A 979,138-nucleotide genomic window follows, 5' to 3' on the forward strand; every position below is an offset into this window, starting at 1 on the left:
TTCATCCATTGATGGACACCTTGGTTGCTTCCAGCTTTTTGCTATTGTAAACAGAGCTGCAATAAACATGGGTGTGCATATATCAGTTTGTGTAAAGGCTCTTATTTCTCTAGGGTATATTCCGAGGAGTGGGATTTCTGGGTTGTATGGTAGTTCTATTTCGAACTTTTTAAGAAAATGCCAGATAGATTTCCAAAGTGGTTGTACCATTTTACATTCCCACCAGCAGTGTATAAGAGTTCCAATCTCTCCAGCCTCTCCAACATTTATTATTTTGTGTTTTTTGGATTAATGACAGCCTTGTTGGAGTCAGAAGGAATCTCATAGTACTTTTAATTTGCATTTCTCTAATGGCTAATGATCGAGAGCATTTTCTCATGTATCTGTTGGCTGCCTGAATATCTTCTTTAGTGAAGTGCGTGTTCATATCCTTTGCCCACTTTTTGATTGGGTTGTTTGTCTTTTTGTGGTTGAGTTTTAACAGAATCATATAGATTTTAGAGATCAGGCGCTGGTCGGAGATGCCATAGCTGAAAAATTTTTCCCAATCTGTAGGTGGTCTTTTTACTCTTTTGGTGAAGCCTTTAGATGAGCATAGGTGTTTGATTTTTAGGAGCTCCCAGTTATCTGGTTTCTCTTTGTCATTTTTGGTAATGTTTTGTATTCTGTTTATGCCTTGTATTAGGGCTCCTAAGGTTGTCCCTATTTTTTCTTCCATGATCTTTATCGTTTTAGTCTTTACGTTTAGGTCTTTGATCCACTTGGAGTTAGTTTTTGTGCATGGTGTGAGGTATGGGTCCTGTTTCATTTTTTTGCAAATGGATACCCAGTTATGCCAGCACCATTTGTTAAAAAGACGACTTTTCCCCAGTTAACTGACAGTAGGCCTTTGTCAAATATTTCTTTCATTATTCATTCATATGTGGATGGATTTATATCTGGGTTCTCAATTCTGTTCCATTGGTCTATGTGCCTATTGTACCACTATCAGGCTGTTTTGACTTCTATGGCTGTATAATATGTTCTAAAATCAGGTAGAGTGAGGCCTCCCACCTTCTTCTTTTTCAGTAATGCTTTACTTATCTGGGGCTTCTTTCCCTTCCATATGAAGTTGATGATTTGTTTCTCCATCACATTAAAAAGTCATTGGAATTTGGATCAGAAGTGCATTGTATGTATAGATGGCTTTTGGTAGAATAGACATTTTTACTATGTTAAGTCTTCCTATCCATGAGCAAGGAATGTTTTTCCACTTATGTAAGTCCTTTTTAGTTTCTTGCTCTAGTACTTTGTAGTTTTCTTTGTATAGGTCTTTTACATCCTTGGTAAGATTTATTCCTAAGTATTTTATCTTCTTGGGGGCTACTGTGAATGGTATTGATTTGGTGATTTCCTCTTAGATGTTCTTTTTGTTGATGTAGAGGAATCCAAGTGATTTTTATATGTTTATCTTATAACCTGAGACTCTGCCAAACTCTTCTATTAGTTTCAGTAGTTTTCTGAAGGATTCCTTAGGGTTTTCTGTGTATAAGATCATGTCATCTGCAAATAGAGATAATTTTACTTCTTCCTTGCCAATCCGGATGCCCTTATTTCTTTGTCTAGCCTAATTGCTCTGGCTAGGACCTCTAGCACAATGTTGAATAAGAGCGGTGATAAAGGGCATCCTTGTCTGGTTCCCGTTCTCAAGGGAAATGCTTTCAGGTTCTCTCCATTTAGAGTGATGTTGGCTGTTGGCTTTGCATAGATGCCCTTTATCATGTTGAGGAATTTTCCTTCAATTCCTATTTTGCTGAGAGTTTTTATCATAAATGGGTGTTGGACTTTGTCAAATGCCTTTTCTGCATCAATTGATAAGATCATGTGGTTTTTGTCTTTTGTTTTATTTATATGGTGGATTACATTAATGGTTTTTCTAATATTAAACCAGCTTTATAAATTTTTTTTTTTTTTTTTGCATACCTGATATAAATCCCACTTGGTCATGGTGGATTATTTTTTTGATATGTTGTTGAATTCTATTGGCTAGAATTTTGTTGAGGATTTTTGCATCTATGTTCATGTAGGATATAGGTTTGTAATTTTCTTTTTTTGCGGTATCTTTACCTGGTTTTGGTATCAGGGATATGGTGGCTTCATAGAATGAGTTAGGTAGTATTCCGTCATTTCTATACTTTGAAATACCTTTAGTAGTAGTGGTGTTATCTCTTCTCTGAAAGTTTGGTAGAACTCTGCAGTGAAGCCGTCTGGGCCAGGGCTTTTATTTGTTGGGAGTTTTTTGATTACCTTTTCAATCTCTTTTCTTGTTATGGGTCTATTTAGTTGTTCTACTTCTGATTGTGTTAATTTAGGTAGACAGTGTTTTTCCAGGAATTCATCCATTTCTTCAAGGTTTGCAAATTTGTTAGAGTACAATTTTTCGTAATAATCTGGTACGATTCTTATAATTTCAGTTGGGTCTCTTGTGATATGGCCCATCTCATTTCTTATTCGGGTTATTTCCTTTCCTGTATTTCTTTAGTCTGGCCAATAGTTTATCAATTTTGTTAATTTTTTCAAAGAACCAGTTTTTGGCTTTGTTAATTCTTTCAATTATTTTTCTGTTCTCTAATTCATTTAGTTCAGCTCTAATTTTTATTATTTGTTTTCTTCTGGTGCCTGAAGGATTCTTTTGTTGCTCGCTTTCTATTTGTTCAAGTTGTAGGGACAGTTCTCTGCTTTTGGCTCTTTCTTCTTTTTGAATGTGTGCATTTATTGATATAAATTGACCTCTGAGCACTGCTTTTACTGTGTCCCAGAGGTTTTGATAGGAAGTGTTTTCATTCTCGTTGCAGTCTATGAATTTCTTTATTCCCTCCTTAATGTCTTCTATAACCCAGTCTTTTTTGAGCAGGATATTGTTCAGTTTCCAAGTGTCTGATTTCTTTTCCCTGATTTTTCTGTTATTGGTTTGCCTTGTGGTCTGAGAAGATGCTTTGCAATATTTCAATGTTTTGGATTCTGCAAAGATTTGTTTTAGGACGTAATATGTGGTCTATTCTAGAGAATGTTCCATGTGCACCGGAAAAAAAAGTATACTTTGCAGCAGTTGGGTGGAGTGTTCTGTCTAAGTCTATGAGGTCAAGTTGGTTGACTTTAGCAACTAGGTCTTCCGTGTCTCTATTGAGCTTCTTACTGGATGTCCTGTCCTTCTTCAAAAGCGGTGTGTTGAAGTCTCCTACTATAATTTTGGAAGTGTTTATCTCACTTTTCAGTTCTGTTAAAGTTTATGTATCTTGCAGCCCTGTCATTGGGTGCATAAATATTTAATATGGTTATATCTTTCTGATCAACTGTCCCTTTTATCATTATGTAGTGACCTTCTTTATCCTTTGTGGTGGATTTAAGTTTAAAGTCTATTTTGTCAGAAATTAATATTGCTACTCCTCTTCTTTTTTGCTTATTGTTTGCTTGATATATTTTTTTCCATCCTTTGAGTTTTAGTTTGTTTGTGTCTCTAAGCCTAAGGTGTGTCTCTTGTAGGCAGCATATAGACGGATTGTGTTCCTTTATCCAGTCTGAGACTCTCTGTCTCTTTATTGGTGCATTTAGTCCATTTACATTCAGTGTAATTATAGGTGTTTTTTTTTTTATGTGTTTAGTGCTGTCATTTTGATGCCTTTTCGTGTGTATTGTTGACAATTTCATTTTTCCACTTACTTTTTTGTGCTGAGACGTTGTTCTTTGTAAATTGTGTGTTCCCCATTTTCATAATAGTTGAATTTATGTTTGCTGAGTTGTTATGTTTTTCTTGGTTTTTAAGTTATGGAATTGTGATACCTCTTTGTGGTTACCTTAATATTTACCCCTATTTTTCTAAGTAAAAACCTCACTTGTATTGTCCTATATTGCCATGTTTTCCTTTCCATATGGCAGTTCCATGCCTCCTTTATTTAGTCCCTCTTTTTGATTATTGTGATCTTTTACATATTGACTTCAATGATTCCCTGTTTTGAGCATTTTTTTCTTTTTAAAAATTAATCTTAATATGTTTTTGTGATTTCCCTATTTGAGTTGATATCAGGATGTTCTGTTCTGTGACCTTGTGTTGTGCTGGTATCTGATATTATTGATTTTCTGACCAAAGACTTTCCTTTAGTAATTCTTGTAGATTTGGTTTGGTTTTTGCAAATTCTCTAAGCTTGTGTTTATCTGTAAATATCTTAATTTCGCCTTCATATTTGAGAGAGAGTTTTGCTGGATATATGATCCTTGGTTGGCAGTTTTTCTCCTTCAGTGCTCTATATATATCATTCCATTGCCTTCTTGACTGCATGGTTTCTGCTGAGTAGTCTGAACTTATTGTTTCTCCTTTGTAGGAGACCTTTCTTTTAACCCTGGCTGCTTTTAAAATTTTCTCTTTATCCTTGGTTTTGGCAAGTTTGATGAGAATATGTCTTGGTGATTTTCTTTTTGGATCAATCTTAAATGGGGTTCGATAAGCATCTTGGATAGATATCCTTTCGTCTTTCACGATGTCAGGGATGTTTTCTGCCAACAGATCTTCAACTATTCTCTCTGTATTTTCTGTTATCCCTCCCTGTTCTGGAACTCCAATCACATGCAAGTTATTCTTCTTCATAGAGCCCCACATGATTCTTAGGGTTTCTTCATTTTTTAAAATTCTTTTATCTGATTTTTTCCAGCTATATTGGTGTCAATTCCCTTATCCTCCAGGTCCCCCACTCTGCATTCCAATTGCTCGAGTCTGCTCCTCTGACTTCCTATTGTCTAATTCTGTAATTTTACTGTTAATCTTTTGGATTTCTGAATGCTTTCTATGGATTCTTGCTGGTTTTTAATTTTCCCACTATGTTCTTGAATAATCTTTTTGAGTTCTTCAACTGCTTTATCAGTGTGTTCCTTGGCTTTTTCTGTAGATTGCCTTATTTCATTTCTGAGGTCATCCTTGATGTCTTGAAACATTTTGTAAATTAGTTTTTTATATTCTGCATCTGGCAATTCCAGGATTGTATCTTCATTTGGGAAAGATTTTGATTCTTTAATTTGGGGAGTTGTAGAAGCAATCATGGTCTGCTTCTTTTTGTGGTTTGATATCGACTGCTATCTCTGGGCCATCTATAAGATGTTGTGATTTATTTTATATTTGCTCACTGACTCTTATCTTGTTTTGTTTTCTTTGATTATATGTAGATGGGCTACTAGACTGCGCTGTCTTGATTGTTGTAGCCTTGAATCACTTATGTCCTATTACCAGCTGGTTTGGGCTGTTACCAGATATACAAGCCTAAGAGTTCATTCACTATTCTTGAGTAGAATCTAATTTTGGGTCATCAAGTGTGTGGTGCAGACTGTCACCTATCCACCTAGAGGAGTAGTGGTGCTACTTGTGTGCACCAGATTCTAGTAGCGGCAGGGGGTCACACTCTGGGGGGGAGGCAGGATGCTGACAGGCTTCCCTCAAGTGCCAGTGAGGTAGGTGTGTCTCTTCCTAAAGCACTTTGGTGGGTGGGCTCTGCTGCTGTACCTTAGGCACCCAATGCATGTACCTCTACAGATTGGTAGGTGCCACCATCCTCAGACCCCTAAGGCAGGAGGCTAGGTGGTCTGGGGGGAGCTTCAGTCCTCAGTCCCCGGTAGTGGGTCAGTGAGGGCTCTGTTTAATACGCAGAGATATCAGACCTGGGAAACTTGTCTTTCCAGTAATCCACTAAAACAATTGCAGTCAGATCCCTATCAGAATTGCCTTTGCATTATAATAGCCGCCTTGTTCCCTGTAGGGATGAAAGCCCAAGACTGTGGATCTCATATGCTTGGAAGGAGCTGGTTCTGTATTTTTCGTCCAATTCTGGGAAGTCAGGGAAGGATTTTTGGTCCCTGGGTGTTTTGTAGCTGCTTCTCTCAGGCCAGGAGAATGGGTTAGGAAAAGACCAAAAAAAAAAAAAACACAAACAAAAAAAAACTGCAGAGCACTTCACTCTCTGGCTCAGGAAATTCCAATGTTAATGAAGCTGCCTGGGAAGGGGAGGGGAGGGACCAGATAGATAGGAGAGAGTAGCACCCCGGAATATAGACAAAGTTACTTATCTTGCTTGGCGATGACTGTTTTATCTCAGATTCCCGAGGGGTGTGTAGCCTGTGTGCAGTTGGCTGGGTCGAGATTGCCCTCGAGGGTCAGGCCCATGTCCTTTGCTTGTGCTGTCTCAGAAGACATGGTCGGTTCCTCTGCTCCCAGTCCAAAGACCAGCGCCAAGGTCTGGGACGGCTGGGATGCCACTCCAGGCTCCAAAGCCAGTCGCTGCCTCCCAGTGACTTCTCCTCCTGTCAGCTGCGTTGCTGCGCTGCCTGCGTGCACTGGCTGGGCTTCCCCCGAGGTCACTTCTGGGGGCTAGTGCTGCGTCCCATGTTTGCGCCATCTCAGGATGCCGGGCTCAGCTTCCATGCGCCCAGTCCAAAGCCCAGCGCCAAGGTTTTCTGACTGGGATGCTGGCTCCAGGCTCCGAAAACAGTCATTGCTTCCCCATGGTTGCTCGTTCTCAGTCTCTGTCACTCAGGTCAACTCTTTAGATCTGTGTTTGATGGCTAGGGTTTGTAGATTGTCATGTATGTGATCGATTCACTTGTTTTTCTGAGTCTTTGGCGCAAGAGGGATCCGAGGTAGCTTCTACCTAGTCAGCCATCTTGGCCCCGCCTCACCTTGCTTTTTGCCAATGCCTTCAGTGCAGCTTGGACTTCTTCCTTCAGTACCATTAGTTCTTGATCATATGCTACCTTCTGAAATGACTGAATATCGACCAAATTCGTTTTGGTACAGTGACTCTGTGTATGCCTTCCATCTGTTTTTGATGCTTCCTGCATCGTTTAATTCACTGTATTTCAAATGCCAGCAGAGTCAGTGATGGTGGACTGGTTTCATCAAATCTTCTCAACTAAGAAGAAGAAGGTTCTGGCAATCTACTTCTGGAAAAATCACCCAGTGAAAACCTTAGGCTGACAGTGGAAAATTGTCTGATATAGTGCTAGAAGATGAGCCCCTCAGGTTGGAAGGCACTTAAAATACTGCTGGGAAAGAACTGCCCCCTCAAAGTAGAGTTTACCTTAATGATGTGGATGGAATAAAGCTTTTGGGACCTTCATTTCCTGATATCACATGACTCAAAATGAGAAGAAATAGCTGCAAACATCTCTTAGCAATCTGAACGTGGAATGTATGAAATATGGATCAAGGAAAATTGGAAGTTATTGAAAAATGAAATGGAATGCTTGAAGATCTATATCATATACATTAGTGAGCTGAAATGGACTGGTATTGGCCATTTTGAATCTAACAATCATTTAGTCTATGACCCTCAAGTGTCTGTCAGCTTGTAGTACTGTGGGGGCTTTTGTGGTGCTGTCATGCCAGAAGCTATGCCACCAGTATTCAAATACCAGCTGGGTCACCCATGACAGACTGGTTTCAGCTGAGGTTCCAGACTAAGATACTAGGAAGAAGAACCCAGTGGTCTACTTCTGAAAAGAATTAGCCAGTGAAAACTTTATGAATAGCAGTGCTGGAAGATGAGTCCCTCAGGTTGGAAGGCACTCAAAATACAACTGGGGAAGGGCTACCTCTTCAAAGTAGAGCTGGCCTTAATGATGTGGATGGAGTCAAGCTTTCAGGACCTTCATTTGCTGATGTGGCATGACTCAAAATGAGAAGCAACAGCTGCAAATATTCACCAATAATCAGAATGTGGAATGTACCAAGTATGAATCTAGGAAAATTGGAAATTGTCAAAAACGAAGTGGAATGCATACACATTGACATCCTAGGCATTAGTGAGGTGAAATGGACTGATACTAGCCATTTTGAATTGGATAATCATATGGTCTACTACGCTATGAATGAAAGACAACTTGAAGAGGAATGGTGTTACTTTCATCGCCGAAAAGAACATTTCAAGATCTATCCTGAAGTACTACACTGTCAGTAATAGGATAATATCCACACACTTATAAGGAAGATCAGTTAATACAATTGATATTCAAATTTACGCAGCAACCACTAAGGCCAAAGATGAAGAAATCAATGATTTTTACCAACTTCTGCAGCCTGAAATTGATCACACATGCAATCAGGATGCATTGATAATTACTGGTGATTGGAATGCAAAAGCTGGAAACACAGAAGAAGCATCAGTAGAAATATGGCCTTGGTGATAGAAATGATGCCAAGGACTGCATGATAGACTTCGCAAGACGAATGACTTATTCATTGCAAATATCTTTTTCTCAACAAAATAATATACACACGGACCTTATCAGATGGAATACACAGGAATCGAATCAACTACATCTGTGGAAAAAGATAATGGAAAAGCTCAGTATCATCAGTCAGAACAAGGCCAGGGGCCAAGTGTGGAACAGACCATCAATTGCTCATATACAAGTTCAAGTTGAAACTGAAGAACATTAGAACATGTCCACGAAAGCCAAAGTACTACCTTGAATATATCCCACCTGAATTTAGAGACCATCTCAAGAACAAATTTGACACACTGACCACTAATGACTGAAGACCAGATGAGTTGTGGAATGACATCAAAGATATCATACATGCAGAAAGCAAGAGGCCATTAAAAAGACAGGAAAGAAAAGACCAAAATGGATGTCAGAAGAAATCTGAAACTTGCTCTTGAATGTCAAGTAGCTAAAGTGAACGGCTGAACAGAAGATTTCAAAGTGCGGCTCGAAAAGACAAAGTAAAGTGCAAATGACATGTGCAAAGACCTGGAGATAGAAAACCAAAAGGGAAGAACATGCTCAGTATTTCTCAAGCTGAAAGAACTAAAGAAAAAATTCAAGCCTCGAGCTGCAATACTGAAGGATTCTACAGGGAAAATATTAAACAACACAGGAGGCATCAAAAGAAGATATAAAGAATACACATGAAACAGGCTGCTCAGCCTTATCTTCAACAGTACCTGAGCCAATTTTTTTTCCTTCTTTCTTCTTTCTCTCCTTGCTCTCCCCTAGCCCATCCCTGCCTCTAAGATCCTGATGTTAGCTCCCCAAATGGTTAAGTGTTAACCAATGTTTCCTCTAAGACTGTGGAAAACAAGTGATATTGATCTAAACTTGTCAAATAAGATGAAGGATGGTGCCAACTACCCCCTGAGCTGGTGGGATAATGGCAGGAAAAGATCAACATGTTTGAGATACGGCCACTGAAACCAAACAGAAGAAAGAGAGGGCACATTCCACAAGTCCCTAAAACTTATGGCCCTTTTTTCCCTTAAAAACCCGAGCTGATCGGTAGTCTAGTGAGACAGACGACTTTAGGAGATCATTCCCCTCTGTCTCCATATACCAGTATATCTACTAATAAAGCTCTTGCTACCCACCTCACCCCCGTCTCAAGAATTGGCTATTTGCCGCAGGTGGCTCTAACTCGCGAAACTGCGGTAACACACAGAGTCAGTATACCAAAAAGAATTGGTCGACACTCAACCATATTAGGAGGCAGTATATGATTAGGAACCAATGATACTGAATGAGAGGTCCAAGCTTCACTGAAGGCACTGGCGAAAAGCAAAGCTCCAGAAATTAACAGAAAACCAATTGAGGTCCTTCAACAAATGGATGCAGTGAAGTGCTCACTTATCTATGTGGAGAAATGTGGAAAATAGCTACCTGGTCATCCCACTGAAAGAGATCCATATTTACACCTATTCCAAAGAAAGGTGATCCAACCAGATGTGGAAGTTATCAAACAATATAATTAATATCACACACAAGTAAAATTTTGCTGAAAACCATTCAAAACTGGCTGCAGCAGTATATTGACAGGGAGCTGCCAGAAATTCAAGCCTGATTCAGAAGAGGACGTAGAAAAAGGAATATCATAGCTGATGTCAGATGGATCCCAGCTAAAAGCAGAGAATACCAGAAAGATGTTTACCTCTGATATATCGACAATGCAAAGGCATTCTACTGTGTGGACTGTAACAAATTATGGACAACATTGCGAAGAATGGAAATTCCAGAACATCTAATTGTACTCATGAGAGACTTGTACATAGATCAAGAGGCAGTTGTTTGAACAGAACAAGGGTATACTCAGAGGTTTAAAGTCAGGAAATGTGTGCATCAGGGTTGTAGACTTTCACCATATCTATTCAACCTGTATGCTGAGCAAATAATCCGAGAAGCTGGACTATATGAAGAACAGGGCATCAGGATTGGAGGAAGACTCATTAACAACCCACGTTATGCAGATGACAACCTTGCTGAAAAGTGAAGAGGACTTGAAGCACTTACTGATGAAGATCAAAAACCACAGCCTTTAGTAGGGCTTGCACCTCAACCTAAAGAAAACAAAAATCCTCACAACTCAACCAATAAGCAACATCATGAAAAACACAGAAAAGACTGAAATTGTCAAGGACTTCATTTTACTTGGATCCACAATCAACACCCATGGAAGCAGCAGTCAAGAAATCAAAAGATGCATTGCATTGGACAAATCTGCTATAAAAGACCTCTTTGAAGTGTTGAAAAACAAAGACGTCACCTTGAAGACCAATGTGTGCCTGTCCCAAGCCATGGAATTTTCAACAGCCTCCTGTGCATGTGAAAGCTAGACAATGAGTAAGGAAGATCAAAGAAGAACTGATTGATGCCTTTGAATTTTGGTGTTGGTGAAGAATACTGAATATACCATGGACTGCCAAAAGAATGACCAAATCTGTCTTGGAAGAAGTACAACCAGAATGCTCCTTAGAAGCAAGGGTGGCAAGACTACGTTTCACATACTCTGGACATGTTATCAGGAGGGATCAGTCCCTGGAGAGCAATATCATGCTCTCCAGGGTCAGCAAAGGAGAGCAAGATCCTCAATGAGGTAGACCAGCACAGTGGCTGCAACAATGGGCTCAACCATAGCAACTATTGTGAGGATGGCACAGGACCAGCAGTATTTCATTCTGTTGTACATAGGGTCACTATGAATCAGAACCAACTGGATGACACCTAACAACAACAACAAGAACACAGTCTACTACGCTGGGACTGACAAGTTAAAGAGTAACAGCATTGTATTCACTGTCAAAAAAAAATTTCAAGATCTATCCTGAAGTACAACACCATCAGTGATAGGATAATATCCATATGCCAAGACCAGTTAATATGATTATTATTCAAATTTATGCACCAACCACTAACGCCAAAGATGAGGAAATTGAAGATTTTTATCAATCTGTGCAGTCTGAAACTGATCAAACATGTAATCAAGACGCATTGATAATTTCTGGTGATTGAAATGCGAAAGTTGGAAACGAAGAAGGATCAGTAGTTGGAAAATATGGCCTTGGTGACAGAAACAGCACCAGAGACGGCATGATATAATTTTGCAAGACCAATGACTTATTCATCAGAAATACCTCTTTTCAACAACATAAACTTCGACTATCCACCTAAACACCTTGCCAGATGGAATACACAGGAATCAAACTGGCTACATCTGTGGAAAGAGACAATGGAGAAGCTCAATATAATCAGTCAGAACAAGGCCAAGGGCCGACTGCGGGACAGACTACCAACTGCTCATATATAAGTTCAAGTTGAAGCTGAAGAAAATTAAAACAAGTACATGAAAACAAAAGTATGGCAATGAGTATACCCCACCTGAATTTAGAGACCATTTCAAGAATAGCGTTGACACACTGAACGCTAACAACCAAAGACTGGATGAGTTGTAAAAGGACATCATACACGAAGAAAGCAAAAGGTCATTAAAAAGATAGAAAAGACCAAAATGAATGTCAGAAGAGACTCTGAAACTAGCTCTTGAATGTAGAGTAGCTAAAGTGAATGGAATAAATGCTTACGTAAAAGAGCTGAACACAACATTTCCAAGGGCAGCTTGAGAAGACAAAGTAAAGTATTATAATGAAATGTGCAACAACAGGAAGTTACGAAACCAAAAGGGAAGAACAAGCTTGGCATTTTTCCATTTACCTAGTATACATTTTCCCATCTTCTGTAGTTTTGTAATTTGTCAAATGGACAAGCTGAGCTACATTTCCCAAAATTACCTTTTCTCTAGGCTTTCTTAGAATGGACCACAGGAGAGGTTCTCGTGGGAGGGTGTAAGCGAAGCTGCAGCCATTTGTAACTCAATGATGTTATTGCTCATCTGCTGGCTCACCTCTTGGTAAGAGTCAGCAGCTGGGTCTGCAATTGCTCTACCTTTCCCTGGATCCTCCTTCAGCTTCTCCAATTTCTGGGCCAGGTGCGTGTGTTTTTACCTCCACAACAAAGCGCCTGATTCTGTACAACACACACAGCATTCAGGTCAAAAGCAAAGAGAAATGACATGAATTTTGGTCTCTTTGTGAGTTCCAGCTTGTCCTTGATCTTTCCAACTTTATCTTCCCTTCCCCACCGCCTGCCCTGCAGACTATTAGCTTCTAGTATCAAATGTGGAAACAGCCTTACAAAAACTGCCTAACTAGCACCACAATTGTGTAAGGTCAAATCCCTACAACAAAGCCTGGTGTTCCCTTTCAGTCTGCTTCGTATTGTACCCAGACTAGTGCACCATCGCTTTATTTTTTTTATTTTTTATTTTTTTTTAATAACTTTTATTAAGCTTCAAGTGAACGTTTACAAATCCAATCAGTCTGTCACATATAAGTTTACATACATCTTTCTCCGTACTCCCACTTGCTCTCCCCCTCTTGAGTCAGCCCTTTCAGTCTCTCCTTTCTTGACAATTTTGCCGGCTTCCCTCTCTCTCTATCCTCCCATCCCCCCTCCAGACAAGAGTTGCCAACACACTCTCAAGTGTCCACCTGATATAATTAGTTCACTCTTCATCAGCATCTCTCTCCCCTCCGCTGACCAGTCCCTTTCATGTCTGATGAGTTGTCTTCGGGGATGGTTCCTGTCCTGTGCCAACAGAAGGTCTGGGGACCATGGCCGCCGGGATTCCTGTAGTCTCAGTCAGACCATTAAGTTTGGTCTTTTTATGAGAATTTGGGGTCTGTATCCCACTGATCTCCTGCTCCCTCAGGAGTTCTCTGTTGTGCTCCCTGTGAGGGCAGTCATCGATTGTGGCCGGGCACCAACTAGTTCTTCTGGTCTCAGGATGATGTAGGTCTCTGGTTCATGTGGCCCTTTCTGTCTCTTGGGCTCTTAGTTGTCGTGTGGCCTTGGTGTTCTTCATTCTCCTTTGATCCAGGTGGGCTGAGACCAACTGAGGCATCTTAGATGGCCTCTTGTTAGCATTTAAGACCCCAGACGCCACATTTCAAAGTGGGATGCAGAATGATTTCATAATAGAATTATTTTGCCAATTGACTTAGAAGTCCCCTCAAACCATGTTCCCCAGACCCCCGCCCCTGCTCCGCTGACCTTTGAAGCATTCATTTTATCCTGGAAACTTCTTTGCTTTTGGTCCAGTCCAATTGAGCTGACCTTCCATGTATTGAGTGTTGTCTTTCCCTTCACCTAAAGCAGTTCTTATCTACTGATTAATCAATAAAAAACCCTCTCCCACCCTCCCTCCCTCCCCGCCTCGTAACCACAAAAGTATGTGTTCTTCTCAGGTTTACTATTTCTCAAGATCTTATAATAGTGGTCTTATACAATATTTGTCCTTTTGCCTCTAATTTCGCTCAGCATAATGCCTTCCAGGTTCCTCCATGTTATGAAATGTTTCACAGATTCGTCACTGTTCTTTATCGATGCGTAGTATTCCATTGTGTGAATATACCACAATTTATTTACCCATTCATCCGTTGAGGGACACCTTGGTTGCTTCCAACTTTTTGCTATTGTATACAGAGCTGCAATAAACATGGGTGTGCATATATCTGTTTGTATCAAGGCTCTTGTATCTCTAGGGTATATTCCCAGGAGTGGGATTTCTGAGTTGTATGGTAGTTCTATTTCTAACTGTTTAAGATAACGCCAGATAGATTTCCAAAGTGGTTGTACCATTTTACATTCCCACCAGCAGTGTATGAGAGTTCCAATCTCTCCGCAGCCTCTCCAACATTTATTATTTTGTGTTTTTTGGATTAATGCCAGCCTTGCTGGTGTGAGATGGAATCTCATCGTAGTTTTAATTTGCATTTCTCTAATGGCTAATGATCGAGAGCATTTTCTCATGTATCTGTTGGCTGCCTGAATATCTTCCTTAGTGAAATGTGTGTTCATATCCTTTGCCCACTTCTTGATTGGGTTGTTTGTCTTTTTGTGGTTGAGTTTTGACAGAATCATGTAGATTTTAGAGATCAGGCGCTGGTCGGAGATGTCATAGCTGAAAATTCTTTCCCAGTCTGTAGGTGGTCTTTTTACTCTTTTGGTGAAGTCTTTAGATGAGCATAGGTGTTTGATTTTTAGGAGCTCCCAGTTATCGGGTTCCTCTTCATCATTTTTGGTAATGTTTTGTATTCTGTTTATGCCTTGTATTAGGGCTCCTAGGGTTGTCCCTATTTTTTCTTCCATGATCTTTATCGTTTTAGTCTTTATGTTTAGGTCTTTGATCCACTTGGAGTCAGTTTTTGTGCATGGTGTGAGGTATGGGTCCTGTTTCATTTTCTTGCAAATGGATATCCAGTTATGCCAGCACCATTTGTTAAAAAGGCTATCTTTTCCCCAATTAATTCACACTGGTCCTTTGTCAAATATCAGCTGCTCATACGTGGATGGATCTATGTCTGGGTTCTCAATTCTGTTCCATTGGTCTATGTGCCTGTTGTTGTACCAGTAGCAGGCTGTTTTGACTACTGTGGCTGTATAATAGGTTCTGAAGTCAGGTAAAGTGAGGCCTCCCACTTTCTTCTTCTTTTTCAGTAGTGCTTTGCTTATCCGGGGTTTCTTTCCCTTCCATATGAAATTGGTAATTTGTTTCTCTATCCCCTTAAAATATGACATTGGAATTTGGATCGGAAGTGCATTAAATGTATAGATGGCTTTTGGTAGAATAGACATTTTTACTATGTTAAGTCTTCCTATCCATGAGCAAGGTATGTTTTTCCACTTAAGTATGTCCTTTTGAATTTCTTGTAGTAGAGCTTTGTAGTTTTCTTTGTATAGGTCTTTTACATCTTTGGTAAGATTTATTCCTAAGTATCTTATCTTCTTGGGGGCTACTGTGAATGGTATTGATTTGGTTATCTCCTCTTCGGTGTTCTGTTTGTTGATGTAGAGGAATCCAAGTGATTTTTGTATGTTTATTTTATAACCTGAGACTCTGCCAAACTCTTCTATTAGTTTCAGTAGTTTTCTGGAGCATTCCTTAGGGTTTTCTGTGTATATAATCATGTCATCTGCAAATAGTGATAACTTTACTTCTTCCTTGCCAATCCGGATACCTTTTATTTCTTTGTCTAGCCTAATTGCCCTGGCTAGGACTTCCAGCACGATGTTGAATAAGAGCGGTGATAAAGGGCATCCTTGTCTGGTTCCCGTTCTCAAGGGAAATGCTTTCAGGTTCTCTCCATTTAGAGTGATATTGGCCGTTGGCTTTGCATAGATGCCCTTTATTATGTTGAGGAATTTTCCTTCAATTCCTATTCTGGTAAGAGTTTTTATCATAAATGGGTGTTGGACTTTGTCAAATGCCTTTTCTGCATCAATTGATAAGATCATGTGGTTTTTGTCTTTTGTTTTATTTATGTGATGGATTACATTAATGGTTTTTCTGATATTAAACCAGCCTTGCATACCTGGTATAAATCCCACTTGATCAAGGTGAATTATTTTTTTGATGTGTTGTTGGATTCTATTGGCTAGAATTTTGTTGAGGATTTTTGCATCAATGTTCATGAGGGATATAGGTCTATAATTTTCTTTTTTTGTAATGTCTTTACCTGGTTTTGGTATCAGGGAGATGGTGGCTTCATAGAATGAGTTGGGTAGTATTCCGTCATTTTCTATGCTTTGGAATACCTTCAGAAGTAGTGGTGTTAACTCTTCTCTGAAAGTTTGGTAGAACTCTGCAGTGAAGCCATCTGGGCCAGGGCTTTTTTTTGTTGGGAGTTTTTTGATTACCGTTTCAATCTCTTTTTTTGTTATGGGTCTATTTAGTTGTTCTACTTCTGAATGTGTTAGTTTAGGTAGGTAGTGTTTTTCCAGGAATTCATCCATTTCTTCTAGGTTTTCAAATTTGTTAGAGTACAATTTTTCATAATAATCTGAAATGATTCTTTTAATTTCATTTGGTTGTGTTGTGATGTGGTCCTTCTCGTTTCTTATTTGGGTTATTTGTTTCCTTTCCTGTATTTCTTTAGTCAGTCTAGCCAATGGTTTATCAATTTTGTTAATTTTTTCAAAGAACCAGCTTTTGGCTTTGTTAATTCTTTCAATTGTTTTTCTGTTCTCTAATTCATTTAGTTCAGCTCTAATTTTTATTATTTGTTTTCTTCTGGTGCCTGATGGATTCTTTTGTTGCTCACTTTCTATTTGTTCAAGTTGTAGGGACAGTTCTCTGATTTTGGCTCTTTCTTCTTTTTGTATGTGTGCATTTATTGATATAAATTGGCCTCTGAGCACTGCTTTTGCTGTGTCCCAGAGGTTTTGATAGGAAGTATTTTCATTCTCGTTGCTTTCTATGAATTTCCTTATTCCCTCCTTGATGTCTTCTATAACCCAGTCTTTTTTCAGGAGGGTATTGTTCATTTTCCAAGTATTTGATTTCTTTTCCCTAGTTTTTCTGTTATTGATCTCTAGTTTTATTGCCTTGTGGTCTGAGAAGATGCTTTGTAATATTTCGATGTTTTGGACTCTGCAAAGGTTTGTTTTATGACCTAATATGTGGTCTATTCTAGAGAATGTTCCATGTGCGGTAGAAAAAAAAGTATACTTTGCAGCAGTTGGGTGGAGAGTTCTGTATAAGTCAATGAGGTCAAGTTGGTTGATGTAATTAGATCTTCCGTGTCTCTATTGAGCTTCTTACTGGATGTCCTGTCCTTCTCTGAAAGTGGTGTGTTGAAGTCTCCTACTATAATTGTGGAGGTATCTATCTCACTTTTCAATTCTGTTAAAATTTGATTTATGTATCTTGCAGCCCTGTCATTGGGTGCATAAATATTTAATATGGTTATGTCTTCCTGATCAATTGTCCCTTTTATCATTATATAGTGTCCTTCTTTATCCTTTGTGGTGGATTTAAGTCTAAAGTCTATTTTGTCAGAAATTAATATTGCTACTCCTATTCTTTTTTGCTTATTGTTTGCTTGATATACTTTTTTCCATCCTTTGAGTTTTAGTTTGTTTGTGTCTCTAAGTCTAAGGTGTGTCTCTTGTAGGCAGCATATAGATGGATCATGTTTCTTTATCCAGTCTGTGACTCTCTGTCTCTTTATTGGTGCATTTAGTCCATTTACATTCAGGGTAATTATAGATAAATGTTTTTAGTGCTGTCATTTTGATGCCTTTTTATGTGTGTTGTTGACAATTTCATTTTTCCACATACTTTTTTGTGCTGAGGCGTTTTTCTTAGTAAATTGTGAGATCCTCATTTTCATAGTGTTTGACTTTATGCTAGTTGAGTCGTTACGTTTTTCTTGGCTTTTATCTTGAGTTATAGATTTGTTATACCTTTTTGTGGTTACCTTATTATTTACCCCTATTTTTCTAAGTAAAAACCTAACTTGTATTGTTCTATATCACCTTGTATCACTCTCCATATGGCAGTTCTATGCCTCCTGTATTTAGTCCCTCTTTTTGATTATTGTGATCTTTTACCTATTGAGTTCCATGATTCCCTGTTATGTGTATTTTTTTTAAATTAATCTTAATTTGTTTTTTTTTTTTTTTTTGATTTCCCTATTTGAGTTGATATCAGGACGTTCTGTTTTGTGACCTTGTGTTGTGCTGATATCTGAAATTATTGGTTCTCTGACCAAACAATATCCTTCAGTATTTCTTGTAGCTTTGGTTTGGTTTTTGCAAATTCTCTAAACTTGTGTTTGTCTGTAAATATCTTAATTTCTCCTTCATATTTCAGAGAGAGTTTTGCTGGATATATGATCCTTGGCTGGCAGTTTTTCTCCTTCAGTGTTCTGTATATGTCGTCCCATTCCCTTCTTGCCTGCATGGTTTCTGCTGAGTAGTCTGAACTTATTCTTATTGATTCTCCCTTGAAGGAAACCTTTCTTTTCTCCCTGGCTGCTTTTAAAATTTTCTGTTTATCTTTGGTTTTGGTGAGTTTGATGATAATATGTCTTGGTGTTTTTCTTTTTGGATCAATCTTAAATGGGGTTCGATGAGCATCTTGGATAGATATCCTTTTGTCTTTCATGATGTCAGGGAAGTTTTCTGTCAGGAGTTCTTCAACTATTTTCTCTGTGTTTTCTGTTATCCCTCCCTGTTCTGGGACTCCAATCACCCGCAGGTTATCCTTCTTGATAGAGTCCCACATAATTCTTAAGGTTTCTTCATTTTTTTAAATTCTTTTATCTGATTTTTTTTCAGCTATGTTGGTATTGATTCCCTGGTCCTCCAGATGTCCCAGTCTGCATTCTAATTGCTCGAGTCTGCTCCTCTGACTTCCTAGTTCATTGTCTAATTCTGTTATTTTATTGTTAATCTTTTGGATTTCTACATGTTGTCTCTCTATGGATTCTTGCAACTTATTAATTTTTCCACTATGTTCTTGCATAATCTTTTTGAGTTCTTCAACAGTTTTATCAGTGTGTTCCTTGGCTTTTTCTGCAGTTATCCTAATTTCATTTGTGATATCTTTAAGCATTCTGTAAATTAGTTTTTTATATTCTGTATCTGATAATTCCAGGATTGTATCTTCATTTGGGAAAGATTTTGATTCTTTTGTTTGGGGGCTTGGAGAAGCTGTCATGGTCTGCTTCTTTAAGTGGTTTGATATGGATTGTTGTCTCCGAGCCATCACTGGGAAACTAGTTTTTCCAGAAAATCCGCTAAAAAAAATGCAGTCAGATCCCTATCAGAGTTCTCCCTCTGGCTCAGGCTATTCAGATGTTAATGAAGCCGCCTGGGGAGGGTGGGGGAGGGAACAGAGAGATAGGAGAGTAGCACCTCAGAATATAGCCAGAGTTGCTTGTCTTGCTTGGAATGACTATTATATCTGAGATTCCCGTGGGCGCGTCACCTATGTGTGCTAGCTGTGTGGAGATTGCCCCTGGGGGGTCTGGCCCGCTGGAGTCATGGTCAGATCCTCCGCTTCCAGCCACACGCCCAGCGTCAAGGCTCCCCTACTGGGACGGTGCACTCTCGACTCCAAAATCAGTCGCTGCCTCCCGGGGACTTCTCGTCCCTCCAGCCACGTGGCCGTGCCGCCCCCACGAACCAGCTGGGCCGCCTCCCGGGGTTAGTTCAGATGGGTGGAGCAGCTCCCCGTGCTTGTGCCGTGACCGAGTGTCCCGGCTGGGACGCTGATCTCCCCGCTCCAATACCAGTCGCTGCCTCCCGGGGACTTCTCCTATTGGCTGCGTCCCACACCGCCTGCGCGACCCGGCTGGGCCCCTTCCCGGGGTTAGTTCAGGGGGGTGGAGCAGTTCTCCGTGTTTATGCCGTACCTGCGTCCAGTCCAAATCCCGGCGGGACAGTTGCCTGGCTGGGACATTGCTCTTCCTGCTCCGAGACCAGTCACTGCCTCCCGGGGACTTCTCCTACCGGCTGCGTCCCACGCCGCCCGCGGAACCGGCTGGTCCCCCTCCCAGGGTTAGTTCATGGGGGTGGAGCAGCTCTCTGTGCTCGTGCCGTACCTGACTGGTGCGCTGGCTCCAGGCTCTGGAAACAATCGCTGCTTCCCCGTATTAGTTCATTCTCCATCTCTAAATCTGTGTTTGTTGTTCAGGGTTCGTAGATTGTTATGTATGTGATCGATTCACTTGTTTTTCCGTGTCTTTGTTGTAAGAGGGATCCGAGGTAGCATCTGCCTAGTCCGCCATCTTCCCATCGCTTTATTTTTAACCTGAGTTACTTTTAGTTCTGTCTCTTGTATATAGCATATTGGGTTTTGCTTTATAAACCAAGTTGAAGATCTTTTCTTAAAACAGATGAATTAAGTCCATTCACATTTATTGATATGACTGATGTTTGGTTTCAACTGCCATTATTTTCTTATGTTTACTACATATAAAAAACCAAAACCCACTGCTTTCAAGTCGATTCTGACTCATAGTGACCCTATAGGAGAGGGTACAAGTGCCCCATAGGATTTCCAAGGAGCAGCTGGTAGATCCTAACTGCCAACTTTTTGGTTCAAGGTACTGCTTTGCAACTCGTTTTCTACAGATACGAATTTTTCAAAATCTAAAGTAAAAAAAAATACATCAGTTTTAACTGAGATATTGTCAGCCCTTTACAAATTATTTTTTAAAAAATTCAGCCTACAGATTTACTTTACCAGTATTTGAATATATTCAAATTTTATTACTATTGTCTACTAGAAATTTAACACTAGCATCTGTGCAACAGTCCTCTGAGGCAGAGGGAAAACACTATACACAAATATCACACACTAAGATAACAGTACCATGTGCAACAAGTTTCTTGATTCAGTAAAAGCAAGCTCAACAAAGCAGCGAACTCAAGGTGAATGATTCTAAGTTTAAAACATAAGTGAACTTAACACTTAGTAAATATTATAAATATTCAGACTTTTAAAAGTTCAGAATTTTTCCCTAAGACAGGTTATATATAGACAGAGTCACAATATAAAACTCTGTACTTCACAGCACTCTTGAGGCTTTAGCAAAGCATACATTATAGATATTTGTCATACGGTGCAGTTTTGTATATGACATGAATAATAGTGCACTTAAATCCAAGAGTCAAATTCAAATATATCAAGAGTACAATCCAAATACCCAGCTACTGAAGAAACACATTTTTTGAAAACTAAGTTGTGCAAGTACATTTTTAGTGTAGATGGTAATAGATCTATAGGGCTTCTAAACAATGGAATTCACAGAGTATTTGTATAGAATAATCCATCTCTCCAAAGATATGTGCATTTTAAAAGTGAACCAAATGTCTTTCTCTGACAGATACAAGGCAGTGTTGCGCAACTCAATTTTATTACAACTCACAAATATAGTAAATCCTTAGACTTGAAAATGATTGAACGCAATGGCTGAGAAGCCAATAAACTCTCATCAGGAGTTACTTTTCAGGATAATGTAGTGTCTACAGTGAGCCCGATCATCTTCCACTAGATCAAGCACAAACTGTAATTCTGCAGCGCAGTTCAAGAGATAGGCCCTTAGGCTTCCGAAAAAGGAATTTAGATAACAAGTTCGAACTTTAAAAAATCTAGTCCTATAGTTTCAGAGGATCTTTTCTGGGCTATGGTATAAAGGAAGAAGATGCTGTAGGTACCAGATTATAAAAAAAAAAGGCTCAGTAAATACAGAAAAAGTTTTATTAAAGAAAATAAAAACTAGAAAACAGAAAATTAGCATTCATATCATCTTAGAATAAATATTAATGGAGAAATCAGTCTTTTAATGCTTTTTGTTAAGGCAATGAATTACATAAAAATACTATCTGGTAATAAATAACTTAGGATACCAGCTCTGGAGGAAAAAAAAAAGACCTGATCCGTATTAAAGAATAAGAAATAACTAATCTATGTTGTCTTAAGGTATAGCATAAACTTGTATCTGATGCACTGAATCGCTTCATTCTCTGGTAAATTTCAGAGCTTTTAAAGGAGGGGATAAACTATCCTAAATACTATTTTTTTGTCCAGGAAATACCTTTTTGATAAAGAGTGCTCATTCAGTAAATCTGGAAGACTCAATGGGAAGCCACCAAAATTTTGCCTCAGGTTAAGGTCTGATAATAAATTAATCTGATGGCCTACTTAAGACTGACAATTAAATATTTCCGAAACCAGATAACTACAATAGTTATGTCTCTAAGCAGATTTTACAGCTGCAGTAAAACATTCTTTCTATTTTTTCACTTCAAGAGATTCAACTATTGGTCAAATCTTTTCCATGATACTGATTTATTAAAAATTTAACATAAACCAAACATACTGAGTGAATCTAACACTAAAATCTCACTGAATTTTACCCCTTAAAATGAAGAACGATGAGATCTTACCTCTGTTAACCGGGCCTCAGAGTTCAAAGACAAGTTTTAAACTCCTCTACATGGGCTCTTAAATGAGTCAATTGTCTTCCAAAATTTTCCAAAAATAATTCTAAAATCTTGCTTCTAAGGCATAATTTTTCTTGGAAATAAAACTATTTAATAGACTATTTAAACTTGCTATTAGATTATACAATTTCTCCTTGTTTTCTTCCCATTTAACAAAATGAAAATGGCAAATATTGACCATGTAAATAATTACTGAAAAGTTGTGCCACAAAAGAAGTTGCAAATGTTTTACACAATCAGCCATCTACATTCTTCTAATTTGCAGAACTTATTTATTAATTCAAAAGGCAACCAAGGACTCAGTCAACAAAGGCTTCCTTCTTGTCGCAAAGGGAGAAGCATTTTGGTAAGATTTAGGAATTTGTGATATGAAAGGCAAGGAAGTAGAAGGCAAAGGTGGTGGAAGTATGTAAGATTAGAAGAGGAAGAACTTGGCCCTCAATTTAAATCTAAGGATCCTTACGCTCTTGGTAGAAGATTGTAGTGATTCTTTACATTTTAAAAAATATTCTTTGTGGGGCCTACATTTTGCATTCCATGTAAACCAGCCTTCAGTATTAAATGAACTCAGAAGATGCCTAATATGATGTCTAATATACATGAACTTAATTATCTCACTTGATTATTACTGGTTCCTATATATATATTTTTTTTTATGGGGCAATTTGCTTGCTAAGTATTACTGCCACCATTTCTCTTTAGTAAAGTTCTTAAAGCCACATTTATCGAAAATAATTCTCCAAATTTACTGTTTAGCAAGCATCGTCTCATGAGTTTATCCATTTTATTTAATCTCATCCGAGAGAGGTAACTTAATAGTATTACCAAAACCCTCTACCAAATTATATTGATAATGTACTTGTTCATAACAGAGTTCTCGCATTTGAAAAGCCCTAATATTTGCATTATTAAATGATCTTTTTGAAAGTGCACTGATTAATACCAAAGTTGGTTTTACTATCTCTAAACAGATCTGGGGTTTGGATACTCTCTATAAATTAACACTAAAATGTAAACTTGTCAAAACAGCTTAAGAGATCTGTCTCAATAATAGAAAGAAAAAAGAAATTTAAATATGCTACTATTGTACTCTGGCTCTCACATAAAATGTTCATCAGGAATACAGGTATAAACTGACTGCACACAGTTTCTCCATGACCAAGCCTATTGGTAGTGTCCTTCAAAGTTCCCACCTACTGAAGCCCTATGGCCAATCAATCTAATCATTAGTGGGAATCACCTCTAAAGAGTCAGTTAAAAATCTCTAGATGATTTTCCTTATGGGTCTATTAACTGAGAAGAAAATAGCTCCTTCTTCACATCTACTCTTGAGACAAAATAGGAAAAACAAAAAGGCGAGCTGCATAAACAGATGTGGCCAGCAATTCTGAGGGGCTATAAAGAAGCTAGAGTATTTCCTCTTTTAAATAATTAATACAGTTACTTCACCTAATAAAGAAATCTCTGTAGCAAGTTATATCATTGCTTATGCTCCTTGTGTTAGCCTTCTAATGAGGGCTTTAATGCCCCCAAATTCATATAACTTAGCTGGGAAAATAAGTTGACAATAAAACCAAGCTTACAGAAGAAAACAGGCAAATTTACCATGAGTATTTTAACAATGGATTATTGTCTATCCTTTTGCTACAAGTCTGAGGAGGGAGAAAAAGATGAAGCTTGGACAACTGAAGATGGAAGGTATTTGCCAGTTTCTAAGGCCATAGATTTTGCTAGAGTTAGTTTTTAAAATTATATTTTCAGCTCAATACACAGTTCTAAAACAAGGTTCAGTTCTGTCGTGTTTTACACTGAAATGGTTATATACAGATGATGTGGAAAGGGTGTTAAAAACTAATCTTCAGTTATCCTTTTAAAGGGAAAGTAGAATTGATAGTATTTGCTAAAATGAACAGTGTCATAAAACAGAAACCTATGTGGAAAATACTAAACCACAAATTTTACAGTTGTAGGCATAAAAAACTTGTATAGCATAAATATAGCCCTGTTTCTATAATAATGAAACTTTCCAAATCTGTTCTTGAAATTTAAAACACAGAGCTGCATCATATTCATAAACCTCCCTCTCCCCTTAAATTGTCTAATACTTAATGGAGAAATCAGTGGAGTCAAGACAAATTTGCAAAAGACTTAAGCCAACATGGAATTTTTAACCTTAGTAAACTCTTAGAATAATTAAAAATAAACAAAACGCAGTAACACACACAGAACTTCAGACAAGTGCAGTGAATCTCTGCTTTAAGGAAACCGTATTTTGTTTGGAGTTTATTTTATAACAAACCAACATCTATTCTAAATGATGGTTTAATTTTATATCCAGGATTTAACACACATTTAATATGTATGGTCAAAGACCTAAAAAACCAATTTGATAGTAACAATACTGTATCAATAACAAATTTCTACTTTAATTCCATACTGCACATACTTTTAGTGTCTCCTGTTAAAATAAATTTAATTACTGTTAATGTAAATATCAGAGGACTGTACCTGTTATCCCTACAAAAGTAATTTATCTAGAATAAGCATTTAGACTTTCCTTTCTTGACAAATTAAAAAGGGAATTAATTCAGCTTCATTGGTCCAAAACTATTTTAAAGAGAATGGCTATTTCATGTGGCAAAGACAATACTGGAAATGGCATGTTAAACACCAAATTCCTTGGTTTATAAACTGTTTCAGCTTTGAAAAGTACTTCTATACCCAGAGTGCTTAAAAGTCTGACCCTTTTTTAAAAACCAGTAAATTCCCTAAAGAGATTAACGATATCCTTGACTGTTTTGGAGCATTGTTTGGAAAGTGTACACAGAGATAAAAGCTTATGATAAAATGGTGTATAACACAAATGTCATTAAATAAACGACCTATTTCACATAAAATAAAATGACTAGTACTTCCTTCCTTCTCCCTAAGTGAAGAGGCCTAACAGGCCACATGAAACATGAGTAATTATAGTAAGTTTCATTAATAATCAAATTCATTACAGTAGAGGGTTTCCACATCTTAAGCCCTGTAAAAGTGAACTGAAGGGCAAAGGAGAGACAGAGGTGGAATACAGGTCTGGGAGGGCTCTTTGAAAAGCGGGGGGAGGGCAGATCTTCTAGGGGCTCTCCTGCATTCCATCGTCTGTTTCCAGCTCCGCCAACTGTCTCCTAAGGGTATTTACTTTTGCTTGTAATTCCTTGTTATATTCAATGATGTTAACCATTTCTTCATAAGCTTCATCCAAATATTTGGAGGATCTGTTCCAACGTAGGAAAACACCTATTGAATCCAGGAAAGGGAAAGAGAAGGGAGAAGGGTGTATACCACGGTTTAACATCATACTTGTGGGTAATACATAATCCCATGCATTATACATTATTTTTACTTTTTTTACAACTCACAGATACGTTTTACTATACTCTAAAATATACAGGAATCTTAACGTACTGAAACGGTACAATTAATACAGTATTCAAGAGTCACTATTTCTATGTACATGCTTGTTAATTCTTAAAAAAAACAAAAACCTACAATATTATCATATAGATTAAAATACTGTTCTGTGTTTTCATACCTCATATTCAGAAAAAGTAACTGATAATTTACATCCAACTTTCCAGTTTCACAATATAAATCTTTTTTTTTTTTTACAGTTATAGAACTTTACCCAGACCTGTAGGAGAATGTGTGAAATTATTTCACTGGAAAAGCAAGTTATAGTAAAAACAGAACCACATAAATTGTTATTTACAAGCCTAAACTTCAGCTCACTTGCCTGTATGTTCTGTCATTTGAGAGACAGTTCTTCAATTCTGCAGGCAATTGATTCTTTACCCAAATAATAATATCATTTGATTATGAACTAAAAGGAGACATTTTCTCCTTTATCTAGGCCTATATTAACTTTTTTTTATATTAACTATATCAGCCCAAAATAATGGCTTCAAGTTATTCCAATAAGGAGATATTAAAACTTTCCATACTGTAACATGTCAGTAGGTGGCAAGTTCATAAACGTTTTATGATTCATTAAAACACAACCAATAAACCAAACTGTCCCAGCTCTAATGAGTCCTTCTATATATATCCTAATGTTACTCTTTACCAGATAGGGTAAATAGAAACATAGCTTAATGACTGATTAACTGGCTTGTGTTGGTTTTTCTATTACATGAGACTATTTTTAAAAACAGGGAGCCCTGGTGGCACAGCAGTTAAGCACTTGGCTGCTAACCAGAAAGTGGGCAGTTCAACCCACTAGCTGCTTCGCAGGAGAAAGATGTGGCAGTCTGCTTCCATAAAGATTTACAGCTTGGAAACCCTAATGGGGCAGTTTCATTCTATCCTAAAGGGTCACAGTGAGTCTGAATCGACTTGATGGCAATGGGTTTTTGTTTTTGTTTTTATTTTTAGAAACATATTCTTCAATACAGGAATTATTTAATATTAATGGTTAACTACAATGTAAATGTAAACAGCAGAGAGGTGTTTTAATGCCAAAAAGTACTTTCATTATATAATACATATATTGTTGGGTGCTGTCCAGTCAATTCCAACTCATAGTGGCCCCATGTCACTGAGTAGACCTGTCCCATAGGTTTGCTTGGCTGTAATCTTTACGGGAGCAGATAACTGGTATTTCTCCCACAGAACCACTAGATGGGTTCAAACTGCCAGCCTACACAAGTGCTTAACTGTTGCGCCACCAGGGCTTCTATATAATGCATATACCAACCATAAAAAAACATTTCACCTAATGTAAAACTTCTTCAAGCTTTAAGTTAAAGAGGAACTAAACAAGAAAACTGTTTTTAGTGGAGTGGCAGGAACTCATTCATGTAAGAATAAAGATTTCATTCTAACACTTAATTCCTAAACTATCAGTGAGGTTTGATAAAAAGTAGTTAAATCCTTTGGGCAGCCCCTCAGACTTTCAAATTTGGCTGTTCTCTCAAGTAGCTATGGGCTCTCGTTTCAGTTACTAAATGTAGCAGCGGCTTTTAGATAAATTATCCCAGGAGTCTTTAACAAAGGTAGAGCTGTAATCTCTCATTTAAGAGGCTACTTATCCTCCACTTGTGACTGTCTACAACAACCAAGAAAGTAAGCAAAGTTCTGAGCAGCCAAAATTACTTCACCAAATCAAAGCACCAAAGCTCACATTTACAGAACCTTGAGACTATCTAAGCCCATTTTCCCACAACCCTAACTAGGAAATACTTCAACAGATAAGATTAGAAGCATAAACTGAAGTAGAAGGAAGTAGTTAATAGTAGATATACCACAAGGAATGAGATCTGACACATGACATCCCAAGAAGATATAGAAACAGACTCAATTTCAAACTGAGGAAGCAAAGCAATCTGTCAACATAATGGGCAAATAACTCTGCATACATGAATAGCCCTTTAGGGCACAGGGTATTAGAACATGGTATAATAACTGACACTTATAATCTTCAGATCAAGATACCAAATATCTATCATTCTTGTGGGTATGCCTCATGCTCTTTAATACAAAGATGAATAAAAATGTACTTCCTACCTTCAAAATTATTAAAAAGAAAGTAAATGTATTTTACACCATGTTTTTATGCAAATAAAGTGCAACTTCTACCTCTGTTTGCCAACTGCGCCCTCCCCCTTTGAGATAGTTTTGTAAGTGTGCAACGCTAATTTTTCTACAATGATATGTAAACGATTACACACGGGTCTATGGGACAGGCCCACTTCCTCGTCTTCAGATATAAAGAAGGACATATACCCACACACAGTAAAGACAACACTAATAAAGTTTGAAAATGATGCATAGTTTACCTTCCCATAGCTGAAGACTCTGTGGTGCAACTGAGGGCCAGATGACAAGATTGTTGGCTTCAAAAAGAGGATTAGTGAATTGACTCAGTTCACTGGGTTGATTGACCCAGGACCACAGAGACATTGTTTTCTGCTGTAGCTTCAATTTAGATCTGATAAAGAAAGAAAATTGTTATTAGAGCAGTTAATTTGTATCACTACTAAATGCTCCTCTTAATAGCACTGTTTCTTCTCTGTGTATGTTAAAAAGCAGATCACAAAATTTCCAGTTGAGAAACACAAAGTGTTATAAAATAAAAATGTCAGAAAATTCAATCAGCATTATAACTTTGGGCAACAACAAAGATTGTTTTACGGGCTTCCAAAGCTGGCAAGAAGGATAAAACCAAAATCTGGATGTTTCAGGTTGGGTGTAAAACCCAAACTGAGAGAATGTTTTTATATACAAAAGTCCTATAATGAGGTGGGGTGAAGATGAGAGAGTAGGCAGACGCTTCTGGTGATTCCTCTTACAACAAAGGCCTGAAAAAACAAGTGAAACAATTACATATATGACAAGCTAGAAGCACTGAACATCAAAGGCAAAGTTGGAAAACAGACTGAGTAGTGCAAGGAGGAAGAGATGGTTCAGAAGTGGCGGGAACCCTCAGGCACAATCCCCTGGAGCAACAGCGACAGGGCTGGCGGTAGTAATCAGGATGCGGTTTTCTCAGGGAGGAACAGCAAGCCGCACAACCAACTCACACCTTTGGAACCGGAGAAGAACAGAATTCTTGGCAAAAGCCGAGTACTTGCGTTTATTTTACCGTACCTCCAGCCTTTCAGCCGGCTTCAGTGGCTGTCGATTTCCCTGGCCTAACATAGGTGCTGCTGCACACCCTGGGCTATTTTCACGGCCTTGGAGAAGGAATAAATTAACAATTGGGAGAAAAGAAAATCTGCCAGCTCCACTCAACTAGGTAACTGAGGACAGAAGCGGCTTCTGTCCAGGCACAAATGGTCCACAGCCTTTGAATACCTATCATCTCTGCATGGACCTATACGGGCCCATTTCAGGAGAATAGGCCCTAGTTGACGAACTGCAACTATTTCAGCAGTGCAGTGGAGAGGCGAGTTTTTGATGTTTGATACCACTTTACCTATTTAACAGGGTCCTCAACTATCCACATCAGGGCGTCTAAGGACTGCTGACGCTACCCATGTCACATAGCCACCCACAACAGGAGTTCAAGGACAACCAAAAGCACTGGATGCCCATGGTCTGTCTGGAGAACCCACCAATGTGAGTACTGTAGGGAACAGGGAAGCGTTTTCCTCACACACACTTGGGGGACGACTGTCAGCCCTCTGCCTTGTTTAGAGTGTGACCCCTGCTACAACCAGGATACCTCTGCCTACACCAATCACTCCTACCCCTCTAAGACTATAGGACATAGCCTGTACTACACACTTGATAACCAACTACTTGGACACGTGAGCTGAATCCATACAAGAAAAGTGAAAGGGCTCCTAGGATCCTATACCTGGTAACAGCTCTAGCCATCTGGTGACAGGACGTTAGAGCTTCAAAGGGGAAAATTATCAAGCTAGCTCACTCAAGCAGCCAATCTGGGCATATCAAAACAAAACAAAGAAAGAAGCTAGGATATAGTAAGCAAACATAAAATGAATTAATACAATAACTTTTAGATGGCTTGGAAACGTCAATCTCAAATCACATAAGGAAGCAGACCATGATTGCTTCAACAAGTTCTCAAAATAAAGAATAAAGAAAGCTTCCAGATGGAGGTGTCTTCCTGGAATTATGAGATGTAGAATACAAAAGATTAATATACAGAACTCTTTAAGACATCAGGAACGAGATCAGGCAAAACGCAGAAATGAGCCAAGGAACACATTGATAAAGCAGCTGAAGAAATTAAAAAGGTTATTCAAGAACAATAATGAAAAATTTAATAAGTTGCAAGAATCCATACAGGGACAGCAGTCAGAAATTCACAAGATTAACAATATGTTTACAGAATTAGACAACTCGATAGAAAGTCAGAGGAGCAAAACTGAGGAAATGGAAGGCAGGATTACTGACACTGAAGATAAAACATGTGGCACCTATACATTTGAAAAAAAAATCAGACAAAAGAATTCAAAAAAATGAAGAAGCCCTAAGAATCGTGTGGGACTTTATCAAGAGAAATAACCTACAAGTGACTGGAATACAAGAACAGGGAGGGATACAAGAAAATACAGAGAGAATTGTTGAAGGTTTGTTGGTAGAAAACTTCCTTGATATTGTGAAAAATGAGAAGATATCTATTCAACATGCTTATTGAACTCCACATAAGGTAGATCTCAAAATAAACTCACCAAACGTTATAAACAAACTTGCCAAAACCAAAGATAAAAAGAATTTTAACAGTGGCTAGGGATAAACGAAAAGTCACCTACAAAGCAGAGTCGATAAGAATAAGCTTGGACTACTTGGCAAAAAACAGGTAGGCAAGTAAGCATTGGGATGAATTATATAAAGCATTGGAGGAAAAAAACTGCCAGCCAAGAGTCATATATCCAGCAAAACTGTCTCTCAAATATGAAGGTGAAATTAGGACATTGCTAGATAAACAGAAATTATAGGGAATTTGTAAAAACCAAACCAAAACTACAAGAAATGCTACAGGGAGTTCTCTGGTTAGAAAATCAATAATACCAGATATCAGCCCAAGACTAGAACACAGGACAAAGCAACCTGATGTCAACCCAGACAGGGAAATCCCAAAAATAAATCCAGATAAAAAAACACCCAAAACAGGGAAACAGTGATTTCATTGTGTAAAAGATAACAATGTTAAAACAATACAGAGGGCCTAAAAAATGCAGTCATAGATCTTTCATATGAAGAGGAAGTCAAGTCGATATAAAGAAATAAAAGTTAGGTTTAAACTTAGAAAAATAGGGATAACTACTAAGGTAACCACAAAAGAGCCTAACGATCTTACTCATCAAAATAAAATACAAGAAAAAAATCACGACTCAGCAAAAACAAAATCATTAATAACAATGAATAAGAGGAAAAGGCAATAAAAAAAGATAAACTTCTCAGCAAAAAAATTAAGTGGGAAAAAGAAACTGTCAATAACGTATAAAAAAGACATCAAAATGACAGCACTAAACTCATACCTATCCATAAAGTATGCTGAATGTAATGGACTAAATGTACCAATAAAGAGACAGACAGTGGCAGAATGGATTAAAAAAACATGATCCGTCTATATGCTGCCTACAAGAGACACACATAAGACTCAAAGAAAACAATAAACTAAAACTCAAAGGATAGGAAAAAATATATATCAAGCAAACAACAATCAAAAAAGTGCAGGAGTGGCAATATTAATTCCCAACAAAAGACTTTAAAGTTAAATCCACCACAAAGGATAAGGAAGGACACTATATAATCATTAAAGAGACAATATACCAGGAGGATAAAACCATATTAAATATTTATGAATCCAACAACAGGGCTGCAAGATACATAAAACAAAGTCTAATAGCATTGAAAAGTGAGATAGACAGCTCCACAATAACAGTAGGAGACTTCAACACACCACTTTTGGTGAAGGACAGAACATCCAGAAAGAAGCTCAATAAAAACACAGAAGATCTAAATGCCACAATCAACCAACTTGACCTCACAGACATATACTGAATATTCTACCCAACAACAGCCAAGTATACTTTCTTTTCCAGTGCACATGGAACATTCTCTAGAAGAGACCACATATTAGGTCATAAAGCAAGTCTTAACAGAATCCAAAACATCGAAATATTGGAAAGCACCATCTCTGGCCATAAGGCCATAAAAGTAGAAATCAGTAACAGAAAAAGCAGGGAAAAGACATCAAACACTTGGAAACTGAACAACGCTCTGATCAAAAATGACTGGGTTATAGAAGACATAAGGATGGAGTAAAGAAATGCATAGAATCAAATGAGAATGAAAACACTTCCTATCAGAACCTTTGGTACACAGCTAAAGCAGTGCTCAGAGGTCAATTTATATCAATAAATGCACACATACAAAAAGAAGGGCCAAAATCAAAGAATTATCCCTGCAACTTGAATGAATAGAAAGAAAGCAACAAAACAAACCCTTAGGCATCAGAAGCAAGTTATAAAAATTAGAGCAGAATTAAATGAAATAGAGAACAGAAAAACAATTGAAAGAGTTAACAAGACCAAAAGCTGGTTCTTTGAAAAAACTGACAAAATTGATAAACCACTGGCCAAACTGACAAAAGAAAAACAGAAGAGGAAGCAAATAACCTGAATAAGAAATGAGATGGGTGATATCACAACAGACTCAACTGAAATTAAAAGAATCATATCGGATTACTATGAAAAATTGTACTCTTACAAATTTGAAAACCTAGAATGGATGATTTTCTAGAAACACACTACCTACCTAAACTAACACAAACAAAAGTAGAACAACTAAATAAACCTATAACAAAAGAAGAGATTGAAATGGTAATTAAAAAACTCCCAACAAAAAAAATTGCCCTTGCCCTGACGGCTTCACTGGAGAGTTCTACCAAACTTTCAAAGAAGAGTTAACACCACTACTACTAAAGGTATATCAGAGTATAGAAAAGGATGGAAAACTCCCAAACTCATTCTATGAAGCCAGCATATCCCTGACACTAAAACCAGGTAAAAACACCACAAAAAAAGACAATTGCAGACCTATGTCCCTCATGAACTTAGATGCAAAAATCTTCAACAAAATTATACCCAATAGAATTCAACAACATATCAAAAAAATAATTCACCATGACCAAGTGGGATTCATACCCGGTATGTATAGATACTTCAACATTAGAAAAACAATTAATGTAATCCATCATATAAACACAATAAAAGACAAGAACCACATCATCTTTTATCAATTGATTCAGAAAAGGCATTTGACAAAGTCCAATACCCATTCATGATAAAATCTCTCAGGAAAACAGGAACAGAAGGAAAATCCTCAACATAATAAAGAGCAACAAAGCCAACAGCCAACATCATCCTAGATGGAGAGAGTCTAAAAGCATTCCCCTTGAGAATGGGAAACAGACAAGGATGCCCTGTGTCACCACTCTTATTCAACATTGTGCTGGAGGTCCTAGCCAGAGCAATTAGGCTAGACAAAGTAATAAAGGGCATCCAGATTGGTGAGGAAGAAGTAAAAGTATATCTATTTGCAGATGACATGATCTTATACACAGAAAACCCTCAAGAATCCTCAGGAAAACTACTGAAACTAATGGAAGAGTTCAGCAAATTATCAGGATACAAGATAAACATACAAACATCAGTTGGATTCCTCTACACCAACAGAGAGAACATCAAAAAGGTAATCACCAAGTCAATGCCATTTACAGTAGCCCCCAAGAAGATAAAATACTTAGGAATAAATGTTACCAGAGATGTAAAAGTCCTGTACAAAGAAAACTACAAGACACTACTGCAAGAAACCAAAAGAGACCTACATAAGTGGAAAAACCTACCTTGCTCATGTATAGGGAGACACCATGTTGTAAAAATGTCTATTCTACCAAAAGCAGTCTATAGATACAATGCAATTCCAATCCAACTTCCAATGACATTTTTCATTGAGATGGAGAAACAAATCACCAACTTCATATGAAAGGGAAAGGAGCCCCAGACAAGTAAAGCATTACTGAAAAAGAAGAACAAAGTGGGAGCCCTCACTCTACCTGATTTTAGAACCTATTATACCTCCACAGTAGTCAAAACAACCTGGTACTGGTACCACAACAGATACACAGACCAATGGAACAGAATCGAGAATCCAGACATAAATCCATCCACAGATGAGCAGCTGATATTTGACAAAGGCCTAAAATCAGTTAAATGGGGAAAAGCAGGCTCTTTAACAAATGGTGCTGGCATAACTGGATATCCACCTGCAAAAAAATGAAAGAAGACCCGGCACAAAAGCTAACTCGAAATGGATCAAAGATCTAAAAACAAAATCTAAAACGATAAAGATCATGGAAGAAAAATACGGGCAATGCTAGGAGCCCTAATACATGGCATACAACACAGTATACAAAACATTACTCACAATGCACAAACACCAGAAGAGAAACTAGATAACTGGGAGCTCCTAAAAATCAAACACCTATGCTCATCCAAAGACTTCACCAAAAGAGTAAAAAGATTACCTACAGACTAGGAAAAAGGTTTTAGGTATGACATTTCTGATCAGCGTCTGATCTCTAAAATCTACATGATACTGCAAAAACTCAACTACAAAAAGACAACACAATTAAAAAATGGGCAAAGGATATAAACAAGGCACTTCACCAAAGAAGACATTCGGGCAGCTAACAGATACATGAGGAAATGCTCATAATCATTAGCCATTAAAGAAATACAAATCAAAACTACAGTGAGATTCCATCTCACTCCAACAAGGCTGGCATTAATCCAAAAAACAGAAAAAAATAAATGTTGGAGAGGCTGTGGAGAGACTGGGAACATTTATACACTGCTGGTGGGAATGTAAAATGGTGCAACCACTTTGGAAATTGATTTGGGGCTTCCTTAAATAGCGAGAAATAGACCTACCATATGATCCAGCAACCCCACTCATTTGACTATATCCTAGAGAAATAAGAGCCTTTACAGGAACATCTATATGCATGCCCATGTTCACTGCAGCACTATTTACAATAGCAAAAAGATGGAAGGAACTGAGGTGCCCATCAATGAATGAATATATTTTGGTATACTCACACAATGGAATGCTACGCATCGATAAAGAACAATGATGAGTCTGTGAAACATTTCATAACACGGAGGAATCTGGAAGGCATTATGCTGAGTGAAATTAGTCAGTTGCAAAAGGGCAAATATTGTATGAGACCACTAGTAGAGAACTCAAGAAATAGTTTAAACAGAGAGGAAAATATTCTTTGATGGTTACAAGACTGGGGAGGGAAGGGAGGAGAGGTGTATTCACTAATTAGATAGTAGACGAGAACTATTTTAGGTGAAGGGAAACACAATCACAATACAGAAGAGGTCAGCAAAACTGGACTAAACCAAAAGCAGTTTCCTGAATACACTGAATGCTTCGAAGGCCACAGTAGTAGGGGGGGTGGTTTAGGGACCATGGTTTCTGGGGACATCTATGTCAATTGGCACAATAAAATGTATTAAGAAAACGTTCTGCATTCCACTCTGGAGAGTGGCATCTAGGGTCTTAAATGCTAGCAAGCAGCCACCTAAAATGCATCAATTGGTCTTAACCTACCTGAAGCAAAAAAGAATGAAGAACACCAAAGACACAAGGTAATTATGAGCCCAAGAGACAAAAAGGGCCACATAAATCAGAGACTACATCAGCCTGAGACCAGAAGAACTAGATGGTGCCCTCCTACAAATGATGACTGCCCTCAAAGGAACACTACAGACAACCCCAGTTGGAGCAGAAGAGCAGTGGGATGCAGACCGCAAATTCTCGTAGAAAGACCGGACTAAATGGTCTGACTGAGACTAGGAGGACCCCCGAGGTCATAGTCCCCAGAACTTCTGTTAGCCCAAGACCACAACCATTCCCAAAGCCAACTCTTCAGACAGTGATTGGAGTGGACTATAAAACGTAAAATGCTATGGATGAAGAATAAGCTTCTTGACTCACGTAGACATATGAAACTATGTGGGCAGCTCCTGTTTGGGAGAGAGGTGAGAAGGTAGAGGGGGACAGAAGCTGGCTGAATGGACACAGGGAATACAGGGTGGGGAGAATGGTTATGCTGTCTCATTAGGGTGAAGGGAACTAGGAATACATTGCAAGATGTATATAAATATTTGTCTGAGAGACTGACTTGATTTGTAAACTTTGACTTAAAGCACACTAATTTTTTTAAAGTCCTATAATGTATCCGAGATTTTATTTTAATTTAAAATAGCTAAAAAAAGAAAAAACAAAACTGTCCAATTTTTGTGCCTCTTAAGGCCTAGAATATAAAATCACAAAATTATGCATATTATTTTAAAAATGAAGATTAAGTCAAATATCAAAGTTAAAAGTTTTTATTTAATGAAAAAAATTACATGTACATAATACGAAGACTCAAATATTTAAAACAATTATGTAACTTAAGGTACATTAAACAGTAAATAATGCTCATAATAAGCTTGAACATCTAACACTGCCTATCATGGAATAAACTATTAGCTAAAGATAGTGAAGTTACACATTTTAGAAAAAAACTAATTTTAAGAAGAATTAAAAGATATCTGTGGTAAACCCTAAATTAGCTAAAAAGATAATACAATTTTCAGGAAGTTTTAGTATAAAACTACTTTGTCTCTGAAACTACTTGATAATTTACAGGCTGAATGCAGGTGAGGGAAACCCTGGTGGCATAGTGGTCAAGAGCTATGGCTGCTAACCAAAATGTCGGCAGTTCGAATCCACCAGGTGGTCCTTGGAAACGATATGGGCCAGTTCTACTCTGTCCTATAGGTCACTATGAGTTGGAGTCCACTTGACAGCAACGGGGTTTTGTTTTGTTTTTAATGTAGGTTAATTATGAACATTCTTCTTATGCCAGGAATAAAAATAATCCACATAATCACTGAACCTATGTAGTGCTGGAATTTAATTGCTACGATTTCCCATTTCCCTTACTGTGTTCCCAGAAACCAGGGATGGCAAGGGGAAGAAAGCATTACACCCATTGCTCCTCCAGTCCCATGCCCCACAAGCCTATGGCCAGTCAATCACTAAACTTCTGGTTGAGCACAGACACAGCTTCAGAATACTTCTCAATCAGCACTACAGGTAGCCTCTACCAAGTGGGAACGATCATGTGAGATAAAAATCTATTTTTAATTCCTTTATTAAAAACTAGTTCTGAGGGATGTTCATAGGTGTCACACCAAAAAATAATTCCACAGTCAAATATATTTCTTTAAATGTTGAATTAAACACAGCTTTTATCAAAGGATGTCGTAAAGCCTTTAATGATTATGTGGATTATGACTCTCTAAGAGGAAACAATATTATGTTCCAAACTTCCCTGACTATGGAATTACCTCCCCCACTCCGTACCTATCTCCTCCTGAAGTACAGGTCCAGTGTTAAGTAGAACATGCTTTAGGAAATAGTGGAATAGGGTTACCTTTCTGGTAATTATTTGGACATAGCCTTTAATATCCTAATAAAAATTTAAAAAGCAAGATTTCTTTGATAGGTAAAACTGTGTTTAGTTCACAATTTTAAAAACACATCTGGCTATAGAATCCTTTCTTGGCGAAATATCTATTAACATCTCTTGGTATTAGCATCCAAGAAAGGGGGTGCAAATAAGTTTCATTTCACATGCTGACTCCCAGCTGGTTACGGTTACTTGAGTGTTCAATTATCTTTCCTTTTCCTTGCATCAGATGATTCAAGCATAAAGTATTCACTCATTTGCTGTCACATTCAGTAGAATGAATGCACCAGACAAAGTACTTTTGTGCTCTGTGTCAAAATGCAATCAATGGTCATTTTTGACTACTGTGGCCAGGCTGGTGATAGAAGATTTAAGGAGAAATGGATGATTAAACTAACATTTTTGAATGCCTGTGAAGTGACAGGTTTCATGCTAGTAATTTTCACAAGTTGTTTGATCCTCACTACATCCTTGTGAGGGCAATATTAATTTTTGCATCTTCTGCAGCACAAATAGATTCAAAGAAGCTACATCTCCAAAGTCACATGCCTAGTAAGTGGCATAGTGGAGAACTCAAACTCTAATCTTCTAATTTCAGATCTTGAACTTTTTCCTTTAAAGTACATTGAAAAGAATGAGAAAGAGACTGATGACAATGACAAAGGAATGGACTTCAAATACCTCAAAGCATAGTTAAAATGTTACATTTAGGAGCAGGACTTCTGGAGTGGCAGAGTAAGGACCTCCATTAATCTGCTCTTCTAAAAAGCAACAAAAACACTGGCAAAAATTGTCAAGAATAACTTTTTCAGAACTCTGGAAATTAACCAAAGGCTTGCAACAATCTGAGGAATATTCATTTATTCAAAACAAATAAACAAAAAACCTTGGTAAAAACAGTGGGGTTTCAGCATTTTAACACGGCCTATTTCTATCCTTCTTTCCCAGATCACAGTATCGTTGATACCAGAGGGGCAGAACAGGTTTAGAGTTCCTCCAAAAGCACCATGTCCACAGCACTGTCACTAATTGACGTGTCTTGCAGTTCCCTGGCAAAGTCCCGTTTGCAGAGTGTTGTTCTTTTTCTTGACTCAGAGCTCAAGGCATTTACCGACTCAAGGCATTTAAGGAAATCTCTGACCAGCCTTGGCAAACCACTAAACTAGCTAACTGAGCAGAGACTTCATTGGCCACACACTATGTGGATCACAAGCTTTTATGCAATTAGGGCAGGAAAATCACTAAATGAACAAATAGCAATAAAAAGAAACAAAACAGAAACACAGCAGTAACCACAAACCCTTGGAGGGTGGGGGAAATTTAATTTCCAGAATTGCCACTATATACACACACACACACACATACACACACATATACAATCTAAAACACTAGTTTTCCCCCCAAAATTACAAGACACACAAACAGGAATTTAAGGCCCATACACAGGGGAAAAAGCAGTCAATAGTAACTGTCCCTGTTGTGGTTAGGTGCCATGGAGTTGGTTCTGACTCATAGTGACCCTATGTACAATAAAATGAAACACTAATCGGTCCTGCACCATTCTCACAATCATTGTTATGCTTGAGCCCATTATTGCAGCCACTGTGTCAATCCAATCTTGTTGCAGGTCTTCCTCTTTTTCACTGGCCCTGTACTTTACCAAGCATGATGTTCTTCTCCAGGGACTGGTCCCTCCTGATAACATGTTGGAAGTACATGAGATGAAGTCTTGCCACCCTTGCTTCTAAGGAACATTCTGGCTGTACTTCTTCCAAGACAGATTTGTTTTGTTCTTCTGACAGTCCATGGTATATTCAATATTCTTCACTAACACCACAATTCAAAGGTATCAATTCTTCTTCGGTCTTCCTTATTCATTATCCAGCTTTGGCATGCATATGAGATGATTGAAAATACCATGGCTTGGGTCAGGTGCACCTTAGTCCTCAAAGTGACATTTCTGCTTTATAACACTTTAAAGAGGTGTTTGCAGCAGATCTGCCCAATGCAATATGTCGTTTGATTTCTTGACTGCTACTTCCATGGGCATTATTGTGGGTCCCAGCAAAATGAAATCTTTGACAACTTCAATCTTTTCTCCATTTATCATGATGATGCTTATTCCTACAGTTGTGTGAATTTTTTTTTTTTTTATGTTGAGGTGTAATCTATACTGAAGGCTGTAGTATTTGATCTTCACCAGTAAGTGCTTCTAAGGCCTCTTCACTTTCAACAAGCAAGGTTATGTTATCTGCATCCCGCAGATCGTTAATGAGCCTTCCTCCAATTCTAATGCCGCATTCTTCTTTATATGGAAACTGTTCCTGAGTGGGACATACACTGGATTTACTAGACAAAGACTTAAAATCAACTATTATAAATATATCCAAATAACTAAAGAAGCCATGTCAAAAAAAAGTACAGTATCACAATGATGTCTTGCCAAATAAATGATATCAGTAAAGAGGTAGAAATGATTTTTAAAAAAGAACAAAATAGAAATTCTGGATTGGAAAAAGTATACTAACTAAAATGAAAATCCACTACAGGGGCTCAACAGCAGATATGGACTGGCAGGAGAATCAATGAACTTGAAGGTATGTTTACTGATGTTACCCAGTCTGCAGAACAGAAAGGAAGAAAACTCAAGAGAGTCTCAGAAACCTGTGAGCGACCACCAAATACAGCAACATACACATAACAGGAGTTTCAGAAGGAGAGAAGAGAGACATAAAAAAAATTTGAAGAAATAATGTCCGAAAACTTCCCAAATTTGATGAAAAACATTAATCTACATATTCAAGAAACTCAAAGAGCTCCAGGTAGGATAAACTCAAAGAAATGCACACCTAAATTTATCATAATCAAACTGTTGAAAGGCAAAGAAAAAGATCTTGAAAGCAGCAAGAGAAAAATGATTCATCACAGAAAAAGAATCTTTAATAAGAATAATAGCTTATTTGTCACCAGAAATCATGGAGGCCAGAAGGCAGGAGGATGACATATTCAAAGTGCTGAAAGAAAAAGACAGCTCACAAAGAATTCTACACCCAGCAAAACTATTCAAAAATCAAAGCAAAGTTAAGACATTCCCAAATAAACAAAAACTGAGAAAATTTTTCATTAGCAGACCTGGCCTATAAAAAATACTAAAGGAAGTCCTTCGGGCTGAAATGAAGAGGATACTAAGTAATAACTTGAAAAGAGCACTAGTAAAAGAAATTAGATAAATCTGAAAGACAGTAAAAACGTATTTTTGTTGGTAACTCTTTCTTCTTCTATCTCATTTAAAAAACAATCGTATAAAGCCAACTATGAGAAAACTGCTGATTGGTTTATAATGTATAAAGATGTCATTTGTATGGCATTAATAGCACAAAGGGAGGAAGGAGAAAATGGAGTTACATTCAGGCAAAGTTTCTGTATACTACTGAATTTAAGTTAGTACTAATCCAAACTAGATCGTTTTAAGTTAAGATGCTATTGTAATACCCAGGGCAACCACTATGAAAATAACTCAAAACAATATAGTAAAGGAAAAAATGGAATTAAAACGGTACACTAGAAAATATCTATTTAACAAAAAAACAGGCTACAAAGGAGGAAGAGAGGAACAAAAAAGACACAAGACACAAAGAAAATAGAAAAGTGACAGATGTAAATCTTCCTTTATTAGTAATTACATTAAGTATAAACAGAACATACAAATCAAAAGAAATTGGCAGAATAGATTTAAAAAAAAAAAAAGATAATTTCCTTGAGTACAAGGGGTCTCTGCAAAGAGGGAAGAGTTGAAAATGGCAGTGCCCAAAAGGAAGAATGCCACTATTCTTTGTTAATTTTGTTAATAACTGTACACTGTTTCTAACAAAAATGCTTCTCGAAATGTTGTCTCTTAAGTAGACTTCAAAATTTTGTGTTTCCATCCCAAAACCCTGAGGGGCTGAGTTACTGGAGCTGAGGGCTGAGGGCTGAGGACCACGCAGGGGACATCTAGGTCAATTGGTATAACATAGGTCATAAAGAAAATGTTCTATATCCAACTTTGGTAAATAGCGTCTGGGGTCTTAAAAGCTTGCAAGTGGCCATCTAAGATACATCTACTGGTCCCATCCCGTCAGGAGCAAAGAATAAAAAAAAAAAAAAAAAAACACAAGAAAAATATTTGTGTAAAGGACTAATAGATCACAGGTACCACAGCCTCCACCAGCCTGAGCCCAGAACAACTAGATGGTGCCCAACTACCACTACTGATGTCTCGGACAGGGATCACAACAGAGGGTTCCAGACAGAGCAGGAGAAAAATGGACAAATGGAAATGGGGAACCCGAGGTTAGGAAGCGGAGAGTGTTGAAACGTTGTGGGGATTTCAACCAATGTCACAAAACAATTTCTGTATAAATAGTTGAATGAGAAACTAATTTGCTCTATAAATTTTCACCTGAAGCACAATAAATAATAAAAATTTTTTTGTTTTTTGTATTTCTCACAAACACCATGTGGATAAGAACTAGTAACTTCTGGGAAATTTCATGTACTCTTTAATCTACAGGTAGTGTTTTACCTTTTGTAACTTCCATCAAACCCTATATTAGACTCTAACTTTGAGGTTGTATTTTATAGAGTTGGATTATATAATGAAAGTCATTAAGTCAGGGTCCTGCCTGTACTGACAGCCACCTTCATAGAAAAATTACTTTTGTACTAATTCTTACATATTTTCATGAGTATAATCATTACTAGAAAATCAACTTAAAATGATACCAAAAATAAATTTCATTAACTGAAAAAAATGTGGTACAATGTTCAAAGATTCATTTAAATCTAAACTATGAATAAAGAGTCCAGAGGAAAACCACACCATGCCATTTCAATGTTTTTACAAATGTTTAATTTTATAATGTCAATATAAGATGACATTTCAGCCTAAACATGCCTAAAAACAATACTGTCCCAACTCCATATTATTACAAATACCCTCGGGAGTAAAGATTAAATATAAATTATAAATGCATTCATCAAATTTCCTTACTAGTCAAACTGATCCATATAAATAATGTGTGGTTCCAGTAGCTATAGCCAAAGCACAATGAGAAAACTATGATGACTGGGAATTTTCTGTAGTGTTTATACAGTTCCATATTTTTCCTACTTCTGAAAACAAAGCTCTAATGTTGAAAACTTTGGAATTCAGCAAAAAATATGTATTGCTTTATCTGCTTGAATTTTAAACTGGCAAAGATGCAACAATTCCACTCATTTCATATGTGAAAAACTGTTTAACCAACCACAAGGCAAATCCTGCATCTCACCCAGAGGAAGACTATTGAGTCTATAAAAATGAGAAGGGTATTAGCTACTGTTGTTAGCTGCTATAGAGTCAGCTCTAACTCATAGCGACCTTATCTATAAAGGAATGAATTGTTGCCCAGTCTCGTACCACCTTCACCGTAACTGTTATGTCTGAGTTTATTGCTTTGGCTATTGTGTCAATCCACTTCATTGACGATTTCCCTCATTTTCGCTGACTCTCTAGCTTTATCAATCATGATGTCCTTTTCTAGTGTTTTGTCTTTTCTGATGACATGTTCAAAGTAAGCAAGCTGAAGTCTCACCATCCTTGCTTCTAGGGAGCATTCTGGTCATATTTCTTCTATGACTAACTTGTTTGTTCTTATGGCAGTCAATGGTATATGCAATATTCTTTGCTAACACCACAGTTCTGTCTTGCTTTTTCACTGTCTAGCTTTTGCATGCATACGAGGCAACTGAAAAGACCATGGTTTGAGTCAGGTGTACTTAACTCATTTTTGTTTTTAAAACGTTAAAGATATCTTTTGCAGCAAATTTGCCCAATGGACTACATCATTTGATTTTTTGACTGCTGCTTCCATGGATGTTGACTGCTGATCCAAGTAGAATGAAATCATTAACAACTTCGATTTCTTCTTCATTTATCATGATGTTGTTTATTTGCCAGTTGTGAGGATTTTCGTTTTCTTCATATTCATGTGTAATTCATAGTGAAGGCTGTAGTCTTTGACCATCAGCAAGTGCTTTAAACTGTCTTCATTTTCGACAAATAAGGTTGCGCCATCTGCATATCTCAGGCTCTGAATGAGTCTTCCGCCAATCCTGATGCCACATTTTTCTTCATATACCGTGCTTCTCAGATTATTTGTTAAGCATACAAACTGAATAAGTAAGGTGAAAGCATACAACCTTGCTGCACCTTTTCCAATTCTGAACCAGATTATCAGTTAAGCACCTTTAAAGATCATTCTGATGTAAATCTTCTACATAGACTTAAAAACTTGATGGTGTTTGAGTTGTGAAGTTAGTTTGTCGCTCTGAATCTTAGGGCAGTTTCTATGGTGTAACAGAGAAAGCTGTAAAGCAGAAGTATGAAGACTTGTACTATTAGCCATACTTTTGTTAACCAACTGGCTGTGTGACCCGGGGTACTCATTTTCTTTGGATCTCACATTCCTAATCTATAAAGCTGGACTTGAAGGGAGAGGGGCGCCAGAGTTGGATTATATGTTAAGGTTTCTTACAGGTATAAGATACTATGATCCTATATAAGGAAATTTACACTTAAAATGGCTGCCCAATTTACTCAAAGCTTTCTAATTAGTATATGGACTGATTTTAATCTAATAGAACAAAGTCTATAATATACTCCCACTCAAGATAATAGCAATATACTTTACATAATTTAATTCACACTTAAATGTAAACTCTACCTTCTTATAAATAACATTAATGTAGAACCAAAGTAATGAAGAACCAAACCATAGTCTCCTTTAGGAAGTGACCAAAACTACTAAAATGGAAATGGAAATGTCCCACGTGAGCTGTGTACCCACCTTTCACTTTCATTGTTGCCCAAAAATGTTCCAAACTGTGAAGCATAAACATGCTCAAAGAGCACGATGAGAAAATGCTCATTAAATTCAAAAGAACAAGGAAACTGACGAAGGATCTGCCACACACAGTCCAAGAAGAGAAGAAATACAGGTGACTCCCACTTCTGTTTACTGTTACAGTAGGCTGACTGTGCACAGCGCTGTTGGAATGGGTGACCAGCCTAAGAAAAAAGACAGAAATGTGACAATCATACCCTAGAAAAGCCCTATATTGAGATCACATTATACTACATTCTATTAATATTTTTCACACAGTTACAATCTCTTACTAAAAGGAGCATCATATAATTAGGATAGCTGCTATTTAGATTAACAAGTTTTTGGTTTAAAATGAATTCAGCAACTAAGGAAACACACGCAATTTCCAATTTCTTCCAAGACAGATTTATTTCTTCTTCTGGCAGCCCATGGTATATTCAATATTCTTCGCCAACACCACAATTCAAAGGCATCAATTCTTCTTCGGTACTCCTTATTCATTGTCCAGCTTTCACATGCATATGATGCGATTGAAAATACCATGGCTTGGGTCAGGGGCACCTTAGTCGTCAAGGTGACATCTTTGCTCTTCAACACTTTCAAGAGGTCCTTTGCGGCAGATTCACCCAATGCGGTGCATCTTTTGATTTCTTGACTGCTGCTTCCATGGCTGTTGATTGTGGATCCAAGTAAAATGAAATCCTTAACAACTTCAATCTTTTCTCCATTTATCATGATGTTGCTCACTGGTCCAGTTGTGAGGATTTCTGTTTTCTTTATGTTGAGGTGCAGTCCATACTGAAGGCTGTGGTCTTTGATCTTCGTTAGTAAGAGCTTCAAGTTCTCTTTGACTTTCAGCAAGCAAGGTTGTGTCATCTGCATAACGCAGGTTGTAAATGAGTCTTCCTCCAATCCTGATGCCCCATTCTTCTTCATATAGTCCAGCTTCTCAGATTATTTGTTCAGCATACAGATTGAATAGGTATGGTGAAAGAATACAACCCTAGCGCACACCTCTCCTGACCTTAAACCAATTAGTATCCCCTTGTTCTGTCCAAACAACTGCCTCTTGATCTATGCAAAGGTTCCTCATGAGCACAATTAAGTGTTCTGGAATTCCCATTCTTTGCAATGTTATCCATAATTTGTTATGACCCACACAGTCGAATGCCTTTGCATAGTCAATAAAACACAGGTAAACATCCTTCTGGTATTCTCTGCTTTCAGCCAGGATCCATCTGACATCAGCAATGATATCTCTGGTTCCACATCCTCTTCTGAAACCGGCCTGAATTTCTGGCAGTTCCCTGTCGATATACTGCTGCAGCCGTTTCTGAAAGATCTTCAGCAAAATTTTGCTTGCGTGTGATATTAATATTGTTCTATAATTTCCACATTCCGCTGGGTCACCCTTTTTGGGAATAGGCATAAATGTAGATCTCTTCCAGTCAGTTGGCCAGGAAGCTGCTTTCCATATTTCTTGGCATAGACGAGTGAACACCTCCAGCACTGAATCTGTTTGTTGAAACATCTCATTTGATATTCCATCAATTCCTGGAGCCTTGTCTTTCACCAATGCCATCAGAGCAGCTTGGACTTCTTCCTTCAGTACCATCAGTTCCTGATCATATGCTACCTCTTGAAATGGTTGAACATCGACTAATTCTTTTTGGTATAATGACTCTGTGTATTCCTTGCATCTTCTTTTGATGCTTCCTGCATCATTTAATATTTTCCCCATAGAATCCTTCACTATTGCAACTCGAGGCTTGAAATTTTTCTTCAGTTCTTTCAGCTTGAGAAACACCGAGCGTGTTCTTCCCTTTTGGTTTTCCATCTCCAGCTCTTTGCACATGTCATTATAATACTTTACTTTGTCTTCTCAAGCCACCCTTTGAAATCTCTGTTCAGTTCTTTTACTTCATCAATTCTTCCTTTTGCTTTAGCTGCTTGACGTTCAAGGGCAAGTTTCAGAGTCTCCTCTGACATCCATCTTGGTCTTTTCTTTCTTTCCTGTCTTTTCAATGACCTCTTGCTTTCTTCATGTATGATCTCCTTGATGTCATTCCACAACTCATCCGGTCTTCGGTCACCAGTGTTCAATGCATCAAATCTATTCTTGAGATGGTCTCTAAATTCAGGTGGGATATAGTCAAGGTCATATTTTGGCTCTCGTGGACTTGCTCTGATTTTCTTCAGTTTCGGCTTGAACTTGTATATGAGCAATTGATGGTCTGTTCCACAGTCAGCCCCTGGCCTTGTTCTGACTGTTGATATTGAGCTTTTCCATCGTCTCTTTCCACAGATGTAGTCAATTTGATTTCTCTGTGTTCCATCTGGTGAGGTCCATGTGTATAGTCACTGTTTATGTTGGTGAAAGAAGGTATTTGCAATGAAGAAGTCATTGGCCTTGCAAAATTCTATCATTTGATCTCCAGCATTGTTTTTATCACCAAGGCCATATTTTCCAACTACCTATCCTTCTTCGTTTCCAACTTTCACATTAAAATCACCAGTAATTATCAGTGCATCTTGACTGCACGTTCGATCAATTTCAGACTGCAGCAGCTGATAAAAATCTTCTATTTGTTCATCTTTGGCCCTAGTGGTTGGTGCGTATATTTGAATAAAAGTCATATTAACTGGTCTTCCTTGTAGGCGTATGTATATTATCCCATCACTGATACCTGAATGAAAACTTTCATTTTAGAGATAAAGGGTGCTTAGTTTCCCTCTTTGCCCAAAAAGAACTGGAAGAGTCTGCCATCTACTGACAAAAGTAAATATAAGAAAAATCAGTCAGCTTTTCTGCACAGCATTTGAGTACTGACCTTACACAAATCACATTCTTACAGGTTTTTCACAGGCCTGCTTTGTCTTTAGGTCTTCATACTACTTTTTATGACAAAGATAATCCTATGAAAATTTTCCAGTGGCTAATCAAATTTTGGTACCATTAAAATGGTAATATCTGCATAAACAAATTATATTGATTTGTTTATTGATTATGCACTGTGAGGGATGTAGCCAAATAGATTTTCACCAAATAATGAAAGTGTATTTAGGGTAGTCTAACTTAAACAGAGATAAAGATCAGTTGTCATGCAGGGTAGATATTTAGAGATGTTGTTGTTAGTTGCTGTAGAGTTGACACCGGTTCATGGTTACCCAATGTGTTACAGAGTAGAACGGCTCCATGCAGTTTTCTTGGCTGTATTTTTTTTTACAGCGGAAATTAGTTTCTTATTCAAATATTTACACAAATTGTTCTATGACATTGGTTGCAATTCCCACAATGTGTCAGTACTCTCCTTTTCCCTTTACACCCCAGGTTCCCCAGGTCTATTCATCCAGCCTGCCTGTCCCTTCCTGCCTTCTCATCTTTGTTTTTGGGGAGGTGTTGCCCATTTAGTCTTGTATACTTGATTCAACTAAAAAGCACATTCTTCACGTATGTTATTGTTTCTTTAAAAGTCCTGTTTAATCTTTGCCTGAAAGGTAGACTTCAGGAGTGGCTTCAGTTCTGAGTTAGCAGGGTGTCTAGGAGCCATAGTCTTGGAAGTTCCTCCCGTCTCTGTCAGACCAGTAAGTCTGATCTTTTTTTGTGAATCTGAATTCTCCTCTACTTTTTTGTTCCACTCCATCTGGGACCCTCTATTGTGATCCCTGTCAGAGCCATTAGTGATGGTAGCTGGGCACCATCTAGTTCTTCTGGGCTCAGACTGGTGGAGGCTGTGATTCATGTGGTCCATTAGTCCTTTTGACTAATATTTTCCTTGTTATCTTTGGTTTTCTTCATTCTTCTTTGCTCTGGATGGGATGGGATCAACAGATGTATCTTATATGGCCGCTCACAAGCTTTTAAGATCTCACACACTACTTACCAAAATAGGATGTAGAACATTTTCTTTATGAACTATGTTATGCCAACTGAACTAGATGTCCCCCAAGACCATGGTCCTGAGTCCTCAGCCCAAATAACTTGGTCCCTCCTTAAGGTGTTTGGATGTGTCTAGGAAGCTTCTATGACTTTGCCTTGCTCAAGATGTGCTGACTTCTCCTATATTGCTTATTGTCTTTCCCTTCACTAACATTAACACTTTTCTACTATCTATTTAGTGATTTCCCCTCCCCTCCCTCGTAACCAATGAAGATTGTTTTTTTCTGTGTGTAAACCTTTTCTTGAGTTTTTATAATGGTCTTCTGCAATATTTGCCATTTTGTGACTGACTTATTTCACTCAGCCCTCCAGATTGATCCATGTTGTGAGATGTTTTGAAGATTCATCACTGTTCTTTATCATTGCATAGTATTCCATTGTGTGTATGTACTGTAACTTGCTTACCCATTCATCTGTTGATAGGCACTTACATTATTTCCATCATTTTACTACTGTAAATAATGTTGCAATGAACATGGGTGTGCATATGTCTATTCTTGTGACGGCTCTTCTCTAGGATATATTCCTGAGTGGGACTGCTGGATTGTATAGTATTTCTATTTCTAGCTTTCTCAGGAAGTGCCATGTCGTTTTTCATAGTAGTTGTATCATTTTATATTCCCACCAGCAGTCCATAATATTTCCAATCCCTCCATCTTGGCTGTATTCTCAACAGAAGCAGATTGCCAGGCCCTTTCTTCCACCGTACCACTGAGGTAGGTTTGAACCACCAACCTTTAGGTTAGCAGCCAAGTAAAAACCATTTGTGCCACCTAGGAATCTAACATTAGACATAGCAACATTAACACATAATACATTTGAGTATAAACTATAAAGGGCAGAAATGATTGTTCTCCTGAGATACTTTGGCTTTCAAGATGTACCTAAGCATTTGTTTTCAGGCACAATTATCTACTAAGTTATATGGTGCATGTACATTCAGAAGTTTATCTCTGACTTGGAAGATTTCATCTAGCGTAATGTAATCACAACGTAGTAGTCACTCAGCACATCCTAGGGATAAACAGATGAATGAGCCATGGTTCCCTGACGTCAAATAATTCACTTTTCTAGACCTAGTTCAGGAAACAGGACACAAAAAAAATGGATCAATTTTATCTGTGGAAGAGGCTAACATCTCAAAGACTTCCTGAAAGCAGCAATATTTAACTGGATCTTAAAGGATGATGTGATAGTTAAGCTTGTGTGTCAACTCAGCTGGGCCATGATTCTCAGTGGTTTGGCAGTCATGTAATGATGTAGTTTGGCAGTTATGTAATGATGTAGTCATCCTCCATTTTGTGATCTGATGTGAGCAATCAGTTGAAAGTGGAGTTCCCTTCAGGGTGTGGCCTGCATCCAATATATATGAACATTCTGACAAAGCTCACTCACTTGCTCTGGAACCTGCATCCAGATCGTCATCATCTGACCTCTGGTTTTTGGGACTGGAGCCAGTGGTCTACCGTACTGCTTGCCTACCTTGGGATTTGTCAGCCCCGGCAGTCTGTAAGCCAGAGGCCTGACATATGACCTGCCAATCTTGGGTTCACCAGCCCCTGCAACCACGAGTCAGGAGAAGCCCCAGCCTGACACCTGACCCACACACTTGGGACTTGCCAGTCCCTAAAATCATGTGAGCCATTTCCTTGAGATAAATTTCTCTCTCTCTATATATATATACATACATATGCTTCACTGGTTTTACTTCTCTAGAGAACCAACTTAAGATTGGTTCTAGAGAAACAAAATCGTAAGGATGAGTTTTCTAAATTGGTTCTCAAGTCTGACTAGTCTTAAAGTCACTGATGACTCTGACTCCAGTACTAAAGAGGGCTCTCTGTTAATTCATGGCGTGAGGTGGCAGTATTAGTATGCAAAATATCGCACCAAGAGATCAAGCACTGGTGAGAAGCAAGGCTCTGGGTGATCATGTTTGATACTTTTCTACAATTTTGTCAGAATGGGAAGTAAAAGGAAGCTGTTTCATTGGTCCTACTTTCACTAGGCAAAGTAGTGAAAGAAAGAGATGAGCTCAGGGCTTCAGAATTGCAGCTCTGGCACTGCATAAAAGACTCCAAAGTTGCCATTTGTGCCCTGAAAGAAGGTCTTATTTCTTATAGTAACAGGGCTGATATTGCCAAAAACCAAACCCAGGGTCTTATTGTATGAACTGCTGAATTACAATGTCAGCTGAATTCCTAACCTCGAATGGTGTCAGAAGTTAAAGTGATGGCACTGATTGGTAAGAAATGGGATCCTGAAACTTGGGATGGGGGCATATGGTGCCAGAAACAGAATGTTGCTAGAAATGTGGACATTAAATGTGCTCCTGGTGAGGCCTGAAAAGAAAACGATGAACATGTGATTGGACAATGGAGGAAGGGCGATGCTTTTTATGCAGTGACAAAGAACTTGCCTGAATTAGGTTCAAATGCTTGGTGGAATGTAGAGTTTGTAAGTGACAAACCTGAATATCTGGTTGATGAGATTTCTAACCAAGATCTTAAAGGGGCTGTGTGGCTTCTGCTTTCCACTTAATAGTAAAACGTGAGAGAAAAGAGATGGTCTTAAAAATGAACTACACAAAATAGACACAGAACTTAAAGATTTAGAAAATTCTGTCATACAGACTAAGGACATGTGTCCTAGACTGCTCACCAAGGATGTGGCTACACAATCTTTTGTTAAATAGATTAAGCCTGTGACTGGTGGATCTAGCCAACTACCACAGCAGAAAATTCATCACCTTAGACTAAAGAGGACAGAGAACAAAAGGAAGGAACGCTGGCTGCCTCTTGGGATTCTACAGGCAAGAAACAGACCAAAGGAGCTGCATCTCTTGTCCTCCATGAAAAGAAAAGGACCACCCCTGGAGCAGCTCAGGTATCAGCAGAATTGTTAGAAGGAGCATGGGAAGCAGGGCCTTCTCAGTTTCAAGGGATGTAGCCATAGTCTCCTGGGTCTCAAAGGGTGGGGCCACAGTCTCCTAGGTTTCAAAGTCGGATCTTTGCCAACTCGATTCCGGAGTGTGGGGTTGCTGTTAAGATGAGCCAAATGTGCCAAGGGGATGAAGCCACCGTCCCAAGCTGAGGAGGTAGGCTGCCATGCCCAAGGGGTAGATGAATGGAGCCTGCCCTGGGCCAAGGGAGTGAGGTTGTCACTCAGATGAACTGGGAGAATGGGGCCACCCAAAGCCAAGGGAACAAAGTTACTGTCCCAGTGGACCTAGAAGGTAGAGCTGAAGCCCAAGGCTGTGGGGCGTCCACCCAGAATCCAGAGGGCATCACCATCACCCAGAGTCTAGAGGGCAGGGCCATTGGCTAGATGGTCTCAGAGAGGAGAGGATTATTTTCAAACCTTGAGAACTAATGTAATTTGTTTTGCTGAGTTTTGGACTTGCTTGGTGCCCATTATCCCTTCTTTCCCTCCAGTTTCTCCCATTTGTAATGGAAATGTCACCTTGTGCCTATTCCACCATCATACTTTGGAAACAGTTAATTTAATTTGTATTCTAGATTTCACAGGTTCACAGATGAAGAGGAATTTTGTCCCAGGATGGAATAAGCCTAAAGTCTCACCCATATTTGATTTAGATAATTGAGAAGATGAGATTTTGGACTTGGAGTCAATTGAAGCCTTTTGGGATGATATGATGGGGTGAATGTGTTTTACATGTGGCAAGGACATAAATTTTGGGGGGCCAGGGTGGAATGTCATGGATTGAATTGTGTCCCCCCAAAATGTGTATCAACTTGACTAGGCTATGATTCCCAGTATTGTATAGTTGTCCTTCACTTTGTGATGTGATGTAATTATCTTCCATTTTGTGATGTGTTGTAAATCTTAATCTTTGCCTGTGGTTATAATCCCATTTGTGAATAGGTTGTGACTGTTGTTAATAAGGCAGGAATAGGTTACGTTTGTTATGTTAAAGAGGCAGGGTTAGGGTGTATCTTGAGTCAATCTCTTTTGAAATATAAAAGAGATTACACAAGCAAACAAAAGAAGCAGAGATGGGGGAAGAGAGAAGCCAAGCCACATGAATATCCCCCAGGAGCAGAAGCTCAAAGAGACAAGGACCTTCCTCCAAGCTGACAGAAAAAGAAAGCCTTCCCCTAGAGTCAGCACCCTGAATTCAGACTTCAGCCCTCAAACAAATAAATTTCTGTTTGTTAGAGCTACCCACTTGTATTTCTGTTATACCAGCACTAGATAACTAAGACAGATAAGAAGGATTTTTTTCTGTTTGGGGAAAAGGATAGGATGGGGTAACATGAGCAAAAGGTAGAAAGTGTTAAAGTGCACACTTTACCCTTACAATTACAAATCCCTTACTCCATTCCACCCCATTTGTTTATGTCTTCTACCGCTACCAAGACTAAGCTTCTAGAAAACAAGTGTATTTTACATTTCTTTGTATTTCCCCTTTTATAACAAAGTGCAACTAATAAGAGTTCACTAAGTGAATGAAGTGCCAAATGAGCAATACAGGCAAAGAGTGGTATAGAAAGTGAGAGGTAGCAAAGATGACAAATATTTATTGAGAGGAAGATAGATTAACTGTCCTCCAAGAAATTAAACTCAATATTGAAAAAATTTTTAATCAATCAAAATTTCACACATTATGCCAGCTACCATAAGCAGGATGTTAACATCAATTATTAGCAGATCCTCTGAGAACTAAGTAGTTTTCTCACCTGTAGCCACTCTCTTTCTATCAGGGCCTCAAAACCACGGATGGTCCTGCTTCTTGGTTCCAAGATAATCTGAGCCAGGGAGGTAACTTGAAGTGTTGAATCAGTTCCTTCTGTTCCATGAATCAATATTGATGCTCCTTCCCTGACAGAAAAATCCAGAGTACAAATGTGATACTCCTGACATGGTCAATGAACTCTGTTAATAATAAGCATTTACTGAGTACAATGTTTTCAGGGTCTTACGCATTCTGCTCTGTCCAGTGGGATTTACAGTCTAAATAACGCATATAATAGAGGAGAGATTCTCTGGGGCAGAGTGGGAGGAGGAAGGGAATACAACTATAACGACTCTCACTTTTCATATGATGGGAACATCTTTAAGCTATAACAATTCTTATACAACCTTTGAGCTGAATTTTCTCTCCCTTTATAAAATCAAAAAGCAGACTTTATCATTCCAGGTGCTTTATTGTGAAGGTTAAGATTGTGTCAACTTGGCTGGGCCATGATTCTCAGTGTTTATATGTGATCACTCCCATGACAGGACCTGCTGTGAGTAGCCAATCAGTTGAAAGGGAGTTTCGTTGGGCATGTGGTCTGTATCCAAATATAAGTGGATGTTCTGGCTTTTGCCTGCTTTGGATCCTGCATCTGCCTCCTGTTTGACTGACCTCCAGTTCTTGGAACTTGAGCTAGCAGCTTATCTGCCGATCTTGGGATTCCTTGGTCTTCACAGCCTGTGATCAAGAGCCTTGCTCTCTGACCTGCCAATCTTGGGTTCACCAGCCCCTGCAGCTATGTGAGTCCAGAGAAGCCTTCTGGTCTTGACTACCAATCCTGGGATTTGTCGATCTTCACAGCCTGTGAACAAGAGCCCTGCTCTCCAACCTACTGATCTTGGGTTCACCAGCCCCTGCACCTATGTGAATCAAAGAGGAGATGTCTATATTCTGATCCATGGACTTGGGATATTACAGCCTCTACAATCATGTGAGCCATTTCCTTGCTATAAATCTCCCTATATCGCTTCACTGGCTTTGCTTCTCTAGAGAACCCAGTCTAAGACATTTACCTTTTCTGTTGTAATAACTAAAGCCTTTTCTCATCAAACCTAGAAACATATACTTAAAATTATGTTTCTGTTATCTCTCTTACCTTGACTCTACCTTTCCACCAACAGCTGACTTTAAGGTCACCTTCAGAAACTGTAATGAATCTGGGAAACAAGTCCTGAACCACATTTTGAAAAACATGAAAAAATCTGAACATAAAACCGTCAATCTAGAAAGTGGCAATGATACCCATTATCCCCCGATAATTATGAGGCTTCTGGTGCCCCATTATTCTAAAGAGAATGAGAGAAAATATCAAAAACGAATTAGCTACATCTTCTCGCCCTTTTATTGAAGCAATATTGAAGAAAATTTTAGAAAAAAGAAAAATAAGCTCAGCATCTTTACATAGAAGTTTCATGATGGTATACTACCGTCAATTCTTTTCCCATGTACATATTTACATAGCTATAATAAAAGGTAATTTCCCATTATTTCTACCTTTTTATAAACATTTCCCCATGTTTCTATGTCATCTTTAAAAGTATTGTTTTCATGGTTACACAATATTCTATTAAGTGATGGACTGTAATTTACTTAATCCTATAAACGTTTAGGTTATTGCCAATTTTTGTTACACTACAGATGACATACTTAGCTTGTTGTCTTCTGAATTAGTCAAGGCTTTTAATTTGAAAATGACAGACTCTTTAAAGCTCACCTGTGATTAGATTAACATCCCCATTCTTAGGATAAAAATCTAATTACTAGGCTGAATGGTATGAGAATATATTTTAAGGCTTCTGATATATACTGGATACATATCTCTTAATTATCTGTGGGATATTCTGAATTTAATTCAATTAATTTAAGACCTACTTTTACATTTTGAGTAGTTAGTTGACAGATTTTAACGGAGGTACAAATAATAAGCTAATACATACCAGAAAAGGGAACCCAAAAATGGCAAAACAAACAAAAACCTCCAACTCTCACAAGAGTTTTAAAGTCACTTTGTTTCTGGTCACCAACCCAAACTAAACAAAGGTGAAGATAACAAATGCTGTTTTGTACCTAGGGTTGCCTTGATCTGTATCATCTGATTATTATGGCAGAAAATTTAAACAATATTAAAGTGGTGATGAATGTCTATTACAATTCACATTCCATAAGAAAACAGAAGCTTCTATATTGATCATGTAAGGGGAAATCTGGTAAATATAGGTTAAAAAGAAATGAAACTCTTAATGTTAACATCTCACCATTCTGTATCATTGACTTCCCTGCCACAGAACCTTGGTCTTTAATTCCTGTATCTTACTAGCTAAAGGAGCTTCATCCTAAAACAAAGAACACTGAGAGCCTGGGAATCCTGACACAAGAGTCTACCTATTTCTGGCTCTGTCACTAACTTACCCACTCTTTAACAATTTCTCTCTAACCATGAAAAATAACATATATTTTCCTAATTTGGAAGCATCAATAAAACAAATTAAAGTCTCAAAGAAAACTGCCATTCAGCTACATGGTGGCAATACTCATACCTACCTATTGTTTCAGTGGGAATCCCCTTCTTAAAAAGGGCATTCTAAGCTTCTGCAACAATTTATACCAATCCTTCTGCCTCTGTTCAAGTCTTCTGCCTCAAATCTCAAGGATTAGCAACCTTTAACTGAGTGAATAAACTAAAATCACTTCATATACTTCACATCACTAGCATCAGGTTTTCTCAACTTGAGATCCAGATATAACTACACAGCAGTTTGTAATAAGGTATTTGAGAGATTAGAACAAATCATTTTACTACGTCACAAAATTACATTTTTTCCTTTCATTTATATTTCAAAAGTAAGGAGGCAAATTTGGGTCTCTAAGAAGAGATAAGAAGAAAACTTTCATTCCTTTCTACAGTTTAGGAAAAGGAAAACAGATTCACAATTCAAGGATTTTCTAGGAAAAACAGGTCCTTTAGTATTTAAAAAATCTGTGTCATGGTTCAAATTCATTCAACAAACACCTATTTACGCCACAATTTATGTACATACCCCATCTATAACTGAACGGTGTTAATTATTTACCTTATATATAGGACGGGCATACCACGTTTTATTGTGCTTCCCTTTATTGCACTTTGCAGATATTGGATTTTTTTTTTTACAAATTGAAGGTTTGTGACAATCCCGCATCGAGCAAGTATATCGGGGCCATTTTTCCAACAGCATGTGCTCACTTCCTGTCTCTGTGTCACATTTTGATAATTCTCACAATATTTCAAACTTTTTCATTATTATTATATCTGTTATGGTGATCTGTGATCAGTGATCTTTGATGTTACCACTGTAATTGTTTTGGGGCACCGCACAAACCGTGCCCATATAAGATGGCGAACATAATCAATACATGTTGTATGTGTTCTGATGGTTCCACCAACCAGCTGTTCCCCCATCTCTTTCCCTCTCCTCAGACCTCCCTATTCCCTGAGACACAATAATATTCTAATTAAGCCAATTAATAACCCTACAATGGCCTCTAAGCATTCAAGTGAAAGGAAGAGTCACATGACTTTCGCTTTAAATCAAAAGCTAGAAATGATTAACCTTAGTGAAGAAGGCATGGAGGAAGCTGAGACAGGCCAAAAGTTTGGCCTCTTGTGCCAAATAGTTAGCCAGATTGTGAATGCAAAAGGAAAGTTCTTGAAGGAAATTAAAAGTGCTACTCCAATGAACACACGAATTATAAGAAAATGAAACAGACTTATTGCTGATGTAGAGAAAGTTTTAATGGTTTGAAAAGAAGATCAAACCAGCTACAACATCCTCTTAAGGCAAAACCTAATCCAGGTCCTAATACTCTTCAATTCTGTGAAGGCAACAAGAAGTGAGAAAGATGCAGAAGAAAAGTCTGAAGCTAGAAGAAGGTGGTTCATGAGGTTTAAGGAAAGACACTGTCTCCGTAACTTAAAAGTATAATGTGAAGCAGCAAGTGCTTGTATAGAAGCTACAGCATGTTATTCAGAAGATGAAGGACAGGCTGACTCTCTTGTTAGGGGCTAGTGACTTCAAGTTCAAGCCAGTGCCCATTTACCATTCCAAAAATCCTAGGGACCTTAAGAATTATGTTGAATCTACTTTGCCTGAGCTCTATAAATGGAACAACAAAGCCTAGATGAAAGCACATCTAGTTTACTAAATATTTTAAGCCCACTATTGAGACCTACTGCTCAGAAAAAAAAGATACTTATCAAAATATTACTGCTCACTGACAATGCACCTGGTCACTCAAGAGCTCTGATGGAGATGTACAAGGAGATTAATGCTGTTTTCGTGCCTAATAACACAACATTCATTCTGCAGCCCATGAATCAAGTAGTAATTTCAACTTCCAAATCTTATTATTTAAGAAATACATTTTATAAGGCTACAGCCACCATAGATAGTGATTCCTCTGATGGATCTGGGCAAAGTAAATTGAAAATGTTCCAGAAAGGATTCACCATCCTAGATGCCATGAAGAACATTCATGGTTCATAGGAGGAAGTCAAAATATCAACATTAACAGGAGTTTGAAAGAAGTGGATTCCAACCCCTATGGATGACTTTGAGGGGTTCAAGACTCCAGTGGAGGAAATAAGTATAGATGTGGTGGAAACAGCAAGAGAATTAGAATTAGAAGCAGAGCCTAAAGATGTGACTAAATTGCTGCAATCTCATGATAAAATTTTAATGGCTAAGGAGTTGATTCTTACGGATGAGTAAAGACAGTAGCTTCTTGAGATGGAATCTACTCCTGGTGAAGATGTTGTGAACATTGTTGAAATGCCAACAAAGGATTTAGAATACTGCATAAACTTAGTTGATAAAGCAGCAGCAGGTTTTGAGAAGACTGACTCCAATTTTGAAAGAAGTTCTACTGTAGGTAAAATGCTATCAACCAGCATCACATGCTACAGAGAAATCTTTTGTGAAAGGAAGAGTCAATTGATGCAACAAACTTCATTGTTGTCTTATTTTAATTGCCACAGACACCCCAACCTTTAGCAACCACCACCCTGATCAGTCAGCAGCCATCAACACTGAGGCAAGGCTCTCCACCAACAAAAAGATTACAACTCAGTGAAGGCTCAGATGATGTCTGGCATTTTTTAACAATAAAGTATTTTTTAATTAAAGTATGTACATTTTTTTAACATAATGCTACTGCACACTTAATAGACTACAGTATAGTGTAAATGTAACATTTATATGCACTGTGAAACCAAAAAATTTGTGTGACTCATTTTATTGTGATATTTGCTTTATTGCAGTGGTCTGGAACCAAACCCACAGTATCTCTGAGGTATACCTGTAATTTATAAAATGATCTGAACACAAGATATAGAATAGGCGCTTAACATACTATGTAAACATATGTCTGAATAAAAGCAAAGTCTAGTTATCAATACATAACATATTCAGGAATGCTGAAATGCCCTTTACCTGTCGATACACTGAGCTGCTAAACAGGCAGCTGTCAGACTTTCTTTGATGTGAGTCAGCCAGTTTGAGGTCTCTAATTTACTAAGCCATCGGTCCATGCTATGTGTTTGGTCATTGCAAGCTTCCACAAGTTTAATTAAGCTCTCCTGCAGAATGTGATACCTTTTAAAAACCAGAAAGAAAAAAGAAAAAAAAAAGAGAAGGGAAAATACAACGATAAAGGAAAAAAAAACAAAAACAAAAACTCAATCTCCAATATATCCAAGAGGAAAAGTAGCTCAACCTATGTTAAAAATATTCATCTTGTTATATAGCAACTTGAGGATTAAAAAACTAACATTTAAAAACAGTTGCGAAGATGCTTAAAATGCCTGTCATAATAAACTGTACCACATCTGAACAGATTAAACCCATTTCACATAGCTGAACTGCTTGACTAGAGAAGAGGACCAAAACACTGCACACTGTGAAAGGTCATACACATAGCACTACTTACATTAGCCATCCTTTCCCTGTTGATCTAACACTAGATACTGTGGGATCATCAGCAGTGATGCCCACGGCCATCTCTGATCTCATTTTGTTTTTGCTTTCTTTAACTCCAACTCCCACCAACCCAGAAGCATTTATAAACCATTAATTTAAAGTGTAAACAAGAGACAATGGAGGCAGAGGAAGCAGGGTGTGAGAACAGATGAGCATGAGAAAGATTAAATCTCTAATGTCTTTTGACTGAGAAAAATATAATTATACATAGCATATCTGTTCAATAAGTTTGACCACCATCATCTACAGATATAGGAGCAGACCTTGTGGTGATAGGATTTCAGAGCAGATTTAGAGAAAGAACACTATTTGATAATACTCATCTGTCTGCAGCCAAGATAAGTCTTTTGCTTAACTTATAAAAAATACAATGAGAGGATATCCAGCGAATTTTTTCTCTAAGTTAATGTGTAGGTTTGTTTAGACATTTATGATTTTTGAACCTCTAAGGGCCCACCTGGAGTCCTTGGGTGGCACAAATGGTTAAGTGTTGTACTATTAACTGAGAGATTGGCAATTAAACCCACCCAGGGGTGCCTCCAAAGTAAGGCCTGGCAAACTGCTTCCAAAAGGTCACAGCCTTGAAAATCCTATGGGCTGCAGTTCTACACTGCATAGATGGTAATACCATGATTCAGAATTGACTCCACTGAAACTAAAAACAAAAACAAGGACCCACTCACTCTAATTTCAAATAAGTCCATTACTCACTCCAGAATCTTTTACCTCTCAATGGACTTATGAATTCGTCTCCACTGGGGATAATGAGCTTCTTGTTCAAAGCCGCCTCCTTTGGCTCTAGCTTGCTGAGCCACATTTAACGATCGGGTGTCAATGATGTAGCCCCGTTTTCCTGCCCGAAGGGTAGCATTTATCAGCTTCTCATCTTCCTTGCACCGTCTCCCATTTGTGCCAGTGAGTGGCTGACCACTTCGCATAATTACCTAAAAACATAATACAGTTTAAAATGCAATAGCAGGTGCTTTTAGAAAGTTTCTAAAAACAGAAATGAATTAGCTGGATTAAAATTATCTCAAAAACAAATCTGTGACACTTTTGAGATGGATTTGATCCCAAAACAAAGAAATGTTTCCACGTATTGACAATAGTTAGTAACTGTAAAAGAAAAAGTCCTTGCAGTTTTACATAATTTTTCTTCCTACAACCTCAAAATACTTTAATAAAATTATAATATCAAATATTGAAATACATTTTGTCAATGAACTGAATACCCAACAGACCTGGCCCTGTAATGAAGACAATAATAGCCTACCAGCAAGTTAACCTTTACTTCAACTATATATATCTAGGATTGGCAAGTTTTAGCAAGAATTATACAGAGAAAAGGAACCAACTGTGAAGTAGAAAACTCTATGCACTATTCTTCTTGTTTTGGAAAGCATTTTCAGTATCTCAAAAATTGCTTGTCTATTATTTATTCTGAAGTGGCCCTTTTCTATCCTTTTCAAACCTCTCAGTAGATCAAGCACTAGTGGTACACACTTACCATTCCATTTTTTTTATGATAATAGCTTAGTACTGGGAAGCGTCCTCCATGTCGAAATGTAGCTACCTTTCTTAGAGCTTCATCATCAATGGAGTTGGGTACTATGACAATCGGTGGGTAGGAGGGGCAGACAGCAAACTCCTTATTGATATAGCTTAGCCTCCATTCACTGGTCTGAAAAACACAAAATACTTTAGGGCTAACCAAGTATTTCAATGTCACAAGATAACCTGGAGGATTTTAGAGATCAGCTTTCACATAATACAGAAACCATCTCTCAGGAACTTCTTAGACAGGATACCTAGCCTACACAGTCATGCGTCGCTTAACATCCGAGATACATTCTGTGATGTTATGTGATTTGGACATTGTGGGAACACTGTATTATTTGCTGGGGCAAATAACCTCCCTCTACAATTAAGCACCATTATACGCCTGGCAGCGTATACAAGAGATACTAGATACACGTGTTGCGTGTAGGAAGCTGCTGCACTCTCTACGTTCATCCACTACATCCCGTTCTCCAATCGAGATTTCTGAACTCTATTATAACCTTATGTGACCACGGATGTAAATGCAGTCAGACATTGCCCAAACAGACATTATGCAGCACATAAAAAAATACTTTAAGAGAAAAACAGCTACATTCTTCAAGGTCTGCTTCCTATACTGCTGGGCAGCCCTAGTTCATTGAAAGTTTTTCCTCATACTGATCAAGATCTGTAACTTCCTCATATTGAGCAAAATCTGCTCTTTCACTTTCTCTGTTGGTTTTTATCATCATTCTGGACAACACAGGACAAGTTCCAGATTTTACGTGGCACCGTATCAAACACTAAAAAGACAGTTTTGCCTCTACTTAGCCTACGATTATCCAAGTTAAATATAATTAATATATCTATAAAGGCTGTGATTACCAGGGTCTGCATCACACCATTCACACTCTTCTGGGTACACCATTTAGTTTGTTAATTGCCTGTTAAAGTATAGCATAGGAATACTGCAAGCCTCCAGGTAATGCTTCACCAGCACAGACTAGAGCTCCTACCTTCATCAAAATCTTTGTTCCTTTCTGTTATTTAAAAAAGAGAGTGATATAGTAAGATTGGTAATGTCTTTCTTAAAACAAAAACGACTTACTACTAAGAAAAGTTACAGGACTAAATGAAATAATTCTAACTTTTTTATGCTAAGGACTGAAATAACACAATATGAAACTATCAAATGATAACTTATTTCAAATATCAAAAATAAAAATGAGATGAAGACAGTAAAAAATTTTTTACAATTAAAAAAATCAAATTATGTATATGTAAATTTCAATTTGTTCCTGTAAATCAAGGGACCTGACATATTGGCCATAATGTTGTTAGGTGCTGCCGAGTTGACTCCGACTGCTAGTGGCCCTACTTACAACAAAACGAAACACAACCTGGTCCTGTGCCATCCTCACAATCATTGTTGTACTTGAGCCCACTGTAGCAGTCACTGTGTCAATCCATCTAGTTGAGGGTCTTCCTCTTTTTTTGTTGACGCTTTACTTTACCAAGCACGATGCCCTTCTCCAGGGACTGGTTTCTCTGGATAACGTGTCGAAAATACATAGATGAAGTCTCGTCATCCTTGCTTCTAAGGAGCATTCTGACTGTACTTCTTTCAAAACAGACTTGTTTATTCTTCTGGCAGTCCATTGTATATTCCATATTTTTTGCCAACAGCATAATTCAAAGACATCAATTTTTCTTCAATCTTCCTTATTCATTGTCCAACTTTCCCATGCATATGAGATGACTGAAAGTATCACGGCTTGGGTCAAGCGCACGGTAGTCCTCAATGTGAAATCTTTGCTTTTTAACACTTTAAAGAGGTCTTTTGCAGCAGATTTACCCAATGCAATGCGTCTTTTGACTGCTGCTTCCATGGGGCCAAGTAAAATGAAATCCTTGACAACATCAATATTTTCTTGGCTTAATATGATGTTGCTTATTGGTCCAGTTACAAGGATTTTTGCTTTCTTTATGTTGAGGTGCAATCCACAATGATGGCTGTAGTCTTTGATCTTCAACAGTAAGTGCTTCAAGCCCTCTTCACTCTCAACAAGATTGTGTCATCTGCATATCACAGGTTGTTAATGAGTCTTCCTCCAATCCTGATGCTGCATTCTTCAAATAGTCCAACCTAAAAAAAACCAAACCCACTGCCATCCAGTCGATTCCGACTCATACCGACCCTATAGGACAGAGTAGAACTGCCCCATAGAGTTTCCAAGGAGCACCTGGCAGATTCGAACTGCCGACCTCTTGGTTAGCAGCCGTGGCACTTAACCACTACGCCACCAGGGTTTCCTCACATAGCCCAGCTTCTCGGATTGTTTGCTCTGCATAGTGACTGAAGAAGTACAGTGAAAGGATACAACCCTGATGTATACCTTTTCTGAATTTTAACCATGCAGTATTCCCTTGTTCTGGTTGAACAACTGCCTCTTGGTCTATGTATAGGTTCCTCATGAGCACAATTAAGTGTTCTTGAATTCCCAGTCTTCACAATGGTATCTGTAATTTGTTATGATCCAAACAGTCCAATGCCTTTACAAAGTCAAAAAAACACAGGTAAACATCTTTCTGGAATTCTCTGCTTTCAGCCAAGATCCATCTAATATCAGCAATGATATCCCTTGTTTCCATGTGCTCTTGTGAACCCAGCTTGAATTTCTGGCAGTTCCCTATCAAGGCACTGCTGCAAACACTTAATTATCTTTGTCAAAATTTTACTTGTGTGTAATATTAATGACATTGTTTGATAATTTTTACAATCTGTTGGATCACTTTTCTTTGGAATGGGCACAAATACAGACCTTTTTCAGTCAGTTGGCCAGGTAGCTGTCTTCCAAATTTCTTGACATAGATAAGTAAGTTCCTCTAGCGCTGCATCTGTTTGCTGGAACATCTCAATTGGCATTCCGTTAATTCCTGGAGGCTTGTTTTTTGCCAATGCCTTCAGTGCAGCTTGGACTTTTTCCTTCAGTACCATTGGATAATATCATATGCTACCTCCTGAAATGGCTGATGGCTGACCAGCTCTTTTCCGTACAGTGACTCTACGTACTCCTTTCATCTTCTTTTGATACTTCCTACATCATTCAATATTTTCCCTGTAGATTCCTTCAATACTGTAACTCGAGGCTTGAATTCTTTCTTCAGTTCTTTCAGTTTGAGAAACACCAAGTGTGTTCTTCCCTTTTGGTTTTCTAACTCCAGGTCTCTGCACATTTCATTATTTACTTTGTCTTCTCGAGCTGCCCTTTAAAATCTTCTGTTCAGCTCATTTACATCACTATTTCTTTAATTTGTCTTAGCTACTCTATGTTCAAGAGCACATTTCAGATTCTCCTCTGACATCCATTTTGGTCTTTTCTTTCTTTGCTTTCTAATGACCTCTTGCTTTTTTCATGTATGATTTTCTTATTGTCATTCCACAACTCATTTGGCCTTCGGTCACTGGCGTTCAACACATGAAATCTATTCTTCAGATGGTCTTTAAATTCAGCTGGGATACACTTAAGGTTGTATTTTGGCTCTTGTGGACTTGCTCTAGCTTTCTTCAGCTTCAGCTTGAACTTGTATATGAGCAACTGATGGTCTGTTCTGCAGTCGCCCCTGGCCTTGTTATGACTGATGATACTGAGCTTCTCTATCATCTCTTTTCACAGATGTAGTACATTTGATTTCTGTGTTTTCCATCTGGTGAGATACCTGTGAATAGTTGCCATTTATGTTGGTGAAAAAAGGTGTTTCTTTTATTTATCTTCTTTTATTGTGCTTTAAATGAAAGTTTACAATTCAAGTCAGTTTCTCATGCAAAAACTTATATACACATTGTTGTGTGACCCTAGTTGCTTTCCCTACGATATGACAACACACTCCTTCTCTCCACCCGGTATTTCCCATGTCCATTAAACCAGTTCCTGTCCCCCTCTGCCTTCTCATCTTGCCTCCAGACAGGAACTGTCCACATAGTCTCAATGTGTCTACTTGATCTAAGAAGCGCAGTCCTCACCAGTACCATCTTATGTCTCATAGTCCAGTCTAATCTTTGTCTGAAGAGTTGGTTTTGGGAATGGTTTTAGTTTGGGGCTAACAGAGAGTGCAGGGGCCACTCAGACCATTAAGTCTGGTCTTTTTACTAAAATTTGAGGTCTGCGTCCCACTTTTCTTGTGTTTCATCAGGGATTCTCTGTTGTGTTCCCCGTCAGGGCAGTCATTGGTGGTAGCCAGGCACCAACTAGTTCTTCCGGTCTCAGGCTGATGGAGATTCTGGCTTATGTGGCCCTTTCTGTCTCTTGGGCTCACATATTCTTTGTGTCTTTGGTGTTCTTCATTCTCCTTTGTTCCAGGTGGGTTGAGACCAATTGATGCATATTAGATGGCTGGTAGCTAGCTTTTAAGGCCCCAGATGCCACTCACCAAAATGAGAGGCAGAATGTTTTCTTAACACACTGATGCCAATTGACCTAGATGTCCCCTGAATCCATGGTACCCAGGCCCCCAACCGTTACTCTGTCCCTCAAAGTGTTTGGCTGTATTCAGGAAACTCCTTAGCTTTTGGTTTAGTGCAGTTGTGCTAACTTCCCCTATATTGTGTGTTGCCCTTCCCTTCACCTAAAATAATGCTTGGTAACTATCTAATTAGTGAATACCCCCCTCCCTCCCTACCATCCTCATAACCAACAAAGAATATTTTCTTCTGTATTTAAACCTTTTTTAGAGCTCTAATAATAGTGGTCTCATAAAATATTTGTCCCTTTGTGACTAATTTCACTCAGCATAATGCCTTCCAAATTCCTCCACGTTATGAGATGTTTCACAGATTCATCACTGTTCTTTATTGTTGCATAGTATGCCATTGTGTGAATATACCATAATTTGATTATGGGCACCTTGGTTGTTCACATCGTTTTACTACTGTAAACAGTGCTGCAGTGAACATGGGTGTGCATATATCTATTCGTGTGAAGGCTCTTATTTCTCTGGGATATATTCCAAGGAGTGGGATTGCTGGATCCTATGGTAGGTCTATTTCTAGCTTTTTAAGGAAGAGCCAAAAACATTTCCAAAGTGCTTGTACCATTTTACATTTCCACGAGCAGTACATTAAGTGCTTCAGTCTCTCCACCTCTCCAACATTTATTATTTTGTGTTTTTTAGATTAATGCCAGCCTTGTTAGGGTGAGATGGTTTCTCACGGTAGTTTTGATTTGCATTTCCCTAATGGCTATGATCGTGAGCATTCCGTTATGTATCTGTTAGCCACCTGAATGTGTTCTTTGGTGAAGTGTCTGTTCATATCCTTTGCCCATTTTTTAATTGGGTTATTTGACTTTTTGTTGTTGACATTTTGCAGTATCTTGTAGATTTTAAAGATTAGGTGCTCATCGGATATATCATAGCCAAAAATTTTTCCCCAGTGTATAGGTTGTCTTTTTACTCTTTGGGTGAAGTCTTTGGATGAGCATAACTCTTTCATTTTTAGGAGCTCTTTAGTTATCTAGTTTTTCTTCTGGTGTTTCTGTATTGTTAGTAATGTTTTGTATACTCTTTCTGCCATGTATTAGGGCTCCTAACATTATGCCTATTTTTTCTTCCATTATCTTTATTGTTCTAGATTTTATATTTAGGTCTTTGATTCATTTTGAGTTAGATTTTGTGCATGGTGTGAGGTATGGGTCTTCTTTCATTTTTTTTGCAAATGGATGGATGAATTTATGTCTGGATTCTCAATTCTGTTCCATTGGTCTATGTATCTGTTGTTGTACCAGTACCAGGCTGTTTGGACTACAGTGGCAGTATAACAGATTCTAAAATCAGGTAGCGTGAGGCTTACCACTTTGTTCTTTTTCAGTATTGCTTTACTTAGCTGGGGCTCCTTTCCTTCCCACACGAAGTTGGTGATTTGTTTCTCCATCTCATTAAAAAATGCCACTGAAATTTCGATCGTGATTGTATTTTATCTATAGACCACTTTGGGTAGAATAGCCATTTTCACATTGTTGAGTCTATCCATGAGCAAGGTATGTTTTCCACTTGTGTAGTCTCTTTTGCAGCAGTGTCTTGTAGTTTTCTTTGTATAGATCTTTTACGTCTCCAGTTAGATTTATACTGAAGTATTTTATCTTCTCGGGGGCTATCGTAAATGGTATTGATTTGGTGATTTCCTCTTCGATGTTCTCTTTGTTGCTGCAGAGGAATCCAACTAATTTTTGCATGTTTATCTTGTATCCTGATACTCTGCATAACTCTTCTATTAGTTTCAGTAGTTTTCTTATGGATTCTTTAGGGTTTTCTGTGTATAAGATCATATCATCTGTAAATACAGACACTTTTGCTTCTTCCTTACCAATTTGGATGACCTTTATTTCTTTTCCTAGCCTAACTACTCTGACTGGGACCTCCAGCACAATGCTGAATACGAGTGGTGATAAAGGGCATCTGTGTCTGGTTCCCATTCTCAAGGGGAATGCTTTCAGACTCTCTCCATTTAGGATGATGTTGGCTGTTGGCTTTGTATGAATGCCCTTTAATATGTTCAGGAATTTCCATTCTACTACTATTTTGCTGAGAGTTTTTTTATCACGAATGGGTGTTGAACTTTGCCAAATGCCTTTTCTGCATCAATTTATAAGATCATGTGGTTCCTGTCTTTTATTTATGTGACAGATTACACTGATTGGTTTTCTAACATTAAATCATCCCTGCATACCTGGTATGAATCCCACTTAGTCACGGTGAATAATTTTTTTGATATGCTGTTGAATTCTATTGCCTAGAATTTTGTTGAGGATTTTTACGTCTAACTTCATGAGGGATATAAGTCTGTAATTTTCTTTTTTGTGGTGTCTTTACCTGGTTTTGGTATCACGGTTATGCTGGCTTTATAGAATGATTTGGGAGTATTCCATCCTTTTCTATACTCTGAAATACCTTTAGTAGTAGTGGTGTTAACTCTTCTCTGAAAGTTTGGTAGAATTCTCCAGTGAAGCTGTCAGGGCCAGGGCTTTTTTTTGGTTGGGAGTTTTTTAATTACCATTTCAATCACTTCTTTTGTTACACGTTTATTAAGTTGTTCTACCTGTTTGTGTTAGTTTAGGTAGACAGTGTGTTTCTAGAAATTTGTCCATTTCCTCTAGGTTTTCAAATTTGTTAGAGTACAATCTGTCATAGTATTCTATTATGATTCTTTTAATTTCAGTTGGGTCTATTGTGATACTGCCCATCTCATTTCTAATTTGGGTTGTTTCCTCTCCTGTTTTTCTTTTGTCAGTTTGGCCAATGGTTTATCGATTTTGTTGATCTTTCCAAAGAATGAGCTTTTAGTCTTGTTAACTCTTTCAATTATTTTTCTGTTTTCTATTTCATTTAATTCTGCTCTAATTTTTATTGTTAGCTATCTTCTGGTGCTAAAGGGCTTCATTGCTGCTCTCTATTTGTTCAAGTTGTACAAATAATTCTTTGATTTTGGCCCTTTCTCCTTTTTGGATGTGTGCATTTATTGCTATAAACTGACCTCTGAGCACTGCTTTTACTGTGTCCCAAAGGCTCTGATAGGAAGTGTTTTCCTTCTCATTTGATTCTATGAATTTCTTTATTCCATCCTTCATTTCTTCTATAACCCAGTAGTTTTTGAGCAAGGTGTTGTTCAGTTTCCACATGTTTGACTTTTTTTTTTTCCTTGCTTTTTCTGTTATCGATTTCTACTTTTATGGTTTTACAGTCAGAAAAGATGCTTTCTAATATTTCAATGTTTTGGATTCTGTCAAGGCTTGCTTTATGACCTAATATGTGATCTATTCTAGAGAATGTTCCATATGCATTGGAAAAGAAAGTATACTTGGCTGCCATTGGATGGAGTGTTCTGTGAGATCAAATTGGTTCATTGTAGCATTTAGATTTTTTGTGTCTTTATTGAGCTTCTTTCTAGATGTTCTGTCCTTCACCGAAAGTGGCGTGTTGAAGCCTCCTGCCATTATTGTGGAGCTGTCTGTCTCTCTTTTCAATGCTGCTAGAATTTGTTTTATGTATTTTTGAGCCTTGTCTTTGGTGCGTAAATATTGTTATGGTTATATCCTCCTGGTATATTGAGCCTTTAATCATTATATAGTGTCTTTCTTTATCCTTTGTGTTGGATTTTAAAGGTATTTTGTCAGAAATTAATATTGCCACTCCTGCTCTTTCTTGATTGTTCTTTGCTTGATATATTTTTGCCCATCCTTTGAATTTTAGTTTGTTTGTGCCTTTAAGTCTAAGGTGTGTCTCTTGCAGGCAGCATATAGACAGATCATGTTTCTTTTTTATCCATTCTATCTTTATTATATATTTAGTCCATTTACATTCAGAGTAATTATGAATAAAAAAAATGAATAGGTATTTTTTTTTTATGAGTTTAGTGCTGTCATTTTGATGTCTTTTTTTGTGTGTTGTTGATAGTTTCTTTTTTCCACTCAATTTTCTGTGCTGAGTTTTTCTTTATATATTGTCTTTTTCTCTTTTTCATTGTTGCTTTTGTATTTGCTGAGTCTTTATATTTTTGTTGTTTTTTATTCTGATGTGTAGGATTATTAATTTCCTTTGTGGTTACCTTAATATTTACCCCTACTTTTTAAAGTTTAAACCAATCTTTTATTTCTTATCACCTTGACCTCCTCTCCATATGAAAGATCTATGACTTCATTTTTTATTTTATTTAATGTTGTCATCTTTTACATGATGATAGCTCTATTACCCTGTTTTGAGCGTTTTAGCTTAAATTTATTTTTGTGATTTCCCTATCTGGGTTGATAGCTGGTTGCTCTGTCCTACGTTCTAGTCTTGGGTTGTTACCTGATGTTACTGATTTTCTAATTGGTGGACTCCCTTTAGTATTTCCTGTAATTTTGGTTTGGTTTTTGCAAATTCCCTAAGCTTCTGTTTATCTGGAAATGTCCTAATTTCACCATCATATTTGAGAGAGTTTTGCTGAATATATAATTTTTGGTTGCCAGTTTTTTTTCCATCAGGGCTTTATATATGTCATCCCATTGCCTTCTTACCTGCATGGTTTCTACTGAGTAGTCCGAGCTTAGTCTTATTGACTTTCTCTGTAGGTGACTTTTTGTTTACCCCTAGCCGCTCTTAAAATTCTCTATCTTTGGTTGTGGCAAGTTTGATTATATGTCTTAGTGGCTTTCTTTTGGGACCTACCTTGTATGGGGTTCAATGAGCATCTTGGATACATATCTTCTCATCTCTCATGATATCAGGGAAGTTTTCTGCCTGTAAATCTTCAACAATTCTCTCTGTATTTTCTGTTATCCGCCGTATTCTGGTGCTCCAATCAGTTGTAGGTTAATTCAATTGATAGAATCTCAGACAATTCTTTGGGTTTCTTAATTTTTTTTAATTCTTTTATCTGATTTTTCCTCAAATATGTTGGTGTCAAGGGTTTTATCATCAGTCTCACTAATTCTGACTTCTAGTTCCTCAATTCTGCCCTTCTGACTTCCTACTGCATTAATTCGGAAATTTTATTGTTAATATTCTGAATTTCTGTTTGCTGTCTCTCTATGGATTCTTGTAGCCTATTAAATTTGTCATTATGCTCTTCTCTAATCTTCTTAAGTTCCTCTAATGCTATGTCTGTGCCTTCTTTGGCTTGTTCTGCATTTTGCCCAATCTCCTTCCTCATTTCTTGAAGAGTTCTATATATTAATCTTTTGTATTCTGCCTCTGGTTGTTCCAGAAAGTTCTCTCCATACGAAAGATTTCTTGATTGTTTTGGGAGCTTGCTGAAGCCATCCTGGTCTTTTTAAGGGGTTTGATAATGACTGTTGTCTCCGATCCATCAATAAGTTTTTGTATTTATTTATTTCATGTTTGCTTGCTGTGTCCTAGCTTCTTGTTTTGTTTTGATATGCCCAAATAGCTGTTCGAGTGAGCTAGTTTGATTACTGGCACCTTTGAAGCTCTAATGTCCTGTCACCAGGTGCTTAGAGCTGTTACTAGGTATATGAGCCTAGGAGTCAGTTTACTTTCCTTGTATGGATTTAGCTCAGGTGTCCAGGTAGTCAGCCACCAAGTGTGTGATGCAGGCTCTCACCTACAGTCTTAGACAAGCTGGGGTAATAGATAGGCATAGGCACAGGTATCTGACTGCAGTTGGGGGTCATGTGCTGAACCAAGGCAGGGGACTGACAACTGCCTCTGAGTGTCTGTGAAGAAAGCGTGTCCCTGTTTCCTAGGGCATCTAGGTGGGTGAGTTTTGCAGCCAGACTACAGGCACCCAATGCTGTTGGCTGTAAGAACTGGGACACACCACTTATCCTTGGATCCCTGTTGAGGGTGGGTCGGTGGTGCAGGTGAAGCCACCATTCCTCAGGTCCCTGATGTGGGTAGGTGGGGACCTGCCTCTCCACCATACTGCTGAAACAGTTGAAGTTAGACTTCAGGTATATACCCTGTTGTACTGTGCTATGAGGGCCAACACTGTTGAAATGGGCCCACACAGGTCTATGCAGGGGTGAAAGCCATTCAAAGTCCATGGACCACTTATGCCTATGTCTAGGCATAGGAGCTACTTCTTCCCTGAGCTCCCAGCTTAGTGGAGCTGGCGGATTATTTTTTCCCTGTCTGTTAATTTGTTCCTTCTCCAATGCTGGGAGGATGGCTCAGGGTGCACAAGAGGTCCTACTTCCAGTCCAGCAAAAGCAGCTATCGCTGAAACCAGCTTGGGACTTGATGCAGAGCAGGGAGCGGTCAGTGAAATGGGAGAGAGTTTTTTCCAAAGGGGTGTTTTTTGGTCCATGTGGTAGATCAGATACAAGTACTTACCTTTTGCTGAGAGTGCCACTTTTCATTGATTCTGTAGGTGTCAGCGAACTCTCCGCCACTCGGTCTCTCCCGATGTGGAAAATGCGTCCCAAATGCCACTGCTTGCCTCACCATGCTCACGCTTGCAGATTCAGCCTGCGGGTGCCAGTTCCTGACAGGTCAGGTCTGGAAACTCCTCGCTGCTTCTGAACCGTCTCTCCCTCCCTCCCCCTGCCGCTTAGTTTGATTCCTCAACTTTGCCTTTAATGTTCAGGGCTCTGAGATTGTCATATATAATCAATTCACTTGTCTTTTCAGGTCTTTGTTGCAATAGGTACCACTGGAAACATCTGACTATTCCACCGTCTTGGGCCCCCCTGAAAAAAGGTGTTTGCAGTAAAGAAGTCATTGGTCTTACAAAATTCTATCATGCAATCCTCTGGCATCGTTTCGATCACCAAAGCCATATTTTTCAACTACTGATCCTTCTTGTTTCCATCTTTTGCATTCCAAACACCAGTAATTATCAATGCATCTTGCTTGTATGTTTGATCAGTATCAGATAGCAGAGTTGGTAAACACCTTCAATTTCTTCATTTTTGGCCTTAGTGCTTGGTGTGTAAATTTGAATAACAGCTGTATTAACTGGTCTTTCTTGTAGCGTATGGATATTATCCTCTCACTGACAGTGCCGTACCTCAGGACAGATTTTGAAATATTCTTTTTGATGATGAATGCGATGACATTCCTCTTCAATTAGTCATTCCCAGCACAGTAGACCATATGATTGTCTGATTCAAAATGGCCAATGGCAGTTCATTTCAGCTCACTAATGCCTAGGATATCGATATTTACGCATTCCATTTCACTTTTGACAACTTCCAATTTTCCTAGATTGATACTTCCTAAATTCTGTGCTCTGATTATTAATGGATGCTTGCAGCTATTTCTTCTCATTTTGTGTCATGGCACATCAGCAGATGAAGGCCCCAAAGGCTTTATTCCATTGACGTCATTAAGGTTGACTCCAGTTTGAGGTAGCACCTCTTCCTCAGTAGTATTTTGAGTGTCTTTTGACCTGAGGGCTCAACTTCCGGCACTATATCAGACAATGTTCCACTGCTATTCACAAGGTTTTCACTGGCCAATTTTTTCAGAAGTAGGCCCTCTGGTCCTTCTTCCTAGTCTGCCTTAGTCTAGAAGCTCTGCTGAAATCTGTCCACCAAAGGTGACCCTGCTGGTATTTGAAATACCAATGGCTTGGCTTTTTTTGGCTTCTAGCATCACAGCAACATGTGAGCCACCACAGTACAACAAACTGACAGATGAGTGGTACCTATGGGTTGTGTAATACTAGCAGGATAACTGATGTTAGTTAGATGCACCATAAGACAAGAGTACACAAAAAAAAAGTTTCATAAAATATAATATTTCTTAATTTAAAAAGTTTCACTTTTCAAAGTTATTCATGTTAACAATTTAAGTAGATAGTTTTTAAAAGACTGATTACAAAAAAAAGATAGTTCCCTGTTTCCTGCTTACCCATCCCAATTGCCTTTCCCCAGAGGCAACCATTTTCAACTCTTGCTTTTTGTTTGTTAAATGCCAATATTCTAAATAAGATGATACACTGTTACTTCTTGATTTTTCTTCACTATAAAGTTTTATTTATTGATTGCCTATTCTGGAGAATCATGATTTATGATTCTTCATTGACATGCAGTGTTACTTCTGTCTTACATATATTTCCATATGTATAACCCCAAATCAAACCCATTCCTGTTGTGTTTACTGCAACTCATAGTAACCCTATAGGACAGAGTAGACCTGCCTCATAGGATTTCCAAGCCTGTAATCTTTATGGAAGCAAATTGCCACATCCTTCTCCACTGGAGTGGCTAGTGAGTTGAAACCACTGACCTTTCCGTTAGTAGCTGAGCATTTAACCACTGTGCAACCAGGGCTCCTTTCCACATGTATAGGACTCTATTCTGTTCCATTGGTTTATGTGTAGTAACTATCATAGCTTTTAAAGTAAGCTTGATATCTACTAGGCTAAGTTCCTTCCTCCCTCTTTTTGCTCTTCCATGTAACTCTTATTAAATTCCATGAAAAAAATCCACTGGGAATTTAATAAGGTTTAATAAGGTTGATCTATAGATCAATAAGGAGAAAATTACATCTTTACAATGTTCCATCTCCTTATCCAGGAATATAGTCTCTCTCCACTTACTTAAGCTTTAATTTTTTTTTTTTTTTTATGAAGTCTTATAATTATCTGAATAAAGATCCTGATTATCTTTTCTTAGCTATATTCCTGGAACCTTATATTTTTTGGTTACATTTTAACTGTATCACTCCAAAATTGTGATTGGTTTAGAGAAATGCCGAAAATCTCAAAATTCTTTCAGTTTTCTATGTAAATGAGCATTTAATCAATAAATAATGGCAATTTTTCTTCTTTATACCTTTACTTTTCTTTCTGTCTTATCGAGCTAGCTAGGACCTTTAGTACAATCAAGAATAGGAGTAATGATAGTGAGTATCCTTGTCTTACTCTTGAGCTTAATGGGAATGGTAGACATATACAAAGCTGTTATATATTTTTGGTAAATACTCTTTATGAAATTAAAGAAGTTCCCTTCTAATCCATTATGCAAAGAGCTTTTATAAAAAATAAAAGTTTAATTTTATAAATGCTAACTTATCTTTACTGATCTTCTAATGCTAAGCCACCTCTGCATTTCTAGGATAATCCCAACTTGGTTAAGTAATATTATCTTTTTTTATGTACTTCTGGATTTGGTTGTTTAGAATTTTCTAAATTTATGTTTGCAAGTAAGGAAGGCCAGTAATTTTTCACTTAAATTTGTACGGTTTTGGTTTTTAAAGTTACACTGACCTCACAGAAGGAGCTGGAGAGACTGTCCTCTTTTTTATAATGGCTCAAAGAAATTACATAAGATTGAAATTATGCTTCTTGAAGGTTTCATTGAACTCTTCTGGAAAACTCACTTAAGCTTGATGTTTTCTTTATGGAACACTTATTCTTTAATGGCTATAAGATTGTCCAGGTTTTCTATTTAATTTTAAATCAATTTTGAGGATACATTTTTTTCTAAGAATTTGTCTATTTTGAAGCTTTCAAATTGAGTGGTATAAAGTTGTTCATAATATTTAATTATTATTATTTTTATTTCTGCTGGATCTATCAGTTGTGTCCCCATTTTCATTCAGAATATTACTTGCTTCTTTTATTTTTCAATTAGTCTTGCCAGAGGTTGGTCAATTTGGCTTTATCTGATCTACTACGTATCTGTTTTCTTGTTTATTAACTCCTGCTGTTATCTTTAGTATTTCTTTCTTTTTACTTACACTGTGTTTATTTTGATATTCCTGTTCTAGTCTCTTAGATTGGGTGCTTGGTTCATTAATCTCCCGTCATTATTTGACTATATCATATAATATACATAATCATGAATATATACACATTTGTGATTACATGTATTTATGTTTATGTATATATTCATGCTTACAAATTCCTTTCTGAACACAGTTTTTAACTATATCCTAAAAGTTTTGACATTTAGTATTTTCATAATTGTTCAGATCAAAGTATTTTCTTAATTTCCATTATGATTCCATCTCTGAAGTATATTTTTAAATTTCTAAATATATGAAGTTTATTTTTAAGTTCTTTTTGTTAATGAATTCTAACTTAATTGCTGTGAGGTCAGAAAATAATGATAAAAAAAATAACAGCAATAATAATAAAAAACACTTAAAAATAGTATAAGCTTATGGCTAGTAAGCTTATACTATTTGTCATGTACTATTTGTCAAGTTTACAATTTGCCATGTACTGTTCTCATGGGTTTCCAAGAAATAACTTACTCAATTCTCACCATAACCGCATAAGGTTGCTATTATTATCATCCTCAAATTACAAATGAAGAAACGGAGGGATAGAAATGTTAACTTGCCCTAGATCACATAGTAAGTGGTGGAGCCCTGATTCAAACCATGCAACCTAGTCCAAAGTCCATCCTCCTAACACCTGCCTACACTTAGGGATAGTAATTGCTTGAAATTTATTGAGACTTGCATAATACGTTAAGTCTATTTTCCTAAATGTTCTGTCCATGATTAAATATAATAATAAAAGGATATTTTCAAATTGTTGAGCATAGGGTTATTTCTAGTTGATTAATTGTATTGTTTAAATAGTTAAGAACCTTCTGATTATTTTTGTCTGTTTTTAATTACTGACAGAAGTTTTTAAATTGCCCACAAATATGGTAAATTTATCAATTCATACAGTTTTATATATTTTTGCTTTCTATATATCAAAGCTATGTTATTGAGGGTATGTACATTTAAGAATGTTATACCCTCTAGAGTACTAAATGTTTTATCGTGATATAATAATAGCCTTCTCTACCATTAATTATTTTTGCCTTAAAGTCATTTTGACTGATATACTCCTCTGAAGAGAGTTAATTTTTTTTGTTTTTATAAACAATTAACTTGGTTAGACTTCAACTGTAAACTCTGTTAACACCTCTGATAGCAGCAACTCAGATCTTAGTTCAGATTGCTTTCAGTCTGCCCCATGCAAACATTGTTCAAGAATCAGCCAAAGGTTTGAGCACTTCGTATACAGAATCTAGGGTTTCCCTTTGTTATGGGTTGACTTGTGTCTCCCAAAATATGTGTTAGAATCCTAACAACTATACATGTAGAAGGGACTCCATTTGGGAATAGGGATTTTGTTATTATTATTATTATTATTAATGGAGCCACGTTTGTGTAGCTGTTAGGAATTGAATTATACCCCCCCAAAATATGTGCTGAAAATCCTAACCTCTATGTCTCTGGTAATAATTCTATTTGGGAATGGGTTGTCTGTTATGCTAATGAGGCAGGGTTAGTGTAGGGTATATCTTGAGTCATTCTCTTTTTTGATATAAAAGAGATTAAACAAAGGATCAGAGCATGAGATGGGCTATGACAAATGCCAAGACATAAGAATATCTCTGAGAAACCAAGAAGCAGAAGCTGAAAAAACAAGGACCTTCCTCCAGAGCTGACAGAGAAAGAAAGCCTTCCCCTAGAGCTGGCAGCCTGAATTCAGACTTGTGGCCTCCTAAACTGTGAGAAAATAAATGTCTATTTGTTAAAGCCACCCATTTATGGTATTTCTGCAGCACTAGATAACTATGATATGTGTCTTAAGCCAATCACTTTTGAGATATAAAAGGAACAGACTACGCACAGAAGCAAACAAGCACAAATGGGAAAGATAAATGATACATGGAGACCTCCCCTCCAAGGAACGCTGAGAAGTATGTCAGAGGAGGTGAGACAAGGATTTTCCCTCAGAGCAAAAAGAGTGAGAGCCTTCCCCTAGAGCTAGCATCCTGAATTCTGACTTCTAGCCTCCTAACCTGTGAGAAAATAAGGTTTTCTTTGTTAAAGCCACCCACTTATGGTATTTGTTACAGGAGCACTAAGAAACTAAGACATCCTTCTTTGGCTCTCTCTTTTCTGGGGTTCCTGTGTCTCTGGTTGTCCCAGGATCCTTTACCTTGTTGTTCCTACCAGACAGAATGTAAATTTTCTATTGAAATTTTATCTCTTGTGTACCACCACTGCCACAACTGTGGCTGACCTCAAGACAAAATCCCTAAAACAGGAAATTCAATCTGTCATTTGCTTCCTTTAAGTTTTGACTCCTCTCCAAAATATGCCCCACATATGAGAAGGTAAAATTCCCTTTCCTTTTTCACTTTGCTGCTGTGGACACCTTTTCTATTTGAATCACATAGTATCCTAGCCACTACTTCTTGATTCCCTCCATACCCATTTACAGAGTAGGATGGAAGAATTAAAATGGTAAAGAATGAGAAAGAAAACCCAAAAATTATACCATAGAAACAAATGTAGTAGATAGTTCTTTAGTACTATCTTAGGTACACAGTGGGTTAAATGGGCTTTGGACAGTCTCAGAACCTAATTACTACATATAAAGTTGTTTCTATGGAGACACTTTTAAAGCACCAAACAATTAACTCATAGCATACCAGGACTATCTTTACTCAAATCTTAATGCTTTATCAATGTCATTTTTCAAAAAAAAGTAAATCCACTGCAATAAAATCATTTGAGCAGCAGCACTGAGAACAAATTTAACTAAAAAAAAAAAAAAAAACCCTAAACAAACCAAACCAGTTGCTGTTGAGTCAATTTCACCTTATGGTGACCTTATCTGCTAAGTAACAGAGGCAGCAGCAGTAACGGTCAATATATACTTTTTTTAGGCATGGATACTCTTCAAAAGGAAGTGATCATTTTCACAACTAAAATAAGGTGCTAGATATTTCTCAATACCCATAGTTCTCAAAAGCTAACTCACAGCTGAAGAGTACAGTTCAAACTCTTGCTCAGGAAGGAAGGAATGCCAACCATCTTCTATCACATCAAACATGGGCCGGTAAAAGAAAGGGTACATCAGAGTGATGGAGTCCAGGGTAGACAAGGCCTAGGGAGTAAAAAGAAAATAAGTAAAGCAAAAAGGAACATATCACCATACGAACAAAACAATTTTTAACTGACAAATTGGTATTAAACAAATATGTTGTAACAATGACAGGCACCCAGTATATTTCTGTAACATTTTATTTATCATCAGATACAATTATAGTCTTATTTGAAGTGAACTTCCTTGTTTCCCATGTCTAAAAAGGTACCTGGCATGTAACGTACATTCAGTAATTATTTGCTGAATGAACAAAAGTATGAAAAAATGTGGTGCACACCTATTCTAGGAGAAAAATGGAATAACTCCTTCTTGAAACCATTTAATAACATCTAATAAAAAGATCCAGTTTTTTTTTTTTTAATAAAAAGATCCAGTTTTTGGGCAGTCAGTAAGGCCTTCACTCAAAACCCAGTTTTTAGCTATATAAATGTATGCAAATTATTTAAAATCAGTGTCTGTTTCAACAATAAAAAAAGTAATATAGTTTAGACTGCCAGACTCAAATTCTAAATCCTAACTGCATAATAGTGGTTAAGTAATTTAACTACTTTATGCCTCAATTTCCTCAACTGTAAAATGAGAGAAAAACAGTTCCTAACTCACAGGGTTGTTGGGTAGTTAAGAAAGGTAACATACATAGCAGGCTTAGAACAGTGCCTGGCATATAATAAACTCTAAAAACAAATAGCTATTATATGGACCACATATGTAGAAATTCCATTAATACTCATTTCTTTCCTCTGCATAGCAATAAGCCATTTGGTCATGTATCATCATATTATATTACGCTGACCCATCCTCAAACTAGGGCAGTAACTCTATGGCCCCAAAATGAGACTATATTCCTCTGTAGCACTTGAATTCTGGGAGACAATACCAGAAAAACCTGACTAGATGGGAGGAGCAGAGAGACAGAACATCCTCCATCACCTCGCAGATTCATCCTTCTGGCAGGGGGATTACAGAAAGCATTTCTCTGGCTGGGAATAAGGCCACCAAAATCAATCTGCATAATTTAAACTGCATTAATTATGGAGATATTCCATAATATTGAGATGGAAGGTAATATTATGCTAATTAGAGGTGGGGAGGAAAACTCTAAGTACTGTATACTTAAAACTCTCATAATGAAACTACTCTGTAGTTCAGAGCACTGACAGCACAGTGGTTAAGAGCTAGGCTGCTAACCAAAGTCAACAGTTCAAATCCAACAGCTGTTCCTCAGAAACCTCATGGGGCAGTCCTACGGAAATTGACTCAATAGCAACGGTCTTTGTAGTTCACGGTAGGGTTAGTTTCACAGAAGGACTGGGCCCACAACTTACTGCATGATAGATTGGACATGTAGTTCTACAGTTTAACAAAAAAATCTCCATCCCAAGTTATTTTTTTATCTGTTCGTATGTCATGAAGACTTCCCCCGAAGTTTATAAAACAGGAAATATGGAAAACTAGAGCATTAGCACAGCATCCATTATCCATTTCCATATTGATTTCAGCTGCCAATCACATCAAACAGAAGCAGGAACGGTAGAGCTGCCATCAGTCAGTAGAAGCATTATTTTAAGTGCAAGGCAGCAACCACTCTGGCAAGCAATAGGAACTACCATTTCAACTTCTCATGATAATGTCAGTAGAGATAAGTCATTTTCTTTTAACCTTTTAATGCTGAAAGAACTGAAAGCATTGCAACTTCAAAAGGCAGTTTAGGCTGTGCAGAAAAAGCTTCATCAGTTTTCCTAACACAATTTAGAAAACTGAGGACTTGCCCAGTATTCTTCCAAAGGGATTCTATTTGTGGCAGCCAAATATATTTGGGTATATGGATTCTTGATGACAAAGATTAACTTTACTATGCTACGAGACCAAGTGCACTGTTGTTGAGTTGATTCCGACTCATGGCAACCCTATAGGACAGAGTAAAACTGTCCGTAAGGTTTCTAAGGCTGTTATCTTTACGGAAGCAGACTGCCACATCTTTCTCCCACAGAATGCCTGGTGGGTTCGAACTACCAATCTTTCAGTTAGTGGCTGAGCGCTTAAACCACTGTGCCACCAGGGCTCCTCATACTATATAAGTAGGGGCAGATTATCTAATAGGCAAGGTAAGCGTGGTGCTTACCTTGCTTACCAGATCATTTGTAGTGAACAATTTCACATTTCTTCACCACATCCAAGATTTTGCTTCTAGGTATGATTGGGATCTGTCTCTCTCTCAACGCCACAGCATCTCCCTACAGAATCAAAGCTTCTTTTCAAATTTACTATTCCTGACAGGGCAGATGATCCAAAAAGCAAGGTAAGCACTGGCTTCCTTATGCTTACTAGTCTGTAGTGTACAATTTCAAATTTCACGTGGGTTTTACTATGTCTTTGATGTGGTAAAACCCATGTGAAATTGTTTACTAAAGATGATCTGGTAAGGGTGTAAGTGCCACGCTTACCTTGCCTATTGGAAAATCTGAGCTTCTATATGAAAAATCCAATTATTTACTTCTAAAACCATTTCAAAGTATATACAGGTAGGGGAAGCAGGAGGGTGAGGTGGGACTGAATACCAGGAAAAGGCCAGAAACCAAGTTCTCTATTTGTATTCACTGTGCTATGAAAACATTCAATAGGGCATTTGCTTTTCTGACATGAAATTATGAGGATGGTCTCATAATTCTACAGCTTTTTTTTCAGGTCTAAGGACTTCTATGTAATAAGTTGGTTTCTAAAGAGCTTTATATAATATATATAGCTAATTGAACAATTGATTAGTGTAAGATACTCCTGAAGCTAAGTAAATGCAATCAGCAAATGGGATAATATGCTTTCCCCTGTTCCTTCACCACTGTAAGGTGGAATCGGCTTGACGGCAAGCGGTTTGGTTTTGCTTTGGTGCTTCACCACAGACACCACCTCTAACACCCAGGCCAGACATCTTACAAACCACAGGTTACAAAAGAGACAAGAAGAAAAACATAGACTGATCTGTGAAAATCCAATGTACAACGGAGGGAAAACATGCGTACTTAACTGAAAAGGGTCACTAGCATTACTCTGCCCAAATAGTAGGACATTTTTCTCAATTTAGCAGACCAGAAGCTATAAATGAGTTTCTCATTCATGTTAGCAAACTAAGCCAAATCAACATTACTTGTTACTTCCAAATGACAGATGTATGTGTAAGACAAACAGTTCAGTTCATCTTCTCATTTCTTCAGTAAAATTTAGCAAAGGCAGGAGGCAGAGCTAAGATGGTGACCTAGTCAAACACACTAAGCCATCCCACAGCAACAAACCCCCCAAATACCAAATAAAACAGATACAGACATCAATCCTAGAACCCTGAGCCTTAAATGAAGAAATGAGGTATTAGAGTGGAAGTTACTGAGAAGACTACACTGAAAGAAAACAGAGAAGGGATAGAGATACACGGTTGAGGTTCCTGATCAAACGACATGACTCAGTGTTGCCATCTTGGAATACAGTGAACAACGCACACAGAAAGACACCTCCGTGGAATTCTCAACAGGAGATAGAGATACGGCACAGACGCACAAAAGACTAAGTTTAAGACCACATTTGCTGGCTGCAACTCAAGGAGAAGCACAGACTTTCTCACCCAGTGACCACAGGAGCACACTCCTACAACCCCTATCACTCTGGGGCACCATAGCTGAACGACTGGCCCTGTACACCAGGAGAGGTGGTGAGAACTATTGTGCCCACAGGCAAGCAAGCAACAAAGCATGCCTGCCCCACCCACCCAGACATAACCAAGAGAAAAAGTAGGATAAAACAAACAAATCTTCAATCAATAAATAAACAATACCTGAATGTCTCAGAAACAGCAGACAACACTGAAACACACACACACACAAAAGGACAAATTGGCTCCAGTAAGCAACCAGAATAAAGCACCAGCTGACCTTCCAACAGAAAAAAAGGCACTGGAACTACCCATTAAGGAATTCAAGAGCCTAATATTCAGGGCTTTCTAAGAGATTAAGAAAGAGAGCAAGGAAAATGCAGACAAAATCACGGTAAACACAGACAAGACCAACCAAAACATAGCCAAGGAATACACAGACAAAGTAATAGAAGATTTCAAGAAAATAATACAAGAAGAAAATGTCAAAATAAATTAGAAATCATACATAAACACCAATTAGAAATCCAAAAGATAAACAACAAAATTTCAGAAATGGAAAACAAAATAGAAGGTTTTAGGAGCGAATTTGAAACATGAAACATAGAATCAGTAAAACTGAACACAAATATATGGGTGCCACTTTGTCTGAGGGAAACTCAAAGAAAACAATGAAGAAGAATAAAAAAACCTAAGAACTATGTGGAATACAACCAAGAGCAAAAATTTGCCGTGACTGAAGATCCAGAACAGGGAGGAAATGGAAAACACAGAGAGGATCATTGAAGATTTGCTGACAGAAGACTTCTCTAATATCATGAAAGAAGAAAAGCTGACTATGCAAGAAGCTCAAAGAACTCCACATAGGATAGACCCCAAAACAAAGTCACCAAGACATATCATAATCACACTCATCAAAGACAAAGGCAAAAAAAGAATCCTAAAAGCAGCTCAAGAAAAACGAAGAGACACCTACAAAGGGGAAACAAGAAGACTAGCTCTGATTACTCGGCAAAAACCACGCTGGCAAGAAGGCAATGGAAGGATATATATAAAACCCCGAAAGAGAAAAATTACCAACCAAGAATAGTATAGCCTGCAAAACTCTCTCTAAAATATGATGGTGAAATTAGGACATTTCCAGATAAACAGAAATTAAGGGAATTTGTAAAAACCAAACCAAACTTAGAAGAATTATTAAAGAAGTCCTTTGATTACAGAACCAAGAACATCAGGCAACAACTGAAATTTAGAACACAGGTCAATATTAGCCAAATACTGACCTAGGTAATGAACTCTCAAGGGTAAAACAAAACTAAAAGATTCAAAACATGGAACTAGAGATGTCAGTCTGTAAATGATGACAATGTTAGAACAATAAGAGGGAGGATACATGGTGTAGATATAGAAATTTAAAATGTAGAGGAAGTGAAGGTGATATCAAATAATAAAAGACTGATTCAATCTTAGGAAGATAAGGGTAAATTTCAAGGTAACCGCAAAGAAAGTTAACAAACCTACTCATCAAAATAAGGAAGAAAAACAAAGTCTCAGCACACACAAAATCTACAATAACAAAAGAAATGAAAAAAAATTCATAAAAAAAGGAACTCAGCACAGGAGAGTAAAAGGAACAAAGAAAACCTCAGTACCACAAGAAAAAAAGCACTACAAAATGACAGCAATAAAATCACACTTATCAATAATCACACTGAATGTAAATGACCTAAATGCACCAATAGAATGTGACAGAATGGATTAAAAAAATAACCCATCAATATGCTGTCTACAAGAGACATACCTCAGACAAAAGATACAAATATATTAGAAATCAAAGGATGGAAAAAATACATCAAGCAACCAAAAAGAAGCAGAAGTGGCAATACTAATCCAATTAAAAAATAGGCAAAAGATTAAGAACAAACACTTCACCAAAGAAGACATTCAGGTAGCTAACAGACACATGAGGAAATGCTCGTGATCATTAGCCATTAGAGAAATGCAAATCAAAACTGCAACGAGTGTCATGGATTGAATTATGTCCCCCCAGAAATGTGTCTATCAACTTGGTTAGGCCATGATTCCCAGTATTGTGTGGTTGTCCTCCATTTCGTGACTGTAATTTTATGTTGAGAGGGTTAGGGTGGGATTGTAACACCACCCTTACTCAGGTCACCTCCCTGATCCTGAAAGGGAGTTTCCCTGAGGTGTGGCCTGTACTACCCTTTATCTCTCAAGAGATAAAAAGAAAGGGAAGCAGCAGAGAGTTGGGGACCTCAAACCACCAAGAAAGCAGCACCAGAAGCAGAGAGTGTCCTTTGGACATGGGGTCCCTGTGTCTGAGAAACCCCTTGACCAGGGGAAGATTGAGGACAAGGACCTTCCTCCAGAGCTGAGAGACAGAAAGCCTTCCCCTGGAGCCGATGCCCTGAATTTGGACTTGTAACCTAGTAGACTGTGAAAGAATAAATTTCTCTTTGCTAAAGCCATCCACTTGTGGTATTTCTGTTATGGCAGTACTAGATGACTAAGACAATGAGATACCATCTCATTCCAACATTACTGGCACAAATCAAAAAAACAGAAGATAACAACTGTTGGAGAAGTTGCAGGGTGATTGGAACTCTTATGCACTGTGATGGGAATGCAAAGTGATACAACCGTTTTAGAAAACGATATGGCACTTCCTTAAAAAGCTAGAAATAGAAATACCATATGATCCAGGAATCCCACTCCTAAGAATATATCCTAGTGAAATAAGAGCCACCACACGAATAGACACACACAACCCATGTTCACTGAAGCACTATTCACAATAGCAAAAAGATGGAAACAACAGATGAATGGATAAACAAATTATGGTACATATACACAATGGAGTACCATGCAACAATAAAGAACAATGATGAATCTGCAAAACATCTAACAACATGGATGAATCTGGAGGGCAATTATGCTGAATGAAATAAGTCAAGCACAGAAGGACAAATACTGTATGACACCACTATTATAAAAACACATGAAATGTTTCCACCCAGAAAGAAACAATCTTTGAGGGTTACCAGGGAGGGGAGGGATGGGGAGGCAAAAACTCTAACTAGTCGTGAATTGGGTGAAGGGTAAGACAGTACACAATACTGGGGAAGTCAGCACAACTTGATCAGGGCAAAGCCATAGAGGCTTCACACACACATCTCAACACTCTGAGAGACTGGGCTACCGGGCTGAGGGCGGCGGACCATGGTCTCAGGGGACATCTAGCTCAACTGGCATAACAGTTTATAAAGAAAATGTTCTACATTAGACTGCGGTGAGTAGCAACTGGGATCTTAAAGCCCGCAAGCAGCCATTTAAGATATATCTACTGGTCCCATGCCAGCTGGAGCAAAGGAGAATAAAGACCAAAGACACAAATGAAAGATCAGTCCAAAGGACTAATGGGCCACAACTATCACAACCTCCACTAGATTGAGCCCAGAACAACCAGATGGTGCCCGGTTACCACCACTAAATGCTCTGGCAAGGATCACAATAGAGGGTTCCCAGATAGAGTGGGAGAAAAATATAAAACAAAAATCAAATTCACACACACACAAAAGACCAGGCTTCCTGGTCTGAAAGAGACTGGAGAAACTCTGAGAGGATGGCCCCCAGATACCCTCTTAACTCAGTACTGAAGTCACTCCTGAGGTTCACCCAACAGTCAAAGATTAGACAGGCCTATGGGGCCAACAATAACACACATGAAGGATGTGCTTCATAGTTCAATCATATATATGAGACTAAGGGGCACACCGGCCCAAAAGCAAAGATGAAAAGGCAGGAAAGGACAGGAAACTGTACGAATGGAAACAGGGAAACTGGGGTGGAGAAGGGAGCAGTGTTGACACATGGCAGGGCTGGCAACCAAGATCACAAAACAATTTTTGTATTAACTGTTTAAAGTTTAATTTGCTATGTAAGCTTTCACCTAAATCACAATTTTAAAAAAATTAGCAAAGGCAGAAAGAAAAATGTTACGTTATTTATTTATTTAGTTAGTTGTTCCTCTATTTGTCTATTCTCATTTTAAAAACAAAATCCAAATAGGGAACAAGAGGTCATGAAAGGGAGAGTGTTAACACATGGCACGGCTGGCAACCAATGTCACAAAACAATTTGTCTATTAACTGTTTAATGAGAAACTGATTTGCTCCATAAACTTTCCCCTAAGGCACAAAAAACAAAATCCTAGTTACAGATTTTTAAGGTTTTTCTGCCCCATTTTAATATCTAAACTGATAGCATTTTTGGACATAAAGCCCAGATTACAGGCAGTCTCCAGGTTATGAATGTCCCACTTACTGACAACTAGTACTTGCCCTTTTAATCTTATGTAAATTTGCTCTCTCTTTGAAACTATTGAGCTAAGTCCTACTCCTAACAAATTCATCACAGTCACCTTCAGTTGCTGCATGTGCAACTTTTAAACCACTGAAAAGGCTTTGAGCCTTTCTTGCACTAGGTTAAGACCAAACAAGAAGGGTACGCACTGCTACCAACTTACAAATTTGATTTTAATGTAATTACGACCTTGTCTGTAATCTGAGGACTGCCTGTAATCAGTTATGGCAAAACGGAATTAAAAACTCAGCGTGTCTCTGTAATTATTTGGAAAATATACAGTTAAGTGCTACAATTTAGTGGCAGTGATTTAAAATCAAATAATTTAAAAAGTGAGTGTTGTGATACAAAGAACTTGATTTGGCCTTTGTCTTTTTTTTTAACATTTTATTGTGTTTTAGATGAAAGTTTACACAGCAAATCAGTTTACCATTCAACAAATTGTACACAAAGTGTTCTATAACATTAGTTGCAATCCCCACACTGTGTCAACACTCTCTCCATTTCCGTCCTGGGTTCCCCATTTCCGCCCTGGGTTCCCCATTTCCCTTCATCTGGTTTTCCTACCCCTTCCTGCCTTCTCGTCTTTACTTTCTGGCAAATGTTGCACTTGGGTCTTGTATAACTGTTTGTTATACGGAGCACGTTCTTTCTGGGTGTTATTGCTTATTTTATAGGCATGTCTATGAGTCGTAATCAACTCGATGGCAATAGGTTTGGTTTGGATGGGTCCACTGCGTGGCTGGAAGGTGGTTTCCAGGAATGGCTGCAGTTCCAAATCAATAGGGTGTCTAAAAGCCATAGCACTGGGGGATCATTCCTCCAGTCTCTTATCAGGCCAGTAAGTCTGGTCTTTTTATATGAATTTGACTTTTTTGTTCTATATTTTTCTCCTGCTCTGTCCATGATTCTCCATTATGATCACAGTCAGAGCAGTTGGTACTGGTAGCCAGGCACCATCTATTTATTCTGGTCTCAGGGTCATGTAGGCTGTGGTGCATGTGGTTCATTAGTCCTTTGGACTAATTGCTCCCTTGAGTCTTTGTTTTTCTTCACTCTTCTTTACTCTGGACAAGAAGAGACCACTAGTTGTATCTCAGCTGTTCACAAACTTTTAAGATCCCAGATGTTACTCATCAAAGTAGGATGTAGAACATTATTTTTGTGTACTATGTTATGCCAACTGATGTAGATGTCCCCTATCGCCTTTGTCTTTGATTCCTGAAAGACAGCCCCTGGAATTTCTCCAACAGTCAAAGTACCTTTATTTTCTGAAACAGTCAGCTGACACTCAAACATGTGCAAATAAATGGGAGCCGAAAAACCATACCTGGTCAGCCAACTTCAGAAAGTGAGGGGAAATGATGCAATTAAATCATGCATATTAATTGATTCAATTGATCATGACTATGGTATGAGACCCCAATCATGACTATGCAGGGAAGCCAAAAAAAGGTCCTGGACACAGAAGTTTCTTCAAGCTTCTAAATTGATGATGCACGTTGAAGCACTGTGTATCACTGGGGCATGAAGCTCTAGGTCAAAATCCATCCCAGACCTCACCTGTGCATCTCTTCATGTATACCCTTTTGTGGTTATATTAAAGCTATTACAATGAAGTCCTAGCCAGAGCAATAAGAAAGAGAAAGAACTGCAAAATGTTAGAAACAACCTAAGTATCCATCAACGGACAAATGGATAAACAGAATATGGTACATACACACAATGGAATGCTATGCAACCACGACGAATAATGAAGAGTACATGAAACATCTTACAACATGTATGACTCTGGAGGACATTATGCTGAGTGAAATAAATCAATCAGAAAAGGACAAATATATTGTATGATTTCACTTTTATAAAAAGACAAAAACAGGTATACATACAGAAACCAGTGTTCATTGGTGGTTACCAGGGATCGGGGGGAGAAGGGGAATCATTCTTTAGATAGTAGACACTTATTTTTGCTGAAGCGAAAGGTAACACCAAAGGTGGGTGAAGCGCACACTGACCAAGGTAAATGATGTCACTAAGTACACACACACAAAAAATGACATGTTTGGTAAATACTAGGACATATATAATCTTGCAACAATAACCAAAAAACACATGCGTGGTTAGGTATGTATGTATGCATATATGTGTACAGGTGTATGTATATATATGCATATATTCATACATATTTAATAAAGCACATAGCAGGTACAGATATGGAGATGTCTTAGACATAATCAAACACCTCATGGGATTGATTTTCGGGGTTTGAAGACTTAGGGCCTTAATCTCGTGGGACAACTTGGTCAATTGGCATAATATATTACATAAAGTTTATGCTTTACATCCTAGTTTGAGAAGTGTCTGAGATCTTAAAAGCCTGCAAGCAGCCCTCTAAGATACAACTACCAGTCTCTTCTCGTCTGGAGCAAAAGAGAAAGAAGGAAACCAAAGACCCAGAGAAGAAACTGGTCCACAGGGCTAAAAGTCTACATGAACCATGGCCTCATCTACCCTGGGACCAGAAGAACCAAACAGTACCCAGCTACCACTAATGACCATTCTGATCAAGTCAACAGTAGACAGGTCCTCACAGAATGGGAGAAAAATGTGGAATAAAACTAAAATTCTTAAAAAGTCCAGACTTACTCGACTAGTTGAAACTAGAGGACTCCCCGAGACTATCACCCTGAGACACTCCATACCATGAACCAAAACTAACTCAGGGTCACCTTTTAGCTAAAATAACAGACTGGCTCATAAAATAAAGAATATTAACAGTGAGTACTGCATATTTTTAAAAAATCATCTATATGAGACTAAATGGTCAGCAATTACTCTAAAGCAAAGATGAAAGCATAAGGGGACAGGAAATCAGATTACTGAAAACAAAATACCCAGAATGGAAATAATGAGAATGTTGACACATTGTAAAAACTGTAACCAAAGTCGCTGAACAATTTGTGTAATTGTTAAATGGGAACCTAATTTGCTGTGTAAATTTTCACTGAAAGCACAATAAAATATTATTTAGAAAAAATTATTATAGTGAATATAGCCCTTTCTGTGAGTTCTGTGAGTCTTTCCAGTGAATTATCAAACCTACAAAGCGCAGTGAGAGCCAGCAGGGGATGGCATCTGTTTATTGTGCAATTAGAAGGATAGAGACCTTTTAACTTGTGAAGACCCAGCTCAGGGTGGCTGGTGGACAGAGGAGGGCTGGGCAGGCAATCAATCTGAAGGACAGAGTACTTCTAACTTGTAAGATCTGACCTAACCCCAGGTAGTTAAGGTCAGAGACAAAAAGTGCCACATGATGGCTGGTATCAGAGATGAGAGAAGGGGGAAAGCAGGGATATGCGTAATCTTCACGTTTTGAGAATTGGCCTAATGTCAATTTTTATTTATGCAAGTGTATACCAAATTTTTTTTTTTTATACCAAATTAGTTGGGGAAAAAAATAGCAAGAACTCTTCAATTTAAAATTAAAATCATCCAAGTAAAATTTCTATCATTTGTAATCTGAATAGATAGTTGGTATTTTTTACTGTTTATAGAAAAATAAAGTGAACACATCTTATCTTAAGCAAACCTAACACATGGAAATTCAAAACTCAACCACAAAAAGACAAACAACCCAATCAAAAAGTGGGCAAAGGATATGAACACACATTTCACTAAAGAAGATATTCAGGCAGCCAACAGATACATGAGAAAATGCTCTCGATCATTAGCCATTAGAGAAATGCAAATTAAAACTACGATGAGATTCCATCTCACACCAGCAAGGCTGGCATTAATCCAAAAAACACAAAATAATAAATGTTGGAGAGGCTGCGGAGAGATTGGAACTCTTATACACTGCTGGTGGGAATGTAAAATGGTACAACCACTTTGGAAATCTATCTGGCGTTATCTTAAACAGTTAGAAATAGAACTACCATACAACTCAGAAATCCCACTCCTGGGAATATACCCTAGAGATACAAAAGCCTTCACACAAACAGATATATGCACACCCATGTTTACTGCAGCTCTGTTTACAATAGCAAAAAGTTGGAAGCAACCAAGGTGTCCATCAATGGATGAATGGGTAAATAAATTGTGGTATATTCACACAATGGAATACTACGCATCGATAAAGAACAGTGACGAATCTGTGAAACATTTCATAACATGGAGGAACCTGGAAGACATTATGCTGAGCGAAATTAGTCAGAGGCAAAAGGACAAATATTGTATAAGACCACTATTATAAGATCTTGAGAAATGGTAAACCTGAGAAGAACACATACTTTTGTGGTTACGAGGCGGGGAGGGAGGGAGGGTGGGAGAGGGTTTTTTATTGATTAATCAGTAGATAAGAACTGCTTTAGGTGAAGGGAAAGACAACACTCAATACATGGAAGGTCAGCTCAATTGGACTGGACCAAAAGCAAAGAAGTTTCCGGGATAAAATGAATGCTTCAAAGGTCAGCGGAGCAAGCGCGGGGGTCTGGGGAACATGGTTTGCGGGGACTTCTAAGTCAATTGGCAAAATAATTCTATTATGAAATCATTCTGCATCCCACTTTGAAATGTGGCGTCTGGGGTCTTAAATGCTAACAAGCGGCCATCTAAGATGCATCAATTGGTCTCAACCCACCTGGAGCAAAGGAAAATGAAGAACACCAAGGCCACACGACAACTAAGAGCCCAAGAGACAGAAAGGGCCACATGAACCAGAGACCTACATCATCCTGAGACCAGAAGAACTAGTTGGTGCCCGGCCACAATCGATGACTGCCCTGACAGGGAGCACAGCAGAGGACCCCTGAGGGAGCAGGAGATCAGTGGGATACAGACCCCAAATTCTCATAAAAAGACCAAACTTAATGGTCTGATTGAGACTAGAGGAATTCCGGCGGCCATGGTCCCCAGACCTTCTGTTGGCACAGGACAGGAACCATCCCTGAAGACAACTCATCAGACATGAAAGGACTGGTCAGCGGGTGGGAGAGAGACGCTGATGAAGAGGGAGCTAATTATATCAGGTGGACACTTGAGATTGTGTTGGCAACTCTTGTCTGGAGGGGGGATAGGAGGATAGAGAGAGAGGGAAGCCGGCAAAATTGTCACGAAAGGAGAGACTGAAAGGGCTGACTCAAGAGGGGGAGAGCAAGTGGGAGTAGGGAGTGAGATGTATGTAAACTTATATGTGACAGACTGATTGGATTTGTAAACGTTCACTTGAAGCTTAATAAAAGTTAATAAAAAAAATAAATAAATAAAGCAGCTCAACTCTAAAAAAAAAAAAAAGCAAACAACAGGCTACCACCATTGGTAACAATGACTTCATAAAAAGGTAACACAGAAAAGACCTCGACATAAACTGCACTAAATAAACGATAGGAGACCCTCAAGTATTATACTAAGCATTCTACACATATCAACTAATATAATTCTTAAAACAAACTCTAAAGGTAGGTGGTATCATCCCCACTTTATAAAGTAGGAAACTAATGGCCAGAGAGGTAAAGTACTTTACCCATGGCCACAAGCTGGCAAGAGTCAAACTGCACACCTATTACAAAAAGGTATATTGGCTCATCAGAGAAAAAAAAAATCCTGTTTCTAGTCGTTGACCTGGTAGAGAAGTAAAGACTGTTCTTGATTAATTCTCGTTAGTAGTTTTTAACGTCTCTGAGGTAGCCCTATAGGGCAGATGGGGCCTCTTAGCCCCCCTCAGTATCTGCCCACTGTAACCTGAATAAAAGCAATTCTGTCCCTGTTTTACTGGTTTAAAATTCCATATAGGATCTTATTTGAGCAAACTGACTAGGGCTGAAAAAGAAGTTTACAAACTGTCTCTGGTATGCAGAGAACGTAAAAACTTGTACAAAACCAAAACAAACCCACTGCCGTCAAGTCTATTCCGACTCACAGTGACCCCATAGGACAGAGTAGAACTGCCCCATAGAGTTTCCAAGGAGCTGCTGGCAGATTCGAACTGCCGACGTCTTGGTTAAGAGCCGTAGCACTTAACCACTACACCACCAGGGTTTCCAAAAAAACCTGCTGCTGTCGAGTCGATTCCGACTCATCGTGACCCTATAGGACAGTGTAGAACTGCCCCATAGAGTTTCCAAGGAGCGCTTGGCAGATTCAAACTGCTGACCTCTTGATTATCAGCTGTAGCTCTTAAACACTACGCCACCAGGGTTTCAAAAACTTGTACAGTGAACATGAAATATCAAGCAAAACTTTAAAATTTGCCCCAAGAACCTTTTTACTTCCCCTAATGGTTTCTCCAAATAAGTACTTGAACATACTCAAAAGAAAATCAAGTGAAATATTATTTGATCAATATGAACTCATATGGATTTCCTAATACATAGTGAAGTTGGGTTAATCATATAACATGAGTAACACTTAAAATTTCTGTAAGTCAGTAGAGTCCCATTACATTCTTATAACAATGAATCAGGATGAGATCTTTCCTATCTGTCTTCAATATGTGAGTCAAACTAATATGGCAAAATATCTAATAAAGAAATAATAAGAGTTGCATTGAGTCGGATATAAAATTCTTCTTTTTATTTTCATCAGATGCATCCAAAATACTTACCTCAATAGAACTGGCTATATTCAAACATTCCTCCATTCCAGGAATATCCAATTGAATGATTCGAAAATCTTTACACTTTATGATGATGGTACCCAGTGATCCCACAAATCTGTAAGAAATTACAAATCAACTTTAGGAACATTACTGACTTCAAATACATGGTAATTTCTTTAAAAAGAAAATATAGTATGAGAAGACAGAGGGGTACAGGAGCCGCCTGAATGGCCACGAGAAATATAGGATGGAGAGGAGGAGTGTGCTGTCTTATTAGGGGGAAGGGCAGCTAGGGGCACATACCAAGGTGCACATAAGTTGTATGAGAGACTGACTTGATTTGTAAACTTTCACTTAAAGCATGATAAATTTTAAAAAGAGAGAGAAAATGTCATTGTAATTCCCAAATATATTTAATTTTCTTCTCTCCAATTAGCCTAACTGAAAGTCAACCCTACGTTAAACAAAATATTTTACTTCTTTCCAACCTTGCAGTTCATTTAACATATAGGTATCTCCTTTTCAATTTTTAAAAACTATTAACTAGCAATATTACACTGAATCAAGGAAATCTTCAGAGTAAATGCCAAATTCAATCACAAATTTTGTATCAGTAGGTTTCAAACAATTTAATTATACTTTAGTTGGGATTTCCAGGTTGTTTTATTCTGTTTATGCTTCCTGATAGCTCTTATTTTTCTTTGCTTTGCCACTGATTGCTCCCAGTTCTTTTCCACAAATACTTCTGAGTATTATCTAAACAAAGAATTCATCAAAAGCTGATAAATATTTCTTAAAGATTTTTTTCAATGTTATAAATAAGTTCATTATCTTAATTGTGATGATGATTTCACATATGTCAAAATATACCAAGTTGTAGACTTTCCAATATTTGTGGTTTATTGTTATGTCAATTGTATCTCAATAAAGCTGGTTTAAAAATCATTCCCTTTCAGCTTAAGCTGGAAACGAAAGACTCAAAAAAACAATTCTCATTAAAAAAAATAGAACATAAAAAATGTTGACACATGGTTATCCCTTTGCAAATTTCTATATCATCTAATCAACTTGTTTTGCAAAGTGAGTGCTATTTTTTTAATTCTGCTTTATGTGAAAGTTTACGGTTCAAATCAGTTTCTCATACAAAAACTTATACACACATTGTTATGTGACCCTAATTGCTGTCCCTACAATGTGACAGCACACTTCTCCTCTCCAACCTGTATCTCCCATGTCCATTCAATCAGCTCCTGTCCCCTTCTGCCTTCTCATCTCACCTCTACACAGGAGCTGCTCATTTAGTCTCATGTCTTTACTTGAGCCAAGAAGTGCACACTTCACCAGTATCATTTTATGTCTTATACTCCAGTATAATCTTTGTCTGAAGTGTTGGCTTTGGGAATCGTTTTAGTTTTAGGCTAACAGACCGTCTGGGGGGCATATCTTCTGGGGTCCCTTCAGTCTCAGTCAGACCATCAAGTCTGGTCTTTTTACTAGAATTTGAGTTCTGCATCCAACTTTTCTCCCACTCCATCAGGGACTCTCTGTTGTGCTCCCCATCAGGGTGGTCATTGGTAATACCCAGGCACCATCTAGTTCCTCCAGTCTCAGGCTGATGGATTCTCTGGTTTATGTGGCCCTTTCTATCTCTGGGGCTCATATTTTCTTTATGTCTTTGGTGTTCTTCATTCTCCTTTGCTCCAGGTAGGTTGGGACCAATTGATGCATCTTAGATGGCCACTTGCTAGCGTTTAAGGCCCCAGATACCACTCACCAAAGTGGGATGCAGAACACTTTCTTAATAAACTTTGTTATGCCAATTGATCTAGATGTCCCCTGAAATTATGGTCCCCAGACCCCTGAACCTGCTACTGTGTCTCTCAAAGTGTTTAGTTGTATTCAAGAAACCTCTGAGCTTTTGGTTTAGTCCAGTTGTGCTGACTTCCCGTGTTGTGTGTTGTCCTTCCCTTCACCTAAAATAATTCTTGTCTACTGTCTAGTTACTGAATTTCCCTCTCCTTCCCTCCCCACCCTCATAACCACCCAAGAATGTCTTCTTCCATGTTTAAAACTTTTCCTGAGTTCTTGCAATAGTGGTCTCATAAAATATTTGTCCTTTTAAGACTAATTTCATTCAGCATAATGCCTTCCAGGTTCATCGATGTATGTTTCACAGATACATTGTTGTTCTTTATTGTTGCGTAGTATCCCATTCTGTGAATATACCATAATTTCTTTATCCATTCATCCTTTGATGGAAACCTAGGTTGTTTCCATCTTTTTGCTACTATGAACAGGGCTGCAACAAACATGGGTGGGCATATGTCTCTTCATGTGAGGGCTGTTATCTCTCTAGAATATATTCCAGGGAGTGGGATTCCTGGGTCCTATGCTACCTCTAGCTTTTTAAGGAAGCATCAAACCAATTTCCAAAGTAGTTCTACCATTCTACATTCCTACCAGCAATGTATAAGTATTTCACTCTCCACAACCTCTCCAACATTTATTATTCTGTGTTTTTTGGATTAATGATACCCTAATTGGGGTGAGATGGTACCTCACTGTAGTTTTGATTTGGATTTCTCTAAGGGCTAAGGATCATGAGCATTTCCTCATGTATCGGTCACCTGACTTAATGTCTTCTTCGGTGAAGTGCCAGTTCATATACTTTGGCCATTTTTTAATTGGGTTATCTTTTTTTTGTTGATGTTTGCGTATCTTGTAGATTTTAGAGATTAGATGCTGATTGGATTTGTCATAGCCAAAAATTTTATCCGTCTGTAGGTTGTCTTTTTACTCTTTTGGTTAAGTCTTTGGATGGGCATTAAGTCTTTGATTTTTAGGAGCTCCCGGTTATCTAGTTTCTCTTCTGGTGCTTGCGTATTGTTAGTAATGTTTTGTATACTGTTTATGCCATGTATTAGGGCTCCTAGCATTGTCCCTATATTTTCTTCCATGATTTTCTTGTTTTAGACTTTATATTTAGGTCTTTGGTCCATTTTGAGTAGTTTTTGTGTATGGTGTGAGGTATGAGTCTTATTTCATTTGATTGCAGACAGACATTCAGTTATGCCAGAACCATTTGTTAAAGAGACTGTCTTTTCCCAAATTAACAGACTTTGGACCTTTGTCAAATATCAGCTGCTCAAAGGTGGATGATTTAAGTCTGAATTCTCAATTCTATTCCACTGGTCTATGTATCTGTTGTTGTACCATTACCAGGCTGTTCCGACTACCATGGTGGTATAATAGGTAATACAATCAGGTAGTGTGAGTCCTCCTACTTTGTTCTTCTTTTTCAGTTATGCTTTATTTATCTGGGGCCTCTTCCCTTTTCATATGAAGTTGGTGATTTGTTTCTCCATCTCATTAAAAAATGTCATTGGAATTTGGATCTCGATTTCATTGTATCTGTAGATCACTTTGGATAGAAAAGACATTTTCACAATGTTGAGTCTTCCTATCCATGAGCAAGGTATATTCTTCCACTTACGTATGTCTCTTTTGGTTTCTTGCAGTGTGTCTTGAAGTTTTCTTTGTACAGGTCTTTTATTTCTCTGGTCAGATTTATTCCTAAGTATTTTATCTTCTTGGGGGCTGTTGCAAATGGTATTGATTTAGTGATTTCCTCTTCGATGTTCTCTTTGTTGGTGTAGAAGAATCCAACTGATTTATGTATGTTTATCTTGTATCCTGATACTTTGCTGAACTCTTCTATTACTTCCAGTAGTTTTCTTGTGGATTCTTTAGGATTTTTGTGTATAAGACCATATCATCTGCAAATAGAGATACTTTTCTTTCTTACCAATCTGGAAGCCCTTTACTTCTTTTTCTAGCCTAATTGCTCTGCTTTTGACTTGCAGCACAATGTTAAATAAGAGTGGTGATAAACGGCATCCGTGTCTGGTTCCCGTTCTCAAGGGGAATGCTTTCAGACTTTCTCCTTTAGAATGATGTTGGCTCTTGGCTTTGTATAAATGCCCTTTATTACGGTGAGGAATTTCCCTTTTATTTCTATTTTGCTGAGAGATTTTAGCATGAATGGGCCTTGGACTTTGTCAAATGCCTTTTCTGCATCAACTGATAAGATCATGTGGTTCTTGTCTTTTGTTTTATTTATGTGATGATGACATTGTTTTTCTAATGTTGAACCATCCCTGTATACCTGGTATGAATCCCACTTGGTCATGGTGAATTATTTTTTTGATATTTGTTGAATACTACTGGCTAAAATTTTGTTGAGGAGTTCTGCATCTAACTTCATGAGGGCTATCGGTCTGTAATTTTCTTTTTTTGTGGTGCCTTTACTTGGTTTTGGTATCAGGATTATGCTGGCCTCACAGAATGATTTGAGATTATTTCATCCTTTGCTCTGAAATACCTTTAGTAGCTAGCAGTGATGTCAAGTCTTCTCTGAAAGTTTGGTAGAATTTTCCAGGGAAGTCGTCAGGGCCAGGACTTTTTTTTTGTTCAGAGTTTTTAAACTACCTTTTCAATCTCTTCTTTTGTTATAGGTTTATTTAGTTGTTCTACTTCTGTTTGTGTTAGTTTAGGTAGGTAGTGTGTTTCTAGAAATTTGTGCGTTTCCTCTAGCTTTTCAAATTTGTTACATTACAATTTGTCATAGTGTTCAGTTATGATTCTTTTAATTTCAGTTGGGTCTGTTGTGATATCGGCCATCTCATTTTTTATTTGGGTTATTTGCTTCCTCTCTGGTTTTTGTTTTATCAGTTTGGTCACTGGTTTATCGATTTTGTTGATCCTTCCAAAGAACAAGCTTTTGGTCTTGTTAACTCTTTGTTTTTCTATTCTCTATTTAATTTAATTCTGCTCTAAAAATTTTGTGTTTGTTTTAATTTTTATTATTTGCGTTCTGGTGCCTGAGGGCTTCACTTGCTACTCTCTATCTCTTCGAGTTGTAGGGTTAATGCTTTGATTTTGGCCCTTAGTTTTGGGTGTATGCATTTATTGCTAGAAATTGACCTCTGAGCACTGCTTTTGCTATGTCCCAATGGATCTGGTAGGATGTGTTTTCGTTCTTGTTTGACTCTAGAAATTTTTTTATTCCATCTTTGATTTCTTCTATTACTCAGTGGTTTTTAAGCAGGGTGTTATTCAGCTTTCGTGTATTTTTTTTGTTCCTTGCTCTTTCTGTTATTAATTTCTACTTTTATGGCATTGTGATCAGAAAAGATACTTTGTATTATCTCAATGTCTTGGATTTTACTGAGGTTTCCTTGTGGCCTAAACGTGATCTATTCTGGCAACATCCCATATGCATTAGAAAAGAATTGTGTACTTTGCTGCTGTTGGGTGGAGTATTCTACATATGTCTATGAAGTCAAGTTGGTTGACTGTGGCCTTTCGATCTTCTGTATCTTTGCTGAATTTCTTTCTAGATGTTCTGTGTTTTACCGAGAATGATGTGTTGAAGTCTACTGCTGTTACTGTAAAACTGTCAAGTTCTCTTTATGTGCTGTTAGAAGTTGTTTTACGCGTTTTGGAGCCCGGTCCCTGGCTATGTAGATATTTATTATGGTTATGTTCTCAGGGTAGATTGTCCCTTTATTCATTATATAATGTCCTTCTTTCATGGTGGATTTTCTTTTAAAGTCTATTTTACCTGAGATTAATATTACTACTCTTGCTCTTTTTTGGTAGCTGTTTGCTTCACATGTTTGTTTGTTTGATCCTTTGATTTTTAGTATATTTATGCTGTTGTTTCTAAGGTGTGTCTCCTGTACACAGCATATTGATGGATCATGTTCATTCATCCATTCTGTCACTCTCTTCATGGGTGCATTTAGAACATTTATGTTCAATGTGATTATTGATAGGTATGAGTTTACTGCTGTCATTTTGCAGTGTTTTTGTGTGTGTGTGTGTGTGTGTGTGTGTGTGTGTGTGTGTGTGATTCAGCACTGTCCTGTGCTGAACTCCTTTTTTGTGTGGATTTTTTTTCCATTTTTTTTGTTTTTGAAGTTGTTTTTACTGAGATTTTATATTTTTCTTCTTTATTTTGATTGAGTAGGTTTGTTAGCTTTCTTTGTGGTTACCTTGAAATTTACCCTTATCTTTCTAGGTTTGAGCCAGGCTGTTATTACTTGGTATCACCTTGCGTTCCTCTCCAGCAGAAAGTTCTATACCTACACCAGGTACTTCCTCTTTTATCGTTGTGATGTTGTTGTCATTTACAGATGAACTTCTCTGGTTTACTGTTGTAATTCTTCTGATTTTGGATACTCCTTGACAGTTCATTTCCTAGATTAGTATCTGGCTGGTACAATATTGTGTCCCAGATTCATGCTGTGGTCTGATGTTATCTGTTCTGAAACCAAACCACTCCCTTTAATAATTCTTATGTTTGGTTGGGTTTTTACATATTCTCTTACTTTCTGTTTATCTGGAAATGTCCTAATTTCACTATCATATTCGAATGAGAGTTTTGCAGGATATATTATTCTTGGTTTGCAATTTTTTTCCTTCAAGGTTTTATATATGTCACCTTATTGCCTTCTTGACTGCATGGTTTCTGCCAAATAATCAGAGCTTAGTCTTATTGTTTCCCCTCTATTTGTGACTTTTTGTTTTTCTCGAGCTGCTATCAGGGTTCTTTCTTTGTCTCTACTTTTAGAGTGTGATTATGATATATCTTGGTGATTTTCTGCTGGGGTCCATCCTATATGCAGTTCGCTGAGTGTCTTGGATGGTCAGCTTTTCATCTTTCTTGATACTAGGGAAGTTTTCTGTAAGTAATTCTTCAATGATTCATTCTGTGTTTTCCATTCCCCTCTGCTCCCCCGTTCTGGAACTCTGATCACCTGCAAATTTTTGCTTTTGATTGTATCCCACATAATTCTCAGGGCTTATCTGTCTTCACTCTTTATTCTGATTTTTCCTCAAACAAAGTTGTATCTAAATGTTTGTCTTCAATTTCCCTGATCCTGTCTTCCATTGTTTCAAACCTGCTTCCCAGTCCTATGATACTGTCCATTTCTGAAATCTTGTTTATCTTTTGGATTTCTAATTGTTGTTTCTGTATGATTTCTAACTGTAAATTTACCCTGGCATTTTGTTCTTGTATTATATTTTCCAGAATTCTTCCATTTTTTTGTCTGTATTTTCCATTTTTTTATCTGCCTTTTCCATGAATTTGTCTATTTTTCCCTCATTTTTGTCTGCTTTTTGCTGCAACTCTTGGATAGCTCTATCAGAGATCTGAATTCCCTATCAAGTAGTTCTAGTGCCTTTTGTTCTGCTGGGCAGTCATCTGTGTTTTACTTTGGATGCCAACTGGAACCATCCTGTCCTTTTTTTTTTTTTTAATATGTTTTGATATTGTCTGCTGTCTTCAGGATGTTTAGTAGTTATTGCCTTTGCTTACTGGTTGGATATTTGTTTGTTTCATTGTGCTTTTTTGTTTTATTTGGTTATGACTGAACAGGCGGGCTGTGCATTCTTTGCTCATCTGTGAGCATGCTACTTTTCACCTGCTTGTCCAATAGGCACAGCCAGTCTCTCAGCTATGGTGCAGCAGGGCATGTCCAGCTGAAGGCAAGGGGCTAAGATGGGTTGTTTGTGTCTGGTACTAGGGCCTACAGGGTGGGCCAGGAGTCAGTGCGAGGCAGTTTCCGGTAGGCCTTCCCTGTGTCTCATGGTAGGAAGGAGGGGGAAGGTTGTGATGTGTAGGGCTAAGATGGGTTATGAGAAAGAAGATAGAGAGGAGAGAGAAATGGGCCAAAAAAGAAAAACAAAAACACTGCTGAGGGAGCTAGCTGTTGGAGTGGAGAGACAAGAAACCAAGAAATGGAGTAAAATGAAGACGAAAAAAGAAATAGAGAAAAATACATAAAAACTAAAAGAAATAGAAAAAGAAAAGCCCCCAGGGATCCCACCAGTGCAGCTGTGCAGACTGAGGAAGTGACTCTCAAGCTGCACAGTACAGCTTGACTGGGTGGGCTCCCACGCCACAAAAAGGAAAAGAAAACAAGCAAAACAAAACAGAAGGAACAAATCAAACACAAACAAAAGGAAACAAATAAAGTCCCTGGGGATCTCACCACAGCGGTGGCGTGGACCAGGGAAGTAGTGCCCCAACAAAGCAGTGCTTCATAGCCTTTAAAGAAGAAGCAAAGATGTCACATGGAGCCAGGTGTTTGAAAAAAACGAGGAGGAGGAGGTGAGAGGCAGGGAAGAAACCAAAAGAAGCAGAGAAAAGCAATGCCAGCAACAAAGAAATGGCACTTATAGAGCCAGCCAATGTGACTGGGGTGAATCCAAACACCACAGAGCCGAAGCCAGTGCCTCCCAGCCAAGAGACTATGCCAGTGGGAAGCAGTGGAGGCCAAGTGGGGGAACGAAGGTTGGGGCCGGGAAAGCATATATCGCTGGTTACCAGTGCCCTGTCTCCTGTTGGGAGCTCTGTGATGCCACTTTCCCATACTCCCCCTCCGCCACACTTTGATGTGGGCGGGATGAATCCATGCGGCAGCACAGAGTCCACAGCTCTCTGCTGGCCCAGTGACTGCCATCAGCTAGGAAGCAGTGGAGGCTGTGCAGGGGAAGAAAAGTGTGAGAAGTGAGAAAGCGTATATCACTGGTTACTGGGTGCTCTGACTCCTGTTTGGAGCTCCATGGAGCTGCTTTCCTGTACTCTCTGTCTGCCACTCTTCGATGTGGGCATGGCAAATCCAAGCGACAGCAGAAAGTCCACAGCTCTCAGCTGACTGACTGCCGCCAGCTATGAAGTGGTGGGGGCCAAGTGGGGCGGAAGGTGTGGCGGTGGGAAAGAGTATATCGCAAGTTACCAGGTGCCCTGTCTCCCGCTGAAGCTCCGTGAAGCTGTTTTCCCATGCTCCCTATCCGCCAATCCCCAACAGAAGCCCAAGATGGCAAATTCATGCTGCATTAGCTGATAGGGGACCTCTGTTGGTATCTCTCCTTGCTCTCTGTTCTTTCAGTTTCTTATTTCATTCAGTGCTTGGCTGAGTTCCTTATATCTTCATTTGACATGTAGGGTTCCAGGACTGACATTTGTCTCTGTTTTACTTAGTTTTTCAGGTCCTTGCTGTGGAGGGATGGTGTGGTGCTTCTGTCTATAGCACTATGTTGGCTCCTCCCTCCTCTTTAATCCATTTTTAAATTAGTTTTTGTGTATGGTGTGAGGTATGGATTCTGTTTAATTTTTTTTCAGACAGACATCCAGTTTTGCCAGAACCATTTGTTAAAGAGTGTTTCTTCCCCATTTAATAGACTTTGGGTCTTTGGAAGATCAGGTGACCGTAGGTTCACTTATTTACATCTGGGTTCTCAATTCTATCCCATTGGTCAATGTATCTGTCGTTGTACCAGTTCCAGGATGTTTTCAGTACCGTAGCTGCACAGTAGGCACTGAGGTCAATTAGTATGAGGCCTCCTACTTTCTTCTTTTTCTTCAGTAGTGCTCTACTTACCTGGGTCTTCTTTCCTTTCCATATAAAGTTAACGATTAGTTTTTCCATCTCATTATAAAATGCTGTTAGTATTCAAACTGGGATTGCATTTTATTTGTAGCTTGCTTTGGGAAGAACTGACATTTTCACAATGTCTAGTGTACCTGTACATGAGCATCGTACATTTTTCCATTTATGTACGTGTCATGGATTGATTTGTGTCCCCCCAAAAATATGTATCAAGTTGGTTAGGCCATGATTCCCAGTACTGTGTGGCTGTCCTCCATTTCATGATTGAAATTTTATGTTGGAGAGGATTAGGATGGGATTGTAACACCGCCCTTACTCAGGTCACCTCCCTGATCCAAGGTAAAGGGAGTTTCCCTGGGGTGTGGCCAAGCAGAGAGTTAGGAACCTCATACCACCAAGAAAGCAGCAGTAGGAGCAGAGCGTGTCCTTTGGACCTGGGGTGCCCGCACCTGAGAAGCTCCTCGACCATGGCAAGATTCAGGACAATGACCTTCTTCTAGAGCCAACAGAGGGAGAAAGCCTTCCCCTGGAGCCAACACCCTGAATTTAGACTTGTAACCTACTAGACTGTGAGAGAATAAATTTCTTTGTTAAAGCCATCCACTTGTGGTATTTCTGTTATAGCAGCACTAGATAACCAAGACAGTATTTCTCTTGAGTTCTTGCAGTAGTATTTTGTGGTTTTCTTTGTACAGGTCTTTTACATCCCTGATTAGATTTATTCCTAGGTAAAAAAAAAAAAAAAAAAATTTATTATTTTATTGTTTTAGGGGCTATTATAAACGGTATTGCTTTCCTGATTTCCTTTTCATAGTTCTCTTTATTTATGTATAGGAATCCTGTTACTCTGCTGAATCTTTCTATTAGTTCTAGCAGTTTTCTTGTGGGGTCTTTTGGGTTCTCTATGTGTAGTATCGTATCATCCACAAATATGGATAGTTTTACTTCTTGCTTACTGTCATAGATTGAACTGTTTCCCCAAAAAATATGTGTATCAATTTGGCTAGGCCATGATTCCCGGTATTGTATGATTGTCTACCATTTTGTCATCTGATGTGGTTTCCCTCTATGTTGTAAATTCTATCACTATGATGTCAATGAGATAGATTAGCGGTAGTTATATTGATGAAATCTACAAGATTAGATAGTGCAGTGTGTTAAGCCAATCTCTTTTGAGATATGAAAGAGGGAAGCGAGCACAGAGACAGGTGGACCTCATAGCACCAAGAAAGCAATATTGGGAGCAGAGTGTGTCCTTTGGAAAAGCTTCTAGGCCACGGGAAGATTTATGATAAGAATCTTCCTCCAGAGTCAAAAGAGAGAAAAATGCTTTTCCCCAAACCTAGCGCCCTGAATTTGGACTTCTAGCTTAGAAAACTGTAAGAAAATAAATCTCTCTTTGTTAAAGCCATTCATTTGTGGTATTTCTTTTATAGCAGCACTAGATGACCAACCAACACAGAATTTGCTACCAAGAGTTGGGTACTGCTCTAAATAGATACCTAAAATGTGGATGTTATTTCGAAACCGTGAATGGATAGAGGACTGGTAGCAGCAGATAACCAGCAGTAGCAGAGAAGCAGCAGCAGCAGGAGGCCAGCAGCAACAGAGGACTGGCAGCTGCAGAGAACTCGCAGCAGCAGAAGAGCAGCAGTACCAGAGAACCGGCTGCAGCAAACCAGGAGACCAGCACCAGACAACACTGGAGCCGATCGACAGAGCGAGACAGCTGACTGCCTTGCACAGGAGGCTTCCTGGCAGAGTGGGGTGCCTCTGGGCACTTCTCGGTGGAGCTAGGCTTGCCAATCCATGCAGCAAGAGAGCTGAGTGCCTTCCAGCCAAACTATTACTGACAGACTGGGATGCCTTCAGGCACTTATCAGTGGAACTACTAGGCTTTGGAACACTTGTTCCAGCAGGGCAGATGCAGGAATGAGGCCAAAGGGCTTAGAGACCAAGGAACACAAGAAGCTGAGTTGCCTCAGTCTCAAAAGGTACAATCTCAGAGGGGGAGCCAAGATGGCGGAATAGACAGACACTTCCAGCGAGCCCTCTTTACAACAAAGACCCGAAAAAACAAGTGAAACGAGTATATTTGTGACAAGCTGGGAGCCCTGAACAACAAAGGCAAGCTTAGACAAAGAACAGAGGGGTGGGCGAGGAAGAGACCATTCAGAAGTGGACAGGCGTTATCAGACCTGAACCTCGGGGAAACTTCAGGCACCATTCCTGAAGCAGCGGCGGCGGCGGCAGCAGCTGGGGGCTGGTACTAGAATTCAGCTGAAGTTTCCTCAGAAAGAAGCAGCCAACCACACAGCCTACTCACACCTCTGGAACCAAAGCAGAACGGCGCTCTCGGCAAAAGCTAACTACTTGTGTATATTTTACCGCACCCCTCCACCCCCAAGCCGGCCTCAGCAGCTGAATCCCGGGGCCTGGGATAGACCCTGGTGAGCACCTAGAGCCATCCTCCTGGCCTTGGGGAAGGAAAAAATTTGCAGCTGGGGGGAAAAGATAATTTACAAGCTCCATTAACCAGGGGAGCTCAGGACAGAAGCGGCTCCTGTCCAGGCATAAACCGTCCGTGGATCTTGAGCAACTTTCCCTTCTAAATGGACCTGTATGGGCCTATTGCGGGAGAAGAGGCCCTTGTGGGAAAACTCCAACCATTTCGGCTGTGCGGTAGAGAGGTGGATGTTTGATATTTGACATTGCTTTGCCTATTAAACAAGGTCCTCACCTACCCACATCAGGGACTGCTAGCTCCAATCAGGTCACCCAGCCACCTGCGACAGGGGTCCAAAGATAACTGGTACCTCCCACTCCTTATAACCAAAAATGTTGGGTGCCCATAGTCCCGCTGCAGAACCCACCTACCAGCACACTCTAGGGAACAGAGACATGTTTTCCACAGACACTTAGGGGTTGGTTCTCAGCCCCCTGCCTTGTTCAGAGCATGACCCCTTCCTGCAATCACATACCGGTATATAAGTCAATCACCACTGCCCCTCTAAGACTGTAGGACAGAACCTGTACCACACACTTGATGATCAGCTACCTGGGAACCTGAGCTGAATTCATACAAGAAAACTGAATGGACTGATAGGCTGATATACCTGATAAAAACTCTAGCCAACTGGGGACAGGACACCAGAGCTCCAAAGGTGGAAATAATCAAGCTAGCTCACTCAAGCAACCCATAGGGGTATAACAAAACAAAACAAAGCAAGCAGCTATGACACTGTAAGCAAGCATAAAATAATACAATAACTTATAGATGGCTCAGAGAAAAAAGTCGATATCAAGTCACATAAAGAAACAGACCATGATCACCTTAATAGGCTCACAAAACAAAGAATCCAGGGATCTTACATATGAAAGTGCATTCCTGGAATTACCACACGCAGAATACAAAAGTTTAATATACAGAACCCTTCAAGACATCAGGAAGGAAATGAGGCAATACGCAGAACAAGCCAAGGAACACACAGATAAAGCAACTGAAGAAATCTGAAAGATTATTGAAGAACATAGTGAAAAGCTTAATAAGCTGGAAAAATCCATAGACATACAGCAATCAGAAATTCAGAAGATTAACAATAAAATTGCAGAATTAGACAGCTCAATAGAAAGTCAGACTAGCAGAACTGAGCAAGTAGAAGCTATAATTTCTGAACTCAAAGATAAATCTCTTGACACTAATGTATTTGAAGAAAAATCAGATAAAAGAATTTTAAAAAATGAAGAAACCTTAAGAATTATGTGGGACTCTATCAAGAGAAATAACCTACAAGTGACTGAAGTACCAGAACAGGGAGGGATAACAGAAAATACAGAGAAAATTGTTGAAGATTTGTTGGCAGAAAACTTCGCTGATATTGTGAAAGATAAAAAGATATCTACCCAAGATGATCATCGAACTCCACATGAGGTAGATGTTAAAAGAAAGTCACCAAGACATATTATAATCAAACATGCCAAAACCAAAGATGAAGAGCAGCAAGGGATAAACGAAAAGTCACCTACAAAAGAGAGCCAATACGAATAAGCTCGGACTAGTCTGCAGAAACCATGCAGGCAAGAAGGCAATGGGATGACTTATTTAAAAAACTGAAGGAAAAAAATTGCCTGCCAAGAATCATATATCCAGCAAAACTGTCTCTTAAATATGAACGTGAAATTAAGACATTTCCAGATAAACACAGGTTGAGGGAATTCGTAAAAACCAAACCAAAACTACAAGAAATACTAAAGGGGAGTTCTTTGGTTAGAAAATCAATAATATCAGGTATCAACCCAAGACTAGGACACTGGGCACAGCAACCAGAAGTCAACCCAGATAGGGAAATCCAAAAAACATAAAGCAAGATTATTAAAAAAAAAAAAAAGCCCAAAACAGGGTAACACCAATGTTATTATATAAAAGACAACATTAAAATAATAAAGAGGGACTAAGAAATGTAATCATACACCTTCCATATAGAGAGCAAGATACAGCAATACAAAGAAATAAAAGTTAGTTTTAAATTTAGAAAAATAGTGGTAAATAATAAGGTATCCACAGAGGGGACAAACTATCCTACTCGTCAAAATAAAATACAAGGGAAAAATACAGACTCAGCAAAAACAAAATCAACAACGACAAATAGGAGGAAAAAACAATTCTACTCAGCACATAATATTAAATGGGAAAAAGAAACTATAAACAACACACAAAAAAAGACATCAAAATGATAGCACTAAATTCATACCTATCCATAATTACCCTGAATGTAAATGGACTAAATTCAACAATAAAGAGAGAGTGGCACAATGGATTAAAAAACAAGATCCGTCTATATGCTGCCTACAGGAGACATGCCTCAGACTTAGAGACAAAAACAAACTAAAACTCAAAGAATGGGAAAAAATATATCAAGCAAGCAACAATCGAAAAAGAGCAGGAGTGGCAATATTAATTTCTGACATAATACACTTTAACATTAAATCCATCAGAAAGGATAAGGAAGGACACTATATAATGATTAAAGGGACAATACACCAGGAAGATATAACCACATTAAATATTTATGCACCCAATGACAGGCCTGCAAGATGCATAAAACAAACTCTATCAGCATTGAAAAGTGAGACAGACAGCTCCACAATGACAGTAGGATACTTCAACACACCACTTTCAGTGAAGGACAGGACATCCGGAAAGAAGCCCAATAAAGACACGGAAGATCTAAATGCCACAATCAACCAACTTGACCTCGTAGAAAAATACAGAACACTCTACCCAACAGCAACCAAGTATACTTTCTTTTCTAGTGCACATGGAACATTCTCTAGAATAGACCACATATTAGGTAATAAAGAAAGCCTTAGCAGAATCCAAAACATTGAAATATTACAAAGCTTCTTCTCTGACCATAAGGCCATAAAAGTGGAAATCAACAACAGGAAAAGCAGGGAAAGAAATCAAACACTTGGAAACTGAACAATACCCTGCTCAAAAAAGAATGGATTATAGAAGACATTAAGGATGGAATAAAGAAATTCAGAGAATCCAATGAGAATGAAAACACTTCGTATCAGAACATTTGGGACACAGCAAAAGCGGTGCTCAGAGGCCAATTTATATCAATAAATGCACACATCTAAAAAGAAGAAAGGGCCACAATCAAAGAATTATCCCTACAACTTCAACAAATAGAAAGAAAGCAAAAAAAGAAACCCACAGGCACCAGAAGAAAACAAATAATAAAAATTAGAGCTGAACTAAATGAATTAGAAACAGAAAAACAATTCAAAGAATTAACAAGACCAAAAGCTGGTGTTTTTTGAAAAAATCAACAAAACTGATAAACCACTAGCCAAACTGACAAAAAAAAAAAACAGGAGAGGAAGCAAATAACCCGAATAACAAATGAGAGGGGCGATTATGACAGCAGACCCAATTGAAATTAAAAGAATCATATCAGATTACTATCAAAAACTATACTCAAACAAATTTGAAAACGTAGAAGAAATGGATGAATTCCTAGAAACACACTACATACTTAAATTAACACAGAGATAGAATAACTAAATAGACCCATAACAAAAGAAGAGAATGAAAAGGTAATCAAAAAACTCCCAACAGAAAAATAGCCCTTTCCGGATGGCTTCACTGCAGAGCTCTACCAAACTTTCAGAGAAGAGTTAACACTACTACTACTAAAGGTATTTCAGAGCATAGAAAAGGACGGAATACTACCAAACTCATTCTATGAAGCCACCATATCCCTGATACCAAAACCAGGTAAAGACACCACAAGAAAAGAAAACTATAGACCCATTTCCCTCATGAATGTAGATGCAAAAATCCTCAACAAAATTCTAGCCAATACAATTCAACAACATATCAAAAAAATAATTCACCATGAACAAGTGGGATCCATACCAGATATGCAGGGATGGTTCAACATTAGAAAAACAATTCATGTAATCCACCACATAAATAAAAGACAAGAATCACATGTTTTAGCAATTGATGCAGAAAAGGCATTTGACAAAGTTCTACACTCATTCCTGATAAAAACGCTCAGCAAAAAGGAATAGAAGGAATATTCCCCAAAATAATGAAGGGCATTTATACAAAGCCAACAGCCAACATCACCCTAAATGTAGAGAGCCTGAAAACATTCCCATTGAGATCGGGAACCAGACAAGGATGCCCTTTATCACCACTCTTATTCAACATTGTGCTGGAAGTCCAAGCCAGAAGAATTAGGCTACATAAATAAATAAAGGGCATCCAGGTTGGCAAGAAAGAAGTAAAAGTATCTCTATTTGCAGATGACATGATCTTATACACAGAAAATCCTAAGGAGTCCTCCAAAAAACTACTGAAAGTAATAGAAGAGTTCAGCAGAGTACCAAGATACCAGATAAACATACAAAAATGAGTTGGATTCCTCTACAACCAGACCTTCTACACGAACAAAAAGAACATCAAAGAGGAAATCACCGAATCAATGCCTTTTACAGTATCCACCAAGAAAATAAAATACTTAGGAATAAATCTTACCAGATATGTAAAAGACTTATACAAAGAAAACTACAGTACATGTCTGCAAGGAACCAAAAGAGACTTACATAAGTGGAAGAACATACCTTGCTCGTGGATAGGAAAACTTAACGTTATAAAAATGTCTATTCTACCAAAAGCGATCTACACATTTCATGCAATTCCAAGCAAAATAGCAACGACATTCTTCAATGAGATGGAGAAACAAATCACCAACTTCATATGGAAGGGAAAGAGGCCCCAGATAAATAAGGCATTACTGAAAAAGAAGAACAAAGTGGGAAGCCTTACTTTACCTGATTTTAGAACCTATTATACTGCCACCGTAGTCAAAACAGCCTGGTAGTGGTACAACAACAGATACATGGACCAACGGAACAGAATTGAGAATCCAGACATAAATCCATCCACATATCAGCAGTTGATATTTGACAAAGGCCCCAAAACTGTTAAATTGGGAAAAGGCAGTCTTTTTAAAAAATGGTGCTGGCATAACCGGGTAAAACCCACAACCAGTGCCGTCGAGTCGACTCCGACTCATAGCGACCATATAAGACAGAGTAGAACTGCCCCATAGAGTTTCCAAGGAGCACCTGGAGGATCTGAACTGCTGACCGTTTAGTTTGCAGCCGTAGCATTTAACCACTACTCCACCAGGGTTTCCGCATAACTGGATATCCATCTGCAAAAAAATGAAACAAGACCCATACCTCACTCCATGCACAAAAACTAACTCAAAATGGATCAAAGACCTAAACATAAAATCTAAAACGATAAAGATCATGGAAGAAAAAATAGGGACAACGTTAGGAAACCTAATACATGGCATAAACAGTATACAAAACATTATAAAGAATGCAGAAGAAAAACTAGATAACTGGGAGCTCCTAAAAATCAAACACCTATGTTCATCCAAAGACTTCACCAAAAGAGTAAAAAGACTACCTACAGACTGGGAAAAAGTTTTTAGCTATGACGTTTCTGGTCAGCGCCTGGTATCTAAAATCTATATGACACTGCAAAAACTCAACTGCAAAAAGACAAATAACCCAATTAAAAAATGGGCAAAAGATATGCATAGACACTTCACTAAAAAAGACATTCAGGTAGCTAACAGATAAATGAGGAAATGTTCACGATCATTAGCCATTAGAGAAATGCAGATTAAAACTACAATGAGATTCCATCTCACTCCAACAAGGCTGGCATTAATCCAAAAAACACAAAATAATAAATGTTGGAGAGGCTGTGGAGAGATTGCAACAGTTATACACTGCTGGTGGGAATGTCGAATGGTAGAACCACTTTGGAAATCTATTTGGCGCTTCCTTAAAATGCTAGAAATAGAACTATCATACAATCCAGCAATCCCACTCCTTGGAATATATTCTAGAGAAATAAGAGCCTTTACACGAGCAGATATATGCACACCCATGTTTACTGCAGCACTGTTTACAACAGCAAAAAGATGGAAGGAACCAAGGTGCCCATGAAAGGATGAATGGATAAATAAATTATGGTATATTCACATAATGGAATACTACACATCAATAAAGAACACTGAGGAATCTGTGAAACATTTCATAACATGGAGGAATCTGGAAGGCATTATGCTGAGTGAAATTAGTTGCAAAAGGACAAATATTGTATACCAGTATAAGAACTTGAGAAATAGTTTAAACTGAGAAAACATTCTTTCGTGGTTATGAGAGGGAGAAGGGAGGGGAGGTGGGGGAGGGGCATTCACTAACTTATAGTAGATAAGAACTACTTTAGGTGAAGGGAAAGACACACACAATACAGGGATTGTTGTTGTTGTTAGGTGCTGTCGAGTCACTTCAGACTCATAGCGACCCTATGCACAACAGAATGAAACACTGCCCGGCCCTGCTCCATCCTTACAATCGTTGTTATGCTCAAGCTCATTGTTGCAGCCACTGTGTCAACCCACCTCGTTGAGGGTCTTCCTCTTTTCCACTGACCCTGTACTCTGCCAAGCATGATGTCCTTCTCCAGGGACTGATCCCTCCTGGCAACATGTCCAAAGTATGCAAGATGCAGTCTCGCCATCCTTGCCTCTAAGGCGCATTCTGGACGCACTTCTTCCAAGACAGACTTATTCGTTCTTTTGGCAGTCCATAGTATATTCAATATTCTTCGCCAACACAATTCAAAGGCATCAACTCTTCTTCGGTCTTCCTTATTCGTTGTTGCTGGACAATACAGGGGAGGTCAGCACAACTGGACTAACTAAAAAGCAAAGAAGTTTCCTGAATAAACTGAATGCTTCAAAGGCCAGCATAGCAGGGGCAGGGGTCTAGGGACCATGGTTTCAGGGGACATCTAAGTCAATTGGCATAATAAAATCATTAAGAAAACATTCGGCATTCCACTTTGAAGAGTGGCATCTGGGGTCTTAAATGCTAGCAAGCAGCCATCTAAGATGCATCAATTGCTGTCAACCCACCTGGATCAAAGGAGAGTGAAGAACACCAAGGATGGAAAGCGACTGCAAGCCCGAGACAGGGAGGGCCACATGAACCAGAGATTGGTTCATCCTGAAACCAGAAGAACTGGATGGTCCCTGGCTACAGCTGATAACTGCCCTGATAGGGAACACAACAGAGAGCCCCTGAGGGAACGGGAGAGCAATGGGATGCAGACCCCAAATTCTCCTAAGACCAGACTTGACGGTCCAACTGAGACTACAGGGACCCCAGTGGCCAAGGCCCGCAGGCCTTCTGTTGGCCCAGAACAGGAACCATTCCCGAAGCCAACTCTTCGGACGTGGATTAGACTGGACAATAGGTTGGAGAGGGATGCTGGTGAGAAGTGAGCTTCTTGGATCAGGTGGACACTTGAGAATATGTTGGCATCTCCTGCCTGGAGGGGAGATGAGAGGGTGAAGGGGGTTAGAAGCTGGCGAAATGGACACAAAAAGAGAGAGTGGAGGGAGAGAGCAGGCTGTCTCATTACAGGGAGAGTAATTGGGAGTGTGTAGCAAGGTGTATATGGGTTTCTGTGTGAGAGACTGACTTGATTTGTAAACTTTCACTTAAAGCACAATAAAAAGTATAAAAAAAAAAGGTATGATTTCGACCTTTGGCGTTTCTTAGGGTGGAACTGCCACTCAGATGGACTAGGAGAATGGTGCACTTAAAGCCGAGCGAGCAGAGTTGTGGTCACAGTGCGCCTGGAAGGCAGGGCTGAAGCCCAGAGCCAAGGGGGTCTCCATTCAAAATCCAAAGAGTGTGAACAATACCTAGAGTCTGGAGGGCAGGGCTACTGTGTAAATTGTCTCAGAGAACAGAGTATTATTACCAAGGCTTGAGGGCTAATATAATGTGTTCTGCTGACTTTTTTGGTGCCTGTTATGCCTTCTTTCTTCCAATTTCTCCTATTTGTAATGGAAACGTCTAGCCTGCGCCTGTTGGAAGTAGATAACTTGTATTCTTGATATCACAGATGAAGAGAAATTTTTTGGATTTTGGACTAGGAGCTGGATTAAGATCTTTGCTATGACATAGTGGGGTGAATATGTTTTACATGTGGCAAGGAAATGAATTTTGGGGGGAAATGGGTGGAATGTCATCAATTGTCTCCCCCATAAATATTCATATCAATTTGGCTAGGCCATGGTTCCCAGAATTATATGACTGTCTACCATTTTGTCATCTGATGTGATTTCCCTATATATTGTAAATCCTATCACTATGATGGTAATGAGATGGATTAGCAACAGTTACGCTGATGAGATCTACAAGATGTTTTTTAAGCCAATCTCTTTTAAGATATAAAGGACAGAAGAAGCAAGCAGAGAGACAGCAGGACCCATACCACCAAGAAAACAGTGCTGGGAGCAGAGCATGTCCTTTGCAGCCAGGGTTCCTTGTGCAGAGAAGTGCCTACACCAGAGGAAGACTGATGACAAGGACCTTCTTCCAGAGTCAATGGAGAAAAGAAAGCCTTCCCCCGGAAGTGGCATCTTCAACTTGGACTTCTAGCCTAGCAGATTGTGAGAAAATAAATTTCTGTTTGTTGAAGAGCCATCCACTTGTGGTATTTCTCTTACAGCAGCAATTTTTCAATTTTTCTTTTTTCAATTTCTTTTTCTTGCATTAATGTTCTAGCTAGGACTTCCGGCATAATGTTTATTAGGAGTGGTGATAAAAATCATTCTTGTCTTGTTCCTGCTCTCAGGTGGAATGTTTGCAGTCTATGTAAAAATGATGGTGGTTGTTGGTTTTGTATATATGCCCTTTATTATGTTGAGGAATTTCCCCTCTATATTTCGAGGTTTTTATCAGGAATGGGTGTTGGACTTTATTGAATGCCTTTTCTGCTTCAGTTGGGATGATCATATGATTGTTTTATTTATGTGGTGTATTATGTTGATTTCTTTTCTAATGTTGAGCCATCCTAGCATACCTGCTAGGAATTGCACTTAGTTGGGGTGCATTTTTTTTATATGATGCTGAATTCTACTGGCTAGAATTTTGTTGAGAATTTTTGCATCTATATTCATGAGAGATATTGGTTTTAATTTTCTTTTTTTTTATGGTGTTTTGGCCTGGTTTTGGTATCACGGTTATGCTTGCTTCATAGAATGAATTTAGAAGTATCCTTTCCTTTTCTATGTTCTGAAATAGTTTGAGTGGTACTGGTGCAAACTCTTCCCTGAATGTTTGGTAGAACTCTCCAGTGAAGCCATTTGGGCTAGGACTTTTTTGGTTGTTGTTGAAAGTTTCTTTTATTACCATTTCTATCTCTTCTCTTGTTATGGGTCTCTTCAGATTTTCAACTCCAGTTTGTGCTAGTTTAGGTAGGTAGTATATGTTTCTAGAAATTTGTCCATTTCCTCTATGTTTCCAAATTTATTGGAGTACAGTTTTTCACAGTACTCTATTGTGATCTTTTTTAATTCAGTTGGGTCTGTTGTAATGTCCCCCCATTTCATTTCTTATTTGGGTTATTTGCGTCCAGTCCTGTTTTTCTTATGTCAGTTTGGCCAGTGGTTTGTCGATTTTGTTGATCCTTTCAAGGAACCAACTTTTGGTTTTGTCGATTCTACTGTTTTTCTATTCTCTATTTCATTTATTTTTGTTCTGATCGTTATTATTTCCTCTCTTCTGTTGGTTGTGGGCTCCTTTTGTTGTTCTCTTTCTGTTTGTTCAAGTTGTATAGCTAATATTTTGATTTTGTCCCTTTCTTCTCCTTTGATTTACAGCATCTCTTGCTATAAATTGACCTGTGAGCACTACATTTCTTGTGTCCCAAAGGTTTTTGTATGATGTTTTTTCATTCTTGTATAACTCTAGGAATAATGTGATTCCATCTTTGATTTCTTTTACCATGTGTATTTTAAGCATGGTGTTATTCAGTTTCCACATATTTTTTTTCCTTGTTCTTCTCGTCATTCTACTTTTATGGCACTGTGATCAGAGAAGATGCTTTGTATTTTGTCAGTGTTTTCGGTTTTGTTGAGGGTTTCTTTGTGGCCTAAGATGTAATCTATTCTGGAGAATGTTCCATGTGAGTTGGAAAATAACGTATACTTTGCTACAGTTGGGTAAAGTGTTCTATGTATAGCTATGAGGTCAATATGGTTGATTGTGATCTTGAGATCGTCTATATCTTTGCTGAGTTTCTTTCTAGATATGCTGTCCTTTACTGAGAGTGATGTGTTGAAGGCTCCTATTATTATTGTAGAACTGTCAATTTCTCTTTGAAGTGCTGTTAATGTTTATTCACTGGGTACACAGATATTTATTATGATTATGTCCTCATGGCAGATCGTCACTTTAATCATTATATAATGTCCTTCTTTGTCTTTTATGGTGGATGTTCTTTTAAAGTCTATTTTATATGAAATTAGTGTTACCATTCCTGGTCTTTTTTGTTTGCCATTCGCAAGATATATTTTCTCCATCCTTTGATTTTTAATAAATTCATGTCTTTGTTTCTAAGATGTGTCTCTTGTAGACAGCATATTAATGGGTCTTATTTTTTTATCCATTCTGTCACTCTGTCTCATTATAGGTGCATTTAAGCCATTTTCATTCCATGTGATATACTGATGGGTGTGAGTTTTTTGCTATCACTTCATAGCACTACATTTTTGTAGTGCTGACATTTTCTTTTTTCCTCTTACTCTCCTGTGCTGAATTCCTTTGTGGATTTTTTTTTCACTTGTTTTTGTAGATTTTGTTTTTTCTGAGACTTTGTTTTTCTTCTTCATTATTTTGATGAAAAAGTTTGTTAACTACCCTTGTGGTTATCTTGAAATTATCCCTATCTTCCTAAGTTTAACCCAGTCTTTTATTACTTGGTATCACCTTGATTTCCTTTCCATATGAAAGTTCTATACCTACACTGTTTATTCCTTCTTTTAGTGTCTGACATTGTCATTTACAGACTGACCACTCTGGTTCCCTGTTGTTAAGCCTTTTAGTTTTGTTTTATCCTTCAGAGTTCATTACTTTGGTTGCTATCTGACTGAAGCTGTCATGTTCCATACATTGACTGTTGTTGGTTATCTAACCAAAGAACTCCTTTTAATAATTCTTGTAAGTTTGGTCTGGTTTTTACATATGCCCTTAATTTCTGTTTATCTGGATATGTCCTAATTTTGCCATCATATTTAAGTGAGAGTTTTGCAGGATATGTTATTCTTGGTTGGCAACTTTTCTCTTTTAAGATTTTAGATGTCATTCCATTACCTTCTTGCCTTCAGGGTTTCTGCTGAGTAATCAGATTAGTTTTATTGTTTCCCCTCTGTATAATACTTTTAGTTTTTCTTGAGCTGCTCTTAGGATTCTTTATTTTTCTTTGGTTTTAGCGAATGTGCTTATGTATGTCTTGGTGATTTTCTTTCGGGGTCTATCCTATATGGGATTCACTGAAGTTATTGAATGATATCAGCTTTTCGTTTTTCATGATATCAGAGAAGTTTTCTGTCGGCAATTCTTCAATGATCCTCTGTTTTCCATTTTCTCCCCGTTATAGAACACCAATCACATGCAAATTTTTGCTTTTGATTGTATCCCACATTGTTTTCAGGGTTTCTTAATTTATATTCATTCTTTCCCTAATTTTGCCTCAAACAAAGTAGTTTCCAGGAATTTGACTTCAATTTCACTGATCCTGTCTTCCCTTGTTTCAAATTTGCTTCTGAAATCTTGTTTATCCTTTGGATTTGTAATTGCTCCTTTGTATGATTTCAAATTGTTAATTTTGACAATTTGTTCATCTATTATTTTCCTGAATTCTTCCACTGCTTTGTCTGTGTTTCCCTTAATTCTGTCTATTTTTTCCTAATTTTTGCCCATTTTTTTCTTCATTTCTTTCCTAATCTCTTTGAGAGTCCTTCATATTAGAGTTCTGAATTCCCTATTAGGTAGTTCCAGTGCCTTTTCTTCTGCTAAAGGTCATCTCATGTTTTATTTTGGTTGCTTTCTGAAGCCACCCTATCTTGTTTCCTTTTTTTTTTTTTTTTTAAATACGTTTTGATATTGTCTGCTGTATCCAGGACACTCAGGAATTGTTTTCTTCAGTTATTTACTGTATGTTTGCTTCATATGGATTTTTTGTTTTATTTAGTTATGTCTGGGCAGGCAGACTGGGTGTTTCCATGCTTACTCATCTACAGGCACGATACTTCTCATCACCTTGTCCAGGTATTCAGGGCCATTTCCTCCGACAGGTATGGTTCAGCAGAGAAGGTCCAGAGGAGGGGAGCGGCAGGAATGGTGTGTTTGCGACATGAATTGGGGCCAACGTAGGGGGGCTAGGAGGCAGCATATGGTGTGATCCACGGGTCTGCGCCAGTGCCACTTAGGTGTGTGGTGCTCTGCACACGGTATCAACAGGTAGTAGAGAAGAAATGTGCTTAACTGAGTGAGAGAAAGAAACAGAAACAAAAAAACGGGATAAAAACCAAGGAATAGAAAGTAAATAAAATTACAGCACAGTAGGATTCAGCAGGTGGATGCCAGGCAAACCCAGCAAGGCCCTATTCCAGTGGTTCTCTAGCCAAGTAGTGCAGCTCAGCCCATCAAAAAGGGGCATAGGCAGTACACAGGCCTAGGTGTACAGAAGTAACGAAAGAAGAGAAATAGAGAAAAGCAAAATTAAAACAACAACAAAAAGAGGCAAGAACAAGATGGTGGAATAGCCAGATGCTTCCGGCGATTCCTCTTACAACAAAGACCTGAAAAATCAAGTAAAACAATTATATTTATGACAAGCTAGGAGCCCTGAACATCAAAGGCAAAGTCAGAAAATGGACAGAGTGGCAGGGGGAGAAAGAGACAGTTCAGAAGCAGAGAGGAGTTGCCAGGCCTGAATCACTGGGATCCCTCAGGCACCACTCCCAGGCATGGCTGTGGTGGGTTGCTAGTAGTGTTCAGCTACAGTTTCCTCAGGGAGAAGCAGCCAGCCGCACAACCAACTCACATCTCTGGAATCAGAGACGAATGGCGCTCTTGGCAAAAGCTAAGCACTTGCATATATTTTACCGCGCCCCCCACCTCCAAGCTGGGTTCAGCAGCTGTTGATTTCCCCAGGCCTGATATAGGCCCTGTTGAGCGCCTGGAGCCATCCTCCAGGCCCTGGAGAAGGAATACATTCACAACTGGGGGAAATTTGCTAGCTCCACTAAACTGTGGAGCTCAGGACAAAAGTGGCTCCTATCCAGACATAAACAGTCCATGGACGTTGAATAACTTTCCCCCTTGCATGGCACTGTGTGGGCCTATTTCAGGAGAATAGGCCCTTGCTGGCAGGCTGAAACTTTAAGCTGTACAGCAGAGAGGTGGGAGTTTGATATTTGACACCACTTTGCCTATTGAACAGGGACCTTACCTACCTACAGCAGAGGCCTAAGGACTGGTGGCTCCACCCATGTCATCCAGCCACCCATGACAGGGGTCCAAGGATAACCAGTACCTCCCAGTCCTTAAAACCAAAAGCACTGGGTGCCCATGGTCCATCTGCAGAACCCACCCACCTGTACACTCTAGGGAATAGGGACACACTTTCCTCAGAGATACTCAGGGGACAGTTCTCAGCCCCCTGCCCTACTCAGAGGGTGACCCCGTGCTGCAACCAGACACTAGTACCAACACCAAACACCCCTGCCTCTCCAAGACTTTAGGACAGAGCCTATACCACACACTTGATGGCCACCTACCTGAACACATGAGCTGAACCCACACAAGAAAAGTGAATGAACTCATAAGCTCATATACCTGATAACAGCTCTAGCCATCCGGTGACAAGACGTTAGAACTCCAAAGGCAAAAATAATCAAGCTAGCTCACTCAAGCATCCCATTTCGGCATATCAAAAAAACAATGCAGCAAACTAGAATACAATAAGAAAACATAAAATAAACTAATACAATAACTTACACATGGCTCGGAGACAACAGTCAATATCAAACTACATAAAGAAACAGACCATGATTGCTTCAACAAGCTCTTAAAATACAGAATCAAAGGATCTTCTGGATGAAGGTGCCTTCCTGGAATTACAGGAACCAGAATTCAAAAGATTACTACACAGAGCTCTTCAAGACATCAGAAAGGAGATCAGGCATTATGCAGAACAAGCCAAGGAACAAACAGATAAAACAGCTGAAGAAATTAAAAAGGTTATTCAAGAACATAATGATAAATTTAATAAGCTGCAAGAATTCGTAGAGAGACAGGAGTCAGAAATTCCGAACATTAACAATGACAGAATCAGACAACTCAACACAAAATCAAAGAAGCAGAATCAAGCAAGTGGAAGGCAGAATTAGTGACCTTGAAGATAAACCACTTGGCATCAATATACTTGAAGAAAAAGCAGATAAAAAAATTTTTTTTAATGAAGAAATCTTAAGAATCATGTGGGACTCATATCAAGAAAAATAACCTACAAGTGATTGAAGTACCACAACAGGGTGGGATAACAGAAAATACAGAAAGAATTGCTGAAGATTTGTTGGTAGAAAACTTCCCTGATATCATGAAAGATAAGAAGATATCAATCCAAGATACTCATCGATCTCCAAATAAGACAGGTTTTACAATAAAGTCACCAAGACATATTGTAATCAAACTTGCCAAAACCAAAGACAGAGAATTTTAAGAGCACATACAAATAAATGAAAAGTCACCTACAAAGGACAGTCAATAAGAAAAGGCTTGGACTACTCGGCAGAAACAATGCAGGCAAGAAGGCGATGAGATGACTTATGTAAAGCATTGAAGGAAAAAAATTGCCAGCCAAAAATCATATACCCAGCGAAACCGTCTCTCAAATATGAAGGTAAAATTAGGACATTACCAAATAAACAGAAGTTTAGGGAATTTGTAAAAACTAAACCAAAACTACAAGAAATAATAAAGGGAGTTCTTTGGTTAGAAAATCAATAATATCAGGTATCAAGCCAAGACTAGAACACTGAACAGAGCAATCAGAGGTTAACCCAGAAAGGGAAATCACGATAAAAGAACGCTCAAAACAGGGAAACAGTGATGTCATTATGTAAAAGAAGACAACATTAAAATGATGAAGATGGGCTAAGAAATGTAGTCATAGATCTTTCATATGGAGAGGAATACAAGGCGATATAAAGAAATAAAAGTTATGTTTAAACTTAGAAAAATAGGGGTAAATATTAAGGTAACCAAAAAGGAGACAAACTATCCTACTCATCAAAACAAAATTCAAGAAAAAAACAGAGACTCAGCAGGAACAAAATCAACAACAATGAAGAGGAAAAGACAGCATATAAACTACTCAGCACAAAAAATTAAGTGGGAAATACAATCTGTCTACAACACACAAAAAAAATCAAACCGACAGCACTAAACACAAACCTATCCATAATTATGCTGAATGTTAATGGACTAAACGCGCCAATAAAGTGACAGAGAGTGGCAGAATGGATAAAAAAAACACGATCCATATATGCTGCCTACAAGAGACACACCTTACGCTTAAAGACACAAACAAACTAAAACTCAAAGGATGGGAAAAATATATCAAGCAAACAACAATCAACAAAGAACAGGCGTGGCAATATTAATTTCTGACAAAATAGACACTATAGTTAAATCCTCCACAAAGGATAAGGAAAGGCACTATATAATGATTAAAGGGACAATATACAAGGAGGATATAACCATATTAAATATTCATGCACCCAATGGCAGGACTCCAGCATATATAAAACAAACTCCAACAGCATTGAAAAGTGAGATACCCAGCTCCACAATTATACTAGGAGACTTCAACATACCTCTTTTGGTGAAGGACAGGACATCCAGAAAAAAAGCTCAGCAAAGATACGGAAGATCTAAATGCCACAATCAACCAGCTCAACCTTATAGGCATGTACAGAACACTCCACACAACAGGAGTCAACTATACATTCTTTTCTAGTACAGATGGAACATTTTCTAAAATAGACCATATATTAGGTAATAAAGGAAGCCTTAGCAGAACTCAAAACATGGAAATATTACAAGCATCTTCTTGAACCATAAGGCCACAAAAGTAGAAATCAATAACAGAAAAAGCTGGGAAAAGAAATCAAACACTTGGAAACTGAACAATACCCTGCTCAGACAGGACTGGGTTACAGGAGACATTCAGGACAGAATAAAGAAACTCATAGAATCCAATGAGAATGAAAACAATTCCTATCAGAACCTTTGGGACACAAAAAAAGCAGTGCTCAGAGGTCAATTTATATCAATAAATGCACACATACACAAAGAAGAAAGGGCCAAAATCAAAGAATTATCCCTACGACTTTAACAAATAGAAAGAGAGCAACAAAAGAAACCTCAGCCACTAGAAGAAAGGAAACTACAAAAATTGGAGCAGAACTAAATGAAATAGAAAACAGGAAAACAATTGAAAGAGTTAACAAGACCAAAAGCTGGATATTTGAAAAAATTGATAAACCACTGGTCAAACGGACAAAACAAAAACAGGAGAGGAAGCAAATAACCCAAATAACAAAAAAGTTGGGCAATATTACAACATACACACAAATGAAATTAAAAGAATCATAACAGATTACAATGAAAAACTGTACTCCAACAAATTTGAAAATCTGGAAGAAATGGATGAATTCCTACAAACACACTACCTACCTAAACTAACGCAAACAGAGGTAGAACAACTAAATAGACCCATAACAAAAGAAAAGATTGAAAAGGTGATCAAAAAACTCCCAAAAAAAAAAAAAACCCCTGGCCTGGACAGTTTCACTGCAGAGGTCTATAAAACATTCAGAAAAGAATTAACACCACTACTACTAAAGGTATCTCAGAACATAGAAAAGGACGGACTACTCCCAAACTCATTCTATGAAGCCACATATCCCGGATACCAAAACCAGGTAAAGACACCACATAAAAAGAAAATTACATACCTATGTCCCTTATGAACTTCGATGCAAAAATAGTCAACAAAATTCTAGCCAATAGAATTCAACAACATATCAAAAAAATAACTCACCATGACCAAGTGGGATCCATACCAGGTATGCAGGGATGGTTCAACATTAGAAAAACAATTAATTTAATCCATCATATAAATAAAACAAAAGACAAGAATGGGATGATTTCATCAATTGATGCAGAGAAGGCATTTGACAAAGTTAAACACTCATTCATGATAAAAACTCTCAGCAAAATAGGAATAGAAGGAAAATTCCTCAACATAATAAAGGGCATTTATACAAAGCCAACAGCCAACATCATCCTAAACAGAGAGAGCCTAAAAGCATTCCCACTGAGATCGGGAACCAGACAAGGATGCCCTTTAATACCACTCTTATTCAAAATTGTGCTGGAGATCCTAGCCAGAGCAATTAGGCTAGATAAAGAAATAAAGGGCATCCAGATTGGCAAGGAAGAAGTAAAAGTATCTCTATTTGCAGATGACATGATCTTACACACAGAAAACCCTAAGGAATCCTCCAGAAAACTACTGAAACTTATAGAAGAGTTCAGCAGAGTATCAGGTTACAAGATAAACATACAAAAATCAGCTGGATTCCTCTACACCAACAAAAAGAACATCAAAGAGGAAATCACCAAATCAATACCATTTACAGTAGCCCCCCCCCCCAAAAAAAAACCACTACTCTCGAGTCGATTCCGACTCATAACAACCCTATAGGGCAGAGTAGAACTGCCCTGTAGAGTTTCCAAGACTGCCTGGCGGATTCAAACGGCTGACCTATTGGTTAGCAGCCATAGCACTTAACCGCTACTACACCAGGGTTTCCACAGTAGCCCCCAAGAAGATAAAATACTTAGGAATAAAACTTAACAGAGACGTAAGAAACCTATACAAAGAAAACTACAAGACATTACTCCAAGAAACCAAAAGAGACCTACATAAGTGGAAAAACATACCTTGCTCATGGATAGGAAAACTAAATATTGTAAAAATGTCTTTTCTACCAAAATCCATCTATAGATACAATGCAATCCCTATCATATTTCCAACAACATTTTTTAATGAGATGGAGAAACAAATCACCAACTTCATATGGAAGGGAAAGAGGCTCTGAGTAAGTAAACCATTACTGAAAAAGAACAAAGTGGGAGGCCTCACGCTATCTGATTTTAAAACCTATTATACCACACAGTAGTCAAAACAGCCTGGTACTGTTACAATAACATAGACCAAAGGAACAGAATTGAGAATCCAGACATAAATTCATCCACTTGCAAGCAGCTGATATTTGACAAAGGCCCCAAATGTTAAATGGACTAAAGATAGGCTTTTTAACAAATGGTGCTGGCATAACTGGATATCCATGTGCAAAAAAATGAAACAAGATCCATACCTTACACCATGCACAAAAACGATCTCAAAATGGATCAAAAACCTAAATATAAAATTCAAAACGATAAAGGTCATGGAAGAAAAAATAGGGACAACATTAGGAAACCTAATACATGGCATAAATAGTATACAAAACATTACTAACTATGCTGAAGAAAAACTAGATAACTGGGAGCTCCTAAAACTCAAACACCTATGCTCATCTGAAGACTTCACCAAAAGAGGAAAAAGATTACCTACAAACTGGGAAAAAGTTTTTAGCTGTGACGTTTCCGATCAGCCCCCGATCTCTAAAATATACATGATACTGCAAAAACTCAACTACAAAAAGACAAAAAACCCATGTAAAAAATGGGCAAAAGATATGAACAGGCACTTCACTAAAAAAGACATTCAGGTAGCTAAAAGATATGTGAGGAAATGCTCATGATCATTAGCCATTAGAGAAATGCAATGAGATTCCATCTCATTCCAGCAAGGCTGGCATTAATCCAAAAAACACAAAATAATAAATGTTGGAGAGGCTGTGGAGAGACTGGAACACTTATACACTGCTGGTGGGAATGTCGAATGGTACAACCACTTTGGAAATCTATTTGGCGCTTCCTTATAATGCTAGAAATAGAACTACCATACGATCCAGCAATCCCACTCCTTGGAACATATCCTAGAGAAATAAGAGCCTTTACACGAACAGATATATGCACACCTATGTTCACTGCAGCACTGTTTACAATAACAAAAAGATGGAAGGAATCAAGGTGCCCATCAATGGATGAATGGATAAATAAATTATGGTATATTCACACAATGGAATACTACACATCGATAAAAAATGGTGATGAATCTGTAAAACATTTCATAACATGTAGGAATCTGGAAGGCATTATGCTGAGTGACATTAGTCAGCTGCAAAAGGACAAATATATAAGACCAGTATTATAAGAACTCGAGAAATAGTTTAAACAGAGAAAAAATATTCTTTGATGGTTACAAGAAGGGGGAGGGAGGGAGGGAAGGAGAGGGTATTCACTAGATAGTAGATAAGAAGTACTTTAGGTGAAGGCAAAGACAACACACACTACAGGTGAGGTCAGCACAACTGGACTAAACTAAAAGCAAAGTTACCAGAATAAACTGAATGCTTCAAAGGCCAGGGTAGGAGGGGTGGGGGTTTGGAGACCATGGTTTCAGGGGACACCTAAGCCAACTGGCATAATAAAATCTATTAAGAAAACAGTCTGCATCCCACTTTCAAGAGTGGCATCTGGGATCTTAAACGCTAGCAAGTGTCCATCTAAGATGCATCAATTGGTCTCAACCCACCTGGAGCAAAGGAGAATGAAGAACACCATGGACACAAGGTAATTACGAGCCCAAGAGACAGAAAGGGCCACAAAAACCAGAGACCACATCATCCTGAGACCAGAAGAACTAGATGGTGCCCGGCTACAACCGATGACTGCCCTGACAGGGAACACAACAGACAGCCCCTGAGGGAGCAGGACAGCCGTGGGATGCAGACCTCAAAGTCTCGTAAAAAGACCAGACTTAATGGTCTGACTGAGACTAGAAGGACCCCAGTGGTCATGGCCCCCAGACCTTCTGTTGGCCCAGGACAGGAACAATTCCCAAAGCCAACTCTTCAGACAGGGATTGGACTGGACAATGGGATAGAAAAAGATGCTGGTGAAGAATGATCTTCTTGGATCAAGTAGATACTTGAGACTATGTTGGCATCTCCCTATCTGGGGGGAGATGAGAGGGCAGAGGGGGTTAGAAGCTGGCAGAATGGACACAAAAAGAGAGTGGTGGGAAAGAGCAGGCTGTCTTATTAGGCAAGGTGTATATAAATTTTTGTATGAGAGACTGACTTGATTTGTAAACTTTCACTTAAAGCACAACAAAATTTTTAAAAAAAGAACCTTTGGGACACAGCAAAAGCAGCACTCAGAGGTCAATTTATAGCAATAAATGCACACATACAAAAAGAAGAAAAGGACAAAAGCAAAAAATTAACCCTACAACTCAAACAAATAGAACCAGAAGAAGCCCTTGGGCATCAGAAGAAAATCTAAAAATAAAAATTAGAGCAGAAATAAATGAAATAGAGAATAGAAAATCAATTGAAAGAGATAACAAGACCGAAGGCTGGTTCTTTGAAAGATGAACAAAACTAATAAACCACTGGCCATACTGACAAAAGAAAAACAGGAGAGGAAGCAAAAAGCCCGACTAAGAAATGAAAGGAGAGATATCACAAGACTCAACTAAAATTAAAACAATCATAACAGAATACTATGAAAAACTGTACTCTAACAAATTTTGAAAAACTACAGTCAAGGGACAAATTTCTAGAAACACGTTACCTATCTAAACTAACGCAGAGGCAGAACAACTAAGTAAACACATAACAAAAGAAGAGGTTGAAAAGGTAATTTTAAAACTCCGAACAAAAAAAAAAAAAATGCCCTGGGCCTGACAGCTTCACTAGAGAATTGTACCAAATTTTCAGAGAAGAGTTAACATCAGTGCTACTAGAGGTATTTCAGAGCATAAAAAAGGATGGAATGCTCCCAAACTCATCCTATGAAACTGGCATATCCCTGATACCAAAACCAGGTAAAGACACCACAAAAAAAGAAAATTACAGACCAATATTCCTCATGAACTTAGATGCAAAAATCCCCAACAAAATTCTAGCCAATAGAATTCAACAAAATATCAAAAAAATCATTCACCATGACCTAGAGGGATTCACATCAGGTGTGCAGGGATGGTTCAACAGTAGGAAAACAACCAATGCAAACAAAAGACAAGAACCACATGATCTTATCAATTGATGGAGAAAAGGCATTTGACAAAGTCCAAGGCTCATTTATAATAAAACCTCTCAGCACAATATGAACAGAAGGAAAATTCCTCAGCATAATAAAGGGCATTTATACAAAGCCAACAACCAACATCATCCTAAATGGAGATAGCCTGAAAGCATTCCCCTTAAGAGCAGGAACCAGACAAGAATGTCCTTTATCACCACTCTTCCTCAACATTGTGCTGGAAGTCCTAGCCAGAGCAATTAGGCTAGAAAAAGAAATAAAGGTATCAAAAATGGTAAAGAAGAACTGCAAGTATCTCTATTTGCAGATGATATGATCTTATACACAGGAATCCCAAAGAATCCACAAGAAAACTACTGGAACTGATAGAAGAGTTCAGCAAAGTATCAGGATACAAGATAAACATATGAAAATCAGTTAAAGTTTTCTACACTGAAACAGAGAACGTCAAAGAGGAAATCACCAAATCAGTACCATTTACAACAGCCCCCAAGAAGATAAAATATTTACAAATAAATCTAACCAGAAACGTAAAACACCTATACAAAGAAAACTACAAGACACTACTACAAAAAACCAAAAGAGACCTACATAAATGGAAAAACATACCGTGCTGATGTATAGGAAGACTCAACATTGTGAGGTCATCTATTATGCCCAAAGCAATCTATAGATACAATGCAATCGCGACCCAGATTCCAATGGCATTTTCTAATGATACAGAAACAAATCACCAACTTTACATGGACAGGGAAGAAGTCCCAGATAAGTAAAGCATTACTGAAGAAGAACAAAGTGGGAGGCCTCACACTACCTGATTTTAGAAGCTATTATACCACCACAGTAGACAAAACAACCTTGTACTGATGCAACAAACAGATACATAGACCAACGGAACAGAATTGAGAATCCAAACATAAAATCATCCACCTATGAGCAGCTTATATTTGACAAAGGCCCAAAGTCTGTTAATTGGGGAAAAGACAGTCTAATAAAAGGTGTTGGCTTAACAGGAAATCCATCTGCAAAAAAATGAAACAAGACCCACACCTTACACCACGCACAAAAACTAACTCAAAATGCATCAAAGACGTAAATATAAAATCTAAAACAAGAAAAATCATGGAAGAAAAAATAGAGACAACCCTAGGAGCCCTAATGCATGGCATAAAAGCAGAATACAAAACATTACTAACAATACACAAACATAAGAGAAACTAGGTAACTGTGAGCTCCTAAAATTCAAACACTTATGGTCATGGAAAGACTTCATTAAGAGAGTAAAAAGTCAACTGAAACACTGAAAAAAAATTTTGGCTATGACAAATCTGATCAGCGTCTAATCTATAAAATCTACAAGATATTGAAAAACCTCAACGACAAAAAGGCAACCCAATTAAAAAATGGGCAAAGGACTTCCAGCCAACATGGCGGCATAGACAGAAGCACCACGGCATCCCTCCACAGCAAAGATCTGAAAAACTAAATAAAACAGAGACAAACATCATTCCTGGAACCTGAGGTGTCGGATAAAGAGATAAAGAACTCACCCAAACACTGAATGGAATAAGAAACTGAAAGAGAACAGAGAGCGAGGAGAGATACGTGCAGAGGTCCCCTAACAGCCAACACAGCACAGATTCACCAACTTGGACTCCTGTCAGGATGGATCAGTGGTCAGGGAGCACAGGAGAGCAGCTTCACAGAGATCCCAGCAGGAGACAGAGCACCCAGTAACGAGCAATACATGCTTTCCCATCCCCATCCTCTCCCTGCTGTTCTACCTCTGCATTTCTTGGCTGGCAGTGGTGGCTCGGCCAGTTTAAAAGTATTATGGAGTAATATGCATTATGGAGTATTAAGCAACAATAAAGAACAATGATCAATCTATGAAGCATCTCATAACATGGATGAATCTGGAGGGCTTTATGCTGCACGAAATAAGTCAATCACAAAGGAACAAATATTGTATGAGACCACTTCCGTAAAAACTCATGAAAGGGTTTACACACAAAAAGAAACAATCTTTGATGGTTCCAAGAGAAGGAAGGGGTGGAGATGGAAAAACACTAAATATACAATAGACAAACGGTAACTTTGGTGAAGGGTAAGAAAGTACACAATACTGGGTAAGCCAGCACAACTTGTACAAGGCAAGGTCAGGAAGATCCACAGATATATCCAAACTCCCTGAGGGATGGAAGTGCTGGACCGAGGGCTGTGGGAACCACGGTCTCCAGGAACATCTAGCTCAATTGGCGTAACAGAGTTTATAAAGAAAATGTTCTACATTCTACTTTGGTTGAGTAGCATCTGGGGTCTTAAAAGCAACGGAGGATGGAGAAAACAAAAGACACACGTCAAACAGACCACAACTACCACAGCCTCCACCAGACTGAGTCCAGCACAACTAGCCAGTGCCTGGCTACCGCCACTGAGTGCTCTGACACAGATCACAATGAGGGTGCCAGACAGGGCTGGAGAAATATGTTAGAACTAAATTCTAACTGGTCTGACAGAGACTAGAGAAACCTCAAGAGTATGGCCCCTCGACACCCTTTTAGCTCAGTAATGAAGTCACTCCTGAGGTTCACCCTTCAGCCAAAGATTAGACAGGTCCATGAAACAAAATGAGAGTAAAGGGGTGCATCAGCCCAGGGTCAAGTATGAGAAGGCAGGAGGGTACAGGAAAGCTGGCAATGGGGAACCTAAGGTCAAAAAGTGGAGAGTGTTGATATGTTGTGCAGTTGGCAACCAATATCACAAAAGAATTATTTATTTAATTGTTTAATGAGAAGCTGCTCTGTAAACCTTCATCTAAAGTACAATAAAAAAAAATTTTAAGAAAGTTAAAGCTTACCTACCAGGAATATCTCTTAGTAGTACTTAAGACAAAGTTTTCAGACTCAATAGATTAATGCAAAACCAAGATCATAACTTTGCACATTTACTGTGATTTCAGTTCACAGAATCCATGCTGCTCTGTCTCCTCTGGATCTGTATCGTCTTTAATTATTCTAAGTTACTCAGCTTCTCTGAAAGAGGTAGTAATGTGTATTTAAGGCCTATGATGATAACAATAAAAGCTTTTATGGGGGCGGGGCCAAGATGGCTGACTAGGCAGAAGCTTCTGCTGAACCCTCTTGTAACAAAGACCCAAAAAGACAAGTGAATTGATTACATGTATGACTATCTATGAACCCTGACCATCAAACACAGAACTAAGGAATCGACCTGAGTGACAGGGGAGCAAGAGACCGCATTGAAGCAGCGACTAGTTGCTGAGCCCAGGCAGTGCCTCAGCTCTGATTCCTTGGTGCTGTTCCTTGGCGTAAATGCGGTGGGGCTGATGGCAGTTTCCTGAGACACTGGCAAGGACAGGATGCAGCCCTAACCCCCTGGGGCAATCTTGGCGGAGACCCACCCAGGCTACACACACCTCTGGAATCTGAGATAAAACAGAGCTCTTGACACAAGATAAGTGATTTTGTTTATTTTGCTGCTGCTACTCTCTAAGTACTATGGCTGCTAACCAAAGGGTCAGCAGTTGGAATCTGCCAGGCGCTCCTTGGAAACTCTACGGGACAGTTCTACTCTGTCCTATAGGGTCACTATGAGTCGGAATCGACTCAATGGCACTGGGTACGCTCTACTATCTATCTGATCCCTCCCATCCCTGCCCTAGCCAGCTTCATTAGCATACATTAACATTCAAATTCCCTGGGTCTGAGATAGAAGCACCATGCTTTTTCTGACCCATTATCCTGGCCTGGGAGAAGTATCAAATAAACAAATGGGAAAATACTTTCCTGACTCCTCTAAACTGGAAGATCAGAGCAGAAGTGGCTCCAGCCTAGGCTTAAGAGATCCATAGACTTTGGCTTTCACTCCTACAGGGAACCAGAAGGCTATTATAATGCAAAGGCAAATCTGTTAGAGGTCTGACTGTAATTGTTTCAGCCGAGCAGTGGAGAGACAGGTTTTGGAGGTCTGATACTGCTCTCCCTATTCAACACAGCCCTCACCTACCCAAAGCAGAGTCCTGAGGGCTGAGGCTCCATCCACACCACCTAGCCACCCATGAAAGCGGCCTGAGGATAGTGGTGCCTACCAGTCTTTACAGATATAAGCATTGGGTGCCTAGGGCACAGCTGCAGAGCCCATCCATCAGAGTGCTCTAGAGAACAGTGACACTCCTTCCTTGCTGGCACTTGGGGGAAGGCTGTCAGCACCCTGCCCTCCTCAGAACATGACCCTCTGCCGCTACTCCTCTAAGATAGTAGGTGAGAGGCGACACCACACACTAGAGGACCAACTATCAGGACACCTCAGCTAATTCTATTCAAGAATAGTGAATGGACTCATAGGCTCATATACCTGGTAACAGCTCTAACCATCTGGTTACAGGACATTAGTGCCTCAAACGCTCCAACAATCAAGTTAGCGCACTCTAGTAGCCTATCTGGGTATACTGAAACAAAACAAAACAAGAAGACAGGACTCAGTGAGCAAATATAAAATAAATTTTTACAATAACTTATGGACAGCTCAGAGACAGCAGTCGATAACAAATCTCATAAAGAACCAGACCATGATTGCTTCTACAAACCCCCAAAACAGAGAATCAAGATCTCTCCTGGATGAAGATATATTTCTGGAATTGCCAGCTGTAGAATACAAAAGATTAATATACAGAACACTTCAAGACATCAGGGACGACGTCAGAAATTAAATCAGGCAATGTACAGAAAAAACCAAGGAACACACAGATAAAGCAGTTGAACAAAGTAAAAAATTATTAAAGAACATAATGAAAAATTTAATAAGCTGCAAGAATCCATAGAGAGACAGAATTCAGAAATTCAAAAGATTAACAATAAAATTACAGAATTGGACAACTCAATAGTAGTCAGAGGAGAAGAATTGAGAAATTAGAAAGCAGAACTGGAGAGATGGAGGATAAGGCAATTGTCACCAATATATTTGAAGAAAAATCAGATAAAAGAACTTTAAAAAATGAAGAAACCTTAAGAATCATGTGGAACTCTATCAAGAAAAATAACTTGCGAGTGATTGGAATTCCAGAACAGGGAGGGATAACAGAAAATACAGAGAGAATTCTTGAGGATTTGTTGGCAGAAAACTTCCCTGACATTGTGAAAGATGAAAGGATATCTACCCAAGATGCTCACAGAACCCCATACAAGGTAAATCCCAAAAGAAAATCACCAAGACATATTATCATCAAACTTGCCAAAAACAAAGATAAAGAGAAAACTTTAAAAGCAGCCAGGGATAAATGAAAAGTCACCTACAAAGGAGAATCAATAAATTCAGACTACTTGGCAGAAACCATGCAGGCAAGAAGGCAATGCGATGACATATATAGAGTGTTGAAGGAAAAAAATTGTCAGCCAAGAATCATATATCCAGCAAAACTCTCGCTCAGATATGAAGGCAAAATTAAGTCATTTACAGATAAACACAAGCTTAGACGGACTAAATACAGGAGGCACAGATCTTCCACACGGAAAGGAAATCAAGGCAATATAGGGAGATACAAGTTAGGTTTATACTTAGAAAAATAGGGGTAAATATTACAGTAAGCACAAAGAAGACTAACAATCCCATACTTCAAAATAAAAACCAAGATAAACATGAAGACCCAGCAAAAACAAACTCAACTACAATGAAAAAGAGGAACACACAATTTACAGAGAAAAACTTCTCCACACAAAAAAGTGGAAAATGAAACTGTCAACAACACATAAAAAAAGGCATCAAAATGACAGCACTAAACTCATAAAAAAAAAAAACATACCTATCTAAAATTACGCTGCATGTAAATGGACTAAATGCACCAATAAAGAGACAGAGAGTTGCAGAATGGATTAAAAAAAAAACATAATCCAGCTATATGCTGCCTACAAGAGACACACCTTATGCTCAGAGACACAAACAAACTAAAACTCAAAGGATGGAAAAAAAATATATCAAGCAAACAACAATCAAAAATGAGCAGGAGAGGCAATATTAATTTCTGACAAAATAGACTTTAAAGTTAAACCCACCATAAAGGATAAAGAAGGACACTATAGAATGATTCAAGGGACAATTTACCAGGAAGATATAACCACATTAAATATTTAGGCACCCAATGACAGGGCTGCAAGATACACAAAACAAACTCTAACAGCACTGAAAAGTGAGATAGACAGCTCCACAATTATAGTAGGAGACTTCAACACACCACTTTCAGTGAAGGACAGGACATCCAATAAGATGCATCTCCTATCTGGAGAGGAGATGAGAGGGCAGAGGGGGCCAGAAGCTACCCAAATAGACACGAGGAGAGACAGTAGAGGAAAGAACTGTGCTATCTCATTAGAGTGAGAGCAATTAGGAGTGTATAGCAAGGTGTACGTAAATTCTTGTATGAGAGACTGACTTGATTTGTAAATTTTCACTTAAAGCACAATAAAAATTAATTAAAAAAAATAAGATTTTATGAATGAATAATAAAGAACAGCAGAATGGATAAAAAAAACATGATCCATCTATATGCTGTCTACAAAACACATATCTTAGGCCCAAACACAGAAATACAGTGAAAATGAAAAAATGGAAAAAAATATTCCACTCAAATAGTAACCAAAACATAACGTGGGTGGCTATACTGATATGAGAAAGAAAAGATTTTAAGTAAAAACCTGTTATAAGAGACAAAAAAGGACATTATATAATGATAAAATGATAAATATCCAAGAATATATAACAATTATAAACATATATACACTTAATAACAGAACCCCAAAATATATGAGGCAAACACTGACAAAACTGAATGCAGTAATAGATACTTCTGTAACAATGGTGGCTTAGTGGTTAAGTGCTACGGCCGCTAACCAAGAGGCTGGCAGTTCAAATCCACCAGGCGCTCCTTGGAAACTCTATCAGCCAGTTCTACTCTGTCCTACACGGTCGCTATGAGTCGGAATCAACTCGACGGCAGTGGGGTTTTTTTTTATAACGATAGCTGGATAAAAAGATCAACAAAGAAATAGAAGATTTGAAGAATACTATATACCAACTAGACTTAATGGATATATACAGAATACTCCACCCATCAGCAGCACCGAATAGACCATATGCTAACTCACAAAACAAGTCTAGATAAATTCGAAAAATCTGAAATCATACAAAGCATCTTCTCCAACCACAATGGAATAAAAGTGCAAATTAATAGCGATAACAAAACAAAAAAACCCACTGGAAAATACACAAATCGGTGAAAATTAAACAACACAGTATTAAACAATCAATGACTCGAGGAGAAATCAAAAAGTACTTACAGTCAAATGAAAATGAAAGTATAACACACCAAAACTTAATTGTATGCAGTGAAGGCAGTGCTTAGAAAGGAAATTTATAGCAGTCAACTCCTATAGCAAAAAGGAAGATCTCGAATCAATTAACTAACTTCAAAACTTGAGAAACTAGAAAAAATAAAAAGATCAAACTAAGTCCAAAGCTACCAGAAGGAAGGAAATAACAAAGTGCAGAGCAAAAACAAATGAAATAGAGAAGAGAAAACCAATAAAGAGAACCAAGGAAACCAGAAGTCAGTTCTTTGAAAAGATCAATAAAACCTACACAGTTCTTTGAAAAGATCAATAAAACCTACACACCTTTACTCAGACTAACAAAGAAAAAGGAGAAGATGTAAATAACTTAAATCAGAAATGAAAATGAGGACAGCACAACCAACACTACAAAATAAAATGGATCAAAAGATTATGCCAACAACTTACATAATTCTGACTAAAGGGAAAAATTACTAGACACACATGTTGTCATTAGGTGCCGTCGAGTCGGTTCCGACTCATAGTGACCCTATGCACAACAGAACAAAACACTGCCTGGTCCTGAGCCATCCTTACAATCGTTGTTATGCTTGAGCTCTTTGTTGCGGCCACTGTGTCAATCCACCTCGTTGAGGGTCTTCCTCTTTTCCGCTGACCCTGTACTCTGCCAAGCATGATGTCCTTCTCCAGGGACTGATCCCTCCTGACAACATGTCCAAAGTATGTAAGATGCAGTCTCGTCATCCTTGCCTCTAAGGAGCATTCTGGCCACACTTCTTCCAAGACAGATTTGTTCATTCTTTTGGCAGTCCACGGTATATTCAATATTCTTCGCCAACACCACAATTCAAAGGCTTCAACTCTTCTTCGGTATTCCTTATTCATTGTCCAGCTTTCACATGCATATGATGCGATTGAAAATACCATGGCTTGGGTCAGGCACACCTTAGTCTTCAGGGTGACATCTTTGTTCTTCAACACTTTGAAGAGGTCCTTTGCAGCAGATTTGACCAATGCAGTGCGTCTTTTGATTTCCTGACTGCTGCTTCCATGGCCGTTGATTGTGGATCCAAGTAAAATGAAATCCTTGACAACTTCGATCTTTTCTCTGTTTATGATGATGTTGCTCATTGGTCCAGTTGTGAGGATTTTTGTTTTCTTTATGTTGAGGTGCAGTCCATACTGAAGGCTGTGGTCTTGGATCTTCATTAAAGGAAGAATTGATGAAGTAAAATAACTGAACAGAAGATTTCAAAGGGCCTCTCCAGAAGACAAAGTAAAGTATCATAATCACACGTGCAAAGAGCTGGAGATGGAAAACCAAAAGGGAAGAACACATTCGGCGTTTCTCAAGCTAAAAGAACTGAAGAAAAAATTCAAGCCTCGAGTTGCAATAGTGAAGGATTCCATGGGGAAAATATTAAACGGCACAGGAGCATCAAAAGAAGATGGAAAGAATACACAGAGTCATTATACCAAAAAGAATTAGTCAATATTCAACCATTTCAAGAGGTGGCATATGATCGGGAACAGATGGTACTGAAGGAAGAAGTCCAAGCTGCTCTGATGGCATTGGCAAAAAACAAGGCTCCAGGAATTGATGGAATATCAACTGAGATGTTTCAACAAACAGATGCAGCGCTGGAGGTGCTCACTCATCTATGCCAAGAAATATGGAAGACAGCTTCCTGGCCAACTGACTGGAAGAGATCCATATTTATGCCTATTCCCAAGGAAGGTGATCCAACCGAATGTGGAAATTATAGAACAATATTGTTAATATCACACGAAACAAAATTTTGCTGAAGATCATTCAAAAACGGCTGCAGCAATATATCAACAGGGAACTGCCGGAAATTCAGGCCGGTTTCAGAAGAGGACGTGGAACCAGGGATATCATTGCTGATGTCAGATGGATCCTGGCTGAAAGCAGAGAATACCAGAAGAATGTTTACCTGTGTTTTATTGACTATGCAAAGGCATTCGACTGTGTGGATCATAACAAACTATGGATGACATTGCAAAGAATGGGAATTCCAGAACACTTAATTGTGCTCATGAGGAACCTTTACATAGATCAGGAGGCCATTGTTTGGACAGAACAAGGGGATACGAGATTGGTTTAAAGTCTTGAAAGGTGTTCGTCAGGGTTGTATTCTTTCACCATACCTATTTAATCTGTATGCTGAACAAATAATCTGAGAAGCTGGAAGGTTCATTAACAACCTGCATTATGCAGATGACACAACCTTGCTTGCTGAAAGTGAAGAGGACTTGAAGCACTTACTAATGAAGATCAAAGACCACAGCCTTCAGTATGGACTGCATGCACCTCAACATGAAGAAAGCAAAAAAAAAAAACAGACACACATAAATTATCTAAATTGACTCAAGAAGAAACAAAATCTCAACAAACACATAACATTTGAAGAGATCGAATCAGTAACTAAGAAAAAAAATCCTGGACCATGTAGCAACCTTGGGGAAGTCTACGAACCATTTACAGCAGAAGTGACACCAACTGTCTTAGCCATCTAATGCTGCTATAACAGAAATACCACAAGTGGATTGCTTTAACGAAGAGAAATTTATTTTCTCACAGTCTAGTAGGTTATAAGTCCAAATTCAGGGTGTCAGCTCCAGGGAACGGCTTTCTCTCTCTGTTGGCTCTGGAGGAAGATTCCTTGTCATCAATATTTCCCTGGTCGAGTAGCTTCTCAGGCACAGGGACCCCAGGTCCAAAGAAAATGCTCTGCTCCCAGTTCTGCTTTCTTGGTGGTATGAGGTCTCCACTCTCTCCTTGCTTCCCTTTCCTTTTATCTCTTGAGAGATCAAAAGTGGTGCAGGCCACACCCCAGGGAAACTCCCTTTATATTAGATCAGGGATGTGACCTGGTAAGGGTGTTACAATTCCACCATAATCCTCTTTTTACATAAAATTATAGTCCCAAAATGGAGGGCAACCACAGAATACTGGGAATCACGGCCTAACCAAATTGATACATGCATTTTGGGGGGTATAAAATACAATCCATGATACCAATCCTTAAAAATCTTCAAAATATATAAGGGTGGGGAAAAGATGGGAGAATAGCCAGACGCATCCTGTGGTCCCTCTTGCAACAATGACCTGGAAAAAAAAGCAAATTGATTACGTATGATAATCTAGGAGCCCTGAACATCAAAGACAAAGTTGAGGGGTCAGACTGAGCAGCAGGGGGAGGGAAAGACAGTTCAGAAGTAGAGAGGAAGTACCAGACCTGACCAGGCCAGCATCCTGCAGGCTGGCACAGGCACACCGAGGCATGCAGTAGGGCTCGGGACACATTTTCCAAGTTCAGAGAAACAGCATCGAAGAGTCCGCACAAGCCTCCCGAGCCAGGGGCAAGTATCACCACCTCTGAGAAAGTTAAGTGGAAGTGTCTAACCTACCCCTAGGGATCAAAATAGCCCTTTCACCTCTGGCAAGTGCCTCTCTCCCCTCACCCGCACCCTCCCCACTCTGCTCCATCCAGCGACTGCCATGGCCCCTAGGCCAGAAGTGGGACCCTTTGCACCCAAACCAGTCTCCTGGCATTGGGGGGAACAAATAAACAAAGGAACAAACAGAAAAAAGAAACTGCCAGCTCACCTAAGCAGGGAATTCAGGGCAGGCACTGACCCTTTGCCTAGGCACACACATAAAGTGTCCACAAACTTTGAATGTCTTTCACCCCTCTCTAGACCTCTGTGGGCCCATTTCGACAGTGCAGGACCTTATTAGCATAGTACAAGAGGGTATATACCTGAAGCCTATTTTCAAATGCAGCAGCCAAGGAAGGAGGAGTTGCAGATTCACGACATTTGACACCACCCTGCCCATTAATCAGGGTCCTCACACGCTAACATCAGTACCCTGAGGGCTGGCAGTTTCACCCATTCCACCTAGCCACCCATTACAGGGGTTCAAGAATAAGCAGAGCCTCCCAATCCTTACATTCAATAGAACTGGGTGCCCAAAGTCTGGCTGCAAAACCCATCCACCTACACAATGTAGGGAACAGGGACATGCCTTCCACCCAGGGACTCAGGGGCAGTCATCAGCCCCATACCCTGCTCAGCATATAACCCTCTACTACAGCCAGATGCCTGTGCCTGCTCCAGTCACCCCTACATAAACCTGCACACCTAGGACTGTAGGTGACAGTCTGCACCACACACTCAGTGACCCATGACCTAGACACGAGAGCTGAATCCACACAAGAAAAGTAAATGGACTCCTTCACTCACATACCTAGTAGCAGCTCTAACCATCTGGTGACAGGATGTGAGATCTTCAAAGACACCAATAATCAAAGTAGCTCACATGACCAGCCTATTTGGGCATATCAAAACAAAACAAGAAGGGAATTCAGGGCAGGCACTGACCCTTTGCCTAGGCACACATGTAGAAGAAATCAGGGATAGAATAAAGAAATTCATAGAATGAAAACACATCCTATCAGAACCTTTGGGACACAGAAAAGGCAGCGTTCACAGGTCAATTTTTAGCAATAAACGCACACATCCAAAAAGAAGGGCCAAAATCAAAACATTAACCCCACAACTCAAAAAAAAAGGAGAGATTGAAGAGGTACTAAGAAAAACTCCTAACGACAACAACAAAAAGCCCTGGCTCTAACAGCTTCACTGGAGAATTCTGCCAAACTTTCAGAGAAAAGGTTAACACCAGCGCTACTAAAAGTATTTCAGAGCATAGAAAAGGATGGAATACCCCCAAACTCATTCTGTGAAGCCAGCAAAACCTTGATAGCAAAATCAAGTAAAGACACCACAAAAAAAGAATATTAGGGACCAATAACCCTCATGAACACAGACGCAAAAACCCTCAACAAAATTCTACCCAATAGAATTCAGCAACATATCAAAAAAATGATGCACCATGACCAACTGGGATTCATACCAGGTATGCAGGAATGGTTTATCATTAGAAAATCAATGTAATGCATCACATAAATAAAACAAAAGACAAAAACCACAGGATCTTATCCACTGATGCTGAAAAGGCATCTGACAAAGTCCAATACCCATTCATGATAAAAACCATCAGCAAAATAGGAATAGAAGGGAAATTTCTCAACATGATAAAGGACATTTATGGGAAGCCAAGAGCCAACATCATCCTAAATGGAGAGAGTCTGAAAACATTTCCCTTGAGAACAGAAACCAGACAAGGATGCCCATTATCACCACTCTTATTCAACACTGTGCTGGAGGTCTAGCCAGAGCAATGAGGCAAGAAAAAGAAAAAAAGCACATCCAAATTGGTAAGGAAAAAGTAAAAGTGTCCCTGTTTGCAGATGGTATGATCTTACACACAAAAAAACCCAAAGAAGCCACAAAAAAACTACTGGTGCTAATAGAAGAGTTCATCAAAGTATCAGGATACAAGATGAACATACAAAAATCCGTCGAATTCCTCTACACTAACAAATTGAATTCCTTCGAAAAGGAAACCATCAATACCATTTACAGTAGTCCCCCAGAAGACAAAGTACTGGGAATAAATCTAACCAGAGACATAAAACAACTATATAAAGAAAACTAGAAGACAATACTGTAAAAATCAAGAGACCTACATAAGTGGAAAAACATACCAGGCTCATGGATAGGAAGACTCAACATTGTGAAAATGTCAATTCTACCCTGAGCAATCTACAGATACAATGCAATCCTGATCCAAATTTCGACGACATATTTTAATGAGATGGGGAAACAAATCACCAACTTCATATAGAAAGGGATGTGGCCCCGGATATGTAAAGCATTCCTGATGAAGAACAAAGTGGGAGGCCTCATACTACCTGATTTTAGAACCTATTATACCGCAATGGTATCCAAAACAGCCTGGTACTGGTACAACAAGAGATACACAGACCAATGGAACAGAATTGAGAATTTAGGCGTAAATTCGTCCACCTATTGTTCTTGTTGTCGTTCTTAGGTCCATCGAGTTGGTTCCAACTAATAGCAATCCTATATACAACAGAACAAAACTCTGCGCCATACTGTACCATCCTCACAATTGTTATCATGCTTGAGCCCACTGTTGCAGCCACTGTGTCAATCCATTTCATCAAGGGTCTTCCTCTTTTGCATTGACGATCTATTTTACCAAGCATGACGGCCCTCTCCAGGGACTGATCCCTCCTGATAACGTGTCCAAAGCATGTGAGACATAGTCTTGCCATCCTTGCTTCAAAGGAGCATTCTGGTTGTACTTCTTCCGAGACAGATTTGTTCATTCTTTTGGCAATCTATGGTATATTCAATATTCTTTGCTAATGCAATTAAACGGTGTTGATTCTTCTTCAGTCTTCCTTATTCATTGTCCAGCTTTTGCATGTATATGAGGCAACTGAAAACACCATAGCTTGAGTCAGGCCCACCTTAGTCTGCAAGGTGGCATCTTTGCTTTTCAACATGTTAAAGAGGTCTTTTCAGAAGATTTGCCCAATGCAATAAATACATCTTTTGATTTCTTGACTGCTACGTGAGGGTTGATTGTGAATCCAAGTAAAATGAAATCCCTGACAACTTCAATCTGTTCTCCATTTATCATGATGTTGTTTGTGGGTCCAGTTGTGAGGATTTTTGTTGTCTTCATGTCAAGGTATAATCCATACTAATGGCTGTGGTCTTTGGTCTTCATCAGTAAGTGCTTCAAACCCTCTTCACTTTCAGCAACAAGGTTGTGTCATCAGCATAACACAGGTTGCTAATGAGTCTTCCTCCAGTCTTGGTGCCCTGTTCTTCATCAATTCCAGCTTCTGGGATTATTTGCTCAGCATACAGATTGAATAGGTATGGTGAAAGGATACAACCCTGATGCACACCCTTCATTATTTTAAATCACACAGTATCCCCTTGTTCTGTTCAAATGGCAGTCTCTTGATCTATGTACAGGTTCCTCATGAGCACAATTAAGTGTTCTGGAAATCCCATTCTTCACAATGTTATCCATAATTTGTTACGATCCACACAGTGGCATGACTTTGCATATTCAACAACACACAGGTAAACATCTTCCTAGTATTCTCTGCTTTCAGCCAGGATCCATCTGACATCTGCAAAGATATCCCTGGTTCCTTGTCCTCTTCTGAATCTGGCTTGAATTTCTCCTGCAGCCATTTCTAGATGATCTTCAGCAAAATTTTACTTGCATGTGATATTGATGACATTGTTTCATAATGTCCACGTTCAGTTGGATCACCTTTCTTGGGAAAAGGCATAAACATGGATCTCTTCCAGTCAGTTGGCCAGGTAGCTATCTTCCAAATCTCTTGAGTGAGTGCTTCCAGTGCTTCAACTGTTTGTTGAAACATCTCAAATGATATTCCACCTGCTCCTGGACGGTTGTTTTGGCCAATGCCCTCAGTAATACTTGGACTGCTTCCTTCAGTAGCACCAGTTCCTGATCATATGCTACCTCCTGAAATGGCTGAACATCCATCAATTCTTTTTGGTATAGTGACTCCACGTATTCCTTTCGTCTTCCTTTGATGCTTCCTGCATCACTGAATATTCTTCCCCAAAGAACCCTTCACTATTGAAACTCAAGGCTTCAGTCATTCTTTTCTGCAGTTCTTTCAGCTAGGGAAATGTCGAGCACGTTCCTGCCTTTCAGTTTTCTATCTCCAGCTCTTTTCACACATCATTAGAGTACTCTGTCTTCTCGAATCGCACTCTGAAATCTTCTGTTCAGCTCCTTTACTTCATCTTTTCTTCCTTTTGCTTAAGCTATGTGACGTTCAAGAGCAAGTTGCAGAGTCTCTTCTGACATCCGTTTTCGTCTTTTCTCTTTACTGTCTTTTTAATGACCTCTTGCTTTCTTCACATATGATGTCTTTGATGTCATTCCACAACTCATCTGGTCTTTGGTCATTAGTGTTTGTCTTAGTCACCTAGTGCTGCCATAAGAGAAATACCACAAGTGGATGGCTTTAACAAAGAGAAATTTATCTTCTCACAATCTAGTAGGTTACAAGTCCAAATTCAGGCATCGGCTCCAGGGGAAGCCTTTCTCTCTGTGTTGGCTCTGGAGGAAGGTCCTTGTCCTCAATCTTCCCCTGGTCAAGGAGCTTCTCAAGTGCAGGGACGCCCTGTCCAAAGGACATGCTCTGCTCCTGGTGCTGCTTTCTTGGTGGTGAGAAATCCCCAAATCTCTGATTGCTTCCTTTTCCTTTTATCTCTTGTAAGATAAAAGGTGGTACAGGCCACACCCCAGGGAAACTCCCTCTACACTAGATCAGGGATATGACCTGGTAAGGGTATTACAATCCCACCCTAAACCTCTTTAACATAAAATTACAATCACAAAATGGAGGACAACCACAGAATACTGGGAATCATGGCCTAGCCAAGTTAATACACACATTTTGGGGGTGGTGGGGTACAAAATTCAATCCATGACAGCATTCAATGCGTCAAATCTATTCTTTAAACCAAAAATCAAACCCACTGCCGTCGAGTCGATTCCAACTCATTGTGACCCTATAGGACAGAGTAGAACTGCCCCGTAGAGTTTCCAAGGAGCGCCTGGTGGATTCGAATTGCCGATCTCTTGGTTAACAGCCGTAGCACTTAACCACTATGTCACCAGTGTTTAGATGGTCTCTAAACTCAGGCACTATATACTTAAGGTTGTCCTTTGGCTGTCATGGACTTGTTCTAATTTTCTTTACTTTCAACTTGAACTTGCATATGACCAATTGATGGTTTGTTCCACGGCTGGCCCCTAGCCTTGTTCTGATGATATTGAGCTTTTCCATCGCCTCTTTCCACAGATGTAGTTGATTTGATTCCTGTGTATTCCATCTGGCGAGGTCCATGTGTATAGTCGCCATTTACGTTCGTGAAAAAGGTATTCACAATGAACAAGTTGTTGGGCTTGCAAAATTGTACCATGTGATCTCTGGCATCGTTTCTACGAACAAGGCCATATTTTCCAACTACTAATCCTTCTTTTGTTTCCAACTTTCACATGCCAATCACCAGTAATTATCAGTGCATCCTGACTGCATGTTCAATCTATTTCAGACTGCAGAAGTTGGTAAAAATCTCTAACGTCTTCATCTTTGGCCTTAGTGGTTGGTGCAAAAATTTGCATAATAGTCATATTACCTGGTCTTTCTTTCAGGCGTATGGATATTATCCTATCACTGACAGCATTATACTTCAGAACAGATTCAAAATGTTCTTTTGATGATGAATATAAAACCATTCCTCTCCAAGCTTTCATTTTCTGCATAGTAGACCATATGATTGTCCAATTCAAAATGGCCAATATCAGTCCTTTTCAGCTCACTAATTCCTAGGATATCAATGTTTATGCGTTCCATTTCATTTCTGACTATTTCCAATTTTCCTAGATTCATACTTTATACATTCCACCTTCTGATTATTAATGGATGTTTGCACCTGCTCCTTCTCATTTTGAGTCATGCCGCAAAAGTAGATGAAGGTCCTGAAAGCTTGATTCATTAAGGTTGGCTCTACTTTGAGAAAGCAGCTCTTCCCCAGTTGTATTTTGCGTGCCTTCCAACCTGGGGGACTCATCTTCCAGCACTAGATCAGACAATGCTCTACTGCTATTCATAAGGTTTTTGCTGGCTAATTCTTTTCTCAGGTAGACTGTCGAGTCCTCCTTCCCAGTCTACCTTAGTCTAAAAGCTCAGCTGAAACCTGGCAGCCATGGGTGACCTTGTTGGTATTTGAATACCGGTGGCATAGCTTCCACCATCACAGCAACACACAAGCCCCCAGAGTATGACAAAATGATAGACATGTGGGGGCATCCACCTATGAACAGCTGACATTTGACAACAGCCCAAAGTCCATTAAATGAGGAAAAGACAATCTCTTTAACAAATGATGCTGGCATGGCTGGATATCCATCTGCAATAAAATGAAAGAAGATCCAATCTAACACCATGTATAAAAACTAACTCAAAATGAATCAAAGACCTAAATATAAAATCTAAAACAATAAAGATCAGGGAAGAAAAAATAGGGACAATGCTAGGAGCCCAAATACATGGCATAAACAGAACATGAACCATAACTAACAATGCACAAACACCAGAAGAGAAACTAGATAACTGGGAGCTCCTAAAAATCAAACACTTATGCCCATCAAAAGACTTCACCAAAAGAATAAAAAGAGAACCTACAGACTCGGAAAAAAATTTTGGCTATGACATACCCAATAAGGGTCTAATCTCTAATATCTGCAAAACCTCAGCAATGAAAAGACAACTAACCCAATTAAAAAATGGGCAAAGGATTTGAACAGGTACTTCATCAAAGAAGACATTCAGGCAGCTAACAGACACATGAGGAAATGCTCACCATTCTTAGCCATTAGAGAAATGCAAATCAAAACTACAATGAAGTACCATCTCAACCCAAGGCTAGCACTAATCCAAAAAACACAAAAAAATAAATGTTGGAGAGGTTGTGGAGAGACTGGAACACTTATACACTGCTGGTGGGGATGTAAAATGGCACAGCCAGTTTGGAAATTAATTGGGCGCTTCCTTAAAAAGCTAGAAATAGAAGTACCATATGATCTCACCCTTGGAATATATCCTCGAGAAATAAGAATCATCACATGAATAGATATATCCACATCCATGTCACTGCAGCACTGTTCACAATACCAAGAAAATGGAAGCAACCTAGGTGCCATCAACAGATGAATAGATAAACAAATTATAGTACATACACACAATGGAATACTATGCAACGAAAAAGAACAATGATGAATCTGTGAAACATCTCACAACACAAATGAATCTGGAAGCCATTATGCTGAGTGAAACTAGACAGTCGCAAAACAGCATTATATGAGACCACTATTATAAGAACTCAAGGAAAGGTTTAAACACAAAAGAAAACATTCTTTGATGGTTATGAGAGTAGGGAGGGAGGGAGAAGGCAATTCACTAACACACAGTAGGCAAGAATCATCTCAGGTGAAAGGAAGGACAATACACAATACAAGGAAGTCAGCACAACTGGACTAAACCAAAAGCTAAGAAGTTTCCTGAACACGACTGTCATAGATTGAATTATGTCTCCCCCAAAATGTGAGTATCAATTGCGCTGGGCCATGATTCCCGGTATTGTGTGATTTTCCTATATGTTATAAATCCTACCTCTATGATGTTAATGAGGCAGGACGGGCAGCAGTTGTGTCAGTGAGGCAGGACTCAACCTACAGGATTGGATTGTCTTTTGGGTAATTTCTTGAGATATAAAAGACAGAAGCAAGCAGAGAGACAGGGCGACCTTATACCACCAAGACAGCAGCACCAGGAGCAGAGCGCATCATTTGGACACAGGGTCCCTGTGCCTGAGAAGCTCCTTGGCCAGGGGAAGGCTGAGGACAAGGACCTTCCTCCAGAGCCGACAGAGAAAGAAAGCCTTCCCTGGAGCTGACACCCTGAATTTGGACTTGTAACCTACTAAAAAAAAAAAGACTGTGAGAAAATAAATTTCCTTTGTTAAAGCCATCCACTTGTGGTATTTCTGTTATGGCAGCACTAGATGACTAAGACAACAACCAAACACTTTGAGGGACAGAGTACCAGGGGCTGGTGCCTAGGGGCCATGGTTTCGGGGGGACATCTAGGTCAATTGGTATAACAAAGTTTATCAAGAAAATGTTCCATATCCCATTTTGGTGAGTGGAGTCCGAGGTCTTAAAAGCTTGCGAGCGGCCATCTAAGATGCATCAATTGGTCCCAACCCACCTGGAGCAAACGAGAATAAACATCACAAAAGACACAAGGAAAATACTAGCCCAAGAGACTCCATCAGCCTGAAGCCAGAAGAACCACCAATGACCACCCTGACAGGGAACACAAGAGAGAGCCCCAATGGAGCAGGAGAAAAGTGTGGAGCAGAACTCAAATTCACATAAAAAGAACAGACTTAATGGTCTGACTAAGACTGAACGAACCCTTGAAGCCATGGCCCCCAGATGCTCTGTTAACCCAGAACTAACACCATTCCTGAAGCCCACTCTTCAGACAAAGATTTGACTGGGCTATAAACATAAAATAATACTTGTAAAGATTGTGCTTCTTTGTTCAAGCAGATACATGAGACCAAATGGGAGGCTCCTGTCCAGAGGCAGGATGAGAAGACAGAAAGGGACATGAGCTGCCTGGACAGACACAGGAAACCTGGGGAGGAAAGGGGAAAGGGGGAGTGTGCTGTCACATTGCAGGGGCTGCAACTAGTGTCATGTAACAATACGTGTATAAATTTTTGTATAAGAAATTAACTTGGGCTGTAAACTTTCACCTAAAGAATAAAAAAAGAAAAATCTCTCAATCTGCTTTACTTCCTGCTCTGTTGGAAAAAAAAAAATATACAAAAGGAAGGGACACTTCCTAACTCATTCTATTAGGCTAGAATTACCCTGATTCCCAAAGCCAGACAAAGATACCACAAAAGAACAACAGACCAGTATCCCTTATGAATACAGATGCAAAAATTATTAATAAAATACTAACAAACTGACTCCAACCAGGTATTAAAAGGATTACACACATTTATTCCAGGGATGCAAGAGTGGTTCAGCAACAGAAAACCAATCAATGTAATATACTACATTACATAGAACAAAGAAAAAAATCACGTGATCATCTCAGCTCAAGAACTAAGAGCTGAGCACCACTGAGTAGGAGGCTTGCTGGCAGAGTGAGGTGCCTCTGGGCACTTATCGGCAGAGCTAAAAAAGCTCTGCAACACTTGCCTGAGCAGGGCAGAGGCCAAGCCGAGGGCTGAGGGGCAAGAAAGGAGGCCTGTCCTGAGGTGACCAAGAGAAGCATGTCTTCACGAGCCAAGAGGGGCCCTGTATGGCCAAGAGGAGCTGAGAGCTCTCCTGTACTGAAGAGATGCTTCCTGATCCTAATTCCAAGTTATAGCCTGTTGATTCTGATCCCAAGTTGTAACCTGTTATTTCCCTAATAAACCCCACAACTGTATGGTCTATGAGTTCTGTGTGGCCATTGCAAAGAATTATCAAACCCAGCAGGGAAGTAGAGAGTGCTGTGGGAGGGACGGCCGGTGTTAGAATTGGTGTTAGAATTGGTTGGAGGGCAGAGATATGTTTGACCTCCACCTCATAAGAATCAGCCTTGCACTGCTGATGATCTTGATTCTCTCTCCTCCTTCCCCTTGTGAAGTCAGACAAGGAGGTCTGCCTCCACACTGCCATTTTTATACCATTGGATAAAATTAACTCAAAATGGGTCAGCTACCTAAATGTAAAAACTGAAAACATAAAACTTCTAGAAGAAAACATACATGTAAAGCTTCAGGACCTCGTTTTCAACAATGGATTTTTAGATATGATAGCAAAAGCAACAAAAGACAAAATAGACCATTCGGCCCTCATTGAAATCAAAAACTTTTGTGTGTCAAAGGACTTTATCAAGAAAGTAAAGAGATAATATACCCACCCAGTGCCATACAGAACAGGAGAAATTGAGAACCATGTATCTGATAAGGGTTTAATATTCGTAAAATAAAAACAACTCCTACAACATAGCAACAAAACAACAAAAAATTCAAATAAATAAGTGATCAAAGGAATACAGAACAGGTACTTCATCAAAGAGGATATACAAATGGCCTACAAACACATGAGAAGATACTTAAAGTCATTCGTCATTAGGGAAATTCAAATCAAATCCAAAATGAGATATCGTCTCACCCCCACTAACCAAAAAAAAAAAAAAACCTTTGTTGTCAAATAGATTCTGACTCAAGCGACCGTACAGGACTGAGCAGAACTGCCCCATAGGGTTTCCAAGGCTGTACTCTTTACAGAGACAGACTACCATCACTTTCTCCTTTGGAGAGGCTGGTGGGTTCAAATTGTCGACATTTCGGTTAGCAGCTGAGCGCTTTAACTACTGCACCATAATCCCCAATAGTATGGCCACTATCAGCAAAATGCAAAACAACAGGTGTTGCTAAGAACATGGTGAAATGAGAACCCTCATTCATTGTTGGTGAGATTACAAAACGGTGCAGCTTCTATAGAAAACAGTTTGGTGGTTCCTCAAAAAGTTAACACACAAAATTACCATTGTTGTTGCTATTAGGTGCCACTGAGTTGATTTCAACTCATAGCAACCCCATGTGACAGAGAACTGCCCCATAGGATTTCCAAGGTTTTAATCTTTGTGGGAGCAAACTGCCAGATCCGTCTCCTGCGGAGCAGCTGGGTGGGTTCGAACCACCAACCTTTTGGTTAGTAGCCAAGCACTTAACCACTGCACCACGAGGGCTCCTTAAAATTACCATATGATCCAGCAATTCAACTCCTAGTTATACTGGAAAGACCTGAAAGCAGGGCCACAAACAGAAACTTGTACACCAATGTTCAATGCAGCACTATGCACAATAGCTAAAAGGTAGAAACAATTCAAATGTCCATCAACAGTTGATGGATAAGCAAAATGTGGTATATACATACAATGGAATATTATTCAGCCATAAAGAGAAATGTTCCGATCATACTACAACATGGATGAACTTTGAAAACATTACGCTAAGTGAAATAAGTCAGACACAAAAAGACAAATACCGCATGATCCCACTTATATAAAATAGTCTAGAACAGGCAAATGCATAGACACTAAAGTATATTAGGGGTTACCAAGAGCACGTAAGGGTGAAAGGGGAAGTTATTGCTTAAATGGTACTAAGTTTCTGTTAAGGGTGACAAAAAATTTGGAAACAGTGGTGATGGCTGCACAACATGATGAATATAATTAATGTCACTGAATTTTACATGTAAAATGGCTGAAATGGCAAAAGTTTTGTTATATATTTTTCCACAATAAAAAATGAATAAATGAAGGAAACCATTTGCATTTCAAGAAACACATCAAATACCCTGAATAAGGCACACAAAGGAAAAAAAAATTACATTGTACTTATATTTGACTATTTTTCATACAGTATAGAAAGAAATTAAGACTTCAGAATTAGATAGCCTGTTAGTGAATCTTGGTTTTGTGAACTTGGGCAAGTTTTTCAGACTCTCCAATTGTTTCCATCTTTAAAATGGGTAAAAGCATTAAACTAATAAGAGTGGTCAGCTATTAGAAGTCACTTACAATACCTAAATTGAAGAATTATTATCTAGAGAGTATACAAGAAACCCCTGCAAATCAACACGAGAAAGACAACAAACCAATTTTTAAAAGTAGAACGAGGAAATTAACAGAAAGAAAAAAATTAAAAATTGAATTACAATAAGTATATAACGACTTTAAAATACAAATTGCTAATACGTATACAACTAATAAGTATATAATGAGATGGAGTCCCTAAGCAGTGCAATTGGTTAATGAACTCAGTAGCCAGCCAAAAGGTTGGAGGTTTGAGTTCACCCAGAGGCACTTTGGAAGAAAGGCCTGGTAATCTGCTTCTGGAAAATCAGTCACTGAAAACCCTGTGGAGCATTGTTCTACTCTGACACAGTTAGGGTTGCCACAAGTCAGAACTGACTCCATGGCAACTGATTTTATGTAACCAAAACCAAAAACCGAGCCCATTGCCACTGAGGCAATTTCGATTCATAACAACCCTATAGGGCAGAGAAGAATTGCCCCACAGGGTTTCCAAGGTGCAGCTGGTAGATTTGAACTGCTGACCTTTTGGTTAGCAGCTGTAGCTCTTAACCAATGCACCACCAGGACTCTGGTTTTACATAAAGAGATACTTATACTCATCAGTAATTAAGAAAAATATAAATTAAAGACATACCATGTCACAAACCATCAGACTGGCAAAATTTAGAAAGACAATACAGGCAGTCTATGAGTTATGAACATCTAACTTACGTAAAACTTGTAGTTATTAAAAATTCGAGGTATATACAATGGTTCGTAATAACAAACTGGCACTACTTTGTAAGATGCATCAAAATATAATTATGATTACTTTATCACTATGTTAAAGATTTTTTTAGCGTATCTGGAAATGCTTATTTTTTAACACATAAAAATGTACACTGACTGTATACTATATACTAACGCAAACAAACATTTGACTAACTGACCTTAGATACAAACTATATCTAAACTGTTCTGACTTACAAATTCGACTTAAAGACAGATTTAGGAATGGAACTTGTTGGGGACTGCCTATTATACCAAGTGCTGGTAAGAATGCAGGGAAGCAGCCCCTACATGGACTTCCTGCACCATAGTGAAAGCAAATTGGAGCGGTCATTCTGTAAACTGGCATTACTTTGTGAAGTTAAATACGCAGCTCAAACCCATTCCTAGACACAATCTCAGAGACTCTTGCACAAGATTATACTGGGGCACAAACCAGTATGCACACCAGAGTTGTTTGTGGTAGCAATGAGTTGGAGGTACTAAAGGGTCAGATAAGTAAAATGTGGTGGATACTTTGGAATTCTATACTGCAGCTAGAAGCAGTGTAATAGATGTACATACAGCAATATGAAGAGGTCTTCAAAATGAATACTGAGTAAAAATGCTAAGAAATAGAATAAGACCTACAGTAAAAAGCTCAGTCAGATAAATTAAACCCATGCATGCACATGTGCACAGTTTCCCACAACAGTACCATATATTTTTACAGATATACATATATCCGAGGATAACTTAACTTGGCTGCCTACAGGGACTGTGGAAATTAGGAACCAAGAAGAATAAAATAAAGTAAAAAAGAAAAATCTTTTTTTTTTTTTTTTTTAAAACATTTACAGTGGCTTTATTCATAATAGCCCCAAACTGGAAACAACCCAGATGTCTTTCAACGGGTGAATCGTTAAACTATGGTACTCCATACCATGCTACACTACTCAGCAATGTACTGATACATATAACATCTTGGATGGATCTTCACGAAATTATGCAGAGTGAAGAAACTCAATCCCTAAAGGTTACATACTTAAGATTTCATTTCTATAATATTCTTTTTTTTTAACTAATTTTTATTGTGCTTTAAGTGAAAGTTTACAAATCAAGTCAGACTCTCGTATAAAAATTTATACACTCCTAATTGCTCTCCCCCTAATGAGACAGCACACTCCTTCCCTCCACTCTCTCTCCTCGTGTCCATTTGGGCAGCTTCTGACCCCTCTGCCCTTTCATCTCCCCTCCAGACAGGAGATGCCAACACAGTCTCATGTGTCTACTTGATCCAAGAAGCCCGTTCTTCACCAGTATCATTTTCCATCTCATATTTCAGTCCAATCCCTGTCTGAACAGTTGGCCCGGGGAATGGTTCCCGTCTTGGGCTAACAGAAGGTCTGAGGACCACGACCCCCGGGGTCCAAGAAAAAAATGTTTTAATGAATCAATTATGGACATGAAGAGTCATCAACTAGGTAGGATTAACTCAATTATATGGATTCGAGGCCCATAAAATTTAAAAAGAAAAAAGGTATAATGGTAAAACTTGTGTGCAACCTTATGTGCTAAAATGATAGAATAAAATTATGTATGCCATATATGAGAAAATATTCTATAGATTTATAAAGCATTGTTCAAATATAAGTTACTACTAAATATAAAAAGGATTATCTTCCTCCTATGTGATAGACTGATGTTCAGAGAGGTTAAATAGCTTGCCCAAGGGCACCCATCAAACAAGAGAGTTATCCTTAATACCTCTCTTCCTCTCACACTCCATTTACAATTCTCCAACAAGGTATGTCAGCTCTATCTTCAAAATACATCCCAAATCTGATTACTTCTGACCACATCTGTTGCTTCCACTCTAATCCAAGTCACCATCATATTTTATGCGAATTACTTCAACAGTCTCCTAACTGGCCTGCTGCTTCAACCCTTGCTCCCCTGTATTAGTTTCCTAGGGCTGCCACGAAAGTCCACCACAAACTCGATGGCTTAAAACAACAGAAATTAATTCTCTCACAGTTCTGGAGGCCAAAAGTCAAAAATCAAGGTACCGAGAGAGCCATGATCTCTCTGAAGGCTTTGAAGTGGAGGATGTGTTCTATGTCTTTTTCTTTGCCACTGGTGGCAAATCCTTGGCTTGTTGACACATCACTCCAATCTCTGCCTCTGTGGTCAATTGGCATTCTGTGTGTCTGTCTGTGTCTCTTCTTATAAGGACACCAGTCATATTGGGTTAAGTCTCACTCTACTTCAACATGACCTCATCTTAACTAGTTACATCTACAAAGACCCTATTTCCAAATAAGGTCACATTCTGAGGTTCCAGGAAGGAACAATAACCTGTCCCCACAATTCATTTTCTACCAGTAGCCAGAATCATTTTCTAAAAAGTGTATCAGATGTTATTTCGTTTCTCTCAATCCTCCAAGGGTTTTCCAAGAAAGCCATTACAATGGTCTAAAAGCCCTTACATGATCTGTTGTTGTTGTTGTTAGAAGCCATCGAGTCAGTTCCAACTCATAGTGACCCTATGTACAACAGAAAATAACACTGCCCAGTCCTGCGCCATCCTTATAATCATTGCTATTATTCAGCCCATTGTTGCAGCCACTGTGTCAATTCACCCAGGTCTTCCTCTTTTTTGCTTACCCTCTACTTTACAAAGCATGATGTCCTTCTCCACAGATTGGTCCCTCCTGATAACATGTCAAAAGTATGCAAGACGAAGTCTTACCATCCTCCCTTCTAAGGAGCATTCTAGCTGTACTTCTTCCAAGACAGATGCATATGTTCCTCTGGCAGTCCATGGTGTATTCAATATTCTTTGCCAAAGCCATAATTCAAATGCATCAATTCTTCTGTTTTCTTTATTCATTGTTCAGCTTTTGCATACATAACAAGCGACTGAAAATACCATGGCTTGGGCCAGGCGCATCTTAGTCCTCAAAGTGACATCTTCGCTTTTGAACACTTTAAATAGATCTTTTGCAGCAGATTTGCCCAATGCAATATGTCACTTGATTTCTTGACTGCTGCTTTCTTCACATGATCTAGCCCCTCCTTATCACTCCACCCAGTTTTTGCCATGCCCCATTCCTTCTCCCCCACACACATCCCCATCTCTTGCTCACTGCCTTCCAGTCTCTTTGCTCTTCCTTGTTCAGGTCAAGCATATTCATGTCCTAGGGTCTTTGCATTCAGTGTTCCCTCTGCTCTTCCCCCCAAATATTCACATTGCTAACTTCCCTCCTTCATTCAGGTCTCTGCTCAAATGCCACTTGCATTCTCTGAAATCCCTTCTCAATATACCACTTCCTGGCACTCTCTATACTCTCGCCTTCATTTATTTTCATTCCTGACACTTATATGTTTATATGACACCATCATGTATGTATTCATTTTTTTGTTGTTAATTATTGATTATCCATTTCCCCCACTAGTGGGTAAACTCCCTGTCTATCTTAATAACCATTGCATCCACAGAGCCCAGACAGTGGTCAGCACATAGAAGAGACACGATAGTAAATATTTCTTGAAAGTAACCATTAAACAAATTCTGGCCTGCCTGTCCACATAGCTCATGTTCCTTTCATTATGGCATGTTGCTTCCCAAGAAAAAGATAAATGTGTATGGTTTGTCATTTCTCTACTAACCGATTAAAAGGTCCATGTTTTATATACTTTTTTATGATCTACCAGGCCCAGCACCTAGTAAGCGCTAGATAAATATGAAATGAATAAGTGAAAAGCAACCAAGAAAAAAGGTACATAAGAAAGGAGAGTTGAAGGTCATAGAGAGACTGCTAATTTGTATTCTATGGCTCAGTGGCCATTCTGTGGTCATTCCTTCTTTTATTTCCTACGTGCCCACTCTGGAAACCCTGGTGGCATAGTGGTTAAGAGTATGGCTGCTAGTCAAAAGGCTGGCAGTTTGAATCCACCGGGCACTCCTTGGAAACCCTATGGGGCAGTTCTACTCTGACCTAAAGGGTCACTAAGAGTCAGAATTGACTCAACGAGAAAGGGTTTGTTTTGTGCCCACTCAACCCAAGCCATAGTTAGAAGTTTTAAAGGAGATAAAAATCAATCAGATGTGAGTCCTGGCTTCAAGGAGCTTTTATATATATATGTAAGTATAAAACACAAATTTATCTATGTGTAAATTTATATTTCCATACTTATACAAATATATATTTACATACTTACATTGTTATATTTATACAAATTTATATACATGTAAATATAAAATAAAAATTTATGAGAGAGGTATAATTAAAGAGCTACAGGGTTTTAAATCAAGGGAATTACTTCCAGTTGTGGAATTAATGGAAGCATCTGTAAAGACGGTGGCAGTTTAACTGGTTAAACTGACTACCACAAGATGGGTACAATTGGATGCTAGTCTATATAAACTTCTAAAAGACAAGAGCTATATTTTATTCATCTTGCTGTCCCTAGGGCTTCACAAAATGTCTGGAACATAAAGACAGTCAAAAAATATTTGACAAACGGGAGGAGGAAAGCACCCCAGGAAAAGGAAGAATATTGGTAAGATATAGAAATGAGAAAATGCTAGATGTGTATGGGCAATAATAAATAGTGAGAAGCGGCTAGTAAGTCACGTAATTCTTGCTGTTCCCTCCCTCATGAACAGGAAATGGCAAGAATTAAGTACGAAAAGTAGATCAGGACCAGAACATGGAGTGTCATGAATGACAGGCTAAGGGGTGTAGACTTTATTCTGCAGGCAACAAGAGACCACTGAAAACTTTTCCATAGGAAAATGTGACCTGAGGAATCTCATAAGAGCCCTCTGCTTAAAGTAAGTAAAGAAACCCACCTTCATCCATACTGCTTGAATTTCTACCACTAGAAATTATTTTGTTTTCTGACATAACCTCTCTAGGAATAATCTTAATATCCAAACTCTCTTGAGAATAGAAAACGCTACTGCCATTCACTTACACTTTAGTGTAAATTAGATAAATCAATTTACTTTCACCTGCCTAGAGGACACAGAGCCTTTGGGGAAATAGGATTTCATCTGAGGAAGGAACTATAACTTTGAGAGGAAATTATGATTCTGATACACTGCCTCAGAAAAATAAATTCTGAAGTGCAAAAACAAAGTGGTTAATTAGTTGGTACCCTGTTCTTTCCAAAAGCAGAAATGAATAAAGATGAATAGAAAACATTATAATCTCCTTTAAAAAAAGTATTCAACTGAAGACCCAGAAGGTAAGAAGAAATGTGATAAGTTAAATATATTTGGTGGGGGGGCGGGGGTGGAATTTAGACAGTCTGATAATTACATACTCAGTTCTCTGAGTTACCCTTTAGGTAAGTAGAGACTTTACCTAAATCACACTTAATCACAAATTCATGAGCTGTGATTAACAATAACGATTCAAGGAATATGATAGGCCAGGAATAACAAAAGACGACGCTGAAAATCCACCTAAACGGTGTTATGCACCAAAAATGATAACCAGGGTAACAATCACATGATAACCGTAAGAATTCCATTCGGATTTAATACAGACGAACTATTCCATTTAAGTGTTCTTCTACTTTCTAAAACTCTAACCCTGAATCTAGGCCAAAGAATGCACATTTCGCCGGCTGGTAAGGTGACAGTATGCAAGGAAAACACTGGGAAGCGTTCCCTTAGGCGTCCACCTAAGGATCCCCAGTTCCCCGAAAAATAGGGGGTGGTATGAACACTCACCGCTTATCGATGGCGTCGATGTTTGAATGCAGGAGCCACAGCTCCTCTGTGTTGTCCTGTCGGGAAGACAAGATCAGGTGGTGGCCCGTCAGACACAGGGTCCCCTCGACGGCCGGATAGAAAGGCCGGTGCAGCACCACATTGTCCACCCGTGGGGTCTTAATCAGCTCTGCAAACTCCATGTTCCTCCAGCGGCGGGAACCAGGGGACTGGCGAGTCCTGGAGATGCAAAGCGGTTACAACGCCGCAGGGTTGAGGAGAATACCCAGGCTCGGGGCGGGAACCGGGGAGGGATGCCCCGCCCGAAGCTGGAGTGCACGCAGCAAGGCCGAGGGCCACCGTCACCAGCTGCGGGAAGACTGGGGCTGGGTCAGGCCCAGGGGTCGCTACCGGTCCTCCCTATCACCAGGCCCAGGACTCTGCCACAGAAAACGCTCTGCAACAGGCCCAGCAGCCGTCGCCGCCACCCGGGGGGCCCGGCCTCCAATGGGCGGGCTTAAGGAACCCAGTGCCAAGGAAAGAAGGAGACAATTTCACGCCCAAGCCTCAGAGTACTCCTGGAGGAAGTAGATGCTCACAGCACAAGCCTAGAGCAATTCTGGGCGGAAGGAGCGGAGCCAGAAACTGCAAAGAATGAGATGTCTGAGCCGGAAGTTGGTCCCGTACAGGTCCGATGAAAATGCCTCCGCAAACACAGAACCGACAATTTGTGTTCCTACCGGAACAAGTTTTTATTTGCCTTCGCGCCCTCCGTCCTCTCCCAAATATTCGTTATCGGAAAACGCCCGGAAAGATGGGACGACGGTAAGAGGTCCCTGCTCTACCTTTTTTAACTTGAGCAGTCCTCCCTACCCCCCGGCCCCCCACCTCCAGCAGTCTTCAGAGCGTGGAGTGGCCTGAACTGAAGATCTCACCCGTTCGCCGTGAAGAGATGGCAAGTATGGGATCGAATCAGTGATTGTAACCGTCAAGTGAGAGGGAGGGAACACAGGGTCGGACGCCGCAAACTCCCAGAGAGCTTCGCCCCATGGCTGTGTGACCTTGAACAAGAAAAGAGAAAAAGCATATAAATGCCTATAAGAGAGACCTTGATAGACGTTACATGCAATGTACTGAAGAGGAAGTTAAGTGATCGATCCAATGAGGAAACTAAAGTGACTTGCTAGAGGCCGCATAGTTAATTGTAGCAGACCCGGTACGTCATCCTAAATTTATGCATTGGTCACTCCACACACAGCCTCCCCATTAAGTACACTCCTTCCGAACTACTCCCGGACATCTAAATTATGCCAGAAATTTACTCCAGTAATTTTCCTTGCTTGTTCCCCACCTTTTTGAACTGACCGTTTTATTCTAAAATAGGGAATAAAGGGAAAATACGCAAGGGTTTGAGTCCTGGTCTGCTGTCACTTCATTAATCTTTGAAATCCTCACTGGTGCCTAAATACAGTGAATTGGCTGAAGTCGACAATATTCAGAGACGAAGTTGTTACGGGTGGAAACCCCAGGTTCTTACTTAGCATGACTCGTATTGGCCAATAAATGAGAGACTGGGGTGAGAACAAGAAAGGCACCTTTATTTCGCTGTACAAGGAAATGGAGTCAGTCGGAGTTTACTGCTGCCAAGAGCGGGCAGGTAAGTTACTTTTAAAGGGATTTACAAGTAGGGAGTTAATACAAGTTTGCCAGCAACATTCTTAATCATATTATGCAGGCACATGAGGTTTACATACAACCTCCAAGCAAAAGCAGGATTCAAATGCAAAGCTGAGGTAGGGGAGCCCAGCAAAAGGAAAAAAAAACGATTTTGCAATACAACACATAGGGGAGGAAGCCAGGTGAAGAATACAGCACTGTGGGGGGCCTGTCTCAGGGTAAACTGCCACAAATTTCATTAGATTACCCAACACTTGGCTGTCCTTCCAAAATGTTCTATTCTTTAAAAAAAAAAAAAAAATTTACAAGATTGTTACAAGGAGAATCCAGTTTAGCTTATTTGTCTGCAAAAGAAAAATAGGAACCAAGAGAAGGGAGAATGAGAAAAATTCATAAAGCTTTTTAAAAAGTACAGGCAATTTCATCTTCCTTTGTTTGATTCATTATAACAGTTACTAATTGTGGAAGGGAGAATTTACTCACAACTTAAAGAATCAGGGAAAGCTTTACAGAAAGGTTAACATTTGAAAACAGGAAGCCAAAGGATGAATAAGATTTACAGTCTGAAGTGTGGCCAAGATAGATGTCCAATTTAATGACATTTATGGTAATGAAAAATTCTTCATGACCTTCTTTTAGTTTTCTTGAAAAAAAAAAAAGCTATGAAAAGACCAGAATGTCATTAAGTAAAAAATGTTTAATATCCTATAAAGCCAAAAGCTCTTGACCACAAGAGAAAAATGTCAATATCATGCTAGACTATTACCATGAAGCACAAGGAATTATTATAAAATTACATATACTGTGTTTAAAAACTCAACATAGAAAGCTTTCTGGGGAAAACAAAAATGCAATAGTAAATAATGAGGGGTGGCACAAAATATTACTTTACTATATGAACAGTAGATGGCAGTCAAGTTCAACAGTAATGGGACAGGCTTCCGTGCTATTAAAATAATTCAGTGAGGCTATGGTCAAACACATTGTTGTCCAGAGTGCCGGGAAATAAGTGTCTCAGAGGATTCTGATAATCCAGAGAAATTGATGGCATTCCTAATGCATGTAAAACACTTACCACCCTACAGTTGTTATTTTTATCATCGTTCTATGAGATAGCAGATGACATTGTTATGTAACTATCTAGACGCTATTCAGTCAAATAGTTAACTAGCATTTATTAAGTGCCTACTTGGTCATCAGCTCTATGGGGAATGCAAACATGGTCCTTACCCTCAAGAAAACCAAACCAAGCTAAAGCCAGTACTGTCAATTCGATTCCGACTCATAGCGACCCTATAGGACAGAGTAGAACTGCCCCATAGAGTTTCCAAGGAGTGCCTGGTGGATTTGAACTGCCAACCCTTTGGTTAGCAGCCGTAGCACTTAACCACTACGCCACCAGGGTTTCTACCCTCAAGAAGTGGTAGCTAATTTAGAGAGACCAATACACCCAAAACAGCTAGTGAACAAAATAAGAGAGCAAGTGCCAAACTTTGAGGTACAGACTTAACTACATTCCTGGCTCTGTGTTTCCCTGATAAGTCTCAAGCAGAAATCGAGGCAGTTTAAAAGTAGTTTGAAGAGAGCAGTTCTATAATTGCCAAAAATAACAGGAGCATTTAAAATAAAGACGACACTGCCTGTGTTTGCTATTGATAAGCAGCTGTTCTCCATGTGTTTTATTGTTATGTATTCAACTGTTGGCAAATGAAGCAAGCCTGATAACCTAATGTTGCATCCTCCCTCTCCTTCATTTCCCAAGCAAATCAATCACCAATCTATGGACTCTATCCTCTAATACCTCTTGAATTCTTCTACTTCTCTCCCTCCTGTGCGTCATTACCTTAGTTCAGACCACCATCATTTCTCACCTAGTTACATTAAAAACCTCCATCATTTCTCACCTAGTTAACAGTAAAAACCTCTTAATTGGTGTCTAGTCTCCCAGGAAATCCTGGTGGTTAAGTGTTATGGCTAATAGCCAAAGGTCAGCAGTTTGAAACCACTAGGTGCTCCTTGGAAACTCTGTGGGGCAGTTCTACTCTGTCCTATAGGGTCACTATGAATCAGAATTGACTCGACGGCAACGGGCTTGGTTTTCGGGTTTTTCTCCCAGTGGGTTTCCCCTACAACCCATTTTCCATAAGGTGGCTAAAGCCCTTGTGGTGGTCTAAATTTTTTTTTTTTTTTTAACTTATAAGGCCCTTTGCGATTTAGCCTCTTGGGCAGTGATCAGCTGATCAGCATCTTAAATAGGGTTTCCAAGGAGCAGCAGGTGAATTCAAACTGCCGACCTTTTGGTTAGCAGCCATTGCTTGTGGTGACTCTTAACCACTGCTCCACCAGGGCTCCATGTGACTTAAGCCCACCTTAATTACTGTATCTGATTAAACTTGCTAAACTGTATTGAAATTGACTCTTTATGTGTCCATAATAGTCCACTAAATGGTAAAGTCCTTAAGAGCAAGGACCACTTCTTGATTGTTGTATGCGCAGCACCTAGTTAGTAGGTAATAGCTACCTAGTAGCCGCTCAATGTGTATTTGTTGAAAAGATACCCTGTATTTACTTAATATATTGGAAACCCTGGTGGCATAAGAGCTACAGCTGCTGACCAAAAGGTCGGCAGTCCGAATCCACCAGGTGCCTCTTGGAAACCCTATGGGGCAGTTCTACTCTGTTCTTTAGGGTCGCTGTGTGTCAGAATCGACTCGTTGGCAACAGGTTTGGTTTTTTTTTTTTTCAATTCCACCCTGACCTCTCCTCCCACTCCCACTCCAATTTGAGTGACTTCAGATATTATTGCACATATTTTTGCAGTGTTTTGATGAAAGCAGGGAAAGGTAGTATGGATTTTATGACCTAGACTCAGATGTCCCATAATGCTACTCCTACCTTACACATAAAGTTACTTCTGTTACTGGAGAAAATGTCCTCGGTTCTTGTCTTTGGTGGAGGAAAGAATTCGAACACTGAGACAAATAGTGTCAAGCTAGCAGAGGGTTATTAGTGAAAGTACACTTGACCAGGGAGTGTCAAGCGGGCTACTCAGATAGAGAGTTTGAGTGCCCCGATACACTCACTTGTTTTCTTAGGGTTTTATACCCTTTTTCTCTTACTTCCTCCTGTTAACATTTAATTGCCTAGTCAGAGACCCCTGTAGAGACCATTTCCTCTTTCTTTCTCAAGTGTAAGCCCTCCCCCTCTCCCTGTTAATGTTTAACAGCCAAGTCAGGGACCCCGTAGAGGCAATTTCCTCTCTTTCTTACCCGAGTGCAAGCTCTGCCCCTTACACTTCCACCTTACGTTATTTTACAAATAGTCACAGAAGCCCACTCAGTTTCAAGGGGAGTGAACATAGACCACATCTATCAATAGGAAGAGTGTCAAATTCCCAGTAACCCTGTTGATACTAGGGAAAATGTATATATGGACATAACTTCTGCTATATACACTGGCAACTAAGAAGAGAAAGTGAATACTTGGAATGTCACTGCACTTTTCTGGCAAAGTACTTTTCTACTTACAGCCATAGTGAAATGAGGTAAGAATATGCAATTACATATAACTGGATATAATTAAAGAGACATCTAAAATAAAGGCATAATTAAGAAGTAGGAAAATTAACTAGGTGGGAATGTCAACAATGCTAATTGATTACATCTGGGGTTTATGTTATTATCACGGAATTTAAATCAGGGCTAAACCAAAAACCAAACCCAGTGCCATTGAGTCGATCCCGACTCATAGCGACCCTATAGTACAGAGTAGAACTGCCCCATAGAGTTTCCAAGGAGCGCCTGGCGGATTCGAACTGCTGACCGTTTGGTTAGCAGCCACAGCACTTAACCACTACACAAATCAGGGCTAGTGTTCAATAAAGTGGTGAAGCAACCTGTGGCCTCAGCGTATTTCATCACTCCTCCTTCCCATTTCTTCTTTCCTCACACTATTTAAGGGAGGCTTTTTTATATATATAACTTTAAATGTGGTACATCGTTTTATTTATGACTCGACGGCATTGGGTTTTTTTTTTAATTTGCCTAATAGGCTATGCCCCCCCTCAACTTCCATTCCCATTGTCTTCCTCTCTTTATTTTCTCTCTCTTTGATTTTCCTCCACTGTCCTTCATTTTCTTTTTCTCTGCTTTTCTTTTTCCCTGTTTTTTGGTTTTTTTTTTTTTTTTTTTCTTTCAAAGATGGCCAATTTAGAGGTCAGATTCACAAGATGAGTCAGAATCGACTCAACAGCAGGTGGCTTGAGCTTGGCTTGGATCCACAAGTATCACTCCACAGATCACTAAGTAATTACAAAGAGAAAAATGTACCTTTTCCATGGAGACATCTGCTGATCATCACTGTAACTAAGTGATCAACAGCTGGATACCTGGAAATTCTTGCTTGCTGAACACGGATGCAAGGAGAGGTACACACAGCATCACCTGGGAAGGATTTTTGCCAAACAAGTGTAACTTGTATCGGTTGTTGCTGTTGTCAGGTGCCTTTGAGCAGGTTCTACTCATAGCAAACCTATGTACAACAGAATGAAACACTGCACAGTCCGGAGCCATTCTCACAATCATTGCTATGTCTGAGCCATTGTTGCAGCCACTATTGTCAATCCATCTCATTGAGGGTCTTCCTGTTTTTTACTGACCTGCTTTGCCAAGCATGATGTCCTTCTCCAGGGACTGGTTCCTCCTGATAACATGTCCAAAGTATGTGAGACAAAGTCTCACCATCCTCGCTTCTAAGGAGCAGGTTGGCTGTACTTCTTCCAAGACAGATTTGTTTGTTCTTCCCTATTCATTGTCCAGCTTTCTCATGCATGTGAGGTGACTGAAAATACCATGGCTTGCTTGTGTCACACGAAGTGGGATATTCTACAAGACAATTGGCCTGGCCTCATCTAAAAATGCAGTATAACAGAAAACAAAAAGGCAGGAGGACCATTCTAGATTAAAAGAGGCTAAAGGAGCCTAACAACTAAATGCAATGCACAAAACCTTATTAAATCCAAGATCAGGAAATAAATATTATAAAAGACATTTTGAGGGATGTGAACATGGATTGTATTTTAGATATTATTTAGTTAATGTTGATTATCGTACATGTAGATGTGATTATGTGGTTATGTAGGAAAAAGTCCTTTTTCTCAGGAGATGTATACTGAAATATTTAAAGGTGAAGTGTCATAATGTCTGTAACTTACCTTCAAATGTTCAGAAAAAGATGCATACATACATATTTACTATATATGTATGTCTATACGTGTGTGTACCTGTGTTTATATATATATATACAGATATAGACATAGAACAAAATGAAAAATATGGCAAATTATAATCTAGTTAGAGGGTAAAAAAAAAGGGTATAAGGATGTTTATTGTACCATTCTTTTTACTGTAGCCTGAAATTTTTCAAAATTAAGATGTAAAAAATTTGAAATAGGAGTTGAAGCCAAGATGGTGGACTAGTCTGATGCACTAAGCCATCCCACTGCAACAGAGACCTGAAAAACCAAGTAAAGCAGATACAGATGTCAATCCTGGAAACCTGAACCTTAAATGAAGGGATAAAATATTGGATCAGAAGTCACTGAGAAGAAGGAGCTGATAGAAAAAGGAGAAGGAATAGACAGAGTGGAGGTTCCCTGCCAAATGGTATGACTCAGTATAGCCATCTTTGAATAAAACCAACAAACCTGCACACAGAAAGGCATCTCCAAGAAATTCCCAGCAGGAGATAGGGGTGCAGCACAGACACAAACAGGACAAAGTAAGATCATGTTCGCTGGCTGCGACTCAAGGAGGAGCCCATACTCTCCCACCTGGTAACCACAGGAAGCATGCTTCTATAACCACCACACCCCTGGTGAATAGCGGCTATAAGTGCACCATCCCAGCAAGCTCAAATGCTGGGAACTACAGCACCGACCCACTCTATTGTCCTCTTCAATCTAGCCCCCTCTGCCCCTGCCTTTGCCACCCCCCTCATACTTTTCTCCTTCGTGACCCCAGGCCCTCCCCTGCTGGCTCCAGACCCCTCCAAACCGCCATCTGTGGCCCCTAGGGGGACCAGTCCAGACCCCAGGCCCTCCCCCGCCAACTCCAGAACCCTCCTGCCACCAACCACAGCCCCTAGGGGACCTAGCCTGGACCAAGGGCCCCTACCTCCCACCAGCCCCCCTCCAGCCCCTGCCCTGGTTCACGCTGCAGACAAATGACCCAAACTGTCCCTTTCCCACCTGCTAGACCTGCTCTGCTGCAACATATCTGAGCAACTGGCTCTGCACACCCTGGAAAGGTGGTGAGAACTATCGTGCCCAAAGATGAGCAAGAAACAAAGCACACCCATCCCACTCACCCAGACATAACAAAAAAGCAGGGCAAAACAAACTTCCAATCAATACATAAAGAAAATAATACCTGGATGTCTCGAAAAGAGCAGACAATATCAAAACATTAAAAAAAAAAAAAAATGCAACATGGCTCTGTTAAGTGACCAGAATAAAGAACAAGTTGACCTTCTGAGAGAAGGAAAGGCAATGGAACTACCTGATAGGGAATTTAAAAGTCTAATATTCAGGGCTCTCCAAAGATTAGACAGGCCTGTAAAACAAAAATAACACACATGAGGAGTGTGTTTCTTAGTTCAATGAGATACACAAGAACAAATGGGCACCTCCTGTTGAGGCAGGATGAGAAGGCAGGAAGGGACAGGAACTGATTACATGGACAAAGGGAATCTGGAATGGAAAGAGGGCATGTGCTAGCACATTGTGAGGATTGCAATTAATGTCACAAAACAATATAAGTTTTTGTATGGGAAATCCACTTGAACTGTAAACTTTCACCTAAAGCACAAAAAAATAAAATGCAAAAATAAATAGAACAAAAGAATCACATGATCATCTCAACACAGAAAAGGCCTGTGATAAAGTCCAGCACACATTACTGATAAAAACTCTCAGTAAAATAAGTATAAAAGGGAAATTCTTCAGCATAATAAAGGGCATCTATACAAAACCAAAAGGCAACATCATTCTCGATGGAGAGAGGCTGAAAACGTTTTCCCTGAGAATGGGAACAAGACAAGGATGCCCTTCAAAACCACAATGAGATACCATCTCACACCAGCATTACTGGCACAAATCAAAAAAATAGGAAATAACAAATGTTGGAGAGGCTGCAGGGAGATCAGGACTCTTATGCATTGCTGGGGGAATGCAAAATGACAACAATCATTTTGGAAAACATACGGTGCTTCCTTAGAAAGAAATAGAAATACCATATGGTCCAGCAATCCCACACCTAGGAATATATCCTAGAGAAATAAGAGCCATCACACAAATAGACATATGCACACCCATGTTTATTGCAGTATTGTCCATAATAGCAAAAAGATGGAAACAACCTAGATGCCTGTCAACGGATGAATGAATAAACAAACAATGGAATATTACACAATGTTAAGGAACAATGATGAATCCGTGAAGCATCTCATAACATGGATGAATCTGGAGGGCATTATGCTGAGTGAAATAAGTCAATCACAAAAAGACAAATATTGTGTGAGACCACTACTGTAAAAGCTCATGAAAAGGTTTATACACAAAAAGAAAAAATCTTTGATGGTTATGAGGGAAGGGAGGGGTGGAGATGAAAAAACACTAAATAGAAAATAGAGAAGTGGTAACTCTGGTGAAGGGTAAGACTGTGCACAATACTGGGGAAGCCAGTACATCTTGACGAAGGCAAGGTCGTGGAAGCTCCATAGACACATTCAAACTCCCTGAAGGACTGAATTTCTGGGATGAGGGCTGTGGGGACCATGGTCTCAGGGAACATCTAGTTCAATTGGCATAACATAGTTTATAAAGAAAATGTTCTACATTCTACTTTGGTGAGTAGCATCTAGGGTCTTAAAAGCTTGTGAGCAGCCATCTAAGATACAATACTGGTCTCACCCCTTTGGGAGCAAGTGAGAATGAAGAAAACTGAAAATACAAAGGGAAGATTAATCCAAAGGACTTATAGACCACATCTACCACAGCCTCCATCAGACTGAATCCAGTGTAACTAAATGGTGCCTGGCTACCACCACCACCTGCTTTGACAGGCATCACAATAGAGGGTCCCAGACAGAGCTGGAGGAAAATGTAGAACAAAATTCTAACGCACAAAAAAGACCAGACTTACTGGCCTGATAGAGACTGGAGAAACCCCTAGAGTATGGCCCCCAGACACCCTTTTAGTTCAGTAATGAAGTCACTCCTGTGGTTCACCCTTCAGCCAGAGATTAGACAAGCTCCTAAAACAAACAAGACTAAAGGAGCATACCAGCCCAGGGGCAAGGACTAGAAGGCAGGAGGGAACAGGAAAGCTGGTAATGGGGAACCCAAGGTCAAGAAAGGAGAGTGTTGACACGTCGTGGGGTTGTTAACCAAGGTCATAAAACAATATGCATACTAACCATTTAATGAGAAACTAGTCTGTTCTGTAAACCATCTAACGTACCATTAAAAAAGTAAAACTATCGCTATTCACAGATATTATATAGAGAGAACCCAAAATATTCCACAAGAAAACTACTGGAACTAATAGAAAGATTCAGCAGAGTTGCAAGATACAAGATAAACATACAAAAACATCAGTTGGATTCCTATACACCAATAAAAAGAACTATGAAAAGGAAATCAGGAATGTAGTGACTTGGGTGACGGGTAAGACAGTACACATTACTGGGGAAGTCAGCACAACTTGATCAGGGCAAAGCCATAGAAGCTTCATAGACAAATCCAAACAACCTAAGAGATGGAGCTACTCGGCTGAGGGCTGGGGACCATGGTCTCGGGGGACATCTAGCTCAGTTGGCCTTGTTGTTGTTAGGTGCCGTCAAGTCGGTTCAGATTCGTAGCGACCCTATGTACCACAAAATGAAACACTGCCCAGTCCTGCACCATTCTTAAAATTGTTGTTATGCTTGAGCATTCTTGCAGCCACTGTGTCAATCCATCTCAATGAAGGTCTTCTTCTTTTCTGCTGACCCTCTACTTTACCAAGCATGATGTCCTTCTCCAGGAACAGATACCTCCTGACAACATGTCCAAAGTATGTAAGATGCAGTCTCACCATCCTTGCTTCTAAGGAGCATTCTGTTTGTACTTCTTCCAAGAGAGATTTGTTCATTCTTTTGGCAGTCCATAGCATATTCGATATTCTTCACCAACACCACAATTGGCATAACATAGTCTATAAAGAAAATGTTCTACATCCAACCCAGACAGAGCAGGAGAAAAATGTAGAACAAAAATCAAATTTATGGAAAAAAAAAAAAAGTCTTGCTAGTCTGACAGAGACTAGAGAATCCCCAGTGTATGGCCTCCGGACACCCTTTAAACACAGTACTGAAATCATTCCTAAGGTTCACCCTTCGGTCAAAGATTAGACATGGAAGCAGCAGTCAAGAAATCAAAACACGCATTGCATTGGGCAAATCTGCTGCAAAGGACCTCTTCAAAGTGTTGAAGAGCAAAGATGTCACCCTGAAGACTAAGGTGCGCCTGACCCAAGCCATGGTATTTTCAATCGCATCATATGCATGTGAAAGCTGGACAATGAATAAGGAATACTGAAGAAGACTTGACGCCTTTGAATTGTGGTGTTGGCGAAGAATATCGAATATACCATGAACTGCCAAAAGAACGAACAAATCTGTCTTGGAAGAAGTGAGGCCAGAATGCTTCTTAGAGGCAAGGATGGCGAGACTGCGTCTTACATACTTTGGACATGTTATCAGGAGGGGATCAGTCTCTGGAGAAGGACATCATGCTTGGCAGAGTACAGGGTCAGCGGAAAAGAGGAAGACCCTCAACAAGGTGGATTGACACAGTGGCTGCAACAATGAGCTCAAGCAACAACAATTGTAAGGATGGAGCAGGACCAGGCAGTGTTTTGTTCTGTTGTGCATAGGGTCGCTATGAGTTGGAACCAACTCAATGGCACCTAACAACAACAACAACATAGGGCCAACAATAACACAAGGTGAGGAATGTGCTTCACAGTTCAGTTCATATATAAGAGACTAATGGCCATACCAGCCCAAAATCAAACTTCAGAAGGCAGGAAGGGACAGGAAAACTGGACGAATGGAAACAGGGAAACATGGGGTGAAGAAGGGAAGAGTGTTGACACATCACATGGCTGGCAACCAATGTCACAAAACAGTTTGTGTATTAACTGTTTAATGAGAAACTAATTAGCTCTGTAGACTTTCACCTAAAGCACAACACAAAAATTTTTTTGAAATAAAAAAGAGATATATAAATTATGGCTTGGTGCAATATAGTAGGCATTAATGCAAATTTTGCCATTTGAGTGATAGACACCAAATAACTGGCACAGAACTATGGTTTAGCATCTTACATAGTCTGGAATTTTTTGGGTTTTTATAGTCTGGAATGGCCTGGATTGGTGATTAAGCTGTAATGGGACCCCAACAAGTAGGAAAGCATAATTGCCTACCCTTTTGAGGATGACTGGAATCTTAAGATTACCAAGAAGCCTTGGCAATAGTAACTATTGTTGTGAACTTCATTGTTTTATTGTACCGGATTACTTGTAGGAATTACAATATAAATTGCTAAAGCATACAGTCATAATTTAAAGCCCACACAGTATAATCTTGTCATCAGTCAGATCTTCTTTACATTTGAAATTTAATTCCACCTTCTGGCCATAGTTCCCTTTCCTTACTTCCAGTCATGCCAAATCTGCTGCTGCTCTGCACAGGTAGATTTCATGTCTTCAATTGCTTTATTTAACTTCGCTTCCTTCATTGCCTAACCCCCATCCTCCGGTCAATAATTCCAGTCACACTCTAGACTTAATTTCCTAGTGTTGCCATAACACAAACACCACAAGTGGGTGACCTTCAAAAACAAATTTATTTTCTCACTGTATTGAAGGTTGTCTTAGTTATCTAGTACTGCTATAACAGAAATACCACAAGTGGATGGCTTTAACAAAGAGAAATTTATTTCTTCACAGTAAAGTAGGCTAAAAGTCCAAATTCAGGGTGTCAGCTCTAGGGGAAGGCTTTCTCTCTCTGTCGGCCTTCTCATCAATCTTCCCCCAGACTAGGAGCCTCTCCACACAGGGACCCCAGGTCCAAAGGAGGTGCTCTGCTCCCGATGCTGCTTTCTTGGTGGTATGAGGGCCCCCGTCTCTCTGCTTGCTTCTCTCTTTTATATCTCAAGAGGTTGTCTCAAGACAAAATCCAATCTTGTATATTGAGTCCTGCCTCACTGACACAACTGCCGCCCATCCTCCCTTATTAACAATTTATAGGAAAATCACCCAATACCGGGAATCATGGCCCAGCCAAACTGATACACACATTTTCTGGGGGAGAGAATTCAATCCATGACAGAGGTTAAAAGTCCTTGTTGGTAGCTCTGGGCACTCTTTGGTTCCTCAGCCTGTAGACTATCCTTACATGGCATCTGTCTACCCTGTATGTGTATCTCTGTGTCTAATCTGTTCTTTTTATAACTCAGAAGTGATTAGATTTAGAACCCACTCTACTTTTACATGATCTAATTAACGTAACTAAGAAAGCCCCATATCCAAACAGTATTACATCTACGCATTCCAATTCTCAACACTCTTAACTCCTTCACTTGCATGACCTCCTGCCAGTCACTTCACAAAGCACTGTCTCCCTACTCTGCTCCATGGGGTACCGCAGAAATTTGGGGAACAGAAATGAGGGGCTCCACTACAAGTTAATGAGCGCTGACCTCAGCTGGGTTTTTGATCTTGTGAGCAATCATTTTATGTACCTCTGGTTAATTCCTTCTCCATGTTGGTTCTTTCAGACCTCTGCCATTTGTTTTCAAGGTTTTTATCTAGCCTTTTCTTGGGTTAGCACTCAATGCCTTTTCTGCAACAGACCTTACTTCCTTATTGAGAAACACAAGCCATGTGGTGTGAACTCTTTATAAGATTTCCCCCTCCAAACTTACCTGAATCTTCATCCATTTCTTCCTCCTCCCCAGAGGAGGCAAGACCCTTACTCCTTCCCGTACTTAATTCCTCTAATTTTCTTTTCTTTTTTCTTCATTTGTTTTTAATCCCATGGCTTCTCGCACCTTCCCAATCATGTTCTGTCAATTTTATTCCCTCTCTGGTTTTCTCAGTCTTTCCCCTCAAGATCATTTCCCATAATCTACAGAGCTACTCATAAGTCTTTATCATTAAATATCAAAACAAACACAAAACACAGGATACTCAGTTAAATTTGAATGTCGGATAAACAAGGAATACAATTATTTGTTTATCTGATATTCAGATTTAACTGGGTATCCTGTATTTTGTCTGGCAACACTAGCTATTTCTCATACTGCCACTCTTTCTTCCTCTCCCTTCACAATCAATTTCTTCAAAGAGTAGTCCATGCTAATTGCTTCCACTCCTATTTCTCATCCCAACCCCTGTGCCCAACTTTCCACTAAAATAGTTCTCTCAAAGTGAGACCAGGGTGGAATGGCAGGGATTTTCATGAAGGAACATCATGAGCCTTGAGCAAACAGAAGAACACCACACCCTGAAAAAGAACCTATTATCAGCAGTATTAATCAGGGCTTACTTAGCTCACTTAACTGCAAGGCTGTTTTGTATATCTTGAACAACCAGGTGCTGAGCATGGGCCATAAAAAGAAGATGACCCTCCACTAGAGACGGGAGTGAGCAAAAGTCCCTCACAGAGAATCAAACTACGATCTTAACAAAAAGACCTCAACTGGGCATGTGCAAAAGTGACATGGCAGGTGCTATGCTGAACAAGAGCAACTCCATCTGGAAAGAAATATGCGCACACACTTCATTATAATAAAATACACCCCTTCCAAGAAGACCACACCTATTCCCAGGAAACCCATGAATAACGATGATACCTTTATCCTACCCTAAACTATAAGAGCTGTGACCTCCCTGACTGGTGAGTCAGTCTTTTAGAGAGGTTTAGTCGTCTGCTGACTCCTTATGCTTGTCACAAGTCAAATAAACTTGCCAAAGTTACAACCAACTGTGTCTCCCTCGTGTATTCTTACTCGGGGAAAGACAAGGACCCTTTGTGTCAACTGGATATCGGTAACAAAATTTGGTGAGCCAGCCAGGAGCTGGGACCCGTAGTTTGTTCCACGGTCTGGGGACACAGATCGGGGACTGAACTCTGGCCACTGACCTCTCCTTAGGGACAAGTGGCCACCCAGACCCTGTGCATCTGGTGTCTCTTTGGAGTGGTGAGTTTGGTAGGGGACCTGTCCTCACCCGTCTCCTCCTTTAGAAGTTTAAATTTTCTTTTTTCTTCTCTTTTCTAACCTTTACTTTCTCTTTTATAAAGATAAAAGCTCAAGGAAATGGGAACTCCCTTAGAGGGAGGCAGGGACACCCCATAAAGGGATTGGGGACTCCCTTCCTTGGAGACAGAGACACCCCAGCCAAGGGTCTGATCAACCCAACGGAATTGAAAAGCCTCATGGCAGGTGGAAGAGGGAGCTCCTCAAAAACGCCCAAGCCTGAGTTAAGCCTGGTGGCAGAAGGAGGGAAGAGCTCAAAAATGCCCAAACCTGAGTAAAATGGGAATGGAAATTTTCTCTTTTCTTTGGCCAATGCTGCCATTTATCAATAAGGCCATAGAATGAAGAAAACTCTAGTTCTCATTCTCCAAACTGTTACTCTGGATTCTCTCCCAGACTTTTCGGATCCACGGTAATTTTTTGTTTGTTTGTTTTTATTTGTCGTTCCCTTTGTCACACCCACTGGGGATGCCCAGTGTTCTCTTACCTTTTTAGGGCTTTCTCTGACACCACACCCACTAGCAAGGTCCCCCATGCTGTTTTTGTGAGACTGAAGCCTGAGATGTTTGCCGATTTCATCTAGAGAACCCCATGATTAATTTCTTTTTCTTGTCCTGTTGCCTAAATAGGACAAGGATAGAAAAAAGTGTGTAACTGGGCCTGTAAATTTATGATAAGTTCAGGGAGATCACCCAGGGAAAAAAGGGAAATCCAGCCATATTCTTAAACAGGTCTACTAAAGCTCTTAAAAAATTTACGAATGCCGACCCTGAGTCAGCTGAGGGGAGAACATTGGTAGCCATGTACTTCATAACTCAGTCCTCAGCAGATATAGGAAGGAAGCTGCAAACGCTAGAAGCAGGCCCGTAGACCCTGGTCTCGCAACTAGTAGAGGAGACCTTCAAGGTTTTTAATAACTGGGACAAGGCAGAGAAGGAAGAAAGTGAGAGAAGGATGGAACGGAAGGCTCAGCTATTTAGCTGCCGTCATCAAAGGACCACCTTGAGGTAACCCCTGAGAGGCCTGAAGACCCACAACTGGACCACCCTGAGAGGGAACACCACTGCTGGGCCCAAACCAGTGTGCCTTCTGTAAGGAAGAAGGGCATTGGTGGAGGGAGTGTCCCAAGTGTCCCAGAGTGGGGCGTATAGCCAGCCCCCACCCCAAAGGCCAAACCCAAATGACACTGTTGGACTGCGGGGCCAAGAGGACCACCTGACTTTAGAACAACATGCATTGACCACCTCTGCTGTGAAGGCTGGAGTTGCCGTTGATGTGGCAGCTAGGAAAATTGAATTCTTATTAGATACCGGGGCTGCCTAGTCTGTTTTGACCCACCATAGGGGACCATTCTCTACTTGCAACCATATGGGGAGACAAAGGTAAGAAAATTTACCTTACCTTTCCCCCTACAAGAAACTCAGGGGTGGGGTTGAAAATGGGGAGGTATTAAACATCAGTCTACTAATTGCTATAGTTGAGAACAGCCAGAACCCCAAGTGTGAGACCTTGTTAACTGTAAAAGTTTGGGTGGACCCAATAGTATGGGACACTTCCACACTGGTGTGGGCAAAAGATGTCTCACCAGTAATTATCAAACCTAAACCTGGAGTTAAATACCCTTGAAGGAGACAATACCCTTGAAGCCCAGAGGGAAATTTTGCCCGTGTTGCAAAAACTCATTAAGCAAAGCTTTATATAACCCTGCAATCTCCTTGCAATACCCCCATCCTACCAGTAAGAAAGCCAAATGGTGAGTATTGGTTTGTACAAGATCTGAGGGCAGTAAATGAGGCAGTAGTGCATATCCACCCAATAGTCCCAAATCCTTACACCCTCCTGACGTTACTGCCAAGGGGATGCCCAATTTTTCACTGTGTTAAATTTACTAAAATCTTGGAAAGAAGGATCTCCCATAGACCAACTACAGCAAGAGTGGGATGGGCCCTTTCAAGTTGCGCTGGCCACCCACCTGGCAATAAAACCCTGAAGAGTGGAACTTCAGGTACATAATTCTAGAATACAACTTTATTCCCTCCCAGGATGGTGACAATCACCCTGACTAGCCTCCAGTCTATTCATGTGAGCCAGTGGAAGATCTGAAGTTTCTTCTCAAGAAGGCCGCTCCAGCTAACAAATGAGTAATCCCAGCGGTAGAGTGGCTACTACTCTAGAAGTCACTTCTGCTCTTGCTCTTCTTATCTTTTTTTTATTTTAATCCTTTCTTGTCAAATCTCGTTTTCAGGGTCCAGATACGTCCCTTGGTTTTAAAACATAAGTCTGAAAACTTTCTCAGCTTTCCCACTATAAGAGCCCTCATGTTTAGTCAGATTGTCACCTGCTGGGGACACTCCTGTGAGAATAATCCCTTTGTTCAGTTGTCTCAGGGGATTGCCTGAGGCTCTAATCTCTCAAATTGCTGGGTGTGTCACCCTAACCCCGGAGATGGAAGTAAGGGCATCAGACTGCTGGAGATCTCTATAAATGAAACCTGACTAACGGTGAGACCTAAATTATTTCTGGCCCAAAAGGGAACTGACATAGTAGCCCTTCAAGTTGACCCACAGCCTGCAAAAAGCTATAGAGAAGAGGCATATGGCAACCGTAGTGTCAGTCTTTGCTTCCAACCCATGGGTTTTACCTGGTATACCAATGCTGAGCCCTCGACCCAGAACTTCTCCCAAGACAACCCATCAGTGTCCAGGCGACAACTCTTGGAACACAGACCAACCCAGGGAGATTAACCTAGGATGCGAGGATTCCTACACCACTAATTCCAATGCATGTCACAGCTGGGCCCAGTGGACAAATTACACTCTCCAAAACTCTTCCCCCAGAGGAATGGACATTTATTGTTGACTATCCAGGCTGTCAGGTAAATGTGAGTCATTGGTTCTTTTATTGAGTGGTTCACTAGCCAGAGCTGAGGCCTGATAATCAGTCCTTGTGGAAAATCAACACCCACCTCCTGTGCCCAGAGAAAGGATGGGTTTCCTGTGTTCTGCTGCAAGAAGAAAAAGCTGGGCTCTCTCTCTCGCCTGAATTTAACATTAGTAGAGGGCCGTTTTATTATTGGCTGGGTAATGCCTGTCCCTGAAAGCCTCCACGTGTTCTTGCCCTCAAATCTTTAGGGATTACAGTGCCATCAGTGGACCAATAGGGGGCTGATCTACAATGCTGCCAGTATATCTAACATAACCGTAGTCGTCAAAACCATGGTAGAGCACTTTAGACAAAGCCTCCTAGCTATTCAAAAGTTCCTAGGCTCCACAGCCATCTTGGTCATGGATTACAGGACAGCCTCGGACTACCTGCTAGCAGAACTGGGAGGGGTTTGTGCTCTGGCTAATATATCATCTTGCATGTATATTAATTCTTCAGGAGAGGTTGAACTCCGTGCCAAAAACCTCTTAGAAAACACAAAGTGGTTAAATGATACACAAGTTTTAGCCAAAGACTTTTGGCCTCAGAAAAGGGATACCTACCATCTCTCACTTAGTTCTTACCCCTCCTGGGGCCTTTGGTGATGATAACTTTGATCTTGCTGTTTAGGTCCTGTTTGTTCAAGCTCTTAGTTAAGTTGATTACTTCCAGGATACAGCAATTCCAGGTAAATAAAGCTCATGATGTTAATAGGCTTTCAGCCCATCCCTAGTATGGAGGCTAACGGCACACCCAAGGCCCTAGAACAGGCAGAGAGATTTCTACTCTGTTAAGCAGGGCAGCACCAATTTGCCAACGTGAAGAAGTTACAGAAGAAGAGAACTTCACCCATGTTCCCTTTAAGAATAAAGAGTATGAAATTTCTCATGGGGGGAATTGAGACCAGGGTGGAACGGCAGGAATTTTCATGAGGGAACATCATAAGTCTCAAGCAAATAGCAAATAAAGAACCTATTATCAGCAATATTAATCAGGGCTTACTTAGCTCAATTAGCCGCAAGGCTGCTATCAGCAGTATTAATGAGGGCTTGCTTAGCTCACTTAACTGCAAGGCTGTTTTTCTTGAGCAACCAGGTGCTGAGCATAAGCCGTGAAAAAGGAGATGACCACTACATGACCCTCCACTAGAGACAGGAGTGAGCAAAAGTCCCTCACAGAGAATCAAACTACAATCTTAACAAAAAAACCTCAACTGGGCATGTGTAAAAGTGATGTGGCAGGTGCTATGCTGAACAAGAGCAACTCCATCTGGAAAGAAATATGTGCATGCACTTCATTATAATAAAATACGCCACTTCCTAGAAGACCAGGCCTACTCCCAGAAAACCCATGAATAAAGATGACACCTTTATCCTATCCTAAACTATAAGAGCTGTGACCTCCCTGACTCTGGTGAGTCAGTCTTTTAGAGAGGCTTAGTCGTCTGCTGACTCCTTATGCTTGTCACAAGTCAAGTAAACTTGCACAGTTACAACCAACTCTGTCTCTCTTGTGTATTCTTACTCAGGGAAAGACAAGGACCCTTTGTGTCAATTGGATATCGATAACAAAAGATCACTATTGACTTCCATCTTGCTAAATTTGATGGCTTTTTTTTTTCTGTACTTATAAACCAGTTGCCTTTGATTTGACTCCAACTCATGGCGACCACATGGGTGTCAGAATGGAACTGTGCTCCACAGATTTTCAATGGCTAATTTTTTGGAAATAGATCACCAAGCCTTCTTCCAAGATGTCTCTGAGTGGATTCAAACAACCAACCTTTCTTTTAGCAGCTGAGCGCATTACTGTTTGCACCACCCAGGAACTCCTCTGTATTTATACACTTTTATACTCTGCAGAATATAAATCTCTTGACATCCGTGCTTCTCTCCTTCTTGAAACATTCTCTTTTCTGATACTACTCTTTTCTGGGTCTCCTCCTGTTTCTTTGACAATTTTTTTTTCTTTTGTGGGCTCTTTTTTTGGGTGTCTTCTTGTTGTTGTTAGGTGCCATCGAGTCAGTTCCGACTCATAGCGACCCCATGCACAACAGTATGAAACACTGCCCAGTCCTGAGCCATCCCCACAATCACTGTCATGCTTGAACTCATTGTTGCAGTCACTGTGTCAATCCACCTCGTGGAGGGTCTTCCTCTTTTCTGCCGACCCTGTACTCTGCCAAGCATGAAGTCCTTCTCCAGGGACTGATCCCTCCTGACAACATGTCCAAAGTATGTAAGACGCAGTCTCACCATCCTTGCTTCTAAGGAGCATTCTGGTTGTACTTCTTCCAAGACAGATTTGTTCGTTCTTTTGGCAGTCCGTGGTATATTCAATATTCTTTGCCAAAACCACAATTCAAAGGCATCAGTTCTTCTTCGGTCTTCCTTATTCATTGTGCAGCTTTCACATGCATATGATGTGATTGAAAATACCATGGCTTGGATCAGGCGCACCTTAGTCTTCAAGGTGGCATCTTTGCTCTTCAACACTTTAAAGAGGTCCTTTGCAGCAGATTGACCCAATGCAATCCGTCTTTTGATTTCTTGACTGTGACTTCCATGGCTGTTCATTGTGGATCCAAGTAAAATGAAATCCTCAACAACTTCAATCTTTTCTCCATTTATCATAATGTTGCTCATTGGTCCAGTTGTGAGGATTTTTCTTTTCTTTATGTTGAGGGGCAATCCATAAAGAAGGATGTGGTCTTTGATCTTCATTAGTAAGTGCTTCAGGTCCTTTTCACTTTCAGCAAGCAAGGTTGTGTCATCTGCATAATGCAGGTTGTTAATGAGTCTTTCTCCAGTCCTGATGCCCTGTTCTTCTTCATATAGTCCAGCTTCTTGTATTATTTGCTCAGCGTACAGATAAATGGGTATAGTGAAAGAATACAACCCTGACACACACCTTTCCTGACTTTAAACCAATCAGTATCCCTTTGTTCTGTCTGAACAAATGCCTCTTGACCTATGTAAAGGTTCCTCATGAGCACAATTAAGTGTTCTGGAATTCCCATTCTTTGCAATGTCATCCATAGTTTGTTATGATCCACACAGCCAAATGCCTTTGCATAGTCAATAAAACACGGGTAAACATCCTTCTGGTATTCTCTGCTGTCAGCCAGGATCCATCTAACATCAGCAATGATATCCCTGGTTCCACGACCTCTTCTGAAACCGGCCTGAATTTCTGGCAGTTCCCCGTTGATATACTGCTGCAACCATTTTTGAATGATCTTCAGCAAAATTTTGCTTGTGCATGATATTAATGGTATTGTTCTATAATTTCCACATTCAGTTGGATCACCTTTCTTGGGAATAGGCATAAATATGGATCTCTTCCAGTCAGTTGGCCAGAAATCTGTCTTCCATATTTCTTGGCATAGATGAATGAGCACCTCCAGCGTTGCATCTGTTTGTTGAAACATCTCAGTTGATATTCCACCAATTCCTGAAGCCTTGTTTTTTGCCAATGCCTTCAGAGCAGCTTGGACTTCTTCCTTCAGTACCATCGGTTCCTGATCATATGCCACTTCTTGAAATGGTTGAGCATCAATTAATTCTTTGTGGTATGATGACTCTATGTATTCCTTCCATCTTCTTTTGATGCTTCCTGCATCATTTAATATTTTCCTCATAGAAACTTTTGCTATTGCAACTCAAGGCTTGAATTTTTTCTTCAGTTCTTTCAGCTTGAGAAACACCAAGCATGTTCTTCCCTTTTGGTTTTCCATCTCCAGCTCTTTGCACATGTCATTATCATACTTTACTGTGTCTTCTCGAGCCACCCTTTGAAATCCTCTGTTCAGTTTTTTTACTTCATCAATTCTTCCTTTTGCTTTAGCTGCTCGACGTTTGAGAGCAAGTTTCAGAGTCTTCTCTGACACCCATCTTGGTCTTTTCTTTCTTTTCTGTCTTTTCAATGACCTCTTGCTTTCTTCATGGATGATGTCCTTGATGTCATTCCACAACTCGTCTGGTCTTCGGTCACTAGTGTTCAGTGCATCAACTCTATTCTTGAGATGGTCTCTAAATTCAGGTGGGATATAGTCAAGGTCATATTTTGGCTCTCATGGACTTGCTCTGATTTTCTTCAGTTTCAGCTTGAACTTGTATACGAACTTGTATATGAGCAAGGCCCCTGGCCTTGTTCTGACTGATGATATTGAGGTTTTCCATTGTCTCTTTCCACAGATGCAGTCAATTTGATTTCTATGTGTTCTGTCTGGCGAGGTCCATGGGTATCATCACCGTTTATGTTGGTGAAAGAAGGTATTTGCAATGAAGAAGTCGTTGGTCTTGCAAAATTCTATCATTCGATCTCTGGCATTGTTTCTATCACCAAGGCTATATTTTCTAACTACTGATCCTTCTTTTTTGTTCCCAACTTTCGTATTCCAATCGCCAGTAATTATCAACACATATTGATTGCATGTTCGATCAATTTCAGACTGCAGCAGTGGATAAAAACTTTTATTTCCTCATCTTTGGCCCTAGTGTTTGGTGCATAAATTTGAATAATAGTCATATTAACTGGTCTTCCTTGTAGGCGTATGGATATTATCCTATCAGTGACAGCGTTGTACTTCAGGATAGATCTTGAAACGTTCTTTTTGACAATGAATGCAACACCATTCCTCTTCAAGTTGTCATTCCCAGCAGAGTAAACTATATGATTGTCTGATTCAGAATGGCCAATACCAGTCCATTTCAGCTCATTAATGCTTAGGATATCAATGTTTATGCATTCCGTTTCATTTTTGACGATTTCCAATTTCCCTAGATTCATACTTCGTACATTCCAGGTTCTAATTTTTAATGGATGTTTGCAGATTATTAACGGATGTGTGAACAGACCATCAATTGCTCATATGCAAGTTCGAGCTGGAACTGAAGAAAGGTGTGTCTACCCCTTAAAAATGTTGGTGCTTCATGGGCTTCCATCACAGACTCTATTTTCTTGCTCTAGGCTCCCGGCTTAGGTCTCATTCACTTCTAAACATCTATCACTACTAACATGCCAATGCCTCCCAAATCCACATCTTTAGCCCACATTCTCTTCTTAGTTCCAAATCCTCATTTTCAACTACCAGAAAAATAGCTCTATTTGTTGTTTCCACAGACAACTTAAACTTCATATATCCAAAACCAAAAAAAAAAAAAAAAACTTTTCTGCTCTTCTTCCTGCCCCTTGGTCTTAATGGACAGCATCACTATCTCCTAAGTAAGTTAAAAGATCTTGTTTATCCTTAACATTTCTATTTCTTCTCTACCTGTGTCCACTCCAGTCTCTATATCCAACTCTGAAACTACAAAGATAAACAAAATAAAACCTAATCCTTGCACTTGAGGAGATCACATTTTAACAAGGAGACCACATTTTAACGAAATAACTACACCCACCCACTAAAAAAAACCCACTGCCGTTGAGTCTATTCCGACTCTTAGCAACCCTATAGGACAGAGTAGAACTGCCCCATAGAGTTTCCAAGGAGCACCTGGTGGATTCGAACTGCTGACCTTTTGTTTAGTAGCCATAGCATTTAACCACTACACCACCAGGGTTTCCAAAATAACTACAGGATAGTGGAAAAGTGTTGCAGTGGACATGAGAACATAGGTGAGAAAACAGTAATTGTGGGGATGGGAGTGGTTAAGCACTCTGGTGCTAACTGAAAGTTTGGCACTTCAAACCTACCCAGCAGCTCCATGGGAGAAAGACTTGGCAATCTGCTCTCATAAAGATTATAGACTTGGAAATCCTATGGGGCAGTTCTACCCTGTCCTATGGTTGCTATGACTCAGAATTGACTCAGTAGCAACAGGTTTATATATATATATATTATATATAAACATATATATACATACACACACACATATATGTATATACAAAGAAGCCTTGGTGGCTCAATGGTTAAGCATTCGAATGCTAAACAAAGGTTGGCAGTTCAAACCCACTCAGCAGCTCCATGGGAGAAAGCCCTGACAATCTACTCCCATGAAGATTACAACCTAGGAAATCCCTATGGGGCAGTACTACTCTGTCACATGGGATTATTGTGAGTCAGAATTGACTCAACGGCACCTAACATGTTGTTGTTGTAGTTGTTATTGCTGTTGGGTGCCATTGAGTCAATTCCAACATTGGCTCAGAGATGTTAAAGGATTTACCTAAGATCATATGGCTAGTTAGTGGTAGATAGGGTACTAAAATTATTTTTTCTTGACTTCCAGAGCAGTGCTCTTTTCTCTGCCAATGTTTCATTTCCCGTTACTTACTTAGTTTTTATTTTTTAAGATAAAATAGGAACAGGGAAAGGATGAAGACTCAGTCTACAAATGTCAATGAATTGACTGGTACATGTCTCCCAAAAGCTGACTGCCAGTATCTGGTTTTTACAACTCCTCGTATTCAGAGGAATGAAGATGTACATGACTAGATGCAAGGGAAGAAGAAACTCCTTCTCTGCTGGTTTTCTGCTGCATTTTTAGTCAGCTCCACCCTGGGAAAAAGCCTTAAGTCACTTGATTCATTTTTATATTTCCTTCTTGTTTTCAGAGATGACCTGGTGTGTGTGTGTGTACATATATTCCTCGAGTTTTTCCTTTAAGAAGCAATGAAATCTATTTTTCATTATTTTCAATTTATGAACTTCTGTTATCCTGAAATGCAAGAGGTTATTCTTTCATCAATAGTACCAATGAAACGTATATATATTTTTTAATTAGCCTCATTCATTGTGTCACATTTTAATCCTGAAAATTCAACATGGTCATATGTTTACTTGGTTCATGCTTGAAGCTCTTTTCCTCATTTCCTTCTTTCTGTCTTTTGTAATATTTCTGGGCATATTAGCTTCTCACTAAACCATTTACTTTTTAGAAGGAAAGACCTATATATTCTATTAATCTTGGGTCTTTCTCCTACCTCAGAGCTTCTAACACAGTACTAAGCACATAGATGGCACTCACAAATGTCTGTTAATTAAGGGAACAAACCAATAAAAAGTAACCATGCCTGTCATCGGTCCTAAAAGGCCAGAAAGCTACTTCCAAAGTAAGGTTGTGGAAGCAGTGTGAGAAAAGTTATGATACACCACGCATTGGAAAGGGTTTATTTTAGGCCAATAACTTAGTTGTGGGTCCCCAAAGATATTTACTTGCCTTTGTTGCCTAAAGAACCAAATAGAGTTCATTCTTTGACAGAGATTTTAAGATGAGTGTTATTAACTATCCTAGCGAATGAATAATTTCTTTTATAAAGATCATCACAAAGCGGGTTCCTATGAAGTAGAGGATAAAGGTGTCTCAAATCTTCAACTTTTCCAAACTGCAGTTACACTCCATCATCTCAGTACTCTCCCTCCCATCTTTGGGTTCCATAATTCACCGAAACATCTCACAGAACTCATGAACCATATCTTGATGAAATGGCTCACATGGCTGTGGAGGCTGGCAGGTCCCAAATCCTTGGGTCAGACATCAGGCTACAGGCTTCTTCTGACTGATGTGGCCTCAGGTCAGATGACAGGCTACTGGCTCACAAGGCTGTGGAAGCTGGTAAATCAGGTCAGATACTAGGCTGCTGGCTCAAGGTGCTATGGAAGCTGGAGAATTCCAGAACCAGCAGGACAGATAGTAGGCTGCAAGAACCAGAGGTCAGATGATCACAAACTGGATGCAGGATCCAGAATGAGGGAAAGATAACGTCCCCAGAGCATTCATGTACATTTGATTCAGACTACACCCTCAAGGAAACTCACCTACTTGAGAAGGCAGTGACTTGAGTCATGCCCTTTATAAGGTGGTGACTCAAAATACATCCTTAATCCTGCCTTATTAACACAACCACAGGCATAGATACTAGGATTCCCATCACATCACAAAATGGAGAATAATTACATCAGATGACAAAAAGGAGGACAACTATACAATATTGGGAATCATGGCCTAGCCAAGTTGACACATAACCCCAACCATCACAGCTTCCATACACCTTATTTGCATAAAACCTATTGCCATCAAGTTGATTCTGACTCATAGCGACCCTATAGGACAGAGTAAAATTGCTCCATAGGATTTCCAAGAAGCAGCTGTTGGATTTCAACTGCTGACCTTTTGTTTAGCAGACAAATTCTTAACCACCGTGCCACCAGGCTATGGTCGCACTCAATCATTGTGTGTGAGTCACAAAGACTGTGTTTTAAGGGGTGTATAAGGTAATTCATTGCACTGCATCTAGCCATTAAACCAAAAATCCAAACCCATTGCTGTTGAGTTGATTCCAACTCATGGGGATCCTATAGGACAGAGTAGAACTGCCCTGTACAGTTTCTAAGGAGTGTCCAATGGGTTTGAACTGCTGATCTTTTGGTCAGCAGCCATAGCTCTTAACCACTACACTGCCTATCCATTGGCAGGTTGTTATTGTTGTTGGGCACTGTCAAATAAGCTCCAACTCATTGCAATCTTATAACAAAACCAAACTTTGCCCTATCCTGCACCATCGTCACAATTGTTTCCATATCTGAGCCCATTGTTGCACCCACTGTGTCAATTCATCTCACTGAGGGTCTTCCTCTTTTTCACTGACCATCTACCAAGCATAATGTCCTCCTCCAGTGAGTGACTAGTCCCTCCTGATGACTTGTACAAAGTAAGCAAGATGAAGTCTCACCATCTTGCTTTTAAGGGGCATTTTGAATGTATTTCTTCCAAGACTGATCATTGATAGATAGATTGATTCAGTTTGGATTAAAAACCAGTTGCCAAAGAGACAATTCCTACTCATGGTGATCCCATTTGTGTCAGAGTAGAAGTGGGCTCCACAGAGTTTTCAGTGGCTAATTTTTCAGAAGTAGATTGCCAGACCTCTCTTCCAAGGGACCTCTGGGTGGACTCAAACCACCAATCTTTCAGTTAGCAGCTGAGCATGTTAACCATTCGCAACACCCAAGGACTCAAGACCAGCGTTTTTCCCCATACATGTTTTTAATCTAAGAAAGAATCTTGATATCCTTTGGCTGAAATCAGGCTATTGAGAAAAGACTCAGCAGATCATAATAACACATGCTACTAGTTACATAGTCTAGGAATGGTCACTTCTACTCTTATATTTCTTAACAAAAAAAAATAGAGATAGCGATACCTGCCCACTAGACCAAACAAAGTAATGGTAAGGGACAGGTAATATTTACTAAATTAAACTGTAAAATTCCGTTAAAATATAAGGTCATTAGGATATTTAGATTTCTGTTATAACTGAATCTGTTGTTGGAACGATGGGACTTTGAACCCAAGTGGCATCTCCTACAATGATATGATCATGCGACAAAAAGAAAGTGGAGACAGGTGCTAGGTTATCATCAAGCAGAGAAAAATAGTGGGAGGGTGACTAACAAAGCCAAGCTTTGATGTATCTGACCACTATTCATATAACCACTATTTTCTTTTTTGAGAAAAAAATTAAATCTTTAATAAAACTGAAGGGGAGAGGCAGGACCAAGATGTCTGACTAGGTAGAAGCTTCCGCTGATCCCTCTTGCAACAAAGACTCAAAAAAACAAGTGAATTAATTATACAGATGACAATGTACCAACTCTGACCATTAAACACAGAACTAAGGAGTTGACCTGAGTGACAGGGGAGCGAAAAGCCACGTGCTGGAGCAGCGACCACTTCTGGAGCTGGCGTGCCGTACCACAACCTTGAGCCCTCGCAGGTCCCTGGAGCAGAGTGGTGGAGCTGATTGTGGCTTACTGAGACGGGGCAAGCACAGGATGCAGCCCTAAACCCCTGGAGTAAGCTTGGTGGTGACCCAGCCAGCGTATGCAGGCTGCGCACCAACGCGGCTGACAGGAGAACAAGAAACCACAGGGAAGCAGCAACTGGTTTCGGAGCCTGGAGTGCAGCGACCCAGCCAGAAAACCTTGGTGCTGGGCTTTGAACTAAGTACAGAGGAGCTGACCACAGCTTCCTGAGATGGCACAAGCATGGGACGCAGCCCTAACCTTCAGGTGCAATCTCGACCTAGCCAGCGCACACAGGATACACACCCCTCTGGAATCTCGGATAAAACAGTCCTCACCAAACAAGATAAGTAACTTTGTCTATCTTGCCCACTACCCTCTCCTATCTATCTGATCCCTCCCCTCCCTGCCCCAGCCAGCTTCATTAACATTGGAATTCCCTAGGCCAGGGACTGAAGTACTCTGTGGGGGTTTTGTTTTGCTTTTTTTTTTTTTCCTAACCCATTCTCCTGGCCTGAGAGAAGCAGCATTTAACAATCAAGGGGAAAAGTCCTTCCCTGCCTTCCCTAAACTGGAATAATAATACAGAACCAGCTTCAGCCAAGCATAAGAGATCCATAGTCTTTGGCTTTCATCCCTACAGGGAACCAGGTGCTATTATAATGCAAAGGCAATTCTGATAGAGATCTGACTGTAATTGTTTTAGTTGAGCAGTGGAAAGGCAACTTTTGGAGGTCTGATACTTCTCTACCTATTAAACAGAGGCCTCACTGATCCACAGCAGGGAACTGAGGGCTGAAGCTCCACCCACACCACCTAGCCACCTGCTACAGGGTTCTGAGGATACTGAAGCCTACCAATCCTTAGAGGTACAAGCATTAGGTGCCTAAAGTACAGCTGCAGAGCCCACCCACCATAGTGCTCTAGAGAATAGAGACACTCCTACCTCACTGGCACATGGGGAAAGGCTGTCAGCATCCTGGCCTCCTCAGAGTGTCACCCCTGCCTCTACTAGAATCTGGTGCATAAAACCATCATCTATTAACATCTTTAAGTTAATAAATGACAGCCTACACCACACACTAGGTGATCCACTATCAGGACACCTAAGCTGATTCTATTCAAGAATACTGAATGGACTCATAGGCTCATATATCTGGTAACAGTTCAAACCAGCTTGTAACAGGGCATAAGTGATTTAAAGGCTACAACAATCAAGATAGCACAATCTAGTAGACCCTCTGGGTGTATTGAAACAAAACAAAACAAGAAGATAAGATTCAGTGAGCAAATATAAAATAAATCATTACAATATCTTATAGAGGGCTCAGAGACAGCAGTCGATATCAAATCACCTAAAGAAGCAGACCATGATTGCTTCTACAAACCCCCAAATCAAAGAATCAAAATCTTTCCTAAATGAACATACATTTCTGGAATTGCCAGATGTAGAATATAAAAAAACTAATATACAGAATGCTTCAAGACATCAGGGATGACCTCAGAAATCAAATATAAGGCAATCTAAAGAAAAAGTCAAGGAACATACTGATAAAGCAGTTGAAGAAATCAGTCTATTCAAAAACATAGTGAAAAACTTAATAAGCTGCAAGAATCCATAGAGCGACAGCATTCAGAAATCCAAAGATTAACAATAAAATTACAGAATTAGACAACTCAATAGAAAGTCAGAGGAGCAGAATCGAGGAATTGGAATGCAGAGTGGGGGAAATGGAGGATAAGGCAATTGACACCAATATAAAATTTTTTTAATATAGTTGAAGAAAAATCAGATAAAAGAATTTTAAAAAATGAAGAAACCCTAAGAATCATGTGGAACTCTATCAAGAAGAATAACTTGCATGTGACTGGAGTTCCAGAACAGGGAGGAATAACAGAAAATACAGAAAGAATAATTGAAGTTCTCTTGGCAGAAATCTTCCCTGGCATCATGAAAGATGAAAGGATATCTGTCTAAGATGCTCATCGAACCCCATAAAGATAGATCCCAAAAGAAAATCACCAAGACATATTATCATCAAAATTGCCAAAACCAAAGATAAAGAGAAAATTTTAAAAGCAGCCAGGAATAAGCAAAAAGTCACTTACAAAGGAAAATCAATAAGAATAAGTTCAGACTACTTGGCAGAAACCATGCAGGCAAGAAGGCAATGGGATGACATATAGAGCACTGAAGGAGAAAAACTGCCAGCCAAGAATCATATATTCAGCAAAAACCTCTCTCAAATATGAAGGTGAAATTAAGACATTTACAGATAAACACAAGCTTAGAGAATTTGCAAAGGCCAAACCAAAGCTACAAGAATTAATAAAGGAAAGTCTTTGGTCAGAAAATCAATACTATCAGATATCAACATGGCACAAGGTAACAGAACAGAACATTCATATGTTAGCTGAGATAGGGAAATCACAAAAACAAAATAAGATTAATTAAAAAAAAATAAAGCTACAAGAATTAATAAAGGAAAGTCTTTGGTCAGAAAATCAATACTATCAGATACCAACACGGCACAAGGTAACAGAACAGAACATTCATATGTTAGCTGAGATAGGGAAATCACAAAAACAAAATAAGATTAATTTTAAAAAAATGCTAAAAGCAAGGAATCACTGATGTCATGTAAAAGGTTACAATAATCAAAAAAGAGAGACTAAATACAGGAGGCACAGATCTTCCATATGGAGAGGAAACCAAGGTGATACAGGATGATACAAGTTAGGTTTTTACTTAGAAAAATAGGGGTAAATATTAAGATAACCATAAAGAGGTCTAACGATCCACACTTCAAAATAAAAACCAAGGTAAACATAACGACTCAGCAAAAGTAAATTCAACTACTATGAAAAAGAGGAACACACAATTTACAAAAATAAACTTCTCAGCACAAAAAAGCAAGGGAAAAAAGAAATTGTCAACAACACACCAAAAGAGGCATCAAAATGGCAACAGTAAACTCATACTTATCTATAATTAAGCTGAATGTAAATGGACTAAAAACACCAATAAAGAGATAAAGAGTCACAGACTGGTTAAAAAAACACTATCTGTCTATATGCTGCCTACAAGAGACACACCTTAGACTTACAGGTGCAAATAAACTAAAACTCAAGGGATGGAAAAAAATATATCAAACAAACAACAATCAAAAAAGAGCACGAGTGGCAATACTAATTTCCGACAAAATAGACTTTAAAGCTAAATCCACCACAAAGGATAAAGAGGAACACTACATAATGACTAAGGGGGCAATTTACCAGGAAGATATAACCATATTAAATATTTATGCACCCAGTCACAGGGCTGCAAGATACAGAAAAAAAACTTTAGCAGAATTGAAAAGTGAGATAAACACCGTCACAATTATAGTAGGAGACTTCAACACACCACTTGCGGTGAAGAATAGGACATCCAGTAAGAAGCCCAATAGAGACACGGAAGATCTAATTGCTACAATCAACCAACTTGACCTCTTTGACTTATACAGAACAATCCACTCAACAATTGCAAAGTGTACTGTTTTTTCTACTGCACAGGGAACATTCCCTATAATAGATCACATATTAGGTCACAAAACAAACCTTTGCAGAATCCAAAACATTGAAATATTACAAAGTATCTTCTCTGACCATAAAGCCGTAAAAGTAGAAATCAATAACAGAAAAATCAGGGAAAAGAAATCAAATACTTGGAAACTGAACAATACCTTGCTCATAAAAGACTGGGATATAGAAGACATTAAGATGGGAATAAAGAAATTCATAGAATTCAATGAGACTGAAAACACTTCCTATCAAAACCTTTGGGACACAGCAAAAGCAGTGTCCCAAAGGTTTTGATATCAATAAATGCACACGTACATAAAGAAGAAAGCGCCAGAGTCAGAGAACTGTCCCTACAACTTCAACAAATAGAAAGAAGAGAACAACAAAGGAATCCATCAGGCACCAGAAGAAAACAAATAATAAAAATTAGAGCAGAATTAAATGAATTAGAGAACAGAAAAACAATTGAAAGAATTAACAAAGCCAAAAGCTGGTTCTTTGAAAACACTAACAAAATTGATAAACCACTGGCCAGACTGAATAAAGAAATACAGGAAAGGAAACAAATAACCCGAATAAGAAATGAGATGGGCCATATCACAACAGACTCAACTGAAATTAAAAGAATCCTGTCAGATTACTACGAAAAATTGTACTCTAACAAATTTGAAAACCTAGAAGAAATGGATGAATTCCTAGAAACACACTTCCTACATAAATTAACAGAAACAGAAGTAGAACAACTAAATAGTCCCAAACAAAAAAAAAGAGATTGAAAAGGTAATCAAAAAACTTGCAACAAAAAAAAAAAGCCCTGACCCGGGCAGCTTCACTGCAGAGTTCTACCAAACTTTCAGAGAAGAGTTAACACCGCTACTGCTAAAGGCATTTCAAAGCATAGAAAAGGATGGAATACTCCCTAACTCATTCTATGAAGACAGCATATCACTGATACCAAAACCAGGTAAAGAAAACACACACACACACACACACACAAAAATTACAGACCTATATATATCCCTCATGAACTTAGATGCAAAAATCCTCAACAAAATTCTAGCCAATAGAATTCAACAACATATCAAAAAAATAATCCACCATGACCAAGTGGGATTTATTTTTTTATGCAAGGTTGGATCAATATTAGAAAAACAATTAATGTAATCCACCATATAAATAAAACCAAAGACGAAAACCACATGATTTTATCAACTGATGCAGAAAAGGCGTTAGACAAAATCCAACACACATTCATGATAAAAACTCTCAGCAAAATAGGAATAGAAGGAAAATTCCTAAACATAATAAAGGGCATTTATACAAAGCCAACAGCCAACATCATCCTAAATGAAGAGAGCCTGAAATCACATCCCTTGAAAGCAGGAACCAGACAAGGATGCCCTTTATCACCACTCTTCTTCAGCATTGTGCTGGATGTCCTAGCCAGAGCAATTAGGCTAGACAAAGAAATAAAGGGCATCCAGATTGGCAAGGAAGAAGTAAAATTATCTCTCCTTGCAGACGACATGATCTTATACACAGAAAGCCCTAAGGAATCCTCAAGAAAACTACTGAAACTAATAGAAGAGTTCAGCAGAGTTATCAGGTTACAAGATAAAAATACAAAAACCACTTGGATACCTCTACATCAACAAAAAGAACATCGAAGAGGAAATCACCGAATCAATACCATTCACAGTAGCCCCCAAAAAGATCAAATACTTAGGAATAAATCTTAACCAAAGATGTAAAAGACCTATACAAAGAAAACTACAAAGTACTACTACAAGAAACTAAAAAGGACCTACTTAAGTGGAAAAACATACCTTGCTCATGGATAGGAAGACTTCACATAGTAAAAATGTCTATTCTACCAAAAGCCACCTATATATACAATGCACTTCTGATCCAAATTCCAACGACATTTTTTAATGTGATGGAGAAACAAATCACCAACTTCATATGGAAGGGAAAGAAGCCCCAGATAAGTAAAGCATTACTGAAAAAGAAGAACAAAGAGGGAGGCCTCACTCTACCTGGTTTTAGAACCTATTATACAGCCATGGTAGTCAAAACAGCCTGGTACTGGTACAACAAAAGACACATAGACCAATGGGACAGAATTGAGAATCCAGATATATATACATCCACATGTGAGCAGCTGATATTTGACAAAGGCCCAGTGTCAGTTAATTGCGGAAAAGATAGTCTTTTTAACAAATGGTGCTGGCATAACTGGATATCCACCTACGAAAAAATGAAAGAGGACCCTTATCACACACCATGCACAAAAACTAACTCCAAATAGATTAAAGACCTAAACATATAGTCTAAAACGAAAAAGATCATGGAAGAAAAAATAGGGACAACGTTAGGAGCCCTAATACAAGGCATAAACAGAATACAAAACATTACTAAAAATGACAAGAGAAACCAGATAACTGGGAGCTCCTACTTTTTTTTTTTTTTTATGCTCATCTAAAGACTTCACCAAAAGAGTAAAAAGACCACCTACAGACTGGGAAAAAAGTTTCAGCTACGGCATGTCCTACCGGCACCTGATCTCTAAAATCTGCATCATTCTTCTAAAACTCAACTACAAAAAGACAAACAACCCAATTAAAAAATGGGCAAAGGATATGAACAGGCACTTCATTAAAGAAGACATTCAGGCAGCTAAAAGATACGTGAGGAAATGCTCTTGATCATTAGCCATTAGAGAAATGCAAATTAAAACTACAATGAGTTTCCATCTCACTCCAATAAGGCTGGCATTAATCCAAAAAACACAGAATAATACATGTTGGAGAGGCTGTGGAGAGACTGGAACACTTATACACTGCTGGTGGGAATGTAAAATGGGACAACCACTTTGGAAATCGATTTGGTGCTTCCTTCAAAAGCTTGAAATAGAACTACCATAGGATCCAGCAATCCCACTCATTTGACTATATCCTAGAGAAATAAGAGCCTTACACAAACAGGTATATGCACACCCGTGTTTACTGCAGCACTGTTTACAATAACAAAAAGATGGATGCAACCAAGGTGCCCATCAATGGATGAATGGATAAATAAATTATGGTATATTCATACAGTGGAATCCTACACATTGATAAAGAACAGTGATGAATCTGTGAAACATTTCATAACATGGAGGAACCTGGAAGGCATTACGCTGAGTGAAATTAGTCAGTTGCAAAAGGACAAATATTGTATAAGTCCACTGTTACAAGATCTTGAGAAATAGTTTAAACTGAGAAGAACACATTCTTTTGTGGTTAAGACAGGGGGAGGGAGGGAGGGCGGGAGAGGGGTCTTTACTAATTAGGTAGTAGATAAGAACTACTTTAGGTGAAGGGAAGGACAACACTCAATACAGGGGAGGTCAGCACAACTGGATTAAATGAAAAGCTTCGTAAATAAACTGAATGCTTCAAAGGTCAGCAATGCAGGGGCAGGGTTTGGGGACCATGGTTTCAGGGGACATCTAAGTCAATTGGCAAAATAAAATCTGTTAAGAAAACATTTTGGATCCGACTTTGAAGAGTGGCATCTGGAGTCTTAAACGCTAGCAAGCAGCCATCTAACGTGCATCAATGAGTCTCAAACAACCTGGATCAAAGGAGAATGAAGAACACCAAGGACACAGGGTAATTACGAGCCCAAGAGACGGAAAGGGCTACATGAACCAGAGATTGCATCATCCTGAGACCAGAAGAATTAGATGGTGCCCAGCCACAACTGATGACTGCCCTGACAGGGAACACAACAGAGAACCCTTGAGGCAGCAGGTGAACAGTGGGACACAGACCCCAAATTCTCATAAAAAGACAAGACTTAATGGTCGGACAGGCTAGAAGGACCCCGGCGGCCATGGTCCCCAAACCTTCTGTTGGCCAAGGACAGGAACCATTCCTGAAGCCAACTCCTCAGTGATGGATTGGACTGGACAATGGGTTGTAGAGAGATGTTGATGAGGCGTGAGCTTACTTGCATCAGGTGGACATTTGAGACTATGTTGGCATCTCCTGTCTGGAGGGGAGATGAGAGGGTCAAGGGGATTAGAAGCTGGCAAAATGGTCACAAAAATAGAGACTGGAAGGAGGGAGCGGGCTGTCTCATTGAGGGGAGAGTAATTGGGAGTATATAGGAAGGTGTATATAATTTATAGGGTCGCTATGAGTTGGAATCGACTTGACGGCACTGGGTTTTTGTTTTTTGTATATAATTTATTATGTGAGAGACTGACTTGATTTGTAAACTTTCACTTAAAGCACAATAAAAATTATTTTGAAAAAACTGAAGGCAGATAACAGGCTGTCTTCTTTTTATTTAAACAAAAACTACATAACACAAAATATTGAAAAAAATAACTAACCAATAAAAATAACTCTGGACTCCCTCATGACGCCATTGTTTTTTTCTGTCTTGATATGATTTTCATCCTTGTCTTATATTTTGGCAGCAGCTCATCAGCTTCCTAAGTTGGCAGTTTGATAAGCAATAGCCCTTATTCTGAACACAGGCCTAAGTTTTTGTTCTCCATGTGAAATGTCAGACAGTGAAGGAACCTGAGGAATAGGTTATTTTCCAAGTGTAAGTTACAGAGTGAGCATTAGTTGGAATTCTAGGTCCATCCACTTTACCTGATGGTATTCCCCAGAGGATAGCAGTGGCGAGCGGCAGAGAAATGCTGTTGCATGAGTTGTGTTGTTCCCTGAAACAACCCAGAGTTCTCCCAGAGGCATTCATAACATAAAAAGAATGCGGAACCTGCCCATCTTGGAATCAAATCCCTGCCTCAGCACTTATCAACTGTGTGGCCATGGGCAATTTACTTAACCCTTCTGAATATTAGTTTCCCTACCTATAAAATGAGGATAACAATGCCTACCTACCAGAACTATTGAAAGTATTAAAAGAAATTATGTAATTAAATAAAATAAGTAATTTGCCCTATCCAATTCCTAGCACACAGCCTGCTGTGTCTCAACAATTAACAATTGAAAAGAGGCATTATTCAAAAGGGGAGAAATTCAGAACAGAATTTCAAATTCTCATGGAATCCAGACTTTCTGGAGCCATGGAGACTGGATGAATCCTTGAAACTACTGCTCTGAGATAATCTTTAAACCTTAAACAAAAATATTCCTTGCAGTCTTCTTAAAACCAGACAATAGTTTCGCTAAACAAGTAAGAAAATGTCTGCTTGAGCATTATGCTGTTTAACCAGATGGCACAGGACAGAGCAACATTTCTTTCTGTTATACATAGGGTTGCTGTGGGTCAGAAACTTAAGAGTGCAGCTCAAATTTTGGCACGTGTATACGCACCCTCAATAAAGTTAACTACTATTTTGACTTCTATCACTCTAAATTAATTTTGCCAGTTCTTGAGCTTTATATAAATGGAATCATTCAGGATGTATGTACTCTTGTGTGTCTTTTTTTTCTTTGCTCAACCATGTGTCTATGAGATTTACCCATGTTGTGTAAAAAAAAAAATAAGGTGACTATGTAGGATTAAATTGGCAACAGCAACTCAGAAGTTTAAACTGGAACCTTAAGGGGTAATGAGTTTATGTTAATGGTGGAAGAACAACTCAGAAAAGGAGGGAGAGAATGGTTGCACAACTAGAAGAATGTAATCAATGTCACTGAATTGTACATGTAGAAACTGTTCACTTGGTGTATGTTTTGCTGTATATATTCTCAACAACAACAAAATAAATTAAATTATTAAGAGAAAGAAAGAAAAACAACAGGGCATTGGCTAAGGTTAAGGTGGACACCTGCTCTTTAATTCCTAGCACAATAACTATGTCTATGATTGTGAGAAATGAGATTCAATCAGTTTCTAGAAGGATTTGCCAAAGACTTACCTTTAACCATTTTTATAGATTCTAGTTAAAAAGCATTCTGCTGCCATTCTCATTCTAGGATGACCTCTGCCATCCTCTGGAAAAAACAAAAAGCCAAACCAGTTCTGTCGAGTCAATTCTGACTCATAGCAACCCTATATGACAGAGTATAACTGCCCCATAGGGTCAATTTGGTTAGCAGTCATAGCTCTTAGCCACTGCACCACCAGTCCTCTAGAAAAACAAACCCATTGCTGTTGAGTCAATTTTGACTCATAGCAACCGCATAGGACAGAGTAGAACTGCCCCATAGGGTTTCCAAGGAGCAGCTGGTGGATTTGAACTGTTGACCTTTTGGTTAGCAGCCATAGCTCTTGGCTACTGCACCACCAGGTCTCTAGAAACGCAGGTATGTAATGCAGGAGGAAACTCCTTTAAGGTGCAAAGATTGCTTTCTTTCAACAGACTGTTCATTAAACCACATTTGCGTAAGAGCCTCCTCCTGATGATTTTCATCCCGTTGGGATTACCTTGGCTGCTTTGACAAATAATTATTGACTGGAGACAGTGTTTCTAAAACCATGGCGTGCAAAACACCTACATCAGAATTTCCTGAGGAGGTATGGGGGAACATTCAGATTCTCAGTAAGACCTGTCATGTGCCCTGAGTTATCCTCCCAGCCTTGGAGAAGGAACAAATTAACAAATGGGAAAAAATAATCTGCTGGCTCCCCTAAACCTGGAATTCAGGGCAGAAACAGCTTCTTTGCCTAGGCACAGGCATAAGCGGTCCACAGACTTTGAGTGCCTTTTGCCCCTGCGTAGACCTGTGTTGGACTGTTTCAACAGCATAGGCCCTCATTAGCACAGTACAACAGGGTATATGCCTGAAGTCTAACTTCAACTGTTTCAGCTATATGGCGGAGACGCAGGTTTTTTGACGTTTCACACTGCTATGCCTATAAAGCAGGGTCCTCACCTACCCACATCAGGGGCCTAAGGATTTCACCCAAGCCACCTAGCCACTCTCTAGAGGGGTCTAAGGATAAGTGGTGCCTTCCAGTCCTTACAGCCAACAGCATTGGTTGCCCATAGTCTGGCTGCAAAACCCACCCACCTAGGCACTCTAGGGAGCACAGACATGCTTTCCTCACAGACACTCAGGGGCCATTGTCAGTCCCCTGTCCTGCTCATCATGTGACCCCCTACTGCAGCTAAATACCTATGCTTACACCAATCCTCCCTGCTTGTCTGAAACTATAGGTGAGAACCTGCACCACACACTTGTTGACTGACTACCTCGACACCTGAGCTGAATCCGTACAAGAAAAGAAAAAGGACTCTGGGCTCATATACCTAGTAACAGCTCTAACCACCTGGTGACAGGACATTAGAGCTTCAAAGACACCAATAATCAAACTACCTCACATGAGCAGTGTATTTGGGCATATCAAAACAAAACAAGAAGCTAGGACACAGTAAGCAAACATAAAATAAATAAATGCAATAACTTATTGATGGCTCAGAGACAAGAGTCAATATCAAATCACATAAAGAGGCATACCATGATGGCTTCAGCAAGTTTCCAAAACAAAGAATCAAGAAATCTTCCAGATGAAGAGAGCTTCCTCAAACCATGAGAGGTAGAATACAAAAGATTAATATACAGAAGGAAGGATGGCAAGACTCCATCTTGCATACTTTGGACATGTTGTCAGGAGGGATCGGTCCCTGGAGAAGGACATCATGCTTGGTAAAGTACAGGGTCAGCAGAAAAGAGGAAGATCTTAATGAGGTGAATTGACACAGTGGCTTCAACAATGGACTCACGCATAACAATGATTGTAAGGATGGTGTAGGACCTGGAAGTGTTTCATTCTGTTGTGCATAGAGTGACTACGAGCCAGAACTGATTCGATGGTGCCTAACAACAACAATAACAACAATATACAGAACTCTTCAAGACATCAGGAGAAATTCTGCACAAGCCAAGGAATGCACAAATATAGCATTAGAGGAACATAAGAAGATTAGAGAAGAGCAAAATGACAAATTTAATAGGCTGCAAGAATCCATAGAAAGAGAGCATTCAGATCATTAGCAATAAAATTTCACAATTAGACAATGCAATAGAAAGTCAGAGGAGCAGAACTGAGAAAATGGAAGTCAGAATTAGTGAGACTGAAGAGAAAGCATTTGACACCAACGTATTTAAGGAAAAATCAGATAAAAGAGTTTGTTTTTAACTTTTATTGAGCTTCAAGTAAATGTTTACAAATCAAGTCAGACTGTCACATATAAGTTTATATACACCTTACTCCATACTCCCTCCCACTTGCTCTCCCCCTAATGAGTCAGCCCTTCCAGTCTCTCCTTTCGTGACAATTTTGACAGCTTCCAACTCTCTCTATCCTCCCATCCCCCCTCCAGACAGGAGATGCCAACACAGTCTCAAGTGTCCACATGATACGAATAGCTCACTCTTCATCAGCATCTCTCTCCTACACTGTCCAGTCCCCTCCATGTCTAATGAGTTGTCTTCGGGAATGGTTCCCGTCCTGGGCCAACAGAAGGTTTGGGGACCATGACCGCCAGGATTCCTCTAGTCTCAGTCAAACCATTAAGTATGGTCTTTTTATGAGAATTTGGGGTCTGCATCCCACTGATCTCCTGCTCCCTCAGGGGTTCTCTGTTGTGCTCCCTGTCAGGGCAGTCATCGGTTGTGGCCGGGCACCAACTAGTTCTTCTGGTCTCAGGATGATGTAAGTCTCTGGTTGATGTGGCCCTTTCTGTCTCTTGGGCTCGTAGTTATCGTGTGACCTTGGTGTTCTTCATTCTCCTTTGATCCAGGTGGGTTGAGACCAATGGATGCATCTTAGATGGCTGCTTGTTAGCATTTAAGACCCCAGACGCCACATTTCAAAGTGGGATGCAGAATGTTTTCATAATAGAACTATTTTGCCAATTGACTTAGAAGTCCCCTTAAACCACGGTCCCCAAATCCCTGCCCTTGCTCCGCTGACCTTTGAAGCATTCAGTTTATCCAGGAAACTTCTTTGCTTTTGGTCCAGTCCAGTTGAGCTGACCTTCCATGTATTGAGTATTGTCCTTCCCTTCACCTAAAGCAGTACTTATTTACTAACTTATCAGTAAAAAGCCCTCTCGCACCCTCCCTCCCTCCCCGCCTTGTAACCACAAAAGTATGTGTTCTTCTCAGTTTTTACTATTTCTCAAGATCTTATAATAGTGGTCTTATACAATATTTGTCCTTTTGCCTCTGACTAATTTCGCTCAACATAATGCCTTCCAGGTTCCTCCATGTTATGAAATGTTTCACAGATTCTTCACTGTTCTTTATCGCTGCGTAGCATTCCATTGAGTGAATATACCACAGTTTATTTATCCATTGGTTGCTTCCAGCTTTTTGCTATTGTAAACAGAGCTGCAATAAACATGGGTGTGCATATATCTGTTTGTGTGAAGGCTCTTATTTCTCTAGGATATATTCCGAGGAGTGGGATTTCTGGGTTGTATGGTAGTTCTATTTCTGACTGTTTAAGATAATGCCAGATAGATTTCCAAAGTGGTTGTACCATTTTACATTCCTACCAGCAGTGTGTAAGAGTTCCAATCTCTCTGCAGCCTCTCCAACATTTATTATGTTGTGTTTTTTGGATTAATGCCAGCCTTGTTGGAGTGAGATGGAATCTCATCGTAGTTTTAATTTGCATTTCTCTAATGGCTAATGATGGAGAGCATTTTCTCATGTATCTGTTAGCTGCCTGAATATCTTCTTTAGTGAAGTGCATGTTCATATCCTTTGCCCACTTCTTGATTGGGTTCTTTGTCTTTTTGTGGTTGAGTTTTAACAGAATCATATAGATTTTAGAGATCAGGCGCTGGTCGGAGATGTCAGCTGAAAATTCTTTCCCAGTCTGTAGGTGGTCTTTATACTCTTTTGGTGAAGTCTTTAGATGAGCATAGGTGTTTGATTTTTAGGAGCTCCCAGTTATCTGGTTTCTCTTTGTCATTTTTGGTAATGTTTTGTATTCTGTTTATGCCTTGTATTAGGGCTCCTAAGGTTGTCCCTATTTTTTCTTCCATGATCTTTATTGTTTTAGTCTTTTTGTTTAGGTCTTTGATCCACTTGGAGTTAGTTTTTTTGCATGGTGTAAGGTATGGGTCCTGTTTCATTCTTTTGCAAATGGATATCCAGTTATGCCAGCACCATTTGTTAAAAAGACTATCTTTTCCCCAATTAACTGGCACTGGGCCTTTGTCAAATATCAGCTGCTCATATGTGGATGGATTTATATCTGGGTTCTCAATTCTGTTCCATTGGTCTATGTGTCTTTTGTTGTACCAGTAGCAGGCTGTTTTGACTACTGTGGCTGTATAATAGGTTCTAAAATCAGGTAGAGTGAGGCCTCCCGCTTTCTTCTTCTTTTTCAGTAATGCTTTACTTATCCGAGGCTTCTTTCCCTTACATATAAAGTTGGTGATTTGTTTCTCCATCACATTAAAAAATGACATTGGAATTTGGATCGGAAGTGCATTGTATATATAGGTGGCTTTTGGTAGAATAGACATTTTTACTATGTTAAGTCTTCCTATCCATGAGCAAGGTATGTTTTTCCACTTAAGTAGGTCCTTTTTAGTTTCTTGTAGTAGTACTTTGTAGTTTTCTTTGTATAGGTCTTTTACATCTTTGGTTAAGATTTATTCCTAAGTATTTGATCTTTTTGGGGGCTACTGTGAATGGTATTGATTCGGTGATTTCCTCTTCGATGTTCTTTTTGTTGATGTAGAGGTATCCAAGTGGTTTTTGTATGTTTATCTTATAACCTGAGACTGCCAAACTCTTCTATTAGTTTCAGTAGTTTTCTGGAGGATTCCTTAGGGTTTTCTGTGTATAAGATCATGTCATCTGCAAATAGAGATAATTTTACTTCCTCCTTGCCAATCCGGATGCCCTTTATTTCTTTGTCTACCCTAATTGCTCTGGCTAGGACCTCTAGCACAATGGTGAATAAGAGCCATGATAAAGAGCATCCTTGTCTGGTTCCCGTTCTTAAGGGAAATGCTTTCAGGTTCTCTCCATTTAGAGTAATGTTGGCCGTTGGCTTTGTATAGATGCCCTTCATTATGTTGAGGAATTTTCCTTCAATTCCTGTTTTGGGAAGAGTTTTTATCATGAATGGGTGTTGGACTTTGTCAAATGCCTTTTCTGCATCAATTGATAAGATCATGTGGTTTTTGTCTTTTGTTTTATTTACATGATGGATTACATTAATGGTTTTTCTGATATTAAACCAGCCTTGCATACCTGGTATAAATCCCACTTAGTCCTGGTGGATTAATTTTTTGATATGTTGTTGAATTCTATTGGCTAGAATTTTGTTGAGGATTTTTGCATCTATGTTCATGAGGGATATAGGTTTGTAATTTTCTTTTTTTGTGATGTCTTTACCTGGTTTTGGTATCAGGGAAATGGTGGCTTCATAGAATGAGTTAGGTAGTATTCCGTCATTTTCTATACTTTGAAATACTTTTAGTAGTAGTGGTGTTAACTCTTCTCTGAAAGTTCGGTAGAACTCTGCAGTAAAGCCATCCGGGCCAGGGCTTTTTTTTGGGGGGGGAGTTTTTTGGTTACCGTTTCAATCTCTTTTTTTGTTATGGGTCTATTTCGTTGTTCTACTTCTGATTGTGTTAGTTTAGGTAGGTATTGTTTTTCCAGGAATTCATCCATTTCTTCTAGGTTTGCAAATTTGTTAGAGTACAATTTTTTGTAATAATCTGGTATGATTCTTTTAATTTCAGTTGGGTCTGTTGCGATGTGGCCCTTCTCGTTTCTTATTTGGGTTATTTGTTTCCTTTCAGGTATTTCTTTAGTCAGTCTGGCCAATGGTTTATCAATTTTGTTAATTTTTTCAAAGAACAAGCTTTTGACTTTGTTAATTCCTTCAATTGTTTTTCTGTTCTCTAATTCATTTAGTTCAGCTCTAATTATTATTATTTGTTTTCTTCTGGTGCCTGATGGATTCTTTTGTTGCTCACTTTCTATTTGTTCAAGTTGTAGGGACAGTTCTCTGCTTTTGGCTCTTTCTTCTTTTTGTATGTGTGCATTTATTGATATAAATTGGCCTCTGAGCACTGCTTTTGCTGTGTCCCAGAGGTTTTGATAGGAAGTATTTTCGTTCTCGTTGCATTCTATGAATTTCCTTATTTCCTCCTTAACGTCTTCTATAACCCAGTCTTTTTTCAGGAGGGTATTGTTCAGTTTCCAAGTATTTGATTTCTTTTCCCTAATTTTTCTGTTATTGATTTCCACTTTTATGGCCTTGTGGTCTGAGAAGATGCTTTGTAATATTTCAATGTTCTGGGTTCTGCAAAGGTTTGTTTTATGACCTAATATGTGGTCTATTCTAGGGAATGTTCCATGTGCGCTAGAAAAAAAAGTATACTTTGCAGCATTTGGGTGGAGAGTTCTGTATGAGTCAATGAGGTCAAGTTGGTTGATTGTTGTAATTAGGTCTTCCGTGTCTCTATTGAGCTTCTTACTGGAAGTCCTATCCTTCTCCGAAAGTGGTGTGTTGAAGTCTCCTACTATAATTGTGGAGGTGTCTATCTAACTTTTCAGTTCTGTTAAAATTTGATTTATGTATCTTGCAGCCCTGTCATTGGGTGCATAAATATTTAATATGGTTATATCTTCCTGGTCAATTGTCCCTTTTATCATTATGTAGTGTCCTTCTTTATCCTTTGTGGTGGATTTAACTTCAAAGTCTATTTTGTCGGAAATTAATATTGCTACTCCTCTTCTTTTTTGCTTATTGTTTGCTTGATATATTTTTTTCCATCCTTTGAGTTTTAGTTTGTTTGTGTCTCTAAGTCTAAGGTGTGTCTCTTGTAGGCAGCATATAGACAGACCGTGTTTCTTTATCCTGTCTGAGACTCTCTGTCTCTTTATTGGTGCATTTAGTCCATTTACATTCAGCGTAATTACAGATAAGTATGTGTTTAGTGTTTTCATTTTGATACCTTTTTATGTGTGTTATTGACAATTTCATTTTTCCACTTTTTTGTGCTGGGACGTTTTTCTTTGTGAATTGTGTGTTCCTCATTTTCATAGTATTTGACTTTATGTTTGCTGAGTCGTTACGTTTTTCTTGGTTTTTATTTTGAGTTATGGAGTTGTTATACCTCTTTGTGGTTACCTTAATATTTACCCCTATTTTTCTATGTAAAAACCTAACTTGTATTGTCCTATATCGTCTTTTATCCCTCTCCATATGGCATTTCTATGCCACCTGTATTTAGTCCTTCTTTTTGATTATTGTGATCTTTTACATATTGACTTCAATGATTCCCTGTTTTGAGCATTTTTTTAAAATTAATCTTAATTTGTTTTTGTGATTTCCGTATTTGAGTTGATATCAGGATGCTCTGTTCTGTGACCTTGTGTTGTGCTGGTATCTGATATTATTGTTTTTCTGACCAAACAATTTCCTTTAGTATTTCTTGTAGCTTTGGTTTGGTTTTTGCAAATTCTCTAAGCTTATGTTTATCTGTAAATATCTTAATTTCACCTTCATATTTCATAGAGAGTTTTGCTGGATATATGATCCTTGGCTGACAGTTTTTCTCCTTCAGTGCTCTGTATATGTCATCCCATTGCCTTCTTGCCTGCATGGTTTCTGCTGAGTAGTCTAAACATATTCTTATTGATTCTCCCTTGTAGGAGACCTTTCTTTTATCCCTGGCTGCTTTTGAAATTTTCTCTTTATCTTTGGTTTTGGCAAGTTTGATGATAATATGTCTTGGTGTTTTTCTTTTTGGATCAATCTTAAATGGGGTTCGATGAGCATCTTGGATAGATATCCTTTCGTCTTTCATGATGTCAGGGAAGTTTTCTGTCAGCAGATCTTCAACTATTCTCTCTGTGTTTTCTGTTATCCCTCCCTGTTCTGGGACTCCAATTACACGCAAGTTATCCTTCTTGATAGAGTCCCACATGATTCTTAGGGTTTCTTCATTTTTTTTTAATTCTTTTATCTGATTTTTTTTCAGCTATGTTGGTGTTAATTCCCTGGTCCTCCAGATTTCCCACTCTGCATTCTAATTGCTCGAGTCTGCTCCTCTGACTTCCTATTGCGTTGTCTAATTCTGTAATTTTATTGTTAATCTTTTGGATTTCTACATGCTGTCTCTCTATGGATTCTTGCAACTTATTAATTTTTCCACTATGTTCTTGAATAATCTTTTTGAGTTCTTCAACTGTTTTATCAGTGTGTTCCTTGCCTTTTTCTGCAGATTGCCTTATTTCATTTCTGAGGTCATCCCTGATGTCTTGAAGCATTCTGTAAATTAGTTTTTTATATTCTGTATCTGATAATTCCAGGATTGTATCTTCATTTGGGAAAGATTTTGATTCTTTTGTTTGGGGGGTTGTAGAAGCAGTCATGGTCTGCTTCTTTATGTGGTTTGATATCGACTGCTGTCTCTGAGCCATCATTAAGATATTGTAGTGATTTATTCTATAATTGCTCACTGAGTCTTATCTTATTTTGTTTTCTTTCAATATACGTGGATGGGCTACTAGATTGTGCTGTCTTGATTGTTGTAGCCCTTGACTTACTTATGACCTATTACCAGCTGGTTTGGGCTGTTGCCAGATATATATGCCTGAGTCCATTCACTATTCTTGAGTAGAATCTGATTTTGGGTCATCAAGTGTGTGATGCACACAGTCACCTATCCACCTTGAGAAGTAGTGGTGATCGTTTTGTGCACCAGATTCTAGTAGCAGCTGGGGTTCACACTCTGGGGAGGCAGGATGCTGATAGACTTCCCCCAAGTGTCAGTGAGGTAGGTGTGTCTCTATTCCTAAAGCACCTTGGTGGGTGGGCTCTGCTGCTGTACCTTAGGCCCCCAATGTAAGTACCTCTACAGATTGGTAGGTGTCACCCTCTTTAGACCTCTAAGGCAGGAGGCTAGGTGGCCTGGGGGGAGCTTCAGCCCTCAGTTCCCTGTTGTGGGTCAGTGAGGGCTCTGTTGAATAAGCAGAGATATCAGACCTGGGAAACTTGTCTTTCCAGTAAATCCGCTAAAAAAAAAATGCAGTCAGATCCCTATCAGAAATGCCTTTGCATTATAATAGCCACCTTGTTCCCTGTAGGGATGAAAGCCCGAGACTGTGGATCACATATGCTTGGCTGGAGCTGGTTCTGTGTTTTTAGTCCAATTAGGAAGGATTTTTGGTCCCTGGGTTTTTTGTGGTTGCTTCTCTCAGGCCAGAAGAATGGGTTAGGAAAAGACCAAAAAAAAAAAAAAAAATGGAAAAGAAAAACCATGGAGCGGTTCTCCCTCTGGCTCAGAAAATTCCAATGTTAATGAAGCCACCTGGGAAGGGGTGGGGAGGGTTCAGAAAAACAGGAGAGAGTAGCACCCCGGAATATAGACAAAGTTACTTATCTTGCTTGGGGTGACTCTTTTATCTGATATCCCTGAGGGGCATGTCGCCTGTGTGAGCTGGCTGGGTATAGATTGCCCCCGAGGGTCAGGCCCACAGAAGCCACGGTCAGTTCCTCTGCTGCCAGTCCAAAGCCCCGCGCCAAGGTTCCCCAGCTGGGACGCTGCACTCCTGGCTATAAAACCAGTCGCTGCCTCCTGGCGACTTCTCCTCCCACCAGCCACGTCGCCGTGCCGCTCACGTTGACCAGCTGGGCCCCCTCCCGATGTCAGTTCGGGGGGTAGGGCTGCGCCCCATGTTTGCACTGTCACAGGATGTTGTGTTCAGCTTCCCTGCGCCCAGTCCAAAGCCTGGCGTCAAGGTTACCTGACTGGGACGCAGGCTCCAGGCTCCAAAAACAGTCGCTGCTTCCCCGTAGTTGTTCGTTCTCGGTCTCTGTCACTCAGGTCAACTCTTTAAATCTGTGTTTGTTGTTCAGGGTTCGTAGATTGTCATGTATGTGATTGATTCACTTACTTTTCCTAGTCTTTGTTGCAAGAGGGATCCGAGGTAGCGTCTACCTAGTCAGCCATCTTGGCCCCCTCTCAGATAAAAAAATTTTTTAAAAAATGAAGTAACCCTAAGAAGAGTGTTGGACTCTGTCGAGAGAAATAACCTACAAGTGATTGGAGTACCAGAACAGGGAGGATAACAGAAAATACAAAGAGAAGTGTTGAAGATCTGTTGGCAGAAAACTTCACTGATATCATGAAAGATGAGAAGATATCTATCCAGGATGCTCACTGAACCCCACACAAGGTAAATCCCAAAAGAAAGTCACCAAGACATATAATCAAACTTGCCAAAACTGAAGATAAAGAGAGTGTTTAAAGAGAGGCTAGGGATAAACAAAAAGTCACCTACAAAGGAGAGTCAATATTAATAATCTGAGACAACTCAGCAGAAACCACGCAGGCAAGAAGGCAATGGGATGACATGTATAAAGCCTTAAAGGAAAAAAATTGCCAATCAAGAATTATATATCCAGGAAAACTGTCTATCAAATATAAAGGCAAAATTAGGACATTTCCAGACAAACAGAAGCTTAGGGAATTTGCAAAAACAAAATGAAAATTACAAGAAATACTAAAGGGAGTCTTCTGGTTAAAATATCAATAACAGCCCAATAGCAACCCTAGACTAGAACACTGGCAGAGCAGCCAGATATCAACCCAGATAGGGAAGTCGCAAAAAAAAAATCAAAGTTAAAATGCTCAAAACAAGGAAACAGAGACATCATTATGTAAAAGACGACAACATTAAAACAAAAAAGAGAGACCAAAAAATGTAGTCATATGTCTTTTATATGGAGAGGAAGTCAAGGCATTATAAACAAATAAAAGTTTGGTTTAAACTTAGAAAAATAGGGGTAAATATTAAGGTAATCCCAAAGGAGACTAACATCCTATACATCGAAATAAAAAAACAAGAAAAACATAAGGATTCAGCAAATACAAAAGCAACAACAATGAAAAAGAGGAAAAGACAATATATAAATAAAAACTGCTCAGCACAGAAAATTAAGTGGAAAAAAGAAACTATCAAACACACACACAAAGACATAAAAATGACAGCACTAAACTCATACCTATCCATAATTACCCTGAATGTAAATACACCAATAAAGAGAAAGAGAGTGCCAGAATGGGTTAAAAAACAGGATCCATCTCTATGCTACATACAAGAGGCACACCTTAGGCTTAAAGACACAAACAAACTAAAACTCAAAGGATGGAAAAAATATATATCAAGCAAACAACAATCAAAAAAGAGCAGGAATGGCAATATTAATTTCCAATAAAATACACTTTAAAGTAAAATCCACCAAAAAGGATGAGGAAAGACACTACACAATGATTAAAGGGACAATATTTTTTTATACCAGGAGGATATTACCATATTAAATATTTACGCACCCAACAAGAGGGCTCCAAAATTCATAAAACAACTCTAACAGCATTGAAAAGTGAGATAGACGGCTGCACAATAATAGTAGGGACTTCAACACAGCACTTTCAGTGAAGAATAGAACATCCAGAAATAAGCTCAATAAAGACACCGAAGATCTAAATGTCACAATCAGCCAAATTGACCTCATAGTCATATACAGAACACTCCACCCAACAGCAGCCAAGTATACTTTCTTTTCCAATGCACATAGAACATTCTTCAAAATAGACCAAATTTTAGGTCATAAAGCAAGCCTTAACAGAATCCAAAACATCGAAATATTATAAAACATCTTTTCTGAGTGTAAAGCCATAAAAGTAGAGATCAGTAACAGAAAAAGCAAGGAAAAAAATCAAACACGTGGAAACTGAACAACACTTTGCTCAAAAACTACTGGGTTATAGAAGAAATTAAGGACAGAATAAAGACATTCATAGAATCAAATGAGAATGAAAATCTTTCTACCAGAACCTTTGGGACACAGCAAAAGCAGTGCTCAGAGGTCAATTTATAGCAATAAATGCACACATACAAAAAGAAGAAAGGGCCAAAATAAAAGAATTATCCCTACAACTCAAACAAATAGAGAGCAGTAGAAGAAGCCCTTGAGCACCAAAAGAAAGCAAATAATAAAAATTAGAGCAGAATTAAATGAAATTGAGAAAAGAAAAATAATTGAAAGAGTTAACAAGACCGAAACCTAGTTCTTTGAAAAGATCAACAAAACCGATAAACCATTGCCCAAACTGACAAAAGAAAAACAGGAGAGGAAGCAAATAACCCAAATAAGCAATGAGATTGGCAGTATCACAACAGACCCAACTGAAATTAAAAGAATCATAATAGAATACTATGAGAAATTGTACTCTAAAAAATGTGAAAACCTAGAGAAATGGACAAATTTCTAGAAACACACTACCTAAACTAACACCAAAAGAGGGACAAAAACTAAATAAACCTATAACAAGAGATTGAAAAGGTAGTTTAAAAACTCCCAACAAAAATCCCTGACCTTGACACCTTCACTGGAGAATTCCACCAAACTTTCAGAGAAGAGTTAAACACCACTACTACCAAAGGTATTTCAGAGCCTAGAAAAGGATGGAATAGTCCCATACTCATTTTATGAAGCCAGCATAACCCTGATACCAAAACCAGGTAAAGACACGACACGAAAAAAGAAAATTCCAGATCAATACCCCTCATGAAGTTAGACGCAAAAATCCTCAGCAAAATTCTAGCCAATGGAATTCCACAGCATAGCAAAAAAAAATAATTCACCATGACCAAGTGGGATTCATAACAGGTATGCAGGGACAGTTCAACATTAGAAAAACAATTCATGTAATCCATCACATAAATAAAACAGAAGACGAGAATCACATGATCTTATCAATTGATGCAGAAAAGGCATTTAACAAATTCCAATGCCCATTCATGATAAAAACTGTCAGCAAAATAGGAATAGAAAGGAAATTCCTCAACATAATAAAGGGCATTTATACAAAGCCAATAGCCAGCATCATCCTAAATGGAGACAGCCTGAAAGCATTCCCTTGAAAACGGGAACTAGACATGAATGCCCTTTATCACCACTCTTATTCAACATTGTGCTGGAAGTCTTAGCCAGAGCAATTAGGCTAGATAAAGAAATAAAGAGTATCCAGGTTGTCAAGGAAGAAGTAAAAGTATCTCTATTTGCAGATGATATCATCTTATATACAGAAAACCCTAAAGAATTCACAAGAAAACTACTGGAACTGATAGAAGAGTTCAGCAAAGTATCAGGAGACAAGATAAACATACATAAATCGGTTGGATTCCTCTACATCAACAAAAAGAACATCAAGGGGGAAATCACCAAATTGATACCATTTACAATAGGCCCCAAGAAGATAAAATACTTAGGAATAAATCCAAGCAGAGACATAAAAGACCTATACAAAGAAAACTACAAGACACTATTGCAAGAAACCAAAGCAGAGTACATAAGTGGAAAAACATACCTTACACATGGATAGGAAGACTCAACATTGTGAAAATGTCTATTCTACCCAATGTAATACATAGATACAATGCAATCCCAATCCAAAGTCCAATGGCATTTTTTAATGAGATGGAGAAACAAACCACCAACTTCATATGGAAAGGGACGAGACCGCAGATAAACAAAGTAATACTGAATAAGAACAAAATGGGAAGCTTTACACCACCTGATTTTAGAACTTATTATACCACCACAATAGTCAAAACAGCCTGGTACTTGTACAACAACAGATACATAGACCAATGGAACAGATTTGAGAATCCAGACATAAACTCATCCACTTGCAAGCAGCTGATATTTGACAAAGGCCCAAAATCTGCTAAATGAGAAAAAGACAGTCTAACAAATGGTGCTGGGGTAACTGGATATCCATCTGCAAAAAAGTGAAACAAGACCCATACCTCACACCATGAAAAAAAACTAACTCAAAATGGATCAAAGACCTAAATATAAAATCTAAAACGAAGAAGATCATGGAAGAAAAAATAGAGACAATGCTAGGAGCCCTAATACATGGCATAAACAGTATACAAAACATTGTTAACAATGTACAAACACTAGAAGAGAAACTAGATAACTTGGAGCTCCTAAAAATCAAACATTTATGCTTATTATAAGACTTTACCAAAAGAATAAAAAGACAACGTATAGACTGGGAAAAAATGTTTGGCTATGACAAATCCGATCAGCAACTAATCTCTAAAATCTACAATATACTGCAAAACCTCAACAACAAAAACACAAATAACCCAGTTAAAAAATGAGCAAAAGATATTAACAGGCACTTTACCAAAAATGCGGCTAACAGATACATGAGAAAACGCTCATGATCATTACTCATTAGAGAAATCCAAATCAGAATTATAATGTGATACCATCTCACCCCAACAAGGCTGGCATTAATCCAAAAAACCCAAAATAATGAATGTTGGAGAGGTTGTGGAGAGACTGGAACACTATACCCCTATGGTGGGAATGTAAAATGGTACAGCCACTTTAATCGACTTGGGGCTTCCTTAAAAAAAAAAAGCTAGAAATAGAACTACCACAAGATCCAGCAGTCCCGCTCTTTGGAATAAATCCCAGAGAAATAAGAGTCCTCACACGAACAGATATGTGCACACCTATGTTCATTGCAGTACTGTTTACAGTGACAAAAAGATGGAAACAACCAAAGTACCCATCAACTGACAAATGGATAAACAAATTATGGTATATTCACAGAATGGAATACTACACAACAATAAAAAACAAGGATGAATCTGTGAAACATCTGATAACATGGAACAATCTGGGAGGCATTAGGCTCAATGAAACTAGTAAATTGCGAAAGAACAAATATCGTATGAGACCACTATTATAAGAACTCAAGAAAAGGTTTAAACACTGAAGAAAACATTCTTTGAAGGTCATGAGGGTGGAGAGGGAGTGAGAGGGGTATTCACTAACTAGGTGACAGGAAGGACAACACACAATACAGGGTAAGTCAACACAACTGGACTAAACCAAAAGCTAAGAAGTTTCCTGAATACAACCAAACACTTCGAGGGACAGAGTAGCAGAGGCTGGGGTCTGGGGCCCACGATTTCAGGGGACATCTAGGTCAATTGGCATAACAAAGTTTATTAAAAAAACATTCTGCATCTCACTTTGGTGAGTGGTGTCTGGGTCTTAAAAGCTAGCATGCGGCCCTCTAAGATGCATATATTGGTCTCAGCCCATCTGGAGCAAAGGAGAATGAAGAATACAAGGAAAATATGAGCCCAAGAGACAGAAAGGGCCACGGAGACTGGAGAGTCCATTAGCCTGATACTAGAGGAACTGGATAGTGCCCAACTACCACCAATGACTACCCTGACAGGGAACACAACAGAGAATCCCTGATGGAGCAGGAGAAAAGTGGGATGCAGACCTCAAATTCTAGTGAAAAGACCAGACTTGGTCGTCTGACTGAGACTTGAGGGACCCCAGAGGTCATGGTCCCTGGACTCTCTGTTAGGCCCAAGCTAAAACCATTCCCGAAGCCAACTCTTCAGAAAAAGATTAGACTGGCCTATAAGACATAAAATGATACTGGTGAGGAGTGTGCTTCTTGGCTTAAGTAGACACATGAGACAGCAGCTACTGTCTGGAGACAAGATGAGAAGGCAGAGGGGGATAGGACCTGGTTGATTGGACATGGAAAATACAGAAGGAATGTGCTGTCACATTGCAGGGAGAGCAATTAGGGTTATATAACAATGTGTGTATGAGTTTTTGTACGAGCAACTGACTTGGGTTGTGAACTTTCACTTAAAGCACAAAAAAAAAAAGAAAAAGAAAACCCTGTGGAGCACAGTTCTGCTCTGGCACACACTGGGTCTCCATGAGTTGAAATCCACTTGGCAGAAATTTGTTTTGATTTTACCTATAAAATATTTTTCCTATTTTAAGGTATTTTGCTAGTAGTATAATACCATTTATTTATTTAACTTTTTTTTTACGTGCCCGGTAGTTTAATATTTCAGGCACTACCATTTATCAAGCCTTCTAGTATTTGCTTTTTCTCTAATCATCACAATAACTCTGTGGTGTAGATTCATTGGTTGGTTGTCATTCATTTCTTCATTCAAAAATGCTTACTGAGGACCTCATATGTTCTATTATAAGCTAGGAGACAGTGTGGTAAGTAGATATTCAAGGCCCATGCTCCCATGGGGATTGCAGCAGGAGAGGGCATTATCCATGACCTGGAAGGAGCTACTGTCCCTATCATGTAGATGAGAACACTGAGCTCAGAAAGTTACTTGCCTACAGCCATAGAGCTCATAACTATAGGTTCAAAGATTGTAGGTGGCCTTAATGTAGTTCCTAAACCTTTACCTTTAGCCTCTCAGTCTCACTCCCTGAAAGGGTTTAGGAGCTAAAATTCCATGTTATGTCCCCACTGAGAAATGTCTTAGCATTTTCTTACTACTCTGAATACCAGAGTACCTTGCAGAAATGTATATCTAAAAATAATCACTGTTAGAAGAAATCCTGAGTCTTTTGGTAGTTTTTGCACCAGATAGCAACCTTATGTCTATAATTCTTATTATTCCTTTCATAGCTGGAGAGGGTAGTATATATTAACCAGTGCTACCAAGACAACCTGCCTATTACTTGGTATTTGCTTTTTGTGTATTATTTTGCCCCTACAGCTGAACTCATCAGAACGTATAACATTCACCCATTCAGCAGCCATTGTCCACTGTACCTTTCCTTTTATGCTGTTTGAATTGAAATTTATGGAATTAAAACTTAGTCCTACCTCACACTAATCACAAAAAAGTGTAAAAAAGAAAACTATAGATTCCATTTTTAGCAATATGGCTCACTAGTGGGCAAGGGTGCCAAAACTGAGGTGCCTGACATGTATAGGGTGGCTGGCTCAGGTGTAGGCCTGACTCCATTTTGTGACTTCTTCTGTATTCCTGAGTATGTAACCTTGACTCCTTCATTTGCATTTGGCCCTGGGCCTCTGGCTAGGTGGAACAAACACACTGACTTCTTCCCACTCATACGCATATGGCCTCAGGCCTCTGGATGGGTGAAACCAGCAGACTAAGTTCTTTCCATTCATATACATACGACGTTGGGTCTCTAGCTGGGTAGGACCAACAGACTGAGTTCTTCCCGTTTGTATGCATATGCATATGCCTGCTGCTGACCAGGCAGAATCAGCAGATCCTGGCCCCCATCAATCATCTTGTGACCCCGTTGCGAGCACATACTTCCGAGATTATGTAACTAATACCGTTAACCGACATATACTCTATTAACCAATCACTGTAAAGCCCCTGGTTTGAGTTGTCCCATCTCCTACTTATCTATCTTGCAACTTCCAATCAGGATGTTGCTTTTTACCTCATAAATACACCTCTGTGACTCCACCATTTTGAAGCTCTGGTTTTTACTTTGTAAGATCCAATGTGTCCCTGGCTCAAGCTGCCTTTGCTCTCAATGTATCTCTTTACCTTCATTTTAAAAACAGTATATGTTTTTTTGGTGTGGTTGGCAGAATTCGAAGACATTTTATCTTTGGCAAATTCTGAGAAGTTGAGGACCAGAGCCCAGTGCCAGCTCAAGCCCTTTGTGCTCATTCATTTCCACAAACTCTCAGGAATCACTTGAGGTAAAACCTCTCAAATTGTGCCTCAGCTGTATTGCAAAGACAGCTCTTTGAGAGATTTATCGTTAGCTGTTTTTACTTTTTTTTTCTGTTCACGATCTGAACATTTTGGTGAATCTGATTTTGATGCAAATTTGGGGTAAGACATCATCTGATCATGGAAGAACTGAACTCGTTTTTGGTTTCTCTAGGGACTCGACACACTGTTTTTTTTTTAGGGACACCTAAGACTTTTGTGTTTTCTTAAATTTGCACACATGAGTTACTTAGTAAGATGGGGAATGCCATGTCAAAAGATCAAGCAGGGCCCTTCCAGGGACTCCTGTGGCTTATATGGCTAAGCATTATGGCCCTGGTACTGTTTTGTACTTTAATCAGTGGCATACACTTACAATTGGAAATCTAGAGAATCAATGACTGTTGTGGGGCTCATTTGACCTAGGCACACTCATTTTTTCTGCACCCACCCACAACAAATTAAAAAATCAAAGGTCCCAAGTAAAACCAGCTCAAAGGGACTTTTATTTTAATTGGTATCTAGAGGCCTCCAAAAGACATCACAATAGTAAATTTGCATCACTACAAGAAATGGTTTCTAAACAAATTAAAGAGTTAGAAAGCAAGAGCTCTACCACCTCTTTGGCCGACCTTTTAAACATGACCTTCGTCCCTCCATCTGCCTCTCTGGCAGTTTCTGGCCTTTACCCATTGCTAAAATACTTTATCTTAACTCTCTTACTACCCTAAGGTCTCTCCAGAAGGAAGGAAGGCAGTTTCTGAGATGCCCTTTAGGATCAGGTGTCCTGGCAAGCCTCATAAACCTCCAAAAACCCAGTGCAGTTTAGTCATTTCTGACTCATAGCGACCCTACAGGACAGAGTATAACTGCCCCACAGAGTTTCCAAGGAGCACCTGGAGGATTTGAACTGCTGACCCTTTGGTTAGCAGTCCATAAACCTCCAGAGGTTAAAATTATAGGGACTGCTTGAGCCTAAATGGACTTCACCCTAAATTATCTGAGCTAATCAAAAGCTACAGACTGAACTGGGAAGGTGCTCCTAACTCTGCTAGGAATTTTTTTTTTTACCCTGGGAGACCTAAGTTTAAACCTATTCTTAACATCTGTGATAAATAAGCCTGGATTTCCCCCTACCGGGTTGCTGGTTTTGGGTTCATGTTCAAAAATGCTATAAGCTGAATATACTAGACATAATTTTGAATTTCAATAATCACTTTGGAAAAATGAGTTCACATCTGCTCTGTCTCTTTTCTTCCTTCCACTTTGGGAAAATGAGTTCTCATTTTTGTTGTCTTTTTTTTCATCTGTGGGGGACCTGTTTTTTTGTTGAACTGGGTCAATCTTACCAAAGAATTGCTGTATACATTTTAAGAAAACTGGGTTGTTTATGTTATGTGGTGTTCTATTAAGCCTGGCCTTTGAGCTGGCCTCACAGAGCAGTAAATTTATGTGGTTTTCTGTCTCTTTTTGTTCTGAGGGCTTGTCTCTGGTCTAGACAGTAGTGTCTGAGTTGTTGTCTTGTATCAGAATGGAGGCCGTGGCTGGCAGTTACTGTTTTTCATGAGGCTGCCTTAAAATCGCAGTTATTGTCTCTTCTAAGAAAAACTGCTTCTTGTGCCTGTCTTATGAACTGGATTCTTAGTAGTTACTCTGAGAAACTTTGATATGAATTGGTCTATTTGAAAAGTGCACTAAAAGGACGGATTGTTTACTTTGATTGGTATAGCAACGCTTTAAAAGGGGACAAATTATTCTAAATTGCTTCTGTAGAAAGGACCCTATAAAGCATGCAAAAGATAAGGTTATGAGAAAGTAATAATCTCCTACCTCCAGATGGTTTTAAGTTCTTGTTGTTAGGTTCTATCGAGTTTGTTCCAACTCATAGTGGCCCTATTTATGGCAGAATGAAACACTGCCTAGTCGTGCACCATGCTCACAATTTTTGCTATGTTTGAGCCACAGTTTCAATCCATCTCATTGAGGGTCTTCCTCTTTTTTGCTGACCCTCTACTTTACCAAGCATGATGTCCCTCCCCAGGGACTGGTCCTCCTGATAATATATCCCAAGTATGTTAGACAAAGCCTCACCATCCCCCTTCTAAGGAACATTCTGGTTGTGCTTCTTCCAAGACAGATTTGTCCATTCTTCTGGCCAACCAAAACCAATCCCACTACCGTCGAGTTGATTCCTCTTCACCAACACCATAATTCAAATACATCAATTCTTCTTCAGTCTTCCTTATTCATTGCCCAGTTTTCACGTGCACATGAACATACCATGTGCTTGGGTCAGGTGCACCTTAGTCCCTGTCTTAGTTATCTAGTGCTGCTATAACAGAAATACCACTATGTGGATGGTTTTAACAAACAGAAGTTCATCCTCTCACAGTTTGGGAAGGTGGACATCTGAATTAAGGGCACCAGCTCCCAGGGAAGGCTTTCTTTTTCTGTCGGTTCTTGGGGAAGGCCCTTGTCATCAATCTTCTCCTGGTCTAGGAGCTTCTCAGCACGGGGACCCCATGCAGGCACTCCACTCTGCAAGGACACTTTGGCCGGAAGGCACTCAGCTCTCTCATTTCATGGGTCGGCAAGCCTAGCTCCACTAATAAGTGCCTGGCAGCAGCCCACTCCACCAGGAAGCCTGCCGCGAGAAGGCAATCAGCTCTCTTGTTCCCTGAGTTGGCTCCTGAGCCACCTAGTGCCAGTTTCCTGGTTCTGCTGCTGCTGCTTCTTGCTGTCTGTGCCATCTCCAGTGTTGCAGCTCTCCTCACTTCCTTCTGAGCTGTCACCAGAATTGTCTTTGATGTCCATAATTCCACCAACAGTCTCTTCAAGCCTATCTATACTTTTACTATTAGACATTTTAAAACTCTTCCAGCCTTTACCCATTCACAGTTTCAAATCTACACCCACATTTTAGGTATCTGTTAGAACAGCACCCCACTCCCAGTACCAAATTCTGTCTTAGTCATCTAGCGCTGCTATAACAGAAATACCACAAGTGGGTGGCTTTAACAAATAGAATTTTATTCTCTCACAGTTTAGGAGGCTAGAAATCCAAATTCAAGTTGCCAGCTCCAGGGGAAGACTTTCTCTCTCCGTTGGTTCTGGGGGAAAGTCCTTGTTGCCAATCTTTCCCTGATAAAGGAGCTTCTCAACACTGGGATCCTGGATCCAAAGGATGCAGTCTGCTCCTGGCACCTCTTTCTTGGTGGTTTGAGGTTCCTTTCCTCCACTTGATTCTCTCTCTTATATCTCAAAAGAGATTGACTCAAGGTACAATCTAATCCTGTAGATTGAGTCCCGCCTCATTAACATAACTGCCTCTAATCCTGTCACATTAACATCATCAGTTAGGATTTACAACATATAGACTAATCACATCAGATCACAAAATGGAGAACAACCACACAATACTGGAAGTCATGGCCTAGCCAAATTGACACACATCTGGGGGACACAATTCAATCCATGACAACCCTCAAAGTGACATCTTTGCTTTTTAACACTTCAAAGAGATCTTTTGCAGCAGATTTTCCAATGCAATATGTCATTTGATTTCTTGACTGCTGCTTCTGTGGGTGTTGAGTGTGGATTAAGTAAAATCAAATCTTTGACAACTTCAGTATTTTCTCCATTTATCATGATGTTGCTTATTGGTCTAGTTGCGAGGATTTTTGTTTTCTTTATGTTCAGGGGTAATGCATATTGAAGGTTGTAGTCTTTACTTTTCATCAGTAAGTGCTTCAAGTGCTCTTCACTTCCAGCAAACAAGGTTGTGTCATCTGCATATCGCAGGTTGTTAATGAGTCTTCCTCCAATCCTGATGCCACGTTCTTCTCCATATAGTCAGCTTCTTGGATTATTTGCTAAGTATACAGATTAATAAGTATGGTGAAAGGATATAACCCTGACACATGCCTTTCCTGATTTTAAACCATACAGCATTCCCTTGTTATGTTTGAACAACTGCCTCTTGGTCTACGTACAGGTTCCTCATGAGCACAATTAAGTGTTACGGAATTCCCATTCTTCCCAGTGTTATCCATAATTTTTTTATTATCCACATAGTCAAATGCTTTTGCAGAGTCAATAAAACATATGTGAACATCTTTCTGGTAACACCTAACACTATATATAAAAATTAACATAAAAATGGATCATAGACCTAAATGTGAAACCTAAAACTATTAGAAAAAATCATAGGGATAAATCTTCAGGACCTTGGACTTTAGTAATGAATTCTTAGATACAACACCAAAAGCATGAGCAACAAAAGAAAAAAAACAGATAAATTGGACTTCATCAAGATTTACAATTTTTGTGCTTCAAAGGACACTGTCAAGGAAAAGAGAACCTACTAAATGGGAGAAAATATTTGTAAATCACATATCTGATAAGGGACTTGTATGTAGATTTTATAAATAATTTTTACAACCCAATAATAAAAAAGACAAATCCAACTTAGAGAATGGACAAGGGATCCGAATAGACATTTCTCCAAGGAAGATACACAAATGATCAATAATCATATGAAAAGATGCTCAACATCATTAGTCGTCAGGGAAATGCAAATTAAAGCCACAGTGGGTTTCCACTTCACTAAACCAAAAAAACAACCTGTTACCGTTAAGCTGATTCTGACTCATGGCAACCACATGTATGTCAGGGTAGAACTAAGTGCCTTTGGATTTTCAATGGCTCTGATTTTTCAGAAGTAGATTGCCAGGCCCTTTCCCAAGGTGCCTGTGGGTGGATTCAAACTTCCAACCTTTCAGTTAATAGCCAAGTGCTTAACTCATTTGCACCATCCCAAGGCTCCTCAGATCCATTGTTCTTGTTGTTGTGTGCCGTCAAGTCGATTCCGAGCTATAATTAAAAAAAATAAGATAATAACAACTGTTGTTGAGGATGTGGAGAAATTGGAACCCTCATACACTGTTAGTGGGAAGATAAAGTGGGGCAGCCACTTTGGAAAACAGTTTACAGTTCTTCCAATGGTTAAACACAAAGTATTAAACCCAGCAATTCCACTCCTAAGTATATACCCAAGAGAAATGAAAACATATATTCACACAAAAACTTGTACACAAATGTTTATAGCAGTGTTACTCATAATAGCCAAAAGATGGAAGCAGCCCAAATGTTCATCAATTGATGAATGCATAAACAAAATGTGGTAAATCTATACAATGGAATATTATTCGGGTATAAAAGAGAATGAAGTACTGTACTGATCACTACAACGTGGATGAAACTTGAAAACATTATGCTAAGTGAAAGAAGCTGGTCACAAAAGACTGTTATAAAATGTTCAGAATACGCAAATCTATAGAGACAGAAAGTAGACTAGTAGTTTCTCAGGGCTTGGGGGGTATGACAGCACAGGGTGTGATAATTAAAGAGTTTATTTTTAAGGTAATGCAACTGTTGTAAAATTAAGTGTGGTGATGGTTGCACATCTCTGGGAATACACTAAAGACCATTGAATTATAATGTTTGATTAGGTGGGACTGTTGCCAGAATTGAATAAGCTTCTTGTCTCTCACTAGTCAAGAATGAACAGGTAAGGCATGCAGAGTTTTCCACACGAGCAAAACTTTATTGAATATTCTTGCAAGCAGAGACGAGGAGAGCCTAAGCAACGCATACTCTCGTATCACAGAACAAAGGGCTTGCCTGGGTTTTTAAAAGTTCTCGGGCAGGAAATGATTCATGTTTATTCATAGGCATAGGTGGGGGTATTTTAACTATGGTGGGCTTTGCACAGCAGCTTTCTAAGATGACTCCTGTCCCAGAGGCCTCTGGGATTCGTAGCAGGACTTATTTTGGGGTGTTGCGCCTGTACAGTCTCTTGCTCCCTGAGTTCAATTACTTGGTTGCTGCCGCTGCCCCTCACTGCCCCTGGTGGAAGGTCACACGGCAGTCACAGGTGGATGTTCTGTGTGTGTTCCTGGGACTGGTTTTATCCAGCTGCTTCTGAAAAACAACTTTAAAGAAGTTCGAGGGATATTTTCCGATACCCTGCCCTGTTGTTCTGGGGAATGACTTTGTTTCTGTGCCCTGGCCCATTTCCTGTACTTTGTTTGCAGATTTGGGGGGCCCTCTGTTCCCTGTCTTAGAACTATATGATATGTGAATAATATCTCAATAAAGTTTTACCAAAAAAAAAAAAAAGAAGAAGAAACTGTTAAGGGCAGACATAAAAATTAACATAGGGTTAATTCTTACCCTGTATCAAGCCATATTTCAGAGAATATGGTCTAAACGAGCACTGTCCAGTAGAAATTTCAGTGGTGATGGAAATCTTCTGCACTGTCCGATACAGTAACCACTAGCCACATGTGGCAACTGAGCACTTGAAATGTGGCTTGTGCAAATGAGGAACTGGATTTTACAATCTGTTTACATATCTTTGCATTGTGGGTTGTTTTGGTTCTAAGGAAACAAATTCCTCATCAAGGAAACTTCTGATTTTACATATTCATGCATTATGGGAAAGAAACAAAAACCCATTACTGTCAAGTTGATTCTGACTCATAGCAACCCTATAGGAGTAGAACTGTCCCATATGGTTTCCAAGGCTGTAATCTTTACCAAAGTGTATCACCACGTCTTTTCTCCCGAGGAGCGGCTGCGGGTTCGATCCACCCAACTTTTTGGTTAACAGCTGAGCGCTTAAGCACTGTGCCATTATTTAAAAATAATTAGAAAACTGAAACTAGCATATTAGTTATCTCACGTTTGCTTTCATGGAGATAACTTGATATTAACAAAGTAATTCATTTTCAAGAGGCCTTTGAATCTAAGGTATGAAAATGCCCAATGCTCAACTGTTACCTTAAGTTACACCAGGAACTTCTCTCACAACTGCTACTACTCTACAACTACTCTCACAATCCTTTTCCATGCCTCCCAAAGGAACCCCCTCCCGTACTCCCTTATAACCATGACAGGAAGTCAGATTCTGAACCAACAATACCCTTTCTCAAATAGCTCTTACACAGGTGGTCTCTGATGTTAGTCAGCACTGTAGATGTCCATCTTCTGTCTATCATTTCCCCTCTGGTGCCCAGGTTGTAATACATAAGCCCTGATCGTGATTAGAATTGAGAGCTATTTTTAAACCTAATTAAGAATCCTTAACGTTCAAAACAAAGTTCGTATTAATTTGTAAAACCTATAACACTAGCCAATCCATTCTATACCAGATGTGCAGACTAATTACATCCCTGGTACAGCTAAGGAAATGGAGCAGAAATGCAAATTAGAATAATTGGGATAACCTGTCTACAGAGGGAATTAGCAAATAGAGTTGGAAAGTCTCTCAAATTAAATACAGCTCCTATTTTCATGGTTTTTAGAAGTCACAAAAAAAGCGAAGAAATAAGACAAGGAATCTCAAAGACTCCACAAAGGCCAAAAAAAGTTTAAGAAATTAAACCAAATACCCAATGTTTTAAATGTTCTGGCCCTTTAGGGAAAAACTTTCTAACAAAGAGAAATAAAATGTACCATTTGCCTGAAAGACCCAAGCTATAAATTTTATGGGTATTTTAAGTAGTTTAAAGAATCAGTGTTCTGGAGATTGAATCAGCCAATAGTTTCCTTCTTGGGAAAGGAAATTTCCAAATGAAAAGACTTTTTAGTTATTAGAACATTAACCAAAAGATACCTATTCTTTTAAGAACTATCTGAAAACCAAAAAGCCCACTACCGTGGAGTCGATTCTGACTCATAGCGACCCTATAGGACAGCGTAGAACTGCCCCATAGAGTTTCCAAGGAGCGCCTGGCGGATTTGAACTGCTGACCTCTTGGTTAGCAGCCGTAGCACTTAACCACTATGCCACCAGGGTTTCCAAGAACTGTCTATATAGGATTAAATCAACAACAGCAACTTGATATATTAGACAAGAACCTTAGGGGGCAGTAAGTTTATGTTAATGAGGGAGGAGTAACACAGAAAACGGGAGTGAGAATGGTCACATTCAAATTGTTACATTACTCGAAGAATGTAATCAATGTCAGTAAAATCAATGTCATTAAGTTGTACATGTAGAAGCTGTTGAATTGGTGTATTTTTGCTGTGTTTATTCTCGACAACAACAAAATAAATAAAATTTGGGGGGGAGGTATCTATTACACTAATTAGTATAAAAATATTAAAAACTAACTATAAACTGAATCATGAATAGAAGTATAAAAAGTATTCCTGCTTTCTAATATTAAATCTTTCCTCTAAAACATTTTTGTATCAGAAAAAGGAAAAACATAACTTTAATGACATAGAGGTTCCTACTGATGAATTATGAGGAACAAAGTAATGCAAACCAGAATCTGGCCAACAATTAGTCAAATAATGTCTCTAAAAAAAATCCCTCTTATTAAATTTTAAGTAAAATTTAAAGAATTTAATATTAATTAGTGAAAATAAGTACAAGAGAATTATATAAAAATCTTCATTTTAAGTTCACCTAATACTATTAATTCATTAAAAATTTTGGTTTAAAGGTGTATCAGCTATCTTATCACAGTGTGAAATATAACATAAATACAACACTTTATTTATGCAAGACTTTGGAATTATCTTACCACCAGTAAACCAGAACTGTGCCCCATAGAGTTTTCAATGGCTGATATTTTGGAAGTAGATCCCAGGTCTTTCTTCCAAGGCACCTCTGTAGAACTCAAATTTCCAACCTTTCCATTAGCAGCTGAGCATGTTAACCATTTGTACCACCCACGGACTCCCTCTCAGATGATGAAAACCCATTGCGGCGGAGTTGGTTCCGACTCAGACCGACCCTACAGGACAGAGTAGAACTACCCCATAGGGTTTCCCAGGAGCGGTTGGTGGGTTGAACTGCCAGCCTTTTGATTGGCAGACAAACTCTTAACCACTGCACCACCAAGGCTCCTCTCAGATGATAGGAGGAAGGCTTTTTCATTTGTTTCTTAGTGGTTAAGAGCTACGGCTGCTAATCCACCAGGCACTCCTTGGAAACCCTATGGGACAGTTCTACTCCATCCTATAGGGTCGCTATGAGTCGGAATCAACTCAACGGCAGTAGGTTTTTTTTTTTTTTTTCCTTTTTCCTTGGTTTTCAGTCCCTAGTCAGTCAGTGGTAACCATCCAAGGTGTTAGCTTCCGTGGACTAGTGTCCAATCTGTGTGGACTCATCAGACTCATCGGAGAGGCCCTGGGAAGTAGTGGTCAATGTAACACCCAGGCGAGGTGCCCTCGTTTGCCCTGCTCAAAGCCCATCAACCCGTTGCCATCGAGTCAATCAAAGCCTAACGGACATGGGCGCTACTGGGGGCAAAGTAGTTTTACTGAATTAAAAGATGGGGCCAAGCAGCTTAAAGTGGTACACACGAAGTGTCTGGTACACTGCATATATAAAAATGAATGAACGAAAGGAACTTGTTTGTAATAACAGAGGACTGGCAGCACTGAAGGTGTGGTCCCTGGCGAGCAGTCTGTTCTCAATAGTAAAACGTTATTTGCATTTTGCTGAGGTGGTAGAGACTGCTTTTTACCGCAGGTGTACTCTCACTGCTTTAAAAGTCTGTTAACATTTGTACTGACTCAGGCTAAGCTTTTATATACTTCCTGACCTTATCCAAATGTAAAAAAAATTAAGTATGCCTCATTTCTAGAAGAGTTCAAATTCCTAATGGTTATAATATTACTTTCTGATATGGTTGTAATAAAATACGCTTCACTAGCAAATAATGCAGTCAAGGTGATGAACATTTCCTGTTTTCTGATATTTTTGCTTTTATCTTGATAAACTGACCATTTCCTCTAGTTTTTAGCTTAGTTTTAGTTGCCGTTTCCAAAATCAGTCTCCAAATTCAAAATCTGACAGGTGTTTTTGAAATCCCCCCATCTTGGGTTTTCCTAAGACAGCCACTTGGTGGCACCTAAACCAATACATATAATGCTGGCTATTTTTTTTTTTTTATATATATAGGAACGTACACATTCTAGAAAGGAAAGAACACCTGGGTACCAAAGTCCTGATGGGGAAATTTTATTAAAACTTCATTTGTATAACTAGTTGTCTCACCTGAAATCAGCATAACCCTAGAAAATCTGTAAAAGTGTGGTGACCACATGAAACACGTCTGGGTCCATGTTAATATTACAAAGACAAATTTGGTAAACATAAGAAATAATACATTTTCAAATACTAAACAGTGAAGCATCATGGTAGCAGCAGCAAAAAACGAACGTTAAGATCAGAAACTGCCTGAAAAAAATAACAGCTTGTCTCTTCTGCTAGGTTTGTCCGTAACCTAAAACAGTTCTGCTCTGTATGTTTCTGATCCAGAAATCTTGGATTAGCATTCTATGCTTGCACCTTGGCTGAATGCATTTTGAAGAGCCTTAGTTTTAAATAACCTGTAGCTTGTATCACTCAAGAATCTTACTTTTGGGATGAAAAGTTAGTTTGCACTCCGGTGGATACTCAGGAGTCCATTCCTTGTGGAGTTACTGCAGTGCCTGAGGTGGGTAGACTTGATAAGGGTCCTTCTCCTGGGATTTGTGTGTTGTTTCTCTTTGATATTTTCCCCAGTCTCTGTTCATCGTTCACGGCATGAATGGACCCTTGGTGAGGAGTCAGGGGGAAGGTAGTGGCAACTTGCTGATGAAAAGACTGGACAGCTCAGTCCAGGTTTGTTTCTGTTTTTTTCTACTAAGTGGACAATATCAGAATATAACAACTGAGAGTTAGGGTGACCATATAATTTATCACCCAAACACTTTTGAGAATGAAATGAGGTGCTATGAATAATCACACTGGGACAACAAGCATAAACTACAACTGTGCTGGGGAAGCTAGGATGTGTGGTCACCCCAAATAGAGTACTTTAGTGGCATATAATGTTAATGTTAAGATACACAGGCCTGCCAGGAGCTATTTCATAAGGACTTAGTGTTTTTCTCATGGGAAGGAATGAATTCTCCTATGTATGAAAGAGAAGGCCAAGAAATTCCAGTTTCACCAACCAGGTTAGCCAGTTTTATTTTAATAATTCTATCCACCTGTTTCACATTCTTTAAGTTTGGGAAATTTGGATATAGATATTCTGGATACATAATATGTGGATTTGAATTCAGCAGAAGAGACATACAAGTTTTTATTTGTTTAGGGCTGTTTCTGATCTTAACATTCTTTTTTTTTTTTTTTTTGCTGCTGCTGCTATCGTGATACTCCACAGATATATTTAGTCTTAATTCTGATCATATGTGTTGCCTTAAATTGGAACACTCACCCATGGTTAAAAATATATAAACTTTGGGCCTTAAACTTAAATGCTAAATATTTTGCTTGTTTTGACTCTAGTAAAGAACACTGAACTGGCATTTTCAGTGAAGGAAATTGAATATATATTTGTGCTGCAGCTAATAAAAAGCAGAATCAGGATTTGAATTCAGTTCTACCTGGCTCTCAAGTCTACCATCTATGGACAAAACATTCCTGATTCTTCTATTATTTCTTATAAGATATGGTTTGGAATGCTTTTGCCATCCTGGTCAGTCCTCAGAATATACTTGAGTGACCTTTGTTCACTTAAAAAGTGTAAAGCCTGGAACTGTCAGGTTGTCTCATGCTGTGTCCCTACAAAGTACAACCCCATCATTTCACTCTTCTAATGCAACTTTAGATCACATATGTGCTTCTGCAGTTACCATCAATCCCATTGGGAGCTTTCCACTGACATGTAGCTTCCAAGTCTCTGCTAGTTGTGCTATTGCTATTAAGCCATTTTTTCCTCATCCTGTACTTGTTTGTGCTTTTGACCTAAGTACAACTCTTTACTTGTACCCCTGTTAAGCTTCACCCTATTAGTTCAGCCCATCATGACAACCTCTCAAGATCTTTAGGGATTCTGATCCACTATTTAGTTACTTCCAGTGCTACATCATTCACCAGTTTGACCAGTATATATGTTGTGTGGTATTATTCATTCAATTATTATTTACTGAGCATCTACTATGTGCCAGCACTGTTCTAGGGACTTGGGATACATACAACAGGGAATAAGACCCTGCCCTTTTGGAGTTCACATCCGAGTAATGGAAATAAATTATAAAAGATAAACAGATGACTACTATAAAGTTGAGGAGTCCTGGTGGTGTGACGATTAAGAGGTCAGCTGCTAACCAATAGGTTTGCAGTTCAAACCCACCAAGAGGCTCCACAGGAGAAAGACCTGGCAATCTGCTTCTGTAAAGATTATAGTCAAGAAAACCCAATGGGGCAGTTCTACTCTGTCACGTGGAGTTGCTATGAGTTGGAATCCACTCAACAGCACTCAACAACAACAATATAATTCCAGGTGCTTATGAAAGTTATGACTAAAAATAAAGTGTGATTTGGGGTTAGAAGGGTGTGCTATTTTAGATATGGTAGCCAAAGGAGGTGATGTTTGAGCAAAGTTCTGAATGAAATGAAACAAGGAGCTGTGCAGTTCTCTGGGAGAAGAGCACTCCATGCAGAGGGAACAAAAGGCAGGCACAAGGGCCCTGAGGCAGAAATATGCTTGGCTTGTGCAAAGAAGAGCAGGGGCCCTATGGCTGGAGTGTGGAACCCTCTAGACTGAGAAAAGGGATTTGGATCTTAGTGAGGTGGGAAACCACTGCGGGTTGAGAGTAGATGTGCACCATGACTTTTTTTTTTTTAATACACTTAATTTTTTAGAGCAGTTTATGTTTACAGAAAAATTGCACAGAAAATATAGAATTCTCATATACCCCCATCTCCTCCCTGCTTTCTATTATTAATATCTTGCATCTGTGTGGTACATTTGTTACAACTGATGAACCAGTATTGATACACTATTACTAACTAAAGTCCATAGATTGCACTGTGTTGTACAGTTCTGTGGGTTTTGACAAATTTGTAATGTCCTGTATCCATTATTACAATATCATGCAGACCAGTTTCACTGCCCTGATTGACTATGTAAAATGCTGAGGCCCTCTGATTTGGAAATGGTACTTTTGCTTCCAGCCAAATGAGAGAGCAAACAGAGGGACATTAACATTCAGTTTCTCTTGATAGATAATAACTGACCTAGTTCCATGGGGCGGTGGAGTGTGAAATTATACTATTCTTTAAGCATAAGTCTAGAGTTAATTTTATATAAATATATATGTATATATATTTGTTGTTTTGTGCAGTGGAGTCAATTCTGAATCATAACAATCCTACAGGACAGAGTAAAACTGCCCTATAGGTTTTCCTAGGGTGAAATCTTTATGAGAGCAGATCACCAGATCTTTTCTCCTGTGGAGCAGCTGTGGGTTTGAACCACTGACCTTTTGGTTAACAGTCAAGTGCTTAACCATTGCACCACCAGGGCTCCATATATATAGAAAGAGCCCTGGTGGTGCAATGGTTTTATATACACACACATATGTATATATAGAGAGAGAGAGAAAAAAAAAAACTCTGGTTCATATATGTACAATGTGGGAAACTCTAGTGGCATAGTGGATAAGAGCTACGGCTGCTAACCAAAAGGTTGGCACTTCAAAACCACCAGGCACTCCTTGGAAACACTATGGGGCAGTTCTATTCTGTCCTCTAGGGTCGATATGAGTTGGAATCAACTGGGGCAGTTCTATTCTATCCTATAGGGTCGATATGAGTTGGAATCAACTCGATGGCAACAGGTTTTTGGTTTATATATTAATATCTATCTCTATTTACACATATATCATGAGTTTGGTTGTAACCAGAACACACTCATTACGAGGCTTTTAATTGTTGGGTCCCTGAGCCTACTCCTCCATCTCTGAAACTGAGATCCAACCTTCCCTTAGCTCATAGACCAAAGTTGCATTTTATTAAGTACTCTGAGATCCTCTCAAATCGGTCCTCCTTATAGAAAGGGACTAGGATGGCAAGGGAGTGAGATGAGCTTGGCCTTGGAATGGAGAGGACTAGGAAATTCAAATGCTGACTCTTCTAGTGTGAGCTGCAGGGAAGGAGAGACTGGAGGGAGCAGGGAGAGAGGACGCAGGCTCTGCTTGGGCTGAGGGAACTTATCTCCACTCCCACCTCATCTTTGCTTCTCACAGCCACAACACTGATTTCTTTCTAAGCTTATCTAAGACAGGATCCAGTTTCCAGTTAAGAAAGCCTTCCTTTCTTTCCTGATTGAGAGTCAGCAGCCGTACATTTCCCAAAAAGGAGATGGGAAGCAAATTATTTCAGATTTAAGACAGAGGTTGACTTATTATATTTGACACCCTATCTCCTTTTTCGTTGTTATTACTTGGTGTCATTGGTCGATTTTCATCTCATAACAACCCCATGTGACAGAGTAGAACTGTCCCATAGTGTTTTCTTGGCTGTAATCTTTATGGGAGCAGATGGCCAGGTCTTTCTCCCATGGAGCCACTGAGTAGGTTTAAACTGCCAATCTTACAGTTATCAGTCAAGCAGTTAACCACTGATGATCCTCTCCTTTGTTGTTGTTAGGTGCTGTGAAGTTGGTTCTGACTCATAGTGACCCTATGTACAACAGAATGAAACGCTGCATAGCCCTGCGCCATCCTCACAATCGTTATTATCTTTGAGCCCATTGTTGGAGCCGCTGTGTTTTGAGTGACTTCCAACCTGAGGGGCTCATCTTCCGGCACTATATCAGACAACTTTCTGCTGCTATTCATAAGGTTTTCACTGGCTAATTTTTTTCAGAAGTAGACTGCTGGGTCCTTCTTCCTAGTCTTAGTCTGAAAGCTCAGCTGAAACCCTTCTGCCATGGGTGACCCTGCTGGTATTTGAATACTGGTGGCATAGCTTCCAGCATCACAGCAACACACAAGCCCCTATAGCACAACAAACTGACAGACCCTCTCCTTTACACAACAAAATTATATTTTTAATAATAATCATGTAATAACTAGTAATAATCATCATTTTCTTGATTCAGACTATAGTTTCAAAATAATTTAAAGAAAGAATACTTTTCAATTTGGAGATACTATTTATTCAAATTCAGTAAAATATTTCTTGTCTGCACTTACCAATTATACTTACCAATAAAAAGTATTAGCTCTCACAGTTCTCACTATAGTTTACTATTTTGAATTTTAAACACAAATAAAAACTCACTATGGACACATAGAATGATGACAAAATTGAAAAAGCTTGAGGTGTATTTCTTCATCTGTATAATCACTGGTATCATTGTTTATTTTGAGTCTACGGCTTAGAGTCAGGAGCTGCTCAGGAAGCAAACTCCAAGCTCACGATGTTTCTGAACCGATAGGAACTTATGCTCAAGGAAATGCATGTAGCTGAGTCCACAGGACAGGAGCTTCTGTACAGCTGGGAGCTCTCTGACTTAACTTCCAGATGTTGTTATTGTTATATGCCATAGAGTCAATTCCAACTCATAGGGACTCCATATGACAGAGTATAACTGCCACATAGGATTTTCTTGTCTGCACTCTTTATGGAAGCCAATTGCCAGATCTTTCACCTGTGAAGCCACTGGTCGGGTTCAAACCACTAACGTTTCACTTAGCAGCCGAGCCCTTAATCATTGCACCACCAAGGCTCCTTAACGTTCAGACAGAATGTTTTTATTAATGGGTAAGTAATAAAATCTAATTTGAACCATGTATGTGTGTATATAGGTTATTAAAACACAATGGTACCTGTCATGGATTGAATTATGTCTCCCAAAAAATATGTGTATCAATTGGGCTGGGCCATGCTTCCTGGTATCATGTGATTTTCCTATATGTGGTAAATCCTGCCTCTATGATGTTAATGAGGGAGGATAGGCAGCAGTTGTGTTGGTGAGGCAGGACTCAATCTACAAGATTGGATTGTGCCTTGAGGCAATCTCTTGAGCTATAGAAGAAAGAAGCCAGCAGAGAGATAGGGGGACCTCACACCACCAAGAAAGCAGCACCAGAAGCAGAGCGCATCCTTTGGACCTGGGGTTCCTATGCCTGAAAAATGCCTGAGAAGCTCTTCAAACATGGGAAGGTTGAGGACAAGGACTTTCCTCCAGAGGCCACAGAGAGAGAAAGCCTTCCCCTGGAGCTGATGCCTTGAATTTGAACTTTTAACCCGCTTTACTGTGAAGAAAATAAACTTCTCTTTGTTAAAGCCATAGACTTGTGGTTCAGCACCCTTCAGAAGTTATTTAGAACTTCAAACAACAAAATAATTTTTTTGTGCAGGAAATTTTATCACTGGCATTATTCAAAATTGCTGATATATGGTGATATTAAAAGCAAACTGACTTTTCCTCGGTTTTGTTATTTTTTTCAAATTCTCTACGAACAATGCATCCCTTTATTGCCTGCACCTGGGGCAGTTCCAGAAACCCTGGTGGTGTAGTGATTAAGAGTTATCCAAAAGGTCAGCAGTTTAAATCCACCAGGCTCTCCTTGGAAACTCTACAGGGCAGTTCTACTCCATCCTATAGGGTCACTATGAGTTGGAATATCCTCGACAGCAGCAGGTTTGATCCAGGTTTTGGGGCAGCTCCGTTTTCGTCCTTGATATGCCACTGGCTTAGAGTGATATTCTCAATGCCACAAAGTTACACTGTCTATACAACTGTGAGAATTGTTTTAAACAGTCTTGAAGTTGGAAATTTTTATCTAAGTTCCAGGCTAGTGTTGCGTGCCCTCTTGTGGACAGTTTGAAAATAGATCAGATACAAATTAACAATAGCTTCCATTGCTTTTTTTCATTGCTTAAGTACTATGGTTTATAATAGGCCCTTTATGTGCATTTTCTCACCCTTACAATCACCCATAAATTAGGCATCTGATTCCAATTTTACCAATTAGAAGACTCACAGAGGTCGAGTAAGTTGACCACAGCCACACAGCTAGCAAGTGGCAGAGCTAGGATGCGAACTGAGTCTTGTCTCACTCCACAGCTCTTAACCACCATAATTGCACTAGCAGCTCAGTATCTCCAAACCTTGGGACTTAAGGAATGCCCACTCCAAACTGCACTTCCAGAACTATAGTTGCTCAAATGATTTTGGTGGTGAGACATAGAAGTAGTTTTTTTTTTTTTTAAATGTTTGTAGGTTGTGATTTGCTCTCAAAAGTAAGCCACTTTAACTTGGTTTGTCATTATACAGAAATATAAATCTTCTTATATTTTGTTCCTTTTATATCATAACATGTTTGGGCCAGGTCATGGGAATGGCCTTTAGCATCCAGCAATAGTAACTCCCAAACCTTAAGTAACATTAGCAATATACTTGATCTGTGAGGCCCCAGCGATCTTAAAATCATAGAACTGAAGCAAGCTAGTGAGGAAAGGGCCTTGGGGGTTATCCAATTTAATGGTTTCTCCATATGGGCATTTTGAAGATTTGTGGAGGAAATGTCAATTGTCACAACCATTAGAGGGTGTTCCTGATGTTTAATGGATGGGACACTGGATGTTTTGCATGGCACAGGACAGTTCTACACAGGAGGGATTTACCTGGGTCCCATAAGACTTTCCAGTGTCCTACCAGAAATTCTGACACACAAAGTACACTTTAACCTGCAATGAAATTTCAAGATAAAAAATGTGTTTTCTACATTTCATCACTCCCACATCATAAGATGGTAATTATTTTGACACTGCAGTTATAAATAAGTGCTTTTCTTAACTACTATCTTAACACTTGTAAATAAGACCTAGCTGATTTGCAAGAATATCACACTTCCTTATTTTTCTCAGTTTTGACAATCTATAATTTATCTTGGTATCTTATCCCTACTTAAATTAAAGTATGTTCCTCTTTCTTCTGTCATATACAAATAAATCTGCTTTGATAGTACTTATCTTAACATTAGCTTTTATCTGTATGTCCATCTGGTCCTTTGCTGTCTCATATTCTATCCTTCTGTGAAATGGCTTCTGATCTTCTTGCTTTTCTTAAATCAAAACTTGTTTATTAAAGTAAGGGCAATAAACCATTTCCTTATGTCTTGCCATGAAGTTCTGCCTAAGCAGGTACATACTGAAGTGCATATTATTTTATCATAACCTATCTTCCCTTTAATTTTCCATTTAAATTACACTCAGGGCATCAGAGTGATTTAAAAATTTACGTCTATAGGTAGCTATATCTATGATTTTCACTTTAGAATGGCAAAAGGGATGTTATAAATGTTTATTACAAAATGGGGATATAGGATCTGATGAGATATAGTTTAACTCCTTTGTTTTACTGATGAGGAAACGGAGGCCCAGGGAGTCCGTGTGACTTTCTCTGCACTGCATAGCTGATTAGTGAAAAGCTTGGAACCCAGCACTGTTTCCAGGCCCAATATCCTAGTGCTCCAATGCTTTCTTTGGGCTACTTCTGTTATCTTGATTGAGTAAAAGCTCCAAAAGAATAGTAATAATGTGCTCTGCATATACACCCAATGAATATGAGGGCTATTGTTAATAATTTATTACAGCAACAGCATGCCAATAAAATCAACTTTGTATTTCATCTTTCAGTAAGACTGAGGAGGCAGAGCATTTTCATTCTAGTATCTGCATCACCACTGCCTTTTTGTTATCCCCTCTGTTTCCTCATTGATAAAACAGGAGCAGTGGTTTGTTTGCTCTCTGCCTTTTACATCCTCTTAACAACCCAACTTCTCCATAACGTTCTAAATTAGCATTGCTCAAACTTTACTGAGTATGCGAATCAACTGGGGACCTAAAATGCAGATTCTGTGTTTCTAACAAGCTCCCAAGTGATGCTGAGGCTGCTGGTCCAAGGACCACACTTAAAACAGCAAGACTTTCCATCAAAACCAATGGTTCTCAAACTTGGCTGATCATTGCAGGCATCTGGACAACTTTTGAAAAATACAGCTTCTCAATCCCCATTCCAGACCTATTTCATCAGAATCTCTAGAAATGGAGCACCAGAATTTGAATTTTTAGAAGCTCTCCAAATAATTCTGATAATTAACCAGGATTGGAAACACTCTCCCAAAGTTAAAAAACCTTTGACCTAATGTTAGTGTGTGTAATGTAAAGATGTTATAACTTAATTTTTGAAATTTGCTTTCAGAAGTAAGCCCCTTGCAGGCTGCTGAAAACCTGGAGTGATCATTAGGTATTTTTGTGCTGAAGCCAGATTCCAAGAACTGTTGTCCCTTCCCACGCAATTACAGGACCAAACCAGATGAGAAAACAATCTTTGATCTTAATATTTTTTATGTATATTTATACATCTCTTAAGATGATTGTAATAATTTCAAGAAAGCCAAAATGAGACATTCTACTGCAACAGAACTTTAAAACTAGGGCACTGATGTATATTTTATCAGAAGTTCATACATGCATAATTATGAGTATCCTGCATTTTCTTGGACCAATCTTTGTGTCTCTGTCAATGGCTTCAAGTCATTCTGGCCCTCAGCCCAATCTAACAGAAGGCAGTGCTTAAAATAGTCTCTGTCCCACCCTCCAGAGAGCACTGTAAAAGTGGAGGACTAGAGGGGGGTTAACAGCGGAGGAGAATCCCCAAATTAGAATGCCCTTCTAAGTCATAAAAACACTTAAATCCTCTTTCAAAAGAGCACGACAGAGAACCACAGTGATGGACTGTGCCAGCGTGGACATAGTTTATCCAGTTTAACAAAAGAAACAACACTGAAAGCCCAGGAGGAATTCAGACAGGTCAAGTTAGCAGAGAAGGCTTTAGAAATGCCAGTGATGGCCAGAGGCAGAGAGGTTAAGGCTGGATGGGGACAGAAATTTCCAAAAGACCAAGACTTCCTTTCTGTTCAGCATGCTATGTGGTGAGAGATGCTATGTCTGCTATGTCTTAGGGCCAAAACATGTCCCAGAGAAATGCATCTCCAGTTGAGATGACAGGTGAGTGGTACTCAGGGACATCATCCTCCACAGGCTCAGGACCTCCCATAGTTAATCTTCATGGACATGGCAGATCGACCCTAAACTCCATGAAGACAGGAACCATGTCTGTTTTGTTCACACCTGTATACCCAGCACTGAGCACAGTGTCACAGTGTCTTCTTCATGGTAGCTATTCAATAAAAAACTTGTTGACTGACTAGTGTGTGTTTTTTTTTTAATTCTAGTGATACTTCAGCTGATATACTACCTATTTACTCAGAATTAAGTAAGAAAGAAGGTGGGCTCAATAATAAGGTGGGGCAGGGTGTTTGGTTAGTTTTCCACATTCTTCCTGAGTTAGGGCTTCACAGTGAGGTATTGTTTTTATTTGAAGGATTGATTATGAAGTCCCAGGATATCAAACCCATTCATATTTGAGTGTAGGCTCCAAAACTATTTCCATTATCAATAAGGGATATTTAATATAGATAATAAACATCATAGCTTGTTGAAATTAAGTGCCAATGTCAGTCAGGGTTCAATCAGAGAAGCAGAAATAGATTATATACACAATAGGAAATACACATTTTTTATGTATATATATATATATACAGAGAGAGAGAGTTGCAGTCTAGTCACCTCTGACCCATGGCGACCTCATGTGGCCCAGTGTTGTGTCATCCTTGTGATCACTGACATGTTCAAGTCCATCCTTACACCTATTGTGCCTGTGCATCTGAGCAAAGGTCTTCCTCACCCTTGCTGGCCCTCTGCTTCACCAAACATAACATCCTCCTCCAGCGATTGATCCCTGCTGATGAGGTGTCCAAAGCAAGTGAGTTGGGCAATATTCTGTTGTGATCATAAGCTTTTCATTGGCTGACTTTCAGTAGTAGATCACCAGGCCTTCCTTTGTAGTCTGTCTTAGTCTAGGAAAAAAATAGAAGCTCCACTGAAACATGTACACCACAGGTGATCCTGCTAGTATTTGAGATACCAGTGGCATAGCTTTCCGTATCATAGCTACACGCAAGGCACCGCATCAGGGATTTGACCATGCGCAATTGTGGGAGCTGATTAAGCAGTCTCTGTAAGGTTGTTTTCACATCAGATGCTTCGGTTTAAAGTCCACAGAGCAAGGAGTCAGGAAGGGAAGATGGATGATAAGGGCAGGCTAGAAGACTTAAGTATAAGCTGGAACTCCATGAAGTTGGACTGAAACCAGTGTCAGTTCATATTGCCTCAGATCTTGGGTAGTGTGAATGTGCTGTAAAAAGTTGGGGCCCTGGAGGCGGAGCCAAGATGGTGGAATAGACAGACGCTTATGGAGAGCCCTCTTTACAACAAAGACCCGAAAAAACAAGTGAAACGAGTATATTTGTGACAAGCTGGGAGCCCTGAGCATCAAAGGCAAGCTTAGACAATGAACTGAGGGGCAGGGGGAGGAAGAGACATTCAGAAGTGGAGACGAGTTACCGGACCTAAATCATGGGGAGCCCTCAGGCACCAGTCCTGGAGCTGCGGTAGCGGCAACGGCAGCAGCAGTGGCAGGCTGATACTAGCATTGGGCCTCAGTTTACTCAGGGAGAAGCACCCAGCCACACAGCCTACTTACACCTCTGGAACCTGAGAAGAATGGCGCTCTCAGCAAAAGCTAACTACTTGTGTATATTTTAACTTGCCGCTCCCGCCTCCAAGCCGGCTTCAGCAGCTGAATTCCTGGGCTTGAGATAGGCCCTGTTGAGCACCTAGAGCCATCCTCCTGGTCTTGGGGAAGAAAAAAATTTGCAATTGGCGGGGGGGGGGGGGAAGATAATTTGCTAGCTCCATTAACAGGGGGAGCTCAGGACAGAAGCAGCTCCTGTCCAGGCATAAACCATCCGTGGACCACAAGCACCTCTCCCTTCTGCATGGACTTGTGTGGGCCTATCTTGGGAGAATAGACCCTTGTTGGCAAACTCCAACCATTTCAGCTGTGCAGTGGAGAGGTGGGTGTTTGACATTTGACATTACTTTGCCTGTTAAACAAGGTCCTCACCTACCCACATCAGGGACCTAAGGGCTGCTAGCTCCACTCAGGTCACACAGCCACCCGTGACAGGGGTCTAAAGATAACTGGTACCTCCCAGTCCTTACAACCAAATACTTTGGGTGCCTGTGATCTCTCTGCAGAACCCACCCACCAGCATACTCTAGGGAACAGAGACGTGTTTTCCTCAGAGACACTTGGGGGTCAGTTCTCAGCTCCCTGCCTTGTTCAGAGCATCACCCCCTGCTGCAATCAGACACCAGTATATACGCCAATCACCCCTGCCTCTCTAAGACTGTAGGACAGAGCCTGTACCACACACCTGATATCAGCTACCTGGAAACCCGAGCTGCATTCATACAAGAAAAGTGAATGGACTCCTAGACTGATATACCTGATAACAGCTCTAGCCAGCTGGGGACAGGACACCACAACTCCAAAGGCAAAAATAATCAAGCTAGCTCACTTAAGAAACCCACAGGGGTATAATAAAACAAAACAAAGCAAGCAGCTACGACACAGTAAGCAAGCATAAACTAATACAATAACTTATAGATGGCTCAGAAACAACAGTCAATTTCAAGTCACATAAAGAAACAGACCATGATCACCTCAGCAGGCTCGCAAAACAAAGAATCTGGGAGTCTCCTAGATGAAAGTTACATTCCTAGAACTATCAGATGCAGAATACAAAAGTTTAATATACAGAACCCTTCAAGACATCAGGAAGGAAATGAGGCAATACACAAAACAAGCCAAGGAACACACGGATAAAGCAATTGAAGAAGTAAGAAACATTATCAGGAACATAATAAAAAGCTTAATAAGCTGGAAAAATCTGTAGACAGATAGCAATCAGAAATTCAGAAGATTAACAATAAAATTACAGAATAAGTCAACTCGATAGAAAGTCAGAGGAGCAGAATTGAGCAAATAGAAGCTAGAATTTCTGAACTCGAAGATAAATCACTTGGCACTAATATATTTGAAGAAAAATCAGATAAAATAATTTAAAAAAATGAAGAAACCTTAAGAATCATGTGGGACTCTATCAAGAGAAATAACCTACGAGTGATTGCAGTACCAGAACAGGGAGGAATAACAGAAAATACAGAGAAAATTGTTGAAGATTTGTTGGCTGAAAACTTCCCTGATATTGTGAAAGACAAGAAGATATCTATCCCAGATAATCATCAAACTCCACATAAGGTAGATGTTAAAAGAAAGTCACCAAGACATATTATAATCACACTTGCCAAAACCAAAGATAAAGAGGGAATTATAAGAGCAGCGAGGGATGAACAAAAAGTCACCTAAAAAGGAGAGCCAATTAGAATAAGCTAGGCAGAAACCATGCAGGCAAGAAGGCAATGGGATGACATATTTAAAAAATTGAAGGAAAAAAATTGCCTGCCAAGAATCATATATCCATCAAAACTATCTCTTAAATATGAAGGTGAAATTAAGACGTTCCCAGATAAACACAAGTTTAGGGAATTCGTAAAAACCAAATCAAATCTACAAGAAATACTAAAGGGAGTTCTTTGGTTAGAAAATCAATAATATCAGGTATCAACCCAAGACTAGAACACTGGGCAGAGCAACCAGAAGTCAACCCAGACAGGGAAATCCAAAAAAAAAAAAAGCAAGATTAAAAAAAAAAAAAGCTCAACACAGGGTAACGACGATGTTATTATATGAAAGAAGACAACATTAAAATAATAAAGAGGGACTAAGAAATATAATCATACACCTCCCATATGGAGAGGAAGATACAGCGATACAAAGAAATAAAAGTTAGTTTTAAATTTAGAAAAATAGGGGTAAATAATAAGGTAACCACAAAGAACACAAACTATCCTACTCATCAAAATAAAATACAAGGGAAAAATACAGACTCAGCAGAAACAAAATCAACAACAATGAATAGGAGGAAAGGACAATATAATCTACTCAGCACATAAAATTAAGTGGGAAAAAGAAACTGTCAACAACACACAAAAAAAGACATCAAAATGATAGCACTAAATTCATACCTATCCATAATTACGATGAATGTAAATGGACTAAATGCACCAATAAAGAGACAGAGAGTAGCAGAATGGATTAAAAAACAAGATCCATCTATATGCTGCCTACAAGAGAAACACCTTAGACTTAGAGACACAAACAAACTAAAAGTCAAAGGATGGAACAAAATATATCAAGCAAACAACAATCAAAAAAGAGCAGGAGTAGCAATATTAATTTCTGACAAAATACACTTTAACGTTAAATCCATCAGAATGGATAAGGAAGGACACTATATAATGATTAAAGGGACAATACACCAAGAAGATATAACCATATTAAATATTTATGCACCCTATGACAGGGCTGCAAGATACATAAAACAAACTCTACTAGCATTGAAAAGTAAGATAGACAGCGCCATGATAATAGAAGGAGACTTCAACACACCACTTTCGGTGAAGGACAGGACATCCAGAAAGAAGCTCAATAAAGGTACAGAAGATCTAAATGCCACAATCAACCAACTTGGCCTCATAGACATGTACAGAACACTCCACCCAACAGCAACCAAGTATACTTTCTTTTCTAGTGCATATGGAACATTCTCTAGAATTAGGTCATAAAGCAAGCCTTAGCAGAATCCAAAACATTGAAATATTACAAAGCATATTTTCTGACCGTAAGGCCATAAAAGTGCAAATCAATAACAGGAAAATCAGGGAAAAGAAATCAAACACTTGGAAACTGAACAATACCCTGCTCAAAAAAGAATGGATTATAGAAGACGTTCAAGATGGAAAAAAGAAACTAAGAGAATCCAATGAGAATGAAAACACTTCCTATCAGAACCTTTGGGACACAGCAAAAGCGGTGCTCAGAGGCCAATTTATATCAATAAATGCACACATCCAAAAAGAGGAAAGGGCCAAAATCAAAGAATTATCCGTACGACTTGAACAAATAGAAAGAGAGCAACAAAAGAAACCCACAGGCACCAGAAGAAAACAAATAATAAAAATTAGAGCTGAACACAAAGAAATAGAAAAACAATTGAAAGAATTAACAAGACCAAAAGCTGGTTTTTTGAAAACATCAACAAAATTGATAAACCACTGACCAAACTGACAAAACAAAAACAGGAGAGGAAGCAAATAACCTGAATAAGCAATGAGATGGGTGATATTACAACAGGCCCAACTGAAATTAAAAGAATCATATCAGATTACTATGAAAAATTGTAGTCTAACAAATTTGAAAACCTAGAAGAAATGGATGAATTCCTAGAAACACACTACCTACCTAATCTAATACAAACAGAGGTAAAACAACTCAATAGACCCATAACAAAAGAAGAGATTGAAAAGGTAATAAAAAAAAAACTCCCAACAGAAAAGGCCCTAGTCCAGAAGGCTTCACTGCAGAGACTGTGAACTTTCAGAGAAGAGTTAACACCACTACTAGTAAAGGTATTTCAGAGCATTGTAAAGGACGGAATACTTCCAAACTCATTCTATGAAGCCACCATATCCCTGATACCAAAACCAGGTAAAGACACCACAAGAAAATTATAGACCTATATCCCTCATGAATGTAGATGCAAAAATCCTCAACAAAATTCTAGACAATAGAATTCAACAACATATCAAAAAAATAATTGACCATGACCAAGTGGAATTCATACCAGGTATGCAGGGATTTTTTTTTTTTTTTTTTTTATGCAGGGATGGTTCAACATTAGAAAAACAATTCATGTAATCCACCACATAAATAAAACAAAAGACAAGAATCACATGCTTTATCAATTGATGCAGAAAAGGCATTTGACAAAGTTCAACACCCATTCATGATAAAAAAAAAAAAAAAACTCAGCAAAATAGGAATAGAAGGAAAAATTCTCAACATAATAAAGGGTATTTATACACAGGCAAGAGCCAACATCATCCTAAGTGGAGATAGCCTGAAAGCATTCCCCTTGAGATCAGGAATCAGACAAGGATGCCCTTTATCACTTCTCTTTTTGAACATTTTGCTGGAGGTCCTATCCAGAGCAATTAGGCTAGATAAATAAATAAAGGGCATCCAGACTGGCAAGGAAGAAGTAAAATTATCTCTATTTGCAGATGACATGATCTTATACACAGAAAACCCTAAGGAATCCTCCAGAAAACTACTGAAACTAATAGAAGAGTTGAGCAGAGTATTGGATTCCTCTACACCAACAAAAAGAACATCGAAGAGGAAATCACCAAATCATTGCGATTTACAGTAGCTACCAAGAAGGTAAAATACTTAGGAATAAATCTTACTAGAGATGTAAAAGACTTATACAAAGAAAACTACAGTACACTTCTGCAACAAACCAAAAGAGACTTACATCAGTGGAAGAACATACCTTGCTCGTGGGTAGGAAGACTTAACATTGTGAAAATATCTATCCTACCAAAAGTGATCTACACATTTAATGCAATTCCAATCCAAATCCCAACAACATTCTTTAATGAGATGGAGAAACAAATCACCAACTTCATATGGAAGGGAAAGGGGCCCCGGATAAATAAGGCATTACTGAAAAAAAAGAACAAAGTGGGAGGCCTTACTTTACCTGATTTTAGAACCTATCATACTGCCACAGTAGTCAAAACAGCGTGGTGCTGGTACAACAACAGATACATGGACCAATTGAACAGAATTGAGAATCCAGACATAAATCTATCCACATATGAGCAGTTGATAATTGACAAAGGCCCCAAAACAGTTAAATGGGGAAAAGACAGTCTTTTTAACAAATGGTGCTGGCATAACTGGATATCCATCTGCAAAAAAATGAAACAAGACCCATACCTCACTCCATGCACAAAAACTAACTCAAAATGGATCAAAGACCTAAATATAAACTCTAAAATGAAAAAGATCATGGAAGAAAAAATAGGGACAACGTGAGGATCCCTAATACATGGCATAAACAGTATACAAACCGTTATTAAGAATGCAGAAGAAAAACTAGATAACTGGAAGCTCCTAAAAATCAAATGCCTATGCTCATCCAAAGACTTCACCAAAAGAGTAAAAAGACTACCTACAGACTGGGAAAAAGTTTTTAGCTATGACGTTTCTGATCAGTGCCTGATCTCTAAAATCTACATGGTACTGCAAAAACTCAACTGCAAAAAGACAATAAACCCATTGAAAATGGGCAAAAGATATGAATAGACACTTCACTAAAGAAGACATTCAGGGAGCTAACAGATGTATGAGGAAATGTTCATGATCATTAGCCATTAGAGAAATGCAGATTAAAACTACAATGAGATTTCACCTCACTCCAACAAGGCTGGCATTAATCCAAAAAACACAAAATTATAAATGTTGGAGAGGCTGTGGAGAGATTGGAACACTTATACACTGCTGGTGGGAATGTAAAATGGTACAACCACTATGGAAATTGATTTGGTGCTTCCTTAAAAAGCTAGAAATAGAACTATTGTACGATCCAGCAATCCTACTCCTTGGAATTGATCCTGGAGAAATAAGAGCCTTTACATTAACAGAGATATGCACTCCCATGTTTATTGCAGCACTGTTTACAATAGCAAAAAGCTGGAAGCAACCAAGGTGCCCATCAACTGATGAATGGATAAATAAACTATGGTATATTCACACAATGGAATACTATACATTGATAAAGAATAGTGAGGAATCTGTGAAACGTTTCATAACATGGAGGAACCTGGAAGGCATTATGCTGAGTGAAATTAGTCAGTTGCAAAAGGACAAATATTGTATAAGACCACTATTATAAGAACTTGAGAAATAGTTTAAACTGAGAAGAAAACATGCTTTTGTGGTTATGAGGTGGGGGAGGGAGGGTGGGAGAGGGGCATTCACTAATTAGATAGTAGGTAAGAACTACTTAGGTGAAGGGAAAGACAGCACACAATACAGGGGAGGTCAGCACAATTGGACTAAACCCAAAGCAAAGAAGCTTCCTGAATAAACTGAATGCTTTGAAGGCCAGCGTAGCAAGGGCAGGGTTCTGGGGACCATGGTTTCAGGCGACATCTAAGTCAAATGGCAAAATATAATCTATTAAGAAAATATTCTGCATCCCACTTTGAAGAGTGGTGTCTGGGGTCTTAAATGTTAGCAAACAGCCATCTAAGATGCATCAATTGGTCTCTACACACCTGGATCAAAGAAGAATGAAGAACACCAAGGACACAAGGCAATTACGAGCCCAAGAGACAGAAAGGGCCACATGAACCAGAGGCTACATCATCCTGAGACCAGAAGAGCTAGATGGTGCCTGGCTACAACCGATGACTGCCCTGACAGGGAACACAACAGAGAACCCCTGAGGGAGCAGGGGAGCAGTTTGATGCAGACCCCAAATTCTCATAAGACCAGACTTAATGGTCTGACTGAGACTAGAAGGACCCCGGTGGTCATGGCCCCCATACCTTCGGTTAGCCCGGGACAGGAACCATTCCTGAAGCCAACTCCTCAAACATGGATTGGACTGGACAATGGGTTGGAGAGGGATGCTGGTGAGGAGTGAGCTTCTTGGATCAGGTGGACACTTGAGACTATGTTGGCATCTCCTGCCTGGAGGGGAGATGAGAGGGCGGAGGGGGTTAGAAGCTGGTGAAATGGACACGAAAAGAGAGAGTGGAGGGAGAGAGCAGGCTGTCTCCTTAGCGGGAGAGTAATTGGGAGAGCCTAGCAAGGTGTATATGGGTTTTTGTGTAAGAGAATGACTCGATTCGTGAACTTCCGTTAAAGCACAATAAAATATTTAAAAAAAAAAAAAAACTTAGGGCCCTTTGTGACAGTGCTAAACACAGACGCTTGGCACTGGAGTTGGAGAAGCTGAAAGAGGATCTAGGGTAAGGTGGAGCAGTTACAGGCCAAGCTGCTGCCTAACGCAAATAAAGTGATTCAGCAGATCAGCAACATGTATGAGCTACAAAGTGGTTGCTGCTTCCCTTTTACACTTCAGCCTCCCAAGAATCTCTCTTGAGGCTTACCTAGGGTTACGAATCATCCCGGTTTGTCTGTAACAGTCTTGGTTTAACACTGAAAATCTTGCATTCTGGAAAACCCAAGTCCCAGGCAAACCAGGATGGTTGGTCGCCCTTGGCCCACTCTAAACAGATGAGTACAGGGAAGGGAATTCTGGGAAATGTAGTTCAGTCTAGCCAAGCTGATCTACAGTGAAACTTGTGAGAGCTAGAACTCAGCAGGACTGCCTAGTTAATGGAAAATATTTTACTTTTCCTTCTCTGACAGGTTTCCACCTTATACAGGTTTTACTGTGTTATAAAGCCTTAACTTCTTCCATTCTACCACCTTCACCTTTGAATCTCACTTCAAGCCTGATTTTCCTGGTTTATTTCTGTTTCTTTCCCTTCTGTCTTTCCCCTTGTGGTTGACATGTGATTGGACTGTCTGCCTAGCTTTCAGTATTGGTTTTCCTCCAAGACTCTTTCTCTTAATGATTCCTAGGCAAAACTCTCTGAAGCTCACAGGGAAGTCTCGCCTTATTCAACCGCAGCTCTAGCCAGAGCCCAGAGCCCCAGAGGAGATATGACACAGATAATCTGCATCTCTAGGTTAGGACTTGGACAAGGCAGTACATTCCAGAAAGTGGAGCCAGAACCCAAACAGGATATGCAAAGAGGATTCCGTCTCTGGGAGTGGTCCTTGTGGCTTCACAGGGACATGTGGTTGATATATTTTGAATGTAGGATTTATGTACAGGCAGATGTGAGTACATGGGCTCCACTGGTTTTGTGCAATAGTATACATGATTGACAGGTAAAAATGTACATATAAGAACACAGAGGACCACTCACAGGGCATGACAGATAACCAATGTTTCCTGATTTCATATTCATTCTCTAGCCTGAAATCCATACAGACTATTTGACCCCAGATTTTGAAACCTATGGCCATTTGGATGATCTCATTGAATTCATTAACATCATTAGAAAGGTAGGAGCTTGAGTAGCCACTTCCTTCTACATTTCTCAGGATGCTCAGGAGGGAGGGGTCAATGGAGTAGCCCTCACAATGCTTCACCTTGTTATAGACCATCCCAAAATACTACCAGACACTGGAAACTCACATGTCCTCACAGCTTGGCCAGTGACAGGGCAGGGTTTTGATCTCCAGTATGAGGAAGCTACAGCTGAGAGATAGTAAGAAGTTTATTTGAGGTTACATGGGGGGTTGCAAAAGCACATCTAGTGACAGAAATTTCATCCAGCACCTCCATGCGTTGCTAAAACAGGAAGAAGAAAGTTCAAACAAATCTCAGAAATGATCCCTTGGAGATGTTCAAGGAAACCCCAGGAAATGTATGACTGTCCAGGCCCTGAATTAGGCCTACAGCCAGGTTTTCCCAGTGATATCCACCCATGTGGCCACTCAGCTCAAGGTTGGGAGGCAATTCTCCATATGTCACTCATGTTTCTGCATGTTTTGCCAGCAGAGGCACTGGCTGCCTTTGTTCTAGACTATCTTTTTTTTTTTTTTTTATCTTTACAAGGATGTTTGTATAGCAAACAGCCTTGGAAGAGAGCAAGTGTGTCACCTTCTGGAGCAAAGGGCAGGTTTGTTTACAGTTCAATATGATAAAGATAATGTCTCCCTTGGAGCAAAGATTAGTCAGGCTAACTGCCCATTTTAAAAGACATGGGTGCCCTAAGCTTAAGCTTCTCTGTAAAGCAACCCACTTTCTGTGCAGGCATCACCTGACTCTTGTCACATCACCCTGTGGGAATTTATCAAGGATAAGTACAAACTTGCTAGAGACAAGCATAAATGCTGATATTCTGGTTACTCCTGTTGCTGCAAGTAATGAAGTTCTTTGCCTCTGAGCCAGGAGTTTCATGTCTTCTAATAGCATCCATGACACTGTGGCCTACTAGCTTGTTACCATGCAAGTCAAGTAAAATCTCAGATCCTTTATAATTCTTAACACTCCCTAACCAACACCAGTCTCCTGGGTCAGGAGGGAAAGTATCATGTTCCTTGCTTGCTCCTCCCTCTATTACTGGTCAGTGAGAACAGTCACCTTGGGTTTGAGGAACTGCCATATGTCCATTTCTGGAGGGCCAAGCATTAGGAGAATTAAGAGCTGAGCTGCCTGTGCTGACTCAGCATTTCCCTGAACAGAATGAAAAAGAGCCATTGGTCCCTCCACCAGTAAAGCCAGGCTTTAGGAAACTCCCAAAATAGCTGTGAGTGTGAATTATGCCACATTCACACATATCTTAAAAACATGGTTTAGCATCTTAAACCATCTATCTGAGGGAGGAGGAACAAAGAGTCTTCCCCAGGAAGAAAAATGGAGATAAGAACTTGGAAAATACTAATAGCCCTTTGTCTTCAAGTTATGTTTCCTGTGGTTTTCTCTGTGATTTTTAGCTAGTTAAGTCACCATCTCCCACTGTGTTGTCTCCCTGTGAAAGTACCCAACCACTTCGTACCTTGGAGGAAATGTGAAGAAAAGCATGTCATCCCCAGCTCTATCAGCCTCATAGTATAAAGAAGGGGTGCAGAGGAACCAGTCAACACAGAAGTCTTCAAAGCCCCCTGAGCTCAGGCACTCACCATCACGTGGCAGCAAGGGCAGCAGCTCCTGAGCTTTCTGTAAGCAATCCCACTGCCCCTTCGGAAATGCTGTGGGAGGAAAAAAAACAAACAGTTGCTGTGGAGTCAACTTCCACTCCATGGCGACCCCATGTGTGTCCGGGTAGAAAAGTGCTCTGTAGTGTTTAAAATGGCTGATTTTTCAGATCACCAGGCCTTTCTTCTGAGGTATCTGTGAGTGGACTCAAATCACCAACTTTTCAGTTAGCAGATGAACGCTACCACACTAACTCCTGAGGTTTCCCTTTTACCCCATTAACTCATGCCTCCCTACCTTGGCAGGGAAGCCCCTTTCCTCTGCCTGTGTATGCTTTCTCTCCTACTTCACTTGACTAATTCCATCAAAACTTACCCTGGGCATCACCTTTTCTAACCTTAATGTTTTGGCAAATTGTATGAGAAAATCTGCACCTGGCATCTTCAATGACATCCTTCTTTGCAGTGAGGTTCTCTCCCTGAGAAGTCGGATCTGGTAGTTTCCAAGGTACCTACTCCTTCAGCGAAGGCCCTAGGAACAGAAAGAACCAATCTCAGGATCCCTGACAACATTAGCTAGATAAGCTAATTTTCTCCTTTGGTTCCATAGCGCACTGTGTTTACCTAAAAGGTAGCATGTATTTAGTGTTTGTTATGTGTCAAGATGTGCTCAGAAATTGTATTTTAACTCTCATAATAAAAACCTGAAACCCGTTGCCATCGAGTTGATTCTGACTCATAGTGACTCTATAGGACAGAGTAGAACTTCCTCATAGGGTTTCCAAGGAGTGTCTGGTGGATTCAAACCGCCAACTTTTTGGTTAGCAGCTATAGCTCCCCATAGCTCTTAACCACTGCACTACCAGGGCTCCATTCTCATAATATCCCCATGAAATAACCACTATTATTATTTCCACTTTGCAGACAAGGAAACTGAGGCTTAGAGAGGTTAAAGAACTTGCCAAAGTTCAAGGAGCTAGTGAGTGGCAATGCTAGGAATCAAGCCAAGTCAATCTGATTCCAGAGCCCTGCCCCTCAACCACCGTGTTCTTCTATCTCTCTCAGACCTTATCACACTCTGGTGGGCATTATCACACTCATGATGCCTGCAAACACCATGGAAGTAAGGGCTGTGTCTTGTTGTATTGAGTCCCTTAAGAACTTAGCATATATCAGGATTTCAGTAGGCATTTTTGAAAAAAAGGAGGCTAACTGGCAATTGTTGAGCCTGGGTGAACATAAGATATATGTCAAGGTCCCCGCAGGAAACAGGTGGCACACTGAAGTTAGAATAATTTGGGAAGAGTGTAAGGAAGGGACAATTTACAAAGATATGGACATGGTATAGGGAAACCACAGGGATAGGGCCAGACCTTGGGCCCAGGAACAGCTGGGCTTCTTGCCATCTGTAGGGCTGGAGGGGCACAGGGAGGGAATGGTTACCTGAACCTGGAGACAGCTGAGGATGTGCAGAAGCAGCCATCTGACAGGAGCTTCCAGTTGAAAGACAGCCAGCTTACAGTGACCTTGCAGGGGTGGCCCAGGGATAACCACTACCTTTCCCAGCTGATCTGGCTTATGGCAGCTTGGAGACCTCTGTGGAGACAAAGTGTGTTTGCAGTGATCCTGTATGTAGAATGGGATAAGTGCTATTAGTGGGCGATAATATATCAGAGTGATTTGGAGAGGGGAGAGATTTCTTCCAGTGGTGAATTGAGAAATTCCTAATAAAGGAGGTGGCATTGTGCCAGACTAAGAAAACTTGGTAAAATATGAAATAATAGAGATGTGGAGCATACAATTTCTGACTGAGGACAGGGAAGGGGCAAAGGCACAAGAGCACTGATACACAAAGCATGTCCACACCATGATGAGCCACCTGACCTGGTCAGAGAGTAGAGCTGTTGAGAGTTGGAACTACAGAGCAAGCCTGGTGGAAACCAGAGTAAAGAGGTCCTTGGGAGTCAAGGCAGAGACTCAGAGCAAGGAGAGCCACTGAAGGAAGCTGAGCAGGAGAATGGTGTGCTCACCGCTGTGCTTAAGGAAGATTGTACTAGAGGCAGCAAGAAGAAGGATTTGAGGAAAGAGGCACAGAGAACAGGTAGGAGGCTCCTACAATAGCCCAGAAAAGAAGATGATAAGGAGAAACATATGAGAACCAGTGAGGAAGACTGGCCACAGGACAGTTTCTTGAATAGATAAGGGTACTGAGGTATGAGAGGCTGTAGTTTTCAACCCTGATACCTGGAAGGATGGTGGAATCATGAACAGAAATAGCAAAAAACATGTGTTTGATGCCCAGAAAATGATGTTTCCTTTTGATAGTGTTGAGTCTGAGTTTCTTCAAGAAGTCTGGACAGAGCTGATTTTCAAGCAGCTTTACATGCTAACATAAAGCTAAAACCAATGCTTTTGAAGTGGCGATCTAGATTTGGGAAGGATGAGCATGGAGATGAGAGCTGGCAAAGTGGGAGTGTATGAGATCACCAAGGAAGTGAATACACAGAAAAAGAGGCTGAGAGACAGGGTCAGAAGGAATGGGCAGAAGAGCAACCAGAAGGGATGAAGAAAGGGTAGTCACAAACACAGGAACAGGAATGCCAGGGTGGTGCAAAAGATTAAGTACTCAACTACTAACTGCAATGTTGGAGGTGCAAATTCAACCAGAGGCACCTCAAGAGAAAGACCTGCTGATCTCCTTTGGAAAGATCATAGCCATTAAAAGGCCAAGACTGGAGCAGAAGGCCAAGAGGGAGTGGTGATTCTTAGGGTTCAATTCCACCCGCATGGAGGAAGACAAGAGATCATTGATGACCTTGCCACCCAAGGGTTTAAAGTAGAGCGGTAGGCAAAAGTATGATTGCCAGGGAGTGAAGAAACAAGGAGTTTATGAAAGGCAACAGTAAGTGTAGAGAATTCATTTTAAAAGCTTGGGAAAAAGGAATGAGATTCACACCAGATATGCAGGGATGGTTCAACATTAGAAAATCAATCAATACAGTCCATAAGATAAATAAAACAAAAGATAAGAACTACATGATCTTATCAATTGATACAGAAAAAGTGTTTGACAAAGTACAATACCCATTCCTGATAAAAACTCTCAGCAAAATAAGAATAGAAAGAGGTGGAGTCAACATGGCACTATAGACCGAAGCACCACACCATCCCTCCACAGCTAAGACCCCCAAAAAACTAAGCAAAACAGAGACAACCGTCAATCCTGGAACCCTAAGCATCAAACGAAGAGATAAAGAACTCAACCAAGTACCGAATGGAATAAGAAACTGACAGAGAACAGAGAGCTAGGAGAGATATGAGCAGAGGTCCCCTATCAGCTAATATAGCATGGGTTTGCTATCTTGGACTTCTGTCAGAGGTCAGCAAACAGGGAGTATGGGAAAGCAGCTTCATGGAGCTCCCAGCAGGAGACAGCATCCGGTAACCAGCAATACACGTCTTCCCACTCCAATCCTTCTCCCCGCTGCTCTACCTCGGCCACATTCTAGCTGGCTGCTTTAGCTCCACTGGCCAGTAGTTCACGGTCCCTGCCGCTTGGATTTGCTCCACCCACATTGAATATCGGCAAACAGGGAGTACTGGAAAACAGCATCACAGCACTCCCAGCAGGAGACAGAGCACCTGGTAACCAGTGATGTATGCTTTCCTACCCCCCCACCCTCCTACCCCCCTACACCCGTTTGGCCTCCTCTGCTTCCTGCCAGCCAGTCTCTTGGCTGGGAAGCACTGGCTTCAGCCCCCTTGCCGCTTGGATTCACCCTGCCCACACTGGCTGGCTTCTTGAGTGCCGTTTATTTGTTGCTGGTGTTGCTTTTTTTCCACTTCTTTTGGTTTCTTCCATGCCTCCCACAACCTCCCCCTCCTTTTGTTCAAACACCTGGCTCCATGTGCCATCTTTGCTTCTTCTTGAAAGGCTGTGAAGCACCGCTTCCCCGGTCCATGCCACCATGCTGGTGGGATCCCCAAGGCTTGTGTTCTGTTTTGCTTTACTTTGTTTATTTGTTTTCTTTTTCTTTTTGTGTCCTGGAAGCCCCTTCTAGCTGGGATGTACTATGTGGATTAGGAGCCACATCCCTGATATGCATAGCCCCATCAGTGACATCTTTGGGGGCATTTTGTTTTCCTTTTTTTCCCTCTGTCTTTCTTCATTTCTCAGAGTCTCATCTCTCTGTACTTACCTTCCTTTCTTGTCTCCTGATTACCTGGTGCTGTGTGACATCTCTACTCCTTCTAGCCAGGCTGTGCTGCATGGCCTGGGAGGCACTCCCCCAGTCTCACAGCTGCATCAGTAGAGTCCGTGGGAGACTTTTCCTTTCTTTTTTATTTACTTATTTATTTTTCCCTTTTGTTTTTCTCCATTTTTTGGTTTCTCATCTCTCAACTGCAACAGCAAGCTCCCTTAGCACTCTTTGTTTTGTTTATTTGTTTTTGGAATCTGTTTCTCTCTCCTCTTTCCATACCCACCTTGGGTCCACATATCACAAACTCTCCCCTCCTTCCTGCCTACCTGTACTGTGCACTGAACATCACACCCCTGAACAGCACAGGCACAGCCTATTGGAACCTGCCTGGCACTAATTCCCGGCCTGCCCTGCTGGCCCTCGTATGTGCCAAAAACAACCCACTCCAGTGCCACCCATTCAGCTGGACCTACCCTGCTGTACCATAGCTGCGTGGCTGGTCCTGCCCATTGGACAAAGAGCACACAGATGAACAAACAACAAAGAACATGCAGCCCACCTGCTCAAACATTAAAAAAAAAAAGCAAGAGGAAACAAACAAATCTACAATCAATAAATGAAGAAAATAACTACTGAATGTCCCAAAGAGAGCAGACAATATCATAACACACAAAAAAACAGGACAGGATGGTTCTAGTAGGCTTCCAAAATAAAACACCAGATGACTTTCCCATAGAAGAAAAGTCACTAGAACTACCTGATAGGAAATTCAAATCACTAACATTCAGGGTTATCCGAGAGTTAAAGGAAAAGCAGAGAAAAATGAGGAAAAAATAGATAAATTCATGGAAAAGGCAGACAAACTCATGGAAAATACAAACAAAAATAGGAAGAATTCAAGAAAATAATACAGGAACAAAAAGGAAAAATAAATTCACAACTAGAAATCATACAAAAATAACAACTCGAAATCCAAAAGATAAACAACAAGATTTCAAAAATGGACAGTGTCATAGAAGGGCTGAGGAGCAGGTTTGAAACAATGGAGGACAACATGAGCGAAACTGAAGAAAAATACTTGGATACAACTCTGTCTGATGAAAAAGTAGAAAAAAGAATGAAGAAAAAAGAAGAAACCCTGAGAATTATGTGGGATACAATGAAAGCAAAGATTTGTGTGTAATTGGAGTTCCAGAACAGGTGGAGAAAACAGAAAATACAGAGAGGATCACTGAAGAATTACTGACAGAAAACTTCCCTAATATCATGAAAGATGAAAAGCTGACCATCCAAGAAGCTCAACAAACCCCATATAGGATAGACACCAAAAGAAAACCACCAAGGCATATCATAAGCACACTCACTAAAACCAAAGAAAAAGAAAAAATCCTGAGAGCAGCTTGAGAAAAACAAAAAGTCACACACAGCTTAGTCACATAGGACTAAGCTCTGATTATTCAGCAGAAACCATGCAGGTGAGAAGGCAAAAGGATATCGTATACAAAAACTTGAAAGAAAAAATTTGTCAACCAAGAATAATATATCCTGGAAAACTCTTGTTCAGTTATGATGGTGAAATTAGGAGATTTCCAGATAAACAGAAATTAAGGGAATATGTAAAAATGAAACCAAACTTACGGAATTATTAAAGGGAGTCCTTTGGACTGAGAACAAACAACATCAGACCATAGCCTGAATCCAGGGCATGAGATTGTACCAGCCAGATACCAACCTAGGAAATGAAATCTCAAGGACTGTCCAAATCCAAAAGAATTATAAGGAACCAGAGAAATTAATCTATAAATGACAAGAACATCAGAACAATAAAAGAAGGAATAAACAGTGTAGGTATAGAACTTTCTAATGGAGAGGAAGGGAAGGTGATACCAAGTAATAATACACAGGTTCAAACCTAGGACGATAAGAGTAAATATCAAGGTAACCACAAAGAAAATTAACAAACCTACTCATCAAAATAAAGAATAAAAACATAAAGTCTCAGTAAAAACAAAAGAAATGAAAAAGAAATCCACAAACAAAAGGAACTCAGCACAGAACAGTAAGAGCAACAAAGAAAATATCAGCACCACAAAAAAAACACTACAAAATGACAACAATAAACTCACACCTACCAATAATTAAACTGAATGTAAATGGCCTAAATGCAGTCATAAAGAGACAGAGGGAGAGAATGGATGAAAAAACAGGATCCATCAATATGTTGTCTACAAGAAACACACCTTAGAAACACAGATGTAAATTTATTAAAAATCAAAGGATGGAAAAAAATCAAGCAAAGAGCTACCAAAAAAGAGCACGAGTGGCAATATTAATCTCAGATAAAATAGACTTCAAAACAAAATTCACCATAAAACAAAGAAGGGCACTATATAATGACTAAAGGGGATATCCATCATGAAGACATAACCATAATAAATATCTACACACCCAATGACAGGGGTCCAAAATACATAAAACAAACTCTAACAGCACTGAAAAGAGAAATTGACAGTTTCACAATAATACTAGAAGACTTCAACACACCACTCTCAGTAAAGGGCAGAACATCTAGAAAGAAATTCAACAAAGATACAGAAGAGTTAAAGGACACAATCGGCCAGCTTGACCTCACAGACATATATAGAACATTCCATCCAACAGCTGCAAAGTACACATTCTTTTCCAGTGCACATGGAACATTCTCCAGAATAGACCACATCTTAGGCTACAGAGCAACCTCAACAAAATCCTAAACATTGAGATAATATAAAGTATCTTCTCTGGCCACAATGCCATCAAGGTAGAAATTAACAACAGGAAGAGCAAGGAAGAAAAATCAATTACTTGGCAACCAGAATAACACCCTGCTTAAAAACCACTGGGTAATAAAAGAAATCAGACATGGGAAAAAAAAGTCCCTAGAATCAAACAAGAATGAAAACACATCATACTAAAACCTTTGGAACACAGCAAAGGCAGTCCTCAGATGTCAATATATAGCAATAGGTGAATACATCAAAAAAGAAGAAAGGGACAAAATCAAAACATTAGTTACACAACTCAAACAAATAGAAAGGGAACAGCAAAAGAAGCCCACAGCCACCAGAAGAAAGGAAATAATAAAGATCAGAGCTGAAATAAATGAAATAGAGAATTGAAAAACAATAGAAAGAATGAACAAAACCAAAAGTTGGCTCTCCGAAAGGATCAACAAAATCAAGAAACCACTGACCAAATGGGCAAAAGAAAAACAGGAGAGGATGCAAATAACCTAAATAAGAATGACATGGGGAACATTACAACAGACCCAAATGAAATAAAAAGGATAATAACAGAGTGCTATGAAAAACTACACTTCAGTGAATTTGAAAACCTGGAGGAAATAGACAAATTTCTAGAAAAACATGACCTGCTCAAACTACACCAAAACGATGTTGAAAATCTGAACAGACCCATATCAAGAGAAGAGATTGAAAAGTGATTTAAAAAAAACTCCCCCCATCAAAAAAAAAAAAAAAAAGCCCTAGCCCAGATGGCTTCACTGGAGAATTCTACCAAACACTCAGAGAAGAGCTTACGCCAATACTACTCGGACTGTTTCAGAGCATAGAAAAGGAAGAAATATTTCTGAATTCATTCTATGAAGCCAGCATAACCCTGACACCAAAACCAGGCAAAGACACTGCAAAAAAAGAAAATTACAGACCAAGATCTCTCATGAATATAGATGTAAAAATTCTCAACAAAATTCTAGCCAATAGAATTCAGCATCATATCAAAAAAATAATACACCACAACCAAGTAGAATTCATACCAGCTATGCAAGGATGGTTCAACATTAGAAAATCAATCAATGTAATCCACCACATAAATAAAAGGAAAGAAAGAATCATATGATCATCTCAACTGACACAAAAAAGCATTTGAAAAAGTCCAACACCCATTCCTGATATAAACACTCAATAAGATAAGTATACAAGGGAAATTTCTCAACATAATAAAGTGTATCTATAAAAAACCAACGGCCAACATCATTCTCAATGGAGAGAGGCTGAAAGCATCCCTCTTGAGAACAGCAAAACAAGGATGCCCTTTATCATCACTTCTATTTGACATTGTGCTGGAAGTCCTAGCTAGAGAAATAAGGCAAGAAAAAGAAATAAAGGGCATCCAAATTGGTAATGAAGAAGTTAAATTGTCCCTATTTGCCGATGATATGATACTATCCATAGAAAACCCAAAAAACTCCACAAGAAAACTACTGAAACTAATAGAAAGATTCAGCAGAGTAGCAAGATATAAGAGAAAAATACAAAAATCAGTTGGATTCCTATACCAATAAAAAGATGAACATGAAATCAGGAAAACAATACCATCTATAATAATAATAAAAAAAAATATATAGCCCCTAAAAAAAAAGTACTTAGGAATAAATCTAACCAGGGATGTGAAAGACCTAAATGAGAAAACTACAAAATACTACTGCAAGAAACCAAAAGAGATCTATATAAATTGAAAAACATACGATGCTCATGGATAGGTGGACTCTACATTCTGAAAATGACAAATCTACCCAAAGTGATTTACAAATACAATGCAATCCTGATCCAAATACCAACAACATTCTTTAAAGAGATGGAAAATCTAATCATTATATGGAAAGGGAAGAAGCCCCAGATAAGTAAAGCCCTACTGAAGCAGAAGAATGAACTAAGGGGACTCACACTACCTGGCCTCAGAACCTACTATACAGCTACAGTAGTCAAAACAGCCTGGCGCTGGTACAATGACAGATACATTGACCAGTGGAACAGAATAGAGAACTCAGCTGTAAATCCATCCGCCTACAGTCACCTGATCTTTGACAAGGGCCCAAAGTCCAACAAATAAGGAAAAGACAGTCTTTTTAACAAATGGTGCTGGCAAAACTGGATGTCCATCTGCAAAAAAATGATCAGGACCTTACCTCACACCATATACAAAAACTAATTCAAAATCGATCAAAGATCTAAATATAAAACAAAAACTATGAACTTCATAGAAGAAAAAAATAGTATCAATCCCAGACGCCCTGATACAAGGCATTAACAGGATACAAACCATAACCTCCAACATACAAACTCCAGAAGATAAGCTAGATAACTGCGATCTTCTAAAAATTAAACACTTATGGTCATCAAAAGACTCCAACAAAAGTGTAAAAAGAGAACCTACAGACTGGGGGAAAAAATGGCTATTACAAATCAGACAAAGGTCTCATCTCTAAAATCTACAAGAAAATCCAACACCTCTACAACAAAAAGACAAAAAATCCAACTGAAAAATGGGCAAAGGAAATAAACAGACACTTCACCAAAGGCATTCAAATGGCCACCAGACACATGGGGAAATGCTTGCTATCGCTACCCATTACAGAAAAGCAAATCAAAAGCACAATAAGATACCATTTCACCTCAGCATTACTTGCATGAATCAAAAAAACAGGAAACAGTAAATGTTGGAGAGACTGCAGAGAGGTTGGAACTCTTATGCACTGCTAATGGGAATGCAAAATGATACAACCATTTTGGAAAATGATATGGTGCTTCCATAGAAAGCTAATGTAATGAATTGTGTCCCCCCAAAATATATGTCATCTTGGTTATGCCATGTAAGGTTGTCTTCCATTTTGTGATTTTCCCATGTTTTATAAATCATAATCTCTGCCTGTGGTTAAAAAGGATTAGGGTGGGATGTAACATTCTTGCTCAGGTCGCATCCCTAATCCAATGTAAAGGGAGTTTCCCTAGGGTGTGGCCTGAACCACCTTTTTTCTTACAAGAGATAAAAGGAAAGGGAAGCAAGCAGAAAGCTGGGGACTTTCTACCACCAAGAAAGCAGCACAGGGAGCAATGCGGGTCCTTTGGACCCGGAGTCCCTGTGGCTGAGGAGTTCCTTCACCAGGGGAAGATTGAGGACAAAGATCTTCCTCCAGAGCCAACAGAGATAGAAAGCCTTCCCCTGGAGGTGATGCCCTGAATTTGGACTTTTAGCCTACTTTACTGTAAGGAAATAAATTTCTCTTTGTTAAAGCCATTTCCACTTGTGGTATTTCTGTTACAGAAGCACTGGATGACTAAGACAGCTAGAAACAGAAATACCATATGATCCAGGAATCCCACCCCTAGGAATATACCCTAGAGCGATAAGAGTCATCACATGAATAGACATATGCACACCCGTGTTCATTGCAACATTGTTCACGATAGCAAAAAGATAGAAACAACCTGGATGCCCATCAAGAGATGAATGGATAAACAAACTATACACACAGATCAGATGATGAATCTGTGAAACATCTCATAACGTGGATAAATCTGGAGGCCACTATGCTGAGTGAGATAAGTTAATCACAAAAGGACAAATACTGTATGAGACCACTGCTGTAAAAATTCATGAAAAGGTTTACACATGAAAAAAAAAAAACAATCTTTGATGGTTACGAGGGAGGGGAGGGGTAAGGATGGAAAAACACTAAACAGACAATAGATAAGGGGTAACTTTGCTGAAAGATAAGACAGATCAGGATACAGGGGAAGCTTGTACAAGGCAAGGTCATGGAAGCTCCATAGACACATCCAAACTCCCTGAAGGACCGAATTGCTGGGCTGAGGGCTGTGGGAACCATGGTCTCAGGGAACATCTATCTCAATTGGCATAACATAGTTTTTTTTTTAGTTTATAAAGAAAATGTTCTACATTCTACTTTGGTGAGTAGCATCCGGGTCTTAAAAGCCTGTGAGCAGCCATTTAAATTACTCCACTGGTCTCACCCCTTCAGGAGCAAGAGAGACTAAAGAAAACTAAAGATACAAGGGAAAGATTAGTCCCAAGGACTAATGGACCACATCTACCATGGCCTCCACCAGACTGAGTCCAGTACAACTAGATGGTGTCCAGCCATCACCACTGACTGCTCTGACAGAGATCACAATACAGAGCCCCAGACAGAGCTGGAGAAAAATGTAGAACCAAGTTCTAACTCACAAAAAAAAAAAAAGATCAGATTTACTGGTCTGACAGAGACTGGAGAAACCCAGAGAGTATGGCCCATAGACACCCTTTTAGCTCAGTAATGAAGTTACTCCCCAGGCTCTCCCTTCAGCCAAAGATTAGACAAGCCCATAAAACAAAACAAGACTAAAGGGGCACCCCAGCCCAGGGGTGGGTACTAGAAGGCATGTGGGAACAGGAAAGCTAGAAATAGGGAACCCAAAGTGGAGAAGGGAAAGTGTTGGCATGTTGTGGGGATGTTAACCAATGTCATAAAACAATATGTGTACTAACTGCTTAATGAGAAACTATTTTGTTCTGTAAACCTTCATCTAAAGTACAATAAAAAAAAAAGAAAGAAAATGAAAAAAAGAAATAGGAATAGAAGGGAAATTCCTCAACATAATAAAGGGCATTTATACAAAGCCAATAGCCAACATCATTTTGAATGGAGAGAGTCTGAAAACATTCCTCTTGAGAATGGGAACCAGACAAGGATACCCTTTAACACCACTCTTATTCAACATTGTGCTGGAAGTCCTAGCCAGAGCAATAATGCAAGAAAAAGAAATACAGGGCATCCAAATTCGTAAGGAAGAAGTAAAATTATTCCTATTTGCAGTTGATATGATCTTATATGCAGAAAACCCCAAAGAATCCACAAGAAAACTACTGGAACTAATAGAAGAGTTCAGTAAAGTATCAGGATACAAAATAGACACAAAAATCGGTTGGATTCCTCTACACCAACAAAGAAAACTTTGAAAAGGAAATCACCAAATCAATACCATTTACAATAGCCCCCAAGAAGATAAAGTACTTAGGAATAAATCTAACCAACGACATGAAAGGCCTATACAAAAAAACCACAAAACACTACTGCAAGAAAGAGACCTACATAAGTGGAAAAACATACTATGCTCATGGATAGGAAGACTCAACATTGTGAAAATGTCAGTTCTATCCAAAGCAATCTACAGATACAATGCAATTCCGATTCAAATTCTAATAGCAGTTTTTAGCTATATGGAGAAAGAAATCATCAACTTCATATGGAAAGGGAAGATGCTCTGGATAAGTAAAGAATTACTGAAGAAGAAGAACAAAGTGTGAGACCTCAAACTACCTGATTTTACAAGGACAGACACATCGACCAACAGAACAGAATTGAGAACCCAGACGTAAACCCATCCACCTATGAGCAGCTGATATTTGATAAAGGCCCAAAGTTTGTTAACTTGGGAAAAGACAGTCTCTTTAACAAATGGTGCTGGCATACTGGATATCCATCTGCAAAAAAATGAAACAGGGCCCATACCTCACACCATGCACAAAAACTAACTCAAAATGCATCAAAGACCTAAATAGAAAATCTAAAACAATAAAAATCATGGAAGAAAAAATAGGGACAACACTAGGAACTCTAACACATGGCATAAATAGTATACAAACCATAACTAACGATGTACGAATACCAGAAGGGAAACTAGATAACAGGGAGCTCCTAAAAATCAAACACTTATGCTCATCCAAAGACTTCACCAAAACAGTAAAAAGACAACCTACAGACTGGGAAAAAATTTTGGGCTACGACATATCCGATAAGGGTCTAATCTCTAAAATTTACAAGATATTGCAACACTTCAACAAGAAAAAGACAAATAATCCCATCAAAAAATGGGCAAAGGATATGAACAGACACTTCACCAAAGACATTCAGGCAGCTACCAGACACATGAGGAAATGCTCACGATCATAAACCATGAGAGAAACGCAAATCAAAACTATAATGAGATACCATCTCACCCCAAAAAGACTGGCTCTAATCTAAAAAGCACAGAATAATAAATGTTGGAGAGGTTGTAGAGATATTGAACACTAATGCACTGCTGGTGGGAGTGTCAAATGGTACAATCACTTTGGAAAATGATATGGTGCTTCCTTAAAAAGCTAGGAATAGAAGTAGCAAATGATCCAGCAATCCCACTCCTAGCAATATGTCCTAGAGAAATAAGAGCCATCACATGAATAGACACATGCACACCCATGTTCATTGCAGCACTGTTCAGAACAGCAAAAAGATGGAAACAACCTAGGTGCCCATCCACAGAGAAACGGATAAACAAATTATGTTACACAGACACAACAGAACACTATGCAACAACACAGAACAATGATGAATCCTCAAAACATTTCACAACATGGATGAATCTGGAGGGTATTATGCTGAGTGAAATTAGCCTGTCACAAAAGAACCAAATATTTTATGAGACCGTTACTATATAAGAACTCAAGAAAAGACTTAAACAGAAAAAAAGCATTCTTTAATGGTTAGGACAGTGGGGAGGGGAAAGGGGAACTCACTAGGTAGTACACAGAAATTATCTTAGGTGAAGGGAAGGACAACACACAATATAGGGAATCTCAGTACAACTGAACCAAAGCAAATCTAAGAAGTTTCCTAGACACATCCAAATACTTTGAGGGACAGAGTAGTTGGGGCTGGGGCCTGGGGACCATAGTTTCTGGGGACATTTAGGTCAATTGGCATAACAAAGTTTATTAAGAGAATGTTCTGCATCCCACTTTGGTGAGTGGCGCCTGGGGTCTTATAAGGTTTTGAGCAGCCATCTAAGATGCATCAATTGTTCCCATCCCACTTGGAGCAAAGGAGAATGAACAAAACCAGACACAAGGCAAATATTAGCCCAAGATACTAAAGGTCCATACAAACCAAAGACTCGATTAGCCTGAGACCGGAACGAAACAGGCTGCTTAGCCATATCTTGAACCTGAGCCATTTTTTTTCCTCTTCTTTCTTCTTTCTCTTCTTTCCCTCCCCGAGCCCATCCCTGCCTCAGAGTAAAATCCTGATGTTAGCTCCCCAAATGGTTAAGTGTTAACCAATGTTTCCTCTAAGACTGTGAAAAACAAGTAATATTGATCTAAGTCTGTCAAATAAGACAAAAGATGGCGCCAGCTACCCCCTGAGCTAATGGGATAATGGCAGAAAAAGATCAACATGTTTGAGATACAACCACCTAAACCAAACAGAAGAGAGTGCACATTCCACAAGTCCCAAACACTTATGACTCCCTTTCCCCTTAAAAACCTGAGCCGGTTGGTAGTCTGGTGAGACAGATGTCTTTAGGAGGAGATCATTCCCCTCTGTCTCCATATACCGGTATATCCAATAAAGCTCTTACTGCCCACCTCACCCCTGTCTCAAAAATTGCCTATTTGCGGCAGGCGGCTCTAACTCTTGAAATTGCGGTGACGATTTGGTGGCCTGTAGAGGACTCCAGCCCTTTGAGACACGGTGGCCCCATGGCGGGGCCCAGGCCTGATCAACAGTTCTCCTACCAAGCGGCCGCTAGGGACTCTGTTTGTCCCCGGAGACTGTCTCCGGATCTGGGCTTCCCTGCCGCGTCACCGGTCCCCAACCGCGTCAAAGAGGTGGGTGAAGGCAATACCTAACCAGGATCCTGAGGTGAGTCCGCGACCCTCTCCCTGTTGCGCTCAGGGCCGGGGCGAATAGGGCCGGCCAGCGTGGCTTCCAGAACTGAACCCAGGCCCTTGGTTTCTAAGGCGAGTGGCGCCTTAGATGACCGCCCCAGTGAGTAGGATCGCAAGGAGGGAATCTTGGTGACTCTAGGGCTGGGCAGGCCTATGAGTCTGTATCAGCCGTCGGTTTTTGTGTTTGGATTGTTATCTGTCTCTAGTTGGTGCACCCTAGTTTTGGGGAGTCGGTATAGATATCTCTATCGGTTTAGATGGGGAGATTGAAGCCCCCCATCTGGCATTGAGGATAGGAGGTATCTGGAAGATTGAAGTGGAGATTCAGACATTCCTAGTAATGTGTTAGACCTCACTAAGATTATCCTCATTCCCCCTTTCCTTTCTGGCTTTTCTGGTCTGAGTGTTTTTCTCTGTTTGTCAGGTTTGTCTTAGGTACAACCCGTCTTGCTGTCTGGGAGGTTGAGACTGCAAGGTTATCTCCGTTGCTTTTGTTGGCCTGTCTGTTTGTCTTATCATGAGATTTTTTTTTTTTTCCATGTCATCATCTCGTAAATCCCTATTCATACAAAACCCCTCACCAGGTTCAAGAACAGTTTTAACCTAAGTTTCTTGAGATTGACAATTGGTTTCATCGGTCTGAGAAAACCCACCGTGTACAGACTATTTTAGAAGACTGTCCCCAAAGAAGTTAGGGTCCTAAAATAGGAACCCAAGAAATCCTGAAAAAAATAAACCTAATTAGAGAAAAAATAGATGAAGCATTGTGCCCGAGAGGCTCGAACTCTCCCTTTTGTCAAACAAGGTTGATACTGCCTGAGGCAGGAAAAGGAGAGTTCAAACAAAAGAAATAGCAGCATGGGAGGAGCCCCATCTATTCAGCCGAATCCTTGCTGGGCTGTGTTTTGGCCAATTGGAAAAGGTATAGTTATGAGCCCATGACCAAAAAGCAGATGATTTGCCTGTGTAACAACATATGGCCCCAATACCAGTTGGGGAACCAATAACAGTGGCCCCCAAAGGGGTCTTTATGTTATAGTACAATACTTCAATTGAATTGTTCTTCAGAAGACCTAAATAATAGAATGAAGTCTCTTATGTACAAGCCTTCATGTCTCTCTACCAGACCTTGCACCCCCCTAACCAGATTTTCTTCCAGGGAAAATCAAAGGCCAAAGTACTCCCTGAATCCTCATCAGAGGACCCCCTCCTAGAGGGATGGGCTCTGGCAACCGTTTCGGCTCCCGCTCCCCTGTATAGGGGAGGTGTGATAGAAGCCGAGGGGTCGGACGGTGAAACGAGAACAAGGTCTCCAAACAGAATGGCCGAGCCCGATTCTAGCTTGGCCAGCACACCAAAGGTGGGTAGAAGAGGAGGATCAGACAGTAAAGGTCCGACAACTTCAGGTATGGTCTCCCCTTCTCATACCCGTCAGGGTACCGTTTTCGGTGAGGGTGTCTCAAGAGCCCAGGCAGGGCAATACCCACTGACAGAAGTTTCTGCCAGAGTGGATGATAAAGGGCAGCCGCGGGGGACAGTGCTGGTACCTAGTCCATTTTCCACCTCTGATCTGTATAACTGGAAGAGCCATAACCCCCCCTATCAGAGTAACCCAAACAGAATGGCTGAACTGTTTCTTTCTATTTTCTCTACTCACAGCCCTACCTGGGCAGATATACAGGCGCTCCTCACCACTCTGTTAACTTCAGAAGAACGTCGTATGGTGTTAGAGCAGGCTTGAAAAGAAGCCGATAGGATCCATAACTTAGACCCTAGAAATGGAGTCCGACCCCCCAGGACATAAGCCATTCCTACTAGAAATCGGGGTTAAAATCACAATTGCAAAAAAAGAGCGAGTAGGCTTCAGTTCTATCAGGGCTGCCTAATCATTGAGTTAAAAAATGGGACCCCCAAACCCAAGAGCTTACAAAAGGCTAGAAAAATTATCCAGGGAGGAAAGGAAGACCCATCCACTTTCTTAGAAAGGGTGACAGACACGTTTCGTCACTACACTGATATCAACCTAGAAAATCACAACAACACTCAGCTTATAAACATGACTTTTATTTCACAAAAAAAGTGTCCCCAATATTCAAAAAAAATTACCAAATTAAAAGGAAAACTTAAGATGCCAATACGGCAGCTGCTTGAAGTAGCTTTTAAAGTGTTCAATAATCGGGACTAAATAACAGAACAAGAAAAAAAAAAGAAACAAAAGGTGGCCTTACTAACAGCGGCCTTAGCCCCCCCGAATGAAGAAGGGAGAAGGGAAATAAGAACCATAAGAAGGACCACCCTGGGGCAAGGAGAGATACCTTTAAAACCTGACCAGCGCGTCTTCTGTAAAAGACGGGGCCACTGGAAGCAAGAGTGCCCAGAGAAAAGGAAAAGGCCAGACAGACCAAAACCCGCCACTCTCCAGGCTTATCAGGAAGGGCCCCCATGGTTAAATCATTCCGAATGATGGGGCCCAGGGGCTCAAACCTCACTGACTATCTCCCACTGCGAGCCCTGGGTAACTCTAAAGGTAAAGGACACTCTATTGACTTTATTCTGGACACGGGTGCCACCTTTTTGGTTTTGAACACAGCAGAATCTCCCCTTAGTCCACGTACTGCCCCAGTGGTAGGGGTTTCAGGAAAACTTTCAACTATGCCTTTCCTCCAACCGGTGAATTGTATAATTAAAAAAGACTTATTATACCACAAGTTCCTTTATATGCCGGAATGCCCCTCCCCCCTCCTCGGGAGGGATATATTGTCAAAACTTGGGGCACAAGTCACCTTTGGACCATCTCCAACTTTAGTACAAATTCCACCTGAACAGGCATGCGCTTTACAAGCAGCCTTGTTGCTAGAAGAACCAGCTGCCCCTAGCGACATCCCTGTCCACATACAACAAGAAGTGAACCCGGAAGTCTGTACATCAGGGAGGCTGGGAAGGGCCAGGTTCACTGAGCCAGTCAAAATTGCCCTAAGGCCTGGAGTGCCAGTTGTAAATCAGAAACAATACCCACTCCGTAAAGAAGCTCTAGTAGGAATTGCTCTACTGGTCCAATGATATATAAAAATTGGACTTTTAAGACCATGCCAGTCCCCATATAACACCCCATTCTGCCAGTGTTAAAGCCCAGGATAGGAGAATATCCTTTTGTGCAAGACTTAAGAAAAATTAATCAAATAATAAAAGATATTCACCCAGTTGTGCCCAACCCATATACTCTCCTAGTAACCATACCCAGCAACTATGCTTGGTTTTCAGTATTGGATCTGAAAAATATTTTCTTTTGCATTCCCTTGCATCCTGAGTCTCAACTTTTATTTGCATTTAAATGGACTAATTTAGAAACAGGAACAAAAAAACACCTCACATGGCAGGTGCTGGTCCAAGGGTTCAAAAACTCCACAATTTTCAGACAGACATTGACTAAAGACATGAGGGCCTTGCAACTAGAAAAGGGGATGGTCTTACGGTATGTGGACAATATTTTAGTGGCAAGTAAAACTCAAAAAGACTCAAATGGAAATACCATCCTAGTCTTAAACCATCTGGCTAAGTGTGGGTACTGAGTTTCCAAAAAGAAGGCCCAAATATCACAAAAACAAGTAAGATATCTGGGGTTACAAATATCACAGGGGCAGCAGAGCCTTCTCCAGGACCCGCGAGAAGCTATTATGCAGGTAGTGCCCCCTACCTCTAAGTGACAACGAGATGGCAGGTTTTTGTTGAATCTAGACACCAGGGCTTAGACTCATGGCAAAACCCTTGTATGAAGCCCTGAAGAGAAAAAATAAAGAACCCCTGTTTGACTGCTAAATGTCAACGAACCTTTAAAAAAAATAAATGTAAATTAATGACGGCCCCAGCATTAAGGTTACCGGATCTCCAAAAACCATTCAAGCTGTTTATACATGAGAGGCAGAGAGTTGCTCTGGGAATGTTGACCCAGACTTTAGGACCAGCGAAGAGGCCAGTAGCCTATTTCTCCAAACAACTAGACGACGTGGTTCGAGGATGGCCCCCTTGCCTCCAGGCTCTGGCTGCAACATGTGACTTACTACAAAAAGCTAAAAAATTTACCCTAGGACAAAAATAATAGTTCACACGCCTCACAATGTCCTTCCCCTCTTAGAACAAAAAGGGGGGTTTTGGCTTACAGTAAGACGCATGGGGAAATAACAAACAATCCTATTAGACAACCCAAATGTAATCTTAAAGGCTGTCTCTGCTCTCAACCTAGCTGCCCTACTACCCATCTCAAAAAAAAAAAGGGCCAATACATGACTGTTTAGAAATTATAGAAAAAATTTATTCCAACAAGCCCAATCTGTCAGACACCCCTTTAACTGACTTCAAACTAGAAATGCACACTAATAATAACAGCTTCATGTATAAAGGACATCAAAGGGCAGGCTATGCAGTAGTGACTTGGGCTGAAATTTTAGAAGATGCTCTGCTATCTACTGGAACCTCAGCACAAAAAGCCAAGTTAATAGCCCTTAGTTGAGCCCTACGGCTGAGAGCAGAAAGGCACATAACAGTGTACACTGGCAACAAATATGAGCATCTTGTGCTTCACTCTCACAAGACATTGTGGAAGGAGAGGGGTCTCCTTACACCTGCTAACAAAGAAATAAAGCTTGTACCAGAAATTCTTGAACTCCTAGAAGCAGTCAACGATCCTCTCCAGGTAGCAATAGTATATTGCCCTGGGCACAAAAAAAAAAAAAAAAAAAATCCCCTAAAGGTGTAGGGAGCCAAAAAGCAGACACAGAAGCCAAAAAGACTATAACGCAAGAAAATAAAATAGAGAAGGAAATGGCCCTGATCCCTCACCTGGACCCTACTGACCTTCCTGCACCTACCTACACCACTCAAGACTTAAAAAGGGCTGAAAAATAGAGTTTTCACCCGGCTCCCCATTCCAGCTGGTTAGTGAGCCCCGAATAAAAAATACTGTTACCAAAAGCCCAAATATACAGTGTAGTTTCAACTTTACATGAAAGAACTCAGTATGAGAAAATTGCCAGTCTTAAATAAATCCAACAAATAGTCACAAAACCAAGTCTCGACAAGGCCATTCAAAAAGTCACAAAAAAATGCCACCTTTGTGCAAAAAACAACCCAAAGACTGTGCCCCATCCAACAGAACCGGGAGTCCAACAACGAAAAACACTCATGGGAGAAGATTGGCAGATAAATTTTACAGTACTGCCCCGGGTACCTGGAAACTTCAAGTATCTGTTAGTCTTTGTGAATACCTACTCAGGGTGGGTAGAGGCTTTCCCTTGTCAAACCAAACAAACTCAAAAAATAACCAAAGTACTACTCAAAAAAATTATCTCTCAGTTCAAATTGCCAATTCCAATTCAAAGTGACAATAAAAGAACTTCCGTGACACAAATAACACAAGAAGTCAACAAAGCCCTAAATGTAAATTTAAAACTGCATTCTGCCTAGAGGCCACAATCAACAAGAAAGACTGAAAAGATGAATCGCACACTAAAAAAGACTCTGACAAAAATGTGTCAGGACCAGCTACAACTGATGACTGCCCTGACAGGGAACACAACAGAGAATCCCTGAGGGATGCAGTGGGATGCAGACCCCAAATTTTCATAAGACCAGACTTAATGGTTTGACTGAGACTGGAAGGACCCTGGTGGTCATGGCCCCCAGACCTTATGTTGCCCCAGGGCAGGAACCATTCCCAAAGCCAACTCTTCAGACATGGATTGGACTGGACAATGGGTTGGAGAAGGATGCTGGTGAGGAGTGAGCTTCTTGGATCAGGTGGACGCTTGAGACTATGTTGGCATCTCCTGCCTGGAGGGGAGATGAGAGGGTGGAGAGGGTTAGAAGCTGGCGAAAAGGACACAAAAAGAGAGAGCGGAGGGAGAGAACAGGCTGTCTCATTAGGGGGAGAGTAATTGGGAGTGTGTAGCAAGGTGTATATGGGTTTTTGTGTGAGAGACTGACTTGATTTGTAAACTTTCACTTAAAGCACAATAAAAATTATTAAAAAAAAAATGTCAGGAGACTAACTTAACATAGTTACAAGTCCTGCCTATTGCACTGCTTAGAATCTGAGTAGCCCCTCAAAGTGAGCTTAAGTTAAGCCCTTATGAATTAATATATAAGAGACCAGTCCTGAAGAAGTCCACCTTCCCCTCCTCAGTAATGACAGAAATAAAAAAAAAACTGAATCCGTTCTCTGAGAGCTGTCATAAACATTATTAACCAATATGCCTCTCTCCATCTGTCTTTTCCCTCTGATACCCCTCTTCACAGATTCCGGCCAGGAGATCAGGTATTACTAAAGACTTAAAAACACCAGCACCCTGAAGACCAGCTGGCTCCCAAAGGAGTGGGGCCTTTTAAAGCCCTCCTGACTACTCACTCATCTTTAAAGTTGGCGGGTATGACTGCATGGGTGCATCATTCCAAAATAAAAACAACTCCACTTAAAAAAAAAAAAAACTAAAGAGTCACCTTATTCCTACACACTGGTTCAAAGTTTAAAGTACGAGTTTAAAAAAATTACAAAATGATAGTTTTAACCTTTGTTTTCCTTTTCTTCCAAGGCACACGCCACACAGTGGCAACAAATCAAGCCCCTGTAATTCTACAAACCAGAGGGACCCTGACCTTACAAGTAGGAGATGCCCTAACTCTTCCGTGTGTCGTATTGTCTCTGGCTCCAGTTGGCCCCATTAAATAGATACTAGTAACCCCGGAAAAAGAACAGATGGTTGTCGGGGACTTTAAAACTGCTGGCTCCTCCAGAGTGACCCCCATGGCTGATACCACTCAGTCATACAATTGAGACTTTTCGATCATTATTTCAAATATAACCTTGTCTAATACAGTTTTATTCTGTATAAAGTTTAAAAAAGGGTCGCCAAAAAATATTGAAATCGGTAGGGGGCGGGAATCCAGGTAATTATTGTAAGATATCAAGAGCCTGCCCACCTCCCAGATGGGTGGGACTGATCATCCAATGGCCTAGTCACCATGTCCCAAGCAGTGGCCAGGGGGAAAATCTCAACAACTGCTAGATATACCATCATCTTCCTCAGTCAAGAACACCTTTAAGCCCCATGGCAGCCCCAATTTTTGACTATCACAAAGGTGCGCCTAACTGTACCTTGACTCACCATGCCCCCAAGGCCCCAATCCAAGCTCGGCTCGTACAGTACCCATTTTCCATACCTTGTTTTCTCCTCACTAATCTTTATAACCATACCTCAAAAATCAAATAGAAAACAAAATCACAAAGCCCCCGAACTAAAGCCACATGGCAGGTTTTTCAAGACTTCCAGCTTCTTTCATCCTGCAACAAATCTTTGACCATACCCCAGTTAATTCACATCAATTCTAGTATTCTCAATGGCCCCAATAAGAATCTATCCTTGTGTACTCCACCAAAATACACCTTCCTATGTGGAGGGAGACCCTACCCCACCAGTGAAGTCCCCATCCCTAGGCCATCACTTTACACTTGGGCCATTCAATACTTAACAGGAGTTCAGTTTGTGGGACAGTGTACTCTGAGGTTCCTGACTTTCTCAACCCAAGTTCATCCACCGTCTGCCCAACACACCATAAAAATCCCCCAAAAGAAAAGGGGCGTGTTTTCAGTAAATCCTACATCACTAGAAATGACAGAAATAGAAAACAACCCTGTTCTAAAAAAAAATAAGTTTGACTAGTGATTCTTGAAAACAATTATTCCAGGTTTAAAAATATACCACATGGAAGTGGCCATTAGAAACTTATTGGACACCATCCACGTGCTAGCCCTAAAAACTGAACGGGCGCTTAAAACACAGCAAACCTGTTTAAACTCCTAAATAATAGACTTATCAGCCAAATCAGGAGTGTGTGCTGTAATTAACAAAACCTATTCTTTTTTTTTTTTTATTATACCTAAATAAACACCACCAAAAAAAATAAAAATAAATACTATCCACAAAATAACCAAATAAACTGCCCCAACACCTGAACAAAAGAGCATATAAAATTAATTCACTGACCTTTTCCCCACCTTGGGGTCCTGGTTGACCCCTTTAATAATTTTGGGTGTAATGGTCACTTTGGTCTACATTTACATTCCTTGTCTAATAAAAGTAGTTACCAGGGGCACCACCAAGGCTGGAGAGGTCTTTGCCCTAGTAGACCAAACTACTCCTTTCCCAGACTCCGGGAATGTGTGTCACTTAATCCAACGGGAAGTTGCCAAATTTCACCTTTCCAAACCACAACCTATGTATGACCCCTAGTAGATGTCAGGTTTCTCTCCCCATCTGACGTCTCCATCCAGCAGAAAGTAACTAGAGAGAGACACGATGCCCTGTTTCCCAAGATCGAGAAACCTATAACAAAAAGGGGGTATTGAAACAGGCTGCTCAGCCATATCTTGAACAATACCCGAGCCATTTTTTTTCCTCTTCTTTCTTCTTTCTCTTCTTTCCCTCCCCCAGCCCATCCTGCCTCAGAGTAAAATCCTGATGTTAGCTCCCCAAATAGTTAAGTGTTAACCAATGTTTCCTCTAGGACTGTAAAAAACAGGTAATATTAATCTAAGCCTGTCAAATAAGACAAAAAATAGCACCAGGTACCCCCTTAACTAATGAAATAATGGCCAAAAAAAAAAAAAAAGTTTAAAATACAACCACCGAAACCAAACAGAAGAAAGAGAGTGCACATTCCACAAGTCCCAAACTCTTATGACCCCTTTTTCCCTTAAAAACCTGAGCTGATTGGTAGTCTGGTGAGACAGACGGCTTTAGGAGGAGATCGTTCCCCTTTGTCTCCATAAACTGGTATATCTAATAAAACTCTTACTACCCACTTCACCCCGTCTCAAAAATTGCCTATCTGCGACAGGCAACTCTAACTCACAAAATTGTGGTAACAAGAAGAACTAAATGGTGCCCAGCTACCACCAATGACCGCACTGATAGGGAACACAACAGAGAATACTGGATGGAGCAAGAGAAAAATGTGGAGTAGAACTTAAAATTCACATAAAAAGACCAGACTTAATGGTTTGACAGAGACTGGAGGAACCTCTGAAACTATGGCTCCTGGACATTCCATTAACCCAGAACTGAAAACATTCCCAAAGCCAACTCTTCAGAGAAAAATTAGACAAGATTGTAAAACAAAAAATAATACACCTGAGGAGTGTGCTTCTTAGTTCAATCAGATACTTGAGACCAAATGGGTGGCTCCTGTCTGGAGGCAGGATGAGAAGGCAGGAAGGGACAGAAACTGCTTGAATGGACAAAGGGAATCCGGGTGGAAAGGGGGAGTGTGCTGTCACATTGTGGGGGTTGAAACTAATATCAGAAAACAATACATGCATAAATTTTTGTATAAGAAATTAACTTGAGCTGTAAACTGCCTCCTAAAACAATAAAAACAAAAATTTAGAGAAAAAGAGATGGTAAACAAGGGCGCAGAAATTTTGTTGTTAGTAGTGGCACATCCCCAAGTGTTTTATAGGCTGAGGAATAGAAACCGAAGAAAATGGGAAGTGAGAAGAGGTGAGGGATAATGCAATGACATGTAAGAGAGTAGAAGGAGCATCAAGTTTGGGGTCAAACATTCTGGTCTTTCTAGCTGTATGATTTTGATCAATTCATTTAATTGCTCAAAATCAGTTTCCTTGTATATAAAATACAGATAGTGACAGCTCTTCGATAGGATTATTGTGTTTGTAAATCATCTCAGAGAAGGGAGCCAACATTTGCCAAGGGCTTCCCTTGTGCATTCCACAGCTGGGTACTTGGAATGGATTGCCTTTTTAAGAGAGACTTTGCCCTCATTTTTTTGCGTGAAGAAACAGAAGTGTAGAGAGGATAGGAGACCAGCCCAAGATCCCCCAAATAGGGAGAAGAAGAGCTGTGATAGAAACCCAGATTTTCCTGATTCCCAGAGCCATGTGTCATGGATTGAATTATGTCCCCCCAAAAAAGTGTGTGTCATATTAGTTAGGTCATGATTTCCAGTATTCTGTGGTTCTCCTCCATTTTGTGATTGTAATTTTATGTTAGAGAGGATTAGGGTGGGATTGTAACACCACTTTTACTCAGGACAAGTCCCTGATCCAATGTAAAGGGAGTTTCTCTGGGGTGTGGCTGCACCACCTTATATCTCTCAAGAGATAAGGGAAAGGGAAACAAGCAGAGAGTTGGGAACCTCACACCAAGAAAGCAGTGCCAGGAGCATAACCTGTCCTTTGGACCTGAGGTTCCGATGCTGAGATGCTCCCAGACCAGGGAAAGACTGATGACAAGGACCTTCCTCCAGAGCCAACAGAGAGAGGGAAAGCCTTTCCCTGGAGCCAAACCAAACCAAACCCAGTGCTGTCAAGTCGATTCTGACTCATAGTGACCCTATAGCGACCCCATAGGACAGAGTAGAACTGCCCTACAGAGTTTCCAAGGAGTGCCTGGCAGCTTCGAACTGCCAACCTTTTGGTTAGCAGCCGAAGCACTTAACAACTACGCCACCAGTGTTTCCTCCCTGGAGCCGGCACCCTGAATTCAGATTTCTAGCCTACTGAACTGTGAGAGAATAAATTTCTCTTTGTTAAAGCCATCCACTTGTGGTATTTCTGTTAATAGCAGGACTAGATGACTAAGACACCATGCTTTTTTTGTTTATTTGTTTTATTTAGTTTTGTCTTTTACCGTGCTCGTTCTATAGCATCCAGCTGCCTCCACTACAGGACCCGCTTCCCTGGAGGAAGTAGATGTCATTTATCTGCCAAAAGAGAAAGGTAGAATTAAGCTAATTTGAGAACAAATCTAAAGACCACGGAACTGTCCAGTGTGACTGAAGAGCTAGGTAGGGATGGAGCTGAGAAGTGACAAGTGCCCTTGGACCTAAGAGAGAGAGAAAGAGAGACTATGGGAAGAGGATTCAAGATGTAGGATGAACACCAGGAGTAAGAGCTGGAGACAGAAGCATTGTGAGACTGTGAGAGAACATTCGCAGCCACCCAGAAGTCCTTGGTTAGCTGGGTTCTGTCTTGCTCAGAGAGAACAAAATAGATGAGGTCAGTAAGACCCTTCCAAATGCTAGTGAGCAGAGGTTTCTGAGCAGCCGTCAATATCCTGCAGGAGAGAAGTCAGGAAGCCCCTAAATGCAGAGCTAGGATATTTTCTCTGCTACAGTAGTAAGAAATATGATACATATATACTTTCCAATATACTTACTTGACTTCCGGTGCTTCAGACAGACATCCGTTCAATGCTCTTAAGCATCTGCCAGTCGCGGAGTTTCAGATGCATTTCTTAGATACAGGGGGAGTGTTTTCTGTTGCAAATCACCATGACAAAAGCAGAGATCCTTGCTGGGGCTGCAGAATGCTGGCAGTGTTACCTGAAGGCTGCTATCTAAAGCAAATACTCCGCTGAGGGCTTTTGGACAACACTCCACTGAGGGCTTTTGGACAACACTCCGCTGAGGGCTTTTGGACAACACCGTCTCATATGCTCATTTATTTCACACCCATGGTTTAAAATAATTCTTTCCAGCTGAAAATGTACTTTTTACCTGAGATAATAGATGGAAATTGTGTGCAGGCTACATTTCCCAAATCATGTTAGCATAGGTACCAGCTTTCCTCATGAATCCTGCCCCCTCTCTCCTTTTCTCTTTTCTGTCTTTTCCCAGCTCTGAGAAGAAAAATTGAAAAAGAAAACATTACTCCATAGCCATTGCCATTGAGTTGATTCCAACTCATAGTGACCCTATAGAACAGAGTAGAACTGCTCTATCGAGTTTCCAAGGCTGTAAATCTTTATGGAAGCGGACTGCCACATCTTTCTCTCGTGGAGTGGTAGGTTCGAATTGCAGACCGAGCACTTTAACCACTGTGCCACCAGGGATCCTTAAAGAAAACATTGCCAGTATGGTATACCTATTACCCTTCTTCCCACAACCGTTTTATGGGAGAAGTTGCAGAAGTTCCATACTCTAGTCTTTGTACTTTATTTCTTACCAGTAAGAACATCTCCTTCATACCTTCCCTGCCTCTCCATCACTGCTGCCTGTGCCACAGTCAGGCCCCTACCTTCTTCCACTTGTATCACTGCAACACTCACACTTTCTTCAAGTTATCTTGTGATCTTCAGTGTTGCCCTATAATTCATTTAACACACTGCAACCAGAGTGATCTTTCTAGATGTGAAAACTGGGTAATGCTAAACCTGATTTAGGAAATAATACTGGAATCTTTATTCCCTGCCCTTGAACATAAAGAATGTGACCCAGCTGGAGTTGGGCTCACAAGGGTTCACAAGGACTCACAAGGACACATCAACTCAGCCCTGAGGTGTAAAGACAATAACTAAGACAATCTTAGAAAATCTCTTCTAGGGAACCTTTCACATAAGCCAGAACACAAAAGACTTTCCACTCTTATCTTTTTCTATCATTTAGTAAATAGAAATTTGTTGGACCAATGAAGACGCTCCTGACTGTCATTAACGAAACCTCTACCAATGATTGTTGAGAAAGACAATTCAAAATGATCCAATCTGTGAAAACGTGAGGGTTTCAATGGTTTTGCTCATTGGTAATGTTAATATATACTGATGACTCTGTAACCTTCCTTGGACTCGGGCAGACACGTCTGTGGCAGCATGCTTGTCCGTTTTCCCACTTTTGTTTATTCTGTAATATTCTCTGGACTCGCGCAGACATGGCTATGGCAGCATGCATGTCTGTTTTCCCATTTCTGTCTATTCTGTAATATTCCTTGGACTCGGGCAGACATAGCTCTGGCAACATGCTTGTCTGCTTCTCAACTTTTGTCTTTTTGAATATATGCCGAATAAAACTTTATTTTTGCTTTACTAAACTTTGAGATGTTTTTTCTCCTACAACAAACCAAAACAAAAAAACTAACCAAACCAGATGTCTTTGAGTTGATTCCAACTCCTGGCAATCCCATGCGTGTCAGAGTAGAACTATGCTCTATAGGATTTTCAATAGCTGTGGTCTTTTGAGGAAACACTGGTGGTGTAATTGTTAAGAGCTACAGCTGCTAACGAAAAGGCTGGCAGTTCCGATCCACCAGGCTCTCCTTGGAAACATTGTGGGGCAGTTCTACTCTGTCCTGTAGGTTTGCTTTGAGTCATAACTGATTCAACAGCAGTGGGTTTGGGTTGGGTGATCCTTTGAAAGTAGATCTCCGGGACTTTTCTGTTTAATCCTTCTGTAACTTAACTTATAGGATACAACCAAACTCCTTACCACAATACTCATCTTTTTCCTTTCCACCACTCTCCTCCAGTACTCCATGTGGTTTCAAACTGTTCTGCTTATGCACATGGCTTTGCTTTCTTCCCTAATTCCTTTTCCCTCCTTTGTCCACCTGGTTAATACCTAGTCACTCTTTGGGATGTGGCTCAACCATCATTTATTCTTGGAAAAGTTTCAGGTTTATCTAAGCTGAACCGATCCCTTCATCTGCGGTTCTTCCATCAAACATGGAATGTGTCCCTTAGTGTCTCTGATATCTTCCCTCCCTGACTGAGTAACCTGGCTACAAAGATTGGCCCTCCTCTTATTCGTAACTCCAATACTATCCAGTCTTTGACTCAAGGTAGATCTTTTAGACATATATTGAATTGAAAAGACATGTCAAAGCAGTTTGGCTGGATGGTGATAATGGTAGGTCCTACCCTCTATGTTTATTGGAAGAGTTGTATCAATTCAACAAATATTTACAGACTACTCACTCTGTGCCAGGTGCTCTTCTGGGCACTGAAGATACCCAAACAAGGGAAACATCGTTCTTTCAATTAATGAGCTCACAATCAAGCAGTGAAGACCAGCAAGAAATATTACTAATACAAAATGGCAAGTATGACACCAAGGGTATGGGCAAAATACTATGCTGAAGGTTCTCAACCTTGGTTGTGCATCAAAATCTAGGGAGCTTTTAAAATATATATGTCTTGGCCTGTATTGGTTATCTATTATTGCTTAACAAATTACCCCAAAACTTATCAGCTTCAAATGACGATAAACATATATTATTTCACACAATTTTTATGAGTCAAGAATTTGGGAGCTGCTTAGCTGGGTGGTATTAGCTCTTATGACAGTGCCCTCAAGATGTCAGTGGGGGGCTACATTCATCTGCAAGCTTGACTGGGACTGGAGGATCTACTTCCAAGATGGCTCATTTTCATAGCTAGTAAACTAGTGCTGGCTATCGGTAGGAGGCCTCAGTTTCTCACCATGTGGACCTCTCCATAAGGCTGTTTGAGTGCCCTCATGATATGGTAGCTGGCTTTTCCCATAGAGACTGATCCAGGAGAGAAAACAAGGTGGAAGCTGAAATGTCTTCTGTGACTGGATTCAGAACTTATATTCCATCTTTTCCATAATATCCTATTAGTTAAACAGGTCAGCACTATTCAGTGTGTGAGGTGGCTACATAAAGACTGGACACCTGAACGTAAGAATCATATGAAACCATTTTGGAGACTGGCTGCAACATGGCCTTAGCCCCAGAGATTTAATTCAGTATGTCTGGGTGAAGGAGCTCTGATGGTGCAGTGGTTAAGTGCTCAGCTGTTAACAGAAAGGTCAGTGGTTCAAACCCATCAGCTGCTCTGTGGGAGAAACATGTGACAGTCTGCTTCTGTAAAGATTACAGCCTTGGAAACCCTATGAGGCAGTTCCACTCTGTCCATAGGGTCACTACGAACCAGAGTCGACTCAATGGCAATGGGTTTGGTTTTTGGTTTTATGTCTGAGTGGGGCCAAGGATTCTGGATTTTTGTTGGTGGTGGTGGTGTTTGTTTTTGCTGTCTTTTTGACTTTTTTTTTTTTAATTTTTATTAAGCTTCAAGTGAACATTTACCATTCCAATCAGTCTGTCACATGTAGGTTTACATACATCTTACTCCCTTCTCCCACTTGCTCTCCCCCTATTGAGTCAGCCCTTACAGTCTCTCGTTTTGTGCCAATTTTACCATCTTCCCTCTCTCTCTATCTTCCCATCCCCCCTCCAGTCAAGAGTTGCCAACACACTCTCCAGTGTCCACCTGATTTAATTAGCTCACTCTTCATCAGTATCTCTCTCCCCCCCACTGACCAGTCCTTTTCATGCCTGATGATTTGTCTTCAGGGATGGTTCCTGTCCTGTGCCATCAGAAGTTCTGGGAAGCATTGTCTCTGGGATTCCTCTAGTCGCAATCATACCATTAGGTGTGGTCTTTTAATGAGAATTTGGGGTCTGCATCCCATTGGTCTCCTGCTCCCTCAGGAGTTGTCTGTTGTGTTCCCTGACAGGGCAGACATCGATTGTGGCCGGGCACCAACTAGTTCTTCTGGTCTCAGGATAATGTAGGTCTCTGGTTCAAGTGGCCCTTTCTGTCTCTTGGGTTCTTAGTTGTCGTGTGACCTTGGTGTTCTTCCTTTGCCTTTGCTCCCGGTGGGTTGAGACCAATTAATGTATTTTAGATGGCTGCTTGTTGGCATTTAGGACCCCAGGTGCCACAATTCAAAGTGGGATGCAGAGTGTTTTCATAATAGAATTGTTTTGCCCATTGACTTAGAAGTCCCCTCAAACCAAGTTCCCCAGACCCCAGCCCCTGCTTCGCTGACCTTTGAAGCTTTCATTTTATCTCGGAAACCTCTTTACTTTTAATCCAGTCCAATTAGGCTGACCTTCCTTGTTTTGAGTGTTTTGTCTTTCCCTTCACCCAAAGCAGTTCCCATCTACAGATTGATCAATAAAAAGCCCTCTCCCTCCCTCCCTCCCTCCCTCCCCCCTTTGTAACCATAAAAGTATGTGTTCTTTTCCGTTTTTTCTATTTCTCAAGATCTTATAATAGTGGTCTTATACAATATTTGTCCTTTTGCAACTGACTCATTTCGCTCAGCATAATGCATTCCAGATTCCTCCATGTTATGAAATGTTTCAGAGATTCGTCACTGTTCTTTATCGATGCGTAGTATTCCATTGTGTGAATATACCACAATTTATTTACCCATTCGTCCGTTGATGGACATCTTGGTTGCTTCCAGCTTTTTGCTATTGTAAACAGAGCTGCAATAAACATGGGTGTGCATATATCTGTTTGTGTGAAGGGTCTTGTATCTTTAGGGTATATTCCGAGGAGTGGGATTTCTGGGTTGTATGGTAGTTCTATTTCTAACTGTTTAAGATAACGCCAGATGGATTTCCAAAGTGGTTGTACCATTTTACAATCCCACCAGCAGTGTATGAGAGTTCCAGTCTCTCCGCAGCCTCTCCAACATTTATTATTTTGTGTTTTTTGAATTAATGCCAGTCTAGTTGGTGTCAGATGGAATCTCATCGTAGTTTTAATTTGCATTTCTCTAATGGCTAATGATCGAGAGCATTTTCTCATGTATCTGTTGGCTGCCTGAATATCTTCCTTAGTGAAATGTGTGTTCATATCCTTTGCCCACTTCTTGATTGGGTTGTTTGTCTTTTTGTGGTTGAGTTTTGACAGAATCCTGTAGATTTTAGAGATCAGGCGCTGGTCTGAGATGTCATAGCTGAATATTCTTTCCCAGTCTGTAGGTGGTCTTTTTACTCTTTTGGTGAAGTCTTTAGATGAGCATAGGTGTTTGATTTTTAGGAGCTCCCAGTTATCTGGTTTCTCTTCATCATTTTTGGTAATGTTTTGTATTCTGTTTATGCCCTGTATTAGGGCTCCTAGGGTAGATCCTATTTTTTCTTCCATGATTTTTATCGTTTTAGTCTTTATGTTTAGGTCTTTGATCCACTTGGAGTTAGTTCTTGTGCATGGTGTGAGGTATGGGTCCTGTTTCATTCTTTTGCAAATGGATATCCAGGTATGCCAGCACCATTTGTTAAAAAGACTATTATTTCCCCAATTGACTGACACTGGTCCTTTGTCAAATATCAGCTGCTCATACATGGATGGATTTATATCTGGATTCTCAATTCTGTTCCATTGGTCTATGTGCCTGTTGTTGTACCAGTACCAGGCTGTTTTGACTACTGTAGCTATATAATAGGTTCTGAAATCAGGTAGAGTGAGGCCTCCCACTTTCTTCTTCTTTTTCAGTAATGTTTTGCTTATCCGGGGGTTCTTTCCTTTCCATATGAAATTAGTGATTTGTTTCTCTATTCCCTTAAAGTATGACATTGGTATTTGGATTGGAAGTGCGTTGTATGTATAAATGGCTTTTGGTAGAATAGACATTTTTACTATGTTAAGTCTTCCTATCCATGAGCAGGGTATGTTTTTCCATTTAAGTGTGTCCTTTTGAATTTCTTGTAGCAGAGTTTTATAGTTTTCTTTGTATAGGTCTTTTACATCCTTGGTAAGATTTATTCCTAAGTATTTTATCTTCTTGGGGGCTACTGTGAATGGTATTGATTTGGTTATTTCCTCTTCGGTGTTCTTTTTGTTGATGTAGAGGAATCCAAGTGATTTTTGTATGTTTATTTTATAACCTGAGACTCTGCCAAACTCTTCTATTAGTTTCAGTAGTTTTCTGGAGGATTTCTTAGGGTTTTCCATGTATACGATCATGTCATCTGCAAATAGTGATAGCTTTACTTCCTCCTTACCAATCTGGATACCCTTTATTTCTTTGTCTAGCCTAATTGCCCTGGCTAGGACTTCAAGTACGATGTTGAATAAGAGCGGTGATAAAGGGCATCCTTGTCTGGTTCCCGTTCTCAAGGGAAATGCTTTCAGGTTCTCTCCATTTAGAGTGATATTGGCTGTTGGCTTTGCATAGATGCCTTTTATTATGTTGAGGAATTTTCCTTCAATTCCTATTTTGGTTAGAGTTTTTATCATAAATGGGTGTTGAACTTTGTCAAATGCCTTTTCTGCATCTATTGATAAGATCATGCGGTTTTTATCTTTTGTTTTATTTATGTGATGGATTACATTAATGGTTTTTCTGATATTAAACCAGCCTTGCATACCTGGTATAAATCCCATTTGATCAGGGTGTATTATTTTTTTGATGTGTTGTTGGATTCTATTGGCTAGAATTTTGTTGAGGATTTTTGCATCTATGTTCATGAGGGATATAGGTCTAAAATTTTCTTTTTTTGTAATGTCTTTACCTGGTTTTGGTATCAGGGAGATGGTAGCTTCATAGAATGAGTTGGGTAGTATTCCGTCTTTTTCTATACTTTGAAATACCTTCAATAGTAATGGTGTTAAGTCTTCTCTGAAGGTTTGGTAGAACTCTGCAGTGAAGCCATCTGGGCCAGGACTTTTTTTTTATTGGGAGTTTTTTGATTACCGTTTCAATCTCTTTTTTTGTTATGGGTCTATTTAGTTGTTCTACTTCTGAATGTGTTAGTTTAGGTAAGTAGTATTGTTCTAAGAATTTATCCATTTCTTCTAGGTTTTCAAATTTGTTAGAGTACAATTTTATGTAGTAATCTGATATGATTCTTTTGATTTCATTTGGTTCTGTTGTGATGTGGTCCTTCTCGTTTCTTATTCGGGTTATTAGTTTCCTTTCCTGTTTTTCTTTAGTCAGTCTAGCCAATGGTTTATCAATTTTGTTAATTTTTTCAAAGAACCAGCTTTTGGCTTTGTTAATTCTTTCAATTGTTTTTCTGTTCTCTAATTCATTTAGTTCAGCTCTAATTTTTATTATTTGTTTTCTTCTGGTGCCTGATGGATTCTTTTGTTGCTCAGTTTCTATTTGTTCAAGTTGTAGGGACAGTTCTCTGATTTTGGCTCTTTCTTCTTTTTGTATGTGTGCATTTATCGATATAAATTGGCCTCTGAGCACTGCTTTTGCTGTGTCCCAGAGGTTTTGATAGGAAGTATTTTCATTCTCGTTGCTTTCTAAGAATTTCCTTATTCCCTCCTTGATGTCTTCTATAACCCAGTCTTTTTTCAGGAGGGTATTGGTCATTTTCCAAGTATTTGATTTCTTTTCCCTAGTTTTTCTGTTATTGATTTCTAGCTTCATTGCCTTGTGGTCTGAGAAGATGCTTTGTAATGTTTCGATGTTTTGGATTCTGGAAAGATTTGTTTTATGCCCTAATATGTGGTCTATTCTAGAGAATGTTCCATGTGCGCTAGAAAAAAAAGTATATTTTGCAGCAGTTGGGTGGAGAGTTCTGTATAAGTCAATGAGGTCAAGTTGGTTGATTGTTGTAAGTAGGTCTTCCGTGTCTCTATTGAGCTTCTTACTGGATGTCCTGTCCTTCTCCGAAAGTGGTGTGTTGAAGTCTCCTACTATATATGTGGAGGTGTCTATCTCACTTTTCAATTCTGTTAAAATTTGATTTATGTATCTTGCAGCCCTGTCATTAGGTGCGTAAATATTTAATATGGTTATGTCTTCCTGATCGATTGTCCCTTTTATCATTATATAGTGTCCTTCTTTATCCTTTGTGGTGGATTTAAGTCTAAAGTCTATTTTGTCAGAAATTAATATTGCTACTCCTCTTCTTTTTTGCTTATTGTTTGCTTGATATATTTTTTTCCATCCTTTGAGTTTTAGTTTGTTTGTGTCTCTAAGTCTAAGGTGTGTCTCTTGTAGGCAGCATATAGATGGATCGTGTTTTTTTATCCAGTCCGTGACTCTCTGTCTCTTTATTGGTGCTTTTAGTCCATTTACATTCAGCGTAATTATAGATAAGTAAGTTTTTAGTGCTGTCATTTTGATGCCTTTTCATGTGTGTTGTTGGCCATTTCATTTTTCCACATGCTTTTTTGTGCTGAGACGTTTTTCTTAGTAGCTTGTGAGATCCTCATTTTCATAATGTTTAACTTTGTGTTTATTGAGTCGTTACGTTTTTCTTGGCTTTTTTCTTGAGTTATGGAATTGATATTCCTTTTTGTGGTTACCTTTTTATTTACCCCTATTTTTCTAAGTAAAAACCTAACTTGTATCCTTCTATTTCGTCTTGTATCACTCTCCATCTGGCAGTTCAATGCCTCCTATATTTAGTCCCTCTTTTTGATTATTTTGATAGTTTATCTATTGATTTCCATGATTTCCTGTCGTGTGTATTATTTTGTTTATTTATTTATTTTTTAGAATTAGTCTTAATTTGTTTGTTTTTGTGCTTTCCGTGTTTAAGTTGCGTTGATATCAGGACGTTCTGTTTTGTGACCTTGTATTGTGCTGGTACCTGATATTATTGGTCATCCGGCCAAACAATCTCCTTTAGCATTTCTTGCAGTCTTGGTTTAGTTTTTGCAAATTCTCTAAACTTGTGTTTATCTGTAAATATCTTAATTTCTCCTTCATATTTCAGAGAGAGTTTTGCTGGATATATGATCCTTGGTTGGCAGTTTTTCTCGTTCAGTGCTCTGTATATGTCGTCCCATTCCCTTCTTGCCTGCATGGTTTCTGCTGAGTAGTCTGAACTTATTCTTATTGATTCTCCCTTGAAGGAAACCTTTCTTTTCTCCCTGGCTGCTTTTAAAATTTTCTGTTTGTCTTTGGTTTTGGCAAGTTTGATGATGATATGTCTTGGTGTTTTTCTTTTTGGATCAATCTTAAATGGGGTTCGATGAGCATCTTGGATAGATATCCTTTCGTCTTTCATGATGTCAGGGAAGTTTTCTGTCAGGAGTTCTTCAACTATTTTCTCTGTGTTTTCTGTCCCCCCTCCCTGTTCTGGGACTCCAATCACTCGCAAGTTATCCTTCTTGATAGAGTCCCACATGATTCTTAGGGTTTCTTCATTTTTTTAAATTCTTTTATCTGAATTTTTTTCAGCTATGTTGGTTTTGTTTCCCTGGTCCTCCAGAAGTCCCAGTCTACATTCTAATTGCTCGAGTCTGCTCCTCTGACTTTCCATTGTGTTGTCAAATTCTGTAATTTTATTGTTAATCTTTTGGATTTCTACATGCTGTCTCTCTATGGATTCTTGCAACTTGTTAATTTTTCCACTATGTTCTTGAATAATCTTTTTGAGTTCTTCAACAGTTTTATCAGTGTGTTCCTTGGCTTTTTCTGCATTTATCCTAATTTCATTTGTGATATCTTTAAGCATTCTGTAAATTAGTTTTTTATATTCTGTATCTGATAATTCCAGGATTGTATCTTCATTTGGCAAAGATTTTGATTCTTTTGTTTGGGGGGTTGGAGAAGCTGTCATGGTCTGTTTCTTTATGTGGTTTGATATGGACTGCTGTCTCCGAGCCATCACTGGGAAACTAGATTTTCCAAGTAGTCAGCTAAAAAAAAATGCAGTCAGATCCCTATCTGAATTCTCTCTCTGGCTCCGGGTATTCGGATGTTAATGGGGTCACCTGGGGAGGGTGGGGGAGGGATCTGAGAGCTAGGAGTGTAGCACCACAGAATATAGAGCTGAACACCACGTTCACGCTCCGCCCCCGTTCGCCAAAATCCGGGCTGGACGGGTCCCTGGCTAGGACACTGCTTTCCTTGCTCGGAAACCAGTCACTTCCTCCTGGGGACTTCCTCCGGTGCGCGGCACCGCTCGTGGGCACTGGGTGGGCGTTTCCCACACGAACGGGTGGGCCCGCCCCCAGGGTCTATTCAGGCGATTATAATTGGGTCCCGTGGTCACGCCCCGCCTGTGCGCGCGCCCAAATCCCAGCGGGATGACTTCCGGGTTGAGACGCTGCTTTCCCCGTTCCAGAACCAGTCACTTCCTCCCGGGGACTTCTCCTTCCGGAGCGCCACACCTCTCGCGCGAACTGGGTTGGCGTCACCTGCACGGCCAGGTGGGCCTGCCCCCTGGGTCAATTCAGGGTAATAAAAGTGGACCCCGCGCTCACGCCCCGCCCGTGCGCGCGCCCAAATCCCAGCGGGATGACTTCCGGGTTGAGACGCTGCTTTCCCAGTTCCAGAACCAGTCACTTCCTCCTGGGGACTTCTCCTTCCGGAGCGCCACACCTCTCGCGCGAACTGGGTTGGCGTCGCCTGCACGGCCAGGTGGGCCCGCCCCCTGGGTCAATTCAGGGCAATAAAAATGGACTCCGCGCTCACGCCCCGCTCGTGCGCGCACCCAAGTCCCGGCAGGACGGCACCCCGTCTAGGACGCTACTTTCTGCGCTTCGGGACCCATCACTTCCTCCCGGGGACTTCTCCTTCCGGTGTGCCACACCTCTCGTGCGAATTGGGAGGGCGTCACTCGCACGACAGGTGGTCCCGCCCCCTGGGTCAATTCAGGGTAATGAAAATGGACCCCGCGCTCATGCCCCGCCTGTGCGCGCGCGCCCAGATCCCAGCGGAATGGCTCCCCGTCTGGGATGCTGCTTTCCCTGCTTTGAGACCAGACACTTCCGGGGATTTCTCCCTCTGGTGTGCCGCGCCGCACGCGCGGACTGGGTGTGCGTCCTCCCGCGCGAACGTGTGGGCCCCGCCCTGGGGTCACTTTAGGGAAATATAGTTGACCCCCCCCACTCGCGCCCCGTCGGCTTCTCGCCTAACTCCCGGCGGGACGGCACCCCAGCTGGGATGCTGTTCTCCCCCCTCCCAGATCAGTCACTGCCTCCCGGGTGCTTCTCCCTCCGGCTGGGCCCCTACGCCGCCCGCGCCAACCTGCTAGACTTCCTCCCGGGATGGGTTCGGGGGGGAAGGGGTGGGCCCCCTTTCTGTGCCGTCTGCCCCCCTGGGCTCTGCCCCAGATCGAGCTCCGAAGGTCACCTGCCTGGTGCGCTGGCTCGTAGTTCTGAAAACAGTCGCTGTCTGCCCGTATTTGTTCGTTTTCTGTCTCTAAGTCTGTGCTTGTTGTTCAGAGTTCGTAGATTGTTATGTATGTGATCGATTCCCTTGTTTATCCGAGTCTTTGTTGCAAGAGGGATCCGCGGTAGCGTCCACCTAGTCCGCCATCTTGGCCCCGGATCTCCTTTTTGACTTTTTAACTTTTTGTTAAAATATAACGTTGTTGTTGTTGTTGTTAGGTGCTGTCAAGTCGGTTCCAACTCATAGCCACTCTATGCACAACAGAACAAAACACTGCCCAGTCATTCACCATCCTTACGATCATTGTTATGTTTGAGCTCATTGTTGCAGCCACTGTGTCAATCCACCTTGTTGAGGGCGTTCCTTTTTCCCGCTGACCCTGTACTCTGCCAAGCATGATGTCATTCTCCAGAAACTGATCCCTCCTGACAACATGTCCAAAGTTTGTAAGACGCAGTCTCACCATCCTTGCCTCTAAGGAGCATTCTGGCTGTAATTCTTCTAAGACACATTTGTTCGTTCTTTTGGCAGTCCATGGTACATTCAATATTCTTTGCCAACACCACAATTGAAAGGTGTCAATTCTTCTTCGGTCTCCCTTATTCATTGTCCAGCTTCCACATGCATATGATGCAGTTGAAAACACCATGGCTTGGGTCAGGTGCACCTTAGTCTTCAAGGTGACATCTTTGCTCTTCAACACTTTCAAGAGGTCCTTTGCAGCAGATTTACCCAATGCAATGCGTCTTTTGACTTCTTGACTGTGGGTTCCATGGCTGTTGATTGTGGATCCAAGTAAAATGAAATCCTCAACAACTTCAACCTTTTCTCCTTTTATCGTGATGCTCCTCATTGGTCCAGTTGTGAGGATTTTTGTTTTCTTTATGTTGAGGTGCAATCCATAAAGAAGGCTGTGGTCTTTGATCTTCATTAGTAAGTGCTTCAAGTCCTCTTCATTTTCAGCAAGCAAGGTTGTGTCATCTGCATAACGCAGGTTGTTAATGAGTTTTCCTCCAATCCTGATGCCCTGTTCTTCTTCATATAGTCCAGCTTCTCGGACTATTTGCTCAGCATACAGATTGAATAGGTCTGGTGAAAGAATACAACCCTGACACACACCTTTCCTGACTTTAAACCAATCAGTATCCCTTTGTTCTGTCCGAACAACTGCCTCTTGATCTATGTAAAGGTTCCTCATGAGCACAATTAAGTGTTCTGGAATTCCCATTCTTCGCAGTGTTATCCATAGTTTGTTATGATCCACGCAGACGAATGCCTTTGCATAGTCAATAAAACACAGGTAAACATCTTTCTGGTATTCTCTGCTTTCAGCCAGGATCCATCGGACATCAGCAATGATATCCCTGGTTCCACATCATCTCCTGAAACTGGCCTGAATTTCTGGCAGTTCCCTGTCGATATACTGCTGCAGCCATTTTTGAATGATCTTCAGCAAAATTTTGCTTGCATGTGATATTAATGATATTGTTGTATAATTTCCACATTCAGTTGAATCACCTTTCTTGGGAATAGGCATAAATATGGATCTCTTCCAGGCAGTTGGCCAGGAAGCTGTCTTCCATATTTCTTGGCATAGACAAGTGAGCACCTCCAGCGCTGCTTCTGTTTGTTGAAACATCTCAATTGATATTCCACCAATTCCTGGAGCCTTGTTTATCGTCAACGTGCTCAGAGCAGCTTGGACTTCTTCTTTCAGTATCATCGGTTCCTGATCATATGCTACCTCTTGAAATGGTTGAACATCAACTAATTCTTTTTGGTATGGTGACTCTGTATATTCCTTCCATCTTCTTTTGATGCTTCTGGCGTCATTTAATATTTTCCCCATACAATTCTTCACTATTGCAACTCGAGGCTTGAATTTCTTCTTCGGTTCTTTCAGCTTGAGAAATGCCAAGCTTATTCTTCCCTTTTGGTTTTCCATCTCCAGCTCTTTGCACATGTCATTATAATACTTTGTCTTCTCAAGATGCCCTTTGAAATCTTCTGTTCAATTCTTTCACTTCATCAATTCTTCCTTTTGCTTTAGCTGCTCGACGTTCATGAGCAAGTTTCAGAGTCTCCTCTGTCATCCATCTTGGTCTTTTCTTTCTTTCCTGTCTTTTCAATGACCTCTTGCTTTCTTCATGGATGTCATTCCACAACTCACCTGGTCTTCGGTCACTAGTGTTCAATGCATCAAATCTATTCTTGAGATAGTTTCTAAATTCAGGTGGGATACACTCAAGGTCATATTTTGGCTCTCTTGGATTTGCTCTGATTTTCTTCAGTTTCACCTTGAACTTGCATATGAGCCATTGATGGTCTGTTCAACAGTCGGCCCCTGGCCTTGTTCTGACTGATAATATTGAGCTTTTCCATCGTCTCTTTCCACAGATGTAGTCAATTTGATTTCTGTGTGTTCCATCCAGTGAGGTCCATGTGTATAGTCACCGTTAACGTTAGTGAAAGATGTTTGCAATGAAGAAGTCATTGGTCTTGCAAAATTCTATCATTCGATTTCTGCAGTTGTTTCTATCGCCAAGGCTATATTTTCCAACTATCAATCATTCTTTGTTTCCAACTTTCACATTAAAATCACCAGTAATTATCAATGCATCTTGATTGCACGTTCAGTCAGTTTCAGACTGCAGCAGCTGATAAAAATCTTCTATTTCTTCATCTTTGGCCCTAGTGGTTGGTGAGTAAATTTGAATAATAGTCGTATTAACTGGTCTTCCTGTATGGATATTATCCTATCACTGACAGCGTTGTACTTCAGGATAGATCTTGAAACGTTCTGTTTGACGACGAATGCAACACCATTCCTCTTCGAGTTGTCATTCCCAGCATAGTAGACTATATGATTGCCCGATTCAAAATGGCCAATACCAGTCCATTTCAGCTCACTAATGCCTAGGATACCAATGTTTTTGAATTCCATTTCATTTTTGACGATTTGCAATTTTCCTAGATTCATACTTCATACATTCCAGGTTCTGATTATTAATGGATATTTGCAGCTGTTTCTTCTCATTTTGAGTCATGCCACATCAGCAAAAGAAGGCCCTGAAAGCTTGACTCCATCCACATCATTAAGGTCGACTCTACTTTGAGGAGGCAGCTCTTTCCCAGTCATCTTTTGAGTGCCTTCCAACCTGGGGGGCTCATCTTCCAGCACTATATCAGGCAATGTTCCACTGCTATTCATAAGGTTTCCACTGGCTGATTCTTTTCAGAGGTAGACTTCTGGGTCCCTTTTCTAGCCTGTCTTAGTCTGGAAGCTGAGTGGAAACCTGTCCTCCATGGGTGACCCTGCTGGTATTTGAATACCGGTGGCATAGCTTCCAGCATCACAGCAACACACAAGCCCCCACAGTACGACAAATTGACAGACACGTTCGGGAAAATATAACATACGTATAGAAAAGTACACAAACGATAAGTGTGCAGCTGGATTAATTTTCACAAAAGGCACATAACCATATAACCTATTCCCGGATCAAGAAACAGAGCATTACCAGAACCCCAGAAGCCCCCATTATGCTCTTGTCCAGTTACTAAGCCCTTGAGAGTGCTCTTATGACTTCTAACAACATGGAATACTTTTGCCTATTCTCCAACTTTATATGAATGAAATTATATAATATATATTTCTTTGTGTCTGGCTTCTTTTTGCTAAACCTTATGCTTGTGAGAGTTATCCATGTTGTTATGAGTGATTCTATTTGCTCATGCTCATTGCTGTATAGTAGTCCCTAGTGAAATATCTATTCTACTCTGTTTCAGTGTTTGGCTACTATGAATAGTGTTGCTATGAACATTTATGCAAATGTCTTTTGGCAAATGTACATTTTTTCTGTAGGGTAGACACCTAGGAGTGGAAACGGTGAGTCATCAAGTTGTAAAAACGCAGGTCCTAGGCTTCATTCCTAAAGATCACTTTTAATGGGTCTGAAATAGGACCAATAAATCTCCCAGTTTAGTCCTTTTTTTTTTTTTTCATTTTTTATGGATTTATTTATAAGAAAAAAAGGAAAAAGACGTTGTCAAACTTTTACTGACAAATATTATTTAAATTAAAACTTGAACTTGGCTTTTTCTCCTTTGAGGTGATAAATTTCCCTTAGAGCTCTTAACATGAGCTGAGAAAAGATTTTTTGTTTATTTCTGTTTTTCAGTCTTTTCTATAATCTGCTTAATAGGAGATATTCTATAGTTCACCAGAATAATATTGCTTTATTCATAGTCCTATTGGGCATTAACAGTTTTACATCTAATCTAGCAATCTTATCCTCCTATAAAATCTTAACTTCTTTTTTTTTTTTCATTGAACTTTAGATGAAGGTATACAGAAAAACTAGTTTCTCATCAGTTAGCATACAAATTGTTGTATAACATTGGTTAACAACCCCACGACATGTCAACACTGTCCCTTCTCAAACCTGGGCTCCGTATTACCAGCTTTCCTGTTCCCTCCTGCTTTCCAGTCCCTGCCCTAGGGCTGGCACTCCCCTTTAGTCTTGTTTTGTTCCGTGGGTCTGTTCAATCTTTGACTGAAGGGTGAACCTCAGGAGTGGCCTCATAACTGAACTGAAAGGTTGTCCGGGGGCCATACTTTTAGGGTTCCTCCAGTCTCTGTCTGGGCAGCAAGTCTGGTCTTTCTTTTTGAGTTAGAATTTTGTTCTAGGTTTTTCTCCAGCTCTGTCTGGGACCCTCTATTGTGATCCCTGTCAGAGCAGTCAGTGGTGGTAGCCAGGCACCATCTTGTTGTACTGGACTCAGTCTGGTGGAGGCTGTGGTAGATGTGATCCACAAGTCCTTTGGACTAATCTTTCTCTGTCTTCAGTTTTCTTCATTTTGCCTTGCTCCCTTAGGGATAAGACCAGTGGAGTATCCTAGATGGCTGCTCACAGGCTTTTAAGACCCCAGACGCTAAAATGTAGAACATTTTATTTATAAACTCTGTTATGCCAGTTGAGCTAGATGTTTCCTGAGACCATGGTCCCCACAGCCCTCAGCCAAGCAATTTGGTCCCTCAGGGAGTTTGGATATGCCTATGGAGCTACTATGGCCTTGCCTTGTACAGGTTGTGCCGGCTTCCCCAGCATTGTGTACTGTCTTACCCTTCACCAAAGTTATCACTTATCTTCTGTCTATTAAGTTTTTTTTCCATTCCCACACCTCCCTTCCCTTGGAACCATCAAATGTGGTTTCTTTTTGTATGTAAACCTTTTCATGAGTTTTTACAGTAGTGGTCTCATACAATATTTGTCCTTTTGTGAATAACATATTTCACTCAGCATAATGTCCTGTGCTGAGTTCCTTTTGTTTTTGTGATTTTATTTTTATTGAGACTTTATGTTTTCCTTCCTTATTTTGATGAGTAGGTTTGTTAACTTTCTTTGTGCTTACTTTGAAATTTACCCTTATCTTCCTAGGTTTGAACCAGCCTATTATTACTTGGTATCATCTTGCCTTCCTCTTTGTTAGAGAGTTCTATACCTATACCGTTTATTCCCTATTTTATTGTTCTGACGTTGTTGTCATTTACAGATTAACCTCTCTGGCTCCCTATTGCAATTCTTCTGGTTTTGGATACTCCTTAAGAGTTCATTTCCTACATTGGTATCTGACTGGTACAATCTTGCATCCTAGATTCAGGCTGTGGTCTGATGTTTGTTCTCAGACTGGAGGACTCCCTTTAATAATTCTTGTAAGTTTGGTTTGGTTTTTTACATATTCCTTTAATTTCTGTTTATCTAGAAATGTCCTAATTTCACCATCATATTTAATGAAAGTTTTGCAGGATATATTATTCTTGGCTGGCAATTTTTTTCTTTCTAGGTTTCATGTATGTCATCCCATTGCCTCCTTGCCTGCATGGTTTCTGCCTAATAATCAGAGCTTAGTCCTATTGTTTCTCCTCTGTATGTGATTTTTTGTTTTTCTCGAGCTGCTCGCAGGATTTTTTCTTTGTCTTTGGTTTTAGCGAGTGTGATTATGCTATGCCTTGGTGTTTTTGGGGAGGGGGGAGTCTATCTTATATGGGGTTTGTTGAGCTTCTTGGATGGTTAGCTTTTCATCATTCATGATATTTAGGGAAGTTTTCCATCAGCAGTTCTGCGATGATCCTCTCTGTGTTTTCCATTTTCTCTCCCTGATCTGGAACTCCAATCACTCACACATTTTTGCTTTTGATTGTATCCCAAATAATTCTCAGGGTTTCTTCATTTTTCTTTGTTCTTTTTCCTCAAACAGAGTAGTATCCAAGTGCTTGTCTTCAATTTCACCGATTCTGTCTTCCATGGTTTCAAACCTGCTCCTCAGCCCTTCTACGACACTGTCCATTTCTGAAATCTTGTTGTTTATCTTTTGGATCTCTAATTATTGTTTTTGAATGATTTCTAGTTGTGAATTTATTTTGGTATGTTATTGCTGTATTACTTTCATGAATTGTTCAATTTTTTGTCTGTATTTTCCATGAATTTGTCTATCTTTTCCAAAAATTTGTCTTTTTTTTCCTCATTTTTGTCTGTTTTTTGCTTCAACTCTTGGATTGCTCTGAATATTAGAGATATGAATTCCCTGTCAAGTAGTTCTAGTTCCTCTTCTTCTTTTGAAAGTCATCTGGTGTTTTATTTTGGATGCCTACTGGATTCATCCTGTCCTGTTTTTTTTATACATTTTGATACTGTCTGCTGTCTTCAGGACATCCAGGAGCTATTTTCTTCATTTCTTGATTGTAAATTTTTTTTTTTTTGTCCTTTTTTTTGTTTTAGTTGGTTATGTCTGAGCAGGTAAGCTGTGGGTTCTTTGTTGTTCACTTGTCTGTAGTCATGATACTTTTCACCTCCTGGTTCAATGGGCAGGGCCAGGCATTCAGCTATGGTGCAGCAGGGTAGATCTAGCTGAAGGGGAGGGGCTGGGATGGGTTGTTTGTGGCAGGTACTAGGGCCGACAGGGTGGGCCAGTAATCAGTGCTGGGCAGGTTCCAGTAGGCCATGCCTGTGCTGGTTGGGGTTGTGATGTTGAGTGCACAGTGAGGGGGAGGTTGTAGGAGGCACAGAAGAAACCAAAAGAGAGAGAAAGAACCAACACCAGCTCAGCAGCCCAGCCAGTGTGGACAGGGTGAATCCAAGCAGCCTGAGTCCAAAGCCAAGAGACCTGAGGCCAGCCAAGAGACCTTGACCAGCAGGAAGCAGAGGAGGCTGAAGGGGGGTGGAATAAGGAGGGGTAAGAAATTCCATATCGCTTGTTACCGGGTGCTCTGCCTCCTGCTGGGAACTTTGTGAAGCTGCTTTTCTGTACTCCCTGTCCGCTGATTTCAGATGTGGGTGGGCACGAATCCCAGTGACACAGAGACTGCACTTCCCAGCCAGCAGAGCCACCACAGCCAGCCAGGAAGCTCAGAGGTAGAGCAACGGGGAGAGAATGGGGGATGAGAAAGCATGTATCACTGGTTACCGGGTTCTCTGTCTCCTGCTGGGACTTCCATGAAGCTACTTTCCCGTGCTCCCTGTCCTGGAGTCAATGATGGCAGATCTGTGCTGCATGTAGCTGATAGGGCCCTCTGCATGTATCTCTCCTCACTCCCCATCCTCCGCGTATTTCTTATTCTATTCAGTGCTTGCCTGAGTTCTCTATCTCTTCATTTGGCACTTCAGTTTCCAAGAACGATGTTTGTCTCTGTTTTGCTTTGTTTTTCCGGTCTTTGCTGTGGAAGGACAGCATGGTGCTTCTGTCTATGGCACCGTGTTAGCCAGAACCCAGGTAGTTTTGATGAAGATGGTTTGCATGCCCCATTGGGAAGCACTGCTATAGTGCATGCAGCAAGCCCATTTCCACTCACCTGAGTAACTGGCCTTGGATAAGCACTTGACATAGTGGTTAATTTTCCCAACAATCCTGGGAGCTATGTACTATTACTATCCCTATTTCACAGGTGAGGAAACTATGGCTCAGAATGATCAGCTTGCTCAAGGTTTTACAACTAGCAGTCAGCCATTCAGGCCCCTGGGTGGCACAAACAGTTTGTGCTTGGCTACTAACCTAAAGGTTGGTGGTTAAAACTCACTCAGCAGTGCTGCGGGAGAAAGGCCTGATGATCTGCTTCTGTATAGATTAAGCCAAGAAAACCCTATGGAGCAGTTCTACCCTGTAACACATGGAATCACCATGAACTGGAATTGACTCAATGGCAATGGGTTTTTCTTTAGTTTACTCAGCCATTCATCATTCACTCATTCATTTATGTATTCATTCCACAAGGAACCACTTGCTAGGCACTATTCTTGGTGCCAGTAGATGGCAGAGCAAGAATATAAACTAGGAACTCCAAGCCCATGTCCTTAACCATAATGACATGTTTTCCTAAAACATTGTTACAACAGCTTTATAGACTATGGAGGCTGTGTATGATAGCGCAGAGAACATAGGAAGGGAGGAGATTCCACCCCCCCAGCCCTGGCTCTGTGCCCTAATCCCAGGTTCCTGGCCAGGTTCTGTGTCCTGAGTGGGCATCCCAGGGTCAGGCGATACAAACATTGTAGTTGTGGAAGCATGAGGAGGGGTCGTTGGGACCATGGATGCCACAGCAAAACCAAGAGGGACAAGAAATACTCCTGCCAGAGCTAGAGATGATGGGATTGGAGGAGAAAGGGGAGTTGATGTTCAAATTCATCTACCTTCCCCAAATTCCTTTATATTCTTCTTTTCTTCCCTCATGACTCCTCCCTGCTCCCTGTGACCCCATTTCTTCTCTATTCTTCTTCATTTTCCGTACTCCCCTTTTCTTTCTATGTTTCCCTTGACTTTCTCTTCTCTCCCTCTCTTGCTGCCTGTCCTGGGTTGCTGTGATCATAGTTGCATCTCCCAGTCCCTGTATTTCCCCTCCACACTGCTGGGGATTCTTTAGGCCACTTACAGGTTCAGTCCCACCCCTAGGTCCTAGGACCAATTGTGACAGGAATATATGTGTGATATAGTGCAGCCAACACTTACCTGAGTCCTACTTGTGTTCAAGAGACCGTGTAGGGGGTTATGAGAGCAAGGAGAAGAATGAGGTCTCTGCCCCCAAAATACTGACAATCTAATAGATGAGGGGTGGGGACACAAAATACAAAGGGTCTTACAACCCCATGGAGGAGATAGGGACATTGATACCCATAATATAAAGTGAGAAATGTTATGAGAGAGGTACAAAAAGGTTCTACCCAAATATCTTTCTAATGTGTTGCCTTCTCTTCATTCTTCCCACCCTTGCCTCAGTTCATTGTTCACCTGGTTCCTTGTTCGCCTAGATTACTGCAGTGGCCTCCTAAACACCCGGAATGGGCATCAGCATCACCTGGATGGCTTGTTAAACCACGGATTGCTGGGTCCCACCCCCAGTGTTTCTGATTCTGTAGATCTGAATTGGGACCCAAGAATTTACATTTCAAAATTAGAAATCTCTCTTCTCACTGATCTTAGCTCCAGCTTTCTCCAAGCTACTCTATTACAACCAACATGAGGTGTTGTTTTATTTTATTTAAATAGAGAGCTGATCATATTTTTCTTCTTGAAAGTAGTTAACTTTTTCACCTTTGTTTTCAGAGCCATGTGAAGCCTCCGTTGGCTACCCTTCCAGGAACTCTCTGGATATGTTACCTTGCATCCTCCTTACTGTGGCAGCACAAACTTAATAGGCCTATTCATAGACCAAACTCTCTCCTGCCTCTGTGGTATTGTTCACGCTATTCCTTCTGCCAGGGGTGCCATTTGCCTCTCTGTCTGGCTGACTCTTCAAGATCCCCTGTAGCTCCACTGTCCCTGGGAACAACACCTGCTTTCCTCTACTTTCCTACCCACCTAGCAGTGGAAGGTGCTTCCCCAAACCCATGCACCCTGAGCACCCTCTGCCCGCAGCATTTCATCACTTGTGGCACTGGGACATAGCCTTTGCCTTTCTTTTCTGCCTTCCCCCACCCCAACTTTCAGCTCTCTAAGGACGGATGACCTTATTAAGCTCTGAGACTCCAGCACAGTGTCTCATAAAACCAGAAAACCCAAACCAGTTGCTGTCAACTAGATTCCCACTCATTGTGACCCCAGGTGTGCACAGTAGAACTGCTCCATAGTGTTTTCAAGACTGTGAACTTTCAGAAGCAGATTGCCAGGCCTTTTTTCCAAGGTGTCCCTGGGTGGGTTCAAACCACCAACCTTTTGGTTAGTAGTTGAGTGTTTAACCATTTCACTACCCAGGACTGCTCCCCCCTCCAAAAAAAAAAAAAAAAACAAAACCAAAGCCATTGCCATCAAGTCAATTCTGACTCATATGACAGAGTTGAACTTCCCAGTAGCGTTTCCAAGCCTGCAACCTTTGTGGAAGCAGGCTACCACATCTTTCTCCCACAGATCAGCTGGAGGATTCAAACTGCTGTCCTTCTGGTTAACAGCTGAACACTTAACCACCATGCTACCAGGGTTCCTGACAGTGTCTCATAAAAAAACAAACCAAACCCACTGCTGTCAAGTCAATTGCGACTCATAGCAACCCTATAGGATGGAGTAGAACTGCCCTACAGAGTTGCCAAGGAGCACCTGGTGGATTCGAACTGCCGAACTCTTGGTTAGCAGCTGTAGCACCTAACCATGATGCCACCAGGGTTTCCAACAGTGTCTCATAGCGGGTGCTTAATACATGTGCTTCAATTGCCTGTTTTCTGCTTCATATTGCTCTCTAGGCCCCAAAGTGCATGTATCCATATGTTTATTTATTTATGGGATGAGATATTGATAAGTTAAACAGCTTACACCACCCTTCTTCTAAAGTACCAACCTCAAGCCAGGTTTAGTACTAGTCTCACCAAGACACAGGGCCCTGGTATCTGAGCTTTACGTTCATACAATTCCCCTTCCAGCCTCATATTTTAGTCACCTGCTTCCTACTGCACGCCCCTCCTAGGATAATAGAAAGGAAATGCCTTAGCATTTGTCACTATGATTCTGATACTGTTTCTAACTTTGGTGGCAACATTTCTAAAAGCAAAGAGTATGATAAGCTTTTTTCTCAGTCCAGTGAACGCATTAACCCTCTGGCTCCTTTGAGAATAGAAATTTCGGAGAAAAAGGGATGAGTTGTACATGTAGGCAAAGGCAAACATTTTAGTCCTCAGCATTTTCAACATCACAATAGCAGCAGGCACTATTTTAAACTCTTGGATAATTTGGTCTTAATTATATGTTATACGGAGGAGCTAATAAGTTTACAAATCTGCCAGCAACACTAAACACATATGTCTTAGAAAATGGTACCCTTTTGCTTGCTTATTGTAGGGCTGGGAACTTGGGTAATGTGAACAATTAAGAGGGAGTGACAAAATAGTGATCAGAGAAAGCTTCTGGAAATGCCAGTGGAAGCAGCAAGTTTGGCTGGGTGGGTGAGGTGTATCGGAACTGGGGAGGTGGCCAGGAGCCCAAAACTACGAATATTGACCAGAAAATTAGTCAAGAAGCACCAAAAATTGACTCTTACTTATCTCAAATGGGTACCAAGAGGCCCAGTGATAGTTTGAGGAACTCAGAAGAAGAACTCTGTGTAGCAAATACAAGCTTCTGCTACCAGCACCTTGTACCATGGTGGAGTAGATCAGTGTGGGCCTTGGAATCAGATAGTTTGCACATCTTACAACTTGGCTCTGGCACTCATCAGCTGAATTACCTTGTATGTCCATTGGTTTCTTCAGTATAGAACAGGTGACATACATGCCTCATGGAAGTAACGCTAGAAGTAACTGCCATAGCACATGTAAAGCGCCAAGCAGATGTCCTGGAACAGGGAAGCTATTCAATTCATATTAATTCATTTCCTTCCCTTCCTCCTTTATCTGCAAGAGGATAAAATGCTTTTACTAAAGTCATCTATGATAGGTACATATCCTGGCTCATAACCAAAAACCCACTGCTGTCATGTTGATTCTGACTCATAGCGACCCTATAGGACAGAGTAGAAATACCCCATAGGGTTTCTAAGCCTGTAATATTTATGGAAGCAGACTGCCACACCTTTTTCCTGCAGAGTGGCTGGTGGGTTCAAACTGTTGACCGTTTGGTTACCAGCTGAGCACGTAACCACTGCGCCACTAGGGTTGCTTTCCTGCCTCATGTAGGTAGTAAGCTAGCCTTTAGTCATAATAGGATAGGACTCAATATGACAGAATGAAAATATGTCATGTGTCCCTAGTCCCTGATCTTTATTCTGCAGTCGCAATGTTTTGCAGGAACATTTATTTGAAAGAGGAAAAAAGAAACACCCAAGCTGAGTGTGTGTGAATATCTGATTACAGACTTTTTTGGATAAAATAGAAAAGTTGCTTCTGTGATATGTGTGTTTAGGCAGATTACCTAAGGATAAAAGGAAAACAAATATGTTCACGAAGGCCAGAAATTCCCAAAAGAAGAAAGAAAAAAATCACCGGTTAATACTCTCATGGCTGCCATCTCCAGGAGGGTGGAGGATGGCTCTCACCAAGCATCCCTGTGCTTAGAGACCGTTTGTGGGTGGATCCCCATAATAACCAAACTCCCAAGCATGGCCTTTATAACTCTCCTGCCTGAATCGACACACTTTCTGGTCTCAACTTTCCTGTATCCTTCCCCCTTCCTGCACCCTAGCCTAAGCTACAAATCAGATGCCTCCCATCCCCTGAATACCTTCTGCATTCTTCTGCTCAAGTGCCTTTGCCTCTCTCCCCTTCTTCACCTCTTGAGAAATTCTACACAATCTTTAAAGCCAAATTGAAATGTATAAATCCCCTCTAAGTCTTTTCCAACTGAATAAGGAGATTATCCAACACTGTCATTAATATCACATGCAAGTAAAATTTTGCTGAAGATCATTCGAAAGCAGCTGCAGCAATACATTGACAGGAAACTGCCAGAAATTCAAGCCGGATTCAGAAGAGGACATGGAGCCCAGGATATCATTGCTGATGTCAGAAGGATCCTGGCTGAAAGCAAAGAATACCAGACAGATGTTTACCTGTGGTTTTATTGACTATGCTAAAGCATTCAACTACGTGGATCATAAAGAATTATGGATGCCATCGTGAAGAATGGGAATTTCAGAACACTTAATTGTGCTCATGAGGAACCTGTACTTAGATCAAGAGGCAGTTGTCTGGACAGAAGAAGGGGATACTGCATGGTTTAAAGTTAGGAAAGGTGTGCATCAGGGTTGTATCCTTTCACCATACTTCTTCAGTCTGTATGCTGAGCAAATAATCTGAGAACCTGGACTATTTGAAGAAGAACAGGCCATCAGGATAGGAGGAAGACTCATTAACAATCTGTGTTATGCAGATGACACAACATTGCTTGCCGAAAGTGAAAAAGACTTGAAGCACTTACTGATGAATATCAAAGACCTCAACCTTTGGTATGGATTATACCTCAACATAAAGAAAACAAAAAGATCCTCACAACTGGACCAATGAGCAACATCAGGATAAATAGAGAAAAGGTTAAAGTTGTCAAGGATTTCATTTTATCTGGATCCACAATCAACACCCATGGAAGCTGCAGTCAAGAAATCAAAGAACACTGTTGCATTGGGCAAATCTGCTGCAAAAGACCTCTTTAAAGTGTTAAAAAGCAAAGATGTCACCTTGAAGACTAAGGTAAGCCTGACTCAAGCTATGGTGTTTTCAATAGCTTCACATACATGCGAAAGGACGATGAATAAGGAAGACAGAAGAAGTAACACCTTTGAATTGTGGTGTTGGTGAAGAATATTGAATATACCATGGACTGCTAAAAGAAAAACAACAAAAAAAAAATCTGTCTTGGAAGAAGTATAACAAGAATTCTTCTTAGAAGCAAGGATGGGGAGACTGCCTCTCACCTACTTTGGACATGTTATCCACAGGGATCAGTCCCTGGGGAAGGACAGCATGCTTGGTAGAATAGAAGGTGAGTGAAAAAGAGGAAGACCACCAATGAGATCAGTTGACACTGACTGCAACAGTGGGCTCAAGCACAGCAATGACTGTAAGGATGATGCAGGACAAGGCAGTGTTTCACTCTGTTTTACGTAGGGTCATTATGAGTCAGAATCACAAGTTCTTTTCCTAACTACTTGTCAGGGAATGATTGCTTCCCCTGGAGTCCCCGAAGCACTTGGTAGTTTCTTGTTTCATTCATCAAACCCTGCCTTTTATTAAAATTACATTTATTTGTGAACCTGTCTGACTCCCGCTCTGAATCTCTAAACTTCTTCTACCCATCTCACCCCCACACAGAGCCCTGCACATAATAAGTGTTCCAAGAATGTTAATTGAAAACTGTTCAAATGTCCAAAACAGAGACTGAGATGAATCAGATATGTTATAGCCATGCAGTGTGATTTTATGCTCTCATTAAAAATGTCTTATGTGTAGACGGGCAGGGCCAAGATGGCGGACTAGGTGGACGCTACTGCGGATCCCTCTTGCAACAAAGACTGGGAAAAACAAGTGAATCGATCGCATACATAACAATCTATGAACCCTGAACAACAAACACAGATTTAGAGATGGAGAACGAACAAATACGGGGAGGCAGCGATTCTTTTCAGAGCCTGGAGCCAGCGTACCAGTCAGCGGATTTTCTGGAAAAACTAGTTTCCCAGTGATGGCTCGGAGACAGCAGTCCATATCAAACCACATAAAGAAGCAGACCATGACAGCTTCTCCAACCCCCAAAACAAAAGAATCAAAATCTTTCCCAAATGAAGATACAATCCTGGAATTATCAGATACAGAATATGAAAAACTAATTTACAGAATGCTTCAAGACATCACAAACGAAATAAGGCAAACTGCAGAAAAAGCCAAGGAACACACCAATAAAACTGTTGAAGAACTCAAAAAGATTATTCAAGAACATAGTGGAAAAATTAATAAGTTGCAAGAATCCATAGAGAGACAGCATGTAGAAATCCAAAAGATTAACAATAAAATTACAGAATTAGACAACGCAATAGGAAGTCAGAGGAGCAGACTCGAGCAATTAGAATGCAGACTGGGACATCTGGAGGGCCAGGGAATCAACACCAACATAGCTGAAAAAAAATCAGATAAAAGAATTAAAAAAAATGAAGAAACCCTAAGAATCATGTGGGACTCTATCAAGAAGGATAACTTGCGGGTGATTGGAGTCCCAGAACAGGGAGGGGGGACAAAAAACACAGAGAAAATAGTTGAAGAACTCCTGACAGAAAACTTCCCTGACATCATGAAAGACGAAAGGATATCTATCCAAGATGCTCATCGAACCCCATTTAAGATTGATCCAAAAAGAAAAACACCAAGACATATTATCATCAAACTCGCCAAAACCAAAGATAAACAGAAAATTTTAAAAGCAGCCAGGGAGAAAAGAAAGGTTTCCTTCAAGGGAGAATCAATAAGAATAAGTTCAGACTACTCAGCAGAAACCATGCAGGCAAGAAGGGAATGGGACGACATATACAGAGCACTGAAGGAGAAAAACTGCCAGCCAAGGATCATATATCCAGCAAAACTCTCTCTGAAATATGAAGGCGAAATTAAGATATTTACAGATAAACACAAGTTTAGAGAATTTGCAAAAAGCAAACCAAAGCTACAAGAAATACTAAAGGATATTGTTTGGTCAGAAAACCAATAATATCAGATACCAGCACAATACAAGGTCACAAAACAGAACGTCCTGATATCAACTCAAACAGGGAAATCACAAAAACAAACAAATTAAGATTAATTAAAAAAAAATACACATAACAGGGAATCATGGAAGTCAATAGGTGAAAGATCACGATAATCAAAAAGAGGGACTAAATACAGGAGGCATTGAACTGCCAGATGGAGAGTGATACAAGGCGATATAGAATGATACAAGTTAGGTATTTACTTAGAAAAATAGGGGTAAATAATAAGGTAACCACAAAAAGGTATAACAACTCCATAACTCAAGATAAAAGCCAAGAAAAACGTAACGACTCAACTAACATAAAGTCAAACACTATGAAAATGAGGATCTCACAATTTACCAAGAAAAACGTGTCAGCACAAAAAAGTATGTGGAAAAATGAAATTGTCAACAACACACATGAAAAGGCATCAAAATGACAGCACTAAAAACTTATTTATCTATAATTATGCTGAATGTAAATGGACTAAATGCACCAATAAAGAGACAGAGAGTCACGGACTGGATAAAGAAACACGATCCATCTATATGCTGCCTACAAGAGACACACCTTAGACTTAGAGACACAAACAAACTAAAAAAAAAAAAAAAAACTCAAAGGATGGAAAAAATATATCAAGCAAACAATAAGCAAAAAAGAAGAGGAGTAGCAATATTAATTTCTGACAAAATAGACTTTAAAGTTAAATCCACCACAAAGGATAAAGAAGGACACTATATAATGATAAAAGGGACAATTGATCAGGAAGACATAACCATATTAAATATTTATGCACCCAATGACAGGGCTCCAAGATACATAAATCAAATTTTAACAGAATTGAAAAGTGAGATAGATACCTCCACAATTATAGTAGGAGACTTCAACACACCACTTTCGGAGAAGGACAGGACATCCAGTAAGAAGCTCAATAGAGACACGGAAGACCTACTTAGAACAATCAACCAACTTGACCTCATTGACTTATACAGAACTCTCCACCCAACTGCTGCAAAGTATACTTTTTTTTCTACCGCACATGGAACATTCTCTAGGATAGACCACATATTAAGTCATAACACAAACCTTTGCAGAGTCCAAAACATCGAAATATTACAAAGCATCTTCTCAGACCACAAGGCAATAAAACTAGAAATCAATAACAGAAAAACTAGGGAAAAGAAATCAAATACTTGGAAAATGACCAATACCCTCCTGAAAAAAGACTGAGTTATAGAAGACATCAAGGAGGGAATAAGGAAATTCATAGAATGCAACGAGAATGAAAATACTTCCTATCAAAACCTCTGGGACACAGCAAAAGCAGTGCTCAGAGGCCAATTTATATCCATAAATGCACACATACCAAAAGAAGAAAGAGTCAAAATCAGAGAACTGTCCCTACAACTTGAACAAATAGAAACTGAGCAACAAAAGAATCCATCAGGCACCCGAAGAAAACAAATAATAAAAATTAGAGCTGAACTAAATGAATTAGAGAACAGAAAAACAATTGAAAGAATTAACAAAGCCAAAAGCTGGTTCTTTGAAAAAATTAACAAAATTGATAAACCATTGGCTAGACTGACTAAAGAAAAACAGGAAAGGAAACAAATAACCCGAATAAGAAATGAGAAGGAACACATCACAACAGAACCAAATGAAATTAAAAGAATCATTTCAGATTACTATGAAAAATTGTACTCTAACAAATTTGAAAACCTAGAAGAAATGGATGAATTCTTGGAAAAACACTACCTACCTAAACTAACACATTCAGAAGTAGAACAACTAAATAGACCCATAACAAAAAAAGAGATTGAAAAGGTAATCAAAAAACTTCCAACAAAAAAAAGCCCTGGCCCGGACGGCTTCACTGCAGAGTTCTACCAAACTTTCAGAGAAGAGTTAACACCACTACTACTGAAGGTATTTCAAAGCATAGAAAATGACGGAATACTACCCAACTCATTCTATGAAGGCACCATCTCCCTGATACCAAAACCAGGTAAAGACATTACAAAAAAAGAAAATTATAGACCTATATCCCTCATGAACATAGATGCAAAAATCCTCAACAAAATTCTAGCCAATAGAATCCAACAACACATCAAAAAAATAATTCAGCATGATCAGGTGGGATTTATACTAGGTATGCAAGGCTGGTTTAATATCAGAAAAACCATTAATGTAATCCATCACATAAATAAAACAAAAGATAAAAACCACATGATCTTATCAATTGATGCAGAAAAGGCATTTGACAAAGCCCAACACCCATTTATGATAAAAACTCTTCCCAAAACAGGAATTGAAGGAAAATTCCTCAACATAATAAAGGGCATCTATGCAAAGCCAACAGCCAATATCACTCTAAATGGAGAGAACCTGAAAGCATTTCCCTTGAGAACGGGAACCAGACAAGGATGCCCTTTATCACCGCTCTTATTCAACATCGTACTTGAAGTCCTAGCCAGGGCAATTAGGCTAGACAAAGAAATAAAGGGTGTCCGGATTGGCAAGGAGGAAGTAAAGTTATCACTATTTGCAGATGACATGATCTTATACACAGAAAACCCTAAGGAATCCTCCAGAAAACTACTGAAACTAATAGAAGAGTTTGGCAGAGTCTCAGGTTATAAAATAAACATACAAAAATCACTTGGATTCCTCTACATCAACAAAAAGAACATCAAAGAGGAAATAACCAAATCAATACCATTCACAGTAGCCCCCAAGAAGATAAAATACTTAGGAATAAATCTTACCAAGGATGTAAAAGACCTATACAAAGAAAACTACAAAGCTCTACTACAAGAAATTCAAAAGGACATACTTAAGTGGAAAAACATACCTTGCTCATGGATAGAAAGACTTAACATAGTAAAAATGTCTATTCTACCAAAAGCCATCTATACATATAATGCACTTCCGATCCAAATTCCAATGTCATATTTTAAGGGGATAGAGAAACAAATCACCAATTTCATATGGAAGGGAAAGAAACCCCGGATAAGCAAAGCATTACTGAAAAAGAAGAAGAAAGTGGGAGGCCTCACTTTACCTGATTTCAGAACCTATTATACAGCCACAGTAGTCAAAACAGCCTGCTACTGGTACAACAACAGGCACATAGACCAATGGAACAGAATTGAGAACTCAGATATAAATCCATCCACGTATGAGCAGCTGATATTTGACAAAGGCCCAGTGTCAGTTAATTGGGGAAAAGATAGTCTTTTTAACAAATGGTGCTGGCATAACTGGATATCCATTTGCAAAAGAATGAAACAGGACCCATACCTCACACCATGCACAAAAACTAACTCCAAGTGGATTAAAGACCTAAACAAAAAGACTAAAACGATAAAGATCATGGAAGAAAAAATAGGGACAACGTTAGGAGCCCTAATACAAGGCATAAACAGAATACAAAACATTACCAAAAATGATGAAGAGAAACCAGATAACTGGGAGCTCCTAAAAACCAAACACCTATGCTCATCTAAAGACTTCACCAAAAGAGTAAAAAGACCACCTACAGACTGGGAAAGAATTTTCAGCTATGACATCTCAGACCAGCGCCTGATCTCTAAAATCTACAGGATTCTGTCAAAACTCAACCACAAAAAGACAAACAACCCAATCAAGAAGTTGGCAAAGGATATGAACATGCACTTCACTAAAGAAGATATTCAGGCAGCCAACAGATACATGAGAAAATGCTCTCGATCATTAGCCATTAGAGAAATGCAAATTAAAACTACAATGAGATTCCATCTCACACCAACAAGGCTGGCATTAATCCAAAAAACACAGAATGATAAATGTTGGAGAGGCTGTGGAGAGATTGGAACTCTTACACACTGCTGGTGGGAATGTAAGATGGTACAACCACTTTGGAAATCTGTCTGGCGTTATCTTAAACAGTTAGAAATAGAACTACCATACAACCCAGAAATCCCGCTCCTCGGAATATACCGTAGAGATACAAGAGCCTTCATACAAACAGATATATGCACACCCATGTTTATTGCAGCTCTGTTTATAATAGCAAAAAGCTGGAAGCAACCAAGGTGTCCATCAACGGATGAATGGGTAAATAAATTGTGGTATATTCACACAATGGAATACTACGCATCGATAAAGAACAGTGATGAATCTGTGAAACATTTCATAACATGGGGGAACCTGGAAGGCATTATGCTAAGCGAAATTAGAGGCAAAAGGACAAATATTGTATAAGACCACTATTATAAGATCTTGAGAATAGTAAAAACTGAGAAGAACACATACTTTTGTGGTTACGAAAGGGGGAGGGAGGGAGGGAGGGAGGGAGAGGGTTTTTTATGAATAATCAGTAGATAAGAACTGCTTTGGGTGAAGGGAAAGACAACACTCAATACATGGAAGGTCAGCTCAATTGGACTGGACCAAAAGCAAAGAAGTTTCCAGGATAAAATGAATGCTTCAAAGGTCAGCGGAGCAGGGGTGGGGGTCTGGGGAACATGGTTTGAGGGGACTTCTAAGTCAATTGGCAAAATAATTCTATTATGAAAACATTCTGCATCCCACTTTGAAATGTGGCGTCTGGGGTCTTAAATGCTAACAAGCGGCCATCTAAGATGCATCAATTGGTCTCAACCCATCTGGAGCAAAGGAAAATGAGGAACACCAAGGTCACACAACAACTAAGAACCCAAGAGACAGAAAGGGCCACTTGAACCAGAGACCTACATCATCCTGAGACCAGAAGAACTAGTTGGTGCCCGGCCACAATCGATGACTGCCCTGACAGGGAGCACAACAGAGAACTCCTGAGGGAACAGGAGATCAGTGGGACGCAGACCCCAAATTCTCACAAAAAGACCATACTTAATGGTCTGACTGAGACTGGAGGAATCCCGGCGGCCATGCTCCCCAGACCTTCTGTCGGCACAGGACGGGAACCATCCCCGAAGACAACTCATCAGACATGAAGGGGACTGGACAGTGGGTGGGAGAGAGATGCTGATGAAGAGTGAGCTAATTATATCAGATGGACACTTGAGAGTGTGTTGGCAGCTCTTGTCTGGAGGGGGACTGGGAGGATAGAGAGAGAGGGAAGCTGGCAAAATTGTCACGAAAGGAGAGACTGAAAGTGCTGACTCAATAGGGGAAGAGCAAGCGGGAGTACGGAGTAAGATGTATGTAAACTTATATGTGACAGACTGATTGGATTTGTAAACGTTCACTTGAAGCTTAATAAAAGTTAATATAAAAAAAAAAAGTCTTATGTGTATTTCAAGAAGTATAGCTATTAACATTTCCATTTATGCTACCCTGGCAAGATCGCAGCAACTCACCAAAATTCCATCTGCTTTCACACATTTCCCAGTCCTATTGTAGTGTTTTTTTGTTTGTTTTTTTTTTTATTGTAGTGTATTAGGTGGGGCCATATGGCTAGTCTACCCAATTAAATGTTACTTTGCTAAGGTAATGAAAACCCCTGCATGGCTGTTATGGATTGAGTTGTGTCCCCCTAAAATATATGTTGAAGTCTTAATACCCATACCTATGAATGTGGCCTTATTTGGAAATAGAGACTTTGAAGACATTATCGGTTAAATCACCACAAGGTCATATGGAAGTAGAATGAGTCCTAATTCAATCTGAGTGCTGTCCTTATAAAATAGGAGAGACACACAGGGGAAAGGTGGCCATGTGAAGATGCATCTACAAGCCATGGAATGCCAGAAGATAGAAGAGACAAAGAACGATCTTCCCCTAGAGCAGACAGAGAGAGTATGCCCTGAATTTGGACTCCTGGCCTCCAGAACTGTGAGATAATAAATTTCTGTTCTTTAAAGCCACCCATTTTATGGTGCCTTGTTACAGCAGCCCTAGGAAACCTGGGTGGCTTAAACTATTTGCACTTGATTACTAATCTAACAGCTGGCGGTTCAGACATGCCCAGTAGCACCACAGAAGAAAGGCCTGTAAATCTACTTCCCTAAAGATTACAGCCAAGAAGACTTTATGGACCAGTTCTACTCTGTAACACTTGGGGTCACCATGAGTCAGAATCCACTGGACAGCAACAGGGTTGATTTTGGTTTAGGAAACCACGTGGAGCAGAGGCATGAAGGATACAAATCATAAGTGAGAAATAAACCTTTGTTGCCGCTGGGATTTTGATGAACATAAAACAAAACATGGTTGTTAATATCTACTTTATAGATATCCTGACAAGTAATCTTAAAGTATGTATGTACTGTACCTAACACAGTGCTTGGCATATAGTTAACTACCAGTTGCTGTCGAGTGGACTCTGACTCTCAGTGAACTCATGTGTATCAGAGTAGAACTGTGCTCCATAGGATTTTCAGCGGCTGATTTTTTGGAAGTAGATTGTCAGGCCCTTCCTCTGAGGTGCCTCTGGGTAGGCTCAAATCCCTAACCTTTTTGTTAGCAGCCAAGCCTGTTAACCATTTGCACCACCCAGGGATTCCTTAGCATACAGCTGGTACATGGTAAATGCTAGTTCCGTCTCCCCTTCTATTCTCCCATGTAAAGAGCTCTAAACTATCCATCAGTAAATTCATTATTTAGCAGAGTAGAACCCAAGACAAAGCAGTTGCGATGGAGGATTCAGAAAAGGTCCAGAACATGCCGTATTGCTCTTGCTCTAAGTGTGGTACGGATGTGTTATCATAGAGAAAAGTAGGGGGCCATCTTGAAGACTTTGGCCCTCCAGCACAGCTGCAAAAGAGGGAAGCCCAGGGGTGCCCCAAATTTGGTAGTTCCTCTTCTGGCTTCCTTGCCCTCCTACATAAAAGTTTATGGTGGTGATTAATCCTTTCATTGGTGGGGCAGAGGAGGAAGGAAGAGAGAGGAATTTCTAGACGTCCACCATGACAACTAGAGCAGAGATCTAGAGGGCTGTGTGTGGGAATAAATGGTTGTAAAATGGGGTGAGGCTTAGGAGGCTGCCAGAGGAAATAAAGTGTCACATTTAATCCTATTTGTCCTATGGGAGTTTTCCAAAGCCAGACAAAGGAAATCGTATCTAATGACTGGTCTCACACACAGACCATCCAGCAATCTTTATGTCCTTTTCAACTCTGCACACACTTGGCTGCACAGATTTTAAGAAGGACAAAGGTTGTTTTAATAGTGTTAATGGGGGGTGATGGGAAAATCATAATTTTATATGCAAAATGATTCACTCATTTGTTTGAGCTACTGAAAGCAAAGACTCTTTGGTAGGTACAGAAGAAAAGGATTTGAAATTGCTTTCCACCCACCTACTCCACAGGAGTGTTTGTGTGTACTAATGAGCGAGTGTCTTTAGTGCTATGAATTCCCTGAAAAAAAAAGTTGCTTTGCAGATTCCACATATTATTGTGGCTTGCTTAGGCAGAGCTAAAGGAATGAGGGGGGTGGGAGGCTGGCTACTGCATGTGGTGTTTTTCATTCGGGGCTCTCAAGTTGCTTCAGAAACAGAACTATTGCTGAGAAAGACCCCAAGGAGTATAGAGCAAGTATTCTGGACTCTTATCCCCATGATGTGCTTGCCTTCCTGGGAGGCCCTGGCTGAGACGGGTGCCTTGCTATGGCTTCACGTGTTCAAGCTTCCAACCTTTAAACTCATTTGAGGAAGGAAACATAAAGAACTTACAAATAACTTGTAACTTGTTGGAAAAATGAAACTAAATAGATACTATTAGAATAATAATATAATGAAGGTAGAACATAAAAATTTTATATCTTCTTCCTTGCAAAACAGTTTAAAATGCTTCAGAGCAAGCATTTCATTGGTGTAGATTTTGTGTGTAGAACTACTAAAGCTGTGTGACAGAAGACGATGGCAACAATGATAACTATCTTTCATTTGTAAAGCACTTTAGAGCTCACTAAGCGCATTCCATGCATTTTATCTCCTGTGATCTTACAGGGATCAATGCAGGTGGGCCGGTGAATGCTGCTGTGATTGTCTCCATTTCATAGATATGAACAATGAGGTTCCCCAAGGTGAAGGGACTATAAGGATAATAGCAAGTCTTCTGATTCCAAATTTTTGTTTGTTTGTTTGTTTCATCAAATAAAAAAGGGACATATCAAAATTGAACACAAAAAAAAAAAACAAGAAAAATAACAAAGACACACATACTCAATGATTAGAAAAACAACTGGATAAGTTGTGAGGGGTTGCTGGAAGTGACAGAAGTAACCTAAATTGGGGTAGTGGCAGGGAAGTATTTCAGGAAAGGATTAACAGAAAGCGCCATGAGCCTTACATACGTTTTTTCTTTTTTCCTTAATTTAGTTTTGTTTTCATGGTTAAGGAAACCGTGGCATGGTTTGGTGAAGGGTGCAGGGGGAGAAGCAGACTTTTTTCAGATAGAAGAATGGAATAGGGAGAGGGAAGATAGTGTTTTGCTGAGCTGAAGAAACAATAAAGAAGAGGTGGTGGGAAGACAGGCCTTTTAGTTAAATTAGTAGAAAACCTCAAAGCCCGTGATTAGTTTTAATTTGACTTTAGAAGCCTTTGTAGTTTTCTGAGAAGGGGTGTCACAGGAGCAAAACACTTGAGAGAGATGATTGTTACAGCACACCAAACCACGCTGTAGGGAGACAAGATTTCATCATGGCTGCACTGTGGTCAATGCAGGCCCTTGGCTGTGGTCCTGGAAGCGGTCCCACTGGCTCCAAACCAAAGAGAACTGGCCCGGGTCTTAGACAACAACTCTTAGCCTTGGATCCCAGAGTAACAATTCTCTTTAGCCTTGAGCACATGAGAAGAAGCCACCCTCGCTCAAGTTCGATTATGCTTAACTCTTGGGTCTTAGACAAACTGCTGCATGCATCTTTTGTTTTTGTCCCCCCGCCCCTTTTTTTTTTTTAATTTCTCTGCCTCTTTGGCTTGGCGTCGGAACACTCCAGCCGGCTGCCACCGGAGAGAGCAGCTGCTTGCCTGTGTCAGTAAGTTTTCCTGAATAAAGGTATGAATCTGGAAAGGGCTACGTGTCAGTTCTTCGGATTATCTGCCAGGACGCACAGTGAGGGTCTTTCCTTGCTGGGGCTGTCCAGGATCTGAAGGACAAGCCATGCCTTCCCAGATGCCTGGGGAAAAGCGGGCTCTGCTGGGGGAAATCCCAGGGTAGCCAGGGACACATTCCCTGGGACCACTAGCCCAGGCTGTTGATGCCTGGGGACCTGTGCATGAGTACCGGGATGCCCCGAAAACACCACAAGGAGTGTTGCAGTTATTAGAATCTTTGCATGTTGAGACAGAAAAGAAGGATGTTCGTGTTTTGGTTGCGGGGTTTGTGTGGCCGCTGTTGTGGGCATGGCAATATTCCTGGGAGGCTGAATTAGCAGCCAAGGCTCGGATTTGACAGAGGATGATTTGCAGTTGGAGAGAGAGGCAAGGATTGCTCAGGCTGCGATGACTGAGGGCTTAGCCCAACTGCTCGGTGACAGTGATGATAAAGTGGAAGTGTTGGCATGCCATGTAGCAAAGCTAAAGGCGTGAAAGTTGCCACAGCAGAGGGTGAGGGCAGTGATGGTTCATAACACCTGGAATCCCAAAACTTGGGACCCAATGGAGGACTCCTCCTCCGACGAGGAGGATTGGCATTCCTCGGTTGAAGTGCTGAGGCAGCTCCCGGCTCCTGACAGTTCCTATGGGGTACACCCCATAATAGTTACTAAAATAAGAACAGAACAGCCCGGTCTACATGGGGTAGAGCAGCAGGATCTGCCCCCACCAGATAGGACACAACACACCACCGCGGGAGTACACCGGCTGAGCTGGGGAACTTGGCCACGAGATACAGACAGAAGGGTCGAGAGACAGTGGCAGGGTGGCTACTAAGACTGTGGGACATGGGAGCTGGAGGGATAATATTAACAGGTACTGAGATGTCTAAAATAGCATCTGTGACATCACAACCAGCTTTGAGACAAAGGCTCCATGGGGCCATCAATGAAGAGGAAATTGTGTCTCTCCTCAGTTGGGTAGCAGCTGCTTGTAAAGGCGCTTGGCCGAATATCAGTGACATCCCCTCCTCCCCACTGCGATGGCAAAGTATGGAGGAGTTACAAGAGGTTGTTAGGGAACTGGGAATGAAACGTGCAATTTATGCGGAGCATTTCTGGGACCCTGACAATGAGCTGTTTACAGCAGGAATGGAAGATGCCGTTTTACCGTCAGCACCTAACAGTGCCCTGGTTTCCATCCTGAACCCGCTAGTGACAAAGCCTATTTTGCAGATAACTCAAGCAATAGCAGATATGGGAGAAACGGAATGATTGCGCACGCGCAATAACGTACGCGTGATTCAAGAGAAGGGAAAGGGGGGCTGTAAAGAGGTGAAAGGAATTAGCTGTGGGCCGGTCAGGGTGACATGGCGACAGATGTGGGAAGACTTAATAGAAGCTGGTATTAGTAAAGAGAAAATTAACCAACAACCCAATATTGTGTTACTGCAGCTCTGGCAGCAATTGAAACCTGAACAGAGATTTCGACCTCTTCCCCTGCCAAGGGAAATTACGGTCCCCAGTGCTCCTCCAGCATGGGAGGAACCGCAACCCCTGGCATACGGGTGTGGCCAAAGTCCTCTGGTGGTGGGGGTGGTGTGGGGAGACCGGCGGCCACACATCCACTGGTCCGCACATAATAAACAGACTGTATCAGCCCTCGTGGACACCGGAGCTGAATGTACTGATTCATGGTAATATCTATAAATTTGCTGGCCCCTTGCAAGCTATAGATGGCTATGGTGGAACCACTGTCAAGGTGAGACGTGTCACCTTGACACTCCAGATAGGGGGGCTTCCATCCTGCTCCTATCAAGTATATATTTCCCCCTTGCCAGGATATATTCTAGGGGTAGATGTGTTAGCCAACATTGAATTAATGACTACTGCTGGAGAATTTCGCCTTCGGGTGCGAGTTGTGAAACCTGTTACCCTGGGGCATGGCAAACGGATCCCAGTAAAGTTGCCTGTTCCTAAGTGGATAGTTAGTACCGGACAATACCGTCTCCCTGGAGGACATGAAGAAATTACTGGAACTATCGCACTAGTTTTTTTTTTTATCAGAGAGCTAGAAAAACCTGGGGTCATTCGACCTACGCATAGCCCCTTTAACAGTCCTGTGTGGCCTATCAGGAAACCAGTCGGCTCTTGGAGGCTGACGGTAGACTATAGGGAGCTAAATAAGGTAGTCTGCCCCATTCATGCCGCCGTGCCTAATATTGCCACCCTCCTAACTGATATTGGAGAATCTTTGGGTGCTTATCATTTTGTGTTAGACCTTGCTAATGCTTTTTTTTAGCATAGATATTGACAAAGCTAGTCAGGATCACTTTGCCTTTGAATGGAAGGGCGAACATTGGATTTTTCAAGTTTTGCCCCAAGGGTACTTACACAGCCCTACCATCTGTCACGGGATGGTGGCCAAAGATTTGACGACCTGGAAGTGTCCAGAAGGCATTGCTGTATTTCACTACACTGGTGATGTTGTGTTAACCAGTGATTCTCTTTCCTCTTTACAACAAGCAGGACCCTGCCTAATTCAACACTTGGAAGTCCGAGGATGGGCTGTCAACTGTACCAAACTGCAGGGCCCTGGCTCCTCTGTCAAGTTTTTGGATGTTGTATGACTGGGTAAGACCGAGATTATTCCCGCCGCTGTTTTAGATAAAATACAAGTTTATCCTCTCCCCACCACTGTGAAACAATTGCAAACTTTCCTAGGACTGTTAGGATATTGGAGGCCATTTATATCCCATTTAGCCCAAGTACTACAACCTCTATATTGCCTAATTAAGAAAGGGGCACAGTGGGATTGGACCCTTGAACATGACTCCACCTTTTCTGGTGCAAACGTGGCAGTTAAGCAAGCACAAGCCTTGGGAGCGGTGGATGCAATCTTACCTTGCGAGCTAGATGTGACAGTTACTCCAGAGGGATGTGGGTGGGGCCTTTGGCAGAAACAGTCTGGGAGGAGGGTGCCCTTACGGTTCTGGTCCCAACTGTGGAAAGGCCCTGAGGTGCGATATAGCCCCCTGGAGAAGCAGCTGTATGCTGTTTACCTTAGCTTGCAGCATGCAGATGTCACTAAGCAATTACCTGTGACTGTTCGCACCCAATATCCAGTAGATGGATGGGTGAAAGAATTTACTAAACCACAGTCGGGAGTAGCACAGGCCCCAATGTTAGCAAAATGGCATGCCTACTTGCAATAATGAAGCACCTTTTCCTGTAGTCTTTTGAGCACTGAACTACACAGCATCCTCGGCCCTGTCACATTTCTCTCTGAGTTACCTGAAACTGATTTACTGGCAGTGTGGACAATGTCACCCCTGGCGTCTCCTGTTAAAGAAGGGCAGGCTCCAATTCCACAAGATGCCTGGTACACTGATGGATCTGCTAGAGGGATGCCACCAAGATGGACAGCTGTAGCCATCTGCACCACTAAAGATGTGTTATGGATCGACTCAGGTACTGGGTATAGCGGTCAATGGGCCGAGCTAAGAGCGGCATGGATGGTACTTATGCATGAAGACAGCCCCATTTCCTTAGTAACGGATAGCGGGGCTATATACAACGGCCTCACACTTTGGCTGGGCCAGTGGCATTCTGATCAATGGGAAGTAAACCATCACCTCCTCTGGGGAAAAAGCACGTGGCAGCACATTTGGGATCAGGTGCGAGGCATGGACATATAAGTGTACCATGTACCAGCCCACTCCATAGCATCTCCCCCAGGCAATCAAGAGGAAGACACTTTAACACAGATGCAAGACCTGGAGGAGATGCTGGGGGATGATGTGGCTGTATGGCTGCACAAGAAAACCGGACACAAAGGGCATCGTACATTGTGGGAAATAGCAAAATGCCTCAGGCTATCCCTCACTATGTCACAGATCATAGACACTTGTCACTCTTGCCCTTCCTGTTTGTTAGAGCAAAGAAGATCTCTGCCCTGGCACCTTGGCTCGATTCGCTGCAACCAAATGTCAGTTCGGCACTGGCAGATGGATTATATAGGGCCATTGCCTCTGTCAGACAACTGTAAGTATGCTCTCACATGCGCCAATATGGCAACAGGCCTCTTGCAAGCATATCCCTGTACAAGGGCCACACAGAAGTCAACTATTAGAGGCCTGCGAGGACTGCGTGCATCTTATGGCCAATTAACGAACGTTGACAGTGGCCAAGGAACACATTTCACAGGGCACAACATACAGGAATGGGCAGAACACCACGGTATCCACTGGCATTTCCACCTGCCCTACAATCTAAAAACAGCAGGACTCATTGAACGCATTAACAGAGTTTTGAAAAAAGCCTTGCTACATGACACTCACCATTTGCAGCAGTGGACTTACAGGCTGCTGGAAGCTCCCCTCTCCATCAACGAGTGTTCACAGCAAACAAGGCCAGTGCCTATACTCTCTGACTCAAGGGCCTCAAAGTTCCATGCGAGTGCAATTACAATCATCAGAAGACCCACCCCAGGGCTCTCTTCCCTATGCGGGAAGCAACAATAATCTCCTTATTCCTGCACCTCAAGCCATCCCGCCTGGAGCCAGTACCCTACGGTTACCCTGGGAATGGCAGACACCTCCCCGATGGTTTGGTATCTCCACCCCTTGGTTGCATCCAACCCTGCCCAAGGTATTAAAGATAGTAAAATCTACTGACAAGACTATACCAGAAGGCAGTGTTTTCATGAGTTTGTGGTCTATTGTTACCCCTCCTTTAGACTATGTAAGACAGCCTAACCAGGAAGGATCTGCAGGCCAAAACGTACGGTATTGCAAGCTAGGACAAAAACCCCTACTGGGAGCAATATTGAGTGCTTCCACCACTACTGCCTGCATACTGCCTGAGGGTGCCGATTTGCCTATGTTGGTGCCTATGACCTCTCTCTCTTTTCACCTGTAGGGTGGCAGGGAACCTCTTTGCAGCATGGGCTACCAAGATTGCTGCTGCTTGCAACAATAGCGACTGCTGGGTTTGCGGCGAATTGCCTATGTCTTCTGGTGCAGGCCTGCCATGGAAAATACAACCAGCTAACTGTACAGCATGGGCGAGCTTGAATCAGTGGTGAAACCACACTGGGAAATCTACTAGCCCTTTCCCTGGGAAGCCGTCATGGGAAGGCAGCATGACTTTTATGACTTATACTGACACTCTCACTAAAGCTTTGTACCCTCTTAAACAAGAACAGGAAATGAGTCCCGACCTATGGCAGAAACTGTATGGGATGGCCTAGGGTGGATGGTACCTGTTGCTGTTATCCTCTTATCCCCTGCCCCCTATTGTCTAAAAAAAGTGGGTGGCAGAAAGCATATGGGTCGGCTTCTCCCAGAACAGTGTCAAGTTTGGAATATCACCAATTCCACATGGCTGGGAAAGCAGGTCAATACCAAACCAGGTGCTTTCCCCAACCCAGGTGGCTGGTTGTGGGTATGAGGACCCCATGGGTGGCCGTGTTTACCCCACAACTGGACTGGCCTGTGCACTTGGGGCCGCCCCGATCTGCCAGGGATTATCTATAAACACCTTCCCAGCCACCCTTCTAACTGGGAAACTGTTAAAGCACGTTGGACCCACACATGCCGTACTGTGTGGTGGTTTTATCGCTTATCTATTCTTTCACCAGCTGCAGCTTCTATAGATATAGAATGGCAAGTGGAGGCATTAGCCAAACACACTGCCCGAGCTTTGAATAATACCCATTATGCGTTAACCCTTCTATAGAAACCAAGAAACTTCGCAAACGAGAAAAGTAGTATTACAAAATAAGATGGCATTAGATATTTTAACTGCCGCACAGGGGGCACCTGCACCCTCATTCATACAGAATGTTGTGTATACATCCCCGACCATAGTAAGAATATCACCTCTGCTCTCAAACAATTACAAACCCACATCACTGAAATCAATCATCTACAGATAGACCCCTTCTCACAATGGCTCACCTCTTTGCCCACTACTCGGTGATATGTGTTTATAACCATTTTTGGCCTCATAGTTTGTAGTGTATGATGTTGCCATCTCATTTATTGCATCTGTGGGTTGGTATTGCAAGCTCAACTATGGGCTCGAGGGACTATGAGGAAGAGGGGCGCGTAGATTTTGTGGGCCCTGATAAAATCAGGGTGAACCGTAGGGAGACAAGATTTCATCATGGCCGCACTACGGTCAAGGCAGGACCTTGGCTCTGGTCCTGGATGCAGTCCCACTGGCTCCAAGCCAGTGAGAACTGGCTCAGGTCTTTGAACTACAACTCTTGGCCTTGGATCCCAGAATAACAACTCCCATTAGCCTTGAGCACATGAGAAGAAGCCATCCTCGCTGAGTTTGATTATGCTTAACTCTTGGGTCTTAGAAAAACTGCTGCATGCATCTTTTGTTTTTGTTCCCCTTTAAATTTCTCTGCCTCTTTGGCTGGGCGTGGAAAACACTCCAGCCGGCTACCACTGGAGAGAGCAGCTTCTTGCCTGTGTCAGTAAGTTTCCCTGAATAAAGGTATGAATCTGGAAAGGGCTATGTGTCAGTTCTTCGGATTATCTGCCAGGACACACAGTGAGGGTCTTTCCTTTCTGGGGCTGTCCACCGACACACACAAAAGGGGAAATGGGTATGCAGTGAGAAACATAACACAGGAAGAAATTATAGGACTTAGTGACAGAAATAGAAAGGAAGATGGAAAGAAGTCACGTTTGACTTAAGTGAACTAATTGGGGTGGGGTGTTGGAGCCTGTTAATCAGAGTTTCCTGAGAACCCATTTAAATTACACAGTTAAAGGTCATCCTCTACACTCATCTCTGTTTTCATACCTACCTCTCATGATTTCAGACAGACTCTGGAGGTAAATGTGAATGTGAAAAAGCTCTCCAGGTGATTCTAATATGAGATCCAAAGAAGAATGAAAAATAAGACCTTAGGCTCTGGAAAGCTTAGGTCTAACACATGAGCAGGTAGTAAACCAGAATATAATATGCTATGCTGAGTACTATGATGCCTCCATGTAGAAGCAGCTCTGGAAACTCATGATTCTTTCTACACAGAGAAGATAAAGATCCAAAAAAGGTATTGATTAGCAGCTCTCAACCCTGACTGCATGTTCCAAACACAAAATTAAATCAGACTGGCGGGGGAAGGGTGATGGCTGTAGTAACAGTTTTTAAAAACTCCTCAGGTGATTCAAATGCAACTGGGGTTGAGAATACAGCTGTCACTGATCAAATGTAATAGTTAACCTACCCTTTGAAGAAAGAATAGATGTTTTCTAAGAAAAAGGAGTAATGGAAATGACAAAGGCACAGAGGCATTGAAGTAAGTAGCATGTTTGGAGGAGAAGGGGGAAGAGTCCAGTATGAGTAGGGCTTTGGTAATGAGGAGGAGAGGTTGGAAATGTCTGCTGAGGCTGGGTTGTGATGATAATGAAGATGATAGGATGATGAAGATGATTGTCCTGAAAGCATTGTGACACTGTAAGAAGTTTTCAGAAGGGTGATAAGACAGACCTATGTTTTATAACAACAATCCTGGAAGGTGAGAATGGGTTAAGAGAGAAATAAGGATGTCCAACTTTTGGCTTAATTTCTTTTGGGATATGGGGCCAATTTTTGCCTATAATTGCAATAAGGCAAATGCCAGTGGATCTTTGAATGCCACATGCTTGATAGCCACTGTCTTAGTTATCTAGTGCTGCTATAACAGAAATACCACAAGTGGGTGGCTTCGAAAAAGAGAAGTTTGTTCTCTCAGTTTAGGAGGCCATAAGTCTTAATCTTGCGTGCCAGATCTAGGGGAAGCCTTTCTCTCTCTGTCAGTTCTGGAGGAAGGTCCTCAATCTCCCCCTGGACTAGGAGCTTCTCAGTGCAGGAACCTTAAGTCCAAAGTCACGCTCTGCTCCCATGGTTGCTTTCTAGGTGGTATGAGGTCTTTCTGTCTCTCTGCTTACTTCTCTCTTTTATATCTCAAAAGAAACTGATTTAAGACACAACCTAATCTTGTGGATTGACTCCTGCCTCATTAACATAACTGCCGATAATCCTACCTGATTAACATCATAGAGGTACAATTTACAACATATAGGAAAATCACATCAGGTGACGAAATGGTGGACAATCACACAATACTAGATATCATTGACTAGCCAAGTTGACACATATTTTTGGGGGACACACAATTCAAACCACAACAGCCACAAAGATAATTGTCTTAATACTCCATGAAATTTTCAACAAAATTAAAAAATGGCAGAGCCCATTTCCCTCCCAAAATATGAAGTTAAGCCTCCCCTTCCCCCACTAAAGACTAGGAAAAAGGGTGATTTCAAGGATGCATACCCTTCCAACTCAGGAATTAAAGCCCCACCACCACCACCACTACCATTTTATAAGTTTTAGGCTATATATACATGTATCTCCCTGGGTGGTACAAAAGGTAAACCAGCTAATTGAGAAGTTGAGGGGTTTGAGTCTACTCAGAGGTGCCTCAGAAGAATGGCCTGGTGATCTACTTCCCCAAAATCAGCCATTGAAAACCCTGTGGAACACAGTTCTATTCAGGCATTTGAAAAAACAGTTTTAGTAGATGTGGTAGATCCTGGCCTCTTTGGGTAAGGGTGAGTACTAAGATTTGTCTTTGTTTCCTTCTTTTTCTTTTTCCTATTCCTTTCTTTACTGGTATTCCTTTAAAAGACCCCGTTGCCATAGTGTTGATTACAACTCATAGACACCCAATGGGGCAGAGTAGAACTGGTGGATTCGAACTGCCCACCTTTTGGTTAGTAGCCGTAGTACTTAGCTACTATGCCACCAGGGTTTCCTGTATTCCTTAAGTGGCCTTAATATGAAATTGAAGTATATTTAATTGTTTATAATTTTTACCATGTAATTTTAATTTTGTTCTAAAATTGAAAAGTGGACCAATAAACATTCATTTTTAACCATTTTTAAGACCTTTAAATTGAGTTTTACATGTATGTTCTTGGATTCTTTCCTCCTTTTCCTTCTATGAATAGCTGTAAATACAAAGTATATAAATACAAATACTGTTTACAAATGGTAGTAAAAATGTAATGGTGGGTTTCAAGGTTGAGGACTTGAGATTTACATATGCTTGAGTTTTTATTTTTAGACCCCTCAAATGGGTCTCCTCTCTCAGAGTAATCTTCAGGCACTCATTGAATACTCAGAATGGGCAAGGCCCAGGGGGCACAGAGATGAGTAAGATAGTCCTTGAGCCCATCTAATCGTCCTAATAACTTTAAAATATAAGTAAGGGACAAGATTAGTTTTTGTCTTTTTAGGTAACAATACCAGGGCCTAGAAGGGTTAAGGCCGTGGATCAAGCTGGACAGAAGTGGTTGCAAGAATATCATTTCTACCCTCAGACCAAAGACCAGTTGCCATTCAGTTGACTCAGAATCATGGTAACCCCATGTGTGTCAGAGTAGAACTATGCTCCATATGGTTTTTAATGGCTAACTTTCAGAACTAGGTTGTCAGGCCTTTCTTCTGAGGTACCTCTGGGTGGGTTCAAACCTCCAACCTTTCGGTTAGCAGCTGAGTTCATTAACTGTTTGAGGGACAACTCTATCCTTGGAATGGTGCTCAAATACTTACATATATTTTAATAGTACCTGCCACGGAGTGAATTGTGTCCCCCCAAAATATCTGTCAACTTGGCTAGGTCATGATTCCCTTGTATGATTGTCTACAGTTTTAATCCCATAACTATGATGTAATAAAATTAATTAGTGGCAGTTATATTGATGAGGTCTACAAGTTTAGATACCGTTTTAAGCCAACCTCTTTTGAGACGTAAAAGAGAGAAGAGAGCAAAGAGACATGGGGACTTCATACCACCAAGAAAGTAGTGCTGGGAGCAGAGTGCCTCTTTTAGACCTGGGGTTCCTATGCTGAGATGCTCCCAGACCAAGGGAATACTAACACATCACCAGGACCTTCCTCCAGAGCTGACAGAGACAGAAAGCCTTCCCCTGGAGCTGGTGTCCTGAATTCAGACTTCTAGCCTACTGGACTGTAAGAGAATAAACTTCTCTTTGTTAAAGCCATCCACTTGTGGTATTTCTGTTATAGCAGCACTAAATGACCAAGACAGTATCTGAATTGCTGAAGAGACAATTGATAATTTACATTACTATAACAGAAAATTTGGCATTTCCGTTATGTCATACTGTTTTGAGCTCTTTAATTTTTGACTGGAAAAAACAATAGAACTTGGTGAAATGGTTATTTAACTTAGGGAATCAAATATTGCATCCTTAACTGTTTTCTGTTAGAAATGATCAAAACGTTAAAATATTTTCCTCAAAACTCAGTTACGATTACAAACCCTTAAAAGGTATTAACTGAGCCAAAGACTACTAAATCCCATAGAATAAATTATTCATATGAGTATTTTAAAATTTTTAAATGAGAGCAATGATAACAATAATGATGATTTTATATTTTCATATAACTCTTTATCCTAAAACCCATTTGAGGACCCATTCTAGGACACATTTGAGGAGTCTAAAAATAAAAACCTGCGTATCCTAAAGTACCTTGAAGAGATTAACTAAAATCCTAGAATGTAAGGAATCCGTCTGGTTTAACCCAAACCAGTGATTTACACCACAAAAAATTCTTAGCATATCCTTTAGGGATCTCATCATTCATTATATCTCAAGTCGCTTCTGAATGGCAGTCAAAAAAAAAAAGGAACTAAAAGTTTCTGAAACACAAAATAGGGAAATAAATAGTTACACTTTCCTTTTTTCCTTATTTCTATGTTCATTTCATCCTTCATGCAGTAAGTCTTCCTTTTGCCAGTAGGCAGTAGAGGAACCCTGGTGGTGCAATAGTTAAGAGCTCAGTTGCTAACCAAAAGGTTGTCAACTCCATAGAGAAAAGACCAGATCTGCTTCCATAAAGATTAAACCCTCCCCAAGAACCCAAACCCATTGCCATTGAGTCGATTCCGACTCCTAACGACCCAAAAGACAGAGTAGAACTGCCCCCATAGAGTTTCCAAGAAGAGCCTGGTGAATTTGAACTTTCGACCTCTTGGTTAGCAGCCGTAGCATTTAACCACTACGCCACCAGCCTAGAAAACCCTATGGGGTGCTTATCCTCTGTTACGTGGGGTTGTTATGAATCAGAATCGACTCAATGACACCAAACAACGACAAAGTAGAAGCGATACTTTTTTTTCTCTTTTTTTATTGTGCTTTAAGTGAAAGTAGAAACCCTCATGGTGTAGTGGTTAAGAGCTATGGCTGCTAACCAAAAGGTTGGCAGTTCGAATCCACCAGGCGCTCCTTGGAAGCTTTGTGGGGCAGTTTTACACTGTCTTATAGGGTCACTATGAGTCAGTAATCAACTTGAAAGCAGCAGGTTTGGTTTTGGTTTTTTAAGTGAAAGTTTACAATTCAAGTCAGTTTCTCATATAAAAACTTACACAAACATTGATATGTGACCCTAGTGGCTCCCCCTATAATGTGCCAGCACCCTCCTCTTCGGCACCCAGTATTTCCCGTGTCCGTTCAGCCAGCTTCTATCCCCTCCTTGCCTTCTCATCTCACCTCTGGACAGGAGCTGCCCACATAGTCTCAAGTGTCTCCTTGAGCTAAGAAGCACACTCCTCATTAATATCATTTTGTGTCTCACAGTCCAATCTAATCTTTGTGTGAAGAGTTGGCTTTGGGAATGGTGTTAGTTTTGGGCTAACAGAAAGTCTGGGGGCCATGTCCTCTGGGGTCCCTTCAGTCTCAGTCAGACCATTATGCCTGGTCTTTTTACCAGAATTTGATGTCTGCATCCCACTTTTCTCCTGCTGCATCAGGGATTCTCTGTTGTGTTCCCCATCAGGGCAGTCATTGGTGGTAGCTGGGCACCATCTAGTTCTTCTGGTCTTAGGCTGATGCAGCCTCCAGTTTATGTGGCTCTTTCTGTCTCTTGGGCTCATATTTTCCTTGTGTCCTTGGTGTTCTTCATTCTCCTTTGCCCTCCAGGTGGGTTGAGACCAACTGATGCCTCTTACATGGCCACTTGCTAGCTTTTAAGACCCAGATGCCACTCACCAAAGTGGGATGCAGAACGTTTTCTTAATATACTTTGTTATGCCAATTGACCTAGAAGTCTCCTGAAATCAGGTCCCCAGAACCCCACCCCTACTACTCTGTCCCTTGAAGTGTTTGGTTGTATTCAGGAAACTTCTTTGTTTTGGTTTTGTCCAGTTGTGCTGACTTCCCCTGTATCGTGTGTTGACTTTCCCTTCACCTAAGATAATTCTTGTCTGCTATCTAGTATCTCCCCATACTCGTAACCGTCAAAGAATGTTTTCTTCCATGTTTAAACGTTTCCTTGAGTTCTTATAATAGAGGTCTCATACAATATTTGTCCTTTTTCAACTGACTAATTACGTTCAACGTAATGCCTTCCGGATTCATCCATGTTATGAGATGTTTCACAAATGCATCGTTGTTCTTTATCTTTGCATAGTATTCCATTGTGTTACTCTACCATAATTTGATTATCCATTCATCTGTCAAGGGGCACATTGGTTGTTTTCATCTTTTTGCTATTGTAAACAGTGCTGCAGTGAACATAGGTGTGCGCATATCTAGTCACATAAGGGCTTTTGTTTCTCTAGATGTATTCCAAGGAGTGGGATTGCTGGATTGTATGGTAGTTCTATTTCTAGCTTTTTAAGGAAGCGCCAAATCAATTTCCAAAGTGGTTGTACCATTGCACATCCACAACAGCAGTGTATAAGTGTTCCGGTCTCTCCACAACCTCTCCGACACGTATTATTATGTGTTTTTTGGATTAATGCCGGCCTTGTTGGAGTGAGATGGTATCTCATTGTAGTTTTGATTTGCATTTCCCTACTGGCTAATGATCCTGAGCATTTCCTCATGTATCTGTTAGCCACCTGAATGTTTTCATTGGTGAAGTGCCTGTTCACATCCTTTGCCCATTTTTAATTTGGTTATCTGTCTTTTTGTTGTTGAGGTTTTGCAGTATTTTGTAGATTTTAGAGATTAGATGCCGATCAGATTTGTCATATCCAAACATTTTTTCCAAGTCTGTAGGTTGTCTTTTTACTCTTTTGGTGAAGTCTTTGGATGAGCATAAGTGTTTGATTTTTAGGAGTTCCCAATTATCTAGTTTCTCTTCTGGTGTTTGTGCATTGTTAGTAATGTTTTGTATACTGTTTATGCCATGTATTAGGGCTCCTAGCATTGTCCTTATTTTTTCATTTATGATCTTTATTGTTTTGATCCATTTTAGTTAGTTTTTGTGCACGGTGTGAGGTATGGGTCTTGTTTCACTTTTTTGCAGATGGATATCAAGTTATGCCAGCACAATTTGTTAGACTGTCTTTTCCCCAATTAATGGACTTCGGGCCTTTGTCAAATATCAGCTGCTCATAAGTCAATGGATATATGTCTAGATTCTCAATTCTGTTCCATTGGTCTATGTATCTCTTGTACCAGTACCAGGCTGTTTTAACTATAATGGTGGTATAATAGGTTCTAAAATCAGGTAGAGTAAGGCCTCCCACTTTGTTCTTCTTTTTCAGTAATGCTTTATTTATCTGGGGCCTCTTCCCTTTCCTTATGAAGTTGGTGATTTTTTTCTCCATCTCATTAAAAACCGCCTTTGGAATTTGGATCAGGATTGCATTGTATCTATAGATCGCTTTGAGTAGAATAGACATTTTCACAATGTTGACTCTTTCTGTCCATGAACAAGTTATGTTTTTCCACCTATGTAGGTCTCTTTTGGTTTCTTGCAGTAGTGTCTTGCAGTTTTCATTGTATAGGTTTTTATGTCTCTGGTTAGATTTATTTCTAAATATTTTATCTTCTGGGGGCTATTTAAATGGTATTGATTTGGTGATTTCCTCTTCGATGTCAGTGTAGAGGAATCCAACAGATTTATGCATGTTTATCTGGTATCCTGATACTTTGCCGAGCTCTTCCATTAGTTCTAGTAGTTTTCTTGTGGATTCTTTGGGGTTTTCTGTGTATAAGATCATATCAACTGCACATAGAGATTCTTTTAGTTCTTCTTTACCAATTTGGATACGCTTTACTTCTTTATCTAGCCTAATTTCTCTAACTAGGACCTCCAGCACAATGTTGAATAAGAGTGGTGATAGAAGGCATCCTTGTCTGGTTTCCATTCTCAAGGGGAATGCTTTTAGACTCTCTTCACTTAGGATGATAGTGGCTGTTGGCTTTGTATAAATGCCCTTTATTATGTTGAGGAATTTCCATTCTATTCCTGTTTTGCTGAGAGGTTTTTTTTTTTTTTTTTTATCATGAATGGGCAATGGACTTTGTCAAATGTCTTTTCTGCATCAATTGATAAGATCCTGTGGTTCTTGTCTTTTGTTTTATTTATGTGATGGATTAATTGTGCTCCTAATTTTTTTTTAATGTGCAGTTCAAATCCGCCAGGCGCTCCTTGGAAACTCTTTGGGGCAGTTCTACTCTATCTTATAGATAGGATATAAGGTAGCTGTGAGTCGGAAGCGACTCGACAGCATTGGGTTGGGAATGTTAAACTATCCCTGCATACCTGGTATGAGTCCCACTTGGTCATAGCGAATTACTTTTTTGATGTTTTGTTGAATTCTTTGGGCTAGAATTTTGTTGAGGATTTTTGCATCTAAGTAAGTTCATGAGGGATATAGGTTTGTAATTTTCTTTTTTTGTGGTGTCTTTACCTCGTTTGGGTATCAGGGTTATGCTGGCTTTATAGAATGAGTTTGGGAGTATTCCATACTTTTCTATGCTCTGAAATACTTTTAGTAGTAGTGGTGTTAAGTCTTGTCTGAAAATTTGGTAGAATTCTCTAGTGAAGTGGTCAGGGCCAGGGCTTTTTTTGGTTGTTGTTGGGAGTTTTTTAAATTACCTTTTCAATCTCTTCTTTCGTTATAGGTTTATTCAGTTTTTGTACCTCTGTTTGTGTTCGTTTAGGTAGATAGTGTGTTTCTAGACATTTGTCCATTTCTCTAGGTTTTCACATTTGTTAGAGTACAATTTCTCATTGTATTCTGTAATGATTCTTTTAATTTAAGTTGGGTCTGTTGTGATATTGCCCATCTCATTTCTTATTTGGGTTATTTGCTTCCTCTCCTGTTTTTCTTTTGTCAGGTTGGCCAATGGTTTATCGATTTTGTTGATCTTTACAAAGAACCAGCTTTTGGTGTTACTAACTCTTTCAATTATTTTTTCTGTTCTCTATTTCATTTAATTCTGCTCTAATTTTTATTATTTGCTTTCTTCTGGTACCCAAAGGCTTCTTTTGCTGCTCTTTATTTTTTCAGGTTGTAGGGATAATTCTTTTATTTTGGCCCTTTCTTCTTTTTGGATATGTGCATTTGTTGCTATAAATTGACCTTTGAGCACTGCTTTTGTTGTGTCCCAAAAGTTCTGGTAGGAAGAGTTTTCATTCTCATTTGATTCTATGAATGTCTTTATTCTGTCCTTAATTTCTTCTATAACCCAGTAGTTTTTGAGCAAGGTGTTGTTCAGTTTCCATTTGTTTGATTTTTTTTTCCCCTTGCTTTTTCTGTTATTGGTTTTTACTTTTATGGCTTTATGGTCAGCAAAGATGCTTTGTTATATTTTGATGCTTTGGATTCTGTGAAGGCTTGCTTTATTGTCTAATATGTGGTCTATTTTGGAGAATGTTCCATATGCACTGGAAAAGAAAGTATACTTGGCTGCTGTTGGGTGGAGTGTTCTACATACGTCTATGAGGTCAAGTCGGTTGATTGTGGCATTTAGATCTGTTTTATGGAGCTTCTTTGTGGATGTTCTGTCCCTTACCGAAAGTGGTGTGTTGAAGTCTCCTGCTGTTATTGTGGAGCTGTCTATCTCACTTTTGAATGCTGTTAGAGTTTGTTGTATGTATTTTGGAGCCCTGTCATTATGTCCATATATGTTTATTATGGTTATATCCTTCTGGTGTATTGACCCCTTAATCATTATGTAATGTCCTTCCTTATCCTTTGTGGTGGGTTTTACTTTAAAGTGTATTTTTTCAGAAAATAATATTTCCACTCCTGCTCTTTTTAGATTGTTGTTTGCTTGATATATTTTTTTCCATCCTTTGAGTTTGAGTTTGTTTGTGTCTTGAAGCCTAAGGTGTGTCTCTTGTAGGCAACATACAGGTGGATCATGTTTTTTTTTTTTTTTACCCTTTCTGCCACCACCTGTCTCTTTATTGGTGGATTTAGCCATTAACATTCAGTGTAATATTGATAGGTATCAGTTTAGTGCTGCCATTTTGATGTCTTTTTTGTTGTTCTTGTTGTTGCTGACAGTTTCTTTTTTCCACTTAATTTTCTGTGCTGAGTTGTTTGTCTTCATATATTTTCTTTTCTTCTTTTTCATTGTTGTTGTTTTTGTATTTGCTGAGTCTATGTCTTTCTCTTTTTTATTTTGATGTGTAGAATTGTTAGTGGTTACCTTAATATTTACCCCTATTTTTCTAAGTTTAAACCAATTTTGTTTTTCTTTATATCGACTTAACTTCCTCTTCATATGAAAGATCTATGAGTACATTTTTTTAGTCTCTCTTTTTTGTTTTAATATTGTCATCTTTTACATAATGATGTCTCTGTTTTCCTGTAGCGTTTTAGCTTTGTTTTATTTTTTTTATTTCCCTATCTGGGTTGATATCTGGTTGCTTTGTCCTGTGTTCCAGTCTTGGGTTGTTGTCTGGTGTTATTGATTTTCTGACCAGAGTACTCCCTTTAGTATTTCTTGTAATTTTGGTGTCGTTTTTGCAAATTCCCTAAGCTTCTATCTATCTGGAAATGTCCTAATTTTTCCTTCATATTTAAGAGACAGTTTTGCTAGATATATGATTCTTGGCTGGCAGTTTTTCTCCTTCAAGGCTTTATATACATCATCCTGTTGCCTTCTTGCCTGCATGGTTTCTGCTGACTAGTCAGAGCTTAGTCTTATTGGCTCTCCTTTTTAGGTGACTTTTTGTTTATCCCTTGCCTCTCTTAAAATTCTCTCTTTATCTTTGGTTTTGGTAAGTTTGATTATAATATGTCTTGGTGACTTTCTTTTGGGATCTACCTTGTTTGGAGTTCAATGAGCATCTTAAATAGATATCTCCTCATCTTTCATGATATCAGGGAAGTTTTCAGCTGACAAGTCTTCAACAATTCTCTCTGTATTTTCTGTTATCCCCCTGTTCTGGTAGTCCAATCACTCATAGTTATTTCTCTTGATACAGTCTCACATAATTCTTAGGGTATCTTCATTTTTAAAAATTCTTTTGTCTGATTTTTCCTTAAATATATTGGTGTCAAGTGCTTTATCTTCAGTGTCACTAATTCTGACTTCCATTTCCTCAATTCTGCTCCATGACTTTCTGTTGAGTTGTTTAATTCTGAAATTTCATTTTATTATTATTATTAATCTTCTGTATTTCTGTTTGCTGTCTCTCTATAGATTCTTTCAGCCTATTAAATTTGTCATTATGTTCTTCTCTAATCTTCCTAAATTTCTCTAGTTCTTTGTCTGTGTGCTGCTTGGCTTGTTCTGCATTTTGCCTGATCTCCTGATCTGTTGAAGAATTCTATACATTAATCTTTTGTATTCTACCTCTGGTAATTCCAGGAAATTCTCTTCATCCAGAAGATTTCTTGATTCTTTGCTTTGGGAGGTTGCTGAAGCCATCATGGTCTTCCTCTTTATGTGATTTGATATTGACTGTTGTCTCCCAGCTGTCAATAAGTTATTGTATTCATTTATTTAATGTTCGCTTACTGTGTTCTAGCATCTTGTTTTGTTTTGATATAGTCAAATTGGCTGCTTGAACATGCAGGTTTGATTATTGGTGCCTTTGATGCTCTAGTATCCTGTCGCCCAGTGGTTAGAGCTGCTACTAGGTATATGAGCTCAGGAGTCCATTTACTTGTCTTCTAGGGATTCAGCTCAGGTGTCCAGGTAGTTGGTCACCAAGTATGTGGTGCAGGTTCTCACCTACAGTCTTAGACAAGCAGGAGTGATTGATGTAGGCACAGGGTCTGGATGCAGCAGGGAGTCACGTGCAGAGCAAGGCAGGGGACTGACAACCACCCCGAGAGCATGTGAGGAAAGCATGTCCCTCTTCCCTAGAGCACATAGGTGGGTGGGTTTTGCGGCCAGACTATGGGCACCCAGTGCTGTTGGCTATAAGCTCTGGAAGGCACCACTTATCCTTGGAGCCCTGTTGTGGATGGCTAGGTGGCATGGGTGGTGCCACCAGTCATCAGGCCCCTGATGTGGGTGGGTGAGGACTCTGCTTAATAGGCAGAGCAGTGTCAAATATCACGAACTTGCCTTTCCACCATATAGCTGAAACAGTTGAAGTTAGACATCAGGTATATACCCTGTTGTACTGTGCTAATGAGGACCTACGCTGTTGAAATGGGCCCACACAGGTCTATGGAGGGGTAAAAGGCATTTAAAGTCCATGAACCCCTTATGCCTGTGCCTAGGCAAAGGAGCTGTTTCTGCCCTGAATTCCAGGCTTAAGGGAGCCAGCAGATTATTTTTTCCTCTGTTTAATTTGTTCCCTCTCGAAGGACAGGAGAATGGCTCAGGGCACATGACAATCCTACTTCTGGCCCAGGGAAAGCACCTATCACTGAAGCTGACTCGGGACCTGGTGCAGAGCTGGGAGGAGTCAGGTAAATGGGAGAGAGTTTTTTTCCCAAAGGGGTTTTTTTTTTTGCTCTGCTTGGTAGATTAGATGCAAGTTCTTATCTTTTGCTGATTGCACACCTCTTTTTGCTGATTCTGGAGATATGAGTGGACTCTCCACCACTCAGCCTCTCCCTATGTGGAAAATGTGTCCCAAATGCCACTGCTTGCCTCACGGTGCTTGTACCAGCGGACCTGGCCTGTGGGGTGCTGGTTCCCCTGGGGCCAGGTCTGGCTACTCCTTGCTACTTCTGAACCATCTCTCCCTCCCTCTGCCACTCAGTCCAGTTTCTCAACTTTGCATTTGATGTTCAGGGGTCCTAGATTGTCATATATAATTGATTCAGCTGTTTTTTCAGGTCTTTGTTATAACAGAGACCACAGGAAGTGTCTGACTACTCTTCCATCTTGGCTCCGCCTTCTTAGAAGTGATACTTTTGACTTTCTTAAATTAACTAAGTTGCTAAAATATTATTTATCAACTTTGTGTTTTAAGTATTCAGAGTTAAAAATTTGCTGACAATGGCACTCAGGACCTCACATTATTTTTCAACCCTAACCCTGACGAATTCTCTTATTATCCTACCTTGCCTGCTGGGCATCCCACAGGGTTGCTGTGAGTCGGAATTGACTTGATGGCCATGGGTTTGGTTGGTTTGGGTTTCTAGGTATACTAGAAATAGGATGAACTTTATATACAGATAAGCCTGAATTTAAATCCCAGCTTTACCACTTATTGGCTATGTTACTTGACGAAATCACTTTCATGGGCAAAATGGGGATAATTTCTTGGTTTCAGGATTGTGGTAAAAATTAAATAATAATGCATGTTAATTTTCTGACACAATGCCTGGCACAGAGTAAGTTCTTAATTCAGGTTAGTTTTACTTTCTCGGCTTCTGGTAAGCAAATAAATAAAAAAATTAAAATCCCAGACAAACAAAAACCTGTTACACTGGACATACTTCTGTAGCTAACTCCTCTTTGTTAAGTAACAAATCACATTTGCAGACTCTTCATCCCCAATTAGACATTTTCACATGTACATCCTTGAGAGCTGGTTGTTATTTCTATTTGCTGGACAAAGAGGAGGTATATTAACTGTTCTCTCCTTTGAGATATGCTAGTTTTCACTTCAGAAATCAGAATCTCAGGAGTTTGAAAAAGATTTATGTCAGCTTAGTTGCAAATTTAAATACATTTAAGTAAGTTTAAAGTATACTTTACTAAGTTTTCATATTAGTAAATTATAATTTTTTTATTAATTTTACCAAATTAATTGATTTTATTAAATAATAAATTTATTTTTATTAAAGGTGAATGCTCTTATCAGCTGGAAAACAACCTATGTGTATAACCGATAAATCTGTTTGTTCTGGACTTTTGTGGGATTTGTTTGTGAGGGTGGGGAGGAAATTCTCACCTTGCTTTTGGGAATCCAACCTTCTTGGGGCCCATCCTGCAATGTTTTTACATGACTCTCTCCCGTCTCCATCTTTGCCACAGCCAATTGGCCCAGGATAGGATGCCTAGAAAGCAGGGCTTATGAGTTCTTTCTCTAGGATTTTTGGCCTTAGGGCATGAGTGATCAATCAGCACCTCTTTGGCAGCAAAACTGTAAGACATGAAACTTGAGAGCAACAGTAGACATGTTTCCTACATAAATCTGGTGGAATTTCGGAGATGAAAGATGAAAAGTGAATCTTGGAAGTCTCCTGAGCTTGTCACTACACCCGATTTCAGTTTATGTTTTCCAAGTTTTTAACCAGGAACATGTATCCCTCCCCTTTTTTTTTTAAGTCAGAAAAAAAGTATTTTTTAAAAAGAGGCCAATTCGGATGCAATAATTATCTTGTATTGTTTTATGTTTGTGTTTTGTAACCCAATATCAAGAGCTATTTTTACTTCATGTGTTTGCAGTGTAAAGTTTAATGTGTTCATTCCAGCTCATAGTGACCCTGTGTACAACAGAACAAAACACTGCTCAGTCCTGTGCCATCCTCACAATCATTGTTATGTTTGAGCCCATTGTTGCAGCCACTGTGTCAATCCATCTCATTGAGGGTCTTCCTTTTTTTCCCTGGCCCTCTACTTTACCAAGCATGATGTCCTTCTCCAGGGACTGGTCTCTGCTGAGAACGTGTCCAAAGCATGTGAGATGAAATCTCACCATCCTCACTTCAAAAAGTTTAATGTAGATACTAGAAAAAAAAATTTATTAATAATATATTCCTTTTCTATAAGACCCCCTCATTTTTTGACTGAAAAAAAATCATACAAGTACAAAATACTAAATGGAACTTTTAAAACCAAAAAACCAAACCCATTGCGATCAAGTCAATTCCAACTCATAGTGACCCTATAGGATAGAGTAGAGTTGCCCCATACAGTTTCTAAGGAGCACCTCTGGATTTGAACTGCTGAGCCTTTGGTTAGCAGCTGTAGCTCTTAACCACTACACCACGAGCATTGAAATGGAACTCTTAGATCACTGGAATTAGAAAAAGCACAAACACTCATGCTGTATATATTAACTATATGTAATTGAATGGTATTTTGAGATTCTGATTTTTTTCTACATTGTTCCTTTCAATTCCAGAAGGGGCTTTGTTACTTTAGGGAAGCTAAAAATGTTCTGCCAGATCTCCAGACCTTTGTTGCAAAAAAGCTAATTCACTGAGGACTATAGGGTCTGAGGTAGAGGATCTTCCCAAAACCAAAAAGAAAACTTTCTTGTTTAGATGACAGAAATGAGGACTGGGGGTCTTGGAATAGCAGAAGCCTCTCTGTCATTACCTCAGAGTGAAGGGTGGTGGTGGGAGATCTTACATGGTGTATCGTGTGCCTTGAGACATAGGACCATGTGCACTAGACCGTCTATGATGGCCAATGTTACGTGTCAACTTGGCTATGCTATGATTCTCAGTGATCTGGCAGACACTGTGTCATTGCCTTTCATTTAGTGATATGATGTGAGCAGCCAGTCAGTTAAAAGGGGAGTTTTCTTGGGCCTGTAGCCTGTCTCCAGTGTATAAATGGATGTTCTCTATCTATCCATCTACCTCTTCCTCCTTCACTTTCTCCCTCCCTCCCCTCCTCTCTGTCCCTCCTGCACTCTTTTCCTTGCCTGACCTACAGTTCTTTGGACATAAGCCTACAGAATTTTCTGGACTGCAGCCTGACCTGCAGATTTTGGGTTTGTCAGCCACCTCAACCCATGAGCCAGCAGACATCTCCAGTCTGCCGCTTGACCCATGGATTTGGGACTTGCCAGCCCCCACAATTGCATGAGCCATTTCCTCACAATTGTGTGAGTCATTTCCTTTAAGTAAATCTCTCTCTATATATGCTTCCCTGGTTTTGCTCCTCTAGAGAGCCCAGGCTAAGAAAGGTCCTAGCCTTGTGAAAGCACTCTGATACCCCAACACAGCTAGAAAGCTGCAGAAAGCTCTGGGCCTGAATGGTCCTGGCACCCAATGACCAAACTTTCTGCAGTCTGTGTGGATGATGGCCAGAAGGGTCTACCCCATTCCATGTTTTGGCAATGTGAGACCCCCAAACCTTAACATATCTTGAGGTGGACCTCCCTAGGAATGACTTAAGCTGACAGCTTGCCAATCTTGTAGGATTAGGGCTGGAATAGAAATCCAGTTGTTTATCTGAAAATCAAACCATGCATTATTTCTTCCACATCTGACTTTGAGCTCTATGATTCAAATTAACACCCATGCTCTTTTGTTTCATTTTTATTTTGCTTTATTATATTGTGAGGGACATGTTTTTGTTCCTACTATTTGTTATTCTTGTCTTTTATGCATCTCTCTTAGAACCCATTATTTTTATTATCCCTTGTACAGTCACCCTTAATACATTTCTCACTTCTTTATTCTTTCTAGGAAGCTTGGTTACATAGATTTTGCCTTGAATGTTCAAGACTATCAGGAAAAAAGACCTAGTGGTCTGCTCCTGTAAAGATTATAGCCTAGGAAACCTTATGTGGCAGTTCTACTCTGTCCTATAAGGTTGCTATAAGTCAGAATTGACTGGATGGCAATAGGTTTGGGTGGTTCAAAACTATCTATCTTACATTTTTTCCTGTGTGAAATCTTCACAAATTCTACTATAGAGAAAAAACCTTGGGAGAAGGAGTTGGAAACAAAATCCCCCAGTTTGAAGCTGATTCAGCTGATAGGAAGCAGAACAAGCTAGCAATAAATGGTGAAAACAACAGAAAAGGATTTGAGATTTTGTGACTCTGTCAGAAGATGGCAAGTGTAATTTAATGTGGACAAACTAATAATTAATTGGAGAACAAGGAGGCCAGTCCAGTGATGTGTCTTGGTAGAGAAATAATCCTCTAACACACAAATCAAGAAAATGATTTAGGGATTATTCTTGAAAAGTCATTAAAACTACCATTCTAGTGCATAGCTCTGGGAACAAAGGCAAACATTCTTTAAGCAAAGAGAAAGCACAGAAAACTGGAGGTGGCACCCGTTATTTTGAAAACGACTTGTTTGATCTAGTCAAGGATACCATCAGTCTGGCCATTATTATACAAGAAGTTGATAGAAGAATGATAAAACCACAGAATCAAATGTATCCATTTATGCCAGGGGGACACAAACTCAAATGCCTTCCAGAACCAAGCAGTCAGGTAAATGTGTGAAGTATCCAGGGTAAGACATTGGGAATAGTGAGAGCTGGGGTACAATGGAGGGCAGGATCTCTGCATAAAGACTTTCAAATTCACACTCACTCACACACACACACATACACACAACTGGCTGAAAACTTGTCTGCCTACCATTTCGGCTCCTAGGCCACCAATGTAGATTCCTGACTTAGAAAATTTTATTTTGAGCCTCTCCTCTACTTCCTGTCTAATCCAAGAGTGCTTGGAAGACAGAATTGTGTCTCATTCAATTTGGTATCCGTCACTGAATCTAGTATATTGCTTTTGTCCAATGAACACTTGTCAAAAATGGTGAAATGAAGAGCTCCATGCTATGCTGTTGTTGTTAGGTGCCGTTGAGGCAGTTCTGATTCGTAGTGACCCTATGTACAACAGAACAAAACGCTGCCTAGTCCTGTGCCATCCTCACAATTATTGTTATGCTTGAGCCCATTCCTGTAGCCACTGTGTCAATCCATCTCATTGAGGGTCTTCCTCTTTTTCACTGACCCTCTACTTCTCCAGGGACTGATCCCTCCTCACTACTTGTCCAAAGTATGTAAGACACAGTCTCGCCAACCTTGCTTCTAAGGAACATTTTGGCTGTATTTCTTCCAAGACATATTTGTTCATTCTTTTGGCAGTCCATGGTATATTCAGTATTCTTAACCAACACCATAATTCAAAGGCATCAATTTTCTTCAGTTTTCCTTATTGTCCAGCTTTCACATGCATACGAGGTGATAGAAAATACCATGGCTTGGATCAGTCACACCTTATTCCCCAAAGTGACATCTTTGCTTTTGAACACTTTAAAGAGGTCTTTCGCAGCAGATTTGCCCAATGAAATACATGCTTACATTTCTTGACTGCTGCTTCCAAGAGTGTTGATTGTGGATCCAAGTAAAACAAAATCCTTAACAACCTCAATATTTTTTTCATTTATCGTGATATTACTTACTGGTCCAGTTGTGAGAATTTTCTGTTTTCTTTATGTTGAGGTATAATCCATAGGGAAGGCTAAGGTCTTTGATCTTCATCAGTAAGTATTTCAAGTCATCTTCACTTTCAGCAAGCAAAGTTGTTTCATCTGCATAATGCAGGTTGTTGATGAATCTTCCTCCAACGCTGATACCCAGTTCTTCTTCATATAGTCCAGCTTCTCAGATTATTTGCTCAGCATACAGGTTGAATAAGTATGGTGAAAGGATACAACCCTGGCACACACCTTTCTTGACTTTAAACAAAACAGTATCTTCTTGTTCTGTTTGAACAACTGCCTCTTGATATAGGTACAGGTTCCTCATGAGCACAATTAAGTGTCCTGGAATTCCCATTCTGCACAATGTTAGCCATAATTTGTCATGATCCACACAGCCAAATGCCTTTGCATAGTCAATAGAACACAGGTAAACATCTTCCTGGTATTCCCTGCTTTCAGCCAGGATCCATCTGACATCAGCAATGATATCCCGGGTTCTATGTCCTCTTCTGAATCCGGCTTGAATTTCTGGCAGTTCCCTGTCGATATACTGCTGCAGCCACTTTTGAAAGATCTTCAGCAAAATTTTACTTGTGCGTGGTATTAACGATATTGTTTGATAATTTCCACATTCAGTTGGATCACATTTCTTGGGAATAGGCATAAATATGGATTTCTTCCAGTTGTTGGCCAGGTAGCTGTCTTCCAAATTTCTTGGCATAGATCAGTGAGCACTTCTAGCACTGCATCCATTTGTTGAAACATCTCAATTCGTATTGCATCAATTCCTGGAGCCTTGTTTTTGACCAATGCTTTCAGTGCAGCTTGGACTTCTTCCATTGGTACCATCAGTTCCTGATTATATCCTACCTCTTGAAATGGCTGAACATTGACCAATTGTTTTTTGGTATAGTGACTCTGTGTATTTCTTCCATCTTCTTTTGATGCTTCCTGTGTTGTTTAGTATTTTCCTGTAGAATCCTTCAATATTGCAACTTGAAACTTGAATTTTTTTCTTCAGTTCTTTCAGCTTGAGAAATACCAAGCGTGTTCTTCCCTTTTAGAAAATAAATACTGACAATGCCATGCGTATTACTCATTGGTTCCTATGTCAGAAGTTGTATGCCTAAAAGAGCCTCTAGGAACTGGGCACAGCCTCCATCTGACAGCCAGTAAAAAGCCAGGGCCTTCAGGTTATAAAGGACCGTATAGCTACAAGGAAATAAATTCTGCCAATAACCGTAATGAGCTTGGAAGTGGATTCTTCCCTAGTCAAGCCTCCATATAAGAACACAGCCCAGTCAAAACCTTGATTGCAACTGTGTGAGATGTTGACCAGAGGATGCAGCTAAGCTGTGCCCAAATTCCCAACTCATGGAAACTGTGAGATAATGTGTGTTGTTTTAGATTTCTAAGTTTCTAGTAATTTGTTCTGCAGCAATAGGAAACTAATACAACATGTACACAAAATCAATTCACATGTTGCTAGTTATTTGGAATCGTATGAAAACTGAGTTAATTGGAACCGTATTTCTGAATAATTCAAATATTTGTATGCCTCTTAAAGACTGAGCCACCCTGCCCACAGCTGCCCTGCTGGCCTTCCCATTCATCCAGCTTCCAGTTCAGTCTTGGGTGTAAATGGAGACAGTGACAAATGAAGTGGCTATTGTTGTGGTATACAAGAGATCCTCAGGGCCAGTGCCACAAGAGGGGCCTCTGGGAAGGAAAAGAGGTAACAGATGCAAGAAACTACTCAGAGGATCATTTTATTATTTGACAAAATCATCACTTTGTACACCCATAGTATTTTAGTCATAATTGATAGTAATAATCTTTTTTTAATAATCTTAAGGCAGTCATTAAGAAACATTAAGTAAAATACATGAGCTTCAACAGTATTTTTAATGTTCCAGCTCTGAAATAGTCTTTGATCTTCATCAGGAAGTGCTTTAAGTCCTCTTCACTTTCAGCAAGCAAGGTTGTGGCATCTGCATATTGTAGGTTGTTAATGAGTCTTCCTCACTATTTGCTCAGCATACAGATGAAGATCAAAGACTACAGCCTTCAGTATAGATTACACCTCAACATAAAGAAAACAAAAATCCTCACAACTGGACCAATAAGCAAAATCATGATAAACAGAGAAAACATTGAAATCGTCAAAGATTTCATTTTACTTGGATACGAAATCCATGCCCATGGAAGCAGCAGCCAAGAAATCAAATGACACATTGTATTGGGCCAACCTGCTGCAAAAGACCTCTTTCAAGTGTTAAAAGCAAAGATGTCACTTTAAGGACTAAGTAAGGTACTCCTGACTCAAGCCATGGTGTTTTCGATTGCCCCATATGCATGCGAAAGATAAACAATGAATAGCGGAGACAGAAGAATTGATGCCTTTGAATTATGGCATTCGCAAAGAATATTCAATATACCACGGACTGCCAGAAAAATGAACAAATCTGTCTTGGAAGAAGTACAGCTAGAATGCTCCTTAGAAGCAAGGATGTTGAGACTTTGTCTTACATACTTTGGACACGTCATCAGGAGGGACAAGACCCTGGATGAGGACGTCATGCTTGGTAAAGTAGAGGGTCAGAAAAAAATTGAACACCCTCAAAGAAATAGACTGACACAGCGGCTGTAACAATGGGCTCAAGTATAACAATGATTGTGCAGATGGCACAGGATCGGGCAGTGTTTCGTTCTGCTGTACATAGGGTCACTCTGAGTCAAAACTGACTCAACGGCACTTAACAACAACAAAGTTTTGAAGTTGAAAGATAGGTTCACAGGTATTCATTTTAATATTATGCTTCAAAATTTACATATATGTTAATAAGGTTCTTGGTTTTGTGGTACTTTAGATGAATGTTTACAGAGCAAATTAATTTCTCATTCAAAAATTAATACACATAATGTTTTGTGACATTGGTTGCCAACCCCTTGACAAGTCAACACTCTCCCCTTCTTAACCTTGGGTTCCCCATTACCAGCTTTCCTGTCCCCTCCTGCCTTCTTGTCCTTGCCCCTGGGCTAGTATGCTCATTTAGTCTCATTTTGTTTTGTGGGCCTGTCTAATCTTTGGCTGAAGGGTGGATCTCAGGAGTGAACTCAGTGAGTTAAAAGGGTTTCCAGGGGACATATTTTCGGGGTCTCTCCAGTCTCTGTCAGATCAGTAAGTCTGGTATTTTGTTGTTGTTGTTGTTTTGTTTTTTTGTGTGTGAGTTAGAATTTTTTCTACGTTTTTCTCTAGCTCTATCCAGGACCCTCTGTTGTGATCTGTCAGACAGTCAGTGGTGATAGCCAGGCAAAATCTAGTTGTGCTAGACTCAGTCTGGTGGAGGCTGTGTTAGTTGTGGTCCATTAGTCCTTTGGACTAACCTTTCCCTTTCATCTTTCATTTTCTTCATTCTCCCTTGCACTGTACTAGGTGGGACCAGTGGAGTATCTTAGATGGCTGCTCACCAGCTTTTATGAGCCGAGACACTACTCACCACATTAGAATGGAGAACATCTTCTTTATAAAATACATTATGCCTATTGAGCTAAATGTCCCCCAAGACCATAATCCACAGATTTCAGCCCAGTAATTCCATTCATCAGGGAGTTTGGACGTGTCTATGGAGCTTCCATGACCTTGCTTTGTACAAGTTGTGCCGGCTTCCCCAGTGTTCTGTAGTGTGTCTTTACCCTTCACCAAAGTTATCACTTATCTATTGTCTATTTACTATCTTTTCCTGCCTACCCCTCCCCTCCTTCATAACCATCAAAGATTGTTTCTTTTTGTGGGTAATCCTCTAAGTGAGTTTTTATAATCGTGTTCTCCTACAATATTGTCCTTTAGTGATTGACTTCTTTCAGTCAGCATAAAGCCCTCCAGATGCATCAATGTTGTGAGATTTTTCCTTTCGAAGAGTCATCATATTCTTTATCGTTGCATAAATATTCTACTGTGGGTACGTACCATAGCTTGTTTATCCATTCATCTGTTGATGGTCTCTTATGTTGTTTCCATCTTTTTTGCTATTGTGAATAATGCTGCAATAAACATGGGTGTGCATATGTCTCTTCATGTGACAGCTCTTATTACTCTAGGATATATTCCTAGGAGTGGGATTGCTGGATCATACGGTATTTCTATTTCTAGCTTTTTAAGGAAGTGTCATACCTTTTTTTTTTTTTTTTTTCCAAAATGGCTGTACCATTTTGCATTCCCACCAGTAGCATGTAAGAGTTCCAATCTCCCGGTAGCCTCTCCAACATTTTTCCTTTTTTTTTTTTTATTCATGCCAGTAATGTTGGAGTGAGATGATATCTCATTGTAGTTTTGATTTGCATTTCCCTAAAGGCTATTGATACAAGCATTTCCTCATTTGTCTGTTAGCCATTTGAATGTCTTCTTTGGTGAAGTGTCTGTTCATTTCCTTTTCCCATTTTTTAACTGAATTGTCTTTTTGTTGTAGAGGTGTTGGATTTTCTTATATATTTTAGAGATTAGACCTTTGTCGGATTTGTCATAGCCAAAAATCTTTTCCCAGTCTATAGTTTCTTTTACTCTTTTAGTGAAGTCTTTTTTGGAGCATTTAAGTGTTTAATTTTTTAGAAGATTCCAGTTATCTAGCTTATCTTCTGGTGTTTGTGTATCGTTAGTTATGGTTTATATCTTGTTATGTTCCCCCATGTTTCTGTCAGTTTGTCATACTGTGGGGGCTTGCATGTTTTTGTGATGCTGGAAGCTATGCCACCGGTATTCAGATACCAGCAGGGTCACCCATGGAGGTCAGGTTTCAGCTCAGCTTCCAGACTAAGACAGGCTAGGAATAAGGACCCAGCAGTCTACTTCTGAAAAGAATCAGCCAGTGGAAACCTTATGAATAGCAGTGGAACATTGTCTCATATAGTGCTGGAAGATGAGCCCCCCAGGTTGGAAGGCACTCAAAAGATGACTGGGAAAGAGCTGCCTCCACAAAGTAGAGTCAACCTTAATGATGTGGATGCAGTAAAGCTTTCAGGGCCTTCATTTGCTAATGTGGCACAACTCAAAATGAGAAGAAATAGCTGCAAACATCCATTAATAATCAGAACTTGGAATTATGAAGTGTGAATCTAGAAAAATTGGAAAGAACCAAAAATGAAATGGAATGCGTACTCGATATCCTAGATACTAGTGAGCTCAAATGGACTGGTATTGGTCATTTTGAATTGAAAAATCATTATAGTTTACTATGCCAGGAATGACAACTTGAAGAGGAATGGTGTTGCGTTCATCATCAAAAAGAACATTTCGGGAGCAAAGATGGCGGACTAGGCAGACGCCACCTCGGATCCCTCTTACAACAAAGACACGGAAAAACAAGTGAATCGATCACATACATAACAATCTACGAACCCTGAACAACAAACACAGATTTAGAGACGGAGAATGAACTAATACGGGGAAGCAGCGATTGTTTTCAGAGCCTGGAGCCAGCGTACCAGTCAGGTATGGCACAAGCACAGAGAGCTGCTCCACCCCCCCCCGAACTAACCCCAGGAGGGGGACCAGCTGGTTCCGCAGGCGGCGTGGGACGCAGCCGGTAGGAGAAGTCCCCGGGAGGCAGTGTCTGGTCTTGGAACGGGGAGAGCAGTGTCCCAGCCAGGGAACCATCCTGCCGGGATTTGGACTGGACGCAGGCGGCTTCATTAACATCCAAATAGCCTGAGCCAGAGGGAGAACTCTGATAGGGATCTGACTGCATTTTTTTTTTAGCGGATTTTCTGGAAAAACTAGTTTCCCAGTGATGGCTCGGAGACAACAATCCATATCAAACCACTTAAAGAAGCAGACCGTGACAGCTTCTCCAACCCCCCAAAACAAAAGAATCAAAATCTTTCCCAAATGAAGATACAATCCTGGAATTATCAGATACAGAATATAAAAAACTAATTTACAGAATGCTTCAAGACATCACAAATGAAATAAGGCAAACTGCAGAAAAAGCCAAGGAACACACTGATAAAACTGTTGAAGAACTCAAAAAGATTATTCAAGAACATAGTGGAAAAATTAATAAGTTGCAAGAATCCATAGAGAGACAGCATGTAGAAATCCAAAAGATTAACAATAAAATTACAGAATTAGACAACGCAATAGGAAGTCAGAGGAGCAGACTCGAGCAATTAGAATGCAGACTGGGACATCTGGAGGACCAGGGAATCAACACCAACATAGCTGAAAAAAAATCAGACAAAAGAATTAAAAAAAAATGAAGAAACCCTAAGAATCATGTGGGCCTCTATCAAGAAGGATAACTTGCGGGTGATTGGAGTCCCAGAACAGGGAGGGGGGACAGAAAACACAGAGAAAATAGTTGAAGAACTCCTGACAGAAAACTTCCCTGACATCATGAAAGACGAAAGGATATCTATCCAAGATGCTCATCGAACCCCATTTAAGATTGATCCAAAAAGAAAAACACCAAGACATATCATCATCAAACTTGCCAAAACCAAAGACAAACAGAAAATTTTAAAAGCAGCCAGGGAGAAAAGAAAGGTTTCCTTCAAGGGAGAATCAATAAGAATAAGTTCAGACTACTCAGCAGAAACCATGCAGGCAAGAAGGGAATGGGACGACATATACAGAGCACTGAAGGAGAAAAACTGCCAGCCAGGGATCATATATCCAGCAAAACTCTCTCTGAAATATGAAGGCGAAATTAAGATATTTACAGATAAACACAAGCTTAGAGAATTTGCAAAAACCAAACCAAAGCTACAAGAAATACTAAAGGATATTGTTTGGTCAGAGAACCAAAAATATCAGATATCAGCACAACACAAGGTCACAAAACAGAACGTCCTGATATCAACTCAAATAGGGAAATCACAAAAACAAACAAATTAAGATTAATTAAAAAAAAATACACATAACAGGGAATCATGGAAGTCAATAGGTAAAAGATCACAATAATCAAAAAGAGGGACTAAATACAGGAGGCATTGAACTGCCATATGGGGAGGGATACAAGGCGATATAGAACAATACAAGTTAGGTTTTTACTTAGAAAAATAGGGGTAAATAATAAGGTAACCACAAAAAGGTATAACAACTCTATAACTCAAGATAAAAGCCAAGAAAAACGTAACGACTCAACTACCATAAAGTCAAACACTATGAAAATGAGGATCTCACAATTTACTAAGAAAAACGCCTCAGCACAAAAAAGTATGTGGAAAAATGAAATGGTCAACAACACACATAAAAAGGCATCAAAATGACAGCACTAAAAACTTATTTATCTATAATTACGCTGAATGTAAATGGACTAAATGCACCAATAAAGAGACAGAGAGTCATGGACTGGATAAAGAAACACGATCCATCTATATGCTGCCTACAAGAGACACACCTTAGACTTAGAGACACAAACAAACTAAAACTCAAAGGATGGAAAAAAATATATCAAGCAAACAATAAGCAAAAAAGAAGAGGAGTAGCGATATTAATTTCTGACAAAATAGACTTTAGACTTAAATCCACCACAAAGGATAAAGAAGGACACTATATAATGATAAAAGGGACAATTGATCAGGAAGACATAACCATATTAAATATTTATGCACCCAATGACAGGACTGCAAGATACATAAATCAAATTTGAACAGAATTGAAAAGTGAGATAGATACCTCCACAATCATAGTAGGAGACTTCAACACACCACTTTCGGAGAAGGACAGGACATCCACTAAGAAGCTCAACAGAGACACGGAAGATCTAATTACAACAATCAACCAACTTGACCTCATTGACTTATACAGAACTCTCCACCCAACTGCTGCAAAATATACTTTTTTTTCTAGCGCACATGGAACATTCTCTAGAATAGACCACATATTAGGTCATAACACAAACCTTTGCAGAGTCCAAAACATCGAAATATTACAAAGCATCTTCTCAGACCACAAGGCAATAAAACTAGAGATCAATAACAGAAAAACTAGGGAAAAGAAATCAAATACTTGGAAAATGACCAATACCCTCCTGAAAAAAGACTGGGTTATAGAAGACATCAAGGAGGGAATAAGGAAATTCTTAGAAAGCAAAGAGAATGAAAATACTTCCTATCAAAACCTCTGGGACACAGCAAAAGCAGTGCTCAGAGGCCAATTTATATCAATAAATGCACACATACAAAAAGAAGAAAGAGCCAAAATCAGAGAACTGTCCCTACAACTTGAACAAATAGAAACTGAGCAACAAAAGAATCCATCAGGCACCAGAAGAAAACAAATAATAAAAATTAGACCTGAACTAAATGAATTAGAGAACAGAAAAACAATTGAAAGAATTAACAAAGCCAAAAGCTGGTTCCTTGAAAAAATTAACAAAATTCATAAACCATTGGCTAGACTGACTAAAGAAATACAGGAAAGGAAACAAATAACCCGAATAAGAAACGAGAAGGACCACATCACAACAGAACCAAATGAAATTAAAAGAATCATTTCAGATTACTACGAAAAATTGTACTCTAACAAATTTGAAAACCTAGAAGAAATGGATGAATTCTTGGAAAAACACTACCTACCTAAACTAACACATTCAGAAGTAGAATAACTAAATAGACCCATAACAAAAAAAGAGATTGAAACGGTAATCAAAAAACTCCCAACAAAAAAAAGCCCTGGCCCGGACGGCTTCACTGCAGAGTTCTACCAAACTTTCAGAGAAGAATTAACACCACTACTTCTGAAGGTATTCCAAAGCATAGAAAACGACGGAATACTACCCAACTCATTCTATGAAGCTACCATCTCCCTGATACCAAAACCAGGTAAAGACATTACAAAAAAAGAAAATTATAGACCTATGCCCCTCATGAACATAGATGTAAAAATCCTCAACAAAATTCTAGCCAATAGAATCCAACAACACATCAAAAAAATAATTCACCCTGATCAAGTGGGATTTATACCAGGTATGCAAGGCTGGTTTAATATCAGAAAAACCATTAATGTAATCCATCACATAAATAAAACAAAAGACAAAAACCACATGATCTTATCAATTGATACAGAAAAGGCATTTGACAAAGTCCAACACCGATTTATGATGAAAACTCTTACCAAAATAGGAATTGAAGGAAAATTCCTCAACATAATAAAGGGCATCTATGCAAAGCCAACAGCCAATATCACTCTAAATGGAGAGAACCTGAAAGCATTTCCCTTGAGAACGGGAACCAGACAAGGATGCCCTTTATCACCGCTCTTATTCAACATCGTACTGAAAGTCCTAGCCAGGGCAATTAGGCTAGACAAAGAAATAAAAGGTATCTGGATTGGCAAGGAAGAAGTAAAGTTATCACTATTTGCAGATGACATGATTATATACACAGAAAACCCTAAGGAATCCTCCAGAAAACTACTGAAACTAATAGAAGACTTGGGCAGAGTCTCAGGTTATAAAATAAACATACAAAAATCACTTGGATTCCTCTACATCAACAAAAAGAACATCAAAGAGGAAATAACCAAATCAATACTATTCACAGTAGCCCCCAAGAAGATAAGATACTTAGGAATAAATCTTACCAAGGATGTAAAAGACCTATACAAAGAAAACTACAAAGCTCTACTACAAGAAATTCAAAAGGACATACTTAAGTGGAAAAACATACCTTGCTCATGGATAGGAAGACTTAACATAGTAAAAATGTCTATTCTACCAAAAGCCATCTATACATATAACGCACTTCCGATCCAAATTCCAATGTCATATTTTAAGGGGATAGAGAAACAAATCACCAATTTCATATGGAAGGGAAAGAAGCCTCGGATAAGCAAAGCACTACTGAAAAAGAAGAAGAAAGTGGGAGGCCTCACTTTACCTGATTTCAGAACCTATTATACAGCCACAGTAGTCAAAACAGCCTGCTACTGGTACAACAACGGGCACATAGACCAATGGAACAGAATTGAGAACCCAGACATAGATCCATCCACGTATGAGCAGCTGATATTTGATAAAGGACCAGTGTCAATTAATTGGGGAAAAGAAAGCCTTTTTAACAAATGGTGCTGGCATAACTGGATATTCATTTGCAAAAAAATGAAACAGGACCCATACCTTACACCATGCACAAAAACTAACTCCAAGTGGATCAAAGACCTAAAGACTAAAACGATAAAGATCATGGAAGAAAAAATTGGGACAACCCTAGGAGCCCTAATACAAGGCATAAACAGAATACAAAACATTACCAAAAATGATGAAGAGAAACCCGATAACTGGGAGCTCCTAAAAATCAAACACCTATGCTCATCTAAAGACTTCACCAAAAGAGTAAAAAGACCACCTACAGACTGGGAAAGAATTTTCAGCTATGACATCTCCGACCAGCGCCTGATCTCTAAAATCTACATGATTCTGTCAAAACTCAACCACAAAAAGACAACCCAATCAAAAAGTGGGCAAAGGATATGAACACACATTTCACTAAAGAAGATATTCGGGCAGCCAACAGATACATGAGAAAATGCTCTCGATCATTAGCCATTAGAGAAATGCAAATTAAAACTACGATGAGATTCCATCTCACACCAGCAAGGCTGGCATTAATCCATAAAACACAAAATAATAAATGTTGGAGAGGCTGCGGAGAGATTGGAACTCTTATACACTGCTGGTGGGGATGTAAAATGGTACAACCACTTTGGAAATCTATCTGGCATTATCTTAAACAGTTAGAAATAGAACTACCATACAATCCAGAAATCCCACTCCTGGGAATATACCCTAGAGATACAAGAGCCTTCATACAAACAGATATATGCACACCCATGTTTATTGCAGCTCTGTTTACAATAGCAAAAAGTTGGAAGCAACCAAGGTGTCCATCAACGGATGAATGGGTAAATAAATTGTGGTATATTCACAAAATGGAATACTACGCATCGATAAAGAACAGTGACGAATCTCTGAAACATTTCATAACATGGAGGAACCTGGAAGGCATTATGCTGAGCGAAATTAGTCAGAGGCAAAAGGACAAATATTGTATAAGACCACTATCATAAGATCTTGAGTAATAGTAAACCTGAGAAGAACACATACTTCTGTGGTTATGAGGCGGGGAGGGAGGGAGGGTGGGAGAGGGTTTTTTATTGATTAATCAGTAGATAAGAAATGCTTTAGGTGAAGGGAAAGACAACACTCAATACACGGAAGGTCAGCTCAATTGGACTGGACCAAAAGCAAAGAAGTTTCTGGGATAAAATGAATGCTTCAAAGGTCAGCGGAGCAAGGGCGGGGGTCTGGGGAACATGGTTTGTGGGGACTTCTAACTCAATTGGCAAAATAATTCTATTATGAAATCATTCTGCATCCCACTTTGAAATGTGGCGTCTGGGGACTTAAATGCTAACAAGCGGCCATTTAAGATGCATCAATTGGTCTCAACCCACCTGGAGCAAAGGAAAATGAAGAACACCAAGGCCACACGACAACTAAGAGCCCAAGAGACAGAAAGGGCCACATGAACCAGAGACCTACATCATCCTGAGACCAGAAGAACTAGTTGGTGCCCAGCCACAATCTATGACTGCCCTGACGGGGAGCACAGCAGAGGACCCCTGAGGGAGAAGAAGATCAGTGGGATACAGACCCCAAATTCTCATAAAAAGACCAAACTTAATGGTCTGACTGAGACTGGAGGAATCCCGGCGGCCATGGTCCCCAGACCTTCTGTTGGCACAGGACAGGAACCATCCCCGAAGACAACTCATCAGACATGAAAGGGACTGGTCAGCAGGTGGGAGAGAGATGCTGATGAAGAGTGAGCCAATTATATCAGGTGGACACTTGAGATTGTGTTGGCAACTCTTGTCTGGAGGGGGGATGGGAGGATAGAGAGAGAGAGAAGCTGGCAAAATTGTCACGAAAGGAGAGACTGAAAGGGGTGACTCAAGAAGGGGAGAGCAAGTGGGAGTAAGGAGTGCGATGTATGTAAACTTATATGTGACAGACTGATTGGATTTGTAAACATTCACTTGAAGCTTAATAAAAGTTAATAAAAAAAAAAAAAAAAGAACATTTCAAGTTCTATCCTGAAGTACAATGCTGTCAGTGATAGGGTGATATCCATATGCCCACAAGGAAGACCAGTTCATACGATTATTATTCAAATTTGCACACCAACCAGTAAGGTCAAAGATGAAGGAATTGAAGATTTTAGCCAGCTTCTACAGTGTGAAGGTGACAGAACATGCAATCAGTATGCATTGATAATTACTGGTGATTGGAATACAAAAGTTGGAAACCAAGAAGAAGGATCGGTAGTTGGAAAATATGGCCTTGGTGATAGAAACAACAGTGGAGATAGAATGATAGAATTTTGCAAGACCAACGACTTCTTCATTGCAAATACCTTTTATCACCAACATAAACAGCAACTATACACATGAACCTTACCAGATAAAATACACAGGAGTCAAATCAACTACATCTGTGGAAAAAGACGATGGAAAAGCTCAATATTATCAGTCAGAACAAGGCCAGGGGCCAACTGTGGAACAGACCGTCAATTGCTCACATGCAAGTTCAAGTTGAAACTGAAGAAAAACAGAGCAAATCCACAAGAGCCAAAATATGACCTTGAGTATATCCCACCTGAACTTAGAGACCATCTCAAGAACAGATTTGACATGTTGAACACTAACAACTGAAGACCAGACGAGTTAAGGAATGACATCAAGGACATCATACATGAAGAAAGCCAGAGGTCATTGGGAAGACAGCAAAGAAAGAAAAGACCAAGACGGATGTCAGAGGAGACTCTGAAACTTGCTCCCAAAGTCAAGCAGCTAAAGCAAAAGGAAGAAATGATGAAGGAAAAGAACTGAACAGAAGATTTCAAAGGGCGGCTCAGGAAGACAAAGTAAAGTATTATAATGACGTGTGCAAAGAACTGGAGATAGGAAACCAAAAGGGAAGAACGCACTTGGTGGGTCTCAAGCTGAAAGAACTGAAGAAAAAACTCAAGCCTCAAGTTGCAATAGTGAAAGAGTCTATGGGGAAAATATTAAATAATGCAGGAAGCATCAAAGGAAGATGGAAGGAAAACACAAGTCATTATACCAAAAAAATTAGTTGATATTCAACCATTTCAGGAGGTAACATATGACCAGGAACCGATGGCACTAATGGAACAAGTCCATGCTGCACTGAAGGCATTGGCGAAAAACAAAACAAGGGTCCAGGAATTGATGGAATATCAATTGAGATCTTTCAACAAATGGATGCAGTGCTGAAAGTGCTCACTCATCTATGCCAAGAAATTTGGAAGACAGCTACCTGGCCTACCGACTGGAAGAGATCTGTATTTATGCCTATTTCCAAGAAAGGTGATCCAACCAAATGCAGAAATTATATGACAATATCATTAATATCACACACAAGCAAAATTATGCTGACGATCATTCAAAAGTGGCTGCAGCAGTATATTGACAGGGAACTGCCAGAAATTCAGGCTGTATTCAGAGGAGGAGGTGGAACCGGGGATATCATTGCTGATGTCAGATGGATCCTGGCCAAAAGCAGAGACTACCAGAAAGATGTTTACCTGTGTTTTATTGACTATGCAAAAGCATTCAACTATGTGGATCATAACAAATTATGGATAACATTACAAACAATGAGAATTCCAGAACACTTAATTTTCTCTTGAGGAACATGTACACAGGTCAAGAGGCAGTTATTCGGACAGAACAAGGGGATACTGAGTGGTTTAAAGTCAGGAAAGGTGTTTGTCAGGGTTGTATCATTTCATCATACCTATTCAATCTGTATGCTGAGCAAATAATCCAAGCAGCTGGACTAGTGAAGAATGGGGCATCAGGACTGGAGGAAGACTCATTAACAACCTCTGTTATGCAGATAATACAACATTGCTTGCTGAAAGTGAAGAGGATTTGAAGCACTTACTAATGAAGATCAAAGACCACAGCCTTCAGTATGGATTACACCTAAACATAAAAAAAAGAAAACAAAAATCCTCACAACTAGACCAATGAGCACATCATGATAAACAGAGAAAAGATTAAAGTTGTTAAGAATTTCATTTTACTTGGATCCACAATCATCACCATGGAAGCAGCAGTCAAGAAATCAAAGGACACATTGCATTGGGTAAATCCACTGCAAAGGACCTCTATAAAGTGTTGAAAAGCAAAGATGTCGCCTTGATGACTGCGGTGCACCTGACCCAAACCATGGTATTTTCAATCGCATCATATGCATGTGAAAGCTGGACAATGAATAAGGAAGGCTAAAGAAGAAATGACACCTTTGATTTGTGGTGCTGGCAAAGAATATTGTATATGCCATGGGCTGACAAAAGAATGAACAAATTTGTCTCGGAAGAAGTACAACCAGAATGCTCCTTAGAAGCAAGGATGGCGAGACTGAGTCTTACATATTTTGGACAAGTAGTGAGGAGGGATCAGTCCCTGGAGACCGATATCATGCTTGGTAAATTACAGGGTCAGTGGAAAAGAGGAAGACCCTCAACAAGATGAATTGACTCAGTGTCTGCAACAATGGGCTCAAGCATAACAAGGTTTGTGAGCATGGCTCAGGACCGTGCAGTGTTTTGTTCTGTAGTACACAGGGTTGCTATGAGTCAGAACTGCTTTGATGGTACCTAACAACAACAACAACATTAGGGTCTCTAGCATTGACCCTATTTATTGTTCTATGATCTTTATAGTTTTCATTTTTATATTTTAGGTCTTTGATCTATTTTGAATGTTTTTGTGTATGGAGTAAGGATGTGTCCTGTTTCGTTTTTCCGCAAACGGACATCCAGTTTTGCCAGCAACCGTTTGTTAAAAAGGCTGTCTTTTCCCCACTTGATGGACTTCAGGCCTTTGTCAATGATCAGGTAGCTGTAGGTGGTTGGTGTCGTTGATTGAATTGTGTCTCCCAAAATATGTGTCTACTTGGTTAGGCCATGATTCCTAGTGTCCTGTGGTTGTTCTCCATTTTGTGATCGTAATTTTATGTTAAAGAGGATTAGGGTGGGATTGTAACACCTTACTAAGGTCGCATCCCTGATCTAATGTAAAGGGAGTTTTCCTGGGGTGTGGCCTGCACCACCTTTTATCTTACAAGAGATAAAAGGACAGGGAAATGAGCAGAATGGGTAGACCTCATACCACCAGGAAGGCAGTGCCAGGAGCAGAGCGTGTCTTTTGGACCTGGGGTGACTGTGCAGAGAAACTCCTAGTCCAGGGGAAGATTGATAACAAGAACCTTCCTCCGGAGCCAATGGACAAAGCCTTCACCTGGAGCTGATCCTCTAAATTTGGACTTCTAGCCTACTAAAAAAACTAGACTGTGAAAAAGTAAAATTCTCTTTGTTGAAGCCATCTACTTGTGGTATTTCAGTTATAGCAGCACTAGGTGACTAAGACAGAAGGATTTACATCTGGGTCCTCAATTTTGTTCCATTGGTCAATGTGTCTGTTGTTCTGCCAGTACCAGCCTGTTTTGACTACTGTAGCTGTGTAGTAGGTTCTGTGGTTAGGTAGTGCAAGTTCTCCTACTTTATTCTTCTTCAATAGTGAATTACATATCCAGGGCTGCTTCTGTTTCCATATAGTTAATGATTAGTTTTTCCATCTCTTTAAGGAATGCTGTTGGTATTTGGACTGGGATTGCATTGTATTTGTAGCTTGCTTTGGGTAGAATTGACATTTTCACAATGTTGAATCTACCTATCCATGAGCATGGTATGTTTTTCCATTTATGTAGGTCTTTTTTTGGTTTCTTGCAGTAGAGTTTTGCAGTTTTGTTTGTACAGGTCTTTTACACTCCTGGTTAGATTTATTTCTAAGTATTTTATTTTTTTAGGGGTTAAGTGGTATTGTTTTCCTGACTTCCTTTTCATAGTTCTCTTTATTGGTGTATAGGAAGCCAAACAATTTTTGTATGTTTATCTTGTGTCCTGCCACTCTGCTTAATATTTCTACTAGTTCCAGTAGTTTTCTCTCTCTCTCTCTTTTTAATTGTACTGTAGATGAAGGTTTACAGATTAAGTAGTTTCTCATTAGACAATTAATAAACATACTGTTTTGTGACATTGGTTGCCAACCCTATGACATATCAATACTCTCCCCTTCTCGACCTGCAGTTCCCCATTACCAGCTTTTCTGTCTACTCCTTCCAGTAGTTTTCTTGTGGAGTCTTGGGTTTTCTACGTATAGTATCATATGAGCTGCAAATAGGGACAGTTTTACATCTTCCTTAACAATTTAGATGCCCTTTGTTTCTTTTTCTTGCCTTATTGCTCTAGTCAGGATGTCCAGCACCATGTTAAATAGGAGTGGTGATAAAGGGCATCCTTGTTTTCTTCCTGTTCTGAAGGGGAATGTTTTCAGCCTCTCTCCATTAAGAATGATATTGGCTGTTGGTTTTGTATAAAAAAAATGGTTTTGTATAGATGCCCTTTATTATGCTAGGAATTTCCCTTCTATATCTATTTTATTTAGAGTTTTTGTGAGGAATGCATGTTGGACTTTGTCAAATGCCTGTTCTACATTGATTGAGATGATCATGTGATTCTTTTATTTATGCAGTGGATTATGTTGATTGATTTTCTAATGTTGAACCATCCTTGCATACCTGATAATGAATCCCATTTGATTGGGGTGCGTTTATTTTATTTTTTATGATGCTGAGTCTATTGGCTCGAATTTTGTTGAGAACTTTTGTATCTATATTCATGAGGGATACTAGCCCGTAATTTTTTTTTTTTTTTTTTTGGTGGTGTGTTTGCCTGGGTTTGATATCAGGGTTATGCTGGCTTCATAGAATGAATTTGGACGCATTCTTTCCTTTTCTATGTTCTGAAATCGTTTGAGTAGTACTGGTGCAAGCTTATCTCTGAATGTTTGGTAGAATTCTCCAGTGAAGCCATCTGTGCCAGGGATTTTTGTTGTTGGAAGTTGTTTTTGTTGTTGTTGTTGTTGTTACCTTTTCAGTCTCTTCTCTTGTTATGAGTCAGTCCAGATTTTCAACTTCATTTTGTATTAGTTTGGGTAGATAATGTGTTTCCAGAAATTTTTCCATTTCCTCTAGGTTTTCAAATTTGTTGGAGTATAGTTTTTCATAGATCTCTGTTATCCTTTTTGTTTCAGTTGGATCTGTTGTAATGTCCCCCAGATCTTTTCTTATTTGGGTTATTTGCATCCTTTCATGTTTTTCTTTCATCAGTTTGGCCAATGGTTTGTCAATTTAGTTGATCCTTTCAAAGAGCCACTTTTGGTGTTGTTATTCTTTCTTTTGTTTTTCTGTTCTCTATTTCATTTATTTCTGCTCTAATCTTTATTATTTCCTTTCTTCTCTTGGTTGTGGGTTTCTTTTGCTGTTCTCTTTCTATTTGTTCAAGTTGTGTAGCTAAGTTGTGTGATTTTTGTCCTTTTCTTCTTTTTGATATGTGCATCTAGTACTATAAATTGACCACTGAGCATTGTTTTTGGTGTGTCCCAAAGGTTTTGGTATGATGCGTTTTCATTCTTGTTTGATTCTAGGAATTTTTTAAATTCTATCTTTTATTTCTTCTATTAAAAAACTAGTGGTTTTTAAGCAGGGTGTTATTCAGTTTTCATTTTATTTTATTTTTTTCCTTGTTCTTTCTCTTATTAATTTATACTTTTATGGCATTGTGATCAGAGAAGATACTTTGTATTATCTCAATGTTTTGGATTTTGCTGAGGGTTGCTTTGTGGACTAAGATGTGTCCTATTCTGGGAAAAGTTTCATGTGCTATGGAAAAGAATGTGTACTTTGCTGCTGTTGGCTGATGTGTTCTATATGTGTCTATGAGGTTAATATGGTTGATTCTGGCCTTTAGATCTGTATCTTTATTACTGAGAGTGGTGTGTTGAAGCCATCTACTATTACTGTAGAACTGTCAATTTCTCTTTCCAGTGCTGTTAGAGTTTGTTTTATGTATTTTGGAGTCCTGTCATTGGTGATTAGATATTTATTACGGTTATGTCTTCACGGTGGATTGTCCCTTTAATCATTGTGTAATGTCCTTCTTTGTCTTTTATGGTGGATTTTGTTTTGAATTCTATTTTATCTGAGATTAGTATTGCTACTCCTGCTCTTTTTGGTTGCTGTTTGCTTGATATATTTTTTTCCATCCTTTGATTTATAATATATGCCTTTGTTTTGAAGTTGTGTCTCTTTCAGACAGCATATTGATAGGTCCTCTTTTATTTATCTAATCTGTGACTTTATGGGTGCATTTAAGCCATTTATATTCCATGTGATTATTGGTAAGTGTTAGATTATTGCTGTCATATTGTAGTGCTTTTTTTGAGGGGTAGTGGTGCAGATGTTTTCTTTGTTCCTTTTATTCTCCTGTACTGAATTCCCTTTTGTGTGTGTGTGTGTGAATTTTTTTGTTTCTTTCATTTTTGTAGATTTTGTGTTTACTGAGATTTTGTTTTTCATCTTAATATTGATGAGTAGTTTATTGACTTTCTTTGTGGTTACCTTGAAATTTACCCCTATCTTCCTAAGTTTGAACTGGTGTTTTATTAGTTGAAATTGCCTTGACTTCCTCTCCATTTGAAAGTTCTATACTTACACCGTTTATTCCCCCTTTTATTGTCCTAGCATTTTTGTCATTTATAGACTAACCTGTTTCCCTATCGTAAATCTTATAGTTTTGTTTTATCCTTGAAAGTTGATTAGCTAGGCAGGTATCTGACTCATGTGGTCTTGTGTCCTAGATTCAGGATGTTGTCTGATGTTGTTTGTTCTCTGTCTGAAGGGCTCCCTTTAATAACTCTTGTAAGTTTGGTTTGGTTTTTACATATTTCCTTAATTTCTGTTCATCTGGAAACGTTCTAATCTCACTATCATATTTGAGCAAGAGTTTTGTGGAATATATTATTCTTGGTTGTTATTTTTTTTCTTTCAAGGTTTTATATATGTCATCCTATTGTCTTCTCGACTGCATGGTTTCTGCCGAATAATCAGAGCTTAGTCTTATTGTTTCTCCTCTGTATGTGACTTTTTATTTTTCTTGAGCTGTTGTCAGGATTCTTTCTTTGTTTTTAGCGAGTGTGGTTATGATATGTCTTGGTGATTTTCTCTTGGAGGCTATCTTATATGGGGTTCATTGAGCTTCTTGAATGGTCAACTTTTCATCTTTTGTGATACTAGTGAAGTGTTCTGTCAGCAAATCTTCAGTGATACTCTCTGTGTTTTCCATTTTCTCCTCATGTTCTGGAACTCCAATCACATGTAAATTTTTGCTTTTGATTGTATCCCACAATGTTGTCAGGGTTTCTTCATTTTTCTTTGTTCTTTTCTCTGATTTTTCCTCAAAGTGGTAATCAAGGATTTGTTCAATTTCACTGATCCTACCTTCTGTTGTTTCATATTTGCTTCTTTAACCTTTTATGTCACTTTCATTTCTGCAATCTCTCTGTTTTTCTTTAGGATTTCTCTTTGTTGTTTTTGTACAATTTCTAGTTGTTTGTTTATTTTGAAATTTTGCTCCTGTATTATTTTCCTGAATTCTTCAATTGTTTTGACAGACTTTTCCATGATTTTGTCTGCATTTGCCATGATTTTGTCTATTTTTTCCATATTTTGGTGTGCGTTTTCCTTCATTTTGGAGAGCCCTGAATATTAGAGTTTTGATTTCCTATCAGGTAATTCCAGTGCTTTTTCTTCTACTGGAAAGTCATCTGGTGTTTTATTATGGTTGCTTTCTGGAGCCATCTTGTCCTGTTTGTTTATATACTTTGATATTGTCTACTGTCTTCAGAATATTCAGGAATGATTTTCTCTGTTTATTGGATGTAGAGTGGTTTGTTTTGTGCTGTTTTTTTGTTTTATTTTGTTATGTCTGGGCAGGCAGGCTGGGCATTCTTTGTTATTTTCTTGTCTGTGGACATGATACTTCTCACAAACTTGTCCACATGGGCAGGGCTGGTCACTCAGCTATGGTGCTGAGGGGCAGGCCCAGACGAGGGGGAGGGTCCAGGATGGATTGTTTGCAGCATGTACTGGGGCCTCCAGGGTGGGGCTGGAGGGTAGTGCAGGGTGGGGTCCAATGGTCCATTCCTGTCCTGCTCAGGGCTGCAACACTCAGTGAGAAATGCAGATAGGCAGGAGGGATGAGGGAGGGTGTGATGTGTGGAGCTACATGGGTGTGTGAAAGAAAAGAAAGAAGAGAGAGAAACAGAAGCTAAAAAAAAAAGTGCTGAGAGAGCCTACCAGTGGAGTGACATGGATGCAGGAATGCCATGTGCCAGTGGCTTTCTAGCCAGGTGCTGTGACACAGCCCATTAAGAAGGGGCAAAGATGGCACACACAGCTAGGTGGGTGAGTGGAAGGAAATGAAGCATGGTATAGAGCGATAAGAAATTGAAAAAAAGCACACACAGCCCAGAGGTTGGGAGACAGGAAAGAAAAGACGGGAGAGAGAGGCAAGAAACCAAGGAAAATAAATTCCTCATGGGAGCCCACTGGTGTGGTGGCACAGACTGAAGAAGCCATGTGCTGGTGACTCCCAGCTGAGTGGTGTGGCACGGCCTTTCAAACAGTGGTGGAGATGGCACATGCAGCCAGGTGGTCAGGAGAAAGGAAAGGGAGGAAGGTAGAGAGAGACAAGAAGCAAAGAAAAAAGTCCCAAGGGAGCTCACCAGCATGGCGGCACGGACTGGGGAAGCCATTTGCCTGCAGCTCACCAGCTGAACAATGTGGCACAGCCCATCAAAAAGTGGTGGAGATAGCACACATGGCCCGGTGGTTGGGAGAAAAATAAGAAAGGAAGGAAGGTCAAGAAATGGAAAAAAAAATGTCCCAAGGGAGCCCATTGGCAGGCAGTGTGGACTGGGGAAGCCATGTGCCTGTGGCTCCCTAGCTGAGTGGTGTGGTCAAAAATGTTGGAGATGGCACGTGTGGCCAGGTGGCTGGGAGAAAGGAAAGGAAGGAAGGTAGAAAGAGACAAGAAACCAAGAAGAAAAAAATGCCCTGAGGGAGCCCACTGGAGTGGTGTCATGGACTGGGGAAGCAGTTCCCCAGCCAAGCAGCATGGTTTACCCATCAAGAAGGAGTGAAGACGGCACATGGTGCCAGCTGGTTGGGAGAAAGGAAAGGAAGGAGGTGAGAGTGAGAGAAGAAACAAAAAGTAGCCAAAACAACAACAAAATGGCACTGAAGGAGCCAAGAGGCAAGGAGCCTGCTTCTCTCCTGCCTAGCAACTGCAGCCCACTGGAAAGTGGCAGAGGCTGTACAGAGGGAATAAGGGTGGGGGTGGGAAAGCATGTATCCTTGGTTCCTGGGTGCTGTGTCTCCTACTGGGAACTTGTGAAGTAGCCTTCCAGTACCTCCTGTCAACCGTTTTTAGTGGTTGTGGAGTCCAAGATGATGAGTCCATGCCACGTTAGCTGGTAGGGGACCTCCATGCCATAGCTTTCCTCATTCTTTGTCAGTTTCTTACTCCACTCGGTGCTTGGTTGAATTCTTTTTTATTCCTTCATTTGATGCTTAGGGTTCTTTGTTTTAATTAGTTTGGGGGGGGTTGCTGTAGGGGGATGGTATGGTGCTTCTGTCTATAGCCCCATGTTGACTTTGCCCCTATGATAAGGCTCTTTTGTAAATATCTAATAATGCAAAATTAAAAAAAATAAACATTACAATTAGCATAAAGTACTTCTTAAAGGTGGAAAATTTATTAATCTAATATTAACTACCAAAAAAGGGCTATGCTATTTGAAAGAATGGAATGTTAAACACAACTTCTCCTAACCAGAGTATCACATTCCCTGAGGATATAATTCACTGAGATTGTATTGTCTCCATTTTATTTTTTTGATAGCATAGTTACAATGAGAAAAAGAAAGGGTAAAAAGCAAGACAAACCAGGATGCGAGGACAGAAAAGGAAAAACCAGCTGAGAAATTTCTTCTTACAATGATAAAAACAGAAAGAGAAAAACCCAGGAGGAAGAAAGGCCAAGCTTGGAGGGAGGCGTAGACAAAAGAGAGAAAATGCAGCATTACACATAACATAGAAATAATTTGCACATCACATGCAAATTAGGAAAGTTGAGGGCGAGTCTCGCAAAGAATTGGCATTTTTAGCTCATGCATGAACTCTTTTAGGCATATAACTTCTGACATAGAAACCAGTGAGTAATAGGCATGGCATTGTTAGTATTCATTTTGTACTCTATATAGCAGAGAGCTCTTTCTTCATTTCAAGATTTTTTGACAAGTATTCATTGGGTAAAAACAATATGCTAGATTTAGTGAGTGAGACACAACTCTGTACTCCAAGCACTCTTGGATTAGTGAGAAAGCAGAGGAGAGGCTCAAAACAAAATTTCCTAAGTCAGGAATCTACACTGGTGGGCAAGGAGCTGAACTGGGTAGGCAAATGAGTTTTCAGCCAGTTATGTGTGTGTGTGTGTGTGTGTGAATTTGAAAGTCCTTATGCAGGGATCCTGCACGAATTGTGTCCCCCCAAAATATCTGTTAACTTGTCTAGGTTATAATCCCCTTGCATGATTGTCTGCCATTTTATCTTCTGATGTGATTTCTCTATATGTTATAAATCCTATGACTATGATGTAATAAGATGGACTGTTATTGTTGTTAGGTGCCGTCGAGTCGGTTCCGACTCATAGCGACCCTATGCACAACAGAACGAAACACTGCCCGGTCCTGAGCCATCCTTACAATCATTGTTATGCTTGAGCTCATTGTTGCAGCCACTGTGTCGATCCACCTCGTTGAGGGTCTTCCTCTTTTCCGCTGACCCTGTACTCTGCCAAACATGATGTCCTTCTCCAGAGACTGATCCCTCCTGAAAACATGTCCAAAGTATGTAAGATGCAGTCTTCCATCCTTGCTTCTAAGGAGCATTCTGGTTGTACTTCTTCTAAGACAGATTTGTTCGTTCTTTTGGCAGTCCATGGTATATTCAATATTCTTCTCCAACACCACAATTCAAAGGTGTCAATTCTTCTTTGGTCTTCCTTATTTCACATGGGTATGATGCGATTGAAAATACCATGGCTTGGATCAGGCACACCTTAGGCTTCAAGGTGACGTCTTTGCTTTTCAAAACTTTAAAGAGGTCCTTGGCAGCAGATTTACCCAGTGCAATGCGTCTTTTGATTTCTCGACTGCTGCTTCCATGGCTGCTGATTGTGGATCCAAGGAAAATGAAATCCTCAACAACTTCAATCTTTTCTCCATTTATCAGGATGTTGCTCGTTGGTCCAGTTGTGAGGATTTTTGTTTTCCTTATGTTGAGGTGCAATCCAAACTGAAGGGTGGTGGTCTTTGATCTTCATTAGTAAGCGCTTCAAGTCCTCTTCACTTTCAGCAAGCAAGGTTGTGTCATCTGTATAACGCAGGTTGTTAATGAGTCTTCCTCCAATCCCGATGCCCCGTTCTTCTTCATATAGTCCAGCTTCTCGGATTATTTGCTCAGCATACAGATTGAATAGGTATGGTGAAAGAATACAACCCTGACGCACACCTTTCCTGACTTTAAACCAATCAGTATCCCCTTGTTCTGTAAGAACGACCGCCTCTCGATCTATGTAAAGTTTCCTCATGAGCACAATTAAGTGTTCTGGAATTCCCATTCTTTGCAATGTTATCCATAGTTTCTTATCCAATAAGATGGATTAGAGGCAGTTATATTGATGAGGTCTACAAGATTAAGTAGTGTCTTAAGCCAATCTCTTTTGAAATATAAAAGAGAGAAGTGAGCAGAGACATGGGGGCCTCATACCACCAAGAAAGCAGCACTGGGAGCAGAGCGTATCCTTTGGACCTGAAGTTCCCATGCTGAGATGCTCCCAGACCAAGGCAAGGCTGATGACAAGGACCTTCCTCCAGAGCTGACAGAGAAAGAAAGCCTTCCCCCGGAGTCGGTGACCCAAATTCAGACTTCTAACCCACTGGACTGTGAGAGAACAAATTTCTCTTTGTTAAATCTATCCACCTGTGGTATTTCTGTTATAACGGCACTAGATGACTAAGATGCTGCCTTCCATTGTAACCTAATTCCCACTATTCCCCATGTCTTACCATGGCTACTTCACACATTTACCTACTTTCTTGGTCGTTGAAAGCATTTGAGTTTATGTCCCCCTGGTATAAATGGATACATTTGATTCTGCGGTTTTATCTTTCTTCTATGCAATCCTTGCCATTTACTTCGCCAAGCCCAAAAGGAGAGTCTCTAGCTCCAGTCTGTGAAGACAGATCTTCTATGATGTAACACAATTACTGGAGTGACATCTCATCACCTTTGCCATATTCAATTGGTTAAAAGCAAATCACAGGTCCTCCCTGCACTCAAAGGTCTGAACACCAGGAGGCAGAATCACTGGGATTTAACTTGGGGTCTGTCTACCACAAGAAGCCCTGTTGCACAGTGGTTAAGAGCTTGGCTGTTAACCAAAAGTTTGGCAGTTTGAATCTACTGGCTGCTCCTTGGAAACCCCATGGGGCAGTTCTGCTCTGTCCTATAGGGTTGCAATGAGTCGGAATCGACTCTGGTAAAGGGTTTTGGTCCACTGCATATGCCTAAGTAGAGAGCTCTCTGGATTAGAAAACAATCCTAGTCAGGCAGATAGATCTTGTTAAGGTTTTTACTCCCAAAGATTATATGTGGTTATAATTCACTGAAAGTTGGCATTTTGCTGAAAATTTAAAAGCGAAAAAATGCATTGTGTAGTGCTATTTGGAAGGAGTGACATATGTTATTCCTTAAATGTTAAACTCTTTAAAGTGTCCCAAAAAGTATTTTAATTTAGAAAATCATAAAACAGAACAGCTTGAACAAAGGACTATATAAGAGGAAGAACTATTTTGCCACTTTTTAAAAAAAGACAGTTGATTCTGTTTGGATTAGGAAAAATTAATTTGTTTCCAAATATGCTTTATATCAAAAGAAAATAACTTTCTACCTCCATTAAAAAAAGAACCAAAAAAAAAAAAAATACTGGTTTGTAAGAACACTGGTTCATTAGTTAGCCCAGGGCCCCACTTGTCAACTTTTCCTCCAATTTCTACACTGTCATCAGAGTTATTTGCCTAAAATGTAAACATTTTCTCACTGCTCTGATTAAACTTACCTTTACCATCTTTCTCTATTTTCTACTCTCCTGTCTACATTTGATACTGTAGACAGACTAAGCGGTTTCATGAGCCCCATTGCTCTTTCTTGTCCAGCCTCTGCACATGTTGTACTCTCTACTTGGCACATGTCCATTCCTTCTCTTTGTAAGTTCCAAAGACTTTTGCTCGGGGTCACAAGGACAGTGAAGTATTTGTTTTGCTCACCATCAGATTCCTTGGGCACAGTGCCTGACACATACTAGGTACTTCATAAATATTGATTGAATAAATGAGTCCCAGATTCCTGTTATTTAAAATGAGGGTTTGAATGAAACCATGGTTCCATATGGCTCTAAAATTAAGAAAAAAAAGTCATTATACACCTTAAAAGAATGTTGTTGTTCTCGCTTTTAGGTGTCGTTGAGTCGGTTCCGACTCATAACAACCCTATGCACAAAAGAAGGAAACACTGCCTGGTCCTGCGCCATCCTTGTAATCATTATGCTTGAGCTCATTGTTGCAGCCACTGTGTCAATCCACCTTGTTGAGGGTATTCCTCTTTTCCGCTGACCCTGTACTCTGCCAAACATGATGTCCTTCTCCAGGGACTGATCCCTCCTGACAACATGTCCAAAGTATGTAAGATGCAGTCTCACCATCCTTGCCTCTAAGGAGCATTCTGGTTGTACTCTTCTAAGACAGATTTGTTCGTTCTTTTGGCAGTCCATGGTATATTCAATATTCTTCGCCAACACCACAACTCAAAGGCGTCAACTCTTTTTCGATCTTCCTTATTCATTGTCCAGCTTTCACATGCATATGATGCGATTGAAAATACCATGGCTTGAGTCAGGCACACCTTAGTCTTCAGGGTGACATCTTCACTCTTCAACACTTTCAAGAGGTCCTTTGCAGCAGATTTACCCAATGTAGTACATCTTTTGATTTCATGACTACTGCTTCCATGGCTGTTGATTGTGGATCCAAGTAAAATGAAATCTTCGACAACGTCAAACTTTTCTCTGTTTATCATGATGCTGCTCATTGGTCCAGTTGTGAGGATTTTTGTTTTCTTTATGTTGAGGTGTAATCCATACTGAAGGGTGTGGTCTTTGATCTTCATTAGTAAGTGCTTCAAGTCCTCTTTACTTTCAGCAAGCAAGGTTGTGTCATCTGCATAACGCAGGTTGTTAATGAGTCTTCCTCCAATCCTGATGGCCTGTTCTTCATATAGTCCAGCTTCTCAGATTATTTGCTCAGCATACAGATTGAATAGGTATGGTGAAAGAATACAACCCTGACACACACCTTTCCTGACTTTAAACCAATCAGTATCCCTTTGTTCTGTCCGAACAACTGCCTCTTGATCTATGTAAAGGTTCCTCATGAGCACAATTAAGTGTTCTGTAATTCCCATTCTTCACAGTGTTATCCATAGTTTGTTATGATCCAAACAGTCGAACACCTTTGCATAGTCGATAAAACACAGGTAAACATCCTTCTGGTATTCTCTGCTTTCAGCCAGGATCCATCTGACATCAGCAATGATATCTCTAGCTCCACGTTCTTTTCTGAAACCGGCCTGAATTTCTGGCAGTTCCCTGTCGATATACTGCTGCAGCCATTTTTGAATGATCTTCAGCAAAATTTTGCTTGCGTGTGATATTAATGATATTGTTCTATAATTTCCACATTCGGTCAGATCACCTTTCTTGGGAATAGGCATAAATACGGATCTCTTCCAGTCAGTTGGCCAGGAAGCTGTCTTCCATATTTCTTGGCATAGATGAGTGAGCACCTCCAGCGTTGCATCTGTTTGTTGAAACATCTCAATTGATATTCCATCAATTCCTGGAGCCTTGTTTTTCACCAATGCCTTCAGAGCACCTTGGACTTCTTCCTTCAGTACCATTGGTTCCTGATCATATGCCACCTCTTGAGATGTTTGAATATCGACTAATTCTTTTTGGTATAATGACTCTGTGTATTCCTTCCATCTTCTTTTGATGCTTCCTGCATCATTTAATATTTTCCCTATAGAATCCTTCACTATTGCAACTTGAGGCTTGAATTTTTTCTTCAGTTCTTTCAGCTTGAGAAACACTGAGCGTGTTTTTCCCTTTTGGTTTTCCATCTCCAGCTCTTTGCACATGTCATTATAATACTTCGTCTTCTCCAGAGGCCCTTTGAAATCTTCTATTCCGTTCTTTTACTTCATCATTTCTTCCTTTTGCTTTAGCTGCTCAGCTTTGGGAGCAAGTTTCAGAGTCTCCTCTGACATCCCTCTTGGTCTTTTCTTTCTTTCCTCTGTTTTCAGTGATCTCTTGCTTTCTTCATGGATGATGTCCTTGATGTCATTCCACAACTCATCTGGTCTGCGATCACTAGTGTTCAATGCATCTAATCTATTCTTCAGATGGTCTCTAAATTCAGGTGGGATATACTCAAAGTCATATTTTGGCTCTCATAGACTTGCTCTGATTTTCTTCAGTTTTAGCTTGAACTTGTATATGAGCAATTGATGGTCTGTTCCACAGTCAGCCCCTGGCCTTGTTCTAACTGATGATATTGAGCTTTTCCATCGTCTCTTTCCACAGATGTAGTCAATTTGATTTTTGTGTGTTCCATCTGGCAAGGTCCATGTGTATAGTCGCCATTTATGTTGGTGAAAGAAGGTATTTGCAATGAAGAAGTCGTCGGTCTTGCAAAATTCTATCATTCGATCTCTGGCATTGTTTCTATCACCATGGCCATATTTTCCAACTACTGATCCTTCTTCTTTGTTTCCAACATTTGCATTCCAATCGCAAGTAATTATCAATGCATCTTGATTGCATATGCGATCAATTTCAGACCGTAGCAGCTGATAAAAATCTTCTATTTCTTCATCTTTGGCCCTAGTGGTTGGTACATAAATTTGAATAATAGTCATATTAACTGGTCTTCCTTGTAGGCGTATGGATATTATCCTAACACTGACAGCGTTGTACTTCGGGGTAGATCTTGAAACATTCTTTTTGACGATGAATGCAACACCATTCCTCTTCGAGTTGTCATTCCCAGCATAGTAGACTATATGAATGTCCAATTCAAAATGGCCAATACCAGTCCATTTCAGCTCACGAATGCCTAGGATATCGATGTGTATGCATTCCATTTCAGTTTTGAGGATTTCTAATTTCCCTAGATTCATACTTTGTACATTCCAGGTTCCGATTATTAAAAGAATGTTAGATCACATAAAAAATAAGTTTAAATATGTGGTTGTTGTTGTTGGGAGCTGTCAAGTCAATTTTGACTGATAATGACCCTATGTGGCAGAGCAGAACATTCCCATGGGATTTTCTTGGCTGTAATCCTTACAGGAGCAGATTGCCAGGTGTTTCTTCCACCGATCCACTGGGTGGGTTTGAACCACCATCATCCTTTCAGTTAGCAATGGAGTGCTTAGAGATTCAAAATACTATGGAATTTCTGAGAAAGAAGGTATCTTTCTGGGTTGGAATAGTCCAGGACTTTTTTGCTGGAGGTGGCATTTGAAATAGCTGAAAAGATGAGAGTGATTTTTTAGCATGACACCTTCCTCATAGTAGCCTTCATTAAAAGTTTACTGACTGGAATTTGTCTTAGTTACCTAGTGCTGCCAATAGAAACACCAAATGTGGGTGGCTTTAAAGAACAGACATTTATTTTCTCACATTTCAGTAGGCTAGAAGTCTGAATTCAGGGTATGGCTCTAGGAGGAGATCCTTCCTTGTGTATTCCATCTCTACTAGCTGCCAGCAATCCTTGGAGTTCCTGGGCTTATAGATGCATTTGCCATGCGTGTCTGTCTTTATATGGTGTCTTCCCCCTGTGTGTCCCTGTGCCTAGTCTGCTTTTTTAATACATCAGAAGGGATTAGGTTTAAGACATACCCTACTTAGGTAGGACTTCATTAACATAACAGAAGTCCTCCATTTCTAAACAGGGTTATATTTACAGGTACAGGGGTTAGAATTTCAACATATATTTTGGGGAGACAATTCTTCCATAACAGAATTGAAATGACAGAGAGGAGAAAAGACATACTGATTGAAAAAACAGAACAATGAGATCAGAAGCTCCAAGGCAGGTTTGAGCAGGGTGTGTGCGGATAATGAGGAAATTTTCGTGATGAAGTCAGAGGGTGTGTTCTGGTCAATAGTGAGAACTAACATTGGCTATGTAGGTTGGAATAGTGAACAATAGTGTGACATTACAGATTCTCAAGACAGATTCTAGGTTTATTAGTCTGATGATCACAAGGCCAGATAAAAGAGAAGAAAATAAAGTTAGGAAGATTAGTTAGGAGGGAGGCTTAGTTCCTTACATTTTAAACATATCTTTATGACTTTGCAAGCATCCAGTAAGCCTATGAGAGAGGTTCTCATGGCAAGGCTTGGAGGAAGGTAGGGTAGATATTAATATTCCTATTTTACATATCAGATAACTGAGATTCAATCTGGATTTGTCCAAAGTCATATAGCTGATAAATGGTGTAGTTGGAACTCAAACTTACATTTTTTTAACCTCTAAGCTCAGTGTTCCTACCATTAAGAAGTAGAAAGGAAAGATTCAAACACTGAAAATAAATAATTTACACAACTTTATAAGGTATCTGAAGCAGCATAATGTAATGGAAAGAGCCCTGGCCTGAATGTCAAGAAACTTAAATCCTAACTCTTAAGCTAACATGAACTATTTATTCAGTTTTTATTTAGTTTTTTTTTAAACAAGTAATTGCCTTCTATAGTCAGCTTCCTCTTCCTCATCTGTAACAGAGATGGATTAGACACTTTAAATTCATTCTAGCTCACTGATCTTTGAGTTTACGAGTTTGAGATGTAAACAACCATGTGAGGCTTGTATCACGGCAGTAAGAAAATCAGAGGACAGAGCCAATTTCAGGGTGAGGGATGACGAGTTTATGTTTGCGCTTCAGAAAAAAATTAAAGGGGGTAGTAAGCATAAAAATACCTCATCCCTCATAGATGTCAACGTCCTAATCCCCAGAATCTGTAATTGTTACCACATGGCAACATGGCCTTTGAAGATGTGATTATCCTAGATTATCTGGCTGAACTCAATGCAATTATAGGAGTGAAAAGTGAAAGAGGTAGGCAGAGTCAGAATCAGAGAGAGATATATACTTCTGGAAGCAGAAGTTGGAATTATGCAATTGCTGGCTTTGAAGATGGAGGAAGGTCATGAGCCAAGGAATTCTAACAGTCTCTAGAAGCTAGAAAAGGTGAGGAAATGGATTCTTCCCTATAGCCTCCAGAAGGAAAACAGCTCTGACAACATCTTGATATTAGCTCAGTGTCTTAGTTAACTAGCTAGTGCTGCCTTAAAAAATATCACAAATGGGTGGCTTTAATGGACATAAACTTATTTCCTAACAATTCTGGTTGACTGAAGTCTGAATTAAGGCATCAATTTTAGGGGAAGATTTTTTTATTTGTTTCTTTCAGCTTCTAGTAGATGCTGGAATTTCTTGGTGTTCCTGGACTTGTAGATACATCTGCCTCTGTCTTCATGTGGCATTTCCCTCTGTGTGTGTCTGTATTTATTCTACTCTTTTTATAAGATTAAAAAAAAAATCATTCCTCTCAGAGATTATTAGGTTTAGTGCTAGCAAGTGGCCATCTAAGATGCATCAATTGGTCTCAACCCACCTGGAGCAAAGGAGAATGAACAACACCAAGGACACAAGGTAATTACGAGCCCAAGAGACAGAAAGGGCCACATAAACCAGAGACTACATCAGCCTGAGACCAGAAGAACTAGATGGTGCCTGGCTACAACTGCTGACTGCCCTGACAGGGAACACAACAGAGAACCCCTTAGGGAACAGGAGAGCAGTGGGATGCAGACCCCAAATTCTCATAAGACCACACTTTATTGTTTGACTGAGACTAGAAGGACCCCGGTGGTCATGGCCCCCAGACCTTTTGTTGGCCCAGGACAGGAACCATTCCCACAGCCAACTTTTCAGACAGGGTTTGGACTGGACGGTGGGTTGGAGAGGGATGCTGGTGAGGAGTGAGCTTCTTGGATCAGGTGGACACTTGAGAGTATGTTGGCATCTCCTGCCTGGAGGGGAGATGAGAGGGTAGAGGGGGTTAGAAGCTGGCAAAATGGACATGAAAAGAGAGAGCGGAGGGAGAGAGCAGGCTGTCTCATCAGGGGAAGAGCAACTGGGAGTATGTAGCAAGGTGTATATAAATTTTTGTGTGAGAGACTGACTTGATTTGTAAACTTTCACTTGACACACAATAAAAATTAAAAAAAAAAAAGAAATGAGTAGGTTTAGGACCACACCTTCCTCTGGTATGACCTCGTTAACAGAAAAAAAAGATAACCCCTATTTCCAAACAATGCCATATTAACAAGTATAGGAGTCAGAACTTCAACATAACTTTTGGGGGGAAAATTCAGAGACATAACTAGGTTATGACAGGTATTCCACTGGCCTTAGGCACATGGTGCCACTCAGTGTTGTTGTTGTTGTTAGGTGCCATCTAGTCAGTTCCAACTCATAGCGACCCTATGCACAACAGAACGAAACACTGCCTGGTCCTGCGCCATCCTTATAATCATTGTTATGCTTGAGCTCATTGTTGCAGCCACTGTGTCAATCCACCTTGTTGAGGGTATTCCTCTTTTCTGCTGACCCTGTACTCTGCCAAGCATGATGTCCTTCTCCAGGGACTGATCCCTCCTGACAACATGTCCAAAGTATGTAAGATGCAGTCTCGCCATCCTTGCCTCTAAGGAGCATTCTGGTTGTACTTCTTACAAGACAGATTTGTTCGTTCTTTTGGCAGTCCATGGTATATTCAATATTCTTCACCAACACCACAATTGAAAGGTGTCAATTCTTCTTTGGTCTTCCTTATTCATTGTCCAGCTTTCACATGCATATGATGTGACTGAAAATATCATGGCTTGGGTCAGGTGCACCTTAGTTTTCAAGGGGACATCTTTGCTGTTCAACACTTTCAAGAGGTCCTTTGAAGCAGATTTACCCAATGCAATGCGTCTTTTGATTTCTTGACTGCTGCTTCCATACTGTTGATTGTGGATCCAAGTAAAATGAAATCCTTGACAACTTCAATCTTTTCCCTGTTTATCAGGATGTTGCTCATTGGTCCAGTTGTGAGGATTTTTGTTTTCTTTATGTTGAGGTGTAATCCGTACTGAAGGCTGTGGTCTTTGATCTTCATTAGTAACTGCTTCGAGTCTCTTTCACTTTCGGCAACCAAGGTTGTGTCATCTGCATAATGCAGGATGTTAATGAGTCTTCCTCCAATCCTGATGTCCCATTCTTCTTCATATAGTCTAGATTCTTATATTATTTGCTCAGCATACAGATTGGGTAGGTATGGTGACAGAATACAACCCTGACCCACACCTTTCCTTACTTTAAACCAATCAGTATCCTCTTGTTCTGTCCAAACAACTGCCTCTTGATGTATGTCGAGCTTCCCCATGAGCAAGTTTAAGTGTTCTGGAATTCCCATGCAGTAGTTTCTATTAAACTGGTATATGGCCAACAGCCTACTACAGAAAATGGCACCTGTGGCAAGCACTGACATTGTGCCCTGTCCAAACATCTGACGCCCCTCTTTTAGATAGCTTTACCATAATATCAGCTCAAAAATACAAGTCAAGCTTATTAAGCTTTTAATTAACACATTACCATGCTTGAGGAAGCACCTTATTGGGTTTTAGAAACTGCTTAGTGGCACCACGCACCCAGGACCATGCAATACCCTAGATATGCCACTGGCACACAATTCAATCCATAACACCCAGTGAGACTATTTTGCACTTCAGACTTCCAGAACTGTAAGATAATAAATTTGTGTTGTTTTAATCTACTAAACTTGTGGAAATTTGTTACAGCACCAATAGGAAATCAACACAGGGAATAATTAGGGAAGGAGGAAACTAATAATTATTTAGCACCTACTGTGCACCAGGTGGGAACCCTGGTGGCCTAGTGCCTAAGAACTACGGCTGTTAACCACAAGGTTGGCAGTTCGAGTCCACGAGGCTGTCATTGGAACCCTTATGGGGCAGTTCTACTCTGTCCTATAGGGTTGCTATGAGTTGGAATCAACTTGATGGCAACAAATATGTGTTTCTTTTGGTGCACCAGGAATTGATCTCATAATAAGCTTATGCGGGGCGGGGTTGAGAGGATTATGCTCACTATTTTACACCTGAAGAACCAAAATCTGAGGCCTGAAGTAACTTGTCCAAGGTGACAGTAAGTGGTTGAGCTGTGAACTCAGATTCAGGGCTGTGTGACTGCTTGCTCCACCATACATCTTCTGGTGATGAAAGGCAAAAGTTCACAAGAAGCCTACACTGTTACTTAACACAGTACTGGATGATGAGGGAAAAAAATGTGACATGAACCAAATGGACCAGGGATGTGGGAACAGGGAAGACCTTCATAAAGACCTGGCAATTAGAGATAAGGAAGGTCAAGAATCTACCATTTTCTTAACAGCAGGTACTTTTACACACATCATCTTGTTAAGCCTTCACGATCACCTCATGAAGTAAACTTTATTATTCTTATTTTTATGGTTGAGGAACTGAGGTTTAAATAAGAAAGTAACTTGCCTAAATTCCTGTAGGTAGAAGGAGAGCTTGGATTTAAACACAGAGCCCCATTCTATGAGGCTGATACAAAACCCAGACAAAGACACAGACCAACATCCCTTAAAAATATAGATCTAAAAGCCCTTAACAAAATACTAGCAAACTGAATCCAAAAGCATATTAAAAGGATTATACGCCATGATCAAGTGGGATTTATCCCAAGAATGCAAGGTTGGTTCAACATTAGAAAATCAATCAATGTAATACACATTAATAGAATAAGGGAAAAGAACCACAGAATCATCTCAATTAATGCAGAGAAGGCATTTGGCAAAATTCAACACACTCCCCCCCCCAAAACAACAAATTAGGAATAGAAAGAAAATTTCTCAATATGATAAAGAGCATTTATGAAAAACCCACAGCTAATATCATACTTAATGGAGAAAGATTGAGAGCTTTCCCATGAAGATGAGGAAAAGACAAGGATGTCAGCTGTGACCATGGCTATTCAATATTGTACTGGAAGTTCTAGCCAGAGCAATTAGGCAAAAATAAGTAAATAAAAGGTGTCCAAATAAGGAAAGAAGAAGTAAAATTATCCCTTTTTGCAGATGACATGATCCTGTATATAGAAAACCTCAAGAAATCCATAAGAAAACTATTAGAACTAATAAACGAACTCAGTAAAGAAGCAGGTTACAAGGTCAACACACAAAAATCAGCTGGATTTTTATACATCATCATGAACAACCTGAAAAGTAAGTTAAGGAAAAAATTCCATTTACAATAGCATCTAAAAGAATGAACTACCTAGGGATAAACAACCAAGGAAGTAAAAGACTTGTACACTGAAAATTATAAAACATTACTGAAAGAAATTAAAGAGGAACAAAATAAATGAAAAGACTTCCCATACTCATGGATTGGAAGACTTAATATTGTTATCAATACTACTTAAGGCAATATATAGGCTCAATACTCACCGAAATTCCAACAGCTTTCTTTGAAGAAATGGAAAATCCAATCATCAAATTTATATGAAACAGCAAGTGGCCGCCGACAGCCAAAGCAATCTTGAAAAAGAAGAACAAACTAGGAGGACTCACACTTACAAAATATACTCTAAAGCTACAGGAATGAAAACAGTCTGGTACTGGTCTAATGATAGGCATATAGACAAAGGAATAAAATTAAGAGTTCAGAAATAAAACTGTGCGTTTATGGTCAGTTGATTTTTGACAAGGGTGTTATGTTCATCTGGTGGGGGAAGAATCTCTTTTTAATAAATGATGCTGGGACAGCTGAATTTCCACAAACAAAAGAATGCAACTAGACCTATACCTCACACCATCTATCAAAATGAATTCAGAATGAATCAAAGACCTTAAATATAAGAACTGAGACAATAAAACTCTTAGAAGAAAACATACACATAATGCTTTGGGACCTATTTTTAAACAATGGATTCTTAGATATGATACTGAAAGCATGAGCAACAACAGACGAAACAGATAAATGAGGACCTCATCAAAATTAAAAACTTTTGTGCATCAAAGGACTTTATCAACCAAATGAAGAGACAACCCTACATATTGGGAGAAAATTTTTGGAAACTATATATTGGATATATTGGATAAGGGGTAATATCCAGTATATATAAAGAACTCTTTCAATTTAATAACAAAAAGACAAACAACCTAATTAAAAAATGGGCAAAGGACTTGAATGGACATTTCACCAAAGAATAAATACAAATAGCCAACAAACACATTTGCACTTACTAGGGAAAAGCAAATCAAAACCACAATGAGATATCACTTCACACCACTAGGATGGCTATGAAGAAAAACAAAAACATAAAACATCAGGTGTTGGTGAGGATGTGAACAAATAGGAACCCTCATCCATTATTGGTGGGATTTTAAAATGGCACAGCTGCTGCAGAAAACACTTTGGCTATTCCTCAAAAAGTTAAACATAAGACTACCATATCATTCAGAAATTACACTTCTAGGTATATATCCAGTAGAATTGAAGGTAGGAATGCAAACAGATACTTGTATACCAATGTTCACTGCAGCACTGTTTACAGTAGCTAAAAGGTGGAAGCAGCTTAAATGTCCATGAACAGATGAATGGATAAATAAAATTTGGTACATACAGTAGAATATTATCTTGAAAACATTATGATGTGTCACAAAAGGACAAATATTGTGTGACCCTACTTATATGAAATATTTAGAACAAGTCTATTAGTGGTTACCAGGGGCAGACAGGAGGGAGGGGAGAAAGAAAGAAAAGAGTACCTTCTTCTTTTCTTTATCTTTACAACTAATACCCTTATAATTATTTGTTTGTTTACTTGCTTACTGTTTGTCACTTTCACTAGATTGTAAGCTCTGAAAGGGTCAGAACTATGTCTTTTTTCTTCTCCATGCCTAGTATAGTGCCTGACATACAGTAGGCACTTAAATATTTGTTGATAAATGAATATCTGTTTTGTACTCTAATTGCTAATTGTTCTGTAAATTTACCATTAGTTCTTGACTTATTTGTAAAGGTTTTTTGTTAACTGATGTTTTATATTTCTTTGTATGAAAGGAAGTTAGATGCATAGTAGGTTTTCAGTAAACACTTGCTGGATTAAGTTAGATTTAATTTAATTTAGTGTCTGCCACATTCTGAAATACTACAACGAGGAGACATGTCTAAAGATTGACTGAGTTTCAAATGACTTAGGGTGCTGGTGCTAATGGTTGGCATCTGGTGTCAGCACTGAAGGTAAGAGCTATGCATGCTCCAAATTTTCTTTACACTGGAGACATCACATCACTTTGCCATAAGACCAACTCAGCCAGATTTTCCTCTAGCATCAGATCAAATCTTGTATATTTGGTTGAGGACCAGAGGAAGGACTTGGCTTAAATTTGGGGGCCATGTTGAAGGACAAATACAAATCTTTAAATTCTAGAATCACACTTTGCCTGACAAGACAATCATACAAGAAATCAGGGAACTGAGGTCTACTGTGGAAATAGCATATTTCCATTCCCCATTTCACACTCAACCTGGAGGTATGTGTTTATTCTCTGAAATGGCCAGTATGATTTTACTGGTTATTGCTTATTCTTCCTTTTCTCCTGGTTGAGCATGAATACTTGGTTTTACATAAGTTAAGTGTATTTATGATAAAGTTACACTGTACTTTTCTCATTGGAGAGTTAACTCATGGAAGTCATTATCCTCAGTCACACAACAGAGTAGATAAAAATATAAGCTAGTTCAAGAGAGTTTTTAATCAATTCTCATATGTCAGGGTTATAATGATTTCTTAACAGATAAAAAAAAAACTTTCATAAAATACTCCTCTGTGACATTAGAAAAGAAACACAGATGCACCTACCCCTTCGTACTGATCTTATCATTGCAACTCTACATATGCATCCACATTCTCCTACACACAAGAATCTCCTCCAAACATTCATCGTCTTTCTCATTCCCCTGCCCCTATTCACACCATTTCTCCCCACCCTTACCACCACCCTATAGGTAATTACTTTTTTCTTGGCTACTTTTGAGGAGTTGCTTTATGCAAATACAAGCAAATAGGAATATATAACCATATCCCTCCTCTTTCTTACAGAAAATGTAGCATGCTTTATTAATTGTTCTACATCTTACTCTTTTTGTATAATAAAGTATACTGCAACTCTTTCTATATCATTAAAAAAGTTATCATTTTTCAACATCACTGCATAGCATCCTGTTCTGTGGGTATATCATGATTTATTTAACTAGTCTCCCTTTAGATTGACACTTGGGTTTTTTCCCCTGCCAGTTTTTTGCTATTGTAAACAATGCTACATGAATAACCTCGTATATTTGTAATTTCTAACACATGCATATTAATCTGTAGGATAAATTCTGATAAGTGGGTATCATGGATTGAATTGCATCCCCTCAAAATATGTGTCAACTTTGCTAGGCCATGATTCTCAGTATTGTATGGTCATTCTCCATTTTGTGATCTTATGTAATTTTCCTAAACAAAAAACCAAACCAAACCCAGTGCCATCGAGTCGATTCCTATATGTTATAAATCCTACCTCTATGGTATTAATGAGGTAGGGTTACATGCAGTTATGATAATGAGGCAGGACACAATCTAAAGGATGAGGTTGTATCTTGAGTCAACCTCTTTTGAGATATAAAAGAGAGAAGCAAGCAGAGACGAGAGGGACCATGTACTACCAAGAAAGAAAAGCCAGGAGTGGGGTGAGTCCTTTTGACCCAGGGTCCCTGAGAAGCTCCTAGCCCAGGGTAAGATTGATGACAAGGACCTTCCCCCATAACTGACAGAGACAGAAAGTCTTCTTTTCGAGCTGGCACTCTGACTTTGGATTTCTACCCTCCTAAACTGTGAGAGAATAAATTTCTGTTTGTTAAAGCCATCCACTTGTGGTATTTCTGTTATAGCAGCACTAGATAACTAAGACGCAGGGCTTGTTGTGTGTTGTGGATTGAATTGTGTCTCCACAAAGATATGTGTTGAAATCCTAATCCCTGTACCTATAAATGGAGTCCTCAGGTGGAGAAAAGAGTTAAGTGCTTGACTACTAACTGAAAAGTTAGCAGTTCACACCCACCCAGAGGTACCTTGGAAGAAAGTCCTATCAATCTGCTTCTAAAAGGTCATAGCCTTAAAAACCCTGTGGAGCACAGTTCTACTCTGCACACATGGGGTCACAATGAATTGAAATTGACTCAATAGCAGCTGGGTTGGTTTGGGTTTGGTACTTGTAAATATGATTCAGTTTGAAGATAAGGCTTTTCTTTTGTTATGTTAAGGAGGTCATACCAGAGTAAGGTAAGTCCTGAATCTAGCCACTTCTAAGTTATAAAAAGAGCAGAATAGTCTCCAAGACACAAACAGGGAAAAAACATCATATGAAAACAGAAACACAAGCCCAGGAATGCCAGCTGACAGAAGCTGAAATAGATAAAGACCTCTGTAGAGCCATGCCCTGAATTCAGGACTTCTAGCCTCCTAAACTGTGAGAAAATAAAATTTCACTCTTTAAGGCTGCCATAGCACTGGGTAACTAAGACACTGTGTCAGAGGGTAACTGCGTTTGAAATTTTGGTAGATATTGTCAAATTCCCTTCAATAGAGATTGTACCATTTTGTGCTACCAGTTGCTGTTCAGTTCATTTTAACTCATGGCAACCCCATGTCAGAGCTGTAGAACTGATTGCCATAGAGTTTTCAATGGCTGATTTTTAGAAGGTAGATTGCCAGGACTTTTTTCCAAGTTACCTCTGGGTGGATTTTAATCATCAACCTTTTGGTTAGCAGTCAAGTGCATTAACAGTTTGCACCACCCAGGGACTCCTCCATTTTGCACTACCAGCAGCAATATAAGTGGGCTAAAATTTCAATTCTTAATATCAAATACGGATATGTAGCTTCTTGGGATAATGGGTTCCACGAACTTCTATTGCTGTTGGGTGCTGCTGAGTCAATTTCAACTCATAGAACTCCACGTGAGAGAGTAGAACTGCTCCATAAGGGTTTCTAGATTGTAATCTTTATGTTGGCAGATCGGCAGATCCTTTTCCCATGGAGCCACTGGGCAGGTTTGGACCACCAACTTTTTGGTTAGCAGCCAAGTGGTTAGCCATTGCACCACCAGGGCTTACTTTACAGTACTCAAAAAAGTTCTCTTGGGCGGAGCCAAGATGGCGGACTAGGCAGACGCTACCTCAGATCCCTCTTACAACAAAGACACGGAAAAACAAGTGAATCGATCACATACATAACAATCTACGAACCCTGAACAACAAACACAGATTTAGAGACGGAGAACGAACTAATACGGGGAAGCAGCGATTGTTTCCAGAGCCTAGAGCCAGCGTACCAGTCAGGTACGGCACAAGCACAGAGAGCTGCTCCACCCCCCTGAACTAACCCCGGGAGGGGGACCAGCCGGTTCCACGGGCGGCGTGGGACGCAGCTGGTAGGAGAAGTCCCCGGGAGGCAGTGACTGGTCTTGGAGCAGAAAGAGCAGCGTCCGAGCCGGGGAACCATCCCGCAGGGATTTGGACTGGATGCAGGTATGGCATAAACACGGAGAGTTGCTCCACCCCCCTGAACTAACCCCGGGAAGGGGACCAGCCGGGTCGCGTGGGCGGCGAGGGACGCAGCCAGTAGGAGAAGTCCCCGGGAGGCAGCGACTGGTATTGGAGCGGGGAGAACAGCGTCCCAGCCGGGACACTCGGTCACGGCACAAGCACGGGGAGCTGCTCCACCCATCTGAACTAACCCCGGGAAGAGGCCCAACTGGCTCTCGGGTGCGGCACGGCCACGCGGCTGGAGGGACGAGAAGTCCCCGGGAGGCAGCGACTGATTTTGGAGTCGAGAGTGCACCGTCCCAGTAGGGGAGCCTTGACGCTGGGAGTGGGGCTGGAAGCGGAGGATCTGACCGTGACTCCAGCGGGCCAGACCCCCCGGGGGCAATCTCCACACAGCCAGCACACATAGGCGATGCGCCCAGCGGGAATCTCAGATATAATAGTCATTCCAAGCAAGACAAGCAACTCTGGCTATATTCTGAGGTGCTACTCTCCTATCTCTCTGTTCCCTCCCCCACCCTCCCCAGGCGGCTTCATTAACATCTGAATAGCCTGAGCCAGAGGGAGAACTCTGATACGGATCTGACTGCATTTTTTTTTTAGCGGATTTTCTGGAAAAACTAGTTTCCCAGTGATGGCTCCGAGACAACAATCCATATCAAACCACTTAAAGAAGCAGACCATGACAGCTTCTCCAACCCCCCAAACAAAAGAATCACAATCTTTCCCAAATGAAGATACAATCTTGGAATTATCAGATACAGAATATAAAAAACTAATTTACAGAATGCTTAATGATATCACAAATGAAATTAGGATAACTGCAGAAAGAGCCAAGGAACACACTGATAAAACTGTTGAAGAACTCAAAAAGATTATTCAAGAACATACTGGAAAAATTAATAAGTTGCAACAATCCATAGAGAGACAACATGTAGAAATCTAAAAGATTAACAATAAAATAACAGAATTAGACAATGCACTAGGAAGTCAGAGGAGCAGACTCGAGCAATTAGAATGTAGACTGGGACATCTGGAGGACCAGGGAATCAACACCAACATACCTGAAAAAAAATCAGATAAAAGAATTAAAAAAAATGAAGAAACCCTAAGAATTATGTGGGACTCTATCAAGAAGGATAACCTGCGGGTGATTGGAGTCCCAGAACAGGGAGGGGGGACAGAAAACACAGAGAAAATAGTTGAAGAACTCCTGACAGAAAACTTCCCTGACATCATGAAAGACGAAAGGATATCTATCCAAGATGCTCATCGAACCCCATTTAAGATTGATCCAAAAAGAAAAACACCAAGACATATTATCATCAAACTCACCAAAACCAAAGATAAACAGAAAATTTTAAAAGCAGCCAGGGAGAAAAGAAAGGTTTCCTTCAAGGGAGAATCAATAAGAATATGTTCTGACTACTCAGCAGAAACCATGCAGGCAAGAAGGGAATGAGACGACATATAAAGAACACTGAAGGAGAAAAACTGCCAGCCAAGGATCATATATCCAGCAAAACTCTCTCTGAAATATGAAGGCGAAATTAAGATTTTTACAGACAAACACAAGTTTAGAGAATTTGCAAAAACCAAACCAAAGCTACAAGAAATACTAAAGGATATTGTTTGGTCAGAGAACCAATAATATCAGATATCAGCACAACACAAGGTCACAAAACAGAACGTCTTGATATCAACTCAAATAGGGAAATCACAAAAACAAACAAATTAAGATTAATTAAAAAAAATACACAAAGTGGGGAATCATGGAAGTCAATAGGTAAAAGATCACAATAATCAAAAAGAGGGACTAAATACAGGAGGCATTGAACTGCCATATGGAGAGTGATACAAGGCGATATAGAACAATACAAGTTAGGTTTTTACTTAGAAAAATAGGGGTAAATAATAAGGTAACCACAAAAAGGTATAACAACTCTATAACTCAAGATAAAAGCCAAGAAAAACGTAACGACTCAACTAACATAAAGTCAAACACTATGAAAATGAGGATCTCACAATTTACTAAGAAAAACGCCTCAGCACAAAAAAGTATGTGGAAAAATGAAATTGTCAACAACACACATAAAAAGGCATCAAAATGACAGCACTAAAAACTTATTTATCTATAATTACCCTGAATGTAAATGGACTAAATGCACCAATAAAGAGACAGAGAGTCACGGACTGGATAAAGAAACACGATCCATCTATATGCTGCCTACAAGAGACACACCTTAGACTTAGAGACATAAACAAACTAAAACTCAAAGGATGGAAAAAAGTATATCAAGCAAACAATAAGCAAAAAAGAAGAGGAGTAGCAATATTAATTTCTGACAAAATAGACTTTAGACTTAAATCCACCACAAAGGATAAAGAAGGACACTATATAATGATAAAAAGGACAACTGATCAGGAAGACATAACCATATTAAATATTTATGCACCCAATGACAGGGCTCCAAGATACATAAATCAAATTTTAACAGAATTGAAAAGTGAGATAGATACCTCCACAATTATAGTAGGAGACTTCAACACACCACTTTCGGAGAAGGACAGGACATCCAGTAAGAAGCTCAACAGAGACACGGAAGATCTAATTACGACAATCAACCAACTTGACCTCATTGACTTATACAGAACTCTCCACCCAACTGCTGCAAAATATACTTTTTTTTCTAGTGCACATGGAACATTCTCTAGAATAGACCACATATTAGGTCATAAAACAAACCTTTGCAGGGTCCAAAACATTGAAATATTACAAAGCCTCTTCTCAGACCACAAGGCAATAAAACTAGAGATCAATAACAGAAAAACTAGGGAAAAGAAATTAAATGCTTGGAAAACGAACAATACCCTCCTGAAAAAAGACTGGGTTATAGAAGACATCAAGGAGGGAATAAGGAAATTCTTAGAAAGCAAAGAGAATGAAAATACTTCCTATCAAAACCTCTGGGACACAGCAAAAGCAGTGCTCAGAGGCCAATTTATATCAATAAATGCACACATACAAAAAGAAGAAAGAGCCAAAATTAGAGAACTGTCCCTACAACTTGAACAAATAGAAACTGAGCAACAAAAGAATCCATCAGGCACCAGAAGAAAACAAATAATAAAAATTAGAGCTGAACTAAATGAATTAGAGAACAGAAAAACAATTGAAAGAATTAACAAAGCCAAAAGCTGGTTCTTTGAAAAAATCAACAAAATTGATAAACCATTGGCTAGACTGACTAAAGAAATACAGGAAAGGAAACAAATAACCCGAATAAGAAATGAGAAGGACCACATCACAACAGAACCAAATGAAATTAAAAGAATCATTTCAGATTATTATGAAAAATTGTACTCTAACAAATTTGAAAACCTAGAAGAAATGGATGAATTCCTGGAAAAACACTACCTACCTAAACTAACACATTCAGAAGTAGAACAACTAAATAGACCCATAACAAAAAAAGAGATTGAAACGGTAATCAAAAAACTCCCAACAAAAAAAAGCCCTGGCCCGGACGGCTTCACTGCAGAGTTCTACCAAACTTTCAGAGAAGAGTTAACACCACTACCACTAAAGGTATTCCAAAGCATAGAAAATGACAGAATACTACCCAACTCATTCTATGAAGCCACCATCTCCCTGATACCAAAACCAGGTAAAGACATTACAAAAAAAGAAAATTATAGACCTATATCCCTCATGAACATTGATGCAAAAATCCTCAACAAAATTCTAGCCAATAGAATCCAACAACACATCAAAAAAATAATTCACCCTGATCAAGTGGGATTTATACCAGGTATGCAAGGCTGGTTTAATATCAGAAAAACCATTAATGTAATCCATCACATAAATAAAACAAAAGACAAAAACCACATGATCTTATCAATTGATGCAGAAAAGGCATTTGACAAAGTCCAACACCCATTCATGATAAAAACTCTTACCAAAATAGGAATTGAAGGAAAATTCCTCAACATAATAAAGGGCATCTATGCAAAGCCAACAGCCAATATCACTCTAAATGGAGAGAACCTGAAAGCATTTCCCTTGAGAACGGGAACCAGACAAGGATGCCCTTTATCACCGCTCTTATTCAACATCGTGTTGGAAGTCTTAGCCAGGGCAATTAGGCTAGACAAAGAAATAAAAGGTATCTGGATTGGCAAGGAAGAAGTAAAGTTATCACTATTTGCAGATGACATGATTATATACACAGAAAACCCTAAGGAATCCTCCAGAAAACTACTGAAACTAATAGAAGAGTTTGGCAGAGTCTCAGGTTATAAAATAAACATACAAAAATCACTTGGATTCCTCTACATCAACAAAAAGAACACCGAAGAGGAAATAACCAAATCAATACCATTCACAGTAGCCCACAAGAAGATAAGATACTTAGGAATAAATCTTACCAAGGATGTAAAAGACCTATACAAAGAAAACTACAAAGCTCTACTACAAGAAATTCAAAAGGACATACTTAAGTGGAAAAACATACCTTGCTCATGGATAGGAAGACTTAACATAGTAAAAATGTCTATTCTACCAAAAGCCATCTATACATTTAACGCACTTCCGATCCAAATTCCAATGTCATATTTTAAGGGGATAGAGAAACAAATCACCAATTTCATATGGAAGGGAAAGAAGCCTCGGAGAAGCAAAGCACTACTGAAAAAGAAGAAGAAAGTGGGAGGCCTCACCTTACCTGACTTCAGAACCTATTATACAGCCACAGTAGTCCAAACAGCCTGGTATTGGTACAACAACAGACACATAGACCAATGGAACAGAATTGAGAACCCAGACATAGATCCATCCACGTATGAGCAGCTGATATTTGACAAAGGACCAGTGTCAATTAACTGGAGAAAAGATAGCCTTTTTAACAAATGGTGCTGGCATAACTGGATATCCATTTGCAAAAAAATGAAACAGGACCCATACCTCACACCATGCACAAAAACTAACTGCAAGTGGATCAAAGACCTAAACATAAAGGCTAAAACGATAAAGATCATGGAAGAAAAAATTGGGACAACCCTAGGAGCCCTAATACAAGGTATAAACAGAATACAAAACATTACCAAAAATGATGAAGAGAAACCCGATAACTGGGAGCTCCTAAAAATCAAACACCTATGCTCATCTAGAGACTTCACCAAAAGAGTAAAAAGACTGGGAAAGAATTTTCAGCTATGACATTTCCGACCAGCACCTGATCTCTAAAATCTACATGATTCTGTCAAAACTCAACCACAAAAAGACAACCCAATCAAGAAGTGGGCAAAGGATATGAACACACATTTCACTAAAGAAGATATTCAGGCTGCCAACAGATACATGAGAAAATGCTCTCGATCATTAGCCATTAGAGAAATGCAAATTAAAACTACGATGAGATTCCATCTCACACCAGCAAGGCTGGCATTAATCCAAAAAACACAAAATAATAAATGTTGGAGAGGCTGCGGAGAGATTGGAACTCTCATACACTGCTGGTGGGAATGTAAAATGGTACAACCACTTTGGAAATCTATCTGGCGTTATCTTAAACAGTTAGAAATAGAACTACCATACAACCCAGAAATTGCACTCCTAGGAATATACTCTAGAGATACAAGAGCCTTCATACAAACAGATATATGCACACCCATGTTTATTGCAGCTCTGTTTACAATAGCAAAAAGCTGGAAGCAACCAAGGTGTCCATCAACAGATGAATGGGTAAATAAATTGTGGTATATTCACACAATGGAATACTACGCATCGATAAAGAACAGTGACGAATCTCTGAAACATTTCATAACATGGAGGAACCTGGAAGACATTATGCTGAGCGAAAATAGTCAGAGGGAAAAGGACAAATATTGTATAAGACCACTATTATAAGATCTTGAGAAATAGTAAACCTGAGAAGAACACATACTTTTGTGGTTACGAGGGGGGGGAGCGAGGGAGGGTGGGAGAGGGTTTTTTATTGATTAATCAGTAGATAAGAACTGCTTTAGGTGAAGGGAAAGACAACACTCAATACATGGAAGGTCAGCTCAGTTGGACTGGACCAAAAGCAAAGAAGTTTCCGGGATAAAATGAATGCTTCAAAGCTCAGCCGAGCAAGCGCGGGGGTCTGGGGAACATGGTTTGAGGGGACTTCTAAGTCAATTGGCAAAATAATTCTATTATGAAATCATTCTGCATCCCACTTTGAAATGTGGCGTCTGGGGTCTTAAATGCCAACAAGCAGCCATCTAAGATGCAGCAATTGGTCTCAACCCACCTGGAGCAAAGGAAAATGAAGAACACCAAGCCCACACGGCAACTAAGAGCCCAAGAGACAGAAAGGGCCACATGAACCAGAGACCTACATCATCCTGAGACCAGAAGAACTAGTTGGTGCCCGGCCACAATCGATGACTGCCCTGACAGGGAGCACAGCAGAGGACCCCTGAGGCAGCAGGAGATCAGTGGGATGCAGACCCCAAATTCTCATAAAAAGACCAAACTTAATGGTCTGACTGAGACTGGAGGAATCCCGGCGGCCGTGCTCCCCAGACCTTCTGTTGACACAGGACAGGAACCATCCCCGAAGACAACTCATCAGAAATGAAAGGGACTGGTCAGCGGGTGGGAGAGAGATGCTGATGAAGAGTGAGCTATTTATATCAGGTGGACACTTGAGATTGTGTTGGCAACTCTTGTCTGGAGGGGGAATGGGAGGATAGAGAGAGAGGGAAGCAGGCAAAATTGTCAAGAAAGGAGAGACTGAAAGGGCTGACTCAAGAGGGGGAGAGTAAGTGGGAGTAGGGAGTGAGATGTATGTAAACTTATATGTGACAGACTGATTGGATTTGTAAACGTTCACTTGAAGCTTAATAAAAGTTATTGAAAAAAAAAGTTCTCTTTCTATAATCAAAAAATTACTAAACCAGTTGTTCTCGAGTCGCTTTCAACTCATAGTGACTCTATAGGACAGAGTAGAACTGTCCCATAGGGTCTCCAAGGGTGTAATCTTTAAGGAAGCACACAGCCATATCTTTCTTCCATCTTTTTCTGTAGAAGACAGTAAAACACAAGGTACAAAATTGAAGGGGATAATATCCACCCACTGGTTTTGAGGCCTTAAGCCCATTGCTGCTGAGTCCGACTCACAGCAACCGTATAGGATGGAGTAGAACTGCCCCATAGGGTTTCCAAGTGACAACTGGTGGATTTGAATTGCCGACCTTTTTGTTAGCAGCCGTAGTTCTTAAGGACTGTGCCACCAGGGCTTTATCCTGGCTCAAATTGGGAAAATCATGTGAAGAACAGAATGAGGAAGCCCCTTAATAATGTTTTTGCTAGGGCACATCCCCATGTTTGAATTCAAGTGTTTCATCTCCTAGTTATGTACCTTCATCATAATAGGGTTCTTCCTGTGATTAACATAGTAGCATTTCCTTCATTTAGAGATCCAGATAGCACAGAGTAAGTGCAGGGTAATTGGCATAGTCTTCAAAATTAAACTTACCTTCATTCTAACAGGGTCGCTATGAGTCGGAATTGACTTGATGGCAGTGGGTTTGGTTATTTTTTCGTTTCGATTCTAATTTATGGCTACCCTTCCTCCCAAAGGTGTGACTCTGCTATGGAATTTGACCGACCTGAGGCTGTTTTCTAGACCATAAAAATGGGGATTGCAATCCCCTTTTATAACTATTATAAGGTTAAATGGAATAACGTTTGGGAGAGTGTCTGATACATAATAGTATTCAGCACTAACTGTCCCCTCCTTTTCTTTCTGAAAATAGCAAGGAATTGGTAAGAAAACCCCCCAAAGACCTCTAAGCAGCCAAAATTTGTCATAAATCCCATATATTAAAGCTCTCATACTTTACTCATAGAAGAAATTGTACAAATCGACTTAATATTATTTTACATGCATTTCCAACAGACTTTGTCATTTGGCTTCCAGCCTATATAGGCACGGATGTAGACAGGGCCAAAGTTGTTGACTGACTGAACTATTAAAAAGATATTTAAAAAAATTGTTATTTAGGAAAAAAACAACCATAAAAATCCTAAAAATGCCCACTAGGCTTGTGGTGTTTCCTTAATAGGTTCATAAAATAGTTGCAGCCTCTTAGCAAGAGGCCATCCCAAAGTCAAGCCATAAAGAAAAGGTTAACTCTCCATTTTGTGTATACTAAGAAAGCAGGCCAGTGTGCAATGCACTTCTTATTTATTTATTTTTCCTGTGTTTAATTAAAAAATTTCAATATCTTTGTAATATACCAGGGAGCTTTATGAAGATTTACATCATAAAATGTAAAATAGAAATTTTAGGGGATTTAAAAGGGTAAACTTCAGCTACCTGAAAAATTAATTTAATTAATTCACTAAATTAACCAGTATTTATTGAGTGCCCACCATATGTGGTATAAATAGTTTGCACTTGACTACTAACCTAAAGATTGGCAGTTCAAAGTCAACCAGTGGCACTTCAGAAGAAAGACCTGGCAATCTGCTTCCACAAAGATTACAGCCAAGAAAACCCTATGGAGCAGTTCTACTCTGTAGCACATTGGGTGGCTGTAGCACATGGGGTGCCATCAGAGTCAAATGGATGACTTTTTTTTTTTGCCCACTATATGTTCAATACTGTGCTAAGTGCTGAACTTGAACGGCTAACATGCATAACCCAAAATTCTACGTAAAATGGTACTATTCATCTCACAGTTCAAATTTATGTTCACTTTTCAGTGAGTCTGCATGATAGGTTTCATCTCATTGTAATTAATTTTAGTTTTATAATTCCTGTGTTCTATGAGTTGGAATTGACTTGATGGCTACGGGTTTTTTTTTTGTTTTGTTTTGGATTCTACAATGTATCCTTTCCAAAAAAGGCCAAATGATAAAATTGTTGAGACAGCAAATGTAAACTTGAAATCACTTGACAGACACGAATCTTATATTTCTACTTGAAACTTAAATTGTGGTAAACACTTTAACTCATAATCTCATTTGTCAACCTTATACAGGAATGCAATTAGCTAATTTTACTAGTAGATAATGTTCTTTCAGGGCACAGAGAAATAGGAATTATAAATACACCATTGCTGCCTGGTTTTGTATCACATTTCACAGTCTCATAGGTTTAAACAGAGGAAATATATTTAAAAACACAAATTAACTCCATCTATTTCCTAGAAGCATTTCAAAATGCTTTCCTTTATTAGAGATACCAAATGTTCTGAATGATGGGATTTAAGCAGGTACATGTTGATACTCTGCAGACATAGGAAACCCTGGTGGCATAGTGGTTAAGTGCTACAGCTGCTAACCAAGAGGTCAGCAGTTTGAATCTGCGAGGTGCTCCTTGGAAACTCTATGGGGCAGTTCTACTCATAGTCCTATAGGGTCACTATGAGTTGGAATTGACTTGATGACAGTGGGTTTGGTTTTGGCTTTATGCAGACATAATAACAGCAGCAGCAGCAGCAGCAGCAGCAGTAGTTATCATCTATTTAGTGCTTACTACCTGCCAGGTATCATGTTTAAGCTTTGAATAGATAATCACCTTTAATCCTCCCAGTAACCTTTTAAGGAAAGTACTGCTATCCTTCCCATTACACAAAAGAGGAAACTGATGTTTTAAAGAGGTTTAACTATCTTGGTCACAGTCACATTTATCATTCTAGTGGAACTGGGATTCAAACCTGGGCAATCCTACTTTTCTATACTTTTGTTGTCTTTCTAAGGAACTGGTTAGGTCATATTCAGTAAACAAACAGAATCTCATCAATATGCCTAAATAGTATTTATCTGCTGGCTATGTTTTTTACTACCATAGAAATTAAGGTTCTTAAACCACGGTATGAAATAAAGATAAAGTATGTGATCTGATTCCAAAAGTAGACTTCAGAGTCACTTCCCCCACCGTCCAACCCCCATGGAATGGCTGGTATAAAAATTATCCATGGATACTTTCTCAAAAGTCTTTATATGTTTTACCTTGGCATGTATACTCGTTAAAAGTTGTGTCCTAAAATGTGGTAGCCCCATCTTCCTTGCCACTCCCAGAACTTAGCTAGGTACTTGTGTTAAATAATCACATGCATCAAAATAACAATACCTCGATGCCAAACAAATATTATTTAATTTGTCCTTTTAGCATTCCAAAGAAAGTTATTGGCATTATTAGAAGATTTTATTGAAGGAAGAAATAGAAGCAGAATCCTAAAATGAGTACAAAAATCTAGTAAGGTCAATGAGAAAATCCAGAGTTTTCTCTCTCTTTTAACTTTAAAATGTTTGTTTCACCTGATCAGTTACAACTGTAACAATATAAATTGCTCATCTGGCTTCAAATATACTTTCACTGGTAGATCATTGTAATTCAAATCCATTCAGTGCTGCTTCACTTTTGTAATTTGTTTTCTAACTTTAAGTAGTGTACCCTACACCTATGTTAGTGATATAGCACATTGATAACATTTTCACTCATTTAAAGGTATGTTTGCTGACAAACTCTTTGCACCACAAGAAAATTCTAAAAGGCAATCCTTATACATTCAAATAGCCTGAACGAGTAATTGACATAGCTCAAATCCTGGTTAGTTCTGAATTTTCTAAATTAAGGTCACAGAGTTCTAAAATCGCATTCTTAAAAAAAAACGTGGTAGAAATATATTTCAATAGTGAAGAAAATATACTCAAGGTCACAATATGCCAGTTCAATGCTCACTCTAACATTTACGACATAATCAGGCTAATTTTTAACTGGGTTTTGCCTGGGGTTTTCTTAAGGTAACAGTAGAAACTTAGTTATAAAAGATGATAAAGTTATCAGTGACAAAATATCAAAGGGTCAACAGAAAAGGGGAGAGGTATTTAAATAGAAGTGAGAACTTGTAAGTCGTTTGTGGAAATCTAAACTGACAGGTAATTTTTAAAGACCTTCAAATTAAGATAAGAATAAGAATTTTTAAAGAAAAAATAAAAGAAACAGCTAAAGAAGTGAGACACAGTCATTTGGGGGGGTTGTCTAACTACACAATGAGGTCACCCTAGCTTCCGGAAGTGACACGTAATCACCTGCTTTACACTAGCTCCGCCCCTTCCCTCAGAGGTCCCGCCCCTCCGCCAGTAGCCGGGAGTGTGTTAGGGGGCGTTTCTCCAAGAGGAAAGCTGTGAGCTGCGACGCTGAGGAAGGGGACCCCAAAACGTCTGGCACTGCCCCCTCCAGGGATCACTTTGGACCACCTCACTCGGGCCATCGGAATTCTGAAACGCCGAGGGGTCAACCTGATGGGTTTCGGGGTCAACGGAAGAGGGGAAGGGGAGCCCTGGCGGGGAGAACCCCCCGGTCCCCCGCCCAGCAGCTGAGACACAGGAGGGCGGCCATCTTGGCCGAGAGGGTAGGGCTGGGGAGCTGCGGGAGCCGTGCGATTGGGGGGCTCGCCCGGAAGTGACGCCAACTACCCGGAAGCGGAGGGGGTTCCCTGGCCCACTCCCCCCTCGTTCGTTTGCTCCCCCGCTTCCTCCCCGCCCCCCATCCTCTCCATTCGTTCCCCCCCCCTCCCCGTTCCCTGTCTTCTTTCCCCCTTTTCCCTCCCCCCCAACCTCCGGAGCTGGGAAGAGAGTCAAGATGGCGGCGAAATCCGATGGCGGTGGCGTGGGGGTGGGCTTTGCCCAGCTGCACAACCTGGACGAGGCAGTGGGCAGCGGTGGCGAGGAGGACGGGGAGCCCGGGGGAGGCGGCTGCGGCGGCGGCGGCGACGGCAGCGACCCCGGCGAGAGCAGCTCGCTCCATATCTGCCACTGCTGCAACACCTCCTCGTGCTACTGGGGCTGCCGCTCCGCCTGCCTGCGCTCCCTCCTGGGCAAGAAGCCGCGCCGCAGCGCCGCCGCCTCGGCCGCCGACGGGGGGGACCAGCCGCTGCAGCCGCCGTCGGCCGGCGCCGGGCGCCACCAACCGACGCCTTCGTCCGCGCAGCCCCAGCAGCTGCCGCCGCAGGTGGAGCGGCCGTGGCTTGACTGCCTGTGGATTGTGCTGGCGCTGCTAGTCTTCTTCGGGGACGTGGGCACCGACCTGTGGCTGGCCCTCGACTACTACAGCAAGGGCGACTATGGCTATTTCGGGCTGACCCTCTTCTTTGTGCTGGTGCCGTCGCTGCTGGTGCAGAGCCTGAGCTTCCGCTGGTTCGTGCAGGACTACACGGGCGGCGGACTGGGCGCCGTGGAGGGGCTCAGCAGCCGCGGCCCCCCCATGATGGGGGCCGGCTATGGTCATGGCGCGGTCCGCGGCGGGCCTGGCGCTGGGGGCTTGGCCACGCCGGGTGCGCAGCGTCTGTGCCGGCTGTCTGTGTGGATCTGTCAGTCCGTTATCCACCTGCTGCAGATGGGACAGGTGTGGAGGTAAGAGCACTGCGGGGGTGGGGGATGGGGGCTGACGCGCGGGCCCTGCGGAGGGGTCCCGCGTGCTAGACTGGAGCGCTCCAGAGAGCGCTCTGCCCTCGATGTACTGCTAAGATTGTTCCCCAAGATGAGTCTTTCCCGGGGTCTTGAAGGATGGATTTGCCTTGCACTTCTCTTGGCGTCTTAAAAAGACTGTCGGTTTATCCGTATCCCTGGCCACGCCTTTTGGCCCAGGGAGGCCTAAGACCTGCTGTTTGTCTTCATCTCTGGTTCGCACTTAGCGCAGACCCTGCCTCTTCCTACCTTTGCCTTCCATTTCTGTAAATTTTTCTGTGTTCTGGTTGTTCCTTTTTCATATATTCCAAGGTAATCGGCCGTTAGAGGTTTTTTCTGCACCCCAGCTCGTGACCTGAGGGGAACCTTCTTTCTTCCATTGGTTTGCGCTGTTTTGTGAGGCATCTTTCCCTCTTCCCCCGTCTTCTCTCTCTACTGGCCTCTATAGGGCCCAGTGGAAAACCCTTGCTGCTTTTCCTTTTAGTACTCCTTTATCCCACGCCCCCTCCCCCTCTTTCCTGCAGTCCCATCCCCTGCAAATGACTCCAAGCCGCTGCCCGCCTTGAAGGAAAATGACTTTTTTGCCGAATTAGAAGTACTCTTTTCTTAAGTGACAGGTAAAATTGTATAGTATGTGATTGCCGTAAACGTTTAACTTACCTCCAGAAAATCATTTATCCACTTGGATATGTATTCTGGCGGAACGTTGTTTTTGGTAGTCAAGCCAATGTTTAACTGATATTTACTCCAGACCCAGGCTTGGCTTTGCAGGCCTTTCCCATTCTGTAAATTTCCCTAGAGTCAGTTGACTCCCTGAAAAACCACTTGTGAACGAACTGAGTTCTCCGTGCCTTGAGCCCTGCCTTGAGCCCTGACTGACGTCTTAAACTGCCACAACTACGGAAATGAGCCCATTAAAACCATAGTAAATTTGTGCTCTCCCGGTGAAATCAGCTTAGGGTATTCTGGAAACAATGAATGATAAAAATACAAAAAAAAAAAATTTGCAAGAGGAAAGAATCTGATTGCAGATAAATCACATAGGGAAGAGCAATTGAGTATATTGCTTTTGTGAGAAGACATTTTGCCTAGGCTGCCCTGACTCCTACCTGCGCTTAGTAGGAGATTTTAAGCACTCAGTATTTCAGTGAACTTGGAAGTAAAGTTCATTGTTATCTTAATTGCGTATACAGATCTTTATCAGCAATTTTAAACAAAAACGTTTCAGAAAGCATGGTTTTGAATTAAGTCGAATAATGTAAATGCATGCAAGAACTTGGTTTTACAAAATTTACATGCAAATTCAGCATAGGGAGAGTGTCAGTGGTTCTAGATTTTCCTGGTCCTTTTAGAGTTGTTTACTAGTGCTTCTAGATTGAACTAAGCAATCTTTTTCTAGCTCAATTTGTGTCTGCAGATAATTTGCTTCCTGCTAATAAGTCTTCTTTTTAATAAGTCTTTAAGGAGAAGAGGCATAAAATAGATAAAAGACTGATTGATTAACTATTATGAATGTAGCTTGGGTTCAAATAAAATTTTGAAATTAGTTTTGAATTTGAAAATCTAAAGACACCCTCAAGCACCCAAATCCATACTGAATCAAAGGTAGTGTGTTTGATATTGGGGAGACTTTTTTTTGGTCTCTGAAGCTGGTAAGATGCAAAGGAATGAAGGGAGAGACTCGAAGTATGGAAAAGAAAGATTTTGCAATACGGGGAAAATTTATTAGCCTGTATTTAGTAACTAGGCTTCTAATGGAACAAGACCAAGTCACCCATCTTCATGTTTTAGGTCCTAAGAAGTGTGGCCAATAAAAATGATTGTGCTAGGTTCAGATTCCTGAAAGAATTGTTTGTAATGTAATCCATCCTAGACACTTGTTAGTAGTAAACTTTCAGGACATAATGAAATTGGAGTTCAGTTTCACAAGTTTTTCTAGGCTGAGTACCTTTCCCCCCATTCACCTAAAACTGAATTGTATTTGGGCAAAGTAGAAGTACAGATTTTGTAACAAACTGAAGAGTACATTTTTAAGAATACTTAAATTTAGTTCTTACAGTTGTTTAAATAGGGGAGTGTGTTGTTTTTCCTCACCTTAACTTTCATGGTTTGCCTGGTATATATGTATTAAAACAAGATGCCTGTGATTTTACTGTGTCTGAATTTTTTTTAGGTTTTTTTTTTCACGATTGAGATATATCTCTAAATAATTCATGAAGTATTAAGAGACATGCAAATGCAGTTATTTATTTTAATATAGCTATGCTGCAAAAGAAATACTTACTGAGGAAGTTTTTTTTTTCTTTCTCCTACTAGGCTGGTTTTGCTTGAAATACTCCAGCAAGTCTGCTCTTTTAATACCTGCTTGTATGGAATCCATTCATATGCATAAGCTTTGGGGAAGGGCTTTTATGCTTTTCTTGTTTTAATCTTTTGGCAACAATTGTCAATGTGTATAAAGACACCTCATCGCAGTTTTTTACTGCAGGTATTTTGGAGGTGCTGTTGTTTCTTTAATCATATTTGCTACTTAAATTTTCTATTTCATGTGGTCATTTGACATAGAGCTTGAGGTCTAGGAATTATATCATTTGATTCTGGCCACATTTTTAAGAAAAGGTGTCAGTGAAGTTGTACACTGTCAAAACTGATTTCATTAAACCATGAATATGTGTCTTTCACATGTTTGTTTTATTTTTTTTTAAGTGCAAAATTATTTGCCTCTTGCTTGGAAAAAACACAGTGCTTATTTGAGAAAAGTTAGTTTTCTCGATATTAATGTGTTACATTTCTATACATGTTGCCTTACCTGTCAAGATGGCAAGTAGTTCACGTCTCTGTCACCAAATGACTATATAAAATATAAGAAAAATACTCTTGGCAGTGCCAGAATTGGAGCATGGAAGAGTAGTTGCCTGTAGAATAATTTGGTATCACAAACCCTCTTTTGCATAGCACTAGTGTATGATTTGGAAACACTGGTGGCATAGTAGTGGTTAAGTGCTACGGCTGCTAACCAAAGGGTGGGCAGTTTGAATCTGCCAGGCACTCCTTGGAAACTCTATGGGGCAGTTCTACTCTGTCCTGTAGGGTCTCTATGAGTCAGAATTGACTCAACGGCACTGAGTTTGGTTTTGGTTTCGTGTGTGATTCAGGTCTTTTTAATGCATTCTTTACTCTAACTAAAAAAACAAAACAAATTTGTTGCTGTCGAGTCAATCCCAATTCATAGAGACCGTATGGGATAAAGTAGAACTGCCCCACCGGGTTTCCAAGGCTATAGTCTTTATGGAGGCTGTCATATCTTTCTCTCCTGGAGAGGTTGGTGGGTTCACATTGCTGTTGGTTTGCAGGTGAGTACTTTAACCACTGTGCCACCAGGGCTTCTTTTACCGTCACTAAACCCATTACCATCAACTTGATTCCGACTCATAGCATCCCTGTAGGATAGAGTTGAACTGCCCCATAGGGTTTCTAGGAGCAGCTGGTGGATTCAAACTACCGACCTTTTGGTTAGCAATGGATCTCTTAACCACTGTTCTACCAGGGCTCTTTACCTTCCCTAGTTACTTAAAATGTAACTTACTTTATATTTATAGCCTTATGCGCTCAGTTTTTTGGGTTTGCTCAGTTTTTTCAGGTGCTTTTCCCAGGGATAGGAGGTAAGTCACACCAGGAATATGAGTCTCACCACAGTTCAGTTTAGTACATTGTGTTCTTATTAGAAAGTGAGATCATTGTCTTGGGGGGTTTGACATTATAAACAGAGTTCATTCGAGGAGCCCACATAGCACAGTGGTTAAGTGCTTGCCTGGTAACTGAAAGGTCAGCATTTCAAACCCAGCAGGTGTTTGAATATTTCATTGTTTATGTGTTTTTCTTCAATATATTATTTTGTCTTTGCTTTTGTGTTACTTTTAGAGGCACTTAGTGTGTTGACAGTTTTCTTCAGTCAAGAAGCAACCAAAACCGTTGCCCTTGAGTCGATTCTGACTCATAGCGACCCTATAGGACAAAGTAGAACTGCCCCATAGAGTTTCCAAGGAGCGCTTGGTGGATTCAAACTGCCGACCTTTTGGTTAGCAGCCGTAACACTTAACCACTACACCACCAGGGTTTCCAAGAAGCAATGGTTCTTTAAAATTTTATCTGACGTACAGGATGCCACAGCCAAATCATTCATCTCCCTTTTTATTTATTTTTATATGTGTGTTTGCACCGTTCTGTTTCACAAGGGGAAAGAGGAATTTACTTAAAATTTTAAGAGTATTTGCTGTTTTATTTTAAGTGAACAGTCAGTTGTCCTTTATCTTGGAGGCTGGAATAGGGTAGAGGGATGTCTTCGAAGGGATACAGAAGAAAAAGGCAATTCATAGTTCATAACCGTACCTCCAACTTGTGAACAGTCATAAAGCTTGGTTTTAGCGTTTTCTCTGACTCTAGACTTTAGTATAATATAGGTTACACAACAGCTGTCTGTATGTCTAGCAGCAAATGTCCCTGGGCTGATGAAGATACTTTTTTAAATTTACACCCCCTCACCACTACCAGTATGTAGAGGATATGTAGTATATTATAGGACCTCTGTTCATGTTGAGTATTTTAGAGTAATGTTTCTTAACTCTGGCTGAGAGTAGAATCTACTCTGCAGCTTTTAAAAAATAGAAATGCCAGAGCACTACTGGACCTACTGAAGAATAATTTCAGGGTGGGACCCAAGCAGTTATATTTTTTAGGAGCTGCAAAGGTGAGCGCATCAACAGCCAGCATTGAGAAGCACTTTTAGAACTAGGTTTCGGGCTTTTTCTATTTGGAGATTGTTCCTGGATTTGTGTTCTTAATAAATACGATGGACCTATTTGGAAAGGAATGATTTGACCTTGTGAAGTTTTGTCCCTGGACAACACCATAGCAAAACAACTTTAGAAATGTCAATGTATAAAAGTACTTGAAGCTATGTGAAGTGTATATACACTGTCTTAATAATCTAGTGCTGCTATAACAGAAATACCATAGGTGGATATCTTTTACAAAGAGAAATTTATTTTCTAACAGCCTAGCTGGCTAGAAGTCCAAATTCAGGGCGTCACCTCCAGAGGAATGCTTTCTTTCTCTGTCAGCTCTGAGGAAGGTCCTTGTCATCAGTCTTCCCCTGGAAAAAGAGCTTCTCTGTCCAGGAACCCCAGGTCCAAAGGATGCGCTCTGCTCCCGGCACTGCTTTCTTGGTGGCATGAGGTCCCCCTGTCTCTCTGCTTGCTTCTGTCTTTTATATCTCAAAAGAGATTGGCTTCAGACACTGTCTAATCTTGTAGATCTCACCTTATTACATCATAGTGATAAGATTTACAACACAAGGGAATCACATCAGATAAGAAAATGGTAGATAATCATTCAATACTGAGAATCATGGCCTAGCAAAATTGACAGATATTCTTGGGGCACACCATTCAGTCCATGACATTCTTTGAGCCCAAATATCGATCTCATTCTAAAAGGGTTCCCAGATTCAAAGCTATTTCCATTAAATGTAGTTAACTTCCTTGCCTTATGTTGCATGTAAAAGGTATAGTAATTCTGCTTAATTTTTAAATGATTCTTTTCAGTGGGTTTGAGGTAAATTTAACTAGGATTATGAAAGGGATTGGACTGAGTTAACTGTAATATCCTATAGCTCTAAGATTTTGTGATTTAATAATGGTAATATGACCATACAAATAGATTCATTTACGTGAGCCAGGGTACTGGTCATGGCCATGTTTAAAAAGTTGTATTTGTGTGTTTGTTTGCATGTATGTAGAGGCCATATGTGCTTATTGTTGGATGGGAACCTCCATAGGGTAAAAAAAAAATATATATATATATATAGCATTTTAATCCATAAATTTAGTGTAGTTCTGGTTAAAAAGAAACTCAGTGGGATTTTTTTTTGAGGGAGAACTTGAAATAACTGAGAAAAGTAAATGTGTTTGAGTAGCCAAAAATACTTTGAAAAGGAAAAATGTTGAGACTTACTCTGCAGAAAGCTACATGTTATAAAGTGACAGTGTGGCTCAGTCAGAGGAATAAGCAAACAGGTAGTGAAGCAGAGTAAAAAGTCTAGATTGACCTGTTTGTGGCAATTTACTACATAGGAGTCCCTCCATGGTGCACACGGTTAAGCGTTCAGCTACTAACTGAAAGGTTGGTGGTTTGAATCCACCCAGAGGTGCCTCCGAAGAAAGGCCTGCCAGTCTACTTCCAAAAAGCAGAGGTACTATGAGTGGAAATCGACTCAGTGGCAATCGGTTTGGTTTTAGTGAGGGTAATGAGCCCTCCTCTGCCTGCTGGCCTCTTCTGGGACATGTCTCCCTTAATCCCCCCCCCCCTTGCTATGCCTCTGCCAAAAAGTCACAGCCATGAAAACCCTATGGAGCACTCTGAAACACATGGAGTCTCCATGAGTCAGAATCATCTAGACAGTAAAGGGTTTAGATTTTGTTTTGTGTAAAGGTGGCGTTTCTGATTTGTGAGTGGAGAAAGAATGATTTGATAAGTGATATAGAGGCAATTGATTGTCCAATTGGGGAAAAAATTACATAAATAAAATAAACTCTAAAAGGATTAAAGATTTAAACAAAATATTAAACTCTAAAAACACTAGAAGAAAATGCCAGATAATGACAAATCTTGCAAACTTTATCCAGAAGTCAATCAGTCAGGCTTATGTAATAGATTCAATTTGGACTGTTGGAAAAATTTTATGGGATGCAAAAAAAAAAAACAACTCTCAAACATTGCCATTTTTGCCATGGGGTAGTTTACTTTGCAGTGTCTTCTCTGTAAACAAGTTTGTGGCTAAAAATTTACTTCACTCCCAGTGATGTCCTATTCACCTAGTTTCTTCTAGTCAGAAATTCTAGGTTTTTTATTTGACTCTAAAGAGTTATGTAAAAAAAAATATATATATATATTTTATATATATATAGTCTCATTTAAAAAGTTCAGTAATGTTTGACTCTTGCCTAAAGGCAATCCACTATTTACCACTATTGCAGTTATCGGGGGGGAAAAAAGGCACAGGACATAGTCCGGTGTAAAGGGAACATTGGAGTTAAGAAATTGGGTTTATCACTCTGCCTGCAATTTATTATATGTTTATAATCAGGCAAGTTACAAAAAAACCCCTGCTTTCGATTTGTTTGTATTTATCAAATAAGGACTTAAATTGGTTGATCGTTAAGGTGATTTTGGTTTTTAAAATTCCCTCATGCTGTAAGTATTAGTACTCTGAAGATGGTTATAAACAGAATTTCAGACTCTGGTTTGACCAATTAAAATAGTTTTAGAACAAGGACATTATTTCCTAGGAACTGCTGTGAAGGCCAGAGTTCTGAGTCTCAAAGTGTGTGTTACTTTATTACTTACATTTAAAAAAAAAATTATGTTTAGCCTCTTTGCTACCCATAGGGGCATTATGTATATCTCACTACTTAAGTTAAAATTTATAGCAAGTTAGACTTTGTGAGGAATTTGGTATGCTGGTTTTCAGTTGATTTTATGCATTTGCAATTTCAGCTAAAAATTAAGCTGTTTTAAAGTAGTTGTTTTTATGTCATTATGTTTTAACTTTTTATTATTAGATTAAGTTAAAGCAGTGCATAAAATGTTTAATACATTTTATTTTTCTCTATGAGCTACATGTTTTGGAGGTTTTTCTGAATTGTTTGGCAAGGTTAATTTATTGGGGAAAAATCTTAAAAGCATCTACTGCAATTTATTGTTTGTTATGTGTTCTGTAACTTTAAAAAGTTAGTGTTGTTTGTGAATTTTTTTATGGTAGTTTCCATGTCATTTGTGAGTTTTAAGAACTGATTTTGTTAATTGATTTTTTTTTTTTTAATTTAGATTAAAGTATAGGTTCCTTTTTGGTTTGAGTATGTTGAATTTTTGGGAAAGATCGGAGTTGCTTGGAGAATTCAGTGTATGTTGTTACACTGATTTTAACACATTTCTACGTAAAATTCAACCTTAGATTTTTCTTTTCCGTTTGTCAGCGTGGTTAGATCTTGGTATATTGCATTATTTTAATAAACTTGAAAATAAACCACAATACGCTAAGTAAGGTATTTTACATATTATTGTTAACAAAGTTTCCTGTTGCATATCTCTTTTATCCTGAAATATCAAACAATTGGTTTTAAAAATAATTTTTGTTATGAATGCAATGTGTATATTATTAAAAGGAAGCTATTTCAGATTTATCTTGGTGATTAATTTGTAGAACATGGGCTCTGTGCTCATCACTCATTTGTAGGAAGAAGTTTGAATATTTGATTTATGGAAAAGTAAACACAGCAGTTTTCTTCATAGTACTTCTGGAAGGGAAGTAGAGTTGATAATATTTACCTTGGCCAGGCACTGTCAAAGAATCATAGGTGCATAAAGTAGAAACTTTCTCTTTCACCATAATCCTGTCATTTCACTCCACCTTAAGTATACTGGACAAATGAGGAAAGATAGCAAAGAGGAAGAAGACATCAAATCCATGGCTTTGCCAGCCTTATGAAAGGGAAGCCTCCCCATAAAATAGAGCTGGCAGGAAAATGAAGGACACAAGCCCTTCCAGAGAGCAGACATAACTCTATGTTCTCTCCTCAGATGTGTTTCTTAAAGTGTGGTCAGAGAACCTTCTGTCTCAGAATAGCCCATGGGGCTTGTTAAAATGCACATTTACCGCATCTTACTACAGACTTAAGGAATCAGAGCTGGGGGGGAGGGTAGGAAATGTGTATTTTCCGCTTAACCTTTATTATTTTTAAGCATGCAGAGAGGTAGCAAGAGGAGTAACACCTCTGACCATCCACCTGTATTGTTATTGTTAACGTAGATAGCTAGATAGATGTATCTGTTAGCGTGTGTTTACATGTTTAACGACTAACCACACTTCACCTCAACTACTGAATAATTACAATAATTCTTCATAACTGCGACGTTATTACATTTAAGAAAACAATAATTTCATAAAATCATCTAATATCTGCTTCATTTTCAATTTTTTCCAGTTGTCCCCAAGATTGTCTTTTATTGTTTTTTTCCCCTTCCAAGTAAGATTTAATCAAGGTTCATACATTGCATTTATGTTGTTTAAAATTTAGAACAATTCACCCACTTTTTTTTTTTTTCTCTTGCAAGATTGACATTTTTCAAGAGTCCAGGCCAGTTCTGTTACATGTTTCCATATTCTGGATTGCCTAGTTGTTTCCTCCAGGTGTCATTTGTCTTCTGTATTTCTGGTAACTTGAAATTGGATCCAGGGGCTTGATTATATTCAAACTAAATGTTTTTGTCAAAAGTACTGTTTTCTCCTTGATGTTTGCATCATATCATTAGGCACATGATACCAGGTTTGCCCCACTCTTAGTAATGTTATGTATCTTCGTTAAGGTTGTGACTGCCCTTTTTCTCCAAATAAAGGTACATCCTTCCTTTTGCAATTAGCAAAGCAACTCTGGAGATAATACTTCAGTACTGTGTGAAAATGTCCTGTTTTCTAACAACCTTTCACTTAATGGCTTTAGTATCCATTGACAATCCTTGTCTGACTCAATTATTGTTGATAGAGGATGGAATTTGTATTTTAAACAAGTTCACAAATGATTCTTATCACTTCCAAAGTTTGAAAGCCGTTGCTCTATTGGTATCAGAAGCTGAGAGTTAAAAAAAAAAAAAGAAAAAATCTGTCCTGAAGAAGCTACTACTATGAATTTCGGCACTAAAAAAAAAAAAAAAAAATTTTTTTTGTTTTTTGGTTTTAGGTTTTGAATGGGTTGTAGTAAACAGCTAGTGAGTTTAAACTTTATGCTAGTTTTAGAGGAACGGAGATAAGTAAACTAATGCCTCGTGTGTCCCATAATTCCTAGTTTAGTGTTAGAGAGGAAATGTATGTAATAATTACAATAAAATGAGGTAATTGCTAATAGAAGTACATATAACATGTTAGAATGTATGATAAAATTAAAGGAGAATGGAGGAGACATACAGAAATTACTGACAGGAGGAAAAGAAACTACTGAAAATTCAGTTTTTACTTACTGTCTCATTTAGTTTTCACACTCATTATACAGATGAAGCTGTTGGAGAGGTTAAGTAACCTGTTAAGTCACTGGTAGATGGCAGAGGAAGATTTTGAAACCAGATCTCACTGATGGCAAAATCTGTGCTGTTTTCTACATCAGGCTTCTCGTGGAATGATCAGAAAGTTCTTGCCCTCACTGCTTGAATGCCCTGGTTACTGAACAGACATAACTCCTTTACTTTACTTTGGGACTTGGCTGTTTTGGCTTCTTGTATATGGAGGAATGATATTCTCAAACTACTGGGGCCTCTTGGTATACAACCTGACGTTTTTGAGACCTCTGATTTCTAGTCTAATGTGTTAACCCTGTGGAGAACAGGGTAGGTTTATGACTCTTCTGGTTGATTGTAATTGCTAATGTATTTCAAACAATTGAGTACCACTGAGTCTGTGTCCTTAGGAAATTATTTTCACCCCAATTCCTTTCTCAGGGTAAAAGCACCCACCAACCCTGTGATTTCCACATTACAGAAAGGAATATATAGGGTTGATAACACTCACTTGGCCACTGTTTATCCCTGCAGGTCTCACCTAAATGCTGCACCCATATGTTGGTTCTGTGTTGACCTGTTGGAAATAGAGAAAGCAGTAGCTCTGTCCTTAAGGTTATAAGTCATTGGTTTCCAACCCTTGGGTGTGCATTGGAATCACCTGGGGAGACAAGTATTTGGGTTCTACCATAATAGATTAAGGATCCCTGGTGGTGCAGTGGTTAAGTGCTGAACTGCTAACTGAAAGGTTGGTGGTTCGAACCCACGAGCTGCTCCATGGAAGAAAGATGTGACAACCTACTTGCATAAAGATTACAGCCTTGGAAACCCTTATGTTCTGTGGGGTCACTGTGGCTTGAAGGTAACAGGTTTTATAAGACATTATGATCCAGTAGGTCTTGGGTGGGTCTGGAATTTATATATTTTAAAACCTATGTTTTCAGAAAGTTCCCCAAGCAGTGCACAGACATGGATGAGAGCCACAGCTATATGGGGTGATTTCTACCAGTATTTACAGTGGTAGTTCTTGAGGAGTGTATATTAGACACACTTGTGAGATTTTTGTTTGTGAATGTAAGCACTATGCGTATCAGATTTAGAGGAGTAAAAAAGTGTGTAAAAGAAGGTCTGTAGATGATTTTAATGACCACCAATATTTAAAGAGCCTCTGATCCGACCTTACTCTTAGCTGGACTGGGTTGGAGAAGAGTGTGTATTGATCAAATAATTGTTCTATATTCTATACTTAAGATTTAGAATACTGTAAAAACATTTAACTGTAACATTTAATGTAAAAACTTTTTTATTGTACTTTAGATGCAGCTTTACAGAACAAACAAGCTTCTCATTAAACAATTAGTACACATATTGTTTTGTGACATTTGTACCAACTCCATGACATGTCAACACTCTCCCTTTTGGACCTTGGGTTCTCTATTACCAGCTTTCCTATCCCCTCTGGCTTCTCATCTTTGGCCCTGGACTGTCTTTAGTCTCTTTTTTTTTAAATGGGGGTGTCTAATTTTTGGCTGAAGGGTGAACCTCAGGAGCGATTTCATTACTGAACTAAAAGAGTGTCCCAGTAATATAAAAACATTTAATGTAAAAAAAAATTAAAACTGTATCAAATGTAATTAAATATCCCTTGAGTTAGAAGTTTGTTTGGAAGTTTGCTGTACATCTAGGTTATTGTTATGAGCAGATGTTATCACTGTTGATGCTCCCAAGTGCCAGGTTAGAAGTATTTCATTGCGTTGATAAAATTGGTATTCAAACCAGAGTGAATTTAGTGTCTCAGATTTTCAGAAATGTTATTTATATATTTATTGAAATTTGTGCCAAGAATTGGATTCCTAAAAAAAGCTAGTGAATGAAAGGGGAATAGTGATCTAATAGGTGTTAAATGTGTGTCTTAGAGGCAGGATGAAGGAGACAGAGAAGAAAAATGGTTGAACTAAATTATGATTGATAGATTTATTGAGATGGCCAGGAGATGGGTCATACAATGTATTACTGTATTACTGTGTGCTGGTAAAATATGAGTACAGTGGATCAGCAAGCGCTCCTAAAATCTTCACACACAAAAATGCCTCATCCCTTTAAACTCTACGTTAGGAATGTGCTGTGGCAGTAGTGAGATAATCAGAGAACCTTGTAACAGGGAAACTCAGGATCAGAAGTCCTAGGGAGGAAATGGCTGGCAAAGATGAGACACTGGTGTGTGGGTATGCACGGTGCAGAGTGGGCTGAATGCTATGTTAATTTATGATTCTGGGTAAAAATGAGCAAAAATCGAAACGTCATCTTGCTTGGTCGTAAGGAATGAAGCTTTTGAGTATATATTCAACTAAGTATTAGTTATAAATAGCCCTTGCTGCCATTTTGCCTTCTGTAAAGCAGTTTTCATCAAAGGTGTCTCTGAAAGAAAAGATTATGCCTTTCAATAAAGACATTATACATTCAAAATTTAAGGAATCTCAAGTATTTTTGGTTAGACCCAGTGGGTGATGGTATGCCTTTGGATTAGAAGAAAAAAGAACCTACAAAAAGGACTCCTTACTCAGTTTGCAGATCCACTGAAAGTTGTCAAGATGAAGCTAAAGTTAAAAGCAGTTTCTTTATAAATTTGGAAAAATAGAGAATTAGGTTTGTAGTATTTGTGACTGTGTTTGGGGATTCCGCTCTTTGATGGGAACCACATGATAATTTAGATAGTTTTTGAGATGTAGTAATTTGAGAAGGGAAGCGTGCCTCATAAGGCTTTTATGATTAAAGGAGATATTTGTCAGGTGTGTTACAAGAGTTTAAATGAGGTCCCATGAGGCTGGAGTGTGTCATTTAGCTTAACTGCTTGGCATTTGCAACTCACTATCTCAATTGTGCATTCATATCTACTGTGATGTAGTAATTAAGTACGTGTTCCTGAAAAACCTCATTCTGCAGAATCACATGTTAAAAATAACAGGGCTATGGGAAAACAGAATTAAGGCTGGCCTGGTGGTACAATGGTTGGCTACTAACTGAAAGGTTGGCAGTTTGAACCCACCTAGCAGCTCTGTGGGCAAAAGACATGGTGATCTGTTCTTGTGAAAATTACAGCCTAGAAAACCCTATAGAGTAGTTCTGCTCTGTCATGGAAGGTCAGTATGAGTCGAAACAGCACCTAACAACAACAACTTAAAACCATATAACTTTGTAACCAGAGCACTAACAAAAACATTGACAATCCAAATAAAAATTCTAGTATAGTTAACTTTACATTGACAGTTGCACTCAGCATCACAGTCAGATGATTCTTACATGTTTTTATTCTATGATATGTAGACTCTTGTAAGTATTAGCTCTTCTGTAGGCTAGTTTGTAGCCCTCATCTGCACCTACAGCATCACTAGGTAGATTAATGTAGTGGAAAGCATAGGAAATATTGAAGCCACTAAACCAGCTACCCTCTACTTGTACAAATGGAAGGTTCTTTGGTAAGACTTTCAGTTTTTTTCTTAAAGTCTTCATATTTTTTGCTAAGGCTTTCTCATTATTTGTGAAAAATCTTGCCCTTGATAGCTTTAAAACATCAACATGCTGGGAAAAAATCACTTAAGTACCAACACTGCTTCCCTAATGCACTGTTATCTTCTCATTTTGTCAATCATGGGTCAGTCCATGTTACATAAACATGCATTGTAGCATAACTGACGTGTTGTTGAATCTGTGGTGGTGTCAACAGAAAATGCCAAGGTTTAGTTTTGGAGATACTACGGTGTTTCAACGTTGAGTAACATTTATTACTCTTCTCATGCATTTCTGGCCTTTATATTCAGCAAACAGTAAAGCCAAAAATCCAGATCCATTGACCGTCGAGTCGATTCCAACTCATAGTGACCCTATGGGACAGAGTAGAACTGGCCCATATGGTTTCCAAGGAGCGGCTAGTGGATTCAAACTGCTGACCTTTTGGTTAGCAGCCAAGCTCTTAACCACTACACCAGCAGGGCTCCAAAATGAGGGGCTATTTAATCCACTTTTAAATTTTGACTTTTGTAACTTAGTCATTGAATAGACTGTGAAAATGTTTTGATACTACATCAGCACTTGAACTATATATATGGAGCAGAAATGGCTTTAAATTTTGGTGCATGTGATCACTTGTGAGATCTTGATTAAAATTCATCTCAACATACAATTAAAAAAAAAAAGTAGTAACCAGTTGTCAAGGAAGACTGATGAATAAACAGAAAGCTTTCAGCAATATAAACAATCTTTCTTTTTTTTTAATTTTAAGGATGATTGGGAGAATTTCCAAATTAAGTAGAAGTTAGTTAAATGTGAAAAACGGCAAATCTATGTTGTGTGTGTCTGTGGCTATTAAGTTTTTTCTCAATAACTGTAATAACAAAAATTCCAGTGGCTCAACACAGTAGAAATGTATTGTCTATTGTGGGTGCCTCTGGCTGATGATGGGTTTGACATCCTTTAGGGGCTCATTACCCTCAGCATCCAGCCTGTGGAAAGAGAATATGGAGAAAGCATGACTGCTGCTTAAATGCCTTAGAAATGACATACATCACTTCTGTTCCCATTCTCTTGTTAAGAACTTGCCACGTGACCATACCTACATCAAGGGTGTCTGGGAAATGTAGTTCTTGCTTGGGCAGTTGCTTTATACCATGAAAGAAGGAACTTGAATTTCAGTGGACAGAGACTCAGAAAGAAATAATTTTGTGCTTAGAGCAGGTACCCTCTAGATAAAGGGGTGTATGTGTGCAAGCATGAGCACGTGTGTATGTCTGTGTGTGTGTGTGTGTGTGTGTGTACACATATGTTTATGGAACCCTGGTTGTGTATTGGTTAAGTGCTTGACTGCTAACCTAAAGGTCGGAGGTTTAAACCCACCAGCTGCTCCATGGGAGAAAAGATCTGTTCCCGCAAAGTTTACAGCCTAGGAAACTCTTTGGGGCAGTTCTACTCTGTCCTATAGGGTCGCTGTATGTAAAATGCTATTGATTAAAGTGTATGAGAGGCAATTTCTTTTTAAAATTTTGATTTATGCTTTAATTCAGGAGTTGGCAAACTTTTTCTGTAAAGAAATAGTTTAGGATTTGTAGGCCATGTAAGGTCTTTGTTTTATATATATATATATATATATATATATATATATATATATATATATATATATATATATATATATATATATATCTATTCGCCCCCTTTAAAAATATAAAAACAATTCTTAGCCTGTGGGTCTTACAAAAACAGGCCAACAACTGTTTTAATTGGTTATTTAAAACAGGTAACTCTTTAAATTAACTTTTAAAAATAACTAATTTTAATCATTTTAAGTGTGACCCATACTGTTGTTGTTATTTAGTTGCTGTTGAGTCAATTCTGACTCATGGCGATCCCGTGTGTTAGAGTAGAACTGCTCCTTAGGGTTTTCTTGGCTGTAATCTTTTTTTATTTAAATTGTACTTTAGATGAAGGTTTACACAGCAAATTAGTTTCTCTTAAACAATTAGCACACATCTTGCTTCATGACATTGGTTGTCACCCCCACGGCATGTTAACAGTCTCTCCTTCTCGACCTTGCGTTCCCCCATTACCAGCTTTCCTGTTCCCTCTTGCCTTCTCATCCTTGCCCCTGGGCTGGTGTGCCCTCATAGTCTCGTTTTGTTTTGTGGGCCTGTCTAATCTTTGGCTGAAGGGTGAATCTCAGGAGTGAATGTCAGGGTGTCCCACGGGCCATACTCTTGGGGTTTCTGCAGTCTCTATCAGACCAGTGAGTCTGGTCTTTTTTATGTGAGTTAAGATTTTGTCCTACATTTTTCTCCAGCTCTGTCTGCGGACCTTCTATTGTGATCTCTGCCAGAGCAGTCAGTGGTGGTAGTAGGAACCATCTAGTTGTGCGTCTGGTGGAGGCTGTGGCAGTTGTGGGCCATTAGTCCTTTGGACAAATCTTTCCCTTGTGTCTTTGGTTTTCTTCATTCTCCTTTGCTCCAGACGGAGTGAAACCAGTGGAATATCTTAGATGGCTGTTCACAAGCGTTTAAGACCCCAGGCGTGTTGTACCAGTTTAGCTAGATGTTCCCTGAGACCATGGTCCCCAAGCCCTCAGCCCAGCAATTCGGTCCCTCAGGGCATTTGGATGAGTCTGTGGAGCTAGAATGGTAAGCTTTTGAGAAGATTCCACACCAAACGATGTTTAAAAACAAATTACTTGTGACATAGTTTGAGTCATGGCTTAAAGAAAAAAGCAAAGAGAAGGAACAAATAGACAATTAAATGTATGGAGCCATGTAAATAGTGAGGATTGCCCCATAAGCACCAGGAATGTTTAACTCAAGGAATGGAAGACATGGGCATGGGCAGAAGATGTGAAGAGGGTTTCATAGTGGTCTTCAAATATATGACCTTAGAGCTGTAATATAAAAGAGGGATGATACATGTTCTTTATGGTCCCAAGAAGGTACAACTAGATCCACTGGGTGGATGGTACAAGAAAACACGGTTTGGCGTAATATTCTCTAATAGTTAAGTTGTACAAAATGAAATGAGGTCCCTTAAACATTAATGAGTGTTTTGCCACTAGAGGTGTCTGAACATATGCTGATATGACCATTGTAATAATGCCATTGAACTAGATGACCTTTAAAACATCTTCAAATTCCAAGAGTTTGTGTTCTTACTTGAAATGTTCATCAGTAAACTAGTAGTGGAAGTGAATCTATGAAGTCACTAAGTTTATGAGAGATACAAGCAGTTTATGGTTTGAAATGCTGAGACGGTGGTCCCCAGTGCTCAACCCAGTAATATGTTCCCTCAGGGAGTTTGGATGTGTCTGTGAAGCTTCCATGACCTTACCTTGGTCAAGTTGGGCTGGCTTCCCCAGTGTTGTGTACTACCGTACTCTTCACCAAAGTTACCACTTACCTATTGTCTATTTAGTGTTTTTTCATCCCCACCCCTCCCCTCCCTCATAACCATCAAAGATGATTTCTTTTTGTGTGTAAACCTTTTCATGAGTTTTTATAATACTGGTCCCGTACGATATTGTCCTTTTGTGATTGACCTACTTCACTCAGCTTAATGCCCTCCAGATTCATCCATGTTGTGAGATGTCTTGTAGATTCATCGTTGTTCTTTATCGTTGCATAGTATTCCATTGTGTGTTTGTACCATAGTCTATCCATTCCTCTGTTGATGGGCTCTTAGGTCGTTTCCATCTTTTTGCTATTGTGAATAATGCTGCAGTGAACATGGGTGTGCATATGTCTGTTTGTGTGACAGCTCTTATTTCTCTAGGATATATTCCTAGGAGTGGGATTGCTGGCTCATATGGTATTTCTATTTCTAGCTTTCTAAGGAAGCACCATATTGTTTTCCAAAATGGTTGTACCGTTTTGCATTCCCATCTGCAGTGCATTAGAGTTCCAGTCTCCCTGCTCTTGGTGTAATCTTAATGGAAGCAGATTGCCAGACCTTTTCTTCTGTGGTAAGGCTGGGTAGGCTTGTGTTTAGGTTTCCAGTTGAGTGCAAACCATTTGTACCACTGAGGGAACCATACTATATTAAAATATATTGAAACAATACAACTGGAGTTTTAAATAACTTTCTCCAGATGAAATTTCATTTAGGTAAAACTAGCCTTCATAAACTAAATAAAAATTATTGCAATTCTATATCTAAGCCTTGTCGTGTTTCAAATCTTAAAAAAATCATTCGTATAGTTCGGACAGTTTGGGTTCTTGATTTGTGACCACAGCTCATGTAACTGACAAAACTTGTGGCTCATACCTGGGGATTTTATTGGATCTTATTCCCCAAGTAATCACCCCCAAAAGTGACTTCTTGTTTCTCATCTGTTAATTGTATACACCATCAAACATATAACTTTTAAAGTCAGAATTCATATGTAAACTTGGAAATTTACACTACCACTTTATAACTGGCTGGGTTTTCTGTTTGGCTTGTGTCTTCTCTCTGGAGATGGACTAAAATCATTAAAAAATTCCTTATAAGAATATAAAAATATCTAAATATGATTAAAATGTAAAACTGAGATTTAAAATGTCTTAATTAAGACTGGTCAGTACATTTTATGAACCAAACTGGTTGCCATTGAATCGATTCTGACACATAATGACCCTGTAACACAGAATAGAACTGTTCCATAGAGTTTCCAAGGAATGGCTGGCAGCTTCAAACTGCCGACCTCTTGGTTAGCAGCCAGGCTCTTAACTACTGCACAACCAGGGCTCCATGTTGTATAAGTTCTTATAAAAATCCGTAAAGTATTTCAGAAATAGGGACCTACAACTCCAGTATTGAAGTTTTTAAAGTTGATTGTTTTAAAATACATGTTAATTTGAATATTTACATTATATTTTCTGGTGTCCTTTTTTTTTCTTTAATAGTATTGAGTTTTTGGTGAAAGTTTACACAGCAAGTGAGGTTCCCATTTGACAGTTTCCAGAGAAACTGTTCAGTGACGTTAATTACGTCTGTCACATTGTATCAGTATTCTCTTTAATTGTGTTCTGTTTGTTCCATTTTCAGTACTCTAGTTTCTCTGTCCCCTTATCTTCTCATGTTTGCTTTGGAGTAATTGTTGACCTTTTGGTCTCATACTGATGTCTTTAAGCAGGGCACTTATCTTATGGGTAATGTTCTTTATTTTGTGTGCCACTGTGCTATTTTGCTAAAAGGTGATCTCAGGACAGGCTCTGTTCCGAGTTGGCCCAAGAGACTGTGGTCCTATGGCTTTAAACTTTTGTATCGTTTCTAATTGGCTTTTAAAAATTAGATTACTACAACGTTAAAATATAAAAATATGTACTTGTTTGGAGGCTGTTTAATAATTTAAGTTCTGCTATATAATATCACCACCAGTTGCGACTGGACTAGGGATCTAGATGAGGATCCTTCTTTGTTCTTAAAAAGCCAAAATCTGTGACCTATGTGGCTAATAGGTAATAATATATTTTCAGCTATTGATTCTTAAGAGGTAAAACTACAGTCGTAATTAGAATGAAAACTATACACTGAAATCTTTGACAGAAACTGTAGTTAGACATGCACTGTCAGTGAGATAAAATTTTTTGTGTAATCTTATTAACATGATTTTAATACTTTAATTATATTTACTTATATTATCCAGTCTTTCCCAGGTTCCTCGACAGTATTGCATCTATTGTAACCAAAGGATATCGTCCAGACTACTAACAGACCTGACTCCCCAATATTGTATAAAGCCATCGGTTGGCCCTGTCAGGCTTGCTCAAAATAAATACTGTTGCATACATTACTTCTAAAAGTTAATAGTGCCATAGATGTTAAAATGCTTTCCACTGCATTTATAAACCTTATTCATAAGCCATTCAATTTTCTACTTGGGTGGGCTCCCCAGAAATCTTACTTAGTGGCCCTATAGTAACATAAGTCAGTACAGAACTTAGGGAAATCTTCTCAAAACAAAATAAAAAATGAAAATTGCTTAATCTCGCATTACAGTTAATCTTGATTATCACAGATGTAATCACGAATTCTTTTTTTTTAGTTCAACAAACCCTGCTTGTATTTTCATGTCTTTCTTGCCTTGCTAACAGCTTAAAACAAACACACAAACAAAATCTTTTTCTCTTCCTTATCCAGGACAGTTGCCTGTTTAAAAAAACAAAACCAATGCTTAATATATCCCCATAGCAAAGCCAGTTTAGATAAGACATGCTCCTTATCAGTGTTTCAGGCAGACTGTCCATCTGGGGACCAGTCTCAATTGTGTTACCTAAAACTCTTAAAATTGATCACTCACACTTATAACACAGTGTGACCACTGTCATGTAAAAAACTGGTCCTAGTGTTAATGTTCCACAGTGATACCCCTAATGGCAGGTTTGAAAAAGACAACTCCAGTGTTGATAGATCTGAAATCATTCCAGTAAAGGAAGTGTGGTATTTTAAATAAGAGGACTGCTCTTCCAAATTCTCCCTACTGCAACTTAACCTTTATTTAATAAGGCTGAGAGAGGCAGTAGAGCATGGTCCTTAAGTGCGTTCTGGAGTCTGAGTGCTTGGTAAGTTCTGCCACTTACCGGTTGTTAACTTGGCAAGTTAGTTAACCTCTCTGTTTCTCAACTTCCCCATATGTAAAATAGTGCTTATTTTAGGTAGGAAGCTCAGGAACAGCTTCTGGAGGAAGATATTACTACCTTACATGACTATTCTGAGAATTAAGAGTTAATAGATGTAAATTCTCAGAACAGTGCTTGATGTAGAATAAGTGCTTAATAAGTGTTAGGTATTAATTGCTTTTTCTACCTGGCCTTCAGTAGTAAAAATGATGTCCAGCATCAATAAGATTCTACCTGGCTAAATTTTTCTCCTTTATAAAACTGTTGCCTATTCCTTTTTTCTTTACATATACAGGTGCCTTGTTTAATTGTTTATGTATTCAAAGTCAATACCCTGTATAAAAATGTAACAGTTTTAAAGTATGTATCTATTAAATAATTGTTCTCATTGTAAGTGAAACAAGGGAGAAAACTGCAGTTACTCTGTAACTATTTACGTATCGATAAATGCTTATATATAAAGGATACTCATGCATATTCAAGAATTAAATTAGGCAGGCATGTATTTTGAAATACAGTCTGTGTAAAAGTTAAAACATAATATTTACCAAAAAATTGTTTCTATACACTACTCTAAGAAAAATACTGTATTATGAAATATACATATATAGGCTTGTGTCCCCCCCCCCAAAAAAAAAAATTCGTTGCTTTTTAGTTGATGAAGAAAATATTGAGGATAAATGGTTTAACTATGCCAAACCAAAAAACCAAACCCAATGCTGTCAAGTCTATTCCGACTCAAAGTGGCTCTGTAGGACAGTAGAACTGCACCATAGGATTTCCAAGGAGCAGTTGGTGGATTCAAACTCCTGACCTTTTAGTTAGCAACTGTCGCTCTTAACCACTGGATGCCAGGGCTCCCTTAACAGCCCTTTAACATCTTACCAAAGGATATTAGCCAGCCATATTAGTGGCAAACAACATTATTGACAAATCTTAGTGCCAGCTCAAAGAAGTAGTTCCTCTTTTTTCACAGAGCATACCCCAAACTTTTAAACCAAAAGTGTAAAGACTTGGGGTCCCAGAATAATTTTCTCACCCCATCTTTCATTACTTTGTAGCTGCAACTTTCATAATGAAAAGTTGTTATAGCACTATATTTTAACCAAACCGTTTTATGCTCTAGGTTATGTTGTCTCCAGACTCCATGTCTTTGTATGTGCTGTTTCCTTCACCTAGACCAATGATTGTTAACCAGGGGTGATTTTGCCTGCCGTTCCCGTCCCCCCTCCACCTCCCATCCCTCTTGCATCTCCCCACCCACTGGACATTTGCCAGTGTCTGGAGACTTTGTCACAGCTAGAGGAGTGGTACGGGCATCTAGTGAGTAGAAGCCAGGGATTTTGCTATACTTCTGTAATGCATAGGACAGTCCACACAGCAATGAATTATTGAGGCCAAAATGCCAGTGGTGCCCCTGTTGAGAAGCCCTGACTTGCCACTGCCTTTTGTTCAAATCTAACCATTCCTCATGACTTCGTTACCTCTTCTTGTGAAAGCTGGTGCTTGTCTTTCCATCCAAATAATCTCTCAACTTTTAACTCTCCCAAAGTACTTTCGACACTTAATTTTTTATCTCGTCTATTTATAATCCAGTCTTTTCTCCATTTTTTATGGGTAGGCTTTATGTCTGACTCATCTTCATTTCCTGCAAGGGCGCACTGTCTGTTTGAATGAATGAGCAAACATACATTAAAGCATTGCGCTATGTTTACCCAAAGTAACTAAGCCAGGTGCAACTGAGTGATAGTTGTGGGTACATGAAAAGATGAGAATAAAGGGGAATTTCTGAAGATGAAAAATGAGTCAGGCTTCAGAAGAAAGACTTAAATACTCGAGTTTTGAGGAGGAGAAACAAGGAGATGATACACACACAGAATTGTTGTTAAGTCATTAGGTGCTGTCTAGTTGGTTCAGACTCATAGTAACGCTATGTACAACACAATGAAATACTGTCTGGTCCTCAGAATTGTTGTTATGCTTGAGCCCCTTGTTGCAGCCACTGTGTCAGTCCATCTCATTGAGGGCCTTCCTCTTTTTCACTGACCCACTATTTTACCAAGCATGATGTCTTTCTCCAGGGACTGATTCCTCCTGATGACGTGTCCAAAGTATGTAAGACGAAGTCTTGCCATCCTTGCTTCTAATGACCATTCTGGCTGTACTTCTTCCCAGACGGATTTGTTCATTTTTCTGTCAGTCCATGGTATATTCAACATTCTTTGCTAACAGCGTAATTCAGAGGCATCAATTCTTCTTCAGTTTTCCTTATTCATTGTCCAACTTCGGCGTGCATATGAGGTGATTGAAAACACCATGGCTTGGGTCAGGTGACACAATGTATATATAACCTATGTATCTTTCTAGGTGCCATCAAGTCTGTTGTAACTCATAGTGACCCCATCTGTGCTCCATATGTTTTTTCAAGGGCTGGTTTTATGGAAGCAGATTACCAGGCCACCATTTCTGTTAACAGTCAGTTGGGTTAACCATTTGCACCACCCAGGGACACACACACACAAACATACACACACACACTTTTAATTTACCATAAGGTAAATATTTAATTGTAGTGATACATTGAAAACAGTCTCCTCCACCTTGGGAAATTTGCTTAAAGCACTTCTCCAGGGTCCAGTTGGCTCAGGAGGTTTTTGGGCTTTTTTTTTTTTTAATGTTTTCAGTGAAAGTTTACAGTTCAAGTCAGTTTCTCATACAAAAACTTATCTACACCTTGCTATGTAACCCTAGCTGCTCTCCCCTTAATGTGACAGCACACACCACCTCTGCACCCTGTATTCTCCAGTCTATTCAACCAGCTTCTGTCCCCCTCTGCCTTCTCATCTCGCTTCCAGATAGGAGCTGCCCACATAATCTCATGTGTCTACTTGGGCCAAGAAGCTCACTTCTCACCAGTATCATTTTCTGTCTTAGAGTCCAGTAATCCCTATCTGAAGAGTTCTCTTCAGGAATGGTTCCAATCTCGGGCTAACAGAGGGTCTGGGGGCCATAACCTTTGGGGTCCCTCCAGTCTCAGTCAGACCGTTAAGTCTGGCCTTTTTACGAGAATTTGGGGTCTGTTTCCCGCTGTTCTGCTCCGTCAGGAATTCTCTGTTGTGTTCCCTGTCAGGACAGTTATTGGTGGTAGCTGGGCACCATCCAGTTCTTTGAGTCTCAGGCCAATGGAGTCCCTGGTTTATGTGGCCATTTCTGTCTCTTGGCCTCATATTTACCTTGTGTCTTTGGTGTTCTTCATTCTTTGTTCCAGCTGGGTTGAGACCAGCTGATGCATCTTAGATGGCCATTTGCTAGCATTTAAGACCCCGGATGCCACTCACCAAAGTGGGATACACAATGTATTCTTAATACATTTTGTTATGCCAGTTGACCTAGATGTCCCCTGAAATCATGGTCCACAGACCCCTATCTCTGCTACTCTGTCCTTTGAAGCATTTGGTTGTATTCAGGAAACTTCTTAGCTATTGGTTTAGTCCAGTTGTGCTATTGTCTTTCTTTCACCTAAAATATTTCTTGCCTACTATCTGTTTAGTGAATATCCTTCTCCCTCCCTGCCCAACCTTGTAACCATCAAAGAATATTTTCTTCTGTGATTAAACATTTTCTTGAGTACTTACACAATATTTGTCCTTTTGCAGCTGAGTAATTTCACTCAGCGTAATGCTTTCCAGATTCCTCCATGTTACGTTTCACGGATTCATCATTCTTAATCGTTGTGTAGTATTCTGTTATGAATATACCATGATTTATCCATTCATCCGTTGATGGGCACCTTGGTTGCTTCCATCTTTTAGCTATTGTAAACAGTGCTGCAGTGAAAATGGGTGTGCATATATCTGTTCTTGTGAGGGCTCTTATTTCTCTAGGATATATTCCAGGGAGTGGGATTGCTGGATCAAATGGTAGTTCTGTTTCTAGCTTTTTAAGGAAACACCTAATCGATTTCCAAGGTGGTTGTACCATTCCATTTTGCATTCCCACAAGTCCAGTCTCTCTAAAACTTTTCCAACATTTATGATTTTGTGTTTTTTGGATTAATGCCAGCCTTATTGGGGTGAGATGGTATCTCATTGTAGTTTTGATTTGCACTTCTCTGACGGCTAATGATTGTGATCATTTCCTCACATATCTGTTAGCAGCCTGAATGTCTTCTTTAGTGAAGTGCCTGTTGATATTCTTGGCCCATTTTTATTTGGGTTATTTGTCTTTTTGTTGTTTAGTTTTTGTAGTATCATGTAGGTTTTAGAGATCAGACATTTATTGGATTTGTCATAGCCAAAAACTTTTTCCCAGTCTGTAGGTAGTTTTTTGATGAAGTTTTTGAATGGGAGTGTTTGATTTTTAGGAGCTCCCAGTTATCTAATTTCTCTTCTGGCGTTTGTGCATTTTTAGTAATGTTTCATACACTGTTTATGCCATGGATTCAGGCTCCTAGCATTGTCCCTGTTTTTTCTTCCATGTTCTTTATCATTTTAGATTTTATATTTAGGTCTTTGTTCCATTTTGAGTTAGTTTTTGTACATGGTATGAAGTATGGGTCTTGTTACATTTTTTTGCAGATGGGTATCTAATTATGCCAGCACCATTTGTTAAAGAGATGGTTTTTTGCCCATTGAACTGACTTTGGGCCTTTTTCAAATTATCAGCTGCTGATATGAAGTTTTTTTTTTTTTGATATGAAGTTGGATTTATGTCTGGATCCTCAATTCTGTTCCATTGGTATATGTGTCTGTTGTTGTATCAGTACCAGGCTGTTTTGACTACTGTGGTAGTATAACAGGTTCTAAGATCAGGTAGTGTGAGGCCTCCCACTTTGTTGTTTTTCAGTTATGCTTTACTTATCCAGGGCCTCTTCCCCTTCCATATGAACTTGGTCATTTGTTTCTCCATCTCAGTAAAAACTGCCATTGGAATTTGGATTGGAATTGCATTATGTCTATAGATGGCTTTGAGTAGAGTAGACATTTTCACAATGTTGGGTCTTCCTATCCATGAGCAAGATATGTTTTTCCACTTATGTAAGTTTCTTTTGGTTTCTTGCAGTAGTGTCTTGCAAGTTGTCTTTGTGTAGATCTTTTACATCTCTGGTTAGATTTATTCCTGTCTTTTATCTTCTTGGGAGCTATCGTAAATGGTATTGATTTGGTGTTTTCCTCTTCGACGTTCTTTTTGTTGGTGTAGAGGAGCCTAGCTGATTTTTATATATTTATTTTGTATCCTGATTCTCTGCTGAGCTTGTCTGTTAGTTTCAGTAGTTTTCTTGTGGATTCTTTAGGGTTTTCTGTGTATAAGATCATGTCATCTGCAAATAGAGATACTTTTAGTTTTTCCTTACTAATTTGGATGCCCTTTATTTCTTTATCTAGCCTAATTGCTCTGTTTAGGACCTCCAGCAGAATGTCCAATAAGAGTGGTGATAAAGGGCATTCTTGTCTGGTTCCTGATCTCAACGGAAGTGCTTTCAGACTCTCCATTTAGGATGATGTTGGCTCTTGGCTTAGTATAAATGACCTTTATTATGTTGAGAAATTTCCCTTCTAATTCCTATTTTCCTAAGAATTTTTAGCATGAATAAGTTTTGGACTTTGTCAAATGCCTTTTCTGCATCAGTTGATAAGATCATGTGGTTCTTTTGTTTTATTTATGTGACGGATTACACTGATTGTTTTTCTAATGTTGAACCATCCCTGTATACCTGGTATGAATCCCACTTGGTCATGGTGAATTATTTTTTTGATATGTTGTTGAATTCTATTGGCTAGAATTTTGTTGGGGATTTTTGCATCTAAGTTCATGAGGGATATATGTCTCTAATTTTCTTTCTTTCTTTACCTGGTTTTGGTATCAGGGATACAGTTGCTGCATAGTATGAGTTTGGGAGTATTCCATCCTTTTCCATGCTCTGAAATACCTGTAGTAGTAGTCGAGTTAACTCTTCTCTGAAAGTTTGGTAGAATTCTCCAGTGAAGCTGTCAGGCCCAGGGACTTTTTGTTGTTGTTGTTGGGAGTTTTTAAATTACCTTTCAATCTCTTTTGTTATGGGTTTGTTTAGTTGTTCTATCTTTCTGTTTGTGTTAGTTTAGGTAGGTAGTGTGTATTAGAAATTTGTCCATTTCTTCTAGGTTTTCAGATTTGTTGGAGTATAGTTTTTCATAGTAATGTGATGTGATTCTTTTAATTTCAGTTAGGTCTGTTGTGATATTGCTCATTTTTTTTTTTTTTTCCAGGATATTTACTTCCTCTCCTGTTTTTCTTTTGTTAGTTTGGCCGATAGTCTGTTGATCTTTTCAGAGAACCACCTTTGGCCTTGTTAACTCTTTCAATGATTTTTCTGTTCTCTATTTCATTTAATTCTACTCAAATTTTTATTATTTGTTTTCTTCTGGTGCCTGAAGGTTTCCTTGTTGCTCTCTGTGTGTTCAAGTTGTAGGGATAATTCTTTGACTTTGGCCCTTTCTTCTTTTTGGATGTGTGCCTATATTGGTATAAATTGACCCCCGAGCACTGTTTTAGCTGTGTCACAGATGTTCTGGTAGGAAGTGCTTTCATTCTCATTTGAGTCTATGAATATCTTTATTCTCTCCTTAATTTCTTCTCTAACCCAGTAGTTTTTGAGGAAGATATTGTTCAGTTTCCATGTGTTTGATTTCTTTTCTGTGCTTTTTCTGTTAATTGATAGCTACCATTATGGCTTTATGGTCAGAGAATATGCTTTGTAATGTTCCGATATTTTGGATTCTGTTAAGGGTTGCTTTATGACATAATATGTGGTCTATTCTGGAGAATGTTCCATATGCCTTGGAAAGGAAAGTATACCTGGCTGTAGTTGGGTGTCCTGTATATGTCTATGAGGTCAAGTTGGTTGATTGTGATATATAGGTCTTCCGTGTCTTTATTGAGCTTTTTTTCTGGATATTCTGTCCTTCACCGAAAGTGGCGTGTTGAAGTCTCCTGCTATGATTTTGGACCTGTCTGTCTCTCTTTTCAGTGATGTTAGAGTTTGTTTATGTATCTTGAAACCCTGTGATTGGATGTGTAGATATTTATTACGGTTATATCCTCCTGGCATATTGACCCTTTAATCATTATATAGTGTCCTTCCTTATCCTTTGTGGTGGATTTAACTCTAAAGTCTATTTTGTCAGAAATTAATATTGTCACTCCTGCTCTTTTTTCCACTTACTTTTTTGTGCTGAGGCGTTTCTCTTTGTATATTGTGTGTTCCTCATTTTCATAGTAGTCGAATTTATGTTTGCCGAGTCATTATGTTTCTCTTGGTTTTTATTTTGAGTTACAGAATTGTTAGACCTCTTTGTGGTTACCTTGATATTTACCCCTATTTTTCTAAGTAAAAACCTAACTTGTATCGTCCTATATCGCCTTGTATCCCTCTTCATATGGCGGTTCTGTGCCTCCTGTATTTAGTTCCTCTTTTTGATTATTGTGATCGTTTATATGATGACTTCAATGATTCCCTGTTTTGAGCATTTTTTTCTTTTTAAAATTAATCTTAATTTGTTTTTGTGATTTCTTTATTTGAGTTGATATCAGGATGTTCTGTTCTGTGACCTTGTGTTGTGTTGTTATCTGATGTTATTGATTTTCTGACCAAACAATTTCCTTTAGTATTTCTTGTAGCTTTGGTTTGGTTTTTGCAAATTCTCTAAGCTTGTGTTTATCTGTAAATGTTTTAATTTCACCTTCATATTTGAGAGAGAGTTTTGCTGGATAAATGATCTTTGGCTGGCAGTTTTTCTCCTTCAGTGCTCCATATATGTCATCCCATTGCCTTCTTGCCTGCATGGTTTCTGCTGAGTAGTCTGAACTTATTGATTCTCCTTTGTAGGAGACCTTTCTTTTATCCCTGGCTGCTTTTAAAATTTTCTCTTTTTCTTTGGTTTTGGCAAGTTTGATGATAATATGTCTTGGTGATTTTCTTTTTGGATCAGTCTTATATGGGGTTCGATGAGCATCTTGGATAGATATCCTTTCGTCTTTCATGATGTCAGGGAAGTTTTCTGCCAACAGGTCTTCAGCTATTCTCTCTGTATTTTCTGTTATCCCTCCTTGTTCTGGAACTCCAATCACACACAAGTTATTCTTGATAGAGTCCCACATGATTCTTAGGGTTTCTTCATTTTTTTAAATTCTTTTATCTGATTTTTCTTCAGCTATGCGTGTGTGTTGTCTTATATTGGTGCCAATTGTTTTATCCTCCAACTCCCCCACTCTACATTCCAGTTGCTCGATTCTGCTCCTCTGACTTCCTATTGAGTTGTCTAATTCTGTAATTTTACTGTTAATCTTTTGGATTTCTGAATGCTGTCTCTCTATGGATTCTTGTAGCTTATTAGTTTTTCCACTGTGTTCTTGAATAATCTTTTTGATTTCTTCAACTGCTTTATCAGTGTGTTCCTTGGCTTTTTCTGTAGGTTGCCTTATTTCATTTTCGAGGTCATCCCTGATGTCTTGAAGCATCCTGTAAATTAGTTTTTTATATTCTGCATCTGGCAATTCCAGGATTGTATCTTCATTTGGGAAAGATTTTGATTCTTTAATTTGGGAAGTTGTAGAAGCAATCATGGTCTGCTTCTTTATGTGGTTTGATATCGACTGCTGTCTCCGAGCCATCTATAAGATATTATAATGATTTATTTTATATTTGCTCACTGAGTCTTATCTCATTTTGTTTTCTTTCAGTATACGTAGATGGGCTACTAGATTGCACTGTCTTGATTGTTGTAGCCTTTGAATCACTTATGTCCTCTTACCAGCTGGTTTGGGCTGTTACCAGAAATATAAGCCTAAGAATCCATTCACTGTTCTTGAGTAGAATCTGATTTTGGGTCACCAAGTATGTGGGGTAGACTGTCACCTATTTGCTTAGAGGAGTAGTGGTGATAGTTGTGTGCACCAGAGTCTAGTAGCAGCAGGGGGTCACATTCCGGGGAGGGGGGACAGGATGCTGACAGGCTTCCCCCAAGTGCCAGTGAGGTAGCTGTGTCTCTATTCCTAAAGCACTTTGGTGGGTGGGCTCTGCAGCTGTACCTTGGGCACCCAATGCATGTTCCTTTACAGATGGGTAGATGGCACTATCCTCAGACCCCTATGGCAGGAGGTTAGGTGGTTTGGGTGGAGCTTCAGCCTTCAGTTCCCCATTGTGGGTCAGTGAGGGCTCTGTTTAATAGGTAGAGATATCAGACCTGGGAAACTTGTCTTTCCAGTAATCCGCTAAAACAATTACAGTCAGATCACTATTAGAATTGCCTTTGCATTATAATAGCCACCTTGTTCTCTGTAGGGATGAAAGCCCAAGACCGTGGATCTCATATGCTTGGCTGGAGCTGGTTCTGTATTTTTAGTCCAATTTCGGGAAGTCAGGGAAGGATTCTTGGTCCCTGGGTTTTTTTTGTAGCTGCTTCTCTCAGGCCAGGAGAATGGGTTAGGAAAAGACAAAACAAAACAAAACAAAAAAACAAAAAAAAACCCGCAGAGCACTTCACTCTCTGGCCGAGGAAATTCTAATGTTAATGAAGCCGCCTGGGAAGGGGAGGGGAGGATCAGATAGATAGGAGAGAGTAGCAGCCTGGAATATAGACAAAGTTACTAATCTTGCTTGGTGAGGACTGTTTTATCTGAGATTCCCGAGGGGCGTGTAGCCTCCCGGTGACTTCTTCTCCTGTCAGCCGCGTCGCTGTGCTACCTGCGTGCACTGGCTGGGCTTCCCCTGAGGTCACTTCTGGGGACTAGGGCTGCTTCCCATGTTTGCGCCATCTCAGGATGCCATGCTCAGCTCTCCTGCGCCCAGCCCAAAGCCTGGTGCCAAGGTTTTCTGACTGGGACGCTGGCTCCCGGCTCCGAAAACAGTCGCTGCTTCCCCGTGGTTGCTCGTTCGTTCTCTCCTTAGCCGCATCAGCGTGCAGCCTGCTTGTGCTGGCTGAGTCTCTACAGAGGTTACCCCAGGGGGCTAGGGGTTAGGGATGTGTCCCGTGCCTGCCCCGCCTCAGCAAGCCGCTATCAGCCCCTCCACTCGGCACCAGGGAACCGCGAGGGCTCAAGGCTATGGAGTGGGTCGCGGGTTCCAAATGCAGTCGCTGGTTCAGGACGCAGCTTTTCGTTCACCTGTCACTCAGGTCAACTCTTTAGATCTGTGTTTGATGGCCAGGGTTTGTAGATAGTCATGTATGTGATCGATTCACTTGTTTTTCCAAGTCTTTGTTGCAAGAGGGATCCGAGGTAGCATCTACCTAGTCAGCCATCTTGGTCCCGCCTCCACTCTTGCTCTTTTTTGATTGTTGCTTGCTTCATATATTTTTTTGAGTTTTAGTCTGTTTGTGTTTTTAAGTCTAAGGTGTGTCTCTTGTAGGCAGCCTATAGATGGGTCATTTTCTTTTTTTTTAAATCCGTTCAGCCACTCTCTGTCTCTTTATTGGTGCATTTAGTCTGTTTACATTCAGCATAATTATGGAAAAAAAATCTTTTTTTTATGTGTTTAGTGCTGTCATTTTGATGTCTTTTTTTCTATGTTGTTGACGGTTTTTTTCCACCTAATTTTATGTGCTAAGTAGTGTTTCTTTATATATTGTGTTTTCCTCTTTTTCGTTGATCTTGTTTTTACTGAGTTTTCATGTTTTTATTTTGATTTGTAGGATTGTTAGCCTTCTTTGTGGTTACCTTAATATTTACCTGTTTTTCTAAGTGTAAACCAAATTTTTTTTTCTTTGTATCACTTGACTTCCTCTCCATATGAAAGATCTGTGACTATATTTTTTAGTCCCTCTTTACTGACCTAATGTTGTCATCTTTTATATAATGACATTGTTGTTTCCCTGTTTTGAGTATTTTTTATCTTGGTTTATTTTTGTGATTTCCCTATCTGGGTTGATATCTGGTTGCTCTGTCCTGTGTTTTAGTCGAGTTCATATCTGATGTTAATTGATTTTCTAACTGGAGGATTCCCTTTAGTATTTCTTATAGTTTTGGTTTGGTTTTTGCAAATTCTCTAAACTTCCGTTTATCTGGAAATGTCCTAATTTCGTCTTCATATTTGAGAGGCAGTTTTGCAGGATATATGATTCTTGTCTGGCAGTTTTTTTCTTTCAAACCTTTATATTAATGTCATCCAATTGCCTTCTTGCATGCGTGGTTTCTGTTGAGTAGTCTGAGCTTATTATTATTGACTACTTTGTAGGTGACTTTTCATTTATACCTAGCTGCTCTTTGAATTCTCTTTATCCTGGGTTTTGGCAAGTTTGATTATAATACGTCTTGGAGATTTTCTTTTGGGTTCTACCTTGTGTGGAGTTCGACGAGCATTTTGGATATATATCTTCTCTTCTTTCATGATATCAGGGACGTTTTCTGCCAACAAATCTTCAACAATTCTCTCTGTATTTTTTGTTCTCCCTCCCTGTTTTGATACTCCAGTTACTCGTAGAGTCCCACCTGATTCTTAGGGTTTCTTCATTTTTTAAAATTCTTTTATGTGATTTTTCATTGACTATATTGTTGCCATGTGTTTTATCAGAAACCTTGGTGGCGTAGTGGTTAAGTGCTACGGCTGCCAACCAAAGGGTTGGCAGTTCGAATCTGCCAGGCACTCCTTGGAAACTATGGGGCAGTTCTACTCTGTCCTGTAGGGTTGCTATGAGTCGGAATCGACTCGATGGCACTGGGTTTGGTTTTTTTGGTTTACGTGTTTTATCTTCAGTCTGACTAGTAGTGACTTCCATATCCTCAGTTATGCTCCTCTGACTTCCCATTGGGTTGTCTAATTGTGAAATTTTATTGTTAATCTTCTGAATTTCTGTTTGCTGTCTCTCTATGGATTCTTGCAGCCTATTAAATTCATCATTATGCTCTTGAATAACCTCCTTAATTTCCTCCACTGCTTTATCTGTGTGTTCTTTGGCTTGATCTGCATTTTGCCTGATCTCCGGAAGTGTTCTGTGTATTAATCTTTTGTATTCTGCCTCTTATAATTCCAGGAAAATTTCTTCGTCCCAGAGATTTCTTGATTCTGTTTCTTGGGAACTTGTTGAAGTGATTATGGTGTGCTGCTTTATGTGATTTGATATTGACTCTCGTCTCCAAGTCATGTATAAGTTATTGTATTAATTTACGGTTGATTGAATGAAGGCCATACCTCCAAGGAAACTCCTTTTCAACTGATTGGCAGCTCGTAGCAGATATCATGAAGATTACATTGTATCAGACCTCATTATGGAGGTGATTACATCGTTACATAACTACTAAACTACATCATAACTGCCAAACCACTGAGAATCATGACCCAGCCGAGTTGACATACAACCTTGACCATAACATGAATGTAGGTATATGTTTAGTGTGGTGGCTAAAGGTTAAGTATTATCCAGTAGAAACTAGTAAGTTAATAATCAGTTACTTGCTTTTTATAAAGGTGACATCTGCCAATTTGTATCCCACTGTCAACCTTAGAATTTCTGAGTCTTCCTAGATGTACTTTTCTTTGGGTAATTGAATGCCTTTAATGCTAAGACAGAACCAAAACTAATCAGAAAATGAAGAATTAAAGAAGGGAGTAGAATTCACTTGATACTTTAGCAGCTGTCTTTAAGTGTTTTGCCATAGCTTTTTAAACTCCTATTTAAAGCTAAAATTACTTTAAAATTTACATACAGTAAAATTAGGAGTTTTCTGTTTGATCCAAGCTCTCTCCCTTACATCCCTTATTTTTTAAAAATCTTTCAGATGTTTGGACTTAAAAATTGTATGGGTATTCTTTGAGGCTTCTCCATGATCAGGGTCTTTTGTATCCATTTTTATTTTTCAATTTTAAAATTTATATACAAAAAGTGTTTTTGGTTGGGATTTAAGTTGTGCTGCTTTGTAATTGTCTGATGACTGCCTTAAGTCATGTAATAAGACTATTTAATGAAGTAATTGATTTTTAATATGTTTATATATATACTTTTTTTAGTTCATCTTTGATTTTCAAAGTTCAATAATTTTTTTTCTTATTGAACTTCAGTTGAAGGTTTACAGAATAAACTAGTTTCTCATCAAACAGTACACACATTGTTGTATGACACTGGTTAACAACCCCATGACATGTCAACACTCTCCCTTCTCAACCCCGGGTTCCCTATTACCAACTGTCCTGTTCCCCACTACTTTCCACTCCTGCCCCAGGGCTGGAGTACCCTTTTAGTCTTGTTTTCTTCCATGGGACTCTTCAATCTTTGGCTGATGGGTGAACCTCAGGAGTGGCCTCTCTACTGATCTGAAAGGGTGTCCGGGGGCTATACTCTCAGGGTTTTCCAGTCTGTATCAGGGTAGCAAGTCTGGCCTCTCTTCTTGAGTTAGAATTTTGTTCTGCATTTTTCTCCAGCTCTGTCTGGGATGCTCTATTGTGATCCCTGTCAGAACGGTCAGTGGTGGTAGCCAGGCACCATCTAGTTATAGTGGACTCAGTCTGGTGGAGGCCATGGTAGATGTGGTCCATTAGTCCTTTGGACCATTCTTTCCTTTATGTCTTTAGTTTTCTGCATTCTTCCTTGCCCTGAAGGGATGAGACCAGTGGAGTATCCTAGATGGCTGCTCACAGGGTTTTAAGACCCCAAGTGCTACTCACCAAAGTAGAATTCAGAACATAGTCAACTCTGTTATGCCAGTTGGGCTAGGTGTTCCCTGATACCATGGTCCCCACAACCCTCAGCCCAGCAATTTGGACCTTCAGGGAGTTTGGATATGTCTATGGAGCTACCATGGCCTTGTCTTGTAGAGGTTGTGCTGGCTTCCCCAGTATTGTTGTGCTGTCTCACCCTTCACCAAAGTTACCACTTATCTATTGTCTATTAAGTAATTTTCCATCTCCACCCCTCCCCTCCCTCATAACCATCAAATATAGTTTCTTTTTGTGTGTAAACCTTTTCATGAGTTTTTACGGTAGTTGTCTCATACAATATTTGTCCTTTTGTGACTAACTTATTTCACTCAGCATAATTTCCTCCAGATGCATCCATGTTATGAGATGCTTCACAGATTCATTGTTGTTGTATAGCGTTGCGTAATACTCCGTTGTGTGTGTTTACCACAGTTTGTTTATCCATTCATCTGTTGATGGGCATCTAGGCTGTTTCCATCTTTTTGCTATTGTGAACAATGTTTCACTGAACATGGGTGTACAAATATCAATTTGTATGACAGCTCTTATTTCTCTAGGATATATTCCTAGGAATGGGATTCCTGGATCAAATGGTATTTTTATTTCTAGCTTTCTAAGGAAGCACCATATCATTTTCCAAAAATGTTTTATCAGTTTGCATTCCCGCCAGCAGTGCATAAGAGTTCCGATCTCCCCGCATCCTCTCTAGCATTTGTTGTTTTCTGTTTTATCGATTTGTGCCAGTAATGCTGGGGTAAGATGGTATCTTGTGGTTTTGATTTGCATTTCTCTAATGTCCAGAGATGGTGAGCTTTTCCTCACAGTGTGTTGGCTGCTTGAATGTCTTCTTTGGTGAAATTTCTGTTCATTTCCTTTGTCTTTTTTTTAAAATTAGATTATTTGTCTTCTTGTTGTAAAGGGGTTGGATTTTCTTGTAGGTTTTAGAGATTAGACCTTTATCTGTTTTGTAATAGCCAAGAATTTTTTCCCGGTCTGTAGGTTTTCTTTTTATTCTTTTGTTCGTCTTTTAATGAGCATAAGTATATAATTTTTAGAAGATCCAAGTTACCTAGCTTATCTTCTGGAGCTTGTGTGTTGTTGGTTTTGGCTTTTATCTTGTTAATGCCATGTATTAGGGCCTCTAGAGTTGATCCTATTTTTTCTGCTATGAACTTCATACTTTTTGGCTTTATATTTAGGTCTTTGATCCATTTTGAATTAGTTTTTTATATGGTATGAGGTAAAGGTCCTGTTTCATGTTTTTGCAGATGGACATCCAGTTTTGCCAGTACAGTTTGTTAAAAAGACGGTGTTTTCCCCATACGATGGACTTTGGGCCCTTGTCAAAGATCAGGTGACTATAGGTGGATGGATTTCGATTTGGGTTGACAGTTCTGTTCCAATGGTCAATGTATCTGTCCTTATACCATGCCAGGCTTTTTTGACTACCGTAGCCGTGTTCTGAGGTCAGGGAGTGTGAGTCCTCCTACTTCATTCTTTTTCTTCTTCAGTAGTGCTTTACTTATCCGGGGCCTCTTTCCTTCTCATATAAAGTTAACGATAAGGTTTTCCATCTCTTTAAAGAATGTAGTTGTTATTTGGATCAGGTTTGCATTGTATTTGTAAATTGCTTTGGGTAGAATTTTCATTTTCACAATGTTGAGTTTACCTATCCATGATCATGGTATATTTTCCCATTTATGTAGATCTCTTGGTTTCTTGCAGTAGTGTTTTGTAGTTTTCTTTGTATAGGTATTTTACATCCCTGGTTAGATACATTCCTAAATATTTTATTTTTTTAGGGACGATAATAAATGGCATTGTTTTCCTGATTTTCTTTTTGTCATTCTCTTTATTGGTGTATAGGAATCCAACTGATTTTTGTATGTTTATCTTATATCTTGCTAATCTGCTGAATCTATTAGTTCCAGTATTTTTCTTGTGGAGTCTTTTGGGTTTTCTATGTATAGTATAATATCATTCACAAATAGGGAAAGTTTGACTTCTTCATTACCAATTTGGAATGCCCTTTATTTCTTTCTTGCTCTACTGCGCTAGCTAGAACTTCCAGCACAGTGTTAAATAGGAGCCATGATACGGGACATCCTTGTCTTGTTCCTGTTCTCAGGGGGAATGTTTTCAGCCTCACTCCACTAAGAATGATTTTGGCTGTTGGTTTTCCATAGATGCCCTTCATTATGCTGAGGAATTTCCCTTCTATACGGGTTTACTGGGTATACCTATTTTATTGAGAGTTTTTATCAGGAATGGGTGTTGGACTTTGTTGAATGCCTTTTCTACACTGACAGAGATGATCATGTGATTCTTTTCTTTCCTTTTATTTATGTGGTGGATTACTTTGATTGATTTTCTCGTGTTGAACCACCCTTGCGTACCTGATATGAATCCTACTTGGTTGTGGTGTATTATTTTTTTGGTACGATGGTGAATTCTATTGCCTAGAGTTTTGTTGAGAGCTTTTGCATCTATTTTCATGAGAGCTGTTGGTCTGTAATTTTTGCTTTTGTGGTACTTTGCTTGGTTTTTGTATCAGGGTTATGCTGGCTTCATAGAATGAATTTGGAAGTATCACTTCCTTTTCTATGTTCTGAAATAGTTTGAGTAGTACTGGTGTAAGCTTTTCTCCGAATGTTTCGTAGGATTCTCCAGTGAAGCCATCTGGATCAGGGATTTTTTTGTTTGGGAGTTTTTTTTTTTTTTTTACCTTTTCAATCTCTTCTCTTGCTATGGGTCTGTTCAGATTTTCAGCATCATTTTGTGTTAGTTTGGGTAGGTCGTGTGTTTCTAGAAATTTTTCCATTTCCTCTAGGTTTTCAAATTTGTTGGAGTACAGGTTTTCATAATGCTCTGTTATGATCCTTTTTATTTCAGCTTGGTCAGTTGTAATGTCCCCCATTTCATTCCTTTTTTGGGTTATTTGCATTCTCTCCTGTTTTTCTTTTGTCAGATTAGCCATTGGTTTGTCGATTTTGTTAATCCCTTCAAGGAACCAACTTTTAGTTTTGTTGATTCTTTCTATTGTTTTCCTATTCTCTATTTCATTTATTTCTGCTCTGATTTTTAATATTTCCTTCTGGTGGCTGTGGGCTTCTTTTGCTGTTCTCTTTCTATTTGTTGAAGTTGTGTAACTAATGTTTTGATTTTTTCCTTTCTTTTTTGATGTGTGCGTCTAGTGCTACAAATTGGCCTCTGAGGACTTTATTTGGTGTGTCCCAAACGTTTTGGCATGATGTGTTTTCATTCTCATTTGCATGTAGGAAGTTTTTGATTCCATCTTTGATTTCTTCTATTACCCAGTGGTTTTTAAGAAGGGTGTTATTCAGTTTTCATGGAATTAATTTTTTTTCCTTACTCGTCCTGTTTTTAATTTCTACTTTGATGGCATTGTGGTCAGAAATGATACTTTGTAGTATGTCAGTGTTTTGGATTTTGTTGAGGGTTGCTCTGTAGCCTAAGATGTGGTCTATTCTGGAGAATGTTCCATGTGTGTTGGAAAAGAATGTGTACTTTGCAGCTATTGGGTGGAGTGTTCTATACACGTCTATGAGATCAAGTTGGCTGATTGTGTTCTTTAGCTCTTCTATATCTTCGCTGAGTTTCTTTCTAGGTGTTCTGTCCTTTACAGAGAGTGATGTTTTGAAGTCTTCTAGAATTATGGAACTGTCAATTTCTGTTTTCAGTGCTGTTAGAGTTTGTTTTGTTTTTTGGAGCCCCATCCATTGGGTTCGTAGATGTTTATTATGGTGAAATCTTCATGATCGATCATCCCTTTAATCATTATATAATGCCCTTCTTTGTCTTTCATGGTGGATTTTGTTTTAAAGTCTGTCTTATCTGAGATTAGTATTGCCACTCCTTTTTTGGTAGTTATTTGCTTGATATGTTTTTTTTCATCTTTTAATTTTTAATAAATTCCCATCTTTGTTTCTGATAAATTCACATCTTTGTTTCTGAGGTGTGTCTCTTGTAGACAGCATATTGATGGATCCTGTTTTTCAATCCATTCCATCACTCTGTGTTTCTTTGTGGGTGTATTTCGGCAGTTTCCATTCAGTGTAATTATTGATAGTTGTGAGTTTATTGCTGTCATTTTGTGGTGCTAACTTTTTTTTGTTCCTGTTCCTATCATGTGCTGAGTTTCTTTTGTTTGTGGATTTCTTTTTATTTTTTTTTTGTAGATTTCTTTTTTTTTGAGACTTCATTTTTTTCTTTATTTTGAGGAGTAGTTTTGTTAACTTTCTTTGTGGTTACCTTGAAATTTATCCTTATCTTCCTAGGTTTGAGCCAATCTATTGTTACTTCTTATCGCCTTGCCTTCCTCTCCATTAGAAAGTTCTGTACCTATACCATTTATTCCCACTTTTATTGTTCTGGCATTGTATTCATTTAAAGGTTAACCTCTCCGGTTCCCTGTTGCAAGTGTTTTGGTTTTGGATAGTCCTTGAGAGTTCATTTCCTAGGTTGGCATCTGGCTGGTACAATCTTGCGTCCTAGATTCAGGCTGTGGTCTGATGTTGTTTGTTCGCAGACCGAAGGACTCCCTTTAATAGTTCTTGTAAGTTTGGTTTTGTTTATACGTATTCCCTTAATTCTGTTTATCTGGAAATGTCCAAATTTCACCATCATAATTGAACAAAAGTTTTGCAGGATATAGTATTCTTGGTTGGCATTTTTTTTCTTTCAAGGTTTTACATATATCATCCATTTGCCTTCTTGCCTGCATGGTTTCTGCCAAATAATCAGAGCTTAGTTTTATTGTTTCTCTTCTGCGTATGTGACTTTCTGTTTTTCTTGAGCTGCCTGAAGGATTTTTTCTTTGTTTTTGGTTTTAGTGAGTGTGATTATGGTATGCCTTGGTGTTTTTCTTTTGGAGTCTATCCTATATGGAGTTCGTTGACCTTCTTGGATGGTCAGCTTTTAATCATTCATGATATTAGGGATGATTTCTGTCAGCAGTTTTTAAGTGATCCTCTCTGTTTTCTGTTTTCTCCTGTTCTGGAACTCAAAACACTCGCAGATTTTTGCTTTTGATTGTATCCTACATAATTCTCAGGTTTTCTTTATTTTTCTTCGTTTTTTTCTGATTTTTCCCCAAACAGAGTTGTATCCAAGTGTTTGTCTTCAGTTTTCCGGATTCTATGTTCCGTGGTTTCAAACATTCTTTCAGCCCTTCTATAACACTGTGCATTTCTGAAAGATTGTTGTTTATCTTTTGGATTTCTAATTGTTGTTTTTGAATGATTTCTAGTTGTAAATTAGTTTTGTTATTTTGTTCCCATATTCTCTGAATTGTTCCATTTTTTGTATTTCTCATGAATTTGTCTGCCTTTTCCATAAATTTGTCTATTTTTTCCTCATTTGTGTCTGCTTTTTGCTTCAACTCTTGGATTGCTCGAATATTAGAGATTTGAATTCCCTATCAGGTAGTTCTAGTGCCTTTTATTCTACTGGGAAGTTATCTTATGTTTTATTTTGGGTGCCTACTGGAAACATCCTTTTTTTTTTTTTTTTTAAATATATGTTTTGATATTGTGCGCTGTCTTTGGGGCGTTGAGTAGTTATTTTCTTTGTTTCTTGATTGTATAACATTGGTTTGTTTCATGCTTCTTTTTTGTTTAACTTGGTTATGTCTGAGCACGTAGGCTGTGCATTCTTTGTTGTTTGCTTGTCTTTAGTCACGGTACTTTTCACCTCCTTGTCCAATGGGCAGGGGCAGTCATTCAGCTATGATGGAGCAGGTCAGATCCAGCTGAAGGGGAGGGACTGGTGTGTTCTTTTTGGCACATGCTAGGACCAACAGGGCAGGCCGGGAATCAGTGCTGCGCAGGTTCCAGTAGGCTGTGCCTGGGCTGCTCTTGGGTGTGATGTTCAGTGCACTGTGCAGGTAGGCAGGAAGGAGTGTGGAGGTTGTAATGTGTGGAGCTAATAGGGGTATGGGAAAGAGGAGAGAGGAACAGGAGCCAAAAACATACAGGAAAGAAATAAAGGGGAAAAAAAAAGTGCTCAGGGAGCTTGGCATTGGAGTGGATAAATGGGAAACCGAGAAATAGAGAAAATAAAAAAAGAAAGAAAGAAAAGGAAAGAAGAATGAAAAAGTAACTAGATAAAAAATTGGAAAAGAAAAAAATAAGCCCCCAGGAATCCGAGTCCCACCGGTAGGGTTGCTAAGACTGGGAAAGTGGCTCTCAGGCTGTGCAGTATAGCCCGGCGAGAGGGGGATAGATGTCACACAGCACCTGGTATTCAGGAGACAGGAAAAGCATATAAGTGTAGGGAGATGAGAACTGAGAAATGGAGAAAGATAGAAAGGGAAAAAGAGAGAGGAAAAAAATGCCCCCAGGCATCCCACCTATGCAGCTCAGCAGATTGGGGGAGTGGCTCCTAAGCCCTGCAGTCCACCCTTGCTAGAAGGGACTCCCAAGCTGTGAAAAGAAAAACAGAACAAAGCAAAACAAGGAAAAAAAAAGCCCCAGGGTTCCCACTAGTGTGGTATTGTGGGCCGGAGGAGTGGTACCCCAGTTGAGGGTGGCTTCACAGCCTTTCAAGAAGAAGCAAAGATGGTACACAGAGCCAGGTTTTCCAGAGAAAGGATGGGGAGGTGGTAGGAGGTACAAAAGAAACCAAAAGAGACAGAAAAAGCAACACCAGATCAGGGGCCCAGGCAGTGTGGGTAGGGTGCATCCACACAGCCTGGAACCAAAGCAATTGCCTCCCAGCCAAGAGACTGCGGCTGGTGGGAAGCAGAGGAGGCTGGGGTTGGGGGGAGAAGGCAGGGGCTAGGAAAGCGTATATTGCTTGTTACCCAGTGTTCTGTCTCCTGCTGGGAACTTTGTGAAGCTGCTTCCCTGTCACCAATCTCTGATGTGGGTGGGGTGAATCCAAGCTGCATGGATGGTGCACTTCCCTGCCGGCTGAGCCACCACAGCCCGCCAGGAAGCTTGGAGGTAGAAAAGCGGGGTGAGAGAGGGGGTGGGGGGTGGGGTGGGAAAGTGTGCATCGCTGGTTACAGGATGCTCTGTCTCCTCCCGGGAGTTCTGTGAAGCTGCCTTCCCATGCTTCCTGTCTGCTGATCCTCGACAGGAGTCCAGATGGAGGAGCCATGCTGCATAAGCTGATGGGGCCTTCAGCATGTATCTCTCCTCGACCTTTGTCCTCTGTCAGTTTCTCATTCTGTTCGATGCTTGGCTAAGTTCTTTATCACTTTATTTGACACTTCAGGTTCCAGAAATGACATTTGTTTCTGTTTTACCTAGTTTTTCAGGTCTTTGCTGTAGAGGGACGGCATGGTGCTTCTATGGCACTATGTTGGCTGGACATAATAATAATAATTCTTGAGGTTGTTGTAGGCCAGTCCTAGAGTGGATAGGCTTTCAGAAGATTACGCTACAGTAGACTAATATTGTTGAACATGTGAAATTACTCATTTGACCAGAATGCATGTTTGTGATCTGTTTCCAGTAATTTTGTTCTTGATAGTATTCATTAGGATAATCTCTCCTTACAGGATGGTTTCCTACTACTTCTGTCTGTTGATTGGAATATGGTTCCCATTCAGCCATCATAGTTCTGTATTCTGCTTTCTGTGATGTAATTATGTCTTGCCTCTGTTATAAAACTAAATATGAAGGAATCAGTTCTGTTTAATTGAAGTTAAGAAGGTCCTCTGACTTCAGGCTTTCTATCTCAGAGAGGGCCTTACAATTGGGCAGTACCTTTAGGTATATTAGTTCATGCTCTTTATTTTAGCACAGAAGGTCATAAAAATCTTTTTTATGGTTGATATAATTTCAGTCTGACTAAAAACTGAAGGCATTTTGTTTTCTTAGAGTTTGGATACAGGTAATTCCTTAAAATGAGGAAATGATGTGTTTCTGAAAATGTTATAATGAAGTGTGTGAAATATTTACTTCTATAGCTTTACTATAGGAAAGGCAGGTAAGAGTGTCTTTGTATTGCTGGTTATGTGAGGTTTTACAACTTGTTTCACCTAACTTCATACTGTAGCAGGTGATAATGGGATGGGGTTCAGTATACATTACTTTAACCCTGGAGATATAATGCATTTTCTCAGTTTTCCTAGTGCAGTAGACTTGGGCTTTAGAACAAATTACTGAGTTCTCAGAGCCTTTGTTGTTGTTGTTAGGTGCTGCGAAGTCTGTTCCGACTCATAGTTACTCTGAATACCACAGAAGAAAAGACTGCCTGGTCATGTGCCATCCTTACAATCATTACGTTTGAGCCCATTGTTGCAGCCACTGTGTCAATCCATCTCCGTGAGGGTCTTCCTCTTTTCTGCTGACCCTGTACTTTACCAAGCATGACGTACTTCTTCAGGGACTGATCCCTCCTGACAATGTGTCCAAAGTATGTAAGACACAGTCTTGCCATCCTTGCTTCTAAGGAGCATTCTGGCTGTACTCCTTCCAAGACGGATTTATTCATTCTTTTGGCAGTCCATGGTATATTCAGTATTCTTCACCAACACCACAATTCAAAGTTATCAGTTCTTCTTCGGTCTTCTTTATTTATTGTCCCACTTTCCCATGCATATGATGCGGTTGAAAATACCATGGCTTGGGTCAGGTGCACCTTAGTCTTCAAGGTGACACCTTTGCTTTTCTATACTTTAAAGAGGTCTTTTGAGGCATATTGGCCCAAAGCAATGTGTCTTTTGATTTTTTGACTGCTGCTTCCATGGGTGTTGATTGTGGATCTAAGTAAAATGAAATCGTTGACAACTTCAGTCTTTTCTCCGTTTATCATGATGTGGCTTATTGGTGCAGTTGTGAAGATTTTTGCTTTTTGTTGAGGTGTAATCGAAACTGAAGGCTGTAGTCTTGATCTTTACCAGTAAGTGCTTCATGTCCTCTTCACTTTCAGCAAGCAAGGTTGTGTCATCCGCATAATGCAGGTTATTAATGAGTCTTCCTACAATCCTGATGCACTGTTCTTCTTCATGTAGTTCAGATTCTCGAGTTGTTTGCTCAGCGTACAGATTGAATAGGTATGGTAAAAGGATACATCCGTGACGCACAGCTTTCCTGACGTTAAACCATTCAGTATTCCCTTGTTCTTTTCGAATGACTGCCTCTTGATCCATCTACAGATTCCTCATTAGCTCAGTTAAGTGTTCGGGAAGTCCCATTCTCTGTAATGTTATCCATAATTTGTTATGATCTACACAGTCGAATGCCTTAACATAGTCAGTAAAACACAGGTAAACATCTTTCTGGTATTCTCTACTTTTAGCCAGGATTCATCTTACATCAGCAATGACATCCATGGTTCCACATCTCTTCTAAATGTGGCTTGAATTTCTGGCAGTGTCCTGTCAATTTACTGCTGCAGCTGTTTTTAAATGATCTTCAGCAAAAATTTGCTTGCATGTGATATTAATGATATTCTTATATAATTTCCGAATTTGGTTGGATCACCTTTCTTGGGAATAGGCATAAATATGGATCTTTTCCAATCGCTTGGCCAGGTAGTTGTGTTCCAAATTTCTTGGCATAGCCGAGTGAGCACTTCCAGTGCTGCATCTGTTTGTTGAAACATATCAATTGATATTCCACCAATTCTTGGAGCCTTGTTTTTCGCCAATGTCTTCTGTGTAGCTTAGACTTCTTCCTTCAGTACCATTGGTTCCTGATCATATGCTACCTCTTGGAATGGTTGAATGTCGGCTAATTCTCTTGTATCCCTTCCATCTTCTTTAGATGCTTCCTGTATCGTTTAATATTTTCCCCATAGAATCCTTCACTATTGCACCTTGAAGCTTGAATTTTTTCTTCAGTTCTTTCAGTTTGAGAAATGCCGAGCGTGTTTTTCCCTTTTGGTTTTTTATCTCCAGCTCTTTGCACATGTTGTTATAATACTTTACTTTGTCTTCTTGAGCCTCCCTTTGAAGTCTTCTGTTCAGTTCTTTTACTTCATCATTTCTTTTGTTTTAGCTGCTTGACGTTTGAGAGCAAGTTTCAGAGTCTCCTCTGACATCCATCTTGGTCTTTTCTTTCTTTCCTGTCTTTACAATGAGCTCTTTAGTGCTTAGGTTTTCTTTTGGGGGAATTTATTCTTGACATAGTAAGTAAATCAGATCTTCATTTTTTACCTATTATGTTAGGCAGCTTTACTCAGTTAAACCTTAGCTTCTGATTCTGTCAAATGACAATAATAATAATAGCAATTTTACTATTCTTAGGGTGGTTATAAAGATCAAAACAGAGGTTTTAAACATATGTCAGTCAATTGGAGTAGATAACTTTTCCAGGTTTATTTCGAGTGAAATATCCATGAGTTCTTTGGAATGGGATAACTTGTTTAAGTGCTTTAAAGATTGTAAAGTGTGTTGGGCACTGATGATAATGTCAGTCGGGAAACATCATTCAGAATACAAGTTGGGTACCTTGTAAAATGAGTTTTGTAATGGCAGTTGCTTTATATTCACAGAATAGTACATATTGCAGCCTGTCTCATTCTCAGGGGTTAGAAATCAGTGTTAATTTGTCAAGCTTTAAATGTAAATGAATGCTTCATTATTTCTTTGAGAAGGATAAATGTGGCAAACCTAGATTTTTTGTACTTTGTGTTAAATAACAACCTGTATTTTTGTATAATAAAAATATGGATTATTAAAAATGCTGATTAACACTGTTGGTATTATGGACTGATAGTATGTTTTGGAAGATACAGTGATGTTGAGGTATCCTTGGTCTGATAGGAGAAGGAAGTGTATAGTTTACAGTGTTTAGAAATCACATATTCCTTTAAAAGTGAAATATTTATCTTCATGTAGATAATCAGAAGGTAATTTATTTTTAATTATTTATTTTTGAGAATTTACCACAGAGTGATCTGAAGTAGACATTGCAAACAAATTCTTTCTGTCCCTTCCTCCCCCTGTGTATTTTTGTAAAAGAAATTTTCACTTAACCTGTCTTAGAAAGGGGGAAGGATAATTTAGTAATTCTGAATTACTTTGATACTTCGGTTAAATATTCTTCTATTCAAAAAGTGGTTGTCCTCTTCTGATTCATTGTATTTTGTGAAATGAGATAATGAGTAGAGTGTAGTACTTACTTGAAAAACTTTAGGTGAGAGCTAGAGTTGGAAGAGGGCTAAAGGCACGGTCTCTAACATATAAATCAGTGTAACCGCTGAATGGATTAATAAGCAACCAAAGGAAGGCACTTTGTGTTCTTTGCAAAAGTCACAGCTACTGTGTTCTCTGCATAAAAGGAAAGAACAGAACCTCTAATTATAATAATTTTCTAATAATTACAATATTTTACATTTTCTTTAAAAAATCTATTTGAGTAACTACTAGCCTTCAGAAGATGATGGAAAATAGTATTTATGCAGCAGCTGGCAGCTACCAGTGTTGGAGTCTGTGTAGTGATCAGCTAGTAAAAGATTTCATTAGTTGGATATACACTTTGATTTCCTTATTGCTGCATGAGTACATTCTTGTGAGCAGCTGCTTTGGAAAGGGATGTACAATAAACATTTGTATATTTGTTTTAAATATGTGGTTTTTCTTGGAGTATTGCTTGCCATCTGGTAGAGAAGTGACTTACTTCTCCTACAGGGGAAATGTTTGAAATCTCTGCATAAGTTCCTAATGCAATTTGAAGTCCCCTCTTTATTTTTCATACACCAAGAGGAGATAATTGACAACTGTAGTCATCTTGTTCCATCACATCCTTAGCAAGCAAACTATAACTAGTATAAGATTTATAGAAATATGCTTTGAGCTTTACCTGGTTAGTGGTTGTTTTAATCTGAAAACAAGTTTTTCATAGTGTTTATTGAAACTTAACTTTTTTTTAAACAACAGACATACATGATATTGTAAACAAGTCAAACAAAAATATAGATATTTGTAAAATAAAATATGAAAGTCCTCACCTATCCTGATCTCTTGGAGGTGGCCGCAGTCAGCAGTAAAGATGTGTGTATTAGTCCCTCTTTTTCTTTTCTGTCTTATCAAATAACCAGGTATCAGAGTGATTTATGAGCAGAATTCTTTATTTTAGTAGTGACTCATGGTTGTGTGTATAATAACAGAATGAAATGCTTATTCTCTTGAGGAAACAGTGACATTAAGAGACTGGTAGGAGTGGGTTAAGTAGGAGAAAACCATGCTTAAATAGGAAAAGTGTTCATGTTCTCACTTGTTATTGGAACAGTAACAATGATGGCAACTAACTTATATTGAGGACCTCCTGTTGCTTTACATATATGTTACTGAATCCTCACAACAACTCTGTGAAGTAAGTACTGTTATCCCTGTTTTACAGAGGGGGAAAGTGAAGCACAGAGAGGTTAGTAGCTTACTCAATGTCATACAGTTAGTAAGAGATTAGAATTCAACTAGCCTGGCTCTAGAACCATGTTCTTACCATGTTGTGCCATCTTTGGAAACACAACCCTGTTCTCTAGCAACTGTTATATTGTTAAATCATACCTCTTGGTTTAAAATTCAGGTAAACGAAATTACAGATGTGTTAATGACTTAAACACCAGACAAAAAATTTTATATAATTGATTTAATATATGACTGGAAACAATTCTACTGTGTTGCCAAACTGCTTGAAGGAAACTTCCTTCTGGATTTGCTTTGTTAAAGTGAATGTTTCGCCCATGAATCTTTTGTAGTCTTTTATTCTTGATATTTTTCTTGGGGCTTACATGCTTTCTGGCTTTTGTTCCTGCCAAGTGGGCAGACATATCTGAAGACAGCCATGGAGTAAAGGACAAGAAAAGTTTACAATTTAAAATTGATTTATGTGGAGGCATTTTCTGTGGTTAAACAAAACAAAACAAAAGATTACCCTCCTTTCTATATTATCATCCTAGCTATCTACAGTAAACCAGACCCATTTTATTCCAGGGCAATCGTGGGTGCCTGCAAAGAGCTCTGAACAGGGAAATGTGATAATCAAATGAGTTCCATGAGAGACTATTGTTGAGAAAGTGTTTGTCTTTTTAAATATGTGAGGTAATTCCTTTATGACAGAAGTAGTCTGAATGTAAAATATTGAGGGGACTGGGAAACCTAGGAGATGGTAATGGCATTTTGAGAGCTGCAGCTCGTAATCTCTAGTAATTAGTAGTGAAACAGGCAGTATGTCCTCTACTGATTTTTTTCTCTTAGCCATCTTTTTGAATTAGCTGTGTGTGTGTTTAATGGTGTCGGGTGGTCATACTCTCAGGGTTTCTCCAGTCTCTGTAAGGCCAGTAAGTCTGGTCTTTTTTTGCCAGTTAGACTTTTGTTTTATATTTTTCTCCGGCTGTGTTCGGTACCCTCTATTGTTGATTCCTGTCAGAGCAGTCAGTGGCGGTAACCACGTGCCATCTAGTTGTGCTGGACTTAGTCTGGTAGAGGCTGTGGTAGTTGTGTTACATTAGTTCTGTGGACTAATCTTCCCTTGTGTCTTTGGTTTTCATCATTCTCACTTGCTCCTGATGGGATGAGGCCAGTGGCCGCTCATAAGCTTTTAAGACCCCAGACACTACTCACCAAAGTACAATGTAGAACATTTTCTTTAAAAACTATGTTGTGCCAGTTGAGCTAGATGTTCCCCGAGATCGTGGTCCTCACAGCCCTCAACCACTACTTCAGTCCCTCAGGGAGTTTGGATGTGTCTGTGGAACTTCCATGACCTTGTCTTGAACAAGATGTACAGCACTAACAAAATTCTTAATGGCAGTTTCTGTTCTGAGGTGCTTTATGTACCGTTGGACTCTGTGGTTTGCCACACTCTAGCAAATCCTTTCTTATGCTGTTCTGTTGCCCACCTGATCAGGCATCTGCCATTTATGATAGTATAGACTTCTGAAACTCAAGAGTAATGTATGTAAGGAGGACAAAATATTTTTCTTTCTTTTTTCTCACAATTTCTACTTAGATTCTAGTGGCACAGTGGTTAAGAGCTTGGCTGCTAACCAAAAGGTCAGCAGTTTGAAGCCACCAGCCGCTCCTTGGAAACCCTATTAAGGCACCTCCACTCTGCCCTGTATAGTTGCCATGAATTGGAATTGACTAGATGGCAACGGGTTTGGAGTGTTTTTTTTTTGTAATCTAAATCCTTAAGTTGGAGTAGCCATTGTGAAGGGTGATAGAATAGAATATCATTCTTTATCATAACAGCAGAGGTTAGCTTAATATTTTCAAACATTGTAAAGACTTAAAACAAATGATAGTTTTGAGAATGTACTGTTTGCACAGGTGCTATTGGCCCTCCCCCCACTGATATTTTGCTTCATCACTAAAGATGTGAGCAGAATGTCAAAGGACAGCTTTATTGAGATACAGTTCACATACCATAAAATTTACCCACTTAAAGTAAAAGTTTTTGTGTTTTTCCGTCTGTGAAAATGCATTTCTGAAATGACCCAAGGCAGTGGTCAATGTGATTTGATTTATATGCACCTTTATAGTTATGCATTTGTTGTCAAAACTTAAGTACAGATAAAATGGTCTTTTATCTATTTGGCGTATAATATACATTTATAATCAGTTCACAAATATGGCAAGCTGGAATTAATTGGCAGGACATTAAACAGTGACCATTGTATGTGGCTTTTTAAAAAACTTACTGTCCCCTTATGTAATATGAGATAGTATAAGACAGAGTATGTGTAGAAGACAAGTTTCAGTAGTTATACATGAGCTAGAAATGAACATTTGCTCTTGAATAACCTTCTTGATTTCCTCCACTGCTTTATCTGTGTGTACCGTGGCTTGTTCTGCGTTTTGCCTGATCTCCTTCCTGATCTTTTGAAGAGTTCTGTATATTAATCTTTAGTATTCTACCTCTGGTAATTCCAGGAAAATCTCTTTGTCCTGAAGATTCCTTGATTCTTTGTCTTGAGAGCTTGTTGAAGGGATCATGGTGTGCTTCTTTATGTAATTTGATGTTGACTGTTGTCTCTGAGCCATCTATAAGTTATCATATTAATTTATTTTGTTTGCTTACTGTGTCGTAGTTTTTTGCTTTGTTTTGTTTTAATATGCCCAAATTGTCTGCTTGAGTAAGCTAGTTTGATGACTAGAGCTGTTACCAGGTATATGAGCCCAGGAGTCCATTCACTTTTATTATATGGATTCAGCTCAGGTGTCCAGATAGCCAGTCACAAAGTGTGTGGTGCAGGCTCTCACCTGCAGTCTTAGAGGAGCAGGGGTGATTGGTGTATGCCCAGGTGTCTAGCTACAGCAGGGGGTTAAGCTCTGAGCAAGTCAGGGGCCTGACAACAGTCCCCTGAGTGTCTGTGAGGAATGTGCATTCCTATTCCCTAGAGTGCACAGTGGGTGGACTCTGCACTTGGACCATGGGCACCCAATTCTTTTGGCTGTAAGGACTGGGAGCACCACTTGTCCTTGGACCCCTGTCGTGGGTGGCTAGGTGGCATGGGTGGAGCCATTGGTCCTTAGGCCCCTGATGTGGGTAGGTGAGGATCCTGCTTAATGATAGGCAGAGCGATATCAAACGTCAAAAACCCGCATCTCCACCTCACAGCTGAAACAGTTGAAGTCAGATCTCAGGCACATACACCATTGCACTGTGCCAAGGAGGGATAGAAATGAACATTTGGATGAGAGTTTGAGGCCTTTGGATACAAGAATGTATAGTGTCTTTCTGGTGTCCCTTGACTACTTTTGCCCATGATGAATCATTTTGATATTGGACTTGGATTCCCTGTTTATTTTTCGTAAGAGTGACACATTCCATTTATTCTGAAAATCAAATTGGAGAAAAAATAGAAAAACACTCGGTAATAAATTATGGTTTCTACTGATTGAACCTGAGGATGCTGTTACTCAAGACTGCATATCACCTTCCCAACTGTTTCTCACTGCCCAACTCCCTGCCCCATTTGTCCAGTTGTAGACTATAAACATAATTTTGTTAAAATTCACCATAAAAGCATAGAAGTTAGTGGACATGCACTTCTTTGCTTGAAATGGTTACAGCAACAGGACATTTATTAAATTGGATTATTTAGTGTTGACATGTTGCATCATGGAATTTTCTTAGATTCAAGGCACATTTTAACCCTGTTGGTAACTGTAGTTCTTTGGTGTACAGGCAGTCCCCGAATTACAAATGAGTTCTAGTCCTAGATCTGTCTTTAAGTTGAAGTTGTACATAAGTTGAAACAGTTAGGTATGGTTTGTATCTAATGTCCATTAGTCAAATGTTTGTCTTAGTATATAGTATATAGTGTACCTTTCTATGCATAAAAACATTAAAGAAACACTTCCAGATAAACCAAAACATCTTTAACATAATAATACAGTAATAATAATAATAATGTTTTGAATCAGGTCGCAGAGTAGCATCTGTCAGTTATTACGAGCCATTCTGTGTACCTTGAATTTTTAATACAATGGGCTCTACGGGGGTTGGTTCATAACTACGGGTTATACAGAAGTCGAATGTTGGTAACTTGGGACCTGCTTGCATTTTGATATACACATTGTTGCATTTAAACCTCCTTTTTTTTTTTTTTTTTCAGTGAGGTGAAGTGGGAAGCTAGGCCTGTGGTGTTACCTTTGTTTTACAAATTAGTTAACAAAGCTTCAGTGACACTGAAGTAAGTGGTGGTGTTGGTATAGGAGCCAGGTCTCAGGTGCCCAAGGCTAGTGTTCTTTTAGTATTTCACAGTTCATAAATAGATATGGAGAAATAGTTGATTACATGGTTAGAGAACACTGTAGTTAGAAGTCAGTGGGTGGAAAAGAAAAAGGGCATCCTAAGAAACAAAGGGCCTCACTATTGTGACATATATGTTGTGTGTTAGGCCACATTCCTTATATTTTAATGCTTGGTTCTTTTGAAAGTCACAAAGCTAGGTACCTGTTAACAGTAACTTAAAACAGGAATGCCTTGAATTTTTCTGTTTCCTTTCAAATCTTTTCTTTCCTTCACAGGAATCCATAGGGAAGAGGATTTAGAATAACACATAAATGTAGGGGTGCTAAAATGAGGGTAAAAGGCTACAGAGAGCTTTGAATAAGTGCTGGGAAAAGAGCCTGAACACCAGCGGTGGAGAAAGGGAAAAAGTACAGTGAGTACATACAGTAATTGACCTTATTTGTAGCATTACTGCTATGACACAATTGGAGAGTTTGATATTGTAAAGGATCAGAGAACTGTTGGCTCTGCTTGAGTCACTTTAAACCTTACTATACCTGAATTGAAGTAGAATTCTGTGGGATGATTGACTTCCTGGCCTTGAATAGACAGACCCAGTAGGGATGCGAGTAGGAAGCAGTGCCGTCCTGTTCATGTGCACTCTTCCCTCACTATAGACAGGAGATGATACTAGTGAAACCAAGATGAGAATAACTTCCCCCCAAAAAACTTATTTTAACATTGGTATTCAGAAGCAAGTGTTTTTAACTTACCAAGATAGTGGGTTGAGGGATGGTTTTCTTTCCAAGTGTCAGCCACACAGACCATCTTAAAGCTTTTAGTTTCAAAGTCTCACTGGCATAATCAGTATGTCTTTTGTAATGACATTTAAAATTTTTTAGAATATCAAAAGTCAGTGTTTTTTATATAACTAAAAAATGCGGAGTTTGTGTTAATTTATATAGAAAAAAGCATATTTTTCCATTGTCACAGTGTCAGTTTAAAACCATTTCAAATTCCAATTTAGCTGCCTTTAGCTGACTTTTGAAACCACCTAGTGCCTGATTAAAATTTAAAAAAATATGATTTTTTTATTCTGAGAGGTGGGGCCAAGATGGTGGAATAGTCATACACTTCCTATGGTCCTTCTTAAAACAAAGACCCGAAAAAACAAGTGAATCAATTTATGACAGTCTAGGAGCCCTGAACATCAAAGACAAAGTTGAGGAGTCAGACTGAGTGACGGGGTGGGAGAGACAGTTCAGAAGCACTGAAGAAGGGCCAAACCTGACCTAGCACCCTGCAAGCTGGATCCTTTGGTGCACGCGGGGTGAGACAAGCAGTAGCACATGGTATAGATTCTATCACCTTAGGAGAAACTGGCAGAGAGTCTGCAAAAGCCTCCAGAGCTAGGGAGAAGCGGTCTTAGATCTGCGAAAGTTAAGTGCAAGTGTCTAACTTACCCTGTAGGATCAAAATAACCCTTGCCCCTCTGGGAAGTACCTCTCTTCCCCTCACCTGTCCCTTCAACCACTCTGCTCAGGACCTGGTTCAGCAGTTGCCACGCCCCCGAGGCCAGAAGTGGAACCCATCCCACCTGAGTGAATATCCCAGCTTTGGAGAGGGAACAAATAAATGAACTGAACCAACAAACAAAAGAAACTGCCAGCTCCCCTAAGCTGGGAGCTCAGGGCTACCGCATCTAAACCACCCTCGCGGCTTGAAAAAAATCACCATGCCCCCTAAGCTGAGACTCAGGGCAGGCGCGGCCCTGTTGCCTAGGCACAAGCATAAGGGGTTCATAGACTTTGAATGCCTTCCACCCCCTGCCTAGACCTGTGTGGGCCCATTCAACAGTATAGGCCCTCATTAGCATACCACAACAGGGTTTATACCTGAAGCCTATTTTCAGCTGCAACAGCTAAGGGGGAGTGGGAGATTCGTGACATTTGATACTGCTCTGTCCATTAAGCAGGGTCCTCACCCACCCACATCAGGGGCCTGAGCACTGGCGGCTCCACCCTCTCCACCTCCACCCCCTCCACCTGGCATCCGTGACAGAGGTCTAAGAATAAGTGGTGCCTTCCAGTCCTTACAGCCAAAAGCATTGGGTACCTAAAGTCTGGCTGCAAAACCCACACACCTACGTGCTGTAGAGGACAGGGATACACCTTCCACCAAGGCACTCGGGCAGCTGTTAGCCCCCTACCTTGCTCAGCACATAACCCCCTGCTGTAGCCAGATACTTGTGCCTGCTCCAATCACCCTTACATAGTGCTGCCCACCTAGGACTGTAGGTTAGAGTCTGCACCATACACTTGGTGACTGATAACCTGAACACCTGAGCTGAATCCAAACGAGATAAGTAAACAGACTCCTGGGCTCACGTACGTAGTAGCAGCTCTAACCACCTGGTGACAGGATGTGAGAGCATCAAAGACACCAATGATCAAGGCAGCTCACATGCCCAGCCTCTTTGGGTATATCAAAACAAAACAAGAAGCTAGGACATAGTAAGCAAACGTACCATAAATAAATAGAATAATTTATTGATGGCTCAGAGACAACAGTCCATACCAAATCCATAAAGAGGCAGACCATGATGGCTCCAGCAAGTGACCAAAACAAAGAACCAGGAAACCACCTGGAGGAAGATAAGGTCTTGGAATTACTGGAGGTAGAATCGAAAGATTAATATACAGAGTTCTTCATGAGATCAGGAAGGAGATCAGGCAAAATTCAGAGCCTGCCAAGGAGCACACAGACAAAGCAATAGAGGAATTTAGGAAAGCTGTAGGAGAGCAGAATGACATTTAACAGGCTGCTAGAATCCATGGAGAGACAGCAAATAGAAATGCAAAAGATTAACAATAAAATTTCAGAATTAGACAACTCAATAGAAAGTCCTAGGAGCAGAACTGAGACAATGAAAGTCAGAGTTAGTGAGATTGAATATAAAGCACTTGACACCAATTTATTTGATGTAAAATCAGATGAAAGAATTAAAAAACATGAAGAAACTGTAAAAATTATGTGGGACTCAAGAGGAATAATGTACGAGTGATTGGTGTACCAGAATGGAGGGGATAACATAAAATACAGAGAGATAAACAGAAGTTCAGGGGATTTGTAAAAACCAAACCAAAATTATGAGAAATACAAAAGGGAGTCCTGCGACTAGAGAATCAGTAATACCAGATAATAAATCAAGACTAGAACACATGACAGAACAACCAGATATCAACCCAAGTAGGGAAGTCATAAAAATAAGTCAGAGGTAAAACACTGAAAATAGGAAAACAGAGACATCAATATGTAAATAATGACAACATTAAAACAAAAAAAAAAGGGACTAAATAATGTAGTTGTCGAACTTTTATATGGAGCGGAAGTTAAGGCGACACTAAGAAATAGAAGATTGGTTTAAACTTAGAAAAGCAGAGGTTAATTTTAAGGTAACCACAAAGGAAACTAACAAATCTACACATCAAAATGAATAAGAAGAAAAACATAAAGGCTTAGCAAATACAAAATCAACAGCAAAGGTAAAGATTGAAAGAAAATGCATAAAGAAAAGTGACTCAGCACAGAAAATTAAGTGGAACAAAGAAACTGTCAACACCTCAAAAAAAAAAAATTCATCAAAATGACAGCAGTAAACTCATACCGGTCAATAATTACACTGAATGTAAATGGACTAAGTGTAGCAATAAAGAGACAGAGTGTCAGAATAGATAGAAAACAAGATCTAGCTATATGCTGCCTGCAAGAGACACACCTTAGACTCAAAGGCACAAACTGAAGCTCAAAGGATGGAAAAAAATAAATCAAGTAAAGAACCAAAAAAGAGGAGACGTGGCAATATTTATCTCTGACTAAGTATATTTTAAAGCAAAATCCACCACAAAGGATAAAGAAGGACACGATATAATGATAAAAGGGTCAGTGCACCAGGAGGGCATGACCATAATAAATATTTACACACCCAATGACAGGTCTCCAGAATACATAAAACAAGCTCTAACAGCATCGGAAAGAGAAATAGCTCCACAAATAGTAGGAGACTTCAACACATCACTTGCGTGAAGGACAGAACATATAGAAAGAAGCTGAGTAAAGACACGGTAGATCTAAATGCCACAACCATCCAACTTGATCTCATGGACATATACGGTACCCTCCACCCAAAAGCAGCCAAATATAGTTTCTTTTCCAATGCACATGGAACATTCTCCAAAATAGACCACGTATTAGGCCGCAAAGCAAGCCTTAACAGAATACAAAACATCAAAATATTACAAAGCATCTCCTCTGACCATAAAGCCATAAAAGTAGAAATCAGTAACAGAAAAAGCAAGGAAAAAAAAATAAAACACTTGGAGACTGAACAACAGCTTGTTTAAAAACAACTGGGTTATAGAAAAAATCAATGATGAAATAAAGAAATTCATAGAATCAAATAAGAATGAAAACACATCTGGCAGAACCTTTGGGACACAGCAAAAGCTGTGCTCAGAGGTCAGTTTATAGCAATAAGTGCACATATCCAAAAAGAAGAAATGGCCAGAATCAAAGGATTATCCCTATAACTTGAACAAATAGCAGCAAAAGAAGCTCTTGGGCACTAGAAAAAAGGAAATAACAAAAAATTAGAGCAGAAGTAAATGAAATAGACAATAGAAAAACAGTTGAAAGAATCAACAAGACCAAAAGCTTGTTCTTTGAAAAAATCAACAAAATTGATAAACCATTGGCCAAATTGACAAAAGAAAAACAGGAGAGGAAGCAAATGACCTGAATAAGAAATGAGATGAGTGATATTGCAACAGACCCAAGTGAAATTAAAAGAATCATAACAACACTATTAAAAATTGTACTCCAACAAATTTGAAAACCTAGAGGGAATGGACAAATTTCTGGAAACACACTGCTTATCTAAACTGACACACACCGAAGTAGAGACACTAAATAAACTTCTAATGATAGATTGAAGAGGTAATAAAAAAAACTCCCAACAAAAAGCCATGGCCCTGACGACTTCACTAGAGAATTAAACAAACTTTCAGAGAGGAGTTAATGCCACTACTCCTGAAGGTATTTCAGAGCATAAAAAAGAATGGAATTCTCCCGAACTCTTTCTGTAAAGCAAGCATAATAACCCTGATACCAAAACCAGGTGAAGACACCACAAACAGATTTACAAACCAGTATTCCTCATGAACATAGACGCAGAAATCCTCAAAAAAATTCCAGCCAATAGAATTCAGCAACATATCAAAAAAATAATTCATCATGACCAAGTGGGATTCATACCACATATGAGGGGATGGTTCAACATTAGAAAAATAATCAGTTGAATCCATCACATAAATAAAACAAAAGACAAGAACCACAGGATCTTATCAATTGATGCAGAAAAGGCATTTGAAAAGGCCAACACCCATTCATGATAAAAACTCTCAGCAAAATAGAAATAGAAAGGAAATTCCTCAATGTAATAAAGGATGTTACACAAAGCCAACAGCCAACATCACCCTAAAGGGAGACAGTCTGAAAGCATTCCGGTTGAGAACTGGAACCAGATAAGGGTGCTCTTTATCTCCACTCTTATTGAACACAAAATAAGAAATGCTGAATAGGTTGTGGAGAGACTGGAACACTTACACACTGCTGGTGGGAATGTAAAATGGTACAACCACTTTGGAAATCAATTCGGTGCTTCCTTAAAAAGCTAGAAATAGATGTGTCATATGACCCAGCAATCCCACTCCTCGGAATATATCCTAGAGAAATAAGAGCCATCACATCATTAGATTTATACACATCAACGTCCATTGTAGCATTGTTTACAATAGGTAAAAAGATGGAAACAATCTAGGTGCCCATCAACAGATAAATGGATAAACAAATTATTGTACATACACACAATGGTATACTATGCAGTGATAACAATGATGAATCTGCAAAACATCTCACAACATGAATGAATCTGGAAGGCATTTATGCTGAGTGAAATTAGTCATTTGCAAAAGTGTACCAATTGCCAATCTGACACAAAGGGTCAATGTCTTTTCCCGAGTAAGAATACACACGAAAGACAGACTTACCTTCTGCAAGCTGTATTTTGCTTGAGTGAAGCAAAAGGAGTCAGTGAGGACCTAAGCCTCTCCGAAAAGCTGACTAGAAAAGGGAAGCAAGGCTAGGGCCTTTATGGGTTCGGTAGAGACAATAGAGTAATGAATATTTGTGGGCTTCTTTCAAGGGGCGGGTACTTCTCAGAATGCAGGTGTATTGTAATTAGGTTGTTCAGCACATCTGGCATCTAAGATAGAACTCACTGATATTCAAGATGGAGCCCTCTCAGCAGCTCTTGGTATCACTTATTATGGGATATAGCACAAGTGCACTTGATCTTCAGGACTACATCACCATCTTCGGAGGGCTAAGGAAGGTTAAACAACGGTCACACTTTGTTCTTCGTGCATGCGGAGCCTGTAAAGGAGGAGAGGACTAGAAAAACACTAAGGAAATAGTAATTCATGGATTGTTTCAATCTTATGTTGACAGGGTAGGTTCCTGTTTACCCAACTTCTAGATGGTAATCTTTTAATAGCTCTTTTGTTCAGCACAGTTAACCCTATTTGTCTCAAAAGGACAAATGTATGAGACCACTGTTATATAAGAACTCAAGAAAAGGTTTAAAAACAGAAGAAAACATTCTTTCATGGTTATGAGGGTGGGGAGGGAGGGAGAAGAGAATTCACTAACTAGATAGTAGACAAGAATCATCTTAGGTGAATGGAAGGACAACTAAAAAAGAGAAAGAAAAATATGATTTTTTACCTTCACAGTTGATCAGGACTACTCTGAAGTGTGAGTTTGGTGAGTCGTAAGTCGCCCTTTGGAAAATGATGGATGGCCGTAAAGCTTCAGTGGGTTAGAGGTATCCCAATGTAGCTCTTCTGAATTAATTGAAGGAAAGGAGACCTTTTTTTGGATTTACTATGTGGTGGGCATATATATTTTTATTTAATTAACACAGCCCACATAATAATACCTACCTGTCCCTCCCTCTCCCCCCAACTTTCTGTATTCTTCACTCTTGGATTACAGTGTCTCTGTTCATTCTTTCAAAATGTTCTGAAAGCTTTTTTTTTTTTTTTTTTTTTTTTTAGCTTTTTACAATTAGGCAAGCCTTTGTTTCTAAGAATACAAAGTTTTGTTTTTTTTTTAAATCTTGTGCATATCACTTAATGTCTTTGAATCACTGTTTTTACATATAAAAGTTGGATTACTTCCGAGATATGAAATTCTGTGAAGTAGGATGAGATTGATCCTTCAGTGGGCCTTCATCTTATTTTCTTTTTCCTTTTACTCAACTTCATGTATTTCCTGTGATATGGATTAAAAAAAAAACCCATTGCTGTCCAGTCGATTCCGACTCGTAGTGACCATATGGGACAGAGTAGAACTGTCCCAAAGGATTTCCAAGGATTGGCTAGTAGGTTCGAACTACTTACCTTTTGGTTATCAGCCAAGCTCCTAACCACTGCACCACCAGGGCTTCCTGATGTGGATAACTAAGTGCAATTCCTTTTTACAAAGGCAGGGTTTATTCTTTAGCCTCCTTCTTTGTTAATAAGCCAACCAGAATTTTGAGTTGCAGTCATTTGATCATACAGTTTAATAAATATTTCACCAATATGTAAATGTAAATATATTCAATATTAAAGTACTGTGTACAAGGGACTATGATAGCTTCTAAAGTGATTAACCATTCAGCATGATTTATTAAGGGCTTTATGCTCACAACATTGTAAAGAACTGTAGGGGCCACTGAAAGTGTTTATGTTATAATTAGAAAGATAAAAACATTTGAAGGAAAGAACAATCAGGTGCTAAATCTTGCTGTGCTTAGTAAGTGCAATCCCAGTATAGAAGATGATGTGTGCATTATAGTAGTTGGTTTGTAGTTACAGGGTGAAGAAGATATTTTGATTGCCCTTTTTGAGATATGCAAATTTTGGGTGGGTGAAAAGGTTAATGACAATTTAGGTTTGTGTGGTCTTCATAAGCAAAGGTACTAAACCAAACTCACTGCTGTTGCTGTTGAATAGATTCTGATTCATAGCAACTCTACAGGACAGAGTAAAACTGCCCCGCAGGGTTTCTAAGGCTGGAAATCTTTATGGAAGCTAACTGCCACATCTTTCTCCCGCAAAGCGGCTGGTGGGTTTGAACCACCAACCTTTTGGTTAGCAGTTGAGTGGTTCAACCACTGCACCACCAGGTGTCCTGCAGAGGTACTAGATAGGAATTAATTTGGGTTGGGGGGGCAGAAGATAGTAAAGGCAGGAATGTGGATAACTCTGGGATGTGGACACAGAGTAGATTCTTTAAGGAGTAGAACATGTATCAGGGTAAGTACATAGCCTTTGCTGTTGAGTTGATTCTGACTCATAGAGAACCCTGTAGGACAGAGTAGAACTGCCCCAAAGGGTTTCCAAGGACCGGCTGGTAGATTTGAACTGCTGACCTTTTGATAAGTAGTCGTAGCTCTTAACCACTGCACCACCAGGGCTCCATCAGGGTAAGTAGTGGTGGTGAAATGGTTGATGTACCAAGGTACAGGTAGTGGTGATGGAAAGATAACTTTAAATCCCAGCCAGAGGATGTAGGCAGATATCTGGAAATGTTAAAAGTAATCAAAACCCAGTGAAATTTGAATAAGTTCTGAGCAGTTATTCTGTATGCACACAGGGAGACCATTTTGACCACAGAAAAAGCAAATGGCTCAAGGAGACAAGGTACAATGGAGCTTATAAAGAGAAGAAGAGGGGAATATAGAATATCAACCATTGTTTAATTTTAACATTATTGATTGAACCCTGCCTTTCTGCTTTTATGGACAACAACAGATATCAGTTCACAAGGTAGTCTCTGCCCCTCCACACAGCCACATCTTTTGAGATGGAAATTTCGTAAGCCTGGCTTTGGGAAGGAAAGTAAGGATTTGCAATTTCAGGTGAAAGAAAAACTACTGGCAGATTAATTTTGGTCAAGGATTTTTTTAAGTGAATGTTTGTTTTCGTGTGTAAGAAAACTCCAAAAATCAAAGCAAGATATCGGCTATCAATTTCTTTCTTTGACAGAAGTCTTTGTAGCTGTTCCTTGATTTCCACCTCATAGCCTTGATTTCTTGAATCTCATTTTTCCTGAGTACTCTGCAGTTCTTGATTTGATTGAATGTTTAAGAATTCTTACCTTTGCTATATTCTAATCTGTCTATTATGTCCTTGAATTAGTGTTGGAAGAGTTCTTGGAACTAATCCAGTCCAACTTCCTAATCAGTAGAGGAATCATACTCTTATTTTTGGAATTGACTGTTCTATTACTTCTTGAATACATAAACCCGTTTTTAAGGTAGCTGTTTATATTGGTAGATTTTGTTCCTTAGGTTAAAATATACCTTCCGTAGCTTTATCTGGAGCTATATACTAAGTTTAATCCTTTTTTAGTATTCCAGTCCTTCAAATACTTGAGGACAGTTGTGATGTCCCCTTCTAAACTTTATTTTCTCAGTCTATCAGTTCACCTTATTTTCATATTTCAGGATTCCTTACTATTATTCTTACCCATCTTTTGTGTATTCTGAATTTTAATGAATACCCAGAATTGAACACAATATCCTTTAAAAAATGAAATACAATGTTTTTAGTAGCCAGCAACAGAAGATTTCTTCTCATCTGGGTAAACAGTAAGGATTCTACTTTTTTCAATTCTAAAGATGTACATGGGCACTGCGAATTAGGTACACATGTGTGATATATTGTTGTGGTTATTCGCTATTATGGATCGAATTGTGTACCCCCAAAATATGTGTTGGAATTGTGACCACTATACCGGTTGATGTAATCCCATTTGTGAATAGTTTTCTTTGTTGTGTTAATGAGACCATATCATTGTTAGGTGTCTTAAACCTAGAATCACTTTCGAGATACAAAAAGCAGATTAGGCACAGAGACAAACAAGTACAAGTGGGGGAAAGATAGATGCCAAGTGGTAATCTCTAGGTAAGTCCAAGAAGAACACTAGAGAAGCTGAGTTATGGATTTTCCCCCAGAGTGGACAGAGAGAGCCTTCCCCTAGAGCCGGTGCCCTGAATTCGGACTTCTAGCCTCCTGAACTGTGAGAAAATAAATTTCTGTTCTTTAAAACTACCCACTTGTGGTATTTCTGTTACAGCAGCACTCGCAAACTAAGAGACTGTTGCCATCGAGTTTGTCCTGACTCATGGTGACACCATAGGCAATAGAATGAAATGCCCAGTCCGTGGGATATATAGTGCATATTAATAATAGCTAATATGTATTAATTCATTTAAACATCAAAATAAATCCATGAGCTAGATACTGTTAATATCCACATTTCATGAAAGAGGAAACTGAGGCCCAAAGAAATAATTTACCCAGCTTCCTAGCTGTAGCTAGGAAATAGTAGAGGTGGGTTTCAGCAGCATGCAGTGTGGCATTATAAACCATGCTTTTAACCCTATGTTCTGCAGGTATGTGTCCTCTGTTGCAGGAAGGGGTAAGGCTGAGAGGTTCATTTTATGTTTGCAGTTTATGCACATAGAATATTCGATATTCTTTGACCGTGCCACAATCTGGTTGTTGTTAAATGCTGTTGAGCCTGCTCTGACTCATAATGACTTTATGTATAGTAGAATAGAATGTTGCCTGGTCCTGCGCCATCTTTGCAGTAGTAGGCATGTATGAGCCCATTGCTGCAGCCACTGTGTCATTACATCACGTTGAGGGTCTGCCTCTTTTTGCTGACCTTCTGCTTTACCAAGCATGATGTCTTTTTCCAGTGATTGGTCCCTCCTCATGACATGTCCAAAGTAAGAGCAGAGAAGTCTAAGGACCATTCTGGCTGTACTTGCTCCAAGACACATTTGTTCATTCTTCTGGCAGTCCATGGTGTATTCAGTATTCTTCGCCAGTGCCACAATCAGAATGGATAAATTCTTCAGTCTTCCTTTTTCATTGTCCAGCTTTCACATGCATATGATGCAATTGAAAACACCATGGCTTGGGTGAGGCACACCTTAGTGTACAAAGTGACATCTTTGCTTTTTAACATTTTGAAGAGGTCTTTTGTAGCAGATTTGCCCAGGGTAATATATTGCTTGATGTTTTGATAGCTGCTACTGTGGGCATTGATTGTTGATCTGAGAAGAATGAAATCCTTGGCAACTTCAGTGTCTTCACCATTTATCATGATGTTGTTTATTGGTCTAGTTGTAAGAACTTTTGCTTTCTTTATGTTCACATGTAATTCATATTGAAGGCTGTGGTCTTTTACCCTCAGCAGTAAATGCTTCAGGTCGTCTTCACTTTATACAAGCAAAGTTGTGTCGTCTGTATATTAATATATATTGTTAATGAGTCTTCCTCCAATTCTGATGCCACACTCTTCATCATTTAGTTCATCTTCTTGAATTATTTGCTCAGAATATAGAGTAAATATGGTAAAAGGATACAATCCTGATGCACACCTTTCCTGATTTTAAACCCTTGCTCTGTTCAAACAGCTGCCTCTTGATCCATGTACAGGTTCTGCATGAGCACAATTAAGTGTCTGGAATTCCCATTCTTTGCAGTGTTATCCATAATTTGCTATGATCCACACAGTCAGATGCCTTCATGTAGTCAATAAAACACAGATAAACATCTTTCAGGTAGTCTCTGCTTTCAGTCAGGATCCCTCTGACATCAACAATGACATCCTTCATTACACGTTGTCTTAGTTATCTAGTGCTGCTAAACAGAAATACCAAAAGTGGATGGCTTTAACAAAGAAAAATTTATTCTCTCACAGTCTAGTAGGTTACAAGTCCGAATTCAGGGTGTCAGCTTCAGGGGAAGGCTTTCTCTCTCTCTCAGCTCTGGAGGAAGATTCCTTGTCATCAATCTTCCCCTGGTTGAGGAGCTTCTCAGGCCCAGGGACCCCAGGTCCAAAGGGTGTGCTCTGCTCCCGGTGCTGCTTTCTTGGTGGTGTGAGGTCTCCACCTCTCTGCTTACTTCCCTCCCCCTTTATCACTTGTAAGATAAAAGGTGATGCAGGCCACACCCCAGGAAAACTCAGGGATGTGGCCTGAGCGAGGGTGTTATATCCCACCCTAATCCTTTTTAACCACAGGCAGAGATTATAATTTATAACACATAGTAAAATCACAAAATGGAGGACAACCACACATGGCCTAACCAAGTTGACACATATTTTTTAAAATTATTGTGTGTTAAGTGAAAGTTTACAAATCAAGTCAGTCTCTCATATAAAAAGTTAAACACACCTTGCTATGTACTGCTGACTGCTTTCCTCCTAATGAGACAGCACATTTCTCCTCTCCAGCCTGTTTTCCGTATGTCCATTAAACCAGCTCCTGTCCCCCTCCTTCCTTCTCATCTTGCCTCCAGATAGGAGTTGCCCATGTAGTCTCATGTGCCTACTTGAGCCAAGAAGCTCGCGCCTCATCAGTATCATCATAGCCTAGTCCAATCCCTATCTGGAGAGTTGGTGTTGGGAATGGTTCCAAACTTGGGCTAAAAAAGAAAGGGTCCAGGGTCCATGACCTCCGGGGTCCCTCTAGTATCAGTCAGACCATTAAGCCTAATCTTTTTACAAGAATTTAAGATCTACATCCCACAGTTCCCCTGCTCCATCAGAGAATCTCTGTTGTGTTCCCTGTCAGGGCAGTGATCAGTGGTAGCCGGGCACCATCTAGTTCTTCTGGTTTCAGACTGATGGAGTCTCTGGTTTATGTGGCCCTTTCTGTCTCTTGGGCTCATCTTTACCATATGTCTTTGGTGTTCTTCATTCTCCTTTGCTCCAGGTGGGTTGAGACCAATTCATGCATTTTAGATGGCCACTGCCAGCATTTAAGACCCCAGAAGCCTCTCACCAAAGTGGGATGCAGAAAGTTTTCTTAATGCATTTTCTTAAGCCTGTTGACCTAGATGTCCCCTGAAAGCATGGTCCCCAAACCCCATCCCTGCTGCTGTAGCCTTAGAGGCATATGGTTGTATTCATGAAACTGCTTTGCTTTGGTTTAGTCCAGTTGTGATGACTTCCCCTCTATTGTGTGTTGTCCTTCCCTTCACCTAAAATAATTCTTGTCTACTATCTAGTTAATGAATATCACTATTCCTCCCTCCCTACTCTTGTAACCATCAAAGAATATTTCCTTCTGTGTTTAAACTTTTTCTTGAGCTCTTATAATAGTGACCTTATACAATATTTGTCCTTTTGCAACTGACTGATTGAATTTCACTCAGCGTAATGCCTTCCAGATGCCTCCGTGTTAGGAGATGTTTCACAGATTCATCGTTCTTCTTAATCATTGTATGGTATTCTGTTAGGTGAATATACCATAATTTATTCGTTCATCTGTTGATGGGCACCTTGGTTGCTTCTATCTTTTTGCTATTGTAAACATCATATCTGTTCATGTAAAGGCTCTTATTTCTCTAGAATATATTTCAAGGAGTGTAATTGCTGGATTGTATGGTAGTTTTATTTCTAGCTTTTTAAGGAAGCGCCAAATCGATTTCCCAAGTGGTTGTATCATTTTACATTCCCACCAGCAGTGTATAAGTGTTCCAGTCTCTCCAACATTTATTATTTTGTGTTTTTTGGATTATTGCCAGCCTTGTTGGGGTAAGATGGTATCTTATTGTAGTTTTGATTTGCATATCTCTAATGGCATTTTCTCATGTATCTGTCTGCTGCCTGAATGTCTTCTTTGGTGCAGTGCCTGTTCATATCCTTTGCCCATTTTTTAATTGGGTTATTTGTCTTTTTTGTTGTTGAGTTTATACAGTATCATGTAGATTTTAGAGATTAGATGCTGATCGGAAATGTTATAGCTAAAAACTTTTTCTCAGTCTGTAGGTAATCTTTTTACTCTTTTGGTGAAGTCTTTGGATGAGCATAGGTGTTTGCTTTTTAGGAGCTCCTAGTTATCTAGCCTCTCTTCTGGTGTTTTTTACATTATTAGTAATGTTTTTATACTGTTCATGCCATGTGTTAGGGCTCTTTGCGTCCCCATTTTTTCTTCCGTAATCTTTGTCATTTTAGATTTTATATTTAGGACTTTGATCCATTTTGAGTTGGTTTTTGTGCATGGTGTGAGGTATGAGCCTTGTTTCATTTTTTTGCACGTGGATATCCAGTTATGCCAGCACCTTTGTTAAAGAGACTGTCTTTTCCGCATTTAACTAATTATGGGCCTTTGTCAAAAATGAGCTGCTCGTATGTGGATGGATTTATGTCTGGATTCTCAATTCTGTTCCATTGGTCTGTGTATCTGTTGTTGTACCAGTAGCAGGCTGTTTTGACTACTGTTGTGGTATATAATATGTTGTAAAATCAGGTGAGGCCTCCCACTTTGTTCTTCTTTTTCAGGAATGCTTATCTGGGGCCTCTTTCCCTTCCATATGAAGTTGGTGATTTGTTTCTCCCATCTCATTAAAAAATGTCATTGGTATTTGGATCGGGATTGCATTGTATCTAGAGATTGCTTTTTGTAGAATAGACATTTTTACAATGTTGAGTGTTCCTATCTACCAGCAAGGTATAGTTTTGAACTTATGTAGGTCTGTTTTGGTTTCTTGCAGTAGTGCCTTGCAGCTTTCTTTGTATAGGTCTTTTACTTCTCTGGTTAGATTTATTCCTAAGTATTTTATCTTCTTGGGGGCTATTATAAATGGTATTGATTGATGATTTCCTCTTCAGTGTTCCCTTTGTTGGTGTAAAGGAATCCAGCTGATTTATGTATGCTGATACTCTGCTAAACTCTACTATTAGTTTCAGTAGGTTTCTTGAGAATTCTTTAGATTTTTCTGCATGTAAGATCATGTCATCTGCAAATAGAGATACTTCTACTTCTTTGCCAATCTGGATGCTCTTTATTTCTTTACGTAGCCTAATTGTTCTGGGTAGGACCTCCAGTACAATGTTGAATAAGAGTGGTGATAAAGGGCATCCTTGTCTGGTTCCTCTTTCCAAGGGGAAAGCTTTCAGACTCTATCCATTTAGGAAGATGTTGGCTGTTGGCTTTGTATAAATGCCCTTTATTGTGGAATTTTCATTCTGTTCCTATTTTGCTGAGAGTTTGTATCATGAATGGGTGTTGGACTTTGTTACAAATACCTTTTCTACATCAGTTGATAAGATCATGTGATTCTTGTCTTTTATTTTATTTATGTGATGGATTACATTGATTGTTTTTCTAATTTGGAACCATCCCTGAATACCTGGTGTGAATCCACTTGGTCGTGGTGAATTTTTTTTTTTTTTTTTGATGAATTCTTTTGGCTAGAATTTTGTTAAAGATTTTTTTTTTGCGTCTAAGTTCATGAGGGATATAGGTTTGTAATTTTCTTTTTTTGTGGTGTCTTTACCTGGTTTTAGTATCAGGGATATGCTGACTTCATAGAATGAGTTTGGGAGTATTCCATCCTTTTCTATACTCTGAAATACCTTTAGAAGTAATGGTGTTAACTCTTCTGCAAGTTTGGTAGAATTTTCCAGTAAAGCCATCCGGGCCAGGGCTTTTTTTGGTGGGAATTTTTAAATTACTCTTTCAATCTTGTCTTTTGTTATGGGTTTATTTATTCTACCTCTGTTTGTGAAAGTTTAGGTAGGTAGTGTGTTTCTAGAAATTTGTCCATTTCCTCTAGGTTTTCACATTTGTTAGAGTACAGTTTTTCACAGTACTCTGCTTTGATTCTTTTAATTTCGGTTGGGTCTCTTGTGATACCGCCCATCTCATTTCTTATTCAGGTTATTTGCCTCGTCTCCTGTTTTTCTTTTGTCAGTCTGGCCAGTGATTTATCAATTTTGTTAATCTTTTCAAGGAACCAACTTTTGGTCTTGTTAACTCTTTCAATTATTATTATTTTTTTCTCTGTTTCATTTAATTATGCTCTCATTTTTATTATTTGCTTTCTTCTGGTGCTTGAGGCTTTCTTCTGTTACTCTTTTTCTATTTGTTCAAGTTGTAGGGATAATTCTTTGATTTTGGCCCTTTTTTGATGTGTGCATTTTATTACTATAAATTGACCTCTGAGCAGTGCTTTAGCTGTATCCCGAAGGTTCTGATAGGAAGTGTTTTCCTTCTCATTTGAGTCTATGAGTTTCTTTATTCAGTTTTTTAGTTTCTTCTGTAATCCATTTGTTTTTGAGCAAGGTTTTGTTCAGTTTTTGTGTGTTTAATTTATTTTCTGTGTTTTTTCTGTTACTGATTTCTAATTTTATGGCTTTGTGGTTAGAGAAGATGCTTTGTAATATATCGATATTTTGGATTCTGTTAAGGCTTGCTTTTATGGCCTTATATGTGGTCTGTTCTGGAGAATGTTTCATGTGCATTGGAAAAGAAAGTGTACTTGTCTGCTGCTGGGTGACGTGTTCTATTATGCCTGTGAGGTCAAGTTGGATGATTGTGGCATTTAGATCTTTCTTGTCTTTATTGAGCTTCTTTCTGGATGTTCTGTCCGTCACTGAAAGTGGCGTTTTGAAATCTCGTACTATTATTGTGGCACCGTCTATCTCTTTTCCATGCTGTTAGAGTTTGTTTTATGCATCTTGAAGCCCTGTTGTTGGGTGCATAAATATTTAATATGGTAATATCTTCCTGGTATATTGTCTGTTTAATCATTATGTGTTGTCGTTTCTTATCCTTTATGGTGGATTTAACTTTAAAGTCTGTTTTGTTAGAAATTGGTGTTGCCACTCCTGCTGTTTTTTGGTTGTTGTTTCCTTGAGATTTTTTTCCATCCTTTGAGTTTTAGTTTGTTTATTTGTTTAAGCCTAAGGTATGTCTCTTGTAGGCAGCATACAGACAGATCGTGTTTTTTAATCCATTCTGCCACTCTCTGTGTCTTTATTGATGCATTAGCCCAGTATATTCAGCGTGATTATGAATAGGTATGAGTTTAGTGCTATCATTTTGATGTCTTTTTTTGAGTGTTGTTGACAGTTTCTTTTTTTCCTTTAATTTTTTGTGCTGAGTAGTTTTTCATTATAAATTGTGTTTTCAATTGTTGTTGATTTTGTTTTTGTTGAGTCTTTATGTTTTTCTTCCATTTTATTTTGATGTGTAGGATTCTTAGTCTCCTTTATGGTTACGTTATTATTTATACCTATTTTTCTAAGTTTAAACCAAACTTTTTTCTTCCTAAATCGCCTTGACTTCCTCTCCATATGAAAGATCTGTGACTACTTTATTTAGTCCCTCTTTATTGATTAGTGGTTATGAGCTACAGCTGCTAAACAAAAAATCAGCAGTTAGAATTCATCAGGCGCTCCTTGGAAACTCCCTGAGGCAGTTCTACTCTGTCCTGTAGGGTTGCTATGAGTCGGAATCGACTTGATGGCAATGGATTATAGTTTGTTTTTATTGATTTAATGTTGTCATCTTCTACATGATAACATCGCTGTTTCCCTGCTTTGAGTGTTTTTTTGTTGTTGTTTTGTTATCTTGATTTATTTTTGTGATTTCCCAGTTAGGGTTGGTATCTGGTTTCTCTGTCTTGTTTTCTAGTTTTGGGTTGTTATCTGATGTTATTGACTTTCTAACCAGAGAACTCCCTTTAGTATTTCTTGAAGTTTTGGTTTGGTTTTTACAAATTCTCTAAACTTCTCTTTATCTGGAAGTTTCCTAATTTCACCTTCATATTTGAGAGACAGTTTTGCTGAATATATAATTCTTAGCTGGCAATTTTTTTCCTTCAAGGCTTCGTATATGTCATTTCCATTTCCTTCTTGCCTGCATGGTTTTATTCTTATTGACTCTCCTTTGTAGGTGACTTTTTGTTTATTTGTAGCCGCTCTTAAAATTTTTACTTCATCTTTGTTTTTGGCAAGTTTGATTGTAATATATTTTGGCACCTTTCTTTTGGGATCTACCTTTTATGGGGTTTGATACGCATCTTGGATAGGTATCTTCTCATCTTTCACAATATCAGGAAGTTTTCTGCCAACAATTCTCTCTGTATTTTCTGTTTTCCCTCCTTGTTGCTACCCCAGTCACTTGTAGGTTATTTCTCTTGATAGAGTCCCACAGGATTCTTAGGGTTTCTTCATTTTTTAAAGAAATTCCTTAATCTGATTTTTCTTTGAATATATTGTTGCCAAGTTTTTTTATCTTCAGTTTCGCTAATTTTGACTTCCATCTCCTCAGTTCTGCTCCACAAACTTTCTACTGAGTTGTCTAGTTCTGAAATTTTATAGTTAATCTTCAGATTTTCTGATTGCTGTCTCCCTGTGGATTCTTGCAGCCTAATAAATTCGTCATTATGATCTTGAATAACCTCCTTAATTTCCTCTACTGCTTTATCCGTGTGTCGCTTAGCTTGTTCTGCATTTTGCCTGATCTCCTTCCTGATCTCTTGAAGAGTTCTGTATATTGATCTTTTGTAGCCTATATCAGGTAACTACAGGAATACATTTTCATCTGAAAGATTCCTTGATTCTTTTTTGGGAAGTTTGTTGAAGCAATCATGGTCTGCTTGTCTATGTGATTTGATATTGACTGTTGTGCTTGAACCCTCTCTAAGTTATTGTATTAGGTTATGTTTGCTCATTGTGTCCTAGCTTCTTGCTTTGTTTTCTTTTGATATACCCAAATAGGCTACTCAAGCGAGCAAACTTGATTTTTGGAGCCTTTGAAGCACTAATGTCCTGTCACCAGATGGCTAGAGCTGTTATCAGGTATATGAGCCTAAGAATCCATTCGCTATTCTTGTTTAGATTCAGCTCAGGTGTCCAGGTAGTCAGTCACCAAGTGTGTGATGTAGGCCGTCACCTACAATCTTAGAGAAGCAGTGGTGATTGGTGTATGCCAAGTTTCTGGTTGCAGCAGGGGGTCACACTCTGAGCAAGGCAGGGGGCTGACAGCCTTCCTCCATGTGTCAATCGAAAGGTGTATCCCTGTTCTCTAGAGTGCACAGGTGGGTGGGCTCTGCAACCATACCATAGGTACTCAGTGCTTTTAACTGTAAGGACTGGGAGGCACGACTTATATTTGAACCCCTGTCGTGGGTGGCTAGGTGGCATGGGTGAAGGCACCAGTTCTCAGGCCCCTGATGTGGGTAGGTGAGGACCCTATTTAATAGGCAGAGTGGTATCAAACGTCAAACCCCACCCCCCCCCCCCGCCTCTCCACTGCATAGCTGAAACAGTTAATGTCAGACCCCAGGCACATATACCCTTCCAATATAACAAGACCCTAGCTGCTGAAATGGGGCCACCTGGGCCCATGGAGGGGTGAAAACCAAAAACAAACAAACAAAAAAAAAACTCAGTGGCGTTGACTCGATTCCGACTCATAGCGACCCTATAGGACAGAGTAGAACTGCCCCATAGAGTTTCCAAGGAGCGCTTGGTGGATTCGAACTGCTGACCCTTTGGTTAGCAGCTGTAGCACTTAACCACTACACCACCAGGGTTTCTGGAGGGGCGAAAGACATTCAAAATCTGTGGACTGCTTGTGCCTGGAAAGTAGCCACTTCTGCTCTAAGTTGCCAGATTAGGGGAGGCAGATTATTTTTCCCCATTTGTTAGTTTGTTCCTTCTTCAAGGCCTGGAAGAATGGCTCAGGGAGTGCAGCAGAACCTATCTCAGACCCAGGGAAATCGACTGTCACTGGAACCAGCTTGGGGTGGAGGGAGGAGGGATCAGATAGATTGAAGAGCGTTCTTTCAGGAGGCGGGGCTATTAGATCTGTGCGGTAAATCAGAGGAAACCACTTATCTTGTGCTAAGAGCGCTGTTTTTGGCTGATTCTGGAGGCGTGCATAGATTTTGTGCTGCCGGCTTGGCTTCACTGGTCTTGCACCAGGGGATCGGAGCTGTGCCACTTTGCTTACCTTCTTTTGCTGAGGTAACTGCATCTTGAACAGTACCCTCAGCCCCGCCATGGTTGCACCAGAGGATCAGGTCTGTGCCACTTCGTTGGTCTTTTATCGCTGTAGTATCCGCATTCCAAACGCTACTGCCAGCCCCACTGCCGTTGCGCCTGGGAATCGGGGCTGAGGGGTGCCGGTTCCCACCGAGTCAGGTCCAGTAACTCCTCACTGCTTCTGCACCAGCCCTCCCTCTGCCTGTCACTTAGTCTGAGTTATTAACTTTGCCTTTGATCTTCAGGGTTCTTAGCTTGTCATATATATAAGTGATTCACTTGTTTTTTCAGGTCTTTGTTGTAAGAGGGACCACCAGAAGCACCTGACTACTCAGCCATCTTGGCCCTGCCTTGACATATTTTTGGAGACACAATTCAATCTGTTACACACATCCTTTTCTGAATCCTCCTTGAACTTCTGGCAGTTCCATGTCTCAATGTATAGCTGCAGCCATTTTTGAATTGTCTTTAGTAGTCACGGTGGTTTTAGTGTTGTAGTAATAGAAATTTCATTCTTTCTGCCCCCTCTCCCTTTTTTTGGACTGTCACAAGACATCGTTGACTCATTCATTGATCTTATAATTAACACTCTGATGACTTTTAAGCCTGATTCATCTCTGCCTGTGTTTGTGCAATTGATATATTTGAACAGAGGTATAGAACTTAAAATATTATGTTAGCTATGTATGTCAGCTTTTTGCCATCTATTCATTTTATAAGTCTGCTTTCCTTGTTTTTGTACACATACTTAGGGGAAATAAAGCTGTATGAATAGGGTTGAGCACAGTGATCTGTGGTTTAATAGTTTTTTTTTGTTTTATGTTACGGTGTGGAGGCTAATTATTTCCATAAGAGAGATTATGTTGGTCAAGGTCTTAACAGGTTAACCACAAAAGTTTTTAGTTGCTCCAGAGTTGCTGGGAAAACTAAAGGAGTATAGATTGAGCTTCTAGACACAACTGCCAAAAGCTGACTGAAGAACTGTGGTACCTCGTTTCTTACCTTGCCCTGCTTAGCATTTTAAGCTGTAGCCATACTGAACAACTTGTCATGTTTTCTTACTTCTGGGTCTTAGTATATGCGCTTCCCTTCGCTTGGTATACTCAATCCTCCTTTTTGCCTGGCTAATGCTTCTCATCCCTCAGATCTCATTCTAAATTTTATTTTCAAGTTTTTACTGTTCCTTTCATCTTAATCTTCATCAGACAGGTGCTCCTGTTGTCTGCTTCCATTGCACCCAGTATTTCCCTTGTCTTAGTACTAACAATTGATTATTGCTTGTTGGTCTGTCTTTCCCCATTCCTCACTGTTCCAGTGTCTAGCACAGTGCTCAAATACGGGGAATTGTATGGTTCAGATTTGAAAAATCATTAATTACACATTTAAAGCTTCATTACTAATAAATAGATGCCAATCACTAACTTCTAAGTTGTGATATGTAATTTTTGTGATTATAATTGACCTGGCATATTTTTGCTTTGGTTTGAGTATAATACCCTTTACAGCATACCTAATATAACTTAATGAAGACTGGACAACTGATGTGTTTTTGCTAATAGTTCTTTGACGTTTGAAAACTGGGAATCTGAGAGGTTTATAACTAGATGATGATAAAAATAGACTTTAAAAAATAAATCTTTTAATTTTGAATAATTTTAAATTGTTAAAATTGTTAAATTGTGAATAAATTTACAGAAAAGTAGTAAAGACAGCAGAGTTCCTATTTACTTCTCACCCATTTTCCCCTCTTTTTAACATCCTATACTACCAGAGTACATGTGTCAAAACTAACAAACCAACATTGGTGCATTGTTGTTAACTAGACTCCAGACTTTATTTAGATTTTACCACTTTTTCAATTTGTGTTCCCTTTCTGTTCCAGGATCCAATCCAAAGTTTTACATTTTACTAAGTCATCGTGTCTCCTTAGTCTCCACTGGTTTGTGACAGTGTCTTAGCCTGTTCTTGTTTTTCATGACCCAGGCAGTTTTGAGGATATAAAATTGGAGAGGTAGAAAAGGTATAGAGTAGAAGGAGATTTGGATAAAAATTTTCAATTTATAAACTTTGAAATGTTTATTTAATAGTTTAATACAAAAACTATTTTCATCTTTAGTTTTATGGCTCCATAATTTACTACTTCACCATGTGCATGCATTGCTTCTTCTGCAAACATTTTGTTGAGCACTTGTTATGTCTTGCATTATGCTGGGTAATGGGAATCCACTGGTGAATAAGGCAAGTATGTTGATGTTGAATAAGCAGCTATAAGTTGATACATTTTGCACAAGTACAAGGTACTCTGAGGCCCGGAAGATTCTGGGGAAACAGGAATGATTCTCTGAGGTAATAATGTTTAAGCTGAGAAGAAAGGATGAGTAGAGGCTATTTTAGAGAAGAGTTGGAGGAAACTTTTTAGGCAGTGGAAAGAGCATTTGGGAAGACCCCAGGGAGGACAATAACACAGTGCCTTTTAGAAATCCTGGTGGTGTAGTGGTTAAGTCCTGTGGCTGCTAACCAAAGGGTTGGCAGTTCAAATCCACTAGGCACTCCTTGGAAACTCTATGGGGCAGCTCTGCTATGTCCTATAGGGTCACTATGAGTCAGAATTGAGTTGACAGCAACAGGTTTTGTTTTTGAGGAATTAAAGAAAGGCCATTGTAGCTGGGGTGTGGAGCCTGAGTGGAAAGTGGCAAGAGGTGAGGTGAAGTGATAATATAGGGCCATGTGGACTGTGCATGTGGGCCTAACACTGAGGGCAGTGGGAAGCCAGAGGGCTTTTTAAGCAGGACTGTGATGTGATTGAAATGGCATTGTAAAATAAGATAAATCTCATTGCATTGTGGGAGATATGAGGAGACTAGGCTATTGAAAGAGTCTAGAATAAAAACGACAAGGTCTTTCGTTATGATGGTGACAATGTAAATGGAGAGAAGAGGAGATGTAATCCAATGTAAATGGATGAGAAAAATTTAGGAGGTAAAATTAATGGGAACAAACATTGATTCTCATCTTAACACTTTTTAGCTTTGTAACTTTGGGCTTAAATCTCTCACCCCTCAATTTCTTTATCTGAAGAGTGAATAATAATAATGGTGCATACATTGTGGGGCTATTGTGAGTTTTAAGTCCTTGAAAAAAATTTAGAACAGTGTTTGGCATCAGATCCTTTATATGCAGGCTATTATTATTACTGGAGGTAAGTGATTGGGTGAGTTGGGATTGAGAGAGAGGTAACAGTCAAGGATTCCATTCATATGCACCTACTCCTCACTTATCAACTATCTCATTATCCAACATTTCGCATTAAGACAATAGTAAAAATCCTACTCTTCAGCTATTTTGCACGTTAACAATGTACATCCCACAGTAACGAACGCAAAGGTGTGAGATTAGGGTAGCGCTGGCAGTGATGGTTTAGGTTATGTGTCAACTTGGCTGGGCCATGATTCTCAGTAGTTTGGCAGTTATATAATGATATAATTTGGCAGTTATGTCACAAAGTCACTTGGCAGTTATGTAATGATGTAATCATCCTCCATTTTGTGATATGATCATCCTCCTCCAATTTTGCATCCTGCATTTTTGCATAACGTGGATTTCCCCATAATGACCGGACCTTTGGAACCTAACCATGCCGATAAGTGGGTACTGGATGTGTCTCACATGAGTAACTGGGTACATGCTGGTACCATTTACTGTGTAGTAACATTGAAAAAAAAATTATTATTTTTTATTTTAACATTGGAGAGGGGGCAAGACGGGACAAGAAAGATGATGAGTTTATTTTAGATATGTTGAGAGTCATGTCACTGTGAGGTACCCCAATGGAGATGCTAAGAAGAAAGTTAACTATATGGATCTGGAACTCACAAGATTTGTGTCTAGGATAGAGATATAAACTTAGGAATTGTTAGCATATAGATGGTAATTGAATTCTAGATAGCAAAAATTGTCTAGGGAGAGATTATAAAATGAGAAAAAGTCCTATCAAAATGCCCTAAGAAACTCCAAAAATATTTAATAGTTGTTTAGAGAGAAAGGAACCCATGAGCATTATCAAGAGAGCCAGGAGGAAACCAAGAAATACATGGTATCATGGAAACCAAGAAGAGACAATATTTAATAGAGGACATGGCTGACTGTTGAATGCTGCTAAATTTTAAGTTGGCAGAGACTTGAGTGTGTTTAAATAAAGGAAAGAAGCCAGTAGAGAAGCAAGAGTTTATTGAAATGAGATTTCTGAAAAGGTAGAAGTGTTGATCTAATATAAAATAGGTCCTTTATTGCATCAGGAAGGAAGAAATAGTATAATTTGTACTTCATTGCTTTTGTGAATATGTCATATTTAGAACCATCATCAATAATATTTACAGTTGCTTTATAGGTTAATTCAGGCTGTGATTTATTGAATTTCTTCTATTAATATATTTAAGGACTTTGCTAAGTTCTGGTGGTAGAAGTATCAGGAAGTCCCTGTCCTTGATGAACTTCTTGTTAGGTGCTGTCGCATTGATTCCGACTCACAGCGACCCCGTGTACCACAGAATGAAACACTGCCTGGTCCTGTGCCATACTCACAATCATTGTTAGACTTGAGCCCATTGTTGCAACCACTGTGTCAATCTATCTTTTTGAGGGCTTCCTCTTTTTCGCTGACCCTCTACTTTACCGAGCATGATGTTCTCCAGGGACTGATCCCTCCTGACAACATGTCCAAAGTACGTGAGATGCAGTCTCGCCATCCTTGCTTCTAAGGAGCATTCTGGTTGTACTTCTTCCAAGGCAGATTTTTTCGTTCTTTTGGTAGACCGTGGTGTAGTCAATATTCTTCGCCAACACCACATTTCAAAGGCGTCAGTACTTCTTTGGTATTCCTTATTCATCGTCTGCTTTTACATGCATATGATGCAGTTGAAAATACCATGGCTTGGGTCAGGCGCATCTTGCTCTTCAAGGTGATATCTTTTGCTTTTCAACACTTTAAAGACGTCCTTTGTAGCAGATTTGCCCAGTGCAGTGCGTCTTTTGATTTCTTGACTGCTGCTTCCATGGCTGTTGATTGTGGATCTAAGTAAAATGAAATCCTTGACAACTTCAGTCTTTTCTCCTTTTATCATGATTGCTAATTGGTCCAATTGTGAGGATTTTTGTTCTCTTTTTGTTGAGTTGTATTCCATACTGAAGGCTGTGGTCTTTGATCTTCATCAGTAAGTGCTTCCAGTCCTCTTCCTTTTCAGCAATCAAAGTTGTGTCATCTGCATAATGCAGGAGGTAGAACAATACATGAAAGGATTAAAAATACATACAATGTGAGAAATTCAACACTTCTTTTACATGTGTGGAGTTGCAGGCTTTGACCAGAGCAGTTACTGTATCCTCATTTTTTTTTTTTTTTTTCAGGGTACCGGGGAAAATTAGGTTAGGTTCTGTGATAGTTTATCTTGTTCAAAATAATTCTAATATTACAACGAAAGAGAAATATGATTATGACCTTGAAAGTGAATTTAGCTGGTTCTGCACTGATTAAATCTGTGATTGTTAAGGTTGTATGTCAACTTGACTGCACCATGATTCTTAGTGGTTTGGCAGGTATGATGTAGTTTGGCAGAGATGTGATCACTTCTATGGTGAGACTCGATACAATGTGATCACCTCCATGATGGGATCTGCTGTGAATAGCCAGTGAATTGACAGCATTTCCTTGGGGGTGTGGCATCGAATATAGGTTGACTTTGTGGCAAGGCTTGAGGGCTTCTTACTCTCGCTGGATCCTGCAGCTGGACCCTGTTTATCTGACCTCCAGTTCTTGGGACTGGAGCTGGTAGCTTACCTGCCGTCTTGTCTGCCGATCTTGGGTTTTGTCAGTCTTCACAGCCTGTGAGCCAGAGTCCCTGCTGCCTGACTTTCTGATTTTGGGTTCCCCAAACCCCTGTGGATACATGAGTCAGGAGAAGCCTCCAGCCTCATCCACATTCCAGCCTCTACAACAATGTGAGCCATTTACTTAATATAAATCTGTCTTTATATATATATATTTATATGCTTTACCGGTTTTGCTTCTCTAGAGAACCCAGCCTAAGACAGAATCCTAGCTTGACATTTTTCTTTTCCTCTTAGATAATTTTAAATATAGGCTATGAAGAGGACTAATTTTTATGGTGACCTCTTTCCTTTCTTTTAAGTTAGACCACAGTGCTAATCACTAGTTTCTAATTTGATAGATACTTATTATAAAAGGCATTGCATCTTTTGTGAGGGATATTATTCCTAAATAAAGCATTAAAATGCACGTGCTTGAACATAGGTTTGACCCTATGCTTTAATAAAGGAGGTTTTTGGGCATGGCTATGGTGCCCTTTGGGCATGGTATTAATTGACTTTGGAAGTTAAAATGGAACTTCATTAGGTAGCCATTACTATTGCATCTATATTCTAAATCCTTAGTGAAAACATATGCTCTTTACTCAAAACAGAACCCTGAATACTGAAGTTTTGTTGAAAAACTGTATAGTATTGTAGGTATTGTAGTTTTAAATAAACGGCTCTCACTTTAAAGAAACGTTTTCCTTTTCTGATGGATTTTTTTAAGAGGAAGTTTTAATAAAATTACATAATTTATACTAATAATAGTCTTTGTCTGAAACCTTTAGCATCAGGATATTTTGTTTCTGAACTCGTTCAGTCAGCAAATATGTAAGAAGCACTGTGGATATAGCAGTGAATAAGAAGGACATGGTTCCTGCTCTCAAGCTTCCAGACTAATGGTGAAGACACATTGAGCAATAATGGTTAATGTTTTGAAAAGTAAAATGTCTGAAGTGAGAGTATGGGAGAGCTAACCTAGTTTGTGTGAAAGCATTGAAAAAGACCTCCCTAGTAATGTGAAATCTGAAACCTTAGGAATGAGTAGAATTTATAAGAAGTGGGAGGAGAATGTCTGATGCAGAGGGGAGCAGTATAAAAATGTGAATAGAGAGTGTGGGGTACTGTGAAAGATAACCCATGAAACTGAAGCCTACATGTGGAGGGGAATACATAGTGACTAGGGCCAGATGGTAGAAGATCTTCTAAGGATTTTGACTTTATTCTAAAGGTTCTGGAAAGCCATTAATGAGTTTTAAGGGGAGCTTTGAGAAGATCAGATTTTCATTTTTAGTTCATCACTCTGATTGCAGTGTAGTAGAGCGAAAAATACACTGGTGGGAGGTTTGAGCAAATATTGGGAGGCCAGTTAATCTTCTCTAATAGTCTTAGCCAGAGATGACATGGGCGCTTTGTGAGAACTCTCTGTTAAACTCTATATATCCTGAGAGGCTGCTGAAATATGCAGGTGAAAACTACGTGTGTTTAAAGCAAACCACATATGCTTCTTTTAAGATGTATGTTATGGATTGAATTGTGTCCCACCAAAATGTGTGTCAACTTGGCTAGGCCATGATTCCCAGTATTGTGTGGTTGTCCTCCATTTTGTGATCTGATGTAATTATCTTATGCGTTGTAAATCCTAACCTCTATGATGTTAATGAGGCAGGATTAGAGGCAGTTATGTTAATGAGGCTAGACACAATCTATAGGATTAGGTTTATCTTGAATCAGTCTCTTCTGAGATATAAAAGAGAGGTGCAAGCAGAGTGGAGAGGGACCTCCTACCACCAAGAAAAAAGAGCTGGGAGTGGAGCACATCCATTGGACCTGGGATCCCTGCACTGAGAAAATCCTAGACCCAGGGGAAGATTGCTGATGAGGACCTTTCCCCAGAGCCAACAGAAAGAGAAAGCCTTCCCCTGGACCTGGCACCCTGACTTTAAACTTCTAGCCTCCTAAACTGAGAGAATAAATTTCTGTTTGTTAAAGCCATCCACTTGTGATATTTCTGTTATAGTACCACTAAATAAGACGAATAAAACTTTATATAGCACATGTGTGTGCATGTATTTTTTGAATGCCATTTAAGAATCCCAAAGATAAATACACACTGATTATGAAATCTCTATTAATTTTTTCTCTTAGGGAGCCCCCCCCTTTTATAAAATAACGAGGTGTTTTTGAACACTCAAATTATAAAGTCGGCGGTCATGGAGGTGGTTTTTTTTTTTTTTTTTTTTAACTTCCTTTCAGTTTTAAACATATATCAGACTACCACTCTGGCATAGTTGACCATTAACTAACTAGTAAATCAGGGAATCCAGTCTGCCTAAATGTTAAATGAAACAAACAAAAAATGAAACCTGTTGCTGTTGAATCAATTCTAACTGATAGTGACCCCATAGGACAGAGTAGAAATGCACCATAGGGTTTCCAAGGAGTGCCTAGTGGAATTGAACTGCCAGCCTTGTGGTTACAGCTGAGCTCTTAACCACTGTGCCTCCACGGCTCCTAAATGTTAAACAATGACATTTAAAATTTGGAAGCCCAAAGCAGGGCAGTAAGGCTGTGGTTACCATGTTGTTGTTGTTTTAGTGCCATCGAGTCAGTTCTGACTCATAGCGAACCTGTGCACAAAAGAACGAAATACTGCCTGGTCGTGTGCCATCCTCACAATTGTTGCTATGCTTGAGCCCACTGCAGCTACTGTGTCAATCCATCTCTTTGACGGTCTTCCTCGTTTTCACTGACCCTCTACTATACCAAGCATGATGCCTTTCTCCAGGGACTGATCCCTCCTGATAAAATGTCCCAAGTAGGTGAGACATAGTCTCACCATCCTTGCTTCTAAAGAGCATTCTGGTTGTTCTTCGTCCAAGACAAATTTGTTGCCAGACCATGGTATATTTGATATTCTTCACCAGCACCACAATTCAAAGGCATCAGTTCTTCTTACGTCTTCCTTATTCATTGTCCAGCTTTCCACCTGCATATGAGGTGATTGAAAACACCCTGGCTTGCGTCAGGTGAAGTTGCATCTTCAAGGTGCCATCTTTGCTTTTCAACACTTTAAAGAGATCTTTTGCAGCAGAGTTGCCCAATGCAATGCATGCTTTGATTTCCTGACTGCTGCTTCCATGGGTCTTGATTATGGATCCAAGTAAAATGTAATCCTTGACAACCTCATTCCTTCTCTATTTATCATGTTGCTTATGGGTCCAGTTGCGAGGATTTTTTATTTCTTTCTGTTGAGGTGTAATCCGTACTGAAGACTGTAATCTTTGGTCTTCACCTATAAGTGCTTTAAGTCCTCTTCACTTTCAGCAGGCAAGGCTGTATCATCTGCATAACACAGGTTGTTTATGAGTCTTCCTCCAATCCTGATGCCCTGTTCTTCTCCAAATAGTACAGCTTCTCAAATTATTTGCTCAGCATACAGATTGAATAAAAAAAAATAGGTATGGTAAAAGGATACATCAGTGACGCACACCTTTCCTGATGTTAAACCATGCAGTATTCCCTTGTTTTGTTTGAATGACTGCCTCTTGGTCCATCTACAGATTCCTCGTTAGCACAGTTAAGTGTTCCGGAATTCCCATTCTCTGTAATGTTATCCATAATTTGTTATGATCTACACAGTCGAATGCCTTAACATAGTCAGTAAAACACAGGTAAACATCTTTCTGGTATTCTGTACTTTCAGCCAGGATCCATCTTACATCAGCAATGATATCCCTGGTTCCATATTCTCTTCTAAATGTGGCTTGAATTTCTGGCAGTGTCCTGTCAATTTACTGCTGCAGCTGTTTTTAAATGATCTTCAGCAAAAATTTGCTTGCATGTGATAATGATATGTTATATAATTTCCAGATTCAGTTGGATCACCTTTCTTGGGAATAGGCCATAAATATGGATCTTTTCCAATCGCTTGGCCGGCTAGCTGTGTTCCAAATTTTTGGCATAGATAAGTGAGCACTTCCAGTGCTGCGTCACTTTGTTGAAACATCCCAATTGGTGTTCCTTCAATTCCTAGAGACTTGTTTTTCTCCAGTGTCTTCAGTGCAGCTTAGACTATTTCCTTCAGTACCGTTGGTTCGTGATCATATGTTACCTCCTGAAATGGTTGGACTTCGACCACTTCCTTTTGATATAGTGACTCTGTGTATTCTTTCCATATTCTTTTGATGCTTCCTGCGTCCTTTGATATTTTCCCCATAGAATCATTCAGTATTTCAACTCGAGGCTTGAATTTTTTCTTTAGTTCTTTCAGCTTGAGGAATGCTGAGTGTGTTCCCTTTTGGTTTTCTATCTCCAGGTCTTTGCACATGTCATCAAAATATTTTGTCTTCTTGAGCCGCCCTTTGAAATCTTCTGTTCAGCTGTTTTACATCATCATTTTTTTCTTTTACTTCAGCTACTCAGTGTTCAAGAGCAAGTTTCAGAGTGTCTTCTGACATCCATTTTGGTCTTTTCCTTCTCTCTTGTCTTTTTGATGATCATTTGCTTTCTTCATGTGTGATGTCCTTGATGTCATTCCACAACTTGTCTTCAGTCATTAATGTTCAACGTGTCAAATCTATTCTTGAGATGGTATTTAAATTCCAATTAGTATACTCAAGGTTGTACTTTGGCTTTTATGGACTTGTTCTAATTTTCTTCAGTTTCAACTTGAACTTGCATGTGAGTAATTGATGGTGTGCACTGCAGTCAGCACCTGGCCTTGTTCTGACTGATGATATTGAGCTTTTCCATCTTCTCTTCCTACAGATGTAGTCGATTTGATTCCTATGTATTCCATCTGATGAGGTCCATGTGTATAGTCCCTGTTTATGTTGGTAAAAAAAGTATTTGCAATGCAGAAGTTGTTGGTGTTGCAAAATTCAGTCATGCGATCTCTGGGATCGTTTCTGTCACCAGGGCCGTATTTTCCAAGTACCAATCCTCCTTCTTTGTTTCTAATTTTCACATTCCAATCACCAGTAATTATCAATGCATCCTGATTGCATGTTCCATCAATATCAGACTGCAGAAGTTGGTAAAAATCTTCAGTTTCTTCATCTTTGGCCTTAGGTGCATAAATTTGAGAAATAGTCGTATTAACTGGTCTTCCTTGTAGATGTATGAATATTATTCTATCACCGACAGTGTTGTACTTCAGGATAGATCTTGAAAAAAATTTTTTTTGGTACTTTAGATGAAGATTTACAGCACAAAGTAGTTTCTCATCAAACAGTAAACATATTGTTCTATGACATTGGTTAACAACCCCACAACATGTCAAGACTTTTCAATCCTGGGCTCCCTATTACCAGCTTTCCTGTTCCCCCCTGCCTTCCAGTCCCTGCCCCAGTGCTGGTGCACCAGTTTAGTCTTGTTCCATGGGCCTGTTCAATCTGTGGCTGACAGGTGAACCTCAGGAGTGACCTCATTACAGAGCTGAAAGTGTGTCCAGGGGACCATACTCTCAGGGTTTCTCCAGTCTCTGTCAGGCCAGCGTGTCTGGTCTTTCTTTTTGAGTTAGAATTTTGTTGTACCTTTTTTCTCCAGCTCTGCCTGGGACCCTCTATTGTGATCCCTGTCAGAGCAGTTAGTGGTGGTAGCCAGACATGATCTAGTTGTACTGGACTGTGTCTGGTAGAGGCCATTGTAGATGTGGTTCATTAGTCTTTTGGACTAATATTTCCCTTGTATATTTAGTTTTCTTCATTCTTCCTTGCTCCTGAAGGGGTGAGACCAATGGAATATCCTAGATGGCTGCTCACAGGTTTTTATGACCCCAGACACTACTCACCAAAGTCGAATGTAGAACATTTTCTTTATAAACTATGTTATGCCAGTTGAGCTAGATGTTCCCTGAGACTATGGTCCCCACAACCCTTAGCCTAGCAATTCGGTCCTTCAGGGATTTTGAATGTGTCTGTGGAGCTACCACGACCTTGTCTTGAACAGGTTTTGCTAGCTTCCCCAGTATTGTGTACTGTCTTACTCTTCACCAAAGTTGCTGCTTATCTGTTGTCTAATTAAGTTTTTTTCCATCCCCATCCCTCCCCTCCCCTGTAACCATCAAAAATTGTTTCTTTTTGTGAGTTTTTACAGTGGTTGTCTCATACAGTGTTTGTCCTTTTGTGATTGACTTATTTCACTCAGCATAATGTCCCCAGATTCTTGCATGTTATGAGATGCTTCACAGATTCACCATTATTCCGTATTGTTTTGTGATGCTCCCTCGTCTGTATGTACCACAGTTTGTTTATCCATTCATCTGTTGATGGGCATCTAGGTTGTTTCTATCTTTGCTATTGTGGAAATGTTCTTTTTGATGATGAATGGAATGCCGTTCCTTTTCAAGTTGTCATTCCTGGCATAATAGAACATATGATTGTCCAATTCAAACCAACCAATCCCAGTCTGTTGCAGCTCAGTAATACCTAGGATATCAATCTAATGCGTTCCATTTCATTTTTGACGATTTCCAGCTTTCCTAGATTCATACTTCGTACATTCCAGGTTCTGATTATTAATGGATCTTTGCAGCAGTTTGTTTTCATTTTGGGTCATGCCACATCAGCAAATGAAGGTCCCCAAAGCTTGACTCCATCCACGTCATTAAGGTCCACACTACTTTGTGGAGGCAGCTCTTCCCCAGTCGTATTTTTAGTGCCTTCCAACCTGAGGGACTCCTCTTCCAGCACTATATCAGACAGTGTTTCACTGCTATTCATAAGGTTTTCACTGGCCAGTTCTTTTCAGAAGTAGGCCTCCAGGTCCTGCTTCCTAATCTGTCTACTCTGGAAGCTGAGCTGAAACCTGTCCTCCATGGGTGACCCTGCTTGTATTTGAATACCAGTGGCAAAGCTTCCAGCATCACAGCAACACACAAGCCCCCACAGTACCACAAACTGACATACGTGTGGTGGGTGGTGACCGTAGCCAAGCCTAAGTGCAAAGACTATCATCCTTGAAGTTAGGGGCTTTCAAACTATAAGCAAAATCTTTTTGAGTAATAAAATAAACTTGTTAAATGGGCCCAATTCCAGGGACTGGTGAAGTAGGTATCAGTGGTTAAAGGCCTCAGGATAAAACCATGCTGGGGTTCTGCCCAGAAGATTTGTTTTTATCCCCCTTTTTTTGTAGCTCAGATAAATATGAGATTGTGTTACTATAAAACCTTTTGTATTTCTTGATTTGTTTCTCCCTTCCAAGAAGAGTGGAAACCTTATACACCAGATTTATGAGATATAATGAGAGAATTTTATAGTTCGATTTTGAGGTCCCTAATTTTTTTTAAATGAGTGTTAGAGGCCAGGTGGTACAGTGGGTAACAGCGTGACTGCTAACCAAAAGGTAGGCAGTTTGAACCCACCAGCCACAACTTGGAAACCCTATGAGGCAGTCCTACTCTGTCCTGTAGGGTCACTATGAGTTGGAATTGACTCAGTGGCAACAGGTTAAAGGAGTGTTATGGAGGTCTGGTTGTGCAGTGGTTAAAGCAGTCAATTGGTAACTGAAAGGTTGGCGGTTCGACTCTGCCAGCTCTGTGGGAGAAAGATGTAGCAGTCTGCTTCTGTAAAGATTACAGCTTTGGAAACCCAGTGGGGTAGTTCTGCTCTGTCATACAGGGTCAGTGTGAGTTGGAATTCAGCTCGATGGCATTGGGCAAAAGGAGTGTTGCTATGAGTCAGAATCTACTCAACAGCTGGAATGTACTGGGAGACAGTGTGTAAAGTGGAGTAGACAACCTTTATGAGAAGATTTGAAGAGAAGGGTAGAGGCAGTCAATGGAAGGAAAAGAGGGTAAAGAACAGGAAACTTTTTAAAGAATGGGAGGTTACTCTATACTTACGATCAGAATGAACCAACAGAAAAGATGACGTGTGCTCTAGAGACTCTATTACTTAATTTGCAAGGAAACTACAGGAAAACACTGATCAATATTGAAGACATGCTGAATGCTCTGGTAGCTTTCTGGTATATACCCTTGCATTTGTGTTCCAAACAGTTGAGCTGTGATTTTTTTTTTAAGAGTTGTGTTTCTTTCCAAACCTTTTGATGTCAGTTGCCTTTGTTATTATAATTTCATAGTTTGCTAAATGTTATGTAAACTGATTAATTTTAACTGCAAAAAAGAGAATGGTTATTTCAATGAAAACTCAGTTAAATAGTTTTAAAGATGATAAAGGCAAGCTGCTAAAAATAATTGCCATTAAGTTAGATATAGCTGATAAAAAATTCGGGAAAAATAGTGAAAATTTGGTATTTTACATTCCAATTTCTTCACCAGTATTTGAGCTCGTTTTTCATCTTAAAGAAATCTACACTCTTTAGGGATGCATTAGGGTGATATTTTTATAAGAGTAGATATGGAACTCCAGTTTTTCAAAGAAAACTCTTGTTACATCAGTGTATATTTGTATGCTTTAAGTTAAAATATTTAGGGTGTATAGGTTAACCATTTTTCTTTTTAAATTCACATTTAACTAGTCCTGATTATGTTAGATAAGGGAGCTTCTACTATATGTAGAACAAGATTCTAGAAGAAATTGTTCAGTTTAAGATTAATTCCATTGCTTGAGAGATTAACTGTTAGAAAGGGGTAGGAAATTTATCACTCTGAGACTAGAAGGAAGAGTTGAGGATTTAGAGTAATTTTCAGCTGTAGGCAGACCCAGTTAGGCTCTAGAAAGTAATCTTGATTACTGATTTCTTCTTCCTTATTTCCCTAAAAGCAAAACAAAGTAACGAATTCTAAAAGCTTCTGCATGAACTTTTATAAAACCCATCAAATTTTATTAAGGTAATTTTGTATTATTTTCAATTTTTTTTTTTAAGCATGTAAGTGCCGAAATGGCCCTTTAAAGCGTGATCACCAAGACACTTTGCCATGAGAACAGCTTTTTTCTTTTTTTTTTTATTGTACTTTAGATGAAGGTTTACAGAGTAAATTAGTTTCTCATTGAACAGTTAACAAAGAGCTTTCATGTTCTTTTTATGGATGAATAATATTATGTAGGATGTATTATCAAATTTTAACAAGTCCTCTATGGAGACTCATTAACAATATGAAAAGACACTTGTTTCTCATTTTTTGCTATTATAAACAAAGCTTTATAAACAGTCTTATACCTTTATCATTTCTCCATATGTTGGTATATTTTCCAGACAAAATTCCTGGGAGTATGATTCCTGATCAGAGAGTATATGCATGGTAATTATGATGGATATTGCTGAATTGCTGTCCGTAAAGATAGTAACGATTTGCATTCTTACCAGCAGTGGATGGAAATAGATACACTTCCCCCAACCTCTTTACAGTATTATCAGACATTTTGATCTTTGTCAGTTTGATAGGTGGAAAGTGATATCTCTGAGTAGTTTCAATGCATGTTTCATTTGTTGTTCCATGTACATGAGACATTCCATGTACGTGAGAATTTCTTTTCATATTCTTTCATCGTTACTTCTGTTATGTTGTTGATCATCTCCATACTTTTATGTGGACACTTTTACTAAGTTATTGAAACCAAGTCAGAACCAGGAAAGAACTTTTACTTAACAGAATTCCACATTAAAATGTTGTTACTAAAAGTTTAAATTTTTTTATTTCAGCCATTTGAATCTACCTTTAGACAAAGAAAATCTACTAATGCATTTTGAAAAGTGTGATATTACAACATTGTTTAAAAGTGTAATTAGATTTTCAACCCCTATATAAGCTGTCAAATTTGAAATGTCTTCCTTTTGAAGTCTGCCTTGCTTTTAGAGTTGATATTAATAGGATTAAATGTGAATATAAAATAATAATTTTGAAAAAATAATGACTAGGAAGCATTCATATACCCAGTTATATGACCCCTTTTATTTCTTGAGCTATTTGAGTAGTAACTTATTTAAACTAAATTATTAATCCGGGTGCCAATATTATCCTAATGCCTGTGCTGCCTTCATGTTATAAAACCAAATAAAAATCAAACTTGTTGCTGTTGAGTCAATTACGACTCAAAGCTACCCCATAGGACAGAGTAGAACTGCCCCATAGGGTCTTCAAGGCTGTAATCTTTACGAGAGCAGACTGCCACATCTTTCTCCTGCAAAGCAGCTGGTGGCTTAGAACCAACTACCTTTTGGTCATCAGCCAGTATGCCTTCATTATTATTAAAAATATATTAATGTGACTAATAAGAATAAGGTTTTCAAAAGGAAAGAAGTTTCCTGAATAAACTGAAGGCTTCAAAGGCCAGTGTAGCAGGGGCAGGGGTCTGGGAACCCTGGTTTCAGGGGACATCTAAGTCAATTGGCATAATAAAATCTATTAAGAAAACATTCTGCATCCCACTTTGAAGAGTGGCGTCTGGGGTCTTAAACGCTAGCAAGCAGCCATCTAAGATGCATCCATGTGTCTCAACTCACCTAGATCAAAGGAGAATGAAGAACACCAAGGACACAAGGCGATTACGAGCCCAAGAGACAGAAAGGGCCACAGGAACCAGAGACTACATCATCCTGCGACCAGAAGAACTAGATGGTGCCTGGCTACAACCCATGACTGTGCTGACAGGGAACACAACAGAAAACCCCTGAGGGAGCAGGAGAGCAGTGGCATGCAGACCCCAGATTCTCATAAGACCAGACTTAATAGTCTGACTGAGACTAGAAGGACCCGGTGGTCATGGCCCCCAGACCTTCTGTTGGCCCAGGACAGGAACCATTCCCGAGGCCAGTTCTTCAGACATGGATTGGACTGGACAATGGGTTGGAGAGGGATGCTGGTGAAGAGTGAGCTTCTTGGATCAGGTGGACACTTGAGACTATGTTGGCATCTCCTGCCTGGAGGGGAGATGAGTATGTGGAGGGGGTCAGAAGCTGGCAAAATGGACACGAAAAGAGAGAGTGGAGGGAGAGAGCGGACTGTCTCCTTAGGGCGAGAGTAATTGTAAGTGTGTAGCAAGGTGTATATGGGTTTTTGTGTGAGAGACTGACTGGATTTGTAAACTTTCACTTAAAGCACAATAAAAATTATTTAAAAAAAAAAGAATAAGGTTTTCACTGGCTAATTTCTCAGAAGTTGACCACCAGGTTCTTCTTCCTAGTCTTTCTTAGTCTGGAAGCTCAACTGAAACCTGTCTACTGCAGGTGACCCTGCTGGTATTTGAAATACCAATGGTGTAGCTTCCAGCATCACAGCAACACACAAGCCACTACAGTAGGACAAACTGACAGGTATGCTCTCTTATACATAGGGTCGCTATGAGTCGAAACCTACTCGAGGGTACCTAACAACAACAACAAGAAGAATAAATTTGTTTAAACCATCTTTATTTGTCAGATATGGTATGCGATGAAACCACTGGCTTCGAAGTGCGTATTTTTAAATTTACGGGGCAGTAAGTCTCAAACAAAGGATTTTGGATGCTAATGTTTGAACAAGGTTTTCAACTTCCTGAAATAAGATACTTGTTATTTTGGATAGGGCTGTATGAATGTTTTTCTGGGGCGAATCTGTAGTTTTCATCTGATTTCCAAAAGGGTCTAAGGTGCAAAAAATATCAAAAGCTTGAATATAATTTCTTGGCTTCTCAGAAGACAAGGGGGTTAACCTGTGAAGGTGTACAATTGGCATGGCCTTACTGGATCAGCCATCTTGTAGAACAGAAGCTGGTGGGGTTGCACTGAGACTGTGGTGAAGAAAATGTAGATGGGAACATTACACTCAGTGCCACGTTTTGTTTCCTTGTAATGTTTTCTTCAGCCCTCTTAAGGCCAGTTGCACTCAGTGCCACCAGAAATCTTTCTTCCATGCTCTCTTAAGTTGTGGTGCATACTGTGCTGTATAAACAGGAAGTAGAGCATTAGAAATATGAACAATGATTACATTCTATATGTACTATTTTAAACACTTGTAACTAGGCAGTACATAAGTTTGAGAAAATGCAGAGTAAGGAGATCAACATTCATTCATTTATCAGAAGATATATATTGCATATCTATGAGCCACACAATGTTGGGTGCTGGGATACAGCAGTGATCGAAACACATATATCCCTGTCGTCCTGGAGCTTATATGCCAGTGGCAGAGACAAACAGTAAATGCATAGACAAATACAGAATACATTAGATGACTGGGGTGAAATGACACAGGCAAGAGGATAGTGGTAGGGTAGGTTGTATTTTTATATGTGATACTCAGGGAAAACCTAATAGAGAAGGTGACAGTTGAGAGAAGACCTGAATGAAGAAGGTGAGAAAGCAAGCTATGAGAATATCTGGGGGAAGAGAGAGTTCCAGGGTGAATGTTATGGGTTGAATTGTGTCCCTTCAAAATTTATGTTGAAGTCCTAACCATTGTACCTGTGAATGTGACACTGTTTGGAAATAGGGTCTTTGAAGATGCTATCAGTTAGGTTAACACGAAGTCATAATGGAGTAAGGTCAGTCCATAATTCTATATGACTGGTTTCTTTATGAAAGAGAACACAGAGACAGGAAGACAGGAGAAGTTACATGATGCTGCACCTGCAATCCAAGAAAGTCTGGAGCTACCAAAAGCTGGTAAAAAGGCATTGAATAGTTTCTCCCTCAGAGCCTCAGAAGAAATCAAAAAAGCTGATATCCTGATCTTGGACTCCCAGTCTTCAGAACTGTGAGACAGTAAGTTTCTGTTGTTATAAGCCACCCAGTTTGTGGTGTTTTGTTATGGCAGCCCTAGAAAACTATTGTTGTGAGAAAACATGAAATGTAAAGCCCCTGAGGCAGGAGAGTGCCTAGTAGGTTCAAAGAATATCAAGGAAGCTCGAGTCACTAGAGTGGAATGGAAAGGGTGGCTGGGAATTAGTTGGTAGGGCTTCTCATGTAGGCCTTGTAGGATTTTTACTCAACATGTAGTGAAAAGTCATCACAGCATTTAGAGCAGAGGAGTGGAAGCAGAGAGACCAGTTAGGAAGGAAGCTGTACGTGGTAATCCAGAGAAAAGGGTCAGTAGGATTTGCTGGTAGAGTTGCTGTATGGATGAGAGAAAGAGGAAGGAGCCCATCATAATTCTTGAGGCTTTTGACTTGAACGACCAGGAGGATGGAAATGCCGTCATAAGGATTAGGTGACCCCCACCACTACCACCAATAAAGAAGAAATAATAAAAACCTATTCAATAAAGGGAAATTATTCAGGCATTTATTTAAAAAAAAAAAAAAAATCTATTGTACTTTATTTATAACCCCACGTCGTGGCTCCAAAAAACCAGCTTACGTGTTAGTCCTCCTATATTCCTTTCTAATAATGTTTTGAAAGTTGTTTAAACTGTATTTGGAGCCCTGGTGGCACAGTGGTTAAGAGCTTGTCTGCTAACCAAAAGGTTGGCAGTTCAGATCTACCAGCTGCTCCTTGGAAACTCTGTGGGGCAGTCCTACTCTGTTCTGTAGGATCTCTATGAGTCAAAATCGATTTGACGGCAACGAATTTTGGTTAAATTATATTTATGTATTTTTTAATTGTTTCTGAATAGCAACAAAGAGTAGAGTTTCAACCTCATGAAACTGGTCATTTTCAGAAATTCTTGCTGTGTATTTTATACATGCATGAATCATTTCATATTTCTTCATTTCTAACAGAGACCTTGGTTTCTTCATGCTCTCTGTTGATGTAGTAATTTGGTTTATTTAGGTCAATTGAGCGTAGTTATCTAAGGGAACTGTTAATATTGAGCTCAGTTGTTCATTATCTTCATGTAGCTTTTCCCGTACTTTGATGGTGGTTATTTTTAGATGTAAGAGTCCCTGGTGGCCAGTGTTTAAGTGCTCCACTGCTAATCAAGAGGTTGGCAGTTCTAACACATCCAGCCACTCCATAGGAGAAAGACCTGACAATTTATTCTCCTAAGGATTAAAACCTAGAAACCTGTGGTGCAGTTATAGTGTCACATACGGTCTATGAGTCAAAATCAACTTGCTGGCACCCAACAACATTTTTATACATGCTCAGTTTCTTCATTGAGCTAAACTGTGAGTGTTGGCACTTAATTATAATTCATTGGATAAAGTAGAATAATCTAATTGTAGTCTAATTTTAATTAAAAAGTTGACAATTTAAAAAATTCTCCCAGGTACCAAAGTTTTGTTAGTGTTACTCTGTGTTGATGTTATAATCGTAGAAGAAAACTATTTGGATACCTGTCTGCATCAGTACGTATCTTGTCATCTCTGACAAATCTCTCAGAGTTTGTGCAGTTTTTAAACCCCACTGACCCAGTAATCCCTTTGCTACATTATGGAAAGTAAAAACAGTTGCTTAGCACTGCTTAGGAAACTTGTAAGCCTTGGGAATTTTGACTAGATGAGCTTAATTACATTAACATTTGTTTATAACAGTTTAAGTGAATAACTGGACAAAAAATACTCTATTCAAAAGCAAGTTGAGAATCAAACTGTCGTTTCTTGCGTTTGTACTTTAGTTCTCTGGGCTACAAACTTTATTCATTTGTTTCAGGAAAGCAAACAGATGCATAAAATAAAAGCTTTGTTCAGAATGTACACTTGATTAGGAAAAAATTCATTGAAGTTTTTCAGCTGCAAGAAGTATCAACCTGATAAGGATAGTAGTAGCAATAACAGCGTCAGAACCTGTCCACCTTCAGAGGGAATTATGACTGGGATTAGCCCAAAGCTGATTCCCATGAGGTGGAAGTCAGACATAACTCCACCCTCCAACCTTTTTACCAATTCTAGCACCAGCCATCCCTCCAGTGGCACTCTCTACTTCTCTTCTGGGTTTGATAATCCATTGCACTGGCCACACAGAATTCACAGATCATACTTAAGTGGTTTATTATGGATGTAACAGGGTATAACTCAGGATCAGGATCAACAGGTTTCAATTAAGCATCAGGATCTGGAAGCATGTGGCAGTCTTCTTCAGTGCAGTACAGCTCTCTCAGCTTCTCTCGGCTGTGCAGGCCTCCTCTCAGCCCCCTCAGGACAGACCTTCTCTCAGCCTGTGTTTGGTTACCGTAATGGACAGCATAGTCAAAGTAGTAATTGGAATCGTCTGATTTGTATAGACTTTTGGTGTTGGCTACTTAGTCATGGTGTCCTTAGAAGTGAAATAGATAGAAAATCTAAATATTTACTTGATCTGTACGATTGGATGAATTCTAGGTAAAATGAACAGCAGTCTAACTCGAATCACCAGAATAGTGTCACAGCCCCTCAATTTCCAGACTTGAGTCAGTTTACAGACCCACAAACCCTTCAATGAAGGGGTGGCGGGTGCCCATGAGGAAGGACTCCATGAAACTGCCAAAAATTTATACCATTACTCTTTCTCCCAGCCCTTCCCAAAGGAACCGACAGCTTTTTACAAGAGTGACTGTTCGTTGGTGAAAAGGAAATGACCAGACTTTTCAGGGATTACTGGATACTGGCTCTGAACTGATACTGATTCAGGAGACCTAAAACATCACTGTGGCCCACCAGTCAGACTGGGGGCATATGGAGGTCAGGTTAGTAAATAGAGACTTAGCCCATGTCTCATAGTAGGTCCAATGAGTCCCCAAAAGTCATCCTGTAGAGATTTCCCCAGTTCCAGAATGTATCATTAGAATAGACATACTCAGCAAATGGCAGAACCCCCGCATTGGATCTCTGACAAGTTGAGTAAGGGCCATTATGGTAGGAAAAGCCAAGTGAAAGCCATTAGAGCTGCCCCTACCTAGGAAAATAGTAAACCAAAAGGAATACCACATTCCTGGAGGGATTGCAGAGATAACTGCCACCATCAAGGACTTGAAGGATGCAGGGGTGGTGATTCCCACCACATTCCCTTTCAATTCGCCTATTTGACCTGTGCAAAAAATGGATCTTGGAGAATGACAGTGGATTATTGAAAACTTAACTGGGTACTGACTCCAGTTGCAGCTTCTGTTCCAGATGTGGTTTCATTGCTTGAACAAATTAATACATCTCCTGCCTGGTACCTGGTATGCAGCTGTTGATCTGGCTAATGTCTTGCTCTACATATCTGTATCGAAGGACCGCCAGAAGCAGTTTGTCTTCAGTTGGCAAGGCCACAATACACCTTCAGTGTCATACCTCAGTGCTGTATCAGCTCTCCAGCCATAAGTCATAATTTAGTCTGCAGGGATCTTGATCGCCTTTCCCTTCCAAAAGATGTCCCACTGGTCCATTATATTGATGATATTATGCTTATTGGACCTAGTAAGAAAGAATTGTCAAGGACTCTGGACTTGTTTCTAAAACGTGTGTGCTGCAGGTAAGAAATTAATCTGACAAAAATTCAGGCACCTTCCACCTCAGTGAAATTTCTAGGGGTCTGGTGGTATGGGGCATGTTGAGATAGCCCTTCTAAAGTGAAGGATAAATTATTGCATCTGGCCCCTCCCACAACTAAATAGGAGGTGCCTAGTGGGCCTATTTGGATTTTGAAGTCAACATATTCCTCATTTGAGAGTGCTTCTCTAGCCCATTTATCAAGTAACTCGAAAAGCTGCTAGTTTTGCTTGGGGCCCACATCAAGAGAAGGCTCTGCAACAGCTTCGGGCTACCATGGAAGTGGCTATGCCCCTTGGGTCATATGATTTGGCTGATCCAGGGGTGCTTGAAGTGTCAGTGGCAGATAGAGATGCTGTTTGGAGTCTTTAACAGGCCTGTTTTGATGAATCACAGTGCAGACCTTTAGGATTTTGGAGCAAAGCACTGCCATCCTCTGCAGATAACTGCTCTCCTTTTGAGAAACAGCTTTTGGCTCATTACTGGGCCTTCGTAGATACTGAATGCTTAGCCATAGGCCACCAAGTCACCATTTGACCTGAACTGCCCATCATGAACTGGGTGTTGTCTGACTCATGGAGCCACGAAGTTGTACATGCACAGAAGCGCTCTATCATTAAATGGAAGTGGTGTATATGAAATTGGGCTTGAGCAGGACCTGAAGGCACAAATAAGTTGCATGAGGAAGCAGCCTAAATGCCCATGGTCTCCACTCCTGTCACATTACCTTCCCCCTCCCAGTGTGCACCTATGGCCACATGCAGAGTTCCTTGTGATCGGTTGACCTAAGGAAGAGGAAACTCATGCCTGGTGCTGATTCTGCGTGAAATGTAGGCACCACTCGAAAGTGGGTAGCGGCAGCACTACAGCCCTGTTCTAGGAACTCCATGAAAGCAGTGGTGAAGGAAAACCCCCGCAGTGGGCAGAATTTCGAGCAGTGCATCTGGTTGTTCACTTTGCTTGGAAGGAGAAATGGCCAAATGTGCTACTGTATACTGATTCATGAACTGCGGCCAGTGGTTTGACTGGAAGGTCAGGTACTTGGAAGGAACATGATTGGAAAATTAGAGACAAGGAGGTATGGTGAAGACATATGTGGTAAAAAAAAAAAAAAAAAATTTTTTTTTTTTTTTGTAGACCTCTTAAATGGGTCAAAGAAATGAACCTATTTCTGTCTCATGTGAATGCTCACCAGAGGGTGACCTTAGCAGAGGAGGATTTTAACAATCGAGTGGTTAGGATGACATGCTGTGGAAACCAGTTATCCTTTTTCCCCAGCTACCCCTATCATTGGTCAGTGGGCTCGTGAACAGAGTGGCTGTGGTGGCAGGGATAGAGGTTATCCATGGGCTCAGCAACATGGACTTCGACTCACCAAAGCCAATGTGGCTACAGCCACTGCTGAGTGCCCAGTCTGCCAGCAGCAGAGACCAACACTGAGTCCCCCATACGGCATGATTCCTTGAGGATCAACCAGCAACATTGTGGCAGGTTGATTACATTGGACTGCTTCCATCATGGAAAGGGCAGCATATGGTTCTTACTGGAATAGACACTGTGGACGTGGGTTTGCCTTCCCTGCTCATAGTGCTTCTGCCAAAACTATGTGTGGACTTACAGAATGCCTTATCCATCATCATGGTATCCCACACAGCATTACCCCTGATCAAGGGACTCACTTCACAGCAAATGAAGTGGGGCATTGGGCCCATGCTCATGGAATTCACTGGTCTTACCATGTTTCTCATCATCCTGAAGAAGCTGGTGTGATAGAATGATGGAACAGCCTTCTAAAGACACAGTTATGGCACCAGCTAGGTGGCAATACCTTGCAGAGTCGGGGCAGTGTTCTCCAAGAGGCTGTATATGCTCTAAACTGGCTTCCAGTATATGGTTCTGTGTCTCTCATAGCCAGGATTCATGGGTCCAGGAATCAAGGAATGGAAATGGGAGTGGCACCGCTCACTATTACACCTTAGTGACCCACTTGCAAGTTTTTTTTTTTTTATTGTGCTTTAGGTGAAAGTTTAGAGTTCAAGTTAATTTCTCATTAGAAGTTTATACACATATTATTTTGTGACATTCATTGTAATTCCCACATTGTGACAGCATGCTCCCCCTGTTCACCCTGGGTTCCCTGCACTCATTCATTACTTCCCGCCTCTGGCTTGCTTTTGGATGGGAGTTTCCTATTTGGTTTTGTATATTTGAATTAAGCAGCACATTCCTTACGTGTGTTATTTTTTTGTTTTACAGGCCTGTCTAATCTTCGTCTAAAAAGTGGGCTTTGAGAATGGTTTCATTTCTGGGTTAGCAGAGTGTTCATGTGCCATAGTTTTGGGGGTTCCTCCAGCCTCTGTCGTATGAGTAAGTCTGGTCTGGTTTCATGAATTTGAATTCTGTTCTACATTTTTCTCCTGCTCTGTTGGAAACTCTGTTGTGATTCATGTCAGAACCTTTGTTGGTAGCAGCCGGGCACCACCTAGTGCTTCTGGTGTCAGGCTTATGGAGTCTCTGGCTCATGTGATCCTTTAGTCCTTTGAGCTAATATTTTCCTTGTGTCTTTGTTTTTCTTCATTCTCATTTTCTCTGGGTGGGATGGGACCAGTAGATGTATCTTAGATTGTCTCTTGCAAGCTTTTAAGACCCCAGATGCTGCTAACCAAAGTAGAATGTAGAACATTTTCTTTATTAACTATGTTACACCAGTTGACCTGGATGTCCTCTGGGACTATGGCCCCTAGCCCCAGCCTCTCGGTCCCTCAAAGTGTTGGATATGTCTGGGAAACATCTGTGCTTTTGCTTTGTTCCAGTTGTGCTGACTTACCATATATTGTGTGTTGTTGTTCCCTTCACCGAAGTTGACACTTGGCTACTATCTAGTTAGTGATAGTAACCTGCCTCTCCCTCCCCACCCTTATAAGCATCAAAGAATGCTTTTTCTGTGTGTAAACCTTTTCTTGAGTTCTTATAATAGTGGTGTCATGCAATATTTGTCCTTTTGTGACTGACCTGTTTCACTTAGCATAATACTGTCCCGATTCATCCATGTTGTGAGATGTTTTGCTGATTCTTAATTGTTCTTTATCTTTGCATAGTATTCCATTGTGTGAGTATTTCTATTTCTAGCTTTTTAAGGAAGCACCTATCATTTTGCAAAGTGGTTGTACCTTTTTACATTCCCACCAGCCAGGGCATAAGTGTTCCAGTCTTCCCATAACCTCTGCAACCTTTGTTATTTTGTGTTTTTTTGGATTAGTGCCCATATTGTTCGGGTGAGATGGTATTTCAATATAGTTTCGATTTGCATTTTTTAATGGCTAATGATCAAGAGCATTTCCTCATGTGTCTGTTAGCCATCTGAATGTCGTCTTTGGTGGGGTGTCTGTATATGTCCTTTCACAAAAGTTTTTCTTCCTGTAGCCAGGACCCTATGCTCTGAGGGTCTAGAGATCTTCATTCCCAAGGGGTGAATACACCTACCTGGAAACAGATCACTGATTCCATTTAACTGGAAGTTAAGGGTGCCATCTGACTGCTTTGGGCTCCTTAAGTCTCTGGATCTACAGGCAAAGAAGGAAGTTACCATATTGCCTGGTGCGATTGATCCTGATTACCAAGAGGAAGTTGGACTGGCATTACATTATGGAGGTAAAGAAGGAGTATGTCTGGAATATAAGTGATCCCTTAGAGCGTCTCTTAGTACTACCATGCCCTGTGATTAAAGTCAGTGGAAAGCTACAACAACCCAGTTCTGACTTGACTACTAATTGCCCAGACCCTTCAGGAATGATGATTTGGGCCACCCCACCAAACGAAGATCCATGACCAACTGAGGTACTTGCTGAGGGTAAAGGGAATACAGAATGGTGATGGAAGAAGGTAGTTTTAAATACCAGTTGCGACCATGTGACCAATTGTAGAAATGAGGACTGTAATTGTTACGAGTATTTCTTCCTTGTGTGTGTGCATCAGATATTTTTGTTTTCTTACAGTTATAAAATATAAGATGTAAACAGGGCTAGTGCATTTTCAGTTACATGTGTGTTGGTTGTATCATGTTTGGCATAAATAGGACTTTGTAATTGTCTTCAGAGATTTTATATGGTTTAAGGAGACATGTACAGGTGCTAAGCTAACAAGGGGTGGATTGTGATGGTTAAAGTTGAGTGTCAGCTGACCACGGGTGGATGGATTTATGCCTGGGTTCTCAATTCTGTTATGCTGGTCTATGTGTCCATCATTGTACCAGCACCAGGTTGTTTTGACTACCATGGTTGTATAGTTTAGTAGGTTCTGAGAATTAGGTAGTGTGAGTCCTCCTACTTTGTTTTTTCTTTTTTTTCTGATAATGCTTTACTTATCCAGGACCTCTTTGCTTTTCCTATAATGTTAGTGATTAGTTTTTCAATCTTGTTAAAGAATGTTGTTGGTATTTGAATCAGGATCGCATTATATCTGTAGATTGCGCTGGGTAGCATTGACATTTTCATTGTGTTGAGTCCTATCCAGGAGCATTGTATTTTTTTCCATTTATTTAGGTCTTTTTTTGGTTTCTTGCAGTACCGTTTTGTAGTTTTCTTTGTATAGGTCTTTTACGTCCCTGATCAGATTTATTCCTAAGTATTTTTTTTTTTAAGAGTGATTATAAATGATATCGTATTCTTGATTTCTTTTTTAAAGTTGTCTTTGTTGGTGTATAGGAATTCAATTTATGTTTGTATGTTGATCTTGTATCGTGCTACACTGCTAAATCTATTAGTTCCATTGGTTTTCTTGTGAAGTTTTTGGCATTCTCTATGTATAGTATCTTATCATCTGTGAATAGAGATAATTTTACTTCTTCCTTTCCAGTTTGGATCCCCCCCCCCTTTTTTTCCTTACCTTATTGCTCTCAGTAGGACTTCCAGCATAATGTTAAAAATGGATCTATATTTCTGACCTGAAAAATGTCCACAGTGGATGAAGCACATTGCCGAACAATATATCTACTATTAATTTGTTTTTGTAAAGTAAAATCTAGAATTTTGGGGGGACTTTTTGCAGCTATATTCGTGAGAAATATTGGTCTGTAACTTTCTTTTCTTGTGATGTCTTTGCCAGAGTTGGTATCAGGGTTATGCTGGCTTCATAGAATGAATTCAAGTGTATTGCTTCCTTTTCTATGCTCTGAAATAGTTCGAGTAATACTAGTGTGAGCTCTTCTCTGAATGTTGGTAGAATTTTCCAGTGAAGCTGTCCAGGTCAGGGTCTTTTTTGTTGGGATTTTTTTTTTTTTTTTAATTACCTCTTCAGTCTTTTCTCTTTTTATCAGACTGTTCAGATTTTCTACCTCAGTTTGTGTTAGTTTAGGTAGGTAGTGTGTTTCTATATATTTGTCCATGTCCTCCAGGTTCTCATATTTGTTGGAGTAAAATGCTTCGTAGTATTTTGTTACTATCCTTTTTATTTCAACTGAATCTGTTGTATCGTCCCCCATCTCGTTTCTTATTTGGGTTATTTGTTTTCTCTCCTGTTTTTCTTTTGTCAGTTTGAAAAATGCTTTGTCAATATTGTTAATCTTTTCCGAGAATCAACTTTTGATCATGTTGGTTCTTTCTATTGTTTTTCTGTTCTCTATTTCATTTATTTCTGCTCTAATATTTATTATTTCCTTTCCTGTGGTGGCTGTGGGCTTCTTTTGCTGTTTTCTTTCTTTTTGTTCAAGTGGTAGGGCTAATGTTTTGATTTTGGTCCGTTACTCTTTTTTGATGTATACATTTATTGATGTAAATTGACCTCTGAGCTCTGCCTTTGCTGTGTCCCAAGGTTTTGGTATCATGTGTTTTCAGCCTCATTTGATTCTATGAATTTTTTCATTCCCTCTTTGATTTCTTCTATTACCCAGTTATTTTTAAGCAAGATGTTATTCAGTTTCTGTGTATTTGATATTTTTTCCTTGTTCTTCCTGTTGTTAATTTCTGCTTTTATGGTGTAGTGATCAGAGAAGATGCTTTGTATTATCTCAGTGTTTTGAATTTCACTGAGGGTTGCTTTGTGGCCTAAAATGTGGCCTATTCTGGAGAATGTTGCATGTGCCTTGGAAAAGAATGTTACTTTTCAGCTGTTGGGTGGAGTGTTCTTTATGTGTCTATGAGGTCCAGTTGGTTAATTCTTGCCTCTAGATCTTCTGTATCTGTACTGAATTTCTTTCTTGAAATCTTTGTACATTACCGAGAATGGTGTGTTGAAGTCTCCTGGCGTTGTTGTGGAACTGTCTTTTTCTCTTTTCAGTGCTGTTCAAGTTTGTTTTATGTATTTTGGGGACCTGTCATTGTGTGCATAGATATTTATTAAGGTTCTGTTGCACAATTAGGGTCCTTGCCCTGGAGCAGTTGAGCCAATGAGACGTACTCCAAGTCAGAAAGAGAGAGAAAATTTATTAGGAGGTTACACCAGTGGTAAACCTGGCAGCAACATTGGCTGTCTTCGTGGAGCCCTGAAAAGCAGTTTTTACGTCAGAGCTTATATATCATTTTTGTAAGGATTACGTAGTGTCTTTAGGCGCATAGCCCAGAGAAGATGGTCAGATGAGTGTACATCACAGGACTATTACAAGAAACTCTGTTATCAGACTAAAAGTATGCATGCCGGACATCTGGACTCAGCTAGTGGAACTGGCCTGCCAAGTTTATTCTAAGTGAGATAAGGAGCAAGAAGAAAGTTACAGACCAAAAGTGCCAAACAGCCTTACTAGCTGTCACCTTGCAGGCTGAAGGTTATCCCCCAAGAGAAAAAAGAAGGGAGACCATGGCCGCAAGAGCCAAAAAGGCCCCATACCCCTTTGGAAAGAGACCAGTCCAGTTGGTGTAATAAAAAAGACATTGAAAGTGAGAGTGTACAGAATACCAAGCAAACAAAACTTACAGGTTACTTAGAATATCGTTATGGCGTTAGCTCTGTAAAGCTCTCAGTCACCCATTTTGAAAAGAAGAAAACATGCTGCGAAGTCTTAGGGTCACAGTTTTGTCTTTTTGGTGGATTGTCCCTTTAGTCATTATATAATGCCCTTCCTTGTCTTTTGTTGTTGATTTTGCCTGGAAGTCTATTTTATCTGCAATTAGTATTGCTATTGCTTCCCTTTTATGGTTACTGTTTGCTTGATGTGCTTTTTCTACCCTTTGATTTTTAATAAATTTTTGTCTTTGTGACTAAGATGTGTCTCTTGAAGACAGCATATTGATGGGCTGTGTTTTTTTATCCCTTCCGTCACACTCTGTCTTCTTACAGGAATGTTTAAGCCATTTACATTAAGTGTGATTATTAATAGGTGTGAGTTTATTACTGTGATTTTGTTAGCTTTTTGTGTTGATGCTGATGTTTTCTTTGTTCCTCTCACTCTCTTGTGCTGAGTTTCTTTTGTTCTTGGATTTTCTTTTCTTTTTTACTGTAAGTTTTGTGTTTACTGAACGTCCATGTTTGTCTTTTTTATTCTGGTGAGTCAGTTTCTTAGCTTACTTTGTGATTACCTTGAAATTTACCATCATCTTCCTGAGTTTGAAGCAGCTTTTATTACTCGACAGCCTTGATTTCCTCTCCAGGTGAAAGTTCTATACCTACTTAGTTTCTTCCCCCTTTTATTGTTTTGATGTTGTCATCATTTACAGATTGACACCTCTGTTTCTCTGTTCTAAGTCTTTTGGCTTTGTTATTGAGAGTTCTTTATCTAGGCTGATACCTAATTTTAGTTGTCCTGTGTCACAGATGCTGGTAGTTGTCTGATGTTCTTAATTCTCTAACTGGAGTATTCCCTTTCATATCTCTTGTAAGTTTGGTTTGGTTTTTGTGAATTCCTTTAATTTCTGTTTATCTGGAAATGTCCTAATTTCACTATTGTACTTGAGAAAGAGTTTTGCAAGATACATTATTCAAGATATATTCAGAGTTTTATATATGTCGACCCACTGCCTTCTTGTTTGCATAATTTTTGCCAAGAAATCAGAGTATAGTCTTATTGTTTCCCCTAAGTGACTTTTAGTTTTCTTGAGCTGTTCTCAGGATTCTTTGTCCTTGATTTTGGCAAGTGTGATGATGATATGTCTTGGTGACTTTCTTTTGCAGTCTATCCTATATGGAGTTTGTTGAGCATCTTGGATGGTGATCTTTTTGTCTTTCATGGTATGTGGAAAGTTTTCTGCCAACAAATCATCAACAGTCTTCTCTGTGTTTTCTGTTTTCTCCTCCTGTTCTGCAACCCTGATCCTGTGGAAGTGTTTGCTCCTGATTGTGTTCCACATAATTATTAGGTTTTCTTCATTCTTTTCCCTGATTTTTTTCATCAAGCAACATGGCATCCATGGGTTTATCTTCATTCTTGCTGATTCTGTCTTCCACTGTTTCAGATTTGCTTCTAAAACTTTATATTGAATTGTCCATTTCTGAAATTTTGTTGTTTGTCTTTTGAATTCCTCGTTGCCTTTTTTTTTTGTATGATTTTTAGTTGTTTATTTATTTTGATGTTTTGCTCTTGTATTATTTTCCTGAATTCTTTTATTGTTTTATCTGTATTTCCCTTGATTTTGGCTATGTTTTTGTCTCTTTATTTTTCATTATTTTTTCCTTGGTTTTGTCTGTGTTTTCCTTGAACTTTTTCCTTATCTCTTGGAGAGCCCTAAATATTTTGAATTCCACATCAAGTAGTTTCACTGACTTTTACTCTACTGGAAGGTCATCTGATTATTTTGATCATTTGCTGGAGCCACCTTTTCCTGCTTTTTTGTATGTTTTGATATTGTGTGTTGTCTCTGAGAGATTAAAGTATTGTTCTCTTTGTTGATTGTATGTTTATTTTCACCTGCTTTTTTGCTTTGTTTTGATATGTCAGGGCGGACAGGCCAGGTGTGTTTTGCTGTTTGGTCATTTGTGCATAGATGACCAGCAGCAGGCAGGGTGGGTCCACTTTGTTGTACACTGGTTTGGCGAGGTTGCTGAGGACAGACCTCCTGATATTAGTCCAGCTGTGTGGGAGCTTTCTCAGCTTCTCACCAGACAGGTGGGGGTTTCGGTTGGGGAGTGGTGCAGGCATGCTTCCCACTGTTCAGCAGCTGGTCAAGTGGCAGGGAGTGAAGCAGTGCGGGGTACTCTTGCTGTGGTGGCACGTTGGGGGATGTTGACAAGGATGGTGGTGTATGGGGCTAGTTGGGAAGGAGAAAGAAAAGGAAATAGATTTTATATACACACGTATATATCTGTAGGGTGGGGCTGGATAAACCTGGGGTGGGGGAGGTGGTGTACAAGTCTGGTTGGGAGAAATTAAGAAAGTAAAAGAAAAAAAAAATAGAAATATTTCTGGTGTAGTGCCTGGTGGATCCTGCATTGGAGGTGTGGCAGGGTCCCGCGACAGTGGCGGAGGGGGGGAGGTGTGCAGGGCTAGGTCCAAGGGAGAAGGAAAAGGCAGAGTGAGGAAAAAGAAACTGGCAGCATGGTGGGAGCCGGGCGGGGGGTGGGGGCATGGGGAGCAGACCTGAAGACTGGTGAAATGGAGGGGTTGTGATGTACAGAGCTAGGTGCGAGAGAAAGAAAATAAAGAATAGAGAAAAACAAAAGCAAAAGCAAAAAGAAATAATGGTGCGCTGTGGGAGCCAGATGGTGGTGGCGGGGTGGGCCTGGGTGGGGCATATATGGGCTGGTGGCTCTCTAGCTGAGGCATTGAGCTATGGCCCTATAGGACATGGCGGAATTGGCATATGGGGCCAGGTAGGAGGAATAAAGAAAAGGAAACAGAGAAAAGAAAAAAAAAAAAAAAATAGAGAAATGGCAGCATGGCAGGAGCTGATGGGTGGGGGCAGGATAGATCCAGGGTATTCAAGTGCCACTGGCTCTCTGGCGGAGTGGTGTGGCAAGACCCTTGAGAAGGGACAAAGGTGGTGTATGGGGCTAGTTGGGAGGGAGAAAGAACACAGAAAAGAGAGAGAACTGAAAATACTGTTCTGAGGGAGCTGGCCAGTGGTGGCAGGGCAGAACTGGGGTGGCGGTAAGCTGGTGTCTCCCTTGCCTGGTGGCATGGTGAGGCTTGTCAGGAAGGGGCAAAGGTGGCACATGGGTCTAGTCGGGAGGGAGAAACAAATGAAAGGGAAAGAGAGAAAAAATGGCCCTGAGGGTGCTGGCTGGTGGGGGTGGCTCGAGGTCTCTGTAGCCAAGTAGGTGTGGCAAGGCCTGTCAGGAAGGGGCAGAGGTGGCCCACAGGGTTAGGTAGAAGGGAGAAAGAAAAGGAAGGAAAGGAAAGAGAAATATGGCACTGAGGGAACCAGCTGGGGTGGGGGGCAAGGCGCACCCGGGGTGGCAGTAAGTCATCGTCTCTCTGGCCAAGCGGCTTTGGTCCATTGGGAAGTTGTGGAGGCAGTGTACAGGGCACAATGGTGAGGGGCGGGAAAGTGTGTTTCTCTCATTACTGGGTACTCTGTCCCTTGTTGGGAGCTCCGTGAAGTTGCCTTCCTGTACTCCTTGTCTGGAGTTGTTGGCAGTGCTCCAAGATGGCGAAGCTGTGCTGCGTTAGCTGGCAGGGGACCTCCACTCCGTAGCTATCCTCATTCTCTGTGAATTTCTTCTTCCATTCAGTACTTAATATAGTTCTTTATCCCTTCATTTGATGCTTAGGGTTCCAGAGTTGATGTTTGTATCTGTTTTATTTAGTTTTTTGGGTCTTTGCTGCAGTAGGTCAGCATGGTTCTTCCGTACAGAGCACCATGTTGACCTCTATGGACCTTATTTGAATTTTTGAATCAGTTTGTCAGTTTCTGCAAAAAAGCCTGCTGAAATTTTTTTATTGGGATTGTGTAGAACTTATAGATCATTTTGGGAATTATTGAAATCTTAACATTATTGAATGTTCTGATCAATAAACATGGTATATCTCTCTATTTATTCAGGCCTTTAGTTTCTCTCACAGTATTTTGTCCTTTTAGTTTCTCTCACAGTATTTTGTCCTTTTCAGTGTAAAGTTCTTAAGCATCTTTTGTCAGATTTATCTCAAGTGTTTCATATTTTTTTCTGCTATTGTACATGGTGTTGTTTTGTTAATTTCAACTTTTGATTGTTACTAGATTATAGAAATACAATTGATTTTCTAATATTGATCCTGTATTCTTCAACCTTGCTAAACTCAGTTATTAATTCTAGTGGCTTTTTGTTGTTAATTCCATGAGAATTTGTATGTAGATGATATCTTCTATAAATAAATTTCGTAATAATGTACCTTGATGTGGATTGTTTCATCCTTTGTTCTCAGTTCTTGATCCTTTCAGTAAAGAAAATTTTCGTCTTTGGTTTTGAGAAACTTCTCTAGTACTATTTCATTGATTTTTTTTTCCCCCCTCACTTTTTGGAGTGTGAGTGTTCTAGGATACGAACAGAGTAGGGCTCTGGTGGTATGAACTTTGACTTAATTCTCTTGTGGAGTGAAAAAGGAAGGTCGTTTTTGGATATTTGAGATGGGGCATTAAAGAAAGGAGAGGCTTGACAGCTTGCTACTTGGCCCCACCCTATACTTGGGTCAATCTGGAGACCAGGTGTTAAGACCTCTGCCTAGGTGACGGAGGGGCAGTTACCTGTGCATAATTGCTACAGGAAAGCATATGGGGAACTAACTGTGCTTTTTACAGACTTACTTGAAATGTTGTCCTTAGCCTCACCCTGCACCCTGACCTTCAGAAGTATCTGGTGCTTTCATTTCCTGAGCTTCTTGGTATGCTGCAGTTTCAGTTTGCTTCCGTCTTGTTGACTTTCTCCCAAGACAGGGAGACCCCTCCATCTACTTTGTATCTTCCCAAATGTTGTGGACAACTCTCCTATTCTCTTTTTCCTTCTAAGTTTATACCCTTTTTATTCATTAATTTAATATGTACATACACACCTTTTTTATTCTACTTTAGATGAAGGTTTACAGAATAAACTAGCTTCTCATTAGACAGTTAGTGCACATATTGTTTTATGACATTGGTTAACAACTTCATGACATGTCAACACTCTCCTCTCAATGTTGGGCTCCCTATTACCAGCTTTCCTGCCCTCTTCTGCCTTCTATTCCTTGCCATTGGGCTGGTGTGCCCCTTTAGTTTCATTTTGTTTTATGGACCTGTCTAATTATTGCCTGAAGGGTGAACCTCAGGAGTGACTTCATTACTGAGCAAAAAGGATGAATGGGAGCCATTTCTCCAGCCTCTGTGAGGCCAGTAAGTCTGGTCTTTTTTGTAAGTTAGAATTTTCTAAAAGTTTCTCCAGCTCTGTCCAGAACCCTCTGTTGTGATCCCTGTCAGAGCAGTCAGTGGTGGTAGCCAGGCACCATCTAGTTATACTGGACTCAGTCTGGTAACTGCGGTCAGTTAATCCTTTGACCTAATTTTTCCCTCGTGTCTTTTTAGTTACCTTCATTCTCTCCTGCTCACAAAGGGGTGTAACCAGTGTTGTGTCTTAGATGGCCGCTCACAGGCTTTTAAGACCCCGGATGCTACTCACCAAAGTAGAATGTTGAACATTTTTCTTATAAACTTATATTGTGCCAATTGAGCTAGATGTTCCCCGAGACCATGGTGCCCATAGCCCTCAGCCAAGCAATTTGGTCTCAGGGAGTTTGGATGTGTCTGTGGAGCTACCATGGTTGTGCCTTGTATAGGTTGTGCTGGCTTCCCCAGTATTGTGTACTGTCTTATCCTTCACCAAAGTTACCACATGTCAATTGTGTATTAAGTTTTTTTCCATCGCCTCCCCACTCCTCCCTTGTAACCATCAAAGATTGTTTCTTTTTGTGTGTAGACCTTTTTATGACTTTACAGTAGTTGTCTCATATAATATTTGTCCTTTGTGATTGACTTATTTCACACAGCGTAATGCCCTCCAGATTCATCCATGTTATTAGATGTTTAGCAGATTCATCATTGTTCGTTATCATTGCGTAATACTTCATTCTGTGTATGTACCGTAGTTTATCCATTCATCTGTTGATGGGCATCTGGGTTGTTTCCATCTTTTTGCTCTTGTGAACAATGCTGCAATGAACATGGTGTGCATATGTCTATTCGTGTGACAGCTGTCATTTCTCTAGGATATATTCCTAGGAGTGGGATTGCTGGATTATATGGTATTTCTGTTTCTACCTTTCTAAGGAAGCATCATATTGTTTTCCAGAATGGTTGTATTATTTTGCATTCCCACCAGCAGTACATAAGATTTCTGATCTCCCCGCATCCTCTCCGACATTTGTTATTTTCTATTGTTTTGATTCGTGCCAGCACCGCTGAAGTGAAATGGTACCTCATTGTGGTTTTGATTTGCATCTAATTAAAAAAAAAAAAAAAAATTTTTTTTTTAATGGCTAGTTTTAATGGCTAGTGATCGTGAGCATTTCCTCATGTGTCGATTAACTGCTTGAATGTCTTTGATGAAGTGTCTGTCTGTTTCCTTTGCCCATTTTTAAATGGATTTTTTGTCTTTTTGTTGTAGAGGTGTTGAATTTTCTTATAGATCTTAGAGATTAGACTTTTGTCTGATTTGTAATAGCCAACATTTTTTTGCCAGTATGTAGGTTCTCTTTATACTCTTTCGGTGAAGTCTTTTGATAAGCATAAGTGTTTAGTTTTTAAAAGATCCCAGTTATCTAGCTTATCTTCTGGAGTTTTTGTGTTGTTGGTTATGGTTTATATTCTGTTAATGTTGTGTATTAGGGCCTCTAGTGTTGATCCTATTTTTTCTACTATGATATTTATAGTTTTTGGCTTTATATTTAGGTCTTTGATCCTTTTTGAATTAGCTTTTTTGAATGGTATGAGATACGGGACCTGTTTCCTTTTTTTTTTACTAATGGACATTCAGTTTTGCCAGCACCATTTGTTAAAAAGACTGTCTTTTCCCCATTTGATGGACTTTGGGCCCCTGTTGCAGATCAGGTGACCGTAGGTAAATGGATTTATTTCTGGATTCTCAGTTCTGCTCCATTGGTCAATGTATCTGTTGTTGTACCAGTACCAGGCTGTTTTGACTACAGTAGCTGTATAGTAGGTTCTGTGGTCAGGGACTGCTCGTCCTCCCACTTTATTCTTCTTCAATAGTGCTTTACTCATCTGGGGCTCCTCTGTTTCCATATGAAGTTAATGATTAGTTTTTCTACCTCTTTAAAGAATGTTGTTGGTATTTGGATCAGGATTGCATTGTATTTGTAAATTGCTTTTGGTAGAATTGTCATTTTCACAATTTTAAGTCTACCTGTATGGGTATGTTTTTCCATTTATGTAGATATCTTTTGGTTTCTTGCAGTAATGTTTTATAGTTTTCTTTGTATAGGTCTTTTACATCCCAGGTTAGATTTATTCCTAAGTATTTTATTTTTTTAGGGGCCATTATAAATGGTATTATTTTCCTGACTTCCTTTTCATCATTCTCCTTACTGGTGTATAGGAATCCAACTGATTTTTGTATGTTTCTCTTGTGTCCTGCTACTATGCTGAATCTGTTAGTTCCAGTAGTTGTCTCATGGAGTCTTTTGAATTTTCTATGTAATGTGTCATTTCATCTGCAACTAGGGAGAGTTTAACTTCTTCATTACCAGTTTGGATGACCTTTAATTCTTCTAGCACAGGGTTAAATATGTGTAGTGAGAAGGGACATCCTTGTCTTGTTCCTGTTCTCAAGGGGAATGTTTTCAGCCTCTCTCTATTAAGAATGATGTTGGCCATTGGTTTTGTATAGATGCCCTTTGTTATGTTGAGAAATTTCCCATCTATGCCTATTTTATTGAGTTTTTATCGAGAATGGGTGTTGGACTTTGCTGAATGCCTTTTCTGTGATTATTGAGATGATCATATGATTCTTTCTTTTTATTTATGTGATGGATTACCTTGATTGGTTTTCTAATGTTGAACCATCCTTGCGTACCTGGTATGAATCCTACTTGGTCATGTTGTGTTATTTTTTTGATAGGATGCTGAATTCTATTGGCTAGAACTTTGTTGAGAAGTTTTGCATCTATATTTGTGAGAGATATTGGTCTGTAATTTTCTTTTTTTGTGGTTTCTGCCTGGTTTTGGTATCAGGGTCATGCAGGCTTTATAGAATGAATTAGGAAGTATCACTTCCTTTTCTTCTGAAATATTTTGAATAGTACGTGTGTAAGCTCTTTTCTGAATGTTTGGTAGAATTCTCTAGTGAAGCCATCTGGGCCAGGGATTCTTTTTTGTTGGGAGCTTTTTAATCACCTTTTCAATCTCTTCTCTTGTTATGGGTCTGTTCAGATTTTCAACATCATTTTATGTTAGTTCAGGTAGGTAGTGTGTTTCTAGAAACTTGTCCATTTCCTCTAGGTTTTCAACTTCAAATTTGTTGGAGTATAGTTTTCTACAATACTGTTATGATCCTTTTTATTTTGGTTGGGTCTGATGTAATGTCCCCCATTTCATTTCTTATTTGGGTTATTTGCATCCTCTCCTTTTTTTGTTTTGTCCATTTGGCCAGTGGTTTGTCGATTTCATTGATCCTTTCAGAAAACCAACTTTTGGTTTCGTTGATTCTTTCTATTTTATTTATTTCTGCTCTAATCTTTATTATTTCCTTAATTATGATGGCTGTGGGCTTTTTTGCTGTTCTCTTTCCGTTTGTTGCAGTTGTGTAGCTAATGTTTTAATTTTGTCCCTTTTTTGATGTATTTTTTTTTTTTTTTTATTGCTATAAATTGATCTTTGAGGACTGCCTTTGCTGTGACCCAAAGGTTTTGGTATGATGTGTTTTCATTCTTGTTTGACTCTAGGAATTTTTTAATCCCGTCTTTGATTTCTTTTATTACCCAGTGGTTTTCAACCAGAGTGTTATTCAGTTTCCATGTAATTGATTTTTTTTTTTCCTTTCTCTTCCTGTTGTTAATGTCTACTTTGATGGCTTAGGAGGTACTTTGTGTTGTCTCTGTATTTTGTATTTTGTTGAGAGTTGCTCTGTGGCTTTAGATGTGGCCTATTCTGGAGAACATTCCATGTGCTTTGGAAAAGAGTGTATACTTTGCAGCTGTTGGGTGAAATGTTCTATATATGTCTGTGAGATCCAGTTGGCTGAGTATGCCCTTTAAGCGCTTCTGTATCTTTGTTGAGTTTCTTTCTAGATGTTTTGTCCTTTACTAAGAGTGATGTTTTGAAGTCTTCCACTATTACTGTGGAACAGTCAGTTTTTCTTTACAGTGCTGTTAGAGTTTATGTATTTTGGAGCCTTGTCATTGGGTGCATAGATATTTATTATGGTTTTATCTTCATGGTGAATCATCTCTTTAATCGTAATATAGTGCCCTTCTTTGTCTTTTATGGTGGTTTTTGTTTTAAAGTCTATTTTATCTGAGATTAGTATTGCCACTCCTGCTCTTTTTTGGTAGCTGTTTGCTTGATATATTTTTTTGCATCCTTAGATTTTTAATAAATTTGTCTTTGTTTCTAAGGTGTGCCCTTTGTAGCAGCATATTGATAGATCTTGTTTTTTAATCCATTTTGTCACTGTCTCTTTATGGGTGCATTTAAGCCATTTATGTTCAGTGTAATTATTGATAGGTGTGAGTTTATTGCTGTCATTTTGTAATGTCTTTTTTTGTGTATGTGTGTGGTGCTGACATTTTCTTTGTCCCTGTTAGTCTCCTGTGCTGGATTCCTTTTTTATGTGGATTTTTTTTCATTTCTTTTGTTTTTGTGTTTATTGAGACTTTGTTTTTCTTCTTTAGTTTGATGAGTAGGTTTGTTAACTTTCTTTATTAAATTTACTCTTATCTTCCTAGGTTTGAACTAGCCTATTAATACTTGGTATTGCCTTCCCTTACTCTGCATTAGAATGTTCTATACCTACACCGTTTATTCCCTCTTTTATTGTTCTGATGTTATTGTCATTTACAGATTAACCTCTCTGGTTCTCTGTTTTAATTATTTATGGTGTTTTGGATAGTCCTTAAGAGTTCATTTCCTAGGCTGGTATCTGGCTGATACGATCTTGCATCCTAGATTCAGGTTATGGACTGATGTTGTTTGTACTCAGATCAGAGGACTCCCTTTAATAATTCTTGTAGGATTGGTTTTATTTTTACATATTCCCTTAATTTCTGTTTTTCTGGAAATGTCCCAATTTCACCATCGTATTTGAACGAGAGTTGTGCAAGACATATTATTGGTTGGTTATTTTTTTCTTTCAAGGTTTTATGTATGTCATCCCATTGCTTTCTTGCCTACATGGCTTATGCCGAATAATCAGAGCTTAGTCTTACTGTTTCCACTGCGTATTTTTCTCAAGCTGTTCTCAGGATTCTTTCTTTGTCTTTGGTTTTAGTGAGTGTGATTATTATATGCTTGGAGATTTTCTTTTGGGGTCTGGCCTATATGCGGTTCGTTGATCTTCTTGGATGGACAGCTCTTCATCTTTAATGATATTAGGGAAGTTTCTTTCAGCAAGTCTTCAGTGATCCTCTCTGTGTTTTCCATTTTCTCCCTGTGTTTGGAACTCTGATCACCCACGTATTTTTGTTTTTGATTGTATCCCACATCATTCTCAGAGCTTCTTCAATTTTTCTTTGCTATTTTTTTGTGATTTTTTTCCTCAAACAAAGCAACATCCTAGTGCTTGTCTTCAGTTTCGCTGATCCTGTCTTTCATTGTTACAAACCTGCTCTTCAGCCCTTCTGTGGCACTGTCCTTTTCTGAAATATTGTTGTTTATCTTTTAGATTTCTAATATTGTTTTTGTATTTCTAGTTGTGAATTTATTTTGCCTTTTTGTTCCTGTATTATTTTCTTGAAATCTTCCATATTTTGTTTGTATTTTCCATGAATTTGTCTGCCTGTTCCATGAATTTGTCAATTTTTTCCCATCACTTTTGTGTGCTTTTTGCTTCAACCCTTGGGTAGCTCTGAATATTAGAGATTTGAATGCCTTATCAGGTAGTTCTAGTGCCTTTTCTTCTATTGGAACATCATTTGGTGTTTTATTTTGGGTGCCTACTGGCACCATCCTGTCCTGTTGTTTTATATGTTTTGATAGTGTCTGCTGCCTTCAGGACATTCATTAGTTATTTTCTTCATTTATTGTTATAGATTTGTTTCGTCCTCCATTTTTGTTTTATTTGATTACGTCTGAGCAGGCAGGCTGTGTGTTCTTTGTTGTTTGCTCATCTGTGGGCACAAAATTTTCCACCTCTTTGTCCAATGGGTTGGTCCAGTTGCACAGCTGTGGTGCAGCAGGTCAGGTCCAGCTGAATGGGTGGCATTGGCATGGGTTGTTTGAGGCATATACTGGGGCCAACAGTGTGGGCCAGGAGTCAGTGCATGGTAGGTTCCAGTAGGCCATGCCTGTGCTGCTTGGGGTTCAGCACACAGTATAGGTAGGCAGGAAGGAAGGGGTAGGTTGTGATGTGTGGAACTAAGGTGGCTATGGGAAAGAACAGAGAGAGGAGAGAGAAACGGGCAAAAACAAACAAACAAACAAAAAGAATGCTAAGGGTGCTTGTCTTTGGAGTGGAGAGATGAGAAACTGAGAATTGGAGGAAAAAGAAAAGGAGGGGGAAAAAAAAAAAAACCCAGGAATCCCACCGCTGTGGCTGTGCAGACCAGGGATATGGCTCCCAGGCCATGCTATACAGCCTGGCTAGAAGAGGTAGAGATGTCACAGAGTGCCAGGTATTCAGGAGACAGTGAATGAACTTGAGAGACGAGAAACTGAGAAATGAAGAGAAAAAGGGGGGGGGGGGATAAAAAACGCCCCAGGGATCCCACTGATGTGACTGTGCATACTGGGAAGTGGCTCCCAAGCATCGCAGTACAGCTCAGCTAGATGGGGCTCCCAAGCTGCAAAAAAGAAAAAACAAACAGAACCAAACAAAATAAAATGAAACAAAAAAAGGCCACTAACATGGTGGCACATACTGGGGAAGCATTCCTCAGCTGATGGCGCTTCACAGCTTTTCATGAAGAAGCAAAGATGGCACAGGGAGCCAGGTGTTGGAGCAAAAGGATGGGGAGGAAGTGAGAGGCATGGAAGACACTACAAGAAGCAGAAAAAGGCAATACTAGCAACAAGAAATGGCATTGAGGATGCCCGCCAGTATGGGCAGGACGAATCCAAGTGGCACAGAGCCAGAGCCTGTTCCTTCTAGCCAAGAGACTTCGGCCGGCAGGAAGTGGCAGAGGCCGAGCAGTAGAAAGAATTGTGGGGTGGAAAAGAGTATATTGCTGGTTACTGGGTGCTCTGTGTCCTGCTAGGAGCTTTGTGAAGCTGCTTTCCTGTATATACCTTGTCCATCCATCTCAGATGTGGGCAGGGCAAATCCAAGCGCCAAGTAGTCTTCACCTCTTGGCTGGCCCGGAGACCACAGCCAGCTAGGAAGCGGCAGAGGCCAAGCAGGGCAGAGAAGGTTGGGGGGTGGGAAACCCGTATATCACAGGTGTGAAGCTGGTTTCCTGTACTCCCTTTCCTCTGATCTCCAATAGGAGTCCAGGGTGGCTCTGTTACCTGATAGGGGACCTTCGCTTCTATCTCTCCTTGCTCTCTGTTCTCTGTTAGTTTCTTATAACATTCTCTGCTTGGCTGAGTTCTTTATCTCTTCATTTGGCACTTAGGGTTCCAGGGTTGACGTTTGTCTCTGTTTTACTTAGGTTTTTTGGTCTTTGCTGTGGAGGGACGGCGTGGTACTTCTGTCTGTAGTGCCATGTTGGCTGCACCTCTTCATACTCACCTTTTTATTGTAAAATAAATCAGCATCAAATGAATGTATAGCTTTGTGAATTATTACAAAGTAAAAGCCCTTGTAACTACCAGTCAGAACAAGAAATTAGAAACTTTTCCATGTGTTCCATTCCCATCACAGTCCCCTTCCTCCCTGCAAAAGTAACTGCTCTTCTGAGTTTCCTAGTGCTTTTTTTTTTTTTACATTTCTTTGTAGTTTCTTCACCCAAGTGTTCATTCCTGGACGCTATAGTTATGCCACTTTTTTTAGACCCTTTTAAGTCTCTCTTAATCTATAGGTATCACTGCAGCCCTTTGTCCTGTAATTTTCTTAATCTGTTTTCTGCTGGTACAGTTCAACATGCTTTTCTTTCCTATTTCCATAAATTGGCAGCTGAATCTAGATGCTTCATCATTTTCAGTTTTAATGCCTTTGGCAAAATTATATGTTGTTGTGTCTGTATTCTCTCAAGAGGCAATAATCTTTGGTTTTCATTTTTTTTTTTTTTTTGATATTAGTAGCTATTGATGTTCAATAGCTAGATTTACTAATTCACTAGGGATAATAAAATACTGATATTTGAATTCTGTCATTTTGCATTTGTATATTAACGAATAATTTTATAAGAAGGCACTTCCGGTCTATCTTTGATTATTCATTTCACTTAGGAAAGTCAGGATACCAGTCCTTATTACTTGATTCTTTCCTTTCATTTACATAGTTTTCAAGATAATGAATTATCATCCTCTGAAGGTAATCAATTTGTTTTTTGGGTTTTTTTTAAAAAGATCATTATGATTTCAGGGGTTTCAGCATCATTGATAGGTAACCATCTATTACAATTCTTTATCCTTATTGAGGCTCGAATTGTCCCATCATTGGCCAACAGGCCTTAAACTGACACCTAGGTACTTTTGACATAATCTTAGAAGTCTTAGATAGCTTTCTTATTCTCTGATGTGTTGAGATGTTTCAGGATCATCTTGTACATTTCTTGCTCAGGCCCAGAACCATCCATTTCTCCAGGAAGCCCTGGTTTCATTTAATTGGAAATGATTTTTTAAGACCGCAATGTGAGCACTAGATGTTCATTGTTACTGGGTTGCTCATTGTTTCTAGGTTTTTCCAGTGGACAGAGCTAGACGGTGTATGTGTAAAAATAAAATATTTTGTGTTCATAAAAACATACTTGGCACAAATTTGTAGTGTTCGATGAATGGCTTTCACCTTCCCTGTGAACCCCTCACTGAGATATCACTTGGAGCCTATTACTGGGACTGGTCTGGAAGTTCTCAGAGGTAGGCCCCAAGTCAGTGCCTGTCTCTTGTTTCTCTTGGTAAGTCATCTATCCTCTAAAGACTACCCCCCTACCTCAAAAAAAAAAAACAAAAAAAAAACCCCAAACCCATTGCTGTCGAGTCAATTCTGACTCATAGTGACCCTATAGGGCAGAGTAGAACTGTTCCATAGGGTTTCCAAGCAGTGGCTGGCAGATTCAAACTGCTGACCTTTTGGTTAGCAGACAAGCTCTTAACCACTGCATCACCAGGTCTCCTTTGTCTATAAAGATTACAGCCTTAAAAATACTGTGGGACAGCCTTACTCTGTCCTGTAAGGGCGCTATGAGTCAGAGTTGACTTGTTGACAACAGGTTTATTTTCCAATAGTTCTGCCTTTTCTAGAATGTCATAGTTGGAATCATAAAAATATGTAGTTTTTCCAGACTGGTTTCTTTCACTTAGCAGTATACAGTTAAGATTCCTCCACATCGTTTTATACCTTGATAGCTCATTTCTTTTTATTGCTGAATAAATAAATACTCCATTGTATTGCCAAGGAACTTTGAAAGTATTTGCATTTAGATTTCAATTCCTGGCATCTGTTTGCATCCGCTCACTTGTGTGCCCTGCATTTAAAGCCAATTACATTCATGTATTTCCTTTGTAGTATAACTTGCAGTTTAATATTTCCCCTTGCTATAACATTGGATGCGAAATGACTTTATTTTCCTCATTTTTTACAGGGGCTTTTGATCTCAAAAATGTGTGAGTTTACTTCTAACTCTTATTTTTAACCCAGGTCTCTTTAATCTGACTTGAGTGACACATTACTTCTTTGGAACATTTACTTTTAACATTTTCATTAGAAAGTTCGCCCCGCCCCCCCGCCAGCATATCACAAGAAATAAAGCACTGAAGAGAAGTATAAGTGGCAGGCACTGTTAAAGAAGAAAAAATGAACAGAGAAACTATATAGGGAAGGAAACCAGTATCTAGAAATGAAAAGTTGAAAAGACATTTTGAAGATTAGGCGATTAGCAGGTATGACGGAGAGGTTTGATTAAGAGGGTTGTTCAGCTTTGGTTGAGAGGAAATTGTTACAGGTTATAGAATTGTGTTACTTAGTAGCTCTGGAACCACCTATGATGGCAGTGCAGTAGTTTTGACTTTTTAACACATCTGGTTTCTGGAATAGATTACTTGATTATAGTAGATACGTGGTTTCCAAAGTGTGGCCCTGACTCCAGCAGCTTCCCCATCACCAGGGAACTTGTTAAAAATGGAAATTCTTTGGCCTATCCCTAGACTTATTGAATCAGAATCTCTGGAAGTGGGGTCCAGCAGTTGTAATAATGCCACCAGGTCATTCTGATGCATGTTGAAGTTTTAGATCTGTGGTATTATAGCATAAAATATAGAGAAAATACAACTCTTTGGGTCAACAGTGATAGGAAATAAAGTTAGTTACTTAAATGAGTACCTGTTTCAGAAATTCTTTCTCAAAGGGATTTTTTGTTGTTGTTGTGGCAATCTCAAAGAGACATTTTGACAATTTGCAATTATGTTGAATTGAGTGTTTTTGTATTCTGGTTTCACTCAGGGAGTGTCTTTCCTTTTCTATAGCGTATTTTCTATAAGGCCACAGCCTTTCTCCTTATTTGTTACACAGATGATTCAACTATACCCTCTTTCTGTTTTTTTAGGTTCTTAATCTGGATTATGCCTCTTTAGATTTCTGTGTAGAAATGTGTGTGGATTTAGGGATAGAAATTTACCTGAATGATGTAAGTAAGATACTAGGAAGAGAGTGGCAATTAAAATAAAAGGCATGATAGAAAGTATTTATTGAGTTTTTCTTACTTTTAAATTTATGCTGTTGATGGGTAAAATTCCTTAGTAATGTATAGTTAAATTTCATTACCTAGCTAAAACTAATTTAAAAAAAGTTATATTTGAATGGTTTAATAGCACAAAATTCAAAAGGTAAACAAAGGAGTATAGCAAAAAATCTTTTATACTGTTCCTTAGCCATCAATTCACTTTTCTCTGACATAGCAATGTTGTTTGTGTATCCATTTATATATATGTGACGTGTGTGTAAGTATATACGTATATGTGTATATACATATATTTGTATACATAATATATTCATGGTATGTTTATTTTTTCCATAAATAGCATATTATACCTTTTTGATGGGCACCTATTACATTGTTTCAAATCTTCTGCTATTAGTGCTGTGAATACATATGTGAATAACCTGTATATCTAATCCTCACACAAGGAGTTAGTATATCTATAGTATAAATTCCTGGAAGTAGAGTGGCTGTGTCATTTGGATAGATATTATCAGACTGCTGTCCATTTTGACTGTACCAAGTTGAACACCCAACAGCAAAGTAAGAAAATGCTTATTTCTTCACAGCTTCACCAAGAGAGCATACTAAAGTTTTGGAATTTTGCCAGTGTGATGGGGAAGAATGGTTTCTCAGTGTAGCTTAAACATTTTTTTATTTGTATTGCTTTCACATGAATTACTGATAATTTTAAAATTGTGCTTCTCCAACTTTTCATTTACTCAACAAATATTTTGTGAGAAACTTCCATCAGGTACTTTATGAATTCCGGAGACATCAAAATGAAAAATTTACTTAGTCAGGAAAAACACATTTAGTCAGATAAAGATGTATTTATATTGTGTGTGATTATTTCTTGGTCTTCTGCTCAAAATTTAGGTAGTTCGACTACAGATAATGTCAACATCGTTGCAGTAAAACTGAATGTTGAAAAGGACTGAGATTCCAGCATTATGGTGATTCTAATAAGTGTGTACATATGGATCCAGTATTCTTTAAAAAGGCCCCCCTAAATGGTTTCCGCATTACTTCTTCTCACTTTGAATGTCCTGTGGCTTGTGATGGTCATTCCACAACCTTACGTCTTAGTCTGAATGAAATATATCTCCTGTTTCATACAAAGTTCTCAATAACAGACCTGTACGCAAAGTATCTAGAGCTGAGATAGGTCAGAGCAACTCCCCAGTGGCCTTTTTTTTTTTTTTATTGTGCTTTAAGTGAAAGTTTACAAACCAAGTCAGTCTCTCATGCAAAAATTTATACATCTTGCTATATACTCCTGGTTGCTCTCCCCTGAATGAGGCAGCACACTTCTTCCCTCCACTCTCTCTTTTCGTGTCCATTCAGCCAGCTTCTGACCCCCTTTGCCCTCTCATCTCCCTTCCAAACAGGAGGTGTCAACATAGTCTCATGTGCCTACTTGATCCAAGAAGCTCATTCTTCACCTGTATCATTTTCTATCCCATTGTCCAGTCCAATCCCTGTCTGAAGAGTTGGCTTTGGGAATGGTTCCAGTCTTGGGCTAACAGAAGGTCTGGGGACCATGACCACCTGGGTCCTTCTAGTCTCAGACCGTTAAGTCTGGTCTTTTTACAAGAGTTTGAGGTCTACATTCCATTGCTCTCCTGCTCCTTTAGGGGTTCTATGTTGGGTTCCCTGTCAGGGCAGTCATTGGTTATAGCCAGGCACCATCTAGTTCTTCTGCTCTCAGACTGATGTACTCTCTGGTTTATGTGCCCCTTTCTGTCTCTTGGGCTCGTAATTACCTTGTGTCTTTGGTGTTCTTCATTCTCATTTGCTCCAGGTGGGTCGAGACCAAATGATGCATCTTAGATGGCTCCTTGCTAGCATTTAAGACCCCAAACACCACTCTCCAAAGTGGGATGCAGGATTTTTTCTTAATAGTTGACTTAGATGTCCCCTGAAACCATAGTCCCCAAGCCCGTGTGCCTGCTACCCGGGCCTTCAAAGCATTCAGTTTATTCAGGAAACTTCCTTGCTTTTGGTTTAGTCCAGTTGTGCTGACCTCACCTGTATTGTATGTTGTCTTTCCCTTCACATAAAAGTTATCTACTATCTAATTAGTGAATACCTCTTTCTCTCCCTCCCTCCCTCCCCCCTCTCGTAACCATCAAAGAATATGTTCTTCTCTTTAAACTATTTCTAGAGTTCTTATAATAGTGGTCTTATACAATATTTGTCCTTTTGAAACTAATTTCACTCAGCATAATGCCTTCCAGATTCCTCCATGTTATGAAATGTTCCACAGATTTATCACTGTTGTTCATCAATGTGTAGTATTCCATTATGTGAACATACCGTAATTTATTTATCCATTCATCTGTTGATAGGCACCTTGTTTGCTTCCATCTTTTTCCTATTGTAAACAGTGCTGTAATGAACATGGGTGTGCATATATCTGTTTGTGCAAAGGCTCTTATTTCTTCAGGATATGTTCCAAGGAGTGGGATTGCTGGATCGTATGGTAGTTCTAGCTTTCTGAGGAAGCGAAAATTGATTTCCAAAGTGGTTGTACCATTTTATGTTCCCACAAGCAGTGTATGAGTGTTCCACTCTCTCCACAGCCTCTCCAACATTTATTGTTTTGTGTTTTTTGGATTAATGCCAGCCTTGTTGGAGTGAGGTGGAATCTCATTGTAGTTTTGATTTGCATTTCTCTAGTGGCTAACGATCATGAGTATTTCCTCAGGTATCTGTTAGCTACCCGAATGTCTTCTTTAGTGAAGTGCCTGTTCACATCTTTTGCCCATTTTTTTAATTGGGTTATTTGTCTTTTTGTAGTTTTTGCAGTATCGTGTAGGTTTTAGAGATCAAGCACTGATTGGAAATGTCATAGCTAAAAACTTTTTCCCAGTCTGTAGGTACTCTTGTTACTCTTTTGGTGAAGTCTTTGAATGAGCATAGGTGTTTGATTTTTAGGAGCTTTCAGTTATCTAGTCTCTTCTGCATTTTTAGTAACACTTTGTGTACTGTTTATGCTGGGTATTAGGGCTCCTAACATTGTCCCTATTTTTCTTCCACGATCTTTATCGTTTTAGATTTCCTTTTTTGGTCTTTGATCCATTGTGAGTTATTTTTTGTGCATGGTGTGATTATGGGTCTTGTTTCATTTTTTGCAGATGGATATCCCGTTATGCCAGCACCATTTTTAAAAAGACTGTCTTTTCCCCATTTAACTGACTTTGGGCCTTTCTCAAATATCAACTGCTCATATGTGGATGGATTTATGTCTGGATTCTCAATTCTGTTCCATTGGTCTGTGTATCTGTTGTTGTACCAGTACCAGGCTGTTTTAACTACTGTGGTGGTATAATAAGTTCTAAAATCCGGTAAAGTGAGGCCTCCCACTTTGTTCTTCTTTTTCGGTAATGCTTTACTTACCTGGGGCCTCTTTCCCTTCAATATGAAGCTGGTGATTTGTTTCTCCATTTCATTAAAAAATGTTGAATTTGGATCGAAGTTGCATTGTATCTGTAGATGGCTTTTGGTCGAATAGACGTTTTTACAATGCTAAGTATTCCTATCCACGAGCAAGGTAGGTTTTTCCACTTACTTAGGTCTCTTTTCATTTCTTGCAGTAGTGTTTTGTAGTTTTCTTTGTATAAATCTTTTACATCACTGGTAAGATTTATTCTTAAGTATTTTATCTTCTTGGAGGTTGCTGTATATGGTGTTGATTTGGTGATTTCCTCTTCAAAGTTCTTTTTGTTGGTATAGAGGAATCCAGCTGATTTTTTAAATGTCAATCTTGTATCCTGATACTCTGCTGAACTCTTCTATTAGTTTCAGCAGTTTTCTTGAGAATTCTTGAGGGTTTTCTGTATATAAGATCGTGTCATCTGCAAATGTTGTTGTTGTTATTGTTAGGTGCTGTGGAGTTGGTTCCGACTCATAGCGACCCTATGCACAACAGAATGAAACACTGCCCAGTCCTGAGCCATCCTTAAAATCATTGTTATGCTTGAGCCTATTGTTGCAGCCACTGTGTCAATCCACCTTGAGGGTCTTCCTCTTTTCCACTGACCCTCTACTTTGCCAAGCGTGATATCCTTCTCCAGAGCCTGACGCCTCCTGACAACCTGTCCAAAGTATGTAAGATGCAGTCCCGCCATCCTTGCTTCTAAGGAGCATTCTGGCTGTACTTCTTCCAAGAGAGATTTGCTCGTTCTTCTGGCAGTCCATGGTATATTCAGTACTCTTCGCCAACATCACAATTCAAAGGCATCAATTCTTATTTAGTCTTCCTTATTCATTGTCCAGCTTTCACATGCATATGATGTGATTGAAAATTCCATGGCTTCGGTCAGGCGCATCTCAGTGTTCGGGGTGACATCTTTGCTCTTCGACACTTTAAAGAGGTTCTTTGCAGCACATTGACCCAACGTAATGCGTCTTTTGATTTCTTGACTGCGGCTTCCATGGCTGTTGATTGTGGATCCAAGTAACATGAAATCCTTGACAACTTCAACCTTTTCTCCATTTATCATGATGCTGCTCACTGGTCCAGTTGTGAGGATTTTTGTTTTCTTTATGTTGAGGTGCAATGCATACTGAAGGCTGTGGCCTTTGATCTTCATTAGTAAGTGCTTCAAGTCCTCTTTACTTTCAGCAAGCAAGGTTGTGTCATCTGCATAACGCAGGTTGTTAATGAGTCTTCCTCCAATCCTGATGTCCCGTTCTTCTTCGTATAGTCCAGCTTCTCGTATTATTTGCTCAGCATACAGATTAAATAGGTATGGTGAAAGAATACAACCCTGACACACACCTTTCCTGACTTTAAACCAATCAGTATCCCCTTGTTCTCCCTGAACAACTGCCTCTTGGCCTATGTAAAGGTTCTTCATGAGCATAATTAAGTGTTCTGGAATTCCCATTCTTTACAATGTTATCCATAATTTGTTAGGATCCACACAGTCGAATGCCTTTGCATAGTCGATAAAACACAGGTAAACATCCTTCTGGTATTCTCTGCTTTCAGCCAGGATCCATCTGACATCAGCAATGATATCCCTGGTTCCACATCCTCTTCTGAAACCGGCCTGGATTTCTGGCAGTTCCCTGTCGATATACTGCTGCAGCCGTTTTTGAATGATCTTCAGCAGAATTGTGCTTTGTGTGATGTTAATGATATTGTCCTATAATATCCACATTCAGTTGGATCACCTTTCTTGGGAATAGGCATAAATATGGACTTCTTCCAGTCAGTTGGCCAGGAAATGGTCTTCCATATTTCTTGGCATAGACAAGTGAGCACCTCCAGCCGCTGCATCTGTTTGTTGAAACATCTCAATTGATATTCCATCAATTCCTTCAGCTTTGTTTTTCACCAATGCCTTCAGAGGAGCTTGGACTTCTTCCTTCAGTACCATCGGGTTCCTCACATGCTACCTCTTGAAATGGTGGAACATCGACTAATTCTTTTTGGTATAATGACTCTGTGTATTCTTTCCGTCTTCTTTTGATGCTTCCTGCGTCATTTAATATTTTCCCCATATAATCCTTCACTATTGCAACTCGAGGCTTGAATTTTTTCTTCAGTTCTTTCAGCTTGAGAAATACGAGTGTGTACGTCCCTTTTGGTTTTCCATCTTCATCTCTTTGCATATGTCATTTTAATACTTTGTCTTCTCGAGAGGCCCTTCGAAATCTTCTTTTCAGTTCTTTTACTTCATGAATTCTACCTTTTGCTTTAGCTGCTTGACAGTTGAGAGCAAGTTTGAGAGTCTCCTCTGACATCCATCTTGGTCTTTTCTTTCTTTCTTTCTTGTCTTTTCAGTGACCTCTTGCTTTCTTCATGGCTGATATCCTTTTTTGTCATTCCACAACTCATTCAGACTTCGGTCTCCAGTGTTCAATGCGTCAAATCTGTTCTTCAGATGGTCTCTACATTCAGGTGGGATATACTCAAGGTCATGTTTTGGCTCTCGTGGACTTGCTCTGATTTTCTTCAGTTTCAGCTTGAACTTGCAGATAAGCAGTTGATGATCTGTTCCACGGTTGGCCCCTGGCCATGTTCTGACTGATGATATTGAGTTTTTCCATTGTCTCTTTCCACAGATGTAGTCAATTTGATTTGTCTGTGTTCCATCTGGTGAGGTGCATGTGTATAGTCTCCGTTTATGTTGGTGAAAGAAGGTACTTGCAATGAAGAAGTCATTGGTCTTGCAAAATTCTATCATGCTATCTCCAGCATTGTTTCTATCACAAAGGCCATATTTTCTAACTACTGATCCTTCTTCTTTGTTTCCAACTTTCGCGTTAAAATCACCATTAATTATGAATGCATCCTGATTGCATGTTTGATCAATTTCAGACTACAACAGCTGATAAAAATCTCCTATTTCCTCATCTTTGGCCCTAGTGGTTGGTGCATAAATTTGAATAATAGTCATATTAACTGGTCTTCCTTGTAGGCGTATGGATATTATCCTATCACTGACAGTATTGTACTTCAGGATAGATCTTGAAATGTTCTTTTTGATGGTGAATGGAACACCATTCCTCTTCAAGTTGTCATTCCCAGCATAGTAGAGTATATGATTGTCCGATTCAAAATGGCCAATACCAGTCCATTTCAGCTCACTAATGCCCAGGATATCGATGTTTATGCATTCCATTTCATTTTTCACAATTTCTAATTTTCCTAGATTCATACTTCGTACATTCCAGATTTCAATAATTAAAGGATGTTTGCAGCTGTTTCTTAACATTTTGTGTCATGCCACATCAGCAAATGTAGGTCCTGAAAGCTTTACTCCATCCATGTTATTAAGGTGGACTCTACTTTGAGGAGGCAGCTCTTCCCCAGTCATCTTTTGAGTGCCTTCGAACCTGGGGTGGTCATCTTCCAGCACTATATCAGGCAGTGTTCCGCTGCTATTCCACAGGTTTTCACTGACTAATTCTTTTCAGATAGAGATACTTTTACTTCTTCCTTGCCAATCTGGATGCCCCTCATTTCTTTATCTAGCCTAATTGCTCTGGCTAGCACCTCCAGGACAATGTTGAATATGAGTGGTGTTAAAGGGCATCCTTGTGTGGTTCCCAGTCTCAAGGGGAATGCTTTCAGACTCTCTGCATTTAGGATGATGTTGGCTGTTGGCTTTGTAAAACCCAAAAAACCCAGTGCCATCAAGTCGTTTCCGACTCATAGCGACCCTATAGAACAGAGTAGAACTGCCCCATAGAGTTTCCTAGGAGTGCCTGGCGGATTTGAACTGCTGACCCTTTGGTTAGCATCCATAGCACTTAACCATTATGCCACCAGGGTTTCCCTTTATTATGTTGAGGAATTTTCCTTCTATTCCTTTTTTGCTGAGAGTTTTTATCATGACTGGGTGTTGAACTTTGTCAAATGCCTTTTCTGCATCAATTGATAAGATCATGTGATTCTTGTCTTTTATTTATATTTGGATTGCATTAATTGTTTTCCTAATGTTGAACCATCTCTGCATCCCTGGTATGAATCCCACTTAGTTGTGGTGAATTATTGTTTTGATATGTTGAATTCTATTGGCTAGATTTTTGTTTAGGATTTTTGCATCTAAGTTCATGAGGCATATAGGTTTGTAATTTTCTTTTTTGTGGAGTCATTTACCTGGTTTTGGTATCAGGGATATGCTACCTTCATAGAATGAGTTTGTGAGTATTCTGTCATTTTCTATGCTCTGAAATACCTTTAGTAGTAGTGGTGTTAACTCTTCTCTGAAAGTTTGGTAGAACTCTGCAGTGAAGACTTTCTATTGTGTTGTCTGCTTCTGTAATTTTATTGTTAATCTGAATTGCTCATTCCTGTCTCTCTGTGGATTCTTGCAGCTTACTAAGTTTTTCATTATGTTCTTGAATAACCTTTTTAATTTCTTCAACTATTTTATATTTGTGTTCCTTGGCTTGTTCTTTGTATTGCCTGGTCTCTTTCCTAATTTCGTTCCTGATGTCTTGAAGAGTTCTGTAGATTAATCTTTTGAGTTTTGCATCTGGTAATTCCAGGAAGGCACCTTCATCCACATTATCCGTTGAGTCTTTGTTTTGAGAGCTTGTTGAAGCAATTATGGTCTGTTTCTCTATGTGACTTGATATTGACTGTTGTCTCCGAGCCATCTATAAGTTATCGTATTAGTTTTTGTTTGCTTACTGTATCCTAGTTTCTTGCTTTGTTTTGTTTTGATATGCCCAAATGGGTTGCTTGAGTGAGCGAGCTTGATTACTTTTGCCTTTGGCACTCTGATGTCCTGTCACCAGAGCTGTTGGGTAGAGCTGTTTTCAGGTATATCAATGTAGAAGTCCATTCACTTTTGTTGTATGAATTCAGCTCAGATGTCCAGGCAGCAGATCATCAAGTGTGTGGTACAGGCTCTGTCCTAGAGTCTTAGAGGGGCAGGGGTGTTTGGTGTAGGTACCAGTATCTGGTTGCAGCAGGGGTCATGCTCTGAACAAGGCAGGGGGCTGAGAATCATCCCCCAAGTGTCTGTGAGGAAAGCCGGTCCCTGTTCCGTAGAGTGTACAGGTGGGTAGGTTCTGCACACAGACCATGGGTACCCAGTGTTTTTGGTTGTAAGGACGGGAGGCACCAGTTATCCTTGGACCCCTGTCTTAGGTGGCTGGGTGACCTGAGTGGAGCCACCAGTCCTTAGGCCCCTGATGTAGGTAGGTGAAAAAAAAAATGAGGACCCTGTTTAATCGGCAAAGCGGTGTCACACATCAAACTCCCATCTCTCCACCGCAGAGCTGAAACAGTTGTAGTCTGCCAGCAAGAGCCTTTTGTCCTGAAATAGGCCCATACATGTTCATGCAGGGGGGAAAGATATTCAAAGTCCATGGACAGTTTATGTCTGGACAGGAGCCGCTTTCTCCTGAGCGCCCCAGGTTAGTGGATCTGGCAAATTATCTTTTCCCCCAATTGCAAATTTATTTGTTCTCCATTGCCAGGAAGATGGCTCCAGGCGCTCAACAGGGCCTATTTCAGGTCCAGGGAAATCAACAACCGCTGAAGCTGGCTTGGAGGCGGGGCAAGGTAAAATGTATGCAAGTACTTATCTTTTGCTGAGAGTGATTCATGTCCAGTAGCTCCTCTCCGTTTCTGAACTGCCTGTCTCTCCCCCTGCCACTCATCCTGTTTTCTCAGTTTGCACTTGACATTGAGGGCTTCTAGCTTGTCATAAATATAATCATTTCACTCTTTCTTTTAGGGTCTTTGTTGTAAGAGTGTTTACGGGAAGTGTCTGGTTATTCTGCCATCTTGGCCCCACCTCCCCAAGTGATCTTTTAATTCACCATTAGGTTGGAATAAGAACAAGTTACAAGATACCCAATGAAAGTTTCAAAAAAGTTGGAGAGGAAAGACTAAGTCGTAGCCACAGTAGGCAGTCTCTAGGCACTTTTTTTTAAAAATAATTTTTATTGTGCTTTAAGTGAAAGTTTACAAATCAAGTCAGTCTCTCACACAAAAGCCCATATACACCTTGCTACACACTCCCAATTACTCTCCCCCTAAGGAGACAGCCTGCTCTCTCCCTCCACTCTCTTTTCGTGTCTATTTCGTCAGCTTCTAACCCCCTCTACCCTTTCATCTCCCCTCCAGGCAGGAGATGCCAACGTAGTTTCAAGTGTCCACCTGATCCAAGATGCTCACTCCTCATCAGCATCCCTCTCCAACTCTAGATACTTTTTAGAATAAAAAGTACAAAGAACCCACGTCATTTGGGTTCAAACCTTAATGAACCAGTTCCTTATTATATCAAAAGCCCTTGGCACTGTCGCTTTGTAACAAATGTTCTGCATCTTGTCTCTAATCGTAATGAATCCAAGGTCAATGAATTGGTGCTAGGAGAAGAGAAGAACTTTGAATTTCCCAAAGACCTACCATACTACTACATTGCTGTAGTGTAAACAGGACTGTAAAACACTTGTTCTTTGAAAAACTTAACCTTCAAACCCAGGTCTTGATTGGTGAATGAAACGGAACTGAACTTTAACTATTTGCTGAAAATATATATCATTCTGGAAGCATTAAAAGAAATCAGACTTTCAACTAAACATCTTAACAGTCATATACACACACAAAAGGCAGCCATCCATGGTTTTACTTTACCTTAAATGCTAAATATTTCCTAGTTCTAGAACTGAAAAGGACTTATCATTCTAGAGAATATATTTTGAATATGTAATGAGATTGCTTTTTTCTGTGGCTTTGGAGAATTAACTTTATTACTTTATCGTCAGACCTTTTACACAAGGAATGTGATAAAGGATTTTCCATGCAGTTTGGGACTAAAAATTCAAGATTGACACTTGAGCCTCGTACCTCAAATATCACTTTTGCTTATCTCCTATTATATACCAAGTTTATAAGTTTTTTTTTTTTTTTTTTAAGTGAAGTTTGAATTCGTTTATTGGTTTCTGCTGCCAGGGTCTTTGGTGGGGAAGATGGGATTGGAGGAGGAGAGGGGGAAAGGTCCTGGGAGCAGGAGCTTTTCTGAAAGGAAGGAGGCAGTGGCTCATTGATTTTCAATACACCTGAATTCTGTTGTCACACCAGTCTATCCCCCTCTACTATTCATGTATCTATTCTGCAAATGCTGACACTTTACTCTCCCTATCCAGTATCATATATTGGATGTTACGGACTTTAAAACTGCCTTTTGTCTGAAATGAGACACATGTAAGTGTCTGTCAAATTTAATTTAATTTTTTCTTTTAACACTGAGATAGTAAGTATTAACTGTTGAAGGCACTGCTGAGTGCTCTAACTTAGTCATATTAACAAATTGTCATATATATCATTGACACATGCAGTTTTCTCACATTTATTGTGAACTGACAGAAAAAATGGAAAGAGCCATCCTTTGGGCAGGCAGTTTACTTGGCTGGATAGAAAATATTACTCTCTGTCCCTCTCCCCACTTTGATTAAAAAAATTAGATGCAAGGGGAAAATCCCCAAACAATAGATTTGGGATGAATTAAAATGCAAGTAAAATCAAGATATATCTTATTGTATAGGATTTGACACTAAATTTATGTAATCTTTTTTTAAAATAATTTTTATTGTGCTTTAAGTGAAAGTTTACAAATCAAGCCAGTCTCTCACATATATACTTATATACACCTTACTTCATACTCCCATTTACTCTCCCCCAATGTGTCAGCCCACGCCCTCCTTCCAGTCTCACCTTTCGTGACCATTTTGCCAGTTTTTATGTAATCTTTTAAGAAATGTTTTCTTACTAGTGTATGGTATTTTATGATTGTTCATTGTCCCGTGAATATTTTGATTCAATTCTAGAGTCAGTTATTGACTCTTGAAGAAGAAATGGTTTGAGCACTTGATGGTCTTCTAATCATAGTACCTCTATAACTGTTTGATAACATTTAAAGCCAAGAGTGAACCACTTAAGAAATGTTTGGTTATAAGATTTTTTTAAAGTACCATTAGTGAAACAGCAAAAATTACTTAATTACCTGACTTCTAGCAAGCACTACTGCAGTGACAGACCTTTTAATTTTTTATACCAGGAGTATTTTTTTCATAGAAATAAAAAGAGAGCCCCCCCCCCCACAATAGTCTGTCTTACTAAATTGGGAAATCAACTTGGCAAGGAAGCACTCCTTGAAGGCAGGAATTTATCTTATTCTTGCTTTTGAATTGTGATAGCTATTTTAAAGCACATGGTCACAATAGGAAATATTCATTAAGATGATTGCCATTCAAAAAGTTAATGTTCAGTCTACTGTTAAATAGAGCAAGGAAATGTGTACTACACAAAAGCTTTCCTTCAAAATTGGTTAAGTTGAAGAGTTTCTACACCTACAACAATTTTAAGTTACAAGAGACCTTAGAGATAATCTAATTAGCTCATCGTCTGAGTTTTATAGCCATGAAAACCAAGACTCAAAGCATTTAAATAACTGATGAAGGGTACCCAGCTAGTTAATGTGGAGACAAAGCTGGGATTGGAAGCAGAGCTCCTCACTTTTAGTTAGCATTGTACAGTGCCTGAAAGGACCCACCTGAAAAATGTACCTGTGTGCATTTCACCCTATAACGCTGCATTACTACATCACAAATCAAAGCAATTCTGGTAAAGAATAGAGATTTTTAGATACTAGTAGTATTTTTGAATCACTGTGTTTATCGTAGATCGAATTTACTGAATGGAATTGCTTATGGGTATCTACATGGTGACCTTGACTACATTTCACAGTGCTTGACATGCAGTGATCTTTATGTTGTTCCTTTCCATTTTAAAATTTTCATTTTTATATCCTCTTGAATTCAAAAGGTCTGTTTTACATTTCCAAGTAAACAGCTTTTTCTTTTTGTTGTTTATTTCTAGCCATGTTGAAGTTTGGCTAGCATTTTTGGCTTGTGTTGGTTTTTCTTTTTGGGAATGTGTTGAGACTTTCTTCATGGGCTAATACATAATCAGCTTATGAATATTCAGTATTCAATGTTTGGAAAAAATGTATATTCTCTGTTAGGCTTATATACACATAAACACAGCTAGCTCATTAAGGGGTCATTCAAATTCTTTATATCCTTATTTTTTATCTGCTTGATATGTTGATTTCTGAGAAAGGTTTGTTAATGTCTGTCAGTGACTGCTAGTTTGTCATGTCCTTGAATATTTTATTCATGTTTGTTTACACTTTTATCAAAGCTGTGTTGGTGGGTACATAAAATTTATTATATTTTCTTCTTATCATTTGTAGTATGAAACATTTCTTTTTGTCTTGTTTGTTGGTTTTTACCTTAAGTTCTATTTTGACTAATACAGACACATCAGTTTATTTTTTCTTTTGGTGGGAGAATCTTTGGTATATTTAAAATCAAGAATTTGGAGAGTGTGTAGTTATTGGTGATGACGGACTATATTCTGACCCTATCAGTAGATGGCTGAAATCAGGTGCAGAATAGATTATTGGAGTTTAGGAGTTGAAAGGCCACATTGCTGGGATGAATTATGTATGTGGAAGTTGAAATCACTAATAGGAGTTGTGATGGAGAGGAAGTCAGTGAGCCAGGTTCTCGGTCATTAATGAAAAGGTTGGTGGATGCTAGAAGCAAGGACAGGTAAAGAGTGGTCAAGTCTGATGATCTGAACTTAAAAGAATTTGAGAAGTGTAGCAATAGAAGGGCAAGGAACAATATGGAAGCAGCAGTGGCAACAAGGAGGATTCTGACTACCTCTAAGGGCTCAGGTATGTGGTATGTGGGAGGAAAGCAGCCTTCACTCTGAGAGCTGCTGGGGAAGCAGTGTGGTGAGGAGACAGGTTTCAGTTACAGCAGGAAGGTGAAGGAAATGTTCAAAAAGGAAAGGCTTATGAGTGTTGGACTCCCTTAGCTCTGTCATGTTTCATACTGTCTATTGCCTTTAGCCTTAAATGAGATTTCAGAAAGGAGGTTATAATGTTCTTGGGCCAAATATTTTTTTTTCTCAGAGCTTGTTACATGTTGCTCCATTGCCTTCTGGCATTCTGACATTGAATGCTGCCGTAGAAAAGTTTGAGGCCAGCCTGACTCCCTGCCCCTTCCCTCCCCCTTAAAAAGGATTGGTTTTTCTGCCTGGATGCTTGAAGAAGTCTTTCTTTAGATCCTCTCTTTTCCTTTTTTTGAATTGCGAGCATTGCACGTGAACAAAGATGAAATGACAACTATTAGGTATTGATCTGTGAGCCTCCTTTTAATTAAATCTTAAAGCAACTAATAACTGGTGTTTCTGTGTATTTACTCCTTTTCTTGTAAGGCTCATGGGTGTTCTTCAGAGATAAAAAGAACTGTTCTAGGTTTGGGCTTTGTCGTTGCCTTCTGCATTGACTTAGACCTCCCAGGCTTTCTCTCGGACTGGCTCTCACTATGACTGAGTGATTGTATCCAAAGAGAAACCTTTGAACCACATCACTTCATTCCATTCTGGAATTAATCTCTTAAGTCTGTCTAATTAGAACTTCCCAATGTTGGAATCTGATTTATCTCTAAGTTTGGGGCAGTGGAGGGGGGCAGGGGAACCACTGCCTTCAAGTTGATTCCAGGTTTCCAAGACTATAAATCTTTACAGAAACAAACTGCCATATCTTTCTCCTGTGGAGCTGCTGGTGGTTTTGAACCACTGACCTTTTGGTTAGCAGTCAAGCGCTTTAACCAGTGAGCCACTAGAGCTCCTTATTTGTATTGACAAATCTTATAAAAAATAACAGTGAACAGCCATCTGGCTGTATTGTTTTGTGGATTAGAAATAACATATAAGAAAGTACTTACCATGTGTTTAATATAAAGATAACCTTTATACATAGTGCATTAAAAAGTTAGAGATAGTTATTATCTCAGTTGATCCTTACCACAATCCTGTGAAGTATCCTCATTTTGCATGTAAAAAACTCTGAAGTCTGCAGAATTGAAGAATTTGATCCAAACTACAAGATTTGATTAAAGAAATATGAAATAGCCTGACTCACAGGCATACAGTGGTACTGAGACCAGATTCTGTGTTCTGAACTGCCTGAAGGCTGTTCTGTTTCAAATAACACAAAATAAAATCCTGTATGTATGTGTTTTCATAGCTCCTTTCTTTCTTCCATTCCTCTTTTGATGGATTGGGTCCTGGGATAAGGTCAAATCTAGCTTTTCTATCCTAAAGAGTCAGGTGCACGGTATTATTGTTGAATGAATGAATGGAGTATATACAAAAACTATAGTTGGATTTTTTTTTTTTTAAAGCAGTCATCTTAAAAGTGTTTTGTACTGGCATTCACTTACTGATTTGTGTGTGTGTGTGTTTGTATGTCTACAGGTATGCATGTGTCCAATGCCCAGAAGCATATGATAGCTGCTCAGTCATTAAAAAACGAACAGTAAATTTAATATTATTGAGTCAGTTGAAGTTGGAATCCTCATTTCTTGGAGCCACTTCGGTGATTTATATTTTGTTCCCTTGAGGTATGGTCATCTTAACACCCTTTAATTTTTAGAGCAGTTTTACTTTTACAGGAGAATTGCACACAAAGTGCAGAGAGTTCACATACACCCCATCTCCCCCCTGCACACAATTTCTCCTATTATTAACACTTAGCATTTGCGTGGTGTATTTTTTGCAGGTGATAAACCAATATTGGTACATGATCATTACTAAAGTCCATAGTTTGCATTAGGGGTCACTCTGTGATGTACGTTTCTATGGGTTTTGTCAAATGTGTAATGCTATGTATCTGCCATTGCAGTATCATGCAGAATATTTTCTTGTCCTTAAAATGCCCTGTAGTTCACCTCTTCATCCACCCCCTCCCTCCCATGCCTGGCAACTGATATTTTTATTATCTCTATAGTTGTGGCTTTTCCAGAACGTCATATTCCAGAATATTGGAACCTTACAGTGTGTAGCTTTTTCAGACTGGCTTCTCTTACTTAGCAGTATACATTTAAGTTTCCTCCATGTCTTTTTGTAGCTTCAAAGCTCATTTCTTCTTATTGCTGAAAAATACTCCATTGTATAGATGTGCCACAGTTTATTCACTTATTGAAGGACATCTCAGTTGTTTTCCAATTTTTGGCAATTATGTATAAAACTGCCGTAAACATTTGGTTGCAGTTTTTTGTGTGGGCCTGAGTTTTTAGTTCATTTGGGTAAGTACCTAGGAGTAGTGTGATTGTTGGATCATATGGTATTCCTCTGTTTAGCTTTGTAAGAAACTGACAGAGTGTCTTCCAAAGTGGCTATTCCATTTTGCATTCCTACCAGCAATGTATGAGGGTTCCTGGTGCTCCATATCCTCCCCAGCATTCAGTGGTGTTTTGGATTTTAGCCATTCTAATGAGTGTGTAATGGTATCTCATTGTTGTTTTAATCTGCAATTCCCTAATGACATATCACTCATCTGTCAGTTTGTCATACCGTGGTGGCTTACACATTACTGCGATGCTGAAAGCTGTGCCACCGGTATTTCACATACCAGCAGGGTCACCTGTGGTGGACAGGTTTCCATGGAGCTTCCAGACTAAGACAAACTGGGAAGAAGGACCTGGCAATCTACTTCTGAAAAAATTGGCCAGTGAAAACTTTATGGATAGCAAGGGAGAATGAAGAAAACCAAAGACACGGGGAAAAAATAGTCCAAAGGACTAAAGGACCACAAGTACTGCAGCCTCCACCAGACTGAGTCTAGCACAACTAGATGGTGCCCTGCTACTACCACCAACTGCTGTGACAGGGATCACAATAAAGAGTCCCAGACAGAGCTCCAGAAAAAATGTAGAACAGAAGTCTAACCCCCACACACGCAAAAAAGACGAGACTTACTGGTCTGACAGAGAACGGAGAAACCCTGTAAGTATGGACCCCGGGCATCGTTTTAACTCACTACTGAAGCCACTCCTGAGGTTCACCCTTCAGGCAAAGATTAGACAGGCCCATAAAACAAGACGAGCCTAAATGGGCATACCAGCTGAGGGGCAAGGATGAGAAGGTGGGAGGGGACAGGAAAGCTGTTAACAGGGAAACCAAGGTCGAGACTTGTTGACATGTCGTGTGGTTGGCAACCAATGTCACAAAAACAATATGCATGTTAATTGTTTAATGAGAAACTAATTTGCTCTGTAAACCTTCATCTAAAGTACAATTAAAAAAAAAAAGTAGAAAAGATTTTCTTAAGAACGTTTGCTGCAAAGGGGAACAGAGACATAGGGTGGTAGCCAGAAAGAGTGAGGTCAAGAAAAGGTTTTTCTTTTTGTTTTTTTTATTTGAACAGAAGACGTTACAGCCTGTTTGTATGCTTATAGGAATGATCCACAAGGGAGGAAAGTTTGATAAACAGAAGTTGGGAGAGTTGCTAGAGCTATTGAGTAGGTGAGAAAAGGCTTGAGATAGATCTAAGACAGAAGTGAAGTTGAGCTTAGGAGCAGGGGCAGTTAATCTAGACTAACAGGAGGGAAAGAAGAGTATATCAGTCCAGTGCAAGTTGATAGGTAGATGATGAGGTGGGATCTGATGGAAGTTCTTTTCTTATTGCTTCTATTTCTGAGTGAAATAGGAAGCAAAAGCTATCGGCTAAGAGTGAGGATTGGGGAAAAAGGGGCTGCGAGAGAGAAGGTGTTGAATAATTATCCAGAAGAGCAAAATCACTGGGTTAAGGAAACGTAGTTTGATCACAGGACAGCAGTAAGGGCCCATTTGTGGTTAGTATTAGAGGTTTTTCTCCTACCATGTTAAACTGTATCTGGGCTGATATGAAGTAGGCAAAAAGTTGGATGTAAGAGTGTGGAGTTTTTGCTAGCCAAGTGCCATGAGATGAGAGAGGGGCAAGTGTGTATGCAGAGGGACTGATTATAATGATGGACTACGGGATCTAAACTGGGATGTGAGAATGTGGACGAGGGGAGGGATAGCAAAAAGGTGCTAGTGTCAATGATTTGAAGGGCCTATTTAAAAAACAAACAAACAAAAAAAAACCGTTGCTGTCGAGTCAATTCCGACTCATAGCGACCCTATAGGACAAACTAGAACTACCCCAACAGGTTTCCAAGGAGCAGCTGGTGGATTCAAACTGTTGACTTTTTGGTTAACAGTTGTAGGTAGCTCTTAACTACTGCGCCACCAGCGCTCCGAAGGGCTTGTTAGAGCCAAACAGTTATTGGAGATGGGCCTTTCAAGGAAATAAGGTGATATAAATAAATAAGGTGATAGGAAGTAAATAAGGTGATAGATTAGGGTGCTTGAAATTGAGGTGATTGGAAAGGTTGCAACTGTTGGCAATGACAGAAGTTTAGGTGGTAGTGTTAGTTGCTGCCAAGTTGATTCCAACTAATGGTGACCCCATGTTTGCAGATTAGAACTGCTCCATAGGGTTTTTGAGGCCGTGACCTTTTGAAAGCAGATCATCAGGTGTGTCTTCCGAGGCACCTCTGTGTGGGTTCATACCGCCAACTTTCTGGCTAGTATTCGACCACTTACCTGTTTGTGCTACCCAGGTACCTTAAGTTTAGGATATGACCAGTTAATTCAGTAGCTTGTTTTTATCCTTTGTATGGTTCCTGGTTTTGATAGGAATACCTCAATATAACCTTTATATTATCTTTTACATGTTAACTTCATTCTCGCTGATTTCCCATTTGTTTGATTTACTTCCATATTAATTGGTACAGCCGCCAGGCGCTCCTTGGAAACTCTGTGGGGCAGTTCTACTCTGTCCTATAGGGTCACTCTGAGTCGGAATCGACTCGACAGCAGTGGGTTTTTTTTTTTTTTTTTTTAAGGGTTTTAACAGTTGTTTAACCCTTGTTGCATTTTCTTTTTTCCTTCAATGATAAGTCAAATGCGTGTAGTTTTGTGTGAGAACTGAAATAGAAAAAATGTAATTTTAATATGAACTATGCATGGAAATAGTCATGTCATCTTTAGCTAAGAGTATTGCAGTTTTAAGATAAAATTGAATGTTTTCGTGTAATTTAAACTGGTTAACATAAAATCAGTGATACAATTACAACACCTCTGTGGTAGGCAGAATAATGGCTCCTCCAGAGATGTCCACATCCTAACCCCCAGAACCTGCGAATACGTTACCTTACGTTGCAAAAGGGACTTTGCTGATGTGATTAAGTTAAGGATTTTGGGATGAGAGATTATCCAGGATTACCTGGATGAGCCCAGTGTAATCACAAGGGTCCTTCCTTACAAGCAAAAGAGAGAGGCAATAGAGAGAGATTTGAAGATGCTATGCTGCTTTGAAGATTGAGGAAGGAGCCACAAGCCAAGGAATATAGGTGATCTCTAGAAGCTGGAAAAGGCAAGGGAATGGATTCTTTTCTTGAGCCTCCAGAAGGAATGCAGCCCTGCCAATAGCTAGATGTTAGCCCAGTGAAACCCACTTAGAACTTCTGACCTCCAGAACTATAAGACAATAAATTTGTGTTGTTTTCTGGCACTAATAAGTTTGTGGTAATTTGTTAAATCAGCAGTAGTGAAATTAATACAGGCTCTAATCAAATGAACTGAATCTAGCTGCTTTTTTTGATTTATTGGCTTCTAAAATATTTATACTGAAATATCCAGTCTCTCTTAATAGAGTGATGAGACCAATCATTCATTCAGATTAATCTCATCATGTTAAGATATAAATTCAGTTCTACTACATCTATGATAATTTGGTTTTCCTACCTGGGTTCTGGGCAGGAAGTGTTTAAAGCCAAGTAGAGAGAGGACAAAGATCTTCAGACTTCAGAGGGCATAAGAATTACACAGGGAACTTGTTTAAAATGCAGATCACAGAGTCCTATTCCAAGTGCATCTGACTCAGTTTATGTAAGGCCGAGGCGTTCGTACTTGTGACAGGCACCTTAGTTGATTTTAATGCAAGTCTGTGGACCACATTTTGAGAAACACATGGCAAAGTAATCTTATGTTTGCCTCAGGGACAGCTAATTGTCTTCAGTTTCCTCCTTTATCTTTAGTGATAAGAAACCTTCCCTCCCCTTCCCTTCCTCCTACCCCCTCCCCCTACATTAATCCTTACAAGTAGGTGTGGCCCTGTGGCTGAGTTCTGGCTAATAGAATATAAGTGGAAGTAACATATACAACTTTCAGATCATTTCTATAAAAAGATGCCATGTGCCCTCTGCTCCACTCTGTCCCACCTCCTGGTTAGATCATGTTTGTAGTGCTAGTGATGAGCCAGCTTTCACTATGTGAGTGAGATTATTACTCTAAGGTGTCACTCTAAGGTCATCATTTGAAGGTCTCAGGACTCATATACTCTTAAAAATTGTTGAGGCATTGAGTTAATGGTGGTGAGATGATTTGGGAAAGTATAGTGAGAATGGTTGCACAACTTGAAGAATGTAACCAGTGTCACTGAGTTGTACAGGTAGAAATTGTTGGTGTATGTTTTGTTACATATATTTTCACCACAATAAAAAATCGAGGATGTGAAAGAGATTCTTTGTATGTTATAGCTACCAATACTTACTGTATGTGAACTTAAAACTGAGAAAATTTAAAATACAAGAATACACGAATATACATTCCACTAGCCATCAGAACAGTGAAGTCTTCCCCATCATATAGCCTCTGGAAAACCCCATTGTATAGTGATAAGAGGATGAGAGAGGAAAATGCAAATAACATCTTAGTATTTGTCTTGGTTATCTAGTGCTACTATAACAGAAATACCACAAGTGGATGGCTTTAATAAGCAGAAGTTTATTCCCTCACAGTTTAGGAGCCTGGACATGTGAATTCAGGGCACCAGCTCCAGGGGAAGTCCTTCTCTCTGTGTTGGCTCTGTGGGAAGGTCCTTGTCATCAATCTTCCGGTCTAGGAGCTTCTCGGCAAAAGGACCCCAGGTCCAAAGAATGGCACCGCTCCTGGCTCTTCTTCCTTGGTGGTAATGAGGTCCCTTCCTCTCTGCTCCATTCTTTCTTTAATATCTCAAAAGATACTGATTCCAGGTACAACCTAATCCTGCAGATTGTGTCCTATCTCATAAATATAACTGTTTCTGATCCTGCCTCAGTTACATTATAGAGGTTAGGATTTACAACACATAGAATGATTACATCAAATCAGAAAGTGGAGGACAGTCACACAATACTGAGAATCGTGGCCTAACCAAGTTGGCACATATTTTGGGGGGACATAATTTAATCCCATAATAGTATTATTGTGATTTTATGGGCCTCTTTAAAGGGTCTTAAGGACTCCAGGCTCCCTGGACCACACTTTGAGACCAGCCGTCTCTGACATAATCTGAGTTCCTAGATGACCTCCTGGAATGGAGTGCCCTTACCTTCCTGGACCATCTTCCAGCTGGGACTTTGACATGAGAATAAACTGAAACTTCTCTTTTGTTTGAGCCACTGCTCTGCCGGGTTCTCTTAAAATAAAACCCAAACTCACAGCCATCGAGTAGATTCCAACTCACAGCGACCCTATAGGACAGAGTAGAGCTGCCGCATAGGATTTCTTACAGAAGCAGACTGCCACATCTTTTTCCTGAGGAGCAGCCTGGTGGGTTCGAGCTGCTGACCTTTTGGTTAGCAGCCAGGCTCTTTAACCACTGAGCCACCAAATAGCCAATCCTATATCCTAATTAATATGATGTATATAAGTAATGAATTTTTTTTCTTAAACTGGATAAATGGTGTATTTATTCACTGTTTCTTCAAGAGAAGGCTATTCCATATCTCTGCAGAACTGCTTAATGGTACTCCTTTTGTTTGAAAGGACTTCTGCCCTTTTCTGTGAAATTTCTTTTACAGAATTTTTTTTATTGTACTTTAGATGAATGTTCTATAGAACAAACTCATTAAACAGTTAGTACACATATTGTTGTATAACATTTGTTAACAACCCCATGACATGTCAATACTCTCCCTTCTCTACCTTGAGTTCCCTATTACCAGCTTTGCTGTTCCCTCCTGACTTTACTAGTCCATGCCCCTAGGCTGGTATGCCCCTTTAGTCTCATTTTGTTCTGTGGGGCTGTCTAATCTTTGGCGAAAGGGTGAACCTTGGGATTGATTCCATTACTCACCTGAAACAGTGTCTGGGGGCCATACTTTCAGGGTTTCTCCAGTCTCTGTCAGGCCAGTAAGTCTGGTCTTTTTGTGTGTGTGTGTGTGTGTGTGTGTGAGGTAGAATTTTGTTCTACATTTTCCCCCAGCTTTGTCTGGGACTTTCTATTGTGATCTCTGTCAGAGCAGTACAGCTGGGCTCCATATAGCTGTACTGGACTCAGTCTGGTGGGGTTGTGGTAGATGTGGGCCATTAGTTCTTCAGATTAATCTTTCCCTTAAATGTTTAGTTTTCTTCTTTCTTCCTTGCTCCCAAAGGGATGAGACCAGTGGAGTATCGTAGATGGCCACTCACAGGCTTTTAAGACCCCCAGACACTACTCACCAAAGTAGACTGTTGAACATTTTCTTTATAAGCTATGCTATGCCAGTTGAGCTAGACGTTCCCCAAGACCATGGTCCCCATAGCCCTCTGCCTTGTAATTCAGTACCTCAGAGTTTGGATGTGTCTATGGAACTTCCATGATCTTGCCTTGTACGGGTTGTGCCGGCTTCCCCAGTATTGTGTACTGTTTATTGTCTGTTTAGGGTTTTTCCATCCCCACCCCTCCCTCGTAACCATCAAAGATGGTTTCTTTTCATGTGTAAACCTCCTCATGGGTTTTTACAGTAGTGGTCTCACACAATATTTGTCCTTTTGTGATTGACTTATTTCACTCAGCATAAGGCCCTCTAGATTCATCCATGTTGTGATGCTCCGCAGATTCCTCATTGTTCTTTATCATTGCATAATATTCCATTGTGTGAATGTACCATAGTTCGTTTATCCATTCATCTGTTGATGGGTTATTTCACTCTTTGCTCTTGGGAACAATGCTGCAGTGTGCATATGTCAATTCATGTGATGGCTCTTATTTCTCTAGAATATATTCCTAGGAGTGGGATTGCTGGATCATACGGTATCTCTATTTCTAGCTTTCTAAGGAAGTACCATATTGCTTTTCAAAATGGTTGTATCGTTTTGCATTCCCACCAGCAGTGCATAAGAGTTCCAGTCTTCCTGCAGCCTCTTCAACATTTGTTATTTCCTGTTTTTTTTTCATTCCTACCACTAATGCCAGGTGGAGATGTTATCTCATAGTGGTTTTGATTTGCATTTCTCTTAATGGCTAGTGGTCCTTAGCATTTCCTCATGTGTCTGTTGGCGGCTTGAATGTCCTTGGTGAAGTGTCTGTTCATTTCCTTTGTCCATTTTTTAACTGGATTATTTGTCCTTTTGTTGTAGAGGTGTTGGATTTTCCTGTAGATTTTAGAGATTAGACCTTTGTCTGATTTGTAATAGCCAAATTTTTTTTCCCCAGTATGTAGGTTTTCTTTTACTCTCCTGGTGAAATCTTCTGATGAACACGTGTTTAATTTTTAGAAAAGTCCAGTTACCTAGCTTATCTTCTGGAGTTTGTGTGGTGTTGGTTATGACTGGTATCCTGTTAATGCCGTGTATTAGGGCCTCTAGCATTGATCCTGTTTTTTCTTACACAAACTTCATAGTTTTTGGCTTTCTATTTAGGTCTTTGATTGATTTTGAATTAGCTTTCATGTATGGTGTGAGGTATGGGTCCTGTTTTATTTTTTTGCAGATGGACACCCAGTTTTGCCAGCACCGTTTGTTAAAAAGACTGTCTTTTCCCCATTTGATGAACTTTGGGCCTTTGTCGAAGATCAGGAGACCATAGGTCGATGGATTTACATCTGGGTTCTCAATTCTGTTCCATTGGTCAATGTATCTGTTGTCGTACCAGTACCAGGTTGTTTTTACTACCGTGGCTGTATAGTAGGTTCTGAGGTCGGGTAGTGGGAGTCCTCCTACTTCATTCTTCTTCTATAGTGCTTTACTTATACAGGGCTTCTTCCCTTTCCATATAATGATTAGTTTTCCAACTCTTTAAAGAATGTTGTTGGTGTTTAGATCAGGATTGCATTGTATTTATAAATTGCTTTGGGTAGAATTGTTATTTTCACAATGTTGAGTCTACCTATCCATGAGGATGGTATGTTTTCCCATTTATGTAGATCTCTTTTGGTTTCTTGCAGTAATGTTTTGTAGTTTTCTTGGTATAGGTCTTTTACATCCCTGGGTAGATTTATTCCTAAGTTTTTTGGGTTTTTTAGGGGTTTTTATAAATGGTATTGTTTTCCTGATTGCCTTTTCATCATTTTCTTTATTGGTGTATAGGAATGAAACTGATTTTTGTGTGTTTATCTTGCATCTTGCTAATCTGCTGAATCTTTCTGTTAGTTCCACTAGTTTTCTCGTGGAACCTTTTGAGTTTTCTATGTATAGTATCATATCATCCACACGTAGAGACAGTTTAACTTCTTCATTGCCAATTTGGATGCCTGTTATCCTTTTCTTGCTTTATTGCTCTAGCTAGAACTTCCAGCACAATGTTAAATAGGAGTGTTGATACAGGGCATCCTTGTCTTGTTTCTGTTCTGAAGGGGAATGTTTTCAGCCTCTCTCCGTTAAGAATGATGTTGGCTGTTGGTTTTGCATAGATGTCCTTTATTGTGTTGAGAAATTTCCCTTCTATACCTATTTCATTGAGAGTTTTTATCAAGAATGGGTGATGGACTTTGTTGAATGCCTTTTCAGTGTCACTTGAGATGATTCTTTTCTTTCCTTTTATTTTGTGTGGTGGATTACGTTGATTGGTTTTCTAATGCTGAGGCATCCTTGCATACCACGTATGAACCCTGCTTAGTCATGGTGTTATTTTTGTGATATGATACTGAATTCTATTAGCTAGAATTTTGAGAATTTTTGCATCTATGCTCATGAAAGTTACTGGTCTTTAATTTTCTTTTTTTGTGGTGTCTTTGGTGTTTTTTATTAGGGTTATGCTGGCTTCATAGAATGAATTTGGAAATATCTCCTCCCTTTCTATTTTCTGCAATAGCTTGAGTAGTACTGGTGTAACCTCTTCTCTGAATGTTTGGTAGAATTCTCCATGAAGCCATCTGGGCCAGGGCTATTTTTAAGGTTGGAAGTTTTTTTTTTAAAGTTACCTACTGAATCTATTCTCTGATTAATGAATTTCTGATGAACGAAGAGTGTATGCTTACTAAAATATTTTCAAATCCCAGTTACCATGAGTTTTAAGGGGGATCAGAGCAGAGATAGACAAAGTCAACTTAAATAGCAGCTAATACCAGTTAACATTTAACATTACTTAGTTAACATTGAACAGTAACAGTCAACATTACTGAGTGTAGGGTCTGTGTGAGTTGGAATTGACTCTACGACAGCGGGTTTGGTTTTGGGTTTTGGCTGTGCATCAGGCCATGTATTATCTCACTTAACTCCCCAATTAACTCAGTGAGGTAAGTACTATAATCCCAGATTTACAGAGGTATTATCTCACTTAACTCCCCAATTAACTCAGTGAGGTAAGTACTATAATCCCAGATTTACAGAGGAGGAAACTGAAGTTTGGAGAAGATAAGTAACTTGTAAGATCAGATAATTACAAAAAAAGTGATAGAGCTTGGCCTTGAACTCATTCAGTATGTGGCTACCACCTGTAAGACAGAATAACCTTCCAGGATAGCTCACGATGACTAAAGCCTGATGAAATGCATTGGATCTAAATTAAGAAGAGGGACTATCAGGAAGGGAATTGGTTAGTCACCCAGTTGAGGCAGTTTTTGAAAATGTTTGTCCAGGTACCAGCCAGGTACCTTGTCTGCTACTTTGTTGTACTAGAGTGATATTTATGTTGTAGAGAATAATGCATGAGGCTACTTTACCCCTATGTTGCTAAATAGATAAATTAGATAGCCTATTCCTTTGCTTTGATTTCTATGCTCACCAAAGCTGCATTAGATTATAATTTGGCTTCCTGTGCGGTGTGTCTGCATGGAAAGAATGCACTGAGGAAATGATTCAAGTATCTAGTTCCCTTTGGTTATATGTCAGCTTTGAACATGGTTTTTCTAGAGGTGAACATACGTTGGCCATAGGACTCTAAATGGTTTGAATGTAAACAGTTTCTCTTGGTCCCCTTGGCAGTTATAATTTTCACTTTACATTGTTGAATTGGCTTTCTGATTTTAATTAGGAAGACTGTTTAGAGTGAGTCCAGTCCTGAAAGATGGCTCTATTTAGCCAGATAAGTTTGTTGGCCCTGTGAGGCTGCCTTAGAAAATGTTTTCCTCAGTTGACCTAAGTCTCCTTCTGTAAAGCTGAGAAGTAAACATGAATGAGCTTTTGTTATGTTTGAATTTCTATAATTGAAAAATATGAAACTGGCAAACACATTAATTTTTAGAATTAAAAAAATTTTCAAGACCTGGGTAGATCGAAAAGTTAAGCCAAAATTATGGTGAAATATAACCCAAACCCACTGCTATCAAGTTGATTCTGACTCGTAGCGACCCCATAGGGTTTCCAAGGCTGTAAATCTATACGGAAGTAGTCTGTCACATCTTTCTCCTGCGGAGCAGCCGGTGGTTTTGAACTGTGAATTATAGTATAGTTAAATGTGAGTTTTGTACTTTATCATTAAAAAAAGGCAAAGTATAGGTTGTAGAAGATTAGATCTAACAGATGCTTACAAGAAAGACAAAGGGGTTTATAGTTTCAAGCAATTTTATTGAGTGAGTAAAATGATAGCTACCAGCAAAGATAATGTAGTGTTAGGATACATTGATACAAGTATAGTATTCAGAAAAAGGAAGATGATAATTTTGTTGTACTTGTTAAGAAACATCTTAAGAGGGTCCTGAACATTTTATTAGGGACGTTGGTAAACTGACCATTGATCAGCATGGTAAAGCATGTGTGTACCAAGTCATGTATGTAGAACCATAGACAGAAGGGGAATATTTAACCTGGAGAGAAATTTAAGATTGAGGAAGGGAACACAGGGTGTGTGTGTGTGTGTTGTGTGCACATACACAATTTATAGTGCAATTAAGGAACAAGGATTCCTCTAATCAGATCTAGAGGTAGAACTAATTCCAGTAGTAGAGGTTACTGAAAGACAAGATTTTGATTTCATATACCCATAGCAAATATGCGTCCTTCCTAATGAAACCTTGATTTTGTTTTAAATAATCTGTGCACACCAGTAATATTTTGATTATCAAGTGTTTTAAACTATGCAAACTTGGATTTTTAATTGCTGTATATGTCAGCTGTGATGATTTCTACTTTTAGTCCCAGTTTGATGTTGTTTGCTGGATTGTTGTAGAAATACTCCATTAGGCTTCATATTGTACTAGGTGAGGCATACACATCTTTGGGCAATTTGACTACTTTAGTTGACTAGCGAATATGAAGTAGAAAGAAAGATTTCCAGATTAGAGTATTTGTCAAAATAGAGCACTTCAATAAAAAAATTTTACTTTTAAAATGTAATGACTAGCATTTTTTCAAGTTTAATTTTAGAACAAGAACATAAAACCTGCAATCAGGTTGTTGGGAATTTAAAGCAAGTTATCAAGAAAAACATTGTAAATAGTATTGTTTATGTGTGGAGGATGTACTTTTAAAGTTTAATCACTTAAATTTTAATTTAGAGTGCTAATGGACTTGTTTATTCCATTAATAAATAATGAATATAATTGTGTATTTATTTTTCCTGTATAGCTTTCCCCTGGAAAGCTAACATTTTCAACACTAGTCCTAAACTTCTGATGATTGTGCCAAGAGATTATTTAGTTGTTCACTTGAGGGGACTACAAGAGTAGATTGATCTGCTGTCTGTATAGGACATGGTCTCCAGAGGTGTTATAACTGGAGGATATTTTGAAGTGTTTTCCCAAAATTTCATTTGAATCTTGAGATCTTACTGATACTCTTTTATGCTCTTTTTATTACTTGGGAACAGTTTGTATTTTTCTGCCTTTGATAAGAACAGCAACAAAGCTACTTAATAACTACCTACTTTGGTATTCATGGAGGCTAATTGTTAAGATAGTCATAGCTATTTTAGGTTAGACTTTACTTGGGAGCATAGGTCATTCTGTTATACTGACATTTCCATTTGTGTCTTTTAAGTACTGCACTACTATTTTTTTTTTTAAAGTATTTAGCTAGTAAATAGTTGCTTATATATCTAATGTCATGGAAGGTAGAATAAACTTTTATATCAATTTTCTATGTGTTATAAAAGTCTTGTTTCTTTGTGGGAATTTAGCTGAAATAATAGAATGCAAAATCATGTTTTAAAAAAATCCCCAAAGGAGAAATTTTAGGTCCACACTGTAGATAAACTAAATGCTTTGATGGTTCTGTAATGGAGACTGTTGTGGCCATTGGTTAGTGAAACTAACCTGTAGTCTGAAAAAAAGAGCCAAGAAGGCAAGATCATTTCAGGTGGACTCATCAATATGGAACAAAAAAGTAGAAAAGAACATGGTGTATTGAGATAAGTGGACCAGTCTGATGAGAAGAAAACATTTCTTTGGAAATATGAGAAGAATGATAATAGATTATTTAGGATATTGAATCCTTGCCTGCAGATCAGGACTCCGTAACTAGTCAAATTCTCTTGTAAGGACTACATAACATAATGTATATGAAAGCTTATGTAAGCTCTAAATTGTTGTCAGATGCTAGTTGTCTTAAAAAATAATTACCATTCATTTTGGAAGACTAAATTTATCAATTATGGGTTTATATTGGCCACTATAACATTTTCCAAAATTAACGGACACTTCCAGTGAAGAGAGAGGTACATGGCTAGTGAGAAATTGAACAGATTGTAAAGCTTCCTGACTGGAAGAACGATGTCGCTATTCAGGGAGGAGGAAGTTGAAAGGGGTATAACTTCAGAGGAGAAGAGAATTTTTCTTTGGTATTTTTTAAGTATCTATAAGTAAAAAAAAAAAAAATTTTTTTTATAAGTGAGTCGAAATTGACTTGATAGCAATGGGTTTGGTTTTTTAGTTTTTAAGTGAAATTTGGAAGGTGCCCTGGTAGTACAGTGGTTAAGCAGTCAGCTGCTAGCCAAAAGGTTGACAGTTTGAACCCACCACCCACTCTGCGGGAGAAAGATACGGCAGTCTGCTTCTGTAAAGATTAAAAAAAAAAAACCAAACCTGTTGCCATTGAGCTGGTTCCAAATCATAGCGACCCTATAGGATAGAGTCAGACTGACCTATAGGGTTTCCAAGGAGTGGCTGGTAGATTTGAACTGCCATATCTCCTAACCACTGTGCCACCTTACAGCCTTGGAAACCCTATAGGGCAGTTGTACTCTGTCCTATTACAGGCTCACTATGAGTCAGAATCAACTCCACAGCAGTGGGTTTAAGTAAAATTTGGTAAGGGTTTAGAAAGTATATGAATCCCTCTCAGTTGCTTTTCTTTTTGCGGAATTACCATCTTGAGTATGTAAATATTAAAATTCTTCACTGTGCTTCAGCACCCTTAATTACTATATAATTTCTTCTCACAAGCCAAAACAGGTTATACTTGTTGTTCGTGTTGTTGGGAACCACAAAAAATTACACAGTTACCCAACACTGTAAACTTAGTGTTAAAAACACCATAGCATGTTGACTTCATGGAACATGAATGTATCATGAACATACCTACTTTAAGGTGGTATGATTCTATTTTATGTTCCAAACACAGGCACTATTTTTGTTGTTGTTGTTTCATTGTTTTATTTTTTTTTTTAATTTTTTATTTCAATGGTATTTTAAGTTATAAAATATTTGTGATGTATCCATTTTTTTTTATCCAGTACAGTGTCCACAGTACTTACAGAATATTGAATCTCCGATAGAATGCTCCAGTTACCTTTTTTTTTTTTGATATTGTGAAAGTGGGGCCAAGATGGTGGACTAGTCAGATGCCTCCTGTGGTCCCTCTTAAAACAAAGACAAAAACAAATCGATCGATTATATATGACAGTCTAGGAGCCCTGAACATCAAAGGCAAAACTGAGGAATCAGACTGAGTGACAAGGGGAGGGAGAGATGGTTCAGAAGCAGCAAGGAGTTGCCGGCCCTGACCTGGCAGGACCGGCACCCCACAGGCCAGATCTGCTGGCATGACCATGGTGAGGCAAGCAGTGGTGTTTGGGACACATTTTCCACATTGAGAGAGACCGAGCAGCAGAGAGTTCATGCGTACCTCTAGAATCAGTGAAAAGCGGTGCTCAATCAGAAAAAAGATAAGTACATGTGTCTCACTTGCCATGCAGATCAAAAAACAGCCCTTTGGGAAAAACCCCTCTCCCATTTACCTGCCTCCTTCCTGCTCTGCACTGAGTCCAAGCTGACTTTAGAGATTGTCACGTCTCCTGGGCCAGAAGTAGGACCTGTCAAGTGCTCTGAGCCATTCTCCTGGCCATGGAGAGGGAACAAATTAACAAACAGGAAAAAATAATCTGCCAGCTCCCCTAAGCTAGGAACTCAGGGCAGGCACAGCTCCTTTGCCTAGGCACAGGCATAAGGGGTCCATGGACTTTAAATGCTCTTCACCCCTGCATAGACTTGTGTGGGCCTGTTTCAACAGTGTAGGCACTCATTAACACAGTACAATACCGTATATATCTGAAGTCTAACCTCAACTGTATCAACTATATGATGAAGAGGTAGGTTTGTGAAATTTGACACTGCTCCGCCTATTAAGCAGTGTCCTCGCCTGCCCACATCAGGGCCTGAGGACTGGTGGCTCCATCCATGCCACCTAGTGACCCGTGACAGGAGTCGAAGGATAAGTGGTGCCTCTCAGTCCTTACAGTCAACAGTATGGGGTGCCCATAGTCTGGTTGCAAAACCCACCCACCTACACATTCTAGGGAACCAGGGCCATGCTTTCCTCACAGATACTCAGGGGTGGCTGTCAGCCACCTGCCTTGCTCAGCGTGTGACCCCCCCTACTGCAGCCAGATACCTGTGCTTACACCAATCACCTCTGCCCATGTAGGACTGTAGGTGAGAACCTGCACCACATACTTGGTGACCGACTACCTGGACACCTGAGCTGAGTCCATACAAGTAAAATAAAAGGATTCCTGGCCCCACATACCTAGTAACAGCTCTAACCATCTGGCGACAGGACGTTAGAGCTTCAAAGGCACTGGTAAACAAACAAGCTCACACAGGTAGCATATTTGGGCATATCAAAACCAAATAAAACAAGAAGCTAGAACACAGTAAGCAAACAAAATAAATAAATACAGTAACTTACTGATAGCTCAGAGACAACAGTCAATATCAAATCACATAAAGAGGCAGACCATGATGGCTTCAGCAACCTCCCAAAACAAATAATCAAAAAATATTCCAGATGAAGAGAACTTCCTGGAATTACTAGAGGTAGAATGCAAAAGATTAATATATAGAACACTTCAAGAGTTTAGGAAGGGATCAGGCAAAATGCAGAACAAGCCAAAGAGCACATAGACAAAGCAATAGAGGAACTTAAGCAGATTAGAGAGGAGCAAAATGACAAATTTAACAGGCTGCAAGAATCCATAGAGAGACAGCAAAGAAAAATCCAGAAGATTAGCTATAAAATTTGAGAATCAGACAATCATTAGCAAGTCATAGCAGCAGAATTGAGGAACTAGAAGTCAGAATTAGTGAAATTGAAGATAAAGCACTTGACACCAACATATTTGAATAAAAATCAGAAAAAAGAATTAAAAAAAAAAATGAAGAAATCCTAAGAATTATATGGGACTTTATCAAGAGGAACACCATACAAGTGATAGGAGTACCAGAACAGGGTGGATAACAGAAAATACAGGTAGAATTGTTGAAGATTTGTTGGCAGCAAACTTCCCTGTTATTGTGAAAGATGAGAAGATACCTATCCAAGATGCTCATTGAACCCTACACAAGGTAGATCCCAAAAGAAAGTCACCAAGACATGTTATAATCAAACTTGCCACAACCAAAGATAAAGAGAGAATTTTAAGAGTGGCTAGGGATAAATGAAAAGTCACCTACAAAGGGGAGTCAGTAAGCAGAAACCATGCAGGCAAGAAGGCAATGAGATGACATATATAAGGCCTTGAGGGGAAAAAATTGCCAGTCAAAAATTATGTATCCAGTAAAACTGTCTCTGTAACATGATAGCAAAATCCCTAGGACATTTCCAGATAAACAGAAGTTTAGAGAATTTGCAAAAACCAAACCAAACTTACAAGAAATACTAAAGAGAATCCCCCGGCTAGAAAATCAGTTAACATCAGATAACAACCCAAGACTAGAACAGAGGACAGAGCAACCAGATATCAACCCAGATAGGGAAATCACAAAAATAAACCAAAGCTAAAATACTCAAAACGGGCAAACAGAGATGCCATTATGTAACAGATGACAACATTAAAACAAAAAAGAGGGACTAGAAATGTAGTCATAGATCTTTCATATGGAGAGGAAGTCAAGGTGATATAAAGAAATAAAGATTGGGTTAAACATAGAAAAATAGGGATAAATATTAAGGTAACCACAAAGGAAACTAACCATCCTACACATCAACATAAAAAACAAGAAAAATATACAGACTCAGCAGATAAAAAATCAACACAATTAAAATGATGAAAATACATGAAGACAACTCAGCATAGAAAATTAAGTGGAACAAAAACTGTCAGCAACACGTAAAGACATCAAAATGACAGTGCTAAACTCATACCTATCAATAACTATGCTGAAACAAATGGACTAAATGCACCAATAGAGAGTGGAAGAACGTATAAAAAATACAATCCGTCTATATGCTGCCTACAAGAGACACGCCTTAGACTTAAAGACACAAACTAAAACACAAAGGATGGAAAAAATATATCAAGCAAACAACAGTCAAAGAAGAGCAGGAGTGGCAATATTAATTTCTGACTAGATGGACTTCAAAATCCACCACAAAGTGTAAGGAAGGACACTGTAAAATGATTAAAGGGTCACTACACCAGGAAACCCTGGTGGCGTAGTGGTTAAGTGCTGCGGCTGCTAACCAAAAGGTCAGCAGTTAGAATCCACCAGGCGCTTCTTGGAAACTCTATGGGACAGTTATACTCTGCCCTGTAGGGTCACTATGAGTCGGAATTGACTTGTCAGCAGCGGGTTTGGTTTAGTGGGTTTATACCAGGAGGCTATATATATTTGGAAACCCTGATGGAGTAGTGGTTAAGTGCTATGGCTGCTAACCATGAGGTCAGCAGTTCAAATCCACCAGGTGTTCCCTGGAAACTCTGGGGCAGTTCTACCCTGTCCTGTGGGTTGCTATGAGTAAGAATTGACTTGACGGCAGTGGGTTTGGTTTTTGGTTTACCGGGAGGCTATAACCACACTAAATATTTACATACCCAATGACAGGGCTCCAAAATACGTAAAACAAACTCTAACAGCATTGAAAAGTGAGATAGACAGCTCCACAATAATAGTAGGAGACTTCAACACACCGCTTTTGGTGAAGGACAGAACCTTCAGAAAGAAGCTCAGTAAAGACACAGAAGATCTAAATGCCACAGACAACCAACTTGACCTCATAGACATATACAGAACATTCCACCTAATGGCATTCTTTTCCAGTGCACCTGGAACATTCTCCAAATAGACCACGTATTAGGTCACAAAGCAAGCCTTCACAGAATCCAAGGCATTGAAATATTACAAAGCATCTTTTCTGACCATAAAGCCATAAAAGTAGTAGAAATGAATAACAGAAAAAGCAAGGGAAGAGAAATGAAACACACGGAAACTGAACAACATCTTGCACAAAAACTACTGGGTTATAGAAGAATTAAGGGCAGAATTAAGAAATTCACAGAATCAAATGAGAATGTAAATACATCCTACCAGAACCTTTGGAACACAGCAAAAGCAGTGCTGAGAGGTCAGTTAATAGCAATAAATGCAGACATCCAAAAAGAAGAAAGGGCCAAAATCAAAGCATTAACGCTACAACTCGAATAAATAGAGAGCAGCAAATGAAGCCCTTGGACACTGGAAGAAAGCAAATAATAAAAATTAGAGCAGAATTAAATGAAATAGAGAACAGAAAAACAGTTGCGTTAACAAGACCAAAAGGTGTTTCTCTGAAATGATCAACAAAATCGATAAACCATTGGCCAAACCGACAAAAGAAAAACAGGAAAGGAAGCAAATAACCTGAATAAGAATGAAATGGGCGCTATCACAACAGGCCCAACTGAATCATAACAGAATACTATGAAAAACTGTAACAAATTTGAAAACCTAGAGGAAATGGACAAATTTCTAGAAACACAGTACCTCCGTAAACTAATGCAAACACAGTTATAACAACTAAATAAACCTATAACAAGAGATTGAAAGGGTAATTAAAAAACTCCCAACAACAAAAAAAGCCATGGCCCTGATGGCTTCACTGGAGAATTCTACCAAACTGTTAGAGGAGAGTTAACATTACTACTGCTAAAGGTATTTCAGGGCATAGAAAAGGATGGAATACTCCTAAACTAATTCTATGAAGCCAGTATAACCTGGATACCAAAACCAGGTAAAGATACCACAAAAAAGAAAATTAGAGACCAGTATCCCTCATGAAGTCAGAAACAAAATCCTCTACAAATTCTAGGCAATAGAACTCAACATCAAAAAAATAATTCACCATGACCAAGTGAGACTGATACCCAATGTGCAGGGATGGTTCAACATTAGAAAAACAATCAATGTAATCTGTCACATGTATAAGCGTTGAAGAGGTAATCACTAAGTCAATACCATTTACAGTAACCCCCAAGAAGTAAAATATTTAGGAATAAATCTAACCAGAGACGAAAAAAAAAACTGCAAGGCACTCCTGCAAGAAACCAAAAGAGACCTACATATGTGGAAAAACATACCTTGCTCATGGATAGGAAGACTCAGCATTGTGAAAATGTCTTTTCTACCCAAAACAATCTATAGGTACAATGCAATTCCAATCCAAATTCCTATGGCAGTTTTTAATAAGATGGAGAAACAAATCACCAACTTCATACGGAAAGGGAAAAGGCCTAGGATAAGTAAAGCATTACTGAAGAAGAACAAAGTGGGAGGCCTCACACTGCCTGATTTTAGAACCTGTTATGCCCCCATGATAGAACAGTTTGCTACTGGTACAACAACAGATATATAGACCAATGGAACAGAATTGAGAATCCAGACATAAAATCATCCATGTATGAGCAGCTGATATTTGCCAAAGGCCCAAAGTCCATTAACTGGGGATAAGACAGTCTCTTTAACAAATGTTGCTGGTATAACCGGATATCCATTTGCAAAAAAGTGAACTAAGACCCCTATTTCACACCATGTACAAAAGCTAACTCAAAATGTATCAAAGACCTAAATATAAAATATAAAACAATAAAGATCATGGAAGATAAAATAGGGATAGTGCTAGGAGCCGTAATACGTGGCATAAACAGTATACAAAACATTACTAACAATGCAGAAACACCAGAAAAGAAACTAGATAACTCCTAACTATCAAACACTACGCTCACCCAAAGACTTCACCAGAAGAGTAAAAAGACAACCAACAGACTAGGAAAAAAAAATTTGGTGATAACAAATCTCTAAAATCTGCAAGATACTGCAAAACCTGAACAAAAAGACAAATAACCCCGCTAAAAAACGGGCAAAGGATATGGACAGACATTGCACCAGTGAAGACATTCAGGTGGCTAACAGATACATGAGGAAATGCTCAGGATCATTAGCCATTAGAGAAATGGAAATCAAGATCGTCTCACCCCAACAAGGCTAGCATTAATCCAAAGAACACAAAATAATAAATGTTGGAGAGGTTGTGGAGAGACTGAAACACTTATACACTGCTGTTTGGAATGTAAAATGGTACAACCACTTTGGAAATCGATTTGGCACTTCCTTTAAAAGCTAGAAATAGAACTACCACACGATTCAGCAGCCCCACTCCTTGGAATATATTCTAGAGAAATAAGAGCCCTCACACGAAGGGATATGTGCACACCCATGTTCATTGCAGCATTGTTCATGATAGTAAAAACATGGAAACAACTTAGTTGCCCATCAATGGGTGAATGATAAACAAATTATATTCACACAATGGAATACTGCACAATGATAAAAAACAATGATGAATCCATGAAACATAACATCAGTGAATCTGGAAGGTGTTATGCTGAGTGAAATCAGTCAGTTACAAAAGGATGTATATTGGATGAGACCACTATTATGAGAACTAAAGAAAAGGTTTAAACACTGAAGAAAACATTCTTTGATGGTTACAAGGGTATGGAGGGAGATGGAGGTAATCACTAGGTAAATGGTAGACAAGAATTATTTTAGGTGAAGGGAAGGACAGTACACAATACAGGGGAAGTCAGCACAACTGGACTAAACCAAAAGCTAAGAATTTTCCTGAATACAGCCAAACACTTCGAGGGACAGGGTAACAGGGACAGGCTTCTAGGGACCCTGGTTTCAGGGAACATGTAGATCAGTTGTCACAACAAAGTTTATTAAGAAAATGTTATGCATTTCACTTTGGTAACTGGCGTTTGGGGTCTTAAAAGCTAGCACATGGCCATCTGAGATGCATCAATTGGTCTTAACCCACCTGGAGCAACACCAAAGACATAAGGAAAATATGAGCCCAAGAGACAGAAAGGGCCACATAAAGCAGAGACTCCATTATTCTGATACATGAAGAACTAGATGATGCCCAGCCACCGCTAATGACATCCCAGACAGGGAACACAACAGAGAGTCCCTGATGGAGCAGGAGAAAAGTGTGGTGCAGAGCTCATATTCTGGTAGAAAGAGCAGACTTGATGATCTCACTGAGACTGGAGGGACTCCAGAAGACATGGCCCCTAAGACTGTTAGCCCAGGACTAAAACCATTCCCGAAGCCAACTCTTCAGGCAAAGTTTAGACTGGACTATAAGATATAAAGTGATACTGGTGACGAGTGTGCTTTTTGGCTCAAGTAGATACATGAGACAAAGTGTGCAGCTCCTGTCTGGAGGAGAGATGAGAAGGCAGAAGGGGACAGGAGCTGGTTGAATGGACACGGGAAATACAGGGTGGAGAGGAACAGTGTCCTGTCACATTGTAGGAAGAGTAACTAGGTTCACGTAACAATGCGTGTATTAGTTTTTGTACAAGAAACTGACTTGAATTGTAAACTTTCACTTAAAGCCCAATAAAAAAGAAAAAAATTATTGTGCTTTAGGTGAAAGTTAACAATGCAAATTAGTTTTTCATACAAAAATTTATACACAAATTGTTTTGTGACATTGGTTGCAATCCCAGAATGTGCCAGGACTCTTTCCCTTTCTAACCCAGTTTCCCTGTGTCCATTCATGAAGTTTTCCTGTTCTGTCCTATAGTCTTTGCTTTGTGGCAGCTGTTGCCCTCTAGGTCTTGTGTATTTTTTTGAACTAAGAAGCACATTCCTCAGATGTGTTATTGTTTGTTTTATAGGCCTGTTTAATCCTTTGCTGAAAAGTGGACTTCGGGAATAACTTCAGTTCTGAGTTAGCAGGGTCGTAGTCCCAAGGGTACCTCCAGTCCATGTCAGGCCAAGTCTGATCTTTTTCTGTGAATTTGACTTTGTTCTACAATTTCCTCCTGCTTGACCTGGGACCCTCTATTGTGATTTCTGTCAGAGTGGTCAGTGGTGGTACCTGAGCACCATCTAGTTCTTCTAGGCTCAGGTTGGTGGAGGCTGTGGTTCATGTCACCCATTAGTCCTTTGGACTGATTTTTTTTTTTTTTTTTCCTTTTGTCCTTGGTTTTCTTCATCCTCCTTTGCTCCAGACATGTTGGGACTAACAGATGTATTTTAGGTGGCTCCTCACAAGCTTTTAAGACCCCAGATGCTACTCACCCAAGTAGGGTGAAGAACATTTTTTTAATGAACTCTGTTATGCCATTTCACCTAGATGTCCTCGAGACCATGGTCCCCAGCCCTCAGCCCCACCAATTTGATCCTCACAGTGTTTGGATGTATCTAGGAAGCTTCTATGGAAACCCAGGTGGCGTAGTGATTAATAGCTATGGCTGCTAGCCAAAAGGTCGGCAGTTCGAACCCACCAGGTGCTTTTTGGAAACCTTGTGGGACAGTAAGACTCTGTCCTGTAGGGTCGCTGTGAGTCAGAATTGACAGCAATGGGTTAGGTTTTTTTTGTTTGTTTGTTTTAGGCAGCTTCCGTTAGGGTTATTATTAGTTGGAATTGACTGGGCGGCAATGGGTTTGGTTTTTTTTTTTTTTTCAGTTTAGGAAGCTTCTATGACTTTGCTTTGGTCAAGTTCTGCTGACTTGCCCTATATTGTGTGTTACCTTTCCCTTCACCAAAGTTAACACTTGTCTACTATCTAGTTGATGATTTCCCCTCCTCACCCCTCCCCTCCCTTGTAAGCATCAGAGATTGTTTTTTTCTTTGTGTAAACCTATTCTTGAGTTTTTATGATAGTGGGCTCATAACAGATATTTGCCCTTTTGTGCTTGACTTAAGCATAATACTCTCCAGATTCATCTCTGTTGAGAGATGTTTTGTGAGTTCATCATTATTCTTCATCGCATAGAATTCCATTGTATGTATGTACCATAATCTGTTCATCCATTCTTCTGTAGATGGGCACTTAGGTTGTTCCCATCTTTTTGGTATTGTACATGATGCTGCAGTGAACATAGTTTTCCATAAGTCTGTTTGCGTAACGGCTCTTATTTCTGTAGGATATATTCCTAGGAGTAGGATTGCTGGATCATATGGTATTTCTATTTCTAGCTTTTTAAGGAGGCACCATATATTAGTGCCAGTAATGTCAGAGTGAGATGGTATCTCAATGTACTTTTCACTTGCATTTCTCTAATGGCTAGTGATCGTAAGCATTTCCTTGTGTGTGTGTTAGGTAGCCACCTGAATGTCTTCTTCAGTAAAGTGTTTGTTCTATCCTTCGCCCATTCTTCAATTGGATTGTCTTTTTATTGTTGAGGTGTTATGTATTTTATAGATTTTAGAGATTAGACTCTTGTTGGATATGTCATAGCCAAAAATCTTGATCAGGGCATGCCACCTGATTGTAAGTTATTAGTCTGAGTATCTCTTTTGGACAGCACAGTGTTTTTCTTTTAGCAGGAGTGAGATGTCAGAGTTCTGTAAAACATCTTAATATACTATGAAGAAAACTAGACATTACAAAACAAAAACGTCCTGATGTATATACACATTAAACTTCAAAATGTAAAAAATCTGATATTTAAGCCATTTTAAAAGAGGGTAAAGCAGATGAGAATTTTAAATCAGTAACATTTAAATTGCATAGAATTCTTACTTTAAATTATAAAAGATAATATGGGGGATGTAGTACAAGGACAGTGAAAGTGCATTTTTTATTTGCTTTGCATAGAAAATGCCTTGTGTTTAAGCTTAATTGACGTGAAGGACTAATTCTGGATACAGTTCAAAGTGTGTTGTGGACGGGGAAAAAAGAAGGCCTGCAAACAACTGAAATACGTACAGCTCCTGTATAAGGAATTATATTACTTTCTAAAATAAACATTACATTTTTTGTAAATCAGTAGTACCACTAGTTCTGGTAGAATGAGAGTTGAACCTAGCAAATTTGACATCATCTGCCATATGATTTCTATCAGAATAAGATGAAATACTTGGTTCTTATTTTCAATTAACAGAATGTAAGTATGGTAATTTTCTGCTAACACCTATAAATGTAGAGGCCATCAACTTTTACCATCCCTTAAAAAGGGGGGAGGCATTGGTGGTTCAGTGGTAGATTTCTCACTTTCCATGCCAGAGACCCTGGTTTAATTCCTGGCAGTCCATTTCATTTGTGCCCACCACCATCTGTCAGTGGCGGCTTACATATTGCTGTGATGCTCAACAGGTTTCTGTGGCGTTTCCAGTCTAAGATGGACTAGGAAGAATGGACTAGGAAGAAAGGCCTGGTGATCTGCTCTCATAAACATTACAGCCATGAAAACCCTATGGAGCTTAGTTCTACTCTAATACATGGAGTTGCCATGAGTTGGAATCTACTTGACAGCAATGGGTTTGGTGTTTTTGGTTTATCTGTATTCTGTCATAGCACCAGGTATTTTTCCATCATCACAATTAACATTTTAAAACCGTGTATTTGTCAGATTAATTGTGTAACTTAACCATAAGCTCCACGAGGGAAGGGGCCGTGTCGGTTTTTATCCCCAAGTCCTAGCACATAGTTTTCAGTGAAATATTTTTTGAATGAAAAAACCAAACAGACCACTCTTGAGAAATTTGGAGGTTTGGTAGTAAAGAAAAAGAGGAAGAAAGATATTAGCTGAAGTCTGATTGGTCAAGGAATCATATTGTAGATTGGTTTCAGGATCAGGAAACCTGAATATGTTTGTAGGCAGAAGAAAAGGAGTGAAGAGATAATGGAATAAGGTTCCACAAAAGTTATGTGAATGGATAAAGGATTAACCTTAGTGAGAAAGAGAGGCTTGTTTAACCCTTAGAAAGAAGAAAAGAAGGCACAAATGTATGAGAAAAGGGTTTGAAAATATAGAATCAGGTATTACCAAATATTAGTGAGGGCTCCAGTAAAATTCAGTAGTCTGCATTAATCTGCTAAGTGACATGGAACTTTCAGTTACACCTACTCCTTACTTATCAACTATCTCATTATCCAATGTTTTGCATTTATAACAATAATAAAAAATCTATTATCCAACTATTTTGTGTATTAACTCCGTACATCTGGCAGTAACAAATGCTGAGGTGCAAGCTGAGAATAATGCTGGCTGTGAATGTGTCAACATGGCTGGGCCATGATTCTCAGTAGTTTGGCAGGTATGTAATGATGTAGTTTGGTAGTAATGTAATAATGTAGTCATCCTCTATTTAGTGACCTGATGTGGTCATCTTCCATTTTCACATAATGCTGATTTTAAAATAACGACCTGGTCTTTTGAATATAACCATGTCAATAAGTGAGGAGTGGGTGTATAGCAGTTTAATGTCTAAAGAAAAATGCTGATAGAAATTTTTCAAAATGTTATACATGATAGTGGTTACACACTTGTGGTTTGTAATCAGAAATGATGAATTGTAATTGTTAGCTTGCAACATTTCACTTTTGGGGGTGGGAGGGAACTGTGAGTGCCAACATCTCATGCCAGGGTAATTGTGCCTTCTGTTGTCCTGCTGAATGGCTCAGCCGTATAATTAAAGAATTTTGTCTCTGGCTAGTTGTGATTTGGGGCGAATGTGAAAAGAACTGTAGAGTTAAGATCATTATAAAAATGGGTAAATACGGTAGCACGTTCTTATTTTATTAACTAGGACACTTAATTTCTTCTATGGGTGTTTTGTTAGGAAGCTGGATCAATTTCATGTATTCTGTCTATAACATTGGGTGTCACATAAAAGGGCAAGGTCATAATTTTGAAGGAGCTGATCCCCAAGTACCTCTGTGGTTCTGGTAGCAAATTAATTCTTAAGTTCATGGATTGACTCACATATATAAATTCCTTCTTTCCCATTTGAGAAATTCGATCCAAATAATTTGAACTGCTGAAATAGCAAAGCATCCTCAGTAAAATTTTTATTTATTAAAAAAAAAAAAAAAGTTATTGTCCGACTTACAACAGGGTTCCATTCTGATGACTGTGGTGTAAGCTGGTTCTGACCTAAGTTGAATATCTCTCTCTCTCTTTTTTTTTCTTAAGGTTTTCATCATTACTGCCTTTTTATTACCAGTATCTTTATAAATCCAATCTTTATTTGTCTTTGGGGGTTGGCATGAGAATGATAACATCAGCAAATTACGTGCTTCAACATTGTATGTAGTACATATTACTGAAGATAAGATACACCAAAAAAAAAAAAAGAAGTCATGAAGTTTGTTCTAACTCAAATCGTAAATTGGTATAAAGTGTAAAAAATTAATATTTTAGAAGTATAAAGGGATAAAAAGTTGTTTCCCCCATTCTCATATGTTTTAAACAGTTTCGTGGGTAGTGTTCATAGTTTTCATTTCCTTTCTTGCTCATATCTCTTAAAAAAATATATCTCTTACACGCCTTTAAAAAAATATTATTTGTAAAAAGAGTGGTATTATGTATCCATTCAGCAAACTCATTTATGCACTGATATTTCTAGGATGCCTTTCAGTGGCCGCATGAAATGTATCATAGGTCTTTTAAGCAGCTTCCTTTTGATAGACATTAAGATTGTTTTTCAGGTTTTTTTTGTTGTTGTGTATAAATAGTACTGCTGTGGTATCACTGTTACAAATAGACTCCTTGTACCAATTTTTTTGCTTACACGTGAAAAGAAATCGAAAGGATATAGGCCTTAGAAGTCAAATTTCTGGGACAGAGGTACACAGATTTTAACATTTTGGTAGGTGTTGCCATTGTTCTTCAAAAAGTTTGTACTAGTTTACACCTCCCCCAATGATATATTTGAGTGCATGGTCCTCCAAATTCTGTCTTTTAGCATCTCGTTTCAATTTACATTTCTTTAGTTTTGAGTGAGTTTGAAGATATTTTCATATGTTTACTGGTCATTTTTCTTTCTCAGTGGACTGTATTTATTACTTTTTCATTGGTTTTCCTTTTTCTCAGCAATTTGTAAGAACTCTGGGCATACTGATATTTGCAGATATTTTCCCCACTTTAATGTTTTCCTGTAGATTGTTTTTTGTAATCTTACATATTTTGTTTATTTATTTTTAAGAACTATCCTTTTTCATTCCTTTTTTTAAAAAAATTATTGTACTTTAGGGTTTACAGAACAAACTAGCTTGTCGTTAAACAGTACACATATCGTTTTATGACATTGGTTAACAATCCCACGACATGTCCACACACTCCCTTCTTGACTTTGGATTCCCTATTACCAGCTTGCCTGTTCCCGCCTGCCTTCTAGTCCTTGCCCCTGGGCTGGTGTGCCCCTTTAGTCTCATTTTTCATGGGCCTGTCTAGTCTTTGGCTGAGTGGTGAGCCTGGGGAGTGAATTCATTACTGACCTAAAAGGGTGTGTGGGGGCCATACTCTTGGGGTTTCTGTCAGACCAGTAAGTCTCGTCTTTTTTTTGTGAGTTAGAATTTTCTGCATTTTTCTCTGGCTTTGTTCAGGACCCTCTATTGTGATCTCCATCAGAGCAGTTAGTGGAGATAGCTGGGCACCATCTATATGTACTGGACTCAGTCTGCTGGAGATTAGTCATCTGGACTAATCTCTCCCTTGTGTCTTTAGTTACCTTCATTCTCCTTTGCTCCCAAAGGGGTGAGACCAGTGGAGTATCTTAGATGGCCACTCATAGGCTTTCAAGACCCCAGACGCTACTCACCAAAGTAGAATGTAGAACATTTTCTTTATAAACTATGTTATGCCAGTTGAGCTAGGTGTTCCCCGAGTCCATGGTCCCACAAACCTCAGCCCAGGAATTTGGACCCTCAGGGAGTTTGGATATGTCTACGGAGCTTCCATGACCTTGCCTTGTACAAGTTGTACTGGCTTCCCCAGTATTGTGTACTGTTTTACTCTTCACAAAAGTACCACTTATCTATTATCTAATTTAGTGTTTTTTTTTTTTTTTATCCCCTCCCCTCCCCTCCCTTGCAACCATGAAAGATTGTTTCTTTTTATATATAAACCTTTTCATGAGTTTTTATAGTAGTGGTCTCATACAATGTTTGTCCTTTTATAATAGACTTACTTCACTCAGCATAATGCCCTCCAGATTCATCCATGTTGTGAGGTGTGTCACAGATTCGTCATTGTTCTTTATCATTGTGTAGTATTCCATTGTGTGTATGTACCATAGTTTGTTTATCCATTCATCCATTGATGGGCATCTAGGTTGTTTTCCATCTTTTTCTCTTGTGAACAATGCTGCAGTGAACATGGGCATGCATATGTCTATTTATGTGACAGCTGTTAGTTCTCTAGGATATATTCCTAGGAGTGGGATTGCTGGATCATATGGTATTTCTATTTCTAGCTTTCTAAGGAAGCACCATATCATTTTCCAAAATGATTGTACCATTTTGCATTCCTACTAAAAGTGCATAAGAGTTCTGAAATCCCCACAGCTTCTCTAACATTTGTTATTTTCTGTTTCTTTGATTTGTGCCAGTAATGTTAGAGTGAGATGGTATCTCATTGTGGTTTTGATTTGCGTCTCTCTAATGGCTAGTGATCATGAGCATTTCCTCATGTGCCTATTAGCCACTTGAATGTCTTCTTTGGTGAAGTGTCTGTTTATTTCCTTTGCCCATTTTTTAATGCGATAATTTGTCTTTATGTTACAAAGGGTTAAGTTTTCCCCTAGATTTTAGAGGTGAGACTTTTGTCGGATTTGTCCCTGCCAAAAATTTGTTCCCAGTATGTGGGTTCTCTTTTTTCTCTTTTGGTGAAGTCTTTTGATGAACATAAGTATTTAATTTTTAGAAGAACCTAGTTATCTAGCTTATCTTCTGGAGTTTGTATTGTTAGTTAGGGTTTGTATCCTGTTGATGCCATGTATTAGGGCCTCTGGCATTGATCCTATTTTCTTCTTCTATGATCTTTATAGTTTTGGGTTTTATATTTAGGTCTTTGATCCATTTTGAATTAGTTTTTGTGTGTAGTGTGACATATGGGTCCTGTTTTCTTTTCTTTCTTTTTTTTCAGATAGACATTCAGTGTTGCCAGCACCATTTTTAAAAAAGACTGTCTTTTTCCCATTTGATGGACTCTGGGCCCTTGTCGAAGATCAGGTGACCGTAGGTCAATGGATTTACATCTAGGTTCTCAGTTCTGTTCCATTGGTCAATGGATCTGTCGTTGTAGCAGTACCAGGCTGTTTTGACTACAGTAGCTGTATAATAGGTTCTGAGGTCAGGAACTGTGAGCCCTCCTACTTAATTCTTCTTCTTCAGTAGTGCTTTACTTATCCAGGGCCTCTTCTGTTTCCGTATAAAGTTAACGATTAACTTTTACATCTCTTTAAAGAATGTTGTTGGTATTTAGATCAGGATTGCATTGTATTTGTAGATTGCTTTGTGTAGAATTGTCGTTTTTCACAGTGTTGCATCTACATATCCATAAGCATGGTATGTTTTTCCATTTATGTAGATCTCTTGGTTTCTTGCAGTAGAGTTTTGTAGTTTTCTTTGTATAGGTCCTTTACGTCCCTGGTTAGATTTATATCTAAGTATTTTATTTTTTTAGGGGTTATTATGAATGGTATTGTTTCCTAATTTCCTTTAAGTCATTCTCTTTATTAATGTATTGAAATCCAACTGATTTTTGTATGTTTATCTTGTATCCTGCCTACTGTGCTGAATCTATTAGTTCCAGTAGTTGTCTCATCGAGTCTTTTGGGTTTTTTATGTATACTATCATATCATCTACTATCATATCATCCACAGATACGGTCAGTTTTACTTCTTCATTACCAATTTGAATGCCGTTTATTTCTTTTTCTTGCCTTATAGCTCTAGCTAGGACTTCAGTGCAATGTTAAATAGGAGTGGTAATAAAGGGCATGCTTGTCTCCTTTCTGTTCTCAAGGGGAATGTTTTCAGCCTCTCTCCATCAAGAAGGATATTGGCTATTGGTTTTGTATAAAAAAAAATGTTGAGGAATTTCCCTTCTATACCTATGTTATTGAGAGCTTTTATCAGGAATGAGTATTGATCTTTGTTGAATGCCTTTTCTGCCTCAATTGAAATGCTCTTGTGATTGTTTTATTTATGTGATGTATTACGTTGATTGATTTTCTAATATTGAACCATTCTTACATACCTGGTATGAATCCCACTTGTTCGTGGTGTATTATTATTATTTGATATGATGCTGAATTCTATTGGCTAGAATTTTCTTGAGAATTTCTGCATCTATATTCATGAGAGATATTGGTTTGTAATTTTCTTTTTTTGTGGTGTCATTGCCTGGTTTTTGTATCAGTGTTACGCTGGCTTCTTAGAATGAATTCAGAAGTATCGCGTGCTTTTCTGTGTTCTGAAGTAGTTTGAGTAGTACTGGTGTAAGCTCTTCTCTGAATGTTTGGTAGAATTTTCCAGTGAAGCCACCTGGCCCGGAGCTTTTATTTTCCTTGGGAGGTTTTTTGTCTTTAATTTTCAATCTCTTGTTTTGGATCTGTCCAGATTTTCAATGTCATTTTATGTTAGTCTGGGTAGGTAGCATGTTTCTAGAAATTTGTCCATTTCCTCTAGTTTTTCCAAATTTGGTGGAATATAGTTTTTCTTAGTATTCTGTTATGATACTTTTTATTTCAGTTGTGGTCTGTTGTTATGTCCCTCATTTCATTTCTTATTTGGGTTATTTGTGTCCTCTCCTTTTTGCTTTTGTTATTTTTGTCAGCGGTTTGTAGATTTTGTTGATTTTTCAAAGAACCAGCTTTTGGTTTTGTTGATTTTTTTATTGTTTTTCTAATCCCAGTTTCATTTATTACTGCTCTGATCTCATATTTCCTTTCTTCTGGTGGCTGTGGGCTTCTTTTACTGTTCTCTTTTTATTTGTTCAAGTTGTGTAGCTGATGTTTTGATTTTGTTTCTCCTTTTTTATGTATGCATCTATTGATAAAAATTGACCTCTGAACACTGGCTTTGCCGTGTCCCAAAGGTTTTGGTATGATGTGTTTTCGTTCTTGTTTGATTCTAGGAGTTTTTTAATTCCATCTTTGATTTCTACTGTTACCCCATGGTTTTTAAGCAGGGTGTTGTTCAATTTCCATGTAATTGATTTTTTTTCCTTGCTCTTCCTGTTGTTAATTTCTACTTTGATGGCACTGTGTGATTAGAGACGATAGTTTGTATTATCTCAGTGTTTTGGATTTTGTTGAAGGCTGGTTTGTTGTCTAAGATGTGGTCTATTCTGGAGAAACATTCCATGTGTTGGAAAAGAATGTGTACTTTGCAGCTCCTGGGTGGAATGTTCTGTATATGTTTGTGAGGTCCAGTTGGCTGATTGTGCCCTTTAGCTTTTCTGTATCTTTGTTGAGTTTGTTTTTAGATGTTGTTTCCTTTACTGAGAATGGTGTGTTGAAGTCTTCTGCTATCATTGTGGAGCTGTCAGTTTCCCTTTTCAGTGCTGTTAGAGTTTATGTGTTTTGAAACCCTTTCATTGGGTACATAGATGTATAGCTATGGATGAGTCTTTATGATGAATCGTCCCTTTAATCATTATATAGTGCCCTTCTTGGTCTTTTATGGTGGGTTTTGTTTTAAAGTCTATTTTATCTGAGATTAGGATTGCCACTCCTGCTCTTTTTTGTTAGCTTTGGCTTGATTTTTTTTTTTTTTTCCTATTCTTTGATTTTTAACAAATTTATGTCTTTGTTTCTAAGGTATGTCTCTTGTAGACAGCATACCGATGGATCTTGGTTTGTTTGCTTGTTTTTTTGGTCCATTCTTTCACTTTTCTCTCTGCGGGTGCATTTAGGCCACGTACACTTAGTGTAATTATTGATAGGTGTGAGTGTATTGCTGTCCTTTTATAGTGCTTTTTTTTTTTTTTTGTGGTGCGTACATTTTCTTTGTTCCCCTTATTCTCCTGCACTGAGTTTTTTGCTTGTGGATTTCTTATTTCATTTCTTTTGTATTTGTAAATTATTTGTTTACTGAGTTTTTATGTTCTTCTTTACTCTGATCAGCAGGTTTGTTAACTTTCTTTGTGGTTAACTTGAAATTTACCCTTATCTTCCTACGTTTGGACCAGACTTTTATTACTTGGTATTCCCTTTCCTTCCTCTCCATCAGAAGTTCTCTACGTATGCCACTTACTCCCTCTTTTATTGTTCTGACTTTGTTATTTACAGATTAATCTCTTGGTTCCCTTTTGTAAATCCCTTGGTTTTGGTTAATCCTTGAGAGTTTACTTCCTAGGCTGGTATCCAGCTGCTGCGGTCTTGCATCCTAGATTCAGGCTATTGTCTAATGTGGTTTATTCTCAAAGAAAATGGCTCCCTTTAATAATTCTTATCAGTTTGGTTTGGTTTTTACATAATCCCTTAGTTTTTGTTTATCTGGAAGTGTCCTAATTTCACCATCATATATGAATGAGAGTTATGCAGGATATGTTATTCTTCACTGGCAATTTTTTTTCTTTCAAGGTTTTATGTATGTTATCACATTGCCTTCTTGCCTGTGTGGCTTCTGCCGAGTAATCAGAGTTGAGTCTTATTGTTTCCCCTCTGTATGTGACTTTTTGTTTTTCCTTAGCTGCTCTTAAGATTCATTCTTTGTCTTTGGTTTTAGTGAGTGTGATTATGATATGCCTTGGTGATTTTTTTTGGGGAAGGGGAGCGGTGTCTATCCTATATTGTTGAGCTTCTTGGATGGAAAACTTTTCATCTTTGATGATAATAGGGGTGTTTTCTGTCAGCAATTCTTCAGTGATCCTCTGTATGTTTTCCATATTCTGCCCCTGTTTTGGAATTCCAGTCACTCACAAATTTTTGCCTTTGATTGTATCCCACATCATCCTCAGGGCTTCTTCATTCTTTTCTCTGATTTTTCCTCAACCAAAATGGTATCCAAATATTTGTCTTCAGTTTCACTGATGTTGTCTTTAGTTGTCTCACACCTGCTCCTCAGACCTTCTATGACACTGTCCATTTCTGAAATTTTGTTATCTTTTGAATTTTTAATTGCTGTTTTTGTATGATTTCTAGTTGTTAATTCATTGCTACATTTTGTTACTGTATTATTTTCCTGAATTCTTCCATTGTTTTGTCTGTCTTTTCCATGATTTTGTCTGTCTTTTCCTCATTTTTGTCTACTTTTTCTTTCAACTCTTGGGTAGCTCTGAATATTAAAGAGATTTGAATTCCTTATCAGGTAGTTCCAGTGCCTTTTCTTCTACTGGAAAGTCATCTGGTATTTCATTTTGGACACCTGCTGGAACTGTCCTGTGCTGTTTTTAAATATGTTTTGATACTGTGTGCTGTCTTCAGGATATTCAGTAGTTATTTTCTTTGTTTATTGATTGTAGATTTGTTTCGTCCTGCTTTTTTATTTGGTTATGTCTGAGCAGGTGGGCTGCGTGTTTTTTGTTGCTTGCTTTTCTGTGGGCATGATACTTCTCACCACCTTGTCCAATGAGCAGGGCAGGCCCAGTGGGTGCTCTCTTTCTGGGAGCTCCATGAAGCTGCTTTCCTGTATTCTCTGTCTACTTGATCTCTTGACAGGAGTCCAAGATGGCAAATCTGTGCTGTTTTAGATGAAAGGGAACCTTCACTCCATATCTCTCCTTGCTCTCTGCTCTCTGTCAGTTTTTTATTCCATTTGGTAGTTGGTTGAGTTCTTTATTGCTTCATTTCATGCTTAGAATTCCAAGTGACATTTGTCTCAGTTTTATTTAGTTTTTCAGGTCTTTGCTGTGGAGGGACGGTGTGGTGCTTCTGCCTATAGTGCCATGTTGGCTCCATCTCCTGTTACAGGTTTTTTTTTTGCCATTTTATAATCAATTTTGTTATTTTTTGACTTCTAGATTTTAAGTCATGATTAAAGTCCTTCTTGTGCTTCAGATAATTAAAGTTCTTTCTGTGCTTCCTAATTCATTTTTAAAAATCTCACATTTTAACTCATTTTGTGGTTTTATATTTTCACTTTACATGTAGTGTATCTGGAATTTATTTTGGTTTATGGAATGAAGGTAGAGATGCAGCTTTAAATTTTCCAAATTGCTGGTCATTGCCTCAGGAGCATTTTTTGAGTACTCTACCTTCTTCCCATACTCAAGGTCATATTTTGGCTCTTGTGGACTTGCTCTGATTTTCTTCAGTTTCAGCTTGAACTTGCAGATGAGCAATTGATGGTCTGTTCCACAGTCGGCCCCTGGCGTTGTTTTGACTGATGATATTGAGCTTTTCCATCGCCTCTTTTCACAGATGTAGTCAATTTGATATCTGTGTGTTCCATCTGGCGAGGTCCATTTGTATAGTCGCCGTTTATGTTAGTGAAAGAAGGTATTTGCAGTGAAGAAGTTATCAGTCTTGCAAAATTATATCATTCGATCTCCGGCATTGTTTCTATCACCAAGGACATCATCCATGAAGAAACCAAGATGTCACTGAAAAGACAGGAAGGAAAGAAAAGACCAAGGTGGATGTCAAAGGAGACTCTGAAACTTGCTCTTGAGCATCAAACAGCTAAAGCAAAAGGAAGAATTGATGAAGTAAAAGAACTGAACAGAAGATTTCAAAGGGCCTCTCAAGAAGACAAAATAAAGTATTATAACGACATGTGCAAAGAGCTGGAGATGGAAAACCAAAAGGGAAGAATACGCTCGGCATTTCTCAAGCCGAAAGAACTGAAGAAAAAATTCAAGCCTCGAGTTACAATAGTGAAGGATTCTGCAGGGAAAATATTACATGATGCAGGAAGCATCAAAAGAAGATGGAAGGAATACACAGAGTCATTATACCAGAAAGAATTAGTCAATACTCCACCATTTCAAGAGGTGGCATATGACAAGGAACCGATGGTACTGAAGGAAGAAGTCCAAGCTGCTCTGAAGGCATTGGCAAAAATCAAGGCTCCAGGAATTGATGGAATATCAGTTGAGATGTTTCAACAAACAGAAGCAGCACTGGAGGTGCTCACTCGTCTATGCCAAGAAATATGGAAGACAGCTTCCTGGCCAACTGACTGGAAGAGATCCATATTTATGCCTATTCCCAAGAAAGGTGATCCAACCGAATGTGGAAATTATAGAACAGTATCATTAATATCACATGCAAGCAAAATTCTGCTGAAGATCATTCAAAAACGGCTGCAGCAGTATATCGACAGGGAACTGCCAGAAATTCAGGCCGGTTTCAGAAGAGGACGTGGAACCAGGGATATCATTGCTGATGTCAGATGGATCCTGGCTGAAAGCAGAGAATACCAGAAGGATGTTTGTTTTATTGACTGTGTAAAGGCATTTGACTGTGTGGATCATAACAAACTATGGATAACACTGCGAAGAATGGGAATTCCAGAACACTTAATTGTGCTCATGAGGAACCTTTACATAGATCAAGAGGCAGTTGTTCGGACAGAACAAGGGGAGACTGATTGGTTTAAAGTCATGAAAGTTGTGTGTCAGGGTTGTATTCTTTCACCATACCTATTTAATCTGTATGCTGAGCAAATAATACAAGAAGCTGGCCTATATGAAGAAGAACGGGGCATCAGGATTGGAGGAAGACTCATTAACAACTTGTGTTATGCAGATGACACCACCTTGCTTGCTGAAAGTGAAGAGGACTTGAAGCACTTACTAATGAAGATCAAAGACCACAGTCTTCAGTATGGATTACATCTCAACATAAAGAAAACAAAAATCCTCACAACTGGACCAATGAGCAACATCATGATAAACAGAGAAAAGGTTGAAGTTGTCAAGGATTTCATTTTACTTGGATCCGCGATCAACAGCCGTGGAAGCAGCAGTCAAGAAGTCAAAAGACCCATTGTTTTGGGCAAATCTGCTGCAAAGGACCTCTTCAAAGTGTCAAAGAGCAAAGATGTCACCCTGAACACCGAGGTGCACCTGACCCAAGCCATGGAATTTTCAATCGCATCATATGCATGTGAAAGCTGGACAATGAATAAGGAATACCGAAGAAGAGTTGACACCTTTGAATTGTGGTGTTGGTGAAGAATATTGAATATACCATGGACTGCCAAAAGAACGAACAAATCTGTCTTAGAAGAAGTACAACCCGAATGCTCCTTAGAGGCAAGGATGGTGGGACTGCATCTTACATACTTTGGACATGTTGTCAGGAGGGACCAGTCCCTGGAGAAGGGCATCATGCTTGGCAGAATACAGGGTCAGCGGAAAAGAGGAAGACCCTCAGTGAGGTGGATCGACACAGTGGCTGCAACAATGAGCTCAAGCATAACAACGATTTTGAGGATGGTGCAGGACCGGGCAGTGTCTCATTCTGTTGTGCATAGGGTCGCCATGAGTTGAAACTGACTCGACGGCACCTAACAACAATAACACCTTCTTCCCATACCAATGAAAAATAAAATAAAATAAAAATCTGTTGCTATCAAGTCAGTTCCAATCATAGCAACCCTATAGAACTGAGTAGAACTGCCATGTAGTGTTTCCAAGGTGTGGCTGTGGATTCGAACTGCCGACCTTTTCGTTAGCAGCCAAGCTGTTAACACACTGCACCACCAAGGCACCAATCTTCACAGAAGCAAACTGCCACATTTTTCTCCCTCAGAGCAGCTGGTGGGTTCAAATTGCTGATAAAACTTTTGGTTAGCAGCTGAGTGCTTAACCACTGTGTCACCAGGGCTGCTGGTGCTTCCCATAGAATCCTTAAATTTGAGACTTTCTAGTAACATCCAAATGAAAAAAAAAAAAAAAAATGGAAGTTGAATTGGAAAATCTGCATGTGTGAAGTTGCAAAGTTGTGGAAGTAAAAGTTAACTTCTAGCTAGGAATTGCAATGTCCAATAATCAGATTATGGGTGCACTGCTGGTGTATCAGGAAGCTTAACTTTTTGTGAAAATATTCAGTCTAAACTAAGGAAATGATTTTTCATGGGAATGGATTTTACATCGGATGTCCTTAAACCAACAGGAATTGTTTTTATACAAATTTCGTTCTACAATTTGTTGAGATTTATCGGTAACTCACTGTAATTCATTAATGCTATTAAATGAGAGACCTCAATGAAGTGGCAATGGAGTTTTATGCCTAGTATGCCCTCTAAGTATTAAAATCTCATTATTTTATCATCAAAGGTCTTGACCAAAGTAGTAATGAAAACTATGGAATTCTCTGAACTGTGTCAGAATAGTTGTTGCATTCTCTGGATTACGGATGGATTGGTTCAGGGAAAATTATACAGCTGTAACTTGCATATCAAAACACGCTATGATTGAAGCAAAAAGGGGGAATGAAACAGAATTATCATTGAAGTGTGTATAAATGGCTTGGAGGTGGCATCTGACCTCCACTAACTCACAAGGGTGAAAGAATCAAGATCAATAACCCAAGGCTAATTCCTCTGAGGCTTGGAGTTTAGACATGCCTCCTCTCTCTGCCACCTTTACCAATCCTGACACCACCTGTCTCTCCCACTGCACTCTCTACTTCTCTGCAAAAACCAAAAAACCAAAGCCAGTGCTGTCGAGTCGATTCCGACTCATAGCAACCCTATAGGACAGGTTAGAACTGCCCCACAGAGTTTCCAAGGAGTGCCTGGCAGATTCGAGCTGCCGACCCTTTTGTTAGCAGCCATAGCATTTAACCACTACGCCACCAGGGGTTCCCTACTCTTTTGCTGGGGCTGATAATTCATTGCAGTGGCCACACACAGCTCACGGACAACACTCAAGATCATGAGGTTTATTAAGGAAGTAACAGGTTACAATTCAGGCTCAGGAACATTCAGGATACAGTTCTTCCATCAGGACAGCCTCTTTTCAGTTGTGATCACAGACGCACCTCTCTTTGATCCTAGGTCTGTGCTCTGCTCAGGACAAAGCTTTTTAGCCCATGCCAGTAAGTCCCCAGAGGCACTCCAGGCACTCAGCTTTCTCACTCCCTGGGCCAGGAAGCCCACTGCACAGTCTCCTGCTGGTCTCTCCTGCCTCTGCGTCTCACAGTCTTCAGGGTTACAGCTTGCCTTTGCACCCACTCTTGCTCTCTCGCTCTCGCTCTTTCACTTTCTCGCTTTCTCGATCTCTGTCGCTGTCTCCTGGGTCCAAAGGATGCGCTCTCTACTCCTGGCTGCTCTTCCTTGGTGGTAGTGGGATCCTCTCTTTCTTGCTCCTGGGGTGGCTCATTTCAAGGCCAGTGGGATGGCAAACTGACCAATCCCTTTGGTAGGCCACAATTAATGCTGTCACACAGCCCTGCTCAGTCACTTGGGTGGGAGTTACAAGAGCGTGGCTAGAAAGGCCACACAGTAGTGATCTATCACACTGCAATGTGGGAAAAAAAAAATGACTTAAGGGAAAGATCTGAGTTTTGGAGAAGTGAATAAAGCCTGTCAGCTACTTTTCTTTTTGCCTAGGAATGGTAGCTGGTATTAAAGAGTTGTGGGCTAAATGATGAATTCTTTTTGTTTATGTAGTACACATTTGGGATTTGTAGATAAATGAATGTTTAAGGCTTGGAGTATAAAAAGTAAATCTAATTAGTTACATTTTCTCTGAAATTTGATACAAACTGAAAAGAGCAGGGATATAAGATATTCATGTTAAGGCGGAGAATTGACTGCTTACAAATAAGACTAAGATACAATTTACCTTGATTAAATTTTGAGTGCATCAAAATATAACACTTCTAAAATCTGCACGTCAGTGGAAAACAAATTTTTAAAGTTTATTGACTGCCATTGTTGTCAGGTGCCATCAAGTCGGTTCTGACTCATAGTGACCCTATATACAACAGAACAAAACACTGCCCCGTCTTGTGTCATCTCCACAGTTGTTATGTTTAAGCCCATTGTTGCAGCCACTGTGTCAGTCCATCTCACTGACTATCTACCAAGTGTGATGTCTTTCTCCAGGGACCAGTTCCTCCAGACAACATATCCAAAGTATGTGAGACATAGTCTCGCCATCCTTGCTTCTAAGGAGAATTCTAGTTGTACTTCTTCCAAGACAGATTTGTTTGTTCTTTGGCAGTCCGTGGTATATTCAGTATTCTTCTCCAGCACCACAATTCAAAGGCATCAATTCTTCTTCGGTCTTCCTTATTGACTAGAACTTTATTTTTAATATTTAATATTCTTAATATTTTACTTGTGGCAAACCATAACCTAAAACCTAGATATGAATTTAAATACTTCTTTTTTTTCTAAATATTTAAGCATCTGTTGCAATTTGTTACTTAAAGCATGGTTCTAAGACCTGTAAACCCCAGAATCAATCCATGTAACTTTGTTATATTTGTCCAGATATGAAATTTAGTGGGACTTCATGAAAAGTTATGGAAGATAAGATAACTCAGAAATGCATTTGCTAATCTGTTTTAAGATGAACATAAACCTTAAATTGAGTCAGGTGTATATATTTTTATATCTTTTGGTATTGTATTATATTCCTACAAAGCTAAAGAAATTCCTTGGCGTATTTAGAACCAGGAAATAAATTAAAAACATTAAAAAATAATGTTGATATAGACTTTACTTGATAATTTATGAGTTATATTTAATTTAATGAATGTGGTTAAGGGCAAGGCTGCAAACATAAACGTTTCAGCTGTTGGAATCTACCAGCTGCTCCTCAGAAACCCTATGGGGCAGTTCTGTAGGGTCTCTGTGAGTTGGAATTGACTCGAGGGCAATGGGTTTGGTGTTTTTTGTTTTTGTTATTTTGGTTTTTTTATATGAATGGTATAAAAAAATAAGATATTTGCCTTCATTATGGTATAGTTAGGACCAGTTCTTTTTTTTTTTTTTTTTTTTTTAATGATCTAGGTGAAAGTTTACATAGCCAATTAGTTTATCATTAAACAGTTAATACCCAAATTGTTTTGTGACATTGGTTGCCAACCCCTTGATGTGTCAACACTCTCCCCTTCTCCACCCCAGGCTCCCTGTTGCCATTTGTACAGTTTTCCTGCCCCTTCCTGCCTTCTCGTCTTTGTTTTTGGAGCGGTGTGCCCATTAGTCTTGTATACGTGACTGAACTACGTCACAAACTTGCACGTTATCCTTGTGCAGGAGCCATGCCAATCTTCTCTGTATCATTCCAACTTTAGTATATGTGCTGCCAAATTGAGCACAGGACCAATTCTTTTTTTTTTAAATAATTTATATGTGCTTTAAGTGAAAGTTTATAAATCAAGTCAGTCTGTCACATATAAGCTTATATACACCTTACTACATACTCCCATTTACTCTCCCCCTAATAAGTCAGCCCGCTCCCTTCTTCCAGTCTCTCCTTTCGTGACCGTTTTGCCAGTTTTAACCCTCTCTACCCTCCCATCTCCCCTCCAGACAGGTGATGCCAATACAGTCTCAAGTGTCCACCTGATACAAGTAGCTCACTCTTCATCAGCATCTCCAGCCCATTGTCCAGTCCCTTCCATGTCTGATGAGTAGTCTTCGGGAATGGTTCCTGTCCTGGGCCAACAGAAGATTTGGGGACCATGACTGCCGGGATTCTTCTAGTCTCAGTCCAACTATTAAGTCTGGTCTTTTTATGAGAATTTGGGGTCTGCATCCCACTGTTCTCCTGCTCCCTCAGGGGTTCTCTGTTGTGTTCCCTGTCAGGGCAGTCATCGGTTATAGCCGGGCACCATCTAGTTCTTCTGGTCTCAGGATGATGTAAATCTCTGGTTCATGTGGCCCTTTCTGTCTTGGGCTCATAGTTGTCGTGTGACCTTGGTGTTCTTCATTCTCCTTTGATCCGGAGGGGTTGAGACCGATTGATGCATCTTAGATGGCCGCTTGTTAGCATTTAAGACCCCAGATGCCACACTTCAAAGTGGGATGCAGAATATTTTCATAATATAGTTTATTATGCCAGTTGACTTAGAAGTCCCCTTAAGCCATAGTCCCCAAACCCCCGCCCTTGCTCTGCTGCTGACCTTCGAAGTCTTCAGTTTATCCCAGAAACCTCTTTGCTTTTGAGGACCAATCCTTTAAGTGTAACTTTGACAGCAAAATTTCTGGTGCCTCCCGGACACCGTTTTAGCTTAGTAATGAAGTCACTCCTGAGATTCACCCTTCAGCCAAAGGTTAGACAGGCCCATAAGACAAAACTAGACTAAAGGGGCACACCAGCCCAGGGGCAAGAACTGGAAGGCAGGACGAGACTGAAAAACTAGTATTAGGGATCTCAGGGTTGAGAAGGGAGAGTGTTGACATGTCCTGGGGTTGGTAACCAATGTCACAAAACAGTATGTGTACTAATTTTTGTAATGAGAAGCTAGTTTGTTCTGTAAACCTTCACCTAAAATATAGTTTTAAGAAATTGGGAGTTTTGGCTTCAATTGAATAAAGTATTCTTAATATTAAGTGATTTTTGAAGATTTAACTTTTCTTTCAAAATAGAGGCATTTGTGTTTGGGTTTGAAACTACCAGCACTCTTCAAATGGAGAATTAATTTTCAGAATTAATATAGGATTTTTAAAGCATAAGTTTGATGCTTATGTTGACTTGACGCAAATGGTGTTTTGAGGTTACTTGCAGCTTACAGATTCAGGGTTCTCAGTGGCTTTTGTTTTTAATCCTATTGTCATATAATGCGTACTACCCCCCACACTCTCAGAGAAGCATAGCGGTCTTTATTGTCTGTCTCCTTACCATCATAGCCCAGATTTTGAGATGAAAAACTAGGAAATAAAAGGTTAGGAGTACGAACTCACGGAGGTTTGGAACCCTGGCCATCATATTCAGCATTTTACTTCCAGGGCTTAGAAACATTCAATTTTTTTGAATGAATGACTTACTTTGATTAGAGAAAACAGATTAATTTTCATATACTTCTGGTATTTCTGTTGAAACTAGGAGTTATAAACAAACAAAAATATATTTCTTAGGGCAAGACCATTGTTTTCTTTGCTTTATTGTCTGTGTTCATATATATATTAAGAACAGCTAAGCTGTATCTGACTCCATTAGCCTCACTAGTGATATTGTTTTATTTAACTCTATAAAAAGTGAATGTTTTATCATCTCAGAAGATAAGTAAAATATTGCTTTAACTTTGTAGAAACAATTTGGAATTAAATTTAAAATTTTTTATACTCAGGAGGTAACAAAGGATAAGCAGGGTACTCTCCCTCATTCTAAGTAGTGTTGTGATGCTATGTGTAGAAATATGTATGTTTTCATTTTCCTGTGATAAAAGTAGTTTCTAATATTTTATATTTTAGTGTCATGTTAGAGATTTCATTCCATGATCATTTGCTCATTCACAATTATTTTTATTTTTAGCTTTAAGCGAAAGACATGAGGCCTAAGACTGAAATGAGGTTGTTTTGAGGTCATCTGATTTCTGACTAGAAGGTGTGCGATCTCCTCGTCCTGAAACCACTTCAAACAGAATGGTAATGGCAAAACATAAGAGAGGAAGAGAGAAAGGGGCCTTCATGTTTTCCATGTCTGTTCTCCTACCCCAATTCCTTCCTTTTTATGATTTAAAAATTTTAAGTTATGAAAAATAGGTATTAAACAGCACACTGACATATCATAACTAAACTGGTTCAAATGTTTAAAGAGATTAACCATATAAATCCACATGCTAATTAAACCTTTTAAAATTGCTTAAATGTGTTTTTTTTTTTATTGAGTTCTAGTGAGCTATTTAACTGGCAACAGAATATTTACTATATGAACAAACCTGAGCCATCAGGAGTTTGTAGATTGAAATATTTTCTTCCTATCAAAATCAGTAGGATTTGCTCTTAAACAAAAGGGAATCCAAACTTAGTAAATTTTTCAGACTGGAAAGTAAGGATTCCTGCCATTCTTCTTCTGTATTAAAGAATTTTGATATTTTATGTATTTGTGTTTATTTTTTTAGTTAACTTTTTAAAATATAAAATACCTGTTCAGAATGGCAGTTTTATTAATGAACATTGCTTTCATGATTATGTGTGTCTTAGTTCAAATTGCATTTTATAGTTGAAGGTACTAGAATTATTTTCTTTTTCACTATAGTAAAACTTCTTTTTTGGGGATTTCTCTTTATTAAGTTTATTCAGATGGATCTTGTCCTGTTAAGTCTGTTGATTTGTTCTTGTATGCCATCTAGTCAGTTCTGACTCATAACGACACTATAGGACAGTGTAGAACTGCCCCATAGAGCTTCCTAGGCTGTTGGTTAAGAGCTGCAGCTACTAACCAAAAGGTTGGCAGTTCGAATGTACCAGGTGCTCCTTGGAAACTCTATGGGGCAATTCTCCTCTGTCCTGTAGGGTCACTATGAGTTGGAATCGACTTGAGGGCAATGGGTTTGGTTTTCTGGAATCTTTTCAGGAGCAGATCACCAAAAGGCAATTACTAGCCTTATCTCCCCTAGGAATAGAATTCCAGTAAGGTTCTTTGCTCAAGTTGAGATTTTATTTTAAGCCATTATTTCAAGTAAGTGATTCTATATGTTGTTTAATTTCCTGTAATATATGTAACAACATTAATAGCAAAAATATCACAAATTTACTTATTTAGCCTAAATTATGCATTTGTGCCATTGATGAGATGCTGAGAAAATTAAGTTGTCTTACCATTCTGGATGGTAATGTAATAACCCAAAACGAAACCAAACCTGGTGCCATAGAGTTGATTCTGATGCATAGCAACCCTATTAGGACAGAGTTGAACTGCCCCATAGGGTTTCCGAGGAGCAACTGGTAGATTCAAAGTGTTGACCTTTTGGTTAGCAGCCAAGGTCTTAACCACTATGCCACCAGGGCCGCAGTAATACAATTCAAAACCAAAAAACCAAACCCACTGCTGCCGAGTCGATTCCAACTCATAGCGACGCTACAGGACAGAGTAGATCTGTCCCACAGAGTTTCCAAGGAGCGGTTGGCAGATTTGTACTGCTGACCTGTTGGTTAGCAGCCGTAGCACTTAACTACTACGATACCAGGGTTTCTGGTAATATAATACAGGGGGCAAATTCTAAGGAACTGACAAAGTTAATGTATTTTTAAGGTCGTGTTTATTTTCATCCTTTCTTCTAGTCCTGGTTGTCACTATCAGTCAGTACATTATCTAATTTCTCTGAAAATAATATTTTCTTAATCCTTAATCTTAGATGTTGAGAGTGATTTAAGATTTATAAAATGTGTTCTTTTTCTTTACATGTATGTGACTTTCTGTAATGATAGGGAGAATTGTTCACATGCCCTTAATTAAAAACAAAACAAACAAAAACCATTATGAGCCGAATGTGTAAATCCAAGCAGTGTTTACTTTGAGAGTGCAGTGATTTTATATCTAATCTCAATTGATACTTAAACCTGCCAGCCTTTCCGTTTTCTAAAGAGAAGCAATGGATTGTTTTTTACTTCTCCTGGAAATGTAAGCTATCAATTCTTTGTTTTCTGTGGAAAAATTAATTAAATAAAAATATATTTAATTATTTTTATTATTAATTATTAATTTTATTTAATTATTATTAAATAGCCTGCCCTAAATAACATGGTCTTTAAATCAGTAATAGAATTGTTCATATAGTTTAATGAGAAACAGTTACTCGTTTTTTATTTTCAGAGATTCTCATGTCTTACGTTTAGCCAAACAAAAAAAAAAAAAATTTTTTTTTTTTTCCCCAAGTAAAGGCTGTAAAGATTGGCTCTTTGGTTAGAAGAGCTTTGAAGAACGTATTTCTTATTTCATGTGCTAAAAAGTTAATGTGATAGAAACACAAAGAATTTAACCACTATTAATTGGCTAACAAAAGTAGTTTCTAAAGATATGAGTTGTACATAAATGAAATCTGTAGTTTCACTTATGGGTCTGAATGTCTGTCACCTAATGATAGCTTTTAAAGAAAATGCAGAACTAGTACCACTTTAATTTAAAGCCTCAAATTATAAAATTAAAGAGATTTTTGACCCAGTATATATATATATATATATTTTTATATATTAGTTAAAAAAAATTTTTTTTATATATTAGTTAAGTAGGTGATATGTATGATTATATTTTAATATTATTTTGCTATTTGTAAATTGTCTTGTTTTTTTAAGTAAAACTTTAGTGAGTTAAGGGTTTATAACTGTAAGATGAGAAAAAGCATTAACTTTAAAGCGTTGTTTTGAAAATTATAAAAGTAAACATTAACCTTTTCTAAGAAAGTATTTTTGCTTTTGACATTGTTTTTTTCCTTTTTGTTTTTTAGGTTTGCAATTTTTTTTGGTGATGGCATGTTCAGAATCTTGGATCCCTAAATTGGAAATATTTAGGAACCCTGAAAATTATGTTATTTTCATACATATAATGACTTACTGGGTGAATCAGTAGATTTAATAAAAAGTTTATAAAGGAACAGATGCATTTTTAAGTTGGCCTGCATGTCTCAGATTGTCAGCTGTCAGCTACTAGTGTCATACTCTGGAAATAGTTGTCTCTTGAAAGCTTGGGGATTTTAAAGGATATCATGTTTTCCAGGCAGTTTATGTAATTCCTCCCATGCTTATTGGTCCAGCTTCCTTTCTTTTGTATCTGCCTTGCAGTGTAGGTTACTTGAGTCAGAAAGAATTATTGTTCAGGAAGAGAGAATTGATAATCAATTGATAATCCTAAAGGTAATAATTACAAAATTTCAACTGGGAAATGATCTCAGAATGATCTATTTTGAATATGTAAATTCTACCAAGATTATATCAAAATACACTTATGGCAAAATGCTGCCAGTAATCAAATTGGACATTATGATGTAGGACAGAGTTGCAAATGAAGAGGTTTCACCTCCTTCCCCTGTTCCTCTTATTGGGTAAATGAATTAGTGGAAAGTAAAATGACCAAAAGGTAGGCAGTATGAATGAAAAGAAGGAAAAAACTTTAATTTTCAAAAAATATGATTTGTCCTTTAAAAATTGAAAGTTGACTCTATTCCATATACCTGAGCACACTGTTTTAAAATCGTGGACTACTTAGGTATAAATCCAGAATGGGAACTAGGACATTCTTGACCTAGGTGGATGGAGAACCATCTCCTATTTAATAAGAGAGTCAGTCAGTCCTGTGAGTGCCATTATTGGTGGTTGTCTTTTTCTCTTGCCTTGTCCTGCTGGAATAAGGGGACCCAAGAAAAATTCTAGGGCAGATTGTTATTTTGATGGTCTCTACTCTTTTTTACCAAAACCTGGGAAAGATTGATTTTTAAGGGCACATTCAGAACAACTTGAAAAAGGATCAAAGGGAAAGGATGAGGAGCATATAAGAAACTATAGAAACTTAGTGGTAACACAGTAGAATGTTAATTTGTTAGTTTTTTGCAAGTTTATTATTGGTAGATTATCCAATACTATTGAAATTAGTGTATATAACAAGTTTTCATAACATTTCTATCAGAAGCCTTTTAGAAGCTAAATAGACTACCTCTTCCCCCCCCCCTTTTTTTTTGCTTTGCTTTGTTTTAAGAGAAATGTAAAAGACTTAACAGAAGCCATATTTGAAACATTAGGTTTTTTTTTTTTTTCCAAATTAAGTTGCATTTCAATCTAAACTTATGTTAGCTATTTAGCTGCTTTCTCATTGCAACTGGCTTTTTAAACACTCTCCTTATGCAATACATTTATCAGTAAAGATGCTTCCTCTTAGCTAGTTCTAGTCACAGTATTGACTGGGCCTAGGCGTGCAATATACCCAGAAGGAATTAGACAATAAGGAAAAACTTTATCCCTATTGGGATGAATATTTTAAAGACCTTCTTAGATTCTGAAAACTGTGAGTACAAATGAAAGAAACCTAAGAGAGGGAAATACTTAAGAGGCTAATAATAAAAAATGATGGTGGGGGTAGAGGGTAAACTGTTACGTGGCTAGCCTAAAGTTCACTAAAAGGAAGGAAATTTCCTGGAGATTATGGGTGAAGTGTTGTATGCAATGCCCTGGATGGTAGGCTTTGTGATGGTAATGTGCAGTATTTTAAGAATAGTGACATGTGATCTTTTTTGAAGATAGTAATGTATTTCCTAACAATGAGTTTCATTTTGTTCTGGTATGTTATAAAGGGATATTTGGTTCCAGGAGTAACTTAATTCAAAATACCTTATTTATTAGAGAATATCTGATTGTCCTTGTTGTAACTTTAGAAAATAATATAGAAGAATACTGAAGGTGGTAGAGGATTGATAGCATGCATACAGGCTGTGTTTAGTGGTTGCTTCCTAGAAGTTTATAGTAAAACTTTAATTTCGTATTCAAATTTTCTTTGTTGGCCTCAGTTGTACAATGCCAGCATGTGTCTCGTGGGATACCTGTGCCTTCTTGGGTCGTTGCACTTCACACTGTGGCACATCATTCTGAGAATTTAGAATCGTGATTATATTTACCCAAGATGGACAGATCTTTGTGAGTTTGGGTACATTAACTGCATTTATAGGTTCACACAGAAAATGAGCATAGAACAATGATTCTTTGTATAGGGGAAGTTTTAGACACTCCTTTTGAAAATCTGAGAAAAGTTATAGATCCTTTCCCCAAGAAAATTGCACAGACATAAAATTTTCATGCAATTTCTGAAGATATAGGGACTGCCTCTGAGTATCATGTCAAGAAGTCCTAATCTAAAAGATCATTGCACTGCTGACCTTTCCTTGACCTTGTTGTCACTACCAGTCAGTGGTTGTCTATTGCCTTTTAACAGAACAGCGAATCTTGAAGGACACTTAACTGCCTTTCTACGCATATAACTGAAGCCACAAGTCTATAGCTTAGTAATATAATGGGCCAAAATTATCTGCAGAGGGCTGCCTCAAAAGTACAGGTGGTAAAAACAGCGAGCCTGAGGTGTAAGTGAGGCACGGACCTCTTAGGTGATGACCTGCTGGCTTAGGGTGTTTTATAATAAGTTGAATATTAACGTTTTATCATTGAAAATGAGTGTATTTCTTCTAAAGTTTCTAATTATTATAATGATTTTCTACCTAAGTGTGGCTTTTTATCATGTCTTGGGAGATGAGAACCATGGTGTAAAATGTGTACTTCAAACGGGGATTCTGTTTTTTTGTTGCTCTGAAATTTACAGCAGCTTTTCAGGAAAATTATTGAGATTCTCAGACAATTCCATCTTTATTCCTTTCAGATTTCCCGAATGCATGATTTTTTCTGAATTTTATTAATCCATTTATAAGTTTAGCAGAAACTTTATCCCCAGTTTGTATTTTTGACATAGAATGGATGCATTTGATTTATTATAAATGTGTTCCAACAAAAAGTTTATTATGAATGGTTCTAGTCTCCACTTTGGAATCTTGGGTCACCTGCCTCTAATGTCGGTCATCGGGACTTTTATGCAAAAAACAGCTTCAGTGAGAAGATCATCCTTGAAAACCCTGAAGAAACTAATTTTGGGACCATGGGAAGAGATGGAAAAACATCATCAGAATGACAACGCAGCACGTTTTGAAGACATCTTAACCTATATTACTCTTTGCAAAAGAGACAAAATTTGTCTTTTGTGAATTGGACCTGTAGACAGATAAAATAACCTCATAAAATGTATCTTTAATGTAAGAAAAATACAACTCTAATCTCTAAAACATTTGTCAGTACAGTCTACTTTAGATTATTTACATTAATGGAGGGGAGCCCGGATAATTCAACTTGACTGAAATTTAGAAACCTTTATATTGGATCTGAAGACAGTTTTATACTTCCCTTTGAAATGTAGTGTTTTGGGCTTTTACAGTGTGTACCTCAATATTTTATTTCCCCAGAGAGAGCTCCTGAAGGGGGAGTGTGAATCCATCCACGCACTGGATACCTGTTATCCAACCTTGCTTTTTTTCTGTAGTCTTGACTTAAATGTGGGGAAAGCATCTAGCACAAAGAATTCTAAAATTGATCAGAATTCGGTTAAATCTATCCAGCTTTCCCTTCCCAGGTAATTTCCTTCACTGCTCTTCTAAATGTTCCCCAAATTTAACCCCTTTGTCTCAGGCCGAGATAATTGCTTTGTTCACTCCTCCTCTTCTCTCCCATTGACCTGTTCTTCTGTTTGGGCTGGGAGGTTTTCAGTTGCCTTATTGTTAAAAGAGGCCACTTGTTTCCTTTCATTTTCATCTCCCTTCCTACATGTGCCTGTGGGGAAAGAGAATAAATCTGGACTTAGAGGCCTTGACTGTTCCCAAGGAATGCCTATAACAGTTCACAGCACTATATTTTAAATGTAACTTTTTGGTTATGGTATTCATAGTAGTCTCTAATGGACATCTGCTCTGTGTTAGGGACTATGCTAGGTGTGATTGTCCATTATTCCCCTTCAGCTACTCCATGCTCTTTAGGCTAGGAATGGACCTCATGATGTCTCAGGCTTACGGTAAGAACCAGAACTGATTTCTGTGTAAGCTTGCTAGTTCCTAGAGTAATGATTTGAAGAGTTGAAGAGATCCATGTGTTTTCCCCTGGATGCTAATAACAGCAAATCACATGCAGAAAAAGTAATAATGACAATAAGATTTTGAAAGCCAGGTTTGTCAAAATATTGGCCAAATTTTAGACTAACCCACATGAATCCACATTGAGTATCCATGTGTCTTTAAAAAAAAAATAAAAACATTATAAATTACCTGACTTATTCGATATGTTATTACTCTAAAAAAAATTTTATGTGAAATTTTCAGAAACACATGCAAATGTGTTTTGTGTAGAAGAGGACTATATAATCTTAGTATACTAAAAATTAAACTTAAATGGACTGATTATTTAAAGCCTAATAGCTTGAAATTATTTTTTGAGTAAAATTCTAAAGTGTATGATACTATTTTTACTTTTTATTTAATAATGTACAGCTATTCTTAGAAGCTGCTTATATGAGTTTTATTTTCCATATATAAAAATACTGTGAATAGGATTCATGTATTTTCTCCAGTAAGAGTTTCATAACTTTTGGGTGTAATTACCAACCAAGTGTTTGTGATTGGTATTGCTGAAAATGCATATTGAGCTTTTCTGTGTATGTAGCAAACTTTGTCCAAATAAAGTATCTTTGTACTTTGAAGGAATTTTCAGTAATTAAGTTTTTGTTGAATAAAATATGTGCAAGTTAAAGGAGCAAAAATATTTATTAATATGGTGGTCTAAATTAGTGGTTTGCATCCTTTTTCTACTCAAAGTTAACAGTGGCTCCTTACAGTAGTGAGTTAGTGAGAATTGGGGGTAGATGGGGTTATATGTAGTTTGAAGGGAAAAAGAAGACCCCCATTTATGATCGGCAGTGGTGTGGATATTGAGGGCATTTGACTGTGTTCTGTCAACTTGGATTCCAAGAGGAAGCGTGATGCTGGGAGTTTCCTTCGCAGTTCTTGAGTGTCTGCCACAGTGTAGTGATTTTATTTTTCAATTTGTAGGATTATTTTTAAAATTTTAGGTCCTCCTCCTTACCATATGCCTTTGTTTGATAAAAAGTTTACAATACCATGTAATGCTCTAAAGATATTTAAAAAAATTTTTTTAATTGACCTATGAAATCAAAAGACTGGTTGCCTCTGTTTTCTCCATCTTGAAACTGTACAATAAATATTAGCATATTGAGGACCCAGCACTGCCTAAAGGACCTGTTTAATTTTGTTTATCCCATAATCCATAACACTAATCAGAATGCCAGAAAGAGTTTGGGCAAGTTTAGATAATTACTTTGGCATTGCTGTATGATGGGTAGTCATTATTTTAAAAACCTAATTATGGTAGCAGTTAAAAGGGCAGCTGGCATTATCCTGTTTCAGTCGATACTTGAACAGATTTCCAGTAATTATATGTGAAAATAAACTGAAACCTCAGATGATGCAAAGATCCACTATAACACAAACTTTGAGTAAGTCATTTTACTACCTTGCAGATAATGAGTTTGATTTTCAACCTGCAGAATAGTCACCAACCTGCAGAAAAATTTTAGCCTAATAACTTCAAATAATAAAATGGTTGTAACTTCTTTCTGCTTGTCTATAATATCAAATTTAAGAATTATATGTCATACCCATAGTTTTGTGTGACTAGAGCTGGAAAAAAGGACCTTGAGGCAGGAGAAGTTGAGGGTGATTTATGTCTTTGGATATATGATGTGTTTGCACTATATGGTGATCACCTTCATCTTCCCCATGGAAGGACGTTTTCCAGAAAAATATAAACTGAGTAACACCAGTTTTATATATCGTCCACTACTACGTGCCACCCGCACGTGTCTGTCAGTTTGTCGTACTGTGGGAGCTTGCACGTTGCTGTGATGCTGGAAGCTATGCCACCGGTATTCAGATACCAGCAGGGTCACCCGTGGAGGACAGGTTTCAGCTGAGCTTCCAGACTAAGACAGACTAGGAAGAAGGGCCCGGCAGTCTACTTCTGAAAAGCATTAGCCAGTGAAAACCTTACGAATAGCAGCAGAACATTGTCTGATACAGTGCTGGAAGATGAGCCCCCCAGGTTGGAAGGCACTCAAAAGATGACTGGGGAAGAGAGCTGCCTCCTCAAAGTAGAGTTGACCTTAATGATGTGGATGGAGTAAAGCTTTCAGGACCTTCATCTGCTGATGTGGCATGACTCCAAATGAGAAGAAACAGCTGCAAACATCCATTAATAATCGGAATCTGGAATGTACGAAGTATGAATCTAGGAAAATTGGAAATTGTCAACAATGAAATGGAACGTGTAAACATCGATATCCTGGGCATTAGTGAGCTGAAATGGACTGGTATTAGCCATTTTGAATCGGACAATCATATACTCTACTATGCTGGGAATGACAACTCGAAGAGGAATGGCGTTGCATTCATCATCAAAAAGAACGTTTCAAGATCTATCCTGAAGTACAGCGCTGTCAGTGATAGGATAATATCCATACGCCTACAAGGAAGACCAGTTAATACGACTATTCAAATTTACACACCATCCACTAGGGCCAAAGATGAAGAAATAGAAGATTTTTATCAGCTGCTGCAGTCTGAAATTGATCGAACGTGCAATCAAGATGCATTGATAATTACTGGCGATTGGAATGCAAATGTTGGAAACAAAGAAGAAGGATCAGTAGTTGGAAAATATGGCCATGGTGATAGAAACAATGCCGGAGATCAAATGATAGGATTTTGCAAGACTGACGACTTCTTCATTGCGAATACCTTCTTTCGCCGACATAAACGGTGACTATACACATGGACCTCGCCAGATGGAACACACAGAAATCAAATTGACTACATCTGTGGAAAGAGACGGTGGAAAAGCTCAATATCATCAGTCAGAACAAGGCCAGGGGCCGACTGTGGAACAGAAAATCAATTGCTCATCTGCAAGTTCAAGCTGAAACTGAAGAAAATCAGAGCAAGTCCACAAGAGCCAAAATAGGACCTTGAGTATATCCCGCCTGAATTTAGGGACCATCTGAAGATAGATTTGATGCATTGAACACTAGTGACCACAGACCAGACGAGTTGTGGAATGACATCAAGGACATCATCCGTGAAGAAAGCAAGAGATCACTGAAAAGACAGGAAAGAAAGAAAAGACCAAGAGGAGACTCTCAAACTTGCTCCCAAAGGTGAGCAGCATTGATGAAGTAAAAGAACTGAATAGAAGATTTCAAAGGACCTCTTGAGAAGACAAAGTATTATAATGACGTGCAAAGAGCTGGAGATGGAAAACCGAAAGGGAAGAACATGCTCGTGTTTCTCAAGCTGGAAGAACTGAAGAAAAAATTCAAGCCTCGAGTTGCAATAGTGAAGGATTCCATGGGGAAAATACTAAATAACACAGGAAGCATCAAAAGAAGATGGAAGGAATACACAGAGTCATTATACCAAAAAGAATTAGTCGATACTCAACCATTTCAAGAGGTGGCATATGATCAGGAACCGATGGTACTGAAGGAAGAAGTCCAAGCTGCTCTGAATGCATTGGCAAAAAACAAGGCTCCAGGAATTGATGGAATACCAATTGAGATGTTTCAACAAACAGATGCAGCGCTGGAGATGCTCACTCATCTATGCCAAGAAATATGGAAGACAGCTTCCTGGCCAACTGACTGGAAGAGATCCATATTTATGGTGATCCAGCTGAATGTGGAAATTATAGAACAATATTAATATCACACACAAGCAAAATTCTGCTGAAGATCATTCAAAAACGGCTGCAGCAGCATATCAACAGGGAACTGCCAGAAATTCAGGCTGGTTTCAGAAGAGGATGTGGAACCAGGGATATCATTGCTGATGTCAGATGGATCCTGGCTGAAAGCAGAGAATACCAGAAGGGTGTTTACCTGTGTTTTATTGATTATGCAAAGGCATTTGACTGTGTGGATCATAACAAACTATGGATAATACTGCAAAGAATGGGAATTCCAGAACACTTAATTGTGCTCTTGAGGAACCTTTACATAGATCAAGAGGCAGTTTGTTCAGACAGAACAAGGGGATACCGATTGATTTAAAGTCAGGAAAGGCATGCGTCAGGGTTGTATTCTTTCACCATACCTATTTAATCTGTATGCTGAGCAAATAATACGAGAAGCTGGCCTATATGAAGAAGAACGGGGCATCAGGATTGGAAGAAGACTCTCTAACAACCTGTGTTACGCAGATGACACCACCTTGCTTGCTGAAAGTGAAGAGGACTTGAAGCACTTACTAATGAAGATCAAAGACCGCAGTCTTCAGTATGTATTACACCTCAACATAAAACAAAAATCCTCACAACTGGACCAATGAGCAACATCATGATAAACAAAGAAAAGATTGAAGTTGTCAAGGATTTCATTTTGCTTGGATCCACAATCAACTTCCATGGAAGCAGCAGTCAGGAAATCAAAAGATGCATTGCATTGGGTCAATCTGCTGCAAAAAAAAAAAAAAATTTTTTTTAAAGGACCTCTTCAAAGTGTTGGAAGAGCAAAGGTGTCACCCTGAAGACTAAGGCGCCCCTGATCCAAGCCATGGTATTTTGAATCACATCATATGCAGGTGAAAGGTGGACAGTGAATAAGGAAGACCGAAGAAGAGCTGACGCCTTTGAATTGTGTTGGCGAAGAATATTGACTATACCATGGACTGCCAAAGGAATGAACAAATCTATCTTGGAAGAAGTGCGGCCAGAATGCTCCTTAGAGGCAAGGGTGGCGAGACTGCATCTTATATATTTTGGACATGTTTTCAGGAGGGATCAGTCCCTGGAGAAGGACATCATGGTTGGCAGAGTACAGGGTCAGCAGAAAAGAGGAAGGCCCTCAGTGAGGTGGATTGACACAGTGACTGCAACAATGAGCTCAAGCATAACAAAGATTGTAAGGATGGCGCAGGACCTGGCAGTGCTTGGTTCTGTCGTGCATAGGGCCTCTATGAGTCAGAACCGACTTGACACCTAACAACCACAACTATGTGCCAGCCACTGTGCTTTATATATAATATGTCAAGCAGTGAATTTCCAAGAAAGATACTGGGATTTCTTCCTTAGGCTCCATTAAGATTAGGACTGGTGTTCTTCCTAAATGGATGCTTGTAGGTAGGAATTTCAGAGGAAGTCAGTGAATTCTAGTTTACAGTTATCCAAAGTACTTCCCTTTATCCCTGGGGAACACTGCAAAATTCTTACTGAACTGCTCATCAGGGAAACTTGCTATATCTTACATTAAGTGCTTTCATTAGTCTTTTTCACAGGAGACCCAAGAATTATTTAACCCTGGGCTCTGATTAGTGAGGCCAAAACCTGTTTTCTCTACTGACTGGGACTGAAGAGCAAGAATAAAATCACTAAATAAAATGAAATGGGTTTGAGGAACATTTTGGTCTTCATTTGCAGTATGTTCATCTGCATGAGGATGGGAAACTATCAGCAGGGTTTTTAAATTTCACCATACCAGAAGGCATTACTTTGCCATTGAAATTTTGGATTAAACATTTTAAACATTCCCAGTCTTGTAAAAAAAAAAAGAGTCTTGTAGCAGAGAAAAAAAAAAAAAAAGACCAAAAATTGTGGTAGATTTTCAATGCGTATGTTGAAGGAAAAAAACACACTTTTTTTTTTTTTTTGCTGTGGGTCCTGGATGACACAGTTACAAAAACGGTGTTTTGTGTTTCCTCTCACTAGTATCTCACTTTTGCTTCAAAGCAGGTTATATTTTTAGTCATGTACATCTCAGAAGTTTGCTCTTAGGAATTAATGTTTACTTTAGCTCTTGGCTCTTGAAAGGCACTCGGTGGCCTCTTCAGGCCCCATTTTGACCTTCAAAAACCACATCGCGGAATGGGTTATATCATGCACTTTTAAGAGCCCCATTTGTGTAATCTCTTCCGCAAGAAAATTTTAAAATATTCAGGTAGTTAGGATGGTTTTCCTACGTTCAGAAATGAGGGATTATTTTTATTAAGTACTAGGCTAATGTATGGTTCACGGATATAGCTCAGGCTTTGACATCAATTCTTGTTTAACCTGATTCAGCAGGGTATCCTCTGGCATAAGAGGCATGACTGAATTTCTGAGCAGTCAAATCTCTTGATGATTTTAGGAAGTTTAAGGCAGATGTCAGAGCATTGAGTTTTCACATCTACCAGCATAAGCAATTCCTGTGGGGTTTTTTTTGTTTGTTTGGGGGTGCTTTAAAAAAAAAAAACTCTCCAGGAAGTCATTGCAGCAAATTATATTTCTCCCTTCCTTTAGATTCTAGTTTTTACATTTGTTTAAAGTTGAAATTAAACCAAAAAACCAAACCTGTTGCCATCGAGTTGATTGCAACTCAGCGACCCTACAGATCAACGTAGAACTGCCCCATAGGGTTTTCAAGGAGTCCCTGCTGGATTTGAACTGATGACCCTTTGGTTAATAGCCGTAGCATTTAACCACTACACCACCAGAGTTTCCAAGTTGAAATTGAGTAGGATTAATTCAGTAGCTGCCATTTCTTTTTAAAAATGCCATTAGCAGCTGACCTAGAACTCCGTCTTGCAGTGAGTATTGTGATACAGTACGTAAATCCTAAATTCTGACCAAAAAAAAAAAAATTGGCCTGAGTGGAGCAAAACTCGAAAAAACCAAACCCATTGCCATCAAGCTGATTCCAACTCATAGCAACCTGTAGGACAGAGTAGAACTGCCCCATAGGGTTTCCAAAGAGTGGCTGGTAGATTCCAACTGCCAGTCTTGGTTAGCAGCCGATTAGCCCCTCTAAAAGCCCTTCCTCTCACCTTTATGTGTCTGGCAATCCTGTCCCTCAGATCCTCCTGGCTCCCTTTGATAGTAAAGTTAATGACTACAGGTTTGAAATTTAGAGTAAGATAGGAAAGAATGATAAAAGCAAAGTGGCACCAGGGGTGGGGTGAAAATCCTTGAAGTACAGCAAATATTGGACTAGGGTATGGATATTGTTGGTGTATCAATATACCTGTATGACTGAACGGGTCAGGGCTGGGCACTGTGCATTAACTCATTCCTCTTCAAGTTCTGTTTTCCTCATCTCTACTCCTACCTGATGGAAACATGAGTTCGTAAGTAGTGTTTCAGTGGCGGGAGTGGAATATTTTAGCACAGTATTACACATGGTGTTGCCATGACTCTGAATTGACTAGATGGCAGCTGACAATAACAAATTACACTGATGGCCTCTGCAGACTTCAAATTGTGAGAGGGCAAAATTTGTCATATCTGTAGAGTGTTGAGTGAATACAAAGACTACATTTCTCAACAATTGGTGGTTACCACTTTTTTTCTTGGCTTCTTATCTCACCTTTTATAGTAAGGCCCTATTGCAAAAGAATTTTCTCAGCAAAGCTATTGGGTAGGAGAACTTTAGGTGCATGGTACTCTTGTCAACTTAATTTTCTGGGTGTTTACTATGTTTACAGACACTGCTCTGGGCAATTGGGAAACATAAAACACACAAACCAGGAAGGTTATGTTCTGCTAAGAAGCATTTACTGCCTTTCCAGTCACTTCTTATAGTGTACACTTCCACTGCATCTAAAGGTAGCTGTGCACATTCCTCCTCCTCTTTGCTACTGTCATTCTTTCTGCCTAGATTTTTCTTGTCCAAGGCACAGCCTAGACGGCAAGCCCATGACAGATTTTTCGTGGAAATAGACATGGTTGTAACAAGCTAGACTGCATAGCAAAACATGACACTAAGAATGCAGAGCTTCCACTGAAAAAAGAGTAGGCTTTTAGGTTGGGCTTAAGGGCAAGCCACATTTTCATAGGGGGATTAGGTCCACACTAGGTAACACCACGAGCTAAAACAGGCAAGGGTGAGCAATAAACAGATGTTGGAGGACCCCAATTTTCATGCTATGGAGTGGGGATTCAATTCTGTAGACAGGAGGGCTACTGCTGCCTTCTGGGGCTTCTCCCATGTGGGGGTTTCCACTGAATAGGGCAAAGATTTCATAACTCTTGTGGGTTCTCAGTTAATAATCTCTAGCAAGAAAGGAATGGAAGACAAGGTGGTTAGTAAAAATGTCCTCTCTTCCATCTCTCAATGCCTGCTTTTCCAAAATGCAGTTCTTTTTTTTTTTTTTCATTAGAAAAATATTTGTAAAAATTTCAAATAGTGCAGAAAAAGAGAGCAGAGTTCACTCTCTCCCCACTGTTAACATTCTGATCATCATCATTTTAGATTATTTGTTCTCAGCTGCATATCGTGTACATTATCCATGCTAGCAGCATCTTTTTTAATGACTGCTCAATAGTCCATTGTAAGCATGTAACCAACTCCTGATTGGTTTACCCTCTTCAGATTGGCATTATAACGTTGCAAGGTGGGTAAGGAAAACAGTGGTCTCTCCATTGGGCAGGTGAGGGGATCGGGTCTCCTGACTACACAGTGCGCTCCTGCCATAACATCAAGAGCGCCTGCTGTTGGGGAAGCACATTTGCAGCCAGCTTTCAAAGCACTGACTCCGAGGCCAAAGTTAACAGAAGCTTTTGATGATTAGCATAAATCGTTGCCAAACTAAAAAAGGAAATTTCTAGTTTCCTACCATGCAACTGGTTTGATTCCAAGTTCTTCTATTCTAATTAAGCAGATCAAAGAGACAACACTTCCTTCCCCCACCCTCCCATGAGTGAAACAAGTATTGTTTTTGTGAGTCTTTGTCATTAATCAGTCACCTCCTGGCAGGTGAAATATAAAGAGAATATTTTTATATTTACAAATAATAGTGTTTCCACATGCATTGTTGAAAGGCCTGATGATAACATTTTGGCTTTATAAATCACACTTGAACTGTGTCCTTGGCTTCATGTCACTAGCAGGAATGATGGCTTTTGTAAAGGAAAGCCATTGATCACTATTTATACTTCTGTGCACTGGTATATGTTAGGCAGTCTTTTTCTAACAATTTACAGTGGGGAGGGTAGGAGAGAAGGAGCCCTGGTGGCACAGTGATTAAGCGCTCAGCTCCCAACCCAAAGGTCAGTGGTTCAAATCCACCAGCTGCTCCACGGGAGAAAGATATAGCAGTCTGCTTCTGTAAAGATTATAGCCTTGGAAACCCTATGGGGCAGTTCAACACTGCCCTGTATGGTTGCTATGAGTCGGAATCAACTGGAAGGCAATGGGTTTTTGGTTGGGTAGCGAAGGATGGTCTCTATTCATTTGCCTATTCTAGAAATTTCATGCAAGTGGAATGGTAATATTTGTCCTTTGGGTTTGGTTTATTTCACTTAGAATAATATTTTCAAGGTTCATTCATGTTGTAGCGTGTATCAGAACTTTATTCATTGTAAAAGTGAATAATATTCTGTGTATGGATATACCACCTTTCATTTATTCATTTATTGATGGCTATGTGGGTTTCCACTTTTTGCTATGGTTAATAATGCTGCTATGAACATTGGTGTAAAAGTAACTGAATCCCTGTTTTCAGTTCTTTTGTTGGGACCTAGGAATGGAATCGCCAGGTCATATGTTTAACTTTTTTTTTAATTGTGCTTTAGGTGAAAGTTTACAGCTCAAGTTAGTTTCTCATACAAAAACTTATACACACGTTGTTATGTGACCCTAGTTGCTGTCCCTATAATGTGACCGCACATTTCTCCTTTCTACCCTGGATTTCCTGTGTCCATTCAACCTGCTCCTATCCCTTTCTGCCTTCTCATCTTGCCTCCTGACAGATGTTTCCCATTTAGTCTCGTGTATCTACTTGAACTAAAGAATTACACTCTTCACGAGTATCAATTTATGTCTTATAGTCTAGTCTGTACTTTGGACATGTTATCAGGAGGGATCAGTCCCTGGAGAAGGACATCATACTTGGTAAAGTAGAGGGTCAGTGAAAAAGAGGAAGACCTTCAACGTGATGAATTGATACAGTGGCTGCAACAATGGGCTCAAACATAGGAACAATTGTGAGGATTGTACAGGACCAGGCAGTGTTTTGTTCTGTTGTGCATAGGGTAGCTATGAGCTGGAACTGACTCGATGGCACCTAACAACAACAAATTCTTTGTTGGAAAAGTTAGCTTCAGAAATGGTCTCAGTTCTGGGTTAACAGAGTCTGGGGAGCATGGCTTCTGGGGTTCCTCTAGTCTCAGTCAGACCATTAAGTCTGGTCTTTTTACTAGAATTTGAGTGCTGCACCCTACTTTTCTCCTGCTCGGTCAGGGAGACATTTTTTGGAGAAGTTAAAAATCATACAGCAAAATCTTGATGTATTTGTCAATGTAGGAAGTCATTACAAGGCCAAGTGGGTATTTTATTTCATTTTAGTTGTTTTGTGGGATGTGCCTCGTGGAAGAGGTCTTATTGGGCTTGCATTCTTAAGGCTGCTCAGTAACTTTGGTTGGTGGTCTTCCATCCATGCCATCCTCTCCAAACACTATTTGTTAATAAGGTCTCTAGATAATTTTTAGACTAAGCCATTGTGCACTAAACACAATAGAAGCTAAAGCATTAAGGACTCAGTGTCCTATTATGTGGATGGCTTGGCTTAGGTTGAAGTCATAAGTTCTAATCACTCTCCTTAAAACTGAGCCCCACTTAAAAATTGTAGCTGTGTCACTTCTTCTACCCATCATTCACCTCTACTAATGCAGTCCCACTCTTTTCTGCCTAGGACCTTTGCACTTGCTGTTCCCTTTGCTAGAATGCTACTTCCCAGGTATTCACATGGCTCACTCCCTTGCTTCATTTAGCTCTGTGCTAAAATGTCTCCTCATCAGCGAGGCCTCTAACCAGCCTGTCTAAAGTATCACCTCTTTCATTATCACCCTTATTTTCTCATAGTAATTATCACTACTTTACATGACAGAATTGTCTTTTCCACTAAATTATAAACTCAGGATAGGGGCTATGTCCGTGGTTGTTTCCCTAAAACCTACAATACCTGACATGTTAGAAACTCAATATATATTTGAACAAATTATTGAATGAACCCCTACTGTCCTCACCTAGGAAATTGTGAAGAAACATGGAGCTTTTGGAGAATCTAGATTTAGAAGTGAAAGAAGTAAAGGGCTTATAACAAGCATCAACTTACTTTAGAGGAGCTGACTTCAGGGACAGATGTCCAAGCCAGGCTGTCCTGTCTCTCAGTGCCATTCCTGCCTCCAGCTCCTTCCTCCATCTGAATGTTACACTTAATTCTATGATGCCCAGAATTTCCCCAATTAGAGATTGGCTTGTGCTAAGAATAAGAATCATCTTTTAAATTAAAACATCTTAGTGGATGAATCCATTCAACATACTATTGTTGCTGGAGGCCAGGGTTTCAGAAGTCAACTAGGCCAACTTAACAAGCTTATGGTTTCTCAGAGTGTGAATTTTGCCCTCTTGCTATTCTCACATTAAGGGAACAGCCCTGAAGCCCTGAGGAAGAGAGAGTTTTGTTCAGTGGAAAGAAGAGTTGGTAATGTGAGAGCATGGCTATTCATGAGGAGATGAGGAAGGTGTGGGTGCAGTGTGTGGTCTTTGGTCAGAAGGGGGGCAGAAGTAGGAGAATGACAACGTGCCTACCCCAGGGGTTTGTTTAGAGTCCTCAGGGCTCCAGGATGAGGGAATACCTCTCATTACTCTTGTTTTCTCCTGTTGCTGTTTGCTGTTGAGTCATGCCAACCTTATGTGTAACAGAAATGTTGCCCAGTTGTTTTCTCCTAGACCTTATTCATAACCAAATTCCTTTGAATACCTTTTTCCAGGTTAGACTTCTATGGACTAAATTTAGAGTCTAATGATCATTTTAAATATTTCTATGGGAATATGACATTACAATGCCCAGAAGTTCTATTTAAAAACAAACTTTTGAAACACAATTTTGTATTTCTTCCCCTTCTTAATTAAGAGTCAAAAGAAAGAAAAAGAACAAAGAAAACTCTATTTTCCTAAGAATGTGAATAGACTAAAATCTAAGGAAATAAAATTTCTAAGTGGTTTTTCTCACTTATGCAATCATCAATCGAATGGAATTCTTCAAATATCCTGAAAGAGATATCTTGAACCTTTCTGTAAGGAATATTGAAAACGAATGTAATGCAAACATATGATTATGTAATCATAACCTGTAAGGGAATTGACGTAGGGACAGCTTTTCTGCATAGCTCCGATGAGACAGAATTGCTGTCATCTAGTTACGAAGTTCTGCAGTGTACCTTCTGACACATAATATTTTAAGGGCAGGAGGTACACACACCATTAATAGCATCAGGATAAATTAAAAGACTGGTGAAAATCAGACCTAATGCTCACCCTCCATGGAATCCTCTCACTCACATACCTCGTCTTAGAAATAATGCTACTAGGACTGACAGGGTACCCTAGTTCAGTCTTTCTCCAATTTGAATGTGTGTGGGAATATCCTGTGGATTTACTTAAATGCAGATTCTGATTCAGTGTTTCCGGAGTGGGGTTTGGGGTTCTGTGTTTCTAACAGTCTTGCTGACAAAGCCAGTACAGCAGATCCATAAACTGCACTTGGGATAGCAAGGCTCTAGCTTATAAAGAACTTCCACATACATTTTTTTTTTTCTATGTTAAACCCTGGCGGCATAACGGTTAAGTGCTATGGCTGCTAACCAAAGGGTCGGCAGTTAGAATCCCCCAGGCGCTCCTTGGAAACTCTGTGGGGCAGTTCTACTCTGTCCTATAGGGTCACTATGAGTCGGAATCGACTCAATGGCACTGGGTTTGGTTTTGGTTTTTGGTATCGGGTTGCTATGAGTCGAAATCGACTTGATGGCACTGGGTTTGGTTTTTGGGGGGGTATGTAAACTTTAACTCCCCTGTGAGTTTGGCTGTGCTGGTATTGCCCCACTTTTATGACATAAGTTCAGAGAGGTAGATTGGTTTTGGTTGTGCTAGAATCTAAGTTTTCTGACTCTTCATGGAGTGTTTTTATTACACCAAGTCTAATTTGGTTGTTGTATCATGAATATAGAAGTAGGGAGTAGGAAGGTGAAACTAAAATCACATTTTTGGAAACCCAATAGAGAAAACGCACACATAGTTATTATTACTATAATAATGATAGTGATGATGTCCTTAGACTTGCCATTTGTAGGCAACAGCAAGACTTAACAGATGGAGAGTGTCCTTCTTCTGGTGACAACTTAATTGACTGTCTTTGGGAACATCTGATTTAACTTGACTGTAGGCTGCTTTGTACCTTCCAGAGGGAACTAGAACTTCACAGCTCTGTGGCATTTTTGGAGCACTGTTCATGAGTCAGAATCAACTCTACAGCAACTGGTTTTGGTACGTTCCTGTCAGATGGTACAAGTGACGTCCAAATCATATGCAAATGACTAAATCACAGTCAAAATTTGCCGACTGGAAACAAAATGTCTTTATTTCAGCTAGATTTTAATTTGGTGTTTGAGTAACTTTCAGGGAGGCCTTGATTATGCATATTCTCTTCATGGTACATGCTGGGAAACAGCTAAATTTTGCAAAAACAAAGAGAAAGCTATGCAGATGGAAATCAATTGTGGCATATGTAAGCCTAAGTCTTGGGACCCAGCTGTTAAAAGGAAGACTGGCTAGCGCTGGATTGGTGAAATTTGAATCAAAGTGAATCTCATATGGCCTTTTACTTTCACAATTACTTTTTTAGGATAAAGCTTCTTTATTATCTGGGTTGGTCCATCTTCCTTCCTTTTCCAGTCTGTCTCTCCTCGAAGGCTGGACAGATCTTCATTTGCCAATAAGAAATCCAGTGGGGTGTAGAAGGCTTTGATTCATTTTGGTATTGTCTTCAGTTCAAATACGTGAATGCCTTGATGTTGTAGTGTTCTAGTAAGTGTCTTGTTATAAAAGTAATGCAATTTCATTGTAAAAATTTTGGAAGTTAAAGAAAAGTATAAACAAAAAGAAGGAGCTTTTTGGTGCAGTGGTTAAGCACTCAGCTGCTAACTGAAAGGTTGGCGGTTCGAACCCACCAGCCACTCCATGGGAGAAAAGACCTGGTGACCTACTTCTGTAAAGATTTCAGCCTAGGAAACCCTATGGGGCAGTTCTATTCTGTCCTTTAGGGTCGCTATGAGGCAGAATCCACTCAAGGGCACACAACAACAATAACCTAAAGAAAAAAATATACCTTCTATATTAAGAAGGTTAATACCTTCTATATTAAGGTATTAACCCTTGTCACTTAACCACTATTTTGGTGAGTATCATTCATTAAGATATTTTAACAAATTGATATGATCACACTATTAAAGTTTTGTAACCTATTTTTACACCTAACATCATTAGAATGATTGTTTTCCCAAATTTTAAGATATTATTTAAAAGCCTATTTATTTATTTTGCTAGTTGATATTCCATCAGATGGGTGTATTATAGTTTATCCAATCATCTCTTATTGATGAATATTTAGGTTGCTCCCAATTTTTTAAATATGTTGTGCATCAAGGGAAAATCTTTGTACTAAATCTTTGTATACATTTCTGATTATTACCTTAGAATAAATACTGAGAAGTAGAATTAAGATATTTTAAAGTATTTTTAGATGAATAACACCTTCTGGTAAATATTAACAGAGCATCTTCCAATTTATTATACCTTTAGTCAGAAGTGCATTCTGGCTATTTCTTGGTATTGTTTTTAAACTGCCTCTTTGATAGTTTAAAGTGATACCCCTTGGTTTTAATTTGCATGTATTTGATCTCTAGTGAGACTGAGTTATCTTTCTTTCTATATGAAATGCCTTGTAGGTTCTTGGCTCATTTTTCTCTTGGTGTCTTCTTTCATGATCTCTAAGAGCTCCTTCTATATTAAGGTATTAACCCTTGTCACTTATACCCATATTTTCACTCATTTGTTTTAGTGTTTTTGATGTTCAGAAAATTATACACTTTTGTCTAGTCAAATTTTTCAGTCTTTTATAGTGTCTTCTGCTTTTATGCTTAGAAATATCTTCACATTCCTGAAATAAATTGACTAATGAAGTTATTTTTAATCATAGTCTATTAAGAATTGGCAGTAAGCATTTTGAGAAAAATAAAACCACTAATTAAGTGTGATCTAGTCTTAACCAGGTGTGTATATTAGAATCACCTGTACAGCTTTTAAAAATGACCAATTCCTGGGCCACACCCAGATCCACTGAATCAGAAATGATTTTTAAAATACCTTCCACAATTCCACAGATTTACAAAGTAGCACAGCCAAGTTGCCTGTGATTTTTTTAAAGTTCCATGACTGCCTTAAATGTTACTACATGAAAGCACATGGATTTTTTTTTTTTACTAAGAAGACACGTATTTAATAATAGCTTAAGTTTGTATGAAGTTTTAAAAGAAAAATACAATTCATTGCTCTTTGATGTACAGTATCTCATTTGAAATGGAGTGTAGACCTTGCAAATTAATGTTTGTAAGTTGGGAAAATAAAGCCAAACTAAAACGCACTTTGGAAAACAGTGTGGCAGTTCCGTAGTTTTCTTATTTTATATCATCTTTGTCTGGTTTTGGTGTAAGGGTAATACTAGCTTCATAAAATAAATTGGGAAGTGTTCCCTCCTTTTCTAATTTTTGAAAAATAAACTAAAAAGGGTCAGTTAATCTCTGTGCAGATTTGAAATATGCTCATTAGTTAAATTGAAAATACATTTCTATTTCTATAAGCCTGGAGTTGCAGACTTTCTTATTAAAGATTTTATAAGGAAATTTGCCTGTGAATCAACTTATGATTTTTCGGTTTCTGCATGCTGCATTTCAGGGAACAGCCAGCCTACCCACAGGAAGTGAGAGGGAAAGCACAGGCAGTTTGTGGGCAAGTAACTTAGCATCCTGGAACCTCAGAAATAATCATAATAATAAAATGGCAGGATGATGATGATGAAGATAATGCCTCCTAGCGTTGTGAGAAGGAGTAGGTGAGGTAATTTAAGTCTAGCATCTGGCAGCTGGGAACTACACCATTAATGTTAGCATCATCCTCCCCACTCTGTGCATGCCCTGAATAATTTGAAGGGGTGTGTTTAGGGTTGCAGTCCCTGGGTGGCACAGACAGTTAAGCACTTGGTTACTTACTGAAAGGTTGGTGGTTTGAGCCCACCCAGAGGCACCCCAGAAGAAAGACCTGGCAATTTACTTCTGAAAGGCTACAGCCGTGAAAACCCAGTGGAGCAGTTCTGCTCTATACACATTGGGTTGCCGTTAGGCAGAATCCACTGGGCAGCAACTGTTTCGTTTGTTTTTGGTTTAAGGGTGGGGAGGAGGAGGAGGCACAGTGTTCCAAGGAGAGGTCTCTTTCTGTTTCTGAGGTGATTCTGATTCGTTTGAGAGGGGAATTATATGTGCTAAAAACATATAACAGATAATTTTTTTTTATAAAGACACTGAATTATAAAGTGCTAAGTTAACAAATAATTTATTATTTATTAAAAGAGCTCTGGTAGTGTAGTGGCTAAGCATTTGGCTGCTAACCAAAAAGTCCTCAGTTTGAAACCAGCAGCCACTCCTTGGAAATCCCGGGATGAGTGTGACCTGAAGTAATTATTGTACTATCATTTCCATGTACAAAATGCTTAAACCAGATTTAAATGCATCTTAGGTAATTTTAAGAGAAAAAATAAAGGCCACATTGCCAAAAATATCTATTGTAACTAAAAGAGTAAGAGCACCCAGTATGTGATAGTAGATTACATGCTGGTAATGCAAAACACAATCAGTGATAGAGCTCAGGGAGCAAGGGAAGCTCCCAAATTGGATGCCAGAGAACTTTTTCTTGCATAATCATCTTTGGGTGGGGCGGGGCAGGGGGGTGCGGCAGTGGTTGGTTTTTTGGCTTGAGGTAAAAATTGGCCTAAAATTCTGGGGACAAGGGTATGTGCAGGGGATTAGCCAACTGTGGGCATTCAGGGAGCTACTTGGAGAGAAGCCAAGCAGCCCAGCAAGGACTGTGAGATCAGGGTCAGGCACTTAAAGTCTCCCTGCTCCTCATTGCCACCTGTAAGATGAGTGAACTAACCATTTGGATTATTTGGTCGTTCAGGCCCGTTTCAGCTCTGACATTCCTTGATGAAATACCTATTTATTGCTTGTTTTGGGCCAGAAAAATTGAAAGAGGTTGGCTGAGTTCTTTTCTGGCCAGGTTCCTCCAGAGACAGAGCAAAGTGAGCTTCTTGATCATCATCTAAGATAAAGAGTTTATCTTTGGACCTCTTTTCAGTCTTCTTGCTAATCTCCGCAGGGCAAGACCATGGCCAGTTCTTGTCAAAATGGTAAGGTAAACAGTTTATCCTCCTAATTTTTTATGACACAAGATAGCCCCCGACCCCCACTGCAGCATCTACCTTACTACAGCTTCCAGGGACACTGAACTTAGCCACCCAAAGTTTAGATGGTAGTCTGAAGATCAGATGCTTCCATCTACAACATCCAAAGTGATGTTTGCACAATTGTAACTATTTTGCTCAGCAGATACTTATCCAGCATCTACTGTGTGCAAACCACTGGGTTAGACTTAGGCAGTGTTTTCAAAACTACAGTTCACAACACATTGGTGGATGGTGATTTCAATTTAATGAACTACAACCAGAATTTTTTAAATAGGATAAAATTTTTGTTTAAAAATGCCTTATACATAGTACGTATTATTTAATAAAGTGTAAAGTGTTTCAGTTTTACATGTATAGGTGTGTGTGTGTGTGTGTGTGTGTAATGAGTTGCAATGTATTTCTCACTTTGAGTTTTGGTCAGGAAAGTTTAAAAATCAATGCCATGGGTCCACAATCCCGTTTCTAAAATTTCACAATTCAAAACCCATAAGTTTTTTCTTAAGTTTTGCTCAAATTCATTTGGCAGCAAAATATGACCTAAAGTGATGAAAAGTTATAGCCTTTATTTCCCTTTCTGTGAACATATTTACTCCTAACTACAACTGGAGTAGTACCTTAGACTCCAGTGGGCATGTTACAACCTATTTCACTTCCAAGGCCCCCAATTTTCTGAGCCGCAGGATATTGCATAAGAGATTGTGGACTTGTATAATGGATATAACAGTTTTCATTCAGTCAGCAAGTATTTATTGAATGTTTACTGTGAGCTCGGCATGTGTCCTGAGTGTCAGGTATGGAAAGAAGAAAAGTTAATGAGATGAATTTTTGGGGGAATTTAACAGTTCCATGAGTGGGTTGTATTTGGAGCCATGACAGCTGGACTTCAGTGCTCTCCTTCTGTGTCCTTTCTCTCTGTTAGGTCTCCCAGACCCACAGCTGCAGTGACTTCTCTGCAGAGGCTTCCAGGTCTGTACTGTCAGGTCTGAGCCATTTCCCAATCTCCTGTACTACATTTCCAATTTCCATGAAAGACTTCACACCAGCATTTCTGCTCAGCACATTTAAAAACAAGCTCCAAAACGCTTCCTCTTATATTCCTATATCTTTGGTGGTACTGCTGTTCCCTCACCTACCTCCCCCCCACAAAAAGCCGTTGCCATCGAGTTGATTCTGACTCATAGCAACACCAGAGTAAAACCACCCCATGGAATTCAAACTGCCAACCTTTTGGTAAGCAGCTGAATGCTTAATCACTGCACCACCAGGGCTCCTAGGACACTACCTTATCCTTGTCCCTGGCCTGTCGTCCATTCAATGACTTCTTTTCCTTGACCCTGCCAGCCAATCAGTAGCCAGTTCCTATGGATTGATTTTTCCTTAGCAAAACCTCTTGTTTCCTTTTCCATCTCTCCATTCCCAGTGCCACCCATTGGTTCAGGCACTCATTATTACCTGTAACCTGAAATATGCAATCATATCTTGTCTGTTAAGTAAGTGAAGTATAGAAATGTAGCAGGGGGAAGTAAGAGCCTTAAAGGCATGAAGTCCTAGGCTCAACTTGTGCCTCTTTCCCATTCTAGCTAAAGAACCCTGGGCAAGTCACCCAGGATCAGTTTCCTCATCTGTAAAATGGGGCTGATGATACATATTTTATTAATGTAGTTAGGAATAAAAATGTATATAAGACACGTGGACACCAAAAAACAATATTAGAAGATTAACCACAGGCTGGGTGCCAATATTTGCAGCATATATAACTAACAAAGGGTTAATATTCAGAGTTTATAAATTCCTTGAAATCAGTATGAAAAAGGTAAATGATCCAATTGTTTTTAAATAGGTAAAAGACATGAACAGGCATTTCTTCTATGTGCAAGGCATATAAAGCGTACCTTGATTTGCTGTGCCAGAAATAAACACAACTTTCATAAAATTCCCATATTTTGTTACACCACTAATATGAAATTTGTCATATTAAAGTTTATTTTATCCTTCTTGCTAGACAGTAGGCACTGAAGGACAGATACCATCTTAGTCATTTTTAATGTCTTGCACTTATAAGAGCTCATTAAATATCGGCTCAAGAAATAAACAAGTTTCAGATTCTATGTTCAAAACATTGAAATCAGTATTAAGATTATGGTTTAATCCTCATCACTTGAATCTATATATTTAGTGTCTTTAGCTCATTGATTTTAAGAAGAGTACCTACCATCCACCCACATGTCTGTCAGTTTTTTATGGGGGTTTGCGTGTTGCTGTGATGCTGGAAGCTGTGCCACCAGTATTCAGATACCAGCAGGGTCACCCATGGCAGACAGGATTCAACTGAGCTTCCAGGCTAAGACACTAGGAAGAAGGAGTCGGTGGTCTACTTCTGAAAAGAATTCACCAGTGAAAACCTTATGAATATCAGTGGAACACTGTCTGATACAGTGAAGGAAGATGAGCCACTCAGGTTGGAAGGCACTCAAAAGATGATTGGGGAAAAACTGCCTCCTCAGAGTCGACCTTAATGACGTGGATGGAATCAAACTTTCTGGACCTTCATTTGCTAATGTGGCGCGACTCAAAATGAGAAGAAACAGCTACAAACATCCCTTAATAATCAGAAGGTGGAACATATAAAGTATGAATCTAGGAAAATTAGACATTGTCCAAAATGAAATAGAATGCATAAACATTGATATCCTAGGCATTAGTGACCTGAAATGGACCAATACAGGCCATTTTGAATCAGACAATCATATGGTCTACTATGCCAAGAATGACAACTTGAAAAGGAATGGAGTTGCATTCATCATTGAAAAGAACACTTCAAGATCAATCCTGAAGTACAGTGCTGTCAGTGATAGAATAATATCCATATGCCTACAAGGAAGACAGGTTAAAAGGACTTATTGAAATTTATGCACCAACCACTAAGGCCAAAGATAAAGAAACAAGATTTTTTACCAATTTCTACAGTCTGGAATTGATGGGACATGCAGTCAAGATGCATTGATAATTACTGGTGATTGGAATGTGAAAGTTGGAAACAAAGAAGAAGGATCGGTAGTTGGAAAATTCCACCTTGGTGACAGAAACGATGCCAGAGATTGCATGGCTGAATTTGGCAAGACCAATGACTTTTTCATTGCGAATACCTTTTTTCACCAACATAAGTGGTGACTGTACATGTGGACCTCACCAGATGGAATACACAGAAATCAAATCAACTACATCTGTGGAAAGAAAGGATGGAAAAGCTCAGTATCATCAGTCAGAACAAGGCCAGAGGCCAACTGTAGAACAGACCATAAATTACTCATATACAAGTTCAAGTTGAAACCAAAGAAAATTAGAACAAGTCCGTAAGAGCCAAAGTATGACCTTGAATATATCCCCTGAATTTAGAGACCATCTCAAGAATAGATTTGATTTATTGAACACTAATGACTGAAAAAAAAAAAAAGTTTTTTTTTTTTAATGACTGAATACTAGATGAGTTGTGGAATGACATCAAGGACATCATACATGAAGAAAGTAAGAGACAATCACAAGGGCGGGGCCAAGATGGTGGAGTAGTCAGATGCTTCCAGTCTTCCCTTTTACAACAAAGACCCCAAAAAACAAGTGAATTGATTAAATATATGACAAGCTAGGAACCCTGAACATCAAAGACAAAATTAAGAAATCAGACCGAATGACAGGGGAGGGAGAGACGGTGCAAAAGCAGTGAGGAGTTGCTGAGTTGGCGGGAGTGCCTCAGCCCCAATTGCCTGGAGTGACTGCGGTGGGGCTGGCAATAGTGTTTGAGGATGTGGCTGCTTCAATGAAAGAAAGCAAGCAAGGTGGCCCAGCCCTGACCCCCTGGCGCAATCGCAGCGTGGACTGAGCCAGCGCACACAATCTGCACACGCCTCCAGAATCTGAGTTAAAACAGCGGTCTCAGCACAAGATAAGTGATTTTGTCTAATTTACTGCATGGATCTAATAGCTCCCCTGTTGAAAGGGCTCTGTTCTATCTGACCCCTCCTCCCTCTGCCCCAGCTGGCTTCATTAATAGTTGATTTCCCTGGGTCTGAGATAGGTTCTGCTGTACTGCCTGAGCCATTCTCCCAGCCTTGGAGAAGGAACAAATTAACAAATGGGGGAAAAAAACACTCTGCCGACTCCCTAATCTGGAAACTCAGAGCAGAAGTGGCTGTAGTCCAGGCACAAGCAGTTCACAGACTTTGTGTTTCACCACTGTGTGGATCCAGGTGGCCCCATTACAGCAGATAAGATCTGGCTGTTATATTGCAAGGGCGAATCTGAGGGCTGACTGTAGCTGTTTCAGCTGTGCGGTGGAGAGGCAGGTTTTTGACGTTTGATACCACTCTGCCTATTAAACAGGAGCCTGAGGACTGGTGGCTCCACCATGCCACCTCGCCACCCGTGACAGGGGTCCAAAGATAAGTGGTGGCTACCAGTCCTTACAGTTAAAAGCGTTGGGTACCTATGGTACAGCTGCTGAGCCCACCCACCAGAGTGCTCTAGAGAACAGGGATGTGCCTTCCTCACAGACACTCAGGGGAAGGTTGTCAGCCCCCTGCCTTCCTCTGAGTGTGACCCCCTGCAGCTACCAGAAACCTATGCATACACCAGCCACCCCTGCTCCTCTAAAGTCATAGGTGAGAGCCTGCACCACATGCTAGGTGACCTACTACCCAGACACCTAAGCTGAATCTATACAAGAATAGTGAATGGACTCCTAGGCTTATATACCTGGTAACAGCTCTAGCCATCTGGTAACAGGACATTAGTGCTTAAAAGGCTCCAGTATTCAGGTTAGTTCACTCTAGTAGCCTATTTGGGTATATCAGAACAAAACAAAGCAAAAAGCTAGGACACAGTGAGCAAACATAAAATAAATTAGTACAATAACTTACAAGTGGCTTGGAGACAACAGTCGATATCAAATCACATAAAGACGCAGACCACGCTTGCTTCAACAAACTCCCAAAACAAGGAATCATCCAGATGAAGATGTATTCCTGGAATTACCAGATGTAGAATACAAAAGATGAATACACACAACGCTAAAAGACATCAGGAAGGAGATCAAGCAAAACACAGAACAAGCCAAGGAATGCACAGATAAAGTAGTCAAGGAAATTAAGATTATTCGAGAACATAATGAAAAATTTAATAAGCTGAAAGAATCCATAGAGAAACAGCAATCAGAAATTCAGAAGATTAACAATAAAATTTTTGAATTAGACAACTCATTTTAAAGTGGAGAAGAATTGAGGAAATGGAAGTCAGAATTAGGGAGATTGAAGATAAAACATTTGTCAACAATATATTCAAAGAAAAATCAGATAAAAGAGTTTAAAAAAATGAAGAAACCCTAAGAATCATGTGGGACTCTATCAAGAGAAATAACCTACGAGTGATTGGAGAACCAGAACAGGGAAAGATAACAGAAAATACAAAGAGAATTATTGAAGATTTGTTGGCAGAAAACTTCCCTGACATTGTGAAAGATGAGAGGATATCTATCCAAGATGCTCATCAAACCCCACATGAGTTAGATCCCAAAAGAGTAAAAAAAAATACAGATTGGGAAAAAGTTTTTGGCTATGACAGTTCTGATCAGCATCTGATCTCTAAAATATACACGATACTGCAAAAACTCAACCACAAAAAAAAACAAATAACCCAATTAAAAAATGGGCAAAGGATGTGAACAGGCACTTTACCAAAGAAGATATTCAGTCTGCTAACAGATACATGAGGAAATGCTCACGATCATGAGCTATTAAGAGAAATGCAAACTACAATGAGATTCCAACTCACCCCAACAAGGCTGGCATTAATCCAAAAAACACATAATAATAAATTTTGGGGAGGTTGTGGAGAGACTGGAACATTTACTGCTGGTGGGAGTGTAAAATGGTACAACCACTTTGGAAATCGATTTGGCTCTTCCTTAAAAAGCTAGAAATAGAAGTACCATAAGACCCAACAATTCCACTCCTTGGAATATACCCTAAGAAATAAAAGCCTTCACACAAACAGATATATGCACACCCATGTTCATTGCAGCACTGTTTATAATAGCCAGAAGATGGAAGCAACCAAGGTGCCCATCAACGGATGAATGGATCAATAAATTATGGTATATTCACATAATGGAATATTACATAACAATTAAGAACAACAACAATGAATCTTTGAAACATTTCATAACATGGAAGAATCTGGAAAGCATGATGCTGAGTGAAATTAGTCAATTGCAAAAGGACACATATTGTATGGGACCACTATTTTAAGAACTCTAGATAAAGTTTAAACACAGAAGAAAATATTCTTTGATGGTTACGAGGGTAGGGAGGGAGGGAGAGGGATATTCACTAACTTATAAAAAAAAAACTAGTTTTTTAGACATAAATTTTTTTAGTTGAAGGGAAGGGCAACACAGAACACAGGGATAGTCAGTACAACTAGACTAAACCAAAAGCAAAGAAGTTTCCTGAATACAACCAAACACTGCGAAGTCCAGAGTAGCAGGGCCGGGGGTCTGGGGACCATGGTTTCAGGCGACATCTAGGTCAACTGATATAAGAAAATGTATTAAGAAAACATTCTGCATCCTACTTTGGTGAGAGGCGTCTGGGGTCTTAAACACTAGCAAGCAGCCATCTAAGATGCACGAATTGGTCTCACCGTACCTGGAGCAAAAGAGAATGAAGAACACCAAAGACATATGGTAAAGATGAGCCCAAGAGACAGAAAAAGCCACATAAATCAGAGACTCCATCAGCCTGAGACCAGAAGAACTAGATGATGCCCGGCTACCACCGATCACTGTCCTGACAGGGAACACAACAGAGAATCCCTGATGGAGCCGAACAGTGGGATGCAGATTTCAAATTCTCATAAGAAGACCAAGCTTAATGGTCTGACTGAGACCAGAAGGACCCTGACAGTCATGGTCCCCGGACCCCTTCATAGCCTAAGATTAGAACCATTCCCGAAGCCAACTCTACAGACAGCGATTGGCCTGGACTATAAGATAGACAATGTGCTAGTGAGGAGTGAGCTTCGTGGCTCAAGTAGACACTTGAGAATATGTGAACAACTCCTGTCTGGTGGCAAGATAAGAAGGAAGGGAGGACAGGAACTGGTTGAATGGAGACAAGGAATAAAGGGTTGAGAGGAGGAATGTGCTGTCTCATTAAGAGGAGAGCAGCTAGGAGTACAGAGCAAGGTGTATATAACTTTTTATATGAGAGACTAGATTGATTTGTAAACTTTCACCTAAAGCACAATAAATAATTTTTTTTAAATGGTAAGAAATCATTAAAAAGACAGGAAAGAAAGAAAAGACCAAAATGGATGTCAGAAGAGACTCTGAAACTTGCTCTTGAACATTGAATAGCTAAAGCAAACGGAAGAAATGATGAAGTAAACGAGCTGAATAGAAGATTTCAAAGGGCGACTTGAGAAGACAAAGTATTATAATGACATGTGCAAAGGCCTGGAGATAGAAAACCAAAAGGGAAGAACGTGCTTGGCATGTCTTAAGCTGAAAGAACTGAAGAAAAAATTCAAACCTCGAGTTGCAATGTTGAAGGATTCTATGGGGGGAAATATTAAATCATGTAGGAAGCGTCAAAAGAAGATGGAAGGAATACACAGTCACTATACCAAAAAGAATTGTTCAATGTTCAACCATTTCACGAGGTAGCATATGATCAGGAACGAATGTTTACTGAAGGAAGAAGTCCAAGCTGCACTGAAGGCATTGGCGAAAAACAAGGCTCCAGGAACTGACAGAATACCAGTTGAGATGTTTCAACAAATGGACACAGCACTGGAAGTGCTCACTCGTCTATGCTAAGAAATTTGGAAGACAGCTACCTGGCCAACTGACTGGAAGAGATCCATATTTATGCCTATTTCCAAGAAAGGAGATTCAACCATATGCGGGCATTATTGAACAATATCATTAATATCACACACAGGTAAAAATTTTGCTGAAGATCATTCTTAAGGGGCTGCACCAGTACGTTGACATAGAACTGCTGGAAATTCAAACCGGATTCAGAAGAGGACATGGAATGAGGAATATCATTGCTGATGTCAGATGGATCCTGACTGAAACCAGAGAATACCAGAAGGATGTTTACCTGTGTTTTATGGACTATGCAAAGGCATTTGACTGTGTGGATCATAACAAATTCTGGATAACATTGCAGAGAATGGGAATTCCAGAACACTTAATTGTGCTCATGAGGAACCTGTGTATAGATGATGAGGTAGTCGCTCTAACAGAACAAGGGAATACTACATGGTTTAAAGTCAAAAAAGATGTGTGTCGGGGTTGTATCCTTTCACCATATCTATTCAGTCTGTATGCTGAGCAAATAATCCGAGAAGCAGGACTATATGAGAAGAACGGGACATTAAGATTGGAGGAACACTCATTAACAACCTGAGTTACGCAGATGACACAACCTTCCTTGCTGAAAATGAGGAGGATTGAAACACTTACTGATGAAGATCAAAGACCACAGCTGCAGTATGGATTATACCTCAACATAAAGAAAACAAAAATCCTCACAACTGACCAATAAGCAACATCGTGGTCAATGAAGAAAAGATTGAAATTGTCAAGGATTTCATTTTACTTGGATCCACAGTCAACACCCATGGAAGCACGGATTAAGAAATCAAGAGACACATTGCATTAGACAAATCTGCTGCAAAAGACCTCTTTAAAGTGTTGAAAAGCAAAGATGTCACCTTGAAGACTAAGGTGTGCCTGACCCAAGATACGGTGTTTTCAATTGCTTCATATGCATGTGAATGCTGAACAAAGAATAAAGAATGCTGAAGAACAATTGATGCCTTTGAATTGAGGTGAAGAATATTGAATATGCCATGTTGAATATACCATGGACTGTCAAAAGAACAAACAGTTCTGTCCTGGAAGAAGTACAGCCAGAATACTCCTTGGAGGCAAGGATGGTGAGACTAAGTCTCACATATTTTGGACATGCTATCAGGTTTTTTTTTTAATCAGGAGGCATCAGTCCCTGGAGAAGGACATCATGCTTGATGGGGGGAGGGTCAGCAAAAAAGAGGAAGACCCTCGATCAGATGGATTGACACAGTGGCTGCAACTATGGGCTGAGGCATAGAAGGCATTGTGGCGATGGTACGGGACCAGGCAGTGTTTCATTGTATTGTACATAGGGTCACTATGAGTCGGAATCGACTCAACCGCAGCTAACAACACCACCTACTATCCACTACCTCATGTCTTTTCCACCTAAGGAAAGAGGACATTTGTTTCCATTCCCTCGATTCTGCCTTCACATTTATGGAAAACCTGTTCCTGCACAGGGCACGGTGTGATGAGCTGAGAGTGCCCTACACAATAGGGCACGACTGTACTTCTTGAGGGACTTTGCAATTCAGTTGGAAGGAGAGTGCCACAAAAAACTAGTACAATGGCAAGGCAGAGTGAGGTGTAGGCAGATAAATGGTACTGGCATCATGGTCTGAAATCACCCTTAATGAAACAGCTTATTTTATGCTTAACTGTGTTAGACTGGTTTTGAGAGATTCATTCTTTTGCAAGGGGACCTGGGCTAGAATTATCATTTTGTGTCTGATTGGGTTTCTGTAAAATTCCTTTTTTTTTTTTTTTCAAGTAAAGATTTAACAGCATTCCTGTTATATGTAAGCTGATACATGGATGTAGATTTGAAGATGTCTTCTGATATCACAATTTTACAAGGTGTGTGAGCCAAGCCTGAAATATCTCTTTGACCTGACAGTGAATGGTATTTTCTTTGCACCTTTTCAGAACAATGCTCTGTGAATTCTTAAAACTCCTAACCTTTCTCAGTCATTAGCTATACTTTTTGCTTCCAACATTCAGTCACAGTTTTTGTTTTTGTTTTAATGGTTATTCCATACCCAGTATCAAAGGTAGAGTATTTGAAAACTTCGGATTAGAAGGGATCTTTATGTAGGCTTAACTCTTTCCAGGACAGAAGTCCTCCTCTGCCATCTGGTTCTGCTTGAACATTTCTAGTTGGAGAGAACTCTTTTTCTCATTGTCCATGACCTTGAAATGTGAGGTCAGAAACTCATGGGCTTTTTGAACAAATTGGTCAGGTCGGTTCTCTCTGTGAGTGGAGCCCACCTTGCATTTTAAGAATGCCTGAATCTTCTTTTTAAGGGTCAAGATCTGCTGGTGCATCCCAGTCTTTTTGAACAATGGGTCTATGACAGCTTCTTTGGGAATGGCATTATTAGAGTCATGACCTCAAGATGGCTAGATAACTCCTTTAAAGTCATTATGGAAGATGTTTGTATTAATCAGCCATCTAGTGGCAAATAACAGAATCCAACCCTGACTATCTAACTGAGGGGGTGTGGGGGAAGGGGCAGGGTGGCAACGAGAATGAATATGATGCATAGGGAGAAATTGGAGGCCTATGTACAGAATCTACAAAAGACCAAGTGACCAGGGATAGGCTGCAGAAGCTCTGGCAGTGTCTCCTCAGCAGGAACAAGCTGGTCAGCTCACTGTAGCAGCCAGGACAAAGTAACCTAAGTCATGTGCCTGCCCCACTCCCAGTAGTGTCAGGCAGAGAAAGAGGATATGGAGCTTTCAACGTCCAGGGTGGGAAGTGCTCATGCTGGGGCTTGGTTGTGGTGGGGGCAGGCAGGGGCGGGGGGAGCAGCTAGGTGAGGAGTTATCTGCTGGGTAGTAAACAAACAAAACAGGAATTTCTTTTTGATAACATGCTTTGAGGAAATCCTATCATGTTGAATAATATGACATGGTCTAAAAAAGAAGAAAAAACAATTCGGTTTGCTGTATTCTGTACTTTGGTTTAACCATTGGTATGACCGTTTTACTGGCTGGAGAGGTATGATAGTTGAGGTTGTGTGTCATCTTGGCTGTGCCATGATTTTCAGTGGTTTGGCAGTTATGTAACGATATAGTTTGGCAATTATGTAATGATGTAGTTATCTTCCATTTTGTGATATAATGTAATCACCATGATATGACTTGATGTGATTAGCTGTTATGGGAGTTTCCTCAGGGGTGTGGCCCACATCCAATATATATGGATGTTCTGGCAAAACTTGCAGGCTTTTGCTCACTCTGAATACTGCATCTGGCTCACCATCATCTGATCTCCAGTTCCTGGGACTTGAGCCAGTAGCCTGCTGTATTGCCTGACTGCTAATCTTGGAATTTGCTGGCTTCTACAGCCTGTGTGCCAGCAGCCTACCATCTGATCTGCCAATCTTATGTTCATAAGCCCCTGTAGCTATGTAAGTCAGGAGAAGCCTCCAGCCCGATACCTGACCCACGGACCTGGGACTTGCCAGCCTCTACAACAACGTGAGCCATTTCTTTGAGATTAATCTCTCTCTCTCTACATATGTGTGTATATATGGTCTAGGTTTATATATATATGGAAACCCTGGTGGTAGTGGTTAAGTGCTACAGCTGCTAACCAAGAGGTCAGCAGTTCGAATCCACCAGGCTGCCAGGTGCTCCTTGGAAACTCAATGGGGCAGTTCTACTCTGTCATATAGGGTCGCTATGAGTTGGAATCAACTCGACGGCAGTGGGTTAAAAATATATATATATTCCCCCCACCCCAACTGGTTTCGCTTCTCTAGAGAACCCAGCCTAAGGCAACAGGTAAATGTGAGTTAGTAATGGAACCAGTGCTAGCTGGGTCCTTGCTAATAGGGCACAGCTACTGCCTGCCAAGACTAAAGCTGGAGCTGACATCAGGATATATATTTCAATATATAATCACATTTTTCCATGACTGTAGGCTTCATAATTGTCCAGCACTGTCCCCCTTTACTTGAATAATTTTAAAGCATAATCAACACTGTTATTGGGATTTAAGTGTCAGGACGCTCAGAAGTGAGTTTTCTCAATGTTCTGGTTGTGTGCAGTGTGACTGGGTCCCTGCAGCCCCAACACACCCAGCTCCTGCCCTTGGCCCCCACTGTGGAGCCACTTCCACTTGGCTGAGCCCTTTTCTGTCCCTTGTGCCCTGCCCACAGGTCTCCCTCTGGAATCTGTCTTGTTTTTTTTCCCTTGCATCTCTCTCTAGGAAACCCTGGTGGTGTAGTGGTTAAGAGCTATGACCACTAACCAAAAGGTTGGCAGTTTGAATCCACCAGGTGCTCCTTGGAAACTCCACGGGGCAGTTCTACTCAGTCCTGTAGGGTTGCTATGAGTCGGAATCAACTTGACTATAATGGGTTTGGTTTTGGGTTTTTGCATCTCTCTTGGCACACTTTCCACCTTGGTTTTCCCTCTCCTTCCATCTTACTCCTGTGCCCTGTGACCCACATATCCCTTACTGCCCTGGGCTGTCCAGGTATTTAATTCACCCATTTGGCTCAACAGAGAGGTCTTTGGGTAGAGCAGGGATGGTGACTTGGATTCTAGAAAGAGTCCAACTCTGCAATCTGAACTTTCTAAGGAATATGAACATAAATAGTAGGTGCACTTTCTTGCGCGATGTTTTTTAAAGGCCACAGTTGTAAGCATAACTGTGGCTGAAAGTAAGTAATGGATTCACGGCCAGCAGGAGTGGGTGAATGGGAGCCATTTGGTGGATAGTGAATAGCACCTGTGAGTTGAAGAATCTTATGGGCAGGAGTAATATTCAAAGTACTTAAGGACCTGGAAAACACAGGCCTCTACTAATAAGAATGGATGCTGCCTTAGGCCTGGAGGCCCCCAGCTGGGCCAGGCAGAGCCTTTCATTGTTGGATTGATTATTTTGGGGGGTCCTAGGGGCAGGGCAAATTGACTGGAGGAGCACTTGGGGTGGCAGTACCAAGCAGGAGAGAAATGGCTCATATTGAATATCAGCCCTGCTTATAGTACAACAGTTTGCAGAGAGATGCAGTCTTTATTCCATTTGGATTGGTGATGGTAGGAACCATTGTTCAGATTTGGAAGAAGAGTTCACTCTAGCTATAACTAGGTATCTTCTTTAAAGATGGAGAACAGAAGTCACTCCTGGGGGTGTCCTCATCCCCTGATTTGGAGGAACAGGATACTTCTTTGAGTTAATTCTGATCAGGCGTGGATCTGGATCCCTGGTTCGGCACTGTCAATGCTGCCCCTTAAGCTTCTTACACAGCCGATGCTCCACCAGTTCTTAGCATATTCAGATGATGTTGGACAGCTCCCCCTATTTTCCTGGTGCAGCTTTCTCTGGGAGGCTTCTCCTGATCCCTCCAGCCTTGGTAGTTCTTACTCTGCTCACCACCTTGGTCATACTGCATTGCAATTGCTTGTGCCTTTACTCTCTCTCCACTGTACTAGGAGCATCTTGAGGACAGAACTGACCTCATTCACCACAGTATTCCAACAGTGCCCACTACATAGTAAGCTTTCCATACAAGGTATAGTGTTTTTTGAATGAACAAGAGTAAATAAATGAGGTTGTGGGCAAGAGAAAAAAATCTTAGGGACACATTGAACCTGGATGGATTTTAGAGCCTCCCTCACTTTGTAGGTGTGTAAGGTGGTCCCAAGGACGGGAGTGGTTCAGTCTGGAAATACCTGAGGCTAGAATCCAGTCTTCCAGGATTCCCAGTTCAATGAGCATTCCATTGCAACTCAGTGCCCTCTCCTTGGTCTCAGGCTTCCCTCAATGCTTCAGTACCCACAGCTCCCAGCAGTCTTCGCTGATATTCTCTGTGTTGTCATTGTTTATACCTATTCCTGGTCTTGGATTTCTCCATAGGAACCAAAAAAAAAAAAACCCAAACCCAGTGCTACTGAGTCGATTCCGACTCATAGCAACCCTATAGGACAGAGTAGAACTCCCCCATAGAGTTTCCAAGGAGCGCCTGGCAGATCCAAACTGCCGACCGTTTGGTTAGCAGCCATACCACTTAACCACTATGCCACCAGGGTCTCTATAGGAAGCAGCCTGTAATCCAGAAGGTACTCAATATGTGTCTGTACAATAAGTGAATGAACAAAGCCTTAGACAAACAAAAATCCTTGAGTAAAACAAGAAAAAATGATCTAAAGGCTTGATAAAGATCATGTCTCTTTCTGGGAGGCTATCTCAAGGGCACTGGGTTTTTTTTTTTTTTTATCTTGCAATTAGAACAGGCTAGACTTTTTAATCATGGGAATCCCTGCCTGAAACCAATCTAGCCTCTTTAGAAAGAAAAATGGGAAGACAAGCCTCAAGTTTAATTAACATTTGTCTTGTGCCTAAGGGCGCAGTCATCTCCCCTGAGCCTCACAACAGCCATCCATGTAAAGTGCTTACACAGTTTAATATGTAAGAGTTGGCTTTTGTTGTGCATTATTGCCCCCACACTGCAGATGAGAAAACAAAGGCTTACAGAAGCTATAACAGAGACTTGCATAAGGTCATTTGGCTAGAAAGTGGTAGAGGTGAGATTTGAATTCTGGCCATCTGAATCCACACCTCCTGCTTTTCCTGCCTGTCAGCCCCTGTCCCCTCTTTGTGCATGGCCCTCCCCACATCTAGAGGTTACTTTTCTTTCCCATGATAACTCTAACTTCCCACATTGAACTAAATGTCTCATTCTTTCAGCAGAATGTTTACCTCTCAGTTTGTTTAGATTTTATGCAAAACTTTCTTAGGTGACCACAGCAGACTGGACAGTCTTCTGGGCCCTCCTCCATTCAGCCAAGACCTAGACTTTAACAACCTGGCTCATGAGGGTAGACCAGATATTCATGCCCCCAAAGCTCTACAAAGCTATTGACTATTTCATTTCCCTCCTAGAAGCAAATGGGACTCCAGCAGCTGGTGGCAACTCTCTGTCTTTGCTGTTTGGATGCTCCAGAAGCCCCGGGAAAGAAGCTTATGATGTAACCAGTTAGGTTACATCTGCTCTAGAGAATGGACCTGCTGATTTTTTCAGAGCCAGGGAGCTAGTAAGTCTCAAATCTGAAGTTATTAGCCCTATATTCCTAGATTCTTATTACACTAATTAGTGCTCATGACCTAAACTGCTGGCACTAAAAAGACCTGTAGACTGAAGCCATAATGTAATCTTTGATATAGAACGGATTGTCCAGACATGCTTTAACTTTTGTACTACTAGTATCCTCTCTTGCATTAAGTTGACCTTATTCACCCAAATACCCAAAATGGTGCACTTGTTACTGATATGTGATGAGGTGCCAGCAGTAAGCAGAATGTTGGTTATATTCTACCCTCTAGTGAAATGTCCATCTCTTCCTTATAGTTCATAAGTACAGCATTGGCCAATTGTCATTTATTTACTATCATGTCTATAATGCACCTTCCCAGCATATTGTTATACATACATATAAAAAATAGATAAATAGATAGACAGACAGACACAAAGCTATGATCCATGCCTCCCAAGCCTTTACAATATGGAAAGAAGGATAAGGTATGGATGTTTAAAAGTACAACAGAAAACTATCTGTCAAGCAACCTGTGAGTGGTAGAAATAATGAACACTGTGGGAGTTCAGAAACATACAGAGCTCTTCTGGCTGGGGTTGTCAGAAACAGCCTCATCCCAGTAGCGTAGTTGTAGTTCCTAGGGGACTACTCTAGAGATCACCCCCCATCCCACACACCTGAGCTGTGTGTTCTGGTTTGGGGGACTTCCTGCTTGGCCATGGTTTCTTTGATTATAAAGGTGAGTAAATTTCCATTCATCTCCATGATCAGGAACTAAGACACAAGGAGGTCCAGGCCCAAAGAAGGATAATAATCCCACATCCATCCATGGACCTTTTTTTTTTGCATCCCCACTTACATTTGAGTCTGCAAGGCACTGATTATTTGTTGTATTTATTTTGTTTTGAAGTTGTGGTTTCACCTTTAGACTGTCCAACTTTAAGCAAAAATGATTTGTGTTTTCACAAATTGAAGCAATATCACAGTAAAAGGAATGTGGCCTTTGGTTAATATACAGATTCTCCCTGTCCCAGTGGCACTGCATGGTTGTTCTTTCCCCAGAGTCATTAAGCATTGGGAAAACCCTTCCCACTTACCCTGGGGCCATTTGTTTAGGTTTAAATGTGAAAGGCTCTTCCATGGATTTGGGTTTTAGAAATTGAGGAAGTTCAATTTACATTCCAGTCATTCAAGAAAAAATTCTAAGATGAACATTGAAAATCACTAATGTGTAATGTATCGGTCATATGTATAGGCTGGGATGTGTTTTGGTTATATTCTGTCTCATTAAATGTTAAGATCATAATGAGAAGAGAAATTGCTAATCTGTTAGGATGCTTTTGGCTCGTGCAAATGCAAAAGTACAGAAAACATACTTCAAAGTAGCCTATATAATAAGGAAAATGTGTTATATCACAATGAAAGTTCACTTGGTAATGTAACTCCAAACAAACAAAAACCCAAACCCATTGCCTTAGAGTCAATTCTGACTCATAGTAACCCTACAGACAGGGTAGATCTGCCCCATAGGGTTTCTAAGGCTGTAATATTTACAGAAGCTGACTGCCACATCTTTCTCCAGAGGAGCAGCTGGTGGGCTTGAACCGCTGATTTTTTGGTTAAGAGCCTAGCACTTACCCGCTGCACCACCAGGGCTCCTAATGTAACTTTAGGATTGGGTAATTCAGTGGCTCAGATGGCATCATAGACCCAGCTTCCTTACATCTTTTTGCTCTGCTATCCTCAAAATGTGAGATTGGCACCCTTCATGATTGCAAGATGACTGCCACTGTTCCCACTGTCATTTTGAGATAGGACAATGCTCAGAAGAAGAGAGATTCTTTTTCTGTGTGTCTCTTTTTTAAAAGGAGGATACCTTTTCTGTTAGCACCCTACCCCACACTCCCCTCCAGAGCAGGCTTCTGCGATGCATGTCTCATTGGCCAGAATTCATCACATTGAATTAATTCTGGTATATGGTATCATAGCTGCCATTGAGTCAACTCCAACTCATGGTTAACTTATGTACAACAGAACAAAACATTGTCCAGTCCTGCATCGTCCTTACAATCATTGGCATGTTTGAGTCTATCATTGCAGCTATTGTGCCAATCCGTGTCACCAAGGCACAACTTCGCTGGCCCTGTACTTCACCAAACATGATAGCAATAGATCCCTCCTGATAACGTGTCCAAAGCAAGTGGGTCAGACAGTGCTCTATTGTGATCCTTAAGGTTTTCATTGACTCATTTTCAGGAATGGGTCACCAGGCCTTTCTTTCTAGTCTGAACCCAGAAGCTCTGCTGAAACTTATCCACCATGGGTGACCCTGCTGGTATTTGAAACACTGATGGAATATCTTCCAACATCACAGCAACACGAAAGCCACCACAGTACAACAAACTGACAGATGGTGGTGAATTAATCCCTGGCAGGAAGAATGGGGTTGCTGAGACTGATGTAGACAAATTAGAATTTACGCTGAGCTTGAGATCAGTCACCTTCCCTGATCGGAGGAAAATCATCAAAATCAGAAATCTGTTAGCAAGGAAGAAGGGAAGGAATGGATGTGAGTGGTTAACCAATAGTGGCTGCCAGAAGTGTTCTTTGCTGACCTGGGCTGTAAAACATGATTGTTGAATGCCTCCCAAAGGGTAGGTTTAAAAAAACAACCCACTGCCATCGAGTTGATTCCGATTCATAGTGATCCTATACCATAGAGTAGAACTGCCTCATAGAGTTTCCAAGGAGCACCTAGTAGATTCGAACTGCTGATCTTTTGGTTAGCAGCCATACAATGTTTAAACATCAAAGCCCCAAACTACAGCATTACTGGACTTAGTACGAAGAAACGAGGTGAGCTGTAGAGGAAAACTTCTAGAATATCTAAGATTTCAGACTCTGGACCAGAGTGAGGTGAGGGCAAGACAGAGGAGAGTGAATGGGGAAGGGAGTGTGGGAAAATGGGTGTCTGTGGGAGGCAGCCTGAGCCTTCAAGAGATTGCCCTCAGAGCCATTCTACAGAGATTTCTGATAAGGGCAGGACCAATCCCTGTGGGACAGGACTGGCCAGATGACCTCAGAGGCCTCTGTTCTGTCTCAGATATTTCTGGTGTTAAGTCTTTTCAGAGAATGCAGGTGGCAGCCTCTTTTAACGGGAAACCTAGCCTACTGCACTTCCTCTTACTTTGGAGCCTCCCCTTTCACTGAGGAGGCAGCAGGATCTAAAAAAGAGATACTATCAGAGGGGGACACCAGAGACCAGAATTATATTCCTACCTCTACTGGGGATTTACTCTGTAGCATGAGGTAAGTCACTTAACCTCACAATGCTCTTTCTAGTGTGTGCAACTCAACTTAATATCATAGAAAGCTTTTTACTCTTTCTGACATTTCAAACTTGTCAGTCTAGGGTTACCTTAATGTGGGCTGGGCAGGCTATAAGACGTTCATTCCATCAGAATCCTTTTCAATGACCGTAAAAATAAAATGACAAGAAGTAGTTCTGATGAACATTTCCACGTTTACAACCCACCTCTGCTGAAGGCTCTCGTTTTGGGATAACAACCCATGTGCCGGGTGGTCTGCAGCCAGGGACCTGGGTCGGGTTTCATTAGCCCTTAGACTTTCATAATATCCTGCAGGTCAGCCAAGTTCAACCTTTGTGCTTACCTGTAATGTGATTTTCTTTCTCAAAAACATATTTATTTTTAAGCAACCATTCATAAACCAGTGAGTCAATGTGCTAGAAAGTGTCAGGGTCAGGAACATGAATTCTACTTGTGTTTTTAAAGATTTATTTAAAAAAAAAAATTTGACTTGGGATGCAAATTCTTAACATGAGGGAATGTGGACAGCTGTAGTGCTCGTTTGTAGCCATGAGTACATATAGAGAGAAAGTTCTCTAGGGGCACCCAGGCCCATCTACCAAAGAGAACACTGAATTTCTTGGACTAAGAAGCTTAGTGTTTAGGTTAGTGATCCTCAGACTTTAATAGGCATAAAAGTCACCTGGGAAGTTTGTGAAAATGCATATTCCTGGATCTCACCCTCGGATATTCTGATTCAGTAGATTCAAGGTGGAACCTGGAATCTACAGTTTCACCAACTCCTCAGATGATGCTGAGATGGAGCATCTGTGGACCCCACTTTGGAAAGCACATCTCATGGATGTGCAGAAGATCTGCTCATGGAAGCCTTTAACAGGACTACTGAGTAGGACAAACTGAGTAAGTGCTAAGGGGAGGTGGGGACTGATGTAAGCAGAGAAAGGAACAGAGTTGAGTCAACTTGAAATAAGCCTTCTTCTGGAAGAGATGATTTTGAGCTGGGATATGAAGGAGGTGGGGGGAAGACTGGCAGAATGGAGGACTAGTGCCCTGGCCACACTGCCTGTCTAAAGGCTAGAATCTTCCAAGGAGAGGTCAGAGGTAGCCTGCCGTATGCCAACTTGATCCCATGGTCGATCCAGGCTGGACCAGAGTGGAAAGGTTAATATAAGCCTAGGGCTTCACCTGACCTTGGGCAGACACTGTTTCCTGGGCACCATAATGAGTAATTAGCCACCTTCACATCCCCCATAACTCCATCATTGTCCGTGGTCCACCCTTTCACACCTGGCCAGTGTCATCTCACTTTCTTTGGGTATTTGGTGATCTTATCTATAAAATGAGGAAAACTGGCTCTGCTCGATGCATCAGATCTGTATGAGGGTTAGTGCAGTCATAACAGAGACATAGACAAACACACATTTCACATTTAACAAATATTTGCTTGGAACCCTGGTGGTGCAGTGGTTAAGAGCTTGGCTGCCAACAAAAAGTCAGCAATTCGAATCTACCATCCTCTCCTTGGAAACCCTATGGGAAGTTCTACTCTGCCCTATAGGGTCACTATGAGTCAGAATCAATTCGACAGCAACAGGTTTTGTTTTTTTTGGCAGTCCGTACCAGACAGTTACATATTTATTGAGTCACTCTTGCATTGGGAAGTAGGTGCCTTGAGAGCAGGAACCATATTTCACAGTACTTGGCACACAGGCTAGCATGCTGTAAGTACCTGTCGAATGAAAGAATGAACCTTGCCTGTTGCCAGGGATACAGAGACAATTAAGATACCCTTAAATGGCTCACGATCTAGTATAGGGGAACACAGAGGTAAACCTGCAAGGATAATAAGATGAGGTAAGTGCTGATGCTAATAGAGCTTTGTGCAAACTCTTCTGGGATGATAGGAAGGGGAGGCAGTGTCAGGAGGGTCAGAAAACACTTCAAAGGAGAGTCTCAAAGAAAGAGAAGATCACCGGAGGCGGCGGGGAGGGCTTGGATAAGGTGATTCCAGATGGAAGGAAGACCTAGGAGGTAATAGAAGCTTCATTCTGCAGCTGTAAGGCAGGAGGGTACAGGATTCCCCAAAGGCTTACTTTTGAGGCTAAGAAGGTTGGGATTTACCCCATAAATAGATGATGAGCATTCCTTGGGTTCCATTATTAAGGAGATTCATTTATTTCATAGGAATAGGCTGATGTTTTCTTAGTAGCTGACAGATTGCAAATTTGTGAGGAAGACAAAGGATATTATTGTTCTCTTCCATATAATGTGCGAATTTCCTCGAAGCTGGCAGCAGCTCCAGCACTGACATAGAAAAGAAAGGATAACTGTCTCTGAGACTTGGGAAATAGCTAAAATGTTACTGGCAAGTGTCTCTTTGCAAAAGGGAAAAAATAGATTCCACACATTAACTATGAAAGCTGGTGAAGTCTGGTAACTTATTTGAAACAGATTTGAACTGAATAAGAAATACGCCAGCCTGGTGGGCAGAGTTCTAAATTTACATCTTAATCTCATCATTAAGATTGGATAAGATGTTACATTAGTGTTAGGTGCTATGTAAACATGAAGTGCTTTCTGAATAAATATTTTCTTTTTTTTTTTTCCCCAGAGTTAGGATATTGTAAATAGTGCAATTCTTAGATGCAGGATAGTTTTATTTTTAAATGATGATCTAAATCACATCCAAACTCTGGGGGGGAGAAAAAAACAACCCAAACCCAGTGCCATCAAGTCGATTGCGACTCATAGCAACCCTGTAGGACAGAGTAGAACTGCCCCATAGAGCTTCCAAGGAGCACCTGGTGGATTTGAACCGCTGAGCCTTTGGTTAGCGTCCGTAGCACTTAACCACTACGCCACCAGGATTTCCAAACTCTGGGGAGTGCTCCGTAATCCAGCCTTGAAGCAATCTAGTAACCTCTGTCTGTGTGCAGGACAGCCAAGGCCAGCTGAAATCATAGGTGGTGAATTGCTCTTAGCTACTGAGAGCGCAGTGTACACAGATGGTGTTCTGCCCATATTTCCAACTCTTCCTTGATTTAGTAAATATCGATGGTTGAAGTCGTATCTAAATAAATTACTAGACACTGTGGATGGAGAAAACTGTAGGAGATCAGATCTGGAAGACACTTAGGCAATTACATTGTTTAACTTTCTCAAGTGTGTCGTTGTGGAATCAGAGGCTGAAAGAGGTACATCAAATTTCACTTGGTGAGATGGGACAGAGACAGGACTAGAAGCCAGGATTCAGGAGCCCCTATTTAGGACCCATTTCTCTTCTGTTCTTTTTTTCCTTCAGTATTATTTATTATGAAAATAATATAATATGAAAGGAGTTTTTCTAAACACTCATGTTGTTGTGTGCCATCAAGTAGATTCTGACTCATAATGACCCTATAGGACAGGGTGGAACTGCCCCATAGAGTTTCTAGGCTAAATCTTTATGGAAGCAGAATGGCACATCTTTCTCCCATGGAGCAGCTGGTGGGTTCATACTGTTAACCTTTCAGCTAGCAGTCAAGTACTTAACCACATATGTGTGTGTGTGTATATATGTATTTTTTTCTGGATTTCCTTGGAACAATTTAAAGTATATAGTTGTAATCATATGTCTTTGGCTGGGTTCTCTAAAGGAGCAAAACCAGTGAACTGTATGTATAAATATAGAGAGAGAGATTTATTTCAAGGAATTGGCTCACACAGTTGTGGAGGCTAGCAAGTCCCAAATCCATGGGTCAGGCATCAGGCTGGAGGCTTCTCTTGACTCAAGTAGTTGCAGGGGCAGGTCAGGCAAAAGGTTAGTGACTCACAGGGTTGCGGGAGCTGGTGAATCCCAAAACCTGCAGGTCAGGAGGCAGGATGCTGGCTTTCGTCCCCAGAACTGGAGGCCAGAGGATGACAAGTCAGAAACAGGATCCAGAGAGGCTGAGTTTTGCCACAACTTCTATATATATTGGATGCAGGCCACGCTCCCAAAGAAACTACTCTTTGAACTGATTGGCTGCTTGCATCAGATCATAAAATGGAGGATGATTACATATCTGCCAGACCACTGAGAATCATGGTCTAGCCAAGTTGACACATAACCTTAACCACCACGTCATAGCAGGCATACAATTCTGTGTTCCCTTTCTTAATATCATATTCGAATCACTTCCCGATATGGTTATGTTTTTTATCATAATTTTTTTTTTATGGCAGCCTAACAGTTCTCACTGAGGCTGAGCCATCCCTTTTTGTTGGCTTTTAGGTAGTTTTCAAGTTTTTTACTCACATATAATGCTGGGATGAGCATTTCTATGTATTTGACTTTTTCACGTTGAACTGTTTCCTTGCCTCTCTCCTCATTGAAACACCCCAAGGCCCCAAAGGGGAGTTTTGAACCAGGCTGGGGAATAGCCAAACAGGTAGTGTAAGAAAAATAAATAAATAGATAAAGGCCTCCCCACTCTGTTCCTCCAATCCCAAATGAGGACACTGCAGCCTGTAAAATCCCAGACCCCACAGACATCATCACATGAAGAGAAACATTTCATTACAGATATACATTCTGCTGATTTTCAGGCTTTGATGCCGTTCAGACAACTGCTCAACTGTGTGTGCTAAGGACAACAGCAAGACTGCACGGGAACACCCAGGTGCTTAGAGGCTGTCGGACTCCCACCGGCAACGAGACTCAGGAAGACAGAGATTCTGAGAGTTGGCCTAGTTCTGAGGCAGTAGCCAGAGAGCCTTCCAGCTGAGGCTCAAAGATTCAGACACAAAAGCAGGAGGATCCAAAAGAACATCTGGTCCAACTCACTAATTTTATAGAAAGAGCCCCAAGGCGAGACAGGTTGAGAGCCTTTCCCAGGTCAAAACCACAGAGCCAGCCCATGACAGCTGCTTTTCAGTCATCTCCAGGGCCGTGTTTCTTTAGCTCACACTTGCCCTTGCTCACGGTGGTTCAGTGGTAGAATTCTGACTTTCCATATGGGTTTGATTTTTGGCCAATGCACCTCAGGCGTACCCACTACCTGTCTGTCAGCGGAGGCTGTGTCTTGCTGTGATGCTGAACAGGCTTCAGTGGAGCTTCCAGACTAAGAAGGACTAGGAAGAAAGGCCTGGCAATCTACTGAAAATCATCCAATGAAAACACCATGAATCATAACAATCTGATCCCTAATCGATCATGGGGATGGTGTAGGACTGGGCAGCATTTCATTCTATTGTGTGGGGAGGGGGTGACTCAATGGCAGCTAACAACAGTACCAGCAAAGTTGTTTTTTTTTTTTTTTTAACTCCTCTTTAGTTCTTGAACCCTTGAGTTTTCAGAATAGCAATATTGCTTAATCCCCTATTCAAGAAGTGTTAAAGAAAAGACCAATTTATACACTACATGGACTGTCTCAAATCACAGCAGTGTCCCAACCAAGAGGAATCCATTAAGCCACTGCCAAGGGCAGAAAGTATGGCTTTGGGGTCCACTCTTGGAACAGAGCACTGTTCTTTTGCCTTCTCACAGGTTGCAGGTAGAATCCCACATTATTTCAGCTCAGATTTCAAGACTCCCAAGCTGGCTTGCCTTTCACTGCATGGTGACTCTTGCTTCTGCATTTGTAATATGATACAAATGGACAATATCATCTGAGCCTTGCACCAACTTTGTGAGATGTTCTGGACTCATGGTTGTTAGCAAGATCTTACAGAGAGTGAAACTGGACATGGGAGATGCACCTCACAAGCAGAAGCAGGCACCTGGCCCACCGTTTCTGTATTCAGAGCAGAAATCATCTCTTCAAATTTCCTGCAGCCAGGTCACTGCTCTTTGCCACACGGCAGCATATTCTGGCATGGGGGAGCGTCTGTCAGCAAAGCCAAAACTGCCTCTGAGTGACTTCTGGCACCTCCTCAATCAGGAGCATTTGGCCATTCATTCCCTTCTACATCTTAGAAGAGAGAGCAGGCAGGCAAGGGCATCTTCAGCGTGACACAGTGACCTGCCACGAAGGGGAAGGAGGTTTTGCTTCTGCCACCTTTGACATAGGACATGAGGCAGCCACCTGAGTGACACTCAAGGAAACAGTGGAACTTACATTGATTCCTAATGAGTTACAGAATAAACCCTGCTTTTTTGCTAATTAATGCGCAGTAAATCTTCTCTGTCTCTCCATTAAGCAGACAGGGGTTATTCTTGTTTACATCTTCGACTGTAAATTTCCCTTTCAGATTGATGGTCAGAACTTGGGGTGGGAAGCTGTGGGGAATGAAGGGGGAATCTGGCCAAGTGAAGTTCACACCAAGAACTTGTCTGAACCTGCTTGCATGGGAACAGCCCCAGGAGAGGAAGCAAGGCAGAAGTGTTTAACGTCTTGATCAAAATGAATTAAATGCTCACATTTTGTTGTGTGATCAAATAACGTTTGAAATACACTGGACCAACGTTATTTGCGATGAACTGCTGTGCAGATAATGGAAATCATTTCAATAAAATTCTCATCCATGCTAAGACCTTAATCAAGGGATAACCTATTTGACATTGGATCACAGATAACTGTGTAATTCTGCCCCTGCAGGAATAGATTTATTCCATTTTGAGTGATTAATGGATGCATTAGAAGCCGAGGTCGTGCTAAAAGTCCATCTTCTGAATTTCTCCTGTACCTCCCAGTTTCCTGTGGGAGCAATAATTTTTTAGAGCATGATTTAAATTATTGTCTCAAAAAAATCTTACTTTTTTCAGAATTTGGACTTATTTTCATCAAAACTGACATTTTGAAGTAGCTAGTCTAGGAAGGAGGGGGCTGCCTCTCCCATTCCTTAGAAGAATAGTATGTTACTGTTACCTAAAATAATGGTTTGACCTTTACCTAAAGTTTTGAAGTGGGGGGTTTTGTTCCAAATAACTACAGACCACTGAATTTTCTTCATGATTATTTACTGTTGATATGACCTGCCAATTTTGTCATTTTATTTGTTGTTGTTAAATACCATCAAATCAGTCCCCAACTCATGGGGACCCAAGCACAGTGGAAAAAAAAAAACACTGCTCAGGTACCTGTGGTCATATCTTATTCTGTGGCCTTCATTTCCTCATTTGCAAAACAGGGATAATAATAGCACCATCATTCTTTGCAGTGAGTAGAAGGGCTTGTGTCAACTGCCAAGTGCACTGAGATACAGAAGACCTTTGTAATTATCACAGTCTCTTCTTGTTCCAACTAAGTGATAAGCTTCTTGTAGGCAACGATTGTCTGCCTTTTCCATGGAATTATTCCCTGGCATAAGCCAGTACTCAGCAGAGCCTACTCTGCTGACTGGTTGAACAGAAGTGGGTCATCAGCTCCAGGAGATCAGCTAGGACCCTGAGCTGGAGACAGGCTTGAGCCAGTTTTTCACTTTACGTCTTCCATGTTTTCATTATTACAATCTACTGCTCAGAGAATGAGAAACAGACAGTTAAGCTGCTAAAATGAGCCACAGAATCAGGTCAGTAGAATTGCAGAAGATAAGTCTTTTGACATGTACTGATCCCTTTTATCTTCCTTCTTCACTCTCCTCCCAAAACCTGTCCTTTCTTATAAAGAGACAAATCCATGATTTGGTGTATACTCTAGCTTGGACAAATTGGCTAAGTAGAGCTCTGTTTTTGTTAGTTTGCTTGGAAGCTATCTTACTAACTAAGGGGACTAAGTGAGTAGGGATGCCCAGGATTTTCTATTACATAAAGAACAAAAAATACACTAATGTGTCAATTTAAAATTGCAACTGGGTGTTTTTTTCTTGTTTTTCGAGGTGTGTCTCTGCAAACATGTCAAGTGCCAATTTGTGGGGTGGGCAGTATTTTAAGCTCACACTGTCCATTCAGGGTGTTCAGGCACCTTTTGTGATAATTTTATTTATTTTTCTTCTGTACTGGTGTTTTATTACAATGATGTTACCTGGTTTTTATAACAATATTCATAGAAATATAGGAAGTAAAACAATCTGATCTCCTTTCTTCTTTGCTTCTCTTTCTGACTCCAGTCCCCTCTCCCTTTCCCAGAGATAACAGCTATTAGCAGTTGCTGTGGTGTAGACTTCTGCAGTATTTCATGTGTATGTTTAATCAAACTCAGACACATAAACCTGTTGCCGTCTAGTCAATTACAACTCATAGCAACCCTACAGGACAGAGTAGAACTGCCTCACAGGGTTTCCAAGGCTGTAATCTTTATGGAAGCAGACTGCCACATCTTTCTCCTGCGGAGCACCTAGTAGCTTCCGAATGCCAATCTTTCGGTTAGCAGCCATGCCAATTGTAGATATATTGTTCTGCAACTTGTTTCACCCACTGTGGACATTTTTCAGGTCATAAATATAGATCTATATTTAACATTGTGCTGGAAGTCCTAGCTAGAGCAATAAGGCAAGAAAAAGAAATAAAGGGCATCCAAATTGGAAAGGAAGAAGTAAAACTATCTCTATTCACAGATGATATAATTCTACACCTAGAGAACCCCAATGATCGCACAATGAAACTGCTGGAACTAATAGAAAGATTCAGCAGAATAGCAGTGTTTTTGTCATCTAGTGCTGCTGTAATAGAAATACCACAAGTGGATGGCTTTAACAAAGAGAAGTTTATTCTCTCACAGTCCAGTAGGCTACAAGTCTGAATTCAGGGCACCAGCTCCAGGGGAAGGTTTTCTCTCTCTGTCGGCTCTGGAGGAAGGTCCTTGTGATGCATCTGTCTTCCCTTGGTCTGGGAGCATCTCAGCACAGGAACCTCAAGTCCAAAGGACACGCTCTGCTTCCAGGACTGCTTTCTTGGTGGTATGAGGTCCCCCCTCTCTGCTAGCTTCCCTTTCATCTCTTAAGAGATAAAAGGTGATGCAGGCCACACTACAGGGACGCTCCCTTTACATTGGATCAGGGATGTGACCAGGTAAGGGTGTTACAATCCCACCCTAATCCTCTTTAACATAAAATTACAATCACAAAATGGAGGATAACCATAGAATACTGGGAATCATTGCCTAACCAAGTTGATACACACATTTTTGGGGGGACTTAATTCAATCCATGACAAGCAGTATACAAGATAAACATACAAAAATCAGCTAAATTCCTAGACACCAACAAAGAGAATTTCGAAAAGGAAACCAGGAAAACAATACTATTTATAATAACCCCTAAAAAGATAAAATTCTTAGGAATAAATCTAACCAGGGACATAAAAGACCTATACAAAGAAAACTACAAAATACTATTGTGAGAAACCAAAAGAGACCTACATAAATGGAAAAACATCCCATGCTTATGAACACTGTGAAAATGTCAATCCTATCCAAAGCGATCTACAGATATAATGCAATCCTGATCCAAATACCAACAGTATTCTTTAACAAGACAGAGAAACTACTAAATTTATATGGAACAGAAAGAAGTCGTAGAAAAGTAAAGCATGACTGAAGAAAAAGAACAAAATGGGAGACCTCACACTACCTAATCTCAGAACCGACTTATACCACCACAGTACTCAAAACAGCCTGGTACTGGTACAATGACAGACACATACACCAAGGGAACAGAATCAAGAATCCAGATGTAAATACATCCACCTATGGTCAGCTGATCTTTGATAAAGGACCAAAGTCCATTAAATGGGGAAACGGTAGTCTTTAACAAATGGTGCTTGCAGACTGGATGTCCATCTGTAAAATAATGAAACATGACCCATACCTCACACTGCAAAAACTCAAAATGGATCGAAGACCTAAATGTAAAACCCAAAACGATAATGATCATAGAGGAAAAAATAGGAACAACACTAGGGCCCCTAATATATGGCATAAATACAATACAGACCATAACTAACAATGCACAAATGCTAGATGAGAAACCGGGTAACTGGGAGCTCCTAAAAATGAAACACATGTTCATCAAAAGACTTCACCAAAATAGTTAAAAGACAACCTTCAAACCGGGAAAATTTTTTTGGCTACGATATATCCAACAAGGGTCTAATCTCTAAAATCTCTAAAATCCTTCAACACGCCAACAACAAAAAGACAAATAATCCAATTAAAAAATGGGCAAAGGATATGTACAGACACTTCACCAAAGAAGACATTCTGGCTGCTAAGAGACACATGAGAAAATGTTGGCGATCATTAGCCATTAAAAGAAAATAGAGAAAAGCAAATCAAAACTACAATGAGACACTATCTCACCCCAACATTACTGGCACTAATTAAAAAAAACAAACAAAATAACAAATGTTGGAGAGGTTGTGGGGAGAACACTTATGCACTGCTGGTGCCTCCTTAAAAAGCTAGAAATAGAAATATCCTATGATCCAGCACTCCCAGTCCTAGGAATATACCCTAGAGAAATAAGAGCCATTACATGAATAGACATATGCACACCCATGTTTATTGCAGCATTATTCACAATAGCAAAAAGATGGAAACAACCTAAATGCCCATCAACAGATGAATGGATAATTAATTAAACTATTGTACATGCACACAGTAACAATACACAACAATAAAGAACAATGATGAATCCATGAAACATCTCACAACATGGATGAAACTAGAGGGCATTTTGCAGAGTGAAATAAGTCAATAACAAAAGGACAAATATTGTATGAGACCACTATTTTAAAAACCTAAGAAAACATTTACACACAGTAGAAAACAATCTTTGATGGTTACGAGGGAGGGGAGGGGTGGGAAGGAGAAATCACTAACTAGTCTAGTAGAGAAGTGTTAACTTTGGTGAAGGGAAGGACAAAACACAATATAGGGGAAGTCAGCACAACTTGACCAAGGCAAAGTCATAAAAGATTCCTAGACACATCCACACACCTTGAAGGACTGAGTTGCTGCGGCTGAAGGCTGGGGACCGTGGCCTCAGGGAACATCTAGGTCAGTTGGCATAACATAGTTCATAAAGAAAATGTTCTGCATTCTACTTTGATGAATAGCCTCTGGAGTCTTAAAAGCTTGAGAGCGGCCATCTAAGATACATCTATTGACCCCAACATGTTTGGAGCAAAAGAGAATGAAGAACACCAAAGACACAAAGAAAATGTTAGTCCAAAGGACTAATGGACCACATGAACCACAACCTCCACCAGCCTGAGCCCAGAAGATGTAGGTGGTGCCTGGCTACCACCACCAACTGCTCTGACTGGGATCACAATAGAGGGTCCCATACAGAGAGGGAGAAAAATGTAGAACAAAATTCAAATTCACAAAAAAAGACCAGATTTACTAGTTTGACTGTGACCAGAGGAACCTACAAGACTATGGCCCCTGGACACCCTGCTAACTCAGAACCGAAGCCCCTCCCAAAGTCCACCTTTCAGCCAAAGATTAGACAGGACTATAAAACAAACAACACACATGGGGAATGTGCTTCTTAGTTCAATCAAGTATACAAGACCAAATGGGCAACACCTGCCCAAAAACAAAGACTAGGAAGGGGCAGGAAAACAGGATGAATGGATGATGAGAACTCAGGGTGGAAAAGGAAAGAAGAGTGCTGACACATTGCAGGGATTGCAACTAATGTTGCAAAATAATCTGTGTATAAAATTTTGAATGAGAAACTAAGTTGTGTTGTCAACTTTCACCTAACCCAAAAAACAAAGCCACTGCCGATGAGTCGATTCCAAACCAGAGCAACCTTATAGGAGAGTTGAACTGCCCCAGAGGATTTCCAAGGAGTGCCTGGTGGATTCAAACTACCAGCTTCTTGGTTAGCAGCCAAGCTCTTAACCACTATTGCACCAGAACATAGTAAAATTAATATATATATATATATATATACACATACACATACACATTTCTCAAAGAAATATAGATCTACTTATTATTTTAAATATTGCATTTATTCCATTGTTTGACATACCATAACACACCCAAATTTGTTTAGTCCCCTGTTGATACATTTAAGCTATATTCCCTCCCCCCTTCCAAAATACACACTTTCTTTTGCCATTGCAGACAAGCAAGGTGAAGGTGCACTCACTTACGTACACACTTAGGCACCTTCTGTTCAGAGGCCACTTCGTTGATGGGAAGGAGGTATTTTCTCTCTATGGACAGGTGGCTGGAAATTTTCACTGTCCTTATTTATGTTTTTTTTTTTTTTTTTGGAAACCCTGGTGGCGTAGTGGTTAAGTGCTACAGCTGCTAACCAAAGGGTCAGCAGTTCGAATCCACGAGGCGCTCCTTGGAAACTCTATGGGGCAGTTCTACTCTGTCCTATAGGGTCGCTATGAGTCGGAATCAACTCAACAGCACTGGGTTTTGGTATGTTCTGCTTTATGCTCCTGGAGGCACAGAGTCCAGCCTGCAGAATGGTTGAAGTCTTTAAGGTCCTTGTTGCTCTGCCCTTGCTTACTCTCCCCTCTGCCACAGCAACACAGTGCAGCCCACAGACCCCTCTGTCTTATCCATCAGAAGTTGTGTTTGGCCCATTAGCTCAAGTTGGTTGTAGGTGGCTGCTCATGAAGACAAAGCCTCCAGACTCTCTCCAGAGGGTCTCTTTGCCTTGGGGACTGGATTGGAAGGCCAGCTGGCTGTCAGCTCTCATTCCACGAATCTAAGTCTAGAGTCCTGTGAGTCTTTGCCCACCGAAACCACCAAATGGGCTCTCAAGGCCAATTTCTACCGTCTTCCTGGATTGCCACTGAGACCAGCCTTCACACCTCATCCTGGGTGCAGGCTCTGTCAGACACAGGGAACCCAGGCAGGAGAAGCTGATTGGCTCAGCACCAGTCAAGAGCACACATCAATACCAGGCCTAAGGTCTGGTGGGTCTGAGGAGAATAAACAGAGTTATTTCAGAAAACATTCAGGTGGGGGTTCCTACTTTAGATAAGATGGGTGGTCAGAGAAGGCCTCTTTGAGGAGGGGGCGTATCAGCTGAGAGAAGGGAAGGAGCCAGCCACATGGTGAGCTTGGGGAAGGGTGTTTCAGGAATGACAACAGCAAGTGCAGAGGGCTGGGATGATCTCTAGACTGGAAAGATCCAGCAGCTCTAGGACAGAGGCCAGGGCACCTGACCTGTGGTAAGTGAGGGGACAGTAGCTGGAAATGAGGCAGTGAAAGAGGCCAGATCACGTGGTGCCCAACAGACGGTGTGGAATGCAAGTATGCCTGGGCATTAACTCTTGGTGCCCCAATTCCACATTCATTTCTCAACAAACTGTCAGTATGGGTATTCTTCTAGGACAAAAATACTTCTATTTGGGGAATCTTGGGGAGTGGGGAGAGAAAAACATGCATATATTTACTCTGAGGTAAAAAGTGCTGAGTGCCCTGTGCAAGGCTGGTCAGACTGTGAGGAGCTCAAGGGACAGCCAGCACCTCTGCTGGGGGCACAGGGCAGGCAACACGGAGCAGGACGATGAGGATGGGCAGGCTGGGTCTTGTGGTGATGCTGAAAAAGGTGTTTCTGGCAGAGAGAGCACTGAGTTGTTCTTTGTTAGGCCAGGGGCTTGGAAGTGGGGGACAAGCAAGGGGCAGGAAAGCAGAGAAACGAGTTTGGAGCAGAGGGGTGTGTGAAGGAGGAAAGGGACTGAAGGAGGAAGAGTCAGGCTGGGCCCAGAGCATGGGAGCCTCGAAGGTGGAGATGAGTGCACTGGATTCCGTAGGAAAGGAGTTGGGGGGCAAGGTGCAAACCTGGGAGAGCATATAGGCCCTCACCTGGACTGTGTGTCCATGTTGCTGTGTTATCTGGTGACTTTGTTCCACTGGGATGTAGAGGAGAGGATCTCTAGCCAAGGATGCTGCCCTGGACTGTGCACTGTCTGGCCTGGGAGGTCACCAGGTTATCATCTGTGTGTAGCCCAAGTGTCTGGCTTAGGCCCAGGACTCACAGAGCAGGTGCTTATTAGGAACTATTGAAGTGAAGTGAGGCAGTGTGGTTCAGTGGTAGAATTCTTGCCTTCCATGAAGGAGACCTATGTTCAGTTTTGTCCAATGCACCTCATAATCAACCACCAACCATCTGTCAATGCAGAGTTACATGTTGCTATGATGCTGACAGGTTTCAGTGGAGCTTCCAGGCTAAGATGGAAAAAGGCCTGGTGATGTACTTCCAAAAATCAGGCAATGAAAACTCTGTGGCTCACACTGGTCCAATTGCAACTGATCATGGAGATGGCATAGGACTGGGCAGCATTTTGTTCCATTGTTCATGGGGTCGCCATGAGTTGGGTAGCTAACAACAACAACAAGAACATTGAAGTGAAGCCTCCTGGCCAAGGTTGTACAGAAAGGCTCTAGCATGCCCCTCAGACAGATAATATTTGCTCTTTGAGGAAGGGGTAGAGAGGAGAAAGAATTGGTAACCTGACCAGAGAGTTCTCTCAAGGTGCTATACGTTCACAGGAAGAAAGCCGTGACACCTGGCTCCTGTCAAGGCTGTGCTTCTGCCACACGCACACCACACTCCCCCACTCCTTGCAGCATGTGTACTTTCTTCTCCAAACTTCTCTTCTTGGACTTCATGGGATTCACCAGTGACTTCAAAGTTACTCACACATGGCTCAGCGGCACAGTGGAATAGTGGGGAAAGACCAAATCTGGATTTGGGTCCCAGTGCTAGTATTCCATAGCTGTGTGGTCTTGGAAAAGTGACTGTGCCTCTGACCCCCGTTTTCTCATCTGTAAAATAGGGGCAGAAATCCATAGGATCACGGTGCCAGTTAAAGGAGATGATGTCTATAAAGCCTCGGGACATGTAGCAGAAGTTGAATAAATGTCAGTTCTGTTTTCCTTCTGGAATTCCTTCCCCCACTTTATCTTTCCAAATGAAATTTTAAAAATAGTTCTGTCTTCGTAGTAAACTCAGTAAGACTCAATGACTCCTAGAGTAAGTTACCGAGAGAGGTTTCAGACTATGTTTCCCCAGAGAGCTTTAAAAATACAGCTGTCTGAAGTGATTTGTGGTCAAGATCAAGGTAAATGTCAAAGGGCTTTCTACCTAAACATAAGCCCTCTCCTCACATCTGCGCACCCAGAATCGCACATTCCTCCCAGGCCCAGCTTAGAACTGCTCCCCAGCTTAGCATCTCTCCATTGAATCCCCTCGGGTCCCAGTTCTGAGGAGCAGAAAAGACTCATCGTGTGAGGGTTTCCCTCCACATTTAATTTTAGCAGCAGCAGCAGCAGACTACATTTGTCCTGACACAGATTATAATGGTTGTCATGGGAACTGGTTATGAGGGGCAGCCTGTGCCCAGATTCATTCTTGGAGCTGGGAAGACAGGATAAGTTTCCTCCCTAGAGAGGCTGGAGGGTTTCTACACTATAGAGGTAGCTGGAGGGAAATTCCAGTAACTAGAGTCACAGGCTCCTTCCTCAGCCAAAGGTGGCCTAAGGAGGACAGGACCTTTAAGGTCTTTGAGATCTGTGACTCGGAGGCTGTCAGGTTACCAGCCCCCCTGCCCTGGCCTTGTGCACTGAAGCCTTGAGCACTCCCTCATCTGTCCACAGCTGCTCAGCATCCCCCAGTGTTCTGCTCCTAGAGTACAGGCCCACAGCCCACCCTTGGGCCAGATGTGTTTGCAATTCAGAAATTTTTGGGTTTTAAAAAGGTGATATGGTGCACACACAGTATGCTACATGACACTTTCAATGGGGTCTGGGGCAGTGCCTTGTAATCAAACATAGAAACATTAATATTTTTTGCAGTAAAACTTAAGAATATTCGCGCACACACACACACACACAAAAAAAAAAAACACATTGCCAGTGAGTTGATTCCGACTCACAGTGACCCTATAGGACAGAGTAGAGCTGCCCCATAGGGTTTCCAAGGCTGTCATCTTTACAGAAGTAGACTGCCACATCTTTCTCCCATGGAGCAGCTGGTGGGCTCAAACCACAGACCTTTAGCTTAGTAGCCGAGCACTTAACCACTGAACCACCAGGGCTCCCTATTCGTACTAAGTAGGACACACAGAGACTATAAGCAACTTTCTATCAGTTCAGGCCAGTTCTTACCATCAAGAGTTATGAAACAAAACCTTTGGTTTGTGTAGTTTTTTGGATTTTAGAATTGTGGATATGGGATTGTGGACTTGTAACATTGTACTTCATAGTTATTTATACTTTGCTGGCATGGTCACATTTGTCATCTTGTTTTATTCTCACACAGCAACGTGGGTTGAGTATTATTAGGCCTATTCAGTAGATGATAAAACTGGATGTCAGGATGTGGATCACACCAAGTGGGTACTGTCATTGGAACTCAAACCTGGGATGTGTTAATCCAAATTTTTGTTTCTTTCAATTATAGCAGCTTTTATGGAAGTTGGCAGAGAAGTACATTAGTGCCAAATAATAATGATAATATTACCATTTAATATCAATAGCTAACATTGATAGAGCACTTAGAACATTATAGGTGTTGTGCAAAGTGCTTTTACATGGAGCCCTCATTTAGCCCTCATAACTCACTCTTGGTTCCCTGATGCTGCTGTAACAGAAATACCACAAGTGGGTGGCTTTAAAGAACAGAAATTTATTTTCTCACAATTTGGGAAGCTAAAAGTTCAAATCAGGGTCCTGGCCATGTTGATTCCGTCTTTGTTGGTAGACCCAAGAACTCCTCACCTGGCATCTATCTTCCCCAATTTGTGTACATGTCATATAATTCAGAAATGATTAGGTTTAGGACCCACTCTACACTGATAGGACCTCAACTGATTACATTAGATTGCACTATGGAAGATGATTACATTACATTACTTCCCTGTACCTGTATGGGTTCAGGACTCCAACACTTATTGTGGGGGGTACAATTGAATCCATAACACAGCCACATGCTGTCACTGAGCCCATTTTACTAATGAGGGCACCTGCGCTTAGAGAGGATAGGTAATTTGCCAAAGGCAAAGAGCTAGTGTAAGACAGGGCTGGGGCTTGAACTCAAGCCTGTGTGACTCCAGAGCCCGTGCTCCCAACCACCATGCTGTGTTTACTGCCAGTGGCAAATAATTTTCAGAGATGATGGTACCTCACAATCCAGTGAAAATGTCCAGGGAGTGAGTGGTTGTCTTGGATGGGCCTTGTGTTTGCTCTGGCTGGACTAACCCAAGTGTGGAGCCAGATCTGATGTTTCAGGGAAACACAGAGACTATTTCCCAGCCTGACCTCTCCCTCTGCGTCCACGCTGGGCCACGGTGGGCTCAGCTGCAGGGGTGCCACCAGTTGGGGATAAAGGAAGATGACAACACATCCTCCCATTTCCCTGTTTTTATTTGGGGCACTGGTCCTTACCCCAGAATACAGGCTTATCCTTGAAGGCCCTTTCTGTACCCTCTCTGGGGATCACCAGAGACCCAGCACCAGCTTGTATCTATCTAGCCCACTGTCTGGGTTAGTCAAACATAAAATCTTGGTGCTCGGATACAGACAAAGAGCCTGGAATCAAGGTTGGGGTTGTCTGCTTGAGATTACTTGACTAGTCACATCCAAGATGAGCTTGAACCCTAGTCTCCATTTCCAGCACTCCCTGCCTGCTGGCTCCTGCTGAGTGCTCCCGTCTATCTCTCCTGTCTGCTGCTTCATTTCCAGTCTCATGGCCAACACCTTTTCTGTCCAGTGCTCCTTCATGGCCTCCCTACCTCCATGCTCTCATCTTCCTCACAACTACCAAAGAAAACTTTCTGGTCAGGGCTCACACTGTTCCCTCCACCTAAAACACTCTTCCCCCACACCTGTGTCTAAGGCCTCTCTGCCCTAAGGCCCAGGCCAAAGCCACTTCTTTTGCAAGGCATCCCCCAACAAAGCTACCATCAGTATTGTTCACTCCTCTGCACTCCTGTCAATTTGTGTTCTGTTAAAAGAAACACTGGACACACACACCAGTGTTTATTACGGCACTACTCACAATAGCCAAAAGGTAGAAACAACCAAAGTGCCCATCAACAGATGAATGGATAAATAAAAATGTGGCACATACATACCATGGAATATTACTCAGCCATAAAGAGAAATGAAGTCCTGATACATACTACAACATGAGTAAACCTTGCAAACATTATGCTGAGATCCCACTTACGTGAAATATCTAGAATAGCTAAATTGATCGAGACAAAGGAAGATTTGTGATTACCAGGGAATGGGAAAGGGGGAAATGGAGAGTAATAAGAAAAAAGAACAGCAAGGAGTCAAAGTGGCTGGGATTTAGTTCATATTTAGTTGTTTAAAAAAGACCCCACTGTACCTTGTTTTCAGTCTTTAGATCTGTGTTCTGATTCAATATCTTTATTCAATTATAGAAAATATTGACCCTCCATAGTCAAAATTATATCTGAAGGCATATTCACAGCAAGAAAAGAAAGAAAGATCCTGGCTATCACCAGTGACCACTCTAAACAGGGACACAGTAGAAGGTCCCGGTTAGAATGGAAGAAAAATGTAGGTAAAACAAAACTCAAATTCATTAAAAAGACCAGACTTACTGGGCTGATAGAAACTGGAGGAACCAAGACTGTTGCCCTAAGACACCCTTTTAACCTGGAACTGAAGCCACTCCCAGAGATCAACTTTCAGCCAAATAATAAATTGGCCTATAAAATAAACAATAACACACATGAGGAATGTGCACCTTAGAACAATCAACTACACTAGACCAAACAGAGATAAGAAGGCAAGGAGAGGCAGGGAAACTGGAAGGATGGAAAAAGAGAAGGCAGGGTGGAAATTGGGAGAGTCCTGACACGTTGCAGGGATGGTAACCAATGTCACAGGACAATTTTCATGTATGAATTGGAAAAATTAATTTGCTGTGTAAACTTTCACCTAAAACACAATGAAGTGTTCAAAAAACAAAAAGAAAAGGAAGAAGAAGAAAGGAAAACACTGGACTTAGAATCCTGGCTCTCTTTCTTCCCAGCTGCCTGACCTGTGCATGCCACCCAACTGCTCAGAACCTGAAGTAACAGAGTACCCAGCAGGTGCCCAGTGGCTAGTGGGTGTTCAACAAGATTACCTGTTGAATATTATAGTGCATATATACTCATTAACTTATGTGACAAATACACATTTGTGTATCCATTGAGTGCCAGGCACTGTTCTGTATGCTTGGGATACATCAGTGAAAAAAACAGGCAAGGATCCCTGCCCTTTGGGGAGTTTTTACGTTCTAGTGGAGGAGAGAAAGAATAAACACAGTAAATAAGTAACTTCTGGGTCACTGTGAGTCAGAATTGACTCCATGGCAACAGGTTTGGAATGTGTTAGAAGTGTTGTGAAAATGTAGAACAAGGTAAAGAGGATTAGGAGTATGTGTGTGTGTGTGTTTGTAAGGGGTTGCAATATTGAATAGGGCACCTCACTGAGAAGGTGGTGACATTTGAGCAAATACCTGAAGGAAGTGATAGAGTTAACCGTATGGATATCTGGAGGAAAAACCTTCTAGGTCCTTGCTTCCCAACATGATAACCACAAGTCATGTGTGGCTATTGCGTACTTGAAATGCACTCAGATTGAGTCCAAATTGTGATGTGCTGTAAGTGTAAAACACACATAAGACTCCAAAGACTTAGTATTAAAAAAAGTAAAATATCTTAATAACTTTGTATATTGGTTCACTGAAATGATAATGTTTGGATATATATTGAGTATATTATTAAAATTTATTTCATCTTTTTAAACTTTTTATGATTTAGGTGAACATTTACAAAGCAAATTAATTTCTCATTAAACAGTTAATACACAAATTGTTTTGTGACATTGGTTGTCTACCTTTTTAATGTGGCTACTAGAAAAGTTTAAATTACACATGTGAAAAAAAATTACTTATGTGACCCTCATTTATGGCTCGCATTATATTTCCATTGGATGGTGCTGTTCTAGGTGGGAACTTCAAGGGTGAAAAGGCCAGTGTGGTGGGGCGGGGAGCTTATCAGGAGGGGAGGTCAGAGAGGAAGGGGAGGACAGGAGACAGGGAGGGCCTTGTAGGCCACTGTGAGCACTTGGTCCTTTTTTCTGAGTGAAGTGAGTCGTCCCTGGACAGTTTTGAGCAGAAGAATGGCCTGTTCTGACCGATGATGCCCTTGGCAGCCTGTGTGTCCTTTCTTCCCAGCCATTGTGAGGGAAGGTCACTTGAGGGCAGGACTCTTCTACAGAGCCCCAGTCAGACACAAAGTCAGCCCTTGTGTTGGGATCATGATCTGGCCCCAAACACCCTCCTTGTCCACAGTTGTGGGCCTAGGACACCCCCCAAGAACATTTTGGGCAGCTTTCCATCATGCTTCCTCAAGTGAGATCATTTACTGAACTCCTACTGTGTACAGACCCAGAGCTCATTTAACTCTTACATCTGCCTGCAGAGGTGCCATTATTACTCACCTTTTCCAGTGGCAATGAAAACAGTTAAGTGACTCTCCCAAGGTTGCACACACAGTGAGAAGAGGCAGTGCCGAGATTGAAATCCTCGCCTCAGACCCCCAAGCCTCCGCTCTCACCACTGCAGGTGCTGCTGGGGTTTCTGGCAGTTACAGGCAGCTTTCTACCCTTTAAAATGTAAAAGTGCATCAGACTATTACTTGCAAAGGACTGGACTTTTCTGCCCCGGGAGCTTGAGATTCAGGCCCAGAATGGTTATGGTGACACCCTTCTGCCCACCCATGAGGTGCCCAGAGGAGTCAGGGTGGCACCAGGGGAGCTGAGCTAGTGCCCACTGGCCGAGGCCCTGCATTCTGGATGGACTTAGGTGAACCCCTTCCTTACTATCCCCTTGACTTTTATTGGATGGCTGCACTATGCTTGGGGCACTTTACTATCATTCTTGTGTTTCAGCTTCAATTTTTAGGTTAGAAAATTGAAACTCAGAGAGACTAAGGAGACTAAGTGCATGCATCTGGTAAGATTCTAACGAAGCTTCTGGTCCAGCTCTAATCTGTGTTCCATTTAGTGTCCCATGACGCCATCACTCCTTAGCTGCTGGTGTAGAAATTAGATTGGTGAATTTTTAGTCAGGAGATCTGGGTTCAAGTCACTTCTAAGCTTTGTGATTATTTTTTTAATCAATAAACTGAGAACAATAATAGCTACCTAATCTACCTTCCAGCATTGTTGCTAGAATCAAGCTAGTGAATGTGTGTGGAAGTGCTTTGGGAAGTGTAGACTGTCTAATGTGGGAGATCCTTATAGTCCTTTCCCATCATCAACCTCGACTGGGAGGAGTCGGCTTTTGCCCAGAGGAATCAGCACCTACCAGGTGTTCATGGGAACATTCTCATTAACCCCCAACCCTATGAGGAGCGTCATTTGGGAGAAGAGAAAACAGTGACTTAGACATTTGCGAAGAGGTTAGGTCGGAGGGCAAACTCAAACCCAGGTTCTTTGTCGATGTCCAGTCTCTGTTTACTTTATTAGCAGGATCAAGCCAAAGAGAACTTGGCTCAAAATTTTAGCCAAAAGGGACCCATGACTCATGGGTGGACCCACCATTTTCTTTTCAGGACTCAAGCCTTAGCAGGGTTCCCATTGCTCCCCCACCCCCAGACATGATAGGGTACCCTTTGAGAGTCTCTGTAGGGCTTGGGCAGCCTCCCCTGGGCCTCTCTGCTGCCTTCCTCCCCTCCTACCTCCACCAGTGCCTCAGCTTCCCAGGATGGTGCCACTGGCCAAGTCCTGTAGGCCATTTGGAGCCTCTCCTGTCCCTAAGCTCTGCTCTAAGACCAAAGCTACCCAATGCCCTGTGGTAGCACTACTGTGGTTTCTGTTGTCAAAGAGCAGCTTTTCAAAGTACACCGTCATCCTTCTTCTCTAACTTTGGGTCTCAGCACTGCTTTTCTCATCCCACTCCCAGAAGACTGCTACCTGCAGATGCTCCAGCAGTTAGAACTTCATTCGGCAGCATTTAATTATCTCCTTGCTTGGGCCTGCCATGCAGCTTCTACTTTGCAATTTCTCCTTGGGAGGAAGACTCTTCAGATGTGCCAGCTGGGGCTAAGTTCCCCCTCAGTGCCCCAAAGCATCCTAGTCCCCAGCCCCGCCCTTGCAGTTATCTCCCACACTAGACTGTGAGCTTCCTGGGGCAGAGATGGTGTCCCCAGTGCCAAGCATAGCTCTGGTCCATATCACGTACTCAGAGAATATTTGTTGGTTGAATAAATGTCTCATCTACTAGATTATACTCTTGAGGAAGGGACTGTGATTTAACAATCACCTTCTTTCTCCATCCGCTCACATCTAGTGTAGTACCTGGTATGTAGCCAGTGCCCAGGAAATGACTGATTGAATAAACAAGCAGATGAATGCATCATGAGGCCAGAAGCCTCTATTAGCTCTGGGCATGGCTGTGCAGTGCTGCAGGGTTGAGCTTGCTGTCACATCCCCAACATCACTACACTCAATAGTTACTGCATTACTTCTATGGACCTGACCAAGAGCCATGGTGCCCCATGGGGGCTCTGGAGATGGATAAGACTAGAGATGGAAGAAGTGCATACAAGGCAGAGGGACCAGCTAGAGCAAAGTTTCTGCTAGCTATAGCTTTGTGTGCCCTGGCTCCTTTCTCTCTCTTCTGCTGCTGGATCAGACCAGCCCCTGTTGCTGTGATCATGAACCTCAGAGGCAGGACGTTTGAAAAAATATCCAGGCTCCCCATTATCCCAAGAATAGGCCCCAAACTACTTCTTTTAAAAGTGTTATCTTTCTGCTCAGAAGCTTTCAGTGACTAAGATTCTGCAATTCCTAGCCTTCCATGATGTCACCCAAATCTGTGTTTCTACTCTACCACCCCCTATTTTCTTCCTCAAACCAGTTAAACAAAACCACTGGGTGTTCTCTATGAGTCTAACCAGTTTCTTGGCAGCACTTTGGAACCTATCTACTGAATTCCCAGCCTACTGAGCAAGCAGTGGAGCCCCAATATCATCTACATGGGAGCTGCCCTGTAAGCTGGTGGGGGGGGTGGGTGGGAGGTGATGTTCACTTCTGGCTGCCTGGATTAGGGGATTTATCTTTTCCTTGGAACTCTGTATCCCACAATGTTCCTTCCCTGCCTGCCAGAAGGCCAGCAGAGAAGCTTCTTGGCAAGGTTTCCTACCTCTTAATCTATTTTCACAACCTGCGATTGAACTATGTGAAATGCAGGTATCAGAATTTAGTGACATCTTTTAATTCTCTATTATTGATGAAAATTTTTGGTCTGGAAAGAAAAACTGGCTTCAGGATTGATTTTCATCAGTTTAATTCATCTTCAGTATTGGTTGGTGCATATGTTATAGCTAAATACTAAATCTGGGCTATTTCATATAAACAGGGAATTTTTATCACCAGAATCTCTAAGTTCGTGGCATAGTTACAGGACCTTAGGGCGCTTTTCACTTCCTGCCTTTTGTGACAGTCCTTCAGGTACCATCTTCTCCTGCCATGCTTGACTCTGAGGTCTTTGAGGACAGGATACCTCTCTGAATTAACCTTCTAATCCCTGCAAACCAGCACAGTACCTGGCATATACTGGACCCTCAGCCAACATTTATTTAAACACCTTTGTTTAAACACAGTCTCCACAGTTCATTGCAGTTATTATTGTTCATCAGCAGGTATTCCAATATTCAAATCATGCAGCCCGAGCCAAGCCCATTGCTCTCGAGTTGACTCTGACTCATAGTGACCCTACAGGACAGAGTAGAACTGCCCCATAGGGTTTCCAAGGAGTGGCTGGTGGATTCGAACCGCTGACCTTTTGGTTAGCAGCCAAACTCTTAACCACTGTGCCACAAGGGCTCCAAGTATGTATGAATCCAGTAGCAATTAGGACTCTGGGAAAGGTACTAAATTCCAATCATACAAACTAGTGAATAATTACCCTTCTCAGTAAAATACAGACAGGATCCAAATTTTGGAATGTGCCAATCACATATTTCTTTAGCATGTGGGAACTTAGCAAGAAACCCTTGGCATGATTCACATATTCTGGCCACAGCTGTCCTGCTCTCTGACCCAATGCCCCCCTCCTCAGCATGCACTCATGCACACATCTCACATGCATGTGTACATACATACACACACATACATTGTTGCCTGGTAGCTTCCTGCTGCCCACTCTCCCTCAACCCAGAGTTCCAGATTCAAAGCAGTGGGGCTGGCGGTGGGGCACAGAGTTCTGTTCCTTTTCACACCACTTAACATGAGGCCTGAGGACAGAAACACCGGATTTGACTCTCAGGTCCACCACTCAATGGTGTATGACCTTGGGCAAGTCTATAACTTTATTTTGAGCTTCAAGACCCCCTTATAAAATGTCTGATGGGGTGTTATTAGGATGCAAGGAGGTGGTATATGTAAAAGGACTGCATTTGGTGTAAAGATTACTTGTTATGACAGATACTAATTACTGGATATTGGAGGGTTTTGGAGCCCTGGTGGTACAGCGGTTAAGAGCTTGGCTGCTAACCAAAAGGTTGGCAGTTCAAATCCACCAGCCACTTCTTGGAAACCCCATAGGGACAGTTCTACTCTGTCCTATAGGGTCACTGTGAGTCAGAATGGACTGGATTGCAATGGGTTTGGCAGTTTTTTTTTTTTTTTTTTTTATGAGTCGGAACTGACTCAATGGTACTTGACAACAACAACAACATAAGTATCCCTATGGTCATAATTGCTGTATAACGAACACACAACTAGACGGAAACTGGATCTGCTCTCTAAGACCTTATGTCCATCTTGCTCTATTGTCCAGTCAATGCCAATGCCAAGTTTTGAGTGTGTAAACATGGGTGTCCGTTAACAAACTTTCTCTTTTTACCATGATCCTATTCCAATGAATGAGATGACCCTTGCCAGGAAGAAAAGACCACACATCTGTACGACTCAAGACACTTGGCCTCAGTGCTATAGTTCTATTGAGTTTCTTAGGATGGCACCCAGTTGATGGGTTGGTTGATTCATTCATCCGTTTATTGAATATGTGTTAGGTGCCAGGCACAGTGCTAGGCACTGGGACACAGTGGTAAATAAGACATAGCCCCTGCCCTCCATATACTCAGTCTAATGTGTTCCATTGGAGGCACTGTGAGGCAGTGGGCAGAGAGGCAGAAGGCTTCCATCTTGGTCCCACTTTTGCCACTAAGCTGAGAGATCTTGGGCAAGCCACTTCATTACCGATTCCCATTCAATAAAATGGAGGCATCTCTTTCTGCCCTACCTGCTGTGTAGGGGTGTTAAGAAGCTCACATTGGACCATATGCGTGAAAGTGCTTTGTAAACTATAAAGTGCCTTATAAGTGTAAGGAATCATTATATTAATGTTTTTATCCTGTTTGAGTTCCTGCTACATTTTTCCCTTTTGGGATCCGGTAGTGAGGTGTTGTCATGTTTTAGGATGGGACTTGCGTGGAGAGCCTGCTCACTCATTACTAGTGTAATCATCATCACCCCATCTTGTCTCTCTCTGCTCATCTCACCCTGCCCAGAAATAGGTCCTAAATCCTCAGAGTTGTTCAGTATGTGAAATCTAGCAGAAACATTCCTTTAGAGTCATTGATGAATTTTTTTTTTTTTAATCAATGAAGTGTGCTAGTACAAACCCAGCCTCCGTCTTTTACCTAAATCTTAGAAGGAATTTATGAGGCTTGTATTAATAATATCCGTATTCTACAGAAACATAAACCAAGAGACGAACTGAATATGTTAGTAGATGACAGTAATGGAGATTATGGGACCCCCAGGCTAAGAACTCTTGGACTCCAACACTGTTCTGTGGATCTTTTTCCTATTTCTTCCACATTTTGGTTGCCAAGACTTCCATAACCAGTGCCTGGAGGCTGAAACACTGAAGCTATGGGACCTGGAGGAAACTCCAGAGGGAATCTCTCCAGAAGGAGGAATTCTGCATAATTTGTGACCCAACCTCAAAGGATCTTTTGGAAAATACTGCTTCGGAAACCTCTGTAGAAGGGCGAAAGCCGTGACCTAGCCTAGCCTGCGTTTTATTAATCTTTGGGTTAATATCAAGGCTCTTCTCAAATGATTAAAATTCCCAAGGTTGATTTGGGATAATATTTCTCACAATGTGTTCCTAGGAACTCTAGTGTCACAAAGGTTAGCCTGCAAATGAGTTTGGGATACACCATATGCTACATCCTCTTCTTGGAAATTCACAGTGCACGTTAGTATATTAAAGGCTCTGGGAGGTTCTGCAATAAAGAAACCTTGACACAGAATCCTGCTCAACCCCCTTCATTTAGTTTGCTTATTAATACTCTACAGAACACTCTTTGGGAAATGTCAATGAGCTGATGGCACTTTGGCGGCACTTTACATTCATCTTAGGGCTGGTGGAGTGTAACTTGGGGTTTGGGACCATGGCTCATAGATGTATCCATCAAAAGAGTCATTGGAGGAGATGGAGGACAACTCTAGTTCCAGCCATCTGACCTGGAATCTGTGTGATTTTGGAGCCCTATCAACACCAACTCCACCCAGGCCTCCAGTAAGAGTGTTGCAGGAGAGATACTACAAGTAGAGACTGGGGGAGATGGGAGAGTTGGCTTCCATTGATAGGGGTGGGGCATGTATGGCTGCTGCTTCTGCTTCAGAATCCTGGGAGGCACCTGTCAAGGGAGAAGGGCAGAGCTCCTCCAAATGTAGATTTCTAAGTCGAGACTTTCAATTAAGAACGTAGACCAGGCTTGCTGCATGAAAGACAGTGGGGCTTCTACTACTCTTAAAACCCTTAAGGAGGAAACCTAGGGCCATTTTTCTTTACTGAGGTGCCACACTTGATGGTAAAGATTGTGGCATTGTTTTCAGCTCTGCTGTTGGAAGAGACAAGGAGATCAACATGGAAGGCTTGGCGATTGCTCTTATAAGTTAGCCACAATTAAGGATACAGAGTTTTGGCTGAAAACAGAGCAGTGGGATAACTCCCCTGTAGAAAAGGAGCAGCCCGGGGTGGGGTTACAGATGGGAGACTATAAGCACAAGATTGAATCATGAAAAAGGAAGGAGTTAACTGTCCGTCACATGCCAATTCTGAAGGAAGAAGTTAATTGTTACCAGTGTGGTGGGCATTCATGGATCTGGTGCAAATAAGTTTGCTTCCTGCCAGCATGAGTGTGTGTTGGAGGGTAACAAGGGTCCTATGTTAGCTAGGGGGTTGACTGACGGTTGATGGGAACTCATGTGGGTATCAGTATCACAAGCACCCAGCTGGGCTGGGGGTCAGCAACAACCCCAGTGGGAGCCCATGTCCCCTGTAGGATTTCTGCCCACCTATCTTTTTTACTCACTAGTAGCTGAGGGCTGTTTTGTGAATTCTTTCTCTGGGGCAAAGACTTTGCGGGTGGAGAGAAGTCCATGCTGCACCTCTGTCCACACAGGTGTGTGGGCACCAGGACCAGGCCAAGCTGCCAAGTCAGCATTACCGAAGTAGTCCAGCCACTGCAGAGGCCCCTGGAAAGAGGGAGGAAGAAGGTACTGTGAAGACAGGGAGAAGGCAGGGAAAAGAAAGAAAGATTTTAGCAGATGATAGGGCCAGGAGGGCAAGAAAAAAATGGGAAATGGCACAGGAAGTGTCAGTGTTGGAAGCATCAATGTCAGGGCACTAACAGCATCTCGTGGAACAATTCCTCATTGTGTTGTTCCCTGAGAGATGATTAGCCTGCCTAGCCCCCACATACTGTATGCCAATAATGCCCCTCAGTCATTGTGACAACCAAAGTTACCCACACATTTCTAGTGCCCCCCCCCCAGGGTGCCTCTACTTGAGAATGGTCACCAAGGCCCTGTTATCTCTTTTGGACCCATAAGGTGCCCCTCCTGGCAGAGCCGAGGGCAGCCACAAGGGCATTTGGCCTCAGACATTGTAAGGGCCACAAAGAGAAGACAATGGATTAGAAGAGCCTGTTCAAGGGGCACATTTTTTCTCCGAATCAACACACCATTATTGAGTGCTACAAGCCAGGTGCTGAGGTAGACCCTGGAGACACCAAGAAGAGTAAAACCTGAAACTAGGCCTAAGGGAGCTCAGAATCCAGTAGAGGAGACAGACAAATAGATGTACAACACTCATTTACAATACAGTGTTAGAAATGCAATAATGCAAGTGTATAAGTTAGGCGTTCCATTTCATTTTTTGACAACTTCCAATTTTCCTAGATTCATACTTTGTACATTCCACGTCCTGATTTTTAATGGATGTTTGCAGCTGTTTCTTCTCATTTTGATTCGCGCCACATCAGCAAATGAAGGTCCCGAAAACTTGACTCCATCCACTTCATTAAGGTTGACTCTGCTTTGAGGAGGCAGCTCTTCATCAGTCATATTTTGAGTGCCTTCCAACCCGAGGGGCTCATCTTCCACCACTATATCAGAATATGTCCTGCTGCTATTCATAAGGTTTTCATTGGCCAATTTTTTCAGAAGTAGGCTGCCAGGTTCTTCTTCCTAGTCTGTCTATAGTCTGGAAGTGCAGCAGAAACCTGTCCACCAAGGGTGACCCTGCTGGTATCTGAAATACCAGTGGCAAAGCTCCCAGTATCACAGCAACACAAAAGCCACTACAGTCTGACAAACTGACAGCCTTCAGTATGGGTTACACCTCAACATAAAGAAAACAAAAATCCTTACAACTGGACCAATAGGCAACATCATGGTAAACGGAGAAAATATGGAAGTTCAAGGATTTCATTTTACTTGGGTCCACAATAAACACCCATGGAAGCAGCAATCAAGAAATCAAACACATTGCATTGGGCAAATCTGCTATAAAAGACCTCTTTAAAGTGTTAAAAAACAAAGATGTCACTTTAAGCATTAAGGTGTGCCTGACCCAATCCATGGTGTTTTCAGTTGCCTCATATGCACGTGAAAGCTGGACAGTGAATAAAGAAGATTGAAAGAGAATTGATGCCTTTGAGTTATGGTGTTGGCAAAGAATACTGAATATACTGCAGACTGCCAGAAGAACGAACAAATCTGTCTTGGAAGAAGTACAGCCAGAATACTCGGTAGAAGCAAGGATGGTAACACTTGGTCTCACATACTTTGCACATGTTGTCAGGAGGGACCAGTCGCTGGAAGGACATCATGCTTGATAAAGTAGAGGGTCAGTGAAAAAGAGGAAGACTCTCAGTGAGGTGGATTAACCCCAAAGAAGTTTATTTCTTGTTGAAGGTGAGTATTCCTACTTGGTGGTGGCTCTCCTCCACATGGTAATTGAGGAGCCCAGGTTTGCTCCATCTCTACCATCATTGACACCTACAACCAGCTGGCAGTTGGGGAAAAAGGGCATGGAGGAACATATCCACTTGTAAAAAGTCTTGTTTTAGAAATAGCATATGCCACTTCTACTCCTACCCAGTTTTCTAAAACCAGTCACATGGCCACATTCAACTGAAAGGGAAGCTAGAGAATAAGCCCCAGCTGTGTGCCAGCTGCCTTCACCTCAAAAAAGATATCACAGGAACAGAAGTAGCACAGAAGAGGGTGTGGGGGTAGACTTTTTGCCTTGGGAAACCTAACCCTTAAAGAAACTTCTATTATTGTTTGTTTCATATCTAAGATAAATGAAGTTTCACTATGTCAGATATAGTTAATAACCCCCCAATTTTTTAAATTTAAAATCATGTAATATCAAAAGAGACTTCAGGGATCATCCTATTCCACCCTTTTGATATTAGAAGTTGTATTAGTTTCCTGTGGCTGCTGTAACAAATTACCACAATCTGAGTGGCTTAACAAAACAGAAATTTATTCTCTTACAGTTCTGGAGGCTAGAAGTTCAAAAGTGAGGTGTTGGCAGGACAATACTCTCTCCAAAGCCCCCAGGAGAGGATCTTTCTTTGCCCCTTCCATCTTCTGGTAGCCCCAGGCATTCCCTGGCTTGTGGCTACAAAACACTAATCTCTGCCTCCATCTTCACATTTGACCTCTGTGTGTGTCTCTTCTCATAAGGACACCAGTCATATCGGATAGGGTCCACCCTAATGACCTCATTTTAATTTGGTTACATCTGCAAAGACCCTATTTCCAAATAAGGTCACATTCACAGGTACCTGGAGTTAGCACTTCAACATATCTTTTGGTGGGAACACAATTGAACTCATAGCAAAAGGGGATTCTGATACTCAGAGGGGCAGTGACTTGGTCAAGACCACCCAAGTAGGGGAGATTCTGCCAGCCTACCACTGCCCCAAAGTGCCTGATCCAGGTGTCTGGGATTTACAGGGAATCCAAGGAAAAGCTCAAGTTCAAGCTAAATGAGCAGGTTTAATCTAGAACTTCAAGCTACCTTCCCAGGTTCTCACTCTTGCCCTTGCCAGTAGAGTCAGAGCCTCCTCCTTCTTAGCCAAAATGTGACTCAGATGCTTATGTTGTACTTCACATGCAGATGTCCCCTTCTTCCCTCTCAGCTAGCCTCCCTCTGACCTCTCTGGCCCTGTCAGCATCCTAATCCACAGCTTACACAGGCCATCTCTTATGCTAAGGGAGTCCGTGCCATGCAGTCCTATCCCAGGCCTCTCACCACACTCATCCTAGCCTGGGTGCTGGCAACCTCCTTCTTCTCAGTGTAGCACAGCACCACTCCACACTGCAGCCTGCACATGTTCAGCTTTATCTGGCTCTACCACTTCTGCAGCTCTCGCAGTGGGAGGGAGGCAGGGTGAAGACTACTAGCTCCTGCCTGCCTCTGGGAGCCAAGCATCTAGGGGAGGAGGCAATGACAGTGCAGCGTGATGGGCCCCGCTTGGGGCCCAAGGGGGACCCAGAGAGGGGAGATTTAATTCCATGTGGGGCATCAGGGAAGTCTCCTTTGAGAGGTGTTAACTAAACTGAGTCTGAAAGAAGGAACACAGTGAAAGGGAGTGGGGAAGAGCATACCAGGAAGAGGGAACACTGTGGCCACAGACATGCAGCTAGAAGGAAGCATGGCTTATATGGGGAGCCATGTGTTCACCCCCAGCCTGGGGTAGAGGACAGCGATGATTGGAAATCTAGAGTGCTGGAGGACACTGGAGGATCAAGAGATGCAGGCAGGATCCAGGAGGTGAGATTGGTGCCCTGTAGCTTCCTCCCCTTGGAGAAAAGGCATGAGACTCCTCCCATGAGTCCATAGTGGGATGAGCCCTAGAGAGGACTAGACAACCCTCCCTGTCCCTCATTGTGAGATAAGGGGAGTCTGAACTCTAGGGGCTGGCGTGTGGTAGCACCTGTAGCTGATGTGTGCCTCTCATATTTTCCCCCAGGTAACTGGAGGGTGGGGAGCGTGAGGTCTGGGTTTCGAAGACCTGGGTTCATGTCCCAGGTGAGCCTCTCAGCCTTAACTTACTCATCTATAAAATGGCCACAGTGATTATAATACTTCAGTTTTTTTTGATGATCCAAGGGCAGTATATGAGTAAGTGCTGTGTAAACTCTAAAGTATACACAACTTGGAGGTAACCTCTTGATAGGATTGGGCTTGTTAGCTGGTAGCTGATTAGCTGGGGTTGGAGGCTTACTTGAGCTGGGTCCAAGAAGGAGCATGGAACAGGAGAAAAGAAATGCTGATAACCAGGGCTTCTATTTGTGCAGTCCTTAAATATGACAGAACATTTCGACCCCTATGGTTTTGTTTAGTAACTGAAACAGGCAGGGCAGGTGTTATCCCTATTTTATAGATGTGGAAACCAAGGCTTAGAAAGGCTAAGCTGCTTTCTCAAAGCTATGTATCCAGTAAGTAGGTGGGACGCTGACTAGAATCCAGTGCTTTTGTCATTGTAGAGTCCAATAGTGCTCTGTGGTTGATGTCCGAAAATGGCTGTGAACTAGAAGAATAGACTAAGTTTTCACACAAAGAAAAAAATGGCAGTGGATTCTTGCAGATGCGGTGGAAATGGTGGGAAGCAGAGAAGTCAAGCAGAGGATGATGGAGGCTAAAAGTAGTCTGTTTACAACGAGTAGATATTAAGGCCAATTTGAGAGAAGTGATCAGAAACAGAAAACTGTCCAAGATGCTGGATGTGCCTGCCGTGACAGTTTACAAGGGGCAGAAGGCAAACAGCCAACAGAGTCAGTTTATATAGAAGAGAAGGCTACTGACTGCCAAAGAACCCACTGATGGGACTCCTGTGGGGAAATGCAAGGCACCCTTGCAGTAGAAAAAGCCAAAGTCAGGGTGTGCATGAGGGAATCTATACACATGGGAGCAGGGCACCAGAGAAAGGGGAGTTAAACATGAGGGTTCAAGATAGAAGGAGCTTGAGAACATGAAGGCCCCTCTCCACCTCACCCCCTCTGCCATCTTATAGCAGGATAATTGAAGCTTGAAGTGTGACTTGCCCAAGAACCCAGGTCTCCTGGCCCCAAATTCAGTGCTTGCTCAGTCCTGACATTTTGCCATGTTTATTGGGTACTTACTGTGTGCTTAGTTGCTAGGAAATATATATAAGAAATATACATTTATGGAGTCCCTGAGGGGCACAAAGAGTTAAGTACTTGACTACTCACCAAAAGTTGGAGGTTCAAGTCCACCCAAAGGCACCTTGGAACAAAAGCCTGGTGATCTGCTTTGGAGAGGTCACAGCCATTGAAAACCCTGTGGAGCACAGTTCTACTCTGATACACATGGAGTCACCATGAATCAGAATCGACTAGATAGCACTTGATACATATATGTGTGTGTGTGTGTGTGTATATATATATATATATATATATATATATATATATATATATATATATATATACGGAAACCCTAGTGGTGTAGTGGTTAAGTGCTACAGCTGCTAACCAAAGGGTCGGCAGTTCGAATCCGCCAGGCAGTTCTACTCTGTCCTATAGGGTTGCTATAGGGTCACTATGAGTCGGAATCGACTCGACAGCACTAGGTTTGGTTTTTTTGGTTTATATATATACACATACACACACATATATAATCTATTTTAGGATTGGGGTGGGGCACGGAGAGCCTCTGGGTAGTAATATGTAGAAGCCAGATGAGTGTTCTGGGAGGTCAGTGGAGGAAAGCCTGGGTTCTAGGCTGAGTAACCGGAAAGGATCCATGGAGGAGGTAGGACTTGAAATAGGCTTTGACGGGAAGATGAAATTCAGGTGGAGGATGAGGAAGGAGGTCATTCACAAGCCAGGAATGAATAAGGAACTCCCAAAGACTGTTAGAATCAGAGAGTAGAGGAGGATGGGTGTCAGATGTGATGATTTCAAAGACTAAAATGGGCAGGTTCGAGTGGATTCTTGAGATAAACATTCTATGGCAAAGGTTCCCTTATGAACTATTTAGTTGTTGTTAGCTGCTGTCAAATCAGTCCCAAACTCATGGTGAACCTATGCACAATGGGATAGGACCATTGTGACCCAGAGAGTTTTTATTGGCTGATTTTCAGAAGTAGATCACCAGGCCTTTTTTTTTTTTAATCTCTCTTAGTCTGAAAGCCCCGCTGAAACCTATTCGGCATCATAGCAACACACAAGCCTCCACTGACAGATGAGCGGTGGCTGCACATGCGGTGCATTGGCCTGGGTCTTCACATGAGAGGCAAGAATTCCATCACTGAACCACCACTGCCCCCAAACTATCTAGGGGCAAAGCAAAAAGGAGGAGAGCCAGCGGACATCAGACTTGCAGTAACAGAGTCTCAAGAACGGTACTCATATTTACAGGCATATATTTAATGTATAATAGGGGGAAGACCATTTAACTAGCACACCAAAGCTATGAGTTCCTAGGATGACACTAAATTTATTAAGTAAAAACATGAGTCGAGTTAAAGAAAAAAATAAGTGAGATGTATGGCCAGTGTGGCACACACTATGGCCATGGTACCCAAAATGACTGGTACACATTGCATTAAAGGATAAAGGAAGGTCTAAGTTGGAGGCAGAGAGCTAGGTGAGATGACTGATCCTTCTTGATAACATGTTCAAGGAGTATAAGACAAAGTCTTGCCATCCTCCCCTCTAAGGAGCATGCTGGCTATACTTCTTCGAAGATAGATTTGTTTGTTCTTCTGGCAGTCCATGGAAGAGTCAATATTCTTTGCCAACATCATAATTCAAATATATCAATTCTTCTTTGGTCTTCCTTATTCATGGATGTTGGTAGAGCTTTTTTGCCCCTTAGCATGGTGAGAGATTAGAACATACATGACCAGAAGACAATGGTCTGCCACAAGAGGTAGGAAAGCAAGAATAATGGCCAACTAATTATTTTTAGTTTACTGTCCACATGATTTAACTTAACTAAGGCAAAGATAGAAAGAAATCAACATGAAAGCTTCAAATTCTGTTTTCCTAGTAGAAAGATTAATGGGGAGGGAGTGTATTTCAAAGAGAAGGGGGGTGGTGTGGTTGGAGAGCTGGGAAGGGAGGAAACACATGGAAGATGAAGGAAACCATTTATTTGGAAAAGACATAGAAAACAGGGCAGAGCAGAGAGAGAGACTATAGGACAAGAAAAGGCAATGTAGGGAATGCTGCATGAAAAAGATACCATCAAAAAAAAAAACACAGTACAAATGGGAAGATCGATGGATGCTGTTATAAAAGAGAATTTTAGAAGGATGAGTGAAATACGTTGGAGCAAGGCGAGGCTTTTTAGTACTCAGTAAACTTCTTGTTAGAACCATCCACAAATTCAGAAGATTAAAGGAAATTATTAGCTCAATGAAAGAGTTTTAAGAGAAAGAGATGCATTCGCTCAGTCTCTAACTGAGAAAAGATTGGGGCAATTAGTTAAGTCCCAAGTGGCAGGATAGCCACTAAGGGGGAGAAATTATGTGAGAGGAATAGAGAGATTGTCTGTGGCCAGGTCCAAGGTGTAACTGGGGATGGGGATGAAGGAGTGTTCCAAAGATTTGCACTGAGTCAAGGCAGAGAGATGCCTCATCTCTGTGGATGTTGCCAACATCAGTCCCCTACCCCACACATTCATATTTGAATCTTACCTGAACGTACTCCACCCCAGCCTGGCTTGCCATGTGCTATGCACATGATAAGTAACTGTGTTAGGCTAATGCTTTAACAGATTAATGTCAGAATCTCAGTGGTTTAACAGGATTTAAATTTATTTCTTGTCCACATAAGAGTGCAATGTGGGTAATTTGTTTGTGGTCTTCCATTGTAGAATCCAGCCTACTTCCATCTTCTGTCTCCTAGGGCATGGAGTCCTTCACTTTTAGCCAGTGCATACGCTATGAGTTGGAATCGACTCGATGGCACTGTTTTTTTTTTTTTTTTTCATATAGGGAGATTACCTGTGGAAAAATTTTATGGGCCAGGCTTGGAAGGGATGCTGACTTCCACTCACTTTCCATTGGTTAGAACTCAGTCACATGGCCATACCTAATTGTTAAGGAGACTGGGAAATGTAGCCTGGCTGCATGCCTAGGAAGAAGAGGCAACAGCTTCGGTAAATACATAGCTGTCTGTAATTATGCACATGTTTAAAACAACAATAAAAAAATTTTGTTGCATGAAACAAATGAAACTCAAACTGAAAACAAATCACATGAAAGGATGATTATGTTCATTATTGTAGGATTCTTTGCTCTTTTAAAAAAGATTTAACAAGATTGTGATAAATAAAAATTCTCTACCCATAGTCCATTTAATCAGTGGATCAGTGCTCATTTTGCATGGATCCAATGCTGTACCAGGTACTTAGAGGTGAGGTGGTATTGATGACAAGTCTCCTGACCTCAAGAAGCTAGAGATGTTTGATTGATAAGTTCTTATGAATGGTTGTCACTACCTGTCAGTCCACCACCTGTCTATCAGTTTGTTATATTGTGTGGCTTTTGTATTGCTGTAATACGAAAGCTATGCTACTGGAATTTCAAACACCAGCAGGGTCACCCATGATGGACAGGTTTCAGCAGAACTTTCAGACTAAGACACATTGGGAAGAAAGGACTGGTGATCCATTTCTGAAAATTAGCCAGTGAAAACCTTATGGATCACAACAGAAAATTGTTTGATATAGTGCTGAAAGATGAGTCCCCCCCATCCCCACCCAAGGTTAAAAGACATTCAAAATACACAGAGGCCACAATGGACTTGAGCATGACAACATTTGTGAAGATGGTGCAGGACCCAGCAACGTTTTGTTCTGTTGTACATAAGGTTGCTATGAGTCAAAGCTAACTCAAAACCAAATAGCAAGAACAATAGGATGTTGAGGGGATTGCTGGGTCTAAAGTGTTAAGATCAATCAGAAATGAAATAACATACAAATAAAGGCATCAACCTAGGAGGAAATCTGATTTATATTTATATTATTTTTAATATATTTATAAATATCTGGCTTATAGATGACATTTCAGGACACATATTGCATGTCACAGTTCCCCTCCTAGGTCTTCTGTAGAAGCCTGCACATCTCCCATCCTCTGGCCATGACTCCTCATACTTCCTGGGCTGGGTTATCTGCTTTGCTTTTTGTAACCCACTTTCCCCCATTCTGAGGCTCCTGCTCGCCTGAAGCCCTGGGCAGGTGGCTCTCCCGCTCGAAGGCCCCACAGGATTAGGAGGGCGCAGAAGCTCTGTGCCTGTGCAGCTGCACCTCCCGCCCTGTCACACTTACAGATTGGATCTTATTTGCTGTCTGCTGTCAGGCTTGGTTTCTCTCAGCCTCCTGGTTTTCCATGAAATTCTGTTTTTTCAGATCATTTTTCCCTGGATATATTAGCCTCCTGTTGTCCTGGTTTCACCCTGTTAACAACTCCTGCCTGCTCTTGAGAGGGAGCTGTGCCGCAGAGGGACACAGCCAGGAGCAAAGAACAACAGCACCTGATCCTAGCTGTGTCCTTGCCTGACCTGCACACACCGACTTCATTTAAGTACCTCAGGACTTACCCAGCACTGCCAACCCACAGTTTTCCTTCTGACTTCTCTCTTCTTGTGCTCAACCTCCCTCCTCTTTCTCAGTCCGTGGGCCAAATATGTGTAATGGTCTTGCCCTGCCCTCGCCCTCAGCTCCCCAGAAGAGGGGAATGGATTTTTACTCCTTATTCCTCCTCTGAAGGAGTCCTGGTGGCACAGTGGTTAGTTGCTCAGCTCCTGACCAAAAGGTTGGAGGTTCAAACCCATCTAGTGAGTCCATGCGAGAAAGACCAGGTGATCTGCTCCTGTAGAGATTATAGCCACAAAGACCCTATGAGGCAGTTGTACTCTGTCAGATGGGGTCACTATGATTCAAAAATTGATTCCAAGACACCTAACAACAACAACAACATTCCTCCTCTGAGCACCCTAGACAGGCCTCCTTCTAGTCCTTACCCTGAGCATGGTGGGTTTCCATCTCCCTGGGTGGGATTTTGAGTGCTCCAGGATAGGGACAGTTGTTCAGGGTATGCTGAACGAGCGAATTGAAGGAGTTCTACTGAGGAGAGTGGGAAGAGGCTCCTTTTCACCTATCAAAATCCTGGGTGTAGCCCCAACAGGCTTGTGTTTCTGGTATTTTTACTGGTTTAGAGTTTGAAAAAATGGAGCTCTCCAAGTGGACTCTTATTCTGCCTTAGATAAGACCCAGGTAGGAGTCTTCAACATCCAGCATGCTTTGGGGCAAGATGTGAACAAGGCAAGATCTGAACACAACCATTTCGTTCTAGAACCAGGAGACCAGCCATTTCTTTGGACCTGCCTCCACCACTTACTACTTACACCACTTTGTAGATTCGAGATCTGGGCAAGTTATTTCTCCTGCTGTTATTTCTGTATCCCATAAAACAGTGATGATATTTACCCCTCAGAGTTGTTATCAGGATTAAAAGAGGGACTTCCCTTACAGCATATGTATTGTCATTTGTATTATTTGTCTGTCCTTGCCTTTAAGACTTGTTCTCTGCTCTGTTCTCAGGGCCCAGCACAGTGCATGGTGCAGTAAGTATTTATTGAATGAATCCCCCAGGAGAAGCACTAAACTTAGCACTTGGCATATAAGTAGGTGGTCAATGAATAGTAGTAGTTACTATTCATTCTGTCTTCCCCTCCTAGAATGTGGGCAGCAAGTGTGACCCCATCTTTGTAGTCGCTTTGTAACCTCTTCAATCCTTTTTATTCAGGAAGAAAACCAACCACCCCTCAACAAAACACAATAATCATATAGAAACAGGACCCCAGGGCACCAGAGCATCTAGGACAAGAGCTTTGTACCTCCATCTGTCTCTTGGAGAGTGTACAGTGAGCACCTCTAGCACACAGCCAGTGCAGGCACCACTCTAGGCCCTGTCGAGTTAGAGTAAGGAGGAGACCTAGGTTCAGGTATGATCTAGAAAAGGTCAGTAGTCAAAGGTATGGAAGAGGGGAGGAAGGGAAACCAGTGGCTGCCAGCTCTGTCCTTCCTCATGCAGTAGCTACCTCTCCAAAACCCTGAGAAGCCACCAAATCCTGAAGCCTTACGGAGCCTGAGCTCCCTACACCTGAGACCACCTTTCACCTGTGAGGTGGAAGGCAGTCCCCTCTAAGACCAGAACTTGGAGGGTGGAGTTTGCCTGGGGTTAGTTTCCTTTATCTCTACTTGCTTTGTTGTTGTTAGCTGCCCTGCATTTGGCCCCAACTCTTGGCAACTCCATGCACAATGGTATCAGGCCATTGTGATCCATAAGGTTTTTGTTGGCTGATCTTCAGGAGATTGCCAAGCCTTTCTTCCTCATCTCCACATGCTACCCTCCCCCAAACTCTGATCCCATCCTGGGACTTGTGGTTGCAGGTAGTACTAACAGTAAAAATGTTAACACCGGAAATGTACGCACATCAGAATTTTTTTTTTTTTTTCAAAATGGAATTCATTTTTCCTGAATGAATTTTAACCCTGGCCTGACCATTCTGTACCTGGCAATTGTTATGAATGTGATTCCCGAGTCAGGTGAGAAATTGGACTAGAGAGACATTTTGTAAATGCTTAAAACCCATCCTGTCACAGTGATACTACAATAAAAAAAAAAAAAAAAACTAGTTTTTTTTTTTTTTTTTTTTTTTACTACAATAGCTTGTGTTTATTAAACGCCCTTGTGTGGATTAGCTCATTTGTCATTTAAACACCGAGTCACACAGCTAGTTAGAAGGGGAGCTTGCACTGGAACCAGGCGGCAGGCCTTTGGCGGTGGGTTTGCAGTGAGGGTAACTGTTGAGATGACCCGGGGCGGGGCGGGGGGGGGAGAGGCGGGTGCGGTACGGACCGGTAATGGAGGAGTGGTGGTACCTAGGGACGCTGCTGCCGCGTTTTCCCCTCTCGCCTCAAGCTTGCTGGTCGCTGGTTTCTGGACTGTGGAGGCCCCTCCTCACCGGCTGGCACCCATTGCTGCGCGCCGGGAAGGAGCCTTGTTTCTCTCACACGCAGAAACCGGTTTGTAAACAAACACTCGAGTGGGCGTCGCCTCCCTGCGCAGCAGATGGTTCCGCAGCTGCCTTTTTTGGGCTGCCTCCCTCTTGGCTGGCCCCCAGCCGTCTTCTGCTCTGTGTGGGCTGGGCGGTGCTGCAGACGTGGACACAGGCCTGCCAGACTGTGGCCTCTCAGCTCCCTCCCATCCTCCTACCCACTCTCCGGGAATTGGAGAGGGAAAGCCTGAGCCCAGCGGCTCTGTGGCGCATTTTGTTTATTTCATTTATTCACTTGTTCATCCATTTCAACAAACACATCGTCTCACGGAGTCTTCATACCAAGCGCGGGAATAAAAGAATAAACCAGCATTTATTGTCTAGCATAGATTATCCATTTAATATGGAGTGGTTTTGCAATTAGGTGGAAGACTCCAACAATCCATGCATTCATTTATCTGCTTATTTATTCATCCTTCAAAAATTTTGAGCTCTGGTGATTTGCCAAACACATATCAGCCATCGTCTCTGCTGCCTTCAAAGATCTTGCGGTCTAGATTATTGGGCAGATCTTGAGCCTGGGATTCAGACGGTCCTGGCTGAGATCCTGATCCTGCCTGGCTCACCAGGTGAGGACTTTGGACAGGTTACTTCAGCTCTCTGAGCTTCAGCTTTCTTATCTATAAAATGGGGATGATAACACCTGCGTTGCAGGGTAGTTGTGAGAATTAGAAAAATTACGGGTGTGAAGTGACCTTAGTCATTGTTTGACAGATGGTAGCAATGGTTGTTTTTAATAACCCCTAACTATCCTGGAGGAGGAAACCCTGGTAGCATAGTGGTTAAGAGCTACAGCTGCTAACCAAAAAAGGTCGGCAGTGTGAATCCACCGGGCACTCCTTGGAAACTGTATGGGGCAGTTCTACTTTGTCCTATAGAGTTGCTATGAGTTGGAATCGACTGGACCGCAACGGGTTTGGTTTGTTTTTTTTATCCTGGAGGAACCCTAGTGGCAAAGTGGTTAAGAGCTTGGCCTTGGAAACCTTTTTTTTATAGGGTCACTGTGAGTTGGAATTGATTTGATGATAGTGGCTTTGGTTTTTGGAACCATCCTGGAAGGAGCCCTGGTGGCACAATGATTAAGCACTTGGCTGCTAACCAAAAGGTTGGTGGTTTGAATCCACCTAGCAGCACCATGGGAGGAAGACCTGGCAATGTGCTCCTGTAAAGATTACAGTGAAGAAAACCGTTTGGAGCAGTTCTACTCTGTTACATGAGGTCACTATGAGTCAAAATTGACACGATGGCACCAAGTAACAACTATCCTGGAAGGGTGACCAGAAGGCTGTGAAAGCATGAAGGAGGGCACAATCAGTTCTGCTCCAGAGCAGAAAGGGCATCTGAAAGCCTCCACAGAGGAGGAGACATTCAAACCATGTCTTGAAGTATAAGGAGGAGCTTCCCTGGTGAAGAAGTATGGGAAAGACAGAAGGAGCAGGAAGTGCAAAGGCAGAGAGGTCTGGGAGTTCACCAACTGGTTGGAGAATGGCTCTACTCCTTAAACTGGGTAAAATCCAGTCTAGGTTTTTTTTTTATTTTCCTCCACTCCACCCTTACCACTATTCTATGTGCTCCAGTCTGGCCCACAAGGATTCTTTAGCCTCTCTGCTAAGAAGCACTGTTTTCACAGGAGCTGTGCCTACTTCTTTTCTCTTCATCTTGAGATACTAAACTCAGCTCATTCAGATGCAGTCTCTAATCAGAGTTTAAAAAACAGTGGAATCCCTTATAATCTTGGTTGTCTGACCTGAGTTTTAAAAATCCAGTGTCCATGTGGGTTTGGGGATTAACAATCCTTACTTATTGAACTGGGGACAAAGGAGTTAGGTTTTTCCATTTGGATGAAAGTTAGGAGAATGATGATGATGATATAATGATGACGATGACTGTGCTAATATTAATAAAATAATAATTTTCTATTAAATAACTCAGTGTTGTGTGGTGAGAAGAGCACAGTGTGAGGAAACAGAGGGTCTAGACTTTGGTCCTGATCTTATTAATCGTTCTCAGTTTTCCCTTGTGTAAAATGAGGGATTTGGGCTGAATGCGCCTAAAGGCCCTCTCACCCAACAGTCTGAGGTTCCATAAAGGTAGTATGACCTCCGTCAGCCGAGCTTCCTGCCATGATTCTCAACCTCTTGTGCTTCCTGTGCTGCTGGGAGCAGTACCCCAGTCCAGCAGTCAACTTGGTAGAAAAGCCAGATGTCTTCAGGGCCTGGTGTCTCCTGTGGCCATCCCAGGCCAGCCTGCACTGAGGCAACAGTTAATCAGAAAACCCCTTTGCTAGACCAGATACCAGGGTAAGTCAGAATACACAGTGCCAAGACATTAATGTGCTAGTACATATCTCAGGTAATGGGATTAAAGGTATGTAAAAGTATTTGTATTTTCTTCTATTATACTTCTTTGTTTTCTAAATGTCCTAAAGTGAATATACGTTGCTTTCAAAATCAGGGAAAATGTTACAGAATACATACTCTGCCTCCCTATTTAAAGATTCACCCCATTCAACTTTAAGATTTTGTGCCGCTGGGTGGTACAGTTTGTGCTCAGCTACAAACCTAAAGGTTAGCAATTCTAACCCACCCAGTGGCACCACAAAAGAAAGGCTTGGCAATCTGCTTCTGTAAAGATTACAGAAAAGAGAACCCTATGGAGCAGTGCTACTCTGTAATACATGAGGTTACCATGAGTCAAAATCGACTTAATGGCAACAGATTTGGTTTGTTTATTTACCATGTACCTCAGGAAGCAGTGGTAGTTCAGCGGTAGAATCCTTGCCTTCCATGCAGGAGACATGGGCTCAATTTCCAGCCAGTGAACCTTATTTATAGCCACCACTGTTTTGTCACTGGAGGCTCGTGTGTTGCTATGATGCTGAACAGATTTCAGTAGAGCTTCCAGACTAAGATAGCCTAGGAAGAAAGTTCCAGTGACCTACTTTGGAAAATCAGCCAATGAAAACCCTGTGGATCACAATGATCCAATTTGCAGCAGATCATGGGGATGATGCAGGACCAATCAGTGTTTTGTTTTCTTGTGCATGGGGTCACCATGAGTCAGGGGACTGACTTGACAGTAAATGACAACAACAGCAACACGTACCTCATCTGAGTGCTGTTGGAACACAAATAGAGTAAGGAAAACATACTTCTTGCTCTGAAGAAGTTTTAAGTCTTGGCATATTCTAGGATGGCACATGGGAATAAACTAAGTCAGGAGAATGGAGGTGGTCATTTAGCCTTAAGGGCAACATATATGCCACAAGCACCTGACAAGACACAGAGAAGACAATTCTAAAGTTATTTTCTTCCTTTCATTCATTTAAGAAGTATTTATTGCACATTCATTATGTACAAGATGCTGCATGTGCTTGGGGCTGTGAGGGAGGCAGAGGTGACTGAGATCCATGCATTGGATACACTGTCTAGTAGTAGAAAAAAAAAAAATTTTTTTTTTTTTTTTTAGTAGAAGGTAGGTGTAAATGCAAAAAAAGGTAAAATCGATAAAACAGACCAAAACTTAGCTGCAGGGATCAAGTAGAGCTTCACGGAGGAAGTGGCCTTTGAGAGATGGGCCCTGAAGGATGGGCAAGGTGAGGACTGTGGATTAGGAATGGAAGAAGTGGGATAGCAGAGGGTTGGGGGACCGTGTCTGGGCTGGGGGGTCTCAGGAGCAGTGAGTGACGTATGACAGGAGCATCGGTGGTAGGGTCGGGCAGGCCTGGGCTCGTCCTTCCTCCGCTGTGTGCCAGGGACTGTCTGACAGAACAAAAGGGCAATAGGTTCCTGCTCCATCTTCCAGACCCTAGGACCTTGGAAACTCATTACCTTCTCTCTGGTTCTGCTTCTTCACGTATGAAAGAGGATAATAATACCTAGCTCATAGTGCAGCATTGAGGATGAAATATAATGATGCATATGAAGAGGGAAGAACATGGTAACACTGGATAAATGTAACTTCTCTTTGTTTATTTGTCCATTCATTCATTCAGCACATGGTTTTTGAGCCCCTGCTGTGTGCAAGGCCCTGTTTGTTTTACAGCAGTGAACAAAAGGGACAAAACCTGCAGAGCTCTACTGTAGTGAGAGGAGACAAGAACAAGAGAAATAAGTAAACATATAGTGACTTAGATAATGGCAAGTGTTATATAGAAAAATAAAGCAGGGGATAGAGAGTACTGGAGGATTCCACATGGGATAATTGATATTGTTTAGTTTCAGTGGAAAACAGGATATATGACCTGGAGGGAAAACAGCAGAAAAATGTTTTTATAAATAGGATGAATCCAGGGACACTGAGCAGTAGTGTAATTTGAGCTGGGCTTCAGGAAAGTGAGAAGTCCCTGGTGGCCCACTGGTTAAGCATGCGGCTACTAAGCAAAATGTTGGCAGTTTGAACCCATCCGGAGGCACCTCAGAAGACAGGCCTGGTGATCTGCTCCCATAAGATCACAGCCTTGAAAACCCTATGGAGCCGTTCTACTCGCACATGGGGTCACCATGAATCAGAATCGACTCAAAGGCAACTAACGACAACAATAATCAGAAAGCTAAGAACCCTGAGTGGTGCTAGTGATTTGCGATCAGCTGCCAACCTAAAGGTTGGTGGATCAAACCCACCAGCAGCGCTGTGGAAGAAAGGCCTAGCAATCTGCTTCAGTAAGCAATCTGCTTCAGTAAAGATTACAGCCAAGAAAATCCTATGGAGCAGCTCTATTCTGTCACATGGGGTCACCATGAGTTGGAATTGACTGGATGGCAATAAGATCAGGAATGGAAGATGGTTGCTACTTATAGTGGGAATTGAAGGTGGTAGAGAGACCTATGGTAGTGGGAAAGGAGAGGGTAGGATAGGCAAGGACCAGGCAGCCAAGGATGAGGCCTCAGGTCTGGGCTGGAGGGAACCAAAGTAGGGCCAGAATCAGTCTTTCCTGTGGATTTCTTGGCATGCTTGGAGCCAGACTGGACTGGAAGAAGTGATGCCAAGGGTGATTCAGGAGGTGTGATGAGGGAACACAGAGAGCCTTTCCATTTCCTGAGAGTAGACAGCTTCATCCTCCCAGGTGATCACCTGCCTCGTTCGCTACTGGACCCTGGGAAAGTGAGAGGGGTAGGAAGGTGGGTGCCCAGGAGGCTGCTTCCAGTGTAAAAAGAGAACAGGATGGAAAAGTATGAAAAAGGAGTCCTTGGGTGGTACAAATTGTTAATGTGCTTGGCTGCTAATGGAGAGATTGGAGGTTTAAGTACACCCAGAGGCACCTTGGAAGAAGGGCCTGGCCATCTACTTCCTCCAAATCAGCCACTGAAAATCTTTTGGAACACAGTGCTACTCTGACATGCGTGGGGCCGCCATGAGTTAGATTCACTCAGTGGCAACTGACTTTTTACTGGCCTTCCTTTCCCATTCAGTAAAAGGTAGTGGGTAGCAAAGGGTATATCATCTTCAAGTTTCACCCAAATCAACAGAGAGTAATTGTTGCACTTCTGTAGCTGTTTCTATGGACTTCTTAGGATCTGGAACCCAATGAACCCAAGGACCAGTCCTTCCCCAGGCATGGGAAAGCTGCGGTGGACTATACTTTTATGAGGATCGTTCTCTTGGTGGAATTGCCTTTGAGGTAGCTGTTCATCTCTAAACAAAGTGTCAAACCAAACGAAACCAAACCAAACCCAGTACCATCATGTTGATTCCGACTCACAGGGACTCATAGGACAGAGTAGAACTGCCCCATAGAGTTTCCAAGGAGCACCTGGCCAATTCAAACTGCCAACCGTTTGGTTAGCAGCTGTAGCACTTAACCACTATACCACCAGGGTTTCCACAAAGTGTCAAGAACTTAGTTATGTGAAGAGAAACTTCATTGACTCTTCAGATACTCCCCCAGTGAACAAGGGGAATATTTACCCAGCAGTTCTCAGAAGACTGAGTAAGCTGCTGGCAGTGGAGAGCAACTTGAGAAATTGAATAGTTCAGCAAAATGGAAAACAGAGAAGATCTGGGTTAGGAAGGAACTTGTGGAAAATGTAAATTGCAGTAAAGTAAATAAACAACTTCCCAGTAAACAAATAAATAAAAAGCAGGCAACAGTCTCCTGGGAATAGTAATCAGGCTCAACTTGGTTCTGCCTTCCCCAAGTCTGATGAGAACGGCAGAACACATCCGGAAGGCTGTCTCCATCTATTTTTATTGGAGGAATCACATCCATGGTAAGGTTAACTCCTGAACCACAGAGCAGAGTGCAGGCTTGGAGGAGACTGTGTCTGGAGGCTGTAGCAGGGAAACAGGGCCGAGGTCTGAAAGTCAGTTTTATGGATTGACTTGTGTCCCCCCAAAATGTGTGTTGGAGTCCTAAGCCCTATACCTGTGGATACAATTCTATTTAAAAATAGGATTTTCTTTGTTATGTTAATGAGTCCGTATCAGTATAGGATGTGTCCTAAACCTAATTACTTCTGAGTAATATAAAGAGCAGCACAGACACAGAGACAAGCAAGCTGACACAGGGGGAAGACAGATACTATCTGAAGACTACAGGGGAGATGAGTCTACAAGTCCAGGAACTCTTAACAATTACTGTCTGCTAGAAGCTGAAATAGATAAGAAAAGACCTCTTACTACGGCTAGTGCCCTGAACTTGGACTTCCAGCCTCCTGAATTGTGAGAAAAGAAATTTCTCATGTCTGAAGCTAGCCATTTGTATTTCTGTTACAGAAGCACTAAGAAACTCAGACAGAAAAGCTGGAATTTCATAATGACCTCTTGTGGGGCATCCTGTAGGGGGAGCTGAAAAGAAAACAAAGAGTATTTAGAGAGTGACAAGTGAGGAAAACATGCTCCTTGCTCTCGAGGAGTTTCAGTCTTAGAATATTCTTGGATGGTATGTGGGAATAAAGTAAGTCAGAAGAATGAAGGATAGAGCATATTGTTTTGTTAGCTGCTGTTGTGGTGACTCTGACTCATGGCAACTTTTCTACAATAGGACAAAACGCTTCCCGGTCCTGTATCATCCTCATAATTGCCAGCATGTCGAGTCCATCATTACAGTTGTTGTGCCAATCTATCTCACCAAGGGTCTCCCACACCCTCGTTGGCCCTCTGTTTCATCAAACATCCTGTCCTTCTCCAGCAACTGATCGCTCTTGATGACATGTCCAAAGCAAGCAGCTGGACAGTGTGATTCATAAGGTTCTCGCTGGCTAATTTTCAGAAGCAGATTGCCAGGCCTTTATTCCTAGTCTGTCTTAGCCTGGAACCTCTGCTGAACCTACCCACCATGGGTGACCCTGCTGGTATTTGAAATACTGGTGGCATAGCTTCTAGCATTACAGCAGCACAAAAGCCACCGCAGTACTGACAGATGGGTGATGGATAGGGCATGAAGGGGTTTGCAATTTCAAATAAACTTGTTACTACTGTTGTTGTTTTTTATAGTTGAATTTGGCTGGCTCATGGAGTGTATGAAGCGGAGTATATGAAATAAATGAAGTTTTACAAGAAGGTTGTGTGACCAGAGCTGTAATTCAAACCAGGGCTGTGCCCCCTTTAGACCATGTGACCCGAGTGAGGCCCTCTTCCTTCCCACGCCTTTCGTTCCTGTGCAATGGGTCTCCTGACCCTTCCTGGTGTGGTCAATGTAGGACTGTGCAGATCTTTTTAGAAAATGCCATGTGCCCTTTTCTCTTCCTAAGGAAAGTCCTAGGTGGATCCAAGGTGCCACCACCCACACCGTTGCCCTTTAGGGGCAACTTGGGTGAAGTAGAAGCTGTCTGGCTCTACTTGTCAGACCAGTAGAGCTAATGAGAAGTTATTTGTCAGACAGCTGTCCCTGGGATATGGAATTTTGGGGTGATAAGCCAGATTCTCCATAGGAGCTGAGCTGCAAGGTGGAAGGGTGAGACTGATACCTCCCTCCCTGCTGGTGCTAAGAAAGGCCTGTAGCTCTCCCAGACCTGTGAACCCTCCTCCATGAATGTCCAAGCAAAACCTCTGGGGGTGTTTATCTGCCTTTGTACAGCCCCTTCAGGCTGCCCTTTTGGATTCCCCTTTATAGAGGAGAAAACAGGACCCACCCCAAACCCAGGCCTCCAGTAGCCCGTAGTGCCTTTGCATGAATTGGAAACTTCCAAAGTAACTCTTTTTTAAGTTTGTACAACCCAAAACTATATGTGGGGACCCAGCCCACCTTGGCCTGGATGAGCTCTCAGTGTTCCAGCAGGCAGCAACCCTGGCAGCATCCACCTCTTATCCCTCACACATACCAACAACATCACACTATCCATCCCACATTCCTATTCTTACCCACCCCTCCACCAAGGTGAGGTGATAATGTCCAGGTTCCATCAGTGAGGTCAGGAATCGAGTTTCCTAAAGGGTTAGTAAGAATGAGGAAAGACTGCAGGCTACAACTCTTCCCCTGCCCCCAGCACAGTTGGGGTAGTGTGCCATGATGCATGTATGTCTATGTGCTAATGAGTGTGCCAGGTGGATTTATGTAGGAGGGCCCTCTCTGCTGCTGCCGTAGGGCTCAGCCAGGAGGCCTGGAACCTCTGTGCCTACCCACACACTCACATATGTAAGTTGGTATTCATCTTCACTGTAAATAGTACCCCTCCCCAAGTTGTAGCATCCTCCGGCAGTATATAACCTGAATACCTGTACATGGATCGCATCCTTGCCCAGGGCACACAGCTAGTGTACTAGGCTTCTGACTTAGCCTCATAGCTTCCAGTGGTCATGAGTGGAGAGTTAGTAGTTAAGCTCTCTTCCTCCTCCTCTGATCCTGCTCAGTATTCACTACCCAGACATGGCTGGCCTTGGACCAATGGGGAAGGTCCAGAGGTGGGAGGGGAATATGACTACCTTCATAACTTACTCCTCCCTCTAGAGGAGGAAGACAGTTTAATTCCCTTAGACTGCTAACTTCCTTTAACCACCCACTGTGCTGTCCCCCAAACTACCATGACATTCTGTGCTCTTGGGAGTTGCACCCCTGTGACTCTCTACCCACCATTCCCTGCCATATTTTATTTCTCATAAAACACTATTATCGAAACATAAAAGGGAATTTAAAGAACAAGAAAAAATCCACTGTGATCCCATCTTTGTAGCACAGTTGTTCTTCCCATTTTCCTGTGTTCCCTTCTGGTGCTTTCCCATTTGCACATATGTTTGTGGGTGGTTGCAACATCGTATATACACATACACACACCTTTAAAAATCATTGAGTTCTAGAGAGCGGAAGAACCTAGAGAATATCTCCCCACGAAGGTAAAGTAGGAGGTTGCTTTCTCTCCCCCGGGGTAGGGTGAAGTGTTTGTTGGAGGGAATAAAAGGGGGGAAAGTGGAGTTTGTAGACTAGGGGATATTTTTATTTTTATCCCTACAGCAGTGCAAGTGAATTCTCAGGAACAGAAGGCTAGAGACAGACTGGATCAACCAAAGCTGTTTCCAGAGAGAAATGGCAGAACAAGCCATTGATAAATTCCTCCACTGCCTGGTGAATTTGAGCTCATCTATTTCTGGGATCTGGAGGAGTCGGTAGGAAGAAGGGGTAAGAAGGGCAGTGCCTACTGGGAGAAAGGTGACTCAGGCTAAGCAGGCCCCTTTGTGGGCGACACTGGGCCTGGCTTCCCCTCCTGCACATTAGTCATTTATCGCCTCCTCTGCCTGGGAATGAGGAAGAGGTTCAGCTTCCCCAGAAGAACTTCTTTCTAATTAGCTCAAGGAATATCTGGCATTGCTCTTTTCCCATGATTAATGGGTTCATCAGTCTGGCAAGGGAGCAGAGAACTCAGGGGATAGGGTAAAGTGTGCATGGTTGGGAATCTCAGGGTTATTTAACACAGAGAATAACTGGAGGAAACTTTAGAGATAAAATAAGCTCGACCTCTAACCCTTGCCCCCTCCCTTTTCTTAGTAGCTGAGAACAGTGAGGCCAGAAAGGGAAATGATGTGTCCAAGATGACACATTGCACCACACAGCTGAGAACAGGTGCAGCCCAGGCTGCCGCCACCCAGGCTGTGCCTTTGTGGATGTTACGGATTAAATTGTATACAGTTCAATGTGTTGAAATCCTAACCCCTGTACCTGCAAATATGACCCTGTTTGCAAATAGGGGTTTTTCTTTTATGCTAATGAGATTATTATACCAGTATCTTGGGTCCTAAAACTAATTCCTTCTGAGGTATAAGAAGAACAGAATAGGCGCAGAGACACATACAGGGGAAAGATAGCATATGAAGACAGACATATGTGGCAGATGTATCTACAAGCCCAGGAACTTCAAGGATTGCTGACAGCTACTAGAAGCTGAAATAGACAAAGAAGGGCCTCCCTCTAGAGTCGCAGCCTGACTTTAGGCTTCTAACTTCATGAACTGTGAGACATGAATTTCTGTTCTTTAAAGTCATTCACATGTGGTATTCTGTTATGGCAGTACTAGGTCACTAAAACAGTGGCGCTTAGAAGAATACGCCCTTTCTTGGGGCAGTCATGGCCCCATCTTGGGCATATGGCTGTGCATAAAGTTCGTTGGCCAGGAATTGACCCAGGTCTCCTGCATGGAAGATGGAAATTCTACCGCTAAATCACCACTGCCCCCATTAGGGTATATAAGCCAAGTCTAAGAGCTTTTTTTTTTTTTTAAGAACTTTAAGAATCTCTGCTCTTTCTCCCCTATTGTCAGCTCAGTCTTCCTGTCCAGCTTCCTTTCTTTTCTCATCACTTCATGTTTTTGATCTCAACTCTGAGATGACCTCCCCCAAGAGGTCTTTTTCCTGACAACTGGTCTAAAGTAGCTCCTTCTCTTCCTCTTCTTGTACTCTCTATTATTATTTCTTTTTGCTGGATTTTTTTTTTTTTAATTTTACTGTGCTTTAAATGAAAGTTTACAGAGCAAATTAGTTCCTCATTCAAAACACAAATACAATATAATAAAAAAAAATACACAAATTATTTTGTGACATTGGTTGCAAACCCCACAATGTGTTAGCACTCTCCCCCTTTCCTTTTACACGTCATGTTCCCTGTGTCCTTTCGTTCAGTTTTCCTGTCCCTTCCTGCCTTCTTGTCTTTGCCTTTGGGCAGGTGTTGCCCATTTGATCTCGTATACTTGATTGAACTAGGAAGCATGTTCCCCCATGTGGGTTATTGTTTGTTTTGTAAGCCTGTCTAATCTTTGGCTGAAGGTGACCTTCAGGACTGGCTTCAATTCTAAGTTAGTAGTGTGTCCAGGGACCACAGTTTCAGGGGTTCTGCCAGTGTCTGTCAGACCAGTAAGTCTGGCTTCTTTTTGTGAATTTGAGTTTCGATCTACATTTTTTCCTCACTCTGTCCAGGACCCTCTATTGTGATCCCTGTCAGGCAGTCATTGGTGGTAGCTGGGCACCATCTAGTTCTTCTAGGCTCAGGCTGGTAGAGACTGTGGTTCATGTGGTCCATTAGTCCTTTGGACTAATATTTTTCTTGTGTCTTTGGTGTTTTTCATCTCCTTTGCTCCAGACAGAATGAGACCAATAGCTGTATCTTAGATGGCCGTTCACAAGCTTTTAAGACCCCAGATGCTAGTTACCAAAGTAAGACGTAGAACGTTTTCTTTATGAACTAAGTTATGCCAGTTGACCTAGATGTCTCTCAAGACAATGGTCCCCAGCACCCAGGCCCAGTAACTTGGTCCCTCAAAGTGTTTAGGAAGCTTCTATGACTTTACCTTGGTCAAGTTGTGCTGACTTCCCCTAAATCGTGTATTGTCTTTCCCTTTACCAAAGTTAACGCTTGTTTACTATCTACTTAGTGATTTCCCCTCTCCCCTCCTCCCTCGTAACCATCAAAGTTTGGTTTTTTTCCATGCGTAAACCTTTTCTTGAGTTTTTATAATAGTGAGCTCATACAATATTTGTCCTTTTGTGATTGTCTTATTTCAGTCAGCATAATATCCTCCAGATTCATCCATGTTGAGAAATGGTGTCTGGCTGATCCTGTCCTGTGTCCTAGACTCCAATTGTTTTCTGATGTTGTTAGTTCTCTAGCCAAATTACTCCCTTTAATATTTCTTGTGAGTTTGGGTTTCACAAATTTCCTTAATTTCTGTTTATCTGGAAATGCCCTAATTTTGCCATCATATTTGACAGAGAGTTTTGCAGGATATATTATTCTTGGTCAGCAGTTTTTTCTTTCAAGGTTTTATATATGTTGTCCCATTGCCTTAACGCCTGTGTAGTTTCTGCCGAGTAATCAGGGTTTCCTCTTACTGTTTCCCCTTTGTAAATGAGTTTTCATTTTTCTCAAGTGGCTCTCAGGATTCTTTCTTTGTTTTTGGTTTTGGCAAGTGTGATTATGATATGTCTTGGTGACTCTCTTTTTGGGTCTATCCTTTATGAGTTTTGTTGAGCTCCTTGGATGGTCAATTTTTCATCTTTCATAATATCTGGGAAGTTTTCTGCCATTAAATCTTCAACAGTCTTCTCTGTGTTTTCCATTTTCTCCCCCTGTTCTGGAACTCTGATCATGTGCAAACTTTTGCTCTTGATTGTATCCCACATAATTCTTAGGCTTTCTTCATTGTTTTCTCTCGATTTTTTTCAAAGTGGCATCCATGGATTTGTCTTCAATCTCGCTGATTCCATCTTCAATTGTTTCAAATTTGCTTCTAAACCTATTGAGTGGTTCATTTCTGAAATTTTGTTGTTTATCTTTTGGATTTCTAGTTGCTGTTTTTGAATGATTTCTAATTATTTATTTTGATGTTTTGTTCTCTTATTATTTTCCAGAATTCTTCTATTGCTTTGCCTATGTTTTCTTTGATTTTGGCTATGTTTTCTTTGGTTTTGTCTGTGTTTTCCATGATTTTGTGTATTTTTTCCTTGTTGTTTCCCATGTTTTCCTTGTCTCTTAAAAAAAATAAAGATTAGTCTTTTGAATTCCATATCAGGCAGTTCCAATGGCTTCTCTTCTATTGAAAGGTCATTGGATTCTTTATTTTGGTCACTTGCTGGAGCCATCTTGTCCTTTTTTTTTTTTTTACATTTTTTAAATATTGTCTGCTCTCTCCAAGACATTAAGGTATTATTTTCTTTATTAATTGATGTATATTCATTTCTTTTGCCCTGCTTTTTTATTTTGTTTTCATAGGTCAGTGTGTGCAGGTCAGAAGTGCTTTGCTGCTTGCTCCTCTATGAGCATGATAGGTCTCACCACCTTATCCAGGTGGGCAGGGCAGCAGCAGACAAGGAAAGGCTGCTTTGCTGTACACTGGTTTGATGAGGTGGCTGAAGGTAGACTGGGCAGCGCTGTCTGCCTCATGATGTTGGTCCGGCAGTGTGGAAGTGTTCACTGCTTCTCACCAGATGGGTGAAGGTGCCGGACAGGGAGTAGTATGAACTCGCCTCCCACCATTCAGCAACTGGTCAAGTGGTGGGAGGGGAAGGGCAGTGCAGGGCTGGTGCAGTGGTGGGCCTGAGTGCTGGGAGTAGTCTAGCTGTGGTGGCACAATGGGGCCGGCAAGATTGGGGGGAAGGTGATGCACAGGGCTAGGTGGTGGGAAAAAGTGGGTGGTGGTGGGGTGGACCCAGGGGCTGCTGGGAAGGGGAAGTAGGTGGGAGGGAGAAAGAAAAGAAGAAAAAAAAAAAAAGGAAAGGAAAAGAAAAAAAGAAAGGAAAATAAATACATGGTGGTATGTTCGGGGTTGGCAGATTTTTGACCTGGGGCAGGGGCAGGCTGGTGTGCTGGTAGCACTCTATCCATGGTGGCACTGCAGGGGCCAGTAGGAAGGTGAGGAAGTGGCATACAGGGCTAGGTGTGAGGGAGAAAGAAAAGTAAGGAAGGCAAAAAGAGAAAGAAAAGTAAGGAAGGCAAAAAGAGAAAAAAAAGATGGCATAGAGGGGGCCAGTGAGTGAGGGTGGGGTGGACCTGGGGGCTGGTGGGAGAGAGTGGAGGTGGCTCATGGGGTTAGATGGGAGGAAGAAAGAAAAGATAGAAAACAATGGTCCTGTGGCAGGAGCTAGTGGGTGGGGGCGGGGAAGACCCAGGGTGACAGCAGGCTGGTGGCCCTCCAGCTATGACAAAGTGCAGTGGGGGGCCGATGGGAAGGGAGCAGGTGGTGTATGGGGCTAGGTAGGAGGAAGAAAGAAAAGGAAGAAAGAGAAAAAAATTGCAGTGCAGTTGGGGCTAGTGAGTAGAGGCAGGGCAGAACCAGAGGCCGATGGGAGGGGAGGTAGCTTATAGGGGTAGGTGGGAGGGAGAAAGAAAAGGAAGGAAAAAATGGCTTTGCAGGAGTTGGTGGGTGGGGCTGGGGTGGACCCAAGCAGCAGTGGGCTGGTTTCTCTCTAGCTGTGGCAGTGCTGTGAGGACTGGTGGGAAGGGGGAGAGGTTGTGTATGGGGCTATATGACAGAGAGAAAGAACAGGATAAAAGACAGAAAAAAAAAAAAAAAGGATGGCGTGGTATGAGCTGGCCAATGGGTGCGGAGCAGACTTAGGGGCTGGTGGGAATGGGAGGTGGTGTATGGGGCTAGGTGGAAGGGAGGAAGAAAAGAAAGAAGAAGAAAAAAAGAAAACAATGGTGGCAAAGCAGGAGCTGGCAGGAAGGTGGGCAGGTGGCATAAGGGGCTATGTGGGAGGGAGAAAGAAAAGAAAGAAAAAAAAAATGGCAATGCAGTGGGAGCCAGCAGGAATGGGGGGAAGCAGTGTATGGGGTTAGGCGGGAGGGAGAAAAAAGGAAGTAAGAAAGAGAAGAAAAAAGGGGGGGGGGAAGCTGCATAGTGGGAGGGGGTGGGGCAGGCCCAGGGTGGTGGGGGCTTATATTGTGGACCCTGGTGGTGGGGGCTGCCAAGATGGGGCGGTTCTTGCTTCCACTCACCAGAAGAGTGAGGGGTGGGAAAGCATGTTTCTCTAGTTACCAGGTGCTCTGTCTTCTGTTGGGAGCTCCATGAAGTAGCCTTCCTGAACTCCGTCTGGGGTCATTGCTGGCTGTATTTCAAGATGGCAATGATATACTGTGTTAGCTGGTAGAGGACCCCCATTCCATATCCCTCCTCATTCTGTTTTCTGTCAGTTTCTTCTTCCATTCCGTGTTTGATGTGGTTCTTTATCCCTTCATTTGATGCTCACGTTTCCAGAATTGATGATTGCATCTCTTTTACTTAGTTTTTCAGGTCTTTGCTGCAAGGGGACAGCATGGTGCATCTGTCTAGGGCACCAAGTTGGCTCTGTCTTACTCCCTATTATTTTGACCCATTTTTTACCTTCATACAATTACCCCAAACTAAAATGATCTTGTTCATTTATCTGCTCCTTTGTCTGTCATCTGTCTCCTCCTCTACAGATCTGTCTCCTCCTCTAGAGTGCATCTGTTGTGAGGGCAAGGTCTTTGTCGTGGGCACTGCTGTGTCTCCCATGGTCATACAATGCTTGACAGTGGTAGTGCTCACGTAGACAATGAAAGAATAAATCTGAAGTAAATGAATAGAAAAGCAGGAAGCTCAGATTCTGGTCCTTGTCAGTTCTATGACAATTGGGATTTTGGGAATCCTTTCTCCCAGATGTGCTTGCTTGTTCTGGTCCTGCATTCCTTTCATTTCACTTCCCTCCTGTACCTAAGAATTAGCACATTCTAGTTCCCTGTGGTTACTGTAAGGCAGGATACTACCTTTTTCTTCATTCATTAATTTGAGAGTTATGGAACACTCTGTGAGAGATACTGGGGATATAATGGTGAACAAGACACACAGTTCCTACCTTGGTGGAGTTCTAATGGGAGATTTATTGGGACAAAAATCATATAAGCAGACAAAACAAAAAACCAAACCCAGTGCCATTGAGTCGATTCCGACTCATGGCAACCCTATAGGACAGTGTAGAACTGGCCCTAGAGTTTCCAAGGAGTGCCTGGAGGATTCGAACTGCCGACCCTTTGGTTAGCAGCCATAGCACTTAACCAGTACACCACCAGGGTTTCAATAAGCAGACACAGACAACCAATAATTAAACATGGCAAGAAGTGCTGGGATGCAAACAAGCAAGATGCTGAGATAGATAAAAAGGGGTGGGTGGGGAGGATCTATTTAAGCCTTACTTTCCTCATCTGTAAGACCAGAAGGTAGACTAGGTCTCTAAGCCTTCTCTACCTTTCTCTGCCTGGATAAATACCTGGTGGAGGAGGAGAACTGGAAGAGCCACCACAGGCCATGAATTGCCAGTCAAGTTTCCACACCTTCCTAGGGTTTCAGCAATGGAGATATCTCTAGCCCTGCTCAGCAGCAATAGGCAACTCAGAGAGGTTCCTGAGGAGCAGTCAGTGTGATGGTTAAGGTGGTGTGTCAACTTGGCTGGGCCATGATTCTCAGTGGTTTGACAGTTATCACATAGTTTGGCAGTAGTATGATGTTGTGATCACTTCCATGATGAAATTTGATATAATGTGATCACCTCCATGATGGGATCTACTGTGAGTAGCCAATCAGTTGAAAGGGAGTTTCCTTGGGTGTGTGGCCTGCATCAAATATAAGTGGACATTCTGGCAAGGCTCATGGGTTTTTGCTCACTCTGGATCCTGCAGCTGGCTCCTGTTTGTCTGACCTCCAGTTCTTGGGACTTGAGCTACTAGTAGCTTACCTGTGGTCTTGCCTGCCGATCTTGGGATTCATCAATCTTCAAAGCCTGTGAACAAGAGCTCTGCTCTCTGACCTGCCAGTCTTGGGATTACCAGCCTCTGTGGCTACGTGAATTAGGAGAAACCTCTATCCTGACTCGTGGAATTGGGACATTCCAGCCTGTTCAACTGTTTGGGCCATTTCCTTGATATAGATCTCTCTATATATACATTTATATGCTTTACTGGTTCTTCTCCTCTAGAGAACCCAGCCTAAGACAGAATTTGGTACCAAGACAGTGGGGTGCTGCTCGAACAGATTCCTAAATGTAGAAGCAGTTTTGAAACTGTGAATGAAGCTGGAAGAGTAAAAGCCTAGATTGCCTTGAAGAGACTGTTGCTGGAATTATGGACATCAAAGACAATTCTGGTGAGGACTCAGAAGTGAGGAGAGCTGTTACACTGGACACAGTGTAGATGGCAGAAGCAGCAGAACTGGGAGGCCATTGTGAGACAGCATTGTAGCCGACACATGGAGTCAGAGAGCTTAGTGCCTTTGCACAGGAAGCTTCCTGGTGGAGTGGGGTGCCTCTGGGCACTTATTGGTAGAGCTAGGCTTGCTGACCCAAGGAGCAAGAGAGCCGAGTGCCTTCCAGCCAAATTTTACTGGTGGAGTGGGGTGCGTCCGGGCACTTATTGGTGGAGATACAGAGCTTTGGAACACTTGCCCCAGCAGGGAAGACGTGGGTGGTGAGGCCCAAGGGGCTGAGAGGTCAAGGAACCAGGAAGGAGAAGCTGAAGAGACAAGGAACACAGGAAGCAGAGATGCCTCAGTCTCAAAGGGTGGGGCCACTACCTCTGAGGTCTCAAATGGTGGAGTCATCACTCAGATGGACTAGGAGAATGGGGTCACCCAAATCTGAAGGAGCAGATTCACTGTTCCAGTGGGCTTGGAAGGCGGAGCTGAAGCCCAGGACTAAGGGACCTTCACTCAGAATCTAGAGACAGTGGCCAAAACCTAGAGTCTGAAGGACAGAGCCATTGTGTAAATGGTCTCAGAGAAGAGAGAATTATTTTCAAGCCTTGAGGGCTAATGTAATATGTTCTGCTGACTTGCTTGGTACCTGTTATCCCTTCTTTTCCTCCAATTTTTCCCATTTGTGATGGAAATGTCTAGCTTGTGCCTGTTCTACCGTTGTACTTTGGAAGCAGATAATGCGTATTCTAGATTTCACAGATGGAGGAGAATTTTTGAATTTTGTACTTGGAGTTGATTAGTTGATTTAAGACTTTTGCTATGATATGATGTGGTTATTGTGTTTTACATGTGGCAAGGACGTGAATTTTTGGGATCTCATACCACCAAGAAACAAGAGGCAGAAAAAGTGTGTGTCCTTTGGACTTGAGAACCCTGCACTGAGAAGCTCCTCGACTGGGGAAGATTGATGACAAGGACCTTTCCCCAGAGCCAACAGAGAGAGAAAGCCTTCCCACTGGAGCTGGCACCCTGAATTCAGGATTCTAGTCTCCCAGATTATGAGAGAATAAATTTCTCTTTATTAAAGCCATCCACTTATAGTATTTCTGTTATAGCAGCACTAGATGACTAAGACAGTCAGGATGCTTGCAATGATTTAAACACTCTTTATTCAAGATCCATAAGCATGTAGTTTGAAATCCCAGACTAGCATTCATTCCTGTATGGGGATAAGAGCGTTGGAGCAGACAGCAGTTGGACAACAGCAGTTGAGAGGCCTGGTGGTCAGAGGAATTGTAACTAGCTCACCACGGGTCCCAGCTCCTGCTGCCTGAGCTTTCCCAGGGTTTTGCTGCTCTCAGCCTTCCCTTTGTGTGTGAGGACAATCCTGACTGGAAGTGGAAGGGAAGAGAGGAAAGGAACCCAACTTTGACCAACTGGGGAGATGGGTAGAGAAAACTAGAGCATGAACAAGAATGAGAACTGGGCTGTGGGCTCAGCTGCCAGCCAAAACAATCAGAGCTTCCCATCCAGGGATAGGGCTGGAGGAAATGCCACCCTATCCTTGGCACATCCATCCATCCATCCATCCATCCATCCATCCATCCATCCATCCATCCATCCATCCATCCATCCATCCATCCATCCATCCATCCATCCATCCATCCATCCAAACTTCTATTCATTCAAACACTCATTCAACTGAATCTTTTGAGCAAGACAGACAAGATTTCTACCTTCATGGAGTTTATATTCTCATGAAAGAGTCAATCAACAAGGTAAATCATTTTAATTTGAGATAATAGTAAGTGCTATGGAGAAAATAGAGCTGGGAAAGGGAGAAGCGCCTATGGGGGTAGTGGTACTATGTTAGATTTGGTAGTTAAGGCAGCTGTTTTTGAGCAGAGACATTTAAGTGGAGATCTTAATGATGTGAAGGAGCACATCAGATTGGAGAAGATCTGGGGAGCAAGCCTCCTGGGCTGGAGAACAGCACGTATAAAAGTCCTGACGTGGGAGCATGCTTGGCATGTGTGAGGACCAGCAAGGAAGACAGTTTGGTTGAAGCAGAGGGAGTGCTCCCTGGTAGGGAAGAGATGCTGGTCGTGGAAGGGAACTTTTGGATTTTTTTGCTAAGTGTAATGATAAGCTAAGGAGCCCAGGTGGTGCAAACAGTAGGCACTTGGCTGCTAACTGAAAGGTTGGTGGTTCTAACCCACCCAGTGGCTCTGTGGGAAAAAGACCTGGCATTTTGCTCCCATAAAGATTACAGCCTAGAAAACCCTATGAGGCAGTTCTACTCTGTCGTATGGGGTCACTGAGTCAGAACCAACTTGACAGCACCCAACAACAACAATGCTAAACCACTGGAAGGCTTTCTATACTGGAATGATACATCTTAAACGAAACATTCTGGCTGTTATGTGGGGAGGAGAAGATACTAATATGGAGACAATTGGTGAAAGCTGATGGTGGCTTGAACGAGGCAACAGCAGTGGTAATGGTGAGAAGTGGTTGGACTCAGTAATATATGCTGGAGGTAGGGACAAAAGGAAGTGTTGATGGATTGGAGATGGGGTATGAGGGAAAGAGGGATCAACAATATCACCTAGGTTTTTGGTCTGAACAACTGGGTAAAATGATGATGTCGTTTACTCAGGTAAGGAAGACTGAGGGAGGAGCAAGTTTGGAGGGGAAAATCAGGAGTTCTGTTTTGAATATGGAAAATTTGAGATGCCTAGTAAACATTCTTGCATAGATGTAGGGCTTGGAGATAGAAATTTGGGAGTCATCAGTGTATCAGTGATACTAAAACTATGGACTGGACGAGATCACCTAGGGAGAGAGTAAAGATAGAGAAGCAAGCTGAGGTCTGTGCACTGCAATGTTGGGGGGACAGCTAGAGGAGGAAGCAATGGAGAGCAGGAGTGGCCAGTGAGATAGAAGAAAAATAGGAGGATGTAGTGTTTGGAAGGCAAGGGAAGAAAGTATTACAATAAATAGGGAGTGATTAACTGAACTAAATGTTGCCACAAAGTCAAGGAAAATGGGCTCTGAGAATTGACCATTGGACTTGGGGAGGCTAAGGTCTTTGGTGACTTTTGACAAGATGATTTCAGTGGGAGGTACAAACAAGTCTTGAACAGAGAAAACAGCAGGGTATGGCAGCAAATATAGTTTCTATGAGATGTTTTCTTCAAAAGGGAAGCAGAGAAATAGGGGTGATAGCTGGAGGGAAATGTGAAGTCAAGAGATGGTTTTTATTTTTCAATAATGTTCTTATGTTGGTGGGGATGATCCAAGAGAGAGAACACTTGATAGTACAGGAAAGAGAGGGGGTAGTTGTGGAGAAAAGTCCCTGAGTAGTCACTAGGAAGGGGGGGACCAGTGGCTCTAGGACCACAGCTGTCCATCGTGGGGACAGGAGGGAAGATAGGGTACAGGGGTGCATGTGTGAGTAGTTGGTAGATGTGGTGGTGGAAAAAGGAGGTTGGTTTCTAACAAATATTTCTTCTCTTTGAAAGAAAATTATCTGCATACATTCCTTTCTTCTTCGATATAACTTCTTTCCTCTTCCTCTGTTGTCTTGCTGAGATCTCAAAAGTCAGGTTGCGCATTTTTCTATAAAGAAAGCAAGGCCCTTCCTGCCTCTGTCCCTTTCCTTCATCTCATTTTTCTGTTCCTTGGATTGGACTAAACAAACAAACAAAAAAGCCAAACCCGTTGCCGTCAAGTCGATTCCGATTCATAGGGACCCTATAGGACAGAGAACAACTGCCCATAGGGTCTCCAAGGAGCAGCTGGTGGATTCAAACTGCTGACTTTTTGGTTAGTAGCCATAGCTCTTAACCACTACAGCACCAGGGTTTCCTGTATTGAACTGTTATTGTTGTTGTTAGGTGCCGTCAAGTCGGTTCCGATTCATTGTGACCCTATGTACTACAGAACAAAACACTGCCCAGTCCTGTGCCATGCTCACAATTGTTGTTATGCTTGAGCCCATTGTTCCAGCTACTGTCTCATTTCATCTCATTGAGGGTCTTCCTCTTCTCCACTGACCCTCTATTTTACCAAGCATGATGTGCTTCTCCAGGGACTGATCCCTCCTGACAACATGTCCAAAGTATGTAAGATGCTGTCTCACCATCTTTGCTTCTAAGGAGCATTCTGGTTGTTGGACTACAAAAAACATGTTGGACTAGAGACCTAAAAATGTTTCTATCAACAAATGTGTCTTTTTCTCATTGTTTCTCATAGACTTCTAGACTGTCATAGCTGGAAGGGACCTCAGAAACAATCCAGTCTAACCACCTTATTTTATACAGATGAGGAGGTCATGGCTTGGAGAGATGGAGTGACTCACTCAAGCCTTTAATGTGGACACCATTGTTTTTGAGATTAGCCATGATCTCAATATTGGCAAATTATTGGTCATATATGTGTAATTATATTATTGTTACACTGCTGTTACTATACTTTCACCCCTATCTATATCTGACATGTTTCTTTCTGTTACTTAGACAAGCTTCATTGAATCCATTACTCATGAACAGGGACTATGAACAGGGACTATATTACACAGCTCTTAGAATATACTATATGCTATCCATTGCAGCACCAGCTCCATGAGTAGGATGGGAAATTATTCTTGACATTCACTTGCAAATACTTATATTTTGCAAGTGAAAATCCTGAGGAACACAGCATCCTGTACTATCAATTGTTCTGTCTCTTGGATCATCCAAGCATATTTCTCAAGATCACAGAGCAACTACTAATGGAAATCTTGATGGTTAAAGCATTGTTATTTCCCAACATGGGGGCCCTGGAAAAGTAATGAAAGCTGTATTTCCTATTTTTGATGGTAAACTGAGCCACAAAATGGATAATGTCCTTTTAGCCACTCTACAATAGCAGATGGGCAGGAAGACAGTGTATATTTCTTGGTGACTCTTGAAGGTTTTTTAAAAGAAAAAAAAGAGAAAAGGGCAGTAAAAAAATCTGCTCAATAGATTTGGTTAACATTTTTTCCCCTTAGTTTTCATCCATTACTAGACGCATCCAAGCCCTACTAAGAAGTCCTGACTTTAAGAGAAACTGAAATCAGCTAACCTCCCCCTCATAGCACCCAGCTCTGCTTCTGAGGAAGATGCATCATTAAAGGGGGAAAAAATGAGCTTCCCTGGAAACCTAGTCTACTTGGGGAGTTTTCCTGAAATCCAGCTGTATCTGGTAACTCCCATCCAACAACAGCATGTACCCAACTCCTGTGACCTGCCAGCTTGGTCTGGGTATCAGGCAGATACCAGTAAACACAAGAGACAAGATCCCTGCTCTCATGGAAATGAAATTTCAGTGATGGGAGGTAGGCAATTAACAAACAAACCAGTAGTAAGATAACTTCAGATAGTGATGAATGCTACAAATAAAATGAAAGTGGTTAAGGTGATAGCAGCAGCAGGGCAGTGTCTGAAGCCTAGACGTCCTGTTTCATGTCAGGGGTTGTTTGTATATTTGTCCTACTTCAACCACCATGAGATTGTCGGGGGATCTAAATGGAGAGATCTGTCTAAGAAGTGCTATTCCAATGTGCAGTTGTAGAAACATGCCCCCTTCTGAGATGGCTTAGGTGTGACTCCCACCTTGGCACCTGTATGGGGTCACAGCCTGGTTTCCTAAGACCCTGTTCCAGGCCAGAACTGAGCAGATTCCTGAGGAACACCCAGAGAATGTGTTAAAAATACAGATTCCTGACTTCTGGCCAACATAGAGCCATAGACAGAAGCACCACACCATCCCTCCACAGCAAACCCGAAAAACTAAGCAAAACAGAGAGAAGTGTCAATTCTGCAATCCAAAGTGTCAAATGAAGAAATAAAGAACTCAGCCAAGCACTGAATTGAATGAGAAACTGGCAGAGAACTGAGTGAGAAGAGATATGTGTGGAGGCCCCCTATCAGCTAATGCAGCACGGATTTACCATCTTGGACTCCTGTCGGAGACTGTCAGACAAGAAGCACAGGAAGCCAGCTTCATGGAGCTCCCAGCAGGAGTCAGAGCACCCCATAACCAATGATACACACTTTCCCACCCCATATCTTCTCCCTCCTGCTCTACCTCTGTGCTTCCTGGCTGGCAGAAGTGGCTTGGCCAACTGGGAAGTGCAGCGTCCATGCCACTTGGATTAACCCCACCCACATTAGAGATCAGTGAACAGGGAGTACAGGAAAGCAGCTTCATGAAGTTCTCAGCAGGAGACAGAGCACCTGGTAACCAGTGAAATACGCTTTCCTAACCCCCATCCTTCTTCCTCCCCTCCCCACTGCCTCCTCTGCTTCCTGCCGGCCGGCCGCAGTCTCTTGGCCAGAAGGCAATTGCTTTGGCCCCACGCCACTTGGATTCACCCCACCCACACTGAGTGCCATCTGTCAGTTGCTGGCATTGGTTTCTTCCGTGCCTCCCACCACTTTCCCCTCCTTTCGAATACCTGATTCCGTGTGCCATCTTTGCTTCCTCTTGAAAGGCTGTGAAGCACCACTCTTCTGGGGAGCTGCTCTCCCGGCCTGTGACACCACGCTGGTGGGATCTGCAAGGGTTTTTTGTTTTGTTTTGTTTTGTTGCTTTGATTTGCTTTGCAGTCTTCTGTTCTGATTTGTTTATTTGTTTGTTTTCTTTTTCTCTTCACAGCTTGGGAGCCCCTTCTAACCGGGCTGCACTGCATGGCTTAGGAGCCACTCCCCCAATCTACACAGCTGTGTAGGTGGGATCCCTGAGGGCATTTCTTTTCACTTTCTTCTTCTTTTTTTTCCTTTCTGTCTTTCTTCATTTTTCAGTTCTCATCTCTCTATACTTACCTTCTTTTCCTGTCTCCTGAATACCTGGCACAGTGTGACATCTATATGCCCTATAAATATATGCCCCAACCCAGGCTATATTGTGCAGGCTTGGAGGCTCGGTTTTTGCAGCTGCACTGGTGGGACCCCTTGGGGCTTTTCTTTTCTTTCCTTTATTTTTTCTTCCAAATTTTTATCTAATATTTTTTTTTCTTTTTGTTTTTCTCCATTTACTGGTTTCTCATCTCTCCATTCCAACAGCAAGCTCCCTTAGCACTTTTTTTTTTTTTTTGGCTGCAGTTTCTTTCTTCTCTCTTCTCTTTCTTTACTATACTGATATTAGCTCGACACATCATAACCTCCCCCCTCCTTCCTGCCTGCCTGCACTGTGTGCTGAACATCACACCCTCGAGCAGCACAGGCACAGCCTACTGGAACCTGACCAGCACTGATTCTTGGCCCTCCCTATTGGTGCTAGTATGTGCCACAAACTACCCATCCCAGCCTCTCCTCTTCAGCTGGGTCTGCCCTGTTGCACTATAGCTGAGTGACTGGCCCTGCCCATTGGACAAGGAGGTGAAAAGTATCATGACCACAGACAAGTAAACAACAAAGAACTCACAGCCTGCCCATTCAGATATAAACAAATGAAACAAAAAAAGCAGGATGAAACAAACAGGCGTACAATCAATAAACAAAGAAAATAACTACTGAATGTCCTGAAGACAGCAGACAATATCAAAACATTAAAAAAAAGGACAGGATTGTTCCAGTAGGCGTCCAAAAAAGAACACCAGATGGCTTTCAAAGAGAAGAAAAGGCAATAGAACTACCTGAGAGGGAATTCAAATTTCTAATATTTAGAGCTATCCAAGAGTTGAAGTAAAAAGCAGACAAAAATGAGGAAAAAATAGACAAATTCATGGAAAATACAGACAAAAAATGGAAGAATTCAGGAAAGTAATACAGGAACAAAATTCCAAAATAAATTCATAACTAGAAATCATACAAAAATAACAATGAGAAATCCAAAAGATAAACAACAAGATTTCAGAAATGGACAGTGTCCTAGACGGGCTGAGGAACAGGTTTGAAATAATGGAAGACAAGATCAGTAAAATTGAAGACAGACACTTGGATACAACTCTGTTTGAGGAAAAATCAGAAAAAAGGATGAAGAAACCCTGAGAATTATGTGGGATACAATCAAAAGCAAAAATTTGTGAGTGATCAGAGTTCCAGAACAGGTGGGGGGTTGGGGGAGGGGAAGGGAAAAAGAGAGGATCATTGAAGAATTGCTGACATAAAACTTCCTAATATCATGAAAGATGAAAAGCTGACCACCCAGGAAGCTCAACAAACCCCATATAGGATAGACCCCAAAAGAAAATCACCAAGGCATATCATAATCACACTTGCTAAAACCAAAGACAAAGAAAAAATTCAGAAAGCTGCTCGAGAAAAACAAAAAGTCACATACAAATGAGAAACAATAAGACTAAGCTCTGATTATTCAGCAGAAACCATGCAGGCAAGAAGGCAATGGATGACATATATAAAACACTGAAAGAAAAAAATTGCCAACCAAGAATAATATATCCTGCAAATCTCTCATTCAAATCTGATGGTGAAATTAGTACATTTCTGGATAAACAGAAATTTAGGGAATATGTAAAAATAAAACCGAACCTACAAGAATTATTAAAGGGAGTCCTTCAGTCTGAGGACAAACATCAGACCACAGTCTGAATCTAGTATGGAAGATTTTAGCAGCCAGATACCAACCTAGGAAATCAATTCTCAAGAACTATCCAAAACCAAAAGTATTACAACAGGGAACCGGAGAGGTTAATCTGTAAATGATGACAACATGAGAAAAAATAAAAGAGGGAATAAACAGGGTAGATACAGAACTTTCTAATGGAAAGGAAGGCAAGGTGATACCAACTAATAATAAACTGTTTCAAATCTAGAAAGATAAGGGTAAATTTCAATATCAAGGTAAACACAAAGAAAGTTAACAAACCTACTCATCAAAATAAAGAAAAAAACAGAAGTTCTCAAGAGAAACAAAAGAAATGAAAAAGAAACCCACAAACAAAATGAATTCAGCACAAGAGTGTAAGAGGAACAAAGAAAATGTCAAACCCAAACCCAGTGCCATTGAATTGATTCAAGGAAATGTAAGCATCACAAAAAAAAGTACTACAAAATTATAGCAATAAACTCACACCTATCAATAATTACACTGAATATAAATGGCTTAAATGCAGCCATAAAGAGACACAGAGTGACAGAATGGATTAAAAAACAGGATCCATCAATATGCTGTCTACAAGAGACACACTTTAGAAACAAAGATGTAAATTTACTAAGAATCAAAGGGTGGAAAAAATATATCAAGCAAATAACTACCAAAAAAGAGAAGGAATGGCAATACTAATCTCAGATAAAATAGACTTTAAAACAAAATCCACCATAAAAGACAAAGAAGGGTACTATATAATGATTAAAGGGACAATTCATCATGAAGACTTACCCATGATAAACATCTAGGCACCCAATAACAGGGCTCCAAAATACATAGAACAAACTCTAACAGCACTGAAAACAGAAATTGACAGTTCCACAATAATAGTAGGAGACTTCAACACACCACTCTCGGTGAAGGGCAGAACATCTAGAAAGAAACTCAACAAGGATACAGAAGATCTAAAGGGCACAATCAGCCAACTTGACCTCACAGACATATATAGAACACTCCACCCAACAGCTGCAAGTGCACATTCTTTTCCAACACACATGGAATGTTCTCCAGAATAGACCTCATCTTAGGCCACAGAGCAACCCTCTGCAGAATCCAAAACATTGAGATAATACAAAGTATCTTCTCTGACCACAATGCCATCAAACGGCAAGTGCAAGGGAAAAAAAACCAGTTACATAGAAACTGAATAACACCTTGCTTAAAAACCATGGGGTAATAGAAGAAATCAGAGATGGGATTAAAAAAAAAAATTCCGAGAATGAAAACACATCATACCAAAACCTTTGGGACAAAGCAAAGACAGTCCTCAAAGGTAAATTTATAGCAATAGATGCACATATCAAAAAAAGAAAAAAAGAGACAAGATCAAAACATTAGCTACACAACTGGAACAAATAGAAAGAGAACAGCAAAAGAAAGCCATAGCCACCAGATGGAAATAATAAAGATTAAGAGCAGAAGTAAATGAAATAGAGATTAGAAAAGCAATAGAAAGAATCAGCAAAACCAAAAGTTAGTTCTTTGAAAGGATCAACAAAATCGACAAACCACTGGCCAAACTGGCAAAAGAAAAACAGGAGAGGACGCAAATAACCCAAATAAGAAATGAAATGGGGGACAATACAATAGACCCAATTGAAATAAGAAGGACCATAACAGATTATTATGAAAAACTATACTCCACCAAATTTGAAAACCTAGAGGAAATGGACAAATTTCTAGAAACACACTACCTACCCAAAGTAACACAAAATGATGTTGAAAATCTGAACAGACCCATAAATAGAGAAGAGATTGAAAAGGTTAAAAAAAAAAAAACCAAAAAAAAAACTCCCTCCAACCAAAGAAAAAGCTCTGGCTCTGGAGAATTCTACCAAACATTCAGAGAAGAACTTACACGAGTACTACTCAGACTGTTTCAGACATAGAAAAGGAAGCAACATTTCTGAATTCATTCTATGAAATCAGCATAACCCTGATACGAAAACCAGGCAAAGACACCACACACACACACAAAATTACAGACCAATATCTCTCATGAATACAGATGCAAAACTTCTCAATGAAATTCTAGCCAATAGAATTCAGCATCATATAAAAAAAAAAATACACCACATAGGATTCGTACCAGGTATGCAACAATGGTTCAGCATTAGAAAATCAATCAATGTAATCCACCACATAAAAAAAGGAAAGAAAAGAATCACATGATCATCTCAATCAACACAGAAAAGGCATTTGACAAAGTCCAACACTCGTTCCTGATAAAAACTCTCAATAGAATAGGTATAGAAGGGAAATTTCTCAACATAATAAACGGCATCTATGCAAAACCAGGAAACCCTGGTGCCGTAGTGGTTAAGTGCTATGGCTGCTAACTAAATGGTCAGCAGTTCGAATCCGCCAGGCACTCCTTGGAAACTCTGTAGGGCAGTTCTCCTCTGTCCTATAGGGTTGCTATGAGTCAGAATCGACTCGACAGCACTGGGTTTGGTTTGGTTTATGCAAAACCAATGGCCAACATCATTCTCAATGGACAGAGGCTGAAATCATTCCACTTGAGAACAGGAACAAGACAAGGATGCCCTTTATCACCACTCCTAGTTGACATTGTGCTGGAAGTTCTAGGTAGAGCAATAATGCAAGAAAAGGAAATAAAGGGCATCCAAATTTCTAATGAAGAAGTTAAACTGTCCCTATGTGTGGATGATATGATACTATACATAGAAAATCCAAAAGACTCCATGAGAAAACTACTAGAACTAATAGAAAGATACAGCCATGTAGCACCATATGAGGTAAACATACAAAAATCAGTTGGATTCCTAAACACCAATAGAGAATGATGAAAAGGAAATCAGGAAAACAATACCATTTATAACAGCCCCTAAAAAAATAAAATACTTAGGAATAAATCTAGCCAGGGATGTAAAGGACTTATGCAAAGAAAACTACAAAACACTACTGCAAGAAACCAAAAGAGACCTACAAAAATGGAAAAACATACCATGCTCATGGATAGGTAGACTGAGCATTGTGAAAATGACAATTCTACCCAAAGCAATTTACAAATACAATGCAATTCTGATCCAAATACCAACGACGTTCTTTAAAGAGATGGAAGAACTTATCATTATTAACTTTATATGGAAAGGGAAGAAGCCTTGGATAAGTACAGCACTATTGAAGAAGAATAAAGTAGAAGGACTCACACTAGCTGACCTCAGAACCTACTATACAGCTACGGTAGTCAAAACAGCCTGGTACTGGTACAATGGCAGATACATTGACCAACGGAACAGAATTGAGATCCTAGGTGTATATCCATCCACCTATGGTCACCTGATCTTTGACAAGGGCCCAAAGTTCATCATATGGGGAAAAGACAGTCTTTTTAACAAATGGTATTGGCAAAACTGGATGTCCATCTGCAAAAAAAATGCAACAGGACCCATACCTCACACCTTATACATAAACTAACTCAAAATGAATCAAAGACCTAAACATAAAACCAAAAACTATGAAGTTCCTAGAATTAAAAATAGGATCAACACTAGAGGCCCTAATACACAACATTAACAAGATACAAAACACAACCAAGCACACACAAACTCCAGAAGATAAGCTAGATAACTGGGATCTTCTAAAAATTAAATACTTAATACTCATCAAAAGACTTCACCAAAAGAGTACAAAGAGAAACTACCAACTGGGAAAAAAAATTTTGGAAAACAATATGGCACTTCCTCAGAAAGCTAGAAATAGAAATACCATTTGATCCAGCAATCCCACTCCTAGGAATATATCCTAGAGAAATAAGAGTTGTCACATGAATAGACATATGCACACCCATATTCATTGAAGGATTGTTCATGATAGCAAAAAAATAGCAATGCCCATCAACAGATCAAACCGTGGTACATACACACAATGGAGTATTACACAACGATAAAGAACAATGATGAATCTGTGAAGCATCTCATAACATGAATGAATCTGGAGGACATTATCCTGAGTGAAATAAGTCAATCACAAAAGGACAAATATTGTATGAGACCATTACTGTAAAAACTCATGAAAAGGTTTACACACAAAAAGAAACAATCTAGAAAGGGCCACATAAACCAGAGACTCCAACAGCCTGAGACTGGAAGAAATAGATAGTGCCCAGCTACTGCTGATCACTGCCCTGACAGGGAACACAACAGAGAATCCCTGGTGGAGCAGGAGAACAATGGGATGCAGATCTTAAATGCTCGTAAAAGAAGAAGAAAAAAAAAAAGAAAGAAAGAAACAATCTTTGATGGTTACGAGGGTGGGGAGAGGTGTGGATGGAAAAACACTAAATAAACAAAAGTTAAGTAGTACCTTTGGTGAAGGGTAACACAGTACACAATAGTGGGGAAGCCAGCACAACTTGTATAAGGCAAGGTCATGGAAACTCCGTAGACACATCCAAACTCTCTGAGGGAGTGAATTGCTAAGCTGAGGGCTGTGGGGACCATGGTCTCAGAAATATCTAGCTCAATTGGCATAACTTTCTACTTTGGTGAGTAGTGTCTGGGGTCTTAAAAGCCTGTGAGCAGCCATCTAGGATATTCCACTTGTCTCACACCTCAGGAGCAAGGAAAAATGAAGAAAACCAAAGCTACAAGGGAAGGATTAGTCCAAAGGACTAATGGACCACATCTACCATGGCCTCCACCAGACTGAGTGCAGTACAAATAGACGGTGCCAGCTACCACCACTGACTGCTCTGACAGGGACCACAATAGAGGGTCCCAGACAGAGCTGGAGAAAAACATAGAAAAGACCAAAAAGAAAGAAAGAAAGAAAAGCCAGACTTGCTGGCCTGACAGAGACTGGAGAAACTCTGGGAGTATGGCCCCTGGACACCCTTTCAGCTCAGTAATGAAGTCAATCCTGAGCTTCACCCTTCAACATAAAACCAAATGAGACTAAAGGGGCACACCAGCCCTGGGGCAGAGACTAGAAGGCAGGAAGGAACAGGAAGGGTGGTAATAGGGAACCCAAGATTGAGAGGGGAGAGTGTTGACGTGTCGTGGGTTTGTTAACCAGTGTCATAAAACAATATGTGTACTGTTTAATGAGAAACTAGTTTGTTCTTTAAACCTTCATCAAAAGTACAGTTGAAAAAAAATACAGATTCCTGGGACCAACTCCTAAGCATTTGATTTTCTAAGCGACAACTATTTTTTAGGGTGCCCTCAGGTAATTTTAGTCAGCAGCAAGGCTTGGGAATAAGGCTTGATCCAGTTGCTCCACAGGCCTCTTCCAGCCTAAGAAAGCCATGAAGGATGGGTATCCCTTCCTAGGTTATTGGTGGACTGTCTTCAGGATTTGGGCCACTGTTCTGTGGCACCCCAGCCCACCCCACCTTTCAGCTCGGCTTGGCTGGCTGCCCGGGCACACGGTGGCATCGGTGGCTGCAGCTTTTATCGATGAGATCAACAGGGTGTCTGCTGGGGATGAGTCAGGACAAAATCCTGTGACTGCTGCCCACGCCAGCATTTTGGAGGTCACCCTGCAGAATTGGCTCGTCTTGGCAACAGGAAACTTTCCTGGGGAGAGCAAATGGTTCTGGGCTTTGGAGAACTCCAAAACCATTCAGGAATTGAGGCTTTATTCGCCGTTGCACTACAGGGCGACTTATTCTTGGAGAAGTCTCGTTTGGGGTTCTCATGGACGGAATGGTCGGGTTTGCTTAATGAAATCTCTTGTCATCTCCTGCTGCCTCTCTTTATTTGGTGAGGAGCCAAAACCTCTGTTTCTCCTTTTCTCAGGACGGGATCTCCTATTAGGCTGGTGCTTTATTTGAGTCTTATTATTTGCAGAGAGATTAATGCCTGAAGCAGAACCAGATGCACAAAGCCCAGTGCCTGACTTCAGGGCTGAATGCTGCACCCTCTGCCTCTCTGAAGGGGACTGCTGGGCTGGCACTGCTCAGGGATGGCCATATGCTGAGGAAGGAGAATGGCCTGAAGATCAAAACCTTATGAGACTAGCTGGCTCTGCCACCAGCATCACTACCACCGCTGATTCTTCCCTGGGAAACTGGAGAGACAGAAGCTAAACAATTGACAAGAGAGCAGCCTTGGCCATCAAGCCCACCTCTGCAGGGCAGAACTGCAAAGCTGCTAACACCTGTTCACTTGACTCCTGGATGTTTTCCTTACTTTTCATCCATCACTAGACAACAAGGTATTAACCATGCCATTTTCTTTTATATTAGCTGGTATGGTTTGCCCTCATGGTGCAAATGGTTAAGCACTCAGCTGCTAACTAAAAGGTTGAATGTTCGAACCCATCCAGTGGCTCCACAGGAGAGAAAAACCTGGTGATCTGCTCCTAAAGATTACAGCCTAGAAAACCCTATCGGAGCGACTTTACTCAGTCACATGGAGTCACTATGAGTTGGAATCGACTTGACGGCACTTAACAACAACAACAACCTCCAAAATATCATATATATCTTATTTAAGCCTAAATTCAAACACATTCCAGGAACAAATAGAAATTACTCAGGCTCTAACCACAATCCATACCTCATCTCTCTGATATTGCTATAAATATTAAGAAATCACAATATGGGTGTATACAAGTCTTAAAACCATTTCATCAAAGTTGCATAGGGAAGATGGTGGATGAGGAGTAGGAGAGAATCAAGGCCTCCATAAAAACAGTAGTTTCCATTGCCACGGAAGAGTCAACCCTCCTTTCAGAGTGCTTTTCCCTAAACACTGATTTTTGTCAGAACTGCAAGGAAACTAGTATTAAAAAAAAAAAAAAGTATACAGTTGGAAAATAAGGACGGGATGCTGCTTGCTGACGGTGTGTTATGATTGACTGATAAGGCATCTGAGTTCAGCCCTACATACAGTGCAGATAGGCACTAGATTTCCACCTGGCCAGGTATCACGGATACACATCTGACTTCCTTGGCCGCGTACCTCTACTGTGACTGAGAGTGACGTGTGTGAGATTTGTGTTTTCATCAGTTTGGGTTGCAGAAGAGGTTGTGCCGTATAGTGCAGTAGTCAAGAGAATACCGGCTTTGGAGTCTGACAGACCTGGGTTTGAGAGCCCCCTTAGCGAGGCAGTTAACCTCTTGAAGCTTTGTTTCCTCATCTGTAAAACTGGAACTTTATAATACCTGTCACAATGTTGTTGTAAGGACTAACTAGAAAAATGCATCATTCACTTAGCAAAGTGCCTGGCCACATGCAGTAAGGTTGGATAGTTATATGTTAGCTATGTTGCGGCTGCTGTTTTTTAACATACAAGCCTGGAGACATAGTAAACTTTTCCCCTGTTTTTCTCGGTAGTCTCCACTACGCTACATAGTGTGCAGTGTATGTGGTGGAGACCACAAAAATTCAATAGGGAGGAGGAGCAGGAAAAGGATGGGGAAGCATTTTGTAATTTATTAAGATATATGTGTTACGCTTTTGTAGGCTGAGTAGCTCACATTCTACAGAGAGATTCCATGTAATGCACACATACATACTGTCAAAGATGTACAGCAGCTGCTCGATGAATGTGTATTAAGTGGTAACATGTAAACTGGACATCAGTCTAGGAAGAAAGATCTAAGATTTATTAAGTGCCAATTATTCATCAGGCCTAATGCTAGGCATTTAATCTTTCTAGTAACCCTGTTTGGGAGGAAGTATTAAGTCTATTTATAAATGAGAAAACAAAACCAAACCCACGGCCATCGAGTCGATTCCGACTCATAGCGACCCTATGGGACAGAGTAGAACTGCCCCATAGAGTTTCCAAGGAGCACCTGGCGGATTTGAACTGCTGACCTCTTGGTTAGCAGCCATAACACTTAATCACTGCGCCACCAGGGTTTCCAATGAGAAAACAGGGAACCAAAAATGAAGGGACAAGCTGGCAGTCACATAACTATTCAGGGGCAGAACCAGGATAAGGACCCAGGTCTTTGGATGCCACATTGGAGCTCAAGAGATTGTGGCATTTGTTCCTGCTCTGGCATTATCGTGCACCTTGACTTCAGACAAGTCACTTCTCCATCTGGGCCTTGAGTTCCTCCTCAGTGAAATGGAGATGGGAGTAGGAATGGGAGAATTATGTAGCTTTGAGAGTCTCTGGTTCTGTGGTGGGGGAACCATCTGGTTGTAGGAGAGACCCAGGCCAGGGAACAGCTGACCCCCAGCAGAGAGGGGCTTTGTGTCCCTGCAGGGCAGTGAGCTGGTGAGGAGCCCCCTAACATGTATGGGTGTGTGCATCAGGTGGGGAAGACATGACAGACAGAAGGGTTGCAACGAATCTCACCTAAACAGCATTCTGAACCATATCCAACAGACACTAGATGGGCAGCCAGGGGCTTTGCTTATTTGTCCTAGCTGTAATCAGACTGTGTTGCCTTGGGCACATCACTTCCCTCTCCCAGACCCAGGGTTTTCATCCTTTCTATGAATTGGGATGTTGATGTTGATGATGGCAGCTACACTTATTTGGGTATTTACTGTGTGCTGGGCACAATGCTAAGCACACTACATGGCCTATTTAATTTAGTTTTGCTGATAACTCTGTACCCGTTGCCATCAAGTCAGTTCTGATTCATAATGACCCTGTAGGACAGAGTAGAACTTCCCCCTAGAGTTTCCAAGGAGGGCCTGGTGGATTCAAACTGCCAATCTTTTGGTTAGCAACCGTAGCTCTTAACCAATACATCACCAGGGTTTTCTATAACTCTATAGGTAGGTAAGAGTCGGAAACGACTCGATGGCACTAGTTTTTTTTTTTTTTTATAGGTAGGTAATGTTATTATCTCTATAGAAGAAGAATCAGAAGCTTAGAGAGGTTATGTAACTAGTCACACAGACCCTAGGACATGGGGGCCAGGATGGGAATAGTTGGCCTTCCTCATCTCCTGGGGTTATTGGGACAATAAGAACCAGATTGATATAACATCTGTAAGAGTGATTTAGGGATGGAAAAGTGCAATACGAAGATTAAATAAGGTAATATTATGGTAAGCAAAGATCATTGGAGTTGAGCTTAGAAAGCTAATGCTGTCTTTTAGCAAGCTGCTTATTATCTGTAATTCTCAACTTCCTCATCTATAAAATGTGAAAAACATTTCCTTCCCGGCTGATAAGATAGAGCTGTTGGGAGGATGAGATGAGGGAACATTTGTAGATGTACTTGGTAAGCCGTAAAGCACAATTTGTGCTAACAGTGGTGACAGAAGAGAGGGCTGGGGGTCCAGGCCACCAGTGGAAAATTTCATTAATTGGGTAGAAATTGCCTGAGCTGACTCTGTCGAAAGGAGGGTGGCATTCAAAGATGCACAAGACCCAGTCCTTGCCCTCCAGGAGTACTGCCATCACGGGTGGGGCCAAGAGACCAGGGCACAGGGAATTAAAAACTTACTCCTCAAGGCAGAAAGTAGGAAGTTCCTGGAAGAAGGTAGGAAAGGAGGGAGAAGTCAGGCTCCATAGAGGAGGGGGAGTAGGAGGCTGGGTGCCTGGGAGGCAAATGGGTGGTTTCCACAGATATGTAGTTGTGGAGGTGCTTACCTCCAAGCACACTGAGCACCAGTTCCCTCTGCGCCATGTATGACAGACTCATTTCCTGCCCCCCACCTCTCATCCTCACTGCCACTCAGTCCTCCTGCTAAGAACATTTTTTTTTTCTCCTCTTCTTCAGCAGAGGTGCACTGGGCATGTATTATTTATGATAATTAAGTTAGTATTTTATAGAATTAAATATTTCATCCCCCCATAATGCACTAAGTCCCAGGGAGACCAGCATGATCTGGGAACTCCACTGGTGGCTGAGCCCGAAGAGGAGCCCCCCTGAGCTGGTGGTTGCAGGGGAGATACTATAGCAAACAGGCCCCTAGCAAGGTGGGTTCTGGCAGACCACATTGCTTCTAGATTGTTGTCTGGCTGCTGGGCCACGTTCTGCCCTTGGAGCTATCGGGCTTACTAGTCTCAGTGTAAGAGGTTCTGCTGTTAGTCTCCTCCACACCCCTTCAATGACATTCTGGAAAATCTGGCAGGGAAAAGAGTGATGAGCTCCCCCCGCAAAGGCAGGGGCTAGGAAAGGTTCCATTGCTGGGACCCAAATGTTAGCATTAGGCTGCAAAAGCGGTGTTGCTAAGTAAAAAAAAAAAGCAGGATGCAGAACGGCATGGGGAGGGAAATAAAACGGTATATTTGTATTTGCTGATATATGCATAAAAGTCCTCTGCAAAGTTATACTATGGTGCTTAGCTTTGGAGAATTGAGACTGGGATGGGAAGGAGACTATATATATATGTATATACATATATATATGTATACACACACACCACCCATTAGTTTGTCATACTGTGGTGTCTTGTGTGTTGTTATGATGCTGGAAGCTATGCCACTAGTATTTCAAATACCAGTAGGGTCACTCGTGGTGGACAGGTTTTAGTGGAGCTTCCAGACTAAGAAACTAGGTAGAAAGTTCTGGTGACCTACTTCCAAAAATTAGTCAGTGAGAACCTTCTGGATCACAACAGAACATCGTTCCACCCACTTGCTTTGGACACATCATCAGGAGGGATCCGTCACTAGAGGAGAACATCATGTTTAGTGACGTGGAGAGCCAGCAAGAGTGAGGGAGGCCCTTGGTGAGATGGTTTGGTACAATAGCTATAACAATGAACTCAAACATGTCAGCAATCATGAGGATGACACAGAACTGGGCAATGTTTTGTTCTGTTGTGCATAAGATTGCCATGAGTCAGGGTCAACTCAACAGCATCTATCTCTCCATCCATCCATCCATCCGTCCGTCCATCATCCATCTATATCTGTCTGTCTATCTGTCTATCATCTATCTATCATCTATCTGTCTGTCTACCTACCCTACCCTACCCTACCCTACCCTACCCTACCCTACCCTACCCTACCCTACCCTACCCTACCCTACCCTACCCTACCCTACCCTACCCTACCCTACCCTATCCTATTCTATCCATACATACATGCACATATACACAATACACATGATCTTTGCTTCCCTCCTGAAATGATTGAACGTCAAACAATTCTTTTTGGTACAGTGACTCTGTGTATTCCTTCCATCTTCTTTTGATGCTTCCTGTGTCGTAGAATCCTTCACTATTGCAACTTGAGGCTTGAATTTTTTCTTCAGTTCTTTCAGCTTGAGAAATGCTGAGCGTGTTCTTCCCTTTTGGTTTTCTAACTCCAGGTCTTTGCATATGTCATTATTAAACATTACTTTGTCTTCTCAAGCTGCCCTTTGAAATCTTCTGTTCAGTGCCTTTACTTCATCATTTCTTCCATTTGCTTTATTGATATTTAAGAGCAAGTTTCAGAGTCTCTTCCGATATCCGTTGCGGTCTTTTCTTTCTTTCCTGTCTTTTTAATGACCTCTTGATTTCTTCATGTATGATATCTTCAATGTCATTCAACAATTCATTTGGTCTTAAGTCATTAGTGTTCAATACATCAAATCTATTCTTGAGATAGTCTTTAAATTCAGATTGTACTTTGGCTCTCGTGGACTTGTTCTAATTTTTTTCAGCTTCAGCTTGAACTTTCATATGAGCAACTGATGGTCTGTTCCACAGTCTGCGCCAGTCAGCTCCTGGCCTTGTTCTGATTGATGATATTGAGCTTTTTCACCATCTCTTTCCACAGATGTAGTTGATTTGACTCCTGTGTATTACATCCAGCAAGGTTCATGTGTATAGTCGCCATTTACGTTGTTGAAAAAGAGCATTTGCAATGAAAAATCGTTGATCTTGCAAAACTCTATCTGTGATCTCTAACATCATTTCTATCACCGAGGCCATATTTTCCAACTACTGATCTTCCTTCTTTGTTTCCAACTTTCACATTCCATCACCAGTAATTATCAATGCATCCTGATTGCATGTTCGATCAATTTCAGACTGCAGAAGTCGGTAAAAATCTTCAATTTCTTCATGTTTGGCCTTAGCGGTTGGTGGGTAAATTTGAATAATGGCTGTATTAACTGGTCTTCCTTGTAGGTGTATTTATATTATCCTATCACTGGCAGCATTGTACTTCAGGATAGATCTTGAAATATTCTTTTTGATGATGAATGCAATGGCATTCCTCTTCAATTTGTCATTCCTGGCATAGTAGACCATATGACTGTCCATTTCAAAATGGCCAATACCAGTCCAATTTACCTCAATAATGCCTAGGATATGGTGTTTATATTTCGTTTTTGACGATTTCCAATTTCCCTAGATTCATACTTCGTACATTCCATGTTCTGATTATTAGTGGATGTTTGCAGCTGTTTCTTCTCATTTTGAGTGTTAAAACATCCATTGGGGTAGTAATCACTATCTCAAATGTTTGTTTTGAGGATGGAATGAGCTAATGTACATAAAGGGCCTGGAACTCCACTTACAACACAGTAGATGCTCAAAAAAAGAGCCCCAAGCATCTGCTTGAATAATAAAACCAAAACCAAACCCGTTGCTGTTGACTCAATTTCCACCATAGTGACCCTTGAAGAATACACCTAACTAAAACTGGGAGTCTTCTTCAGACACCAAATACTCTTGAGATTTTGTTTTCCCTCAGTTATCCCTGTGGGAAAGAGACCAACTGTGATTAGAAGTTCCTATTTTACAACTGAAGACCTGGGCAGGAAGACACCTGGTTTCTAAGGAAGGGAAGTGGGAAGGGTGGGTGCCTTTGTCTATCTGCCTCCTGTCCTAGGCTTTTAGAGGAGTCTCTGGGTGGTGCAAATGGTTAAGTGCTCAACTACTAACTGAAAGGTTGGCTGTTCAAATCCATCTAGGGGTACCTTGGAAGTAAGGCCTGGTGAATTGCTTCCAAAAGCTCACAGCCTTGAACACCCTATAGAGTGCAGTTCTGCTCTGTGCACATGAGGTCACTATGAGATGGAATCAACTGAACGGCAACTAACAACAATAGCAATCCTTTCTAAGGAACTGCTAGGGGTTACTTTTTTCTTCATACCTCCTCACCTTCTTATTCTAAGGGAGGAGGAGGGCTGGCTGGAGCCTGGATGAGAAAGGTGAGTACTGTTGAAAGGCAGGGAAACCCTAGCCATGGGGACGTGAATAGTTCAGTGCATCAACAGTAAGTTATGTTTTTAAGGAGTGAATGGGAAGCTTGTTCTGCTAACGGGCTGACATCTTTTGCTATTTGGAGAGTAGCTTTACTGGTGTTCCAGGGAACACTGTCTCTGCTCCTTTGGTATGCCTGTCAGGTGGGGCTGTACACATAAGTACAAATGCCAAATGGGTATTTGCTCATTCATTCAACAAACATGTATTCAAGAGCCTACTGTCCTAGAGGCTGTCCTAGGGAAGGGATACATACGAATCACAGTTAACATGAATCCTTGTGTTTTCATCATGCTGACCCTTCATCAGTGCTGCATTGTAACCATCGAGCCTCTTCTTTCCTCACACCAAACAAGCCTCACTCCTTCTGCTCATCTTTAATGTAGCAGCTCTAACGCCTTTGTGACAACAACCATACCTCTGCCTGGGACACATTGTCCTCATCTGCAAAATGGTAAAGGGACACAGAAGTTCTCTCATGATCCTCCCAATCCACAAATACTTGTCTGACATACACAGGTCTGTGTCTGGTAAGAAGGGGCAGGTTTGGAATCTCAGCCTGACCTTGGTAGGCATGTGGACTTCAGAGGCTGCTGTCACTTCTGTCCCAGGATTTCACCTGCCAGGTCAGTCTTTGTAGCCATCCCAGGTCCTCAGTCTCTTTCCTCCACATTACTGCCTGACCTTTTTTTTTTTTTTTTTTGTACTTTAAGTGAAAGTTTATAAATCAAGTCAGTCTTTCATACAAAAATTTATGTACACCTTACCATATACTCCTAATTGCTCTCCCTCTAGTGAGACAGTACGCTCCTTCCCTCCACTCTTTCTTTTCGTGTCCATTTGGCCAGCTTCTAACCCCCTCTGCCCTCTTATCTCACCTCCAGATAGGAGATGCCAACATAGTCTTATGTGTCTACTTGATTGAAGAAGCTCACTCCTTACAAGAATTATTTTCCATCCCATTTTCCAGTCCAATCCCTGTCTGAAGAATTGGGTTTGGGAATGGTTCCTGTCTTGGGCTAACAGAAGGTCTGGGGACCATGACCGCAGGGGTGCTTCTAGTCTCAGTCAGACCATTAAGTCTGGTCTGCATCCCACTGCTCTCCTGCTCCCTCAGGGGTTCCCTTTTGTGTTCCCTGTCAGGGCAGTCATCAGTTGTAGCCAGGCACCATCTAGTTCTTCTGGTCTCGGGCTGATGTAGTCTCTGGTTTATGTGGCCCTTTCTGTCTCTTGGGCTCATAATTACCTTGTGTCTTTGGTGTTCTTCGTTCTCCTTTGCTCCAGGTGTATTGAGACCAATTGATGCGTCTCAGATGGCCGCTTGCTAGTGTTAAAGACCCCAGAATCCACTCTCCAAAGTGGGATGCAGAATGTTTTCTTAATAGATTTTATTATGCCAATTAACTTAGATGTCCCCTGAAACCGTGGTGCTCAAACCCATGCCCCTGCTACGCTGGCCTTTCGTATCGTTCAGTTTATTCAGAAAACTTCTTTGCTTCTGGTTTAGTCCAGCTGTGCTGACCTCTCCTCTGCTGTGTGTTGTCTTTCCCTTCACCTAAAATAGTTCTTATCAGCTATCTAACTAGTGAATACCCCCTCCTTCCCTCTCTTCCTCCCACCTCTCCTTCCCTCCCCCCCCCGTAACCATCAAAGAATATTTTCTTCTCTGTTTAAACTATGCCTCGAGTTCTTATAATAGTGGTTTCATACAATATTTGTCCTTTTGCAACTCACTCATTTCGCTGAGCGTAATGCCTTCCAGATTCCTCCACGTTATGAAATGTTTCATGGATTCATCATTGCTCTTTATTGATGCATAGTATTCCATTGTGTGAATATACCATGATTTATTTATCCATTCATCTGTTAATGGGCACCTTGGTTGCTTCCATCTTTTTGCTATTGTAAACAGTGCTGCAATGAACATGAGCATTCCTGTAAAGGCTCTTATTTCTCTAGGATATATTCCAAGGAGTGGGATTGCTGGATTGTATGGTAGTTCTATTTCTAGCTTTTTAAGGAAGTGCCAAATCGATTTCCAAAGTGGTTGTACCATTTTACTTTCCCACCAATGGTGTATAAGTGTTTCAGTCTCCCCACAACCTCTCCAACATTTATTATTTTGTGTTTTTTGGATTAATGCCAGCCTTGTTGGAGTGAGATGGAATCTCATTATAGTTTTGATTTGCATTTCTCTAATGGCTAATGATCGTGAGCATTTCCTCATGAATCTGTTAGCTACCTGAATGTCTTCTTTAGAGAACTGTTTGTTCAGATTCTTTGCCCATTTTTTAATTGGGTTATTTGACTTTTTGTGGTTGAGTTTTTGCAGTATCATGTAGATTTTAGAGATCAGACGCTGCTTGGAAATGTCATAGCTAAAAACTTTTTCCCAGTCTGTAGGTAATCTTTTTACTCTTTTGGTGAAGTCTTTGGATGAGCATAGGTGTTTGATTTTTAGGAGCTCCCAGTTATCTAGTTTCTCTTCTGCATTGTTGGTAAAGTTTTATATACCATTTATGCCATGTATTAGGGCTCCTAACCTTGTCCCAATTTTTTCTTGCATGGTCTTTATTGTTTTAGATTTTATATTTAGGTCTTTGATCCATTTTGAGTTAGTTTTTGTGCATGGTGTGAGGTATGGGTTTTGTTTCTTTTTTGCAGATGAATATCCAGTTACGCCAGCACCATTTGTTAAAAAAGACTGCCTTTTCCCCATTTAGCTGACTTTGGGCCTTTGTCAAATATCAACTGGTCATATGTGGATGGATTTATGTCTGGATTCTCAGTTCTGTTCCATTGGTCTATGTATCTGTTGTTGTACCAGTACCAGGCTGTTTTGACTACTGTGGCAGTATAATAGGTTCTAAAATCAGGTGGAGTTAGCCCTCCCACTTTGTTCTTCTTTTTCAGTAATGCTTTACTTCTCTGGGGCCTCTTTCTCTTCCATATGAAGTTGGTGATTTGTTTCTCCATCTCATTAAAAAATGGCATTGGAATTTGGATCGGAATTGCATTGTATCTATAGATCGCTTTTGGTAGAATAGACATTTTTACAATGTTCAGTCTTCCTAACCATGAGCAAAAAAAAAAAAAAAAAAAAAAAAAAACCATGAGCAAGGTATGTTTTTCTACTTATGCAGGTCTCTTTTGGTTTCTTGAAGTAGTGTTTTATAGTTTTCTTTGTATAGGTCTTTTACATCTCTGGTAAGATTTATTCCTAAGTATTTTATCTTCTTTGGGGCTACTGTAAATGGTATTGATTTGGTGATTTCCTCTTTGATGTTCTTTTTGTTGCTGTAGTGGAATCCAACTGATTTTTGTATGTTTACCTTGTATCTTAATACTCTGCTGAACTCTTCTATTAGTTTCAGTAGTTTTCTTGAGGATTCTTTAGGGTTTTCTGTGTATAAGATCATGTCATATGCAAATAGAGATACTTTTACTTCTTTCTTGCCAATCTGGATGCCTTGTATTTGTTTATCTGGCCCAATAGCTCTGGCTAGGACTTCCAGCACAATGTTGAATAAGAGTGGTGATTAAGGGCTTTCTTGTCTAGTGTTCCCAATCTCAAGGGAAGTGCTTTCAGACTCTCTCCATTTATGATGATATTGGCTATTGGCTTTGTATAAATGCCCTTTATTGTGTTGAGGAATTTCCTTCTATTCCTATTTTGCTGAGAGTTTTTATCATGAATGGGTGTTGAACTTTGCGGAATGCCTTTTCTGCATCGGTTGATAAAATCATGTGATTCTTGTCTTTTGTTTTATTTATGTGAGGGACTACATTAATTGTTTTTCTAATGTTGAACTATCCCTGCATACCTGGTATAAATCCCACTTGGTCATGGTGAATTATTTTTTTGATATATTGTTGAATTCTATTGGCTAGAATTTTGTTGATGGTTTTTGCATCTAAGTTCATGAGGGATATAGGTCTGTACTTTTTTTTGTGGAGTCTTTACCTGGTTTTGGTATCAGGGATATGCTGGCTTCATAGAATGATTTTGGGAGTATTCCGTCCTTTCCTATGCTCTGAAATACCTTTAGTAGTAGTGGTGTTAACTCTTCTCTGAAAGTTTGGTAGAACTCTGCAGTGATGATGTCTGGGCCAGAGCGAGTTTTTTGATTACCTTTTTTTTTTTTTATTAACTTTTATTGAGCTTCAAGTGAACGTTTACAAATCAAGTCAGTCTGTCACATATAAGTTAATATATGTCTTACTCCTTACTCCCACTTGCTCTCCCCCTAATGAGTCAGCCCTTCCAGTTTATCCTTTCGTGAAAACTTTGGCTTGATTACCTTTTCACACTCTTCTTTTGTTATGGGTCTATTTAATTGTTCTACCTCTGTGTTAGTTTAGGTAGATAATGTGTTTCTAAGAATTCATTTCTTCTAGGTCTTCAAATTTGTTAGAGTACAATTTTTCGTAGAAATCTGATATGATTCTTTTAATTTCAGTTGGGTCTGTTGTAATGGCGCCCATCCCATCTCTTATTTGGGTTATATGCTTCCTCTTCTGTTTTTTTTTTTTTTTTTGTCAGTTTGGCCAGTGGTTTATCAATTTTGTTGATTTTTTCAAAGAACCAGCTTTTGATCTTGTTAATTCTTTCAACTGTTTTTCTGTTTTCTGTTTCATTTAATTCTGCCCCAATTTTTATTATTTGCTTTCTTCTGGTGCCTGTGGGTTTCTTTTGTTGCTCTCTTTCTATTTGTTCAAGTTGTGGGGATAATTCTTTGATTTTGGCCCTTTCTTCTTTTTGGATGTGTGCATTTATGGATATAAATTGATCTCTGAGCACCACTTTAGCTGTGTCCCAAAGGTTCTGATAGGATGTGTTTTCATTCTCAATGGATTCTATGAATTTCTTTATTCCATCCTTAATGTATTCTGTAATCCAGTCTTTTTTGAGCAGTGTATTGTTCAGTTTCCAAGTGTTTGATTTCTTTTCCCTGGTTTTTCTTTCATTGATTTCCACTTTTATGGCCTTATGGTCAGAGAAGATGCTTTGTAATACTTCAGTGTTTTGGATTCTGCTAAGGCTTGCTTTATGACCTAATATGTGACGTATTCTAGGGAATGTTCCATGTGCACTCAAAAAGAAAGTATATTTGACCGCCGTTGGGTGGAGTGTTCTGAATATGTCTATGAGGTCGAGTTGGTTGATTGTGGCATTTAGATCTTCCGTGTCTTTATTGAGCTTTTTTCTGGATGTCCTGTGTTTCACCAAAAGTGGTATGTTGAAGTATCCTACTGTAATTGAGGAGCTGTCTATCTCACTTTTCAATGCTGATAGAGTTTGTTTTATGTATCTTGTAGCCCTGTCATTGGGTGCATAAATATTTAATATGTTCATATCCTCATGGCATATTGTCCCTTTCATCATTATATTGTGTCCTTTCTTATCCTTTGTTGTGGAAGTCTATTTTGTCAGAAATTAATATTGCCAGTCCTGCTCTTTTTTCATTGTTGTTTGCTTGATATATATTTTTTCCATCCTTTGAGTTTTAGTTTGTTTGTGTCTCTAAGTCTAAGATGTGTCTCTTGTAGGCAGCACATAGATGGATCCTGTTTTTTTTTTTACCCATTCTGCTGCTCTCTCTCTCTCTTTATTGGTGCATTTGTTCCATTTACACTCAGCATAATTATGGATAGGTATGAATTTAGTGCCGTCATTTTGATGTCTTTTTTTGTGTGTGTTGTAGACAGTTTCTTTTTCCCACTTAATTTTTTGTGCTGAGTAGTTTATCTTTATATATTGTCTTTCCCTCTTATTTGTTGTTGTTGATTTTGTTTCTGCTGAGTCTCTATTTTTTTACTTGTATTTTATTTTGATGTATAGGATAGTTTGTCTCCTTAATGTTCACCCCTATGTTTCTAAATTTAAACCTAATCTTTATTTCTTGCTATCACCTTGTCTTCCTCTCCATAGGAAATATCTATATCTACATTTCTTAGTCCCTCTTTATTGTTTTAATGTTGTCTTCTTTTACATAATAACATCACTGTTTCCTGTTTTGAGTGTTTTCTTTATCTTGATTTATTTTTGTGATTTGCCTCTCTGGGTTGACATCTGATTGCTCCGTCCAGTGTTCTAGTCTTGGGTTGATGCCTGATATTATTGGTTTTCTAACCAAAGAACTCCCTTTAGTGTTTCTTTTAGTTTTGGTTTGGCTTTTACAAATGCCATGAACTTCTGTTTATCTGGAAATATCCTAATTTCACCTTCATATTTGAGAGACAGTTTTGCTATATATATGATTCTTGGCTGGCATTTTTTTTCCTTCAATACTTTATTTCAGTTATCCCATTGCCTTCTTGCCTGCATGGTTTCTTCCGAGTAGTCCAAGTTTATTCTTATTGTCTCTCCTTTGTAGGTGACTTTTCATTTATCTCTAGCTGCTCTTAAAAATCTCTCTTTATCTTTGGTTTTGGCAAGTTTGATTATAATATGTCTTGGTCACTTTCTTTTAAAATCTACCTTATGTGGAGTCCGATGAGCATCTTGGATAGATATCTTCTCATCTTTCATGATATCAGGGAAGTTTTCTGCCAACAAATCTTCAACAATTCTCTCTGTATTTTCTGTTATCCCTTCCTGTTCTGGTACTCGAACCACTCGTAGGTTATTTCTCTTCCTAGAGTCCCATATGATTCTTAAGATTTCTTCATTTTTTTAAATTGTTTTATTTGATTTTCTTGAAATATATCGGTGCCAAGTTCTTTATCTTCAAGTTCACAAATTCTTCCTATCGCTTGCTCAATTCTGCTCCTCTGACTTTCTATTGAGCTGTCTAGTTCTGTAATTTTATTGTTAATCTTCTGAATTTCTGATTGCTGTCTGTCTATGGATTTTTCCAGCTTATTAAACTTTTCATTATGTTCCTGAATAACCTTTTTAATTTCTTCAACTGCTTTATCTGTGTGTTCCTTGGCTTGTTCTGTGTATTGCCTGATTTCCTTCCCGATGTCTTGAAGAGTTCTGTATATTAATCTTTTGTATCCTGCATCCAGTAATCACAGGAAGCACTTTCATCTAGAAGATCCCTGGATTCTTTGTTTTGACAGCTTGTTGAGGCAATCATGGTCTGTTTCTTTATGTGACTTGATATTGACTGTTGTCTCTGAGCCATCTATAAGTTATTGTATCAGTTTATTTTATGTTTGCTTACTGTTTCCTAGCTCCTTGCTTTGTTTTGTTTTGATTTGTCCAAATGGGTTGCTTGAGCGAGCTAGCTTATTATTTTCACCTTTAAGGTCTGATGTCCTGTCACCAGATGGCTAGAGCTGTTATCAGGTTTATCAGTCTATGAGTCCATTGAGTTTTAGTGCATGGATTCAGCTCAGGTGTTCAGGTAACTGATCATCAAGTATGTGGTACAGGCTCTGTCCTACAGTCTTAGAGGGGCAGGGGTGATTGGGGTAGGCACCAGTGTCTGGATGCAGTAAAGGGTCACGCTCTGAACAAGGTGGGGGGCTGAGAATCATCTCTGAGGGAAGCACGTCCCTGTTCCCTTGAGTATACAGGTGGGTGGGTTCTGCAAACAGACCGTGGGCACCCAAAGTTTTTGGTTGTAGGAACTGGGAGGTACCAGTTATCCTTGGACTCCTGTTGTGGGTGGCTGGGTGACCTGAGTGGAGCCACCATTCCCTAGACCCCTGTTTAATAGGCAAAGTGATGTCAAACTTTAAACACTCACCTCTCCACTGCACAGGTGAAACAGTTGTAGTCTGCCAACAAGGCCTATTCTCCCGAAATAGGCCTACACAGGTCCATGCAGAGGGGAAAGGTACTCAAAGTCCACAGGCCATTTGTGCCTGGACAGGAGCCGCTTCTGTCTTGAGCTCCCCCATTTAGTGGAGCTGGCAAATTATCTTTTCCCTTAATTGCAAATTTATTCCTTCTCCAGGGTCTGGAGGATGGCCCTAGGTTCTCAACAGGGCTGTATTAGTCCCAGGGAAATCAGTAGCTGCTGAAGCCAACTTTGGGGCAGGGGATGTGGTAAAATATATGAAAGTACTTAGCTTTTGCCGAGAGCGCCATTCTTCTCTTGGTTCTGGAGGTGTGAGTAGGCTGTGTGGCTGGCTGCTTCTCCCTGAGGAAACTGCAGCCAAATGCTAGTACAGCCTGCCACAGCAGCTCCCATGAATGGTGCCTGAGCGCTCCCGGCGATTCAGATCCAGTAGCTCCTCTCCGCTTCTGAATGGTCTCTTCCTCCCCTGCCCCTCTGTTCATTTTCTAAGCTTGCCTTTGGTGTTCAGGGCTCCTGAACTTGTCATAAATATACTCGTTTCACTTGTTTTTCAGGTCTTTGTTGTAAGAGGGCTCACAGGAAGTGTCTGTCTATTCTGCCATCTTGGCCCCACCTCCTGCCTGGCCTTTTTTGTTGACAGTTTTCCTCTTTCTATGTCACATCTGTAAGTTGGATCTGAGATAGATTTTTATTACTTGAATACATTTGCACCTTCCCTCCTCTTAGTGTTTAATTTTGAAGCATGTCAGCTGATTGGTTTACATTTCCTTTCATGTCAGTTCTTACACTATAGACTTCTTCCTTCCAGTCTCCTTGGATCCTTGGACTCTGACTGAGTTCTAGACCCCTGTGAACCAATGGATATGGCCAGGGAATGTGATCCCCGAGTGGCCCAGTCTGAGTTACCTGCCCCCTTGAACTGAGTGATGGGGAATAGGTGATTCCTTAGTGGAAAATGTGTGGATATATGTCAGGTAGCTAAAGCTAAGCATACAGTGGTGGTTCTGTAATAGAATTCTCACCTTCCGTGTGGGACACCCAGGTTCAATTATAACCAGCTCACCTCAAGCACAGCTACCACCTGTGTCTGTGGAGGCTTGCGTGTTGCTATGATGCTGAACAGATTTCAGCAGAGCTTCTACACTAAGGCATACTAGGAAGAAAGGCCTGGTAATCTTCAGAAAGTCGGTCAGTGAAAACGCTGTGGGTCACAACAGTTCGATCCTATTGTATGTGGGGTCACCATGAAACAGGCGCCAACTTGACAACAGCTAACAACAACAAAGCTAAAGCTGAAGCCTACCTAACTGAACAAAACTAATTATTTCTCCAAAGCCCTGAAGTAAGAACTAAAATCACAAAACTTATTAAATGACTAAAATTACTTATCTGGATCTCTACAATACTGTATACTTTTTCCATCTCTCCTCAATTTACTAGTATCTCCTCAGCACAACAAATATTTCTCTGCTTTCTGGTTTAATTATACTTTAAATACCTGTGTGACCTTGAACGAGTCACATAGCCTCACTGAGATTCATATCCCTTATCTTTAAAATAAGAAGTTTGGCTTACGTTAGGAATTTTCCAATATTTTAAAAGCAGAGGCATCATTTTCTGAAATTAAATTCTACATGAGGTACCAAAATATAAAATAGATACAAGTAATGTCTTTCACATAAAGGATTCGATGAGTTAAAACTTAGAATAACCATGGATTATAAAATCAATAAATGAGAGAAATGTATCCATTTTGATGAACACCGTGAGTCAGAATCAACTCGATGGCAGTGGGGTTTTTTTTGTTTTTTTTTTTAAATCCAGGGATTCTAGTAAATATTTTGTCTTATATATCAGAACCAGCATTTAAAAATTTCCTTTTGTGTGTGTGTAAGAAAGTTCTGATCAACTCAAAGAAGTAGTTGTAACCGCTAAGAGTTATCTGATAGCTCGACTTATAATTATTGCACTGCTGCCTCTTCAGTGAAACAAATCCAGAAACTTGGAAGAGGAGTATTAGATAATTTTTGTTTCACAGGTAAATCACTAAACAATATCCATTCCATATCATAAATACTGAATGAGATAATAAATATAAAAACTTATAAGAAACAGTAATATTATCTATGAAATATGATCCTGATGGGTTGTATGTTTTCTGTTATTACACAGCTGACTTTCACACTGAGACTGGAGTGGGTCTCAAGCAGGTGCATGCCTGGCCCTCACTGGGCCCACCCCACGTGCACTGCACTAACACCCTCCTACTGGCAGTTAACAGGATTGGGCGGGCAAAGCTCTGTGTTCACAAAACACCAGGGCACTGGCACAGCCTTCTTCCAGGGAATTCAAACATAGAGGCTTCAGGCCCAGCCTGCACAAATGTGAGGTATGTTGGTGGCCCAAGTTAGTAGTCTTGTTGGCCTCCACGGCATAAAGATTTGGTAAATAACGTATTAGTTTCCTAGGGCCAACTTAATAAAGTATCACAAATTGGGTGGCTTATTAGAATAGAAATGTATTGTCTCACAGTTCTGGAAGCTAGAAGTCAGAATTCAGGGCATCAACAAGGCCATGCTGTCTCCTAAGGCTTTAGAGGAAGATCTTTCATTGATTCTTCCAGCTTCTGGTAGTCCCAGGTGTTCCTTGGCATTCCTTAGCTTGTAGTGCATCTTCTCATGACAGTTTCCCCCAGTGTGTCTCTGTTTCTCTTCACCTCTTATAAGGACAATACTCAAATTGGATTAGGATCCATCCTACTCTGGTATGACCTCGTGTTAACTGATAACATCTTCAAATGCCCTATTTCCAAGCAAGGCTACATTCACTGGTACTAGGGATTAGGACCTCAACATATCTTTTGGAAGACATAATTCAATCCATAACCAAATGTCAGGACTTATTATTATTATTGTAGTTTAAAAACAGTTATATTTAATTAATGACACTTGTTCAAATTTCTGTTGAATACCCAAAAGAACCTCCCTGCCCCCAAAACTTACGAACAATGTTTCTCAAGTTTAAGCATGCATCAGAATCATCTCAAGGGCTTGTTAAAGCACAGATTACTGGCCCCCAACTCCAAAGATTTCTATTCAGTGGGTATGGGGTAGGGCCCAATAATTTGCATTTCTAACAAGCTCCCAGGTGATGCCGATGCTGCTGGTCCACACTGAGTATCAAGATTCACGCTGAACAAAACACAATTTGAAAACTACTTGACCAGAAGAAGCTCTCTAAGGAGTCCTTATTACTTAAAAACCTGTATGATTCCCTGAGGCAGGGCATCAGCAGTTAGCTGACTTCTAGGTCTCTCTCCTCTCATCTAGAACATGAAGAGATTGGACTAGAAAATTTTTGAGGATTCTATAAGCTCTGAAATGCTCTTCTTTTCTCTGCCTGGTAAGAAGGGACTTTTGTAGGTGACTTCTAGACAGATTTCTAGCATGCATCTAAGAGACACTTAGGAACACTAGATACGGAGACAGACCTGCTTTTTTCTTTACTATGACTGTGGTGCTGAAGGAAAACCACTTAACTTCTCTGACCTTAGTTTCCTCATCTGTAACATCAACTCAATAATCTCCTCCCTGCCTCCCCCACAGGGATGACGAATCTGAGAGCATTTTGTAAATGGCCCACCACTGTCTATACACGTGTAAGGAGCTGCTACTATTACTATCTTCAAAACCCTTCACAGTGCCATTTCTGAACAAAACTGGAGGACACTGCAGGCTTCCAAATTCTTTAGCAGAACCCCAACATACAGCCCAGGTTCTGGAAGTTTAACTGCAAAGCAGAACTTGCTCTCAGGCCCCTGGAAGCCCTCCCAAGCACACCTGCCTTCCCTTTTGTGTCAATTCACTAAGCGCCTCTTACCCTGCTTTGATCTTTTACCCCTCTGAGGTTAGACAGCCCATTTTGGTGCAGAGATTTGGCCTCAATCCTCTACGTCTCCTGGGGCTGCACTTTGCCCAGGGCTTGAAGCAAAGAGCGCAGTCTGTGTTTTGATCTCCTGGCTCTTGCATGGCTGATGCAGGGCCCAAGCTGCTGCAACGCATGAAGATGGTTTGATGATACTGCTGATGCTGGCGGTGATGCCGATGGTGGGAGCTGGAAATAGGTGCTACGTCATCGTTGTCATCGTCATCATCATCATCTGAGCAACCACCCTGTAGCTTGTACCCACGTTGGGCTTGGCACTGGGCTGGCCATTTGGCTCACTTTTTCTCTTGATCTCATGGCAGCCCTTTAAGGTAAGTATCATCACCCCCATTTTACAAATGTGGAAACAGGCTCAGAGAGATTCAGTAACTGGTTAGAGGTCACACTGTTACTAAACATGTATATATATGAAACTCAGAGTCTTTAAGGCACCAACTGCTGGTACCACCTCCTTCTCCCACTGCTTGCTGCCTCTCAGGGTTTTGGCCAGCACAGTAGCGTACTAGGAGTAGCCTGTCTTGTTCATCATTGCAAGTGTAAGAGTCGAAGCTGGTCTGGGATATTGACAGAGATGGGGTGTGCTGGGTTGGGACAGAGCACAGAACAGCCCTGGCCACAAATGTGATTCCAAGCCATCAACCCTGACCCCTTCAGAGGCAGAAGATAGGTGAGAAGGCAAACAGGCCTAGCGAGTTTGCAGCTGTCCCACCTGGGACCTGGTAGTCTTTCTATTTCCCATGAATGTCCTTTGCCTTTGTGCCTTTTCTCTCTGTCTGTGGTGCCTTTCTCTTGTTATTGCTTAGCTAAATTCAGCTTATATTTCGAAGCTCCGATTAAAGTTCTGCCTCCTCCAGGGCACCTTCCCCGATCATTGAAACCCTCCACGTCTCCCCCTAACTTCACCACCTACTTTCTTATTTGAGCTCCCTGAGCCTTTCCGCTGTTCCTCTCATTTGGCACTCGCCACTTCCTATGTAGTCTTATTTTCTCTCTCCACCCAGATTGTATGCTCCTTGAGGGCAAGCATTTTGACTGATTTGTTTTTGGTCCTCAACAGTGCTCACAGACAGTTGGCACTCAATACAGAACTGCTGAATGGATGAAAGACTGTAGTAGAATGACAAGGGCACTGTCCTGGGACTTTGAGGACCTGGTAATAGCCCTGGCTCTGCCATTACTGGCTAGCCAACCTGCTCCTCTCCAGGCCTCAGCTTCCTCATTTGTAAAATGAGGGAGTTGGACTAGATGGATAGATCTCCACCTCTAGTGTACATAAGAACTATCTGGGGAACTTGTTTAAAATACATATTCCTGGGCCTCCTAAAGAGAGTCACAATCTGGGGTGGACCTGGGGATCTGCATAATTCACACACTTCCAGGAGCTTTTCTGATGCAGATGGTTCTCTGACTACCCTTTGAACAACTATGGTCCAGATAGACTTTGAGGCAGGCTTCTTCTTAGTCTGAGGGGCTGGCAGAGCTGTGAGGAGAGAAAGGGGGATATGGAGCAGTGCGAACATTAGATGAATCAGGAATCATCATCATCTCTGTCACCACCAACAGGATCATCATCACGATTACCAGCAAACCCACCACTGCTCCTCAGCACTCACTAGGGGCCAGGGCTTGTGCCAATGCCATTACAGGTATTACTTCCTTCCATGTACTCAAGAGCCTTGAGAAGGTGCTCATGAGGACAGAATGCAGTAGAGCTTTTTGGGCCTCCTGTCCTGGCCATGCCTTGAAGAAGACTCTGGGTTTCAAGTCTGCAGATGGACAAGTTACTGAGTCACCCTACTGTCTGGAGTGAGCCTGCACCTTCTCTTCAGAGCCTGGAGAACACAAATAGTGTGCTGGCCCCCTCGGCATACATTCCTCCAACCAGTGCAACTTTATTACAAGCTTCCTTTGGACTGGACGTCAGGCTTGAATTTGATCCAGGCAAACATTTTTTCTTTCTGTTTTCACAAAACAAAGATTTTAGCTTTCCTTCCCCTCAACCCCTTCCTCCTCAACTAAACACCTGCATATCTGAGCCTCAGACCAGTTTGTGTCTTTGGGCTCAACACACACGCTCCATCTTTCACACCACAAAAGCTTTGCTTAGGAAAAATATGTTTTCTGTCTGCAAAACTGCCATTTTAGGGTAATACATAGAAGGAAAAAAAGACTATTTCACTTTTTCTTACCCTGGAAAAACCCACCAAGATGTTGTTTTCCCTGGCTTTTTCTGGAGGAGAAATATTTTTTGACAGTTTTCATTGCTAATCTGGCTCCCAGCCCTACTTCTAGTGCCAACTTCTAAAGGAACCAAAAGAAAAATTAGACTAGCAAGGCAAGATTCTCCTGGAGGGGCCCCAGAACCCTAGGATCCAGGAGTTGTGTGAGACCTCAGGGGTGATGGAGCCAGTCACTTACCCAGCTCGGAGGCCCCCTCTCTTAAGTTCTGAGTGGGATACACACTTGCTTGGAAACAGCTTTGGCAGCACAGGGGCTTCCTGTTGGGGTCCCACTATGTGCTCATGCAACAAACATCCTCAAGACTTTCTTTTCACAGGTTGGATACTAGGCTGGGTGCTGTGGGCCTGCAAAAATAAATCAGGCATGTATTCTGCCTCTAACACTTTCCAGTCTAGTACAGGAGTGGAAATGAGATGTATGGACTGGTGTGATGATTAAGGTTGTGTGTCAGTTTGGCTTGGCCATGATTCTTAGTGCTTTGGCAGTTATGATGTAGTTTGGCAGTCATATGATGTGTGATCACTTCCATGATGAGATTTGATATAATGTGATCACCTCCATGATGGAATCAACTGTGATTGGCCAAACAGTTAAAGGGAGTTTTCTTGGGCATGTGGCCTGCATCAAATATAAGGGGACATTCTGGCAAGGCTCATGGGCTTTTGCTCACTCTGGATCCTGTGGCTGGCTCCTGTTTGTCTGACCTCCAGTTCTTGGGACTTGAGCTAGCAGCTTACCTGCAGCCTTGACTGCCCATCTTGGGATATGTCGATATTCGAAGCCTGTGAGCAAAAGCCCTGCTCTCTGACCTGCCGATCTTGGGTTCGCCAGCCCCTGAGGCTATGTGAATCAGGAGAAGCCTCTATCGTGATCCACGGATTTGGGACATTCCAGCCTCTACAACCACATGAGCCATTTCCTTGATATAAATCTCTCTCTATATATACTTATATGCTTTATTGGTTTTGCTTCTCTAGAGAACCCAACCTAAGACATTTAGTACAGAGAGTAGTTCTAGAGAAACAAAATTGTAAGGATGAGTTTTCTAAAGTGGTTCTCAAATCTGGTTAGTCTTAAAGATGTTGATGACTCTACTTCCAGTAGTAAAGAGGCCACTGCTAATCCATGCAATGAAGTGGCAATACAAATATGCAAAATATCACCACCAATAAAATCAGGTATTGGTGAAAGGCGAGGCTGTGGGTGATTGCATGTCCTACTTTCACTAGACAAAGTGGTGAAAGGAAGACATGAGTTCAGGGATTCAGAGTCAAAGCTCAAGTGGCACATAAATGACCTCAAAGTTTCCTCCTGTACCTAGAAAGAAAGCCTTATTTCTTGTAGTAATGGAGCTGATACTGCCAAAACCCAGAGTCTTATCATAAGAGCGGCCGATTCACAATGCCAACTCAATTGCAACCTCAAGAGGTGCCTGAAGTAAAAGTGAGGGCATTGATTAGGAAGAAATGGAATCCTGAAACTTAGGATAGGAACATATGGACAATAATCAGGAAGCTAGAGACGTTGAGCCCCTAAATTCTGTTGAATCACTCTTGCCAACAGAACCAGCCCTTTCACTCCTATCTGAAGAGATTACTCCATGTTTGTCTGCTAAACCATCCTCTCCAGTAAAACCATTAGCCCTGCCACCCCCATCTAATGAGATTAACCCAGCTGTGTCTAAAGAGCCTTTGTCTGAATCATTGCCTGGGGCATCACCTGAGGCAGATGCTTTACAAGACAATGCTGAATGTTCTCAAAACACTTCCCACCACCAATTTGGGCATCTAGGCCTATAACTAGACTTAAGTCCCAGTGACCCCAAAAAGTGAAGTACCAAGTGTGATGCAGGAGGAGATATGCTACATCCCAAAAGAGCTCCTTGACTTTTCTAATACGTACAAACAGAAACCTGGGAACTATGTGTGAGAATGGCTATTAAGTGCAGTATAATGGTGCAAGGGACATAAAGATGGGTCAGCCTGAGTTTATTGATATGGACCCTGTTATGGATTGAATTATGTCCCTCAAAAAATGTGTGTATCAGGCGGAGCCAAGATGGCGGAATAGATAGACACTTCCGGTGAGCCCTCTTTACAACAAAGACCTGAAAAAATAAGTGAAACAAGTATAATTGTGACAAGCTGGGAGTCCTGAGCTTCAAAGGCAAGCTTAGAAAACGAACTGAGGGCACGGGGAGGCAGAGACCATTCAGAAGTGGAGAGGAGTTACTGGACCTGGATCACAGGGAGCCCTCAGACACAATTTCCAGAGCCATGGCAGTGGCGGGCTGGTACTGGCGTTGGGCCGCAGTTTCCTCAGGGAGAAGCAGCCTACTCACACCTCCGGAACCTGAGAAGACCGGCGCTCTCGGCAAAAGTCATGTACTTGCGTATATTTTACAGCACCCCCCCAACCCTAAGCCGGCGTCAGAGGCTGAATTCCCTGGGCCTGAGATAGGCACTGTTGAGCACCTAGAGCCATCCTCCTGGCCTTGGGGAAGGAAAAAATTTGCATTTGCGGGAAAAGATAATTTGCTAGCTCCACTAACTGGGTGAGCTCAGGACAGAAGCGGCTCCTGTCCAGGCATAAGCCGTCCGTGGACTCTGAGTACCTTTCCCTTCTGCATGGACCTTTGTGAGCCTATTTCAGGAGAATAGCCCCTTGTTGGCAGACTCCAACTGTTTCAGATGTGCAGTGGAGAGGTGGGTGTTTGATGTTTGACATTGCCTTGCCTATTAAACAAGGTCCTTACCTACCCACATCAGGGACATAAGGACTGGTAGCTCCACTCAGATCACCCAGCCACCCACGACAGGGGTCCTGGTATGTCCCAGTCCTTAAAACCAAAAACTTTTGGTGCCCACAGTCCGTCTGCAGAGCCCACCCACCTGCACACTCTAGGGAACGGGGACACGCTTTCCTCAGAGACACTCGGGTTGGTTCTCAGCCCCTTGCCTTGTTCAGAGCATGACCCCCTGCTACAATCAGATACCAGTGTATACACCAATCACCCCTGCCCCTCTAAGACTGTAGGACAGAGCCTGTACCACACACTTGATGATGATCAGCTACCTGGGAACCTGAGCTGAATTCATACAAGAAAACTGAATGGACCCCTAGACTGATATACTGGATAACAGCGCTAGCCAGCTGGGGACAAGTCACCAGAGCTCCAAAGGTGAAAATAATCAAGCTAGCTCACTCAAGCAACCCATAGGGGTATACCAAAACAAAACAAAGCAAGAAGCTATGACACAGTAAGCAAGCATAAGCTAATACAATAACTTATAGATGGCTCAGAAACAACAGTCAATATCAAGTCACATAAAGAAACAGACCATGATCACCTCAACAGGCTCTCAAAACAAAGAAGCCAGAGACCAGAAAACTAGATGGTGCCCAGCTACAATCAATGACTGCCCTGACAGGGAATTCAGCAGAGAACCCCTGAGGGAGCAGAAGAGCAGTGGATGCAGACCCCAAATTCTCATAAAAAGACCAGATTTAATGGTCTGAGACTAGAAGGACCCCAGTGGTCATGGCCCCCAGACCTTCTGTTGGCCCAGAACAGGAACCATTTCCAAAGCCAACTCTTCAGACATGGATTGGACTGGACAATGGGTTGGAAAGGAATGCTGGTGAGGAGTGAGCTTCTTGGATCAGATGGACACTTGAGACTATGTTGGCATCTCCTGCCTGAAGGGGAGATGAGAGGGTAGAGGGGTTTAGAAGCTGATGAAATGGACATGGAAAGGGAGAGTGGAGGGAGAGAGCAGGCTGTCTCATTAAAAAAAAAAAAACATTAGGGGAAGAGTAATTGGGAGTATGTAGCAAGATGTATATAAGTTTTTGTGTGAGAGACTGACTTGACTTGTAAAGTTTTACTTAAAGCACAATAAAAATTATAAAAAAAAATGTGTTTATCAGTTTGACTGGGCCATGATTTCTAGTATTTTGTGATTGTAATTTTAAGTTAAAGAGGATTAGGGTAGAATTGTAACACCCTTACTAAGGTCACATCACTGATCCAATGTAAGGGGAGTTTCCCTGTGGTGTGGCCTGCACCACATTTTATCTTACAAGAGATAAAAGGAAAGGGAAGCAACTGGAGTGTTGGAGATCTCATACCACCAAGAAAGCAGTACTTGGAGTGAAGCGAGTCCTTTGGACCCACGGTCTCTGTGCAGAGATGCTCCTGGTCTGGGGGGAGACTGAGAAGAATGCAGACAGAAAGACTTGCCCTGGAGCTGACACCCTGAATTTAGGCTTTTAACCTACTTTACTGTGAAGAAATAAATTTCTCTTTGTTAAAGTCATCCACTTATGGTATTTCTGTCATAGCAGCACTAGATAACTAAGACAGAACTTGATACCGAGAGAGTTGGGTTCTTCTCTAACAGATAGCTAAAATATGGAAGTAGTTTTGAAACTGAATGGATAGAGGAGCAGCAGTGACAGAGGACCAATAGCAGATAGAGAACCTGCAGTGGCAGAGAAGCGGCAGCAGCAAGAACCAGCAGCTGCAGAACCCAGAGACCAGTGCAAGAGAGTGGTGGAGCCAAGTCACGGAGCGAGAGAGCTGAGAGCTTGTGTGCAGGAGGCTTCCTGGCATGGTGGGTTGCCTCCAGGTACTTATCGCTGGAGCTGCAAAGCTTTGGAACACTTTCCCCAGCAGGGAAGATGTGGGTGTGAGGCCTGAGGAGCCAAGAGGCCAAGGAACCAGGAAGCAGAAGCTAAAGAGACAAGGAACTCAAGAAGCCGAGCTGCTTCAATCTCAAAAGGTATGGCCACAACCTCTGGGGTTTCAGAGGGTGGAGCCATAGTCTCTGGTGTTTCTAAGGGTTGAGTCACCACTCAGATGGACTAGGAGAATGGTGTACCTAAAACTGAGGGAGGAGAGTTGCTGTCCCAGTGAGCCTGGAAGGTGGAGCTGAAGCCCAGGGCCAAGGGGCCTCCACTCAGAATCTGGAGAATGTAGGCAATATCTAGAGTCTAGAGGGCAGGGCCATTGTGTAAATTGTCTCAGAGAACAGAAGATTATTTTCAAAGCCTTGGGGGCTAATGTAACGTGTTCTGCTGACTTGTTTGGTGCCTGTTATGCCTTCTTTCTCTCCAGTTTGTCCCATTTGTAATGGAAATGTCTAGCTTTTGCCTGTTCTGCCATTGTACCTTTGGAAGCAGGTAACTTGTATTCTAGATTTCACAGATGAAGATGAATTTTTGGATTTTGACTTGGAGTTAAGACTTTTGCTATGATACGATGGGATGAATATGTTTTGCATGTTGCAAGGATGTGATTTTGCAGGGGGCCAAAGGGTAGAATGTCATGGATTGAATTATGTCCCCTAAAAAATGTGTGTATCAATTTTGCTGGGCCATGATTCCCAGTGTTGTGTGGTTGTCCTCCATTTTGTGATTGTAATTTTATGTTAAAGAGGATTAGGGTGAATTGTACTACCATTACTAAGGTCACATCACTGATCCAATGTAAACGGAGAGTGTGGCCTCCAACACCTTTTATCTTTTTTATTTTTTTTTTTAATTTTTATTGTACTTTAAGTGGAAGTTTACAAATCAAGTCAGTCTCTCATACAAAAATTTATATACACCTTACTATATACTCCTAATTGCTCTACCCCTAATGAGACAGCCTGCTCCTTCCCTCCACTCTCTGTCCTTTCCGTCAGCTTCTAACCCCCTGTGCCCTCTCATCTCCCCTCCAGATAGGAGATGCCAACATAGTCTCAAATATCTACTTGATTCAAGAAGCTCATTCTTCAGCAGCATCGTTTTCTATCCCGTTGTCCAGTCCAATCCCTGTCTGAAGAGTTGGCTTTGGGAATGGTTCCTGTCCTGGACTAACAGAATATCTGGGGGCCATGACCACCGGGGTACTTCTAGTCTCAGTCAGACCATTAAGCCTGGTCTTTACACAAGAATTTGGGGTCTGTATCCCACTGCTTTCCTGCTCCCTCAGGGGTTCTCTGTTGTGTTCTCTGTGAGGGCAGTAATTGGTTGTAGCCAGGCACCATCTAGTTCTGGTCTCAGGCTCATGTAGTCTCTGGTTTATGTGGCCCTTTCTCTCCCTTGCACTCATGATTACCTTGTGTCCTTGGTGTTCTTCATCCTCCCTTGCTCCATGTGGGTTGAGACCAATTAATGCATCTTAGATGGCTGCTTGCTAGCGTTTAAGACCCCAGAATCCACTCTCCAAAGTGGGATGCAGAATGTTTTCTTAATAGATTTTATTATGCCAATTAACTTAGATGTCCCCTGAAACCATGGTCCCCAAAACCCTGCCCGTGCTATGCTGGCCTCCGAACCATTCAGTTTATTCAAGAAACTTCTTTGCTTTTGATTTAGTCCAGTTGTGCTGACCATGCCTGTATTGTGTGTTGTCTTCCCCTTCACCTAAAGGAGTTCTTATCTACCAATTAGTGAGTACCCCTCTCCTTCCCTCCCTCCCTCTCCCCTCTCGTAACCATCAAAGAATGTTTTCTTCTCAGTTTAAACTATTACTCAAGTTCTTATAATAGTGGTCTTATACAATATTTGTCCTTTTGCAACTGACTAATTTCACTCAGCATAATGCCGTCCAGGTTCCTCCATGTTATGAAATGTTTCACAGATTCCTCACTATTCTTTATCGATGTGTAGTATTCCATTCTGTGAATATACCATAATTTATTTATCCATTCATCCATTGATGGGCTCCTCGGTTGCTTCCATCTTTTTGCTATCGTAAACAGTGCTGCAGTGAACATGGATGTGAATATATGTTTGTGTAAAGGCTCTTATTTCTCCAGGATATGTTCCAAGGAGTGGGTTTGCTGAATTGTATGGTAGTTCTATTTCTAGCTTTTTAAAGAAGTGCCAAATCAATTTCCAAAGTGGTTGTACCATTGTACATTCCCACCAGCAGTGTATAAGTGTTCCAATCTCTCCACAGCCTCTCCAACATTTACTGTTTTGTATTTTTTGGATTAATGCCAGCCTTGTTGGAGTGAGATGAAATCTCATTGTAATTTTGATTAGCATTTCTCTAATGGCTAAAGATCCTGAGCATTTCCTCATGTATCTGTTAGCTACCTGAATGTCTTCTTTAGTGAAGTGCCTGTTCATATTGTTTGCCCATTTTTTAATTGGGTTGTCTTTTTGTAGTTGAGTTTTTGCAATATCATGTAGATTTTAGAGATCAGGCACTGATCGGAAATGTCATAGCTGAAAACTTTTTCCCAGTCTGTAGGTAATCTTTTTACTCTTTTGGTGAAGTCTTTGGATGAGCAGAGGTGTTTGATTTTTAGGAGCTCCCAGTTATCTAGTTTTTCTTCTGCGTTGTTAGTAATGATTTGTGTACTGTTTATGCCATGTATTAGGGCTCCCTACCTTGTCCCAATTTTTTCTTCCATGGTCTTTATTGTTTTAGATTTTATATTTAGGTCTTTGATCCATTCTGAGTTAGTTTTTGTGCATGGTGTGAGGTATGGGTCTTGCTTCATTTTTGTACGGATGGATATCCAGTTATGCCAGCTCCATTTGTTAAAAAGACTGTCTTTTCACCATTTAACTGTTTTGGGGCACTTGTCAAATATCAACTGCTCATATGTGGATGGACGTATGTCTGGATTCTCAGTTCTGTTCCATTCATCTATGTATCTGTCATTGTACCAGTACCAGGCTGTTTTGACTACTGTGGTGGTATAGTAGATTCGAAATCAGATAGAGTGAGGCCTCCCACTTTGTTCTTCTTTTTCAGTAATGCTGTACTTATCCAGGGCCTCTTTACCTTCCATATGAAGTTGGTGATTTGTTTCTCCATCTCATTAAAAAATGGCATTGGAATTTGGATCGGAATTGCATTGTATCTATAGATCGCTTTTGGTAGAATAGACATTTTTACAATGTTAAGTCTTCCTAACCATGAGCAAGGTATGTTTTCCCACTTATGCAGGTCTCTTTTGGTTTCTTGCAGTAGTGTTTTGTAGTTTTCTTTGTATAAGTCTTTTACATCTCTGGTAAGATTTATTCCTAAGTATTTTATCTTCTTTGGGGCTACTGTAAATGGTATTGATTTGGTGATTTCCTCTTTGATGTTCTTTTTGTTGGTGTAGAGGAATCCAACTGATTTTTGTATGTTTACCTTGTATCTTAATACTCTGCTGAACTCTTCTATTAGTTTCAGTAGTTTTCTTGAGGATTCTTTAGGGTTTTCTGTGTATAAGATCATGTCATATGCAAATAGAGATACTTTTACTTCTTTCTTGCCAATCTGGATGCCTTGTATTTGTTTATCTGGCCCAATAGCTCTGGCTAGGACTTCCAGCACAATGTTGAATAAGAGTGGTGATTAAGGGTATCCTTGTCTAGTTCCCAGTCTGAAGGGGAATGCTTTCAGATTCTCTCCATTTAGGATGATTGGCTATTGGCTTTGTATAAATGCCCTTTATTATGTCGAGGAATTTTCCTTCAATTCCTATTTTGCTGAGAGTTTTTATCATGAATAGGTGTTGAACTTTGTCAAATGCCTTTTCTGCATCAATTGATAAGATCATGTGATTCTTGTCTTTTGTTTTATTTATGTGATGGACTACATTGATTGTTTTTCTAATGTTGAACCATCCCTGCATACCTGGTATGAATCCCACTTGGTCATGGTGAATTATTTTTTTGATAGGTTGTTGAATTCCATTGGCTAGAATTTTGTTGAGGATTTTTGCATCTACGTTAATGAGGGATATAGGTCTGTAGTTTTCTTTTTTTGTGGAGTCTTTACCTGGTTTTGGTATCAGGGATATGCTGGCTTCACAGAATGATTTTGATAGTATTTCATCTTTTTCTATGCTCTGAAATACCTTTAGTAGTAGTGGTGTTAACTCTTCTCTGAAAGTTTGGTAGAACTCTGCAGTGAAGCCTTCTGGGCCAGGGCTTTTTTTTGTTGGGAGCTTTTTGTTTACCTTTTCAATCTTTTCTTTTGTTATCGGTCTATTTAATTGTTCTACCACTGTTTGTGTTAGTTTAGGTAGGTAGTGTGTTTCTAAGAATTCATTCATTTCTTCTAGGTCTTCAAATTTGTTAGAATAAAATTTTTCATAGTAATCTGATAGGATTCTTTTAATTTCAGTTGGGTCTGTTGTAATATTGCCCATCCCATCTCTTACTTGGGTTATTTGCTTCCTCTCCTGTTTTTCTTTTGTCAGTTTGGCCAATGGTTTATCAATTTTGTTAATGTTTTCAAAGAACCAGCTTTTGGTCTTGTTAATTCTTTCAATTGTTTTTTTTTTTTTTCTATTTCATATAGTTCTGCTCTAATTTTTATTAGTTGTTTTCTTCTGGTGGGTGAGGGTTTGTTTTGTCAATCTCTATTTGTTCAAGTGGTAGGGAGAATTCGTTGATTTTGGCCCTTTTTTCTCTTTGGATGTGTGCATTTATTGATATAAATTGACCTCTAAGCAGTGCTTTAGCTGTGTCCCAAAGGTTCTGATAGGAAGTGTTTTCATTTTCATTGGATTCTCTGAATTTCTTTATTCCATCTTTAATGTCTTCTATAATCCAGTCTTTTTTGAGCAGGGTATTGTTCAGTTTCCAAGTGTTCTATTTCCTTTCCCTTCTTTTTCTGTTATTGATTTCTATTCTTATGGCCTTATGGTTAGAGAAGATGCTTTGTAATATTTCAATGTTTTGAATTCTGCTAAGGCTTGCTTTATGACCTAATATGTGGTCTATTCTGGAGAATGTTCCATGAGTACTAGAAAAGAAAGCATACTTGACTGCCGTTGTGTGGTGTGTTCTGTTTATGTCTGTGAGGTCAATTTGGTTGATTGTGGCATTTAGATCTTCATGTCTTTATTGAGCTTCTTTCTGGATATCCTGTCTTTCACCAAAAGTGGTGTGTTGAAGTCTCCTACTATAATTGCGGAGGTGTCTATCTCACTTTTTAGTGCTGATAGAGTTTGTTTTATGTATCTTGCAGCCCTGTCATTGGGTCTATAAATATTTAATATGGTTATATCCTACTGATATATTGTCCCTTTAATGATTATGTAGTGTCCTTCCTCATCCTTTTTGGTGGATTTAACTTTAAAGTCTATTTTGTCAGAAATTAACATTACCACTCCTGTTCTTTTTTCATTGTTGTTTGCTTGATATGTATTTTTTCCATCCTATGAATTTTAGTTTGTTTGTGTCTCTAAGTCTAAGATGTGTCTCTTGTAGGCAGCACGTAGACGGATCATGTTTTTTAATCCATTCTACCACTCTCTGTCTCTTTATTGGTGTATGTAATCCATTTACATTCAGGGTAATTATGGAGAGGTATGAATTTTAGTGCTATCATTTGGATGTCTTTTTGTGTGTGTTGTTGGCAGTTTTTTTTCCCACTTAATTTTTTGTTCTGAGTCGGTTATCTTTGTATATTGACTTTTCCTCATTTTCATTGTTGTTGATTTTTTTCCTGCTAAGTCTCTATTTTTTCCCCATATTTTATTTTGGTTTGTAGGATAGTTTGTTTCCTTTGTGGTTACCTTAATATTTACCCCTATTTTTCTAAACTTAAGCCTAACTTTTATTGCTTTGTATCGCCTTGTCTTTCTCTCTATATGAAAGATCTATGAGTACATTTCTTAGTCCGTGTTTATTATTTTAATGTTGTCTTCTTTTACATAATAGCATCGCTTTTTCCTTGTTTTGAGGTTTTTTTAAATCTTGGTTTATTTTTGTGATTTCCCTGTCTGCGTTGACACCCGAATGCTCTGTCCAGTGATCTAGTCTTGGGTTGATACCTGATATTATTGATTTTCTAACCAAAGAACTTCCTTTAGTTTTTTTTTTGTAGTTTTGGTTTGGTTTTTATGAATTCCCTAAATTTTGTTTATCTGGAAATGTCCTAATTTTACCTTCATATCATTCTTGCTTGCTTGGTTTTTGCCAAGTTGTCCAATTACACTTATTGACTCTCCTTTCTAGGTGACTTTTTGTTTATCCCTAGCTGCTCCTAAAATTCTCTGTTTATCTTTGGTTCTGGCAAGTTTGATTATAATATGCCTTGGTGACTTTCTTGTAAAATCTACCTCATGTGGGGTTTGATGAGCATCTTGGATAGATATCTTCTCATCTTTCATGATATTAGGGAAATTTTCTGCCAACAAATCTTCTACAATTTTCTGTTATCCCTCCCTGTTCTGGTACTGCAATCATTCGTAGGTTATTTTTCTTTTTTAGAGTCCCACATGATTCTTAAGATTTCTTCATTTAAAAAAAATTCTTTTATCTGATTTTTCTTCAAATATATTGGTGCCAAGTGCTTTATCTTCAAGTTAACAAATTCTGCCTTCCACTTGCTCAATTGTGCTCCTCTGACTTTCTATTGAGTTATCTAATTCTGTAATTTTATTGTTAATCTTCTGAATTCCTGACTGCTGTCTGTCTATGGATTTTTCCAGCTTATAAAATTTTTCATTATGTTCCTGAATAACCTTTTTAATTTCTTCAACTGCTTTATCTGTGTATTCCTTGGCTTGTTCTGTGTATTGCCTGATTTCCTTCCCAATGTCTTGAAGAGTTCTGTATATTAATCTTTTGTATCCTGCATCCAGTAATCACAGGAAGCACTTTCATCTAGAAGATCCCTGGATTCTTTGTTTTGACAGCTTGTTGAGGTGATCATGGTCTGTTTCTTTATGTGACTTGATATTGACTGTTGTCTCCGAGCCATCTATAAGTTATTGTATTAGTTTATTTTATGTTTGCTTACTGTATCGTAGCTTCTTGCTTTGTTTTGTCTTGATATGCCCAAATGGGTGGCTTGAGTGAGCTAGCTTGATTATTTTCACCTTTGTTGCTCTGACATCCTGTCACTAGATGGGTAGAGCTGTTATCAGGTATATCAGTCTAGGGGTCCATGCACTTTTCATATATGAATTCAGCTTAGGTGTCCAGGTAGCTGTTCATCAAGTATGTGGTACAGGCTGTGTCCTACAGTCTTAGAGGGGCAGGGGTGATTGGTGTAGGTACCGGTACCTGGTTACAGCAAAGAGTCACACTCTGAACAAGGCTGGGGGCTGAGAATTATCCCCCGAGTGTCTCTGAGGAAAGCATGTCCCTCTTCTCTAGAGCATACAGGTGGGTGGGTTCTGCAGAGAGAACATGGATACCCAATGTTTTTGGTTGTAAGGACTGGGAAGTACCAGTTATCCTTGGACCCCTGTTGCGAGTGGCTGGGTGATCTGAGTGGAGCCACCGGTCCTTAGGCCCCTGATGTTGGTAAGTGAGGACCCTGTTTAATAGGCAAAACAGTGTCAAATATCAAATACCCGCCTCTCCACTGCACAGCTGAAACAGCTGTAGTCTGCCAACAAGGGCCTATTCTCCTGAAATAGGCCCACACACGTCCATGCAGAGGGAAATGTACTTAAAGTTCATGGACCGTTTGTGCCTGGACAGGGGCTGCTTCTTGAGCTCTTCCTGTCAGTGGAGCTGGCAAATTTTCTTTTCCCCGAATTGCAAATGTATTCCTTCTCCAGGGCCTGGAGGATGGTTCTAGGTGCTCTACAGGGCTATCTCAGTCCCAGGGAAATCAACAGCCACTGAAACCTGTTTGGGGTGAGGGGGCACAGTAAAATATACGTAAGTACTTAGCTTTTGCAGAGAGCACCGTTCTTGTCCGCTTCCGGAGGTGCGAATAGACCGTGTAGTAAGCTGCTTCTCCCTGAGGAAACTGCGGACGAATGCTGGTACCAGCCTGCCGCAGCCGCTCCCAGGAATGGTGCCTGAGGGCTCTCATTGATTCAGGTCCAGTAACTCCTCTCCACTTCTGAACTGTCTCTTTGTCCCCCTGCCCTTCAGTTGGTTTTCTAACCGTGCCTTTGATGTTCAGGGCTCCTAGCTTGTCATAAATATACTCTTTGCTTGTTTTTTCGGGTGTTTGTTGTAAGAGGAGTCACTGGAAGTGTCTATTTCACCGTCTTGGCCCTGTCTCCCCACCACCTTTTATCCTATAAGAGATAAATGAAAAGAGAAGCAATCAGAGAGTTGTGGACATCATGCCACCAAGAAAAGAGTGCCAAGAGTAGAGTGCATCCTTTGGACCTGGGGTCCCTGCCTGGAGAAGCTCCTAATCTAGGGGAAGACTGGCAAGAAAGCAGACAGAGTGAGGAAGCCTTCCCGTGGAGCTGACACACTGAATTTGGACTTTTAGCCTACTTTACTGTGAAGAAATAAATTTCTCTTAGTTAAAGCCATCCACTTGTGGTTATTTCTGTTATAGCAGCACTAAATAACTAAGACAGGCCCACTAAGCACAAATTCTTTATTCAGTGTTTCAGTTCAAGAAGTTAGGAAAGGATCTAATAGTTTATTCAGTTGGGTCACTGAAGCATGGATTACACAGTTGCCTACATTAAATTAAGTTGAAGTACCAGACCTGCCTTGGTATACTGTAGAAGAAGGCATCCAAAGGCTTAGGGAAATTGTCATGCTAGAGTGAATTTTTCAGGTTAGACCCACAACCCACATGTGGAATGCCCAGAGGACACAGCTTTTACCACAGCAGTGAGGGATCTCCAGGATCCTTGAAGACTGCTGTGAGTGCTATTTTATGTGAGTCAGATATGACTGTGGGAACTGCCATAACCGAATTAAGACACCTAACTACAATAGGGTTGATTGGACCCCATGGTAGTAGGGGCCAAGTGGGGGCATTCAATTGACAAATACAAGGTGGGTGTGGCTACCATAATGGAAAGTGGAGTCAAAGCAGTAATCAGAATAGTATGACTCATATGGACTCATGGTGTTAGCTATGAAGTCATGGTGTCCCTAGGAGTGAAATAGATAGAAAATCTACTAAATATTTAGTGGATCTGTACAAGAGGACAAATTCTAGGTCAAGTGAACAAGCAGTCTAACTTGAATTGCCAGGATAGAGAGCCACAGCCCCTCAATCAATTTGCAGACTTGAGCAAGTTTAAAGACCCACAACCACTTAAATGAAGGGGAGACCAGGTCCTCTTGAGGAAGGACTCCAATACACTGCCAAAAACTTATACTGTTAATCTTTCTCCCAGCTTTCCCCAAAGTGATCTACAGCTTTTATGAGAGTGTTCACTGGGGAAAAGGAAATAATCAGACTTTTTGGGAATTACTGGATACTGGCTCTGAACTGACACTAATTCCAGGACACCCAAAATGTCACGGTGGCTCACCAGTCAGAGTGAGGGCATATGGAGGTCAGGTTATTAATGGAGTCTTAGCTCATGTCCATCTCACAGTAGGTCCAGTGGGTCCCTGAAACCATCCTGTAGTGATTTCCCTGGTTCAGGAATGCATAATTGGAATAGACATACTCAGCAACTGACAGAACCCCCACATTGGATCCCTGACAAATGGAGTAAGAGCTATTATGGTAGGAAAAGCCAAGTGGAAGCCATTAGAACTGCCCCTACATAGGAAAAATAGTGAACCGAAAGCAATTCCTGGAGGGATTGCAGAGATTACTGCCACCATCAAGGACTTGAACTATGAAGAGATAATGATTCCCACCACATCCCCATTCAACTCACCTATTTGGCCTGTGCGAAAAACAGATGGATCTCGGAGAATGACAGCTGATTATCAAAAACTTAACCAGGTGGTGACTCCAACTGCAGCTGCTGTTCCAGTTGTGGTTTCAGTGCTTGAGCAAATTAATAAATCTCCTGGTACCTGGTATGCAGCTATTGATCTGGCTAATGCCTTTTCCTCCATACCTGTTTCAAAGGACCACCAAAAGCAGTTGGCCTCCAGCTGGCAAGGCTAGCAATACATACTCAGTTTTCAGCCTCAGAGCTACATCAGCTCTGCAGCCCCACGTCATAATTAAGTCTGCAGGGACCTTGATTACTTTCCATCCACAAGGCATCACACTGGTCCATTTACACTGATGACATTATGCTGATTGGACCTAGTACGGAAGAACTGTTAAGGACTCTGGACTTATTTGTAAAACATTTGCATGCTACAAACCAAACCCACTGCTGTCGAGTTGACTCCGACTCATAGCAACCCTATAAAAAAAAAAAAAATAGGACAGAGTAAAACTGCCCCATAAGGTTTCCAAGGAGCGCCTGAGGGATTCAAACTGCCAGACTTTTGGTTAGCAGCCATACGTCTTAACCACCATGCTACCAGTGTTTCTTAGACGGTGGGAAATTAATCCCATAAAAATTCAGGCATCTTCCACCTCAGTGAAATTTCTAGGGGTACAGTGTTTTGGGGCATGCTGAGTATGCCTTCTGAAGTGGAGGATAAGTTATTGCATCTGGTTTCTCCCACAACTAAAAAGGAGGCACAATGCCTAGTGGGCTTCTTTGGATTCTGGAGGCAACATAGTCCTCGTTTTGGGTATGCTATTCTGGCCTATTTATCAAGCGACTCGAAAAGTTGCTAGTTTTGAGTGGGGCCCAGAACAAGAGAAGGCTGTACAGCAGGTTCGGCCTGCTCTGCAAGTGTCTTTGCCACTTGGCCCATGTCTTATTCATCTAGTACTGCTATAACAGAAATACCACAAGCAGATGTCTTTAACAAAGAGAAGTTTATTTCCTCACACTACAGTATGCTAAAAGTCCAAATTCAGGGCATCAGCTCCAGGGAAAGCCTTTCTCTCTCTGTCAGCTTTCTCATCAATGTTCCCCCAGACTAGGAGCTTTTCTGGGCAGGAACCCCAGGTCCAAAGGATGCGCTCTGCTCCTGGCACTGCTTTTTTGGTGGTATGAGGTCCCCACGTCTTTCTGCTCACTCCTCTCTTTTATATCTCAAAAGAGATTGGCTTAAGACACAATCTTAACTGCCCCAATCCATCTCATTACATCATAATGATAGGATTTACAACACATAGGGAAATCACATCAGATGACAAAATGGTGACAATCACACAATACTGAGAATCATGGACTAACCAAGTTGACATACATTTTGGGGGGACACAATTCAATCCATGACATTCTAGCCTTTAAAAAAAAAACTCCCAAAATTCATGTCCTTGCCACATGTAAAACACATTCATTCCATCATATAATAGCAAAAGTATTAAATCAGCTCCAAGTCCAAAATCCAAAAATTCTTCCTCATCTGTGAAATCTAAAAAACAAGTTATCTGCTTTCAAAATACAATGGTGGAACAGGCACAAGCTAGACATTTCCATTACAAATAGGAGAAACTGGAGGGAAAGAAGGGATAACAAGCACCAAGCAAGTTAGCTGAATACATTGCGTTAGCCCTCAAGGCTTTGAAAATAATCCTCTGTTCTTAGACAGTTTGGACAATGGCCCTGCCCTCTAGACTCTAGGAATTGGCCACACTCTCCAGATTCTAAGTAGAGGCCCCTCGACTCTGGGCTTCAGCTTCGCTTTCCAGGCCCACTGGGACAGCAACTCTGCTCCCTCAGCTTTAGATGCACCATTCTCCTAGTCCATCTGAGTGGTGACTCCACCCTTAGAAACACCAGAGGCCTTGGCTCCACCGTTTGAAACCCCAGAGGTTGTGACAATACTTTTTTTATTTTCGTTAGTCTTTGGATGTTTTATTTTCCTTTCAACACACATAGATGTGAAGACGACAAAGTAATATTACAACCCCAGGTCATAGAATCCCTAGTAGACTGTGCAAACCAGTTTTACTTATTTGGTAGCCTGTAATGTACTGGACACTCAATAAATACCGTTGCAATGAATGAATCAACACGTGGAGAGAAGCTTACATGATCCAAACTCCTGCATGAGAGGTGAGAATTCTACCACTGCACTACCATCACCTCATTCAACATCTTTAGTGGTCATTATTCTGCCAACCAAGAAGCTCTGGTGGTGCAATCGTTAAGCACTCAGCTACTAACCGCATGGTTGGCAGTTCAAACACACCCAGTGGTTCCTCAAGAGAAAAACCTGGTGATCTGCTTCTGTAGAAATTATAGCCTAGGAAACCTTATGGGGCAGTTCTGTTCTCTCCTGTAGTGTTGCTTTGAGTTGAAATCGACTCCACGGCACCTAACAACAACCACATTCTGCCAACCACATCTTCCTTGCTCCAAGGGCTCCAAGTTCTTGAAAATTATAGTCCCCTCTCTTAAATTTTCATTATCGATTCTGCCTAGAGGTAAAAGGTTAGAATGTAAACCCCATGGCAAGAGTAGTTTACATGACTAGCTCTTCAGTGGTCTCTTCCTCTCAGTTACATTAATAAGGAATTCTTGTGGTGAACAGTAGCCCTTCTCTACAAGCAAACTTGCTGACATATCCTTTGATGCTTCTGTGGTAGGGTTTATCGAGCTTCCCCCAGGATTTTGACACTGTGGAGTCACCTCTCTCCTTAAACGGAAGAAACCTTCCTTTCTCATGATGAGGGTTTTTCCTTCACTGTTACTGCACCTGCTCTTAACTTTGGAGAAGGAGTGGATTGCTTTTACAGCAATTGCTATTTGGCTCAGGATCGTATCAAGCCAAAGGGTCTGATTGCAGCTACACACAATCAGAAGGTTTTCCACGACAATTGTGATTCAGCCCACCATGTCTTAAACATTTTTTTTTTTTATTACTTTTGGATTGCCTGTTCTGGAACTGGTTAGCTAGATGGGGCTTGAGTTTTGACATCCATCAGAGCTGTTAGGCAATTGTAAGTAAATGTGACTTTTCACTATTTTTATTCCTAATAAGATTTTTCTTTTTTTTCAGATAATTTTTATTGCGCTTTAAGTAAAAGTTTACAAATCAAGTCAGTTCCTCACAAAAAAAACTTATATACACCTTGCTAAAAAAAAAAAAAAAAATTTTTTTTTTTTTTAATATACTCCCAATTACTCTCCCCGCAATGAGACAGCCCGCTCCCCCCTTCCACTCTCTCTTTTCGTGTCCATTTTGCCAGCTTCTAAGCCCCTCTACCCTTCCATCTCCCCTCCAGGCAGAAAATGCCAACATAGCCTCAAGTGTCCACCTGATCCAAGTAACTCACTCCTCACCAGCATCCCTCTCCAACCCATTGTCCAGTCCAATCCCTGTCTGAAGAGTTGGCTTTGGGAATGGTTCCTGTCCTGGGCCAACAGAAGGTCTGGGGGCCATAACCACTGGTGTCCTTCTAGTCTCAGTCAGACCATTAAGTCTGGTCTTTTTATGAGAATTTGTGGTCTGCATCCCACTGCTCTCCTGCTCCCTCAGGGGTTCTCTGTTGTGTTCCCTGTCAGGGCAGTCATCGGTTGTGGCCAGGGACCATTTAGTTCTTCTGGTCTCAGGATGATGTAGTTTCTGGTTCATATAGCCCTTTCTGTCTCTTGGGCTCATAATTACCTTGTGTCCTTGGTGTTCTTCATTCTCCTTTGTGACCATACCTTTTGAGACAGAGGCAGCTTGGCTTCTTGTCTTCCTGGTCTCTTTATCTTCTGCTTCCTGGTTTCCTGGCCTCTCAGTTCCTTGGGCTTCATGCCTGTATCTGCCCTTCTGGGGCAAGTGTTCAAAAGCTCTGCAGCTCCACCTATAAGTGCCTGGAGGCACCCCACTCTGCCAGTAAACTTCGGCCAGAAGGTACTCAGCTCTCTTGCTCCGTGGGTCAGCAAGCCTAGCTCCACCAATCAGTGCCCAGAGGCACCCCACTTCATCAGGAAGCCTCCTGAGCACAGGCACTCAGCTCTCTCACTCAGTGGGTCAGCTCTGGCACTGCCTGGCACTGGTCTCCTTGTTCCACTGCTGCCAGTTCTCTGCTGCTTCTGATCCTCTATCCACTCACAGTTTCAAAACCACTTCCACATTTTAGGTATCTGTTAGAGCAGCCCCCCACTTCTGGTACCAAATTCTGTCTTGGTCATTTAGTGCTGCTATAACAGAAATACCATAAGTGGATGGGTTCAACAAAGAGAAATTAATTTTCTCGTAGTCTAGTAGGCTATAAGTCTAAATTCAGGACGTCACCTCCAGAGGAAGGCTTTCTGTCTCTGTCAGCTCTGGAGGAAAGTCCATGTCATCCATCTTCCCTTGGCCTAGGAGCTTCTCCGTATAGGAACTTTGGGTCCAAAGGACATGCTGTGCTCCTGTCTCTGCTTTCTTGGTGGTATGTGGTCCCCATGTCTCTCTGCTCGCTTCTCTCTTTTATATCTCAAAAGAGATTGCCTTAAGACACTATCTAGTCTTGTAGATCTTATCAGTATAAATGCCCCTAATCTATCTCATTTACAACATATAGGGAAATCACATCAGATGACAAAATTGTAGACAATCACACAATACTAGGAATCATGGCCTAACCAAGTTGACAGACATTTTTGGGGGACACAATTCAATCCATGACAACATGTATATATAAAATTTAATCAGTATATGTAGAATATTATCATTTAAATACATACTGAGTATAAAAATTTATTTATGAGATATTTTAATTCTTTATACTAATTCTTTTATATCTGATGTATGTTTTATACCTACGACTAATCTCAGTTCACAGCAGCCACACTTCAATTGCCCACATGTGGCTAGTGGCTGCCATACCGGCTAGCACAGCTTTATATAAATACAGGCAGTTTATATTCTTCCTCGTACAAGTGGGGATAATAATATCACACCCCAGAGCTCCAGGAATTACTCACCCAGTCACACTCTATCTAGCATGCATTAATATTATTAGATCAAGAGCTTTATTTCATGCACTATGATTGTATATTCATAAATTCTAACTCGTGATTTCACAAACTTGCAATTACACGTCCATGCAAACACAGGAATTAGCCTTTTGTTCCTGAAGCGATTTGTGTTCATCTGTTTTGGTGTACTTACCAAACCTGGCATACCTTAGGGTTATGGAATCGTGTAAATGTCCGTCTCCTCCCACCCTTCCTCCACTCTAAGCTTCTCCATCATTTCTATCTTCCCCCTAACCCTTCCCTGCACCCCAAGTGTCTGGCTCTCAGCTGGCCCTAGTAGATCTTTGATAGGCATTTTTTTGAATAGGCTTCATCAACCAAAGGTATCTGTTCCTTTTGGAAGGAAAGCATATTATAATGAAAAGGCTCTAAAGTCAGATGTTTAAAAATGTGTTGAAAGGCAGCAGGGACATCAAATGTATCTACTGAAATAAAGTTTTTATTCATGTAGATATGAATCTGGCAGGGATGATACAGGGTTCTAGCAGACTGGTATGTGTTTGGGAGATGTGGCAGAACAAAAGTGTCTAGAAATTTTTTACAACTTCTGATGAAATAAATTCTGTCTCATTCCTGTGTGACATACTCCAATCAGCACAAAGTTCTTATAGAAGGTTGGAGCACTTCGTTCTCCCTATTCACTTCAGAGTCATTTCCAGGGGAGATCTGACCCCTCAGCTCCTCCTGTGGGCTTTGGTTACTGGGAACCACAGGGACTCAGAGGCAACCACTGTAGGGAGCAGACTCTGATCAGCTTAATTGTGACTGTAGGGCTGAGCCAGCCACTCTTGCTATCCCAACCCAGGAAATGTCTGCAAACCCGGGAGAAAAATGGACAGTCCATTTCTGGAAGTTCTCAAAGCTCACAGCTCCCACCCTTTGCAGCCATCTGCTCATTTTTACCATCTCCTTTAGAGGGGTCACTTAGACTTTCTTTCACATCCTCCCTGTGACTCTGACTGTCTTAGACCTCCATGGGGCCAGTAGAGGAGGCACCTTTTAGCAGGTGATGGAAATGGAATCTCAAAAGAGAAGTCAGGGAGGTTTGGCCTCATGGGCAGAGGAGGGATAACACTGGCAGGGGAGTGGGTGAAGTCCTTAAGTAATTAAGACTTAAGAAGGAGGCTGAGGACAGTCAGACACTTGGTTGGTAACAATATTAGAGTTTATTTGTTGACTTTTATTATTGTACTTTAGATGAAGGTTTACAGAACTAATTAGCTTGTCATTAAACAGTGAGTACACATAGTTGTTTTGTGACATTGGTTACCAACCCCGTGACATGTCAACACTCTCCTTTCTCGAGCTTGTGTTCCCTAATATTTGAGTTTATCAATAACAATATTAAGGGCAAACACTTTTTGAACACTTGTATGTGCCAGATACTTTACTAAGCATTTTACATGGATTATTTTATTTAATCCTCAGACCAACCCTACCACATAGGTTCTGTTATAGCCCCATTTCTCTGATGAGGAACAGGCTCAGAGGTTGGGTAATTTGTCCAAGGTCACTAGCTGGGCAGTGTCAGAGTCGGGCTCAAACCCAGATCTGTCTGACTTCAAAGCTCGTGGTCTCAGCTAAGTGTATGTTTGCGCCTTTGTAAAGCTTTGCTTCTCTTTCATGGTTCTGTATGTTTGCATCATACAATAGAGTTATCGAAAGATGAGGGAAGTAAAGAGAGCTGAGTTACTTGTCTAAGGCTACTCTGAGAAGCTGGGAAGTCATAACTTCATAGAAAGGAGATTTGAGGTCTCCTGGGCCCTTTGGAGCCCTGGTGGCACAGTGGTTAAGAGCTACGGCTGCCAACCAAAAGGTCGGCAGTTCAAATCCACCAGCTGCTATGAGTGAGAATCGACTCGATGGCAATGAGGTTTTTTGGTTTGGGCCCCTTGCAGAGGACCTTTCTGGGGCAAAACCCAAGTGGGGCTGCCTGGTGCAAGGGTCATCTTCTTCACCCTACCTTGAGTGGCAGATGGCATACCCTCATCCTGTCATTGGTGTTGTTAGCTGCCATTGAGTTGGGCCCTGATCCATGGTGACCCCATGCACAATGGAGTGAAACACTGTCCAGTCCTGTGCCATCCACATGATTGACTGAGGATCAGACAATCATCCTGTCATTACGAGCTATGTATTTAATAGGCATGAGAATTTACCAAAGAAGGAATAGAATCGTCCTGTGAAAAACATTAGTCACTCTGCCTGCTGACAGCTGCAGGTATCTTTGGCATCTGTTCTTCAACAAGATTTGTTCATTCATTTATTTAACATTATTTCTTGAGTGTCTTCTGCTGCAGGCATTGTGCTGTGCTCTGGGATACAGGACCCTCGAGGCACTTATATTCTAGAAGTAAAGAAAAACCAACGACAGCAATTCTTTTCCAAAACAGGTTTACTCTAGGTAAAATTCTGGAATGTTCAGTATATGGTTTATCTCCCTTCATGTAAGTGTGATAGGACACAAATCTTTGTTTTCTTCATGGTGTATCCCAAGTACCCAGAATGGTGTGACACATGGAAGAAGCTTGATAGACATGTGTTGAATAAATGAGTGAACAAATGTATGCCTTTTCTACTAGAATGACATATTGTTTTATGTGAATGTCAACTACAAAATAAGCTCCACAAAGGCAGGGATTTCTGTCTGTCTAGAACAGTACTTGGAACACAGTAGTCATTCAGTAAATATTTGTTGCATGGATGAATATAAATTGTCAAGTCTTTCTGTTTAGAATATTTAGAAAGAGAAGAAGCTGGGGGCTGGGAATAGAAAAGAGGTTGGATTTGAGATGGGGGAGTGGAAAGGAGGGATGGCTGAGTAGGAACAGAAAGAATTTGCAGTTAAATCTGGGGAGAGCTGTAGGTGGATCCAGGTTTGTGGAGCCTAAATCTTTTACAATTTGGGGGACTAAGCATATAAATTTGTGAATCAGGGCCTTGGAAGGGGCCCATACAAGTGAGGGGCCCTGAAGCTTTAGCTTCATTAGCTTCACAGTAAATCACTTCTGGGAGAAATTGAGACAGCAAAGAGAAAGAATCTCCAAGCTTAGAGCAGCTGACAGGTGTATGAAGAGGACAGATGGCATGTCCTTTGAGTCTGAGTTCCTGGGCAGGGGGTTGGGTGACAGGAGTCAGCAACCCAAAGTCATGAACTCAGGGAGGGAGTAAACATTTGGATAGAGAATCAGACACACACACACACACGTCTCTTAATAGACATGTTGTCTGCAACAAGGCAAAAATAATTTATTAACATTTCATTAAAATTGTGGGGGAGGGAACTCTTGAACAGCTTCTATGGAGCAAGGATGGAAATTATAAATTAATTTGTACGTCATCTTTTATTACTAATTTAAGACGTGTAAAATGTCTTTGGTAGAGGGCTGTCTACGTGATTTTATAATGTGTGTAAAGAAATATTTATAAGGACTTTCACAGGTTCATTTGTGATCACGGTTCTCCCCGCCTTATTCTTCCTGAAAGGTTTTAAGATCCTCTTCCGTGAATTTTCCCACCACAGGGGTCTTTAGGAATCTAACTTACCTCCCTGAAGAAAGACAATGTGCCTTAGTAGTTAAAATACAGTCTAGACAGACATACAGATCTTAAGAGGATGTCCAGGCAGAGCACCAGGTAGTTCAAACGCAGGGGGAAGCTTTCAGCCGGCAGAGGGCACAAACAGCTTCTTGGAGAAGGTGCCTTTGGGAAAACAGTAACAGAAAAGCTGCTTTGCAATATATCGAAGATATAGCTCATTGTGTGGTTGTCAGTTTCCTTATCTGGAAATAAAAGAGTGGACAATCTTAGATTCTAAAATAGAAAGCATCTCTTTTGAAAATAATTTCCACCTACAGGAGTGCCACCCTCCTCCCTCATCCACCCACCAGCCCCAGCCTAGGACCCCAGGATGGTGCTTTTCAAACTGTGGCCCATGAACCACCAGCCTTAGGTCACCTAGCGGGGAGGGGAGCTTGGCAGGCGCCCCAACCACAATGTGATAAGGGTTCCGCAGGTAGCTCTAGTGCACGCTCTGAGAGCAGCGCCCCCGGCGGTGGCCAGGGCCAGTGCAGCCGCCTCCGAGGCGAGGCCTGCGTGCCGCGGCGGCTGCGGGGCGGCGGGCGCAATCTCGCAGCAGCGACGCAGGCGAGGAAAGGGTGCGCCGGGCTGGCAGGGAGCTGCGGGCAGAGAAACTAGGACAGACGCGAGAGGAGGGCGGGTGCGGTTCTTCCTGCCCTCGCACAGTCGGTCCGAGTCATGGATTGAGACGAGTTCCTGTTTCTGGTTTTTGTTCCGCACGTCAGACGCTGAGACGGATCCTTTGGTCTGCGGTTTGAACAAGTTGGAGCTGAAATTGCCTCAGCGGGGTAACTAGGAACGCTGTACTGTCAACACCGACAGGACTGCAGACGGATAGGGAATGGCAGGAAGTGACACTTCTTTCCTGTGTGACTGGAAAGCAGTGTATAGTGTTTGTCCCACTCAGGAGCCCAAATCCTGGCCTTGGTTTACAGATGTCTAGTTCTACCCTAGGACACTGGGAATGTTTAAGAGTTGCCTAATGAATTAAATATCGATAACAAATACAGCTATTACAATGGAAATTATCTATTTTTGTAGGCTGCATGATATAATTGAAAAAGCCTAAGCTTTAGAAATAAAAAAAAATTTGATTCTTAATCCTGGTTAGACCACTTATCACCTGAGGACCTTGAGCAAGATAACCACTCTTAGCTTCAGTTTTTGCATCTTTAAAATGGGAATAATAACCCTATTTATTGTTGTAAGGATTAAAAAACATAATACACATGGAAGTACATGAATTCTCCTCTCTTCCCACTATCCACTTAAGCCCTTGATTGATGATTTAGTTTGGGATTTTGACAGGCTTTGCCCTTTACACCAGGCTCAGGATGCAACTTCTGGTATTGGATACCTTATGCTCTCACATGCCCTCCCACTTGGAGTGGACCCTCTGCTTCGGCCCCAGTGGGACTACCTAGCCATTTCTTATCAGGAAGGAATTTTGGTTTCAATGCAGACAAAGCACAGATTATCTGCATCTGCATCCAAAGATGCTGCTCCTCCTAATGATGGCCATCATAGCCTCAGCAGGACAGCAAGCTTGGTTCATGACCATGGGCCTTTACCAAATTGCTCATGGGAACATTGCCCTACAGCTTCTTTTTCTGGACTATATGTGCTACCGACCACAAATTCCTCTCCTGCTTATACACAACTGCCAATTACATATAAGAGTCACATGAATGAGAAGGGCTGGACTTCTTTAAGAGGGGGACCAGTTCTGTCTCAGGTGCCACACTGCCTGTGGACTGAAAGGTTTCAAGGGCAGGGGCTGCTTTGATTACGTTTCTTGAAAAATTCTCCAGTGGGCTGTGAAATCCTTAAGGCCAGGGGCTTTGTTTCTTTTCCCTTGTTTTCTGCAGCGTCCAGTCCAGTGCTCAGCTGGAGGCAGATGCTCAGTACATGTTGTTGGGAACACAGAAGCCAGTCAGTCAGTGATGATGGTGGTGAGGAAGACAGGCAGAAGAAAAGAGGTCTCTGTGGAGCAAGGTCAAGTTTGAAGGGATGAGGTCAGGGACTTATACTTACCTGAAGAGATCCTTGACCCATCTGTCATTGGAGGCTTGTGTGTTGCTATCATGCTGCACATGTTTCGGCAGAGCTTTCAGACTAAGATGGATGAGGAAGAAAGGCCTGGAGATCTATTTCCAAAAACCACTGTCTTAGTTATCTAGAGCTGCTATAAACAGAAATACTACGAGTAGATGGCTTTAACAAAAAGAAATTGATTCTCTCAGTCGAGGAGGCTAGAAGTCCGAATTCGGGCACCAGCTCCAGGAGAAGACTTTTTCTCTCTGTCAGCTCTGGGGGAAGGTCCTTGTTATCAATCTTCCCCTGGTCTAGGAGCTTCTCCATGCAGGAGCCCTGGGTCTAAAGGATGTGCTCTGCTCCTGGTGCTGCTTTCTTGGTGGTATGAGGTACCCCTGTATCTCTGCTCACTTCTCTTTTATATCTCAAAGGAGATTGACTCAAGACACAACCTAATCTTGTAGATTGAGTCCTGCCTCATTAACATAAAACCCAAAACCCACTGCCGTCGACTCAATTCCAATTCATAGCGACCCTATGGGACAGAGTAGAACTGCCCCATAGAGTTTCCAAGGAGCACCACTGCCTCTAATCCTGCCGCATCAACATCATAACCCAGTGCCGTCGAGTTGGTTCCGATTCAACATCATAGAGGCACGATTTACAACATATAGGAAAATCACATCAGATCACAAAATGGTGGCCAATCACACGATACTGAGAATCATGGCCTGGCCAAGTTGACACACATTTTTGGGGGACACAGTTCAAGCCATAACAACCACCCAAGGAAAACCCTATGGATCAAAGTGGTCCAATCCACAGCAGATGAGATGATGCAGGACTGGACAGCATTTCATTCTGTTGTGTGTGGGGTTGCTGAGTCTGGGGCCAACTCAATGACAACTACCAACAATAAGAGTTCCTTGAGGGTAGAAATAGTGTCTTAGTACATTTGTATACCTGGAAGTTAATTCAGCCTTGGCATAGTAGAATGAAGCAATAAAGTGAGGGGGGAAGATTTGAGACTCTTTGGTTGGATGTTCTTTGGAATAACAGGTACAATGGCATGAGAATACATAGCAATCATGAACCCTGATGTGCTTAACAACAAAGGCTCCATGTATTTTGCAGCTTTTGGGATCCTACATGACTTTGAGCTCCTGAACGCTGCTTCCTTTTCACTCTCTTTGAGCTGGGGTTGTTTTTTGTTAGAAAGGGGCAGAGGGCAAGAAGCCTTCTATTATAAGTTGCACTGGACTCTAAAGAAAGAAATAACTATCAATTTATGTAAATGTTATAAGCGGAAACCATTACTTAAAAAAGGCAGTGCCTCTACTAAGGGCATTCTTAATCTGATGGAATTTAACAGGAGTTAGCAGTATGTAAAAATTTTCAGCAGTTGTCACTTTAGTTGTATCCCTTGTTCTTCTTCTCCTTATCACAATAAAAATCTAACCTTTTCAGCCCCCAGATTGTAGGAAGAGAAAGAAAGGGTTCCTAATTCACCCTTTCTTCCCTGTGAGACCCCCTAATATCTTCTTTCAGAGGCTGCAGTGTCTTAGGACACAGAGTCTTTGGTCAGAGTCTATAAAAGAGGGCTATGGAGTCTCCTCCGTAAGGAAGCTGCTGTATGGAAGTGTGTTAAGGCTTAGGAGGCTAGGGCTTGATGTGTTTTAAAGCCAGTCGTATTTGTCCAATAGCCTCCCTGAGGTCTCTTTGAAAAAGGTTGGCCCAACTCCTCATTTCCTAGTAGTAGATTGCATCATCATCATAAGTAGCTAGCCCTTACATAGCACTTACTACATGCTAGCTATTCTAAGCATTTCACATATATTAACTCTTCTGATCCTCACAACAGCCCTGTGAGATAATCACATTTATTTTCCTCATTTTACAGATGAGGAAACCAAGGCACAGAGAGATTGACGGACTTACCTAGTCATACAGCAAGTATTGGGAGGAACACACTTCTGTAAATATCTCAAAAATACATTCTAAACACTCAAATTAGGAAAAGAGCTTTATAGTACAAAATTGGCCTGAGAAATAAGCTATAAATGCCAATCAAGGGCCCCTTGGGAGGGTCAAGGTAGGGAAAGGAGTCTCTTAGGGGCTGGAATGTTTCTGTCTTAGAAGTACCCATAGGTCTTCTCCCAGTCAAACCTACAACTCACTGGTATGTGCATAACACTTCACAGGCTGCAAGCATATTGGCATTCATTTTCTCATTTGATTCTCATAAATATCCTGTGAAGAACAGGTAGAACTATCTCCATTTTCTAGGTGAGGTCTCAAGGAGATTAGCAGAGGACTTGGCACATAGGAGGGACTCCATTCTTAGCTGTTGAATGGATTCTTGAATGACTAGGTATTTGGATGACTGGATGCATGAGTTTCTTCCTGTAAAGATGGGTGATAGACAGGACAATGGGTTTGTGTTTCTATGTGTATGGTGCTCATATGGTGTCAGAAACCTACATTAAATCACATTAACTTGGGCCAACATCTGGCTCCACCAACAACCCACACCCAACTCCCTAGACCTTAATTTGAAGCCCCTTCAGCTCATCCCCACTCTCTAAATTGCCATCCTCTAGGAAAATCAGGGCAGATGCAAGCTCTTCTGAGATAGCTGAGAGGACCATGAATGGGGTATAGGAGAATGTAGAGCATTATCTCCTGTCATCTGCTCTGACCAGACCTGGCTCTTCCCTATAGAGAGAGGTTTGCCATGCCCCACCTTGGGGAAGAGAGCCATTTCCCTCCTTTCCATTGATGTTTCAGTGGTTGTGCCTCCACTATTTATAACCCACTGCTTTTCTGCCATCCTTCAGCCCAGCTGGGAAGTGAGCAACATGACCTCCAAATGAATTTTTCTTTTCTGGGTTCAAGCTTATAAGGAAGTAGAGCATCCTCATAGGTCACAGCTTCTGAGCCCCATGGGTGCCCAATCGATGCTGGTGCTCTTAGCCAAAGGTTGGAACCAATTAACTGTGTTAGCCTCTGCCTCCAAGGGCTGTGTCTGCAGAGTTGGCTGGAGCCCGTTGAGGTTACAGGCCCTGGGCCCTGTTGAGGTTATAGGCCCTGGGACCTGTTGAGGTTACAGGCCCTGCAGCCTCAGCCAGCTGTGTCCCAGAGGCCAGAGCCTGCAATGCTGATTGCTGCCACCTCTGTCTGTGAACTGTGTCCTGGGATTGGGCCTGGTTATAGCAGGAGCATCATCTGCAGTCTAGCATCCTTTTCGTGAATCTCCTGCCTCCTTTGCATGATGCCAGGGGCCCTGCCTCCATTCCTAGAGGAGAAGGTCCAGCAGCCCATCTCTCTTGGCCAGCTGTAGTTCAGGAGAGCTGGGATGGAGGAAGTACTATTATGATGGGTGGTCCAGAAGTTTAGAAGGATTTGGCTCCCTCCGCTCTTGTAGCCCACTGTCTCTTTGCCAGGGAATGGAGGCTTCTATGGGTGAGTGGGTTGACTGCCCATCCAGGGTTCCCTCATTCATCTTTGTGGAAGGTCTTAGAAGCCAAATTATAGAGAAGAGCGGATAAATCAATGCTATGAAATTCACATTAACGTTGACCCTGTGCTAATCCCTCTGTGGGGTAAAAAACAAAACAAAAAGCAAACCCTTTGCTGTTGAGTCAATTCCAACTCATGGTGATACCATGTGTTACAGAGTACAGCCATGCTGTATGGTATTTTCTTGGCTGTAATCTTTATGGAAGCAGATTGCCAGGACTTTCTTTCATGGCACCGCTGAGTGGGTTCAGACTGCCAACCTTTAGCTTAATAGTTGGGTACAAACCATTTGCACCACCCAAGAATCTTCTATGGGACAAAGAGGCACCAAAATTTAAAAACAAAAGACAAAAAAACCTATGTGTTTGCCTTTTGGAGCTCATAAGTCATGGGGGTGGGAGACACACTTAAGTATATATAATAAATGACAGACTGTCCTCTAATAAAAACCGAAAAACCAAACCCTGTTGCCATTGAGTTGATTTTGACTCATAGTGACCCTATAGGACAGAGTAGAACTGGGTTTCCAAGGAGGGGCTAGTGGATATGAACTGCCAACTTTTATGGTTAACAGCTGAATTCTTAACCACTTTCCGCCAGGGCTCCAAAAATGCCACAGGAGAAAAAAAAAATTTTTTTTTTTTTACAGGGAAGGAGGGATTAAATTTTCACTGGGGGTAAGAAAGGGGTGAGAGAGCCTGAAGATTGGGGCTTGGCCTCAAAGGCAAAGAATGACTTAAGGAAGTGGATATGTATCGAGGGCAGGCCAAACAGTGGTTCTGTTTGAGACAACCCTTGGCAGCAGGACAGTGTGAGAGCATCTCTGGGAAACACAAAATTGTCTGCTGGGACTATGGCATGTTGGCATTTGTCCGGGCAGGAAGGATGGTTACTAGTTAAGACAGTGACAGAGATGTTTAAAAAGGAGGCTGAGGCAAGGAGTTTGAGTTTTCTTCTTGGCAGTGGGGAGCTATAGAAGGCTTGGGGCAGGACAGTAACAGTAACAGAAGGCTTGGGGCAGTGTTTATAACTTCAGTGAGAATGATAACAGAGGACAGATATGCATGCCTCTCTCTCAAGCTTGTTCAAGTGGTACACATGTATCATGGCCTGGAATAGTGGAAACTTCTAGTATGACCCATATTTTTTTCACTAACACCTGACAGCTGAGTTCTCAGCTCCTGCCTTCAGGTGCTGCCTTCATATTCTTTGTCCCCGTCTCCATCCTGGGGGCCTGAATCTTATCATGTGAAAAACTAGCCTTATCACCAATGACCACCCTGACAGGGAACGCTACAGAGAGTCCCAGACAGTGCAGGAGAAAAATGTAGAATAGAATTCAAATTCACGTAAAAAGACAAAACTTAATGGTCTGACAGAGTCTGGAGGAACCCCCAAAGCCACGGCCCCTGGATGCTCTGCTAACCCAGAACTGAAACCATTCCTGAAGCCCACTTTTTTTTTTTATTTTGCTTTAGATGAAGGTTTACAGAGCAAATTAGTTTCTCATTAAGCAATTAATGCACATATTCTTTTGTGACATTGGTTGCCAACCCCATGGCAGGTCAACACTCTCCCTTTTTTGACCTTGGGTTCCCCACTTCCCTTCGTCCAGCTTTCCTGTCCTTCCTGCCTTCTTGTCCTTGCCTTTGGGTGGATGTGTTCATTTAGTCTTGTTTTGTTTTATGGACCTGTCTAATCTTTGGCTGAAGGGTGAACCTCAGGAGTGACCTGAGCACTGAGTTAAAATGGTGTCCAGGGGGCATACTCTCAGGGTTTCTCCAGCCTCTGCCAGATAAGTAAGTGTGGTCTTTTTTTGTGAGTTAGGATTTTGTTCTATATTTTTCTTCAGCTCTGTCCGGGACCATCTATTGTGATCCCTCCCTGTCAGAGCAATGGGTGGTGGTAGCCAGGTACCATCTAGTTGTGTTGGACTCAGGCTAGTGAAGGCTGTGGTGGTTGTGGTCCATTAGATATGACTGAACATTTTGACATAACTACAACATATAGAGAACAAAACAGCTGGGCTTTGGTTTTTATTCTAGAAAGTAGGCATGTGTATAATAGGAAATATAGTTTTAAATTATGAATTTTGTGACTACCTCAAAGGTTCTTGACCTAATGAAATTTCTTTCTCATTAATATAACTTCCCATGATGGGTTACACTTTTTTTTTTTTGTCTTTCTAAAGATGTATTATTGGATCTTGCATAAAAACTCTTACAAATAGGGAAAAAGAAGAAAAATTTGAGAGTATTGAGATTTATACTTAAATCTCCCCATTCGTTCAGTTTTCCTTCCAGCTAAGCCAATTTCCTCAAATGTTTGTTTCTGGATGGAAGCCAGAATCCACAGAGTTCCTTTTTTTTTTTTTTTGTACTTTAAATGAAGGTTTACAGAACAAATTAGTTTCTCATTACACAGTTAGTACACATATTGTTTTATGACACTGGTTAACAACCCCACGACATGTTAACACTGTCCCTTCTCAACCTTGGGTTCCCTATTACCACCTTTCCTGTTTCCCTCCTGCCTTCTAGTCCTTGCCCAAAGGCTGGTGTACTCCTTTAGTCTCGTTTTGTTTTATGGGCCTGTCCAATCTTTGGTTGAAGGGGAAGCTCAGGAGTGACTTCATTACTGAGCTGAAAGGATGTCTGGGCCCATACTCTCAGGGTTTCTCCAGTCTCTGTCAAGCCAGCAAGTCTGGTCTTTCTTTTTGAGTTAGAGTTTTTTTCTACGTTTTTCTCCAGCTCTGTCTGGGACCGTCTATTGTGATCCCTGTCAGAGCAGTCAGTGGTGGTAGCCAGGCACCATTTAGCTGTACTGGACTCAGTCTGGTGGAGGCCATGGTAGATGTGGTCCATTAATCCTTTGGACTAATCTTCCCCCTGTATCTTTGGTTTTTTTCATTCTTCCTTGCTCCTGGAGGGGTGAGACCAGTGGAGTATCCTAGATGGCTGCTCACAGGCTTTTAAGACCCCAGTCACTACTCACCAAAATAGAATGTAGGACTTTTTCTTTATAAACAATGTTATGCCAATTGAACTAGATTTCCCCCAAGACCAAGGTCCCCACACCCCTCAGCCCAGCAATTCCGTCACTCAGGGAGCTGGGATGTGTCTGTGGAGCTTCCATGACCTTACCTTGTACAAGTTGTGCTGGCTTCGCCAGTATTGTGTACTGTCTTACCCTTCACCAAAGTTAGCACTTATCTATTGCCTATTTAGTGTTTTTTCATCCCCACCCCTCCCCTCCCTCGTAACCATCAAAGATTGTTTCTTTGTGTGTGTAAACCTTTTCAGTACAGTAGTGGTCTCATACCCTATTTGTCCTTTTGTGATTGAGTTATTTCACTCAGCATAATCCCTTCCAGATTCATCCATGTTATGAGATGCTTCGCAGATTCATTGTTGTTCTTTACCACACTTTGATTACCCATTCATCTGTTGATGGGCATTGAGGTTGTTTACATCTTTTTGCTATGGTGAGTAATGCTGCAACGAACATGGGTGTGCATATGTCTATTCGTGTGTCAACTCTTATTTCTCTAGGATATAGTCCTAGGAGTGGGACTGCTGGATCATATGGTATTTCTATTTCTAGCTTTCTAAGGAAGTGCCATATCATTTCCGAAAATGGTTATACTATTTTGCATTCTGGTCAGCAGTGCATAAGTGTTCTGACCTCCCCGCTGCCTCTCCAACATTTGTTATTTCTTGTTTTTTTGATTTGTGCCAGTAGCGCCAGGGTGAGATGTATCTCATTGTAGTTTTGATTTGCATTTCTCTAATGGCTAGTGATCGCAAGCATTTCCTCATGTGTTTGTTGGCCACTTGAATATCTTCTTTGGTGAAGTGTCTGTTCATTTCCTTTGCCCATTTTTTAATCAGATTATTTGTCTTTTTGTTGTAGTGCTGTTGGATTTTCCTGCAGATTTTAGAGATTAGACCTCTGTCTGATTTGTAATAGCCAAATTTCTTTCCCCAGTCTGTAGGTTCTCTTTTTACTCTTTTGGTGAAGTCTTTTGATAAGCGTGTTTAATTGTTAGAAAATCCCAGTGTATCTAGCTTATTTTCTGGAGTTTATGTTTTGTTGGTTATGGTTTGTATCCTGTTAATGCCATGCATTAGGGCCTCTAGTATTGATCCTATTTTTTTCTTCTATGAACTTCACAGTTTTTGGCTCTATATTTAGGTTTTTGATTTATTTTGAATTTGTTTTTGTATATGGTGTAAGGTATGGGTCCTGTTTCATTTTTTCACATATGAACATCCAGTTTTGCCAGCACCATTTGTTAAAAAGACTGTCTTTTCCCCATTTGATGGACTTTGGACCCTTGTCAAAGATCAGGTGACCATAAGTAGATGGATTTACATCTGGGTTCCCAAGTCTGATCCATTGGTCAACGTATCTGTCGTTGTACCAGTACCAGGCTGATTTGACTACCATAGCTGTGTAGTAGGTTCTGAGGTCAAGTAGTGCGAGTCCTCCTACTTTATTCTTCCTCTTCAATAGTTCTTTACTTATCTGGGACTGAAGCCACTTTTCAGACAAAGACTAGACAGGCCCATAAAACAAAAATTAATATAAGTGACAAACACGCTTCTCAGTTCAATCAAATATACAAGACCAAATGGGTAGCTCCTGCCCAAAAAGCAGGACGAGAAGACAGGAAGGGACAGGAGCTTGACAAATGGACACCGGGAACCTGGGGTGGAAATGGAGAGCATACTGCCACATTGTGGGGATTGCAACCAATGTCACAAAACAATATGTGTATAACTTTTAAATGGTAAATTAACTTGAGCTGTAAACTTTCACCTAAAGCACAATAAAAGAAAAAAACTAGCCTAGAGTCGCCGTGGTAGAGACATCAGTCACCAGGCCTCTTCCACCAGACCATTGCCCCATCCCAAGTTCATGCAGGAGAGGAAGGCCCAGAGACGCCCCCTGTCAAATACCTCTGCAGGTGGGCATCTGTGCACAAGGCATTTATTTCAGGAGCAATTTAGACAGACATCCAGCTCTCTTCAGGAAAGATAGGTATGAACCTGGCTCCTTGGGATCGCTATGGTAACCAGTTACACATCTTAGCTGTTGCTGGGAAGGGCTTGAGTTACCCTGAGGGGGGGCCCTTCCCTGGGTAGCAGATTGAGGAACTGCTGATGGGAGCATAACCCTTTGACATAGGATTTCCAAGGAGAACCCAGTACCGTCCTGGTGGATTTGAACTGCCTGCCTTTTGGTTAGCAGCGGAACTGTTAACCACTGCACCACACATATCTCCTAAAGGGACAATCCAGGACCCCATTTTGGTCAAGACAAGAGCAGTCTTTGGCAATTGGCTCTATAGAAATAAAGCTGCAGGGTTTCAGCTGCTTAAGCTGTACGGACCGTGAAGTACTTCAAACCCCTCTGTCACTAACCACAACAGCAGCTTAGCCTGTAAACTCCCAAGTTATGGAAGCAATTCTGTGGGTTTACCTGCCAGCTTCACCTGACATAGGATGGCTGTGGGATGGCTGACTCTTGGATTGTCATGGGTCCACAGGTTTGAAGATGTGGCCTAGAAGCCTTATGTCACTCTATGTCACCTCAAGTGCCTGGGAAGAGGTCTAATAGAGGAGACAGGCACAGAAAATATAGGCTGGCTCTCAAGGTCCCTCTCAACCTGGCCTCAGCCAACCCTCTCTCCTCTCAGTACCCCATTCATTGCCTCAGGTTCTTGTGATCCAACCTCACCAAACTGCTCACCATTATAGGAGAAATCATACATTCCATTCCTGTGGGCATGACCTGGTTCTTCTGCCTGAAATGCCTTTTCTTCTTCTGGGAAACCCCAACCTATCCTGCAAGATCCAGGTCAAATGCCTCTCCCTCCTGTGTGCTTCATAATACTGTTTGTTTTTTTTTTTTAACTCTCCAAGGGCACCCAGTATGTGGAAGAGGTGAGTTGTTGTGTAGATGTCTCTGATGCCCACTAGAATGCCAGCCCCCAGCAAGCAGACATGTGCCCTGTATTCTGTGTGCCAGGCCCCAGCAGTGTGTGGCTACTATAGGCTCAGTCGATGCTTGTTGAAATAATGAATGTATTAATCTGGTGAAGCTGGCAGGTAAACCCACAGAATTGCTTCCATAACTTGGGAGTTTACAGGCTAAGCTGCTGTTGTGGTTAGTGACAGAGGGGTTTGAAGTACTTCACGGTCCGTACAGCTTAAGCAGCTGAAACCCTGCAGCTTTATTTCTATAGAGCCAATTGCCAAAGACTGCTCTTGTCTTGACCAAAATGGGGTCCTGGATTGTCCCTTTAGGAGATATGTGTGGCGCAGTGGTTAACAGTTCCGCTGCTAACCAAAAGGCAGGCAGTTCAAATCCACCAGGGCGGTACTGGATTCTCCTTGGAAACCCTGTGGGACAGTTCTACTCTGTCTTATAGGGTCGCTATATTTATAGGATCGGTATAGGGTCGCTTTGAGTCTGAATCGACTAGACAGCAACAGGTTTGGTTTTTTTTTTGTTTGTTTTATATCTATATGCATATTTATATGGATATATATTCTCATTTTATACGTGTATCTATATGCATATAGATACACATATAAAAGGAAGGTGACTTGCTCAGGGATTTTGTTGTGGAGGGATTGAGAGGAGGTAGAAGTGTGGCAGGAACTGGAAAAATAGAGGAAGAGGAGGCTAGGCTGGCTCTCCAACCTTGCTGGCTTGACATGGGAAGAGATGAGGTAGTAGGTTCGCAAAGATGCCCTAGCTCAGAGAGGAGTGTCCAGGAGCGGGGGAGCAAGGAAATGGACACATAGGAGTAGCGAAGACGCCCGGTAAAGAAGGCTATGGCGGGGGGCGGGGACTCCAGGAGGATGATGTCAAGGCAGTGGCGAGGAGGCAGGGACACCCTGAACACTCCGGCGGAGTGTACGCGTGTCCGCAGCGAGCCGGAGGGCAGCGCTCTCGGGGCGCGGACTGGAACTTCCTGGTGACAGCCTGAGCGACACGAACTGGTGGGCGCGGCCAAAGTGTCGGGGCGCGGACCGAGGGCGGGGAAAGGTGTCTAGATTCCTGCTGCGGAGGGTTTTGGAACCAGCGTAGCGACCGCACAGCGCGCCGGCCGCGCACACCCGCACACACCCGCACAGTAGTCTCCAGCCGGGGCGCACGGACGTCATCCGCGGGCGCGGCGCTGGCTTGCTGCACTGTGCTCCGACTCTTTTCATCCCGGGTGCAGGGGCGAGGGAGACCCCGGGGTCTCGGGCAGAACGCGCCGCACCCTGGAGTAGGGGCTGAGGAAGGTCCCATCTGGGAGTCGTGGATCTTCGTAGCGCGTCCCTCCCTTTCGCCAAGCGGGGCGGGGAGGCTAACTTAGACGTGCACTCCTGGCCGGCCTGGCTGCGCCTATGGGAGCCGCCAGCTCGCCCCGCCGCGCCCCGCCGCGCCCCGCCGCGCCCCGCCGCGCCCCGCCGCGCCCCGCCGCGCCCCGCCGCGCCCCGCCGCGCCCCGCCGCGCCCCGCCGCGCCCCGCCGCGCCCCGCCGCGCCCCGCCGCGCCCCGCCGCGTCGGAGGAGGTGCGCTGGGCAGGGTACTGCGGCCGGGCGGGCGGGGAGGAGGGCGGGCTCCAGCTAGGGAGAGGAGGGAGGGGGAAACGGGAGGCGCGGAATGTTAGCGTAGGAGGGAGCGGAATGGTCAGAGTACTTCTGCACTCCCCGAGTCAGCCATCACCCTGCAGCACAGTTAGAAAGAGCTGAGACTTGGAGAGGAGTCTGGCTTTCAATGTTTGGATCACCCGCCAGCGAGGTGTTCTTGGGCATGGCACTTGACCGCCGTAAGCCACAACTTTTCCTCTGTATAATGTGGACTAATGACCCTCCACACTCGGTGTGGTGAGTATTCATCCATGTGCCGCGTAATGCTCTACGCAAGACCAGACCCTCAATCTGTCAGTTTTTCCCCTTCTTCCTGCCCATTTCTCATCCTTACTCCTTTCATCTCCCCTCCTCCCTTTCTAGCTTTCTCCATCCCCTTCTTCCTTAGAGTTCTGAGCTGGCTAGTCTCTGGAGGGGCCTGACAACGCTGTCTGAGTTTAGCCAGTCGTGTAGCTTGCCTGAGACTGGAGATGGGGAGGGCCACCTGGCCTGGCGCCCATTCTGAGCTTCAAAGGAAAAAAAAAAAAAAAAACAGGAAGACGTGAGTCTTTTCCAGACCTGGCCAGTTTTCTCTGCCAGTTTACCCCCTCGTCCGCTCTCACCCAGGATCCCTCTCTAAAGTGGTGGGGTTTCTGGTAGATGTGGGAGTCCAGCGGCATAGAAGCACCTGGTCCATTTGGAGACTTCATTGTTACTATAAATATTCCCCTTTCCCTAAACCTTTCATAAATAATCTAAAACATCTGAACAACCAAAAGGAAAAAAAGTAATCCTTTTTCAGAGATAGCTGGGCATCCTGAGTGTACTCAGAAGAGTGAAAATAAAGGCAGCAGGAAGAGCTTTAAAAGCAATGCTAGGAGAAACTGTGAGGAAGTTCAAACTGGAGAGAAGGATATTTGGATTACCAAAAAAAAAAAAATTTTTTTTTTAATGTACGGCTCCATGCATTTTCCCAAAGTGAGCACAGCCATGTTACTAGCACCCAGCTCAAGATATTACTAGTGCCTTAGAAGACCCCCACATGCTTCCTTCTAGCCACTGCTCACCTCTTCTGCCCCCAGGATAAACACTATCCTGACTTCTCATAGATTAGTTTTGTCTGTTCTACAAGTTTATATAAATGTAATCGTGCAGTATGTACTCTTTCATATTTCACTTCTTTTGTTCACTATTACATTAGAGTTGTCCATGCTGTGTATATTGTTGCAGATAGCTCAGAATTTGCACACTCTTTTGAATACAACCAAAAAACCAAACCCATCGCCATCAAGTCAATTACGACTCATTGCGACCGTCTAGGACAGAGTAGAACTGCCCCGTTGGGTTTCAAAGGAGGGGCTGATGGATTCGAACTGCTGACCTTTTGGTTAGCAGCTGAGTTCTTAACCACTGCACTTCCAAGACAGCAGAGGGGCAGTGGAGTGGGCCTTTTTTATCTTGGAGTTGATCTCACCGGTTGCTGTCATGTCTGCCCAGACTCATAGTTGACCCCATGTGTGTCAGAGTAGAACTGTGCTCTGTAGGGTTTTCAGTGGCTGATGTTTTTGGAAGTAGATCACCAGGCCTTTCCTCCAAGGTGATCTGGGTGGACTCGACTCTCCAACCTTTCACTTAGCAGCTGAGCACATTAACAATTTGCTCTACCCAGGAGTTCATCTTACTAGGGACTCCTCGCCATCCCCTGGGCTCTACTCTGACGACCTACCGGGAAAGTGCTTCACCCCAGATCTGTGCTGCATGACACACAGGAGCTGCTTTCAGGCCCACAGTCCTGGGATCTAAGTTTTTCTCAGCAAATTGTTTTTCCTTTTCCCCAGTAAAGGCTTTGTGAGCTGAGACTAAACCTGGAAAAGTGATGCTTACAAAGATGTTCAGAGTGAACCTGCTTTCTTCAAGGCCTCCAAGAGGGAACCAACATAGGGAAGGCGAGGCTCCAACCTTAATTGAAGCATTTGCAGTGGCCAGTTGTGTGATTAGTATCCTCAGGGAGCCTGAAGAGGATTTTCCTGCCTTCAAGGAAAGAACAGTTGCAGGCCTACACAGGTTAACAGCATCCCTTTAAATAGGTTCCTTTTGTGGTTAGTCCTATGCCTGCTTTTTAAAATGTAATCATTTTTAAAACAAGAATCAATTTTCCCAGAAGGGGACTGAAGGGCTGCTCCACTCCTTTGGAGCCTTTTCTTCCTTACGCATAATAAAGATCGAGATTACTGTAGGTAGAATAAATGCTTAGGGGCTCTGAATATATGGATTATGCAAAGGAGCCATTTAAGGACCTTTAAAAATGCTGACCCAGTCCCAGAGTATTTACAGGCTGTTAAAAAATGTGGATTGTCTAAATAGGCATTTGGGGATTTTAAACACTCAGATTATGATGGATGTAGAGAGCCTAACAAATCCCTTCTGGCCCGTTAGGCCTGTCCGTCCTATGAGTAAAAGATTGTTTGGACAAAGCTGAGTTCTTAGGAAGTGGCCTCTGATGGATTTGGGTCTGTCCTGCAGGCCTAGTATAGAGGAGAGCAAATGCTATAGGAAGATGGTGGCCTCACAGGGATGGTCACAGGAGTGGCTGAGGCACCAGAAGGCTGGAAGACAGTGCAGAATGACTCTAGAGGGCTTTCTGTGGTCTCTGGACTTAAAACAAATTTTTCTACTTAAGGAACCCCTCTGAAATAGTTTTGATTTTTGTTAATTCATTTTTCAAAGCATGAGCAAAGGGAATCAATAGAAATAGGAGAGAGCCAATTTCCGTAGCAATTAGCCCTCCACACTAGTTGTAGCACACCATGTGAATTGCTGGAGCTGGTGGGTGGCTGATGGCGTGGTTCTCACCAGCAGCACAGGTCTGGGGGCCATATTTAGGCACTGCGGTTTAACACATTATAAGGGGGCATGTATTAGGTGACTTAACTTGTGGAGACAGATTGCTGGTACTAGAGTCAGTCCTTTGTGGTCTGGAGCCTACTACAGCCAGGCTGATGCAGATAGAGCCCCTGTGGGCAGCTGGGGACTGCTGAGCACCTATCTGAAATAAATAAGTAGAGCCCTCTTTCCTGATCTTTTACCTTTCTTAGCCTTAAGAGTCCATATTCCTAGATCTCGCTTTGTAAAGTATGGTAGTAGATCCTCCTTCCTCTTCACCCCGACCCTCCTCTCCTGTCCTCCTTTTTGACTGAGAAACTTATGGTGGCTAAGAGCCTGGGGCTTAGGGTCAATTTCTTCCTTCTCCTCCTTCGATGTCTACCTATGTCTAACAGGAGACCTTGGGCAAGTTCTTTAACCTCTATGAACCTTGGTGTCCTGATCTGCAAAATGGAGATTTTGATGTACCAGCATCTTAGGGTTGCCATGAGGATTAAATGTCTGGTGTGTTGTTGTTGTTAGTAGCTGTTGCATTAGCTCCGGCTCACGGTGATCCCATGTATAACAGGATGAAATGTTGCCTGGTCTTTGAAACCCGGGTTCTAATTTCACCTTGGTGGTCAACCTGCTGTGTGATCTTAGTAAATTCAGTTCCCCACTCAGGGACTCATTTTCATCTTCAAACTATGGGCTAAGGGTAGTCTGCAGAATTATAAGGGTTCTTGTAGCTCTTAGATGTCAAGATACTGCAACTCACCCAGGCACTGCCTTTTCCTTAGGGGGCCAAGAAGTGTCAGCAAGGCCTTGAGTGAAAGATGTCCTGGAAATGCAGAGTATTATTAGAATGGAATTGCATTTATTTCAGCCACTGATTCTAAGTGGCTGACATGGGACAAAATGTATTAGTTTGTGGTAATTAATGAGCTGTTAATGTACTTAGGGATGAGTTACCCAGGAAGGCTATTGAAATCAAGATTAATCCAAAGAAAAGAGTGGCACTAGACTGGTGGTGGTGGGAGAAAAGGGCAGTGGAGAAGGGCACAGAAGCCAGGGAGGAAGAGAAGTGGAGGCAAGAAGGAGGGGTCTTTTAATTGTTTATATTTCTCCAGCTCTTCTTCCTCCCCCATGGTACCAGAAACTTTTAGCCCACGAATGCAGCTGTCAGTTTGGGGCTGCTGTCGATAATAATAATAGCCATAAAATTACACTAATAATGATAGACACACAAGGTGAGTTCAAACCCACCAGTCACTCTGTGGGAGAAAAGACCTGGAGATCTGCTCCCATAAAGATTACTGCCTAGGAAACACTATGGGGCAGTTCTACTCTGTCCTATAGGGTCGCTATGAGCCGAAACTGACTTAAAGACACCCAATGAGATTTATAGAGCTCATGTGCAATTGATGTTGTGAACACTTTACATTTATTAACTCATTAATCCTTTTTATGAGCTAGATGCTATTATTATCCCAATTTCACAGATGAGAAAATGGAGGCACAGAGAGGTTAAGTGACTTATCAGGTGAAATTTACCTGTACAGGAGTTCTCTAGCAGCTGAAATCCCAAAAGGGCTCGGGTGTCCCAGTGTCGTCAGTCAGGACTGGGGAGTGAGTGGTAAGGTGAGGGTCCTGGGGCCTGGAATGCCAGGCCATGGGGGGCTACTGCAGGGCTGGCCCAGCATAGTTGAAGTAGGTGGGCTCCTTCTCCATGTGTTTTGATGAGGGCTTCAAGGCCCTGTCTTGGAAGTGTCAAGTTCTCTTTACTAAGGTCCTTAACGGGCATGTGAATAACTATGGCACTTCTGTCACTGGCATGTTCGACACCTCCCACCTCTTGTCCCACTAAACTTAAAAGCTTTTTTCTGGTGGGGATAACATCTTGGTTTATTTGTCCTCCTTGCCCCCTTCCTATTCCCACCTCTAAGCATGCAGCATGGTGCGTGGCATGAATGTACCTCAACTATTTTATTGCACTGGCTTCCCTAACATCCACAGCTTTATCGTGTTATTCCCCTAGTACCATGTAGTACTGGAATTTGTGGGTGGTGCTAATGGTTAACATGCTCAGTTGCTAACTGAAGGGTTGGAGGTTTGAGTCCACTCAGAGGCACCTCGGAAGAAAGGCCTGGTGATCTACTTCTGGAAAAGCAGCCACTGAAAACCCTACAAAGCACAGCTGTACTCTGACACACATGGGGTCTCCATGAGTTGGAATCGACTAGACGGCAACTGGTACCATGTGTGGTAAGAGCAAGTCTTTGCCCTTAGCCAGGCATTTAATTGATGCAGCCACATAAATGTCCTTTAATTCCATTGCCTTGACTGCTTCCTCTGCCTAAAATGTTCTCCTGTCACTCTCCCCTCCTTCAGCTCATTACTCAAATATCTCAATGAGGCCTGTCCATCTTTTGAAAACCACAGCCCTCTGCCTCATTTCTTCCCTGTACCCCTGCTCAGCTTTATTTTTCTCCATAACACTTATCATCACTTGTTCATTTGTTGTCTCCTTCCTCATTAGATTGTAAGTTTTAAGCAGGCAGGAATTTTTGTTCCTTTTGTCTCTATTGTGCCCTTAGCATCTAGAATAGGCCTGGCACTTAACAGAAGCTCCATAAATATTTGTTGACTTAACGAATGGACAAATAAAAGAGTGAATGAAAGCTTTCAGGACCCTTCTCAGCTTAGTGCCCATCTCCTCTTGGACCTCATCCTCTGTGCGACTGAGCCCCTCTGGCGAGTGATTACCACTCTGTGGCCGCAGGGCATGTTCCCTTTCCCCTCATGGCTCAGCCTGGGCCCCTCTCCTGCGAAGCCTTGCTGGTCTCCCCTCAGAGGCCACACTTCCTTTCTCTAGGTTCCTGTGGCATCTCCCACATGCTTGTGTAATGCACTGAGTAGGGGAGCTCTCCCTGAAGGCAGGGACTATAGTGTGTCAGAGAGAATAAGTTTGGAGCCAGAGTTCAAAGTCCAGCTCTGCTGGTGACTGCTGTGAGACTTTGGGCAAGTTTGTTTACCTGCTATGAATCTCAGTTTTCTTATCTTTTAAACAGGAATAACCTTGACTTGATAGAGTTGCTGAGAGATTTAGAAGCAGTTTAGCAAAATGCCTGGCATGTAGTAGGCATGGCATTTGATGGGGGGTCAAATGAATGAAAACATGGGCACATCACTCAAACAAGATTTCAGCCTCACATGTACCACTTCTGTGTTGGTAAGCTTCTGTTCTTTGACCTCCTATGAATATCTCGTTTAACTTCATATCTATGTCCTGAAAGAAAAAAAAAAAGTGTGTGTGTACAACCCCAAAAAACCCAGTGCCGTCAAGTCGATTCCGAATCATAGGTGCTATTTTAGACTAAAGGGCAATAAAGAGGCCTGGCAACAGAATGCAATGCATAAGCCTTGATATTGAATTAAAAGAAAAGTTAAAAAGGACATTTTAGAATGGGAAAGCTGGAAAAATCTGAATATAAAGTGGTTATTATTGTTATTATGGGAGCAGTGGTGGTTCAGTGGTAGAATTCTTGCCTTCCATGTAGGAGACCCGTGTTCAATTCCCAGCCAGTGCACCTCATGTGCAGCCATCACCTGTCTGTTAGTGGAGGCTTTCGTGTTGCTATGATTCTTATCTTAGATATTTAGTGCTGCTATAACAGAAATACCACAAGTGGGTAACTTTAGCAAACAAATTTATTTTCTCACAGGAGGCTTAATTTAAGATATACCCTTTACTAATCCTGCCTCAGTAATATAACAAAGACAACCCATTCCCAAATGGGATTACAACCACAGGCATAAAGGTTAGAATTTACAGCACATATTTTTGGGGACACAATTAAATCTATAACAATGCTGAACAGGTTTAAGTGGAGCTTTCAGACTAAGATGGACTAGGAAGATAGGCCTGGTGATCTACTTCTGAAAATTAGCCAGTAAAAACCCTGTGCATCACAATGGTCCAATCCATAAACGATCGTGGTGATGGTGTAGGCCTGGGCAACATTTCCATCCATTGTGCATGGGGTCGCCATGAATTGGAGGCTAACTTGATGGAAGCTGACAACAATAACTATTATTTGTTATTGTTGAATCAAAAATAAATTTCTTTGATGAGATTTAAAAAAAGTGCTTTGTGGGTACCAATTTTGTGCTAGACATTGTGCTAGGAAGGCATTTTACATGTATTACATCCTTTAATAGTCATATCACCTCCATGAGACAAATCTTATTATCCCCTTTTGTAAATTAGGCACTGAAGCTTAGAAGCATAAAATAATTTGCCTAAAGTCAAAACACTAACAAGTTCTCAGGACTGGTTTTTACTATTGTCTCTGTCATCTAGTGCTGCTGTCATAGAAATACCATAAGTGGATGGCTTTAACAGAGAGAAATTTATTCTCTCATGGTCCAGTAGGCTGGAAGTCTGAATTCAGGCTCCAGGGGAAGGCTTTCTGTCTGTCAGCTTTAGAGGAAGGCCCTTGTCGTCAGTCTTCCCTTGGTCTGGGAGCATCTCAGTGCAGGAACCTCAGGTCCAAAGGATGCGCTCTGCTCCCAGTGCTGCTTTCTTGGTGGTATGAGGTCCCCATGTCTCTGCTTGCTTCTGTCTTTTATATCTCAAAAGAGATTGGCTTAAGACACTAATCTTGTAGATCCCATCAATATAACTGCCCCTAATCCATCTCATTACATCATCCCAAAAAACCCAATGCCGTCGAGTTGATTCCGACTCATAGCGACCCTACAGGACAGAGTAGAGCTGCCCCCATAGAGTTTCCAAGGAGCGCCTGGCGGATTCGAACTGCTGACCCTTTGGTTAGCAGTGGTAGCACTTAACCACTACACCACCAGGGTTTCCCGTTAACATCATAGTGATAGGATTTACAACACATAGGGAAATCACATCAGATGACAAAATGGTAGACAAGCATACAATACTGGGAATGATCACCTAGCCAAGGTGACAGATATTTTGGGGGGACACAGTTCAATCTGTGACAACTGTTATTATTATATTTTTAATAAACTTTTAGAACAATTTTAGATTTACAGAATTATTGAGAAGATAATACAGAGAGTTCCTGTATACTCCACACCCAATTTCCTATATTATTAGCATCTTATTTAATATGGGACTTTTTTTTTCTGATTAATGAATAAATTCTGATATATTATTATTAACTAAAATCTATATTTTATCCAGATTTCCTTACTTTTTACCTAATGTCCTTTTTCTGTTTCAGGACCCTATCCAGAATACCACACTATACTTAGTTGTCATGTTTTCTTAGGCTTCTGTGGATTGTGATCGTTTCTCAGATTTTCCTTGTTTTTGATGACCTTTTTTTTTTTTTTAACAGTCTTGAAGAGTACCAGCCAGGTATTTTGTAGAATGACTGGGACCAGTTTGAGCCCAAATTTGTCTTATTCCAAAGCTCATGCTATTTCTATAAGACCCTACCTCTTTTCATTTTGAGAGGGAAAGATTGATTAATTATTGGAAAGTGAAACCAGCCCACATCCATTGACTTGCTAGGAGAGGTGTGATTTAGGGGCCTAGCTTTTTGTCTGCTCTAACAAAACCCCCTTACTTTAGACAACAGTTTAAGAGGGATAAATCCTTTAGGCTCTTGCCCTTTTTGAGCTAAGAGGTTCTTGTGCATGTAAGTGGGCTCCTTTCAGCTTTAGAAGAGCAGTGGATGGAACCCAAGTTCATACAGCCACCAGCCAGGCTAAAGCAGAAGCAATGGTTCATTTTCACTGGGCCTGTGAGCCCTATGACCTGGATGATAGGAGCAGCTTGGCATAGGGCTCTTTCAATCCTCCCCAGTAGAACCTCAGCCCAGACAAATATATTCCATCTGCTGGTGGACTCCTTGGAAGGCCCAAGGAGCCCCTGTGGGAGATGAGGCTAGAAGGGGGGTTATGCCAAGTCTGGGGAAGAGGAAATTTTAAAAGATCTTGGTGTAGTTAGCAGTTTTTCCATGGGCTGTCTGTCTCCCCGAGTGCCTGAGCCAGTCTTTGGTCTTTTTGGTACATGTGGGAGAGTGGGATGATACTGTGGATGACCAGGCTGGAAAGACTGGGCTTGATTCTAAGCAACAGAAGCCCTTGAGGGTGTTGGAGCAGGATAGGCATCATGAGAGTAAAACTAAAGACTGATTGGTTAAACTTGGCAGCTTCCTCACAAGTGTTCCACAAGTGAAGCAAAAAAACTGAGTTGGCAGGACCTAGTTGGCACAGTGCTTCACTGCCTTAGATCCTGGATAAACCCCTGAATAGAGCAGTCAGATGTAAAAGCCAGACCTATGCTTCCTTCTCTTTTCTCCTAGACAACCGAAAACCAAACCCATTTCCGTCGAGTCGATCCCGACTCATAGCGACCCTATAAGACAAGAGCAGAACTGCCCCATAGAGTTTCCAAGGAGCGCCTGGTGGATTTGAACTGCACTCAAGGCTCTGCCCAGCCTTGCTTTGCTCTGGGTCCCATATACTCCACCTTGGCATCCAATTCTGATCTAAAGTTCTTTTCCTACTGATGGCTGCACTATCCTGAGTTTTACCTCTTCTGCCCATAAGGAGGAGGTGGTGGTGGCTCAGCAGCAGAATTCTCACTTTCTATGTGGGATACTGGGTTTGATTCCTTGCCAAGGCACATGCATAGCCATCACCCACCTCCCAGGGGAGGCTCATGTGCTGCTATATGCTGAACAGGTTTCAGTGGAAATTTCAAACTGAGACAGACTTGGTTATCTACTTCCAAAAATCAACTAATGAAAACCCTGTTAACAGTCTAGTCCCAAAGTAATCATGGGGATAGGGCAGGACTGGGCAGCATTTCATTCCATTGTGCACAGGGTCACCATGAGTTGTAGGCCAAGTCCACAGCAAGTAACAACAACAACAATTTCTAAGGAAAGGAGGCAAGATCAGAAAGGAGAAGCAGCCCAGAAGGAGGCCGGAGGGCTCCAGAGATGAACAGCTGCCTCGGCCCACACTTATTCAACTTGCATCAACGAATGAAATTTGGGTAGAGTTTCATTTTGTTTCCTAATTATTTCACCAAGTGTGCTTTGTTTTGGGGATGAGAAGAGGAATAATTTCCTCTTTGAACTGACTCTACCCATCTCTTTTCTTCTGCACCCAACTCATCAATACTGATGGTGATGAAGATGATAGCTTTGTTTCCTTGTGCACATAAGAGACAGCAGGGGCGGTCTGACTTGATATAAGGGAAATGCAGGCTTTCAAGTATCAGATGATCATTGGGACTCAGGCATTGCTGCCAGACTGACAAAAACTCTCACACTATCTCCTAGTTTTGAGGCAGGTATATTATTTAGGATGCATTTGGCTGCAGGGAGCAGAAAACACGACTAAACCCCCAAAACCGGTTACCATCAAGTTGATCCCAACTCATGATGACCCCATGTGTTGCAGAGTAGAACCACTCCATAGAATTTTCAAGGATGTGACCTTTTGGAAGCAGATCACCAGGACTTTCTTCCAAGGTGCCTCTGGGTGGGTTCTAACTGCCAGCCTTTCAGTTAGTAGTTGAGTGCTTAACCATCTGCGCCACCCAGAGAACCACTACACAACAAAGGCATTTAATTATCTCACACGACAAGAAGTCTGGATATGGGCATTCCAAGAGTGGTCTAGAGGTTTTAAAAAATGTTAGGATATTGGATCCTTGTCTCTATGACTCTTTTGACCTGTTCCTCATGGTCATGAAATGGCTGCCACAGCTGCAAGCATCACATCTTCACAAAGCAGCATCCTAAGTGGGAAGCAAGGAAACAGATATAGCCTTTTCCTTAGCCACTCCTTCCTCTTACTGAGGAGCAAAATTTTAACCAGAAACCCCCCAGTAGGCTTCCTCTTACGGTTCACTGGTGAGAATTTGCTCATGTGTCCAGCCCTACACTAATCACTAGCAAAGGGAAACAGGATTAACTGCTTGTTTAGACCAAACATGTTCATCCTGTGGTGCTTAGGGGAAGAATTTACTTTCTTTGTGCTGCAGTTGTCTGGTCCTGCACCATCCTCCATGTTAATACATTCCATGTATTAACATATCGTTTTTAATGACTACCAGAGTATTCCATTATATGTATGAACAACAAGTTTATTTAACCAGTGTCCTATTGCTGGCCTGGCAGGCATTTGCCACTATTCTGATGTTATAAACATCAGAATAATAAATATCTTTGTCAATATGTCTGTCCCACAGTGAGCTTTGTAATACAAATTTGAGCATTTCACTTCTGAAGACTCCGAGGCTCCTCATAACTCACAGGATTAACTCCAGCTTGGTGGCATAGTGGGTGAGGCCTTCACTTGCTGCGTGCTTTCACTTGCTGGGGACTCACTCTTGCAACACTGGAGGACCTGCTGCTCCCTGAATGCCCAACACTCCGTCTCTGCTCCCTATTTCTGTACATGTTCTCTCCCTTCCTAGAAATACATGCCCATCCCTTTTCCCACTAGGAGAACTTGAAAGAGTCTGGAAGGTTCACTTCTTGCTCACCATTACAGGCAGGATTGGCCACGCCCTCCTCTGTGCTCCCAAATCTCTTTATATATATATCTGTTAAAACATTTATTATGTGTTAGCATAATTATTTGTTCATGGTTTGCAGCCTGGATAGTAGAAAGAGGACGGTTTTGCAGTTCAACAGACCCCCTCTAGAATCCCAGTTTTTACTTACAGTATGACTTTTGCAGGTTCTGTGATGTCTCTGAACCTTACCTTGCTCCTTTGTAAAATGGGGATCATAATTCCTGCTTTAAAAGGATTAGCTGAAGATTGTAAACTGTTTAGCTGCAGTGCCCATATATAATTAGAAGGGGACAGGACAGTAGGTGCTAGTTTGCTGTCTTCCTGCAGCCTTCTCATAGCTTCAAACAAGGCCATAGGTCCACCATGCAGAATTAGTGGAGAGAAAACAGGACCAGAAGTCAGGAAGGCTGGGTTCTAATCCAAATACGCCTTTAACTGGCTTGGTGACACTGAGAAAGCCATTTTACCTTCATGGGTCTCAGTTTCTTCATCTGTAACATGAGGTGTTGAATTAAGGATTCCTCAAGTTCCTCTAAGTACAGAGTTTTGAGACCGTGTTCAAAGATGGAACACTCTTAACTAAACCCATAGTCTAGGCAGTCAAATGGAGACAGTGCTGTCAGGTACCTTCATTTCTCATATTTCTCTTAATCTCTTAAATGATTTGCTTACAAGAAAAGACCAGTGTTCTCCTCGTTGGTCATAGATCTTGGAATCCTTGGAGAAGCCTTCTTGACCCTGCTGCACTACTTACATTATGGCCTGGAGCTGAGAATCTTGTGTTGTCCAGAGGGCGGCTGGTGGGGCTCTCTCTGCACGTGGCGATGTCCAACCTTTCCTGCTGGAGGAGAGCCATTTCCTTTAAAACTGTCTCTCAACTCTTTTTTTTACCAGTCAAACCACATGTAGAACCAGACTCAATTCCTCATTCTCTGTGGGCTACCTGATTGTTTTGTCAAATCTGGAGAATGTCATTTTTTCAGAACTGTTCATTTATTTTGGTGACTAGGAGATTTTTCTCCTCCATAATGTACCTGGATGGTGCAAACGGTTAAGCACTTGGCTCCTAACTGAAAGGTCAGAGGTTAGAGTCCACTTACAGGCACCTGAGAAGAAAGGCCTGGCAATCTACTTCTGAAAAATTAGCCACTGAAAACCCTATGGAATACAGTTGTACTCTGACACACATGGGATTGCCGTGAGTTGGAATCAACTCAATGGCAACTGGTTGAGTTTTGAGATGTAAACCAGACTCTTCTCTTTTGAAACTAGAAATCTGGTGAAAATTGGTTTATTTCTTTTAAAATTTTGTTCTGGAAATAAAAACATAAATAAAGAGAAACAGTCAACATTTTGTTTGATTTTATTTGACTTTTTTTATTCACATTAATGAGATCATATTGTAAATATGATTTATATCCTGCATTTTTCTCTTATCATTACATTATGAGCATCTTCTCATGTCAAAATAAAAAAGTCATTTCCTTAATGTTGGACATTAAAGTTGCCTTCAATTTCTCAGTGTCATAAATAATGCCATGATTGAACTCCTCCATAAACACGGTACCTTGTTATGACTGAAATCGCCCTTATTTACTATTATCAAAGCATATTTGATGGGTTTGAAAAAGTAAGAAGGCTTGGCATACAAAGGAGATGAAAAGGAACAAATATTTAATGATTTCTGTTATCTTGCAGGTAGTGAGTGGGTGGATGCTTTACATTTCTCATCTCATTTTATCCTCAAAACAATCATAGGAGCTAGGTTTTACAGATGGGAAAGTGAGACTTAGAGAGATTTAGGAATTTGACTCAAGTCACATGGCTAGTAAGTGTCTGAGCTGGGATTTGACCTTGGGTTTGTCCCACTGCTTGGTTGTCTTGTCCCTCACCACTGTGCTGGTTGGAGGCCAAAAGAGACTGTTCTCATTGATGGAACTCTGTTTTAACTAAACCCATAGTCTGGGCAGTCAAGTGGAGACAGTAGTATCAGACACCTTCCTTTCTCATATTTCTCTTAATTCCCTAAATTATTCATTTATAAGAAACACTAGTGTTTTGGTGGCCCTAAACCTTGGGTTCCTTGGAGAAGCCTTCTTGACCCTGCCCTGCTACTCACATTATGGCCTGGAGCTGAGCATCTCATGTTGTCCAGAGGGCGGCTGGTGGGTTCTTTTGGCACATGGTGATGTTCACCCTGTTCTGTAGGGCCTATGACAAGCTGTAGGGAGTTGGTGGCCCACCACCAAGAAGGGGTAGTGAGATCATAGGTGTAGGGGTGCCTATCTTTAGAGGACCCAGGGGAACTGGATCCTGTGTTAGGGGCTGGTGAGTGGAGGAAATGAGCAACTCAGCTCAAAGACCTGGGGAAAGACCATCTGCTGGGCCTCAAGGCGTCTGCCAAGGTTTCCTGCTTTGTTAGCAACAGCCCAGACCTCTACTTAATCAGCTTCTGTTCTAGTCCACCACTTTGTTTTACCATTCTTAATAAATCTGAAGCAAAATTTTTGGCTTTGTCCTCATAAATTTGAAGTGGAGTTTTTACTGGGACTGTCAGTAAGATGGAGAAGGGAGGGTGAGAGGAGAGGTGAATTTTAGGAATTTGGGCTATTTTGAAACACATTCTCATTATTCTAGAGCTTACAGGCCACTGGTACCAAAGAAGAATTTTGCAGAACTGCCAGCTGGTGTTAAAACAATTAGGCTCAAAATGACAACCAAGGGACGTTGGGGTGTGTGTGTGTGTGCACATGCTCACCACTCCTCTCCTTTTCCTTATATCATGGGGAAGCTTTTCCAGATGTGTCTTGTGCAGAGCCAAATGGGTCAGTGGCAGGAAGGATGATCTCAGGAGTGACCTCTGGACTGTGTCTCGGGGAGCTGGTGATGCCCTCTCTGCTGCACATATAAGGCACCACCCTAGACATGTCTCCTCCCTTCCCTGGCCTCAGCTTTTTCTTTTGTAAAATGAAGGGTGGAATTGGGGCCTCTTTCAGCTCTAACCAGTTCACAAGTTGCCATCGAGTTGATTCTGATTCATGGGGACCCCATGTGTGTCAGAGTAGAAATGTGCTCATAGGGTTTTTAGTGGCTGATTTTCTGGAAGTAGATTGCCAGAATTTTCTTCTGAGGCATGTCTGGGTGAGTTCAAACCTCCAACCTGTTGGTTAGCAGTCAAATGCAAAAACTGTACCACCCAGGACTCCCTTTCAGCTCCAGTGAGCATGATATTTATGAGTTTGAGAAGTTCTTTCTCCATTGTCTCCCAATTTCCCTGATCACTCCTAACCTTCTACTTTTAGAGTTTAAGGCTTAGGTTCTTGTTAGCATGAAATCTCTGGGAGGGGCAAGAGAAAGCCTTCTCTAGTGTCTTGTCCTTCAAAATGTCAAGCACTCCTCATTATCTGGACCCAACCTGTCTTTTCATTTCCATTTCCCAGCACTTCCTGCTCAGTATTCTTCACCTCAGTTATATAGTCATTGCTTTTTATGGTCTTTGCCTCAGATTTTCATGTCTCTGGGTCATCACAAGTGCTATTCCCTCCACTTCATAACTGCATGCCCTCCTCTCCATAACCCTTATCTAAATGGATGAATTCTTCAATTATTTTTCATATGGCTATCACAGCAGCTGGAATAAGAAGGCAGGGTCTGCAAAATATTCTGAGGTGCTTAAGAGCACAGACTCTGGGGCCACACTCTCTGGGTTCATATCCTGGTTATTCCACTTACTAGCTGTATGGCCTGGGGTGAATTTGGGCTCCATCTCCTCAATCTGTACAATGGAAGTAAGTGTACCTACCTTGTGGGATTAAATGAGTTAAAACATGAGACACTCTTAGGAAAGTGCCTGGTGCATAGAAAGAATTAGATACATACAATGCTGTTGTGGTGGTGGTGATTGCTGTTGCTATTGTAGTCACTGGACCTAACATGGTGCCTGGCACATACCAGACACTTAATAAGTCTTTGTAGAATGGAGTCATTCATAATAAAGAGTATAAAAAGATATGAAAGTAGAACAGATGAGGTGATTTGAGAGGAGAACTATGAGGACATTGGGTGTCCTCCCTAGAGAAAAAGTATAGATAACTAGAAAGGCTGTGGGATATGTATGCGTGTGCGCGTGTGCGCGTGTGCTCATGTACATGTGCCTGTTGAGTTGGAGGGGAAAGAGGGGCAGAGTCAAAGCCAGACTTTGCTTATTATTTTCCTCTTTCCCTAAGGCATGTCTCTTTCTTATGGACAGCAGCAGCATTTTCACACAACAACATATGTACATTGCAGTTTATGCCGTCTTTGGATACAGAAGACAAAAAACTAAGAGAATGGGGATGGATGTGTGTAGTGTTTTATTCTTCTTCAAAGAGGAAAATTAGAAAGGAAACCTGTTATTAGGAAAATTTTCTCTCTTGCACTCAGCAGTATAGTGATGTGCTCTATTCCTTCTCACTTCTGCTGTATGTGAAGAATGTAAGAAAAAAAGCAGAGAATATAGAACAGCAACTCAAAGGCTTTCCTCAGATTAACTGGGAGCAGTCAGAAAATATTGCCAGTAGGGGACAGAAATCACTAACAGAGGGGGAAAGTGCTTTCTTTTTTTTAATCTAAAGCCTAGGATTTTTTTTTTTTTAATCTAAAGCCTAGGATTCCCACTCTTGCACACTTCCCTGGAAGTGCCTGTTAATGGAATATGAAAAATTACACTGAGTTACAAAGGAATGTTTTAATCAATATCTATGAAAAATATTATTGATCTGGGAAGCTGGTAGCAGATAATGATTATGAAGAAAAATATTTAATTTTTTAGGCATTGCCTCCCTTAAAAGGTATCTCTCCATTTATTTATTTTATATCTTCCCATTTATAACCATATCAATCTGTAGCATAAAATCCCAGAACTTTAGTCATTAAAGGAGTTTACGAAAAGATCTATTTCAACCCCTTTATGGATAAAGAAATTGAGGCACAAGTGGGTGGGTGATTGTCCCAAGGATAAAACCCAGAAACCCAGTGCTGTCGAGTCGATTCCGACTCGTAGCGACTCTGTAGGACTGAGTAGAACCGCCCCATAGAGTTTCCAAGGAGTGCCTGGTGGATTCAAACTGCCGGCCCTTTGGTTAGCAGCCGTAGCACTTAACCGCTACACCACCAGGGTTTCCGTCCGAGGATACACAGTGTAAATAGCAAGGCTTTCATTTTATTCAACCACATTCACTCATTGTCAATGAGACTCCAATCCCTGGAGCAAGACCAGCAAAGGTAAGAGTATGAGATTTATGGGCAACTGATGAATGATATGTATGTGAATGTATGCAGATGTATGTTGTTGTTAGATACTATTGAGTCAATTTGGACCCCATGTGAGTAGAATTGCCCTATAGGGTTTTCTAGGCTGTAATTTTTATGGGAGCAGATTGCCAGATCTTTCTCCCATGTAACTGCTGGGTGGGCTGAAACTGCCAGCCAGGGGCTTAATCACTGTGACACCAGAGCTCCTGTGCAGATGTATAACCTCTCAAAATTCCATTATGTAATGGAATAATATAGTAATCCCTAAACACTAGGATTGTCATATGGCCCCGTGATATGTTTCTGGTAACAATACAACCAGTCATAATGAGTATACAGGAGGAGAATAAGTCTGTAACAAACCTTTGTGTAGCATGTGTGTAGACGGTTTCACTTAATCTTCCAAACTGATCCATGCATCCCATACCCCCAGTCTTAGTGGCCAGCTGCTGAGTCCTGCTGGCTTGCTATTTCCTGTCCTCTCCCATCTTGTTCAATGTGTTCCTGGTGCTGAACATTATCCAAGCTGGAATAAAATCATTCTCAAGAGTATCTCAGAGGGTAACTTGAATCTGTGGTAAATAGTAAGAAGAGCTAGAAGAAAAGCAAATTAAAGCTCCTGGGCCCTACCCAGAGAGACAGTCCTGGTGATGGAATTGTGTTCTGTTCTCATTAAGTACGGATATTCCCTTGTCCTTCCCCCAAAGAATGACCATCACTGAAGGCAGAAGCCCAGTCTGGTGCAGTAGAGCTGTCCCTAGAACAGGGGGCTTGTAACCTGGCACTGAATGTCAAAATTCAGGTAACTGCGCCTAGATGTACTTTTCTGCAGAGTGTCCGTTGCCTTTATAGGATTCTCCAAAGGTGAGTGGTTTCCTAAAGAGGCTAGAGTCAGTGCCTTAGAAACCCATCTGGCAGTTGCAGTATTTCAGTGGTGACATGAGGGGGGAGGTAGCTCTTTCCTTAGGATATGGGGACCTTAAAGTCTTCAGCTGTCCAGTCTATCACATAAAAAAATCTTCAGAAGTCCTGAAGAGACTGATTGTAGGATCTGTTTGTAACTTGAGGAACATGTTATTGTTATTATTGGCTGCCATCCAGTTGCCATCCATGTTGACCCCATGCATAACAGGATAGGACCATTGTGATCCATAGGGTTTTCACTAGCTGATTTTTTCAGAAGTAGATCAACAGGCCTTTCTTCCTCATGAGATTCCCCTGAAAGCTCTGTCTTTGAAGGTGACCTAGAGAATGGCTGGAAGGATCCTCATGGGACCACCTATCTCCTCCCTAGAGGAAAGGCTATGCCTCTGGCAGGCCCACCTCACTTATATTCTTAGGCATCTCTACTGAAGGAGACTTCTCTTCCTCCATTAATTTCACCCTCTGGCTTGCTGCAGCCTCTATATTAGGTAGCTTTCCCAGTTTCTAGTTCAGCCTTGCAAATAATACCCCAAATTTAACAGCTCACAAATTGATTTTTTCCTATCTACTGTAAGCACTGGTGGCAAAGACAAAGTATGCTCTCTTCTCAGTGCATCCTACATGGCTGCTGTTTGTTTAAGCAGGTGGCTTTTTGCAGTCTTGGTCCAGCCAAAGTCCCTCTTGCTGCAAGATTTTCTCAGACAATGCTTTCTGCATACACAGAGGCCTTGTCATAAGAATGGTGACTGTAACTCAGGGCTTGAGCTTTTGCTCTTAACATGGCCTTGACATGGCCTTGACTATTCTTATGCGGTAGAAAAGTTGTTTTATGTGCTTTTCTACCAGTCTCCTCTTCGCTACTCATCTCACCCATCCCCCACCATGATTTTGTTGTCCTTTGCTTGGGCTAAGAGGGGAAGGAATTGTGACCTTCGGAATTAGAGAGATTATTTGAATTCTGACTCTATCATTTATTAGTTCTGTGAGCTCAGAAGAGTTACCTATATCCTCTGAGTTAATTTCTTTGTCAGTAACATGGGTATGAATTTTATCTTCCGTAGTTGTTCTGATAATTAAGTGGAGTAATAAATATAAAAGTAGAGATAGGTAGTTAATAAACATTAGTTTTCTTAAGCCTCTGAGGCACCTGAATGTTGATAATTGGGGAAGGGTATCCCTCATTTCATACACAGAGGCTTCTTCTAACTCTTATCTTTGAGTCTAGTTTCCAGATTAGATTCCTAGAGTAGATGTGACCTCATGGCCAGGTATAAGGACAGTCACCTCTTGGAGTCTCCATCTGCCATTCCTCTAGCAGGGAGTCTTCCTGCTGGCCTCCCACTAACCCTGACTTTGAGACTCTATTACTCCCAAGTCCCAGGTACTCCAGAGCTACCTGGGAAGTACCAAAACTCCAGAGGGCTTGGTTGAGTGCAGTCCTCAGGAGAGAAGCCTGGAACCAGGCCTGAGGACCCGGCTCAGCTAAGGCTGCCTCTGAAGACAATGTGGTAACTCAAAATGACAAGCTCTGAAGGTAGATGACAAGCTTAGGCTTGATTCAGATTGATGTTGATTTCCTCAGGGATTTAATCTTTAGGAGCCCCCCAGCAAGGTGACATTGGTGTGTGGTCACATTGCATTGTGAGTGTTTTGTAGAGGGACTTTGGTTTTCAGCTAGGTATTAGAGGTCAGAACCCAGGGGCTGGCCAGGCTTTCAGAGGCCCAGCCAAAGGGACTGGAGTTTCTAGTGGGCTCTAGCTATAGCATGTAACTGAACCACCAAACAGGATCTAGGCTAAAGCCCAGCCTTATAATAGAGGCAGACCAAAGCATAGTGGTCACAGGGCTTTGCTGAGCTCAGGTCTGCAACTGCAGAATTCATTCAGACCCCACTGCAGTTGGCATGGGGTGGGCTGCGGTTGCACATGTGAAGCTCAGTGGGGTGGAGAGCCCCAGACACCTTTTAGAATAGCTAAGCTTTTGAGTCATTGAAACTCCAACTGAAACATCTTAAAGGCCTACCCAGAAAAAACCAGGGTCGTATGAATGGCGAGGAGTCAGGTGTGCTGGGGGACAGGGCTTGTTCAGTGACAAGGAGGCTTCTAGTACAGGGTGGGATGAAGCTGAGGCAAGCGGGGAGGGGCAGAGCAGAGGGGAGACTCAGGGGACAGTCAAGTGTCCTCCTCCTGCCAACTCCTCCTTCTTTCCACCTGCATCAGAGCTTCATTATGAGGCTCCTGCTCCTCTAACTGCAGAGTATTACAACAAGTCCACCCTGAAGATGCTGGACCCCAGCCTATTGACTCTTCATCCCACCCCCTGGCTGTGGAAGTCACACAGACAGGAAGGAGCCATCCATTCAGGGTGAAGGAGGAGGAAGCAGAGATATGGGCAACTGGGCTGGCATCTCCCTCCCTATCTCACCACCTCTTTCCCACCCCTTTTCCTTCCTTTCTTTCGTGAAGTTACCTCTCACCACTGCCCCCACATCCCCATCTCCTCCTGCTGTCTGCACCTCAGCTTCCTGACTGCAGGGCCACTGCTGCGAGTGGTGCTGATTAAGATGGATGGATTGGTAAGAGGCATTCAATGTGACTAGAATAAGAAGCACCACTGCCTTGCCTGGATGTTGAGGGCATGTGGCCAGAAAATAGTACCACTCAGGAGATTACTACTGAAACTTGTCCTTAAAATAGCAAGTAACCCCTCCACACTACATTTTGGTTGCTGTTTATGTAAATGTAGATACACGCATGTATACACTTTAAAAAGTAATTTTCTCTCTATTTCCCACCTACCCTCTTCTCTTACTCCTTGCCAGTGGAGATCAGACACTAATTTTTAAAAGAAGTGTTAAGGATTCAAGGTCACTGGGAAAAGATGACATTCTCTGACCTTTTGAAGTGGTTTTCTGCTTTGGATGAGCCCATTCAGGAATTTAGTGAAGCAGGATATGGGGTGCTGGACATGAGATCATGGAAATCTATTTGATTGTCCTCTCCCAGGGACTGTGGATAGCCTCAAGGGCCGTGTCCCCCTTCCCATCTCCTACATAACAGTAACAACATCGTTTATTCTTTTGGATACTTTCTCTCCAGACACAGAATTGACTTGCTTGACACATAATCTCTGCTTGGCTAGCAAGATGAAGGAGGTCAGGGAGTCAGTTCAAGGTCATGTGGCAAGTGAAAGCTCTACCCTCAGGTTTTTTCTCTTGATGTCCAACCTAGGTCTCATTTCATGATAGGAACAAGGGGAATAAGAATGAACCTTTCAAAGGTTCACAGGCTGCTATGCATTCACGGTTGAACCCAGCCTTTCTCACTGTCTTGTTTATAGGCAGTGCCAGTGAGTTAGCACGAGAAGCACATCTGACCCTCTAGGCAACTCTAGGCATACAGAGGCATTAGGGACTAAAAAAAAAAACAAAAAAACCAAACCCACTGTTGTCGAGTCGATTCCGACTCATAGCGACCCTTTAGGACAGAATAGAACTGCCCCATAGAGTTTCCGAGGAGCGCCTGGCGGATTTGAACTGCCGACCTTTTTGGTTAACAGCCACAGCACTTAACCACTATGCAACCAGGGTTTCCGTTAGGGACTAGTTAGACACAAAAGCCCCAGAATACAGTCAGAGGGATGGGCTTTCATGTAGGTGAAATCTACATTCTAATAAGTAGTCACTATTGTAAATATCTGTTGACTTGTGTGTGAGAGTGTGTGTGTGTGAGTGTGTACGTGTGCACATGTATACGTTTGGTTAAATGATGGGGTAGAATTTGCTACCATCTATTAATCTTTGGCAACCTCTTTTAAAAATAATGGACAGCTAGCTTTTAGCAATGGGGACTGTCTAATATAATAACAGAAGCACAAATAGCAAAAGACAAAACAAATAAATGGGACCTCATACAAATTAAAAATTTTGCTCATTAAAAGACTTTGCCAAAATAAGCTACTGACTTGGAGAGTATCTTCGGAAATCATATACCTGGTAAGAATCTAATAATGAAAATATATCTTATTTTTTACACAAATAATGCATACCTTCTGCATTTGTTTGCCAGCTATGCCCTCCTCCCACAAGGCACTCTTATAAGCGCTGCCATTCCAATCCTCTTCCACATGTTGCTGTAAAAAAATTAGCCTAGTGCACTTACGAAAATTTCATGAAGTGGGTGGGTGAGGCCAGCAAACACAGAAGGTGTGCATTATTTGGATAAAAATATGGTATATAAAACTTTGACAACTTAATAACAAAATGACAAATAACCCAATCATAAAATGGGCAAAGGAGTTGAATAGACATTTCATCAGAGAGGACATTCAAATGGACATCAAACACATGAAAAGATGCTCAGGATCATTAGCCATCAGAGAAATGCAAATCAAAACCACAATGAGATACCATTTCACGCCCACTAGGGTGGCTAAGGAAACCCTGGTCAGCAGTTTAAATCCCCCAGGCACTCCTTGGAAACCTTATGGGGCAGTTCTACTGTGTCCTATAGGGTCGCTATGAGTTGGAATCAACTTGACAGCAGTGGGTTTAGGATGGCTAAGATAAAAAAAAGAAAATAACAATTGTTGGTGAGGATGTGGGGAAACTGGAACTTTTACCCATTGCTGGTAGGAATGCAAAATGGTACAGCCATTGAGGAAAACAGTGTGGTGGTTCCTCAAGAAACTAAAAATAGAACTACCATATTAGTGTGGTGGTTCCTCAAGAAATGAAAAATAGAACTACCATATGACCCAGCAATTCCCCTTCTAGGTTGTTGGATTAGTTGTCATAGATTGAATTGTCTCCCAAAAATATGTGTCAACTTGGCTAGGCCATGATTCCCAGTATTGTGTGATTGTCCACCATTTTCCCATCTGAGGTGATTTCCTATGTGTTATAAATCCTATCTGTATGATGTTAATGAGGCAGGATTAGAGGCAGTTATGTTAATGAGGCAGGACTCAATCTACAAGTTAAGTTGTGTCTGAAGTCAATCTCTTTTCATACGTAAAAGAGAGACATGAGCAGAGAGACAGGAGGATCTCATACCACCAAGTAACAAGACCCAGGAGAATAGCACATCCTTTGGACCTGGGGTCCCTGTGCTGAGAAGCTCCTTTACCAGGGGAAGATTGATAGCAAGGACCTTCCCCCAGAGCTGACAGAGAACACCTTCCTCTGGAGCTGGCAATGTGAATTTGGACTTCTAGCCTCCTAAAGTGTGAGAGAATAAACTTCTGTTTGTTAAAGCCATCCACTTGTGGTATTTTTGTTATAGCAGCACTAGAAAACTAAGACAATACTCCAAAAACTTGAAAGGAGGGACTCAAAAAGAGACTTGTATACCAATGTTCATTGCAGCACTATTCACAATAGTCAAAAGGTGGAAACAACCTCAATGCCCATCAACAGATGAATAGATAAACGAAATGTGGTACGTACATACAGTGGAATACTATTCAGCCAGTAAGAGAAATAAAGTCTTGAAATGTACTACAATATGGATGGAACTGAGGACTTTATGCTGAATGAAGTAAGTCAACCACTAAAGGACAAATATTGCATGACCTCACGTATATAGAAAGACAAGAAAAGGCAAATGTATAGAGAACAAAGTTTATTGGTGGTTACCAGGGGTGGGAGGGAGGGGTTTGTGGGGTTAAGGGTGATAGAAATATCACATTGATTAAGAGTAGGGTTTCACAGCTGATTATTGTGATTGCTGTCAATAAGTTGTACACCTGTAAAAAGTTGAATTGGCAAAAGTTGTGTGATAGATATATATACAACAATGACAAAAAAAAAAAAAAAAGTAGCTGCTGAGGCTTCTTACAACCAAATACCTCCAGGGATTTTGTTTCTTGGTTTGGAGGTCATGGTTTCCTGTGACATCCCAGTTGGTTGGCCTAATAACATGTTTAGTGCTCCTGTTCTGCCTCCCAGTTCATTGCAAGTGGCCATTTAAGGCACAACAATTGGTCTCTTTTCACCTGGAACAACAGAGGGAGAAGAGAGTCAGGAATAGGAGGAGGATATGGAATGTGTGGTTAATTGCCTCCATGAACAATTGCCTCCTTTGCCAAGAGACTAGAAGAACTGGATGGTTCCTGGCCACTATTACTGAAAATTTTGTTCAAAGATTCCATGGAAGAATCCTAATCAAAAGGGGGAAAATGTAGAACAGAATTTCAAATTCTTATGGACTCCAGACTTCCTGGAGCAATGAAGTTTGGATGAACCCCTGAAACTATTGCCCTGAGATAATATTTAAACCTTAAACCAAAAATATCCCCTGAAGTCTTCTTAAAATCAAACCAAAGTTTAGCTTAACTAGTAAAAAATGTCTGCTTTGAGCATTGTGCTGTTTTAAGAACTATCTATATGGGATCAAATTGACAACAGCAACCAAAATATTAGATAAGAACCTTAGGGGGCAGTGAGTTTATGTTTATGAGGGAGGGTGAGAAAAGGTTGCCTAAGTTGAAGAATGGAATCAGTGTCACTAAATGGTACCTGTAGAAACTATTGAATTGGTGTATGTTTTGTATCTCCTCAACAACAACAAAATACATAATTGACAGCTGTACAGCAACAGGCTGGATGATCACTGCTATTCATAGAACCCCTTTTCCTGAAGAGTACAGATCTTGACTGTGAAGGCCTATGGGAAGGACTCCTGACTGGTTCTGTGTTTCCTGCTGTACCTATCACTTGGCTGTCTCATGACATTCATTATTAACCACCTGTTCATAGACTTGGAAGCTGAAATATGGAGCCAGGATCAAAGTGCAGGAAAGAGTCATCCAGTTCTATTTTCTTTATTTTTTTTTCCATTAGGTTTTACCCATTTCCTGTATTCAGAAACAAAACCAGGAAAGAACATGTGCTTGAAGCAATTCCAATTTGGATATATGGTCAGGAGTCGAAGGAAAAATGCTGTGTAACAGAGGATGGGGAAAGAACGTTGAAAGGGAATGGAAAATAAATACTGAAGATAAGTTACTGAAGACAGTAATCCTGCACCTTCACCGGTAATGAGACTTAGATTAGAAACCATGATTCTGGTCTGATTTGGATCCACAGATTAACCACTCACTGCTCAGTCAAGTCTACAGAGAGGTTTGTCCGAACCTGGGTCATTCTTTGTGTAGAAGGTCCATTAGAATCTGCTTTTATATTTATTTGAGCTGTTGTGTTGATGCAAATTAGGGCTATGGCAACCCTGAGGACCCAGGAAAGATAGACTTATCTTGTTCAGATCTTAACATACAAATTAATCTTGAAATAGAACCTGCTTCTTTGGATATTCTCTGAATCATAATGATACTGAGACCAATCAGTTAGTCAGATGAGCAAGGAAGAACTAAACTAGAATTTAAAGGAAGAAGGCAAGGCAATTTTAGCTAGAGCAAAGCTTTGAACACTGAGAACAGGTCTGAGCCCCCATCCACAGTTGTCCTTGAACATGGACAGCTACTGTAGGGGCCAGGGCAGGATTTTCAGCACTGTGGCCAGCATCTCCTGCTGCTACTGTTGTGAGAATAACAGGAGCCCTGGTGGTACAGTGGATAACGGCTCAGCTTCTAATCAAAAGGTTTGAATCCACCAGCTGCTCCTGGGAAACCCTGTGGGGCAGTTCTGCTCTGTCCTATAGGTCTCTGTGAGTCAGATTTGACTCAATAGCAATGGGTTTGATTTGGGTTTTTGGTTTATTCAGCAGCAGCTCTATGCTGTAATAGCTCCAAACCACAGTCAACAGTGAGTTGTGGCACAGATGATACCTACTGTTGAGGACAGGGCAATATTTTCAGCACCATGGCCAGCAGCTCCACTACCAGTGGTAGTCTGAGAATAGGGTTAAGATACTCCAATAGCCCCTGGATAAAGATCCTTTTGCACTGGAGCACTTGTTTGCTATCACTGCACTGAAAATCACTCGCAAGTATAAATACTACCCATCCAGATACCTGGCTGTTACAAAACTTTTTTTAATATAGTAGGTCTGTCATTTTTATGATATTGTGCATGATGTGGGGGGAGTATCATTATCTCAATATTTTACAAAGAGTGCCACTAGAGTCTACAGTATAACCTACTGTACATGGTGAAACATAACCTGAGTCCTAGTTTGTGATCTGCTTTGCAGGCCTTATGATCACCTGAATACAGGTATATCAAGTCCCATGACACTTCATTGGATTCTGCTACGTGTACAAACAGACCTCAGTTAAAAAATATGTATATACCAGGACTGGCTGTATTATTCCTTTACATGGCTTCTGTCATACTACTTCCTATTGAAAAGGGAAGATTTTTTTCTAATAGTCTGTGACAGGATATTATGCACGTGTTTTTATCATCACAGTCAGTACCATCGGTTCCTGATGATATGTTACCTCCTGAAATTGTTGAATGTTGACCAATTCTTTTTGGTATAGTGACTCAGTGTATTCCTTCCATCTTCTTTTAATGCTTCACGTGTCATTTAATATTTTTGCTGTAGAACCTTTCAGTATTGCAATTCAAGGCTTGAGTTTTTTCTTCAGTTCTTTCAGCTTGAGAAATGCTGAGTGTGTTCTTCCCTTTTGCTTTTCTATCTCCAGGTCTTTGCACATGTCACCATAATACTTTACTTTGTCTTCTCAAGCTGCCCTTTGAAATCTTCTGTTCAGGTCTTTTACATCATCATTTTTTCCTTTTGCTTTAGTTACTCGACCTTCAAGAGCAAATTTCAGAGTCTCTTCTGACATCCATTTAGGTCTTTTCTTTCTCTCCTGTCTTTTTGATGACCTCTTGCTTTATTCATGTATGATGTCCTTGATGTCATTCCACAGCTCATCTGGTCTTTGATCATTATTGTTCAAGGTGTCAAATCTATTCTTGAGGTGGTCTCCAAGTTCAGGTGGTGTATACCTTGAGGTTGTACTTTGGCTCTCATGGACTTGTTCTAATTTTCTTCAGCTTCAACTTGAACTTGCATAGGAAGACCAGTCGTATTAACTGGTCTTCCTTGTAGGCATATGGATATTAACCTATCACTGACAGCATTGTACTTCAGGATAGATCTTGAAATGTTCTTTTTGACGATGAATACAACGCCATTCCTCTTGAAGCTGTCATTCCCGGCATAGTAGACAACATGATTGTCTGATTCAAAATGGCCAGTACCATCCATTTCAGCTCACTAATGCCTAGGATATCCGTCTTTATGGGTTCCATTTCATTTTTGACGATTTCCAATTTTCTTAGATTCATACCTCCTATGTTTCAGGTTCTGATTTTTAATAGAAGTTTGCAGCTGTTTCTTCTTATTTTGAGCCGTGCCACATCAGCAAATGAAGGTCCCGAAAGTGTGGCTCCATTCACATCATTAAGGTCAACTCTACTTTGAGGAGGCAGCTCTTCCCCAGGGCCTTCCAACCTGAGGGGCTCATCTTTCAGCACTATATCAGACAATATTCCTTATGCTATTCATAAGGTTTTCACTGGCTAATTCTTTTCAGAAGTAGACTGCTGAGTCCTTCTTCCTAGTCTGTCTTAGTCTGGAAGCTCAGCTGAAACCTGTCTGCCATGGGTGACTCTGCTGATATTTGAAATACCAGTGGGTAGCTTCCACAGCAACACACAAGCCCCCACAGTACAACAAAATGATAGACGAAGAGAGAAGCCCAAGCTGCACTGAAGGCATTGGTGAAAAGCAAGGCTCTGGGAATTGACAGACTACCAGTTGAGATGTTTCAACAAATGGATGCAGCACTGGAAGTGCTCACTCATCTATGCCAAGAAATTTGGAAGACAGCTACCTGGCCAACTGACTGGAAGAGATCTTTGCCTATTCCAAAGAAAGGTAATCCAACCAAATGAGGAAATTATTGAACAATATCATTAATATCACATGCAAGCAAAATTTTGCTGAAGATCATTCCAAAGGGGCTGCAGCAGTATATTGGCAGGGAACTGCCAGATATTCAAGCCAGCTTTAGAAGATGATGTGGAACCAGGGACGTCATTGCTGATGTCAGATGGATCCTGGATGAAAGCAAAAAATACCAGAAAGATGTTTACCTGTGTTTTATTGACTATGCAAAGGCATTCGACTGTGTGGATTAACAAATTATGGATAACTTTGTGGAGAATAGGAATTCCGGAACACTTAATTGTGCTCATGAGGTAACTGTACACGGATCAAGAGGCAGTCATTCGAACAGAACAAGGGGATACTGCATGGTTTAAAGTCAGGAAAGGTGTGCATCATAGTTGTATCCTTTCACCATACCTATTCAATCTGTATGCTAAGCAAATAATCTGAGGAGCTGGACTATCTGAAGAAGAACTGGGCATCAGATTTGGAGGAAGACTCATTAACAACCTGTGTTATGCAGATGACAGCCTTGCTTGCTGAAAGTGAAGAGGACTTGAAGCACTTACTGATGAAGATCAAAGACCACAGCCTGCAGTATGGATTACACGAAAATCCTCACAACTGGACCAATAAACAACATCATGATAAACAGAGAAAAGATTGAGGTTGTCAAGGGTTCCATTTTACTTGGATCCACAATCCACACCTATGAAAGCAGCAGTTAAGAAATCAAAAGATGCATTGCATTGGACAAATCAACTGCAATATACTTCTTTAAAGAGTTGAAAAGCAAAGATGTCACCTTGAAGACTAAGGTGCGCCTGACCCAAGCCATGGTGTTTCCAATTGCCTCATATGCATGCAAAAGCTGGACAATAAATAAGGAAGACTGAAAAATTGACGCCTTTGAATTGTGGTGTTGGCAAAGAATATTGAATATACCGTGGACTGCCAGAAGAGCGAACAAGTCTGTCTTGGAAGAAGTATAGCCAGAAAGCTCCTTGGAGGCAAAGATGGCAAGACTACGTCTCACATACTTTGGACGTGTTATTGGAGGGGTTAGTCCCTGGAGTGGGACATCATGCTTGGTAAAGTGAGGGTCAGCGAAAAAGAGGAAGACCCTTAAGGAGATGGATTGACACAGTGGCTGCAATGATGGGCTCAAGCATAGCAATGTTTGTGAGGATGGCACAGGACCAGGAAGTGTTTCATTCTGTTGTACATAGGGTTGCTATGATTTGGAACCAACCTGATGGCACCTAATAACAACAATTTGGTGGCAGGCATTATGCTAGGCACAAGAATAAAGAACAGAGTGATATAGAGTCTCTGCCTTGTCTCTCTTTCTAGACTGTGGACGTTGACGTCTTGAAGGCAGAGACCATCTCTTTTTTCATCTTCCCTTGCTCTTTGTTCAGCACACAGTAGACCCTCAATAAACATCTGCCAGGTGAATGAATCAATGGCAGCTGTCGTAAGGTAGTAAGGTAGCTCACAGTCAATGGAGAAAGCACATACATATACTCTAAGTCGACCTGGGGAAATGCAGGGGGAAAGGTATGCACAGATGATTGACTTCTCTGGTGCTCAGCTTCCTCACTTACAAATAAGGATTGGACAAGTTGCCGTTTGAGGTCCTCTGTGCCTCTGGTGGTACAGTGGCTTAAGAGTTCAGCTGCTACCTAAAAGGCCTGCAGTTGGAATCTACCAGCTGCTCCTTGGAAACCCTATTGGTTTGCTATGAGTCAGAATTGACTGTATGGCAACGGGTTTTGTTTTGTTTTGTTTTTGTAATTTTTATTGTGCTTTTTTTTTTTTTTTTAAGTGAAAGTTTACAAATCAAGTCAGTCTCTCACACAAAAACTTATATATACCTTGGTACATACAACGGGTTTTTTAAGTTTGGTACCTCCATGAGTCACATCTTCCTGTGGCAGCATTTCATTCACGGAGACTCCATCAGGACAGGGACCTGGTTTCTGGGACAGATGATAGGGCAGGGAAGGATGACAATGGTAGGACCTCTGCTGGGCTCTTTTACTTCTATTCACTCATCAACAAATATATTTTAACATTCATGACCTCATTAAATCCTTCCACAACACTGCAGGGCAAGTTTTTTGTCTTTTGAATTGTGGTAAAAATATATGTAACAAAATATTTGCCATTTCAACATTTTTACATGTACAATTCAGTGGCATTAATTATATTCATCATGTTACCATCATCACTATCCATCTCCAAATTTTTTATCACCCTTAACAGAAGCTAAAAACAAAAACAAAACCTGTTGTCATCGAGTCAATTCCGACTTATAACAAACCTGTAAGACAGAGTAGCATTGCCCCATAGAGTTTCCAAGGCTGTAATCTTTACGGAAGCAGACTACAACATATTTCTCCCGCTGAGCAGCTGATGGGTCAAACTTTGGATCTTTTGGTTAGTAGCCAAGCACTCAACCACTGAGCCACCAAGGTTCAGTGCACCCTAAACAATGACTTGAATATCTCCGTTTTCCCAGATGAGGAAAACTCAGAGGTTAAGTGAATTGTCCCAGTGTTAGAGCAGAAACTTGAACCCAATATCCCACAGACCAGGGAGCTCCTTCTGTCTTGCAGAGGTAGCTACAACCTGAGCAGAGGCCATCTGATTTGCCATCAGCTGCTGGCCAATCTGTGTCTCAGTTGGGACCTGAATTCTGTTCTCCGGACTCTCTGACCTGCTGGTGCTGCCACAGGGGGTTTCACTTCCCCTTTAATTTAAAATCCACTAGAACTAACTCTTCACCTTTCCTCCAACCCACAGGGAAGTCACACAGATCTGCAAAAGGCCATGTGTTACGCTGCTGGCATGGCCCTGAGCAGACATGTAATTTTCCTTCTTTTTGCCCCATGCCCAGAGCAGGCTGGTGGGTGAGGGCGCAGGAACACTCCCACACAAGGAAATTAACCATAATCCCAGCCCACTCAGAGGACAAAGGTTTGAAACTTGTTTCTTAGCTTTTGTTTGCTTTTCATCAGAACTTTCTTTGAACCTGATTTTTAGGTGAACTGGGGCATTATTCCAGAGTTGCTTTGATTCATGGGCAGCATCCTTCTTCAATGCTGTGTGTTCTTTGCTGGGAGAAGCATCTCCACTGCCTACTTGAGACTGAGCAGTGATGGAGAAGTCTGGGGTCACATTGGCCACACTCTTCTTCTGCAGCACTCTTTGCCCAAGGGAGCCAAAGAAACTGTTAGCCAGTGTGACGCAGCAGATTTTCTTCTGGTCCCCAAGTAGCGATGTGCATGGCTGAGCCTTGTCTAAGTTCATGCAGTCATGGGAACTTTTCAGTTAGAAGAGCCACTTTACAGATGAGAAAATTGAGGTTCAAAGAGGCTAAACAGCTCTCCCAAGGCCACAGACCATCAAATGGCAGAGCGGATTTGAACCTCAGGTCTGTGCTTTTTCCTATGCCATGTACGACTTAATGGAGCCTTTTAAGATACAAGTAGCTCCTGGAAAATAAACAGAATCCCACTGGAGCAACATTTCCTGGCTAGAGTGAGAGGGGAGAATGAGGACAACTGTGAGATAGTTTTCCAAGCATCCTAGATGGTAATCCAGCTATTCACTTGCCACCCTCTCCCCTATGAAAGCTTCGAGCAGGGCTGAAATAAAAATTAGTTTTTCCTGCAAAAGCGGATAGCCTCGCATGTAGCTAAGCTGCCTGGTGACTACGGTTGTGCTCACTACCACAGACACCGCCAGGGCATCTGGCCCGGGTTTGAGGAGGAGGATTCTAGCCTCTTATGGGAGCACCTGCTTCCCTCTGAGCTGAGTTGGTTTTTCTTTCTTTTTTGGGGGGAGTTGGGGCTGGTACTCTTAACTCACTGTTGATCACAGACTGTTTTGAAAAGAAATTCAGGCATCAGCCAGAGTCCGTTGGTTGTATGGCTGTGGAAATGGCACTATCCTCTCTGTCCATCCGTTTTCCCATCAGTTAAAGGCCCTCTCAGCCATCCCTTACTTATTCCACACTCCTGTGGATTGGTGTGTTGCTGTAACTCATTGCTTATTTATTAAAATTAGAAATTTATAACACAGTGTTCTCTTAAAACTAACATGCCAGAGTCTGCTAGCATTTGTCGAGCCTCAGCTAGCTGCCAGGTACCGTCTGAGGGACCCCCTCCACCATCATCTCACAGAGGCGACTGAGACCCAATGAGAAGGATATACATTCGAATCTACCTTTATCATTTACTCTCTGTGTGACCTTAAGCAAATGGCTTGGCCTCTCTGACCTCAATTTCCTATTTGTAAAAAGAAGAATGATAAATAATATCCAAAAAAAATGAGATAACCTTTGGAAAGCACTTAGCACTATGCTAACACAAATTGGGCACTCATCAAATATCAGTAGCCTTACCCCTTTCCTGGGCCTCAGTTCTCTAATCTATGAAGTGGGGATAAAATATATTTCAGAGGGCAGTTGGAAAGGTCGAGGGAGATAAAATTTGGAAAAACCTGGCTGGTGCATGTTGAGACTAAGCAAATATCACTCCCTCTTCCCTTCTCAGTTTGGGGCCCAGGGGCCATGGAACCCTAAGTTTAGTCTAACACTTTGCAAGCATTCAGAGCAGTAGGTATTTTGATGACTGTCCTGGGAGGAATGGCCAATGTGGCATTTTCCCTCCTCTACAACTGTTTTGTTATGCTTGATGATGTTAAATTAAGATATTGAGACATATATGGTGATTAGTAATGGGTTACTTTAAATTCTCAGCCTGTAACATGGGTGAAGTTCATTCTATCAGAATAGGTGTTCCATCAAGTCCTATTAATTAAAACTCTAAACTTATGATGTGCGTTCTCAAGGAACACTTCTGAGTGATTACAATAGCCTGCTGGTCCAGAAGAATCTAATCTCGAACCTCATCTGTTCAGGATATTCTCAAGAAACCAGAAAGGGCAAAACTTCTACTGAATGGTCAAATTAAATGCCACAGAGACCATGTGCAAAAACTTATGAGTCTTACTCACAGAAGCTTGCCGGGCTTTCTCTTGGGAGCTATCGAGTATTGCTCTAGGTATACTTTTAGCAAGTATGTCTGTCTCGCACAGTAATAACTCATCCTGTACTGTTTCTCCCAAGACCATATGATGATAACTAATGACCCTTTAGAGTTTTCAAAGCACTTTTACATGTGTTATTTTCTTTCCTCCTCATATCAACTATATATATATATATATTAAAAAAAAAAAAACCAAGCCCAGTGCCGTCAAGTCGATTCCGACTCATAGCGATCCTATAGAACAGAGTAGAACTGCCCCATAGAGTTTCCAAGGAGTGCCTGGTGGATTCGAACTGCCGACCCTTTGGTTAGCAGCCGTAGCACTAAACCACTACACCACCAGAGTTTCCATCAACTATATAAGGAAGGTATTATCGTTGCCATTTTACAAAGAAACTGAGACTAAGAGAAGGTAAGTGATTTGCCCAAAGTGATACATTAAAAACGTGAATTGCCATTGAGTCAACTCTGTGTGCCAGAGTAGAACTGTGCTCCATAGGGTTTTCAGTGGCTGATTTTTCTTAAGTAGATTGCCAGGCCTTTCTTCAAGCATGTTAATTGTTTATGCCATCCAGCACAAGGTCATACCGTAGTAATTGGAAAAAGAGAGACTCAGACTCTGATCTAACATTAAACTTGAACTCTGTGTTGTTTCTTCTAGAAAGCTGTGTTCTGTTTGGACTGGGCTGATATTCAAAGTATTTAACAACCTGTGAAGCATAGGCACCAACCAATCAGAAAAGTCACCCAGAGGCCACTGCTGGCCTGGATGAACCCCAGAGCAGTGAGAGGGGGTGAGAATGGGCTTTCAGGGTATTCTGGCCAGTGGCTAATTAGTAGTCAGTACAGAAATATTTTTTTTAAATAGATTTTAGGTTTTTTTAGAGAAGTTTTAGGTTTACAGAAAAATTGAGCAAAAAGTACACAGTTTCTCCTATAATTCACATCTTGCATTAGTGTGGTGCATTTGTTCCGGTTGATGAACCAATATTGATACATTATCATTAACTAAAGTCCACAGTTTACATTAGGGTTCACTCTTTGTGTTGTGTAGTCCTATGCATTTTGACAAATGCATGATGTCATGTGTCTATCATTACAGTATCATGTAGAACAGTTTCACAGCCCTAAAATATACAGAAATGTTTTTTTAACAAATATCGAAAAACAGTTCTGCTGGTATTGGGTCCTAGTGGGAGCGAGAGGTATTGTAAGGCGAAAGGACTGACAAATCCGTTTTTGGAAATCAAGAATGAAAAATCTGGCCCCAAGAAATATTTATTTTATCTGACACCTACTGCAACAAGTCACACAAATGTGTCTGGTTGGGTATGTAAGTCAGCTCCACAATTTGTGGCATACAGGCCCCAAGGCCTAAAAAAGGGAACATGGAATGCTAGGGGACTTGAGGTAGGAAGCCAGGGCCTCCTTTTTTTAGTGTGGGTGGCACATATCAGAGTTGTGGCAGCTATGCCCATGGCACAAGCCCTCCCCTGCTTGGGACTTCAGCTTCCCTGTGGGCAAGAGAGGATAGTACCAGGGTCGCCAAGAGAAGGATGGGAAAGGTGAAGGTGGGATCACTGGACGGGGACAAGGCCTTAAGGCTGGAACTCTTTTTCAGTCACAAGCCATTGAGTGGCCTTTTTAGATACATCACTTACATTCTCTCAGCCCAAGTTTCTTTCCCTGGAAAATTGGATGGTCTCTTACATTTTTACTTTCTGTGACTTCCTGGTATCATTCCTCTGTCCCTACTCAGTTCCAAAATTTGTTGAGCCTGTTGACAGTTTAAAGCACACAGGAATGGGAGAAATAACACAGAAGAAAAAAAAAAAAAAAAAGTAAGAAGAGGCCAAAGAACAGATGTGCCAGGTTCCCAAGTTGAATATTACCACAGTTTGAGCACTAAATTTATCTCTGAGCTTACTGGCAGTTGAGGCAGAAAGGGAAACATGGGGGTTTACATTCCATATTTGCTTATTAAAGGGTGCTTTGGATTTTCCCTAGGAGAGAAACATCTTCCTGGCATTAACAGAATTTATTACCTGATTCCCCATTCATATCAAAAGCAAAAAGAAAAATGTCTGGCTGAAGCTTTGTTAATGATACATAAACCTTTTTTCAAATGGACATCTCTCAGTTTGCTCCTCCCTAAAAACTGAGGGCAAAAAAATTTTTTTCCAAGGGAAGATATTTCTGTAGTTAATATAGCCAATGTTTGTTGCCTTGCCTAAAACAGAGACTCCATAAATGTTTAATGAGTTAATAATTGACCTCAGTGAGAAACAACGTAGAGAATCTACAAGGTTGCTGCACCTTACAAACAAATATCAGATGTCTCAAGCAAGTTGGGGTGCTCCTGGATCATAGTCATCTCATGTTTCAGTTCTCTAAGGAGGGCCTGCTGTGTATTAATCTGAGACACTGTGCTTTTGTCCCTAGCACAGTGCTAGGCAAATGGGAGACGCTCGGTAAATACTTGTTAAATTGTATGTTAGGCTGCAGACATAGAGAACTAAGGCCAGAAAGGATCTAAGAAAATGTTTGGTCCAATGTTCTCACTTTATCGATGAGGAATCTCAGGCTCAGAGAGCTGTCCTGACCACTGAGCGGTGGACGTGGGTCTGGTACCTGAGCCTCCTGTCCCTGTCCATTCCAGTATCCTCATGTATTTGTGCATTTATCCTTGGTCCAGTAGAAGGCAAATTCAGGAACTGCATGCAGTTCTGTCCCCTGCTTCAGAGGAAAAAGAGAAGCACATGAAAAAGTGTGTTGTGGTTCTGCCGGCAACAGAGAATAGATTACAGCCGGAGGTCTGACCAGATCCTAACAGCTCCCTCCCACCACGTGAGCCCAGATGGCAACGATGATCAGCCCAGGAAATTGATTTTAAATGCCACCTTTCTGCAGTAAGAAATTAGGGTTCTAACTTATGTGATCTCTTAAGCAAAGTGGACCTCAGCAGGACTGAGGCATCTGGAGTCAGCACAGGGTTTTTGTAAAGAAACCATGGGGTGATATAGGGGAGGGAGCCATGGTAGGTCAGTGGTGGAATTATCTCCTTCCATGTGGGAGACCATGGATTGGCTTCCCAGCTGGTTCACCTCATGTGTTGCCATACCCATCTGTCACTGGTGGCTTGCACCTTGCTATGATGCTAAACAGGTTTCAGCAGAGCTTCTAGCCTAAGATGGACTAGGAAGAATAGAGTTTCCATATCTACTTCTGAAAATCAGCCAGTGAAAACCCTATGGATCCCAATAGTCTAAGCCACAACCAATCATGCCCTGCAGCATTTCATTCCATTCTGCGTGGGGTTGGCTTGATTTGGGGGCCAACTCAACAGAAGCTAACAACAACAACAATCTAGGGGAAACATGAGAGGCTAAACAATGAACCTCAGTTCTAGATGAAGGCACCAGGTACGTCCTGCTTTTGGGCTGAATTGCAAATAAATTTCATAAATCAGATAAGGGTGGGGATTGTTATTAAGCTCTTTGGAGAGGAGCGCCTCCAGCTTCTTTCCATGCTCTAGTGCCCCATGGGCAGTCTGAAGCTGTATCCTTTAGCTCAGTCCTCAGTAGAATGGAGAACTGGGGTTTCTGTTTTCTCCTTAATAGTCTTTCATGTTTAAAAAATGTCATTAAGTTCTTGTCTCTAGGCTAAATTATCAAGGTTCCTTTGGCCTTTCATGATAACCCCCTTCCTACCCCTTAACATTGTTTTAGTGCTTACCTTTGGACTTACTCCAAGTTTTCTTTATTTCTTCTTAAGCAGTGGATTCTGGTGGGGGATGCTTATATAGCATTGCAGTCAAGTCACCTTGGACTCATGGTGACCTCATGTGTGTCACAGTAGAATTGTGCTCCATAGGGTTTTCAATGGCTAATTTTTTTTTCAGAAGGAGAGCACCAGGCCTTTCTTTCGAAGCACCTCTGGGTTCACTCAAACCTCCAACCTTTCAGTTAGCAGCAGAGCTTGTTAACCATTTGCACCACCTAGAAACTCCTATATAAGGTTAAGTGTCTATATTTGTCATGCCCTGCTTTGACTCATAAGTAGAAATTTTATATACGAATTTATATAATCAAATCTATCATCTTTAATTAAATGTATTCCTGAGTAGTCCTTTTCATTGAATTCCTTTTGATACCACAATATAACATCTCTATCCAGACTCAACTTGATTTGAAAAATTTAGAAGGGAATTTTTAAGAGTCAGGGCAGACTCCAAGAGCAGTGATATGGCAAATTGGCAACAAGTGTTACAGGGACTTTCAAGTACAGTGTATCAACACTGGAGTTTCTCAAAGGTCATAAAATACTGATTTTATGGCCCAACTTCTGACCTAGGAAATAGGAATTTCTAGAGGTAATTTTTGAAAGTTAGGATTTTTTTTTATCAAGTTCCCGCAGTATGTGATTTTGGGACACTTGAGTTTGGGACCCCCTGTAAGCTCCAATTTCCTAAAACCTAAGGCATTTTTTACGCCTTCTTAAACTGAAGCTTCAACTTCTAAAATGTGTCTTCATTTAAAGTATTAAATTTGAAGTTAAAAAAAGAAAAACCCAGCAATTTCCATCGTAGAGAGGATAAACTGCTAGAGAGGTAGTAGCAGTTCAAAGGAGCTGTTGTCTTTCCAGTGCCCTGAGGCCCCAGACTACTAAACCCACCAGCCACAGACTACCAGCCATGCGTCTGCCTGAGCTGGCTCTGAGGAACCATTCTCTCTCAGTTCTTGTGTATCTTCTCTGTAACATTTTTCTTATTTGCTTTCTCACAATTCCCCCCTTTTCTTTTCCTTGTACCCCTCCCCCCCAGCTCTCTTCTGTTTCCTATTCTTGATAGGGGTGACAGACAGGGTCCAGGCAGGGGGAAGAGGGCACTCTCAAGCTGTAATTGGGGATAATTTAGTAAAGATGTGAGCAACCAACCAACCAACCAGTTGTCATGGAGTTGATTCCAGCTAATGGCAACCCCATGTGTGTCAGAGTAGAGCTGTGTTCCATAGTTTTCAAAGGCTGATTTTTTTTCAGAATTAGATCACCAGGCCTTTCTTCCAAGGCACCTTTGATGGACTTGTTAGAGAAAACACCAAGGGCTGGTTCAATATCCTGGGGTCAGTAACAGTGGGGAACTGTTAACACCCCTAGGCTTCAAGGAGCAAAGGGAGAGTGCAGTCACTGCAATCCGGACAGAGCTCTAGGGAGAGGACAGCCTGACAGAAGCTGGGTCAGGTTCATAGCCAGCCTCAGTGACTCTGCAGGGTGGGAGCCAGCCCCACTCCCTTCCTTCCCTCTGACTTCCTACTTGTGCTCTCCACTGGCTACGCTCAACCAAAGAGGACAACCGAGCCCATGGATGTGGTCCATACAGGTCAGCCCCCTGGGGCATTGACCATGGGAAAAGATCTGGAAGGGCAAATAGAAGATTGCAGCACAATAGGAAACTGAAAGAGAAATGTAAGTTTTTGTTTTTAACTTATTGATTAAAATGATAGATTCTTGGTTCTTAAGTTTAAAAGCGGGTGAGTTTTATATAGTCTGTGAATGCACGTTTCCCTGCAATGGAGGGAGGAGTGGGGTCAGCTGACAGGAAGAAGGCACACAGGAGGAGAACCAGAGAGGGCCACAGAGGGAGCAGGAAAGGCAGACTTGAAGGTAAGCATAAGACAGACTACAAGGCCGAGCAGGAAAAAATGACTCCCACCTTGCTGATCTCTTGAATCTCAGAGAGATAGACATTGGATGCAAGGAGGACTACAGAAGGACTGACCCTCACAGGAGAACAGGCTTCTGAACCAGCCAGGGGTATGCCTGGGCCAGTCCTAGAAGAAGTAGGACAGCCTTCACACTGCCTGTCCACAGGACGGCTTCCAGAGGTTATCTCTGAGATCTGAGTGTGGGTGTTCTGTCTCAGCTGTTGATTGAGCCTTGGGGCCTCTGCTCTGAGTGGGGAAACCAAGCCAGAAGGGAAATGATCCTCTGCCCTCTAGTGCACTTCTAGAGCGATGTCCCTGACCTCCAGCTGGCTTGTACAGCCAGTGCCCACCACTTGAAGGCCTCCCCTGACTTAGTGGGAGCATGTGACACCTCCTGGAGAAGGGATCCAGGGGTTAAAATCCCACACTTGCAAGTTTGTGTTGAATGAATGCTGCCAGTATTGGGCCTTGCTTTATCTCCTTGAACCCCGTCGGCCCTGCTGCTTTCACCTCATCTCAAACCTTCTCACTCCCTGTGGTCAGAGCCTGGTCTGCAGCTGCAGGCTTGGGCACTCTGGCCTCAGCTTTCGACCTAGGTCAGGCACTTGATACTCCCCTGCCGCCAGCTCCCTGGCCTTGCCTGCACTGGCTGCTGCCTCAGGAGCCCTCTTCTGCACAGCACCTGTGGGTAGCCCCAGCCTTCCTGGCATCAGCCTCCTGGATGAGCAAAAAGCAAGAATAACACTAGACCAAAGGGGAGCCAGGCCCTTTAGAAGTGCTTAAGGTATGGCACTTGGATTTCTCAGGGAGGTTTGCAAGCTTTGCCAAGGTAACTCATCAAGCTCTGGCAATGAAGCGTTTCATGTTATCTCACTAAATCTCACAACAATCGTATGAAGAATGTGTTGTTACCTATTTTACGTACCAAACCTATTTTACAGATGAATAAACTGAAGCTCAGAGAAGATTAATGCTTTGTTCATCAGTAGCACTACCAGTAGGTATGAGTGGGAGGTGTCTCTGGATCAATGGATCTAAAACTTTATTGTGCATACCAATCACTTAGGAATCTTGTTAAAAATGCAGATTTTGATCCACTAGATTTGGGGTGGGGCTTGAGATTCTGCATTTCTAACAAGCTTCTGTTTGATACCTACGCTGCTGATGCTGAGACCACACTTTGAGTAGGAAGACTCTAGACTGGTGGTTCTCAAGCTTGGCAGCATATTGAGATCACCTGGGGAACTTTAAAAATTACCGAGCCCTGAATCCCACCCCAAGAGATTGGTGTGCAGCCTGGGCCTTTGAAGAGCTCTCCAAGTGATTCTAATATGCAACAAATTTTAAGCACTTTCTAAACCAGTGCTTGTCCAATGTCAGCATGCATCAGAATCATTTGGAGGGCTTGTTAAAGCACAGATTCCTGCGCTATGCCCCCAGAGGTCCTATTCTGGAAGTGTGAGGGCAGGGACTGAGAACTTGCATTCCTAACAAGCTTCCAGGTGATGCTGAGTCTGCTGGTACCGGGGCCACACTGAGCAACAAGGCTATGTAGGCCAGTGGCTCTCAAAGGGTGGTCTGTGGGCCAGTAGCGTCAACATCACTTGGGAAATTGTTAGAAATGAAAATTCTCAAGAATCACCCCAGACTTACTAAATCAGAAACTCTGGGGGTGAGCCCCAGCAATCTGTATTTTAACAATCCATCTCCTATCCCTCCACCTCTACCTGCTACCTCCCACCAGGTGATTTGGATGCGCTCCGATATTTGAGAGCCACTGCTAGAGAACTTCGGGGATAGTTGCACCCGAAGAGGATCCCAGCTCTGTCTCCTCAGCCTGGATTGAAAGAATGAGTTTAGATTGAAACATCCTAGTGTTTGGGGTGTTATTGACCATTCTTTGGAGACCAGACAGCCTGCATCTGCTGGGTGTAAGACAACTGTGATGTGGAAGTCAGAAGTGCCTTTACTTGGCCCAGACTGCATGCGTCACAAGCTTCTCTCCAATGGGTGAACTGTCAGAAGCAAGAGCATCTGTTAAAACGTTCTCACTTTCTTGTTTTGTGCAGAGTAAGAGTTAAGTTGCCAAATCCTGCCAGACAGCCATCTGTTGCCCCAGTTAACACTCCACAGCTGCCGAACTGTGGTACTAACCCTCACTACCCCAGGTCTCACGTGGATTTTTGCTGTTTTGGTTTTCCTCCTGGAAAGAGAGTAATCTAGAACTGCTCCCACAGGGCCCCTGAGTGGCCAAGCTTGTCATGTAAAATGCCCATAAAGTCAGAAGTGGTGCCATGTTCTTATATCCCTCCTACCTGCATTCGTTTGGTAAATGGGTCTCAAGTAGTGTCTGTGTGCCAGGCACTGTGCTAGATGCCAGAGGTCAACAGCAAATCAGAGTAACACTGCCTCTGCGTTGCTCCTCTCTGGGACACTCTGAACCCTCACAGGACCACAGTGCTCCTGGGGACGCCTAGTCTTCCATCTCAGCTCTGTTCTCTCTGCAGTGGGCAAATCAATGGAATAGTCCCTGCTCAGAGCCATGCCCATACAGTGGTGTTCTTATCACTTTACAGATGAATAAACTGAAGGGCAGGGAACTTTGAGAACTTTATCAGAACTCAGCTACTTTGGCTTTTCTCAAAGGAGGGAAGGAAGGACTTAGGATATACAAGTGCCACAGCACTGAGGTACCTACCATCTACTAGGCCAGAGTGTGCTAGCATGTGTGTCCTGTGGTCAGCTGAGAGCCCCACAAGCAGGCATGATGTCAGAGTCCAGTCTAGTTGGTGGCACTTGGCCAGTCCCTTCAAGAAAGAAGGAAGAGAAGGTGATGTAAAAAGCAGGTTTTCCACTTCTTCTCCCCTCCCCCCACCCCCACCCCCCCACCATGGAAGTGGGTTAGAAAAATATATGCAAGGAGTTGTGGACTCCAGGATTTTTAGGGCCTGGGAGTGCTAGTCAGGGAAGCTGAGTCAGAAGTGCAGTCCCACGGACCTGAACCATGTGCAGAGAAAAGAGCTTTAGGGAATGCTACAAACACAAGCCCAGGGCTCATCCCTTGTGCATCAGGAAGCAGGTCTGTCAGCAAGACTCATCCCAGGCTGCAATTGCTGGAGAAATAAGGAGACAATAGGCTTCTGCCCTGGGCAGGCGTGGCTCCAGAATGGAAAGCGTGGCTCTTGTGGTGGAGGCCACCATGACTTTGCTGGCAGAGGCTCCGGCAGGCAGGTGTTGATTGTTGGGAGGCTTCTATGGGAAGTTACTAGGGTTGTTTTTTTTTTTTTTATTGTGCTTTAAGTGAAAGTTTACAAATCAAGTCAGTCTCTCATTCAAAAATCTATAGGCCTTGCTGTATACTCCTAGTTGCTCTCCCCCTAATGAGACAGCACACTCCTTCCCGCCACCTTCTATTTTCATGTCCATTCAGCTAGCTTCTGACCCTCTGTACCTTCTTATCTCCCATCCAGACAGTCTCATGTGTCTACTTGATCCAAGAAGCTCACTCTTCACCAGTATCATTTTCTATCCCCAGTCCATTCCCTGCCTGAAGAGTTGGCTTTGGGAATGGTTCCTGTCTTGGGCTAATAGAAGGTCTGGGGCCCATGACCTCCGGGGTCCTTCTAGTCTTAGACCATTAAGTTTGGTCTTTTTACGAGAATTTGAGGTCTGCATCCCACTGCTCTCCTGGTCCCTCAGGGGTTCTCTGTTGCGTTCCCTGTCAGGGCAGTCAACAGTTGTAGCCAGGCACCATCTAATTCTTCTGGTCTCAGGCTGATGTATTCTCTGGTTTATGTGGTCCTTTCTGTCTTTTGGGCTCATTATTTCCTTGTGTCTTTGGTATTCTTCACTTTCCTTGGCTCCAGGTGAGTTGAGACCAATTGATGGATCTTAGAGGGCTGCATGCTAGCATTTAAGACCCCAGATGCCACTCTCCAAAGTAGGATGCAGAATGTTTTATTAATATATTTTATTATGCCAGTTGACTTAGATGTCCTCTGAAACCATAGTCCCCAAACCCCCATCCCTGCTACAATGGCCTTTGAAGCATTCAGTTTATTCAGGAAACTTCTTTGCTTTTGATTTAGTCCAGTTGTGCTGACCTCTCCTATTGTGTGTTGTCTTTTCCTTCACCTAAAATAGTTCTTATCTACTATCTAATTAGTGAAAATCTCTCTCCTTCCCTTCCTCCCTCCCCACTCTCATAACCATCAAAGAATAGTTTCTTCTCTGTTTAGACTATATTTTTCGAATTCTTATAATAGTGGTCTCATACAATATTTGTTCTTTTGCAACTAATTTCACTCAGCATAATGCCTACCAAATTCCTCCATGTTACGAAATGTTTCAGGGATTCATCGTTGTTCTTTATCGATACATTGTATTCCATTGTGTGAATATACCATAATATATCCATTCATCTGTCGATGGGCACCTTGGTTGCTTCCGTCGTTTTGCTATTGTAAACAGTGCTGCAATGAACACGGGTGTGCATATATCTGTTCGGGTAAAGGCTTTTATTTCTCTAGGATATATTCCAAAGAGTGGGAATCCTGAATCATATCATAGTTCTATTTCTAGCTTTGTAAGGAAGTGCCAAATCGATTTCCAAAGTGGTTGTACCATTTTACATTCCCACCAGCAGTGCAGAAGTGTTCCAGTCTCTCCACAACCCCTCCAACATTTATTATTTTGTGTTTTTGGATTAATGCCAGCCTTGTTGAAGATGGAATCTCATTGTAGTTTTGATTTGCATTTTTCTAATGGCTAATGATCCTGAGCATTTCCTCATGTATCTGTTAGCTACCTCAGTGTCTTCTTTGGTGAAGTGCCTGTTAATATCCTTTGCCCGTTTTTAATTGGGTTATTTGTCTTAATTGTAGTTGAGTTTTTGCAGTATCGTGTAGATTTTACAGATCAGACGCTGATCGGAAATGTCATAGCTAAAAACTTTTTCACAGTCTGTAGATAATTCTTTTACTCTTTTGGTGAAGTCTTTGGATGAGCATAGGTGTTTGATTTTTAGGAGCTCCCAGTTATCTAGTTTTTCTTCTGTGTTGTAGTAATGTTTTGTATAGTGTTTATGCTATGTATTTGGGTTCCGAGCATTGTCCCTATTTTTTTTCCATGATCTTTATCATTTTAGATTTTACATTTAGGTCTTTGATCCATTTTGAGTTAGTTTTTGTGCATTTTTTTTTTTTTTTTTGTGCATTGAGTGAGGTATGGGTCTTGTCTCATTTTTTTTTGCAAATGGATATCCAGTTATGTCAGCACCATTTGCTAAAGAACCTGTCTTTTCTCCATTTAACTGTTTTGGGGCCTTTATCAAATATCAGCTGCTCATATGTGGATGGATTTATGTGTGGATACTCAATTCTGTTCCACTGGTCTATGTATCTATTGTTGTACCAGTACCAGGCTGTTTTGACTACTGTGGTGTTATAATAGGTTCTAAAATCAGGTAGGGTGAGGCCTCCCACTTTGTTCTTCTTTTTCAGAAATGCTTTACTTATCCGGGGCCTCTTTCCCTTCAATATGAAGTTGGTGATTTGTTTCTCCATCTCATTAAAAAATGTCATTTGAATTTGGATTGAGATTGCACTGTATGTATAGATTGCTTTTGGTAGAATAGACATTTTTACAATGTTAAGTCTTCCTATCCATGAGCAAGGTATGTTTTTCCGCTTATGTAGGTCTCTTTTGATTTCTTGCAATAGTGTCTTGTGGTTTTCTTTGTATAGGTCTTTTATGTCTCTGGTAAGATTTATTCCTAAGTATTTTATCTTCTTGGGGGCTACTGTATATGGTATTGACTTGGTGATTTCCTCATCGATGTTCTTTTTTTTGGTGTAGAGGAATCCAACTGATTTCTGTATATCTTGTATCCTAATACTCTGCTGAACTCTTCTATTAGTTTCAGTAATTTTCTTGAGGATTCTTCAGGGTTTTCTGTGTATAAGATCATGTCATCTGCAAATAGAGATACTTTTACTTCTTTCTTACCAATCTGGATGCCCTTTATCTCTCCTAACTACTCTGGCAAGGACCTCCAGCACAGTGTTGAATACAAGTGGTTTTAAAGGGCATCCTTGTTTGGTCCTGATCTCAATGGGAATGCTTTCAGACTCTCACCATTTAGGATGATGCTGGCTGTTGGCTTTGTATAAATGCCCTTTATTGTGCTAAGGAATTTCCCTTCTATTCCTTTTTTTGCAGAGAGTTTTTATCATCAACATGTGTTGAACTTTTTCAAATGCCTTTGCTGCATCAGTTGATAAGATCATGTGGTTCTTTTCTCTTTTTTTTATTTATATGGTGGATTACATTAATTGTTTCTCTAATGTTGAACCATCCTTGCATATCTGGTATGAATCCCACTTGGTCATGGTGAATTATTATTTTTTTTATATGTTTTTTAATTTTATTGGCTAGATTTTTGTTGAGGATTTTTGCATCTAAGTTCATGAGGGATACAGGTCTGTAATTTTCATGTTTTGTGGTGTGTTTACCTGGTTTTGGTATCAGGGATATGCTAGCTTCATACAATGAGTTTGGCAGTATTCCGTCCTTTTCTATGCTCTGAAATACCTTTAGTAGTAGTAGTGTTAAAGCTTCTCTGAAAGTTTGGTAGGACTGTGCGGTGAAGCTGTCCGGGCCAGGGCTTTTTTTTTTGTTGGGAGTTTTTCTTTTTTTTTAACTTTTATTGAGCTTCAGGTGAACGTTTACAAATCAAGTCAGACCATCACATACAAGTTTATATACACCTTACTCCATACTCCCACTTGCTCTCCCCTTAATGAGTCAGCCCTTCCAGTCTCTCCTTTCGTGACAATTTTGCCAGCTTCCAACTCTCTCTATCCTCCCATCCCCCCTCCAGACAGGAGATGCCAACACAGTCTCAAGTGTCCACCTGATATAAATAGCTCCGTCTTCATCAGCATCTGTCTCCTACCCACTGTCCAGTCCCTTTCATGTCTGATGAGTTGTCTTCGGGAATGGTTCCTGTCCTGTGCCAACAGAAGGTTTGGGGACCATGACCACCAGGATTCCTCTAGTCTCAGTCAGACCATTAAGTATGGTCTTTTTATGAGAATTTGGGGTCTGCATCCCACTGATCTCCTGCTCCCTCAGGGGTTCTCTGTTGCGCTCCCTGTCAGGGCAGTCATCGATTGTGGCTGGGCACCAACTAGTTTTTCTGGTCTCAGGATGATGTAGGTCTCTGGTTCATGTGGCCGTTTCTGTCTCTTGGGCTCTTAGTTATCGTGTGGCCTTGGTGTTCTTCATTCTCCTTTGCTCCAGGTGGGTTGAGACCAATTGATGCATCTTAAATGGCCGCTTGTTAGCATTTAAGACCCCAGATGCCACATTCCCAAGTGGGATGCAGAATGTTTTCATAGTAGAATTATTTTGCCAATTGACTTAGAAGTCCCCTTAAACCATGGTCCCCAAACCCCCGCCCTTGCTCTGCTGACCTTTGAAGCATTCAGTTTATCCCAGAAACTTCTTTGCTTTTGGTCCAGTCCAGTTGAGCTGACCTTCCATGTATTGAGTATTGTCCTTGCCTTCACCTAAAGCAGTTCTTATCTACTAATTAATCAGTAAAAAACCCTCTCCCACCCTCCCTCCCTCCCCGCCTCGTAACCACAAAAGTATGTGTACTTCTCAGTTTATACTATTTCTCAAGATCCTATAATAGTGGTCTTATACAATATTTGTCCTTTTGCCTCTGACTAATTTCGCTCAGCATAATGCCTTCCAGGTTCCTCCATGTTATGAAATGTTTCACAGATTCGTCACTGTTCTTTATCGATGCGTAGTATTCCATTTTGTGAATATACCACAATTTATTTACCCATTCATCCATTGATGGACACCTTGGTTGCTTCCAGCTTTTTGCTATTGTAAACAGAGCTGCAATAAACATGGGTGTGCATATATCTGTTCGAGTGAAGGCTCTTATTTCTCTAGGGTATATTCCGAGGAGTGGGATTTCTGGGTTGTATGGTAGTTCTATTTCTAACTGTTTAAGATAACACCAGATAGATTTCCAAAGTGGTTGTACCATTTTACATTCCCACCAGCAGTGTCTAAGAGTTCCAATCTCTCCGCAGCCTCTCCAACATTTATTATTTTGTGTTTTTTGGATTAATGCCAGCCTTGTTGGAGTGAGATGGAATCTCATTGTAGTTTTACTTTGCATTTCTCTAATGGCTAATGATCGAGAGCATTTTCTCATGTATCTGTTAGCTGCCTGAATATCTTCTTTAGTGAAGTGCGTGTTCATATCCTTTGCCCACTTCTTGATTGGGTTGTTTGTCTTTTTGTGGTTGAGTTTTGACAGAATCATATAGATTTTAGAGATCAGGTGCTGGTCAGAGATGTCATAGCTGAAAATTCTTTCCCAGTCTGTAGGTGGTCTTTTTTACTCTTTTGGTGAAGTCTTTAGATGAGCATAGGTGTTTGGTTTTTAGGAACTCCCAGTTATCTGGTTTCTCTTCGTCATTTTTGGTGATGTTTTGTATTCTGTTTATGCCTTGTATTAGGGCTCCTAAGGTTGTCCCTATTTTTTCTTCCATGATCTTTATCATTTTAGTCTTTATGTTTAGGTCTTCAATCCACTTGGAGTTAGTTTTTGTGCGTGGTGTGAGGTACGGGTCCTGTTTCATTTTTTTGCAAATGGATATCCAATTATGCCAACACCATTTGTTAAAAAGACTATCTTTTCCCCAATTAACTGACACTGGGCCTTTGTCAAATATCAGCTGCTCATATGTGGATGGATTTATATCTGGGTTCTCAATTCTGTTCCATTGGTCTACGTGTCTGTTGTACCAGTACCAGCCTGATTTGACTACTGTGGCTGTATAATAGGTTCTGAAATCAGGTAGAGTTAGGCCTCCCACTTTCTTCTTCTTTTTCAGTAATGCTTTGCTTATCCGAGGCTTCTTTCCCTTCCATATGAACTTGGTGATTTGTTTCTGTATCACATTAAAAAATGACATTGGAATTTGGATCGGAAGTACATTGTATGTATAGATGTCTTTTGGTAGAATAGACATTTTTACTATGTTAAGTCTTCCTATCCATAAGCAAGGTATGTTTTTCCACTTAAGTATGTCCGTTTGAATTTCTTGTAGTAGTGCTTTGTAGTTTTCTTTGTATAGGTCTTTTACATCTTTGGTAAGATTTATTCCTAAGTATTTTATCTTTTTGGGGGCTACTGTGAATGGTATTGATTTGGTGATTTCCTCTTCGATGTTCTTTTTGTTGATGTAGAGGAATCCAAGTGATTTTTGTATGTTTATCTTATAACCTGAGACTCTGCCAAACTCTTCTATTAGTTTCGGTAGTTTACTGGAGGATTCCTTAGGGTTTTCTGTGTATAAGATCATGTCATCTGCAAATAGAGATAATTTTACTTCCTCCTTGCCAATCCGGATGCCCTTTATTTCTTTGTCTAGCCTAATTGCTCTGGCTAGGACCTCTGGCACAATGTTGAATAAGAGCCGTGATAAAGGGCATCCTTGTCTGGTTCCCGTTCTCAAGGGAAATGCTTTCAGACTCTGTCCATTTAGAGTGATGTTGGCTGTTGGCTTTGTATAGATGCCCTTTATTATATTGAGGAATTTTCCTTCAATTCCTATTTTGGTGAGAGTTTTTATCATGAATGGGTGTTGGACTTTGTCAAATGCCTTTTCTGTATCAATTGATAAGATCATGTGGTTTTTGTCTTTTGTTTTATTTATATGGTGGATTACATTAATGGTTTTTCTGATATTAAACCAGCCTTGCATACCTGGTATAAATCCCACTTGATCGTGGTGAATTATTTTTTTGATATGTTGTTGAATTCTAGTGGCTAGAATTTTGTTGAACATTTTTGCATCTATATTCATGGGGGATATAGGTCTGTAATTTTCTTTTTTTGTGATGTCTTTACCTGGTTCTGGTATCAGGGAGATGGTGGCTTCATAGAATGAGTGGGGTAGTATTCCGTCATTTTCTATGCTTTGAAATACCTTTAGTAGTAGTGGTGTTAACTCTTCACTGAAAGTTTGGTAGAACTCTGCAGTATAGCCATCCGGGCCAGGGCTTTTTTTTGTTGGGAGTTTTTTGATTACCGTTTCAATCTCTTTTTTTGTTATGGGTCTATTTAGTTGTTCTACTTCTGATTGTGTTAGTTTAGGTAGTTAGTGTTTTTCCAGGAATTCATCCATTTCTTCTAGGTTTGCAAATTTGTTAGAGTACAATTTTTCGTAATAATCTGATATGATTCTTTTAATTTCAGTTGGGTCTGTTGTGATGTGGTCCTTCTAGTTTCTTATTCGGGTTATTTGTTTCCTTTCCTGTTTTTCTTTAGTCAGTCTAGCCAATGGTTTATCAATTTTGTTAATTTTTTTCAAAGAACCAGCTTTTGGCTTTGTTAATTCTTTCAATTGTTTTTCTGTTCTTTAATTCATTTAGTTCAGCTTTAATTTTTATCATTTGTTTTCTTCTGGTGCCTGATGGATTCTTTTGTTGCTCAGTTTCTATTTGTTCAAGTTGTAGGGACAGTTCTCTGATTTTGGCTCTTTCTTCTTTTTGTATGCGTGCATTTATCGATATAAATTGGCCTCTGAGCACTGCTTTTGCTGTGTCCCAGAGGTTTTGATAGGAAGTATTTTCATTCTCGTTGCATTCTATGAATTTCCTTATTCCCTCCTTAATGTCTTCTATAACCCAGTCTTTTTTCAGGAGGGTGTTGTTCAGTTTCCAAGTATTTGATTTCTTTTCCCTAATTTTTCTGTTATTGATTTCCACTTTTATGGCCTTGTGGTCTGAGAAGATGCTTTGTAATATTTCGATGTTTTGGATTCTGCAAAGGTTTGTTTTATGCCCTAATATGTGGTCTATTCTAGAGAATGTTCCATGTGCACTAGAAAAAAAAGTATACTTTGCAGCAGTTGGGTGGAGAGTTCTGTATAAGTCAATGAGGTCAAGTTGGTTGATTGTTGTAATTAGGTCTTCCGTGTCTCTATTGAGCTTCTTACTGGATGTCCTGTCCTTCTCCGAAAGTGGTGTGTTGAAGTCTCCTACTATATATGTGGAGGTGTCTATCTCACTTTTCAGTTCTGTTAAAATTTGATTTATGTATCTTGCAGCCCTGTCATTGGGTGCATAAATATTTAATATGGTTATATCTTCCTGATCAACTGTCCCTTTTTTAGTGTCCTTCTTTATCCTTTTTGGTGGATTTAAGTTTAAAGTCTATTTTGTCAGAAATCAATATTGCTACTCCTCTTCTTTTTTGCTTATTGTTTGCTTGATATATTTTTTTTCATCCTTTGAGTTTTAGTTTGTTTGTGTCTCTAAGTCTAAGGTGTGTCTCTTGTAGGCAGCATATAGATGGATCGTGTTTCTTTATCCAGTCTGAGACTCTGTCTCTTTATTGGTGCATTTAATCCATTTACATTCAGTGTAATTATAGATAAGTATGTGTTTAGTGTTGTCATTTTGATGCCTTTTTATGTGTGTTGTTGACAATTTCATTTTTCCACTTACTTTTTGGTGCTGAGACATTTTTCTTTGTAAATTGTGAGATCCTCATTTTCATAGTATTTGACTTTATGTTTGCTGTGTCGTTATGTTTTTCTTGGTTTTTATTTTGAGTTATGGAGTTGTTATACCTCTTTGTGGGTACCTTAATATTTACCCCTATTTTTCTAAGTAAAAACCTAGCTTGTATTGTCCTATATCGCCTTGTATCCCTCTCCATATGGCAGTTCTATGCCACCTGTATTTAGTCCCTCTTTTTGATTATTGTGATCTTTTACATATTGACTTCAGTGATTCCCTGTGTTGAGCATTTTTTTTTTAATTAATCTTAATTTGTTTTTGTGATTTCCCTATTTGAGTTGATATCAGGATGTTCTGTTCTGTGACCTTGTGTTGTGCTGGTATCTGATATTATTGTTTTCTGACCAAACAATTTCCTTTAGTATTTCTTGTAGCTTTGGTTTGGTTTTTGCAAATTCTCTAAGCTTGTGTTTATCTGTAAATATCTTAATTTCGCCTTCATATTTCATAGAAAGTTTTGCTGGATATATGATCCTTGACTGGCAGTTTTTCTCCTTCAGTGCTCTGTATATGTCATCCCATTGCCTTCTTGCCTGCATGGTTTCTGCTGAGTAGTCTGAACTTATTGATTCTCCCCTGTAGGAGACCTTTCTTTTAACCCTGGCTGCTTTTAAAATTTTCTCTTTGGTTTTGGCAAGTTTGATGATAATATGTCTTGGTGTTTTTCTTTTTGGATCAATCTTAAATGGGGTTCGATGAGCATCTTGGATAGACATCCTTTCGTCTTTCATGATGTCAGGGAAGTTTTCTGTCAGCAGATCTTCAACTATTCTCTCTGTGTTTTCTGTTATCCCTCCCTGTTCTGGGACTCCAATCACATGCAAGTTATCCTTCTTGATAGAGTCCCACATGACTCTTAGGGTTTCTTCATTTTTTTAAATTCTTTTATCTGATTTTTTTTTCAGCTATGTTGGTGTTAATTCCCTGGTCCTCCAGATTTCCCACTCTGCATTCTAATTGCTCGAGTCTGCTCCTCTGACTTCTTATTGTGTTGTCTAATTCTGTAATTTTATTGTTAATCTTTTGGATTTCTGAATGCTGTCTCTCTATGGATTCTTGCAACTTATTAATTTTTCCACTATGTTCTTGAATAATCTTTTTGAGTTCTTCAACTGCTTTATCAGTGTGTTCCTTGGGTTTTTCTGCAGTTTGCCTTATTTCATTTCTGAGGTCATCCCTGATGTCTTGAAGCATTCTGTAAATTAGTTTTTTATATTCTGTATCTGATAATTCCAGGATTATATCTTCATTTGGGAAAGATTTTGATTCTTTTGTTTGGGGGGTTGTAGAAGCTGTCATGGTCTGCTTCTTTATGTGGTTTGATATCAACTGCTGTCTCTGAGCCATCACTAAGATATAGTAGTGATTTATTCTATAATTGCTCACTGAGTCTTATCTTGTTTTGTTTTCTTTCAATATACGTGGATAGGCTACTAGATTGTGCTGTCTTGATTGTTGTAGCCCTTGACTTACTTATGACCTATTACCAGCTGGTTTGGGCTGTTGCCAGATATATATGCCTGAGTCTATTCACTATTCTTGAGTAGAATCTGATTTTGGGTCATCAAGTGTGTGCTGCACCCTAACACCTATCCACCTTGAGAAGTAGTGGTGCTAGTTGTGTGCACCAGATTCTATTAGCAGCTGGGGTTCACATTCCAGGGGGGCCAGGATGCTGACAGGCTTCCCCCAAGTGTCAGTGAGGTAGGTGTGTCTCTATTCCTAAAGCACCTTGGTGGGAGGGCTCTGCAGCTGTACCTTAGGCCCCGAATGCAAGTACCTCTACAGATTGGTAGGTGTCACCCTTCTTAGACCCCCTAAGGCAGGAGGCTAGATAGTCTGGGAGGAGCTTCAGCCCTCAGTTCCCTGTTGTGGGTCAGTGAGGGCTCTGTTTAATAGGTAGAGATATCAGACCTGGGAAACTTGTCTTTCCAGTAAATCCACTAAAACAAATGTAGTCAGATCCCTATCAGAAATGCCTTTGCATTATAATAGCCACCTTGTTCCCTGTAGGGATGAAAGCCCGAGATATGGATCACATATGCTTGGCTGGAGCTGGTTCTGTGTTTTTAGTCCAATTAGGGAAGGATTTTTGGTCCCTGGGTTTTTTGTGGTTGCTTCTCTCAGGCCAGAAGAATGGGTTAGGAAAAGACCAAAAAAAATGGGAAAAGAAAAGCCACGGAGCCGTTCTCCCTCTGGCTCAGGAAATTCCAATGTTAATGAAGCCACCTGGGAAGGGGAGGGGAGGGTTCAGAAAAACAGGAGAGAGTAGCACCCTGGAATATAGACAAAGTTGCTTATCTTGCTTGGGATGACTATTTTATCTGAGATTCCCAAGGGGCGTGTCGCCTATGTGTGCTGGCTGGGTAGATTTTGCCCCCGAGGGTTTGGCTCACAGAAGCCGCGTTCAGTTCCTCTGATGCCAATCCAAAGCCCAGCGTCAAGGTTCCCTGGCTGGGACGCTGCACTCCCGGCTCCAAAACCAGTCGCTGCCTCCCGGCAACTTCTCCTCCCGCCAGCCGCGTCGCTGCGCTGCCTGCGCGGACTGGCTGGGCCCCCTCCCGGGGTCAGTTCAGGGGGGTAGGGCTGCACCCCGTGTTTGCAGCTTCACAGGATGTCCTGCTCAGCTCCCCTTTGCCCAGTCCAAAGCCCCACATCAAGGTTCCCCGGCTGGGACGCTGCACTCCCGGCGACTTCCCCTTCCGCCAGCGGCGTTACCGCGCCACCTGCGCGGACCAGCTGGGCCCCCTCCCGGGGTCAGTTCAGGGGGGTAGGTCTGTGCCCCGTGTTTGCACTGTGACAGGATGCTGTGCTCAGCTCCCCTGTGCCCTGTCCAAAGCCCGGTGCCAATGTTCCGCGGCTGGGACGCTGCACTCCCGGCTCCAAAACCAGTCACTGCCTCCCGGGGACTTCTCCTCCTGCCAGCCGCGTCGCCGCACCGCCCGCGCGGACCAGCTGGGCCCCCTCCCAGGGTCAGCTCAGGCGGGTAGGGCTGCACCCCATGTTTGCGCCGTCACAGGATGTTGTGTTCAGCTCCCCTGCACCCAGTCCTAAGCCCGGTGCCAAGGTCACCTGACTGGGACGCTGGCTCCAGGCTCCAAAAACAGTCTCTGCTTCCCCGTAGTTGTTCGTTCTCCGTCTCTGTCACTCAGGTCAACTCTTTAAATCTGTGTTTGTTGTTCAGGGTTCATAGATTGTCATGTATGTGATTGATTCACTTGTTTTTCCGAGTCTTTGTTGCAAGAGGGACCCGAGGTAGCGTCTACCTAGTCAGCCATTTTGGCCCCCCAATCTTTTGGGAGTTTTTTGATTACCCTTTCAATCTCTTCTTTTGTTGTGGGTCTGTTTAGTTGTTCCACCTCTGTTTGCCTCCACGTGTCTGTCAGTTTGTTGTACTGTGGGTGCTTGCGTGTTGCTGTGGTGCTGGAAGCTATGCCACCGGTATTCAGAAACCAGCAGGGTCACCCATGGAGGACAGGTTTCAGCTGAGCTTCCAAACTAAGACAGCCTAGGAAGAAGGACCCAGCAGTCTACTTCTGAAAAGCATTAGCCAATGAAAACCTTATGAATAGCAGCAGAACACTGTCTGATACAGTGCTGGAAGATGAGCCCCCCAGGTTGGAAGGCACTCAAAAGATGACTGGTGAAGAGCTGCCTCCTCAAAGTAGAGTCGACCTTAATGACGTGGGTGGAGAAAAATTTTCGGAACCTTCATTTGCTGATGTGGCATGACTCCAAATGAGAAGAAATAGCGCAAACATCCATTAATAATTGGAACCTGGAATGTACGAACTATAAATGTAGGAAGATTGGAAATCGTCAAAAATGGAATGGAACTCATAAACATTGATATCCTAGGCATTAGTGAGCTGAAATGGACTGGTATTGGCCATTTTAAATCAGACAATTATAGTCTACTATGCTCTGGGATGCTGGAATTGACAGCTCGAAGAGGAATGGTGTTGCATTCATTGTCAAAAAGAACATTTCAAGATCTATCCTGAAGTACAACGCTGTCAGTGATTGGATAATATCCATACGCCTACAAGGAAGACCAGTTAATACGACTATTATTCAAATTTATGCACCAACCAGTAGGGCCAAGATGAAGAAATAGAGGATTTTTATCAGTTGCTGCAGTCTGAAATTGATCAAACATGCAAACAAGATGCATTGATAATTGGAATGAGAAAGTTGAAAACAAGAAGGATCAGTAGTTGGAAAATATGGCCTTGGTGATAGAAATAATGCCGGAGGTCAAATGATAGAATTTGCAAGACCAACGACTTCTTCATTGCAAATACCTTCTTTCACCAACATAAATGTCGACTATACACATGGACCTCACCAGATGGAACACACAAAAATCAAATTGACTACATCTGTGGAAAGAGATGATGGAAAAGCTCAATATCATCTGTCAGAACAAGGCCGGGGGCCAACTGTGGAACAGACCATCAATTGCTCATATGCAAGTTCAAGTTGAAACTGAAGAAAATCAGAGCAAGTCCACAAGAGACAAAATATGACCTTGAGTATATCCCACCTGAATTTAGAGACCATCTGAATAGATTTAATGCATTGAGCACTAGTGACTGAAGGCCAGACGAGTTCTGGAATGACATCAAGGACATCATACATGAAGAAAGCAAGAGGTCACTGAAAAGACAGAAAAGAAAGACCAAGGTGGATGTCAAAGGAGGCTCTGAAACTTGCTCTTGAGCATCGAACAGCTAAAGCAAAAGGAAGAATTGATGAAGTAAAAGAACTGAACAGAAGATTTCAAAGGGCATCTAGAGAAAACAAAGCAAAGTATTATAATGACATGTGCAAAGAGCTGGAGATGGAAAACCAAAAGGGAAGAACATGCTCATGTTTCTCAAGGTGAAAGAACTAAAGAAAAAATTCAAGCCTCGAGTTGCAATAGTGAAGGATTCCATGGGGAAAATATTAAACTGTGCAGGAAACATCAAAAGAAGATGGAAGGAATACACAGAGCCATTATACCAAAAAGAATTAGTCAATGTTCAACCATTTCAAGAGGTGGCATATAATCTGGAACCAATGGTACTGAAGGAAGAAGTCCAAGCTGCACTGAAGGCATTGGTGAAAAACAAGGCTCCAGGAATTGAGTCAATATCAATTGAGATGTTTCAACAAACAGATGCATTGCTGGAGGTGCTCACTTGTCTATGCCAAGAAATATGGAAGAGAGTTTTCTGGTCAACCGACTGGAAGAGATCCATATTTATGCCTATTCCCAAGAAAGGTAATTGAAACAAAAGTGGAAATTGTAGAACAATATCATTAATGTCACACGCAAGCAAAATTTTGCTGAAGATCACTCAAAAATGGCTGCAGCAGTATATCAACATGGAACAGCCAGAAATTCAGGCCAGTTTCAGAAGAAGATATGGAACCAAGGATATCATTGCTGATGTCAGATGGATCCTGGCTGAAAGCAGAGAATACCAGAAGGATGCTTACCTGTGTTTTATTGACTATGCAAAGGCATTCGACTGTGTGGATCATAAGAAACTATGGGTAACATTGTGAAGAATGGAATTCCAGAACACTTAATTGTGCTCATGAGGAACCTTTACATAGATCAAGAGGCGGTTGTTCAGACAGAACAAGGGGATACTGATTGGTTTAAAGTCAGGAAAGGTGTGTGTCAGGGTTGTATTCTTTCACCATACCTATTCAATCTGTATGCTGAGCAAATAATACAAGAAGCTGGACTATATGAAGAAGAATGGGGCATCAGAATTGGAGGAAGACTCATTAACAACCTGTGTTATGCAGATGACACAACCTTACTTGCTGAAAGTGAAGAGGACTTGAAGCACTTACTAATGAAGATCAAAGATCACATCCTTCTTTATGGATTGCACCTCAACATAAAGAAAACAAAAATCCTCACAACTGGACCAGTGAGCAACATCATGATAAACGGAGAAAGGATCGAAGTTGTCGAGGATTTCATTTTACTTGGATCCACAATCAACAGCCATGGAAGCAGCAGTCAAGAAATGAAAAGACACTTTGCATTGGGTCTGTCTGCAGCAAAGGACCTCTTCAAAGTGTTGAAGAGCAAAGATGTCACCCTGAAGGCTAAGGTGTGCCTGACCCAAGCCATGGTATTTCCAATCACATCATATACATGTGAGAGCTGGACAATGAATAAGGAGGACTGAAGAAGAGTTGATGCCTTTGAATTGTGGTGTTGGTGAAGAATATTGAGTGCACCATGGACTGCCAAAAGAACGAACATATCTGTCTTGGAAGCCAGAATGCTCCTTAAAGGCAAGGATGGCGAGACTGCATCTTACATACTTTGGACATGTTGTCAGGAGTGATCAGTCCTTGGAGAAGGACATCATGCTTGTCAGAGTACAGGATCAGCGGAAAAGAGGAAGACCCTCAACAATGTGGATTGACACAGTGGCTGCAACAATGAGCTCCAGCATAACAACGATTTTAAGGATGGCGCAGGACCGGGCAGTGTTTCCTTCTGTAGTACATACGGTGGCTATGAGTCGGAACTGACTTGACAGCACCTAACAACAACACCTCTGTTTTAGTTTAGGTAGGTAGTGTTTCTAGAAATTCACCCATTTCTTCTAGGCTTTCAAATTTGTTAGAGTACAATTTTTCTTAGTAATCTGATATGATTTTTTAAATTTCAGCTGGGTCTGTTGTGATATTACCCATCTCATTTCTTATTCGGGTTATTTGTTTCCTCTCCTAAATTTTCTTGTGTCAGTGTGGCCGATGGTTTATCAATTTTTTCAAAGAACTAGCTTTTGGTCCTGCTAACTCTTTCAATTGTTTTTCTGTTCTCTATTTCGTTTAGTTTTATTTGCGTTCTTCTTGTGCGTAAGGGTTTCTTTTGTTTTTCTCTTTCTATTTCTTCAAGTTGTAGGGATAATTCTTTGATTTTAGCCCTTTCTTCTTTTTATTTGTGTGCATTTACTGATATAAATTGACCTCTGAGCACTGCTTAACCATGTCCCAAAGGTTCTGATACGAAGTGTTTCCATTCTCATTGGATTCTATGAATTTCTTTATTTTATCCTTAATGTCTTCTATAAGCCAGTCATTTTGGACCAGGATATTGTTCAGCTTCCAAGTGTTTGATTTCTTTTCCCTGCTTTTTCTGTTATTGATTTCTACTTTTATTGCATTATGTTCAGAGAAGATGCTTTGTAATATTTTGGTGTTTTGGATTCTGCAAAGTCTTGCTTTCTGACCTAATATGTGGCCTATTCTAGAGAATGTTCCGTGTGGACTAGAACAGAAGTTATACTTGGCTGCTGTTGGGTGGAGTGTTCTGAATATGTCTGTGAGGTCAAGTTGGTCGATTATGGCATTTAGATCTTCTGTGTCTTTATTAAGCTTCTTTCTGGATGTTCTGTCCTTCACTGAAAGTAGTGTGTTGAAGTCTCCTACTATAATTGTGAAGCTGTGTATCTCAGTTTTCAATGCTGTTAGTGTTTGTTTTATGTATCTTGTAGCCCTTTCATTGCATAAATATTTAATATGGTTATATCCTCATGGTATATTGTCCCTTTAATCATTATATAACCTTCCTTGTCCTTTGTGGTGTATTTAACTTTAATGTCTATCTTGTCAGGAATTAATATTGCCACTCCTTCTCTTTTTTGATTGTTGTTTGCTTGATATGTTTTTTTTCCATCCATGTTTGTGTCTCTAAGTCTAAGGTGTGTGTCTTGTAGGCAGCATATAGATGGATCGTGTTTTTTAATCCAATCTGCCACTCAGTCTCTTTATTGGTACATTTAGTCCATTTACATTCAATGTAATTATGGATAGGTATGAGTTTAGTGCTGTCATTTTGATGTCTTTTTTTGTGTGTTGTTCAGTTTCTTTTTCCTGCTTAATTTTTTGTGCTGAGTACTTTATATATTGTCTTTTCATCTTACTCATTGTTGTCAATTTTGTATCTGCTGAATCTCTGTTTTTTTCCTTATATTTTATTTTGATGAGTAGGATTGTTAGTCTCCTTTGTGGCTACCTTAATATTTTTCTAAGTTTAAACCTAACTTTGATTTCTTTATAGCACCTTCATCTCCATATAAAAGATCTACGACTACAGTTCTTAGTCCCTCTTTATTGTTTTAATGTTGTCTTCTTAACGACGTTGCTTTTTCCCTGTTTTGAGCGTTTTTTTATCTTGATTTATTTTTGTGATTTCCCTATCTGGGTTGACATCTGGTTGCTCTGTCCTGTGTTCTAGTCTTGGGTTGATATCTGGTATTATTGATTTTCTAACCAGAGAACTCCTTTTAGTATTTCTTGTAGTTTTGGTTTGATTTTTATGAATTCCCTAAACTTCTGTTTGTCTGGAAATGTCCTAATTTTGCCTTCATATTTGAGACACAGTTTTGCTGGATATATGATCCTTGACTGGCAATTTTTTTCCTTCGATGCCATCCCATTGCCTTCTTGCTTGCATGGTTTCTGCCACGTAGTCCAAGCTCATCTGATTTTTCTTCAAATATATTGGTGCCAAGTGCTTTATCTTCAATCTCAGCAGTTCTTGCTCAATTCTGCTCCTCTTTCTATTGAGTTGTCTAATTCTGTAATATTATTGTTAATCTTCTGAATTTCTGATTGCTGTCTCTGTATGGATTCTTGCAGCTTACTAAATTTTTCATTATGTTCTTGAAGAACCTTTTTAATTTCTTCAACGGCTTTATCTGTGTGTTACTTGGCTTGTTCTGCGTATTGCCTCCTGTCCTTCATGATCTCATTCCTGATGTCTTGAAGAGTTCTGTATATTAATCTTTTGTATCCTGCATCTGATAATTCCAGGGTGGTATCTGCATCCAGAGGATCCCTTGACTCTTTGTTTCGAGAGCTTGTTGAAGCAATCATGGTCTGCTTCTTTATGTGATTTGATATTGACTGTCGTCTCTGAGCCATCTATAAATTATTGTATTAGTTTATTTTATGTTTGCTTACTGTATCCTAGGTTCTTGCTTTGCCTAAATAGGTTGCTCAAGTGAGCTAGCCTGATTATTTTTGCCTTTAAACTCTAATGCACTGTCACCAGGTGGCAAGAGGTGTTATCAGGTATATCAGCCTAAGAGTCCATTCACTTTTCTTGTATGGATTCAGCTGAGGTGTCCAGGTAGTTGGTCATCAAGTGTGTTGGTCATCAGGCTCTGTCCTACAGTCTTAGAGGGGCAAGGGTGATTGGTGTAGGTACCGGTATCTGCTTGCAGCAGGGGGTCAAGCTCTTAACAAGGCAGGGGGCTGACAATCGTCCCCTGAGTGTCTCTGAGGAAAGCACGTCCCTCTTCCTTAGAGCGCACAAGTGGGTGGGTTCTGCAGACAGACCATGGGCACCCGATATTTTTGGTTGTAAGGACTGGGAGGTGCCAGTTATTCCTGGACCCCTGTAGCAGTTGGCTGGGTGACCTGAGTGGAGCCACCAGTCCTTAGGCCCCTGATGTAGGTAGGTGAGGACCCTGATTAATAGGCATAGCGCTGTCAAACATCAAACACTCAACCTCCCACTGCTCAGCTGAAACAGTTGCAGTTTGCCAACAAGCGCCTATTCTGAAATAGGCACACACAGGTCCAAGCAGCGGGGAAAGCTATTCAGAGTCCACGGACCGTTTGTGCCTGACAGGAGCTGCTTCTGTCCTGAGCTCCCCAGGTTAGTAGATCTGACAGATTATCCTTTCCCTCAGTTGTGAATTTATTCCTCGTCTAAGGCCAGGAGAATGGCTCAGGATGCTCAGTAGGACCTATCTCAGGCCTAGGGAAATCAACAGCCACTGAAGTTGGCTTGGGGGTTGGGGGCACAGTAAAATATACCCAAATACTTAGCTTTCACCTAGAGCACCATTCTTCTCTGGTTCCAGAGGTGTGAGTAGGCTGTGCAGCTGACTGTTTCTCCCTGAGGAAACTGTGGGCAAATGCTACTATCAGCCCTCCGCAGTTGCTCCCGGGAATGGTGCCTGAGGGCTCCCAGCAATTCAGGTCCGGCAACTCCTCTCCGCTTATGAACCATTTCTCCCTACCCCTGCCACTCAGTCCATTTTCTAATTTTGCCTTTGATATTCAGAGCTCCTAGCTAGTCATAAATATAATTGTTTCACTTGTTTTTTTGGGTCTTTGTTGTGAGAGGGATCACCAGAAGTATCTGACTACTCCGCCTTCTTGGCCCCATGCCCCGGTTTTTTTTTTAAATGTGTTTATTTTCAAGAGCAAAAGGATGATGCCAAATGCTCTGTAATGGTTGAGGTGTCATTTGCCTTGACTAAAACAACCCAGCTCTGTGTGGCCCATATGCTCCAGGTGAACTTGGAATCCCCCAGGCTTCCTTCATCTGCATGTGTGTGTTTGGAGAGTAGGGTGTATTGTGACTGTTATGTGGGAAATCTGGGGCCCTGCTACTGAGAGATGCCACTCCATAGTGGTGTTGGGCCTCCAGGTCTGAACTCCAGCCCTGAGTAAGGCTCTGTGTCTAGAGAGGAGCCTTCAGTCTCAGAGCTGAAGATACACGTGTCCTGGGAGCCCTGTGTGTGTGTGTGTGTGTGTGTGTGGCGTATATGAATGTGTGATGTATGCGTGTGTGTGGTGTGTGTGCATTTGTGTGTATGTGTATATATGTGTATGTGTGGCGTGTGTGTCGTATATATACGTGTATATGTACATGTGGTATGTGTATGTATGTGTATGTCTGTGGTGTGTATTTGTGTGTGTGTGTGTGCACGTGTATGGTATATGTGGTATGTGTGTTTGGAGCTGAGTTTATAGAATCAACTAGTCATTTCTCCCACAACCATCTCTTCATGCCAGGTGTCCCCTGAGATACATAAGAGGTTGCAGGCAGCCCTGCCCCAGAGGGCTGTGAAGAACTGAGGAGTTGGGTCAGGGGAATAAATGTAACCCAGGGCCCACAGAAGAAGTTTCCCAGAGCTGAACTGCCTGCTCAGGCACACAACCCCAAGTGGTATGCAGGGTTGATAACCCAGGCCTGAAGAGCTGTGGTTTCTGGATTGATGATGATGTTCCACCATGTGTATGGCCTCTGGGGAACACTTGGCTCTGATACAACTAATTCTACAGTCACTGAGATATTTTTTGCAGGGTGGGAGTGTAGCAGGAGATGGGAGAATGCCAGTATTTATTGAATCTTTATTCTGTGCAGACCATTGTGCTAGACAGTTTACACAATCCTCACAACCATCCTCTGAGGTGGGTATTATTTTACCTGTTTTATATACATAGAAATAAGGCTCAGAGAGGTTAAGTAATTTGCCCAGTGGTGCAAGGCTATGAGCTGGGATTTGAATCCAGGACAACTCCAAAGTTCATGCTCTGTTCACTTCATTTATACCTTCAATAAATATTAAGTACCTACTTTATGCTAGGTACTATTTTAGGTACTGGAGATTTACAGTGAACAAAAATACCTTCCCTCATGACATCAACATTCTAGTGAGAGTTGACAGATGGTCAACAAATATGTAAGTAAAATAGCATATGATGATATAAAAAAAAAACCTGTCACTGTCAAGCTGATTCCAACTCAAGGCAACCACATGTGTTTCAGAGTAGAACTGTACATAGGGTTTTCAATGGCTGTAATTTTTATGGAGGTAGATTGCCAGGCATTTCTTCAGCAGCAGCATTGAGTAGATTGGAACCACCAAGCTTTCAGTTAGTAGCCCTTTAGTTTGCACCACCCAGAGAGTTTTTTATAGATAGTAAAAATTACTATGGAGAAAAATAAAGCAGAAAAGGAGAGGAGGAAAGCCCTCACTGATAAAACAGCACTTGAACAGAGGCCAGAAGGAGAGAGTCATGTGGCTCTCTGGGGAAAGAACATTCCAAGCAAAGGGAACAGCCAGTGCAAAGGCCCTGTGGCAGGATCATGCCTGATATAACTGAGGACTGCCAGTGTGGTTGGAGCCAAATGAATTAGGGAAGAGAGGTAGGAAATGTCAGAGAGGAAACGGGAGTCTTTGCAGAGACTGTGGCCATGACTCTGAGTAAGAAAGCAGCAATTGGAGGGGTGAGCAAAAGAGGGACAGGCACTGTTGTGTTCTAACAAGATCAGTCTGTCTACTGTGCTGCTTATTCAGTCTTATTGACTGTAGGAACCCAGGGAGGAGCAGTGAGACCAATGAGGTTGCTCAGTGTCAAAGGACAGTCAGTAGTTGGAAATTTTGGCAGGGGCCAAAGCTGAGATCTTGTCTAGTTTTTACGAACAGACAAACCCGAATATTAGTCTAAAACTGAAGTAGAGAGGATAAGAGATGTTGAACCTAATCCCCCTTCCAAGCTTGAAAAGATGCAAAACATAAAAAATAAACGAGAGTACATTTGCGTCTACTAGAGAAAATCCTCTGAGCCACGCCTCCAGTGGGAGGAAACGAAGATTTTCTACCTCTCAGAGCACCAGGGGATTCCCCTCTGAGGGTTTGTCAAAGCCAAGCACTGCAGTGGCAAAATGGGCTGACAAAGTCAGGGGTCACAGAAATACAATGCGATTATATCACCCAAAGGAGGTTACAGAACAGAGTTGTATTATGTGATTTCATAATCCCTCTAGATACTTTGGGAAAAGCATTTAAGTCTACTTACGGTTTGCATTTTCTTACCTCTTAAAAAAGATTGAAAATAAGTCCCCTCAGTGTTCTCAGGAGGTGTTCCCCCCTCCCTGTGCAGACACCCTGCTAGAAACTGTGTTTAGGCTGAAGCTTCTTTCATTGTACTTCAAAGAACAGGGGGCAGTAAGATCAGCATTTTAAGTGGAGAAGGCGCTTAATGCTCTCCCCCTGAATTTAGCTTTTACTCTAAAAAAGGTGGTGTGTAATTAGACATGCATTTGTACTTGATGAATACTAAATGCCCCTATCTCCAATGTGTCTGTCAGTTTGTTGTACTGTGGGGGGTTGCGTGTTGCTGTGATGCTGGAAGCTATGGCACCAGTATTTGGGTATCAGCAGGGTCACTCATGGTGGACAGGTTTCAGCTGAGCTTCCAGACTAAGACAGACTAGGAAGAAGGACCCAGCAGTCTACTCTGAAAAAAATTAGCCAGTGAAAACAAACCTTATGAATAGCAATGGAACATTGTCTGATATGGTGCTGGAAGGTAAGCCCCCCAGGTTGGAAGATACTCAAAAGATGACTGGGAAAGAGCTGCCTCCTCAAAATAGTCGACCTTAATGATATGGATGGAGTCAAGCTTTCAGGACTTTCATTTGTTGATGTGGCATGACTCAAAGTGAGAAGAAACAGCTGCTAATATCCATTAACAATTGGGATGTGGTTTGTACAAAGTGTGAATCTAGGAAAATTAGAAATTGTCAAAAATGAAATGGAACCCATAAAGAATGATATCCTAGGCGTTAGTGAGCTGAAATGGACTAGTATTGGCCATTTTGAATCGGACAATCATGTGGTCTACTATGCCGGGAATGACAACTTGAAGAGGAATGGCATTGCATTCATCATCAAAACCTATCAAGATCTATCCTGAAGTACAGTGCTCTCAGTAATAGGGTAATATCCATACACCTACAAGGAAGACCAGTTTATATGACTGTTATTCAAATTTACGCACCAATCACTAAGGCCAAAGATGAAGAAATTGAAGATTTTTTACCAACTTCTGCAGTCTGAAATTGATTGAACATGCAATCAGGATTCATTGATAATTACCAGTGATTGGAACATGAAAGTTGGAAACAAAGAGGAAGGATCGGTAGTTGGAAAATATGACCTTGGTGACAGAAAAGATGCTGGAGATCGCATGATAGAATTTTGCAAGACCAATCACTTCTTCATTGCAAATACCTTTTTTCACCAACATAAATGGTGACTATATACATGGACCTTGCCAGATGGAATACACAGGAATCATATCGACTACATCTGTGGAAAGAGACAGTGGAAAAGTGCAATATCATCAGTCAGAACAAGGCCAGGGACCAACTGTGGAACAGACCATCAGTTGCTCATAAGCAAGTTTGAGTTGAAACTGAAGAAAATTAGCACAAGTCGATGAGAGCCAAAGTACGACCCTGAGCATAGCCCACCTGAATTTAGAGACTATCTCAAGAATAGGTTTGACATGTTGAACACTAATGACCAAAGACCAGACAAACTGTGGAATGACATCAAGGACATCATACATGAAGAATGCGAGAGGTCATTAAAAAGATAGGAAAGAAAGAAAAGGCCAAAATGGATGTCAGAAGAGGCTCTGAAACTTGCTCTTGAATGTCGAATGGCTAAAGAAAAAGAAAGAAATGATGAAGTAAAAGAACAGAAGATTTTGAAGGGTGACTTGAGAAAACAAAGTATTATAATGACATGTGTGAAAAGCTGGAGATAGAAAACCAAAAGGGAAGAACATGCTCAACATTTCTCAAGCTGAGAGAACGGAAGAAAAAATTCAAGCCTCAAGTTGCAATAGTGAAGGATTCTATGGGGAAAATATTAAACGACACAGGAAGCATCAAAAGAAGATGGAAGGAATACACAGAGTTGTTATACCAAAAAGAATTGGTCGACGTTCAACAACTTGAAGAGATAGCACATAATCGGGAACTGATGGTACTGAAGGAAGAAGTCCAAGCAGCACTGAAGGCGTTGGTGAAAAACAAGGCTCCAGGAATGGACAGGGAACAGCCAGAAATTCAGGCTGGATTCAGAAGAGGACGTGGAACCAGGGATATGATTGCTGATGTCAGATGGATCCTGGCTGAAAGCAGAGAATACCAGAAGGATGTTTACGTGCGTTTTATTGACTATGCAAAGGCATTCGACTGTGTGGATCATAACAAATTATGGATAACATTGCAAAGAATGGGAATTCCAGAACACTTAATTGTGCTCATGAGGAACCTTTACATGGATCAAGAGTTAGCTGTTTGGACAGAACATGGAGATACTTAGTGGTTTAAAGTCAGGAAGGTTGCGCATCAGGGTTGTATCCTTTCAACATACCTATTCAATCTGCATGCTGAGCAAATAATCGGAGAAGCTGGACTATATGAAGAAGGGGCATCAAGATTGGAGGAAGATTCATTAACAACCTGTGTTACGCAGATGACACAACCTTGCTTGCTGAAAGTGAAGAGGACTTGAAACACTTACTGATGAAGAAATATCGAAGACCACAGCCTTCAGTATGGATTACACCTCAACATAAAGAAAACAGAAATCCTCACAACTGGACCAGTAAGCTACATCATGATAAATGGGGAAAAGATTGAAGTTGTCAGGGATTTCATTTTACTTGGATCCACAATCAACAGCCATGGAAGCAGCAGTCAAGAAATCAAAAGATGCATTGCATTGGGCAAATTCTGCTGCAAAAGACCTCTTTAAAGTGTTGACAAGCAAAGATATCACCTTGAAGACTAAGGTGTGCCTGACCCAAGCCATGGTATTTTCAATTGCATCATATGCATGTGAAGGCTGGACAACGAGTAAGAAAGACCGAAGAAGAATTGATGCCTTTAAATATTGGCAAAGAATATTGAATATACCATGGACTGCCAAAAGGATGAGCAAGTCTGTCTTGGAAGAATTAAGCAGAATGCTCCTTAGAAGCAAAGATAACGAGACTGCGTCTTACATACTTTGGGCATGTTATCCGGAAGGACTAGTCCCTGGAGAAGGACATCATGCTTGGTAAAGCAGAGGGTCAGCAAAAAAGAGGAAGACCCTTAAAGAGATGGAAAAATGGGCTCAAGCATAGGAACGATTGTGAGCATGGTGCGGGACTAGGCAGTGTTTCGTTCTGTGGTACACAGGATCGCTATGAGTTGGAACCAATTCAGCGGCACCTAACAACAACAACAGCAGCAGCAACAACAACAAAATGCCCCCATTTTACTGTCAATGAAATAATGATTCTTGTGGCCCTTGGGGTGGTGAAAGGCTTCTAACCACACTCCTGGCCTCTTTTCTTTCTTGCAGCATTTCAGTAGGGAAGCTAGTTACGTATTCTCTCAGTTTAAGAACAGGGGAAATGAATTGACCAAGGTCCCAAGTTAAAAAAAAAAAAAAAAAAAAAACTCACACAGAAAAAATGAACAAAGTACAAAGATTTACAAACTGGAAAGCCACACTTCTGGATTCAAACCCACTGGGCTGTGTTTGGAGCCCTGGTGGTGCAGTGGTTAAGAGCTTGGCTGCTAACCAAAGGTCAGCAGTTTGAATCTACCAGTTGCTTCTTGAAATCCTATGGGACAGTTCTACTCTGTCCTGTAGGGTCACTGTGAGTCAGAATCAACTCCATGTCAAGCAGTTTGGTTTTTTGGTTTGGGTTGTGTTTGCCTCCCTTTCAGACCTATGTGCAGTTTTGCCAGGATGAAGCTGATGGCATGCTCAGGCCATATATGTGTGGGTTCACGTGAATGAGGTTCTGCCCAAAGGGACAATCTTGAAATTCCCTTCGATTTCTGCATTCGTTCCTCAAGTGTTTACTGTGTGTCCACTCTATGTGTCAAACCTCTGTCTGATTTCTGGCTTGCGGTGGGCCCCACCCCTGACTTCTGCGCCTTCTACCACCCCATAGCCATGCAGTTTGGAAGTCATGCCCCCTCTCTGTCTAAGACATTCTGCATCCTCAGCTTCTCTCCAACTCACCACTCCCACCATAGTTCAAGCACCACCATCTTTTGCTCTTGTTGGCACACAAAAGCCAGGGGATCTTAATTTGTAAATTGGATCTTGCCACTTTGCTGCTTACATCTTCTCAATAGCTTCCCTTTGGGAACAACTCAACTTCTTACTGGGCTGTGTGAACTCATCTTTGCCTTCCCCTCAAATCTCATATGATGTCATCATGAGCTATCCCCTGCTCTTCATTGCCTCAGACAGGACCCGTGTGTTCACTATCCCCTCTGCCTGAGACATTTTCACCCCAGGTGGCTGCATGGCTGCCTCCTGGTCATTTGTTCTCAGGACAAATGCCCCTTCCTCAGAGAGGGCTCCCTGACCAGTCAATCTAACCTGGCCCTTGCTCAGTCAATCTCTGTCACATTACCCTGGCTTTGTTTTCTTGAAAGCACTTCTTGTTTATTAAATTTTTTATTTCTCAAGTCATATTCCAAACTCCTGGAATAATTCCAGACACATAAAAGGCCCTTAAAAAATATTTGTTGACATGACGAATGGATGAGTTGTGAGGGAGTGAGAGAATGAATGAAATTCAGACCTTAGAACTTGAAGGCAGTAGGGCTTTGGTGTCAGATCCAAGATTTTGATGCTGTGTGACCTTAGACAAATGGTCTTACTCCCCTGGTCTCATTTTCCTTATCTGTAAACTGAAAATAATACCCACCTTGCAGGACTGTGTGGACGATCAAATTAGATTACTATGTGAAAGTAGCAGACTGCCTGACACATAGTGGAAAGTCAATGGATTTTAGTTTCTTCCTACTCTGGTGGAGATATAAAATTATTCCCTGATGAAAGGAAAGGCCTCATATCTCACTTTAATCATTTTCCCTCTTGCTCTTGGGTAGCTCATCCACCTTTCCCTCTGAGACTGGGGCAGTCCTCAGTCAAGGGTAATGCCGGCAATATTACATGACTTGTATGGGTTGATGGGCTTGAAGGTTCCCCTGGCATCTTGTAGGGGACTGGCCGGGATATACCTGAACCCACTTGCCTAGGAGAGGACTTCTGCTTATATTCCTGGTTTGGAGAGAGTCTGGACCATGGGAAGCTTGAAGACAGAGTCATGGGCAGGGTAGGGACACTAGGATGCGGCAAGCCAGGTGCCTAGGATGCAAATATTAAGGAGGCATTCACCTTCAGGGTTGTGAAGGTGTAGGGTCAGCACCTGGGAGTGAATACCTCCTTAAAATTTGTACCCGAGGCACTTCACTTGCCTTACTCTAGTTCTGGCCCTGGTTCTGGAAGCTCCTGGTTAAAAGATACCATTAAGAACAACCTCCCACCAACTCTTAGATTCCTCCCATAGTCTTTCTGCCATAGAAATGCATAGGAAAGGGCCTAAATTAGTGTCCAGCTCCATGTATAGATGATTTCTCTATTTCTACCTCCTATCTTTTCTGATACTGGGCAAAATCAGTCTGCCTATAATGTTTACTTGTTCCTACTTACCTCTGAAGCCACAGAGAACGGGTGTAGTTCTTTTTATGTGGCAGGTAGAGGGAATTCAGTTCTTCTCTCATTTCTTTGGTTTCCAGGCCACCCCTCATTTTAGAGCAGAGAAAGGAGAGGTTCTGGAGAAACACTTTGACCAGGAAGGAGGTATCTATGCCATTCTGGGGAGCACTGAAAAGGCTGTGTGAACTATCATTATCACTGTGCAGGCTCATATCCAGGGAGCCCCAAAGCATGCAAGTACCCAGAGTGGCCCAGGAGAAGTGGTCAATGCCACAGGGCATCAGAGGCAGGCTCCTGATTGAAGGAGCCTTGGAGCAGTGCACCTCCAGTCCCCATGTGGGAGAGCCCCATTCTCAGGCTCAGTGTTTTCCTGCTAAATAGTAGACATAGCTTTTACACTAGAGGAGAGACCTACTCCCCAAAGCAGTGATGCCCCCAGGCCTTCCTGCCTCACCCTCAGAGCTGGATAATGGTGATGATAATTCCTAATGCTTCCATTCTATCTGACTCTTTTCTCCAAAGTCTCTCACACTCTAAGGTGTAACTTTCTCAGTTGAGCTCATCATTTCTCTGTAGGCAAGAGAAGAAAGGAGTTAGTCTCTCCATTTCAAAGATGAGAAAATGCAGGCACCAGCTGGTACTGCCTTTGTCAGCCGGGGACCCAGGCCAAGTGCCAGGTGCATGGCCTCTGTTCCTTCATCTGTAAAAGGAGGATGTTGGCATAGGTGGTGGCCACAGACATGTCCACCCCCAATGTTTTATGTCTTCTGTCTCCAACAGAACCAGGCATGGTCCTCCCCAGGCTGCAGAGTTCCCAGGTGATGAGAACCTCCTAAACTGCCTGCCTTGCCAATGAAAATTGAGATCTCAGAATGACCCCTGCCCAGAATAAATCTACATGGGCCTCCTGGGAGGATGGCATCACCCACCAGGCAGCTCATTGTCAGTTTTGATTTAACCAAATGAAGCACAGTTAAAACTGAGATGAGTGTCCTAATCAGATAATTATATTAGTGCTGGCTCCAAAGAGTCAGCAGACTCCTCAGGTCCCAGGGCTGGGTCTCTGTTCCCCAAGCTCCTCACAGATGGCACATATAGAACATTTCTTTTCCAGGTGACTTGGCTTTGGTCATCATCCAAGCGGGGAATTAAACCACATGGAAGAGCTGTGCAGATTCAATTTGGAGACTATTTTGACACTGAGGGATTAGGAGAGCATAAGAGCTGTTTACATTTTCTAGCCTAATGCAAATGAGGAAAAATGAGTCCCAAAACGGGTAAGTGATTTACCCAAGGCCTCATAGCATGCAATACTTTCTAAATCACCGTGAGTTTCTCTTTTTTCGTTAAATCAGTAGATTTAGAAAACATCAAAGTTTATTTGCAGTCTATATATAGTTCAAGGAGCTCTGATGGCACCATGGTTAAGCGCTCAATAGCTAACTGAAAGGTTGGCAGTTCAAATCCACCCAGCGGCTCCATGGAGAAAAGACCTGGTGATCTGGTCCCATAAAGATTACAGCCTAGGAAACCATATTGGACCTTTCTACTCTGTCATACAGGGTTGCTATGAGTCAGAATCAGTTCAACGGCACACAATAACAATGACAATATATAGTTCACCAATTTGTTAAAACTTTATTCCTTTTTTTTTAATAATAATATTGGGGATAACTTTGAAATTTGGTACATTTATTATTTCTTAATGTGGCTTAGTTCAAGTGCCTGGACCAAAAACAATCAATTCTGATCTGCATGGATTTGCACTACGCCCACTGAGAAGGGGAGGGGAAGACTGTCCTGTGATGGGGTGAAGATCCTCATTGTCAAGCCCCATCCTACCCACTGTGCCTGGACTGGCTGGCCTGGGAGAGTGGGAACGTATTGTGCAGGAGCAGGGTTGGACATCAGAGCAGGGAATCAGCGACTCTTGGCAGAAGAATTCTCCATCTGTCCTGCAGTGCCCTTTCATTTTTATTTTTTCCCTCTTCACCTGTTGATGACTGTAAGCATCAGTGTCCCAGGGGCTGCCTCTCTGTCTCCTGGGATGCCGCAAGATATCTGTCACTGGGCGGCTGTCACTGCTAAGAACATGGACGGGGAGAGGAGTGTGCCCTCCAGGCCAATGCCTCGAGGCTCCGTCTGGTTCCAAGATCCCCAGCTCTGTGGACCACAGGGAGTGGAAGGTCTTCCTTCCAGGGGGGATGCAGACATGAGAGAGGCCTTGCCTATATCTGCGAAGCCGAAGGTGGTTAATCCCAAATTCCAGTCCATTCCCTCTTTCCCCACTGGCCTGTGTGGCAGATGGCAGAAAAGGGGCAGCCAGTCATAGTGCTGTGATTATTGACTCTGGCTCTTGTGAAGTCACTGGCTCCATGCTTCCCTTTCTTTGGCACCTACTGAATTTCTCCTGAAAAATTTGTGATGACCTTTGCTCTCCTTGAAAGCCCTATAGTGGCTGTAAACTCCCACTTCCCTGGAGGCTTGCTGATGGGCTCTCTCCTCTGGGCCTCCTAGCTTGCTGAAGGGGTACAGTTGCCTTCCCATGGGTGTCTAAGCCTCCTGTTGAAAGTATTCCTCTCCACCAACAATCAGTAGGGCTTTCAAGTTGAGGCATGGGCCCTCCAGACTTTCCTGCCTTGGGTTGAGCTCTCTGCCCACTGGGGTACCTCTCCTCAGAGTGTGGGGGCAAAATTTGGTCCCTGTTTTCTAGGAAGGACTGAACTCCAGAGTCCCAGGGCAGAGAGAATGGGTCCCAAGGCAGGGCTAGAGATCTGGCAGACCAGTAGCGACCACCTCCAGATTCACCTGGAGGAGTGCCTCTGTACAGGCACTATCTGATGAATCTATGTAAACAGCTGGCAACCACTGGGATGACAAGGGTGAGCCTCTAGACCTAAGACCTCATGGTAAGATTCAGCATATTCTCAGGACCAGCCTGTACAACTTTTAAGATTAACAAAAGTGCCCCAGCTCTCCATTCTGCCTCCTTTCCATGGGCAATACATAGCCCCAGAGGAGGTTCTGTGAGGGAAGGCAGCAAGGTGACATGAAAAAAATGCAGGCCAAGAGCCAGGAGACCTGAGCATAAGTCACTTGGTCAGGCACATCCCTCTCAGTCCTCAGTTTCTTCTTCTGTGAAGTGAGGGGTTTGGATTCTTGCCCATTATACCTCTAACTTTCTGTTAATCTGTGTAAATGTGGTACCTCATTTGGCTTAAGCCAAAAGGATGACTGTCTAATGGTAGAAAGGAGATAGAAGCTTGAATCCAGACTTCAGAACCCCTTAGCCCACACTTTCCACTATATCCCAACTCCTTGCTAGTTGACTGAACAGGGTCTGGCATCCATGCAGTAACTCTTTGCTGAATGAATAAGTAAAGGCTCCTTTTCTCCATGGATGGGCCTGGGTCTTCTAGGCAGACATTTCTGGGAGTGACTTCCCTGTAAACAGGCTGGCCTAATATTCCAGGGTGACTGTGATGAATGAAGCAAGGGAGAGCTAGCAGGACCAGGAAACCAAGCCACCTGGTTGTGGGGAGTGGGTTTAGAGATCCCAAGAAGGCCAGCCTTGGCTGTTGTGAAATTCAAATGAGTCATTGGCCTCTCACAGTCTTAGTGTCCTCATCTGTGAAACGGGATTAATGCCTACCTTATCTACATTGTGGCCTAGTGGTTAAGTGCTACGGCTACTAACCAAAAGGTCGGCAGTTCATATCCACCAGGCATTCCTTGGAAACCCTATCGGGCAATTCTACTCTGTCCTATAGGGTCACTATGATTTGGAATCGACTTGACGGCAGTGGGTTTGGGTCTTTTTTTTTTTTTTGGCTATCTACATTGTGGCATCCCTGGGTGGTGAAAATGGTTAATAGCTCAGCTACTAACCAAAAGAAAGTTTGGCAGTTTGAATCCACCCAGAGGCATCTTGGAAGACAGGCCTAGAGATCTACTTCTGAAAGATCACAGCCATTGAAAATCCTGTGGAATGCAGTTCTCTGAAATACATGGGCCGCCATGTGTTTTGTGTGTATGTGTGTGTGTGTGTGTTTTTTTAATTGTGCTTTAGGTGAAAGTTTACATCTCAGGTTAGTTTCTCATACAAAAATTTATACACATATTGTTATGTGACCCTAGTTGCAGTCCCTATAATGTGACACCACACTCCTCCTTTTCACCCCGGGTTTCTCATGTCCATTCAACCAGCTCCTGTCCCTTTCTGCCTTCTCATCCTGCCTCCAGACAAGAGCCACCCATTTAGTCTCATGTATCTGCTTGAACTAAGAAGGACGTTCTTCATGAGTATTATTTTATAGTCCAGCCTAATCTTTGTCTGAAAAGTTGTCTTCAGGAATGTATTTAGTTCTCAGTTAACAGAGAGTCTGGGGGCCATGTCTTCTGCAGTTCCTCCAATCTTAGACCATTAAATGTGGTCTTTTTAAGTGAACTTGAGGTCTGTATCCCACTCTTCTCTTGCTCCATCAGGGATTGATTCTCGGTTGTGCTCCATGTCAGGGCAGTCATGGGTGGGGGCTGGGTACTGTGTAGTTGTTCTGGTCTCAGGCTGATGGAGTCTCTGGTTTATGTGGCCCTTTTGTCTCTTGGGCTAATATTTTCCTCATGTCTTTGGTGCTTTTCATTCTCCTTTGCTCCAGGTGGGTTGGGACCAATTGCTGCATCTTAGATGGTCACTAGCAAGCTTTTAAGACCGCAGCAGACACCACTCACCAAAGTTGGATGCAGAACATTTTCTTAATAAACTTTGTGATACCAATTGACCTAGATATCCCTCAAACCATGGCCTAGAAACTTAGCTTTTGGTTTAGTCCAGTTGTGCTGACTTCTCCTGTATTGTGTGTTGTCCTTCCCTTCACCTATGATAATTCTTTTCTAATACCGAGTTAGTGAATTCCCCTCTCCCTCCCTTCCCACCATAACCATCAAAGAATATTTTCTTCTGTGTTTGAACCTTTTCTTGAGTTCTTATTATAGTGGTCTCATACAATATTTGTCTTTTTGTGACTGACTAATTTCACTCAGCATAATGCCTTCCAGATTCATCCATGTTGTGACATGGTTTGCAGTTTCATCATTGCTCTTTATTGCTGCATAATATTCCAGTATACCATAATTTGTTTATCCATTCATCAGTTGATGGGTACCTAGGTTGTTTCCATCTTTTTGTTATTGTGAACAGTCCTGCAGTGAACATGGGTATGCATATATCTGTTTGTGTGACAGTTCTTATTTCTCTAGGATATATTCCAAGGAGTAGGATTGCCAGATTGTATGGTACTCTAGTGGAGTGATGATCTCTAATGGCTGATGATCATGATCATGAGCATTTCCTCATGTATCTGTTAGCTGCCTGAAAATGTCTTCTTTGGTGAACTGCCTGTTCATATCCTTTGCTCATTTTTAAATTGGGTTATTTATCTTTTTGTTGTTGAAGTTTTAAAGTATCTTGTAGATTTTAGAGAGTAGTCTCTGATTGGATATATTGTAGCCAATTTTTTTTTCCCAGTCTGTAGGTTGTCTTATTACTCTTTTGGTGAAGTCTTTTGATTTTTAGGAACTCCCAGTTATCTAGTTTTTCTTCTGGTGTTTGTACATTGTTAATTATATTTTGTATTTTGCTTATGCCATGTATTAGGGCTCATAGTGTTGTTCCTATTTTTTCTTCCATGATCTTTATCATTTTAGATTTTATATTTAGGTCTTTGATCCATTTTGAGTTAGTTTTTGTTCATGGTGTGAGGTATGGGTCTTGTTTCATTTCTTTTTTTTTTGCAGATGGATATCCAGTTATGCCAGCACCATTTGTTAAAGAGACTGTCTTTTCCCCATTTAACAGACTTTGGGCCTTTGTCAAATATCAGCTGCTCATAGGTAGGTAGATGAATTTGTCTGGATTCTCAGTTCTTTTCCGTTGGTTGGTTTATGTATCTGTTGTTCTACCAGTACCAGGCTGTTTTGACTACTGTGGCAGTTTAATAGGTTCTAAAATCAGGTAGTATGAGGTCTCCCACTTGGTTCTTCTTCTTCAGTAATGTTTTACTTATCCTGGTCTCTTCCCTCTCCATATGAAGTTGGTGATTTATTTGTTTCTCCATCTCGTTAAAAAATGCCATTGGAATTTGGATCAGGATTGCATTGTATCTGTAGATCTGTAGATTGCTTTAGGTAGAACTGATATTTCCACAATGTTGAGTCTTCCTATTCATGAGCAAGGTATATTTTTCCACTTACGTAGGTCTCTTTTGGTTTCTTGCAGTAATGTCTTATAGTTTTCTTTGTATAGGTCTTTTATGTCTCTGGTTAGATTTATTCCTAAGTGGGGTCACCATGTTTTTGGTTTTTTTTACCCTACATCATAGACTTAAGTGAAACAATATGTGGAAAGGTATAATGAGCTATTTACATGGCTTGCTTTATTTGTTTGGGGAAAAGATGTGTCATTTGGGTCTGAGGATGGTTTTTTTGTGGCTGGTCAGACACACTCTAGTGTAGGAAAAGGTTGTTTGTATGGAAGCAAGGCCAGGCCAATTCTTCCCATAGAAGAAAGGATAGTCAGATACACACTACCACTGGAGTCATGCTGCTTCTGTTGCCTGATGTGCCAGGCACCAGTAACCATTCATTCCTTTTATATTAAGCACTGATCTCTCCTGTTTGAAGGGATAATACCTTAAGCCACTATCATCTTAGTGTGAATTAGCTTGATCAGTTTTCCCCTCTGTAACAGGGGGAATTTGAGGAGCATATGAGCCTTGTCTGGGAAGAGAGAGAGGTCAAAAATGGAGAGGTGAGCTTCAGACCCACCGATGGGGAGCTCTCTGCAGGAGGGCAGAGCAGTGGCCTTGCCAAGCTTAGTTAAGTGGAAATTTGTCACCCAGGGCTGGGTGATCCAGGCAACAGCAACCCAATGAAAGCTGCCTAAACATACATTTCATCAGCAGGGTGATGTTTCCAGTACTTTTCCTGGGGCCAGAGAAAAGTCTTATCAAGCCACAATTTAGCCACTATTCACTCATTCACAGAAATTAATTGAGCACCTGTTGCAAGCCAGGCCCTGTGTGAACAAATCCCTGCTCTTAAGGAGCTTGTGGTCTTGTGAAGGAAGGAGAAGGAAACAACAAAAACCTATGACTACCTGATAGTGTGACAGGTGCTGGTCGAGAGGAACAGAGGGGTAGGGGAAGGGAATCAGAATTCATTCCCAGAAGTGATGTTTGAGCTGGGTCTTGAATAATTAGGAGGAGTGAATCAGTTGAAGGGAAAGGGGCATCCTAGGGAGATGGTACAGCATAAACAAAAGGGGTAGTAAGGAAGAGTTGGGTTTAGGATGTGTCATATTGGGGCAGCCAGGAGAGGATGTACTGAGGCAGGTGGCTTATGATCTGAGAGCCCCACTTCTTCTCAGAGACTGCTTGGAGTAGAGGGACTGTCAACACCCCAGTTCTGAGCCTTCTTGTGGGGCTGGTGGGCCTCTTATCCACAGACAGATGTGGTGTGGGTACCAGGCTCTGTCCATTGGGCTCTCTGTAGGATTGCAGGAGCTGGATAGATCTCATCCAGTACTGGATAAGTCCAGACAACCTTACTCCAATGAAAGCTGCTGACCTATAACTGAGAGAGAGCAGACCCCAAATGGGGGAGCCCATAGAGATGACCCAGTCCCCCAATTCAGCCAAAGTCAGTCAAGCCTGCTGCGTGCCTGCAAGGGGCCATAAGGATGACTGCTGCAGGGGCCATAAGGATGGCAAGCTGGGCCATTGAATTGTTAAGAGTTTAGGGTGGGTAGAAAAGAGAGATGAGTCCCAGGGTTGCTGCTAAGTGGAAAGCGGGGGGTGCAGTAAAGCTGGAACAGTGACTCCAGAGTCTTGGTCCTGGGCCTGCTCCTTGTGGAGTGGATTTAAGCCCCTTTCTCTGTGGGGGGTCCACAGATCTGTATTGGGTCTGGCCCAGGATCACTGCCAGCCAGTACCTGTCTGGCATCTTCTGCCTTGATGGACCCAGCTCCCACCTCGTCACCCAGTAGCCACTACCCAAAAAACTCAAACCCATTGCCATTAAGTCGATTCCAACTCATAGTAACCCTATAGGACAGAGTAGAACTGCTCTGTAGGGTTTTCAAGGAGCAGCTGGTAGATTTGAACTGCTGGCCTTTTGGTTGACAGCCATAATACGCTGTAGCTCTTAACCACTGCACCACAAGTAGCCACTGAGAGCCCTAAATCCTAGGAGAAAAAGGAATTACTCCATGGCCACTGTGTACTTCCAGTACTTTTTCAAGGAAATGTCACTTTAAAATGAATACCCAGGCTGCCAAACAAGAGGAAGTGGCCAGTGTGGGCCACGGAGACCACTGGTCTAGGAATCGATAAACCTGGAGCTCATCCTACCTCCATCACAGTTGAGTCTTTTACAAGCCTCTCTCTTTCCCAACTTCTTCTCTATAAAAGTGTAGATCCAGACTAGCTCATTCCCCTATTTCTGGCATCTCTATGGGTATCTGTCAAAGGAAACAGAGCCAGACAGCTCAGGCTCGCCTCCCAGCTCTGCACCTGCCACCTGTGTGAATTTAGGCAAATTACTTAACTTCCTTGTGCCTGCATTTCTTCATCTTTAAAACGGGACAAGGATAGAATTTACCTCACAGATTATGTTAAGTGAGTTAATATACAGGACACAGTTGATCCATATTTGACACAGAGTGCACTTGATGTATGTTGGCTTAAAAAGGGACAAAAATAATCTTGAAAAAGTATAACAAATTTGAAGGAACCACACTTCCCAATTTCAAAACTTTCTATAAAGTTACAGTAATTAAGACAGTGTGATACTGGCATAAGGATAGGCATATAGATCAATGGAACAGAACTGGCCATTTTTAAAATGCATATCTTTTCAGCAAATGATGATGGAACAACTAAATATTCACATGCAAAAGAATGAAGTTGAACTCCTACCTCCCGTCACACACAAAAATCAAATCAAAATTGATCATAGACCTAAATGTAAAACTAACACTATAAAACTTAAAAAAAAAAAAAAGGTGACGTTGAGTTAGGTAAAGCCTTTTTAGATATGATAAGCAATGATAGAAAAAATAGGTAAATTGGACTTCATAAAAATTTTACAATTTTTGTGCTTCAAGTGACACCAACAAGAAAGTGAAAAGAGGACTTCTCGCCAACATGGCACCATACACAGAAGCACCACACTGCCCTCCACAGCAAAGACCCGAAAAACTAAGTAAAATGGAAACAAACCTCATTCCTGGAACCTGAAGTGTCAAATAAAGAGATAAAGAATACAGCCAAACACCAAATGGAATAAGAAACTGACAGAGAACAGAGAGTGAGGGGAGAGATGTGCAGAGCAGCTAACACAGCATGGATCCACCATCTTGGACTCCTGTCGGAGATCGGCTGACAGAGAGCACAGGAAAGCAGCTTCTTGGAGCTCCCAGCAGGAGACAGAGCACCCACTAACCAGCAATAGACACTTCCCCTCCCCCCATCCTCTCCCTGCTGCTCTACTTCTGAGCTTCCTGGTTGGCTGCGGTGGCTCACCCTGCTGGGAAGTACGAGGGCTGTGTTGCTTGTCGCTTGGATTTGCCCCACCCACATTGCAGATCTGTGGATAAGGGAGTATGGGAAAGCAGTTTCAGGAAGTTCACAGCAGGAGACACAGCACCTGGTAAGGAGCGATTTCCTAACCCCCAACCTTCTTCCCCTCCCCGTTCTGCCTCCTCTGCTTCCTGCCAGCCACAGTCTCTTGGCCTAGAGGCAACTTCTTCCACCCTTGGCCACTTGGATTCACCCCGCCCACACTGGCCGGGTCCCTGAGCTGGTGTTGCTTCTTTCCGTCTGTTTTGGTTTCTTCTGTGCCTCCCACCACGTCCCCCTCCTCTCTCTTGAGCACTTGGCTCTGTGTGCCATCTTTGCTTTTTCTTGAAAGGCTGCAAAGCCCAGCTAGACTGGGGAACGACTCCTCCGGCCTGCGACACCATGCTGCTGGAATCCCTGGGGCTTTTTTTTTTCTTGTTTTGTTTGTTTTCTTTCTCTTTTAGCACTTGGGAGTCCCTTCTAAGCTGGGCCGCACTGCACAGCTTAGGAGTTGCTCCTCCAATCTGTGCAGCCATGTAGATGGGATCCCTGGGGGCATTTCTTTTATTTTTCCTTCTTTCTCTTTTGATTTTCTTTTCTCTTTTTCCCTTTCTGTCTTTCTTCATTTCTCAGTTCTTGTCTGTCTATACTTACCTTCTTTTCCTCTGCCCTGAGTACCTGGTGCTGTGTGACATCTATACCCTCTAGCCAGGCTATACTGCACAGCCTGGGATACCTTAACTTTATATAGAAAGGGAAGAAGCCTCAGATAAGTAAATCACCATTGGAGAAGAAGAAAGTAGGAGGACTTGCACCACCTGAACTCAGAACCTACAATACAGCTATGGTACTCAAAACAGCCTGGTAACCGTACAACAAAAGATATATTGACCAATGGAACAGAACTGAGAACCCAGATGTAAATCCATCCACCTATGGTCACCTGAGGGTGCAAAGTCCGTCAAATGGGGTAAAAGACAGTCTTTTTAACAATTGGTGCCGGCAAAACTGTATGTCCATTTGCAAAAGAATGAAACAGGACCCATACCTCACACCATATACAAAAACTAACACAAAATGGATCAGAGACCTAAATATAAAGCCAAAAACCATGAAGTTCATAGAAGAAAAAAGAGAATCACTGCTAGAGGCCCTAATACATGGTATTAACAGAATACAAACCACAACCAACAACACACAAGTTCCAGAGGATAAGCTAGATAACTGGGATCTTCTAAAAATTAAACACTTATGCTCATCAAAAGACTTCACAAAAAAAGTAAAAAGAGAAGCTACAGACTGGGGAAAAAATTTTGGCTATTATAAATCAGACAAAGGTCTAATCTCTGAAATCTACAAGAAAATCCAACACCTCTACAACATAAAGACAAATAATTCAATTTAAAAAAGAGCAAAGGAAATGAACAGACACTTCACCAAAGAAGACATTCAAGCAGCCAGTAGACACATGAGGAAATGTTCATGATCACTAGCCATTAGAGAAATGCAAATCAAAACCAGAATGAGATACCATCTCACCCTGGCATTACTGGCACCAGTCAATAAAACAAGAAATAACAAATGTTGGAGAGGCTGCAGGGAGGTCGGAACTCTTATACACTGCTGGTGGGAATGCAAAATGATACAACCATTATGGAAAACAATATGGTGCTTCCTTTGAAAGCTAGAAATAGAAATACCATATGATCCAGCAATCCCACACCTAGGAATATATCCTAGAGAAATAAGAGTCCTCACAATGAATGGACACACGCTTGTTCATTGCAACACTGTTCATAATAGCAAAAAGATAGAAACAACCTAGATGCCCATCAGCAGATAAATGGATAGACGAACTGTGGTACACACACACAATGGAGTATTATGCAACAATAAAGAACAACGATGAATCTGTGAAGCATCTCATAACATGGATGAATCTGGAGGGCATCATGCTGAGTGAAAGGAGTCAATCACAAAAGGACAAATATTGTATGAGACCACTACTGTAAAAACTCATGAAAAGGTTTACATACAAAGAGAAACAAATTTTGATGGTTATGAGGGAGGGGATGGGTGGGAATGGAAAAACACTTAATAGACAATAGATAAGTGGAAACTTTGTTAAAGGGTAAGACAGTACATAATACTGGGGAAGCTAGCACAACCTGTACAAGGCAAGGTCATGGTAGCTCCATAGACACAAACTTCCTGAGGGACCGATTTGCTAGGCTGAGGGCTGTGGGGACCATGATTTGGGAAACATCTAGCTCAATTGGCATAACATAGTTTATAATGAATATGTTCTACATTCTACTTTGGTGAGTAGCATCTGGGGTCTTAAAAGCCTGTGAGTGGCCATCTAGGATGCTCCGCTGGTCTCACCCCTTTGGGAGGAAGGAAGAATGAAGAAAATTAAAGATACAAGGGGAAGATTAGTCCAAAGGACTAAGGGACCACATCTACCACAGCCTCTACCAGACCGAGTCCAGGAAAACTAGATTGTGCCCGGCTACCACCATTGAATGCTCCGACAGGCATCACAGTAAAGGGTCTCAGACAGAGCTGGAGAAAAATGTAGAACAAAATTCTACCTCAAAAAGAAAGACTAGACTTGCTGGCCTGACAGAGACTGGAGAAACCCTGAGAGTATGGCCCCCGGACACCCTTTCAGCTCAGTAATGAAGTCACTCCTGAGGTTCACCCTTCAGCCAAAGATTGAGCAGGCCCATGGAACAAAAGAAGATTAAAGGGGCACACCAGCCCTGCGGCAGGGACTAGAAGGCAGGAGGGAACAGGAAGGCTTGGTAATAGGGAACCCAAGGTTGAGAAGGGAGAGTGTTGACATGTTGTGGGGTTGTTAACCAATGTCATAGAACAATGTGTGTACTGTTTGATGAGAAACTAGTTTGTTCTGTAAACCTTCATCTAGAGTACAATAAAAATAAAAATATTAAAATCAGGCAATTAAAAAAAAGAAAGTGAAAAGAAAAATGACAGAATGGGAGAAACTAATTGCAAATCACATATCTGATAAGGCACTGTATAGAGGACTCTTACAACTCAATAATAAAGAGACAATTTTCCCAATTAATAAATGAAAAAATGATCTAAATAGACATTTCCCTAAGGAAGATACAGAAATGGCCATTAAGTACATGAAGCTACTCAATGTCTAGTTATTATGGAAATACAGTAAAAACCACAATGAGATAATTATTTCATAAAAAAACCAGAACCCACTGTGTCAAGTGGATTCTGACTCATAGCGACCCAATAGGGTTTCCTAGGCTATAAATCTCTATGGAAGCTGACTGCTACATCTTTCTCCCATGGAGCCGCTGGTGGTTTTGAACTGTTGGCCTTTTGGTTAGCAGTTGATCTCTTTAACCACTGTGCCACTAGGGCTCCTCATACCCACTAGGATAGTTAAAAAAGACAGACAATAACAAGTGTTGTCAATGATGTGGAGAAATTGGAACCCTCATACATTACTGATGGGAATGTAAAATGTTGCAGTCACTATGGAAAACAGTCTGGTGGTTTTTCAAATAGTTAAACACAGAGTTACCATAAAAGACCCAGTAATTCCACTCTCAGGTGTATTTACCGAGAGAAGTGAAAACATGTTTTAACACAAAAACTTGTACATGAATGGTCTTAGCAGAATTATTTATAATATCTAAAAAGTGGAAACAACCCAAATGTCCATCAGCTGATGAATGGATAAACAAAATGTGGTATATCCATACAATGGAATATGATTTAGCAATATAAAGGAATGGAGTCCTGATACATGTTACAACATGGATGAACCTTGAAAACATGCTAGGTAAAATAAGCCAGACACCAAAGGTCACATATCATGTGATTCCATATTATAAGAAAGGCCCAGAATAGACGAATTCATAGAGATAGAAAGCATACTAGTGCTTGCCAGGGGCTGGGGTAAGAGGGAATGGGGAGTGACTTCTGATGGGTACAGGGTTTCTTTTTGGGGTGATGAAAATATTCTGGAATTAGAGAGGTGATGGTTGCCACCGAATTGTGTATTTTAAAAGAGTAGTTTTTATGATATGTGAATGATATCTCCATAAACCTGTTAAATAAAAAAAGGGAGGAGTGAGAGAGGTAGATTCAGATCACCTGGATTCTCCGGCACCTGTAAAATGAGATTAATAGTTCCAGACCCACAGAATTGTTGCAAGATTCAAATAAAATGATATAATGGAACAACAGTTCACAACATCACAACCCCGCTAAAATATGAGAGATTATGATTTATTTTATTAGTGCTTGTTATTATGGGCTTTGTGCATAATGCATCGTCTTATATATCATGAATATACGGGCCTCTTTCTAACCCTACTAGTTGCCTCCCCAAGTACTAGCCCAGTGCCTGCTGGCATCAAAGCAGGAATCACCAAAGAGAGTGATCTAGGTAAACTTCTGCCTCCTTCCTGGGCAGGGCTCAGGGTCTAGGGAGGCTGCAGGAGGCCATGCTGGAGTCCCTGTGCTAGGCCTGGGGAAAGGAAAAGAAAACTTTATAGCTGTCGGGGGACAGCCCCAGCAAGGAAAGACCCTCACTGTGTGTCCTGGCAGATAATCCGAAGAACCGACACATAGCCCTTTCCAAATTCATGAGTTTATTCAGGGAAACTTACTGACACCGGCAAGGAGCTGGTCTCTAGTGGCAGCCGGCTGGAGTATTTTCCACAACCACCTAGCAAGGGACACAAGCCTATATACCATTCCAGCTGGGACCAAGGCCTATTGTTTTTCTCCTACCTCCTTGGGCAGTCTTCCCAGGGACTTCACATCCAGGCCCAGATGTTTTCCTTCTTGTTGCTAAGGCAGTCATGCCACTCCCAGTGTTGTAGTCCATCCCAAATTCATCCCCAGCATGCTTCAAGGAAGAGCAAAGCTGATTCCATTAAGAGGGGATGCATATAGCTGAACAGCATTACCTTACAATAGCCCACCCTTCTCCTTCCCAGACCCTAACCTCCTTTCTCAGAATCACACTATGATTCTAGGCTTTCCTCTGCCCTATTTCCAACCCTGGAAACCCTGGTGGCAAAGTGGTTAAGAGCCATGGCTGGTAAGCCAGAGGTCAGCGGTTTGAATCTACCAGGCGTTTCCTTGGAAACTCTATGGGGCAGTTCTTTGTCCTATAAGGTCACTATGGGTCGGAATCAACTCGAGGGCATTGGGTTTGGGTTTTTTTGTTTGTTTGTTTCCAATCCTGCCATCACTGGAGGGAGGCGAGGGGCTGGGGCTTGACTCTTGTCCGTCTGACCCCCCCTCCCCCCGCCCCGGCCCTCTTCTAGCGGCTGAAACCTGATGAAGGAGACGCTATGCCGCCTGCAGAGGTTCAGGTAGGGGCCTCAGGCCAACCTCCTCTTCTGCACCCGCCCCCCACACCCCCCCCGCCCCCCACACCCCCCCGCCCCCCACACCCCCCCCGCCCCCCACACCCCCCCGCCCCCGCCCCCCGCCCCAAGCCCTCGGCTGGGACTCTCCACGCCCATCTCTGGCCCTGGAAGGAGGAAACCGCATTCCTCTCGTCGCCCTGGCCGCCAGCCCAGCGACGCGCGGGCTTGGTGGCGGCAGAGCCAGGGAGCTTCCAGGCGGGTCCCATGTACCTCCATTTCCCGCCGGTGGGAGCCATGGCGGGGCGGGGGCGCCGGTTCGGGACAGCAGAGCTGCCACGCAGGTGCCCGCTCGGGTCCGCTGCCAAGAAGACGCTCAGGCGCGCGGCGAGGTCTGCCAGCCCCGCCCGGGGCCGCGCGCCTGGTTCTCCCGCCCCCCAGGTGGAGATCAGATTCTGGCCCTAAGTGCCAGTCACCTTTGGGCTTGCATTGTGATGAGGGGCTGTAAAGGTCTGGGCCAACCATTACCTCTTCTCGCAGATGAGGACACTAAGGTTAAGGAGAAGCTGAGGGACTTGTGTAAGAGAGCAGAAAGAAATGATGCTAGAATACCAGTAGCTGCTATTGTTATTTGGGACTAAATGTAAGGCTCGCCATGATGCAGCTGCAGATCATTGTGTCTCAACTCTCACACCCTTGCACCCAGTCTCGCCGGCATTCTTGCTGTCCTCATCAAATTCATTCCCCTGTCGGAGCTTTTGACTTTCTGGTAGGTCTTCCTGGAACACTTCACCAGATGTCTGCATTGCTCAGTCACTTGCTTCCTTTGGGTCTGTGCTCACGTGTCACCTTGGCAGACCCTCTTTCTTGCCCCCCAAACACTTACCCACATACTCCATTCTCTATCCCTCTAACTGCTTCATTCTTTCCCGTAGCACTTATCACCGGGGGGGCATGATGTTACCTAATTTTTTGCTCCTTTGTTTATTGTCTGCCTCCTCCTGGTAAGTGAGTTCACCAGGCTTCCCCCAGCATCTGGTACAAGGGATTGGCACAGGATAACTGCTCCTTGGGTAGTTGTTGGAGGAGGGACTCCATTTACATACCCAGTGCCATCGAATCGATTCCGACTGATAGCGACCCTATAGGACAGAGTAGAACTGCCCCATAGAGTTTCCAAGGAGCGGCTGGCGGATTTGAACAGCCGACCCTTTGGTTAGTAGCCATAGCACTTAATCACTACGCCACCAGGGTTTCCTCCGCTTAAATAGCACTTGGCAATTTTGAAAGTACTTTCACAGGGAGACGGCAGAGCACAGTACTGAGATTCTGAGGCTCAGAGCCAGTCTTGGGTGTGAATTCCAGTTTCCTCTCAACCCCACCCCCCTTGCTGTGTGATTTTGGGCAAATAACTTAGCATCTCCGGGCCTCAGGTTTCTCTTGTGGCATAATGATAGTATCTGCTTAAGGGGCAGCTGTGAGGGTTAAATACGGTGGCATATGAAAAACTTCTAGTGAACTGCCTGCCTCATAGAAAATGTTCAGTTACTTACAGGTACCTGGGATGGGTGACCTTGGGAGGGGGATAGTTTGGCCAGTGAGCAAAGGGCCAGTGGTGCTTGCCAACTGTATCATATGCTCTTGCCATCTCAGATTCTTTTCAGAATTGCTGAAGAATGAATTAATAAAGTATTAATCATTCTCTGATCGAAGAGACTAGGCTTTCTTATGTGTTTTTATACTAATGCTGTTATGTGAACACATCGCTTTCTTCATTTTCACCTGTAAAAAGTCAAAAAGAATTCAGCAAAAGATCCTATTCCCATTTTATGGATGAGGCCTTTGAGGCCCAAGATGTTGATGTGATTCTTGCAGTCTCAGAGCTGGTCAGTGTTAATGGCAGGAAAGACCTAGATCCATGACTCCTTGTGCAGCCACCCTCCACCCTTGCTGGCACAGGGTGGGAACTGTGTGCAAACAGGCTCCCACTGCTACCTGCTGGCCCCAGGACCCCCTGGGGCACTGAGGCTCCTCTGAGCTTGGGACTGGGCTGGAAGGATGCACTGTACCATACTGGGTTGAGGTGGGTACCCTAATAGCGTTGTTGTTAGTTGCTCTCGAGTTGGCTTTGACCCCTGGCAACCTTACGCATAACAGAACGAAATGTTACCCAGTCCTGTGCCATCTTCACGATCACTGGTATGTTTGAGTCCATTGTTGTGGCTATTGTGTCAGTCCATCTCACTGAGTCTCCCTTGTTTTCACTAACCCTATTTAGCCATTGCCATTGAGTGGATTCTGACTTGAACTGCCCCACAGGGTTTCCAAGGAGCAGCTGATGGATTCGAACTGCCAACCTTTTGGTTAGCAGCTGAGCTCTTAACCACTGAGCCTATTTAGCAGACTCTAAAAAAGGCTAGCGGCTGAGGGCAAAGAGAAGTCCCCTATGATACCCACTGGCAAAGACTGTGACTACCTGGGGGCTGTGAGGCCTGCTGGCCTGGAAGGAGGTGGAATCCCACCCTCCCCTGATCAGAAGCTGCTCCCCCCTCTCAACTTTTACCTCTTCTGGTCCCAACCACCTGTCCTCCATTCACCCTCCCTCCCTCCCTCCCTCCTTCCCTCCCTCCCTCCCTCCCTCCCTCCCTCCCTCCCTCCCTCCCTTTTCTCTCTCTTTTTCTTTCTTTCTCTTCTCCCCCTCCTCCTCTTCCTACTCCTTCTTCTTCCTCTCTCTCTTTCTCTTTCCTTCCTGGGCTAGAGAGGATAGAAGGGCAAAGACCACCCAATTCCTGACCTCAGAAAGCTCTCAGTCACAACCCCGTGGATTATTTTTCATCAGAAAAGAGCCAGGAGAAGGTCATATCAGAGGAGCTGTGAGCTCAGTCCTTTGAACCTCAGAGTCAAGGCAGGCTTGTTTGGGAAAGATCTTGACCTGTAGACGAGATCTTCTGCTCAGTTTCTGAGATACTGCTCAGATTTCACCTCCTGTTGAAGCCTTCTTTGGCCCACCTCCCTACTTGTGTTAGGAGCAACCTTCTCTGTGCTGTACTAGCCTCGTGCACTTTAGGGGACAACATAGTAAATGGTTAAGAGCATAAGAGGCTCTGGAGGTAGACTGCTGGGTTCCAATCCCACATTTGCCATTTACTAGCTCTGTGTCCTTGGATGATTTACTTTGCCTCAGGTTCCTCATCTGTAAAATAGGTATAACAATAGACCTACCTCCCAGGGTAGCTGAGAGGATTAAATGAGATATTATTTGTGAAGCCTTTAGCCTAGTGCCTGGTCCCTGTATGTGCTCAATATGTATTCAGTAGCTTCACCCCATCCAAGCACTAATGGAGTGTTACAGTCCATAGTGCATTTACCTGCCTCTCCCACTAGATTTGTGCTCCTTTAGGGTGAGACCAGCACTTCACTCAGTGCCTGGCATGGGGAAAGCGTCACTGCATTCCTTCAAGTGATGATTCTATGAACTGGTGTGTTCTCCTGCTACAGTAGCAAGTGGGCAGAGCCCTGGTGAGCCAACTGGGCCCAGGGGCTGCTCCAGATTTTCTAGATGCGTGCTCTGTGCTCCTGGGTAAGCCCTGTTTTCTGCCCTGTTTGCAGGAGACAGTCAAAGACCTTCTGGAATCTTAAGAAGGTGATGAGAAAAGGTCAATTCAGGTGTCTATGAGAAGGGACAAGAGAATGTAAAGAAACAGCGAGATCACGTAAACTGTAAAGCAACTGTATTGTTTGTTATTATTATTAAACCCCTCATCTGGTATGAGCCTGTTAAGTCGTAATGCTGCCTTAAGACAGGGGATTGGACTGGATGGCCTCCGAAAGGCCTTTCCTGCCTAAGACACCCATTTCTGTTCCCTGGGCTGAATGTGTCTTTTTACCTCCTCCACCAACCTGGCAGGTATCTCAGCCAAGGCCAGACACCTTCTCCCAGCCCTACTCCAGGGTGTAGCTGGCTTACATCATGGTCAGGGCCAGCTCTTGCCCCCGTCCACGTATCTGAGGTGTTGTCCACCTCTTATAATCTTGTCCATGGCACTGCTGCCATCAAAAGGGAAGGGGGGCCAGAGCTGGGTCACCACAGTTGGCCTTTCTCCCTATAGGGGATAGAGTAGTTATAGAGAATCTACATGGCTGCACCCTTAGAACTAAAGGTAGGAAAGGAACTTAGAAATTATCCTTCCCCACTCCTTATTTCACAGACGGGGAAACTGAGGCTAGGCAGGGCGTGCCTCCAGGCCATAAAGTAAGTCAACCATAGAGGCAAACCTGGAATGCAGGCTTCCTGACTCTTAGCCCAGCACTTTTCCTGAATCCTCCGAGGTGTTCTCAGCAACCAATGAGGACACTGTCAGGGAAAGAGCAACATGAGTATGAATTTGAATAGTGGGTTTACTCAGGGAGGACTCTGTGGCATAGAGGTGGGGGATGGCCCCAGGTCCAGCTTTGCTCCCCTGTCTGTGTCTAACTTTGAGGCCGACTATATAGGCCAGGTCAAGGCACTGGTAAGTGGAGCGTGGCCTCAGCATCAGCTCGCAATGTGGGCTTTAAGATGTGGCAAACATCACTGGCCTCCCTGGATGGCACTATGTAAGCTTGACTAAATGTCTATTTCTAGCTTCTTTTCCCAGGTGGTCCCAGGAAATAGCACATATGACATTTTCAGGCTGGAGGCAGGTGGTCTGGATGCTGAGAAGTGCTTGGATGGGCTGTGGCTACATTTCTGAATTGCACTGCCTCTCCCATGCAAGAAAGGAGCTGACAGAGTGGGTAGGTGGAGGATGTTATAGGAGGAGATTGCCGAAGTCTTGCTGGGTGGCCACTGAGTCAGAAAAATCTCTGGGCAGCAGACCAGGCACTATGGTGTCTGCAGAAGCAGTGCAGTGCCAGGGTCTGAGAGCTCATCTGGTCCTGTCTGCTCACTTCACAAAGAAGGAGACAGAGGGGGAGAGTTTTCCCAAAGCCACACAGTCAGGACATGGTCAAAGGCAGAAAATGTCAGGAAATTCTTGAGGCGAGGGTCAAATACATCAGTGAGTTGTCATACAATTTCCTTAGTCCATTCCTCACTTACCAGTGGCAGCATTCACAGCCAGAAGAGGGTTTCAGGAGCACAGATACTAAATACACACAGTGTAGTTGCAGCCATTGCATCTTCACTGGGACTAACAGCTTGAGTGTCTCACAGATCCATGGGATGGGGAGGCAGCAGGAGGCACCAGAGAGCAACAGTCTGCTGAGGGAACAGACCCGACGTCAAACCCCAGTTCTATAACTCTTTTGCCGTGAGACTTTGGGCAAGTTTCCAAACCTCTCTGAGCCCCAGTTACCTCATTTGTAACTTGGAATAACAATTTTACCTCCCAGGGTTGTCGTGAGAGATAAATGAGGTATTTATGGTGCTTGGCACATAAATGGCAGCCACTGTTATACCCAGTGGTCTTCTCTGAGGGGAACAAGACTGGTTCTGCAGTCCCTCTTACCCCCAGCCCCCACACCTCCAGGGCCTGGCTGCGTGACTGTGAAGTGCACGGCCCATCCAGCCCCAGGCCTGGCAGCCACTTGGGCCCAGGAAGCCAGTAAGCTTTTCAGCCCGGAACTGAAAAGAACACCCAGGAAAGCTCTTGCCTCTGCTCTTGGATTCATGTACCCTGGGTAGTCACATTTCCAATGCCCTCCTGGCCCCCAAAACAAGAGGTCCCTGGGTGGTGCAAACAGTTTGTGCAGTAGTGCAGTGGTTAAGCATTTGGCTGCCAACCAAAAGTTTGGCAGTTCGAATCCACCAGCCACTCCTTGGAAACTCCATCGGGGCTGTTCTACTCTGTCCTATAGGGTCACTATGAGTCAGAATTGACTCAACAGCAACGGGGTTTTTTCAACTAACCTAAAGATTGGTGATTCGAACTCTCCCCACCCCCAGTGGTGCCTTGCAACAAAGGCCTGGTGATCTGCTTCCGTAAAGATTACAGCCAATAAAACCCTATGAAGCAGTTCGACTCTGTAACACACAGGGTTGCCGAGTTGAAATCGACTCAATGGCAGTGGGTTTGGTTTTTAGCCTGGTTCTGGCCCCTAGAGTGAGGCCAGGGGCTGAACAGAGAATGCAGAGGGAAGGGAACTACAATTACCCTGGCAATGGGGCTGCGCTCAGGGAACTGGATGAAAAGACCAGGGCTTTAGACTGAGAAAACTGGGAGTTGAAAGAAGATAAAGGCATAACGCAAAGTTGTGGGTGGTGAGTGAAAGGACTTATTCATCACATATGTGGGTTAGAAGCTGGTCTAGGTCCCTGGTGGGCCACACTGAGTTGTCTGTCCCTTTCTTTGGGTCTGGTCAAGTGGAGCTTCTCTGGCCCAACCACCAGGGTCCCTTCTGACCTTTCTTTTACTGAAGCTAAATGACGGTGTTCTCAGGGTCTGCTCTAGGCTGCTCTCACAAGACATATTCTCCCTGGATGGTCCCAGGCATGCACCTGGCTTTACCATATAAGTTTCACTGACTCCCCAATCTGCATCTCCAGCTAATCTCTTCGTCCTGTACTTCATACCAAACACCCACATGCCTCCTTGACATGCCTGCCTGGACATTTCATGGGCACCTCATACACATTGTTGTTGCTGTTAGCTCCCATTGAGTCCACCCCTGACTAATGGCCACCCCGTGTGTTACAGAGTAGAACTGTTTCATAGAGTTTTCTTGGCTGTAATTTTTATGGATGCAGATCATCAAGTCTTTCTTTCATGGAGTTGCTAGGTGGGTTTTGATATCCAGCCTTTAGGTTAGCTGCTGATCACAAACTGTTAGTTCCACCTAGGCTCCTTTTCATATGTTACCCCCTCCCCCCCCTACCACCCCACCCCAACCTGCTCTTCTCCCTCTGGTCCATCTCAAAAAATGTCTCCACCATCCATCTGGTCAACTGAACCAAACATCAGACCTATGGGGCTGAGAGCTATGTTTTTTCTCCCCAAGCATTCCGTCCTTGGCTCAAGTTCTCCTCACTTCTCACTGGAACAACTGTGTCTTCCCTCTGCAATGCATCCTCCTCACTGGAGCCAGAGTGAGCTTTCTAACAGGCACATCTGACTCCTTCACTTCCCACACTCCCAGCATGGCCCCCAGGGCCCCTTTCCAGCCTGGCCTCCCCCCATTCCTCTCCTCTTCCCTACCCATACACACTCACCATGTTGAGCTATTTACCATTCTTTAACCTTCTGCCTGGAGCACCTCTCTCCCTTGGCTTTTTGGTAAACTCTTGTACATCCTTGAACACTCAGCTTAGAGGCCACCTCCTCTAAGAAATATTCCTCATGCCCAACAATGGAATTAGAAGGCCTCCCCCCGCAACATACACACCGATTCCCAGCATCGCTCTTCAGCTCCATACGTTTCTCCCTCATTGGTCTGTGAACAATATAAGGACAGGGACTGTGTCTGTATGCCTATGCCTCGAACAGTGCCTGGCACGCAGTAGGAGCTCAATATTATGTCTGGTAAATAACTGAATACGTTTCGGAGGGAACACTCATTAAAGCTGCACGAGAGAAGTTTAGGGCAAATGAAAGGACAACATAGTTCACAGAGAGAATAAACGAGGGGCACATTACCCCCAGGGGTGAAACTAAAAAACTCCTTAAAAGTTTCAGATAAATTCATTAATGACAGATAATATTTCAGCCACACCCTGCATCTGAGGCTAATGCAAAGGCACAAACAGTCCTTCTGCCACATGCCCGGGGTTTCTGTGGGACCACTGTACTAGGTGGGCTCTATAGTGTGCTTATGTGTATATGTTCATTACATAGTTCAAAGCCCCCAGCAAAAGTGCGAGTGTTTTTACTTTGGATCGTTTTGTCCCTCCTCAAAGTTATGAGGTAGTTTTGAACAGCCATTAATATTTTCCCTCGTTTAAGCAGAGCTGAAGGAGTCCCTGGGTGGCACAGATGGTTAAGCACTCGACTATTAACTAAAAGTTTGGCTGTTCAAACCCACCCAGAGGTGCCTCAAAAGAAAGGGCTGGTGATCTGCTTCTGAAAAGTCACAGCCTTGAAAATCCTATGGAGCAGTTCTACTCTGCATAATGGGGTTGGAATCAACTTGACAGCAACTGGTTTGCTTTTCTTGGTTTTAAGCAGAGCTGATCTTCCCCCCTCCCCATTCTACATAGGCAGGCTATTTGATAATGGGCTGCACTGGATCCTAGAAAATTCAGGATGTAAGCAGAACAAAACCATTAGGAGGCCTGTTGTCAGACGTCTTAACCTCAAATTAGATGAAGATGAGTGGCCTTTCCCATGTGGGAATTGTTTCTGTTACAACTCCAAGTCAGAAAAGCACAAGGGTGGAGCCAGGGATGGGCCTGTCTTGCCTGGTTGAAAGAGCATGTGATGGCTAGAGAGAAGAATAAAGTACAGTCACCATATTCATTCAGGTCTGGGACTTAGGATGGGCCAGAGAGTAAAGGTTAAAGACAAGCAAGGGAAGAGATGAAAGAGCAGGGAAGAGAGCCCCTGATGAGCTGCTCAGGCTCTATCTCCCTAACGTCCCCAATGGACACAGGGCTGAGGTGGAGCCTGAAGAAGAGGAAGACTCCTCTTACACCTGCGTTGGGGTCTTGGGATATAAACATTAGGAACTTTCTAGAGTTCAAGGTTTGATTAGCAGGATGCCCAATTTGTTCATTCATACACTAGACAAACATCAAGTGCCAACCAAATGTCAGGCAGTATACCACGCTCCAGGGGCACAGAGATAACAAAAAAATAAACAGAAACTTGGTCCCTGTCTTTCTGTGAGCTAATAACGGGGGAAAAAAGCATTTTTTCATGACATGGGGTTGCCAAGGCATCCTGATCTTTTAAAATCAAGTTACTTGCAGTGTTTTGGAGCAGGGGGTCAGTAATCTGGGGAAATGAGATGCAGGAGGGTTGGGACAGTTTTCACCCAAGTTTTGCTCCCTGAGCCCTGGGATGTTTCAGGGAGGTCTGGGCCTCAGCCAGGGTTTAAATCACTTTGAGTCCAAGACCCCACATCTGGAAAGATGATTGTGGTGACACCTACTGCAGCACCTTCCTTCCTCGAAACTTTGAAGACTTTTCCCTTGCCAATTCCCCTGGGCCTCTGGAAAGAAATGCAGTTTCCTGTCTGCTATCTCAGATGTGGTCCTGAGCCCACCACCATTGCTGTGCTGATGTCTGTGATGCTGGAAAGAAGGGCTAAAAATAGCTCCAATTTGATGCTCTGCTCTCAGAGGCTGAGCTGGCAGCTGGCCCACCACCTTCCCTCCATGCTGCAGGCATCACAGCTGAAGTGTGTGTGGTGGGGGGGAGGTATGGGAATGTAGCAGACTGGGGGGCCTGGGGAGGGCTTCCAGGGGAAGCAAAGTTGCAAAGCCCATTCTCATGCTCAGAGAAAGCCTGTGAACCAGAGGCCCGTGGAACCATAGTCCAAACATCTTTGGGGCGCTATTCTCAACTGTGTCAGGCTTGGAGGGCCCTTGAGCCACTCAGCCCTTGCAATCTGAGTGGTTTTGAGGGAATCCACTCCCTCAAATGTGTCATGCACATGTGTATATGCCAACATGGGTGTTTGGGCACACTGCTCTGTGCATATAAGGCTGGAGCTGGAGGGCCCTTGAGAGTTAAATCAGTCCAGTCCCTTGCCCTCTGCACAGCCCAAATATATTTGTTTCTCTTAAACTGTCCAGGGGCAGAATATCTGTCTCATTTTAGCATTATCCTGCCATGCTGGTTGGTAAGTTCTCTCATGTTCAACCCAAATCTTTCCTGCTTTGATTTAGCTCCTGCCCCTATTCTGGTCATTTCTCTTTGGGAACATATATTTCATATATTTAAAGCTAGGATTGAGGCATCCTTTGGTCAAATGAGACAAAAGCTCAGAGTAAAGTTCCATTCACTTTAACTTAATCCAATTGGATGTCTACCATGTGGGCTGGGGTGTGTGGGGGTGGGGTGTGTGTGAAGTGTGTGTCCCTGAGCATAGGGATGCCCCTGCTGGCAGTTAGCAGAGACATTTTAACACAGTCAAGCAGCTATAGGCTTAAATACTGGCTTTCTAGCTTTGTGACCTTGGGCATACAATTTCATCCCTCTGAGCCTCAGTTTCCTCACCTATAAAATGGGGCTAATAGATGATCTAATTCATAGGGTTGTTGCAAGGAGTAAATGAGGTGGGGGGAGAGAGGGAATGAAGGGAAGATGGTGGATGAGAGACTACAGCGTACTGGGTTAGAAACACTCACTCTGAAGCCAGACTGGCTGGATTGCTGCATCCTGAGTAAGTTAGCTTACCCCTCCTGCATCCATGCCTTCATCTATAGACAATCATAAGATTTCCAGGAGGGTTAATATGTAGAGAGTACTTACATTGTGCCTGGCCCATAGGAAGAACCCAGTAAATGTGAACTATTATTATACTGAGCACACAGTATAATGGGAGAACATGGAGGGGACCTGGGTAGGGAGTAAGACATTGTGGAGGAGAAGTAGGCCCTGCCCTGGGATGGAGCTCCCAGTAGAGGGAACAACATGAGCAAAGACAGAGATGGGAACAGGCCAGGAAGGACTGGAGGATGATGAGTCTTCTGATGTGGCTGGAAGATAGGGAGCAGGTGTGGACAGATAAGGTGGCAGAGGCAGGGGGGAGCCAAATCACAGGAGACTTTGAACCCCAGAATGCAGAGGCAATGGGGAGCCATGGAGGTTACTAAATCTAGGCTAGCCTCAATTTCCTCATCTGTAAGATTGGAACGATAATAATAGGAACTGCCTTTTTGTGTGGCAGGCCATGCATACTATACCTTGTTCCTGTGTGACACAGCTCAGGTATTTAATGCCACTGAGATTTGTATGCCTGACCCGGAAGAGTCCAAGGGACTTGGGTTGCACTTGCTCCTGATCTGGAATCCCAGGGAGCAGTCTGCTGCAGAAGCCACTGGGGTCCTACCTAGGCAGAGAGTCAAAGGCATGCAGGTAGGAGCAGGGCCTTGTGTCATAGCAGCCTCGGAGATCTCCAATCAGCAGCTGCCCTGGGTGGTCTCTGGTGCCTCAGTTCAGCAAATCTCAACAGGCAAAGAGTCCCAGACTGGCAAGGCTCCTGCTGGAGCCCCATGAGCCTGTAGCCCTGCAACCTGCCCAGCCTCTTTGGGTCACTTTGTCCTACAGCAATTGTACATGGCCAACTGGGCCTAAGACCCTTCCAGCCTTAGAATGTGGTCAGAAATGAAGAGAGCACACATCTAGTCAATTCCAACTCATGACGAACCACACGTTACAGATTAGAGCTGCTCCATAGTGTTTTCTTAGCTGTAATCTGTACAGAAGCAGATTGTCAGGCCCTTCTTCCATGATGCTGCTGGGTAAGTTTGAGCTGCCAACTTTTACATTAGTAGACAAGCAGGTATTCCTTGGAAAGGGCACATAGGAAGGCAATCCCTTCACTCATAGAAGGTCATATCAGTTGAGAATGCAGACCTTACAACTTCACAACAGCTCTCAACACCTTTACTGCTACTACAAATCAGGATTCCCAAATAAATTCGGTGTAGGTTGAGGGAAAGTGGAATACGTGTGAACAGAGCCATTGAAAACTTTGCAAGTTCAGATATTAGTGAGCTCTTGGGTGCGTTGGTTGGCAGCTAGCTCAAATTAGCCGTTGGTAATGGGGGCAGTATGTCATCGAATTTTGAAACTCATAGATCGTCTCCCTTCTCATTTGACTATTAATTCAGTGTTCCTGTGCCTCTCTCCACCCCTGGAGGTGGTTCATAGATACCAAGAAAGGAGCCAAGTGGCTTGATGTGGGTTTGCCTATTTTCTCATCTCTGCCCACCTTCCATGTGGAGGCATAATGACAGAGAAATGACTGGTAGCAGGCACTGTGGGGAGCAGTGGGGGAGTAGAACTTTAAGAACCATAGGCAAGTTCCCACCTCCTCACTCATCCAGGGTTGGCTGTGGATACACAAGGCCCTGGTGGATGTAGTTATGGTTCTACAATGTTTGTGTGGGGTATTAGCTGTGCTTAGCAAGCCTATGTATATATGGTAGTGTGTATGTGTACACCCTCAACAAGATGGATTGACAGTGACTGCAACAGTGGGCTTAAGCATAACAATGACTGTGAGGATAGAGCAGGACCGGGCAGCATTTTGTTCTATCGTTCATAGGGTCACTATGAGTTGGAGCCAACTCAATGGCACCTAACAACAACATGTGTACATCTCTGTGATGTGTAGGACACAGTGCACTATGTGGTATGTGACCAAGTGGGTCTATGTACTCCACGTGTAGGAGCATGTCTACATATGATATGTTTGTATGTAAAGTATGTATTATTGTTAGTTTGTGTGTACCTACATATTATGTGTTCTGTGTTTCATGTGGATCCTGTGTGTATACAGTTGCAGTTGTGTATATGTGTATGTGTGAGAAAGAAAGAGAGTGTATGTACTACGTTCACTAAGAATAAGGATAAAGATGCCTCAGGGTTGGCCCAAGAGGCATGACTACTTGTATTCAAATGTGCAGAAAAATACAGAGACAGTTATTTAAACAGCGAAGAATCCTCCAGGTGGATAACTATTATTATTAGCCTTCCCTGCCTTCGAGGTCAGTTCTCCAAAAAGACTTCCTGTGCCTGTGTCAGAGCTGAAGGAGTTCTTGGCATGGGGATGCCTGAGGGCAGTGTTGGCCACAGCTGCCCCTGTATGCCTGGCTGCTGGGGAAGGAGGCAGCCATGGCTCAGGGGCCATACTGCACTGGATGGGTATTCAGGGGCCTGAGCTCTGGTGTGGTCTTAGCCTATACTCATCCCCTCCAGGCCTCAGGAGCCTCCTTGGTGAGCCAAGGGGGTTGGAAGGGATGCCGGTCAAAGGTCCTGCTGGTTGTGGTGGGGTGGTGTCAGACTGGGCAGGCAAGAGGGAGGTACTCCCTGCCTGGTGGACAGAGAGCCCCGAGCAGCCCAGCCCAGCCCAGCTCCTCCACCATCCCTCACTCCCGCACAGTGTTCAGCTCCCTCTGGACACTCAGACATGGCTGCCTGGGACTGATGCAGCCCTGCTACCTCATCTAGTCAGTAGGTTCGTCCTGTGTTCTAGGCATTGTGGAAGGTGTTGGGGACATGGGTGGCGGGGCAGGGTAGTAGAGCCAGGCTCAGTGCCTGCCTTCTTGGGCTTACAGTCATGTAGGAGTGAGAGATTTGCGTACCAAAAAAACAAAACAAAACAAAAAAACTCTTGCCATCGGGTTGATTCCAACTCATAGCTACCATGTAGGACAGAGTAGAACTGCCCCATAGGGTCTCCAAGGAGTGCCTGGTGGATTCAAACTGCAGACCTTTTGATTAGCAGCTGAGTTCTTAACCTCTGTACCACCAGGGCTCCTGATTTGTGTACAAGGGTCAGTACAACACCAACTGGGTGACATTACACAAATTCCTTAGCCTCAGTTATCCCATCTCCAAAAGATGGGCAATGATGTTCATAGTGTTGGGGGATTTGATGCAATCGTGCGTGTAAATCATGAGCACAGGGCTTTGCACCTGGTGAGCGTTCCTGATTGGTCACTGTTAATGTCTTTACTTGGATTTACTATTGTCATTGTGACACTCTGTCCCCTGTTCCTGCCCTGAGCACCAAACCCTGTGTTTCTGCAATTAGGACTTCTTGAGCATTAAACAGCCGTTGGAGTAAAGAGCTGAGGCTTCTGTTTGGGGAATAGTGAGGGATGGGTAAAGGGATATATGGGGTGAAACAGTGGGGGAGGGGAGGGTCATAGCAGGTTGTGGAGGCTGTAGATGGGGAGTGATGGCAGAGAGGGGTAAAAGAGCTATGTGCCCGGGACTGGGAGAGAGCTCCCTGTATCATGAACTCAGGGAAGAAAGGCTCCTCCTCAGTACCTACCTCTTCCAGGAGCCACTGGCCTCCTTCTCCCACCTCCCTGGTGTCTGAGAAGCCTGGTCTAGTGGCACAGCCACTGTCAGCAGCCTGGCAGCCAGGAACAGGGCCATATCTTCCAATGACCCCCAGCCTCAGCATCCCATTTGTACCAGGCTAATTGTGTTGTGGCCCAGGACCCAAAAGGACAGCCAGACACTGATCTCATGGAACTGTAGACTCTGTGCTGACTGAAGGAAGAGGTTGTCCTTCTGATTTCTGCACTGGGGAGGAAGGGGAGGAGGGAGATTGTTTGGCTTGAGAGAGGGAGAGAGAATGTGAAACTATTTCAGAGCTAAGATAGATGTGTTGGTTGGGACGATTAGCGAGTATGGGGCATTGACAGGTTAGTAAGCAAATTGGTTTGTTGGCAATGGGCTCACTAGCTGATTTAAAAGAGCCCTGGTGGTGTAGTGGTTAAGTGCTCAGCTGCTAACCAAAAGGTTGGCAGTTTGAACCCACCAGCTGCTCTGCAGGATAAAGATGTAGCAGTCTGCTTCTGTAAAGGTTACAGCCTTGGAAACTCTATGGGGCAGTTCTACTCTGTCCTACTGAAGTCACTATGAGTCAGAATCAACTCGATGGCAACGGATTTATATACATCTCAGATTGTGGTCAGTTGCGTACAAGTACCACATATACAGCAGCTACTACTGCTAACGAAGACACCCTCCTTCAGGCAGGTGGGAAGCGGGGAAAGCAGCAAAGTTGGTGAATTTGTGGTTTTGTTCCCATTCTGCTCCCAGGGACAGCCATCTGAAGGTGGTGCCCATGAGAAGAGAAGGGCAATGGCCCCGTCTGCGGAGATGAACTTCACCTCCCAAGTCTTCTCCTGGAACTTGCTTGCCACTTGGGGGCTAGAGATGAAACACAGGGTCTGCCCCAGTCTCCATCTCTGCCTAGCATATTTCTAGTGGCTGCCTGGGACCATGTCCCCTCCCCCCCCTGAATGACACATGGGCCATGGAGAAAAGCCTGTACCCTTATCAGAGTATTAATTGTGGGCCCTGTGCCAGGCAAGTTGCAGGCATCGTTGTCACAGCAACTCTGAAAAGTAGTAGTTTTCCCCCGTTTTACAGAGGAGGAATGCTGGCTTAGCAATGCTAAGTAATTTCCCAGGGTCACAGAATTCAGGTCTGTATGTTGGCCAACCTGCTTTTATTTCCTGCTTCATTATGATACCACCTCTCACTTTGGGTTTCCTTCTTCCCTCTTTCTCTCCCTCCCTTCTCTTCTTTCTTCCTTCCTTTAACTAGTATGGTTTCAGAGCCGACCATGTGCGAGGTACTCTGGTAGGTGCTGGGATGTAAAGGTGACCAATGCAGACAAGGTCATGGCTCACCAGGTACACCCAGGAAAGACACATATTGAAATGACACACCAAGTGACGAGGGTTCTGGCACTGAGTGTCCACCCTGGCTGCACATTAACATTACTCAGAATCTCAGTATTTTCCACAAGCTCTCCAGGGGCTTCTAAGGTGCAGCCAGGCTTGAGAACCACTCTGCTGTGGCTTACAGGGAGTTAGGGGAATGCATCTAGGGGAGCTGGGGCAGGCTCCATACTGTAGGACCCTGCAGCGCATGAGGCATGGCCACCATCACCCCAAGTGCTTTGCACACCCCCAGAGAGAAGCCAGGGTCAATGTCACTGTGAAGACCAGCAGTTCTCCTGGTCCTGCTTGTTGTGGGGATCAGGCGGGGGAGAGCCCAGCCTCTTGGCACCAGGGAGATGTCTTCATAAAAGAGCTTTGTAATCCTCAGAGCGCTTAGTGATCCTGAAGGGTAGCGGGCCACCTCCAGCCTTTGATAGAAAGCAGAAAGCTGGCTGAGCTCTGGGTTGGGGCAAAGACTTCAGGAACCTGGAGACTTAGGGGAAGATTCAAGGAACAAGGCCATACTAGAGTATCAGGTGCCCCTCTGAACTGACCACCACTCTCAAGGCGGGATATAAGAGCTCACAGAATTGCATTACTGAAGAAGCCACTTACTAGGTGAAGTGAGAGCCAGACAGCCCACAGCACTAATGCCAGCTGCCCAAGTAGATGGTGAGACCCTTAACCTGACCTCAGCAGTCCCCTGTCAGAAGCTGTTTGCCTTCCAGGATAGGGCTGTGGGTGAGCTCTGCCTTAAATCCTTGTAGCCCTCACCCCGTTTATTCCCTATCCAGGCTTAGGGCAGCCCTGGTGTTAAGTCTCCCCAGGCATTATCAATGGAATCTTCTCCTCAGTGGCTGGGTCCTAGGGTACCAGGATGAAAGGGACTGGCAAGGAGCAGGCAAAGGGGTGGTGAGGCAGAAAGTGTTCTCCCTCTTTGCCTGGAGCTCTTCCTGCCATCCTCCTTGGCTAGTTGTTCTGCTCACTGGAGAGGTTAGTGACAGGAAGTGAGATTGTCTCAGACCTTTCCACAGGGATTTGTGGGTGTGCCTGATGGGCCTGCCTAGAGCCTGACACAGGTGGCACTTGTTCCTGACAGGCTGCAGAAGCTGATCCTGAGAGAAGTGGATGTTCCTCAGAAAGGGCATTTGGAGACAGAGATGGAGTTATTGTGAAGGTACTGACGCTTAAACTTTAGGGCTTCTCACTTTCATGGGCCTTTTCTAAGGCACTGTACTTAATTTTGTATTACTTTTCTGTTTTAAAAATTATTCTTAACATTTACATAAAGTTAAATTGGCTTTTGGTGTCTGCACAGTTTTTTGAATTTTTTAAAACACATGTATAAATTTATATAGCCATCACCACAGTCAGGTCCTGGAACAGTTCCACCACCCAGACCACTCCCTCATTCAGTCCCTCTGTAAGCAAAACCTCCCCCTACTCTAACCCCTGCAACTGCTAATCTGTTCTCCATCCTTTTACCTTGTCCAGAATATCATCTAAATGGAATCATATGATATGTAACTATTGAGACAGACTTTATTCATACCAGATAATGCCTTTGAGATTCAACCAGGTTGTTGCATGTATCAATAATTTGTTCATTTTATTGCTGAGTAATGTTTCATAGTATGGATATAACACAATGTGTTTATTTGTCCGTTGAAAGAGAGTTGGGTTGTTTCCAGTTTGGGAGATTATGAATAGAGCTGCTAAAACATTTGTGTGAACATAAGTTTTCATTTTTAGGATAAATATCTAGGAGTGGGATTGCTGGGTCACAGAGTAAGCATATGTTTAACTTTATAAGAGACTGCCAAACTGTTTTCCAGACTGGCTGTTCCATTTTGCACTCCTACCAGCTATATGTGAGCAAACCAGTTGCTCTGCATTCTCTTCAGCACTTAATACTGTTACTTTTTTTTTTTTTTAACTTTAGCCATTCTTACAATGTAAAGTGGTATCTCATCGGGTTTTTCTAATTTATTTGAATTTTTGTTTCCCTAATGACTAATGAAAGAAGCCCTGGTGTCGACATGGTTAAGCAGTTGGCTGCTAACTGAAAGACCAGCAGTTAGAGCACACCAGTGGGTCCTAGGGAAAGAAGACCTGATGGTCAGCTCCCGTAAAGATTAAAAAAATTACAGCCTACAAAACCCTGTGGGTCCATTCTACTCTGTCCTATAGGTTCGTTGGGAGTTGGAATCCACTCGACAGCACACAATGACTAATGATGTTGAGGTTTTTCCCCTGAATTTATTTGCCATTAGATAATCTTTGGTGAACTGTCTGTTCAAATCTTTGTCCATTTTAAATACTGAGTTTGTTTTCTTAACATTGAGTTTCGAGAGTTCTTTTTATATATTCAGGATACAAGTTATTTGCCAGATACATGATTTGCAAATGACAGCTATGTGATTTTTCTGCCAGTCTGTAGCATGTCTTAATTCTTTTAACAATTTCATTCACAGAGCAAAAGTTTTTAATTTTGATGAAGTCCAATTTATCAATTTTTTTATGGTTCATGCTTTTGCTGTCATATTTAAGAATTCTTTTTTTTTTTTTTTTTTGCCTAGTGCTAGAGCCTAATGATTTACTCCTAAAACTTTTATAGTTTTACATTTAGGTCTATGATCCATTTTAAGTTAGTTGTTGTATGTGAATGACCAATTGGTCCCACGTCATTTGCTGAATTATCTTTCTACTTTTGTAAAAAAAAAAAAAAAAATCAATTAGCTGTATTTTTGAGAGTCTCTTTCTGGATTCTCTATTCTGTCCCATTAAGCTATTAAGCTATGTTCCTCTCTCTTCACCAACACCACACTCTTAATTACTTTAGCTTTATTTTAAAAAAAAAAAAGAAAAGAAAAAAAAAACAAAACAAACCTGTTGCCATCTGAAGTCGATTCTGACTCATAGCGACCTTATAGGACAGAGTGGAGCTGCCCCGTAAGACTTCCAGGGGTGTAAATCTTTACAAAAACAGACTGCCACGTCTTTCTCTTGAGGATGGACTGGTGTGTTCAAACAACCAGTTTTGGTTAGCAGCTGGATGCTTAACCACTGTGTCACCAGGACACCTTTCTTTAGCTTTACAGTTAAGTCCGAAAACTGGGTAGTATGAATCCTTCACATTTATTCTTCTTTTTTTCAAAATTGTTTCAGCTATTCTAGTTCCTTTGCCTTTTCATACAAATTTTAGAACCTTCTTGAACTATATCTACAAAAAAAAAAAAAATCCTAGTGGGAATTTTATTGGAATTGCATTAAACCTGTAGATCAATTTGGGGATAATTCACATCTTAACCCTATCAGAGTCTTCCAATCCATGAACACGTTACGTTATTCTATTCACTTAGATCTTCTTTGATTTTTTTTTTTTCAGTGTTTTATGTTGTTGCTAGGTGCCCTCGAGTCGGTTCCAACTCATAGTGACCCTATGTACAACAGAATGAAACACTACCCATTCCTGTGCCAACCTCACAATCGTTGCTATGCTTGACCCCACTGTTGCAGCCACTGTGTCAGTCTGTCTCGTTGAGGGTTTTCCTCTGACCCTCTTCCAAGCATGATGACCTTCTCCAGGGACTGATCCCTCCTGATAACATGTTCCAAGTATGTGAGACTGTAGTTCTTCCAAGACAGATCTGTTCGTTCTTTTGGCAGTCCATGGTATAGTCAATATTCTTCACCAGCACCATAATTCGAAGTCGTCAGTTCTCCTTCAGTTTTCCTTATTCCTTGTCCAGCTTTCGTATGCATACGAGGTGATTGAAAACACCATGCTTGGGTCAGGCGCACCTTAGTCTTCACGTTGACATTGTTGCTTTTTAATACTTTAAAGAGGTCATTTGCAGCAGATTTGCCCAATGCAATGTTGTTTGATTTCTCTACTGCTGCTTCCATGGGTGTTGATTGTGGATCCAAGTAAAATGAAATCCTTGACAACTTCAGTCATTCTCCGTTTATCATGATGTTGTTAACTGGTCCAGTTGTGAGGATTTTTGTTTTCTTTACACTGAGGAGTAATCCATAGTCTATGATCTTCATCAGTAAGTGCTTCAAGTCCTCTTCACTTTCAGCAAACAAGGTTGGGTCATCTGCATAACGCAGGCTGTTAATGAGTCTTCCTCCAATCCTGATGCCCTGTTCTTCTTCATATAGTACAGCTTCTCGGATTATTTGCTTGGCATACAGATTGAATAAATATGGTGAAAAGATTCAACCTTGACGCACACCTTTCCTGATTTTAAACCACACAGTATCCCCTTCCTCTGTTTGAACAGCTGCCTCTCAGTCTATGTACAGGTTCCTCATGAGCATAGTTAAGTGTTCTGGAATTCCCGTTCTTTGCAATGTTATCCATAATTTGTTATGATCTACACAGTTGAAGGCCTTTGCATAGTCAATAAAACACAGGTAAACATCTTTCTGTATTCTCTGCTTTCAGCGAGGATCCATCTGACATCAGCAATGATATCTCTAGTCCCATGTTCTCTTCGGAATCTGGCTTGAATTTCTGGCAGTTCCCTGTCAATGTACCGCTGCAGCCACTTTTGAATGATCTTCAGCAAAATTTTACTTGTGTGTGATATTAATAATCTTGTTTGATAATTTGTGTATTCAGCTGCATCACCTTTCTTGGGAATAGGCATAAATATGGATTTCTTCCAGTCACTTGGTCAGGTAGCTATCTTCCAAATTTCTTGGCACAGACAACTGAGCACTTCCAGGGCTGCATCCATTTGTTGAAACATCTCAGCTGGTATTCTGTCAGTTCCTGGAACCTGATTTTTTGTCAATGCCTTCAGTGCAGCTTGGACCTCTTCCTTCAGTATCATGGGTTCCTAATCATATGCTGCCTCCTGAAATGGTTGAACATTGACCAATTCTTTTTGGTATAGTGACTGTGTATTCCTTTCATCTTCTTTTGATGCTTTCTGAGTTGTTCAATTTTTTGCCTGTAGAATCCTTCAATATTGCAACTCGAGGCTGGAATTTTTCTTCAGTTCTTTCAGCTTGAGAAATGCTGAGTGTGTTCTTCCCTTCTGGTTTTCTAACTGCAGGTCTTTGCATGTGTCGTTATAATACTTTACTTTGTCTTCTTGAGTCGCCTTTTGAAATCTTCTGTTCAGTTCTTTTACTTCATCATTTCTTCTTTTTGCTTTAGCTACTCAACATTTGGTATTTTCTTTCTTTCCTGTCTTTTTAAGACCTCTTGCTTTCTTCATGTATGCTGTCCTTCATGTCATTCCACAGCCTCACCTGGTCTTCAGTCCTTTAATGTTCAACGTGTCAAATCTACAAATATATTCTTGAGATGGTCTGTATATTCAGGTGGAATATATTCGAGGTCATACCTTGGGTCTTGTGGACTTGTTCTAATTTTCTTCAGCTTCAACTTGAACTTGCATATGAACAATTGATTGTTCCACAGTCGGACCCTGGCCATGTTCTGACTGATGATATTGAGCTTTTCCATTGTCCTTTCCACAGATGTAGTCAATTTGATTCCTATGTATTCCATCTGGCAAGGTCCATGGGTGTAGTCACCATTTATGCTGTTGTAAAAAGGTATTTGCAATGAAGAAGTCGTTGGTCTTGCAAAATTCTATCATTTGATCTCCGCGGTTTCTATCATCAAGGCCTTATTTTCCAAAAACTGGTCCTTCTTCTTTGTTTCCAACTTTTGTATTCCAATCACCAGTAATTATCAATGCATCCTGGTTGCATGTCTGATCAATTTCAGACTGTAGAAGTTGGTAAAAATCTTCAATTTCTTCATATCTGGCCTTAGTGGTTGAAAAATAGTCGTAGTATCCTATCACTGACAGCACTGTACTTGAGGATAGATCTTGAAATGTTCTTTTTGAAGATAAATGTAATGCCATTCCTCTTCGAGTTGTCATTCCCAGCATAGTAGAGCATATGTCTGTTCAATTAAAAATGGCCAGTACCAGTCCTTTTCAGCTCACTAATGCCTAGCATATCAGTGTTTATGCATTCCATTTCATCTTTGACTATTTCAGATTTTCCTAGATTTCCTAGATTCAGTGTTTCATAGTTTTCAGTATACAAACCCGACATGTTTGTTATATTTATATCTAAGTATTTCATTTTTTAGAGGTATTATAAATGATACATAGTTTTAAAATCTTAATCTAATTGCTCATTGCTAGTCAATAGAAATTTGTTTTTTGTTTAGTCAATAGAAATACAATTGATTTTTATATGTTGATGTGGCTTGCTGAGACTTTGTTAAACTTACTAATTAGTTCTAGGTGCTGTTTTGTAGATTCCTTGGGATTTTCTATGTAAACAATTTTGTTATTTACAAATAGGGACTATTTATTTATTTATTTATTTTACCAATATGTATAGTTTTTATTTCTTTTTCTTGCCTTATTGGACGGGCTAGAACTTCCAATATGATGTTGAATATGAGAGGCAAGAGTGGACAACTTGCCTTGTTCCTGATCTGTGGAGGAAAGCATTGAGTAGAATGTTAACTGTGGGTTTTCTAGACGTCTTTCATCTCTATGAGGTTAAAGAAATTCCCTTTTATTTCTAGTTTGTAGAGAGTTGTTTTTTAATCATGAATGGATGTTGAATTCTGTCAAATGTTTTTCTGCATCCTGTGGTTTTTCTTATTAGTATCATGAATTATATTCATTGATTGATTGATTATATTGATTGATTTTTGAATACTGAACCAGCCTTACATTTCCAATATAAACCCCATTTGATTATAGGGTATCATTCTCTCTATTACTGGATTTGCTTAGCTAATATTTATTTTGTTGAGGATCTTTGCATCTATATTTATAATAGATAATGGTCTGCAGTTTTCTCTTGTGCTGTCTTAGCCTGGTTTTGGTGTCAGAGTAATGCTGGCCTCATAAAATGAGTGAGGTAGTGTTCCTTTCTCTTCTATTTTTTAGAAAAGTGTTTGTAGGATTGGTGCCATTTCTACTTTAAATGTTTGGAGCAATTTATAATTTTTCTTAAAGTGGAGCTCTCTAAGTTTCAGGCCCCACAAAACACTCACTTAACTTTGTTTAGGCCTCTGTGGGTGGGTTGTTCTTTACAATCAGAGGCTTCAAAATGCCACTTCTGCATTTCTGAGAGTGTTATAAGAAACAGCTAGGGACTGTAGATAACAGACAGGTGAACTTACAGAAATTACTTCTTTCCCATCCCAGCCAGTCTTGGGCAGAGCCATAACTAACTCAGTGGACAACACAGTTTAGGTAAAACCTTTTGTGATTTGCTTGAACCATGGCTGCCCGTGTGAATTTGGAGAAGTCACTTAGCCTCTTTGAACCTCAGATGGGTCACTGGCAAAAAGCAGATGACAAATATGTCTCCCTCAAAGTGCTGATGTAAAAATGAGTCAGGCACAAAAATTTTCGAACAGTTCCATGGCTTACCAAGTAAAGGGAGGAGATAGAATTGGGCGAGGGATAAGCAGATGGGAGAGCACCTCGGGAGCAGTAGTGGCTGCCATCTGTGCAGTGGTTTCCCACATGTTCTCACATGTGTTCTCTCATTTGAGCTCCCAGCAACACTCTGAGGTGGCATGACTGCATGCATTTGTTCATTCAACATGTCCATTTTATAGATGAGGAAGTTAAGGCTCAGAAAGGTTGGGAGATTTTCCCCAAGGTAACACAGGCAACTGACAGTACTGATCTAAAACCCAGACCTTTTGGGCAAAACTGTGCTCCATTTCACTGTAGTGAGAAGAGCAAGCTGAAATAAGGTAAATAGACAAATGACCAGCCTTTGAGATGTTGATGAGTAGGAGCTAGGAGTCCTAACCCCGAAGCCAGACTACCTGGGCTTGAATCCCTGTTTGGCTACTTATTTAAACTGAGGAATGTTTCTTAACCTCTCAGTGTTTCCCATCTGTAAAAATAAGGTTAACAATCGCTCCTACCTCATAGGGTTATTGTGAGAATGAAGTGAGTTAATATGTGCAAAATGCTCAGAACAGTACCTGGCACATATGAGTGCCATATAAACATTGTTGTTATTGTTAGCTTTCATGGAGTTGGCCCTGGCCCATAGTGACCCCATGTATAACAGAGCAAAATGCTGCCCAGTCCTGTGCCATCTGCGTGATTGGTTACTGATTGTACCATTGTGATCCATAGAGTTTTCATTGGCTGATTTTCCGAAGTAGATTGCCAGTCCCTCTTCCTCATCCATTTTAGTCTGGAAGTTCAGCTGCAACCTGTTCAGCATCATAACAACACAGAGTCCTCTACTGACAGACAGGTGATGGTAGTTCACTGAGGTGTGCTGGCCAGGAATTGAACCCTGTCTCCTGCATGGAAGGCAAAAATTCTACCACTGAACCACCACTGCCCTCCATATATAACATTAAAAGAAAACAAACCAAATGAAACCAAATCGATTCTGACTCATAGTGACCCTACAGGACAGACTAGAACTGCCCTCATAGGGTTTCCAAGGCTGTAATCTTTATGGGAGCAGACTGCCATATCTTTCTTCCACGGAGTGGCTGGTGGGTTTGGACTTGACCTTTTGGTTAGCACCAGGTCTCCTTTATATAAACACTAGGTACTATTCTTTGTAAGGATGCTAAACCATACTTTCTGCTCTGTGAAGCCACTTAGAAAATGAAGTTATAAAACGTTGGCAGAAGCTTAGAGATCTTCCAGTCTGCTCCTCATTCACTCATTCAGTGGGTGAATAGCAAGGGCCCAACCTGGCAAATGACTTGCCCAAGATCACTCAGCCCTGGAGACCTATCAGCCCCCAGCTTTCTTGGTCCCTGCTCCATGATTAGAGCTGCCTCCTTGTGCATTTCATGATCCAGTGTTCTTGGGGGAGAGATGGTGTGACAAGAGATGACATAACAAGATGTGAAAGCAAATGTAGGAGGAATTACCTTCCTGAGGGAGGTGAGCTTTCCTGAGCCTGCCAGGGAGAGAAGGTGGGGATTTGACGGAGTGGCAGCCAATCCTCTTTCTCCAGCAGATGGTGTGCTTCCTGTCGGGATTCGGCCCCTGTGGGCCTGCAGAGCTGTCTCGCCTGCGGTCCCCTGCACCCCGACGTGGCGCATAGGAGGACTGGGTGGGGCCTTTAGGAGGCAGCTCGGCAGTGTGAGATCACCGGTGTGCAACATCCTTCCTGTGCCCGGGAGCGACTCTGGAAGCCTGCGTCGGTTAGGATCTGGCGCCACCTTGTGGTCGCGGACCAAGACTGTCTGTGCATGGTCCAGATTTGCTGTGTCCTGGATGACTAGAGGCCTAGCAAGAGTCTGCTGACAGGTCTGCCTCAGAGGTCACCTAGACTTAACTCTGAATTTCACAGGCAGGGAAACTGAGGCCTAGGGAGAGAATGGAACTGGTCCAGGGTTTAGAGGAGAGATGCATTATTCCCACCTCCACCCCACTTCACTGTTTCCTGGTAGCTCCTTGGACCTTGATGGGGGCAAGCACTGGGAAGTCCTGGCAGGGAAGGAGGAAGATGCCCAGAGGCCTGGAGGATGGCAGCAGCAATGTGTTTGTAGAGCAGCAAGGATCCTCCAGCACGTGGTGCAGGGGCTTTGCACTTGTAGGTGGCTCTCGCAGCTCCTGTCCTGCTTTGTTAGCGGGGGCAGGGGTTGCTGACAGGAGGACTACATGTTGTGGTGGGAAAGAGTACTGTTCAAGGAGTCAGTAGCCCATATTCTAGACCGACTCTGCCCCACGGTTACTCGAGCATTGGTGTCCTCATCTGTGAAATGGAAGCCGGGCTGGATTCGTGCCCACACCTAACCATACTGCAAACCACTGCCCTCAGTTAGTGCCTAGGGACCCTAGGACATGAGGATAGAAGAGGAGGCTGCAGAGGCAAGGAGGGGGAACAGATGTAAGGCATTTGCTTTTAGAGAAATCCTGAACTGGACCATATCTGAGGTCCCAGAAGGTCAAGGATTCTGTTTTAGCTTCTACTTCAGGGTGGGAAGCTGTTTGAGCTGGTGACCCTGGAGAAATGAAATTAAAAAATTGATTTCTGACTTGAGTATGGCTAATCAGCACAAGAAGGAGAAGCTCTGACGTTGCCTGCTCCCACCCTCATTTCTTCTCGTACCCTAGAAATGCTGTCACAGAGAAAACTCATTCTAGTTGAATCAGTGTATTCTGGATTCATTGCCTTCCTTTGGCCTGGCCATGGTAGACAGAGGGGTTTGTGGCTTGCAGAAAGTGGGCTGGGAGCAGGGTGAGACTCTTTTTAAAATTTTCTTTTTTTTTTTTTTTAGGGCAGACCTGCGCTCACCTGGGGCTTAGCTCTGCCATGTAATCATTTCTCCAGCAGCTAGGACACCTTGTGAGGCTAGAAGAGGCAGTCTGTGGTCTGAGTATACCCCTGAGAGAGTATAAATTCATGGTCTGGCCCATGTTGTAGGTCTGTGACCCATGGAATTGTGTACTACGGATCTTATATGTAGATAGAGCTGAGTTTTAGATCACAGGGACCACATCTGGTTTATGAGACCCACAACACCAAGTGCCTTACTGGGCACATGGCTTTTCTGGATGCTGTTGTGGAACCTCTAGACCCATGGCCTTGCCTTGGTACTCATCCTTGTACTCTGCTGGTCTGCCTTCCCAAGCTACCACCAGATCTGATCAATCTAGCCCTTCCCCTCCACCCTTCATTCAGAGTCTGACCCTTCCCCCCAAATCCAAACTATGTATGACAATATTCCACTTCTACGCAGGTTCGTTGTTGTCACCTCTTTTAGTTGGTCCTCTCCTTCAGGTCCATACTTTGCTCACCTTTCTCTCAGTGATTCCCATGGCTTTACAGATGAGGTACAACAACCTCCCTGTCCTTTTCCAAGCTTTTTTCCTGGTCCCTTGATTTTGTGGATTTACAGACTGGAGCCCAGAGAGAGGCAGTGACTAGTGGGAACAGCAATAGCCAGTAAGTGGCAGAACCAGGAATTGAGTCAGAATTGGGTGTTTTGTTTTACTGCTCAGAGCCTCAGTTTCCCCATGTGCTAAATTGTGACTAAAAGACCTGCCTCACAAAGTACAACGGAATTCAAGAGACAATGGACATGGACATGGAAGTATCTAACGTGAGGCCTAGCACACTTTCAGAATGTCCTCCTGCATCCTTCCCTAAATGTAGTCCCTGCTGCTGTGCCTTCCTCCCCTTATTGCCCCTTGTCTTTGTGTCTCTTTACTTTAGTTGGTAGTAGGTTTGTTTCTCTACTCACTCCAGAGAGTATAGCTAGAGAAAAATAAGGTGTCCATCCCTACTTCCCTGGGTAGGTCCCTTCAGAGGTACAGTTATGCAAACCCTCTCTCAAAGGCTCTAAGGAATCCGGAGAGAAAGCCATAGCATTGCTCATCAGATGCTGAAGCGTGCTTTTTGTTGCTAGCACATTTATTTTAGGTCACCTCTGTGGCTCAGCAGAGTTGTATTATGTTTTCATGTACATATTTGGGGACCCTGCAGCTCTTGCTTAGCAGTGGGTCTAGTACATGATGAGTGCTTTGGAGTCAGGCCAGCCACATTGGAATTGGATAAAAGGATCATTTAATGACTTTAAATTGTTTTACAAATTTATGTTTGTAAAAATGACACAGTCCCTCTAACTTCATGAGTGGGGAGAATCACTACCAGCATCAGCCCACGGTTTAGTCCTATGAGGTGGAGGTCAGACATACTTTCTCTCTCCTCCCTTTTTACCAATTCTGACACCAGCTGCCTCTCCCATGGCCCTCTACTTCTCTGCTGGGTTCGATAATTTGTTGCAATGGCCACACAGAACTCACAGACCATACTCACAGTTAGAGAGTTTATTAGAGAAATAACAGGTTACACTTAAGAATCAGGCATGACTCCGTATACAGTTATTCGATCAGAACAGCTTCTCAGCCATGCCCACAGGCCACCCTCTCCCTGGCCCTCAGCCTCTCAGCCCTTCAGCCCCCAGTCTGGCCTCTGCCCTGCTTGGGCAAGTGTTACAAAGTTCTTTAGCTCTGCCAACAATGCCTGGAGGCATCTCACTCTGCCAGTAAGTCTTGCTCTGTGGGTTGGCACACTTGCTATAGCCACCTCACTTCATGGGCCGGGAATCTCACTGTGCCATCTCATGCCAGTCTTTTGGAACTGCTGCTGCCATTTCGCTGCTGCTGCTTCTTGCTGTCTTGCATCATCTCCAGTGTTATAGCTCTCTCTGTCTTCTGGGTCTAGGAGGTTCTCAGCCCAGCGACCCTAGGTCTAAAAGGTGTGCTCTGCTCCTGGCTCTTCTTTCTTGATGGTGGTGTGTTCCCCCCATCACTCCTGGCATTGGCTCCCTTTAAAGCCTAGCAGGATGGCAGAACTGAACAATTCCCTTGTTAGGGTTCCATATATCTTATTTGCATGGCCCCACCCCCTCTCAAGGGTTTTATGTACCTTATTTTCATTATTAGAAAGCTGTCCAGTTCCCTTGGTGGGCCACAAGCACCTTATTTACATAGTCCCACCCAATCATTTTGCGGAAGCCACAAAACTATGCATGGCCAGAAGAGCCGTATTAAGTAACTCATTGCTTCGCAATGTCCCTTGTATTTTTGTTTCTAAAACATAGTATTTCCATGATGTCAAAGCAAAGACTTTAGGCAATGGCCCAAATGTCTCATTGCCCCAATTGGGAAAACGTACCCTGTTCTAAGCTATCCACCTTACGATGTATTTTCCCAGGATTTTGCTGCGAACATGGACACGGACTACCTTTGATGTGCTTGTGACCATGTTGTCCTGCCGGAACTGTTCAGCCCTGGATGGGAGGAATCTTCTTTCTAACTTGGGCCATCCCTGTATCCATTCACTCAGTGGGTAAAAATAAGGACGGGGGCTTATATGGATCTAGGATGAGTGTCTATTGTTGTCTTAGTTATCTAGGGCAACTGTAACAGAAATACCACAAGTGGATGGCTTTACCAAACAGAAATTAATTTTCTCACAGCCTAGTAGACTAGAAGTCTAAATTCAGGGTACCACCTCCAGGGGATGACTTTCTCTCACTGTTGGCTCATCATCAATCTTTTCCTGGTCTAGGAGCTTCTCAGCACAGAAGCCTCAGGTCCAAAGGACTCGCTCTACTACCAGCATTGCTTTCTTGGTGGTATGAGGTTCCCTTGTCTCTCTGCTTGCTTTTCTTTTTTATATCTTAAAAGAGATTGACTTAAGACACAACGTAATCTTGTACCTTGAGTCTTGCCTCATTAACATAACTGCCACTAATCCCACCTCCTTAACATCATAGAGGTAGAATTTATAACACAGGAAAATCACATCAGATCACAAAATGGTGGACAACCACACACTAGGGGGAATCATGGCCTAGCCAAGTTGACACACATTTTGGGGGAACACAATTCAACTCATAATAACTGTATACCAGGCACTCAATACATGTATTATCTCACTACTCTTCCCACCAACCCTATGATTCTACTATTATTCCCCCATGTTAAAGAAGAGTAACCCAAGAGCACAGAGCTGGAATAACTTGTCCAAGTCTGGGAACCCCAGGTTTGCTGATCCCCAAGTCCATGCTCTGCCCCTGCACCAGTTTCCTTTGTGCCTTGTTCCTCTCCTGATGGTGCCTGGGTGTAATCCTGAGAGAGCAGGGTCACTGGATTTGTGTGACTGCAGTCCTGGGCCAAGCCTGGATGGAGGCTCCACTGCAGAATCTGCTTGTCCCTCGTGTAGTGGGGTGCACACAGGTGTCATTGTCAGAATGGCCTTGACCAACTCCTAGTTGCTCAGTCATCCAGTTGTGGGATATTATGCAAGTGACTTAACCTTTCTGAGCCCCAGCTTATTTCCTTATCTGTAATATATGGAGAATTATATCTACCATCTTGCATCCAAGGTAATATACAGTAATCCAATGAGTGGCACTCAGTAGGAGCTTTAAAAAAACCCAGTTGCCTTTGAATTGATTACAGCTCATAGCGACCCCGTGTATGTCAGAGCAGAACAGTTCTCAATAGGGTTTTCAATGGCTGATTTTCCGCAAGTAGATTGGTAGGCCTTTCCTCCCATGTGCCTCAGGATAGACTTGAACCTCCAACCTTTTGGTTAGTAGCTGAGCACATTAATTGTTTGCACTACCCAAGACTCCAGTAGGAGCTTACCAAACCAAAACCCATTGCTGTTGAGTCAATTCTGACCCATAGTGACCCTATAGGACAGAGTAGAGCTATACCATAGGGTTTCCAATCTTTACGGAAACAGACTACCACATCTTTCTCCCACGGTGCAGCTAGTGGTTTGATCTGCTGACATTTTGGTTAGCAGCCGAGCACTTACCTATAAAAAAAAAAAAAAATAGGAGCTTAACAAATGTCAATTCCCTTTCTTTTTTCCCTACCGAAAAAGTAGCAGGGCTGTGTAATAGAGGTGACAGCTTTGTTGGAATGTTCCTCCAGGAACCCTGCACCTGAGAAAGCCCACCCACCCTCTGAGCTCACCTGGAATGCATGGAATCTAAAAGGCTTAACTGGGAAGTTTTGAAGCCCAGAAGCAGAGAGAACCTTGCCTAAGATCATACAGAGCATCAGACACTCCTTCCGTGACCTGCCCTACCCCTACCCCACGCCTTCATATTGTGACCTTGGGTTTGGAGAGCCACTAGAGCCCTACCCAAGACTCTGGGAAACTTCAGAGCAAAGGAGAGGATGCTGGCACAAGGTGGCGCTTGGTCTTAGCAAAACCTTCCACAGTCCCAACACCTACCCAAGCTCTCTGTTTTGTCCCCCTCTCGGCAGGTATATCCGCACCATGTACCTGGGGATTCAGAGCCAGCGGCGGAAGGAACACCAGCGACGCTTTTACTGGGCTATGATGTATGAATATGCAGACGTCAACATGTTGCGCCTCCTGGAGACCTTCCTGGAGAGTGCCCCCCAACTGGTGCTACAGCTCTACATAATGATCCAGAAGAACAGTGCCGAAACGCTGCCCTGTGAGTGTCCCCACCCAGCCCTGGGGCGGCTGGGAAGTGACTATTTCCAGGGGCTGGGACAGGTACCGCCTCCCCATCTCTTACTCTACCCTGCCCTCTATCTGGACTACTCAGTGGCCCTGCACACTCATCGCCTGTGTGACTGTCACACTCTGGGCATCACCTGTCCTGTCTTCAGATGCCCAGACCCTGTGCAATCCTGGCCTGGCCCACGCTGCCACTTACGCTATTGGAGTAGACATTTCCGACACCCCCTATGCGAACCTGCCTCTGCCTCCTTCTTAATAGGAGCTGCAGAGCTGAGGCTTCATCAGGCCATCAGATTGGAGGGTCCTAGGCCTCCCAATCATGGGGTACAGCCCTCTCCCTTTGGCGCTGGCAAGGGGTTTGCACATATATGGAATGAGGGAGAAGCAGCTTAGGATACCATGTGACAAAGAGACTGAACCACATTAGTCAACACCAGTTTTCAAACATTTTTCAGCTGCTGTGCCTTCAAACCAAAGCTCAGGCATAAGTTTCATTTGTAAAACACGCTGAAATAGCTGTACTCTAGTTAAACGGGGGGCGGAGGAGTCCGAAGCTCAGATACCCTACTCCTCCTGTCTGTCTCCCTCCTGCCCCTGTGGACCCAGCGAGGCTCTGAGAAGCCCTCAGAACCCCGCTGAGCACAGTTAGGAAATCACCGGTCCCTACAGCAGCAGAAAGTCTGATGCTTTGTGCCAGCTGCTGGAGCAGCTCTTGCAATGTTGGAGCACACTGATCAAGGTGGATTCTCACACCAGGGAGCTGATGGCCCTGCTCCCCAGCTCAGTCAGACCTGCTTGCAAGTGCCATGGTTTTAGAGGGGTATTAGACAAACTAGAATGCTTGCAGGGAAGAAGGTCTAGGATGGGGAGACTGAATGAACGGGGGATAGGTGAATCCCAGTATTTGAAGGGCTGTTATGGGGACCTCTTGCTATCAAGTCAGTTCCAACTCATAGCGACCCTATAGGACAGAGTGGAACTACCTCATAGGGTTTCCAAGGCTGTACATCTTTATAGAAGCAGACTGCCACATCTTTCTCCCATGGAGTGCCTGGTGGTTTGAACTGCCAACCTCTCAGTTAGCAGCCAAGTGGTTAATCACTACACCACCAAGTCTCCTTCTGTTATGGGAAAGAAGGGCTGTATTTGTTCTGTGTGGTCAGCCCCAAAGAGTAAAGGAAGCTACAAGGAGACAATTATCAATGCAACAGGTAGAAGACATTTCACACAGTGAGGGCATCCCAGTGGTAGAAAAAACAGTCTTAGGAGATAGTGAGTTTCCTGTCACAAGGAATAGTCAAGCAGAGATGTTGCTGAAGGGACTAAGCCAGAAATTCCTGAGTTAAGAGAGTATTTGTGTTTATGACTTGGGGTATCTAGGGGAGAGAAGTATGCTCTCTATGGCCCAGCTCTCTCTGGCCAGTGAGGCCTCCTTGTCTCCTAGGTTCTCTCCTCTAGGCCCTGCAGGTCCTGCTAGGTGCTCCAGCGGGCCCTCTGTACCACCAAGTTTATGAACACCTGCAGGGAGTTCTCCAGTGGGACCCTACCTTCACATGGTCTAGCAGGGGCAGCCAAGCTTGGGGCCCATGAATACACACTTTTTGTTAAACAGCTTTGCTTCCTTACTTTTTCTGACTGACCCATTGCTAGGCTCCTCTCGTCTTAGTTGCTTATGTGGAAAGGAAGTTTCATCTTCAAAGGCCAGTTGGAGAAGACTGAGATGTTCAGGCTGGCAAGCTTGATTCTGGCTTTCAGAGCCTGCGGGCCTGACTGTGACCAGACGCTGCTGCCATCAGTCCCAGGGGGATTCAGCTTCTTCAGTGAAGCTTCCTGTCCCACCACTGAGCCAGGACAGTCCCTTGCTGGAAGTTCCCAGCGGAGAGGGAGCCTCAAGGCATTGTGTACCCTGCCCTGTTCTGTCCATCCTAAAGATCACTATCAGCAGACCTGCTGAGCATTCTGATAGAAGCAAAGAGAGGGTGGCTGTGGGACCCTTGGACTAGATGTGGGGGAAAACCAGGCCTGAGACCCAGACTGAGCTGAGGACCTGACCGTAAGTCCACCATTCAAGACGGCTTCAGGAGCATAGTCACATGCAGAAGTCAGCAGAGCCTCTGCCCTCTGGGAGCCTATGGGAGCTGGAGGGGCGTGGGAGATCTTCAGTGGGTGCTGACAAGGGGGAGGCACTGCTGAGCATCAGTGCTTTAGGCATCCTTTAATCCTCGCTGTCAGGAAGATGCTCCACCATGTCCCCAGGTATCCAGCTGCTCTGTGCTAGAGCCCAGCTGGTGCAGGTGGTACCAGCTGGAAGGAGCTAAATAGTGGGCAAGCCCCAACTGAGGTACCAACAGGCTAAGCAGGAAACCACGCTGAGGGAGGCAAGGGCTGACAGCCATCTGGTCCCTGCCTTCTGTTTTGGACACAGACTTGGAAGCACATACATACATACTCTCATGTGATAGTTAAGGTTGTGTGTCAACTTGGCTAGGCCATGATTCTCAGTGGTTTGGCAGTTATGATGTAATTTGGCAGCTATGTTATAATGTAATTACCTGCATAATGAGATTTGATATAATGCAGTCACCTCCATGATGAAATCTGCTATGAGCAGCCAATCAGTTAAAAGGGAGTTTCTGGAGTTCTACGTCCAATATATGTGGACTTTCTGGCAAAGCTCTCTGGCTTTTGTTTGCTCTGGATCCTGCATCTGATCTCTGGTTCTTCGGACTTGAGCTAGCAGCTTACCTGCCTATCCTGGGATTTGTTTGCCTCAGCAGCCTGGGAGCCAGAGGCCTGATATCTGACCTGCCAATCTTGGGTTCACCAGCTCCTGCAGCTATGTGAGTCAGGAGAAGCCTCCAGCCTGACCCATGGACTGGGGACTTTCTAGCTTCTACAACTGCATTAGCCATTTCCTCGATATAAATATATAAATCTCTTTCTCTCTCTCTCTATGTATATAAAAACCAAATCCATTGCCGTTGTGTCAATTCAGGTTCATAGTGACCCTATAGGACAGAGTAGAATTGCCCCATATCGTTTCCAGGGAGCAGCTGGTGAATTCAAACTGCCGACTCTTTGGTAGCAGACAAATGCTTAACCACTGCACCACCAGGGCTCCAAGATATATATATCACACACACATATACATATATTCGTATATATGTATATGTATATATGTATATCCAGGTACATATATGCATAGGCTTCACTGGTTTTGCTTCTCTAGAGAACCCAGCCTAAGACCTCTCATTTGCTTCTGGAAGAACTTGGGAACATGAGGGAAACAAAAAGCTCATGGACAACCTGTCTTCAGGGTACACAAGGATCCAGGCCATCTGCTCAGGCAATGAATTTGTGTGGCCCTCTGCCTACGTCTTCAGTGCTGAGGCCCTGTTTCCCAGGACCTTAAAGAAAAAAACATCGTGTGTAACACAGACTGTGTGTGACTGTTCAGAGTGTCATTTGTTTTCAGCACCAGAAGAATCACATGATGATTGATTCTGGAGGAAGACCAGAGTCGAGGGGTATCATGGATTAAATTATGTCCTCCCAAAAGATGTGCGTATCAGTTTGACTGGGCCCTAATTCCCAGTATTGTGTGATTTTCCTGTATGTTGTAAATCCTGCCTCTATGATGTTAATGAGGGAGGATGGGCGGCAGTTGTGTTAGTGAGGCAGAACTCAATCTGCAAGATTGGATTGTATCTTGAGGCAATCTCTTGAGATACAAAAGAGAGATGTGAGCAGAGAGATGTGGGAGCTCATACCACCAAGAAAGCAGCACAAGAAACTGAGCGAGTCCTTTGGACCCGAAGCGCCTGCAGAGAAGCTCCCAGACCAAGGGAGGATTGATGACAATGACCATCTTCCAGAGCTGACAGAGAGAAAGCCTTCCCCTGGAGCTGACACCCTGAATTTGGACTTGTAGCCTACTAAAAAAAAATAAATTTCCGTTTGTTAAAGCCATCCACTTGTGGTATTTCTGTTATAGCAGCACTAGATGACTAAGACAGCTAATTACTTAGCCTTTCTATTCCTCAGTTTTCTCATTTCTAAAATGGGGAAGATATTAGTACCTACCACATAGGATTGTTATGAGCATTAAAGAACATACATGGCAGATACAAAATGTCTCGTACAGTGTGTGGCATATAATTGTACTGGGTGAAAGGACATTTTGTTGTTGGTGGTAGTGCTTTTACTGTAGATACACTATCTGAACTGACATACAAATTTTAATAGTAAGAATAGAAGTGTGGCTAATTGGCTTTTCTTTGATGTGCCTTATAGTGATGACTCCTGTCCACTTTATACTCTTAATGCTAGTAACCAAACATGGTGCTGACAAGTCGATTTCGACTTATAGCGACCCTATAGGACAGAGTAGAGCTGCCCCTATAGGGTTTCCAAGGAGCAGCGGGTAGATTCAAACTGCTGACCTTTTGGTTAGCAACCAAGCTCTTAACCACTGTACCACCAGGCTCCATTAATGCTAGTAGATGGTTTAAAAGTTCACTAATACTATTGCTATCACATTAATAGGCAAGTTTTCTATTGTCTTACCCATTGCCAACCCCTCCTACTCTTGCCATTTCTTCGTCCTCCACACCTCTCTAATCCTAGGTTTACAGTATAACACTTAGCCTGCAAGACAGATTTGTATCCAGTTTTCCCATACATACAGACTTCAGTAAAGATAATAATAAGCACAAATACTATGCTATTACGCTAGAGTCATTTGGACATTTCATCAAGGTCTTCCTTAAACCTGATGTCTTGAAAATTTAAATAAAGACGGAAGTAAAAATATAAAGGGAGCATATTATTATGGCATGCCATTTACACTGGTGGCGAATCTTGTGTGTGCTGTAAGCTTTGTTAGTATTATGGGTATACAATGGGATTTGGGAAGCAGTGTGAGTATGGGAAGATGTGGGTGTAAGTTCTAGCTCCACCATTTATTGACTTTATGACCTATCGAAAAAACTCATCTCCTAACTGGATTTCCTCATCTGTAAAATGGGAATAATTACTGTATTTTAAGTTGTAAAGGTTAAATGAGAGACACATATACCTATGCAGTACGTTGCTTGGCATATTATGGGTACTTGATACAGTCTTCCATTCAACAAAGAAGCATTAAGCTACTATGATGTGCCAGGCTCTGACAACTGGAAACAATAGAAGGACATGGTCCTCACCCTCCTGAATCTCCCATTCTCTCTGGGGAGACAGAACAAAAACAATTAGCTTGTTGTAGGAAGCACTTTGAAGCAAACAAATAAGGTGCCGAGACCGAAAACACCTGGAGAGCAGAGGGGGCCTGCTTTAGGCAACGTGGTCAGAGAAGTCCTCTCTAGAGAGCTGACATTCAGGCTAAGTGTAAATGATGAGAAGGAGCTGACTACGTGAAGAGTGGAAATAGCCTTCTAGGCAGAGGCAATAAATTACAAAGGCCCTGAAATAGGAAAAGATTAGCTTGTTCCAGAAAATAAAAGGACCCAGATGGAGCTTGAAGGTAAGGGAGGAAGAGAGAGTTATGCGAGAGGAGGATGGAGATAGGCAGGGGCCCTATCAGGCAGGGCCTAGTGGACACAGCAAAAAATCTTGCTGTTGAGTCAATTCTGACTCATAGCAACCCTATAGGACAGAGTAGAACTGTCCCATAGGGTTTCCAAGGAGCGCCTAGTAGATTCGAACTGCCGACCTTTTGGTTAGCAGCCATAGCTCTTAACCACTATACCACAGCAAAGAGGTTGAGTTTTATAAAACCAGTTGTCATCGAGTTGACTCCAACTCATGACTTGGAATCTGACTCATGGTGACCCCAAGTGTATCAGAGTAGAACTGTGCTCCTGGGTTTTCAAAGACTGACTTTTTTTTGTTTTTTTAACTTTTTTTTAAAAATTGTACTTTAGATGAAGATTTACAGAACAAACTAGTTTCTCATTAAACAGCTAGTATACATACTGTTTTATGACATTGGTTAACAACCCCATGACATGTAAACACTCTCCCTTCTAGACCTTGGGTTCCCTTTTACCAGCCTTCCTGTTCTCTCCTGCCTTCTAGTGCTTGCCCCAGGGCTGGTGTGCTCCTTTAGTCTCTTTTCGTCCTATGGGTCTGTCTAATCTTTGGCTGACGGGTGAACCTCGGAAGTGACTTTATTACTGAGCTAAAAGGGTGTCTGGGGGCCAACTCTTGGGGTGTCTCCAGCCTCTGTCAGACTAGTAAGTCTGATCTTTTTTTGTGAGTTAGAATCTTGTTCTACATTTTCCTCCAGCTCTGTCTGGGACCTTCTATTGTGATCCCTGTCAGAGCAGCCAGTGGTGGTAGCAGGGCACCATCTGGCTGTACTGGAATCAGTCTGGTCGAGGCTGTGGTAGATGTGGTCTATTAGTCCTTTGGACTAATCTTTCCCTTGTATCTTTAGTTTTCTTCATTCTCCCTTGCTCCCGAAGGGTGAGGCCAGTGTTGTATCTTAGATGGCCGCTCACAGGCTTTTGAGACCCCAGATGCTACTTACCAAAGTAGAATGTAGAACATCTTCTTTATAAACTATGTTATGCCAATTGAGCTAGATATTCCCCGAGACAATGATCCTCACAGCTCTTAACCCAGCAATTCGATCCCTCAGGGAGTTTGGGTGTGTCAATGACTGATTTTTTGGAAGTAGATTGCTAGGCCTTTCTTCCAAGGCACCTCTGGGTGGACTTGAGCCTCCGACCTTTTGGTTAGCAGCCAAGCATGTTAACCATTTGCACCACTCAGGGACTCCTGGGTTTTGTGGAAGAGTTAAATAGGAAAGCTATATGATCATATTTGGTTTTAATAAAGAACCCTCTCCAGCTATGCGGGGAGGAGAGCAAGAGCAGAGCTGGTGATACCAGTTTAGAGGATGCTGTGGAAGTCCAGGTAAGAGATTATAGGGACTAAGACTATTTGGGAAGTGATGTCAAGGGGACAGATTTGAGGTCTGTTTGGGAGATAGAATCAACAAGACTTATAAATAAAATATGGATAAAATATGGGAAGTAAAAGGAGGGGAGGGATGGGGGTTTCTGGCTCAGGTATGTTGAGGTGGAAGAGACTGTAGGGGAATGGTTTGGGGATGTTTCAAGAGTTAGTAGCTGTATTCCCTTTCCTTACTTTTTGGATTTTCTGATGCTTCTGCATGAATATTGGGAGGGGGTTGGATGGAGAGGCTGTTGCTACACCCACACAATGCCTGAATCTGGTTTTTTTTTTTTTTTTGGTTAAGCCCATCCTGAGGAGTTATCCTACTTATAGATCTCTGATGACCTCTTTGCCTGTCATCACACAACCACAATTTGCCAGATACCTGCCATGTGCCAGCCACTGTGTTGGGAATGAATTTACAATGACACACCAGATATGGTCTCTAACCTTTAGAATTTTATGGCCTGGTGTGCCACATTTTAAATTTTATGAGAGATATATGTGCAAAGGTTCTTTGGGAGCACAGAGGAGGGAGTAACTAACTCTTTGTGGAGGCACTGCAGAGGAGATAACATTTGGTCTGGGTCTTCATGGATAAGTAGGAGCTCACCTGAAGGAGAAGGTTGAAGGCTGTTCTGGCCTGAGGGAGCATGGTTTACCCAATTTATACTCAGACCAGTAGGATCTGAGGGCGGGGCTACTTTAGAATTCTTTTAGAGCTGGATCTCATGAGGCATTCTAGCCAAACCACCTTTTTAAAGACGGCAAAACTGAGGCTCAGAAAGCCTATGGTCCTAATTTGTCGCTGTAGATAATAGGTTACTCCCTGACCCTCAGGTGGTGAATGGTTCTGGGAACCTAGAGTGTAGGGTGCATTGCAGGGAGTGTGGAAGATGGCGGTGGTGATGATAATGCTAACAATAACGGTCTAGACTTTTGGAACACTCCACTATATGTCAGCCACTAGTCATAACAGCCCTATGAAGTAGATACTTTTATTATTCCATTTTTACAGATGATGAAACTGAGGCCCAGAGTAGTAATTTGCAGGCCACAGGGTTGGTAAATGATAGAGCTGGGATCTGACTAGGCAATGAGGCTCCAAATCCTTAAGGAAGGATGGCTGTGGCTGAGTCCCAAAGAAACTTGTGTGGCTTCTTCAGGAACAAATCATTGATAAAAGGAAGGAATAGAGGTTGACAGATGCCATGGCCATGTTGAGCACGGATAGAGACTCCAGTTCTAGCACGCATATGTGTATTATACCCCAAGTGCAATTATGTGGACTAGAAGATGACATTTCTGCTTCTTGCCCCTTGAATCTCTGCCCAGGGCTTGACTTTTGGAAAATTGTTTCAGTCTGTGAGAGCACCTGAACTTAGCTACTTGTAAGTGTTCAGGGAGAAGCTTCACTCTCTTGCTATGGCACTGAGCTTGCCTTGAGTAGAGGTGAGGGAATAGGCCTATGACCTAGAGCCTTCTAGGCTCCCCCAGGATGTCTACAAATAAGAAAGGTATCACATCCCTTTTACTGGTCTTTTTCAGGAATTGTTTCTATTCCTACTTCTGAGACTAAAAGAGCTTGTTCAAACACAAAGATTTTAGGACGGTTGGCTCTGGTGAAATAGACGGATGAGATCTGATACCATAAGCAACCATCATCATTTTGGTCTCAACTCTTAAGACCCTGAGATTCTTGTTAAATAACAAGAATCCAGCCCCATATAAGGCTGCCTGTCCACCTGCCTCCCTGCACATAAATCACAGAGAATCTTTGTGCTGGAAGCATAGATTTTAGAAATTACATAGTTCGTTACTTTTATTTTACAGACAAGGAAATTGAAGCCTAGAGAGATCAAGGAATTTGCCTAAGGTGACCTAGCCAATCAGTGAGAGATTTGGTATTAAAACCCAGCATCCCAGATTTCCATTACGGTGCATATTCCTTTGATCTTCTTGAATTCCTCTGGCCCTGAGGAACCTGGCACCCTCAGAGAAAACCCTGCGTGTCCTCACCCGCTGTGTGCTACCTCAACCCTCTAATTCAGCTAGGGAGCAAGACTGAAAGTTCCTGGATGGGATCAGAGGCTAGAAGCTGCCATGAGGACTAGGGCTGGAGCTGGAACTTGAAGGTAGAGCCAGACACCTCTGACCCCAGAGCAGGGCCAGCTGGCATAGTGCAGACCAGCACTGCTCATGGAGCTAAAATTAAGAACTTGTTTCTTCATGAGTCAGAGAAAAGGCAGACTGACTTTTCTCATAAATGGCACTCTACCAGTTGATGCTTTACAGGAAGGAGCTCCAGGATCCCTGTGAATGGAGGTGGGTGATATGCTGGGAGAGGTTACCGGAAAAGGCACCTTTGGTGGGTGTCAAGAAACTTTAACCTCACAAATTCAGTTCCCAAAGAGATTTTGAGTGGCAGAATCTTTAGAAGTGGAGAAGTCCATAGAGGCTATTTAGCCCACGTCCCTTGCTTAATATACGGGAAGCTCAAGTGCAGAGAGAATGACTTGCTGTGAAAATGACATGGCAGGGGCATCTGACCTCCTCTAATTTCGTGAGGAGAAGGGAGAATCACCATCAGCATCAGCCCAAAGCTGATTCCTATGAACTGGAGGTCAGATATACCACCTCTCTCCAATCTTTTTACCAATTCTGACACCAACCATCCCTCCCACAGCACTCTCTACTCCTCTCCTGGGTTTGATAATTCATTGCAACGGCCACACAGAACTCACAGACCATACTCACAGTTACTGGGTTTATTAGGAAAGTAACAGATTACAGTTCAGGATCAGAAACAACTCAGGATACAGTTCTTGTATTGGACAGTCTCTTCTCATCCGTGCCTACAGGAAGGCCTCTCTCTGGCCCTCAGCCTCTTGGCCTGGCCTCTTCCCTGCTTGGGTGAGTGTTACAAAGTTCTTTAGCTCCACCGATAAGTACCCAGAGGTACCACACTCTGCCAGTAAGCCTCAGCCCAAAGATACTCAGCTCTTGCTCAGTAGGTAGGAGACCCTATCTCCACCAAGTGCCCAGAGGTACCCCACTTCGCCAGCAAGCCTCCTGCCTGAAGGCACTCAGCTTTCTTGCTCCGTGGCTTGGAAGCCCACCACATCATCTCCTGCCGGTCTCCTAGTCCTGCTGCCTGTTCTGCTGCCTCTGCTGCTGCCATTTTTCTGCCATCTCTTCTCACCGTCTCTGTCGTCTCTGGTGTTATTGCTCTCTCTGTCTCCTGGGTCTAGGAGGTTCTCAGAGCAGGGATCCTGGGTCCAAAGGACACACCCCACTCCTGTCGCTTCTCTCTTTTTTTTTTTGCAATTTTTATTGTGCTTTAAGTGAAAGTTTACAAATCAAGTTAGTCTTTCACACAAAAACCCATACACACCTTGCTACACACTCCCAGTTACTCTCCCCCTAATGAGACAGCCCGCTCTCTCCCTCCACTCTCTCTTTTCGTGTCCATTTCGCCAGCTTTTAACCCCCTTCACCCTCTCATCTCCCCTCCAGGCAGGAGATGCCAACATACTCTCAAGTGTCTACCTGATCCAAGAAGCTCACTCCTCACCAGCATCCCTCTCCAACCCATTGTCCAGTCCAATCCATGTCTGAAGAGTTGGCTTCGGGAATGGTTCCTGTCCTGGGGCAACAGAAGGTCTAGGGGCCATCACCACCGGGATCCTTCAAGCCTCAGTCAGACCATTAAGTCTGGTCTTATGAGAATTTGGGGTCAGCATCCCACTGCTCTCCTGCTCCCTTAGGGGCTCTCTGTTGTGTTCCTGGTCAGGGCAGTCATCTGTTGTAGCCAGGCACCATCTAGTTTTTCTGGTCTCAGGATGATGTAGTCTCTGGTTCACGTGGCCCTTGTGGTTCATGTGGTTCATGTGGGCTCGTAATCGCCTTGTGTCCTTGGTGTTCTTCATTCTCCTTTGATCCAGGTGGGTTGAGACCAATTGATGCACCGTAGATCGCTGCTTGCTACCATTTAAGACCCCAGATGCCATTCTTCAAAGTGGGATGCAGAATGTTTTGTTAATAGATTTTATTATGCCAGTTGACTTAGATGTCCCCTGAAACCATGGTCCCCAGGCCCCTGCCCCTGCTACACTGGCCTTCGAAACATTCAGTTTATTCAGGAAGCTTCTGTGCTTTAAAAAAAAAAAAAAAAAAAATTTTTTTTTTGATTTAGTGCAATTGTGCTGACCTCCCTTGTATTGTGTGCTGTCTTTCCCTTCACCTAAAGTAGTTCTTATCTACTATCTAATTAGTGAATGCCCGTCTCCCACCCTCCCTCCCTCCCCCCTCTCGTAACCACAAAAGAATGTTTTCTCAGTTTAAACTATTTCTCAAATTCTTATAATAGCGGTCTTATGCAATATTTGTCCTTTCTAATTTCACTCAGCACAATGCCTTCCAGGTTCCTCCATGTTATGAAATGTTTCACAGATTCCTCACTGTTCTTTATTGATGCATAGTATTCCATTGTGTGAATATACCATAATTTATTTAACCATTCATCCGTTGATGGGCACCTTGGTTGCATCCATCTTTTTGCTATTGTAAACAGTGCTGCAATAAACATGGGTGTGCATTTATCTGTTCTTGTAAAGGCTCTTATTTCTCTAGGATATATTCCAAGGAGTGGGATTGCTGGATTGTGTGGTAGTTATATTTCTAGATTTTTAAAGAAGCGCCAAATCGATTTCCAAAGTGGTTGTACCATTTTACATTCCCTCCAGCAGTGTAGAAGTGTCCCAATCTCTCTACAGCCTCTCCAACATTTATTATTTTGTGTTTTTTGAATTAATGCCAGCCTTGTTGGAGTGAGATGAAACCTCATTGTAGTTTTGATCTACATTTCTCTAATGGCTAATGATCGTGAACATTTCCTCGTATATCTATCTGTTATCTACCTGAATGTCTTCTTTAGTGAAGTGTCTATTCATATCTTTTGCCCATTTTTTAATTGGGTTATTTGTCTTTTTGCAGTTGAGTTTTTGCAGTATCATGTAGATTTTAGAGATCAGGCGCTGATCAGAAATGTCATAGCTAAAAACTTTTTCCCAGTCTGTAGGTAGTCTTTTTACTCTTTTGGTGAAGTCTTTGGATGAGCATAGGTGTTTGATTTTTAGGAGCTCCCAGTTACCTAGTTTTTCTTCTACATTCTTTACAATGTTTTGCATACTGTCTATGCCATGTATTAGGGCTCCTAACGTTGTCCCTATTTTTTCTTCCATGATCTTTATCGTTTTAGATTTTGTATTTAGGTCTTTGATCCATTTTGAGTCAGTTTTTGTGCATGGAGTGAGGTATGGGTCTTGTTTCATTTTTTTACAGATGGATATCCATTTACACCAGCACCATTTGTTAAAAAGACTGTCTTTTCCCCATTTAACTGTTTTGGGGACTTTGTCAAATATCAAATGCTCGTATGTGGATGGATTTATGTCTGGATTCTCAATTCTGTTCCATTGGTCCATGTATCTGTTGTTGTACCAGTACCAGGCTGTTTTGACTACTGTGGCAAAATAATAATTTCTAAAATCAGGTAAAGTAAGGCCTCCCTCTTTATTCTTCTTTATCAGTAATGCCTTATTTATCCAGGGCCTCTTTCCTTTCCATATGAAGTTGGTGATTTGTTTCTCCATCTCATTAAAGAATGTCATTGGGATTTCGGTCGGAATTGCATTAAAAGTATAGATCGCTTCTGGTAGGATAGGCATTTTTATAATGTTAAGTCTTCCTACCCATGAGCAAGGTATGTTTTTCCACTTATGTAAGTCTTTCTTGGTTTCTTTGCAGAAATGTACTGTAGTTTTCTCTGTATATGTCTTTTACATCTCTGGTAGGATTTATTCCTAAGAATTATATCTTCTTGGGGGCTACTGTAAATGGCATTGATTTGGTGATTTCCTCTTGGATGTTCTTTTTGTTGGTGTAGAGGAATCCAACTGATTTTTGTATGTTTATCTTGTATCTTCATACTCTGCTGAACTCTTCTATTAGTTTCAGTAGTTTTCTGGAGGATTCCTTAGGGTTTTCTGTGTTAAGATCATGTCATCTGCAAATAGAGATACTTTTACTTCTTCCTTGCCAATCTGCATGCCCTTTATTTCTTTATCTAGCCTAATTGCTCTGGCTAGGACTTCCAGCACCGTGTTGAATAAGAGTGGCGATAAAGGGCATCCTTGTCTGGTTCCCGATCTCAATGGGAATGTTTTCAGGCTCTCTCCATTTGGTGATGATGGCTGTTGGCTTTGTATAAATGCCTTTTATTATGTTGAGGAATTTTCCTTCTATTCCTATTTTGCTGAGAGTTTTTTTTTTTTTAATAATTTTTATTGAGCTTTAAGTGAACGTTTACAAATCAAGTCAGTCTGTCACATATAAGCTTATATACACCTTACTCCATACTCCCACTTACTCTCCCTCTGATGAGTCAGCCCGCTCCCTCCTTCCAGTCTTCCTTTCATAAAATTTTGCCAGTTTCTAACCCTCTTTACCCTCCTATCTCCCCTCCAGACAGGAGATGCCAACACAGTCTCAAGTGTCCACCTGATACAAATAGCTCACTCTTCGTCAGTATCTCTCTCCAACGCATTGTCCAGTCCCTTCCATGTCTGATGAGTTGTCTTCGGGAATGGTTCCTGTCCTGGGCCAACAGAAGATTTGGGGACCATGACCGCTGGGATTCCTCTAGTCTCAGTCAGACCATTAAGTCTGGTCTTTTTATGAGGATTTGGGGTCTGCATCCCACTGATCTCCTGCTCTCTCAGGGGTTCTCTGTTGTGCTCCCTGTCAGGGCAGTCATCGGTTGTGGCCAGGCACCATCTAGTTCTTCTGGTCTCAGGATGATGTAAGCCTCTGGTTTATGTGGTTGCTGACAGTTTTTATCATGAATGAGTGTTGAACTTTGTCAAATGCCTTTTCTGCATCAATTGATAAAATCATGTGATTCTTGTCCTTTGTTTTATTTATGTGGTGGATTACATTAATTGTTTTTCCAATGTTGAACCATCCCTGCATACCTGGTATGAATCCCACTTGGTCATGGTGAATAATTTTTTTGATATATTGTTGAATTCTAGTGGCTAGAATTTTGTTGAGGATTTTTGCATCTACATTCATGAGGGATATAGATCTAAAATTTCCTTTTCTTGTGGTGTCTTTACCTGGTTTTTCTGTCAGGGATATGGTGGCTTTATAGAATGAGTTTGGTAGTTTTCCGTCCTTTTCTATGCTCTGAAATACCTTTAGTAGTAGTGGTGTTAACTCTTCTCTGAAAGTTTGGTAGAGCTCTGCAGTGAAGCCCTCCGGATCAGGGCTTTTTTTTTGTTGGGAGTTTTTTGATTACCTTTTCAATCTCTTCTTTTCTTATGGGTCTATTCAGTTGTCCTACCTCTGTTTGTGTTAGTTTAGGTAGGTAGTGTGTTTCTATGAATTCATCCATTTTTTCTAGGTTTTCAAATTTGTTTGAGTATAGTTTTTGATAGTAATCTGATATGATTCTTTTAATTTCAGTTGGGTCTGTTGTAATATCGCCCATCTCATGTCTTATTTGGGTTGTTTGCTTCCTCTCCTATTTTTCTTTTGTCAGTTTGGCCAATGGTTTATCAATTTTGTTGATGTTTTCAAAAACCAGCTTTTGGTCTTGTTAATTTTTTCAATTGTTTTTCTGTTTTCTATTTCTTTTAGTTAAGCTCTAATTTTTATTATTTGTTTTCTTCCGGTGCCTGTGGATCTCTTTTGTTGCTCTCTTTTTATTTGTTCAAGTTGTAGGGATAATTCTTTGATTTTGGCCCTTTTTTCTTTTTGGATATGTGCATTTATTGATATAAATTGGCCTCTGAGCACCGCTTTTGCTGTGTCCCAAAGGTTCCGATAGGAAGTGTTTTCGTTCTCATTGGATTCTCTGAATTTCCTTATTCCATCCTTAATGTCTTCTATAATCCAGTCTTTTTTGAGCAGGGTATTGTTCAATTTCCAAGAGTTTGATTTCTTTTCCCTGCTTTTCCTGTTATTGATTTCCACTTTTATGGCCTTATGGTCAGAGAAGATGCTTTGTAATATTTCAGTGTTTTGGATTCTGCTAAGGCTTGCTTTATGACCTAATATGTGGTCTATTCTAGAGAATGTTCCATGTGCACTAGAAAAGAAAGTATACTTGGTTGCTGTTGGATGGGGTGTTATGTATATGTCTACGAGGTCAATTGGTTGATTGCGGCACTCAGATCTTCCGTGTCTTTATTGAGCTTCTTTCTGGATGTCCTGTCCTTCACCAAAAGTGGTGTGTTGAAGTATCCTACTGTAATTGTGGAGCTGTCTATGTCACTTTTCAATGCTGATAGAGTTTGTTTTATGCATCTTGCAGCCCTGTCATTGGGTGCATAAATATTTAATATGGTTATATCTTCTTGGTGTGTTTCCCCTTTAATCATTATATAGTGTCCTTCCTTATCCTTTCTGATGGATTTAACTTTTTAAAGTCTATTTTGTCAGAACTTAATATTACCACTCCTGCTCTTTTTTGATTGTTGTTTGCTTGATACATTTTTTTCCATCCTTTGAGTTTTAGTTTGTTTGTGTCTCTAAGTCTAAGATGTGTCTCTCGTAGGCAGCATATAGAGGGATCGTGTTTTTTAATCCTTTCTGCCACTCTCTGTCTCTTTATTCGTGCATTTAGTCCATTTACAATCAATGTAATTATGGATAGGTATGAATTTAGTTCTCCCATTTTGATGTTTTTTTTTTGCGTGTTGACATATTCTTTTTCCCACTTGAATTTATGTGCTGAGTAGATTTTCTTTATATATTGTTGTTTCCTCATATTTGTTGTTGTTGAGTTTGTTTCTGCTGAGTCTGTATTTTTCCCTTGTATTTTATTTTGATGAGTAGGATAGTTTGTGTCCTTTGTGGTTACTTTATTATTTACCCCCATTTTTCTAAATTTAAAACTAACTTTTATTTCTCTGTATCGCCGTATCTTCCTCTCCATATGGAAGGTGTATGATTACATTTCTTAGTCCCTCTTTATTATTTTAATGTTGTCTTCTTTTATATAGTAACATCACTGTTACCCTGTTTTGGGCTTTTTTTTTTTTTTAATAATCTTGCTTTTTTTTTTTGGATTTCCCTGTCTGGGTTGACTTCTGCTTGCTCTGGCCAGTGTTCTAGTCTTGGGTTGATATCTGATATTATTGATTTTCTAACCAAAGAACTCCCTTTAGTATTTCTTGTAGTTTTGGTTTGGTTGTTACCAATTCCCTAAACTTGTGTTTATCTGGAAATGTCTTAATTTTACCTTCATATTTAAGAGACAGTTTTGATGGATATATGATTCTTGGCAGGCAATTTTTTTCCTTCAATTTTTCAAAATATGTCATCCCATTGCCTTCTTGCCTGCATGGTTTCTGCCGAGTAGTCGGAGCTTATTCTTATTGGCTTTCTTTTGTAGGTGACTTTTCGTTTATCCCTTGCTGCTCTTATAATTGTCTCTTTATCTTTGGTTTTGGCAAGTTTGATTATAATATGTCTTGGTGACTTTCTTTTAAGATCTACCTTATGTGGCATTTGATGAGCATCTTGGATAGATATCTTCTCATGTTTCACAATATCAGCGATGTTTTCTGCCAACAAATCTTCAACAATTTTCTCTGTATTTTCTGTTATCCCTCCCTGTTCTGGTACTCCAATTACTCATAGGTTATTTCTCTTGATAGAGTCCCACATGAGTCTTAAGGTTTCTTCATTATTTTTTAATTCTTTTATCTGATTTTTCTTCAAATATATTAGTGCCAAGTGATTTATCTTTGAGTTCAGAAATTCTAGCTTCTACTTGCTCAATCCTGCTCCTCTGACTTTCTACTGAGTTATCTAATTCTGTAATTTTATTGTTAATCTTCTGAATTTCTGATTGTTGTCTGTCTATGGATTTTTCCAGCTTATTCAACTTTTGATTGTGTTCCTGAATAATCTGTCTAATTTCTTCAGTTGCTTTGTATGTTCCTTGGCTTGTTCTGCATATTGCCTCATTTCCTTCCTGATGTCTTGAAGGGTTCTGTATATTAAACTTTTTTATTCTGCATCTGGTAATTCCAGGAATGCACTTTCATCTAGAAGATCCCTGGGTCTTTGTTTTGAGAGCTTGTTGAGGTGATCATGGTCTGTTTCTTTATGTGACTTGATATTGACTCTTGTCTCCAAGCCATTTATAAGTTATTGTATTAGTTTATGCTTGCTTACTGTGTCGTAGCTGCTTGCTTTGTTTTGTTTTGGTATACCCCTATGGGTTGCTTGAGTGAGCTAGCTTGATTATCTTCGCCTTTGGAACTCTGGGGTCCTGTCCGCAGCTGGCTAGAGCTGTTATCCAGTATATCAGTCTAGCAGTCTATTCAGCTTGCTTGTATGAATTCAGCTCAGGTTTCCAGGTAGCTGATCATCAAGTGTGTGGTACAGGCTCTCTCCTACAGTCTTAGAGGGGCAGGGGTAATTGCCCTATATACTGGTATCTGATTGCAGCAAGTGGTCATGCTCTGAACAAGGCAGGGGGCTGAGAACTGACCCACAAGTGTCTCTGAAGAAAACGTATCTCTGTTCCCTAGAGCATGCTGGTGGATGGGTTCTGCAGAGGGACCACGGGCACCCAAAGTTTTTGGTTGTAAGGACGGGGAGGTACCAGTTATCTTTGGATCCCTGTCGCGAGTGGCTGTGGAGCTACCAGTCCTTAGGTCCCTGATGTGGGTAGGTGAGGACCTTGTTTAATAGGCAAAGCAATGTCAAATGCCCAACACCCACCTCTCCACCGCACAGCTGAAATGGCTGGAGTTTGCCAACAAGAGCCTATTCTCCCGAAATAGGCCCACACAGGTCCACGCAGAAGGGAAAGGTGCTCAACGTCCACGGACAGTTTATGCCTGGACATGAGTCACTTCTGTCCTGAGCTCCCCCAGTTAATGGAGCTAGCAAATTATCTTTTCCCTCCAGTTGCAAATTTTTTCCTTCCCCAAGGCTGGGAGGATGGCTCTAGGTGTTCACCAGGGTCTATCTCAGGCACAGGGATTCAGCCGCTGAGGCTGGCTTGTGGGTGGGGCGGGGCGTGGTAAAATATACACAAGTACTTAGCTTTTGCCGAGAGCGCCATTCTCCTCAGATTCTGGAGGTTTGAGTGGGCTGTGCGGCTGGCTGCTTCTCCCTGAGGAAACTGTGGCCAAATGCTAGGACCAGCCCGCCACCGCCACCACCGCTGCTGCTGCTGCTCCAGGAATGGTGCCTGAGGGCTCCCCGTGCTTCAGGTCTGGTAAGTCCTGTCCGCTTCTGAAGGGTATCTTCCTTCCCCTGCCCCTCAGTTCATTGTCTAAGCTTGCCTTTGATGCTCAGGGCTCCCAGCTTGTCACAAATATACTGGTTTCACTTGTTTTTTTTGGTCTTTGTTGTAAAGAGGGCTCAACGGAAGCATGTGTCTATTCCACCATCTTGGCTCCGCCTCCAACCGTGTCCCTCCTGTCTCTTCTTCTTGATGGTAGTCAAGTCCCCCCATCCACCTCTAGGATGGCTGATTGTAAGCCTAGCAGGATGGCAAAACTGATCAGTCCCCTCGTTAGTGGAGGACTCTATGCACCTTGTTTGCATTACTAGCAAGCTGTCCAATCCCCTTGGTGGATGGCAGTCACCTTATTTGCATATTCCCACCAAATCATCTTGTGGGATTCACAAGACCATGGCGAGAAAGGTCATATAAAACCAATCCACAGCACCTCAGTTGCCCAAGATCACATATCTAGAAAGGATCTCAGAAGAGGGTTTTCTTCCTACCACACTGAGCTTTTTGTGGAATGGTCCAGCAGTGAAGATGGCAGCACAGCATCTCAAGGATGTGATTCAAATGCCATGACTTTCCTGAGTAGTCCCCATTCTCTCCCAGCCATCAATAGCCGTAGATATCTGGTACCAAATTTATGTAAAAACAAGCTTCTTTACTAAGACAGTGTCAGTTGCTGTCAAGTGGATTCTGACTCATGGCAACCCCATGTACATTAGAGTAGAACTGTGCTCCACAGGGTTTTCAGTGGCTGATTTTTCAGAAGTAAATCTCCAGGCCTTTCTTTTCAGTCACTTCTAGGTGGACTTCAACCTCTATCAGTTAGCAGCTGAGTGAGTTAACCATTTGCACCACGTAGGGAATCCACTAGGACAGTAAGTTTAAGAAAATATTAAACTCTGCAAGTAAACATTGGCTTTCCCTTAAACAAGGGTTGAGTCTAAAAACAATTAGAGATCTTTCTTTCTGTCTCTTTAGCATTAACCTTCCTAATAGTTTTCTTCTTTCTTCACTTCACTCGCTGGTTCCTTTTACCCACTGAGTAAGTTTATATCAAAAGTCCTTCCAGCAACTTGTAATTTAACTTCTCATTTTGCTTCTTTTTCTAGCAAGAGCCATGACTGACAGCATCCAAGAGACTGAGAAAGCTAAGTGTTCATTTCTTTTCTGTGCTCCCATGAAGCTAAAATGTCTGTACCTTTTACTTCAGCTGCCAACTCCAAGAGCACTTCTTTCTTTACCTAGTGAGGGTGAAAGCATTTTGTAGGCAGCATAAGCTCCCACTTCTCTGTCTCCCTGGTAAGGTCTCAGTTCTACGTGAAGGATGTTTTTTAATCCGGGTCCTCAAGGGAGAGGAAAGGCCGGGAGCCTGCTTCTTAGCTATTGGGTGGGTTAAGTGGACCTCTCCTCTTTTCTCTCCCTACAATGAAAGACATCCATGTCTCTCTTCGTCCTTTCCACAGCACTCTTCATTTCAGTTGCCACACAGAGCTCACAGACAACACTCATGATTATGGGGTTGATTAGGGAAGTAACAGGTTACAGTTCAGGCTTAGGAACACTCAGGATATAGTTCTTCCTTCAGGACAACCTCTTTTCAGCTATGCTCACAGGCACACCTTTCTCTGGCCCTAGGTCTCTGCTCTGCTCCAGCAAGTGTTACAAAGCTTTTTAGCTCTCTGCTCTTGGCTGTTCTTCCTTGGTGGTGGTGAGATCCCTTCTCTGCTCTGGAATTGGCTCTCTTTTAAGGCAAAACTGACCAATCCCCTTAGTGGGCCGTAACTGCTTTATTTGCACACTCCTACCCAATGACTTGGGTGGGAGTAACAAGACTATGCCTAGAAAGGCCACACAAAAGTGACCCATCACACCATACTCCTCTTGGGAAATTTCTTTTTTCTTAGCTGAAAAACACTTTCTGTTCTCTTCCCAGGCCCATCTATCCACTCATATAAATATTAGCTATCACCCTCTAAGTCTCAGATACAAAAGGTGGTTAAGTTTGCTTAGGATTTTGGTTAAAGTTAGTGAACCTGTCACCTAGAAAGGGGACATTGGTAGTTCAGTGGTAGAATTCTCGCCTTCATTGTGGGAGTCCCAGGTTCTATTACTGGCCAATGCACCTCATGCACAGCCACTGCCCATCTGTCAGTGGGGGTTGCATATTGCTATGATGCTGAACAGGTGTCAGCAAAGCTTCCAGACTAATACAGACTAGGAAGAAAGGCCTGGAGATGTACTTCTAAAAATCAGCCAGTGAAAACTTTATGGATTACAACAGTCCAATCTGCCACCTATCATGGGGATGCACAGGACCAGGCAACATTTTGTACCATTATACATAGGGTTGCCATCCATGCTTTGGGGGCTGACTCAATAGCAGCTTTCAACAACAGCAGCCACACAGGAAGTGATGGATATTTGGTTGTGTGACCCAAAGGTAATGGATCTGTAATCTACACCAGAGCCATGAGTTATCCAATTTCCTCATTAACAAAAAGAAAAATTCATTATTGTGACAACTAATCCACTGCATCAAACAATATTGATAATAAAATACTTTGTCCAATGTTACTGAGTATTTCCTTGCCCCCTAATCCACAGCCACTGCCTAATCTAACCCTGGGCTTGAGTAGATAGAGCCCTTCTCCCTAACCACCCAAGTGCTTATCTTGGAGTTAGCCATGCCTGTGAATAGCTTGGGGTTTCAGACCAAACTGGTACAAAGATCACTTTCAACATTTTATCTTAACTCCCTGGTTGCCCATAGCATTTCTTGTCTCAGTCACCAGCAAATAAATAAAGGAAAAGATGTATAATTCCCTGTTCACTCCCTTCTCCTGACTGTCTTGCGTCTTTTCCATAACTGAAATGCAGACGCATCAAATACATGGACTTGGCCTCTCTCACTTCTTCAAAAGATAGCCCTCTATTTCCTTTTTTCTTTTTGAGGAGATGCCACACACACTCCAACCATCAGCTATCTGCTTAGTGTCTACACACAGGGTATCTGGACCATCCAACATCAGTTCACATTCCTGCTTCAGCTACAAATGGTTTCTTGTTAAATGTAACATTACAACATTACACTTTAAAGCAGAATTTGCCAGGATTTTAAACAGAAACCTAAACTCTTTTGTGGCATCAATTTAACTTGAATCTGCATACAATTTTGAAGACTTTCCTCCGCTGAGGTTGCCCCTAACAACTGGCAGAAAGAGAGGGAGAGAGGGTTCTTAAACCAGGAGGGAAAAAAAAAAAAATGAGATAAGCACATTCAATTGGTTTCACTACAGTTCACATAGATGAAATGGCAATTGACCACCTGGAAATTTGTGTGCATGAGATGCTGGAACAAAGAAAGACAACAGGGTAGGCTTTCGGCACCAGCATAGACTGACCAGGCAGGCTTCGTGGGGGCCAGGCTCCTGGGGCAGCAATTGCAGAAGTCTGAGGAGTTACTGCAATTGGACTAATTATTCATTTATTCAATAATTATTAGGCAACTTAACTAGTTGCCATCAAGTCAGCACAATTCACGGAGACCCCATGGGTATCAGAACTGGGCTCCATAGGTGTTTGAATGGCTGATTTTTTGAAAGTAGATCAACAGGCCTTTCTTCTAAGGCACCTCTGGATAGACTCGGAGCTCCAGCTCCTCAGTTAATAGCCAAGCATGTTAACCATTTGCACCACCCAGGGACTACATTAATCACCTACTTAGTGCCAAACTAGGTTCTAGGAGCTAAGGATAAAATAACAAAATACAAAAATCCCTGCCGTCATGGAGTTTACATTTCTTGTACACAGAAACTGACAATAAATAAAACAAATAAGTGTTTTATTTTATATTAGAAAATGATAAGCACTAAGGAGAAAAATGTAGTAGGGAAGAGAAACAGGATGGAAAGCCAAGCTATGTGCAGTTTTCAACAGGCTAGTAAGAGAAGGCTTCCCTTTGAGCAAAGACTGAATGAGGTGAGAGAGCCAGCCCCACAGATAGCTGGAGGAAAGTGTTCCAGCAAGAGACAACAACAAAGAGCAAAGGCCTTGAGGAAAGAAAGAGCCTCAGTGTTTGAGGAGCAGCAAGAAGCTGAGATGAGTAGGGGTGATCTGAGTGTAGGTCCCTGGGCACCAGGTGGACCTGTGGAGACATCTGGGAGCCCTCAGCTTTCACAGGTCCGCTCTTCCCTGGTAGTCTTGACAAGAACTGCTCTTCTGCTGTGGGTTCTTTATTCCCTACTACCCCCTATAGGACATGTTATCAGGAGGGACCAGCCCCTGGAGAAGGACATCATGCCTGGTAAAGTAGAGGGTCCACGAAAAAGAGGAAGACCCTCAACGAGATGGATTGACACAGTGGCTGCAACAATGGGCTCAAGCATAACAACGATTGTGAGGATGGTGCAAAACTGGTCAGTGTTTCATTCTGTTGTACATAGGGTCGCTATGAGTCGGAGCCGACTTGATGGCACCTAACAACAACAACACCTCCCATAGAGAAACCACCAGTTTAAGGAGCACCAAGTCAAAAGTCCTGGCGATGCTAGAACACTGTGAGGGATACTGGGCAAGTCCTGTCTTCTTCTCTGGATCTCAGTAACACGAGAGCAAAAGACTCCTGAAGCCCCTTTTAGCCCTGGCAGTTTATGACTCGTTGTTAGCTGCTGTTGAGTTGGCCCCCAACTCATGGTGACCACATGTGTTACAGAGCAGAACTGCTCCATGGGGTTTTCTTGGCTGTAATCTTTGTGGAAGCAGTTCATCAGACCTCTCTTCTGTGTAGCTACTGAGTGCTAACCTTTAGGTTAGCAGCGAATCTCAAACAGCTTGCGCCACCCAGGTTCCTAAGGAAGAAAAAAATAGAGAAATATCAACAAATTTGGGGCAGTAGTAATCTTTAATTATTAGGTTTACATTAGAGACAATCAATTCTAGGTTTTACAGGAATTCCTGGTTCTAGGAAAGACCACAATTAACTGATCTTCAAAAAGTCATTTCTATTTCTTAAGATTTCCAAGGAAAGAAAGCCTGCAACTTTTGTGAATAATGTTGTCCTGTTTTAAACGAGTCATTCTCAGGAAAGTGGTGGAATAGAACAGACCCCAAGAGAGAAGCCTGGGGGTGAATTCCTGCTGTACCACTTCTTGTGCTTAAGGGTAAACTGCCCTCTCCGAGACTCAATTTTTTCATCAGGAAAACAACCCCAGAGACCCATTCAATTCTGAACCCAATATCAAGTGTTAGGTTACTAAGGACATCAAGAAAAGCTCTAAACCAAAAAACAAACAAACACACTGCTGTGGAGTCGATTCCAACTCATAGCAACCCTATAGGACACAGTAGAACTGTCCCACAGAATTTCCAAGACTAGTCTCTACAGAAGCAGACTGCCACATTTTTCTCCAGAGAAGCTGCTGGCTGGTGGTTTTGAATGGCCAACCTTTGGTTAGCAGCCGAGCTTTTAACCACTGTACCACCAGGGCTCCTAAAAAGTGTTCTAGGGCTCTGGAATTCATTCCAGGGCCAACCTGAGGTAAGGTTTGGGCCTGAAGCTGACCAGAGGCGAACTGAATCCTACATTAATTCCTGGCCTTCTTTGGCTTTCAGACCCCACATGCTTCAGGCTACCAGACCCTGGAGGCAAGAGTCTTCCAGCTTTAAAATTCTGCCTGTCAGCAAGGACTCCAGGTCCTGCATCTTTGGCCCATTACTACCACTTGCTGTTGCTGGGAAGACATCATTCCCTTCATCTCTCACCCTTCACCAATAATAAACAAGAACTTGGGATCCTTCTCCACTTGGTAGTCTCCTGTGACTGTCACATACAGGGAAAGGTGCTGTGTCATGTTTTGCACTCTGGAGAGCTCACAGTGTGTGGATTTACACAGGCCTGGCTTCAGACACCTGCTCTGTACTTAAGAACTACATCCACTTGGGCAAGACCCTAAACCTCTCTGAGCCTCAGTGTTTCATGTAAATTGAGGATAATAATTCCTACCTTAGAGGGGCTTTGTGAGGATTAAGTAAAATAGTATTTGTTCTTGGCACAAAGTAAGCTCTCAAACAATTGGTGGCTACTATTTTTATTGTCTCACTACTTGTTTGTCAGTTTGTCGTACTATCGTGGCTTGCATGTAGTATGATGCTGGAAGCTATTCCACCATTATTTCAAATACCAGCAGGGTCACTTGGTAGACAAATTTCAGCAGAACTTCTAGACTATGACAAACTATGAAGAAGGACCTGACAATCTCTCTCTGAAAAAAAAAAAAAATTGGCCAATGAAAACTTTATGGATAGCAGGAGAACATTGTCTGATACAGTGCTGGAAGATGAGCCCCTTGGATTGGAAGGCACTTTAAATATAATTAGGGAAGAACTGCCTCATCAAAGTGAAGTTGATCTTAATGACATGGATAGAATAAAGCTTCTGGGACCTTCATTTGCTGATGTATCACCACTCAGAATGAGAAGAAACAGCTGCAAACATCCATTAGTAATCGAAACATGTAATGTACAAAGTACAAACCAAAGAAAATTAGTTGTCAGAAATGAAATGGAATGCTTGAAGATTGATATCCTAGGCTTAGTGAGCTGAAATGGGCTGGTGTTGGCCATTCTGAATTGGACAGTCATATAGTCTACTATGCCAAGAAGGAGGCCTGGTGCGCAGTGGTTAAAGCGCTCAGCTGCTAAACGAAAGGTCAGCAGTTTGAACCCACCAGCTGGTCTGTGGGAGAAAGATGTGGCAGTCTGCTTCCATAAAGATCAAAGTCTTGGAAACCTTATGGGGCAGTTCTACTCTGTCCTGCAGGGTCACTGAATCAGAACCGACAGCAACAGGTTTGATTTTGTTTGCGCCTGACCAAGCCAGGGTGTTTTCAATCACACCATATGCATGCGAAAGCTGGACAATGGATAAGGAAGACCAAAGAAGAATTGACACCCTTGAATCGTGGTGATGGTGAAGAATACTGAATATACCTTGGACTGCCAAAAGAACAAGCAAACCTGTCTTGGAAGAAGTACAACCAGAATGCTCCTTAGAAGCAAGGATGGTGAGCCTGCATCTTACATACTTCAGACATATTGTCAGGAAGGATCAGTCCCTGGAGAAGGACATCATGCTTGGTAAAATACAGGGTCAGTGGGAAAGAGGAAGACCCTCAACGAGATGGACTGACACAGGGGCTGCACCAATGGGCTCAAGCATAACAACGATTGTGAGCTTGATGCAGGACTGGGCAGTGTTTCGTTCTGTGGTACATAAGGTCGCTATGAGATGGAACCGACTCAATGGCACCTAACAACAACAACAGCAATATGCCAAGAATGACAAATTGAAGAGGAACAACATCACACTCATTATAAAAAAGAACATTTCAAGATCTATTGAAGTATAGTGCTGTCAGTGACAATATCCATAAGCCTACAAGGAAGACCAGTTAATGTGACTATTAATCAAATTTACACACCAGCCACTAATGCCAAAGATGAAGAAACTAAAGATTTTTACCAACTTCTGCAGTCTGAACTTGATCAAACATGCAGTAAAAGTGCATTGATAATTACTGGTGATTGGAATGCAAAAGTTGGAAACAAAAAAAAGAAGGATCAGTAGTTGAAAAATATGGCCTTGGTGATAGAAAGGATGCTGGGGATTGCATGGCATGATAGGATTTTGCAACTTATTCATTGGAAATACATAAATAGCTACTATAAATGTGGACCTCTCCAGATGGAACATACAGGAATCCAGTCGACTACATCTGTGGAAAGAGGCAATGGAGGAGCTTAATATCATCAGCCAGAACAAGGCCAGGGGCTGACTGCAGAAGTGACTATCAATTGCTCATATGCAAGTTCAAGTTGAAGCTAAAGAAAATGAAAACAAGCCCACAATAGCCAAAGTATAACCTTGCTTTATCCCACCTGAATTTAGAGGCCATCTCTAGATTTGACACATTGAACACTAATGACCGAAGACTAGATGAGTTGTGAGATGACATCAAGGACATCATACATGAAGATAACAAAAGGTTGTCAAAAAGACAGGAAAGAAAGAAGAGAAATATGGATGTCAAAAGAGACACTGGAACTTCTTTCTTGAACGTAGAGTAGCTAAAGCAGAAGGAAGAAATGATGAAGTAAAAGAGTTGAACAGAAGATTTCAAAGGGCTGCTGGAAAAGACAGAGTAAAGAATTAGAATGAAATGTGCAAAGACCTGGAGTTAGAAAACCAAAAGGGAAGAACATGCTTGACATTTCTGAAGCTGAAAGAATTGGAGAAAAATTCCAGCCTCAAGTTGCAGTATTGAAGGATTCTATGAGCAAAAAATTGAACGACTCAGAAAGGATCAAAAGAAATGGAAGGATACACAGAGTCACTGAACTAAAAAGATTTGGTTGACATTCAGCCATTTCAGGTGGTAGCATATGATCAAGAACCAATGGTATTGAAGGAAGAAGTCCAAGCTGCACTGAAGGCATTGATGAAAAACAAGGCTTCAGGAATTGACAGAATACCAACTGAGATATTTCAACAAACAGATGCAACACTGGAAGCACTCGCTCACCTATGCCAAGAAATTTTTTTTTTTAATAATTTTTATTGAGCTTTAAGTGAACATTTACAAATCAAGACAGTATGTCACATATAAGCTTATATACACCTTACTCCATACTCCCACTTACTCTCCCCCAATGAGTCAGCCCTTCCAGTCTCTCCTTTCGTGAAAATTTTGCCAGTTTCTAACCCTCTCTACCCTCCTATCTCCTCTCCAGACAGGAGATGCCAACACAGTCTCAATTGTCCACCTGAAACAAGTAGCTCACTCTTCATCAGCATCTCTCTCCTACCCATTGTCCAGTCCCTTCCATGTCTGATGAGTTGTCTTCGGGAATGGTTCCTGTCCTGGGCCAACAGAAGGTTTGGGGACCATGACCGCTGGGATTTCTCTAGTCTCAGTCAGACCATTAAGTCTGGTCTTTTTATGAGGATTTGGGGTCTGCATCCCACTGATCTCCTGCTCCCTCAGGGGTTCTCTGTTGTGCTCCCTGTCAGGGCAGTCATTGGTTGTGGCCGGGCACCATCTAATTCTTCTGGTCTCAGGATGATGTAAGTCTCTGGTTCATGTGGCTCTTTCTGTCTCTTGGGCTCATAGTTATCATTTGACCTTGGTGTTCTTCATTCTCCTTTGATCCAAGTGGGTTGAGACCAATTGATGCATCTTAGATGGCCGCTTGTTAGCATTTAAGACCCCAGATGCCACATTTCAAAGTGGGATGCAGAATTATGCTAAGAAATTTACATGATAGCTACCTGGCCAACAGACTGGAAGAGAGCCATATTTGTGCCCATTCCAAAGAAAAGTGATACAACAGAATGCAGAAATTATCAAACAATATCATTAATATCACACACAAGTAAATTTTGCTGAAGATCAATCAAAAATGGTTGCAGCAGTACATCGCAGGGTACTACTGTCAGAAATTCAAGCTGTATTCAGAAGAGAACGTGGAACAAGGAATATCATTGCTGATGTCAGAGATATCTTGGCTGAAAGCAAAGAATACCAGAAAGATGTTTGTCTGCGTTTTATTTGACTATGCAAAGGCATTCGACTGGTGGATCATAACAAATTATGGATAATATTGTGAAGAGAATTCCCCAACAATTGTGCCCATGCAGAACCTATATGTAGACCAAGAGGCAGTCGTTAGAACAGAACAAGGAGATACTGAGTGGTTTAAAATCAGGAAAGGTGTGTGTCAGGGTTGTATCCTTTCACCATACTTATTCGATCTGTATGCTGCACGAATACTCTGAGAAGCTGGACTGTATGAAGAAGAATGCAGCATCAGGATTGCAGGAAAACTCATTAACAACCTGTGATATGCAGATGATACAACCTTGGTTGCTGAAAGTGAAGAGGACTTGAAGATCAGACTATAGCCTACACCTCAACATAAAGAAAACAAAAATCCTCACATTTGGATAAATAAGTAGCATCATGATAAATGGAGACAATGTTGAAGTTATCAAGGATTTCATTTTACTTGGGTCCACAATCAACACCTGTGGAAGCAGCAGTCAAGAAATGAAAAGACGTACTGCATTGAGCAAATCTGCTGCAAAAAACGTCTTTAAAGTGTTAAAAATAAAGATGTCACCTTGAGGACTAAGGTGTGCCTGACCCAAGCCATGGTATTTTCAATCACGTCATATGCATGTGAAAGCTGGACGATGAATAAGGAAGACTGAAAAAGAATTACTGCCTCTGAATTATGATGTTGGTGAAGAATATTGGATATATCATGGATTGCCAGAAGAACGAACAAATCTGTCTTGGAAGAAGTACAGCCAGAATGCTCGTTAGAAGCAAGGATGGCAAGACTTTGTCTAATGTACTTCGAACGTGTTATCAGGACATCATGGAGAAGGACATCATGTTTGGTAAAGTAGAGGGTCAGTGGAAAAGAGGAAGACCTTCAACTAGGTGAATTGACATAGTACCTGCAGCAATGGGCTCGAACACAGCAACGATTGTGGAGATGGTGCAGGACCAGGCAGTGTTTCGTTCTGTTGTGCATGCGGTTGCTGTGAGTCAGAACCAACTCAATGGCACCTAACAACAACCTTTTTATTGTCAGCCACCTAAGGCACAACTTACTCCATCGTTATCAAGGTTCTGATTAGTGAAATTTTACTTGTCAGAATTTTCTCATTCAGAGTTGCTCACCACTGAGAATCTAGGCTAAAGAGCAAGGAGGACAACCCTGTTTCCTGAGTCAGTCTACAGGCACAAGCCAAACTTCACCTACTCAATAGACTCTGCCTCCTTTCCACCAACCTAAACCGCGGTCTGAGAGCCACCTGGCATCCCGTTCCCTCTCTGAGCTTTTGCCGAAGTTTTATCCAGAAGCATAGCTAATACAAGTCTAGCAGCAAGTAGAGGTGGTGAGTCCAGGATAATCCACAGGTGAGGACAACCGTTCTGGTTAACCAAGAGCCATCACCACCAGAACCTCCAGAGGTTCCAGGTAAAGGAGCTTATGATCATTAAGATTGTGTGTCAACTTGACCGGGCCATGATTCTCAGTGGTTTGGCAGTCATGATGTAGTTTGGCAGTCGTGTGATTTGTGATCACTTCCATGATGAGATTTCATATAATGTGATTGCCTCCATGATGGGATCTGCCATGAGTAGCCAATCAGTTGAAAGGGAGTTTTCTTAGGGGTGTGGCCTGCATCTGGTATAGGTGGACTTTCTGGCAAGACTTGCAGGCTTTTTCTAGCTCTGGATCCTGCAGCTGGCTCCTGTTTGTCTGACCTCCAGTTCTTGGAACTTGAGCTAGCAGCTTATCTGCGGTCTTGCCTGCTGATCTTGGGATCCATTGATCTTCGTAGCCTGTGATCAAGAGTCCTGTTGTCTGGCTGGCTGATCTTGGGTCCACGAGCCTCTGTGGCTCTATGAATCAGGAGAAGCGTCCAGCCTGACCCATGGACTTGTAGCATTCCAGCCTCTACAACCATGTTAGCCATTTCCTTGATATAAATATCTCTGTATAGATATTTATACGTTTACTGGTTTTGCTTCTCTAGAGAACCCCACCTAAGACAGAACTCAAGGCCATTTCTCTGGCAGAATTTAAAGGGATGTTATGGCCACGTCATATCCCGCACCAGGTAATATTTTGGACCAAACTTGACTCCCAGAGAAAGTCTTTTTAAAAGATTTTATAAGCTTCTGAATTACTATAATTTTCCAAGTCCCCTCCTCCACATAGCCTGTGCCTTTTGTCTACCCACACTCCGCTCCCCAGCCCTCTAATGTTTCAGTTGGGATTAGGGACAGGATGAGGAGGATGAAGTTACCTTTGCCCTTTGACTTGAGTGGTCCATTCTCATCCTGAAATGTTCCAAACAGGCTAGGACCAGACTTCTTGGCATCTTCTGGCAAACCTCAAAAACCGGCAATCCTAGATTTTATAAACCGAAAGCAGAGGAAAACTACTATGTAGCCAACCCATCTTTCAAAGCCATTCCTCTTTCAGCTTTCTGATTTTACTGCTGTTTTTAATATTGGTAACATTAAAATTTAATAAAAACTAATTCATGTGAAGCATTTTACAATTTACAAAGCAATTTTTCATTAGTCATGCTATTTCACCCTAACAACAGCCCCAGTAAGTAGATCTTTCCATCCTCCTTTTTGCAAGCTGGGGCTCAGAGTTGTTAAAGTATTGTGCTAAGTTGGCCCAGCCCACAAGTGGGTGGGTTGAGATTGGAACCCACTTCCACCTGACTGCCAAACACCCTCTTCATGTACACTGGGCAGCCTATCCTCTTGGCTGACCAGGCTGTGGAGAGCGCTTGTTCTGGCCCGGCCACAGTGCCAAGGGGAGGCAGTGTTAGGAGAAATACCAACAGCAGTGAGGTTGTTTCTACGATGGCCAGTCCTGTGCCTCTATCTGCTTATTTCTCCTCCTCACACTTCCCTCCATGGTGTTAACAGCAGGTGCCACCTGCTCAATTGCCTCAAGCACCCTTTCCCTAGGATTTCCTCTGTGGTGGCAAAATTCTGTGGTCAATTATCAGTGAGATGCTGTGCTAGTTGGCTTGAAAGCAGTTTGACCAAGGGGATGTTACGGGAGAAGCTGTGTGAAGCCCAGCTATGTGAGGCCTTGCTTCTAGCCCTGCCCGGGGCATCAATTTGCTGGTGATCTCTGACTCACCGTTTAATCTCTCAGAGCCTCGTTTTCTCTAAGTTGGGAATAATCATATCTGCCCTAATCTACTCAAAGAGGATGCTGTGGGACCCTGGGCGTTAAAGGTGAAAGCCGCTTGGGGATTAGAGTTAAGGGTTTTGTCTAGGGAAGAAAGAATGGCTTTGAATTTTAATTTAAATGATATCATGCTTCCATTTACAGGATCTCAGAATTTCAGCAGGTTTCTCTCATCCTTATCATACCCCATCCCATACCCCCCACTTACCTACTTAAAATTGACAGGGGCCTGCAAGGTGAGATTAAAGGTATGGAGATTCTCCTGCCCCCAGCTGCATCCCTGTTCCTCTCATGTTAGTGCCTAGGTGGTATAATAAGTGAATTCTTTACTTTAGGGTTTTGTTGAAGTGAAATATTATATATAACCCTGATTGTCAACTGTAAAGCACTGTACATTCTCATTCATTAAACACATTTGTATTGAGCACCTGCCATATGCCAGGTACTGTCCAAGACATTGTCTGCCCTCATGCTGTTGTTGTTAGTTGCTGTCAGCTTGGCTTTGACTCATGGTGACTGCATGTACAACAGAATAAAGTGTTGCCCCATCCTGCACCATCTCCCAAATTATTGATATGTTTGAGTCACTGTTGTAGCCACTGTATTTTGAATGGCTTCCAACTTAGGGGCTTCATTTTCCAGCACTATATTGTTGTGATCCGTAGGATTTTCATTGGCGAATTTTTGGAAGTAGATCACTGGGCTTTTCTTCCTACTCTGTCTCAGTCTGGAAGCTCCACTGAAACCTGTCCACTATGGGTGGGCTTGCTGGTATTCAAAATCCCAGTGACATAGCATTCAGTATCAGCAGTACACAAGTCAGCATGGTACAACAAACTGACAGGTAGTAGTTGCCCTCATGAAGCTACATTCTAGTGAAGACAATCAGCAAGTAAACATATGAATAATATAACTTCAAATATAGATTTATTTATATATTGAATACCAAATATGTGTCTACATGTTTTACATTCATAATTCATTGCTTATTGAAAATTCACATATTAACCATGATCTACAAAAAATAAACTGAGACTCAGTTAACTTATCCAAGACCACACCTGAATCCAAGCCAGGTCTGTTTGTGGCAAAGCCCACGTCTTTACAGGGTATCTCATTACCTCTGTTAAAGTGCAGGCAGTTCTTGGAGTAATTAGGTATGGAACCTGGTCAGCCATTTGATTCTCAGTGAGAATGGATTTACTGGAGCTTTCCAGTGATGGCAGATATCCTTCTTCAGTTCGCTTCAGACCAACCAGAATGCAGGCCTCTGTGAATCTTATGCAGTGCCAGCTGAGTGGCTGATATTTGTTCTAGAATCTCTAACATTTGCTTTTATCCAGCTGGCTGTGCAATGGTATTTTGATATCTCTGACAGCATCTTAAGAGGAACTCTGGAGGTGCAGTGGTTAAAGAGCTCAGCTGCTAACCAAAGGTCAGTGGTTCGAACCCACCAGCCACTCCATGGGAGAAAGATGTGGCAGTCTGCTTCTATAAAGATTACAGCCTTGGAAACCCTATGGGACAGTTCTACCGTGTCTTATAGGGTCGCTATGAGTCAGAATTGACTCGATGGCAGTGGGTTGGGGCAGCATCTTACAAAGAGACAAGTTAAGCAGAGGGCTAGATTTAGCTTTTATCCTGCTGGGTCCTTTAAATATTAGTATTGGACATTAAAGCTCCTTGAGGGAAGAACTGGTGATTTGCCTGTGTCTGCCAGGTTCCCAGAGTGGCCAAACAGCCCACACCTGGGCTTCTCAGAAAGGACGCATTGCATAGGAGAGCCACAGTGGTGTTGCTCACATTTCTCTACTTTCTTAGCAGCCACAGGAGAGACCCATGCAGGGACAAGGAGATTAAGGCTGGGTGATGGCTTTTTCCCTAAGGACCGACTGACCACTCTTTGTCAAGTTATCAAGTGGTAGGAGGTAGGCAACCAGAGGTCTCAGATTGGGAGAGAAGGTGTTCTCATGTCTTCTCCCAAGGTCACTGCATCAGGTTGAGCCATCTGTACCCCATGGGCTTCTTTCAGGGTATTCACCACTTCACGGGGGAAACTTTTTGGAAAGCCTAAATTTCCAGTTGTGTAGACACATCCAGGTTCACAGTTCTTTTGTTTCTTATATAGAACATTGAGGAAATAAGAAAACTGTATTGCAGGGTTTCTCACCCTCGGCACTATGAGCACTTGAAGCCAAATAATTTTTTGTTGGGTAGGAGTGAGGGGCTATTCTCTGAATTATAGGATGTTTAGCAGCATCCTTGGCCTCTACCCCATTAGATGCCAATAGCATTGCTCATACCAGTTTTGACGACCAAAAATGTCTCTAGATGTTGCCAAATGTCCCCTAGGGGACAAAATCATCCCTGGTTGAGAACCATTCTTAAATGGCTGATGGTGGGTGTGGTAGGCTGAATAATGGCCCCCCAAGATGTCCACATTCTAATCTCCAAAACCTGTAAATGTTACCTTATACAGCAAAAGGGACTGACTTTGTTGATGTGATTAAATTAAAGATTTTGAGATGGGGAGATTATTTTAGACTGTCTAGGTGAAGCCGATAGAATCAGAGGGGTTCTTATAGGAGAGAGGCAAGAGATCAGAGGGACGGAAAGTGATGTAACAACAAAAGCAAAATTGGAAAGAAATCTGAAGATTCAAACTGATGGCTTTGAAGATGGAGGAAGGGGCCATGAGCCAAGGAATGCAAGTAAGGCAACTCTAAAAGCTGGAAAAGGCAAGGAAACGCATTCTCCGTTACAGCCTCCAGGTGGAATGTGATTTCAGATTACTGAAACCGTGAGATAATAAATTTGTGTTTTTTTAAGCCACTAAGTTTGTGATAATTTATTATAGCAGCAAAAGGGAACTAATACAGTGGATAAGGTTGATTTAGCTGAGCAATTCAAGCAGCTATATTCTGCTACCTGAGAGTATTCTAAGGCAGATTGCTGAGAAAGAGGTGTTGTTTACAACTTATTGTGGCTAGAGCTTAAATAGCGTCAATATCTGAGGTTTGCATCTGTGGCGTTGATCGGGAAAGTGTGTCTGTGCAGGCATCAGTTCAAGAATCTCATTTGCTGAGTGATTACTCTGTGCCAGGCACAGAGCTTACAGGAATAGAGAAGACAGTTTTTCTACCCTCAAAAATAAATGTTAGTTTTATCCTCAAGGAAATGACGGTTAAGGGAGAGAGGCAGAATAGTCAACAGAAAGTGTCACTATAAAATAGTGGCTATTGTAGAGGAACACACAAGGTGATGTGGAGAGCACACAGGTGGTATCGATCCATCCTGAGGGCGTGATAGGGGAGCCTTAGGAGAGGATGTCTAGACCGAGTCCTGAAGGATGAGCAGGAGTTGGCCAAGCAAAGAAAGTAGGGAAAACCATTCTGTTGCTGGGTGAAAACCCCAGGTTTTGCTTGGCGTGACTTGTTACAGCCAATAAACAAGAGGTCAAGGTGGGAGATCAGAAAGACCCCTTTATTTCATTGCACAAGGAAAGGAGCAATCGAGGGTTGTTACCTCCAAGACTGCCTGCAGGCAGCTTGGGGAGGTGGGCTTTTACAGAGAACAGACAAGGAAATGTAAAATTCATCATGAATATTCAGGACTGTCCTTCATGTAGGTGCTCAGAGCTTGGGGATGACTATGATTTTCTTTAGACAAGAGTTCAATCCCCTAGGATGGAGGAAAAAAATGAGGAAGAGGTTGATTTTCTTTCATTAGGATGTTAAGTCTCCACCTAGAGGCGTGTCAAGGCCATCTATGGGCCGTTCTGTGATTATTTTGTCAAGGACAATTTCAGAAGAACGTGGAGCCTGTTTTGCTCGGTGTCGGAGGATAAGCCAGAGTAGGTGTCTCTTAGAAAGGTTGGCTCTGAGGATGCCTGTCTCATTTGCTCCTTTTCTTCAGGTGTTGGTCACTCACTACCAATGCCCGTTTTAAACTATTGGACAATTGTGAACCAAGTCTGGTGTGTCTTATGAGGGGATAGGGCTTCTCTAGGGAACTTTTAAATTAGCAGAGGAGGTGGGGAACAATTGGCAGATCCAACAATTGTTCAGATTATCTCTCTGGGAAACAGAGTTGGAAAGTTGAGTGAATCAGTTGTTTTTTTCACCTAGCTTGGGCTATGAGAATCTCTTGGAGAAGGATAGCAACAATCACTACTATTTCCTATAGTAGCTAGGGCTGTCAGCCTCTTATCAATTTGACTTGTTTAAACACACCATAAAGAAACAAAAAGGCAAACAGTGTATATAATACAATGAACAAGATTAAAAACTTAGTTTGGGATTGGACCTATGCAGGAGGGTGTTTTGTAAACAAATACTTAAGTCTTTAATAGGTTTTCAAGTCCAGTTCTCACAGTTCTGATGAGTTTGTCCCTTGATGTCTGGTGGAACAGTTTTCTTTACTCACGTGCAGTTGGATCCAAGCTGTGAGATCCCTGAGCCTGACAAAGGTCCGAGTTGCTAGTAACACCTCAAAAAGGCCAGTCCACTTTTGGTGGAGAGCCTCTGACTTCCAGGCATTTAGGAAGACCTAATCACCAGGCTGGAATCGGTGCAGGGGTACTTCTGCTTCAGGTGGGACGCTCCGGCATGCATACCTATGGGGAGAAGACATAGTCACCCAAAGACACTGCAAGTATTTAGTAACTTGAACATTTCCAACCTCATGGAGGGAGGGAAGTTGGTCACCATTAAGGCAGGCTATGTTGGTCATATTAGGGTTCTCTAACAAAGGGCACCCGTATAATAGCTCAAAGGAGCTAAGTTTCAGTTTTCCTTTAGGGGCAGACAGAATTCTCAAGAGGGCCATAGGCAGTGTTTTTGTCCATACTGGCTTGGTCTATTGGCACAACTTTGCTAGGTGTCTGTTTAGAGTCTGGTTAGCCAACTGTACTTTGTCGCTGGACTGGGGTGTCTCCAGGCTGTGTGTAAGTTCCAATTAATGTCTAGGGCTCTTGCCACCGATTGTACCACCAAAGCCACAAAATGGGGCCTGTTGTCGCTGCCAGTGGAGACAGGAAGCCTGAAACAAGGGATGTTTTCGTTCAGGAGGTGTTTCACAACTTCAGTCATTTTTTCAGTCCTGGAAAGAAAAGCTTTAACCCGGTTGGTAAAGGTGTCGATACAAACTAGCAGATATTTGTAATTCCAGGAAGCTTGAGGCATTTCAGTGAAATCCACCTGTCAGCTGTCTCCAGGCTTTGGCCCAGTTCGAGGGACCCCGGGGCACTTCAGCACTATTCTTGGGATTGTTTTTCATACAGGCGCGGCAGCTCTTTACCACTGCCGGAATAGTGGTGTGGATCTTTGGTCCAATTAAGTGCCTCTTAATCGAATCATGTAGTCCATCACATCCATAATGGGTGGGCTGGTGGGCTTTCTGTAGGATAGAGTTGCATGAGTTTTGATGGAATGAAAATCTTTCCATGGGAGACGTATAGCCAACTATCTTTATTTAGAGCGGCTTCCCAGGTCTTGGCAATATCTTTATCTTGTTGGGAATAGTCCAGGTGGAGGCCAGGTGGTGGTAAGTCTAAATGGGGAATTAGTGGGACAACTACAATAGGTTTCTGTTGGATTGTAGTGCCTTTTTTTTTTTTTTTTTGCTGCTGCATCTGCTTTGTATTTACTCTTCACCACCGTGGTGTCCCTTTTCTGATGCTCTTTGCAGTGTACAGCTCTTACTCAGGTGGGTAGAAGTTGTAAAATCTTTTGGGAATATTTAATGTCCTTACCTCCTGCTGTTAGGAGCCCTCTTTCCTTCCAGATTGCCCCGTGTGCATGCAATACCTCAAATATGTACTTGGAATTGGTATAAATAGTTACTTGCTTACCTTTGGTGATTCTAAGGGCCTGCAGCATGGCAATGAGCTCAGCCTTCTGGGCAGAGGTACCTGGGGGAAGCCCGTTAGCCTCTAGAACCTCCTCCAAAGTAACCATCTCATATCCAGCTTTTCTTTTTCTTCATTCCATGTAACTGCTTCCATCAGTGAACTGTTCAAGGCTGTAATTGGTGATGAGTATGTTGTCCATGTATTGGAGGAGGGCACCTTTCGTTAAGGTCAGTTGTCTCAGTTCTTGGGCTAAAGCTGATCCAAAAAGAGTAGGGCTGTTTTCAAAGTCCTGTGGGGAGGACTTGCCAACACAATTGCTGTGTTTGTCCTGTTCCTGGGTCCTCCCACTCAAAGGTGAAGATTTCTTGACTTTTCTCCTCTACTCGGAAGCAAAAGAAGGCATCCTTCAGGTCAAGCACAGTGAACCTGGAAAAGGTAGGTGACAAGGTCGACAGCAGAGTATAGGAGTTGGGGGCTACAAGGTAGACTGTGACAGTTACCTGGTTGATAGTTTGCAGATCTTGAACGAACCAATATTTTCCGTTTTTCTTCTTTACCAGCAGGATGGGGGTGTTGAACTGTGACTGACACAGTCAGAGCAGTCCATGTTTCAAGTATCTGGTGATGATTTGGCCCAGTGCCTGTTGGGCTTCAGCTCAGATGGGATACTGCTTAAGCCTTAGGGGAACTATACCCCAAACCCAAAAACCCATTGCCATCGAGTTGCTTCCGACTCATAGCGACCCTATAGGACAGAGTAGAACTGCCCCATAGGGTTTCCAAGGAGCGCCTGGTGGATTACAAACTGCCGACCAGGTAACAATTCAACAAGGGGAGGGACATTTTTGCTCTCCCTAGTATTTTGTTGGCCCATACCTATGGCACTACTGCATCTCTGATATCTGGACCAACTAACCGTTGGTAATGTTCCTCTTTCCTATAGTCACTTGGTGGCCCTATGGTGAGGACCATTTGTAACTGCCACCTGTTTTTTGTAAAGGAAGGAGTGTGTTAAAGATTTTTCTTGTATAGAACAACTTAGAGGTTGTGGAAAAGGAAGGTGCTCTTCTTTTTTTGTTACTGTCACAACAGACACTGTACGCCTTACCTGGGTAGCTTTTTTTTGGGCAGGGGGTGGGGTGGGGTCAGAAGTGAGTTGGTCACTCCAGTATCTACCAGAAATAATTATAGGTTCTCTCTTCACTTACATTTTAGTTAGAGGCTCAGGTGGAGGACTTGCTCCAGTCTCAACTCAGCCGGACTCATCTTCTGGTGGCATGACCAGACACCGGGTCACCTCTCTTTTCTATTTTTTTAGTTCCTTTGCTTGGTGTTTTGTACACTCTCACTTTCAATGTACTTTTTTTTATTACGCCAGCTGCCCTGGTCTCTTTCCAAAGGGGTATGGGGCCTTCTTGGCTCCTGCAGCCTTGGTCTCCCTCCTTTTCTTTGTTCTCTTGGGGGATAGCCTTCAGCCTGCGAGACGGCAGCTAGGAAGGCTGCCTGGCATTTCTGGTCTGCAACTTTTTTTTTCTTTCTTGTTCCTTATCTCAGTTAGAGTAAATTTTGGCAGGCCAGTTCCACTAGCCAAGAGATTTCTAACCCTATACCTCCTTATTTCTGAAGGTTTCTTTTATATTGGGGGAACTTCACCCTATAAAAATTATATTGACTATTCGGCCATTTTTACGGTTCTCAGGATCCAGATCAGTGAACTCATGAACATAATCCTAGGATACTATGGCTTTCTCGAGAACCAGTCTTACCCAGGGTATTTTCACTTCCCTAATGGCCAAATCAGGGTGCCCAAAAGTTGTTCAGCTCCATGTGGGGGGGGGGGGGCAAGGGCACTGGCAGGAAAGAAGGACCTGGGGGGGTGATACAAAGGTTTGAGGGGGCTTAACAGTGGGGGCTGTCACTGGTACAGGGGCTCCATTGGGTGGAGGCAGGGCATAGGGAGGGAGTGGCGTGAGCTGGAAGATCTTCCTGAGGGTCAGCAGGGAGGACTGGCAGTTGTGATTTATCAGTCACTTCCTGAAATAAGATTTTACGTTTTTCTATAACTCTTTGTTCTAATACAGAGTCATGAAAGCTTTCACATAATGTTTTTCATCTCATTTACCCTCGCAAGTACAGAAAAGATCAAGTTGGAGGATGGTATAATTTGGAAACCAATTTGGTGGCTACTTTTCCTCATCTGCAAATTCATATTGAGGCCATGTGGTGTTATAAAAGGAAATCATCTTTTTCTTTTTCATAGGGTCTGACCCAAAATATTCCCAGTTCTTAAAGATGCATCTTAGGGGGCTGTATTCTAGGATCTCTTGAATGTTCTCAATTTTCTGGACACACACACACTTACACATTCACACAACCTAATTTGGTGTACAAACCAACTTTTACATTCTCAGTGGTCAATACTCCAACTTCTTGAGACTCTTATAAGACCTCACCTAGGAATTACCCTGTTACTTACCACCTTAGAGCTTTTTATGCTCTCAATGGCCAATACTCCTGCTTCTTGGAACTCCTCTAAGGCCTTAACCTAGGTGCTTGCTTACCAAATAACCTCAGATACCTGGCACCTTTTATGCCCTCAATGGTCAATAGTCCTGCTTCTTAGGACTCTTCTAAGGCCTTACCTAGATACTTATCAAATAACCCCAGGTACATTTTGTGTCTCCCAGAGTCACTGTTGGGTCCAAGGGGGGTCAGTGTTTAGGACAACCCTGAAGTCTCCTGGAGAGCTCTCCAGGTGGTGCCAGATGTCAGGAGGGGTCTATGGCACAGCCCATCTCAGGAACCAAGCAATGATGCCTGGTTGGCTCTCCAGAAATGTTGCTGAGTGAAAACCCCAGATTTTGCTTGGCGTGACTTGTTACAGCCAATAAACAAGAGGCTGAGATGAGAGATCAGAAAGATGCCTTTATTTCATTGTACAAGGAAAGGAGCAATCAGGGGCTGTTACCTCCAAGACTGCTCACAGGCAGCTTGGGGAGGTGCGCTTTTATAAAGAACAGACAAGGAAATGTAAAATTCATCATGAATATTCAGGACTGACCTTCACACAGGTACTCAGAGCTTGGGGATAACTGCATTTTCTTTAGACAAGGGTTCAATCCCCTAGGATGGAGGAAGAGGTTGATTTTCTTTCATTAGGATGTTAAGTCTCCACCGAGAGGTGGGTTAAGGCCATCTATGGGCCATTCTGTGATTATTTTGTCAAGGACAATTTCAGAAGAATGTGGAGCCTATTTTGTTCAGTGTGGGAGGATAAGCCAGAGTAGGTGTCTCTTAGAAGGGTTGTGCTCTGTGTAGGTGGGTTGTATGTCTATATTCATGCCCACTCATAACTGGTTATAGTACTTTGCTATGTACCAGGCTCTGAGCTAAGCTGTTCTATAGTCTTTTCTCCTTTGGTCCTTATGCCTAATGAGAAGCATTCAGTTAGTACTGCCTTTTTACAGCTGAGGAAATAGGCATGATGCACAACATCACATAGCAGGAAAGTGGTAGAATCTGGCCTGCCTCTCCTCCCACTGCAAGTGGATTAATATTACTAGATCTTGAACATGGGGCTGAGAGCAGGGCCTAGACATGAAGGCCTTGAGTGCGATGAACAGGACCTCAAATTTGAACCCATTGGAAAAGGGAACTACTGGGGGATTGTAAGTATTTGTAACTTCAAGGCATTTGGGACTCTGGAGTTGGGTGTGGTGGATTTGGATCCCAGACTCCAACAGTTTGCTAATTACGTAACTTTAAACCATTTCTTTTATCCCTCTCTACCTCCATCCCCACTCCTGTAAAATGGAGATACTAACAGGAATTTTCATGGATTACTCTCAAGATTGAATGAAATAACATAAGATGCAGTTTCCAATGTTCAATAAATGTTAGTTCCTTTTCTTTTCCTTGAGAGCTTAGCTGCTAACCAAAAGGTTGGCAGTTCAAATCTACCAGTCACTCCGTGGAAACCTTATGGGGCAGTTTTACTCTGTCTTATAGGGTTGCTATGAGCCAAAATTGACTTGACGGCAATGGATTTGGTTTGGTTTTCTTCTCCTATACGCTTTCGTCTAACAGACAAAAGTGTAAGTGGAAGCTCCCAAAGGAACTCCCCTTTTTCACATTAAGAGAAGATGGTAAGTGGCTGTGGTGGCTGGTGGGAGTCATCAGTCCCTTTTTCCATGGACCCGTTTGAGAATCCCAGAATAGCTGTGGACTCTTTCATGAAAAGTATTCCCATCCCCACACAATTTTGCATACAATTTCTGAGAAATCCAGACCAAATCTCTGCCCTTGTGAAGCTCACTTTCATCAGGTACATGTGAACTTAAAACAAACGAAATAAAAAAACTAGTATATCGGAAAAAAAAAAAAAAAGAAAAAAGCTATGGTGAAAAATAAAGCAGGGGCATTGGAAGGTTGCAATTTTAAATATGATAGTCATGGAAGGCCTTCATGAGAAGCTGATCTTTGAGTAAAGGTCTCAGTGAAAAGATGACATTTGCATAAAAACATGTGGCCATCTGAGGGAATTATCAAACAATATCATTAATAGCACACACAAGTAAAATTTTGCTGAAGATCACTCAAAAGCAGCTGCAGCAGTATATTGACAGGGAACTGCCAGAAAATCAAGTCGAATTCAGAAGAGGACATGGAATCAGGGATATCATCGCTAATGTCAGATGGATCCTGGCTGAAAGCAGAGAATACCAGAAAGTTGTCCACATGTGTTTTGTTCACTATGCAAAGTCATTCGACTGTGTGGATCATAAAATTCCAGAGTACTTAATTGTGCTCATGAGGAACCTGTACATGGATCAAGAGGCAGTCATTTGAAGAGAACAAGTGGATACTGCATGGTTTAATGTCAGGAAAGTTGTGTGTCAGGGTTGTATCTTTTCCCCATACTCATTCAATCTGTATGCTGAGCAAATAATCCAAGAAGCTGGACTTTATGAAGAAGAACAAGATTGGAGGAAGACTCATTAACAACCTGCGTTGTTGTGATACAACCTTGCTTGCTGAAAGTGAAGAGAACTTGAAGCATTTACTGATGAAGATCAAGGACCACAGCCTTCAGTATGGCTTGCACCTCAACACAAAGAAAACAAAAATCTGGAGGTGGGGCCAAGATGACATAGTAGTCATATGCTTCTTGTGGTCCCTCTTACAACAAAGACCCGAAAAAACAAGTGAATCGATAATATATGACAATCTAGGAGCCCTGAACATCGAAGGCAAGGTGGAGGAGTCAGACCGAGTGGTGGGGGGAGGGAGAGATGGTTCAGAAGCAGCAGGGAGTTGTCAGATCTGACCTGGCGGGAATTGGCATCCTGCAGGCCAGATCCGCTGGTGTGAGTATGGTGATGCAAGCAGTGGTGTTTGGGATGCATTTTCCACATCAGGAGAGACTGAGTGGCAGAGAGTTCACTCATGCTTCCAGAATCACTGAAAAACGACACTCTCAGCAAAAGATAAGTACTTGTGCCTAACCTTCCACAAGGACCAAAAACACCCCTTTGGAAAAAAAGTTGCTCTCCCATTTAACTGATGCCTCCCCACCCTGCACCAGGTTCTGAGCCAGCTTCAGTCATAACTGCTTTCCCCGGGCTGTAAGTAGGACTTATCATGTGCTCTGAGCCATCGTCCTGGGCTTGGAGAAGGAACAAATTAACAAACGGGAAAAAAATAATCTACTGGCTCCCCTAAACTGGGAACTCAGAACAGAAATAGCCCCTTTGCTTAGGCACAGGCATAAGTGGTCCATGGACTTTGAATGCCTTTCACCCCTGAGTAGACCTGGGTCAGCCCATTTCAACAACATAGGCCCCCATTAACATAACAGGGTATATGCCTGAAGCCTAACTTCAACTGTTTCAGCTATATGGTGGAGAGGTAGGTTCATGATGTTTGGCACTGCTCTGCCTATTAAGCAGGGTTCTCACCTACCCACATCAGGGGCCTGAGGACTGCTGGCTTCACCCACACCATTTAATCACCCTCGACAGGGGTCCAATGATAAGTGGGGCCTCTCAGTCTTACAGCCAATAGCATTGGGTGCCCATAGTCTGGCTGCAAAACCCATACACCTAGGTGCTTTAGGGAACAGGGACATGCTTTTCTCACTGACACTCAGGGGCAGTTGTCAGTCCCTGCCTTACTGAACATGTGACCCCCTGCTGCAGCCAGATACCTGTGCCTACACCAATCACACCTGCTCCACACGCTTTGTGACCAACTACCTGGACACCTGAGCTGAATCCATACAAGAAAAGTAAATGGACTCTTAGACTCATATACCTAGTAACAGCTCCAACTACCTGGTGACAGTATGTTAGAGCTTCAAAAGCACCGATAATCAAACTAGCTCACTTGAGCAGCCGATTCGAGCATATCAAAACAAAACAGGAAGCTGGGACACAGTAAGCAGGAAGTAAATAAATATAATAACTTACTGATGGCTCAGAGACAACAGTCAATATCAAATCACATAAAGAAGCAGACTGTAATGGCTTCAGCAAGCTCCCAAAACAAAGAACCAAGAAATCTTCCAGATGAAGAGAATTTCCTGGAACTACACACACCAGAGGTAGAATACAAAAGATTAATATACAGAACTCTTCAAGAGATCAGGAAGGAGATCAGGCAAAATGCAGAACAAGCCAAGGAACATGCAGACATAGCATGAGAGGAACTTAAGATTAGAGAAGAGCATGATGACAAATTTAATAGGCTGCAAGAATCCATAGAGAGACAGCAACCAAAAATTCAGAAGACTAACAAATTTCAGAATTAGACAACTCAGTAGAAAGTCATAGGAGGAGAATTGAGGAAATGGAAGTCAGAATTAGTGAGATTGAAGATAAAGCACTTGACACCAACATATTTGAGTAAAAATCAGAAAAAAGAATTTTAAAAACTGAAGAAACCCTAAGAATCGTGTGGGACTCTGTCAAGAGAAATAACCTACAAGTGATTGGGTACCAGAACAGGGGGCAAAAACAGAAAATACAGAGAGAATTGTTGAAGATCTGTTGACAGAAAACTTCCCTGATATCATAAAAGATGAGAAGATATCTATCCAAGATGCCCATTGAACCCCACACAAGGTAGATCTCAAAAGAAAGCCACCAAGACATATTATAATCAGACTTGCCAGAACGAAACATAAAGAGAAAATTTTAAGAGCAGCTAGGGATAAACCAAAAGTTACCTACAAAGGACAGTCAATAAGACTAAGCTTGGACTACTCAGCAGAATGGGATGACATATATAAAGCCTTGAAGGAAAAAAATTGCCAGCCAAGAATTATATATCTGGCAAAACTCTCTCTCAAATAAGAAGACAAAATTAGGACATTTCTGGATAAACAGAAATTTAGGGAATTTGCAAAAACCAAACCAAAATTATAAGAAATACTAAAGGGAATCCTCCAGTTAGAAAATCAATAACAGCAGATAACAACCCAAGACTAGAACAGAGGACAGAGCAACCAGATATCAGCCCAGATGGGGATATTACAAAAATAAATCAAATCTAAAAACGCTCAAAACAGGGAAACAGAGATGTTATTATGTAAAAGATGACAGCATTAAATCAAAAAAGAGGGACTAAAACATGTAGTCATAGATCTTTCATATGGAGAGGAAGTCAAGGCAATATAAAGAAATAAAAGTTTCATTTAAACTTAGAAAAATAAGGGTAAATATTAAGGTAACCACAAAAGAAATTAATAATCCTACACATCAAAATAAAAAACAAGAAAAACATACTCAGGAAACACAAAAGCATTGACAATGAAAAAGAGGAAAGGGCAGTATATAAAGAAAAACTACTCAGCACAGAATATTAGGTGAAAAAAAGAAACTGTCAACAACAACAACAAAAAGACGTCAAAATGACAGCACGAAACTCATACCTATCAGTAATTACGCTGAATGTAAATGGACTAAATGCACCAATAAAGAGACAGAGAGTGGCAGAATGGATAAAAACAAAAAACAAAAAACAGTGTGTCTACAGGCTGCCTATAAGAGACACACTTTAGACTTAAAGACACAAACTAAAACTCAAAGGACAGAAAAAAATATATCAAGCAAACAACAAAGAAGAGCAGGAGTGGCAATATTAATTTCTGACAAAATAGGCTTTAAAGTAAAATCCACCACAAAGGGTAAGGAAGAAGTCTATATAATGACTAGCAGGTCAATATACCAGGGCTCCAAAATACATAAAACAAACTCTAACAGCATTGGAAAGAGACATACACAGCTCCACAATAATAGTAGGAGACTTCAACACACCATTTTTGGTGAAGAACAGAACATCCAGAAAGAAGCTCAATAAAGACACAGAAGATCTAAATGCAACCATCAGCCAGCTTGACCTCCTGGACATATACAGAACACTTCGCCAAGCAGCAGCCAAGTATACTTTTTTTTCAAACACATGGAACATTCTCCAGGAGAGACCACATATTAGGTAATAAAGCAAACCTTAACAGAATCCAAAACATCGAAATATTACAAAGCATCTTTGCGGACCATAAAGCCATAAAAGTAGAAATCAATAACAGAAAAAGCAAGGAAAAAAATCTAATGCATGGAGGAGGCAGGGCCAAGATGGCAGAGTAGTCAGACTTCCAGTAATCCCTGTTATAACAAAGACCCTAAAAAACAAGTGAAGCAATTGTATATATGACAAGCTAGGAGCCCTGAACATCAAAGGCAAAGTTATAAAACGGACTGAGCAGCAGGGGGAGGGAGAGATGGTTCAGAAGTGAGGAGGATTTGCCGGACCTGAATCACCAGGAACCCTCAGGCACCATTGCCTGGAGCAACCGGTAGGGCTGGTGGTAGCGTTCCGGACACGGTTTACTCAGGGAGACACAGCTAGCCACACAGCGTACTCACACCTGTGGAACCAGAGAAGAATGGCACTCTTGGCAAAAGCTAAGTGCTTGGGTTTATTTTACCGCGCCCCCAGCCCCCAAGCCAGATTCAGTGGCTGTTGATTTCCGTGGGCCTGAGATAGCTCCTGCTGCACACCCCGAGCCATTCTCCCAGCCTTGGAGAAGAAACAAATTTACAGTTGGGGGAAAAGATAATCTGCCAGCTCCACTAAGCTGGGGAGCTCAAGACAAAAGCGGCTCGTGTCCAGGCACAAACGGTGTGTGGACTTTGAATACCTTTCCCCCTTGCATGGACCTGTGTGGGCTCATTTCAGGAGAATAGGCCCTTGTTGGCAGACTGCAACTCTTTCAGCTGTGTGGTAGATAGGCGGGTGTTTGATGTTTGATACCAGTTTGCCTCTTACACAGGGTCCTCACCTACCCACATCAGGGGCCCAAGAACTGGTGGCTCCACCCAGGTCACCTAGCCATCCATGACAAGAGTCCAAAGATATATGGTACCTACCAGTCATTACAACCAAAAAGCATTGGGTGTCCATAGTCTGGCTGCGGAACCCACCCACCTGTGCGCTCTAGGGAACAGGGACACGCTTTCCTCACAGACACTTGGGTGATGGTTGTCAGCCCCCTGCCTTGTTTGGAGCGTGCCTCCCTGCTGCGACCAGAATTCTGTACCTATACCAATCACCCCTGCCCCTCTAACACTGTAGGACAGAGCCTATACCACACACTTGATGACCAAATACCTGGACACAGCTGAATCCATACAAGAAAAATGAATGGACTCCTAGGCTCATATACCTGGTATATATGGATGAATGGATAACAAATGATGGTATATTCACAATGGACTACTACGCAACAATAAAGAACAACGATGAATCTGTGAAACATCTCTTAACGTGGAGGAATCTGGAAGGCATTATGCTGAGTGAAATAGTCACAAAAGAACAAATATTGTATGAGACCACTATTATAAGAACTCGAGAAAAGTTTTAATCACAGAAGAAATAATTCTTTGATGGTTACAAGGGTGGGGAGGGAGGGAGGGGGTACTCACTAATTAAATAGTAGACAAGAATTATTTTAGGTGAAGGGAAGGACAACACACAATACAGGGGAAGTCAAACCAAAAGCTAAAAAGTTTCCTGAATACAACTAAACGCTTCAAGGGACAGAGTAGCACGGGCAGGGGCTCTGTGGACCATGGTTTCAGGGGATATCTAGGTCAACTGCCATCACAAATTTTATTAAGAAAGTGTTCTGCATCTCACTTTGATAAGTGGCGTCTGGGACCTTAAAAGCTAGCAAGCGGCCATCTAAAATACATCAATTGTTCTCAAACCACCCGGAGCAAAGGAGAATAAAGAACATCAAAGACACAAGAAAAATATGAGCCCAAGAGACAGAAAGGGCCACATAAACCAGAGACTCCATCAGCCTCAGACTGGAAGAACTAGATGGTGCCTGGCTACAATCAATGCCTTCCTTAACAGGGAACACAACAGAGATTCCCTGATGAAACAGGAGAAAAGTGAGATGCAGACCTCAAGTTCTAGTAAAAAGACCAGACTTAATGGTCTGAGACTGGAGGGACCCCAGAGGCGATGGTCCCCAGACTCTCTGTTAGCCCAGAACTAAAACCATTCCCAAAGGCAACTCTTCGGACAAGGACTAGACTGGACTATAAGACATAAAAGGGTACTGGTGACGAGTGTGCTTCTTAGCTCAAGTAGACACATGGTACTATGTGGGCAGCTCCTGTCTGGAGGCGAGACGGGGAGGCAGAGTGGGACAAGAGCTGATTGAATGGACATGGGAAATACAGGGTGGAGAGAATGTGCTGTCACATTGTAGGGAGAGCAGCTAGGGTCACATAACAATATGTGTATGAGTTTTTGTATGAGATTCTGACTTGAATTGTAAAGTTTCACTTAAAGCACAATAAAAAAAGGAAAACAAAAATCTTTACAACTGGACCAATAAGCAACATCATGATAAATGGAGAAAAGATTGAAGTTGTCAAGGGTTTCATTTTACTTGGATCCACAATCAACACCCATGGAAGCAGCAGTCAAAAAATTAAATGGCACATTGCATTGGGCAAATCTACTGCAAAAGACCTTTTAAAGTGTTGAAAAGCAAAGGTGAAGACTAAGGAACCCCTGACCCAAGCCATGGTGTTTTCAATTGCCTCATATGAATGGGAAAGCTGAACAATGAATAAGGTAGACTGAAGAATTGACGCCTTTCAATTGTGGTGTTGGCAAAGAATATTGAACATGCCATGGACTGCCAAAGAACAAACAAATCTGTCTTGGATTAGTACAACCAGAATGCTCCCTGGAAGCAAGGATGGTGAGACTACATCTCACATACGTTGGACATGTTAGGAGGGATCAGTCCCTGGAGAAGGACATCATGCTTGGCAAAGTGAAGGGTCAGCAAAAAAGAGGAGGAGCCTCAACAAGATGGATTGACATAGTGGCTGCAACAATGGGCTCAAGCATAACAGCCATTGTGAGGATGGCGCAGGGCCAGGCAGTGTTTTGTTCTGTTGTACATAGATAGGGTTGCTATGAGTTGGAACCTACTTGACAGCACCTAATGACAACAACAATCTGAGAGAAGAGCATTTCAGACAGAGGGGAAAACCGGTATATGCCCCGAGGTGGGAGTGTGCCTGAAGTGTTCGTAGAATAGTGAGGAGGCCAGTGTGTCTGCAACAGAGGGAGTGGTGTGATATGACCTCAGAGAGGAAAGGGGCCTTATCATGTACAGCCTTGAATGGAGGCCTTTCGTGTCAGGAGAAGGAGCTTAGGTTTTAACCCACTGAAGAACCAGACTACTGAAGGATTGTAAACAGGAAATTGACAGGTTACATTTGCAACTATGAGGTAGAGGTAAAGGGGGGCATATCATTGGGGCCATGAAGGCCCTCTTATAAGGTCCTTGGCTTTTACCCTGAGCAAAATGATACTTCAAAGTAGGCTGGCCATGCTGCGGTTTAAAATGTCTGAACAATCATTGGCTTGAAACAACTTTGATTCATTTCTTGTTCATTGTGTGTTCATTATGCATCACTGGTGAAGCAGCCCCTTCTTGGAGCATGAAAGAGCGTGCATTTCTGCCTGGAGGTAACACATGTCACTTCTGATCACGTTCCACAGGCCATAGCAAGTCACAGGTCAGAGGTCACACCTGAGTTCAACAGGGCAGGAATGGATAATCCTCTTATGGCAGGGGCATTGAAAATCAATGAACATTGACATTCTACCAGACATGAGAAGCCATGTGAAAGGACATAATTTAGCTTAGCCACTTTGAATAGACAGTTGGGACAAAAGAAGATGCAGAGAAATCAGGCAAGAGAGAGGGAATGGAGGTGTCACCACCTCAGCAATTGACTTGGCATTCGGAAAAGGCCTCCTAGGGATGGATCCTCAGCTTTGCAGGCCTACAAATTCATCAGTGCTTGCAGAACTGATCATAGGGCCGACATGCAGTAACCAAATTGATTAGAAACTGATGTTTAAACCCAAATGCTAATTAATTAATTTATGAGTGGGGGTGAGGAGATATACATTTCCTGGTGATTAAAAAAAAGAATCCAAGTTTTGGATTGAGGCAACCCTGTGTTTGAATTCTGGTTCTGCTACTTCCTAACTACTTGGTATGGGAAAGTTGCTTATTTTTGTGAGCCTCAATCTCCTCCTGGACATGCACCTGATATGCAGCCACCACTTGTCTGTTAGTGGAAACTTACAGGTTGCTATAATGCTGAAGCGGTTTCAGTGGAGCTTCCAGGCTAAGATGGACTAGGAAGAAAGGCCTGGTGATGTACTTCCGAAAATCAACCGATGAAAACCCTACATATCACAACTGTCCAATCTGCAACCAATCAAGAGGATGACACAGGACTAGGCAACATTTTGTTCCATTGTTCGTGGAATCACCATGAGTTGGGGGCCAACTTGACAGCAGCTAACAACAACTACTCCCTCATAAATTTGTGGTGAGGTATAATTGAGTTAATTTAAGTCTAGTGCCTCCAGAGTCTGGGCCAAGGTAGCTGTTCAATAGAGTAGAGGTATTATTGTTATTGAAAACTTATTAGAAATTAGCAGATGGCATGATGAGCATGGATTCAGAACCAAAACAGAGATATTTCATGTAAACCATGATGAGACTTAATGCCTTCCAACAGAGACTACCCCAACACCACTTTTTTTCTCCCTTGGACAATGATTGATGAACAATCCTTGTTTTCTACTCTTTTCAAGGCTTCATGCTGACCATCTGCCTTATGTTAAAGATCTTTTTCTTCAGTCAGTATATGGCATAGTTTTTCCTAAGACATTTCAATACCATTTAGATTGACCTGGAGTTTTCCCAGATCTCCCCAGCCACACACACACACATCAGTTCTGATGGTTACATACACAGATGATTGATGCAATTTCTTCTATTTTGACCCTACCTAATTTCAGTCTGGAAATTTCAAGGGTCTCTTGAGTTACCCCATGTGGTAACCTCATTTGGGGATCACACCCTCTCCAAATACTGAAATATGATGAAAATGAGTATGACACTGCATGTAAAAGACTGCACTCAAAGGACACTGTTAAATTATTTAGTGTCAAAATATTTTCAGGGAAAGTTTGAAAAGGAAATTTCTTCCTTTGTTGCTTTCAATCCTGAATAGTAGTCAGGTAATGCACCATGCATGAAGAATGCATCTGGTTTGCCTAAAAGTAAGGCATTAGTCAGTCTTAGAAAAAATGCAACCAGAATGCTTCTTAGAAGCAAGGATGGCAAGACTCCAGCTTGCTTATTTTGGATACGTCATCAGGGAAGACCAATTCATCAAGAGTTGAAAGAGGTAGATGCTGTCCTTGAAACGAAGGTAGACAAATAACAGTTAAGCATGTTTCTTTTTGGGAAACTTTAGGGGGCCAATCCATTGGAGTACAGTGCCATATAAATTAGGTGAGTCTCATATGTCAGAATATGGCTGTGACTGCATCCAAATCTCTTAATGTCAGTTTAAGTTTCCTTATCTGTAAAGTGGGGTAACAAACACAGCAGAAAAAGGCTGCCATAAAGAGCTCACAAGATGGTAGTCAGAGAGGCAGGAAAAGGCAAGCTAAGGATGAAGTATCAAGAACAAGTCAAAAATGCAATGTTACCCAGAGATTTAGTAAGAGAGACACTACAACCAGTCCCTCAAATTTTGCAACTCAGAATTGGTTGATGACCTTAATAAGAGCTCTCTATTTTTTATTGGGGTTAGTCTTTTTTTTTTTTTTTTTTATTGGGGTTAGTCTTAGGCTGCATTCTCTAGAGAAGCAAAACCAGTGAAACGTATACATACGTGTGTGTGTGTGTGTGTACCAAAAACCCATTGCTGTTGAGTTGTTTCTGACTCATAGTGACCCTATAGGACAGAGTAGAACTGCCACATTAGATTTTGAAGTAGCAGCTGGTGGGTTTAAACTGCCTACCTTCGAGTTAGCAGGCGAACAATTAACCACTGTGCCACCAGTGCTGTGTGTGTGTGTGTAGAGAGATTTATCTCAAGGAAATGGCTCACTCAGCTGTAGAGGCTGGCAAGTTCCAAGTCCATGGGTCAGGCATCAGGCTGGAAGCTTCTCCTGACCCACAGAGTTGCAGGGATAATGAGCCCAAGATTGAAAGGTCAAGTGGCAGGCCCCTGGCTCATGGGCTGCAGAGGCTGATGAATCCAAGATTAACAGGTAAAACAGCAGGCTGCTGGCTCACAGGCTGTAGAGGCTGATGAATCCCAAGAACAGCATAAAATATGGCAGGCCACTGGCTCCAGTCCCAAGAACTGGAGGTCAGAAGATGACAAGCCGGATACAGGATCCAGAGCAAGCAAGCGAGCTTTACCAGAACGTCCATATATATATATTGGATGCAGGCCACACCCCTGAGGAAACTCCACTTACAATCGATTGGCTGATCACATCAGATCACATCATGGAGGGTGACTACATCATTACATAACTGCCAAATTACATCATTACATAACTGCCAAACTACATCATTATATAAGTGCCAAACTACATCACTACATAACCGCCAAACCACTAAGAATCATGGCCCAGCCAAGTCGGCACAGAACCGTAACCATCACAGCCCAACCCTTGTCAACTTGGTACCTGTATGCATCTCCTTAAGCCGTACACAATCTCTAAATAAAGACAATTACAAAGTCATACTTGTGACTAACGTGATGCAACTAACATGCATACAAGCAAAAAGGCACTAGCCCCATTTACATCTTGTATTTTATAAATGAAGAAAACAAAAACATTTGATGCACATTCAAGGATGAAATAACCCATTCTCATAACAATTATAGTCCTTGTTTCTGCAACTGGTTACATGGTCGTAACTGGTATTTAGAACTACCGTCTGCTGCCCATTCCATATTCCCTTTACACTCAGCAAGCATCTCAGCTGGTCATGGTTCTTTGCCAGGTGGGGTGACCCAAACTTTCATTCCCAAAGGGCCTGGGCGATTAGTAGTCATGTTGGAACTGGGTTGCTGTAGTTTTCCATCGACTTTAATCACAGGGCATGTTAGTACTAAGAGACACCCTAAGGGATTGCCTGTATTCCAGACATACTCTTTTTCACTTCCATTATGCAGCATCAATCTAATTTCCCCTTGGTAGTCAGTGTCAATCACACCAGCCAGTATGGTAACTCCCTTCTTTGCCTGTTGATCCAGGGGCATGAGGAATCCAAAGTGGACATGTGTCATTATTAACTTCCAGTTCAATGGACTCCATGTTGTGTCTCCAGGTGGGAACATTCCTCCCTTTGGAACTAAGACTGCTAGACCTGCAGAGCAGGGGACAGGGAGCAAAAATTTTTTTGAGTGGGTATGTAGGGGTAATAGTGAGTGGTGCCACTGCCATCTCCACCCTTTGATTACTGGAACCATGAATCCTGGCTATGGGAGAAACAGCACCATATATTGGATGCGACTTCAGAGTTTTTTTTTTTAGAGTATATACAGTATCCTGGAGAGCACTGCCCTAACCCTGCAAAGTGTTGCTACCTAGCTGACACCATAACTGTGTCTTTAGAAGGCCATTCCACTGTTCTGTCAAGCTAGCTGCTTCAGGATGATGGGGAACATGGTAAGACCAGTGAATTCCATGAACATGAGCCATTGCTGTACTTCATTTGCTGTGAAGTGAGTCCCTTGATCCGAGGCAATGCTGTGTAGGATAACATGACAGTGGATAAGGCATTTTGTAAGTCCACAGATGGTAGTTTTGGCAGAAGCATTCCATGCAGGGAAGGCAAACCCATATCCAGAGTAAGTGTCTATTCCAATAAGAACAAAACATTGCCCTTTCCATAATGGAAGTGGTCCAATGTAATCAACTTGCCACCAAGTTGCTAGCTGATCACCTCGAGGGATGGTGCCATATCTGGGACTCAGTGTTGGTCTCTGCTGCTGGCAGATTTGGCACTCAGCAGTGGCTGTAGGCAAGTCAGCCTTGGTGAATGGAAGTTCATGTTGCCGAGACCATGCAAAACCTACATCCCTGTCACCATGGCCACTTTGTTCATGAGCCCATTGGGCAATGATGGGAGTGCCTGGGTAAAGAGAATAACTGATTTCCACGGAATGCATCATTCTATCCACTTGATTGTTAAAATTCTCCTCTTCTGAGGTCACTTTTTGGTGAGAGTTCACATGAGACATGATTATCTTCACTTCTTTGGCCCATTCAGAGAGTTCTATCCACATGACTCTTCCCCATACCTCCTGGTCACCAATTTTCCAATCATGCTCCTTCCAAGTCCCTGACTATCCAGCTAAATCATTGGCCACAGCCCATGAATCAGTACGCTATTGCACATCTGGCCATTTCTCATTCAAAGCAAAGTGAACAACCATGTGAACAGCTCAATGTTCTGCCCATTGAGAGAATTTTCCTTCATCACTATCCTTCAGGGAGGTCCCAGAAAGGGGCTGCAGTGCTGCCAATGTCCACTTTTGAGTGATGCCTGCATATCGCACAGAACTATCTCTAAACTAGGTATGAGTTTCCTCTTCCTCAGTCAACTAATCATAAGGAACTCTCCCTGAAACCACAGGTGCAGACTGGGAGAGGGCAGGTAGTGTTAACAGGACTGGAGACCATGGGCATTTTGACCACTTCCTCATGCAACTTGTTTGTGCCTTCAGGTCCTGCTCAGGCCCGATCTCATATATACTACTTCCTTTTAATGATGGAATGCTGCTGTGCACATCCAAATTTATCACTCTGTGGATCAGACGACACCTAGTTCATGATGTGCAGCCTAGGCTGCATGGTGACTTGGTGGCCCCTGGTTAAGTGTTCAGTCTCTACTAAGGCCCAGTAACTAGCCAAAAGCTGTTTCTCAAAAGGGGAGTAGTTATTTGTAGAGGATGGCAGGGCTTTGCTCCAATACCCTAAGGGTCTGTTCTGTGGTCCACCAATAGGGGCCTGCCAAAGACTCCAAACAGCATCTCTATCTGCAACTGACATTTCAAGCACCATTGGGTCAGCCGGATCATGTGGCCAAGTGGCTAAGTGGCTTGCATGGCAACCTGAACCTGTTGCAGAGCCTTCTCTTGTTCTGGGCCCCAATCAAAAGTAGCAGCTTTTTGAGTCACTTGAAAAATAGGCTGGAGTAGTACACTCAAATGAGGGGTATGTTGCCTCCAAAATCCAAAGAGGCCTCCTGCCAGATGTTGTGTCTCCTTTTTAGTTGTAGAAGGGGACAGATGAAACACGTTATCCTTCACTTTAGAAGGAATGTCTTGATATGCCCCACACAACTGGACATGTAGATATTTCACTGAGGTGGAAGGCACCTGAATTTTTGTGAGATTATTTTCCCACCTTCTAGCATGCAAATGTTTTACCAATAAGTCCAGAGTCATTGATCCTTCTTCCTTACTCAATCCAGTCAGCATGTCATCGCTGTAATGGACCAGTGTGATGTCTTGTGGAAGGGAAAGGTGACCAAGGACCCTGCGGACTAAATTATGACACTGGGTTGGAGAGTTGATATATCTTTGAGGTAGGACAGTGAAGGTGTATTACTGGCCTTGCCAGCTGAAGGAAAACTGCTTCTGGTGTACCTTTGAAACTGAAATTGAGAAAAAAGCATTGGCCAGCTCAATAGCTGCATACCACTGCAATTGGAGTCACTACCTGGTTAAGTTTAAAATAATCTGCTGTCATTCTCCAAGATGCATCTGTTTTTTGCACAGGCCAAATAGGTGAGTTGAATGTGGTAGGAATCATCACCTCTGCATCCTTCAAGTCCTTGATGGTGGTAGTAATTTCTGCAATCCCTCCAGGAATGCAGTATTGCTATCAGTTTACTATTTTCTTTGCTAGGGGCAGTTCTAATAGCTTCCACTTGGCCTTTACTACTGGAATAGCCCTTACTCCACTTTTCAGGGACCCATGTGGAGGTTCTGCTGATTGCTGAGTATATCTGTTCCAATTATGCATTCTGGAACTGGGGAAATCACTACAGATTGGGTTTGAGGACTCACTGGACCCACTGTGAGGCAAACCTGAACTAAGACTCCATTAATAACCTGACCTCCATATGTCCCCATCTTGAGATGTGTGCCACAGTGATGCTTTGGTCTCCTGGAATTAATGTCAGTTCAGAGCCATTATCCAGTAATTCCCCAAAAGTCTGATTATTCCTTTTCCTGAATGAACAATCAGTCTCATAAAAGGCCATAAATCTCTTTGGGGAAGACTGGGAGAAAGATTAACAGTATAAATTTTTGGTGGTACTGTGGGTTCCTTCCTCAAGGGGACCTGGCCTACGCTTCATTCAAAGAGTTGAGGGTCTGTAAACTGGCTCAAGCCTGGGAATTTATTGAGGGGCTGTGACTCTATTCTGGTGATTTGAGTTAGACTGCCATTCACTTGACCTAGAATTCTTCCACTTGTACAGATCAAGTAAATATTTAGTAGACTTACCACTTATTTCACCCCTAGGAAAACCATGAGTAAGTAGCCAGTGCCGTAAGTCCATAAAAGTCAGACTATTCTGATTACCGCTTTGACTCAGCTGTCCATTATGGTAACCACTCTCACCTTCTCTTTGTCAATTGAGTGCCACCAGAAGCACCTACCACCATGGAGTCCAATCAGCTCCAGTGTAGTTAAGTGTCTTAATTCAGTTAGGGCAATTCCCACTGTCAAATCTGACTTACATAAAATAGCAATTACAGCAGTCTTCAAGGCTGCTGGGGCCCCCTTCACAAATTTGTTCCTCAGCATTGTGGTGAAAGGTGTGTCCTCTGGGCACCGCATGATAAATCCCCTCTAACTTACCAATTTCCCTAAGCCTTTGGATACACTCTACAGAATACCGAGGTAGGTCTGGTACTTCAGCTTGATTTGGGGTAGGCCACTGCATAACCTGTGCTTCAGTGACCCAGCCAAATAAACTATTAAATCCTTTCCTAACCTCTCAAGCTGAAACACTGAATGAAGATTCTGTGCTCAGTGAACCCATATCAATAAACTTAGACTGATCCAACTTTGTGTTCCTTGCACCATTATCCCACACGCTTAATAGCCATTCCCACACATATTCCCCAGGTTTCTGTTTGTACATATTAGAAAAGTCAAGCAGTTTTTTTGGAGTGTAGTGTACCCCCTCCTGGGTCATACTTTGTACTTTACCTTTTAAGGCTCGCTGGGACTTAAGTCTAGTTATAGGTCTAGAAGCAAAAATGGGTGGTGGGGTTGGTTCCTGAGAACATTTAGCAGTGTTTGCTAGGCATCTACCTTGGGCAATGCCACAGGCAATGCCCCAGGTGATGTCTCAGACAAAGACTCTTCAGACACAGCTGGGTTAATCTCATCAGATGGGGGTGGGAGTGATAATGGTTTTACTGTGGAGGGTCGCTTAGCAAACCAAGATGGAGTGATCTCTTCAGATGAGAGTAAGAGGGCTTGCTCTGTTGGAGTGATTCAATGGAATTTAGGGGCTGAATATCCCCAGCTTCCTGACTATCTCCCCATATGTCCCCATCCCAAGTTTTAGAATCCTGTTTCTTCCCAATTAATGCCCTCACTTTTAGTTCACACAGGATGTGAGGTTGGGAATTCAATTGGCATTGTAATTCAGCCACTCCTACAATAAGACTCTGGGTTTGGTTTTTGGCAATATCAGCTCTGTTACTACATGAAATAAGTCTTTCTTTCAGGACTCAAGTGGCATCTTTGAGGTCTTTTATGTGGTGCTTGAGCTGTGACTCTGAAGCCCTGAGTTTATCTCTTTCTTTCAGCACTTTGTGTAGCAAAAGTAGGACCAACCAACCAGCTTCCCTATACTTCTTATTCTGAAAAATATTGTAGAAAACTATTGGACATGTTGCCACCCAGAGCCACCCTTTTCACCAATACTTGATTTATTGGTGGTGATATTTTGCATATTAATATTGCCACCTCATGCCATGGATTAGCAGAACCCTCTTTACTATTGGAGGCAGAGTCATCAGCACCTTTAAGACAAGTCAGACATGAGAACCAATTTAGAAAACTCATCCTTACAATTTTGTTTCTCTAGAACCACTCTGGAAGCCTTTGTGGTGTAGTGGTTAAGTGCTACAACTGCTAACCAGAGGGTCGGCAGTTTGAATCTGCCAGGCGCTCCTTGGAAACTCTATGGGGCAGTTCTACTCTGTCCTATAGGGTTGCTATGAGTTGGAATCGACTCAACGGCACTGGGTTTTTTTTTTTTTTTAGAACCACTCTCCGTACCAAATGTCTTAGGCTGGCTTCTCTAGAAAAGCAAAACCAGTGAAGCATATATGTCTATACATATATGTATAGAAAGAGAGAGATTTATCTCAAGGAAATGGCTCACATGGTTGTAGATGCTAGCAAGTCCTAAATCTGTGGGTCAAATGTCAGACTGGAGGCATTTCCTGACTCACATAGCTGCAGGGGCTTATGAACCCAAGATCAGCAATTCAGACAGCAGCCTTCTGGCTCACAGGCTGCAGAGGCTGACGAATCCCAAGATCAGCAGGCCATTGGCTCAAGTCCCAAGAACTGGAGGTCAGATGATGATAAGCTGGATGCAGGATCCAGAGCAAACAAGCAAGCTTTTGAGAAACTCTGTATATATATTGGATGAAGGCCACACCCCTGAGGAATTTCCTTTTACAACTGATTAGCTGATCACATCAGATCATATCATGAAGGATGACTACATCATTATATAAGTGCCAAAATACATCATTAACTAACTGCCAAACCACTGAGAGTCATGGCCCAGAGAAGTTGACACACAACCTTAACCATCACAGGGGTGAAGGGTTAGAAGTAAAGTAAATAGCAGTTAGTCTACCCTTGAGAAGGCATGGAATAAAAGGAGAAGTTGTAGGGCCAAGGGAGCTATTCTTTTTAAGATGGGAGAAACTTGACTGTGGTTCCATTCTAAGGGGAAGACACTGGTGGAGAAGGAGCTGGTGAAGAGAGGGGAAAGAAACCAGGAGTGTCCACACGGAGGAATCACTGAAGCCATCTCTTCCCACTCCTGATAATGTGCTTAGTACCCTTTCAAATCTATCTTCTTTAAATATTTTTCCAACACGGGATTCCGCAGTGGGGCTGAGTGCCCTGGCACAAAGGTTGAAGGGAGTGGCGAGTGACAGGCCTGGATTTCATAGCTCACTCTGTCCAACAAAAATCCTGCAGTTATCCTGACCCATCCTGCTTCAGAGGCAGATATTGGCCATCTCTAGATACTCTTGTATCTAGAGAATGCCTTCTATCTCATCCAACATTCTCCCTATGGGGAGTTCTGGCAATTCTGTCTCCTTTGGGGTCACTTTCTGGAGATATATCACAGTTCCCATGTGCTTACCCCTTGGAGCAGCTCTGCCTTGGCCCTTCCTGGGTCAGTGGGCCTACCTGGTTCTTGCCACAACACAGCCTTCCTCGCCTTACCCCAATGCTGGGTCCTGCTGACGCCTCTGATCCTCACTCCTGCACTTTACCCATTCCTGCTGATTCTTTCACTTCATTTACTCCCCTCAGATTTTACAGTCCCAGACACCTTGTCACTGTGCTTCTCACTTGATGCGACATCCATATTTTTTGCTTTGTTCCCAAGCTGTCATCCTGGCAGTTACCCTTGGATATTGCACCAAGATCGCCAAACTGGACCTTCCCTTACCACTGTCCCTCCTCTGTGAGGGGTATCCAACTGCAGATTCCAGCCTCTCCTGCTCTGCTCCTTCAGCCATAGGGGTGGCCCCACCATTCTGGAAACCTTAGTCTGGTGATTAGAGCACTGAGGCCATCTTGCCCAAGCTTTTGTCGGGGGAGTTGCACCCCAGGAGGCTCCAGCTTAGTGACTTTCCAGAGGCCTGGGCTGGGCTCTGGTCATCTCTGTGGGCAAACTGCAAGCCATGCCTCCTTTTCTGCACCAGGGACAGTGAGAAAGTCAAAGCCATGAAGGTCACTGCCCAGAACTTGTCACAGTCGAATGTGAAGCATTTAACAATTTCCAGCATGATCTTTGGGATGCAGAAAGTAATTGAGTGGTAAGTGGCAGCAAATAATAAATGCTCCCAGGCCTGTCTAGGAATGTCACTGGTGGTCACAGTGCCCCCTCCATAACATGCTCACTTGGCTTGCGTCTTGCTGAGAGACTGCATTGACTTTTAAGTTGACCTCAGGCAAGACAGAAAATCTTCCAGGTGAGCCACCGCAGAAAGAAAAAACCCTGAATCTTCTCTCTCTGTAAAGGGATCCACTGCTGGCCTTTGAAGATTAATCACCTAACAGTGGGAAAATGATCTCAGTTAACTCTTTGGAGTCACCTTGTTCTCAGTGTTTTGCATTTTACTTTCCTAAGGGCGGCAGAGTAGAATTCAAATTCAGTTTTTAGCTTAGTAAAAATCAAGGGCCTCTCTCATATACCCACAGCTACTACACTTGCTGGGTGGACTGGGTACTACGCTTGCAACTCTTGGCAAAAGAATCAAATCCTTTTGCACTCAGTGTGCTAGAAATTTTTTTTCTCTCCCCTTACCCACCCCTTCATAAAGGCCAGTATCTGGAGGATCATTTAGTATAATGGTTACTTTTGAGACCACTGGAGTCAGACCCTGTGTTTGAATCCTGATTCTACCTCTTAAGGTTGTTGTTATTGTTGTTAGGTGACTTCGAGTAAGTTCCGATTCATAGCGACCGTATGTACAACAGAATGAAACACTGCCCAGGCCTGTGCCATCCTCATAATCATTGTTATGCTTGAGCCCATTGTTGCAGTCACTGTGTCAGTCCACCTCATTGAGGGCCTTCCTCTCTTCCACTGACCCCCTACTTTAGCAAGCATGATATCCTTCTCCAGAGACTTGTCCCTCCTGATAACATAACATGTCCAAAGTTTGTGAGACAGTCTCACCATCCTTGCCTTTAAGGAGCATTCTGGCTGTACTTCTTCCAAGACAGATTTGTTCATTCTTTTGGCAGTCCATAGTATATTCAATATTCTTCGCCAACACTGTAATTCAAAGGCATCAATTCTTCTTCAGTCTTCTTTATTCATTGTCCAGCTTTTGTATGCATAGAGGCAATTGAAAACACCATGGTTTGGGTCAGGCACACTGTTGTCCTTAAAGTGACGTCTTTGCCTTTTAACACTTTAAAGAGGTCTTTTGCAGCAGATCTTCCCAGTGCAACATGTCTTTTAGTTTCTTAACTGCTGCTTCCATGGGTGTTGATCGTGGAGCCAAGTAAAATGAAATCCTTGACAACTTCAATCTTTTCTATGTTTATCATGATGTTGCTTATTGGTCCAGTTGTGAGGATTTTTGTTTTCTTTATGTTCAGGTATAATCCATACCAAAGGCTGTAGTCCTTGATCTTCATCAGTAAGTGCTTCAAATCTGTCATTGATCGAATTGTGTCCCCCCAAAAATATGTGTCAACTTCGTTAGGCCATGATTCCCAGTATTGTGTGGTTGTCCTCCATTTTGTGGTTGTAATTTTATGTTGAGCGGATTAGGGTGGGATTGTAACACCGCCGTTACTCAGGCTACCTCCCTAATCGAAGGTAAAGGGAGGTTCCCTGGGGTGTAGCCTGCACCACCTTTTATCTCGCAAGAGGAGAAAGGAAAGGGAAGCAAGCAGAGAGTTGGGGACCTCATACCACCAAGAAAGCAGCACCAGGAGCAGAGCATGTCCTTTGGACCTGGGGTCCGTGTGCCTGAGAAGCTTCTCGACGATGGGAAGATTGAGGACAAGGACCTTCTTCCAGAGCCCACAGAAAGAGAAAGACTTCCCTTGGAGCTGACACCCTGAATTTGGACTGTTAGCCTACTGTACTGTGAAGAAATAAATTTCTCTTTGTTAAAGCCATCTACTTGTGGTATATCTGTTATAGCAGCACTAGATGACTAAGACAAAGTCCTCTTCACTTTCAGTAAGTAAGGTTGTGTCATCTGCATAACATAGGTTGTTCATGAGTCTTCCTCTAATCTTGATGCCCTGTTCTTAATCATAAAGTCCAGCTTCTCAGATTATTTACTCAGCATACAGATTAAATAAGTATGGTGAAACAATACAACCCTGACTTTAAACCATGTCCTGACTTTAAACCATGCAGTATCCCCTTGTTCTGTCCAAACGACTGCCTCTTGGTCTATGTACAGGTTCTTCAGGAGCACGATTAAGTGTTCTTATTCTTTGCAATGTTATTCATAATTTGTATGATCCGCACAGTCAAATGCCTTTGCATAATCAATGAAACACAAGTAAACATCTTTCTGGTATTCTCTGCTTTCAGCCAGGATCAATCTGACATCAGCAATGATATTCCCGGTTCCATGTCCTCTTCTGAAGCCAGTTTGAATTTCTGGCAGTTCCATGTCGATGTACTGCTGCAACCATTTCTTCAAATTATCTTCAGCAAAATTTTACTTGTCTGTTTTGTTAATCATAATTGTTCAATAATTTCTGCATTCTGTTGGATCACCTTTCTTGGGAATAGGCATAAATATGGATCCCTTCCAGCCAGTTGGCCAGGTATCTTTCTTCCAAATTTCTTGGCATAGGTGAGTGAGCACCTCCAGCACTGCATCTGCTTGTTGAAACATCTCAATTGGTGTTCTGTCAGTTCCTGGTGCCCTGTTTTTTTTTTTTTTGCCAATGTCTTCAGTGCAGATAGAGCATACATTTGAACATATTTCTTAAATTTCTTATCTAAAAATTGAGACTAAATAGGATACCTACTTCACGGGATTATTGTAAATAAGATAATGCATGTAAAATATTTTTCTGGTGCCTGACACATGTAAATGTTCAGTAAATCATGCTTATTGTTCTCCAGAAAGCCAGGGACAGCTTTTAGAGCAGGGAGTACATTTTCTGTCCTGCTACCTGCCCAAGCTGAGTCCCCAGCATTAGCTGGTTGCCTAGTCACCCTTGCTGAATGCTGCCCTCTGGCCCCCTGTGGAAGAATTGCACTTTCAAGGCTGTGGGTTTGTAAGACCACAGGCTTTGCTCAGGGAAAAATGCAGAAGTGGCCAATCCACAGAACATTTGGTCCATTGATCAAACCTAACAACGTGCCCAATATTACAGACAGGGTTCAGTCAAATTCCTTGGGAGTGGGTTGAAAACATGCCTATCTAATACCCTCCCATCTTTGGTTCTTGAGCCCTTAGAGGGCAAGGGTTATCCTCTGTTAAGCTTCCAGTGAGAAATCCAACTCCCAAATGGGATCCTAAAGTGGGTCCGACTTTCTGGTCTCCTCTCTGGGATCCCTCCAGCAGCACCAACTTTGGACCCCCCAAACATGTGTCCAGAACACTGGATGGAACTGGGAGTTCTCTGATAATGTGATGAATTAGAAAATGGCAAGGGCCAGGGTTTTGACCAACCCCAGGCCATCGCCCTGTAGGGTCAACTTTGACCCTGCTACTGGGAGGGAGGACGGGGCAGGCACAGCACGAGCAGGAAGTACCACTCATGCTTCTTCCTATGCTCTGTTCACCTCGTTCCAGCTCCTAAGAGAAGGGAGATTCCAGCCATTGCACTCTTTTTAGTCTTGGATAAGGTCTGCCCAATGCCGTGGCACATGGACCAGGTGTCAGAATGTTTCCCTTTGCCTTTCTTCCTTTAACTTAGAGCATTTTCATACTGCCAAGGATGTGGTCTAGAGTTTGAAGCTCTGAGGGGCAATGGCTGGAAACTAGAATAGGCACAGCCACCAGAGAAAGCTGATGGCCTTAATTCATATGACCCTGGGGAAAGTGCTACCCAGTGGGCCTCTGGGGTGGGGGTGAGCTTACAGACAGAAAGAGAATGAACGAAGAACTAAGGAGCAGCATGGTTTAGTGGGAAGAACACTGCACTAGGGGTCAGGAACTTGGGCCCTGGTTCTGTCAGTGATTCTCAGGGTGATTTGGGGAAGCTGCCTAGACCTCTGTACCTCTATCTCCTATTGAATGAGTGATCAGGAATAGATGAGGCAGAGATATAAGAGAGAAGCTGGATATCAGCTTGTCAGCAGACTCCCTGGGCCAGTGCTCAGAATAACGTCTTCCATGAGTCTGTTTCTCAAACCCTTCTTGTACACTAGCGGTGATGTCTTACAACATTTGGGGGAGATTTGTGCCATATCATAGAGAAAAAATTCTGAAGGTCCAACCAAGAAACAGGGTAGTGTCCAGGTCAGCTGAGAGGGGAGTGGATTCAGCAACACCCTTGTAAAGGGTTAGGCAGGAACACAGTGCTCATCCTCAAACTCACAGGAACCATCTAGAAATGGCCTCAGTAACCCAAAGCTGGAATAACAAAGGGTAATTTTATTTGGCTTTGCAATATGTAATTGAAGTGCATTTGAATTCTCTTTTATTCGGATGGTGTTATGGATTGAATTGTGTCCCCCCAAAATATAATTGTAATTCCTAACCTTTACGCCTGTGATTATATTCCTGCTTGGGAGTGGGTTGTCTTCGTTATGTTAATAAGGCAGGATTAGTGTAGAGTGTGTCTTGAGTCAATTTCTTTTGAGACATAAAAGAGATTTAAACAAGCAAGTGAGAGAAATAGAGATGGGATAAGATAAATACCAAGGACATGGAGATCTCCAGGGAACCAGGAAGCAGAAACTGAAAAGACAAGGATCTTCCCCCGGAGCTGACAGAGAGAGAAAGCCTTCCCCTAGAGCTGACCCTCTGAATTAGGACTGTCAGTCTCCTACACTGAGAAAATAAATTTCTGCTTGTTAAAGCCACCCACTTGTGATATTTCTGTTATAGCAGCATGTCTTAGTCATCTAGTGCTGCCATAACAGAAATATCACAAGTGAATGGCTTTAACAAAGAGGAGTTTATTTTCTCACAGTAAGGTAAGCCAAAAGTTCAAATTCAGGGTGTCAGCTCCAGGGGAAGTCTTTCTCCTCTGTCGGCCTTCTCATCAATCTTCCCCTGGTTGAGGATTTTCTCAGGCACAGGGTCCCCGGGTCCAAAGGACAAGGTCTGCTCCCGGCACTGCTTTCTTTGTGGTATGAGGTCCCCCTGTGTCTCTGCTCACTTCTTTCTTTTATATCTCAAGAGATTGCCTCAAGACACAATCCAGTCTTATACATTGAGTCCTGCCTCACTAACACAACTGCTGCCCATCCTCCATTGTTAACATCATAGGGGGAGGATTTACAACATATAGGAAAATCACACTATACCGGGAATCATGGCCCACCCCAACTGACACACACATTTTTGGGGGCACATAATTCAATCCATGACACAGCACTAGATAACTAAGGCAGATGGATATAACGACACACACAGAGTGGTAAAATCAGGACAGTGAAGACTGAGGTGCTGTCCTGCTTCTACATCCCAAGTCTGTTCAAAAGCAATCCCAGAATTAGACCAAATTAGATCATTGCTCCAGAAAAAGCTTAGCTGTTTTCTCTTGCTTTATGAGATCTTCTCATTCGGCTTTTATAGAACTTCTATCTGATTACTTACGGGTGGTAGCACCTCCAAGATGTGTTACTGTTAACATAAAAAAAAAATGACTCAGAGGGAGGGAGAAAAGCTTGAGGTATGACCCACCCCCCAGTCCCCTCTGAGATAGGACACTAGAAGTTCCTTCTCACATAGAAATAGTGACATCACCCTGGCTCATCACCCTACAGTGAAGCTCCACTAGCTGATTAGCCCTGCCAGTGAACACAGGCCTTCTTCAATCTGTTTTTTAGTACCTTGTTATTAAATATGAATAAAAAATATTGGAGGCATTGGTGGTTCAGTGGAAGAATTCTCACCTTTTTTTTATGCAGGAGACCTGGGTTTAATTCCCAGCCAATGCACCTCAAGCACAGACACTTCCTGTTATGGATTCAACTGTGTTCCCAGAAAATATGTGTCAACTTGGCTAGGCCATGATTCCCAGTATTATATGGTTGTCTACCGTTTTGTCATCTGATGTGATTTTTCTGTATGTTGTAAATCCTACCTCTATGATGTTAATGAGGCAGGATTAGAGGCAGTTATGTTAATGAGGCAGGACTCAATCTACAAGATTAGGTTGTATCTTGAGTCAATCACTTTTGAGATATAAAAGAGTGAATTGAGCAGAGAGACAAAAGGGCCTCATATCACAAAGAAAGCAGCACCAGGAGCAGAGCATGTCCTTTGGACTTGGTGTCCCTATGCTGAGAAGCTCCTAGACCAGGATAGGATTGATGACAAGGACCTTCCTCCAGAGCCAACGGAGAGAGAAAGACTTCCCCTGGATCTGGTGCCCTGAATTGGGACTTCTAGCCTACCAGACTGTGAGAGAATAAATTTGTTTGTTAAAGCCATCCAATTGTGGTGTTTCTGTTACAGCAGCACTAGATAACTAAGACACCACCCATCTGTCGGTGGAGGCTGGAGTGCTGAACGGTATTCAGGGGAGCTTCTAGACTAAGACAGATTAGAAGAAAGGCCTGGTGATCTACTTTAAAAAATCACCCAGTGAAAACCCTATGGTTCACTACATTTTGATCCAGCTGTGCATGCAGTTACCCTGCGCTGGGCCTACTTGAGAGAAGCTAACAACAGCAACAACAGCAGTACCTTTAAGATGTGTCATAATTAACATCAAGAAATGGGTTCATCAGACTGCCCTGACAGGGAGCACAACAGAGAACCCCTGAGGGAGCAGGAGAGCAGTGGGATGCAGACCCCAAATTCTCATAAAAAGACCAGACTTAATGGTCTGACTGAGACTAGAAGGACCCCGGTGGTCATGGCCCCCAGACCTTCTGTTGGCCCAGGACAGGAACCATTCCCGAAGCCAGCTCTTCAGACATGGATTGGACTGGACAATGGGTTGGAGAGGGATGCTGGTGAGGAGTGAGCTTCTTGGATCAGGTGGACACTTGAGACTATGTTGGCATCTCCTGCCTGGAGGATAGATGAGAGGGTAGAGGGGGTTAGAAGCTGGTGAAATGGATATGAAAAGAGAGAGTGGAGGGAGAGAGCAGGCTGTGTCATTAAAAAAAAAATAGGGGGAGAGTAATTGGGAGTGTGTAGCAAGGTGTATATAAGTTTTTATGTGAGACTGACTTAATTTGTAAACTTTCACTTAAAGCACAATAAAAATTATAAAAAAAAAACTAAAAAAAAAAAAAAGAAAGAAATGGGTTCATCAGGAAGGAGTGATGTAACAAAGACATTTCTGAGGATGTTCCAGTGTTGGAAATAAGTCTGTTACAGACTATCAAAATAGGAGTGCACATTCCATGCCCTCCAAAAACATACAACCTAAATCATGGTACTCCTAAGAAGACCCATACCCCTCCCTGCCCCAAACCAACAGACAACATGAACATGGGTCAGCTGTAAAAGGGTACCAGACTAACCACTGTGATATCAACACAGAACACACACGGTCTGTACAAACCTTGTGTGGGCAGAGGGCAAAGTGGGACATAAAAGTGCTGTGTTCACAGTTCTCCAAAGAAGTGAGAGGAATATCATCATTAATGCTTGTTAGGCACTTCCAAGATTCATTCAGTGGAGAAATTGGGATTCTTACTTTCTTCTGTTTGTTTTAATCTTTGTTGTTATTACAAAAGAAATACTAGCTCATTGTAACATTTAAGCATCCAGATTTTTCCGATGCTTATATAAACATATGTGTTTTTATTATCACACTATATTGTCCTTCAAACTGAGAATCTGAGCTTCTCCTTGAGATGATAGAGGGAGGAGTTGTGTGAGATGGGGGAGGAATGGCAAATGTAGATAGAGTGTCAAATGACGTAGGACTTTGATTCTACACTGAGGTTTGGAGAGGAGTGGGAAGGTGGGCGTGAGCACCAGCAAAGACAAACAGAAGGCTGGAGCTCTAGGCAGTTTAAGTAGTTTCCTGAAGAAGTGAATGGCACTCCTCGATCTGACCTTTGGCTTAAAAAATGTTGAAGGGGAATTGACCTCTGGTGTGAAAGCTTGGAATTTGTTGAGGAGATGGTTGTCAATAGGACAGCATTCAGACCTCCAATTGCATTTAGTTGCAGTTTAGTTCTGAACTTTTAGGAGAGAGGAATACCAAAAGAAGTGTTAGTTCTATTGACTGTGTGGAGTTAATGCATGGAGGATTCGGAAGGGTGATGCGAGAATCTTGAATGAGCGGAGATTGTAATACAACACTTGACTAATTGTTGCTCCCGGGAAGATTTGAAGAGATTCCAATGACTATATATTGTATTTAATTTTATTTATTTGCAAACATCAAATATGCAGAGTTATAAATAAAATTGTTCTAAGGCTACTTAAGTATCACTTGGGATCAGTAACATTCAACCTCCCTGAATACTTGCCCATGGAGGGGAAATGCAGGGAATGAAGAGCAGAAGCCTTAGAAGCGTCACCAAAGTAGTGAGGGGAAGAGGCATCCCCAAAGCATGAGTGACAGTGCTGTTGAAATAGGAGGAAAACCAGAGGACAGTGCCTCACAAACCAAGGTCTAAGAAAACTTTGAGCAGTTGTTGGTTGTAAAAAAAGCAACAAAGATTGTGGAGGGTGGCCAGGTAAACAGAGGGGATATCCCAGGGCTCTTGATAAGGGTCACCTTAGGTAGTAAATGGGGGAGAAGCTTGTCTTAGTCACCTAGTGCTGCCATAACAGAAACACAAGTGGATGGCTTTAACAAAGAGAAATTTTATTTTCTCACGGCCTAGTAGGTTACAAGTCCAAATTCAGGGTGTCGGCTCCAGGGGAAGGCTTTCTCTCTCTGTCAGCTCTGGAGGAAGGTCCTTGTCCTCAATCTTCCCCTGGTCGAGGAGCTTCTCAGGCACAGGACGCCAGGTCCAAAGGACCTGCTCTGCTCCTGGTGTTTCTTTCTTGGTGGTATGAGGTCCCCAACTCTCTGCTTGCTTCCCTTTCCTTTTATCTCTTGAGAGATAAAAGGTGGTGCAGGCCACACCCCAGGGAAAATCCTTTTACATTGGATCAGGAATAATCTCTGCCTGTCGTTAAAGAGGATTAGGTGTTACATCCCACCCTAATCCTCTTTAACGACAGGCAGAGATTATGAAAATCACAAACTGGACCAAGTTGTCACATATATTTGGGGGGACACAGTTCAATCCATGACAAAGCAAAATGGAAAAAGCTTCAGGAAAGGGATCCTTTGGGCTCTGAGTGAGTGACTCCAGCACTTTCTCAGATGGGAAGAATCATTGTGGAGTTTGAATACTGAATAAGCTGTTGTTCATCACAATCGGTCATCTCTTCGGTGGATTTCTTTGAGAGCATAGGCTGCTGGTGCACAGGGACACCAACAAGGATCAATGTGAGCTTGTATTTCCCTCAGATAGAACCCCTGTAGCCCTGCCCACAGCTGATGTGCTGATCCACTGCTGCCACATGATCACAGTGGCTCCAGTTCTCAAACCCCTGGCAAAGTGCACAAGCCTCAGCTCAACACTTGAGCCAAAGAGCTCCAGAAGTTCCAAACTGGGTTGTTGAAACTAACACTAGCTATAAAAAACAAAAACCAAACTGTCAGCTTAGGGAGCAGCTGTGCTTTTCAAGTCTTGTTCTGATTTTGTGTTTCTAGCTCCTCCTTCAGATCGTCCGTGTGTGTGTATGTGTGTGTGTGGGCGTCTCCTCAGATGGCAGCCCTGCTGTGCTCCGAGGTTGATGTCCAAGGTTTTGACTGTGTGGGTTTGTGTCTTTCCGGCAGGTGTCTCCTCTGTGACCTCCCTGATGTCCCTGGCTTGGGTGCTAGCCTCCTATCACAAGCTGCTGCGGGACTCCAGGGACGACAAGAAGAGCATGAGCTACAGAGGGGCCCTCATCCACTTCTTCTGGCGCCTCTTCACCATCTCATCCAGAGTTATCTCTTTTGCCCTCTTTGCTTCCATCTTCCAGCTCTACTTTGGTATCTTTGTGGTGGTCCACTGGTGTGCCATGGCCTTCTGGATTATCCATGGCGGAACAGACTTCTGCATGTCCAAGTGGGAGGAGATCCTCTTCAACATGGTGGTAGGGATTGTGTACATTTTCTGCTGGTTTAACGTCAAGGAAGGGCGGACTCGATATCGAATGTTTGCATATTACACCATAGTCTTGACCGAGAATGCTGCCTTGACGTTTCTTTGGTATTTTTACAGAAACCCGGAGACCACTGACTCCTATGCGGTGCCAGCACTGTGTTGTGTGTTTATTAGCTTTGTGGCTGGGATTGCACTGATGCTCTTATATTATGGTGTACTGCATCCTACGGGGCCACGAGCTAAGATCCTTGCCAGCTCCTGTTGTGCCGAGCTGCTCTGGGGCATCCCTTTGCCCCCCGATGTTGAACCCATGGCTCCTCAGACCCCTGGGTACCGGGGGACCCAGGTCACGCCCACCAGAGCCGTAACGGAACAACAGGAGGATCTCACGGCTGACACTTGCTTGCCCGTTTTCCAAGTGAGACCCATGGGGCCCCCTACCCCGTCGGGGCTTCCTTACCACCCAGAAGGGCCCCTCATTAAGATAGACATGCCAAGAAAGAGATACCCGGCTTGGGATGCCCATTTTGTAGACAGGAGACTGAGAAGGACTATTAACATTCTGCAGTATGTCACCCCTACTGCAGTAGGCATTCGGTACCGAGATGGACCGCTCCTTTATGAGTTGTTACAGTATGAGTCTTCACTCTAAAAGCATCTTAACCCAAGTTGAGAAGGGGACCTTAAGTTTGGTTTGCGGTAAATACCGCTTGCAAGAAATATAACCGTCCCTTCCCCCAATACACAGAACCACGACTACCACCACCACCGCCACCACCACTACAAAAAAAAAAAAAATGATAATACGTCACAACCCCTTCAGATAAGCTTTCTTTCCAGTCGCTGTATGTATACAAAGATATTCTCTATGTTTTGTAAGTAAAAACAAAAAGAAAACTTTTCTTTTGTTTTTTACACATAAGAAACAGTATTGAAAAATCCCACACTATGGTTCATAGAGTGGAGAAGAAGGAGTTGTCTCCACTCCAAAAGAAAAAATGTTTTATACCTTACATCAAGTGTAGATCATATATGGGATTGGTGCTGATTGAAAGAACAAAACAAAACAAAACAAACAAAAACGAACAAAAACCTTCAACTGCCTTATGCCCTTAGGTGCTGAGTTTCATTAAGTACTGTCACGTTTTCTCATGCAAAACTCTCCAGTGATTTTTGCACCAGGAGAGGTAAAATTAAATAATCAAATGAAACAAATCTAGAAACTAAACAAAAACCAACTAACAAATAAAACACAAAGCAATCGTTCTTCCTATCTGATTACTTGTACTGAAGAAAACAAATTTACCAAAAGCAAAGGCAAAGAAATCCCTCCCACTTTTCAGTTTCTCTCCCTTCTCCCCTGTCCTTTGCCTACCTAGCAAAGGCTTCTAGGAGCTAAACAGCTGTTTGAAACTCAAATAGCTGGAGAAGCTACTTGAAGGCTGACTATGTGCCATTTTAGCATTCACCCAGTAAGAATCACATTTGTTTCCCCATGTAAAGCAAAACAGAACAAAACAAAAAGCCACCCCAATAATTCGATAAGGAGATTTCCATATATGTGATTAAAGAGAATCAGTAATAATAAAACTCAGCATAGTAGCAAAAAGAATGACATCAATTTAAAGGCACAATACTCAATCAGTGACTGGCAAAAATGATTTTCTGTGTCATTTTAAGGCTGTGAAAGGTGTACTTTTATCACATGTGATATTGTGTAAGGACTCTTCTGTTTCCATTTGGTGGGAAGCCTTAAACTGATCTGGAAAGAATTCTTCATTTTTCATTTGTGCTTTTAAAAAAAAAAATTAACACAAAGAGGATAATTAGAATATAAAAAAAATCAAATTGTAATAACTGACCCATTTCAAAGACTGTTCGGTGCTTCTGTCTTTCACCATTGTGGTTGGCTGAAAATCATTCAGCTCACTTGGTGCATCTGGGTTGAATGGGAAATTTAGTGTGTGTAGTATGTGTGTGTTTGTGTGTGTATGTGTGTGTGTGCCCATAGCACACGTATATATGTATGTGTCTCTGCTGCAAGGTCTTGCCAGAAATATAGAAAACCAATATCAAAAAACTCTGGTTATGGCTTGGTTGAGATGGAGTTCAGGTGGGGAGTGCGGGGAGGGATGTGCTGGCATTAGAATGTGAGGCCCTTTCTAGATGGCAAGATTCATACCAGCAGCATACTCTTGGTCTTAGAGGCCATGTCATTTGTGTGAGGATTTGATTCAATTATTTCTTTTCTCATTGTACCAAGTTGAATTTCTGGAGGTGTTGCAAGTATGTTCAACCATTTTTAAATTTTTATTTTTCAAAGTATTGCTCCTTTGAAGAATTTTTATGTTCTAGGGCATCATTTCATCCATCATATCTCTACTTGGGCAGAAAATTAAAAAAAAGAAAAAAAAAGAAAAAATTCACAAAAAGGAAAAAAACTCCATAAAGATATATATATATATAAATAAATATATATATACGCACACAATATTTTTAAGTAAATACTGTTAGTCTTCGTTGTGTGTAACGGCAATTTTTTTTTTTTTTTTTGATTCCAGATATAACTGTTTAGGGTGCAAAAATCTCACATTGAACTATTCTTCAGAGAAGTTCAAAAACTGAGAAATTTTTTTTTATGTTTGTGGGCTTTTTTTTTAATTAATTAATATTCAAAGAGGCTTCTCCTTCCCACCCCTTCATTGTTTATCTAAATCTTAAAAATGAAAAAAGAACAAGTTTTAAATATCAATTGTAAAACAGATTGCCCTTTCCTTTGTTCAGGCATACTTGATTTCATTTATTATTACTGAAACTTTGAGGGTGCCCAGTCCTCCCTCCCTCCTCACTCGGTTTTTCCCTTGGGAAGGAGGAGGAATGGCACTGTGAGGAGACACCCAGAGAGCAGATGGCCATGGATCAAACCCACTCTAGGAAGCAAGACTGAACAGAGCACACCCAGGCCTGGTGTCTCATAGGCCTGTCTGCAGTATCCCTCTGCCCACCCAAAGGGACAGGCCCCATGTGCCCCTCTTTTATTATTCGGGAGGCTGAATTTGGTCAGAGGTGCTTTTCCTTAAGTCAATCTCCTTTTTATTCTGCTTACCTACTGAGTACTCGGCTCTGCTGTGTACTCTGCAGAGGCTGTGGAAGGCAAGGCCCTTTGAGAGGTGACTAGCCCCTTCTGGCTTCCTGGGGTCTCAGCTCTTGTCTGCCTCAGGTCTGGGCCTACATGCTGGAGCTGTGCTGATGTCACCATGCAATCCTCTCAGCTTCCTTGACGTCCCCTGCACGCCCATTTGGGACTTTTGCCTCTTTCGCTAGTTTTTTTGTTCTTGGGCTTATTTCCTTCTCATTTCAACACAGCCGTAGGTCTCAATTTGCCACCTCTATTGTAGTAGATCCACATTTACCACGTGTGAGTATGTGTGTTTATGTTTACATGAAATTTAGAAAACTGTTGACCTTGACAAGAGCGCCAAAAGTTGGGATGAAAACTTCCACCTCAGGGAGGGTCCTCTGAAGTCTTAGCCACAGGGAACAAATGCGAAGATCACAGGGAACGTCAGAAATGTTTCGTTTCCACCTCTGTTGAACTGGGCTCTGTGAGACGCAGGCAGAAGGACACACTTCTCCCTTGAAGTACTGTTCTCCACTCCTCACCCCAGACCCTGCATCTGCCAGTACCTATATTAATAATGAAAATGAAGATATGCATCTATGGGCAGCAGCAAGGAAATCCTTTTTCAAAGAGACAGAAAAAAGGAAAAAACGTTCAAAGTAGAAAGCAAGAAAGGGGAGAGGGAGCAAGGGAAAAATAAAGCTAATGACTAGAGTTTTCATCTGTGTTGTCAGCATTATCAGCCTCTAGCAGTTCCCCACATGTCAATCACAAAGAAACTCCCTATCCAGTAGTTCCAACTATTGTCTCCCTGTGGTCTTCTCTTCCCTACCCAGTGCCCTTCTCCTTCAAAGGGGCTCTGGCAGCTGGCTAACCCTAAGCAGTCAGTCAATGCAGGAATTCACAGACACTGGAAGTGCTTTGAGTCCATCCCTTGGAAGACTGTCTCCCTATGCAATGACTTTGGTCCTGAAAATTTGGATCCTTAATGCTGCCCTGCAGCAATGTCACTCTTTGCACCCAGTGAGAAGTGGTGGCTTCATCCCACACTAGGAATCGACTTTTAGTCTGCCTTTTGTCTGAGCCCCTGACAAGCCACCTTGTGGGCTCAACAAGACTGTAGCTCACTTCGGCTCACGTTGCTTCTGAGTGGAATTCCTGCTTTGTTTGTTTGTTTGTTTGATTGTCTAAGCCCACTTCTTGTCCAGGAATCTCTGATAAAAACAAATCAACTTCCAATATTTACTTTTCTTAGGAGGTATGCACATTCGTATCAGGAGCTACAGAATAAAATAAGAAGCTATCTTCCTTTCTTTCCTCATTTCTGCCCGTCAACAAATGTGCCCACAAACCCCTGTATTTCAGTCCTCTAACTGCACAGAAAAATTGGCTCTCCTTTTGTTCTCAGAAATATTTTTTGTTCCAAAAACTATGACTGATTTTGTTAGCATCAGTTCTGCAAACTCTGTTTCTCTCTTTCTCATTAGGTCTTGCCCTTCTCTCTGCCTCTGCATGAAAGGAAACCTCTGTCTCCTCAGATAATGTCTGGGTAATGACCTCTGAACTCATTGTCACAAGCCCGTGACATCCCACATGGGAGCTTCTTATCTTTTAAGACCATGATGAGGGGGGCAATTTGGCTTAAATTCATTGGATTAAATCCCACTGATCTTACTCATCCCAAAGTTTTTCATATCTCAAACATACTCCTCTACTCTGTCTCCTGAAAGTACCACCTTGCTCTGTAGGTTCAGACTTTTCCAAATAAATTGGAAAATGGGAGAGCTGTTGGAGGCCACATTCACCCCAAACAGACTGGGGCCAGAATGGGGTAAGCCATACCTCTGTTGACGAACCATGCTGCCCTCATGCCATGCGTCAGTCAAGAAAGACAAAATTTCCCTATGGTCTTAGGGGCTCCTTCACCCCTGCTAGACACCTCATACCACAAATACTCCCTAGGCACACAGTCCCCTAATACTCTATGGCCCTTATGTTCCTAACACATTCCCTCAATGGCCATGGCCCTTCTGAGTTCCATGGTGGCTTAAAAGAGTACAAATACCTTTCTAGATCATGGTCATTAGGGTAATTCATTAGCCGTGTGGCACCTAACCAACCATAGGTATCAGGCCCTGTCCCAGTACAAGACTCATTCACAGCAAAATCTACAGATTTTTTTTTTAAAGCATCAAAATTACATTATTTCTCCATTCTCCCTCCAATTTCACCCATTTCCACCACACAGCCAGAGAGGTTTCTGATGCTGATCTTATTTGGAGGGACTGTCTGAGAGGACCACCAGATGGGCCATGGCGCATCACATAGTTCTTATACACCAGATAGACACACTGAACCTTTCCATTTCTGCTCTGCTTTTTACTCACAGGGGGCTGTAACAGGCCCTAATCAGACCTCGGACCTATGCACTACCTAAGAACAAAAGCAAGAAGAGGATGACAGTGCACAGGCAAAGACCATTTGGTTTCGAGGAGAGGGTGTCAGATCCCTGAAGAAGAATGGGGCTGGGGAATATTCTACAGCATCCACTCCCTCACATGCCTTCTGCTTCTGGCTCTTTAGTGGAGTGGGCTGGGGTGGTCACATGACACTCAATTGGGACAAATGATAGCATTCTTTTTGCCAAGGAAAGTGGCATCTTATTTAAAAGTGAATTCTTTCAGACCCCTTATGTGTAATAACAGCACCTCTGAGTGGTACCCTTAATGATGGGAGTGGGAGGACACACCATGTGTACACTGATTTGATTTTCTTATCAAAAAGTTAAAATCTGTTATTTCTGTGCTGAACTGAAAAATATTAAAAGAACACTATCAGCTTGGGGGGCAGGGTATGAGGATTTAAATTTGAATAGTGTAAAGGAAAGAGAGTATATTGCAATTAATTTCATCTAGATCCGAGTAACATTCCCAGGGTAGACCAGAAAACTTCCAGGAAAATCACTAGAAGCTCCATGGAGACCTGGGAAAGACCACTGCATGAGGGAAAGGGAAGGACACAGGGGACAGGCTTATCCCCAGGTGGCTGGGTCAGCTTCATGGAAACCAGTTCCATTCACTTCATCCCCAACCATTTGTTGATTACTAAGACTCTGCCAGGCAACCCTCCTCATAAAATACAACACACAGGTCTCCTATAAGGAGTGAATCTTAATCAGAATCAGTTCCTCTTAGTAAGGCCCAGACATGAATGAAATGAACAAAATGAGAACTTCTTCAAGGTAAAGACTGTGTTGTTTTCTCTTCATCCTAAACTGGCCACTGTTGTATAAGCCACATTCCATTCTCATTCATCAACCTCCTGACCATGGAGATTGCAGTGGTTAGTCTATCACAGGTTATGAAACCATACGCTTGTAAGAGGACTGCCCCCAGAGCATCCCAAATCAATGTATGCCTGTGCCAGTTTCAAAACTTGTAAGGAGAAAAAAGAAAAGGCAGCTATGCCATCTCAGAGATTTTTTTTCCTATCCCCCTTACTGGGGAAAAAGATGATGCTTAATCTAAATACCTGCAATGGCAATAATCAGCCTCTTTCTCACCCATCCTTACCTATTTTAAAGGTTTAATTTCTGGCTTGAAACATTGCATCTTGTGCTGTTGGCCATATATCAAAAGTCAAGGGCACTGCCTTGATCTGGCAGCAGCTTTCTTCTTCTGCCCACCTGGTTCTGTCTGCCTTACTCGACTCTCCCAGGCACCATCTGCTTCTCCCCTGATTCCTGGGGAGGAGCTGTGCCTTCTTGCTCCCTGTGCCTTTCCTTGCAGTGGCTAGCAGGACATGGCTGATACATTCTGGAGCCAAAGGTCATGAGTGCTATTAATGACAGCTCCTGAGGGTAGCAGATGGACAACTGTAGGAGTTCCCCCCGGACACCTTGTGTAAAGGGCTAAGAATAGACCAAATGGGAAACGAGTAGGCAGGACTTGAAGGGCACCTGCCTTGGGCTGCCCCATCCCATGCAAAACAGTACGTGAGCCCCAGCAGGGAATGCCTGCCCTTGCCAATCCCTAGCAAAAATCACAAGATTCCACACCAGAAGAAATCTGAAGGCAGTCATCTCATCTGTACCTGCCTCCAGAGAGGATCAGTCCTAAAAACCTCAAATCAAAGAGGACAAGGAAATAATTTCACTTTGGTGTAATGCCAGTTGGTAACTCAGTGAACATCCCTCTATGAGCAGCCTTTGGCCATATGTCATAGTAGGTACAGACAACGGTCATCTATTAGATGAACTCCAACTCCTCTGATCTGTTTCTCTACTCCCAGCTTAGCTCTGAGGTTCTCAGGCTAGAGAAGAGCTGGGAGATTTGTTTTAGCTGCAGACCCCCCAGAAGCTCTTCTTTAGACACAGAAATATCAGGAAATATCACAGGCTGATTTAGGGTCTCCACTGTGATCATGGATAACTCACTTCACCTCTCGGTGCCTTGGTTTCTCCATCTGTAAAGTAGAGAGAAAGAAGGCCAACTACTTCTTTCTCTCCTGCTCAGGGATGCTGCAAGGGTTCAGTCAATGTTGCCTGTGTCGAAGGCATCATATAAAGAAAAGGGGTGACCCCGTTATTTGGGAAATGGAACCATGGAAGGACAGTGTGTTCTCCAAGGTACAGTGGCACCTGGAAACCAATAGGCGTGAGCAGCACACCTGGACAGGGAGAAGAATCACACACCTGTAGTTCTTAGATACATCACAGCACTGTGAACTCAGCACAATGGCACTCTGGCAGGGCTCCTGGGAGTCACCTGGCTCAAGCTGGCTACTTGCAATTCTAAAGCCAAATCCTTTGATGCTAATTTTTCCTAAAGAATCAGAGAATTCATGGAAAGATCAATTTGAAAACTGATATTCATTGAGCTTTGGGCAGACAAGAGAATTGGTGAATGAGGAGTATTTGGAGTTTTTTTTTTTTTTTTTTTAGGTAATCGAATGCTGTTGAAGAAATATCTCTTGCTTTTGTTCTTCCCTACAATCTTTTTCAACCTTGAGGTTCATCTCATCAAATGGACTCACCTTCTTTTTGCCTCTCTGCAGAGTACAGAAACAAAACTTTGTGTTTTAAACAACCATCCCATCAGCCAAAACATGGGTCCCCATAGTGAATTTTAATAATTTCCTGGTGTGCTTTGAATGGAACTTGCTGTCCAGGGTACTTTCCCAGGCAAAGATTCACAGATAAGCAGGGCTAGGGAATATCATTAACTTTTTTTTTTTTTTTTCCTGAATCACAGTTTTTTATTTCCTCATCATTTGAATGGGAAATGTTTCATTGAGTTTCTTTTTCTTTCCTTTTTTACTATGGTTTGACTGTTATTCAATTCAACTACCAAGATACACTTTGAGCAAGAAAACAGACCCATTCTAAGAACCTCCATATTCTTCTTAGGATCTACAACAGAGTGAGGGCAGGTGGGAGTAGTAGGGAAGGATACTCATGTTCCAGTAGTGCTAGCTGCAACATTGATGTCCAGTTGGCTCTGAGGACCTTCTTGGAGAGGGAAACTTTAGGTGCTTCAGCTGTTCTAGGTCAGTCAGCTTGGTCCTGGCCATTTCTTTGGACCTCGGATATATTCTGATATAGATTCTCACACACACACACACAAAAAGTTTTATATATATATATGAAGTAACATCCTGAGTTTATCCCTAAAGAACCGACAGCTCATGCAAGCAGGCCCCAGTTCCCTGCTGCAGATCCTCGTGCTGTGTTCCTCTAATGAGAATGCCTTTCCCACCTGCTCTGACTCTGCTCTCCAAGGTGAATATTATTGGTTTGACAGCACAAGGGACCAGATAATAGTTTGGGATTCAATAATGACTTCTGTTTGGGTTTACATGTGATTGTGTATAGGCTAAAACCTGCTGGGATTATTTATTTTCCACAAGGTGTTTCTGATGGTAACCAAAAGGAAGTAATGAATGAGACCTCAGACTTGATTCTCTGTTCTCATCAGCACCCCTGTTTGGGATGGATGGTGAATGAACTGTACAGCATTTATGAATGAGAACTCTGAAGATGGAAACACGGAGCCACAGTGAACAATGTGACTCAGTAGATGTGTAGGGGATAAAGAAGAGGAGGGCTTCCTGAAGTATGTGGAAAGAAAACACTGACAACCATCTCATCATTACTTCCTACACTATCTGGGGCAGACATAGCAAAGCATATTCTTTTCAAACAGAGAAAATCGATTTTACTGAGTGACATATTTTAGCATTATTTTTTTACTAAATGGTCAGAGAAAGCATCTAAAGAGAGAGTCGTGTTCTCTTGAACAGATCATGTCATTGGAAGTAAAAAATCCAGGACTTAATCCTGCAGACTTCAGTCAAGTTACTCTTGCAGCCAATTTATCTTTCTGTAAAATGGGAAGAAGATTGCTTACCTACCTCACAGGGGTGTTGTGAGGATAAAGTAATTACTGTTTGGTAAAGCTTTTTAAGGGTGAAAGTGTTATGGTTATCAAGTTTCCTTCCTATTTAAAATCCTGTTAACTGTTTATTGAGCACCTGCAGTGTTCAAGACACCCTGCTAGATGCTATGGAGGAAAGGGAACACAAAATAGCTCCTTCTTTTTTGGTTAATGGATATTTAAAAAGATGACAAAAGGACAGAATAACGGATTTATCTCAATGTGGGTCAAGAAAAGTGTTCTCTGTCTTTCTGCTCCAGAAAGGCTACTCTCCTTTCCTTCTCAAGTTATTGGTGCCAGAAGGAAGGGCTTCAAATCTTTTGGCTTCCATCCAGGTGTCCTCTTCTGAGAAATAAATATTGGTTGCTCTGTTCCCTTTGTGGGAAAATAAACGCAAGGATCAGTGACAGCATCCTATGACCAGGAGATATAGTTCTATTATTTCAGTTATCCTTCGTGGGCTCAACTTTAGTTTTGCTGCAGCCTTGATCTCTTCACTTTAGACCCAGAGAAAGATTTGCTTATGCTGTCCTGGAATAGCTGGATAGTTTTTGATTTGTTTGTTTCCTTGGAGAACCTGGTACACTGCTGTTTGCTGTATAGTCCTGGCTTCCAAAGACAAGGGTCTTTACTAGAATCCAATCAAACATGTGACTGTCTATTTTTCTTTTTTTGGGGGGGGGGTTCAAACTTTCAGTTACTTAGTTGCCTAACAAAAACAAAGCCTTTTTAAATTTTCTCATTTGTTTTTCGCTGTGCAAATCTCTTCCCTTCTCAAACATATTCAGTGGGCCAAGAAGTTTGGTTTCTAAAATATTCTAAAATACAGCACATTTCATATTACTAGCAGAGTGCTATACCCAAGGTTCACTGGTTTTTACAAAGAACCAAACCACCTACTGAGCTAAGGAAGTTGAATTCCAGCCCCAAATTGAAGCTTCTTGGAAATGCTGCCCAAGCGTTTTAGCTTTAGAAATGCTCTTTCAGTACGACTAGGGCTGTCTACCCAAGTTCTCAGAAATCTTCATGCCACAGAAAGAACATCCTCAAAACTTAGTGGGGCTGTCTACCCAAGTTCTCAGAAATCTTCATGCCACGGAAAGAACATCCTCAAAACTTAGTGGGGGCTTCTTCTGTGTTTTAGAACCAGCGTGAAACCACTTGAGAATTGTTATACAATGCCAGTCTTTAAGGAAAGAAAAGAATTACTTTCTTTTGCTTTCAGAAGGAAGAAGGGATAAGGAGAAAGGGACGGTTATTTGGTTTGAAAAATTGCCTTTCGTTGCTGAGAAGAAACATGGGACTCAGAGATCCATAATGGTCTCCTCTCTTTTGGACCCAAGACTTGGGAGGCTTATGGTGAGTTTCTTTAGGAATCCAAGGTAGTCAGTGAAGTTTTGTATCATTTTCCTTTCAATCCAGGACCCAAGGGAGGAGCAGCTTTGGCTTTGGTGCAGACTGGCCCCAGGTCACTCTGTGCTTCTCAGCCATTTCTCTACCCTTCAGCCTGCTTCTGCCCCATTCATGAGCAGCTCCCAAACCCTCAAGGTGATTCCAAAAAGCCTTCCTTATCTAAGGCCAATCTTTTCATGCACATTGCTTTGGGCCAGGGCCCTTTATCCAAACTTAACCCCTTTAGCCTTTTCACTTGCCTTGAAAGCACAACTGCTGCATGCTTCCACCAAATACATTATCAGCCCGAGGGGAACTGGTCATTTGACTTCCCTTCTGAGCTATGGGCCCCCAGCATCAACACTGATTGAGCCTGCCTGAAGTCAAGGTCTGGCTATATTTCTTCCTTCATTTAAATCCATGTGCCTTTAAAAGGCATGGCCCTGTGTCCTGGCAGGAGACTTTATGGAGATAGGAGCCAGGAGAGAGGGCAGATTGTGTTCCTTAAACAGTTGGTAACACTTACTGATAACTTCTGAAAATGCAAGGTTTTCAGAGTACCTGGGCTATCTAGGACTATTAAAAAAAAATATTAGCTAATCAAAATAACAACCCCCCCACCACAATACGACTGCTCAATAGCACTTTAGGATGTCCTCCAGCCTCAGTGTTTACCATTAATCCTAGTAGCACCTACTCATTATTGATTGCTTCATTTTGTTTGTTTAAAACTATATTGACTATGAAATACTAGAGAGAAAAAGAGCACAATGAAAACCACATAAGCTAAGAGGTGATCTGAGATTTTGAGATTATCACTAATTGTGTGGAACTGAGGAGCCTGGTTGAAGTAATGGCAATATAACTGCATTCTAAACTTATTGATCACATCTATATACATAAATATTCATATATATATGTGTGTGTGTATGTATATATATATATGTTTCTTTTCTTAAAAGGCTTAAAAAGTTAATGAAACAGAATATTCTGATGTTTGGGACTCTTGCTGGACTTGAAATAGACGTAGCCTAGGTGGATTTTTTATTTCTTCCAGGCACAGTTTATGAAGCAACATCTGGGCTGGTATGCGCCTTGGTTTCCTCAATCCATGACAGAAAGTCAATAGCAGGGTTGTGCTGGGATTTGAGTCTCTCCAGTTGCTACCACTATTCTTCAGGAAGCACTTTTCTAAACAACTCCCTATATTCTGGAACCAAATCACATAGAATAGAGCTGACCCTTTGAGCGCAACAGTCCACAGAGTAGGTAAAGAGCGGGGAGCATATTATGGAGAATTAAGATTGGAGGTCACTGCTTTGAATCTAATCAGTGTGAGATGTTCTTTCACCTGGGCCTTTGGTAGGTGAAAATCAACCCTCATCTGTCTGGTTCCCCCACACTATCAGTCCTCCAGATGAGGCTGAGGCTGTCCCAGTGAAGCCACATGAAGACTCTGGAAAGTGGCTCCCTGCCTAACCACCACCCTGGCAACTCTAATAGATGGAAGACATTTCAGAGCAATTGCTTAGTAGGATATAAAACAGATTTTACAGCCAGTGCCACATGTGTCTCCCCTGCAGTGACAGTGACAGTGACAAGTCTGGGGTCTACCCATCAGACCTCAGAAAAAATACAGATGCATGAGGCTTGAAAGTCACTCAAATGACCCCAGGCTCTGGTGTCAGAATGTACAAGTCCTGAAGTGACATGTTTTTGATTATCCTGGAAAAGTCTTTCCACAGAAGGGAAAGTAACATTTTTGGCTACCTGAAGGGGAAAAGTGCTAATGCAGCACAATGCTTTGCACCTCAGCCCTCTTTCTTGAGGAGGATCCAATTTTGTGGTTCCCCCTTTGACTGGCAGAGCGAGGAAAGACATCTGCAATGATGCAATCCATGTTTTAAGAACATTTTGGAGTTAGGCAGGTGTTTGCTAAGATTGCCATCCACCACCTCAAAAGCATTATTGTGTTAGGCATGGGAGAATCATAGGGTCTGTCCAAAGCCCACAGAAATCTTCTCAAGTTCAGATCCAAGGCCACAGCTTTTGAGGTCCTCTCCTCTAATCTCTGACCCACGTGCACAGTCCATATCTTCTGGCACCCAGTGATGTGGCATGAGGCTAGCTGGTGAAGACTGCCACCCTAGGAGCATTCCTAACATCTCCTTACATCATCTCTCCTCCCCCCACTCATTCCTGGTTGTCCCTCAGTAGTTCCAAGGTCTCAGGACCACCAAATGGACTCTATTCTTTCCCTGTTACATCTAAATAGATTCCAACTCCTATGCCCTAGAAGTAGTTTTATGTCCCCCTTTTCCCAGCCCCAATCCCAAGTTTATCATATTTCCATTATCCCCTTCGTGGACCCTTTTGTGACAAGATTTGTTTTCAAGAAACTTGCTTTTCTATTGGTGTGTCAGTAATGTGGGCTTTTTGCAGGTAAGAGAAAGGAAATGTGGAGGTAGGACACAGGAAGATGAAAGTACAACTTTAGGGGTGCAATCTTGCCTTTCCAAGTGGATTTTTACTTAAAAAAAAATTACAGATTTGTTACTGAAAAAAATATATAGGCAAGAAGGAGGGAGGGAGGAAGGGAAGGAGGGAGGGAGGGAGGGAGGGAGAGAGGAAGGAAAAAAACAGAAGGGAGGAGAAATGAAATCCTCTGCAGTTTAATCTCTTGGTGTCTGTGGTATTGTCACTGTGGTTTGCTGTTCAAAACAAACAACATTTTTCTCCCTGCAAATGAGCAGAGCTTTAAGCATTTAATAGCTCTGTGTCTGCCAAAAAACAGGCCACCAGTCGTGGCTTTGACCACATGACTTCACACTCCAGGGTCTTCTCGTTTGCTCACACCTATCAAACACTCTCCCAAACTGTCCGAGTGGTGGGAGGAGGCAGATTGTGGGGGTCAGAAGGCTGCAACCCAATCTCTTCCCATAACAATGGTTATTGTTTTAGGACATTTTCTTCTATTTGTTTCATTTTTCTTGGATACGTTTCTACCAGTCTTTCTTTGAATTTTAACTCAATAAAGCTGATGATACTGCTAACTGACTCATGATTTAGAACAAAACCATTTGAAATTCTCAGGTAATTCAAAGCCTTGAGTGCATAATATTTGTAACTTTTCCTAAAGGGCTAACAAAATATTCTCACTGCTCCCGTCCACTCTGAGCATTGGCTATATCTGAGAAACTGGTCGGTCATACGTATTTGTTTGTTTAAAGGAAACAGATTCATAAACACCATTAATTTTAAGATTCGAAATATCCCCCCATGCTGCCACACTAAACAATCAGTCATGCATCTATGAAAATAAAGTTATAGAATGTAGCAATGCCAAACTGAAGTGCTCTTCATAGTCCCTCTGCCAAAATCAGTGAGACAGGAAGTATGTTGTGGAAGTTTCATACACCCACAAGAAACTCACCCTTGTGTCCAGAGCTAGGATCCTTTTCTTCTTCCCTTTTCCTTTGCGCATTTGACCTTCATCACCAGTTCTTATGTACTGAGCTGAGTGAGTAGAATATATCTTCCCAAACTCAGACCATATTTTAGAGCTCAACATCTAACTTAAGAATTTTTTCCTCTGTTTGGTGGTGTTAAAAATAATTTTCAGTGAACCATGGGCTAAGGATTAAGCCCTTCAGCTGAGTCTCCCAAACATGTGAGTTCACGGCCATCCGCTGTTTGCCAAATTCTCAGCCTAAGAAAATAAATTGGCCAATTCTAGCCCCATCTCTCAGGAGCAGTTCTGTGTGGAAGTGGCTTAGCCAAAGAAGGTAGCTTTACCACACCTGAGCTTCACAGATGCTGCTTATAAACAACGTGAGTTACAGGTCAAGGAGAGACTTTATGCCTTTGACTGATGGCATATGCTACATAATCAACTCGTCCTTTTGGGTAGAAAAAGAAGCATATTCTTAAAACATAATTTAATTACATTTAATTTAATTGAGTACCTACTATATACCCATTGAAAGCTTACCACCCAATAGGGGAGGAAAAAATATTGAAAGTTCAGACAATATAAAGGCTAAGAATAAAACCTCAACCTGTCATAATGGTATAGTGAAAAGACTTGCAGTAGGAAATAAGTAATTTTGAGCTCTGACCCCAGCACAACATAACCTTGGGCAAATTATTTAACCTCTCTAGCCATCAATTTCTTCATTTCCAAAACGTTCCTTTCCACTCCAAAACACTCTGCTCGCTGTTATAGATACTTGAACTCTTGTACAAGGCAGATATGATAAATACATAGAAGTACAAAGAAAATCTTGCAGAAGTTCAGAGGAGAGAATACTTGACTCTGAAAATAAAGGAGGGCTTTGTAAAAAAAAAAAAAAAAATTTTTTTTTTTTTTTGTTTGAGGAGGCAGTGTCTGAGCTAAGCCCTTCAATATTGCCCTTGTTCAATGCCACTACCCATAGCTCTTGGTTGCCACTGATTCAACCTACCACTTTATCTCATTTAGGAAGCAATAATAATGACAGATTTGAATTTTTCTTCATCTCTGCCATCTTCCCTGGCCTCAGGATCCGATTGGAGCAAGCAAAAGAATGACCCAAAGGCAATCAGCATAGCAGCAAAAGAAGGAAAGGAAGGTTGGAAGCCAACCCTCCTTCTTGTAACAGCTCAGAACTGCACTTTTATCATTTAGACCTCTCTCACTTTTTTTTTTTTTTTTTCACTGTAGTTTGCTGAACTGTAGTCAGGAACACCAGCAACCTTAGGTCAGTGGAGAAGCAGAGTCTTGGAGGCCAGCAATACATTTCCTGGCCAGAAGGAAGTTCTAGGAACTACTGGAAGGATTAAATAGGCAGAGACCATTCTCCTAAAACTATGGACAGACGGAGACTTCCAATCACCTAGGTCTGTGATTGAGGTATGAAGCAGGAGATGGGTTGGGTGAAAAATAGCATAAGAGAAGACCCAAGGGAAGAGGGATGGAGGCAGATAGTGTAACCTGGGGGCTTGTCTGTGTTCCATGAAGCTGCTTGAGGAGGTCACTTGCAAACTAAGGACTCTTCTGGTGAAAGTCTTTTGCCTGTCCCTGTTGTTCATGTTCCCAAAGTAGGTTTGGATAAATAATTCAGATTGTTGGAAGGTGGCAGCGATAATTTATTTCCCCCATACTGAAATATATTATTTTCAGTAAAGACAAGCATCAGCATTTGAAAACCAATTTAAGCCAACACCACCTGTTTGAGGACCAAAAGGAAAAGCAACGATTTCATTTAAATAAGTATACCACCAAACCAAAAACCAAACCCATTGCCATCGAGTCGATTCCTACTCATAAAGACCCTGTAGAACAGAGTAGAACTGCTCCATAGGGTTTCCGAGGAGTGGCCGGTGGATTCAAGCTGGTGACCTTTTTGTTAGCAGCCGAGGTTTTAACCACTGTGCCACCAAGTCTTCAAGTATACCACAGAGACTGCTATGTAAGATTCTCTCCATGACCAGCCTTCTGTCTTCAGTAGAAGCATTGCCCGGGCTCTAGAAGAAGGAATCCTGCAGTGTGCCATTTTGATCCTTGTCACAGTCCTCTCCATCCTGTCACCACTGGCATAGACAGTAAGACAGGCAGTCCTGGGAGCCTGCAGGTCACACCAGCACAGACAGTTGACTTCTCTCCAACTCAGACCAGGGAGGAAGGAAGGAAAATGGCTGACAAGAAGACTTTGCCACCCCCACCCCACCCCATCCTACATCCAGCTATTCCTGAAACAAATATAGGCTTTCCATTCCCAAGTGAATGCTTGGAATGAAAAATAGGAAGAGCTATTTCAAGGCCGGCAAGTATACTAATACAAATTAAAATGCCATTTAAAATCAATTCTGCAGTCCTCTAGCCGCCTCCTCTGCTTTTCAGATTAGTCGGTGGTACATGTAATTCTTGGTGCTCTGGATGGCCAACAACTGCCACTTTTCTTGGCAGATTATGTAAATGGAGTAATGCCTATATTTTAAACCAGCATTCATGGTTTTCAGCTATGTGAATGGACTTGGACACTTTCCATCCTCATTAATCTAGACCTGGTGCTATTAGTTGCAAACAGTGCCTATGGGTGTATCTTCCTTCCTTTTCTTTTTTGTTTTAGTACATTGCAACCAGGTAATTATGTTAGAAAGACAACTTTCCATGTAGGAATTTTCTTAACATAAGATTGTTGTTTTTATTCTCAGTTTTCAAGGTGGGCTTGATTTCCAGTGTCTGAGACCTTCATTTAAAAAAAAGAAAGAAGGAAAGAAGAAGAGAGAGAGAAAGAAAGAAGGAAGGGAATGCCTTTCCTTTTCTATTAGTCAGGAAACAAAATTATATTAAAAAGAACAACTTCAGGCTCTTCCCTCTATCCCTGTTGAGTTGAAATGGGCAGATGTACATTAGCTGGGATCTTTGAATCAGGTACTCCAGAATCCTTACTAAAAATGGAAGACTTTTATGTTCCTTCACTATAGCGAGGTCAGGGCGGTGATGACAAACCATTTAACTTCTCGAAACCTTGTGGTGCCTTTTCTTGTGGTGCTTCTCTCTCCTGTAACTCCAGTCAAGGCAGCCACTTGCAGCAAACAGCAATGCCAGTATTTTTCCTTGGTATTATGTGCCAGTGAAGTAAAAGACTTTAATGTATACATATATAAATAGAAATAGATATATTGCGATAGTTATATAATTATATAATTGAGGTTCTGATGCAGCTTTGGTGGGAGTTGATCGTTCCTCTGCAAAAATATACGCTACTCAACTGGAACTAACAGCTCTCTTCAGAGTATTGACTTTCGGGAAGGGCACCAACAGATAAGATGGGTTACTGTCCTGTGACAAATTTTCTTCTTCTTTCTTGTGAAAGTTGCTGTTTCCATCACATGGAATGTTTGATAAGGGAGCAAAGAACAGCTTCTTTTGAACTTCCTTTGGTGCTGATTTTTTTTTTTGAACATTTGTTTTGTTTCACAATCAGTGGCCAATAAACTGCTTTTCCAGAATCTCAATAAATCAATCAAGAGTAGCAAGGGACAGTTTTGGAATAAGAGGTTAGTCATTTGTGTCCTAACTCAGACAGTTCCCTTGGTGACCTGCAGAAGTCTCTCAGACTCTGTTTCATCTGAAATGGGTATTGTAATGTTTTTTTACCTCATGGAAAAGGGTCACTTAAAAGAATTAATTGGTGGCACTGAATCACTAAATCATTACTAATTTGGACACAGCAACTTGATTTGCTTTTTATGATTTTGTTTGTATGTTGCTAAGATTTTAATCTTGAGGTTTTGTTTTGGTCCCTTCTTGCTCCTCCATCTCCACCATGTTTTATGTCCTCCTTCTGGCAATACTTTTGAATATTGTGTAACTGATAGAGATTCACCTAGAGTGTTGGGTAGTGCTAATTTCTCCCAAGGGAACAACATCACTAACACTGTATAAGGTGCTAGAATCAAACCTCATTTTATATACTTTGGTTCTTAGAGAAAAACAAAACATACAGAATTCTTTCTGTGAAGCCTTACTATAGGTTGTTATAGCCAATTATTTATCCAAAAAGAGAGAAAGAATAGAAAATAAAGATAAGATACAGAGATTCTGTATAGAATTTAACTTTGCTATTTCCTATATTAATGTAAATTTTATATATATTATATATATATACACACACACACTTGAGGCAGATGGAAAGAATGGAAAATGTAAAATATATTCGTCTTTAATTTTCAGTTGGTTCACAACTTTTAGTACGTGAGCAAGAAAGGTTTATGGTGGGAATTGGATGGGGATGCTCAGTGTGATATAGGAAATTCGTATTTCAATCCTGTCCTATATGTTATTAGAAAGAGTTGGCTGAATGAGGGGAAAGGGAAATAAATTAAAACATAGATGGCTGTTTAACGTTCCGAGCATTGATGTTACACTTTTGTGTTGTTATTTCCCTATTCTAAGATTTCTCAACAGCACTATAAAACATGTCCTTTGCCTAGGGTATTAATGAATAATGTTTGCCTCAAGAAAGCTAAAAAACGTGGCAGTTGTATTTTCCCATCTCTTAAAAAAGTCTTGACCCCCTAACTGAAATGTGAGGCATTTCCATAGACATTCAATAAGAGAACAGAACCATTTCTGGTGCTTTCCTGTATGTTCCCACTTTCTCCCCTTGTTGCTTTAGTTGCTAAACAAAGAAATGATCCAAATGAGTTTTGACAAAAAATGGTGTCAGGATGTAGCAAAAGCATATTGATGAATACAGACTTTGCTTGGAAAGTGGTGAGGGGTCATTTAAAAGTATGGCTGTGTTAATTCAGGTGTTTCATGCTATCATGTGTGTGTGTGCCGTATATATGTTTTAATGTATGAAATATTTGGTGGACAGAGAAAAAAATACCGCAAACAGAAATGAACAGAAAAAAAAAAAAATCAAATTCTATTTTATCAGATGATGCACTTGTTCACCTTGATGAGAAGCCACTGTTTCACAACTATGCAATCTTCCAGTCTCTCTTCACTCCCTCGTTCACCTCAGATCCACAAACTATTTTCCATACCCCTCAAAGATTTTCCTTTGTACAAGAGCCACACTATCCTATCCCTGGTTTAAGGTGAGCATGCTCCAGTGATTTTCCCCCCTAAATTTAAGAGCTAATGGAAAAAAAGTTTTCTTTCATTTTGAATGATTCAGTGTAACCCTCCTTGGTTCTGTAAGTTAACCTATGTGTATTTTAAGTTTCAGTTGCATGTTTACAACTTGTTTTCATCCTCTTCTTGGTTCAAAATATTTATTTTTATTATAAATTCTACCTTTATAGTATATGTTTGGGGAATGTGTTCACTTAAGGCAAGAAAAAAATTTGGCTTAAGTGGAACAATAAGCACGTGACCTCTGGGGCTGAGCAAATAACATGTACCTGCAGTTACGTTAGCACCCACGCCTTGGTCCTGAGCAATGACCATGGCAGGGAGCTTGTGTATTCTGGTAAGAATTTGACCTGAATGTCTTTACCTCCTTATTTGTGGTCATTTATATGGAGTAACCTATCCCCAGAGGGTGAACTAATATTTCCTACTTTTATGCCAACTGCATCGTTACCACCTAATACCCACTGTAAAACCAAATCAAACCTGTTGCCATCAAGTCGATTCCAACTCATAGCGACCCTATAGGACAGAGTAGAACTGCCCCCACATACTCATTATACCCAGTGCCAAATCACAGATTCCAGTCATTAAACTGCTTTTTGCTAATACCACTCCTCACCTGCCAACCACTGACAGTAACTTGCCCAAGTGGGGTTACTGTATCTACATTCATTTTGAGAGTTAGAAATAAAGAAAAGTTTTAAGAGCCTACTATCAAAAGTGCTCAGGAAGTCAGCTCTCAGATTCCTTGCCATTTGGAGGTATTCAAAATGTACTCTTAACTACTGAGGAGAGCAGTGGCCTCTAGTGCATTTACAAACTACCGTAAAACCAATGAGGTTGAGCACACCTTCACAAGGTTTTACAAAGTAGTTGCCAGGGATGAAGAGAGATCTGGGATTACACAAAGCACAAACTAGACAGGGGAAGCCCTGCCTGCAGAAGGCAGCTTCTCAACTTCTCTGGGTTTTTTTTGCACAAGTCAGGTTTACAAATCTTGCACAAGATGGCACAGCCATCCAAGACCATTTTTAAAAGATAAATTCAGACACTGCCTAACTGCTCCAGCACAACATGCTTCCACTCCGTGACTGGTGGGAGCTTAGATGGAATTACTTTGGAATGAAGAAGGAAGTCAGCCCTTTGAAAAAGAAGCATGTTCTCTATCCTCACCATTCCTTGCCACTCCCCCCTCCATTCTACACGTACTCTTAGCTACTCAGGGGATCTAAGTGAAGTGCTGTTTATTTACTTTTTGTTCTGTTCCATAGATTGCAGCAGCTAAGACCTATCACAGGAATGTATCATTCATTATTTCTTTCTCCTCCTGAAAAGGTTGTCCTCTTACCCTTTGAGGTAGCATTTTGGAGACCTCTAGGGGATAAACAGCCCCAAAGAGGCTTTCCCAGAAGCCTACTTGTCTTCAAGGCTCAAAGAATCCCAAGAGAATCTGTTTCAGAACACCAGGGCATTTTCCAACTCCTGGTCCTTCCTAAACAGCAGTGAGGAAGCCAGGAGGAGCCCTCTCAGGGGTGGCCAAGTCCTGGTCCAGTGACCTCACACTTCTCTGGCCTGCTCCATCAGGGCTCAGGCCCTGAGATGGTATGGGGATCCAGATGCTCTGGTTCTTCTGTGAGGTTCAGAGTTCAGGGCAAAGGTAGTCTAGATCCCTCGCTCCTCCATCAGGGTCTATTTATACCGCAGTGTCCAATGTCCATCTGATGGCTGTTACAACATACCTCTCTGGGAAAGGACATGCCCACTACAGGGGAACTGTGTCATTCGTGAGTTTCTGCCACGTATCTGGAACCAGGAAACCTGTCTGTCCTGAGGCCTGACAATATATGATAAGTCCGGTGTAGTGTTTTGGCTGACCCTTTGTTATGTAGGTTCTTGCCATTGATTGGCAGGCTAAAACTCGGTGGGTCCCATAGGTGTACAGTTCCGAATAGCAGGGAAAAAGATCAGTTGCAGTCCAGAACCCTCCCAGACTGGCTGCTTCTGAAGAAGGAATCTGATCAGAGATGTTGTGTTTCCTTCTATGCAAGTTTCCTCTAGAAGAAAGAATTGTTTAGGATAACTGGAGTCTCAGGAATGTCACAGTGTCAGAATAAGTCCAGCTTTTCCAGGACAGGAGGTATCAGCAATGATGGAACAAAGCCCTTGGGTCAGACAGGAGACATTCAGATCTAGCTATTGTTAACTGAAGGCCAAAGGTACATAAGGCTTTGTCTCAGATGTCTTGAGAGGCAAGAAATCCTACCCCTATTTTATAGATGAGGAAACAGGCTCAGAGAGCACGTAGTAGGGAGTACTGAGATACGGACCTGAATATTTTGGTTCTAGTTGACCTCCTGCTGTCCCCATCCTGCCAAACTCTGGAGACCTCTTCAAGGTCCAGATTCCATCTCATCCCCCACCCCAAAGGCTCACAAAGACCAGATAGTTAATAGTGCATGTCACAGACTCTTTGGGACTAAGGCCAGAAATCCTTGGCATTTTTGTCTACATTCAAACTGCCATAGAGGCTGGGAGCAGGGTGGGAAGTTTTAAGGGACTTAAAAATACAGTCACGGTTTATGAAATAAGGTATCCCCATGGAAAAGGAAGCTTGTTTCAACAGGTTATCCTGAGCATGACGTCATCAGTATGAGTTCCTGGTTAGTTCAATACAATCGGGAGCCTTCCTATAAAGCACTTTGAGATGTTTGTTTTGGTTGTCCTAAAAACTTTTGGGTCCCCTGCCACATCCAGGGGACCCAAATAAATGAATTGTTTCTCTAAGGATACATTAGAGGAATTGAACAGTTGGAGTTAGGACAGATTAAGAAATTTAAGCTTCACAGAGATAAACGTTAAGTAGATTTTCGAGGAAGATGGATGTGACTTGGCAGACAGAAGGAACAGTTCTGGCATGAAGCTATGAGGACAGGAAGGAATAACTGATGTTAAAGACACAGAAAGGAATGCCCTGTGCTGGGTCTGTTGGGGTGGGGTGGGGGCGACCTGAGGTTGGGGATGAGCACAGCTGGGCCTGTGAACCAGCATTCTTCTCCTTTCCCTACCATTCCCTTGCTGCATGGCTGAGGCCAGACATTTGCCTTCCATGGGCCTCAGTTTCCTCATCTTTAAGATAAAGGGGTGGGCCTGATGACTTCTATAACTGGCCCAAATCAGAAAGGTAGTACTGTAGGGAAACAGGCAAATGCATTTGATGGAAGTCTTGAAAAATTAACTGATAAATTTGGATTTTGGATGATAAACCATGGAGAATAAGTTCTTAAGCCAGGGAATGAAATGATCAGCATCAAAATAGTAGGCTTAAAGGAAGTGATCGTCACTGTCATGTAAACTGATTAAAGGAGGAGAACAATATAAATGAGAGAAGAGGAGAGAGCAAGGAAGAGGACACAAAGGGGAAGGAGAGGGCATAGGTAAGAAAGAGTACATTAGACAGATCTGGGGGGAGGAGAATGATAAGACCTGTATATTCTTTCTTTACTCTCAGACTCATGCTTCACAAGTTTCTTTACAACAATTTAGCTTAGTGCCTACATGGCACCCTCTGAGTGCACATGTGCATCTTCACACACACACCCACGCCCACACCCACACCCCCACACCTATACCTGCACACCCACACCCACCCAGCGACACACACACACACACACACACACACACACACACACTATCCTAATCCTGCCATCATCACAGCAGTTATTCATGGAGGCAAACCCTCAGTCTTTGAGCAGAACTGAGGCTTCTTCAGAGCACAAAGGAACAATGGAAACTCAGGGTTTGAAGGAGACTCAGACACCACCTAACGTATCGCTTATCCCACAGTCACAGACAATAGGATATCAAATTTATTTGCAGAGTCTTCTAAGGAAAAAGGCTCCTCGCCTTCACCCACCATTGAATACCTTGTAGTCGGATAGCTCGCTCCGCTCTTATAACTAATTGAATGCTGCCTGTTGCAATCCAGACTGATTTCTTTTGCTTTGGTTTTTCGAGGGGATGGAGATCCAGTCTCTGGATTAATGAGTTTTACATCCCTGGAAGTGCCACCTCAGTCTTGCCTTGCCCAGGAACTCCTACAGGTCAGAGTGAGAATCAGCTCTCCCAGGTGGGAGTGATGGGCACAAGGTCGCCTTGGCTTTGCCTCCTGAAATTAAGTGCTCAAGACAGACAGCAACCCCACTTTCATCCTCCCAGCATTGCCAGGCTAGAGACAGTGGCCCAACTTCTCTCTGGCCTTAGTGTTTGCATATACTCATATGAATTGTTTTCAGTTCATTTCCCACTGTTCCCTGTGACTGTAATATTCCCTCTCCCTATCATGTTTTATGTTCAAAATTCAAAAGTGAGTCTTAACTTGAGATTCAACTAGGGAGGCAGGAGTAGGCCCTCTGAGCATTGCCTTGAAGAAAGAGTGTAGGGTCTTCAAAGCCCTCATAGCTATTGACAGCTTCCTTCTCCTAAACATCAATCCTCTTGTTGAATTTTCTGAAAATGTGATTCAACATCAGTGGATGTGCTCCACGTGCCAGGAGCTGTGCTAAGCATTGGGAAGATAGAGGAACAGGACAATCTCTTAAAGCAGTTACAATCTGGCAGGATAACAATGCGCAGACAAATGGTCCAGTGCAATACACACTACGGCTTCTGGGAGAACAGGGCCACATCCTGCCCAGCATAGGCTGACTTCTTGCCTTCCTGGAGTGTACCCCGCTCATGCAGACTGCTCAGTCTTCTCACCAAAGTGGCCTCCCATCAGTTCCCTCCACTACCCAGTCATTATCCCCAAATTAACCAGGATTCTACTGGGAACCCTCAGTCTTCCCTCTCACTAGAGGCTGAGCTGGCACACAGCTATTCATAACTATTTCTCATTTGAGCAAATCCCACCCAAAGCAGGATCATGTCCAGAGTAAAATAACCATTGAACAATCCAAGGCCACTTGATTTGATTCCACTTTTATGTATCTAAGTTGTTTCCTCCACATTCTGTCTAGGGTCTCCAGGGCCTTTCTGTCACTATGACAAACCCACAAGTTACTTCTTGGCTTTCTAGTTGGAGCATCTTAGATCTCCAATAGCCATAAGCACTTATCTGGGATGACCTTTCCTTGGTTGTCTGTTCCACAGTTCTATTCCCCCAGCTGCTGCCTCAACCAGCCAAGTGTCCTGTCCTGGTTCCTTGGCCTCATCCCCATCCTCTTTCCATTGAGGACATAGACATTGGAATGAGTAGAGAGCTGGTCTCTGTGGTAACTACCAGTTCCTGACAGTGCATTTTACAGTTAATGTGCATTTACAGTTACACTGAGGCTGAAGATGGTCTTCTTAATAGCCCAGAAAAATCCCCATTGGAAGGTTATAACTGGAAAGTGATGAGGTGAAAGGGATCATCCAATTGTCACAAACCAAGTGATGCTCCTTTCTTCAACCACTATGAGAACACATGATCCAAGAAAGGTAAAGCTGTGCCAGAGATTGCACAGCTAAATTGATTTCTGGCCAGTATGTGTCAGAGGTCCTTGAAGGTCTCAGTCCCAGTGGCTGTGGAGGTAGGGTTAAAAAAAAAAATTTTTTTTTTTTTTTTACTCTAGGGTAAATAAAGAAATTCCAGTTCCTTACTATCAACTTCTGTCTGCCTGAGCTCACTAGGTTGATCTAACCCCATCTGGCAAGAATACATAAAATAACCCTATGGGACAGGTTACTCCTAATTAAGAGATGTTAAACTTATATTTATTTTTTCTTGGCACAAAAGCAAAAAAAAAAAAAAAAAAACTTTGTTTCACCAGGGTTTGCAATTGAACACATCAAATTCCCTGATGTTTAAAAAAGAAAAAAAAAAAAAATTCAAATTTTGAAGCAGATTTTTTTAAAGGGTTTATTTTTGGAAATGAGGAGCCCTGGTGTCGCAGTGGGTAAAACTATTAACTGCTAGCCCAAAGGTCGGCGGTTTGAAACCACCAATGGCTCTGAAGAAGAAAGATGTGGAAGTCTGTTCCCATAAAGATTTATAGCCTTGGAGAACCTGTGGGGTAGCTATGAGTCAGAATTGACTTGATGGCAGTGGATTTTATTTTTGAATTTGAGATCACTGAGATCCTTGCTCTGTGAATCAATGCTTGCTGCTGTGTTGAAAACACATACATTGGTGACCACAGTATTAAGCCAAATTTGAAATCTTTAGTCTCCTCCATCTGTGTTACGTATCTACCTCATTATGATTTTTTTGGTTTCCTGTGCTTTCGTATTGTGTACAATGTCAGAGGTGAAATGTAGATAAAAATATATATATAAATATATATTTTTTGCTTTGCAATAAAGTTCAAAGCTATAACAGAGTATTCATGAAATGTCATATCCTTGTATTGTGCTCTTTCTTCCTAGTTGTGTATTGTCCTTGGGAGCCCTTTTTCCTATTCACTAGAGTCAATATGTTGCTGTGTTTGCTATTTGATGAATTATTCTAATTATTTTCACTATACTTTTCTGACACATTAAATAAGACGCTAGGATTCTTAAACAACTCTTGGTTTCAAAGGTGCTTTATTTATGTGGACTCAAGTGATCAAATGGAAGGGAAGTGACTTTGCAGACTTGAATCTTCCAGATAAAATTGTTGATCGCAATGCCACTGGGCTTTGGGTCTACAACAAAAGATTCGTGTAGGAGGAAAAAGAAAACATTGGTTTGGCTTTTTGAAGCTTTCAGTATTTACTTATTTCCAACTTTATTTCTTTTTTTTTTTTGGTATGGAATATGATACTGACTCCCTAGCATTCTTGTCTGATTTGTCCGCTTTCGATTTTTGACTTTGCAATCTTTTCTGTATTGACTTTATGTGTTGTGCTATTTGGTGGTAAATTACCCGGTGCCCAGCCCCCACCTCTTCTCTAAACCTTCGGGAGCCCTCTTCCATACCAGGCATTATGAGGGACAGAAATTTGAAAACATTTATAGTCTACAAGCCAGCAATGCCATAAAGACTCAAGTTTTTCCAAAGAATGCTGATGGATTACAGTACAAATTGACGTGATCTTGAATAGAAATTGCAAGGTGGATTATCCAGAATTGATTCCCTTATCCATGTATTTGAACAGAATTCGTTTTGTTTTGCTTCATACATATAGGTCATGAGCCTTGAATAATTCGTGCTATGTAACAACCCTTGTTTTTCTGTGTCTTTTGTCAAAATATGTAAGACATTTCTCACATTCATTAAATATGTTTTAAAGGGGATAAAGAAAGGTCTATAAGAGGAAAAAATCCTTTACAAATGGTATTTCAGCAAAACCCTATAAGTGTTTTATTATTCCTCAGCTCCAGAGAGCTCAAGGAAAGTAGTAATTGAAGGGGGAAAAAGTCATTTCTACAAATAGTGACTTTTCCCTTAAAATACATACAATGACTACAAAAAATTGAAAATAAAAGATTCCGTTTCATAGGTCCTAATATGTCATTCTTTTTCTCCTTTTTTTTTTTTCTTCTAATGATCATAAAGAATTCTAACTTGTATTTTTGGAGGTTTGATTTGTTCTTGAACAATGCCGAATTGGCATTTAAAACAACTCTGTCTAGGTTATACTTTGCCTGTTCTCAGCTATTTCTCTCTTTTTATGATGTAATGGTCTGTCTATGAATTGAAATGCAGACAAATATGTATTGAAGATAGAACACACTGGTGTTTTTTTGAAGGGAAAAAATGTACTGATAAATACATATTTATCTAAATTACAAGTAAGTAGGTGGGTGGGAATATATGATATATTCACATGTGCACATACACACCCATACACAGAGGCACAATGTCAATATGCTTCCAAAAGTGGTTTTTTATTTTAAGGAATTTGCCACCTCACTGAGCTTCCCAAGATTTCAAGATTTTCTTTGAAATAATTAAATGTTTAAGCAACTTTTTGCTTTGTTTTGTAGGTATAGAAAGTACAATTTTTACTATTCCCCCCCCCCACACTTTTTTTTGATGACATAGCTTTTGTGGATTCAAAGGACTGTATTTTTACATAGTTTCTGTGGGATCCTTTCTTGAACCACGCTGGCCACCATCCAATGCCCAAAGAAAATTAGCTACAGAGTCACTTGTCTCTCATATCTTTACTCCGTCTTTCCATTCCTCTCAGTTCCCCAATTTTCCCACAGGAAAAGCCTCATTTATTGAAGCCTTTTCTGATATTTGAATACTGAGCTGACCTCTTGCCATGCAGGCTCTGGGCCATCTCCACTGTTGGTGTTACCATTCCCTGCTTCCCATACCCATCATACCCCAAAATCACTAACAGGTAGTTAGGGGATTCCAAGGTGAACAGGAAGAACTTCTTGCTGCGTATGTAGTGGAAACATTTTAGGTTTACATGTTGGCAGCTCTGAGCATGAAGTGTAATTTCTTTATTAAGGAGGAAGGGTCCAAATGGACCGAACCTTAAAGGTAACCCTAGTAGAGAGTATGACACAACTTCTGACCCCAGACCAGCCAGTTTTATCAGTGTAGTGACCCATTATCACAGCTTTTGGCATTCAGTGTCCCTCACTCATAAGCAAATCTCCTTGGTTTAGAAGGAATGCCTGGCATGTCAGAGCTAGCATGGGAAAGGGGAGACAGAACGGTGAGCTTCAACTCATTGTAAAAAGATATTTTCTTCCCTTCCCTCCTTTTCTGCTCAGAGACAGTATCTCTGCAGTGTGGGCTGGTCCTTAGGTTTGGCCATTGTTTTTGAGGTTGTTATGGGACGTTTTCTGCACTGCAATGAGCAGGGGCAGATTAACCAGTAAGCACTGTAGGCACCGGTTTATACTAAGTAAGGTACACACAGACTTAATTATATTTACTTGCTAATCTGTGGTGAGCAATTTCACATAGGTTTAAGCCCATCTTTGCTGTGGAATCTGAAGATGGAACAAACCTCAATGAATTTAATATGAGAGATGTGAAATGTACCTAAATAAACATAATACAGTGAAAAATAGAGCCCTAAGAAAGAAAGGTACTAGGCGCTATGAGGATCTAAAACAGGAAGCAATATTTCCAAGTGTGGGTATAAGAGGATGCTTTGAATAGACTGTGGTATTTGGGTTGAGTTTTGAAGGATCCGTAAGATATATAAAGATGAGTGAGTTGAGTTGTTCGTAACTAGAGTCATGTTGCATCATTCATTCACTTAAGATGTTAATTGCTTGCTGAGGAGAAAGCAAGACAATTGTCAGTGATGCATACTTACATCATGCTTTATTTTTCCCTGCCTGTTAATATTCATCCAACATTGTTGAAAGACTAGTCCTTCAAGCTACAGCTAGGTTAACCCTTTGTTTGAAAATCTGGTCCATGGAATGGCTCCCCCTTGTGGATAGCCACTCTTCCTCTTGGAAAGCTTCATGGGCTTGGCCTGGAGCTGGGCTTGTGTGAGCTCCTATGTGTTCTTGTGCATGTCTTGGCTTAAAGTTTAGTTCCTTGAGCTTTGGGGTGTCTAAAACCCATTCTTCTGGTCTTCCAGAGGTGGGAGCCTGGAGGATGAGGCTTTGACATGGTGGTGACTTGCATATCTCGATCAGTGAGGGTGTATCAGAGTATTGGAATGTGTCAGTAGAATATTCCAGGTTTGATTTCTGGTACTACTGAGTTTTTAAGGCCAAAGTGGAGGAACTTGAATGATTAATGGATTTCTTTTTTAAGCCCAAAGTTGCCCAAGAGACACAGAAGAGCCCAGTCTCTGATTCTTCATAAGGTTTAGTTCAATCTTGGTCAGGCCAAACTTCCTGAATATTTGAAACTACCACCCTCTCCTAGAACTAGACAAACCCTACAGACCCTGGTCAGCTCTGGGCCATCACTGTAACAGTCTAGGAGCTGGTCACTGTGGGCATAGATTGTCCTGAAGGGGGATTGAGTCTTTGGGGCTTGGGGTAAGACCTGGTTTCTCCTGTAAATAGTGCAGTGGTTCCTGGCCTTTCCAGATACGAAGAATATAGAAAAGCAGACCAAGAAAAATTATTATTATTATTTTTTGACCCTTTCCACAATAGCCACCAAATTCCTTAACCCTGAACACAGATTCTCCCACAGTTTTCTCAACTGAATATCATGTTCTGAGATTAAAAAAAAAAAAAAAAAAAATCAGACATTGGATCATTGAATAAGAAATCCAAAGGTACAAAGAATCAAGGCAAGCACTAGAATCTACCCAAGAGATCCATTCCTGGAATGCATATTTACCATTCAAAATATAGCATGGCCTTTGATACAGACCTCAGATTCTTAGCATGTCTAAGTGAAAATGCAAGGGATGGCATTTCTGAACTTTAGAACCTTATTAAATAGGACAAACATACTTGGAATTCTGCTGGGAACCCCCCAAGTTCTGGTAATCTGATTTGTTTTTATTAATTCTTTCTTTAACCCCCACAAAATAACTCTGTTTTTGCCAATTCATGGCCTGAATCTTTTCAGAATGGGCGGAGTGGTGACTATCTGCATCCCTGGGGCTGACAGACGAAATGTATCAGCTCAGCATCCATTCAGAAAACGTTGACTCCTATTTTGCACAAATTACTTTTTAACTCTAATCTTTAACATATTTAATTCTGATGATTCCCTTTAACACCTGCCAGTTGTGGCTTTGCTAAGCCTGATCACTAGTCTACCCCGGCTGAGGCTGGCACATAGACACCCACTCTCTCCCATGTACCTCAAACATCATGCAGTGTGCTCAAGAATGTGTGGCTCAAATTGTCATTCATTTCAGATTTGACTCATATTCACTAGGCATTTGCCTCATACTAGGCACTTTGCTATGTGCTTTCCCATATGTTTCCTTATTTAAATTACCTAACTTATTCCTCACAATAACCTTATTATCTAGGGGACATAACATAGAGCTTTATTTTACAGGTGAGGAAAATGAGACTTAGAGTTCGATCTTGGCTTGCCCGACTTCACTAAATTAATAAGAGACAAAACCATGATGTGCTCTCAGGTGGCCTGACTGGAAGCCTCTACGTTTCCCACCACACCACTGACCACACACTTCCTCACTTAATTAGTGGGGTGTTTTACCTTTCTTTTCTTCCTGATGACATATTGAACTTTGAAAGTTCACTCCTACAGTGGTATATTTCAACATCCCACGATGTCTTGATCTGCATATGAACAACCATTCTGAGATGGTCTAAAAGTTAGGGCTCTTGAGGCAAGTGCTTGAGTCTAACACATGGGAAAAAAAACATTTCCCTGATTTCCAAACGGGCTGTTATTAAAAAAAAAAAAAAAAAAACCTAAGATAATTGGTATTTTTCTGATCTTTCCTGGGAGGGTCCTGTTGGGGTATTCCTCCATGTTGTAGAAAAGGAATCAGGACACTGAGTGATACATTATTTTTGGAACTTGATAGTCCCTTATTTGTAGCGAATCTAGGAACTGGAATACTTTGCCCATCATTCCTCAGTCTTCAGCCCTTCATTCCCCAAGGAACGGGACAGAAAAATTCTGCATCTAACAAGAGTTGCTGCCCTCCCGTTGACCAACCTAAAGAACTGGGAAAACTCTGGCTCTAACTTTGCTTCAGAAATCTTGCAATGACCCTGGCTTACTGCATGCCAACTGTCAAAACTGGTAGCAATCTCTCCTGATGTTAAAGGAGGAGATTTCTTCATTCTTAATAATCAAGGAATTAGACTCATAAACTCATGCACAGTCTATTTATTCTATTCATTAATTATGTTCACTTACTCTTCATTCATTTAGCAAATATCTCAGGCACTTGACTAGACCCTGTTCTCAAGTAATTCAGTCTGGTGGAGGAGCTAAACCTGTACAAAAAGTGTAGAAATATAAGACTAACAGTGATGAATCTCATAGTGATGAGGCAGATAAAGCACTCTGGAGTTCAGATGAAAAGAAGGTTGCTTAGCATCATTGAACTCAAAGAAAGAGGAGATGAAGAAGACAGTGTGAGCTCTCTGACTTTGTCTTTCTGAAGGATTTCTGAGTGCTCCTCGTGAATGGCACATTCTGGGTTTAGGACCTTAGAGACAGTTCATGATGAAATGGTGAGTACACTGTTCCTTACGTCCTCTCTTTCCCCTAAAATTAACCCCCAGTGTGCACCAGTATATTGGCTCACTTGGCAGCCATTTTTAGAGGATACATCTTACAGACCACCAGTAACCCTTCTAAAAAGCTCTTCTCTTAGGAAAAAATGGTTTAAAGATTGGAGAGCAAGAGACAAAGAGAGGAAAAAGTAAGGAAAAAGCCTATCTTTCCATGAGATTGCTCATTCTAGTAAAAAAAAAAAAAATTTAAAAAGTGGTTTGCTTCACCCATAATCATGTTAGCATTAATCTGGAGACCTAAAGATGATGATAGGGAATTTGGGAATGCTGCCCCAACTACAGGAGAAGTAAAAGACCAGAAACTCAATATCCCTACACCACTCTAGCTATCATTCTTAGCCATTACTTCTTTATGTCCACAGAACACAAGCCTTATGGACTTAGTATGGGTTACAGAGAATAAGAGAGGAGAATATTCTCTTAGGATTAGCCAGGAAAGAAATGGGACACAATAGCATGACATATGGGAGTCAAGACAGGCCTTGTATCAATCAACTAAACTTCAAAGGTTTCCTGTGAAATGAGAAGCACTGGAGAGCACTCCCTATATTGCCCCCTTAGAAGAACAACGAATTGTCATTAATTCCTCTTAAAAATATTTCTTTCTTCGTCATTGTCCTATTCTCATGGCTAATGCTCAGATGGATGTTAAGGTACTTTAGCAAAAGATTTTCTGAAGTTAAGATATATCACATCTATTATATTCATCTACCAAGTCTCCATTTCCAAAATTTTATATATTTAATCCAAGTGAGTTGATTTTAAAACTACAGATTATGTCAATAAGTGTTAATTGTCTTAATAGAGATGAGAAATAGTGATTTTTTTTTTTTTACCTTCAAGAAATAGTTATTGTTTCTTCCTTAATCTGCTAGTTCAGCTAAAAGCAAATTGGATCACTAAAAGTCCGTTAGATATTTATCCAGCGATTTTCTCTGAGCATGGCTGAGTAAAGAGAAGGCTGAGGATGGCTTCTGAAGTAGAAATGCAGAGTTTAGAAAAGCAGTGCTTTTGTACCACAGGACCACAGAGAGCTGTCATCCAGCCCAGCCTCCCCTCCAAGCACGGTTCCTCCTCTCCACAATTCAGGTGTATCCTAGACGACTACAAAAGAGGAAGGCTGGAATTCCAACCTGGAAACCTGATGCCCAGAGACAGTGATGTCTAATTCCCATCCTCCTGAGAGTTAGAAGAGTGGCAGTCCACCTCCCCATTAATGTCCTTAGATTGATGGTTTGTCTGTTCTCCACAATACTATAGCATCTTTCAGTCAGGGACAGCTCCGTAACTAATAGCGAATAGTATCTAAATAGTCCCAGTTTCCAAGAGTGGGGCATCACAGCTCTGTTCTGGGGCATTTTCATCAGGCTTCACATTTGCCTGGGGAGAGAAGCAAGAATTAAGCAGAGAGGAACTTTGGAGCATTTCTTTAGCCTTGATGCCACATTACATATCATCTCCTTCCCTGATTTCATTCTGTTTCTTTCCTCATATAGATACACCTGTGATCACAAACGCTTATATGTTTTTTCCATCACAAATTGCCATATAAGAAATACACTAGATTTGGAGACAGCAGTTCTTGCTAGGAGGAACTTTTGGAATTTACATAATGAAGAGCATAGGTGTTTGCTAATGGCACTAAAGCACAAGAGATTGCACCGTCTGAAAATCCTACATTCATGGAAGACCCAAGGTCAGTGGACTCTGTAGGAGCTCAGCTGGCTTGGAGGTGACCAACCACTTAGTGGCACCCAGAGCAATGAGCAGAGACGCAGGGCTTGCTTGGGGCCCCACCACCTCTACCCCAGGGACCAGGCCCAGAGGCATAGCGAGGGGGATTAAAAGGGGGCATTTGCCCCTGGGCGCAAGTCCAAGGGAGCACTAGACAAGGTGGTGGGGGCAAACTTAGAGATTGTCCCTGGTTGCTCGTCACCCTCACTGTGCCTCTGAGCAGACCTTGGGCTGGGTGAGCCAGGGTTGAGCAGGGAGTGCAGAGAGTGTTTCCAGGATAACTACTTTGCTATAATATGCCATGGGTGGATACTGAACTCTGGAAAACTTAGGTAAGAAATAAGAATGGGAAGCCTAGTAAGGCATAGTATCTCTTATGGCCAATGGGATAAGTACGGAAGTACCTTATGCAAAAAACAAGGTGAAAGCACATAGGTTCTGTCTGACTCTGTAGCTCCTCAGGGCAGAACATACCATGTTTAACCTGCTGTAGGAGTCCCATGTGCTGGGGCTGAACATGGTTGTCAGCCTCCAGAAAGGACAGCTGGGGAAATAACACAGTCTTGGGGCAGATACCTAGTCTGTAGAGTCTGGCAGAGCTTTCTGTTCTTCTTAAGGAATGTAGGCTCTGCTCTGAAGAACCAGGGAAAAGTGAAGCAGTCTCCTCCTCTTTCTATGAGCAGGAGACATTCATTTCCCATCACATAGTGAGGAGTCCACATTTAGTTTTCAGGGTGTTTCTATAACTGGAGAAAAAAAATTGGAGGAAGGCCAAATTACCTCCAGCAACCAGATTTTAACCCCATAATTGAATGCTTCCTGAACTCACAGTACCTAACACATTGTTTTAAAGGGAGAAAAACTTTCTAATGTAATAGAGGAGTTTGTGTTTCCTTTCCCTGGGCTGTAGTGTGAGTAAAGGATTAGCTGAACCATCCAAAGTTAACTAATTGAGGCAGATGGATCAAACCACCTGACCACATGAATCAAACCAAAGGCCAAATCCTGGGGGAGATGGGAGAGGGTGCTACCCCACCCTACACAGGGTTGGCAGATTCCATCTTCAAAATAACAGTCTTTTTCTCTCTAAAATAGTCCCCTTTTAAAATTCAACCAACCTGGAAAGTTTTGATGCACACTATTATTTAGAGGGACTTAGGAAACCCTGGTGGTATAGCAGTTAAGTCCTACAGCTGGTAACCAAAAGGTCAGCAGTTCAAGTCCACCAGGTGCTCCTTGGAAACTCTATGGGGCAGTTCTGCTCTGTCCTATAGGGTCACTATGAGTTGGAATTGACTTGATGGCAATGGGTTTTTTTGTTTTTAGTAGAGGGACTTAGTGAAGAGCCAATCAAATGGGTCCAAGAGTGGTTTTCTTGCGTATATGCTCCAGGATGAGGCTAGAGAGGGACTTTTTGAAAAAGGCCAGTGACTAACAGGTACTCTTTGTGACCTCCACAGGCTTCTGGCATGATATCTGTGCCCAAAGTTGCCAAATATCCATTCCTTCCTCTTGGATGTAGAAAGATTGACTCCTTGAGGCCTTCTAGTTCATCTTCCATCTCCTAACCAATCTCAGACTGTTGGTGTCTACAAATCTCAAAAGACAATTATTCCACAGTCACCCTTGTTTCTCTTCATGTCCCTACAACAGTCAATGTAAAGATGGTCACCAAACAATTTCATGTAGCCACACTGCTCGTTTTTCGGCCATTTGTCCACTCACAAAGGTGAGGCTGTGGGCCATGTCAGTTCTTTTTTTCAGATGTAATTTTTGGTCCTTGACCGTTGCTCTTTCCAAATGTGAGGCTCTGAGAGGCACAATGGCTTTCACAAGGGCCATCCATGTGCCAGATGATGGCTTCTCAGCCCCGCGCCACCCCAGCCTCCCAGACTTATTTTGTTTCTTTTTTCTTTCCTCTGGGGTAATTCTTGATGACGATAATAGGGAGTAACCTCCACGATGTTTTCCTTTTATCCAGTGAGGTGGTGCTGCTGTCTTTCCAAACAGCCTGGGACAGGAGGGATGAAGCACACAGCATTACCCAAAGAGGGTTGTAGTAAAAAAAAAAAAAAAAAAATCAGGCAGAATGGGAAAAGCTCAGTGATGTGGAAATTCTCTTCAGATACTTCACCCTTCAGTCCCAGTTTCCCAGTCCTTTTCTTGTTAGAATTTCATTACCATCAGTTTATTGATTTATTTTTTTAGTGGAGGAAGAATCTCATGCTAATGAGTTGTACGAATGACACCATTCTTTTGTTACTATTTGAAGGGGTAAATTATGTTAAGATATCCGTTATCATGCTGGGTTGATTTCAGATTGGTGCATTCTCACTAATCAGGGACCTCTGATTCTAGAACAAAATCAGCTACTTACTCTAGTTACTGTAAGCAGACACATAACTTTTACTGTAATTTGAAAAACCTTGCACTGTAATGGCTTAAAAAAAAGCAAATCTTATTGAAACTGATTTTGTATTTTTTATTACATCTGAATTTTCGCATTTTTGTATCTAACCGTGACCACGGTAGTGCTTCTATAGCTTGTGTTCAAGGTGTTGTTTCTTTCCAGGTTGAATTCTTAAGATTGTGTTGACAACAAATGTTTAAGGGGCTGGACTGGGGCCTGGCTAGCAGAACCTGTCATGGGGGTTGTGTCCTCGGCTAGATCACTAGCTGGCAAAGGGAAGAGATGCACAGACTGGAGCAAGCTAATGTTGCATTTCATTGCGAGAATTCCCACAGACAGCTCATATCTCCAACTTATTTAAGGCCAATGGTTTTGGCCAAAGCTTTGCCAAGGACTCTCTCAACTGAGCTGCTCCCATCCCTGCATTACCCAGCTGGGTAAAAGGGGACATTTTTTGAAAACAAAACTTGGGAAATTAATTTGTGATTATGATTTTTTTTCTTTTCTTGCTGGAAATGTTCTGGGAACCAGACAGCATGATGTTATAGCTCTTTCTGCTTTTCTAAACCAATACACCTATTGTGCTCTTTTGTTTCTTAGTGAAGAAAATTCTAGACACAGACCTAAATATGAACTCTTTTCCTCCTGTATTTCTGGTTAGCAATTCGCCCTGTGTATTCCTAACTTGTTGAAGTATTTTCCTTCCTAGCATTGCTTCTCATATTTTACCTTATTATTATTATTTTTTTACTGAACAACAACAACAAACCCACAAATAATCTCTTTTTCTCTCTTTCTCTCTCTGATGTGTAATGTTGTGTTGTCCAGATTCTGTATAAAAATATGTATATGATGTATCTGATATTTGACAGCTACTGGCTGTTACTTTAACCAATATAATTAACAAAAATGCATAATGTTGGTGTTTGAGTTTTTTAAAAACAAAACAAAAACCTAGTTAAGATGTTTGTGTATTTTTGCATGGTTAAAATGTACTCAAGTGCATTGAGAACTGTTGTGGAGGTACTCAGTGACAAGGATGGTTTACTTTTTTATTCTAATGGTGATTGGTTGTTGACCAGACTATTCCCTATGATGTTCGTCTTCTTTAATTTAGCATAATTCTACCTATAACTTGTTTTATTACTCAAGATTCAGCATAGTGTATCTATCTATCTCTACTGTATTTACTGTTCCTTAAAACCAGGTTGTGGAAGCTCACTTCATCTGGTACAGATGTCTTCATTGCCAATTTTGGTTGAATTGTGTTCCATTTAAGTTGCTGTAAAGTCCAAATCTGAAGCATCCCAGCCCCATAGACAAAGGCTGCCATCTCTCTTTCAGAGGTCTGTTCCTTTGAGCAGTACTGTGGTTTTCCCCTGTCACAGACTTTTTTTTTTTTTTCCAAACCTAGTCATATAAAGGAGGGGGAGAGGACAGGAAGTTAAGCAGGGATCTAAAAATTATTTATGTTATATACGTAATAATGTATATGATATATTTTAGATAACAGATAGAAAGACTTCAAATATGAATTAAGCTGAAAGGCAATGGAAGATATTGGACTCAGAAAGAGAGAACCTGGGTTTTCCTTCCAGGTGTGTCACCTGATTAATATGAGATCTGCAGAAAAATTGTTTTTTCTCCCTTGTGCCTCTGTTTTACCACATGTAAAATGAGAAAGTGTGGCGGAGGGGGGGATGGGGGAGGAAAGGTAACTATGCTTTCTTGGGTCTTCAGTGCACTTAAAACAAAAGTGGATCTTTAACTACCTAAGAGATGTAATAGCTGTATGTTTGGAGACATTGCTCACAGCATCCTCTTTTCCTTCTCAGGACATTTGGGCCTGCTCAGGGTAAAGACATGACTTAAAATGCATGAGCTATTCTGGTTCAAGATTACCCTGGGTTCCAAAGTCTTCTCTTTGGCTGTCTGGCTCCTGCACAGTTTAGAAGGAGGTGATATTGGCAGATAGTCTCATTGGTGAATGGAGTTGAATATCTTTTCAGAGTTCTATCTTTTCTCTGTTTGAGTCACTGTCTGTGGGCTTGCTTTGCCCCTGCGCATATGAAGAAGAGTCTCCTATTTGCCATTCTATATTTTCCCACCCCAGACTCTTATAGTTTCCTCACTCTCCCCCATTTCTAGGAACCAACACTCACAGTCACTGTAAGAAGCATCTACATTTCCAGTGTCTGTGTTTTTGCAGACACTGGTCTTTTTGCAGAAAAGTGAAACTCTCTCTAAAGGGTCTATTCCTTCCTCCCCAAACCTGGAGACTCCTTCAATCCTTTTAAATCTTCAGACTTGTTGGTTCTGCAGCGAAACACCAACTCTGACAGCCAAGTAAGTGGAAACAGCATTGCGATGTCTCTGCTTTTCTCGTTTGTCAAAGTTAGGACCTCCAAGCATAAACGCCTCTCAAACATTTCCACATATACACTTCATTCCTCTGTGGCTTATGTGATCATGAACACTGATAAGTTAACCTGACCATTGCTAGTGGAGATCTTTTTTAAATATATTGGAATTTTTGTTAGGTTTAAGTGGTTCTTCCTAGTTTTCCTCCTAGTCAAAGTTGACTGTGAAAAGACAGGACTCCACAGAGACCTGGGTTGGCACTACTTCTCCTATGCTCAGCTTTTCCAGGGCTAGAACTTATGAGATGGGGCAGCATGAACATGCTGATATTGTGTGTGTAGGAGCCTCTGTCTTCCTCTTCTTCCCACAGTGACACTTCTTCCCACCGGAGTTCGAAGGCACCTGTTAGAATATTTATCCACCACTCCCAAGAACAAGGTTTTCAACCCTTGGACCCAAGCTGGTAGAGATCTTCATGATCATAGAATTCATCCCTTCCTCATGTGTCTTCCAGACCGATACCAGTTCTTTTGAACCACAGATTATTAATGTCATAAAAGACCTTAGAGCTCACGTGGTCCAGTCTCTTCACTTTACAGATGAGGAAACTGAAGGCCAGAGAGAAATGAAGTAATTAATCCAAAGAAACACAGCTAAAAATTGGCAGAGCCAGGATCAGATTCTGCATCTCAGTGCTCTTTTGTTCCTTTCCTGACTTATAGCCAGTAGCTCAGAAACCTCCATTTAATTTGTGAAATTCAGATGATATTTCCTCAGACCATTGTGTTTTATATAAGTTCCTGGGAAACAGAAGAGTTTATTTTCTCAATGACTGCAAACAATGTGACACACATATACTCACTCCCCTCTCCCAACCTAGCTCTATGTAAGCCAAGTTATGAAGGTTCAAATTTTGAATAAGAAACAATCTTGTTTACCTATATTTTTGTGGAGCAAGTAAAAACAATGAGAATCAAAATGAGAAGCAGCAGAAATCTATAAATTGTCCTTACTAAGTCTCCTGTTAGAACAGATTTTTCTAAGTAATCATAGAATAGTCTCCATTCACCCATCTGCCCCATCTCTCCTTTAGCCATTCCAACTTTCCTGGATATCTTTCATTCCTAAAGCATTTGAACTTTCTAGAAAGGAAAAATCTAAAGTTCCTTTTAGGGATCTGATTCAGGAAGCCCACATTTTTTTTAATCCAAACAATTCTTCATAATATTCACTACACATTCCTTCTCTTTTTATATGCAGCTCTCTTGGCATGTTTTTATCTCAGTTGAGCCACCAGAACCCAAATAGTGTTTTCCTCATGCAAAATGGTGGACTCAGGAACCTCCTTGGGTGTCATTCTCCTGAAAATTGTGGCAGGCCACCTGGGCTCACCTTCTCTTGAAGGGGTTTGGCGGCCCCTGGATTATCTGGTTTATTTTCCTTTGGGAGGATTCTTTGAGGTTTGTCCCCATCAGCTTAAAACGCCCAATGTTTTGCTTTAATTTTAAAAATAAAATCTGTGATCTGCTACTGAGGCCTCTTGGTTCACTCTTTTTTCATCACTAAAACGGAATCAGTAAGTGCTGCCTCCCTTCCCTGGCCACCAGTTCTTAAAAATCTTTTTCTTACCAAATTAAGGAAGTTTTAGATTCCAATTAGATTACAGTACTGTTTCTCTAAAATGACCAAGTACCTGAGTTGAAGATTTTGAATGTCCTTTCCATGGCTGTTACTCCAGCCCTTTACTTTCTGCCTCTCCCCAACCCGCATCTCTCACCCCTGCTCTATGATTGGTAGCTGTCCTTCAGAAACCATAAACATGACCTTCTCACTCCTCCACTCCCAAGCAGGCTTCAGAGAAAACTGAACTAAGCCCTGGTGCTATGGCCAGGGACCCAGAAAAGACATTTAGTGTCCTTGCCTGGTGCTGGTTCACCTGGGAAGAGTTGGACAGCTCAGCAACTGCTTTGTTGCATCAGACTTAGGACGAGTGTTCTCCCTTTGAAATGTTGAGGCTGCGGAGAACCCTCAAAGAAAGTGCCCCATAATGGCATTATAGGAAAAAGAGCTTCCAGAAATGTCCAATAGGTGCAGCCATCCAGCTCTGGCAAGAAAAGGAATTGCAACTATGACCCCCAAGTTAGAGCCATAGGTCATGAAGCTGATTTCCTTTATATTAATAATTATTATGATAATTATTATTTTTAAAAACTCTGAAACATAACCAAAAAAAAAAACCAAACCTATTGCTGTCGAGTCAATTCCGACTCATAGAGAACCTATAGGACAGAGTAGAACTGCCCCCATAGAGTTTCCAAGGAGCGCGTGGTGGATTCAAACTGCTGACCTTTTGGTTAGCAGCTGTAGCACTTAACCACTACACCACCAGGGTGTCCTGAAACATAACAGAGTCTGAAAATATTTTAGTTCATTATCCCATTATCTTAACACAACTCTTTTCATTTCTGCATGTACTTTCTGAGTTCCTTCCAATGTTTATATATTCTGGTAGTCCATGTGCGTGCACATTCTCTACATAGTTATAATAATATTGTACATTTGATTTTGTGCATTACAATTTGTTTTGTAAGTGGCAGTCAATAGAGCAAATTGGAGGTCCTGTGTTCCACAGTTTCTTAAACATATCTAATAAAGGCACAGCCTTACAATCTCGGCAAGCCAGCTTACTGTTCACAGTGACGTCTATGTTTCCAAACCCAAGACCGCTGTCTGCACTGGACTTATTGGCAATCCAAAAGGGTGTCTGTAAGCTCAGCAAAGCAATAAAGAGCACTTGCCATTATTATTATATTCCTAAGGTGAATTGGCAGGATTAAAAAAAAAATAGCCACCTGCTTTTCAATGTGGTAAAAGCAGAGCTGAAGAGCATGGCATTAATTTAAGAGAATAAATGCAACTATATGCTAATCCCTGCAGAGAGAGAGCTGGGTCCTTGTACTGACTCTGCATTAACTCCCTGTGTGACTTGGAGCACTTACCAGTGGGTTCCGTCTGTAAAATGAGAGATTAAACCCAGTAATCTCCAGACGGGTGTGTTTCGTACTATGGGTAATTTTTAACATATATTTATTTAAACATAGATAAAAATAGAATCATACAATCAAGTCCTGTGAATCTATCAATTGTCTTCAACCACTATCAACTCATGGCCAATCTGGTATCATCTGTACTCCCACAGCTTTATTATTATATTTGCCATATTATTTATTATTATACTTCTTGAATTCCTGTACAAAGTGGCACCTGTTTTTCTTAGGACCAAAAGAAGATGATTTCCACCAGAGACAACTTAGACATTAATCCTGAGATGGCTGGTCATTACAACTGACGTTGCTCCTTCTACACATTTGTTATTATGGTTGTTAGGTGCCATTGAGTTGGTTCTGACTCATAGTAACCCTATGTACAACAGAATGAAGCACTGCCACATCCTGTGCTATCCTCACCATTGTTGATATGTTTGAGCCCACTGTTGGCAGCCACTGTGCCAATCCATCTCATCAAGGGTGTTCCTCTTTTTTGCTGACCTTCTACTTTACCAAGCATGATATCCTTCTCCAGGGACTGTTCTCTCCTGATAACATGTCCAAAGTATGTGAGACAAAGTTTCACCCTGCTTGCATCTATGGAGCATTCTGGCAAGACAAATACATTTGTTCTTCTGGCAGTCCATGGTATATTCAATATCCTTCACCAACACCATAATTCAAAACATCGATTCTTCTGCAATCTTCCTTATTCATTGTCCAGCTTTTGCATACATATGAGGTAATTGAAAATACCGTGACTTGGGTCAGGCACACCTTAGTCCTCAAAGTGACACCTTTGCTTTTTGACACCTGAGAGATGTCTTTTGTAGCAGATTTGTCCAATGCAATACAGTTTGATTTCTTGCCTGCTGCTTCCATGGGCATTGATTATGGATCCAAGTAAAATGAATCCCAAACAATTTCAATATTTTCTCTGTTTATGATGTTGCTTATTGGTCCAGTTGTGAGGATTTTTGTTTCCTTTATGTTGAGGTGTAATCCATACTGAAGGCTGTAGTCTTTGATCTTCATCAGTATTTCAAGTCCTCTTCACTTTCAGCAAGCAAGGATGTGTCATCTGCATATCGAAGATTGTTAATGAGTCTTCCACCAATCCTGGTGCCACATTCTTTTTCATATAGTCCAGCTTCTTGGGTTATTTGTTCAGCATACAGATTGAATATGTATGGCGAAAGGATACAACCCTGACTCACATCTTTCCTGATTTTAAACCACGCAGTATCTCCTTGTTCTGTATGAATGACTGCCTCTTGGTCTATGTACAGGTTCCGCATGGGCACAATTAAGTGTTGTGGAATTCCCATTCTTCGAAATGTTATCCATAATTTGTTATGATCCACACAGTTGAATGCCTTTGCATAGTCAATAAAACATAGGTAAATATCTTTCTGGTAGTCTCTGCTTTCAGCCAAGATCCGTCTGATATCAGCAGTGATATCCTTCATTCCGTGTCCTCTTCTGAATCCAGCTTGAATTTCTGGCACTTTCCTGTCAATGTAGTGCTGCAACCATTTCTGAATTAACTTCAGAAAAGTTTTACTTGCCTGTGATATCAATGATATTGTTCGATAATTTCCATATTCTGTTGGATCACCTTTCTTTGAAATAGGTACAAATATGGACCTGTTCCTGTTGGTTGGCCAGGTAGCTGTCTTCCAAATTGCTTGGCTTAGATGAGTGAGCACTTCTAGTGTCGTGCTTGTTGGTTGAAACATCTCAGTTGGTATTCTGTCAATTCCTAGAGCCTTGTTTTTTGCCAATGCCTTCCGAGCAGCTTGGACTTCATCCTTCAGTGCCATCGGTTCCTAATCATATGCTACCCCTTGAAATGGTTGAACACTGACCAATTCTTTTTGATATAATGACTCTGTGTATTCCTTCCATCTTCTTTTGAGCTTCCTGCATTGTTTAATACTTTCCCTACAGCATCCTTCACTATTGCAACTGGAGGCTTGAATTTTTTCTTCAGTTCTTTCAGTTTGAGAAATGTCGAGTGTGTTCTTCCCTTTTGGTTTTCTAACTCCAGGTCTTTGCACTTTTCATTGTAATACTTTACTTTGTCTTCTCAAGCTGCCCTTTGAAATCTTCTGTTCAGCTCTTTTATTTCAACATTTTTTTCTTTTGCTTTTCAGAGTCACTTCTGACATCCACTTTGGTCTTTTCTTTCTTTCCTGTCTTTTTAATGATCTCTTGCTTTCTTCATGTGTTATATCCTTGATGTAATTCCACAACTTGTTAGTGTTCAATGTGTCAAATCTATTCGGAAATGGTCTTTAAATTCAGGTGGGATATATTAAGGTCGTATTTTGGCTGTCATGGACCTGTTTTAATTTTCTTCAGCTTCAACTTGAACTTGCATCTGAGCAATTGGTGATCTGTTTCACAGTCGGCCCCTGGTCTTGTTCTGACTGATATTACTGAGCTTCTGCATTGTCTCTCCACAGATGTTGTTGATTAGATTCCTGTGTATTCTATCAGTTTATGTTGTTGTAGTCACTGTTTTTATTCTTGAAAAAAGGTATTTGCAGTGAGTAAGTCATTGATCTTGCAAAATTCTATCATGTGATCTCCAGCATCTTTTCTATCACCAAGGCCATATTTTAAACTATTGATCCTTTTTCTTTTGTTTCCAACTTTCACATGGCAGTTTTCATGTTTGATCAATTTCAGATGGCATAAGTTGGTAAAAATTTTCGATTTCTTCATCTTTGGCATTAGTGGTTGGTGTGTAAATTTGAATAATTGTCATATTAATTGGTCTTCTTTGCAGGTGTGGGGATATTATCCTATCACTGACAACACTGTACTTTAAGATGGATCTTGAAATACTCTTTTTGACAATGAATACAATGCCATTCCTGTTCAATTTGTCATTCCCAGTATAGTAGGTCATATGATTATCAGATTCGAAGTGGCCAATACTGGTCCACTTCAGCTCACTAATGCCTAGGATATCAAACTTTATGCCTTGTATTTCATTTTTGATGACTTCCAATTTTCCTAGATTCATACTTCTTACATTCCACGTTCCAATTATTAATGGATATTTGTAGCTGCTGGTTCTCATTTTGAGTCGTGCCACATCAGCAAATGAAGGTCTTGAAAGCTTGACTCCATCCACATCATTAAGGTTGATTCAACTTTGAGGAGGCAGTTCTTTCCAGTCATATTTTGAGTGCCTTCCAATCTGAGGGGCTCATCTTCCAGCACAATATCAGACAATGTTCTGCTGTTATTCATAAAGTTTTCACTGGCCAATTTTTTTTAGAAGTAGATCGCCAGGTCCTTCTTCCTAGTGTGTCTTAGTCTGGAAGCTCCACTGAAACCTGTCCACTATGGGCGACCCTGATGGTATTTGAAATACTGGTAGCATATCTTCCAGCATCACAGTAATACGCAAGCCCCCACGGTAAGACAAACTGACAGATGAGTGGTTGTCTACATGTTTAGTCCCCACTAATATCTCCTTTTGAGGTGGTCCTAAGTAATTAGAGCACAATACCTCCACATCATTGTGTCCTCAGACCCACAGGCATCACATGGAGAGTCCTTTCTAGAATGCAATCTAAATACTGAAGGATGGAGGGATGATCTGTTTGGCTTATCAAAGTCTCATTTGTAGGAGTACATAGTTGTGCCCTTTAGCGGCAACTTCCTCAGAGCCAGTTCTTTACTTCGAGGACCTCAGCAATCAAATTATCCAGCATGTTGCCAGAATGACAGTCAGTTCCTGAGGTTTATCCTCGAGATAAACATTTCAAGGTCACTGTTTATGTTCTTCACCCCAGGGCAAGAAGAAAGAAAATGGTTCCTCTATCACTTCTTTTCAGTCGCCTTTGAGTGGATTTGAACCAGAAGAGCTTATTTCACTCCCCTAGAAACCTGCCCATGTGCTCACAAACCTTCCAAGGACTTCATGTTCCCATGACCACTGTAACTATCATTCTGTCTGATCTAGAGGGAACATTGCTAGGCCCTGAGAGCCTTGTCCTATTTTCTAGCCAAACACAGGTCTCACTGGGGCATACAAGCATCTGGCCTGGCTTTCCAGGGCACATAGTACTCAAGGCTGTTGGGATGTGCCAGATCTGCCTATAGCAAAGGACTTGACCTAACTCAGCAGGAACCTTGGTGCTTCTACTTTTCACTAGCCAGCTGGGTGACCACAGTCTGCCCTTCTGAGAGGACCTCAGGAAAGAGATTCTGGAGAGTAGAAACTTTGGTCAAGTTGCCCCAAGTCAGGGACAGGCCTTCTTTTCCATGGAGCCTTCCAAAGGGCAAGCCCTCTGCTACTGTGCACTGTAAATTCACAGCTTCAGGAGCCAAGGCTTCCTGTGCTTGGGAGAAAGGTAGCTGAGGAGAAAGGGATACCTTCTCACCTTTTGTTTACCTTCAATCTGGTTGAATTTAGCTGCCCTAAACTTCTAGTTTGCTAAAGTCCTTATTGCCTTAACAACCACCTAATAAGCAGTCAGAACCAGAAGAGAAAGGCCCTTCTGTGGTACCCATTGTTAAGCCCTACACCTGTCCCAGGCTCCTGTATACTGCTGTGCCTGTCCAAGCCCCATCTCCAAAGCCCTGGGTCAGCCTCTTGCTGAAAGAGAAACACTCCCAGGTTGAGGACAAACCCAGAACTGCTCAGGTGGAGAGATTCCTGTTCCTAGCCTCAGAGGTCCCTGGTGAAAGGCCAGCTGTCATTCTTCATACTTTTTTTGCTTCAGATCTGGACTCCCCACACTCCCTCCACCTTCACCTGCTGTCCCAGAGACTCTTCCCACCCATTTTTCTTAATGCTGTTCCTGAAGAGCATCTAGACTTTTTGTTCTCCTGAACATTCTACTCGCCTTCAGCTGCAACATATTTCTTCAGCCTCTCCACCAAGCTCTTTAAAATGAAAGGCAGTTGCTGTCTTCCCTTGGACAATAATGAATGTATCTATTGTAAGTGCAGACCCTGTAGAGAAGTGGCTGGGTTAAGAAAAAAGAGGATTTTTGTAAAGCCTGTTTATTTTTTTAAATCAGTTTTGAGCATTTCTATTTTACCGCCCTTCACATGGTTTTGGGGAACCCAAATTGTATCAAATCTCAAGCCAAAAGTTGTTTTCTTTACCTTTTTCCTACAACTACCATGTTTTAAACGATTGTTTTGGTGTCATTTTAAATGTTTTCTTGTGACATGTATTGATGATAAAAGTCATCTTGACAAAAAAAAAAAAGATTTATACATAAATCAGAAAGTATTTATTTCAATTTTGTACCTTTCCATTTTAATACATTATAATGTATTGACTCAACTGAGATAATATAAACAGTTCATTTTAATAACGTGTGTGTGTGCCTTTTTCTTTTATGGTGAGGGAGGGACAGAGAATTGTGGAGTAGAAAGCACTGGGTGCTTATTGGCATCAGTGTTAGAAGAATGAGAAATTGACTGGATCGAAGGCTTCTCAGAGGCAGCCAATACCAGGAGAGGAAGAGATGTTAAGGAGAAATGTGGAGGTAAGTGGGTGGGGCCTCCAAGGATCAAGTGCTTCCTTATGTACTGATACACACCCCTAAGTGGTAGGATAAGCCATACATGGAGACCAACCTACTTATCCATAGAGCCTTACTGCAGACTGCCCATTGAAGGTGGGGATAGGAGCCAAGGATATGGGGAAAGCCCACAGCAGAGGAAATGAGAAGAAGCTAGAGAGGAAAAATGGCCGAGGATTGGAGGGGGAGACAGGAATGTTCTGGGTTGTGTTTTCTAGATATAACACTTTCCCCCAATGCCTTATGTTAGAAATTCTGCAAATAAATCCCTGGGGAAAACTGCCTTTAAACCAAGTCCCACCAACACCCAGCAAAAAAGTTTTTTATTGCTCCATTAGGATCATCTCTTATTGCTGTACTAGCATAAGAAGAAAATCAAACCCAACTCTAGTCACTTCAGTCTCTTTGCTGGATGGTGAGCGAAAAGGCAATTGAGAGGGGCAGGTGGGAGCCAAGGAGAAAGAGGGTCAGGTAGGAGCCAAGGATAGAGAGGCTGAAAGAGGAAGAAGGTGTCAAAAGCAACTGTATCTGCAGGCTTTATTTAAAAATTGTTTTGCAAGTATATGTGGCAAAACATTAAGATTTGTCAGGCAGGGTGGTAGTTACGTGAGTCTCCTTATATTATTCTCTACTCTTCTCTCATACCTGGGCATGCTTCATTTTTAAAATGTGTCATCTGGGAGGAAAACTAGAGAGGAATCCATGTCAGTACTAGCCCCCAGTGTGGGACTCCTCTGAAGAGAGAGAGTAAGAGAGAAATGGAGGGAGATAAAGAGAGAGAGACAGAGACCTCCTTCTAATCAGCTAGGGGTGCCCAGGGCCAATGCTCTCAGCAATCAGCCATTTGATTTATCTCCCTAAAGTGCCCATTCTCTCCATTTCCTCCCTTTAGCCCTCCCTTTTTTTTTTTTTTAAACTTATAACTTTCTATATCCAGCCTTACCGGGTACTTCTCCTCTGGTCCAGGCAACTGGAATGGCTTGTCTTAGTGATCAAGGAGAATACATTACAGGAAGGAGACACTGGATGGAGACCTATATTTACTTTCTTAGTCGAACCCCCACCCCATCTTCAGTCTCTTCTTTCCTTACACTTGTGTACCTTGGATAGGGGACTGATTAATAGATTATTTAAAGTTCTAAACTAACATTTCAGTAAAGAATCAATTGCCAATTATAAGAGAAATGGCTCTTCAGCCCTGTGAAGGGGCAAGTTGGGAGATATGTCTACCAAGAAAGAAACAGCCCTCTCCTGTCCACTCATTTCCAAATCTCTTTCTTAAAACTCCTTCTAAGTTGATGGATAGTCTTTATCTTGCAAAGAGTTTTGCTATTTAAAGAGAGTTGGGTTCTGAGGGAAAGACTTGAAAGTGCTTAATGATTGTCTTAAACTAAAATCCTTCTTAAATTGAACGTATCAGCTTTACTAAATGTTTTCATCTAAGGTAATATAGAAGACCCTTTTCTGAATGTTAGCTGTTAGGGAATATGGGTCCAGAAATCAAGGTTCTGCCCCTTTGTCAATGTTTATTGGGTTTTGGGGACTTGTGATTCTAGACCCCCTGTTATGGATTAAATTGTCCCAAAGGATATGTGGAAGTAAACATACCCCTAGTACCTGTGAATATGACCTTATTTGGAAATAAGTTCTTTGAGGATGTTATCAGTTAACATGAAGTTATACAGAAATAGAATGGGTCCTAATCCAGTCTGAGTGCTATCCTCATAAAAGAGGAGAAGAAACACAGAGAGACAGATAGAGTAAATAACATCACCTTTTAGGAGAAACCCGCAATCCACGGGGGCAACCTTCCCTTTATAGTGACAATAATCAATTATTAAAATATTAATTTCAGCTCTGGAATCAGAATGCCTGGGTTTAATTCTTGGCTCTTACTACCTGCATAAACTTGGGCAAGTTACTATCTCTGTGCCTCAGTTTTCTCATCTGTAAAAGGGGGGCTATACCATCATGCACCTCACAGAGATTTTATAAAGGGTAAATGAGATAATACATATAAAGCATTTAGAACAGCATCTGCTACACAGTAATAATAAATGTTAAATATTATTATTATTGATATTACTACTATTTAGTATTAAATAATATTTTCTTTGCATTGGCTTCTAGGAAGCTCAAGACCAAGTTTGCACCTAACCTTTAACCTTTAGCTCTCTTTTATAGTATATATTTCTACATGCTACCTTTACCCTTGACTTATTTTTCCTTCCATATTTTTCCTTTGACCTGGTTTCTTCCAATTAAAATATCTATATTCTATGTATTTTTATAAGTCACCTCAACTTTTTTTGTATGAGGGAAAGTATAAATTTTTTAAATACCTAAATAAAATTCAAATAATACAAATTAAATAGCTATAGAAGCAAGGATGGCAAGACTTTGACTCGCTTACTTTGAATATCAAGAAAGTCCAGTTGCTAAAAAAGGACATCATGTTTGTTAAAGTAGAGAATCAGCGAAAATGAAGAAAACCCTCAATGAGATTGATTGACACTATAGCCACAACAATGGACTCAAACATACCAAGAATTGTGAAGACAGCGCAGGACCTGGCAATGTTTTAGTCATACATAAGCTTTCCCTGGCAGCAACTAACAACAGCAACCACAAAGTAAGCTGGAAAATCAATTGCTAAAAGCTGGGTTTCTAGGTGTTTGGATATTTGCTTGTCTTTTGTACAAATATAGAGCCTAGGACCTAGAAAGAAAGCTTAATATTTGTCACCTCCCTGTCTCACCATACAGTCAGAACCAACTAATAAAGATGAGAAGTCATGAGGTCTAACAGCCAGAAACTATTTTCAGGGCCTGCAATTTCAATAGTAATTTGTGTGCATTTAGACTAGGCTCTACCTGGAAAGTCACTAAAGTCACCCAGGACAATCACCTTTTATCCCGTGCCTTGCTTTTCCTACGTAAGAATGTGATAGAAAGATGGCCCCTGCCCCTTTCCTACTTTCCTGGAACATACTTTCTGCTTTTACCAAACTCTTGGCTCTCACTGAGATGAAGCTTAGCAAAAGGTGATGGATTTGGGAAATTGGGGCAAGAAAGGGAACCCACTCAGCTGCACAACTGGAGAAATCTAAAGGATGCTATTGAAACCAATCCCTAGATAATTCTGAATAAAGAGCATTTAATACTTCTTGCCAAATGCAGCACCTATGTAGGCTAGTCTAGCCCTTTCCTGTACCATGGAGATTATTTCCCCAACCCCCTTCCTTATCATCCAGTCCTCCTTCCTGCGTTATTTGGGTGTCAAAAATATGGAAGTTCAGTACTAGATTTCTAAAACACACTATCTCAGTTAATAATACTCTAGCCAACCACAAAGTAAATATCATTATCCCCATTTTAGAGAGAATAAAAAGGATTCAACCAGATTAAATAATTTATGATTTAGAAATACCAACTGCACCAGTTTCATTCCACCTGGGTTTTCTAATACCCCCAGCACTCCTTCCATAACAACCTGACCCTGACCACTAGAAAATGAGGCCTACTCAGTGTCTTAGAATCTGATCCCATCAGTTCAAGATGTCTTTAATTCTCTAATGAAGGAATAAGCTAGAGAGTAGAAATGGCATAGATCTTCTTGACAACCCCTCCACCTCTCCTTATGCTGTTAACAAACATAAAGTGGTACTTGCTTATGGCTGCTTGATTCATGTGGCTAGACTTTCTACAGATGGAATTAACGTTTAAAAAGTGGCTAAACATGGGCAAAAGCCATGAACAGACATTTCACCAAAGAGGATACACAGATGGCAAATCAGCACAAGAAAATATTTAAATATCATTAGCCATCAGGGAAATGCAAATTAAAACCATAATGAGATATCACTACATACCCATCAGAATGGCTACAATAAAAAATAGTGACATCACTAAATGCTGGAGAGGATGCTGAGAAACTGGATCACCCATATACTACTGATGGGAATGTACTATAGCATGGCTACTCTGGAAAACAGTTCAACAGTTTCTTATAAAACTAAACATGCAATTCCCATATGACCCAGTGACTGTACTCTTGGGCGTTTATCCCAGAGAAGTGAATATTATGTTCACACAAAAACTCGTACGTGAATGTTCATAGTAATAGCCAAAACCTGGAAACAGTCTAGATGCTCTTTCACAGGCTATTGGTTAAACAAACTAGTAAATCCATACTATGGAATACTACTCAGCGACGAAGAAGGTACAAACGATTTATATATATATACAACAACTTGGATGAATCTACAGGAAACTATGCTGAGTTAAAAAAAAACAAAAACCCAAAAGGTTACATATTGTATGACTCTATATATGTAACATTTTTGAAATGACAAAAATTTAGACATGAAGGACAGACTAGTGGTCGAGAGAGGCTAAGGGGTTATGGTTATAAAGGGTAACATGAGAGCTCCTAGTGGTGATAGAATTCTTCAGTATTTTGACTGTGATGGTGAATACACAAATCCGTGCAGGTGATAAAATTGGTTATAACTTAATACACACATGCATACACACAAACACACACACGCACAAAAGAGTCTAAGTAAAATTGATAAAATCTGAACAAGATTGGTAAAATGTATCAATGTCAATATCGTGGTTGTGATATTATACTATAGTTTTATGAAATGTTACCACTAGGGGAAACAGGGCAGATAATAATCTCTCTGTAAAGTTTTTTACAATTGCATATGAATCTACAATTATCTCAATAAAATGTTCAACTAAGAAAAGATGGTTAAACCTGCATTCTCTCCAACTTTGCTTTTAAGGGAAATTACAGCTGTTAAAAAAAATAAATATAACATTAGTAGCATTATTAGATACAAAAAAAAATTTTTTTTTTTTTACATTTAAGCCATGATATTTTCAATTGCCTCATATGCATGTGAAAGCTGGGCAATGAATAATGAAGATCGAAGAAAAATTGATCCCTTTCAATTATGGTGTTAGTAAAGAATATTGAATATACTATGGACTTCCAGAAGAACGAACAAATCTGTCTTGGAAGAAATACAACCAGGGTGCTCCTTGAAAGTGAGGATGGCAAGACTTCATCTCACGTTGGACATATTATCAGGAAGGATCAGTCCCTGAAGACAGACATCATGCTTAGTAAGGTAAAGGGTCAGTGAAAGAGAAGACGTCCATGAGATGGATTGACACAGTGGCTGCAACAATGAGCTCAAATATAACAACGATTGTGAGGATGATGCAGGACCAGGCGGTGTTTTGTTCTGTTATACATAGCATTGCTATGAGTCAGGACTGACTCAATGGCACCTAATAACTACGAATATTTAAGTAGTGTACTCCCAGGAGAGTTAAAGAACTACCTAGGTTTTGAAACCTTTAATAATCTTTAAGTGCTCTCACCAAAACCAAACCAGTTGTTGTTGAGTTGACTCCAACTCACGGTGACCCTATATGTGTCAGATTACAGACCCCAACTATAATCATTGGGATGCCTACTGGCTGCACCAGATGATTGTCATTCCCAGCAGTTCCAAACTCACGTTTCCACCTCAGGGGTACCCTAAATTGTCAAGTGATTTCCAAAATGTTGAGAGATTTCTGTCATCTGCAGCTAAAACAGGTTGCTGGCACACCTGGTATCGAGTAGAGAAGACAGAGTTAAATTTCCAGGCATGACCCTTATATCCATTTCACATTCAGATGCTTTTAAAGAGAGCATGCCCTTTTTCACATATTAATAAATATAATACACTTTAAGTTATTCTGTTATAATAAAGGAATAATATATACTTATTATTTAAAAAGTCTGACAATATAGGAATATGTACTGTAGAAAATAAAAGTTCTCTGTAATTCTTTCTCCTATCCCTCTGCAAATACCAGTATTAACAGTTTGGAATATAGTCTTTCAAAATTTTTCTATGCATATACTAACTGTCTTAGGCTCTTTCGAGAAGCAGAACAGTGAAGCATCTCTCTCTCTCTATATATACATACGTATATATATAGAGAGAGAGACAGAGAGTCAGAGACAGAGAGAGATTTACATCAAGGAAATGGCTTACGCGGTTGTAGAGGCTGGAAAGTCCCAAGTCCATGGGTCAGGCTGGAGATTTCTCCCAACTCACGTAGCTGCAGGGGCTGATGAACCCGAAACCCAGATCCTAGAAGCTGATGAATCCCAAGATTGGCAGGCAAGCTACTAGCTGAAGTTCTAAGAGCTGGAGCTCAGACTAACAGGAGCTGGCGGCAGAATCCAAAGTGAGCAAAAGCCTGAGAGGCTTGCTGAAAATCCACCTATAATGGATGCAGGCCACACCCTCAAAGAACTTCCTTTCAAGTGATTGGCTGCTCACAGCAGATCCCATCATGGAGGTGATCACATTATATCAGATCTCATCATGTAAGTGATTACATCATTAAACGACTGTCAAACTACATCATAACTGCTAAACAACTGAGAATCAGGGCCCAGCCAGGTTGACATACAACCTTAATGATCACAGTCCACCCATTGTCAATTTGGCTTCTGTATACATCTCTTTAAACCATACATATTCTCTGAATAAACACAATTACATAAAGTCATACTTGTGCCTAACATGATACAACTAACACGAGTACAACCAAAAATGCACTAGTCCTATTTACATCTTATACTTTATAAGAAAACAAAAATACTTGGTGCACACATGCAAGGAAGAAATACAACAATTACAGCCCCTGTTTCTGCAACTGATCACGTGGTCATAACTGGTATTTAGAACTACCTTCTTCCACCACCCATTCTGTATTCCCTTTTGTCCTCAGCAGGCACCTCAGCTGGTTGTGGTTCTTTGCCTGGTGGAATGACCCACATCTTCATTCCTGAAGGGTCTGGGCCATTAGTAATCATGTCAGAATTGGGTTGCTGTAGTTTTCCACTGACTTTAATCACAGGGCATGATAGTACTGACAGACGCCGTAAGGGATCTCCTGCATTCCAGACACATTCTTCTTTACCTCCATAGTGTAATATCAATCTGATTTCCTCTTGGAAATCAGGATCAATCACACCAACCAATATGGTAACTCCCTTCCTTGCTTGTTGATCCAGAGGCATAAGGGGCCCAAAGTGGCCAGGTGGCATCATTAACTTCCAGTTCAATGGAATCAGTGATGTGTCTTCAGGTGGGAGCATTCATCCCTTTGGAACTAAGACCTTTAGACCTGCAGAGCATAGGGTTGTGAGGACAGGAAGCAAAAATTTTGCAAATGGGTCAGTAGAGGTAATAGTGAGTGGTGCCACTCCCATTTCCACGTTGATTCCTGGATCCATGATTCCTGGCTACTGGAGAAAGAGCGCCATATGTTGGACACTGGTTTAGAGCATATACAGCCTCCTGAGAACATTGCCCCAACCCTGTAAGGTGTTGCTACCTAGCTGGCACTGTAATTGTGTCTTTAGAAGGCCATTGCATTGTTCCATCAAGCCAGCTGTTTCATGATGATGGGGAACATGGTAAGACCAGTGAATTCCATGAGCATAGGCTCATTACTGCACTTCATTTGCTGTGAAGTGCGTCTCTTAATCCATGGCAATGTTGTGTGGAATACCATGACGGTGCATAAGGCATTCTGTAAGTCCACAGATGGTAGTTTTGGCAAAAGCGTTATGTGCAGGGAAGGCAAATCCATATCCAGAGTAAGTGTCTATTCCAGTAAGAACAAAATGCTGCCCTTGCCATGATAGAAGTGATCCAACATAATCAACCTGCCACCAGGTTGCTGGCTGATCACCTTGAGGAATCGTACCATATTGGGGATCCAGTGTTGATCTCTGCTGCTGGCAGTGACTGTAGCCAAGTCAGCCTTGGTGTGTGAAGTTCATGCTGCTGAGCCCATGCTTAACCTCCATCCCTGCCACCATGGCCACTTTGTACATGAGCCCATAGGGAGTGGCTTAGAAAGAGGATGACTGATTCCCACATAATGTATCATCCTATCCACTTGATTGTTAAAATCCTCCTCTGCTGAGGTCACCTTTTGGTGAGCATTCACACGAGATACAAATATCTTCACGTCTTTGGGCGATTCAGAGAGGTCTATCCACATACCTCTTCCCCATACCTCCTTTTCTCCTATTTTCCACTCATGTTCCTTCCAAGTCCCTGATCATCCAGCCAAACCACTGGCCACCACCCATGAATCAGTACACAATCACAAATCTGGCCATTTCTCCTTCCAAGCAAAGTGAACAACTAGGTGCACTGCTTGAAGTTCTGCCCACTGGGGGGATTTCCTTCATCACTGTCCTTCAGGGAGGTGATCACATTATACCAGATTTCATCATGGAGCTGATCACATTATCATATGACTGCCAGACTACATCATAAAACTGCCAAACCACTGAGAATCATGGCCCGGCCAAGTTGACACACAACCTTAAGGATCACGCTAACTATATAAGGAGCCCAGGGTGGCGCAAGCAGTTTGCAATCAGCAGCTAACCTAAAGGTTGCCGGTTCAAACCCATCCAGTGCCTTCCATGGAAGAAAGCCCTGGTGGACTGCTTCGGAAAAATTTATGGCCAAGAAAAAACCTATGGAGCAGTTCTATACTGTAACACATGGGGTTGTCATGAGCCGTGGACTGACTTGACAGCAACTGACAACAACAAAACTAACTATATGTATATATATACATATACACACACACACCAATAACAACACCCGTTACTGTCGAGTAGATTCCGACTCATAGTGACACTATAAGAGTAGAACTGCCCCACAGGGTTTCCAAGGATTGGCTGGTAAATTCAAACTGTTGGCATTTTGATTAGCAGCCAAGCTCTTAACCACTGTGCTACCAGAGCTCTGTGTATGTGTATACCAAACCAAAAACCAAATCCACTGCCGTCGAGTCAATTCCAACTCATAGTGACCCTATAGGACAGAGTAGAACTGCCCGATAGAGTTTCCAAGGAGCGCCTGGCAGATTTGAACTGCCGACCTCTTGATTAGCAGCCATAGCACTTAACCACTATGCCTCAGGGTTTCCATGTGTATGGAGACTACTAAACACACTTTTTAAAAATTGAATTAAAAACCACTGGCTGCCTATAGTTTGCAAATTGTTTTATTCATTTAGCAAATTTCTCCCTTAAAGATTTTTAAAGGGACCTCCAAATGAGTTAACTCTGTGTAAATCAAAAAGGTTCTAAAGGATATACAGAAATTTCCTTAAAATAGAATGTGAATATTTGTTCTCTATGATCATGGTCTCCTTTTCACCACCTCCTAAGTCTGCACCCCTAGTTACTGGCCTAAAAAAAATAATAATTTTTTTTTTTTAAACAGGTCTATTATTTCAAGGGGTTCTATAACCAAGGATACACCACTACCCCCAGGAGCCTCTCCCATCAGTTAGCCATACTAAGATCCTTACTGTGGATGACTCATGACAATGGCCTTCGTATGTAGTTAAAAAACTAAACTAAACAAAAAAAAACTGTGTACTCAAATACAGACAAAGCCGTTTGTTGAGTTCCTTCTCCATGCTAGGCACTGTTTTTAGACTACTTTATATGTATCACTTCAGTTAACCATCATCACAACACTTTGAGACAGGTACCACTATTATCCTAATTATATAAATGTAGAAAATGAGACATAGGAAATTTAGTAACCTGTCCAAGGTCACACAGTGGCAGAGGAAGATGAAAGCAAGACATAAAAGAACAGAGATCGAGCATACGAGGCCCAAAGAGCTGCTCATAATTCTCAGGGCAAACAGCTGTGGCCACTTGCAGTATTATAGCACTATAGCTCACAAGGCATCTCCATGTGTTGTCTCAATTAATCCTTAAAACAACCCCATGAAGTAACAGATGAGGAATCAGAGAGGGGAAGAAACTTGCAAGTGGCAGAACCAGAATTTAAACTCTCCAACTGTGGAGCTCATTATGTTCATTACGACATCAAGGAAAATCAACCTAGGAAGGACAGACTACTGTGGATCAGGGACTGCTAACCTGGAGAGCAGCAGAAGCTAGAAAGAAATCTTCCACCCACTGACAAAACTATAGAAAGGGCAAGGGAGAGCCAATAGCAAGGTTCAGGAGTTCACCTTAGGTGATTCCAAAATATGCACCCATAGCCACTATGGTAAAGTCTTTGCCTTCCACCATACTTTCTAACTCTTAGGACACACATCCTGAACCAGCAGCTCAGGTCTAGAAATACTCCCAAGTGGGCGACTAACTCAGTCACCATTCCATCTCTACTTTCTTCATCCCAACTCCCACTGTACCTCTATTCCTTTCTTTTGCATGCATCTCCCCACCCTTACTCCCACCTCTGGCAGGGGCACTACTCTTCGTCTTCACTACCTGCTGCCACCTGAAAAGATCTCCAGGTGTAAGAAACTAAAACGTCATTGTCTCATTAAAAAGTTAACCCCAAAATCCAGTTGCCATCAAAAAAAAAAAAAAAAATTTTTTTTTCTATCAGGTCAGTTCTGACTCATGGCAACCTGATGTGTGTTAGAGTAGAACTGTGCTCCATAGGGTTTTCAGTGGCTGCTTTTTTCTGAAGTAGATTACCAATCCTTTTTTCTGAGGGGCTTCCAAGTGGACTCTAACTTCTAACCTTCAGATAGGAGCTGAGTGCATTAACTATTTGCACCAACCACGAACTCCCACTAAAAAGTTTAGATTAGTGGTTGAGCACAAATAGTTTGCACCACCCAGGGTCCATACTAAAAAGTAGTGCCACTAGGTGGGTTTGAATTGCCAATCTTTAGGTTAGTGTTGTTAGTACCATTGAGTCAATTTTTGACTCATGGAGGCCCAATGTGACAGAGTAGAACTGCCTATATGGTTTTCCAGACTGTAATCTTTACAATCTCCAGGTCTTTTTCCTGAGGTACCACTAGGTAGGTTCGTTGCACGAGCATAGCTCCTTTCAGGTTAGTAGTGGAACGCATACTATTTGCACCACCCAGAGACCTTTAGAGAAGCCTAATTTAAAACAATGAAGAAAACAATTATAAGACAGTGAGGAAATCAGATTTTTTTTTCCTCTGACATCATAATGTTCATTTAGATCTTTGGACAGGATTTTTGGTTGTTGAGCTTTACAGATTTTCACAGCCCTTTTGTGAAGGCTAAAACTTGATGTCGTAACACTTGACAGGAAGTATGCACAGAGGGTGAATCTCAGGTCAGAACTACCAGAAAACCAGAAGGCACTTCTGAGCTGGGATCAAGGTAGAGTCTTCTCTTCATACACTGCCCTTGGTTAGATTTTGTCATTCTACTTTGAGCTTCTATAACAAAGATTGGATGGGAGGACAAGAAAACCATTACAGGAAGCCTACAAGATAAGAGTCCTGAGTTCGTATTAACTGGGCAAGTTGATCTTAACAAAAACAGTATCACTGACAAGTCCTTCTGACTCAGAATAACACCCCCTGAGAATAGTTTCCCCAGAGGCATAAACAATAGAAATTGGATAAAGTTTAAGCAGATTGCAGGGGAAACAACCTAACAAAATCCGATATTTCCCTTCCCACGGGAATGGTAAATAAACCTAAACAAGACATGCTATCCATCACCCATTTCTAGTGTATTGGAACTCGGAACGGGCAGGCTTTTCTCTTAGCAAAACCAATGGTATGGAGGAGCTGGAGCCAAGATGGTGGAATAGACAGATGCTTCCGTCGAGCCCTCTTTACAACAAAGACCTGAAAAAATAAGTGAAATGAATATATTTGTGACAAGCTGGGCACCCTGAGCATCAAAGGCAAGCTTAGACAGCGAACTGAGGGGCAGGGGGAGGAAGGGGCTGTTCAGAAGTGGAGCGGAGTTACCAGACCTGAATCGCGGGGAGCCTTCAGGCACCATTTCTGGAGTGGCAGAGGCAGCGGCAGGCTGGTACTAGCGTTCCGCAGCAGTTTTCTCAGGGAGAAGCAGCCAGCCACACAGCCCACTCACACCGCCGGAACCTGAGGACGCTCTTGGCAAAAGCTAAGTACTTGTGTATATTTTACTGCACCCATGCCCCCAAGCCGGCCTCAGTGGCTGAATCCCTATGCCTGAGATAGACCCTTGTGAGCACCTAGAGCCATCCTCCTGGCCTTGAGGAAGGAAAAAATTTGCAACTGGGGGGAAAAGATAATTTGCTAGCTCCATTAACTGGCGGAACACAGGACAGAAGCGGCTCCTGTCCAGGCATAAACCGTCCGTGGACCTTGAGCACCTTTCCCTTCTGCATGGACCTGTGTGGGCCTATTTCAGGAGAATAGGCCCTTGATGGCAAACTCCAACCATTTCAGCTGTGTGGTGGAGAGGTGGGTGTTTGATGTTTGACAGAGCTTTGTCTATTAAACAAGGTCCTCGCCTACCCACAACAGGGACCTAAGGACTGGTAGCTCCACTCAGGTCACCCAGTCACCCGCGACAGGGGTCTAAAGATAACTGGTACCTCCCAGTCCTTACAACAAAAAACTTTGGGTGCCCGTGGTCCCCCTGCAGAACCCACCCACCAGCACGCTCTAGGGAACAGAGACACGTTTTCCACAGAGACACTTACGGGTCAGTTCTCAGCCCCCTGCCATGTTCAGAGTGTGAGCCCCTGCTGCAATCAGATACTGGTATATACGCCAATCACCCCTGCCCCTCTAAGACTGTAGGACAGAGCCTGTACCACATACTTGATGATCAGCTACTGGAAACCTGAGCCGAATTCATACAAGAAAACTGAAGGGACCCCTAGACTGATATACCGGATAACAGCTCTAGCCAGAGCTCCAAAGGTGAAAATAATCAAGCTAGCTCACTCAAGCAACCCATAGGGGTATACCAAAACAAAGCAAGCAGCTACGACACAGTAAGCAAGCATAAACTAATACAATAACTTATAGATGGCTCGGAGACAACAGTCAATACCAACTCACATAAAGAAACAGACCATGATCACCTCAACAGGCTCTCAAAACAAAGAATCCAGGGATCTTCCTGGAAAGTGCATTCCTGGAATTACCAGATGCAGAATACAAAAGTTTAATATACAGAACCCTTCAAGACATCAGGAAGGAAATGAGGCAATATGCAGAACAAGCCAAGGAACACACAGATAAAGCAACTGAAGGAATTAGAAAGATTATTCAGGAACATAATGAAAACTTGAATAAGCTGGAAAAATCCATAGACAGACAGCAATCAGAAATTCAGAAGGTTAATAATAAAATTACAGAATTAAATACTCAATAGAAAGTCAGAGGAGCAGAATTGAGCAAGTAGAAGCTAGAATTTCTGAACTCAAAGATAAATCACTTGGCACTAATATATTTGAAGAAAAATCAGATAAAAGAATTTAAAAAAATGAAGAAACCTTAAGACTCATGTGGGACTCTATCAAGAGAAATAACCTACGAGTGATTGGAGTATCAGAACAGGGAAGGATAACAGAAAATACAAAGAAAATTGTTGAAGGTTTGTTGGCAGAAAACTTCCCTGATACTGTGAAAGATGAGAAGATATCTACCCAAGATGCTCATGGAACTCCACATAAAAATAGATGTTAAAAGAAAGTCGCCAAGACATATTATAATCAACCTGGCCAAAACCAAAGATAAAGAGAGGATTGTAAGAGCAGCGAGGGATAAATGAACAGTCACCTACAAAGGACAGCCAATAAGAATAAGCTCCGACTACTTGGCAGAAACCATGCAGGCAAGAAGGCAATGGGATGACATATTTTGAAAAATTGAAGGAAAAAAATTGCCTGCTAAGAATCATATATCCATCAAAACTGTCTCTTAAATATGAAGGTGAAATTAAGACATTTCCAGATAAACACAAGTTGAGAGAATTCGTAAAAACCAAACCAAAACTACAAGAAATACTAAAGAGAGTTCTTTGGTTAGAAAATCAATAATATCAGGTATCAACCCAAGACTAGAACACTGGGCAGAGCAACCAGAAGTCAACTCAGACAGAGAAAAAAAAAAAAAAAAAGCCCAAAACAGGGTACCAGCGATGTTACTATATAAAAGAAGACAACATTAAAATAATAAAGAGGGACTAAGAACTGTAATCATAGACCTTCCATCTGGAGAGGAAGATATGGCGATACAAAGAAATAAAAGTTAGTTTTAAATTTAGAAAAATAGGGTTAAATAATAGGGTAACCATAAAGGAAACAAACTATCCCACTCATTAAAATAAAATACGAGGGAAAAATATAGACTCAGCAGAAAAAAAATCAACAACAACAAATAGGATGAAAGGACAATATATAAAGAAAATCTACTCAACATATAAAATCAAGTGGGAAAAAGAAACTGTCAACAACACACACAAAAAGACATCTAAATGATGGCACTAAATTCATACCTATCCGTAATTACCCTGAAGGTAAATGGACTAAATGCACCAATAAAGAGACAGAGAGTAGCAGAATGGATTAAAAAACAAGATCCATCTATCTGCTGTATACAAGAGACCCACCTTAGACTTAGAGACACAAACAAACTAAAACTCAAAGGATGGAAAAAATATATCAAGGAAACAACAATCAAAAAAAAAAAAAGCAGGAGTGGCAACATTAATTTCTGACAAAATAGACTTTAAAGTTAAATCCATCAGAAAGGATAAGGAAGGACACTATGTAATGATTAAAGGGACAATACACCAAGAAGATATAACCATATTAAACATTTATGCACCCAATGACAGGGCTGCACGATACATAAAACAAACTCTATCAGCATTGAAAAGTGAGATAGACAGCTCCACAATTACAGTAGGACACTTCAACACACCACTTTTGGTGAAGGACAGGACATCCAGAAAGCTCAATAAAGACACAGTAAATACCACAATCAACCAACTTGACCTCGTAGACATATACAGAACACTCTACCCAACAGCAACCAACTATACTTTCTTTTCTAGTGCACATGGAACATTGTCTAGAATAGGCCACATATTAGGCCATAAAGCAAGCCTTAGTAGAATCCAAAACATTGAAATATTACAAAGCATCTTCTCTGACAATAAGGCCGTAAAAGTGGAAATCAATAACAGGAAAATCAGGGAAAAGAAATTAAACACTTGGAAATTGAACGATACCCTGCTCAAAAAAGACTGGATTATAGAAGACAGTAAGGATGGAATAAGGAAATTCAGAGAATCCAATGAGAATGAAAACACTTCCTGTCAGGACCTTTGGGACACAGCAAAAGCGGTGCTCAGGGGTGAATTTATATCAATTAATGCACTTTTTTTTTTTTTAATGCACACATTCAAAAAGAAGAAAGGGCTAAAATCAAAGAATTATCCCTGCAACTTGAAAAAATATAAAGAGAGCAACAAAAGAAACCCACAGGTACCAGAAGAAAACAAATAATAAAAATCAGAGCTAAACTAAATGAAATAGAAAACAGAAAAGCAATTGAAAGAATTAACAAGACCAAAAGCTGGTTTTTTGAAAAAATCAACAAAATTGATAAACCACTGGCCAAACTGACAAAAGAAAAACAGGAGAGGAAGCAAATACCCAAATAAGAAATGAGATGGGCGATATTACAACAGACCCAACTGAAATTAAAAGAATCATATCAGATTACTATCAAAAACTATACTCAAATTTGAAAACCTAGAAGAAATGGATGAATTCCTAGAAATGCACTACCTACCTAAACTAACACAAACAGAGGTAGAACAACTAAATAGACCCATAACAAAAGAAGAGATTGAAAAGGTAATCAAAAAACTCCCAACTAAAAAAAGCCCTGGTCTGGACGGCTTCACTGCAGAGTTCTACCAAACTTTCAGAGAAGCGTTAACATGACTACTACTATACGTAAAGGTATTTCAAAGCATAGAAAAGGACGGAATACTACCAAACTCATTCCATGAAGCCACCATATCCCTGATACCAAAACCAGGTAAAGACACCACAAGAAAAGAAAATTACAGACCTATATCCCTCATGAACGTAGACGCAAAAATCCGCAACAAAATTCTAGCCTCTAGAATTCAACAGCATATCAAAAAAATAATTCACCATGACCAAGTGGGATTCATACCAGGTATACAGGGATGGTTCAACATTAGAAAAACAATTACTGTAATCCACCACATAAATAAAACAAAAGTCAAGAATCACATGATTTTATCAATTGATGCGGAAAAGGCATTTGACAAAGCTCAGCACTCGTTCATGATAAAAACTCTCAGCAAATAGGAATAGAAGGAAAATTCCTCAACATAATAAACGGCATTTATACAAAGCCAACAGCCAACGTCACCCTAAATGGAGAGAGCCTGAAAACATTCCCATTGAGATCGGGAACCAGACAAGGATGCCCTTTATCACCACTCATTCAACATTGTGCTGGAAGTCCTAGCCAGAGCAATTAGGCTAGATAAGGAAATAAAGGGCACCCAGATTGGCAAGAAAGAAGTAAAAGTATGTCTATTTGCAGATGAGGTGATCTTGTATACAGAAAACCCTATGGAATCCTCCAGAAAACTAGTGAAACTAATAGAAGAGTTCAGCAGAGTATCGGGATATAAGATAAATGTAAAAAAATCAGTTGCATTGCTCTACACCAACAAAAAGAACATCCAAGAGGAAATCACCAAACCAATGCCATTTACAGTAGCCCCCAAGAAGATAAATACTCAGGAATAAATCTTACCAGAGATGTAAAAGACTTATACAAAGAAAACTACAGTACACTTCTGCAAGAAACCAAAAGAGACTTACATAAGTGGAAGAACATACCTTGCTCATGGATAAGAAGACTTAACATTATAAAAATGTCTATTCTACCTAAAGAGATCTATACATTTAATGCAATTTCGATCCAAATCCCAACGACATTCTTTAGTGAGATGGTGAAACAAATCACCAACTTCATATGGAAGTGAAAGAGGCCTCGGATAAATAAGGCATTACTGAAAAAGAAGAACAAAGTGGGAGGCCTTACTTTACCTGAGCAGTCAAAACACCCTGGTACTGGTACAGCAACAGATACATGGACCAATGGGACAGAATTGAGAATCCAGATATAAATCCATCCACGTATGAGCATTTGATATTTGACAAGGCCCCAAAACAGTTAAATGGGGAAAAGACAGTCTTTTTAATAAGTGGTGCTGGCATAACTGGACATCCACCTGCAAAAAAATGAAACAAGACCCATACCTCACTCCATGCACAAAAACGAACTCAAAATGGATCAAAGACCTAAACATAAAGTGTAAAACGGTAAAGATCATGGAAGAAAATATAGGGACAACGTTAGGAGCCGTAATACATGGCTTAAACAGGATACAAAACATTATAAAGAATGTAGAAGAAAAACTAGATAACTGGGAGCTCCTAAAAATCAAACACCTATGCTCATCCAAAGAGTTCACCAAAAGAGTAAAAAGACTACCTACAGACTGGGAAAAAGTTTTTAGCTATGACATTTCTGATCAGCGCCTGATCTCTAAAATCTACATGATACTGCAAAAACTCAACTGCAAAAAGACAATAAACCCAATTGAAAATGGGCAAAAGATATGAATAGACACTTCACTAAAAAAGACATTCAGGTAGCTAACAGATAGATATATGAGGAAATGTTCGCGATCATTAGCCATTAGAGAAATGCAGATCGAAACTACAATGAGATTTCATCTCACTCCAACAAGGCTGGCATTAATCCAAAAAACACAAAATAACAAATGTTGGAGTGGCTGTGTAGAGACTGGAACACTTCTACACTGCTGGTGGGAATGCCAAATGGTACAACCACTTTGGAAATCAATTTGGCGCTTCCTTAAAAAGCTAGAAATAGAACTACCACACGATCTAGCAATCCCACTCCTTGGAATATATCCTAGAGAGATAAGAGCCTTCAGGAGAACAGATATATGCATACCCATGTTTATTGCAGCACTGTTTATAACAGCAAAAAGATGGAAGCAACCAAGGTGCCCATCAACGGATGAATGGATAAATAAATTATGGTATATTCACACAATGGAATACTACGCATCGATAAAGAACAGTGAGGAATCTGTGAAACATTTCATAACATGGAGGAACCTGGAAGGCATTATGCTGAGTGAAATTAGTCAGCTGCAAAAGGACAAATATTGTGTAAGACCACTATTATAAGAACTTGAGAAATAGTTTAAACTGAGAAGAAAAAAACATTCTTTTGTGGTTACGAGAGCAGGGAGGGAGGGTGGGAGATGGGCATTCACTAATTAGACAGTAGATAAGAACTACTTTAGGTGAAGGGAAAGACAGCACACAATACAGAGGAGGGCAGCACAATTGGACTAAACCAAAAGCAAAGAAGTTTCCTGAATAAACTGAATGCTTCGAAGGCCAGCATAGCCGGGGCAGCGGTCTGGGGACCATGGTTTCAGGGGACATCTAAATCATGTGGCATAATAAAACCTATTAAGAAAACATTCTGCATCCCACTTTGAAGAGTGGCCCCTGGGGTCTTAAACGTTAGCAAGCAGCCATCTAAGATGCATCCATGAGTCTCAACTCACCTGGATCAAAGGAGAATGAAGAACACCAAGGACACAAGACAATTACGAGCCCAAGAGACAGAAAGGGCCACATGAACCAGCAACTACATCATCCTGCGACCAGAAGAACTAGACGGTGCCCGGCTACAACCGATGACTGCCCTGACATGGAACACAACAGAGAGCCCCTAAGGTAGCAGGAGAGCAGTGGGATACAGACCCCAAATTCTCACAAGACCAGAGTTAATGGTCTGCCTGAGACTAGAAGGACCCCGGTGGTCAATGCCCCCAGACCTTCTGTTGGCCCAGGACAGGAACCATTCCCGAAGCCAACTCTTCAGACATGGATTGGACTGGACAATGGGTTGGAGAGGGATGCTGGTGAGGAGTGAGCTTCTTGGATCAGGTGGACACTTGAGACTATGTTGGCATCTCCTGACTGGAGGGGAGATGAGAGAGAGGGTGGAGGGGGTTAGAAGCTGGCAAAATGGACACGAAAAAACAGAGTGGAGGGAGAGAGCAGGTTGTCTCATTAGGGAGAGAATAATTGGGAGTATGTAGCAAGGTTTTTTTTTTTTTTTTTAGGTAGCAAGGTGTATATGGGTTTTTGTGTGAGAGACTGACTTGATTTGTAAACTTTCACTTAAAGCACAATAAAAATTATTAAAAAAAAAATCTAATGGTATGGAAGGAAGGCTTAGGTAGGAGTTGGAACAGAAATCCTCCACAGAGTGATGAGTCAGCAAATTAAGAAAATGACTCTTTTGTTCTTTGAGTCCACCACCCGTCTGTCAGTTTGCTGTACTGTGGTGGTTTGCATGTTGCTGTGGTGCTGTAAGCTACAGCGTTTCAAATACCAGTAGGGCCACCTATGGTGAACAGTTTTCTGAAGATCTCCCATGCTAAGACAGACTAAAAAGAAAGGCCTGGTGATCTATTTCCAAAAATCAGCCAGTGAAAACCCTATGGATCACAACAGAATATTGTCTGATAGAGGTTGGAAAGCATTCATAGTACACAGTAGCCGCAACAACAGACTCGAGCATACCAATGATGGTGAAGATGGAGCAGGACCAAGCAACATTTTTCACTGTTGTGCATAGGGTCGCCATGAGTCAGAGCTGATGTGACAGCAACTAACAACAACAACAACATTCTTTGGGTAACAGCAACTGGATTGGCACATTTCCCCCTCTAGAACCGGGGGGGAAAAAAAAGACTTTGTGGCAAAGTCAGTTATCCTTAGTGTTATTAGAGATGTATTACAAAATGTTGGTGGGGAAAGGGTGGGCACAGAGGCCTACAGCAAACATCAAAGGCTTAACTGGCTATAAACAAATGGAAAAGAAAAGGTTTCCTTTTCTTTCAGCTGCCATGCAAGCTCCCTTCCCCCCAGCCTCCACAATACATGCCAAAAAAACCAAGCCCACTGCTGTTGAGTTGATTCCAACTCATAGCAACCCTGTAGGACAGTAGAACTGCCCCACAGGATTTCCAAGGCTGTTATCTTTATGGAAGCAGACTGCGACATCTTTCTTCCACAGAGCTGTTGGTGGGTTCAAATGGATGACCTTTAGGTTAGCAGTCGAGCGCTTAACCACTGTGAAACCAGGGCTCCTAGTATAATACACACAGTTCTACTGAAATTCAAAATTATCTTTGAAATATTTGAGGTTTTTTGTTGTTGTTGTTGTTGTTTTAAATAGCAGTTATTCAGAGTGCATGATGCCTTATTTTTCTGTTTTATGTCACTTCAGTTTTGTCTGCCTTCTCTAGTAAAAAATTTGAGTTGAAAGTGAAGTCTGGTTTGTGGGCTTAAAATTTCTATGGTTCCAATTTGCCAGTTACTGCACAGGACAATTCTACTTTTTAAAGACTTGACTTTTATAGCTATAAAAGTAATATACAGGCCGTAGAAAATCTGAGATGTTCAAAAAGTATTAGGAATTTCTGCTTCTGGCCCTGATAGGGCTCTAGAGACTGGATTTACTCTTCCATCTTAAACAACTACAAAACCGAACAAAGTATATAAAGCAATGGTTTTCAGACATCATTGTCTCTGAGAGATCAGAAACGAATGAGGTGAGCCCTTCGGTTACCCTAGTTTACTAGTGACTAGAGTTGCCCTGCTGTAGCACAGGGAGGGGGAATCCAAACAGAACCCAGAGGTCTCCCTGAGTTAAGGAGTTGATCAGAGCAAAGTGAAGGCAGCTGGAATTCTCAGGGCTAAGTATCAGAGAGAAGAAAACTACACCAAGGGAGAGCTCCAGGGGTCTCCCTGGAGGAAACTACTGGAAAAACAGCAACCAGATAGGAGCAGACAGAAAAATCCCCAGACCTTACACAGGGCCAAAAATAATTTGTGTTTCCAGAGTAGAAAGAATTCCTAACGCATGGGATATTGAACAGAATCCTCAGAAGGGAATTGCCTCAATAGTGGGACTGAATTACACCTAAATTGGAAGGCTGTTCTGGACCCACCTAACAAAAATTAAAAAGAAAGCCTTGAACAGATAAAATTGCTCCCATGGAACTTAACTGTATTCCAGAATAAAGCCCCAAAATACTTAAAGGAATATGAAAACCTCCGTCCCCAACAGTCTAACATTCACAATGTCTGCTATGATGTAAAAATTTGCCAGGCATGCAAAGTATCAGGAAAATATGACCCATAATCAGGAGAAAAATAAAAAAGGATTAGAAAGATCAGAAAACAACCCATAATCTTACTAACCAGAAATGTCCTTAGTTAATAGTTAAGGTACTACTTTTTATACTTATATTCAATAAAACCAAACCAAACCCAGTGCCGTTGAGTTGATTCCGACTCATAGCGACCCTATAGGACAGAGTAGAACTGCCCCATAGAGTTTCCAAGGAGCGCCTGGCGGATTCGAACTGCCAACCCTTTGGTTGGCAGCCGTAGCACTTAACCACTACACCACCAGGGTTTCCTTATATTCAATACACATCTTTTAAAATTACTAAAATTCAACTAAATTAACCATAGAAGATCAAACTGTAGGTACAACTTCATATACTGATTTTCTCTCTTAACGTATCTTAAGCACTTTCTCATGTGTATTATTTCACTTTTTTTTGGCTGTAAGAACAAAGTGCCCTTGGGTTACCTTAAGTAATGGGAAGTGTATTGTAAGCAGACCCAAGTAATAAGGAAATAGGACTCTATGCTAAATGGACCCAGGGAAAAAAAGGCACAAATTATTGGGCCTGGCAGGAAGTGGAGGAGTGCAGTCAGTCTTCTGAATGCAATGTCACTCAGTATCCAGAGTAGCTCCAGCTCCTCAGCAGGAGTTTTTGGTGAATATTTTCTCCAATGCCCCACCTTTAAATGTTTGGAGCTTGCTTGCTTGCTTTTCCTTCTTTCTTTCTCTTTTTCTTTCCTTCTTTCCTCCCTCCTTCCTTACTTCCTTTCTTTCTCTCTCTCTTTCTTAATAGCAGTTATTCAGAGTTTATTCAGTTATTAATGAGAAAATAAAAATCCTCACAACTGGACCAATAAGCAACATAATGATAAATGGAGAAAATACTGATGTTATCAAGGATTTCATTTTACCTGGATCCACAATCAAAGCCCATCGAAGAGGCAGTCAAGAAATCAAGTGACACACTGGACAAATCTGCTGCAAAAGACCTCTTTAAAGTGTTGAAAAGCAAAGATGTCACTTTGAGGACTAAGGTGCACCTGACACAAGCCATGGTATTTTCAATTGCCTCATATGCATGCAAAAGCTTATGCATGAATAAGGAAGACCAAAGAATTGATGCATTTGAATTATGGTGTTGGCAAAGAATATTGAATATACCATGGACTGCCAGAAGAACAAACAAATCTGTCTTGGAGGAAGTACGGCCAGAATGCTCCTTATAAGTGAGGATGGTGAGATTTTGTTTCACTTAATTTGGACATGTCATCAGAAGGGATCAGTCCCTAGAAAAGGACATGACATCATGTTTGGTAAAGTAGAGGGTCAGCAAAAAAAGAGAAAGAACTTTAGCAAGATGGAATGACACAGTAGCTGCAACAATGGACTCAAATAGCAATGATTGTGAGGATGGTGCAGCAGGACCAGGCATTCTTTCATTTTCCTTCACGGCACCTAACTTATACTTAGGTGTATATGTATATATCTAACTCACTCATTCTTCTCTGTTGGTCATTAATAGTTATACTTTCTCAAAGCCTGACTGTAGACCAATTTAATTCTTTTGTCCTGCAACATCCCTGCCCATGGCTTCAATATATATACATATTATATATATACATAATATATATAATATGTATATATGTATGTCTACATGTACCTGTGTATGTGTATATATACACACACACACACATACATATACACATGTATATACCTTGAGTCTGAAATACATATATATAATGATTTCCAAATAATTGTTTAAGGATATTTAATTCAGTTTGGGGTATTGTGTTACAGTTTTCTGTTTTGTGGCTGGTTTTGCAGGGGGTGAATTTTCATTAGCTGAAATGTTTTGGTTCTCATTTTCTGTTTTCATCTTACTGCAGCCTTGGACAGATGAAGGCTGCTTTTATCTCTTCATTCCATGGACAGGCTGTTAGCTATGAGGTAGTTTTCAAGATTCCTAGTTCAATAGCACCCCTTGTTCTCCGTGTAGCACAGTGCTCTTTCTTTAATGGTAGCTCTTTTTATTTGAATTTGGAAGAGGGATTTGTATTCTTTGATTTCTTGGTAGGATCTCTTTTGTCTTGCAGGATCCTAAATTTCCCCTTATTGCTCTTTTTTGTTTTTTTCCCCCAACCACCCAGTCTGGGAGACTTGGTTCATTGCTACGTGGATATACACTGGTACTCGTACTACTTGGTCTCTTAGCTGTTTTCAACACTATTGACCATTTCTTCACTCTTTAAACTTTTATTTCTCCTGCTTTTCCTCTTATCTCTGAGGCAGTTCCTTCTATCTCTCCTTAGCTCACTCATTCTTCTCTTTTGGCCATTAATTGTAACACTTTCTCAAAGCTTGGCTATAGGCCAATTTAATTCTTTTGGGGTGCAACATCCCTGCCCATGGCTTCAATTGATAGCTACATTCACGTGATTCACAACTTCTTTCTCAAGACCAGACTTTTCGTCTGTGCTGTAGACTCACGTGTCCAACTGATGATGGTATACTCAAAGGCACCTCAATCTCAATGTCTAAAACTGAACTTATTTTGTTCCTTACTCAAAATACCATAGCTTCAGTTATATAAACCAGAAATCTTGAGGTTATTCTTGATATCTTCCTCTCCTTCAATACTTCCGACATAGGTTATCATCATTCCTATTGATTTTATCTTTGAAATGTCTTTTGAATTCAATGATGAATCTTCATTTGCACAACCACATTTACAGTTTAAGTTACCATCATTTTTCAACTTGCCTGATTGTTCTTTCCATAAACACTCCTCCCCAACCCACACCCCCTTCAATCTGTTCTCCTCCACACAGCAGCCATAGGAATCTTTTTGAAACCATAACTTATGTTACTCCCCTACTTAAAATTCTTCTTTGACTTCCCATAGCTCTTGAGACAAAGACCAAGATCCTTATCATAATCCATAAGGCCTTGTAAGAACTGACCCCCTACTCAACTCTGCGGCTTTATCCAGGTCCTTATACTTCCCTTTGCTCTGCACTCCAGGCACATAAATTCTTGGAACAGACCATGTTTTAGTTCACTACTCACTTGCTCATGGAAACATTTTCTGACTCTCCTCACTAAATTTAATCCCCTCCTATAGTCTTCCCTAGCCTCATGTATTGCTCCTTTATAGCATTTATCACTGTTATAAATTTACATTTTTTGTGTATTTGGTTAATGTCTATCTTCCCTGTTATAAGGCAATTTCAATGAAGTTAGGGATCACAAATTTTTTTGTTAACCTTTGTAACTCTAGCATCTAGCACAGTGCCTAAAACTTATTATGTGCCTGCAACAATAAACATTTGTTGAAATAATCATCCTAACCTCCTTTTTCTTTAAAATTATAGTAGCTATTGAGCGCTTTCTGTGTTCTAGACGCCATTCTAAGAGCTTAATATGCATCATCTCATTACTCCCCATAGCAACTCTACAAAGAAGGTACTATTATCCCCATTTTACAGATGAGGTACTGCAGCATAGAAAGTTGAAGTAATTTGCCCAAGACACACAGTAGGTTAGCAAAGCTATAACTGACAGAACTAAGATTTGAATCCAGGAAGCCTGGCTTCAGAATTCAAGCTCTTAACTATTATGCTATTATACTTTCTTTAATGTTCAAATCACAGGGTTATGCTTTTCTGATTAAAATAATTCTCTTGGAGATCATCCAACTCCCTCTTTGAATAGATTGCAATGCTGATACAAAAAGAAGTGAAATGACTTGTCCAAGGTCACACCCCAACTTATTAGCAGAATTTGGACCCTGTCTAGTTTTCTGATTGCCTTTTTTGCATAGTATCAAGCTACTGCCTCTTAGAAATGAGGAAAGCTTAACTGGTAAGATCCATTTCTATTCCTTTTATAAAATTTTAGTTATATATCCGGAAAATAACATAAAGATGTAATGCAATATATGATAATCCCTCTTTATGATGGTTCAGGATGTGTTTAAAAAAAAAAAAACTAGTTGCTGCCGAATCAACTCCAACTCATGGCGATCCCATGTGTGTCAGAGTAGAACTGTGTCCCCTAGGGTTTTCAGTGGTTGATTTCTCAGAAGTAGATTTCCAGGCCTTTCTTCTGAAGCATCTCTGGGCGGACTCAAACCTCCCACCTGTTGGTTAGCCGCCCAGCATGTTAAGTGCTTGCACCACCTAGGGACTCCTAGTTTTTATCAGTGTGTGTGTGTATGTGTGTGTAAAGAAAGAGATTTAGATTCACCAGAGTTATAGAAAAGCAGCAACCATCTGCCTGAGGGCAGGGGACTAGCTCAGATGATTTACCAAATACCTTCTAAGTTCAGTTCTTTGAAGTATTTTG

The 979,138-nt window shown here is 40.9% G+C and overlaps 2 protein-coding genes and 1 non-coding gene across 5 annotated transcripts; 1 reads left to right on the plus strand and 2 right to left on the minus strand.

The window, feature by feature from the left end:
• Nucleotides 1–20,385: 20,385 nt before the first annotated feature.
• On the minus strand, nucleotides 20,386–154,811 carry MTMR9 (myotubularin related protein 9). Of its 3 annotated transcripts, none has more exons than XM_049866428.1 (11): nucleotides 154,593–154,682; nucleotides 110,787–111,048; nucleotides 92,327–92,435; nucleotides 77,577–77,702; nucleotides 60,324–60,497; nucleotides 59,543–59,760; nucleotides 58,271–58,432; nucleotides 52,744–52,885; nucleotides 44,065–44,285; nucleotides 27,963–28,114; nucleotides 20,386–25,425 (listed from the first exon to the last, which is right to left on the minus strand). In XM_049866428.1, exons 2-11 carry the CDS (start codon nucleotides 110,903–110,905, stop codon nucleotides 25,262–25,264), a joined length of 1,587 nt encoding a protein of 528 aa, XP_049722385.1. In that variant the 5' UTR covers nucleotides 110,906–111,048; nucleotides 154,593–154,682; the 3' UTR covers nucleotides 20,386–25,261. The 3 variants fall into 3 exon arrangements, with proteins under 3 accessions (XP_049722385.1, XP_049722386.1, XP_049722384.1); XM_049866429.1 differs by having other exon boundaries at nucleotides 110,787–111,085; nucleotides 154,593–154,656; XM_049866427.1 differs by lacking the exon at nucleotides 110,787–111,048 and having other exon boundaries at nucleotides 24,636–25,425; nucleotides 154,593–154,811.
• Nucleotides 154,812–378,969: 224,158 nt separating this feature from the next.
• XKR6 (XK related 6) lies at nucleotides 378,970–907,585 on the plus strand. The gene is made up of 3 exons (XM_049867080.1): nucleotides 378,970–379,793; nucleotides 837,128–837,324; nucleotides 906,464–907,585. The coding sequence occupies exons 1-3, from the start codon at nucleotides 379,024–379,026 to the stop codon at nucleotides 907,426–907,428; spliced, it is 1,932 nt and encodes a 643-aa protein (XP_049723037.1). The 5' UTR covers nucleotides 378,970–379,023; the 3' UTR covers nucleotides 907,429–907,585.
• On the minus strand, nucleotides 550,507–550,613 carry LOC126066171 (U6 spliceosomal RNA). The gene has a single exon (XR_007515026.1). It is a non-coding gene; the product is annotated as a U6 spliceosomal RNA (small nuclear RNA).
• Nucleotides 907,586–979,138: the final 71,553 nt, after the last annotated feature.

This window comes from Elephas maximus, chromosome 22, assembly GCF_024166365.1.
Source record: "Elephas maximus indicus isolate mEleMax1 chromosome 22, mEleMax1 primary haplotype, whole genome shotgun sequence".
NCBI classification, from domain to species: domain Eukaryota; kingdom Metazoa; phylum Chordata; class Mammalia; order Proboscidea; family Elephantidae; genus Elephas; species Elephas maximus.

Excerpts from the sequence above, each read along its gene's own strand:
- MTMR9 (XM_049866427.1), bottom strand. The coding sequence starts at position 154,774 with ATGGAGTTTGCAGAGCTGATTAAGACCCCACGGGTGGACAATGTGGTG. Across the intron at positions 77,703-92,326 it reads ATATAGCCAGTTCTATTGAG|GCCTTGTCTACCCTGGACTC; the intron begins GTAAGTATTTTG and ends TTTACTCCCTAG. Across the intron at positions 60,498-77,576 it reads TTGAACTGTACTCTTCAGCT|ACCAGTGAATGGAGGCTAAG; the intron begins GTGAGTTAGCTT and ends TGTGTTTTTCAG.
- XKR6 (XM_049867080.1), top strand. The coding sequence starts at position 379,024 with ATGGCGGCGAAATCCGATGGCGGTGGCGTGGGGGTGGGCTTTGCCCAG. Across the intron at positions 379,794-837,127 it reads CAGATGGGACAGGTGTGGAG|GTATATCCGCACCATGTACC; the intron begins GTAAGAGCACTG and ends CCCTCTCGGCAG. Across the intron at positions 837,325-906,463 it reads CAGTGCCGAAACGCTGCCCT|GTGTCTCCTCTGTGACCTCC; the intron begins GTGAGTGTCCCC and ends TCTTTCCGGCAG.